The sequence below is a fragment of the Mobula hypostoma genome, chromosome 6 (assembly GCF_963921235.1).
Source record: "Mobula hypostoma chromosome 6, sMobHyp1.1, whole genome shotgun sequence".
Classification (NCBI taxonomy): domain Eukaryota; kingdom Metazoa; phylum Chordata; class Chondrichthyes; order Myliobatiformes; family Myliobatidae; genus Mobula; species Mobula hypostoma.
The window spans coordinates 163,810,374-164,959,714 of record NC_086102.1 but is presented as its reverse complement, the minus strand read 5'-3'; the positions used below and the strand labels follow the sequence as shown (position 1 = coordinate 164,959,714).

The following is a 1,149,341-nucleotide window of genomic DNA, read 5'->3' as shown; positions in this document are numbered from 1 at the left end:
CTAGACTAGCATTCCTCATGATGTGTACAGCATATAAATTAAATAAGTAGGGTGACAGTATGCAGCGTTGTCATACTCTTTTCCCAACCCTGAACCAGTTTGTTGTTCCCTGTTCAGTTCTAACTGTTGCTGCTTGATCTTCGTCCAAGTTTCTCATAAGGCAGATCAGACGATGCACTGTAGAAATCATCGATTGGTATGGCAAATGCTCTGCATGTGACCACTGGAAACTGTAGAATTGTGGACACAGCTCTGCATATCATGGAAACCACCTTGCCATCATGGACTCTGTCTATACTTCTTGCTGCCTCAGTTAAGCAGCCAGCACAATCAAAGAACTTCCCACCCCGGTCATTCTCTCTTCTCCCTGCTCCCATCAATCAGAAGACACAAAATCTTAAAAGCATGTACCACCAGACTCAAGGATAGCTTGTGCCCCGCTCTCTAAGACTGTAAATAATTCCCTAATACGGTAGTTGGATTTTTGACTTCACAATCTGCCTTGTTATTGTCTTGCGCTTTTTCTGCAGCTGTACCCTTTATTCTGCATTGTTAATCATTTAACTTGTTCTGTAAGGATTTGATCTGTATGAACAGTATTCAAGCCAAACGTTTCACGATATCTCAGTACATGACAATAATAAACCAATTCCTTTTGTATATTCCAAGTGCGGATCCTCTTGCCAGCAAATTTTGAAAGGTATTTCAAGGTTATGGTGACAGTTTACGTCCATATTTATTCTTGTGGCTGATTCATTGCTGCAGCTGACTTTCTCTGCAGCACTTGTGTTTAAAGGGGAATTCTCTCAAACCTTTTTGCTTTCTGGAATACAACGATCTGAGGTGTCGTGATGAAAGCATCAAGCACCCCTCAATACACCTGGCAAAAAAATCTGGATAAACTTCTTTTTGTGTAATGATAGCAACTAACCAATCACACAAAAATTAACACAAGATTACTGGTACTCAGATTACCCTTGGTGGAATCAATAACATGGACATCTGCCCAGTGAAGGAACTTTATGTGCTCCCTCACATTAGGTATGGTCATAATGTGCAATTAGCTGGAGCAAACCAAAAACAAAAGAACATCGAGTTCCTTAATCCTTCAGTCAGTTATCTGGGGATTCCAAGCAACCTGAAAGATTTGGATGTGGCGCAAGTCCAATTCACTGATTTATTGGCAGATGGCAGGCGCAGAGAGCAGGGGAGCAGTGTGCACTTGGTCGGACCGAGGACTTGGCCTCAAGCCGCGGGATCGCCTGTTTACAGCCACCCCAGAGAGAGGCGTCAGAGTTTGTGCACTCCATCGGAGGCGGTGTGGCACCATGTCGGTGCTGTCCCCCACCCCACCCTGTTCACTCAGCGGAAAGCAAGCCGTATTGTGTTCATCTACAGACTGCTTCAACACTTATGGACTCAGGGTCTTGGACGCCATTTTTTTGTGTGACTGTACTTTACTGCTGTCTTATATGTGCTTGCTATTTTATACATAGTATATGTGTCTGGTGCTGTGTGTGATTGTTGGTACTGTGTTTTGCACCTTGGCCCCAGACTATGCACAGTGACAACTCGCGGATACCTCATCTTATTTACCCCTCGATTGTGACCCCACTAAGGAGCACCAGGCCATTGTCTCCCACACCATCACCGACTTTATCCACTCAGGGGATCTCCCATCCACTGCTACCAACCTTATAGTTCCCATACCTCGCACTGCCCGTTTCTACCTCCTACCCAAGATCCACAAACCTGCCTGTCCTGGCAGACCTATTGTCTCAGCTTGCTCCTGCTCCACCGAACTCGCTTCTGCATACCTCGACACGGTTTTATCCACCCTTGTTCAATCCCTTGCTACCTATGTTCGTGACACTTCTCACACTCTTAAACTTTTCAATGATTTTAAGTTCCCTGGCCCCCACCGCTTTATTTTCATCATGGATGTCCAGTCCCTATATACTTCCATCCCCCATCAGGAAGGTCTCAAAGCTCTACGCTTCTTTTTGGATTCCAGACCTAATCAGTTCCCCTCTACCACCACTCTGCTCCATCTAGCGGAATTAGTCCTTACTCTTAATAATTTCTCCTTTGGCTCCTCCCACTTCCTCCAAACTAAAGGTGTAGCTATGGGCACCCGTATGGGTCCTAGCTATCCCTGTCTTTTTGTTGACTTTGTGGAACAATCTATGTTCCAAACGTATTCTGGTATCTGTCCCCCACTTTTCCTTTGCTACATCAACTACTGCATTGGCGTTGCTTCCTGCACGCATGCTGATCTCGTTGACTTTATTAACTTTGCCTCCAACTTTCACCCTGCCCTCAAGTTTACTTGGTCCATTTCCAACACCTCCCTCCTCTTTCTAGATCTTTCTGTCTCTATTTCTGGAGACAGCTTATCTACTGATGTCTACTATAAGCCTCCTGACTCTCACAGCTATCTGGACTATTCCTCTTCTCACCCTGTCTCTTGCAAAAATGCCATCCCCTTCTCGCAATTCCTCTGTCTCCGCCGCATCTGCTCTTAGGATGAGGCTTTTCATTCCAGGACGAGGGAGATGTCCTCCTTTTTTAAAGAAAGGGGCTTCCCTTCCTCCACCATCAACTCTGCTCTCAAATGCATCTCCCCCATTTCACGCACATCTACTCTCACTCCATCCTCCTGTCACCCCACTAGGAATAGGGTTCCCCTGGTCCTCACCTACCACCCCACCAGCCTCCTGGTCCAATATATTATTCTCCGTAATTTCCGCCACCTCCAACGGGATCCCACCACTAAGCACATCTTTCCCTCCCCACCCCTGCTTTCCGCAGGGATCGCTCCCTACGCAACTCCCTTGTCCATTCGTCCCCCCCATCTCTCCCCACTGATCTCCCTCCTGGCACTTATCCTTGTAAGCAGAACAAGTGCTACACATGCCCTTTCACTTCCTCCCTTGCCACCATTCAGGGCCCCAGACAGTCCTTCCAGGTGAGGCGACACTTCACCTGTGAGTCGGCTGGGGTGATATACTGCGTCCGGTGCTCCCAATGTGGCCTTCTATATATTGGCGAGACCCGACGCAGACTGGGAGATTGTTTTGCTGAACATCTACGCTCTGTCCACCAGAGAAAGCTGGATCCCCTAGTGGCCACACATTTTAATTCCACGTCCCATTCCCATTCTGACATGTCTATCCATGGCCTCCTCTACTGTAAAGATGAAGCCACACTCAGGTTGGAGGAACAACACCTTATATTCCGTCTGGGTAGCCTCCAACCTGATGGCATGAACATTGACTTCTCAAACTTCTGCTAATGCCCCACCCCCCCTTGTACCCCATCCATTATTTATTTATATACACACGTTCTTTTTCTCTCTCCTTTTTCTCCCTCTGTCCCTCTCACTATATGCCTTGCCCATCCTCTGGGTTTTTCCCCCCTCCCCCTTTCTCCTTCTCCCTGGTCCTGTTGTCCCATGATCCTTTCATATCCCTTTTGCCTATCACCTGTCCAGCTCTTGTCTCCATCCCTCCCCCTCCTGTCTTCTCCTATCATTTTGGATCTCCCCCTCCCCCTCCCCCTCTCACTTTAAAATCTCTTACTAGCTCTTCCTACAGTTAGTCCTGATGAAGGGTCTCGGCCCGAAACGTCGACTGTACCTCTTCCTAGAGATGCTGCCTGGCCTGCTGCGTTCACCAGCTACTTTGATGTGTGTTGCTTGAATTTCCAGCATCTGCAGAATTCCTCGTGTTGGTGTTTCATTTGGCTGTATTTGTGAGTGGTCATGTATGATTGAATGACAATTAAACTTGAACTTGATGGGTGATGGTCACCGTCAAATCCATTGGTAATGTGACCACCGGAATGCTGCTACTGCAGAAGTTACAGCTTGATGGGACAGCGTAGCCTTTAGAAGCACAATCTTTGTGAGGGGTTAGAAAACCTGACCCTTCCTCTGAAAATTTTGACAGTTGGTGGACCTTGCATTCCTAAATTCCCTTTCCACGTACATGTGATTAACTTGGACATCACCTTGTTGCTGCTATGAGGTTCATTTTAGCCTAAAACGTTATTTTTTTCTTCTTTCTACAGGCGCTGCTTGATCAGCTGACTAGTGCCAGCACCTTCTATTGTCATTTGCCAGAGGAAAGGTAAGTGAGCAACCCAAAAAGTGAGCTTCTATTTACAAATGACGATGCTAAATTTAAATACTAACAGAACGAATGCTCAAATTGCCCTCCAAGGGATCTTATTTTGGTCAAGCTAAATTTTTAATGGCAAGTAAACAGATCTGATTAAATTCAAAAAACGTAAATAAATACATTGCAGGGAGGGCATGGTGGCAACGGCGTGGGCTCAGACAGGGAGAGACGCTCACACCACCAGGATCAGAGAGAGCGCTGCACTGACAGTGCCGACCTCAGAGACTGAGCAACGCTGAGAGTGCCAGGCTCAGAGAGGGCGTGGCACTCACACCACCAGGCTCAGAGCGGGTATGGCACTCACACCGCCAGGCTCAGACAGGGAGAGACGCTCACACCACCAGGATCAGAGAGAGCGCTGCACTGACAGTGCCGACCTCAGAGACTGAGCAACGCTGAGAGTGCCAGGCTCAGAGAGGGCACGGGGCTAAGAGTGCATCGTGTTTAAGAGTGCTGAGCCAGGTTCAGAGTGGGTGTGGTACCCACACTGCCAGGCTCAGAGAGGGTGTGGTACCCACACCGCCAGGCTCAGAGAGAATGTGGCACTCACACTGCCAGGCTCAGAGAGGGTGTGGTACCCACACCGCCAGGCTCAGAGAGAGTGTGGCACCCACACTGCCAGGCTCAGAGAGGGCAGGGTACTCACACCGCCAGGCTCAGAGAGAGTGTGGCACCCACACTGCCAGGCTCAGAGAGGGCAGGGTACTCACACCGCCAGGTTCAGAGTGGGTGTGGTACCCACACTGCCAGGCTCAGAGAGGGTGTGGTACCCACACCGCCAGGCTCAGAGAGAGTGTGGCACCCACACTGCCAGGCTCAGAGAGGGCAGGGTACTCACACCGCCAGGCTCAGAGAAGGCGTGGCACTCACTGCCAGGTTCAGAGAGGGTGTGGCACCCACACCGCCAGGCTCAGAGAGGGTGTGGCACCCACACCGCCAGGCTCAGAGAGGGTGTGGTACCCACACTGCCAGGCTCAGAGAGGGTGCAGTGCTGAGAGTGCTGGGCTCAACAGTGGGTGAGGTGCTTGCTGCCACATTTAGGGAGAGAATCTTCTCTTTGAAGTATGAGTAATCAACAACTCCATCAATTATCATTAGAGTAGAAAATCAGAGTTAGAAATTTCAATATCAGTACATAGTTACCCAGGTTCTGACAGTTTTTGATCATGGCCCCCCATGGCTACATTCAGCAAGTGAGAATTTGTAATGAAATGAAGGATCTGGTTATAGTGGGGAGGGCATGGAAATTCTGAACTTATCATCAACCTATTGCTGTGCAGTATCGCTGGTTCGTGATCATGTGACATTATTCAGTTTGCAGCCCTTCTCCTTGAAAATGTGGTGTCAGTGAAGGATTTAAAGAAAAGAACAGTAAGTAAAAATAATATTGCAATGTCATAGGATTGCCTTGGTAACCAAATCATTTAATGTCATTTGTGTTCTAACATGTGCGTATCACCATCAGAATCAAGCTTAATATCACCAGAATATGTCATGAACTTTGTTGTTTTGTGGCAGCAGTATATTGCAATACCTAGTAATAAAACTCCAAATTACAATAAGTATATGCAAAAAATAAATTAGTGCAAAAAGAGGGGAAAAATACTGAGGTAGCGTTCATTGTCCATTCAGAAACCTGATGGTGGACGGGAAGATGCTGTTTCTGAAACGTTGAGAGTGTGTCTTCAGGCTCCAGTACCTCCATGGTAGCAAGGAGGAGAGTGCTGGTCCTGGGTGGGTGATGGGGGTCCTTGGTGATGGATGCCGCCTGCTTGAGGCAGGCACCTTTCGAAGGTTTCCTGGACGCTGGGGAGGCTGGTGCTTGTGATGGAGCTAGCTGAGTTTACAACTTTCTGCAGCTCCTTATGATCCTGTGCAGTGGCCCCTCCAGACCATAAAGTCATAGAAATATGCAGCACATAAACATCCATTTGGCCCATCTAGTCTGCGCCAAACGATTTTAACTGCCTACTTCCATCGACCTGCACCTGGACCATAGCCTTCCACACCACTACCATCGACGTACCTGTCCAAACTTCCCTTAAGTGTTGAAATCGAGCTAGCAAGCACCACCTGCTCTGGCAGCTTGTTCCACGTTCTCATGACTCAGACAGTGATACAACCAGTTAGGATGCTCACCACGGTACATCTGTAGAAATTTGCGAGTGTCTTTGGTGACATAGCTATCTTCCTCAAACTCCTAATGAAATATAACCGCAGTGGTGACTTCCTAGTAATTGCTTGGTGCAGGATAGATCCTCAGAGATGTTGACAGCCAGGAACTTGCAATTAGATTAGATTATGAGGACACTCAGTCCTCGTTTATGTCATTTAGAAATGAATGCATTAAAAATTGATACAACGTTCCTCCAGAATGATATCACAAAAAAGAAACACAAGACAAACCAAGACTAAAACTGACAAAACCACATAATTATAACATATAGTTACAACAGTGCAAAGCAATACCATAATTTGATAAAGAGCAGACCATGGGCACGGTAAAAAAAAAGTCTCTAAGTCCTGATAGCCTCATCATCTCATGCAGGCAGCAGAAGGGAGAAACTTTGCTCACCTTTTCCAATTCTGATCCCTTGATGGGGACTTTGTGTTCCCTCGACTTACCTTTCCTTGAAATCTACAATCAATCCTTTGTCGCTACTGATGTTGAGTGCAAAGTTTTTTGCTGCGACACCACTCAACCATCAGATCCAGCTTGCTCCTGTATCCCCCTTGTCACCATCTGGAACTCTACCAACAATAGTTGTGTCATTGGCAAATGGTGTAGAAAGAATCGAGCAGTGGGCTAAGCACGCATCTTTGAGGTGTGTCTGTGTTGATTGTCAGCGAGAAGGAGATGTTATTTGTGATTAGCACAGACTGCAGTCTCCCGGTGAGGTAGTCAAGGATCCAGTTGCAGAGGGAGGTACAGAAGCTTGGGTTTTTGTACCTTCCTGATTAGAGCTGAGGGTATGATTGTGTCGATCGCTGAACTGTAGTCAATAAACAGCAGCCTGATTTAAGTATTACTATTGTCCAGATGATCCAAGGCCTGGTGGAGAGCCTGCAAACTTTGCCAGAAATGATGTGCATGCAATTCTCTCTTGAACCTCAATCAGAGTTGTTTTTTCACTCTTAAGCTAGACTCCCATAGGTCTTCTAATATAGTTCAGAATCACCAGTAATTAAAGTTCAAAGTACATTTTTTAATCAAAGTATGTACATTTTATGCAGCTTTCAGATTTGTCTCCTTACAGGCAGCTACAAAACAAAGAAACCCAAGAGAACCCATTAAAACAAAAGAAGACCTTCAAACACGCAATGTGCAGGAAAAAAATGTGCAAACAATATAAGTAAGCAAATCGTATTCAGAAGTGAAGTTCACAAAAGTTCGTCCACACTGTGATAGTTGCAGGTCGCAGTCACAGTTCAGTGCCGAGGTGAGGAAAACTCATGGAGCAACAAGCTGAAATTCAGAGCCGAGTCAAATAAAACTCGTCGAGCAGTGACTGAACCAGCCCATCCCTTTCTCCTCGCCTTTTCAATCTGGCCCAGCACTTAAACCATTCAAACCTCAGGTCACTCCTTGTCCTTGGACCTGGGCTCTGCCACTTCAATACACTCTAGGGCCAGTGCCCCACTTCCTCAATTCAGCCTGAACCCAGCTCTTCCAATCGGCTCGGTGCTTTAATCAATCAAACCTTGGGTCTTTCCTCACTCTCAGGCCCTGATGTTGGGACTCCACATCACCTCCACTCCCATCGCCTCGGTTTTGCTGAATTGAATTACCTCCAAGTCTACACTAGCCAAACATTGGCTCATTCCCGCTCTCTGGCACAGACCCCGCCACCTCAATTCAGCTCACACATGCCACGCTGCAACTGCCCTGCATATTCGAGATTTCAATTCCCGCTGGGTCGTACAGACAGTTCAAAAGCTCAACTCTGACAGGAAAGCTACAGTTTGCAGTGATCACTTAGCAAAAAAAGTGTGATTAATAAAGTATTTCATTGTTTTCTTCATTTTATTTGTCACCAGCAAGCAGTTGCTCAGCTTCACCAGCTCCATCTTAACGCCACTGATCGAGCCCTCAGCAGACTACAAATCTCCTGATTCAACCACGGCTTCTATTTTGGGTATGCCAGGTGTGTTCTTGAAGACTTGCGCTCATCCAAACAGGTTGTGATGAAGTCAGTGACAACTGTGGCATGTTCATTCAGACTTGAAATTGAATCCTTGAACGTTGTCCAGTCCAAAGCAGTTCTGTAAGCGGAGCTTCACCTCCTGTGACCGTACCTTCTTGATCCTCACCACTGGTGCTGTAGTCCATGCGCTGGGACATAAGTACCAGTGATTGTACTTTCCAAAGTGCAAATGAGGGATGGCACAGGAAATGTTCCTGTTGCTGGTATAACAGTGGTCAGATATGTTGGCTCCTCTGCTTCCACGGGTGACATGTTGGTGGTAGTTATCAAAGACTTCTTCAAGCTGGCCTGGTTGAAAGAGACCGTAGTTTCTAATGAAATTGAACATTCACTGGACAAAAACCATGCATCCAACAACCACCCAACATGAAAATAACCCAAATCATTTGTGTTAGGGATTTTCAACTCCTCAGAACTACAGTGAAAGTAAATAATTTTTGATCTGAAGAGACTGTGTTATGAATAGAAGTTAGGATACAAGTAGAGTTTTGAATAATCTCCAGGTTGACTCTCTGGTTAAGAAGGCATACGGTGCATTGGCCTCCATCAATCGTGGGATTAAGTTTAAGAGCCAAGAAGTAATGTTGCAGCTATATAGGACCCTGGTCACACCCTACTTGGAGTACTGTGCTCAGTTCTGGTTGCCTCACTATGTGGAAACCATAGAAAGGGTGCAGAGGAGATTTACAAGGATGTTTCCTGGATTGGGGAGCATGCCTTATGAGAATAGGTTGAGTGAACTCAGCCTTTTCTCCTTGGAGCAACGGAGGATAAGAGGTGACCTGACAGAGGTGTACAAGATAATGAGAGGCATTGATCATGTGGATAGTCAGAGGCTTTTTCCCAGGGCTGAAATGGCTAGCATGAGAGGGCACAGTTTTAAGGTACTTGGAAGTAGGTACAGAGGAGATGTTGGGGTACTTTTTTTTTTAAAAACGCAGAGAATGGTGAGTGCGTGGAATGGGCTGCCGGTGATGATGGTGGAGGCGGAAATGATAGGGTCTTTTAAGAGACCCATGGATGGATACATGGAGCTTAGAAAAATAGAAGGCTATGGGTAAGCCTTAGTAGTTCTAAGGTAAGGATATGTTCAGTACAGCTTTGTGGGCCGAAGGGCCTGTATTGTGCTGTAGGTTTTCTATGTTTCTGTTTTATAACCCAGAATATTTGTTGATTAGACCAACTGTTGCAAATTAACTGTTCACACTTGGGATGCAGATTAAGACAACCACCCGATACTGATGACGAGTTTTCTTGAAATTTCCGCTCAAAGGTGGCTTTTCAGCTGAACCGATGCCTGTTCAGTCTTTGCTCATTTAGTGTTTCCATTCACTTGAATGGAGAAAGAATTCTGAAACAAAGTGGAAAATTACCCTAAAACATTATAATTAATTAAAAAAATTTAATTAAGTGTAATCTGGCATTATTTTAATTTTAGTTGACTTTTGTTCTTTTCATAAAATTTGATTGTCAATGGGCCTAAGTTTGGTCATGGACTTGCTTATTAGCTTGGAACTAGAAGCAGGGAAGGTTTTAGTGTTGAACCAACAAGTGACTGCAGACAGTGAGCAACCAAGCAGAAATTTAGCGTGTCTTTTGAAAGTGATATCTTTTTCTTCTTGGGTCCTTTGGATCAAAGAAGACTTGATTCTGTAGGTTCTGATGTGGCCAATGCGGCTAATAAGGGACCTGCAAACTCTGCTACAGGTGGGGTTGGTGGTGATTACTGGGGTTGTTTGGGAGGTTGTGAGTTCCTTCCAATGTGTTTGATTCCGATGCACAGACTCAAGGTTCTCAAGGCATCCTGAATACTCCTCCCCAGTTTGAGCATTTACTGGTTAGAAGTGGGTGGCAGGGTGGAGATGGGACTCTACAAAAGGAGGTATAAGGCGCCCCTTCCCTCCGCTAGCCTGCAGGTCACTCTTGGGCAAGATGTAGCACCTACTTATGTGAAACCATCTGAAGCTCAAGCTCATGTGTCATGTGAAGCCATGGTAGCAGGTGGATGGTCGTTTGAGCAGCTGGTGCACATCTCAAATCCTGGTTATGCACAAATGATGCCAAGCAGACAATCTCTGAAGAGTGTTGAGAATGGCTGGGGCCACCCACCTTGTAAAGACACTGCTCAGAAGATGGCAATGGCAAAGCACATCTGTGGAAAGATTTGCCAGGAACAATCACAGTCACCAGGACCACCCAAGTCATATGACACGGCACATAATAACGATGATGACTGGTTCAAGATTCCCCTTACTCAATGTTGATATTGAGATCATCCTTAGGATCTTTTCCCATGTCAAATACTGATCTCTTGCTACCACAGATCTTGAAATAGAGTATTTACTTTAGATGTCTGCTGTTGAACATAAGAATGAAATGGCCTGTCCAACTAAGCCACGTGAATGTCAGTTCTGGGGACATTGTTCTGGCAGATGATGAAGATGTTGCCTTGCTAATATATTTGAAAGATACTTTGAAGAGAGTGATGTTATCTCTCCCGTGCTCTTAATTGAATTGAATTGACCTGACCTTATTTCTTATATCCTTCATATACATGAGTAGTAAAAATCTTTACGTTACCTCTCTGTCTAAATGTGCAATTTATATTTATTTGTAATAAATAGTATGTACAACAGGACAGTCAATATAGCATAGAGATACAATTGTATCAGCGTGAATTAATCAGTCTGATGGGCTGGTGGAAGAAGCTGTCTCAGAGCCTGTTGGTTCTGGCTTTTAGCTGCGGTACCGTTTTATAGATGGTAGCAGTTGGAATAGTTTGTGGTTGGGGTGACTTGGGTCCCCAGTGATCCCTCGGGCCCTTTTTACACAACTGTCTTTGTAAATGTCCTGAATAGTTCGAAGTTCACATCTACAGATGCGCTGGGCTGTCCGCACCACTCTCTGCAGAGTCCTGCGATTGAGGGAAGTACAGTTCCCATACCAGGCAATGATACTGCCAGTCAGGATGCTCGCAATTGTGCCCTGTAGAAAGTTCTTAGGATTTTGGGGCCCAGACCAAACTTCTTCAACCGTCTGAAGTGAAAGAGGTGCTGTTGTGTCATACTAATTCAGGATCAGTGCTGCCTGGCATCCGATAGGCTTTATGGCAGGTGAAGCTTGCTTCTGCAAGTCGGTGATTTATAGGGGATGACTGGTGGCAATGGTCTATCGGTTAAGGCAGAAGCTAGTGAATATTACTATTAGTGGTGGCCTTTTTAGCTTGGATCTTGTAGTTCTCCAATATTGCAAGAAGCGGAATATAAATGTATCACTATAGAAGACAAATTAAATTTGTATGAAATTCTGACCAGGATGTAATTAATGTTGAAATCTTTCTATTCACCATAAGGTATGGACATACAGATAGAAACAGAAAACATTATTCACTGTGGGAAAATCCAATACTAATGGCCATTAATAAAAGTTGACTATTTATAAATCAAGTATAGAAATAAGAAGCAGAACGCAAAAGGATTGCATTTGTTGGAAACTTGAACAAAACACACGATGCTACAAATACTTAGCAGGTTCTGATGTCAAATCATGAACCTGAAACATTTATTCTGCTTCTCCACAGATGTTGCCTGACCTTCTGTTTACATCCCACACACACAAAATGCTGGAGGAACTCAGCAGGCCAGGCAACATCTATGGAAGAGTACAGTCGATGTTTCAGGCTGAGACCCTTCGGCAGGACTGGAGGAAAAAAAAGCCGAGGAGCAGATTTAAAAGGTGGAGGAAGGGAAGAGAGAAAAACACAAGGTGATAGGTGAAACCTGAAGGGGGAGGGATGAAGTAAAGAGCTGGGAAGCTGATTGGTGAAAGAGCTACAGGGCTGGAGAAGGGTGAATCTGATAGGTGGGCACAGAAGGCCATGGAAGAAAGAGAAGAGGGAGGAGCATGAAAGGGAGGCAATGGGCAGGCAAGAAGATAAGTGAGAGATGGAAAAGGGGATGGGGAATGGTGAATAGGGGGCATTACCAGAAGTTTGAGAATTTGATGTTCATGTCATCAGGTTGGGCGCTATGCAGACAGAATATAAGGTGTTGTCCTCCAACCTGGGTGTGGCCTCAGCATGACAATCAAGGAGGCCATGGATTGACAGATCGGAAAGGGAATGGGAAGTCGAATTAAAATTTGCACATATATTTCTCATTTATCATCCTGGAATCAGATCAAAATTGCAGCTACATGAATTTTGTTTGTCTTTTTGAGCTCTATATATGTATACCACAGTGATGAAATCTGGAGTACAAAAGATGACCTTTGTAAATAAGAGTATCTATTATCTTTTGTTTGTTAAATTCTTTTGATTTAGTCCCTGCAGTATGTGGCTTAAAAAATGTTATTCTGCCCTTCAGTTAAATTAAATTTGAATACTTCAAGAATATTTGGTTAAAGCCAAAGTGCCTGTTTTTATTAAAGGATGTACTATACATTGAGCACCCAAAAGATAATTACCATATATACCTTGAAATGAACTATGTTAAAGAAATATTCCTGCAAAATACATTTATTCTGGTCCATAATAATGTAAACAAATTAGCATGTTTTACACTGAAGCAGTCAAAATGCATATAGACTTTTTTTTTAATTTCTAGATGCCATAAGCATCACAAACAAAATGCCAGCAAGCCTACATTTCCAGAGCTGGAAATGTCTGAAGCTGATAGAGGAAAATGGTGTTTGCAGTGAAAGCGTGCAAGGTAGTCTCACGAGGACAGGATCACTTCCCAAGAACTTTCAGCAGCCAGTCCGTTTCACCTTGGTATAGGTGGCAGAGGTGGGGCACCTCGCTCTCTCCGGGATGGATCTGTTACAGTAAAAGGTCAAGATTATTGCAAGATTTCAAGAATAACGATTTGAGCCAAATACAATACTGTGAATTCCGGTTAATTGGGCTATCTGTTAACCAGGGCAGCTGCCTTATTTGGGACACCTCTTCAAGAAAAAAAAACACTAAATCGAGAAAATAGCTAGGATTGCCTCGGTTTATATGGGACAGTATGCCCTTTAATTGGTGGAAGGAGATTGCTGGTGAATAATTTCGAACTAGTGTCAGTCACAAGCACTTTCATGGCTGTTAGACCCTACACCATGCTTTGAGCAAAGTTTTTAAATAGCATCAGTTGCATATATTTGTGTTCAAAAATCAGTGAGTTTAATCACTGACAGCTGACAAAAAATAAGCAGCAGGACAATTCAGAACTGTTTTTCTCACCGTGGTTTAAAACATTCAAGTTTGGATATGCTAAAAATAGCTAGGAGTGAAAATGAAACAATTTCACTCTTTCAACAAGTTAGAAACTACAAAGAGTTTTAAGGTTTTGACAATCATCTTGACAGTTACAATGCAAATGAAGATTTGGAGGATGCAATTCTCTAATGTATTGTATGAAGGCAATACATTATCTGCACTGGGTGTCTACACTGATTTTGTTCATCAATGGTTATTAATTAAAGGAACGACAGAAACTTTAACTCAATTCCTATTTCCACAAGCAATTAAAATCTAACCAATAATACTTAAAATAGTACAAACGGAACCCACTTGAATTTCTTTATCCTCCAACAAAATAAAATTCAGTATATTTTGAAACAGGGCTAAACATTACTTCTTTCTGTTATTTATGCTGTTTTAAATAGTGAAGTACATTTAAAACTTTGTTTCTACACCCTCCGCTCCCCTCCCCCACTTTTGGCAGTAGTTTGGCTTATTTTCAGAAGTGTATGCTTACTGCTGGGCCCTCACCCAGAAATGGAAACAGGAAGTATAGCAGGGTTAATAACTGTTAAATTCTCATGGTAAAGAAATTAAATATGCAAGAAATAATCTTGGGGGTAACCGTATTCAACTTTAAAATGTTTCAAATGAAAAGTTTTCTTAGTTCCACTGTTTCAGACTTTTAGTCTTGTTACTCACCTCTACTCTCTGACTTGCTCTGTTTACTGGGATAAGTTTTTGGAAAGTTTACGTATGGTTCTGGTGGTGGAAGATCTGAGATGGAATGGAAAGAAAATCTTCCTTCCCATTCATCTGCGGGCAGAAAACAGTCAAATTGACAATCATGGACATCAGAATGAGTCAGAATTCAGTCATCAGAAAGCCTGCCTGCTCTTGCTTTGGTCTTCCAAATGAGCTCAGAGCTTACCTCAGCAGTTCTGACGGATGCAACTTGTGGTGGTGTGCTAGCTGAATCTCTGACAGTGAGGCCGTGCACTTTCGAAGATATTTTCCAGATGGTAACAGATAGCTAGAACAAGTTCTGTTCACTAAATTGGGAAAATGTGGATAACCAGCTAAGATATTCCCCTAAGTCCTACGCCCAATTTAAGCACAGCTGTCAAACATACTTGAATGTATTATACATTCAAAATCAATTAAAACTTCTCTGAAACCATTTAAAAAACTCAAGGACACTGGAAACTACAAAGGGACTTTCACTTTAAAAAGTCTAAATTGATTTAGTTTCTTGCTGCTTCTGCCATTTATGTTGATGGCAAAGCACTAAATGTGCTGGGTCAAACTGATGCAGGATTTTACTGCAGACACCTTAACAAAAGTATTATGTAAACATAAATACTTACAGAGAAGGGGGCAGGATATTGGAAATAATTGGGGAAAAACCCAAACTTGATGTTCTCAGGCTGGAAAAATCAGTTGTGGATAACTGTTCTCAACTTCTGCAAGTCCAAAACTTGCTGCCAATTATACAGGGAGAAGTTAACATTTCCCCTCTAAATCCAGTACATTTATATTGAACTCCATAAATATTGCTATGTCTGGAAACTACCATTAATTGATCCATATTTCCATCTAAACATCTACTATATCATTTGACAGTTTATATGAGTAAAAGTTGAGTTTGCATACAACTAGATTAGATTAGATTATGAGGACACTCAGTCCTTGTTTATTGTCATTTAGAAATGCATGCATTAAAAAATGATACAATGTTCCTCCAGAATGATATCACAAGAAACACAGGACAAACCAAGACTAAAACTGACCATTTGTTATAGAGCAAGGTTTCTACCATATCATCAGGCAAAGCGTAGCACAGAATCTGGTGGTTGAAACGATCAAGATGGAAATACATTGAATCTATCAAATTGTAAACTCAATGATCCATCTAATCACCACTTCATTGAAGCATGAACTCAATTTATTCCATAAAATGAAAATGAGGGGATGGAAAAATAGAAGTGTTGTTTACCTTCATACATTGCCTGAGAGGGCTCTTGAAAGCCATTCCTCATTGCTGGTGGGGGAACAGGGCTTCCTCGGTCAGGTGGTAGTGGGGGCCTGAAGCCACCCCTGGGGCTGTCTGAGACCATTCGACTTGGGGGCTGTGGGAGAGGTGGCCCTTTCTGGATACCACCATTTCTGCCTCCCAGTGGTGGAGGAGGAGGAAGAGGTCCTGTTATACAGGAGTCAGAAAATATTAGTGTACTGAGAGTAAATATACAATATGCTTAACAATGAAAATAGTATTCAAATCTATTGCTCTAATGAACACCACAAATCTACCTGTATTCAAAGCCCAAGTAAACTTTAGTATCAGAGCACATGCATGTCACCACATTCAACCCTGTGATTCATTTTCCTGCTGGCATACTCAGCAAATCTATAGAATAGTAACTATAACAGGATCAATGAAAGATCAAATAGAGTGCAGAAAACAACAATAAACTGTGCAAATGAAATAGAAATAAATAGCAATAAACAGTGAGACAAAGAGCTTTTAAAGCAAGATCATTGGTGTGGGAACATCTCAATAGATGGCAAGTGAATGCGGTTATCCCCTTTTGTTCAAGAACCTGATCGTTGTGGGATAGTAGCTGTTCCTGAACCTGGTGGTGTGAGTCCTGAGGCAGCACTGAGAGAAGAGCATGGCCTGGGTGGTGAGGATCTCTGATGATGGATGCTGCTTTCCTACAACAGCGTTTCATGTAGATGTGCTCAATGTTTGGGAGGGCTTTACCCGTAGTGCACTGGGCAAATCCACTACCTTTTGTAGGATCTTCCGTTCAAAGGCATTGGTGTTCCAGACCACACCGTGATGCTACCAGTCAATACACTCTCCACTACACATCTGTAGAAGTTTGTCAAGGCTTTTCATGTCATGCAGAATCTCTGCAGACTCTGAAAGAAGTAGAGATGCTGCTGTGCTTTCTTTGCTATTCGTTTACGTGCTGGATCCAGGACTGGTTCTCTGAAATAGTAACACCCAGGAATTTGAAGTTACTGACGCTCTCCACTTCTGATCCTCTGATGAAGACTGGGTCATGGACTTTAGGTCTTCTGAATTCTATAATCAGCTCCTTGGTCTTGCTGATATTGAGTGAGAGGTTGTTGTTACGGCACCACTCAGCCAGATTTTTAATCTCCCTCCTGTATATGCTGATTCACCACCACCTTTGATTTGGCCTACGACAGTGGTGTCATCAGCAAACTTGTGGAGCTGTGTTTAGCCACATAGTCATAGGTATAAAGTGAGTAGAGCAGGGGGCTAAGCACACAGCCCTGTGGTGCATCTGTGCTGATGGAGATCATGGAGGCGATGTTGTTGCCAATCTGAACTGACTGGGGTCTATACAAGTGAGGACATCATGGATCCAATTGCACAAGGAAGCATTGAAGCCAAGGTCTTGGAGCTTATTGATTAGTTCTGAGGGGATAATGAGGGTGAATTTCTTCAGCAAAAGGATAGTGAATCTGTGGAATTTGTTGCCACAGAGTGCTTTGGAGGTCGTCATTGGATGCAGAGATTGAAAGATTCTTCATTATTAAAGGGATTAAGGGTTGCAGGGAGAAGGCAGGAAGATGGGTTTGGAAAAAATATTCAGCCACAATTGAATGGTTGAACACTCTTAACTGACCAAATGGGCCTAATTCTGCTCTTATACCTTATGATCTCAAGGTCATCATTCTGAAGTAGACTGTTAAGGTTACCCTTGCCTTCACAGACAATATTCATCACTCAATGATATACAGTGATAAAATTTGTTTAATTTATTGAGATACAGCACAGGATGGGTCCTCCCAGTCTTTCAAGCCACACTGCTCTACTCGCTTTGCACCTATGACTATGTGGCTAAACACAGCTCCACAAGTTTGCTAATGACACCACTGTCGTAGGCCAAATCAAAGGTGATGATGGATCAGCATATACAGGAGGGAGATTAAAAATATGGCTGAGTGGTGCCGTAACAACAACCTCTCACTCAATATCCCAGTTTAACCCTAGCCTAATCACAGGACAGTTTACAACGACCAATTAACCTACCAACTTGTACATCTTTGGAACATGATGGGTAACCAGAGCACCCGGGGAAACCCATGTGGTCCTGGGGCAAACGTACAAACTCCCTGCAGGCAATGGCAGGAAATGAACCTGGGTCACTGGTACTGTAAAGTGTTGTGTTAACCACTACGCTTTACAGTACCAGCTGTAAAAGATGAGGCTACGTGGTTATTAAAGCATTTGGTTGTGCAAATTGATGACTGCATTTCTTTATCACAAGTCTTATGCGTCACCTTTGCCTGTTGGAAAGAGTGGATAACCATTGATGGTGAACGTACCTGATCTGCTTGGGGGATCTCTTACAGGTGGTGGAGGTCTTTCACTGGGAGGAAGTGGACCCCGGTTTGGCCCAGAAGAACCTGACGAAGTGCCATGGAGCGACAAGTTCCTCTGAGGAAGCCTTGGAACTTCAACCTCTGTCGCAGTGGCTGGATGACTGTGTGGGGGTCCTGGCCGATTAGGTGGTGGAGGAGGTGGTGCCTGGAAGGAAGGAGTTGGTCTAGGTGTCTGAGGAACAGGTGGTTTCTGACTCTGTGGTGGTGGAAGTGGAGGACCATCCCTGTTAATTGAAGGTCTGTTCATCATGGGAGGTGGCGGAGGCCTATCATCCATCATCCGAGCTGGAGTAGGGGGCAGCGGAGGTCTGTTGGTATTGTGAGTTGGAGGATTTGATGGAGAGGAGTTATCGTCACCAGCCCTGCCATGGCTGGGAGCTGGGTGAGATCTATTTATATTGCTTTGTGGAGGAACTGGAGGGAATTGACGGGGAGACCCTTGATTGCGATTTGGTAGGGAAGGCCCTGTGTTTGGCGGCCGACTTCCTGGGAAGGGTGGAGGACCTCTACTCTGCGTATTTGTTACTGTTGGCCGTGGTGCATTTGGTACAGGTGGTGGTCCTGCGTCAGACTTTGAACCAATATCTGGCCTTGAAAACTTTGGTTGACTTGGAGGGAATCTATTTCTTGGTGGTTCAGGGTCAGTATTCCTTGGAAATGATGCTGACCCAGGCAACCTTGGTGAGCCACCGCTTGGTGCAAATGGTCTAGGTGATCTTCCACTTGGAGGCATTAATGGTGGTCTTCCTCCTCCAGAATCTGTAGACATTAATAGGCAAATTAAGGATTTACAGAAATCAAATAATCTAAAAAAAAACAGCAAGTTTTAAGTTTTTTGTTGTTCTATGCCAAATCATTGGTCTCACCAGTCAAATGGCATTTACAACTTTATTACTTCCGCTTCTCCCCAAAGTTTTTGAAACAGATTTTCATAAACTGTGCAAACCAGCATTGCACGGCACTCTACAAATTACATTCATTGGAAATAAATCACCTCAATAGAATGATTTCAAATTACAAAGTGCATAAGGACAACAAACAAAACTTTGCTCTAATTATTTATTCTGCGGAGATAGTTTTGCAACAAATGAAGAATAGTTAAATGGGCAAGAATTTTCTGCAGTCTGTGCTGTCATGGACAGTCATAATCCAAGACTCCCTGAGAATATGAGTGAGTGAGATCATCATTTAAGACAACAGTGTGAGTGGAAGCCCCCAAGTTATCAAGCCACAGACTCACCGAGGAAGAACTCAAATTGCCTGACGCTGGCATGTCTGTAAAATCTGGTGAAAATAGCAGAGCCCAGCAAGGGGGAAAGTCGTTACTCCACAAACACAATAAGGGACACTCAACATCAGACTGCCTGGACATAATTCAAAGGGGCATCAAACATTGCTGACTCTCAGAGAGGTACACTTAATTTGACCTCATTCACTCGGACTAGCCATCTAACAGGCTCTTTGGAAGAACATACAAGATTTTTGATTTGTCACGATCTATAGAGTTAAACAATATGGTGCATTTTAGGGCAGCAAACCTTGCAATTACGGCATGTAGCAATTCATGTTTAAACTATTTATTGGGGTGTCATTATGATCAGGGTGGAAAATAGGAAAGCTCCTGTCAAGTATTTGGATTTACAAACGAAACTCCCTAAAGTGCCATAGAAAATATTATTGCTTTAGAGTTCAGGGCATGTAGAGTAATACATTGGCATGAGCATTAAACAGAAAATAAAGTTGGTGCAAATGGATCATTTCAAATCGGCAAGCAAAGGCCAAGGAGTCTGTGCTGGGGCTTTAAATATTCACAATCTACACTAGTTACAAGGACTTGTTGGCAATTGTGGCCAAGACAGCTGACAGAAAGATAGGTGGGAAAACAAGTTACATAAAGGACACAAGAGGTCACAAAGGGAAATCAGTAGATAAAGTGAACAGTGAGATATTGGCTATTATTGAAAGGGGTTTGGAATATTAAAGCAGATAAGACTTGATCCAACTGTTAGACCATACCCAGGAGAAGCCAAAAGAGCCAGCTAATGAGAAAAGGTTAAGAAGGATCAGAGATTAGGAGAGTTAAATGTCATCTTATTTTAACATTTGGAGGACAATTGACAACCCGATGCTGAAAGAATGCATCATCTAGTTTCTCATAAGGAAACTAGATCTAGGCATATACTACAGTTTTAGAATGAATGATTGCCCTTTTAAAATTGAGATGGGGAAGGACTTTATCTCTCAAAGGGTCTTGATTCTTCAGGATTCTTTACCCCAAAAGATCTGTGGAAGCTAGGAGGCCACGATAGGCAGATTTGTGAACAGTGACGAGCCAGGAATATGTTGAAGCCAGGGTCAGATTAACTATGATGTTTTGAGCAGACCCAAGGCACTGGATGGGTTTATCCTACTCCTGTTTCTTTTGTTTGTTTGTATTCTTTCCAAATAAAACAAAAAATCCTCAAAAAATGCATTTATAAATGTACAGAGGAAGATTTTACCAACTATATTACTTACCATAATTGAGTAATTCAATTAAGAGAACCAAACTGTATGAAAAGGAGTACATTAAAAAAATAACAATTAAAATTAATTACAACTCACCTGAACTTTCTCTGGCTCCTGCAGACCTCAGCTTTGGCATTCCACCAGCAAATAATCCTCCTAAACCAGGTCCACCTCCACCTCCTCCTCCTCCTCCTCCTCCTCCACCACCACCACCACCACCGGGTCCTTTAGGAGCTGTTTAACAGAACATTTGAAATGTGGAAGAATTAATATATTAAAATTACATATACTCAATGTTATGACTTCTGAGATTACACTGATTGATTACATACCCCGAATTGTGAAGATTCCTACTGGGATTGGAAACATTAGCTTTTATACACTAAGTCAGGCCGTGAAGGCAGGGGATTGGGGCTCAGACGGAAATAGATCAGCCATGATGAAATGGTGAAGCAGGCTCAATGGGCCAAATGGCCAAATTCTGCTCCTGTATCTTATGGTCTTAATGGAAATTTCAGTAAAATTAGGATTTCCATACATCCAAGACCAACAGTGGACACTAGACTCCTTGGAACTGGACTCATTGGCTTTATCTGGTATTGGACAGAAAGTTTAATTGATCTTAGGGGGGGATGAGTTATCATCCCTCTTGCCTTCTATTTCTTTAAGCAATGGTCAGTTAATATCTTTCATTGTTTCTAATGTACATTTTTAAAATCGTTTAATTATTTATGTTGTCATAATATTTCTGAACATTAGAGGTTAAAATCAAAATCCTTGACAGCAGTAACTTTGTTCAAAGTTCTGTCCATGTCTTGTCCTCCTGTCAAAACTTGTGAGAGTATTCCACAAGTGTCAATGGACTTTGTCCGTGAAACCTCATTGCCATTGAGACCTTGCTCCCTGACATCAGTAAAGCAAGTACCTCAAATCAATAAAGTCAGTCATATATATCTGACCCTGATAAGGCCAGGCACAAACGGACTGTGCATAGTGAGTCCAGGTGCGGGCCTGGTACATCACTCTAGTCTATTGGATATATAGCAAGTCAGTTTTCTCATCATTGTATTTACATACCATATTATGAGTTAGAATTATATTTGTACACCAAACAAAAAGTATTGTTTGTGAAAGTGAAATTTCCTCAAAACAGCTTGGGCAAAGGAGATTTCTGGCCATAAATTATAAAACCAGCCTTCTTGAAACTCATTATCATTTTTTGGAATGCAAGAAAGGTCACAAAGTGCAAGTTTTAACTGCTTCTCTGGAAATATCTTTATTTATTTAGGAACACTGCGTGGAGTTGGCTCTTCTGGCCCTTCAAGCCACACTGCCCTGCAACCCCCAACAACCCTGATGACGGGACAATTTACAATGACCGATTAACCTTCTCATACATCTTTGGACCATGGGAGGAAACGAGAGTACCCAGGAGAAATCCAAGCATTCCACGGGGTGGACAGACAGATTCCTTACAGATGGTGCTGGAATTGAACTCCAAACTCTGGAACGCCCCGAGTTGTTATAGGCCATGCTAACCGCTATACTATTGTGGCTCCCATGTTACACTGATTGATTATAAACCTCAAGTACATTCATATAGGGTTATGGATTTTTAATGATATAAAGTATGACTTTCTAAAACATCTGTAGAATTTTCACATAATATAAGCTTACTTGTCCAACTGAAAGTCAAGTTTTCCAAACTTACCATTAAGCAATGGTGCACTCCTATCATTGGTAACAGCCTTCTTTAGCTTTCTTGTCTTGCATATGTCTGACAAAAGTGCATCTCTTCCTGCCTGCTGACTTTTGTTCAGGGCGGGTTTTTCAGTACATGCCTAATTGTTGCCAAGGGAATAAAGTAAGAAGTATATCTACTGCTCTTAAACTATCTTACCATAGATGTTAAAATGTACCAGCAGTAATTCAAATTTAAATACCGATGTTTATCAAAGCTTGATATCAACTGAACTTCCAGGGAAGCATCATGCAAGAAGTACCTTTCTTACTTTGTAGTCATTATAAAAGGAAACTTTCCATAATCTATCAGAGGGAACTTCACATACATCTGTATTAATCCATATGGTTGATTGCAAGAGAAGATCAATAACTTGAAGGGACCGATTCAAACGCGTTACTTGGAGAATACCACTTGAGAAGTTGCATGGGGTGGGAAAGAGAGGCACCGGACATACCAAGGACCAGTTGGTGCAGGAACGTTGAGTGGAGCAGGTTCTAAAACTGTGGACAGAGTACCAAATAAAAGTGGAGACATTGAAGAGGGAGAGAGAAATTGGCAAAAGTGTTATCAATAGAGAAGCTCCCACTGCAAAAACAAGCATATGAAAAGTAGTACTATTCATTTAGGATGAGATGTTAAACTGAGGCTCTATTTACTGTCTCAAGTAAACAATTCCATGACAAATGACAAAGCTCTTCCAACCACTTTTTAATCTCCCAAACATCGGCAAAGCTGATTTTCTATTTAGTTTTGGTAGTCTGCTATACTAATAGACAGCTTCATTTTAACTATTAAACGTTGGTTGGAAAGAACTTTGAGATATCCTGGAGATTTCAAAAGGAACAATGGTTTTAAATCACAATGTATTAATTTTAGTGGATACCACTTTTCTATTTGTGCATCTTACTTGGTTAAGGAGACAACATTACTGTAAAGAAGAGATAGTCAGCTATATTATTTGTGGTCCTTGCCCACTCCTTCACCAAATGGTTCGAAACAGTGTGTGTCTTTTGCAACAGGTTCAACAGGAAGCTCAAATCTACTCACCTGATGACAATTACCTAATCAAGCTGCTTTTGTCTCCCAGAAAGCTGAGCTTTTGCAATTGCCTTTACAATTCATACTCAATGCAAATATTACAAACAAAAATGCTGTTACATATCAATAATTTACCATAGCAACTAACAGAAATATACTCCTAATAGCTCTTGAACAATTTTTAAAAATTATCCTGTCTCCATTGAAGTTCATGGGTTTCTTTAAAAATCTTTCTGAATAATTAAACAAATACATTGTCAAAATGATTTTTCAGCCTTAAACGTATTAACACTTCCCAATAAAATAATTCCCAGTCATTATTGTCTTGAATACCGATACAACTTTATAAACTGCTCATGGGACTCTGCTCTAGATGCTGATAGTACCACCTGCTCATTAGAATCTTAAGTATACATCCACTCAGTCTTTTTAAATATACAAGCATGTCTGAATACACATCAAGTCCAACATTAACTTTTCCCCTCTATGAGCATGCATTCAAAATTTCTCCCTCACTTCCCATTTTCCCAGGGTTAGGAAGTCAACAACTAAAGGGCACAGGTATAAAGTGAGAGGGGAGAGATTAATTAAGAACCTGAGGAGCAACCTTTCCACCCAGGTGATCAGTACAGTGGATTCTGGCTAATTGGGACATAATGGGACCGGCACATTTTGGCCCAATTAAGCAGCTGTACCAATTAGCTGACATTTCATGGAATAGTTAAAAAGGTATAAAAAAGACTAACTATTGTTTACCTGACTAACAAATACTCCATTTAAATAAAAAACAGAACAAGTTAGAACACTAACAATACTACTACAGTACACTGTGTATAGTTTCCTAATAGTTATTGACGGAGGAATTCATCCAGTGTACCCTGCCATGTTCTTTTGATTGACTGAAAAAGGACAAAATCACCACCAGCACTTAGTGTAGGTAATGGACTGCATCCTCCAAATCTTCACTTCCATTGTAACATTCAAGATGATTGTCGATGCCTTCAAATTCTTCACAGTTCCCAACTTGTTGAAGTAGTGAAATCATTTCATTTTCACTCCCGGCCATTTCTGGCATCTCCAAGCCTGAATGCTTAAAACCACAGTGTGCTAAACAGTTCCAAGTTGTTTTACTGCTTATTTTTTGCCAACTATCGGTGATAAAACTCACTGCTTTTTGAACACAAGCACACGCAACCGACTATTTAAAATCTGTTTGCTTTAAGCACAGTATAGTGTCTAACGACCACATCTGAAAGCACCTGACAATAATCAGGAACTGTTTGGCAACAGTCTCCTGCTCCAATTAAGCCACATAATGTCCCAAATAAACGAAGGGAATTCTGGCTATTTTCTTGATTAGTTTTTATTCTTTAAAAGTTGTCCCAAATAGGCAGCTGCCCTGATTAATTGATGGTCCAATTAACTGGAATCCATTGTATATGGAACAAGCTGCCAGGAGAAGTGGTTGAGACAGGTACACTAACAACAGTTAAAAAGATGCTTGGACAGGTACATGGAAGGAAAGGTTAACAGAGATACAGGCCAAATGTGGCCAAACAGAACTAGAATAGATGGGAATCTTGGTTGGCATGGCAAGTTGGGCCAAATGGCCAACTGTATGATTCTATGACAAGGTATCATCTGAAGAATATATATCAGAGTAGGAAGAAGCCATTCATCCCTTTGAACTTATCATACTATCAACTAAATCATGGCTGATCTTTTACCTTAAACACAACATTTTTTGCACAATTCTCATGTCTTTCGTTTATTCATCTCAATTTGAGAGTAAGCAATGACTCAGCCCCTGCAGTCCCATGGGTAGAGAATTCTAAAATTTCACTGCTGAGTGAAGACATTTCTCCTCATTTCAGTCCTAAAACTGACCTACCCCTGATTTTCAGACCATTATCCTTAGCTCCAAACTGCTGACGAGGGAAACATCCTCCCTGTTTCTACGCTGTCGAACCCTAAGAATTTTTGTATGCTTCACTGAGATCTCTCATTCTAAATTCCAGAGTGTAGAGAGCCAGTCCATTCAAGCTCTTATGAAATTGCAGACCCACCTCACCCCAGGAACTAGTTAGATGAACCTTTGCTGTATTTGCTCCATTGCTGATCTATTCTTTTTATGGAAAGGGAAAGAAAATTGTGCTTTTTACTGCGGATATGGTCTCAGCAAGGTGATGGAGGTCTGTAAAAACTCCTGTACTTAAATCCTGAAGGAATGAAGAGTACTGTTGCCATCCTAGTTGCTTACTGCACCTTCAGATTAACCTTCAGTGCCTGGTGTACAATGATATCTATGTCCCTGTGAACATATATCTGATAAATCAGTATTATTAATTTAGGGTAATTTACAGATCAGATTGCATTAAAGGTTGCTGTGCAGTTCTGTTGGTGTTTCTGCCTAGTGGTAGTCATATATAACTGTGAATATTCCAATGTGACAGTGAAAAATGATAACCTAAATCAGGGGTTCCCAAGCACGGGTAATGTTAACAGAAGGGTTCATGGACCCCAGTTTGGGCACCCCTGACCTAAATAATCAGTATCTGGAATATTATTACTGACATACATTGTGAAATTTACCGTTTTGTGCAGTAGTACAGTGCACGATATGAAAAAAAACATCAACATTGTGCATGCTCTCACCAGTTAAAAATACACAGCACTCTTATTTTTCCCTAACCCTTGTTCTCCATGTATCCACTCATTTACTTTGTCCACATCTCCTTTAATCCTCTGTGCATCCCCTTCGTTAATCACAGGCCCTCTTGCAGCAAACTTGGAAATATGACATTTGGTTCTCTTGGCCAAGTTATTGACACAGATTGTGAATAGGTAGGGTCTGGGCACCCCTCCCTGCGGTGCCAAGTAGTCAGGACCTGCTGATCGGAGAACCCATCTATTCTTACTGTTTTCTATCGATTAACCAACTTTGAATCCAGACAACACATTCCCACCAGTTGTACATACATTAACTTTGTTCCGCTACCTCCCGTTTGGGACCTCGTTAAAATCCAAATACAATCACATCCATTTGTATCCCCTATTCTGATCTTCTGGGGACATCTTTAAACACTACAAAACGTTAGCCAAGTACAACCCCTCTTTCATAAATCCATGTGAATCAGCTGGTTGAGTGGTGGCACAACAACCATCTAGCATGTCAACCTCAACATCAGCAAGACCAAGGAATTGATTGTGGACTTCAGGAAGTGGAAGTCATCGAAAGGTCAGCAGTGGAAAGGATGAACACCTTCAAATTTCTGGGTGTCAGCATCTTAGAGAATTTATCTTGGGCCCAACATATCAAAGCAATCATGAAGGAGTCATAGGTATCATGGTGGATATACATGTTAGTGATTAAAATGATATTGCATCAGATTTGTGGTGCCCCCCTCATCATCTCCCCAAGCAGCACATGAACAGTTATACTTCATTAGGGGCGTGAGGAAATTTAGTATGTCACCAAAGACTCCAATAAATGTCTATAGATTAATGGTGGAGAGCATGCTGACCGGTTGGATCACAGCCTGGATTGGAGAGAGTGCAGAAGAGGTACATAAGGATGGTTCTGGGAATGAAAGGGTTAACATGTGAGAAGCATTTGGCAGCTTTGGGCCTGGACTCACTGGAATTTAGAAGAATGTGTGGGGATCTCATTGAAACCTATCAAATGTTGAAAGGACTAGATAGGGTGCATGTGGAGAGGATGTTTCCTATGGTGGGGTTATCTAGAACTAGAGGGCACAGCCTCAAAATTGAGGGCCAACCTTTTAGAACAGAGGTAAGGAGCATCTTTTTTTCAAGCCAGGGAGTAGTGAATCTGTGGATTGCTCTGCCACAGGCTGCGGCAGAGGCAGGGGGTATCGTTGGGACGGAAGGTGATCATTTCCTGATCGGTCAGGGCATCAAAAGCAGATGTATGGGGCTGAGTGGGATCCAGGATCAGCCATGATGGAATGGTGGACCAGACTCAATGGGCTGAATGGCCTAATTCTGCTCTTTTGTCTTATGCCTGGCATGCAGGATTGAACAAGGCTGCAGATTAACCTTCAGTAACTGGTGTACAATGACACCCAAGCCCCTTTGAACATATATCTGATAAACCGATATTACTCAGCCAGTGCCATCACAGGTACAAGCCTCATCACTATCAAGGACATCTTCAAGAAGATGGCATCCATCATTAAGGACTCTCACCATCTGAGACATGCCCTCTTCTCATTCTTACTATCAGGGAGGAAGTACCAGAATCTGAACACCTACTTTCAGCACTTTTGTTTGAGGAACGGCTTTTTACACTCTGCTATCAGATTTCTGAATGGTCGATGTGCCATGGAGACAGGGAGTGAGCCAATGATCTTGCCGGTGCAGACTGAAATCAGGGAGGTGGGTGCGGAAGGCAAGCGGGTGGTCAGTGCCATCTACCAGCCTCTCAGTCACTGCTGCCGGTGGTGTCTGCGTGTGGCGGTCTCTCACTCGCTGCTCCTGAAGGAAGGTCCATTCGTGCGTGTGTGTCTCTGTCTCTCTGTGTGTCTGTCTGTCTGTCTGTCTGTCTCTCTCTCTCTCTCTCTCTCGTCAGTGGATGGTGATGGAGTAAAGTTTACTTAACACGGATTGTAGACTTGCACTCTAACTTAGGTTTCTGATGTGTTCTAGTTCAGCTCACTCCTTTCCTGTAACTACTTTTGGGTAATTTTTTTTAAAAATCGGGGCAGCCTGCAGATAAGAAGCACAGAGCTGAACTGAAATATGTCTTTTAATTTTGTGTTTTATGTTCTGTGTTTTCACTCTTTTTTTTGTTGCCGTTTGTGCACAGGGGTGAGGGGGTTTGACGTTTTTCTTTAATGGGTTGGTTCCAATGGTCCTTTGTTTCGTGACTCTCTGCGGGAAAGACAAACTTCAAGGCTGTAAATTGCATACAAACTTTGATAATAAATGTACTTTGAACCCATGAATGCTACCTTGTGATTCCTCATGCAGTACTTTTTAAAATTGTAACTTACTGTAATTCTATTTGTGTCTTGTACTCTGCTACTACCACAAATCCTCAAATTGCACTGAGTGAAATACAGTGGATTCCAGTTAATTGGGCTATTGGTTAATCAGGACAGCCAGTTATTTTGGAAACAGCTACTAAATCAAGCAAAAAGCTGGGATTCCCTTCATTTATCTGGGACACTACGCTGCTTAATTGGGGCAGGAGACTAACTGTGGCTAAACAGTTTTCAACTAGTGGCAGACACATGCATTTGTGTGGCTGTTAAGATATTTCCCCATGCTCAGAGTGATCAGTTTTTAAATAAAGGCGGCTGCGTGTGTTTGCATTTAAAAAGAAGTGATTTTTGTCACTGAGAGTCAGCGAGAAATAAGCAGCAAGACGATTTGGAACTGTTTTGCTCATCATGGTTTCAAGCATTCAGGCTTGGAGATGCCAGAAATGGCCAGGAGTGAAAATGAAATGATCTGCACTGATCTTGTTCATTTACAGTCAATCAATTCCTCCATCATAACTATTACAAACTAATATATTTTTATAATACTGTAGAGCTATTGCTAGTGCTTTAATTTGTTCTGTATTTCATTTAAATATATAAATTGTTACTCAGTTAAACAGTAGTTTGTCTTTTTTATACCTTTTAAACTATTTCCAGCCACTTAATTGTGCCAAAATGTACTGGTCCCAATGTGTCCCAATTAACCAGAATCCACTGTATCTAATCAGTCAAGTGAGCAAGTGGTTAAGGCATTGGACTAGCGACCTGAAGGTTGTGAGTTCGCGCCCCAGCCGAGGGAACGTGTTGTGTCCTTGAGCAAGGCACTTAATCACACATTGCTCTGCGACAACACTGGTGCCAAGCTGTATGGGTCCTAATGCCCTTCCCTTGGACAACATTGGTGTCATGGAGAGGAGAGACTTGCAGCATGGGCAACTGCTGGTCTTCCATACAACCTTGCCCAGGCCTGCGCCTTGGAGTGTGAAAACTTTCCAGGCACAGATCCGTGGTCTCGCAAGACTAACGGATGCCTTAAGTTAAGTTAATCAGTCAATCATGTGACTGCAACTCAATGCATAAAAGCATGCAGACACGGTCAAGAGGTTTAGCTGTTGTTCCGACCAAACATCAAAATGGGAGATAAATGTGATCCGAGTCACCTTGACCATGAACAATTGTTGGTGCCAGACGGGATGATCTGAATATCTCAGGAACTGCTGATCTCCTGGGATTTTCTCACACAACAGCAATCTCCAGAATTTACAGAGAATGGTGCAAAAAAACAAAACGTAGTGTGCGGCAGCTCTGTGGGTGAAAACACCTTGTTAATGAGAGGGGTCGGGGGAGAATGGCCAGACTGGTTCAAGCTGACAAGAAGGTGACAGCAACTCACGTGAGCATGCGTTACAGCAGTGGTGTGTAAAAGAGCTTCTCTGAATGCACAATGCTTCAAACCTCGAAATGGATGGGCTACAGCAGCAGAAGACCGCAATGGGTTCCACCAGTGTACCTAATATAATGGCCTCTGAGTGCACATCACCATATACTAACTGAGATTAACTTTCTTGCAGGCATTCACAGTGGACCAAAGAAGTACAATAGAATCAATGAAAAACTACACACAAAGACTGGCGCACGGATGGATGGATGGAGTACAATGTTAGTCCACTCTTCACTGCACATACATGGCTCCTCCATGGAGAGAGTTAGGTGCACCAAGTCTCTGGGCGTGCACATAACGGATAATCTCACCGGGTCCCTCGACACCACCTCTTTGGTCAATAAAGCATAGCAGCGCCTCCACTTCCTGAGGAAATTGAAGTGAGTGAGGTTCCCCCCTCCCCACCCCATTTTCACAGGAGCACCAGGGTGCCCTGACTCGCAGCATCACCGTCTGGTACAGGAATTTCAAGGCATCCCTACGAAGGATTGTGAGGACTGCTGAGAGGATTATCAGAGTCACTCTTCCACCCATAGAGATATTGATCAGGAGCACTGTGTATGCAGAATTGTCAGTGAACCCTCCCAACCGTCCAACAATCTCTTTGAACCCCTCCCCCAAATCATCAGGCAGGATGTACCACAGCATTAGGACAAGAACTGTTTGGATGAGAAGTGGCTTCTTCCCCCAGGCTACAAGACTACTGAACTCCCTGCCACCACCCAGATCTCATCACATGTGAACCGCCAGTAGCTTTGCACTGTTTACCTTGTATATGCACCTTATTATTTAGTAATTTATTTGTGGTAATAGTACCTTGTGTGTTATGTGTGAGAGTTACAATGTCTGTAAGAAGTATCCACCCCCCCCCCCCACCCCTTGGATGTTGTCAGTTTTCTTTGTTTTACAACATTGAATCACAGTGGATTTAATTAGACTCTTTTGGCTTTTGTTTTGCACCTTGGTCTGGAGGAATGTCATTTTGTTTAGTGATATACATGTGTACAGTTGAATGACAATAAACTTGAACTTGAACTGACCGGAGTATTTATGCATTGAGGACCCCATGATGGTCTTATCCTGTATCTCTAATTTTAACATTTTTGCTACGCCCAAAATCAAACCTACTATTTGAAGGCCTATCAGCAATTCCCACTTACTGCTTAGTTCCACAATCTGCCAGGCCAAGGTTACTGTTCTCATCTTTTAACCAAGGTTACTGGCTTGTGAGGGAAAAGGAAGGGAACCATGTTATGTGGCTTTCATTTACAGAGGGAAGTAAAAGTTGGCCACTAGGCAATGTTCAGAAAGTGACCTGGTAAGGTGGCAGGGGGTGCCCGTGGAGTGCAAGAATCGTTTGCAGGGGAAGGGTAGGGCAGTAGGTTGGAACAAGTTTCATGAGAAGTAAAGGACAAGGAATAGGTTAAATGAAGTAGAACAAACAGAAGATAGGCCAAGATTGGGAGTCAAAAGTCAGAAGTGGAATTCAGGCCCATTGACCCGCAATCTATTCTCTACCTACCTAGTTAATTTAGAAGTGCTGCCGTTTTGCCAGCCTTATGATCTACTGCTCCATTTATTTGGGATATTTTAATTAACCCAGAATTTTGCAGCGAGCGCATACCTTGTGAACGCTCAGCTGCTGTTTTCCTGCAAGTTTTAAGCCGAGCAGGAGTGGAAATACTCAAGCGTGCGACTCAAGTGAGAGTGGCTGGCAGAGCAGAAGATTTTTTTCTGAAACACAGAGTAGTGCCTAGATGCACTCCCATGGGTTGTGGTAAAGGCTGGTACAAAAGGGACATTTAAGAGACTCTGAGATGGGCACATGGATGAAAGAACAATGGAGGGTTATGGGTTGTGTAGGATGGAAGAGTTCGATTGATCGTGGAGTAGGTTTATATAAATCGGCATAACATCACGGTCCAAAGAGAACTGTTTTATGCTCAGTAATGTTTAAAGGCCAGTCACAGTGGACATTCTTAGAAGAAATAATAAAGGCTGGAGCTACAGAAAGCACCTGTAAAGGGCTATAGAGTGCCCTCTGCTGGTGAGAATGAGATTTCCACTTCCTCCAATCAGCTCTTGCTCTCACTCCTCCATCCTTTCAATCACCATTCACCATCTTCTGGGCCGCTCTCTATCCATCAGTCATCCTCACTCACTCACACACACATCCTGTCCCCAGTACCTTCTGTGAACCTCACCACCTCCCCAAAAACTAGGAAAATCTCATTCAACAGGCTGCGGTTCCTCAGTGTCCTACACATTTCCCTTCCAAGACTGCACCAATGTGCACGGCCAGCTGATTTTACATCCCTGTTTTCCACAGACCCCAGAGTCTGCTGACCAACTGTACAAAATGGGACAGTGATGAAGTGGAATCAAGTGCTATTTTGCAATCCATATTGATGAAGATTAATCAGAACATAATCAGTCTAGCTGTGGTTATTAGTTGAATCACAACCCAGTAATTGCAACCTCCCATCAGGTCAACTCTTGCAGCTGCCTGTTGTTTTGCAGTGGGTATTAATCTCTCTCCTTACATTGCCCACGTTTACCAAACACTGAATGTTCTGATTCCTTTTGTCACCATCTCATCCCATCAATGATTTCACACAAATTTATCTTCATCTTGCACTTTTTCTGCAATGCTGTGCAAGCTGTGATAACCGTGACCCTACAACCTCAGTGAAGACTGGTGTCACACTTCTCTCGTTACTCTTGCAGTAGTGTGTATGTAACCTCCAAACTTCCTACAGAAGTGGAGTTTATTTTCAGAACTGATGTGAAAACGTTCAACCAATGATAACTACACACCAAAACCAATCCTCAGTCATCCAGGTGGCAGAATTTCAGATGGTGACGAGGAGGCGTAAAGGAGCACGATGGATCAGCTGGTGGAGTGGTGTCACAACAACAGCCGTGCACGTAACATCAGTACGACCAACGAATTGATTGTGGACTTCAGGAAGGAGAAGTCGAGGGAACACACACCGGTCCTCATCGAGGGATCAGCAGTGGAAAGAGTGAGCAGTTTCAAGTTCCTGGGTGTCAACGTCTCTGAAGATCTATCCTGGGTTCAACATATCAATGCAGCTACAAAGAAGGCTCGACAGCAGCTATATTTCATTAACAGTCTGAGGAGACTTGGTACGTCACCAATGATACTTCAAAATTTTTACAGATGTGCTCTGGAGAGGATTCCACATGGTATGGAGAGAACACTGCACAGGAGCTGCAGAAAGTTGTAAAACAGCCAGCTCGATCAAAGACACTAGCCTCCCCAACACTGAAGTCATCTTCAGAAGGTGAGGCTTCAAGAAGGTAGCATCCATCATTAAGGACCCTCATTACTCAGGACATGCCCTCTTCTCAGTGCTACCATCAAGGAGGAGGTACAAGAGCCTGAAGACACACATTCAATGTTTCAGGACCAGCTTTGTTCCTTATGACATCAGATTTCAAAATGGACAATGAACCCATAAACACTACCTCACTATTTTTTTTGCTCTCTTTTTGCACTTAATTTATTTTTTTAATATATATTTCTTAGTGCAATTGATAATTCTTCTAAATGCGGGTAACTAAAGCATACATTATGTTATGGATCATACATTAAATAGATCTTACATTAAATAATAGTTTCTAGCACATTCTGGACCCAATGCCCTCTGACAATGAAGGTTTATTGAGATTGTTATTTACTTAATATTTGAGCAATCTTGCAAATATATTGTTTCATTAAGCATTCTCTGTTTATATTAATTCATTGTGGTTATATATAAAGATACGTGAATTGCATACATCATGACGCTACTATGAGATAAATGTGTGTCTTGCTTAAAGTAAACACAAACAGATTTGTATCTCTCGGCCCTCTTGTTTTCTTTTGAATTAGTTTCATATTCTGGAGTTAAAAAACTGAACAGAAAAAGCCAGGACTACTTCCCACATCCCAGGAGCCTGGTGAAGGCAAACCTCAGTGATGAAATTCACCACTACCTTTACCGCTGAAAGGAAAGAGGAACAGCGGCAGTCAGAATTATTGGGAGGAAGAACAAATATTGAAGGACTAAAGGAAAAGTGAAAAAGAAGAGGCATGAGGGGACAGGTCAGATGAATGGGACAGCATTGAGGAGTGGGGTAGAACAGAGGGATTTGGCAATACAGATCTACAACTACTTGAAAGGTAGGTAGAATTGTCACAAGTAGATAGGGTTGTAAAGAGAGCTTTTGGCACATTGGCTTTCATAGATCAAGAGCTGGGATGTTATGTTGAAGTTGTACAAGGTATTGTGTGCAGTTCTGGAGATCTACCTGCAGGAAAGTTGTAAATAAGATTGAATGAGTTCAGAGAAAATGTAGAAGGACGTTGCTGATACTTGAGGGCCCGAGTTATAGAGAGAGGTTGAATAGGTTAGGACTTTATTTCCTGGGCTGGAGGAGAATGAGGAGAGATTTGATAGAGGGATACAAAATATCGAGGGGAACAGATAGGGTAAATGCAAGCAGGCTTTCTATCTTATCTATACCTCTTAGCACCACCTCCTGTAAGAATGTTATTCCCTTTTCTCGGTTCCTTCATCTCTGCAATATATTTTCCAAGCATGAGGCTTTCTGGATCAGGGATGACCTCTTTCTTCAAAGAACAGGGTTTCCCTTTCTTCACCGTTGATGCTGCCCTCACCTGCAACTCCTCCATTTCCCAGACATCCGTGCTCACCCCATCTTTCAGCCACCTTAACAGGAGTACAGTACCTCTTGTCCTCACTGGCCACCCCATGCATTCACCTTCAATGGAAGCCTACCACCAAACATATCTTTGCCTCCCCAACTCTCCACTTTCTGCAGGGATCATTCACTTTGTGATTCCCTTGTCCATTTGTCCCTCCCCACTATTCTCCCTCCCGACACATATCCCTACAAATGACTGAAAAGCTCGACCTGTCCAGTCACCTTCACCCTTATCTCCATTCCGAGCCACAAACAGTCCTTCCAGGCGAGGTAGCACTTTTCAGCTGTGAATCTGTTGGGGTTGTCTATTACATCCAGTCCTCCCAATGAGGTCCCCTCTACACTGGCGAAGCTCAACATAAATTGAGGGACCACTTTGTCGAGCACCTCCACTTCACCCACCAAAAGCTGAATTCATGTCGGCCTATGGTGAAGGAGCAACACCTAATATTCCATCTGGGTAACCTGATGACACCAACATTGATTTCTCCTTCCGGTAAAATATTTCTTCCCTCCCCCTTCCCCATTCTCGCCCCTTACCTCTTCTCCTCAGCTGCCTATCACCTCCCCCATGGTGTCCCTCCTCCTCTCATATCAGATTCCTTACTCTCCAGCCCTTGACCTTTTCCACCTACTTGGCTTCATCTATAGTCTTCAAGGTTGTCCTCCTTTCCTCCCCCCACTGCTTTTCATTCTGGCATCTTCCCTTCCCCTTTCCAGTCTTGGCCCGAAACATCGACTGTTCATTAATTTCCACAGATGCTGCCTGACTGACCTGCTGAGTTCTTTGAGGATTTTGTGCGTTTTTCCCAGAGGTTGGGTAAGACTAGAAATAGAGGCCATGGGTTAAAGGTGAAAGATGAAATGTTCAAGGGGAACATGAGGGGAGAATGTCTTCACTCAGTGGGTGGTGAGAGTGTGGAATGAGCTGCCAGTAGAAGTGGTGGATGTGGGTTCAATGTCAACCTTTAAGAGAAATTTGCAAGAGAGAACATTTGGGTAAGATGGGAGGATTTTGGAGAGCTATGAACTAGGTGCAGGTTGATGGGACTGGGAAGAATAATAGTTCGACGTGGACCAAATGGGCCAAAGTCTTTCTTTTTGTGCTGTAGTGTTCTACGATGCAATGATTAACATCCATATTGCTCTCTCATATCAACTCCACTCTGCTCCTTTCCTATTCAAACTAATGCCTCTTATCTGCACCATATTCAACTAAAGGAACTGCAGCGGGGTTAACCACAACTCTAGACATCTCATCCGTTATGACTTTTATGTGTGACAAACCATGAAGCATTCAACATTTATCAAGAGGGGTAAAGCAAACACACTACTACATGGGTATGTATTTGTGGAACAAAGGACAGCCACTTTGGTCTTCAATGTCCACTCCAACTACCCCCTTCTGATTTACTCTCTTACCATCATCATCATGTCCCATGTCGTATGATGTGGTCTTTGACAATGATTGTTTTCGGCAAATTTTTTCTACAGAAGTGGCTTGCCATTGCATTCTTCTGGGTAGTGTCTTTACAAGATGGGAGAACCCTAACCATTATCAATACTCTTCAAAGACTGTCTGCCTGGAGTCAGTGGTCGCATAACCAAGACTTGTGATATGCACTAGCTGCTCATATAACCATCCACCATCTGCTCCCATGGCTTCGTATGACCCTGATCGGCGTTGCCAAGCAGGTGCTACACCTTGCCCAAGGGTGACTTGCAGGCTAGTGGAGGGAAGAAGCACCTTACACCTGCTTTGATAGAAATGCACTGATCTCCACCCCACTCATTTACCAGTCTATTTCTGGTTGACTACTCATCTTCAATTTCCCTCTTGTTTTGCACAATCACAATCCAAAACTCTTTCACTGTCCACTCATTGCCTTCAATCCATTTCCAATCCTCATTCTTCAATACCCTTTTTCCTCCCCCAATTCCTTCTACTTAACACACAAAATTATACCCACTACTACTCTGTTCAAAATTTGCTGTCACCTATCACGTATCTAATTTTGTGCCTGTATTTGGAACTTTGATATCAGACAATAATGAAGCAACCATTCATCCCAATAAGCTTGCAATGATCTCTCTATTTTAAACAATTAATTTGTTTAGTGTTTTGCCATGATCCCAATGTGTCAAACTCATCTAATCTTGCTGCCAACATCATGAGCAAGCACGTGCACAAACACACAGTCATTATAAGATGCCATTACAGTACTGATTCTTCTCACTTAAAACTATTTTAGCAGAACACGTTCAAGTTAGTGATTAATCATCTGTAGAAAGTCATTACATGAAATAATGAGTTAGGCAAGATTCTCTAGTGAAATAATCCTCACCATTCTAGATAGATTGGGGCAGCACGGTAGTGCAGAGGTTAGCACAACGCTTTAGGGTACAGGTGACCAGGGTTCAATTCCTGTCATTGCCTGTAGGAGTTTGTATGTTCTCCCCATTACCGTGTGGGTTTCTTCCCACCGTTCAAAAGATGTACCAGTTGATAGGTTAATTTGTCATTGTAAACTGTCCAGTGATTAGGTGAGAGCAAAATTGGGGGATTGTAGGGTGGTGTGGCTTGATTCCACTCTGTATCTCAATTAAAAATTATATTATAAACCTGGGTATTAAATAGGGCAATGGACAGGATGGAAGAGCAGTGGGAAGCAGGGCTGGGTAGGAAGAAAGGCAGTGAGCTGTCACTTGCAGAATTCCAGAAACCGATTGTATGAAATTCAGTTGCACCCAATCACTCTGAATCCACCAACTCCTGGCCAAAACTGGAGACACAGTTGCTGTGATCTAGAGCATAAAACAAACCACAGGAGAAACTCAGCCAGTTCGGCAGCATCTGCGAAAGCAGTGGGATAGGCAGCCTCTTGGGTTGCAGCGAGTGTGTGTAGAGTATAAAAGAGGTGAGAGTGAGAGGCGAGGCAGGGCTGGGAGCTGAGAGGTGGAACCAAGTCAAGAGAGGGCTGATGGGCGTGATGGGTGGAGGGGACAGGGCGAAATGTTGGGAGACAGCAGCTGGTGGATGATAGCTAGAGACAGATAAGGAGAGAGCGAGAGAGAAAAAAAGAGGACTGATGGAAGCAGGTTGGGTGAAGAGGTGGGTGGAGGCACAGACGGGGGCAGAGGCTTGAAGATGATAAAAAGAGAGACACTAGGCACTACAGATGCTGGAATCTTGACAAGTAAGCAAGCTCCTGGTTACATGCCATTTCAACCCCTGTTCCCACACCCACCCACCTGTCCTCAACCTTCTCCACTGCCAGGGAACAACGCTTCATATTCTGCCTGGGTAGTCAACAACGTATGTGGTCTCAACAGCGACTTGTCCATTCTCAAGTAACCGCCTCCCCGCCCCCGTAATTCTTTTGTCCCTCTGATCCATTCAGGTTTATTGAATGCCAGCCCCCGCCTCCAAGTTTCATTTCCCCTTCCTTCACCTGGTTCCATCTGCCTATCACCCACACACTTAATCTAGTGAGTCTCCTATCCCCCCTCCCCACTGGCTCATCATCCCTCCCTCATCTGATTCCATCTCACCTCCTTTACTTATATTCCAGTGTCTGTAGCCTCATGTGTCCACTTACAGCCTTTGTTTCCACCCTTCCCTATCCACCCCCCCTCACAAACTGGGCTCCATCTGCTCTCCTCCCCCCCCCACTCTATATCTGTCTCGACCAGCAGCTACCTCCCAAATCCTCCCTCCCAGCGCCATCTGCCCATCATTCTCCTCCTCACCCTGTTTCATGCCAGAACCTGCCTCATTGCTCCCCCCCGCCCACCTGGCTATTTCCCCTCCAGACTCAGTCCCGATACAGGGTCTTGACCCAAAACTTCCACCATCCCTCGACGTCCACAGATGCCACCTGACCTGCTCAGTTCCCCGAGCAGCTTGGGTTTTTTTTCGCTCCTGGCCACAACTGACTGCTGAACCAGTTAATGTTTGATTGAAGAGATAAAAAGCAAAGACTTATGAATTTTGGCAGAATAATTTTCAGCAAGAAAAGTGACAAATTAAATCTTTCTAAGTTGTTCTATTAATAATTAAACAGAATCCGAACTGAGATTCACATGTGACGTTCTGATATACACTTACAAATGCAAAATTATCTTGCATTTTTTAGAACTATCATTAGAAGATCTCTGCCACAAGGCTGCTATAGGAAGTGGTTAAAACAGGAACAAAACAACAGAGTATTGTTACAGAAAGAATACCGACATTTTTTTCAGATCATTTGATATAAATCATCAAACACGTTGGAAGACGTTGCTACAAAGTTAACCATTCTGCTCCACACACTTACCTGGCATATTCCCACATTAATTCAACGTTGGCACAAGTATTGTATTTTTTTTAAAAACTTCTCAATATTGGTGGAATATAGAACATGATGATCATTTTCATACAAATGGCAAATATTTATTTATTGATTGAGATACTTTGCAGAATAGGACCTTCCAGCCCTGCGAAATCACTCTGCCCAGCAACCCCTGATTTAACCCTAATCATGGGGCAATTCACAATCACCAATTAACCTACCGACTGGTACATCTTTGGACTGTGGGAGGAAACCAGAGCACCCGGAGGAAACCCACTCCATCATGGGGACAACGTACAAACTCCCTACACCGACAGTGGCGGGAATTGAACCCGGTGCTGGCATTGTAAAGCGCTGCGCTAACCACTACACTACCATGCTGCTCAAAGCTATTTAAGGGAAGCTCAAATTCATAAATGTCAAGGAAAACAAGTTCTTGGGGAACAACGGCAGTAAAGGCAACTATGCCAAGTGGATTTTTTAAAAAAAATGCTTCTTCTACACAGGGCACTGATGCATTAATGGTGGAAGAAAGGATGGGGAAAGGAATTGATAAAATTAATTTTAAAATTTCACCATCACAAAGGCATCAAAGTAGATATTCAAGTTGGTGATTAAAATTATAGTGAATTAGATTTCTGCAGATACTCTCATTTCTCTGAGCGGCAGACCAGAACTGAGGACCAAAACAAAGGAGCTGGTTGTGGACTACAGGAGGAATGGAGACAGGCTAACCTTTATTGACATCAATGGATCTGGGGTTGAAAGGGTCAACAGCTTTAAGTTCCGCGGCATACACATCACCGAGGATCTCACATGACCTGTACATACCGGCTATGTGGTGAAAAAAGCACAATAGTGCCTCTTTCACTTCAGATGGTTGAAGAAGTTTGGCATGAGTCCCCAAATCCTAAGGACTTTTTACAGTGGCACAACTGACAGCATCTTGACTGGCTGTATCACTGCCTGGTATGGGAACTGTACCTCCCTCAATCGCAGGACTCTGCAGAGAGTGGTGCGGACAGCCCAGCGCATCTGTAGATGTCAACTTACCACTATTCAGGACATTTACAGCGACAGATGCATAAAAAGGGCACGAAGGATTATTGTGGACCCACATCACCCCAACCACAAACTGTTCCAGCCGCTACCATCCGGGAAATGGTACCGCAGCATAAAAGCCAGGACCAACAGGCTCTGAGACGGCTTCTTCCACCAGGCCATCAGAATGATCAACTCATGCTGATACAATCGTATTTCTATTGACTGTCCTGTTGTATATACTATTTATTACAAATAACTATAAAGTGCACCTTGCACATTTAGATAGAGATGTAAAGATTTTTACTTGTGTATGTGAACAATATAAGAAATAAAGTCAATTCAATAACTATACTTTATTCGGAGTTTGAGGTGATTTGTTATGTCACTAAAGACTCTAAAGAGTTTCTACAGATGTATGATGGAGAGCTTTCTGACTGGCTACGTCACTGCCTGATAAGCAAGCTCTGATCAGCAAGGCTTCACCCTCCCCACCATTAAGGCTATCTTCAAAGGATGGTGACATCCATCATTAAGGACCCTCACCTCCCGGGGCATGCCCTCTTCTCATTACTACCATCAGAAAGGAACATGAATACCTACACTTGGGTGTTCTAGGAACAGCTTCTTCCCTTCTGCCATCAGATTTCTGAACGGTCCATGAACACTAAGTTGCTATTCCTTTTTAGTCGTATCTATCCATTCATTTATTTATTTATGTGACATAGTAGTTTTTATACCTTGCACTGTACTGCTGGCACAGTTTGACAATGCGTGCCAGTGATAATAAATCAGATTCTAATTAAGCGCATCAGCTTTCATTTTCAGATAGGAATGTTCTCAATTATATGTTACTACCACTAGATGGCGACGTCAACAGAAATGTATATTAACAATGCAATCTGATCCCCGATTTACATTAAACTTAATAACATAGGGTTCCTCCTCCACCCCACCCCAGTATCCATTCCCACGTGAACCTTCTGCTGATACTTACAATATGATTTAAAAAAAACAAAATACAAAAGGTCTGTGGTGGCCAGCCAGCAAGTATCCTTTACTGGTTTTAGGATGGAATAAGATCACCCAAGCAAGAGGAGAGCAATATCATAGAATAATTCTTTTTGACATCATAATTTTCTTTTTCTTAAGTAAATTTTTGTTTGAGGCATTTAGGCAAACTACTCAATCACACACGGTTGTTCGGAGCAGCTTGAGTCCTGAACGTTTCATAGTTTTATTTTTGGTTTTAAAAGCAGTGTTTTCATGTTATATTAACTTCAGTAGGGTCTTATTTTCAGCTTTACAATGGTTACTTAGATATTAAAGGAGTGAAATTACACCGGGTTAGTGTTAGAAAGTGGCAAAGGTAAATGATTAGCCATTTTCAACAGCCCCACCCACCCACACCGCCTGCATGTATGAAGAGCCACACTAACTCAGATTTAGAAATATTTAACTTTTACAAATATGCAAAGATATCAGGAAGGGATGCATTTTTAAAAATTGTACAAGTTCATCAATGTTTCTGTCTAATGCGCAAACTGGGTTTAATTCTGATTTTCAGTCCAAAATCTAATTAAGTTGCTTCTGTTGAAGGGCCATTAGCTCTCTGTCCTCTCCACCCCCCCCCCCACTGATCGCTTAACCGCCTGACATTTCCAGCATTGCCATTTTCATTTCTAAATAAACCAATGATGTTTCCCTCAGTCAACAGTGAAATGAATTTGCTGAAAGGTAGCCTTGCCCGTGGGCTCTAATGTCTGTACTCGCTGATGAAACAGTTCACAACCACCATAAACCATCAAACAGCAGATTTGAAACACAGGAACTGTTGGAAATATTTTTGCAAGATCCAGTGGAATATTAACAAATTAAAGGACTGCAGATCTGCCCCTTCAGCAAGTTGCTCACTGGTGGAGATAACGAAGAAACTGCGCAACGTGAAGGTTTATAACCTGAAAACGACTGACTGTCACGGTCGCTTTTCTTGGGATCACGAGACCCTCTTGGACACTGTTAATGTGGAATGCTGCGAGATTTATTGACGCAGTGCAGGGGAGGATGGCAGGGGAGCTACCTGGCCTCGGCTGGAGGGAGGACTAGGCCTCAAGCCATGGCGTCACCTGTCTACAGCCACCAGGAGAGGGGCGTCGCAGCCTGCACACTCCACTGGAGTTGGTGTTGACCCCCAGTGTTCACTCAGCAGAACAACAGACTCATGGTCTAGACCATATACATATATATTTTGCATTATTGTATTTTACTAATACGTGCTTGCCATCCTGTATGTGTGGGGACTAGGCCCGAGCCATGGTGTCGCCTGTTTAGAGTTGCCAGGGAGAAGTGTTGGGCCGGTGTGGTATGCATCCAGGCTGGAGTCAGTGGTGCCCCCTCCCCCAGGCGTTCCATTGTCAGAAAACCAACTCTGTTGTGGTTGTCTGCAGATTTCAGCAGCAATGGGTGGCTTGAGTTTGGTCTCTTATATTGAGTGGATGCATCTTTCTCCCTTATGTGTGCTGAGTGTGGGTTCTGCTGTTGCTACTGTATTTTGCATCTTGACCCCAGAGTAATGCTGTCTCGTTTGAGTATTCATGTATGGTTGAATGACAATTAAACTTGAATGGAATCGAAGGGTAACATTTCTGGTCAATGACCTTCTGTCAGAACTGAAGAAACTTAAAAGCAAACATGCTCCAAGTACTTGAAGCAATTTAATGATTTTTTATGCTTTTGCAGCTTCTAAATGTTCTCTTATTCATCATAATGATCACAAGTGGTTTATGCCACACTATAATTCCTCCGACAAAATCCGGGCTCCCGTTGTTCTCTGCACCAGTTTTGTGAACGGAGGTCAAATCATGCCATTTGGGATTGATTTATTTCGAGATACAGTGCAGAGCAGGGTCTTCTGGCCCCCTGAGCAGCACTCCGCCAACCCCAGCCTAAACGCAAGACGATTTACTGTGACCATTTTACCTACTAACCAGCATCTCCTTAGAATGTGGAAAGAAGCCAGAGACCACAGAGGAAACCCATGTGTTTATGGGAAGAACATACATGGTTTCATACAGAAGACACCGAAATTGAATTCCGACGCGGTACGTCATGCTAACCACTACGTTACCATGGAATCCAGCTTCCCTCCATGCACGGGGTGAAGTCAGATTCGCACACCCACCATCACCTTGCCCGAATGCCTCCACTACTGTATGTCTACTTAAGGTTCGAAGGTTCATTTTATTGTCAAAGTATGCACGTACAATACAACTCTGATATTCGTCTTCTCCAGACAGCCATGAAATACAGAACAAACTATGAGAGTTGTTGAAAGAAAAAACACCTCCCCAGCTTGAAAAAGAAAAAGAAACAAAACTCGCAAACCCCACAACTCCCTAGCCCCTCCCTTGCATGAGAAACTTAGATTGCCCACATGTAATGCATGCAGCAGCTGGGGCATCAAAAACCCAAAGCCCCAACCCCTTCCCTCGCAAAAAAAAGAGACTATAAAATCAAGTTCCCAAGCCCCTCCCTTGCTAAAAAAACAGCAACAATAACATCAAACCCAAATGGATTTGAGAGGGAATGGCAGAGCAGACTTGCTGGGCCAAATGGCCTACTTACGATTGTCTTACGGTTTTATAGTCTATTACTGTCATGGTTCAGTTGATATGCAGCAGAAATTATCCTCCTTGTCTGTGTTATCTCCCAGACAACCTCATATCCTCACAATGTATAAACTTAAGTGGACCTTAAATCACATTGTTTCCTGTTCACCAGTAACCAAAGACCCATGCTGGCAAATTTCTTCTGCACGGCTCCACATAAACGTCCAAAAGAGATTCATGTTTTTGCTTTTCTGATATTGAGTTGTCCAATTTTAATCACTTTCACTGTTAACATTTATATCTCCAGATGCCAAAGCCCAAAGTTCTGAAATTCAACTTTCGCCAAATCTTTCAGAATTTCGATCCATCTGTTCCTTTTTTAAAGTCTACTGCTTTAACTAATATTTTTTTTATTTTCTGTCTCAATATCCCCTCGTATGATTCAACAGCAAATCATTTCATAATTTTCTGTGAAGCAATCTGCATCTTTCTCTTGTATTACAAAGCACTACACATCAGGATACCACAATTACATTGCATAGTCAAGTTGAATTTAAACCTCCGAACTAGCCAGATGCTTCTAAATTGTGGAAAATTTCATTAAGGGGGGGAAAAAAATGAGGGACAAGTCTTGGCAGCTGAGATCAGCAAAATGTTAAGTATTATTGTAGTTAAAGACCACTACCTCACGAGGAGACTGTGTGGCACAGTCACTCAGTACTTCAGTTAAGGACTACTACTTTAAGTAGCAGAGCCGCTGGAGTTGTTGCTTCACAGGTCCAATAACATAGGTTTGATCTTAACCTCTCAAACCGTCTGTGAGGAGTTTGTATACATTCCCGCGTGACCACTCCGGTTTCCTCCCACATCTCAAAGAAGTGAAGCTTGATAGGTTAATTGGCTACTTTACAATTGTCCCTCACAACACGCTGGAGGAACTCAGCAGGTCGGGCAGAATCCGTGGAAACGATAAGTCGACGTTTCCAGCCGGAACCCTTCATCAGGACTGAAGAGGGAAGGGGCAGAGGCCCTATAAAGAAGGTGGGGGGAGGGTGGGAAGGAGAAGGCTGGTAGGTTCCAGGTGAAAAACCAGTAAGGGGAAAGATAAAGGGGAAGCAGGGAGGTGACAGGCAGGAAAGGTGAAGAAGGAATAGGGGAAAACACAATGAGTAGTAGAAGGAGGCGGAACCATGAGGGAGGTAGTAGGCAGCTGGGGAGGGGGCAGAGTGAAATAGGGATAGTGGAAGAGAGGGGGAGGGAATTACCGGAAGTTGGAGAATTCAATGTTCATACCAAGGGACTGGAGACTACCTAGACGGTATATGAGGTGTTGCTCCTCCAACCCGAGTTTAGCCTCATCATGGCAGTAGAGGAGGCCCTGAACACTGCCAAGGCCAAGGCCAAATTTGATTGGAATGTACAAGCTAGCACAAACAGCTGACAGAGAACGACCTTGCCAAGCTGTCGTCATTCCACACCAGGAGGCAAGATCCTCCCTACTTTCTGGCCAAGGAAGATTTCTAACCATATGATGAAGGAACAGCAGTAGATGTAGTGTATATGGATTTTAGCAAGGCATTTGATAAGGTACCCCAATCAAGGCTAATTGAGAAAGTAAGGAGGCATTGGATCCAAGGGGGACATTGCTTTGTGGATCCAGAATTGGCTTGCACACAGAAGGCTAAGAGTGGTTGTAGGCGGGTCATATTCTGCATGGAGGTCGGTGACCAGTGTTGTGCCTCAGGGATCTGTTCCGGGACCCTTACTATTCTTGATTTTTATAAATGACCTGGATGAGGAAGTGGAGGGATGGGTTAGTAAGTTTGCTGATGACACAAAGGTTGGGGGTGTTGTGGATAGTGTGGAGGGCTGTCAGAGGTTACAGCGGGACATTGATAGGATGCAAAACTGGGCTGAGGAGTGGCAGATGGAGTTCAACCCAGATCAGTGTGAAGTGGTTCATTTTGGTAGGTCAAATATGATGGCAGAGTATAGTATTAATGGTAAGACTGTTGGCAGTGTGGAGGATCAGAGAGATCTTGGGGTCCGAGTCCATAGGATGCTCAAAGCTACTGCACAGGTTGACTCTGTGGTTAAGAAGGCATACGGTGTATTGGCCTTCATCAATCGTAGAATTGAATTTAGGAGCTGAGAGGTAATGTTGCAGCTATATAGGACCCTGGTCAGACCCCACTTGGAGTACTGTGCTCAGTTCTGGTCACCTCACTACAGGAAGGATGTGAAAACTATAGAAAGGGTGCAGAGGAGATTTACAAGGATGTTGCCTGGATTAGGGAGCATGTCTTGTGAAAACAGGTTAAGTGAATTCGGCCTTTTCTCCTTGGAGCGACGGAGGATGAGAGGTGACCTGATAGAGGTGTACAAGTTAATGAGAGGCATTGATCATGTGGATAGTCAGAGGCTTTTTCCCAGGGCTGAAATGGTTGCCACAAGAGGGAACAGGTTTAAGGTGCTGGAGAGTAGGTACAGAGGAGATGTCAGGGGTAAGTTTTTTTTTACGCAGAGAGTAGTGAGTGCATGAAATGGGCTGCCGGCAACAGTGGTGGAGGCAGATATGATAGGGTCTTTTAAGAGACTTTTGGATAGGTACATGGAGCTTAGAAAAATAGAGGGCTATGGGTAACCCTGGAAATTTCTAAGGTAGGGACATGTTCAGCACAACTCTGTGGGCCGAAGGGCTTGTATTGTGCTGTAGGTTATCTATGTTTCACACCATGCTCCTTCAGTGTCTTCAAGAGGACATGGCCACAAGCATCATGAGGAAACTTTGGAGATGGATGAGGCAAGTGATGAGAAGAGAGGCCAACTCCATCACCTAGACAGTACTTCACTGGACCCCTGAAGGGTGGAGGAAACGTGGGAGACCAAAGATAACTTGGTGCTGTACCTTAGAGGCAGAAATGAGGACCCTGAACTACATCTGGGGCACTAGAGAAGATGGTCAAGAATAGATAGGTGGAAGACCTTCATTGCTGCCCTAACAGGCAATAGGTAAGGAGTTGTTCTGAGAGCGGGCATAGTCATGAAGGATCAAATAGCTTCCTTCTATGACGTAAGCAAGAATGGAAGGGTGCTGTCAGAATCTTAATCTGAACTTCCAACCCCAAAAAGAGCTGTGAAACCTCAGTCACTGTGTAAATTTAAAACAAAGAATCAATATAATTCCCGGATGTTAATGAATCACAAGTTATGGAAACAGTGCAAGAAAACGGGGCCAAGTTGTAAGATAAGCTATGATCTTAATGAATGAAAGAGCACTGTCAAAGGACAGGTTGGCCTAATTCCTAGCTCCTATTTCTTTTGTTTTCATCAACTGACACTTTGGCACATCACCAAAACCGGCCTCCCCTCCACGGATCTGTCCGTGCTTCTTGCTGCCTTGGTAAGGCAGCCAGCATAATCAAATACCCCTCCCATGCCAGCCGTTCTCTCTTTTCCAACTCCCATTGGGCAAAAGATACAAAAATCTGAAATGTATACCAACAGGCTCAAGTACAGCTTCTATCCCACTGATGAACAGACCTCATGTATGATAAAATTGACTCTTGACCTCACAATCTACCTTGTCATGGTCTGGAACTCCATTGTCTGCCTGGACTGTGCTTTTTATAACTGTAATGCAACATTTTACATGATTGGTTTCCCCTTGTACTACCCTCTAGGTACTAAAGTAAAGAAACAATCTATATGAATTGCATAGGTATACAATGCTTTTCAATGCACCTCAGTATATGTGACAATAATAAACCAATTTAATTTGAATTCCCTACTGATCACAATTTCTTGCTCCCCTAAACTGGTGGATCTATGTTTCTCCACAGGAATGATAACTTGGAGGAGGAGGAGTTCTCAATCTGGAGTCCACAGATCCCTTGCTTAATGGTATTGGTCATGGCATAAAAAAAGTTTGGGAACCCCTGACTTAGAAGAATCTCTGAGGGCAAGAAGGACACAAAGTGTTCTGCAGATTAGAGACTTCAGTGCTGTAACTTCACTGACAGATGAGGGCAAACAGTGTCAGATTGGGATGTGTACAAGATCATAAAGGAATAAACTTTCAGGACAAATCTGCTAGTTCTGTACTTTAACAAGGGTCTCTGTTCCAAATAACTTTCTGGAGGTTTTGTGAAGCTCTTAGTGCCACGACTATACAGGAAAGATTAACCACAAGGTTTACTGATAGAAGTGCAATCTTGACAGGCCGCTTTCCAAAGACTTGGGTTATGACATAACAGAATGTTTGTTTATAAATATAATAACATTTTAATTGCATTGAATTTACTTCTTACATCACTCACATACATGAGGAGTAAAAATCTTTACGTTATGTCTCCGTCTAAATGTGCAATTTATAGTAATTTGTAATAAATAACAGAACAATCTTATCATCGTAAACCAAAATAAACTTGCAACTCTGAGTCATTTTTACCTGTGAAAATGTTGGAGGAGGGGGCGCTGGGGGAGGAGGAGGAGGAGGCATCTTTCAGTATTCAACAGGTACGTGGGATAACCGTTCAAAATCCTACGGAATGATTAGAAAACAAAAAGTTAGAAACATCATTTTAACAAGTGGACTAAAACATTACAAATATTTCTATTTTGCTCTTTCTACAAGTGCAGTCTGATTCACAACGTATTTCCAGAACTTCCTGATTCTACGTAAGAATACGAAAGTCAATGCTTCAACCACTTATGCTCAGTGTACATTGGAATATACAGTCTGATTTAACATATACACATAAACTTGATGCTGAGGGTTGGCCGTGTATCACTGAAAATGACACAACTTTAATATCCAATTAGGAATGAAAATTACATTATGAAATATTGCACGTGAATAAAGACTGTCATGTTCAGTCTGTCACTGCTTTAAGGCTATGGCTGCTTTCTGGTTGCAATGTGTTTAAAGAAAATTATAGACACAATCAATAGACAAACTGCAAGTCTGTAAATTCTATAACTGATTTCATTAGATATTTATAACCTACTGAAGATTCATACTTGACACTGACAATGAAGATAGTAAAAAAAAAATCAAGACTCATTAAAAATGACAAAATCACCGAGGACAAAGAGTACTTAAATTAAAACCAGTCTGTGAAGTTCGCAATTAATTATGGCAAGTTGGGAATGCAAGTCTGAGCATGACAGATAATAAGGTAGCTCATTCAAATGCAGGCACATAAATTTTAAAAAACCAAGGCAAAATAATTATTGAAATGGTAGACAACACATAATGGCAGATCAGTCAGAAATTATGCTGGTTAGGTCATGGAGTGGGAGCCCTTCAAGTCACACATTGAGAAAAAGTTTTTTTTTAAATGGTCAGATAATAGCACAGAAACAGGCCCTTCAGCCCATCTAGCCCATGCTGAACCATTTAAATTGACTACTCCCGCTTACCTACACTAGGGTCACAGCCCTCCATACCCCTACCATCCATGTACTTATCTAAACTTCTCTTAAACTTTGAAATTGAGCTTGCATGCACTACTTATGATGGCAGCTCACTGCACACTCTCTCAACCTGCTGAGTGAAGACATTTCCCCTCAAGTTCCCCTTAAACTTTTCACCTTTCACTCTTAACCCATGACCTCTGGCTGTAGTCCCACCCAACCTCAGTGGAAAAAGCCTGCTTGCATTTACCCTATCTATACCGTTCATAATTTTGTACATCCCTATCAAATCTCTTCTCAGTCTTCTACATTCTAAGAAATAAAGTCCTCACCTATTCAATCTTTCCTTATAACTCAGGTCCTCTAGTATTCTGTGTACTTTTCCAACCTTATTTACATCTTTCCTGTAGGTTGGTGACCAAAACTGCACACAACACTCCAAATTAGGCCTCACTAATGTCTTATACAACTTCAACATGACATCCCATCTCTTGTACTCAATATTCTGATTGACGAAGACCAATGTGCCAAAAGCTTTCTTTATGATCCTATCTACCTGTGATGCCACTTTCAATGAATTATGGACTTGTATTGCCAGTTCTCTTTGTTCTAACACACTCCTCAGTGCCCTACCATTCACTGTGTGAGACCCACCCTGGTTGGTCCTACCCAAGGGTAAAATCTTGCACTTGTCTGCATTAAATTCTTCTGCCATTTTTCAGCTGGCCCACATTCCACTGCAAACCATGATAGCCTTCCTCACTGTCTAATACACCCCGTATTTTGGTGTCATCCGCAAATTTACTGATCCAGTTAACCACATTATCATCCAAATCGTTATATACTGTAGTTAACAAACAACAACGGACGCAGCACACACTAGCCACAGGTCTCTAGTCAGAGAGGCAACCATCTGCTACCACTCTCTGGCTTTTCCCACAAAGCCAATGTCTAATCCAATTTACTACCTCATCTTGAAGGCTGAGCAACTGTACGTTCTAGACTAACCTCCCACGTGGGACCTTATCAAATGCCTTGCTGAAGTCCATGTAGACAACATCAACTGCTATGTCCTTATCAACTTTCCCGATAACCTCCTTGAAAAACTCTAAGATTGATTAGACATGACCCACAACACACAAAACCATGCTGACCATCCTTAATCAGTCCATGTCTTCCAAATACTTAAATATCTGCTCCCTTAGAATACTTTCCAATAACTTTCTCACTACTGATGTCAGGCTCACAGGCCTACAACTTCCTGGTTTATATTTAGAGCCATCCTTGAACAGCGGAACAACATCGGCTATTCAACAATCTTCTAATCCTCTGGTACCTCCCCTATCGCTAAAGATGTTTTAAATATCTCTGCTAGGGTCCTGACAATTTCTGTATTTGCCTCCCACGGGGTCTAAGGAACACCTTGTCAGGCCCTGGGGATTTATCCACCCTAATTTGCTTCAGGACAGCAAACACCTCATCCTCTGTCATCTCTATAGGTTCCATGAAGTTAATGCCGCTTTGCCTCACTTCTATACACTCTGTCTGTCTCCTGAGTAAATACAGATGCAAAAAAATTAAATAAAATCTCACCCACCTCTTTTGGCTCCACACATTCTGACCTTTCAGAGGACCAAGTTTATTCCTTGCAATCCTTCTGCTTCAACGTATCTGTAGAATCCTTGAGGATTCTGCTTCACCTTGTCTGCTCGGGCAACCTCATGCCTTCCTTTAGCCCTACTGATTTCTTTCTTAAGTGTTCTCTCGCATTTTTTATACTCCACAAACGCCTCATTTGTCCCTACCAGCCTACACTTGCTATGTACTTCCTTTTTTTCCTTAACCAGGGCCTCAATGTTTCTTGAAAGCCAAGGTTCCCTACTCCTGTTGTCTTTATTTTTTATTGGCAGGCACAAGCTTTACACTCACAAAATTTCACTTTGGAAGGCCTCTCACTTACCAAGTACACTTTTGCCAGAAAACAACCTATCCCAATCCACACTTGCCAATTCCTTTCTGACACCATCAAAACTGGGCCTTTCTCCAATTTAGAATCTCATCCAGCGGACCAGACCTATCGCTTTCCATATTTACTTTTGAAACTGATGGCACACTGAAATGGAGAGCTCGGGCTCATATGCTTGGAATGAGGCCACAGATGAATGGAAAAAGATCTTGTTAGAAGGCAGGCCAATACAAAAGTTCTGATAGAATATTTAAATAAATTTGAGTGACATGGAGCATTGGTGAAAGTGGCACAGATTGATTGGGAGACACTCAGTAGTGGTAGTTATGGCTGATTGTAAAGAAGTCTTCAATTGTGCAGGAGGTGATGGACAATTGACTTGCCAATGCAACAATAATTATGAAGCAAACTGGCAGCAGCAGTAGTCTTAACTAAATTTAACATTCTGATTCTGTAGCATTGTAACTCTGCAGGGGAAGACAATAGGTGAAGGCTCATATGTTGATTGTCATTCATTGAAACCTTAATGATTTCTCTGATCTCGTCACCAAACAGAGATTTCCTGTATTAACACACTGTGGAACCCTGCCACAACGCAGAGTTTAGGACATGTCTATTTTGTCATTTAATAATCTACAAAGTGTGTATATATTTGTATATTCAACAAAGCTTCCTTCACGACTGTAAACAAACGAAATACATTTTAGGGTCTCAAGTTTGTGCTCATAATCACTCAGACTGACCACCAATATATGAACACTCAAAGTGGTTCTGCCCATGCAAAAGTTATCTACTATACTTAAAGTGTTAAGTTAATTATAGCTATAGAAACAGTAGCTAATCAGTTATTGCTGTGTTTGTGTTTGAAAAGTATAAAATGGCTCTGTTGAGTGTGAGGAGAGGAGACAGACTCTTCAGAAGATTTGCCGTGTTAAATTTAGACCTTTGCCACTATTATCTACAATCTCTCTGTCACTTAGTCACAATTGCAATGACTGTCCCTTAACTTTTTCCTTCATTAGTAGACACAGCTTGGGTCTCCCTCCTGACACTTATCCTCACAAGCAGAACAAATGTTACACCTCCTCCCTCACTACTATTCAGGGCCCCAAATAGTCCTTTCAGGTGAGGCAACACTTCACCTGCGAGTCTGTCGGGGTCATCTATTGTATCCAGTGCTTCTGGTGTGGCCTCCTGTATATCGGTGAGACCCAATGTAGATTGGGAGACCGCTTCACCAAGCACCTACGCTCTGTCCGCCAGAAAAAGCAGGATCTCCCAGTGGCCACCCATTTTAACTCCACTTCTGACATGTCAGACCATGGCTTTCTCTACTGTCGCGATGAGGTCACACTCGTTGAAGGAGCAACACCTCATGTTCTGTATGGGTAACCTCTAACCTGATGGCATGAACATCGGCTTTTTGAACTTCTGGTAATGCACCCCACCACTCCCCTCACTATTCCCTATTCCCATTTTCCCTCTCTCACCTTATCTGCCCATCACCTCCCTCTGGTCTCCCCCCCCCCCTTTCTTTCTTCCACGGTCTTCTGTCCTTTCCTATCAGACTCCCCCTCAAATCCTGGATTTCTTGCACCAATCAACTTCCCAGCTCTTTACTTCACCCCTTCCCCCTAGTTTCACCTATCACCTTGTGTTTCTTCCTCCACTCCCCCCCACACCGTTCTTAATCTGACTCATCTTTTTTTTCTCCAGTCCTGATGAAGGGTCTTGGCCTGAAACATTGACTGCACTTTTTTCCATAGATGCTGCCTGGCCTGCTGAGTTCCTCCAGCATTTTGTGTGTGTTGCTTGGATTTCCTGCAATTGCAGATTTTCTCTTGTTTGTGTTACGTCTACAAAGTTGGCCAACACCAGTTCTGAGATTTGCCTGTTTATTCTTCAGTTGATCAGAAAATAAATGTTCCAAAATCATTTAAAATAAAATTTAAAAACTTTGGACAATAATTCCATTTCACAATGAAGATTGCAAAATACATGTTTTCAACCAGCATTCTTCATGCAGGATTGCACAAACTATTTCTTTAAATATTAACATGAACATTGAACAGTTTGGCCTGGTAGATTAATTATTTAATGCAGAGGATAAACCAGTAAGGAAAGGAAAGAGGGAGAGTTGTGACTTATTATGAAAAAGCCACTGAAAACTATGTTCAGGGTAAATGAGCAGTTGAACAAATACGAAATGTATAGAGTCAACATGGATTTATAAACCACAGATCAAGTAGAGGTACAGTCGACGTTTCAGGCCGAGACCCTTTGTCAGGACTAACTGAAGGAAGAGTTAGTAAGCCACTTACTAACTCTTCCTTCAGTTAGTCCTGATGAAGGGTCTCGGCCTGAAACGTCGACTGTACCTCTTCCTAGAGATGCTGCCTGGCCTGCTGCGTTCACCAGCAACTTTGATGTGTTAGTTGTTTGCATGTTGTCTTTGTCAACTTCTCATTCAATTGGCAGATTATAATACATATATAAAGGGCAACTCAGATCAAAGGTAATCCTTGTAATTTGCTAAATGGTTGGGAGTGAGGCAGGGAAACGCATAAGAAGGTAAGGAAAAACACTTGGACTGTGACAAACCATGTCTCTTCCTAATGAAGGAAGAGGGAAGTGCACAGAATTTAACATTTTCACCAAATTAGCAAGCAAATTTAAATTATCGGATGGAGCAAGTGAAGTGATGAGCATAATGCAAGCAAATTCAATATCAAAAGTTCTAAGTTCAAACTAGATTTATTACCAAAGTACATTTACAACCCTGAGATTCATTTTCTTAAAGGCATATAATTGACTGGCGTATTGCTCATGTGGTTCCATTGTTTAAAAAGGGTTCTAAGAGTAAACCTGGCAATTATCGGCCTGTGAGTTTGACGTCAGTGGTGGGTAAATTGATGGAAAGTATTCTTAGAGATGGTATATATAATTATCTGGATAGACAGGGTCTGATTAGGAACAGTCAACATGGATTTGTGCGTGGAAGGTCATGTTTGACAAATCTTACTGAATTTTTTGATGAGGTTACTGAGAAAGTTGACAAGGGTAAAACGGTGGATGTTGTCTATATGGACTTCAGAAAGGCCTTTGGCAAGGTTCCACAAGGAAGGTTAGTTAGGAAGGTTTAATCGTTAAGCATTAATATGGAAGTAGTAAAATGGATTCAGCAGTGGCCAGATGGGAGATGCCAGAGAGTAGTGGTGGATAACTGTGTGTCAGATTGGAGGACGGTATGTAGCGGTGTGCCTCAGGGATCTGTACTGGGTCCAGTGTTGTTTGTCATATATATTAATGATCTAGATGATGGGGTGGTAAATTGGATTAGTAAGTATGCAGATGATACTAAGATAGGTGGTGTTGTGGATGATGAGGTAGGTTTTCAAAATTTGCAGAGAGATTTAGGACAGTTAGAAGATTGGGCTGAAAGATGGCAGATGGAGTTTAATGCTGAAAAATGTGAGGTGCTACATTTTGGTAGAACTAATCAAAATAGGACATACATGGTAAATGGTAGGGAATTAAAGAATGCTTTAGAACAGAGGGATCTAAGAATAATGGTGCATAGTTTGCTGAAGATGGAATCTCATGTGAATAGGGTGGTGAAGAAAACTTTTGGTTTGCTGGCCTTTATTAATCAGAGCATTGAGTATAGGAGTTGGGATGTAATGTTGAAATTGTACAACGCATTGGTAAGGCCAAATCTGGAGTATTGTGTACAGTTCTGGTCACCGAATTATAGGAAGGATGTCAATAAAATTGAGAGAGTACAGAGGAGGTTTACTAAAATGTTGTCTGGGTTTCATCTCCTAAGTTACAGAGAAAAGTTGAACAAGTTAGGTCTTTACTCTTTGGAGCGTAGAAGGTTGAGGGGAGACTTGATAGAGGTATTTAAAATTATGAGGGGGATTGATAGAGTTGACGTGGTTAGACTTTTTCCATTGAGAGTGGGGAAGATTCAAACAAGAGGGCATGGGTTGAGAATTAGAGGACAAAAGTTTAGGGGTAACATGAGGGGGAACTTCTTTACTCAGAGAGTGGTAGCTGTGTAGAACGAGCTTCCAGCAGAAGTGGTTGAGGCGGGTTCTATGTTGTCATTTAAAGTTAAATTGGATAGCTATATGAACAGGAAAGGAATGGAGGGTTATGGGCTGAGTGCAGGTCAGTGGGAATAGGATAGGGTAAGAGTTCGGCATGGACTAGAAGGGCCGAGATGGCCTGTTTCCATGCTGTAATTGTTATATGGTTATATACGCAAAAAATCCATAAAAGAATATTTAGTATAACAGAATCAATGAAAGAACACACCAAACTGGGCTTTCAACCAGTGTGCAATACACAATAAGCTGTGCAAATACAAAAAGAAAGAAATAATAATAAACAATAAATCTCAGGGCTAACAACCCTGATTGGTAAAACAAAACTGTTACAGAAACAGCAATGAAGAATCCATGCATGACGGTATTCCTGGGTCTCCACCTGGGACTTTCATGACTGACAGTAATGAAAGCTGAGCTACTGACATAATGAAGGAACACTGTCAGAGACAGAGGACGTTCATTGCTGCCCTAAATGCCAGTGGTGTAATGGGCAGTAGGTACAGTAAACAATAAATATGGAGAACATGAGATGAAGAATCCTTGAAAGTGAGTCCATTAGTTGTGGGAACATTTCAATGATGGGACAAGTGAAATTGAGAGGTTATCCCTGTTGGTTTAAGAGCCTGATAGTTGAGGGTTAATAACTGTTTCTGAATGCAGTGGTGTGAATCCTGAGGCTCTTGTACCTTCTTACTGACGGCAGAAGCGAGGAGAGAGGAAAGCATGTCCTGGGTGGTGGGGATTCCAGATGATGGATGCTGCTTTCCTGTGACAGCGTTTCATGTTAATGTGCTGAACGGTGGGGAGGGCTTTACCTGTGATGGAGTGGGCCATATCCACTACTTTTTGTATCATTTTCCGTTCAAGGACATCGGTGATTCCATACCAGGCTGTGAAGCAGCCAGTCAATATAATCTGCACAACAGATCTTGTCAGAGTTTTAGAGGTCATACTGAATTTTCGCAAACTCCTAAGAAAGTAGAGGTGCTATTGTGCTTTCTACATAATGCACTTACGTGCTGGGCGCAGGACACATCCTCCGAAATAATAGCACTGAGTTGAATTTTAAGTTGCTGACCCTATCCAGCTCTGATTCAAAGACAGATAAATCAAAGACCAAAAGATAAATAAATCAAAATATTCCCTAATAATGGAAGATAAGTTGTAATGGGGAGAAGATGGCGGTGCGACGACAGCACGCACGGCCTCTCCGGTGATGAATATCTGTTATCCGTCAAGTGGGGGACTGTGCACAATCCTGATTTGATGGAGACAGACGTGAGTGCATAGCAGAACATCTGGAAAACTTCTGAAATGTCTGCTTTGCTACCGCTGCTACTGTGTGGTAACCGGAATCTCCAGAGCTGAAGGCCTCGAAATCCTCAGCTTTGCATGTTTCAGCAGCTGAGGAGAGGTCGAAGATGCTTGGCAGAGGATGGCGCTCAGAGGCTGTATCGGAGGGGCTGGTCGGAAGCTCGGAGTTTTCGGATGGATGGACTCAGGGTCGGCTGTGGTCGGCTGCTTCCAAGGCATTGGCAAGTTGACGGTGCCTGGAGGTTTATGGCAGGGAGTTTCTCCCTTTTGCCGCCGCTATCGGGGACTCGGGAGTCGATCGACTCAGGAGGGAAAAAAAAACTTTCTTTTTATTGTGCCTGTGGACTGTTCTTCATCAAATTATGGTATTGCTTTGCACTGCTGTAACTATATGTTATAATTATGTGGTTTTGTCAGTGTTAGTCTTTGGTCTGTCTTGTTTTCTGTGAAATCACACCAGAGAAACATTGTATCATTTCTTAACGCATATATGCATTTCTAAATGACAATAAAAGAGGACTGAGCGTTCTCTTAATCTAAGATAGGGGACTGTAGAGGAGCAAAGGCTGTTTGGACATGCATATTAATAAAATACCATACTCAAAAAGAAATGAAAAGCATTGGCTAACAAAATGCTGGCTTTCGTCTAAAAAGGTAAATGGAAAGAAATATGGAGAGAAATACAGAAGTCTGAAACCTAAAATATCTTGACGAGTTTTTGACAGGGTGGATGTGGAGAGGGCACTTCCTCTCTCTCTTCACACATGGTTATGACTTTGGAAATTCTTTCTTAATGAACAGCGGAATTAAGTCTTTGAATATTTTTCAAGGCAAAAGAAGATGGATTCTTGTTAAGTGGTTAAAAGGCTACAGTGGGTGGACAAGAAAGCAAAGTCCAGGTTATAATCACATTAAATGGCAGAGCAGGCTCAGTGAACTAAATGGCCTACGTTATTCATAATTTGTTTGTTCGTAGGTTCTGTATGGAAGCTTGGTTAAACCCTAACAAGACCTTTGACAAGGTGCAATCCATGAGGCTGCTGAACAAGATAAACAGCCCATGGCATTAAAGAAAAGATACCAGCATGGACAGAAAATTGGTTGACCGGCAGAAGGCAACAAGTGGGAATAAAAATGGCCTTTGCTGGTTGGTTGCTGGAGATAAATTGTGTTCGCAGGGATCGGTATTGTGACTTCTTTTCACGTTATATGTAAATGATCTGCATGATGGATGATGGATGTCCTTCTGCAGGTATTGTTGATGAAACAGGGAACCTGCAGAAGGACTTGGACAGATTAGGAGAGTGGGCAAAGTGTGAGGGAATATTGTATAGGGAAGTGTATGATCATGCACTTCAGTAGAAGGAGTAAAGACAGACTTTTTTTAAAAACAAAAATGGGTAGCAAATTCAGAAATCAGAGGCGCGAAGGGTCTTGGGTATCCTCTTACAGGATTCCCAAATAGTTAATTTGCAGGTTGAGTCGCTTACAAGGAAGGCAAATGCAATGTTGCCATTCATTTTAAAAGGACTAGAATATAAAAGCAAGAAGGTAAAGCTAAGGCTTTATAAGGCATTGGTCAGACCACACTTGGAGCTTTGTGAGTGGTTTAGGGCACCATTCAAGAAAGGATGGGTCCAGAGGAGGTTCAAGACAATGATACCAGAAATGAAAGGGTTAACATATGAGAAAGGTCTGGGCCTGTATTTGCTGGAGTTCAGAAGGAGGGGGGTTGGGGGATCCCATTGAAATCTACCAAACGTTGAAAGGCTTAGATAAAGCAGATGTGAAGGGGATGTTTCCAAAGGCGGGTGAGTCTAGAACCAGAGGGCACAGCTTCAGAATAAAAGAAAGTCCCTTTAGAACTGAGATGAGGAGAAAGTTATTTAGCTGGAGGGTGGTGAATCTGCTGAATTCATTGCCCAGATGGCTGGGAAGGCCACATCGTTGCGTACCTTTGCAGTGCAAGTTGATAGATCCTTGATTATTAAGGGTGTCAAAGGTTACAAGGCAGCGGCAGGAGAATGACGTTGAGAGAGGAACCAAAATCAGTCATGATCAAATGCGGAGACTTGATAGGCCGAATGGCCTAATTCTGCTCTTTTGTCTTTTAATCTTGTAATGGCTTTGAGGAAATAAGATGCAGGCTTGTCAAAATGGAACTGATACTAAAACAATACACGTGTACAGCCAGGACCCAAGAACTTAGTGTTCAAAAAATTCTGTTCTGAGTTTTAGGATAATTAAGAGATTAATTCAAATGGTAAATTTTATTCATTGATAGAATTCAGAGGTAGGCCAATTCATTTCTTCAGCACGAAGGTTATGAAATAATTGAAACTATAAATAAATGTTGCAGATGCCAGAACAAATCTGAGATGAAGTTTGGTTCAACAAAGATGTAAAAGAATAATGTTCAATAGTAGGTAAACAGAAAGTGTGTAAATAAATAAGAAAAGGAGGCGCCATGATCCAGCTGGAAGCTCCAAGATGTACATATTGTAGATCTGCTTCCTGAGATGCTGCGGTTCTTCTGGTGATACTACCCCAGTAGAGAGAGCTATTAAGGAATTTCAGCTTTTAGACCCAACAGTTTACTTTCTAATCACTTGCTGCTTTTGTTGGTCTTGGTGGGAGAAATCATTAGTTTGAGAAGTCCATTGGAAAAACTGAGCCAAGAAACTGCTGTACATTTTAAACCATTTGATGATAAATATGGATGGCAGTGTGCCAGGCAAGCACGTTACTTTGTCCTCAATGATACTGAGCTTCTGGTTTGTTATTGGACTTTCACTAATCAAAGTAAGAGAAGGATACTCAATCATGCTCCTCACATGTGCCTTGTAGATGGTGGAAAGACCTCGAGTTATCAGGAGGCAAGTCATTTGTCATAGGATACCTAGCCTCAAAAGCTACTGTAGCTCTGATATCTGTGTGTCTGCTTGAGATGAGTTTCTTCTGCTCAATGGTGACCCACTAGGATGCTGACAGTCTGAGGCTCAATGAGGTAAAGCCATTGAATGCCAAAGGCAGGTAGTTACATATCAACCTGTGCCTGAATGTTTGTGTTAATATCACTGCAAGCAGACAAGGACTCACTACTGAGATTTCCACATGCAAATGAACATTGTGCATTTAACAAACATCCTCACCACTTGATGGAAGCTCACTGATAATGATCGGGCTCAGTACACCACTTTGAAGACTCCTGTCTTTCAGTTTGTAAAGTACAAGTCCAACCACTGACGTAATGATGTTCACAGACTTCAGGTTTTACCAGGACACCCTTATGTCACTCACTCTCACCTCATCCCTGTAATTCAGCTTAGGGGTACTTGTTTTATTCGAGGTTATGAGATGGTTAGGAGTTATGTTGGGACAATAGTGAGAAGGTTATTGAACAGATATAAATAAGATTTAAATGGTTTAAACAAGTGAGCATAGAGAGTTAAAACCAGATGAATAAGAAACAACAATTCAATATGTGAAAGGAGACAAAAGATTTTAAATATCTGCAAAAAAAAGATCAGTTTTGCAAGACCAGTGTTACAAACTGTTGAAATTCATATTCTTGCCATACCTTGAATATTGCCCAAGTTTGTATTTGCTAAAAGAGCCATTTGCTAATTCAAACACTCGTATGGACCACTCTTGTTGAAAACTCAATTAACTAAAGACTGATATTTTTAGTCAAGCATATCATTTATTTATGGGCTGTCTTCTACTGAGATTACTACCTAAAGCATCAGCTTTTTTACAAAATAAAATGCAGTAAATTGTGACTCCCATCTTTATCAGCGTGAAGCATAAACTGAATGAAATTACTTTTTCAGCCTTCTGTATTCTTGAAGACACCAAGGACTGCCACAATGAGAGATTAACAATTTTTCACACCAGGTAGTTATTTGTGTACCAGACAAATTTTTTCTGCTCCAGGGATCCATATGGGTCTAGGCTCCCTGATGTGCCACCAGTCAAACCCTTAGTTACAGAGAAATAAATAAAGCCAGTAAGAAAATGTTTTATCAGCTGCATTATCCAATGGAGAAGAGTTCTGAATATAAACTTTGAACATGGTGTATATTGTACAGAGCCAACAAAAGGTGCATGAAAAAATATTCCATCCAGTTGTCAAAAGTAAAAGCAGGGGAGATAGTGTTGTTTACACAAACCATTTAATTCTGAGACTGACATAAATTTCTAATCAGCTCAGTTAGTTATGGTTAGTTGCAACTTAGATGTAGTTCCATTGCTTCAGATTCACTCCAAAATGTTTAGTAATTAGAGCTAGATAGTATACAAAATATTTAGATTCTTGACTGAGTAGATGTGGGCACAATATTTCCCCTAACTAAAGGAACCTAGAGCCAGAAATCATAGATCCAAGTAGTAAAGATGTTGCCTACAAATTACAACAGGAGATAGAAAATACAAACCAAAAGGGCAATGTTACAGGAGTCATGGGGGACTTCAATATGCAGGTAGATTGGGAAAATCAGGTTGGTGCTGGATTCCAAGAAGCGAAATTTGTAGAGTGCCTATGCAATGGCTTTTCAGAGCAGCTCGTGGTTGAACCCACTGGAGAATCAGCTATTCTGGATTGGGTGTTGTGCAATGAAACAGAATTGATTAGAGAGCTTAAGGTAAAAGTACCCTTAGGGGAAAGTGATCATAATATAATCAAATTCACCCTGAAATTTGAGAAGGAGAAGCTAAAGTCATATGTATCAGTATTACAGTGGAATAAAAGGGAATTACAGAGACACGAGAGAGGAGTTGGCCAAAATTGATTGGAAAAGAACACTGGCAGGGATGACGGCAGAGCAGCAATGGCTGGAATTTCTGGAAGCAGTTCCGAAGGCACAGGATATATACATCCCAAAGAGGAAATAGTATTCTGAAGGAAAGATGACACAACCCTGGCCAACAACAGAAATCAAAGCCAACATAAAAGCTGAAGAGAAGGCATATAATAGAGCAAAGATCAGCGGGAAATTAGAAAATTGGGAAGCTTTTAAAAACCAACAGAAGGAAACTAAAAAAGTCATTAAGGTAAAGATGGAATACAAAAGTAAGCTAGCCAATAATATTGAAGAAGATACCGAAAATTTCTTCAGATAGATGAAGTGTAAAAGAAAGGCGAGAATGAATATTGGACTGCTGTAAAATGATGCTGGGGAGGTAGTAATGGGGGACAATAAAATAGCAGATGAACTGAATAAGCATTTTGTATCAATCTTCACTGTGGAAGACTCTACAGAATGGTGGGAGTTCCAGGTGTCAGGGCATCAAGTTACCATAACTAGTGAGAAGGTTCTTGGAAAACTGAAACGTCTGAAGGTAGATAAGTCACCTGGATCAAATGGTGTACACCCCAAAGCTCTGAAAGAGGTGGCTGAAGAGATCGTGGAGGCATCAGTAATAAACTTTCCAGAATCACTCACTAGGTTCTGGGAAGGTTCCAGAAGACTGGAAAATTGCAAATGTCACTCCGCTCTTCAAGAAGGGAGACAGGCAGGAGAAAGGAAACTATAGGCCTTAGTGGTTGGGAAGATGTTGGGAGCAATTATTAAGGATGAGGTCTCAGGGTACTTGGAGGCACAAGATAAAATAGGCCATAGTCAGCATGGTTTCCTAAAAAGAAAACCTTGCCTGCCAAATCTGTTGGAAGTCTTTGAAGAAGTAGCATGCAGAACAGACGAAAGAAAATCGATTGATTTTGTGTACTTGGATTTTCAGAAAGCCTTTGACAAGGTGCCACACGAGACTGCTTAATAGGCTATCAGCCCATGGTTTTGCAAGAAAGATTCTAGCATGGATATAGCAATTGCTGATTGGCAGGAGGCAAAAAGTGGGAATAAAGCGAGCCTTTTCTGGTTGGCTGCCAGTGACATGGTGTTCCATCGGGGTCTGTGTCGGGATCGATTCTTTTTATGTTACATGTCAATGGTTTGGAAGATGGAATTAATGGCTTTGTTGCAAAATTTGATGACAATATGAAGAAAGATAGGCAGGTAGTTTTGAGGAAGTAGAGACTTTGACAGATTAGGAGAATGGGCATAGAAATGGCAGATGGAATACAGTGTCGGTAAGTGTTTGGTCATGCACTTTGGTAGAAGCAATGAAAGGCTGGACTATTTTCTAAATGGAGAGAAAATACAAAAAACTGAGACGTAAAAGGACTTGGGAGTCTTTGTGCAGGATTCCCAAAAGGTTAGCTTGCAGGTTGATTTTGAGGTTGAGGAAGGCAAATGCAATGTTAGCATTCATATCAAGAGAACAAACAGGGATGTAACGTTAAATCTTTATAATGCACTTATAAGGCCTCATTTGGAGTATTGTATTGTGAGCAGGTTTGGGCCCCTTATCTTAGAAAGGATGCACTAAAACTGGAGGGGGTTCAAAGGAGGTTCATGAAAATGATTCCAGGATTGAATGGCTTGTCGTATGAAGAGTGTTTGATAGCTCTAGGCCTGTATTCACTTAAATTCAGAAGAATGAGAGGTGACCTCATTGAAACCCATCGAATGTGAAGGGCCTTGGTAGAGTGGATGTGGAGAGGATGTTTCCTACAGTGAGAGAGTCTAAGGCCAGAGGACACAGCCACAGGATAGAGGAGAGTCCTTTTAGAATGGAGATGAGTAGAAATTTCTTTAGCCAGAGAGTGGTGAACCTGTGGAATTCATTGCCACAGGCAGCTGTGGAGGCCACGTCTTTATATATATTTAAGGCAAAGGTTGATAGGTTCTTGATTAGTCAGGGCATGAAGGGATATGGGGAGAAGGCAGGAGACTGGGGCTGAGAGGAAGATTGGATCAGCCATGATGAAATGTTGAAGCAGACGCAATGGGCCAAATGGCCTAATTCTGCTCCTATATCTTACGGTCTTATAGTCTTATTTGTCAGGTGTACATTGAAATGCATAGCGCAATGCATGTGCACCAAGACTGAGCAATATGGGAGTTTCTGCCATTGTTCTGGACAATAGTCAATCTTTAAACATAACAGATATAATTTAGCCAGTCATCATTACACTATAGTTTGCATATGCAAACTGGTTACTGGGTTTCCTGCATCACAAACCGTCTTCACTTGGGTGTAAGTTAATTGCAAATCAGAAGCCACAGTTTATTGCAGAGGTCCGTGCCAGACTGGCAATGGAAGACACTATTTAATTGCAAGTCAATTTCATTCATAATAAATTGTATATTTTTGGATCCATTCAGTAGTACAGTAGGTTCTAGTTAATTGGGACCACTACATTTGGCCCATTTGTTTATTATCATTTAACTACGTACAGGTATATGACATATATAACCATATAATGTATATAGAAACGAGACAACGGTTCTCCGAACCAACGTCTCTTCATCGTTCTTGATAAGGCCACCCATGGTTGTGTCATCTGCAAATTTGATGACACGGTTTGAACTGCATCCTGTCGCAAAGTCATGCATCAGCAGTGTGAACAGCAGCAGGCTGAGCAGACAGCCCTGGGGAGTGCCAGAGCTCAGCGTAATAGGCAGCAGCATCTCTTGTCCCATACGGACTAACTGTGGCCTTACCATTAAGAATTCCAGTATCCAGGTCCAGAGGAAGATTTTGAGACCCAGCGAGGACAGTTACCCCACCAGTTTCTGGGGTATGATGGTGTTGAACACTGAAATGCAGTCTATAAACAGCAATCTGGCACATGAGACCCCATTTTCCAGGTGGCACAGGACAGAGTGGAGGGCAGAGGCTATTGCATCCTCAGTGGATCGATTTGAGCGATAAGCAAACTGGAAGGGGTCCAGTGTAGCTGTTCATGGCCAGCTGCTCAAAACATTTCATAATGGTTGATGTTAATGCCACTGGATAATAGTCATTTAGGTAGGTTGCCGTCACATTTTTGGCACTGGAATGATGGTTGCCACCTTGAAAATCAAGGGGACATGGATTGTTCCAGAAAGATGTTTACTATATCCATCAGCACCTCTGTCAGTTGGGCTGCGCAGTCTTTCAGAACCCAACCTGGTATATTATCGGCCCCACAGCTTTGTGCAGGTTGACTCTTGCCAGAGTCTTCCTCACCTCAGCATCAGCCAGATGGAGTGTCTGCTCCCCTGGGGGGTGGGGTGCCTTCCTTGCTAAGACTCTGTACTGCACATCAGACTGGATGTAGAAGACGTTCAGGCTCTCAGGGAGTGAAGCATCCTGGTTACTGATGCGCAGGTAGATTTGTAGTCTGCAATCCTCTGAATTCCCATGCCACATGCATCTCAATCTCTGGTATCACAGATGTGACTGTAAAGTCTCTGAGAATGCTCCCATTTCACCTTCCTGACAGCTGTCACATCTCCCGATCCAAAAGCAGCATCACAATCTCTCAGTCTGGCACGGACCTCTGCAATAAGCCCTCTGATTTGCCCTCACTTGGACGTGTTTCTGATGGTAACATCCTCAGTACACTGCTCTATGTCGCTGGTCACAGAATCCACGTATTCCTCAATGTTAACATGGTTGCCGTAGGTAACAACCTCCCTGAACATTCTCCAGTTCGTGTTATCAAAGCAGACACTGCACCCTCAGGTCCGGTTTTTAAATCACCTTTAGAACTGGTTTGACCAGTTTGATGAGTGGTTTGGTGTGCTGGAATTAACATTACAGATAAATGATTTGAGAGTCCAATGTGGGGTTGAGGGACTGCTTTATTGGGCACCTGGTATGTTGGTATAAACCAGGTCTCATGTGTTTTCACCTCTGGCAGCAAAATCAACATACTGGTGGAATTTTCGCAGGGTGCCCCAATTTGTCGAAGTTTCATGGAAATAGAAGGGGGAATTAAAAAAAAGACATACTGCTGTTTAACCTAGTAACAATGTATTTAAATGAAATACAGAACAAATTAGAACACTATCAATAGTACGACAGTACTACGAAACTGTATTAGTTCCTTATAGTTACTGAAGGAATTTCTAACACACGCTGCCGTGTTCTTTTGATTGACTGTAAATAAACAAAATCAGAGTAGACTCTTTGTGCAGATAATGCACTTCATGCAATCCTTTTGACGATTGCATCTCCAAATCTTCATTTTCATTGCAACATTCAAGATGATTATCGATACCTTTAAATTCTTTGTAGTTCCTAACTTGTTGAACCAGTGAAATTGTTTCATTTTCACTCCTGACCGTTTCTGGCATCTCCAAGCCTGAATGCTTGAAACCACAGTGAGCAAAACGGTTCCAAATTGTCTTACTGCTTATTTCTCACCAACTATCAGTGACAAAAATTGCTGCTTTTTAAACACAGACACATACAAATGATGCTATTTAAAAGCTGTTCACTCTAAGCGCGTTGTAGTGTCTAATGGCTACACATGTGCACGTGACTGACACTAGTTAAAAACTGTTCGGCAACAGTCTTCTGCCCCAATTAAGTGGTAAAGTGTCCCAAATGGAATCCTGGCTATTTTTTTAAATTAATATTTGTTAAGAGTTGGCCCAAATAAGCAGCTGCCCCAATTAACCAAAGGGCCAATTAACCAGAATCCACTGTATACTTAAATTCTTCAGCAGATAAATTTTCTAAAGCCTAAGTCAGGAGTAACAACAGCAATGTTAACTGATCAAAACATTATTGCTAGACTCACCATTCAGAAATTTAATTCTGCTCTTCATTAATAGTCTAACTTTACTGGCTCAAGTGTGTATCTAATCACCACACAAAGGAAGCATGAGATTGCACAGCAAAGGGTGCAGAGGAAGTTGTAAGGGATGGAATGTTCAACTACGAGCAAGGCCTGGATGGATGGGAGTGTTTTCCTTTGAGCCGAGAATGCAGAGGGTGAAGCTGACTGAGATACATAAAATTATGAGGGACACAGGGGAGATAGTGATAATGTTTCCATCTGGAAGAGGAAGCCAACACTATTAAGTATAGGTTTGCCCAAGTTATGGGGTCAATGATTTAGAGGGAATTGGAGAGAGTTGTTTCACCAGAGAATGGCTGAAAACTGTAATTTGCTGCTTGAGAGGGTGAAAGAGGCAAGTATTCTCACAACTTTTAAGTATTATTTAGAGGAGCACTTGAAAAAAAAAATCATAGTGCAACAGGCGAGGTGATTGGAATAGACAAGGACCTGATGGTTTGCATGAACACAGTGGGCCAAAGGACCTGTTTTCTAACAATACATCAAGTAAAGATTGTCACAGAGAAGGTGTCATCATTTTCAGACAGGGTAGCTGTTAGGAGCACATACACACTCTGACGCATGGCACTGTACAACAGGGGACTGAATAAGACCCAATACCAATCTTTGTTTCAGATTCTATTTTACAAAAGATAAATTAGCACAAGTGTAGCATCCACTTAATGTAGATCGGAGGCTCACCAAGTCGGTCGCATTCACATTCATATCATTTCAAATCATAAGATATAGGAGCAGAAATAGGCCATTTGTCCCATTGAATCTACTCTGCCATTTCATCTTGGCTGATCCAATTTTCCTCTCACCCCCAATCTCCTGCCTACCTCCCCGTATCCCTTTATTCCCTGACCAAACAAGAATCTATCAACCTCTACCTTAAATATACTTAAAGACTTGGCCTCCACAGTTGCCTGAAAGGATTCCACAGATACACCACTCTCTGGCTATAGAAATTCCTCATCATCTCCATTCTAAAAGAACACCCGTCTAATCTGACGCTGTGTCCTCCTGGCTTTTGACTCTTCCATCAGAGGAAACATCCTCTGCACATCCATTCGGTCAAGGCCTTTCACCATTCAATAGGTTTCAATGAGGTCACCCTTCATTCTCCTGACTTCTAGTGAAACAGGCCCAGAGCCATCAAATGCTCTTCATAAGACAAACCAGTGTCAGCACATCCTATCAAAGATGAGGGGCCCAAAACTGCTCACAATACTCCAACTGAGGCCCTCACCTATGCGTTATAAAGTCTCAACATTACATCTTTGCTTATATATTAGCAGACATAATATAAACTGGACATTTCAATTACTGCAATAACACAGAATCATCTTTCTTTGGCCAGATCTTATGTCGAATACATTCACGGCACAGAGATTGCTGAGAAACTTAATACAAACCTGTTCAGTAATAAAGAAAAAAAATCTTTAAGTTACAAAATAAATCCCTCAGTGGACATAGTAATGACTAAATTAGAGCTGATGCCCAAAATAAAGCACAGAAACAGTTCAACAGACAGAGCACGCTACTTTTACATCTGCATCGATGTAAAATGGGTCTCAATTCAAGCGTGTCAATAAAATTCTCTTAACAAAAAATTATCTTAAAGGCCCAATGTTCAAGACCAACTGTAAATGACTGAAGTCCACAAAGAATAAATGCTAAATCAAGTAAAATTGCAAAAAAGCCCAGTTTACTGCAAATTAAATTAAACTCACAATTGATACTGGCTTTGTTGTGGTTTGCACCTTACCAAAAGCATTAGTTTGATATATCAGCGCATATCTAAGCACATAATTATCTGTTAATCAGTTATTATGACAAGATGAATACATGGGTACATTTTTTAAAAAGTCATGCTGTTAATATATTTGATTGAAGTTATAAAAGTCGTCCCAGGCTTTATGGCATCAGGAGCTGAAATCACAGTTTTTTTTTTCTTTTGACCAAAGAATCATCTTACTTGTGAAAATAGACTTCTTGCTAAGGCCTATGCTTCATCCTTAAGTGGTCAACAGGAAAAACAAAGCACCCGAATTACCACAGCCACTCTTGTCAATTGTGTTCACCAATCACCTGACTTGCAACATTTCTGCAACAAGAAAGCAGCAAGTTCAGCTAAACATAAAAAAATCTCACTTGTGCAGCTTATTTAAAAACATCAGACATTGGAACGATGACACAATTCACAAGTTAACATCTCATGCAGATGCAGCAACATCCAACCTCTTAACTGTTTCTTTGTAACAATTGAGTTCACTAAAGTAATTCACTTAAACTGATTGCAACTTCTTACTGAAATATACAAATCTTTTATTCACCAATAATCAGTTTCCAAATTTCCATTATAAATCACTACTAATTCCTTGGAGTACTTGGCTCTAATTTATAAAGCTATTTCCCTGTAGTGAATAACTAAACTTTCTCTGCAGAGGATTAAACTCTACCAAAATGCCTCACTGACGATTTTCACTTATCGAAGTTTCTAGAAGTACCCTTTGTACAGCACATCGAATTTTACTTCGAAAGCAAATCAATCAATAATTAACTGTCTAAACTATTATAGGTAGTGAAGATGATAGGCAATTGATATTCAAGGCTATAAGTTCAAAGAAAAAACGATCAGATGTCTGGGAAGAGTAACAATTTCAGGTTGTGTACGGTATACATACTCTGATATTAAATGGAGCCATTTTAAAGTGATACAAGTAGAATCAGAGGTCATCAGTGATGAAGTTTCTGCACAGATTGAGTGGTCAAGAAGTTACATCTAGCATGAAAATAGGCTATTTGGCCCATAGTGTCAATGCCAATCATGAAGTGCATAGCCACAGGGAGAACATTCAAACCTCACACAGACAACACTGGATGTCAAAGCTGAATCTAGGTCATGATGTTGCCCCTTATCTAAGAAAGGAAGTGCTGACATTGGAGAAGGTTCAAAGAAGTTTCACAAAAATGATTCTGGGATTGAAAGGCTCATCATATGATGGCTTTGGGCCTGTACTCACTGTAATTTAGGAGAATAAGGGAGGATCTCATTGAAACTGATCAAAATGTTGAAAGGCCTAGAGAGAATGGATGTGAAGATGTTTCCTATCGCATGGGAGTCCAGGACCAGAGGACACAGCCTCAGAATAGAGAGACATCCATTTAGAACAGAGATGAGGAGAAATTTCTTTAGCTAGAGAGTGATGAATCTGTGGCATTCATTACCACAGGCGGCTGTGGAGGCCAGGTCACTGAGTGCGTTTCATGCAGAGGTTGATAGATTCTTGATAAGTTGGGGCGTGAAAGATTAAGGGGAGAAGGCAGCAGAATAGGGTAGAGAGGGAAATGGATCAGCCATGATCAAAAAGGTGGAGCAGACTCGATGGGCTGAACGGCCTAACTCTGCTCCAGTGTCTTACGGTCTTGTGAAGCCGTGAGATAGAAGCTCCACTAGCAGTGCCCCTGTGCAACCTCAGAAGATGTGTTTTAGGTACTGGTAGTACAGCTGGTGGTAATGGTACTAGCAGTTACATTGTGGTGTCCTGGTTGGAAACAATCATTTTGTACCAGTTAACCTGGAAGCTGCAGAATATCTGCTTCTTGACTGTTGTAAAGGCCACTTATGTACAGGTAAACAAGAAATTTACTGGCTTGGATTTTCCAGGAATATTTTCCCATTTGTGACATTACACCTTGAATACGGAGTCCCATCAATCATTTATTTTGAGTGTGCACTGCCTCTGAACCCCACAAAATGGTTAGGTCGGGCACAGGATTTGCAAACTCACTTGCCTGAAAAAGATTTTGCAGAATTATAGGGAAGAAAAGTGCAAGACAAGTTGCAGCTTCTTTAAAAATTAAATTACTTGTATTTTTATAACATTTATAATTATTTAGAAATTCTTCTAGAAATCTTATCAATTCATGATTTTTGAAAATATATAGTAGTCTCAAATCTTTCTGAATTACAAAATGTGCAAGAAACACCAAACATCTATCTTGGAGAGGCTGAAGGGTCAGCACAACATTGTGGGTCCAAGGGCCTGGACTATGTTCGACATTCAGTGACCACTTTATTAACAACACATACAAATATCTCATCAGCCAGTCATGTGGCAGCAACTCAGTGCATAAAAACATGCAGCCAGGGGCAAGGGGTTCCCCATTCTGATGTTTGTTGTTCAGATGAAACATCAGAATAGGGAAGAACTGTGACCTCAGTGACTTTGTCCGTGGAATGATTGTTGGCACCAAACGTAGTGGTATGAGACTCTCAGAAACCACTGATCTCCAGATGCATACACAAGGACTCAAATGCTTGCACTAATGGCACTTTGTGCATTACTGTGATATTCTGGTGCTGTTGAAACTTACTTTCTGCTACCTACCTATTTAATATTGTTTTTCTATTACTGTCTTGTTTTTATCTACCGCTTTATTTAATTACTTGACAGGAAGCCAAACAGAGTTTCATGGTACCTATGTAGAATGACAATAAAGATCATTCAATTCAACTCAATTCAATTTTCAAGCACAACAGGTCTCCAGGGTTTACAGGGAATGGTGCGAGAAGCAAAAAAAAAAATCCAGTGAACGGCAGTTCTGTGGGCGAAAATGTCTCGTTAATGAGAGCAGTCAGAGGAGAATGGCCAGAATGGTTCAAGTTGACAAGGTGGTGAGAGTAACTCAAGTAACCATGCATTACAGCAGTCTCGCGCAGAACAGCACAACGTATCGAACTTTGAGGTGGATGGGCTACAACAGCAGAAGACCATGATCATACACTCGGTGGTCACTTCATTAGGGACATAACGTACCTAATGAAATGGCCACAGAGTGCATGTTCTAGGACTGAGAACAGGGCTTTTCTGGCATTGAAAGGCTTAAAAGAGTTTCATGCATGCTTGTTTGTTCTGGACCAATCCCTTCACTTTACAGAAGTGACCAAGGTCATGCACACATTCTTTTTGGCCCTCTTGGACTGGCTGGATAATCAAGACCGGTGTCCTGCAAGTCCAGAGGAAAAAGGAAGATGCGATGAACATGGACACCAGCGCACAATCCAGCTTCCTAAATTAAGATCCAGCGTGCCATTGCTCGGAAAAGAAAGGAAACAACCTATTTGTATTTAGTAGAGAAGACGACTTTGGGTCTTGAATCTTATTTTACTAAAAATAGGATTATTCTAGTTCAGGCATAGGAGCAGAATAAAGATATTCAGCCCATTGAGTCTTCTCCCTGTGAAAGTTAAAGCCATTGGCACAGATCAAGTCTATCTAGATGTTGTCCACTCCACACCCACCTTGTGTATATTCTGTTTGATAGTTTTTCAAGGCATGTTCCATTGCAAAACTTAAATTGGACCTAAAGCCAACGGCATTCTACTCATCCCGCAATGCACCTATTTCATAATCAATAGAGGTTTATACTGCAAAAGCAAAATATCTAGATCTTTAGCAGGTTAAGACTTTCAGCAGCCAATCTGAAATCTCAGATTACAATCACTCACATCTTTTGGATATATGATATCAGCAAGTTTGCAGCTAAATGACATTTTTACTCCATAATCTTATTAGCTCTTGGTGATACTTTCCCTTCTGAATTCTCCCAGCACAACCAGCTCTCGGGGAAACTCTTGCCTCAGATCTCTTACTCTGAGCGCAACAAAGCTATTCCTTTTTTACCAAACTGAATGAAATTTACTTTGTTCATTCCTGCAACATCATGACTCTTCCTCCATATGAAAGATGACAATCTCCTTCCCCTCAAAAATCTATAAGTTACAAAAAAAATTACATTATGTCTTTGCACTCTATGCTGCTGTAAAACAAATTTTACATCATGTGTGATAATAAATCTGATTCATCCCCCTTGTCATACTTGGTTAAAGCAGGCAGCATTGTACAAAAAAAAGTTGTATTTAACATCCTTTAAGTTCATTGTCAAAAATATTGAAACTACAGGTACCAAATTGAAAAGCAAATTGCTATAATATATTTTAATTGGTTTTAACTGCTATCTATATTTCTGATCCAGTTAAGTAGATGGCAATTCTTTTCCCCTAAGTAGTTCCTCAGGATTGGGAATAACTTGTTTCCACTCTGGTGCTGTGGGTTCTGAGGTGGCTAATGAGATCAATAGGGGATCTACAAACTCTTCCACAGGTGGAGTATGTGGAGGAAGGCAGTGGGCAAGGCCAGCTGAATGTCTGTATCACAACAACATATTTAAAAGAATGCAACAAACATGATATCTACTGCAAGTGCTTCTGAGAAGCTCCCACTTCTGAGAAAATTTCTGAGAAACTTGAGGTTTACATTTTGTTTGTGCATCTTCTCCAACTTCTATGCACATTCAGCATCTAAGGGTCTACAACATTATCTCCTACTCTACTGTGGAAGAAAACTTTTAAATGACATCTCAACCCTCTACAAACAGCCATAATTTGGAACATTTCAGATCAGCTCCGTAGGCAGTCAATGAGACATATTATTAAGCACCCAAAATTGACCTAAGCATTGAATCAGTACATACACAGCCTGCTAATTAGAGGCTCAGGTTTACACGTGTCAGCTTTCTTCTGGGGTGTGGCACCTTTGCAGGAGATATCAACGACTTTGGTCATGCCAGATGACTTGCCCTCAAATATTCATTCATCAGCCTTCCTTCAACTTCAATCAGAATCGATATGGTCGATTGCATCAGAAGTAAAGCATCAAGAGAAATCTTTGACGTGTGCTCCTCTCTCCCCACACTACCCTAAACCTCACCCCACAGAAGGCAAATGCAACAAGGCATTTTATTTTGCCACAAGGGGGAAAACAAATTGAAACATCTCAAAACACTTCACAATCAATGAATTGTTATCCAACTACATGAAGTACAACAATCTACGTTGTAGATGACAGTATATAGATATTAAAGCAAGATCTCATGTGCTTGCTCAGATAAGCATATCCAGACAAACTTTTAAACCTCAAACAAAATCCCAGATGATGGTAGAAATCTTAATTGTTGCATGAAAATTCCTTGCAACAGCGACTGAACTTGAAGTAATAATGTGGCTGAATCATTTTGGGGCATACTATAATTGGAGTGAGCTATTGCTTAGATGCAAGCTTTTGTTTCCTATAAAACAGGAAATATAAAAATACAGGCAGCAAACGCTCATCATCGAGGTTTTGAGCGGCTGGTTTAGTCATCTGACTTGTATCAATTCAAAACGGATGTGTTGATATGGTAATACAGTATCTGGAAAACTGCAGTGGGGTGAGAAGTCTTTCGTTCTTTTGTGTGCTAATTCCAACCATAAATTTGTGAGAAAAGAATCCCACTATTATTTATCACACAACTAATACATATTTCAACCAATACGTACAAAAGTTTCTTAATTTTGAGTTTGCAGAATGTATCATTTAATAATAACATTATTGTAACGGTACATGCATACTACTAAATTTTTTCCTTCAGAATAGGAGAACAGAATCCAAGGTATTCAAGTTTAATCCCAATGCATAAGAAGCTGGATATCTGCAACATCGTTACAAAGATGATAAAATTCATTGGAGTGCATCTTGCTAGTCAGCAAATCTAATTTTCAGCTAAATCGCAGATTACTGCAGTTTTATGGCCAATCATGCAACAGTGAACTTGACCGCTCTATCGTGCACCCTGGGGAGCCCAGTGGCACATCGCCCTTCTCTATCTACATGACCTATTTCAGAGTCCGAGTCACCAGTTACTTGAGTAGAAACTGCCAACCTGAAGATCAAGGGATAAAGATACATCTCCATTTTACTTATTTACATTTAAAAATAAATATCTTAGTCTTTTATTGTGTATTTAAAGTCCCTTTTAATATTTACACTTAAAATATGCATTCCAAAAAGTTTGTTAGCTTTGGAAGCTGAAACTACAATCTGGGTTTATCCCCTACCAAAGGCTGTCATGACATTCAAGGCAAGGTCACAACAGCAGAGGCCTACAGGCCTGTAAGGCCTTGCTAGCTTCACTTTCTGACTGTAGAGGATCAATGCAATCATTTCTTAGAGTCTGGACCAAGCCAGTATGGGGAGGACAGACTCAATGCGATCAATGAGGACATGACTGGGAAACAGGCATTCTTGCGTACAACTAACATTGAAAAGTCATGACACACTCTAGAGCAGTCAGCTAAAACTACTGTTGCAAAGGCAAATCCAGTTTTATTTATTATTTTCCTAATGCTTGTTTAAAAACATCTTGCCACAGCAGAATTAGTCCATTTGGTGCATCGATTTTGCTCCACCTTTTCATTGATTTATTATCCCTCCCACCCCATTCTCCCACCTTCCCCCCCATAACCTTTGATGCTCTGACTAATCAAGGGCCTATCAGCTTCTGCTTTAAATATACCCAATCACGTGGCCTCTACAGGGGGGTGGGGGTGTCTGTGTCGATAGGGACCAGAGTGCCATAACAGGTAGTAGAGTGGTTGAGGAGACAGATGTAGTTAAAACCTCAGACAACGTCAGGAATCAAAAGTTTTATCATGGTGGAACTAATGTTCTGAGTTGTGTATATTTCAGTGCAAGTACGATTATAGGAAAGGCAGACAAGCTCAAGCATGGATCAATGCTTGTGATTATGATATTGTAGACATCAGAGGGACTTGGCTGCAGGAGGGATAGGAATGGCAGCTCAATATTCCAGAATTCCATTGTTTTAGAAATGCTGCAACAGGAGGGATTAAAGGGTAAAGGGTGGCTTTACTAGTCAGGTAAAACGTCACAGCAGTGCTCAGTCAGGACAGGCTGAAGAACTCGTCTAGTGAGGCTTTATGACTGGAACTGGAGGAATAACTGACTTCTAGAGGGGAAGTGAAGTCAAGATGGCACTAAACGGTGACTCCTTTGCCAGCTTCTTCAGAATCAGCTTTATTTCTATCTTTGATTTTTTTTCCTTTTCCAATGTTATCTTGAAGACCACGACCTGGACTTTGGTTCTTTGCGGGAACGGGACTCACTCTCAGGGCCTCACAGCTGGCTGCTTTTTGATATCCCAAGGACTTGGCCTGGAAGACTAGTGCACCTTCAGGGCTCTGAATGTTTGTGGCTCTGGAGACAGGCCGATTCTAGGCTGGTGCCCCTATCTGAAGCATAGCAGGAGAACACGGAACATCGGGAAGTTGGTTAGGTGCCAGGAGTTGTGTGCCTGGAGAGCTGTGCCCTTTAGGTGCTGACTCACTGGGCACAGAGCTCGGAAAAAGCGACGCAACAGACTTTTAACGTCATAAATCAGCGAGTTATTTGTTATGTCTCACCTCTTGCTGTGAAACAGGGACACCTCTTTATCTCTTAATAGGGAGAGAGAGAGCCTGTGGTATGTCAAATACCAGGTGAACAAGTAGTCTTTGTAGTACTGCAAGTCTGTGTCTTTGTTGATGTTTTGCTGTATGCTCGAGTGCTCGGTGAAGGGTGCAGATGCCTTTTTGCTGGCGGGGGGTTGTTGCCTTGCTGCCGCTTGTGCATGGGGGGGGAGTTTGGGGGGGCTTTGGGGTTCTAATGTTTTAACAGTATTCATTCTTTGGGCACTTCTCTTTTCGTGGATGTTTCCGAAGGAAAAGAATTTCAGGATGTATATCATATACATTTCTCTGACATTAAATGTATCTATTGAAGAAAGGCATGACCATGCATTGCGGCTACACTATAGACCACCCAAAAATCCTAGGGATTTAGAGGAGCAAATTTATAAAGAGATCGCAGACTGTTGCATGAAACACAAGGTTGTGATAGTAGGTAACTTTAATTTTTCACATATTGACTGGGATTCCCATACTGTAAAAGGACCAGATGGTATAGAGTTTGTCAAATCTGTTCAGGAGCGTTTCCTTAATCAGGTCATAGAAGTCCCAATGCGAGAGTGTGCAATACTTGATCTCCTATCAGGGAGAGAGACAGGCCAGGTGACAGAAGTTGTGTAGGGGAACACTTTTGCATCTAGTGATCATAATGCCATAAGTTTTAAGATAATTATAGAAAAGGATAGGTCTGGTGTTCGGGGTGAGATTCTAAATTGGAGAAAGGCCAATTTTGATGGTATCACAAAGGATCTGGCAAGTGCGGATTGGGACAGGCTGCTTTCTGGCAAAGGTGTACTTGGTAAGTGGGAGGCCTTCAAAAATAAAATTTTCAGAGTGCAAAGCTTGTATGTGCCTATAAGAATAAAAGGCAAGGGTGACACATTTAGGGAACTCGGTCTTCAAGAGATATTGAGGACCAGGTTAAGAAAAAAAAAGACGGTGCATAGCAGGTGCAGGAAGGTAGGAACATATGAGGTACTTAGGGAGTGTAAAAAATGCAAGAGGACACTAGAGAAAAATCAGAAGGGCTAAAAGAAGGCATGAGGTTGATCTAGCAGACATGTTGAAGGAAAATCTTAAGGGCTTCCACGGATATGTAAAGAGCAAAAGGATTACAGGGGGCAAAAATGGTTTTCTGAAAGATCAAAGGGGTAATCCGTGCATGGAGCCAAAACAGATGGGGAGATCTTAAAGGGATTGTTTTACATTGCTATTTACTTAAGAGATGGACACAGACTCTGTAGAAGTGAGGCAAAACAGCAGTGAGGTCATAGACCCTATACTGATTACAGAAAAGGAGGTATTTGCTACATTGGTTGTTGACTTCAGAAGGAGTAGCGGACCGCACGACCCAATTTACATCGGTGGTGCGCAAGTGGAACAGGTCAAAAGCTTTAAGTTCCTTGGGGTCAATATCACAAATGACCTGACTTGGTCCAACCAAGCAGAGTTCACTGCAAAGAAGGTCCACCAGCGCCTTTACTTCCTGAGAAATCTAAAGAAATTTGGCCTGTCCCCTAAAACCCTCACTAATTTTTATAGATGCACCGTAGAAAGCATTCTTCTAGGGTGCATCACAACCTGGTATGGAAGTTGTCCTGTCCAAGACCGGAAGAAGCTGCAGAAGATCATGAACACAGCGCAGCACATCACACAAACCAATCTTCCGTCCTTGGACTCACTTTACACTGCACGCCATCGGAATAGTGCTGCCAGGATGATCAAGGACACGACCCACTCAGCCAACAGACTTTTCATCCCTCTTCTCTCCGGGAGAAGGTGCAGGAGCTTGAAAACTTGTATGGCCAGATTTGGGAACAGCTTCTTTCCAACTGTGATAAGACTGCTGAACGGAAACTGACCTGGATCTGGGCCGTACCCTCCAAATATCCCAACCTGCCTCTTGGTTTTTTTGCACTACCTTACTTCCCATTTTTCTATTTTCTATTTATGGTTTATAATTTAAATTTTTAATATTTACTAATTTTAACTATTTTTAATATTTATATTTAATATTTGTAATCCAGGGAGTGTGAAGCGCAGAATCAAATATCGCTGTGATGATTGTACATTCTAGTACCAATTGTTTGGCGACAATAAAGTATAAAGTATTGAGGTAAATTAGGATGGATAAATCCCCAGGCCCTGACAAGGTGTTCTCTCAGACCTTGTGGGAGGCATGTGCAGAAATTGCAGGGGCTCCAACAGAGATACTTAAATCATCCTCAGTGACAGTTGAGATACCAGAGGACTGGAGGATACCTAATGTTGTTCCATTGTTTAAGAAAGGTTTCGAAAAATAAACCAGGTAATCGTAAGCTGATGAGCCTGACATCAGGAGGATGAAAAGTTTTTGGAAGTTACTCTTCTCAGAGACCGGATATTTGACTAGGGTTAGTCAGCACAGCATTGTGCATGCTAGGTTATATCTAACCAATTTTTATAGACTTTTTAGAGGAAGTTACCAGGAAAGCCAATGAAGGCAAAGTAGTGGATGTTGTTTGCATGGACTTCAGAAAGGCGTTTGACAAGGTCCCACATGGGAGGCTGGTCAAGAAGGTTCAATTGCTTGCCATTCAAGATGAGATAGAAAATTGGATGAGACATTGGCTTTGTGGAAGAAGCCAGTGAGGGTGGGTTCATTGTTGTTTGTCATCTATATGAACAATCTGGATAATAATGTGGTTAAATTGATAAGCAAATTTGCAGATGTCACCAGATTGGGGGTGTAGTGGACAATGAGGAAGACTGTCTAAGCTTGCAGAGGGATCTGGACCAGCTGGAAAAAAATGGGCTCAAAAATGGCAGACGGAATTTCATGCAGACAATTGCAAGGTGTTGCACTTTGTGAGTACCAACCAAGGATGGTCCTAACACAGTGAACAGTGGAGCACTGAAAAGTGCTCTGGAACAAAGGGATCGAGGAAAACAGACCCATAATTCATTGAAAGCAGTGTCGCAGATAGATAGAGTTGAAAAGAAAACTTTTGGCACATTGGCTTTAATAAATCAATGTATTGAGTACAGGAGTCGAGATGTTAGGTTGAAGTTGTACAAGACGTTGGTGAGGCTGAATTTGGAGCATTGTGTGCAGTTTTGGTCACCCTATCTACAGGAATGTAAATAAGGTTGAAAGAGTGCAGAGAAAATTTACAAGGATTTTACTAGGACTGGAGGACCTGAGTTATAAGGAAAGATTGAATAGTTTAGGATGTTATTCCAAGAATGTAGAGATTGAGGGGAGATTTGAGAGGTATCAAAAATTATGAGGGGTATAGATGGGGTAAATGCAAGCAGGCTTTTTCCACTGAGGTTGGGTGGGACTAAGGGTCATGGGTCAAGGATGAAAGGTGAGATAGTTAAGGTGAACACGGGGGGAAACTTCTTCACTCAGAGGATGGTATGAATATGGAATGAGCCGACATCATAAGTGGCAGGCACAATTTTGATTTTAAACTTTGGATAGATACATGGATGGAAGGGGTATGGAGGGCTATGGTCTGATTGTAGGTCAATGTGAAGTTGTCAATTTAAATGATTCAGCATGGACTAGGTTGGCTGAAGCAGCTGTTTCTGTCCTGTAGCTCTCTGTGACTCTTTGACTCTAACGTTTATCCCTCTTTTCTGACACCGTGCCTTCTGATCCTAGACTTCCCCACTACAGGAAACATCTTTTCCACATCCACTCTACCTAGGCCTTTCAATATTTGATAGGTTTCAATGAGATCCACTCTCGTTCTTCTAAACTCCACTGAGTACAAGACGAGAGCCACACACTAATGCTTCCTTTCCTGGAGAGATTCTCATGAATGCCCTCTGGACCCTCTCCAATGCCAGCACATCTTTTCTTAACTAAGAGTCCCAAAACTGCTCACAATACTCCAAGTGTGCTGTGACCAATCCCTTATAAATTCTTAACATTAACATCTTCGCTTTTATATTCTAGTCCTCTCAAATGAATGCAAACAGAAAATTCAGATTTTGATCTATTTATTTATCACATGTCAAAACACATAGTGAAATGTACTGTTTGCATTTACAACAAACACAGCCTAAGCATGAACACTGATTCCCCTTTCAGCAATTTCTTTTTTCTTTTCCCCTCCTCCTCACCTCTATTTCCCATTATAGCCTCTTTTCCTCATCTGCCTGTCACCTCCTCCTAGTGCCCTTCCATCTTCCCTTTCTCCCAAGGTCCACTCTCCTCTCCCATCAGATTCCTTCTTCTCTGGCCCTTTACCTTATCCCCACCCACCTGGCTTTATCTACCAACTTCTAGCTTGTCCTCCTTCCCCATCCTCCCACATTTTTGTTCTGACATCTTCCCCCTTCCTCTTCCAGTTCTGAAGAAAGATCTCAGCCTGAAATGTTGACTGTTCATTCATTTCTGTAGATTCTGCCTGATCTTCTGAGTTCCTCCAGCATTTTGTGTGTGTTACTTTGCATTTCCAGCAGCTGCAGTCTTCCTTGTATTTATTCTCAGCATCACAGCCTAACAAAGGACCAAAGTGTTGGTAGGACCACTGCCTCACTTCTGTTGTGAATCATCAGTCAGAACTGGTTGTAGTCAACCTGCAGTCTGACATTGGATCCAAGTAGATGATAGTGATGCCATCCACCTACAAGGAAGCCTGGTGCCTGGAAATGTCACACTTCTAATGATAACATCCTTGCTGGGGGTCAAAGGGCTTGAAACAACACTCAAAAAAATTCAAGAGAGAGACTCCAAGTTTGATTCTGACTGTGCTACCAATCAAGTGATTGTATCCCTGAGTAATGCAAGCCTGTCAGATACCTGTGTGCTCAGTAAGCTGCAGATCTGATCAGGATGAATCGCCAGTTGCAGAACAAGCCTCACCAATCAGGGACCCAAGCAGCCTTTCCAGGCCATGTGTACCTCCTCCAAACTCATCTACTGTCCCCAATATAGCTTTCCTTGCAAGAGTAAGCACAGACTAGACAATCAATTCATGGCACATCTGCTTTCTCTCCTAAGCTCCTGGTCACCTATTTCAGCTTCCCTTCCCATGCCAACCTGTCCACCCTGAGCTTTTTCAACTGCCAACATGAACCCATTGCGAAGTAGAGGACCAACAACTCATAATTCCACCCAGGTAGTTAATAACTCCAGAGTACAAATACTGAATTTCCCAATTTCAGGTAATCTTAACCTCTTCTGCCCTTCTGTACTTCCAATGTAATTCCATCTCTCCCCCACCCCCATTCTTGTAAACCCCTATGCACCTCATCCACAGTTAATGGAAAGGTCATCGTAGGTTTATCCCGAAGATCTTTATAACACTATCTCCCTGGGCTCCCCACAGTTACAGACCAAGAGGATATATCAGCTGCTGCTGGTAAATCACCAACTCAGTGAAGGATATGCTCGCTGATCTTCCAGTACTGTACATGGAGCTGTCTACAACTGCATGCTGTAGCCTGGCACTTTGGAAGGTGCAGAGGCACGTCTGAGGGAGACACCGAGCCTGGTGCAGCCTCTGATAAGGTACTGTGAGTAAGGACTACAGTTTAGGACTCTCCAATCATTCTACGCTGAGGGGCCAAAAGCAAGTACAATTCTGTCCAACTTTTCTGTGATCAAATGCATGTGGAAGAAAAATTGATGTCACTTTGATTCAATGCAGATGTTTTTGGAATATGGATTGATAGGTCTATTACTGTGAACAGTGATACATGAATGACCTATATGATAAAGCATTCACAAAATTTTCCTATATATTGTTGGAAAAATAAATAACAGCAGACAATGCTGGATCTTAGCTAATCAGGCAGCATATGCGGAAAGAGAAGTGGACTGGGAGCTACCCTCTGGTGTCGGTCAAAAAACTGTCTCTCTTTACTGCTGTTGCTTTTTCTTTTGTATCTTCTGTATTTTATACAGATTTTTAACATCAGGAGTGTTAGAGTCAGAGTCCTCACGATCCCTTCTGCCTAAATGGTCCATATCTAGGTTCCCATCTAAGCTTGTCACATCTGCCCACACTTGGTCCATGTCTCACTAAACCAGGGCTTCCCAACCATTTTGATGCCATAGACCAATACTATTAAGCAAGGGGTCCGTGAAGCTCAGGTTGGGAACACCTGCACTAAACCTTTCCAATTCATGTACTTGTCAGGATACCTTTAAATGTTGTTAATTGTACCTGCTTTAATTACTTCCTCTGGCAGCTCATTCCGTGTACAGACCATTCTCTGGATGAAAAGGTTGCCCCTCAGGTTCCTATAAAATCTCTCCTCTCTCACGTAAATTTAGCCCACTTGTTGTCAGTGTCCCAATCCTGGGAAACTGTTTATGTCCATTCACTCTATCTTTACCTCTCATAATTCTATACACCTCTATAAAATCCCTCATTCTCCTATACTCCAATAAATGAAGTCCCAACTCTCTCAGCTTTTCTCCATAACTTAATCCCTCGAGCCCCAACAACATACCAAGGTCTCCTTTGCACTCTTTTTAGCATCTTTTCTATAGCATGGTAACCAAAAAAAAGAATATTCCAAATGTAATCATATACTATTCCTATGAGAATTGGTTTAAAATGTCTTCTGACACCATGCCTATCCTAATGTCAATTACATATTAGGAAATATCAATTAAAAACAAAAGATTTGGCCTGCTTTTGTATTGATGTGTGAATTGGTGACTACATTTTAAATACATAAACTGAACAGTTCCAACTTTTGTAATGAGTTTATATAAATTCTGTTTCAATAGCCAAACTGAAAAAAAAATTAAACTTCTTTCAACCTGCTCTCTGAAATTTGCAACAATGAACACAGGCATGCTTTGTGATGTGGCCCTACAGGTATACAGCACAAAAACATGCCCTTTAAGCCCAGCTGGTCCACGCTTACCACAGTATACTCCTTGCTAGTTCCAGTTGCCAGCACTTTGCCCATAATGCTCGAAGACCTTCCCCTCCATGTACCTATACAATTGTCTCTAAAGTGTTGTAATCGTACACACCTCGGCCACTTCCTTTGGCAGCTCATTACAGGTACTCTCTATCCTCTGTGTAAAGAAATTACCTCCCAGGTCTTTTTTTTAAACTCTCAACTCTCATCTTATCTCTAGTTTTGAACTTCCCAAACCTGGGGAAAAGACTATGACTGTCCACCTCATCCATACCCTCTTGAACTTATCAACTTCTGAGGTCACCCCTCAGTGTCCTAACTCCAAGGAATGCAGATCCAACCTATCCCTATAACTGTACACAATACTCAACTGTAGTCTCACCACTGACTCGTAACTGCAAGGTAATGTCCCTAATCCTAAACTTGATGCCCAAACTAATGAGGCCAGCACGTTAAAAGCCTTTTTCACCACTCTGTCTACTTGCGTAGCTGTTTTTAAGTGAACTCTCTATCCCTCTGTTCCATGACACTTGTCAATGCCCTGCCATTCGTTATACAAGTCCCACCTTGGTATGACTGTCCAAAATGCATCACCTCACATTTATCTAAGTTGCAAACCATTTGTCGTTCCTCATCCCATCTCCATAACTGACCAGGATCTCTCTGTAATTCATTGCAACCTGCTTCTCTGTCGAACTGCTAATCCTGCCATGTACGATTACATCTAAATCATTTACAAGAATAACAGAGGTCCCAGCACTAATTTCTGGGATACCCCACTAGTCAGAGACCTACAGTCGGAGATTTGACATTCAACCATCATCTGCTTCGTATCATCGAGTTAATTCTGAATCCACCGTGTGATCTGCCCTTGAATCCCACGTGGCCTAATCTTCCTGATCAACCTGCTCTGCAGAAACTTGTCAAAGGCCTTCCTTAAGTCTAAATTCACTGCCCTACTTTCATCTGTCCCCTTGGTTACCTCTTAAATAAAAAAGATTTGTTAGAGATGACTTCGCAGACACAAAGTCATTATTCCTGACTATTACTGATCAGACCCTGACTATCTAAGTGATGGTAGATCTTATCCCTCAGAATTTCTTCCAGTAACTTTCCTACAAGTCATGCTCACCAGCCAGTTGTTCCCTGGCCTATCCTTGCTACCCTTCTTGAAAAATGGAACAACTCTAGCTAATCTCCAAATCCTCTGGAACTTGACCAGTGGCTAACAATAAAGCAAAGTTCCAGGGGTGCACATGGATAGACTCTGGGGATTTGTCTATCTTAATGCAACTCGAGGCCCCAAACAACTCCTTCCTTATGATATGGCAAACTTTGCGACTTATTACCCTCGTTTCATTGGCATTCATGATATTCTTCCCAGTAAAGACCGAGAAACAGACATTAAAAATCTTGGCCATCTCCTACTGCTCCACACATAGGTGGCCCTGACGGTCTTCAAGAGGACTTAGTCTCTCTGTTAACATAACTGAAGTGACTCTTGGGATTATCTTTAACCCTGCCTACCAAATCCTTCTCATATCCTTCTTGCCCTCCTAATTTCCCTCTTAAGCCTGCTATTTTATTAGCCTTTAAATAGAGTTGCCCGGCCAACCCCAGCTTGATCTCTCCTAATACCCTCAAAGTTGGCTTTGCTCCAGTTCAGGTCTTTGAACTTGGATCTTTTTCCATAACTATCTTAAAACTGATAGATTACGTTCTCTGGCCCCAAAGTGCTCCTCAACTGTCGTTGTAGTTACTTGGCCCACCTCATTCCAAAGGAGGAGGTGCTGTGTTGCTCTTTCCCAAATATGTTCCTCTATTGTATGATACTAACTCTGCCCCATCCAGACACTTTGTGCTCTGGATGGCCTTGTTGATACTGGGGAAAGTTGAAATCTCCCACTAGCACTTCCCTACTGCTATCACAACTAAATGCAATTTCTTGACACATCTGCTCAAGTTCTTGCTGACTACTTTGGTGGCGGGGAGGGAGGTCTATAATATAGCCCAAGTTCTTATTCCTAAAGCCCCTTCTTATTCCCAAACTCCACCCAAGATGATCCCTCAAGAATATGCTCTCTAAGCACTGCTGTCATGCCCTTCCTCATCAAAAAGGTAATAATCCTTCCACCATAATCATTCATTCGTCACGCCTAAAGAACTGGTATCCCAGAATATTGAGCTGGTACTCATGTCCTTACCTGAGCCATGCTTCTGTTACGATCACAGCATTCCAGTCCCCAGAGGAAACACACACCCAGTTTCTCTGTCTTACCTGTTAAGCTACGTGCATTGCAATAGATACTATTTAAAGCAGAGGTCGTATCTTCTCTTTTACTGTAACTGTGGCCATCCTCATTACTATGCTTACGAGCTTTGATTGTTGCACAACCTTGTCTCTCACCGACTTTACACTCTTGAGTCCCACCCCCTGCTAAGTACAAAGTCAAGTTTAAAAAAAAGATTTCAGTTTCCCTTTGAAAAGGACATGGTTCATTCCATTAGCTTCAATTTCACTTGATATCTGTGAAGAGTCACAGCAAGTAATTAAGAAAACTACCAAAATGTCATAATTTATTGAGAGAGGATTTGAGAGGAAGGAAGGGAGATTATGCTTCAATTATAGAAGATATGAGTGAAACTACAGCTGGAGTATTGTGTAGAGTAGGTGAATGGGTTAAATGTATTTTCAGGAAGTTTAAAGACTAATACCCATAAAGTATAGTTTCTCTAATGGGAGAAGATTGGACAAGCTGGGCTTGTATCACTAGAATTTAGAAGAGTGAGACAGGATTTGATTGAATTGTGTAAGATTGTTAAATGACTTGGCAGGTGGACATGCAGAAGATATTTCCCCTGTTGACAGAATTTAGAACTAGGGGCTCATTGTTTACAAAATAAGAGATCACAGATTTAATAGCGAGGAGGGAAAACATTTGAGAGTTACAAGCCTTTGGAACACTCTTCCTGAAAGGGCAGTGGAAGCAGGATTTCCTTAATTTTTTTTAAAAAGGTGGAGAGATATCAAAGATCAAAGTAAATTTATAATCGAAGTACATATTTGTCATCATATACAACCGTGACTCATTTTCTTGCACGCGTTCAATAAATTCAATAACCATAACAGAATTAACCAACAGGGCAAACAACCAAATCTGCAACACAACCAACTCTGCAAATACAAGAAGAAACAAAATAAAATGAATAATAAATAAATGAGCAATAGAGAACATGACATGAAGAGTCCTGGAAAGTGAGTCCATAGGTTGTGGGGATAGTGCAGTGATGGGGTGAGTGAAGTTATCCCCTCTGGTTCAAGACCCTGATTGTTGAGGGGTAATAATTGTTCCTGAACCTGGTGTTGTGGGTCCTGAGGCTCCTATACCACCTTCCTGATGGCAGCAACAAGCAGAGAGCATGGCCTGGATGGTAGTGGTCACTGATGATGGATGCTGCTTTCCTGCGACAGCACTCTGTTTAGATATGCTCAATGATGGGGAAGTGTGCTGACAAAACAAGGAGGTGAGAGAGCTCTGCATGTAGAAGGAAATGCAGAGTTGAGGTTATAATATTAGCTAGAAACGTAGTAAATGGCAGAGCAGAACTGAGGGGTTGTATGGCCTACACTGGCTCTACATAGAATATATATGTAACACTCGGCTCTATCAACTCAAATTCGTCCAGGGGAAACTCCCGCCAAACTGTGTCTCAAGTTTGCGTAGATGCTGTGTAATGCACCCCGGGTCAAGCCCACAACGTACAGATAGAATAACATGACTTCCATTGGTTAGTTCCCTGTTATCTGTAGTTATAACCCAAACATTGCAGCTACAGAGAACCATTACCTCATCATTTAACATTACAGAGAAGCCATTTTGTTATAACACTATAGAGAAGCCATTTTGTTAGCCTTAAGAGTTAACATTACAGTTGATATTACTGAGAACCCTACATATAAATACAGCACCCAGGGGTCTTTGGGTTATGGAAGACCTGATTTACGAAAAATCAGTCTTTACACAAATTCTCCCAAACTCTGCTTCCAAATGCAGTACTCGAATCTCTTCATCATGAAACAATGCAGAGATCCCCCCAAAAGGCCAATGCCTTCGCTAAATGCTCCTTCAGATAAGATCAAATTTTATGAACCCCTGCCACCTCTCATTGGCACACACTTTCTTTTATTAGCTCTCCACATCATTCCACCCAAGCTACATTCAGACAAATGTCTGTCACAGTTCACTCGCTGATACATTTTGAGTATCACTTATCCAAAATGGTTGGGGCTGGAAATGTTTCAGATATTTTCAAACTTTGGAATCTATAATCAGAATCAGATTTAATATCTTGAAATTTAATAACTTTTATGGCAGCAGTATAATGAAATACAGTACATGATAAAGAGAAAAATCTGGGTTACATTAAATATATATATAAAAATAGTTAAGTTAAGATAAGTGGTACAAAATAACAGAAATAGAAAAGGTAGTTTTCATGGGTTCACTGCCCCTTTAGAAATCAGATGGCAGAGGGGAAGAAGCTGTTCCTGAATCGTTGAGTGTGTACCTTCAGGCTTCTGTACCTCCTTCCCCATGGTAACAGTGTGAAGAGGGCATGCCCTGGGTGCTGAGGATCCTTAATGAGGGACGTTGCCTTCCTAAGTCACTGCTCCTTGAAGATGTCTTGGATACCACGGAGGCAGGTATCCATGATGTCTCATGTATAATGAGATAGCTTGAGATCACCATTATTTCCAACTCTGAATTTATGTGCTACCACTATGCAAGTCTTTGTCTTGCACTTCTTCATCACACACATGTACTTACCAGTAGAAGTTATTACATACCATAACTATCATGAAAATAGAATGTGTGTAGGCTAACAAAATCAGCACAGCAGCATTGGGAGAATACCTGAATCAGCTGCTGTACGACAACAAACAAGGGCAGGCTTTCAGTCTTCACCTGCAATCCCATCCCATGTTTTGATTATAAGGTTCCAGTACACTGTATTTGTGTTTTACTTATTTTGGAGGTTTTACATAAGGTACTAAAAACAATTGTTGTACACTTGTTCTGGTGTTAAACGATTTTCATTACCGATGATCTTACCAAACTTATCAATGAATTTCTCTGCTGCTTCGTGATCACCAAAATCTGTCTTTTAAAACTTTTAAATCTTTACAAATTTAATGTTGTGCCTTTTCTTAAATTTCTACAACAATCCTGTGGAATATTCACAATTACCTTCAATTTTCAGTTTGTCATTATAGATCTTTGCTTGTTTCGCGATCAGCATACCATTAAGTGGTAGTCGGAAGATGGCGCCAGCTAGCACCGTGACCAGAGGCGGCGTCCTTCCGACAGTTTGCAAAACTACTACTTTTACTACTACTTCTTTCAAATGTGATTCTGGTACTATTGGAACCTGTGACTTGCATTTTGATTATGTGTTTTTGGGTCGGTTGAGCAATCTGGCGCTTTGCTGTCGTCGAGGGAGTCTGGTGACTTTTCAAGCGGAGTCTGTGACCTGGATTTCAAGAAGCCTGGTGCTGAGGAGCGAGCCCATCATCAACTCCATGTCTTGCCAATCTTGCCGATTAGAGCATCAAGTAACATTATAATCAACAACAACATTGAAATCAATGAGCACGAAAGTGGAAGGCGAGAGGGTGTTCAGAGCATTTGACCAGTTTCTGTCCCCCTCTTGCTCAATGCTGCTGGAGTCCTGGGTCTTGGGCAAGGTTTAATCCATGCAGTTTGTGGCTTGGACTCTGTCGTTCACGTTATGATGCATTTCTGGTTACTCCTTTTTTGTTGCCGTTTTGTGCGATTTTGATTGCAGCAGACTGGCTCTTCAGCCTGCAGTCAATGAATGACCCAGCACGAAACTGAACTGAACTTTCTTAGATTGTTTTAATGACTTTGTGGTTTGATGTTTTATTTTCTGTGTTTTTCCACTCATATTTTGCCATTTGTTGGATTTGTTCTTTTTTTCTTGCACATCGGGTGTTTGATGTCATCTTTGAGTGGTTTCCATGGTGTTTCTTCGTTTCGTGGCTGTTTGTGGAAAGACGAATCTCAAGGTTGTCTACTGCATACATACTTTGATAATAAATATAATTTGAACCTTCGAATGCTCACTCTGACACTGACGAATCCATTCTTGCAATGCATGATATGATTTCTTCATTTTCTGCTTTATGCAGTGTTTTTCTGTTTTTATTAACCTGTTCATTACATGTGTGAGGTCACTTCTCAGAACTGCCTGTGACGTGCATAGAACCCACACATCGCCTGGGAACCTTTCCAGCACCTTGTGGCAGTTTTCATTTGTGATGTCATGTCAGTGCTCAGAATAATTTCAGATTTTGGATTTTCAGATAAGGTGTACTCAACCTGTAACAACCATCGCCTTTGTTGACCGTCCGCTATCTACTTTTTGCGAATTAGACACAAGGCGATGGGCGGGGAGGGGAATTGTTCATGTAGAGAAATTTCAGTTTGCAGATAGGAACAAAACGCTTTTTAATTGGGAATCCCCTGAGATTATCAGACCATAACGAATAGACGCAGAATTTGGCCATTTATCCTGAAGAGTGTGCTTCACCATTCCATCATGGCTGATTTATTATCCTTCTTAACCCTATATTCCTGCCTTCTCCCCGTAATCCTTGATGCCTTGACTGATCAAGAATTTATCAACCTCTGTTTTAATAACTTGGCCTCCACAGCCCTTTTTGGCAATCAATTTCACAGATTCACTACCCTCTGGCTAAAGAAGTTCCTCCTCATCTCTGTTCTAAATGAACATCAGGTTCAGGAAGAGTTATTATCCCTCAACCATCAGGCTCTTAAACTAAAGGGGATAACTTCATTCAACTTCACCTACCCCATCAATGAAATTTTCCACAATCTACGGACTCACTTTCAAGAACTCTTCATCTCATGTTCTCATTGCTTAATTATTTATTATTATTATTTCTTTCTGTATTTGCAGTTTATTGTCTTTTGCACACTGGCTGAATTCCCAGTTGGTGCGGTCTTTCACTGTTTCTATTATTCTATTATGGAATTATTGAGTATGCCCACAAGAAAATAAATCTCAGCTGTATGTGAAGCATATGTACTTTGATAATAAATTTACTTTGAATGTCCTTTTATTCTGAGGCTGTTCCCTCTGGTCCTAGACTCCCCACGATAGGAAATATCCTCTCCACACCCACTCTATCGAGCACATTCATTGTCAGATATGGCTTTAATGGGATTCTCCCCCCCCCCCCAGACTTCTAAACTCCAGCAAGTACTGGCCCAGAGCCATTAAACACAGCTCATACATTAACCCTTTTATTCCCAGAATCATTCTTGCGCATCTCCTCTGGGTCCTCTCCAATGCCAGTACATCTTTTCTTAGATAAGGGGCCCAAAACTGTTCACAATTCTTGCAGCCTCAGCATTGCATCCTTGCTCTTATATTCTAGTCCTCTTGAAATTAATGCTAACATTGTACAGTATTTGCCTTCCTTACCACCAATTCAACCTGCAAGTTAACCTTCAGAGAGTCCTGCACAAGAACGCACAAGTCCCTTTGCACCTCAGATTTTTGATTTTCTCCGTTTAGAAAATTGTCCATGCCTTTATTCCTTTGAGCAGAATTGCTCACGTTAGATGATTATTCCGAAATGCGTGGGGCCTGAAATGTGCAACTAGACACAATTCTGAATTAGAAAGACAAATTCTTCAAAAAAAAACTGAAACAACTACATCGTGAAAAACAAGTCCTTTCTGAATCACAAGAGTAAAGATAGCGCTTGCAAATAATGATTCAGATCACTCCACAATGAGAAATGGAAAAGGACAAAATTCGAAAACAGCATGATTAATTATAGTCGACCTAAATGGTGCAAACTTCTGAAAATGAAAAAGTCAATAACCATTTATTATCATGAGACAAATGTCTTCATTCCAGTTGGAAATTTTACAATCCTATTGAGTTTGAACAATTAAAAATTAAATCTACATTGGCTTCAAAATCTAATGACTAATCCAACCAAATGAAGTTTTCCTTATATTAGGAAGGACACACAATATATAACAGAACATATTCCAAATCATTAATGTGTCTACTGATCAAAAGGGTGCAACATACAAGTCCAGAATCGGTTGTTTCTTTGTTATAAACTTCATCCTCTGACAGATGTAAAGTTTAAGTAACAAACTAAATGTCAAAGGATGGCACTGAAATAGTTAAATCAAAATTGTAGCAGTTTGCCATACCTTTGATAGTACAATGAAAGTTTTATCAACTGCCTTTGAATCTGTGAAATGCTGCTCCTGCATACTGAAACATCAGAGTCTATTTGTAATGTTGGAATTATATACAGACAACTAGAAAAGTACAGAATGCCAATCTACATTTTTTCAAAGCCAAAAATCAATGCCCTTATGCACAAGACCATCCAATTTTGTTGGCAAGGTTGTCCAATAAACTTTGTCATAACAGCGGTCTCACAGGCCAAACATGTTTTGTTAGTTTCTGAAATCTATTTGACTTTCTGCTTCTCCCTTCAAAGTATATTTTGTAAATTCCCCAAACTAGATCTTTGTTTCTGTAAATGAACGAAAATTGTGAAAGATTGCCATAAACGATAAATGGTTGCAACAGAAGCTTGTTATTTTGAATAACTTTATACTTCTCTATTTTCTTAATTTGGATTTGGTTATGCAAACTACTGTCACATGGTGTTAACTTATAAATAACAGTGAAGTTAGTGAAGGTTCAGAGCTGCCCGTAGTATGGTTCGGTGGATTTGAAAATCTTCTCAAAAGGTAATTGTTACCCAATTACTCAAAGATAACAGTAAACATCAGAAAAAATGAGAAAGCAGAAAAGGAGGGGGAATAAAACAAATCAATGATGAATCATTGTGGGTCTGGTGGGGTAGACATAACAAATGTACTCTACAGGGTTGCAACTCTACTCAGTAATAGAATTTTTTTCCCCCGAGTTGTGTAAAGTCAACTTCTGGGAACAAAATATGTAGATTTCTTACATCATCTGCACAATTATTTATTTTCCCCCTGTGCATGATGAAATGGTTCTGAAATGTCAAAACCATTTTTCTCTTAGATTATTACTTTCTACTTACTAAATGGACAGTGTCTTATCAGGATGTAACCACCATGGAAGATTATATAGTACCATATTAAAAGCAAAGTTTATTGCATATTTACCTTCTTACTTTCACCTTGCATTTTGCAAATGGACTAATTAACCTACTGGATAAATTAGACGTTAAAGACGGTGATAAAAAAACTTGTCTGTTGTGCGACATCAGTTCAGCCTACTTGTGAAATCATATGATACTGCTTGTTTTAATTTCTTCACTAATTTTTATGTACATTAAATTCCTTTGAAAGACTACTGATGCAGTATTAGGCAATATCCATGGAATATGTAGATTTTTAAAAAATTATCTAGATGAGCATCAGCTCAAAATGAGCCTAATATTAAAACAGCTTAATGGAGCAAGGTCAAAGATAGACCGTCAGTACTTTCTCCCCAAGTGAGAAAGTCTTTAACACAAGTGTCCTCAACTCCATTTCACCAGGACATCTGCTATAATTTTGGTGTTATACCAGTCCAGCAAGAGGTTAAAAAGTCCAATGAGCAGTTGAAAGACCAAGGCCTCCAGAACAGATGGAATCGCTGAAGTAGTAAAACACAGCAGGAAGTACTGCAAGCACAAGTTGGTGACCTCATCTGGGAAGAAAAGAGCACACCAGGAAGTGTCAGGAACACTTTCACATGATCATCAAGAAAGCTATCCAATTATGGTAAATTCAGAAGGATATGGGAAAATTATTTAAAAGCTCTCTTCAGTGATTTCTTCCCAGTGGTTGAAGAGCTCCTCCCCAACTTCCAATATTGATTCCATCCATCAAGGAGGTAATATTCACAAACCTATACCGCCTGAGACATAGACAGCAGCAGCAACCATTAAACATAACTATACAAGAGTCTGAGTCTTCCTACAGCAAACTTAATCACAGACTGCACTCAAGAGGTCTGTGTCACCATACCTGCCTCTTGTCAATCTTCATAACTACAATACCGCACCTCACCTCCAAAAATCTGCTCCCTTGAAGTGGGATTGATCTACAGTTCAGCAGCAAACTGTCCACTGGATATTATGTGGATAAATGGGTTCCTAGCTTCGAGCCATCAATGGTTCCTTCACAAAAATAAATGAAAGGACGGTGTTTTTACAGCTGTGGTACAAGGCTGCTCCATCTGAGTGCTCCCATTATAAAATGTTACTCATCCACCTCAAATCCATGATGAACTTACATATCCCGGCACTTATCATTCAGCGAAGCCAGATGTCAAAGTTCTCCAATGACTTTAATATACCAGCATAGCCTTTGATTGACAAGGAAGGTGTTGGAAGAGAACATCAACGCCACCTGCAAGTTCGTGATGCACTTTGACCATAATCAAGCAGCAGTGGTAGGCAGGCTATGTCCTCTGCCAGCCTGACCACAGCCTCGCAAACAAACACTCCACTCCTTCAGGGATTTTGTCAAATTTAAAAAACACGTAACATCCTCAATGTTTAAATGGCTCAAATGGTTCCATTGAATCAGAGAAGGTGTACAGTGTACAACCTGATGTGCATTAATTCCTGACCGATGACCACTCAAGCTGGAGTAGGACCATCTGGCAGAGCACAGATTGTCTCTACACAATGAGACCACAGGGGTCACGCACAAAAAGAACCAAAGATAAATGCCCAAACTTCTATACATGCACACTTTTACCTCTGAGAGAAGGGTTCTAATCAAGACACTGGACAGGAAGAAAATAATTGTTTTTCCAATGTCTGCGAGGAAGAAGTGTTGCAACAATGTCAGGTAAAATACAAAGCTGGTACATTAGTATTTCAATTAGCTCTCCAAGGCTCTAATAATAGTTGAAAATGGATCCCTTGATCTACATTAAGCTGATTCAATAGTTTACCCCAAACTGCCTGATAATCTTCATACTAACAAACTGTACAAAGCTGTACAGAGCTGCCACAAACAACACAAGCATATTCCAATTGCAAGTGTTTTTAGAAACAGATGTAAGAAACTGCATTTAGTTTCATGTCATTTCCCTTTACCACAATAAATGCTAATGGAGTGGATCCAAAGAGGGAAGATAATCAGGGGTTCAGTCAAGCAGAACTGCCTGGCCATATTAACCTCTTTCTTCTGTAGCCTCTTCAGCTTCCTTAGCCTCCAATGCATACTGTATTGCAATTAAACCACCTCTGCTTTAAAATGCTAATCAGTTATTGGTTATTACCCAATAATACCCTAACCATACCACGCAATGGAAACTAGCATAGAGATATAGGGATTGAACTGTCTTCAGAGTCACTGCAACTTTCAAAGCCTGCAGTCAAATTTGAACTCTCCTCATTCTGTACGAAAAAGTAAGAGATGATTGGTATTATTGTTCAGTGACTAAATGCATTATTTTGATTAATTTCTTTGTAGCTTTTGCTTCTTTAGAAAAAGGTGGAGAAAAAGATGACAAAGGACAACAAATCAGGACACACATCAAAGAAGCTGGTGAACGCAGCAGGCCAAGGAGCCTCTGTAGGAAGAGGTGCAGTCGACGTTTCAGGCCGAGACCCTTCGTCAGGACTAACTGAAGGAAGAGTGAGTAAGGGATTTGAAAGGGGGAGGGGGAGGGGAAGATGCAAAATGATAGGAGAAGACAGGAGGGGGAGGGATAGAGCCGAGAGCTGGACAGGTGATAGGCAAAAGGGATATGACAGGATCATGGGACAGGAGGTCTGGGAAGAAAGACAAGGGGGGGGGGGACCCAGAGGATGGGCAAGAGGTATATTCAGAGGGACAGAGGGAGAAAAAGGAGAGTGAGAGAAAGAATGTGTGTATAAAAATGAGTAACAGATGGGGTACGAGGGGGAGGTGGGGCCTTAGCGGAAGTTAGAGAAGTCGATGTTCATGCCATCAGGTTGGAGGCTACCCAGACGGAATATAAGGTATTGTTCCTCCAACCTGAGTGTGGCTTCATCTTTACAGTAGAGGAGGCCGTGGATAGACATGTCAGAATGGGAATGGGATGTGGAATTAAAATGTGTGGCCACTGGGAGATCCTGCTTTCTCTGGCGGACAGAGCGTAGATGTTCATCAAAGCAGTCTCCCAATCTGCGTCGGGTCTCGCCAATATATAAAAGGCCACATCGGGAGCACCGGACGCAGTATATCACCCCAGTCGACTCACAGGTGAAGTGTCGCCTCACCTGGAAGGACTGTTTGGGGCCCTGAATGGTGGTAAGGGAGGAAATGTAAGGGCATGTGTAGCACTTGTTCCGCTTACACGGATAAGTGCCAGGAGGGAGATCAGTGGGGAGGGATGGGGGGGACGAATGGACAAGGGAGTTGCGTAGGGAGCGATCCCTGCGGAATGCAGAGAGAGGGGGGGAGGGAAAGATGTGCTTAGTGGTGGGATCCCATTGGAGGTGGCGGAAGTTACGGAGAATAATACGTTGGACCCGGAGGCTGGTGGGGTGGTAGGTGAGGACCAGGGGAACCCTATTCCTAGTGGGGTGGCGGGAGGATGGAGTGAGAGCAGATGTACGTGAAATGGGGGAGATGCGTTTAAGAGCAGAGTTGATAGTGGAGGAAGGGAAGCCCCTTTCTTTAAAAAAGGAAGACATCTCCCTCGTCCTAGAATGAAAAGCCTCATCCTGAGAGCAGATGCGGCGGAGACGGAGGAATTGCGAGAAGGGAATGGCGTTTTTGCAAGGGACAGGGTGAGAAGAGGAATAGTCCAGATAGCTGTGAGAGTCAGTAGGCTTATAGTAGACATCAGTGGATAAGCTGTCTCCAGAGACAGAGACAGAAAGATCTAGAAAGGGGAGGGAGGTGTCGGAAATGGACCAGGTAAACTTGAGGGCAGGGTGAAAGTTGGAGGCAAAGTTAATAAAGTCAACGAGTTCTGCATGCGTGCAGGAAGCAGCGCCAATGCAGTCGTTGATGTAGCGAAGGAAAAGTGGGGGACAGATACCAGAATAGGCACGGAACATAGATTCCACAAACCCAACAAAAAGGCAGGCATAGCTAGGACCCATATGGGTGCCCATAGCTACACCTTTAGTTTGGAGGAAGTGGGAGGAGCCAAAGGAAAAATGATTAAGAGTAAGGACTAATTCCGCTAGACGGAGCAGAGTGGTGGTAGAGGAGAACTGATTAGGACAATTATTTTTCCTCCTGTACATTAACTTCCATCTTTTCAAGCAGTCCCGCAGGATGGAGAATGACTTGCTTCCACTCCAGATCTATGCTTTGAGGGACTGATAAGATCCGTTCGGGAACTGCAAGCTCTTCTGCAGATTTGGCAGGTGGTAAACGAAAGGGAGATTGAGAGGTTGGTTTATGCAATGCAGTCCTTCTGCCATTGACACAGGGCTTCTACTGGAGTCCTGACGCATGGATTCAAGATTCTCAAATGTTTTTTTTTTAAGCTTTCAAAAGCAAGGGATCCCCATCAGTCCAGAAGTATGTTACATCTTTCAAGGAAACTTTAAGCACACCCTTCAGTTTGCATGGTAATCTTTTCCCACAATGCAGTTCAGAGTGTCCATTTCAGGGATGTGGTATTGGGAATTTGCACTTCACAGCTTGCACAATGGAGACAACCAAGTGTAATTAAGGACTTAATGCCACACTGACATTCAAATCTGTTTTATTGTCACAGTTACTAATTTTGGTTTCTCCCTATGTATTCAGCCAAAAGTCCCACAACGTCACAATTTCCTTATTACCTGTTTTCCAGCACTGTCCTTAGTTCATCTATGTTTTAAGTGAAGAATGTTTTAGATCAACTCTTCAATTACCTTGCCTTTATGTGAAAACACAGATGCAGCCACATTTAAGATTCAACACTGAAGAAGAGCCCTTTGCCTGTCTACTTGCAACTATCCCATCACCGCCACAGCCTCAGTGTCACCAGTTCTGCCTCTCCATCAAATGCCAAAGTGACTTAGTTTTTCCAACAATTTCACAAAGCACTAGATATTGTTCAAGTAACTCGCGTTCTGACCCGTATCTGACATCAACCTTTCATAGCGAGTAAAATAAGATATCATAGCTGTTTCTGAAAATCTCCCCTGAAATTAAGGGATTTTTCTGAACTGGTATACTTTGTCATTTCCATTAATCATTTCCTTTACCTTAGTATTTCTCAAAATTCAGCAAGTTGTTCCTGTTTCTACTGTCGCAAACTTTATGTTGGTAAAGATATTGACGCAATATAAACACTACATCAGTATAATCTGAAGATAACATAGTGTGATAGAGAGGTTAAAGTGGACTAGAAACGTGCACTAATTGACAAAAGTAAAGATTACAAGATGCTACAATCATGCTAGAACTGTAGAAAACATTGCTTTTTTGAAACAAAAAAAAGACTACTGGAAGATTAAATTGAGTTCCAGAATATTTTGCAAGCCCAAAGTACCCCAAAAGGGCATCTTTTACCCTAATTTACAAATTTACTTGATTAAAACCTGAAGAGTCAGAATTGAAGAGAGCTCAGAGGTGAGAAGTGGAATTCATGTAAAGTTCATTTTTGGCCACTATAGGCACAAGACTTCTTCAGTCACAAGCGTTTCTACCATTCTGCAATGAAAGCATCCTTGTTCACTTCTGTCTGCAATTACCAAGTTATTAAAGTATATGCATGATGTTACTGTCTAAATTCTACCCACTCCCATTCCTCAACTGATTCAGATTAATATCAGTCCCTTATGCTTACAACACCAATTTCAACAACATGGCTGTATTGGTTGCCACACAAGAGTTATATACACGATATCCCAGTAGTATCCCAGTAGGTCCAAGGCTTTTCAACTTGTGTGAAAGGCTAGTTTCTTCAATCTACATTAGCACAGGATAGTTGAGATTATCCAGGTTCTCCTTACCAACTTTTTTAGGCACATAATTTGTAAATGTAGTTATATTAATGCTAAAATGTGCTAAGAAAGTGTGAACCATCTGTCTACTGTCATAAAGTCCTTCACTGCCTGTATTCAGAATGCTGTTTTCATAACCACTTCATTGAATTTATTTTTCATATTATCACCAATACCAGCATTCAACGAACAACAGTAGCCATCACAAATAATTATACCAATACTTCAATTTTAGTATTCTCAGGCCTTTCCTTGAACCATCTCTTTTTCACCTTCTGGGGACCCTGTTCTGTGAAACATTTCCACAGCTCTAGTGTTTGGTCAATACGGTCACTAACCCACATAAGAAAGAGATCTTTATCATGTGCAACTACACAATATTATTAATGTAATCTTTCTACTTCTGTCAGCCTCTGAGACAGCAAGTTTAAAAAAAAGTTTCTCAGTGCTCTTGTAACAATTCAGAGTTCCTTTCACCCAAACCCAGCACAATAAACATTGCCAAGGAAATGTCAGATTTCCTGGCTGCCTTCTCTAAGTGTAATCCTGCAGGATTGTTCCTGGGCATTGATTTGGATCTTCAGGTACTGCTGAAAATCAACAGGGCAGATGAGTCTAGTATTTTTCAAATCAACAGCTCATAAATTACCTCAGGCCACAAAAGCATTACTATTATAGGTAAACACCACCATATTCCACTTAATCAAGCACAGGTACTGTGAACGACGGCCCATATAAACTATAAACAAACACGAACAAAAACGTGGCAGTGTAGTGGAGGTTGTTTCTGATATACTTCTGGGGATTGTCCCTGATAAATCCATCTAACAAAATACTGAAGGACGACGATAGTGAACAGCTGAGTTGACTTTTCTTTCAAAAATGTTATATTTGTAAGTCACCCATCTTTTCTTAAAAGGTCTTGGTCTGAGGCACACATAGCATTCAAATCTCTGTTCTTGTGTTTCCTCAGGGGCTTCAGTAGTCCTACATGAAGCACAGATCAAATGTTTCACAAATCTGTGCAATTTGTTTCTCCCAGGCATAGGGTGTTGAAAAATCCCATTTGAACCTTGCACCCCAACACCCATTTCCTCAACATCATACCCTGCTGCACAGTTCTTTACACTGCAAGGAAGCCCATATGCAATAACCACCTTAGATCACTGCGTAGCTTTTGATTTCACCACAATTCCTTATCAACAGGGGTCATAACCATGTATCTGAATGTGCTTAATCAGCCTCTGAGGGACTAGGAACTGGAACTATACTTTAGGGATGATATTTTCCCTTGCTGGAAGCAGCAGTCAAACGCAAACAGAGGCAAATTTATCTCACCTCCCTGACTGACATTTATGTAATTTTCAGACTCAAATGTATTTTGCTCAATTAAACAATCATATAGTCACTTTATCTTTCCATATGTTACACATAAATGAATGAATGAACAGAATCACCACTATCAAATAAAGGGAGTCAGTGCACACTGGCAAGAATTGGCCCTCATTGTGTGGGAAATTGAGTTATTGAACAATATCCATCTTCCCCGCCATTCTCAGGTTGCAGTAATATTCTACCAGTCACATACAACTGGAAAAACTAGGTAATACATAAGAACATAAGAAATAGGAGCAGGAGTAGGCCATCCGGCCCATCGAGCCTGCCCTGCCATTCAAAAAGATCATGACTGATCTGTCCGTAAACTCAGCTCCATCTACCTGCCTTTTCCCCATAATCCTTAATTCCCTTACTATGTAAAAACCTATCGAACTGTATCTTAAATATATTTAGTGAAGAAGCCCCAACTTCTTCCCTGCGCAGAGAATTCCACAGATTCACCACTCTCTGGGAAAAACAGTTTCTCCTCATCTCTGTCCTAAATCTTCTCCCCTGAATCATGAGGCAATGTCCCCTAGTTCTCGTCTCACCTACCAATGGAAACAACTGTCCTACTTCTATCTTATCTATCCCTTTCAAAATTTTGTATGTTTCTATAAGATCCCCTCTCATTCTTCTGAATTCCAGAGAATATGGTCCCAGGTGACTCAATCTCTCCTCATAGGTTAACCCCTTCATCTCTGGAATCAACCTGGTGAATCTCCTCTGCATTGCCTCCACAGCATAACACTTAATGAAAATATTTAATGTAAAATGTAAAGTCAAGAATTTCTTGGAGGATTCTCATAAAGTTCCTGCAAGAAGGGATTTAGGTTTTCTTTAATTTAACCTCAAAAAGTAACTTTGAAAACTTGTTTATGAATAAGCTACAAGATATCTAAAATAAATTAACTCAAGGAAACACTATTCCCTCCATGTTCCCAAGCCATCAGCAGTTAAATGCTCACTATCAATGCAAAAACTACAAAAAGTTGTCCAATGTTCATGCCATATTTCTTTCATATACTTCCTCCATATTTCTAAGAAAACCTGGTAATTACTTAATATGATGTTCACTTAGGTTACACTTCTACAATTTCTTACCAGCCTTTCAGAAAATTTGGAGAAAAAATGTTCAAACTGAGGAAAATTAAGAAAAATATTTCAATTAACCAAACCATTTGAAAGCACTGGAGGAAACTATGTACACAGTAATATCAAAATCCATTTTGTATCACAGTTTTGGATAAAGATAAGGTATTTAAACATTAAATTTTGAGTGAAACTAAGGTTTAGAAATGTGTAAGTTCTTGTGAAAAAAGACAAAACTCCCTTTTCTCCAAAAAAAACCCCCTTCAATATCAACGTTTTCCTTACACTGGCCTGCAGATTTACCGTTAGATTTCATGTATTATCCCAACTCTTGCTAAGCTACTACATGCCACATCATTTTACAATGAGTCAGTCATTTATAAAATTTATGTCTTCCTATAAAATTCAAAATCATGCAATAACTGGAGCTATAGCCTCTGAAAATAGTGAAAATATTTAACAAATTGGAGACCAATGAAAGTAATGCAAGTTTATAAATGTCAATCATATTAAAACTTATGCAAAATATGGTTTTTATCAAATGATGCAGTGTTCTAATATGTACAGATCATTTGAGATAAACCATTTTGGTTTTAAAAACCAAGACACAAAACTGCTCAGATTATAATTTAGGAAAATAGAACATGGTAGCTTTCCTTAAGTTAAGAAATTCACTCCAACATAAAAACTGCAAAGAAGGGTTAGAGGGCTGTTTTTGAACTCACTTCATTGAAAAATGCATCCAACAATTGAACTTTAAAAATTTAATCTGATACATTGCCTTGGCAAAGCCACACCTAGAATACTGTGAAAATAAAGGTAGATGCTGACAATCTGAAATCATGAAAGAAAATTCTGCAAACACTCTATGGGACAAAAAACAATGTGAATGCCAAGATCCAGGATCCTTTGTCAAAAACAGAGAGGATGGAAGAAAAATGAATTGCAGGGAAGGTGGGGGTGGATGATGGATAGGTCATTATGGGTGATGGGTTAAGGCGAGTGGACGATATGGGGATGAAGAAAGGTCTTGGCCCAAAACATCGACTGTTTACTCTTTTCTGTAGATGCTGTCTGGCCTCCTGAGTTCCCCATCATTTTATCTGTGTTGCTTTGGGGATAAGTTGTGATTACAGGTTGACAAGTTGTAAAGTCTTGCAAACAGTTCACCAGGTTATACTAACGGGGAGGGGATAGAAGCAGAGTCAATGCCACACGTGATGACTTAGAGCAAAATGTCCATTTCTCGTATCGATAAAGAAAGCAAATTAGAATTATTTAATATTGGGCCCAGAAAAATGAAGAGGTACAAGCTTGCCCTGGGTTTGTAACAATGCAAGATGCCAGAAACGAGCAAGTCAGAATGGGAGTTGGATAAAGAATTTCTGACAGAAAACTCAGAATTAACCCATGGACCCTGCCAGGTCAAATGGTGCACACGAGCTCGTTTTCAACATTAAAAGTGAAGTTTAGATGGGTACGTGGGTGGTAGGGGTATGGAGGACTATGATCCCAGTGCAGGTCAATGGAAGAAGGCAGATTAAATGGTTTGGCACAGACTGGATGAATGAAGGTTCTGCTCCTGTGCTGTATTTTTCTATGACTAAATGCAGAAGCTCCACAAAGTGATCACACAGTCTGCATTTAGTCTCTCCAGTGCTGAAAAAAAAACATTGTAAAGACTAAATAGAGTACATCACATTGGCAGAAGTACTGTACACTTAAATTGCTACTCCAACTGGAAAGATGGTGGGAAGTGAAGGGTTGAAAGGACAGGTATTGCACCTACCACATTTGCAAGAATATAACAAGAATGGTCCTTCAAATGTGGAGGATGGACAGGTAGAAGGTCCAGGGAATTCCATCCTTGAAAAATCAACAGCACCAGCAAATATTGGAAGTTTGAAATAAAAACAGAAAATGCTGGCAACACTCTGGAGTAATTTCATGTATTGTATTGTACTGTTGCCACACAAAAACAAATTTCATGACATGTGACTGATGATAAATCTGATTCTGATGTGGTTTTCTGTTGCGGACTGAGAGTGGGAAGGGGGCAGGGAGAAGCAAGTCATGGTTGGGAAGAAGGGAAGGGAGAGGGGAGGGAGCAGGAAGCACCAGAGGGACATTCTGTAATGATCAGTAAACCAATTGCTCAAAATCAAATGAACTTCCTGGTGTCTCAGGGCTGGGTACGTCAGCAACCGTACCGCTCCCTACCCCAGCACTCCTCCTCTGCTACTTGCCCCGCTGCCCTCCCGTGGTGCTCCATCTTAACCATTCCCAACATCTTTTGCTCCTGCCAGATCGACAAACTTGCCCTCCGCTCCACATTGACAAATCCAGTACCGTGCAAAAGTCCTAGGCACCCTAACTATATACATCATCTGTGCCCAAGGCTATCGCACCGTACTGTTAGTCCCTACAAAAGGCAGGGCGGGAGGAAGTGTGCTCAGCCATGGGAGCTTCTCGGCTTGAAATGAATATTTGTGGCTAGCCTATTTCTTGAGATGAAGACATCCAGAAAGGGAAGTCAGTCATGGACTCCATGACGGATGTGCACAAAGTGAAAATTGCCATCAAAAGCAATGGAACTTACATTCTGTGAGAGTGCAGAAAACAGCACAAATGAAGTCATTGCATACCACAGAAACCGTTAAAGGAGAAGATAGAATTATGTCCTAAAGGATGTGAAAAAAAAAATCTGTCCTATCTATCTCATGAACTCTAACTTGGGTCCAAGCGAAGTCCATACTTGATCTTAAAAAAGTAAGTAAATAAGAACAAACATTGTCCAATCCAAGGAAATGGGTCTATTGGTGGAAGATAACTGAATGGACATCCATTCAAGGAAGACATGGAAGACTATCAAGGCCTAATGATGCACTCCGATTTTCTATGTACAGTATGCTTCCATGTACTCAAAGGTTCAGGCAGGATCTTTGGAGAAAGAAAAAGAATTAACGTTTCAGGTCAATAACTTATTTTTCAGAACTGGGAATTGATGAGGGCAAAGACGTTCTGCGGTACAGTGAATTGTGTCAGGAATAGACAGAACACTAGATCTAAGAAAGTGTGGAGGGAAAGGGAAATGAGATGGATGTCACAAGGATTGATGGAGCCACGTGAAAGAGTGGGAACAAATCAGAAACAACAGAGCACAGCAAAACACAGCTCTGAGAAAGATTTATCTACACCATCCAAAAACCCCAGGAAGTTCTTCTCATCCAAGCCCATTCATATAATTGAATAATTTTACCAACTATAGAAAGGAGACACAAGAGACTGCAGATGCTGGAATCAGGAGCAAAAACCAAAATGCTGGAGAAATTCGGTGTGTCACAAAGAATCTGCGAGGAGGAGAGGGGGCAACTGTTGATTATTCACATCAAGTCCTTGCATCAGGAACACTCACAACATGCTGGAGGAACTCAGCAGGTCGGACAGCATCCGTGGAAAAGATCGGTCGACGTTTCGGGCCAGAACCCTTCATCAGGCCCGAAACGTCGACCGATCTTTTCCACGGATGCTGCCCGACCTGCTGAGTTCCTCCAGCGTGTTGTGAGTGTTGCTTTCACCCCAGCACCTGCAGAGTATTTTGTGTTTACCATGCATCAGGACAAAGTGGGGGCAGCCAGTATAAAAGAGGAGGGAGGAGAGGAGTGAGACAGGGGCAGGAGGTGACGGCTACACCATGGAGGGGTGAAGAATGACAGGTGGGGGTGGGGGGGAAGAGGGTGAGTTGTTCCCTTTCCTATACACCCCTCCAGCACCCCCCCACCATTACCTATGTTCATCCCCTTCCCTGCCATGGTTATATCCTCTTACTACCCACACATTTCACTAACTAGATCCCTCTCACCCATCTGCCCTTCACCTCTCCTCCAATTATCACCTTCCTCACTCATCTGACGCCTCATGTTCCCACTTTTCATTTTCCAGCAGCTGTTTCCACCTTCGCCCTTTTCTCCCTCCAAATAGCTCCATCTGCTTTTACACCCAACCATAACCCACCTGCCTTAGTCTCTCAGCTCCACGCCTCCCTCTTCTCTCCCACTGTCAGTAGGGAAATTATTGGAGGTTCACAAAGCAAAACAGAATGGATCCAGGCCTTTTAACACAATGAGTCAATGCTGACCATGGTGACCATCCAGCTTCCCAATATCCTGATTTTCCAAGTTCTCCTTAAATGATAACGTTGTACCTGTCTCAACCACTTCTTCTGCCAGCTCATACCATACGGTCACTACTGTGTGGAAAAAGTTGCTCTTCAACTCCCTTTTAAACCTTAATCCTCTCACCCTAAGTCTATGCCTCCCTTCCCCTGGGGAAAAGACCATTATCATCCACTTTATCCATGCCTTTCATAATTTACCCCCGATTCCAAGCAATAGAGACCTCACCTGGCCAACTCTTTCCTACAACTCCAGCCCTCCAGTCCTGGCACACCCTTGTCAATATTTCCTGCACACTTTCTAGTTTAACCACATCTTTCCTATGACAGGTTGACCAAAACCATACACTGTACTCCAAATACACTCTTACCAATGACTTGTACAACACCAACGTAATAACCCAACCCACGTACTCAATGCTCTGACTGATGAACACCAGTGCGCTAAACTCCTTTTTCACCACCATGTCTACCTTTGATATTGTTTTGAATTAACTACCATATGGACTTGTACTCCTAAGTCCCTCTGTTCCATTACACTCCCTAGTGCCTTACCATTCATGAAACAAGTCCCACACTGACCTGTATTTCCAAAATCCATCACCTCACACTTTTCTGTATTGAAATCTATTTGCCACTCCTCAGCTCCCTTCCTGAACTGATCAAGATCCCACTGTACCATCGCTACAACCATACCTCCTAATTTCGTCGTTTGCAAATTTATTGATCAAGCCGCCAAGATTCAGGATTGTTTAACATTATTTCCAGTACACGTGTAAAGGAGGACAAAATTATTACTACTCTGGATCCTATGCAGCACAAAAGGGACATAATAATAATAAACACATTAAATATAAACACATAAATAACAGGTAACAAGAGTCCCAAACCAGCACACCACTAATCACAGGCTTCCAGTCCAGAAAACCACCTTAGCCAACTCCGCCACCAAGCCACTTTTGAATCCTCCTAATCATGGACTCCACGGGACCCAACCTTACAGACCACCAACCATGCAGGGTATTGTCATAAGCTTTGCTAGAGTCCAAATTGCCAACATCCACTGCTCTAACCTCATCCACCTTTTTGGTTACTTCTTCAATAAACAAAAAAATTAATCAAGCAGGACTTCCCATGTACAAAGCCATGCTGAATCCATCCTATCTAACTGTATCCAATTGCCGGCAGATTCCATTGTTCAGAATTCTCTCCAGAAACTTCCCTGCTACTGAAGTCAGGTTGATGAGCCTATAGTTCCTTGGCCTGTCCTTGCTACTCTTCTTAAACAACAGAACTTTGAAATCTTACAGTCCTTGGGAACTTCACCAGTGGCTAACTTTGAAGCAAATATCTGCCCAGAATTAGCCCTGCTCCAGTTTAAAACCCTACCCTGTGGACCTATTCTCTCCTTTTCCATCACTATCTTGAAAAAAAGTATAACTACAGTCACGGGAGCCAAAGAGCTCGCTCACTGCCACGACACTTTCTTGCTCTGCCTCAGTCCCTAAAAGGAGATCCGGCATTCCACTCCCTGAGCAAGAACCTCTATATATCAACATAAGAAAGTTTCCTGGGCACATTTCAACAAATTCCACCCTGTCCAGGCCCTTAACACTATAGGTAGCCCAATCAATACTGGGGAAATTAAAATCTCATTAATACAATCATTATTCTTAAAACTATGAGCCATTTATCTACACACCTGCACCTCAAGTTCTGACTGACTATTAGGGGCGGAGGTCAATAATACAGCCCTATGAAAGTAACCCTCCCCTTCTTGTTTCTAGGTGTCCTTCCTGAGGAACAGGCACCCTGTCTGGCCACAGCAGAGGTGGGGAGAACCCTAGCCAGGGTAAACCCAGCAAAGCTGTAGGGCCAGACAACATACCTGGTCAGGTGCTGAGGGAGTGTGCAACCCATCCAATAGAGGTCTTAATAGACATCTTTAATATCTCTCTTGAACAGTCCACTGTCCCCCTGCAGGCTTCAAGATGGCCACCATCATTCACGTGCCCAGGAGAGCAACAGTTACTGGCCTAAACAATTACCATCTAGTCACACTGACTGCAACAATCATCAACTGCTTTGCATGGCTGGTAATGGACCATAAAAATCCCACCTTACAGCTATATTGGACCCTTTCCAGTTCTCCCTCCACTCAAACCGGTCCACTGAAGATGCCATAGCCTTGGCGCTTTACTCTGTCCTGTCCCATCTAGTAAATGATGCCTCATAAGCCAGGATGTTGTTCATCAACTTCAGCTCAGCGTTTAACACGATCATTCCTCAGAGGCTGGTGGATACTGTTCTTGTTGAGACTCAACATCCCTCTCTGTAACTGGATCTTGGACTTCTTGATGGAAAGACCACAGTCAGTCTGAGTTGGCAGCAGCATCTCAAGCTCCATCACGCTGAGCACCAGTGTCCCCGCAGAGCCGACTGCTGACTCAAGGCTACACTGCCAGATTGAGCTCAAACCCCGTCATAAAGTTCGCTGAAGATACTACAGCAGCTGGCCTCATCAGCAACAATGATGAGTCAGCACACACAAAATACTCTGCAAATGCTGGGGTCAAAGCAACACTCACAACACGCTGGAGGAACTCAGCAGGTCAGGCAGCATCCGTGGAAAAGATGAGTCGACGTTTCAGGCCGGAACCCTTCGTCAGGACTGAAGAGGGAAGGGGCAGAGGCCCTATAAAGAAGGTGGGGGGAGGGTGGGAAGGAGAAGGCTGGTAGGTTCCAGGTGAAAAACCAGTAAGGGGAAAGATAAAGGGGTGGGGGAGGGGAAGCAGGGAGGTGATAGGCAGGAAAGGTGAAGGAGGAATAGGGGAAAGCACAATGGATAGTAGAAGGAGGCGGAACCATGAGGGAGGTGATAGGCAGCTGGGGGAGGGGGCAGAGTGAAATAGGGATAGGGGAAGGGAGGGGGAGGGAATTACCGGAAGTTGGAGAATTCAATGTTCATATCAAGGGGCTGAAGACTACCTAGACGGTATATGAGGTGTTGCTCCTCCAATCTGAGTTTAGCCTCATCATGGCAGTAGAGGAGGCCATGTATGGACATATCTGAATGGGAATGGGAAGCAGAGTTGAAGTGGGTGGCTACCGGGAGATCCTGTCTGTTGTGGCGGACGGAGCGGAGGTGCTCGACGAAGCGGTCCCCCAATCTGCGTCGGGTTTATGCACAAACATAAACCCAAACAGTCCTTCCAGGTGAGGCAACACTTCACTTGTGAGTCTGTTGGGGTCACCTATTGCATCCGGTGCTCCCAGTGCGGCCTCCTCTACATCGGTGAAACCCGACGCAGATTGGGGGACCGCTTCGTCGAGCACCTCCGCTCCATCCGCCACAACAGACAGGATCTCCCGGTAGCCACCCACTTCAACTCTGCTTCCTATTCCCATTCAGATATGTCCATACATGGCCTCCTCTACTGCCATGATGAGGCTAAACTCAGGTTGGAGCAGCAACACCTCATATACCGTCTAGGTAGTCTCCAGCCCCCTGGTATGAACATAGAATTCTCCAACTCCCGGTAATTCCCTCACCCTCCCTTCCCTTCCCCTATCCCTATGTCACTCACCCCCTCCCCCAGCTGCCTATCACCTCCCTCATGGTTCCGCCTCCTTCTACTACCCATTGTATTTTCCCCTATTCCTCCTTCACCTTTCCTGCCTGTCACCTCCCTGCCTCCCCTCCCCCACCCCTTTATCTTTCCCCTTACTGGTTTTTCACCTGGAACCTACCAGCCTTCTCCTTCCCACCCTCCCCCCACCTTCTTTATAGGGCCTCTGCCCCTTCCCTCTTCAGTTCTGACAAAGGGTTCCGGCCGGAAACGTCGACTCATCATTTCCACGAATGCTGCCCAACCTGCTGAGTTCCTCCAGCGTGTTGTGAGTGATGATGAGTCAGCATACAGAGAAGAGGTGGAAAGGCTTGTCAAATGGTTCAAGAACAACCTGAGTCTCATGTGGACAAGACAAAACAGACAATTGTGGACTTCAGGGAGGCACAAGTCGACAATGGCTCTGCTGTGGAGAGTGAAGAGCAGAAAGTTCCTTGGTGTGTGCATCACAGACAATCTAAGCTGGACCCACAAAGCCCCCTCACTAGTCAAGAAGGCACAGCAGCCTCCACACTTTGAGCAGATTGATGCATGTAAAGCTGCCCGCCCCCATTCTGGCAACTTTCCACAGCTGCACCTTCGAGAGCATCCTGTCTGGCTGCATCATTGTGGTATGGAAGCTGCAAGACCCTGCCCCCATTTGTGACATTTACCAGGAGTGTTGTACATGAAGGGCCTAACACATTGAGGATTCCCACCACACATCCCACAATCTCTTTGACCCACTACTATCAGGAAGGAGATACAGAACCATCAGGACTAGGACTGCCAGACTGGCCAACAGCTTCTTCCCTCAGGCTGTGGGACTAATGACGAGCTCTCATCATCATGACAGTGAGCAGTTTCCTGCTTACTTGTGCTGTGTTTTACTACATGCATTTGAATTATATTTATTATATAATATTGTGGTTTATGTGTTTTTTTGTGATACATGTTGTGTTGGTGTACCGTGGTCCGGAGGAATGCTGTTTCATTTGGTTCTATATATGCACAGGCAAATGACAATAAACTTGAATTTGAAGCTGAAGTCCTAAATACACGGCCTCACTGAATGATTCTGCAAAAATCCCATTTCTCAGTACTCCTGTTATGTCCTCTCTTGTCAAAAAAGGCCAGATAGCTCTTCACTTACTTGCTACTGCTCAGAGACCCACCCCTTGCCAAACTCATTTACAATCCCCCCATCTAAATCCAGCACATTTCCCTGCAAGGATATTGGTCCCTCATTGATTCGAGTGCAAACTACCCCTCTTGTACAGGTTGCCTCTACCCTAGAGAAGATCCCAAGGGTTCACGGCCCCTGCACCTGCTCCTCAGCTACAAATTCATTTGTTCTCAATTCATCTCTTATGAAACATCCCTCTATTTCTGACCTCACTGGCACATGGCACTAGGAGTAATCCAGAATCACTACCTTACCAGACTCATTCTGTAAGATCCCAGTCCTCATTCTACTTATACCATGTGTACCAACACAGAGTGCAATCACCTCAGGCGGTTCCCCCTCCCCCTTGAGAATCTTCTGCAGTCGTTGAGACACATCATTGACCCTGGCAACTAGGAAGCAACACACCACCCTGGCTTCTCCTCTATGCCCCCAGAATCTCCTGCCCTTCCCACTATCAAGTCTCCTATCACTATCATCCTGTCTGAATGCCCTCTGGGCCAGCTGCAGTACCAGATACCTGACTACTAACGCTAGACCCTGAAAGAACATCTCCCTCAACAGTACCCAAGGGGGCATACCTGTTACTGAGGGGAATGGGCACAGGGTAACCTTGCAGTGATTGTCCACTCTCCTTACTTCGCGGGCTGGTCGCTTGTCTATCTGAAGCCTGTAACCACCCCAATGAAATTTTCACCTATGAGTTTCTTGGATTTCCAGATGGTCCTAACTTCAACCCACTCCTGCTCCAGTTCCCTCACCTGGTCTGTCAGGTGCTACAGCTAGGTGCACTTCCCATAAATCTAGTCATCAGGAAGACTGCCAGGTTCCTGGACTATCTTGCAGGAACAGATTCCACTGCTCTAACTATTGTCCTGCCTACACTGAATTAAGTACCAAGGATGAACAGCAAAAATAAATCCTCTTCTGACCTGTGCCCCTTTACCAAAGCCTCAACTCCCCAATCTCAGAATTTCTGTGCCAAAAAAGCTGTTCCACTTGAACTCATCTTCCTTTTATTGGATAAAGTGCTCCCTAATTAGCCAATCAACAAGACTTGACTTTACAAAGTTTCTGCTCTCACTCCAAACACCTAGGCAACTTAGAGCCTCTTCAGACTGAAGCCTCTTGACCCAAAGCCTCCCCACTCCTACAATGGTCCATTCTCACAAAGCCTGCTCCCAAAATAGCTGTTCCACTTCACCCAACCTGCTTCTTATTTGCTGCTGATAAACAGTTAGTCAGCCAATCACCTATTCACTACCTCTTTTGCAGTCCTGTACAGTGAAATTCATGAGGATGTCCCAAGACACTTCTCAAACTCTCCTGCTCTCAACTCCAAGGTGACAGGATTTACTTGCATTTAGAAAAGCAGGACATAATAGGGACAGCCAGCATTAATCCATGCTGGGGAGGGGCACTCAAACATCAGGCGGCATGGTAGCATAGTGGTTAGCAAAACGCTTCACAGTACAGGCGACCCAGGTTCAATTCCCACCACTGCCTGCAAGGAGTTTGTACGTTCTCTCCATGACCACATGGGTTTCCTCCGGCTGCCCTGGTTTCCTCCCACAGTCCAAAGACCCACCGGTTGGTATGAATTCTAGGCTGGGGTTACACTGGGGGATGGCTGGGTGACACGACTCTGCACTGTGGCTCAGTAGATTTGTGAGGAGTGATAAATATGACTGATGAGGGTAGGGCAGTGGATATTGTACACCTGGACTTTAGAAAAGCAATTGACGAGGCCCATGATGGCAGATCAACTCAGAAGACATGGGACTGATGGTGAATTGCCAAGTTGAATAAGAATAAAAATTAGCTTGTTCACAGAAGGCAGAGGGTAGTGGTAACCAGTAAATGGAGGTGAAGTATAGGTAACTCAGACAAAATGCTGGAGGAACTCAACAGCTCGGGCATGATCTATGGAGATGAATAAATGGTCAATTTTCCAGGTCGAGACCCTGCATCGCAAGTCCTGATGAAGGGTCTCAGTCCGAAACATGAACTGTTTATTCCTCTCTATAGATGCTGCCTGACCTGCTGCATTGCTCCAGCATTTTGTGTGCATTACTCTGGATTTCGAAAACCAGCATCAGCAGAACCTCATCTTTAAAGTACAGGCAAGTTGAATCTAAAAGAAGTTAAATGGACAAATGAGAGTTATTGTATTTCAGCAGGTCAAATGCAAGAAGTTATATCATAAGTGACAGGGCACTCTGAAGCATTGTTGTACTGAGGGATCCCTGAAAGTGGAAACACAAGTGGATAGGTGGTAAAGGAAGCAGATTAGGGGCACTGGGTACTATAGTTGGCAAGTCAGGTTGCACTGTAAAAAAAAAACTTTGCTTAGGCTATTCTTGGAGTATTGTGTGTGGCATTTTTCACCCTACAGCAGGGGTTCCCAACCTGGGGTCTATGGACCCCTTTCTTAATGGTATTGGTCCAGAGCATAAAATACGTTAGCAACCCCTGCCCTTCAGGAAGAACCTGGAGGCTTTGCAGAGGGTGTAGAGGTTGTTCATCAGAATGTTGCATGAATAGAGATGCTGTTAAAGGAGAGGGTGGACAAATCTGGATTATTTTCTCTGGAGTGTCAGAGGCATCTAGTTAGAAGTACGTAAGAGGTACAGATAGAATAAGATAGTCAGAGTCTTTCGCCCATGGGGAAATGTTAAACACCAGAGGAGATATAAAGCTGATCTGAGGGGCAAATTTAGTTTAAAGGTAACAGAGTAATGGGTGCATGGCACGTACAGTCAGAGGAGGTGGTGCCACATACAATAGCAACACTTCAGACATTCAGAGAAACTGATGAACTGAACTGGAAGGGAATGGGGAGACATAGACCACATGCAGGAGGATGGAATTATTTAGATTGCCATCATGGTTGACTAAACATGATGGGCTGAAAGACCGTTCCTGCACACTACTGTTCTAAGTAATCACTAATGAGGTTACTTTAATTCAGCAAACTAGAAGCAAATTGTTTAGAGTTGGCTAAAAGTTACATCTCAGTTTTTACTAATTCTGTATATTTTAACAAAATCATAAGCTTACAATACTAAGTAAAATGATTTTCTTTCAGCCATTAAGACACAAATGGAAGCGTACCAACAAAATTTAGACACTTATGTACTTTCAAATTAACAAAGACACTGTATTTCATTTGACCAATAACAAGTAATCTATATTTATAAATCTACAGATCTTAGTTTCTGAAGAGGACAAACACATTTTTAATTATTTAAACACAAATTTAAATGGAGATTATAATTTGAAAATAGGCAAAATAGTCCTCTTTAAGAGGTTAGAATTTCTGACCCATTAGCAATGCCTTCTCAGGCTTCACAAGAGAAAAAAAAAATTTCCTGTTTAACTTGGGAAATTTAAGATTCAGATGTTTCGGTGCAGTTGCTAAATCAGCTAATCTTTAGAACATAACACTGAGCTTGAAGCTTTTGTTGGCACTTTGCTCAAATCAACACATTCCAATTCTCAATTTCTATTTCAATATTCAACTCCGCTTTATTCAGTTCTTTGGGTTGGGGTAAAACCTGTTCAGTGGAACATATTAGGAGCACAAAACTATATTAAACCATTGTGCCAACATATAATTATTTTTAAGTAGAAAATAAAGGAAATATAGGTTCTGCAGACCTTACTGTGCCTCACCAGAAATAAATATCCAGAAAGGAGCTTTCTACACGATCAGGAAATCACACCAATGCCTTTACTTTCTGAGGAAGCTGAAGAGAGGTCGACTATGTGCATCTACACTCACATCATTCTTCAGATGTGCAACAGAGAGCATCTCAACAATCTGCTTCAGTGCACGGTACGGAAACTGCACTGCAGCAGACAGGAAAGCTCTACACAGGGTAGTCAATATTGCCTGTTGCATCATTGGCAACAACATGGACCTATAGACAGAAAGATTCCAGAACAGGGCCAGTAACATCACGAAGGATCCCATCCACCCTGCTCACAGACTTTTCGTCCCCCTCCCACCAGGAAGGAGGTACATAGCATCCACGCCAGGATCACCATACTCCACACAGTACTTTCCCCACGGAGTAACGCTGATCAACACATCCACTTGCTAACCCGCCCCTCCACACCCCCAACCACCAATATTTTATCATTTCCTATCAGTCATACAAGCCATCTTGTGTATTTTTACTTACTGTATTGTTTTAATTATTGTATTCTTTATTGCATTGTATTTTTTGTGCTGCATCACATCTGGAGTAATAATTAACCTTTACCCTTGTGTACTGGAAATGACACTAAACAATCTTGAATTTTCTTTCCCCCACCATTGAAAATTAAGTTTTCAATTTAGGTGAGAAGAGATCACCATGTAAGTTTTATTTTTAGTTTCCATTTACCCCATTAAAATTCGCTGAGGTAGTTATAACTGTCTCCATACTTAAGGTGATATTTTATAGGGCAAAGTATGCAACTATTACTTGATTTTAGGATAAAATTTAGTTAAAATCATATTTTACAGTTCCTTTGAAGTGTACTTAGCAAATGAAACATTTTAGAAAAAGGGAAAGAGATTTTGTATTTTTCCAAATGCATACGGCTACATTTTAAAATACATGCAAATAGCTACTTCAGAAAGTATAGATATACATCTACATTCAAAGATTTAAACAGAGCATACTCAGATGAAAAGAATTTAAGGCATTACACATTCCTCAATCAAATCTGTATTCCTAACAATTAGTCTTATTCAAAAATACTGTTGTGTTATTGATCTAAATTTTGTGTTCTGAAAATGAAGTACTTGCAGGAAACTTACTTCCCGTGATAATGAATCATTACTCAAAGCACTGCTTTCATGCTGAATATCAAATGGAAAAACAGCCTTAAGCATTGTACGGAGATGTTGTATGTATAATGCAAAATACATAAAATTATTTTTGCATCATCCTTCAGAACAATATTACAATTATACTTTATTTCTCTTCCTTAATGAATCATGCCAAGGGTTTTTAGAATGTTATACAGCAATGCACAACTGAGTTTGTAGTCAGAAATTACTTACCTAATAAAAATGTGTTCGTATTTTGCTCCATGTTTGTTCTGTAACCTGGCTCTCAACAGCCACTTAAGTGCAACGTATAACAAGTTTTACTGCTATACACTCTAATTTTCTGTCCTGCAGTCATGTTTCAGTTCCGCTAAAATTGCTTGTGGTTTGAACTAGAGTGCCCCGAATAAAGCTTCATCTGTTGCAGACCTTTTGAATGTTAAACTAAACAAATCCTAATTCACTTAAGAATTAGGAAATCTAGAGACACGATCTTTTTAACTGTAGTGTGGTTAAATTAACTTTGCTTACCTTCGAAACGTTTGTCTCTTTCAAAGCTTCAAATTTGTACAGTTCCCTGAGCTTCTTTCTGTTTGCTTCCTGTTAGCTGTATGTAGAACGTCAGACTTCCTCACTGCACCCCATTTGACATTAGTGCACTCATTGAAGTGGTTAAACTCAGTGGAACAATGCTATTGGCTTCTTTCCACTTTCAAAAATCATACTTGTAACCCTGAGTATAACTCTGACCTAAAATTAAAATTCTTTCCTGCACTTACCCATAGGCTCCTGTCATAAACATTTCATCAACTTCTGAAATTTAGCTGTTAATATATAACTAAAAAGATTTATATTTTCAAATCCTTTTCCTTGACACTTTTCAAAGCAGGCCATTTTATTCAGTTTATCTTAATTTATATTTAATATGCCATTCCAGATCCTCAAACTTAATGAAAGTCAAATAGCCATCCTCCCAGCATTCCTCCAACCCAATTTTAATTTTAAGTCACAACTTAAAAGTAGAAACAGCAGCACTTGCAACAGAGGTATTTGTAATTCAAAAGCAAATGCAGGCAGAATTTTCTTTGTCAACACACAAAATATCTTCATTGGGGTAAGCTTAGCAGTCTGCATGCACATTTTGCTGAGTGAGGTACAATTGTTGATTTACATTTTTGGAAGACGCCTTAGGAGTTTTAAAAAATCTTCTAGTTTTAAAAAATGTACATATTTTCTGAGTTCCTTGATCAAAAAAGGAAGCACCCTACATCTTTTTGACAGCTTGCTGCATAGCAGAAAGCTACTTAATTTCCTCTTAAGTTTTTTTAAAAAATGTTCTGTCATCTGCAAAATTCACACATCTAGGTAAATGAATGTAATTTTCTGCGGTGTGATCAGAAGTATCAACATATTCAAACAAATAATTGGACTGGAAACACATTCTAGTCATTAAGTGTCATGCTATTACAAACATGCGAAGAAGCTGTCCATCAGAATATTCCAGATTCTCTCGTATACAGGCAGAAATTTTCAAAGAATATGAATTTCTTTCACATCGGCTCCCTAAATTCTATTGTTTATCAATTTATATTTTCTATCAATAACGTCAGGAATGCTGCAAACATAAGAAAACTGGAACAGAAGACCACATGGCCTCTCGAACCCATCTTGCCATTCAATACCATGACTGATCGCTCTCAGAACTCACCTGCTCTTTGCCATTTCCCCTTCACCCTCAATTCCCGCATCCTTCCAGAATGTATTTAAATCCTCTTTAAATATTCCTAATCATCTGCCCTCCAGGGTAGAGATTTCACCACCCTCTACAAGAATGCACCTTCGTTTTAAACGATCACACCCTCATCTTGCAAACAGCAGTAATAATTCATTTTCCTCAGAATCAACACTAATAACTTTATAAAATGTTTCTCAAATATAAAAATCACTATATCATAAGTACAGCACATTAGATCGTCCTAATATCAAAACAAGAAGTTATTTGTTCTATTTTTTTAAAAAAGGGACAGAAAATGCACACAATGTTTGCAAATATAAAAAGAGGAAACATTTTTGTTATGTTCTCATTCTACTATAAAAATTAATCTGTGTAATTAGGAAAAAGGGAATGAAATCTATCCATTCCCTAACAGTATCTCAATCCTTAACTTCTTTTAAAGTAGCAAATACTGCTAGAGTAAAGAGAAAAAAAAAGACTTCTTGACCATCTTTTAGATAATGACTCTTGCACAAAACTTGGTTTCATAAAACTGTCCACAGGGCCATTGGTTGAGCAGGATACTGGTACTAATGAAGTTTACAGACAGCTCCTGTAGTAGCTTGCCTTACCAACATCCACCTGATCTATGCAGAAATTACCTCTTCCTTCTTAGGACCGAAGATGATTTGCACCATTTCAGGATTTATGGCTTCCGAGGTGACAGGTCAAGCCGACGTAGCAACTGCTGACTCCAGCACGTGGAGAAGCAGGTGCCCAGTTGAACAGGCAGGTGCATAGTTTGTGAGACAGTGTGCTCCTTACCCAGGACATCCGTAAGCTGTGAGTGCACGGGGTCAAAACTTCCCATCGCCACCTTTCTCCATTGTGAGGCAGTCACCAGGCAAAAGAATCTCAGGAGTCAGCAGGAATGTTGTTGCTTTCTCCCAGGAAGCTTTTGAGCACACCCTTCAAGTTTTCCCTCTGGGTAATTTCTTCCCATGCATCCTTGGGATGTGGGAAGAAGCTGGAATATCCATGGCAAACTCACACAGTCTAAGAGGGCACATGCCAACTCCACACAGGGAGCACCAGAGTTTATATCTGAACCTGGATCTCTACAACTGCATAACTGGGTCACCTGTCTTTCCTACACACTCTCCCCCTGTACAGGGATATTGCTATCCCAGGAATCCTCGTGAACCTTCCAAGTATGTCCCTATGATGTATCTCTTCACATTCCTTTTTGGGATCTAGATTTTGATGATATTTATTGCCCATCCCTCAAGAAGGCAGTGGTGGCTGCCATTTGAAAGAATTGCAGTCCTTCCTGTGAACAGTGAAGGGCCAGCAACGTATTCCCATCTCAGGATCATATTCAACATTGTGATCTCGGCAGCAATACCCTTGTCCTCTTTGGCAGTAGAGGGCTCATGTTTAGGAAGTAGACATTACGTATCACAGCCACTGCATGGTGTTGAAACTTCACAGCAGTTCATTTTCCACCACCCTGATGTGGCAGGACAGCAGACTCTTTGCTCTGACCTGTCACGGAGAGATTGTTTTGCTCTCTACTGCATGTATATACGCGCAGTGCACTGCAGTACCACGAGGCTGGCACCTCCATTGTCAGGTATGCCTGCAGCTGCTTCTGGCTCGTACTTCTGCATTCCTCATTGAACCGAGGTTCATCCCCCAGCTGCATGGCAACAGTGAAACGAGGACATGGGACACAACATTCACCAATTCTCCATTACTTGTTCCACTAGGTACATACTCTAAGAAATGCCACTTTCCCTTCATAAATCCAAGCTGACTTTGTGGTGTATCCAGCAGTGCTGAGGCTTATGGTACAAACATTGGGATATAGTACTATTCTTCTCAAGGCATTCTGTAATTACATCTTATAAATTAAGATTTTAGCATTTCTCCTGCTCCTGACTTCAGGCCAATAGATCAGTCATTCCCTGCTTGCTCTCTTGCTTCTTTCTTAAATAACCTGTGTTGCCAGACTAAATAATAGTAAATCCAGTTCTGACGAGCTCCATGTCTTCTGTGGGGTCAGTTTGTCCACCCTTAGACCAGTGCTCTGGTGCCTGTCTGCAACTGTATGACTACTTTGGATTGTGTTTAGATCAGCAACAGTCATGTAATTGAATAATATGCCATCTGTGGTTTAGCTCATGATGTCTGTGAGCTGCAAGATGTGGATGATGAACGTGCTAAATGTGTGCTGATGGAGTTAGGTAAGCATTTTGGCTGATGGTCATTACTGGAAGTGAATAAGAAAGATGTGGTGGATGAACAGTATTAAGTGCTTTTGTGTAATTCTATTTCAAGGTTCCACCACTGACCTAAACTTCTGTAAAATCATTCATTGTTGCAGGACAACTTCTAGGTTCTCCAAACACTAATCCAGGAATTAACATTTAATCCAATCTTCTTTTACTATCTCTCAGGAACACCACTTGAGGGTCTACCTCAGCAAAAAGACACCTCTTACATCAATGCTTTGAAAAGAAAAGGAATCTTCTCTTTTTCCTATATAATACTATCATTGAAAATGTACAAAGTCAACTTCAGTTACAGAACACCTATGGCAACATAATGCACTTCACCTTTAAGTAGTTCAAGTTTGTGTCAGGTACCAACCATTCACGAGATTGTGCTTCCTGGTTTAAGTAGAGCAGTGTAGGTGTAGGTGAGCCCCTCAAGGAAAATTTGCTCTCGCTGCTAAGGCTATGAACTAATGATCATAGCTGGCCTCAATTAAGTTAGCATAACCCAGAGAAAACAGTCTACATTTGATGTGCTGCCTACAGTGGAAGCAACAACACAGACTAATTACACATAGGGGTTTTTGGGAGCTATCCAACCTAACTATTGTGGCTCATTTGCATCCAGTCTGCCCTGCTTGTATCAATTTTGCCATTTTCACTGACTCTTGTCGTCCATCCACATCACCGTATTTATATTTGATATATGCCTTTTTGTTTTGTTTCCCTTCCCCTGGTTTAGTTTCTTCCTGAATGATGTTCATCTGTAATATTCACCAATCCTAAAGAGATATCTATAGACTTCGAACATCTATAGACTTCGCACATTGACATTTTATTTTTAGTTACTTATGTTGGTTGGCTGAATAAATTAAAACTTCAGTGTTCATAGAGAGTATAACTTCAGCTCAGAAGCAATCTTCCAATTTTGCTGGGTGATATCAAACATTTTCTAGTGTGTTTTTTTTAATCTAGCTAGAAGTTTCCTTGACCATGTGTATTAATTTAAGTGTCATGTCTTAATCAAAGAATGAGATCTATTTACCAAGAATCTTCTAAATCTTTTTCTTTATTTCCAAACATCCATTGAGAGCCTTGCAATGATTTAAACTACGAAATGAAGTTTAAAGCTTGTAAAATTGTAGACAGACCTGCTTACTTTTATCGCGCCATACTCTAGCAATAAAAGGAATTATGCCCTTTGCTTCCTAATTCCTTGCTTTATCTTCTGCATTGCATGAGCCAACCCTCTGTATACCAATACAAAAAGTTTAAATTACACAATTTTAAATAAATTGTCTATCATACATTTGAAAGATCCACGAGCCCACATTAATTTTACTCATTAAAATTTCCAGAATTTCCAGTTTGAGATGGTACTGGTGAAACACAGCGATGACCTACTGGCAGCAAACAAAATTATAAATTACTGAATGAATCACACTTTACTCAGAAACAATCACTGCACTCAATAGCCTGTAGCTTCCCTTTCAGAGTCAAGCTTTTGAACCACCTGTACAACCTGGCACTTCTGCAGTGTGAATCAAGGTCTTGAAGGTGCAAGATGGTTGCAGCATGGCAGCTACGGACTGAATTGAGGCCCAAGACTGGAGAATGAGCTAAGTTTGGCCATTGCTGAAATGGACCTGGAGGCGATTCGATGCAGCAGAACTGAGGTGAGGTGTGCAGATGCAGGCAGAGTCGAGGCGGCACGACCCAGGCCCAAGTCCAAGCCCAAGAGCGAGGAACAATCGGAAGTTTGGCTGATTTAAGCACCAGGCCAGATTGGAAAGGCCAAATGAAGACGACTAGGCCACATGCAAAAATGCCATTCCCTACTCCCAGTTCCTGTGTCTCCGCTGCATCTGCTCCGAGGATGAGGTTTTCCGTTCCAGGACATCTCATATGTCCGCTTTCTTTAAGGATCGTGGTTTCCCTTCTGCTGTCATCAATGATGCCCTCACCTGCATCTCCTCCATTTCCCACACTTCGGCTCTCACCCCATCCTTCCGCCACCACAACAGGGACAGAGTTCCCCTTGTCCTCACCTACCACCCCACCAGCCTCCGGATCCAACACATTATCCTCCGCAACTTCCGCCACCTTCAACAGGACGCCACAACTAAGCACATCTTTCACTCTCCACCCCTCTCTGCCTTCCGCAGGGATCGGTCCCTCCCCACGGATCTCCCACCTAGCACTTAGCCCTGTAAGCGTAAGTGCTACACCTGCGCCTACACCTCCTCTCTTGCCACCATTCAGGGCCCCAAACAGTACTTCCAAGTGAGGCAACACTTCACTTGTGAGTCTGTTGGGGTCATCTATTGCATCCGGTGCTCCCGGTGCGGCCTCCTCTACATCAGTGAAACCCGACGCAGATTGGGGGACCGCTTCGTCGAGCACCTCCGTCCACCAAAACAGAGAGGATCTCCCAGTAGCCACCCACTTCAACTCTGCTTCCCACTCCCATTCAGATATAAGACCATAAGACATTGGAGCAGAATTAGGCCATGTCCATACACGGCCTCCTCTACTGCCATGATGAGGCTAAACTCAGGTTGGAGGAGCAACACCTCATACACCGTCTAGGTAGTCTCCAGCCCCTTGGTATGAACATAAAATTCTCCAACTTCCGGTAATTCCCTCCCCCTCCCTTCCCCTATCCCTATGTCACTCTGCCCTCTCCCCCAGCTGCCTACTACCTCCCTCTTGGTTCCGCCTCCTTCTACTACCCATTGTGTTTTCCTGTATTCTTTCTTCACCTTTCCTACCTGTCACCTCCCTGCTTCCCCTCCCCCACCCCTTTAGCTTTCCCCTTACTGGTTTTTCACCTGGAACCTACCAGCCTTCTCCTTCCCACCCTCCCCCCACCTTCTTTATAGGGCCTCTGCCCCTTCCCTCTTCAGTCCTGACGAAGGGTTCCGGCCTGAAACGTTGACTTATCGTTTCCACAGATGCTGCCCGACCTGCTGAGTTCCTCCAGCGTGTTGTGAGTGTTGCTTTGACCCCAGCATCTGCAGAGTATTTTGTGCTTACGAGGCGTAGCTGGGTCCCATGCGAGTTCCCATAGCTACACCCTTAGTCTGAAGAAAGTGGGAAGAGCCAAAAGAGAAGTTATTAAGTGTGAGAACCAGTTCTGCCAACCAGAGGAGGGTAGAAACTCATCGTTTCCACTGATGCTGCCCGACCGGCTGAGTTCCTCCAGCGTACTGTAAGCGTTGCTTTGATCCCAGCATCTGCAGAATATTTTGTGTTCTCGATATTTATTGATTATTTATTATTATTATTTAGTTTTCTTCCGTTTGTTATCTTTTGCACACTGGTTGTTTGTTCATCTTTGTCATATCCAGTTTTTCATTTATTCTATTGTTTCTTTGAATTTATTGTAAATGCCCACAAGAAAATGATAGTAATCAGGGTAGTGTATGGTGACATTTACTTTGAATCTTTGAACTTTGGATTCAGCCAGAGGGCACGGCATAGCCAGGCAACACATTGAATTTTTTTGAGGATATGACTAAACACATCGATGAAGGAAGAGCAGTAGATGTAGTGTATATGGATTTCAGCAAGGCATTTGATAAGGTACCTCATGTAAGGCTTAATGAGAAAGTAAGGAGGCATGGGATCCAAGTGGACCTTGCTTTGTGGATCCAGAATCGGCTTGCCCACAGAAGACAAAGAGTGGTTATAGACAGGTCATATTCTGCATGGAGGTCGGAGACCAGTGGTGTGCCTCAGGGATCTGTTCTGGGACCCCTACTCTTCGTGATTTTTATAAATGACCTGGATGAGGAAGTGGAGGGATGGGTTAGCAAATTTGCTGATGACACAAAGGTTGGGGGTGCTGTGGATAGTGTGGAGGGCTGTCAGAGGTTACAGCAGGACATCAATAGGATGCAAAAGTGGGCTGAGAAGTGGCAGATGGAATTCAACCCAGATAAGTGTGAGGTGGTTCATTTTGGTAGGTCAAATATGATGGCAGAATATACTATTAATGGTAAGATTCTTGGCAGTTTGCAAGATCAGAGGGATCTTGGGGTCCGAGGTTGACTCTGTGCAGGATGACTCTTGTGGTTAAGAAGGCATACAGTGCATTGGCCTTCATCAACTGAGGGATTGAGTTCAAGAGTCGAGAGGTAATGTTACAGCTGTATAAGACCCTGCTCAGACCCCACTTGGAGTATTGTGCTCAGTTTTGGTCACGGCCCTACAGGAAGGATGTGAAAACTATAGAAAGGGTGCAGAGATCTACAAGGATGTTGCCTGGATTGGGGAGCATGCCTTATGATAATAGGTTGAAATACCATCTACAAATTTGCTGACGATACAACCATTGTTGGTAGAATCTCAGGTGGTGACGAGAGGGCATACGGGAGTGAGATATGCCAACTAGTGGAATGGCGCTACAGCAACAACCTGGCACTCAACATCAGTAAGATGAAAGAGCTGATTGTGGACTTCTGGAAGGGTAAGACAAAGGAACACATACCAATCCTCAGAGGGATCAGAAGTGGAGAGACTGAGCAACTTCAAGTTCCTGGATGTCAAGATATCTGAGGCTCTAACCTGGTTTCAACCTATCGATGTAGTTATAAAGAAGGCAAGATAGCGGCTATACATTTTTAGGAGTTTGAAGTGATTTAGCATGTCAACAAATACACTCAAAAACTTCTCTAGTTGTACTGTGGAGAGCATTTTGACAGGCTGCATCACTGTCTGGTATGGAGGGGCTACTGCACAGGACCGAAAGAAGCTGAAGGTTGTAAATCTAGACAGCTCCATCTTGGGTACTAGCCTACAAAGTACTCAGGACATCTTTAGGAAGCGGTGTCTCAGAAAGGCAGCGTCCATTATTAAAGACCTTCAGCACCCAGGGCGTGCACTTTTCTCACTGTTACCATCAGGAGGCACACACTCAGTGATTCAGGAAAAGCTTCTTCCCCTCTGCCATCTGATTCCTAAGTGGGCTTTGAAGCTTTGGACGCCTCACTTTTTAAAAAAATGTGCAAAAACAGAAATACTGTACATTTTTTAATAATCTATTTAATATATGTAATTGATTTACTTATTTATTATGTTTTATGTATTATTATTTTTCTCTCTGCTATATTATGTATTGCATTGAACTGCTGCTGCTAGGTTAACAAATTTCACGTCACATGCTGGTGATAATAAACCTGATTCTGATTTTGATCCTGAATTCGGCCTTTTCTCCTTGGAGCGGCGGAGGATGAGAGGTGACCTGATAGAGGTGTATAAGATGATGAAATGCATTGGTCATGTGGATAGTCAGAGGCTTTTTCCCAGGGCTGAAATGACTAGCACAAGAGGGCACAGTTTTAAGGTGCCTGGAAGTAGGTACAGAGGAGGTGTCGGGGCAAGTTTGTTGTTGTTATTGTTTTTACGCAGAGAGTGGTGAGTGCATGGAATGGGCTGCTGGCGGCGGATACGATAGGGTCTTTTAAGAGACTCCTGGATAGGTACATAGAGCTTAAAAATGGAGGGCTATGGGTAACCCTAGGTAATTTATAAAGTACATGTTCAACACAGCATTGTATGCCAAAGGGGCTCTGTTGTGCTGTAGGCTTTCTACGTTTCTATCACCATTTCAGGTCAAGCCTTTGTATTTTCTCTTTCTCAAAGTGCTGCTTAACTTTCTCTTTCCAGCATTTTCTGCTTTCCTTTTAGATTTCCACCCTCTCCATGTTTTATTTTCATACGTAGTTCATATTAGAACGACTGATATGAGAACCAACTTTAAAGCTATCTCCACTGAATTATTGATATAGACAAGCACTGATTGGCTTTTAAATAAGTTACAGGTTTGTAAACAAAGACAACGCACTAAAAGATCAGCAGCTGAGATGTTGCACAATGCAACTCAGCCTTCACTACATCCTCTCGCCTCTCAGTCTCTACTTCCGTCACACTCTGTTCTCTCCATCTCTCCCCCTTCTCTGCAACTGAAAACATGTCTGATTTGTAATTTTCCTCGTCCTGATTAAAGGTAATCAGCTATCAATGTTAATTATTTCTCTCACAGATGGTGCTTGCCCCACCGAGCATTTCCTTGTTCCTGAAATTTCAGATTTCCAGCATCTGCCTTTCAATACTTGGGAAGAAAGCAATTTGTTCAATTCAATGTTCTTTCTGAAAATTTAAAACACAGATCTCTAATCAAATGCACTGCCGTCTCTGGCTGGAAAAGAAAACTGTTCATGCAAATTCCAAAGGCAGGTCTTTTAAAAAAATACTATTGGATTGGGTAGGGCACATTTGTTATGACAACCTTTATTTTGTATGAAAATCCAAAACTGCCTTTGCTTTTCCAGATCATGGTTTCCAAGCAGTAAAAAAGCAACATGTCAAGTTGATTTCAGAATGCTTCAAAGAGCTTGTGACAGTGAGGAGCACACATGTTAAGTATCCACATCTGCACATTATTACTCTGCTGCTTGCAAAACCACCAGATGTTAAAATTGGCTGTTGCAGTTTCAGTATTACAAGAGAGCCTCATTTTTAAAACATCTTATTTTCTGTAAAGCACTTTGGGAAGTCGTTAGAACTTGAAAGGAAATATACATACGTGTTTTCATTTTCCTTACCAATTTGTGTTTGCAGACTAACAAATATTCCTTCCAGCTTCAGCACACTTTTAACTCAGCCCTTCTGCTCTGCATATTCCAGTTTATGAATGCAAAAGGGTGGGGATTCTTAAACAGGAAAACTGCATGCAGCCTCCAATATCCAGAAACATTTTCATCAACCAGAAGACTAAGGCAAAAGTGATGATGTAAGTAAATGTTCAAAACTTACTAAATCAATAGTGGCTGAAGTAGAAATTGTACCTCATTTAAGCAATACTCAAATAGGTACTTGAAGAGTTAGACTGGAAGGTGGGATTAAGTTAGAGCGATCTTCTTCAGCCAGCACAGCCACAATGGGTATAAGAGCTTCCTTCTGTAAATGGATTTTCAATGAATCTAAGTGGAATGGTTAAAGGACAGGAGCACAGATGATGGCTAGTGAAAATCATTCCAAGTCTCTTTTGGGAGAATGGGGTGGAAGGCATCAGGAAGAGGATGGGTGTGTTGGTGGAGGGCATCAAGAGAGGATAGGGCTGATGTGGATGATTCCAGAGCTATAAGGGAAAACAATGTGCTTGAAGAAAATATTAGGAAGGAGGAATGGGGAAGGAACCAGGATGTTACAAGGGGATATGATGTTGCCAGATGGAGAGTAAAAATGAAAGACAGGATGTGAAAAGGAGAAAGGAAATTGATTAGGTGCAGTACCTTGAAACTCAGAAGGAAATCTGAGAGAAGAAGCAACTGTTAGGGTAACTTATGGGGAAGTGAGATTCAGCCAAAAGACCAAAACTAACTTGAGTTTTAAGAATGAAACTGCTTCGTTAACCAGAAGGAATTCAAAAATAACTGAACTAATTCCATACGTCTTAGAAAGATATCACTAAACTTTATATATTTAGCATGGTGATTTTCTCTACAGCAGGGGTTCCCAACCTTTTTTATGCTGTGGACCAATACCATTAAGCAAAGGGTCAGTGGACCTCAGGTTAGGAACGCCTGCTCTAGAGGGTGCTACGTACCTCTCTCTTATTTATACCAACCACCAGAAAAGTATTATTCAGTATATGCTTCCCAGCACGTACCCTATTTTGCTTTTGACATGGTATACATGGTTAAATTATACAGTCTGTTTAACTGCAATTCTTCACAAGTTTATCATTAGGGCATTATAGAAAGCTCTGAAAGCCTTCACTGGCTTTTCTTATCTGGTATGCATAAACTTACTGTCTTAGAAATACATCTCTAGTAAGTCATTTCTCGTCTAACAGCACAAGCATTGCTCTTGCAGTTTTCATTGCACTGAAGAGATGTGGAAATATGTCTGTAACCCTGAAGTCTTCATCAATTTATAACCTTTGTAAATTGTAATGTGACAAAATGGAACAGGTATAATCCCAGAATGCTTCATGAATTTGCTGATGTAACTGGATTAGAAATTTGCAAAAGTGTGAGAGTTAGCCTGGAAGTGTTTGGACATTGCATGATTTAAAGCAGAAAAAACAAGATGCAGCTGTTGGGGGGGGGGGTGGGTGGAAGAAACCTCAAGGACCAAGGGAAATGGACTCATGCAAGACAAATGTGAGATAAAACAGGATGCAGTTAAGGGATGGAACGACCTCAAGGACAAGATGTTGTTGGTTATTGGGCTCTGTAAATGCATAAAAGTGATCTGTTTTGAGCTGCAAGATTTAAGCAATTTACTGACAATTTAATGTATGGCGGTAATCTTCCCTTGCTAGTAATAAATGCGCTTATAATTTGATCCATTCCGAGTTTGTTGTAGCCTATTACTGTCTATTTTGAAGACGGCAGATGACAGAGGGGGGAATTTATGATTTGGCAGAACTAATGTGTGGTGCTTGCCATTTGTATTGGCAATGAAGTGGTAGGATGATAAATTCATTGGGATGGGACTAGTTTCTCAAAGATTCCTGTAACCTTGTTGCTTATCAATTGGCTCCTGGGAAATTCAGCTTTCCTTGAATAATTAAGTTATAAAAATAAATGGATCCCACTAACTTCTAACCTGAGAGATGTTTTTAAAGTAGCCATCGCTATTTAATTTAACCATAAAATTAAGGCCAAACTTTTGCAATATTTGGAAAGCAAGTGGAAGGAGTTGAGCTTGACACAATCCACAGCAGTACAACTGACTGGAATGCAAACAGAACACGTGATGATATAACCCAGAACGGAACAAGTGATGAATACAGTTCCTACCGTAATCCAATGGCTGTGTTGTGGGTTCACAGGCAATGACATGACTCTAGCCATAAAAACCATCTCCAGTAAACATGAAAACAGTTGTGACCTAAGCCAAAAACTAGACTAACAAAAGCTAGAGCAGAATAATCATCTGCAAACGATTAAATCAATCTCCATAGTTTCCAGAAAACAGTAATAAAGTATCACTATATTATGACAGCAAACTTCTATGAAAAGTAAGGCCATAGGAATAACATAAAAAACCTACAGCACAATACAGGCCCTTTGGCCCACAAAGTTGTGCTGAACATGTCCCTACCTTAGATATTACTGGGCTTACCTATAGCCCTTTATTTTTCTAAGCTCCATGTACCTATCCAAAAGTCTCTTAAAAGACCCTATCGTATCCACCTCCACCAATGTTGCTGGCAGCCCATTCCATGCACTCACCAATCTCTGAGTAAAAAAAACTTACCCCTAACATCTCCTCTGTACCTACTCCCCAGCACCTTAAACCTGTGTCCTCTTGTGGCAACCATTTCAGCCCTGGGATAAAGCTTCTGACTCTCCACACATCAATGCCTCTTGTCATCTTATACACCTCTGTCAGGTCAACTCTCATCCTCCGTCACTCCAAGGAGAAAAGGCCGAGTTTACTCAACCTATTCTCATAAGACATGCTCCCCAATCCAGGCAACATCCTTGTAAATCTCCTCTGCACCCTTTCTATGGCTTCCACATCCTTTCTGTAGTTAGGCAACCAGAACTGAGCACAGTACTCCAAGTGGGGTCTGACCAGGGTCCTATATAGCTGCAACATTACCTCTCGGCTCCTAAATTCAATTTCACGATTGATGGAGGCCAATACACTGTATGTCTTCTTAACCACAGAGTCAACCTATGCTGCAGCTTTGAGTGTCCTATGGACTCGGATCCCCAGATCGCTCTGATCCTCCACACTGCCAACAGTCTTACCATTAATACTATAATCTGCCATCATATTTGACCTACGAAAATGAACAACTTCACACTTAGCTGGGTTGAACTCCATCTGCCACTTCTCAGCCCAGTTTTGCATCCTATCAATGTCCCGCTCTGACAGCCCTCCACACTATCCACAACATCGCCAACCTTTGTATCATCAGCAAACTTACTAACCCATCCCTCCACTTCCTCATCCAGGGCATTTATAAAAATCACGAAGAGTAAGTGTCCCAGAACAGATCCCTGAGGCACTCCACTGGTCACCGAACTCCATGCAGAATATGACCCGTCTACAACCAGTCTTTGCCTTCTGTGGGCAAGCCAGTTCTGGATCCACAAAGCAACATCCCCTTGGATCCCATGACTCCTTACTTTCTCAATAAGCCTTACACGGGGTACCTTGTCAAATGCCTTGCTGAAATTCATATACACTACATCTATTGCTCTACTTTCATCAATGTGTTTAGTCACATCCTCAAAAAATTCAATCAGGCTGGTAAGGCATGACCTGCCTTTGACAAAGCTATGCTGACTATTCCTAATCATATTATTCCTCTCCAAATGTTCATAAACCCTGCCTCTCAGGATCTTCTCCATTAACTTACCAACCACTGAAGTAAGACTCACTGGTCTATAATTTCCTGGGCTATCTCTACTCCCTTTCTTGAATAAGGGGACAACATCCGCAACCCGCCAATCCTCCGGAACCTCTCCTGTCCTCATTGATGATGCAAAGATCATCGCCAGAGGCTCAGTAATCTCCTCCCTCGCCTCCCACAGTAGCCTGGGGTACATCCCATCTGGTCCTGGTGACTTATCCAACGATGCTTTCCAAAAGCTCCAGTACATCCTCTTTCTTAATATCTACATGCTCAAGCTTTTCAGTCTGCTGCAAGTCATCACTACAATCACCAAGATCCTTTTCCATTGTGAATACTGAAGTATTCATTAAGTACCTTTCCTCCAGTTCCATACATACTTTCCCACTGTCACACTTGATAGGTCCTATTCTTTCACATCTTATCCTCTTGCTCTTCACATACTTGTAGAATGCCTTGGGGTTTTCCTTAATCCTGCCCGCCAAGGCCTTCTCATGGCCCCATCTGTCTCTCCTAATTTCCTTCTTAAGCTTCTTCCTGTTAGCCTTATAATCTTCTAGATCTCTAACATTACCTAGCTCTCTGAACCTTTTGTAAGCTTTTCTTTTCTTGACTAGATTTATTACAGCCTTTGTACACCACAGTTCCTGTACCCTACCATAACTTCCCTGTCTCATTGGAACGTACCTGTGCAGAACTCCACACAAATATCCCCTGAACATTTGCCACATTTCTTCCATACTTTTCCGTGAGAACATCTGTTTCCAATTTAAGCTTCCAATTTCCTGTCTGATAGCCTCATAATTTCCCCTTACTCCAATTAAACCCTTTTCTAACTTGTCTGTTCCTATCTCTCTCCAACGTTATTGTAAAGGAGATAGAATTATGATCACTATCTCCAAAATGCTCTCCCACTGAGAGATCTGACACCTGACCAGGTTCATTTCCCAATACCAAATCAAGTACAGCCTCTCCTCTTGTAGGCTTATCTACATATTGTGTCAAGAAACCTTCCTGAACACACCTAACAAACTCCACCCCAGCTAAACCCCTTGCTCTGGGGAGATGCCAATCGATATTTGGGAAATTAAAATCTCCCACCATGACAACTCTTATTATTACACCTTTCCAGGATCTGTTTCCCTATCTGCTCCTCAATATCCCTGTTACTATTGGGCGGCATGTGAAAAACACCCAGTAAAGTTATTGACTCCTTCCTGTTCTGAACCTCCACCCACAGAGACTCCATAGACAATCTCTCCATGGCATCCACCTTTTCTGCAGCTGTGACACTATCTCTGATCCACAGTGCCACGTCCCCACCTCTTCTGCCTGCCTCCCTGTCCTTTCTGAAACATCTAAAACCCGGCACTTGAAGTAACCATTCCTGTCCCTGAGCCATCCAAGTCTTTGTAATGGTCACCACATCATAGCTCCAAGTACTGATCCACACTCTAAGCTCATCCGCTTTGTTCACAACACTCTTTGCGTTAAAATAGACGCATCTCAAACCTTCGGTCTGAGCATGTCTCTTCTTTATCACCTGCCTATCCTCCCTCTCGCACTGTCTCCAAGCTTTCCCTATTTGTGAGCCAACCGCCTCTTCCCCGGTCTGTTCAGTTCAGTTCCCACCCCGCAACAATTCTAGTTTAAACTTTCCCCAGTAGCCTTAGCAAACTTCCCCGCCAGGATATTGGTCCCCCGGGATTCAAGTGCAACCTGTCCTTTTTGTACAGTTCACACCTGCCCCAAAAAAATAAATAAACTTAAAAATTGAAATGTCGGCAAAGATGCTCAAATGGAGGATTTTAAGAATGGAAATGAGGTGGATACTTACGTTGTTACATTTTCATGCCTGCCCACCTCAGCATTGCTGTTATATAGATCTTTGCATCTCTGCATTTCCTTCTGTTTTATTCTTCTTGCTTTGTTCTCTCATTAAATTTACAGAATGTTTTTATCATCAGATATGTGGTATTGAGTAATACAGCATTACTCACAAATAAACGGCTACCTGTGCTGTGGAAAAGATGTTGGACTTAGTGATCCTTCTCATCGGAGACCATCACTTTTAATAATCTTATCTTCCACTTCTTTCTTTTTCCACCTCACTTCTTTACCCACTACCACTTATTCCAGGTAACCTGTGCTTATTCTCCCGACTTTATATAACATTAGATGACAAGTAGTCATTTCACAGTGTTGGCGCGTGGTTAAGGCGTTTGTCTAGTGATTTGAAGGTTGCTAATTCGAGCCTTGGCTGAGGCAGCGTGTGTGTCCTTAAGCAAGGCACTTAATCACACATTGCTCTGCGATGACATCGGTGCCAAGCTGTATGGGTCCTAATGCCCTTCCCTTGGACAATATTGGTGGCATGGAGAGGGGAGACTTGCAGCATGGGCAACCTTGCCTAGGCCTGTGCCCTGGAAACCTTACAAGGCACAAATCCATGGTCTCATGAGACTAATGCATGCCTAGTCATTTCACCATCTCTCTCTCTCTCTCCACCCCTCAGCTATCTCAACTTTTTCTTCCCATCTTCAAAGCTGTTATCCTTGCTTTCAAAGTATAACTATTGTGTTGCAAACAAAGAATAACCAGAATAAAGAAAGAAAATATCTGGACACCTGTCCCATCAAATTATGAGTATGAATGTGTGGAAGGTGCAACTCACATTACCTTTCATTTGTAAAGCACAGATAGCAATAAGTTGGCTTCAAAATTCATTAGGCGTTTTGATTCAAAATCAAACACAAAGAATCTCAACTGATATGGGACAGACTATAATCACAGTATTTCATAATGTCATATTTCGCTGTCATGGTCACAACTTTTAGAAAAGAACTCAATGTAGGCTTAGCCAAACAAATGTTCTAAATTTGAAGTTAAAAAGCAGCTATCACTGAAAGTCAAAAATGGATTCTGTGTAGTTGCTGGATGTCTATTTCCACATTAAACAGGTAAATAACCGTGAACCACAAGTATAGTTACGAAAAATGTAAGCAGTGTGCCTCTATTTTAGAAGTTAATTGGCGTGTAATTTACTGCTATACTTAACTTATCTAAATGTTTACAGGGTATATTTATCTGATATCTGGAAGAGGGAAACAAAATGTTGGTTTATCTGCAATTTCAGGTAAATGTTAAATTCATGACTAATGAAGGAAATCATAATGGAGTCCTTTGAGTCCGATAATTAATAGGTAATGGACAACCCAGAGTAAGCACAACACGGCAGCATAGTAGCTTAGCACAAAGCTTTACACTACAGCGATGTGGGTTCAATTCCTCCCACTGTCTGTAAAGGGTTTGTACATTCTCCCCATGAGGTTCCTCCCACAGTGATTGGTAGGTTAATTGGTCATTGTAAATTGTCCCGTTATCAGACTAGGGATAAATTGAAGGACGTTAGGCGCCACAGCTTGAAAGCCCGGAAGAGCTTATTCTGCACTGTATCTCAATAAATAAATACGCGATTCACCGTTTTTTATCAGTAATAAACTAGAATATAAACAAAGATCATGTCAATACAAGTGTGCAATGAACACTCATTCAGAAGAGTGGAACTAACTTCAGTAAATTAATATGAATCCACAACGATGCCTGCTGATCCCACTTCAAAAACACTTCCTAAGCACAGCTGAAGAAAGACTACATATTTTCATTCTAGTGCACCTCCTAGTGCCCAAATCAATAGTAACATGGACCCCCCCCCCACCCCCAGCAACAACTGAGCTAAGGATGTTTTAACTGTTAATTGCCAAAGGTTAAAATACTAATATCAATTCCACCACAGATCTTGTTCTGTTGAGCAACTAATCACTATTACATTCTGCATTTGTCTGGTCCAATGCAGGAATCATTTAATAATTAAATTCTGACTTGATCCAAGTTTGACTTTTACTAGAATGAAGTCACAGCCCATTGCCCTGCTGTTATCGAGATCTGCTATTTACTGAATCTGATATTGTTTTTCTATTAAAGTGGATGTTGATAGGTTCTTGATTAGTGAGGACATCAAAAGTTATGAGGAGAAAGCATGAAAAGGGGGTTAAAAAGGATAAAGGATCAGACATGATTGAATGACGCAGATTTGACAGGCCGAATGGCCTAATTCTGTTCATATATCTCATGGTCTAACAACTGCACTTTCTTAATACTAACTTGTTCCAGATGATCAATATGTCCTCCCCTGAACTTACTATCTCCTACGTTCTTCTCCTTGGTGAATACAGATGATAAGTAGTCATTTATGACAGTGGTGTGTAAAAAGGGATACATTTGACATGAGAATATTTAACAACTGCTGCAGGAAGTGTCCACTGTGCAAAGAGAACCTTCTAAGACATTCACCACCCATAATTAGGGAACTAGATTATGAAAGATTGCCAAAACAAGTTAACAGTGGCGCAGTGCGATACAATTCAAAGAGTGGTCTTTGAATGGTGATATATAACTGTTCACCTACTTCACGTCAAGTTAGTGCACTATTTAGTTGTTGTACCATCATGCCAACATCAAAAATATGGCTCAGTGTCAAAATCTGGAAGGGATTTGCAGCTGAATCCCTCCAGTACTTTCTGCTGCTCCATATTTCCAATGTCTGCAGGACATCTAGTTTGATACTGCTGCATTATTGCAGGTTCACTTTACCCTAAAAGAGTCTTCATGTGATTTCAATGAGAAATTTAAAATAATAAATATATTGGATACATTTTGGAAAAGTCAACTTCATATGTGCAAATTATATTGATATTGAATCGACATAGATATCAAAGAGGTTTTAACCTTGAGTCTTTGGAAAGGGAGACAGAGTCCAAATACTTTTAAGAATGAAGTAGATACTTGATAAGCAAAAGAGTTGAAGATTACAGCAGGTGGATAAGAATTTGGAGTGAATATTATTTCTTATTAACTGAAAGAACAGGCTTGAGGAGTTAATAGGTCTATCCCAGCTCCCAGTTCATATACATGCATGTAAAGCTGTGTGACAACTTGGCTGTAATCCCCCCAAATTAGCCATGAAGTGAGGCCAATGAATATCCAAACAAGGGAGATATTATGCCTATAATAAATAGAAAGAAAGTTGGCCATTTCAGCTCCTCGACTTTATCATAAATCACCTTGAGCCAGAGAGAAAGTTCTTGAGTCATCACAAAATCTTACAGCACTAGGAAAGCTAATCAAGCCACCATTCTGAAACAGGTCTTCAAGAAAAAAAGCAGCAATCCAGCTAATGCCACTTTCCTGCTCTTTCCTTAGGACTGATGTTTCTTCAAGTATTCTTCTTTGAAAATTACCATCTGCTTTCACTTTATGGCTGATTTCAGATTGCTGCAATTCTAAGTTTAAAAAAAACTAGGTAAAAAAATTCTCCACTATCACTTACACAGTTTCAACCAATCTATGTAATCAAGTCCTTTGAATACTCCTACTTGATTTCATCTTAATTGACTCTGCATAAAGGAACACAATTCAAATGTCCCTCGTCTCTCCACTTGGAAATGTCCCACACCTTTGGGAACATACACATTTCACAACACGAGGAAATCTACAGATGCTGGACTTTCAAGCAACACACATAAAAGTTGCTGGTGGAACGCAGCAGGCCAGGCAGCATCTCTAGGAAGAGGTACAGTCGACGTTTCCGGCCGAGACCCTTCATCAGGACTAACTGAAAGAAGAGATAGTAAGAGATTTGAAAGGGGGGGGGGAAGAGATCCGAAATGATAGGAGAAGGCAGGAGGGGGAGGGATGGAGCCAAGAGCTGGACAGTTGATTTTGTTCCTTAGTATTTTATTCAAGCCCTTGATATCATTGACAGAAATATGATGTCCAGAACTGGATGCTGCACCAACTGAGGATTAATCTGTGAACTACAAAGATTTAGAGCAACTTCCTGTGCATTTGAAGTATTGTGTTCAGTTCTGATTGCATCATTACAGGAAGGATACAGAAGGTTTAGCGAGGATACAGAGGAGATTTACCAGGGCCCTGCCTGGATTAGAGAGCATGTCTTATGAGCAAAGGTTGAGCGAGCTTGGGCTTTTATCTTTGCAGCAAAGAAGGATGAGAGATGACTTGATAGAGATGTACAAGATTATGAGAAACATAGAGAGAGTGTGCAGCCAACATCTTTTTCCCCTACAATGGCAGTAGCCAATACAAAAGCACATCTGCTTAAGGTGAGTGGAGGATAGTTTCAGGGAGATGTCAGAGGTGGTTTTTGAGAGTGCCTGCAATGCACTGCCGGAGGTGGTGGTAGAGGCAGATACAATGAGGGCATTTATACAGGCACATGGTTTTAAGAATAATAGAAGGTTATAGAAACATAGAAAATAGGTGCAGGAGTAGGCCATTCGGCCCTTCGAGCCTGCACCGCCATTTATTATGATCATGGCTGATCCTCCAACTCAGAACCCTGCTCCAGCCTTCCCTCCATACCCCCTGACCCCCGTATCCACAAGGGCCATATCTAACTCCCTCTTAATTATAGCCAATGAACTGGCCTCAACTGTTTCCTGTGGCAGAGAATTCCACAGATTCACCACTCTCTGTATGAAGAAGTTTTTCCTAATCTCGGTCCTAAAAGGCTTCCCCTCTATCCTCAAACTGTGGCCCCTCGTTCTGGACTTCCCCAACATTGGGAACAATCTTCCTGCATCTAGCCTGTCCAATCCCTTTAGGATCTTATACGTTTCAATCAGATCCCCCCTCAATCTTCTAAATTCCAACGAGTACAAGCCCAGTTCATCCAGTCTTTCTTCATATGAAAGTCCTGCCATCCCAGGAATCAATCTGGTGAACCTTCTTTGTACTCCCTCTATGGCAAGGATGTCTTTCCTCAGATTAGGGGACCAAAACTGCACACAATACTCCAGGTGTGGTCTCACCAAGGCCTTGTACAACTGCAGTAGTACCTCCCTGCTCCTGTACTCGAATCCTCTTGCTATGAATACTAGCATACCATTCGCCTTTTTCACCGCCTGCTGTACCTGCATGCCCACTTTCAATGACTGGTGTATAATGACACCCAGGTCTCGTTGCACCTCCCCTTTTCCTAATCGGCCATCATTCAGATCATAATCTGTTTTCCTATTTTTGCCACCAAAGTGGATAACTTCACATTTATCCACATTAAATTGCATCTGCCATGAATTTGCCCACTCACCCAACCTATCCAAGTCATCCTGTATCCTCTTAGCATCCTCCTCACAGCTAACACTGCCACCCAGCTTCGTGTCATCCGCAAACTTGGAGATGCTGCATTTAATTCCCTCATCCAAGTCATTAATATATATTGTAAACAACTGGGGTCCCAGCACTGAGCCTTGCGGTACCCCACTAGTCACCGCCTGCCATTCTGAAAAGGTCCCGTTTATTCCCACTCTTTGCTTCCTGTCTGCTAACCAATTCTCCACCCACACCAATACCTTACCCCCAATACCGTGTGCTTTAAGTTTGCACACTAATCTCCTGTGTGGGACCTTGTCAAAAGCCTTTTGAAAATCCAAATATACCACATCCACTGGTTCTCCCCTATCCACTCTACTAGTTACATCCTCAAAAAATTCTATGAGATTCATCAGACATGATTTTCCTTTCACAAATCCATGCTGACTTTGTCCGATGATTTCACTGCTTTCCAAATGTGCTGTTATCACATCCTTCATAACTGACTCCAGCAGTTTCCCCACCACCGACGTTAGGCTAACCGGTCTATAATTCCCCGGTTTCTCTCTCCCTCCTTTTTTAAAAAGTGGAGTTACATTAGCCACCCTCCAATCCTCAGGAACTAGTCCAGAATCTAACGAGTTTTGAAAAATTATCACTAATGCATCCACTATTTCTTGGGCTACTTCCTTAAGCACTCTAGGATGCAGACCATCTGGCCCTGGGGATTTATCTGCCTTCAATCCCTTCAATTTACCTAACACCACTTCCCTACTAACATGTATTTTGCTCAGTTCCTCCATCTCACTGGACCCTCTGTCCCCTACTATTTCTGGAAGATTATTTATGTCCTCCTTAGTGAAGACAGAACCAAAGTAATTATTCAATTGGTCTGCCATGTCCTTGCTCCCCATAATCAATTCACCTGTTTCTGTCTGCAGGGGACCTACATTTGTCTTTACCAGTCTTTTCCTTTTTACATAACTATAAAAGCTTTTACAGTACATTTTTATGTTCCCTGCCAGTTTTTTCTCATAATCTTTTTTCCCCTTCCTAATTAAGCCCTTTGTCCTCCTCTGCTGAACTCTGAATTTCTCCCAGTCCTCAGGTGAGCCACTTTCTCTGGCTAATTTGTATGCTTCTTCTTTGGAATTGATACTATCCCTAATTTCTCTTGTCAGCCACGGGTGCACTACCTTCCTTGATTTATTCTCTTGCCAAACTGGGATGAACAATTGTTGTTGTTCATCCATGCAACCTTTAAATGCTTGCCATTGCATATCCACCGTCAATCCTTTAAGTGTCATTTGCCAGTCTATCTTAGCTAATTCACATCTCATACCTTCAAAGTTACCCCTCTTTAAGTTCAGAACCTTTGTTTCTGAATTAACTATGTCACTCTCCATCTTAATGAAGAATTCCACCATATTATGGTCACTCTTACCCAAGGGGCCTCTCACGACAAGATCGCTAATTAACCCTTCCTCATTGCTCAAAACCCAGTCCAGAATAGCCTGCTCTCTAGTTGGTTCCTCAACATCAAAAAACCATCCCGCATACATTCCAAGAAATCCTCTTCCTCAGCACCTTTACAAATTTGGTTCACCCAATCTACATGTAGATTGAAGTCACCCATTATAACTGCTAACTGTTATGGACTGCATAGGAAGGAAGAATTAGATTGATCATGGAATACAGAAGGTTTATATACTGAAGGGCCAATACTGTACTGTTCTATGTTATTAGCATGGACCAGTAGAATGTAGTCACTGTCACATGTTGCTTTTGAATACTTGAGTAAATTCCCACACCAACAGTGCTGTTGATAACATTGACCCATACAGTCCTATCCACTTAACATGAACCCATTTATTTCAACATCCTACTGACTTTGACAATTACAAGCAACATAATTCACATCACATATCATCGTCAATATTTATATAAATCAATGGAGTACATTTGCTGATTTATGTCTCCAATTACCATTGGTTGATTCTCCACATCCTTAATGCGATGGAATCGAGGAAGAAGAAACACAAGGGCAGACACAGGCAAATATTTATCTATTGAGTCCTTTGGGGATCAATCTGTTTGCTGTGGGTTGTCATCTACTTAATAACTCAGGAATTTGTATGGCTCCAACTGTGTTTGAATGGTTATGGAATAGAGTGAAACTCTGGAAGTGAAGTCAACAACACACTGTAAGCAGAAAAATGCTTTTCTTCTGTTATAGGAGTTGGCGTTGCAATGAGAAATCAAGTTCCAAATGAATACAAGTTCTGGCAAAAAAATGAATATTGAGGGGAATAGAGATGACAAGACAAAAATATGAATCTGCTGAATTCATCTCAAATCAACAGATTGATTCAGAGTAATAAAATCACCAGAGTCTGAACAGGTGGATCAAACTGAATAGGAGTATTAATTGTGCAATGATCAGTACAGATTTACCTCGGGGATGCCAAGAGTTTGACATGGTCCATTTTATAAATAAGAACAACTTTAGCCTATTCCTATTCTAAAGTTAATCACTGACTGAGATTATTACCAAAGAACGAAAACTCAACACAAACTCCCCTTTTCCTGCTACTTATAGTTGATATTCATCCAACATTAGATCGTAATAATGGGCCTAGAAAACAGCCATTTTACAATTTGGAGAACTTATTCAAGATTTTAAAAGAATTTAAATCATAATATTTCACAACCTGTTTTCTGACACTTACAGTCAGAATTCAAACAAATTCAGGCCAGAATTTTCACTCAAAAATAAAGACTGTACTCTCAGTTCATCCCAAAGTAATACAGGCTGTAAAATTATTTTGAGACCAAGTTGACTCCAGAGACACCAAAGCCAACTAATTTGCCATTGCATTGAACTGCTGCTGCTAAATTAACAAATTTCACAACACATGCCGGTGATAATAGACGTGATTCTGAGAAACAAATCCACATTGTTACCACGCAGCCACTCTCCAACTAAATGCCAATAAACCAGAATAAACAGATTTATTTTGCATCCAATTTCTAGCTTAATTTATGCAGTACTATTAAATCACACCAGGCACGAACATCTTAGCAGGATGGTTATTCAACTAGTTTATTAAACATGAAAGTGTTAATTTTACTCTCATGCACATTCGTTCTTTAGGTCACAGCGGCGATCTTTTATTGATAAACAATTGAAGGTTCCACTTTGTGCCTCCAAGTCCAAGAGAGACAGCTGGTACCAATTGTGTATAACAAGACAAACTAAAAGCAGAAACATATACCAAGATAATAGAAAAATGTAGACAGTAAAGCATTTTGTTTAACATTTGCTTTCTTGTAATAATCGGTCAACGTCATTTCAATAAGAACCTGCAGACCCATGTAACTTTAGTTTTTAGATATAATCTGTCACAGCTGCAAAAATAAACAGAAAATATCTACAAGACCAAATGTCTCAAGGTCAGCTAACTCACAAAGATTGGATTAGTTTCAAACAAGTCGGGTCCTTTAAGTGGTGCTCACGTGAAGGACAAACGCATCCATAGTCTGCAATACATCCTATTCTCAGCAAAGTTTTAATGTTCTTAAACGTGCTCAGGATGAAATGTAGTCCAGTGGAAGTAAAAGGCGACGTCCAAGTACAGATTACCATTAGCCTTCAGCTGTTATAGTAATGGCAGAAAAATAAAATGTGTGATCTCTAGTTTCTGACTTATATATAAAAAAGATGGGCGGGGAAGTGGGGTCGGTTACAATTTAAGCAATGAGAGTCTCGATTTAAAGATAGGTTTCTGGGTGGGCGAGAAAGGCGAAGAAACGATTTACTGAATCGTTGCATTCAAGTGGTATGTATGCTAAATTCTTTGGCAGGCCAGTATCGTCTACCCACTCCCAACATTCGAAAGTCAAAATTTACAATCTGTAAAGTCCAAAAGCAGCACAAAACACATGGAACAAAAGGAGAACCGTGTAACGAAATAAATGACCGCAAAGTAAGCATACGGCGTCTTTTCAAAATACACCCTTTCTAAATGCACGTTTTCCAACTCTGACTGCAACATCACTTTAACAATGGTCTTTTATTAAATGATACTGTCTACGTAATTAAAGACACTCCGGCAACAACTGTTTCTTCTCCAGTCCTGGTCGGTACATTTTGCGGCTCCCACCCCAGCGCGCAGTGCCTTCCTCACGTCACAAATCTTCCGAAAGATCCTGATCGGGGACAAAACAAACTTCGGTTGTGCGAGGTGCGCCTACATCTGGTGCCGGAGACTTCCGTAGACGCAGATGAAAAGCCACACCTAGAATAGATCTGGCAAGAGGCTGAAACTTCTTGACTGGGTGCAATACAATGACAATACTGCCGCTGTCCCCCCCTCCCCTTCCCTCCCGTTTTTACTGACCGTCAACAGGCGGCCTCTCCGCTCTTTGCATTACTCGGCGGCCTCGGGCCGATCCTCCGGGCTAGCAGACGGGTCAGACATGTTCTATTAAAACTTGAGCCGTGCAATTTGCCTAAAGTTCTGCCTTGGTGTCAATCCGGGTCTCTGGCGGTGTCAGTGATGTAATGCTTGCAGCTGGGTGAGTGGGTGGGTTCGGAACGAAACTTTAAAGTGTGCGACCCAGGGAAGGATGAACGGGAGGGCAATGCAAGCCAGTCGACTCCGGCTCCTCCTTCTCGGGCCGTGTTCCGCCGGCAGCGGTACGTGTGGGGAGCCGGGAGCCGGGAGCCGGGAGCCGCAAGCCGACCCGGACCCCTGCAACGAAGCTCCCGCCACCGGCCCGCAGACAACGCGGAATCTCCCAAGCAGCAACAGGCAGCGAGACACTCGTCCTTTCTAGTCAGAACAACCCGGTGGCATTCTGTCCTTTTACGCTGCCAGCTGAGACATTTCCTTCTGGTTTGCTCTGCGGTTCTCCTGCAAGTAATTTCTGGTTGTCGGCCCTTCTCTGCCGGTGGCAAGGAGAATGCAAACTCTGGCTGCAGGTGACACTCTGATCAGTGTTACTGATTCATGGTCATGGTGCTAGGAAGCAGGCCATTCGAGCCACCACGTCAATGCTGACTGGTGGGGCACCCATCTGTATTAAGCCCATACCTTTCCATGCCCAGGGGATTCAAATACTCCTCGACACTCATTCCACTGCTCTTTCTGTCAGCTACACTCCACTCAGGGTGTAAAGGCCCCCTTCATCATACCCACTCAATCTCTTAACTGTTACCCTCATGAATTCGTAATCCCTGACCTGAAATTATAGCTCGAAGTATTTGGTTTTGCAAACAGCTACCTAAGAAACTAAGCAACACGCATCAAAGTTGCTGGTGAACGCAGCAGGCCAGGCAGCATCTCTAGGAAGAGGTACAGTCGACGTTTCGGGCCGAGTCCCTTTGTCAGGACTAACTGAAGGAAGAGCTAGTAAGAGATTTTAAAGTGGGAGGGGGAGATCCAAAATGATAGGAGAAGACAGGAGGGGGAGGGATGAAGCCAAGAGCTGGACAGGTGATTGGCAAAAGGAATATTTGAGGATCATGGGTCAGGAGGCCCAGGGAGAAGGAAAAGGGGGAGGGGGGTAACCCAGAGGATGGGCAAGGGGTATAGTGAGAGGGACAGAGGGAGAAAAAGGAGAGAGAGAAAAAGAATATGTGTATAATGGATGGGGTACGAGGGGGAGGTGGGGCATTAGCAGAAGTTTGAGAAGTCAATGTTCATGCCAACAGGTTGGAGGCTACCCAGACGGAATATAAGGTGTTGTTCCTCCAACCTGAGTGTGGCTTCATCTTGACAGTAGAGGAGGCCGTGGATAGACATATCAGAATGGGAATGGGACATGGAATTAAAATGTGTGGCCACTGGGAGATCGCTGAACACCTACACTCTGTTCACCAGAGAAAGCAGGATCTCCCAGTGGCCACACATTTTAATTCCATGTCCCATTCCCATTCTGATATGTCTATCCACAGCCTCCTCTACTGTCAAGATGAAGCCACACTCAGGTTGGAGGAACAACACCTTATATTCCGTCTGGGTAGCCTCCAACCTGATGGCATGAACATTGACTTCTCTAACTTCTGTTAATGCTCCTCCTCCCCTTCTTATCCCATACCTTATTTATTTATTCCCACCTTTCTTTCTCTCTTTTTTTCTCCCTCTATCCCTCTCACTATATCTTCCTCTGATGTTCCCCTCCTCCTTTCTTTCTCCCTAGGCCTCCCGTCCCATGATCCTCTCCCTTCTCCAGCCTTGTATTCCTTTTGCCAATCAACTTTCCAGCTCTTAGCTCCATCCCTCCCCCTCCTGTCTTCTCCTATCATTTTGGATCTCCCCCTCCCCCTCCCCCTCCCACTTTCAAATCTCTTACTATCTCTTCTTTCAGTTAGTCCTGACGAAGGGTCTTGGCCTGAAACGTTGACTGTACCTCTTCCTAGAGATGCTGCCTGGCCTGCTGCGTTCACCAGCAACTTTTATGTGTGTTGCTTGAAATTCCAGCATCTGCAGATTTCCTCATACCTAAGAAACTAATGTGTGTTTTCACCATGTACAATACAAAAACCTCTTAAGACAGAACTAGCCTCTGTAACGGGGGGGAGGAGGGAGCAGCGAGAGGCCGGTCGAGTAGGTCACCTTTAACTGGATGGTGCAATTATAACACAGTCATTGTACTAGGGTTCCTACTAAATTAAAACAAGGCTAACTGTTTCCATTTTCTGGGAAAGCTAATACAATGGCAAAGAAAGTAAGTCTTGGGATGTTATTAAGATTTCTAGAGAAATGCCTGCAAGACCTTTAACAATATAGTTTTGATTTTTTGTGACAAATTAAACTTGAGTTTCAAATAACTTCATAGTATTTGCAACAAATTAAGAATTGCAACATTTTATCATAATACCACACTGAATATTTATTGATGATCTGGAAACACACACTTAAATTATACAACAGGACTACAGTTCTAAATGTACAATACAATCTTTGGACGTATTTGTTTAATTTAATATTTTATTTTCTTAGCAATTCACATTTCTCTATCAAATTTAAAGTGCCTACCCATCTAATTACTTGAACTTTTTTTAAAAAAAGCTTCTTTGTAATGTATTAAAAAGTTATTCTGCATAACATGTTTCAGGCATTTTTTAATAATTTCTATTCACGAATCACTAATGATCATATGTTGTCTATTAATTACATCTTTTACATATTCAAATACCCTAAGTACATTTCATTCTAAAATAAAGCAAACAGTATATTTTGTAGAACAGACTACAACTGCAACACTAAACCTATGGATCGATATTCCAGCATTGCATTGTTTGTTCACCGTGATAACTTAGCCCTGCTGATTGAGTTCAATGAGCCGGCTAGCAAACACACTAGCTGTGCCAGTAATACAAACCAACATGAAGACACCCAGCAGAATGTGGTCAATCACCATCGCAACATATTTCCATTCCTCTGCAGCCTAGTAATGAAGTAAAAATTAAATAGATGTTAATTTCCATCTGCAGGCATATTAAAAACCCTTATGAATATTTTATATCCTCTTTCTCCAAATTATCACTTAAACTTTAAACTTGGTTTTGCAAAAATCATCTGCCTTGATTTTCAATAATTTTCAAAGAATAAAATACAGTGTTACTAATGGATAACTTGCATCAAATATCGACAATGATGACTTTAATTTATAGAATACCTTTAACATTGTAAAACATTCACACACAAGGAAATAATACTTAGCTCTGAGCCAGAAATGATTAGAATTGGAATCTAGGTTATTATCACCAGCATGTGTTGTGGAATTTGTTAACTTAGAGCAATGCAGTATATGAACAGAAGGAACATAAGTAAAATTTGTAGACTGTGTTAGTGGATGACAGGTAGAGACATTTCAGAAGGAAATTCCAAAGTTTAGGGCCAAAGGAGGTCTAAAATATTATTGCCAATGATGGAATGAAGGAAAATGGGTGATTAGGGGAGATTGGGTTTCTTGGAGAGTTACAGGACTGAAGGAAGTTAAAGAGTTAAAGCGAGGAGAAGCCATTGGATAGCATTGGAGTGGGTGACAGACCGTCTAATAGAAAAATGAGAACTTTAAATTTCACATCTTCAGGTACGTATCCACAATCAATGAAAACCAGTGATATTGTAAGGGTCTTAGTACAAGCTCGGATAACAGATGTAGAGAGATGGGTTTCCATGGTTTATAGGTAGAAGTCGGGAGACCAGCCAGGACAGTATTAGAATAACTGAGTCTGGAAGTGAAGACGTAGCTGACAGTTCCAGCAATTGATGGGCTGAGACTGAAGAAAGATAGGCAATACTAATGGAGATGGAGGAAGGAAGTTTTGGTGATGGAGAGGATACTGTATTGGTAAGAAGTCAAGTCACTTTTTATTGTCATTTTGACCATAACTGCTGGTAAAACGAGATAATGTTTTTCAGGACCATGGTGCTACATGAAACAATACAAAAACTACACTGAACTACGTAAAACAACACAAAACTACACTAGACTACAGACCTACCCAGGACTGCATAAAGTGCACAAAACAGTGCAGGCATTACATAGAAACATAGAAACATAGAAAATAGGTGCAGAAGTAGGCCATTCGGCCCTTCGAGCCTGCACCACCATTTATTATGATCATGGCTGATCATCCAACTCAGAACCCCGCCCCAGCCTTCCCTCCATACCCCCTGACCCCCGTAGCCACAAGGGCCATATCTAACTCCCTCTTAAATATAGCCAATGAACTGGCCTCAACTGTTTCCTGTGGCAGAGAATTCCACAGATTCACCACTCTCTATAAATAATAAACAAGACAATAGGCACAGTAGAGGGCAGTAGGTTGGTGTCAGTCCAGGCTCTGGGTATTGAGGAGTCTGATGGCTTAGGGGAAGAAACTATTACATAGTCTAGTCGTGAGAGCCCGAATGCTTCGGTGCCTTTTGCCAGATGGCAGGAGGGAGAAGAGTTTGTATGGGTGTGTGGGGTCCTTCATAATGCTGTTTGCTCATCCCAGGCACAAACAAATGCAGAGACTGCAAGCACATCTTGAAGAAGTAAGGAAAAGGGATGCATTTTATCTGAATAAATACATCTATGGCAGAAAACACATAACCCTTTTATTTTTTTCTAATATGTTAAATTTTCCAATATGTTAAAGACGTGCGTTCAGTGAAAGATAGACAATGATAGATATGAGAAGTCATTCTTACAGCATGCTTATACTGAAGGGGTCAAGGGAAGTGGTAGCAACAGGGGGATCTTGGTTTTGAATCACAGAGTGATTTAATGAGTGGCATCACTTAAATTGAATATAATATGTTTGTAAGGATAGGTCTCTAAGGAACTCCATAAGGAACAGAAAGGGAGGAGAAGAAGAATCCTTGGAAGGAATTCTATAACCATGTATCAAACTTGTGCAAAGTGTTGTCCTGTTCAGATGGACAATAAATGAAAGACATTCAAGAAGGATATTCTTGTCAGTTGTCACAGAAGCTCCACATAAATTGAAAACGATGCAAAGAACACTTACATTATTTAGCATGTCATTTGTGATGTTGAGTAGTGTGGCAAAAATATCCTTAGTATATTATAAAACTTTTGAACTATGGAGTCATAGAAAAGTACAGCACTGAAAGAGGCCCTTCGGCCCATCTTATCCATGCCAAACCATTTAAACTGCTTACCCCTATTGACCTGCATCCAGACCATAGCCCCCCACGCCCCTGCCATCCATGTACCTATGCAAACTTCTCTTAAACATCGAAATCGAGCTTGCACGCACCACTTATGCTGGCAGCTTGTTCCGCACGCTCACCATCCTCTGAGTGAAGAAGTTTCCCCTTTCACCCTTAACTCATGACCTCTGGTGGTAGTCCTACCCAACATCAGTGGAAGAAGCTGGCTTGCATTTACCCTATCTATACCCCTCATAATTTTGTATGCCTCTATCAAATATCCCCTCAGTCTTCTATATTCCAAGAAATAAAGTCCTAACCTATTCAATCTTTCCTTATAACTCAGATCCTCCAGTCCCAACAACATCATTGTAAAGTTTCGCTGTACTCTTTCAATCTTATTTCCATCTTTCAGGTCGGAAGGTGACCAGAATTACACACACTACTGCAAATTGGGCAACACCAATGTCTTATACAACTTCAACATAACAACCCATCTCCTGGATTCAATACTTTGATTTACAAAGGCCAAAAGCTTTCTTTACAATCCCATCTATCTGTGCCTCCACTTTCAAAGAATTACAGATCTGTAATGCCAGACCTCTTTGTTCTACCACACACCTCAATGCCTCACTGTTCACTGTGTAAGAACTACCCTTGTTGCCTACCTTGTGCTTGCCTGCATTAAATTCCATCTGCCATTTTGCAACCCATTATTCCAGCTGGGCCAGATCCCCCTGTCAGCTCTGATAGTCTTGCTTGCTGTCCACTATACCCCCAATCTTGGTGTCATCTACCAATATGTGGGTTTGGTTAACCACGTTATCATTCAGATTATTGACATAGATAACAAACATCAACAGACCCAGCACCGATCTCTGCAGCACTCCACTAGTCACAGGCCTCCTATCAGAGGGGCAACCATCTACATGAGGGAATCTAAGACCAGAGAATACAGTCTTAGGATAGAGGGGCAGCCTTTTAGAACAAAGATGAGGAATGCCTTTAGCCAGAGAATGGTGAATCTATGGAATTTGTTGCCACAGGTGGCTGTGGAGGCCAAGTCATTGGGTATATTTAAGGCAGAGATTGATAGATTCTTGATTAGTCAGGGCATGAAGGGATAAGGCAGGAGATTTGGGCTGAGAGGGAAAACAGATCAACCATGATGAAATGCAGAAGCAGACTGGATGGGCCAAATAGCCTAATTCTGTTCCTATATCTTATGGTTTATAATCTACTACCATTATCTGGCTTCTCCCACAAGGCCAATGTCTAATCCAATTTACTACCTCATCTTTAACGCCAAGTGACTGAACCTTCTTGACCAACCTCCCATGTGGGACCTTGTCAAATGTCTTGCAGAAGTCCATGCAGACAACATTCACTGCCTTGCCTTCATCAACTTTCCTGTTAACTTCCTCGAAAAGCTCTATAACATTCGTTAGGCAGGACCTAACATGCACATATCCATGCTGACTATCCCTAATCAATCCCTGTCTATCAAAATATTCATATATCTGGTCCCTTAGAATATTTTCCAGAAACTTTCCCATTAGTGATGTCAGGCTCAACGCATATAATTTTCTATTTTATATACTGTATGTATATCAAGATTTGAAACAGGAATTAAATATACCGTATATTAAGAACACAAAAAATTCATACATTGCTTGATTCCTGATCAGACTTCATGTGCTCTGCAATATATTTGACTCCCTCAATAGCACTTTTGACATCTGGGTTCTTAATGAGAGGTGTTTGGAAAATTACGTTTCCTGTCACTTGCTTTCCAGAAATGTCAGAGATATCAATGTCCTCAGTAAATATCTTTTTTTCTTGTTTCTCCTTAGCTGTTCGTTTCATTGTTGAGAAAAACATAACATTGGGTATAGTATCAATAAAAATCTGTAAAACAGAATTGCATAATAGAAAATGTATAAATAATGTTCAATAATCAATGTATGCTGTTACAAACAACTTTTCCACAACTTGCATTTATATAACGCCTTGAACATTGCAAGTATATTCTACAATGCTCACATGGCTGAATGGAAAACAAAGGAGACCAGGCCATAAAAGGGTATGTTAGAAAAAGAAACAAAAAGATTGTTTTTAAAGTAAGTTTTAAGGAAACCTTAAAAAGAAGAGGAAAGTGATTAAGTTGAGAGTTTAGAGAGTGGGGACCAAGTAAGTGAAGGCATCCAAGTTGTGTAAGCAGAATGTGCTTATGAGCAAGAGCAAAGGTGATACCTAAGCAGAACTTCAGCGTCGAAGAGAAAACAGGAGGTAGTATGGACTGGTCAGGAGTCATAGTCAAGATAAAAAGGCAGCCGGGAAAGCATTGGAACTGTCGAGCTTGTATGTTAAATCGGTGTTAATGAGGTGAAACAGAGTAGAATGGTAGTTCAGAGGATGAAGTTGTGGTGAAGAAAATAAGGAACCTTAAGATCAACCCAAGAACGACAATAAGATTGCAAACAGCATGATCCACCCTGAGACAGTGACAGGAAAGGAGAATGATTATTGGCAAGAGTGCAGCACTACTGCTGGAGGTTGAAGATGATAACTTTGATAGTGAAAAGTCCAAACCGAATATATTCACTCTCAGGACAGTCTCTATTTAAATAACAACAGCCATTTAGAACAGCAGTTGGAGCTGCACTCCCTGTGCTTTCTGTTATAATTATACTGTTACAAAGAGGAGCTGATCATCAAAGTGAGAGTGAGATTAGTCTTACTGTCTCAAACCAGGAGACCTTGCACTTGGCCACATCATTGGAGCTACAATTTGATCCGTTTAACAATGAACTCAAATTTTCTTAGTTGTAAATTCAAATTATATTATGAATTATTGATCCAAATGTTGTTTATTTGTATGCCTTGTAACAAACTAACTTCATAAATGGTTCTCCACGGTTATTGCTGAAATGAGCAATTTTCTCCAGTTTCCTGGTTCTAAGTGTTACTTCTAACTGGCTGATACTTTGAACACAAAAGATGGCTCACCTTTCGTACCCATTGTGGCATAGTATGTGTACTTGGTGAGCGATGGTGAGTATTAATTACGATAACAGTAATGATGATTGAACTGATGACAAAAATCATTGTGAAAAGCATGTATTTGCCAATCAAAGGCACAGCACTGGAAGTTGAAGGGATCAACTCAACAATAACAAGAAGGAACACAGTCAGAGACAGCAGAACTGAAATACTCAAAGTCATCTTCTCACCTGCAAGAAAAAGACATATTCTTTCAGAGTCGTGAAAAACATTGAACAGGTTAGAACTTTATTCCCTAGAACGTAGAAGATCGAGGGGAGATTTGTTAGAGGTATACAAAATTATGAGGGATTTAGATTGGGTAAATATAAGCAGTCTTTTTCCATTGAGGTTGGGTGAGACTACAACTAAAGGTCATGGATTAAGGGTGAAAGGTGAAATGTTTAAGGGGAACATGGGGGGAAACATCTTCACTCAGAGGGTGGTGAGAGCGTGGAAGTGGTGGATACAATTTTGATTTCAACATTTAAGAGAAGTTTGGATAGGTACATGGATGGGAGGGATGTGGAGGGCTATGGTCCAGGTGCAAGCTGATGGGAGTAGGCAGTTTAAATGGTTCTGAATAGCGTAGCTAGGCCAAAGGGCTGGTTTCTGTGCTGTAGTTTTCTAGACTCTGTGATTCTAAACAAATATGTGAAACAACAGCAAGGAGGACATCTCCCACCGTGAACTTATTTGCAGTGAGTCTAGGGAGAATTTTCAAATTGATGGAACAAATAGGAGCTGAAACAAGACCAAGAAACAAATAACTGCAGAATAAATGAGGGAGACTGACTACAGATGAAAAATCTCAAAAAATAAATAAGACATGGCAGTTATAAGGCTTACATAGGAAGTTCATGAGTAAACTCGATATGAAAAAGATTATGAGATACGTGGCAGAATGAGAGAGTGAATTTGAGGTATGGAGAGAGAGGATGTAGGTACGAGTTCAGGGAAAGAATGAGGGACCAAATGTGAGATGGGCTGGAAAATGAGTGGGTGACACGTAAGAGTCTAGGAAGAAGGTGAGATACATGAAGGAGCAACATAATGAAGAAGTGTACATGAAGGAGCACAAGGGTAAGGATGAGATCTGTAAAATCATTGGAACAAAAGTGAGATACATGGGAATGAGGGTGAGTTCATGGACGAATGTGGGAATGAAGTTGTCGGGCCATGGTCATAAACTGGGGGAAATATGGCTGAATAGGAGAAACCAAAACAAACAGCAGTGGACAGATGAGAATTAATATATTTTACTAAAATGATGCTGAAATATACAATCAGTGGCTACTTTATTAGGTACACCAGTACACCTCCTCATTGATACAAACATCTAATCGGCCTATCATGTGGCATCATCTCAATGCATAGAAGCATGCAGACATGGTCAAGAGGTTCAGTTGTTGCTCAGACTGGGGAGGAAATGTGATTTGACTGACTTTGACCCTGGAATAATTGTTGGTGCCAGATGGGGAGATTTGAGTTTCTCAGAAGCTACTTATTTCCTGGGATTTTCATGCACAACAGTCTCTATAGTTTGCAGAGAATGGTGCAACCGCCCCCCCCCACACACACACAAACAAACACAAAAGTCATCCAGTAAGTGGCAGTTCTGTGGGTGAAAACACCTTGTTAATGAGAGAGCTCAGGGGAAAATTGCCAGACTGGTTCAAGTTGACAAGAAGGCAATAGTAACTCAAATAACCACGTGTTACAACAGTCGTGTGCAGGTCAGCACAACACGTCGACCCTTGAACTGGATGGGCTACAGCAGCATAAGACCATGAACATACCATCAATAACTCAGTAAGAAAACAGCAACTCAAATAACCGTGTGTTACAACAGTGGTGTGCAGAAGAGCGGGCCCTGAACGTACAGTGTGGAACTTTGAAGTTCTACAGTACCTAATAAAGTGGCCAGGAGGTACCTAATAGAGTGGCTATTGAGTGTATAATGTGGTGATCACTAATGGACTGCTGAGGAAAGAGACAAAGAGAAAGATTTGTAACACTTGTGAAAACTAATTTAGAACACAGTAAATCTCTACAGCAAGGAGAAAGAACATAACTAATCAGAAATTGAAATTGTCATGTATTTAATATTTCAGAAATATTTGAGTAATTTTGTACATATATTGGTTGATTAAGCATTCTTGTTCATTTAAACAAATAGTTATGGGTTATATTCAAAAATATGTTAATTGCCCTCATCACCACGCCACAGTGATGCATGTATGCCTTGCACAAAGTAAAGACGAAGCTACACCCATATTTCTTGGACCCTCCCTGTTTCCTTTGAATTAATTCAATGTTTTGAAGTTACAAAACATAACAGAAACAATCTCAAGCTTGCACTTTACACTTCTGATGGAATGGAATAAGTTTTTCCCAGCAATATCTGCAGAATGTAGTCAAAAACATTGATATACTCTTTTCCTACCTGAATCAGTTGGCAAGTAAAATACCAATCCAGTTAAGAAGGAAAAGAGGAGACAAGGAATGATGACATTCACAACAAAATAAAGAGGAATACGCTGCATGATAAAGTGGTAGGTGATATCCAGGTAGGGAGTCTCAGGACAGCAGGTATAATACACCATGTGCTTCCATCCTCGATAATCCTTCATGACCCACTCTCCACTCTCCATGAAGGTACTCAAATCTGGGCGGTCACTTTCCTGAATAGAAATCAGAACGTTGTAATCAACAACCAAGTTTATATTAGAGAAAGGCTATAGACCCTCCAGTTCCTTGTGCACCTTTTTAAACAGTTTGGTAAAGTCTAGGATTGTTCTCTGGCTTATGCAGCTCTGATTTAAAAAAAAGATTTGCAATTTAGATACAGGAAGCCATGGTCATCAGTTCAAAAGTCAGTTAGAAAAGAAGCTTGAGGGGGTCAAAAGAGACGTTCCTCATGATCATCTGGATAAAGCAGGGTTCATCTGACAGGTGACTACTGGGAGAGGGCGAAGGTCAAAGAGGAATTTCCACTTAAGTAACCTTGGGTTGCAGCTTTGCTTTTGATCCATTGAGTGATGATATAGATGTTCAGTGTGAAGAAGAGGGGAAGGGGTATGAGGTGTCAAGCATCATGATTGGTTGGAGCAGCCTCAATGAACTGGACAGTCTCTTCCTGCCAGTCATTTTCCTTGGTTCATATTTTATCAACCATACTGTATTAAATTCAGTAGCTGTTACGTTATTTAACAGTTGCATATTTATTACTTTCTTTACTTTAGTGCTCAGGTTAACTTCTACAACCATTTTCCACTTTCGATAAGTTACACTAAAATGTCGTAAATATAATTAGAAGCAAGACGAACCTGTTATTTGGCATAAATCCACTTCTCTGATCCTATCTATCCATTAGTCTCTTGACCAAAGAAGGGATTATTTTGTTAAAGGGCAGTTTCTGTTTGGATGACAGACCTTGCGTTAATTGGTAGTAAGTTTCAATCTTTGTTTTGCATTACTGAAATCAAAGAGATTTTCATAATTCTGTGGCGTAACAGAAAGGTTGCAGCTGAACCATAGACCAGACGTGTGTACAGCTTTGGACCATAGACCAAACATTATAAGGGAAGTATTGTGCTGAATTACATTGGTCTTCATTAGCTAAGAAATCAAAGTGTTTTGTTATATAATTAACTATAAAATAATAGATGATCACAATTAAAATTGTGATTATTAGGTTTATCAAATGCATACATTTTAACTAAAATGTTCATATGTACATATAATAAAGTATTAGCATAATATAAGCTAAATTCTATAAATGCTGTAGGTATTTTTCAGATCCAGAATAATCATTTAAGGATTTTACCATGCAGCAATAATTCTTGTTAGTGAAAATTGTTGCATTGTAGCTGAGAATAATACTTAGAGCACTGGAATCTTTCATATACAGCAAAACCAATGCAACAGCAGCAATCTTTCTGTACTTTAAAATCCTTCTCAGGTACTACCTTTTAAGATATAAAACGTAAAAGGCGAGTAGTACCATACAAAGAGTGATATGTATCTCTAAGTTAGCTTCATACAAAATACATGTATCTTTTCCAAGGAAGTTTGGTATGAAATATAAAACAAGTACCCTTCAGAGACTTGTTTGAACGTTGATAAAACATTAAACATTTTCATTACAAAAATAGCCTGTGTTTTATCTTAGTTCTAAGGAGAATCCCAAGTATGTAAAAAATGAGGAGATGAGTGTGGACAAGAGAGAAGTGTTGGAAGAGGGGGACACTGTGATAGTTAACATAACAGATCAAAATGCCCTGAACCTAACCAGTTAGACCAAAAGATCATAAGACATAGGAGCAGGATTAGGTCAAACATGGCCTGTGATTACTTCTCGCTGGAAGCAGGCGGCTGAGCGAATGGATCTTCCGCACCTGAAAGGCAGGGAAGGTGTAGAGCACCACATAGGCCTCAGTTGGTGTGCAACTGCCACCCCAGCCCAGGAATGTCCTGATCACCTTTAATGGTTTGTCACTCTCAAAGGCTTTTGAGCCAATTTTAAGTGTACTGACAGTTCAATGCTAGCATGTACTGTAATTAAAAAAGAGGTGTGATAAATTATCTCAAGAACTTATCCCAGGCCACAGAGTGAGTGGCACCATTCAATTTTGATACCAACCTGGCATCAGGCAGAGGGGCAGATGTGAGATGCAATCAGCCCCCCTCTCGGTACCCCTCTGCTTGTGACTATGTGGTGAGTGTACTGGCAGAGCAGAAAATCCAAAGTACAGCATCCTCTGTTCAGGACGTTTTGCACTTGCATATTTCAATGCGTGCTTGTGCAAGTTTGAGATATACTGCACAGAGATGGGCTGAACATTAGTGATTGCTAATGCAAGTTTGAATGGGTCCGTCCATTTCCTAAAGCTTGTGTTCCTGCAATGCAGTTGTGCCACCAGAGGTCCTCCGTGAGCTTTGACAGGTTTTGTGCCAGAGCACAAAACACAACAGACATTCATTTCACCTCCAGTATGACAGGGGTGCCTGAACATATGTGTTTGAAGAACCGTTTCCGTTTTCAGTACTTCCATTTTCATGGCATGTTAGTGTTCCAAGCTACTGAGCATGTGCAGTGGCATCGTACAGTGTTCATTCGATGACACTTACGCAACCTTCTACCACGGGAAGGAAACCCGCAAACGGCAAGGCCTTTGAACTGGAGTGTTGAGCCCTGCTTAAAAGGGTCTATTCATAGCTGGGTTTTGCTGGCGAGTCTAAGGAGTCCATGTATTTCCAGCTAGGTGGCTTCTTTAACTTTTCTCCCTGAGAGGTTACTTCCACCCCTTGCCATTAACATTAACAGCCATTCACAGCTTTTAAGTTCCTCGGCATCCACATCACTGAGGACCTCATGTGGTCTGTACACACCAGCGCCTCTTTCACCTCAGATGGTTGAGGAAGTTTGGTATTGGCCCCCAAATCCTAAGAACTTTCTACAGGGGCACAATTGAGAGCATCCTGACTGACTGCATCACTGCCTGGTATGAGAACTGTACTTCCCTCAATCACAGGATTCTGCAGAGAGTGGTATGGATAGCCCAGCGCATCTGTAGTTGTGAACTTCCCATGATTCAGGACATTTACAAAGGCAGGTGTGAAAAAAGGGTTCGAATGATCATTGGGGACCCGAGTCACCCCAGCCACAATCTATTCCAGCTATTACCATCTGGGAAATAGTACCACAGCATAAAAGCCAGGACCAACAGTCTCCAGGACAGATTCTTCCACCAGGCCATCAGATTGATTAGAGTATATTTCTACGTTACATTCACTGTTCTATTTATTATAAATTATTATAAATTACTATGACTGCACATTGCACATTTAGACAGAGACATAACATAAAGATTTTTACTTCTCATGTATGTGAAGGATGTAAGAAATAAAGTCAATTCAATTCATTGTTGTCCTAAAGTAACCAATATCCTCTTCCTCTCATCTCCAATTCTCTCATGGTGGATATCCCGTCCCCATCATCTAACACCCCTCATTTCCCCTAAAGATCATCTCTCCATTATCCCACCATGACTTAATATATTCAAAACTCATTTAATATCATTTATACAGAAGAGGATAGCGGCGCGACGCAGTGCACGCGGCTGCTTTGAATTGATATCGTATTTGTTAAATAGGGGCTGTGCACAATCCTGATTTGATGGAGATGGACGTGAGAAACACGGAGGAACAGCTGGAGAAACTTCCAAAATGCCTGTTTCACTGTCGCTGCTACCGTGCGATCAAGAATCTCTGGAGGGGAAGGCCCCAAATGCTCGGCTTTGCCTCTTGCTTGTTGCCGGGGCCGGGGTCGAAGCGCTCGGCAGAGATGGTGCTCGGTGCTCGGTGTCAGAGGGCTGGTCGGAGGCTTAAAGTTTTTGGACGGACTCAGAGTCGGACTGTGGTCAGTACTTCCAGGATGCAGCCACGGCAAGTTTGCGGCGCTGGAAGCTCATGGCAGGGAGAGTTTCTCCCTTCAACTGTCTGCGTGAGATGATGGGACTTTTGAGAGACTTTGAGACTTTTTTTTACCGTGCCATGGTCTGTTCTTCATCAAGTTACAGTATTGCTTTGCACTGTTGTAACTATATGTTATAATTATGTGGTTTTTGTCAGTTTTTTTAGTCTTGGTTTGTCTTGTGTTTCTGTGATATCATTCTGGAGGAACAAATTGTATCATTTCTTAATGCATGCATTACTAAATGACAATAAAAGAGGACTGCGTGTCCTCAGAATCTAATCTAATCTAATATCACGATCTTCACTCCAACACCCCAGTCTCCACCAAGCTCTGATCCTCTCACTGACTCTTTGACCTTCTCCCACCCTCGACAATCTCCCAGACAACCCTTAAATCCCTGAATCACTCTCCAATACTTCCCGTTGAATGTCTACTCTCCAAAGCAGGAGGTGCCCACTCTTCATGGGAGTTTCATCTGGTGCAGTGCCTTGAGCTTTGTGCACATGAAATATTTGAACCTGGAGTCTTCATTAGGCCAAACCCAGGGCCATTGCTTGAGTGCATGTGATTCAAGAGCTTCCACAAGATTGGCATAATTCTATTTATGCAAGTCATATCCCCTTTCCTGATCATACCCAGTTTTCAGGCTAGTAAACCCCTCATTCATCAGTTCATATATGTATATCCTCCCTATGCTGTTTTCCTTTTCTGGGCCAAGGGAAGCTATGCAGAGATCACTAATTTGAGGCATCTACCGATTGTACTTGACTTGCACCAAAACACCATTATCATGCTTATGACAGTTTTCTCAATGACAAAGCACAAAAAATGCTGGAGGAACTCAGAAGGTCAGGCAGCATCAATGGAAATGAATAAACAGACAACATTTCGGGCCAAGACCCTCCTTCAGGACAGCTTCAGTTTTCTTGTTGACAGCTGGTTTCCCAGATCTTTAAATTGTGCATTATGACAGAAATTGTATAATTTTTTGGTCAAGTATTTTCAATGAAACCTTTACATATTGGTAAAACATTCAGAAATATGGGAATACTTAGTACTTAGGAACAGGCTTATGTATTATGTTATACAGTACTGTCTGTACAGATCAGACTACTGATATTTTCATACCAGAATTCCAAATGAAGATATTACCATTCAGGGATTGGCCAATCTACAGAAGTGCTGATGCTTGTTGTGGAATCAGTGAATTGTCCTAACACAGGAGACGTTCAGCCCATTGCATCTGTGTGCTTAGAAATGTAGAATTTGAAGAACCTTCAATTCTTGTTGACATTGTTGGAACATTTCAAGCTTCTAGCCGTGACACGAACCTGGATTCAATCAAATGTTCATCCAGAAACAGACTAGAAGTGGAGCATTTGGATTATCTAATGAGGATTAAGACGTATCTTTCACCTAGTTGTGAAATTAATCTGGACAGTGTTTATAGATAATAGATCATGTAGTTCAAAGTGCTTAAATTGGGATAAAGTGCTAACATGATAATAAAATAAAAAATAAACATGAAATTGAAAGACAAAAAAATGTTAGTTAAAAGCACGGTTAAATAAATAGGTTTTGAACTGGTGTTTCACTTGCATCTGCATCCCTTATGCGGCCTTCTCTACGTTGGTGAGACTCAACATAAATTTGGGGGCCACTTTGTCAAACAACTCCGATGTATCCGAAAGCGGAACTTCCAGGCGGCCAAGCATTTTAATTCCTATCCCTATTCCTGTTCCAACGTGTCAGTCCGTGATCTCCTCTTCTGCCACGATGAGGCCACTCTCTGGGTAGAGGAGCAACATCTCATATTCCATCCAGGTAGCCTCCAATCTGATGGCATGAACATTGATTTCTCCTTCCAATAATTTTTTCTGCATTTTTATTTTCCCCTCTCCCCTTACTTTTCTTCCATTCCCCACCCTGGCCTCTTACCTCTTCTCCTCACCCACCTATCACCTCCCCATGGTGCCCCACCCTTTCTCCCATGGTCCACTCTCCTCTCTATCAGATTGTTTCTTCTCCAGCCCATTAGCTTTCCCACCCATCTGGATTCACCTTCTCACTGGTCCTCCTTCCCTTCCCCCCTATTCTATTATTCTAGTGTCTTCCTCTCTTCTTTTCCCGTCCTGAAGAAGGGTCTTGGCCTGAAAAGTCGACTATTTATTAATTTCTACACATGCTGCTTGACCTACTGAGTTCCTCAAGAATTTTGTGTATGTTATATCCCTTATAGGTTTAGGTATTGAATTCCACAGTTCAGGAGTGCAGTTCAAAAAATCTGACTTGCCAATTATTGTTTTAGGGGAGATTATTTAAATTTAAATTTAAGAGATCAGCGGAAGAAGACGGGAGAGATCAAGCAGGATTACAAACTGAAAGGGATTCGGTGATGTACTCCATTCCCAGACCATTAAGAGCTTTAAAAACAAGTAAGAGAACTTTAAAATCAATACTAAAAGTTACAGGAAGCCAATGCAGAGTAGTTCGGACAGGAGAGATATGCTCCTTCATCCTGGTTTAGTATAGCACCTCTGAATGAGTTGAAGTTTGGCAACAGATTGCTTTGAAAGACCAGTAAAAGCGCATTGCAGTAATCTAGTCTATTCAATATAATTATTAATATAAAATATATGTTGGTTCTGAAGGCTTTTTTATGTCTTGGGGGATAAACCTATGGATGAGAATTTCCAATGCATAATGCAATATTTTTGTCCACCATGTAACAGAATCTTACCAGACATAATAACTCAGCTCAGGTACTTGATGTGAGCTCACACAATTCTGAAAATCACAGTACGATTTCTCCTTCATGTAACATACACACACATGGAGCTGTTGGGAACAACTATGGCATTAATCAAAGGGTAATATATATCATTTGTGCAATTAATTAAGTACACATCCATGATTTATGATTACGTGAAACTCAACTGCAGATCTAAGTCTTAGCCAGAAAAAAATAGACTTTGACTATCTGGGCTGTTGCAGAAAAGTCTGGCAGTAAAGATTCTTGCAGGATACAGTAAATTCCTGTTCTAACATTCGTGATCACACTAGTTTTTACCTCCACAATCCATCTCCACTCCATTCTAAAATTGTTATGAAACTTGAATACTGGTACCTAATAATGTTCTACCTGTCAACAGCCCATTATTATCTTACTGAATCTCACTCCACAGCCTTCTAACACTCCCTCCAGCCTTCCATGGACCTTCTGTTTGTTCCTCTGAGCTCTGATGTTCTCTTCAGGCCCCTCTCTGATCATCATACGTGCAACTCCACGCCAATAGCCATCTCCCAATGCCTATCCTTGCAACAAACAATCTTGTCCAGGCTTCATGCATTTTCACTCAAAACCCTAATCTTCTCTCATGCAGGTTACTCCCAGTCTTTTCCCCAACTCAACAACTTCCTCCTCTTCAGTCCATTTCAACCATCTTGCTCCCCCTCTCCCCGAGATGTATAGTGGCGAGCATTCTGACTGTTTGCTCCACGGCCAGTACGGAAATTCCAATGCACAGGATCACTAGAGGCCGCAGAGGGTTGTAGATTCAACCAGTTTCATCATCAGCACAATCCCCCCCTCCCGCCAACATCATTAAGGACATCTTCAAGAGGTGGTGCCTTCTGAAGCCCACATCCATCATTAAAGACCCTCACCATAGGGGGCATGCTCTATTCACATTACTGCTGTTGGAGAGGAGGCACAGGAGCCTGGGGACCCACACTCAATAATTAGGAGAAGTTTCTTCCCTCCATCATTATATTTCTGAATGGTCCATGAACCCATGAAAACTACAACACTTTTTCACACTATTTATTTATTTTCTAATTTATAGTAGTTTTTTGTCTTTCCTTTGTACAGCTGCTGCACAACAAGAAATGGTCTCGCTTTCTGTCTCTCGCTGTCTCACTCTCTCTCTCTCCTGCTGTCTCTTGCTCTCTCTCTCTCTCTCTCTCTCTCTCTCTCTCCCCCTCTCTCTCTCTCTCTGTCTCACTCTCTCCTGCTCTCTCTCTCCCCTCGATTTGTCAGGCAAGATTTCCCTTTACATGCTGACTTTGACTTATTTCATCACCTCATCCTTAATAATAGACTCCAACACTTTCCCAACCACAAGTTTAAGCTAACAGGCCTATAACTTCCTTTCTTTTGCCTTCTCCCTTCTTAAAGAGTGGAGTGACATTTGCAATCTTTCAGTCCTCTGGGACCATGTGAAAATCAAGTGATTCTTGAAAGATCATGACCAATGCATCCGTTATCTCTTCAGCAATCTCTGTCAGGACTCTGGGATGTATTCCATCTGGTCCAGGTGACTTTTCCACCTTAAGACCTTTGAGTTTGTCCAGCACTTTTTCCTTTGTAATAGCAATGGTACTCACTCCTGTTCCCTGACACTCATGGACCTCTGGCACACTGCTAGTGTCTTCCACAGAGAAGACTGATGCAAAGTACCCATTAAGTTCACATGCCATTTCTTTGTCCCCCTTATTACCTCACCAGCAGCATTTTCCAGTGGACTAATAGCAACTCTCACCTCCCTTTTATTCTTTATATCACCGAAAAAACTTTTAATATCCTGCTTTATATTATTGACTAGTTTGCCCTCATATTTCATCTTTTCTCTTATAACTTTTTCAATTGCTATTTATTAGATTTTAAAAGCTTCCCAATCGTCCAACTTCCCACTCACTTTTGCTACCTTATATGCTCTTTCTTGGCTTTTATGCAGCCCTTAACTTCCCTTGTCAGCCATGTTTGCCTACCCCTGCCATTTCAGAACTTCCTCCTCTGTAGGACATATCTATCCTACACCTTGTGAACTATCCCCAGAAACTTCAGCCATCTCTGCTCTGTCGTCATCCCCACCAGTATTTTCCTCCAATCCACCTGGGCAAGCTCCTCTCTCATGCCTCTGTAATTCCCATTATTCCATTGTGATACTGATACATGTGACTATGCTTCTCCCTCTCAAATTGCAGTATGAATTCCATCTTATTATGATCACTGTCTCTTGAGGTTTCCTTTACATTAAGCTCTCTAATAAGATCTGTGTTATTACAGAATACCGGTCTAAGACAGCCTTTCCCCAAGCAGGTTCAAATATAAGCTGCTCTAAAAAGCCATCATATAGGCATTCAACCAATTCCTTCTCTTGCAATCCCACACCAACCTGATTTTCCCAATCCTCTTACATATTGAAGTCCCCCATTACAATTATGACATTACCCTTATTCCATGCTCTTTCCAGCTCCCTTTGCAATCTCAACCCCACATCTTGGCTACTATTTGGAGGCCTATATATGATTCCCATAATGTTTTTTTCACCTTTGCTGTTTCTTAACTCCACCCACAAAGATTCAATGTTCTCTGACCCTATGTCACCTCTTTCTAAAGATGTAATTCCATCTCTTACCAACAGAGCCACACTGCCTATGCCTTCCTGCCTGTCCTTTTGATACAAAATTTATCCTTTGAAGTTAAACTCCTAACTATGGCCTTCTTTCAGCTACAATTCAGTGATGCCACAACGTCATACCGACCAATCTCAAAGTGTGCCACGAGTTCGTCCACTTCACTCTGAATGCTACGCGCATTTGAATGTAAAACTGAGGGTGCATTCTTTGCCCTTTTGAATTTGCATCCATGGTACAATTTAACTCTTTGCTCTGTCTGCATCTGTACCTTCCTTACATTCATGTTACATCCATCATCTACTTGTAAACCTGCTGGGTCATCCTCAGCTCTATCATACTGGTTCCTATTCCTCTGCCTTATTAGTTTAAACCACTCCCAACAGCTCTAGCAAGCCTGCCCACAAGAATGTTGGTCCCCCTCGGATTCAAGTGCAACCCGTCCCATTTGTACAGCTCACACCTGCCCCAGAAGAGATCTCAATTATCCAGAAATCTGAATCCCTGCCCCCTGCCCCAATTCTTCAGCCACGCAGTTATCTGCCACCTCATTCTATTCCTATCCTCACTGTTGTGTGGCACAGGCAGCAATCCCAAGATTACTATCCTGAAGCTCCAGCTTCTCAGCTTCCTTCCTAACTCCCTGTATTCTTTTTTCAGGACCTCCTCCCTGAAATGTGAAATCATGTTAAAAAAAATATAGGCCCACTTCAACTGGCCCCTTAAAATAACTGCACCTGAGGAAGTAAAAACATTTTGGGAACATTTTGCCTTGAGAAAAAAGACTGTTCCTTGATTTATATCCCAGAAATCACCAAGTAATGTAAAGAGAGCAAAGAGTAGCGGTAGAAATACAAACACAAAACACATCATGTACTTGTTATAACGTAATGGAGTCATAGAGTCATACAGCACAGAAACAGGGCCTTCAGCTCACTATGTTCATACACACTATTGAGTACCAATTTATCAAATCCACTTACCAGCATCAGGTCTATAACAACACACATTCTGCTGGGCCAACTCAGCAGGCCAAGCAGCGTTGGTAGGAAGAAAGAAATTGACAATGTATCAGGATTCATGCAGGGTTTCATCCTAAAATGACAACAGTTTCTTTCCCCCTACCAATACTGATTGCCCTGTTGAGTTCCTCCAGCAGATTTTGTGTTGCTCCAGAAATCAATGCTCCCTCTAAGGCGACACTCAGCAACTGCAGATTATTTTGTGTTTCCTCTAAAATGTGCGCATGTGCGCGCACTCACATCTTTTGCTACTAGCACACAAAGGAATTTAAACTGCCCACAAAAGATTGTCACCCTCTACCTCATTGGTATGTTAAGTATATTTCACAATCATACACAATCACATTTCCTTTTCTGGTTTCTAATGCGAGCAATGTTGACAATGTGGTGTTTGCAATGATTTGTCTGCAGATTTTAGAACTGGCTTATTTATACTGTTCTTATTGAAGAAATTATTGATTCACTATCTCGAATTCCAAAGAAGCACAGGGCGTAAAAGGGAAAAGAACTGTGAGTTCATTTAAAATGGAATGGGTCAATGAAACAGTAGAAACTGCTACACTACAAGCTCATGAGGTCAGGAACATGCAGCTACACCAAATATTTATGTACAATACAGAAACTAGTATTACCTGTGTGTATTGTCACGGTGCAAAAGTTGCTGGGGAATTTGCAAGTGGGAAGAAGTGGAGTGATATTTGGAAACTTGACTTTGTAAAGTGTAATTTAGCAAGTAAATCAGATATGGATGGAATGCAAAAGTTCCAGCGAGAAAATCCTTCGTTATCCGCTACACACCTGCTACATATGCATGCAGATGAATGAGAATGAAAACGATCAGACCCAGAGGAGATCAAACTTCTTATCTGTTTTGCTAGCTGTTAAAACGAATATCTCTATATATAAAATTCAGTGCGGACATGTTGTTGTCACTGGGCAAAAAATTGCAGAGCACAAGATTTTTGCGCACACTGATCATTACAAAATAGAGGGAACATTGCTCCAGATCCCAGAATCTGTAGTCTCTTTTGGCCCCATCATACTAGGTCTATAGCCTTCTATGTGTTGGTGATTGGACTGCTCACCTAAAGAATTCTCAAATATGGAGAGTATCTGCCTCAGGCAGCAGATTCCAAGCACCCTCTGGGTAAAAGAAAATTATCCTCAGATGATTTCAATATGATATTATCTAAGTATGATACGCCTTACCCTAAACCTAGTTTTGGACACATATTAAATGGGGGAAAAATTACCAACCATCTGTCCTGTCCATGCCCTTCATAATCTTGAACACTGATTCTGCAATTTGGTTTCATAGATTTTCCTTTTACAAATTTGATCTTGGTTTTTTTTTTGGTCTAAGATTTGAGCATTCTTTCATTGCCTATAAGAAAATTAGCTCTGATATGTCAAAAGTATGATCCACAAGTTGTAACTAGAAGAGCCAGTCTTGCTGCCCTATTTCTATTGGCTAGATTCATTGCCTGAAGTCTCCCTACACTTGTGCTTGTTAGGACCAGATATAGAGGGTCTACCTTGCTGGTCCAAGGTACGCAAGACTCTGGTCTCATGGTCTAAGTGTCTGAAGAGCCTCAATGGCCCCACTGCTAAAACACACTGCGGGATTTGCAGCCAACAAACCCCCAAGTCCAAGATTTGATAGATGTAAATTCTCTCAGCATCATTTAATAATTGTCAACCATTTCTCACTATAATTGAAATATCCTTGACTAATAAGAAAATTGAAAATTGATAATAAGGGAAATCAACGTCAGCTTTGCCTCTTCAAGTTTTGGGATCCTGTATGAGATGCACACAGGGAATAGAGGTGTTCGAAATCAATCAGTGGGTCGGGGACCTCTGCATTTGAAAGCGTGTGCACTGAAGTCCAAAACCTGCTGGAGAGATTCTGACCATGGTTTGGGTATTTAAAACATTATTTAAATGAGTAACTATAAACTGGATCGTGATTATCCTTCAATGAAGAAGAAAGTAATGTTAGGACCAAGTACAAGAAGATAATTTTTATGGAATTACAATAGCCCGTAGTAATAAGGACACTCTTGAATCAGGTGGCAGAGCAGAGTTGTATGTAGTTCGGCATTTGTCACAGCTCCAGTGACCTAAATTTAATTCTGACTTTCAATCTACGCAGAGTTTGGGCATTCTCCCTGTGACCACATTGGCTTTCTCTAGTTGCCTCCTACATCTCACGAACGCATGCATTGGTTGCAAGGTGAACTGTAAATTATCCCTAGCTGGGGGGAAAATCAAAGGTCCATTAATGGGCAAATGCGAGAGTAGGGCACAGGGAAATGGGACTGATAGGATTGTTCTGAGCCAGCAGACACCTGATGGCTTCCTTGAATGTCATTACCAAATAGAAGGGGAAGGAGTACACGCTGGCAGATGACAGGAAAAAACAGGTGAGGGAGCTGATGGGGTGGGTTGGGAAGGGGTGAAGTAAGAGTTGGGAGGTGATGGGTAGAAGAACCAGGAATTTGATAGAAGGGAGTGGACCATCTTCTTATTCTGGAATCTTCCCTCTTCTTTTCCTGTCCTGATGACAGGTTTTGTCTACTCCCGTCCCTGCTCAGTTCCCCCAGCTCTTCTATATACTTCCACTGCTTTGTTTGTGAAGTATCTTAAAATTAAGTTCTCTTTTCATTCTCCTGTCACCCATTTTCCCTTGTAAAAATCTAAAACTATCACTGAAGTAGGTTTTCTAAGTTAGACACAACAAATAGGGAATCCCACCAGCACCCCAAAAAAAGACATGCTAAAATTTCCATCCATGGGAAGAAAATTAGGAAGATCTGCAACTGCTGTGGGCCCCACTGTGTTAACTGTGCCTGAGGATTATCCGACAGCTTATACTGGGCACATGAATGGATACTAGAAGGAAATCGATTTGGATTGCTCTTGAAATACACATACTGGACTCATGCCTAAAGAATAGACATTTGGACAAATAGTGAAGGACACACCGTATAACCACCTCAGTAACATTCAATACCTGAAGGAAAGGTTTTAAGCTTCATATGCACAGAGGGCACTACATTTCATTTTTGTATTATGCAAATGACAACATTTTTTATTGAAATTTAAACGTACCGGAGATATGGAAACTTTTGTACCATCATACGTCCAGATTCCCAGCTTCATGCTACAGTTTTGTTGGTCAAATGGGAAATGTGTTACAATGATTTCACAATAGCTTTTGAAGATTGCCGGAGGTGCCCAGAGTATTTTCCCTGTATGTTCCAAAAGGACTTTGGTCATGTGAACAATCGCAAAATCACCATCAGCACTGTAAGAAGACAAAACAATTATTACTGAAAACTATAATGCTTTTGGGAAGTAGAGACATTCAGATTAACTTGCTCTTCATGAAACTAGCTTCATTAGATAGTAATCGATATTTATGAAGATACATTAGTTTTTTTGCTAAATTCTGTATTACTTTCAGACTATGAAATAAAATGGAAATATAGCACATAATCTAAATTTGTCTTCTCAATGTTAACACTTTATTAATAAATTACTATTTTAATTTAACATTTTTTGCTGGTTTACATCTGCTTTTCAATTCATCATTGTATATCCATTTTGCCTGTGCTTCTCAAAAAATAAAGCTAATAATTTTCTTAATTAATAAAAATATATAAATGATGGAGTATCAAATCCAGTGAGATTGTCAAACGATCACATGTGAGAGGTCACATGGTAACAAGACCAATTGCAGCAGAAGGTTTGGGATCAGAGACAGAGCGAGGCTTCAGCTTGGAAGGTGAAGCTGCCCAGGAGACAAACTCTGCCATCAACTATAAGCAGGAGCAGGGGAATCAAGTTATGGGAACTTAGAATCTTCCTGCTGGAAGGACCAAGATCCTGGAGGTGGGTCTGCATCTCAGGATGGAAACATGTTAACTGCAAGGAGGAGTGCTTGGAGGAACAGGGATCTTAGTGGGGAACATCCCAAGTTGTATTCCCAAATCACCTGATCCCTCTCATGCTAGGTTTCCCCTCAAATATGGAGGATCCAAAATAGAAGGCTCTTCCTCACTTTCACAAGCATCTGAGTCCTATCAAGTGACAGACCAGAGGAGTCATAACACAGGAGACAGACTGGGTCTTTCAAAGTGACACTTAGTAACTTAACTTCCATTCTGAATTCAGCAATTTCTTATCTTTCTTTTATTCCCTACTTCCCTTTGGTTTAAATGTTTGGAAATTAAATCCAAACACTGCTGGGAAAATTAATCTTCATATTCAAGGGCAAATCAAATTGAAGACAACCTCGAGGAATATATTTGAGAAGATTTTCTGGAACAATACAACGTAAGCCTAGTCAGGGAGATGGGTGTCTTAAATCTAGTAATTTTTTAGTGAAGAATCATCCGGGAAAATGTGATCATTATATGATGTAATTGACATTTAAATGGAGAATGCCATATTAAGAATAAATTTGGCTAATGTAGATTAAGGAATTGGATTGAAAGTACATAAGCTCTTTCGGAGATTCATAGAAATATATTTCATGATTCTCAGTTTTAATTGAGAAACAAAGATTCCACGGGAGAAGCCCACTGGTGCTGAACAAAACAAGTTAATGATCATTTTAAACAGAAAGAAAAGACTTACAAAGAATTCTACAAATAATCCTTAACCCAGGCCCAAACAAAAGTGTAACGGATACTTGAAAAACGAACCAAAATCGCTGAGAGACTGAGTGAGGGAATTAGCATTGTGTGACATATTTCCAAATAACAGTTCCAAGTCAAGATAAGTACATTCAATCATTTATTACAAAACTAGCAAAGATGAGTGAACAAAATTAGCATAATAATAAGCCAAATAAGCGATAACAGAGTTAGCGGTCAACAAAAAATACTCATTCCCTGGCTCACCCCTCTCTAACTAAACTAATCTAACAGCACAAAGGGTGAATATGTGATGATATTCATTTTCTTCTACCACACCCCAACCCATGTGACAGATTACTGTAACACAAAATAATAAGCACAACACAAAATACAATACAGGTGGGCAGAAAAGAGTTACTTGGCTCCTACAGAAATGAATATAACTAATATCACCTCATAGCGTAGTGGTTAGCACAACACATTACAGCACCAGCAACCCAGGTTCAATACCCGCCGCTGGCTGTAGGAGTTTGTATGTTCTTCCTGTGAGTGTGTGGATTTCTTCCGGGTGCTCCAGTTTCCTCCCACAGTCCAAAGACATGCTGGTTGGTAGGTTATTTGGGCAATGTAAATTGTCCCGTGATTAGGCTCGGGTTAAATCGGGGGTTGCTGGTCAGTGTGGCTCAAAGGCTGGAAGGACCTGTTCTGCACTGCATCTCAATAAATAAATAAATACAAACATCAAAAGATTGACAAAGTCTCAGGGCCTAATATGCTGCATTCTAGCATTCTAAAAAAGATGACAGCAAGGATGGTAGATGCATTAGTGTTAGATCTCTCAAATTTCCCTCGTTCAAGAATGGGTTCACAGATTAGAAAACAGCGACTAAAAATGTCCGGAGATAGAATAAAAGGAAGTTCAAGTCAGTTAGTCTAACTTCATTGCCAAGAAAATGATGAAATCCATTACTAACAAAGTGATAATAGACCATTTATAAAAGGGTACCCAATGAGTCAGAATCCACATGAAAGATAAGTTTTGTTCAAAAAGTTATTAGACTTCTTTGAGGACGTAACTCGGACAGATCAAAGGATCTCAATAGATACGGTTTAATATATTAAGATTTTCAAAAGGCATTTATTAGGGGAGGTCCACGCAGATTTCTTTTTGCACAAGATAGAGTCTTGTAGAGGGTTAAGAAAGTCACCAAGCAGGTATGCAAATAACTAAAGAAAACAGAGTGCAAGTGCAGGTGTCTGGAGGTCTTGTTGGTGAAGCACACACTTTGAAAGAGATGGTATCAGGGGTACAAAGCATAAATATGGTCTCTTTGTTTTAAAAAAGCATATGATTAAAAAAGCAAACTTGGTCGCGATGGCACCAGCATACAACGTTCCCTTGGTCGACATATTCCGGATAGTAAATGAAAATAGCTTTTTTACCTCTGTAACATCTGTTTTTCCACCTTAAATGTGTTTCTGGGACATTTAGAACCTGCAATTTACAGCTTGGAGATCATTTTTGAGTGATGCAATGCTTTGCTGCCTCTGAAAAGATTCTGGGAAGCGTGCATGTACTTGGACGGCCTCGATATGAAGAAATTTTGAGACAGGGTGCGATCTGATGTTCACTCCACCTCACCATTTAAAGTGTCCATTAATTGCTGATTAAAGTGTCGAGGAAGACTGAGACATCGAGGCGAATGCAGAAGATGAGTGAGAGTATCAGCGCCGACTGCCTGCCTTTTGATCACTGCCAAGGAGTCTGCGAGCGGCCTTTTGCTGTGTAGTCTTGCTGTGGCAGGCAGGTTGGCCTCCCTGCCTCATGTGGTGTCCTCCCCTTTTGTTGAATGTTGGTGATACCATAGGATGGGATTGTGGTTCTGCGTTTATGGATTGGACTGTTGCGTTTATGGACTGTGGATTTTTTCAGACTTACGGTTTTTATATTCTGTGTTTTTATCACCTGTTCCTTTTCCATTTTGTTGTACGAGGGGAGGGTGTTTGGGGGTTGATGTTCTGTTAGTTTTTTTGTGCAGGGGAGGGTTTTTGGGGGGGGTTGGTTGTCAATGTTTCTGTTCTGTTTTGTGTGGGGGAGGGAGTTTTGAGGGGTTGATGATCAGGATGCTGTACTTTTATGTATGGGGGGGGTGGGGGTTAATGTTTCTCTCTGAATGACTTCCCTGTTCTTTCTTTGTTTCGTCGCTACCTGGAGGAGATGAGTCTCAGAGTGTATGGATACATGCTTTGATAATAAATGAACCTTTTAACTTTTGATTGTCTGGAAGATGGTACAGTAAAGGTTAACTAGATTGATTCCTGGGATATGAGTTGATCGCAATGAAATATATCACATTCTGAGGGGCCTTGACAGCATAGATGTGGTGAGGACATTTCCTCTGCCCTAAGAATCTAACATTAGGGGAAGCCATAACAGGATACAGAGTTAAGTCCTTAAGACTGAAAATTGAAGGGATTCTTTTTTTTATAGGGGTATGGATCTGTGGATTGAGAATATTCAAGATTGGGATATTAATATTTTTGGACTGCAAGGTAATGCATAAAAGAGACTAGGCTGAAAACTGGTGTTGCAGTTGAATACCAGATCAGACATTGTCTCATTGGATGGCCAAACTGAAGGACCAAATTGTCTACTGCTGCTCCTCTCTTCTCATCTTTTCTTTCAAACGCCAGTCATCAAGATGATTAAGACCTTGAAAATGCCAAGGTTTCCAATCCAAGTTTGTACTTAGACACATTGAAGTTTACTTACTTGTTGTACAGAACAATATCTGGCCGCCAAATGTCAGAGGAAGGCACCCTGATCCTTTTAATTCCACCATAATCAGATGGATTCCAGCGAAGCTTTACATCAACCCATTGCTGGAAAGAAATAACTTATAAATGTCAATTCAGTAATTCCAACCTCTTGTGGTTACACAGCAAAAAGGGCTACTTTTTAAAGAGTCAATACAAATCCAGTTCAGCATTTAGCAAAGATGTATTTACTAACATTAAAGCATAGACTTGAGGGAATGTAAATTACTTACCTGCCTTAGGCGCACATTTGTTTCCACAATTTGGTTTACTTCATCCTAATGGAACAATAGCAGAACTTTAGCCAAATTATTCTTAAAAAAACAATCCCACGAAAAGTTATGAATAGCACTGAAGAAAATCGATTTCAGGTACTTTTTCCATTCTATAATCATAAACATTGAAAGCTGAATTGGTACAAATAATTTCTGTGCATAATGATGAATTGAATTGACTTTATTTCGTACATCTTTCACATACATGAGGAGTAAAATCTTTTCTTTAGGGAAAAATATTCTTATTTTCAAAAATTAAAAAAGGAATATTTTCAAATAAAGTTGATGTTCTCATCATTTACATTGCATTAAAATCAAGTATCTATCAGGGCCTTGAGGGAAATTATTGGACACTTCAAAACAATGAAAGAAAAATAATCTAAAGATGTGATCATTTTAAATAATATCAAATGCTGACTTTCCTTTTTGTATCCTTATTGTAAATACTTTACTTTATTACTTTATTGTCACCAAACAATTGATACTAGAACGTACAATCATCATAGTGATATTTGATTCTGCGCTTCCTGCTCCCTGGATTACAAATCAATAGCAAATATTAAAAATTTAAATTATAAATCATAAATAGAAAATAGAAAAATGGAAAGTAAGGTAGTGCAAAAAAACCGAGATGCAGGTCCGGATATTTGGAGGGTACGGCCCAGATCTGGGTCATGATTTTCAGGCTATATTTTCTTTTTAAAAATTAAGTAAAACTAATTTTTTATACCATAAAATTTCTAAGAAATACAAATGGTTCTGTTCAATTGACTGAGATGATTGTCAATTCTTTGTTTCAAATGCTAAAGCAAAACAGTTACTTTTCCAAACAAAGATTAGGTCTTCTCTGAGATACAACTGTTTATAACCCAATTTACAACTGTTTATAACCCAACATTTTCAATGTTCTTACTTAGTCTTTAAACGGCCTGAAGGTAAACTAGAGGATTGAGTGGAAAATGCAACAAAAGGATTAACTGACGTAGTTTTACACTCAAAGCCATGAAAGTCTGAATACTAATTACTGCTGCTGGGACTGACTTTACAACAGTACTTCCTATTTTGTAATTATTATGGTCAAGCCTGGACTAGATCCTGGCTGCCCACGGGAGTACGAGGCTGCCTGCATATGCTGAATCCTTCCCACCACAGTGGATGCTCCACAGAAAAACGTTTCCATTTCTTGCAACAACATTACAGTGGAGGAGCAGGAAAGAGTGGAAGTCAGGAGATTGAGGCAGAATTTAGAGAGATTACGACCAAACTGAAGAATTTGGATGGAAATCTCAATGAAGAGATGCACAGTGGAAAAGCATGATCATCAAAGTGGAGATGGGATACTTGTTCCAGTTACTCCATAGAAACTTGACACCAACAGAATCTCTCTTCAACTGTGACAGAGGCTAGGCATTGTAAACATGCACTGAGGTGAGACAGCTCACTTCAGCAGCCCCTAATACAGCTGCCTCGAGCTGCAAACTTCCCAATTACATACGTATTCCTACAAACAAATGAGCTCCCATAATATCAGTTAAAACAAAAGCCTGATGTGCAGGTATGTTTTTATTCCTATGAAAAGCAGAACTGGTCTCCTCTGTTTTCCCACTTTAAGTCTTACGTGCTCTTGCAGTACAAGGAGTCTGTAAAATTTATTATTTTTAAAGATCCCTGGTTTTCTCAAGCATTGAGAGACAATAGATGGCAAACAGTGGTGTTGTTTTCTCCTATAACTGCCATGCTATAAATACTTCAACAGGAATGGCTCCCACACTCCGAACATAGTGAATTTGTATGACAGGAATAGGATCCTGTTCATGGATCTGACTTCTGAATGGATATTGAACCCATGAACACTACATCACTACTTTTTAAATTTTTACTTTTGCATTACTTATTTAATTTAACTATTTAATATATATTTTTTACTGTAATTCATGTTTTCTCTATTATGTATTGCATTGTACTGCTGCTGCATAGACAACAAATTTCACGACACATGCTGGTGATATTATACCTGATTCTTATACTTAATGGACATCCCTACAATATATTCATTCTTTAGAATCAGAATCAGAATCAGAATCCTTCATTATCGCCAAGTATGTGGACACATACAGGGAATTTGATGCCGGTTTCCCTGAGCTCTCACTGTACAGAATCAAACAGCAAACAAAACAATAGTGCAAAGAATCGTAAACTGAGGTATATACAATGAGGTATACCTGTGTATGTACAGGTGGACTTGGTTTATAATAGACTAAAATTCAAGTGTTCATAAGACTGATGGCATACGGAAAGAAACTGTTCTTGTACCTATTTGTCCTGGCATACAGTGATCTAAAGAGCCTACCAGAAGGAAGGAGTTGGAACAAGTGATGTCCAGGGTGTGATGGGTTTACAATGATGCTGCTTGCTCGCTTCCTGACTCTAGATGCATATAAGTCCTGGATCGAGGGCAGCTTCACACCAATAATCCTTTCCACAGCCCTGATGGTTCTTTGGAGTGATGGACAGTGATGGACGAACAGAGAACAGACTGGATTATTCCTGAATAGAACTGAATCAGCAGCTCCTGAGGCAGGTTGTACTTCCTGAGTTGACGTAGGAAATACAACCTCTGCTAAGCCTTTTTTATAAGAGTGTCCGCGTTGGGTGTCCACTTCAGGTCCTGGGAGATTGTGACACCCAGAAACCTGAAGATCTCCACAGCATGACACAATAATAGTGAGTTGGGGGAGTATTGGGGGGCTCCTCCTGAAGTCCACTGTCATCTCCACAGTCTTGAGCGTATTTAGCTCCAGATTGTTCTGACCACACCAGAGGGCCAGCCGTTCCACCACCCATCTGTATGCAGACTCATCACCGTCTTGGATAAGGCCAATGACAGTTGTGTTGTCGGCAAACTTCAGGAGTTTAACAGATGGATCTTGTGAGGTGCAATCATTAGTGTAAAGAGAGAAGAGCAGTGGGGAGAGCACACATCCCTGGGGGGCACCGGTACTGATTGTCCTAGTGCTAGAAATAGAATCCAGAATTAGAATCCAGAATTCCCGAAGTTATTCAAGGGACAAAGAAAATCAGTCATAGTTTGTGACTTAGGAGCTAGGACTTTTAAAGCATTAGGCTAGCAAATTTTCCAGACTAATGTTTGCTATCTAATTGGATTAATACTTGAAACATGTTTATTTGACTTTATAACATATTACACAGAATATAATGATTCCTGTGAATCCGACAAGCTGAAAGGGAATGGGAAATATACAAGCACTCCAGACCCCAGCTCCAGGCGTAAACTTTTCCATATTTCTGACCCTTGGTATTTTTGGCCCCTATGTAGCCCAGACTCTGGCCCTGCTCCAGAACCATATCCTGTCCACACACCTTTGCACCCCGGCTCACTTTCTGAACTAGTGAGAGAACCGAATCTTGCTCCATCAGGATTCCTGAACAGTAAAATGAGAGATTATTGGAGTTTTATGTAGTGTTCAGCACAAAGTACAGGACTGCACTCTGATCTCATAAATTGTCATTGTAGGGAGAATGTACCTCCTCAGTGTACCATTGCAGAGCAGACTCGATGGGCTGAATGGCCTAATTCTGCTACTATGTCTTATGGTCTTATTGTCTCACTGGGCTCTATAGTCAGCTCCTCATAAAGAGTGAGCTTTTTTGGATTGGCATCATGCCCGTGTGTGTTCAGCTTCTTGCATGTCATATATTTCCTCTCCAACATATTAAGTAAATTAGGCAAAGAATTAGGAATTGCCAACCCTGGGTGACATTATCAGAAGTTTTCAATTCTCTCTTTGGGACAACCATTGTCATTCAACTGTGTCCCAGTTCATTTTTCTGCATATTGTTTTTACCACTGTTGTTAAGCTTGGAATGATTCTTGTCCCCAAACAATAGTCCACACAATGATGCCCATGTATCATTGAAAGAACCAACTTACAGTTAAAGGACCCTTAGGAACCCTGGCAACAACTCTCTTCTGCCAACACTGATCCTTACAAAGGGAGTTGTTCAAGCAGAAATGAAGGAGAAACCTTTACTCCTTTAAAGATTAAAAAAAAGTTTTAGAATTCACTTTGCACTACAGACAAAATTGTGCTGGATGATTGGGTGACCTTTTCCAGAGTTCAAAGGTGTTTGTGTCTTCCTTAAGTTCCAGACTTTGGTAGCTGAAGAAAAAATCCATAACTTGTAAAATTTAGCATTGAAAACCAATTTAATTATGGAAGTGTATAACATCGATATCATTTGATTGCTTTTTCCTGATTAGTTGCTATACTTTGATATAAAGTTGTTTACACAATCGAAATCTGAAGTGGTTTAGCTTCATACCACGTTGATGAGTTGAATTAGCTGCAGCCCCACTGTGACATTTACAAAATGCTTGTGATGCTCCACTGGACGAATCACCTTGTTATAGTTTTTGAATAAATTATCCACCAAACGTTCTTCATCTTCTGAAGCCAGTACCAGACCTGAGGAAAGGAAAGACAAAAGATGTACTCTGGAAGATGTCCTTTATCATAGTTTCTCGGTAACCCTATGTCATGTCCTTTTCCAAGTGGAAATTGGGCCTATAAAATTCCTATCATTGTACCATTTTATTATTTTCCCTTGTCTATCTCCACCTTATTTCTTCTTCTCCACTCCCTTAGACTATTCACTATTCCTTGGTTAAAGGTAGTAGCTTACAGTGTTGTTAAACTGGCTGCCTTCAGGCAGATGGGGCTCATCATGCATAGTTGGCGACCCATCTAGGAGCGGGAAAACTCTGCTCCCAAACCTCAGCTGCCTTGCAGCCATACCCACTCATGGGAAAGGCCCAAGGAAAAGTCCAAAGCAGGAGTCGCTAAGGCAGTCCTGCATTGAGTTCAACACTGACTGCCAACTCCTGCGGTACCACTGGTGACTGACGGTATTGGTTTCGTATGTGGGGAAGGGGAGCCTGGTACATGGGCAATAGCTTGTGCTCCATATTCTACTGCCCTAGCTTGCATATCAACTTTGACAGCTAGGACACAACACCTATGGTTGGCCCCAACAAACGGAGGGCCATAAACAGGCTGCCAGTTGATAAGAAGGAATCCGTTGCAGTGACATCTTTCTGTCCATCTCCTCATCAGTGGAAAAAACACTTAGCTTTCATTCTGATTTTATTTCAGTGGCTAATCCATACTCAGAAAGTTATGGACTTCCTCATACAATCTTGTGGTCTAAAATGTATTTTTTCCCCAAAAATGAATTGTATTTGACAGTGTTAGGAAGAAAAAACATAGAAAACCTGCAGCACAATACAGGCCCTTCAGCCCACAAAGCTGTGCCGAACATGTTCCTAGCTTAGACCTATCTAGGCTTTACCCATAGCCCTCTATTTTTCTAAGCTCCATGTAGCCATCCAGGAGCCTCTTAAAAGACCCTATTGTATCTGCCTCCACCACCACCGCTGGCAGCCCATTCCGCGCACTCACCACTCTCTGCGTAAAACACTTGCCCCTGACATCTCCTCTGTACCTAAGTCCAAGCACCTTAAAACTATGCCCTCTCATGCTAGCCATTTCCGCCCTGGGGAAAAGCCTCTGACTATCCACACAATCAATGCCTCTCATTAACTTGTACACCTCTATCAGGTCACCTCTCATCCTCCATCACTCCAAGGAGAAAAGGCCGAGTTCACTCAAACTATTCTCATAAGGCACGCTCCCCAATCCAGGCAACATCTTTGTAAATCTCCTCCACACCCTTTCTATGGTTTCCACGTCCTTCCTGTAGTGAGGCGACCAGAATTGAGCACATTACTCCAAGTGGGGTCTGACAATGGTCCTATATAGCTGCAACATTACCTCCTGGCTCTTAAACTCAATCCCACGACTGATGAAGGCTAATGCTCCATATGCTTTCTTAACCACAGAGCCAACCTGTGCAGCAGCTTTGAGTGTCCTATGGACTCGGACCCCAAGATCCCTCTGATCCTTCACACTGCCAAGAGTCTTACCATTAATACTATATTCTGCCATCGTATTTGACCTACCAAAATGAACCACCTCACACTTATCTGGGTTGAACTCCATCTGCCACTTCTCAGCCCACTTTTGCATCCTATCAGTGTCCCGCTGTAACCTCTGACAGCCCTCCACACTATCCATAACACCCTCAACCTTTGTGTCATCAGCAAATTTACTAACCCATCCCTTTACTTCCTCATCCAAGTGTTTTATAAAAATCACAAAGAGTAGGGGTCCCAGAACAGATCCCTGAGGCACACCACTGGTCACCGGCCTCCATACAGACTATGACCTGTTTACAACCATTCTTTGCCTTCTGTGGGCAAGCCAGTTCTGGATCCACAAAGCAACATCCCCTTGGATCCCATGACTCCTTACTTTCTCAATAAGCCTTGCATGGGCTCCCTTATCAAATGCCTTGCTAAAATCCATATACACTACATCTACGGTTCTACCTTCATCAATGTGTTTAGTCACATCCTTAAAAAATACAATCAGGCTCGTAAGGCACGACCTGCCTTTGACAAAGCCCTGTTGACTATTACTAATCATATTATGCCTCTCCAAATGTTCTTAAATCCTGCCTCTCAGGATCTTCTCCATTAACTTACCAACCACTGAAGTAAGACTCACTGGCCCATCCCTACTGCCTTTCTTGAATAAGGGAACAACATCTGCAACCCTCCAATCTTCCAGAACCTCTCCCATCCTCATTGATGACGCAAAGATCATTGTCAGAGGCTCACCAATCTCCTCCCTCGCTTCCCACAGTAGCCTGGGGGTACATCCCATCCAGTCCCGGTGATTTATCCAACTTAATGCTTTCCAAAAGCTCCAGCACATCCTCTACCTTAATATCTGCATGCTCAAGCTTTTCAGTCTGCTGCAACTCATCCCCACAATTGTCAAGATCCTTTTCCGTAGTGAATACTGAAGCAAAGTATTCATTAAGTACCTCTGATATTTCCTCCGGTTCCATACACACTTTTCTACTGTCACACTTGATTGGTCCTATTCTCTCACGCCTTATCCTCTTGCTCTTCAGATACTTGTAGAATGCCTTGGGGTTTTCATTAATGCTGCCCACCAAGGCCTTCTGATGGCCCCTTCTGGCTCTCCTAATTTCATTCTTAAACTCCATCTTGCTAGCCTTATAATCTTCTAGATCTCTATCATTACCTGGTTTTTTGAACTAGAAGTGTTGCCTTCAGCTATAAACTATGAACACCAGCCTTTAAGTTACCTCCAATTTTTTGACCATTCTATTCACAATTTTTTTAAAAAATGGATAACTTTCCATCAACTAACTGCAGAAAAGACCAAAACTACCGTATATGATCACGGCCACGGACATCTAGTAGCCACTGGATCCATTTTTGTCTAAAATTAAACCAGAATTGTTCACAACTGGTATCAAACCTAACCTCAAAATGACCTTTGGACAACATACATATTCATGTCAGCACCAAAGCTACTTTTCCCCTAGATATGACCTGACCCATCTACTGCTGAAACTTGCATTACTTCCAGTCAGCATTTTTTTAGACGTCTTCATTTGTCAGTATGTAAACATCACTGGTAAGGCTAGAATTTATTGCCCATACCTCAGTGCTCCTGAGAAAATGGTGGCAAACCCTTCTGGTGAACACGTTCCCTCTGTGCTTTTGGGTAGGGAGTTCCAGGATTTAAACTGGACAAGAATGAAGGGCAAGGTTTTATTTCCAAGTTCGAACACTATGCTACTTTGTGTACCTACGTTCTTGACTTTCTAGAGACGAGAGCTCTAAGTTTTGGAGAGGTGCTAGTCCAGACTGGTAAAAGCAGTGCTTTCTGCAGACTGTAGCCACTGTACCTTCCCTCTCTCTTGCATTCATCATCTTGAGGGTAATAAGCACTTTGCTTCCTGTTCTCACCTATCATCCCTGGTCTTGCTGCCTTACATCATCTCCCAGTAAATAACACTTCACCTTTAAAACTCTGTGATCTCCCCTGACCCTATAACATGCTGGCATACTTTCACTTCCCTAATTCCCATCTTTTGATTATCCCTGAATTTAATGGTTTTATCATAGGTACCTTTAATTGCCTTAGCATTGGTTTTAAGTTCTTCAATTCCCTCCTCCTCCTTCACTGTCTCTTATCATTCCTTTCTACAAAACTGGTTACTTGAAGATGTGTTGTTGGAGTAATACACACTAATTATGAGCTGAAATTAACAATCAACCATCTATAGCTGATTTCTGAAGTCAGGAAATAGGGACAGAATGTTTCTGGTAGGGGTCTGAGTGCAATGGTGGGGTGGGACGGTACTTTTACAATATCCGTCTGTTACTTCAACAGAAGTTTAGCAGAGTTCAATGTGGAACTCATGCAAGAAAACACCGGGATTTCTACAAGCTGGTCCTCAGCAAGCTGTTAAAAGAACCCTCCCAAAAATTACTGGACTTGACATCAACCAATGTCTTTTATCATATTTACGAGGTTCCTTTTTAGCAAACACAAGCTACTGTATTTTATCATTCATCAATTTGCCTTTGACTTTATTCTGTTGTTGATTACATTTCAAGATTCAAGATTCGTGTATTATCAAAGAATGTATAAATTATACAACCTTGAGATTTGCTTGCTCACAGGTAGCCGCAAAGCAAGAAACCTGAGAGAACCTGATTAAAGGTAAAAAACAAATGAAAATAAAAAATAAAAGGCCAACAAGAGAAAGAAAAAAAAACCATGCAAACAATTGCAGCAAACAACAAAAGCATTCCGAACCAGATCTGAGCCCCGGAGCAGCCCAGAGTGGGCCCAAAGCCTCACTTACTTATTGGTTCATCACGTTAGTGGGCAGGAACGCAGTAGCCGGGGCAGACTTCATAGCCTCAGTGCAATGGAGTGAAAGCGAGGGATATCCACTCTCGTTTGATTTTGAACTCTCAAATTCACTATGGTTAGTTTAGTAAAAATTTTACATTCCTAGCTAATATAATAGAGCTTAAGCACATACAGAGTTGAGAAAAGAGATTTTACATTTCTTAAAAAAATAAAGTTCCTATTATTTCAGTTGATGGAATAAAAACTGATATGATTTTAATGTAAATATGGTATTCAATTATTATTACCTAATACTATTTCCTTTCATGATTTCTAGAAGTTGTATGTACTCATTTGCTATTTTAACACTCAAGAAGAATTAGGGCATGGATTACTCCACACATCATGTACCAAACCACAAACAGCTGCCGTATATCCATGAAAGTGTTTGAATAAATGAATCTTTAAAATGCAGTCCAACCTTTAGTCAGAAGGCATATCAAATTTCAAGAAACTAACTACAAAGTTCCAAACTATACCCACTGATTTTCAGTGCCTAATTATATACTGTTTGAGGGACAGTATGTATAATATTAGCATATAACCTTCAAGGCAACTTCCATTAGCTCACACTGGCTTGTCAAACCTTGAATAATTCACTGATTGCTTTAATGAATCAAAACTTTGATTAATTCAGCCTCATTGTTTAAAAAAATCCTGAGCCCTACGAACATGCCACATATCATATTGCAGTCATTACTATTGCTATCACAGAGCTACTATTTCCGCTATGTAACATAAATCCTGCATTTGTCGATCAATGCCTCTACCCAGGCAGACTCATCCAGTGACCTTGGATAAACATTCAGTATTCCAGACTCTCAGCAGAAATTCTGACCATTCTCAAACCATGATCTCTCACTAAAATGTGGAAAACAATTATGAGCATTACACTATGAACCTCATATAAACTTGAGGATATGAAACAATAATTTGAAGTTCCCAGATTATAAAAAAAGTATTCATTCGCTACTTAGATATCAGAAATTTTTATCGCGGAAATCCATGAATAGAACCAGGCAGCACATGCAGCTGTCAATCTGAAAAACCAAACTCTTCTCTGGACATTTTCAGATTAAACACAATAAAACAAAAAAAATGAAACAGTTAAAACATTTTGTATTTTGCAGCGGAATAAAGCCAGGAGAGACTTGATAAACTTACCACCACATGCAAATAACAATACTGTCAACCCTACATGCCAATCATTGCTCAGAATCATTCTCCTGCTCACAATGTTGTTTCTTTTCAAGCAAATCTGTCACTTCCAACCGCTAAACTAGACAAACTTGTAAGGTCTTCTTAAGTTTTGAGTGCAGCTCTTTCCTGATGAAGAGGTGAGCTGGTTTCCTGCCTTTTCGACTGTCTGTTCCACTCTTACGCCACCTGTCTCAGTGACAGCTGATAGCTGCCAACTGGGGAAGTAGGGGTGGGTTTAATAAACACACCAACAGCTCTAAGTTATGAAAGAGATGCCTTAGGATGAACTGGAAACAAAGAGCAGTATTAAAGCAGAATCTGCATAATGGATGGCATTTATACCCCTGGTGGGTCATCACCTCTGCTTTCCATTAAAGTGGACCATTGTCCCCACCTTACTACCCAGGTCCAGCTGTTTATGTTGTTGAAGTGTGTGGCGTGTGGCCAAGTGGTTAAGGCGTTGTTCTAGTGATCTGAAGATCGTTAGTTTGAGCCTCAGCTAAGGCAGTGTGTTGTGTCTTAACCACACAGTGCTCTGCGATGACACCGGTGCCAAGCTGTATGGGTCCTAGTGCCCTTCCCTTGGACAACATCAGTAGCGTGGAGAAGGGATGCTTGCAGCATGGGCAACTGCCGGTCTTCCATACAACTTTGCCCAGGCCTCAGTCAACATCGAAAATCAATGGACAGCTGAAGAAGATGAAGTGGGCGATGAATACAACAGTTGTGATATTGAAGCAATGTTTAAGTAGGGGAAGAGATGTAAAGTGGCTTTGACAGTGGGATGTGGAAAGAGATCTGGTGATATACTGGAGAGTACATGTAGAACAAAAGACAAAGCATCAGAAGCTGGGGGAAGTGGGGTTCAAAAGAATGAGTTCTGCGACTACTTTGTGCATTATTTATATCAACGATTCAGAATATAGAATTTATAAATTTGCAAATTATACCGAAGTGAGAAGGACTGTCAACATACCCAAAGACCTCCAACATGAACTGCAAAACATTAATAGACTTTCCACTTGCCTGTATAATTCTCAAATTAGTTCCAATTTGGATGAGGCTGAAGTGTCATATTTGGGTTGGAAAAATAAAATATATTAGTTGGGGAAAATGTGAATATAAATGGTATAGAGGAGCCAAGATGTCTGGGAATAGAAATATTGAATTCACTAAGAGTTTCGAGAAAGATCAATGGGGCCACACTATAAACTATGAAATAGTTATTATTTCTAGGATAAAATTTAAGAGTGAAGTTCCTGTGTTAGACTTCTATTTATTTTGGTGGTGGTGGTGGGAGGAGGTGCCGGTCGGAACCTGAAGTATTGCAATTAAAGTAAAGAACAGGAAATATCCTGACACGAGAGATTGCTTGCAACTCAAAGGGTCGAGCAGCCTTTGTGTGAAGAAATGCGTTTTAAGTTAAAACGCTGATCAGCACGGAATGGATGAGTGTGACCCCCAAAACCATTCAGTGTCTTCCCTGAAACAGAAGCCCTGGATCCACAATTTGCGAAGGGCCAGATGAGTGTCATTCCAGTCTGACAACCAATAAAAATATAAAAGGTCTAGGTAAAACTTCCAGAAAGCCATCTCACATGAAAATTGGCAATTCCAGACCCAACTTGATTCACAGAAGGAAGGATTGACAGCTGTGGCGGGGTGTAAATGCTATCACTTTCTACAAAGTAAAACCAAGCAACATAGGTGACAAGATCTCACTCCCGGATGAGCTCAATGCCTTTAATGCCCACTTTGACCATCAAAATATGGAGGCACCTTCACGAACTCTCACAAGCCCCAACGATCCTGCGATTTCATTCTCTGAGGCTGGTGAGATTTCATTCTCTTCGGAGGGTGAGCCCAAGGAAAGCATGGCCTAGATGGGATACCAGGCTGAGTACTGAAGATCTGTGCTAATCAACTGGCTGGAGTGTTTAGTGATATCTTTAACCTCTTGCTTCGGCAATCTAAGGTACCCACCTGCTTCAAGCAGGCTTCAATTATACCAGTGCCCAAGAAGAATATTTTTACCTGCTTTAATCACTATTGCCCAGTAGCACTTACATCCAGTGTAATGAAATGCTTTGAGAGGTTGGCAATGAAATATTTCGAATCTTGCCTGAGGAGCGACTGGAATCCAAGGAGGTCTGAGGAGGTGTGTTTGATAGTGCCAAATGGGGGAGGTGAGTGGGAGGTGGTGGAGTTTGCTTGTCAACTTACAGCCCTCCTTAGTCCACCGATTGCCTCTGAATCCTCTCTTTCAAATGCTATCCTTAAATGATAAACTCTATTTCCCCCTCCCTGGAGGTTTCCAGACCTATTGAGAATTTCCAGCTCATCACCTTAGAGTTTTCTGCCTCCAGTGTAACAGAGCGGAATGTAATATCGTCACTAATATGGGGCAAAATATGGGCCTGTTGCCCCACTCTCTGTCCGGGCCTGTTACCACTCTCTCTGTCCAGCACACAAAGCCAGTTCACAATGACCCCGCCCCCCCCCCAGGCCCCACTTGGTCAAAGTTGAGTTTATTGTCATATACTCAAGCACATGTAGCCCAGGTGCAATGAAAAACTTGCTTGACGCAACATTCCCAAAGCAGGGATCAGAAAAGTATAAGTCACAAGAAAAAAAACAAATAAAACATAAATTATACACATTTTTACCACAAAAATACACAATTAGGTCAAGGAAAGTTCATTTGGTGCACAGTGGGCCGTAGTAAACCGTAGTAAGTGACTAAATTTTGCCGGTTAGCTTCATGAGCTGGTGGTGTGGAACCAAAGTTCTCCTGCCCGATGGCAGCCGCGAAAGGGTGGCATGAACCAGACGGTGGGGACCTTTGGTGGCGGATGATGCCTTATCGAGGCGGCGGAATTCTCCGTCCGGCCGATAACTAAATAAACATCTTCCAGGAAGATGTACAAGAGTAGTGGCGAGAAGAAAATTGGAAGCTTGGTCCTTACCGGTAAGCACGCAATTTTAAAATAATGTATAAATGCGAGAAGTCCGGGGCGCGCGAACTCACATCGCCTCACTGTGGCAAGGACATCGCAAGCAAACAAGTTCACGTAACAAGCTTAAGCTGTGATGGTCCTATGAAACAATTATGGTACGATGAAAAAAATCTAAATAATAAAGCCCAGCTTGGGCGAAAATAAAAGTCAAAATATGGGTATCTTCTTCTAAAACCCCGAAGACCGTGCAGCAGAAAAAGGACTGTGCCCCGTGTGAGGATCGAACTCACGACCTTCAGATTATGAGACTGACGCGCTACCTACTGCGCTAACGAGGCTCTGTCCAAGCATCCCCGATAAACCCTTATGTCACTTGAAATGCTACATAGGTTTATAGTTCTTCAATAGAAACTGTTTCAGTTTATTCTTGGCAGTAGTCAATTTACCGATATTTCCTGTAATGCATCATTTCCTCTAAAAGGTTTAATGATCAGAGCCTCTCCTCCACCGGCCTTTCCTTTTATAATTTGCTCACGGCCCCGGGCCCTTGGTCCGCTGCTGCACCGCAAACGAGCGGCTGCAACATGATCTTGCAAGTTTCAAATCTTACTATCAAAGTTGTCAGTCATTCATGAGGATACAACGGAGATCTGGGATTACTTGCACATCTGATCTTACTGTCGACACTTCCTTTGCAGACTAGTAAGAGAGTTTCGGTAGTATTTCCAACATAAGTGGGTAGCAAGATTGGTTCAGTGAACAAATGCCACAGCGTGAAGTAAAATACTTATTAAGTACGTAATCAGGCCTGACTATACAAAATTTACACTGACTTTACGATATTAGCAACATGTTACACAAATAAGAAGTTCCCCTTGCCCTCCGCACCTTCTCTTCTACCTGTTTCTTTCTGTTTTACATTTCTGATGAATACCCTTGGCCCATAGGTCATGTCGATGATGCTTTTGGTGAAACTTCTACATATGTACTGAATGGTTGCACCACGCTCTGGTACCGTAGTTTGAATGCGCGGGAACAGGAGAAACTGAAAAGTGTATTGGACTCTGCCCGATATATTACGGGCATATCACTCCCCTCCACCCGTAGTATCTACAGGAGGCGCTGCCTCAATAAGGCGACATCCATCATCAAAGATCCCCACCATGTGGCTCATGCCTTTTCCCTCGCAGCGATCCTCAGGCAGGAGCGCAGAATCCCGGCACCACCAGATTTAATAACTAACGGGCAAAACCTAATGCATACTACGGTGTAGTAACACTATGACCACTGATCAATTTGCACCAAATGAACTTTTCTTGTTCTATTGTGTATTTTTTCTTGTAAAAAATGTGTGTAATTTATGTTTCATTTATGTTTTTTTGTGTGAATGCTACTTTTCTGATGCCTGTGTCACAAAGGCGGGGGCATAGGGAGCAAGGGTGGACCCAAATGCAAGACACATCTTGTGAGGTTACATAGTTTTAGTTTATTGTTTGATACCAGGAGAGCGAGGCAGGAGCAGCAAACTGGACAAGGACTCAGGACTACGACTAGGCTGGGACCAAGGGTCTGGGCTTGGACTCTGAATCGGATCCCAGAACTAGAGGAGATATGAAGAGGCTAGGGTATGGCCTCCGAGCCAGAGACTGGGCAAGGACCCAGTACCTGGGTCTTGCCTCGGGCTCGGACCCCAGAACCAGGCAAGGACATGACATGGACTAGGGAGAGGAGAAACATGGGAACACAGAGCCTCGGTCGTGGGAGAGCAGGTACATGGAACCATGGACACATATACAGAACACAGAGTCGGGACCCCTCCTTGGGTACAGGACATAGGACCGGGACTTGCACACAGAACAGAGAGCCGGGACCCCTCCTTGGGGACAGGACATAGGGCCGGGACTCACACACAGAACAGAGAGCCGGGACCCCTCCTTGGGTACAAGACATAGGGCCGGGACTCATGACCCTCCACGTGGCAACAGCAAGACAGCCTGATTTACCCGAAGGAGGCGAGGACAAGACAAGACCAACACGAATGAACACCAGACAGTACCTATCTAGCTCCGGTGATGGAACTAGACCAAAGTGCAGGCGGGGGCTGCAGACAAGGGCTAGAGGCGAGAGGGGCAGAGAAGGGATTCAGACAAGGGGGTAGGACAGGAATCACAGACTACCAGGGCCAGGACTTGACTCAGAACTGCGAAGCTGCCAGGGCCAGGACTTGACTTGGTGCTTGAATGCCGCCAGGACCAGGACTTGACTTGGTGCTTGAATGCCGCCAGGGCCAGGACTTGACTTGGTGCTAGAATGCCGCCAGGGCCAGGTCTTGACTTGGTGCTTGAATGCCGCCAGGGGCAGGACTTGACTTGGTTCTAGAATGCCGCCAGGGCCAGGACTTGACTTGGTGCTTGAATGCCGCCAGGGTCAGGACTTGACTTGGAGCCTCCGGGTAGTGGCAAGCTCTCGACTTGGCCCGGGAACAGTAGACAGCGGTTCTTGATTCTCTCCGGCGGGTTAACTGACGGACCCATCTCGGTAAGGAAACTTTGCAGGCTCGCTTTGGTGAGGTAACTGGACAGGGTTGCTCCGGCGAGGAAAAGGCGAATTACCGGCACTCGCTTCGGCAGAGACTAGGCTTGCTCCGGTCAGATGACATTGGCACGCCGTACCTTTGGTGACTTTGCAGATGCTCCCGCCCGAACGGCTGAAAGCTGGAGTCTATAAACTACCGGCTCAGCTGAGTGTTAATTGCCTCTAATCACCAAAGTCAAGGGACACGGGAAAACAGGGAATCAACGGTCCGGATCGTAACATAAACAAGGTAAATTTAAAGGGACTCCGATCCGGACCATGACAGCCTGCTTTGAGCATGTTGCTTCAAATTAAGTTTTTCATTGCATGTGTATTGTGCATATGACAATAAACTCGACTTTGACAATCTGGCGCTGTATAGGGGTTATTGTGAACTGGTTTTGTGTTCCATACCTTAAACAGCTCAAAGCTCTTCTACTGTATTTCTTTCAAATTGAGAGAGCTATGGGGAATTGATTTGTGATGATCAAGGCTACCTCTTTATACAGAACCTGATATTTTTTTCCACCAAAGGCATAGTGAAGATAACTAGCCCAGTGTCAATCACAAGAGACTGCAGATGCCAGAATCTGGAGCAACAAATAATCTGCTGGAGTTGAGCAGCATCTATGAACTAAATAAGAGTACAGGAGGGATAAGCAGAGTGGCCAATGTCTGGAGTAGGCCAGTGGTGAGAGTGGAAGCAACAGGCTTTGGCTCAAAAGAGACTTCAGCTTGGTGGAGGCGTCAGCTCTGTGTAAAGCGACTGTTAAGGTTTCCTTTTTGTTTTTCTTCTCTCTATTACTGTACCATTTAAATAGCTGTGGTGTGCTCTTCGTGCCGGATGTTGAAGAACCCAGAGTCTCCTGGGGAACTACATCTGCGTGGTGCGTCCGGCTGCAGCTCCTTGAAGACCATGTTCGGGATCTGGAGCAGCAACTGGATGACATTCGGCTTGTACGGGAGAGTGAGGAGATCATTGACTACAGGGAAGTAGTCTCCCCGAAGTTGCAGGAGGCGAGTGGCTGGGTGACCATCAGGAGAAATGGAAATAGGCAGTTAGAGCGAAGCACCCCTGTGGCCATTCCCCTCAAAAACAAGTATCCACTTTGGATACTTTTATAGGGGATGACATCCCAGGGGAATGCCATGGCGACTGGGTTACAGGCACTGAGCGTGGGTCCATGGTGCAGAAGGGAAAGAGGAAGAAGAAGGAAGCAGTAGTGATAGGGAACTCAATAGTGAGGGGAGCAGAAGATTCTGTGGATGTAAACGGGACACCCGGATGGTATGTTGCCTCCTGGTGCCAGGGTCAGGGATGTCTCAGATCGCGTCCACAACATTTTGGAGAGGGAGGGAGAGCAGCCAGATGTCTTGGGACATATGGTGCTAATGACATAGGAAGGAAATGCAGAGAGGTCCTGAAAAGAGAATTTAGAGATCTAGGCAGAAAGCTGAGAAGCAGGACCTCCAGGGTACTAATTTCTGGATTGCTGCCTGTGCCACACACCAGTGATGGTAGAAACAGGATGATTTGGCAGATAAATGCCTGGCTGAGAAGCTGGTGCAGGGGGCAGGGATTCAGGTTCTTGGATCATTGGGATCTTTTCTGGGGGAGGTATGACCTGTTCAAAAGTGACAGGTTGCACCTGAACCCAAGGGGGACCAATATTCTCATGGGCAGGTTTGTTAGAGCTGTTGGAGAGGGTTTAAATTAATTTGGCAGGGGGGGTAGGAGCCTGAGTGAAGGGACTCAGGATAGGACGGATGGTAAAAAAGCAAAGATAGTGTGCAGTCAGACTGTCAGGAAGGGCAGGCAGGTGATGGGACTTAGCTGCAGCCAACAGGCTGAGTATCAAATTATTAGGGATGCAGAATCAGAAAGGATAGCAATTGCGGTGCTCAGGGTGTTGTATCTAAATGTGCATAGTATAAGAAATAAGATGGATGATCTTGTTGCACTGTTACAGATTGCCTGGTATCATGTTGTGGCCATCACTGAATCGTGGCTGAAGGATGGTTGTAGTTGGGAGCTGAACGTCCAATGATACGTGTTATATTGGAGGGATAGGAAGGTAGGCAGAGGGGGTGGTGTCACTCTACTGTAAAGAATGGCATCAAATCAGTAGAAAGATGTGACATAGGATCCAAAGGTGTTGAATTAAGAAAGTGCAAGGGTAAAAGGACCCTGATGGCAGTTATATACAGGCCTCCCACCAGTGGCTGGAAGGTGGACCACAGATTACAACAGCTAGTTGTTGAGCCTACTAGGGGATCAGCTATACTGGATTGGGTGTTATGTAATGAACTGGAGGCAATTTGGGAGCTTAAGGTAAAAGAATCCTTAGAAACCAGAGATCACAATATGATTGAGTTCAACTTGAAATTTGATAGGGAGAAAGTAAAGTCTGATGTAGCAGTATTTCAGTGGAGTAAGGGAAATGACAGTGGTATGAGAGAGGTGTTGGCCAAAGTAAACTGGAAGGAGCTGCTGGCAGGTGTCATACGTGGGGCACGCTGGGAGCAGACCCAAATGCAAGACACAGACATTGAAGTACTAGGAACAGGACTTGACTAGAGAACTGGGACAAGAACACAGACTTGGGCTAGGACATTAGCTAAGCAAGCAGGACCAGGACAAGGAACTGAGAACTAGGAGCCTGGGCTTGAACTCCGAGCTGGAGACTGGACAAGGACCCAGAACCTGGGTCTTGACTCGGGCTCGGACCACAGAACTAGGCGAGACTACAGGACAGAACGAGAGACTCCTGGGCAAGACGAGGGAACTCCAGTACAGGACGAGGGAACTCCAGCGCGGGACAAGGCACATGGACAGGACGAGAACATGAAGCCTTGACTTGGTACTCAGAAACAGCCAAGCCTTGGACTTGGGGTGACAGGAACCTCGGAACCTTGGACTTGGGACAACAGGAATGCAGAACACAGAGCCTTGGTCTAGGGGAGGACAGGAACACAGAGCCTTGGTCCAGAGCATGGGAACATGGAGCCTTGGACTTGAGAGATAGGAACACAGGGACATGGAACACAGAGCCGGGACCCCTCCTTGGGAACAGGACTTGGGGCTGGGGCTCAACACAGAGTCAGGACCACTCCTGGGGAGCAGGGCGTAGCACCGGGACTCATACACAGAACACTGAGAGACAGATCTCCACTCAAGGTAGCGGCAAACAGCCAGACCTACCTAGTGAAGGCAAGGACACAAAGAGACAGTTCCAAACAACAAAGGACAGTTCCTTATCTAGACACAGCAAGGCCCCAATCTTGCCCTGGTGGTTGAACCTGACAGCGTTACAGGCGAGGACACAGGCAAAGGTAGCAGGCAAGGCTTCAGAAGGAAGGGGAAGGGGAGGGAACAGTTCAGCAACTGAAGCTGAACCCAGGAGCTATTTATGTAGCCAGCCCAAAATGAGAATCAGGTGCCTCAATTAGAGCACCCAACAGAACAAGGGAAAACTGGAAATCCTGGAATAAGGAATGGTGGACCGGACCATGACAGCAGGGATGTCAGCAGAGCAGCAGTGGCATGCATTTCTGTGAAAAATGCGGAAGGTGCAGGACATATTTATTCCAAAAATGAAGAAATAGTACAACCATGGCTGTCAAGGGAAGTCAAAGTTATTGTAAAAGCAAAAGACAGGGCATTCAACAAAGCAAAAATTAGTGGGAAGATAGAGGACTGAGAAGTTTTTAGAAACCTTCAGAGAGCAACTAAAAAAATCATTAGAAGGGAAATGATGAAATATAAAAGCAAGTTAGCAAATAATATCAAAGTGGATGGTAAAGGTTTTTTCAAATATGTTAAAAATAAAAGAGAAATGAGAGTGGATATAGGACCGCAAGGAGAACTAATTACGAGGGATAAGGAGATGGCTGATGAACTAAATGAGTATTTTGTATCAGTCTTCACTGTGGAAGACACTAACACTGTGCTAGCTGTTGTAGTGTGTGAAAGAAGAGAAGTAGGTGAAGTTACTATTACAAGGGAGAAGGTGTCCGAACAGCTGAAAGTCCTAAAGGTACATAATTCACCTGAACCAGATGAACTACACCCTAGAGTTCTGAAAGAGGTAGTGCTAGAGATTGTGGTGGCAATAGAAATGGTCTTTCAAAAATCATTGGACCCTGAGATGGTGCCAGAGGACTGGAAGATGAGTGCAAATGTCACTCCACTCTTTAAGAAAGGAGGAAGGCAGCAGAAAATAGACCAGTTAGTCTGACCTCAGTGGTTGGGAAGATGTTAGAGCAACACACATCAAAGTTGATGGTGAATTCAGCAGGCCAGGCAGCATCTGTAGGAAGAGGTACAGTCGACGTTTCGGGCCGAGACCCTTCGTCAGGACTAACTGAAAGAAGAGCTAGTAAGAGATTTGAAAGTGGGAGGGGAGGGGGAGATCCAAAATGATAGGAGAAGACAGGAGAGGGAGAGATGAAGCCAAGAGCTGGAAAGTTGATTGGCAAATGGGGTATGAAAGGATCATGGGATGGGAGGCCCAGGGAGAAGGAAAAGGTGGGGGGGGAACCCAGAGGATGGGCAAGGAGTATAGTGAGAGGGACAGAGGGAGACAAAGAGAGAGAGAGAAAAAAGTATATAATAATAATAATAAATAAATAACGGATGGGGTACGAAGGGGAGGTGCCACCTCCAACGGGATCCCACCACTAAGCACATCTTTCCCTCCCCCACCTCTCTGCTTTCCGCAGGGGTTGCTCCCTACGCGACACTCTTGTCCATTCGTCCCCCCCATCCCTTCCCACTGATCTCCCTCCCGGCACTTATGCTTGTAAGCGGAACAAGTGCTACACCTGCCCTTACACTTCCTCCCTTACCACCATTCAGGGCCCCAGACAGTCCTTCCAGGTGAGGCGACACTTCACTTGTGAGTCAGCTGGGGTGATATACTGCGTCTGGTGCTCCCGATGTGGCCTTCTATATATTGGCAAGACCCGACGCAGACTGGGAGACCGTTTCGCTGAACACCTACGCTCTGTCCACCAGAGAAAGCAGGATCTCCCAGTGGCCACACATTTTAATTCCACGTCCCATTCTCATTCTGATATGTCTATCCACGGCCTCCTCTACTGTAAAGATGAAGCCACACTCAGGTTGGAGGAACAACACCTTATATTCCGTCTGGGTAGCCTCCAACCTGATGGCATGAACATTGACTTCCCTAACTTCCGTTAATGCCCCTCCTCCCCTTCATACCCCAGCCGTTATTTATTTATTTATTTATTTATTTGTCTATTTATTTATTTGTTTATTTTCTCTCTCATTTTCTCCCTCGCTCCCTCTCACTATACTCCTTGCCCATCCTCTGGGTTCCCCCCCTCTTTTCCTTCTCCCTGGGCCTCCCATCCCATGATCCTTTTATACCCCATTTGCCAATCAACTTTCCAGCTCTTGGCTTCATCCCTCCCCCTCTTGTCTTCTCCTATCATTTTGGATCTCCCCCTCCCCCTCCCACTTTCAAATCTCTTACTATCTCTTCTTTCGGTTAGTCCTGACGAAGGGTCTCAGCCCGAAATGTCAACTGTACCTCTTCCTAGAGATGCCGCCTGGCCTGCTGCGTTCACCAGCAATTTTGATGTGTGTTGCTTGAAAGTCCAGCATCTGCAGATTTCCTCGTGTTTGGGAAGATGTTAGAGTCAATTGTTAAGGATGAGGTGATGGAGTACTTGGTGACACAGGACAAGGTAGTACAAACTCAGCATGGTTTCCTTCAGGGAAAATCCTGCCTGATGAAACTGTTGGAATTCTTTGAGGAGATTACAAATAGGATAGATAAAAGGGATGCAGTGGATGTTGTATATTTGGACTTTCAGTAGGGCTTTGACAAGGTACCACACATGAGGCTGCTTACCAAGTTAAGAGCCTGTGGTATTACAGGAAAGTTACTGGCATGGTTAGAGCATTGGCTGATTGGTAGGAGGCAGCAAGTGGGAATAAAAGGATCCTTTTGGCTGCCAGTAACTAGTGGTGTTTCACAGGGGTTGGTGTTGGGACCACTTCTTTTCATGCTGTATATAAATGATTTAAATGATGGAATAAATGGCTTTGTTGCCAAGTTTACAGATGAAACGAAGATTGGTGGAGGGGCAGGTAGTGTTGAGGAAACAGGTAGGATGCAGAGGGACTTCGACAGATTAGGAGAATGGGCATGAAAGTGACAAATGAAATACAATGCTGGAAAATGCATGGGCATGCACATGTCGTAGAAATAAGTATGTGGACTATTTTCTAAACGGGGAGAAAATCCAAAAGTCTGAGATGCAAAGGGAGTTGGGAGTCCTTGTGCAGAACACCCTAAAGGTTAACTTGCAGGTTGAGTGGGTGGTGAGGAAGGCAAATGCAATTTTAGCATTCATTTCAAGAGGTCTAGAATACAAGAGCAGGGATGTGATGCTGAGGCTTTATAAGGCACTGGTGAGGCCTCATCTTGAGTATTGTGAACTTCTGGGCTCCTCATCTTGGAAGAGATGTGCTGGCATCTGAGGGTCCAGAGGAGGTTCAGAGTATGATTCCAGGAATGAAAGGGTTATCGTACAAACAATGTTTGATGCCTCTGGGTCTGTATTCACTGGAATTCAGAAGGATGAGGGGGGATCTCATTGAAACCTTCGAATGTTGAAAGGCCTAGACAGAGAAGATGTGGAAAGGATGTTTCCCATGGTGAGAGAGTCTAGGACAAGAGGGCACAGCCTCAGGATAGAGGGGCACCCTTTCAAAACAGAGATACGGAGAAATTTCTTTAGCCAACGGGTGGTGAATTTGTGGAATTTGTTGCCACATGCAGCTTTGGAGGCCAGGTCGTTGGGTGTATTTAAGGCAGAGATTGATAGGTTCTTGATTGGACATGGTTACAGGGAGAAGGACGGGAACTGGGGTTGAGGTAGAGAATAAAAGAATCAGCCATGATTGAATGGCGGAGCAATCTCAATGGGCCAGATGGCTTAATTCTGCTGCTATGTCTTATGGTCTTATCTATAAAGCAAAAGGAATCATCGGGTCGAAGTCAGTGGGACTCAGCAGGGCCAAGCCGGCTACCGATCTGCTATAATCCCATTTCTTGCCTTTAACATTTGGCCTCAGGAGCTGTGAACAGTCTTCAGAATGCCATAGTGACTACTTCAAATACATCACAAAAAAGAGAGCCTTCGATGATGTGCAAGATCCATTCCAGAGAAAAGAAAATACAACTGGTAAAATTGATGGACTGGAAGATGAGAAGGGCAAATTAGTGACTCTCTCTGTGAGATGATTATGCTGCAGCTGTTGTCAAAATGTCGGAACTCTGTAATCAGATATGTAGTATATCTCAGATCAGTTTAGGTAAGGATGTCTCAGAAAGAAGGGACGGGGTTACTCTCCTTTGCTTGGTCTTCTGTGCTGTACTGCATTTCCCAGATGTTGATTTAATGAATGTTCCAAATAAATTCTTTCATCCTCTGAAGTTGCTTATCTCCTTCTCGAATATCATGAGGGGAGTCATCCCCCTTGTGATGTTAATAAATTGCATGAAACTAGAAAGCTAAAAAATATAAATTTAAGATTACAGAGAGGAAGTTGACCCTGTGATGTACTGGACTGAGAGTTTATTGATTTCCAGACCAATTTAAATTTCTGAAGCCAATGGTAACTTGGTCAATTGGATTATTATTGTCGCACGTGTGAAGGAATAATGAAAAACTTGTCATGCATACCAATCACAGTTTAACTGATTACAACAATACATTGTAGCAGTACAAGGTAAAACAATAACAGAGAGCAAATGAAGTGTCACAGTAGAAATAAAGTGTCACAGTAGAAATAAAGTGTCACAGTAGAAACTAAGTGCCGTTCAGGTAGACAATAAGCTGCTAAAATCACAACAAGGTCAATTGTGAAGTCAAGAGTCCATGTTGTAGTGCTGGGGAACCAATCAAAAGTCCTATAACATAAGGTGCAGGAGTAGGCCCTCTGGCCTGTCAAGCCTGCTCCGCCATTCAATAAGATCATGGCTGATCTGACCATGGACTCATTTCCACCTACTTGCCTTTTCCCCATAACCCTTAATTCCTATCTTGTCTTAAATATATTTACTGAGGTAGTCTCCAGTTTCATTGGGCAGAGAATTCCACAGATTCACCACTCTCTGGGAAAAGCAGTTCCTCCTCATCTCCGTCCTAAATCTACTCCCCCAAATCTTGAGGCTATGTCCCCTAGTTCTAGTCTCACCTACCAGTGGAAACAACTTTCCTGCCTCTATCTTATCTATCTCCTTTGTAATTTTGTATGTTTCTATAAAATCTCTTCTCATTCTTCTGAATTCCAGCGAGTATAGTCCCAGGTGACTCAATCTCTCCTCATAGTCTAACCCCTCATCTCCGGAATGAAATTGGTGCCTCCAAAGCTAGTATATCCTTCCTCAAGTAAGGAGATTAGAACTGCACACAGTACTCCAGGTGTGGCCTCACCAGTACTCTGCACCATTGCAGAATAACCTCCCTGCTTTTAATTTCAATCCCTCTAGCAATGAAGGCCAACATTCCATTTGCCTTCTTGATAGCCTGCTGCACCTGCAAACCAACCTTTTGTGATTCATTCACAAGCACTCCCAAGTTCCTCTGCACAGCAGTATGTTGCAATCTTTTACCATTTAAGTAATAATCTGATCTTCCATTTTTCCTTCCAAAGTGGATGACCTCACATTTACCAACACCTCCATCTGCCAGATCCTTTCCCACCCTCTTAGCTTATCTATATCCTTCAGCGGACTCTCTGTATGCCCCGCACAATTTGCTTTTCCACTCAATTTAGTGTCATCAGCAAACTTAGATACACCACACTCAGTCCCCTCTTCCAGATCGTTAATGTATATCGTGAACAGTTGCGGGCCCAGCACCGACCCCTGCGGCACACCGGTCACCATTGATTGCCAACCAGAAAAAAACCCATGTATCCCAACTCTCTGCTTTCTATTAGTTATCCATGCTAACACACAAAATGTTGAAGGAACTCAGCAGGCCAGGCAGCACCCATGGAAAGAAGTACAGTCAGCGTTTCAGGCAGAAACCCTTTGGTAGCACCGGAAAAAAAAACTTATCAAATGCCTTCTGGAAATCCGAGTAAATAATGTCCATCTGTTCCCTTCTATCCACTGCACTTGTCATATCCTGAAAGAACTCCAGTAAGTTTGTCAAACAGGGCCTGCCTTTGCTGAATCCATGCTGCATCTGCCTGATGGATCCATTTCTTTCCAGATGCCTCACTATTTCTTCTTTAATAGTTTCCAGCATTTTCCCAACTACAGATGTTAAACTAACTGGCCTTTAGTTACCTGTCTTTCGCCTACATAGTTTTTTGAATAGTGGCATGACATTCGCCTGCTTCCAATCTATCGGGACCCGCCCAGAGTCCAGAGAATTTTGGTAAATTATCACCAAAGCCTCAGCTATAGCCTCTGCCATTTCTTTCAGTACCCTGGGATGCATTCCATCAGAACCAGGGGACTTGTCTCTCTTTTGGCCACAAATTTGCTCAGCACCTCCTCTTTAGTGCTAGCTATTGTATCAAGGTCCTCTCCTCCCATCACATCCATAACATCTCTCTTTGACATGTAAGATGTGTCCTCCACTGTGAAGTCTGACACAAAATAGTCATTCAAAGCCTCAGCCATTTCCTCATTACCCAATATCAATTCCCCCTTCTTGTCCTCCAAGGGACCTATGTTTACTTTGGCCACCCTTTTCTGCTTTGTATAATTATAAAAACTTTTACTATCCGTTTTTATATTTTGTGCTAGTTTACTTCCATAATATATCTTCCCTTTCTATAACAGTGGATAGAAGGCTATCTTTGAGCCTAGTGATATAGGCCTTCAGGCTTTTGTGTCTTGTGCCCGATGGTAGGGGGAGCAGAGGGAATGTCTGGGGTAGATGAGATGTTTGATTACGCTGGCTGCTCTCCTGAGGCAGCGAGAAATGTAGACTGAGTCCATGGAAGAGAGATGGTTTCCATGATGCATCGACAACTCAGAATCATAATCAGGTTTAATATCACTGGCAGATGTTGTGAAATATCTCTTTTTATGGCAGCAGTACATTGCAATATATTAAAAACCACAAGACATGCAAGTAGAGTTGGGCCATTTGGCCCATTGTATATATATTTCTTATTGTAATTTACCGCAAAACATTAAAAAGCTATAAATTACAATAAGAAATATATATACCAAAAAATTAAATTAACTAAGTAGTGCAAAAAGAGAGCAAAACAAAATAGTTAGGTAGTGTACATGGGTTCATTGTCCATTCAGAAATCTGATGGCGATGGGGAAGAAGCTGTTCCTAAAGCACTGAGTGTGTGTCTTTAGGCTCCAGAACAAGGCAGGAGAATGGAGTTGAGAGGACAGTAATCAGCCATGGCAGAACTGACTTGATGGGCCAAATGGCCTAATTCTACTCCTATGTCTTATAGTCTAAAGTAGTGATTTTAAAAATGTCAGTGTAATATAAACATAGAAACATAGAAAACATACAGCACAATACAGGCCCTTCGGCCCACAAAGTTGTGCCGAACATGTCCCTACCTTAGAAATTACTAGGCTTACCCATAGCCCTCTGTTTTTCCATGCTCCATGTACCTATCCAAGAGTCTCTTAAAAAACCCTATCGTATCCGTCTCCACCACCATTGCCAGCAGCCCATTCCACGCACTCACCACTCTCTGCGTAAAAATTTACATCTGACATCTCCTCTGTACCTACTCCCCAGCACCCTAAACCTGTGTACTCTTGTGGCTACCATTTCAGCCCTGGGAAAAAGCCTCTGACTATCCACACGATATTGTAAATATTGTAATATTGTCAAAGAATTTGGCAGAATTTCAGATGGCAACAAAGAGGCATACAGGAGGAAGATAGATTGGTCGGCTGAGTGCAATGATAATCTCAACGTCAGCAAGACCAAGTTATTGATTATGCACTGCAGGAAAGGTAAGTCGGAGGAGCACATAGAAGTCCTCTATGAGGGGTCAGCAATGGAAAGGGTGAGCAGTTTCAAGGTCCTGGGTATCAGCGTCTCAGAGGATCTACCCTGGGTCCAACGTATTGATGCAATCAGGAAGATGACATGTCAGTCACCAAGTTCATTAGCACTTTGAGGAGATTTGGTGTATCACCAAAGACTAGCAAATTCTATAGATGTACTGTGGAGAGCAGTATAACTGGTTGCATCACAGCTTGGTATGGAGGCAACAATGCACAGGATTGAAAGAGGTTGCCGAAGTCTGTAGTTTCTGCCAGTTCCATCACTGACACAAGCCTCCACACCATTGAGGACATCTTTGAAAGAAGGCAGCATCAAGGATCATCACCATCTCGACCAAGCTACCATCTGGGAGGAGGTAAATGAGCCTGAAAACACACACTTAATATTTTAGGAACAGCTTCTTCCCCTCTGCCATCAGATTTATGAATGGTTCTTGGACCCACAGAAACTACCTCACTATTAGAGTTGAGATTTATATTAGTAAATTAATACATTATTTTTACCAAAAAGAATTATTTCACAATCATTATTTTCCTCTATATCAGTTCTTCATAAATCACTGGGGAGAAAATATATATAAATGGAGCTTTGTAAGGATGTATTTTGGGTCATGACCTTCCTTGAAATGCAATTGCTGGCTATTCCAAATATGCAGGATGCACTCCGAAAATGGCATTAGGGTTCACATTTAGAACCATAGTACAAGATTAATGATGAACAGCTGATATTATGCTTAGTTTATTTGGGTCTTCATTACTGAATTCATGAAACTTCCAGCTCCGCTTTTCCTAGCTTTACATAAGTGAATAAGTAAGAATACCTTACTTACAAAAGCAAAATAATGGTCACTGGAATTTAGCAGAAAATGTTGGAGATACTCAGTTGGTGAAGGAAAGTGGGGGGGGGGGCACAGTGGGTAGGGATTAAAAGAGAGTTACAGGGGGGATGGGAACCAGAGTGCCAGATCAGATAGTGGAGAGGTTGTGGAGACAGATGCTGTCATGACCTCAGACAAAGTCAAGAATCAAAAGGGTGAGCTTGCTGGGACTGATGATCTGGATTGCATATATTTCAAAGCAAGAAGTATTGTAGGAAAGCCAAGTGAGCTCAGAGAATGGCTCAACACATGGAATTATGATATTGCAGCCATTAGTGAGACTTGGTTGCAGAAGGGGTAGGACTGGCAGCTTAATATGCTGGGGTTCTGCTGTTTTAGATGTAACAGAGCAAGAGGAATTAAAGGGGAGAGGTGGCGTTACTAGACAAGGAAAATGTCACGACAGTGCTCAGTCAAGACAGACTGGAGAATTTTCAAATGAGGCTTTACGGACGGAACTGAGGAATAAGAAAGGTATGATTATGTTAATGGGGCTACAGCGTATTATGTACCACTCAACAGTCCTCGAGAACAAATTTGTAGAGAGATCACAGACAGTTGCAAGAAAGATAAGCTTGTGATAACAGGTGATTTTATCTTTCCACGTATTGACTGGGGCTTCCATACGGTAAGTGGACTAGATGGGACAGTGTTTGTCAAATGCATTCATGAAAGTTTTCTTAATCAGTACATAGAAGTCCCAATGCAAGAGTATGCAATACTTGATCTCCTGTTAGGGAATGAGGGCAGGTGACAGAAGTTTGTGTTGGGAACTTTGCATCTAGTGAGCATAATGCTATTAATTTCAAGGTAATTATGGAAAAGCATAGGTCTGGTCCTTGAGTTGAGATTCTAAATTGGACAAAGGCCAATTTTAATAGTATCAGAAAGAGTCTGGCAAGTGTGGATTGGAGAGGCTGTTTTCTAGCAAAAGTGTACTTGGTAAATGGGATGCCTTCAGAAGTGAAATTTGAGAGTACAAAGCTTGCATGTGCCTGTCAGAATAAAAGACAAGGATAACAGGTTTAGGAACTTTAGTTTTAGAGAGAGATTGAGGCCCTGGATAAGAGAAAATGGGAGGTGCACAGCAGGTGTAGGTGGGTAGAAACAAATGGTATGCTTATGGAGTATAAGAAACACAAGACAACACTTAAGAAGTCAGGAAGACTAAAAGAAGGCATAAAGTTACTCTAGCAGATGAGGTGAAGAAGAATCCTAAGGGCTTCTACAGATATGATAACAGCAAAATGATAGCAAGGGACAAAGTTGGTCCTCTGGAAGATCAGAGTGGTAATTTATGCATGGAGCTAAAAGAGATGGGGGAGATCTTAAATGGATTTTTTGCATCTGTATTTACTCAGGAGATGGACACAGAGTCTATGGAAGTGAGGCAAAGTAGCAGCGAGGTCATGGACCCTATAGAAAATACAGAAGAGTAGGTGCTTGCTGGCCTGAGGCAAATTAGGGTACACAAATCCCAGGGCCTGACAAAGTGTTCTGTCAGACCCTGTGCAGACAAGTGCAGAAGTTGCAGGGGCCATAGCAGAGATATTTAAATCATCCTTAGCCACAGGTGAATTACCAGAGGACTGGATGATAGCTAATGTTGCTCCAAGGTTTAAGAAAGGCTCTAAGAATAAACCGGGAAATTATAGGCCAGTGAGCCTGATATCAGCAGCGTGAAAGTTATTGGAGGATATTCTGAAGGACTGGATAGATGAGTATTTGGGTAGACAGGACTGATTAGGGATAGACAGCATGGATTTGTGAGTGGTAGGTCATGTCTTAAGCAATCTTAGAGAGTTTTTTGAGGAAGTTACAAGGATAATTGATGACAGCAAGGCAATGAATGTTGTTTACATGGACTTTGGCAAGTATTTGACAAGGTCCCACATGGGAGGTTGGTCAAGAAGGTTCAGCCACTAGGCATTCAAAATGAGGTAGTGAACTGGATTGGACATTGTCTTTGTGGGAGAAGCCAGAGAGTGGTAGTAGATGGTTGCCTCTCTGACTGGAGGCCTGTGACTACTGGAGTGCCTCAGGGATCGATGCTGGGTCCGTTGTTGCTTGTCATTTACATCATTGATCTGGAGGATTATCTAGTTGACTGGATCAGCAAATTTGCAGATGACACCAAGGTTGGGGTGTAGTGGACAGTAAGGAAGACATCAAAGCATGCAGCAGGATTTGAACCAGCTGGAAAAATGGGCTGAAAAATGGCAATTGGAATTTAATGCAGACCAGTATGAGATGTTGCACTTTGAGAAGACAAACACAGTGAGTGGTAGGGCACTGAGGAATATAGTCGAACAAAGGGATCTAGGAAGACAGGTCCATAATTCATTGAAAGTGGTGTCACAAGTAGATAGGGTCATAAAGAAAGCTTTAGGCACATTAGCCTTCATAGATCAAAGTATTGAGTACAGGAGTTGAGAAGTTATTTTGAAGTTGTATAAGGCATTGGTGAGGCCTAATTTGGAACATTGTGTGCAGATTTGGTCACCTATCTACAGGAAAGATATAAATAAGATTGAAAGAGTGCAGAGAAAATTTACAAGGATATTGCTGGGACTGGAGGACCTGAGATATAAAGAAAGATTGAACAGGTTTGAACTTTATTCCCTTGAATGCAGAAGATTGAGGGGAGATTTGATAGAAGTAAACAAAATGATGATGGGTATCGGTAGGATAAATGCAAGCAGGGTTTTTCCACTGAGATTGGGTGAGACTGAAACTAGAGGACATGTGTTAAGGGTGAAAGATGAAATGTTTTAGGGGAACATGAGAGAGAATTTCGCTCAGAGGGTGGAGAGAGCAGTGGTACGAGCTGCCAGTGCAAGAAGTGGATGCGATTTTGATTTCAATGTTTAGGAGAAATTTGGATAGATACAGTACATGAATGGGAGGGGTAGGGAGGGGTAAGGAGGGCTATGGTCTGGGTGCAGGTTGATGGCTCTAAGCAGTTTAAATGGTTTGGTATGGGCAAGACCATTGTTTCTGTGCTGTAATTTTCTATGACTGTGACTTTAAATCTGTGGAGAGGGTAGCAAGATGAATGCTTCAAGCCAGTCAGCTTTCACAGAATTATTTTACTTTTTGTTGATGATCACTACTTCGCAGGTTTTCCTCTCTGGAAAGAAGAAGAAACACCATAAGGGTTACCATAAGTATCTGAAATAAAAACAGAAGATGTAGAAAATACTCACCAGACTGGGAAGCATTTTTGTAAAGAAAGTATTAACATTTAAGGCAGGAGATCTTTCTTTAGAACAGGGGAAGAGCGAGAAAAAGTAATCCAATCTACATCTAGTAATATATCTACTCAGTTCTGAAAAGTTACCTTTGTTTCCTTTTCTGTAGATGTTGTCTGACCTGATGAGCACTTCCAGCAATTTTTGTTTTTCTTTAAGATGGATCAGGACCTTTGAAAGGATTACACAAGTTGTCTGCTCCATGCAGGGCAGACTAAATCCTGAACTCAAGTGTCCCTCGGGCCATTATTTAAGAGCACACAATTTATTGTGTCACATTGACTTTGTTGTTGGTTTTGAAAAAAAAAGACAATTAACTTCTATTAAACATTCAGTGAAGGATAATGACATTTTGGGTCTGCAAAATTCAAGTTTGCAATTTTTTGAATATCTGTTTTTGTGATCTTGTTCCCAGCAAGCAATAAAGCAGAAGGCCTTGTAATGCTTTGCTTTCTTATTAAAAACAGCTGTGCAGTTAGAAGGAAGCCTGCTTTAGATAAAAGACATACTTAAAAAAACGCAGGAAGTGCATCTTGAGGGCACTAACATCCCTCAGCAACCCAATTCAATAATTCCACCCACACAGTTTGCAACGTGTGCTGTGCATTATCTTTATACCAATAGCAGACGTTTTACCATTTTACGTTTAACCCTGTAAGACACTCAAAACACAGGGTTGTTGTCATGGCATTAGATTCTTTTGTTGGTGTTGTCAGTACACGTGAACGGCCATTCCACAGCATAAGTCTTGGAAAATTGCAGAAGCAGAATTTGTGGTTCAATTTTATAGCAGTGCTTTTAATTTTGGCAAACAGCAGGTTTACTTGTATGATAGAAGTTGGCGATCACAAGCGGGGGGGGAAGCAGATTTAATGTTGAAAAATCTAGCTTTAGAAACATTGTAACTAAGTCTTCACAATTATCCTTTGAGTGGGAGTTAAAACATTTAAATGGCTGGGTCATTATTGCCATTACTTACTCAGCCTCTTGATGTGATAATCATTGTGATCACTTGTTTAACAATTACATTCAGCGTACAAGCAGTGGATATTATGCCCATTCCACCTACTCGATTGCATCAAAGGATAGGTGATTAATTTGTATGGTGAGGCAATATTTAAATATATTAGGCCAAACTGCTCGAGCTCATCATGGTCCTTATAGGCAGCTTATTGATTAACACAGGGGTCCCCAACTTATTTTGCACTGCGGACCGGTTTAATATTGACAATATTCTTGCGGACCGGCCGACCTGGGGGGGGGGGCGCGTAGGGTTGCCAACGGACAAGAGTAGCAGTCAAATACGTAAACACGAGGAATTCTTCAGATGCTGCAAATTCAAGCAACACACATCAAAGTTGCTGGTGAACGCAGCAGGCCAGGCAGCATCTCTAGGAAGAGGTACAGTCGATGTTTCGGGCCGAGACCCTTTGTGTTTACCCAGAGAAAAACTACAATGACCATGAAGCCTTGCGTGGGCACCAGTGTGCATGCGTATGCACCTGCCAATTTTTTCCTGCAAATCGTTTTTGGCGATTCTGTTCAGGGGGGTGTTAATCACGACCGAAATATAGGTGATAAGTGGCTAATACACTCAATTTCTTTTCTAAAAGCGTTTATCTAACGAATTTAATATTAAACACACAGCGCATATTTTCCTCACATGAATATAGTGATAATTATCAGGGGAGCTTGAAGTAAGTGTTGAATGAACTTCCAGTAGAAGTGGTACAGGCAGGTTCGATATTATCATTTAAAGAAAAATTGGTTAGGTATATGGACAGGAAAGGAATGGAGGGTTATGGGCTGAGTGCAGGTCGGCGGGGCTAGGTGAGAGTAGCGTTCGGGACGGACTAGAAGGGCCGAGTTGGCCTGTTTCCATGCTGTAATTGTTATATGGTTATTTAAGTCACTTATAAGTCAATAACATCGTAACATTTTAAGTAACGTTTGGATATTAAACACACAGCCCATATTTTCCCCGTATGAGCATATAAAATCATTGCAACACACCAATATCGCTGAATTAGTGGGAGCCCTGGGCTTGTTTCCCTGCAACAAGACGGTCCCATCGAGGGGTGATGGGAGACAGCGATACTCGAAGGGGGTTCCTTATGTCCAGTCTATTCTGCAATTTAGTCTTCGTTGCGTTCATTGCAGAGATATGTTGGAAATGGAAGCAACGTTTTCAGTGCTTTCGTGGCTATCTCAGGATATTTAGCCTTGACTTTGATCCAGAATGCTGGCAGAGATGTTATGTCAAACATACTCTTCAGCCCACCGTCATTTGCAAGCTCGAGGAGTTGATCTCCTTCCTGCACTGACATGGATGATGTGCGGGTCATGACCTCGCATGCGTAATGGTTCAACAGTGGGCGTGACAGGGAATGAGGAAAGGTGCAGTTGACTCATATCGCCAAATCATATCGTTTCCTCATGGCCTGGTAGCACATGCCTTGCAGCCCGGTGGTTGGGGACCGCTGGATTAACAAGGCTGGAGTTCTAATAATACTACAGGTCTTTACAGAGGTAACATATAATATAGGTCTTATAACAGGACCTGCCCTTTTCAAAGCAACACACAAGATGCTGGGGGAACTCAGAAAGCCAGGCAGCATCTATGGAAAAGATTAAACAGTTGACGTTTCGGGACAAGACCCTTGTCAAAGTTGGTCAGTAGAAAGAAGTGACACACCATCCAGGGCCCCCTGATTTTAGCTTGCAATTAGTAAGTGAGGGCCTGGACACAATTTTTTTCCCTAAATAAGCAACACAGGAGAGAGGTGGCTGGGTGGTTTACACCAGTACATGATTCCTCGGATCTAGCTGCACTTCAGGATGTCACGGGTACAAATAAAAATAACGTTGATTATAAGAATGTTGATCTTTATCTTTGAGACCAAGAGTTAGAGAATATGTTGAACTTGGAACACAGATCACGCAGATCCTCCATAATGATACCAGGGATTTTATGTGTTCTAAAAGAAGCATTTAATCTTTTGCCAAACCAATCCATTTTATAGGCACTTAGCACACATATGTTTCCCTGTTGTCTGTTCCACCTCAGGTGTGAGTTCAGTTTCCCACCTGGCCATACGAACAGCAGAGTATAGCAGTACTATAATGCAAGAGTTCCTTAACGTCCCAAGAGACGCGATTTTAAGAACAATATTTATATCATATTGCTTTCAATTGAAAACGCAAAAATTTGAAATATCTAAGGATATACAAAATAGAATGTCTCTGCCTTTCCCATAGCTCAGTAATGAAACAACTGGGTTAGAATAGGTATGTTCACTGGACTCTTAGGTTTTCTAAAACTTCCATAGAAGGCACCTGATGTGCAGGGGAGAGTGTATTGACTGGCTGCATTATGGCCTGGTATGTGAACACCAATGCCTTTGAACAGAAAATCCTACAAAAGGTAGTGGATTGGGCCCAGAACATAACAGGTAAAGCCCTCCCAACCATTGAGCACATCTACATGAAACGCTGTTGTAGGAAAGCAGTATCTATCATCAAAATCCTCACTACCCAGGCTATGCTCCATTCTTGCTGCTGCTATCAGGTAGAAGGCACAGGTGTCTCAGGACTCATACCACTAGGTTCAAGAACAGTTACTATCCCTCAACCATTGGGCTCTTGATCAAAAGAGGATAATTACACTCATCTATTGAAATGTTCCCGCAACAAATTATCTCACTTTAAGTATTCTTTATCTTGGTGTTTAATGCTCTCATTATTTATTGCTATTTATTTACAGTTGCATTTCAGTAGTTTGTTGTCTTCTGTGCTCTTGTTCTTTCATTGATCCTGTTTACAGTCACTATTCTATAGATTTGCTGAATATGCCCTCAGGAGAAAGAACCTCAGGTTTGTACTGCATGTAGGACATGTATGCACCCTGATAATAGACTTTACTTTGAACTTTGATAGCCCAAAGGATGACAGATTTAAAATTTTCCCCTTGAAAATTGTTGAGAATTTTTTCAGATCTACTTTTGAGGTGCTAACTATGTGTGTGAGCCTCACCAGTGTACCTTGAAGTTCAGATAATCTTCAAAGAGAAACTGAAAATAGACACACCAAGGTTGTGTGGGAGACCAGCTATGATTTAAGCCAGATAGACAAATAAATCCAAGATGACGAACTAACTTTAGTGGGAAACAGTTATAGATTAATGCCCAATGAATCTTTCTCTTTGAATGCTTCTAGTGGAACAGGATAAATTTATACCTCTGAATAAAGCTCAAAGATAAATCGTAAGAAGTTCTGGCCATGACATCATCAGGTATAGTTTCAACAGTTTTGACAGTGGAGAAACTGTACGTCCAGCTTTTAAACCCCCTTTAAATTTGACAGATGTGGCAACACCAACAAATAAAATTGGGCAGGGAACTGCAAAGCAAGGAGTTAAAAACACTACTCCTACAGGCTGGGATGAATATACAATGGCTGCAAAAGCAGCGATTAACATATTAGATCATACAATGATAAACTAACAGGAGTTGTAACTTTAACATTGGCTGCAGATTTTCAACAAATTCTGCAAATAATGAAGCAGATGAATTGCGAGTCTGTTTGAAAGCATCATATATTTGGGAAAATCTTAAATAATTACATTTGAAAACCAATCTGTGAGTGCAAATGAGAGGTGATCCAGCTAGGATTTACTCAGGTTCGGAGAGCGGAAAATCTAACATGAAGGCTCAAAAGGGATAATTTTAATTTTAGAACAATCTGGGCTAGATTGTTATATCACTTGAAACTCTTATATAAGCTGTTTTCCCAAAAGATACTCAACACTATTTCAGTTACCAGTAGTTGCATGAAAGAGAAATTTCAGCACTAAAGAAGATATCCAGCACAAGGCATGAATAAAGATCCTCCTTCAAAGCTTTCTGAGCAACCTGTACAATATAGATCTATTGACCGTTCGATAGACATTGATGAGGCCGTTTATTTTCCTGCTGAATTTTTAAACCCTGTGTCAGCACATAACCTTGAACTAAAAGTAGGTCCAATCGTGCTACTTAGGAATTTGAATCCAGTTGATAATCAGAAGGCGAGGAGGAGGCACAGAGGAGTGTGGTGGATTCAGAGGAGTGTGGTGGAGCTAAGTCGCAATAGCCCTACACTCAATATCAGCAAGACCAAGGAATACATTGTGGACTTCAGGGAGAACACATACACCAGTCCTCATTGAGGGGTCAGTGGTGGAAAGGGTGAGCAGCTTTAAGTTCTTGAGTGTCAACACATTGATGCCATCATGAAGAAGGACTGGCAGTGGTTCTACTTCATTGGGAGTATGAGAAGGTTTGGTGCATCACTAAACACTCTTACAAATTTATATACATGTATGGTGGAGCGTGGCCAAGTGGTTAAGGCGTTCGTCTAGTGATCTGAAGGTCGCTAGTTCAAGCCTTGGCTGAGGCAGCGTGTTGTACCCTTGAGCAAGGCACTTAACCACACATTGCTCTGCGATGACACTGATGCCAAGCTGTATGGGTCCTAATGCCCTTCCCTTGGACATTGTCAGTGGCATGGAGAGGGGAGACTTCCAGCATGGGCAACTGCCGGTCTTCCATACAACGTTGCCCAGGCCTGCGCCCTGGAAACCTTCCAAGGCGCAAATCCATGGTTTCACGAGACTAACAGATGCCTATCAATGGTGGAGAGCATTCTGAAAGCATACTAGGCTGTGTAGTTGCATCATAGTTTAGTATGAGGCTCCAATGCACAGGATGACAAGAGGCTGCAGAGGGCTGTAACTCAGCAAGCTCTATCACAGGCACAATGCTTCCCACCATCGAGGACATGTTCAAGAAATGGTGCTTCGACAAGTTAACATGCATCATAAAGTACCCTGACCATCTGGCACATACTCTCTTCTCGTTAGGGAGAACTGCAAAGCAAGAAGTTAAAAAGCTAATCCTACTGGCTGGGACGTAAATACAATGGCTGAAAAAGCCGCGATTAATGTATTAGATGATAAACTAATGGGAGATGTAACTTTAATGTTGGCTGCAGATTTTCATCAAATTCTGCAAGTAATCTGGGAGGAGGTACAGGAGCCAGAAACCCACACTCCGTGATTCAGAAACAGTTTCTTCCCCTCACCATCAGGTTTCTGAACAATCTCTTTTTTTTGCACTATTTATAGTGATTTTATGTCTTTGCGCTGTACTGCTGCAGAACAACAACATATTTCATGAATACAAGACAGTAATAATAAACTTGATTCTGGTTCTTCTGATTCTGAAAAATTATTACCACAGGTAATTGAAACCACAATAATGGTTGATAACATTGTTGGAGAAAATGAGCAGTAACAAATTTCAAGCACAGGCACTAAAATTTGTTGGGCTTGATCTCCATCTCAATGCTTTTCCCATTGTCAGCTCTATGTTGGTTGTTCCAGACTTGGAGATGAAAATAATCTATACATTTTTACTCTGGATTCAAAAGAAAGAAGAATAGTCACAGACATAAGAGGTTCTGCAGATGCGAGAAATCTTGACCAACACAGTGGAAGTGGATGAACTCAGCAAGGCAGGCAGCATCTATGAAGGGAAATAAAGAGTTGAGATTTTTGGGCCAATACCTTTAATCAGGACTGAATACACTATAAGAATATAAGCATTTTAACATTGATAAAAGGTAAATTTACACATTGCACAGATGTACACAAGTAATTAATGAGAGCTATATTAAATATACAGAACTGTGCAAAAAGTCTTAGTTATATATATGTATACACACACATGAATAAGGTGCCCAAGACTTTTGCACAATACATACCATTGGAGCCGACAGCGAGTTGGTAAATCTGGTGGCAGCAAAGGATGTTGGGAATGGCGAGGGTGGAGTGCGGTGAGAGTGCTAGGGGCAGGAGGTGGCTTGGATGCGGACACACCCAGTCCTGACACACCAGGCAAAGTCATTTGATTCCAAACAATTGGTTTATTGATCATTACAGAATGTCTCTTTGGTGTTTCCCACTCCCTCCCCTCTCCATTCCCCTTTTCCCAACCATGATTCCTCTCTCCTTGCCCTCTTTCCCACTCTCAGTCCACAATAGAGACCCATATCAGAATTAGGTTTGGCATCACTGATATACTGTATGCCATGAAATTTGTCTTTTTTTCAGTGGCAGCAGTACAGTGCAATTCTTAAAATTACTACAGTACTGTGCAAAAGTCTTAGGCACCCTAGCTATATATAGATATAGAGTTAGGGAGCCTAAGACTTTTGCATAGTACTGTAATTCTTGTATACATATTTATTTTCAGCATATTTTACTGGTGACTAACTTTAGTTTAAACTACATAATTTTATCTTCCAAATTATATTTATTCACAGAATAACTATATGTGTACGTTAGATTTTAATTTTAATTTTCATGAAATGTTAAAAACCCAAATGCATGGAAATTAATAGAAACATCATGATTGCGAGCATAATAGGGTAAACAATGCCAGGGATAGCATTAGTTCCAGATAAACTTCATTGATTGCAGAGCAGTCAGAAAATACAATAAAACCAATTACTAGTGATTGAGCCATAATGAAATCAAGTTTACTTTTCATTTCTACAAATGAACCAATTATTAGGCACCATCTGTGATAAGATTTTAATTTAATCTATTTTATATAAGTCTGTAATAGATAAGTCATTATTAATCCTTGTTACAAGTTATAAAATCTTTCTAATTTTAAGTGAATGTGGATTTTCTAAGGGTTTAGCTTCAGTTTTATCTTTTAAAATAGACAAATAAACCAACCATTGCAAAATATTATTATTCATTGGTATTAGACATGAGCATTATTTTGTCAAAATCATTTGGGAAAAAGTTCTGAAAAAAAGCTTCAAAATTAGCAGTGGTGGGCTCATTGTATGTGGTGGTGGTGGAAGGGCAAAGTTTGGATATATTATTACTGAAAGGATATGTTTTTAAAGATTGATTAAATTTATAGAATAACTGGACAAGATGGAGCAAACAGGACCCCTAAAAATCAATCCCAAGTTTATCCTGGGCATTCACTGTTCCATAATCACTTTAAAAACACTGTGACAAAAAATATTGAGAGCTCCCATTTGTGGTTAGTATTCCAGATAAAAAATACAGGTGTTGCTGAATGACCTTAGTGATAATGTTTATCCCTGTAAAACTGAAATAAAAGATAGAAGATGCTTGAAACATTCAACAGGTCAAGCAGTATCTATGGGAGGAAGGTCAGTGGCAATGTTTCAAGTCAGAGACCCTTCTGCAGATCAATGTTACAGCTGCCAACACTTTGTCCAGATAGTCAGATGAAAAATGGACACATTGGAAGGACAGTGAAAAGGGGCTGAAAGGCATTTAAACAGTGAAACTAAATTAATTCCTTTAAAGATTATCTCACTGAAATGAAAATGGAAAAAGCTGAAGTGACAAGGTCATTCATCTTAAATGTTAAATATTTCGTTCACAAATGCTGCCTGATCTGTCGAATGTCTCCAAAATTTTCTGCTTTTAGTTCGGATTTCCAGCTTCTGCAATTTGATTTTCATTTATTTTAAATGGGCCTGTTGGGACTTGTCTGCGGAGTGGGAGATCATGGAGTGACTTGGAGACAGTTCCTTGTGGACTTTACGCGTCAGGTTTAAAAAGCAGTCGTGGCCGGTAATGACTCGTCTGTGAAGCGGGAGATCGCAGGGCGAGTCGGAAGCAGTTGCTTGTGGACATTATGCATCAGGCTTAAAAAACGACCAGGATCTGTTGGAACTTGTCTGCTGAGTGGGAGGTTGCTTAGGTTATTAGTAACTTAGCCAATAGAAAAAGAAGTGATGTGTAAGTGGAGTGGCCATTGTTGGAGTGGACCAGGGTCAGAGTAGGAGTTCTGGCTCAACAATGAACAGGTGCAGGCTAAGGATGCTGAGTTGTCTGGAATTATCTAGTTGGGTTGCAGAACTTAAGCTTAAGAGCCAAGAGTATAACAAGTGTAGGCAGGATGGTCGTTAAGGCAGTGGAATGCTCCTCCTGTAAGATATGGGATTGCAGGGTACCTAACAGACTCCCTGAAGACTACATCTGCAGGAAGTGCACCAACTTCAGCTCATGACTAACAAGGTTAAGGGACTGGATGTACTCAGACAATCCAGGAGGCTGAAAATCTCTCAATGAGTCCTTAACTGAGGTGGTCACACCCGGAGTGTAGGCTTCAGATAATAGATGGGTGATCACCAAAAGAAGTTTGGGGGCGGGGGGTAAACAGTTAGTGCAAGCCTCCTTTGTGGTCATTCCCCTCAGCAACCAGTATACCCCTTTGGGTATTGCTGGAAGGGGTGACCTTTCAGGGCATAGCAGCAACAGCCAGGCCAGTGGCACTGAAGCCTGTTTTGAGGCTCAGCAGCGAACAGTAAAGTCAGATGAGTGATAATGATAGAAGACTCAGACGTTAGGGGAATAGACAGGAAATTCTGTGGCTGCGAAAAAGATGCCCGGATGGTGAGTTGCCTCCCAGGTGCTAGGGTCAAGGATGTCTCAGAGTAGCTGGAGAATATCCTCAAGTGGGAGGGTGAGCAGCCAGAAGTCGTGGTGGACATTGACACCAATGATATATGTAGAAAGGGGGAAGAGGTCCTGAGGAAAATGGTACAGATGATGAGTAGCTGAGGACCTGGTGTAGAGGGCAGGGTTTCAGATGCCTAGATCATTGAAATCTCTTCAGGGGAAGGTACATATGACCTGTACAAAAAGGACAGATTACATCTGAATCCAAGGAGGACCAATACACTTGCGGGCAGGTTTGCTAGAGTTCTTAGAGTGGGTTTAAACTAATTTGGCAGGGGGATGGGAATCGGAGTGATAGAGCTGAGAATGGGGCAGTTGGAAAACAAGCAGATGAAGTGTGTAGTGAGACTGTGAAGAAGGACAGGTAGATGATAGGGCAAAATTGGAGTCAGTGGGATGAGGTGAAGTGTAATGGGAAGGGCAGAATTGAAAAGGGTGATGAATACAGGACAGAGGGTGTTATATTTGAATGCATACATTATAGGGAATAAGGTAGGTGATCTTGTAGCACAGTTAGAGATAAGGTTTAACATTGTGGGCATCACGGGGTCATGGCTGAAAGAAGATCATAATTGGGAGGTTAACATCCAAGAATACACCCCTTGTATCGAAAGGTCAGACAGGTATGCAGTGGCTCTGTTGGTAAAAAAAAATGAAATCAAATCCTGAGAAAGAGGTAGCTTAGGATTGGAAGATGTAGAATCCTTGTGGGTAGAGTTAAGAAACTGCAAGAGACTCTGATGAGAGTTATATACAGACCTCTGAACAGTAGCTAGGATGTGAGATATAAGTTAAAATTGGGGATAGAAAAGGCATGTAAAAAAGGCAATATTTTGAAATTGATGGGGGATTTCAATATGCAAGTAGGTTGATAAAATCAGTTGGGTGCTGGATCCCAAGAGAGAATTTGTAGAATGCCTCAGAGATGGCTTTTTAGAGCAGCTTGTGGTTGAGCTCACTAGGGGAAGGGCAATTCTGGATTGAGGGTTGTGTAATGAACCTGATTTGATTAGGGAGCTTATGATAAAGGAACCCTTAGGAAGCAGTGATTATGATAGAATTCACCCTTCAGTTTGAGAGGAAGAAGCTAAAGGTAGATGTATAGGGGCATGAGAGAGGAGCTGGCCAAAATTGATTGGAAGACGACACTAGCAGGGATGATGGCAGAACACAGCAATAGCTGGAGTGTTTGGGGGTAATTTGGAAGGTGCAGGATAGGTACATCCCAAAGATGGTATTCTAAAGGGATGATGGAGCAACCGTGGCTAACAAAGGAAGTCAAAGACTGCATAAAATGAAAACAGAGGGCATATAATATAGCAAAAGTTAGTGGAAAGCTAGAGGATTGGGAAGGTTTTAAAAACCAATCAAAGGCAACTAAAAAACCCATAAGGAGAGAAAGTATGTAAGCTAGCCAATAATATGAGAGAGGATACCAGAAGATTTTTTCAGATATATAAAGAGTGAAAGAGAGTCAAGAATGGTTATTGGACTGCTGGAAAATTACACTGGAGAGGTAGTAATGGGGTTCAAAGAATAAATATTTTGCATCAATCTTCACTGTGGGAGATGTGAGCAGTATTCCAGAAATCCTAGAGTGTTGAAGGTCAGAAGTGAGTGTAGTTGCTGTAACTAAGTAGAAGGTGTTTGGGAAGCTGAAAGGTCTGAAGGTAGATAGGTCACCTGGACCAGATGGATAACACCTCAGAAAGAAGTAGATGAAAAGATTGTGCAGGTGTTAGTAATGATCTTTCATGAATCACTAGATTCTGGAATGGTTCCAGAGGACTGGCAAATTGCAAATGTCATTCCACTCTTTAAGAAGGGAGGACAGAAGAAAGGAAATTATAGGCCAGCTAGCCTGATTTCAGTGACTGGAAGGACGTTGGAGTTGATTGTTAAGGGTGTGGTTTCAGGGTATTTGGAGACACACGGTAAAATAGGCCAATAGGCATGGTTTCCTTAAGGAGGCCTGACAAATCTGTTGGAATTCTTTGAGGAAATAACAGGCAGAGTAGACAATGGAGAGTCAGTGGATGTTGCTTCTTTGGATTTTCAGAGGGCCTTTGACAAGGTGCTGCACACGAGCTCCGTAGAAGTGTACAGCTACAGAGACACTATTGCAGTTCTGGCATTGGAACTTGCAGTTCAATCCCTGCATCCTCTATAAGAAGTTCACACATCCTCCTCATGGAATGTGTGGTTTCTTCCCACAGTCCGAAGACATACCAGTTTGTAGGTTAATTGGTCTTTGCAAATTGTCCCATGATTAGCTTAGGGTTCAACTGGTGGGTTGCTGGTGGCACAGCTTGAAGGGCCAGAATGGCCTTTCTGTACTATATCTCTAAATAAATAAGTGAGATAATAGCCTACAGTATTTCCTGAAAGATACTAGCTTGGATAGAAGACTGGCTGACTGGCAGGAGGCAAAGGGTGGGAATAAAGGAGGCTTTTTTTTGGTTGGCTGCTAGTGACTAGTGATGTTCTGCAGTGGTTGGTGTTGAGATCGCTTCTTTTCACGTTATCTGTAAATGATGGAATTGATGGTTTTGTGGCCAAGTGGATGATACAAAGGTAGGTGGAGGGGCAGGTAGTGTCAGGGAAGCAGGGAGTTGAGGATGGGAAAATAAGTGACAGACAGTCATGCACTTTGGAATAAATTCAAAAATCAGAGGTGCAAAGGGACTTGGGAGTCCTCGTTCAAGATTCCTTAAAGGTTAATTTGCATGTTAAATTGATGGTAAGGAAAGCAATGCAATGTTAGCATTCATTTGAGATGATTAGAATATAAAATCAAAAATGTAATGTTGAGGCTTTATAAGGCACTGGTCAGATTGCACTTGGAGTACTGCGAGCAGTTTTGTGCCCCTAACCTGAGAGAGGATGCGTTGACATTGGAGAGGTTTCACGAGAATGGTTCCAGAAATGAAACAGCGAGGAGCGTCTGATGGGTCTGTGCCTGAACTTGCTGGAGATTAGAGGAATGATGATGGATCACATTGAAACCTATCAGAATCAGAATCAGGATTATTATCACTAGCATGTGACGTGAAATTTGTTAACTTAGCAGCAGCAGTTCAATGCAATACATAATCTGGCAGACAGAGAAAAAAAAATAATAAATAAAATGAAACATAATAATAAACAAGTAAATCAATTACGTATATTGAATAGATTTTTGAAAATATACAAAAACAGAAATGCTGTATATTAAAGTACACGATACCTGGATGACCTTTGTGTGAAAATCCTGCGGGAAGATGACAACTGCCCTGGATCATCGCAAATCGTGAAATGGTTTGTTGTGATTCTCCTGAATTTTAAAGTCAAGTTAATTTATAATGGTGTCATCCGTCAATTTTGTAGTGCCTTGAACATCAGAAGATTAAAGGTTGGCTTTATTTGTCATATGTACATTTAAACCTACAGTGAAATGCATTGTTTGCATCAATGACCAACAAGGTTCAAGAAGGTGCCCACAAGTGTTGCCGTTGCTTCGGGTGCCAACATAGCATGCTCTCAACTTACTAAACCTAACCTGTACATCGCTGAAATGCGTGAGAAAACGCACATAGTCATGAGGAGGAACGTGCAAACTCTTCACAGAAAGTGCCGGGAATTAAACCCCATTTAGTGATGGCTGACGCTGTAAAGTATTACACTAACTGTTATGCTACTGTGCCACTTTGTGGGGCTCCAGGCAGAACATGCAACAATTTGAGGGATAAACAGTTCGCTTGAGGTTATGCTTTTAAACTGGCTGTAGAATTACCTCCCTAAACCTCCCCTTCAGCTCCCTCTTAGCACAAGGTGTTGTTCTTGTTCCTTTCCATGCCCTGTGACACATTGGCTGGCAACCTTTCCGTTGCTTTAGCATTTTTGTCTGTTTTTTACAAGGCTAACACTCAACCCAGCACAGATGGAAAGCATGCAAGAAGCCAGCCAGATTCGAACCCAGGATCACTCACCTCAAAGTCCGGTGTAGATGCCATTACACCACAGACTGGCATCTAGCACAACATGACTGAGTGATAAGTCTTCAGCCCATTTATTTATCACATGTACATCGAAACATACAGTGAAACATTCAATACAAACTGAGGATGTGCTGGGGGAAGCCTACAAATGTCGCCATACGTTCCAGCACCAACATAGTATGCCCACCGTGTTCAGCAGAACAACACAATGCAATTTACAACACAGAATATCACAAGCAGCAGCAACAACAGAACAAAACAAGATAACAAGGAAAGGAAGTCCCTTTCCCATCCACCAATCCCTCGCACACACAGGCCTCCAACCCCAAGACAGGCAGGAATGAAAGGGTTATTGCATGAGCAGCTCTGGGTGTGTCTGGCAGATGGAGTTCAACCCAGATAAGTGTGAGGTGGTTCATTTTGGTAGGTCAAATATGATGACAGAATATAGTATTAATGGTAAGACTCTTGGCAGTGTGGAGGATCAGAGGGATCTTGGGGTCCGAGTCCATAGGACACTCAAAGCTGCTACCCAGGTTGATTCTGTGGTTAAGAAGGCATACGGTGCATCGGCCTTCATCAATCGTGGGATTGATTTTAAGAGCTGAGAGGTAATGTTGGAGTTATATAGGACCCTGGTCAGACCCCACTTGGAGTACTGTGCTCAGTTCTGGTCACCTCACTGCAGGAAGGATGTGGAAACCATAGAAAGGGTGCAGAGATTTACAAGGATGTTGCCAGGACTGGGGAGCATCCCTTATGAGAATAGGTTGAGTGAACTCGGCCTTTTCTCCTTGAAGCGATGGAGGATGAAAGGTGACCTGATAGAGGTGTACAAGATAATGAGAGGCATTGATTGTGTGGATAGTCAGAGACTTTTTCCCAGGGTTGAAATGACTAGCATGAGGGGGCATAGTTTTAAGATGCTTGGAAGTAGGTACAGAGGAGATGTCAGGGGTAAGTTTTTTTACGCAGAGTGTTGAGTGCGTGGAATGGGTTGCCAATGATGGTGGTGGAGGCAGATATGACAGGGTCTTTTAAGAGACTCCTGGATAGGTACATGGAGCTTAGGGAAATAGAGGGCTATGGGTAACCCTAGGTAATTTCTAAGGTAGGACATGTTTGGCACAGCTTTGTAGGCCGAAGGGCCTGTATTGTGCTGTAGGTTTTCTATGTTTTTTTTTCCTGTGTTTTTAAAAAAAGTGAAGTAGTGTCCAAAGCTTCAATGTCCATTTAGGAATCAGATGGCAGAGGGGAAGAAGCTGTTCCTGAACCGCTAAGTGTGTTCCTTGAGAAAAGGGCATGCCCTGAGTGCTGGAGGTCCTTAATAACGGACGCTGCATTTCTGAGACACCGTGCCCTAAAGATGTCCTGGGGACTTTGTTGGCTAGTGCCCAAGATGGAGCTGACTAGATTTACAACCTTCTGCAGCTTCTTTCAGTCCTGTGCAGTAGCCCCTCCATACCAGACAGTGATGCAGCCTGTCAGAATGCTCTCCACAGTACAACTAGAGAAGTTTTTGAGTGTATTTGTTGATATGCCAAATCTTTTCAAACTCCTAATAAAGTATAGCTGCTGTCTTGCCTTCTTTATGACTACATCGATATGTTGGAATCAGGTTAGATCCTCAGAGATCTTGACACCCAGGAACTTGAAGCTGCTCACTCTCTCCACTTCTGATCCCTCTACGAGGATTGATATGTGCTCCTTTGTCTTACCCTTCCTGAAGTCCACAATCAACTGTTTGGTCTTACTGACGTTGAGTGCCAGGTTGTTGCTGCGGCAGCATTCCACTAGTTGGCATATCTCACTCCTGTATGCCCTCTCGTCACCACCTGAGATTCTACCAACAATGCTTGTATCATCAGCAAATTTGCAGATGGTACTTGAGCTATGCCTAGCCACACACTCATGTGTATACAGAGGATATTTAAAAAGTGGGTAATTGTAGAGGATGTTTCCTATAATGGCAGAGTCTAGGACCAGAGGGCACAGCCTCAGAAAATGAAGGTTGTCCATTTATAGCACAGATGATGATGAATTTCTTTAGCCAGAAGGTGGTGAATCTGTGGAATTCATTGGCACAGGCTTCTGTAGAGGCCAAGTTATTGAGTATACTTAAAGAAAGGTTGTTGGGTTCTCAATTAGTCAGGATGTCAAAGGTTACAGGGAGAAGGCAGAAGAATAGGGTTCAGAGGGTAATAAATCAGCCTCGAGGGAATGGCGGAGCAGACTGGGTGGATCGAATGGTCTAATTCTGCCCTATGGCTATGGCCTTATAGGGATGTTATACAGTATCTGGAGTCATGGCGAGATTCTTCTGCAACTCTATCATCTTGAAGGAGAAGTATATTATGTGATCTTGTCAGTATTGAATAGGTGAAAACCATTGATTTTACATTTCATTTAATAAAAATAGATGATTTACTAGATCTGATGATATATAAAAAAGGTATTTTTAATATGTTTGATAAGGTGCTATTAAAATAATTAAGATTTTAGATGCTCCTTTCTTGTTGTGCAATATATAGTCCCCAACTACATCCCATGCTTGGCTTGGGCCTCAGAGCTTCCTTTCTCGGCTGTCTGAAACTTCCAATTTCACGGCATACACTGGGTAGGCACGAGGTTCTGCTGGTTCTCTTGGCTTTCTATGAAATATCAGACCTTTAATGCCACAAGCTTCCAATATACGACTTTTAAAAATATTGACAAATATATTTTTAATACACAGAATATCTTGCAATTACCCTGACAACCAAGAGTTTGTAAATGCAGAATGCTTAGCTTTGAGTGGATCCAAATAGATGCATTTTGATCTGTCCAAGCGATTCAGCCTTACATCTTTCACTGATCCAGTAACTTCCTAATGTCTGTTGATGTCTTAAATCCAATTACCCAGAATCAGCAGAAATAGGTTAATAGTGCAAAATTCAATTTGCAGTTGTGGCTCAGCATATTATCTCAGCAGACTAAGTAATGAAAGCATGGGCAACACATCTTGTCAGGCCAGTTAGGAGAAGATCTGTAGCCAGTTTGTTGAGATACAAAAGATATACGAAAGTGTTCATGGATCAATGCCATTGTATCATAGAATATGTAGAAATGAATGGAATTAAGAGTAGGTGGCGTCCACAAAATAACGGACTACCACGGGGATCAGTCCTGGCACCTCTACTATTTAATGTTTACACAAGTGACCAACCAACCCTTCCTAACACACGCGGGTTTACCTATGCAAACAACTTATGCATAGTAACACAAGCTAACTCCTTCCAAGAAGTTGAAGTATGATTTACAGCAGTCCTCGAAGCAATGAAGCAGTATTATGAATAATGGTCTCTGAACCCAAATCCATCAAAAACTCAAGTGTGTGCATTCCACCTGAGGAATCGAGAAGCAGCTCGGAAACCCAAGATCTGGTGTGGGAAGGAGCTCGAACACCATCCGACTCCAATTTACCTGGGCGTGACACTGGATCGGACGCTCTCATTTGCCACCCACATCCAAAAACTCCGAGGGAAAGTTGGCTCTCGCAATTTTCTCTTGAAAAAAATTAGCAGGCATGAAATGGGGAGCTAATGTTCACACACTTAGATCAACTGCCCTAGCACTCTGCTATGCACCTGCAGAATACTGTGCACCTGTGTGGGGCAGATCAGCCCACGCCAAAAAAAAATAGACCTGTTGCTTAACGAAGCCTGCTGAATAATAACGGGCACACTGCACCCACACCCACTAACATTATTTACAGACTTGCAGGTATTGCTCCCCCAGAGATCCGAAGACACACTACAACAAAAATTGAAAAAGGTAAACAGAACTCGGATCCACGGCACTCACTACATTATCATGTGCCAGTTTCCAACCGCCTAAAATCGAGGAAGAGCTTTGCTACAGTGGAGGAACTACCGCACGTACAGGATTGGCCTCTGGCAACAAACAGAAGCCAGAACCCCACCAACAATACAGTGCAAGACCCCATAGAAATGTTGCCAGACGGGGCACTGCTTGACAGACGAAAGTGGTGCACTCTCAACAGAGCGAGAGCGGGAGTTTGTAGGACGGGAGACAATATGGTGAAGTGGGGTTTAAAGACCAGCGAATCCAGTGAGTGTGGCGAAAGGGTGCAGAACATTGAACACGTTCTGTGCAGCTGCCCACTCTCACCTGATTTAGCTGACACTGACCTGCTCAACATCAACCAAACAGCACTAGAGTGGCTGGCTGTCTGGTGTGACAAGCTATGATGATGAATGCCATTGGTTGGACCTTCAGCATATGTATAGATTACATGAAATTTGGAAGTGTCAGAACAGTCAAAGATAAACTGAAAATATATATCTTTATTCTCTTTTCCTACATTCCCAAACATGGAAGATTACACCAAGCCAAAGGCTGGTTTGATAGGTGCTGATGCTGTTAGGATTTTCAACAGAGTTTGGAGAGGGAGTTGCAAAGGGGAGAGAATTTCTTCCATTTAGCCCTGCAACATAAGGATGCCAATTCTGACCAGAAAACCAAACATGACTGAAACATCCTTTCAGAATTTGTTTTCCTGATGTGCTATATACATCAGCCCTCTCTGCCAACTTAAGCTTAAATCCCAAGACAGTTTTTGTGCTTGGTTTGTGGTGTATCTAGGTAGCATTCCTAGGTAACTTCTGCTTGTCTCCAAAGTTAATGTTTTATCTTTCTCTCTGGACCTGGACAATCATTCATAGTCTGACAATGTGATTGGCTAAACACAAGTCCACTCTGTTCACAGTTGATGGTCTCTAACTCTTCTGTCAACCTATTTCCAAATATGATAAAAATACTAATAAAACAATCTTCTCATTGATAAGACTGCTTGAATTGCTCCAATACAGACCAAACTAAGTTGAAGAAACAGAATCTCATCTTAATACTGACTAGCTCTCATGAAGTCATCAACTTGCAATATTTACTCCCCCTCTCCACAGATGCTTCTGAATATTTCCATTATCTTTTTAGATTCCCAGTAAATGCCACGTGGTATGCCTCTCAGCTTTAGTACTGCTTTACCTCATTCATCTTTTTCTGTCTTCAAAAGACAAATTATGAATACAAGTCATTTTCCCCACTTCCAACCCAAGCTGGCACCAGTGCTATTTGTCAGTCTCCGCAGGCATTTACACTTCACTAATTTAAACATTACTTGCTACTCATCTTGCTCGAGCAAATCCAGAACTTTTGTTTTGTTATTTGTTTATTGTTGTTTGATTACAATGCAAGCAGAAATTAGGCCCCGAATGAATTTATTACTTATGCCTTCAATAAAATTAATAAAATACAGGTATTTGCTTCTGCGTGGTTAAAATAGGTTTTTATGTTCTTTTCATGTTGAATATCAAAGGATGACATAATTGATGGCTTTGTGGCCAAGTTTGCAGAATATACAAATTTATTGGAGGGGCAGGCAGTGTTGAGGAAGCAGGTAGTTTGCAGAAGGGAGAATGGGCAAAGAAGTAACCCTAACTCCTCTTTGTAAACCAAAGGCCAACCTCCAGGATGTACACTTTGCTCTGTTGAAATATCACTAAAGCAATTACAGGTCGCCTTCATGTTATGTATGTCCAACTTATGGACAGCCTGCACACACAAATGACTGTTTGGGACACTGGTGGAATGGATGGGGACAGGCTTGTTGGCAGTTCTGTGACTGAACAGCAGGCATTTCTAAATGCCATCTGATTACCTCTTACTCCCACCCCCAAGGTGCAACAAAATGGGGCTGGGTCAAGTCAAGCAGAGCTGTGACTGCTGAGCACTCAATCAGTGGTCTTGCTTCCCACATTTGTTTTCTTCTCTCACACACACTTTTTTCTGTTCATTAGGGGACTGACTGTACACTACCTACTTAATATATATATATATAAAGTTTGAGGGTTATGGAAAATATGCTTTCATAGTCTGTTATCTATTTATATACAAAATAAATTAATACTGAGAAGAAAGCTTGTAAAATATTAGTTGTTTTAAATTTTTGACTTATGATTTGAATTAAACTTTCCAGCATTGTAGTTGTATGTAATTGTCATAGGAAAAGAAATGTACAGTGAAAAAAAAAATCAAGGGTGCACTGAAGGCCACCTTGAAATAAATGCAACATTCTGACTTATTTCTGGGAATCTCTCACTCTTCACTACTTCAGATGGAGAAGGAGCATTCACAATAGCACCAAGAACCTTGAGCTCAAATGTTAGGAACACACATAAGCCCATCATAAACTACACACCCCTTGGTTCTTTGGGCATGTCTGTTGTTTCCTGATTAGCCCCACGAGTTGCCTCAAAACTCACAGAAGTGGATGTGAGTCAAGTTCAAAGTAATGTAAAAGTAAAAAACGACCGGTAATCTTACTGATTAATCACATACCAACATGCTCAGCATCAAGGAGATGAAAATTGTTGCTTCAAATGTAAAACACTTTTCAACTCGTCTCCTTAAAATAGCTAAGGATAGATATAATGCCTATCTGCAATTTAGATCAGATAATAAAGCTGCAAAGGCTCTCTTCAACCTTACTTCAACGATTTCTGTACTTAAATATCTGATGAAGGGGTTAAGAGCAAGCAGCAGACTGTTTAAATTGACAATAAATGGTTAACAGTAACATTAGAAACTCTCAATCAGTAGTAGCCATTTATTGCTGATGTTTCTGAAGTTTGAAAGTGACAACATAATTTAAAAATAGCATATAAGTAGATCAATTAAAGCCAAGGACACCCTTTCTCAGTGATAGTCCAAATTTATTTTGGCAGTCAAGCAGTTCACAATGATACTTCACTTCTTAAAGAAAACACAAACTCACAGATATAATTGCAAACAACTGTTATTGTTATATATATTTCTATCCATTGATATATTAAAGATGGCACTTCAACACATGCAGATTTCACACTTCAGATTGCACTATTTTACAGTGACAAAAATATTTTCAGATGCTGGTTGGTTTTCAGCTGCAATCAAAATTGATGGGTATTTTCAGATCTGCAAAATTTTCTGATTTACCACCAAATAATATTTACACAAAGTTCAAAAGTTTAATTGTTTCAATGGAACCAGGCTACTCAAATGAAGTTTTAGCTTAGCAGCAAATAATATTTTGGGCATTATAATCTATAATACCTTTATTATAAAACTATGTAATTCTGTTCACCTCAATACCACCAATTGTATAACCAAAAGTAGCTTAACATGTTTTGGTTGTTTACACATTTCAGGAGCACTTACTGTAGTTATAGTAGCTTCTTTCTAAACCAAATAAATTACCTCACTCTTGGTGAGTTTTCTGACCTTAGCAGGGGCAATTATCCTCACACTCAGCACCTGCTTTCCCTATTTGAAGTAAATGAGATCTTCTGATCTTAATAATGCACTGCTTCAACTGAGCAGCAGCAATGCACACTGGGGTGCAAAACATTCCCATCCTTACAGACAGGATATTATTTACCATTAGTGATTCCTTTGAAAATCTATAGTTTGCATCTATATTCTGGCACAAGTGTCACACGTGGATCTGTTTTGATTAAATATAATTCATAAAAATAAATAAATTGTGACAAGATCCATAAACTGTGTGAGAAACAAAATCATTTATTTCCAGGTGACTCCTGCTCACCTTCATCTCAATGGAACAAAAGCAGCTGAGGCATACAAGTATCGCTAACCCATAGACAAACTCCCTTTAAAAGAACCATGATTTATTTGATAAACTCTTAATATTTTGCCATGGGAATACTGGTTGTGATTATGGAGACATTATGGGTTAAATTCAGCTTGAATGGCAACATTTCACATCTGGTCCAATCATACCTATTAAGAAAGAGTAATCAAAACACAAACAAACCTTTGCTGTTAGCTAGTATACACTGTCCATTATATGATTTTACACATGACTCAAGGCCATTTCAGTCTTGCTTTGAACAGCACAACAGAAGATACACCATTCAAAGGTATTTACACTCAGCTATCAGTTTTTTAAAAAATACTTCTAAGTTACAATGGGGCATGTTTTCAAATAGTCCCATGAGGAACATTAGTTAACATACTATGCATTAACACTTCATCTGCCTTTATTTATTACAGTTCAGGATCATTTACCATTATAAATAATTACACAAGATCAGCAGTTGCAGACCATGGACCACAAACAGTTCTAGTTACAACACTGGCTCAATAAGTCCTGTGTATATTCCATCATTAGTTGATGAAAAATAACTCGTATTTAACAAAGTAACTAAAATATTTACTAAAAGTAAAATCTAATAGCTCTCTAGAGTTACAACTTGTATAACTATCTTGCTGGAACTATTTTTGGAGTTATACTATTGTTGTTACTCTACCTGCAGTTTCCCTCAATATAATTCTGCAACTGGCTCAATATTCTGCTCTTGTAGCCAATCAAAAATGATAAAGATATTTTTCCTACCCTGATCTTCAATAACAGATACTTGAAACTAATCTTTGATTTGTCTTGCAAGATATTTCATATAGAGTTTAACATGTCCCTAACTCTGAGTGCTTATGTAGATATTGCCTGGGAGGTATTAAAGCCCTTTGAAGATACAGATGTAAAAATGTTAAGTATGAATCCTAACCATTAATGGGATAGAAACAGTGTTTGCTTTTACAATCCAACTGCCAGTTGGGCATATACTTCAGAAACGTTACACACATCTTTGAACCAAACAGTTGAGCCTGAAACCGAGCACCTCGAGAAATATAAATCAGCCTAGAATTTCCTGGGAGCAGCAAGAAGCGCGCACTCACCTACCCTTGTTTGTTAGGTCCCAACTTACCTTATGTGGGCCTTTAAGCAGCAACTTTGTTCATGACAATGCAGGGCCTCCTGACTGCAAATAATAAAGCATAAGCATGCCTTACCCACCAAAAAAAAACTTTTGATAATTTAGGTTTTAAATCACCTTATGCTCAAATCTATTAAAATGTCTCTGACATACACAAATCACTAAAAAAAACTGTTGCAATTAATAAAATAAAATTTTAAAAATTTCATCAAAAATAGAATTAAGGTTAATAATACCAGAAAATTATTAAATATATTTAAATAAACCCAGTTGATTAAAAATGGTAATTAACTGAAACTTACATCCCTCTTGAGAGGCCATCCATGACTGTTGCAATGAATGGAGTTGCAAGATACGTGCCTGGTTCAACCTGATGCAAATTCAACTTATTTATATTATAAATTCTGGGAGACTAAAGTAAATGAATGTTCTGACTTGATGAAGAATCTAATGCTGAAGCGCAGTCAGGAAATCACCAAATAACATAGGGAGTTTAGGACTTCCTTATGGTATGTCAGGAAAATTCAGACCATTTTACAAGATTCCTTCAGCTAATATGTGACTATTTTCCACTTTCAAAACATTAATGCCTATTCGTAATTCTGCATTGCTTCATTCTAAAATACAAGCTAAACTGTAAAGACTACTTGAGGGGTTTCTGTGATATTGATACTGACAAATGATAGCTGTAATACTACCAAATAGTTTCCCCTTCATTTTATTGAACGTTTACCAATTCTGTCACATGTCTGAGCTCAAAGAAATCTTTTTCTTGTTTACGTAGTTGATTCATATTATTTCTTATTCAAACTGAATGCATAAGGGAATGTGGAGTAAAAGTAACTAAAGCATTAAAGCCTACTCTAAGAGGAAGCATTTACTTAAAAGAGCTTATATCATCTTGAATTGACTATGTCAAATAAGTTCTTAAAAAGGACGTAAACTTCTGAAATTGCAAACTGATTTTAAACATTTAATGTAATTCAATGGATAATATTATGTATAAACATCCACTCAGACTAACACTGTACTCAGAAATTGGTGTGCCCTTGATTTTGCCTGCAAGTTATAAATGCATTTTTAATATTCAAGGACAAGTTCTTCAATAATTTCCAACTGCCAACAATATTGGTTTTAGACTATTACTTTATACTGACTAAGAACTCATTGCAATTAAGTGACCATTCAGGAATATTACTAAATGCTAAGAGTATCACTGAATATTTATCCATTATGTTTTGTTCATAAAAATACAGTGATGTAAATTTTAATAAATAAATGTAAAAAATAAAAGTTAAATCTTTGTTTCAAATGAAACCACCTGATGATATTTCATACTGATCACATGGGTTGTACCGAAATATTATACAAAACAATTTGCTTCAGAAGAAATCTACAAGTAAAATTTACACAATTGTGACAAAGTATACCAAGGTTCAAAGGACTGAAATATACAGTGGCAAGTATCACTGATTGCAATAGCTTTTATATAATATTCTGAAATCCTGTGATTATAGTCATTCCTAGTCTAGAATTATCAACTACTACAAGTGTAGTTGGATCATTTAACAAATACACAAACACAACTCACGAACATGCAAGCTCATTTAATACTATTTAAAAAAAACTAACTCCTGATGCTCCACTTAAAATGATGACAAAAATGAGGATCGAATCATGCAAGTCATAAATTTAACTCTCAATATAGAATCCAAGTATTATCCAGCAGTTTTAGTATTCAAAATTATGCCCAAGCTACAATAAAAAAAGTACAAAGGATTGCTGTCATTTTGACCTGCTCACTGAAACAACTACCACAATAAAATAATCTAATGCATTTTTCCTGTGATTGTTTAAAAATGCCCTCTCTACAAGTTCAAAATAAAACATCTTCATTTTGGATGAGCATCTCTACTAATTGTCTTTGATAACGTATGTCATTTAAGGCTGCCATGGGATCCTGTTCTGGGGCTCGCATTAGAGTTGGTCCAAAGACAATCCCAAGATTCTCTGCATTCATCAGGTTGTCCTTCTCATGTCGAGTAACCCTGCAAGATACAACTATCCATTTTAGTATACTGCTTGCAATATTCACTCAAATGCAAGATAGCAAAGCTACAACTCAAATCAAGTAGCACTGAAAATTAATATATTATAGCTTTGACTCAAAATCCTATATATTTGTTTTCACTGGCTTTCTAATCAAGCATTGAGGACAAGTAAAAATATCAGTGAGTTTTAAAACAGAATAAACACCTGAGGCACAAGAACAAAGCTTTAAAGAAGACCATTCAGTCTCCTCCATCCAACAGACGTGTTCAAGTTAGACAAGTTAAAGTATCAGCTTGAAAGCTGCACTTATTGTAGCCAACATTGAATGGACTGGGACCTGGGAGGAACCCAAGATAACTTAATCCAAGAGTTCCCAATTTGAGGTCCATGGAACCCTTGTTTAATGGCATTGTTCCATGGCACAAAAAAAGGTTGGGAGCCCCGGTTTAATCAATCCAGCATTTCTGGTTGCACGTTGTTGGAAACAAGGTAGTCTGGTGTTTTGCATGTATGCCCTGACCTCCGTTATTATTTAGGATGGTGATATTCATGGAATCTCCTTCTCCTGTTGCTTATTAACAGAAATGGAAACTTTCAATGCACTGTGTAATGATTTGATCTGTATGAATAGTATGCAAGCAAGCTTTTAACTGAATCTCAGTATATTTGAAAATATACCAATTCCAAGTTTGTTCTGCTGTAACTTATTTAAATTTCTTAATTTTGTTTACAGCATGCTCTTGTTGTTTAGCATGCTTAAGGCCCTATTTGTAGCTTCATCAAATTTGCATTGTATTTTTAGGTTCCTTGCTACTGCTCCTGTGGTGTTCTTCTACACGCCTCACTGAACAGGTGCTGATCATGATAGTGTGAGACTTATGGCAAGTGATGATGTTACATATTGTGGTTTAATAGAAACTTGCTGCTGTTGATAGGATATAAAATGCTCGGTGCTTAATTTTGAGTGATAAGATGTGTATATTTTCCAATTAGCGCTATTGACATATCAAATAACACAGTGGAGGTCTCCACTAAAGTGAAAATTAGAAAAATAGAGGCTATGGGTAACCCTAGGTAATTTTTAAGGTAAGGATATGTTTGGCACAGCTTTGTGGGCCGAAGTGCCTGTATTATGCTGTAGGTTTTCTATGTTCTATAAGATTGTATTGTATTTCCACATGGATTTTTTGGGATTCTGCTACCCACTTATAACATCATTGTCAGAGGCATGTACGCATATATACAGTAAATCTGATTTTATTAACCTTTTAATTTGAAGCAGTTTCATCATGTGGGTGCTGGACCATTTTCAAGGGTAATTAAGTCAACCATATTGCTTTGATTCAGTAGGAAAAAACAAGCCAGAATAGAGAAGCAAGAAACATCTCTATTAGTAAAAATCATTGGTGAGCTCAGTGGGTTTTTGTTGCAATATGACATCCTCAATGGGAGTAAAAATCCATTTTTTTATTTTGATTTATTGAAGTAAACAAATGTATGTTCTCTCTCTGCTATGGTGGGATCTGAACTGTTGTCTCTGGATTATAAATATGGGCCTCTGTTTTGCCTTTTCAGAAACAACCATAATGCTGTTATAACACAACTTAACAGATTTAATGAAATCAATCCATATTTGGAAACTGCAGAATTAGAATGGTTTTGCTTATTCAATGTTGATTCTTTGCACTTGTAAATGAGGAAATAACATATGAATTCTAAGTTCAATAGATACTTCTAATACGGTTTCATGATGCATTACATTCACTGCTCCTCATTGAACTATTATGGGATGTAGTTGAGCGACATTTGGTTCCTTGATTTTTTTCTTCCTCTAACAGATTGATTGGAAGTATTTTTAGTTTGCATTCTGCCAGGAGCATGGAGGGAACAGATATATTGGCATGTATATAGAACTAGTGTAGATTTAGTTTTCAACCATTTTCTATCATTTTTAGATAAGAAATGGAATACATCTATCAAGCTCAAATACAATATTTGGAATTTTATAACTAATATAAACAAACTTCAATAGCTATGCCTTACTTCTTTAAATGAGCCATAAGGTATCTTAGAGTTTCACAGTGTGCAGGTGGCAACATTTTTAATGCTTCATGAATTGACTCTAATCGTGCATCAGGATCTGGAATCTCTGCAAAAGAAACAGAATATAAATCACTCAAACTTTAAATGATTTAAACATTTTCAGAATTTCACAAATGATTTCTTCAATCAGCAGAAATCATGAAATTTAATAAAAGTTACTTGAGGAGAAGCACATTTTAAATGTAAAATACTTCATTCATAACTAGGCGATATTGCCTATTGCTTTATAGGCTATGCCTGCTTCTTTGTTGACTCTGTAGAACAGTCCATGTTCAAAACCTTCTCTACTAATACTCTCCAAATCTTCTTCTGCGATATTGACGACTGCATTTATGCTGCTTCAAACACCCATGCTGAATTCATCAATTTCATCAACTTTGCATCCAGTTAGTCCATTTCTGACACCTCCCTCCCCTTTCTTGATCTCTCTGTCTCCATCTCTGACGACAAACTATCAACCAACATCTTTTATAAACCTACTGATCCCCACAGTTATGCTGACCATACCTCTTCCCACACTATCTCCTGTAAAAATGCTATTCCCTTTTCTCAATTCCTTTACCTCCCCTCATCTGTTCCTAGGAAGTGGCTTTCCTTTCCAGGAAATCAGAGATGTCCTCCTTCCTCAAGGAACAGTGTTTTCCTTCTTCCACCATTGTTGCCCTCACCTGCATCCCCTCCATTTCCTGAACATCTACATTCACCCCATCTTCCCGCTGCCTTAACAGTGATAGAGTTCCTCTGGTCCTTACCTACTACCCCATGAGACTAGGCACCTAACACATCATTTTCCGCAACTTCTGCCAACTCCAAAGGGATCCTACCACTAAACATATCTTTACCTACCCCACCCCCCTGCTTTCCACAGGGATCACCCCCTCCACGATTTCCTTGTCCCTCCCTACTAATCTCCCTCCTGGCACTTAACCCTGCAAGCAGTCTAGCGCGACACCTGCCCATTCACCTCTTCCCTCACCTCCATTCAGGTGCCCAAACAGTCCTTCCACGTGAGGCAACACTTCACCTGCAAAAATACTGGGATCATCTACTGTGTCCTGATGCAACCTCCTCTACGTTGGTGAGGCCCGTCGTAAATTGGGGGACCGCTTTGTCGAGCTCATCCGTTCTATCTGCGGAAAGCAGAACTTCTTGGTGGCCAAACATCTTAATTCTGATTCCCATTCCGACATGCCATTCCATGGCCTCCTCTTGTGCCAAGAAGAGGCCATCCTCAGGGTAGAGGAGCAGCACCTTATATTCTAAACACGAGGAAATCTGCAGATGCTGGAAATTCAAGCAACACATACAAAATGCTGGTGAACGCAGCAGGTCAGGCAGCATCTATAGGAAGAGGTACAGCCGACGTTTTGGGCCGAGACCTGAAATGTCGACTGTACCTCTTCCTATAGATGCTGCCTGACCTGCTGCGTTCCACCAGCATTTTGTGTGTGTTACTTATATTCCATCTTGGTAGTCTCCAACCTGATGGCATGGTTATCTATTTCTCCTTCTGTTAAAAAAATTGTTTTCCTTCTCCTGCCCCTCTTCTTAGTCATAGTCATACTTTATTGATCCCGGGGGAAATTGGTTTTCGTTACAGTTGCACCATAAATAGTAATAAAACCATAAATAGTTAAATAGTAATATGTAAATTATTTATGCAGGAAATAAGTCCAGGACCAGCCTATTGGCTCAGGGTGTCTGACCCTCCAAGGGAGGAGCTGTAAAGTTTGATGGCCACAGGCAGGAATGACTTCCTATGACGCTCTGTGTTGCATCTCGGTGGAATGAGTCTCTGGCTGAATGTACTCCTGTGCCCAACCAGTACATTATGTAGTGGATGGGAGACATTGTCCAAGATGGCATGCAACTTGGACTGCACCCTCTTTTCAGACACCACCGTCAGAGAGTCCAGTTCCATCCCCACAACCTCACTGGCCTTACGAATGGGTTTGTTGATTCTGTTGGTGTCTGCTACCCTCAGCCTGCTGCCCCAGCACACAACAGCAAACATGATAGCACTGGCCACCACAGACTCGTAGAACATCCTCAGCGTCCGGCAGATGTTAAAGGACCTCAGTCTCCTCAGGAAATAGAGGCGGCTCTGACCCTTCTTGTAGACAGCCTCAGTGTTCTTTGACCAGTCCAGTTTATTGTCAATCCGTATCCCCAGGTATTTGTAATCCTCCACCATGTCCACACTGACCCCCTGGATGGAAACAGGGGTCACCGGTACTTTAGCTCTCCTCAGGTCTACCACCAGCTCCTTAGTCTTTTTCACATTAAGCTGCAGATAATTCTGCTCACACCATGTGACAAAGTTTCCTACCATAGCCCTGTACTCAGCCTCATCTCCCTGCTGATGCATCCAACTATGGCAGAGTCATCCGAAAACTTCTGAAGATGACAAGACTCTGTGCAGTAGTTGAAGTCCGAAGTGTAAATGGTGAAGTGAAAGGGAGACAAGACAGTCCCCTGTGGAGCCCCAGTGCTGCTGATCACTCTGTCGGACACACAGTGTTGCAAGCACATGTACTGTGGTCTGCCAGTCAGGTAATCAAGAATCCATGACACCAGGGAAGCATCCACCTGCATCACTGTCAGCTTCTCCCTCAGCAGAGCAGGGCGGATGGTGTTGAACGCACTGGAGAAGCCAAAAAACATGACCCTCACAGTGCTCGCTGGCTTGTCCAGGTGGTCGTAGACACGGTTCAGCAGGTAGATGATGGCGTCCTCAACTCCTAGTCGGGGCTGGTAGGCGAACTGGAGGAGATCTAAGTGTGGCCTGACCATAGGCCGGAGCAGCTCCAGAACAAGTCTCTCCAGGGTCTTCATGATATGGGAGGTCAATGCCACCGGTCTGTAGTCATTGAGGCCGCTGGGGCGCGGCGTCTTCGGCACAGGGACGAGGCAGGATGTCTTCCACAGCACAGGAACCCTCCTTCTATTCCCCACTCTGGACTTTTACCTCTTCTCACCTGTCTATTACTTCCCCCTGGGTCCCCTCTTCCTCATCTTTCTCCAATGGTTCACTCTCCTCTTCTGTCAGATTCCTTCTCCAGCCCTTGACCTTTCCACCCAACTGGTTTCACCCATCACCTTCTAGCTGGCCTCATTCCCTCCCCCCACCTTTTTATCCTGGCATGTTCCCCCTTCTTTTCCGTCCTGACAAAGGGTCTTAGCCCACTTTGGGAGCAAGAACAGGAAGGCAGATTATTATCTGAATGGTGTGGAGTTAGGTAAGGGAGAAATACAAAGAGATCTAGGAGTACTTGTTCATCAGTCTCTGAAGGTGAATGAGCAAGTGCAGCAGGCAGTGAAGAAGGCTAATCGAATGTTGGCCTTTATTACAAAGGGAATTGAGTACAAGAGCAAGGAAATCCTTTTGCATTTGTACAGGGCCCTGGTGAGACCACACCTGGAGTATTGTGTACAGTTTTGGTCTCCAGGGTTAAGGAAGGACATCCTGGCTGTGGAGGAAGTGCAGCGTAGGTTCACTAGGTTAATTCCTGGGATGTCCGGACTGTTTTACGCAGAGAGGTTAGAGAGACTGGGCTTGTACCTGCTGGAATTAAGGAGATTGAGGGAGGATCTGATTGAGACATATAAGATTATTAAGGGATTGGACAAAATAGAGGCAGGAAATATGTTCCAGATGCTGGGAGAGTCCAGTACCAGAGGGCATGGTTTAAGAATAAGGGGTAGGTCATTTAGGACAGAGTTGAGGAGGAACTTCTTCTCCCAGAGAGTTGTGGAGGTGTGGAACGTGCTGCCTCAGAAGGCAGTGGAGGCCAATTCTCTGGATGCTTTCAAGAAGGAGCTAGATAGGTATCTTATGGATAGGGGAATCAAGGGTTATGGGGACAAGGCAGGAACCGGGTATTGATAGTAGATGCTCAGCCATGATCTCAGAATGGCAGTGCAGGCTCGAAGGGCCGAATGGTCTACTTCTGCACCTGTTGTCTATTGTCTATTGTCAAAACGTTGACTGTTTATTCATTTCCAGAGATGCTGCCCGACCTGTTGAGTTCCTCCAGCATTTTGTGTGTGTTGCTTTGGATTTCCAGCATCTGCAGACTTTCTCATGTCTATATTGCTTTAACAGTTTCTTTTCTTATTTATCTCACGCAAAAGGAGACAAATTGGGGACAAATTTTCACCTCTTTATAAAGGGGAACAATATATAATGGAGTAAAACACTTGCTGGAAATCAGTTTCAGCTGAATTCTCTCATCTCAGCCCAGCTGCAAACTGTGCTAAGTAGAGGGAAGACTTTCCAAATCACAAAAGGACTCTTCTTCAATATAGCAACTGATGGGAATTATTGTGAGGTTTGATAAAGATGTTTAAAATTAATGAATGTTGGAACAAAGTTATGTCATGATCATTTCACCAAAGTTTGCTTGCTCTAGACTCATTATGAGCCACTGCAGGGGAGATGAATTTAAATTGTGACCAAATCTTTAATGAAAAAAAAGAAACATTTTACAACCAAGAAATGAACTTTAAAACAACAATTAAGTACTTCCCATGGACATTAATCATTTTTGTTCGAATAGACTAAGAACAATTTGCAAGCCACAGTTCATCATTATAATTATAGATAGATACAGCATGGAAACAAATCCTTTAGTTCACAGTCTATGCTGAACATCAACTACCCATTTATAGAAATTCCACCTTAACCCAGGTTTTACTTCCTCACATTCTCATCAGATCCACTCACCTATACACAAGGGACAAGTTACAGCGGCCAATTAACCTACAAACCTGCATATTTTTGGATATGCAAAGAAACTGCAACACTTGCAAGAATCTTAAAGTGTTGTAAGAAGAATGTACAAACACCGCACAGATAGCACCCACGGTCAGGATTCAATCCTGATCTCCAGCACTGTTAGGTTAGGCTGTGGTTCTACTAGCTGTCCCTTTGTGTTTCCTGTGATTGACAGATGACTGAACATTAAAAACCTTTTATACTAAATTGGTAAACAATAAATCAATAAAACACAATTATATTTTTATATGCATAAAATAACTACTCACGAGCAGCTTCAATAAATTTTGGATATGCATCATATGTGATAAGCGGAATAGGCAAATCTCTGAAGTAAAGTTTAAGTGCACCAGTGATAATATTTATATCTTCATAAATATTCACAGAAATGTCTGCTTTCTCACCATCTAAGAGACAAAACAGTTAACAAAAACATCAACAAATATTCAATTCAATATCATTATTGTATTTTAATATTACGTTCAGAACAGATCGAATGTTCTCTGATTCATAATGCAGTATCTTCGTGCAAAGAGACCATAGTAGAATGCTCCTTAAGCAATATTTTAAAAGATCATAATTTTCTTCAGCTACAAGCTTCACATCTCACCATGAACAGCATCATATTACAGATATTTTAGATAGAATAATATCACAGTCTTATTATGACACAGTGAAGGGGCTACTTAGCTCATCAGGTCCATGCAGCCCCCAACACAGCAATCCCATCAGTCTCATTCCCACTCTCCTTATTACACTGAACATTTATATTATTTTCTCTCACATGCATATTACTTCCCTTTCTGAGTATTCTGTTACTCATCCACACTCAGGGATAATCTACTGTGACCAAATGATACAGCTTCCGGATGTGGGAGGAAAACAGACCAGCTGGCAGAAACCCAGTCACCTGGTAGAAACTCACATAATCACTGAATAACACACAGCAGACAAGGTCGGGATTGAATATGGGTCCATGGAGCTTAAAAAGCAGCAACACATGGCCACCAAGCCACTCAAAATGGCACAATCCTGCAACAACTGTAAACTGTAATTTCTTCTATAATACAGCATAAAGTGGTTTACAGCAGAAAAGGTCATGTCTGGCTTGGGAAAAATGTACAGAAATATGAAAGATGTTTTTATAAAGCTACACAGATTTACTATTTTAATTGCCGAATTTTGCAGTTAAAATTGCATGGTTTTGATTGAAAATATTAGTATGCTTGAGGTTTAAGCAAAAAGGAGGGGTATGACATTAATCCAAGGTGATTATGGTGAAGATGGAGATGGCTGTTGGGGAGTGATAAGCAAGAACACAAAGGTTACCAATGCTGGGATCTGATAAGTAAAGGAGGTGACAATAGGAACCATAACAGGAGAGGTGAATAGTAATTGGAACCAGAACCAAAACAGGAACGAGTAGAAGTGTACGGTGGGATGGTGGCGGGAGGAGTAGTAAATAAATGGGCTTGCTGTTGTGCCAGGCCTAACCTGCCCAGGTAGAAAAGGTTTTGTGGTAAGTTCTCCAATGCATTTACCAAGGTACTACAGCAAGACCATGCTCCAATATTACAGCTTATGTGGAATTCAAAGCTGGAGAACAGCCAGGAAATCACTAGCTGGTGTTAGTCAGCAAGGACTTCCATATATGTAATGAAGTCACAAACTCCAGGACAGGGGTGACGAGTTAGTATATGCCAGTAGTCTAGCAAAGAAGTCCTGTATTTCCCTGCAAGTCTAACACATTGTATTAAGTTTGTCTCTGACTCAATATCTACCAAAAATTCAGTTTAGGGACTCTAGAATATGTGCAATATTACTGATATACAAACAGAAAATCTTAAGTACTAAGAATAAAATTTTGTCTCCAATGAAGTATAAAAATAGACTTACCATTCTATTCAACCAGCTGCTGTTGTTGATCACTGTGTATTTAAATTCACACTGTTACTAAATGACAAGGCTTTGCAGTTCTTCCACTAAATTAGGAAGCTGGAGAACTGATATATTTATAGGATATTTTTCCACTAATTTAGGAAGCTGCAGAACTGATATACTTATAGGATTTATTTTAACTTTCATCTGCTGATAGACACGAAAAAATCTCATCATTTTCATTTTCTCTGACTAGACTGACCCCAGTCAAAGTCTGAAATCTTCAAAGGTGCTAATCTAAAAAAAGTCAAGCATAATAGAGTCCATCTGCTTGTTGTAAATATCAATGTATGTTACCCTTATGTTTGATGTGGAAAATTAAATTGCACATACCTCTGTCAAATGCCAGCTTGACATCTTCAATTAGATCACTAAATCCCGATACTCTGTATAAACCTTCAGACATTAAACCTAAAAAATGTAGTACAGTTAAGGTTATGTACATGGAAAATTAAAGCTTGTATTAGTAAACTAAAATGAAACCAGTGAGTTACAGAGACACACAGTATAGTATGGAAATAGGCCTGTTGGCTCATCAAATCTGCAGCAAATATCAACTACGCATTTACATTAATACTATATTAATCCAATTTCTTCATTCATTGCTTATTCAAGCAATTGGATTGTGTAAAATCCCGTGCTGTTCAGTAATGTAAACCTGGTGTTCTGTGCTGTAATTCACAGGACACTGCAGTTTGAGCACAGATGCATCAATACGATTCCATATGACTTCAGAGCAGGATTAGGCCATTTGGCCCATCAAGTCTACTCTGCCATTCAGTCATGGCTGATCGTTTTTTTCCCCTCCTCAGCCCCACTCCTGACCTGCTCCTGGTAACCTTTGATGCCATATCCAATCAAGAACCTATCAATCTCTGCCTTAAATACACTCTGTGGAGACTTGGCCTCCACAGCTGCCTGTGGTAACAAATTCCACAAATTCACCACCCTCTGGCTAAACAAATTTCTCCACATCTCTGTTTTCAATGGACACCCCTCTATCCTGAGGCTGTGCCCTCTTGTCCTAGACTCCCCCAACATGGGAAACATCCTTTCCACACCTACTCTGTCTAAGCCTTTCAACATCCTTCAATCTCTATACCATTTTTCAAACATTAAACAATTTGCTTCTTTGTAAACAGGCTGCCAAATTAAATTTAAACGTTCTTTTACCAGTGAATAGAAGGTTCAAAGTATTTAAATTTATTTCAGAGGCAAAACCCTCAGTTTAAACTGCATAAACTTCAGTTGCTGGAAGTCCAAAGAATCCTTTTACCTCCTCCCACAGCTATGCAACCGCCAAAAAGGAGAGGACAAGAGATACAAACTCTGATGTTTGTCATCCATGCCTTGGTTTTCAATCTGATACTTGAAACTTGAATTAAGTCTTTGATTAAAGGTAGATAGAGGTGTATTAAAGATTTTATGATCGATTCAATATGCAGCATCTTCTTAAGGTCTTCAGCAGCAATAGGAAGTCAGGAAATCACACAAAAAGCTGGAGGAACTCAACAGGTCAGGCAACATCTATGGAAATTAATAATCAGTCAATGTTTCGGGCTGAGACTCTTCATCAGGACTGGAAAGGAAGGGGGAAGAAGCCAGAATAATATGGTGGGGGGGAGGTGGTGGAGGAGGGGAAGGAGTTCAAGCCTGAATGTGATAGGTGGGGGAGAGGGCGGAAAGTGATGAAGTAAGAAGCTGGGAGGTGATGGGTGGAAAACGCAAGTGGATGGAGAAGAAGGAATCTAATGGGAGAGGAGAGTGAACCATGGGAGAAAGGAAAGGAGGAGGGGCACTGGGGGAGATGATAGGCAGGTGAGGATAACAGTACAGGTAAGGGGGAGGCAGAGTGGGGAATTGAAGAGGGAAGGTGGAGGGGGAAAAATTACCACGTTGGAGAAATTGATGTTGGAGGCTACTTGGTTGGAATATGAGACGTTGCTCCTCCAACCTGAAAGTGGCCTCATCGTAGCAGTAGAGGAGGTCATGGACCAATATGTCGGAATGGGAAAGGGGCTTGGAATTAAAATGCTTGGCCACCGAGAAATTCTGCTTTTTTGCAGAAGAAGCAAAGGTGCTTGACAAAGTGGTCTCCCAATCTACCTCGAGTCTCACCAATGTAGAGAAGCCACAAAGTAGAGAAGTCAGGAACTGATTAATCAGAATTTTTTTTTAAACTTTGTTCCAGTTTTGAAGCCATTACTGGTTTCAGTAACCTCATAAATTTATGGGACCTTTATATATCAGACCTTTGGCTGAATCCTAAATTCTACTTCTCTGTTACAACGAGATTCTCTCAACCATTGTTGTGACTTTAACCTCACTGATCTGGCACCATGCGTCATCAGCAACAGTGGATGAATTCCACTACAATATACAGCTTTATGGCCAGACAGTGCAGGGTGAGGTAAGAAAAGGACAAGGACAAATTTAATTTAAAAAATTTTAATTGATAACGGCAATGCCATCAAATCCAGCATTTCTTATTTTTCCCCTAATTGTATTTGAAATGATAGTAGTGAGCCACTTTCTTGAATATTTTGATAATGTGTTCCTTCTGTAGTGGATTCCAGGATTAAGTCCTAAAGATTCTGAAGCAACAGCAGTATACTTCCAGATAAGTTCAGAAAGTGATTTGAAGGCAAACCTGAAGGTAGTTTCCAGCCTTTGACATTCACAGTGACAGGTGTGACAGCTATTGAAGTAGCATACGCTAGTAATTGCAGTGCATTTTGTACATGGTACATAGTGTACGTATGCCTGTAAGTGATGGTAGGGTGAATGCTAATGGTGGTGGATTGGGTGCCAATGAAGTAAACTGTCTCCTCATGGCTGGTGTTGAGCTCCTTGAATATTGCTGGAATTGCATGCAACTAAACCTGTGGAGAGCATTCCATCAAGCTCCAGACTTGCACTTTGTGGATGAGGGAGGCCATGAGAGAATAAGAAAAAGTGAAGCATTGCCAGAGGATGCCTAACTTCTGACTGGTCCTTGGGGTCAGTTATTATATACCTGTTCTAGTTTTGTCCCAGGTCAACAATGACTCGTACACAACTGGTTGATGGAAACTCTGCTGTAGTAATGCAGCTGCATGTCAAAGGGAGGTAGTCAGATATGGTTGCTTGCTAGAGGTGGTTACTGACTGGCATTTGTATGGCATAAACATTGCTAGTGTGTATTGACTGGTTTACTTTGTAAACAGATGTAAATAAAAATTGGCATTGGACAATCATGAGTGAAAATTCCTCTTATTGAATTCATGATGGTAAATTACTAATGAAGCACCTGAAAATGATTGGACCTTGGATACATCCTCCAGTAACCTCTTAGGGTCATGATGCTTGGTTTTAAGTTCAACTGTTTCTCTGTCCATAGAAGTTACCTGACCTGTTGAGTATTTTCAGCATTTTTAGTTTCATTTAAGATTTCTAGTATCCATGATATTTCATTTTTGAATCCTTAAGCACACCTTTGTTATCAATGTACGTGTACAGAAGTGAGTACAGGATAATCTATGTGTCTTTACTGCAGTTTCAAATCTTTCACCTTCATTAACATTGTAACTATCAGTGATTGTCAACCATCCAAGAATCGTGGCTCCTACCTCTGCTTTCAATTTCTCGGATGCACATATCCACCACCATTGGCCTCTTTGAATTATGTGCTTTAACCAGTGTTGTCAGGTCACAGCTATAGACTTTTTTCACATGTTTCAGATCAGGCTTGCAATCATGTGGAACCATCTTGGAACACTGTTTGTGAACATTCAAGCCACAATCTAAGAATGCAGAATAAGAGAGACATTTTAAAATTGCAATTACTCCTACGCAAATAAGTTAACTCAAATATATTGTATCTAGAGATATTTTAACTTCAGAGTCAATCTAAAGGTAGCTTTTTCATCTGCAATACTTTTTGACTAGAGCAAAAATCATTACCTCCTTTTTCTGCAATCACCCAATGAAGTACTGAAAATTCGTGACTGCTGCCCTCATCGTCAATTTATCATTTACTTCACTTACTGATAGCTGGGCACTAAGAGAACAAATGCAGTAGTTTTGTACCCATCCCTTTGATCGTGTGCCTACTGTCTTTGCTGTTACTTTCAGACCATAAAACATAAGGGCAGAATTAGGCCATTCTGCCCATAGAGTGTGCTCTGCCATTTCATATGGCTGATATATTATCTCTCTCAACCCCACTTTCCTGCCAGATTGAGGCTTTTCAAAATGTAAATAAGTATGATTTGTAAGCAGCTATAGACTGTTTCAACTGATTGGCAAGATAGTAAAAAAGGACGATCAATTTTAAGAAAATAATAAAAGACTTAAAAGAGAACATGTGATTGATGAGAACATGCAAACATTGCCAAAATCTATGATGAATCTATATTGCCAAAATCGATAAATATTTTCAAGTATTATCTGTTATCCCCATGAAACAAACCCTTTTTCCCAGGCGTCTCTAGGGATGCGGTTCATTAGCCCCTCACTAACAGCCACTGGACTCAGAAGTGAGAAAACCACCTTTCTCAAACTCCGTACATCTAGGGTTGGTTTGATCTGGGTCCCACCAAAAGGATGTCTCGACAACTCAAACCCCAATCTGTGCGAAAACGGTGTAAATACTGCCCCCATGCAATTAGCTGTCGGCAAGAAATAATAGATCATACACTGCAATTACAAAGAAAGTTTATTTACAAATTTCAGCTTTATCAGTTACAGAAAAAAGAAAAAAAAAGAAAAAGGGACCATTACAGTATTAATCCAGTCCAAATGTACACATTAAGTTGGAGTTCCCATTAAGTCCCATAATTAGTGGCGGGCTTTCTACTATTTCTTGCACACATAAATGGCTTGAAGGTGTGGATGGGTGGGTTTGTAAGTTTGAAGATGACACAAGATTAGTGGAATAGTGGATACTGTAGAAGATTGCCAAAGGATACAGTGGGATATAGATTGATGTATAGATCAGTGGAGAAATGGCAGGTAGATTTTAATCTGGGCAAGTGTGAGGTGTTGCACTTTGGAAGATCAAATGGAAAGGAAAAGGACACAGTTAATGGCAGGACTGTTAACACACAGAGGCATAGAACACTAAAGCACAGAAACAGGCTTTTTGGCCCATCTAGTCTGTGCTAAATTATTAATCTGCCTAGTCCCATTGACCTGCACCCTAAGCATTTCACCTTTAATCTATGACCTCTAGCTCTAGGCTCCCTAAACTTGGTGGAAAAAGCTTGCTTGCACTTATCCTGACTATACCCCTCATAATTTTATATACTTTATCAAATCTCCCCTCATTCTGCTACACTCTTAAGTCCTAACCTATTCACGTTTCTCTATAACTCAGGTACTCAAGTCCTGGTAAGATCCTTGTATATTTTCTCTGCACTCTTTCAATGATATCAGTAGCTCTTCTGTATGTAGGTAATCAGAACTACATACAATACGGCAAACTAGACCTCCCCATCAGAGAAAACAACCCTAGTTTGTCCAACCTCTCCATATAGCAAATGCCCTCTTGTGTACCCTCTCCAAAGCTTCCACATCCTTACTATAATAGGGCAACCAGAAATGACTGGAATATCCCAGACATATTATAAGTAGAGTTCTATAAAATTGCAACACAACTTCCTGACTCTTAAACTCAATGCCTTGATTAATAAAAGCAAATACACTATATGCCTTCTTTGCCACCCTATGAGCTTGTGTGGCCACTTTCAGGGTAACTGAGAATGCCGTTCTATAAAAAGGGCTGGATGAGATACAGTTTGTCAAACGTACTCAGGCAAGTTTCCTTAATCAATACAATAGGTCCCAGCTTGAAAGAGTGCAATACTAGATCTGGAGTTTTGGAGGTTGAGGGGAGACCGGAGAGAAGTTTTTACGATTATGAGGCGTTGATAGAGATAGTCACCATCTTTTCCCCAGGGTTGAAATGTCTGATACTAGTAGGTATGCATTTAAGATGAGAGGGGGTAAATTCAAAGGAAATGTGTGGATCAAGTTTGTTTTACATTGAATGGTGGATGCGTGGAATATGCTGCCAGGAGTGGTTGTGATGGCGGCAGGTACGATGGAGGTATTTACGAGGTGCTTAGATAGACACTTGAACATGTAAGAGAATGGAAAGGTATGGATCATGTGGAGGCAAAAGCAATTAGCTTAATTAGGAATCATTAGCTTAATTAGTTTAGAACAATGCCATGGTCCTGTGCTGTGCTGTCATGTTTATATTTTATGTTCTTATTGACCCCTTATGAAAATAGTAGTTAATTTGTATTTTTGTGTTTGCCTTTTCAGAGACACAAGAGTGCAGTCAGTTCTGTATTTTCTGTATGCACAGAAGTTGCTGTATTGTGCTGTCTGTGCAATGACTATCAATCAGGTCTTGTGTTCAGCAAAATATCATGCGAGTTACATTTTAAATTATATTGCTAAGGAACAGAAACTGGAGTCACATAATGTGCAGAATGAGTGCATTATGAACTTCCAATGTGAAAGTTACATTTCCCTTCTAAAACAGGGCAATTGCTGGCTTTATTAATTTAATACTAAGATTTCAGAGAAAAACATGCAATTTTAGGAAATTGCTTAGAAATTTGATAGTTAAACATACTAATTTATGATGAAAGGTCTGTAAACATATTTGGAATAGATTATTTTCAATTCTAAAAATAAAATTAAAATCACATTTTAAAGACAAAATTACCTGCACATTTCACACCCTGAGCAATCAAGCCCCACATAAAATTGGCACAGTATTCACACCAGTGAGGCCCTCGGAATGTGTGAACCTGTAAAAAGTAATAGTAAGTAAAAAACAGTATGGGATAGCACCAAGAATTCTTGAGATTAATTATTTGATTAAGATTCAGAACTGTTCAAAGTTGAAGAGAAATCTTAAAATAATGGTCACTTAAGAGCGAAAACCATCAACACTCAAAAGTCGAGAAATTGTGATTGAGACCCAGGTGCTCTTAATACAGTTTTTATTCTTACAATACTTGACAGTCTTTTGAGTAATTAAAACATTAAAATGCAAAATTCCATAACCATCAAGCTTTTTCATATAATATATTGGTTACACATAAAAGGTATATTACCATGGCAACTATCAGTTACATTACTGCAATCAATATTAGCATTTTTAGATTTAAAGGAACAGTAATATCTTATTGTTAGCCATTTCTAGAAAATGAACTTATTACAAAAGTTTTTTTTTTAAATCACAGGTGCATTAAGTAAATCCTAGACATACTAAAACAAATTTATCTGAACTTATTTATGGTTGAAGCTTTCATCTTCAGGTCTGAACATATACAAAACCAAACCAGAGATCTGCAACTATTGCTATACACCAATAGATACTCAAAATTTTCTTTGGTATTGCTGAGACAAAGCAGAGATGTTGTGATTGTACATAAATGCCAGATCAAACAACATGCATAATATTAAATAATAAAGTAACAATGTTCCATCAGGTTCTGATCAAAGCAGCATTTACTCTGTTCTCTGATTCAATTAAACACCAGAAAAACAAGTGACAACAAAAATTTAAGTTTAACCAATGCTTAAGGATTATTTTTCCATAAAACATGGGGCTACTGATATCACAAGGAATTAACCCCTCTTACAAATGTTTTCTAACAATTAAAGTCAGTAAGTCCTTTAGGACATATTTGCCACTTTAACTACCCCATACAACTGGAACTTCTTATGTAATAGTCATAAATATTTAGAAAGAGGCTTAAAAGATCATTGCTTAAGGGCAAGTATGTTTTAGACTTTTTCATTATTATTTGGAAAAAACTAGAATTATAGTACAATTATTTCATGAGCCTACGCAGTCTATTAGCAAATTATTAAACTGCCATGGAAACATCTCCGTGGGAATTATTTTCTAATTATCAAGAGTCCAGTAAAAACATTAGAAATAATAGACTTTACAATTGTGAATAATCCTTTGTGGTGGTGCTATCTTTTACCCCCATCACCTCATTAACATTAAAAGCAAAAATATAGTCCAGTTGCTTGTAACAATTAAGACATCTGAACATATACTCGAGGCAAATTATGTGCAACAAATGTTTGAGAACATCTCATTGGGCTATGTTAAAAGGACTGATCTGTTGTATTAAATGAAGATGCAACACTTCCAAACAACTGCCAGTATGAAGATTTTCCTGTTAAAATTGTGCATTTCCTTTAATCTGATTGAGAGAAGATGGCTCAGTGCATCTTCTTCAATGTTGAAATGCATGGATAGCAAATTTAAAAACATCAGACAAAATTGCCAGAGCCAGGATTATGTAACATGCAGTACGGAATTAATTTGTAAATTTAACGGGCATATTTCAATTTAAACGTTTTAATAAAGCAATTCATTTTGATAATTGTTCAGTTGGAATAGAGAAAAAAATGAACTTAAATTATTGATAATTTTACAATACAAACACTTCTTGAATATCATCATCAATAAGTAAATTATCAAATTTACACATCTGTTTAAGTAATATTAAGTTCACATCCTTACCTTAAAATTATGTACTTTTTCATATTTGGGAATTCGTTCACTTTCCTTAAGTGTGGCTCTTCGAACAAGTGAAGACAGCTGTGAATAAGCAAACTGTTTTAGGGGTTGCCAAAGAGTTGAGAATATTTTTTTGGGTCTCATTCTTAATCCTAGTGATGCTCCTAAAACTTCACGACGGTTCTCTTGCTTAGGTCCACAAATTTGGAATTTAAAAGATTTTGTACTAGAACAAGATGGCTTGGATGGCATTTTTGTCGTATGGTGCAATCTTTTGGGACAACCTGGATTAATTATTTCCTTGAATGAAAATTTGATGATAGGTTTTATCTAGCTACACCAAAAAATTCACACTTTTTCAACACAAAAAATGATGTGATCCACAGAATGTTAAGTTACAAATAACGTTCTGCATGTGGTAAACTAAGTCTTCAAAAAGCATACAAAGTAGCCGAGCTGTCACTATTTCACCTTACAACAGATTACATCAGACATTTTCTTTGGAACAATTAAATACATTGAATGAACTAGCACAGAATTTAAAATACTCTTCTTTTGTCAGATGAAGACACCCAAATCATTTGGTCTAGTTAACAATTCATCTTCAAGCTGAGGGTCAGATTTAACACCCATTTAAGGATATTATTCTCTGCACATTTGTTCTGATGGCTTCCTGAATTAACAATGCTCTTAAGTCCTGCTGTCAACCAGTTTGTGGTTACTAAGCTCTTGTCAACATTAATCTCATGGAGTCCGGGGGCTGGAAGAATAGAGACTGGGAGAATTTTGAGGGGGAGGGGTTGGGGGTTGCGTTGAAGCAACCACAGTGAATTAGTCAGGTCATATTAAAAAATCAGGCAGCCAATAAAAATCATTGGCACTGATGCACTGCTCCCACGACTGATGCGTTCATCACATTAGATTAAAAAACAACTATCAGAAAGAAAGTAATGAGTAAGAATGACTCATAATCATTAAAATATAACACCATATAGCTATCTTAAATGAATCACAATTAGATTTTCCTATTCAGTCTCATGAAATGTTGAGAATTACAAAATGGTTCACACAAATATTGAAAACATTATTTTACAAATAAAAAATCTTTGATATCCTACATCATTGTTTCATGGAGGAAGGTATAAAATGTACCATAATTTAGCTTCTTTTCTCACAATCATGAATATATTCAAATTGGATAGATATTAAATGGTTTAAACTATAATATTCAAAGAGCTTTTCACCAGAAATAGGATTAGTTATTGCAGAAGTGCCTTGTCTTTACAACTAAAATTGAGTTAAGAGCAAGATCTTAGCTTTCTTATTATTTCTAGAAAGCCATTGATTTGTATGACACCTACAACTATCAGAAGTTATTTATAATTTGTTCTAATGAGGTCTTAAAACATCTGTTATGCAACTGAGGACATGACAATAAACTAGCCATATAAAATATAAAAAATAGTGGAATGAATATGGACTATTCCATTTTTCAAATCTGAAAGTTAAATAGTGCTATTAGTGCCACTTAAAAGAAGCCAGAACCTCTTGATGGCTGCTCTGTGACGAACCAACAAAAATCCTTGAAGGATGGCATTAGGAAAAAGCTTGTAATGAGTAATCAAGCTTTCTGATGCAGCACTGAGGGGTCTGGTTCTGAAAATCGACAAGAGGATGGAGATGAGAGCTGTTGCCTGAAATACTTTGTAATTCCTGAGACAATACAGAGTCTTACAGGCAACAGTTTCACTGGTGGTTGAAAGTGCACAAAGGTCAATGGTTGTAGCCTAACTGCCAGGATACAATGTCAAACCAGAAAGAATAGCTTGACAGCCTCAGAGTTGTCAAAGCAAGAATCTTAACTCTATCAGTCCATGGTTTGCAAAAACAAATATTTTCAACACCTCTATTCACCTTCCTACAATCACTCACTACAATTAATTTTCTGCTCACTCTATTCACAGATCTAAATCTCCAAATGTTGCTCTTTACCTCAGGCTTTAGCTTTCACACATTTTCTCTAGTCATCTGCAAGAAGAAGATTCTCAAAATAGCTCAATGCTGTCACAGGCTCACATGCTCTTTTCTTATAAGGGGAGACTACACACACCAGGGATATTAGGTAGGCATTGGAAAAAAACAGCCTGTCTGCACACATATATCCAACCCCTATAAAGGTTAGATATCAGGACAAAGGGCAGGTCACAGCTGTGATGATAGGCAGTAAGATACAAGTTGATTTCCAAGGCTTTTTCCACACTGTACTCTGCTTTTCCTTTTTCAGGATTATTCCATTTAGCTATTTTCATTCGTCGCTGATTTCTAAATACTCCCCTCATATATGTAAATAAAATACATAAGCTCATCTTCCATTTTAGGTGCTTAAACATTCAAGACATTATCTCAAGAAAAGAGGGTTACTTTCTTGAAGTTGCAATTTCATTTGATATGACAAGATCAGAGATTAGAACCATGTGCACTTTGTACAGGAATTACCATCAATTTAGGTCCCACACCCCCATGTAAAGGAAATTATTACCCTTCAACCATCATGCTCCTGACAGTGTGAGTAATATCAAACACCTCAACACTTAGCTGATTCATCAACCTATGGACTCACCCTCAAGGACTCTATAACTCATCTCTCTATCTATTATTTCTCAATTAATTAGTATTTGCAGTTTGTCTTCTTTTGCGCATTGGTTGTTTGTCAATCTTTGTATGTAGTTCTTCATTGATTCTATTGTATTTTTTTGTTCTACTGTGAATACCTGCAAGAAGATGAATCTCAGGATAGTCTACACACTTTGATAATAAATTTACTTTGAACTTTGAACTAGACCACCTTGAATAAATGAGCTGGATCTAGTTAGAGGTACAGATAGGAGGTTCTGTGGTCGTGGCAGAGAATCCAGGATGGTTCGTTGCCTCCTGGGTGCCAGGGTCAAGGATGTCTCTGATCGTTTGCATGACATTCTGAAGTGGGAGGGTGATCAGCCAGATGTCGTGGTGCACATCGGTACCAATGACATAGCAAGGAAGAGTGAGGAGGTCCTGGAGAGTGAGTACAGAGAGCTTGGTAGGAAGTTGAAAAGCAGGACCTCGAGGGTGGTAATCTCAGGATTGCTACCTGTGCTACGTGCCAGTGAGGGTAGGAATAGGATGCTCTGGAGGATGAACAAGTGGCTGAGGAACTGGTGTAGGGGGCAGGGTTTCAGATTTCAGGATAATTGGGACCTCTTCTGGGGCAGGTGGGACCTGTACAAGAGAGACGGGTTACACTTGAACTACAGGGGGACCAATATCCTTTCAGGGAGGTTTGTTAGTGCTATTGGGGAGGCTTTAAACTAGATTTGCAGGGGGATGGGAACCAGAGTGCCAGAGCTGACAGTGTGGCTGGGGTGAAAATAAATGATGTTAAAAGTTCAAGCAAATCCGCTAATAGAAAGGTTGTGAGTGGTGGTAAAAATCTTCTGAGGTGTATATATTTCAACGCTAGAAGTATTGCGGGGAAGGCAGATGAGTTGAGGATGTGGATTGACACGTGGAATTATGACGTTATAGCAATTAGTGAAACTTGGCTACAGGAGGGGCAGGACTGGCAGCTTAATATTCCAGGGTTCTGATGTTTCAGATGTGATCGAGGCAGAGGAATGAAAGGTGGGGGAGTAGCATTGCTTGTTAGGGAAAATATTACAGCAGTGCTCAGGCAGGACAGATTAGAGGGCTTGTCTACTGAGTCCTTATGGGTGGAGCTGAGAAACAGGAAAGGTATGGCCACATTAGTGGGATTGTATTACAGACCACCCAATAGTCAACGAGAATTGGAAGAGCAAATCTGCAGAGAGATAGCAGGCAACTGCAGGAAACAAAAAGTTGTGGTGGTAGGGGATTTTAATCTTCCATATATTGATTGGGACTCCCATACTGTTAGGGGTCTAGATGGTTTAGAGTTTGTAAAATATGTTCAGGAAAGTTTTCTAAATCAATATATAGAGGGACCAACTAGAGGGGATGCAATATTGGATCTCCTGTTAGGAAACGAGTTAGGACAAGTGACAGAAGTCTGTGTAGGGGAGCAATTTGGTTCCAGTGATCATAACACTATTAGTTTCAACTTGATCATGGACAAGGATAGACCTGGTCCTAGGGTTGAGGTTCTGAACTGGAAGAAGGCCAAATTTGAAGAAATGAGAAAGGATCTAAAAAGCATGGATTGGGACAGGTTGTTCTCTGGCAAGGATGTGATCGGTAGGTGGGAAGCCTTCAAAGGAGAAATTTTGAGAGTGCAGAATTTGTACGTTCCTGTCAGGATTAAAGTGAATAGGAATAAGGAACCTTGGTTCTCAAGGGATATTGCAACTCTGATAAAGAAGAAGAGGGAATTGTATGACATGTATAGGAAGCAGGGAGTAAATAAGGTGCTTGAGGAGTATAAGAAGTGCAAGAAAATACTTAAGAAAGAAATCAGGAGGGCTAAAAGAAGACATGAGGTTGTCTTGGCAGTCAAAGTGAAGGATAATCAAAGAGCTTTTACAGGTATATTAAGAGCAAAAGGATTGAAGGGATAAAATTGGTCCTCTTGAAGATCAGAGTGGTCAGCAATGTGCGGAACCAAAGGAAATGGGGGAGATCTTAAATAGGTTTTTTGCATCTGTATTTACTAAGGAAACTGGCATGAAGTCTATGGAATTAAGGGAAACAAGTAGTGAGATCATGGAAACTGTACAGATTGAAAAGGAGGAGGTGCTTGCTATCTTGAGGAAAATTAAAGTGGATAAATCACCGGGATCTGACAGGGTGTTCCCTCGGACCTTGAAGGAGACTAGTATTGAAATTGCAGGGGCCCTGGCAGAAATATTTAAAATGTCGCTGTCTACAGTTGAGGTGCCGGAGGATTGGAGAGTGGCTCATGTTGTTCCGTTGTTCAAAAAAGGATCGAAAAGTAATCCGGGAAATTATAGGCCAGTAAGTTTAATGTCGGTAGTAGGTAAGTTATTGGAGGGAGTACTAAGAGACAGAATCTACAAGCATTTGGATAGACTGGGACTTATTAGGGAGAGTCAACATGGCTTTGTGCGTGGTAGGTCATGTTTGACCAATCTATTGGGAGTTTTTCGAGGAGATTACCAGGAAAGTGGATGAAGGGAAGGCAGTGGATATTGTCTACATGGACTTCAGTAAGGCCTTTGACAAGGTCCCGCATGGGAGGTTAGTTAGGAAAATTCAGTCGCTAGGTATACATGGAGAGGTGGTAAATTGGATTAGACATTGGCTCAATGGAAGAAGCCAAAGAGTGGTGGTAGAGAATTGCTTCTCTGAGTGGAGACCTGTGACTACTGGTGTGCCACAGAGATCAGAGCTGGGTCCATTGTTATTTGTCATCTATATCAATGATCTGGATGATAATGTGGTAAATTGGATCAGCAAATTTGCTGATGATACAAAGATTGGAGGTGTAGTAGACAGTGAGGAAGGTTTTCAGAGCCTGCAGAGGGACTTGGACCAGCTGGGAAAATGGGCTGAAAAATGGCAGATGGAGATTAATACTGACAAGTGTGAGGTATTGCATGTTGGAAGGACAAACCAAGGTAGAACATACAGGGTTAATGGTAAGGCACTGAGGAGTGCAGTGGAACAGAGGGATCTGGGAATACAGATACAAAATTCCCTAAAAGTGGCGTCACAGGTACATAGGGTCGTAAAGAGAGCCTTTGGTACATTGGCCTTTATTAATCAAAGTATTAAGTATAAGAGCTGGAATGTTATGATGAGGTTGTATAAGGCATTGGTGAGGCCAAATCTGGAGTATTATGTTCAGTTTTATGTATTATGTTCAGTATTTCAGTATTATGTTCACCAAATTACAGGAAGGATATAAATAAGGTTGAAAGAGTGCAGAGAAGGTTTACAAGGATGTTGCTGGGACTTGAGAAACTCAGTTACAGAGAAAGGTTGAATAGGTTAGGACTTTATTCCCTGGAGCGTAGAAGAATGAGGGGAGATTTGATAGAGGTATATAAAATTATGATGGGTATAGATAGAGTGAATGCAAGCAGGCTTTTTCCACTGAGGCAAGGGGAGAAAAAAACCAGAGGACATGGGTTAAGGGTGAGGGGGGAAAAGTTTAAAGGGAACATTAGGGGGGGCTTCTTCACACAGAGAGTGGTGGGAGTATGGAATGAGCTGCCAGACGAGGTCGTAAATGCGGGTTCTTTTTTAACATTTAAGAATAAATTGGACAGATGCATGGATGGGAGGTGTATGGAGGGATATGGTCTGTGTGCAGGTCAGTGAGACTAGGCAGAAAATGGTTCGGCACAGCCAAGAAGGGCCAAAAGGCCTGTTTCTGTGCTGTAGTTTCTATGGTTTCTAAGAGTAAAAGCCACTGGTATCAGATTTCATGGTCGGACTACTAATGGTTTAAGTTAAAGCACAAGTTTAGCTGTCATTTAACCATATGCAAATTCCCATGAATATGACCAAATGAAACAATGTTCCTTCAGGCCAAGGTGCAAAACATAGTACCAGCAATCATACCCATAGCACAAGACACATAAAGTACATGGGACTGTAGTATACAGTCACACAAAAAGATACAACTCATTTCTCAGTCTATGGATATTGTCAGCAAGAACAAGCCTGTAGAAGCCTGCAGATGAATGCAATTTAGCTTGTCCTCCACCAAGCAAACACTGGAGAGCAGCATCAATGGGAGGGCAGCTCCCAATCCAGCATTGCTCATTGATATTGCCTCTGCTCCCATATTTTTGCTTCCCTGGTATTTAAGGAGTGAAGTACTAACAAAAATACTGGATTTAGAATAAGAACTGCTAAGTGCATTAGGAATAAGGTTGAGAATATCGGAAAACAATGTAACTTGTGTTAAGTATTCAATCAATGAGCAGTAATAGTCAGATCCACAGACATGACCACAGTACCCAGACTGAGAAACTTACAATTTCAAAAGCAGTCAGATCATTGACAAACAAGTCTTGAAGTACAGCATAGTATTGAAAGTGGCTTGAAAAATACCAAATCACTCCTGAATTCTGTTCTCATGCAGAGCCATAGATACTGTCTCAGGTGACTAACTTTAGCTTCATAGGAAAGACAGCTGCCCTCCTCCTCATGACAGCTTGCTTTCACCTCAAGCAACCACACAGCCACATTTGTCCGTGTTAACTCGCCAACTGGATTCAGTTCTCTGTTCCAAGCTCAGAAATAACTTTGATCATTTCCTTTGATTATCGAGGTACCCTTAGAATGGAAGATTGTAGTAATTTCCCACAACGTAGATAATGGCAATGCTGGTTTAGTATGAGATAAGGAAAACAGGCAGGATATCTTATTAAATTTGCTTAATGACAGTTTTCATTCAGCATAAGCAAACAGGAAAATTGAAATTGAATTTTGGATCCCTTATGTTGCAGTTTTGGTATCGTTATAAATAGTAATGGTTATTTGAGATCAATTTCCAGAAGGTTAGACTGTGGGATAGCAATCAGGCAATGGTTGTGAGGACTAAGGAAGACAAGATTCTCTGTGTACTGGGGAGGAAAGGGATTTTTTATGCAAAGAACTGCTTACTGCTTACTGGTATTGCCTCTGCTCCCATATTTTAGCTTCCCAGGTGGTTTTTAAGCACTGGTTCCTGATACCGAAGAAATATACTGAACCATAAGATGCACCACCTGGAAACACAACATGGATCAACTGTAGAAGTTCTCAAAATCAGTTCATAATGAAAGCATTCCTTGCACACTCATGATCTGCTTAAATGGTTCTGGTGTCGGTTGAGTCTGTATCGAGGACTCTCGAGTTATTGTCAGGTAGCAAGTCTGTGATCTGAGGTTCTGTTTGTAACATTGGTGGTGTGAGGATTAATTGAGAATGAATGTCTCATTACAATGGCTATAAAATGTTTAGAGGCCTGCTTGAGAAGTTTCTGTATTTGCCGTATTACAAAAACGACAGAAAGGCAGTAGAGGGAGTACAAAGTTTTCCAAGGGTGATGTCGGTAATGTGGTGTATACATATCAGGAAAGGATGAAATTACTGAGTTCTTTTTCCTGAGAAATGGTTGAGTGATGATTTAATAGAGGTCTTCAAAATTATTAGAAGTTTTATTACTGCACACAGACAGTATGTTTCAATGTGTTGGAAGAAACAGTTATATAACTGGTCTTTTAAATATGCAATGCGTCAAAATAGTTCACATTAATTATGCTGAATTAATCACAGCATCTGTAAACAATTATATGAAAGATAAGATTTTAAGATACCCATCGGATACTGTCGGTATTAATAAGCTTGCACGCTAAGAACAACATGTGAGCAAACTGCATAATTTGACCAGAGTTTTTGTATAGTGAAACCAATCATTTTATTAATCGCAATTATAACATTCAACTTAGGACTAACAGAAGAAAAATGAATAATAATTAAGCCTAGTAAATGTATTTTCATTTCAAGTCAAGGTGCTAAGGTGGAATGCAAGCAGGGATAACCAAAATGATTTTAATCAGAGGGCACTGGTTGCTTCAGGCAGATGTTATAACCAAAATGACCTAGCCATTAACACAGAAGCAGGAGGCAACCAGTCTCAAGAGCAGGGAGTCTAACAGGTGTCCACAGTTAGAGATTATTCTATCAGCTTGGAACAACTTTGTTGCCATTCCTGTTAAAAAAAAGTCTTCCATTTACTCTTCTATCTAGGTTGAGTTTGGTTTAGTATAAAACCATTGCTCAGGCTTTGGTGTGGTACGGTAGCAATGCTGTTAGCCTAATACTGTTGAAGAGCCAATGATTCAGGTTCTATTCTCGCCTCTGTCTACGTACACCCCATGACCGTGTGGGTTTCCTCCCACATCCCAAAGATGTGTTAAAAGATTAATTGGTCAAATGGGTGTTATTAGGCACCACTGGCTTGTTGGACCAGAAGGGCTTATTACTGCACTGTATCTTGAAAATAAATAAAAATACAATAAAAGTGCCCCCATTAGAACCTGACCTACTCATTTAAAGGAGGACCGCATAAAGTTCAAAATCTGTCATAACCACCTACATTTGGTAGCTTGGATGAGTCCCCTGCTCCCCTTCATAGTTCTCTGTCATAGTTTCTACTGGACAAGGGAACATAAATTTCACCCTTTTATACACTTTGTCATAGATACTGCTATAAGAATGATAGCATTGGAACAAGATGAGAGTAAAAGAAAATAAAACATAAAAGCAAATCCTAGTCTGAGCAAATGGTGAGTGGGTTGAAAGTGACATGTGTTAGAGGCACATTAATCATTTTTCCCCCAGAAATGACACTAGAAATGGAGCAAATCCAAATGTGTAAGGACCTCTTATTTCAATCTTAAAACTCTTCATCACTGTATCTGTGAAAACTAAGTGGATGATTCATTTACATTTAGATACTTGAAAGATACATAAACTTTTCTTTAAGTAATTTCATTTTTCAAATCACATGCTTTTACAAATAAAAATTACATACCCATCTACCCTGTACTTACAAAGAAAAGTTGAGGTTAAAATCTTATTAAGTGATGCAGCAAGCTTCAGAGGCCACATTGTTATGCTATATCATTGAACAAATTAACTAAATGGAAAGGGTTTCTGATAAAAATCAAAGAAATATGAACTCTTTTCTCTCTAATATTTATTAAAAGAATGGGTACTTTTGTCCAACATCTAATTTATTACATGATCCTATATCCTGAGCCCTTTACTGTACAATCATCTATCAGTCTTGAAGAAACCCAAAGAACATCTATGACCTTCAGAATACAGGATCTATACCCCATAAAGAAAGTAATTTCTCGTTGTGGTTCTAAATGGTTGACCTGAGATTCTGATACTAAACCAGCTAACCCCAATTTCTTCAGCATAATAAATGAAAAATTCTATGTGAATGAATAATAAGTATTAAGACTTGGAAAGTGAATATTCATTTTTGGGATCTGAGTCTTGCCTGCAAGACCAGCATTTATTGTCCATACCTAACAGACCTTGAGAACTTCTTTCTCCAACAGTTGAAGTCCTTCTGGTAAAGGTACTTCACTGCCATATTTTTGTTGTGCTGTGAGTTCCAATTTTAAACCGAATAAACAGAGGTTTGGTGATGTATTTCTTAGCCAGGATGGTGTATATTATGGAGTATTCTGGAGTTACGTGAATATAGCAGATATTAATTCAAACAAGAACAAGGCTTCAGTTCTTATTGTAAATGTAAATAAGTTAAAGAAGCTTGAAATTAGCCTTCAGTTTTATTTTGTAAATTGCAAGCAGTAAATTGAAGTTAAAAGCACAGACTGCTGCACAGACTAAGAGATTGCATGTCCAAGAGCTAAACATTAAGAAAATTGGGTTGTGTTAATTGGTTTGCATCAAACCAGACAACATGGTTAAGTTAGTTGCACCATTGTGATTTGAGTGCAAGCTGACAGACCAGACAGATGTGGTCATTTAGCATATCAAACATGGTCACGGGCAATCAATAGTTTTTGTGTACTCAGAAGCATGCTGACAACATTAATTTTGGTTGTTTTACTCTCTGTTGTAAGGTTTTAAATATTTGTGTTCATTAGTTTCCCCTAAAGGTTTTTGGACTTCAGAGATGTCTTATTAATTACAACGTGCTTCAACTATGCATCTCAAAGGAACCATTTGTCAACCCAAGGTATTGAAGTAAACAATGTCATTGAATATTGAAATTGTATTGAATCATCTACTGTTACCATTGAACTTAGGGTATTAAAATGTGATGTACCTTTGGGTTTGTGAGCCTCTACTGAGAATGTCTCCAGAATGATGCCTGCTAGTTGTGCTGATCACCAGCTTCTGTGTCTCTCTGGTGACTTTGGTCAGTCACAATTTTTGGAGGCGCGTCCGGAATACATTCACTACCCACCACGTGACAAGTGACTTCAGCAGTCTAAGGGAGTGAGTTTTTTTTTAAAAAAGAGTAGCACCCATACTTGGATCTGTTTAGGTCAACGACCACTGGATCACAGAGCGTCAAAGGACATGGAGGAAAGCTGACTGGTAGATATACAAGATAAAAGTGTGGGAATCATTTGTGGTCTGACTGTGTGTAGGAAAAACCTGAGAATCAATGCCTGAGACAGGCGATGAGCTCAATTAGGAAGAGGGGGAGAACTCACAGAGTATATACTCCATAAACTTGAGAAGGTTGAACAGGGAATGGACAAAGCTGGGTGGGTTAAGATCTGGAGCCCGGAGGAACATTGGCAGTGATGGAGAAATGATGGAACCCAGAGGAACATTGGCAGAGGAAGGGAGATAAAGCACTGTCATTCTATGTCATGTATAATTGACAGAGAGAACAAAGTACCCATAATCACATTGTGTACATATAGAGCTACAGAAGGCAAGTGATGAATATAAGGAATAGCGAGACAGTGTACAAGTAGAGCTATATAGATTGAAGAAACAGTTAGAACACTTACGGAGAGAGAGGCAGGGGTGGAAAACAGGCAGAACAATTAGAATACAAGAATGAATTAGTCAGGAACCTGGGCAGACTGACAGGTAACTGTGATAAAACCCAACAGGAGGTGGCCCACCGGGCAGCAGCCCTGAGAATAAATGATGAGGAAAGGAGAAAATTCAAACATCAGGGGTGCAGATGGACTTAGTAATCCTTGTACAAGACTCCCAGAAGGTTCACTTACAGGTTGAGTCTGTGGTAAAGAAGGCAAATGAAATGTTGGCATTTATTTCAAGGGGAATAGAATATAAAAGCAAGGAGATAATGCTGAGGCTTTATAAGACACTAGTCAGGCCACACTTGGAGTACTGTCAACAGTTTTGGGCCCCATATTTCAGAAAGGATGTATTGTCATTGAAGAGAGTCCAGAGGAGGTTCATGAGGATGATTCCAGGAATGAAGGGGTTAACATACGAGTAGCATTTGGCAGCTTTGGGCCTGTACTTACTGGAATTTAGAAGAATGTGGAGAGGAGGGAGGAAATCACATTGAAATCTACCAAATGTTCAAAGGACTAGATAAGGTGGATGTGGAGAGGATGCTTTCTCTGGTGAGGATTTCCAGAACTAGAGGGTATAGCTTCAAAATTGATGGGTGTCCTTTTAAAACAGAGGTAAGGAAGAATTTTTTTAAAGCCAGAGAGCAGTGAATCTCTGGAATGCTCTGCCACGGACTGTGGCGGAGGACAAGTCTGAGGGTATATTTAAAACAGAAATTGATACTTTCCTAACTGGTCAGGCCATCAAAGGATCTGGCGAGAAGACAAGTGTATGGGGTTGAGTGGGATCTGGGATCAACCATGATGAAACAGCGGAGCAGACTCAATGGGCTGAATGGCCTGATTTTGCTCTTATGTCTTGTGGACTTATGATGAAGTAAATTGGGAAGCACTGGACCAAGGAGTTGACAAGCGGGAAAGTACACACAAACAGGAGAGGTAGTACCCAATCAGAATGGCAATGGCAGGCTCAGAACCCTGATGATCCAAGCCAGCCACTCACACTCATCTCCACCATTCATAAACCCTTCAACCTCGGGGAAAAGCAGAGTATTCTATCTGAAATGGCCTCAATATGGCAATGAGAATTTTGGCATGAGTTAGAAGAAATGATCACCCCAAAGACATACACATATTGTTTAAAGCTAAATGCCTGAAAAATACGTGGGACAGTATGATCATGGGCAACTAGAGGGAATGCCAGGAATGAAGAAAGATATTGAAACTTTAAGGAAGAAGTGAGACAGCAACGTGGAAGAGGAGAGTGTATCTGGAGAACAATAATGCCAGTTGGTCAGAAGGCCAATGAACCTTCCATGGACTATGCAGAGTGAAAATACCTGGCCTATAAAAGCTGTTTGGGGCTGGGCAATCCAGGGAAGGGTGATCCAGTCTTCCTGAAAACGCTCAAGGAAAGGCCGAGCTCAGCCCACCAGGAGGTTTTAGATTTGGGGATAACGGCGGGATCCATGTACTCCACAATAGTTTCTTTTTTTTTTAATTTTATTTTTATTTGGATAAGGAATTCACAATTATCATGTACTTTTTTCACACATATAACCTTTTCCATTTTTTTATATGTATAAAACTACAATTATTTATACATTCTTAAGTACACATTGAGATGATATAAAAGGAAAATAAACATTTAAATAGATAATTATGTACTGTGGTAAATCTAACCTATTAGGCTAAGTAATGAAATTAGTTGTTAAGAAAAATGGTAATAATAGTTTCCATACAACCCTTCTGGACCATTTCCACTGGTCCAAAATGTTGCATACAAGCCTATATACCAACCATTGTAGGTGTTTATATCCCAATTTGTTCGTGCTTGTTCCTGCCCGTAGACATAATTATCCAATTCCTATGTACTTACTTACTTAATTTTTTCATTTTTTTTAATCCCTTTCCCAAATCTTTCCCTTTACTTGTGTTAATTCTCTATTTTCCAAAAAAAACCAAACATTTAGACTAGGGGTGCTTACGTTAGCAATATTACTGTGTTGATGAGAAGAGCAATATAAATCATTAGGAGAGTCATCTAAAGTCTGCTCGCATTGGGGTTATATATTCAATCCATTTATTCCAGATTTGATAAAATGTTTCTTTTTGAGTTCTCAGGGAGTAAGTCAACTTTTCCATTTTAAATATTTCCAAGATAATTTCGTACCAATCTTCTAATGTAGGTGGTATTGAATTTAGCCATTTTCTAGTGATTGATTTCTTACTTGCCGCTAAGAGGGCCTGCAGCAACTTTATATCTTCCTTCTGTTCAAGGAACAATACATGCCCCAAATAGAGCGTCTCAAAGTTCGGAGGTATCTGGGACCTAAGTACCTTAACTAATGTTCTATGAATACCTTCCCAAAATAGACTTAATTTAGGGCAATCCCAGAAAATATGAAAATGATTTGCCTCCTTGGAGCCGCACCTTCTCCAACACATCACATTTGTATCTTTATATTTTTCCTGATATGGGGTCTTGAAGTATCTTATAATGTTTTTCCAACAATGTTCTCTCCAAGTCAAAGAATTAGTCGAGGACCAGTGAAAGCTGCAGATTTTCCCCCAAACCTCCTCTGAAAGTACCAATCCCGCTTCTTTCTCCCACTTCTCTTTAATATACAGTGTATTTACATTTTTAGCATGGGAGAGTGCATTATATAGGCGAGAAACTGATTTACTAGGTATTGAACTGCAAGCCGAATTCAGAATCTTGAAAAATTCTAATTCTACTGTTGATAGGTCTGTATATCTACAACTCTGGTTAACATAGTTTCGTATTTGAAGGTACCTAAAAAGTCATTATGTTCTAGGCCATGTTTGTCCTGCAGGATTTGGAAACTTTGTAATACTCTTTTATCTATAAATGAGAGGTAGGTTGTAAGACCTTTCTTTATCCATAGCTCAAATCTTTTATCTCCTCTGTTGGGAAGGAATTCGGTATCATATGCACACCATCTAAAGAGTTTTAACATGTTATTAATTCCACATGAATTAACCACCTTCTGCCATACTTTTAATGTAAGATTTATCCAAGCATTATTAAATTTTTCCAACTGGGCCATCAATCCTTTGTCAGCTATTGAGGCCTGAAGAGGAAAACTGTCAACTAATCCAAATTCTATTTCCTTCCATCTAGCCTTATTTTCCCTATTACACCAATATAACAGAGGGGTTATCTGTGAGGCATAAAAATAATTTCTCAGGCAAGGAAGAACCATACCTCCTCCTTCCTTCCCTAACTGTAAGGTGTTATATCGAATTCTAGGTTTCCTTCCTTGCCAAATGAAGCGGGAAATCCATTTGTCCCATTCCCTGAATTGATTATCATCCACCTCCACTGGTAAAGTACAGAAAAGATATAATAACCGAGGAAGAATATTCATTTTTATAGTATTTATCCTTGAATTTAAACTTAAAAAGGGGATAAGATTCCATCTATGCATATCTGCTTTTATCTCTGAGATTAATGGCCCATAATTTACCTGTGACAGTGTTGAAAGATCCTTCGGCAGGGTTATTCCTAAATATTTTAATGATTTAGCTTCCCACTTAAGATCGTATGTATCCTGCAATTTTTTTGGATGGTGTATAATTTAGGGACATAACCTGCGTTTTCTTTACATTTATTTTATAACCTGATATTTTCCCAAAGTCATCCAACAGTGTAAACAATCCTACAAATGATTTTTCTGGTTCACTCAGATAGACCAAAACATCATCTGCGAATAACGCCACTTTCTGTTCAATCCCTGCCACCTTGATACCTTTTACGATTTCGCTCTGTCTTATTAGTTGGGCAAGTGGTTCAATATATAGCGCAAAAAGGAGAGGAGAAATTGGGCATCCCTGTCTAGTGCCTCTCTCTAAAATGAAGGAGTCAGAGAGGTCCCCATTTATCTTAATTCGGGCTGTAGGGCTGTCATATAGAGTCTGAATTACTTTAATAAACCTTTCTTGAAAGCCGAATCTTCCTAACACTCTGTATAGGAATGCCCAACTAACCGAATCAAAAGCTTTCTCAGCGTCCAATCCTACTACCATTGTCTCTGTCTTGTTCTTATTAACCTGTTCAAATATGTGCAGAGTTCTCCTTATGTTGGTACTCCACAATAGTTTCATGAGTCAGAGAAATTGATCATAAGACAAGGAAGAGGGATTGTAAGGTGGCTGTCGCAGGCATAGCTGCTGTGAAGACACAGGGATCTTGCTTCGTTTGCCACTGACCAGGCCACTAGCGAGGGACTGCCGCACTAGACTTTGAAGGGCAGTGATAATATCTGACAGCTGTGGTCTCCACACTCATCTCTGACAGCATAGTTGGAGAGTGTCCTAATGGGAAGGAGACATGAGAGTCACCCACCAAAAAAGGTAGAGACCACAATAGAACCTATGTCCCATACATAGACAGCACCCTCTATTGTCCAGTCTGACTGCTGACCAGATTATAGAATGAACCTCGAGGTCAGACAAGTAGCTGGCAATGGTCCCCATTGTCAGCACTAGCGACCCACGGATGTACACAACAGCATCGTTAGGGAGCTGATAATGCAATATGTTAGTGAACACAGAGGCATCGGTATCGATAAATGTCTTACTCTTCCCAATGACTGGAGGGGCTATTTATACTACGGGTGAAAGGCAAAGAATAGTGAAGGCAGAAAGAAGTGATACTCAAAATCAATGGAGTGCAGCTTCCAGAATATTTCTGGGTCTGTCCAATTAATGATGGTACTATATTTGGAATAGACATACTGAGGGAAGCAGGGGCTGTTATAGACTTTGGAAAGGGAGAAATAAGATGGATAAGTCAGGGGGAATGAACATGTAAGAGTACACAACCTAGCCAGCACAGCCATAGCCACAGCCACTCCAATCATCAGGGACTGAAGCCAAGATGGTGTCTATGGGTTACTTTGTCAGCAGTTCCCAGAGGTATGAGCTGGACTCAAGCAAGATTGTGGATGGGTAAAGATAAACCCAGTTAAATGGGGGGAGGGGGGAGGAATCTGCATAAACCCCATAAGCAGCATCTTATAAAAACTGATGCCCTAACAGTGGTTCAAAGTATAGTGACATAATTTAAAAAACTAGGGTATACCTCATGAACCACCAACTCACCTATATGGTCAGTAAAGACATCAGATGGATCATATCTGTTAACAATAGACTACCCTCAATAAGACCACACTAAGACGGCATCCCATTGTGGCCTGTCTCTAGAACACAATTCTGAATGGCCTGTTTCTAAAACGTAAAATTTTCTCAGTTCTGGACACTGCTGTTGAATTTTAGGACCCCCATTAGCACCCAAGTCCCAAGATCAAGTTGCCTTCACTCTGGGTGGGTAGCAGTGTACGAGGACAAGATTCCCCCAGGTATTCCAAGTCATTTTTCATAAAGTCATGGCATAGACTTTCGGAAAGATTAATTTAACCCCCTTCTGCTCGACCATCTTACAATATGTACACAGATGATCTACTAATTGCCCCAAAGGATGAAGGAGGTCACTTAGGGGCAATGAATAGTAAATCTGTGGAAGCCCCACCACATACAAGGCAGATACTACTGAAGTTATATCACAGCATAATGCATTAGGGAAAGCACAGCACAATCATGACCATCTGGCAGACATGGAAAGAAATGCTATCGTTGTTGTATTATTTGTGCCCAGCATAACCCTGGTAAGGGCATAAAGGTGCAGTTGACAAAAAAGCCACAGCCAAGGGGGCTCTGGAAAAACATTCAGATAGGCATCATGGAGCCCCTGCCAAAAAGCAGGTGGAAAAGCTACTGTCTGATGATCATGGATCACTTCACCTGGTAGGTAGAGGCTTTCCCAATGAAAGATTGTACTGCCAGCATAGCGGCATGGATTTAGCTCAGGAAATCTTCCCCAGGTGCGGAACGCCAGTGGAAACACTGGACTCAGGTTAAACAGTATTATTCTTTTCACCTTCACAAACAGAACAAGGGATCAGGTCCACTCATTAACAATGTCATTACAGAGAGTCTAAGTGATGAACACCAGCCTGCTGTGTCACATCTGACCACACCTGATGGAAGCAGACCCATGGATGAAAGAGTGGAAACACAAATGCAGAAGACAGAGAGTGCACATCAGTGAATAGTAAGTAAAGTGAACAGTAATTATACATTGAAAAGAAGGCTGGTTCTTAGAGGTAGATGATGAGCTGTATAGATCAGAATAAAAAGAAACTGGGGAAAATAGTTGAGAAGAATTTGAATTAAGGCAGAGACACCAAGTTTCACAACCTCAATGGGAAGGCAGACTGAGAAAGAAGGGAGAAATCACAGTATTGAAAGGCAGCCACCCCAACTAAATGGGGAGTGAACACAAATAAGCCCTTTCAGTGATTGGGCTAGAGATTGAAAGGACAGTTTGGGAGGTGCTGCCACCAGGGCAAGGTCCTTGTAGTTATTAGAATAGAGACCACCCCAAACTCTTCTGTAGATTGATCTAACAGACTGGTTGTCAAGATCATCCTGATAATATTCTGTCATGGCATGGAATGTGAACTATCACCTATGAACCTGAAACAAATTTGTCTTGCTAAAACCCTGTCTACAGAGTAACTCTGACAGCCACTACTGATAGTTTTAGCTATCAGAGATTGAAGGGGTGAGGAGGATGTGATCAAATACCTGGAATGTTTGATTGCTATCTCTGGTCAGTGCAATAGCCAATTTGAGATGTTAGGTAGTGTAGATAGGTAGGTACACATAGGTTAATAATTGCGAAAGGGATCTCGAGGGAAGGATCTTTTTCGCTGCCCTGCTTAAAGTCCTCCTCAAAATGTGACTTTCCTGGGACAGATTTCTGTCCAGGGACCAAGAGGAGGGTATATAAGGGAGTATTCTGGAGTTGTGAAAAGCACCATTGAATTAACTATTTTTATGTTATTCATAACGATAATAAATGTATTTCCACCACTGATCGTCCCTTATCTGAAGTATCTTAAACTTTTCCGTTTCTTTGCTATGCCTCCTGTGGGCACTGTTCCACTCTTGGCCTGTCCTGGTCCCTCTGAGACCCAAAGAAGAATGCTTCTGTGCTCTCATTCCTACATCACTGCAGCATCCATTCATTCAGTCACATACTGTCTTGTAAATTAAACACTATTGCTCATATTGTAGTATGGCACTTAAGAGCTGCCTGCAAGGACTGCACTTGTTTCATGTTGATGGCTGGGAGAACTTGTAATGCATCAATAGGGATGCTTACAATTGAAAAGATTCATCCTTCATATAACTTCCATAAGCAGGACAAGAGTGATTTGCAAACCATTCCCATATGGAGCTATTTCTTGGTCATTTATGTATATCAAGGGGTGAAGGGAGCAGGAACAAGCTATTGTGACAGAGGATCAGTCATAATCACATCAAATGGAAGAGCAGGTTCCAGGGGCGAAATGACTTTCTTCACTCCTATTTTCCTGTTTCTATGTTCAGTATTAAAAAAAAACTTCAGCATTTATTAAAAAAGATGTTAGAGTTGGCGAACAGTGCCTTCTCCAGTTCAGGTATCTAGTTGAAAATGCATCAGGGTTTAAATTTTGGTGATTAATATGTACTTAAAATATATTATAAATAAATTGCCCAACATACTTATTGGATCCATATATTACAATGGACAGTGAATAGTCATAGTCATACTTTATTAATCCCGGGGGAAAATTGGTTTTTGTTACAGTTGCTCCATAAATTATAAATAGTAATAGAACCATAAATAGTTAAATAGTAATATGTAAATTATGCCAGTAAATTATGAAATAAGTCCAGGACCAGCCTATTGGCTCAGGGTGTCTGACCCTCCAAGGGAGGAGTTGTAAAGTTTGGCGGCCACAGGCAGGAATGACTTCCTATAACGCTCTGTGCTGCATCTCAGTGGAATGAGTCTCTGGCTGAATGTACTCCTATGCCCACCCAGTACATTATGTTGTGGATGGGAGACATTGACCAAGATTGCATGCAACTTGAACAGCATCCTCTTTTCAGACACCACCGTCAGGGAGTCCAGTTCCATCCCCAAAACATCACTGGCCTTACAAATGAGTTTGTTGATTCTGTTGGTGTCTGCCACCCTCAGCCTGCTGCCCCAGCACACAACAGCAAACATGATAGCACTGGCTACCACAGACTCGTAGAACATCCTCAGCATCGTCTGACAGATGTTAAAGGACCTCAGTCTCCTCAGGAAATAGAGACGACTCTGACCCTTCTTGTAGACAGCCTCAGTGTTCTTTGACCAGTCCAGTTTATTGTCAGTTCGTATCCCCAGGTATTTGTAATCCTCCACCATGTCCACACTGACCCCCTGGATGGAAACAGGGGTCACCGGTACCTTAGCTCTCCTCAAGTCTACCACTAGCTCCTTAGTCTTTTTCACATTAAGCTGCAGATAATTCTGCTCACACCATGTGACAAAGTTTCCTACTGTAGCCCTGTACTCAGCCTCATCTTCCTTGCTGATGCATCCAACTATGGCAGAGTCATCTGAAAACTTCTGAAGATGACAAGACTCTGTGCAGTAGTTGAAGTCTGAGGTGTAAAGGGTGAAGAGAAAGGGAGACAAGACAGTCCCCTGTGGAGTCCCAGTGCTGCTGATCACTCTGTCGGACACACAGTGTTGCAAGCACACGTACTGTGGTCTGCCAGTCAGGTAATCAAGAATCCATGATACCAGGGAAGCATCCACCTGCATCACTGTCAGCTTCTCCCCCAGCAGAGCAGGGCGGATGGTGTTGAACTCACTGGAGAAATCAAAAAACATGACCCTCACAGTGCTTGCTGGCTTGTCCAGGTGGGCGTAGACACGGTTCAGCAGGAAGACGATGGCATCCTCAACTCCTAGTCGGGGCTGGTAGGCGAACTGGAGGAGATCTAAGTGTGGCCTGACCATAGGCCGGAGCAGCTCCAGAACAAGTCTCTCCAGGGTCTTCATGATGTGGGAGGTCAATGCCACCGGTCTGTAGTCATTGAGGCCACGGGGGAGTGGCGTCTTCGGCACAGGGACGAGGCAGGACGTCTTCCACAGTACAGGAACCCTCCGGAGCCTCAGGCTCAGGTTGAATACATGTCAAAGTACTCCACATAGCTGAGGGGCACAGGCTTTGAGCACCCTGGTACTGACACCATCCGGTCCTGCAGCCTTGCTTGGGTTGAGACCTTTCAGCTGTCTTCTCACCTGTTCAGCTGTGAAGAACACCGTGGTGGTTTCATGTGGGGAAGGGGTATAGTCATGAGAGCAGGGTGGGGGACTGTGAGGAGGGGTAGGAGGGGAGAGTGGAATATGTGTTGCTTGGGGGCTGACAACAGATGGCTCAGTGTGGGATGGGCAGGGGCCACAACGTCAAATCTGTTAAAGAACAGGTTAAGTTCATTGGCCCTGTCCACATTGCCTTCCGCTCCTCTGTTGCTAGTTTGCCGGAACCCAGTGATGGTCCTCATCCCCCTCCAGACCTCTCTCATGTTGTTCTGCTGGAGTTTCCACTCAAGCTTCCTCCTGTACCTGTCTTTAGTCTCCCTGATCCTGGCTTCCAGGTCACTCTGTATTGCCCTCAGTTCCTCGCTATTTCCATCTCTAAACGCCCTCTTTTTAGCGTTTAGCGTTAGAAAGGAGACATTAGAAAAGATAAAGAGGTTGGTCATAGAAATTATGAAAATGTAAATTCAGAGGGCTGAGGGACATAATTTTGCACATCTAAAAGCACTGTAGCCAGTGACAAAATGAAGGTAAAGTAGATTTGGGTCGTCACCAAACATAAACTTCTACAAATATACTGTTTAAAGTATCCTGATTGGTTGCTTATAGTCTGGTGCAGCAATTTGAATGTGCAGGAATCTAAGCTGCCAAAGAGTAGTGGACTAGCCCATTACATCACAAACACACCCCTCCCTCCCTCACATATTATCTTCATGAGGCGGTATCTTAAGAAGGCAATATCCATCATCAAAAGAGTCGCCATTGGGCAAGAGATACAGAAGCCTGAACTCTCAGTTTCCCTTCAGCTATTCAATTCTTGAAACAACCAGCACAACCCTTATTACTACCAAGTATAGCAACACTATTACTATGTTGCAGTATAACAGACATTGCTTTTTTTTGTTCCAATTGTGAAAACTGTATGATTTAAATTTAATTAATGCTGTTCTTCAGAAAGCTGCCTACATGATACCATATGCCTATGATGCTGCAGCAAGATGTTTCATAGCACTTGTGCATATACGTACCTGCACCATGACATTAAACTCATCTTCGATGTTGAAGAAAGGCAAGAAAACACAAGGTCGTAAAAGGCATAGAACTTAGCAGAGGGATATGGCGCAGAAATAAGTTACTGGTATCAGCTAATGATTACAATTTAATTAGGTGAAAGGACGTTGCAGAGAGGACATCAGGACTCTTCAACTGGAAATAAGTTAGGTTAAACAAGTTGTTGAAAACTTGGCAAATGGATGTATTAGAAAATGTGAAGTTATGCATTTAGGTAAGAGGAATCTATATGCAAACTATTATTTAGATGGAGAAGGACTGGATGAGTGAAGTACAGAGATTAAGGTGTTCTTCTATATGAATACAAGATTACAGGCAGATGCAAAAAGTGTTTGGGAAGACAAATGGCATATTGGTTTTTAATATAGAGGATTGGAATTAAAAATGAGGAAATATTGTAAAAATTGTTCTGAGGTACCATGCACAGTTTTGACTTTTATTTAAGAAAGATTATAGTTGCTTTAGAGGTAGTTCTAACAATCCTGGAATGAGAGGATTGTCCAATCACAAGCAGCTGAAGTAATCAGCTATATATCCTTCAGTATTTACAAGAGGGGTGATTATATTGAAACAAGTAAATCCTGAGAGGCATGCCAAGGTAACTGTTGAGATGTTTCAGTGAAGGAGAATTGTGAAAGAGGTGATGCAATTACAAGATTACATTTGAAATTGAGATGCCTTAGAACTTCTTCTCAAAGAGGATGGCGAATTATCCAGAAATCTCTGTCTTGAAGAGTTATGGAGGCTAGGTCATTAGAGGTATTCAAAGGCGGAAAATAAACATTTTTTGAAAGATCAAGGAATTGAGGGCTATGGGAACTAGCACAAAACAGATGTGACTTTGGGCTGATCAGCCATTATTATATTGAGTAGCAGGGCAGGCATGGGGGGGGGGGGTTGAGTGGCCTACTCCTGCACGTTAGGTAGAAACCAGCTGGGATCAACCGGGTGGCTCCATTTAAAGGTAAAAGAACAATGGCAAGTGGGAGGCTTTTAAAAGTGTTGTTTCAAGAGTCCAGATTTTCCTGTTAGGGTGAAGGGTAGACATACCAAGTTTGGAGAACCTAGGCTTATTAGAGAGATTGAGACTCTGGCAAAGGAAAGAAAAAAGGAAGTTTACATCGTGCTTAAGCAGCTAAGTACAAATGAATGGATGTGCTGGCAACGGACAAGGTCCAGAGGAGATTTATGAGAATGATCCCAGGAATGAAAGAGTTAATGTATGTGGAGCATTTGACGGCTCTGGGCCTGCAATCATTGGAGTTTAGAAGAATGAGGGCATATTATTGAAATGTACCAAATATTGAATGGCCTAGTAGAGACAGAATGTTTCCATTAGTAGTAGTCTAGGACATCCCTTTAGAATGGAGATGAGGAAGAATTTCTTGAGTCAGATGGTGGTAAATCCGAGGAACTGATTGCTAAGTGGAGGTTGATAGGTCTTTGACCATTAAGGGCGTCAAAGGTTATGGAGAGTAGGCAGGAGAATGGAGAGGGAAAATAAATAAGCCACAATGGAATTTTGGAGCAGACTCAATGGGCCAAATAGTCTAATCCTACTCTTATGCCTTATGAATCCCTTGATAAATATAAAAAGTTTAAGATCTAGCTTAAGAGAAAAATCAAGAGAGTATGAGATGGATTTGGCAGACAGGGTTGAAGATAATCTCAAGAGGCTCTTAGAAACATAGACAATACAGGCCCTTTGGCCTACAAAGCTGTGCCGAACATGTTCCTACCTTAGAACTACCTAGGCTTACCCATCGCCCTCTATTTTTCTAAGCTCCATGTATCCATCCAGGAGTCTCTTAAAAGACCCTATCATTTCCGCCTCTACCACTGCCGCCAGCAGCCCATTCCATGCACTCACCTCTCTCTGCGTAAAAAACTTACCCCTGACATCTCCTCTGTACCTACTCCCAAGCACCTTAAACTATGCCCTCTCATGCTAGCCATTTCAGCCCTGGGAAAAAGCCTCTGACTATCCACACGATCAACGCCTCTCATTACCTTGTACACTTCTATCAGGTCACCTCTCATCCTCCGTTGCTCCAAGGAGAATAGGCTGAGTCCACTCAACCTATTCTCATAAAGCATGCTCCCCAATCCAGGCAATATCCTTGTAAATCTCCTCTGCACCCTTTCGAAGGTTTCCACATCCTTCCTGTAGTGAGGCAACCAGAATTGAGGACAGTACTCCAAATGGGGCCTGACCAGGGTCCTATATAGCTGCAACATCACCTCTTGGCTCTTAAACTCAATCCCACAACTGATGAAGGCCAATGCACTGTATGCCTTCTTAACTACAGAGTCAACCTGCGTAGCAGCTTAGAGTGTCCAATGGACTCGGACCCCAAGATCCCTCTGATCCTCCACACTGCTAAGAATCTTTAGTAATATTAAAAGTAAAAGAATGACAAAGAGAGACTCGGTTCTATAAAGACCATCAGGGCCACCGATGTGTGGAACCACAGGAGATTGTTGAGATTTTGAATGTCTTTTTCTCCTCGTGCTTACTTAAGAAGAATATCAAGGATGCCAAAGAAATGTGGGTAATAAGTAGTGATGTATTGGTTCATGCACATAAGAGGAAGGAGGTATTTACTGCCTTGAAGTGCAATAGGGTAGGCAAATCCCACAGGACTTGATGAAGTGCATCTCCAGATTTCATCAGACACTGGGGTAGAAATTGCAGAGATCCTTGTAGAGATCAAATGCTTCATCACTATGCACTGGCTAAGTTCAAGAAAAATGGAGGGTGACTAATGTTGTTCCAATTTTCAAAAAGAGTAGCAACAACAGGCTAGGAAACTATAGGCTGATGACCCTGACTTCAGTTGCAAAGACGTTACTGAAAGGAATTATGAGGGACAAAACCTACATTACTTGGATAGTCAAGGCTTGATCAGGAATCAGCAGCATGACTTTGTGTGAGGGAGGTCATGTTTGACGAGTCTTTTCAAGTTTTCAGAAGAGGGAACAAAGGATAAATTAAGTTAGGGCAGTGGATGTTGTCTATGTGGATTACAGTCCTACATGGCAGACTGATCTGGAAGGTTAAGTCACATGGAATTTACTGGAGCTGTTGGGAGTGGTTTAAACTAACATGGCAGGGGGATGGGAACCAGTATGATAAAGCTGAGGATGAGCCAGCAGGTTTACAGTAGATGATGGATGTATCATGAAGGTAAGGAAGGACAAGCCAATGATTGGGTACAAAAGCAGACAGAGCAAAAAGTTAAATTGTACCACAGAGGCAAAATTCAAAAGGGGGAAGAATGCAGGATTGAAGGTGCTGTATTTAAATGCGTGCAGTATTCGGAATAATGTGGACGAACTTGTGGCCCAATTAGAGATTGGTTGGTATGACACTGTGGGCATCAAAGTAGTGGCTGAAAGAAGGCCATAGTTGGAAGCCTAACATCAAAGGATATACTTTGTATCGAAAGGACAGGTAGGAAGGCATAGGTGGAGGTGTGGCTCCATTGGTAAGAGGTGGAATTACATCTTTAGAAAGAGATGACATAGGGTCAGAGAATGTTGAATCTTTGTGGGTGGAGTTAAGAGTTAAGGGTAAAAAAAAACATTATGGGAAACATATGTAGGCCTCCAAATAGTAGCCAAGAAGTGCGGTTCAGATTACAAAGGAAGCCAGAAAAAGCATGTAATAAGGGCAATGACACAATTGTAAAGGGGGATTTCAAGATGTAAGGGATTGGGAAAATCAGGTTGGTGTCACTTTGGAAGAGGGGGAGTTTGTTGAGTGCCTATGAGATGGCTTTTTAGAGCAGCTTGAGCTTGAGCCTACTCGATGAAAGGCCATCTTAGATTGGGTGTTGTGTAATAACCCAGAACTTATTAGGGAGCTTAATGTAAAGGAACCCTTAGGAGACAGTGCTCATAATATGATTGAATTCATACTGCATTTTGAGAGGGAAAAACATAAGGCACATGTATCAGTATTGCACTGGAATAAAGGGGCTTACAGAGGCATGAGAGTGGAGCTTGTCCAGGTGGATTGGAGGAGGACACTGGCGAAGATGATGGCAGTGCAGAGATGAGTGAAGTTTCTGGGAATAGCTCACAAAGCTCAAGATAGATATGTCTCACAGAGGAAGAAATGGCAGAGGTGGAGAACTGTGGCTGACAAAGGAAGTTAAGGACTGCATAAAAGCCAAGGAACGGGCATATAAGATAGCAAAAGTGAGTGGAAAGTTGGATGATTGGGAAGCTTTTAAAATCCAACAAAAAGCAACTAAAAAAGCTATAAGAAGGAGAAAGATAAAATATAAGGGCAAACTAGCCAATAATATAAAGCAGGATACCAGAAGTTTTTTTCAGTTCTATAAAGACCATAAAACATAGGAGTAGAATTAGACCATCTGGCCCATTGAGTCTGCTCCACCATTCAATTATGGCCGATTCTGTTTTTCCCTCCTCTGCCCCACTCCTCGGCCTTTTCCCCATAACCTTTGATGCCACATCCAATCAAGAACCTATCAAGCCCTTCCTTAAATACACACAATGTCCTGGCCTCCACAGCTGCCTGTGATAATAAATTCCACAAATTCACCACCCTCTGGCTAAAGAAAATTCTCTGCATCTGTTTTAAATGGATGTCCCTCTATCCTGAGGCTCTGCCCTCTTGTCCTAGACTCCCACACCATGGGAAACATCCTTCCTGCATCTACTCTGACTACGCCTTTCAACATTCAAAAAGTTTCCATGAGATTTCCCCCCTCATCCTTCTAAATTCCAACAAGTACAGACCCAGAGCTATCAAATGTTCCTCAAATGATAACCCTTTCATTCCTGGAATCATCCTCATGAACCGCTTCTGGACCCTCTCCAATGCCAGCACATCTTTTCTTAGATGAGCCCAGAACTATTCACAATACTCAAGGTGAGGCCTCACCAGTGCCTTATAAAGCCTCAGCATCACATGCCTGCTCTTGTATTCCAGACCTCTTGAAATGATTAGATTAGATTCAACTTTATTGTCATTGTGCCAAGTACAGATACAAAGCCAACGAAACACAGTTAGCATCTAACCAGAAATGCAAAGAATAGTGTTAGTTACAAAATAACTGCGAATAAAAAGTAAGTGCTATAGCACACAAATATAAAAAGTACTAAGACAGTACAATATGGGTGCAATACTGCTTAGTGCTGTGATGTGAGGTTCAGCAAGGTCACAGCCTCAGGGAAGAAGCTCTTCCTGAGCCTGCTGGTGCGGGAGCGGAGGCTCTTGTAGCACCTACTGGATGGGAGGAGAATAAAAAGTCCATGGTTAGGGTGAGTTGCATCCTTGATAATGCTTTTCGCCCTGCCCAGGCAGCGGTTATGGTAGACGTTCTCAATGGTGGGCAATTGGGTGCCGATAATCCGCTGGGCAGTTCTCACCACACGCTGGAGTGCTTTGCGGTCTGATATGGGACAATTGCCATACACACTGAGATGCAGTTGGTGAGTATGCTCTCAATGGTACAGCGGTAAAAATCTGACAGTATCCTGGGACACAGATGTTTTCTTGATGCTCCGCAGGAAATAAAGGCGCTGTTGCACCTTTTTGATCAGGATGGAGGAGTTCAGGGACCAGGTGAGATCCTCGGAAACGTGGACACCAAGGAATCTGAAGCTTGATACACGCTCCACTACAGCCTCTGTTGATGTAGGTGGGGACATGAGTGTGGCTCCTAGCATGCCTGAAGTCCACAATGATCTCCTTGGTCTTCTGGGTGTTAAGGGCCAGGTTGTTGTCTGCACACTATGCAGCCAGGTGCTGAACCTCGGCCCTGTAGGCAGTCTCGTCATTCCCTCTGATCAGGCCAACCACCGTGGTGTTGTCTGCGAACTTGATTATGGAGTTAGAACCATGTACAGGAACGCAGTCATAGGTGAAAAGGGAGTACAGAGAGGGCTCAGCACATAGCCTTGAGGCACGCCGGTGTTCAGGATGAGAGTGAAGGAGATGTTGCCTAGCTTAACTGATTAACTAAAATGAATGCTAACATTGCATTTGCCTTTCTCACCACTGACTCTGCCTGCAAGTTAACCTGTGGGGTGTTCTGCACAATTACTCCCAAGCCCCTTTGCAACTCAGATTTTCCAATTTTCTCCCCATTTAGAAAATAGTCTGCATTGTATTTTCTGACATTGTATTTCATTTCCCACTCTCCTAATCTGTCTAAGTCCTTCTGCAGCCTTCTTGCTTCCTCAACACTACCTGCCCCTCTATCAATCTTCCCTTAAGGAAACCATGCTGACTTTGTCCTATCTTGTCCTGTGTCACCAAGTACTCCATAACCTCATCCTTAGCAACCAACTCCAACATCTCACCAACCACTGAGGTCAGGCTAACTGGTCTACAATTTCCTTTCTGCTGCTTTCCTCCTTTGAGAGTGGAGTGACCTTTACAATTTTCCAGTCTTCTGGAACCAGTCCAGAATCTGTTGATTCTTGAAAGATCATGACTAATACCTCCATGATCTCTTCAGCCACCTCTTTCAGAATTCTGGGGTGTACACCATCTGGTCTAGGTGACCCATCTACCTTCGTACCTTTCAGTTTCCCAAGAACCTTCTCTCTAGTTATGGTGATTTCACACACTTCATGCCCCCTGACACCTGGAATTTCTACTATACTGTTAATGTCTTCCACAGTGAAAACTGATGCAAAATACTTATTCAGTTCATCTGACATTTCCATGTCCCCCATTACTACCTCTCCAGGATCGTTTTCCAGAGGTCTGATATCCATTCTCGCCTCCCTTTTACACTTTATATATCTGAAGAAACTTTTTGTGTCCTCTTTAATATTATTGGCTGGCTTGCTTTTGCATTCCATCTTTACCTTTTTAGTGACTTTTTCCAAGTTGCCACCTGTTGACTTTTAGAGGCTTCCCAAACCTCTAACTTCCCACTAATATTTGCTCTATTATATGCCTTCCCTTAGCCTTTTATGTTGACTTTAACTTCTGTTAGCCATGGTTGTGTCATCTTTCCTTTAGAATTTCTTCCTCTTTGGGATGTATACATCCTGTGCCTTCCAAATTGGGCGGAGTTTAGGAGTGATGATGGCGCCTAACAGCGACTCCTTTGCTTGCATCTTCGGAAACAGCTCTATTTCTAACTTTAATATCTTTACTTTTTCCTTTCAGGGTTCTTTTGAAGACCCTGACCTGGAGTTACACCCATTCTCAGGGTTCCATGACTGGCCGCTATTCGACGTGCTAAGGGTTTGGCCTGAGAATCTCTATTTTGTTTGGAAGCCTTAAGATCTCGATACTCTGGAGATGGGCAGATCGATGGTCGGTGTCATGGCAGGAGACCCGTGTGTCATCAGGGAGGCCGGAAAATCTTTTGCTGTGGGCCCGAAGACCCGAGGTCTTTGCGATCTTCAGACACAGAGCTCGAAAAAAGTGACAAAATGGACTTTTAACATCGTAAACCAGCAGGTTGCTGCTATGTCTCCCGCTCGCTGTGAAAATGGGGGACATCTCCCTCTTCCTTGCAAGGGACAGACAGAACCTGAGGGTTGTCGACTTTCGGATGAAGTGAGAAGTTTTGGGGTAACTCTGGTCTGTGTCTTTGCTATTGCTTAGCACATGCTTGGGCTCGGTGATTGTACCAATGCGCATTTATTTTTGCTGGTGGGGGGAGGGGGATCATTGCTCACTGCCGCTTAACGTGCGGGAGGGAGGAGCTGAGGGGGACTTGGGGTTCTCACGTTTAACTGTCATTCATTCTTTGGGGCACTTCTCTGTTTTCGTGAATGTTTTGCAAAGAGAAAGCATTTCAGGATGTATATTGCATACATTTCTCTGACACTAAACTTGAAATTTTGAAATTCCAGCCATTCTTTCTCTGCCGTCATCCCTGCCAGTGTTCTTTTCCAATCAATCTGTCCAACTCCTCTATCATGCCTCTGTAATTCCCTTTACTCCACTTAATACTGATACATCTAACTTCAGCTTTTCCTTCTCAAATTTCAGGGTGAAATAGATCATATTATAAGACCATAAAACATAGGAGCAAAGTTAGGCCATTTGGCCCATCGAGCCTCCTCCATCATTTCATTATAGCTGATCCATTTTTCCTCTTAGTCCCAATCTTCTGCCGTCTTCCTTTATCCCTTCATGCCCTGACCAATAAAGAATCTATCAACCTCTGCCTTATGATCACTTTCCACTAAGGGTTCTTTCACCTTAAGCTCTCTGATCAATTCTGGTTCATTTCACATCACCCAATCCAGAATAGCTGATCCCCTAGTGGCTAAATCATGAACTGCTCTAAAAAGCCATCTCATATGCATTCTAGAAATGATCCCTCTTGGAATCCAGTAGCAACCTGATTTTCCTAATCTACCTACATATTGAAATCCCCCATGACTCTTGTAACATTGCCCTTTTGGCATGTATTTTCTATCTCCCATTCTAATTTGCCTTCCTGACTTACAATTGTTTGGGGGTCTGTATCCAACTCCCATCTGGCCTTTTTACCCTTGCAGTTCCTTCGCTCTATCTACAATGATTCAACACCTTCTGACTCTATGACACCAGTTTCTAAAGATTTAATTTCATTTTTTACCAACAGAGCAACACCTCCCCCTCTGCCTTGCTGTCTGTCCTTTCGATACAATGTGTAAGGTCCCAGCTATAATCTTTCTTTAGGCATGATTCAGTGATACCTGTGACATCATACATGCCAATCCGCAACTGTGCTACAAGCTTATCTACCTTATTCTGTATACTGTGTGGATTTAAATATAACACCTTTAGTTCTGTACTCACCTTTTCAATTTGTCCACCTTTTATGTTGCAACTCATCTTATTGATTGCAATTTTGCCCTATCAACAGCCTCTTCTTACTACACAATGCCTGTTTGTAAACCAGCTACCTTATCTTCAAGTCCTGACAAAGGGTCTCGGCCTGAAACGTCGACTGCACCTCTTCCTCGAGATGCTGCCTGGCCTGCTGCGTTCACCAGCAACTTTTATGTGTGTTACCTTATCTTCATCAGCTTTTCTTACAATACTTCTGGCATTGAATTATACGCAGCTCACGACACTAATTGCACCATGCTCAACCTTTTGATTCCCAACTTTATCTGAGGTCTTACCATCATCTGCCTCCACAACCTCTCCACTAACTGTCCTGGTACTCTGGTTCCCATCCCCCTGCAATTCTAGTTTAAACTCCACCATGCAGCATTAATAAACCCTCCCACTAGGATATTAGTCCCCATCCAGTTTAGGTGCAAACCATCCCTTCTGTACTGGTCCTACTTTCCCTGGAAGAGAGCCCAATGATCCAAAATTCTTCTGCCCTCCCTCCTACACCAACATTTTAGCTATATAATTGTACAATCTTCCTAGTTCTGGCCTCACTAGCATATGGCAACCTTTTGATTCCCAACTTTATCTGAGGTCTTACCATCATCTGCCTCCACAACCTCTCCACTAACTGTCCTGGTACTCTGGTTCCCATCCCCCTGCAATTCTAGTTTAAACTCCACCATGCAGCATTAATAAACCCTCCCACTAGGATATTAGTCCCCATCCAGTTTAGGTGCAAACCATCCCTTCTGTACTGGTCCTACTTTCCCTGGAAGAGAGCCCAATGATCCAAAATTCTTCTGCCCTCCCTCCTACACCAACATTTTAGCTATATAATTGTACAATCTTCCTAGTTCTGGCCTCACTAGCATATGGCATGGATAGCAATCCTGAGATCCAAACCCTGGAGGTCCTGCTCCTTAACTTAGCACCTAATTTTCTGAACTACCTATGCAGAAACTCATTGCTCGTCCTACCCACATCATTAGTACCTACATGGACCAAAACTTCTGGCTGCTCTCCCTCTCACTTCAGAATGCTGAGGACTAGATCCGAGTTATCCCAGATCCTGGTGCCCAGGAGGCAACAAACCATCTGGGAATCTCATTCTCGCCCACAGAACCTCCTGTCCATTTCCTATAACTAACGAATCCTCTATCACCACAGTGTGCCTCTTCTCCCCCACTTCACTTCTGAGTCACAGAGCCAGACTCCTGACCATTGACTTCCCTTTGTTAGGTCCACCACCCACCCCCCCCAACAGTATCCAAGGTGATGAACCTGTTTTTGACAAGGATGAACACAGGGGTACTTTGCACTGGCTCCTTAACCCCTTTCCTCTTCCTGACTGTCATTCAGTTTCCTGTGTCTTGCACCTTGGGTGTAACTACCTCTCTATATGTCCTATCTATCACCCCTTTAGCCTTCCAAATGATCCAGAATTCATCCAGTTCCAGCTCTCACTCTTTAAACGTGGATCGTCAGAAGCTGCAGCTGGATGCACTTCTTGCAGTTTTAGTCATCAGGGACACTGGAGATCTCCCTGCTTTCCCATATCCTGCAAGAGGAACATTCCACTATCCTACCTGGCATCTCTACTGTCCCAACTGAGCAGATATAAATAAGGGAAGGGAAAAAAACTTAACTGTGAGCTCTTCTTTCTTTTGTTTTCTCTGACAGAAGCCTCTCATTGCTGAAGCCACAAGATCACCACTCAGACGATGGCCATTGTGCTTATTCTTGCCTTCCTTTAATTTGCTCTTCTTAATCAATCACAAATGTGGATTGGTCACTAGTCAATGCTCTACTACGCCGCCACGACTTGCTTGCTGCTGCCTTTTCTACTTAGGCAGTTGACCTGATTGAAATCCCCTCCTCTCAATCTTCCGATGACCGGATTGGTCGCTGGTTAATGCTAAACGCTTTATGTTACTTCTGATCCACACTCTCTGTGGTTTCCCACAGAGGAAGTCAAGGATCCAGTTGCAGAGGAAGAGACAGAGGCCCAGGTTTCAGAGCTTGTTGATTAGTACTGAGGGTATGATGGCATTAAATTCTGAGAGCTGCAATCAATATTGCTATTGCCCGAGTGATCCAAGGCCAAGTGGAGTGCCAGTGAGACTGCATCTGCTATAAACCTATTGTGGCAATAGACAAATTACAATACGACAGGTCCTTGCTTAGGCAGGAGTTGATTATAGCTACGACCAATCTCTTAAAGCACTTCATCACAGTAGACGTGAGGGCAACTGGGTGATAGTCACTGAGGTAGCTCACAGTACTCTTCTTATAATTGTTGTCCTTTTGAAGCAGGTAGAAACCTCTGACTACAGCAGTGAGGAACTGAAGATGTCCTTGAATATTCCTGCCAACTAGTTGGCAAAGGTTTTCAGTACCCCATCCGATACAGCATCAAGGCGTGATGCCTTTCTAGGGTTCACCCTCATGAAATATGTTCTCTATGTTGGCCTCTGAGTTAGAGCTTATAGGGTCACCAAATGGTGCAGGGATTTGCACAGGTGGAGCTTTATTCTCCCTTTCAAAGTGTGCATAAAAGGTGTTAAGCTCATCTTAGAGTGAAGTATCACAACCATTCATGATGTTAGGGCTCACCTTGTAGGAAGTAATGGCCTGCAAATCCTGCCAGAACTGACGTGCACTCTGACTCAGTCTCTAACATCATTTGGAATTGTTTATTCACTCTTAAACAAAAGCCTCCCGTAGGTCATACCTGAACTTCTTGTACAGCTCTGGATCACTGGTCTTAAATGCCACAGATCTAACCCTCAGCAGATTATGAATCTCCTAGTTTGGGTATGTCAAATATATTTTCGAAGGCACATACTCATCCACACAGGTCTTGATGAAGTTGGTGACAACTGTGGCGTATTCGTTCAGATTTGAAGATGAATTCCTGAATATTGTCTAGCCCACCGACTCAAAGCAGTCCAGTCAGCGATCCTCCACCTCCCCTGACCATACCTTTATGGTCCTCACCAATTATTTTGTGGTCTTAAGTCTCTACCTAGATGGCAGGAGTAGAAGTAATGCCAGGCGATCAGATTTTCCAAAGTGCGGATGTTGGATGGCACATTAAGCGTTCTTGATGGTTGTATAGCGGTGGTCGAGCATGTTGGCTCCTCTGGTTCCACAGGTAATATGTTGGTGGTAGTTTTCAGAGATTTCTTCAAGCTGCCTGGTTGAAATCCCCTGCAATGATATGGAAGGCATCAGGGTGTGCTGTTTTGTGTCTGCTGATCATGATGCTCAGCTCCTCCAGAACTTGCTTGACAACAGCTCGAGGTAGAATGTACACCGCTACTAGGATGCTGGTGGAAAACTCCCTTGGCAGATAAAATGGTTGACAATTGACTGTAAGATGTTCCAGGTCAGGTGAGCAGAATTGAGACAGAACTGTCATGTCTATACACCAGAGTGAGTTAATCATAAAGCACACTCCCCCTCCTCTATCTTTAAAAGACTCAACTCAGTCAGGGCATTGAGTTTAGAATTAGGGACATTGTTACAGCTATATAAATTATTGCTGAGGCTGCATTTGGAGCATTGTGTACACGTTTTGGTGTTCCTGTGGTTGGAAAGACATTGTCAAGCTGGAGTAAGTGCAGATGAGGACCAGAGCATGGGCCAGTTTGGTTGAAGGGCCTGCTGTATTATTCTAGTCTCTTATGATCTTTAGGTACGTAGCTGGGAGCCAATGTATATCAGTGAAAATATAACATTCAGCTTTTGGACCGTATTATGAGATAAAAGTTCACAGTAAATTTATTACCAAAGTACATATACAATCCTGAGATTAATTTTCTTGTGGGCATACTCATTAAATCCAACGAAAGACAGCTCTGACACGGTGGACAACCAGTGTGCAAAAGACAACAAATTGTGCAAATACAAAAATAAAGAAAAAATGGAATAATAACAATGATATCTCTGAAATGATAACACCGAGGAATTTAAAGTTGCTGACCCTCTCCACCTCTGATCTCCCAATGTGGATTGGCTCATGAACCCCGGATTCCTTCCCCTGAAGTCAAAAATCAGCTGGTTGGTCTTGTTGACACTGAGTAAGAGGATGTTGTGGCATCAATCAGCTAGATACGTTAGCGTAAGTTTGGATGTAATGCAGTTTAAGGGGCAAACAGGAGGCTGCACAGATGAGTTGGAACAAATAATCAAATGTGGAATGATAAAGGCATGAAAGATGCTTTCATCAACAAATTCACAAAATGTTATGAAAAATATTGATCGTTCTGATAAAGACATGAAGACAGAAGCCTATACAGGCTGGAGCATACCACAGGTTATGAAAATCTATTCCAATTACCCACTCATTTTTATCGATATACCCACTCATTTGCACTTTACCACCAACTCTCCTGATTGACTGAATACTTCCAGCATTGCTTTTATAGCAAGTGTTTTGAACCTTTGAATTTCTAATAACCTATTTTCTTTAAGACTGTTGAAAAGTGCTCAAAAGGCAAGCTCAAAAAATCTAACATTTTATAATTGTACACAATTAATGCAATCAGTTTTAAAAAGGAAAAAGCAACCTAAAATACTTTAATCAGCGATATAAAAATGTTTCCTTGCTGTCAAATTACTTTACTAAACTGGTAAATTGATTTATTATTGTCACATGTACCGAAGCACAATGAAAAACTTGTCCTTCATGCCATCCATACAGGTAATTTCCTATCATCAGTGCACTTAGATAGCACAAGGGAAACCAATCACAAAATGTAGAATAAAGTTGTTACAGTAGCTATAGCGAGGTGGATTATGAGGTCAAGACTATATTCTTATCATAATAGGGGACTATTCAATAGTCTTACAGCATAGGGATAGATGCTATCCTTGAGCCTTATAATGCACGCTTTCAGGCTTTTGTATCTTTTGCCCAATGGGGGGGAGGGGAAAGAGATAAGGTCAGAAACTAAGAGCCCACCCACAGTTGATACATTCTTAGACTGAGTGAGGTGCATTTATGGTGTAATAAATTAACAGATTATCAAGCACTCTGTATCAATAAATTAAGTAGGAAAACTTATGAATCAATAAATTAATGAAATTGTCATCAATAAATTAGTGAAACTGCAGGCAGCACACATAACCGTGTCAATATTAACTGAAAATGATCTTGATCTTTTCAAAATGCAAGAATGTTCTCAAAAGAAACTTAAATTAGATTGAAACAGTCACCTTTTATCAAAAAAATTATAAACAGCTGGACCTTCTTGGAGTAACAGGATGAGAGAATTAAATCACCTCAAGATAGTGAGGGGAGGAAACTCTATAGAATGAGAAGGCCTGAGGCATTGCATTCTGGAGTCCTGTACCAGATAACCTGACCGACTTTCATGGATGTGCAAGATTTTTTAAAGATGTTTAAGCAACTCTTGCCGCCTATCTTTTCCAAGTATTGCCAATACCATTCAAAGTGAACAGGATTGCATAAGACCTCATGGTAACAGCCCTAATTCAGGCACTGGTACCTGTTTGTGCATGTCATCATCCAAGCAAGGGATCACAGAAATATCTGCATCAGTTACTGGATAATAGGACTTAGCACTGCCTAATCCTCCCTTAATCTATATCAGCCAGGATACAAAACAAAAGTAGCAAGAAAATCAATGTTAAAAACGCAAAGAGCAGCTGGACCCTTTACTTAATGCTCCTCCATTGGGCTCAATGATGAGCGCAGCAACCAAGTGAACAGACAAATACACTGGTATCAGACCTTCAATAAAATTGTGACATAGAACCATAGAACCATAGAAACTACAGCACAGAAACAGGCCTTTTGGCCCTTCTTGGCTGTGCCGAACCATTTTCTGCCTAGTCCCACTGACCTGCACACAGACCATATCCCTCCATACACCTCCCATTCATGCATCTGTCCAGTTTATTCTTAAATGTTAAAAAAGAACCCGCATTTACCACCTCGTCTGGCAGCTCATTCCATACTCCCACCACTCTCTGTGTGAAGAAGCCCCCCTTAATGTTCCCTTTAAACTTTTCCCCCCTCACCCTTAACCCATGTCCTCTGGTTTTTTTCTCCCCTTGCCTCAGTGGAAAAAGCCTGCTTGCATTCACTCTATCTATACCCATCATAATTTTATATACCTCTACCAAATCTCCCCTCATTCTTCTACGCTCCAGGGAATAAAGTCCTAACCTATTCAACCTTTCTCTGTAACTGAGTTTCTCAAGTCCCGGCAACATCCTTGTAAACCTTCTCTGCACTCTTTCAACCTTACTTATATCCTTCCTGTAATTTGGTGACCAAAACTGAACACAATACTCCAGATTCGGCCTCGCCAATGCCTTATACAACCTCATCATAACATTCCAGCTCTTATACTCAATACTTCGATTAATAAAGGCCAATGTACCAAAAGCTCTCTTTACGACCCTATCTACCTGTGACGACACTTTTAGGGAATTTTGTATCTGTATTCCCAGATCCCTCTGTTCCACTGCACTCCTCAGTGCCTTACCATTAACCCTGTATGTTCTACGTTGGTTTGTCCTTCCAACGTGCAATACCTCACACTTGTCAGTATTAAACTCCATTTGCCATTTTTCCGCCCATTTTTCCAGATGGTCCAAGTCCCTCTGCAGGCTCTGAAAACCTTCCTCACTGTCTACTACACCTCCAATCTTTGTATCATCAGCAAACTTGCTGATCCAATTTACCACATTATCATCCAGATCATTGATATAGATGACAAATAACAATGGACCCAGCACTGATCCCTGTGGCACACCAGTAGTCACAGGCCTCCACTCAGAGAAGCAATTCTCTACCACCACTCTCTGGCTTCTTCCATCGAGCCAATGTCTAATCCAATTTACCACCTCTCCATGTATACCTAGCGACTGAATTTTCCTAACTAACCTCCCATGCGGGACCTTGTCAAAGGCCTTACTGAAGTCCATGTAGACAATATCCACTGCCTTCTATTCATCCATTTTCCTGGTAACCTCCTCGAAAAACTCCCAATAGATTGGTCAAACATGACCTACCACGCACAAAGCCATGTTGACTCTCCCTAATAAGTCCCCGTCTATCCAAATGCTTGTAGATTCTGTCTCTTAGTACTCCCTCCAATAACTTACCTACTACTGACATTAAACTCACCGGCCTATAATTTCCCGGATTACTTTTCGATCCTTTTTTAAACAACGGAACAACATGAGCCACTCTCCAATCCTCCAGCACTTCACCCGTAGACAGCGACATTTTAAATATTTCTGCCAGGGCCCCCGCAATTTCAACACTAGTCTCCTTCAAGGTCCGAGGGAACACCCTGTCAGGTCCCGGGGATTTATCCACTTTAATTTTCCTCAAGACAGCAAGCACCTCCTCCTTTTCAATCTGTACAGTTTCCATGGTCTTACTACTGGATTCCCTCAATTCCATAATTGCCCTTATTAGATGCTTACAGTTTTAAGAGAAAATACATCTCTTTTTAGTGATGTTATATATACATTAGCTAATGTTTTGAAATCCTTAAAAATGTTATCACAACTAATTGGAAATGTTGTTCCATTACATACCTATAATCTGTGAAATTAAAAAGCATTTATTTGTTCAGTATCTAAAGTTAGAAAGTTCCAAACCTAGTAATAATTATTCACTGTTTTCTATGCATGTCAACTCAGTGATATTTTCTCAGATTTGAGCTCTGCAACAGTGCACAGCGGTAAATCATTCCACGCGAGAAGCACAGACTGAGTCACCCATTCTGTAGTTAAAGGATGAGAGCTGTGGAAGAATCTGACCCAGACTATTCAGCTTCCTAGGCTGTAAAATCTGGATCTTAAACTCAAACAGTTCAATTTAAAAAACTGAAAGAATTTTTTTTAGACTTAAGCTTAACCAAATTCTGCGAAAAAAATATTTGTATTGTATCTTTGAGGTTTACACAAGTCCCTAATAATATGATGTGTTTGTTTTTAATACACTTTACATTTTAAACAGCATAAACTGGATGCCTGACAGAACTTTGAAATATTAAAACCTCCTCCACACAATTTGCAACTCTTGACATTTAAGTGATTTTTTTTGTTCCCCTTATTTGCAGAGTAAATTTAGCATTTCACTGATTATACAGAGCACTCTCATAAATACTGAATATTCTAACATGCTTTCTCTTCATCAAAAGCTTTGGTGCCCATAACTAATCTGCTTCCTCATCCTCAAAACAATCCTTCATTGGTTTCCTAAAGCCAACCCTCCAAATTAGAAACCCACATTATTACCTGAAAGTACAACATGTCCTGTCCTTTCTTAACCATCCAACTTTAAAAAAAAATAAATGCACCACTCTCAGACTTTGCTTCCTGTAATAATCTCTTCACTTTCTATTTCTTCAAGAGCAGAGACTTGAGCAATTTTCGAGCAACTTTCGAGCAACATCTGGACAATCTCCTGAAATCCTTCAATACACTACTTCATCTTTCCTAGTGCCGCTTTAAAACCAATTATTATCCAATCAACTGTCCCATCGCCTTTATTGCCATCCATTAGCATTAGATTTTTCCAATCTGAAGAATTTTGGTTAATAAATTAACATTGTGATGCAACTACAAATTACTGATGCATACTTTTCTATTTTGTAAAGTGCATTTATGTCATTGAGCAGTTCTATAAGTATTAAATTTCCTGTAAGTTAATACTGTTTACAGAAAATGTGAATTAGCAAGGAATTTCAAAACTAAACTTCCATTGGCTACTTATAAGAATTGCGGGGGGGGGGGAGTAACCTCAACTGATTTTAAATTTCAGTATTTTTGTCTGTGGTAACTTATTTTTTATTCTTTCTATTTCTCTTCTAATATTTATATCTGTGCACTTGCAATGCTACTGTGACACTAATTTCCTTTGGGATCAATGAAGTATCTATATCTAATCCTGAAAATTTAGTAATTTCACAACATTTGAAATATTAAAATGCATTTCAGAAGAATAAGTCTGCAAAATTCAGTCTGTAACACATAGCTTGGGTACAGTAGATACCAAATTGATCTCAGAGAGACACAGTGAAGAATTTATAATGATTTGCAATAGGCAAAGAGCAGTTGGAGAAATGACATTTTTCTTGCATTGCACAATTTGTTTGGAAAAAGGTACAATTTTAGCAAATGGGGCAGGGGCCTTACAATGTTTCAGGTACAAATGGCGGAATTTGTTGTCTATGATATTTGTTTTGGTCTACTGTTCTTAAATTTAAAGCTGCTGAGATGAGAGCTCAATTGAGAAATCGCCGTAGTGGATGAGGTATATGCTTTTAATAAGTACTAGGGTATCAAAAAGTGGATATTTAGTAGCTGAAGAGTTATTGCCCAAAATGCAAAATGAGTTTTGAAAATGCAGATTTAAGCAGACAATCAAAGGACCAGCAACAGTGAAAGATATAAAATCTATACTATCCTTCAGAAAGAACTCCCCTCAATAAATCGAAGTTATAAAGATGCATTTCTAATTAAATTAAATTTTACTTACTTGTGTCCATTTCAAATACAAGTTTGCGATTTTATTTGTTCAGCTTCAAACACTAAATCCAACAATGCATGCACTTCCTATTTCTTACATTTTCCCTTACTTGGCACAGAACCTGATGCAATTAATGCAATGTACATTGAAATAATACTTCCATATGAGGACTACACGACAAAGAAGTGCTCCACAGTAGAAATACACAAATTGCTGAGTCATTACCCATATTGCTATATTTCAACGTAGTTGTTCAGTCCTTTAAAGCATGATTAAATTATTCACCCTACATTACAAAGTAAGTCAATCATGTCTAAAAATCACAGAATAGTAAAGATAAAGTCTGGAGAAAAAGTAGTAATGCAAACTTGATCCTTACCCTTTCCTCTGGTGTGTCATCCTCTTTGGCAGATTGGGGTTCTGCTTCAACATCTCCGAGGTCCGGAAGACATTTTGTGCTTGTCGGCTCACGGTTTAAAGTTGTATAGCCAATGTGCTCATATATTGGATTAATTGTCATTTTGGCTATATATTCTGCTGCTTTTGTCTCGATGTACAATGTAATCAAACCGTCTGTTACCAGGTCATGAATCGACTCAAAACGTTTCTCTCCCACAAAGTGTTTCCCATCATAATAAAGACGAAAATTTCGGGTCTGAGTCCCAAAGCTGTTACAGTTTAAAACAAAATTTAGAACACAATAAGCTAGCAGAATTTCACTCTGTCATAAATATTAAACTACCAAAGCATTTACTTCGCACTGTTCTGTAGCAAACTTATACAATTTGACTATACAGTTCAGGATGGCATATTATTCAGAGCGAACATAAAGAAATTGGTGATGTTTACCAGTTCACCAATGTACCTATTCACCTGATTGCAAATCATATCTATTCTTGAAGACATGAAGAATATAAATTTGTAATTGAATGTGATATGAATTTTCTTTTCATCTTAGTATGTCATTATAAACTATATATGACCCTTTGATAACCTTCCAAGATATTACCGTTTGTATTTTCACCACTGATTTTAAAAAATTCTAATATAAACTATTAATGCAATGAATTAATTTACAATATCAATTTATGCTGAATTTTAGAAGATGACATTTTCAAATTAACAATACTATGAAATGAAGTGTGAGCAAATGGAAGCTTGGGAACTTGCAACTATGCAGAGGAGCACATTAGATGAATAGAAATAAGATGCAGCTCAACTGGTGGAAAAAAATGAATTGTTACAAGCCAGTCCTACATGTCTCTGCATGTACTTGTAATAAACAATATTAATACAACTTAGGAGTAGCTCAAGCTCTTCACTGTTTACAGTCTAACATTGAAACAAAAGTATTAAAAAAAATAAAAACCTTAGAGAGCAATTAAATGGCTCTGACACATACAGACATTGTGATCAGAATTATATTAACAGTTGACTGCTTTAAATTTTAACAAACAGATATTTGTTGAAAAGGAAACTACTGTGAATTCTGGAAATATAAAATAATAAAATGTTGAAAAAATTCAGCAGGTCAGGCAGCATTAATGGAGAGATAGAGTGAAAGTTTCAAGGCCATGATGATTATTTGGAACATTTAATTTTTACCCTCCACGAATGCATTATTAGGAATATCTTGGTGACAACTTGGAAATATAATGCCTTAGAAATTCAAATCACACAGCACTGCTTCTTCAGTGTTATAAATATGAAAATGTTTTCCAGATGGAATATGACTACAGAGAAAATGCTGAATATATTCAGCAGATCACACAGATTCTGAGAACAGAATTTAAAAAAAAAAGGAGTTTAGTGTTTCAGGTCTACGGTCCTTCATCTGAACCAGAAGAATCAAAGATCTGAAATATCAACTCTGTTTCTGCTTCCTGGAAGCAGGTTCAGATAGGTCTGATTTATTAACTTACTTGCTCTTCTTTATGTCCCCAAGCTCCCAACCCAACAGCCCTGACTCCCATGGATCACAAATCTTACCTGATCCTCTTCAATTATTTGTTAACTAATTATATTAGGTTCCAATACACAAAACCAGAAGCCCAATCATACAATCAATCCACCTGTAATTCTACCCCTTGACACACTGCTCTTACTTTTTCCCTTCCTAAATGATTCACCGTTTATTCAGTGAACAGGAGACCCTTGATTCAACACTTGGTGACACCTGAATCTTCCCCCACACCCAATCCTGATCTGTGACATTTATATTTAGACCCAGCCTCCCTCCCCAATGGCTCTGTTCTGTTTCCCTTTCATGCAATATCTGCTCAAGTCTTTCCCTTCCACAAAACATTCTCTAGTGCCCATGCCTTCAGACAACAGCTAACCATCAAGCAAACTTGAAAGTAGTAACAGCCATGATGTCCCAGCGGCCAACCATTTTAATCCCATTCCCACACTGACATGCCTTTCTATGGCTTCCTCTACTGCCCAGTTGAAGCTAAACGTAGATTAGAGGTACATCATCACATATTCTGCCCTGGTAGTCTCCAACCCAATGGCATGAACATTGATTTTTCTAACTTCTGGTAACCCCACCCTTTTCCTCTTATCCCATTAGACTAATCACACCTTCTCTTTCCTTTCTCTCACCCTCTTGATGCCCATCAACCCTTCATTCCTCACACTGGAACCCCTCATCTCCCCATCTCTTTATTCCATGGTCAACTGTCCTCTCCTATTAGATTCTACCTTCTTCAGCCCTTTATCACTTCCATCTATTACTTCACAGCTTTCTACATCATTTCCACTCTCCTCTCTCATCTGCCTATTATTCCCCCCTCACTAAAATTCACCTATCACCTGCCAGCTCTTATTCCAACTTTTTCCCCACTTTTTTTTTTAATATACTGCCCATCCCCCTTCTTTCTTTCCAGCCCTGATGAAAGGTCTTGATCCAAAACGTGACTGTCTATTTCCCTTCATAGTTGCTGCCTGGCCCACTGAGTTCCTCTGGCACTTAGTATGTTGATCTAACTTTCCAGCACTGGGCCATGACCAAAATACTGTTGGCACACCATAATGAAATTTCAGCCTCTGTGTTCCTTTTCCAGTCGAAGTATGTTTGTTCAAAAAAGGAAAAACATGGAACAACAGAGAATACTAACCTATAAAAATATAGAGGGAGATTTGTTCACACTGCAAAAAGAAAAACAAAAGCTTATATGAATAGTAAATTGTATAAGTATTTGTGGACCTGTTGCAACATTAAAATCCTAAAACATGGAAAAAATTTAGTGTTACAGACATCAAAAGTTTGTTTCTTTAATTAAGTTTGTCTGTGTAAAATAGTTCCTTCTTATTTGAGATTCAAACGAAGCTTCAGATTTTAAGAATTTAACCACACTCTAAAATTACTTATGTACTCAACAAATTCATATTACATACTTGTTCCTTATATTTGTTCAATATAATGTACAATAACTTAAAGTACCTCCAAATAGTCTCCAAGTTTAATAAATAACCAAAATATTTTCTCTTAGTGCAAGCCCTTAGAGATTAGACACCAGAATGATGCACACTATCTTCCATCAACCAACACAAAAACTCAACCAAAATCATTGGAATTGGATTTACAATTGAAACCTGAAATATCTGCAGGCACAATAATAGCACACTTTAATTCTTGGAAATTAATATACTGTACTTCAGTAAGAAAATACAACTAAAGACAGAAATTGTTTTGTTAGTTTATTTTTCCGTATAGTGAAATGAGATAAACATTTATAAAAGGCTGTGCTTTGATTTACTGTTACTTTTTCGTGCATATTAAAATGAAAATTAATAAGTTTGTTTTTATGACCTCACATATAGCACTTCATCTGACATTTACTGCCAGTTAACACATTTCTTACATTCTTATCCATGCATAACACTTTTAATTAGACAAGCATTATTAGTAATTAATGATTTAGCTATGACTTAAGGCACTTTCTATAAGTTAAAAATTGCTTAAAATTGATGTGTTTTGACAACTAAGCCCCTAAAGGGCTTTTGGGCACCTGGTATTATCTATGTTAACAGTTGTGTTTTAACAGACATTTAAAGGAGAGAAATAGAGAGGAAAATCCAGAGCTTAAATGCTAAGGCAGTTAAAAGCACAGTTCAATCAAAGAACTAAGGAAAGATGGGCATGGATTTGGGCGGTGATACCTTCTTCACTGGATAAGAGAGACAGATTGGAAACAGTGGTTAAATGCCACAATTAAGTATTTTCGGTTTAAAAAGAAGTGGGTGATAATGACAGTTCTCAAAGTGGGAATAGCAGTATCACAGCAGGAAAATTGTGAACAATATCAGCTAACATTTAGCTCAGGAAGCAACTGGGAGATTAAGAACTTGGTTGAAATAGGTTCAAGTGAATAGGAACTGGATTTTATTGACAAGATCAGCTAAAACAGGTAAGAAAAGGAGGTGGAAGAGAATCTCATCAAAGAGTGGAGTGCAGGATTACGATAACAAGCAACATATGGGAAGTCTGGCTTGGTAGGAAGGGAAAGAATAGAAGGAAAAAAATTACCTGACTAGAGAGCATTAATCTTTGTGACCAAAAAACATTGATGAACTTGTTACACATTATTACAGAAGGCATTGTAAGGTGGTTTAAGAATAGTTTGTGATGGAAAAGAAAAAAACTGGCATGATCTATACATTTCCAGAAAACCTTTGAATAATAAATACATTATAGCAACAGTGAATAAGATCTTATAAGTTTACTGTGGTCCAACCAAATCTGGGACTTGAGTGGCTAAATCATTTTTCTGCCAACAAGGTTTCAAGTTGTTCAAAGGTATACCATTACCTCCATTTCATTCCACTGTATCAAACTCTTGAATGGACCTTTTGTATGATAAAATGGACCCTTGGCCTCAATTTCTTTGATTAAGATGGTGCTGAGCCATGGTCTCCTTCAGGATCATGGCTCAGACTTAGTAGTTCTTTTAACTTCTTTGAGATGGCTTTGGGGACAGAGAGAAGAGCTGAAGGTCAGGTTAGGGTTTAGTAACAGTTACTATATGTGGGGAAGATAGAGGTCAAGCCTCTAAATCTGTGCCAAAGTCCAGCGATACAGATTGGTGAAGAAGGTCCTCCAGCATTTTGTGTGTGTTGCTTTGGAATTCAAGCATCTGCAGAATTTCTCATGTTTATGAAGGACACCTACTGTCCAGGCCTCCACTCAATGCTTGAACACCAGTGACAAAAAAACATCTGCAGTCCAGGTCTCTGCTCCATGCTTGAAGGCCAATGACCAGTAGTCTATGCAAACAGGAGGCAAGAAGGCTTTTCAGTCGGCATATTTGAAGTTCGAGCCTGGAGTTCAAGGTTGCATCATAGGCTAGTCTGCCAGTTGATGAAGATAGAAGCCCAATAGTTGGTCAGTGGCCCAAAAGTCAAAGCCTGATGGCCGTAGCCTGTCCTGGAGTTGGAGGATCATGTGTGTGGAAAGGTGGAGGGGAAGGTGGGAGAGAGGAAAGGGGCTTGTTTTGCTGCTGTTGTTGTTGTATTGTGTAGTTCCTCTGAGAATTGTGGGCAGGCTTGCTATGTTGGTGCCAGAATGTGTGGAAACAAACATTGGCTCCCAGCACATGCCCAGGTTGAGTTGGTTGTTAAACAAAACCAACAGATTTCACTGTATATTTTGATGTAAATGTGATCAATAAAGCTGAATCTGAATGGTCTCAGCCTGAAACGTCAACTATACTCTTCTCCATAGATGCTGGCTGGCCTGCTGTTCCTCCAGCAATTTGTGTACTACTTGGATTTCCAGCACCTGCAGATTTTCTCTTGTTTGTGACTGAATCTGAACCTACCTTGTTATGATCTTGCACTTTATCTGCCCTGCACTTTTTTGGCAGCCTATTCTCGTTATTCTGCATTGTTATTGTTTCACCTTATTCTAATTCAATGCATGTTTAATTGCACTTGCCTCCCAGGGTCCAGGGTCTGGGATGTCTCGGATCAGGTCCTCAGCGTTCTAAAGTGGGAGGGGGAACAGACAGACAATGTGGTACAAAAAGTCAAAGAGCACTACAGCACAGAACCAAACTCTTCAGCCTATCTAGATTGTGGTGAACCATTAATCTATTTAGTCCCATTGACCTGCACCCAGACCATAGCCCTCTTATCCCTTTATTCAAATTTCTTTTAAATGTTGAAATTGATCCTGCATCCACCACTTACACTGGCAGTTTGTTCAACACTTTCACCACCCTCTGATTGACTAAGTTCCCCCTCAAACATTTACTTTTCTCCCTTAACCCATGACCTCTGGTTGTAGGCTCACCCAACCTCTATGGAAAAAGCCTGCTTGCATATATCCAATCTATACAGCTGATAATTTTGTATGCCTCTATAAAATCTCCCCTCAATCTTGTACGCTTTAGGTAATAAAGTCCTAATACATTCAACCTTTCTCTATAACTCAGATCTTCAAGTCCCAGCAACATCCTTGTAAAATTTCTCCGTACTCTTTCAATCACATTTACATCTTTCTTGCAGGATTTACATCTTGTTCAAATCAAGTCTCACAAACGTTTTATACAATTTCAACATAACTTCCCAACTCCTGTACTCAATATATTGATTTATGAGGGCTAATGTACTAAAAGTTTTCTTTACAACCCTAGGCACCTGTGATGCCACTTTCAAGGAATCATGGATCTGTATTTTCAGATCCCTCTGTTCTCCCACACTCCTCAGTGTCCTACCACTCACCGTGCAAAACATACCCTGTTGGTCCTCTCAAAGCACAACACCTCACATGTCTCTATTAAACTCCATCTGCCATGTTTCAACTCATTTTTCCTGCTGGTCCAGATCCCGCTGCAAGCTTTGATAGTTTTCCTCAAAATACATTGAACCCTCAATTTTGGTATCAACTGCAAATTTGCTGATCTAGTTTACCACAGATCGCGGATATAAATTACAAACAATAACAGACACAGCACCAATCCCTGCAGCACACTATTGGTCACAGGCCTCCAGACAAAGATGCAACCATCTGCAACCACTATCTGGCTTCAACTTCTGTGAAGCCAACGTTTAACCCAATTTACTAACTTATCTTGAATGCCAAGTGACTGAACCTTCTTGACCAACCTCCCATGCAGAACCACATCAAAGGCCTTGTTAAAGTCTATGTACACAACATCCACCGCCTTGCCTTCATCAACTTCCCTGATAACTTTCTCAAAAAACTCCAAGACTGGTTAGACATAACCTACCAAACACAAAGCCATGCTGACTATCCCTCATCGGTCCATTTTGATCCAAATACTTGTATATCCAGTCCCTTAGAATACCTTTCAATAACTTTCCCACTACTGATTTCAGGCTCACTGCCTTCTAATTTCCGAGCTTATTCCTACAGCCTCTTAAACAACAAAACTGCATGTTAACCTTCAATCCTCCAGCACCAGCTGTGGCTAAGGATGATTTAAGTATCTCTTCTAGAACCTCTGCAATTTCTGCACTAGCCTCCCATAGGTTTCGAGGGAACAGATAGTCAGGCCCTGGGAATTTATCCACTCTAACTTGTCTCAAGACAGCAAACACCCCCAGCTCTGTAATTTGTATGGGGTCCACAACCTTGCTGCTACATTGCTTCATCTCCCCAGCAAATACAGATGCAATAAAATCCATATAAGTTCTCCCCTATCTCATTTGGCTCCATGCATAGATGACCACTCTGATCTTCCAGAGGACAAATTTAGTCTGTTGCTATCCTTTTGCTCTTAATTTATCTGTAGAAAACCTTAGGGTAATTCTCCTTGCCTGCTAAAGCAACCTCAGGTCTTCTTTCTTCCTGATTTCTTTCTTGTGTTCTCTTGCATTTGTTATGCTCCATAAGTACCTTATTTGTTTCTGCCTCCCTATACCTGCTATCATCATCATCAGGTGCCATGCCCAGTTTGAGCTTTGACTGCCATGGCCCACACACTCCTGCTTTGGGTCACATGGATCAATTCATTAGTATTCATTTCCAGTTCTCTGGCTGCTGTCTCTATCATCATTTGTCTTTGTCTTCCTCTTGCTTTCTTCCTCCAATCGTTCCCATAATTACCGTGCATTCTAACTGCTCTTTCCTAATCACATGTCCAATGAAGTCATGTTGCCTTTTCATGATCTCATACATTATTTCTCTTTTTGTATTTGCTCTGTTCATGACATCCTCATTAGGTATTCGTTTCGTCCATGATATTCTTTGCATACTCCTCAAAAACCACATCTCTGCTGCTTCAGTTTGTTTCCTCGTGTTACTCGATATTGTCCAACATTCTGAGCCATATAACATAACTGGATAAATGTAACATTTCAGTGCTCTGAGGCGGGTTGTCATGCCTAGTTTTGTATTGGTCATTATACTCTTCATTCTCGTAAAGATGTCTTTTGCCATCCCTATTCTTCTTTTGATGTCCATGTCACACCTGTCATCTGATGTCACACAGCTTCCTAAGTAGCAAAAGTTCTGTACTTGTTTTATGTCTTCCCCGTTTATTCTCAGCCTGCAGATAGGATTCTCCTTCTTTTTGGATATCACCATACATTCTGTCTTTTTGCAAATGATAGATAGACCCATTTTTGCACTTTCTTCAACAATTAGATCAATTAAGTTTTGTAGTTCTTCCTCCGTACTTGCAATTAACACAGTGTCATCCGCATATCTAAAATTATTGATGTTTTCACCGCCAACTTTGATACCCGAGATGTCTTTTTATATGTAATATTTAATATGTAATATTGTTTCACTGTACACATTAAACAAATCAGGGGAGAAAACACACCCTTGTCTAACGCATCTCTTGATTTTTGTAAACTGACTCACTTCTCCATCTATTCTTACAGCGGCAGTTTGTTCCCAGTACAGATTTCTGATTAGGCGGAGGTCTTTCGAATCTAGATCTAGAGTTTCCTGCAATATTTCGAATAACTTATTGTGTTTCACTTTATCAAATGCTTTTGTGTAGTCGACAAAACAAACAAATCTTTTTGCATTTGAATAGCTCGTTCTGATAGTATCCTTAACATCAATATCGCATTTCTTATACCTTTGTCTTTCACAAAACCAGATTGTTCTTTACCTATTTCAGCTTGTATCTTACTTTTAGCTCTTGTCATCAAAATTCTTAGAAGTATCTTACCTGCTACACCTGCTATACACCCCTTTTTTCTTAACCAGGGCCTTAATATTTCTCGAAAACCAAGGATAACTCTAAACCAGTTATCCTTGCCTTTTATTCTGACAGGAACAAACAAACTCGATATTCTCAAAATTTCACTTTTGAAAGCCTCCTACTTATCAAGTACACCTTTGCCAGAAAACAACCCATCCCAATCCACACTTGGCAGATCCTTTCTGATGTCATCAAAATTGGCCTTTCTCCAATTTAGAATCTCAACCCGAGGAGTAGACCTTTCCTTTTCAACAATTACCTTGAAGCTAATGTCGTTATGATCAATGGATGCAAAAATGGTTCCCCTATACAAACTTCTGTCATCTGCCCTGTCTCATTACCTAAAAGGAGATCTAGTATCACATTCTCTCCAGTTGGGACTGCTGCGTACTGATAAAGGGAACTTTCCTGAACATACATTCCCCATCTAAACCTTTTACAGTATGTGGAAATCACCCACTACCACAGTCTTATGTTTCTTGCAACAGTCACCCACTACCACAATCTTATGTTTCTTGCAACAGTCTGCGATCTCTCTACAAATTTGCTCCCCTAAATCCCACGGACTGTTGGGAGGCCTATAATATAATCTCATTAATGTGGTCATACCTTTCTTATTCCTCAGTTCTACCCATAAAACCTCACTAGACCAACTCTCCAGTCTGTCTTGACTGAGCACTGCTGTGACAATTTCCCTGACTAGTAATACCACCCCTCTCCCTTTAATCCCTCTAGCTCTATCACGTGTAAAACAATGGAACCCCGGAACACTAAACTGACAGTTCTGTCCCTCACACAATTAAGTCACACTATCGTTAATCCCATTAATTCCATGTGCTGATATATGCGCTAAACTCATTGACCATTCCCACAATACTGCTTACATTGAAATATACGCAGCTCAGAATATTAGTTCTAGCATGCTCAACCTTTTGATTCCTGACCTTGTATGCATGCTTAACAACATCTTTCTCCACAAGGCAGAGTTTAGGAGTGTTGATGACGCCAAATGGCAACTCCTTTGCTTGCATCTTCGGAAACAGCTCTATTTCTATCTTTAATATCTTTATTTTTCCCTTTCAGGGTTCTTTTGAAGACCTTGACCTGGAGTTACACGCAGGCTTCGGTTCTTTGCGGGAATGGGGCCCGTGCTCGGGGGTTCCACGACTGGCTGCTATTCAACGTACCAAGGGTTTGGCCTGAGAATGTCAATCGTGTTCAGAAGCCTAAGATCTCGGGGCTCTGGAGACGGGTGGATCGAGGGTTGGTGTCATGGCAGGAGACTTGTGTGTCATCGGGGAGGCCGGAAAATCTTTTGCTGTGGGCCTGAAGACCCAAGGCCTTTGCGATCTTCAGACACAGAGCTCGAAAAAAGCGATGATACGGACTTCTAACATCGTAAACCAGCGGGTTGTTGTTATAAACAACAGGAATTCTGCAGATGCTGGAAATTCAAGCAACATACATCAAAGTTGCTGGTGAACGCAGCAGGCCAAGGAGAGAGAGAACCTGTGGGTTGTCGAATTTTGTATGAAATGCGAAGCCTTTGGGGTAACTTTGGTCTGTGTCTTTGCTATTGCTTAGCACACGCTTGGGTTCGGTAATGGTACCGATGCATGTTTTTTTGCTGGTGGAGGGAGGGGGGAATTGTTGCTCGCTGCCGCATATGCGTGGGAGGGGGAGCTGGGGGGGCGGTCTTAGGGGTTCTCATGTTTAACTGTCGTTCATTCCTTGGGGCACTTCACTGCTCTTGTGGATGTGTTGCGAGGAAAAAGCTTTATAGAAGTCTCAACATTACATCCTTGCTTCTATTTATAGTCCTTTTGAAATGAATGCTAACACTGCATTTGTCTTCCTCACCAGACTCAACCTGCAAATTAACCTTTAGGGAATCCTGTACAAGGATTCCCAAGTCCCTTTGCCTCTCCATTTTTTGTATTTTCTCTCCATTTAGAAAATAGTCAACCCTTACATTTCTTCCAACAAAATGCATGACCAAACACTTCTGACACTATTCAATCTGCCATTTCTTTGCCCTTTGTCCCAATCTGTCTGTCCTTCTGTAGCCTCTCTACATCCTCAAAACTACCTGCCCTGTCATCTATCTTTATATTGTCTGCAAACTTTGCAACAAAGTCATTGATTCCATCATCCAAGAATTGGTTTTAACACAGGCCCCTGTGGAACACCACTAGTCACTGGCAGTCAACCAGGAATAAGCACCCTTTATTCCCACCCTTTGCATCCTGCCAATCAGTAACTGCTTTACCCATGCTAGAATCTTTCCTGTAATACCCATGGGCTCATAGCTTGTTAAGCAGCCTCATTGTATGGCAACTTGTTAAAGGCCCTCTGCAAATCCAAGTACACAACATCAACCAATTCTCCTTTGTCTATTCTGCTTGTTACTTCTTCAAAGAACTCCAAAAGATTTGGCAGGCAAGGTTTTCCCTTAGGAAACCATGATGACTCTGGCCTATTTCATCACGTTCCTCCAAGTACCCTGAGACTCCATCCTTAATGATCGACTCCAACATCTTCCCAACCATTGAGGTCAGACTGACTGACCTATAGCTTCCTTTCTTCTGCCTCCCTTTCCCTTCTTGAAGAGTGGAGTGACATTTGCAATCTTCCAGTCTTCCAGAACTATTCCAGAATCTAGTGATTCTTGAAGGATCATTACTAATGCCTCCATGATCTCTTCAGACACCTCTTTCAGAACTCTGGGGTGTATGTAATCTGGTCCAGGTGACCTACCTGCCTTCAGACCTTTCAGTTTCCCAAGAACTAAAGAACCTTCTCTAGTAATGGTAACTTCATATACTTCATGACCCCTGACATCTGGAACTTCCACCAAACTGCTAGTGTCTTCCACAGTGAATACTGACACAATTTAGTTCATCTGCCATTTCCTTATCTCCCATTACTACCTCTCCAGCAGAGTTTTCCAGTGGTCTGAAATGTACTCTCTCCTCTCTTTCACACTCATGTATCTGAAGAAACTATTGCTATCCTCTTTAATATTACTGGCTAACTTACTTTCATATTCCATCTTTACCTTCTAAGTGACTTTTTAGATACCTTCTGTTGTTGTTTTTTTTTTAAAGTTTCCCAATTCTCTAACTTCCCACTAATCTTTGCTCTATTATATGTCCTCTTTGGCTTTTCCTTCTCTTGTTAGCCATGGTTGTGTCACCTTTCCTTTAGAATACTCTTTGAGATGTTTATATCCTGAGCCTTCCGAATTGCTTCCAGAATTTTCAGTTGTTGCTGCTCTGCCATCATCCTTGCCAGTGTTCTTTTCCAAACAATCTGACCAACTCCTCTCTCATACCCCTGTAATTCGCTTTACTCCACTGTAATACTGATACATCTGACTTTAGCTTCTCTTTCTCAAATTTCAGAGTGAATTCGATCATATTATGATGAATTGCTCCAAGGGTTCTTTTACCTTAAGTTCTCTAATCAATTCTGGTTCATTGCACAACACCCAGTCCAGAATAGCTAATCCTCTAGTGGGCTCAACCACGAACTGCTCTAAAAAGCCATCTCATAGGCACTCTAGAAATTCCCCTTCCTGTGATCCAACACCAACCTGATTTTCCCAATCTACCTGCATATTGAAGTCCCCCATGATTATTGTAACAATTCCCTTTTGGCATGCATTTTCTACCTCCCCTTGTAATTTGTAGGTAACATCTTTTTTACTGTTTGGGGGTCTATATACAACTCCAGTCAAGTTCTTTTTACCCTTGTAGTTCCTGAGCTCTGTCCACAATGATTCAACACTTTCCAACCCTATGTCACCCCTTTCTAATGATTTGATTTCATTTTTTACCAATAGATCAATGCGGCCCCCCTTTGCCTTCTTGCCTATTCTTTCAATACAATGTGTATTCTTGGTCATCAAGCTCCCAGCTATGATCTTTCAGCCATGATTCCGTGATGCCTACAGCATCATACTTGCCAATCTGCAACTATGCTGCAAGTTCATCTACCTTATTCTGTATACTACGCGCATTTAGATACAACACCTTCAGTTAGAACAGTAGCCAAGATGTGTGGCACAAATTATGAGAGATAGAAAAGGAATATAAAAATTGCAATATTGATGATAGTCATGGGGGATTTCAATGTGTAGGTAGATTGGGAAAATCAGGTTGGTGCTGAATCCCAAGAAAGAGAATGTGTAGAATGCCGACAAGATAGTTTTTACAAGCAGTTTGTGTTTGAGCCAAGTAGAAAAAGGCCCTCTATTTTTCTAAGCTCCATGTACCTACCCAGGAATCACTTAAAAGATCCTATCGTATCCTCCTCCACCATCGTCGCCGGCAGCCCAGTTCATATGCTCACTACTCACTGCATAAAAAAACTTACCCCTGACATCTCCTCTGTATCTACTTCCAAGCACCTTAAAACTGTGCCCTCTCATGCTAGCCATTTCAGCCCTGGAAAAAAGCCTCTGACTATCCACACAATCAATGCCTCTCATCATCTTATACACCATAATCTTAAACATTAGGACATTAATGCATTCAATGTTTTAACCTCAAAAATTAAAATATTAACTAAATTACACTCAGAATCACAAACATCTTCTGCCCTTTTTTATTACTTTGCGATTCATCTAGAAAATTTTCTGATTCTATATGGATTATGTTTGTACCTTGCGATAAAATTCTACAATCTAATGGCATAGGCATTTAAACCTTCCAACTCTAGGGCATATGTGATGTTCCCCCATCTCAGAAAGTGAGACACAGCCCCCAGCATTGTTGATGAGTTCCTTACTCACAAAGTCCCCCCTAGATAGAACAGGGAGAGTTCCCCTGGTTCTCACCTTTCAGCCCACCAGCTTACACATCCAGCACATCATTCTTTGCAACTTTGCTAGCTACAACACAATTCCAACACATCTTCCCCTTCTCACCCCTGTTTCCTGCAGGTATCTCTCTCTCCATCACACCTCACTAACCTCTATACTTACCCACATACTTTCCCCCTGTAACCACAGAATGTGTAACACCTGTCCTCACACCTGTTTCCTCACCAAAATCCAGGCTAATAAGGTTCTTCCAGACGAGGCAGACATTCATAATCTATTTCCTCTGGCCTTGTTCATTGCATTCGGTGCACCTAATATGGTCTCCTCTACATTTATGAGACCAGATGGAGACTCGGCAACTACTCTATCATGACCTAATGGGGATCACAGTTGCTAGCCTTTTTAATTCTCTTCCCCATTCCAACACAAACACTATCCTTGGCCTCAACCACTGCCAAGGTGAGGTTAACCATAAATCTTGTATTTTGCTTGGGTAGTCTACAATTCAACAGTATGAACATTGAATTCTCCAATTTCAGATTCACTTTGTCCGTTTTCTCATTCCTCCTGATCTACCCAGCAGCTCCAATATCCATCCCATCACCCTGCTTCTTGCTTCTTCTTGTAACCCTCCATCGAAACATCATCCACACTTTTTAGACAACAGGTGCAGGAGTAGGCCATTCGGCCCTTCAAGCCAGCACCGCCATTCACTGTAATCATGGCTGATTATCCACAATCAGAACCCGTTCCTGCCTTCTCCCCATATCCCTTGACTCCACTATCTTTAAGAGCTCTATCTAACTCTTTCTTGAAAGCATCCAGAGAATTGGCCTCCACTGCCTTCTGAGGCACAGCATTCCACAGATCCACAACTCTATGGGTGAAATAGTTTTTCCTCAACTCCATTCTAAATGGCCTACAACTTATTCTTAAACTGTGGCCTCTGGTTCTGGACTCCCCCAACATCGGGAACATGTTTCCTACCTCTAGCATGTCCAATCCCTTAATAATCTTATGTGTTTCAACCAGATTCCCTCTCACCCTTCTAAATTCCAGTGTACACAAGCCCAGTCGCTCCAATCTTTCAACATATGACATTCACGCCATCCCTGGAATTAACCCAGTGAACCTGTGCTGCACTCCCTCCATAGCAAGAATGTCCTTCCTCAAATTTGGAGGCCAAAACTGTACACAATACTCCAGGTGTGTGATCTCACCAGGGCCCTGTACAACTGCAGAAGGACCTCTTTGCTCCTATACTCAACTCCCTTTGTTATGAAGGACAACACTTTGTTATGAAGGCCAACATGCCATTAGCTTTCTTCACTTCATGCTGTACCTGCATGCTTACTTTCAGTGACTGATGAACAAGGACACCTAGATCTCGTTGTACTTCCCCTTTTCCTAACTTGACACCATTCAGATAGTAATCTGCCTTCCTGTTCATGCCACCAAAGTGGATAACCTCACATTTATCCACATTAAACTGCATCTGCCATGCATCTGCCCACTCACTCAACCTGTCCATGTCACCCTACATTCTCATAACATCCTCCTCACATTTCACACTGCCACCCAGCTTTGTGTCATCTGCAAATTTGCTAATGTTATTTTTAATCTCTTCATCTAAATCATTAATGTACATTGTAAATAGCTGCAGTCCCAGCACCGAGCCTTGCAGTACCCCACTAGTCACTGCCTGCCATTCTGAAAGGGACCCGTTAATCCCTACTCTTTGTTTCCTGTATGCCAACCAATTTTCTATCCATATCAGCACCCTATCCCCAATACCATGTGCTCCAATTTTGCCCAGTAATCTCCTACGTGGGACCTTATCAAAGGCTTTCTGAAAGTCCAGGTACACTACATCCACTGGCTCTCCCTTGTCCATTTTCATAGTTACATCCTCAAAAAATTCCAGAAGATTAGTCAAGCATGTTTTCCCCTTCATAAGACCATGCTGACTCAGACCGATCCTGTTACTGCTATCCAAATGTGCCGCTATTTCATCTTTTATAATTGACTCCAGCATCTTCCCCACCACTGATGTCAGGCTAACTGGTCTATAATTCCCTGTTTTCCCTCTCCCTCCTTTCTTAAAAAGTGGGATAACATTAGCTACCCTCCAATCCACAGGAACTGATCCTGAATCTATAGAACATTGGAAAATGATTACCAACACGTCCACGATTTCTAGAGTCACCTCCTTAAGTACCCTGGGATGCAGACCATCAGGCCCTGGGGATTTATCAGCCTTCAGTCCCATCAGTCTATCCAACACCATTTTCTGCCTAATGTGAATTTCCTTCAGTTCCTCTGTTACCCTACGTCTGCTGGCCACTATTATATCTGGGAGACTGTATGTGTCTTCCCTAGTGAAGACAGATCCAAAGTACCTGTTCAACTCATCTGCCATTTCTTTGTTCCCCATAATAAATTCACCCATTTCTGTCTTCAAGGGCCCAACTTTGGTCTTAACTAATTTTTTCCTCTTCACATACCTAAAGCAGCTTTTACTATCCTCCTTTATATTCTTTATTTTCCAATGATTCCCCCCCTTTTGCTCCTATCTGCCCACCTCACCTCCCTTATTTGATTCCATACTCCACATTCTTCTCGTCTGATTCCATCATCTACAGCACTTTTTCACCTCCACCTATCAGATCTCAGCTTTTGTTTACTTCCTTTCTCTATCTGCCTTTCACCCTTCCTCACTGGATCCATTTCTTGCATTTTTGCTTAATTAATTTATCTATTGAGATACAGCGCGGAACAGGCCCTTCTGGCCCTTCAAGGTGTGCCGGCCAACAACTCCCAAATTAACGCGCGCCTAATGACAGGACAATTTATCAACTAGTACGTCTTTGGACTAAGGTAAGAAACTGAACACCTGGAAGAAACCAATGCGGTCACGAGGACAATAGAGGAATTAAATCTGGGCCACTGGTACTGTAAAGAGTTGTGCTAACCACTATGCTACAATGCCACCCACTCCCTTCACCGTTTTATACTGGCCATCTCCCCTCCATCTTTCTAACCAGATGAAAGGCCTTGCTGTGAACCATTCACTATTTCCGTTTGCTGATGCTGCCTGACTCACATCTTCCTCCAGCATTAAAAGTTCTCAGTATTCCTAAAAATTAACCAAGCCACGTGGTGAAAGTGTATGTGTATATCCTGAAACTATGTTTTAAGATCAGAATACTTTCCCCAAGACCAAAAGTGTAGGTGGAATTCATTCTAAAATGGGTCACAGAGAAAGGTGTTACTGACCTTTCTCTGGTACCAGCAACTTGGCCAAGTGTTCAGCCCTTCACTGTTGGTGCTCCCACAGACATGAAACTATTAAAGTGATCACATCACCACATGAAGTAGGGTGTGAAGAGGCACCAAGAATAAGGCTGCACAGTAGCAGTTTAGTATGAGCAGTTCAGCTGCACAGCACTGCCTGAGGGAAGAAGCTGCACTTGCTGATGAACTGTCCAGAGATTGTGGTTCTATTAGCAACTTCTTTTGGAAATGATGTCCCACATCATTTTGTCTGGCGACACAGATCTCCAGTTCCAGTTGATCTAAACATATGGGTGGAGGTGTACAACAACATCAGTGCACCAGAACTTGCTAATCCCTAATAATGGTCCACTTACTGTACCAATCAGGTTGTACCCTGCATCTCAGCGCTGAGCAACTGCATCATATATTCTAGTACAAAGTCCTCACAGACAGCTCCTACACAATGCCTTGGTTATTATCACATCAAACTGTGTAGTTATGAGTGTTAGAACAATTTTTGTGTTTGGCACATTTACATTCAGCAAATGACTTTGGCTACCAGTCTACACATCTGAATATGTACTGTGGATTTAATTTGGACTGCAGCTCTGAACAATGGGTTCCTAAAAGCAGTGAATCTTAGACCAGACAATACTGATTAAAATTCATTTGGATGTCTATGGTGTGTATGCGAATATGGAGACATGAAGTTTCTGTGTAGTTTCAAAGAAAGTATTGTCCATACCTTGTAAATATGGAATTGTCCTCTGTTGCGTAGCACATAAAATACTGAGCCCCACACTGGGCCAGTGAGACCTTTTGACTGAAAGCATCCCCATATGATGCCTTCTTTACTTTCGTCAAATAAAGAAGCTGCTTGGTATCTACCAGTAATTTTCTCCGTGACTTCATTCACGTAACATGAGATCACTGTTTCTCTCTGCTCTGTAGACACTAGGGATTTGCCTCAGGTTTCAGGCACAGCAGCATGTAATCCAAAGGAATGTCTTCTTTTTTTTAAAAAAAGTTAATTGTGGTCAACAGTCATGCATGTTTAAAATCATCAAGTTTGAAAGAAGCAACTCTCTGAGCAGTATAATGTGAAACCATGACATAAGTTGAGCAAGGAAAAGCTAAATATGCAATCGATTTTGGAAATGTTACTGTACAAGACAATAGAATGATAAAGGCATAATGTAAATCTCAAATATTTTCTGTTAATACATTAGCTCTATCATTTTATTTTATGAATAGCTATCAATTTAGCTAGTAACATATGTAGTTCAAAATTTCACTGAGGATTTAAATATATAAATTACCACTAACCGCAGTGCCAAGGTATAGGTACCAGGTTGACGCTGGCTTTCCCGAATAATGTAACTTCCCTCTGCTACACTTAGCAGATGATCGGTTGCTTCTCGTGAAATCATTCCATGAAACCTATTTGCAAAAAGAAATGAAATTTTGTCATAAAATGCTGCAGCTACAGCATTCTGCAATTTATGTGGCTCTTTTGTAATAAAATAATTCCTGCATACAGATCAGTTTCAGCAATTAAATACAATCTTATATTTTTATGAGGCATCTATAGGAGTAAAAAATTTCAAATTAGAGGAATCACTTTTAAAGAAATAACAGGGAAAATAAATTTGAAAAGTGACAGATAGAATGACCGCACTAAAATTGGGGTAAGAGTAAAACTCCAAGATGTTGCTAGTGAAAGATGATGGTACTATTCTAATGGCAAACTGTAGCCTGTAATTTCCCTTTAAGTACCATACTTTTGAACTGTCTTAACAAACCAGCAATTTCACAATCTTCTGAAGGACACAGTGGACTTAACTCTCAAGAATGCAGGTACAAAGGTGTATCACCATGGCCATAAGAGAGGGAGGAGGGAAGGACTGCAAACCAGACTAAAATACTGAGATATGAAACTTTCTCTACCCGGTATCTTTTTAGCAAATGTACAGTGACTGGAGAACAACACTGAGAACCTAAGGGAAAAATTGTTGTATCGGAGGGAAATGAGGAATTGCTGCGTTATGTTTCAGAAAGATATGGCTCATTCCGGACATGTCAGATGCATCAGTAAGACCTAAAGTCTTCTCAATACAGAGGATTGACTAAACTGCTGACTCAGGGAAGGCAAAAGCTGGGGGTCTGTGTTTCATGATAAACTCTTTGTGGTGCTTGGATTCAGTGGTCTTATCGCACTCTTATTAGAAGAAACATGGAAAACCCACAATACAAAACAGTCCCTTTGGCCCACAATTCTATGCCGTACATGTACTTACTTTAGAAATTACCTAGGGTTACCCATAGCCCTCTATTTTTCTAAGCTCCATGTAGCTATACTGGAGTCTCTTAAAAAACCCTATCGTATCCACCTCTACCACTGTCGCTGGCAGCCCATTCCACGCACTCACCACTCTTTACGTAAAAAACTTAACCCTGATATCTCCTACTTCAAAGCACCTTAAAACTGTGCCCTCTTGCGCTAGCCATTTCAGCCCGAGGAAAAAGCCTCTGACTATCCACACGATCAATCCCTCCCATTATCTTATACACCTCTATCATGTCACCTCTCATCCTCTGCAGCTCCAAGGAGAAAAGGCCGAGTTCACTCAACCTATTCTCATAAGGCATGCTCTCCAATCCAGGCAACATCCGTGTAAATCTCCTCTGCACCCTTTCTAGTTTCCACATCCTTCCTGTAGTGAGGTGACCAGAACTGAGCACAGTACTCCAAGTGGGGTCTGACCAGGGTCCTATAAAGCTGTAACAATTACCTCTCGGCTCTTAAACTCAATTCCACGGTTGATGAAAGCCAATGCACCTTATGCCTTCCTAACCATAGAGTCAACCTGCGCAACAGCAGCCCCCAAGCTCCCTCTGATCCTCCACACTGCCAACATATTTGACCTACCAAAATGAACCACCTCACACTTATCTGGGTTGAACTCCATCTGGCACTTCTCAGCCCAGTTTTGCATCCTATTGATGTCCCACTGTAACCTCTGACAGCCCTCCAAACTGTCCACAACACCCCCAATCTTTGTGTCATCAGCAAATTTACTAAACCATCCCTCCACTTCCTCATCCAGGTCATTTATAAATATCACGAAGAGAAGGGGTCCCAGAACAGAACCCTGAGGCACACCACTGGTCGCTGACCTCCATGCAGAATATGACCCGCCTACAACCACTCTTTGCCTTCTGTGGGCAAGCCAATTCTGGATGCACAAAGCAAGGTTCTCTTTGATCCCAAGCCTCCTTACTTTCTCAATAAGCCTTGCATGGGGTACTTTATCAAATGCCTTTCTGAAATCCATATACACTACTTCTACTGCTCTACCTTCATTAACCTCTCATTCTGGAAGTCTGAGGTACCCTCCTGTTTCAGGCAGGCTTCAATTATACTGGTGCTCAAGAAGAACATTGTAATTTGCTTCAATGACTAACGTTCAGTAGTACTTACATCTACAGTGATAAAGTGAGAGGTGGGTGATGAAACATCAATTCCTGTCAGAGCAGCAACATGAACCCATTCTAATTTGCCTACTGTCACAACAGATCAACAGCAGATGCTATTTCATTTTCTCTTCACTCAACCCTGAACATCTGGAGAGTGAAGATGCATACATACATCAGGATGCTCCTCATTGACTACAGCAGGGCATTCAATACTATCGTCCCTTCAGACTAATCAATAAGCTTCATCCTTGGCCTTAATACCTCCTTATGCAACTAGTGAATTCCTCACTTGCAGTCACCAGTCAGTTCAGATTGGCAATAACATCTCCTCCAGAGTCACCATCAGCACAGGTGTACCACATGGCTGTGCGCTTTGCCCCCTGATCTCTTGCTTTATACTTATGACTAAGGCTAAGCACAGCTGCAATGCCATATTTAAGTTTGCAGTGACTCCATTATTGTTAGCTAAATCAAAGATCGTGATCAATCAGGGAGACTGAAAATCTGGCTGAATAGTGCCACAACAACCTCTCACTCAACGTGAGCAAGACCAAGGAGGAGGAAACCAAAGGTCCATGAGCAAGGGATCAGAGATGGAAAGGGTCAGCAACTTAAAATTTCTCAGTGTTATCACTTCAGAGCAATATCCTGGGTCTAGCACACAAGTGCCATTACAAAAAAAGCATGTCAGCATCTCTACTTTTTTTTAAAAAAAGTTTGCGAAGGTTTGGCACGTCATCGAAGACTGATAATCTTCTATAATGAGCAGTGGAGAGTATATTGACTGGTTGCATCAATCTGGTATGGAAACACCAATATCCTTGAACAGAAAAGCCTACAGAAAGTAGTGGATATACAACCCTGTCCATCACGGGTAAAGCCTTCCCCACCATTGAGCACAACTACATGGCGTGCCGTCGCAGGAAAGTAGCATCCATTATCAAGGACCCCACTACCCAGATCATGCTCTCTTCTCTCTGCTACCATCAGGAAAATGGTACAGGACCCTCAGGACCCACACCACCAGGTTCAGGAACAGTTATTACTCCTCAACCATCAGGGTCCTGAATCAGAGGGGATAACTTCATTCAATTTCACTCACCCTATCACTGCACTGTTGCCACAACCTATGGACCCACTTTCAAGGACTCATCTCTTGTTCTCCATATTTATTACTTGTTTGTTATTTATTATTTATTTATTTTTTGCACAGTTGTCTTTTGCATATTGGTTGTTGGTCTGTCCTGCTTGATGCAGCCTTTCATTGATTCTATTGTTTCTTGTATTCACTGGGAATGCTTGCAAGAAAATAAATCTCAGGGTTGTATATGGTGACATATGTACTTTGATAATAAATTAACTTTTAACTTAAAAAAAATCACATAGGATCCAATGTAAACATAACACTGGAAATAGTTATTCCAATGGATGTGTGAGTGAAAATGAAGAAATGCTAACTCAATCACATCTTAAGTCAATACAACAAAATTTAACAGAGGTAGGCAATCATGCCATTATCGGTATATACTGGGACACCCGATCTGTGGAATTTCAAGATCTCTTGCTCTTGCCCTCTTTCTAAAACCATGAAATTTCAAGGCACTGATGAAATGAGACGAACAAGTCTATTTTACTATGGTAGGAATGGTAATTGGGATAACTTTTCACACTGATCTACTATGGGGAAGTCATGTTGAATATAATGGATTTCTTCTGCCTTATAACAAAAGGAGGTGTTTTACTGCACCAGTCTCTCATTTAGTATTCAGGGTAACGTTCCCAGTAATGTACGTATTAACTGAATACATGTTAAAACAGGTCATTACATACTGCACTCTCAGTAGCCAAGTACCAATGATATGATTCATTTTCACTGGCCGAGAGAACATGAACAGCATGGCTGTTCTTAGCTGGTAAACTTTCACAATTGTCTTTTTTTATAAATTTTCTTGTTTGTTAGCAAGAAAAAGTTTCACTTGGCTAAGAAGTAAGCAGAGCACTAATTTATTTCTAAAGCACGGATCTATAAGATTACTCATTCCTAGTTAATCATGACATTCAGAACATCAATGTTTCCCTTTCCACAAAGAGTTGCAAAAACAACAATGCCATTGACTTTCATTTATAATTCAGAGGCATACAAGAAAAAAAACACTACAAATTCTCTGAATACATTCAACTCACCAGAAATTTCCTGCACAAAGTTTTTATGAAATCTAAGATTGAGTCTAATTGCCTATTACTCTGCACACAAAATACAAAGGTTGAAATGTCAAGGTAATGGCACAAATCAAAAACAGAGCAATTAAGTTAAATAAGATTATGAAGGCATGAACGCCTTCAAAATTTGTGGATCACTTATAGGTTAACAGCATTAAATTACACTATTACTTGATCGTCTTGCCCATAGATAAAGCAGCTTAGTTGTGCCCAAAATCAGTTTCTGAGAGACTTCCATATGTATTCATCACATGAAGCAAATGCTGCGTAACTGACCAAGCACTTCAAAATAACACGTCCACATGAAGGACAAGATCTACAACATCTAGTCTTTAAAGAGCAAAAGATAAGCATTTGAGCCAGAAATTCATTTCAGTTTGGAAGCAAATTGCACCAATGTAGTTGTTCAACCATAACCATGCCTGCAAGCTTTCAACCACTTGAACAAGATGCCAGGAGTGAGGAGATCTTTGCATTAACGGACTACCTTTGCTGGCACAATTCAGCCTGGAGTTTTCAGCATATTTGGACAATTGCATAATAGAGGTCCCTAGCTGTGGGACATCCCATGAAAGAGTGTCATGGAATCAGAAAGATATAATGATAAAAACATGCTCATTTGTAGTCTTCTGCTTCCAAGATCCCAAACAAATAAAATAACCTCTTGAGAACATCAATGGTAATGTTATCATTTATTGTCAATCACCAACTGCACTGCAAATGAGGAAGCAGTTGAAGTTCAATCACATTTGAGAATTGTTTAACCCTAGCTTTTACCATGGAGCCTCCCTTCCACAGACTGTCTATACTTCATGCTGCTTACAGCCAGCATAATCAAAGATTCCAGCCACGCTGGACAGTCTCTTTTCCCCTTCCCATCAGACTGAAGGTACAAAAGCCTGAAAGAACCTACGACCAGACTCAATGATACCTATTCGACTGTTATGAGACTATTGAACAGTTTCCTAGTGCAATCAGAACTGGCTCTTGTCCTCATAATCCACCTCACTAAGGCCTTGCACCTTATTGTCTCTGTAACTGTAACATGTCATTGTTTTCCCTTGCACTATATCAATGCATTGATGCAATGAAATGTTCTGTATGGATGGCAGTCAAGACAGTTTTTCATTGTACCTTGATATATATGACAACAGTAAACTAATTTACTAATTTAAATTTACTTGTCTATGTCAGGCCTTGCTGGCATGGTGGACAAAGTTTGGGGAAGGGAGTGGTTGACACTAAATTGGGCATCAGTCTGTGATGGCCCAGTTGTTGTCCCCCCATGCTCACCTACTAGAGTAGCATTGCAGTCGATTTGCCTGAAAACTGCTAAATTCTCAAGGATTTGTTGAGTGGTATATATCATGGCCTCATCAGCTGAAGAAAAATATACCTGGAGTACAATGGGCGTTCTGGACCATAAAATTCCTGATGTAATCTGGAACTATTATGCCTTTCTGTTGGAGAATAATGAGCTTCCCAAGATAATAATTAAGCAGTCCTACACAGCACTTTTTAATAAGTTTATCTATTCAGTACATCCAATACAACAAGATTTTAGGGCTATGTGTCTTTCATGCTGGTATCATCAGTGTGCACAAAGCCTAGTTACATGACTTCCACAAGTCATGGGATTTGGTTAGGAATTTGTTAGAGCTGTTGAGGGTTCACAAATAGTGCCTATCACAGTATCACAGCCTTTACTCTGAAGTAGCAAGCTAGAGAATGATGGGTTGGACTTTCTAGCCCTGTATATCACCTTTCAGAGCTTCAGTTCATCCCAAAATATTTACAGCCAATAAAGTATTTCTTTTTTTTTTGTAATTTATTATTTTATTGAGTTTCATCAAACAAACATTTCCATAGGTTGTATTTCAGATACTGTACATATATATCATATAATCATATTTGTCACAAATCTCCACATAATATTTATCTGAAGTAAACCCTTATAGAAAGAGGAGGAAAGAAAGAACAATCAAAAGAAGAAAACTATGTATAGAGTACGGAGTGATTTTTTTAAAACAACATATTCATTGATTGTGAGAATAAAATCAGGCCTATGAGATGTTATGTAGTTAAACCATTTTTTCCAGTATGAATAAAATTGTTCCAACTTATAATTAACTGATGTTGTTATCTTCTCCATTTTGTAAATGGCCATTGTAACTTCCATCCATCCATTTAAAGTTGGGCTCTACTGAGATAACCATTTCCTAGTAAGGGTCTTTATACCAGCCACCAGCAGTACATTCATTAAACATTTATATTTATCTCTTTTCAACCATTCTTGAAGTATATACCCAAAATATATGGTCTTACTCTCTAATAATATCTGTTAGTATATCATTGAAATTTGCAGAATATAACTTAATCGATCTACTCCCTGAACAAATAAGAACCAAGTGAATAATAAAAAGAAAGGTAAAGAAGGTGTGGTTCCAAGGCTGGGGTCTCTAGATGACCTTGGGTTGGGCTAGAAGAAAAGTCTAGCTGTGGGGGATAGCCCCTCCTACCTATGGTTTGGGGGCCCCCACTGCAGGACCTGTAAAAGTAAGTGAAAAAAAAACCATGTCTATTACACAGAAATGATTTCCCTGTGTATTCCTCCCATGTATATATTCTCATTTAGGTGGGGAAAAAGGAATGAATAAATGATTTTTTTTTAAATTGAGTAATATAAAATCCACATTATAACACGTATTTCTTGAGATAGGTATATCACTGTCTATTTTTGCTTCCGTTTAATTTATCAGCACTTTTACAGTTAGCCAAACCTTATGGCTCTTCTGGAGGAGGCGAGGGCTGCCCTCGGAGAACTGACAGTCTCTTCCTAAAATCCTTCTCTCGTCCTGTTCCCATCCCCTGCTTTCTAGGTTGTCTTACTATTTCCCAAGCAGTTTGGGAAAACTGCTCAGCCAGAGTTTCCCTTGGTTTGACCACGATAATGGCCAGTCCTCTGTTCTTCATGTCTGTAGTCGCCTCTTCCACCGTCTGATATAGTCATATCCCTTCTTGGTAAAATACCCTCATTTAGCAGGGTACAGGGTTTGGAATTTAATCTTTTCTTGCTTTAATATTTGTTTCGCTTCGGAATATTCCTTCCGTTTCTGTAGGACCGCCGGGGGTAATCATGATCGAAGTATATTAACTTCCCGTTCCAAAACATCCTCTTCTTAACCCAGGCCCTTCGTAGAATCTCCGCCTTGCTCTTGAATCGAAGGAATCTAAGTACAATGGAGTGCGGTTTACCTTCTCTGTCTCCGGGAGACCGCTGGATAAGCGAACAGTGCACCCTTTCAATTTCAATCTCCGTAGTCTGAGGAATCTCCCCAGCGCTTCCTGCAGGAGCTTGTCTACAAAGTCCATCATCGACAATCCCTCCGCTCCTTCGGGAACATTATAAATCCTGATATTTTCCGTCACGATCTTCCCTCCTGGTCAAGCAATTTACTTTCCTGTTGATTTAATACTTTTTTCGTCTTACTTAGAATCTGTTCCACATTTTGCACGCGATCTTCCATCTTCTCGAGTCTCTGCCACTGCTATTTTCTGATTGACATTGGCGAGCTCTGACTTTATATCATTGAGTTGCTGCTTTATATCTTTTTGGACTTCCCTTATCTCTTCCAAAACCCTTATCACATTTACTGCTTTGCCTGCACGAGGCCCAGTGTCAGCCTCTCCGCCACGTGCACATGTAGGAGAGCCGCATGCTGTACCTCTCTCTTCCATAGGCTCCGCAGTGGTGCTTTTTTTTATCTCCATTCTTTATCCCCATTCTTGCCCCCCTTATCAATTCAGATATTTTCGTAAGATCTTATAATTGATGGATTATTAACGGGGCAAGATATGTGTTTTTCCAGAGGAGCTGTTGATTTAAGCTGCCATTCCAAACGATGGCGTCACTGGAACCCCCAATAAAGTATTTCTAAAGCATAGTCACTGCTGTGTTTGAGGAATCGTGGCATTCAATTTGCACACAGTAAGCTCTAAACTGGTTAATAATGACTAAACAACCAATTTTTGTATTGTTGCCAGAGGAACAAGTATTGTCTGAGACACTGGATCTAACTTTTCTGATCTTCTTCAACTGTGCCATGGTAACTTATATTCACCTGGGGTCTCAGTTTAAGAATGCATCCGCAGGTTGAAACTTCTGACAATACAGCCCTTGCTCAGATCTAATTTAGAGTATAGATTTTTGTGCTCAAGTCTCAGGGTAGAACTTGACCTTATACCTCAGAGGTAGGAATGCTAACACTAAGCCACAGTGGCACCATAAGCCTTACAAATTTGCTACCCAAATAGAAACACAAAGAATGCAGTTTTTATAAAATTCAATTCAAATTATTATTTGACGATTTATTTCCGCTATTCCATTTATAACAATTTTAAACAGTTTTAGGAAACACAAATTAAAAACTAAACCTGCACTCACTCTCTTCCATAGTACTTGGGTCTGTTTTCCACCTGTAAATGAAAAAGAAGTCTACTTGTTTAAAAAAAACATTATAATGCATGCATAAGCTGTATTGTAAAATTAACCAAAGAAATAAGAATTCTGCTTGGTGTTTAACAATCGTGCACAATACAATCTTTCACTATAATATTGGCTCAGCTGTGGCTCATGCAAAGGACAAAAAAATTGTTTCAGGCATGTGCCCTAATGCTTTTGGCGAAGTCTTTACCAAAATTATGGCTAGTCAACATCTAGCCTGCAATGGCCATAGGCATCCTATCAGTATTAAGAACCTTAAGGTACTTGTCTTTGTATTATTTACAAAAATAATATTTTTGGCATAATAAAATTAAAGGATGTTTTCTAAAAAGAGCAAATAGAAGATGGTGTTAGCTGGATTAAAAGTGCAGCATAAATGTTTAAATTTGGAATATTATCAACATATAGAAACATGTTAAGCTGAAAAGATTAAGTAGTCTGTGAAGCAATTCCGAGCAGTTTCTACTCCCGAATAAATACTTAAAATCCTCAAAGGTATATCTCTCATTGTAAGATATTAGTAACTGCATGAACAGACTACCTTACAGCTAAACTGTATTTATTTATTTATTGAGATGTCGTGCAGAATAAGCCCTTCCGTCCCTAATTAAATATGAAAACAAAATGCAGGACTGACTATGCCAATAAATATATGCCTGCCAATTTAATAAAGACAAGAACCCTTGTGGGTGTTAAGTCCCCTGCTTCAGAATACACAGATCATTTTGAGCTACTGAGAGTTTGAAGTTAACAGTTTAAACAGTATTTAATATTCTAACCTTTTCAAAGCTGTCATGTACTAACTGTAACAATTGAATGTATTTTGCATCTGCTGCCTTTTTAAAATAAAATTATTTATATTCCCCTTATGTATAGTCTGACAAACAAGATTTGAGATCACAATTATGCAATTCTTCATGGCACAAAAATGAAACTTTTAAATTACATAGAAATGTCTGAGGTACAAGTATAAACTTGTGCAATAGGCGCATGGGTTCTTAGAAATCTGATTTGTAATCCTCCGTAGTGCAAGCATGTGACATCTACACATACGTTAAGAAATGTGAGTTGTTAAAAAAAGTGTTCATTGATTTACTTTCTTTTTCCATACAAATTTTACAAGAACAAATGTTATTACTTATCATGAATTTCTGGGTAATGATTTGAGAATTTTGTAAAGGCAATATCTGTAACCAAATGGCCATAATGTAGGGGTCTTCATTTATAACACATAATATCAGAAGAGTGGAGAGAAGCATAGCAGTAAGGCAGCAAGTGGGGAGAAACGTGCAGTAAACTGGGCAGCGTAGACTGAAAGGTTAGGGAGCATGAAAGGGCTGTAAGGTTTAACTGCATACACTTTAATGCAAGAAGGTGGATGAGCTCAGAGCATGGGTCAGCACTTTAAATTATGTTGTTACTGAAATCGCAGAAATTTGGCTGATGGAAGAGCAGCACTGTTAATGGTTCCAGGGCTTTAAAGACATACTTTCCTTCATAGGTCGAGACATGGAATACAGCATTTGGGATATTATCATATTACTTTTTCAAAACACTGAGCAGACTACACTCAGAGTATTATCTGCAGTTCTGGTTGCTATACTAATGGAAGAATATGATTGCCTTTGAGGTACTATGGAAGAGATTCACCGTAATGTTATTAAGATTGAAGGATTTTAGCTATGAGGAGAGATTGAATAGGCTAGGCTTGTTTCCCTGGAGTGAAGGCAGCTGATAGAGGTATATAAAACTATAATAAGCATAGATGGGTAAATGGTCAAAATCCTTTCCAATAGTAGGGGTATCAAAAGCAAGAAGACGTAGGTTTAAGGTGAGAGGAAAGAGTTATAAATGGGATTTGACGGGGAAATTTTGTTTTCACACAGACAGTGGTTGATATCTGGAATTCACTGCCAGAGAAAGTGGTGGAATTTAGATACAATCACTATGTTTAACAGTCATTTAGACAGCTGCTTAAATAGGCAAGACGTAGAAGGATACAGACCTATTGCAGGTAAATGGAATAAGTACACAGTATATCAGCAAAAAGGTTGGTATGAAAACAGTGCAGGGCCTCTTTCTATGTTGTACAACTCCAAATTACACTACTTTAGTTCAAATATTAGAACATTAGAAAGTTTTTGACAAGAACAGACTATTCAGCCCAACAAAGCTTGCCAAATTCCTATTCACATATTGTGTTTAAATAACTATCAAGTTTAGATTTGAACTGGGTAGCTTGTTCCATGTGTCCACAACTCAATATGTAAAGAAATGCTTCCTGATGTTAGTCTGAAATCTCCCTTTAACCAGTCCCCACATATGGCTGTGTCCTCATTGATGAATTAATTTAAGTAGCAGCTGGCATCCACCTTACTTATGCGCTTAATGATTTTGAACACTTCTAGCACGTCTCCTTTCACTCTACGTTTACTTAGGCTAAAAAGATTTAATTCTTTCAATCTTTCTTCAAAGCTCTTACGTTGCAGACCTGGAATGAGTCTTGTTGCCCTTCTCTAAACTCTCTCTAGTGCTTCAAACCCCTCACAAAATATGGAGACCAAAACTGTACACAGTACTCAGTATGTGTGATGTGTAAGCATATTATTTCACTGCAATAAATATCTGATAATCTAAAAACAGCTTTACTAAATCTCTTTTCTTAACTTCCAAAATATGCTGACTGCGAGTCATGTTGCCAGCTGCATAACATTACATCAGCAGGTCACTCTTCATATATAGGTCAAGAGAGCAAGGTATTTAAATATGAGACCTCACAGTCAAATCAAGTTCACATCTTTCTCAATTTTATACCATATGATTAAGCTCACTTAAAAGTAATCACAAGCACAAGGTTTGGTGATTTTTGCTCCTTAGTCCAAGGTCAATGAAGCTAAGTATCTCTTTCTCCATAATTATTTAATCGTGTACTGTCTTCAGATTGAGTGGAACCTTTAATTTGCAATTTAAAAAAGCAAACAATTAGGGAATTAGAGTGTAATCCTATTTTAAATGCAAGAATTATACTGAGGATGTGTAAAAAAAAAGAACATTTAGAAATCTTTGTGAAGAAATCTGAGACAAATTTAACTAAATTTATTTTTTTTATTTTGTTGTATAAAAGCTGTGGTAAAAAACTAATTTATAAAATGTACCTATAGTTTCAAAATGTAAATTAAATGGTTTTACATTAAAACTCCTCTATTCAGGTATCCTTGGAAATTTGATCATGCTGGACTAACAGGTTTTCTGGGCTAATGGATGTATTGTTATTTATACCCAAACACTTATATTTCAGTTTTTACGTTACATATTACACGGTTGTACGGTAAACATTCCAGTGACCCTGTGAGTTCAAACAGAGGAAAATATATACACACTCTCTACTCACATCTGGATGCAAAACTATCCTATTCTTGACTCTTGGTGCTGTGAACCCCAACTGAGCTTCAGGCTAGTCTGGATCCTAACCTTGGCTGCACTCCAGGGCCTTGCTTCCGGCCACATACCTTGTTTGCAATCTGGACACTAGGCTCACAAATCATACTAATAACTGAGCTAGATACTGAACCATCAGGATTTCAAAAGAATCAGATGCTGGACTAATGGAACGTTACTATATTTGGAACAACTATTTGGAAAGGACTTCTTATTTAAAGCCTAAAATAATTTGTCTGAAACTTGAATTTTAAATAAAATAATAAAATAAATAATATTCAGAGTAAATGTTCTCTTGATTTTCAATCCTGCCACTATAATGTTTTAGGTGTATAATTTCTGCATCAGTTATCATATGTAATATCACAATAATTTTTTGCATATTCATTTATCAATATCCATTTCCAAATTCTGTGGCTACATTACAGCCTTCCTAAAGGTTTCCCCGTTACAGATCACCAGACTTACGGTCACACCCTCTTCTCATTCTTGCAATCACTTCTGCTAACATTACCTTAACTTTGGCAAATTCACTGCCACTACCATAAAAATCTGAAATTTCATTTCCATCTTCTTTCTAGAACCAAAACTCCACAAAACAGTACTGATTTAAGGAATAGTGACATCTTTCCTAGACATTTATGCAAAACTTCTCAGTATTATCAATGCTCATGCAAAAATTTGTTTAAAAAATCCTCCTGGGCCTGAAGGGGTGTAGAGATAGAAATAAGAAATAAGTAACAGCCCCTTTTACAAAGCCAAGATTTTTCTGGTGAGGCATTCTTTTAATTTGTACAATGCACAAAACAAGAAGAGATCACAGATCTGTTCTAGAATATCCTATTTAAGAGATAACCACAAACATAAAAATCTCATTAATTAAAAAAAAGACAGTCTGCTCAGGCAAACTGGGGCCAAGTTCTAGTTCAGATTGTGTACATACAGCAGGATTAGAGGAAGAACTGATTTAAAAGGTGACACCTAGCTTGCTAATAGGGTCAGTGGGACAGTTACTGCCCTTGTCACATAGTTACTCTGAATTAAAATAAAGGGGGGGGCAAGAATTAACTTTAAATACCACTACCCTTGCATACTAAACAACTGCAAGTTTACAAACTGGTTTACATCAGCATCAACCAACTTTGTAGTGACCAACTTTCAAAAGACTGTAGAAATGCACTCAGGGACATGGGTGAGATTACCGTGTCCACTGCATCTGTCAAGGAGTTCACTATTACTACTATCTCATGAAATTTTACTATAAAAGGCAAACTCCTAATCATAACTGGAAATAGGATCTGCAGTACTGAAATCAACGACTAATGCAGACACAAAATTTCTGACAACAGCATTTCCTCTGGGATTGCTACCTTGGTGATAGTCTTTTTGTTGAATTGTGCGTTAATTTGCTCAATAAATTTTGATTTGATAGCAAATCCATTTTTTTAATATAGGAGTATTTCATCCTGAGCAAAGGTTCAGAAGAGCAATCTAATAAGTTATGGGTTCAGATTCTTATCAAATTTGAAATACAACAGATTGAAATTATTTTGGTAAATGAAATAAAACAGTAACTACTCGATTATAAATCTACTTGACTATAAATTGAAGAAACATGGTCAACGTGGAACCAACCTCACATGTGCATGTAATCCTCCTTGGATTAGGAGCTTCCTGTTGTAACTGATACACTGGAAAGTGGGAAGTGAAAAACCAAAGTTAAATTATAATTTAAGAACACAATTGATACACAATATGATAATAAATTGTTTAAACAGGGGAGACAAAATAAAACATTACCTATATAGGTAACATTACCTATATAGGTAACACTGTGGATCAATTGATCTTAAAAGCACAGCAATTTTTTCTCCAAAATTTATAGTGAAAATTGATAGGGCTTATTGTCTTGTTTACTACCACTTTAGCTTGTATTCAATTGAGTTTTTATATGCAGGTGTCACTACTGGAATGAAGTGGTAGAATGTACAGCTGTTTAACTGTACTGCTCACAATCTCCAAATAGAGTAGCTGTCACCCATCTTAACATATTTTTGTTTTTGCTTTAATGTTTTTGAAGTGCTAATTTAGCACAATTTAACAAATGAAAAATGACAAATTTAGCACATTCTAGTTTTCCTCTGGTATTCAGAAAGTAGTTTGAATAATATACATCAATAACTTCTGTTAAACAGAAATGGCAACAGTTTAATTCCAGGACTTCATAAATTTACTTCATCAGCTTAGACTTAAAAATGTTTTCAAAGGCGTTCTGCCTGAGGAGAAAACATGCTTCAGAATGTTCACATATTTCTAACCAATAAGAAACTGAACAAAGTCATCTCTTTTCTGAGTATCTTCTGAAGTTATAATATTTTGACTGCTTGTGGTGAAGCCAAGAATAGACTGCAAACCTGCTTCAGCCTCAGAAAGGGCATTCTGTATTTTTTCCATTTCAGGGAATATCAAAATCAGCGTCAAAATGTAATACACTCTTTCTGCAGAATGGACTGCAAGCAAAGCATTGCCACCATGGGCAGTACAGTGTATTTCATCGAATCAGGTTTGGGTTAACTGCATGGGATCTCAACACAAATTTCACCCTAATAATATGTTTTAGAAAAAAAATACACAAAGCAAAAGGTGATTAAATTCTCTAGGATAAAGATAAAAAATATATACAAAATATTCAAATATTATACCAAAAGAAAAATGTGGTTGCATTACTGAAATTATTAGATACATTTCAATTTAGCCCTAAATAGATTTAAAAGCTAAGTTCAAAAAAAAGTTACTGCAATGCTCAGAAGGTTGAGCTCAATTTAACTCCATACTTTTGATGAATGCACTGGAAAATGTAGTAGCAGTTTTTGTTAAAAATATAAATATTTAAATTTATTTTGCTTTTCCTTATAGAGTCATAGAACACTACAGCATTAAAACAGGTACTTCGGCATGTACTAAATGGGACCATCTAGTATATGCCGAACCATTAACGTCCCATCAACCTGCATCTGGACTATTGACCTCCATAACCCTCCCATACACGTACCTATCCAAAATCTCTCTTAAATGCTAAAATTGAACCCACATCCACCACTTGTGCTGGCAGCTTGTTCCACACTCTCTTCACCCTCTGATTGAAGAGGTTCCCCCTCATGTTCCACTCCAACATTTCGCCTTTCACCCTTACCCCATAACCTCCAGTTGTAGTCCCACCCAACCTCAGTGAAAAAAACCTGCTTGTATATACCGTTTATATCCATCAATGTTGTATACCTTTATCAAATCTCCTCTTAATCTTCTACACTCTAGGGAATTAAGTTCTAACTTATTCAACCTTTCCCTACAAACCAGGCCCTTAAGTCCCAGCAATATCCTTGTAATTTTTCCCTGCACTCTTTCAATCTTATTTACATCTTTCCTCTAGGTAGGTGACCAAAACCAGACTCAAATCAGGCTTCACTAAGGTCCTATACAATTCCAATATAATATCCCAACCCTTGTACTCATTACATTGATTTATGAACATAAATGTGTCAAAAGCTTCCTTTACGACCCTATCTAACTGTGATGTCACTTTCAAGGAATTTTGGATCTCTCAGTGCCCTGCCACTCACCATGTAAGATCTATCCTGGTCGATCCTCCCAAAGTACAAAACCTCACACTTGGCTACATTAAATTCCATCTGCCATTTTTCAGCCAATTTTTCCAGCTAGCTGGTCCAGATTCCACTGCAAGCTTTGAAAGTCTTCATCACTATCTACTACACCCCTAATTTTGGCATTATCTGAAAATTTGCTGATCTAGTTTACCACATTATCATCCAGGCCTTTGATATATATGACAACAATGGACAACAGCAATTGCTGCAGCACACCATTCATTAGCCACAAGCCTCCAGTCAGAGACGCAACCAAAGTTCAAAGTAAAATTTATTATCAGAGTACATACACGTCACCACATACAACCCTGAGATTCTTTTTCCTGTAGGCATACTTAGCAAATCTATAGGACAGTAACTGTAAATAGGATCAATGAACAACAGACTGTACAAATGCAAGTATAAATACATCCACTACCAGTCTGGCTTCTCCTGCAAAACCAATGTCTAATCCAATTTACTACTATATCTTCAATGCCAAGTGACTGAACATTCTTGACCAACCTCCCATGCGGAACCTCGTCAAGAAGAAGAAGAATAGCCCTTAACTCGGCAATGGAGTTATTGGGGCACCGTCTTTTGATGGTGTTTCCGTAGCAAGCTATCCTTGTTTTTACGAGGCTGAGTTGCTAGCTCGACGCTCAACCCGACTTGGATTTGAACTCGGGAACCTTTGCTCTGGAGTCCGGCACTGATATTATTGCGCCACCAAGTGGGACAACCTTGTCAAAAGCCTTGCTAAAGTCCATTGTAGACAACATCTACTGCCTTGCCTTCATCTACCTTCCTGGTAACTTCCTCAAAAAACTCTATAAGATTGGTTAGACATGACTTATCAAGCACAAAGCCATGCTGGCTATCCCTGATCAGTCCCTGTGTATCCAAATACTTATATATCCAAACAAAAATCAATCTAATCAAGTTTAATTATCATTCAAGCCATGTATAGATACAGCTGAATGAGACAGCTTTCCTCTGGGGCCAAGATGCAAAACATTCAAAATAACAAGCAAACATCAAAAACAGCGAGTAACATTCAAAACAGCAAGCAAAGAAGCATATTCACTCAAAAGAAACATATGCATACATATACATACACATATATATATTCCAAGACCCTGAGCGACAATGTCCAGTGATCAATGATACAGTCACTCAGCAGTGTACAGACAATTCAGCCTGTCATTCCAGTACTCGAATATAGGAAGGCAGCACCGACGGGAGAGGACAGGCCCCAGCCTAGCTCGGATGCCACGCTGTAATTCTTCTGTGTCTTCTCATCTTGTCTGCAGCAGCATGTAAGACCAAAGCTTGAGGCCTAGTTCTCACTACAACTGAGGATGCGCAGCTCCCATGTCGACTGTCCCTCCACCAGACAAGGGTAACATACCTGCAGCAACTTACATTATCACTGTCCAACAGAGTCTTGCGATAGCAAGTGAAATGTCCGAGATCATCTCCCACAGTTATACTGCACCAATGCTGATGCTTCCGAGCAGTGGGGAGCAACATGGTCTGCAGCCAGGTCAGCTTCTCTGAACTCAAACCGGCCCCTCCATCGCTCCAATTAGCCCCTTCTCTGACGCCAGTCCAGCTAATCTGATCAACGAGCAGCTCACTAATGGAGTAGCCCTGCAGTATCCGAAGTTCTTGGAGTAGAAACAAATTTTACAAAGAAGAAAGCACCTTTCTTGACCCCTGAGAGGCCACCATCTTACCAGAAGTAAGATCCTACAGAATACCTTCCAATGATTTTCCCACTATTGATGTCAGGCCTACCAGCCTGCACTTTCCTGGCTTATTCTTAGAGGCTTTCTTAAACAACAGAACAACATTAGCTGTCCTCTAATCCTCCAGCAGCTTACCTGTGGCTAAATGTTTTAAGTACCTCTACTTGGGCCCCTGCAATGTCTGCACAAGCCTCCCACAGAGAGTCCAAGCAAACATCTTGTCATGCCCTGGGGATTTATTCATCCAAATTTGCCTCATGACAGCAAAACATCCTCCACTATAATCTGTATAGGGTCCATTACCTCGTTGCTGTTTTGCCTCACTTCTATAGACCTTGTCCATCTCCCGAGTAAATAGAGATACAAAAAAAACCCATTTAAGATCTCTTTCATCTTTTTGGGCACCATGCAAAGATTAGCACTCTAATCTCCCAGAAGACTAATTTTATCTCTTGCTATCCTTTTGCTCTTAATAAATCAGTAGAAACCATTAGGATTGTCCTTCAACTCATCTGCTAGAGCAACCTCATGCCTTCTTTCAGCCCTCCTGATTTTCTTCTCAAGTGTTCTCTTGCATTTCTTATACTCCATAAGCACCCTATTTGTTCCTACCTGCCTATACCTACTACATACCTCTTAACGAGGGCCTTTATCTCTCGAAAACTAGTCCCTTAAACCTATTATCCTTAACTTATATTCTGACAGAAATATACAAATGCTGCTCTCAGAATTTCAATTTTTGAAGGCCTCCCACTTACCAAGTACACCATTGCCAGAAAGCAACCGGTCACAATCCACACTTGCAAGATCCTTTCTGATACCATCAAAAATGGCCTTTCTCCAATATAGAAACTCAACCCAAGGGCCAGATCTATCCTTTTCCATAATTGCCTTGAAACTAATTTCCTTATAATCACTAGATGCAAAAATTGTTCCCCTAAACAAACTTTTGTCACCTGCCCTGTCTCATTCTCTTAATTGGAGATCTAGTATCACACCTTTCTCTCTGGTAGGGACTCCTACGTATTGATTACGGAATCTTTCCTGAACCCATTTGACAAACTCTTTCCCATCCAGCCCTTTTACAATTTGGGAGTCCCAGTCAATATATGGAAAGTTAAAAATCACCTATTATCACAACCTTATGTTTCTTGCAACAGTCTGCATTATCTCTACAACTTTGCTCCTCTAATTCCTGCAGACTATTGGGTGGTCTATAATACAATTCCATTAGTGTCGTCATACATTCCTTATTCTGATTCCTCAGTCCTACCCATAAGGCCTCACTAGACAAGGTCTGTCCTGTCTGAGCACTGCTATGACATTTTCCTGACTAGTAATGCCACCCCTCCCCCTAATCCTCCCAGCTCTATCACATCAAAAACAACGGAACCCCGGAATATTGAGCTGCCAAATCTGCCCTCCTGCATCTAAGTCTCGCTAGTGGCTTCAATGACATAATTCCACATGCTAATACATCCACCTTTCCTATAACACTGCTTGCATTGAAAGACATGCAGCTCAGAACATTAGTCCTACCATACTCATCCTTTTGATTCCTGACTTTGTATGTAGGCTTAACAACATTCTTCGCCACAACCACTTCACTATCAGTTCTGGCACTTTGGTTCCCATCCCCCTGCAACTCCAATTTAACACCACCTCCACCACACCTTCCACCTTCCCCCCCCCCCCCACCACCCGTGCAGCACTAAGAAACCTTCCCATTGGAAAATTAGTCCCCACTCTGGTTCTGGTTCAGGTGAAAACCACCCCTTATGTACAGGCATCTTCCCTGGAAGACAGCCCAAATATCCAAAACTCTGAAGCCTTCCTTCCTGCACCAGTCTCCTTAACCACGTGATAAATCGTATGGTATTCCTATTTCTGACCTCACTAGCACAATCCTGGAAGTTCTGTCCTTTAACTTAGCACCTAACTCCCTGAACTCACTTTGCAGGACCTCATCATTCCTACTACTCACGTCGTTGGTACCGACATGGACCACAACCTGTGGCTGCTCACCTTCCAAGTTAAGATACTGTGAATTCTATTCAAGAAGTTCCTGACCCTGGCATCCAGGAAATGACAAACCATCTGAGAAGCACGTTCTCCTTTTAGAACTCTATCACTACAGCTCTTCTGTTCTTCACCTTCCTTTCTAAGCCACAGAGCCACGCTTAGTGTCAGAGATCTGACCCCCGTGGCTTTCCTCTGCTAGTTCAATCCACCCGACAGTACCCAAAGCAGTATACTTATGGTTCAGGCGAATCGTCACAGGCTGCCTATCCCCTTTCCCCCACTTGACAGTCAACCAGTTAAATGTGTCCTGCACCTTGGGTGTAACTACCTCCCTGCACGTCCTTTATATTAACTTCTCAGGCTCCCAAATGATCCAGAGTTCATCTCGTTCCAGCTCCAGCTCCTTAGCACTGTTTGTTAGAAGCTGCAGATGGATACACTTATCGTAGGAGTAATCATCAGGGACACCAAAGGTTTCCCTGCCTTCCCACATCCTGCAAGAAGAGCATTCTACTACGCTGCTTGGCATTCCCACTGCTCTAAATGTGCAATAAGAAAAAGAATAAATAACTAAAAAAATCTACCTGCGGCCTACTTCTCTCCTCACCGAAGCCTCAACTTCCCACTCTAACAGTGGCCCACTCACACAATGGCCACTCCATTTAAATCTCACTTTTTATTAGATCTTGCCAAATGCCTAATTATGCATAATCCAATGTCTCCTATGGAATTGTTGTGCACAAAATGTGCTGAATGCCCCCACTCAATTCTTTTAAACACTCTCCCTCTACACAATCCAATATCTCCTCAGAAACTGTGCATGCAAAAGCATTTCATCTCTGAGAGGACTGTTTTCACCTAGGCTGTTCTGGAACAAATGACAGAATAATGTGTTTCAATCAGACTGCCCTTTCCAATCCACTATCAGATTTGGATGTACCAAACTAATTGACTTCACTCAGCAGCTCAATTGAGAATGAGAAATTTGTAATCACCAAAAAATACATATTGCACCGAAGAATCACCTATGAATCAGGACTTGCGTATATAAATGAATTAATTAACTCTATAACATTTTCTACCATGTGGGTAAACAGTATTCTTTGGGGAGCAATATAAAGGGAAGAAGTTTGATCTTTTCAGTCTCATGGTCAGTGATTAGTATGAAGAGAAGAATTTGAAAAGGATATAATTTAAGTTGGGGTAGTAACATTCTGGCACATTTTTCTTCCAAATATTTTTACACTTTGATAATTTGTGGCACTTCACTTAAGACCCAGCTGATAAATCATAGAACTCACCCAACTGAGGCAAGTGAGTTCCAGTGAGAGGCAGCTCTGTGACTTGAACTCGTGACCTTCTGGTTGGAAGTCGAGTGTTGTACCACTACAGCTATTGGGCTACCAAGACTTTATCATTTCTGAAGTCTTCAGATAATCTATATACAATTATTGAAAGTACTGTAAGACACTTCATTCATGAGGAAATTAATAGATTCTTCTACAATACAGTACTTCAGTTAGAGACTTCAACTTAGCAAATTTCTCTTTAGAAGAACATCATTAAAAAGTAGCTAAAACTATATTCTTCCTAAAACATAGTTGCATGGATAGCAAAAGAATACTTGTTGAGAAGCTACCTCAATCTCAAAATTCAGCTACTTATCTAGGGATATGGGAAGGGATGTCAAAAAACTGGAAAGGTTGTTTCAGGAACTTGCTTTTGCAATATATGCAAGTCCACTTTAAATCTTCTGATTTGAATGTTAATCAAAATAAGTTTGTACTTACAGTAAGATTTCCAAACTGGAGGCTTATATTCATCATTTTCTGTGTACAAAAAAAGTTGAAGAAAAATTACAAGAAAGGAAATTAAACTTATTGAACAAGTATTATTGACAAATTATCCTATGGGATCATTCCTAATTTTATACAGAAGCTGAATTAATGATGGAGAAGAGATATTTCTGTATGGTAGGTTTAATTTTCAAACAACTTGCATGTTTCAGGAAGCTGTTCATTCAATTGTTCCATATTACAGAGTAGGGCAACGTTACTAGTTTATACTTGACCCAAAGCCAAACAAGCAACACCTCCTTAAAACCCTTAACCAAATCATTTTTGGACCAAAATCCTGACTAGTGGTAGCAAGCCAGTGACTCTTGAAAGATTCTCCACCAATACACTATAGGTTGCTAGCTTACCCATTTTATTAGTTGATCTTTTATATGCAGTAGATTAAAAAATAATAGAAATACTAGCCAAAGGCAAAGCTGAATAGTTTCACTTTCATACTCCAAAAATATAATCTTCCAGATCAAACTTAGTTAGTATTATTAAATGCACATCTTGGAAACTAGCCTCCCTTCCATGGACTGTCCACACTTCACTGCGTGAAACCAGCATAATCAGACTAACTATTGTGGACATTTTCTGTTTGCCCCTTCCATCAGGCAGAAGATACAAATGCCTGAAAGCACATGAGGATTAAGGACAGCTTCTATCCCACTGTTATAACGATATTGAATGGTTCCTTAGTATGATGAAATGGACTTGAACCCTGAATCTACCTCATTATTACATTGCACCTTATTTTCTACCTGCACTTTTGCTGTAATTGTAACACTTCTTTCTGCATACTACCTCAATGCACTGTTGTAATAAACTGATCTGCATGAACTGTATACAAGACATGTTTTGCATTGTACCTTAGTACATGTGACAATAATAAATCAATTTATCAGATCACTTTTAAATTTCTCCCCTCTCATCGTAAACCTATGCCTTTTGTTCTCGACTCTCCTGCCTTGGAAAAAAATACTATACCCTATCCATTCCCCTCTTATTTTTTTTAAACTTCTGAGGTCATCCTTCAGCTTCCTATATTCTAGTGAGAATTAATTCAGCCTACCTGATCTATCCTTATAACTGCAGCTCTGCCTTCCAGGCAACATCATAATTAATTTCTTCAGCACTTTCTCTGTTGCTATCACAACATTCCTGTAGCATGGCAACCAGAGCTGCATGGACTTCTCCAATTGTGGTCTAACCAATATTTTGTGCAACTGTAACATTATGTCCCAATTTTTTTTTCTTGGCCTTGGAAGGCAAGTATTACAAGTGCCTTTTTCACTATCCTATCCACCACTGTCACCACTTTCAACAAGCTATGGACTTGCATCCAAGTTTCCTCTGTACACCATTAAGGTCCCTGCCATTTTTTCCATACGTCTTACTGAATCAGTATTAGATTATGTCCAATTCAAATTATGAATCAAAATAGGTATGTACCAACTCCCAGTTGAGCCAAGTATTAATTTATTTAATAATTTTGAGAGTGCAGAATTTGTATGTTCCTGTCAGGATTAAAGGCAAGGTGAATAGGAATAAGGAACCTTGGTTCTCAAGGGATATTGCAACTCTGATAAAGAAGAAGAGGGAGTTGTATGACGTGTATAGGAAGCAGGAAGTAAATAAGGTGCTTGAGGAGTATAAGAAGTGCAAGAAAATACTTAAGAAAGAAATCAGGAGGGCTAAAAGAAGACATGAGGTTGCCTTGGCAGTCAAAGTGAAGGATAATCCAAAGAGCTTTTACAGGTATATTAAGAGCAAAAGGATTGTAAGGGATAAAACTGGTCCTCTTGAAGATCAGAGTGGTCGGCTATGTGTAGAACCAAAGGAAATGGGGGAGATCTTAAATAGGTTTTTTGCGTCTGTGTTTACTAAGGAAACTGGCATGAAGTCTATGGAATTAAGGGAAACAAGTAGTGAGATCATGGAAACTGTACAGATCGAAAAGGAGGAGGTCCTTGCTGTCTTGAGGAAAATTAAAGTGGATAAATCCCCGGGACCTGACAGGGTGTTCCCTCAGACCTTGAAGGAGACTAGTGCTGAAATTGCAGGGGCCCTGGCTGAAATATTTAAAATGTCGCTGTCTACAGGTGAGGTGCCGGAGGATTGAAGAGTGGCTTATGTTGTTCCGTTGTTTAAAAAAGGATCGAAAAGTAATCCGGGAAATTATAGGCCAGTAAGTTTAACGTCGGTAGTAGGTAAGTTATTGGAGGGAGTACTAAGAGACAGAATCTACAAGCATTTGGATAGACTGGGACTTATTAGGGAGAGTCAACATGGCTTTGTGCGTGGTAGGTCATGTTTGACCAATCTATTGGGAGTTTTTCGAGGAGGTTACCAGGAAAGTGGATGAAGGGAAGGCAGTGGATATTGTCTACATGGACTTCAGTAAGGCCTTTGACAAGGTCCCGCATGGGAGGTTAGTTAGGAAAATTCAGTCGCTAGGTATACATGGAGAGGTGGTAAATTGGATTAGACATTGGCTCGATGGAAGAAGCCAGAGAGTGGTGGTAGAGAATTGCTTCTCTGAGTGGAGGCCTGTGACTACTGGTGTGCCACAGGGATCAGTGCTGGGTCCATTGTTGTTTGTCATCTATATCAATGATCTGGATGATAATGTGGTAAATTGGATCAGCAAGTTTGCTGATGATACAAAGATTGGAGGTGTAGTAGACAGTGAGGAAGGTTTTCAGAGCCTGCAGAGGGACTTGGACCATCTGGAAAACTGGGCTGAAAAATGGCAGATGGAGTTTAATACTGACAAGTGTGAGATATTGCACGTTGGAAGGACAAACCAACGTAGAACATACAGGGTTAATGGTAAGGCACTGAGGAGTGCAGTGGAACAGAGGGATCTGGGAATACAGATACAAAATTCCCTAAAAGTGGCGTCACAGGTAGATAGGGTCGTAAAGAGAGCTTTTGGTACATTGGCCTTTATTAATCAAAGTATTGAGTATACGAGCTGGAATGTTATGATGAGGTTGTATAAGGCATTGGTGAGGCCGAATCTGGAGTATTGTGTTCAGTTTTGGTCACCAAATTACAAGAAGGATATAAATAAGGTTGAAAGAGTGCAGAGAAGGTTGTTGCCGGGACTTGAGAAACTCAGTTACAGAGAAAGGTTGAATAGGTTGGGACTTTATTCCCTGGAGCGTAGAAGAATGAGGGGAGATTTGATAGAGGTATATAAAATTATGATGGGTATAGATAGAGTGAATGCAAGCAGGCTTTTTCCACTGAGGCAAGGGGAGAAAAAAAACCAGAGGACATGGGTTTAGGGTGAGGGGGGAAAAGTTTAAAGGGAACATTAGGGGGGGCTTCTTCACACAGAGAGTGGTGGGAGTATGGAACGAGCTGCCAGACGAGGTGGTAAATGCAGGTTCTTTTATAACATTTAAGAATAAATTGGACAGATACATGGATGGGAGGTGTATGGAGGGATATGGTCCGTGTGCAGGTCAGTGGGACTAGGCAGAAAATGGTTCGGCACAGCCAAGAAAGGCCAAAAGGCCTGTTTCTGTGCTGTAGTTTCTATAGTTTCTATTAATATATTTAATACACGGCTCAAACCATGAATCAGTGGAAGTCATCATCAACATTGTGAAACATAAATACAATTTGATACAAGTTACAATAACAACCTCACCTGAGCAACCAAGCATTTCATATCATTATGTCAGCCAGGCTGTGTTATTTTCTACATGCCAAAGTTCAACAAGTGGCATGAAATTCAGTGAAGGCCCAGTTGGTTAAACTCATTTGGAAGTTTAATGGTAAACTGTATATGCAATCTACCTCAGTTAAGTCACAGTTAGAAATGTTCAAATGGATGACCTAATGTTATTAACACAACTCTTAACAGCACCTATGTTTCTCTGCTCCATTACAATTTTCAAGCTAATAAGTCGAATTGGCCTTCCTTTAACTTTTCTTCTGTAAACTGACAGAATGAAGCAAAACGCTCTGGAAAAATCTGATCACCTGTTACAAGCCTTGCTTCAGAAATATACAGCTCAAATAAGTGCTGACATATGAAGAGAAATTACTATTTTGAAACAAACAGAAATTTTAAATGTTGTAGATTATCATTGTGAATTTCTCCTTTTGCTCTCAAATACAAAATGTAAATATACTGTCCACAGACTTCCTGATCTTCAAATCCCAAACTTCACATTGTGCTTTGGAAGTTGCCTGTATATGTTTCTGTTAATGTATGTTTTCACCATAGCATTTTTATTGTTGTGAAATACTCCACTGTCAAAGAATTCTATCAAACAAAACTGGGCACATAGACATTCAAAGAGCCTAGTCAATGAGGTACATTTTACAAGGATACTCTCTCAATTAGAGAACACATCTTGTCAAGAAAGGCTGCACAAGTTAGGGTTTTTCTCTTTGGAGTGAAGGAGGATGAGAGATGACTTGATAGAGGTGTACAAGATTATATATACATAGGACAGCAAGTGCCTTTATCCCCAGGGCAGTAATGGCCAATGGTAGAAGACATCCTTTTAAGGTGAATATTGGGAAGTTCAGGGGAGATGTCAGAGTAGGATTTTTTAAAAACAGAGTGGCAAGTGCCTTAAATACACTGCTGAGGTGGTGAGTGAGGCTGATAGATTAGTGATATTTGAAACTCTTAGGCACATGGATGAAAGAATAGCGGTGGGTTATGGGCTGTGTAGGAGGGAAAGGTTGGAGTTATCAGTGAGTAGGTTTCTATAGGTCTGCACAACATCATGGTCCAAAGGGCCTATACTGTGCTGTACTATGTTCTATATCAGTAATAAAATAAAACATGAAGAATCAGAGAAGTTAGATTACACATTCAGAGCCCATGACAGCAAAGGAAACCTTGGAGGAGAATTAAAGTTGGGAACAAAAAAAAACGGAATTAGAGAAGATGTTAACAGATGATATTACTAAGAGCAGATAAAAAGATACAAGATGAGATTTTCAAATAAAAATTGTCATTTAAATGGTGTTATAAGTGAGCAGGTACAGAATGATAGTGAACATGCAGGTTAGGGAACAGGCAGCAAACAATGGAAAATCGCAAGTTTACAGAGTGTAAAACCACAGACAACAGACTCTGGCATGTGTCTATTGGGATAGTGAGCTGACAAAGGTATAAATGAATTTTAGTGCCAGTTAAGCTGTAGCAACCATTGGCTGAAAATTCCTGTCAAAGACAAGGATAACAAGTTTTTGAACAATATACCTCAATTTCAGACAGGTGCAGGGAGAATGTTAAAAGGCAATGCAATGCTTGAAAAACAGTGTTTTGAAGAGGACAATTTGGGTTTTCCCACAGTTTAATTACAAAATAAAACTGTTCAACTAGTGCAGTCATACTGATAGTCTGAAGACTGAGAGATCAAGCAGTGCTAGAGGCAGGAAATATAGATAAGGTCACGTTATAGGAGTCTACTACATCATGAATATTAACAGATCAGTTTAAAACAACTTTGCAATGTCAGGTAGTGGCAGATGGGGGTGGGTGGGGGGGGGGGCTCCATTCAATATATTCATAGTTGGTGACTGAAAAATACACCCTCAATTTGTAAAATCAATTTATGGCCTGGAAAATGCTTTGTTTTATGGAATTTTGTTATTTGAAAAGGCTGAGCAAAATGCATTATGCGAGTTTATACAGTGCCTTCCTGCACATGAGGAGTGGAATACCATATAATACTGTGGAAAAAATAGCTTCAGGAATCAGACGCATGGTCCAAGAAGTCAAGTATCGTAGCAAAAACTCAAATTGAACATCAATAAATTGAGGAATACCTCAAGTGTTTCTCCAAAAGTGAGATATAATAGATCAAATTACAAAATCCTATTTCTCCATTTTACTTCATTTATACTGCTTTATTTTCATTCCTTCCTTTATGTCCTCATTGAATGTGTGGCTTAAAAGGCTAACAAAACCAGTCTAACAATAACTTTCCAATGGGATTGACTAGTTTAGAGCTAAGGATAGGGGGGATTGTGATTAACAGGCTCCTTCACACAAATGGCGGAGATAGAACAAATTGAGTATCAATCTCAATGATTCTGAGATATTACTCGGTTAATATTTCACTTTTCTGTCATTTACTAACAGATTATCATTTTGCTTTTTAATTAATTACAAAGTTCAAATCTTCAGAATTCCATTGCTAACTAGAAATGGATTAATATTTTGGGTTTGCATTTTGAGAAAATATATTTTATGATTAAATATATTATACATCCTTGGATTTATTTTCACTAAATATCTTCTACCTATTAGTGTAACAAGTTAGCAACTGCCTGGCAAGGGAAAACTCTCAATATTTGCTGGTGTCTACAGTGTGTTTATTTCTTGACACAATACCAGATCTCCTTGTATACTCATGGCAAACAGCAACAAAAAGCAAGCAAACAAAAAAAAATTCATAAACAAATTTTCTTTGCACCTTTTCCTCCCCATTTTTATTTTCCTGAGTTCAAGAAATTAAGTAACAGATGCATTCACATTTGTTTTACTGCAACTTGTTAGTGCGGACTAGCAAATAATAAGAATGGTCAGTGTTTAGACTTTGGTTGCAGATGCTCTGAACAAGCCAATAACCAGATCTAAAATATGTGGTATTTTTAACAAAGTAAGATGCTTAAATGATTAATTTTAGTGCTACTCACATAATTCTGAAGTACAAACTTCACTAAAGCATTATTAATGAAAAGCTATTAACTATAAACAGACATGGGCATATCATAAAGACACATGGTTGTCCTAGAACACTATCTCTAATGCTGTTTGTTTACATAGAAGATATAGTTCTCTATCCTCCGAGCTTACCAAGATAATGCAGAATTTTGTTGAGACAGTGTAGAACACGGACACTCTATAAACTATTCATAAAATAGCAAAATATAATTTAATTATTTATATCTGTCATCCCTAAAAGCATTATCACCTTCACCTTTGCATGTCACAAAATAGTTGTGGGGCGTAGTGAATAAAGTGTTTTTTGTACAAAATGAACTATGCAAAAATAAAGTGACAGGTGTTTCTAATATTCATCTTCTTGGTTTCCCTACCATACAATGGCCTAAACATTCTATCCATTAAATAATCTAAATGGGAGTGACTACATTAGAACTAAGAATAATCAGATCATGCCTGATCAGAGGGGATGACGAGACGGCCTACAGGATGAGGTCCAACACCTGGCCGCGTGGTGTGCCGACAACAACCTGGCCCTTAACACCTAGAAGGCCAAGGAGATCATTGTAGACTTCAGGCATGCTAGGAGCCACACTCACGTCCCCATCTACATCAACGCAGCTGTAGTGGAGCGTGTATCAAGCTTCAAATTCCTTGGTGTCCACATTTCTGAGGATCTCACCTGGTCCCTGAACTCCTCCATCCTGATCAAAAAGGTGCAACAGCGCCTTTATTTCCTGTGGAGCATCAAGAAAGCTCACCTCTGTCCCAGGATACTGACGGATTTTTACCGCTGTACCATTGAGAGCATACTCACCAACTGCATCTCAGTGTGTATGGGAATTGTCCCGTATCGGACCGCAAAGCACTCCAGCGTGTGTGCCCACCATTGAGAACATCTACCATAAACGCTGCCTGGGCAGGGCGAAAAGCATTATCAAGGATGCATCTCACCCTAACCATGGACTTTTTACTCTCCTCCCATCCGGTAGGCACTACAGGAGCCTCCGCTCCCGCACCAGCAGGTATAGGAAGAGCTTCTTCCCTGAGGCTGTGACCCTGCTGAACCTTACATCACAGCGCTAAGCAGTACTGCATCTGTATTGTACTGTCTCAGTACTTCTAATTTGTGTGCTGTACCACTTACTTTTTATTTGCAGTTATTTTGTAAATAACACTATTCTTTGCATTTCTGGTCAGATGCTAACTGCATTTCATTGGCTTTGTATCTGTACTTGGCACAATGACAATAAAGTTGAATCTAATCTAACCTAAAGATGATGGTGGAAGTAACTGGTCTTTCAGAAATATGGCAGTGATAGGACAAACTGAGTTTCTACTTTCCTACCTTCTGCGCTCAATGATTTTTATCAAAGACATCATACATCTTCTTTTAGTTTATTTTCACTAAATGTTTTCTGTCTGTCAGTGCAACAAGTTAACTTAGCTGCCTGGCAAGGGAAAGCCTTTTAAAAAAAAATTGCTATTGTCTACATTGTGTTATATTCATTGACATGACAATGTCAATGTACCCATCAAACAGTAACAGAAAGCAAGCAATAAATGCCAGCTGCAAGTAATCAAAAAATGAAATTTAATTTAAGTTACAAGTTTGAACAAGTTTGTAGATAATTCCAATGGCTATCTTCCATGTAATTCATCTTTAAAACAATACAAGTTACATTGATAAACTGGCAACTTTCAAAAATATTCAAATTCTCAGTAATTAGGAACAACACCTAAATAAAACACCCAAATTCAAACACCTAAACAAAATCATTTAATAATTTTAACTCATTTTGTACAGATAGTTAGAAGATCCATTGCATAGCTAAAAAGAACTGAAAAATATTTTGGAAAGGTTGGGTTTCTAGCGATGACTTAGTTTTAAGAAAGAACAATTTTGTTAAGTTTTCTATATTTCAGTAATATGGATCAATTTTGTATTCTTCAACCAGTCATGCATACAATTGAGAAGCAATACTAATCTTCCAACAAAAAGACAGACCTAGGAAATCCACACAATAAAATGAAACTATTTTCTTCATAGATAAATCTTGTAAATTATGAGCGAAATTTTTGCGATAAACAAGATTTAAACAACAATTTTTAACCTACAATGAATAGGTTTAAATCACTCTCAGCTTTTTTTCCATACCTAAATAAGTAATTCTATTAAATTGGATGACATATTATAGCAGGTTGCCCAACTTCTATTTATTTTGGAAGTTTCCATTACCTCCAGAGAGTTCTCCAGCAGTTTGCTTCTTGCTGTAGATTTCAGCATCTGCAATCCTTTGTGTCTCCTTTATACATATCTTGAATGCTAAACTGGTAATGATGACATGGTTTCCCATAACTTGTGCAAATCAATTTCACAAACGTGTCTCTGTTGCAATTGATAGTTCATCTTCTGATGTTTCTTTTATAAATTTTATAAACTTCGTCTGGGTCCTGATCTTCCTCTTGCTTCACACTGTACATTAATAACTTCATCCACACACCATCCAACTGCATTTACCCATTACATCTTCAACTTGTGCCACATCATTGATCTATAGAGAACAACTTAATTTTACAGCTGGCTGTATCAGCTTAATTTCATCTCAAGCTCTCAATGTGACAACTTTTCATTTAAATTTTTTGGGAACAGGTCCATGATGTTTTCACAAACTAACAACTCTTGCCTTGATTGCAAATTCATTACATTCATCAGGATTCCTGGCCACACAGTTCTTTAGACTCAAAAGGAACCTCAATCATTTGGGATATTTAAGAAACACAAAGCTTTTAACAAAAACAGAAATTGTCTGACATTTTACACTAGAGATAGAATCTTTCACCTTACTTGGTTTATTCACACAAAAGGAACCAACAGAAGTTAACACCGTTTCTGTAGATACAGTACTTTTGGAGACACAGTACATACATCCATTTATTTTTTTTTTACAAATTACCAAAGGGAACCTGGTATAATTAGCAACATTTAAGTTAAAGAGCAATGAGAAATACACAAATGCCAGTGAGCAACAAAAACAGGATAAAACTAAAGTGCAGGAAATACTCAACAGGTCAGGTAGAATCTGTGCGCAGAAAAACAGAAGTCAATACTTCAAATCAAGAGACTTCATCAGAGCTCCCAGTAATTTCAGGCTTTACCAGGGCTCTATCCTACACTGCAGCTTGTATTCATAACTTCATCTACACTACACAATCATAACTTTCTATTACAGTCCTTCCATTTCACACATCCAGGGTTGTGGAGGATCACTAATTTGAAAGAGTATTTCTGCTTCATAGTTACTGCTTAATCTGCTGAGCATGTCTAGCACTTCCTTTATTTCAGATTTTCATCTGCCGCAGTTTACTTTAAATTTTCAAACTACAAAAAAAAAATTAGACCATGGTCAATACAGAAGAAAAATGCCATCTATTCTAATTGTGAAGGAGTGCACTAAAAACCATTTCCGTGATATCACGGAAGTCAATGAAAGCAAATGTGCAGAGCAGGTAAAACAAGCAGCCAATGAAGTCACCTATTTAACACTTGCAATTAAAAACAATATTATCATATTTGTAAAGCCAGGATCAACAGGCTATGAGACAGCTCCGTTCTACAACCCATTAGACTTATAAATTCACATATCTGTACATTGTGACCAAGTTATAACGCAAAGATTTTTTACTCCCTCACGTTGTGGGACAGATGTTAAGATTTTAAAATAAATTCAATTATCTCTTGAAATGACTGCCACTGTGGCCACTAACTTACTGTTTAATCAACTTTTCCTCTCTGCTTTAGCCAATTCTGTTCTCACATCAATATAGTTGCGTTTTAAAGTTTAGAACACTGGTCTCAAATTCTCAAACTGAATTTGAAGTTCTATCAGGCTATGATCACTACTTCCATTATGGAACACAAGATCTAAAGACTGGTTCCTTGTATTGTTTAATCTTACTGGGGGAAATTTTTGCACATTCAGCAATGTGTATTGTACAAACAGCCATACAATTTAGTGGCAGTGAAGCAGTAAAGAAAAATAGCTTTGAGGTGGAGCTAAATATTGTCAGTGTGTGGGGTTTGGGTATCAATGAGAAACAGAATCAGATTTAATATCACCAGCATATGCTGTGAAATTTGTTATGCGGCAGTACATTGCATTACATAATAATAAAATCTGTAAATTTTTATTATTTAGTATTGTGAGGTTTTCATGTTTCACTGTTTTACAACAACAGATCACAGTGGATTTAATTTGGCTTTTTTTTACATTGATCACCAGAAAATGACTTCTTCGTGTCAAAGTGAAAACAGGTCTCTACAAATTACAAATATAAAACAATATAATCAGTATTCACCCCTTTTAATATGACACACCAAATCATCATTGGTTTCAGAAGTCACTTCATTAGTTAAATGAAGATCACCTGTGTGCAGTCAAGGTGTTTCAATTGAATATAGTAAAGATACACCTGTAACTGGAAGGTCCAATTGCTGGTGAATTAGTATCCTGCAAAAACTACACCCTGAAGACAAATGAACACACCAAGCAACTCTGTGAAAAGGTTACTGAGTCAGGAGTTGGATACAAGAGAATTTCCAAGTCTCTGAATATCCCTCGGAGAACAGTTGTCAATCATTAATAAGTGAAAAGAATATGGCACAGCTGTCAATCTGCCTAGAGCAGGCTGTCCTTAAAAACTGAGTGATTATGTAGGAAGAGGACTCCAGTGAGGAAGGCCACCAAAAGACCTATGAAAACTCTGGAGGAGTTACAAGCTTCAGTGACTGAGATGGGGGAGACTGTACATACAACAACTGTTACCCAGGTGCTTCAACAGTTACACCTTTATGGGAGAATGGCAAGGAGAAAGCCACTGTTGAAAAATCTTACATGAAAACTCAGCTAGAGTTCACCAGAAGGCATATCGGAGACTCTGAAGTCAGCTGGAAGAAAGTTCTATGGTCTGATTAAACCAAAATTGAGCTTTTTGGCCATCAGACTAAATGCGATGCCTGGCATAAGCCAAACACTGCACATCAAAAAAAGCCCACCATCCCTACCATGAAGCACAGTGGTGGCTGCATCATGCTGTGGGGATGCTTCACTGCAGCAGGCCCTGGAAGGTTTGTGAAAGTAGAGGGCCTGCTGCAGTGAAGCATCCCCACAGTAGCAGCAAAATGCAGGGAAATCCTGGAGGAAAACCTAATGCAGTCTGCAAGAGAACTGTGATTTGGGAGAAGATTTGTTTTCCAGCAAGGCAATTACCCCAAGCATAAAGCCAAAGTTACACAGAAAAAGATTAAAAACAACAAAGTTAATGTCCTGGAGTGGCTAAGTCAGAGTCCAGACCGCAATCCAATTGAGAATTTATGGCTGGACTTAAAAAGAGCTGTTCACTCATGATCCCCATACAATGTAACAGAGTTTGAGCAGTTTTGTAAAGAATGGGGGGAAAATTGCCGTGTTCAGATGTGCAAAGCTAATAGAGGCTATCCACACAGACTCAAGGCTGTAATTGCTGCCAAAGGTGCATCTACTAAATAGTAATTTGAAGGTGGTGAGTAATTATGAAATCTAATATTGTTTAATAATTGTAATAAATTTAGACCAATTTGTAGAAATTTTTCACTTTGACACAGAAGACTTTTTCTGTTGACCAGTGTCAAAAAAGCAAAATCGAATCTACTGCAATTCAATGCTGTATGCTGCCTTTTTTTTGAGGCATCGTTTCTTGAAGATGTCCTGGATGCTGGGGAGGCTAGTGCTCATGGAGCTTTCTGTAGCATATTTCAATCCTCTGCAGTAGTCCATCACCACCCCCTCCCACCAGACTGTGATAGGGTCAGCTAGAATGCTTTGCACTGTACATCTGTAGAAATTTGCAAATGTATTTACACATCAAATCTTCTGAAACTCATCATAAAATAAAACCGCTCTTAGATTTCCTTGTAATTGCATCGAAATGTTGGGTCCAGGCTAGATCCTCGATGTTGATGCCCTGAAAAGTTCTAAAAAAAAACTGATGCAAATTTGAAAAGCTGTGTGTTCAAGGGAACAATGGGAAGAAAAGGCAGGCTGGAAATCAGCAATAATTTGCAAAAGTAAAAAAGCTTTTTTTTTACTGTTAGGAATGGAGGAATGCCAGCACACAAGGAGAAAGAACAGAGAAATGTTTAGCAGTATCTGCTAAAATGAAATGGAAAGCTTAGTGAGAATAGAGTTGTTGTTAAGGATAAGTATACAGAACGCTTGTAAACGGAGTAAGTCTTGATGGGGTCTAAAGCACCAAGGTATGGGTGTGCAGATCCACAAGGGCATCAGACACCAAAGGAGAGGTAACAAAAAAATTTAAAATATGTGAATTGAACAGAGAACAGTGCAGCACAGAATGGGCCCTTCAACCCATGATGTTGTGCTGAACTATATAACAGACATCCCATCCTGCAAAAACTCATTTCAGGGAGGTAGCACCATCAATTTGCAGGAGACTCCCAGAACTTCCGGGAGAGGTGGGATGTCTGCAATAGAGTAGTGCCTTAGCAGCTAGCCAGCTAATTTAAATAACGTTAGCTATGCCTATGAATGAATGACACCTGTTAATCTCACCTCAACATGTCTTTTACAGTCTTAACCCACCATGAGCAATAGAAAAGTCACTGTTGCAAACAGTGCAGCGAGCAACACTGTCAATATTTTTGACCCCTACTAGGCAGGGGTACACTTTAGTGTAGTCTGGGGTGACGCACGTTTTATATTTTCTTTTTTTGGAACACTCTGCCACTCTGACTTTTTTTGGAACTCTCTCAAGCTCGTGCTCGCTCTTGCTTTCCCGCTTTCGCTTTCTCTCTCGCACATGCTCTCACTCACGCTTGCTTTCTCGCTCTTGCTCTCGCTCGCTCTCTCTCGCGCTTGCTTGCTCTCACTTGCGTTTGTTTTCTTGCTCTTGCGCTCACTCTCTCACTCTCCCTCAAAAAAAATTGATTTCCGTGATATTGTACATAATTTGCGGGCATCAGGGAGCCACTATTAATATGCGGGAGACTCCCGGAACTTCTAGGAGAGGTGGGATATCTGATATAAACCTACTACACAATCAATCTAACCCTTCCCTCTTACACAGCCCAAACCACCATTTTTTTCTTATATTCATGTGTCTATATACAAGTTTCTTAAATGTCCCTATTGTGTCATCCTCTACCACCAAACAGGCAGTGCATTCCAGGCACCTACCTCTGTGGGGGGTGGGAACAAACCTACCTCTGATATCTTTCTGAAACTTTCCTCTACTTCCCTTCAAAAGATGCCCACAGGTACTGGAAGAGTTACATTTTAACTGTACAGATGCATACACACAAGATATTGTAAATTCTCAGTGATTTAAGTAACATCTGTGGAGAGAGAAACTGAGTTAATGATTCAGGCTGATAATCTTTCAGAACCACCAATGATTCCACCTGACCTGCTGAGTATTTCCTGCATTTTCTAATTTTATTTAAGATTTCAGACAGGAATGGAGGGAATTTCATCCTGCTGAAGATATCCTCAACGAGCCAATAGGAAAGCAATTTTGCAGGAAACTTTTCTTCACTTTCCATCTGCACTATGTTAGCAGCACCCTCCTTCACTGATATTTTTCTTGAAGCAAATTAAAAGTTATTCACAATACAATTGAGTACAATCTTGCATTTCACATCACTAGAAATAAATAGTTATGCCTTTGTATATAAATCATTATTTGAGGGCTCCAGATGATCAATGAATCATATTGTAGCAGATACCTGCAGCCTATGATGGGCTCCTAAGGAAAGTTATAAGTCAAGTAGAGTCATAAACAAGACAAAATCTGCAGATGTTGGAAATCAAAATAAAACACAAATACTGAAGGAACTCAGGCAGCACCTATAGAAAAGAGTACAGTCAACATTTCAGGCCGAGACCCTTCGGAGAAAAAAGATGAGAAGTCAGTTTAAGAAGGTGGGGGAAGGAGATGAAGAAGTATAAAGTAATTTGGTGATAGGTGAAATCAAGGTGGGGGGAAGGTGAAGTAAAGAACTGGGAAATCGATTGGTGAAAGAGATAGAGGGCTGGAGAAGGGAGTATCTGTTAGGAGAGGACAGAGGCGGTGGAAGGGAAGGAAGAGGAGCACCAGAGGGAGGTGATAAGATGAGAGAGAGAAATGGAAATGCTGAAGGGAGGGAGGGGCAATTACCGAAAGTTCGAGAAACCTTATCAAATTCTCAAACTTCCAGTAATTGCCTCCCCTTCACCATTCCCATTTTCCCCCTCTCACCTCATCCCCTCACCTGCCCATCGCCTTGCTCTGGTGCTCCTCTCCCTTCCCTTTCTTCCATGGTCTTCTACCCTGTCTAATCTGATTTTCCCCTTCTCCAGCCCTTTATCTCTTTCACCAATCGACTTCCCAGCGCTTTACTTCAACCCTCCCCTTCTGTTTCACCTATCACCCACTATCTTGTACTTCTTCCTCCCCTCTCCCATCTTCTTACTCTGACTTCTCATCTTTTCCCAGTCCTGATGAGGGGTCTCGGCCCGAAACGTCAACTGTTTACTCTTTTCCATAAATGCTGCCTGGCCTGCTGAGTTCTTCCAACAATTTGTGTCTATTACTAAGCCAAGTATCATATAGTTTTGCACTTATTCTGCAGGGGCAAATAGGGTGGCGTTTGACAAACTGAAATAAACATCAAGCAATTTTAGGAAAGCAGGCACTGGCCTGCATGACATACTGCTTGTCTGCACATGGAAGGTGTACATTGTGGAATTTCTCGCAGTATGGTAATAGTGATATTAAGTGAAGGAGTCCACATGATGACATTGACTTGCATGGCTTAAGTTTCATTAAACACTGCATTTGCCAATTTGCTGTAAATTGTACCTTAGGACATTCATTCTTGAAGAAATATGGCAATCCTCTCAGAAACAGTCAACTCCCAGCTGGTCAAGCTGTGTAGAAGAGTGTTAATTTTTTAGAAAGGACACTCTCCATATGAAGGGTCTTCAAGCAGAAATGTTAATTGTTTCTCTTTTCAGCAATTGGTTTTTATTTTAGATTTCCAGCATTTGGAGATTGATTTTCAACTCGTATTATTTTGTTTGTGTCACCTTTATTAGATATTAACCCTCTACCAAAGAGTATTGCAATGACATTTTAAGGTGTAGACAACTTCCAAATAGTATCAGCCAGTCTGCTGCATACTTCACATGTGAAGGTACCCTCTTAAAACCATTACTACTTAAATGATTAAATGGGTGCAATATCTAATTGTCAAAGACAAAGATCTGAAGTACTGCTATCAAAAAATGACCATAGAATCACTGGAACTGATAGCAAATGAGATCAGAACAAACTTTGCTACTCTCATTAGTGACAAATCAGTCATCCTCTATCAGCATGGAAAAGTAAGATTATGATTTTTGAAGAGACCTTGTTAGATCTTGATTTAAAAAAATATGATAAAACTAAACTGACACAGATGTAGTGGCTATTTCTTTTATATTGAAGGTATTCAATAAGGCATCACAATAATAAAGTTATATAATATTGAAGTGGTCACTAAAGAAACAGACTGGTGACTAAATCAAAAGGACTGTAGTTAGGTTCTTGAATTATGGGATTCAAAAACTATACTAAATCTTGTGCCTTTTTAAATCTTGTGCCTTTCTATACTAATAATTTGTTTTATACTAATAATTCTTATTCCTATTTATACAAATAATTGGGACACAGACAAACACTACCAATATTTCAAGACAATACCAATTAAGTGGAACCAAGAATGGCGAGGAAGATGGAGTGGCCACCAGATCAGTGTCAAATACAGTGAGAAGTTAGAAAGATCTAAAGCATTTTGGGAAAGATAGAAGTGTAGCCAAAATAGTTAAGTTTCAAAAAGAGCAGAAATAGTAAAGTCCAATTACAAATGTTTCTACACATATGGGTAACAATACAAATAAAGTGATCAAAAATATAGAAACTAGTATTATTTTTGAGTAAAGTTTACAAAACAATTTGCATGAGATGTTGATCGGATAGTAATTAGAATGCTATCTGTCATTCTAATAATAAACTGATAGTAGAATCAGCATAATCGTAATAAGATTCTTTGGAACACTATTGGAAATAATAGGTTATTTGAGATGTTATCCGAAGGAAAATATTCCAAGTCTGAAATGTATTCATAGTATAAAATATAGTAACTTTTTAAATATGAAGGGCTAGGAACTGTCTAAGAAGCGCACCAAAAACTAAAGATTTTTTTCCCCCGTCAAGAAATAAAGAAATATAGAATATCTACCATACACGGATATACAGCAAAAACAGCATCACTTTGAAAATATTCAAGTATTTCAATAGTGAAACTTTCAACGTTAGGATGTCCCAAAGCATTTTTATGGGCAGTAGAGTATATCTGAAGCCTAGCCAAAGTTCCAACGCAACAGTGACCAGATTTTTTAAAATTAATTTGTTGCTTAGGTAACTCGCACATTCTTTATCTGCAAACTGACAAAAAAAATGACATATATGCCAGGGCAGGGTTGTCTTTGTACAGCACTAAAATGTCCTCTTTGAGATGAGATTTGAAACAATCAATTTCAGTATTCATATCAACTAAAACATGAGTGAAAACAAAAATATACGGGAAAAGAAATAGCAAAGAATTAGGTAGAATGCTCTAGCTATAGATATGCCATCAGCTCAAGTAGAAGAACCAAATCATCTGTATTGCATGTTTTATAATTCTAAAAATAATGAACTATGCTTTCTGAATTAATCATGTGTTACTGCCTGGTCTGAAAAGCAATATCTGACCACTGAAAACATTTGACATTCTGGCAACACAAACAGTGTCAGACATACATTTTTCACTACTAGTCTGGAGCAGGAAACAATTTGTGTTAGCAACATTTAATCTGGATGAGTACTTTGTTTTCATTTAATTAATGGATTTAAACAGATAGTGAAATTAATACAAATTCCACTCTTACGTATTTTGCTTTATAGATTACAGTAGCACTCTGATCAGTCTTTCAAACGATACAGCTCTTTAGTGTTAGAAATTTAATAATGCATTTCCAAAATCAGTATCAGTAATTGAAAATAGCTTACTGTGCTATTTATGTTTAGTGCCAGTTGTACTACTATGTTTACCTCGTCTTGTCTAGATAATAGGATGGTAATATCAATTCCATAGATAAATCCAGTTTAGGATTTACGTACTTAACGCATTTCTAAGGTGTTCACAATATTTAAATATTTGCTGTTTTCTGACCGCAGCCTACAGAATCTAAACAAAACAAACGTATATTATCAGCAAACGTCAACTGAGCTCTTCATTGTAAAATGTAATGCCAGATGTTTGGGAGCACACGCCCTTGAATTTAAGCAATAAAACAATAACCTTTCGTAAATTCTGTAAAATCGTGTAAGATTGTTTGGCGGAGCTATTACAGTTCATTCCGTTAGAAGATAAATAGATAAGTCATTTAACTCTGTATTCAAGTTTGTCAGTGCAACTTACCAAACACACTTAGAGCCATCATTGCTGGGAATCCGAATCTCTCCGTTCGCAGCTCCTCAATGTCCAGTCAGTGGCTCATAAACGCCAATGCCCGTCAAACCCCTCATGTGCTTAAGGGTAGGACACCCTAATCGTCTCTTCAAAAACATGACAAAGAATTAAATGTACAATGGATTACATCTGTGACACTCCATCTTAACTTGCTAAATAACCAAACAGAAAAACAGAACATTTTATTCAGATTAGAGGCCGGTCTGCAAGAATAAAATAAAATATCCATGACGGTTTTATGGAAGATCACTTTCTAAAATACAATCGCAAAAAAAAAAGGATATTACATGGGATCCGTGGAACGTGGACCCCAAAGGTACAGTGTGTTGTAAGGATTAATTACCAGTGCCAGGGATGGGATCAAACTACATCCTCCGCTCTCCATGCCGCCATTTTGCCTCAGCACATGACCATCTTCCCCCTCTGGTGCAGACCGTCAATGCGGTAACCATGGCGACCTGTCTCCGCGCGCACTTCTCCGGGGAGCTCGCCGAGCGGGAGCCGGAGCTCTCGCGTCCCCGACCCTCACTGTTCCTGCGCGCCCGTATCGGCAGCGCTGCCCGGGCAGGGCTGGGCGTCCGCGTCTCGTGCGAGGACGAACGCGCTCTCCCACGATGCACGTTCTTGAGGAACAGCGAGCGCATTTCTCAGGCGCAGGCAAACAATAACATCCGAGCGAACGGCCATCTCGGGTCCTGGTGCTCTTGCATCCTGGCCCCACTCTGAAGGTAGCATCCGACTTTCTGATCAATTTTAATGTCGTGGACGGGTTTCTGCAAAATAGTGTATGAATAAAACATTGCTTAGTTCAAAGACTGACAAAGAATCCAAACATTAACTACAAGTGCCAGGAAATGTTTGACCCAAAGCAATGCAGCAGAGATGACTTAACGGTAAATTATACTTTACTAATAAACTGCAAAATAACAAGCCATAAGGGGCCACAAAACAAGAGAGAACAGATACTAAGCACAACAGGCAACAAGGTAACTAGAGGTCAGAAGCTGGTTTGATGAATGAACAAGGACTGTGGCTGACAGCTGGGTTTAAATAGGCTGCAGGTGATCAGTTAGAAATAAGTGGAAAGTTATTCCTGTAGAGGTCAATATGGATATCAACTGCATAGGTAGAAGGAGGAAAGAGGTCCCGCTGAGGGAATTTGAGCAGCTAGGGACTAAATTAAAAAGCAGAACCAAAAAGGTGTAATCTCTAGATTACTACCTGAGCCACTTGCAAATTGGCACAGGGTTAAGAAGATTAGAGAGTTAAATATACGGTTCAACGATTGGTGTGGGAGAAGTGGGTTTGAATTCATGGGAAACAGACACCAGTATTGGGAAAGGAGGGGGCTGTTCCATTGAGACAGGCTCCTCCTTAACCATGACGGGACCTGGATCCTAGTGAATCGCATAACTAGGGTTGTGGATAGGGCTTTAAACTAAATAGCAGAGAGGTGGGTTCAACAGATTGAAGAAGTATGGATAAAGTAAAAGAGAAAAGTGGCTAAAGATAAATTAAAAACAAAAGTTAAAAAAGAGAAAAGGGTGGAGTGCAGAAGAGACAAAGATTACTATATTTTAAAGACACAATGAGTGTAAGGGCACTTTATCTGAATGCCCGTAGTATTCGTAACAAGGTCGGTGAACTTATGGCACCAATTAGTACAAAGGGGTATGATTTAGTGGCCATTACAGAAATGTAGTTACAGGGTGGAGAGGATTGGGAAATAAATATCCAAGGATATCAGGTAGTACGGAAGGGTAGGCAGGAAGGTAAGGGAGGTGGGGTAGTGGTCTTAATTAAGGATGAGATCAGGGCAACAGTGAAAGATGATATAAGATCGAAGGAGCAGGATATTGAATCCTTCTGGGTAGAAATTAGCAATAGTAAGGGAAAAAAACATCACTGGTGGGAGTGGTCTATGGGCGACTGAATAATAACATTACAGTGACTCAGGCAATAAACAGAGAAATATCTGAGGGATGTAAGAGTGGAACAGCAGTTATTGTGGGGACTTTAAATTGCACATAGATTTGGTGAACCAAGTTGGTTGAGGAAGTCTTGAGGAGGACTTCATAGAATGCATATGTGATAGCTTTTTTGAACAGCATGTTAGTGAACCTAGAAGGGAACGTGCTATCCTGGATCTGGTCCTGTGCAACAAAAATAATACTTATTGGGTATTGGGTGGAGTTTGTATGTTGTGGAGCTCAGAAGGTGACATTGATTGTCAGTGATGGATTAATAGATTATACTTTTATTGCATAAGTATTGGAGAGACCAATACTTACATGACAAAGGTGTAACTCATTATTATGACCTCTCTTAATGATCTTAATATTCAGAAATCTGTTAACTGGTATCTTGAATACATTTATCAACAAAGCCTCCACAGCCCTCTTAGATAGAGACTTCCAAAGATTCATCCCCTCTGGGGAATGAAGTGTCTTTATCTTAAACGGCCAACCTTTCATTTTAAGACTGTGACTCCTGAATCCAGATACCCCAGTCAGGAAAAAACGTCATGTTTACATTATGTTCTGTCAGCCCCCAGATGTTGCAATGAGATCACTACATGTCCTTCTAAACTCAGGAGTGCTGGGTATTAATTTTAGGACAAAGTCCATACTCTAGGAATCATTCTCATGAATCTTTTCTGCAGTTCCTCTTTTGCAAGTTACAGTATGTCAGAATCAGCATCAGATTTTTATCACAGTTATATGTCATAATTTCTTTGTTTTGCGGTAGTACTTAAGAATGACTAAAAGTTATTTAGAAATGTGCAAAAGAAGAATAACATGGTAGGGTTCATGGACCGTTCAGAAATCTGATGGTGGATGGAGAAAAGCTGTGCCTTAAATGTTGATTGTGGATCTTCAGCTCCTGTACCTCCTCTGCAGAGAAGAGGGCAAGTCCCAGTTGGTGAGGGGCCTTTGTTGTGGACACCACCTTCTTGCTGCACTAACTCTTGAAGATGCCCTCGATGGTGGAGAGGGTTATGCCATTTATGCAGTTGGCTAAGTCCACAGCCCTCTGTAGCCTCTTTTGATTTTGAACATTGGAGCCTCCAATGTTCTTCCTTAGGTAGGAGGACAAACATACATTCAATATTATACTGTTTTGTACCCATTCCTTCTGCTACTCCCTGGTCTGCTCTTTCAGATCCACCAACCATTCCCCTTTCTTTCAGCATTGTCACAGGTAATTATGGGTGTTGCAACACTCATCTTTTTCACAAACCCAAGCAATCTTCACAGGTGAAACAGTGATTCACTTGCACTTCCATAGTGTCTTAGAAAAGTACAAAACAGAAACAGGCCCTTCAGCCCATCTAGTCCATGCTGAACTAGTTAAACTGCCTGGTCCCATTGACCTGCACTGGGACCCATAGCCCTCCATATCCCACCTATCAACGTACCTATCCAAACTTTCCTTAAACGTTGAAATAGAGCACGCATGTACCACTTGCGCTGGCAGCTCATTCCACATCCTTATGACCCTCTGAAGAAGTTTCCCCTCATATTCCCATTTAAACTTTTCACCTTTCATCCTTATCCTGTGACCTCTATTTGTAATCCCACCCAACCTCAGTGCAAGAAAGCCTGCTTGTATTTACTCTTATCTATCCCCCTCATAATTTTGTATACCTCCATCAAATCTCCCCTCAATCTCCTATGTTCCAAGGAATAAAGTCCTAACCTATTCAATATTTCCTTATAACTCAGGTCCTCAAATCTCAACAATATCCTTGTAAATTTTCTCTGTTCTATTTCACCATCATTTACATATTTCCTGTAGTGAGGTGACCAGAACTGCACATGGAACTCCAAATTAGGCCTCACCAATATCTCGTACAACTTCAACATAACATTCTATCTCTTGTACTCAATACTTTGATTTATGAAGTCCAATGTGCCAAAAGCTTTCTTTATGACCCTATGTACCTGTGCCACAACTTTCAATGAATTATGGACTTGTATTGCCAGTTCCCTTTGTTCTACCACACTCCTCAGTGCCCTACAGTTCACTGTGTAAGACCTACCCTGGTTAGTCCTACCAAAGTGCAACACCTCATACTCATCTGCATTAAATTACATCTGCTGTTCTTCAGCCCATTTTTCCAGCTGGCCCAGATCCTGCTGCTAGCTCTGATAGTCTTCCTCACTGTCTACTATACCCCCAATCTTGGTGTCATCTACAAATTTGCTGATCCAGTTAACCACGTTCTCATGCAGATCATTGATATGGATGACAAGCAATAAAGGACCCAGCACCGATCCCTGCAGCACTACACAAGTCACGGGCCTCCAGTCAGAGAGGCAACCATCTACTACCATTTTCTGGCTTCTTCCACAAAGCCAATGTCTAATCCAATTTATTACCTCATCTTGAAAGCCAAGCGATTGAACCTCTCTAATGAACCCTTGTGTGACCTTGTCAAATGCCTTGCTTCCAGTTAGGTTGTCATCATCGTGGCTATCCCTCGAGGTCGAGGATGATGGTTTTCATTCTGTACAGAGCAAAGACCCTGTGCGTGCATTTGTTTAACGTGTACTTGATGTTGCATTTGATTTGATGAGGCAGGTTGATTTAGCCTCCTGATTTTTTTCTTAAGTGTTCTCTTACATTTCTTGTACTCCATAAATACTTCATTTGTTCCCATCTACCTATACCTGCTATGTACCTCCATTTTTTTTTCCTTAACCAGAAATTTCTCTTGAAAACAAAGGTCCCCTAAACTTGTTATCTTTACCGTTTATTCTGAAAGGCAAATACAAGCTTTGTACTCTCAAAATTTCACTTTTGATGTCCTCCCACTTACCAACTACACATTTGCCAGAAAACAGCCTGTCCCAATCCACACTTGCCAGATCCTTTCTCATAATATTAAAATCTGCATTTCTCCAATTTTGCTCAACTTGTGAACCAGACCTATTCTTTTCCATATTTACTTTGAAACTAATGGCATTATGATCACTAGATGCAAAGTGGTCACATCACTAGAGGAGTTCTGTAGTCTGTCCTGACTGAGCACTGCCGTGACATTTTCCCTGTCTAGTAACAGCATCCTTTCCTCTTTAAAGCCTCCCGCTCTGTCACGTCTAAAGCAACAGAACCCCAGAATAGTGAGCTGCCAAATCCTGCTCCTCCTGCAACCAAGTCTCACTAATGGCTACAATATCATAAAATGTATTGATCCTTGCCCTAAGCTCATCTACCTTTCCTGAAATACTTGTTGCATTGAAATATACGCAGCTCACAACATCAGTTACACCATGCTCAACCTTTTGATTCCTGGTTCTGCCTGAGTTCTTAACAACATTTGTCTCCACAACCTCTCTACCGTCTGTTTTGGCGTTCTGCATCCCCCTGCAACTTTAGTTTAAAACACCCTGCCCGTGCAACACTCACAAACCTTCTTGCTACGATCTTAGTCCCCCTCCTTTTCAGATGCAAACCACCTCTTCTGTAGAGGTCCCACCTCCCTGGAAGAGAGCCCGATGATCCCAACATCGGATGCCCTTCCTCCAATGCCAATTCCGTAGCCGTGCATTAAACTATCTGATCTTCCTATTTCTAACTTCACTAACACATGTCACGGGTAGCCCTGGACGTCCTGTCCTTTAATTTAGCATCTAACTCTTTGAACTCACTTTGCAGAACCTTGTTATTCATCCTACCTGTTCATTAGTACCTACATGGACCATGACCTCTGGCTGCTCACCCTCCCACTTAAGAATGCTGAGTACTCAATCCAAGATATCCCGGACCCTGGGACCTAGGAGGTTACATGCCATCCAGGAATCTTGTTCTCATCCAGAGAACTTCCTTTCTGTTCACCAAGCTAACGAATCCCCTATCACCACAACTTGCCTCTTCTCCTCCTTCCCTTCTGAGTCACAGAGTCAGACTTAGTGCCAGAGATCTGACTGCTGTGACTTTCCTCTGACAGGTCACCCCCATCCCCCCCCCAACAACAGTTTCCAAAGTGATATAGTTGTTGTTGAGGGGGTGGTACAGGGGTAATCTGCACTGGCTGTTTAACCTCTTTTCCCTTCCTGATGGTCACTCAGTCTCGGGTCTAACATACCGCATTCAGTGCACACAATGTGCTCTCCTCTTTAATGGAAAAACTAAACAGATGGACTTTGTGTAGCACATTATTCTGTCCATAGGGGGCAACCATGAGCTTCCAGTTGCTTGTCACTTTAATCTTGCATCCCATTCTACACCCTTACCTGTCTCTGGCCTCCTCCACAACGGAGACCCTAATGTCAGCTTGAGGAACAGCACCCGTCTTCCATTTGCACTGGGCTTTAATGATTTTAGTAATGAGTCCAGCATCATGGATTCAACATTGAAATCAACAGCTTCACAGGCTCCATGCTTTCTATGTCTCTCTCAGAACCGGTCACTTCTGTTGTAGTTCAATCTGCAATATTGACCAGCTTTTCTTTCTTCATTAGCATTGCCTGACTTGCTTGGCATTTCCTACAGTTCTGCATTTCACAGCTTTTGCTGGTTTCTTTGTGGCCTCTTGCCTCTCTCCCTAATTCTCATTCACCTCTCAATCAGGTTGCTTTGTCACCAGGGTATTCTGCTGGGAGTCGAGTAACACATTCAGAGTGCTGGAGGAACTCAGCAGGCCAGGCATCCAGGGAGAGAGAAGCAGCCGATGGTACAGGCCGAGATCCTTCATCAAGACGGGAAAGGAAGGGGAATGAGGCCAGAATAAGAAAGTGGGGGGAAGGGAAGGAGTATGCTTGCGAGTGATGGGTTAAACCAGGTGAGGGAGGTGTGGGTGGATGAGTGAGGGAGGCGGCATTAAGGGAGAAGTGGGGAGATGATAGATGGAAGAGGTAAAGGGCTGAAGAAGGAATGTGAAAGGAGAGAGAGGAAAGTGGATTGGGGAGAAAAGGAAGGAGGAGGGGCACCAGAGAGAGGTGATTGACAGGTGAGGAAAAGAAGAGGATTGCAAGAATGGGGAATGGAAGAAGAGAGAGGTGAGGGAGAAATTACCAGAAATTAGGGCAATTTTGCTGTCAGGTTGGAGGTCATTTACACTGAATAAATTATGTTGCTTTTCCAACCTGAGGGTGGCTTCATCGTGGCTGTAGAGGAGGTCATGGGCCGACATGCTGGAATGGGAATGGGAAGTAGATTTAAAACGGTGGCCGCTGGAAAATCCTGCCTTGTGTGGCGGATGGAGCAAAGGTACTTGACAAAGCAGTCGTCCAGTCTATGTCGGGTCACACTAGTGCAGAGGAAGCCTCACCAGATGCAATAGACAATACTGATATCAATAACTCATCACTGCAAAATCCCTGCCTTGAGCCAATCAGGGATATTCTCTTTATCCTTTTTATCACTATCCCACTCTTTCTACAACTTAAAACTAACATGTTTTCCATTCTTCCAGTTCGCAAAAGTCTTTGACCTGAAATATTATCCCTGTTTCTCTCTGCTGCCTGACCTACTGAATATTTCTGATTTTATTTTGGAATTTTAACATCTTCATCTTTATATCAAATGCATACATTGTCTAGTGACCCAGAAATGGGACAATTTCTGGGTAATGAGACAATGGGTTCCAGTGGTCCAGTGTGTTGATACCAGAGGAAACAACGCACTGGACCACTGTTACACTAAGATCGTGAGTGCCTACCATGCTCTACCATGCCCTCACTTTGAAAAGTCTGATCATCTGAGTATAGGCAGAGACTGAAGCGAGGACCAGCAGCACCAGTAGGTATGGACAAGGGAAGCACTGGAATGCTTACAGGACTGCTTTGAATTGGGGGACTGGACAGTATTCAGGGATTCATCTTCAAATCTGGATGAGTATGGCACAGTTGTTACCAACCTCATTAAAACCTTTGTAGATGAGTGTGCACCTACGGAAACTTGCTGTAAATTCCCAAACCAAAAGCCGGGGATGAACCAGGTTTTTCACCTGCTGAGGGCTAGATCTGTGGCATTTACGTCTAATGATCCAGGCCTGTGCAAGAAAACCAGGCATGACTGGCAGATGGTATTTCAGGAGTGAAGAAACAATTCCAAGCGAGGTTGGGAGTGATATCAGATCACTCTGGCAGGGTTTGCAGGATATTACTTCCTGCAAAGCGAAACCCAATATTATGAATGGCAGTGATGAGCTCAATGCCTTCTATGCCTGCTTTGAAAGGGAGAATATTACTACAGCTGCACCAGGTGACCTTGTGATTTCTGTCTTGGAGGCTGATGTCAGGCTGTCTTCAGGAGGGTGAAATGTCGTAAGACGGCAGGCTCTGATAGAGTACCTGGTAAGGCTCTGAGAACTTGTGCCAACCAACTGGTGGGTATATTCAAGGGGATTTTCAACCTCTCATTGCTACGGTTGGATGTTCCCACCTGCTTCAAAAGGGCAACAATGATACCAGTGCCCAAGAAAAATAGTGTGAGCTGCCTTAATAATTATTGCCTAGTAGCACTCACGTTTGTGTGATGAAATGCTTTGAGAGGTTGGTTATGGCCAGAATCAACTCCTGCCTCAGCAAGGACCTGGACCCACTGTGATTTGCCTATTGCCACAATGGGTCTATGGCAGATGCAATCTCAATGGCTGTTCACACAGCCTTAGATTACCTGGATAATACAAACACCTATGTCAGGATGCTGTTCGTTGACTATAGCTCAATGTTTAACACCATCTTTCCTACAGTCCAGATCAATAAGCTACGGAACCTGGACCTCTGTATCTCCCTCTGCAATTGGATCCTCAATTTCCTAACCAGAAGACCACAGTCTGTATGAATTGATATTAATAACTTCTCTTTGCTTACAACCAACACTGGCGCACCTCAGGGATGTGTGCTTAGCCCACTGCTCTACTCTCTCTATACCTATGACTGTATGGCTAGGCATAGCTCAAATGTCATCTATGTATTTGCTGATGATACAACCATTGTTGGTAGAATCTCAGACAGAAATGGAGAGCATATAAGAGTGAGATATATCAGCTAGTTGAGTGGTGTTGCAGCAACAAGCTGGCACTCACCATCAGTAAAACCAAAGAGCTGATTGTGGACTTCAGAAAGCGTAGGACGAGGGAACACAAACTAATCCTCATAGAGGGATCAGAAGTGGAGAGAGTGAGCAATTTCAAGTTCCTGGGTGTCAAGATTTTGAGGATCTAACCTGGACCCAACATATTGATGCAGCTATAAAGAAGGCAAGTCAGCGGCTATATTTCATTCGGAGTCCGAGATTTGGTTTGTCATCTAAAATACTTGAAAACTACAGATCTGCTGTGGAGAGCATTCTGACAGGCTGCATCACTGTCTGGTAGAGGGGATGGTCTACTGCATAGGATTGAAAGAAGCTGCAGAAAGTTATAAAAATTAGTCAGCTCCATCATGGATACTAGCCTCTGTAGTATCCAAAACATCTTCAAGGAGCGGTGTCTCAGAAAGGCAGCGTCCATCATTAAGGGCCTCCATCACCCAAGGACGGTTTCTTCAGGAACATGGGGATGTTGAACCCATGAACTCTACCTCAGTTATATTATTTCCATTTTTGTACTATTTTTAATTTAACTATTTAATCACACACACATATATATTTACTGTAATTGATTTACTTTTTTTCTCTATATTATCGTGTATTTCATTGTACTGCTGTCACTAAGTTAACAAATTTCACAATATATGCCAGTGATATTAAACCTGATTCTCATTCTGAATTACTAGTTATGAGTATGGTGTTATGCCTATTTACTGTGTGCTTCCTGCTAAATCACAAACTTGCACGCTAGCCTGATTCATTTATTTCCCACTTAATCATATTCAACTCACTGTTTAAATACATTTATTATAATCTTGCTTCTACTCTCACAACAGCAATTTTAAATCAATTTTCTTTTGAACAATGTAAGTAGTGTTTCCCTATTTACTCTTATCAAATCTTAGAAGCCTTCATTCAATTTGCACGGTTTTTATCTGCTCCAGTGGAAATAGAAATAAGATCTCATGTGTCTCCTCGAACTTTAGCTTATTATGGTTGGAATTGCTGTACTGAATTTACACCACTTGCTTTTAATAGAAGCAAACTGAGCACAGAGTGTTACTAAACAGCTGAGGATGCATCTTATATCGAAAACACAGGCAATCACCATCATAACATTGCCATTTTTACATACCTTTTCTATCCCTCGTTGTAATCTGTACCCCACATCCTGGTTGCTGTTTTTGAGGTCTGTATATAACTCCCATCAGGGTCGTATTACACTTGCAGTTTCTTAAATCTTCCCACAAAGATTATACATCTTCTGATTCTATGTCACCTCATTCTAAGGATTTGATTTCATTTTTTACCAACAGAGCCACCCCACTCCCGCTGCCTACCTGCCTGTCCTTTCAATACAATATGTATCCTTGGATGTTGAGCTTCTAACTACGATCTTCTTTCGGTCACGACTCAGTAATGGCCACCACCTCATACCTACCAATCTCTAACTACGCTACAAGATCATAGTCATAGTCATACTTTATTGATCCCGGGGGAAATTGGTTTTCGTTACAGTTGCACCATAAATAATAAATAGTAATAGAACCATAAATAGTTAAATAATAATATGTAAATTATGCCAGTAAACTATGAAATAAGTCCAGGACCAGCCTATTGGCTCAGGGTGTCTGACCCTCCAAGGGAGGAATTGTAAAGTTTGATGGCCACAGGCAGGAATGACATCCTATGACGCTCTGTGTTGCATCTCGGTGGAATGAGTCTCTGGCTGAATGTATTCCTGTGCCCACCCAGCACATTATGTAGTGGATGGGAGACATTGACCAAGATGGCATGCAACATAGACAGCATCCTCTTTTCAGACACCACCGTCAGAGAGTCCAGTTCCATCCCCACAACATCACTGGCCTTACGAATGAGTTTGTTGATTGTGTTGGTGTCTGCTACCCTCAGCCTGCTGCCCCAGCACACAACAGCAAACATGATAGCACTGGCCACCACAGACTCGTAGAACATCCTCAGCATCGTCCGGCAGATGTTAAAGGACCTCAGTCTCCTCAGGAAATAGAGACGGCTCTGACCCTTCTTGTAGACAGCCTCAGTGTTCTTTGACCAGTCCAGTTTATTGTCAATTCGTATCCCCAGGTATTTGTAATCCTCCACCATGTCCACACTGACCCCCTGGATGGAAGCAGGGGTCACCGGTGCCTTAGCTCTCCTCAGGTCTACCACCATCTCCTTAGTCTTTTTCACATTAAGCTGCAGATAATTCTGCTCACACCATGTGACAAAGTTTCCTACCGTAGTCCTGTACTCAGCCTCATCTCCCTTGCTGATGCATCCAACTATGGCAGAGTCATCCGAAAACTTCTGAAGATGACAAGACTCTGTGCAGTAGTTGAAGTCCGAGGTGTAAAGGGTGAAGAGAAAGGGAGACAAGACAGTCCCCTGTGGAGCCCCAGTGCTGCTGATCACTCTGTCGGACACACAGTGTTGCAAGCACACGTACTGTGGTCTGCCAGTCAGGTAATCAAGAATCCATGATACCAGGGAAGCATCCACCTGCATCGCTGTCAGCTTCTCCCCTAGCAGAACAGGGCGGATGGTGTTGAACGCACTGGAGAAGTCAAAAAACATGACCCTCACAGTGCTCGCTGGCTTGTCCAGGTGGGCATAGACACGGTTCAGCAGGTAGACGATGGCATCCTCAACTCCTAGTTGGGGCTGGTAGGCGAACTGGAGGGGATCTAAGTGTGGCCTGACCGTAGGCCGGAGCAGCTCCAGAACAAGTCTCTCCAGGGTCCTCATGATGTGGGAGGTCAATGCCACCGGTCTGTAGTCATTGAGGCCGTGGGGCAGTGGCGTCTTCAGCACAGGGATGAGGCAGGACGTCTTCCACAGTACAGGAACCCTCCGGAGCCTCAGGCTCAGGTTGAATACATGTTGAAGTACTCCACATAGCTGAGGGGCACAGGCTTTGAGCACCCTGGTACTGACACCATCCGGTCCTGCAGCCTTGCTTGGGTTGAGACGTTTCAGCTGTCTTCTCACCTGTTCAGCTGTGATATTCCATATACTTGAATATAGCTGTATTCATCACCCTTTTCAAATTTTCTCCTATGTTACCAGAAGTTAAATTCTTATCCCTTTCTAAACTACACACTGCACCTACTTAGATACCAACTGCCAAATCCTCTTCCCGAACACTTCGGTTCCCATTCCCCTGCCAATTAGCTCAAACCCTCCCCAACAGCTTTTGAAAACCTGCCCGCAGGGATATTGCCACAACCCCCTCCCCACCAAGTTCAGGTGTACAGGTCATGGTGTACCTTCCCTAGAAGAGATCCCAGTTATCCAGAAATCTGAAATTTGGCCCTTTGGACCAAATCCACAGCCAGCATTCATCTGCCAATTCATCCTATTCATACCATCAATGGTTTGTGGCACAGGCAGCAATCCAGGGATTACTACACTTGATGCCCTACTTTTCAGCTTTCTACCTAATTCCCTATGGACTCTCTTTAGGATCTCCTCCCTTTTCCTACTACCTCTGTCATTGGTACCAATATGTAGCACGACTTCTGGCTGCTCACCACCCCTCTTTAGAATGTCGTAGACCTGATCTGAGACATCCCTAGCCTTGGCAACTGAGAGGCAACAGATCATCTGGGTGTTTCTTTCACATCCACAGGATCTCCTGTCTGTACCTCTAACAAAGGAATCCCTATCACTACTGCACTCCTCTGCTCCCCACTTCCCTTCTGAGCCACAGAGCCAGAGACCTGGTCGCTGCCTCTTTCCCCACGCAGGTTGTCCCCCTCAACAGTGTCCAAGGAAGTATTGTTATTAAGAGGCACTCCACACTACATGCCTATTCCCTTTCTCTCTCTTCTGACAATCATCCAACTGCTTTGCTCTAGCTTCTATCTATCATCTCCACATTCTTCCATATGAGCGGAAGGTTATTCGTCTGCAGCTCCAGTTCTCGAACATGGTTTGTAAGGAACTGCAGCTGGATGCACCCCAGGCAGATATAGTTATCAGGGAGACTGGCGGTCTCCCAGAGTTCCCACATCTCACATGAAGTACCTACTGCTAACCCTGGACCCTTTCTTACTGCACTGGCCATGTACTAATAGACAAAGAAAGACAAAAACTTACAAGATACTTACCAGAGTCTTCCCCTCTTCTCGCCTAAGCTTCTTGAGCCAAAGCCTGACCACTCTAACACTGGGCCACTCTCACAATGGTCACCCCACTCACACCTAACTTCTTTTTATTGGCTCCAAAAAACACTCTCAACGAGACTTGTTTTTAAATAAGTTCCACTCTGCAAAGATCTCCCTCTCTGACTCACTGAAACTTTGAAGCATTTTGATGAGTATAATCGTTCATTTGACTTTACATTTTTGGTTTTATGGTCTTGGTTGTAGTTTGTTTTATCCCTGAGACTGATGCCAGTGCTTAATGAACAAAATTACCTGCAACTTTTATGTGTGTTGCTTGAATTTCCAGCATCTGCAGAATTCCTGTCGTTTGCGTAATTTATCTGAGATGTTGATGGTTTATTCACTTCCATAGATGCTGTCTGACCTGCTAAGATCCCCCAGCATTTTGTGTGTGTTGCTTTGGATTTCCAGCATCTGCAGGATCTCTTGTGATAACAATTTTATCAGATGGTAGTTCTCAGTACCACCCAAATTCACTGGAGGGCGCTGTAACCTTACAAACCTTTGAGTATTGATAGTGCAGTCTTTGGAGAGATACCACAAATAAAATAGTTACGAAAATTAAACTGGAAACAGCAGCTTACAATCACATTATTGTTAGGGAAAAATGTGTGAAAAATTAGACATTCCCTATTAATAAACTGGAATTTGAAGCAGTTTTCATTTTTAAATGTATTTTCTACAATTAACAGCAAATAAAGGGATTTTGTTCTCAATAGTTGCCTGTTTCAACCACTGCATTCCAGAAGATTAGAGAGTAACAGCTACCAATTAGAAAACCACACATGACTGAGTTTTGTGTTAGAATAACTTGTGTTAGAAGTGCCAATGGCAGGGGAAAACAAGCAATGGAACGAGGAGGTGTTGATTAAGGAGTGGATGTGATGTGAGGAAAGGAATCCTGAGGGAAGATGGTTTGTTAGTAAAAGCAACAAGGTGCAAATGGAATAGAAGTGCATGTTGCATTGACTGTTCTATTTATTATAAATTATTACAAATTACTTTGCTTGCACATTGCACATTTAGATGTAAAGATTTTTACTCCTCATGTATGTGAAGGATGTAAGAAATAAAATCAATTCAATTCAAATACAAATAGAATGGTGCTAGAGGCTGATATGAAGGGACTAATGAATGAAGTGTCTGCCTTTAATGAGAGTGAGAGCTGGGGAAGTATGGATGGTGAAGGAGGGAGGGGAATTACAGAAAACTGGAAAGAGGTTGCCAAAGAGATTGTGCAGGCATTAGCTTTCAAGAATCACTAAATTCTGGAATGGTTCCTGAGGAATGGAAAATAGCAGAAGTCAATCCACTCTTTGAGAAGGGAGAGGGCAAATGCAGGAAATTATAGGCCGGTCAGTGTGACTTCATTGGTGGGTATTGTGAATGACTTCAACTGAGCCTCGTGGAAGCTGTCACTGGAAATATGGAAGTCTTTATTCACACAGCAAATATCCAGGAGAATCAAAGGGTCTCAGTCAGAATCAGAATCAGCTTTAATATTACTGTCATACGTCGTGAAGCAGCACATCACAACACGTAATAAAAATATAAATTACAATAAGAAAATTATGTATCTAAGATTAACTAAGTAATGCAAAAAGACAAAAAAAGTGAGGAAGTGTACATGAGTTCATTTATCCATTCAGAATTCTGATGGCGGTGAAGAAACTATTCCAAAACAGTTAGCTATGTGTCTTCAGGCCCCTGTACCTCCTCCTTGATGCTAGCCATGAGAAAGAGGCACGTACTGGATGATGGGGGTCCTTAATGATAGATGCCACCTTTATGGGATATCGCCCTTTGAAGATACCCTCGATGTTGGGGAGGCTAGTGCTCATGATGGAGTTGGCCAACTTTACAACTTTCTGCAGCTTTTTCAAACCCCCCATGCCAGACAGTGATGCAAAAGTTCTCTTGATGAGCGCTGGTGTCTGATTCCTCAACTTCCCAATCCTGAAGTCCTCAATTAATTCCTCAGTCTTACTGACGTTGGGTGTAAGATTGTTGTTGCAACTCTACTCGATCAGTCAATCTGGCTCACTTCTGTACGCCTCCTCGTCACCATATGAAATTCTGCCAATGAAAGTTGTGTCATTGTCAAATTTATATATGGTATTTGAGTTGGTCCTAGCCCTACAGTGGTGGGTGTAGAGCGAGTAGAGCAGTGGGCTAAGCATGCGTGCTTGGGGTGCGCCAGTGTTGATTGTCAGCGAGGTGGAGATGTTAGTTCCAATCTTCTGATGAGGATGTCAAGGATCCAGTTGCAGAGAGAGGGACAGAGGCCCAAGTTCTGGAGCTTGTTGAGTAGTACTGAGGGTATGATGGTGTTGAACTGTAATCAATAAATAGCAGCCTGATGTAGGTCTCCACTGTAGACCTATTGGGCGATAGACAAATTGCTGCAGGTCCATGTCCTTGCTTAGGCAGGAGTTGATTCTCCTGACGCAAATTTTTATACTTCTTCAACAGACGGATAACAATAAATAACTCCAGTTTCAATTGCAATAAACATCTACTTAATTTTAATATAGTCCGGTATATTTACAGAATTAGATATTTTCAATGGTAGCACATACCTACTGGTAGAAGCCATTTGAATATATTCAGTACTGGTGTCACCTAAGCCTCTGAGTACAAACTCCAAAAACCATTTTGATACAGTGCTAAGGGATCGCTTCATGAATATGCAAGCTAGCAGAGGGTTAAGTGGCAAAACAGATCTGTCCTGAGCTGTGCCTTAAGTGGCAGGGATACACCTTTAACAATGTGCTGATACATCTGTTCTCAGGATACTGGTTTCCTTTCCAGGACTCCAGAGATCCTGGGAACAGATGACCTTTGTGTTGACCTTTGATCTTACTCCAAGATCAAACTAACCCTCCCTCCCACCGAGCCCTCCAATTTTCTTTCGTCCATGTGCCTAAGAGTTTCTTAAAACTCCCTAATATATCTGCCTCCAGTGTTTCCTCTAATTATATTTACAGCTACGCAGACCAACCATTACTCTGAGCAGGAAATTTTAACACGGCCTGAAAATTGCGCAGCACTTTAAATGTTCTTTTTTGTAATATGCATACTATGAATATTTAGAATAAAAACTGAAAAATCACATACTTTTGATTTTATTTATTAATTGGTGTAATGAATTGTACAATAAAGAAAATATTTCACGCTTCGTAAACTTTTTCTCATCTGTCTTTATTACAAATCCATTGTCTATAAACACTGTCCAGATTAACTTTGTATCCAGATGAAAGACATGTCCTAATACTCATTAGATCATTCAAATGCTCCACTTCTAGTCTGTTTCTAGATTGTTTGATTGAATCCATGTTCACATCAGCACTAGCCGCTTGAAATGTTCCAACGATGTCGACAAGAATTGACAGTTCTTCTAATTCTTTGCCTCTAAGCACGTAGTTCAACATATTAGTGAACGTCTTAGTTGAACCAGGCTTCATTTTCTCAGAAATTACAAATTTGAAATCACAGTATAGCTGTGCTATTTTTGAGGCAATGCTTGAGTCATAGTTTGTATTAGTAGCTGAGTATTTTTTGTCAATTGTACAATATTCTCTTTTCCAAATTCAAAATTGGTTGCATTTGAAGTAGCACCAGGATCAAAAGCTTGCCATTCTCTTAACTCAACTTCAGATAATCTATTATCAGTGATTACACACATGTTGAATGAATCAACATCAGGATATCAGGTGCAAGAATATCTTTCATTTTGTAACTCCAATAAATGGTATCATCAAGATCTCTCTCTTCTCTTCGGTTGTCCATCGAAATCCGATGATGATGTCCACTCCTTTAATGTTGAGATCTTTGATGACTACACAGTCCTATCCTGGACCCACAAGCTCTATTGCAGGTGGGACATGTATACGTAGTAGTGGTGGCAACCATGGCTGTATTTCTCCTGGCTCTCTTCTGCTGTCTTCTGATTGTTCTTTCCATCTCCAGAATATGAACCCCGTCCCTACACAACTGTCGCCAAGTGGTATGGTCAGGAGCAACCTCGTCCAGGTCCTCGGGTCTGATCTTGCACTTCCTTAAAGCATTCTTCATCTGATCCTTATAGCGCTTCTTCAGCCTTCCAGCTGAGCGACGACCATGATCTAGCTGGCCATATAACACTCTGCGGGGTAGCCGACATGACAGTATCATCAAGCTACTGTGACCATAAATCATTAATTTTTGCTTTTGCATTTTGCGGTGCTTCAATTGTATTCAAACAGCTTTTCTGAAGAAATTTACAAAGATGCTGATCTAAAACATCATTAAGGACAGATAATGCTATTCAATATCATGGATTGGTCAAAATCTTCAGGCGGTAGTTGTTAATTGGATCATTCATTAACTTGCTCTTTGGAATACTGGATCAAAACTTTGTAATTCCTCATTAAAGCAATAACGGCAAAATGTCTTGACAGCCATTTTAGTTCATTGAATGGTCTAACTGACACAAAGTCACGTTCTGTGACATTAGCTAATTCTTCTAGCTTTCTTTTTTTAAACTAGTCACCTGCTGAACATTGTATACACTGTTTGTAGCAGAGTTTCTATATCCTGCATAACTGATGCATTTTCCCATGTGTCATCTATCCCATGTCTTTCAAAGTTATATTAGTATAATTTCAAAAGTTCATTTTATTGTCAAAGTTTGCATATACAATACAACCCTGATATTCGTCTTCTCCAGATAGCCATGAAATACAAAAAAAAAGAGGGAGTTGTTAATATACAACACAGCACTTCCATTGCTTACCTGAATGTTGGTAGGTACTGAATCCTTAGGACTCACACCACCAAGTTCAGGAACAGTTATTACCTTGCAACCATCAGATTCTTGAACTGGCATGGACAACTTAATTCACTTCTAGTCTGAACTGATATTATAATCTACAGACTCGCTTTCAAGGACATTTTACAGCTCGTGTTTTCAGTAATATTTTGCACAGTTTGTCTTCTTTTGGACTTTGGTGTTTGTCAGCCTTTGTTTTTCCATAAGATTCTATAGTATTTCTTTTGATCCTGTAAATGCCTACAAGAAAATGAATCTCAAGGAAGAATATGGTAATCGTTGTGACTGTGAACAAAAACACTGAAGCTGGTGGATAAAGATGGAAAATGAGTAGCAGGCATCATATTCGAGACACTCTTGGAAGAAGAGACTAACCTGACCCAATATTACATGACATTTTTAGATGCTCAAGATTGAAGGTAACAGCAGGACAATCCTATAGTTACAGTGTATCTGCAATGCTTCCTTTGAATTACATATAGTTTCAAGCACTTCCTTCTTCACACTCCAGACACCCAAAATGAAGTTTAATTCCCACTGACTCTGTTGCATTCATGCATATTCAGGCATCCAAGGTCAATTTGGAGTGTTTCTTTGCTTGCAATCAACCCCAAAATGCCACTCCAGGAAGACCATTGTTCACAGTTGCATTTGGATTATTGTATGCAGTTCTGGTTGCCACATATAGAAAGGATGTGGTTGCATTGGAGAGAGTGCAAAGTAATTTCCCTAGGATGCATGTTAATTATGGGGAGAGACTAGATAGGCTGGGCTAGTTTCCCTGGAGCTAAGGAGGCTGAGAGATGCCCTGATAGAGGTATGTAAAATAATAGGAGGTGTAGATAGGGTAGATAGTCAGAATCATATTCCCAGATCAAAGCAGGAGTGCATGGATTTATGGATTTAAGGTGAGAATAACTTGATCTTGGACTTTTCAATGGACAGACTTCAGGCAGTTTGTGTTGGCAGCAACATCTCTAGCTCCATAACGCTGAGCCACTGCCCCCCCCCCCCAGAGCCGCGTGCTCAATTCACTTCTGTTCACACTGCTGATGTATGGCAGTAACACTGGATCCAGTTCAAACCACATCATTAAATTCCCTGATGACACAACAGTGTTTGGCCTCATCAGCAACAATGATGAGTCAGCATACAGAGAAGAGGCAGAGTGGCTTGAGGGCTGGTGCAAACAACTTGAGTCTCACTGTGGGCAAGACTAAAGAGATGATTGTGGACATCAGGAAGGTGCAGGCTGATCACTCTCTACTGCACATCAACAGCTCCTCCGTGGAGATCATCAGGAGCACCAAGTTTCTTGGAGTGCACATCACGGATGATCTCATCTGGTTCCTCAACACCACCTCTTTGGCCAAGAAAGCACAGCAGTACCTCCATTTCCTCAGGAGGCAAGCAAGGCCTCACCCCCATTCTAACCAGAGTACCACCAAGAGTGTCCTGACCAGCTGTATGAGAACTTCAAAGCATCTGACTGCAAGACCCTCCAAAGGATGAGAAGACTACTGAGAGAACCATTAAGGTTTCTCTCTCCCTCATACAGAACTGTTGTGTTGGCAGATCTCTCAGCATTGTCAAGGAACCCTCCCATCATTACACAATCTTTTTGTCCCTGTGTTGGGCACAAGGTACTTCAGGTTACAGTATAAGCATAACAATTATTAGGTTGAGTGACAGCTTTTTCCCTCAGGCTGTGAGACTTCTGAACACTAGTTACCACCCAATACACATTATTTATGACAGTTGTATATTCAACTATATGTCATATATGCACTTTATGTCAACTCATATCTACAGAATATTTTTAATATCTGTTAATATTTTTTGTGGTGTATGTGATATAAAAATAGGCAAAGAACAATGTGATTTTGTGAAAGACAAAGGTACAAGAAACACAATATTGATGCCAAGGATACTATCAGAACGAGCTGTTCAAGTGCAAAAAGATGTTTGTTTTATCGACTACAAAAAAGCATTTGATAAAGTGAAGCACAATAAGTTATTTGAAATATTACAGAAAACTCTAGATCTAGATTCAAAAGACCTCCACCTAATCAGAAGTCTGTACTGAGAACAAACTGCCACTGTAAGAATAGATGGAGAAGTGAGTCAGTTTACAAAAATCAAGAGAGGTGTTAGACAAGGGTGTGTTTTCTCCCCTGATTTATTTAATGTGTACAGTGAAACAATATTACAAAAAATAAGAGACATCTTGGGAATCAAAGTTGACAGAGAAAACATCAATAATTTCAGATATGCAGATGACACTGTTAGTTGCAAGTCCAGAGGAACAACTACAAAACTTAATTGATATAATTGTTGAAGAAAGTGCAAAAATTGGTCTATCTATCAATTGCAAAAAGACAGAATGTATGGTGATATCCAAAAAGGAGAACCCTATCTGCAGGCTGAGAATAAATGGGGAAAGACATAAAACAAGTACAGAACTTTTGCTACCTAGGAAGCTGGGTGATATCAGATGGCAGGTGCGACTTGGACATCAAAAGAAGAATAGGGATGGCAAAAGACACCTTTACGAGAATGACCAACACTAAACTAGGCATGACATCCTGCCTCAGAGTACTGAAATGTTACGTTTACCCAGTTATGTTATATGGCTCAGAATGTTGGACAATATCTAGTAACATGAGGAAATGAATTGTGGCAGCAGAGATATGGTTTTTGAAGAGTGTTACGTACCCCGTAACTGGGTTGCCAAACCAGCAGAAATGGATCACTCAGTTGGAGTCTGGAGTACTAGAACTAAGAAAGTTTTATTAAAGAAACAAGCAACACAGTAATCGAAAGGATAATAAATGCAACAATTCAACAATGATAACCACACATGTGCACAGAATTAAGATAACAGCATCAATCAAGCTCTATCGTTGTCTAGGGGTAAATGACCAATTTCAAAATGACTCAAAGTTCAGTCCAGTTAGTAGTCCAGTTCGCAGTAATCGTTGCCATGGCGATGGACAAGGTGGGGGAAGAGAGACATAGAATAGGAACAACTCATCATTCAGAACGGCTTCACTCACAGACCAGCGAGATGGCTCACAAACAGCTTTTGGGCGGGTCCTTGGTGATGTCACCTGAGGTCACCGACTGTGACCCCTCCTCCAGATGCGGTCGATCCTCTGCAGTGAACCCGGCACCCAGGCAAGGGCGGACACACACCGGGTTCCCGCTGATCGTACCTTTCCACCCTTGTCGTTGTCTGGCACTTCTCACCCACTCGTGAGAGGCGCACCGCTTCCAGGGTCTCGTTACCTCGGGTGGCGTGTGTGTCTGTCTTAGCGAACCTGTCCCTTTTTATCCCCCTGCTGGGGTATCGCCTGTCCATCACTTCAAACAGTTCAGGGTTCAAAGGGGGGAGCCGCTCCAGACAGCTCTCTCTCCCACATCCCTTCATCACACATCTCCAGACGCTGCTCCATTGTTCCTTATCTCTCCTTCCCCTGAGGGCAGGTGGCAGACCAACTGCTGATGCCACTGATGCTAGCCCAGGCCAGCAAACATCTTAATTTTATGTGTATTCTCGTAACAAGAGGATGCAAAGAATATCATGGATAAAATGAATATCTAATGAGGATGTCATGAACAGAGCAAACACAAGAAGAGAAATGATGTATGAGATCATGAAAAGGCAACGTAACTTTATTGGACATGTGATTAGGGAAGAGGAGTTAGAATGCACGGTAATTATGGGAAAGATTGAAGGGAAGAAAGCAAGAGGAAGGCAAAGACAAATGATGATGGAGACAGCAGCCAGAGAACTGGAAATGAATACCAATTAATTGATCCACTGGATCTGAAACAGGAGTGTGTGGGCCATGGCAGTCAAAGCTCATACTGGGCATGGCACCTGATGATGATGATGATGTGATATAAAAAGATTTAAAGTACATCAAAATATCAAAATATGCAAGCAGTACACAGTCCTGAGATTTGTCTTTCAACAGTCAGCCATGGAACAAAGAAACATTATGGAAAACATTCAAGGAAAATCATCAAGCTCCCAATGCACAAAAAGAGAACAAATCACACAAATAGCAAAAGAAATGAGTGAAAAACACAGAATATAAAACCATAAGACATAACAGAATTAGGCCATTTGGGCCATTGAGTCTGCTCTGCCATTCAATCACGACTGATTGTTTCCCCCCTCCTCTGCCCCACTCCCTGGACTACTCCTCGTAACCTTTGATGCCGTGCCAATCAAGAGCCTATCAATCTCTGCCTGAAATACTCCCAAACAAACTGGCTTCCACAGCTGCCCATGGTACCAAATTCCACAAATTCTGCATTTCCTGGCTGAATAAATTTCTCCGCATATCTTTTTTAAATGGACACCGCTTTATCCTGAGGCTGTGACCTCTTGTCTTGGACTCCCCAACCAAAGGAATATACTTTCTTATCTACTCTGTCTAGGACTTACTACATCCAAAAGGTTTCAGTGAGATCCCTCCTTCAGTGAGTACAGGCCCAGAGCCATCAATTCCCATAATCATCCTTGTGAACCTCCTCTGAACCCTCTCCAATGCTAGCACATCTTTCCTTAGATAAGTAGCCTAAAACTGTTGACATTACTCAAGGTGAGGCCTCTCTTGTCCCTAATAAAGCCTCAGCACCACATCCCTGTTCTTATATTCTAGACCTCTTGAGATGAATGCTAACATTCCATTTGCCTTTCTCACCACTGGCTCAACTTTCAAGTTAATCTTTAGCGTGTTCTGCACAGGGACTCCCAAGTTCCTTTGCATCTATGATTTTTGGATTTTTTCCATTTAGAAAATAGTCTGCACATTTATTTCTTCTACCAAAGTGCATGACCATTCATTTTTCAACATCCTATTTCATTTGCCTCTTTCTTACCCATTCTCTCAATCTATCTATGTTGCAAGGAACGGGTGGACCCAAACGCAGGACCCTGGCACGGAGATAGAGTTAGGATGCAGACGAGGGCGTGAGCATGGCGGGAGCTGAACGGCAAACAGGAGGGTGAACAGAAAAGCAGGTGGCAGGCAACACATCTTGACAGGGAGTGTTGCTGGAGCTGAACGGCAAATGGAAAGGCAAGCGGCAGGCAATACTTATCTTGACATGGAGAGACAGAGTTACACAGATAAGCCTCGGTACTGAAATAAAACTTAGAAAACACAATCCGAAGCAGCCAGGAGCGTGAATTTCCATACTGGCTGAAACAACGATCTGGCGATGAGTGGATGCAAAGCCGGGGCATTTATGTTGCAGGTTTAGATGAGAATCAGGTGTGCTGCAATTAAAGGGAATTAGGAAAATATGAGGAATTAACAGCCGGGACCGTGACAGTACCCCCCCCCCCCACAAATGGGGGCCTCCAGGCAAACCACCAGGCTTGCCTGGTTGGGTGGAGGTGGATCGGCAGGAGGGCACAAAGGGCTGACAGACACAGGTTTCAGTTGAGAGACGGGGAATGTGGAATGAAAGCGCATGGATCTGGGAAGCTGGAGTTTTACGTTGTCACCTTTTGCATTCTAGAATTGCTTCTCTTTTCTGACCTTTTTATTTTAATCACAGGAAATGGTTGATTTCTTGATCTTGTAACCAATACTGGTGCTGGAGATTTTCCTCGACTTTAAATCAGTTGGTTTCTCTTTTGTGGGAGTCAGTGAACGCTTTTCATGCTCAGTTACAGACAAATGCTCAGGACTGCTTACTTTCTTAGTTGCACGAGTGGTTGGTTTATTCTGGCTACTTACATCACTGGTCAGGTTTCTTGCTTTACCTACAACCTTTGTAGTCTTTTCTTGTAATTGTATTGGACTTTCCTCCTCTTGTGCTTCAACAGGTTCATCCATTACAGCCAATTTCCCCTCTAATTTGTCTTCCGATTTTATCAAATTTTCAATTTGCACCATGTTTCCTGGAGAAGTGTGTGCAATTTCCTTAGTATCCAGTCTGCTTTCTTTAAAATGCAACTGGGAACTTTCTGTCTCAGTTCCTTCATTATTAGAGTGATCATTTTCACATTTCTCACCTGACTTAAGAGAATGTATTTTCAGACTTTTCTTCTGTACTATTTGTTTCATCTTCTTCTAAATGCCATTACTTTAACTCAAAATGTCCATCTTTTTTCCCTTCTACAATTTCTTCATTTTTGATATCTGTGTGTCGTGGTTTCTCGTTTCTCACAAAACGACAAGGAGACACAGAAAATCCTTCAAGAAGTTTTAAACTTTAATTTGCAAATCAAAACTGAGACAATCAGAAAGCTAGTCGCTGACTGCCCCCCCCCCCCCCCCGGAGGCTTGTATACAGCATTTTTTATAGCAATTTCCTATCTTAGCTACATTATCATATCCAGCCGGCCTGTGATTACATATCATCAATATATCCACTCCCGACTTTCCACTATTGTTTTACTCCCCAATTTAATTATGTCCTAGTTTACATTTTAGACCAGGTGTCCCCTCATCCCTAACCACAGTTATTGCTTAATTAGTCTTGTGACATACTACCACGCATTTCATTACCTTACTCGCCACCTCTACGTGGTTTCATTCTAGTTCTCTTCTTGAATTAATAGTGATTAGGTCAAAAGTCATGGCTACATAGTGAATACCTTCTATTCAGCTAGCAGTGGTTACATAGTAAATATAGAAAATATAATGTGTGCATTTGAGTATATACTGAAATACTGTTGAGTAAATACTGTAATACATATATAGTAAATATAGAAAATACAATGTATGCATTTACATTTTCCAATATATGCAGGTCAACTTTGAATCTGGACTGATCATACTCCATTTTATGACTCTTGCATTTCATTACTTCTGGTCATTTTCACCTCCTCCACATACACTGCCACATTTCTTAGCTTATTACTCTTGTCTCTGCTTTGTTCGTCTTCATGGTCTGTCTTAAGCTTGGATAACACAGCTGACGACTTGATCTCTTTTACTTCTGATTTCTCATTACAACGCAGATCTGGCACTTTATCCTCAGAACATGACTGAGTTGTTTCAAAATTGCCTTCTTCAGCTCCTTTCTCACCACCTTGTGCTTGCATGCTTTCTGGACGGGACAAGCAGGCTATACAGCCGACTAGTGAGTAATGAGGCTCCGGGGGAGAAGGTCTGATTGCAGGCAAGAGGAATGACAGAAGGAACTCAGGCTGACTGTCTTCCCGGTGGACCAGTGGATGTGGAGGTTATGACGGCTTAGCCACGGGTGACCGAGAACTAAAGGGGCCTGAGGAGAGGAGATCAGGTTGAACTGTATCTGTTCTCGATGACTTCCGGAGAGATGGAGAAGCAGGGGTTCCGTGCAGTGCGTGACACGGGCCAGGAATCTTCCGTCTAGCGCCTTGACGTCCAGGGGGGTACACAGAAGCTCATAAGAAATACCGGCTTGGAGGGCTAGTTTTTCGACCAGGAAGTTTCCCTCTGCGCCGGAGTCCACTAGCGCTAGCAGAGGCAAGGACTATTGATTATGACACAGAGTGGCTTGAAGCTGCATTCGGGATCGGGGGAGGAAAGGAAAGGTTGTCTGGCTCAACAGGGTGCCCACTGCTACTGGTGAGTCCACCCTTTTTGGCAGAAGGGGAACAGGTGGCAAGGAAGTGGCCGAACTGACCGCAATATGGACAGCCGCCCGCTCTCATTCTCCGGAAACGTTCGGCGGGAGAAAGGCGGGACCGCCCCAGCTCCATGGGTTCCTCTCCCGGGGGTCGAAGCGGCAGGGCTGGGAGCTACTCGGGGTGCAGGAGGGGGAGAGAGGCTTGTTCTGACGAGGAGCGGTGTTCAAAGGTGGTGGACGACCAGTTCTCTCTATGGCATTCCTGGAGGTGATTATCCAACCTGGTGGCCAGGAAGATCAGGGAGTCCGGGCTGTCGGAATCGTCTCTCGACGCCAACTCGTTCTTCACCAGGTCGCTAAGACCACCCCAAAATACCCCCTGGAGCAACTCATCGTTCTACCCCGAGTCGGCTGCTAATGTCCAGAACTCCACTGAATATTCAGCAACACTGCGGGAGCCCTGTCGGAGAGTGAGTAGGCGCTTAGCGGCGTCGTTTCTCCGGACTGGGTGATCGAAGACATCGCTCATCTCCGAAATGAAACTGGCGAAAGAGGAGCAGATATCAGGTTGGTTGTCCCAAACTGCTGTGGCCTATGCTAATGTGTTTCCCCGTAACAGCCCAATGACATGAGCAACTTTAGACTTATCTGTGGAGTAGGTCGACGGCTGCTGCTCAAACACCAGAGAGCATTGAAGGAGGAAACCCCGACACTTCCCCAGGTCTCCAGCATAGTACTCCGGTTCTGATACCCGAGGCTCTCTGGGCTGACTAGGCTAGCTCGTCTGGGTTCCAGGTGTGGGTTGAGTAATATGAGTGGAGACACAGTCCACCTGGTTACCAATCTGTGTGACATGAGCAGACAGGGAACGGAGGTTCTCCATGACCTCCCGGAGGAGTTGGTCGTGCTGTCCTAGTAGGGAATCCTGGCTGGCGAGGGCTTGTTGGATGGTGTTCGTGTCCACTGGGTCCACGTTGGGCTAGGTCGTTCTGTTGCAAGGAATGGGTGCACCCAAACGCAGGACACTAGCACAGAGATAGAGTTAGGATGCAGACGAGGGTGCGAGCGTGGCGGGAGCTGAATGGCATACAGGAGGGTGAACGGAAAAGCAGGAGGCAGGCAAAACTTATCTTGACACCAGGTGTTGCTGGAGCTGAACGGCAAACAGGAGACAGGCGGCAGGCAATATTTATCTTGACACGGAGAGACAGAGTTATACAGGTAAACCTCGGTACTGAAGTAAAACTTAGAATACACAATCCTAAGTAGCCAGGAATGTGAATTACCACACTGGCTGAAACAACAATCTGGCGATGAGTAGATGCAAAGCCGGGGTATTTATGCTGCAGGTTTAGATGAGAATCAGGTGTGCCACAATTAAAGGGAATTAGGAGAATACGAGGAATTAACGGTCGGAATTAATGGTCGGGACCGTGACCGTCTAAACCCTTCTTCAGCTTTCTTGTTTCCTCAACTCTATCTGCACCTCCATCAATCTTTGTATCATCTGCAAACTTGGCAACAAAGTTATCTATTCCTTCATCTAAATTATTGATATACAGCTTAAAAAGAAGTGGTCCCAATACTGACCCCTGCGAAACACCACTAGTCACTGGCAGCCAACCAGAGAAGGATCTGTTTATTCCCATGCACTCCCTCCTACCAATCATGCCAGTAACTTTCCTGTAATACCATGGGCTCTTAACTTGGTAAGCAGCCTTGTGTGTGGCACCTTGTCAAAGGCCTTCTAAAAATCCAAATATGCAACATCCACTACATCCCCTTTATCTATTCAACTTCCAATCTCCTCAAAGAATTCCAACAGGTTTTTCAGGCAAGCTTTTCCATCAAGGAAACCATGCCTTCTTGTCCTGTATCACTAAGTACTCCATAACCTCATCCTTAACAATTGACTCCAACATCTTCCCAACCACTGAGGTCAGGCTAACTGGTCTATAATTTCCTTTCTGTTGCCACCCTCCTTTCTTAAAGAGTGGAATGATATTTGCAATTTTCCAGTCTTCCAGAACCATGCCAGTGTCCAATGATTTTGAAAGATCATTACTAATGCCTTCATAATTTCTACACTACCTCTTTCAGAACCCTAGGGTGCAGTTCATTTGGTCCAGGTGACTTTACATCTTTCAGCTTTTTGAAGACCTTCTCCCTTGTAATAGCAACTGAACTTATTTATCTTCCCTCACACCCTTCACCACTCGGCCTACTGCTAATGTCTTTCAAAGTGAAGACTGATACAAAATATTCATTCAGTTCATCTGCCATCTCCTGGTCCCCCATTATTAGTTCTCTGGCCTCATTTTCTAGTGGTCCTATATCCACGCTCGTCTCTCTTCTCAGCTTCTCAGCCATGCAATTATCTGCCAGATCATCTTGTTTCTACCCTGTCTAGCACAGGTAGCAATCCAGAAATTACTACCCTGGATGTCCTGTTTCTCAGCTTTCTGCCAAGCTCTCTGAATTCTCTCGTCATAACCTCTCAGAATCAGAATCAGATTTATTATCACTGGCATGTGACGTGAAATTGGTTAACTTAGCAGCAGCAGTTCAATGCAATACATAATATAGAAGAGAAAAAATAATAATAAATAAATAAACAAATCGATTACAGTATACATATACCGAACAGGTTAAAAAACGTGAAAAAAAACAGAAATACTGTATATTAAAAAAGTGAGATAGTCCAAGGGTTCAATGTCCATTTAGGAATCGGATGGCAGAGGGGAAGAAGCTGTTCCTGAATCACTGAGTGTGAGCCTTCAGGCTTCTGTACCTCCTACCTGATGGTAACAGTGAGAAAAGGCCTTGTCCTGGGTGCTGGAGATCCTTAATAATGGACGCTGCCTTTCTGAGACACTGCTCCCTAAAGATGTCCTGGGTACTTTGTAGGCTAGTACCCAAGATGGAACTGACTAGATTTACAACCCTCTGCAGCTTCTTTCAGTCCTGTGCAGTAGCCCCCACTACCCCCCTCTCCAAACCAGACAGTGATGAAGCCTGTCAGAATGCTCTCTGCGGTACATCTATAAAAGTTTTTGAGTGTACTTGTTGACATGCCAAATCTCTTCAAACTCCCAATGAAATATAGCCGCTGTCTTGCCTTCTTCATCGATATGTTGGGACCAGGTTAGATCGTCAGAGATCTTGGCACCCAGGAACTTGAAACTGCTCACTGTCTCCACTTCTGATCCCTCTATGAGGATTGGTATGTGTTCCTTCGTCTTACCTCTTTGTTAATCCTTCCCATGTCATTGGTACCAATATGTACTAAGACATCTGGCTGCTCCCCCTCCCCCTCCAACCAAAACACCGAAGCTCCAAAGTCATCGAAAGAGTCCAGGCATATTCAGTCCAGCTGAGTGCAACCCAACCCAGCATGGTGTCGTATGTTATCTCCAGGCCGCAGAGCCAGTCTACCCGGATCAAAATTGCACAAAATAGCAACAAGGTAGGGAGTGACTCGAAACACATAACATGAACTACAGAGTCCAGTGCACAAACCGTGTTGATGAAACCTTGCCCAGGACCCAGGACTCCAGCACAGTACGTACTGTGTCTTGCACCTTGGTCCCTCCAATTGTTCAGTTAGAACAATTGAAAGTTCTACAATTTAATGAGTGTCTTCAAGTGGGGTAGAGGTGCAGAGAGATTCAAAGAAGGAAGTTAAGAGACCAAAGGAGAATCAGCAGTCCAGTCAGAATCATAATAATAACCCATATGTTGTGCTTCTCCACGTTGTAAAAATATCCCTTGTGATTTCTGGAAGAGGAAAATAATAAGACAATTTCCAAATAGAGTGGAAGAGTAAATAACCAGCTGCAGTTGGATATCTTTGGGTTGGTGCCCTGAAGATCTTAGCTTTGATTATGTGTTTGCAGAGTAAGGCTTAATCCTCAACCTTTCACCTGAGAGGAGAGAGTTCTGGCACAAAGACAAGGTTGACAGCTTAGATATTAATAGGATATGCGCATCATAAAGGAAAAGTCTAAAAAATTGGTTCACCTAATAAACTGAATACTTTGAGTTTCCTTTATAATGTACATTAACCCAGTATTATTCTTAAATTTATATTAACTTTGATGCCAAATAAGATATTTACCTTGTTTGAAAAAAAGCAAACCTATCATGGTCCGGATCGGGGTCCCTTTAAATTTAGCTTGTTTATGTTACGATCCAGACCGTTGATTCCCTGTTTTCCTGTGTCCCTCGACTTTAGTGATTAGAGGCAATTAACACTCGGCTGAACTGGTAGTTTATAGTCTCCGGCTTTCAGCCGTTCGGTGCGGGAGCGTCTGCAAAGTCACGGCGTGCCAATGTCATCTGGCTGGAGCAAGCCTTGTCTCCGCCCGAAGCGAGTGCTGGTAATTCGCCTTTCCTCACCGGAGCAACACTGTCCATTTACCTCGCCGAAGCGAGCCTGCAAAGTTTCCTCATCAAGGTGGGTCCGTCAGTTAACTCGCCGGAGAGAATCAAGAGCTGCTGTCTACTGTTCCCGGGCCGAGTCCAGAGCTCAGCACTACCCGGAGGTTCCAAGCACCACGTCCTGGCTCCGGCGACATCCAAGTACCACGTCCACGTCCTGACCCTGGCGGCGTTCGAATACCACGTCCACGTCCTGGCTCTGGCGGCGTTCGAATACCACGTCCATGTCCTGGCTCCAGCAGCGTTCAAGTACCACGTCCACGTCCTGGCCCTGGCGACGTTCAAGTACCGCGTCAAGTCCTGGCCCTGGCAGCGTTCAAGTACCATGTCAAGTCCTGGCCCTGGCAGCTTCCAGTTCTGAGTCAAGTCCTGACCCTGGCAGTCTGTGATTCCTGTCCTACCCCCTTGTCTGAATCCCTTCTCTGCCCCTCTCGCCTCTAGCCCTCATCTGCAGCTGCCGCCCGCACTTCGGTCTAGTTCCATCACCGGAGCTAGGTAGGTACTGTCTGGTGTTCATTCGTGTTGGTCTTGTCTTGTTTTGTCCTCACCTCTGTGGGGTAAGTCTGGCCGTCTTGCCATTGCCCCGCGGGGAGTCGTGTCTTGTCTTGTCTTGTCCTTGCCTCCGTGGGGTAAGTCAGGCTGTCTTGCTGTTGCCTCGCGGAGCGTCATGTCTTGTGTCTTGTCCTCGCCTCCATGGGGTAAGTCAGGCCGTCTTGCCGTTGCCCCACAGAGCATCATGAGTCCCGGTCCTGTGTCCTGTACTCAAGGAGGGGTCCCGGCTCTCTGTTCTGTGTGTGAGTCCCGGCCCTATGTCCTGTACCCATGGAGGGGTCCCAACTCTGTGTTTTGTGTATGTGTCCATGGTTCCATGTACCTGGGGTCCGAGCCTGAGGCAAGACCCAGGTACTGGGTCCTTGCCCAGTGTCTGGCCCGGAGTCCATACCCTAGCCTCTTCATGTCTCCTGTAGTTCTGGGAGCTGATTCCGAGTCCAAGCCCAGACCCTTGGTCCCAGCCTCGTCGTACTCCTGAGTCCATGTCCAGTTTGCTATCTCCTGCTCCTGCTTTGCTCTCCTGGTATCGAACAATAAACTAAATCTAAGTAACCTCACAAGATGTGTCTTGCATTTGGGTCCACCCTTGCTCCCAATGCCCCACCATTATGACAAAACCTTGACAATGCTTCTTGCATCTTGTCTGGTCTTACGGCTGTCGTCCACTTTATGAACTACTGCTGAAAGGCTGGACAAGGTGATGGAAGCACCATCAACTTTGTCGCAGTTCTTTAATAATTTGCATACAAAGCCTGCTTTTGCCCGATTTCTTACAATCATCAAATTTGCACTACTCTATAGTCAAGATCTTCTGTTGTGGTGGAGAGGAAGTCCATCATAAACAGAACTGCACCTTCTGGGGAAGCCCACCCATGCTGAGATCAAGTACCGGGGTCACCAGAGTTAATTTCTCTATAGCAGATCTAAGAATATGCAGAACCATTTGATGATTATATTACACATTTGTTTTTTACCCCATTAGTACATCAAATTTAACTTCGATCTTCTACTAGGAAGACGTTACTGCACCAACATTGACAGTTAAGTTAATATTGCAGTAGCCTTCAGTTCTGGTTTGTGTTTTTGAACGTAGCTCTTTTGCAGAATATGGATGTATTTTATAGGACCATTTAAAAAAAATGAAAACAAAACTTTTGAAAATATTGTTCAAGATAATCAGTTTAACTTTACAGTATAAAAATTCACCAAACGCACAAGTATACAGTTGCCCCTCATCCTTGCCAAAAAGTAAAGCAACTTATCATCAACTTCAAAGTGCTAAGAATATTCATTAATCAGTTATAAAATGATAACAGCCTGAGGTAGTAAAGGTATAGTTTTCAAAGATGCAGGTAATGCCTGCAGAAACCATAGATAATATGAGCAATTAAAATGTCTCCTGAATGATATTGCACTCAGTAGGTGGTCAGTTTAGAACAGGTGCCTTAGCAATTGATACCTACCGTAAATAATGGCAGAATCATTCTATTCTACATGCTCGCATATAAGCAATACTTCGAAAACATTTCTTTCGCTCACTGTTATTTGACTCTATTCCTGATCTATAATGGTCCTGCAATATTGTATCACTCATACATTGTAATACTTTAATACAGTGAGGGTAAGTACATATAACATAGTCTAAACATAGTCTAACATAGTCTTGAAAATCATGGATTATTAGGGAGAGTCAGCAGGGCTTTGTGTGGGGAGATCATGAACAATTGAGCATTTGAGGAGATGATGAAAATGACTGATGTGTAGAGGGCAGTGAATATTATCTACGTAAACTTTAATAAAGCATTCCACACAGCTCTTTGTTGCAGACTGATCCAGCAGATTAAAGCACAAATGGGATCAATGTATTTGAATTCAGCATTGGCTTGGCGATAGAAGGTCGATGGAGGAGTATTGTTCTGTCCAGAAATCTGTGGTCAGTGATGTTCTGCAGGGATTAGTGCTAAGACCTCTGTTGTTTGTGACATGTACTCCAATCACCCTCCAATCCATACTATACCCCAGTGAACCTCTTTTCATTTCTCGCCAAAGCCTGCATGTCCTTCATGTAATGTTTCAACCATTGGAATAGACCACACAATATTCAAAAGTGACCTAGCCAAAGTTTTATATACCTGTGACATGATTTGCACACTTCACTGCCCTGAAAGATAAAAGTAAGTATGACATTTACCTTCTTTAACACTCTATTGACTTGTTTTGCAATTTCAGAGAGATATGGACTTGACTCCAAAATTCCCCTGTACATCAATACTCCAAATGGTCCTGCTATTTACTATTAATATCCTAAAGAGCAACAACTCATACTTTTCTGAATTTAACATTTTTGTCCAAATCATTTCTCTACAGTACATATACATGCATACAAGAATATATGTATATATAGATATATACTGTATGTATATGATTTGGACTAAAATGTTGGTAGGCTGATCAGTAAATTTGCAGTTGACATGAAAGTTTGCAAAGTTGTGAACAGTGAGGAAGATTGTCAAAGGTGCAGCAGGAAATAGACTAGTTGGAAACGTGGAATGAGAAATGGCCAATGGAGCTTAATCCAGAAAAAGGTGAGGTATTGTTATTTGGGACGTTAACTGTCAGGGGAAAGTATATGTAAATGGCAGGGGCCTTTTCGGGTTGGCTGCCAGTGACTAGTGGTGTTTCCCAGGGGTCAGTATTGGGACCGCTACTTTTCACATTGTTTGTTAGTGATTTTGATAATGGAATTGATGGCTTTGTCACAAAGTTTGTGGATGATACGAAGATAGGTGGAGAAGTAGGTAGTGCTGAGGAAGCAGAGCGATTGCAACAGGACTTAGACATATTGGAAGAATGGGCAAAAAACTTGCAGATGAAATACAGTGTTGGGAAATGTATTTGTGCAGACTATTATCTAAATGGGGAGAAGGTTCAATCATCAGAGATGCAGAGGGACTTAGGAGTCCTCATGCAAGACTACCAGAAGGTTAATTTATAGGTTGAATATGTGGTAAAGAAGGCAAATGCAATGTTGGCATTTATTTCAAAGGGAATAGAATATAAAAGCAAGGAGATAATGCCAAGCCTTTATAAGACACTAGTCAGGTCGCACTTGGAGTATTGTTAACAGTTTTGGACCCCATATCTCAGAAAGGATACGTTGTCATCGGAAAGAGTCCAGTAGAGCTTTACAAGGATAATTCCAGGAATGAAGGTTTAACATATGAGAAGCGTTTGGCAGCTTTGGGCCTGTACTCACTGGAATTTAGAAGAATGTGGGGGGATCTCAATGAAACTACAGAATGTTGAAATGACTAGATAAGGTGGATGTGGAGAGAATGTTTCCTGTGGTGGGAGTATCCAAAACTAGAGGGCACACCCTCAAAATTGAGGGGTGACCTTTTAGAACTGAGGAAAGGAGGAATTTTTTAAACCAGAGAGTAGTGAATCTGTGGAATGCTCTGCCACAGACTGTGGTGGAGGCCAAGTGCGTGGCTATATTTAAGGCGAAAGTTGATAGCTTCCTGATTGTTCAGGGCATCAAAGGATATGGCAGGTATATGGGGTTGAGTGGGATATTGGATCAGCCATGATGGAATAGCAGAACAGACTCGATGGGCTGAATGGCCTAGTTCTGCTTCTATATTTTATGGTCTTGTGATCTTTTGGAGCATTGATGTACAGGAGATTTTTGGAGTCAAGTCCATATCTGTCTGAAAGTGGCAACACAAATTGACAGGGTGGTAAAGAAGGTGAATGTCATACTTGCTATTAACTGTCAGGGCAGTGAAGACATACTACCCCTGTATAAATCTCTGGCTAGGCAATTTTTGAATATTGTGTGGTCTATTCCAATGGTCACCACATTATATGGAGGACATGCAGGCTTTGGAGAGAGATGAAAGGAGATTCGTTAGGATATTGTATGAACTGGAGTGCATTAGCTCTTAGGAGATGTTGGATAAACGTGGATTGTTTTCTCAGGAGCGTCAGAGGCTGACTGATGTATATATAATCATGGGAGGCATAGTTGGGATAGATGATCAGAATCTTTCTCCAAGATAGAAATGCCAAATACTAGAGGGCATAAGTTTAAGTAGAAAGGGGGAAAGTTTAAGGGAGATGTGCAAGGCAAATTTTTAACACAGAGAGTGTTAGATGCCTATCTTGCTCTGCTAGGGGAGGTGGTGGAAGCAGATGTGATGGCAACATTTATAGAGGCACACATGATGGAGGGAGACAGGCCATGTGTGTTCAGATGGGAAGAGTTTCAATATGTATCATGGTTGGCACAGGTATTGTGGGCTGAGAGGTCTGGCCTGTGCTGTTCTTTGCTTTATAGTCATACACAAGTACAGCTGGTATTTAGTGTAAATTTATTGTACAGAATCTGTGAAACTATAGGTTTTCAACTCCTTGTGGTGAAATTGAAATGTGTCACATGGAGAAATGGTGCTTATAAGACACAATATTATAATTGCTGAAGGTTTCTGAGTTCCAGACAGCCACAAGCTGTTAAGTAGGGTCAATATCTGGAGGCGGAGCGGAGTAATGATGGCACTAATGGGCAACTCCTTGGCTTGCATCTTCGGAAACAGCTCTATTTCTATCTTTACAATCTTATTTTTCCCTTTCAGGGTTCTTTTGAAGACCCTGACCTGGATTTATATGCTGACTACCGTTCTTTATGGGAATGGGACCTGCTGTCAGGGTTTCATAGCTGGTCGTTGTTGTTCGGCACGCCAAGGGCTTGGCCTAAGAATCCGGCTCAGCTTTGGAGGCCTAGGACCTCGGGGCTCTGGTTTTGGGGTGGATCGAAGGTCAGTGTCATGGCAGGAGACCCATGTGTGGTCAGGGGAGTCAGAATATCCACGGGTCTGTGCCCAGATCTTTGGGCACAGAGCTCGAAAAAAGCGACATAATCAGACTTTTAACATCATAAACCAGCAAGTTGTTTGTTATGTCTCCCCACTCGCTGTGAAAACGGAGACACCTCTTTCTCCTTTATTAGGGGGAGAGAGAGAGAGAGAGAGAGCCTGTGGTATGGCGAATACCGGGGGAAACGTGAAGTCTCTGGGGTAACTGCGTCATTGCTGTTGCTTTGCTCGTGCTTGAGTGCTCAGTGGGGGGTGCCGGTGCTTTTTTTTGCCAGTGGGGGGAGGGGGGATTGTTGCTTGCTGCCGCTTACACATGGGAGGCAGGATAGCTGGGGTTCTAACATCTAACTGTCGTTCATTCTTGTGGATGTTTGTGAAGAAAAAGCATTTCAGGATGTATATTGTACACGTTTCTCTGATATTAAATGTACCTTTGAAAACTTTGAAACTTAAAAGTTTATCTTTGATATTTATACAAGATTCAGGTTTTAAGTCACCAGTAACCCTCCCTTTGCCCCTTCTCCTGTCAGTAGAAACGGTTCACCAGGCTTAGTAGCCAAACCACACGTGAAGGCCAGGAGCTGGACTTGGTTGCCAGAAGCTACTTGAGGCGTACATCATTGAGAGCATTTAATAGGCAGTGGGAGCTTGTCCCCATTACCACCCCCGGCTGTAACAACCTTAAGCACCCACAACTCAGGTGATCACACAATATTCCATGTCGCCAAATGTAAGCAGCAGAGAGTTTTAAAATGATGCATTTACTTATAGACATATATTACAAACTCTGGAACAGAAAATATTACAAATCTTTGCAGGAGGCGGATTACAAAGAATATATGCTTTTAGTGTCCTGTGTAGGTCCGATGTTTAAAAATAAACATAATCAAAATCAGAGCTCTCAAATTTTACGGACTATATTTTCCTGTGAAGCAATGAGCTTTTTGTCTTTTCTGCTACAAGAACTATGGAAATTAGTTGGATTTCTCCAATATGAAGGTTTTTCACAGGAAAGAGAATCACCTAAAATTTTATTCTCCATAGGAACCACAGGAGCTTCCTTCGTTCCCAGATACTGTACGATCCTTCTTAATGAATGTCAATAATTTCTTGAAGTATAGAACTGGGCATTGTCTAGAGGAGTGGCATTTCTCTTTGGCATGAATAACTGTGAATAATAACAGCTATGACATGCCTGAATGTGATTTTCTTGACCGTAATGTCCAACTAGCGTCTGTGATTTAAATAGCAGATGGTATTGTTGATTTAATTACAGAGCTTTCCTGTGATAAAAAGAACCAGTATTCCATTGTGAAAACTCAATCTGATTAAATAACAAACCCCTTTGGTTGGATTTACATGAAGTTAATTTATATCTTCAAATATTTCTTTTGTTTTACCGCAATTTTATTTAATTCCAAACCTTTGACTCTGTTTAATTGGATTCATGTGTGAAATATTGTTATAGCAATGTTTCCTGTTAATAGGATAACCACATTCATTATTGTTTGATCTAATCTGGGAATGGAGAGCTTCTGAATATACCTAAAAATGCTGCTTTTAAAACTTAATAGTGTGGAATTGCAGCAGCCTTGAGACTGAGGTGCTCCTCTAAAGCTGACTATTGATCTCACATCCCTGCTCAGTGAGTTAGCAATCTCCATGGCATGAGACAATAAAAACAGCTGAAATGCAGAAGCACTGATCTTGTTTTAAAAAATTGACTCATAAATTAAGTCAAGCGCTGTAGATATGAAGGTCAACTGAAGCATTTGCTATTATGCATGTGCAGAGAGGTAGAAAGGTACTTATTTAGGTGCATTGAATAATCACCACAGGGAAATTCAGTGGAACACAAGTTGCATGACGTTGGAGACAGACCATGGACAACCAAAGGCCTTTCCTTGGCACACTTTGTCATGCTGGTTGATCGCTGGGTATCTACAGTGGGAAATGGGGTGCTGTGGGGAAGGAAACAATTATTGGAGGAGGTGCTCGGTTTGGTTCAGCTGTTTAGTCAATAGGCAGTTCATGTTGGGGCAGGAATGGTGTGTTGATGGGTCAGTGGGTGGGGAGTGGAGCAGGTCATCAAAGTGGTGGGTGGGTTGAGAGGTTCAGGTTGAAGGTCAATGGGTGGGAAAGGGGAAATCAGCTCTGACTGCTGCGTAGGAGTCATTAGGACGGTGGTCAGTTGAGTTGATAGACCAGTGGGTAGAGAGGGTTCTATTTGGGAGGGAGGATGGGAGCTGCTTTCAGTGTGGTGAGCGAGTTCAGGAAGAAGCCCCATGAAGACATAATATGAGAGCTGGCCTGAGACAGGTTTCCAATGCAGTTTCCTCAGGCTGGGATATGCATAGCTAGACCACCTATAAGTAAGGCTGAAGCAAACCTATTTTTTTTTACCCAGATAATGCATCCAGCTTAACTTCCATCTTCTACTGGAAAGATGTTACCGCAGCAACATTAACTGTTAAGTTACTATTGCAGTAATCTTCAGACCACCCAAGAATTGAAGAAAATCTTAAAGTGGTGTCCAAATATGCTTTGAATGCCTTCGGACATCCTTGTGTCTCTACAGACACATTTTTTTTTATCAACATAGCAGATGCAAAGAAGGCCCAGACATAAAACTTCAATAGCCAGCGAGCAGTAGAAAGTCCTCTTCAGTTGTTAAAGGCTGGTTCAATTCAGCGTCATGCCTGTAAAATGGGTGGAGTGCAAATATGTTTCAAGGGCAGTGTTTCAGATGTTGAATATTTTATCAAAACTGACAAAGGGTCTTCACATCAGCAGTTCAGACCTTACCTCTTACATATTGGTTCTTGTCATCATTCAAGTTAAGGAAGTCCCTGGAGAAATTTAATTCCCCCTGTCACAACTCAAGTCTGGATGTAACATTACTGCAAGTTGTTGGTTGTGGGATCATTTAGCTGTGCCTTTACATGCTACTGTATATCTTCCAAGAGGACCACAACTCTGTCATGGTTTGGAGGCTTTCGTGCCTCAATGACCCAGCCTTGCCTGGAGTCAAGACTTTATAGAGAACATAGAACATAGAATAGTACAGCACAGTACAGGCCCTTCGGCCCACAATGTTGTGCCGACCCTCAAACCCTGCCTCCCATATAACCCTCCACCTTAAATTCCTCCATATACCTGTCTAGTAGTCTCTTAAATTTCACTAGTGTATCTTCCTCCACCACTGACTCAGGCAGTGTATTCCACGCACCAACCACTCTGAGTAAAAAACCATCCTCCAATATCCCCCTTGAACTTCCCACCCCTTACCTTAAAGCCATGTCCTCTTGTATTGAGCAGTGGTGCCCTAGGGAAGAGGCGCTGGCTATCCACTTTATCTATTCCTCTTATTATCTTGTATACCTCTATCATGTCTCCTCTCATCCTCCTTCTCTCCAAAGAGTAAAGCCCTAGCTCCCTTAATCTCTGATCATAATGCATACTCTCTAAACCAGGCAGCATCCTGGTAAATATCCTCTGTACCCTTTCCAATGTTTCCACATCCTTCCTATAGTGAGGCGACCAGAACTGGACACAGTACTCCAAGTGTGGCCTAACCAGAGTTTTATAGAGCTGCATCATTACATCGCAGCTCTTAAACTCTATCCCTTGACTTATGAAAGCTAACACCCCATAAGCTTTCTTAACTACTCTATCTACCTGTGAGGCAACTTTCAGGGATCTGTGGACATGTACCCCCAGATCCCTCTGCTCCTCCACACTACCACGTATCCTGCCATTTACTTTGTACTCTGCCTTGGAATTTGTCCTTCCAAAGGGTACCACCTCACACTTCTCCGGGTTGAACTCCATCTGCCACTTCTCAGCCCACTTCTGCATCCTATCAATGTCTTTTTGCAATCCTCACCAATCCTCTACACTATCTACAACACTAGCAACCTTTGTGTCATCTGCAAACTTACCAACCCACACTTCTACCCCCACATCCAGGTCATTAATAAAAATCACAAAAAAGTAGAGGTCCCAGAACCGATCCTTGTGGGATACCACTGATCACAACCCTCCAATCCAAATGTACTCCCTCCACCACGACCCTCTGCCTTCTGCAGGTAAGCCAATTCTGAATCCACCTGGCCAAACCTCCCTGGATCCCATGCCTTCTGACTTTCTGAATAAGCCTTCCGTGTGGAACCTTGTCAAATACCTTACTAAAATCTATGTAGATCGCATCCACTGCACTACCCTCATCTATATGCCTGGTCACCCCCTCAAAAAAATCTATCAGGCTTGTTAGACACGATCTGCCTTTCACAAAGCCATACTGACTGTCCCTGATCAGACCATGATTCTCTAAATGACCATAGATCCTATCTCTAAGAATCTTTTCCAACAGCTTTCCCACCACAGACGTAAGGCTCACTGGTCTATAATTACCCAGACTATCCCTACTACCTTTTTTGAACAAGGGGACAACATTTGCCTCCCTCCAATCCTCTGGTACCATTCCCATGGACAACGAGGACATAAAGATCCTAGCCAGAGGCTCAGCAATCTCTTCCCTCGTGTCGTGGAGCAGCCTGGGGAATATTCCGTCAGGCCCCGGGGACTTATCCATCCTTTACCCTACTAGCCAAGGCCTTCTCATGCCCCCTTCTTGCTTTTCTCAGCCCCTTCTTAAGCTTCTTTCTTGCTACCCTATATTCCTCAATAGACCCATCTGATCCTTGCTTCCTAAACCTCATGTATGCTGCCTTCTTCCACCTGACTAGATTTTCCACCTCACCTGTCACCCATGGTTCCTTCACCCTACCATTCTTTATCTTCCTTGCCGGGACAAATTTATCCCTAATATCCTGCAACAGATCCCTAAACATCGACCACATGTCCATAGTACATTTCCCTGCAAAAACATCATCCCAATTCACACCTGCAAGTTCTAGCCTTATAGCCTCATAATTTGCCCTTCCCCAATTAAAAATTTTCCTGTCCTTTCTGATTCTGTCCTTTTCCATGATAATGCTGAAGGCCAGGGAGCAGTGGTCACTGTCCCCCAGATGCTCACCCACTGAGAGATCTGTGACCTGACCCGGTTTGTTACCTAATACTAGATCTAGTATGGCATTCCACCTAGTCGGCCTGTCAACATAATGTGACAGGAATCCGTCCTGGACACAGTTTACAAACTCTGCCCCGTCTAAACTCTTGGAACTAATCAGGTGCCAATCAATATTAGGGAAGTTAAAGTCACCCATGATAACAACCCTGTTATTTTTTGCTTTGGTTCTTGGTAAGATCACCCATTCCAAACAGGTCAAAGGGTAGAGGACAGACTTAGAGTGGTCCACCGGTCCTCCAGGTTTGGGGTTCAGCTCAGGACTAACAACCCTGACTAGCAAAATAAAATTGTTATGGAAACAGAAACAAAGAATCCTTCTACGTCTGAGTGTGGCGGTGTTCCTGAGTCTCCACCCGGGGCTTCGAAGGTTCTAAGGTTCCATGAAGAGGCTACTGGTTCAAGCCGCTGCCCTCAGAGGGGCTGCTGGTTGGAGTCACTTCACTCAGAGGGGCTGCTGGTTTATGTCACTTCCCTTGGAGAGACTGCTGGTTTGTGTCACTTCCCTCGGAGGGGCTGCTGGTTCAAGTCGCTTCCCCTGGAGGGTCTGCTGGGTCTGATGCTCTCAGAGATGTTACTGAAATTCGGAGATTCATGGATTGGACTGTGTTCATATTGACCTCCTTCAGTTCTGTGTTTATTCCATGTTTTCGCCCATTCTTTCTTGTTGCTGATTGGCAGGCTCGGGGTTTGGGTGATCTGTTAGTTTTTGTGTGAGAGAGAGGTTGGGGGCGGTTTGGGATTTGCGAGTTTTTGTTTCTTTTTCTTTTAGTGCAGGAGGGATTGGTGTCTTTCTTTCAACTACTTCTATGGGTTTCTGTATTTTATGGCTATCTGGAGAAGACAAATCTCAGAGTTGTATTCTGCATGCATACTTTGATAATAAAATGAACCTTTGATGTTGCTTCACACAAACATATCCCTGTGGCACAGCTTTATCAGGCTGGCAGCTGATGTTTAGGTACGCTTGCTGCCACTTCCTTTTGCAATACGTAGAGACATAGAAAACCTACAGCACAATACAGGCCCTTCAGCCCACAAAGTAGTGCCAAACATGTCCCTACCTTAGAAATTACTAGGGTTACCCGTAGCCCTCTATTTTTCTAAGCTCCGTGTACCTGTCCAAAAGTCTCTTAAAAGACCCTATCATATCTGCCTCCACCACCGTTGCCGGCAGCCCATTCCACACACTCACCACTCTCTGAGTAAAAATCGTACCCCTGACATCTCCTCTGTACCTACTCCCAAGCACCTTAAACCTGTGTCCACTTGTGGCAGCCATTTCAGCCCTGGGAAAAACCCTCTGACTGTCCACACGATCAATGCCTCTCATCATCTTATACACCTCTGTCAGGTCACCTCTCATCCTTCATCGCTCCAAGGAGTTCACTCTACCTATCTTCATAAGGCATGCTCCCCAATCCAGGCAACATCCCTGTAAGTCTTCTCTATGGTTTTCACATCCTTCCTGTAGTGAGGCGACTAGAACTGAGCACAGTACTCCAAGTGGGGTCTGAAATATGGTAAGATGGCGCCATTAAATGGTGACTCTTCGCGTGTAGCTCCGATGGGAATCATCCAATATTCCCATCTAGGACTACTACAGATTAAATCCACAGTCAGCCATGGGTATGTGCAGTCAGCAGCATCATTTTAAGTCATTTAAAAATCTATCAATACTCAAAATTGATAAACACAGTGGCATGAAGAAAACAACCTCTCCCTCAATGTTGCAAACACAAAGGAGCTGGCTGTGGACTACAGGAGGAATGGAGACAGGCTAACCCCTATTGACATTAATGGATCTGGGGTTGAGATGATGTGCAGTTTTAAGTTCCTCGGCATCCACATCACTGAAGATCTCACATGGTCTGTACATACCAGCTGTGTGGGGAAAAAAAGGCACAACAGCGTCTCTTTCACCTCCGATGGTTGAAGAAGTTTGGCATGGGCCCCCAGATCTGAAAAACTTTCTACAGAGGCACAATTGAGAGCATCCTGACCGGCTGCATCACAGCCTGATATGGGAACTGTATTTCCCTCAATTGCAGGACTCAGCAGAGAGTGGTGCGGACAGCCCAGCACATTTGTAGATGTGAACTTCCCACTATTCAGGACATTTACAAAAACAGATGTGTAAAAAGGGCCCAAAGGATCACTGGGGACCCGAATCACCGCAACCACAAACTGTTCCAGCTGCTACCATCCGGGAAATGGTACCACAGCATAAAAGCCAGGACCAACAGGCTCCAGGACAGATTCTTCCACCAGGCCATCAGACTGATTAATTCATGCTGACACAACTGTATTTCTATATTATATTGACTATCCTGTTGTACATACTATTTATTATAAATTACTATAAATTGCACGTTGCACATTTCAACAGAGAGGTAACATAAAGATTTTTACTCATCATGTATATGAAGGATGTAAGTAATAAAGTCAATTCAATTCAATTCCATGGACAATAGGGTTTGGTTATGAGTGGGACTCCCCTTTCAGAAAATGGAAGTAAGGATTTCATGCAGGTCTACATCTGCGATTGAAATGCAAAGGCTTTAGACTTCCACTCCCAACCATCCTGCTGGTGAATGTACTGTCTCTGAAAAATGAAAATGAAGATCTCAGAGTAAGATTGCTGCACCAGAGAGACATCAGGGTTAACCGTGTACTTTGCTTTATGGAAACGTGGCAACACCAGCATTTTCTGCCACAGTGCTGCAGCCTGATGGCTTCACCATTCTCAGCAAAGGTAGGACAGCTCAGTCTTTTAAAGGTAGAGGAGGTGGAGTATGCTTTATGATTAACTCATTGTGGTCCACAAACATAGTGGTTCTGTCTCAGTCCTGCTCACCTGACCTGAAACATCCAGTGGTCAAATGTCATCCATTTTGTCTGCTTAGGGAGTTTTCTGCCATCATCCTGGTAGCAGTGTACATTCCACCTCAAGCCAATATCAGGCAGGCACTAGAGTAGCTGAACAACATAAATTGCAGGAAAGAAATATGCACCCTGATGACTTCCCTGTCATTGCGGGGGATTGCAACCAGGTCAAATTGAAGAAGTCTCTGAACAACTACTATCAACATATCACCTGTGGAACCAGAGGAGCCAACACATGTGACAGCTGTTGTACCATATTGTGCCATTCCACGCCCACAATTTGGGAAGTCAATCTACTGGCTGTACTTCTAATCCCAGCATATAGGGAGAAACTAAAGACATAGGCAACAGTGGTGAGGACCGAGAAGGTATGGTCAAAGGAGATGGAGGGGCACTTATGGGACTGCTTTGAGTCAGTGGACTTGGCAATATTCAGGGATTCATATCTGAGTCTGAATGAATACACTACAGTTATCACCAACTTCATCTACAGTACACCTGCATGGGTGAGTGAGTGTCTTCAAGAACATACGGACATACCCAACCCCGAAGCTGTGAATGAACCAGGTGATTCATAGTCAGCTGAGGGCTAGATCTGTGGCATCCAAGACTGAATCAATGATCAAGAACTATACAAAAAGCCCAGGTATGGCATACGGAAGGTGATTTTAAGAGGGAAAAAAACAATTTCAATTGAGGTTAGGGACAGAATCAGATGCAAGTCAACTCTGGTAGGGTTTGCTGGTCATTACTTCCTTCAAAGTGAAACCTAACATCATGAATGGTTGTGATGCTTCACTCCCAGATGACCTCAATTCCTTTTATGCACACTTTGAAGAGGAGAATAAAACTACACCTGTGTGAATCCCTGCAGCATCTGGTGACCCTGTGATCCCTGTCTTGGAGGCTGACATCAGAACATCTTTTAAAAGGGTGAAATTTCATAAGGCATCAAACCCCAATGGTGAACCTGGTAGGCTCTGAAAAACTGTACCAATCAATTGGTGGGAGTGTTCAAGGATGTCTTCAATCTCTCACTACTGCAGTGGGAGTTTCCCTTGGTTCAAAAGGGCAACAATTATACCAGTGCCCAAGAAGAGTAGGGCGAGCTGCCTTAATGACTATCGCCTGGTGGCACTCACATCTACTGAGATGAAGAGTTTTGACAGGTTGGTCATGGCTAAAATCAACTCCTGCCTGAACAAGGACCTACACCCACTGCAGTTTGCCTTTCGCCGCAATAGATCTACAGTGGATGAAATCTCACCGGGTCTCCATTCGACCTTGGATCACCTGGACAACAGCAATAACTACATCAGGCTGCTGTTTATCGATTACAGCTCAGTGTTAAAGACAATCATGCACTCAATTATAATCAACAAGCTGGAAAACCTGGGCCTCTGTACTTCCCTCTGCAACAGGATCCTTGACTTCCTCACCGGGAGACAGTAGTCAGTGCAATTGGAAATAACATCTCTCCCCAGTGACAATCAACACCGGTGCACCTAAAGGATGCATGCTTAGCCCACAGAGTTACTCTCTCTACACCCAGAGCTGTGTGGCTAAGCACAGCTCAAACACCATCTATAAATGTTTGATGGCAGAATTTCAGATGATGATGAGGAGGTGTACAGGAGTGAGATAGATCAGCTGGCTAAGTGGTGTCGCAACGACAACTTTGCACTTAACATCGGTAAGACCAAGGAATCGATTGTGGATCGTGGAAGTCGAGAGAACACGCACCAGTCCTCAGTGAGGGATCAGCAGTGGAAAGGGCGAGCAGTTTCAAGTTCCTGGGTGTCAACGCCTCTGAAGATTCTATCCTGGGCCCAACATTTTGATGCAATTACAACGAAGGCATGACAGTGGCTATATATCAATAGGAGAATTGGTATGTCATCAAAGACACTCACAACTTTCTACAGATGTACTGTGGAGAGCATTTGAACTGTTTGCATCACCATCTGGTGTGGAGGGGCCACTGCACAGGATCAGAAAAAGCTGCAGGAAGTTGTAATCTCATTCAGTCCCTTCATGGGCATTAACCTCCCCTGCTTTGAGGACACCTTCAAAAGATGATGCCTCATTAAGGATCCCCATCACCCAGGACCTGCTCTTTTCTTGTTGCTACCATTAAGGAGGAGGTACAGGAGCCTAAAGACACACACTCAATGTTTCAGGAATTGCTGCTTTCCCTAAATCATCAGATTTCTGAATGGACAATGAGCCCACAAACTTTACCTCACTATTTTCCCCCTCTCATTTTACACTACTTAATGAATTTGTTTCTTATATGTATGCTTATTGTAACTTACAGTTTTTTTTATTATGTATTGCAATGTACTGCTGATGCCTAATAACAAATTTCATGACGTATGCCGGTGATACAAAACCTGATTCTGATTCAAGCTAGTGAAACGAACTTGGTTCAGTGAGAATCAGAATCAGCTTTCGTATCACTGGCTTATGTCATGAAATTTGTTGTTAGGCGGCAGCAGTACATTGCAATACATAATAAAAAACTAGGTTACAATAAGCATATGTATAAAAATTAATTCAATAAATAATGCAAAATGAGAGGAAAAAGTAGTGAGGTAGAGTTCATGGACTTTGTCCATTTAGAAATCTGATGATGTTGGGTTTAGATGATCTGAGCAATGGGATCAACGTGCACAAAACAGCACACCCTAACCACCTCACCATCGTTTTGGGGGATTTTAACAAGGCCAGTCTGAAAAAACTCACTATACGACTACCATCAACAGGTCACTTGCAGTACCAGAAGAAACAACACACTGGACCATTGCTACACCACCATCAAGAATGCCTACTGTGCTATTCCATGCCCGCACTTCGGGAAGTCTGATCACCTGGCTGTACTTCTACTCGCTGAGTATAGGCAGGGACTGAAGACTGCAGCACCAGCAGTGAGGACCAAGAAGGTATGGACCAGGGAATCACAGGAACACCTACAGGACTGCTTTGAATCAGTGGTCTGGACCGAATTCAGGGATTGATTTTCGACTCTGGATGAGTATGCTGCAGTTGTTACCGACTTCATTAAAACCTGTGTGGGTGAGTGTGTGCCTACAAAGACTTGCTGTACATTCCCAAACCAAAAGCCGTGGATGAACCAGGAGGCACTTCATCTGCTGAAGGCTAAATCTGTGGCATTCAAGGCTGGCAACCGAGGTCTGTACCAGAAAACCAGGTGTGATTTGCAGAGGGCTGTTTCAAGGGCGAAGAGACAACTTCAAACAAGGTTGGAGGCGACATCAGATGTACAACAACTCTGGCAGGGTCTGCAAGACATTATTTCCTACAAAGCAAAACCCAATTGCATGAATGGCAGTGATGCTTCACCACCAGATGAACTCAACACCTTCTATACCCGCTATGAAAGGAAGAATATAACTGCAGCTGTGAAGATCTCTGCTGCACCCAGTGTCCCTGTGATCTCTGTCTCGGAGGCTGATGTTAAGCTGTCTTTAAAGAGGGTGAACCCTCGCAAGAGTACCTGGTAAGGCTCTGAAAACTTGTGCCAACCAACTGGCAGGAGTATTCAAGGACATTTTCAACCTCTCACTGCTACGGGCAGAAGTTCCCACTTGCTTCAAAAATGGCAACAATCATACCAGTGCCTAAGAAGAGTAATGTGGGCTGCCTTAATACAATCACCTGGTAGCACTCACCTCTACAGTGATGAAATGCTTTGAGAGGTTGGTCATGACTAGACTGAACTCCTGCCTCAGCAAGGACCTGGACCCACTGCAATTTGCCTATCACCACAATAGGTCCACAGCAGATACAATCTCAATGGCCCTTCACAAGACCTTAGACAACCTGGACAATACAAACATCTATGTCAGGATGCTGTTCATTGACTATAGCTCAGTATTTAACACCATCATTCCCACTATCCTGATTGAGAAGTTACAGAACCTGGGCCTCTGTACATCCCTCAGCAATTGAATCCTCGACTTTCTAACCAGAAGACCACAACCTGTGCAGATTGGTGATAATATCTCCTCCTTGCTGACGATCAACACTGGTGCACCTCAGGGGTGTGTGCTCAGCCCACTGCTCTACTCTCTCTATACCAATGACTGTGTGGCTAGGCATAGCTCAACTACCACCTATAAATTTGCTGATGATACAACCATTGTTGGTAGAATCATAGATGGAGACGAGAGGGCGTACAGGAGTGGGATATGTCAACTAGTGGAGTGGTGTTGCAGCAGCAACCTGGCACTCAACATGGAGAGCATTCTGGTGGGCTGCATCACTATCTAGTATGAGGGGGCTACTGCACTGGACCGAAAGACGTTGCAGAAGGTTGTAAATTTAGTCAACTCCATCTTGTAGATTACCCAGAACATCTTCAAGGAACTGTGTCTCAGAAAGATAGCGTCTATTATTAAGGACCCCCAGCACCCAGGGCACGCCCTTTTCTCACTGTTACCATCAGGTAGGAGATATAGAAGCCTGAAGGCACACACTCAGTGATTCAGGAACAGCTTCTTCCCCTCTGCCATCTGATTCCTAAATGGATATTGAATCCATGAACACTACCTCACTTTTTAAATATCTATTATTTCTGTTTTTGCATGATTTTTATCTATTCAAGGCCAAGTGGTTAAGGCGCCAGTCTAGGGATCTGAAGGTCGCTAGTTCGAGCCTCAGCTGAGGCAGCGTGTTGTGTCCTTGAGCAAGGCACTTAACCACACATTGCTCTGCGACAATACCGGTGGCAAGCTGTATTGGCCCAAGTGCCCTTCCCTTGGACAACATCGGTGGCGTGGAGAGAGGATGGGCAACTGCCAGTCTTCCATACAACCTTGCCCAGGCCTGCGCCCTGGAAACTTTCCAAGGCACAAATCCATGGTCTCCCGAGGCTAACAGATGCCTATAAAAAAAAAATTGATTTACTTTTTTTTTGTTACAGTTACGGTGTCATGCAACAGGATGGAGCATTCCCTTAGTATAAACAAGACTGTCTCCACAGGCAATGTGCAATGATCGTTTCTATCAATACTATCATAGCCAAATGTATCTGCTGCAAGTAATTTGTTGAGGATAAGTCTATTGCTTGCTATTTAAAACTCATCAATCCTGCATGCAATGATGTTTAAGGTTTGCATTATAGTTTTCAGTAGGACTTATATAACTTGTTAAATTCACATAAAGTAATTTCATTGAGTCTGTAAACTGTGCTGCCCGTAAAAAAGCACAGAGTTTCTGCCAGCAACCTTTGGATCCTATTTTAAGCCACACATACATAGGATGACCAAAGCTGATTTTACTTTCCCTGAGAAAAAAAATCATTGCTGTCTTGCCTTTGCAAAGGCTTTCTCAAACTTTCAGATTAACCTCTCACGGATTTAGCTATTTGCTCATTGATTCACAGCCCTAGTTTATTCTGAATCCAACTCAGTGCCTACACTCTACTCCAGCTAATCTTGTACCTGAGCCAGCATAGTGTGGGACACTGACGCAGTCTTCCACTGCATGGCCATCACAAAAAGTGGAGACGGCTGCAGGCGACAAGTTGACCTCAAGTACCAGAAGCTGAGCCAAAGCTCTCTGATTACCTCAACAGCTATTGATAGCTCACTGCTGCCAAAGGCCTCTTGCAATTTTAAAAAGAACTGTTGAAATCAATTAAAATAAATCAAAAATTAAAATCATTAAATAAAGATTGAATTTATTACAGACATGGTTCATGACTCTTAATTAAAAACAGAAATGTACAGTGAAATAAAGGAAAATACAAATAATTTTACTAATTAATTCTGAGGAAGGCAACTGATCGCATGCAAGTAATTGAAGCTGGTTCTTGTATACCAGCCATGGCTGTTGTAAAGCTGATGGAAAGGAAGCAAGCTGCATCTAGGCTGTCCGCATGACAATCCTAAATGGCTCTGGACTCAGTGGTAAATTCAGCAGCAGACTAAGAGATTAAATAGGGTGGTATGTGGAGGCAGTGCTGTCAGACTTAGATTACGGCTCAGTGTTTATTTCACCAAAGGCAAAAGGGACAATCTGGCAACGCATACAAAATACTAGCTAGTGTTGTGTTTGTGGGTGTGGGTCCATGCACATAGAGTCGGGTCAGAGATTAGTTACAGCTGCAACATAATGTCTATTCGTGCGGCAATTGAATTCCTGGAGTAAGTTGTCAGCAGTACCCTGCAACATCTGTAATACTTGTTAGCATCTATTGCTCATGTGAGGGACATAAAGAGGTGGCATAATCTGCAGCTGATGTGGGATTTTTATTTGATTAGTAGCAGCTCCAGGGCTGTAAAAATACATAATGTTTTGGGTATTAAAATAAAAATATAGGTATAAGGTGTTATCCCATCTCGAATTCTTGATAATGTGCATCTATCTGCTGTTATGAATGACAGAAAAATATTAGCCGTGTGAACATTCTTATAATTCGTTAACAGAAAATCCCATTATTGAACTGGTGCCTGGGATTTTTATTGACACTTGATAGAACAGTTCTTTTTTTTTCTCTTCAACCAAAATATTCAATCTCTGTGGAGCAAACAAAAATTTGAGCTTTACTTTTAAGGAATTTTAATTTGTAGAGTAGTAAAAATAAATCTTCTACAATTTGTATAATTGATTAATTCATTTGTAGCTTGCTAATTAGATCACATACAGGAAAGCATTATAACTCAGCAACTTGGAAAGGTCTGTAATCGGTGCAAATTAATAACAAAAAACTCCTGCATGATTTGGAACTAACCCATTTTGGTTTCTTTCCAAAAGTAATTGTGTTTTATTGCTCCTTGGACTATGCCTAACTGAAGCAAATCATTGTTCTTTATTAGCATTTCTGGTCTGTATTTTATCTGCATGATCCCATTTATTCCCTAAAAAGCAATATCATTCCCTTCTACTTTGTGCAAAGTTGCAAAGTTTAATACTGATGAAAAACTTCAATGGCATCATCCCAAGATAGAAAATTGTGATTATTTTCAATTGTTAGAATCATTCTAGTAGACCTGCGTACAATTCATTATGATATTAAGCCATGACTGTTTTGTATTCAATAGCTTGTGTGCAATTTTCAGACTGCAGTGCTTTTATGTTGCTGACATTTTTTTCTGATTTTCAATACACTATACTATTGAACAAGGCTGCTGCTAAACATATATAAGCGCAGTATAGTAAATCCGAGTTATTATGCAGCTATGAGTCACACTGAGAGATTCATGGATATTGTGCTTCCTAGGCAGCTCATTCGAGATAAAATGTTGGATTTCTTACAATATTAAAATGTGTAATGTAAGTTAATTAAATGACCCCAGGAGATTCAACACAATTTGTGTTAGACTGATGTTACACATGTGAAACCACCACCAAATGCATGCATTTATTTATTTGATCTTACAGCGATGACACTTGGACAACAGAACTGTGATCCTAACTTCTCCCTCTACTTTATCAACGATGCACACACAAAATTACCTTGCTTTAATACCAGAGCAGCTGAAATGGGTGGCTGCATAATCCAAGACTTCTAAATCAATAAAGGTAACACCGTCTTAACTTTGTCAAGGACAGATTGTTCAACCCTTTTAGTTAATTGCATTTATATGGCCATAATTATTAAACCAGTAACTTTTTAAGAAAACACATAAGGATGTTTTGGTTAACAAAGAACCAGTGGATGATGAATATAAGGAAAAATAATGTAAACTGAAGGAGACAAAGATATTATCAGTGTGTTTCAGAAAGAGACATGCTGTGACAGAGGATATTTTATACTGAATGGCCACTACTTGTCCAATAGTGGGAACAGGACCCTTCCTGTGATGGAGGAGTTTAGCTTACATAGAAACATAGAAAATAGGTGCAGGAGTAGGCCATTCAGCCCTTTGAGCCTGCACCACCATTCAGTATGATCATGGCTGATCATCCAACTCAGAACCCTGTACCAGCCTTCCCTCCATACCCCTGATCCCTTTAGCCACAAGGGCTGTATCTAACTCCCTCTTAAATATAGCCAATGAACCGGCCTCAACTGTTTCCTGTGGCAGAGAATTCCACAGATTCACCACTCTCTGTGTGAAGAAGTTTTTCCTAATCTCAGCCTTCCCCTTTATCCTCAAACTGTGACCCCTCCTTCTGGACTTCCCCAACATTGGGAACAATCTTCCTGCATTTAGCCTGTCCAATCCCTTTAGGATTTTATACGTTTCAATAAGATCCCCCCTCAATCTTCTAAATTCCAACGAGTATAAGCCTAGTTGATCCAGTCTTTCATCATATGAAAGTCCTGCCATCCCAGGAATCAATCTGGTGAACCTTCTTTGTACTCCCTCTATGGCAAGGATGTCTTTCCTCAGATTAGGGGACCAAAACTGCACACAATACTCCAGGTGTGGTCTCACCAAGGCCTTGTACAACTGCAGTAGTACCTCCCTGCTCCTGTACTCGAATCCTCTTGCTATGAATACCAGCATACCATTCGCCTTTTTCACCGCCTGCTGTACCTGCATGCCCACTTTCAATGACTGGTGTATAATGACACCCAGGTTTCGTTGCACCTCCCCTTTTCCTAATCGGCCACCATTCAGATAATAATCTGTTTTCCTGTTTTTGCCACCAAAGTGGATAACCTCACATTTATCCACATTAAATTGCATCTGCCATGAATTTGCCCACTCACCTAACCTATCGAAGTCACCCTGCATCCTCTTAGCATCCTCCTCATAGCTAACACTGCCGCCCAGCTTCGTGTCATCCGCAAACTTGGAGATACTACATTTAATTCCCTCATCTAAGTCATTAATATATATTGTAAACAACTGGGGTCCCAGCACTGAGCCTTGCGGTACCCCACTAGTCACTGCCTGCCATTCTGAAAAGGTCCCGTTTATTCCCACTCTTTGTTTCCTGTCTGCCAAGCAATTCTCTATCCACATCAATACCTTACCCTCAATACCGTGTGCTTTAAGTTTGCACACTAATCTCCTGTGTGGAACCTTGTCAAAAGCCTTTTGAAAATCCAAATATACCACATCCACTGGTTCTCCCCTATCCACTCTATTAGTTACATCCTCAAAAAATTCTATGAGATTCGTCAGACATGATTTTCCTTTCACAAATCCATGCTGACTTTGTCTGATTATTTCACCGCTTTCCAAATGTGCTGTTATCACATCTTTGCTAACTGACTCTAGCATTTTCCCCACCACCGCTGTTAGGCTAACCGGGCTATAATTCCCCGGTTTCTCTCTCTCTGCTTTTTTAAAAAGTGGGGTTACATTAGCCACCGTCCAATCCTCAGGAACTAGTCCAGAATCTAATGAGTTTTGAAAAATTATCACTAATGCATCCACTATTTTTTGGGCTACTTCCTTAAGCACTCTGGGATGCAGACCATCTGGCCCTGGGGATTTATCTGCCTTTAATCCCTTCAATTTACCTAACACCACTTCCCTACTAACATGTATTTCCCTCAGTTCCTCCACCTCACTGGACCCTCTGTCCCCTACTATTTCCGGAAGATTATTTATGTCCTCCTTAGTGAAGACAGAACCAAAGTAGTTATTCAATTGGTCTGCCATGTCCTTGCTCCCAATAATCAATTCACCTGTTTCTGTCTGTAGGTGACCTACATTTGTCTTAACCAATCTTTTTCTTTTCACATATCTATAAAAGCTTTTACAGTCAGTTTTTATGTTCCCTGCCAGTTTTCTCTCATAATCTTTTTTCCCCTTCCTAATTAAGCCCTTTGTCCTCCTCTGCTGGACTCTGAATTTCTCCCAGTCCTCAGGTGAGCCACTTTTTCTGGCTAATTTGTATGCTTCTTCTTTGGAATTGATACTATTCCTAATTTCCCTTGTCAGCCACGGGTGCACCACCTTCCTTGATTTATTCTTTTGCCAAATTGGGATGAACAATTGTTGTAGTTCATCCATGCAATCTTTAAATGCTTGCCATTGCATATCCACCATCAACCCTTTAAGTGTCATTTGCCAGTCTACATAAGACGATGACTGGTTAAGATGATAAGACTGGTCAGGGCTAGATCATGAAGAGAAACTTGACAATATTTGGGGGCAAACTGTGCAAGAGCAACTCAAATAATGATGGCATATGAACAACTTTTCCTGCATTGCATGAGCCCTAAACCATTCTCTGACATCTACTCTCTCTCCATTTTATTACAACTTGTCTTACATGATGTGAACTGTGCTGTTTCGCTGCAGCAGTACAGTGCAAACACATAAACTTACAATATGGTAAATTACAGAATAAATAGTGCAAAAAAGGAATAATGAGGTAGCGTTTATAGGTTCCTGGATTGTTCAGAAATCTGATGGTGGAGGGATGGTGAAGCTGATTCTGAACGGCTGAGTGTGTGTCCTCGGGCTCGTGCCCCTGCTCCCTGATGGTAGTAATGAGAAAAGAGAACGTCCTGAATGATGAGGGTTCTTAGTGATAGATCGCCGCTTGGAGATGTCCTTGACAGTGGAAAGGGTTCTGACCCTGAAAGAGGTAGCTGAATCTCCAGCCCTTTGCGGCCTTCTGTGAGCTTCATACCAGGCTGTGATGTAACCAGTCAGAATACTCTCCACCATCCAGAAGTTTGCAAGAGTTTTGGAGGTAAACAAAATCTCCTTAAACTCCTGATGAAGTAAAGACCTGGTGTGCCTTCTTTGTGATTATAACAGTTTTGGACACAGGACTAATCCACCAAGATTAGCACTTAGGAAATTGAACCAATAACCCTCAATGAGGACTGCTGTGTATTCTCCTGACTTCCCTTCCTGAAGACCACAATCAATTCCTTTGACTTGCTGATGCTGAGTGTGAGGTTGTTGTTGTGACACCACTCAGCCAGCTGATCTCCCTCACTCGTGCACGCCTCTCGTCACCATCTGAGATGTTATCTGTTAGTTTCTCGACAACGTTTGAGCTGTGCTTAGCCACACGTGCGTGTGTGTAGAGAGACTAGAGCAGCTGGTTAAGCACACATCCTTGAGGTGCACCGCTGTCGATTGTCAGCGAGGAAGAGATGTTATTACTGGTCTGCACTGATTGTGGTTTCCCAATAAGGATCCCGTTGCAGAGGGAGGTACAGAGGCCTGGGTTTGGAAGCTTGGTGATTAATACTGATGGGATAACGGTATTGAATGGCTAGCTATAATTGACCAACAGCAACCTAAAGTATGTTTTGCTGCTGTCCAGTTGCTCCGAAGCAGAGTAGGGAGCCAGTGAGATTGTATCCACTACAGAGCTGTTCTAGTGTTGGGTGAATTGCAATTAGTCCAGATCTTTGCTCAGGTGGGAGTTGATCCTAACCATAACCCACCTCTCAAAGCACTTCATAATGGTCAAGTCAAGTGAGTCAAATGTGGTTTATTGTCATTTAACTACATACATGTACATAATGCATATAATATATGAAGGAACGAGGCAACGGTTCTTCGAATCAGGGTGTAAAGCACTTAACACACTTAACACGTGATAACTTATGAAGACAAGGATAAAATCTACAGATGAATCACACATAAGTAACAAACTAAAGTGCATTAATATTAAATATTGTAAGGTACGGAACAGACTAACCAGTTACACTTTGAATAGATGCAGCAGGAGTTCAGAAGCCTAATGGCCTGGGGGAAGAAACTGTTTTTCATCCTGACCGTTCTTGTTCTTAATGCATCGTAGTCTCCTGCCTGATGGTAGAAAGTCAAAGAGGATGCTGGATGATGGGTGGGATCCTTAATAATACTAAAGGCTCTGTGTATGCAGCGCTCCTGATAAATGTCCTTGATGAATGGTAGGGAGACCCTCATGATCCTCTCAGTTTGTCTCACAGACCATTGTAGGGACATCTGGTCTGATGTTCGACTGCTCCCGTACCAGATGGAGAAGCAACTTGTCAGGACGTTCTCAACAGTGCTCCTGTAAAACACAGTTAAGATGGGGGATGGGAGCCTTGCTTGCCTCAATCTTCTTAGGAAGTGAAGGCGCTGCTGTGCTTTCTTGTTCAGGGAGGTGATATCAAGGGACCAGGTGAGGTCACCCGTGATGTGAACTCCCAAGAACTTGGTGCACTTAACTCTCTCTCTCTCTCTCTCTACAGAGGAGCCATGTATTTGCAGAGGGATGGTTTGTCTGCACCTTTCTGAAGTCCACAATGATTTCTTTTGTCTTCTCCATCTTCAGATTTAGGTTGTTCTTCTCACACCAATCCACCGCTACTCCACTTCCTCTCTATACTCCGTCTCGTCATCGTTCTTGATAAGGCCAACCACTGTTGTGCCATCTGCAAACTTGATGACAGAGTTTGAGCTGGCTGCTGTGACACTGACATGTTTCAGCAGTGTGAACAGCAGCGGGCTGAGCACAGAGCCTTGGGGAGCACCAGTGCTCCGCGTAATGGGTCGAGAGATGTTGCTGCCCATACGGACTAACTGTGGCCTTATTGTTAACAAGTCCAGTATCCAATTACAAAGGGAGGTGTTGAGACCCAACAAGGACAGATTCCCCACCAGCTTCTGGGGTATAATGGTGCTGAACACTGAACTGAAGTCTAAAATCCGCACTCTGGCATATGAGACCCCATTTTCCAGGTGGCACAGGACAGAGTGGAGGGCAGAGGCTACTGCATCCTCAGTGGATTGGTTTGAGCGATAAGCAAACTGGAAGGGGTCCAGTGTAGCCAGGAGAAAGGCTTTAATGATCTCCGTGACCAGCTGCTCAAAGCTTTTCATAATGGTTGATGCTAATGCCACCAGACAATAGTCATTTAGGCAGGTTACTGTCACCTTTGTTGTCACTGGAATGATGGTTGCCGCCTTGAAAACCGAAGGGACCGTGAATTGTTCCAGAGAGATGTTGAATATCTGTCAGCTTCTCCATCAGCTGGGTGTACAGTCTTTCAGAACCTGACCTGGTATATTATCGGCCCCACAGCTTTGTGCAGGGTGACTCTTGCCAGAGTCTTCCTCACCTCAGCATCTGCCAGATGGAGTGTCTGCTCCCCTGGGGGGTGGGGTGCCTTCCTTGTCAGCACTTTGCCCTGCACATCAAACTGGGCGTAGAAGACATTCAGCCTGTCAGGGAATGAAGCATCCTGGTCACTGACATGCTTGTAGTCTGTAATCCTCTGAATTCCCTGCCACCTGTGCCTGGTATCGAAGAAGTGACTGTAAATCCTCTGAGGATGCCCCCACTTCGCCTTCCTGATGGAGCGGGAAAGCACAGTTCTTGCTTCCCTGAGAGCTGTCGCATCTCCTGATCTAAAAAGCAGCATCACGATCCCTCAGCCTGGCACAGACCTCTGCAATAACCCCACTGATTTACCCTCACCCGATGTGTTTCTGTTAGTGATATGCTCAGTACACTGCTCTATGTAGCTGGTCACAGAATCCACATATTCCTCAATGTTAACATGGTTGCCATAGGTAGCAGCTTCCCTGAACATTCTCCAGTTCGTGTTATCAAAGCAGAGATTGCACCCTCAGATCAGGTTTTTAAATCACCTTTAAATGGCAGATATGAATGCTGCCGGTTGTCCCTGCTGCTGTTTGTGCGTTCTCCCCATAACTACACAGACTTTCACTGACATTAATGCAGCCCTTTTGAAGCTTGTGGAGACCTCAGACCATAGCAGTGAGAGGCTGAAAATGTCTTTAAACACTCAAGCCTGTTGGTTTTCATCAGCCAGCAAGGTACACCATCAGGGCCCGTCGCCTTGCAAAGGTTCACCCTCTTGAAGGATGATGCCTTCAAATCAGTGATCACAGGGTTGTTGGATGCTGCGAAAAAACTACAAAATAATATTTTAGTAATGTGATATTATCAAACTTCTTCAACCTTTTTTGTATAATAGTGAGGCTGTTTGTTTTCTGTCAGCCTAATGGCAGATAATTATTAGGAAATATAGGGTAGTTGAAATTGGAATAGATTAGTGAAATTACCAGCATGTTCTTGTGACAGAGATAAGATCAGATTAAATTTGTCACTTTTCCAGCCCTCTGGAGTTTTCCTTCAATTTAATACCTCTCCATGAATATTTAAATGTACTGTATGTGTGTACATTTATTCTAAGGTAGTGAAAATACAGTACATTTAGGTGATAAGTGACTGTTGAAACTTCTAAATCCTAAAAGATAATAAAGTATTACGATTGCCCCCTCAGCTCCACGAGCCTCTCAGGGACAAAGGATCTGGTGATTTCCCAGCGTATATGACAAATAAACTCTTCTCGGGCTTCCAGCCGGGTACAAGAAACAACTGTAACCACGTTTCGATGACAAACTCTGCCATCTTCATGAAAATGGCAGAGTTTGTCATCAATTGTCGGTTAAAATGGGTACTTGTACCTGACTGGAAGCCTGAGATGAGTTTATTCCTCTCAAAGACGCTTTCATCTGTCCTTAACTGAGATCTCCATTCTTCTTCTTACCATCTCCGGTTTCTAACTAGAGTATCTGCCTTTGAAAACTGATCAACTCTGTGCTTTTCAGTTGCCACTGACCAGACAGCTGAAAAATTTGTTGGGTGTTGAACAATCCACCATAAGGGAAAAAATGATCCTAAGAACTTCAGGCACATTGTCATCTCCATACTCAACTTTCCAGAGGAAGTATTTGGTCAGAAATACCTGGACTCAGTGCTTCATTTTCCTTTGGCTACGGCAGAGTAACACTTGGTCAGTCTGTCTTCCATAAACTCCTAAAACTATTATCAGGTCCTGATACATTGCAATCTTTTGATAACTTTCCATGCACAAATTGGCTGCTACATTCTGCCATAGTTGGATGCATCAGCAAGGGAGATGAGGCTGAGTACAGAGCTACGGTAGGAAACTTTGTCACATGGTGTGAGCAGAATTATCTGCAGCTTAATGTGAAAAAGACTAAGGAGCTGGTGGTAGGCCTGAGGAGAGCTAAGGTACTGGTGACCCCTGTTTCCATCCAGGGGGTCAGTGTGGACATGGTGGAGGGTTACAAATATCTGGGGATACGAATTGACAATAAACTGGACTGGTCAAAGAACACTGAGGCTGTCTACAAGAAGGGTCAGAGCCGTCTCTATTTCCTGAGGAGACTGAGGTCCTTTAACATCTGCCGGACGATGCTGAGGATATTCTACGAGTCTGTGGTGGCCAGTGCGATCATGTTTGCTGTTGTGTGCTGGGGCAGCAGGCTGAGAGTAACAGACACCAATAGAATCAACAAACTCAATCGTAAGACCAGTAATGTTGTAGGGATGGAACTGGTCTCTCTGACGGTGGTGTCTGAAAAGCGGATGCTGTCCAAGTTGCATGCCATCTTGGACAATGTCTCCCATCCACTACATAGTGTACTGGTTGGGCACAGGAGTACATTCAGCCAGAGACTCATTCCATCGAGATGCAACACAGAGCGTTATAGGAAGTCATTCCTGCCTGTGGCCATCAAACTTTACAACTCCTCCCTTGGAGGGTCAGACACCCTGAGCCGATAGGCTGGTCCTGGACTTATTTCCTGGCATAATTTACATATTACTATTTAACTGTTTATGGTTTTATTACTATTTATTATTTATGGTGCAACTGTAGTGAAAACCAATTTCCCCTGGGATCAATAAAGTATGACTATGACTATGACTATTCCCTACAGTTTAACAGTGACAACATTTGAGAAAAATCTTCTTTAGCTGTGAAGCACTTTGCTATATCCTAACGAGAGCCTTAATAAAAATGCGAGTTTTTTTAGTTCTTTCTCACCTCAACCTACTGAATAGTGATCCACTCACCGATCCGAGGGAGATGCTAATCTGTAGGAAATTTTGCAATGATTTGAGGGGGTGGCTATAGGCAGGGTTAGACATTATTCTTAGAGTTAACTAGCCTGTCAGAGCAGATGTCATCTCAGTAAGATCACATACTATTAGCTCAGTGGCAATGTAACAGGACTCAGAGCAAGACAACTCATGAAAATACTTATCTGATTTGTTTTGGATTACTCGTACATCTGGCTTGCATTTCTGCACTCCAGGAAACAGATTCCACGGGATAGTTTAGATACGGAGCTGAAATCCAATTATAGTCTGAATTGGCTACTGACTTTCTGTAAAATAAGGTTCACAGTTACACAGTGAATGATGCAGCTTTCAGCGTGCATTGTAATTTCCTATTCAGCTCTCTCATCATCAGTAGATTCATTGGGGAGATTTTCAGCCTTGCAGAAGACTGTGTGAGATAGCATTTCCCATTTGATAACTGTAACAGGTGGAAGAGATCAGCTTTAATCAGATCATTGGCACAGGGTAAAGTTGGAGGCTTCCCTTGAAAGGCCAGACTTCCACGAAATGAAATTGAATGAATTCCCAAGTTTTGCAACGCAGATTATTCATAAGTGATCAGAAGGGGAACCCCTACATAGTGACCAAAACTGGAATTGTCTCCTTTTTTGAAAGATCGATATCCCCTAGAATATCCTCTCCATCCCATACATGGATGGTGAAGCTGCAGTTTCAGTACGTGACTGAACCTCTTCACAGATGAGTATTTAAGATTCCAGAGGTGATGCTGCCTGCACCCAAGGCTTGAGTATTAGTTGGTTGGGACATGGTCTTCTTGACTACCTGTCAGCCTGGGGTGGTGGCAAGCTGGACTATGTTGTCTGCAGTAGGGTGAAGTCAGTGCCCTCATATTAAGGACATACTGCAGATATAGTTAATGTTGACTTCAAGTTCTTCCTCTCAGCAGCTATTCATTGCCTCTCTTCACCCCATAACTAGTGCTCAGCAGAGAGAGAACTGAGTGTTGGGGCCTTCAATACTCACTGCATCACAACAAGCTGACTTATTCCCATAACTCCCTCTGCCTCTTCCTTGCTGCTGTGGGGAAGGAACGAGAACTTATGTTGTCATTGGAGTTAACATCGTTATGGGAACAGACATTGTTGTTTGCAGAAAAAGCAGAGAATCCTGAAGGTGTGTAACTCACCTGGAGCAAGGGTTAAGGACTTCTCCTCTGGACTGGAGAGAAATAGGAGTGGGAAGGGTCATGGACCCTGAAATCACCATCAACATAGGTAAGTCCAGGAGGAAAGTTTTACTCTGTATTGGATTATGAGCAGCTCTGGGCAGCGTTGAAAATCAGAACAGCAAATGTTTAATGACATTATTATCTGAGCTACGTGCAAACATGTAAATCAGATTAGGGAAGTAAACACAGGGCTCAAAGATTAGTGAGGGAGAAACAGGCTCTGATTCAGGAGGCACCAGCACCAATAATGGAGAAAGTGAGAGCTTTTCCATTTGCTATGACCAGTATCTTAAGCAAATTGTGTAACAATTATGCTATAATTGTTATAATACGCTATAACAATATGCTATAGATAAGGGGTTAACTATTTCGTAGGTGTTTGGTTCAAGTTTAATAAATCGTATAGAAATGAGAAAGCAGTGGTGCGGGGACGTGAGGACATAAACGTAAAGCAAAGCATAACAGAAAGGAGCAGAAGGTATAGGCAACAGCATCCCGCAGAAAGAGGAATGATAGTAAAAAGACAAAACCGAGACTCTCCCCCCACCTCCTTTCCAGTCCTGATGACGGGTCTTGGCCTGAAATGTCAACTGTTTACTCCCCTCCACAGATGCTCATGTCCTGCTGAATTCTTCCAGCACGTTGTGTTAACAACAGGAATTCTGCAGATGCTGGAAATTCAAGCAATAAAAGTTGCTGGTGAACGCAGCAGGCCAGGCAGCATCTCTAGGAAGAGGTGCAGTCGACGTTTCAGGCCGAGAAAGGAAGACTCTTCCTTCAGTTAGTCCTGACAAAGGGTCTCGGCCTGAAACGTCGACTGCACCTCTTCCTAGAGATGCTGTCTGGCCTGCTTTGTGAATGTTGCTTGGATTTCCAGCATTTGCAGAATCTCTCGTCTATAAAACTTGAGACTCTTTATCTGAATTTGTGCAGTGTTTGTTACAAGATAGATTGGTTCACAGTACAAACAGAAGCAAATTAATTTGATTTAATAGCCTTAGCGCGTTGCAGGCTGACTTGGAAAGGAACTCAATATTCCAGGTTATTCACCGCTCCAAGGAACAGACAGAACAAGGATTCTATCAGTACTGTTGTGAGAAATGATGTAAGTGTAGTGGATCATGATCAGGACTGATCTGTGTGGAAGTAAGAAATAGCTTCCAAAAGAAGAACAATGAGCCCTACCCTAAATCTTTCCCTTATAGTAGGACAAGGTATGTACAGGAAATATTGAAGGCATTTGGTAATAAAACTGACAAGGGTACCATAGGAGATGAGCTTTTGGAGTACATCAGGAATTGTTTTTTCAGACCAAAAGTTATGGAAACTAAGATAGAGGGCCAAGTAAGAGGGATAGGTTAGATTGATCTTTGAGTAGGTTAAAAGGTTGTGATCCAAAAGTGTATACTATGCTGTAATTTCTTTGTTTTATGTGTTCCCTGTACTTGGGAGTAGGCTAATTGGGACTCAGTTGAGACACAGATGGCTGATGCAGGAACCTGGAGCGAAAAATAAATCTCTAGTTGAGCTTAGTAGGTCAAGCAGCATCTATGGAGGCAAAGGGATAGTCACCATTTCAGGTCAAGGCCTTGCATCAGGACTGAGAGTGTAGAGGGAAGATAACCAGTATAAAGAGATGAGGAGGAGGCTAATAGTTGATAGGTGGAAACAGATGGGTGTGGGGGAGTGGAAATTGGGAATTTATACAAATGGATCTAGATGGGGGAAGGAAAGGGGGAGGGGATAGAATGTGTTCGTCCATCGTCAACGTTGATGGGGACCTTGACACCATTATGATGGTGTTGAGACTAGCGCGTGATTTGGATTTAAGTGAGGGAGAGTTGCGCAGCGTCAGCCTCACTCTCTCTTCCCAATTTCCATCTGGATCCAGTGGCAAGACAGAGTCGAGACGGCTGGAGATGGGACTAGGCGCAGTGGATGATCAGGACATCTTCTGTGTCTTGTCCTGTACTACACGTTCCACGACGCTTGCAGAGTCCGCCTTCTTGACTGTTGGACCTTCCATTGGTCTCGTACGCTCATCCACTGGAGTCTGTCTTCACATGCTGGGATAGACAACTCCCTATCTCACTGAGGGTTTGAGACCCGTCAGCTACCCTCACCTGGTTTGGCCGGCTTATTGAAGCTGTTGCCCGGGGTGTGGCCGCTGTCGCATGCAAACAGCTATGGGGAGACACAGGTGAGAGCTGAGTGCCAGGTGGGGACCAAAGGTGGACTAACCGCCTTGTAAAGGACGCGACACGTTACCCCGCCAGAGGTGCTACCCCTCTCTGACACCCCATATACCCCAGGGGATAGGAAAGGGGGAGGGAATAGGGAAGGTGAACCAAGTGAGAAGAAATCCAGGTGGATGTGTATGTTGATAATGGGCAGGCGGAACAAGTTGTAAGGGCGGGGGGAGGCCGTAATACTCCTTGTTTTAGATTTGGTTATGTGTAATTATGTAGGATCAATAGGTGATCTTGTAGTTAAGGATCCTCTAGGGACCAGTAATCATAACATGGTAGAATTGGGAGCAAACTCATCGGATCCAATTCAGTGCCGTCAATTTAAATAAGGACAATTTGAAAAATACAAAGTTAGAGTTATCGTATGTGGACTGGAAAAATAAGTCAACATGTGAGCGGATATTGAAGTAACTATTTTTCAAATCTCAATAGAAGTCTGTTGGTACTTGGACATAGCCTGTTGTAGCCACCTGGAGGAGGAGATGCCAAGGTAGTGTAGGAGGGGGCAGAGGCCCTCTGTGGGTGCACAGAAATTCACACTGGATTGGGGAATGGACCCTTCTGTTGGTGCTGCCCTCCAGTGTTCATTCGGTGCTGCTCTCCGGTGTTTACTCCGTGATGTCCTCCAGTGTTCACTCGGTAGGAAAAACAAGCTGGACAAGGACAATTTCCCATCTATCTACAGGCCATGCTACTCAGGGACATGTGTTGTTATTATTTTTTTTGTTTTGTGACTGAATGTTTTCTGCTATTTGTGCTTTGTGCTTTGTGCAGTGTGCTATGTGCTGTTGGTAATGTGTTTTGCCCTTTGGCCCTGGAGGAACACTGATTTGTTTGGTTATATTCATGTACTGTTAAATGATAATTAAGCATGAACTTATTTACTTGTCTCAGTCTTGTTCTCCTGACCCAGAACATCTAAAGATCAAGGGCCGACCATTCCGCATACTGGGAGAGTTCTTGGTCATGATCCTGACTATGGTTTACACACCGCCAAAGACAGATGTCAGTCACACAAGCACTGGATAGATTGAGTACCATGATTAACAAACAAGAAGTGTCCTTTCACATCTTTGCTGGGGATTTCTGTTAGGTTAGCGTGAAGAAATTTCTGTCCAACTACCATCAGCACATCACCAGCAACGCCAGGTGATTCAAAGCACTCCACCATTACTACACCGCTATCAAGAATGCCAAATATTCCATCCGTAGACCACGTTTTGGAATATCTGACCATCTAGCTGTCCTCCTCCTACCTGCATCTAGGCAGAGACTAAAGAGCAAGGCCAGAGGTATGGACAACAAAGAGGTTGTCACAGGAGGCAGGGGAACGGCTATGTGATTGATTCAAGTCAGTATTCATATTCAAGGACTCATCAGAGAACCTGAATAAATATACCATGGTTGTCAGTGACTTTATGAAGACAATCGTGGATGAGGATGACCCCAAAAAATCATTCAGTCTTCCTAATTTACAATCCCTAGATGAACCAATCCAAGAAAGTACAAGAGGTCCAGCTTTGACCTCCAGAAGGTCATCTTACCTGCAAAATAGCAATTCCAGACCAAACTTCAATCACAGAAAGATGATGAACAGCTATGACAGGGATTAAATGCCATCACCTCCTACAAAGCAAAACCAAGCAACATAAATGGTTCCAAGGTGAGCTCAATGCTTTCTATACTCTCTTTGACCAACAGAACATGGAAGCAACTTCACGCATCCCCACAGCCCCCGACGACCCTGTGATTTCAGTCTCCGAGGCTGATGTGAGAGCATTCTTCAGGAGGGTGTATCCACAGAAGGCATCTGGACCAGAGAGCACACCGGGCTGAGTACTAAAGACCTGTGCTAATCAACTGGCTGGAGTGTTTATGGACATCTTCAGCCTCTCACTTCAGCAGTCTGAGATACCCATCTCCTTCAAGCAGGCTTCAAATATACTGGTGCCCAGGAAGAATATGGTAATTTGCCTCAATGACCATCGGTCAGTTGCACTTACATCCGGAACTGCTTTGGGACATTGGTCATGGAGCATACCAACTCCTGCCTGAGGAGTGACCTGGATCCACTCCAATTTGCCGACTGTTACAATAGGTCAACAGCAGATGCCATTTCATTAGCTCTTCACTCAGCTCTAAAACATCTGGACAATGAAGATGCAGACGTCATTGATTACAGCTCAGTATTCAACACTATCATCCCCTTGAACCCCATCACCAAGCTCCAAGATCCCAACATCTGGGCTTCAATATCTCACTGTGCAATTGGATGCTCGATATCTTCACTGGCAGACCTCACTGAGTATGGATTGTCAACAACATGTTCACCATATTTACCATCAGCACAGGTGCTTAGCTATTTGCTTTACTCACTATCCCTGTGATTGTGTGGTTAAGTACAGTTCCAATGCTGTTTTTAAGTTTGCTGATGACACCTCTGTTGTTGGCCAAATCAAAAGTAGTGATGAATCAGCATCAGACAAGTAGACTGAAAATCTGACTGAGTGGTGCCCAAACAACAACCTTTCACTCGACATCAGCAAAACCAAAGAGCTGATTATTGACCACAGGAGGAGGAAGCTGGAGGTGCATCAGCCAGTTCTCACTAGGGAATCAGAGGTGGAGAAGGTCAGTAGCTTTAAATTCCTTGGCTTTAACATACCAGAACATCTGTCCTTGCATCAGCATGGAGGCTAATTTTTTAGAAGTTTGTATTAATTTGGCATGACACCAAAAACTTTGACTAATTTCTATAGGTGCACAGTGGAGAGTATCCCAACCAGTCACATCACAGCCTGGTATGGAAATACCAATTGTCAGGCAAGCAAATGGTGTATATAGCCCAGTCCATCACAAGCAAAGCCCTCTCCACCTTTGCATATATTTATACAGAGCACTGCCACAGAAAGCAGCATCCTTCATCAAGAATCCCCACCCCACCCCTCCATCCAGGCCATGCCCTCTTCTCGCAACTACCATCGGGCCAGAGGTACAGAAGCCTTAGGACCCACAACACCAGGTTCAGGGACAGTTGTTTCCCAACCGTCATCGGGTTTCTGAATTTGCATGAATAACTTCACTCACCTTAACTCTGAATTGATTCCACAATCTACAGATTCACTTTCAAGGATTCTTAAAACTCATGTTCTCAGTATTATTTCTTCATTCGCACATTGGCTGTTTGTCAGCCTTTGCTTCTGTATGTTTTTTCATAGATTCTATCCTATTTCTTTTTTTCTGCAAATACCTGCAAGACAAAGAATCACAGGGTAGTATGTGGTAACACATATGTACATTGTTAATAAATGTGCTTGGAACTTTGAAATATCTGTGCCTAATAAAGGAGGTCAAAGAAAGTAAATTAATTAAAAACCACAGCATACAATTAGCAAAAGCTAGTGCTAGAGCAGAGGAAAATTCTTAGGAACCAGCAGCAGAGAATAAACAGCCAGTAAGGAGGAAGAAGACCGATTATAGGAGTAAACTGGCATGTAATGTCAAAACAAATTACATCAGTTTGAGTGGGTAAATAACGAGGAAGAGGGTAATTAAGGTTAAGTGTGTGACTAGTGGAGAGCAGAGTGGAGAAATACTAACAGAAAATAGGGAAATGTCACTAATTTTGCATTAGTGACCATGTTGGAGGATATTACAGGCAATGGTAACAAATGCAGTCATTTCATTTACCTGCATCTAATGCTTTTAAATGATAATAGAGCAGTTGGATGAAATTTTTCCAAAACTAAGTGAATTCCTGGAGGGTACCAGTGGATTGGAAAACTGTAAATGTGACAGAAAGGAGGGAGATGAAAAGTGTGAAATTATAGGCAAGTTAGCTTTAGATCTGTTTCTGGGCAGACATTGGAGTCTATAATCAAGAAACCATAAGACCATAAGACCAAAAGATATAGGAGCAGAAGTAGGCCATTTGGCCCTTTGAGTCTGGTCCACCATTCAATCATGGGCTGATCCAATTCTTCCAGTCATCCCCACCCCCCTGCCTTCACCCCATACCCTTTGGTGCCCTGGCTAATCAAGAACCTATCTATCTCTGCCTTAAATACACCCAATGACTTGGCCTCCACAGCTGCTTGTGGCAACAAATTCCACAGACTTACCACCCTCTGACTAAAGTAATTTCTCCGCAAATTGCAAATCAATTGAAAAACCAAATGCAATCAAAGCAAGTCAGCATAAAAGGTAAATAATGTTAGACAACTTTGTCCGTGTTCTTCAAAGATATCTCAAGCACAGTTGGTAGATAGAAATCTGATCTGCCTGTTGCTGCAGTGCATTTGGATTTCCAGAAGGCTGTCCTTAGGTGCCACATGAAAGGCTGGTGCACAAGAGCTCATCGTATTGAGGGAAATGAGTTACATTGATTGAAAACTAGTTATTACATAGAGCACAGAGGTTCAGAATACGTGCATCTTTTTCCGGTTGAAACAATGTACCTAGTGGAGTGCCCCAAGGATTAGTACTTGACTATCTTCATCAATGACTTGAAGGAAGGGAAAAGAGTGTGAAGTATTTAAGGTTGCTAATGACATGAAAGTAGGTGGAAAGACATGTTGCAATGAAGATATATGGATTCTATAAAAAAGACAGATTGATTGACCAAGCAAAATCTTTGAAAATGGAACTTAATATGGGAACATTTGAGGTCCTGCTCTTTTTCAGGTCTTCTATCTAAAAAAAAAGAAATTGTAGATGAGCTAAGTACAGAGGGATCCAGACGCAATTGTGATGAAACATTCAGATACGAGTAATTTGGAAGGCAAATAGCATATCGGCCTTTATTGCTAGGATGCTGAAGTTGAAGAATAGACAAGTATTGTTCGAATTGTACAGTAGCTGCACCAGGAGTACTCTGTATAATTTTGTTCCCCTTATTTAAAACAAGATACGCTGGCACCGGAGATTTTACAGAGGAGATCCACTAAGCTAGTTCCAGGGATGAGAGGGTTGCCTTATCATAAAAATTCAGACTGGCATTCTTTAGACTTCTGAGAAAGATGTTGAAGTATATTAGAGCCTTGAGGGGCATGAAAGTAGAGGTTGAGTAGTTTCCACTAGTGAGAAAGTTTTGAACAAGAGGGCTTGTGAATGCTTACACGGTGTCAGGCCCTGATAGCCTACCTGGTAAGGCACTGAAAACCTGCGCCAACTAACTAGTGGGAGTGTATGAGGACACCTTCAATTTGTCACTGCTGGAGTCGGAGATGCCCACCTGCTTCAAAACAATGCCAATCATACCAGTGGCCACGAAGAGCAGGGTGAGCTGGGTCAATGACTATAACCCAGTTACACTCTCATCTATAGCGGTGAAGTGCATTGGGAGGTTGATCATAGCCAGAATCAACTCCTACCTAAGCTAGGACCTGGACCTACTGCAATTTGCCTGTTGCCGCAATAGGTCTACAGTGGATGTAATCTCATTGGCTCTCTACCTGGCCTTGGGTTACCTGGGCAATAGCAATACCTATGCCAGGCTGCTATTTGTTGATGACAGCTCAGTGCTAAAACACAATCATTCTGAAATATTGAGTGTGTGCCTTCAAGCTCCTATTCTGAAATTAGTTACCAGTTAAGGGACAATCATTTAAAAGTGAAATGTATAAGAATTTCCTCTTGTAGAGGGTGGTGATTCAGTGGAGTTGTCTACCCGAGATGGTTGTGGAGGCTAGATCACTGGAGTGATTTCAATAGAAGATGATTAAATTTTTGAATGATCAGGGATCTGAGGACTATGTAGAACTGGTGCAGAGAGCGGGGTTGAGACCTGGGGTAGACAGCACTCTTCCTGAGGCCGCAGCCTTGCAGGTCAAGTCGAACTTGAGTCCTCAGTGCTGTGGTTATCTGTTCAGGATCAGGGTCTCACAAACAGAATCTGTGTCTTGTAACCCATTCTCAATCCATCTTGATGGATTAACAACTTATCAAGTACATCTTAATTTCCGTGAACATCATTTAGTTAAAAAATGTTAACATAGTTAAAAAGTTTAAACAAAAACAGATATAATTGATACAAACTATTTTAAGATGTTAATACTGGTAAGATGAATCGCTAATCTTTACTTGCCCTTTTTATGCAAGTCAAAGACCCCTTTCAAATTAGTGAGACCGCTTTAGATAAAATGAGGGACCAGAAACAAAGAGTAAACTCAACTATTATGGTGTGCCCCTGGACTCAGATGCTCCACATGTGACTGCAGTGCAATTTGTACTTCCTACCATGATATAGAGGTCAAGGTCATGCAAAATAGAAGAGGGAAGATGGGTGGCTATTCGCCTCAGTACTGCCAGCCACCACAGAGAAGCATGATCCAACCCGTTACAGGAGAAAACACTTCAAGAAACATGAATGGAACACGCAAAAATCCCTCCTGTTTTCTCACAGGATAAATTCTTCCACGGGACAGCGTGGTAGCGAATATTAGCGCATCACTTTACAGTGCCAGTGATCACCAATCAGAATTCAATTCCTGCCATTGCCTGTAAGAAGTTTGAACGTTCTCCCCATGGCCACGTGGGTTTCCTCCAGGTCCTCCGGTTTCCTCCCATATTCCAAAGACCTGCGGTTAGGATTAGTGATCTGTGGGCATGCTATGTTGGCGCCAGACACGAGGTGACACTTGCGGGATGCCCAGGGCAATTCTTGCTGTTTTAATTGGACACAAAGGACTCATTTCACTTTATGCTTTGGTGTTTCGATGTACATGTGACAAATAAAGCTAATCTTTTTGCACACCTTGGCAATAGGCATTTTCCGTTTATAGTTGCAAAGGTTAACATGACTTTATTTTTTGAGCAGAGGGCCTATTGGCAAATACTTAAGGGAACCATCTTCCATGTACTCAGCCTGGAACTACAACCATGCATCACACTGTAGGAACTGAAAGACGTTATTAATACACCTAAATGGGATCCAGATGCTGCTGTTAAATTTACTTGAAACCACAAACAAGGCTAAATGCTCGAGAGTGCCTACGTTTCACTTATATAAGAATATACAAAACATCTTCTGCCAAATAAAAAGCACAGAATTTTACAATGAAGGCAGTTCAAGCTGGAACATAATCTAGTCTAAAAATGTTGTGTACTACACAAGAGTAACAATTAAGTGGGTGAAAAAATTGACACGTTCACATAATGGCATAAACTGCAAATGCTGAGCTGTTAAAGAAAAGAAGACTTGTGTAACAGAATAGACTCATTAACCTTGAGGAAGAGGAAGGATTCCAAGAATATAGCAGACATATCCGCAGCAATGCTTACATTCCCTCTGGTTGAGTTTAAAGAGCTGCATTGCTACTATTGTTGGCTTAAATTTTGGGTTGTGACCATGGCATTTCTATTTTTGTGTATTTATAATGGCACCTTTATAAACATAGAACTTACAAAATAAAGTCAGGTAAAAAAGACAATATTAACAATATTAACCAAATTTTATTTGCTAATTTAATATTTTTAGGATTAAAATTGGATAAAATTACTGTGTTTGATCAGATTTCTTAAACAAATATGAAGTATATTTGTAAATCAAATGACAAGAACATAATATTTTCAGGAAGCTATTATTAAAGTGGGATATGCAGGCAGGGCAGTGGTTACTCAGTATTCGGTACATCACCTGATTCTCAATTTTGTGGTTTAACGCCAAAAGAATTATGATGTGATTGACAGAAACAAACTTTTATAATTTGTGGTCAGCCACGATCTGTTCTTATTTTTCTTGGCTTAAACGTTGGGAGGACCATACCAGTTTATTCAACCTTTGTCACAATCTCTGCATTTTAACTATTAATTTCAACTTCCCCTCCATTTCCTATCACAATCTAATCCAGACTATTTAAAATTTCTGTGTCATATTCATGTGCTACCCAAACATTAGACACTGATATTAAGAATGCCTGCTTCTACCTTCATAATATCGCTGAATTCCCCATCCCATTTGGCATTCATTTAAGAATTCCCCATCTGTGGTATAGTTCTTTCCAAACTTAACCGCTTCAATGCTTTTATGGTAATATCCGCAGCATTTGATATTATAGAGTCAGTGCTTACTCTGTGAGTCTATAATAGACCCTTTCCATCAACACCTCAGCCTGGCTGATACATGGCTGTAACATTCCTCATGGGCTATCGATTGATTTCCCTTGATAAAGGAACTATGAACTACCTAACTGAACCTTCCCTGTCCTTATAGTGGAGCAACACCCAGACTTCTGTCAGGTCGTGTGAAATTTTGACCCACTGATAAGATGGAAGCATGATATAATTGCATGTGACTTAGGGAAAAATTTTTCATGTGTTCCAAAGCACTTCTGTCACCTCTCCATCATGTGGTAAAGGTTTGGGAAGTGGGATATGAAGAAGCCTTGATATGGTACTGTGATATATTTTACAGCAGGTTCAGACAGCTTTTAGGATGTTGTAGTGATGAAGTGCGGGGAAATTGAGAGCGGTGTATAGTGTTTTGTTGAGGTAGGTTGGATAGTGTTGAGCCTATTGAATGCTTGAATTGACTGCACGTGATAAGTGATAAGTGATAAGTGTTTTGCGGATAATGGGGAAAAAAATTGGGGGATGAGGAAGAGCCTGCTGGTCAGGTTGTGAAATGCAAGCCCTTTTTTCAGCCATGGTATCCGGAGCCTAAACCCAACCCCAATCCTCTGGGCAACTGTGAATTCACCAATCAAATCCATGATCATTGTCACTAGAGAGGAGAAGGGTTTCAGTTTCTTCAAGAAGATCACCATCTTCTCCTACTAGTTCTGTGCTGTTCCCTGAACTGGGAGTAGATCGTTCTTCCTTTGTTGTTGCTCCACTTAAATCCTGGAACTATGGGAATATTTTATTTCTACTGTATATTATCTAGTAGGTTTGGATGGTCAGTACCATAGTGAGCATAACCCAAGGTGAAACTCTGCAATAGTGCAGTTGGTTTTTCTCATATCCTGGATCTTTAAGGATTGAATTTGCTTTTATTCCAATACCTTCCTTTTTATGTTTAATGAAACCATATTGGCTTTAAATCAAGTTTGTATTGATTTAAGTCATGTTGCATTTGTATATGTTTTATACATGATTTGTGATGGATTTGACAATGACATGGAGTTGCTAGAATGTGATTAAAGCCCCTGGGCTTCCACTGGGAAATTATATCTCTGCTGTTCCCGTACCTGATGTATTTATGCACTGAGACCAATAGGGGCCAGTGACAATGTTAATCAAATTGAGAAGCATCCATGTCTGAGAAGCTGCATGAGAAGTGACTATGAGAATAGGCAGAGGGAAGCCATGGAAACACTGTTTAATAGGTTTGTCCTTTCAGAGCCTTGAACGGGGAGTTGACTACCAAAGACAATCTTCTGTAATGAACCAGATGCCTCTGATGTTTGAGGTTCAGCCTTCTGCCTTCTTCAGAGTGTTGGGTGGGTGTGGAGGATCCCCATCATTCTAATTCTTGTCCCAGATGCCTACCTCGGGAAAGCTTGATGTCTCATCAATGGTCAGAGACCCATTGTGCCCCCTGACATCCCCAACCCAGTACCTGCAGCAAAATGTGGTCGAAATCCATGGCCATTCTTGAAGCAGCAGTTCTGTGGAAGATTAGGCTTTCAGTTTCATGCTTCTCATGCCACGTTGGCAATGACATTCGGTTGTGCTTTGTAAGAGTGTCACAATGACACAGCAGGTAATCCTGTTGCCCACAGTTCCAATGATCCAGCTTTGATCTTGACTGGTGGTGCTACCTGCAAGGATTTTCACCTTCTTCCTCAAGCCACATAGGTTTCCCCCCACCACATCTCAAAATGTGCCAGATGGTAGGATATTTGATTATTGTAAACCACTCCCAGTATGAGTAGGTAGTAGAAAAAAAGGGCTAGAATTAATGGGCATGTGAAACAGAAAAGGTTACAAGAAAATAAACGGGGGGAATAGAATTGATTAGATCGCTTTGAGATTCGGCATCAACACCAAAAGATCTTCCATGATGCAAGGAAATAAGAAAGTTGGCCATGCAGAAGTCTGAGATCCATGATTCTCGGTAGATGATGTCTTGTGCACAACAAGATTGAGAAACATCACTCCCCCACAGTTCCTCACAAACTGAAGGAGCATCGATGCAGGGTCTCCACCTGAAATGTTGACATTCCCCCTGCCTGCATAGGTACTGCATGACCTGATGACTTGCGAGTTCCTCCTGCGGCTTGATTTTTGTTCCTGATTACAGCATCTGCAGTCCCCTGTGACCGTCACAAAGAGGCATGAATCCTCTGCACAATGCCATTTTTTGCCTGTGTTTCCACACATCTATGAGTTTTTCAAACTGAAATGTTCTGTTTATAATCTTAATATTTAGTCCTTTGCAGGTGTCTTTAATTTAATTTCCAGGTATTTAGCTTGGCTGGATTTTCATTTTATTTTGCTTTACTGCAAGCTTTCATCTTCACAGTCCCCCACAGATTATCTGGAGAAATAAAAATCAAAACAGGAAGGAAATCAGTAACACAGCTGTTTGTTCTGAAACCGAGTAACCCCACTCCACAGAAACAGAAACAGAACCGTGCTTATTGGAACACAAATTGCTTAACAACTGAAGAAACAATATTTGAATGGTTTTGTCATCATAAGGAAAAGTAAATATACAGAGATCATGAATCATATGGAGTTAGACTGTACTTTTTAGCTACTTCTAAAAACTTTTCTTATCGTCTTTTTTCTTCATCAATTTTCACTTTGATCTTTCTTCATTAAAGCAGATGGGTTGAAGTTTGTGAGCCAGGCCAAGTAGCTGCACCCCAACTGATTTTACTCTTCATTTAATTTAGCTTAATTTTCTCTGGCCAAGCAGTTCAGTTTAATGAACTTCAGTTCTGAATGTTATTGACTTACCTTTACTTTTTGCACAATTTGTTTTTTTTCCCTGCACATTGGGTGTTTGATGGTCTTCATTTGTTTTAATGGGTTCTATTAGGTTTCTTTGTCTTTGTGGCTGTCTGTAAGGAACTAAATCTCGAGGTTGTATATAATATATTTACTTTGATAATAAAAGTACTTTGAACTTTTTGAAGTTTGAACAATTTATAACCATATAACAATTACAGCACGAAAACAGGCCATCTCGGCCCTTCTAGTCCGTGCCGAACTCTTACCCTCACCATATAAAAACCATAATTTAATTCTCTAATCCATCCCATTGGATTTCTTTAACTTACTAATTATTTTTTCCATATTTCTTTTATACATACAGATTTTGTTTTTAAAATATTAACCAACATCAAAGTAACAAACAAAGTTTTAATAAAATTGGCAATAGGCATATGGAAACATAAGTAGCAATGTGGAACTTGAGGTTGGAATGATAATAACTGGTCATTACCCTGTGAGATTGACAAGTTCTGACTTTTGTACGTGACAAGTGACAAGTGAGGTTTATTGTCATTTAACTACATACATGTACATAATGCATATAATGTATAAAGGAACGAGCGAAGAGTTCTTCAAACCAGGGTGTAAAGCACATAACACACGATAGCTTATGAAGGCAAGGATAACATCTACAGATGAATCACACATAAATAACAAACTAAAGTGCAATTATAAGGTGTGGAACAAATTAACAAGTGATGCTCCGTGTACGATGCGGCCGGGAGTTGAGATTAATGGCCAGGGGAAGAAACTGTTTCTCATCCTGACTGTTCTTGTTTTTATGCATCGTAGTGTTCTGCCTGATGATAGATAGTCAAAGACGGTGCTGGATGGATGGGTAGGATCCTTAATAATACCAAGGGCCCTACTTTCCTGATTAATGTCCCTGATGGATGGTAGGGAGACCCCTATGATCTTCTCAGCCGTTCACTCAGTTCTTTGTAGATTCTGCTGGTCCGATTTTAGGCTGCTCCCGTACCAGATGGAGATGCAACTTGTCAATATGCTATTAGCAGTACTCCTGTAAAACACAGTTAAGATGGGGGGGGGCGCGCGTGAGGATGGGAGCCTTGCTTGCCTCAATCTTCTTAGGAAGTGAAGGCACTGCTGTGCTTTCTTGTTCAATGAGTTGATAATAAGGGATCAGGTGAGGTCACCCGTGATGTGAACTCCCAGGAACGTGATGCATTTAACTCGTTCTATGGAGGAGCCATGTATTCGCAGAGGGGATGGTTTGTCTGCACCTTCCTGAAGTCCACAATGATTTCCTTTGTCTTCTCCATGTTCAGGCTTCGATTGTTCTCACACCAAACCACCGGCTGCTCCACTTCTTCTCTATACTCCGTCTAGTCATTGTTCTTGATAAGGCCAACCACTGTTGTGTCATCCGCAAACTTGATGACAGGGTTTGAGCTGGATCCTGTGACACAGACATGTTTCAGCAGTGTGAACAGCAGCGGGCTGAGCACAGAGCCTTGGGGAGTGCCTGTGCTCTGTGTAATGGGTCGAGAGATGATGCTGCCCACATGGACTGACTGTGGCTTTACTGTTAGGAAGTCCTGTATCCAATTGCAGAGGGAGGTGTTGAGACTTAGTGAGGACAGTTTCCCCACCAGTTTCTGGGGTATGATGGTGTTGAACACTGGACTGAGTTCTGTAAACAGTGGTCTGAGACCAATGGTGGGACAGGGCAGGGGCTATTGCATTATCAGTGGATCAATTTGAGCGACAAGCAAACTGGAAAGGGTCCAGTTTAGCTGGGAGAAAGGCCTAAGTGTGTTCCGTGACCAGTCACTCAAAACATTTCATAAAGGTTGATGTTAATGTTGATAGTCATTTTGGCAGGTTACTGTTGCCTACTTTGGCACCAGAATGACAGTTTTCACCTTGAAAACTGAGGGGACAATGGATTGTTCCACAGTAATGTTGATTATATCCGTCAGCAGGGCTGCGCAGTCTTTCAGAACTCAAACTGGTATATTATCGGGCCCTGCAGCTTTGCGTGGGTTGACTCCGGCCAGGGTCAGAGTCAACTCTCACCTCAGCTCCAGCTTCAGCATTAACATGTGGTTAAGTGTCAACGTGTATCTATGTGCAGTATCCTGTTTCTCCACTGAGTGAGCTGTTGCAGTGCTGACTGGGACAATCAACACAATTATCCAACTGATACATTAAACCTTCATCCTTTTATACTCTATTCTCATTCACAAATTATTTTACCAAGCCAGTTTGTAGCCGGATTTCCAATAGAGTCTAAATGTTCTCAGGTTTTGAAAAACTAAAGATATTTTAATGTGCTCAATGAGTATTTCAAAATTTAAAAAAATAAAAAAATATGAAATCTGATTAGAAAGTAAACCAGTTATGTAAGGAGATTTCACTGATCCCACCACTTGAGAACCCTGATAAAGGCAATACCTCAGTGTAATGGCTACAATCAATTTTCAGTACCTTCAATTATTTCTCTCACTTCTCGTAGAAACATAGAAAACCTACAGCACAATACAAACCCTTTGGCTCACAAAGCTGTGCCAAACATGACCTTACCTTAGAAATTACCTGGGGTTACCCATTGCCCTCTATCTTTCTGAGCTCCATGTACCAATCCGGGAGTCTCTTAGAAGACCCTATCGTATCCGCTTCGACCACCGTTGCCGGCAGCCCATTCCACGCACTCACCACTCTCTGTGTAAAAAACTTACCCCGACATCTCCTCTGTACCTCTGGTGCCAGGGTCCGGGATATTTCTGATCGTGTCCAGGATATCCTGAAGTGGGAGGGTGAGGAGCCAGAGGTCGTGGTACATATAGGTACCAATGACATAGGTAGGAAAAGGGAAGAGGTCCTGAAAGGAGAACATAGGGAGCTAGGAAGGGAGTTGAGAAAAAGGACCGCAAAGGTAGTAATCTCAGGATTACTGCCTGTGCCACGCGACAGTGAGAGTAGGAATGCAATGAGGTGGAGGATAAATGCGTGGTCGAGGGATTGGAGCAGGGGGCAGGGATTCAAGTTTTTGGATCATTGGGACCTCTTTTGGCGCAGGCGTGACCTGTACAAAAAGGACGGGTTACACTTGAATCCTAGGGGGACCAATATCCTGGCAGGGAGATTAGTGAGGGCTGCTGAGGTGACTTTAAACTAGAATGGTTGGGGGGTGGGAATCAAATTAAAGAGGCTAGGCGAGAGGAGGTTAGTTCACAGCAGGGAGATGGCAACCAGTGCAGAGAGACAGAGGGGTGTAAAATGAGGGTAGAAGCAAAAAGTAGTAAGGTGAAAAGTAAAAGTGGCAGGCCGACAAATCCAGGGCAAGCATCAAAAAGGGCCACTTTTCAACATAATTGTATAAGGGCTAAGAGAGTTGTAAAAGCGTGCCTGAAGGCTTTGTGTGTCAATGCAAGGAGCATTCGTAACAAGGTGGATGAATTAAAAGTGCAGATTGTTATTAATGAATATGATATAGTTGGGATCACAGAGACATGGCTCCAGGGTGACCAAGGATGGGAGCTCAACATTCAGGAATATTCAATATTCAGGAGGGATAGGCATGAAAGAAAAGGAGGTGGGGTAGCGTTGCTGGTTAGAGAGGAGATTAACGCAATAGAAAGGAAGGACATAAGCCGGGAGGATGTGGAATCGATATGGGTAGAGCTGCATAACACTAAGGGGCAGAAAACGCTGGTGGGAGTTGTGTACAGGCCACCTAACAGCAGTAGTGAGGTTGGGGATGGTATTAAACAGGAAATTAGAAATTTGTGCAATAAAGGAACAGCAGTTATAATGGGTGACTTCAATCTACATGTAGATTGGGTGAACCAAATTGGTAAGGGTGCTGAGGAAGAGGATTTCTTGGAATGTATGCGGGATGGTTTTTTGAACCAACATGTCGAGGAACCAACTAGAGAGCAGACTATTCTAGACTGGGTATTGAGCAATGAGGAAGGGTTAATTAGCAATCTTGTCGTGAGAGGCCCCTTGGGTAAGAGTGACCATAATATGGTGGAATTCTTCATTAAGATGGAGAGTGATATAGTTAATTCAGAAACAAAGATTCTGAACTTAAAGAGGGGTAACTTTGAAGGTATGAGACGTGAATTAGCTAAGATAGACTGGCAAATGACACTTAAAGGGTTGACGGTGGATATGCAATGGCAAGCATTTAAAGATTGCATGGATGAACTACAACAATTGTTCATCCCAGTTTGGCAAAAGAATAAATCAAGGAAGGTAGTGCACCCATGGCTGACAAGGGAAATTAGGAATAGTATCAATTCCAAAGAAGAAGCATACAAATTAGCCAGAAAAAGTGGCTCACCTGAGGACTGGGAGAAATTCAGAGTTCAGCAGAGGAGGACAAAGGGCTTAATTAGGAAGGGGAAAAAAGATTATGAGAGAAAACTGGCAGGGAACATAAAAACTGACTGTAAAAGCTTTTATAGATATGTGAAAAGAAAAAGATTGGTTAAGACAAATGTAGGTCCCCTACAGACAGAAACAGGTGAATTGATTATTGGGAGCAAGGACATGGCAGACCAATTGAATAATTACTTTGGTTCTATCTTCACTAAGGAGGACAAAAATAATCTTCCGGAAATAGTAGGGGACAGAGGATCCAGTGAGATGGAGGAACTGAGGGAAATACATGTTAGTAGGGAAGTGGTGTTAGGTAAATTGAAGGGATTAAAGGCAGATAAATCCCCAGGGCCAGATGGTCTGCATCCCAGAGTGCTTAAGGAAGTAGCCCAAGAAATAGTGGATGCATTAGTGATAATTTTTCAAAACTCTTTAGATTCTGGACTAGTTCCTGAGGATTGGAGGGTGGCTAATGTAAACCCACTTTTAAAAAAAGGAGGGAGAGAGAAACCGGGGAATTATAGACCAGTTAGCCTAACATCGATGGTGGGGAAACTGCTAGAGTCAGTTATCAAAGTTGTGATAACAGCACATTTGGAAAGCGGTGAAATCATCAGACAAAGTCAGCACGGATTTGTGAAAGGAAAATCATGTCTGACGAATCTCATAGAATTTTTTGAGGAAGTAACTAGTAAAGTGGATAGGGGAGAACCAGTGGATGTGGTATATTTGGATTTTCAAAAGGCTTTTGACAAGGTCCCACACAGGAGATTAGTGTGCAAACTTAAAGCACACGGTATTGGGGGTAAGGTATTGATGTGGATAGAGAATTGGTTGGCAGACAGGAAGCAAAGAGTGGGAATAAACGAGACCTTTTCAGAATGGCAGGCAGTGACTAGTGGGGTACCGCAAGGCTTAGTGCTGGGATCCCAGTTGTTTACAATATATATTAATGACTTGGATGAGGGAATTAAAAGCAGCATCTCCAAGTTTGCGGATGACATGAAGCTGGGCGGCAGTGTTAGCTGTGAGGAGGATGCTAAGAGGATGCAGGGTGACTTGGATAGGTTAGGTGAGTGGGCAAATTCATGACAGATGCAAATTAATGTGGATAAACGTGAAGTTATCCACTTTGGTGGCAAAAACAGGAAAACAGATTATTATCTGAATGGTGGCCGATTAGGAAAAGGGGAGGTGCAACGAGACCTGGGTGTCATTATACACCAGTCATTGAAAGTGGGCATGCAGGTACAGCAGGCGGTGAAAAAGGCAAATGGTATGCTGGCATTTATAGCAAGAGGATTCGAGTACAGGAGCAGGGAGGTACTACTGCAGTTGTACAAGGCCTTGGTGAGACCACACCTGGAGTATTGTGTGCAGTTTTGGTCCCCTAATCTGAGGAAAGACATCCTTGCCATAGAGGGAGTACAAAGAAGGTTCACCAGATTGATTCCTGGGATGGCAGGACTTTCATATGATGAAAGACTGGATGAACTAGGCTTATACTCGTTGGAATTTAGAAGATTGAGGGGGGATCTTATTGAAACGTATAAAATCCTAAAGGGATTGGACAGGCTAGATGCAGGAAGATTATTCCCGATGTTGGGGAAGTCCAGAATGAGGGGTCACAGATTGGGGATAAAGGGGAAGCCTTTTAGGACCGAGATTAGGAAAAACTTCTTCACACAGAGAGTGGTGAATCTGTGGAATTCTCTGCCACAGGAAACAGTTGAGGCCAGTTCATTGGCTATATTTAAGAGGGAGTTAGATATGGCCCTTGTGGCTAAAGGGATCAGGGGGTATGGCGGGAAGGCTGGTACAGGGTTCTGAGTTGGATGATCAGCCACGATCATAATAAATGGCGGTGCAGGCTCGAAGGGCCGAATGGCCTACTCCTGCACCTATGTTTCTATGTTTCTAAGCACCTTAAACCTGTGCCCTCTCGTGTTAGCCATTTCAGCCCTGGGGGAAAAGCCTGATGATCAATACCTCTCATCATCTTAAACACCTCTATGAGGTCGCCTCTCATCCTCTGTTGCTCCAGGGAGAAAAGACTGAGTTCACTCAACCTATTCTCAGAAGGCATGCTCCCCAATCCGGGCAACAACCTGGTAAATCTCCTCTGCACCCTTTCTATGGTTTCCACATCCTTCCTGTAGTGAGGTGACCAGAACTGAGCACAGTGCTCCAAGTGGGGTCTGACTGGCGTCCTATATAGCTGCAACATTACCTCTCGGCTCCTAAACACTATATGCTTTCTTAACCATAGAGTCAACCTGCACAGTAGCTTTGAGTGTCCTATGGACTCGGACCCCAAGATCCCTCTGATCCTCCACATTGCCAAGAGTCTTAACATTAATACTATATTCTGCCATCATATTTGACCTACCGAAATGAACCACCTCACACTTACCTGGGTTGAAATCCACCTGCCACTTCTCAGCCCAGTTTTGCATCCTATCAATGTCCCACTGTAACCTCTGACAGCCCTCCACACTATCCACAACACCCCTAACCTGTGTGTCATCAGCAAATTTACTAACCCATCTCTCCACTTCAACATCAAGGTCATTTATAAAAATCACGAAGAGTAGGGGTCCCAGAACAGATCCCTGGGGCACACCACCGGTCACCAACCTCCATGCAGAATATGACCCATCTACAACCACTCTTTGCCTTCTGTAGGCAAGCCAGTTCTAGATCCACAAAGCAATGTCCCTTCGATCCAATGGCTCCTTACTTTCTCAATAAGCCTTGCATGGGGTACCTTGTCAAATGCCTTGCTGAAATCCATATACACTACATCTACACATCTACAGCTCTACCTTCATTAACGTGTTTAGTCACATCCTCAAAAAATTCAATCAGGCTGGTAAGGCATAACCTGCCTTTGACAAAGCCATGCTGACTAATCCTAATCATATTATGCCTCTCCAAATGTTCATAAATCCTTCCTCTCAAGATCTTTTTCATCAGCTTACCAACCACTGAGGTTAGACTCACTGGTCTATAATTTCCTGGGCTATCTCTACTCCCTTTCTTGAATAAGGGAACAACATCTGCAACCTTCCAATCCTCCAGAACCTCTCCCGTCCCCATTGATGATGCAAAGATCATCGCCAGAGGCTCAGCAATCTCCTCTCTCGCCTCCCACAGTAGCCTGATTCTCTTCTCTGATTCTTTTTGTTTCTTACATTTTTATTTTCATTATGATGCTTCTTTTAAAATATTCTTCCTCTTGTTCTGATTTTTTCTTCCTCTTTCCAATAGAATTACTTGTTATCTTTGTTTCATAATTTGTTATTATGCTCATAATTATCTGTATTTATATTGGAATTCCCCAATCCCTCATTGCAACATTTACAAATCAAGGCTAAATCCCAACTGAGAAAGAATTTCTGTTTGTTTCGACTCACAATTTTTGGATTTTGTTTGAAAGGAAATCCCTTCATCTGCCAGTACTCTGTTGCATATCTGTTGACTGGAATCTTTCCAGTCCTTAAATGTTCTCAACATTTCAAATTTATACTTGTACTTTGCTGCAATTTATTAACAGTTCTGCCTCACATTTTCACCAATGTCATCTTATTCACCTATTGCCTGCATTCACGTTCAATTTGAAATTTTCCCTGCGCCCACTCTGCTCCTGCCAATCGATTAGCACAAGTCAGTCAAAGTTCTTTAATGTCCTAACCTATCAGCACCATCGCTGAACACTGGCAAACCTTCTCTAACTCATTACTTTTTCTGATATTAGTTTCATTTCCAAAAAAATCAGCACATTCGTCAAATACTCTGCTGTGTGCTGAACCAATTCAGCATCATCACCACACTTTCATACTTCCCATCTGTCAGCACTGTCCCTTCACTCTCTGTAATTGTCTGCACCTTTGACTGATGCCCAGTGTCCTGTTCAACTTGTCAGCACTGTTTCTTCGCACTCTCTGTACTACCCAAGCTGCCAAAACCGTCCTACCATACACTCGCCACTTTCCAGTCTGACGTCACTACCCTCCAAGGACTCTGTACTTGTTGACAACATTCTGATGCACAGCCAACTTTTCTGAACTGTTGACATAGTTCCCCAAAATGGTCTGCATTTGTTGCCAGGCTTACATGCAATGAAAAGCAGTGAGGTGTTTTATTGGCTTCACCTACCTAAGTAATATATTTTTCAGCATGGTTATTGGTGAACCTATGATTTTGTACGCAGATCTGATTTGTGTAATTATCACGGAAAGTGCCTAACTTCTTAAAATTATTTCCACACATAATTGACTACGCGGTAAATCTTCTAATTTTACCTGAATCCTAAATTGCCACTAAAGTCACAACATAGTGGACTAGGTCTTTATCTAATACCTCATTTGAAAGAGTATATTTCTGATAATGCAGCTAAGCTTAATATAAACACGAGGAAATCTGCAGATGATGGAATTGCAAGCAACACACACAAAAATTGCTGGTGAGCACAGCAGGGCAGGCAGCATCTATAGGAAGAGGTACAGTCAGCGTTTTGGTCCTGATGAAGGGTCTTGGCCCAAAACGTCGACTGTACTTCTTTCTATAGATGCTGCCTGGCCTGCCGCATTCACCAGCAACTTTTGTGTGTGAAGCTTAATGTGAACTTACTTTGCAAATGGCATGGATGATTGCAATGAAAGATTGCCTCCTCACCAATGTAGAGGAGGCTGCATCAAGAGCATCAGATAAAATATGTTAGGGTGTATTCTGGAGTTAGGTTATATAGCAAATACTAATTTCAACAGCCGCCAGTCTTCAGATCTGAATGGGGATTGTAGATTGAATTTTAAATGCAGCTCTGAACAATGGTCTTCCTGGAACTGCATTTTGGGGTTGATTGCAAACAACGAAAAACCCCATGTGACCTCAGATGCTTGCATCTGCATGGATGTGGCCCAGACTCAGCGGGAATTAACATTCATTTTGGGTGTCTGGAGTGTGGGTGTGAAGATAGAGGTGTTTGAAAATTATATGTAATTCAAAGGAAGCATTGTAAGTACATTGTAACTATAGAATTGTCCTGCAGTTACCTTTGATCTTTTGCAAATGAAAATGTCAGGTAATATTGTGGCAGGCAGGCCTCTTCTTCCAAGAGTGTCTCGAATATGATGCTTGCGGCTCATTTTGCTGAATAAAGGCTCTATATCAATCGGCATCAGTGTCTCTGGTGGTGACTTTGTTCACAGTCACAAAGGGCCCCTACAGCTGCCTCGCCTGGAAGGATTTTTTGGGCTCTGAATGGAGGTGAATGGGCAGGTGTAGCACTTCTGCTGCTTGCAGGAATAAGTGTCAGGAGGGAGATTGGTGGGGAGGGACGAACAGACAAGTGAATCACGAGCAGTGTTCCCTGTGGAAGCTGGGGAGTGGGAGAGGTAAAGATGTGTTTGATGATGGGGCTTCGTTGAAGATGTTTTTAGAGCTGGGTTCACGGTGCGGGGGGGCAGGATTGAGACTTATAACTCAGATTTTTTTTCAAAATTGATTTAATTCACAGAAGAAGTGATGTGGATGTACAATGAAGTACAGAAAGAACAGTTGAGACCAATCAGCAAACTTCAGGTAAGCATTCCGAATAGCACAGGAATCAGAATCAGATTTATTATTACTGTCTAACATAATGTGAAATCTGCTGCTTTGCCGTAGCGATACATTGCAAATGCATAAGCATATTATAAGTTGCAAAATCAATAAATATTGCAAAAATGAATAATGAGGTACCATTCAGAAAACTGATGACGGAGGGGAAGAGGCTGTTCCTGAAAGGGGTCTTCCAGCTCCTGACCTCCTCCCTGATGGTAGTAATGAGATGAGGCCATATCCTGGATGTTGAAGGTCCTTAAAGATGGATGCCGCTTTCTTGGGACAGCACCTCTTGAAGTTGTTCTTAATAGTGGGAAGGGTTGTGTCTCTGATGGAGCAGGCTGAACCTACAAGCCATTGCAGCCTCTTGCAAACTTCTGCGTTGGAGCCTCCATATCAGGCAGCTGTCCATGAACAACTCTACCATGGTTATTTATAAACCACTGAACTTTAAACTGAATAGCTGGACTTTACTAACTCTAAAAGCTGAGATGGATATTTATTCATTGAAATTTTCAGAGACTTTTAAAAAATTGGATTCAAGGAAACAATGTAATAACATCTCAAACTGGATGAAGTTAAGAAAAACTCGTAATTTATTCCAAAAACATAAACAGGCATAATTGCAGATCTGAAATCTCTCTTCTCCTTTTTCTCCTAATCCCTGGCCTTAAAATTCCCACTGAAGTTTTTGGAGTCTCAGATCCCGGGACAGGTCTAAGCTCCATCAATGAACTGTGTGGCGAGTCTCCTGGTAAAGGGAATAAAGACGGGTGATGTTCCAAATCTGTCACTGAGGCTGCGACATCCATATTTGGGAGCACTAGGGCAGAGGTCTCACCGTTAACACGTAAATGAGTAAATATGGAACTCCTCCCCTCCTTGGGTTCACAAGCAGCATAAGGAATGTTTTTGATGTTGTTAGGTACCCGATTCAAGTTGACGGTAAGGCTGGTGTTGGGGAAGAGACACAAGTGCCAATCATAGACTGCTCTGCATGCCATGAAAATGCTGTGATTCTGGTTGGATAGATGAAGCAAGGTCATTGCACAGTACGGGACATCAACTCATTCCCCATGGACATTCAGACCCTTGCATTTCGTTGTGTTTGAATTTGAGGAAACATTTTTATGAGATTGGAAAAACACCCTGACACACGAAGAGAAGCCACCAGAACCTTCAGGTATTCTGTGGACATATCTCTAAACAATTAATGAAAACGGAAGACTCAGCAGGTCAGGTAGCATCTGTGGAAAGAGAAACATTCATCATTTTGTGCCTTCAACCCTTCATCAGAATTATTCTGTTACTGCCCTATTCTGCTGAATTTTTTTCAACATTTTCTATTCTTAATTCTCTTCTGGTCATTCATCATCACCTGAAAACTCACTGCCTGAAAAATCCATTTATCCTCATTCACAATTCTCTCCAGTTTGCTAAATTCAAACCTAACATCAGTCCTGAGGAAACCTAGTCATTGCATTAATACTAAATTAATATACACCCAGCAACACATAACCATGTAATACTGATTGCACATATGTGTACTGGGTAAAACATTTAATAATATTTAATAGTTTTAAGAAGGAACATTGCATAACCATTCAGGAAATGCTATAGATATTATACACAGTATAAGCATTTTCAAAAGGCATTTATAAAGGAAATCTATTATTAAAAACTGGTCACAATGTGTGGTGAATTATAGGCCAGATTACTTTAAAGCGGAGAACACCAGGCTGCTGTTATTCAATATTCTGGCTGAAAACCTTGTATTGGTGTCACTAATTTCTCACAAGTAGGTTCAATAGAAGTGCTGTAAAAGATGAAGGATTTAAAAAACAATGAAGAACTGTTCCCACTATTCAATGAAATGGAAATTGAAGGGTATAAATTTAAAATACAGCATTCTGTATGTAAAGTGAGATTTGGTTATCTCAGCTCTTACTTCCTTTCAGCTTAGAAAGACGTCTTTTGGCCCATGGAGTCTTTGCTCACTCTGAAGCAAATCCTATGAATCCCATCTATCCAAGTCCCCAAGTCAATTCCTTGGAAACCTATTCAGCCCAAAACATCGGTTATTTATTCATTTCCAAAGATGCTGCCTGACCAGTTGAACATTTGGGAGCGCTGTTCTCCTTCGCACGCCCGTTACCACTCTCCGACTTTCTGATGACCCACTTGCATCATTCGCAGCAGCCATTTAACCTACTAACTCAATGTGGGAGGAAATCAAAGCATCTGGTGGAAACTTATGTGGTACAAGGGAAAGCCAACGTGCTTAGTACTTCTAATGAATTTAACTGAAGTTTGGACATGTAAGAAATACATGTAGAAATGGAATTGATCAGAGCATGAAAGTTAAATGCAAAAATATTTGAAAAAGAATTATCCAAAATAGTATAACAGGAATGCTTTCTGTACTGCCCTCATAACTGTATAGATGTTCACAGAGGGAAGATGGAATTGTGAATGGAAGTGAGGAATGACTTCAGCTTCCCTGCCAAATGCTGCTGAGGCCAGATGCAGCCTGTTGATACAAGAAACCGATTCATTCCGGACTGGGAAACCAATAGAGAACATTCCTGTCCAACTATCTCAATAAATAAGTTCAAAAGGAGGGATAAATTGTCCTGCATTTGACTACTCTTTTTTTCTTAGCGTTACATTTATCCTTTCTGGTACAACATTATCCAGAAAGCAAAAAGAAAAATCTAGAAACAGAAAATGCTGGAAATACTCATAGTCATAGTCATAGTCATACTTTATTGATCCCAGGGGGAAATTGGTTTTCGTTACAGTTGCACCATAAATAATAAATAGTAATAGAAATAGTAATAGAACCATAAATAGTTAAATAGTAATATGTAAATTATGCCAGTAAATTATGAAATAAGTCCAGGACCAGCCTATCGGCACAGGGTGTCTGACCCTCCAAAGGAGGAGTTGTAAAGTTTGATGGTCACAGGCAGGAATGACTTCCTATGACGCTCTGTGCTGCATCTCGGTGGAATGAGTCTCTGGCTGAATGTACTCCTGTGCCCACCCAGTACATTATGTAGTGGATGGGAGACATTGACCAAGATGGCATGCAACTTAGACAGCATCCTCTTTTCAGACACCACCGTCAGAGAGTCCAGTTCCATCCCCACAACATCACTGGCCTTACGAATAAGTTTGTTGATTCTGTTGATGTCTGCTACCCTCAGCCTGCTGCCCCAGCGCACCACAGCAAACATGATAGCACTGGCCACCACAGACTCATAGAACATCCTCAGCATCGTCCGTCAGATGTTAAAGGACCTCAAGTCTCCTCAGGAAATAGAGACGGCTCTGACCCTTCTTGTAGACAGCCTCAGTGTTCTTTGACCAGTCCAGTTTATTGTCAATTCGTATCCCCAGGTATTTGTAATCCTCCACCATGTCCACACTGACCCCCTGGATGGAAACAGGGGTCACCGGTACCTTAGCTCTCCTCAGGTCTACCACCAGCTCCTTAGTCTTTTTCACATTAAGCTGCAGATAATTCTGCTCACACCATGTGACAAAGTTTCCTACCGTAGCCCTGTACTCAGCCTCATCTCCCTTGCTGATGCATCCAACTATGGCAGAGTCATCCGAAAACTTCTGAAAATGACAAGACTCGGCTGGTCAGACTGCATCTGTGGGTAGAGAAACCGAGTTCATGTTTCAGATCGAAGGCTCTTTATTAGGCATAAACCAAGAAAGCAAACAAGCAGTTGTTGCTCTGCCATTCATCATTGTGTGAGCCAGGCTAAAGATGTTTTGAGCCTCAAAGCTTCTGATGAAATTAATATTAGGAACTATGCCACAAAAGTCCACACCGTATTCATTTTTTAACTTCCCATTTGAAGGGTGTAAAATTCCTGGACCGCAGGATCTGACAACCCAGGCTTCAGCTTCTTCTGAGCGCAGGCTGAACTCACCCAATATCCAGCATGCTGTGGTGATGCTCAGACTTCTGCCAATGGTCTCAGACTCGTGCCTTAGTTACTGTGGAAACTGTGTCCAGCAGGATTCAAACGAGTTTGCCAAGGATCTCAGCACTAAAAAAAAACAGCCCTTCAATGGATTACATGTATGCTTTTTATTCATATACAGTTTCTGAGCATCACCAACAAGACCAGCTTTTATTCACCGCCTCCAACAACCCCCGAATGGGCAGAAATGAGCCACCAAGGGTATCAGTGACTCTGGGCGCTGTGACTCTGCAGTGCTCTCGCAGGATGATACTTGTCACGATCCCACACAGCCAGTGTGTCAGAGCCCCTGTCACTTGTGAACCAGCTGGCCCAGACTTGCAGCACTCTGTCCAAAGAGTGGCCTGAAGCCAAGGACTTTGGAGGTGGGGCTGCTCTTTTCCATCTTCCGTGTCAGCTACCCTTTCTTCCACCGAAGTTCAGCAGTTAGGGTGCTGCCATCGGAGTACCTCGCAGGGAAAAGCAAAACAGACGGGAGGACTAAAGGGTTGCATAGGCGTTGTTGGTTGACACTTGCTGGACATTTGACAAGTTCTGACATAAATTCAGTTTGGAATATTTCCCTTGAGTCGCCTTTCATTTTTGGATTGTTTTCCTGTGTAAGATGTTACAATGACAGGGTAAAATGGAATGGAAGTTATCCTGTCCAAGACCGGAAGAAACTGCAGAAGATCGCGAACACAGCCCAGCACATCACACAAACCAATCTTCCGTCCTTGGACTCACTTTACACCGCACGCTGTCGGAGCAGTGCTGCCAGGATAACCAAGGATACGCCCCACCCAGCCAACACACTTTTCATCCCTCTTCCCTCCGGGAGAAGGCTCAGGAGCTTGAAGACTCGTACAGCCAGATTTGGGAACAACTTCTTTCCAACTGTGATAAGACTGCTGAACGGATCCTGACCCGGATCTGGTCTGTACCCTCCAAATATCCGGACCTGCCTCTCGGTTTTTTGCACTACTTTACTTTCCATTTTTCTATTTTCTATTTATGATTTATAATTTAAATTTTAAATATTTACTATTGATTTGTACTATTTTTAATATTTAATATTTGTAATCCAGGGAGCAGGAAGTGCAGAATCAAATATCGCTGTGATGATTGTACGTTCTAGTATCAACTGTTTGGTGACAATAAAGTATAAAGTAAGTAAGTAAGGTAAAGTAAAAGAAGGGTGTGTAACCATCCATAAATGACAAAATAGTTTGAACTTACTGCTGTCATGGTTGAATGAGATGTTTATAGCCAATTTGGAGGAAAACAATTTTCCTCCTAACTTCCTCCTGTCCTGACACAGTTGCTCATTTTCCAGCTGGTGCCAAAGGGGAACCAACAAGAGAACAATGTACAACATGCTCCCAATATTCCAGGCAATGGAAAAACATTTCAAGATGTGTAACAGGTTTGGTGTTGCATGTGACCACAGGCTTCCATTGTATGCTCTCTCCCTTCGCACAGTCATGGGTTGTCAGTTATGTGGTCAATAGGTAGGTCTGGTCTCTTAGTCAGTACACTTCGTTTGTTCTGGTGGCCTAAAGTGCAGATGGACACTGTAGAATAACGTCATGGTGGACTAGCATGTAGACACGTTCAGAAAAACATTTATTTCCAAAACAGAACATTTTCTGGTCAAACTGCACCGCTGGAGTCACAAGTCGCCTTTGTCAGTTGTGCTTAATGATGTAATTACCTGTAAAGTGAGCACATTGGAACCTTGCGGGCTAAATTGCACCATTTTCCTGGGGGTAACCACCACAGGGTATTTCCTTGACAACCAGGTCTTGACAACACTGAGCAAAACAGAGACCACATTAGGTAGTCTTCTGTTTCCTTTCATCAGCTCCCATGGCATCAACACTACACAATCTCCAAAATGATCGAGGTGCTGACAAGTCGGTGTCCCATTCTTACTAAATAAATGATCTGCCTACATATTTCTTCACACAGCAATTTTATCATTCATACGGAATTCAATACAATTTATGCCATAAATATGTTTAATGTTTCATATATAACACTGGAATTATCTGAACACCTGCAACATTCAAAAAAAATATCAATACAGTAATTGCTGGTTCGTACTTAGCGTCATGAAATTTCTGGTTACAATTCTGAAAATGTCCACCAGATGGCAGTTTCATCCAAGAAACGAAAAAGTTCCGATTACACTGAACATGGTGAAAACACAATTAAGTCCTTTCTTTTGCTAAAAATATTAACTTTCTGTCAATCATTAAAGGACAACTTTAAAACATTAAAGCACCTGACTTTTTGTGCCATTTACTGCACAGCGTAGTACTCTTCTCTGGGTTTCTTTCCTGTTTGGGGTTGTGTGGAGATATCTTAAGCATGTTTAAGCAATAAGATTCCACACAATCAAGTTGTTCAGCTCTGATGCTTTGAGCTTGTAAATAGCATTGTAGAGTAAAGATAAAATTCCCTCAGTAGACTATCTCCAACTTGAAGCAAATTTGCAACATTTCCCTTGTCCAGTTTGATTCCTTAGTTTGACTCCTTAGTTTGACTGTCTTGAGTCAATTTTTAAAAATTGCATGTTTTCCCTTCCCTCTCCCTCACAGTCTATTTCTGATGCTCTATGCTGGTCTCTGTTGATGGATATTTTTGTCCTCACTCTCAGTGGCTGAAAGGAATGTGGATAAAAGTGAAATAACAATGCAGCCATACATAACGTGTTTCTTTTTGAACTCCAGACTTGGGAACTTTAAGTGAGGTTTACAAAAAAAAATGAATGGATGAAACTGTTTCCCAATGTGCATAATATTTGAATGAAATTAGGGAGGATCATAGCATGTGGGTGTAAATTGCAAAGACAGACTGTAAGTGCTTATCATTGTTAATATAATGCATGACTTCCAAATCAGTTCTAAGAAATCTAGAGACCATTTAGTTTACAGAATTTATTAAATCTAAAAGAGAATAAAAACAAGAAAACACATTTACAAGTAGGGCTCCAAAGAGAATTAAAATTATAACCAACCCACTCCACTTACCATAGCACCTATTTCAAAACATGATGAGGCCTGTGATTTCTTTTTGTCCAAATATTATTTGCATAACATTAGCACCAAAACGTAACAATCCTTAATTCCCTGTTTCTGTCTCTCGATTACCTTAAAATGTTCTGCCCGCATTTCTCCCAGTAACGTTTCTTCTTATCACTAATTGATGTGTCTGTTCCTTGGCTGCTCTTTCACTATTTTAACTTAAAGGCACTTGAATTCCTGTGAAAGAAGGTTCATATGTTGTTCTCCATGTCCTTTGGTTATCTCAGACTGCTTCATGGTCGGTTGTTAAGTGTATCAGTGTTGGAACATAGGAAATGTGCAACCCATTTAAGTACTGGAACGTGCTGTCTAATAATCTGTTAAATAAACAGAGGAGTCTACGGGAATGGAGCTAATTAGATTTACAGATGTTTCATACATATTTCCATGTCAGGCACAAGATATTTATTTTGGAGGAGATACCTTCTATTCAAGACTGGTCTTATTCACTGTACGCTTTCTCACGTTCTCCTTCGACGCAATCTACTCAGTGATTTATTGTGATATACTTCCTATCGACCTCTGGTCTTTCAGGATGTTCTTTAAAGCAGACCTCCTTAATTCTGTCCTAGCATCTTTTTATGTGAGTTGATATCAATTTTTAATTTTGATAAAGCATCATTTGAAGAAGAAATGAGGAGGCAGAGATTTAAGGTAATTAGCAGAAGGAGAAGATTGTATTTTCACCCAGGGACACTGAGGGGGCATTGGAAGCATAAACTCCAAACACAATTAAAAAGTTTAGGGTGGTAGTGAATACTGGTAGCACAGGTGGAGGTGTTTGATGTTGTGGTGTTCACTGAGCTTGACAATTAGCTCACAGACGTTTCATCACCAGTTGAGCTGACATCCTCAGGACGCAGTTGTTGGTGTTTCTCTCTGGGAGTGCTCGTGTTTATATAGACGCCTGTTCGCTTGCCTTAGTCCTGATTGGCTACCCCTTCAGTTGACCTTTGAATTCTATTGGCTCATGTTTCTTTGGCTCTTAGGGGTTCTAATAACTCTGTAAACAAACATATCGGAATAGATGCCATCTATGAACTCCTAAGAGCCAAAGAAACACAAGCCAATAGAATTCAAAAGTCATCTGAAGAGGTAGCCAATCGGGACCAAGACAAGCCAACGTGGGCAGGTGGGGGCCTATATAAGCCCTCCCAGAGAGGAACACCAACAACTATACTGAGGATGTCGTGTCGGCTGGTGATGATGTCTGCAAGCTAAATGCCAAGCTGAGCAAACACCACAATGTCAAACAGTTCTCGAGTTTGCATTTAAAGAATAGTGACCAGAGAACTACAGACTGGGTGCTGGAAGATGGGATTAAGCTGCCGAGCTCTTTTAAAATTAGCACCAACAGGATGGGCTGAATGCTCTCCTTCTGTGTCATTAATTCTAATGATTCTTTGACAAAATAATATTTAAAGCATCTAAAGTAGATAAAATGAATAAGAATAATATCTGCATTCGAACTCAGAGAATTAGTCACTCCATACTAAAAAGACATGCAGACATCTCTGCACACATGTCCAGCACCTACGTTCCAGCTGGCAGGAGCAGAATCTCCCAGTGACCAACCATTTAAATTCCAATCCCCATCCCCATTCTGACATGTCAGTCCGTAGCCTCCACTATGAAGCCACTCTCTGGATGGAGGAGCAATACCTGGCAGCCTCCAATCTGATGACATGAACATCGACTGCTCCTTCAAGTAAAAATTTCCCTCCCCCTTCCTTCTTCTTCTATTCCTCACTCTGGCCTCTTACCTCTTCTCCTCCCCTCCTCTCTGGTGCCCCTCTTTCTTCCCTTTCACCCATGGTCCACTCTGGTCTCCTACTAGATTCCTTCTTTTCCAGCCCTCCACCCCCCCCCCCCGCAGCTGGCCTCACCTATCACCTGCCAGTTTGTTCTCCTTCCCCTCCCCCCACTTTTATTCTGGTGTTCTCCCCCTCCCTTTCCAGCCCTGATGAAGGGTCTTGGCCTGAAATGTCTACTGTTAATTAATTTCCATAGATGCTACCTGACCTGCTGAGTTCCTCCAGCACTGTGTGTGTGTGTGTGTGTGTCTTTCTGCATAAGTGTCTTCCTCTTTTCGAGCCGGCGTTTGGGACTCTCTGTTAATTTCAGTGGGGCTGCAGTTCCTGGTGATTTCCGGATCTTACAAATAAATTGTGCGCAAGTGCAGTTTACATTCTACCCCTGAGGAATAGCATTAGTCAGAATACACCACAGTAAACTGTGTCACATGACAATCAAGCAGAACACATACAAGTAATGCCAAGACGGGAATCTAAAGGTGAGTTAAAACATTCGCTCTGTCAGCATTTTGTATTGCTTAGACGAAAAAAAATTCTGACAACGGTGCTTGAGTTTTCTGTCATCAAAGGTTTTGTCTGTTTGCACTGTGGACAAATGGGAAGTTTATGGGGTTGCTTTGATGCCGGACTCAGACGTTATCTGGTTACAGCCGGTCAGGCCGAGACTATGACTAATGATCACCTGCTCAAGTGGCTCGCAGTTGGACTCTTTGAAGGGGGAGCCTCCTAGAGACAGCAGGACACCTGCCACGGCATCTGCAAAGCCGTCGTTGTCAAGGGAAAGGGGTGGGGTTTCTCACCATCCAAAGAGTATAGAAAAAAGATAAACCAGTTAGTGAGCTCTTACATCTGAAACAAAGTGTACAAGTCTACAAAGGTAAAAATATTGTAAGATAAATAATGGAAAAATTGAAACTGTGGAAAAGAATAGAAAAGATCACTTACTTGGTGCATGGTGAATAATACAAATATTAATTATGGGGCGATAGTGTATCTCTGAAGAACTTCCATGTGAGAGTGGGAGTGGAGTACACGCCACTGGGCTTTCTCATTCTCCAGCTACCAATTTTCCTCTGAACAGTTTTGCTGTATTTTACATTGCACGCACCTTGTTTTCAGAAGTGCAAAAGTTAGGACGGACGATTTCCAATGACACAACAGTGGATGGTCTGATTAACAACGACAACAAGACAATGTACAAAGAGGAGGTAGAGGGCTGGTAGAATGGTGCGAACACAACTTGAGTCAATGTGGATAAGACCAAAGAGATGATTGTGGACTTTAGGAAGGTGCAGGCTAACCAACTCCTCATTGCACATAATGGGTCTTCTGTAGAGAGATTTAGGAGTACCATGTTACTGAGAGCACATATAACAGATGATCAGAATCAGGTTTATTATCACCGGCATGTGACGTGAAACTTGTTAACTTAGCAGCAGCAGCAGTTCAATGCAATACATAATCTAGCAGAGAGACAGAGGGGAAAAATAATAATAATAAAAATAAACAAATAAATCAATTACACATATGGAATAGATTTTTAAAAACATGCAAAAACAGAAATACTGTATATTAAAAAAAGTGAGGTAGTGTCCAAGGGTTCAATGTCTATTTAGGAATCGGATGGCAGCGAGGAAGAAACTGTTCTTGAATCGCTGAGTGTGTGCCTTCAGGCTTCTGTATCTCCTACCTGATGATAACAGTGAGAAAAGGACATGCCCTGGGTGCTGGAGGTTTTTAATAATGGACACTGCCTTTCTGAGACACCGTTCCCTGGAGATGTCCTGGGTACTTTGTAGGCCAGTACTCAACACCACCTCTTTGGTCAAGAGAGCACGGCAGTGTCTCCACTTCCTGAGGTGATTGAGTTGAGCGAGTTGCCACACTCTACCCCCATCCCCACTCTAACCAATTTTTCAGAGCACCATCCCGACTATTTGCATCACCACCTGGTACGGGAATTGCAAGGTATCTGACCGCAGGTCCCTATAAAGGATTGTGAGGGCTGCGGTTTTTCTTCCATCAAACAGAGGTATTTGTCAGGGGCACTGTCTACACAGGGCCATTAGCAATGTCCCAACCGTCCAGCAATCTCTCTGACCCCCTACCACCAGGCAGGTGGTACCGAAGCATTAGGACAGCAACTGTTAGGATGGGAAACGGCGTCTTCCCTCAGGTCATATGATTACTGAACTCCCTGCTGCCTCCCAGGTTTCCTCGTGTCTGAAGCAACAGTAGCGTTATACTGTTTACATTTTAACTTGTGTCATAAATGCACTTCATAATTTGTGCTAATGTTCCTTTCTGTGTTGCGTGTGTGAATTATATGTACTGTGCTGTGCACCGTGGTTGAGAGGAACATTGTTGCACATGGCAGTATACATCTGTACAGTTGAATGACAATAAACTGAACTTGAACTCCACTCTCTTTGTTACTTTGAAGACAAGGCTCACCCGTCTGTTTACTGGAGAAACGGTTCCAAATTGTTTGATCTTCTTTGAGGATTGAATTCTCTCTAACAGAATTCTTAAATTACTTTTTCTGATATTTCTTTCAGCTAGATGAGGCTGGTGATCCTGTGGAGAATTGTAGGTGATATCCTCCTCCTGGCCCAGCTCATTTTTTGCCCACTCTAGTGCACTGGAATTGATATTGCCATAAAAGAACCAGTCATCACTTGAAAGATTGCATTTCATGCGAGAACGCTCAGAAATGCATGGTTAGCTCACTTGATCCATCTTATCTGGATGTGGTGGCTAGGTACCGCAGGCAATGTGTTTGGCCAGTGGATCTCCAGTACGATCCCACCCATTTTTTAATGCTACATGGTACCTTAAACATGGTCTAACCAGAATTCAGCATCAGTCCAACATTCCTTCGGAGCTTTTCCTTAACTTCAGTATATAGTGTGCAATTATATTGCTTTTTATTGGTTTATGAGCGTTTTTGTGTCAGGACCACATTTACTTTCTTCACCTCAGAAGAGTAAGTTGTCTTCCTATTCTTCCTTCTAAATGTCTCAAAGTTTGCGTTATCCGATTTCATTTCCCGCTATTCCACCCATCCTCTGAGTCAAAGGTCGGCTTCCTTTGCCATATACATTGACATGTATTTGGAATTTGCTGAGGTGTGCTGCTCAGGGTGTGGCGTGAAACAACAAACATCAACTTTCAACAATTATAAAGAACAAGAAATCATATAAAAAATAAAGTTGGTTGTTAAAGTAAGGACATGGAATAAAACGTGCAGAAATAAGATTATGATGTCTCACGCAACCCTCCACAAGGCTGCAGTATTACCTCTGCTCAACTTTTTCCCATACGCAAAGTTTAACCACCTACCTCTAATGCAAGGATTCCCAACCTTTTTACCCTTAACCATTAACTGAGGGGCCCTGGCCCGAATAAATGACTGATCTGTATGATAAACAACAGTAGTTCCTGTTTTCTCTTTTGGTACAACAGTAAACATTCTCTTAAGCTCTACCTATTGGCCCACCTATCTCACATTTCTTTGAACCACACCCCCTCCCCACCATCAGGCAGGAAGTATCAGAGCATTAGGACCAGAACTGTTAGGATGGGAAACAGCTCCTTCCCCCAGGCCATAAGGCTACTGAGCTCCCTGTCACCACTCGGGACTCAACACATATGAAGCGCTAGTAGTGTTACACCGTTTACTTTGTAATTGTATCTTAAATTCACCTTATTATTTGTTAATTCATTTGTTGTAATATTACTTTAGGTGTTTTTTATGTGTGAGTTATGTTGTGCACCTTGCTCAGGAGGAACATTGTTTCGTTTGCTGGTATATATGTGTATGGCTGAATGACAATAAACTGAAATTGAACTTGGGTTCTCTTTTGTAGCTACCTTTCAATCCACTTTGCTACCTGACCCCTTGTACCAACTGTCCTGAGCTTGTCCTCAGTTTCATTCACTTTTTAAAGATTTATTTCTTGAAGGAATCTACTAAGGGCGGTCAATTGTGTCAATATTTTAAAAATCCACACTGGCCATTATTTATTATGTACTCCTCTTCCAGATGTTGTTTTCTTGATGTTAAACAGAATCTGCAACATGTATAATCGAAAAGCTAAACAATCTATCTCCCCTTTGCTTCTGGCAATCCTTTGCCATTGTTTTCTTCTCTTTTTATTTTTTATATTGAGATAATCCTGCCCCTCCTAATCCACAGACACAATCCATCTGGGCCCAGTGATTTCTCTAGGATCTCCTTTCTTCCTAATATCTGATATCCTTCTTCCTGATGTCTATTTGTATCATTTTCCTTGAAGCAAAATATTTAGTCCATATCATTTCCTTTCATTCTTAATATGACTACAAAATATTATTTTCTTCACATTTTTGTTTTTTTAATGTATTTCTGATTTGTCATATAAAAGTGAATTTATTTTCATGTTTTAATATATGATGAGGTAACCTGCCTGCAGTTATTTGCTCGGCTCTGAATTTAAAAACACTAATTAGGTGATTGGAAACAGCCACTAGTTATATTTCTAATTAACGTGTAACACAAAATCAATGGTAGTAATTGGACACAGTCAATGTTATATCAAATACAAAAGAGTGTTGCAGTTACTAGGGTAGGTAATGGAAACAGAAGAGAGGAGACTGTGTGGACTAGGTTAAGACTGGGGCATTGTGCATTAAACAAAACATTGAAAATGATAGAGAAACAACAGACAGGATTGTGTGAGGAATGTCAGGAAGAGGAGTCAGTAGAACATGTAGTTCTGAGTTGCAGGAAGTATGGGATACAGAGAGAGATGATAAGAAATAAATTAAGGGAGTTGGGGATGCAGGAATTCACATTAAAAAGGTTGCTGGGCATGGGTGAGAGAGCACAAGTCCGGGTATTTTTAGCATTTTTAAGGGGTACAGGGGTTTTTTATAGAATATGACGAATAAACAGGAATAGGATACCAGGATGGTCAAAGATGGGAGGGTGAAGTGTAGGTGTGTGTGTGTGCGCGTGCGTGAGAGATTGGGTGAAGGGATTTAGAATGTATGTCTAGTGCACATTCTGGAGCAGAGAGTGGCGGTAATGCACCATTAAGCTGGATGCCAACTGCCATAAAAAAAGATACAGACAGACAGGACACAGTCAATGACAACTCATTAAAATTAAAGGTATTTTAATACTTCCCAAAGATCTAAACTATTAGTGAAATATCAGATTCTTGATCCGGTTACCCACAGGTTGCAGAGAAGAAACCGCACCATAAATATCCACACAGCTCAGCATGATTCAATATCAACAATATAAACATTGATGAAGTTTTACAAAGGTTAGACAAGAGAATAAAACCATTCATTGTAATCAACATGCCTTTAAGTGAACAGATGAACAAGATGCAAAAAGGAATTATCTGTTTCATTTATATCTTCCTAATCTGAGTTTCTTCCTCCCTCCCTCTTCTCTTCAACAAAATTGTTTCCCATTTTTATCCTTTTAGTCTGATAGTTATTCTAGATGACAAAACTATTGTAATCAATGGCTTCTTAGAACTATTCATTGTTGCCTTGGGCATTCTGACTGTAACTTAAAAAGTTTTTCCCACATCGTAGGTATAGAGTTCTCAAGAGGCACACAGCAAAGTTGCTGGTGAACGCAGCAGGCCAGGCAGCATCTCTAGGAAGAGGTACAGTCGACGTTTCGGGCCGAGACCCTTCGTACAGTCTGAAATGTCGACTGTACCTCTTCCTAGAGATGCTGCCTGGCCTGCTGCATTCACCAGTAACTTTGATGTGTGTTGCTTGAATTTCCAGCATCTGCAGAATTCCTCGTGTTTGAGTTCTCAAGAGCCCCTCTTTCACATTGTTACACAACTTGTAATTGTGATGGGCGTGTTATAGAGAATTAGTTGCAAAGATTTTAGAAGTTCCATGATATATAAAGAACCATCATGACTACATGAAATTACTGTGAGGGCACAAACTGGCATTATGATCTTTTATGGATTTAAAATGACTGAAACATAATTGAAACTAAGGCTATCAGATGAACACATCTTTTTGAAATGTAAATTGCATATAGATTGGCACTTTCCCTTGACATTCAATACTTTTGCTGAATTCATCACCATGAACAACCTAGGACTTCAGTCACCACAAACATAATTGGACAGCTACATAAATGTCACAATGGCTAGGACGAGTCAGGGACATAAGTATTCTTCAATGAGTGACTCTACTCTGACTGCTTGGGCCTTATCAGCACTCAAAGCACAGAAGTCAAGATTGTGCTTAATGCTCTTCACTTACTTTGTGAACTTCAGGTAAATAATAATAATATAGCCTAATATTTTGTAGTGTTGAAGACTTGTGCTGCAGGACCAACATTGCTCCTGTTTAGTTGTTCTTGGCACCGGTTCAACACTAATGTCTACAATTGTGCAATTACCCAGGGGTGCTATTGATAAGAGTAGGCCAGATTTAAACTATTTAATTACCATTCCATCAGTCTGCTCTCAAGTGATCAGTTAAGTGGTTTAAGGTGTTGTTGATGGAATTTTCACACCTATGAGTTGCTGTCTGATGCTCAGAATGGATTTACTCAGACTACTGGGCCCTATACCTCCACACAGCTTGAGTCTAAAATAGGTGAGGTAGTAGCATAACAGAGGTGATTTCTCTTAGCAGCAAGGCAGCACTTAACCAGCCTGACATGGTCCAGCTGTAGTATGTTTGAATTGATTACCTCCCCAAAACAAGATTGGGTGGTTATTAGATATTGATTATCTCAACCATAACAAGTGTCCTTAACTCACCCTCTTCAGTTGCTTCATCATTTCCTTTTCTTACATTGTATGGTCAGAATTTGCTGACATTTGATCCCATTCCCAGCTGATGGGAAAATGAAATACCCATGCCTGCCCGCAGGAGGTGCTGAACATTGGATGATAAAGGACTGGGCCAGACAACAACCACCGTCAAACCAGGATATAGTTTATAATGATGCCCCGTGGCAGAGTTCCTTACTGCTCACAACCTGGGATGTGCTATTGGCCTGAAGTTGAACGTAAATAATGTGGTAACAAAAGCAAGTCAGTGAATGGATATCACATGCAACCCCTGAGCCACTCCACTGTCTACCAGGCTCATGTTCTAAACAAAGCAGCAACTCTTAACAGATAACCCATCAACCACCATAAATGCCCATCTTCTTCAGCAGCAGTTGTTCACCAAGACCTCTTAATTGTCTGCAAGATTACTACAATCTCATCCAGACTCCTTTGATAACGTCATTCGAAAGCAGCTGATAGAGGCTTCCACGGGAGATTCAATCAACACAGAATATGAATTTCAACATAAATTTCAAACATTGATGTTTTGATGCATTGATACCCCTGAACAGAAAATCCTACAAAAAATAGTGGATACAGTCCAGTCCATCACGGGTAAAGCCCTCCCCACCACTGAGCACATCTCAATGGAGCGTTGTTGCAGGAAATTAGCATCCATCATCAGAAACCCCACCTCCCAGGCTGATGCACTATCAATTACTTCGAAAGACTAGAAGTAGAGTAAATACTGAAAGGCTTTTATTAACAGTAAAATGGGACCTCGTCCATGCTGAGTATCTGCCCTGGACTGAGAGGAGGAGCAGTGACACAATCGCCTTTATTCAGGGGTCTGTGGGAGGAGCCACAGGGGCAGTCAGCAGAGGGGCATGTCCAGACAGGTAACCCAGTTACAACATATATATATATGGTTTACCACACAGGTCATGCTCCTTTCTTGTTCCTGCCATCAGGAAGAACGTACAGGAACCTCAAGACCCATAGCACCAGGTTCAGGAACAATTATTACCCCTCAACCATCAGGCTCTTGAACCAAAAGGGAAAACTTCACTCAACCTCACTTCCCCATCATTGAAATGCTCCCACAACCAATAGACTCATTTTCAAGAAATATTACTATTATTATTTCTTTCTTTTTGTACTTGCACAGTTGGCTGTCTTTAACACACTAGTTGTCTGTCCAGTTGGTGCGCTCTTTTATTGATTCCATTATGGTTATTAGATTTATTGAGTATGCCTGCAGGAAAGTGAATCTCAGGGTTGTAAATGCTGACAAATGTGCACTTTGATAATAAATTTACTTTGAGCTTTTCACTGTGAAAAGAAAATGAAAATCTTAAACCTCGTTGAATGACAGTCAGCTTATTATTTTTATAATCTGCCAAGGCAGATTTGGCGCTGATGTGATTCTATCAATGAAAAAGTTATATTTATGTATGAGCTTGTGTTCTTTCAGAGAAGTTTAAAGTTGTGCAATACTTAAAAGAATATAACTTTTTAAGTTTGCTTCTCATAATTCGGATATGGTAAATCTCTCTGATGTACTTGGGACTTTGCACTGGCAGATTTTCCAAACCATTGGTTATTACTTCAATTAATGCTTCAACACACTTTAGGAATTTACACAGTGGCACAGTAGAATTTTCCAGTGAACTTGGCAAGTTTAAAGGGTGCGTAGAAACCGAGGCCTTGCTGTGCTAGAGAGAGTGCAGGAATCAACATCTGATGAGCCAACTGCCAAATCACCAAATTTCCAAACATTCAGGCAGTGGATTATCGGTGTTTTACCATCTTTTTTTAATTTTGTGTTTTTATTCCATCCTTTAGACTTTATTGTGTAAAACATTTGATTGTTAAGGATCGGTTAGTTTTCTGTCAGTGAGAATGAGAAATAAGTAGGAGATAGCTCTGGGCCTGTACTCACTGGAGTTTAGAAGAGTGAGGGGGAGGGGATCTCACCGAAACCTATCGAATGTTGAAAGGCCTAGACAGAGTGGATGTGGAGAGGATGTTTCTGGTAGTGGGTAAGTCTAGGACTAGAGGACACAGCCTCAGAATTGAAGGATGTCCCTTTAGAAGATGGAGAGGAATACCTTTGACCAGAGGGTGATGAACCTGTAAATTCTTTGCACAGACGGCTGTGGAGACCAAGTCATTGCCGAGGTTAATAGGTCTTTTAGGTTAATAGCCTGAGGCTCCGGAGGGTTCCTGTGCTGTGGAAGACGTCCTGCCTCGTCCCTGTGCCAAAGACGTCGCGCCCCAGCGGCCTCAATGACTACAGACCGGTGGCATTGACCTCCCACATCATGAAGACCCTGGAGAGACTTGTTATGGAGCTGCTCTGGCCTATGGTCAGGCCACACTTAGATCCCCTCCAGTTCGCCTACCAGCGCTGACTAGGAGTTGAGGATGCCATCATCTACCTGCTGAACCATGTCTACGTCCACCTGGACAAGCCAGCGAGCACTGTGAGGGTCATGTTTTTTTACTTCTCCAGTGCGTTCAACACCATCCGCCCTGCTGTGCTGGGGGAGAAGCTGACAGTGATGCAGGTGGATGCTTTCCTGGTATCATAGATTCTTGATTACCTGACTGGCAGACCACAGTACGTGTGCTTGCAACACTGTGTGTCCGACAGAGTGATCAGCAGCACTGGGGCTCCACAGGGGACTGTCTTGTCTCCCTTTCTCTTCACCATTTACACCTTGGACTTCAACTACTGCACAGAGTCTTGTCATCTTCAGAAGTTTTCCGATGACTCTGCCATAGTTGGATGCATCAGCAAGGGAGATGAGGCTGAGTACAGGGCTACTGTAGGAAACTTTGTCACATGGTGTGAGCAGAATTATCTGCAGCTTAACGTGAAAAAGACTAAGGAGCTGGTGGTAGACTTGAGGAGAGCTAAGGTACCGGTGACCCCTGTTTCTATCCAGAGGGTCAGTGTGGACATGGTGGAGGATTACAAATACCTGGGGATACGAATTGACAATAAACTGGACTGGTCAAAGAACACTGAGGCTGTCTACAAGAAGGGTCAGAGCCATCTCTATTTCCTGAGGAGACTGAGGTCCTTTAACATCTGCCGGACGATGCTGAGGATGTTCTACGGGTCTGTGGTGGCCAGTGCTATCATGTTTGCTGTTGTGTGCTGGGGCAGCAGGCTGAGGGTAGCAGACACCAACACAATCAACAAACTCATTCGTAAGGCCAGTGATGTTGTGGGGATGGAACTGGAGTCTCTGATGGTGGTGTCTGAAAAGAGGATGCTGTCTAAGTTGCATGCCATCTTGGTCAATGTCTCCCATCCACTACATAATGTACTGGGTGGGCACAGGAGTACATTCAGCCAGAGACTTATTCCACCAAGATGCAACACAGAGCGTCATAGGAAGTCATTCCTGCCTGTGGCCATCAAACTTTACAATTCCTCCCTTGGAGGGTCAGACACCCTGAGCCAACAGGCTGGTCCTGGACTTATTTCATAATTTACTGGCATAATTTACATATTACTATTTAACGATTTATGGTTCTATTACTATTTATTAGTTATGGTGCAACTGTAACGAAAACCAATTTCCGCCACGATCAATAAAGTATGACTATGACTATTTTGATTGGTAAGGACATCAAAGGTTATGGGAAGAAGGCAAGAGAATGGGGATGAGTGGGATAATAAATCAGCCATGATGGAATAACAGAGCTCGCTCAATGGGCAGAATAGCCCAATTCAGCTCCAATGTCTTACGGTCTTAGGGTCTAATTCTTCCGTCTGATTGGCATTGTTGAACACAGCATATCATGTTCTGGACAGTAAGAACTGGTTAACCATGCCACTGAGCCTCCAAAATCTCCATGTAGACCTTTCTTTGAGGCCAGCAGGAAGCACCATCCCATCCCGATTGAGCAGAAATATAGGTTAGGCAATTATCTGCTCATGCATTTATTTAACAAAGTGTATGCAGTGAATCAAGGACCAATGTGGTTCTACTTATCCGTTTCTGACACCATAATGCATTTTAACAGAGAGTCTGGCAACTGACCAACCCTTAACTTTTCCTTCCAGCAACAATCTCAGTTTCACAATTGTACTCCCTTCAATTTGATCCAGCTGTTGGACTGATTTTTGTCAGCCCAAACGTGAATATTATTGTCTTGTCAAGGCTGCTCAGTTATAGAAATAGACTCCCTGCCCCATTATGTCCATCAAGTATCTGTCCAGCCTAATCCCATTTACAGTACCATCACTTAGTCCATAGATATCTATGTGTTGGAGATTCATCTTGTTAGTTTTTAAATGTTGTGAGAATAGCTGCCTCCACCAGGCACTCAGATACCAACCATTTTCCAGGTGCAAAAATGTTTCCTTCGGTCCCCTCTATTCTTCCAATCCTTTTGCAAGATTTGTGACTGGAGCTGTAAGCTTTAGAATCATCAGTTCATTGCTTCACTCTTCAGCTTTCATAGAAACAAAGGTGAATCAGTAGATACATCAGAGGATGTCATCCCTCTGGGATTCTGGCTGTGATATCGCGGAGCAGCATTAATCTGTGATTAAAGCGACAAAGGAGATTGAAACGTTGGGGTGAATGTGGAAGGTGAGTGCCCCTGCCTACCTTTTGGTCGCTGCTGTGATCGCTCTGCTACGGAAAGGGGAGACTGCCTTTTGATCGCTGGTGAGATCACTCTGCTACGGAGAGGGGAGACTGTCTTTTGATCACTGGTGTGATCGCTCTGCTACGGAGAAGGAAACCTGCCTTTCGATCACTGGTGAGATCACTCTGCTATGGAGAGGGGAGACTGTCTTTTGATCACTGGTGTGATCGCTCTGCTACGGAGAAGGAAACCTGCCTTTCGATCACTGGTGAGATCACTCTGCTATGGAGAGGGGAGACTGCCTTTTGAGTGCTCATGGGATCGCTCTGCTATGAAGAGGGGAGACTGCCTTTTTATTGCTGGTGAGATCACTCTGCTATGGAGAGGAGAGACTGCCTTTTGATCACTGGTGTGATAGCTCTGCTACAGAGAGGGGAGACTGCCTTTCGATCACTGGTGAGATCACTCTGCTACAGAGAAGAAAACCTGCCTTTTGATCGCTGGTGAGATCACTCTGCTACGGAGAGGGAAGACTGCCTTTCGATCACTGATGAGATCACTCTGCTACAGAGAGAGCAGACTGCCTTTTGATCGCTCATGGGATCGCTCTGCTATGAAGAGGGGAGACTGCCTTTTGATCACTGGTGGGATTGCTCTGCTGCTGGAGAGGGGAGACTGCCTTTTGATCGCTGGTGTGATCGCTCTGCTATGGAGAGGGGAGACTGTCTTTTGATCATTGGTGTGATCGCTCTGCTATGGAGAGGGAAAGGCCAGCCGCTGTGCTTGGAGACTGTTACCCAGGTTTCCTGTGCTTTGGATATGCACTCGGACTATAGACTTCTTGTCAATCTTTTAGTTTTTTTATATTCTCTGTTTTTTGCCCAGTCTTTCTTGTTTTTATTTGTGTGCAGGTGAAGGGGATTTGGGGGTCAAAGTGCTTGTTCCATTTTGGTTCATTTTTTTTTGCGTGGAGGAGGGATTTGGGATTGATGATCCCCCTGCCAATCTCTTTCTTGGTTTTGTGGCTATCTGGAGAAGAAGAATTTCAGGTTTGGTAATAAATGAAACTTTGAACCTTTGAATAAAGTGTAACTGCTACAGGGAAAGTGTAGTGAAGGTACACGATTGTAATGAAGTCGATTGTGAGGACTATAGTCCATCTTCTCATGCTAGGATCCATCTAATGGTCTAATAATAGAGAGTTAGAGGCCGTCCTTGAGCCTGGTTGTACATTCTTGCAAACATTTGTACATTTTGCTGATGGAAGAGGGGAGAAATGGGAATGTCTGGGGTGGGTGTGGTATTTGATTATGTTGGCTGCTCTTTGAAGCAGTAAGCAGTATATACAAAGTCTCTGGAGAGGAGCCTGGTTTCCATGGTGTGCTGAGCTGTGTCCACAACTCTCTGCACTTCCTGTGATTTATCCCTATTGAGGTAAATTTGACTTGTGCTCCTAGGGGGAGGCCAGGGGAGTGGGTGGAGGTGTGGTTTGCTTGAGGAATCATACTGGGCTGAATGTTGCACTGCTATTAAGTTTATTTTCTCTCTTCTCTCCATTCTTTTACACCCATGTCTTGACCAAAGCAGAGACATATCAAGAGCAGGATGTAACCGAACTTTGGCAGACAAGCTACTAGTGAGTAATTATCACTGGTGAAATGGTCCATCTCAAACCAGTTTTCAATTGGTCAATTTGTAAAAGAATCAAATAGGGTAACTTAAAATTATGAAATGAGTGGGCAGGGCATCGCCAAGTGAAAGTTAATATGAGTAGGTGTTTATGTGGAATGGAAAAATGGACCGTGATTGTAGTGGATGAATGGTAGTGAAATAGCTGAGAGTGGAAAAGGTCAGTAGAGTGCTTAACATATCCAGCCAATATGGAAGAGCAATCAACAAATTTCAAGACCATAGAACACAAGAGGGAAGAAGATCCAATCAGATTGCTAGATTCTGATTATATGTTCTTCAATTTTGTGTTGAGCAAGCATCCATTTTTACTCAAAGATGAATGGGTAAGACGGTGAACATGGGGAAAGTGCCACACACTTTATGGCAGTGCCTTCCAGCCTACAGAAGGGATAGCAGAGAATTAGTGTGAGATGATAACTGGAGGGAAAATGAAAAGGGTGTCATATGGAGTCATAGAGATTTTCTCTCTTTTTTTGCCTTCTCTGACTGAAGCCTCGAAGAGCTAGAGCCTCACCACTCTAACTCTGACCGTTTGGACTATGACCGCTGTGATGATGGCCTCTGTGCTTGCTCCTGCTAGCCAATCCCAAAGACTGATTGGTTGCTGGTCAGACCTCATATGAGATGTTGTAACCTGCCACTGCCTTTTTCTACTCGGTCAGTGGACTTGAGTGAAATCCCCTCCTCACAAACTTCTGATGTCTGGATGGTCAGACTAATATTTAAACTAAAAATGTGTAAGTTAGTTTCTCAAACAAAAATTATTTGAATCTTGGAATGGATTGAAACAGAAAACAGAAACTATTTAGGAAGCAGTGAGGTCCTCTACAGGAGACTTTACCCTTTCTGAAAGAAGAGAACATTAAGAGAATATTGTTTTACGTTTTGCCTTTCCTAGTTCTATTCTAAAGCAAAGTAGACAGAAGAAAAGAACTTAAGTGACTTATGTTCAGCATGTTTAATGTTACCCTGTTTACTGTAGGCATGAACTCAACTGCACCAATAATCTCACGTAATAATGATTTGAAGTTAGCAACCTAACTCGTTTACAAGGGATGGGAGCTGATGCTCAGTGAAAGAGACAAGAACATCTGTTCCCAGAGATTGTGGTATTTGGGGCATATAAATAACAGATGCACTTTATCATTTTTGATATACAAAGTATGGCTTTTCTTTTCTGCTGGGAAGTTGACTATTTCTGCTTGAAATGAATGGTTCAATTACATGGTTTATTGCGAATTAAAGCTTTAAGGAGTTGTTTGTCTTAAATCAAAATTAAAAGCATCACAACATTTATAAATAAAAGCAGAACAGTTATTCAAAGGAATAGCACTTAAAGCTGAATTCTGTGAAGTAATGAATAGTGTATGACTTTGGAAGTCTTCATTTTCAAACCAGTAATTTGTTGCTGGATTCTTTTTGATCGAGATTGTGGCTGAAGCTCATCTCTGTAGTTTCACCTTGCTGTACAAACACATTGTGGCCTTTGTAGGAATCAGTTGGCCAGATGGCCTGGATTCTTCCACGATTCTTCCATGATGCAGAGCAGATCATGGTCAAGGGGCAGATCGTGATCAAAGGGCAGATCGTGGTCAAAGGGCAGATTGTGGTCAAGGGGCAGATCGTGGCTAAGGAGCAGATCGTGGTCAAGGAGCAGATCGTGGTCAAGGAGCAGATCGTGGTCAAGGGGCAGGTCCTGGCCAAGGGGCAGGTCCTGGCCAAGGGGCAGGTCCTGGCCAAGGGGCAGATCGTGGTCAAAGGGCAGATCATGGTCAAGGGGCAGGTCCTGGTCCTCGTGGTGTATCTTCAGCCCCTTTGACTCCACACACCCCAGCTTCAAATTAATGATGGGCTTTTTATGGACCGTTGTTACTCACAAAAGCCTTTGAACAACTTTTACGTGTGTCTGATTGTCAATAGTGCCTAAATAGGGTTCATGTATATTTAAATAATTAAACAATAAATACTGAACTTAAAATACTGTAAAATCTATAATGATGAAATGCTTTCTCAGTCTGTTGAGTTGCTGCTGTTCAGGGCTCTGTAAGCCATTTATAATTTATTTTTAACCCTGAAACCGTGTTTTTTAAAAAAAATAATTTGGTACTATTACAATAGATTCCTTTCTCCTTTCCACATTGAACACTGAAGGATTGTCCAAAACCTTCTCAAGCACAATTATTCCCACATATTGAGATGTATCTTTAGTGGATCCAACATCTCTCTTTCTCTCTGTCCTGTTTCCCCTTACTCCTGGCTAATAATTTACCATTATTTTTCTCTAAAATACTGACTTTTTAGTTTATTTACTCTAACTTGTACATCTATCTTAACTCTATTTGTTAAGATCTATTTGGTTTTTATTATTCATAGTGCTTAATTTTTCAGAATTTCTTACATGTTTATGATTCAGTTCTACAATTTAGTACTGTAGAACCTGCTCTCTGTTGCAGCTGCCATCTTCTTAAATCATGAGTAGAGAGCTCCTACCAGTAAAATACATTCAAGACATTTAGCCCCCGAAAGAAATAGGTTCACGAGAAAAGCGGGTGAAACATTGAAATCTGATCCTAGTCTCTACCAAGTTAGCTAATCTCATTGTAAAGGACTGGGGTCATACCAATTAACCTGGCTGCTCCTGGATTAAAGGAGGGAACACGGACTTGTAATCACTATCTAGCTCACCCATTAGGGGTAGGCACATGCTCCTTCAACAGACCTCATCAATAACTCATCGATATTCAGTGGTAAAGTGAATGGATGGCTGTGGCTAAGGAATTCAAGTCTCTGAACAAAGGGGAAATTAGCATGGACATTAAAAAAAAACTTCACCATTATCAAATTTGCTAATTTTCTGAAAGCCAAATAATTTTTTTGATATTAGCATTTTATTTTGTTCTTGGTCTTTGTTATAATTTTACTGGAATACTTGCATGCAGTTAGATACATTATTGTCAGTTTTGTGACACCTTGTCAATAACCTGCATGGTAGGCAACATAAAAAAATGACAGAAAGAGTATTCTACAAACCACTAATATTGATAATCATTTAAGAATGTTTAAAGCTATGAAAGAGCAATATTTTGAAGTACGCACCTGGCCGTGTGCTCAGAGTCTCTGCAGGGCAGTTGGCCGGGGTCTTCACGGACATTTTCAATTTGTGCCTGGCCCAGGCAGTTGTCCCCACAAGCTTCAAGATCGCCACCATCGTGCCAGTGCCGAAGCATTCCACTGCCACGGGCCTGAACGACTTCCGCCCAGTTGCACTCACCCCCATCATCGCAAAGTACTTTGAGAGACTGGTTCCATCACATCTGAAATCCTGTCTGCCCTCTACGCTGGACTCCCATCAATTTGCCTATCACACCAACAGGTGAACAGAGGACACCATCTCCTCGGCACTTCACTCTGCCCTGACCCGCCTGGACAGCCCCAACCCTGACGTCAGAATGCTGTTCATTGATTTTAGTTCGGCATTCAATACTGTGATCCCCTCCAAGCTGATCGCCAAACTTCACCAGCTTGGTATCAGCTCTTCCCTCTGCAATTGGACCTTGGACTTTCTGACTAACAGACCCCAATCAGTTAAATTAGACAACCTCTCCTCCTCCACTCTCACCCTGAACACCGGCGTGCCTCAAGGCTGTGTGCTGAGCCCTCTTCTGTACTCCCTTTTCACCTATGACTGTTTTCCTGTACATGATTCTAACTCCATAATCAAGTTCACAGACGACACCACGCTTGTTGGCCTGATCAGAGGGGATGACAAGACGGCCTACAGGGACGAGGTCCAGCACCTGGCCATGTGGTGTGCCGATAACAACCTGGCCCTTAACACCCAGAAGGCCAAGGAGATCATTGTAGACTTCAGGCATGCTAGGAGCCACACTAATGTCCCCATCTGTATCAACGGAGCTGTAGTGGAGAGTGTATCAAGCTTCAAATTCCTTGGTGTCCACATTTCTGAGGATCTCACCTGGTCCCTGAACTCCTCCACCCTGATCAAAAAGGTGCAACAGCGCCTTTATTTCCTGTGGAGCATCAAGAAAGCTCACCTCTGTCCCAGGATACTGACGGATTTTTTACCGCTGTACCATTGAGAGCATACTCACCAACTGCATCTCAGTGTGGTATGACGATTGTCCCGTATCAGACCACAAAGCACTCCAGCAGGTGGTGAAAACTACCCAGCGGATTATCGGCACCCAATTGCCCACCATTGAAAACAAATACCATAAACGCTGCCTGGGCAGGGCGAAAAGCATTATCAAGGATGCATCTTACCCTAACCAAGGACTTTCTACTCTCCTCCCATCCAGTAGGTGCTACAGGAGCCTCTGCTCCTGCACCAGCAGGCTCAGGAAGAGCTTCTTCCCTGAGGCTGTGACCCTGCTGAACCTCACATTACAGCACTAAGCAGTATTGCATCGATATTGTACTGTCTCAGTACTTTTATATTTGTGTGCTGTAGCACTTACTTTTTATTCGCAGTTATTTTGTAAATAACACTATTCTTTGCATTTCTGGTTAGATGCTAACTGCATTTCATTGGCTTTGTATCTGTACTTGGCACAATGACAATAAAGTTGAATCTAATCTAATCTAAGATGCTATGGCATGATTGTGTAGTGGTTAGCACAACTCTTTACAGTATCAGTGACCCAGGTTCAATTCCCGCCACTGTCTGTAGGAGTTTGTACTTTCTCCCCATGTCCGCATGGGTTTCCTCCTGGTGCTCCGGTTTTCTCCCACAGTCCAAAGACCTACCGGTTGGTAGGTTAATTAGTATTGTAAAGTGTCCTGTGATTCGGCCAGGGTTAAATCAGGGTTTGTTGGGTGGTGTGGCTCAAAGGGCCAGGAGGGCCAATTCCATGTTGTACCTCAATAAATAAATAGACTGTGACATAGTTGCTGTATTCAACCATTTTTGTGAGAAAGTAATGCATCAAATGAATTTCATATATAATTTAGAGTAAATGAGAATACTCTATGTTATAGAGTGTGTAAAGGAAATCTCAAATACTCACCTCTAGATTAGAAGCTGTTCCATTTAATTAGCAGATATTAACAGTCACTGAGAAAATTATTAGGTTCACACAACTGGGATGCCTTACACTATGGGCACAACCTATTGTAACCACATTAGCTGTTATAGTGTGGAATAACTCATTCTGTACTCAGCCTCAAACCTACACCTGCTGTAGGGTTTGACTTTCTCTGTTGGAAGATGGATCACTGAACTTGTCAAGTGGAGATGTTGCAGCAGATAAATTGCAAAGGTAAATCCTAAAATTCTTAGTCACTGGTGATGCGACGTAACTCAATTTACACTGCCCTCTCGCACATTGTCCGGGTCTGTGTAGTTTTCGACATATCATTTACTGCGTTTGACTGAAAATGGTACTCTGTGGTTCTTGGTTCTGAATCAGAATCAAGTTTAATATCATTAGCATGCAATATGTTGTGAAATTTGTTTTATGGCAGCAGTACAGTGCAATGCATAATAAAAAAATCTATAAATTACACTGAGAGAAAAAAATAGTGAGGTAGTGTACATGAGTTGATTGTCCATTCAGAAATATGATGGCAGAGGGGAAGAATTTTGTGTGTGTTGCTCTGGATTTCCAGCATCTGCAGAATTTCTTGTGCCATGATTTGCTGCTCTGCTGCAAAGTCTTTTTGAGTGATGCCTGCCCTGAAGAAGTTTAAATCTTCAGTGAGACCCTCTCTCAGCGCTCCCTCTCTGCCCTTCAACTCTTTGACCGTGTACTCACCCAGACTTGCTTCACCTATCACCATCTACCTATCCTCCTTCCCCTCCAACCACTTTTAGTTTTATTCTGGTGTCTTCCCCATGCCTTTCAGTCCAGAAGAAGGGTATTGGCCCGAACGTCGACTGTTTGTTTACATCCATTGATGCTGCCTAACCTGCTGAGTTCCTCCAGCATTCTGTGTGTTTTGCTATTCCTGAAACATTGAGTGTCTGTCTTTAGGCTCTTGTACCTTCTCCTTGATGATAGCAATGAGAAGAGGGCATATCCTGGGTGATGGGGGCCCTTAATGATGGAGATATCACCTTTAGAAGATGTGCTCATGATGGAGCTGGCTGAATATATAATTTTCTGTAGTTTTTTTCCAATCCTGTGCAGTGGCCCCTCCACACCCGATGGTGATACAACCAGTTAGGATGCTCTCCATGGTACATCTTAGAAATTTGCTCGAGCCCTTGGTAACATACGGATCTCCTCGAACTCTCAAAGAAATATAGCTGCTGTTATGCCTTCTTTGTAATTGCATCAATGTGTTGGTCCCAAGATAGATCTGCAGAGGTGTTGACACCCAGGAACTTGAAATTGCTCACCCTTTCCACTGCTGATCCCTCGATGAAGGACGATGTGTCTTCCTTTGACTTCCCCTTCCTTAAGTCCACATTCAATTCCTTGGTGTTACTGACATTGAGTACATTGTTGTGTTTTGATATCACTCAGCCAGCTGACCTATCTCACTCCTGTACACCTCCTTGATGGCGTCTGAAATTCTGGCAACAATAGCTATGTAGTCGGCAAAATTTATAGATGGTGTTTGAGCTGTGCCTTGCCACACGGTCATAGTCATTCTTAAAATGAATACTCTGTCCATATTCACAAGGGAAGGAGCCTTTATTCAAAGATTCAAGATTCAAAAAACTTTATTGTCATTCTAACCGTACATCAGCTAAGCAGGGCAGAATGAGACAGCGTTTCCCAGGAGCAGTGCAATCATAATATAACAAACACAACACTAAATAATAAACATAACAATAAATAGTAAAACACAACAGCCACATGTCAATTAAAATCAAGTTAAAAGTGTCCAGTGCAAGTTAGAAGTGTCCAAAGCAGAGTCAGGTAGAGCAGCTATTTAGCAGTCTGACTGCCTGTGGGAGGAAGCTGTTTATGAACAATGCCTATCATGGGTACAGCTTCATTGAAGTTAGAACAATTGCAAGGTCTGCTCAGGCAGAAAATATCAGAGGCTCTGAGTCTTTCAGAGTGATTAATAATCGAGGTGTGGGTTTAAGGTGTATAAGCTGCATTGACATACCAGTTTCTGTCCCTTTTGGTGACTTCAGTTTTAGGAATGTACCTTTATACATTAGATTTCCCTCTGAAAGATGATGAAAAATATTCCCTTCAAATTTTGAAACCTTATTTATTCCAGAATATTCAGTTTTAGGTTTTACAATTCATTGTTGCAAGTACGTCTTAGTACAATATGAAAATGAAGAAATACATAGAAACATAGAAAACCTACAGCACAATACAGGCCCTTTGGCCCACAAAGCTGTGACGAACATATCCTTACCTTAGAAATAACCTAGGGTTACCCATAGCCCTCTATTTTTCTAAGCTCCATGTATCCATCCAGGAGTCTCTTAAAAGACCCTATTGTATCCGACTCCACCCTGTCGCCGGCAGCCCATTCCACGCACTCACCACTCTCTGAGTAAAAATCTTACCCCTGACATCTCCTCTGTACCTGCTTCCAAGCACCTTAAAACTGTGCCCTCTCGTGCAAGCCATTTCAGCCCTGGGAAAAAGCCTCTGACTATCCACACGATCAATGCCTCTCATTATCTTGTGCACCTCTATCAGGTCACCTCTCATCCTCCGTCGCTCCAAGGAGAAAAGGCTGAGTTCACTCAACCTATTCTCATAAGGCATGCTCCCCAATCCAGGCAACATCCTTGTAAGTCTCCTCTGTACCCTTTCTATAGTTTCCACATCCTTCCTGTAGTGAGGTGACCAGAACTGAGCACAGTACTCCAAGTGGGGTCTGACCAGGGTCCTATATAGCTGCAACATTACCTCTCGGCTCCTAAACTCAATCCTATGATGGATGAAGGCCAATGCACTGTATGCTTTCTTAAGCACAGAGTCAACCTGTGCAGCAGCTTTGAGTGTCCTATGGACTCGGACCCCAAGATCCCTCTGATCCTCCACACGACCAAGAGTCTTACCATTAATACTATACTCTGCCATCATATTTGACCTACCAAAATGAACCACCTCACACTTATCTGGGTTGAAATCCATCTGCCACTTCACAGTCTTGTTTTGCATCCTATCAATGTCCCACTGTAACCTCAGACAGCCCTCCACACTATCCACAACACCCCCAACCTTTGTGTCATCAGCAAATTTACCAACCTATATTAGCAAATTTACTAATGTATCCCTCCACTTCATCATCCAGGTCATTTATAAAAATCACGAAGAGTAGGGGTCCCAGAACAGATCCCTGAGGCACACCACTGGTCACTGACCTCCATGCAGAGTATGACCTGTCTACAACCACTCTTTGTCTTCTGTAGACAAGCCAGTTCTGGATCCACAAAGCAATGCCCCCTGAGATCCCATGCCTCGTTACTTTCTCAATAAGCCTTGCATGGGGTACCTTATCAAATGCCTTGCTAAAATCCATATTCACTACATCTACTGCTCTATCTTCATGAATGTGTTTTGTCACATCCTCAAAAAATTCCATCAGGCTGGTAAGGCACGACCTGCCTTTGACAAAGCCATGCTGACTATTCCTAATCATATTATGCCTCTCCAAATGTTCATAAATCCTGCCTCTCAGTATCTTCTCCATCAACTTACCAACCACTGAAGTAAGACTCACTGGTCGATAATTTCCTGGGCCATCTCTACTCTCTTTTTGAATAAGGGAACAACATCTGCAACCCTCCAATCCTCCGGAACCTCTCCTGTCCTCATTGATGATGCAAAGATCATCGCCAGAGGCTCAGCAATCTCCTCCCTCACTTCCCACAGTAGCCTGGGGTACATCACGTCTGGTCCCGGTGTCTTATCCAACTTGATGCTTTCCAAAAGCTCCAGCACATCCTCTTCCTTAATATCTATGTACTCAAGCTTTTCAGTCCACTGTAAATCATCCCTAAAAGTACTAAGATCCTTTTCCGTAGTGAATACTGAAGCAAAGTATTCATTAAATACCTCTGCTATCTCCTCCGGTTCCATACACACTTTTCCACTGTCACACTTGATTGGTCCTATTCTCTGACGCCTTATCCTCTTGCTTTTCACATACTTGTAGAATGCCTTGGGGTTTTCCTTAATCCTGTCTGCCAAGTTCTTCTCATGGCCCCTTCTGGCTCTCCTAATTTCACTCTTAAACTCTTTCCTGCTAGCCTTATGATCTTCTAGATCTCTATCATTACCTAGTTTTTTTGAACCTTTCATAAGCTCAACAGTGATTTCATTTTATAGGCAAGTGTCCTGCTGTATAATTTCAACATGTTAACCCCTTTCTTCACAATTTAATCTTTTGTTAATATACAGAAAGGAGAGTTTTTGACCTGAAACTGTGACCATTCCTTTCCCCTTACAGATAATGCTCATTCTTCCGAGTTCCTCCAGCGGGTGTTTTGTTGAAGACCCTTTATGCCACCTTTGCATAAAAAGGCGGATTAGCCGGGATGTGAGGAAATAATTTTCTCATACAGTGAGTGAAAGGAATCTGTGTCTCACTACTTGAAAGGGTATTTCAGTTAATTTTAAAAAAATATATTTAGAAAGTGCTTTGGATGGGCACTTTAATGTGCATTAACCTTTGGTACGATTTGGCTGTAGAGTATTCTTGAACCAAAATGGAGAAGGTGGTCCACATCTCTTTTTGTGGTGTAAATTTCTGATAGTTTTCTGGCAACTTCACTTGTCACAGGCAACCTCTTTAACAATGAGGCAAGGATTCGATCCAGAACTTAGAATATTCCTTCCCCCTTCTTGCCATTCCACCATGGATGGGTACAGCTGCAGCATTGGATGTAGCTTTCTTCCCCAATGGGCAAAGTCACTGATTTGAAATTCAAGGCAGGCCAAGTGAGGCTCCTGGACGATGGCTTAATTCTACCAGAGTGGAAAATCAGAAAATGCCCTGAGGTACAATGCCAATACATCACACATGTAGCTGGCAAAATGCCATTGCCAGAATAGTGCATCTTGCCAGTAAGACGAAGCAAAAATAGAAGACTGCAGAGGCACAAGTCTGAAAGGGAATTAATACTTGGGAGGAGAGTGCCTCAGAGGAGTGTTCCTTAATTAATAGTACCTAACATAATATAGTTTTCAGCCTACTGTACCACAGCACTGGATAAACTTACTAAGTTACATCACAGCAAACAGGTTTTGGATCAGAGGCAAGAGATTTAAAAGGGACTTCAGGTGCAGCTACACACACAAAATGCTGGAGGAACTCAACAGGCCAGGCAGCATCTATGGAAAAAGAGTACAGTCGATGTTTCGGGCCGAGACCTTTCACCTGCCCTGATGAATTGCCTCAGCCCAAAATGTCGACTGTTAACTCTTTTCCACAGATGCTGCCTAGCCTGCCGAGGGTCTCCAGCATTTTATTTGTGTTGCTTTGAATTTCTAGCATCTGCAGATTTTATTAAATCAGGTGCAACTTCTTCACATAAAGGGTGGTGCGTATTGAGCTACCAGAAATAGTAGTTGAGGCAGGCACATTAGCAATGTTTAAAGCCATCTTGATGGGTAAATGGATAGAAGAGGCATAGAAGGCTATGGGCAGATACGACTAGCTCACTGGGCAATACATTGACATGGATAAGTTGGGCAGAAGGCCTGGTTCCCTGCTGTAAGACTCTATGTCTCCAAGGCTCTTAACATTGGCTTGCTGGAATATAGTTATGGGGGATGGAAAGATAGCATATTCAAACTCAGTTGGCAGTTGGATATGTATTACTGATCAGCAGTGATCACCTTCCTCTGCAAGAGGAAAACACATTAGGATTGAGGTGGTTCTAAACTAAAAAGGTGGAAAATTAAATTTAAATCTTTGCTCTCATCCTCCTCTTTTGGACAGACTGAGGACAGACAATCCTTACTGCACCTAAATACAAAGGAGGAGCTTAGGAGGATTAATGGCGCCTAACGGCAACTCCTTTGCTTGCATCTTCGGAAACAGCTCTATTTCTAACTTTAATATCTCTATTTTTCCCTTTCAGGGTTCTTTTGAAGACCCTGACTGGAGTTACACGCTGACTACAGTTCTTTGCAGGAATGGTACCCGCTCTTGGGGTTTCATGACTGGCCATTATTCGGCACGCCAAGGGCCTGCCTAAGAGCTCAGCTCGCCTTTGGAGGGCTGAGATCTCGTGGCTCTGGAGACGGGCGGATCGAAGGTCGGTTTCCAGGCAGGAGATCAGTGTGTCATGGGAAATGGAAGATCTAAGGCTGTGAGCCCAGAGACCCCAGATCTTTGGGCACAGAGCTTGGAAAAAGCAATACAATAGACTTTTAACATTGTAAACCAGCGAGTTGTTTGTTATGTCTCCCCTCTCGCTGTGAAACGGAGATATCTCTTTCTCCTTTATTAGGGGGTAAGAGAGCCTGTGGTATGTCGAATATCAGGTGAACAAGTAGTCTTTGGAGCACTGCAAGTCTGTCTTTGCTGTTGCTTTGCTCACGTGCTTGAGTGCTCGGTGGTGGGTGCCGATGCTTTTTTTTGTAGGTGGGGAGGGAGGGATCATTGCTTGCTGCCGCTCATACGCGGGAGGGATGGGAGCTGGGGGGGGGACTTTGGGGTTCTAACAGTTAACTGACATTCATTCTTTGGAGGCATTCCTCTGTTTTTGTGGATGTTTGCAAAGAAAAAGCATTTCAGGATGTATATTGTATACATTTCTCTGACATTAGATGTACCTTTGAAACCTTATCAGAAATATTCCCTCTGTCAAATCCCTATCCCCAACTTAATTTTTTTTCATCTTTTTCCCTGTTCTGATCAAGTATCTTCACCCAAAAGTATTAACTCTTTCTCTTTTCACAGATGCTGCCTGTGTTTCCAACAACTTCTGTTCTACTACGTATTTTTACCATCTGAGGTCTTTTGATTTCTGGAAAGTAGAACTTTGTAAACTAGTGGTCCTCATTGCTTAAAAGTAAGTTGATCCATGCATTGGTGCACTATTGCTAAGTGACACTAATGGAAGCTGGTGAATTGGACTTGAACTGATTCTTCCCAACATCAACTTCCAAATTGTAGTATTTTAAATTTTACATGAATAGCAAAAATTAAAGTTCCCAGTACATTTATTATCAAAGTATATATGCCGTATACAATCCCTGAGGTTGTTTTCCCTGCAGACACAAGAAACACGATGGAACCTGTTCAAAGAAAATATCAACCCAACTTGCAAAAAAAGGAACAAATTGTGCAAATGGCAAAAAACACAGAATATAAGATGTCAAACCACAGAGTCATTGAAACAGTCTAGGAATGTTCAATCCAGCTCAGTTCAGTTCAGCTTACCACTGTGTCGTTAATTACTTCAGGCTGCAGAGCCATGCTGCCTGATCAAAATTGCACAAAATAGCAACAAAAAAGGAGTAACCAGAAACGCATCAAATGTCTAATTCACAAACTGTGTTAATTAAACTTTGCCCAAGACTCAAGACTTAGGCAGCAGCAAGTGAGAGGAAGAGAGCAGCTGGTCAAATGCAGGCACCTTCCTCCGGCAAGAGTGAGCAAGAGAGAGAGAGGCCAAACGCAGGCAAATGGTGCTGAATACCCACTTGCCTTCTGTTCTCGTCCTTGCTGATTTCAATCTTGCTCAATGATTTAATCGGCAGGATAGGTGAGAAATGGAGTCGATCGTGGGCTTGTGCCCCGTCTCCAGGTTTCTTGGCCTTTAGGCCACTCACTCCACTCCAAACCTCCCTGAGAGACAGCAAAGCACCAGATCGCTCAGTCGACCTGAAAACACACCATCAAAGTGTAAATCACAGTTTTCAATCGCACTTAGCTTAGGAGTAGGATCATATTTGAATTAAGTAGTAATAGTTTCATGAACAGTCTGAAGGACCTCATCACTGGTCGCATTGTTCACTGGCGCCATCTTCTTCAGTTCAGTCAATTATTATAGTGCACAAAAGAGCATGAAGATTAGACTAAGAATTATTAGATGACAGTGCAACAACCTACAAAAACTTTGCATGTAAGGTTATCAAAGCTTGGAATACTTTACCCCAATTGGCAACTGAGACAGTGACTATAACATTTTAAATGGAATTGGAGGAATAAAGAAATAGAATAAAAAAGGCTAAAGAAATTTGGCATATCCTCTTTGACTGCCACCAGTTTTTATGGATGCACCATAGAAAGCATCCTTTCTGGATGCATCCCAGTTTGGTATAGCATCTTCTGTCTGCGACTGCAGAGCTGTGGTCATACCTCAGCACATCACAGAAAGAAACGTCCCCTCCATGGACTCAGTCCACACCTCTTGCTGCTTCAGTAAAGCAGTCAGCATAATCAAAGACTCTACCCGCCTCCAATATTCTCTCTTCTCCCCGCCCCCCCCCCATGGCCAGGAGATACAAAATCCGAAAGCACGTACCACCAGGCTCGAAGACGCATTCCACTCCGCGATTAGAAGACTACTGAATGCTACGATATGTAGTACAATAAGATGGCCTTTTGACTTCAACGTGATCTTAAACCTGTCTATCTGCACTGCACTTTCTCTGTATTTTAACACTTTTTATGCACTCTATCATTATTTTTCATGGACTAACCCAGTATATGGTGCATGGGATAACCAGGGAGGGGTAGCACCTCTGGTGAAGTGGCTTGTGATGTCCATTCTGGGGCAGATCACTCACCTTTTGGTCCCCACCGGACATTCAGCTCTGACCTGTGGCTCCAAATAGCTGTTTGCACATGACTGTGGACACACCCCGGTATACCGCTTCGATAGGTGGGCTAAAGCAGGTAAGGGGAGCCTGCGGCCTCATATCCCGGTGAGACAGGGATGTGCCTGCCCTAGCATGCACAGTCAGCTCTGGCAGACTGGGCGGATGAGGTCTACAGTGAGGTCCAATGGCAGTTCTGCAACACTTCATGAAGAGAGGAACAAAAGGCACTGAAGACATCATGATCATTGATGGATGTGGAGGGAGGAGTTAGTAAGTTTGCTGATGACACAAAGGTTGGAGGTGTTGTGGATAGTGTGGAGGGCTGTCAGAGGTTACAGCAGGACATTGATAGGATGCAAAACTGGGCTGAGAAGTGGCAGATGGAGTTCAAACCAGATAGGTGTGAAGTGGTTCATTTTGGTAGGTCAAATATGATGGCAGAATATAGAATAAGACTCTTGGCAGTGTGGAGGATCAGAGGGATCTTGGGGTCCAAGTCCATAGGACTCTCAAAGCAGCTGCGCAGGTTGACTCTGTGGTTAAGGCATACGGTGTATTGGCCTTCATCAATCGTGGAATTGAATTTAGGAGCCGAGAAGTAATGTTGCAGCTATATAAGACCCTGGTCAGACCCCACTTGGAGTACTGTGCTCAGTTCTGGTCGCCTCACTACAGGAAGGATGTGGAAGCCATAGAAAGGGTGCAGAGGAGATTTACAAGGATGTTGCCTGGACTGGGGAGCATACCTTATGAGAATAGGTTGAGTGAACTCGGCCTTTTCTCCTTGGAGCGATGGAGGATGAGAGGTGACCTGATAGAGGTGTATAAGATGATGAGAGGCATTGATCGTGTGGATAGTCAGAGGCTTTTTCCCAGGGTTGAAATGGTTGCCACAAGAGGACACAGGTTTAAGGTCCTGGGGAGTAGGTACAGAGGAGATGTCAGGGGTAAGTTTTTTACTCAGAGAGTGGTGAGTGCGTGGAATGGGCTGCTGGCAACGGTGGTGGAGGTGGATATGATAGGGTCTTTTAAGAATCTTTTGGATAGGTACATGGAGCTTAGAAAAATAAAGGGCTATGGGTAAGCCTATTAATTTCTAAGGTAGGGACATGTTGGGCACAACTTTGTGGGCCGAAGGGCCTGTATTGTGCAGTAGGTTTTCTATGTTTCTATGTCATCCACTGCAACCAAGACCCCAACGTGTGATGCTTGTTCATACCACTGAACCTGAACTTCCGAGGTCAAGAGTGGAACTGCCCTAGTGCAATGGCTTTTCCACTTTAAAAACTCTCTTGCACAGGTTTCCTGGCATCATTGGACATGATGGACAACTACCACTACCACATCACACTGTTGTAATTAATTGTATAGGATGCAAGACCAGTTTTTCACTGTACCTCAGTACGTGACAATCATTAACCAATTTAGAATTGTAGAAAGCAAGGTTCAAGCAGATTCAGCTGCAGACTTGAGCACTGAAGTGGACATGATAAACAGAATGTATCTATGATTTGTGTTGCCTGTAAGTCAACTGAATACCATGATTCCCTTTGGAAAAATTGCAGGATTCTTACCATTGGTTTGTCCTGATAAGAATTACATTTTAAAAAATCACCTGAGTTTTGCTGGTTCTTTGCTGAGAAATTTGTGAGTAATCTGACTTCCATGTCTCTTCCCTCAGCCTTCTTTGAAAGACACAGTTGTCTCTCTATCTCTGTCCGCTACTCTCAGTGTACTGTGCTGGAAGGGCTCTCCATGTAAAAAAAAATTACATATTCCCTTAGTGAATATTTTTAATTGATAGTTCCTCATTACTGATTCAACAACCAATGTAAATATCTTTCATGCTCATCAAAATCTTACATTACTTTGAAATGTTTTACCAGATCTTTTTTTAAGCTTCCCTTTCCTTGCTGAAAATGTGTTAGTATTTGAGACCTTGTAACCAAATCGTTCTCATTCCGGCCTTCATCCTGGTGAATGTGTCACAAATGATTTTCACAGCCTCCTTATCCTGGTTTCTCAAAACTAATATACAAAATGGATTTACTATTATTTTGAAATAAATTACCATCAGTTTTTCATACTTGTACTTTATAAACCTGTTTTATAAAAATTATAGTTTTTTAAAATGTATTGAAGTATCCTGACTCATTGCATCATGGTCTGGTAAAGCAAGTCAAATACACAAGAACACATAGAGCTACAGAGAAGTGAACCCTGCCCAATACATCACAGACACACCCACCTCACCACTGGTAATATCTACAAGAAGCACTGCCTTACAAAGGCATTATGTTTTATCGAAGATCATCACCCCTCAGACCATGCCATCTTTATGCAGCTGTCATCGGGCAGGAGGCCTTAAGGTCCACATCACCAGGTTCAAGAACAGCTACTATCCTCCAACCATTCAAACTAACGACCAAACCCTGATCACATAGTTTAGCAACACTATGAACACTTCCATCACTTTGCACTAGAATTGACTTCTTATTTTGTTCTTGTGTTTTCTTGTAAAAAAAATGTATGTGGTTTGTTTATCTTGTGAACGATGCTGCTGCAAGTAAGGTTTTCATTGTACCTGTATACATCACATGTGCATATGATAATAAACTCGACTTTGGCTTTGGAATCAGATTTTTAGGTACTGTAATTAGGTCCCTTTACACTTGTATGTCAACATCTTTAAATCAAGTATATTCACATTTCTTGTTTCCCCCAAATTATATTACCTGATGCTCAGTTGATAGTCAACTGAACTATCTATGTCTTCCTCATCTTACAATACCTGTATCAATAAAATGTTCATTTATAGTTCATATATCCCTGATTAAGTTTATAATATATACGAATGTGCACACATTACCAAGTATGCATCATTTCCAGCCCTCCTCTAATCTAAATAATACCCATTCATTGAGTTTTACATTTCATCTGTTTAGTGTTTTTGTAGTGTATGTTTCTGCTTATTGCTGAATCATGCATTGTTTTCCATTGAGCCTCTGGCATTGTGTTACTAAACATTGAATCTATAGTGTTAGCTTGATTTATTCAAAACCAAATGTGATTAATAAATCGTACTGAATGCCACTGATTAATCAGTATTTCTGCATTCTCATTCACTATATAAAAATAGTAATTATATCAGCAATTTTGGTGGGGATTGCTGCCTCATTGTCAACTTTTGATAGGCATTTGACACATAAATGGCAATCTTCAGTCATAGTGTTACAGAGGAAGTTCTGGGTATTATTCGGATGGAGGTTCACACACAATTGATCTACAGTCAGTCAACCTAATTTGCTCTCCTTTGTTATCATACTGACTGTGGACTTGTTTAAAGAAAAAATCTTGCATGAAGTACTGAAAAATTGTGGTTTGAATTCTGTTAACCAACTTCCTTCCTGTAAATGTTGCTCATTTTTCTTCCACATAATACTCATCTGCTCTGACATATGGAAAAACAGGTCCTGAGAACAATTTACTATTTCCTCCCAAGTGCCCCCACAACTCCTCAATTTACACGAAAGCTCTTGATGGTGAAGCAGAGACAGAGATGAATGCTGTCTAAGTGAGAATTAAGTAGATTTAGTGGTGAAGAGCCCATATGGGGAAATCACAGCTTGCATATAACCCTGAAAAAATTTAAGAACAAAGAGATATTTAGTAACTGGGAGCTGAGTAAACAAATGAGAAAGCAATAATGGACGAATGAGATTGTTGTTAATATTACAACAGCTACCAGCACAGTGGAAACCTGCATTAAGGAGAACAAGAGAAGTATCTGTTTGGGTTGCCCACAGAAATCAGCAGTAGCAGAACATTGCATTCGCAATGGCCACAGGACTGACTTCAACGGCAGAAAACTACTGTGCCGTGCCAATGGCTTTTGGGACCGCCTTGTGAAGGAAGCCATTGAAATAAAACTAGAGGAAAAGAATTTTACCAAAGATGAAGGTCTCGCTCTAAGTAAGAACTGGAATTCAACTGTAAACAAGATGGGACAGTGGAAACCTGGCAGAATGAGGTCCAACCAATCAGGAGTGATGAGTGTTATAAATACCACCAGACTAGACATGCCCAGGCATCATTCCCAATGAAGATGACAGAGTCTGTCATCAAAACGTTGGTTAGAATTGATACCTGCACTTGGCTTGAAGCCCAAGAAGAGTTTATTCAGCTACCAGAGTTTTGGAAAAACTTTCAAAACATGGCTGCCAATATTAAAAGAGCATAAGAATAGACAAGAATAAAGGTAATCAAAGCAACTACCAGAATTTATATAGGTTTTGAATTGAATACTTTCCAAAAAAATTCAGAGAGTTGTAATAAAACAATCAAATTTGATCCAAAGGATCCCTACATTGGGTGGTTAACAAAGACATGAATGTGAGAAGGCTAACACAAGCACCAGTGTAGGGAGGTGGGGGTAGGAGTGTGATGCAGAAGGGTGGTGATAGGCTCAGATTAGGAGGAGGTGATTGCTCTGTTGCATCCTCGAGTAGGATTATAAAGGATGCTGATATTGTGATTAAACTAAACCCCTTGGCAAGGCTAGGAGTTATGAGTATGCATTCCATCACTTGATAACAGTGACTTTTATTTCAATCTTTGTTTAGCCCCCTTGTGAATGGGTCTGGTAACAAAGGCAGTAAAAATTGAGGGAGATAGTGAAGAGGTAGAGATGGGCGTTATTACAAAGTAGATAATGTTATACAGAGGCAGCATTTAGGAGGGCAAAGAACAGATCCATGTTGATAACAAGGATAACAGAGTGAGGATAGAGAGAGAAGTATTTGCTGAAAATACTCTGCTGCTAATTTTATGGGTAAGATTGAAACCAAGCAAGGATACATAGTGGAGAAAGATGTGGTTAACTAATGAGTTCAAAGTACTCTTAAAAAACAATGAATACATTGAATTTATATTCTTTAAATAGTTGAGGTACAGTGGAAGTCTTACCACTGCATTCAGGATTTTTAAAAAGTAAAATGCAATTAATGGCATAACAATATTATCTTGTAGTCAGGAAAAATGAATTTCATTACCTAATTAGTCACTAATGTCTTGAAATTCAAAGTGAACTTGTTATATTCATTATTAAAAAATACAGTCAGAAGTAAGAACAGATACTACTGATTACAAAAGTGATTTATGTTGAACATGGCATGAAACAGAATATAGTTTCAGGAAATATATTAAGTTTTAAAGAACTTTAATAAATTTGCTTTAGAAAATATTAATTTACATAGTTCTGCACTTGGTATTGGAGTGGCATTCAAGCAATGTAAACTACTATCAACAGTTTAAACAACTAGTATACATTGATTCTGAATGCAGAGTATCAATATTATAGATATTGGACGTTTTTAACATGGGAAATTTTTTTATTTATTTATTTTAAAATCAAATTGATTATATAACATTGAAAAGCATTAAAACAGATCCACGTAGCTTTAAATGCCGAAATATTTTGTAGCTTTAACGGTGACAATATGATAAAGCTTGAATTTCAAAGGATGGAAGGTTATATTCTGCTCCTCAAACATCTTTTGGCAGATGGCAGCACTAAAGGACATACTCCCAATATCTCCAACAACCACTTAGAAATATAAATGGCATTTTGAAATAAAGATGTTATTGTTTTTCTGCACTTAAAAACAGTTTATTGACATGTTCTTGTAGATAAATTATTCTCTCAGAGAACTTATTCATGCAAATTGCACAAAGAGGAAGAGTACAGCTCAAGCTACCTCTGTAGAAATGGAAGCTTGCAACCAGGAAGATAAAGACACAAATTCTGTCTACAGATACAGTCTGTAAAACAAGTAAGTTTATGACATGGATTCTGTAGAATAGTGTAACTGTTATTCATCACACAGTATTAGTCTATCACTATATGTTGAGAAGTTTCCCTTTTAAGGTCCCAAGCAATTCTATTGAACAACCTGCCTCATGTCCTACTTTCTAACCTGGTAAATTACACAATTATAAACTAGAAGAATTATAAAGATGCACTGGATGAGTTACATTCCCGGTCCTGATAATTTTGCCACCCATGACTCCTTGTTGCACCATAATTAGCAAATATGGAGACACCATTGAACTTGTGATGTTCCTTTGTCTGAATACATTATTCTATCGCCTCTTTTTTCCCTTTACTTCTGTATTGTCAATATCAGAGCATCAGATTCTCATCATTTGTTTTTGCTTCTCCTGTTTAAAACTATTTATCCAAGTATAACCAAGAAGTCACTACAGTATTCATGGCACATTTAAAATCAACTATTTCACAGAAGTTTTGATGAGAGAAAGATAATATACAATCCATCTCATCAGTAACAATCAAATTGCACAAGGAATGTTAATAATCAATATTCATTATTTGTATACACAATCATTTTAAATAGGATTCCACCAAAAGTCATTATGACATTTAAAGGCAACATTCACAGAACTATTGGTCTAAATTATAGACCAGTGATATCTGCATCATCGTCATTAACATGATATGCAACATAGTTGCTGAGTTTTTCAGGCAAAAGGTTAAAATAAAGTTTACTAAATGCACTGGCTACATCTTTTTAAGAGTGACATAAAACAAAACTACGAACAAAAATGAACATCCTTTCATTCCCTCACAATGTGCAAATTAGAAAAGGCAGAGAATAAATGTGTTGTTAGTTCTGCAAATAAAATTCCTTCAGGGGCTTGCTCAGGTGTAAGAATTTATAAGTAATGAATATTCACTCTTTATATGGTAATAAGCTTTGTCAGACTAAGTGAGAATTTTATTTTGTGGTAACAATATCTGCAAAGATATATTGGAAATTTAACTCACTCCAATGTTAAGGGAACCTTTTGCAGTTTGGAGGCAGCTTTTCTTGGACTTATAAAAGCAGTGGTATAGATCAAGTGAGTCTATATAGTGATATAAAATATAAAATAAAAATTCAGCGTTCTTCCACATCCTCAGGACAGTGACCTTTTAAAAGTCATTTCACTGCTCAACAACTCTCACTGCCTATTCCATAGCCATAAAATCAGACAGAAAAAAACACTCAAGTGAACTTTTAGTTGTAGAAAACAAAAAAAAAACACCAAATGCATTTGTAGACAATAGAATAATGTCTAAACGTTTGTTTTCATGGTTGAAGTTAAGTGCTTGCTTATACTGCTGTAGCCATTTCTGAAATACAACTAATAAAAGCAACTAAACTTGAAGTATAGCATTACTTTGGAGATTTGGTCCTCCCAGTTCTCAAATTCCCATTTTACAGTCACTGTTGAGACAGCATCCGTGGACTTCATTAGTACACTTATCCAATCAACTTCCTGAAGGCTGAGACTGAGATGAAGGAGCAATTGCAACATGGGACTGGACGGGTAGGTTCATCTCCGAACTCTGATCTGCCATCTGGGTAAGGACTGATGTAGCAACGGCCTCTGCCATTGCTGTTGAACTTATGCCATTTGAAGTGCTGATGGAACTATGCTGGATGACGTGGGTTTGTGGGCTGCTGGGTAGTGGACTATCTATAGAACTCTCATCCTTTTCAGCATCTGATGAAAAACAGACCACAGAATTTGTTACATAGAATTGTTAAACAGCTACAAACAATTACTTTTACAGTATGACAGTAATTACTTAGCAGACAAATAGACTGTGTCAAAATAACTTTAGATACCAATGCATGTCTTACTTGTGTCATTTACTAACAACAAGTCAATGTGCTCTTTATTCCCAAACAAGTAATTTCAATGAAACATTTATCATGTTATGCAAAAACTACACTTTAAAATATTCACACTGATAGAAGGTACTGTCATCCAATGTTTTAATTCACTCATGAGTTGTGGATATTGTTGGCAAAGCCAGCATTCATTGTCCAACGCATGGTGTTTGGGAGGTTTTGATCAACACTGTTGCACCGCAGGATGTGTGCTTAACCCACTGCTCTACTCTCTTCTACACCCTCAAGAGTGTGGCTAGGTACAGCTCAAACTCCATCTATAAATTTGCTGATGACACAGCTATTGTTGGCACAATTTCAGATGGTGATGAGGAAGCGTACAGGAGTGAGATAAATCAGCTAGTAGAGTGGTGTTGCAACAACAGCCTTGTACTCAATGTCTGTAAGACCAAGGAACTGATTATGGACTTCAGTAAGGGGAGTCGAGGGAACACGCACCAGTCCTCACCGAGGGATCAGCAGTGGAAAGGGTGAGCAATTTCAAGTTCCTGGGTGTCAACATCTCTGAAGATCTATTGTGGGTTCATTATAATATTAATACAGGAAGGCACAGCAGCAGCTATATTTAATTAGGATTTTGAGGAAGATGGGGATGTCACCAATGACACTCACAAATTTCGATGGATGTACCGTGGAGAGCTTTCTAAGTAGTTGCATCACTATTTGGTGTGCAGGGTGGGGAGCAATAAACAGGTTCAGGAAAAAACTGCAGGAAGTTGTAAATTCAGTAATCTCTATCATGGACACTAGTCTCCCCAGCATCAAGGATATCTTCAAAAGGTGATACCTCAAAATGGCGGCATCCATCATTAAGGATCCCCATCACTCAGGGTATGCCGTCTTCTCATTGCTACCATCAAGGAGGTGGTACAGGAGCCTGAAGACACACATTCAACAGTTCAGGAACAGCCTCTTCACCTCCACCATCAGATTTCTGAATGGCCAATGAACCCATGAACACTACCTCAGTATTTTTGTTTTCTTTTCTTTTGCTACCTCTTTGCACTTTAATTCAATATATATTTCCTGAGGTTTGTGGTGGCACTCTTTCAAGCAAGTGGAAAATATTCTATCACATTTCCTACTTTATGAATGTGGGAAAGCTTTGGGGATTAAACCAAAGTCACTCAGCACAGGAACTTTTAGTCAGAATATTTATGCAGTTGGTGCAGTAATATTTTTGGTTAATTGTGTACTTAAAATACTAGCTTTGGTAGATTTTCTTGATATGATAAGACTCTTTTGTTATAGAAATAACATTTCTAGAATGAAGTTACATATTGTTTACTTGCCAAGCCTGAATATCAAACATGTTTTTCTGCTTGTGATCATCATCTAAAAAGTTGTAAATAAAGCTGAAATACTATACATTCAGTGGTGAACATCTTAGCTGACATTATGATGGAGGGAAGGTCACTGATGAAACAACAGGAATAGTTTGATGATCTTTTGCAGTAATGTCTGGGTATACAAAGGATTGATCGACTTAATTTGTACTGAGTACGATGCTAGCTAATAGAGGCATTCTCCTTCAGTTCCCAAGCCACAAGCTCCTTCATGCCACACTTGGACAAATGCTGGTATGTTTAAGGCATTTAGACCTTCTATCCATGTTTAACCCAAAACTGCACTGAGGTCAGGAGCTATGATCCTGTCATATTCAAAAAGTGCAGTTTGGTTATTGTAGACAATCGCTTTCATCACAACTATTGATTAGGTGGACAGATGGCATTAATTGGATGAATTTGTGCTGCCTGTTGTGAACAGGACATACAAGGCAATTCTCCTTTTTTGCAGGTAGGTGCTTGTGTTGTAATTGTGTGGTAGAGTTAGAAGCATGCCTTGCTCTGAAGCATGAGTTCAGCACTATGCTGCCACTATTGTTGGAGGCCATTGCTTTAAGTGTGCTCAGCTCTCACTACTGATTCCAATATTTATCTCGACTATACTTCTTCCCACCCCACCTCTGCCACATCTGTTTTCAGGATCCAATCCAGGACATCCGAGATGTCCTCCTTCTTTAAAGGACAGGGTTTCCCTCGTTCTACTATTGATGCTGCTCTCACTCGCATCTCCTCCATTTCCTGTACCCCTGCACTCACCCCATCTTCTGGCCGTCATTACAGTGACGAGTCCCCTCTTGTCCTTGCCTACCATCCCATCAGCCTCCACACCCAACATATTATCCCCTGCAACTTCCACCAACTCCAAAGAGACCTGACAAATAAGCATATCTTTACCTCCTCCCTCCGCGATTCCCTTGTCCATTAATTCGTCCCTCTCCACTAATCTCCCTCCAGGCACTTATCCATGGAGATGGCCTAAGTGCTACACCTGCCCATACATCTTCACCCTCACCTCCATTCAGGGCCTCAAACAGCCCTTCTGGGTGAGGCAGCACTTCACCTGTGAATCTGTTGGAGTTGTCTGTTGTGGTAGGTGACCCCGATATGACCTCAGTTACATTGGTGAGACCCATCGTAAACTGGGGGAGCACTGTGTCGAGCACTTCTGCACCATCTGCCACAAGTGGGACTTCTCAGTGGCCAAACATTTTAATTCCCACTCCCATTCTGATGTGTTGATCCATGGCCACCTCTTGTACCAAGATGAGGCCACCTTCAGGGTGAAAGAGCAACACCTCATATTCCATCTGGGTACCCTCCAACCTGATGGCATGAGTATCGATTTCTCCTTCCAGTGAACAAAAATCCTTCCCCCCCACCCCATTCCTCACTCCCCACTCTGACCTTCTACCGCTCATCTGCCTATTTCTTCCCCTCGGTTCCCTCCTCCTTCCCATGACCCTATTGTCAAATCTCTTCTCCTATCAGGTTCTTTTTTTTCTCCAGCCCTTAACATTTTTCACTCACCTAGCTTCACCTATCACCTTCCAGCTAGCCTCTTATCCCTCCTTCCACCTTTTAATTCAGGCATCTCACCCCTTCCCTCTCAGTTCTGAAGAAGGGCCTCAGATAGAAACATCAACTGTATACTCTTTTCCACAGATGTTGCCTGATCTGCTGAGTTCCTCCAGCATTTTGTGGGTGTTATTTCAGCTTTCTCTTGGTATTAATGTGAAGTGAGTCCAAGTAGTTGGAGATCAGATTTTGTAATAGTGGAAAGTTGATAAGGAAGCTGAGGTGTTATTTATTCCATATTTATTTAGTTAACTGCTTTGTATTCCTTCGCTGCAGTAGTGGTTTAAACTCAGCCCTCTTGACTATTTATCAGTTAGGAGGTTGACTAAGCCAATTAATACCAACTCTTAGAAAAATTCAAATAATCAAAATGTTAAATGTAAAAATCAAAACATTATAGTATTTTACTTTAAGATGGAAAATCATGATTAGTACACTATGTCCCTCCAGCTAAGTACTTGGTGAAAAGTGAAACTGGTTACTACCAAAAAAATTTTTCAGCTGCCTGTGGTTTTAGAAAAGCATCCTCACATCACGACGCAATGTAGGACTACCATGCATGATAATTGTAACAACACGGCACATTATGTTGTTTCTTTAGAGATTACAGAAATTTTCCCCAGAGTAGCACTGCATCATGAGTGGAGAAGCTTGCTGTTTTAATAGAACAGTAACTTAGTACTTGAATCCACCTGAAAATATCAAGAAACATATAGCTAGTTCTCAGTTGGATTATGAAATGGGCAGGTTACATTTGTGGCATTCTACTGGAGGTGCATGGATTGACCAGAGGCTGCTCAGAGTATCAATTTTACCAGTATAATATAGGTGCTTGCTGGACGGTGGCATCAAATAAATAAATTATATTCTTCATAAAGATAATTTGCTTTGATAAGAAAATTCCCTTTTAAATGGTAGACCATCAGTACATGAATGGAACACTGAAGACCTTTTTATTTATAGCAAAGATTTCTTCATCTGAGGTTCAACTGCCAACTACTCGCAGCGATGGATGATTACTGTACCTGATTCTAATGATGCACACACAGGAGAATAAGCACTGTTTAGAGTCTAAATGCCACCAGCTGTTCTACAGTTGTAGAAAATTAATTGGATCCAGATTTAAAACTAAAAACCTATACCATATCTAACTCATAATTCAACTAATGACACGCTTCTCTTGCAAACTAAATTAATATTTTCATGAAAACCAGAAGTGCTTAATGCAAGCCAAAAAGCAGATTAATAAAAATGTCTACTGGATAATGTTTAGTAATATATCAAACATCCAATTGAAAATTTGAAAGTTTTGAATTTACAATAGTCAAGAAAATATATGCAAGGCTTCCTAATATGCCTTTTATAATTTAGAAGTTATTATTCACAGTGTAGATGATTACAACATAACACACAAATATACACTTATAATTAACCTATAAATCCAGTCCCATCATATTTTCTTAGACTATTGTATTATTATTTTACATTGCTATTGTTCTTTGGCAAATACCCGAATAGTTAAAAGTTTTAAAATACATATTTTTACATTTATATTTTTTCTCAGTTCAGTTGTTGCACTTGGTATCTGAACATTATGCTGTCCATCAGGAAGACAGTTTATATTTAGGGAAAAATATGTGCACAGTATGCATGCCAGTGTAAGGCTCTATCCGCATCAATAAGAAAACACATGCAGAGCTGTCAGGTTGTAGCAATGACTGACTAATCTCTATAGCATTCACTGTCAATAGCAAAGGTCTGCAGTTTTCTTGTATAACATACCTCCAGGCTATACTGTAAATCCTGAAACCACTCAACTGATTGTAGATCAAAGGGCTCTGAACTAAGCTCCGGACCTGATAAAATTTGTGTATAAAATCTAGAGATGAATAGTTTTTTTGCCAGCTTGTTTCTTTTCAAATTAATCTTCAATGAATAAAGGCACTTTCAATGCTCCAATTGTTTGTTTTGAATTTTATTATGTTTTTTAATAAAAAAAACAAAATTAGGCTACATTTACATATAATGGATAGTGAACAACTTCATCTTTGCAAAATGCAAAATGGCTGCAAAATTCTGTATTAGTGGAAAATGAAGTTTACATAGATTGATATGGTTTATACAGAAATGGTTAATCTGATTGCTACTATTTGTGTGAGTTTATATACTCATTCAGACAGGTAAGCATTATTTTTATCTATTCACTTGGATGCTTTGATAAAATGGTGTTGTATGGTTAGCCTTTATACCTGGGCTCCTGCAGTCCATAAGGGGAAGGTGACCTGCGCGTGAAATGAGAAATGGTTTGTAGATTGGTGGCATCTATGTCAAAGAGAGATAGCAATGGTTCCATGTGCCTGCTGTCCATTATTGTTTGATGGAGGTTATGGGTTAGGAGGTGCTTGCAAAGAAACATTCTCCAGTTGCATCCTGCAGATAAGTTGCACTGCAGTTGAAGTACACTGGTGGTGAAAGAATTGGAATCAGTACAGGTTTACTGTCACTGGCATATGCTGTGAAATTTGTTAACTTTGCTGCAGCAGTACAATGCAATACATGGTAACAGAAAGCAAAAAATAAACTGAAAATAAGTCTATATTTATATTATCTGGTTAAATTAAACAAGTAGTGCAGAAAATAATAGGAAATTTTAAAAAGTAGCGAGGTAGTGTTCATGGGTTCAATGTCCATTATGAAATCGGATGGAAGAAGCTGTTCCTGAATCATTGATTACATGCCTTCAGGATTCCGTACCTCCTTCCTGATGGTAGCAATGAGAAGAGGGCATGTCCTAGGTGGTGGAGGTCCTTAATGATGGACGCCTCCTTTCTGAGACACCGCCCCTTGAAGCTGTCCTGGATACTACGGATGCTAGTGCCCATGATGGAGCTTGCCTAGTTTACAACTCTCTGCAGCTAACTTTGATCCTGTGCAGTGGGCTCCCCATACCAGATGGTGACGCAGCCAGTTAGAATGTTCTCCATGGTACATCTGTAGAAATTTGTGTTTTTTGTGTCATACCAAATCTCCTCAATCTCCTAAAGAAATACTGCTGCTGTCTTGCCTTCTTTATAACTGCATCAATATGTGGACATTACTAATTGTGTCAAATTTTCTGACTGCCCTGCATCCATCTAATCAATTGGAGCATATTACATCACCAGAGATGTTCAGGTGATGGAGGAACGTAGGAAAGTCAGAGAAGAATGACACAAAATATCAAATCTCTGCCCTGTTCCAACAGCCATGGCATTTATGTGGCAAGTCTGTCTCAGATTCACATCAATTGTAAATTCCCAGCATATTAAACGCACAGGATTCAGTTACAGTAATGCCACATAACGCCGATGTCAAGCAAAGCTAGATGAACTCTTTTGGAGAAGGCCACTAGTTGGCTTTTGTGTGGTATGAATATTACCTGTCATTTATCAACCAAGACCTTTATGTTAAACATCCTAACATAGATGACCTTGTCACAAGAGGAACTGTGCATGGAAATGAACACTCATCAACAAACCAATCACTACTGACAACAGAATGGAGGGCAAGTCATTGATGAAACAGCTATAGCAGTAAAGCCCAGAATGTTACCTGGAAGAATGCTTGGACTGAAGATCTGAAGCTGAGATGATTGCCCTCCAACAACTACAAATATTTTTCTGTTCCCCATGCATAACTGCAGCCACTAAAGGGTGCACATCCTAATGTCTTCCACTTAAGCTCCATGGTGCGAAACTTAGTTGAATTTTGCCCTAATGTAAAAGGCACACCTCATCTTTGGAATTAAGCTCTTTTGTTTATATTTAAATCAAACTGTAAATGAAGGTTGGAGTCCTGCAGTCACATTGGAATCACTGGTGAGTAATTTGTTGGTGTCAACGCCAATGTAATAGCACTGATGCCAGTTCCTTTCATCACCCCACTGATATTTGAAACTATGCAAAAGTGTTTTATTGGTGGGATTAGGCAGTTTAAATGGTTTTGGCACGGACTAGATGGGCCAACCGGCTTGTTCTGGTGCTATACTTCTCTATGAGTCTATTGGCTAGGTTATATTTACACATTTTTCTCTAGACTGTGCATGTTTGACGAAGTTTACGCATTGTTCAATAGAGGCAGATATGCCATCTGCACTGGAACAATTATAGGTACGGCCAGTGTTGACAGTGTCCAGTGCCCTTGATACTGATATTATGTGCAGTGAATGAAACTGGTCAAACATTTGATTGTGGATGGTGGGAGTATCAGGATGAGGCAAGGAGCATCAAATATGTACTGTCTGGCTGAAGATGGCCAATATCATTTCAGTCATTTTCTGTACAGCACCATAATGTAGATTAGGATATTTATGGATCAGCCTGTTCATTACATATCTGTGTCCTATATTAGGATTGAACTTGGAAGAACTCCAGCATTTTGATCCAATCTGGGTACAATCATAGAGTTGTTTGGTTCAGTTTAGTATTTGTTTTTCATAGCTGCATCAAGTTGGCAATCATTTTCAGGAGCTTCTGGTGCAGTTCCTGGTGTGATGCTCATTGCAACAAAGTTCACCATCTGCCTTGATGATGAGGAAAGAGTGAGGGATATGTTGAGCCCTAGTATCATGAAACAAAATTTTATTGCTGCTGATAGTTCATAATATTGCATGAATGCCTTAACTTATTCTGATCTGCTAGTCCTGTGCTTAATCTACCAGGTTAGCAAAATGCTGATGACTATGTTAGGCTGGACAATTTCTTTAGTTTGGCCACAGAACTTTATCTCAACAGGATTATGCAGTGGTCACAGCAGCCAATGCAGTCAAACAGAGATGGATCCGTGACTGGCTGATTGTGTTCAGGGTTGAGACTAAGAAGGTTTGTCTTACTTGTGAGTTCAGTACAAGTCACAGTCTTAATCTGGGGTAGGTATGTGGGATCCTTGGTGGGTGCAAACCAGGAGGCCTGAAACGGAGCTTAAACTGTTAGTGATGATTTTACCTTTACCACACTTCGAAGTTACCCTGCCCAGGTTCTGTGCACTTGCTATTTGTACTTCCTATACTTGGTGTCCAATAGGCAGTAGGTGATCATTTGCATGAAATCTCCTTGCCACATAGCCAAAGTAAATTTTGAGGCTTTCTGGGGCTCTTTAACCCAGCTACTCATATATACCCTGATGGGTCTGTTCTGCCCTTTGATGAGACTGTGGCCAGAGATGGTGATGGAGAAGAATCAAAACCTGTCTTCTGGGTATGATTCTACATGATCATGCTACGCTGATGGTTAAAAGTCTAGGTGAGAGCTGCTCCACCTCTGTCACAAATCCCTACATGGCAGAGTAAAGCCTTTTCTAGACATACATAGCACTTTATACATAAAGACAGCCCAGTGGACCCTTTGTCATGTCTAATTTTGATCTTTCAGTGTAACCAAATTGTTAGACCAAAGTTTTGTTTTACTGAACAATATAGTAGTTTGATACATTGGATATTAAAGACTACAAATTAGCCTTATTTGTGACATGCAACATCAAAATATTGAAACATACAATGGAATGCATAATTTGGTACAAATCAAATCAGCTAGGGTTGTGTTGGGCAAATGTCGCCACGCTTCTGGCACTAACTTAGCACGCCCACGGAAGTGATCTGTGAGCTAACAGCAATGATGCGCATATAAGGTCAGATTAGTTAAGGACAACCAGCTTCCCTTCCTGAAGGAATCTAATGAATCAAATGGATAAATGCTACATGGTTGTTTCTAATGATAACGTCATTTTAACCCATGTTTGTAATTTTAATTATGAACTAAATTCATATAAAAATGTTATGGAAAGGTTTGGACTCACCAGATTTTACTCCAGTCTGCTGGAACACTAGGCGAACAGCTATACTCATATTTGAAAGGCCATAAACAAAAGCTCTGTGACCCCATTAATTCATTCTCGCTCAAAGCAATATAGTAATGAACCAGTAATAAGGGAAGAAGGAAGAAATACATACTGCTCTTAATAACTTAAACAAATCTTAACCATGAAACAAAATAATATTTGTTTGAAATTATCCAAAAATATGAAAAACTTCATTGCAATATAAATTCCTGGAACCCATAGACAGAAGAGACTACAGATCTTGGATTCTGGGGTTTAAAACAAACTGCTGGAGGAACTTAAAGATCAAGCTGCATCCATGGGTAAAGAAATTGTCGATGTTTTGAGGCAGGATACAGAATCAGATGTAATAGTACTTCTTTTAGTACAGTTTTTTTTAAAAAAACTATTGAATCTAAAGCTTTTACTATATATAACTGTCTCTCAAGTAAAATGGGAGGAAGTATGACTGAAAATATATCTACAAACGTATAATCCCCATGGTGATTCTGAAAGAAGTGCATCGTTTTATTCTAACTTTATGGACTGATCAAGCTTGAACAATTTCATTCAATTAGTGAGTTTAGTCCTACACATTCAATCTAACTTTAATTTTAGAGAACAAGAATGCAAAAAGAACCAGATCCTGAGCCATTTCAGATATTTTAAAAAATTGTCTTGGTGCATAACATGCACAGGAGAAAACAAAAAGAATGGAATTTATAGCAACTATAGTTAAATTAAAACAATTTCTCAGGATAAAATTAAATGCAACTTTTTTCATAACTGGTGGACTAAATGAACATCAACCAAACTTTACAAGACGCAGATGAATACTTACAGAGGCATGTATTTATAGATGCACTACAATAACCTTTTGGAATTTCTTATACTTTACTTTAAATACCAACTACACTTCCTTGGAACTGCCAACTTGGTTCATTTCAGCTGTTTCATTTCAATAGCCTGGGGATATAGGTAATGGAACATTACTCACTGTGATAGCCAGATTTCTTCTGCATGGCTGTTACAGGGCAATCTTTATGAGCCAGAAGTAGCTGCTTCAGCTGAGCCACTTCATTTCTCAGCAGGGTAACTTCATTCTAAGGAACAAAGAAAAACTTTTACAAAAAAGCATCAGCACTACCTCAGGCATCACAAGAGGGGGGCAAGATTTGAATATTCTCAGCTTTCTCCAAGTAGATGAATGTGGCATTATTCAACTGCAGTTATATTGTAAACAGGTTTGTCTCCTAGTTTAGCTCAGAGAAACTTGTTCTAATTTGGAGTCTAAAGGTTTTGCCTGCACAAACCATTCTAAAGTCAATCTATTCTGAATGTTACAATATACCATGAAGTCAGCTGTACTGTCAAAATCCCACCATGTTTATTTCAACTTCAGGAGGATTTGAAACGATCTTCTTAATGAGCTCCTTTGAACAGCGCGGTATTTAGAAAACACATCCTTACACCATACTTCTACAGCAAGCCTCAAACCAACTACTGTGATCAGAAACAGTAACCATAGATAGTAATTATACAATATACAGGTATGGATTTTGCTTGAATTAAATTACTATTTAGTGGAAAAATATGCAAGATGATCAGCATAGATTTTTGCTCCATGTTATAACTGATGGTTTTGCTTCATTGTATTTAACTGAAATTTAAATTCACTTTTTAGTTTGAAGGGAATTTGAACTGTAGCACAATCCATATGCCAAAGTATAGTTTTAACCACCTGAATGACCAATAACTACATGCAAAGGAATAGTAAATAGATTAGCAGAAGAGTAGACTTCCTAAGGTATGTACGAGCCCTTTGCTACCCAAATGTTATTTAGTGGTCCATGCTTTGGCCTTTGAGAATATTAAAAAGAATTTTAGAAACATACAAATTTTTATACAAGGTTCTACTTTATCCCTATCAGCTATTCTCTATTACTACAATGATCATGTGTTTAGCACAGTGAGTAGAGCATAACAGGCACTAAGAGCATGTGTATGAAAGCTCCACGTTCTTTGCTCATCTGCATGTCGTGTGAAAAATAGCATCTTTTGTTAAGTAGTAAAAAAAAACCACATTTTTCTCTCTAATAAGGAGATGGAGTAATGGATCAAACATAACCCAAAGAAAAAAGGTAGTGACTGTATAATTTGCATTATGCAATATGGGTGCATTCAGAAAAAAGCAAAACGAAGAACATGTGTTGGAGTAAAAGTAGAATGTGAACAAAGAGAAGGAAGAATAAATTCAAATACCAATAATACCAAAGAATCAATGATACTTAGCACTTAGGTTTAGTTCAATTAAACAATTAGATGTTATTCAAGATCAAAGATAATTATAGTTTCAAATGAATATGAATCTGGGATTTGCAATTAAATGATAACATTGAAATAATCAAAAGCCCAAGATCTTGCTGCTATCGCTATCATACAACTTGATAAAACATAAATGGCCAGGCAACACAAACCATTAAATGCTGCACTGTAACAATGTCCAAGAGTGCCTTCCACACGTATTTAACTAGTTTAGAATAATGTAAAAGCAATGATACTTAATTATAACCTACTGCACCAATCATCTGTGTTTGAATGTCAGCTAAGGAATTATAAAAGAACCTCAAGATTGATTAATGGATCCGTACAAAGTACAGTTTAATTATTTTTTTGACATTCAATTTTCAGTAAAAGACATAATGGGTGGCATGCTTAACGGCTTTGCTTCTGGCTAAGATACAAAGGAGAACTGAGAAGTTAATGCATTTTTGAAAATCCATTAATATCAGTTCAAGTGGAGCCTACAAGTCTCCACATAAAGAGAGCTCGCACCAAACAATTTGTTCAACATTTGAAACTAAAATCATACTGTTATTAAGGCTTGTATCAATTCCCTGTTCAACAAATTGGCTTTTCAAAGCAACATGCCAGTGGGGAAGTGTAGAAAATGGAAATTCACATTATAATTGTGATAATATTATAGTGAGCTAGTTAATTTCAGTAATAAAAATAAATGTTACAGCCTACCTGTAGTTGTATGTTTGTTGAACTGAGATCCTCTGCCTTCTTTTCAAGAGACTGAACCCACACCTTTCTCTTCTGTCTGCATCTTGAAGCAGCTGCTCGGTTACGCTCTAAAAATTTCCGCCTCTTCTCGTCTGGATCTTCATTCATTGCTCGCCGCCTTCTACCACCACCGCTCGGATGGGTAGGCTGGACTGGGGAGCCCTATAATCAAAGTACCATTCATTCGGCTTACTATAAAATCATTGTTTTTGAAAATCAGACTCTTTAAACAAATACTTTCCAACTTTTTCATTTTTTTTTATTTAAATGAAAATCCACTTCTCAATATTAGTTTTCACACGGAGCCTGCAGGGAAAAAGATATTGACAGGTATAATAATTAAAAACAGAACTTCTAGAAGGCTGAAGAATTCAGAAAATCAATTCTTCTTTACTTCAGGAGCTGCTTTTTAGTTGTAACATTTTATTTTATTCCGCTACTTATAACATAAATATGACCCCTTTGAGAAGCAAAATCTGTTCATAAATATCAACACAAGGAACAGTTTATGACTTAATTGGTAACTTCATATAGAATTGAGCAATAAAGACCAGATACGTCCCTTGATAAAATTAACATTTATTTCTGAAACTGTAAAGGTCATGATTAGCATAAATTCTGTAAATCTATATTTTAGACAGCCAGTATATTTAACAAGTTTTCATCAGTTTTATTCTTGACAGGTGCTGAGTTATGATTCCATATGGATTCAGGTAGAGTGCATTTTTCCTCAGTATTCCTCAGGAAAGTGATAAAGACGGACAACATTAGTCAAGTTCTTCCGTCCGAGAATACTGTAGTAACCTCAGTGAAAATACATTGATGTAGATGTTGGATGAGAAAGTACTAGTCTGGAACATGAACCTAAGTGAGCAGCCCACTGACAATTTCTGGTAGAACAAGATTAGCTTTATTTGTCACATGTGCGTTGAATTGCGTCAATGACCGGCATAGCTCGAGGATTGTGCTGGGGCTACCTGCATGAGTTACCACACATCTGATGGCAATACAACATGCCCACAACTCACTAACCCTAATCTTATGTCTTTGGGATCTGGAAGGAAACCCATGCGGTCACGGGAAGAACATACGAACACGTTATAGACAGTGATGGGAATCGAACCCTGATCAATGACTGCAAGTTATGTAAAGCAACTGCACCAACAGCTATGCTACCATGCCGCCCACAAATTTTGATGGGTTAAAAAAAGAGTTCTTGTCATCACTGGTAGTTCACACAGCAGCTATGATGATAGATGGAAAATCAGCTAACAATAGCATGTTTCAATACAATGTTTTTCCATGTACTCAATGTAATTTTAATTGCCACTGTCAACTGTTGTCTGGTTCAGTGCTGAAACAAGTTTTCTGATTCTCAACTTTTCAACATTCTTACGTTTACAGTTGAATACACAGGACAACCTCGATTTAACACAGGAGACAAGGGAAAATTTTAACATTTGACATAAAGTTGCTATGTTATATCAAACTAACAGTACCTAATTTCTACCTCGCGGGGGACATAATAATATTCATAGTATAGTACTGTACTTAATCAAATCCAGTATACACCATTCCATCCAAATGGTTTTATTTTGACCTCCACACAATAATTAATCTGCTTCTACTTTCCAATGTTTTTTATTTGCACTAGATGGCACTGTACTGTGCATTAGAACATAGTTCATTGTTGCCAAAAAAGGAAAACAAAATTATACATTTTCTGTTTTTGTCTGTAAAAGTCCTGTTAAACTTCACACGTAACTGGGCACAGAGGGATTTGAGTTCAAAATACCCTAAGGTTAAGTTATTCTTGCATAATGACAGGCAAGGCATATATATGGCGACTTTAACTTAATTTTATTTCTTAAGTTAACAAAAAGACCAAAAGTATTAGCAATATTAGTTATTGCTATGTAAGTAAAAATACTCATCCTATCATACTTAAAAATATGATGCAAGCATGTTTCAATTAGATTCATGCAAAAATACAGAATAGAAATTTAAATGAACTAAAGAGGCTGAAACTTAGTGTTCAAATACAGTACATTAATCTTAGACAGTGGGAAGATGCTGAATAAAGCCATGCAAAGATCATTCAACTAGAAGCAGAAATGTAAAAGCATAAACTTACATGTTATTGACTTATAAATATTAAAAGGATTGGCATGGGAGTGGAATGATTACGATCCAAAGGGGATCATCTTGTGGTATAAACAATTATGAGCTTTCAGGATCCAACTTCAGTCGTGAAAAGAATTCAGATGAACCTCTCTACATCCTCCCTGAATACCTCCCAATGCTTTGATGATTTTCCTTCAGGAGCTAATTCCTTTATCACACCTTCCTTCTTAATACTGTTGTTTACTCAACTGAAAACCTTGAGTACCTTAGCATATTTGTTACAAACTATGTTCACACTGGCTCCACGTGGAGCCAGCCCATCAGTCTAAATATCCTGCATCTTATTCCCCCATCCTTTTCTCTCTCATATTTCCACCAACTTTATTCTTTTGCCACATACCAACAAGAAGCAATTAACAATGGCCAACTAACTGACATATAGCACTTTGGGTATGTGATAAGACCAATGAAACCAGATTTACCATATTACCTATGATCCTCACCACCAGGAGCCATTCCCAACCGGCCAATTTCATCTAATTTCTTTCAATAAAACTTGTCTCTCTGTTACCAATTCCTTCATTCCAACACCCTTTTAAGCCATAGGAGTGTGAGTCAACCTTTCTTTCAAACTTACGGATGCAATGAATTGACGTTAGCAAAACTGAAGGGATGGGCTCATCCCGCTAATAACATCTTTTGCACGTGTTCTTGTCTCAGTGGTAAAGGATGCCTTGTCATGCATCTTTATTGGGCAACTTAACAATAATTAGCAGTAATCAACTTATCAACATCAGCTCCTTTCTTGAGTTCAAATCACATCAGGTTTTATTTATCTTCTCAGCAAATGGACAATGAGCAGAATAGTATCTATGTACATTGTATCATTTTATAATCAGGCAATTGTAAAATATAATGACTGTTGTATAACAAAGATCCATGTTGGGGGTTATAAACTATAGCATGTTTTAAAATTATATTACGAGGAGAGGCTAAAGAAATTCTGACTTTTATATTAAAAGGTTAAGGGGAAGCAATTCAAAACTAAAAGTGGGTTTATAAGAGAACTGGGAAAGAGAACCATGTAACTAGTGTGTATAAATGAAAGTTATTTCCTGATATAGTAAATAAAGAGATTTTATTTTTTTAAAAAAAAAAGAATTTTCATGAAAATAGTTTTGGGAGATAGACATCCTATCAAATACAACGCTAGAAGCAAAATCCAGAATAGATCTTAAAAGGAATTTGAAAAAAGGTTAATAAGAAACAGTATTAATGAAATAAAGGAAATGGTTTTAAGCACATTATGGTTTTAGTTGGTCATAATGAGAGTGGTTTAGCAAATAACTTCATTCTTTGTTTCAGAAAATAATCTATTGTTTCATTTTCTTGCACGTTTTCCCCCCAGCATTTTAGGGATTTACAAAATTAGATTTCTTAATTAACCTGGGGAAGAGGATTTAATCCTTTCACCATGTAGGTTATAAAACTGTAAATAAGGCACATATACCATTATAACACAAAACCTTTCTCTCTCTTCTTCCATTTCCCCACTCCACCAAAACCTACCAGTTAAATCATCCATAGAGAAATCGTATTAGTTTTCTTCAATCTATGAAATTCCAGTAGTAAAAGTCAATGGCACTCAAAATATAAGCGGCTCTGAACTTTGTTGGATTTGCTCTAGAATGTTGAAAAGTGTTAGGGAAGAGTACTTGCAGCTGCTCCGACCAAAACTTTCAAATTATCTTTGAATACAAAAATAATGGAGAAAGTCTAGGTTATGAAGGTTATGAATATATTAGGGTTTTTAAGTAACGTTAATGAATAAATAACCTTAATCAGACTAATATTTGTTTTGCCTAACCCTCCGGTGTCCATTATATAGGTGAAATTTATTCTCTTTTTTAAAAAATTTTATTTTTATTTGGATAAGGAATTCACAAATATCATGTACTTTTTTCACACATATAACCTTTTCCATTTTTTTTATATGTATAAAATTATATTTATACATTCTTAAGTACACATTGAGATGATATAAAAGGAAATTAGACACTTAAATAGATAATTATGTACTGTGGTAATTCTAATCTATTAGGCTAAGTAATGGTATTAGTTGTTAAGAAAAATGGTAATAGTAGTTTCCATATAACTCTTCTGGACCATTTCCACTGGTCCAAAATGTTGTATATAAGCCTCTGTAACAACCATTGTAGGTGATTATATCCTAATTTGTTCATGCTTGCTCCTGCCCGCAGACATAATTATCCAATCCCTATGTACTTATTTACTTAATTTTTTCATTTTTTATCCCTTTCCCAAATCTTTCCCTTTACTTGTGTTAATTCTCTATTTTCCAAAAGAAAACAAAACAAAAAGACATTTAGATTAGGGGTGCTTACGTTAGCAATATTACTGTGTTGATGAGAAGAGCAGTATAAATCATTAGGAGAGTCATCTAAAGTCTGCTCGCATTGGGGTTATGTATTCAATCCATTTATTCCAGATTTGATAAAATTTTTCTTTTTGAATTCTCAGGGAGTAAGTCAACTTTTCCATTTTAAATATTTCCAAGATAATTTCGTGCCAATCTTCTAATGTAGGTGGTATTGGATTTAGCCACTTTCTAGTGATTGATTTCTTACTTGCCGCTAAGAGGGCCTGCAGCAACTTTATATCTTCCTTCTGTTCAAGAAACAATACATGCCCCAAATAGAGCGTCTCAAAGTTCAGAGGTATCTGGGACCTAAGTACCTTAACTAATGTTCTATGAATACCTTCCCAATATAGACTTAATTTAGGGCAATCCCAGAAAATATGAAAATGATTTGCCTCCTTGGAGCCGCACCTTCTCCAACACGTCACGTTTGTATCTTTATATTTTTCCTGATATGGGGTCTTGAAGTATCTTATAATGTTTTTCCAACAATGTTCTCTCCAAGTCAAAGAATTAGTCGAGGACCATTGAAAGCTGCAGATTTTCCCCCAAGCCTCCTCTGAAAGTACCAACCCTGCTTCTTTCTCCCACTTCTCTTTAATATACAGTGTATTTACATTTTTAGCATGGGAGAGTGCATTATATACTCGAGAAACTGATTTACTAGGTATTGAACTGCAAGCCGAATTCAGAATCTTGAAAAATTCTAATTCTACTGTTGATAGGTCTGTATATCTACAACTCTGGTTAACATAGTTTCGTACTTGAAGGTACCTAAAAAAGTCATTATGTTCTAGGCCATGTTTGTCCTGCAGGATTTGGAAACTTTGTAATACTCTTTTATCTATAAATGAGAGGTAGGTTGTAAGACCTTTCTTTATCCATAGCTCAAATCTTTTATCTCCTCTGTTGAGAAGGAATTCGGTATCATATGCACACCATCTAAAGAGTTTTAACGTGTTATTAATTCCACATGAATTAACCACCTTCTGCCATACTTTTAATGTAAGATTTATCCAACTGTTTTTAAATTTTTCCAACTGGGCCATCAATCCTTTGTCAGCTATTGAGGCCTGTAGAGGAAAACTGTCAGCTAATCCAAATTCTATTTCCTTCCATCTAGCCTTATATTCCCTATTACACTAATATAACAGAGGGGTTATCTGTGAGGCATAAAAATAATTTCTCAGGCAAGGAAGAACCATACCTCCTCCTTCCTTCCCTAACTGTAAGGTGTTATATCGAATTCTAGGTTTCTTTCCTTGCCAAATGAAGCGGGAAATCCATTTGTCCCATTCCCTGAATTGATTATCATCCACCTCCACCGGTAAAGTACAGAAAAGATACAATAACCGAGGAAGAATATTCATTTTTATAGTATTTATCCTTGAATTTAAACTTAAAAAGGGGATAAGATTCCATCTATGCATATCTGCTTTTATCTCTGAGATTAATGGCCCATAATTTACCTGTAACAGTGTTGAAAGATCCTTCAGCAGGGTTATTCCTAAATATTTTAATGATTTAGCTTCCCACTTAAGATCGTATGTATCCTGCAATTTTTTGGATGGTGTATAATTTAGGGACATAACCTGCGTTTTCTTTACATTTATTTTATAACCTGATATTTTCCCAAAGTCATCCAACAGTGTAAACAATCCTATAGATGATTTTTCTGGTTCACTCAGATAGACCAAAACATCATCTGCGAATAACGCCACTTTCTGTTCAATCCCTGCCACCTTGATACCTTTTACGATTTCGCTCTGTCTTATTAGTTGGGCAAGCGGTTCAATATATAGCGCAAAAAGGAGAGGAGAAATTGGGCATCCCTGTCTAGTGCCTCTCTCTAAGATGAAGGAGTCAGAGAGGTCCCCATTTATCTTAATTCGGGCTGTAGGGCTGTCATATAGAGTCTGAATTACTTTAATAAACTTTTCTTGAAAGCCGAATCTTCCTAACACTCTGTATAGGAATGCCCAACTAACCGAATCAAAAGCTTTCTCAGAATGCAATCCTACTACCATTGTCTCTGTCTCGTTCTTATTAACCTGTTCTAATATGTGCAGAGTTCTCCTTATGTTGTCCTGTGTTTGTCTTGGTTGAATAAATCCAGTCTGGTCTAAGTGGATTAGGCCAGGTAAAAGCTTTTCCAATCTGCGCGCTAATATAGATGCAAATAGTTTGTAATCTAAATTAAGAACACTAATTGGCCGATAATTGCCACATTCTAGTTTATCTTTACCCTCTTTAGGAATAACTGAAATAATCGCTTCTCTCCAGGAAGGTGGAGTTTCTCCTCTCTGCAAGATCCAATTAAAGGTGTTAAGTAGTAATGGGGCTAACTGTGTCTTCAGGGACTTGTACCTCTCTGAGGTAAACCCATCAGAACCCGGGGACTTTCCAGCCTTTAACCTAGAGATGGCCACGTTCAGTTCTTTGACAGTTACTGGTTCTAATAAACTTTCATTTTGTAAATCTGTAAGTTTAGGTAGATCTAAAAAATTCAATACACTGTCTATAATAGGGCTCATTGGGGGCCCGGGGTTGGGAGTACAGCTCTCGATAATATGTTTCAAAACTCTCTTGAATTTTCCCTATTGTACTCTCCACAAGCTTTGTCTTTGGATTCTTTATTTTATGAATTGTATTGTCTGCTTGTTGTTTTCATAATTTATATGCTAATAATCTAGCTGATTTACCTCCTACTTCATAATTCTTTTGTCTCAGGTAAAGAAAATTTCTTTGAGTTTCCAACATATAAATATCGTCAATTTCACTTTGCAATTTCCTAATTTCCTGTTTTCGATTTGAATTACTTTTGTTGCTATCTACAACTTGAAGTTGTTTTAATTTTCCTTGAAGGTCTGCTAATTTTTGTGCATTGATTTTTTTCATGTGAGTGGTAATGGAAATAATTTTCCCTCTCAGTACAGCTTTCAATGTATCCCATAAGATCACTGGTGATGTTTCTCCCGTGTCATTAAGGTCTAGATATTCTTTGATTTCTCCCCTTAATCTCTCCATTACTTTCCGGTTATTGAGTATATGTGAGTTTAGCCTCCATAGTGTTTTCCTCATTTTCCTTTCCAGGATTAGAGACATAGAGACTAGGCTATGATCCGACAGATCAATTGTTGCAATATTACAGTTTTTTATCCTGAGTCTATCTGTATTAAAGGTAAAGAAATAGTCTATCCTTGAATAGGCAGAATGAGGGAAAGAGTAATGTGTATAATCTTTACTAGTAGAGTGTAATTTCCTCCAGACATCTATAATTCCCAACTCCTCCATCAATGAATTCATTTTCCGAGTCAGAGGTTTATTCTGAGTAACTATTCTTGAAGAATCTAATACAGGATTTAATCTAATATTAAAATCCCCTCCACAAATTACTACCCCTTGAGAACTGACCATTAGGTCAAAAATGTGTCTATAAAATGACCATTCACAACCTGGAAATTTATTCTCAAAATGACATGGGTTAACTAAGTTAGTATGAATTTGTAAAAGACATGCTCCATTTGATAAATTTATTAAGAGACGTTTGAAGAAAGAGATGCTATGGCTATGGATTTTTTTCAAAGGCTGTTTTATATCACGAGGCATAGAAGGATTTTTGCTAAAATTAGAGATCCAATACTAAAAGGAAAACCTAAAAAAATAAAATGCGCAGATTTGATGTTGGGTAAATGACACTTAGTGCAGCTGTAAACCAAATATTTGAAATGGACAGTAATGAACCTCCCATATAGTTAATCTCCTATAGTGATGCACACAGGAGAGAAGATGAAAAGTGCTGTTCAGATAAAGCAACATTAGATAAATGGAGTAGACCTCTGATGTAATTTAGATTCCAGCTGTAGTATTTCCATTACAAATGTGGACAACAGATTTGCTGATTGCACAAGAAATTCATCTCATACTCTGTGGTGATGTTATGGGTAGTTGGATTGTGGAAAGAGGCGGCAATGGTGAATTAATTACATCATGACTAATTTATTGTCCACTTTTAATACTATAACCATACTTCAGTATGAGCATAACAACATTGCAAATACTACAAATATTACAAGTGTGATTAACTGAAGACTTAACGTTCAGAAAAATGTAGACAATGGATTGAGAAGACTAATGTCAGATAAAATTTCACTGCTGAGCTTCACCTGTGAGGAGCAAAACTAGAGATCTAAATTGACTACCAGTTATAGATATGATTTTCCCCGCCCCCTAATTCATCACTGGGGGTTTCATCTGAAATTTCTAATTTTTATGATCATGATTATTGAAAATCGTATCTGAAATTGAATGGGAAAATGAGCTGATAGTTTTCAGAAGGAAGATCAAGAAAATACGTAATCTACAAACATTTGTATATTACATATATATAATTTAAACTATATTAAGATTATATAAAATTCATATTAAAATTTTTATAAATTATATTACATATAAACCCTACTTTAATGAATGTTGTATGTAAATAAGGCAGTATGCTAGCATAGTAATTAGCTTAACACCAGCGACTCGGGCTCAATTTCGCCACTATCTGTAAGGAGTTTATACTTCCCGTGACTACATGGGTTTCCTCTGGGTGCTCCCATTTTCTCCCACGTTCCAAAGATCTATGTGTTTGTGGGTTAATTGGTCACATGGATATAATTGTACCTTGCCAGGTCTTTAAATAAAAATAAGTAAACTGTAAAACTTTACATGGCATAGAAGAACTCAACATGAAATTGGGATCTTCCGACATTATGGTTGAGGAAAAGCTGATATAATTTTAAAATAATCGCGGGTAAACCAGGTAAAAATAATATAAATGTTAATAACAATTTTCCCTAAATAATAAAGGTAATTAGTTATTTTCTAAAGTTCATGTGATTTAAAACATAGCTTTACACAATAGTGTGCTGACTTGCCATTAGTGAAAACAGCAGTCCAGGCCTGAAAAGATGAAAAAATGCTTTCCCCCCCACACCCCCCAACATTTTCTATCCTCCTTTTCAACCATCCACTTAATACCACAATCATCATCATCCTCACAACATCATCCCATCCCTAAAATCTCAAGAGTTAAAAGAGCCAAGCTACTGCACATATTAGGACACAATGCATTTTTGTGTCAATCTAATTAAAGGAGGGTAAACTTAAAAAAAAATAAAGGTTTCAATGAAATAGGTATATCAACAAATTCTCCAATGAAGAGCAATAATCAGAAAGGGAACATAACATTGGATTCTTGAAACAAAGCAGTAGTATAAAAAGTGATGGGAATGATGGTGAAATTATAGAATATTTTATTGGATCACATTTTAAGTACAGCATCCTTTCTGTTCACTGAAACATTCTAGCTGGCAGCAGTCCTGAGAAGACCAACGAGCATCCTTCCTAGTGTTAAAAATCTCACTGCTATAGAAACACTGGAGAAGTGGCTTTAACATCACTACAAGAATAGTCATGGCAACATGTTTAAATTACTATATGGTAAGTGAAAGAATCATCAAGAATGGGACTTTGCACAACGAATAAATATGTTCAAAATCAATCCCTCACAGGCATGTATGGTAAATAAAAACACTAAGAATCTCATGAATATTACAATGACAGGACCTGTAGAGGCATTCTGAATGGAAAAAAATCATGGCAGGCCAAATATTCTCCAATTATGATGAACTTGTCCTTTGTTTAAAAAAAAATCTGTTTCTGGAAGTGCAAGTAATCTTAACTGCAGTGCACTTATCCTTCTTAATAAAATGTGATAAAACTGTGTACATCCTATATGAAGATTCATGTCTTTAACATTATTTTTTGATAGACATACATGCATCTTTTTTGGTTTGATACAGAGTTACAAATAAGCCACACTCACATTTCACATTTTGATGCATTATTGTTAAGTTACATACCACTGGTTGAGTAGTGGATGTTGCAGCCTGCTGAAGTGACTGTGAATGAGTTTCCTTTGTCTGGATCCTCACAGTCCCACTTGTTTGACCAATGGCATTGTTACCATTAGTAACCTGAGGAAGCTGTTGTGTTAAAGCTGCCTTCAGTCGCTGCAGAAAAAAAAACAACCAGCAGTTTCACTGGTATGCCAAAGTATCAAGTAATATTCAAGAGAATATACAAGTACATGAAATCTGTATCAGTACAGACACTGGGGCAGACTTGTAAATGTAAACTGAAAGTACAAACTGTTTAAGTTCCTTATTAGTAATACAGTTTTTTTGGGTGAAAAGTGTCTCTGTTGAAACTTAAACATGGTATTAAAAAAAAATCTACCCCACAATGGAATCTGAACATTTTTATGCATCAGATAAAGTACCATTATCAGTCAGGCTGATCCATTACTGCTGGTTCATCAAATTTAAATGTAACTGGAGGAAAAAGTATTTCATGGACTGTTCTTCTTCTCGCCCAAAGTAACATTGACAATGGACATAAAGATAAATATGTCAACTCTATTTGGATAAAAATGACTTCTGTGATAGCAAATTTCATCAGAAAAAGTTGGGGCAAATATGGGAGCACTAGTAGAAAGTCTGGACCCTTCAGCTTGTTCTACCATTCAGTCAAATCATGGCTGATACATAACCAAATCCAATTTGGCCGTCAATAAACTGAGTTAAATTTAAAATTTGATAGATTTTAATTAAAGGTATTTATCAATTAACGTCACTAGCTGAAATGTTCTACACATGAAATTCACATCAGTGCTTCAAGTTTCCCATCCTGCAAAACCTCTGCATTTTTAGAACATGATCCCCTGCCCTAGTTTTCCTCGATCCTATTTATTCGAACAAATGTCTTCATGATTTTGCTCAGTTATCCCTTAGGTGTTTAAACTAGTTTGTGTAATCTGTTATTATTATGTTATTATTCTTGTGCATTAAGCCACTCCTTTCAAAACCTGGTGCAGAGAGTTACATTAAGTACCATCAAGCAAGGACTACATTGATATATCACAACTTTTATTCCCTTTTATCCTAGTCCTCTTGACTGAGAACAAAGTATTTGTTAGCCTTCTTCATTATTCATGTAGCTGTCCATGACATTTTAATAATCTAATTCTTGTGGAACCTAACGTGTCTAGATTTCCAATGTTTCTAACATTTTCTAGATTATGAAACTACATGGTTCTGTTCTTCTTATTTCCAATGTAGTGCCTTCATTACTACCTGCAATGAAATCTGTTTGCTGCATTTTTGCCTATTTACTTAATTTACTAAAATTTCATTGTAAATCAATGGTTTCTCTTACATCATTCACAATATCGCCTTCCTTTATGTCATTAACATATTTAGATACAAACCTAAGAAGTCATCAGGTAAATTAATTGAGGTTCCAATACAAACCTGGAAAATCTAGTGAAAACCTGCCTATTTTAGTATCTATTCAAAATTCAAATTCCCAATCTCCGATTTTTCAGTCACCTTCCATCTTTAATGAATAGTTCTCTTTTGAGAGACTACTGAATGCCATCATTCAAAGATATTTCTTATTTACTACTTAGTCACCTCTTCAAATGATTCAACAAAGTTGCCCGGCATGAATACTTTTTAAAAATCCAGGCTGGCTTTCTCTGACCAGCTAACAAGTTTCAGGTGTTCAGTTACTCTAACCTTAATTATAAACTCCAGTCGATCTCAGACAATGGGGATTCGGCTAATTGGTCTGTAATTCCTTGGTATCACTTTTTCACAGTTCTAAAATAGCAATGTGAAAAATGCAACTTCTAGTCCAAAGCAAATGTTCCCGAATCAAGGGACCTTGTCAGGAAGATGGAAATATTAAATCAGCTATTTATGCTATATCCCTTTTTTATATATAAAAGTGTAAATTTTACAAACATCTAAACTAATCCTTTTCAGATTAATTGCAGCCATGAGTAGATAAGGATTATTTTCTAAAGGGCATTAGCATTTTTATTTTACAATTCTATAAAACTAAGAGGCTGACTGTTCAAGTATTTAAACAAAAAGATTCTTTCGCCAATTTGAAGTCCAAAAAAAAACGGCAGGTATAATGGGGTAGAAAACTTAATGCAATTGCCTAACTTTAGAATGCTTTTCCACATTATGCACATTTTAAAGTTTTCTTAAGAAAATTTAACTTTTCCAAGAAGTTCGTCAATATCTGGAGGTATTGTTTATCTATCTTCACTTGTCACTAACATTATTCTGAAACTCGTTTTTTAAGTTTTGGGTGTCAATAACAATATCTTCACAGCATTCAACAACTGGAACAGGAAAAAAACAAATGTGGTTTAATTTTTAAGCATACTAAACACCACATTTATCCTTAACTTTCCCAAATACCTGCACATCATGCTGCATTCTTCAGGTAGAAGAGAGGACCTTTAACAAGTATAATATTTGATGATCATTTCAGATAAAATTCATTTTCTTTTCCAATTCAGGTATTTATCTTTTGCATTTTATAACTGATATACAATGAGTATTTTATACATTCAATATCATGCTCCTTCAAGGAGCATCATCTTCAAGACAGTTTCTTTGAAATTATTTTGCAGGCTTTAAAATAAATAAAAGAAAAACTTCTGTGAAAATATTTTCTCTATACCAGGACCTTCAGATCTTATCGTACTGCAACACTTTGTCGTCTCTGCTTAAATCATAACTTAAATTTTAGTTTACCTTTCCAAAGTGGATGATCTCATATTTCCCCATGGAATCAATTTCCTGCAAAACACATAACCTACCTATCACCTTTTGCAGACTACAGGAATTCTGCACATGCTGGGAATTCAAGCAACACACATCAAAGTTGCTGGTGAATGCAGCAGGCCAAGCAGCATCTGTAGGAAGAGGTGCAGTCGACGTTTCAGGCCGAGACCCTTCATCAGGACTAACTGAAGGAAGAGTGAGTAAGGGATTTGAAAGTTGGAGGGGGAGGGGGAGTTAGTCCTGACGAAGGGTCTCGGCCTGAAACGTTGACTGCACCTCTTCCTACAGATGCTGCTTGGCCTGCTGCGCTCACTAGCAACTTTGATGTGTGTCACCTTTTGCAGACTCTTTGTTATCACCTCGTAACTTGCTAACTTCATCTTAATCCATTACACAGATTATTGAGAGTTGAACTTCCAGCACTGATACACAAGTTATTGGCATATTACATTAACTTTTTCCATCTTCGCAGATGCTGTCTAGCCTTCTGAACGTTCTTATTGAAAAAATTCTGCATTGCACATAAAAACTGATTTTAACCATGAAGTTGGTTACAGTGGTGTCTGAAAAGAGGATGCTGTCTAAGTTGCATGCCATCTTCGTCAATGTTTCCCATCCACTACATAGTGTACTGGGTGGGCACAGGAGTACATTCAGCCAGAGACTCATTCCACTGAGATGCAGCACAGAGCGTCATAGGAAGTCATTCCTGCCTGTGGCCATCAAACTTTACAACTCCTCCCTTGGAGGGTCGGACACCCTGAGCCAATAGGCTGGTGCTGGACTTAGTTCATAATTTACTGGCATAATTTACATATTACTATTTAACTATTTATGGTTCTACTACTATTTATTATTTATGGTGCAACTGTAACGAAAACCAATTTCCCCCAGGATCAATAAAGTATGACTATGACTATGAAATTGGTAAAATCTATTCCGATGAATCATTGATAGTTAATATAGCTATCATGTAGATGAAACATGCTTCAACAGATCCTGACTGTAAGCACCAATTTGGATTGATTTTTCTGCAGCAACACTAAGCGATTTGTAAAGTCTTTGACCTTATGCAAATATGACCACTAGTTTAATTTTAATATTTAAGTTTCATCAGCAAATTATTGTTATGCAAGGTTGTTAAACAGCCATCAAAGTAGTCACTTTATGCTTTAACTCAACTGAACAGTCAATTACTTATATTCATATGTACAATATAGTTCTGTTTTTCACTGCTGTACAGCATCAGCTCTAGCTGAAGCAGCAATCATTACATCTGATGACAGTCTTCGGTAAGCCTCACTGCACTATCGCTGTATTAGCTGTCAACTGCTCATCTGAATATATTTTACCAATTTCATGATATTCTTTAATTTCATGGATCAAATCAGATTCACAAGCAACATAGGATTTCCCCATTCTGATAATATGAACAGCCAGTCAAGAATTTTGTCATTAGACTAAAAGGAAGTCAAAATTGAATCAGTATACTGCATTTTATTTAATTATAGCTGTGTTATTTCACTGGAAAGAATTTCAGCTTATGTGAAATGTATCCTGACATGCAGTACAAATTGATAGTAAAAATAAAAACTGTTTTGAATTGTTCGTTTCATTAATATTTTAAATGCTATTATGAAAAATCCTCATTAAGCAAGGATATATTTCACGTTCTTTCCTCATGCTACTTAAAATATGTATTGCAAGTATTCTTTTGCAATGCAAGGCAAAATACGTTCAGCAAGTAATACTGTCAATGACTGAAAATTTTAACATGTTCGATAATTCATTAATACTAAATAAATTCTCACTGCAGAAATAATGTGGCAAAACTGTTTAAGCAGCAATAGAACATAGAATGTCAACAACGAATGTGGTACCTATTTAACATTGTACCCAAACTTCTGATTTCAAAGGAAAAGGAAGAGTAGTATACAACCAGCAGTTGATTCATATAGGAACCTGTTTTGCCCTGTTGATGGTGATTAATTTTACAGCTGCCTTGTTTTGTCACTGGGTAAATGCAATTGCAAATTAGCTTACAATTCTATATGCAGAAATATACACAATTTTGTTTAAATTCTCATTCACATAAACTGTCGTCAATGATGCTGGATAGTCAGATTTGTAAGCTTCTTGCCATCCTCTGCCAACCTCATTGGCTACACTTATTCATATTTGTTCATTTATGAAGCACAATTCCTAAAGGAACTGAAAGCTGTAAAAGGAATACAAGGATATCTCTGTGAACACCTGCTAACACTCACTAATACTTTACTGTCATTCCACTGTACATTTTTGACAGCAGCAATATCATGCGTCCTCTCCCAATGGATTATAAAAAAAATCATTCTACAATTACAGATTTGAATAATGGAAAATGAAATTCATAAAAATCCCATGACTTGTTCAAAATTTTATGTTCCTGTCAAATTAATTACAGTGCAATACAATTTCTAAATATTGTACAGATAAAATATTAAATACTTTCATATTAATATTTGACTTGCTCTACCAAATAAACTATTTTAAAAATCAACTTTGATACAATACTAAAAACATAAGTAATGTACATAATTACTTCTGCAAATCCTATAATTGTCTCCATTACCAGTAGTTAAGGCTGAACTTGAAATATCACCCAAGGAGATTAGAAAGCAAAACAAGCATCCTTCGGTGGGGGGAGGAATAGTTCCCTACAACATTTTGTGAAAATTAATCCAAAACTAACGGGTTTGAGTGTGGAAATAATTTAAAATTTACCACTGGTTACTAATATCAATAACTAAAAAGAAAACTACTTGTAAGTCAAAATGAACCTATAAAATATTTAAATTGTTTTGCAATTATATAATGTTTTCATTTAGGAGTACAAGTGGGTTGATTTTTTTTTAAAAAGGTATAGGGAAAATAGCTTAATAACTATTTTGCAATTACTGATGTTATGCATCTTTGTAATCAAAACAACAATGTAAGCAAAATATATTTTTTGATGAATATATATTCTCATTATCCTATTTCATTTATGTTTGTTTTTTTACTTGTAGTGTCCTAATTAAAAGGAATAGTAGTCACTAAATTACTAGGAAGTGAAACACACACTGTATTTATCTGCTTGTCAAAACATAACTAATGAGAAAGCATTCCAAAGGAAATAGTTCTCATATTTTAATTTACCTCAAAAAGCTTCACAAATGACTATGCCACCATTTTCTTTAGAAAATGAACCTCTTCTGGTGGTACAAACCTATCTGTCAAGTGAATATGCTCAGTATATAGTTCTTCTCTAAGCAGACAGCTTACAGAACAAGATATTAAGCTTCAGAAACAATTCATGAAAAGTCAAATTCATATTTCATATCTGCCATAAAAACTCATCAGTGTAATAAACCCCCCTTCTCTAGGGTTTTAGCCTACCATCTGCTGCTATATTACTTATCTTTATTTTTCAACTAATTAACAGCATAATCTTCTAAATTCAGCAAGTTAATTATCATTATTGTGGTCTTTGCAGCATCATCAGTCCTTCTGAAGCAGTCGCTCTCCACCCCCAGAGAATGTGTGTAAATGAAGCAGGTTGGGAGAGGGTCTGTTTCCTTGGAGCAGGCTCATTAGGTGTTTGCTGATGAGCTCGGCATGCAGGGAAGCAGGTCACAAGAATTCTGCTGAACATGAGGTTCCATACTGGGCTCAGTCTGCTTAATGTATGTTTTTGAACCTTTGCCAAGCTGCCCTCCATCAGCTCTCACTAGAATGTACCCTACAGCAAACACTGTTGGCTGCCCACTGTGTGCAAAGCAATTCCTCAGTTTGTCACAGGAGTCTTACACAGACTTCTAGGGAAGCAATAGCTGGCTATATCTAAGACAATAACAAAACTTTTCCCTAGGCAGCTTAACAGTCACTCACATCTGCTAATGCTAAATCGCCCAATAAAGATCATCAAAAATCTACATTTGTTACAAAGTATTTATGGAATGTTAAATGTATATTGCTAAATATATACTGTATAAACTAGCAATACATATTGTTTTTCTATGTAAAAATTATTGCTACCTGTTTTGCTCTCAAAGTGAAAGAAAACTTTTAATACAGTATCATGATCAACAGTTGTAAACCCCATTCTATATCAAGACTTTGGCTTTTGTAAAACTGCTTCAGATTAATCTTCTTTTCAAACAATACCAAATCTGTTGTCCTATAACCTTGTCCAAACTTTGTCATGTTTTGGTGCTATCTAGCAACAGATGGATTTTAAATTAGATTATCAACGGAATATTTAGGTATTATTACACCTAAGAAATTGAGTTATTCTTTCATCTCCCCCATCCCAAAGGTCCTGGAAAATTCAACATGAAACTGAGATATATACATATTTTATTCCCTAGAGCAATAAACTGGTGAGCATATGAAGCAAACAGCTGCTTGTTCACCCCAAGGAATTTGGCCAAACAATCACTGCCACTCGGTTTCTTCGTAACAGCTCAAAATATACCTTGACCTCTCATTGGTTGTCCTGCAGCCAACCAGGGATGAAATATTATATTACGCCATACAAAAATTCCATTCCTCGGCCAGCAACCCAATTACTCTCTATGGTTGCTGTGATAAGCTGGACCATAATCTTCACATTTCCTAAACTTTGATATCACCCCTCCAACACAGAATCACCTAATTACACTTCTGGTGGTAACACTGTGCATTTTCACCCTGAGTTCAGCCCATCTTTATGAAGATAATCATTCTGGGTGAATCACACCTGGGTGAAATATCATTCCCCACCCACATCTCCTCCATTTCCAGAACATCTGCATTGATCCCACACTGGATCAGCAAACTTGGTGATGATACAAAGATTGGAGGTGTAGTGGACAGTAAGGAAGGTTTTCAAAGCTTGCAGAGGGATTTGGACCAGCTGGAAAAATGGGCTGAAAAATGGCAGATGGAGTTTAATACAGACAAGTGTGAGGTATTGCACTTTGGAAGGACAAACCAAGGTAGAACATACAGGGTAAATGGTAAGGCACTGAGGAGTGCAGTAGAACAGAGGGATCTGGGAATACAGATACAAAATTCCCTAAAAGTGGTGTCACAGGTAGATAAGGTCGTAAAGAGAGCTTTTGGTACATTGACCTTTATTAATCAAAGTATTGAGTATAAGAGCTGGAATGTTATGATGAGGTTGTATAAGGCATTGGTGAGGCCGAATCTGGAGTATTGTGTTCAGTTTTGGTCACCAAATTACAGAAAGGATATAAATAAGGTTGAAAGAATGCAGAAAAGGTTTACAAGGATGTTGCCGGGACTTGAGAAACTCAGTTACAGAGAAAGGTTGAAAAGGTTAGGACTTTATTCCCTGGAGCGTAGAAGAATGAGGGGAGATTTGATAGAGGTATATAAAATTATGATGGGTATAGATAGAGTGAATGCAAGCAGGCTTTTTCCACTGAGGCAAGGGGAGAAAAAAACCAGAGGACATGGGTTAAGGGTGAAGGGGGAAAAGTTTAAAGGGAACATTGCAGGGGCTTCTTCACACAGAGAGTGGTGGGAGTATGGAATGAGCTGCCAGATGAGGTGGTAAATGCGGGTTCTTTTTTAACATTTAAGAATAAATTGGACATACATGGATGGGAGGTGTATGGAGGGATATGGTCTGTGTGCAGGTCAGTGGGACTAGGCAGAAAATGGTTCGGCACGGCCAAGAAGGGCCAAAAGGCCTGTTTCTGTGCTGTAGTTTTCTATGGTTTCTATTCTTGATGCCATAACAGTAATAAGAGTTCCTCCTGTCCTTACCTACCATCCCATCAACCTCTACATCTAACACATCATCTTCCGCAACTTCCACGATCTCCATAGAGAAGAACATACCCCTTCAAGTCAGTATTTAGTTGAGGTACCTTTGGCATCACTTATAGCCTTGAGTCTGTGTGGATAGGCCTCTATCAGCTTTGCACATCTGGACACTGCAACTTTTCCCCATTCTTCTTAACAAAATTGCTCAAACTCTATCATATTGTATGGGGATTGTGACTGAACAGGTCTTTTCCAGTTCAGCCTCAGAATCTCAATTGGACCGGGTTGCTGGCCGGGGGGGGGGGGGGGGGTAAGCACTGTATCTTTACCTTACCCCCCCCCCACACCTTCCACAGGGATCACTCCCTCTGCGATTCTTATTCATTTGTTGCTCCCCACTAATCTCCCTCATGGCACTTAGCATGGCAACAGGCCTAAGTGCTACAACTGCCCACACACCTCCTCCCTCACATCTATTCAGAGCCCCAAACAGTCCTTCCAGGTGAGGCAACACTTCACCTGTGAATCTGCTGGGACTGTCTATTGTGCCGGTGCTCCCGATGTGGCCTCCTTCACATTGTTAAGCTCCATCGTAAATTGGGACCCTGCTTCATTGAGCGCCTCTACTCCATCCGCTGCAAGTGGAACTTTCCGATGGGAAAACATTTTAATTCTGATTTCCATTCCCATTCCAAAATGTCAGTCCATGGCTTCCTCTTGTGCCAAGATTAGGCCACCCTTAGGGTGGAGGAACAATACCTTATATTCTGTCTAGGTAGCTTTCAAACTGATGGCATGAATACAGATTTCTCCTTCAAGTAAAAAAATTACCCCCCCTCCTCTATTTCCCACTCTGACATTTTAGCTCTTTTTAACCTGATCCATCCCATCCTCCTTCCCTTTCTCCTATTGTCTACTCTCCTCTCCTATCAGATTCTTTCTTCTCCAGCCCTTGACCTTTCCCACCCACCTGGCCTCACCTATCACCTTCTACCTAGCCTCCTTCCATTCCCCCTACCTTTTTATTCTGGTGTCTTCTCCGTTCCTTCTCAGTCTTGGCCTGACTGTTTATTTATTTCCACAGATGCTGCCTGGCCTGTTCGGTACCTCCAGCATTTCGTGTGAGTTATCATGAGAAGTAGTTATCTTTATTCTTTCATTTATTTTTGCTGAGGATAAGCTAACCAGCATTCAACACCAGAGGACAACCAAGGGAAGGGTTTTTGTTGCCTCACAAAGCAACAGCACTGGGAGGCAGTGGTGTGAAGGTGCACTGCAAGACACAGGACATACTTCACAATCAACTGAATATCTGCTGGGCACAGACTTGCCATCAATGAATAGTTTCATCAGCTAGCTTATTGCATTGTAAAATTCAAAACTTAGCTTCCTATAAGGAGCCTGTTCAACATGGGAAATAAGATACTGCGCAAAACCCAAGAAGTGCCTACAAAAATGGTAATTCAGAGGTCAGAAACAGAAATATGGAAATGTAGAAAACAACAAGAGGAGACAAAGAAAATATTAAACATTTCATAAAGAAATAAGAAATTGAAAGTAGGATACAGACTGATAAAAGTATTTCTCAAAATATACACTGTTGTTAAAGACAGACCGGTGACATTTTAATAAACAAGATGGCAGAATTTAAAATGAATACTTTGTTTCCATTTTCACAGTACACAAAAGGATAAAAGAGCAGACACAGAAAGGAAATTAAAAATAAATCAAGTGAAGGAACTTACTGGATTCAATATAAGTAATAAAAGAATAATGGAGAAACTAATGGGATTTAAAATAGATAAATCTCTAGGACCTGACCATTTTCACCTCAGGGTATCAAAAGCAGATGAAGGAATTGCAGATGGATTAGTCATAATCATTCAAAGCTCTTGATTCAGGAATTATGCTGAAATGCCATTACCATTTTATCTTCAAGAATGGTGGGAGAGAAAATAATAGCTTTACTTCAGTCTGGTGTGTTTAGGATAAGTTTGGGAAGAGTGACTATAACAAATTGCTGAACAAAGAGAGACAATTTAGCTGTAAGTGCAGCTCACAACAGCACAGGACAGAATAAGGCCATTTATCCCATTGAGCCTGTGACATCTTTTTGATAGAACTAAAAAAATTCCACTTTTCTATCCCAATGCCCCTTTAGTTATTTTCTCAATAAATATTTGGCCACTTTTCTGCTGTAAACTAGGTGTTCTAGATCAGGGCAAATAGCTATCAAGAACAGTAAGTTTCCTTATCCCACCACCAAGCACATCTTTCCCTCCCCCCAACTTTCTGCTTTCTGCAGGGATCGCTCCCTACGTGACTCCCTCGTCCATTCATTCCCCCCATCCCTTCCCACCCGGCACTTATCCTTGTAAGCAGAACAAGTACTACACCTGCCCTTACACTTCCTCCCTCACCACCATTCAGGGCCCCAGACAGTCCATCCAGGTGAGGCGACACTTCACCTGTGAGTCTGCTGGTGTGATATACTGTGTCCGGTGCTCCCGGTGTGGCCTTCTATATATTTGTGAGACCTGACGTAGATTGGGAGACCGCTTTGCTGAACACCTACACTCTGTCTGCCAGAGAAAGCAGGATGTCCCAGTGGCCACATATTTTAATTCCACGTCCCATTCCCATTTGTCAAACCATGGCCTCCTCTACTGTCGAGATGAAGCCACACTCAGGTTGGAGGAACAACACCTTATATTCCATCTGGGTAGCCTCCAACCTGATGGCATGAACATTGATTTCTCTAACTTCCGTTCATGCCCCTCCTCCCTTTCTTACCCCTCCTCCCTTTCTTACCCCATCCCTATCTATCTATCTATCTATCTATTTATATATATATATATTTCTCCTTTTTTTCACTCTTTCTTTCCCTCTCACAAATACTCCTTGCCTGTTCTCCATCTTCCTCCGGTGCTCTCCTCCCCCTTTCTTTCTTCCAAGGCCGTCCGTCCCATGATACTCCCCCTTCTCCACCCTTGTACTCCTTTTGCCAATCAACTTCCCAGTTCTTGGCTCCATCCCTCCCCCTCCTGTCTTCCCCTATCATTTTGGGTCTCCCCCTCCCCCTCTCAAATCCCTTACTATCTCTTTTTTCCGTTAGTCCTGACCAAGGGTCTCAACCCAAAACTTCCACTGTACTTCTTCCCATAGATGCTGCCTGGCCTGCTGCGTTCCACCAGCATTTTGTGTGTGTTGCTTGAACTTCCAGCATCTGCAGATTTTCTCGTGTTTAAGTTTCCTTATCCCATGTTTGCCTATCTGTGGATACTGATCCTTCTGCTACTAAAAAGTCTCCTTCCTTTTATATTAAAACTATTCTAGGTTCTGAACAACTTTTTCAAATCTTTTATCCTTTTCAGCTATACATAGAACAATCCTAGGATCTCCAGTCTCTAGAAGTAACTTATCTCTATTATCTTTGGTACTAGAAACATAGAAAATAGGTGCAGGAGTAGGCCATTCGGCCCTTCGAGCCTGCACCGCCATTTATTATGATCATGGCTGATCATCCAACTCAGAACCCTGCACCAGCCTTCCCTCCATACCCTCTGATCCCCCTAGCCACAAGGGCCATATCTAACTCCCTCTTAAATATAGCCAATGAACTGGCCTCAATTGTTTCCTGTGGCAGAGAATTCCACAGATTCACCACTCTCTGTGTGAAGAAGTTTTTCCTAATCTCAATCCTAAAAGGCTTCGCCTTTATCCTCAAACCGTGACCCCGCGTTCTGGACTTCCCCAACATCGGGAACAATCTTCCTGCATCTAGCCTGTCTAATTCCTTTAGGATTTTATACGTTTCAATCAGATCCCCCCTCAATCTTCTAAATTCCAACGAGTACAAGCCTAGTTCATCCAGTCTTTCTTCATATAAAAGTCCTGCCATCCCAGGAATCAATCTGGTGAACCTTCTTTGTACTCCCTCTATGGCAAGGATGTCTTTCCTCAGATTAGGGGACCAAAACTGCACACAATACTCCAGGTGTGGTCTCACCAAGGCCTTGTACAACTGCAGTTGTACCTCCCTGCTCCTGTACTCGAACCCTCCTGCTATAAATGCCAGCATACCATTCGCCTTTTTCACCGCCTGCTGTACCTGCATGCCCACTTTCAGTGAGTGGTGTATAATGACACCCAGGTCTCTTTGCACCTCCCCCTTTCCTAATCGGCCACCATTCAGATAATAATCTGTTTTCCTATTTTTGCCACCAAAGTGGATAACTTCACATTTATCCACATTAAATTGCATCTGCCATGAATTTGCCCACTCACCCAACCTATCCAAGTCACCCTGCATCCTCTTAGCATCCTCCTCACAGCTAACACTGCTGCCCAGCTTCGTATCATCCACAAACTTGGAGATGCTGCTTTTAATTCCCTCATCCAAGTCATTAATATATATTGTAAACAACTGGGGTCCCAGCACTGAGCCTTGCGGTACCCCACTAGTCACTGCCTGCCATTCTGAAAAGGTCCCGTTTAATCCCACTCTTTGCTTCCTGTCTGCTAACCAATTCTCTATCCACATCAATACCTTACCCCCAATACCGTGTGCTTTAAGTTTGCACACTAATCTCCTGTGTGGGACCTTGTCAAAAGCCTTTTGAAAATCCAAATATACCACATCCACTGGTTCTCCCCTATCCACTCTACTAGTTACATGCTCAAAAAATTCTATGAGATTCGTCAGACATGATTTTCCTTTCACAAATCCATGCTGACTTTGTCCGATGATTTCACCGCTTTCCAAATGTGCTGTTTGATAACTGACATCTTTGATAACTGACTCTAGCAGTTTCCCCACTACCGACGTTAGGCTAACCGGTCTATAATTCCCCGGTTTCTCTCTCCCTCCTTTTTTAAAAAGTGGGGTTACATTAGCCACCCTCCAATCCTCAGGAACTAGTCCAGAATCTAAAGAGTTTTGAAAAATTATCACTAATGCATCCACCATTTCTTGGGCTACTTCCTTAAGCACTCTGGGATGCAGACCATCTGGCCCTGGGGATTTATCTGCCTTTAATCCCTTCAACTTACCTAACACCACTTCCCTACTAACATGTATTTCGCTCAGTTCCTCCATCTCACTGGACTCTCTGTCCCCTACTATTTCTGGAAGATTATTTATGTCCTCCTTAGTGAAGACAGAACCAAAGTAATTATTCAATTGGTCTGCCATGTCCTTGCTCCCCATAATCAATTCACCTGTTTCTGTCTGTAGGGGACCTACATTAGTCTTTACCAGTATTTTCCTTTTTACATATCTATAAAAGCTTTTACAGTCAGTTTTTATGTTCCCTGCCAGTTTTCTCTCATAATCTTTTTTCCCCTTCCTAATTAAGCCCTTTGTCCTCCTCTGCTGAACTCTGAATTTCTCCCAGTCCTCAGGTGAGCCACTTTTTCTGGCTAATTTGTATGCTTCTTCTTTGGAATTGATACTATCCTTAATTTCTCTTGTCAGCCACGGGTGCACTACCTTCCTTGATGTATTCTTTTGCCAAACTGGGATGAACAATTGTTGTAGTTCATCCATGCAATCTTTAAATGCTTGCCATTGCATATCCACTGTCAATCCTTTAAATGTCATTTGCCAGTCTATCTTAGCTAATTCATGTCTCATACCTTCAAAGTTACCCCTCTTTAAGTTCAGAACCTTTGTTTCTGAATTAACTATGTCACTCTCCATCTTAATGAAGAATTCCACCATATTATGGTCACTCTTACCCAAGGGGCCTCTCACGACAAGATTGCTAATTAACCCTTCCTCATTGCTCAAAACTCAGTCTAGAATAGCCTGGTCTCTAGTTGGTTCCTCGACATACTATTTTAATGATTATTTTTACATCCTCTGCAAATCCTTGGCACCCCTCTGAAAGCGTTTTTCAAGTCCACTTTGGGAGGGGAAGTCGAGGGAACATGCACCAGTCCTCATTAAGGTGTCAGCAGTAGAAAAAGTGCGAGGCTTTAAATTTCTGAGTGTCAATATCTCTGAGAACTTGTCCAGGCCTAACACACTGATGCAATCACAATGAAATCACGCCAGAGGCTCTACTCATTAGAAACCTGAAGAGATTTGGTATCACACCAATGACTTCTACAAATTTTTACAGATGTATAGTGGAGAGCGTTCTGACTGCTGCATCACAGCCTACATGGAGGCTCCAGTGCACACGATTACAAGAGGCTGCAGAGAGTTGTAGACCTAGCCAGTTCTATCCCTGACACAACCATCAAGGACATCTTCAAGAGACAGCACCTCAAGAAGGTAGCATTCATCATTAAGGGCCCTCACCATCCTGAACACGCCCTCATCTCGTTGCTACTTAACAAGGGGGTACAGTCGCCTAAAAACCACACTGAATGATTCAGGTACAACTTCTTCATATTTCTCAACAGTCCATGAACACTACCTTATAATTCCTTTCTCCTGTGCACTAATTATTAGTATTTACAGTCATTTGATTTCTTATACTGTTCTGCTGTCACAAAAGATCATATTTCACATCATATAAGACAGCGATAATAAACCTAATTCTGATGCTGAAAAATGATGTCCTGTATACCCCAGAACAGTATGTTAAATAACAATAAAAAGAACAGTGGTCATAACACAGATTTCTGTAGAATACTGCAGAATATTTTACTTTAAATTAAGAAATAATTTCTCCCCAACACTCTGCTTTCTATTCCTCGGTCAATTTTCCTTTTCAAGCAGCCTTTAATTTTAATATTAAATCTATGACATGGCTATAAATTGGAAGCATGAAGTTGCGAAAAGACACAGGCAGAATAAGTGGCCAAATAAGCATTCTGTTGTTTTGACATAATTCACCAAAGTACCTTCCTTGGACTAAATTTAACTGAAATATATATTTAAAAAATACAAATATTCACTGCTACTATTTTTGTCAAACAGAATTTCAGCGTACAGTAAGTACAACATTTTTCAAGTTTGGGACCAATTTCGCACCAGAAGCCTACACTAACAGCCTGAAAATTGATGTGGGGAAAATGTGGTAAAATTAAAAAATAATTGGAATACTATCAGAAAATCATTAAAAGTGACCAATAAATATTTCAGAGCCAACCATAGAAAGTAGTGTCTGTTTATGCTGAGATTATATCAGAGAGAGTATTGAGAAAAGTTGTTGATTAAAAGTTACAATCTTTCTGGGTTTTTTCCTTTTTTTTAAAGCAATGTTGACTTTATACTGAGAACAGGGAAAAGTATTTTATATTAATACAAATAGCATCAAAAATATTGGTAGTTATATTTTTTTGCCTTTACCAGTTTGGCTTCTGACTGTAGAGGTTGTGGTGAAGGAGGTTCAATGTTGTTGACTGGAGGACCTGGAATACCAGGAATATTAGGCACCATGGTGACAGGCCTGATAATCTAACAAGACAAAATGAAGTAATATGAATAAGAGGCAAAAAACATTAACAACAACTTGCATTTATATATTGCTTTATTGTAATAATACCCCCTCTTCAGAAAATAAAATTGCCATCACATCAAAGTAGGAGATTTCAATGCAGAGAAATACAGTATGGTGATTGACACACACAATCACTCAGCAGGCCAGCAGCATCTGAGGAAAAGTGTGAACAGTTGACGTTTCAGGCCAAGACCCTGCTTTTCCATAGAAGCTATCTCACCTGCTGAGTTCCTATAGCATTTTGTGTGTGTTGCTTAGATTTCCAGCATCTGCAGATTTTCTCTTGTTTGTGTATGGTGATTGAGACGGGTTTTAAAACCAAATGAGGGATGAGGAAAGAGGAAAAGGAAATGGAGAGGCAAAGAAATTTAGGGAGGAACTCATAAGAAATAGCTCAGAAAAGTGAAAGACGGCTATCATTGATAGGACGACGTCTGAAAGGATTAAATAAACAGCAGGCCAAAATCAATGGAAGGAAGATTTTAGAAGGTTACGATTACAAGCATCATGAGCCCACGTGGAGACCAAACACAAAAACTAAATTTTAAGTGCGAGGTATAGGAGAACAGGAAGCCTGGAAAACATCCCACTATTTGCCCAGAATCCCAATACTTTGTATCTCTCCACGTATCAACATTTATAGTAGTTCATTAGATACTACATGCAAGATTCTAGAACTTTCCTTGGGTTTCTCTCCTCACTCCATCTTTTAAAGTGCTAATATTCCTTATTACAAACCTTAAGCATTTCATTCTAACCTCCTTTTCCCTGCTTTTTCTTCAGATATAATGTATTTCAAAAGATATCTTGAATCACTTCTCTATGTTAAAGATGTTGTTACCCACACATATCTAAAAGCTATCAAAGTATTGATACATCCTACTATTAGTAATACATTAAATAGCTTTTGCTGACATGCTACGACAGCTAGTTCTGATTATGCACAGAAAACATCTCTCAATTAAGCAAACTTAACTAAAAGTCCTGAAATAAATTACAGTAATACAGAAGATTAAAACAAGACTTCTAATATATTTTGTCCACTTACGGGAACTGTTGTATGAATGCGGACGGGATTTGTGATTGATGCAGGAATAGTGACGGGCATCGTTTGTCCATTAGGTAGCTGTAATAAGAGAGGAACTGAACCAGATACTGGTCTAAAAATAAGCAAAATTTTAGAATTACTGTAACTACATTTCGAATAAACATTGCAACAATTACAAAAAATACATGTATTTAAACTGCAGATAAAGCATTTCAATTCTGACAAGTATCATACTCTCACGTAATCTAAAATTGGTATCTGAATATACGTATATTCAGAATTATACATCAACTCACATCTTTAGCTTCTTCTTGTACTACTTCCAGTAATGAATTAAAAGCATTATTAAAATAACCACAGCTTACATCTTTATTGTTCTCTCTTGGGACATGGACAGCAATAAACAAAAGCAACTATTTATTGCATGTTCCTAATGTTCTTCAAGAAGCTGGTGATATCCACCCTCAACCACCCACAGCATTCTACCTGTTGAAACTACTCACACGCAATTAATGGGGAGGGAGTACCAGGATTTTCGCTCAACAATGATGAAAATTTAGGGATAAATTGCAAAGCAGGACTAAGTGGAACTTAAAGGGGTAAAAGCTGGTGATGGTGTTGTCTTGTTCCAGGTAAACTTGCCCTCCTAGGGGGAAAATGTTAAGGCTGCAAGTTCTAGAGATGCTATTCAAGAAGCATGTTGTAATGCAGTGTGACTGGTGACTGATTACTGTATACTGGTGGCGAAAGGAATAAATATTTAAGTTTGTGGATAGAGTGTGAATAAAATACATTCTTTTTCTAGGATAACACTGAGCGCGTTGAATGTTGTTGCAGCTGCATTCATGCATACAAATGAACAAGATTCCATCAGACTTGCCCTGAAAATGATGGAAAGATTTGGGGGTATTAGGAAGTGATTTAGCGACTACAGAGTCCCCAGTCTCTGAACCGTTCTATCCACAGTATTTTGTAACATGTTCAGTTTCAGTTTCTGATCAATGGTGACCAGGGTTTGGTGGTGGGAGAACTGAAATCTCCTGGAGATGACAGAACTCCTTTTTAATGGAGACAGCTATTGTCTGGCAAGTGTACTACTGAAGCATTCATTGCCACTTATCAGCCCAACCCTAGATTTGCAGTTTCATTACCTAAGGATTTGGGAAAGAATTGAACACTAGGACAATCGACAAGCACTTCCACGAGGTGAAAGGAAAGTCAATAATGAAGCAACTGAAGATAATTTGACCAGAGACATTATCCCCCGGTTCCCACTACTTTCAATTTTACAAAACCTCCTTGATGCACCCCTCAAGCTTAAACTGTCCTGAGCAACCATTGGGGAATTTACACACTTGCCTCCAAAATTTAGATTTTTTTCATCCATGTTTGAACTATGATTTTAATGCAGGCTAGAGAAGAGTGACTTGTAAGATGCCATACTGAGGATGAGTAAGAGAATTAGAAATAGAAAGAACATAGAAAACCTACAGCACAATACAGGTCATTCAGCCCACAATGCTGTGCTGAACATGTACTTACTTTAGAAATTGCCTAGGGTTACCCATAGCTCTCTATTTTTCTAAGCTCCATGTACCTATCCAAGAGTCTTTTAAAAGACCCTACTGTATCCTCAAAGTTCTTTGAGAATGTGTCATTTATCTCTTTTGTCAAATTATCTCTTTTGTAGGTAAAACAATCAAAGGGTAGTTGCAGATTAAGACAGACAAAATAGCTTGCAGAGCTACAGGGAAAAAGGAAAAATGAAACCAATGGGATTGCTCTGCTGAGCTAGCATGGACACAATAGTTGAGGGGCCTTCTTTTGCAAAATAATGAGTAAGAACTATGAACAGCACCTTTCATCATGGAGCTGCGAGCCTACAGATACCATAGGTAGTCAGATTTTATTAGTCCTGCATTTGTTAACAGAACATGCCTGAAAAGCAAGGTATTGATGCATTTCTGTCCAGAGTCCTGTATATAGTTTTGACCTTCATACTTAAGGAAGGTTATATGTATTGAAGACAGGTGAGAAAAGCATATTAGGTTGATTCATTGAATAAACTGGCTGATTTAAAGGTTGAGCATGTGCACTGATTTTTATTGAAGTATAGAAATGAGAAATCATCTCACTGAAACGGAAGATTCTGAGGGGGACTGACAGTGCAGATGAGGAGAGGTTGTTTTTCCTCATGGAGATGTCTTTACTTACAGGGCATACATTCAGAATAAGAAAGTTGTTTCAGGACAATGATGTTTCATCACCGTGGCATCAACTTGCAAACAACAATTTTTCCACAGGTGCCACCTGATCTGTGAAATATTTCCAGATTTTCCTTTTTTCTAAAATAGCAGATTTCTAATGTTTGACATTGGGATTATGGTCTTCAAAAATTGACCAGCTCAGATATAAGGTGGTGCTGCCAAGCAACTGCTGACAATGGACAAATGTCCTCACCCAAAGTACAGTTTTGTTTTTTGATTTTCCAAGTGACTGTAAAATGGAAAAGTACTAATTGATCAGTTAAGGGAAGGTGGAAGTTAGTAATCATCGGGTTTACTTTCTCAGGTCTGGCCTGATGCTGGGAGATTCCAATTATTATCCATAGTCTATGTTGAGCACTCCCAGATCCTCTCACAATGATACTGTTCTGCAGTTACCTTTGTCTTGTAGGTGGACAGGATGTAAACAGGAATGGTGATGGAGGAACCTGAAATATCATTTTGTTAGTACGATTGGCTGTGGGGCAGTCCCAATGCCACTGAGAAGGATTTTGCAGAGTCAATGGGGCTGATTGTATCAATGTTTTTGGCATACCCAGTGTATATGATTTTATGTTAAAAATGACATTAGAATTACTCGCTAAATCTTATTCAATCTTTTTGGAATTTCAATTTTCAACAGTAATTTGCTTTTATGCAATTATTATTAATTAATATTGAACTGGTTGAGTACAACTGGGTGGCTTGAGATGTCACTTCAGATACCAGTTGAGACTCAATCAGATTTCTATCAGTCAGCAGTAACACCCTGGACAAATTTACTATTTGGTAAAGGTCTGGTTTCCCTTCTTGAAGGACATGAATGAATGAGATAGGTATTAAGGGCAATCTGGTTACAATTAATGATACAGATTGAGTACCCCCTAATCTGAAACGCTTAGGGCTGGAAATGTTTTGGATTTTGGAATATATAATGAGACAGCTTGTCATTGCCATCTTTTCTGACTCTGAATTTATGTGCTACTGGTAAGCAGTCTTTGTCTTACACTTGTTCATCACATATATGTACCTAACAGTAAAAATTATTCCATACCATTAATGTAATGAAAATATAATGTGTGCAGGGTAACAAAAGCAGCACAGCAGTATCGGGAGAATACCTGAATCAGCTGTTAAACAAACAAGGGCAGGCTTTCAGTCTCCATCTGTAATGTCATGTTTTGATTAAAAGGTTACAGCACACTGTATTTATATTTTACTTTTTTTTAGGTCTTTTGCAAGATACAAAAACAATTAGCTTTGTAGACGTTCTGGTGTTAGATTTTCATCAGCAGTGATTTTTGGAAACTCATCATTGAATTTCTCTGCTGCTTCGTTATCAGCAGATGTTTCATCTTTAAAATTTGAAAAATTTAATACCATGACTTTCCTTAAATTTCTTCCAACCAATCTGATGAATATGCACAATTACCTTCAATTTTCAATTTGTTGTGATAGATTTCTGCATGTTTCATGATCAACATACTGTTAAGTGGCATACGCTCACTCTGACACTGACGAATCCACTCTTTCAATACACGACTGAGATCTTCATTTTTCGCTTTATGCAATGCTTTTCTATTTTTCATTAACTTCTCTTCATTCCATATGTGAGGTCACTTCTCAAACTGTCTGTGATGTAGAGACCTGCACATTGCCTGGAAACCCTTCCAACACCTTCTGGAATTTTCCCTTTGTTGCTCCAAAAAAATCCAGATTTTGGAGATTAACAGATTTTGAAATTTTGTATAAGGGGTACTCAACCTGTATTAGTTCTTTAATTCTATATTTATTTATTTAATTAAATGAATATGAAGGCCCTATCTAGTGTGGTAGGATGCAAATATGTCTCTGGACTACTAACGTAGTTCACTTAGGTTCATGGATCGAATAGAAAAAACAGCGACTCGCAACTATTTTGGAGCTTTGAGCAGCGGCCGATCAGAGAGATCGGAAGCCTGAGAAAACATAGTTCACACTTAGATTCGCTGATCAAGTAGAAAAGGCAGTGACTCGCGGCAGTTTTGGAGCTTTGAGCAGCGGCCGATCAGAGAGATCAGAAGCCTGAGAAGATGTAGTTCACTCAGGTTCGCTGATCGAGTAGAAAAGGCAGCAACCCGCGGCAGTTTTGGAGCTTTGAGCAGCGGCCAATCATCGTTCGGGATTGATTAGCAAGAATAATTTAAAGTAAGGTGGAGGCAAGCAGAGCGGCCACCATTGGAGTAGATAGAGTTAAGGTGTACATTTTAAGGCTCTAGCTCTTCGAAACTTCAGCGCGGAAGAGGCTTCAGTCAGAGAAGGCCAAAAAACGCTGTAGGTAGTTTTTTTTCCGCCCTTTCTTTACATTTGCTCAGAGATACTTGGCAGGATAGTGGAATGCTCCTCTTGCGGGAGGTGGGAAGGCAGAGAACCTCCGGTGTCCCTGACAACCACACCTCCAACTGCATCTAGCTGCAGCTTCTAACAATCTGCATTAAGGAGTTGGAGCTGGAACTGGATGAACTCCAGATCATTCAGGAGGCTGAGGGTGTGATAGGACATATAGATAGGTAGTTACACCCAAGGAGTAGGACAGAGGAAACTAGGTGACAGCCAGGAAGAGGAAAACGGCTAAGGAGCCAGTGCAGAGTACCCCTGCAGCCATCCCTCACAACAACAGGTTTGGCACTTTCGATACTATATGGTGGGGGCAGGGGGGGAATGACCTAGCAGAGGAAAGCCACAGCCTTCAGGTCTCTAGCACTGAGCCTGACTTTGCAATTCAAAAAAGGGAAGGGGGAAGAAGAGGTGAGCTCTGGTGAGTGGATTTGTTAGTTAAGGGTACAGAAAGAAGGTTCTGTGGATGAGAAGGAGATTCCTAGATGTTGCCTCCCGGGTGCCAGGGTCCAGGATGTCTTGGATCGAGTTCTCAGCATACTTAAGTGGGAGGGTGAACAGCCAGAGGTCGTGGTCCATGTAGGTAACAATGACATTGGTAGGAAGAGCAACGAGGTTCTGCATAGGTAGTTCAGGGAGTTAGGCGCTATGTTAAACCTCCAGGGTTCTGATTTCAGGATTGCTACTTGTGCCATGTGCTAGTGAGGCCAGAGATAGGAAGATTATACAGTTTAACAGGTGACTAAGGAGTTAGTGTAGGAGGGAGGGCATTAGATTTTTGGATCATTGGGTTCGCTTCCAGGGAGGGTGACCTGTACAAAAGATACAGTTTGCACCTGAACTGGAGGGGGACAAATATTGTAGCAGGAAGGTTTGTTAATGCTGCATGGTAGGGTTTAAACTAGAGTTGCAGGGGGATGGGAACCAGAGTGCCAGGACAGTTAGTGGAGAGGTTGTGGAGACAGATGTTAGTAAGACCTCAGACTAAGTCAGAAATCAAAAGGCTGAGCACAGTGCAACTAGTGTCCTGAGCTGCCTGTATTTCAAATGCAATTAGTATCGTAGGAAAGGCAGGTGAGCTCAGGGCATGGATCAACAACTGGAATAATGATATTGTAGCCATTAGTGAGACTTAGTTGCAGGAGGGGCAGGACTGGCAGCTGAATATTTGTTTTAGACATGACAGAACAGGGGGATTAAAGGAGAAGGGGTGGTGTTCCTTGTCAGAGAAAATGTCATGGCACTGCTCAGCCAGGACAGACTTGAGAGTTTGTCTAGTGAGGCATTATGGGTGGAACTGAGAAATAAGAAAGGTATGATCATGTTAATGGGGCTATATTACAGACCACCCAACAGTCTTAGGAATTTAGCAGAACAAATTTGTTGAGAAGTCAGAGACTGTTGCAAGAAACATAAGGTTGTTATAGTAGAGGATTTTAACTTTCCACATATTGACTGGGACTCCCATACTGTAAAAAGACAAGATGTGTTCAGGAATGTTTTCTTAATCAGTACGTAGTAGTTCCAATACGTAGAGTGTGTGATATTTGATCTCCCTGTTTGGGAATGACAGTACATGTGACACAAGGTAGCGTAGGGGAACACTTTGCATCTAGTGATCACAATGCCATTAGTTTCAAAGTAAATATGCAAAAAATAAATCTGGTCTTGAGGTTGAGATTCTAAATTGGAGAAAGGCCAATTTTGATGCTATCAAGTGTGGACTGGGACAACCTGCTTTCTGGCAAAGGTGTACTTTGTAAGTGGGAGGTGTTCAAAAATGAAATTTTGAGAGTACAAAGCTAGTATGTGCCTGTCAGAATAAAAGGTAAAGTAATAAGCATAGGGAACCTTGGTTTTCAACAGCTATTGAGGCCCTAGTTAAGAGGGAAAAAAAAGGTGCATATCAGTTATATGTTGATAGGAACAAATGAGGTGCTTATGGAGTATAAGAAATGCAAGAGAACACATAAGAAAGAAATCAGGAGGACTAAAAGAAGGCATGAGGTTGCCCTAGCAGGCAAGGTGAAGGAGAATCCCAAGGATTCTACAGATATATTCAGAGCAAAATAGTTGCAAGGGATAAAACTGGTCCTCTGAACGAGAAAAATGGTAATCCATGTCTGGAACCAAAAGAGATGGGGGCGGGGGGAGATCCTAAATAATTTTTTTTTGTACCTGCATTCACTCATCAAATGGACACAGAGTTTATATAAGTGTGGCAAAGTAGCATCAACTTCATGATGCACCCTGTACAGATTACAGAGGAGGAGGTGTTTGCTATCCTGAAGCAAATGCAGATGGATAAAGCCCAAGGCCCGACAAGGTGTTCCCTCAGACCCTACGGGAGGCAAGTGCAAAATCTGCTAGGGCCCTAACAGAGATATTTAAATCATCCTTAGCGACAGGAGAGGTACCAGATGATTGGTGGGTAGCCAATGTTGTTCTGCTTTTTTTAAAAAAAGGCTCTTAACATAAATCAGGAAGTTATAGGCCAGTGAGTCTGACATCAGATGTGGGAAAGTTATTAGAAGGTATTCTAAGGGACCAGATATATAAGCATTTGGATAGACATGGACTAATTAAGGATAGTCAGCATGGTTTTCTGTGTGTGGTAGGTCTTCTCCAACCAATCTTGTAGAGTTTTTTGAGGAAGTTACCAAGAAACTGGATGAAGGTAGTAAATTGGATTAGACATTAGCTTTGTGGGAAAAGCCAGAGAGTGGTAGCAGATGTTTGCCTCTCTGACTGGAGGCCTCTGACTAGTGGAGTGCTATAGGGATCAATGCTGGGTCCTTCGTTATTTCTCATCTATATCAATTTTCTGAATGATAATGTGGTTAATTGGATCAGCAAATTTGCAGATGGCACCAAGATTGGGGACAGCAAGCAAGGCTATCATGGCTTACAGAAGAATCTGGACTAGCTGGAAAAATGGAAGGAGGAAACAAATGCAAACAAGTGTGAGCTGTTGCACAGGACCAGCCAAGGTAGGTCTTACACAGTGAACGTTAGGGCACTGAGCAGTGTAGCAGGAAAAATCGGATCTGCGAATGTATAGGTCCATAATTTGTTGAATGTGGCATCACAGGTAGATATAATTGTAAAGAAAGTTTTTGGCACATTGGAGATGGGAATGTCACATTGAAGTTGTAGAAGACTTTGGTGAGGTCTAATTTGGAGTATTCTGTGCAGTTTTGGTCACCTACCTACAGGAAAGATATAAATAAGGTTGAAAGAGTACAGAGAAAATTTACAAGAATGTTACTGGGTCTGGAGGACTTGAGTAATAAGGGAAGGTTGAATAGGTTGGAACTTTATTCCTTAGAACGTAAAAAATTGAGAGGAGATTTGATAAAGGTATCCAAAATTATGAGGGGGTATAGATAAGGTTTTTCAACTGAGGATGGGTGGAACTACAACCAGAGGTCATGGAATAAGGGTAAAAAGGGCATGAGGGGAAACTTCTTCACTCAGAAGTTGTGGGAATGTGAAACAAACTGCCAGCATAAGTGGTCCATGCAAGCTCAATTTCAATGCTTAAGCCAAGTTTGGAAAGGTACATGGATGGTAGAAGTATGGAGGGCTATGGTCCCGGTGCAGGTCGATGGGAGTAGGCAGTTTAAATGTTGTCAGTATGGACTACATGGGTTGAAGGGCCTGTTTCTGTGTTGTACTTTTCTATGACACTATGACTCTAATAATATATCCATAATATACATTATCCAGAAATTCAGTTAAAGTACCATTAAAATATTATTAGGACCATAGATCTCACAATAATGTTTTATGCTTAAAACATTGTAGCAATGGCCAGGTTTTCCTTATCTTTATGAGCAACCTGTTTAGTGATCAGGGATTCTGATCTCAAAGAAAGTTGCTCATAAAGACATAGAGATCTTTTGACGAGGTTCCTTCATTGTTGTGGTTGCTTTAAAGTATCATTGCAAAAGCAACCTATGTGGTCAACAGTGGTGATAGAGTTAATTGTGATTCCTCCTTATTACATGCCAAAATAAAATGAAAGTTTGAAGACAAAATGGTATCAGGTTGGAATGTGGTAATGCTCTGCTTTTCCCTATAACTGACTAATGTTTTGTCTCTATTTTGAATGCAAATGCTGGATGATGACACAACGGTGGTGAATGTTTTCCTTCTTATAGACCTGCTGTATCCTTTTCCCCATATTGTGTGTGTGGGCTGAAGGTCTTAAGAGATAAAGGGGTGCAGCTGGTATCACCAACGGATGGAAAAGTACAAGGATGATAATTATGTTATGCTTTGAAGGAATCTTAAAGGGTATAAAAAAGGAGCAGCTTTGTCTTCAACTAGGTTATGACTGGTGCTGGTGCTAAGAGCTGGAGAAGATAGGGACAAGTACGTTGAGAGAATTTATTTAAATATATATAGAGAGAGAGACAGACAGACAGACACAGACACAGAGAGAAAGAAAGAGACAGAGGACTGCGTGAAAGATTGTCAGATTTGTAGCGCTCTACGACATTGCAGAGATCTGCTTGTTTAGTGGATAAGTATTATTTTGACTTCTGTGCTGCTACTAATGTAGTCATTGTTTTTCTTACTGTATTGCATTTGTGATTGCTCTAATAAAATGTTTTCTTGTTTCTTTGATCACACATGCGGTGTCTTTGTTTGCAAACGCATATGCAAATATCCTGAGCTGAATGAGAAAAGATCACAACGAATTTTAAAATAATTTTCATTGCAGGTGTCATTCATACTATAGAAATCTCATAGACCATGAACCACGATGGAAAATGCATTTGTTTTTAGCATTTATCTTAGACATTTTACAGAGTGCTAAAACATTAGAGCATGCATATAGGTTTAAGCTAGGTGCAGAAAAATCAAAGTATTTAAAAATTACAATAAAAGATCTATTAAGTGTTAATACATGTATGTTCAGGATTGGCAATGGACATAATTAGTTTTTGTAGGACCAGCAAGGTAAACAGTAATTATGGCTTAAAGCTTACAGAGTTCAGTAGCAAAACATTACAAACAATGGAAATAATTCACATATTCTTAAAAATTTCCTAATTTCAATTGATATCCTTTTGATTATAGTGGAATGGGTCTGTGTGTGAGTGTTGAATCACTGACACCAACTTTGTGATTTCTCTAAGCTAAGCATGAGAAGAGACTCTAAGATGGTGGACATTTCTATGGTGTAATGATGGCAAATGTTTCCAGTTTCACTGTCACTGAAACTGCAAAGTGCATTCCAATACAAACCTAGTAGTTAAATTCAATATATTGAGATCCCACAAATGACAAATGAAATGAATAACCAATGTTTGGCATGTTAGATTAAAGATTGGTGGTGGTTACCAAAACAATGCCTGCCTTTAGGAAAATAGTGCTAAATAGTGTTTTGTATCTATTTCAATAAACAGGGAAAATGGTGCATTAAGGATTCCCCAAAATGTCAAACCTCTGGCAATGCAGCATTCCTTTACAATGGCCAGATGTATCTGCAATGAATACTAAATCAAAACTTTCTGACAAGAAAGAAACACTCTACTTACTAATTTTAACTGGCTAGTTTCTATTTTCATATCAAAATTTCAACATTTGCATTTTTTAAAATCTCATTTAATTTGTGAGGCCCACACTTGATAAATTTGTTCCACCAAAAGCAGCATTCTAGGACTGCTTTATTTTTGGGACAATCAGATGTTGAAGTCACAATTACCAGTGTCTTATCAAGCTATTATTTATGCATCTAAAACAATGTAATAAAATAGGTCATCTCAATACTTACACTATGTTTCTGTTTGTTGGTGGAGCCTGTGTGATGACAGAAGTAGAGGTTGGAGAGGGCAAAGCTTGTTGTATGACAGCACCAGTTTCTGAATTTGCAAGGAGCACATTGGGGACTTGCAATGATGCTGGACGAATTGTTGATACAGTTTGTGTTGTCTGTTGTAATGGGACATCCTGTACCAAAATGCCAAAATGACATTAACTAGATATTTACAAGTACCGAAAGAGTTGAATTTAATAATCTTAGCAACTCTCTGCGTTGTTTTTAATGGCTTGATACAGGATGGGAAGTTTCATCTTCTGTAACACAATGTGTTTTCAGGTCAATTAATTCCTGATGATTGATATCAGAAAAGGGTGCAGGGCATTGGAGTGATTGCTAGGAAGAGGGTATTGAATGAGACAAAGGAACAGGATAAAGGGCGGGGAGGAGGGCTAAGAATAAAAATAGGAATATGGCAGAATGAGAAAGAAGTAACATAGAATGGAGGTGGGCAGGTGAAGGGGGGGGAGGAGACTGGAGATAGGGAATTAAGGTTTTCTTGTAGATTTGTAAGGGTGGGTTGGGATGGTGTGTGAAGTGTAAATTTTCCCTCTAATCTCCACTGACCATGGCTCAGTTTACCAATGCTTTTGTTCACTCCATTTGGGTAATTACAGTTACAATACCAATATCCATGGTCTGGTGACTGTTTGCATAGTCCCAATCCCATTTATTGTATGATCTCTAAACTAATAAAGACACTCAGTGCTTAAGGGGGATCCTCTGAGAAGGCGAGAGGGTCCTCTGCTCATAAAAACATGAGATCTTTTTAAATACACTATTTTTCAGCATGGCCCATTTTAACTTGTGAGTAAAGAACTTTCATAATTACCTTTGAGCTGAACATAAGCTTGTACTAACATTTTGTTTTCGGATATGAAGAACTTATTCAATAGATAGCCCTTTTATTGTAATAACAAACCAAGTCATTCTCAGCAGTATAGGCATTAAGCTCCAAATAGGACTACAGGTAAATTTTAAAGACCATTTTTGACAAAAAGGAAAATTAATTGAGGAAACAGATTCCAAAGGCAAGGGCCAGGCAACTAAAGGCATGACCATAAATGATGGAGTCACTAATATCACGGATAAGAGTGAAGATGTGCAGGATCTCAGTGGGCTTTCAGGATGAGATGGGAATAGGTGAAGCTACTGTAAAGGGGAATGAAAATTCTCAATGAGATGTCGACAGAGTAGATGTCACCTTTGTTTAAGTTTATCAGAATTTTCATTATTTATTTTTATATAGAAAAGGATTTGCTGCCGATCTGGACATGGCCAATTTGTAGTTTTACTTTCCTAAACTAATATAATCTTTTTTTAACTTTCTATCAGCTATAGTTGAATCTCATCTTGCATCCTTAAGCTGACGTACTTAAAAGTGGATTTTACTGATATAGTCTGAAATAGCCATTTTTTTGCATGATGAGCAGCAGTGTATAATAGCATAAATTTGCATAAATGTGTGCAAATAAATTTATAAAATAGAATGAAAACATAATTAATGGCTTTAAAATAGGAACAGAATTAGGATTTACAGCTGTAGATTTCACAAGCAATTCTGTCCAAGACCCAGGTCTCCTTATTGGGTCTAGGCCCAGAGGTAGAACAGGATCTTGCTGAGATTTATCAGCATTGTTCTCAATTCTTGTGCCAGCAGCATCTAGTTTTTGATCCTTTTTTAAAATAGGGATTTGAGGTCTGTAGGAGCGAACACATTCAATATTCCAGAAATATTTAAAAACCTTATCTTCTTTGATTGGTGGAAGGGCTTTGCTGTCAGTTAAAGACTTTCTGGGTTTTGTAGGTGGACTTCTTTTAGGTTACCTACATAACTAATTTGTTGTTCTAGTTACTGACAGCCACCCCAGAGTCTAGAGGTGAAGAATAAACATAGGTCAGTGTTACAAGAGATGACGACTTTCCATAAGACCATCAAAATTAGGGCATTCAGCGCATTATGTCTGTTCTGCCATTAGATCATGAGGATTTATTTTCCTGTTAACCCTATTCTCCTGCCTTCTCCCTGTAACTTTACTAATCAAGGACCTAGCAACCTAAGTATACCCAAACACGAGGAAATCTGCAGAAGATGGAAATTCAAGCAACACACATAAAAAATGCTGGTCCTGATGAAGGGCCTCGGTCCGAAACGTCAACTGTACCTCTTCCTATAGATGCTGCCTGGCCTGCTGTGTTCACCAGCATTTTTTATGTGTGTTGCCTTTAAATATACCGAATGGCTTGGCCTCCACAGCCACCTGTGGCAATGTATTTCTTGGATGCACCACCCTGGCTAAAGAAATTCCTCCTCATCTCTGTTCTAAAGGGATGTCTTTCTATTCTGAGGCTTTGCCCTTGGTTTTAAACTCTCCCACTATTGAAAACACCCTCAACACATAAATCTAGCTAGGTCTTTCAATAAAAAAACCACCACCCTCCCCTTCCCATTCTTCTAAACTCCAGCAAGTATAGGCCGAGCCATCAAACTCTCCTCATATATTAATTTTCATTCCAGGATTTTTCTCGTAAACCTCATCTGTACCCTAATGCTAGCCCATCCTTTCTTGGATACAGGGCACAAAATGCTCCGAATGTGGTCTGAACAATGCCTTATAAAGCCTCAGCAATACATCTTTGCTTTTATATTCTAGTTCTCTGGAAATGAATGCTAACATTGTATTACTTTCCTTACTAGCAATTCAACATGCAAGCTAATCTTTAGGGAATCCTGCATGAAGACTCCAAGGTCCCTTTATACTCCCGTTTTCTAACTTTGTTGACTGTTTAGAAAGTAGTCTATGCCTTTATACCTTCTACCAAAGTGCATGACCACACACTTCCCTACACGGTATTTTATCTGCATTCTCCTAATCTGTCCAAGTCTTGCAGATTCCCTTCTTCCTCAGCACTACCTGTCCCTCCACCCATCTCTGTATTATTTGCAAAGTTCGTCACAAAGCCATAAATTCCATCACTTAGATCTTTAACATATAGCTTGAAAGTAGTGGACCCATTGCCAACCCCTGTCAAACACCATAAGTCACCAACAGCCAACCAGAAAAGGTCCCCTTTATTCCACTTTTTGCCTTCTACCTGTCAGCCTTCTGTCCATGCTAGTAGCTTCCCTGTAATATCATGGGCTACTATCTTGTTTAGCAGTCTTATGTGCGGCGCCTGTCAAAGGCCTTCTGGAAATTCAACTAACCAACATCCGATGACTATCCTTTTGTCTATGCCCTGTTATTTCCTCAAAGACTTCCAACAGATTTGTCAAGTAAGATTTCTCTTTAAGGAAACCAAGCTGAGGTCCGTCTATTTGGATGTTCCAAGGCTTCTGAAACTTCATCTTTATGATGGACTTTAACAGCTTGACAACCATCGAAGGCAGGCTAACTGGTCTATAAATTCCTGTCTTTTGCCTCCCTCGCTTCTTAAAGAGTTGACTGACATTTGTGATTTTCCAGTCCTCCAGAACCATTCCAGAATCAAGTTATTCTTAAAAGATCACCAGTAATACCTCTACAATCTCTTCAGACACCTCCTTCAGAATCCAGGGGTGGAGTCTATCCGGTTCAGGTGACTTATCTTCTTTCAGACCTTTCAGCTACCCAAGCACCTTATTAGTAATAATGACTATACTGTCTTCTGCCCTGACACTATCAAAGTTTTGACAGTCTGCTGGTGTCTTCCAGTGAAATCTGACACAAGATAATTGAGTAGTTCGTCCACCATTTGTTTGTTAAGTATTCTACCTCTTCAGCATCATTTTCCAGTGATCCAATATCCACTTTGGCCTCTGTTTTACTCTTTTATATATAAAAACTTTTGTATCCTCTTTATATAATTGGCTAGTTTACCTGAATATTTCATCTTTCCTCCTATTATGGTTTCTTTAGTTACCTTTTTCTTGTTTTTAAAAGCTTTCCAATCATCTAGCTTACGATTATGTTTTGCTATATTTTATGCCCTCTCTTTTGCTTTTAAGCTGTCTTTGACTTCCCTTGACTTACGGTCGCCTCATCCTCCCTGTAGAATGCTTCTTGTTCTTTGAAATGATCCAACCCCATGCCTTCCAAATTACTCCCAAAACCTCCAGCCATTGCTGCTCTACCGTCATCCCTGCTAGTGCGCCTTCCAATCAAACTTCGGTCAGCTCCCACCTCATGCCTCTATAGTTCCTAATCCATCAAAAATGACTTTGGAGGAATGGGGCAAGGAGTCTACAAGTGCAGCAGCTGGCCCTATTCAGAAAGATTTGAATCATAGCTATGTTAGCAGTATTAAATGGGCAATGTTATCAGTATTAAGCGCATGATCAGCTGTTACGTTAGCTAGTTTTACTTATGCTTTAATTTGATAGGGATTGGGAAACAACATTTTTTTCCCCATGAAGCAATCTGATAATCAAGGTTGGCATTTATTTATTGATCACTTCTGCTGCTGAATCAGCTGAAGAAAATCTTTCATCAAAAATTTACAATAATTCTGTTGCAAAGAATGTGAACATTGCCAACAGAAATGTGGTTGATAGTTTTCTGGACAGGTTGTGAATTGTTTACAAGTGAGTAGCTTATGAGGCCAGTTCAGAGGATATTATAAAAACTGAGCTGCTTACTGAGTGAATTAAGAACTTAGGAAATAGAAACAGGAAACAAAATTATTATATACAAAATTATAATGGCTTATATATAGGGTTAATGCAAGGTTTTTTTTCCACTGAGTTTGTGTGAAACTGGAACTCAAAGTCATAGGTTAAGGATGAAAGGTGAAGTATTTAAGGGGAATCTACAGAGGATCTTCTTCATTCAGAGGGTGGCGTGGGTGTGGCAGGGGCTGCCAGGGAAGTGGTGGATAGAGGTTTAATTTCAACATTTAAGAGATGTTTGGGTAAGTATATGGACAGGAGTATGGAGGGTATGATTCAGGTGTGGGTTGATATTACTCTAGCAGAGTTAGGCCAAAGGGCCTGTTTCTGAGCTGTTAGCCCTCTATGGCTCTATGAGGAGTGGCGAATGGCCTCTCCATTCAGTAACATCATTGCTGCTTTTTCAATTCAGCACCATTTTTATGCACCAGCCCCAACTCTCTTGACTGAATCTTCTAAGAGCATTTCAGAGAACATACTTATCATGGGAGCAGTGGCAATGTGCAGGCCAGAGTGGATAAAGGTGGCTAATTCCTTTTGCCGAAGGACATCTGAAAATCAGTTGGGTTTTTACAGTAATCAAGGTTCAGTGGGAGTAACTTTTCCTGGTGCTGGTCCATAAATTACCAGATTTATTAAATTTAGTTTCAGACTTTTTATAATGGGATTTGAATTCATGATGTCTAGTGCACATCCCATGCAAGGCTGTTAATATAGATGGTAACACTGAACAGATTTTGAAGTAGTCAATGGAGACCATGAGTTCAAGTTGTTAATAGGATACAATGATCAATTTTAATATACATTTCACATATATTCAAAGATATATAGCATCGCTTTGCTGAACCAAGGTTTGTGGTCCATCCATTTTAAAGCCATTAAAACCACACAATAAACACATCCCAGTCTCATTACCATAAATTTCACGAGAATCTCGTCAAACCTGATGAAAATAGCACTGTAAATATACAATGCATATTTTCTACATGAAGTATTGATTTATTTACTGGAAGTTCATTAAATAACATACAATAAAACATGTGGAAAGCATGCATGTCAGGTAGAACATAGTACATGTTTTCAATAACTTTGGGACAGTAAGTATTGTACACCCAAAAATCTTTTCAAAATATCAAATTTGACTAAATATTGCTGTGACCATTTAATATGTATATCACAATCCTGATTAATTCACTAAATCACACAATTTAGTAACAGACTCCTTATCTGCTCTCCAAGTTCTCAAACTAGCTTCCCCTCAACTAGATACACGGTGCTGTGTTCATTATTTCTTGCTATTCATTTGTAGGATTTTTGCCTTGCCTGTATGGCCAATATTTTGATACCTATCCTCTGTTGTTTGAGAATGTGGATTTTTAATTTTCTGGTGTCAAGTGGCAAAGTATTACCAGAGTGGGAGCTCCATTATTTTCACTCAGGGACAGTATAATTTCAGAACATTGACAGTGGGAGATACAGCAATAGCAACACCAGTAAATGCCAAAGAGGCATATTTAATCCCTCATAAAAATATCATTACCTGCACATGTATCATACAAATTTGTCTATTAATTTTATTAATTATTAAGTCTAAATACCATTCAAGCCTTTCAGCATTTGTGCATAGAGTGCTTTATTATTGGAGGAAATGCAAATTAAATTGAACACAACAATCATCAGTGGCCATCCCCTCTTCTTACAACAAAGGCCAGGAACTGAAAGGAAGTGGGTCTCTGATACTGCCAGGGAAAACTCAAACCATGGTGTTGTGGGGTTGAGATGATTGGTCACAAAATCTCATAACTATCATTTTTGTGACTTCAAACAACTTAAGAGTTTTCTACAACTGAAAAGTCAGGGTATTGATAGAAAGGATAATGCTGCTGCAGATCAAGAGAAGATGATTAGATATTTTCTATAATGCCAATGTCAAGAACATGAGAAAGTAGGAGTAGGGGGTAGGACAAATGGCGCCTTAAGCTTTTCCTGTCATTCAATGTGGTCATGCCCAATATACTTCAGATGGCATGAAATTTATTGTTATATTCCTATAGACCTCAATTCCCTGATCTATTAATACATTGTCTCCCCACAGTCTGAGTATTCCTAATGATCCAGCTTCCACAACTCTATGGGATATAGAATTCCAGATATTCACATTTGATTCATAACTACTTGCTGCATTTGTCTGCTAATTTTATGTGATTCATGCATACAAATCTCTCTATCACTCATTTGCAGTCTCTTTCAACTTAAGTAATAATCTGCCTTTTGATTCTTACAGACGTGCATGACCTCATACTTTCCTACATTTAACTCCAGTTGTCAAGTCTTCTCACTCAATCTAAGTTCCTTTCTGGAGTCAAAATATCCTGGTACTACTGTGATGCAAATGTTAGTTGCCACCTACCAACCAATGCCTAAATGTGGTTTTCTTCTTGCTCCGTGCAATTCACTTGCTGATGAGTTGCAGATTGTTCAGTCATCAGCAAACACCCCATCGCTGACCTTATGACAGAGGTCACTGATGAAACAGCTGAATATGCTAGCCCTAGGACACTGCTTTAGGGTAATTCTGCAGGTATACACTGGGTTGAGATGATTGATCTCCAATCACCATGTTCCTTTGTGCAAGGTATAACAGCAATGACTAGAATGCTTTCCCTGAATGCTCAGTCTCCTTCATGCCACCATCAGTCAAGTGCTGCCTTGCTATCAAGGGAAGTCACTCAATTATCACCTCCAGAACACTGCCCCTCAGTTAATGTTTCGGCCAAGGCTGTGATGAGCCCCACAGCATGGTGAAATAAATGAGTAGGGGGCTATTAAAATTAGTGCTGTCTTTTAAGCACCACTGAACACACCTGCTGGCTGAGGGTAGACCATTTGGGCAGTAATTAGTTTCATTAGTTTTGTCTTGGTTTGTTTTAGAGGTAACCCAGGCAATTTTCTACTTTTTCAGGTAGATGCAAAATTACTGGAATATCCTGGCAATACAGCTGGGTTTGGTTCTTGTACAGTTATCTAGATTTGTAGCCTCAATATATTCATTTCTCTCACTCATCTCTTTATAACACATACTTGCATTGGCAGAGTTATTAGGAGGAAGCTAGGATGAATTATCCATTCAGCACTTCAAGCTGAACACCCTGAATGCTTCAGCACTTGTCTAGCGCTTCCAACATTTTGTCTAGCACACATTCACTGGAACCCAGTCACTGAGAAAGAAAAACTCTTGCCGCCTCCTCCTATTAGCTGTTTAACTGTCAACCACTATTTCACAACAAGATGTGCTATCAAGGTTGTGCTTTGAATTGATGCTTACAGGATCACTTAAGTCTCTCTAATGCAACTTGCTAAGATGTTTGGTACACACATGTACTGTAGCAGTTTCTCCAGACTGGCATCCCATTTTTGGGTAATACCAGTACTGCTCCCTGCGTGCTCACTTACTTTCATTGTGCTAAGATTGATCACTGGATTAACTGTAATACTGAGTGAGAGAATGTGTTCTGCTACCGAGCTTACCCATTTTAGGATAGCCCACTTGACGGAGAGTAGCCTTTGGTCACTCCAGTCAGAGGTGTGATGGAAAATGCATCTGTAACAGGCAGACTGCTGAGCTACGGAGGTTCATATATCACAATGATTGCTCCTCTATTTGTTGCAGATCCAATCTGGTAGCTTGATCAGTGTTGATGATACTAAACCGTTCTGTTCCCTTGCTACTTTCAGTGCTTCTTCTAAGTAGTGTTCAACATGGGAGAGCAGTGATTCACCAGATGAATTAGGATATCAGGAAGAGACTGCCTTGCCCATAAGACTTCATGGGTTCTGAAATCAATGTTGAGGACTCTAAGGATTTAGCTATCACACCTGTATGTTATTGTGTGTCACTGAGACAGATCATAATCAGGAACTGTGAATGAGTCTGGCATGTTGCCTGCAAGGTATAATTCAAGTATGACTTTGAGGATGTTGCTTGACGTGTCTCTGAGACAGCTCTACTAATTTAAAACTTAAATTTCCAAAATCTGCAGTTTTTAAAATTTCCTGCAAGCCTATTTTTCTTCACCGAATTGTGTGTCTCTTTGGATTCTTTTTGTAATGGTTATGATAAAATTGAGTGGATTGCTAAACTGCTGCATGAGATGCTGCCTGGCCTGCTGCGTTCCACCAGCATTGTGTGTGTGTTGCATGGGATTAATAGCCATCAAATTGCAAAAGGCTTAGAACAAGGGTTCCCAACCTATTTTATGCCAAAGACCCCTATCAATAACTGAGGGGTCTGTGCACCCCAGCTTGAGAACCCCTGAGTCACATATAGTCCAGACCAGGTAAGGTACAGATATCCTCTCCTGGAGTACACTAAAGGACTAACTGGCTTTTTTGTTTGAAAAGAGTAGTTGACAGAGCCATCGATCTGTTCTCTATCTGCTTTGTATTCTGTGTTGCATGTCTGTTATGTTTATTATAACTAGTCACATGAGTGAGGGGTCTAGTAAAAGCAAAGGGACTAAGTTAAATATTCTTGTATTTTGTGGCGGTTTGCAGCTTGGGACTGGTGGAAGTCGTATCTTTTGCTGACTGTGAGCAATGCTTAGCTTACACTTGGGTATACTTAAGTTTCATCGCTTCAAGATTGTATATTTGTTAATTGCTAATAAAGGATTCAACTACTGTAGCAATAATTGGAGCTGGGGGTGCATCATGCAAGTATAACAACTCCATAGCAATCGCAGGCTAGCAGCAATTGTTTTGCTTTGGTTTTGCCACTATATTTTGTCAACCATTAGTTTTTGACAGTTATACCAAACAAACATTCATCCATGTCTGTGCATATAGGAGCATCATAGTCTGGAGCAGCTTGTGGCAAGTAATGACCTCTAGTTGATTCATGATGTGTGTTTCAGTTTGAAACAGTTTTGAAGAGTCAGCATTGCTGTGTCCAGTGGGGTTGGCCTGAAAAGCTGTACAGTGGTGTTTGCCTGAAGAGTTAGACCACTTGATTCTGTTGAAAAGCTGAAGCCTTGAATTGCTTCCATCACTGAAAGCTGAACTGAATTTGCCATTGTTCTGTCTGGTTTGCGCACTTGGAAAACAACATGACTCCAGCTGGAAGTAGTGACCTTGAAGCCGAGACTCAGAGAAATTAAACAAACATGTGAAGTTGAAGGACAGTTTGTTGGACAAAATGAAAATACTTACAAAGCCAAAGAACAGGCTGTGACTACGTATAAAGGTGATGAGTTACAGGACGACGTATAAGCTGATGATGACGCGTCTAATTTTCTAATCTGTATGAAACATGTTCTATTGCTAGCAAAGTAACCTGCATGTCTGATACCACATTGGTATGCATTAGAATAGAGCCTGATCTAGCTGAGTTATACACAAGACACCAGGAAGAAAAAAATGGAACAGGTTTGAAGAGACCAGGAAGAACGGGAAGAACATCTTTGAAGAAGCCAGGAACAACAGGCAGCTTAAAATGCAGCAAGAAATTGCAGTCAAGATGGCCAGAGTTAAAGTGCAAACAACAGGAATTCTGCAGATGCTGGAAATTCAAGCAACACACATCAAAGTTGCTGGTGAACGCAGCAGGCCAAGCAGCATCTATAGGAAGAGGCGCAGTCGACGTTTCAGGCCGAGACCCTTCGTCAGGACTAACTGAAGGAAGAGTGAGTAAGGGATTTGAAAGCTGGAGGGGGAGGGGGAGATGCAAAATGATAGGAGAAGACAGGAGGGGGAGGGATAGAGCCGAGAGCTGGACAGGTGATAGGCAAAAGGGGATACGAGAGGATCATGGGACAGGAGGTCCGGGAAGAAAGACGGGGGGGGGGGGAACCCAGAGGATGGGCAAGAGGTATATTCAGAGGGACAGAGGGAGAAAAAGGAGAGTGAGAGAAAGAATGTGTGCATAAAATGAGTAACAGATGGGGTACGAGGGGGAGGTGGGGCCTTAGCGGAAGTTAGAGAAGTCGATGTTCATGCCATCAGGTTGGAGGCTACCCAGACGGAATATAAGGTGTTGTTCCTCCAACCTGAGTGTGGCTTCATCTTTACAGTAGAGGAGGGCGTGGATAGACATGTCAGAATGGGAATGGGATGTGGAATTAAAATGTGTGGCCACTGGGAGATCCTGCTTTTTCTGGCGGACAGAGCGTAGATGTTCAGCAAAGCGGTCTCCCAGTCTGCGTCGGGTCTCACCAATATATAAAAGGCCACATCGGGAGCACCGGACGCAGTATATCACCCCAGTCGACTCACAGGTGAAGTGATGCCTCACCTGGAAGGACTGTTTGGGGCCCTGAATGGTGGTAAGGGAGGAAGTGTAAGGGCATGTGTAGCACTTGTTCTGCTTACACGGATAAGTGCCAGGAGGGAGATCAGTGGGGAGGGATGGGGGGGACGAATGCACAAGGGAGTTGTGTAGGGAGCGATCCCTGCGGAATGCAGAGGGGGGGGGAGGGAAAGATGTGCTTAGTGGTGGGATCCCGTTGGAGGTGGCGGAAGTTACGGAGAATAATATGTTGGACCCGGAGGCTGGTGGGGTGGTAGGTGAGGACCAGGGGAACCCTATTCCTAGTGGGGTGGTGGGAGGATGGAGTGAGAGCAGATGTACGCGAAATGGGGGAGATGCGTTTAAGAGCAGAGTTGATAGTGGAGGAAGGGAAGCCCCTTTCTTTAAAAAATGAAGACATCTCCCTCGTCCTAGAATGAAAAGCCTCATCCTGAGAGCAGATGCGGCGGAGATGGAGGAATTGCGAGAAGGGGATGGCGTTTTTGCAAGAGACAGGGTGAGAAGAGGAATAGTCCAGATAGCTGTGAGAGTCAGTAGGATTATAGTAGACATCAGTGGATAAACTGTCTCCAGAGACAGAAAGATCTAGAAAGGGAAGGGAGGTGTCGGAAATGGACCAGGTAAACTTGAGGGCAGGGTGAAAGTTGGAGGCAAAGTTAATAAAGTCAACGAGTTCTGCATGCATGCAGGAAGCAGCGCCAATGCAGTCGTCGATGTAGCGAAGGAAAAGTGGGGGACAGATACCAGAATAGGCACGGAACATAGATTGTTCCACAAACCCAACAAAAAGGCAGGCATAGCTAGGACCCATACGGGTGCCCATAGCTACACCTTTAGTTTGGAGGAAATGGGAGGAGCAAAAGGAGAAATTATTAAGAGTAAGGACTAATTCCGCTAGACGGAGCAGAGTGGTGGTAGAGGGGAACTGATTAGGTCTGGAATCCAAAAAGAAGCGTAGAGCTTTGAGACCTTCCTGATGGGGGATGGAAGTATATAAGGACTGGACATCCATGGTGAAAATAAAGCGGTGGGGGCCAGGGAACTTAAAATCATCGAAAAGTTTAAGAGCGTGAGAAGTGTCACGAACATAGGTCGGAAGGGATTGAACAAGGGGTGATAAAACAGTGTCGAGGTATGCAGAAACGAGTTCGGTGGGGCAGGAGCAAGCTGAGACAATAGGTCGGCCAGGACAGGCAGGTTTGTGGATCTTGGGTAGGAGGTAGAAACGGGAAGTGCGGGGTGTGGGAACTATAAGGTTGGTAGCAGTGGATGGGAGATCCCCTGAGCGGATAAAGTCGTTGATAGTGTGGGAGACAATGGCCTGGTGCTCCTTAGTGGGGTCACGATCGAGGGGTAAATAAGAGGAGGTATCCGCGAGTTGTCGCTGTGCCTCGGCAAGGTAGAGGTCAGTATGCCAGACTACAACAGCACCCCCTTTATCAGCGGGTTTAATAATAATGTTAGGATTAGTGCGGAGGGAGTGGAGAGCAGAGCGTTCCGAAGGAGTGAGGTTGGAATGGGGACAAGGTGCGGTGAAGTCGAGACGGTTGATGTCCCGTCGGCAGTTGGCAATAAAGAGATCCAGAGCAGGCAGAAGACCAGAGCGGGGTGTCCATGAAGAAGAGGAGGGTTGAAGACGGGAGAAGGGGTCATCGGTGGGGGTGGAAGAGTCCTTGCCGAAGAAGTAGGCTCGGAGACGGAGACGGCGGAAGAAAAGTTCCGCATCATGGCGAACACGGAACTCGCTGAGGTGTGGGCGAAGGGGGACAAACGTGAGGCCCTTACTGAGAACAGAGCGTTCTGCCTCCGACAGTTGAAGGTCGGAGGGGATGGTAAAGACCCGGCACGGATGAGAGCTGGGATCAGAGGGGGGAGGGGGGAGGCTGGGGGTGTCAGTGGAGAGGGGAGGGTTGGGGTGAGAGAAAGATGGAGCCTCTGAGGGCCCAGGAGCTGACGGTGGGATCTGAGGAAGACGGGGCTGCGGAGTGGTGGTGGGGGAAGGGGAGACGGGAGTCACAACAGCAGCACATAAAGACCCGGCCTGGTGTTCAAGGCTGGAGTTGCAGTTGGTGGTTGCGTAATCACTTCGAATGTGTCCATGGTCGTTGCTGGAGTCTGGGTTTTGAATATGTCCTGAGGTGTTGGAGCCGCCGAGATCAATGGCAGGAGCCGCAATTGAAAGTTCATGCCTGCTAGCGTCGGGGCCGGCAGGCTCTGGAGTCCGTAGATGTAATATCTTGCGATCTTTGCCTAACATGACAAAGTCAAAAAAACGGCGATTGCAGGCGTGGATCAGAGTTAAAGTGCTATGGGCTTCAAGTGCTGTAGGTACTAAACATGCACCCACAGAGCAGTTCTCTGGTGAGAGTTCCTATGTTGACATGGAACAGAGAAAATCCAGCATACTCGATATCAATGTGGACATATTTGAGAAACAAATGTCTGTGAACCATGAGTTTGAACCCCAAGGGATAATTCAAGGTGCTCACTCTCAGTCTGTACCAAGGAGGCACTTTGAACCTATGCATTTCCAACAGCACAAGGTGCTTCTGAGGACATCGATTTATGGTACGATGACACTTGTGTTTCAGATGATGGAAGTCTAAATGCCACGCTGGAGGCAATAAGGACATGAAAGGAAATAACAAGCACAGTGATGCAACAACAACACATTGCATCTCTGCCTATAAGAGAGCTTCAAATCTTCGAAGGCAATCCATTGCAGTACCATTCATTTATGAGGGCTTTCAAGAGTAGCACTGAATGTAAGACAGATAATTGTGGTGGCCATCTTTATTTCCTCTAACAGTTCACTGAGGTTACCCTAGAGAGCTTGTCAAAAGTCACCAGCAGGGTAGCATGGAGAAAGGATATATAATGGCCCAAGCTTTACTGAAGGAATATTTTGGTGATGAGCACAAAATTGCTGTGGTCTACATATCAAAACATATAAAAAAACATGAAAGCTCCTCAAGATTACAGTCCTTTTCTTAGAGGCTGTTGCAATGGCATGGCAGACGTGCACAACGTTGGTGAGTTGGATACACCTGCTAATATGAGGATTGTTGTGAATAAATTGCGCAATAACCTTGGAAGAAAAATAGAGATCATTGGTCTATAAACTGCAAGAAAGGCACAAGGCATAAGGTTACTTTCACTGACATTGTTGATTTTATTGAAAGACAAGATTGCTACACACCTAGTGTTTATAAAAAAAAATTGCAACACTACTTTGCAGGCAGTAAGTAAAGGTGTGAACAAAACTAGATCACAAATTCATTCTCAAGCTAAAGGAAGCAGCTTTGCCATTACAGTGACTACTATGGAAAGTGAGGCTGAAATTGAGCCCGGAGCTGATGAAAAGGGTGCAAATTCAAAACAGCTATGAGTGAAGCAAACACAGCAGCCAGTATCATCCTGATATCTAATGGTCTTCTGGGGGTTGGTGGTCATGATTGAAAACTTCCTACAATTCCAGTTCAGGTGAAGGCTAAGAAGAGTAACAAGACAGTGGTTACTTATGCTTTCCTGAATCAAGGAAGTACAGCAGTGTTCCACACAGTGAACCTTATGAACAAGCTCAAGCTGACAGGAAAAGGAACACACATTTTCTTATGCACAATGGGTCAAGAGGTCATTGTAGCTATGTCAATTCAGGATCGGAAGTGGCTGGTTTAGATAGTGAAAACTATTGTGAACTACTTAACATGTATACACAGGAAGGTATGCCTGTCTACAAAGGGAATATTCTCATCAGAGAGATTTTAAGGGATGGGCTCACCAGAAGCATATTTATTTGCTGGAAGTTGAACTTCTGGTAGAGGTGAATGACCTAAGGCACTACAGCGATTACAAGTGATTCACAGTGTTGATGATGGACCCTATGCAAGCAGAACAATGCTGGGTTGGACTGTTGATGGACCACTGAAAGGAGACTGGGGTGGTTGAAGAGACTATGCTCAGCCAGAGCTGACAGTAAATGGGACTTCAGTTTTGCGCTTGAATGAGCTTTGGCAGCAGCAATTCGAATGCAGTCAAGAGGAGCAAGCTGATTTGTCAGGAGATCACAATCCAGAACAGTCTGCTTACCAAAGGAGGCCATTTGTGTAAATGTTGAGATTTCATATCTCCTGTGTCTTGTTGGCATGTAGTTGTAATTAGGGGGCTGGAATTTAGGAGCTATGCATCTGTTCTATATCTGTTTTGTATTTTGTGCTATGCATTTATTATGTTTATTATGGTAACTAGTCACATGAATGGGCAGGTGTGGTAAAAGTGAAGGGAATAAGTTGCATGGTTCTTGCTTATTTCGTGGCAGTTTGTAGCTTGAGAACGGAGGAGGTCATATCTTTTGCTGACCACTGAATAATGCTTAGCTTACACTTGGGTATGCTTCAGTTTCATCCCTTAAGGTTGTACGTTTGCTAATTGCTAATAAAGGATTTGACTTTTGGAGCAATCTGGGGGTATGTCACAGGCTACTGGACTGTTTTATTTTGGTTTGGTTTGGTTTTGCCGCTACAGTGCTAAATGGATTTTTTATGACAATCAGTTTCATTGTCATAATCATTAAATTTAGTTTCTTTTTAAATTCCAGATCATTATTAACGAAACTTTAAAAACTTTGTTTATACAAACTAGAATGCCTTACCTGAAGGCAATAATGGTTACTAAATTTGGTGATAACACAAAGGCAGAAAGGAGAGTATAATCTAAAAGAGTACAACACAGTAGCTGCAAAAGGATACAGATATCCTGAGTAGATGAAGATCTGGCCATATATAGGGTAAATATAAAATTGTTCATTTTGAGAGGAAAATTTTACAAAATTCTTAAAGGCACAAGATAGCAAAGCTCTGCAATGCAGAAAGATCTGTACATTTCCACAAAAAGCGAGCATGAACATACAATGTTCAGAAATTGACTTTGATCTTCGTTAATCAAACACCACAATGCAAGTTCTGAAGAAATCATAGTGAATCTCAACACAGTTCAATGGTAATGGTGAAATATTTTTAACAAATCCACTTCCTTGATTAAGAAAAAATGTACAATATATTTATACAAATACACAAAGCAAGATAACAGTAATGATATTGCAGTATCTTCTGAATAATTGAGCACATTTCTAATTATGAATGTGCATCACAGGTCACCTGGTATTATGCATGAACTGTCAGTACCAGGGCAGAAATAGCAGAAATATTTATATTTGGAGAAACAACAGTAAAAATGCCATCCTTTTTTATGTACTTAAGGAATTAATTGGTGGCCAGAAGGCTGGAAGCTTGATTTGTGTGAGCCATCTCTGAAGTACTTCTTTTAAATTTCAGTATAAAATTATTTATTGCAAACTAAATGAAATGCACTGGAAGTTTATATGATTCACCATATATAAATGCAACACTTAATCAGATCTTGGAAATGAACACTGTTGTGTATGTGGCCTGTTTGCACAACTATATTATTAATAAAAACGCTGGAGAAGGGAACTAAGTTTCACGGATCTTTACTGGTAGAGTCCGAACTTGACACACACATACAGATTAATATACGCCTAATAGCACATGCAACGACGTATTACTAAAACATAAAGTATCCCTTATTATAATGTAAGCTATACAGTACAAATATCATTTTACATGAAATTGAAACATAGTTCGTCTGTTGTTATGCTATTTTGTAAATAGTGAAGTCACTCAAATAGCAATGAGATGAAGCCCCAGTTCATTATTTTGATGGTGATGCGTGAAGAGGAAGTGTAGATCAAGATATTCTTACACTTCAGCTATTGCTGCAATTTTAAAAAAATCTTGATTTGAACCAACACAAATCATATGATTTTGAAAATCACTGTTACTGTATTGAAACTTTAATCATAGAAATTGGTTACTAACATCTTTGTAGAGTTGTAAATACAATGTTAAGCAAAAGCACAGGGAGCAAATGTTTGGCAAAAAAGTGCATTTTAAAGCTCAGAGGAAATGACATGCCGGATCACATTGTGGATTGGAAAGTGAAAGAGGTGGCAAGAAGGTAGTATAACATATCAAAAGCTAATGCTGATTAGCTGGTGACAAGGCAATGATTCAATTTGAAGTCCAGGATCAAATCTTTCAATTAAAAATTTTAGTGACTGGAAGCTGCTTTAGGTCAGCGTACGTGAAATCCCAAGTGAACAGTGTCTATGATATTTGCAAAAGTATTAAATGAGCTTGTGCTTACAACAGTGAAAGACAGATCAGCCAGGAAAGCATAGGTATAATTGGAAAATACTTTTTCTGATATTCAATAAATATAAATCATAGTTACTGCTTACATGCACTGGAGTTTTTCAGAATTTGAATGGAACCCCTGCCTTCTAGCTTGAGTACGAGTAGGTTAAGATCATTTTATCCTTCACTAGTGCTGGAATCAATTCTGGTAAGATCCTACCCAATAGCAGTATCTTCACTGGAAGAACTGCAGTAGTTCATGATACCAGGTTCCTACCACCATCTTGAGGACAGTAAATACTGGACTTGCTATTGATATATGCATACCAAAAATAAATAAGTATGCACCTTACTTCACTTAGCAGCAAAATTTACAGGTTCTTAGTATTACTTTAATAGCTTCATAGTAATTTTTTAACAAAGAATTACACTTTGGATATTAAATGATAAACTTATTTCCTTTACAAAAATCAATGTTAAAAACAAATTATCTTTAAAATAAAATTCTGAATCATATTCCAGAAGTTAGCTCACTTTCTCTTTAGGTTGTAAGCACAAGTTTTTCTAACACTATTGCAAATATCATAGACACTGTTCACTTGGGATTTCACGTACGCTGACCTAAAGCAGCTTCCAGTCACTAAAATTTTTAATTGAAACATTTGATCTTGGTCTTTAAATTGAATCATTGCCTTGTTAGCAGCTAATCAGCACCAGCTTCTACTACATTATACTAGCTTCTTGCCACCTCTTTCACTTCCCAATCCAAAAGCTTTTCAATCTTCTTTGAACTTTTATCTCGATGGTTCAACCTCAATGGCATATTATCCCAAATATTTGATATACAGGTCACAATAATTTAATGGCAAAAGCTTCCTGTGAACAGAGCTACAACATCAAAAGGGAATGCCAGTAGTGTATAATGCTTTGAGCCAGGTCTGTTTTCAAAACTTGGTAGAGCACTTGACAGATTTATTTAATTCTTTTTTTTAAATATAGGGGTTACTGGCAATGCTACCATTTATTCCGCATCCCAAATCGCTACTGGAAGATGCTGGTGAGCACCTCCTTAAACCACGGTAGTTCTTCTCTATGGCATGATCTTAACTTATAGAGTTTAAATTATGTGGGTGAAGGAACAGCAATGCAGGATGATAGTCACTTGGAAATGTTGGTACTTCCATGCTCTGGCTCCGTCTTGGTGGTAGAAGTCTTGTATTTGGGAGGTGGAAAAGTAGCAGAGTTCAACAACCCTGCCTTTTGCAGATGGTAACACTGTAGTTAAGGCACACTTGGTTTGGATGGGGTGCTGATTCCTGGCGGAATCAAACTTGTGTCATTGGAGCTGCAGCAGCATTCAGGCAAATTAAGAACATTCTAACATGTGAAACCCATATGATGTGAAATATGTTTGTGACACAGACAAATATCTATAAATTACAAAGATAGTGCAAGAAAAAAGGAATAACAAGGGAGCGTTCAAGGACCATTCATAAATCTGATGACAGAGAGGAAGAAACTGTTCCTAAATCATTGAAAATTGCTCTTTAGGCTTCTGTACCTCCTCCCTGATGGTAGTATTGAGAGGAGAGCATGTCCCAGATGCTGACAATCTTTAATGACAGATGCGGCTTCTTGAGGCACCTCCTTTGGAAGATGACCTCAACGATAGGGAAGCCTTTGCCCAAGAAGGATCTGGCTAAGTCTATAACCCTGAACCCTCTTAGGGTCTTGTATATTTTGCACTTCCATACCAGATGGTGAGGCAACCACTCAGAATGCTCTCCATAGTAAATCTGTAGAAATTTACTAGTCTTTGGTGATATATCAAATTTTCTTAAACTTCTAATGAAGTATCGCTGCTGGTGTGCCTCCGCTGTGATTACATCAATACGGTGAGCCCAGGATGCTGATGCCCAGGAACTTGAAACTGCTCACCATTTCCCCCACTGACCCCTCACACGATGGCAAGAGGGTGCCGGGTTGCAAACATCCACCATATTTGTGGCTCAGTCTTAGATATTAGGTTCAGAGGGGTGATTTCTGGGGACAGCACAGGAAGTTCGAGGTCAGGTTAGGTTTTAGGGAGAGGGGTGAGGGGCATGAGGGATCACGGGCAGTAAATGGAGAGTTAGGGAAAGGAACCAGTATTCAGTATTCAGAATGGAGCACTCCCAGACTGGAGGCCAGCTATTCCTGAGAATGTAGAATGTAGAGAACAAGGAACAATGATCTGTGAAGTCAGCAAGTCCTCGGGTTGGCGGCCAGAGGTCAGTGAAGTCCCGGGATTGGAGGCCTGAGGTCAGAGGCCTATGACTGATGCATCCTGGCGTCAAAGCCCAGTGTCAGCAAGTTCAGGGAAAGCCCTAGGTTGGCGAGTCTGGAGGTTGGAGGGCTGATGTCTGTGAATCTGTGTGCCTGGGGCCTGGGCCAAGGGCTGGATGTTGAAGGTGGCCTGTTCTGGAGTTGAAGCCCAGCTGTGTGTGTGGGTGCAAGAGTAGGAAAGAGGTTTGTTTAACTGTTTTCGCTATGTTGTTATGGCATGTTGGCTGTGGGTTGTTCTGCTGACCATTGTGGGCATGCCACGCTAGCACCAGAACGTGTGGCAACACTTGCAGGCTGCTGCCAGCACATCCTTAAGTTATGTTGGTTGTTAAGGGAAACAGTCCATTTCACTGTGTTTGGATGCTTATGTGATAAATAAATTTAATCCCATTGGATGTTCTCCTGACTCGCCCTTCTTGAAGTCTACAATCAATTCCTTGGTCTTGCTGACCAATGTGGAATGTGAAATATTTTGCTGCTGTAGAAACTACTGAACTAGTGGAGTGAGAATTTAGAAGCAGTAACTATCCTGATGTATACACAGCTGAACCTTTAAGCAGCCGGGGAAGTACTCTAAAATAACAAACTTGAAATGAAACTATGTTTCCAATTGCTATGAACTCAAAAAGCAAATGGAATTGACTTGTAAGAGTGAAACTACATAGAAATAACTATTTTGATAGAGATACTTATTAGCATGTATAATGAATTGCACAGGATTAAGCTCCAGTGAAAATACAGAAAAAATACAAATAAATCAATTTCAATTTTGGGAATGACAGAGACACAGACAGATCACTAAGAACCTGAAAAAAAAAATGATTCCAATTGTGTAATTCTGATTCTTCGGGCTTATAATTGATATCAAAATCAAACATGCTGCACCTGCACAGTAAGAAAGAGCTGGAGTTAATATTTCAGCTTAATTGTCCTAAATCAAAACTGGTCATTGTTAATCTCACTTGTATTTTGAGATGCAGAGAATAATTTTGAGAAATTGATTGGAAACATTAAGTGGAAAGTCCATTCAAGGATGAAAGGCAGGGAAAAAATAAAATTTAAAAGAAGTGAAAGTACAAGTTTCACAGAAAGGTGGGAAAAGGGAATTCTTAAAGATGGAATCAGAACAACTGTGAAGAAGTGATGCTTTGGAACCTTGAGAGGAGAAGGGAATATATGTCTAATTATATATCTAATATATATCTGATTCCTAAGCTCCAGAACCTGGGCCTTAGCACTCAGATCTGCAGCTGGATCTTCAACTTCCTCACAGACAGGACCCAGGCTGTAAAAATAGGGGACAAGCTCTCCTCTACAATCACTCTGAGCACCGGTGACCCACAAAGCTGTGCACTGAGGCCTCTGCTGTACTCACCGTACAGCCATGATTGCGTAGCCAAGTTTCCATCAAACTCAATATATAAGTTTGCTGATGACACAACAATTGTAGGCTGTATCTCAGGCAATGATGAGTTTGAGTACAGAGAGGAAATTAAGAACCTGGTGGCATGGTGCGAAGACAATAACCTATCCCTCAACATCAGCAAGACGAAGGAATTGGTTGTTGACTTCAGAAGGAAAAGCGGACCACACGACCCCATTTACATCGGTGGTGCGCAAGTGGAACAGGTCAAAAGCTTTAAGTTCCTCGGGGTCAATATCACAAATGACCTGACTTGGTCCAACCAAGCAGAGTCCACTGCCAAGAAGGCCCACCAGCGCCTTTACTTCCTGAGAAAACTAAAGAAATTTGGCCTGTCCCCTAAAACCCTCACTAATTTTTATAGATGACCACAGAAAGCACTCTTCTAGGGTGCATCACAACCTGGTATGGAAGCTGTCCTCTCCAAGACCGAAAGAAGCTGCAGAAGATCGTGAACACAGCGCAGCACATCACACAAACCAATATTCCATCCGTGGACTCACTTTACTCACACACTGTCGGAGCAGTGCTGCCAGGATAATCAAGGACACGACCCACCCAGCCAACACACTTTTCGTCCCTCTTCCCTTCAGGAGAAGGTTCAGGAGCTTGAAGACTCATACGGCCAGATTTGGGAACAGCTTCCTTCCAACTGTGATAAGACTGCTGAACGGATCCTGACCCGGATCTGGGCCGTACCCTCCAAATATCTGGACCTGCCTCTCAGTTTTTTTGCACTACTTTACTTCCCATTTTTCTATTTTCTATTTATGATTTATAATTTAAAATTTTAATATTTACTAATTTTAACTATTTTTAATATTTGTAATATTTGTAATCCAGGGAATGCGAAGCGCAGAATCAAATATCGCTGTGATGATTGTACGTTCTAGTACCAATTGTCTGGCGACAATAAAGTATAAAATATATCTGGTGTGATTTTATTTTACAGATGATCGGTAATGCAGAGGGGTATCTGTTGAATGTGAAGACCACTGGACCTTAAACTGAGGACAAAGGGAATACAATCTCACTTCTTGGGAGTTGAAAGCAAGGGCGGGAACACAAATGTGATAAATGGAAGAAACACTCATGGGCACTATCAATCATGTTGTAGGGATATCCACAATCAAGCAAAGGGAAAGTCACATTGTACTTACTGGTATTGGTGATTAAAAAGCAGATCCAATTGAGAAACGTAAAATGAAACAGAATTGTAACAGAAAGGAGGATGGGAGGAAAAATGCTCAAAGTAGCAAGCAAGTCAGTGAGTTTGGAACAGATTCCAGTTGCTCACCTATCCTTTGAATTAGAGAAAGAAAAGTTGAGGGTGAAGCAGAAGATTCAGACATGGAGGTGCAATTGTGCAAATAAGATGGAAAATGGCAGCAATAGTGATGGAATTTTCTGCCAAATAGGCAGATTACAGCCTTCTAGACTTTATATACAAGTATTAACCATTTCGGATGAGTATTTCCAGCCCTTTTATTCTGATTTCAAATGGCCTCCCCAACTTTCATTAATTATTCACCATCTTGCTGTGTCAGCCTGTTTTCCAGTTTATCACCACAGATTTTTCCTATGTTCATTTTCTTCACCACTTTCCTAGCAAATTAATATGTACTTAATCGTCACAGTTCTGATGAAAGGTTGTCAAAATGAAATATTTACTGATTTTCTTTCCAGATATAGATTGCCTTGTTGAATATTTCCAACACTGTGTTGTCAGGTTTCTGGCATTTGCAGTATTTTGATTTTTATTACAATACTATGAACTAAGCTAGCAATGTAGAAATTCACTATTTACTGTATTTAGCACAACATTACAATATACTCAAGATTTTTAAAAATGCAATTGAGCCAGTTCATCTTCCATTTGTCATGTTACTCAGTCACTCCCTGTGCTGTTCCTGAGGCCACAGTTACTATGTGTGGCCCTGCCTAGTTCAGTGTTCTGTAGGTCTGGCTGGTTTTTCGACAACTCAGTGATGATAAAAGACATTTACTGTTCAAAAGACAGATTGTTCAAATGAATTTAATTAAACATACCAAAATATAAATTAAAAATCAAGTAAATACACAAAAACTTAATTATCTACAGTAACTTTTCAATATGCTCAGTGACTCCCATATGCCAGCCATGAAGTTGAAGGGCTGGATGTGAAATGTATGCCTTCCTTCTGCTACAAACATTATGCTCTGAACTAAACTCAGCAGTGAATGAATGGCAGAGGTGGTCAGATAGCCTAGCATCTAACTGCCAGCTTGTTTCTGACTTCCATGTTGCAAAATTCAGTCACAGAAGTCTGTAACACTTTGACCCATGTAGAGAGCTGGCAATACTCCACTCCAATGACTGGATTAGTTGAAGATCTGTACAATACTTGTTCTTACATTTCCTTTCTAGGAAAATTAATCCAATCTAATTTCCTTTCTCTATCTCTATCTAAATTGAGTTCAATCCATCCCTCTTCACACTGCTATAGTGGTAATCTCTCCTGTTCCCTCACAGTCATGATGCAAGGTCTTGACTTGAAATGTGATTTACACCTTTTGCCTCCACAGATGCTGACTGGCCCACAGCCTGCTTTAGTTCTTGTTTCCTGTCACTTTGCTGTTTCCACCAATATGTTTTAATTAGATGAGATTGACCATTGACCCACCCAAATGTTCAATGGTACAAGAAGCCACACTGGCAATAGTGACACATTATTAATTTGCCTTTTCAATAACATGCAGCATTGAACTAATTATGTTAAGGATGATTAGAAAACACAATTCATCGTTGTCACTAGAATATGAGCTACTCCATCAATTTCTGGACCATTATTCTACATCTGCCATGAAAGCAGTTGAAGCATTTATAGCATTTTAATGTATGTTTTCCATACAAATGTATACTTCTACACAAGTTGAACAAGATCTAATGATTCATTAGCAATTTGGTGAAGTTCAATCTGTTACTTGGATTGGTCTTACTTGGTTTCTACTGTGTATTTTTCAAGAAAAAGCTCTAATCTCTATTCAATTTCATGGTATATTAGAAACATCTTTTTTTAAATCAATTTTTTCTTCACCTTGCGAGTATTTCCTATCCACCCATTAACACCTCTTTATAGTTTAATTTTCTTCATATCCCTATGGAACAAATTTTAACCCAATGAGAACAGATTTTAAAAAATAGGTGATAAAAATCAATTTTTTGAAAGGGATCTTAACCCTATTCTGATGTGCTTTCATGCTGAGACATGGGCAGGTGCCGACAAGAATCCAATTCACCATAATTTGGGATATCCCAAACTTGATTGTGAATAAGTACTCCTTTATATATTTACTATCTTTGTGAGAAGGAATATAACTTGACTATTAATTTCTTGCACAGGATTTATTTCCCAGGGCTCATAAAAGTGATCAGGGAAATGCAGACAAGAAGCAACTCAGGTGGGGTTTTACATTTGTTGTCCCATTTCATTTATTTATGTCTGGACCTTTAGTTCTCGTTGACAGATTTTAGTTGAATATGCTTGTATGAAAACCAACTTTTTTCTAGCTGCAAGTGATTACAAAGTAACAAAGATTGGAGATGGTGGGTAAGAGATGAAAAATAGATTGTCTTAATTCTGCTGGAGAACACATCAAAAGAAGAAGCACCCCTCCAATGACTATTCTAGCTGAGGGGCTGATTTGGAAATTGGGGACAAGGCAGGACATGAGGGGAAAAAAAGGTGGGAGGAAAGGAGTAGAGCTGAAGTAGATTTCTCCCCTCCATGTGTCCTTTCATCTTTATGGTTCTACTGGACCAGACCACATTAGAGATGATCTGTGATACAAATCTAAGTAAAGAAGTGAATGAGTTGGCATTCAAAGCCAGAACAGTTGGTTTGTGATTTCTAAAGCTTAAACTGAGAGGTATGTATAGAGCTTCACAGAGGTAGATGCTTGCCATTTGCTTTGGCCCATCCATGTTTTCCATTCCCACGTGTAGAGTACATGTCGGTCGGTATCCCTCTACAATACACGCATTACTGATGCATGTGAATGTATTCCTGCTGTAAAATATAGTATCTGTAAACATTTCACTATTTACACACCTGCATCAAACTATCTTATTACAAAACCTGAAGTTGCTTTCTTGGACCTAACACATTTACTAAAATTAGTGGTATTTAGTAATTTCGTTTTTCAATAACAATGATTGGCGTCTTTCTAAATCCAACTCACTGCAGAATGAGTAAAATTTTCCAAAGACTTAAGATGTAATTAATCCGTCTTGTGAAAGAAGGTTAGCTGTAGAATTTACCAAATTTTCACAAAGACCAACACATTACTACTTAACAATGAGTTCAGAAATACGTCCAAACACAATAAAAAGTTCATTTTCTTCCCTAAAGGAAATTTGCATGCCTTCCTAACTTTTGGTTAATGCTTCCAACTCATCCATTATATGAGCTGAGAATTACATGTGGATTGGTCATAGGGTAAACAGACGGTGTGTAGCAATTCAGTAAATGAAGTCACCTTCCAACTCTGTCAAGCACTGGTTGTTTTAACATTGTGTGAGGGTAGAGTACAAAAAAAATCCCAGGTTCACACCTTTAATTCTCCAAAAACTAAACTGGGATTGAACTCCATATGAAAAATTAAAAATCAGCTTTTGCTTTTTCCTTTTCAAAATCCAAATACTGGTTTTAGAAAGGAATCAACAAACATTTTGGAGTAATTTCTTTTTGGTCAAGATATGGATGAAGTGTATTTTATTTGGTGTCCTATTCAGCAAACGTTCTAAAATATCATTATTAAGTTCCTGATATGCGGATGGAAATTGCCAACAGTCCCATAATAAATTGTTGCCGTAATTGTCAAGAATATTGGAATCCCCACATGAATGCATAATTTACAAAACTGCTGACTGCTTTTCATCAGTATTTTCCTGACTGCTCTCAGAATTCAATAAAAGACTACATTCTCCTTTAATGACACCAGGGAATCTTATTGGAATTGGGGAAAATGGTTTTGACAAAGGACAGCAAGTATTAACTTATTAACCATTTTGAATCACATTAATTCAAATGTTTGTAGTTATTTATAACTGTGTTAATTATTGAGATTTTTAAATTTTTGATTTTTTTCTTTATATGTTTTATTGCTTCTGAATGACAGATGCTGATGCATCCATATTCCATGATAGCTCAGATAACTGTGTACAGCCTGTGGGGTGCAGCTGAGCCAAAACAGTGTTTTTGATTTTTGTGGGCAGAGTTCACCAATACCTCCCTATATTAAGAGGTATTAAATTATACAAAGCCCTGGCTACTTACTTTGTGGCTAAGTTTCACCAGACCATTCCATGTGATGGCATTAAATTGCACAAAGTCTCCACTACTCATGGCCTTGCCATTCAGCATTTTGTACAGTAAGGTGACATCAACTAATCTGAGAAGCTAATGTTCATAACATAGTTCAGCACTTGCCTCAGTGCTGGGAGCAAGTTCTGGCTCATAATATTGCACAGAGGTTGCTCTCTTTAAAGTTTATCGCCCCTGATCTGGGCCGGGCAGCACCTAATTAATCAGCGTGTTTATTTCGGCTTTTTACTGAAAGATGTGCTGGGTACGTCCTGGCTACCGCTGCACCCCTGTATGCTTCGCGGCCGAGTATCGGTCTGCGGCCCGGAGGCTGGGGACCACTGTTTTACAGCACACTAAGTCCTGCTGAGCCATCAATCCTTCACTTCCAACTTACACTGGGTTCTATTAAAACTACAGCCTGGTTTTGAAATTTATTTTAGTTGTTTTCATTTCAATTGAATCATCCTCCCATGTATTCTAATCTCCTCAGGGAATCCTTAAATCCAAACCCTTTCAGATCTGTTTTTTTTAAATCACTTTCTTATTGCATTGCTTTGAGGAAGATGCAAAGAATATCATGGATGAAACGAATATCTAATGAGGATGTCATGAACAGAGCAAGCACGAAAAGGGAAATAATGTATGAGTAAATGAAAAGGCAACGTAACCTCACTGGACATGTGATTAGGAAAGGAGTTAGAATGCACAGTAATTATGGGAAAGATTGAAGGGAAGAAAGCAAAACGAAGGCAAAGACAAATGATGATGGAGACAGCAGCCAGAGAACTGGAAATGAATACCAATGAATTGATCCACTTGACCCGAAACAGGAGTGTGTGGGCCATGGCAGTCAAAGCTCAAACTGGGCATGGCACCTGATGATGATGATAATTGCATTGCTCCACCACCAAAGCTTTCTAGGTGCTAAGGCACAAACTTAACAATTCCCTTCCTAAATAACTTTGTTACCCTTCCTCTCCCACCCCCCAATACCTTCAGATTCTTTAACCTCTTAAACCAGGGTTTTGAATATTTGCTGCAATATTGCCTTAACTGACTTGGTGTCAAATTTGACTTAATAATGCTCCCATGATATATCTTGATTTTGTGCAACATCAGCTGTTGTTATAATAATCAATTTTATTTCATGCTTATGGTATCCATAAGTAATAATTCAAATCAATCAAATCAAGTTTAATTATCATTCAAACCATACATAGATACAGTTGAACAAGACAGCGTTCCTCTGGGATGCCAAAGTGCAAAACATACAAACTAGCAAACATTGAAATATAGTGAGTAACAATTCAAAGTATTGCGCAAAGAAGCATATTCACTTAAAAAAAAACAAAACATATATAGTCCAAGATCCTGAGCGACAATTCCATCAGCTGAACACAGAAGGGAAGCATTGATGAGAGTCCAGGCCCCAGTCAAGCTCAACCACGCCATAGCGCTACAGCATCTCTCACCTGGTCTGCAACAGCAGGCAAGCCCGAGGCTTAAGGCCTAATTCTCGCTACAACTGAGGCTACACAGCTCCCATGTCCACTGTCCCACCACCAGACAAGGGTAACAGGCCTGTGGCTTACATTATCACTGTCCAACAGTCTTGTGACTGCAAGTGAAATGTCCAAGATAATCTCCCATGGTTATACTGCATCAACTACGATGCTTCCAAGCAGCAGGGAACAACACAGTCGGTAGCCAGGTCAGCTTCTCTGAACTCAAACCTGCTCCTCCACTACCTCGGCCGGCCCCTCCGCCAACACTAGTGCAGTTACTCTGATCAATGAGCAGCTGATGGGTGTAGCCCTGCAGTAGCCGATGTTCTTGGAGTAGAGTCGTCTTGCGATCGTAAAAAAACACATTTTACAAAGAAAAAGAACTCCTTTGGTTGGCCCCTGAGAGGCCACAATGTCTGCAGTGTCACCATCTTACCAGAAGTTAAATTTTGTAAGCTGTCTTTTACAGAAATATAAAACATTCATCTGGACCAGGCTAGATTCAACTGAAGCTTCTCATCTTTGGAGAAGTTCATTCTTCAAAGAAGTGCTAGATATACTTAAATAAAAACTCTTAATGGCTATCATCAATGTATTCTAATCAGTTCCAAGGAGCTTAAATTGAAAACAACTTTCGTCAATACATCCTTTCCAAAAATAGTAAATATCATCTGGAGTCTTCAGCTAAATAAGCCTTCTGAGAATGGGGCGGGGGAGATGGTGGGAGAGAATAAATCAGAGTCTGAGTGACAGCCTCAAGGGTTTTAGTTCTGAATAATGTCCTCCTCCTACATCAACTGCCAAAGCACTGAACTGAAAATCCAACAATATAAAGCAGATAATATTAATTCAAATAATAAAACCCTCTTCTGAACTGGTTTCTGTCAAAATTACATCTTCTGAAAAATCCTTCTTGAGACATTTCTATGTGGCAAATATGTTGTTTATTCTGCAACTAATTTCTACAACATTGTAAAGTACATAATTTTATCCCTAAGGACCTCAATTATGTAGGTTGTTCTAATGAAAAAAGAATACATTTGGAAATTAAGTTGTCGCAGTCTGTTGTGTCATAATTATGAAGATATTGCAGTTATTTTCCTTATAAATTTATTCACTTCATAAAGCAATTTAACTGTAGAAGAATCTATCACAGGCTCTTACTTCCATCAGTTTTATTTACTCTTTTCTTATTCAATGAGTAGTACATCTCATATTCTCTTCAATTTTCTTTCTATAATTTAATCTTCACTTGCTCTGGAAAGTTTCAAATTATAACTCAAATGTGTTAATTGCAGACCTGGTGGAAACAACATAACCTTGGAAGTTCAAAGATTACCACAAATATTTTGTTCTAAATGCAGCATCAAGTTGGAACCCAGATAATAACTGCTGGACACTCAATAAGTCAATGTCTTGAATGGTTCTCTCCAGTGCTTAAAGGAAATGAATGAAAGAGAGACAAATCTGATTATAGCACATTTATCATACCTAAGAAAATTAAATGCCAGAACACATGTACATGATTTTTGGACATTTTGGCAAAGGGGGTCCAAAACAAGGGACACCCTGCATCTTCATGGTGCTAAAAGGCCCAGACATGCACTCAAAAGGCAGTGAACTTTGGAATTCAATACCACAAGTAATCTGCAGGACCAATGATGAAAGTAGTTCGAAGACTGCAAATGGTCAAGCTTTTTGAGAAACATTTTCACATATTATATACTACTAACTGCTCTGCTGGAGAAGGCACTGCTCAACTCACCATAATTGGATCATTCACCTGGTAACAATCAAGACCCACACCTGAAGTTAAGATAATTATTGAACTTTCACATTTAGCAATGTTGCAAGTTTCAAACCTATCTTATGCAGCTTGTACCCTATTTAGCATGACAGCCACATCAGTCAAATAGTTTGGATGTACTCTTATCCTTATCCTTGTAAGTGGAACAAGTGCTAGACATGCCCTTACACTTCCTCTCTTGCCACCATTCAGGGCCCCAGACAGTCCTTCCAGGTGAGTCGACACTTCACCTGTGAGTTGGCTGGGGTGATATATTGCGTCCGGTGCTCCCGATGTAGCCTTCTATATATTGCCGAGACGCGACGCAGACTGGGAGACCGCTTTGCTGAACACCTACGCTCTGTCCACCAGAGAAAGCAGGATCTCCCAGTGGCCACACATTTTAATTCCACATCCCACTCCCATTCTGACATGTCTATCCACGGCCTCCTCTACTGTAAAGATGAAGCCACACTCAGGTTGGAGGAAAAACACCTTGTATTCCGTCTGGGTAGCCTCCAACCTGATGGCATGAACATTGACTTCTCAAACTTCCGCTAATGCCCCACCTCCCCCTCGTACCCCACCTGTTATTTATTTATATACACACATTCTTTCTCACACTTTCCTTTTTCTCCCTCTGTCCCTCTGACTATACCCCTTGCCCATCCTCTGGTCCCCCCCCCCACCCTTTTTCCTTCTCCCTGGGCCTCCTGTCCCATGATCCTCTCATATCCCTTTTGCCAATCACCTGTCCAGCTCTTGGCTCCATCTCTCCCTCTCCTGTCTTCTTCTATCATTTTGGATCTCCCCCTCCCCCTCCCACTTTCAAATCTCTTACTAGCTCTTCCTTCAGTTAGTCCTGATGAAGGGTCCTGGCCTGAAACGTTGACTGTACCTCTTCCTAGAGATGCTGCCTGACCTGCTGTGTTCATCAGCAACTTTGATGTGTGTTGGATGTACTCTCCTTCTATTGCAGGATAAGATGGAACATAATCAGGGCCAGTAGGGGAATACCTGTTTCAGCATGTCTTAATCCTCATGGAATAAATGCCATTAGGAGAACAGTCAGCAACTGTTTTGAAATCAAAGACTACAGTATCCTCAAGCTATACATAATCCTCCACTACATATACTACCTTGCCCTCAACCTACACTCAAAGTGACAAATTACAGGTGGTGTAAGATTCCATCTCCTAGCTTCCCTACTCTCCGCACCATAGCTCATACTTGTCTCTTTTTTACTTCAGATACCCAAGATTTCCAAACTAGCCTAGAAATTTGAGAGAAAGCAAGAACCATTTGACATAATCAGATGGTCAATGAACTTCATAATTGCAGACATCATCTACTGACTTCAATTTAGAAGATTGCATGGAGGCATGATCTGCACAAAGCAGATCGATGAGCACAAGCATGCTACTGTCAGGGAAAGAGAAAGGCACTAGCTTGACAAAGATCGCTCAAAAATGCTGATGAGAAACTGGTAGTGGATCTAAGGAGCATGAACTCTTTGACCTATCTGACAAGGAACATTAAGGTCATTCCATCCTTGCAACACCATGCCCACCATCCATTAGCTAGCCTACCCAGACTGATGGAAACACATCTAAATGGTGTTTTCTACAGCTAAGCTTCACGGATCAAGGCCGAATGAGGTTGCCCTCCATGAACATCTGCTTCAGAAACTTGAAACAACTATGGAATATACCAAATACTTGCATAAACCAAACAAACAGACAAAAAAAAAAGGAAACTGACTAATGGATGACCCCAACAAATAGTGCTAGTATGGTGTATAACCCACAGCAGGTTTTTAAGTGGGCATTACTTATTTAGTGTGCTAGTGAGAAGTCAGTAATACAAGCTGATTAAAGCCACAATCTACTGAAATTGTTATATTTTTACTGAATGTATACTGTACATACTGCTTTCATTTTCATTGTGGCATTTTATATAACTTTTCCCATAAATGTGCAGCAGCTATTTTAAAAATGCAAAGCAATTTGTGGCTGTGTGGTACCCAAATTTTATGCACCAACAATCCTAATTTCTCACAGAGTACCTTTTCATCACTGGTAGTTGACTCTGGGTGAGGCAGGGGACTGTTCTGATGGCTGCTTTCCACAGTTGGTGTTTCTTCTACTTTAGTCCGAACTGCTGGTAATGCAAGTGGTGACATGTCCAATGGTACCTGTGAAATTAGATCAGAGTAAAACTTCAGTGAAACTAAAATCACCAATAATTAGTTATTTAACTTTACTGAATTAACAAATCTCATATTCAGTTATAACTATATTAGTAATACTCCAACATTGAAACAAGTAAGAATTCCTCAGAATGCTTGACTTGTTGAGTCTAGTCAACTGTACTAAGTATACACCATTGTTGAAAATAATTGTGAAAAAGCCTTTACAAATTAGCACATTTATGCAAAAAAATGTAGGTAAATGAATTTGACAGTGCTGCACCTGATCAACAACTGCAAAACTTCAGCTTAAGGATCTAAATGGCCAGAATCATTCATTTCTCAAAGGTTTGCCTTCCACGACATATGTAACACAGCCACAGAATAGAGGGGCATCCTTTTAGTACGGAGATGAGGAGGAATCTCTTCAACTTGAGTGGCAAATCTGTGGAATTCTTTGTCACAGGCAGTTGTGAAAGCCAAGTCTGTATGTATATTTAAGGCAGAAGTTGATAGATTCTTGATTGGTCAGGGCACAAAGGGATACAGGGGATTGGGGCTGAAGGGAAAAATGGATCAGCCAGGATGAAATGATGGAGCAGACTTGATGGGCCAAATAAGCTACTTCCACTCCAATGTCTCATGGTCTTACTTCAGGTTCACTATATCCTGTATGGAGATCATTTTCAGGTGCCTTTACTTAACTGGAGTACAACTGATCATAGCAGGTACCATGTAATCAGTTTCTTCAGGAACTCAGCAACCAAACCAATGATCTTTAAACAGATAACAATGCAAACAGAAGTGTCATTGGGGATCCTGGAAGAATACCCATAGCTCACTAGCCAACTGCTAATTCTGCTATTAAGTAGCAGTGGCACATGCTGCAACAGGATTGTGCCAAAAACAGCCACAATGTAATTATTAGACCATAATCGCTAAACCAGTTTGGGATTGTGGGCAAAATTATGAAGTTCATTTAAAATATTCAGTTGTTTGTATATTGCAGATTTAAGTAAGAGCAGAAATTGTTAGGTCTGAATTTGATAATAGCATTAAAGTGATACAATCGGATGAAGAAATTAATACCTGTAGTTCAAACATACATTGCAGAATTTCCTTAATTCTTCTAATTAAACAATTTGTACATATTTAACCATATCGCAGCTATGAGAATTTTGTCCAGTCATTACAAAAATTATAAAGCCTACATCAATGAAAACTTATTGATCGGTAACTACAAGGAGGAGATGTAATACTTAACATATTAATACACCAGTAGTTTAAATATAAACTAATCTCAATAAATTATCATAAAATATCATTTTCCACACTTCCTTAGGACACAAGGGAGGTATGGAAGACTATACTGATTCATGAAGTAATCTATTCCCCCCAAAGATTTACCATGCAACCTATTCTCATTACATTCCTATACACTTGCCCCAAGTCAATGACACTCTCGGAGTAACTTACAGTAGCTAGTTAACCTACCAAGCTGTGCATCTTAGTGAGTTTCTTAGGAATCCACCGAATACTTAGAGAGGAAGTACAAATTCCAGCAACGGAAGTTGGGATTCAACCTGGGTCTCTGGAGCAGCTCCACTCGCTTACCTCTGCTCTCCAATATATTCTCCATTAAGAGAGCATTAACACTTAATAGAACAAGAATCAATTGTAGATTTGAAATGTTTTAATATTATAAGTTTCACAATGCAAATATATTTATCACCTTTTTGATGTCATCTTCTGAAGCCTTCTTAAATTCATTTTCAAATGGACTTGCTAGTTCATTAAATAAACCGACCTCTTCACAATTCTTTAGGAAACGAGTTGGAGTTGGAGTTTGGTCTAAAATGTTTCAAATGATAAAATTATTGCCCATTTATAATCAACTTTATTAGAATCAACTCCATTAACTTGCATACTAGTTATTGCAATATAGTAGCAGTTTATAATGCATTATAATCTATTCTTCAGTCCATAATTTAGATGCAAAAAATAAGACAAGTAAAATAACAAATATGATTCAAATAATGCGAGACATATGGCAGCTCATAATAACAATGTTCACAAGATTCCATTGATAAAATGTTTCCTTGGAAGACTAGTAGTTACTTGACTTTGTTAATCTTTTGAATGGCCATTTTCTTTACCACCCCTAACCTTGAATGCAAACCAATTATTACTTAATAGATTTAGAGTTTAAAATTCTTTTCATGAAGTAAGAAATTATGTTTTAGAAGATAACAGTTTTCATGTGCAAAGATATTAACAAATGAATGCTTTGTGACACCTATTTCTGGTATTAATGTAAAACATAGAAGTATCTCTATACGTTGCGTGAAAGAATAGTTGAAAAAATGCTCTTAATGGTCAGACACCGTGCGTCTTGCAAGAGATATGAACAAATGATTTAAATGCAGTAGGTAACTGGGACATTCAATCCTGCTCTATTTAATAATTAAGGAAGAACGAAGAGTAAACTCAACTCTGCAATCTCATCTACCTGCAGTAAATTTTCACTATTTAAACTTTCTATTTATCTCTGCTAAAAATATTGAAAATCCAACGCTACCACCCTTCCAGAATTCCAAAGTTATGAATCTCAGAAAAAAATCTACCTTGTGACTCAGCTCCGATTTAAATGCTTATTTCAGAGTCTTCTCTGTAAGGAAAAACTTTGCACATCCACCTCATCTTCGTCGTCTCTATCAAGTCACCTCTCAAGTTTTCTAAACTCCAGTTATTATTGTAGTAAGCCTCCTCTGAAATATTTCCAACATATACACGTCCTTTTTTAAATGTACACTTGGCTCCAGCTGTGGTCACACCAGTGTTCTATGTAAATAGAGCATAACTTCCCTACATTTTCATTACAAAGTCATAAATAGTATCATTGTTAGTTCTTCCTCAGAATTGCTTTTTCTGCATACTTGCCTTCTATGAAACCAGAACACCCAGATTCCTCTGCGTTTCAAAACTCTGCAATCATTTCAGATAATTTCTGACAACCATTTCCTGTAATGGAAATATGTATGGTCTACCTTCACACTATCTTCTGTTTGGAAGCCTCCATTTATTATTATTTTGTCTATCAATTTTTGATTTAAATCCAGCTGAACTAGATCCTCTTGCAACTCACATTAGTTCTGTTTTGATTATTTCCTCGCCTATTATAAATGTTAGTATGATCGCTGCGTCTAAATGTTTTCAACTGAAATACATTCCAGTGTGAAGCTCTGCTGAGGAACCTACCAGTTCAATATTTCCATCAGGAAACATCTACTCCTGAGTATTATCAATCCAGTAGAGTGGCTTTTAAGCAAATATCTCTCTGACAGGACAAAGGTGGTCAAATGAACACAATCTTCAAATGAATGAAGTTCAGTGGGATCCAAGTGTTCTTGTGCATGAATCACAAGTTAGCAGGCAGGTCTAATAAGTAGATAACACCCAGATAGGCAAATAGCATTTTTTTTTTGTGAAGGGGTTGGGATTAGAATGTTAGAAACAGATTCAGCAAAGGAAATTGAATGGCAAAGATCGTAGGCTAATATAAAATATATCACTAGCACTTTATAAAAACATAAATGATAAACTGAATAGACAAAAGGAAGTCAATAAGGGGAATAAAATTCTTGTGGAAACAGATCAGAATGCTCAGATACTAAATGAATATTTATGGATTTTACCTTTAAAAAAAAAGGAGGAATTAGTTTTGCAGAAAGGGAGGTAATTAAGAGATTTTTGCTCCTTAGATTCATCTGGTATAAATTGGATACGTCACTGAGGAAAGCATAAAAGAAAAATTAGGAAGACTATGAACAAAATCCACACACAGGTGATATTAAAGAACCATATTTTCAACTCATCTCTTAGGCTCAGGAGTGTTTTGAATACTCATTCTTAAAGAATGGTAGAACAGAGTGTGCATTTTTGAAAGCAAATGCAGAAAGATCAATGATTAGGAGATGAAAGGTTATTTCACATTGACAGAAAAGTGGATTTGTGAGTGCAATCAGATTATAACGAAGCTTGACTGGCCTACTTCCCCTAATGCATTGATTTGTATTAAAACAGACTTCACATGGACATCAATAAGCTAGGAAAACTACAGTCACAAGGCTGAAGTGAATAAAGTACTGCATGCTACTTTGAATACTGTTTGGGGGTGGGGGATAGAGAGGGGGATGGAAATGACCTAAAAGAGGATAGTCATAGCAGTCATGTCTCTGGCATGCAAGAGGCATGCTGTGGTGATGGGGGATTCGTTAGGGGAACAGACCGGAGGTTCTGTGGGTGAGACATGATTCCTGAATGGTATGTTGCATCCCAGGTGCCAAGGTCCGGGATATCTCAAATCGAGTCCTCAGCATTCTTAAGTGGGAAAGTGAACAGCGGAGGTCATGGTCCATGTAGGCTCATGGAGTTCAGGGAGTTAGGTGCCGAGTTAAAGGGCTGGACCTTCAGGTTTGTGATCTCAGGATTGCTACCTGTGCCACGTGCCAGTAAGGCCAGAACTAGAAAGGTTATACAGTCTAACACATGGCTAAGGAGTTGGTATAGAAGGGAGGGCATAGATTTTTGGATTATTGGGCTCTCCTCCAGGGAAGGTTGGGCCTATACAGAAGGGACAGTTTGCACCTGAACTTTGGGGGGGGGGGGAGGAAACTAATATCCTAGTGGGAAGGTTTGCTTGTGCTGCATGGTGGGGTTTAAACTAGAGTTGCAGGGGGATGGGAACCAAAGTGCCACAACAAATAGTGGACAGGCTGTGGCGACAGATCTTGGCAAGACCACAGACAAAGTCAGGAATCAAAAGGTTGAGCATGGTGCAACCAGTGTCCTGAGCTGTGTATATTTCAATGCAAGAGGGATCCTAGGAAAGGCGGATGAGCTCTGAGCATGGATCAACACCTGGATTTATGACATTGTAGTCATTAGTGAGACTTGGTTGCAGGAGAGGCAAACTGGTAGCTCAATATTCTGGAGTTCCCTTGTTTTAGATGGAGGGATTAGAGGAGGGGTGGCGTTCCTAGTCAGGGAAAATGCCACGGCAGTGCTTCGTCAGGCCAGACTGAAGAAGCTGACTAGTGAGGTGTTATGGGTGGAACTGAGAAATAAGAAAGGTACGAACACATTAACAGGGCTATATTACAGATCAGCCAATAGTCCGAAGAATTTAGAACAAATTTGTAAAGAGATTGTAGAGCGTTACAAAAAACATGAGGTTGTTATAGTAGGTGATTTTAACTTTTCACCTTTTTAGTGGGGATCCCATAGTGTGAAAGGACTAAATGGGATATAGTTTGTCAATGTGCTCAGGAAAGTTTCCTTCATCAGTACATAGAAGTCCCAATGAGAGAGCATCCAATACTGGATTGCTATGAGGGAACGAGACAGGGCAGGTGACAGAATTTTCTGTAGGGGAACACTTTGCACCCAATGACCACAATGCCATTAGTTTCAAAGTAAATATGCAAAAAGATAGATCTGGTCCACGGGTTGAGATTCTAAATTGGAGAAAGGCCAATTGTGATGGCATCAGAAATGATCTGACAAGTGTGGATTGGGACAGACTGTCTTCTGGCAAATATGTACTTCGTGAAGCCTCCAAAAATGAGATTTTGAGAGTACAAAGCTTGTATGTGCTTCTCAAAAGGTAAAGATAACAAGTGAAGGAAACCTTGGTTTTTGAGAGGTATTAAGGCACTGGTTAAGAGAAAAAAGGAGGTGCATAGCAGATATAGGCAAGTAGGAACAAATGAGGTGCTTATGGAGTATAAGAAATGCAAGAGGACACTTAAGAAATCAGGAAGGCTAAAGAAGGCATTAAGTTGCTCTGGCAAATAAGTTGAAGGAGAATCCTAAGGGATTCTACAGATATGTTAACAGCAAAAGGATTGCAAGGGACAAAAATTGGTCCTCTGGAAACCAGAATGGTAATCATGTGTGGAACCAAAAGAGATGGAGATCTTAAATGAATTCTTTCCATCTGAATTTACTCAGAAGACGGACACAGAATTGAGGGAATGAGGCAAAGCGGCATCAACTTCATGGACCCAGTACAGATTAGAGAGGAGGAAGTGTTTGCTACACAGAGACAAATCAGGTTGGATAAATCGCAAGGGCCTGACAAGGTGTTCCCTCAGACCCTACAAGAGGCAAGTGCAGATTTTGCTAGGTCCTAGCAGAAATCATCCTGAGCAACGGGGGAGGTAACACAAGATTGGAGGATAGCCAATATTCTTCTGCTGTTTAAAAAAGGCTCCAAATATAAACCAGGAAATAGGCTGGTGAGTCTGACATCAGTTGTGGGAATTCTTTGGAAGGTATTCTAAGGGACCAGATGTAAGTATTTGGATGGACATGGTCTGATTAAGGATAGTCAGCCTGGCTTTGTATCTAATCAATCTTAAAGAGATTTCAGAGTAAGATACCAGGAAAGTGGATGAAGTGAATGTTGTCTACATGGACTTTAGTAAGGCATTTGAAAATGCCCCGCATATATGGCTGGTTAAGAAGGTTCAGGCGTTTGGCATTCAGAATGAGGTAGAAATCCGGATTAGACATTGGCTTTGTGAGAGAGCCAGAGAGTGGTAGTAGAGGGTTGCCTCTCTGACTAGAGGTCTGTGACTAGTGATAGGTCCTTTGTTGTTTGTCATCTGTATCAATGATCTGGATGATAAGGTGGTTAATTGGATCAGTAAATTTATGGATAACAAGATAGTGGGTGTAGTGGACCGTGAGGGAAGTTATCAAGGCTTGAAGAGGGATCTGCATCAGCTGAAAAATGGTAAATGGAATTTAATGTAGACAAGTGTGAGATTTTGCACTTCAGTAAGACCAAACAGAGTAGGTCTTGCACAGTGAATGGTAGGACACTGAGGAGTGTGGTAGAACAAATAGATCTGGAAATACAGGTCCATAATTGATTGAAAGTGGCACCACCGGTTGATAAGGTCATTAAGGCACAATGGCCTTCATAAATCCATGCAATGAGTACAGGAGATGGGATGTCATGTTGAAGTTGTATAAGAATTTGGTGAGGCCTAATTTGGAGTGTTGTGTGTAGTGTTGATCACCTACCTACAGGAAAGATGTAAACAAGGTTGAAAGAGAACAGAGAAAATTTACAAGGATATTGTTGGGTCTGGAGGACCCAAGTTATAAGGACAGATTGAATAGATTAGGACTGTGTTCTTTAGAATGTAGAAGATTGAGAGGTATAGATAGGGTAAATGCAAGCAGGCTTTTTCCCACTGAGGTTGGGAGGGACTATAACCAAAGGTCATGGGATAAAGATGAATGGTGAGAAGTTTAATGGGAACATGAGGGGAAACTTCTTCAGTCAGAGGGTCGTGAGAGTGTGGAATGAGCTGCCAGCACAAGTGGTACATGCAAGCTCGATTTCCAACATTTAAGAGAAGTCTGGATAGGTACATGGACAGTAGAGGTAGGAAGAGCTATGGTCCCAGTGCAGGTTGATGGGAGTAGGCAGTTTAAATGGTTTTGGCATGGACTAGATGGGCTGAAGGACCAGTTTCTGTGCTGTACTTCTCTATGACTTTCCTGGTGAGATGATTAAAGAGGACAAGAACTAAGCCTATTTCACTTTAAAATATATGCAGGAACACAAATACTGTGGTTGTTTGTAAAAAAAAACTTTAAAGGTAGTAGGACAACTTGGAAGTTTAGTTCACATCTTTATTAAAACCAGGAATCATTTCATACTATAAGCGGGTTCAATGATTACAGCATATTTAAAGAAAATTGGACAAATAGTTAAAAGATTTAAAGGAAAATAGTTAAAGCGAAGAGAGGAAGTGATCCATCAAGTGGATGCAAGTATAAAAGACCAAATAGTCACATTCTAGGGTTTCATGACACTCTCAAATTCTGTTCAATATGTACGAGAAGTGATTGATAAGTTCGTGGCCTAAGGTAGGAGGAGTCAAATTTTAGAAAACCTAGCACATTTATTTTTCAGCACAGTCCCCTCCTGCACTTACACACTTAATCCAGTGGCCGTGGAGCATATGGATCTTGAACCTCCAGAAAGTGTCCACCCCAGGGTGATTGATACGTTCGTGGCCTAAGGTAGAAGGAGATAAGTTATACAGCTCTCGTTACATGCACATGCAGTTCAACTGAGTGATTATGCAGAAAGTTTGAGGTTAAAAACTCATCAGGGGCCTAAGGTAGAAGGAGATGTTATTAACTTCAAACTTTCTGCGTAATCACCTAAAGAGTTGACCTGCATGTGCATGTAACGAGAGCTGTATAACTCATCTCCTTCTACCTTAGGCCACGAACTTATCAATCACCCCTGCTGTGGACCACTTTCTGGAGGTCTAAGACGCTGACTTTTACAAAGAAGGGATCCGTATGCTCCACCACCACTGGACTAAGTGTGTAAATGTAGGAGGGGACTATGTTGAAAAATAAATGTGCTAGGTTTTCTAAAATTGACTCCTTCTACCTCAACCACCCCTCGTACAAGCTCAATACATAAAAGCTGAATACGAAGCACCACTGACACGCTTATAAATGAAAAAGACAGGAGCTCAGGCTAGATCAGTTTCCATGTTATCCCTGAGTTTTTTCCAGGTGCTTTGATTTCCTCCCAAAACCAAAGGTGTGCAGACACTATAAATTACTCCTAGTAAGTAAATGATTGTATAATCTGATGAGGGTGGAGTGGGGGTGGGGGGGGAGAAGTTGATGAGGATTTTAAAAAAAGGTGCTAATGCAGGATTCTGGAAATGGGTGATTGATGGCAGACACTGACTTGGTGAGTTGAAGGGACCGTTTCTGTACTAATTCAATTGAATATTGTATAAGTATATCTCACAATTCTTCTGTACAATGAGCAGGGTAAAGGGAAAATGCATGTTAAAGATAATGCACTAGAAGTTCCATATGATTTAGCACATACTGATAAACCATCGAAAGAGTTCTGAAAAATATCTTAGTTTGCCAGTATTATTCAGATTCAGCCCAATGAACTTTCAGCTTCTTTCATGTGTCTATGATCAAAATCATTTCAAGTATAAAAACAACTTAAAACGGTCCCAAACAATCACTCTAAACCACAAATAGTTTGTTCAGGTATTGCAGCACCTGTATTATTCACATAACATGCACTAAACTTGACAAACAGCCTTATGAAATAGGTTCGTCCGGGGTCCAGGTGCAAAACACAGTATCAACAGTCCTACATTGCACTAGTCACATATAGGACATACAAGATAGCAGTAAACGTACAGACACACTAAATAATATAATATAGCCCAAGTCCATGAGTGTCATGTCCTGTAGATTGCTGGTGCCTGGATGTTGTCAAGAACAAGCCAGCAGCAGTCCACAAACGCAATCCAGCTGGAGAACACTGAAGGGGAGCAGGGACAGGAGAGTTTGAATTGAAAGACCAAGGTAACATGTCTGAATGACTGGCATCCTGTTGCACTCACCTCAATAATAAGCAAATGCTTTGGGAGGCTGGTCAAGGACTACATCTGTAGCATGCTACCACCCACAATGGAGCCCCTACAATTCGCCTACCAACACAACTGATTGACAGATGATTCAATAGCCACAGCTCTACACACCGTCCTTACACATTTGGAGAAGAGGGATGCTAATGTGAGAATGCTGTTCTTGGACTACAGTTCAGCATTCAACACCATAATTCTCTCCAGGCTCGACAAGAAGCTGAGAGACCTCAGCATTCACCCTGCCTTGTGTAGCTGGATCCTGGACTTCCTGTCAGATCACCGGAAGGTGGTAAGAGTGGGCTCCCTCACCTCTGCCCTTCAACATAGGTGCCCCTTAGGGCTATGTATTAACCCCCCTCCTTTACTCTCTGTATACCCATGACTGTGTTGCTACTGATAGCTCCAATCTGCTAATTAAATTTGCTGACGACACTACACTGATTGGCCTAATCTCAAATAATAATGAGGACCCCTCCAGAGAAGAGGTCATCACCCGGACGTGGTGGTGTCAAGAAAACAACCCCTCCCTCAATGTCGCAAAAACAAAGGAGATGATTGTGGATGCCAGGAGGAATGGAGACAAGCTAGCCCCTATTGACATTAATGGATCTGGGGTTGAGAGGGTGAACAGCTTTAAGTTCCTCGGCATACACATCACTGAAGATCTCATGTGGTCTGTACATACTGGCTGTGTGGTTAAAAAGGCACTACAGCGCCTCTTTCAAAACTGATGGTTTAAGAAGTTTGGTGTGGGCCCCCAAATCCTAATAACTTTCTACAGGGGCACAATTGAGAGCATCCTGACTGGCGGCATCACTGCCTGGTATGGGAACTGTACTTCCCTCAATCACAGGACTCTGCAGAGAGTGGTGTAGACAGACCAGCACATCTGTAGTTGTGAACTTCCCACTATTCAGGACATTTACAAAGACAGGTGTGTAAAAGGGGCCCGAAGGATCACTGGGGACCTGAATCACCGCAACCACATACTGTTCCAACTGCTACCATCTGGGAAACTGTACCACAGCATAAAAGCCAGGACCAACAGGCTACTGGACAGCTTCTTCCACCAGGCCATCAGAATGCTTAACTCATGCTGACACAACTGTATTTCTAGGTTATACTGACTGCCCTGTTGTACATACTATTTATTATAAATTACTATAAATTGCACATTACAAATTTAGATGATGTAAAAATTCTTACTCATGTATAGGAAGGATGTAAGTAATAAAGCCAATTCAATTCAATTTTAACTAGATATGCTGTGTATCAAAAGAAGGCAGATATTTTAATTTAATCAATCATTACAAATTAATTCATTTGAATATATTCCTGTGTGCCACTATGTCTCAGTCCCAGTAACTACAATAAGATAACTAGAAAAACTAAAGGAAATTCACTATTGTCAATATGGGCAACTACTTGATCAACTATTCACTGATAGTGCAAGCGTATTCACATGGATACAATAATTTCCTTTATCTTTGTGAAGGATACATTTTGAAAATACAGTAGCATTTAGAAAAGCATTTATATTCAATTCATCTTATTATTGTGCATAATGAGCTAAACAGTAAGCTATAAAATGGGATTTTCGATCTGTTTGGTCATTAAATCTTTTATTGTACCAAAGTTTTATACACCGTAATATCTTTAATAGGAAAACATCCTCATTAAAATAAATATTTGATCACTATTTCATTATCTTTCTGAAGTTTGGATTACTTTACATAGCAGAAGAGAAATATATACTAACCAGCCACTATGACACTGTCATTACGTGCTGGACCAAACTTTAATGTCATCTCATGTTTGTGCTTGTGAACAGCCAAGTGATCTTCATTTGTGAAGCGCTGCAACAACATTTGAAATTAAATAAGTTTGCAATTCATAGTTAACAATAATAACTACAACCACAGGTTTTCTCTTTCACATTTTTCTTCAAAAAAATGTTCATGACTGAGGTTTCACAAACCATGAAAAATCATTGAAACAAAATACAACACAGAGGTGAGGCTGAAATGCTCCCTTTTGTTTATTCCAGGCATGCTGTGCCATTGTCGAGCAGGTCTTTCTATTAAACAGTGTGGGTAGTACATGAAATTAAATTTGGTGAATTAAAAATTGGATAACAGTGCTGAAAGGTTACATCTTCCTGTATTGTGTAATATTCAGATATATTTTTAAAAACCCAGTCAAATTTCAGGATTTTACTCAAAACAACCTTAAACATGAAAGACCGGGATTTTATTTCTGACTTAATTGTGAGCTCTGTTGGTTTAACCATGCACACAATTGTATAAAAAAAAGTTACGACACGCAAGCAGATTGGGCTACAATGATGCAGCCCTAATTCTGCTAACAAAAATCTGTTAATTATATTTAATAAAGTTCTACACCAGAATGAAAAAAAAATCTCTAAATATTCCATTTAGTATCGTACAATGTATGTAGGAATAAAATATAGTTCCATTGCTTTTTACACACTTTAAAAAAAATAGTTGAACAACTAAACAAAATTGAGTAAAGTTTCTGTTACCTGACCACAACCAGGAGCAGTACAAACAAAAGGTTTGTCATCACTCATGTTCAGTAGATCCTCGCTTCACCTGTATCAATAATCAAACACATAATTTAAAAAATACATTAAAGGTGCTCAATCTAGTTACCATCAAGTAATGGGTACTTTACTGTTGTTTCAGATCAAATGAATAAATAGATCAGAACTAGGAAATCTTAATTTCAATAATCTACAGCTGATTTAAAGCTAACATTCAGGAATGAAAATTAATACTTTATACACTATTCCTCAAGTCCTTGTCTCCAGGATTGCTTTTTCCGCACCACCACCCCACCAAAAGAGCACCTTAGATTCATCTATTTTTCCTCCAATGAGTGAAAATTGCACATGATTAAACTATGAAGAGGCAATTAAATAAAACTTGTAAAATTCTGCTGGCATTGCATTACATTCAGTGCACATTTTTATCCCATTTTAATTTGAAAGTAATATATATTAAAATAGTTAAAGATATTAGTTGAATTTCCCATAAAAATTTTCAGTCCTCCCAGAAAGGTGAATTTTAAACCCGAGATGAGGCTCAGATTTCAATGGAAAAACAGAGGAGTCACGTTGAAATGAAGAATGAACTAGCTGCCTGTTCTTGCTCTATCACTATTTCTCGCGGGCCTTTAGCTGACTGCACAAGTGAATCTGGTGGAACTGTTATTTAATCCATGCAATTTTGGGTCTGTATGACATATACTAGATTCAGATGTCATTTTATCTGTATATCGGGCAAAAAAAAATGCACCATGCACAAAGCGCTAAAGACTCCAAAGAAATTATTCTTAAACCATTTGAAGGGTAGGAGTGTTTCTCCAGGCATTACAATAATCTGATCTGCTGATACCTCAGCATCTATCCAATCTCATTTTATCCTATCCTCTCATTTATGATCCCCATAGTTCCACTACACTCTTAATCTTCTCTCAACTTAACCAACCACCCGAGGCTAAAGCTTTCTAAGCAGAGCGCCAAACCAATGGCTCCCAATCTTGGACATGCACCTCCCTCCCTTACCTTAGATGCACCAAGTATTCTAGGAGTATGCATAACTTTAACGACAGTGGTAATTTAGTGAAAAAGTTCACCCCATTTTTTAAAATTGCACACAAGCTGTCACGACAACAATACTAACTCCTTAGGAGTAGCTGTGATGTCATCAAGTATGGTGGGTGATGTTGGGAAGAGAGTGAGTTATGTTTTTTTAACAAGAGTGAATAAGTGGTGCTTTCATTCAAAAACAGTGAACACTAGATTTTGACAGCTGAGCAAGCATTTTCAAATCCAATTAGGTATCTAATCTACCAAAGACATTATTCAAATCCAGTCCTTGGCCAGGATGGAGCTGGACTGGATACTGGCTTTGTCATGCAAACTAACTAACATGTGATATTCATTTATAGGATGTGAGCCTTGTTAGCAAGGTCAATTTTTACAGCTGATCTACCCCTGGATTTGTGCATGAAATATGACTAGTCAAACGTGACAACCTCAAAGAGCTCATACATACAGTTGCAAGAAAAAGTTTGTGAACCCTTTGCAATTACCTGGTTTACTGCATTAGTTACTCATAAAATGTGGTCTGATCTTCATCCAAGTCACAATAATTGACAAACACAATCTGCCTAAACTAATAACACACAAACAATTGTACTTTTTATGTCTTTATTGAACACACTGTTTAATCATTCACAGTCTAGCCAGGAAAAAGTATGTGAACCCTCGTATTTAATAACTGGTACAGCCTCCACCAAATGTTTCCTGTAGCTGCTGATCAGACTTGCACAATGGCAAGGAAGAATTTTGACCATTCCTTCATACAAAATTGTTTCAGTTCGTCAATATTTCTGGGATACCTTGCATAAACAGCCCTCTTTAGATCATTCAATTGGGTTAAGAACTGGACTCTGGTTTGCATTCCAAAATTTAAATAGCTTTCTTTTAAAACCATTTTATTGTTGATTTACTCTTATGTTTCTGATCATTGTCTTGTCACAACATCGAACTTTTATTAAGCTTCAGGTGACGGACTGCTACCCTGGCATTCTCCTGTAAAATGTCTTGATACAATTATGAATCCATTGTTCCCTCAACAATTGCAAGCTGTCCGGACCCTGAGGCAGCAAAACAGCCACAAACCATGATGTTCCTTTCATCATGCTTCATAGTTGGGATCAGGTTTTGGTTTTGGCATGCAGTGTCTTTTTCCCTCCAAACATAGCAGTATGCATCCCTACAAAATCTCTTTTATCTCGCGTGTCTAGAGAACATTGCCCCAGAAGTTTTGTGGAACATCCAGGTGGTCTTCTGTGAACTTGAGACGCGTAGTAATTTCTTTTTTTTTGGAGAGTAGTGAGTTCCTCTGTGGTGTCCTTCCATGAACACTATTCTTATTCAGTGGTTTTCTTACAGTGGGCCCATGAACAGAGACTTTAGCAAGTTCTAGGGATTTCTGCAGGTCTTTTGCTGTTACCCTTTGGCTCTTTTTCACCTCTTTCAGCATTGCACGACCTGCTCTTGGCGTGACCTTTACAGGATGCCCACTCCTAGGGAAAGAAGCAACAGTACTGAGTTTCCTCCATTTGTAGACAATTTCTCTTACTGTGGATTGATGAACACTCAGGTCTTTAGAAATGCTTTTCTAGCCTTTTCCAACTTCATGCATCTCTATAATTCTTCTTCCAAGGTCCTCTGAAAGTTGTTTTGATTGAGGTATGGTGCACATAAACAGATCTTTCTCCAGCAGAGGAGGCTCTATCAGTAAACGGACTTTGCGTGCCTCTTTTTTTTTTACAGGTCAGGGCACCTCTACAAGCCACACCTCCAATCTCATCTCATTGATTGGAACACCTGGCTCCAAGTTGCTTTCGTAGAAGGCATTATCCCAGAGGTTCACATACTTTTTTTGAACCTAGACTGTGATTGTTTAAACAGTGTACTCAGTATTGATGAGAAGTACAATTGTTTGTGTTATTAATTTAAGGCAGATTGTGTTTGTCTATTATTGTGACAGATGAAGATTGGAAATTTTATGAGTAATTAATTCAGAAAAACAGCTAATTACAAAGGGTTCACAAACTTTCTCTTGCAACTGTACCAAGGAATTAAAATTCCAATGTGCCTAATTGTCTCCCAAGTCTTTTCCTTCCCAGCACATCTTAAATTACAGTCACTCTTTTGGGACTCCTAAAAATATCAGCACACACCAGGGGATCAGAATGCACAGAATATGTGCTATACAAGCAGCAAACTATAAAGAAATATTTTCAGTGCATCTGATGAGCAGCACAGTCGTGGAGCCATACTGCCACCTCACTAGTAGAATACTGCAAGTCCGGTTCACTGGTTCATCGGTGAAACCAACAGGGAAGCTGCTTTGCATCGGTTGCTGCACACACCATGTTGCCTGTTACAGCTGCCCATGGGAGGAGACACCGGAGGCAGTGCAGGAGAGAGCTGGAGTTAGTACTGGGTTGCAGGCTGGCCCTTCATGCTGGTGCTACCCTCCAGTGTTTGCTCAGCGGAAGGCAAACAGGACTGCATTTGACTGTGGCTACACTAGTGCACCATGAGGACTGCTGTGTGCCTGTTCTTGCAGAAACGTGCTCCAGGACAACATCCCATGCACGATCAATCTACGGGCCTGGATGTTTCTCTGCTCTACATGCTGTGTCTGACAGTTGGTACTGTGTTTTACACCTTGGCCTTGGAGGAATGTTCTATTTGGCAGTATGGCTGAATGACAATTAAACTTGAACTACTCCAGGGCCACAAGTGTGATCCTGCCCTCAGGTACTGTCAAAATCGAATATGTATGTTCTCGCCATAACTAGGTGAGTTTCTTCCAAGTACTCGGGTTTCTACGCACATCCACAAGATGAGTTCATAACTTGACGAGTACAGCAATTCACATCTTAGTGTAGGGGAATCGATGGGCATATGTCTATCATGGCTCCGTCTGTCTAAGTAGACAAGGGACGCGGCCGTCCGGGGTGCAGACCTGGGCGACGAATATGGAGATCCTGGGCTGCCCAGACATCAAGGTCCCCCTCTCGGCTTCACGGATGTGGTCCAAAGGAATGCGAAGCAGTACATTTGGCATCAGCTTTCAGCAGGAGCTGCCGGGAGGTGACGTGATACGTCATCTAACCGCCTTAGGGGCTCCACTCTGGATTTGTGTAGGGTTTACTCGTTAGTCTTTTCTTCTCCCAAAGATACCCACAAGGCAGTGGGATCCGTAACCCTGGATAGGGGCCCATACCGGGTACTGTCAGCCAGAGCGAGCTGAGCCCGGGCTTGTGTAAGGCAGGGTCGTCACACCCTGCAGTAGTGACATATAGAGCCACTACCCACTACCCCATAAGTGGGGCATATGTGAGACAGAAATAACCTGTAAGGCACAGGAAATAAAGAGTGGGAATGGAACAAATGGGCTTGTTTCCCTGGGAACTGTCATGAACATGATAGAATGGCAGGTCATCTATGTAATGTAGAATAAAATGCAGATGTTCTGTAAACAGGGATCACCAATCACTCTTCCTATCACCAATCAACCCTTCTAATGTCTCTCTGGGGTTGACAGCAAGCTTGGCACAGGACTATGGGTCCCAGGAATGGGTTCAAAAGTGAGGAAACTTGGCTTTTTCATTGCACCAGTGTAAATGTGAACCCTTTATTGAAAAATTACATTCAGAAATGCTGTTGTTATTTCTGAAAGTGTAGATTTTGACATTATGTGCTTTTCACAAAATCTTTTTCTTGAAAGGCTAATATGTCCACACTATTTTCTAGAGCTTTAAACAATGAGGGAAGATCTTGTTGAATCTTACAAAATTTATATTTTTTCAACAAGTCTTGACAGACTGGATGATTGACTAAGCCGTGGAATCTAGAATGATAACTTTCTCAGAATATGAGGTAAACAATTTTGGATTGTGATGGGGAGAAATTTCTTCACAGAGGATTGTGAACTATTTGGCATTCTCCATCATGGAGCCTGTGAGGACTTTAGTCAATCATTGATTTCATACAAAATGGAAATAAATAAATCTCTGGATATTAAGGGTTAAGAGAATCAGAAGAATCGGTTCATTGTTGTACATGTACTACCTCAGTATACTTAATGCCACATGTACTGAGATACCTGTGATAATAAGTAGATTGAGTTAGTACAAAGGGAAAAGCAATAACAGAATGCAGAACATAGTATTTTAGCTACAGGGAAAGTGCACTGCCAGTAGACAAATAAGGTGCAAGAGTCATGAAGAGGTAGATTAAGACAGGGGTCCCCAACCTTTTTTGCACTGCGGACCGGTTTAAGATTGACAATATTCTTACGGACCGGCTGACCGGGGTTGGGGGTGTTCAAGTAGGGTTAAACTCACCTCAACATGTCTTTTACAGTTAGGGTTGCCAACTTTCTCACTCCCAAATAAGGGACAAAAGTAGCAGTCAAATACGGGACAGTGTTTACCCCGAGAAAGACTACCATGACCATGAAGCCTTGCGCAGGCACCTGTGTGCGCATGCGTGTACGTGCCAATTTTTTTCCACAAATCTTCCCGACTACACTGTACATACATTATTTCTACTTTATATAGGCTGTGTATTTATCATATCATTCCTGCTTTTACTATATGTCAGTGTTATTTTAGGTTTTGTGTTATTTGGAATGATTTGGTAGGTTATTTTTTGGGTCTGGGAACGCTCAAAATATTTTCCCATATAAATCAATGGTAATTGCTTCTGCGCTTTACGCCATTTCGGCATGAAAGGTTTCATAGGAACGCTCTACCTTAGTGGGGGAACTACGGGACAAGGGCGGTCCCATATGGGAAAAACCAGTTTAGCCCAATATACTGGATGTCCCAGCAATACGGGACAGTTGGCAACCCTATGTTCAAGTACAACAGTGCGTGACAGGGAATGAGGAAAGATGCAGCTGACTCATATCGTTTCCTCGTGGCCGGTGCTTTGTGGCCCGGTGGTTGGGGACCGCTGGATTAAGAGATTAAAGAGTTCATCTTTATTGATGGCCCAGTTGGAAAAATTTAAAAACAGTTGGATAAATCTTACATTAAAAGTATGGCAGAAGGTGGTTAATTCATGTGGAATTAATAACATGTTAAAACTCTTTAGATGGTGTGCATATGATACCGAATTCCTTCCCAACAGAGGAGATAAAAGATTTGAGCTATGGATAAAGAAAGGTCTTACAACCTACCTCTCATTTATAGATAAAAGAGTATTACAAAGTTTTCAAATCCTGCAGGACAAACATGGCCAAGAACATAATGACTTTTTTAGGTACCTTCAAGTACGAAACTATGTTAACCAGAGTTGTAGATATACAGACCTATCAACAGTAGAATTAGAATTTTTCAAGATTCTGAATTCGGCTTGCAGTTCAATACCTAGTAAATCAGTTTTTCGAGTATATAATGCACTCTCCCATGCTAAAAATGTAAATACACTGTATATTAAAGAGAAGTGGGAGAAAGAAGCAGGGTTGGTACTTTCAGAGGAGGCTTGGGGGAAAATCTGCAGCTTTCAATGGTCCTCGACTAATTCTTTGACTTGGAGAGAACATTGTTGGAAAAACATTATAAGATACTTCAAGACCCCATATCAGGAAAAATATAAAGATACAAACGTGACGTGTTGGAGAAGGTGCGGCTCCAAGGAGGCAAATCATTTTCATATTTTCTGGGATTGCCCTAAATTAAGTCTATATTGGGAAGGTATTCATAGAACATTAGTTAAGGTATTTAGGTCCCAGATACCTCTGAACTTTGAGACGCTCTATTTGGGGCATGTATTGTTTCTTGAACAGAAGGAAGATATAAAGTTGCTGCAGGCTCTCTTAGCGGCAAGTAAGAAATCAATCACTAGAAAGTGGCTAAATCCAATACCACCTACATTAGAAGATTGGCACGAAATTATCTTGGAAATATTTAAAATGGAAAAGTTGACTTACTCCCTGAGAATTCAAAAAGAAAAATTTTATCAAATCTGGAATAAATGGATTGTATATATAACCCCAATGCGAGCAGACTTTAGATGACTCTCCTAATGATTTATACTGCTCTTCTCATCAACACAGTAATATTGCTAACATAAGCACCCCTAGTCTAAATGTCTTTTTTTTTGTTTTCTTTTAGAAAATAGAGAATTAACACAAGTAAAGGGAAAGATTTGGGAAAGGGATAAAAAATGGAAAAATTAAGTAAATAAGTACATAGGGATTGGATAATTATGTCTGCGGGCAGGAGCAAGCATGAACAAATTAGGATATAAGCACCTACAATGGTTGTTACATAGGCTTATATACAACATTTTGGACCAGTGGAAATGGTCCAGAAGAGTTATATGGAAACTATTATTACCATTTTTCTTAACAACTAATACCATTACTTAGCCTAATAGATTAGAATTACCACAGTACATAATTATCTATTTAAGTGTCTAATTTCCTTTTATATCATCTCAATGTGTACTTAAGAATGTATAAATAATTATAGTTTTATACATATAAAAAAAATGGAAAAGGTTATATGTGTGAAAAAGTACATGATATTTGTGAATTCCTCATCCAAATAAAAATAAAATTTAAAAAAAGAGTTCATCTTTATCGTACAAGAAGTCTATGACAGTGAGATAGAAGCTACTATTGAGCCTGGTAATGTATGTTTTCAACCTTTATATCTTCTGCCTGATAGAAGGGATGGGGTGGGGGAGGGGGGAGGAATGCCTGGGCTGGAAGAAATGTTCCCTCTGAGGTGTGCGTGTGCACAAATCTTTTGCTACTAGCACCCAAAGGAATTTCCCCCGGGATCAATAAAGTATGACTATGACTAAACTGCACACAAAAGGTATCACCCTCATCCTCATTGGTATATTAAATATATTTCATGATCGTACATAATCGCATTTCCTTTTCCAGTTTCTGCTGTGGATGGTGTTGACAACATGGAGTTTGTGATATATGCAAATTTCAGAACTGGCTGATTTATACTGTTTTTATTAAAACATAGAAAACCTACAGCACAATACAATTCTGCCCTCAAAGTTGTGCTGAATATGCCTAGAAATTACTAGGCTTTTCCGTAGCCCTCTATTTTTCTAATCTCCATGTACCTATCCAAAAGCTTCTGAAAAGACCCTATCGTATCCACTTCCACCACTGTTGCCGGCAGCCCATTCCACACACTCACCACTGACATCTCCTCTGTACCTACTCTCCAGCACCTTAAACCTGTGTCCTCTTGTAGCAACCATTTCAGCCCTGGGAAAAAGCCTCTGACGATCCACACGATCAATGCCTCTCATCATCTTATACACCTCTATCAGGTCACCTCTCATCCTCCATCGTTCCAAGGAGAAAAGGCCGAGTTCACTTAACCTGTTTTCATAAGGCATGCTCCCCAATCCAGGGAACATCCTTGTAAATCTCCTCTGCACCCTTTCTATGGCTTCCACATCCTTCCTGTAGTGAGGCGACCAGAACTGAGCACAGTATTCCAAGTGGAGTCTGACCAGGGTCCTATATAGCTGCAACATTACCTCTCGGCTCCTAAATTCAAATCCACGATTGCTGAAGACCAACACACCATATTCCATCTTAACCACAGAGTCAACCTGCGCAGCTGCTTTGAGTGCCTTATGGACTTGGACCCCAAGATCCCTATGATCCTCCACACTGCCAAGAGTCTTACCATTAATACTATACTCTGCCATCATATTTGACCTACCAAAATGAACCACTTCACACTGATCTGGGTTGAACTCCATCTGCCACTTCTCAGCCCAGTTTTGCATCCTATCAATGTCCCACTGTATCCTCTGACAGCCCTCCACACTATCCACAACACCTCCAACCTTTGTGTCATTAGCAAACTTAATAACCCATCCTTCCTCTTCCTCATCCAGGTCATTTATAAAAATCACGAAGAGTAAGGATCCCAGAACAGATCCCTGAGGCACATCACTGGTCACCGAACTCCATGCAGAATATGACCTGTCTACAACCACTCTTTGCCTTCTGTGGGCAAGCCAGTTCTGGATCCACAAAGCAATGTCCCCTTGGATCCCATGCCTCCATACTTTCTCAATAAGCCTTGCATGAGGTACCTTATTAAATGCCTTGCTGAAATCCATATACGCTACATCTACTGCTCTTCCTTCATCAATGTGTTTAGTCACATCCTCAAAAAATTCAATCAGGCTCGTGAGGCACGACCTGCCCTTGACAAAGCCATGCTGACTATTCCTAATCATATTATACCTCTCCAAATGTTCATAAATCTTGCCTCTCAGGATCTTCTCCATCAACTTACCAACCACTGAAGTAAGACTCACTGGCCTACAATTTCCTGGGCTATCTCTACTCTCTTTCTTGAATAAAGGAACAACATCTGCAACCCTCCAATCCTCCGGAACCTCTCCCATCCCCATTGATGATTCAAAGATCATCGGCAGAGGCTCAGCAATCTCCTCCCTCGCCTCCCACAGTAGCCCAGGGTACATCTCATCCGGTCCAGCGACTTATCCAACTTGATGCTTTCCAGATGATATTATATCTTGCTTAAATTTAGAGATTTGCTGTTCAATTTCTGAAGCTAGACAAGATTTTTTGACATTGTGGAGACCTTTTCTGAATTATTTTCAAAATCTTTGATTTGCTATTAAGCACAGATGTTGGCTAATAATATGTTTTACTATGTGTTAAGGATATTTTCCTTTTCTTTGTTTTAACCTAACAGCTGTGTTTTTTTTCTGGTAGTGGGTTTAGATTTTTTTGTATAATAAAATCTCTTCTCAATAATTTGTTTAAATTTAGTTTATATGGATATGGGGTAATTCTACTTTATCTGTGATTTCAATATATTGTAATCGATATATATTATATATCCTACTGTATTCTTTTATGTAAGAAATTAATAAAAATATTGAAAAAGAAAAAGCTCCAGCACATCCTCTTTCTTAATATCTACATGCTCAAGCTTTTCAGTCTGCTGCAAGTCAGCACTATAATCACCAAGATCCTTTTCCATAGTGAATACTGAAGTATTCATTAACTACCTCTGCTATCTCCTCCGGTTCCATACACACTTTCCCACTGTCATACTTGATAGGTCCTATTCTTTCACATCTTATCCTCTTGCTCTTCACATACTTGTAGAATGCTTTGGGGTTTTCCTTAATCCCGCCTGCCAAGGCCTTCTCATGGCCGCTTCTGGCTCTCTTAATTTCCTTTTTAAGCTTCTTCCTGTTAGCCTTATAGTCTTCTAGATCTCTAACATAACATAGTTCTCTGAACTTTTTGTAAGCTTTTCTTCTCTTCTTGACTAGATTTATTACAGCCTTTGTACACCACGGTTCCTGTACCCTACCATAACTTCCCTGTCTCATTGGAACGTACCTATGCAGAACTCCACACAAATATCCCCTGAACATTTACCATATTTCTTCCGTACTTTTCCCTGAGAACATCTGCTCCCAACTTAAGCTTCCAATTTCCTGCCTGATAGCCTCATAATTCCCCTTACTCCAATTAAACGCTTTTCTAACTTGTCTGTTCCTATCTCTCTCCAATGCTATTGTAAAGGAGATGGAATTACGATCACTATCTCCAAAATAATCTCCCACTGAGAGATCTAACACCTGACCAGGTTCATTTCCCAATACCAAATCAAGTACACTCTCTCCTCTTATAGGCTTATCTACACATTGTGTCAAGAAACCTTCCTGAACACACCTAACAAACTTCACCCTATTTAAACCCCTAGCTTAAGGGAGATGCCAATCGATATTTGGGAAATTAAAATCTCCCATCACGACAACTCTGTTATTATTACACCTTTCCAGGATTTGTTTCCCTGTCTGCTCCTCGATATCCCTGTTACTATTGGGCGGCCTATAAAAAACACCCAGTAAAGTTATTGACCCCTTCCTGTTCCTAACCTCCACCCACAGAGACTCTGAAGACAATCCCTCCATGACGTCCACCTTCTCTGCAGCCGTGACACTATCTCTGACCAACACTGCCAGGCCTCCACCTCTTTTGCCTCCCTCCCTGTCTTTTCTGAAACATCTAAAACCGGCACTTGAAGTAATCATTCCTGTCCCTGAGCCATCTAAGTCTCTGTAATAGCCACCACATCATAGCCCCAAGTACTGATCCATGCTCTAAGCTCATCTGCTTTATTCACAATACTCCTTGCGTTAAAGTGGACACACTTCAAACCATCTGTCTGAGCACGTCCCTTCCCAATCACCTGCCTAACCTCCCTCACACACTGTCCCCAAGTTTTCTCTATTTGTGAGCCAACCGCCTCTTCCCCAGTATCTTCAGTTCAATACAGGTGGCCCCTGTTTTCCGAACGTTCGCTTTACGACACCTCACTGTTATGAAAGACCTACATTAGCTAACAGAAGGTGTTTTCACTGTTACGAAAAAAGGCAGCGCGTGCCCAAACAGCCAAGCTCCTCCTCCAGAACTGCATTCTAGCCGCCATTGCTTAAACACGTGCTTTATCTCGATTTATTTTGTGCATCTGTTAGCAAGATGAGTTCTAAGGTACTGGAAAAGCCTAAAAGAGCTCATAAGGGTGTTACACTTAGTGTAAAACTAGACATAATTAAGCGGTTCAACCGCGGTGAACTAAGTAAGGACATTGTCCGCGCGTTGAACTTGCCTGTGTCCACCATTCGCATTATTTATACGTAGAGAGAAAGAATTTTGAAAGCTGCCGATGTTACAGTTGGTTCTGCTCATAGCAAAGTGGTCTCTCTTAGTCAGCATCCAATAATGGATAAAATGGAAAGTCTATTGCTTGAGTGGATTGATGGGTGTACAAAGCGTGGTGTTCCGTTAAGTTTTCTTATACTTAAGAGAAATAAGTCAGTCTTTTTAATAAGCTGAAACAGAAAGCACTGGACAATGGTGATGAAAGTGTTGCGAAAGTGGAATTTAAAGGTAGTCATGGGTGGTTTGATCGGTTTCTGAGGTGAGGGCAGCTTCATAGTTTAACGTTTACCGGAGAGAGTGCTTCAGCTGATACTAAAGCTGCCGAAAAGTTCTCAGCAGAACTGAAGAAAATAATTACAGAAGGTGGTTATTTGTATAAGCAGGTGTTTAACGGTGACGAAACTGCAATTTATTGGAGTCTTCCCAATTCCGGTAAGTGAAACTACAATGCACATACTTAATTCAACTTTATATAAGCTGTGTATTTTTATGTGTTATTTGGTATGATTTGGCAGCTTCATAGCTTAAATGTTACTGGAGAGAGTGTTTCTGCCGAGAGTGCTTGCACCGTATTTCTGCCGAGAGCGCTTCCGCCGAGAGTGCTGCCGTGAGATTTTCGCTGCGCTAGACAGTGCTGCAGAAAAGTATTTCTACTTTATATAGGCTGTGTATTTATCATATTGTTCCTGCTTTTACTATATGTTACTGTTATTTTAGGTTTTAAGTGTTATTTGGCATGATTTTATAGGTTATTTTTTGGGTCTGGGAACGCTCAAAAATTTTTCCCATATTAATAAATGGTAATTGCTTCTTCACTTTACGACATTTCAGCTTATGAACCATTTCATAGGAACGCTCTACCTTCAGATAGCGGGGGAAACCTGTAATTATTGAAGTATTTATTGATTTGGGGAGTATGGGGTGTACAGGAAGGGGTAGCACCTCTGGTGGAGGGGCCTGCCGTACCCTTTTCAGGGCAGCTCATCCACCTTTGGTCCCCACCTGGCACTCAGCTCTCACCTGTGGCTCTAAGTAGCCGTAACACGCGCAGCGGCCACACCCCCAGTAAACCGTCTCGGCAGATGGGCCAAACCGGGTGAGGGTAGCCGATGGGTCTTTGACCCTCGGTGAAGTAGGGGATCTGTCTATCCCAGCGTGTGAAGTCTGGCCCTGGCAGATTGAGCGGAGGAGACTGATTAATGGTCTGATGGTCAAGAAGGCAGCCCAGCAGTCGTCGTGGAGCACTAAGAGCATGGCAAGACACTTAGACGTCCTGGTCATCCACTGCAGCAGGAGAGGTCTCCAGCCGTAACGGTTGTCCGTGCCACTGGATCAAGGTCTCATCTGCCGAGAGAGTGGGATTGCCCCTGTGCAACGGCTGTTCCACTTAAAACTCCATCACGCACAGGTTTCTGTTGCACAGTTCATCTCAGTCCAAACCCAAACTGTCAAGCCCTGCAGCGCTGGAGGAGTGGCGAAGCAACAGGTGGAGATGACCACTGGCAGTTGTAGTCACAAACCTGAACGTAGGCGGCCTTTGGACCAGTGATCGTTCATCTCTGTACCCGGGGCAGCAGAGATGTCCAGCAGCAACCAGGGCAACTGGGCAACCCTTTTTAGGACAGCACTGCCCACCCTCACATGAGGGAGGGGGTTAGAAAAGGTACCCTAAACATTGCCTGCCCACAACATCTGGCTAGCTAACCGCGGCTGGCGGATCAACTCCTTAGTGGTTGACATGTATCAAGAAAAACAAATCAAAGAAAACTCATCTTTGGAGCCTGGAACGTTCGCACCTTGCTGGACAGAGACGAGGTGGCAAGGCCTGTAAGACAAACAGCACTCATAGCGGCCAAACTTCACTGTTATCGCATTGACATCGCTGCACTCAGTGAGACCAGGCTTGCAGACGAGGGTTCATTACAGGAAGCAGTGAGTGGATATATGTTCTTTTGGAAAGGGAAATCACAGACTGATGACAGGATCCATGGAGCAGGTTTTGCAATCAAAACTGTTCTGCTAAAGAACATCCCTACTCTATCCACCGGAATAAATGAACGCATCATGAAGTTCCGCTTTCCTCTCAGCAAGTCCTGGGATATCACCATTGTCAGTGTCTATGCACCAACTCTTGTGAGTCCAGACGAAGACAAGGAAAGATTCTACGAGGACCTGGACCAGACTATTTGGACAACCCCCGCCAGCGACAAACTCGTCATCTTGGGGTATTTCAATGCTAGGATGGGGACAGACAGCGACAACTGGGACAGAGGCCTTGGGAGACATAGAGTGGGAAAACTAAACAGTAACGGCCTGCTGCTTCTGAGCAAGTGTGCCAAGCACAACCTGTGCATCACTAACACGATGTTCAGACTTGCAAACAAGTACAAAACAACCTGGATGGATCCCAGGTCCAAACACTGGCACCTACTCGACTATGTCATAGTACGCCAGCGTGACCTTCAAGACGTTACCATCACCTGGGCCGTGCAAGGTGCTGAGTGTTGGACAGATCACAGGCTGGTTCCATCAGTTCTCAACCTGCACATAGCCTCTTTGCATCGTTCAAAGATGTCATCATGCAGACTGCAACAACTGTACTCGGACTGAAAACCCGAGTGCATCAAGACTGGTTTGATGAAAACTACGAGACCATCTCAGCAGCCATTCAGGCCAAGAACAAGGCCTATGCAGACTGGCAGAATGACCCATCATCTGTCTCAAAGAAAGACAAGTTTAAACACCTGCAGTCCAAATTACAGGCGGACCTGCGAGAAATGCAGGACGAGTGGTGGCAGGGAAAGGCCGAGCAGGTGGAACGCTATGCAGACATGCGTGCCACCAGAGAGTTCTTCAGGACCATAAAGTCAGTTTATGGTCCTTCTAGGGAGGAGAAGATGGCAGTGCGATGCAGCTTGCAGTGGCCACTCCAGTGAATGATATCTGATATCTGTCAAGTAGGGTGCCATGCACAATCCTGATTTGATGGAGACAGACGCGAGAGCACAGAGGAACATCTGGTGAAACTTCTGAAATGCCTGTTTCGCTGCCGCTGCTACTGGATGCTGCCGGACAGCTCTGCTGCCCCGGGTACAGAATCTCTGGAAGGGAAGGCCTCAAGTCCCCGACTTTGCTTGTTGCTCGGCGGCCTGGGCGAGGTTGAAGCGCTCGGCAGAGATGGTGCTCGATGTCGGAGGCTTGAAGTTTTCGGATGAACTCAGAGTCGGCAACCGTCTACGTGAGATGACGGGGCTATCGGGACTTGAGACTTTTTTTTAACCGTGCCCATGGTCTGCTCCTTATCAAATTACAGTATTGCTTTGCACTGTTGTAACTATATGTTATAATTATGTGGTTTTGTCAGTTTTAGTCTTGGTTTGTCCTGTGTTTCTGTGATATCTTTCTGGAGGAACATTGTATATTATTTTTTAATGCATGCAGTTCTAAATGACAATAAACGAGGACTGAGTGTCCTCATAATCTAATCTAATCGAAATCAGGATGCTCCTCCTTGCTGTCATCTGATGGGTCAAGCCTGATCAAAGACCAGGAAGGACTGAAAAACCGCTGGGCTGAACACTTTTCCAACCTACTCAATAGGCTGTCCACAGTTGATCCTGATGTCTTACAGCAGATTCCTCAGCATCCAGTCCTGGATGACCTAGACCTGCCACCCTCTACTGATGAAATCAAGAAAGTGATCTCGCAGATGAACTCAAATAAAGCAACAGGGCAGGATGGCATTCCTGCTGAGATTCTCAAAGCATTAAGCCCAAACGCCTTACAGGCGTTCCAAGACGTCCTGGAAGACATCTGGATCACAGAGGAGATGCCTGACGACTTCCATGATGCCCTCATCATGGCTCTCTAAAAAAAACAAGGGAAGCAAATCAGACTGCGGAAACTTCAGGGGTATCTCACTACTGTCCATTGCAGGCAAGATTTTTGCCCGCATTCTCCTGAACAGACTTGTCACTGTCTCGGAAAGGAACCTCCCGGAGGCGCAATGTGGCTTTCGGCCAGAACGGAGTACAGTGGACATGATATTTGCTGTGAGGCAAGTCCAGGAGAAGTGCATCGAGCAGAACAAGCCTCTTTACTGTCTTCATTGACCTGACAATGGCATTTGACACTGTAAACAGGGAGGCTCTCTGGATCATCCTGAGACATTACGGATGCCCGCAGAAATTCGTGAAGATGATTCAGCTGCTCCACAACGGAATGACAGGACAGGTCCTTTGCAGCGGTGATACATCAGCTGCATTTGCCATTTCCAATGGGGTGAAGCAGGTTCTGTGTACTAGCCCCAGTCCTGTTCAATCTATTCTTCACTTGCATGTTGTCACGTGCTGTCGAAGGTCTAAGGGAGGGAGTGTACATCAGGTACCAATTGGACGGCTCTCTTTTTGACCTTCGCCACTTGAACACACAGTTGAAGTGCCTCCGTACAGTCATTCAAGAAACCCTCTTTGTTGATGACTGTGTGCTCCTGGTGCACAAAGACAGTGATCTACTGTTGATGCTGAACAAATTCTCAGACGCTGCTACGCCCTTTGGCCTGACTATTAGCCTGAACAAGACTGAAATACTTCACCAGCCTGTGTCAAACACCAATCCCATAGAACCAAAAATCACAGTTGACGACACCCAGCTGACAAATGTAAACAGCTTCAAATACTTGGGAAGCATCATCTCAAATGATGGGTCTTTGGACAAAGAAATTGACTCCAGGATCAGCAAGGCCAGCCAGGCTCTGGGGAGGCGACGTACCAGAGTGTTCAATCAACACAATGTCCGCATCTCCACAAAGCTGAAAGTCTACAGAGCTGTGGTCATCCCTTCTCTCCTATATGGATGTGAGACCTGGACTCTGTACCAACGACACATCAAACAACTGGAGAAGTTTCACATGCGCGCCTTCCGCTCCATCTTTGGCATTCATTGGCAAGACCGTGTCTCCAACTTGGGAGGTCTTGGATCACGCGGAGTCCACCAGCATTGACTCCCTGATCATCAGAGCCCAGATGCAGTGGGTGGGACACGTCATCAGAATGGACAACCATTCTGGTTGAATGCCTTGCCAGCTGCTCTATGGTGAACTGGAGATCGGAAAGAGACCTCAAGATTGTCCACGCAAGTGCTACAAAGATGCTGTGTAGGAAACCCTACGCCACTGTGACATCCAGCCAAGGGAACTAGAAGCTGCAGCTGCTAACAGAACCTGCTGGCGAGCCCTGTGCTATGAAGCCTGCACCAGTTTTGAAGACAGGCGCTGCCAAAAGCTGATGGAAAACCGTGAGCGGCGTCACAGAACAGCAGTCACAATTATTACAACGGACTTCCAGTGCCCCCATTCTGCTAGACTCTGTGCTTCCAGACTGGGACTGCAGAGCCACCTCCGTGTTCACAGATGAACTGCACAACAGCGCGTCTTCTTCGAGTCCGAAGGACTACCACTATCTAATTACAGGTGTTCCCCGCTTTTCGAACATTCGCTTTACAACACCTCGCTGTTACAAAAGACCTACATTAGTTACCTGTTTTCACTAACAGAAGGTGTTTTCACTGTTACGAAAAAAGGTAGTGCGTGCCCCGAGCAGCTAAGTTCCTCCTCCGGACTGCATCTAGCTGGCATTGCTTAAAACACGTGCCTGTGAGCATCTGTGCTTTATGTTGATTTATTTTGAGCATCCATTAGCAAGATGAGTTCTAAGGTATCGGAAAAGCCTAAAAGAGTTCGTAAGGGTGTTACACTTAGCGTAAAACTAGACATAATTAAGCGTTTCGATCGTGGTGAACGAAGCAAGGACAAAGTGAGTTTGGCTTGTGGAAGTTGACGAAGATGATGAAGAGGTTTTGGTATCCCATGACCAAGAACTGATAGATGAAGAGCTGAGGCAATTGGAAGAGGAAAGGATAACAATTGAAACCGAATGCAGTAGTGAACGTGAAAGTGAAGTCGTCCAGGAACTGAACGTGAAGCAACTGCGTGAGATTTTCGTGGCAATTGACAACAATGATTGCAAAAAAGTACGACTTTAATTTTGAAAGGGTACATAGGTTTAGGGCATATTTGCAGGATGGTTTGAGTGCTTACAAAGAACTGTATGATAGAAAAATTCGCGAGGCTAAACAGTCAAGCACACTGTCGTTTTTCAAGCCTTCCACATTAGCCACAGCAAACGACGAACCTCGACCTTCGACATCGAGGCAGGCAGACATAGAAGAAGATGACCTGCCTGCCCTGATGGAAACAGACGACGATGAGATGACACCCCAGTGTCCCACCACCCCAACCTCCGGCGACTCAGCCTAACACACCATCATCAGTGTGCTCAATGTCTTCCCGATTCCGGTAAGTGATACTACACTGTACATACATTATTTCTACTTTATATAGGCTGTGTATTTTTGTGTGTTATTTGGTACAATTTGGCAGCTTCATAGCTTAAAGGTTACTGGAGAGAGTGTTTCTGCCGAGAGAGCTTGCGCCAAGTGTTTCTGCCGAGAGCGCTTGCACCAAGTGTTTCTGCCCAGAGCGCTTGTGTAAGATTTTCGCTACGGTAGAGAGTGCAGCAATGATTGCAGAAAAGAACTTTATATAGGCTGTGTATTTATATCATTCCTGCTTTTACTATATGTTACTGTTATTTTAGGTTTTATGTGTTATTTGGCATGATTTGGCAGGTTATTTTTTGGGTCTGCGAACGCTCACAAATTTTTCCCATAAAAATAAATGGTAATTGCTTCTTCACTTTATGACATTCCAGCTTACGAACCGTTTCACAGGAACGCTCTACCTTCGGATGGCAGGAGAAACCTGTACTGATTTACTATATCAGATTCCAAAGAAGCAAAGAGCATGAAGTGCAAAAGAACCGCAAGTTCATTTAAAATGAAATGACTTAATGAAACAGTAGAAACTGCCACACCAAAAGCTCACGAGGTCAGGAACATGCAGCTACAAGAAATATTTAAGTACAACACAGAAACTAGTGTTACTTGCGTGTATTGTCACGATACAAAAGTTGCTGGAGAATTTGCAAGCGGGAAGAAGTAGAGTGATATTTCTTCCGATACATAATGTGTAAAAGAAAGGCAAGTGTGAATACCGGACCATTGGAAAATGATGCTGGAGAGGTAATAATGGGGGACAATGAACTGAATAAGTATTTTGCATCAGTCTTCATTGTGGAAGGCACGAACAGTATGGTGGAAGTTCCAGGTGTCGGGGAACATGAAGTGTGTGAAGTTACCATAACTAGAGAGAAGATTCTTGGGAAATTGTAAGATCTAAAGGTAGTTAAGTCATCTGGACTAGATGCTATATACCCCAGGGTTCTGAAAGAGGTGGCTGAAGAGATTGTGGAAGCATCAATAATGATCTTTCAAGAATCACTAGATTCTGGAATGGTTCTAGAAGAGTGTTAAATTGCAAATGTCAGTCCACTCTCTCCCTTCTGGAAGAGGCAGGAAAAAGGAAACTATAGGCCAGTTAGTTTGACCTCAATGGTTGGGAAGATGTTGGGAGTCCATTATTAAGGGATACAGGGCAAAGGCAGGAGATTGGGGCTGAGAGGAAAATTTGATCAGCCATGACGAAATAGCAGAGCAGACTCGATGGGCCAAATGGCCTAATTCTGCTCCTATATCTTATAGTCTTATAATTGGAAGCATGACCTTTTAAAGCTACTTGACCTGCTCAGAACTCCCAGTAATATCTAACTTTTGTAGATGTAACACGCTGTAAGGTTTTACTGCTAATGTAATGGCCTCTCTGTAATGTTTCTTGGCTAAGGCTAACGTAATGGCTTCCCTGTAATGTTTCACTGCTAAAGCAATGGTTTCTCCATAGCAGCAATGTTTGGGTTATGACTAGAGATAACGGGGCATGTTAGCCAATGAGCAGGATGTTGTTCTTTCTTGTGTGTCTGGGAGTAGGGATTTCGCAGTCTTTTGTCGGGGAGCAATGAAGAGAGAGGATGTGAATGGAGAACTGGTAGGCTGCTGGACGGAGTGGGCTGAGGAGAAGGGTCAGCTATGCTCAGAGGAGGTCGACGGGAACAAATGGGCGAACCGTGAGCTTCAATATTTGCGCATTAGACTGTTTCATGAGAATGGGCCCTTTTCTTTTTTTGTTTCTTTACTAACCATACAGTCAACTTAAGAATTATAAAGCTCAATCATTCAATCGCGTATTGTGTACTGTTTGTTATTTTGTGGTACTGATTTGTAACGGGGACACCTCACACAGCATCCACCCAAACAAGATTTCTTAAGTTTGACCAGGCCGGGGGCTATCATCCCCTAGATTAAGCCACCAGCCGAACCAAGGGTCACAGAGATAATCACAAGGAGTAGGTCCAGGATCAGGCATGCATTTTGATCTTGGTGATGAGGGTTCTGGAAGCAGTAGGGTGATGGTGGGGATTGAGGTGACCCATCATTTCCAGCTGTGCTGAATGCTTTTCATGTAATCTTTGATGGGGAGAACTATAACACATCTACACAAACCCTGACATCTCCAGACGACTCTGTAATCTCAGACTGAGGTTGACATCCACGTATCCTTTAAGAGGGTGAACCCACAAAAGGTGTCTGGTCCAGGTGGCATACAGGGTTGAGTACTAAAGATCTGCAGATTATTTACTGCTAGATTATTTAGGCATATTCAACCTCTCACTTCTGCAGTGCAAGGTCCCTCGCTGCTTCAAAACAGCATTTATTTTACCGGTGTGATTCAACTCCTACCTCAGTTATGACATGGATCTACTTAATTTTGCCTACCACTACAGCAGGGGTCAACTGCAGATGCAATTTCTCTGGGTTTTCGCTCAGCTCTAGACAAAATGGACAACAGGAACACACACCAGGCTGCAATTCATTGACTACAGCTCAATATTCAACATAACCAACCCATCCAAACTTATCATCAAGCTTCAAGACCTGAACCTCAGTAACACATACAAAACACTGGAGGAACACAGCAAGTCAGGCAGCATCTACGGAAGTTAATAAATAGTCAACATTTCAGGCTGAGAGCCTCCATTAGGATTAACCTCTGTACCTCCCTTTGCAACTGGCTCCTCAGCTTCCTCATTGACAGACCTCAGTCATTTAATTTAATAAAATCTCCTCACTCAACATCACACAGCTGCATCCCAAGAATAAGAACTTAGTCCCCCTACACCCTATACACACATAACTGTGTGGTTAAGCAGAGATCCAAGGCCATATACAAATTTGTCGACGACACTGCCAGATGAATAGCAGGTGCTAATGAGTCAGCATACAGAAGCAAGTAGGACACCTGGTTGAGTGGTGCCACAACAACCTCTCAAGCAACACACACAGATTTCAGCATCTGCAGATGTTCTCTTGTTTGTGATTCAACAAAAGTCAGTAAAACAAAAGTAATGATTGTTAATTTCAGTAAGATGAGGGCAAAAATGAGTCAATCTACATTGGTGGATTGACATCGGTGAGGGTCAGCATCGTTAAACTCCATAGTAATAACATACTGATTAATCTGTCTTAAGTCCAGCACATAGACACAATCACAAGGAAGCACATCACTGAGTACTTTGACAAAGTTCTAAAGATGCACTGTTGAAAGTGTCCTGGCTAGTTAGTAATCTGAATGCACAGGGATGCAAGAAGCTGCAGAGAGGAGTGGACAGAGTTAATACATCACAGGTACATTCCTGCCCATCTTCAGAAGTATCGACGCAAGGTGCTGCCTCATGAAGGCCACAACTGTTAAATATCCTCACCATCTGAGCCATTCCATTTTGTTGCAACTACCATCAGGCAGGAGAGACAACAGCATGAAATCCCACATTATGAGGTTCAGAACAGCTAATTCCCTTCAACAAGTAATTGACTCAGCTCCCACAACCCCAAATCACTACTCAGTATAGTGACACTATGTCCACTTTGACAATTTTGCAGTACAATAGACTTTTTTTGTTCTAATTACATTATTGGATAATTTATGTTTTTCTTATGAATGTTGCATCTAAAATGTTGTGTGCTTGTGATGCTGCTGAAAGCAAGTTTTGCATTACACCTCTGTATACATAAACATATGCATATGACAAAATCTTGACTTTGACCATGATTTTGGTGGACCATTACTGTAAAAATTAGGAGTTGGCTGGCTCCAACATTCACAATGATCATGCTAAAATTTGTTTCATCCATTTTCCCTGCACATTACTCAGATAACTTGATTTGCTCACACATAACCTCAGTCTTGAGTGTACTCAATCAACCAATTATGCACAGTACCAAAGTCAAACGATCTTGCTGAACACCTACGCTCTGTCCGCCAGAGAAGCAGGATCTCCCAGTGGCCGCATATTTTAATTCCACATCCCATTCCCATTCTGATACGTCTATCCACAGCCTCCCCTACTGTAAAGATGAAGCCACACTCAGGTTGGAGGAACAACACCTTATATTCCATCTGGGTAGCCTCCAACCTGATGGCATGAACATTGACTTCTCAAACTTCCGCTAATGCCTCACCTCCCCCCTCGTACCCCATCCATTATTTATTTATATACACACATTCTTTCTCTCTCTCTCCTTTTTCTCCCTCTGTCCCTCTGACTATACCCCTTGCCCATCCTCTGGGTTCCCCCCTGCCCCTTTTCCTTCTCCCTGGGCCTCCTGTCCCATGAACCTCTCATATCCCTTTTGCCAATCAACTGTCCAACTCTTGGCTCCATCCCTCCCCCTCCTGTCTTCTCCTATCATTTTGGATCTCCTCCTCCCCCTCCCACTTTCAAATCTCTTACTAGCTCTTCCTTCAGTTAGTCCTGACGAAGGATCTTGGCCCGAAACGTCGACTGTACCTCTTCCTAGAGATGCTGCCTGACCTGCTGCGTTCACCAGCAACTTTGATGTGTGTTGCTTGAATTTCCAGCATCTGCAGAATTCCTCGTGTTTACAATATTCGAAGTGAGGCCTCACTAGTGCTTTATAAAGTTTCCACATTACATTCTTGCAAAGTTAGCATTCATTTCAAGAGAACTAGAATATAAAAGCATTTGCCTTCCTCACTGCAGACTCAACCTGCAACTTAACCTTTAAGGAATCCCGCAGAAGGACTCCACCCTGAACCTTAGATTTTTGTATCTTCTCTCCATTTACAAAAGTCAATCCTTTTATTTCTTCTAACAAAGTGCATATCATACACTTCCCGACACTGTATTTCATCTGCCACTTCTTTGCCTATTCTCCTAATCTGTCCAAGTCCTCCTTTAGCCTCCCTATTTCCTGAAAACTATCTGCTCCTCCACCTATTTTCATATCATCCACAGATTTTGCGACAAAACCATCAATTCCATCATCCAATTCATTGACATATAATATACAAAGAACTGGTCCCAAAACAGAACCCCGTGGAACACCACTAGTCACCACTAGCTAACCAGAAAAGGCTCCCCTTATTCCCACTATTTGCCTCCTGCCAATCAGCTACTGCTTTATCCTTGCTAGAATCTTTCCTGTAATATCATGGGCTCATAGCCTGTTCAGCAGCCTCACATGTGGCACCTTGTCAAAGGCCTTCCGAAAATTACTTATATCAGATGATGATCAACCATAATGGTCAACCCATTAATTTGAGACCATCTCACCTGCCTCACAATTCTCCAGTAAAGGGAACTAACCTCTCGGCATCAATTTTCCTCAGAACCTTGTATGACTTCATTGAGAAACTTCATACTCTTCTAAATGTTTCAATCCTACCTATTTTACCTCATAACTTTGCCCTCACCTCTGGAGCCAATTTAGTGAATATAAACAGCACTAACTCCAAGACAAGGTATCCAAAGAATACAGTATTCTAAATAATTGCACAGCAACAGGAAGATTTCCTTCCTTCCTCAGCTTCCTTATACAGCCTGCCAGGTGATTGCCAGAGCAAGTTTGCCTGAGTGCAACCACTAGAGTAAAGGCTCCTTCAAAGCAAACCAAAAAAAAACATAGAAAGATAGAAAACCTACAGCACAATAAAGGCTCTTCGGACCACAAAGCTGTGCCGAACATGTCCTTACCTTAGAACTACCTAGGCTTACCCATAGCCCTCTGTTTTTCTAAGCTCCATGTATCTATTCAGGAGTCTCTTAAAAGACCCTATCATTTCCGCCTCCACCATCGCCGCCGGCAGCCCATTCCATGCACTCACCACTTGCTGCGTAAAAAACTTACTCCTCTGTACCTACTTCCAAGCACCTTAAAAATATGCATTCTCGTGCTATCCATTTCAGCCCTGGGAAAAAGCCTCTGACTATAGACACGATCAATACCTCTCATTATCTTGTACACCTCTATCAGGTCACCTTTCACCCTCTGTCAGTCCAAGGAGAAAAAGCCGAGTTCACTCAACCTATTCTCATAAGGCATGCTCCCCAATTCAGGCAACATCCTTGTAAATCTCCTCTGCAACCTTTCTATGCCTTTTACTTCCTTCCTCTAGTGAGGCAAACAGAACTGAGCACAGTACTCCAAGTGGGGTCTGACCAGGATCCTATATAGCTGCATCATTACCTGTTGGATCTTAAACTCAATCCCACTATTGATGAAGGCCAATGCACCACATGCCTTCTTAACCACAGAGTCAACCTGTGCAGCTGCTTTGAGCGTCCTATGAACTCGGACCCCAAGATCCCTCTGATCCTCCACAATGCCAAGAGTCTTACCATTAATACTATATTCTGCCATCATATTTGATCTACCAAAATGGACCACTTCACACTGATCTGGGTTGAACTCCATCTGCCACTCCTCTGCCCACTTTTGCATTCTATCAATGTCCCGCTGTAACCTCTGACAGCCCTCCATACTATCCACAACAACCCCAACATTTGGGTCATCAGCAAATTTACTAACCCATCCCTCATCCAGGTCACTTATAAAAATCACAAACAGTAGAGGTCCCAGAACAGATCCCTGAGGCACACCACTGGTCACAGGCCTCCATGCAGAATATGACCTGTCTAAACCACTCTTTGCCTTCTGCAGGCAAGCTAGTTCTGGATCCACAAAGCAATGTCCCCTTGGATCCCATGCCTCCTTACTTTCTCAATAAGCCTTGCATGCGGTACCTTATCAAATGCCTTGCTAAAATCCATATACACTAGATCTACGGATCTACTTTCATCAACGTGTTTAGTCACATCCTCAAAAAAAATTCGATCAGGCTAGTAAGGCATGACCTGCCTTCGACAAAGCTATGCTGACTATTCCTAATCATATTATGCCTCTCCAAATGTTCATAAATCCTGCCTCTCAGGATCTTTTCCGTCAGCTTATCAACCACTAAAGTAAGACTCACTGGGTCTATAATTTACTGGGCTATCTCTACTCTCTTTCTTGAATAAGGGAACAAGATCTGCAACCCTCCGGAACTTCTCCCGTCTTCACTGATGATGCAAAGATCATCGCAGAGGCTCAGCAATCTCCTCCCCTCGCTTCCCACAGTAGCCCGGGGTACATCCCATCCGGTCCCGGTGACTTATCCAACTTGATGCTTTCCAAAAGCTCCAGCACATCTTCTTCCTTAATATCTGCACACTCAAGCTTTTCAGTCCGCTGCAAGTCATCCCTACAATCGCCAAGAATCTTTTCTGTAGTGAATACTGAAGCAAGGTATTCATTAAGTACCTCTGCCATCTCCTCCAGCTCCATACACACTTTTCCACTGTCACACTTGATTGTCCTATTCTCTCACATCTTATCCTCTTGCTATTCACATACTTGTAGAATGTCTTGGGGTTTTCCTTAATCCTGTCTGCCAAGGTCCCTTCTGGCTCTCCTAATTTTATTCTTAAACTCCTTCCTGCTATCCTTTTAATCTTCTAGGATCTCTATCATTACCTAGCTTTTTGAATCTTTCATAAGCTCTTCTTTTCTTCTGGACTAGATTTACAACAGCCTTTGTACACCGCGGTTCCTGGACCCTAGCATCCTGTCTCATTGGAACGTATCTATGCAGAACCCCACGCAAATATCCCCTGAACATTTGCCACACTTCTTCCGCACTTTTCCCTGAGAACATCTGTTCCCAATTTATGCTTCCAAGTTGCTGCCTGATAGCCTCATATTTCCCCTTACCCATTAAATGATTCCCCAACTTGTCTGTTCCTATCCCTCTCCAATGCTATGGTAAAGGAGATAGAATTGTGTTCACTATTTCCAAAATGCTCTCCCACTGAGAGACCTGAAACCTGACCAGGTTCATTTCCCAATACCAGATCAAGTACAGTCTCTCCTCTTGTAGGCTTATCTACATATCATGTCAAGAAACCTTCCTGAACACACCTAACAAACTCCACCCCTTCTAAACCCCTCACACTAGGGAGATGCCAATTGATATTTGGGAAATTAAAATCTCCACAACAACCCTGTTATTATTACTCCTTTCCAGAATCTGTCCCCCTACCTGCTCCTCTATGTCCCTGTCACTATTGGGTGGTCTATAAAAAACACCCAGTAGAGTTATTGACCCCTTCCTATTCCTAACTTCCACCCACAGAGACTCCGCAGACAACCCTTCCATGACTTCCTGCTTTTCTGCAGCCATGACACTATCTCTGATCAACAGTGCCACACCCCGACCTCTTTTGCCTCCTTCCCTGTCCTTTCTGAAACATCTAAAGCCTGGCACTTGAAATAGTCATTCCTGCCCCTGCACCATCTAAGTCTCTGTAATAGCCACAACATCACAGCTCCAAGTGCTGATCCATGCTCTAAGCTCATCCTCTTTATTCATAATACTCCTCGCATTAATATAGACACATCTCAAACTATCGGTCCTATGTGTCCCTTCTCTATCACCTGCCTATCCTCCCTTTCTCACTGTCTCCAAGCTTTCTCTATTTGTGAACCAACCTCCTTTTCCTCCGTCACTTTCGTTCAGGTCCCACCCCCCAGCAATTCTAGTTTAAAATCTCCCTGACAGCCTTTGCAAACCTCCCCGAGAGGATATTGGTCCCCCTTAGATTCAAGTGCAACCAATCCTTTTTGTCCAGGTCACACTTGCCTCAGAAGAGGTCCCAATGATCCAGAAATCTGAGTCCCTGCCCTCTGCTCCAATCCCTCAGCCACGCATTTATCCTCCACCTCATTCTATGTTAACCTTTACAACATTGCACCCATTACTTCATTCTGAAAAAGGCCAAGTGTTTGTTTAACATTAAGTGAAAATATGAAGGCATCTTTTTTGCATATAAAATGTGCAGCTCTGATATTAAAAAAAGTGAAGCCATAAGCTTCACTCAACTTCACTTGCACCATCACTGAACTGCTCCCATAACTGTGGACTCACTTTCAATGATTCTTCATCTCTTACTCTCGATGTTTATTTATTTATCGAATTGAATTGACTTCATTACTTGCATCTTTCACATACATGAGGTGTAAATCTTTACGTTACATCCCCATCTAAATGTGCAATGTATAGTAATTTGTAATAAATAGTATGTACAATAGGACAGTCAATATAGCACAGAACATACAATAGTATCAGCGTGAATTAATCAGTCTGATGGTCTGGTGGAAGAAGCTGTCCCGAAGTCTGTTGGTCCTCGCTTTTACGCTGCGGTACCGTTTCCCGGATGGTAGTAGCTGGAACAGTTTGTGCTTGAGATGACTTGGATCCACAATGATCCTTTGGGCCCTTTTTATACAGCTGTCTTTGTAAGTATCCTGAATAGTGGCAAGTTCACAATTATAGCTGTGGCCTTATCACACCACTCCCACAGAACAATGACTGATACTATTTGTAATAAATAGTATGTACAATAGGACAGTCAATATAGCACAGAACATACAATAGTATCAGCGTGAATTAATCAGTCTGATGGTCTGGTGGAAGAAGCTGTCCCGAAGCCTGTTGGTCCTCGCTTTTACGCTGCGGTACCGTTTCCCGGATGGTAGTAGCTGGAACAGTTTGTGCTTGAGATGACTTGGATCCCCAATGATCCTTTGGGCCCTTTTTATACAGCTGTCTTTGTAAGTATCCTGAATAGTGGCAAGTTCACAATTATAGCTGTGGCCTTATCACACCACTCCCACAGAACAATGACTGAAACTGTCAGCACACACAAGGAATCAAATACTTGCACTAACGGCATTTTGTGCATCACTGTGATATTCTGGTACTGCTGCAACTTATTTTCTGCTACTTATCTATTTAATACTGTTTTTTTTATTACTGTCATATTTTTATCTACCACTTTATTTAATTGCCTGAGAGGAAGCCAAACAGAGTTTCATTGTACCTATGTATAATGACAATAAAAATCATTTAATTCAATAGATGCACTGGGCTGTCCGCACCACTCTCTGCAGTCCTGCAATTGAGGGAAGTACATTCTTTCTTTTCTTTCTTTCTTTTTATATTTGCACATTTATTTGTCTTTTACACACTGGTTGTCTACCCTGTTGGTGCAGTCTCTCAATGACTTTATTATGGTTATTGGATTTATTGGGTATGTCCGCAAAAAATGAATCTCAGGGTTGTTCTTGGTGACGTATATGTACTTTAAAAATAAGTTCACAGTGGCTTTTATGTATTTCTTGACTGTTTGATTTATTTTTAGCTGGGGTAATTAATTACAAGACAACAATCTATTATATTCCATTGGGGGTAAATGTGCCATCTTTCATAACACTAGTTATAAATGGTTCACAGCAGCCAGATATCAGTAGGTCAGAGCCCTGAAACTTGAAAGCAGTTTCCAAATTGACTGAGATGCACTTTTTCCAAATCTGATATATCAATAGCATAGAATTTGATGGATTTTGAAGATCATTTGACACAGAATTACTGGTATTTTTCTCTACACATTAGCAAGCTTTAGGATTCCATGTAAATACAACAGTCCTGAAATTAATGAGTGCATTTTATCAAAGGCAAGTGCCTTTTCTCAAAAAAAGTGCAATGTTTTCTGTTATTGAATCATCTAAGTGTTCTGAAATGTTTGTCATTGAATTTAATTTTATTTTTGAAGATGAATCATTAAAACTTTTACATCTACAGCAGTTTGAATGTTTCTAAATCTCAGAAGCACTGATATACTGAAAACATACTGGCCTTTACAGATGGCAAAGCAGTGTCCACATCGTCAGCTGTCAAAGGCTTCTACAGGAATTTCATGGGCTATGCTTTTTCTGACCCAGCCATATAACCAGATACCTCATTCAAAGCTCTGCTGATATCAGAACCCTACTGCTTGGCTCAAGATGACCTGGCCTTTCAGATGCATCGGAGCTTGGAATGCAGGCAGGGAATAATAGCGAAGGGCCCCACTGAAGAACAGCCCAAGCCACTGTTATTTAAAATGTAATGCATAATTAGCTAAAGTTTGACTTCAACATTATGAAGTTCCATTCTGCTACTCTAGACCATAGAAATATGGCAAAATTCTTCAATGTTCTGAAATATTCATTCCATTGTCTTCCTGAGAAAGCACCAGGCACTCAACAGGTTAAAGATTTCTAACTATTTGGATGCAAGAGAATTTGTTACATTCATATTAAAATGGAAGTATTTTTCTGTCCAAATATAGTTAAATCCATTATATTTGTCTTCTAGATCCATGCATATACTACATCAACTTGAGATAATGGAACAAGTTTAATTAAACTTTCCAATCAACTTTGCCAACTGATTCATTTAAGGGGAGCAGAAAATAACTGCAGACATCTCTCAACTGAGAGATGCAAGTGGGTTTAATAAGTAATGGTCCCAGAAGAAAAACAATGCTGGACGAATAACACAATTCAGGTTAGCCGTGCAGGCAGCAAGGTTAAAGATGTTATAGCATCTGAAATGATTGGAGGCTGTTGATAAGAAAGTCAATCCTGGGAAAAAGGAAGATCACACATTTAAATTCAGATTTCACCCTTTTAGGAAAAATATTTCGTCAGAAAACTGGATCTAGCTGACTGATATGTTTACTTCAGGTGATTAGTTAATCTACAAGGAAAACAGAAAATAAGTCAAAAGACGTGCACATCACTGTGGTGTAGCGGTTAGAGAGCGCTAGTACAGCTTAGGGCAGAGTTCAGAGTTTAATTCCATCATCTCCATGGAATGCATGGGTTTTCCCTGGGCTCTCTGATTTCCTCCCACAGTCCAAAGATGTACCAGGTAGGCTAATAGTTCATTGTAAATTATCCTGTGAACAGGTTAGGGTTAAATTGGGGTTGTCATGGGTTGTTGGAGTGGCACAGCTTGAAGGGCTGGAAGGGTCTATTCCGTGCTATATCAGTAAATAAAAAATAAAATACACAAAATTTATGGTAAATGATGCTAATTCATTCATTTTTTAAAAAGGCAAAAAATTGTCCTGATAGTTAACAAATTTTACAGTAGCCTGGTGACATAACAGGTGCTACAGCTCTTTCAAAATCATGCTCATAACTAAACACAAGTTAGTAATGATAAAAGGTGGACAATTTGGACACAAGGTCTGCACATTAGAATGATCTTACATTGAACTTGAGAGGCTATTCAATAAAGGCACGATATCTGCTTTTGATCATTGTAAACATAAACTTAATTTTAACATTATTTTCAAATTTTAATTGGTTTTATTTTGTGTATCCAGGGAATCATTTACCACATTTAGATGGTTAAGTACTATGGGTGATATCAAAGAAAGTGCTGCCTGGATTGGTGTGTATGAACTAAAAACTATAGAAGTCATTAAATTATACAGGAATATTATATGGTCCAATGTAATAGCAAAGTTTAAAGTTCAAAGTAAATTTATTATCAACATACATATATGTTACCACATACAATCCTGAGATTCATTTTCTTGCTGGCACACTCAATAAATCCAATAAACCATAACAGAAGCAATGAAAGACTATATCAACAGGATAAAACTGTGCAAGTACAAAAATAAAACAAAATAAATAAATAAATAAGCAATTAACATCAAGAATGTGAGATGAAAATAAGTTCATAGGTTGTGGGAACAGTTCAGTGATGGGGAACATGAACTTGAGTGAAGTTATATTCACTCTGGCTTAAGAGACTGATGCTTGAGGTGCAATAACTGTTCTCAAACTCCTGTACCTTCTTACTGATGGCAGCAGCAAGAAGAGAGCATGATCTGGGTGGTGGGGGTCCCTTATGATGGAGTGACAACATTCTGTATAAATGTACTCAATGGTGAGGCGGGCTTTACCCATGATGGGCAGGGCCATATCCACTATTTAGTACATATCCATTACTAGCAAAGGGAGAAATCCTTAGCTTGTGTTAATGAGCCTGTTAGGTTGTGCTCGATTTGTCAATATCCAAAGATTAGGCCACGTGCTAATTGTTTAACATTCTAAATACTCCAAGGTCTAAATCAGGGTTTCTCAACCGGGAGGGGCAGAACACTAGGGCTCTGCGAGAGATAGTGATTTTAAAAAAAATCTTTTTTTTCAAAAAACTTCACCCAGCACGTGATGCTAGTGCTTGCAATGGTGGGTAGTGATTCAGCAGCCCAGTTAGCAATCTCCTTAGAGGTTTCTCAGCCCAGACCGGCAGTGAGCAGTAGGAGCATGTTTACTTGGTGGAGTCCATTCTCAGTTTTTATCACGAGATAGGGGAGGTGGTTGATAACTGGTGAGTGCTGTATCACATAGAGGGGAGGACTGTAGGGTGATGAGGAGCAAGAAGTGCATTTTCCAAGCATTGACTGGACTGGCCCACTTGAGCTGTGACGTCAGCCTCTTCCTCCTGAATTACCTCCGCCAACTTTTCCTTACATAGAAACATAGAAAATAGGTGCAGGAGTAGGCCATTCGGCCCTTCGAGCCTGCACCGCCATTTATTATGATCATGGCTGATCATCCAACTCAGAACCCCGCCCCAGCCTTCCCTCCATACCCCCTGATCCCCGTAGCCACAAGGGCCAAATGACGTATGGGAGCAAAGGAACTCTACCAGTGTAGTAAAAATTGGAGGAAAATTTTCGTTCTAATGAAGGAATTTTTACGTGCCATGACTCAGCTGCTTTGCTGTTGTTGTAAACATTGCAAAAGATGGATGTGTTGCGAAGTTTTCAATTTCTTGCACTTTTCTTGTTTAGTTATTTATTATTCCAATCTTATCTATATTTCATTAACTAGTGTTTTACAGGCGTGCCTGATGGTCCAATGCCTGATGGCACAATCTTTTGAGTCATTTCACTGTACTAGTGCAACAATGGACACAAAAAAGTTCATCTTTACAATGAAAGCTACTTATCAATGGGTTTTACATGGACTGGTGATCCAAGTTGTCCTGTTCCATTGTCTGTGGCAAACAACTTACAAATGCAGCAACAGCATCAGCACCAGCAAAATTGAAACGACACTTAACTACAAATCCCAGCCATGACATGTAAAAGCGCTGATTATTTTAAATGCCCATTGGAATCTCAAAACAGACAGAGTAAGGCTTTTTTAAAATAAAGTCACAGTCAGTAAAAAGACTCAGGAAACAAGTTATTCAGTAGCAGAACATATTACCCAGAAAACGAAACCTCACGCAGTTGGCGAGAACCTAATAATGCCGGCATGTTAAATTATTATGGATAAAATGCTAGGACAAGCTGCAGTACAAGAAATTGAAAAGGTTTCGCTCTTAAGCAGTATGATAAGTTAACATATTGATGACATATCACATGATGCTGAAGAGATATGTGTGATAAACTAAAAAACAACAGCTTCTCTATCCAGGTTGACGAGTTAACTGATTTCATCAGTAAATGTTGTGTTATAGTTGATGTAAGATTTGTAAATGATGGTGAAATTCAAGAAAACTATTTCTGCTGCACAGAGCTACCCGAAACAAAGGCCAAGACACATTTAATGTTTTGTCTTCCTATCTGGAAACAAAAGGTCTACCTTGGGGAAACTGTGTTGCTTTAGCTTATGGTTTTTAGTAACGCTACTATTCAACATTGCCAATGAATTTTCATGTTGTAAAATTTTCATGTTGATTTTCATTAAAATCAATTGACAACCTTTACTTAAGGTAAATCTACCGAGCCTACCTTTGGAAAAAATAAATCCCATTTTGGCTTGAGCTAGTTATTTAACAGAAATTTATTATGTTTGCCTTTTGAATTTTTAAAAATTTATGGAAGGGAAAGATTAATTTCAAGGAGGATAAGCTAAGCTTAACTACCTTCTTTCCAAGAAAAGTTGCTAAAAAATTCATTCTCAACTCAAAAGAGCATTGATAATTATTTTTAGATTATTATATTTATAACTTACTGATCACGCTAAAGTACTGTGAGCTGTAGATAAAATACTATTTTTATGCAGGCGTTCCCCAAGACCTGAAAATTAATCAAGGGTTTCTCCAGGGTAAAAAGTTTGAGAAAGGCTCGTCTAAATATTCACTCAGTCAGGTCTTGTGTTTTTAATTTCTTTCAATTTCCTCTCTGGATTCCGAGTCATGGTTGGTTACATGATTGTACAGGGCTTTTGAAATAATTGAATGAAGTCATTATATTTTTTGTGCTTTGCCCCATCAGGTTTCTCTATGAGAAACCCTAAATGGCATTCAATTATTCATTCCTATCTGTAGCTTCTATCCTTGGTGGGTGGGGTGGGGGGGGGGGAATATTCAAATTCCACTGTAAGAGAGACAGTTACAGGTTGTCCATTGAGGTAACCATACCCAAAATACTTAAATGAATTATAGCAGAGACAATGGCAATCTGCAGAATTTTTGCAAGTGTGTGTGAACAGAATACTTGGCTTTACAAATAGAGATTTAGAATTCCCAAACAAGGATATTAAGCTAAACCTTAATAAAACACAGGTTAGGAATTAATGAAGCACTCAGGGTGCCACTGTTTAGGAAGAACATCAACCCTTAGAAGGAGCAAGCATATTTAATAGAATGTTAAAGGATGAATGTTATGTGGAGGAACTGAAGACCGTAAAAAATTAAGTTCTCAATGAGGCTTAATATATAGACTAGACAACGGAGTGACCCATTGGGGCACCATTTGAGAGAAGGGTAGTGCAGTCTGTTGTGACCAGAATGAACATTAAATTTTCCTGAATGCTTTTGGTATCGCTTAGCTTTGGAAACTGAAGCAGAAAACCTCAGTTTACAGTATTAAAGAAGAACGATGCATAACAAAGCAAATATAGTTCCTCCTCGTTTAACGAAGGACACTTTTGATGGCATCATTTCTGGTTTATCTGCCACCCTCGTGCCTCTCGTTGTCATTCTGGAGACGTGCAGCCCTTTCATCCCCTGTCTCTTCATCTCTTCTGCTGTTTGTTCTTTGTCTCTGATCCTGGAGACGTGAATTTCTCAGCTCCTTTGTCTCTTCCTCTCTCCTCCTTCTGTGCCTGTTTTTGTCATTCTGGAGACATGCAGCCCTTTCATCCCCCGTCTCTTCCTCTCTTCTGCTGTTTGTTGTTTGTCTCTGGTCCTGGAGAGGTGCATTCCTCTCCTCCTCTGTCTCTTCTTCTCTCATCTTTTTTGTCCTGACTCTTTGATCCTGGAGTTGTGCGGCCCCGGCCTCATCTGGTTCTTGTTCTCTCCCTCTCCTTGCCGCTTCCCAACAACATTTGGTGTTATCTCTTGACCATAATGTCCCCCTTCCCTTTCCACACGGCATAATTAGGCTGAGCTTTTTTTTTCTACCCAAATGCTGGAGAGAAGATACGAAGCACTAACACCAAAGGATGCTGATTACTCTTGATGATGTGGTTGGCACTCTCCTAAATGGATGCGATATAGCCACTGCTGTCCTTTGACTGTAGCAAAGGGTTTTATGGGCGTCTCGAAGTACGTCATTACAATAAGATTTATTAGATTAGATTATTAGATTATGAAGACACTCAGTCCTTGTTTATTGTCATTTAGAAATGCATGCATTAAAAAAATGATACAACGTTCGTCCAGAATGATATCACAAGAAAAACACAGGACAAACCAAGACTAAAACTGACAAAACCACATAATTATAAAATATAGTTACAACAGTGCAAAGCAATACCATAACTTGATAAAGAGCAGACCATGGGCACGGTAAAAAAAAAGTCTTAAAGTCCCGATAAATTCATCATCTTGTGCAGGCAGCAGAAGGGAGAAACTCTCCCCGCCATGAACCCCCAAGCACCACCAACCTGCCAATGCAGCACCATTGGAAGCACCCGACTGCAGCGGACTCTGAGTCCGTCCGAAACTTCGAGCCTCCGACCACCATCCTTTGCCAAGCACTTCAATCCTGCCCCGGCCGCCGAGCAACAAGCAAAGCCGAGGACTCGGGGCCCTCTCCTCCGGAGATTCTGGACCACACAGTAGCAGCAGCAGCGAAGCAGGTGTTTCAGAAGTTTCACCAGATGTTCCTCCGTGCTCTCACGTCCGTCTCCATCAAATCAGGATTGTGCACAGCACCCTACTTGACAAATAAAAGACATCACCACTGGAGTGGCTGCTGTGAGCTGCGTCGCGCCGCCATCTTCTCCTCCTGCCGACCGAGTATCTCTTATTGATTATTTAATTATCTTTTATTGATGGGTGGCAGTTAGATCTGTCCCAATCCTGCACATGCTGATAGTGATTAGCAGAATGTGACCCCTTGAAATAGAGCTGCCCTGCTCCTTTGGTCCGGTAGGTGTTGCTGCTGAGGCTGGCCGTGCACATGCATCAGGCTGTTGCGTCCCGATTTCCATGATGGCCGATTGGGTCTCGAGTGAAAGCCAGTCTGTTGATTTTTAGCAAATAAGCAATTTTATATGAATATATAACCCTGAACTTCGCCTGCATTCTGTAAGTTAGCGCATTTTAATTCGATTTAGCCAAAAAAAGTGCCGCTGTAATGCACTGTTTGTGCTAATTGGAGGTCACAAACAGACAAACAGAGCATGAGAGTTTTACTAGTATATAGATAAGTGAACAGTTGTGCAGCAACTTTGATGCCCCTGTCAGAGCTACACTACAGTTACAAACCCAAGCACCTAAGATTCACATCAACTTAAAGGGTATTCTCCTGGTCTCTTTGACAATCATTTTGGATAAGTATATAACATTATTGAACACATTAAAACATAATCATTCTACAGCCTGCGCTCTCCTCATTGCTTTTAAGAATAAAATCTTCCATGTTAAATATGCAAAACAGTTAACTTAAGAACTTAGTATTCCAGACAAATTTAAATACAAAAAGCAGCTCAAAGTTCACATTTCTGATATCCATGGACGGCTATCTCAACTACTAATGATATAACACAATGATCTCCCAGAATTTGATTCTGATAAAGTTTAAGGGAATGGGGGATTCTCAGATCTCTGTAAACAATGAATTAAGTACTGACTGTGTCTGTGACTACAGTGTGTTTGAATAATGTCTCACAGCTGCCTTCTTTGGAGCAAGATGATTAAAGTTTGCCCAGATCCACATAGATGTCTCTGGGCTTTTCACACCTTTTGATTTTGACAGAAAGCAGTACCTGATAGAAATTAGACAGAACATTCCTTTCTTAATTAAAGCACAAATTTGACAGATGTTCTTATCTTTGTAATTAAGTTGTGGCTCCAGCAAACCAGGTAGGACATTCTTTTCCTTAATTAAGGTGGCTGGAGTGTCTAACAAATTGATTGTACTTTTGTATCAATAGTCCATTGACTTGGCCGAACTAGTTATCAAACTGATTTGTTCTCTGTATCAATAATCCATTGACTTAACCGGAATGGTTATCAAACTGATTGTTCTTTTGTATTGGTGGCCTTATAACTTCTGACAATTCTGACATCAGGCAGTGAACTTGCAGAACTGCCAGGGAGATGAGAAAGGGTCTCTCCCTGATGTCGGGTCCAAGTTCACTCGCCGGCTGAGCTCGAAGAAATAAACAGGTGAAAAGATAAGTAACGATCTTTTTGCGCTGTCGTTATTTGATCCAGCAAAGTTACGTTTACAATTCAACCAATGATGTGTCCCAGATACTCAATGACAGGCCCTGGGTATATTTTAATCTAACACCAGGGTAGAGGCGAGGGAGCTTATAGTGGTCTAAAGTCAGGCAAAATGACCCTGAAGATTCTCAATATGAGGTTTCATAGCTTCAAGTTGAAACAAGGCCGAGGAAGCTTTCTGTAGCTTGCCAACTCCCATCCTGTCAACTAACAATTTACAAAAGCAGAAGTACTTAGTGATTTCCATGCAGGACTCCTTCTCAGCCTCTTCCTGAAATTCCCAAAGCTGCCAAGCTTCAGCCAATTCAATTCATTACAAGTGAAATTAAAAGAGGGCCCCAGTAAAATCATGGGTTTAATACTGGAGATCCAATATGCAAAATCTGCAAGTAGCATATGTATGCCATTATGAGAAACCATAGAATATTCTGTTCTTAAAAGAAAATAATAAACACAACCTAATCAATTCCCCAAATATCTGAAAGATGTACTATGCATTTTGTGGATTAGGCAGCATCTATGCAGAGAAACAGAATTAGCACTTCAGGTTGATGGCTTCAACCAGTGTACTACGAGCCATGTATTATGTGCTGTGGGTTTATTATGGCAATGAGTCATATTCGACAAAGTGCAACATGAAAAATTACTTCAAATTCTCGCTAAACTAAACATTGACAGAAGGGACTAAAACTGCTTCAAAATTTATATTGGAATCAAACGGTGGCGGTAAAAATTGATGATAATATAAGCAGTTGGACTAAAATTCAAAGAGGAGTTAGACAGGGATGCAATGCCTCACCGGAATTATTTAATATCTATAGTGAAATGATTCTCAGAGAAATAGAAGACCTAGGTGGGATAAAAATTGGAGGTGTTAACATCAACAATAAGATATGCAGACGATACCACCCTAATAGCAAGTGGTACAGAAGATCTACAAATCCTCCTAGACAAGGTAGTACAAACAAGTGCAGATTTTGGTCTAACCATCAACTGTAAAAAAACCAATTGTATGGTGATATCAAAACAACAGGATACTCACAACTGCCAACTGTACATCAGTAACCAAGTGATTGAACAAAAGACCAGCTTTAATTACCTTCGTAGCTTTATATCTCAAGATGCTAGAAGTAGAAATAAAAAGAGGAACTGCCATTGCCAAAACCAACTTCCAAAAAATGAAACCCATTTTTACCAACAGACACGTTTCTATGACAACAAGGCTTAGGCTACAAAAATGTTACATCTGGTCAATCTTGCTGTATGCTTCCGAAACATGGACTATAATACCAGAACTTCAAAGAAACTTAGAAGCAACAGAAAAGAGGTTTCTTAGAAGAATGCTGAAAATATCATATAGAGATGGGTAACTAATGAGACAGTACATCAACGTGCCCATACAAAAAGATCTTTAATGAGAACATTAAATGAGAGGAAACTTAAATTCCTGGGCCATGTCATCAGAAAGGGAGAAAGAGAATGCCTTACATTACAAGGCCATCTGCCTGGGAAACACAGAAGAGGAAGGCAAAGAAGAAAATGTATGGACACTGTGGAAGAACTAACAGATCTAAGTGTGCGAGATATCATTGACGCTGTGTGGGATCGTTCGATGTGGGAAGCCATGATTGCCCAAGTCTGTAACACGCAAGGCACATGAAGAAGTCGTCACATTAGTAAGAGTGTGGTAAAAGTGAAGAGAATAAATTACATATTCCTGCTTATTTCGTGGCAGTTTGTAGCTTGGGACCACAGAGACTATATCTTTGATGACTGCTGAGATAATGCTTAACAATGCTTAGTTGTATGTTTGCTAATTGTTAATAAAGGATCGGATTAGAGAATTTGACTCTTTAGAGCAATCATTGGAGCTCTGGGCAAGTCACGCAAGTATAACAATTTTGGATCAATTTTGCTGCTGCAATCAGAATCAAACATCAGTAATGTGAAATGTTAACACTACTTGCCCAGCCATTCATCTGGATTACCTGCTTAATATTTTCAGTATTTGCTCTTCTTATTTTAGATTTTCAGCATCTACAGTGTTCTAGTTGGTATTAGAATTACCACTCTACTTTCAAAGTACTGGAAAATAACATGACAGTCAAGCTCAATTTGGGCTTTGCCAGTAATATTTGATTCAAGACTTAATTTCAACCATGGCTAAACAATGGTTTGCAGAATTTCAGGAGTAAGAAGGTATGATGAGCTTTGACAGCCATGCTGCTTTTACGAATACTCTTTACTAGCTTGCCTTGCCAATGAACATGTTCCAAGAATAAATAAGAAATTATCATTAGAATTATTCATCCCTTGAATTAACTGAGACAATAATTTTCCTCCCTCCTTCACAAGCTGGCAAGCTGCTTAAATCAGATACCACTTATCAACAGAAAACTGCCAACCCCTTTCCCCAAAGACATGCAGTAGACGTTATGATTTGGACATCAACATCATCAACTTTGAAAATCTACATTAAGATAAAAATTTAAAATTTAAAAATTCTTTACAACATTGTCAAAGAAATTATGCAATAATATGAATATAATTATCAATTATGCATTTTCTTTGTTTCAATTATTTGTTTGTCATTTTTAAACTTACTCTAGAACAGGGATTCCCAACCTTTTTTATGCCATGGATCAACACCATTAAGCAAGGGGTCCCTGGACCCCAGGTTGGGAACCCCTGATCTAGAATCTCTGTTTCATTTTAAACATTCGAGGCCATCACTCTCATTCTAGCTCTTCACTACAACAATCTCACTTAGGCAATGAGGAAGATACAAAAAGATTGACACGGAATATAAACGTGGTAAATGGAACATAATGCAAATGAATCCAAAGTTACCCGACTTATTAAATTTTTTTTAAAAATCAGATGAAAAACATACACATTCTAATGTTTATCTAATCTAATAGATTCATTGTACATAAATTACAAAATAAACTGTAATTATTAAATCAAAAATGTTTTGACTTTATCTCAAACTTAGAATAAAGTCATTATTCTGCAATCACAAAGTATCTTGGTGACACTACATCTGGAGCACCATGTACATTTTTACAATTTTTGCCATAAAAGAGGCATTTGCCTTAAAGGGAAAGAGGCATTTGCCTTAAAGGGAGTGCAATAAGGATTTGCAAGACTGTTTTCTGGGGTGAGGTGACTATACTGTACAGACAGGTTAAGGAAACTAACTCCATTTCATATTCTGATTTATCACATGTACATTGAAATAGACGATGTTCTGGTGCAGTCACCAAGTGTCCCTACACATTCCGACGCCAGCAGAGCATGCTCATAATGTTCGGCAGAACAGCATAGAACACAACTAAACAGAACATACCAAGCGACAAAGCAACAGCAAAACCAGTTCCCTTCCTCCCTCCCACCAACCCATGCACACACAGAGTCCTTTAACCCCAGGACAGGCCACCTTCTTCAGCCTTCAGCGAACTGGTAGATTGCAGATATTGAGCCTTCGACTTCCCCAGTGAACTTGCAGAGATTCACAGACTCAGAACTCTAGCCATCAGACCTTGATGACTGGACCTTTGATCAACCTTCAGGCTTCTACTTTCAGTCCGACCCAGGACTTTCTGATGATGACGAATGAAGACCCTAGATGAATACCCGAAATCTAGGTCTCAAGCTCGGTCTTGCCGATCATAGGACACAAATACTAGGTCTTGAACCTCGGACTTGAGATTCACATACCTGGGAGATCACCAGCCCTCATACTTCCTGCCACATGAAACTCCAATCCTGGAGTTCATCGCAATTCCAGCCATTGTGCTCACTGGTCTGTGGGACTGATATCCGACCACATCCATGTCATTGACCTTGAAACCTGTCATTTAATTCCCCCATATCCAGAAACCCTAACTTGATCCCTAACTCCCGCGTTCCCCAAACCAAACCCATGAGCCTAAATAATTTCTAAAAAACAGTCTGAGCTGCAACCTCAATGGAGACTACAGCTCGTGCCATCTTCCATTTTTTAGAATTAAAAAAAAATTTGAATCTTCAGAAACCTCTGACAAGCAGACTCTGAAAATATAACCAGTAAATAGGTAAAGAAACAAGGATCAATAGATTCCTATTTCTTATGAGAAAACTAGGTATTAGTTTTGGATTCTGATTGGCACCCTACCATTAGCACACATAGTTCTCTCTTAACTGCCTTCTTTCTTCACCTACAATTACTTTTTAGGAACATAATAGTCTGTTAACCACTTCCAATAAAAAAAATTACAGGTTCAAATAAGTCTTACGTAAAGCAATGTTTCCTGGTTACCCATTCAATTGCTGACTCTACTTTTTTTAAAAAAGGGAGCTGCACTTCTAAAATTGGAAATTTTTTCAGCAGACAATAGGAATAAAGGAAGACCAAAGAAGTTTAAAGAAAATAACTTCAGAATCCAGGTATGACAAAAATTATATAAAGAATAAAAGCACACCATTGGGCAGCAATGAGTGTTTTTTTAAATTTTCAGGATATAGGAATTAGCAGCACATTTCAATGGATTGGAGCATCTTTGGGAACTTTCTGAAATTACTCAACCTTGATCTCAGAACACAAACAACACAGACAAAATGCTGGAGGAACTCAGCAGGCTGGGCAACATCTATGGAAAAGAGTAAAGACGACATTTTGGGCCAAGACCTTTCATCAGGACTTGAAGGGTCTCGGCCCAAAACGTCGTCTATACTCTTTTCCATAGATGCTGCCCAGCCTGCTGAGTTCATCCAACATTGTGTGCACTACTTGGATTTCCAGCATCTACAGATTTTCTCTTGTTTGCGCTCAGAACACAAAACACATCAGAGACAATCTAAAATTCCAGTGGTATAGGCAAACCAATTTTTTTGCGGCAGAATTAAAGAAGGTAGTTTCCTTGCTGATATACAAGGTATGGACAGTGATAGGGGACAGTGTTATCATGCACTTTGTAGACCAGGGATACTAAATTGCAATATCTTTCCATACATTTAATATGGAAATATATACTTTCAGATTGGTTAGGAATCCAGATACAGTGGCATCAAAAACATAGGGATAATGGAAGAATATTAACAATTTAGAAAATAAGTACCACATGCATTTAAGTCCTGACACAGCGCTACATACTCTGCTGTTTCCCTTGGGCTAAATGTAGGGAATTTCCGAAAGAAATGAAGATACTACAGAAAAAGAACTTTTACATCCAAATATGCAGCCAGTGAAGTATGTTATGGTAAATGCCACTGCAAAAAAAGCCACAAATCACTGACATTTTTCCTCTTGAGTCACTCTCTGGCCATGATTTGATTTGCTATCAGTCTCAGTTCACTCTGTTTATCATTCATTTAGCTTTTGTTTGTGGAAATTTAGTTTACCCAAATTAGTTGACTTTTTTTTATAATAATGAGTCCATTTTAATGACTTGTAGCACTTTGAGAAAGTGAAAATCCTTACATACTTCTAAAAAACCATCAGTTCTTTCTGTTCACCCATCCCACTTGCAAATGTATTTTGGTTCCAATTTATTTCATTCATCTTTTATAAAAACCTAGAGTGTGCAACAAAATATTAAATTAGATTTACCAAAGTGAATAAAGGAATTGGATATTAAGCACACGTAGATGAGAGGCTCAAGTTTTGGCTATATTTAATGTTTCTCACAAAATATGGCAAAAGAAGTAAACATAATCTTGGAAAGCAGAAATACCCAGGTTGTTATCAAAGAGGCCTCAGCATTTATATCATTATAAACCACCCTACAATATAAATCGCCAACTTAAATAATAAAGACCTAATCCACTCCCTTTTATGGCAAATTTCCCAACGATATACATGACATGGGCAGTGATTGGAGGGGCTGAGTTTTTCTCCTGCAGCAAGAGGCCAAGGAGTAACCTGAAATTAAAAACTATGAGAGACAGGAAAGGAATGATATAAAATTAAAAACTCACAATCAATAATTTATTAATGATTATTTTTATTTTCCTTGCTTCTTTCCTTGCCATTCCCTAATGACATGGCTTTAAGGTAAGGGCTGGGAAGTTCAAGGGGGATATCAGAGGAAGGTTTTTACTCAGAGAGTGGTTGGTGCGTGGAATGCACTGCCTGAGTCAGTGGTGGAGGCAGATACACTAGTGAAGTTTAAGAGTCTACTAGACAGGTATATGGAGGAATTTAAGGTGGGGGCTTATATGGGAGGCAGGGTTTGAGGGTCGGCACAACATTGTGGGCCGAAGGGCCTGTACTGTGCTGTACTATTCTATGTTCCATGTTAAAGTCCAAGATTCCATGTCTTTTTTTGGGCAAAAAGCCTTTTCAATGAAATGCAATCATTAATTACTTAGGCCATGCACAACTGCCCAACTCCCGCAATTCTTGTGCTCCAACATTTTGAAAGTGATCATTATGTTGACTGTTATTCTTATCAAAATTTATCATTTCATATTTTTGTGTATTAAGAACCAACAGCTTATGTCTGCTGTCTAAACAGTCTAACACCTTTATTGAAAAAAAATTAAGTGCTTTCTACAAATTTTAAAATTCTACCCAGTCCTGGCTTCAAAGGAGCAATAGTACAAATATTAACCACTAAGGGTAGGAGTTGGGTGCGGTTGGGAGTGAGTACTTCCCTGCAGAATAAAAGAAAACACTACTACTAAAAGTTTTGTGTGCATGATGTTATTTCCCAATTAGTGTCATACCATATTCTTTATTTTCAAAATTCAATCCAATTACCACTCGTAGAACACTCCATGATAGTATTTCAAATAGAAACATTTCTATTTTTTTCTCTTCATTCTAGATCCGACAATTTCACATTTAGTTCACAAATTCAATACCCAGATGAGACAAGCAACATACAAATCAATGGCAAGAATTTACAATAATGGCCCAGGTGAACAATATCACTCCAGTTTGGAGAAAAGCTTAAGGCTAGAATTCTGTAAGAAGATGGCCCTCTCAGGACAAACATCACATTTCAAAGGAGTTCTGCACACTTTCACAGATTTGTACGATTTCACTGAGTATTTCCCGTCTTTTTAAGTGAATACTAGATATTATATTTTTACCTTTATAGAGTACCAGATGGTTGAAGAATCAACATGATAGCTGAAAGAAAATGGGAAATATTTCAGTGATTTGACTGACATGCTTTGCTGCATCTGTCAATTCCAAACTGGTTTTGAAAACATTGAAGTAATTTGTTTGTCTTGATGTTATTCAGCAATTCACCAAGGCTAACTTAACAAAGCGTAACTCTTAAGAGTCAACTTTATGCACTTGTGGAACTTTAAGTATTTGTTTAATTTATTTATTTATGGGATACAGTCATCGCTAGTTCTTATTATCCACCCCTAATTACTCTGAAATGAAGAGACACTAAGAGTCAACCACAATGGTGGGCCTAGGATCACAAATATACCAGAACAGGCAAGGATAACAAATTTCTTTTCCAGTGAACCAGGCAGCTCTTAACAACCATCAGTAGTTTTCTGTTGTTGTTGACAGTTTTTATGCCTCCCCCCAGCCAAACTTCAGGACTTACTTAACCATTCAAATTCAAATTCTCCAGCTGGTATAGTGGGATTCCGATCTATGGTTCAGAACTGAGACTTCTTGTCCAGTAATTTAAACCTCTTTTCCACCACATTTACAAATCTGTATATATCATCATCTAACAGATCTTTGGTGTGAGATTCGTTTGTTACAGGGTATCACTGAGCATATACTGCTATCATATTATCTGTATACAGCAAATGGCATCTGCATGGATTGTGCTGGACACAGATCAACAACTTGAACAGTCAAGCCAAGAAATGCAACACAAGAACTAAATTTTAACACAGTAGTTTTCCAAATTAGAGCTAGAATGGATATAAAATGAGATACATGATGCAAGTCAAAACAGGCAGTATTGTCTCATTTTACATTGGATGTTCTAAGAATTCGGACTTCGGTGGAGGTATATCCTGATGCAAGAATCATTAGCAAAAGCATTTTCCAACCTGAGCCAAGGATTACTTAAATTGTAACTTCTTTTTTGTTCTACTCAATATTGAGTATTTGCTATTGGTGTATAATGAAAAGATTCTATGAATTTAAGTATATCAGTTCTTTTCCATTACCAGACCTTCGCAGTATGTTCCACGTACCCACCATTCTCAGTGTAAAATACCTATGTCTGACATCGCCCTTATGGTTTCCTTCAATCACCCAATCATCTTAAAATTATGCCCTCACATATTAGCCATTGTACAATATGCTTCATCTACTACCACCCTCTGCATTCTGTGGGCAAGCCACCATACTTCTGAGGATCCGATGCCTCTTGCCTTTTTGAATGAGTCTACCTAGGGAACCTTGTCAATCACATGACTAAAATCTAGACACATGATATCCATCACTCTACCTTTAATTTGTTTTGTCACTTCCTTGAAGTCAGTCAAGATTTGTGAGGCGTGTACTACCCCTCAGAAAACTCCACTGACTATCCCTAACTGGTCTATGCTATTCCAAATACTCATAAATCCTATCTCTAAGAACCCTCTCCAATACTTAGCCCACCACTGATGTAAGACTCACTTGTCTATAGTTCCCAGGATTGTCCTTTAAATTGTTTTACCACAGTTTTGTTTGTAGGTTATTCCTTTATTCAAGGAAGGTAATTTCCCCAAGAATCAAACAACATTTGTGACATGTTTGACTCATCTCCAAAACCCCTACAGAGTAAAAGAGAAATGCATAAATGTTTTGGTACACAATTTTATAAAAGTATGTACCTTCTTACGCACACTAAATTATATACTTAACTGTAATTCTCTTGTACTCACTGGATATTATGCAGATTTCAAGAATGTTAAAAGTACAAGACCCAGCTATTAAGTGGACAACATAATTAACCTTTTCCAATTTCTCTCAAAGCACTGGTTCTTTGAGATTCACAGCTCCAGTACGCTGTTCGTTCATTCCAGCTGTTATTCAGGTGTGAATATCAACACTCATGGAGACCAATTGTATTCTCCTTTTTATCATAAATTATACCAAATAACAATAAGATTTAAGATGTAGATTTGAAACATCCTTAATTTGCACAGCTTTATTATCTTTTAGATAACCACATGGTAGAGTCCAATCCATCCACTAAGGTTACTAACATCTTCTCAAAGTCCTATTTCAATAGGATGTTCCATTCAGGTATCTGATCTCACCAATCCCCATCCTCCATTCCTCATTGGAAATATTCTTTATTGGAGTAAAATTGAATGACAGGTCATCCTTTACATGTTACATTGGGGGAAGTCTGTTTTGGAAATAGTCAACAACTTTAAATTCCTGAGTAATAGCATACTGAATAACCTGTCCTGGACTCAGCACATAGATGCAATTGTAAGGAAAGCACAGCAATATCTTTACTTTATTCAGAGGTTAAACTTGTCACAAAATACCCAGTTGAGAGTATTCTGACAGGTTTCATCATGGTGTGTTACAGCAATACAAATGCTCAGAACACAAGCAGCTGCAGAGAGTAGTGAACCTTGCCCAATATATTACAGGAACATCCTTCCCCACCAACGGTTAGTATCCACAGAAGGTGCTGCCTCAAGAAGGCAACATCCATCACTAAAGATCCCCACCATTTGGGCCATGCTATTTTCTCACAACTATCATCAAACAAGAGGTACAGAACCCTGAAGTCCCACACCTCCAGGTTCAAGAACAGCTACATCCCTTCAACAATTTGGTTCTTAAGCCAACTGGCAAAACCCTAAACCATTACAGCTTAGCAATACTATGACCACTTTGATCATATTGTACTAAAATTGACTTTTTTTGTTGTAATTATGTTCTTTCTTGAAAAAAATATGCATCCTGTATGTTTAATTCTGTTTTTGCTTGTGAATGTTGCTTTAATGATGCTATGTGCCTATGATGCTGCTGTAAGTAAGCTTTTAATTACACCTGTGCATTCACAAACTTATGCAAATAATGTTCAGCCCATAGCCCTCTAACCTCTTCCCCTCCATATACCTATCCAAATGCCTCTTAAATGTTACAATGGTACCCGCTCTGATCACTTCCTCTGGCAACCCATTCCAGGTACTCACTGCCCTCTGTGTAAAGTTGCCTCTTGAGTCTCTTCTAAACCTCTCCCCTTTTATCTTGTATATGAGCCTTAACTTTGCCCTACCCCCTCCAAACCCTGGGAATAGAATCTCTGACTGTCCATCTTACTTGTACAGTCAACTTTCAGCAGACTGCACCTGTACTCCCTGATCCATTGGTTCCACAATACTTGACAGTATCCTGCAATTCACTGTACAATTCCTTTCCTAGTTTGACTATCCTAAGTGCATCACCTCACACACAGCTACAATGCATTTGCCATTTCTCAGCCTATCTCCCTAACTGATCAAGGTTTCTTTGCAATTCACTGTAATTTCACTATCAACAAGACATTAATATATATTCAATGACCACTTTATTAAGCACACTTGTATACCTGCTTGTTAATGTAAATATCTAATCAGCCAATCATGTGCTAATTCAATGCATAAAAACATGCAGACATGGTCAAGAGGTTCAGTTGTTGTTCAGTCCAAACATCAGATTGAGGAAGAAATATGAACTAAGTGACTGACTGCAGAATGGTTGTTGGTGACAGACAGGGCAGTTTGAGCATCTCAGAAACTACCAATCTTCAGAGAATTTTTATACAGTCTCTAAAGTTTAAACATCCAGTGAGCAGCAGTTCTATGGGAGAAAATACCTTGTTAATAAGAAATGACAGAGGAGAATGGCAAGACTAGTTTGAGCTGACAAGGTGACAGTAACCCAAATAACCATGCATTACAATGGTGGTGTGCAGAAGAGCTTTTCCGAACACACAACACATCAAACTCTGAAGTGGATGGACTACAGCAGCAGAAGACATAACAGGTTCCACTCCTGTCAGCTAAGAACAAGAAACTGAGGCTACACAGTGGGCACAGGTTCACCAAAACCGGATAGATTAAGATTGGAAAAACATCATCTGGTCTGAAGAAACTTGATTTCTGCTGCAACATGCAGATAGTTGGGTCAGAATCTGGCATAAACAACATGAATTCATGGATTAATCCTTCCTTGTGTCAATGTCCAAACTGCTGGTGGTGTAATGGTGTGGGGAATATTTTTCAGCACACATTAGATCCCTTAGAATCTCCAAGAAATGCTTCCAGCACCTTGTTGAATCCACTGCCACAAAGAATTCAGGCTATTCTGAACTTGCTTTCCTACAAACTTGCTTGTTCAAGATCTGCATATACGAGGCCTTTATATACTAGGAATTTTGGGAGCTGGTAAAACAATGGTCAACAATGTCACCAACTGTACGTAGAAGAACGAAGCATATATTTTTTAGCAAAAGATACATTTTCTAGCATTCCTGTTGCCCAGACCAATCAATCAAAAAGCAAAAGTAACAGATGCTGAATTCTGAAATAGAAACAGAAAATAATGGAAATATTCAAGAAGTCAGGCAGCATTGAAGAATGAAACGGTTAACAATTCAGGTCACTGACCTTATCACCACATATGAAAAAAGTTCATTTTCATTAAGAGTTAAATATCTGAAAAATATCCCAGATCTACTACTACCTTCTGCATTTAAGAATCCCAGCAGGATCCATTAAACGTGGACTATACAGAACTCAAAGTCACAAAATTTCAAAAGTACCACCTCAAAACAGAAACAAGTTTTATACATGCAAAAAACACATTAAAAATAGATAGATAGATCGATAGATAGATAGACATACTTTATTGATCCCTAGGGGAAATTGGGTAAATATGGCAGGTGTAAGGGAAAACAATGGAACATTGGGGTGGGGGGAGGAACAGAAGGGACAGGTTGGGGGGGGGGTAGAAATTGATGTCTATGCCACCAGGTTGAAGACTACCAGGGTAGAGTACAAGGTGATATTCCCTTAATCTGCATCTGGCCTCAACTTGGCAGTAGAGGAAATTGCATCAGTCATATTAGTATGGGAATGGGAAGTGGAAACAGGGCAAAGACGCTTGATGAAGTCATCCCTCAATCTGTGCTCGGTCTCACTGATATAGAGGAGGCTGCACTGGAGCATCAGATGCAATAAATGTTACTGATGGATTCACAAGTGAAGAACTGTCTAATGTGGAAAGACCATTTAGGGGACTGATTGGGGCAGGAGTAACACTTAACACAGTTGCAGGGCTATGTGCCTGGAGGGAGAAATCAGTGGAAGGGATGAGCAGACAAATGAGTCACAGAGAGTGTACCCCTGCAGAAAGTGGAGATAAGGAAGAGGAAGATATGCTTGGTGATGGGATCAAGTTTGAAATAACAGAAGTTGTGAAGAATAATATGTAGATACAGAGGCCCGAGAAACAGTAGGTGAGGACAAGGGGAACTCTATCCCTGTTATGCCTGGATACAAAGGACACTGAAGATGGTGTGAAATGGAAAGTGATTCCAATGAGGCCCTTATACCCCTTCTCTTTCTCCTTCCCTGCCCTCTCAATCTGCTCATCACTCACACATTACTCCAGCCAGCTCCTCTCCTCACCTTCTTCCCTTTATTTGATGATCCACTGTCCTCTTCTGTGGGATTTCATCTTCTTCAGCCCTCTGTCACTTCCACATATCATTTCCAAGCTTCTTACCTCATTCCTACATCCCACAGCTGCTTATCTTCCCCTTCCTGTCTGGATTCACCTATTACCACCAGCACTTGGCCCATCTTCTCCCCCAAACCACTTATACTGGCTCCACTTTCTTTCCAGTTCAAAGAAGAGTCCTCAACCCAAAACATCAACTCCATTTCCCTCCATAGGTGCAGTCTGAGGCACTGAGTTCCTCTAGCATTTTGTGTGTCACTACAGATTTCCAGCATCTGCAGTGTTTCTGGTCTCCTGATATACACAACCTTCTCTTTAACCTATCCCGTTCCCAATTTAAGAATTTTTCCTATTTCGGATTATTCTTAATTCAATATAGTAACGTGATGCAAACTGTTGCAAATACCAAAAGTGTCAAAAATCGTTGGCACAACAAATGCATTTAATTGGTTATTTTAACTGCACTTAGCTGCACAAAACAATCAGCATATCGATTTCAATAGCAGCAGTAAACACACATCCTGTATTTAATATACTTTTTGCCAGCTCTTAAGCTTATAGCTTGAAATAATTTAAGAAACAGTAATTTAAAGCACAATTAGAATTTGGAAGAACGTAGAAGGTTAAATAGCACTTTGTGTTTTCAGGTTATTCCTTGGAACTGATAGAGTATTGAGGAACAATTTTTGTTGGATCAGTGAACATAATCTAAATATTCAAGCCTTTCAGAACTGAAATTAGGAAATATTTCAAAATATTAAATGTGATACAAATGTTTAAACTTCCTTCTACAAATGTTACTTGAGTCAATTGTTAATTTAAAATCTAAGTCTATTTCATGTTTGCTAATGAAAAGTAGGAAAGGTTATAGGTTCAATGCAGGCCAATGGAATTGGGTTACATGTCAGCAATGATCTCAAAGAACATGCTCTATCGTATACTCCTGTAAAGTCATATGAAAGCAAGCATTCTGGTTAATTATCCATCAGTAAATCACTATGAGTTTTTAACAAAATTTAACATTTTGCTATTCAAAATGTACCACACTATATGGTCTCTTTTCTAAATATATTTTAAGTCTCCCTCTGTTTCCTTTCCATCACCATTTGTGATTTAAAAAAAAGTAATTCTCCTTTAACCTATCCTTTAAAGCAAGAGATTTCCTGGGCTGTTCTTTCTCCCATTTCAAACCTGCAAAACTTCCATTCATTATTCCAACCCAATAGTTGGATTTTAAAATACACGTTATATTTTCCTTTAGAATTTAGTACTTGCAACCAGTCCTCTTTGTTATATTATGATTTCCTCAAAGGCAGCAAAAATATTTTTAATTCTTCAAAACCCTCATGATCTCCAGTAATTAAAATTTAGAGTTAAAGGATTGTTGCACCTTATGTCTTAAGCTATTATCCTTGTCTTTTCATAAATATTAAATTCCACTACCTACTTAGAACTTAAACTGCAGTTTCTATACTGTTGCACCAACAAATTTACTTCTTTTCATACATGCTTTTCTCTTCAAAGCAAAAACCAAGTTCATGTATATACATATATATCAGACTCCAATATTGTTCCAACGTTCAGAGAATTTTTATGACCTCTCCTACGTACTCTTTACTTTGTATTATGTTACCTGCTCATTGTTGTGCCAAAGTGCTTTTCCTTGCTTAATCTTAGTTTCACATATGCTCCTTACTTCTCTTCTATTTCACTGCTTCCACTTCATAACCATTCGTCTGCAGTTTATCCAAGGGTTTTTTAAAAAACGAAATCCTCTGCATTTGCTTCCTTCTATTATTTACATAATTTTAGATACTACACTAGGCATTACAATGTACCTTTTCCCTAGTCTTCTTTAAATCTAGCCTATAAAAAATCCCAGCAATAAAACATTTAGTTTACAGAATGAAATACCTCCACGTTAAAAATACACTTCATGAAGCAAGAAATACATACCACTGGCCCTACTTATGTTCTCCTCATGTACCCAATCTAGCTATATCGTTACCAGCAATCATTTTGTTTTGAGCGGAGCAGTTAAGTACGATAATAAACTTAGATGTAACCTAAAAGGCTACAACATCACTGGGCAAGCTGCTGTAAAGTGATACTGAAGAGGGGTACTAGCTGCCTGTTGTGAAATGGGGTATAGGCCAGACTGTCAATATCGTAGACCATTCAACTCATACAAACGTGTCCACCACGATCAAAAATCAGACCAAGGTCACTCCCTGCTGATCAAAGCTGGGTACTTCGAAATTGTGTGCAACACTTGATTCTCGGAATGGAATGAGCTCGATCACGAACCCGATGCAGTTGAGAGCATCTCGATCCCACCCCAGGACACGACGGCCGGGGAGCGTCGCCATATTAACGAATAAGGTCTGCGAACACACCCACCCGCAAAACACCCGAGCACTACCGACACGACCGCCACCTGAATTAATTCCCAAAATAAACGGCACTCCGATCATTTCTGACAGCTGAACGAGCCATCACAATCTCCGTTTAACGTTGTTTACAAACTTACCACAGGGGCTAATTCCTACTCACTACCAATCGTGCGAGATCGGGCCAGAAATCGCGAGGCTCGGCGCCGTGCGTCACGAAAATCACGTGACGGCGGCGGCCGCCGGAGAGGTCTCTGCGCAGACTCCACTCCTGCAGTTCTTCAAGTATCGCTCCCACACCGTCCCATTATATCAAACTAAGGCAAGCAAAGGTGGAGACGGAAATTCAACAGGAAGGTGATGGGAAACTACTTCGTGCCGGCGTTACATGCCTCTCTCCTTATTTTCAGTGGGAAACCTGGCAAGAAAGTGCATCGGCGGAGAGGATACAAAAGTCAGGAGTAGGCAGCTTGCTGAGGGATAGGTTAATAGGGTTAAAATTTGTTTTTTTTGTGCGTGTGATGCGGGAAAAGTAGTAACACACGAGAGGAAGTTGAGATCGGCACTCACGGGGATAAAATTTTAGATCAACTTGCATATGGGTCAGGAAGTTGAGTGGTCTGCAGGGTCAGTTCAGTGGGAAAAGTGAAATGAAAGGTGCGTTTAAAATGATGGCAGTTGTGAATTTTGGAGAGTTCTGATTTCAAAAGACATTCTTCCTTGGAAGAACTCAACTGGTCAAGCAGCGTCTATCAAGGGTTTCGATTCGAGACCCTGCAACACGGTCCAGGTGCTTGATATACTGAGTTCCACAAGTGTGTTTTCCCCCACTCGGTATTCACGCACCTGCAATCTCTTGGCTTTATCTGATAGGTGAGAGTGAATTTTTTTAAATTATTAATTTTTTATTGCAACACCAACAAATTACATTCAATACAACCAATTGCCAATTATATTTTGACTGTTTAACCCAGCCACCCCCCAACCTTCATCACCATCCCCCCTCCACCCCTCTCCCCCCCCACCAACCAACTGAATAGTAGTGCATACACAGACACAGCATTCCTATTTTAACAAAAGATCTTTTAAGTTAGATTATCAAATTTGTCCACATTAAGATTGTGTTTGTAAGTTGATGTAAGTTCCAGGTAAGAAATGTCCAAAAGCTCCGAAGTCAGTGAGTATTTGAAATATCATGGGGAGGTTTCCAATGCTGGACTACAATCTTCTTAGCTGCAGTCAGGTCTGCCAGCCAGACTTTGCGTGTTTTTTTCCCGTAAGGGAAAGGTGGGAGTCATCATTTAGAAGATGTTTCTAATTTATCTGTGATGCTCATCTTCCCCTGGATCTGTTGTTGTAAGTTGCTGGAGGAGCCCTGAGTTACCCCCTTCCCACCCCCCCCATTCAACCCTTTACTTTAACATCTGTGAGTGTCACTTAGCAATGTCAGACACTGAACATTAACATTAACCGCCCCCCTCTAGCACCAACAAATTAGAAAGGCAAAGCAGTTCTCATAGACAATCATATCAAAGGGGCAAGAAAAAAAAACCTGGACAAACCCATTAACCTATATAATTAAAACCATTTCCGTCACAAATATAGTATATTACAATCAAGACCCCAACAGCACTCTTGCGAAAAACTGTTGCTTTAATAGACCGTCGCGTAGTGATGGTGCCAGTGACATCTTATCTGGTGCCCAGGAACATAATCAAGTCTACTGGAGACATAACGTTCTAAAGTTATTCAGAACAAACTGCTGTTTTTCAGTGTCATTCTTTATGAAGTATGACATTTGGGTATATTGAGTATCACCTTAGAAAGCAAAAGATAAAAAGTAAATCTAGGTGGACTTTTATCACCTTACCATGTTATCCTTGTACTAACAAGTTAACTGAGCCATTACCTTAAAACTCTGACCTGTAATAGTCGGAAACAAATTGGCCCCTTAATTGACTAAATACAAAAGTGCAACGAATGACTTTCCGATAAAAGAATAACCAGAAAGCTTCACACCTAGGACGTTAACTGCCCGTGCCTGTTAGGTTGCGCATACAGGCTGGTCCGAGCTCTTAATGCAGTTCTATCTCCTCCCGAGGGGCGTGTGGACTTTGCCCAGGGCCTTCTTCCATATCTCCCAGCACCGATGATTTCAGAGCTTCTTTCGCTTCCTCTGCCAAGTTAAACGACATCTTCATGCCCTTGATATTCACTCTCGTGAGACTGAATTTTGCGGTCACACTTCAGTTTACTGGTTTAGTCCAGTTACATTAAACCAAAAGAAACCTTTTAAAATCAATTAGATATTTTCCTATACTCTGTTCTGATTGATTTGTTGGAGTAGGCATTACTCTGCCGAAATTTGTTATGTTTTGACAGCCAAAATGTAATTTGACCCTTGGCCAAAGGAACTTTCCTGAACTTTTTTCCTTATAACTCAGCTCCATGTTTGAAGTGATATCAACTTGCTTTCCTTTGCAGTTCTATCTAACCTGTTTGGAATACAGTGTTCAATTCTGGCTGCTACATTGCAGGAAAGATGTAGCTACTTCAGAGGGAGAAGAGGGTCACTAGGATGTTGCTTAGATTAGAAGGTATTAGATATAAAATGGACATACTTGAATTGTTTTCTTTGGAGGTAGGCTGAGGGGCAAACTGATAGAACTACAGTATGTAAAATTGGGGTAGGATGGATGGTGAGTCTTTTTAACAGGACGAAAATGTAAAATACAAGAAGCCATAGGTTTAAGATGAAAAGAGCAAATTGTGATGAAGACATGATGCTTTTTTCTAAAAACAAAACAGGATTGTAGGTGTCCAGAACACACTACCAGGATATGTGGTAGAAACAGATATGATAGCATTGTTTAAGCAGCATTTAGACAAATATGTGAACAGGCAAGGAATAGAGGGATATAGAGTGAGTTTAGATTGGCATTGTGAGCTGAAGGGTTTGTTCCTGTGCTCTCTTGTTCTATCTATCTGACATGTTATCGATTTCCGGTGACTTCTGATTACTTCATCTTTTTGATTTAGTTTTTAATTCTTCTTAATGCTTTTGCAATACATTTGGGTACTTGAGCACAGACCCTATTAAGATACTCCTCCTTTCTCACAGCTATTTTTGAACATCTTTATGGAAAATACATCTTCTTGATTTTTGCATTAAATTTAGTTTCTGATGGTTGAAACCTTACCTCCCCCCACCCTTGCATAAGATCTTAAAATAACAATCTCTATGGATAAAACAATGGAGGAAGTTGAAAGCTGATTAATAATTTGCACTGTGCTTTTAAATGCAAAACTGTGGAAATTTAAGAATGGTGGTCCTAATACTATACTCTAAGATCTAACAATCTTCATTCATGCAGTGAGCTTTTGTAAGTGCCTCACCTTCCAAATGTTTTAACACCTTAGTTCACTAGAGTCCACCTGGCATCTCACTTCTTCAAAACAAAGAAATTCAGAGTCTCATTTTAAATCTATACTAACAATATTGTACTTCAAATTGCTTCATTAAATAACGCACACAGAATGCTGGAGGAACTCAGCAGGCCAAGCAGCATCTATGGGAAAAAAAAAGTAAAATCGACATTTTGGGCCGAAAGCCTTCGGCAGGACTGCAGGAAGGGTCTCGGCCTGAAACATTGACTGTACTTTTTTCAATAGATGCTGCTTGGCCTGCTGAGTTCCTCCAGCATTTTGTGTGTGTTTCTTGGATTTCCAGCATCTGCTGATTTCCTCTTGTTTGTTGCTTCATTAAATAAATTTATTTTACATATCCATAGTAATCATCTAATATGTTATGCACTTGCACTCTCAAGCAAAAAAAAGTTTTACTAGTATATGGATTTATTGAAACATGATAAAAGATGTGAAGCATATGCTTTATGAACTCCAACATCAATGACAGCCAATGAAATAATTACATTTGCACATATTTAGACCATTCTTCCCATTCAATATAATTTTACATAGCAAATAAAATGAGAAAAGCGACCATTAAACAGAAGAGTCCCATAGCTTCAGATAGGGCAAATCCAAGGATAGCATACGAGAACAACTGCTGTTTCAGAGAAGGATTTCTAGAGAAAAAAATAAAAAATAAATTAACATTCTAATATCTAATAATCTCAATTTAACACTAATTGAAAATAGCAAAGTTACAGTTTATTTATTTTGGGCTGCCAATGATCATATAAAAAAGATGGCAGGATATTATTTCAGAAAGTTGGACAAAAGTAGAGTCTCTCAAATTCAGGTATCCTATTATGACCTTAGCCTGTTTTCATTCATTTAATTGTACAAAACCATGATATTAACAAAATATGTAGCCCCAAGAACCAAGAAATGATATGGAAAAGCTTGAGAATCAAAGCCTTAATAACTTTTTTTTTCCCAGTAAACAGTCCCCAAAAAACAAGACTATCTCACTTGTGTCTGCATTAAAAAAGATGATGGTTTTACCTGTGCTGCTATTTCAATAATGGGAGTGATCGAAAGAGTGCATACCTTGAAATTCCCATGAATAAACTGCATTTGTGTAAAATACCTTGAGATAAAATGTCTAGATTTTCCTTAAGGGAAGTTAAATGTAACGCTACAAAAGTATTTCAGAAGAGACTTCATGAAATACACGTTCATGGTTTGCTAGCATGACATTACAGGTAGACGGGGCTATGAAGAAGACATTTAGCTCACTGATAATCATGGCATTCAGGGATTGGATGTTATGTTGCAGTGTACAGAATGTTGGTGCTTAGAATATTGTGTACAGTTTTGGTTACCCTATTATACGAAAGACATTATTAAATTGGAAAGAATGCAGAGAAGATTAAGGAAGATGCTGCCAGGACTTGAGGCACTGAGTTATAGGGAGAGATTGGGCAGGTTCAGACTTCATTCCTTGGTACATAGGAGATTGAAAAGTGACCTTATAAAATAAAATAACTAAGGGCTTATAACAGGTAATGGCATATTGTCTTTTTCCCAGGGAAGTGGAACTAAAAATAGAAGGCATGGGTTTAAGGTTGGAGGTGAAAGATTTAGAAGGGACCACGGCAGTGCATGTGTGGAATGATTTGCCAGAGAAAGTGGTTGAGGCAGAAACAGTAATATTTGAAAGTCATTTATTTAAGTACATGGATAGCATATATAGGGCTATAGGCCAAATGTAGGCAAATGAGACTAGCTTGATGGACACCATGGATGAGCTGGGTTGAAGGCTGTTGTTATACCATGATTCCAAATCTCAAATCATATTATTTTCCCAGTTACACTATGACTTTTCCTCTAAATTAACAATTTGCTTGGGGCTGTGAAGAAAACGGGTTGACATTTGAATATAAAGGCTGAAAAAATGGAGAGGAGTGGAGCACATGAACAATGGGAAATGATTTTGGAAATGAAACTGGTTTTGCAAGAATGGAGGCCTGTAGGACTGGATTTAAAGTGATTGAAAAAGTGGCTATTAATGTCAGAATGAGAGTAAGAGAATGAAAAGTGAAAAATGTACATCTGTGTGAAAGATGAGATGATGAAAGGTGTTCAGATTTTCACTTTTAGTTCATTAATCTTTTAATATGCCAGCAGAAGATGCCAATGCAGTTAATCAGGAGGTGGCAACTATTTGGCTTCATTCAGCTCCATTCAGTTTTCTTCCAAGTTAATTGGAATAAAGTATTCTCAATAATTTCAACTTCTTTTATAGTACAAACGTATATATTTGGATGAATGAGGATAGCTTTCTCAGCTCGTTGTCTCCAATTGCCCTTCAAATACTTCATCCTTCCTATAATATAAAGCCTTTTTAAAAAAAAAACTTTAATAAAAAAGTGTTTGCCATTCGCCAGCTGATTTATTAAAGGAGTGAGATACATTTTCCATTAATGGTCAATAAATTATGCTACAAATATTTATTATGCTTTTGCATTCTTAAAATAACATTTATATTGATTAATATAACATGTCAGATGGAATTTTGAGGTCACTGTGGCAGAAGATCATCAGATGAATAAATGTAAAATCAACCTGTGAAAATGATCACCTTATTTTCATGTTATTGGTCTTCAGTTATATGCAAATCATTTTCATATCTTTAATTTCTACATATTTTACCTTTTTTTCTTGTTCTGACAAATTACTGCTGTATCTTGGATTTGGTGATTATCTTCACAATCCAAGATCACTAAGACTAATAAAGATTATATGATGCCTACTTGAAATTTTAAAAAGTCGACAGATTGTGAAAGTGGAAGGAATGTAAGCTCCATTGTATGTTGATGCTTTGAGAGAATGCATGAAGAATGAATTGACCAATAAGAGAAATGATGGATTTGATATTTTTCATAATTTTCCTTGTGACAACAAAAGTGACCATTCAACCAACCAATCAAATCTATGCCAGAACTTAGAGCATTCCCATTTCTCCCACTCTGCCCTACACAAGTCATTTAAGCTGGAGGGATACAAAAGTACTATAAATGGCATTTGTATTAGGGAAAGGAGAAAAAAAGGCAGTCAGTCATGATTCATAACCCAAATATCCTTGTGTAGAAGTTGATGAAGTATTTGTTGCAGTGTGCCAGTGAATCAAATATCGCCAAATAAGGTTTCAGCACCATCAGGAGTGAAGAAAAAACTTACAAAATAAAAAAAAATGTGCTCTTAAAAAGTATTATACTTGTAACATAATGCAGCAAGTGTTAAATGGTCAATTGCAATAGTTATTTCTCACACAAAATTCCATAAGGTGTTCACTGATTTGCCAGTTTTCAGTGATGCTTGCTTAGGAAGACATTTAAGTTTCTAAAAAGAACGTTCTGCTCCTCAAGCAGTGACAGCCTAATTGGACCAAAGGATAGATGACTCGGTCCTTGATTTAACAGCTTGATGCAAGATTTGCATTTTTCACATTGAATAAAACTAATATTGCAGTCGAGTGTATGTTTAGTTTATAGGATAAAATTCAATGTCAAATATTTGAAGCACAGCTTCCCAACCTAAACATTGAAGTGTTATTAGCAAAGTGAAATTATGTTGACAATGCAAATTCTAGAACTTAAAACTTGATTTAAAAAAAATGTTTTGAGGCACTGCTCTGAAAAACAAAATTATCACAAGACCACAAAATGAATAAGGGTACTATTATCCATGGAGTTGCTTCAAATGAAGAAAATTGATGTCCTTGAGTGGCCCAGTTCAGAGTCCTGACCTTAACCTGATCGAACGTCTCTGTCAAGACCTCAAGATTGCTGTTCACTGCCACTCCCAAACTAACCTGGCAAAGCTTGAACAATTTTGCAAAGAGAAATGGGTAAATCTTGTTCCATCACATGGTGCAAAGCTAATGGTTGTAATAGCTTCGAGAGGTGGTTCAACTAAGTACCAAGCAAAGGGGATGAATACTTTCGAAGTGCTGACAATTCAGTTTTTAAATTTTTAGTCTTTCATGCTTTATAACTTTCCCTGTGTTTTTTTTTGGGCTTGACTGTGAAAAAAGGAGTATGTGATTCACAAATAAAAAATTTTCCCAGTTAAATTGATCAAAATCCCTGGTTAAAATACTCTTGTGTGAACAAAAGGTTGACTACTTTTGCAAGGCAGTATATATTTTTATTAATTTTACCTTACACTTTTTACCTACACAACTACTATCAGCTTTACATTACTGGTAACACATACACATTTAAATTTAAATTTAATGATTAAAATTTCAATGTTTTACCAATTGTTTGGGCCCGTAATCAAAGCAAATATCCCAATAGTAATGTAATTACGTTTCACTGCTAGACATACTAGTTAGTTATATTTTAAAAAGTTTGTAATCATAAACTTGAACCATCTTAGTAGGAGTTACAATGCCTTGGTAACATCCAGCTCATAACTATACTAGTTCTCATTACTTCAATATTAAATTACTTTAAGTGGGTCAGTTATAAAGTTACATTCACATATAGCACCAAAACAAATCCTATGTCATCAAGAAAAACACTGCAATTTGTTACAATCTCCTGTATTCAAATAGTGGTTCAAATAAATATTTCCAGTAGAATGGTGTCATTAAGTGGAGACTTGTGTGCAGCTTTGATGAGAATCATCAAATATTCCCATTTAGAACCTCTACAGCTGAAATCCAGTCACAGTCACGGATACTTCAGTAAGCAGCATCGCTTTAAGGTGTTTAAAACATCCAATGATACTCAAAAAACGATACCTCAGATGGCAGACATAGGTTGCGAATGTACTTCTCCTTTAAGAAAATGGAAGTGGGGATGCCCTGCCAGCCTACAAGTACAATTGAAATGCAGAAGCTTTAGACTTCCACTCCCAACTATCTTGCTGGTGAATATACAGTCTCTGGAAAATAAAATTGAAGACCTCAGAGCAAGATTGCTGCACCAGACTTCAGGGATTGCTGTGTACTTTGCTTCACAGAAACATGGCTACCCACGCCATATTGGGCACAGTGCTGCAGCCTGATGGTTTCATCATTCTCTGTAAAGACAGGACAGCTCAGTCTTTTAAAAGGCAGAGGAGGAAGAGTATTTTTTATGATTAACTCATCATGGTGCATAAATCTGTCTTGGTTCTGCTCATGTGACCTGACATCAGAGGTCAAATGTCATCCGTTTTATCTGCTGAGGATGTTTTCTGCCGTCATCCTGGAAGCGATGTACATTCCACCTCAGGCCAACATCAAGCAGGCACTGAAGGAGCTGAGAATGTAATCAGGAGGCACGAAACTGTGCACTCTGATGCCTTCAACCAGGCCAGCTTGAAAAAGTCTCTGAACAACAACAACAACCAACATCTCACCTGTGGAACCAGAAGAGATAACACCTGACCATTGTTGTACTACCAACAAGAATGCTTACTGTGCCATCCCATGCCCATGTTTTGGCAAGTCCAATCATCTGGTTGTACTTCTATTCCCAGTGTATAGAGAGAGACTAAAGATGGCAGCACCAGTGGTGAGGACCAAGAAGGTACATTCAAGGGAGACAGAGAAGCACTTACAAGACTGCTTGAGTCAGTGGTCTGGATGATATTCAGGGATTCACTGGAATCTGAAAGAATATGCCACAGTTATCACTGACTTCATCAAAATCTATGTAGATGAGTCTGTGTCTTCAAGAACACACTAGATATACCCAAACCAAAAGCTGTGGATCAACCAGGAGATTCCTGGTCTATGGCATTCAAGACCAGTGATCTAGAACTTTACGAGGTCCAGGTACGACCTACGGAAGGTTATTTTAAGGGTGAATAAACAATTCTGATTGAGTTTACAGACAGAATCGGATGCATGTCAACTCTGGCAGGGTTTGTAGGTCATTACTTCCTGCAAAGCAAAACCTAACCATGAATGGCCATGATGCTTCACTCCCAGATGAGCTCAATGCATTTTATGCATGCTTTGAAAGGGAGAATAAAACCACACCTGCGCAAGTCCCTGCAGCATCTGGTGATATCGGTCCCAGAAGCCAATGTCAGAACAGCTTTCAAGAGGATAAACCCTCACAAGGTGTCAGGCCCTGATGGTGTACCTGGTAGGGCTCTGAAAACCCATGCCAACCAACTGTTGAGAGTGTTCAAGGACATTTTCAATCTCTCACTGCTGCAGTCGTAGGTTCCCACCTACTTCAAAAGGGTGACAATCATACCAGCACCCAAGAAGAGCAGGGTGAGCTGCCTCAATGACCATCACCCAGTGCACTCGCTTCTACTGTGATGAAGTGTTTTGAGAGTTGGTCATGGCCAGAATCAACTGCTGAAGCAGAATCCTGGACCCGCTGCAATTTTCCTATTGCCACAATAGGTCTCAGTGCATGGGATCTCACATGCTCTCCACTTGGCCTTGCATCACCTGGACAATTGTAATACCCATGTTAGGCTGCTGATTATTGACTACTGCTCAACATTTACATATTACTATTTAATTATTTATGTGCAACTGTAACAAAAACCAATTTCCCCCAGGATCAATAAAGTATGACTATGACTAAAACACAATCACACACCCAGTTCTAATCAACAAGCTCTAAAATTGGCCATCTGTACCTCCCTCTGCAAATGGATCCTTGACTGACATAATGGGCAACCATAGCCTGTACAGATTGGAAATAACATCTCTTCCTCGCTGACAGTCAACACTGGCGTTCCTCAAGAATGCATGCCCAGCCCAATGCTCTACCCTCTCTACACCCACAATTGTGTGGCTAGGCAAAGCTCAAATGGTGACAAGGAAGTAGAACAGATCAGCTGCTTGAGTGGTGTTGCAGCAACAACTTTCCACTCAATGTCAGTAAGATCAAGGAATTAAATGTGAAGAGTCATAGAGCCATAAAAAGTGCAGCACAGAATCAACCCCTTTGGCCCATCTTGTCCATGCCAAACCACTTAAACTGCCTAATCCAATTGACCTGCACACGAACCGTAACCCTCCATACCCCTACCATCCATATACCTATCCAAACTTAACTTAAATCTTGAAATTGAGCTTGCATGCACCACCTCACTGGCAGCTCATTCCACACTTTCGCGATCCTGAGTGAAGAAGTTCCCCTCATGTTCCCCTTAAACTTTTCACCCTTAACCCGTGATCTCTAGTTGTAGTCCCACCCAACCTCATCTTGAATGCTGAGCAACTGAACCATTTTGACCAACCTCCCATGCAGGGCCTTGTCAACTGTCCACTCCAACAATGGCCACTCTTCCTATTTCTAACCTCAGTAGCACATGGCATCAGTAGCAACCCTGAGATCACAACCCTGGAAGTCCAGCCTTTTAACTTAGCACTCAACTCCCTGAACTCAGTTTGCAGAACCTCGTCAATCTTCCAACCCATGTCATCAGTACCTACATGGACTATGACCTCTGGCTGCTCATCCTGCCACTTAAAAATGCGGAGGACTTGATCAGAGATATTCCAGACCCTGGCACCCTGGAGGCAATATACCATGTGGGAATCTCATTTTCGTCCACAGAACCTCCTTTCTGTTCCCTTAACGAGTCCCCTATCACCACACTTGCCTCTTCTCTCCCCTTCGCTAGGTCAACCCCCAACAGTATCCAACCTATTGTCGAGGAGGATGGCCACAGGGGTACTCTGCACTGGTTGTTTAACTTCTTTCCCCTTTTTGTTACCCAGTCTCCAGTATCCTGCACCTTGGGTGTAAGTACCACTCTATATGTCATATATCTATTACCCCCTCAGCCTCCCAAACGATCTGGAATTCATCCATTTCCAGCTCCAACTGCTTAACGTATAGTGTGAGAAGCTGTTGGTGGATGCACTTCTTTCAGGTTAAGTCATCAGGGACACTGGAGGTCTCTCTGCCTTCTCACATCCCGCAAGAGAAGCATTGAACTATCTTCCCGGGACCCTTACAGTTCTAACTGTACAAATATAAAGAAGGAAAACTAACTAGTAAATGGGGAGAAAAAAAATCTACCTACAGCTTTTTTGCCTTTTTTCACTCAAGCCTCTCCTCATTGAAGCCTCAAAATCCCCACTCTTTAACACTGTCCACTCCAACAATGGCCACTCCGCTTGCCCCTGCCTTATTTTAATTTGTTCGTGCCAGTCAATTCCGATCACTGATTGGCTGCTTCTCAAAACACCACTGCCGCGAATTGATTCAGGAAGGGGAGGTTGAGGGAAACAAACCAGTCCTCATCGAGGGGTCAGAAGTGGAAAGGGTGAGCAATTTCAAGATACTGGGTCTCAACATCTCTGAAGATCTATACTGGGCCCAATATATTGATACAATTACAAAGAAGTCATGACAGCTGCTATATTTCATTTTGAGTTTGAGGAGAATTGATATGTCACCAAAGATACTTGCAAATTTCTACAGATGCGCTATGGAGAACGTTCAAACTAGTTACATCACCATCAGGTGTGCAGAAACCACTGCGCAGGATTGGAAAAAGCTGCAGAAAGTTGTAAACTCAGCCAACTCCATCATGGGCACTAGCCTCCCCAGCATCGAGGACACCTTCGAAAGGCAATGCCTCAAGAAGGTGGCATCCATCATTAATGACCTCATTACTCAGGATGTGCCCTCTTCTCATTGCTATCACGGAGGCGGCATAGGAGCCATTAGAACCATGATTCAGGAACAGCTTCGCTTGGCCATCAGACTTATGAATTTCCTATTTTTTACTCTCTTCCTATATACAGTACTTCCTGTAATTTATAGTTATGTATCGCAATGTACCACTGCTGTAAAACAAAAGACATATGCCAGTAATATTGAACTTGATTCTGAACCAGCAATATACCACGACCTGTGGGCACCAAGCTTCAACAACATTTTGGAGCTCAGAATATATAATTGACAGTACGAGGAGTGATTGATAAGTTCGTGGCCTAAGGTAGGAGGAGTCAATTTTAGAAAACCTAGCACATTTATTTTTCAACATAGTCCCCTCCTACATTTACACACTCGTGGAGCATACAGATCCCTTCTTTGTAGAAGTCGGCATCTTGGACCTCCAGAAAGTGGTCCACAGCAGGGGTGATTGATAAATTCGTGGCCTAAGGTAGAAGGAGATGAGTTACTAACTTCAAACTTTCTGCATAATCACTCAAATAGTTGAACTGCATGTGCATGCAACGAGAGCTGTATAACTCATCTCCTTCTACCTTAGGCCACGAGCTTATCGATCATCCCTGCTGTGGACCACTTTCTGGAGGTCCAAGACGCTGACTTCTACAAAGAAGGGATCCGTATGCTCCACGGCTGCTGGACTAAGTGTGTAAATGAAGGAGGGGACTATGTTGAAAAATAAATGTGCTAGGTTTTCTAAATTTGACTCCTCCTACCTTAGGCCACGAACTTATCAATCACATCTCGTATTTTTGGTGGTCTGCTTTGTAACATTATTTTAATGTTATACACATAAGGATCAGTTTAAAAAAGCATGTTGATAGTACCCTTATAGTTTATATTATAATGCAATTTTTCTTCACAATAATCTGGAACCTGAGCATTTTGTTGATTAATATTACCTGGCATAGCCAATAATTAGGCTACCAAAAACTGTTCCAATACCAGCTCCAGAACCAGCCACTCCTACTGTGGCCGCTCCAGCACCAATAAACTTTGCAGCAGTGTCAATATCCTGGGTTGTAGCACTGGTCTGGAAATCTCGGAGAATTTTCTGCATAAATAAATCTTTGCCTTGACTCCTCAAAAGTGCAGTGTTTTCCTGGAATTTATTCAGAAATAAACATTTAAAGAAATTTTAGTTTATTGTTTCTTTTGAGTTATAAAACATTATTTGAGTATTGTTGGGAGTAACACATCCATATCCACATTTATGACTGACCATTTCTGTACTTTTAATACATGAATTGATATTGAAACATCCACAAAGGACATTTGAACCTCAGAGATTATTCAGAGGAATTACACCTACCTAGCTTAAAGAAAAGTACATGCCCCCAAACTTAATTGATTTCAAGTTTACCAAGGTTCGTTGATATTGTAATCTGCCTAATTCTACCTTGACTAGCACAAATTTGGCTAATGACTGTCTTCTCTAGTAATGGAGACCACAGGAAGAAACCGAGATTAAGCATCCAATCAGAACAGTATTGAAATGACACCCATTCCGAATTCATCGCATTTAGTTTTCCGCAAAGTAATATGTTCTTGGTATGAATGTGACTTTGTCTCTACAAGGACAAAAATCACTATCAAATTTGTCATGGACAGATTAATCTGCAACTGGTAGGTTTATCCTGCGTCAGTTCAGAGTCAGCCAGCTTACTTAGTAGAGTTTCTATCTGGCTACTCTTGACAATGGGTATTAAACTCTTCTATCCATAGTATACTTTATGCAGTTGCTAATCTCATATCTTGTTCTATGTGTTACTAATCATGGAAAACTCCTGATTTATTACACAAAATCGTAATAATCAGATTTTGTTGTCTTTGTTCTACACAGAACCTTGAGACTTCATCAGGTCTGAAAACAGAGCTGAGTACACCCAAAGGCATGCAACTGTGACATGTGTCTTTACCTCTGATATATCTTGTGAGTGGGACAGGATGTTTAGACAAAAATCATAAGACTTTTCAGTAGGATTTGGCAGGTTCAACTGACTTTGCCATCCCCAAATCCTGTGCCCAGGTAGAAATTTTCAACTATGTCAGTTCTACTGTCAAATTTACCCACATCAAATCCTGGATATTGTTCAAATACAAACAGAATGATATTAAACTCTTCAAGGGACATCACCGAATTACCTGCAATTACATGAAATAATCGTTGACAGATGAACAAAACCTTGGTCATGAGAGGTAGGTTTTAAGAATTGTTGTGAAAAAGCAAAGGGGTTTAGGACCCAAGCAACACAGTTTGTGGCCAATGATAGAGCAAACAAACCCTGGGATAGGTAATCTACCTGAAATGGAGGCCCACAAAAATGTTACGGACTAAATCAAATTATGGAGATAGAGAGGAGCAAAGCCAAGCTGCAAATTTTAATAATCACAATGCTGCCACACAAGGAACTCACATTTATTGCTAAACACAAGGGATGAAGGGTGAATGAAACTTCATGTGAGTTAGGACGCAGATAATTGAATGTTGGAGCAGCTCATTTATAAAAGTGAAAAGTCAGGAAAGCACTGGAATAATTTAATCTAAAGAAATCTTTATCTAAAGAAAACAAAGTTGTGTTTGAGGGTTCAAATAACAGGCAAGTGCTGGAGGAACTCATTGGGTCAGGCAGCATTGTAGAGGGAAATAGATGAGTTGATATTCTGGTTCAAGGCTGTTCACCTGGACTGAGAGTAGAGCAGAGTTGGCCAGTATAAAGTGGAGTGGAGCAAGAAATGGCAAGCAGTAGGTAGACTCAGGTGAGGAAGAATGATAGACAGACTGAGAAGGGAAGAGTGGAAATTGAGAGGCTGGGAAGTCAGAGATGGAGGATGCAGAGAGCTGATGTTGCTGGAATCTGATAGGAAAGGAGTGTGTGATAGCATTGATTGCATCATTATTGGAAGCAATGGGCTCAGGAATAGAGAAAAAAAATATGAGATGAATAGCTTAGTTTTGGGCCAACTTTGTTTATGGTCTGCTTTAGCCTCAGAGCTGCAGCTTAGAACTAAGGCACTTTTGAGTTTCAAACCATTTTGCAGGGGTTAGATGTCACATAAATAAAGTATCAGATAATGCAACCAATGGATACAGTTAGTTGAGATATGAGAAACTAGAAAGTTGGGTGGGAGTAGCGGGTTAAAAGTGAGGTTCATGATTTTGTATATGATGTTTTAAAAATATAGTATAGGTCATGACCATTCAGGTCTAAACATCATACGAATAATAAAGCTTGTAAACCTACTTTTCCAGACTGACCCTCTGGTTTGTACATCAATGACACAGAAAGTGGTCTAGAAAGAGGTGCGGCTCCATTGCGAACCTAGTTAGAAAAAAAAAGACAAAAAAAACTCTGAATGACTTTGTCAACATTTTTTAAATGACTCAGCAAGACGATGTATTCATTTCTTGGAACTAATATGCAGATTACTTGAGAAAGTAAGGAGGCATGGGATCCAAGGGGACATTGCTTTGTGGATCTAGAACTGGCTTGCACACAGAAGGCAAAGAGTGGTTGTAGACAGGTCATATTCTGCATGGAGGCCGGTGACCGGTGGTGTGCCTCAGGGGTATGTTCTGGGACCCTTACTCTTCGTGATTTTCATAGATGACCTGGATGAGAAAGTGGAGGGCTGGGTTAGTAAGTTTGCGGATGACACAAAGGTTGGGGGTGTTGTGGATAGTGTGGAGGGCTGTCGGAGGTTACAGCGGGACATTGATAGGATGCAAAACTGGGCTGAGAAGTGGCAGATGGAGTTCAACCCAGATAAGTGTGAAGCAGTTCATTTTGGTAGGTCAAATATGATGGCAGAATATCGTATTAATGGTAAGACTCTTGGCAGTGTGTAGGATCAGAGGGCTCTTGGGGTCCAAGTCCATAGGATGCTCAAAGCAGCTGTGCAGGTTGACTCTGTGGTTAAGGCATACGGTGTATTGGCCTTCATCAATCGTGGAATTGAATTTAGGAGCAGAGAGGTAATGTTGCAGCTATATAGGACCCCACTTGGAGTACTGTGCTCAGTTCTGGTTGCCTCACTACAGGAAGGAAGTGGAAACCATAGAAAGGGTGCAGAGATTTACAAGGATGTTGCCTGGATTGGGGAGCATGCCTTATGTGAGTGAACTCGGCCTTTTCTCCTTGGAGGGGTGACCTGATAAAGGCGTATAAAATTATGACAGGCATTGATCATGTGGATAGTCAAAGGCTTTTTCCCAGGGCTGAAATGGCTGCCACAAGAGGGCACAGGTTTAATGTGCTGGGGAGTAGGTACAGAGGAGATATCAGGGGTAAGTTTTTTTTAAAACGCAAAGAGTGGTGAGTGCGTGGAATGGGCTGCCGGTAACGGTGGTGGAGACGGATACGTACGGTCTTTTAAGAGACTTTTGGATAGGCACATGGAGCTTAGAAAAATAGAAGGCTATGGGTAACCCTGGAAATTTCTAAGGTAGGGACATGTTCGGCACAATTTTGTGGGCCAAAGGGCCTGTATTGTGCTGTAGGTTTTCTATATTTTCAAAAAATTTTATTCAACAAATGCTCATTTTGTCGAGCTAATGGTGCCAAACTGAATGACAGAGCTGAAAAGAAGCTAGATGGCCTACTCCTGCATGTATTGTTAAATTAAGTGTTGGAACTAAACATGAGGCGGTGTTGCAAGTTTATAGGTGCAGATCCGATCAGTTCATTATGATTAAAAGTAAAATGTTTGCGTTCTAGTATATGTTGGACAGCCACTAATACACCGCAAAACACACAAAATTCGCATGACTTTTCGAATTACTTACAAGGACAGACAAATGTTGAGTCCCAGTTAAATGTACTAAACCCAGGCCGAATGACCTACAGCTACCGCGGCACTTCGTTAATGCCAAGATGGTTAACCTCCCCAAACGCCCGGTCATGCGGAAACCTCTCTTACTAATTAATATTAATCAATATTGACTGAATAACGTGTTTCAAAATCCTAATCGAGGTCTAATTCAAATCCCAGGCCCGAGTACATTGTTCATTCAGAGCGAAGAGGTGAAGCGAGGGGCAGAGTTCCCGAATCGAAATACTGTATTGTACAAGGCCGACGGAACGGGCACTGACAGTCGGTCAAGGATAGGGCAACGATTCGATCATCACTTACCGCTGCCGCGGCCAACCACGACACTTTTGAGCAGGCAAACATGATAATGGCGGAATCCGAATAGATAGACGATCACTAGCCGAGATATGTAGATAACGCTCGACGTTACGTTTTTCTTTCAAAAGTTAGCAGCACAAATGGCAGTCAGTCTCGTTATTACTTGGTGCGCCTCCTGTTACGGCGGCGCAGGCGTGTTAATGTACTCCGGCGATCACCCGGATAGGACAAAGACCATCGAAGGTCAACTTCGGGACGTAATGTCCCCATATCTTGGTTCTACGGTATTCGGAGGCCAAATGCTAAAGTTTTAATAATATTAAAAAATACTCAGTATTCTGAAATTGTTTGAATTGAAAAAATATGTAAAGGTTTTCCTCAGTTCAATCTGTGCTATGTGGGTAGTTTTGTGGAAAAAATCTTCAAAATATGTTTTTGCAGATTAAATATGAAAGAATTTCATATTATTTATCAAAAATTATGGGTAAGTGGTTTCAAAACGTTTTGTAAAAACGTGAATAAATATTTTTGATTTATCACATCTGGTTAAATTTCCCAAAGTGGTTATAGTCTGTAAAATTCACTGAAACGTTTTTGGAAGTCTTTGTTGGGAACAAGGTCAATTATTGTTTAAATACTGGAAAAGATTGCACAAAAAACCCCAAAAGAATTAGAAGGACAATGCAGGCAGCAGGAAGGATTGAGCAGGCTTAAAGGTCTAAGAAAGGTTTTTAAAAGTCGGAAGGAACGTATTCAATTCTCCACTGGAGCTGATATGGTGAAGCTCCTTCCATCTGCAACTGTCAACAAATTGAGAGGACTTGTCTAGCACAGTGGGCTGACTTTACTTAATTTGTAGAAACTAAACAAAACAAAACTATTTTATTGAAGGAACGAGTTAGTGTGAGTCAAAAAAAATCACAGTTTGTATCTGATTTTAGTTATCATTCTTTACACTTTGCATCGCCAATACAAATAAGTATTGAATAAGGCCTCAGAGCACTGACAGGCTCTGGAGGCAAGTCCTGGCAACTTAGTGGCTTGTCTGCCAGTGGAATTTTAAGCTCTAAATTTACCTGTCTTTGTGATATGAAAGCCTTTGAAGAAGATTATTATGGTGTTAGAGTGATTTTTGGGTTTAGGGTAGTGGTCCCCAACCACCGGGCTGCAAAGCATGTGCTACCAGGCCGCGAGGAAAATATATCAGTCAGCTGCACCTTTCCTTATTCCCTGTCACGTACTGTTGAATTTGAACATAGGGTTGCCAACTGTCCCGTTCCCGTATATTGGGCTAAATTGGGTTGTCCCATATGGGACTGCCCTTGTCCCGTATTTCCCCAGCTAAGGTAGAGCATCCCTATGAAACCGTTTGTAAGCGGAAATTGTGTAAAGCGAAGAAGCAATTACCATTAATTTATATGGGAAAAATTTTTCAGCGTTCCCAGACCCAAAAAATAACCTACCAAATCATACCAAATAACACATAAAACCTAAAATAACACTAACATATAGTAAAGCAGGAATGATATGATAAATACACAGCCTATATAAAGTAGAAATAATGTATGTACAGTGTAGTTTCACTTAACAGAGTTGAGAAGATTAAACCAAACCAATTTGTAGAAAAAAAATCGGCATGTACACGCATGCACACACAGGTGCCCGTGCAAGGCTTCATGGTCATGGTAGTCTTTCTCGGGGTAAACACAAGAGTCCCATATCTGACTGCTACTTTCGTGCCTTATTTGGGAGTGAGAAAGTTGGCAACCCTGACTGTAAAAGACATTTTGAGATGAGTTTAACCCTACTTGAACACCGCCCCACCCTCTGTCGGCCAGTCCGCAAGAATATTGTCAATATTAAACCGGTCCGCGGTGCAAAAAAGGTTGGGGACCCCTGGTTTAGGGCATATACATTTAGCAGTTGACTTTCAGTCTTCACATCTGAAAATGTATTGTGCATTTAATTTGGAGTGCAGCTCTTAACACTGGGTTCCTAAAAGCTGTGAATCCCAGTTCAAACAATGCTGATAGAAATTCATTTGGATGTCTGTGGTGTGGGTGTGAATCAGGGGGTGTGAAGGTCAAAGAAAGCACTTTCCATAAATTGTAAATATGGGGTTGTCCTTTGACGTTCGGCACATATAATATCGAGCCCTACGTTGGGCCAGTGAGACCTTTCCATTGAAAGCGTCTCCATACGATGCCTGCTGTATCATGTTTTGTCTAATAAAGAAGCTGCTTTGTATCTACCAGGAACTTTCTCTGGTGACTTCACTCATGCAATAACAATGGAAACATAGTAGGAGGCCATTCACCTCATCAAATCCAAGATGGCTACCAGTAGAGCAGTCCCTCATCCCTTCCATGTAATGAGTATTTTTATATCCTTGCAGTTCAGGTTAGGGTGATGCCTTCAGGTTTGGGAGATGCAGTTGAAGAGGCCTTAGTAGAAGTGCAATAGTACTGAAGGGTGTGAACATTAAGGATGGAAGACTGGTGCCTTTTTATTTGGTGTAATATTATTTCCACACTTAACCAGGCAAGAGGAGATTTCCAAAACATACATCAAGTATTTTTATAGATATGGAAAAGCTTGATGAATCAGAGGTGAGCCACCAGTCTCTGACTTACTCTTGGAGTCCCTGAATTTATCTGACTGGTCAGATTAGGTTTCTGACCATTTGTGACTCTCATGAGGTGGATGACATTGAAGTTCATGATAGTAATATCACTGAATATGAAGGATTGATAATTAGATGTTTTCTTATTTGGGATGGCCATTGTTATTGAATGTCACAAAGGTTACTTACCATATATCGTGTGAACAGAAAATGTTGGAAAGTGCTGAAGAATACATCAATGGTCTCTCATTCAACCGATGGAATTGGTTCCGCTTTTTATGACCAGTCGTACCTGGGTAATTTTAGATATTGTTGGTTAGATGCCAGTATTAAGTTGTACTCAGCAGCTTAACTAGAATTCCGTCTTTTAACTGGAACACATCTTCACATTGCAAACAAATATTATCAGAAGCTTAGCTTTTGCTTTATAACCAATTATCTTAGCCATTCCTTGAAACCACATGGATGAAATATATTCCTGGGAAATTGATATTTTTGAGAGTAGAGTCCCCAGGAAGAAGTCACAATGGATCACTTGGTATTTGTAGGTTTTAAAGCTGCCTCATTCAACTGACCCATTAGACCATTCATGACCGTATGGTAGGACTGTGGTCAGTTTCATTGATTGGGGGATTACGTAGTGCTGTCCAATGTACATTGCTTTCACTATTTATCATGCATACAGTTCTCTACTGAAGATAGTTCCAGATTGACAAACCATTTTTAGATATTCCTATTGCAGCTCCTGGTATATGTACTCCTCAATGAATTAAGGTTGAATTACTGCCCAAGTTATAATGATAGATAACTCTGACTCCATTTACAAGTTTGCAGATGACACCTTATCAAATAATGGCGAGTCAGAGTACGGGAACAAGATAGAAGATAGAGAACTTTGTAACATGGTGATAATAATCTTTCCTTCAATGCCAGCAAAACAAAGGTCATTGACTTCAGGAAGGTGGGTAGTGCACATTATCCAGTCTGTATCAATGGTAATGAGGTTGAGATGGTTAAGTTTTTTAAGTTCATAAGAGTGTACATTACTATCAGCCTGCCGGGCCCAACCACTTAATAATGGACGCTGCCTTTCTGAGACACTGCTCCCTAAAGATGTCCTGAGTACTTTGTAGGCTAGTGCCCAAGATGGAGCTGACTAGATTTACAACCTTCTGTGGTTTATTTCAGTCCTGTGCAGTAGGAACCCCCACCCCCATACCAGACAGTGATGCAGCCTGTCAGAATGCTCTCCATGGTACAACTAGAGAAGTTTTTGAGTGTACTTGTTAACTTGCCAAATTTCTTCAAACTCCTAATAAAGTATAACCACCGTTTAGCCTTCTTTATAACTACATTGAGACCAGGTTAGATCCTCAGAGATCTTGACACCCATAAACTTGAAGCTGCTCACTCTCTCCGCTTCCGATCCCTCTATGAGGATTGGTTATGTGTTCCTTCGTCTTACCCTTCTGGAAGTCCAAAATTAGCTCTTTTGTTTTACTGCCATTGAGTGCCAGGTTGTTGCTGTAGCACCATTTCCCTAGTTGGCATATCTCACTCCTGTACGCCCTCTCACCACCACCTGAGATTCTACCAACAATGGTTGTATCATCAGCAAATTTATAGATGTTATTTGAGCTATGCCTAGCCACACAGTCATGTGTATATAGAAAGTAGAGCAATGGGCTAAGCACTCACCCCTCAGGTGCGTCAGTGTTGATCATCAGCGAGGATGATATGTTATCACCAATCTGCACAGATTGTGGTCTTCCAGTTAGGAAGTCGAGGATCCAATTGCAGAGGGAGGTACAGAGCAGCAGGTTCTGCAACTTCTCAATCAGGATTGTGGGAATGATGGTATTAAATGATGAACAGCATCCTGATGTAGGTGTATATAGATACATGTGACAATAATAAATTAATTAAATTTCCTATGTTTTTCTTGCTGAGATGCCCAGATTATAGTTGCTAGATTCATTTTCAATCTTTTTCCATTTGACATATTGGTACTGCATAACAACACAATACTTACTAGCTTATTGCAACACAGAAGTAGGCTAATTGTCCATATAGTTGATGCTAAGTCCCAGCAGAGCAAATCCCATCAGTCTCATTCTCCCATGTCTTACTGCCCTGAACCTAATCTCTCTTACTTGCCCATCAACATTTTTTTTAACAATTGGGGAATCTACAGTAACCAATTAATATACAGGCATATTCTTGTGATGTGGGAGCAAACAGACTTCCCCATAAGAAATCACAAGCAAGCCTCAGTCCCTGGATTGAGATCAATACAGTATGTTTATTACTTGTCCTGATTCTCTTACTATCTGTCACAGACCAGGTCTCATAACTACATGAGAGTACAGCCAGCTTGGGCACTGATGATCCAAAGCAGACCCACCTATAATGCATTATACCCTCAGTGTCCACTTTATTGGGTGCCTTCTATAGCAGATAAAGTGGCCACTGAGTGTATGTTCCTAGTCTTCTGCTGCTGTAGCCCATCCACTTCAAGATTCAACATGTTCAGTGTTGAGAGATTCCCTTCTGCACACCACTGTTGTGACACATGGTTATTTGAGTTATTGTCACCTTTCTGTCAGCTTGAACCAGGATGACCAGTCAACTTTGACCTCTCTCATTAAAAAGGCATTTTTGTCCACAGAACTGCCACTTACTGGATTTTATTTTTGTTTTCCGCACCATTCTCCGTAAACTCTGTAAAATGGTGTGCATGGCAATTCCAGAAGATCCATCAGTTTCTGCGATACTCAAATCACTACGTCATTCCACAAAGCCACTTAGATCATATTTCTTCTCCATTCTAATATTTGCTCTGATAAACAACTGAACCTCTTGACCATGTCAGCAAGCTTTTATGTATTGTGATTCTGCCACTTGATTGGTTAATTAGCTATTTGCATTAGTGAGCAGATGTACAGGTGTACCTAATAAAGTGGCCACTGAGTATATGCCTTTGTACTGCTGCTTCCAAGTACTTTACAGCATGGATATATATGTCTTCTGAAGGAAGGAGTAAGTAGTAGTAGGATGATATTTTTTCATAGATTTTAAAGATAAATTTTGTGTCCAAATCTGAGTTCAATTTTTTGAATCTAATGTGATAGATAAATATTATTATGTTATTTTACATGGACTCTCATGACATTCAACAATTTATATTTATAAGACCATAAGATATAAGAAATAGGCCATTTGGCCCATAAAGTTTGCTCCGCCATTCAATCATTGGCTGATCCAATTCTTCCAGTCATCTCCACTCCCCTGCCTTCTCCCCGTACCCTTTGATGCCCTGGCTAATCAAGAACCTATCTATCTCTGCCTTAAATACACCCAATGACCTGGCCTCCACTGCCACTTGTGGCAACAAATTCCAATGATTTACCACCCTCTGACTAGAGTAATTTCTCTGCATCTCAGTTCTAAATGGACGCCCTTCAATCCTGAAGTCATGCCTTCTTGTCCTGGACTCCCCCTACCATGGGAAATAACTTTGCCATATCTAATCTGTTCAGGCCTCTTAACATTCAGAATGTTTCGGTAAGATCCCCCCTCATTCTTCTGAACCAGGGAATACAACTCAAGAGCTGGCAGACGTTAACCCTTTCATTCTTGGAATAATTCTCATGAATCTTCTCTGAACCCTCTCCAATGTCAGTATATCCTTTCTAAAATAAGGAGCCCAAAACCACACACAATACTTTTAAGTGTGGTCTCATGTATTATCAACTTCTGAATGTATGGAATCAGAAACCACCAATTAACTTGATTAGGAACTTAGTTATCTGTGAAATGCCATAAAATAATTTTGGCTATATACAGAAACTAGCAGGAGGTATGTTGTTATTATGAGGATTTCTGTACTAAATGCTGATAATAATACCAGATTTATGAAAAACTTGGAGGAAAGGGTAGAGTCATGTATCTTAAACTGTTACCAGTGATAAGCTATGAAGCAATGAAATTTGCAAAGAGATGCTGATGGATTAATGGGTGGTCAAGAATATATTTGATTGAGTTTACTGCAGGAAATTCTTGAGGTCATGCACTTTTGACGTAAGAAAGGTAGATCTGAGCATTTTCTAATTTAAGTGAAACCATGAATTCTGAAAAAAACAGCAGTTAAAGTACAGAAACCAAAAGTTAATTACAAACTTCCACATTTTTGAGTAAGTTGTGTTACACCTGTGAAAAGCATTCAGAGTATCTGGATATCTGTATTCCATTGTATAAAATAAGAACATAAAATGCTGGAAATACTCAGCAGGTCAGAAAGCATCTCTCAAGGGAGTTAACATTTTAGTTCAGTGATCTTTCATCATAGTTGTCTGATTTGCTGAGCATTTCCAGGATCTCTAGCATTCGTGGTATTTTCTTAAGGTTTATTGTAATCAGTTTGTGGCAGTGATGGGGCAGTACTCGACCTTACCTCGAGAAATGAAACTGAATGAAATCATCAAGTTTATTATACATGGGTTTCAGCTGTTCCATTCACCTTGTGGTGCTGTATCATTGTTACCCCCAATACAAACGTTTTGAGCTCGAGGTAAGTGGAAGAAGCTATACAAAAAGATGTACTCCAACAAATTCCGTGCAAACTATGTTTATTCCGTTCTGAGTGGTTTAGAATGCCGTAATTTAACGGCATTTAAATGCCCTCTTTCAACACTTCTCCTCCAAAATCCAACTGGATGGGACCATTCTCAGTTCTCAGCTGGTTGGACACTCATCTGCCCAGCTATAAATGAGATTTAAAGAAACATAGGAGAGAGTGTTTCACTTCTGTATTTCAAAATCACATTAAAATGCAACGGAAAAGAATGAGTTTATTATTGTTGTCCAGATGATATACACAATAGTCTTCTCCCCTTTTGCTCACTCTCCAGCTGCGAGTTGCTCAGCGCTGCACCTCAACGCCCAGTACTCCCGCTCGGCAGTTCGGAGCCACGAGTTTGTGCGGGTCACGTGACCGGCGCCCGGCGCCTCCGTCTCCGTTAACTGGAGGCGGCTGTGGGCAGTGCCTGACGCCGGCGCCGCGTCGCACCGGTCGGACGGTGTGTTTGTAAGCATGCAGGTGCGGGAGTGAGAGGGTGTCGGGGAAAGGGCGTGTGTGTATGCGCGCCCGCCCGGGTCGTCGGCCTGGCAGCCGCGGAGCCGAGCGGCGGTAGGCGTGGGCAGGGCGGAGCGCCCAGGGGCGGGATATCATGACAGCGTTAGCCGCCGCCTCCTTTTTCTCCAACACTTGTAATTTCGGTGGATGCGGCCTCACCTTTAACACCCTGGCAGAACTTATCGAGCACATTGAAGACATCCACATAGGTAGGTGGCAGCGGTGCTGATTGACACTCCTAGCCAGTACTTGAGCTGTCAGATCCGAGCTGCCGAGGCCTGGCCTGTTCGCGGGAAGCTGTTATGGGTCTCCACACTCCAGTTATTGGCGACACCTCTTGCCTGTTTAAATGCATCGACAAGAGCCGCAGCTGTGAACGTGCGCTTGCATCGGGAGGGAGTATTGAGGGTGGCCTCAGGGCTGGGAAGTGAGAGTAAACTGCAGAGGGGGGAACTGCTTATTTTCTGTATCTTGAAGCATGATAGCGTATCACCTGATGCAGGGTAGTAACAGGAGGTGATGCGGTGCTTTAAAAAGCGAGGGTGTGGGCGTAGAGAATTGTTTAGACCAATTTGTTGTAATTTTCCTTTAATTTAAAGTGCTAGTGTGCTCATTGTACATCTGTATTACATTGACACGTGATTGGCCTTTTTCTATGTTTTATATGTAGTTGTACTCGAGCAGTGATTGCTTTGTTAATTGTGATTCTCGTCCTTTTTGAAGATGGTATAAAAGTATCTTCATACTACAGAAACGCATTTTGCTTAATACACCACAATCACTTATATTGAGTTCGACCCTAATCTGTTTTCATCCCAACTAAAGTTTTGTTTGATTGTTATGGTGCAAACCAATCTTTAATCTGTTTTGAGAAGGCTTCTTGTTTTTAATGTGTTGAGAGCTTGCAGACCACCTTGTTGAATGTTATTTAAACATTCTATACTTAGACATCCTTACCTTGGTCGTATTTCAAATGATGAACTTGATGTTTATAATGAAGTTTGAAATAGGAAAAAAAACTCATCAATGAGTTGATAGTCTGTAGTGACCTTTTATAATTTTTTTTGCAGTGTTTATTTCAGAGCCTCAAAAGTTCTTACATTTCTGAACAATTGTATTTGTGAAGGTGCAATTACTTGTGGATAAAATTTTTCACAATCTTTTTTTCAAAATTGATATTTGTTAATTTGCCAGAAAATGTGATTATTTTATATAAACAATAGCATTGTATTTATTATGCAAACCAGAAAGTACTTCAGTTACACATACCCTGAGTCCTGATGAAGGGTCTCAGCCCGAAATGTCGACCATGCTTCTTCCTATGGATGCTGTCTGGCCTGCTGTGTTCCACCAGCATTTTGTGCATGTTGCTTGATTTTCCAGCATCTGCAGATTTCCTCGTGAGTACTTCAGTTATATGGATATAGAATCGCCTACAATCCCCTGCATTTATCAGGATGAAGCAAAGATGTCATTGTCATATACACAAGTACATGTTTTGACAAATCCAATGCAAAGCCTGTTTGCAACAGTGTCACAGGTACATAGCATCAGATAAGCAGCATTCACAAGAACAACATAAATCAGATATAAAGCTTAGATTAGATTATGAGGACACTCAGTCCTCGTTTATTGTCATTTAGTAATGCATACATTAAGAAATGATACAATGTTCCTCCAGTATGATATCACAGAAGGTGGGGGCTTATATGGGAGGCAGGGTTTGAGGGTCGGCACAACATTGTGGGCCGAAGGACCTGTACTGTGCTGTACTATTCTATGTTATGAAACGCAAGACAGACCAAGGCTAAAGCTGACAAAAACCACGTAATTATAACATATAGTTACAACAGTGCAAAGCAATACCGTAATTTGATAAAGAACAGACCATGGGCACGGTAAAAAAAAGTCTCAAAGTCCTGATAGCCCCATCATCTCACGCAGACGATAGAAGGAAGAAAAACTCTCCCTGCCATGAACCTCCAGCGCTGCAAACTTGCCGATGCAGCACCCTGGAAGCACCCGACCACAGTCAACTCTGAGTCCATCCGAAAACTTTGAGCCTCCGACACCGAGCACCATCTCTGCCGAGCGCTTCGACCCCGGCCGCCAAACAACAGGAAAAGCTGAGGATTCGGGGCCTTCCCCTCCGGAGATTCTGGATCGCACAGTATCAGCGGCAGCGAAACAGGCATTTCAGAAGTTTCACCAGGTGTTCCTCCGTGCTTCTCACTTCCGTCTCCATTAAATCAGGATTGTGCATGGCATCCTACTTAACAAATAAGAGATATTCATTCTGGAGTGGCCGCTGCGCGCTGCGTTGCGTCGTCATCTTCTCTTCTGGGGGCAAAAAAAGACCACAATTAGAACAAAAGAAAAACTGGGTCTATTTTAGTGCAAAATGCTCATAGTGTTGCTAAACAATAGCAATTAAGGTTGCGCTGGATGGTTCAAGACCAAATAGTTGAAGGGATGTAGCTGTTCTTGAAGCTGAGAGTATGGGACTTCAGGATTCTGTACCTCTGCCTCTCTGACAGTTGTGAAAAGAAGGCATGGCTTCAATGGTGGGAATCTTTGATAGATGTTGACAAACGAGAAAATTTGCAGATGTTGGAAATCCGAGCAACACACAAAATGTTGGAGGAACTCAGCAGGCCAGGCAGCATCTATGGAAAAAGTACAGTTGATGTTTTGGGCCAAACGTCGACTGTACTTTTTCCGTAGATGCTGCCTGGCCTGCTGAGATCCTCCAGCATTTTGTATGTGTTGCTTTGATAGATGTTGCCTTCATGAAGCAATGCCTCCAGTAGATAATACTAAAGGTGGGAAGGAATGTGACTGTGGTACATTGGGCAGATATCCTTGGTGGTTAAACTGCTGTGTATAGTGAGATGTTTAGTTACTTTCTACACTTTTGGCCCCAGAGCAGAGTTTTCGGTGTAATTGAGAACAAATTAGATTCATGCACCCCACTAAGTCAGCACTGACCATCAATTATCTATTCACAGTAATCCAAATTAATCGCATTTTTATACTCCTCACATCCTTGTCAATTCCTTCCAGATTCTGTGCACAAGACCATATAGGATGGCCATTTAGCCAACTGACCTGCATGGAAACTAAAGCACGCAGATCCAGACACAGAATTGAATCCAGGTCCCTGGTGTGTGGAACACTGTTGTGGCACTATTGAGCTACTCTCAAAATTAAGAGTTATGTTCATGCTGTGGGATGGGATGGTCTTTTCAGAAAAAATGGTCAAGTTGCCGGATGTTCGGGACAAATGTGATGAATTCTGTTCAGCAACTCCCTGAGCAGACTGTCAAGTTGCTTGGCAGAATACCTCATTGCTGGAACAAGCTTAAAGATCTTCAGGTGGTGCATGGTCATGTGATATGCACTGACTGCTCATAAGTCCTGGTTATGTGACCACTGATGCCAGACAGACAATCTGAAGAGTATTGATAATGGCTGGGGTCAAGTGTCTTGTAATGACACTGCCCAGAAGAAAACAATTGTAAATCACTTCTATGGAAAAAAAATTGCCAAGAATATTCATGGTCACTATGGTCACCTATGTCATATGACGTGGCACATAATGATGATGAATTGTAAATATCTGGGTAAATTGCCCTTGACCAGTTATATTGTGATGAACTATTGTGATATTTCCTGATAGGTTCACGCCCTCTAGATCTTGTACCTATTTCTTTGCTCACTTCTTCAGATTTCTCAGTTACATTTCAAGGAAAAATCAGTAGTATAGAATAAATCTTCTAGTGTAGGTAAAAATAAATTAAGTAAGGGAGATCATAAGTTTAAAAAAAAGTAACGGTAATGGAACGAAGCCAAAAACAACCTCACTCCATGAGCGCCTCCTTGAGAATCCCAACAGTAACTGTAACACCATTCTGCATTCTGTTACTGCCTTGATGCACCGATGTTATAGAAATCTACAGCACAGAAACAGGCCTTTCGGCCCATCCAGTTCATACCGAACTATTTAAACTGCCTTGTCCCATCAACCTGCACCTGGACCATAGCTGTCCATCTCTCCCATCCATGTACCAGTCTAAACTGCTCTTAAGCATTGAAATCAAAATGGCATCTGCCACTTGTGCTGGCAGCTCGAAGTGATAAAATGATCTCTATGGTTGGCATGCAAAACCAAGTTTTTCTCTGTCCCTCAAACATATGACAATAATAAACCAATTTATCAAATTACCGGAGTTTTGAGTCTTAAGATGGCTGATCATCTACACTGCCATTTTCCAATGTTATTCCCATATCCTTTGATTTCCTTCATGTCCAGAAGTTTATCAATCCATGTTTTAAGTGAACATGATGATTAAGCCTACAAAGACTTGTGGTTAGAGAATTTCAAATGTTTCTGAGAGACTACCTCTGTTTTAAATGGTCTGTTCTGTATCCTAAATCAGGAGTTCCCAACCTGGGATCCACAGACCCTTTGCTCAATGGTATTGGTCTATGGCATAAAAAAGTTCGGGAACTCCTGCCCTAAATGGTGCTTCCTGATTGTAGAATCCGCAATCGGGGAAAGATCGTTCTTCTTATCTGTAAAGACCTTTAAGAATTTTGTAAGTTTTGATAAGGTCTCCTCTCACAGGCAGGTCAGTCCGTTCAATTTATCCTTTTACAGCAAATCCTCCATCCCAGGAGGCAGTCTAGTTAATATTTGCTGCACTCTGTGGCAGCTATATCCTCTTTTCAGGTAAGGAGATCAAAATTGTACACAGTACTCCAGGTGTGTTCTCGCCAAAGCGCTATACAATTTCAATAAGACTTTCTTACTCCTGTATTTAAATAGTCTCATAGTAATGGTTATCATACTGTTTCCCTGTTAAATTGCTTTCTTCACCTCCATGTTGACCTTCAGCAATTCAAAGGTGAGGTGTCAGCATTAGCCCTTGCTGTACCCATCAATCACATTCTGTTAAGCTGAGAACAATATGTGTTGCTTGAATTTCCAGCATCTGCAGAATTCCTGTTGTTTGCGTTTAAATTTTTCTCACTTCTTGCTTTCTATTCAAAACCCTTCCTCATGAACATTGACTTCTCTAACTTCCGCTAGGCCCCACCTCCCCCTCGTACCCCATCTGTTACTCATTTTTATGCACACATTCTTTCTCTCACTCTCCTTTTTCTCCCTCTGTCCCTCTGAATATACCTCTTGCCCATCCTCTGGGTCACCCCCCCCCGTCTTTCTTCCCGGACCTCCTGTCCCATGATCCTCTCGTATCCCCTTTTGCCTATCACCTGTCCAGCTCTCGGCTCCATCCCTCCCCCTCCTGTCTTCTCCTATCATTTTGCATTTCCCCCTCCCCCTCCCCCTCCAGCTTTCAAATCCCTTACTCACTCTTCCTTCAGTTAGTCCTGACGAAGGGTCTCGGCCTGAAACATCGACTGCGCCTCTTCCTATAGATGCTGCTTGGCCTGCTGCGTTCACCAGCAACTTTGATGTGTGTTGCTCATTCTATTTCAGTATGTTACCCCAATTTCATGTGCTCTAACATTGAGGTTGATTAAAGTCTACTGTAAATCCAAAAGCACCATACTTACTGGTTCCCCTTATTTATTCTGCTAGTCATGCCTTCACTGAGCACCAGCAGATTAGTTAAATGTGATATTCTTTTCCTAAATCCTGATCTGCGATATTGAATCCTGCCCATACTTTCATTTGTTATAGATTGCAGCATTTTCCTACCACAAACTCTCTTAAATAGGGTTTATCCTCCAATCCCCAGAAATAGTTCCAGAAACTACAGAACCTTGGAGATAGCCAGAACATTCACTATCTTGAAAGAGACATTCTCTAGTGACTCAGTTTAGAGAGGAATCCTGATCTAGGCAATGTGGCTGTGGTTTCATATTTTTCCACTTTTTCACTATGAATTGCACTGTGCTTGGAGGTACAGTATGTTCAGTGTCTTTTCCTTGACTTATCTTGAATGCTCTCTTGTCTTCCTATTGGTTTGGTTTGTGAAAATCTGCCATACTGTTGGACCTTACAGAGAAAGGGAATATTTATTTTTATGATTTCATTGAAAACGGGCGATCCTCCAATTTTCTACATCAATAAATTGGGCGAGTTAGTATATTGCACCTGAGGAAAGTTGGTATAGTAATTACAAAAGGGAAGAATACATTATCTGCCTCACAATTTTGTTTTCTTAATTTTAGTAACTTATTGACAGGTTTTAGTTTTTTTTCTTTTGATTTGACATGATGCACCATGTTTTGTAGGTTAGCTCAAGAATCCTACTTCAATATATTTTACATTTTTAAAAAAAAGTAAAATGAGAAAAAATAGTTGTGGAGGCTAAATACTTTTTCAAGGCACTTTATATCTAGTTCTATTTTGTCCTGGCAGGGTATTATAAGCTTCAATGAAACCCCTCCTGCTTTTCTGAATTCCAGTATCCAAGAGTCAAGTTGTTTCAAAATTTCTTCTGTTAACGCTGTTAATCCAGTAATGAATCTGATGATACTTTGTTGCACTTCCCTACTGCCAAAACATTTTTCCTCAGACAAGGAGATCAAAGAAGCACACAATATTCTCACCAAGACATCCTTGTTCAGCCTCTCTCACTATAAAGGTCAATATTTTACTACCTTTTTAAGCACCTGCTGCACATCATGTTTGCTCTTGTTAACTGGTGTATGAGTATGTCCAGGATCTCCTACTCTACTTTCTCCGAATCTATTACAATTTGAATAATAATCTGCCTCAAAATTTTGCCACCTGGAGTAGATAATCCCACAATTATCATCATTGTACTGTACTTTATCTGCCATGCACTTAGCCACTCTCTCAATCCATCCAAATGACTCTGAAAACCTGCAGTTTCCTCACAGATAAATTCCCACTCACATATTGTGTTGTCTGTAAAGCTTAAGATGTTACATTTACTTTTCTCAACTGAAACAGCTGGGGTCCAACTAAATCCTGCAAAAAGCACTAGTCATTGTTTACTATTAAGATAAAGGACCTATTTATTTCTTCTAACAACACACATAAAAGTTGCTGGTGAACACAGCAGGCCAGGCAGCATCTCTAGGAAGAGGTACAGTCGACGTTTCGGGCCAAGATCCTTCGTCAGGACTAACTGAGAGAAGAGCTGGGAAGAGATTTGAAAGTGGGAGGGGGAGGGGGAGATCCGAAATGATAGGAGAAGACGGGAGGGGGAGGGATGGAGCCAAGAGCTGGACAGTTGATTGGCAAAAGGGATATGAGAGGATCATGGGACGGGAGGCCTAGGGAGAAAGAAAGGAGGAGGGGGGAACCTAGAGGATGGGCAAGGGGTATAGTGAGAAGGACAGAGGGAGAAAAAGGAGAGAGAGAGAGAAAGAATTTGTGTATATAAATAAATAACGGATGGGGTACAAGGGGGAGGCGGGGCATTAGTGGAAGTTTGAGAAGTCAATGTTCACGCCATCAGGTTGGAGGCTACCCAGACGGAATATAAGGTGTTGTTCCTCCAACCTGAGTGTGGCTTCATCTTTACAGTAGAGGAGGCTGTGAATAGACATATCAGAATGGGAATGGGACGTGGAATTAAAATGTGTGGCCACTGGGAGATCCTGCTTTCTCTGGCAGTTCAGCGAAATGATCTCCCAGTCTGCCAATATATGGAAGGCTGCATCGGGATCACCGGATGCAGTATATCACCCCCAGCTGACTCACAGGTGAAGTGTCGCCTCATGTGGAAGGACTCTCTGGGGCCCTGAATGCTAGTGAGGGAGGATGTGTAAGGGCATGTGTAGCACTTGTTCCACTTGCAAGGATAAGTGCCAGGAGGGAGATTGGTGGGGAGGGATGGGGGGGCGGGGAAACGAATGAACAAGGGAGTTGCGTAGGGAGCGATCCCTGCGGAAAGCGGGGGGGGAGGGAAAGATGTGCTTAGTGGTGGGATCCCATTGGAGGTGGCGGAAGTGACGGAGAATTATATGTTGGACCCGGAGGCTGGTGGGGTGGTAGGTGAGGATGAGGGGAACTCTATTCCTAGTGGGGTGGTGGGAGGATGGAGTGAGAGCAGATGTGCTTGAAATGGGGGAGATGCATTTGAGAGCAGAGTTGATGGTGGAGGAAGGGAAGCCCCTTTCTTTAAAAAAGGAAGACATCTCCTTCGTCCTGGAATGAAAAGCCTCATCCTGAGAGCAGATGCGGCGGAGACGGAGGAATTGCGAGAAGGGGATAGCATTTTTGCAAGAGACAGGGTGAGAAGAGGAATAGTCCAGATAGCTGTGAGAGTCAGTAGGCTTATAGTAGACATCAGTAGATAAGCTGTCGCCAGAGAAAGAGACAGAAAGATCTAGAAAGGGGAGGGAGGTGTCGGAAATGGACCAGGTAAACTTGAGGGCAGGGTGAAAGTTGGAGGCAAAGTTAATGAAGTCAACGAGCTCAGCATGGGTGCAGGAAGCAGCGCCAATGCAGTCGTCGATGTAGCAAAGGAAAAGTGGGGGACAGATACCAGAATAGGTTTGGAACATGGATTGTTCCACAAAGCCAACATTTCTTCTGCTTCCAGACTGTAACGAGGCATGACCCACAACAGCACACTGGCCCAGATTCATGTGCTTTATTTTTAAACAACTTGGCTCTTTCTGGGCTCTTGTTTTAAAAAGAAGTTCAAAAACATCATATCCATCAAATCTCTCCAATCCATCTTCAAAACAATTCAGTAAAGTTGTCAAGCATGATTTCCCTATTCTTTCTCTATTCCATTATTGTCTTTAATAATGGACGCCAGCATTTTATTCACTAACAGGTACATACTATGGGCCTTGTGGATTTATCAGCATACAATCCTATTAATTTTCCTAATGCTTTTTCCCTACTTTCTTTTTCTTTTAAACAGATTCTGGGTTCCCAGCATTTCTGGAACTTTATTTGTGCCCTTCTTTGTGAAGATACAGTTGACCCACAGTATTTGTTAATTGGGATGCTATTTCTTTTATAGTCATCTAGTATGGAAACCGGCTGCTTGACCTGAAACATCCATGCTAACCAGTGGACACCTATCTGTATTAACCCCATCTTCTAGTACTTGGAGCATAGCCTTCAATGTCTAGGTAATTCAAATACTTGTTTGGATTTTTCAGTGATGCCAGCAACTCTTGTTTCTATCACTCTCTTGGGCGGTAAATTCCAAGACCCCTCAGATCCCCTCCAAATTTCATGCCCTTTACTTAAAATTTACGTTTTCTTCCTCTTGGGAAGTTTTCTGTAGTTTATCTTGTCTATAATCCTCATCTTGTTCCTTCTTAATCCCCTCTGCTCCATGAAATACAGACCTAGTCTGTCCTCATAACTGAAACAGTCCATCTCAGGCAACATCCTTGTGCAAGCTCTCTATGCCCTCTCTATCAGTTTTAATATTCTCCTTAAACTGGTGGCCAGAACTTCAAGCAATATCCCAACTGAAGTCTGACCAAACTGTCTACTCTTGTAATCAATACCTCAAGTAGAGAAAGCTTTGTTCCCTATTATAAATTCTTTCTCGTGACTGTTATTACTTTTATGCTCAATTTTTTTGTTGTCTTTACCTGTCAATCCTTTTACAATACATAATACCAATCAAGGCTGGCTTGCACTTGAATTGGTTCTTCAGGGTACTGGTCCTGAAAAGCATCTGATTTACTCTGCACATCTTCCGTTTTGTAGGGTAGAATTCCAATATGTAGTAGTGCTCATAATTTGGTTAGCCTATTCTATATGTAAATTAAAGTTGCCCATATTTGCAGTTGTATACTTCTTCAACACTCTAACTTTCCACAGTGTCAACCTCACTGCTACTGTTGGGAGTTTGTGGACAAATGCCACAAATATTTCTTTTGGTATTTGTTTACTATACCCCAACAAATTCCACTTTTTCAGGCTGATAACCTTCCTCAATTTTTCAAATATCTCTTCAAGTTAGCATCACCAATCTACTTCTTCCTTTTTGCCTGTCCTTTCTTGTATACCGTGCTGGAGTCACATTTGTGTCTTCAGAAATGCTGTGCTTTCCCCTTACAGCTGAATATTCTTCCATTTGTAACTGTCAGTATGTATTATAGTCCCTGTGTGTGCTGGTGGAAGGAATGAATATTTAAGGTGGTGTGTGGTGTATGGATTGAATAGGTGGCTTTGGCCTGGATAGAACTGAGTTTCTTGAGAATTGTTGGAGGCATGTGCAGAGTATGCAATCACTTTCATAGTTTGTATCTTGTAGATGGTGGAAAGGGTTTGGAGTGTTAGGAGGCAAGTGATTTATTTGTTTCATTTGTGTGATGAGCACCAGAATGTTCATGGTGAGGGACTGTGAAGGTAATACACTGAATGTCAAGTGCAGGTGGATAATTCTCTTGTTGAATATACCTGACATTTAGTGGTATAAATGGAACTGTTCAATCACCAGTGAATATTTACAGCTTTAACCCTCTGATAGAAGGCCATTGAGGCAGCTAAGGATAAAGATAAGTGCTGAGCAATTTGTGCAGTGTTGCCAAATGCTGCCTGACCTTGAGTTCCTGCAGCACTTTGTGAGTTCCTCGTGCGGTGTTGTCCTAGGGCTGGTGACTCACCTTTTAGCAACATTCTTCCTTTGCATGAAGTACGATGCCATCCATTGGAGTATTTTATCTTAAGTGCTCATCATGTAGTGTTCAATTACTGTCTCTACCTTAATTGGTAAATGCAGTCGTTCTCACTCTTGGGAGTTCAGCTCTTTGGTCTGTGTTTGGACTAAGGTTGTGATGATGTCTGGAACCAAGTAGCACTGGCAAAAACTAAACTGAACATCAGTGAGTAAGTTATGGAAGAGTAAGTGCTACTTGATGTCATTGTGGATCATCATTTTTCTGATTGAAATTGGGGTAATTGCATGGAAACTGTACTTTGTGATAAACAATGTGTAAATATTGGTGGATTTTGTTGGTGGGTCAGTTCTATCCAAAAAAATTTGACTATTTTTATTTTTTAGTATGTAGTTTTGAACAAGAATTTACTTTCGGAATAATGTTGAGGTGTATGGTGCTCACTTTTATTTATGCACAACTTGTACAGCCAGTTCATGAGAGAAGTTGTGTAATTAAACGCTAAAATCTGGAAGTTGTTGTCTCAGACAGTAATTGCTAACTACTTTGTGAAAGTGGCATTTTGTTGTCTAACTTGCTAGTCGAAAGCTTTGAATGTTATGAAGATCACAAATGTGCACAGTAGATATTAATTGACAAGTGCTAAATTTCTATAAAGGACACTTTTTTTTATAAAGTGAAAAAAATTGCTATAAGTAGTCTTTCTCAAGTTTCTAATTATTGTTTTTGGTTCAGACTTTGAATTGTTCATTCACAATACAATTCTAGTTTCTAAATGCCTTTCATACTGTATTACACTGTTTCATCTTTCTAACTGCAGCACCTTCAAAGTCTTGGCTAGCCCTGCAGTTAGATTGGGAAATATTGGTGCTGTGTTGTGTATCGTTTTGTAAGTTCAAAGTCAAGTTTTTGAACAGATGGATAATCTAAAATGGTTGGTCAATGCTGAGACCATCTAGTTATAATTTGATTCAATTTTTGGGCTCCAGAATGAGAAATTCAACTTTAGAACTAGTGATCACTCGACTTGGGTTGGAATAGGTAAAATTGTAAGTGTAGGGTCATATGAATTTGTAAAATGTTAATGTAATTGCTATATTAATTTCAATACAGATAGATGCGAAGTCGCATGCCAAGTGGTATAATCCATCTTGGCTTCTCCCTGAGATCTCCAGCATCAGATGCCAGTCTTCTGAAATTTCATTTCACTCTACATGACATCAGCGAATTGTCAAGAGCCCTGGATGTCAATAGGCACCAAGGGGCAATGATCGCAATATTTGGATCCTACCATGAACTAAAGAAAACATGTTTTAGTTGTTAAAGATCAATTATGTAAGTCCCAGAACATTGCTGCAGGAGTACTGGGTAAAGGACCATCCCCAATAAGAGAGTCTGACAAGCTGCCCTAGACATTAATTGGCATTTTTTGTCAATTATAGGAATGAATTGATTACGTATTTATGTTGCTGTTTTATCTATTTTTAAAAAAAGTGTGCTTATGTTTAAAAAGTTCTTTTGCAATCCAGTTTAAGATTTCAAAAGGGAAAAAAAACTGTCTAAAATACAAGGTAGCTTGGCAAGTCTTGCCCTGAGACCAGTAAATTTACGATTAAAGCAAAGGATATTGAAGGGTCGAATGACGGGGTGAAGAGAAAGAGAGTACAGAGAAACGCATTAAAGTGCTGTTAATGCAAAATATAATTAAATCAATAATCAAGAGGCACTAATAATAATGAAAAAGCATGATGGTTCATTCATAAAATGTGGCTTGTGGAATGAACTGCAAACTAAATATTGGCTATAAATCTTCCGAACCCTAATGTAGCTTAATATATCGAGAGCCTAATTATGTAAATAAAAATTCGTTTTGTGCAGGATCTGTTATTGCTTGAAGTGGAGTGAAGAGAATCAAACAATGGAGAAACAAGTGATTTTGGCAATGTAGATGCACTTATTGCAGGGGAAAATCTTTGTAATAATGGGCCACAAGAGATTCTGCAGATGCTGGAAATCCAGAGTCTCTCACACAAACTGCTGGTGGAATTTAGCAGGTCAGGCAGCATCTATGGAGTGGAATAAAGAGTTGCCATTTTGGGCTAAGACCCCTCATTAGGACTCCAGTCCTAGATGCTGCCTGACCTACTGAGTTCCTTCAGCGTTTTTTTTTGTGTGTGTAATAGTGGGACTTTGTCTACCAAGGTAAACTCTGGAATTTTAAGCTAATAGCATTGGAATTAGAAAATAATATGGACAAAATAATCAAGGACCTCTCAGTGAGTGTTTCTATTTACAGTTTGCACACGCACTGGTTAATTATGCAAGTTGCAACTGAGATCTGCCATTTTTTTTGTCACGTGCATTAATTTTAGAAAACTATAGAAAAGATCCTGAGAAAAACACAATACATTTTTTTTAAACAAATCTCTTCCATCATTCTGAGGAAAATGCATTATCCACCAGGTCTGGAATTCTCTAGTGATTATTATCAGCTACAGAATATCCTTGTGCTGGCCTTAGATATGTGTGCAATGACACATTACTCTGTTCAGTTGAAGGGAGCCATTAAGAACGATAACTTGCACTATGGCAATGTACAGGGGCTGAGGGCTTATGTTAGGCTAGTTTGCAGAGTTGTGCAACTACTGTACTCACTCCTGCGATGCATGGCTCAGGGACTGTGCCACGGCTGGCATGATGAGTGCTTGCTGCAGTGCTGGGGTTACCAGTGGCTGGTGCCTTTGTGGACTGACTGAATGAATGCTTCCTGCATTCTCTCCTGTTCAAAGTTGCTGTGTTTGGTTGAAAACCACTAAATGTAGGACAAAGCAGCAGCAAGGAAGACAGTGGCTTGTGCTGGGTTCACAACATCACAGTGCACTGATTGAGTAGATGGCATTATTGCAATGTGCAATTGTGAGTAATGGACTGAAAGATCAAGTACAACAGTAATCACCCCATTAAGGAGTATCACTAAACTGGGTGCCAGTGCATTGCTGTTAATCCAATTTGTAGTTTGAGGCTGTTTATTTTTGCTTTGTGTTTGATCAGAGTGAAAATAGAGACAATTTATATATAAATACAATTATTGAAAGATAAGTAAATTAATTGTTATAAAATATCATTGGCATTTAGTTAGCTCATAATATTGGACTGGAAATGCACTTTCTATATTTAATGTTGCTTGCTCGTAATGTGGTTAATTGAAAGTGGCATGTAATGATACCACTTAGTGTGATCTAATAAGTCAAAACAACAGTCTATAAATATCAATTTATTGGTCTACTTGCGCTTGGCTGCTAATAGATCCATAAGAAATTAAGAATGTTTCTTGGATTTGTTGAAAGCAGGATTAGAAATCCCGTGGTAACTTTCATAATGCAGATCCTAGAAAATAGATAAAATCTTCAGAATTAAAAATCTTGCAGTTTTGTTTACTATCAAATTTAGTTTAAAGATGCTTAAATTTATGATGAATTTCAGGGAAATTTGGTTGCAACTGGAGCCCAAGATGCATTGAGAATTATTAGATTGAAGTTCTTCTAGCATACCTACTCATGTAGCAATATTTATCCAATACATTCAGCAGCAAAGCGTTTTGAACATTTTCAAGAATTCTGCCATCATGATTCTGATAGAAATATGTACTGGCATTCTAATTTTATTCTTATCTAGACTGGTAACCATTAGCACTATCGATCTTGTTACAGTTGAAAAGCAACAAAAATGCAGATTCTAGAAACTTGAAATAAAAATAGTTAGCAGATGGGGAGCAAATATGGAGAAAGTAATAATAAGTGAAACTCCTTTATACTGGGCATCTCTAGCAATGCGGCTTGTTAGCCCCTCGCAAACAGCCACTGGACTCGGCATTGAGAAAACTTAGACTCCATACGTCGAGGGTAGATATGACTTGGGTCCCACCAAACCTGTGAGGTTGGGATGTCTTGCCCACCCAACCAAGGTTTGTGTGAATACTGTGTGATTTACTGCCCCATGCAATCACCTGTCAGCAAGAAATAACCAATCGTACACTGCATACAATTATAAAGAAAGTATATCTATGAATGTAAACTTAACCAGAGTTATTGAAGGAAGGGGAGAAAAAACAAAAAGGGCACATTCTAATTAGACAGTCAAATGTGCACAGGCTGGAGCTCAGATCTTCCACAATCCAATGTGTCTGATTTACTCACAGCACCAATTCATATTCACCGATCCCCAGTAGAATTCCCCCTCTTGGACTCCATCCATAGAATCCTACGACCTGTTCTCTCAAGCTTCTTCTCTCTTCAACTCCCGCTGAAAAAGACCTCAACCCACCTCAGTGTCCATCACAAAACCTCTCCCCTAATATTCTCTAGAAGCTTCTCCTAGTTCCACCTTGCTGAATGGATGACACATTTCTAAGCATCACTCATATTTAATGGTAAACCATACACTACCAGCAGAACATACTGCTTCGACCAAAAACTATTACATAAAATACCCTATAACATTAGCAGTCAAATCTTTACCAGGGCATTACGTAAGTATCTTGAGTTGATAAGTTTCCTCAAGAACTGGAGAAAAAATTGTGAAACATGTAGAAAAGTGAGTTGGAGACAACAAAGACAATGTCTATGACAACGTGTTGACTGAAACATGATGAAAGCTTGCAGATGGTAACTAATTTGGCTGGAGTAGGTGTGCTACTGGGTATATATAAAAAAAAAAGGGGGAAAAATTCTGTCACTAGAAATTTGAACATGACGGAGAACACTGGGTAAGCACAGCCAAGTATGTGGAGGAAAAAAAACTAAGTTGCATCAGAATTGGCCAGTATTTTGGAGAGGACGATGGGAGACTACAGATCTGCAGAGATATTCAATCCTGACCACAATTACAACCCACCCCTGCTCTCCAGTGGTATTATAAACATGAGCACTTTTTTTTTTACACTGATCATTTGGATTGTTTTGCTTTCAGGAACATGATATACCCAATTATAACCATAATTGTTTCCATATTGTTGGTGGATGCCATTTTGATACTGTACTGGGTCATTTGTTTTGAGATATTATTTCTGGAGCGCGCATCTTTAAATAACACAGATGAGAATTCTTGCAATATTTCAATATTGTAATGATTTCTTGATATCACATGAAATGAGTCAATCTGGCTGATGACTGGGATCTCAATACTGAAATGGCTCATTCTCTGGGCAGTTTTGACTAAACATAATTATAAGTTCTTCAACCTTGTGTTAGTACTTGCATAATGGGCCCAATCATTAAAGATGAGTATAAACTGAAAGCCTCCTCATTTCATTATCCATTTGTCACCATTCATGATTGAATGTGACTGGACTATAGAACTTTGATCTGATTTATTGGTTGTATAGTCATTGTCTATTGCATGATGTACTTTCTTCTTCTGTGTGTCTCAAATCCTGTTGAAGTTTCAGCATTTTGCACTTTGTGTACCTTTACTGCTCCTAGTAGGCATTTATCCATTCATTGAATTATGGTGGATTGTATTTTTGCTGCTGTTGCTAATGGCCCACAGTACCTCATGACCTGCAGTTTTCATCAGTTAGATCTGTCTTAATCAATATAAAAACCCAGTTCGTACTCGGGACTCCATCGTTGGCTGCACACTTGGTTTGCAATCTGGATCCTCAGCTTGCATTTTTGAATAACGATTGGGTCGGTTGCTGAACTGGATTTGTGTTTGCACCAGATACTGCATCGTCAGAGTTTTATTTATCCTGAGATATGATGAACATACTACTACATTTTCTGGTACTATAAAACTGAATTTTCTGATGTTATCAATATTTTATGAAAATTCAATGTATTGAAGTAACATTTTGATAAAATTTTTGAAGTTATAAATTGTATCTATCTTGAACCTATACTGTCTCTATTCAAAACATTTCATAAGGTTTCTAATGTAATGTCCAACCTTTATGGGATAAGAAATTTTATACAGTGTACGTTTGTACAATTGTAAATAACTCATTTAACCTTAAGTTTTTTTTCTTGAGCAGTGATATTCTGTAGGATGTTTTTTTTGTTTCCTTGACATGATTGGCCTATCTTAATGAATGTTGATAATTTATCATCAGATTCATACCACCTTTTCTTAATTCCAAAATTGCATGCCATTGTGTTTAAATAGTTTGTCCAGCTTTAATCCTGGTTAATTGTTTCAGAATCAATTTTCTTTCAAAAAATATTCCGTACCCTCTATTGCCTCCATTTCCTTAATTAGTTTGTTCATTGTCGTTCATCTACTTGGTCTCTGGTTTGCCATTGATTGGTCTTTCTATCTTGCTCTTCTTGTGATGTCTCAGCTGCTCGGGTCCTGTTGTTCTTAATACTATTCAAAACTTAACTTGTTTTGAAAGGCAGCTCTTGGATATCTGTGTCTAAGTTGTTTTAGCTTGCACTCCCTTCTTTCGTTTGGTTTTGTGAAGTTAATACAGAAAATAAAAGCAATAATGTAGGTCATTTGGTCCTTTTTATACACTTCCAAAAAATTGATCTTTTTTTAGCATCATATTTCAAAAGTCAATTTGTTTTCCTATGACTTTTCCCTAAAGTCTAGCTTTTGGATAGACACAGCAGTACAATTAAAACTTAAGGGCCGCATCTAACTGGTGGAAGTTGATGGTTCCTAGCAATGGAGAAGTTCAGGATTTGTTGTCTCATTTATAGTTCTGCTTGATCACTGGATTGTTCCTGAAGTTTAATGGTGGAGCCCAGTCAGATCTGCTATAAAGTCTGAGACATTTTTGGCTTCAAAGCTGCTGCTTGCATAGAGGAACTCAATCAGATTACTTCCTTCTTTTTAAAAAAAAGAATAAATGACCTCTGCATAATAAATTTTCTGCAGTCTGGAAAGTCCAGGAACAGCATATTATTTTTAAGGTGCAGGGTAAACCTGGCAAGTTCAGGGGGCCTTGGCTAAAGTGAAATATTGAAGCTCTGGTTAAGAAAAAATGAGGAGGGTTTAGGAGACCAAGAACAGTGAATCTCTTGATATCTATACTGTGAAAAGATTATTGGTTTATCTTGTAACATGCTGAGATACAGTGAAAAGCTTGTCTTGCATACTATTCATACAGATGAAATCATTACACAGTGCACTGAGGTTGAACAAAGTGGGAAAATAAACAAAGCCGAATAACATGCACTGCCCTTTCTCTGTAGCTGTTACAAGTAACCAAGGTACAAGATCATAACCACGTAGATTGAGGTGAAGAGTCCAGTTTATTGTACGAAGAGCCATTCAGTGGTCTTACAAGACTGGGGTAAAAGCCGTCCTTGAGCCTGGTGGTACATGCTTTCAGGCTTTTGCATCTTCTGCCCAGTGAAAGGGGGTAGAAGAGAGAATGTCTGGGGTAGATGGGGGCCTTTGATTATGCCGCTGTTTACTGAGGCATCGACAAGTAGAGATAGAGCCCGCAGAATGTGATGTGCTGAACTATCCACAATCTCTGTAGTTTCTTGCAGTTACATGCAGAGCAGTTGCTATACCAAGCATTTATGCTTCCAGATAGGATCTATAACATCGATTAAGATTTAGAAACATAGAAACATAGAAAATAGGTGCAGGAGTAGGCCATTCGGCCCTTCGAGCCTGCACCGCCATTTATTATGATCATGGCTGATCATCCAACTCAGAACCCAGCCTTCCCTCCATACCCCCTGACCCCTGTAGCCACAAGGGCCATATCTAACTTCCTTTTAAACATAGCTAATGAACTGGCCTCAACAGTTTGCTGTGGCAGAGAATTCCACAGATTCACCACTCTCTGTGTGAAGAAGTTTTTCCTAACCTCGGTCCTAAAAGGCTTCCCCTCTATCCTCAAACTGTGACCCCTCGTTCTAGACCTCCCCAACATCGGGAACAATCTTCCCGCATCTAGCCTGTCCAATCCCTTTAGGATCTTATACGTTTCAATCAGATCCCCCCTCAATCTTCTAAATTCCAACGAGTACAAGCCCAGTTCATCCAGTCTTTCTTCATATGAAAGACCTGCCATCCCAGGAATCAATCTGGTGAACCTTCTTTGTACTCCCTCTATGGCAAAGATGTCTTTCCTCAGATTAGGGGACCAAAACTGCACACAATACTCCAGGTGTGGTCTCACCAAGGCCTTGTACAACTGCAGTAGTACCTCCCTGCTCCTGTACTCGAATCCTCTCGCTATAAATGCCAGCATACCGTTCGCCTTTTTCACCGCCTGCTGTACCTGCATGCCCACTTTCAATGACTGGTGTATAATGACACCCAGGTCTCGTTGCACCTCCCCTTTTCCTAATCGGCCACCATTCAGATAATAATCTGTTTTCCTATTTTTGCCACCAAAGTGGATAACTTCACATTTATCCACATTAAATTGCATCTGCCATGAGTTTGCCCACTCACCCAACCTATCCAAGTCACCCTGCATCCTCTTAGCATCCTGCTCACTGCTAACACTGCCACCCAGCTTCGTGTCATCCGCAAACTTGGAGATGCTGCATTTAATTCCCTCATCCAAGTCATTAATATATATTGTAAACAACTGGGGTCCCAGCACTGAGCCTTGTGGTACCCCACTAGTCACCGCCTGCCATTCTGAAAAGGTCCCGTTTATTCCCACTCTTTGCTTCCTGTCTGCTAACCAATTCTCCACCCACACCAATACCTTACCCCCAATACCGTGTGCTTTAAGTTTGCACACTAATCTCCTGTGTGGGACCTTGTCAAAAGCCTTTTGAAAATCCAAATATACCACATCCACTGGTTCTCCCCTATCCACTCTACTAGTTACATCCTCAAAAAATTCTATGAGATTCGTCAGACATGATTTTCCTTTCACAAATCCATGCTGACTTTGTCCGATCATTTCACCGCTTTCCAAATGTGCTGTTATCACATCCTTGATAACTGACTCCAGCAGTTTCCCCACCACCGACGTTAGGCTAACCGGCCTATAATTCCCCGGTTTCTCTCTCCCTCCTTTTTTAAAAAGTGGGGTTACATTAGCCACCCTCCAATCCTCAGGAACTAGTCCAGAATCTAACGAGTTTTGAAAAACATTAATGGGGACATGCCAAATTTCTTTGGCCTCCTGAGGAAGTATTAGTGTCAACGTGGTTGAACCAGGACAAACTATTGGTAATATTCAGTCATAACCTTGAAGCTCTCAACCCTCTTGAATTCAACACTGTTGATACAGACAGGAGAATGTACACCACTCCCCTTCCTAACATTAATAACCAGGTCTTTTACTTTGCTGAGATTAAGAGAAAGATCATTGTTATTTGAGATGTAGCCCACTACAGTAGTGTTATCTGCAAACTTAGAGCAGAATCTGCCCAAGCAGTCATAGTCTACTGGTAGTTCAACAGTGGGCTGAGCACACAGCCTCGTGGAGCATAGTGTTTAGAGTAATTGTGGTGGAGATGATGCTGCCTTTCCATACTGATTGCAGTCAGTTGGTCAGTAAGTCTACAATTGAGTTGCAGAGGGAGATGTTGACTCCCAGGCTCTGGAGTTTGGTGATGAATTTGCTTGGAATTATACTATTGAATATAGTGCTGTAGTCAATAAACAATATCTGTAGGTATTTTTACTGTACAGATGTTCCAGAAATGGGTATAAGGCCAAGGAGATGGTGTCTGCCACAGATGTGTTTTGGGAGTAGGTAACTTGATAGTGGGCTGAGGTTATCTGAAAGGGTAGAGTTGATGCTTGCCATGATCAGCCTCTCAAAGCTCTTCATGATGGTAGATGTCGGAGCCATTGGGTGGTAGTCGTTAAGGCAGCGTGATAGAAGCCTTAAAGCAAGAGCGAAGCATTAGGCTGAAGCAGGAGGAGGTTAAAAATGTCTGCAAATATTCCTGCCTGCTGATCTCCACAGGATCTAAGTACACAATCAAACATACCATTCAAACCTGATGCTTTCTGTGGGAATCACTCTCCAGAAGGCTGATCTTACCTCTGCAACAGTGACTGTGGGTTTAGTTGCACTGGAGCCTGGTGGGGAGGGTGGTGACATACCCATTCCCTTCTGTTCAGAATGTGCATATTATGTGTAAAGCTTATCGGGGTTTGCTGTTGTCGATGATGCTGTCTGACTTTGTTTTGTAGCCTGTGTATAGCATGCAACCCTGCCACAATTGTCTGGGACCCAAGTTTGTACTGGTACTCTCTCAGCCTATCTGATAGCATTAGGGATCATACCTTGATTTCTTGTAAAGGTAGGGGTTACTTGCTAAGAGGCTCTATGTGCTATGTTAGGAATAAAAGAATAACTATGGTAGGTTCCCTTAATGCTGCAGACCTAGACTTCAGAAAAGAGTGGATTTCTGGGTTCACCTGTGGTTTCCAGTTTTCCTGATGAAGGGTCTTGGTCTGAATAGTTGATGGTTTACTCTCTTCCCATAGATGCTGCCTGACCTACTGAGTTCCTCCGGCATCTTGTGTGTGTTGCTTGGACTTCCAGCAGCTGCAGATTTTCTTGTTTTTGTGCTATTCAGATTGTGCTATTTGATGCACAGTCCTCAACATACTTACAGACAAAGTCCATGATTATAGTGACCTTCTCATCTAGGCTAGCAAAAAGAGTATATGAGATTGATCTCGTAGGTAAGGTTAAGGAAAATCCTAAGGGGCTCTATATGCAAAATTAAGAACACAAGGATGACTACGGTAGGTTCCCTTAATAATCAGCGGTTTAAATGGAAAATAATAGTATGTCAAGAGATAAGGGGAACAAGTGGAGAAGCCATACAGTGTATTAAGGTGGATAAATCATCATTGCCTAACTAACTTCATCCTTGGACTTCATGGGAGGTTTGTTCAAAAATTGTCCTAGCAAAGAGATGTGCTTTATTGGTAGCCACTGGTGAAGTTCCTGAAGACTGGAAGGTAGCTAATGTCAATCTGCTGTTTAAAAAGAGTAGCAAGAACAAGCTAGGGAACTATGGACAGTTTAGCTTGAGATTAGTAGTTGGGGACTTACTGGAGAGAATTATGAGGGACAGGATAGATAGATACTTTATTGATTCCAAAGGAAATTACAGTGTCACAGTAGTATTAAGAGTGCATGGATATACAAACATGCTCAAGCTTTTCAGTCCACCGTATGTCAGCCCTACATTGACCAAGGTCCTTTTCCGTAATGAATACTGAATCAAAGTATTCATTAAGTACCTCTATTATCTCCTCCGGTTCCAAACACACTTTCCCACTGTCACACTTGATTGGTCCTATTCTGTCATGTCTTATCCTCTTGCTGTTCACATACTTGAAGAATGACTTGGCCAGTAGGATTAAGGAAAACTCCAAGGGCTTCTCATGGCCCCTTCTGTCTCTCCTAATTTCATTCTTAAGCTCCTTCCTGCTAGCCTTATAATTTTCTAGATCTCTATCATTATAAGACCATAAGACAAAGGAGCAGAAGCCCGCCATTCGGCCCATCAAGTCTGCTCCGCCATTTTATCATGAGCTGATCCACTCTCCCATTTAGTCCCACTCCCCCGCCTTCTCACCATAATCTTTGATGCCCTGGCTACAAAGTGAGTGGTGGTAGAAATCTTCTGAGGTGTATATATTTCAATGCTAGGAGTATTGCGGGGAAGGCGGATGAGTTGAGGGCATGGATTGACACGTGGAATTATGATGTTGTAGCAATTAGTGAAACTTGGCTACAAGGGGGGCAGGACTGGCAGCTTAATATTCCAGGGTTCCGATGTTTCAGATGTGATCGAGGCAGAGGAATGAAAGGTGGGGGAGTAGCATTGCTTGTTAGGGAAAATATTACAGCAGTGCTCAGGCAGGACAGATTAGCGGGCTTGTCTACTGAGTCCTTATGGGTGGAGCTGAGAAACAGGAAAGGTATGGCCACATTAGTGGGATTGTATTACAGACCACCCAATAGTCAACGAGACTTGGAAGAGCAAATCTGCAGAGAGATAGCAGGCAACTGCAGGAAACATAAAGTTGTGGTGGTAGGGGATTTTAATTTTCCGTACATTGATTGGGACTCCCATACTGTTAGGGGTCTAGATGGTTTAGAGTTTGTAAAATGTGTTCAGGAAAGTTTTCTAAATCAATATATAAAGGGACCAACTAGAGGGGATGCAATATTGGATCTCCTGTTAGGTAACGAATTAGGGCAAGTGACGGAAGTCTGTGTAGGGGAGCGCTTTGGTTCCAGTGATCATAACACCATTAGTTTCAATTTGATCATGGACAAGGATAGATCTGGTCCTAGGGTTGAGGTTCTGAACTGGAAGAAGGCCAAATTTGAAGAAATGAGAAAGGATCTAAAAAGCGTGGATTGGGACAGGTTGTTCTCTGGCAAAGATGTGATTGGTAGGTGGGAAGCCTTCAAAGGGGAAATTTTGAGAGTGCAGAGTTTGTATGTTCCTGTCAGGATTAAAGGCAAATTGAATAGGAATAAGGAACCTTGGTTCTCAAGGGATATTGCAACTCTGATAAAGAAGAAGAGGGAGTTATATGAAATGTATAGGAAACGGGGTAAATCAGGTGCTTGAGGAGTATAAGAAGTGCAAGAAAATACTTAAGAAAGAAATCAGGAGGGCTAAAAGAAGACATGAGGTTGCCTTGGCAGTCAAAGTGAAGGATAATCCAAAGAGCTTTTACAAGTATATTAAGAGCAAAAGGATTGTAAGGGATAAAGTTGGTCCTCTTGAAGATCAGAGTGGTCGGCTTTGTGCAGAACCAAAGGAAATGGGGGAGATCTTAAATAGGTTTTTTGCATCTGTATTTACTAAGGAAGCTGGCATGAAATCTATGGAATTGAGGGAATCAAGTAGTGAGACCATGGAAACTGTACAGATTAAAAAAGAGGAGGTGCTTGCTGTCTTGAGGAAAATTAAAGTGGATAAATCCCCGGGACCTGACAGAGTGTTCCCTCGGACCTTGAAGGAGACTAGTGTTGAAATTGCGGGGGCCCTGGCAGAAATATTTAAAATGTCGCTGTCTACGGGTGAAGTGCCGGAGGATTGGAGAGTGGCTCATGTTGTTCCGTTGTTTAAAAAAGGATCGAAAAGTAATCCGGGAAATTATAGGCCGGTGAGTTTAACGTCAGTAGTAGGTAAGTTATTGGAGGGAGTACTAAGAGACAGAATCTACAAGCATTTGGATAGACAGGGGCTTATTAGGGAGAGTCAACATGGCTTTGGGCGTGGTAGGTCATGTTTGACCAATCTGTTGGAGTTTTTCGAGGAGGTTACCAGGAAAGTGGATGAAGGGAAGGCAGTGGATATTGTCTACATGGACTTCAGTAAGGCCTTTGACAAGGTCCCGCATGGGAGGTTAGTTAGGAAAATTCATTCGCTAGGTATACATGGAGAGGTGGTAAATTGGATTAGACATTGGCTCGATGGAAGAAGCCAGAGAGTGGTGGTAGAGAATTGCTTCTCTGAGTGGAGGCCTGTGACTAGTGGTGTGCCACAGGGATCAGTGCTGGGTCCATTGTTATTTGTCATCTGTTGTCAATGATCTGGATGATAATGTGGTAAATTGGATCAGCAGGTTTGCTGATGATACAAAGATTGGAGGTGTAGTAGACAGTGAGGAAGGTTTTCAGAGCCTGTAGAGGGACTTGGACCATCTGGAAAAATGGGCTGAAAAATGGCAGATGGAGTTTAATACTGACAAGTGTGAGGTGTTGCACGTTGGAAGGACAAACCAACGTAGAACATACAGGGTTAATGGTAAGGCACTGAGGAGTGCAGTAGAACAGAGGGATCTGGGAATACAGATACAAAATTCCCTAAAAGTGTCCTCACAGGTAGATAGGGTCGTAAAGAGAGCTTTTGGTACATTGGCCTTTATTAATCGAAGTATTGAGTATAAGAGCTGGAATGTTCTGATGAGGTTGTACTAGGCATTGGTGAGGCCGAATCTGGAGTATTGTGTTCAGTTTTGGTCACCAAATTACAGGAAGGATATAAATAAGGTTGAAAGAGTGCAGAGAAGGTTTACAAGGATGTTGCCGGGACTTGAGAAACTCAGTTACAGAGAAAGGTTGAATAGGTTAGGACTTTATTCCCTGGAGCGTAGAAGAATGAGGGGAGATTTGATAGAGGTATATAAAATTATGATGGGTATAGTTAGAGTGAATGCAAGCAGGCTTTTTCCACTGAGGCAAGGGGAGAAAAAAACCAGAGGACATGGGTTAAGGGTGAGGGGGGAAAAGTTTAAAGGGAACATTGGGGGGGGGCTTCTTCACACAGAGAGTGGTGGGAGTATGGAATGAGCTGCCAGATGAGGTGGTAAATGCGGGTTCTTTTGTAACATTTAAGAATAAATTTGACAGATACATGGATGGGAGGTGTATGGAGGGATATGGTCCATGTGCAGGTCAGTGGGACTAGGCAGAAAATGGTTCGGCACAGCCAAGAAGGGCCAAAAGGCCTGTTTCTGTGCTGTAGTTTCTATGGTTTCTGTGGTTTCTACTCAGATACCTATCAATCTCTGCCGTAAATACACCAAATGACTTGGCCTCCACTGCTGCCCGTGGCAACAAATTCCAAAGATTCACTGCCCTCTGACTAAAAAAATTTCTTCGCATTTCTGTTCTGAATGGGCGCCCTTCAATCCTTAAGTTATGCCCTCTTGTACTGGACTCCCCCGTCATGGGAAACAACTTTGCCACATCCACTCTGTCCATGCCTTCCAACATTCGAAATGTTTCTATAAGGTCTCCCCACATTCTTCTAAACTCCAAGGAATACAGTCAAAGAGCGGACAAACGTTCCTCATATGTTAATCCTCTCATTCCTGGAATCATTCTTGTGAATCTTCTCTGTACCCTCTCCAACATCAGCACATCCTTTCTTAAATAAGGAGACCAAAACTGCCCACAGTACTCCAAGTGAGGTCTCACCAGTGCCTTATAGAGCCTCAACATCATATCCCTGCTCCTATACTCTATTCCTCTAGAAATGAATTGCAACATTGCATTCGCCTTCTTCACTACCGACTCAACCTGGAGGTTAACCTTAAGGGTATCCTGTACGAGGACTCCCAAGTCCCGTTGCATCTCAGAACTTTGAATTCTTTCCCCCATTTAAATAATAGTCTGCCCATTTATTACTTCTGCCAAAGTGCATAACTATACACTTTCAAACATTGTACTTCATTTGCCACTTCTTTGCCCATTCTTCCAATCTATCCAAGTCTCTCTGCAGACTCTCTGTTTCCTTAGCACTACTGGCCCCTCCACCTATCTTCATATCATCAGCAAACTTAGCCACAAAGCCATCTATTCCATAATCCAAATCGTTGATGTACAATGTAAAAAGAGGCGGCCCCAACACAGACCCCTGTGGAACACCACTGGTAACCGGCAGCCAACCAGAATAGGATCCCTTTATTCCCACTCTCCGTTGCCTGCCAATCAGCCAACGCTCTATCCACGTATGTAACTTTCCCGTATTTCCATGGGCTCTTATCTTGTTAAGTAGTCTCATGTGTGGTACCTTGTCAAAGGCCTTCTGAAAATCCAAATATACAACATTCACTGCATCTTCCTTGTCTAACCTACTGGTAATTTCCTCAAAAAATTGTAATAGGTTTGTCAGGCAGGATTTTTCTTTAAGGAATCCATGCTGAGTTCTGCCTATCTTGTCATGTACCTCCTGGTACTCTGTAACCTCATCCTTGACAATTGACTCCAACAACTTCCCAACCATCGATGTCAAGCAAACAGGTCTATAATTTCCTTTTTGCTTTCTTGCCCCCTTCTTAAATATCAGAGTGACATTTGCAATCTTCTAGTCCTCTGGAACCATGCCAGAATCTATCGACTTTTGAAAGGTCATCGCTAATGCCTCCGCAATCTCCACAGCTACTTCCTTCGGAACACGCGGGTGCATTCCATCTGGTCCGGGAGATTTATCTACCTTTAGACTATGCAGCTTCCTGAGTACTTTCTCTGTTTTAATTGTGACTGTGCACACTTCTCTTCCCTGCCACCCTTGAGTATCCGGTATACTGCTGATGTCTTCCTCAGTGAAGACTGATGCAAAATACTCGTTCAGTTCCTCTGCCATCTCCTTATCTCCCATTACAATTTCTCCAGCATAATTTTCTATCGGTCCTGTATCTACTGTCACCTGTCTTTTACTCTTTATATACCTGAAAAAGCTTTTAGTATCCTCTTTAATATTATTTGCTAGCTTCCTTTCATAGTTAATCTTTTCCCTCTTAATGACCTTCTTAGTTTCCTTTTGTAAGGTTTTAAAAACTTCCCAATCCTCTGTCTTCCCACTAATTTTTGCTTCCTTGTATGCCCTCTCCTTTGCTTTAACTTTGGCTTTGACTTCTCTTGTCAACCACGGTTGCATCCTTTTTCCATTCGAAAATTTCTTCTTTTTTGGAATATACCTGTCTTGCGCCTTCCTCACTTCTCGCATAAACTCCAGCCACTGCTGCTCTGCCGTCTTTCCCGCCAGTGTCCCTTTCCAGTCAACTTTGGCCAGTTCCTCTCTCATGCCACTGTAATTGTAATACAGTATTCTGGTTATTTGTTTTACCAGCAACAGACTTCACAGTACTGTATCATAAAATAGTTATAGGGCAGAAGTAGACTATTCATCCTCATGCTCGGTCCGTACTTGAGAAGCTTACTAAGTATCTGGACTTCCTATCTTTGTACACTGCAATTGTTTTTTTTCATATGTTTATTCAGTTCTCATTGGAAGCCCATAATGGAACTCCTCTTCACTATATCTGCAGGATTTGCACTACAGATTTTGACCTGCAATGCATAATTTTTTTTTTTCCCCTCATGCTGCTTTCCCTTTATTTTGTTTGGTGGTTTTAATCCTTGACCAGTGCCATCAAAGGGAATAACTCCCTCAACATTTTGTTTATTTCTGTCAAAAATGCTGTCAGTTTCCCCCTATCCAGTCTTTCGTCCCAGAATCATTTAAAGTTTGTTTTGTCTAACGTTTTACATGGTTCCTATAACATGGCAATCAGCATTTATTAGAATTTTCCAACTAAGGCTAGGCTGGTGATTTATACAATTTATGTGTCTTTATATCCTTTCTCTTGCTCTATTGTATGCCTTTTTAATTCTGTTCTCAACCTTTTCAGTTGCTATGTGTGCATGTGCCTCCAGGTCTGCTCCTACATCCATTTTTGAATGGCAAACATTATTCTATTGTTTTTTTTATTCTTCCTACCAAAATGCATCACTTCACATTTAAGTTAATGTGCTGAGTCTTTGCCAATTCCACCAACTTGTATCTCTTGCAAAGAAAAAGTGATAACTTGCAATATTTTACAATATTACCAGGCATTGAGTGATCCACGGATTTAGAAATGTTCTAATGCCTCTAAGTTTGTCATTAATATAGATTTAAAATAAACGAGGGCCTTAACATCCATTTCCTAAGGAATGCCACTATTCACTGTCCTCTAGAAACATAGAACATGGAAAATCTACAGCACAATACAGGCCCTTTGGCCCACAAAGCTGTGCCGAACATGTCCTTACCTTAGAACTACCTTGGCTTACCCACAGCCCTCTATTTTTCTAAGCTCCATGCATCCATCCAGGAGTCTCTTAAGAGACCCCATAGTTTCTGCCTCCACCACTGCTGCTGGCAGCCCATTCCATGCACTCGCCACTCTTTGTGTTTAAAAAAAACACAACAAGAACTTACCCCTTACATCTCCTCTGTACCTACTTGCAAGCACTTTAAAACTACGCCCTGTTATGCTAGCCATTTCAGCCATGGGAAAAAGCCTCTGACTATCCACACGATCAATGCCTCTCATTATCTTGCACACCTCTATCAGGTCACCTTTCATCCTCCATCGCTCCAAGGAGAAAAGGCCAAGTTCACTCAACCTATTCTCATAAGGCATGCTCCCCAATCCAGGCAACATCCTTGTAAATCTCCTCTGCACCCTTTCTATAGTTTTCACATCCTTTCTGTAGTGAGGCGACCAGAATTGAGCACAGTACTCCAAGTGGGATCTGATCAGGGTCCTGTAAAGCTGCAACATTACCTCTCGGCTCTTAAACTCAATCCCATGATTGATGAAGGCCAATGCTCCGTATGCCTTCTTAACCATAGAGTCAACCTGCGCAGCAGCTTTGAGTGTCCTATGGACTCGGACCCCAAGATCCCTCTTATCCTCCACACTGCCAAGAGTCTTACCATTAAGGCTATATTCTGCCATCATATTTGACCTACCAAATGAACCACCTCACATTTATCTGGGTTGAAGTCCATGTGCCACTTCTCAGCCCAGTTTTTGCATCCTATCAATATCCTGCTGTAAACTCTGACAGCCCTCCAGACTATCCAGAACACTCCCAACCTTTGTGTCATCGGCAAATTTACTAACCTGTCCCTCCACTTCCTCATCCAGGTCATTTATAAAAATCACAAAGACTGGGGGCCCCAGAACAGATCCCTGAGGCACACTACTGGTCACTGGCCTCCATGCAGAATATGACCTGTCTACAACCACTCTTTGCCTTCTGTGGGCAAGCTAGTTCTGGATCCACAAAGCAATGTCCCCTTGGATCCCATGCCTCCTTATTTTCTCAATAAGCCTTGCATGGGGTACCTTATCAAATGCCTTGCTAAAATCCATATACACTACATCTACTGCTCTACCCTCATCAATGTGCTTAGTCACATCCTCAAAAAATTCAATCAGGCTCGTAAGGCTCAACCTGCCTTTGACAAAGCCATGCTGACTATTTCTAATCATATTATGCCTCTCCAAATGTTTATAAATCCTGCCTCTCAGGATCTTCTCCATCAACTTACCAACCACTGAAGTAAGACTCACTGGTCTATAATTTCCTGGTCTATCTCTGCTCCCTTTCTTGAATAAGGGAACAAAATCTGCAACCCTCCAATCCTCCGGAACTTCTCCCATCCTCACTGATGATGCAAAGATCATTGCCAGAGATGCAGCAATCTCCTCTCTTGCTTCCCACAGTAGCCTGGGGTACATCCCGTCCGGTCCCAGTGACTTACGCAACTTGATGCTTTCCAAAATCTCCAGCACGTCCTCTTCCTTAATATCTACATGATCAAGCTTTTCAGTCCGCTGCAAATTGTCCCTACAATCGCCAAGATTATTTTCCATAGTTAATACTGAAGCAAAGTATTCATGAAGTACCTCTGCCATCACCTCCGGTTCCGTACGCACTTTTCCACCGTCACACTTAATTGGTCTTATTCTCTCGTATCTTATCCTCTTGCTCTTCACGTACCTGTGGAATGCGTTGGTGTTTCCTGAATCTTGTCCGCGAAGGTGGACAGGACTGAGCCTTGCGGTACCCCACTAGTCACTGCCTGCCATTCTGAAAAGGTCCCATTTATTCCCATTCTTTGCTTCCTGTCTGCCTACCAATTCTCTATCCACATCAATACCATACCCGCAATACCATGTGCTTTAAGTTTGCACACTGATCTCCTGTGTGGGACCTTGTCAAAAACCTTTTGAAAATCCAAATATACCATATCCATTGGTTCTCCCCTATCCACTCTACTAGTTACATGCTCAAAAAGTTCTATGACGTTCGTCAGACATGATTTTCCTTTCACAAATCCATTGACCTCTGTCATCCAAGATCTCTGTCCATTGAGAGCAAACAGGTGAACTTAATAGCAACGGAAAAGCAGTCAGCTGTTGCTGGAAGTTTTCTCAACAGTGATTCTGTCATTAACATAAGTGGCCTTGGCTCATCCCACAGTAGTGTACTCAGTCCAGCCTTGTCACCACTCCTGACTGTTGAGACATTGAAATGGCTATATTCCAGCTTAAAAAAAGAAAAGCAAAGCCCTGACACAGTAGATATCCTGCTGAATATCTAAATCTTAACAATGGAGTACATCTGTCATTCATCCACAATTGTATTGCCCTTATGTGGAGGAATAAATTTAATGACGGGCATTTCTGAGATGCCAAAATTGAGACCACCTTTAAGGAAAAAAATCTGACTGATGTAATGCTGAGGGATTGTCCCTGCTGTCCACTACAAGAAAATATACAAAACAGCTCTTCTAAACTGCCTTCTCCAGTAGCTGTAGAACTGCTCCCAAAATTTTATGGTAGATTCAATCCCTCTAGATGTATAGAAGATGTGATCTTGAGTGTGTGATAACTCAAAAGAGAATGTAGGGAGTAAGACTGCAGAGCACCAAATTTGACTGCTCATAAAAATTAGCCTCATCTAATACTTTGCTTTATGATGGCTAACCAATGGGTCATCAGAGACAAAGTCTTATGGCAGAGTTGCACGCATCTCTGCCAAGCCTCCCATAAGTCTGGAGCTAATCATCAGACCTGATGGGAAACTGTTCAACCTACATGATTGTTCTCCAAAGCAAATCTTATGCCTACCTAAGCAACATACAACTGATGCTTGCAGTTGAATATGCTCAGAAGCCAAGCTCCAAGCATTGATCAACTTATTCACTGAAGCATAGAGGCAAAATCAGTTTGACAGATTTTCTCTAGCATCTGGCCCCCACGATACAACATCATCCTCTGACAATCTCTGCTCATAGGTGAGGCCTGGAAAACAAGGGTCATTCCTTATTTCACAGGAGCTACCTCTCAGCAAAATTCAACATTTGATGACTGTATGGTGAATATTATCAATGTACAAGTATAGCTTTTTAATAGACTGAGTGAGCAAAAGGGTCTTTGAATGTCAACATCTTTCCTTTTGGTACAAGACCTGTTGTTTGCCAAAGAGTAGTGATCCCTGTTGTTTTATGTGCTTCTGAGGTGCAGCATGTACACAGCAGCCACCCAAATGCACTAGAAAGATATCAATGCTGGTTCACATTGACCTAGGATCACCAGCACTGAGACCATAATTATACTGGCTCTGCTCTAATGGCTAGATCTTATCAGTCACTTGCACAACATGAGGCATCTGAAGCAGACCCTTTATTGCGGGGGTTTACAAGCTGAGGTCCACAGACTCCTTTCTTAATGGTATTGGTCCATGGCATAAAAAAGATTGGGAGCCCCTGCTCTGTTGCAAGCACTGTCACAGGAAGAGATCCAAGGAAGTGCTTGCACCCTCTGTGGAGGGAAATGCAATATCCGTACTGACTCTTGAGAATCCCTGGCCCATGATGGCTAAAATTTGAGAAGATACAGTATAAGACCAGCACTTTGTGTACCTGTGTTATTAAACTAGTAAAACAGAAGTCAGAACATACTATAATGCAGAACTGGAGCAGGCCATTCAGCCTGCTATGTGGGGCTATGATGCTAATCTAAACTAATCCCATTTGCTTGCACATGGTCTGCGTTGCTTTATTCCTGCCTGTTCATGTTTCTGACTAAATGCCTCTTAAACATCTCCATTGTTTCTGCTTTTACCAACTCCCTTGGCAGTGCATTTCAGGCTCCCACCATTTTGTGTGTGTGTAAATAAAATATAAATACTTTGACTATCTATCTTATCTCTGCCTTTCTTGATTCTGTATACTTCCAGCAGGTTGCACTTAGCTTTCAACACTATGTGAAGACAGAAGAGATTCTGCAGATGCTGGAAATCCAGAGCAACACACTCAAAATGCTGGAGGATATCAGCAGGTCAGGCAGCATCTTCGGAAATGAATAAACAGTTGACATTTTGGGCTGAGACCCTTCTTCAGGACTGGAAAGGAAGGGGGAAGATGCCAGAATAAAAAGGTGGGAAGAGGGGAAGGAGGGCAAGCTAGAAGGTGAAAGGGAGGGGTAATGAAGAATGAGGCTTGAAGGTAATAGGTGGAAAAAGCAAAGGGATGGAGAAGGAGGAATCTGAGAGGAGAGAGGAACATGGGAGAAAGGGGAGGAGGAAGGGAACCAGGTGGAGGTGATAGGCAGGTGAGGAGAAGAGGTAAGAGGTCTGAGTGGGGAATAGAAAAAGAAGGAAATGGGAAGACTTATTTAACAGGAAGGAGAAATCGATGTTCATGCCATCAGGTTAGACAGAATACCGAGACGAAATGATTGGTGGTGCTTCTCCACCCTGAGAGTGGCCTCTTCATAGCAGAAGGAGGAAGCCATGTACTGATATGTTGAATCGGGAATGGGGATAGAAATTAGAATAGTTGGCAAGTGAGAATTTCCGCTTATTGTGGATGGAGTGGAGGTGCTTGATGAAGCGGTTCCCCAATTTACATCAGGTCTCATCAATGCAGAGAAGGCTGCATCAGGAGCACCGAATGCAATGTGGACCCCTAACAGATTCACTGGTGAAGTTTCACCTCAACATGCTGGACTGTTTGGGGCCCTGAATGGATGAGAGGGAGAAGGTGAATGGGCAGGTGCAGCATTTTTGTTGCTTTCAGGGACAATTGGACGAGGGAATCACAGAGGGAGTGATCTTTGTGGAAAGCAGAGTGGATGTGGTGGTAAAGATATACTTGGTGGTAGGGTCCAGTTGAAGATGAGGAAGTTGCAGAGATTGATGTGTTGGATGCGGAGGTGCATGGGATGGATATGTTTTTGTAACTTCAAAACATAAAACTAATTGAAAGGAAGACAAGGGAGTCTGAAATGCAGGTCTAACCTCAAGTTATTTTAAGTGAGACACACACGTATCATGTACTTATACATAAAACCTGTAATGAATTATTTAAATGAACAGGAATGCTTAATCAAATAATATGTACAAGATTACTGAAATATTAAACACACAACACTCTTCCCTGCTTAGCTATAAACTCTCAGTCAATAGACAATGCATCTCAATTTGTATTTACATATATATACTATATAATCCAACTACCTTATGCAGACACCCATAGTAATATTCAAGTTGTCCTATTCAAGCGTAAAGATTTAATCACAGTGGAGAATTTCTTACTCTTGTGAAGTAACACCTTTCTTGACAAGAGGGGTCACTCTGCCTGACAGGTGAGACTTGTGGCTGTTGAAACAATCTCAGCTTCTGGAGCCTCCCCATGGTGGCAGTAGGAGTTGACTCTGGAATTGCAGGAAGTGGTTCTGACAGCTCTGGACAACTTTTTTCCCCCAACAATTGATTCCGCTCTCGACTGATGTGTCGTCTCCAGATGACATCAGATGCAATCTCTACTGTACAGGAGAATGGTCCAATTCTGCCCTTAATTTTTCCAAGTACCCACTTTTGATCACCTCTGTAGTCCCTCGCCAGGATTGCTTGTCCAGGAGAGAAACATCAAACTCCCTTGTTTGAGGCATCTTCAATTTGTTTCAGCTGATGGTCCTGCATACTCCTTTTGAGATTGGGTTTGAGGAGATTTAAGCATGAGTGCAAGGTACAACCCAGGAAAAGCATAGCTGATGAGTTCTTGTGCTGCATTACAATATGCAAGAAGGAAATGGTGAGCTTCTGATTCAGTGTTAGTGTGTTCTGCTGACGTTGCTTGCGGTGCATTCTTTATATTGTGGACAAACCTTTCCACCAAGCCATTTGTAACTGGATGGTACGCTACAGATGTAATATGTCTTATTCCATTCATTTTTAGGAATGACTGAAACTGTTCCATTCCAAACTGTGGTCCATTGTCACTGATTAAGTGTTCTGGAACACCAGTCCTTGAGAAAAGGCTCTCAATGCATCAACAGTGTGTGAGACTGCAGTGGAGGCTTTTGGGAATACTTCTGGCCACTTTGTAGCTGCATCCACTACTAACAACAGATTTGTGCCAATGAATAGTCTGGCAAAATCCACATGAAGCCTCTGTGAGGGCATTGCAGGCCATTCCCAGGGATGGAGGAGTGCTGCTGTTGGCATCTTCTGGGCATGTTGTCATCCCACAAAGTGCATTGTAAGCTGCTCAACTTGCTGATCCATCCCATGACACCAGACAAAGCAGTGAGACAACACTCGTTTTGAGCACACCTAGATGACTGGCATGTAGCTCTTTCAACACTTTAGTTCTCAACTTGGATGGGACAACAACTCTCAATCCCTGCAATCTCAGTCAAGGGCTAGTTTATTCTGGCACTGGTTAAAAATGGGAGAACTAGAATTTTTGCTACACATTCTAGCCATTTTGGGTTGTCATGTAGACCTGAGACAGTGTTGGGTCTTTTCTGGTTTTCCTTTGGATTATCTCTGCTGTATTAGGGAGACTTTTGATTTTCTTTGGGGAAAAATATGTCAAGAGGAGTTGTCCTTGTTTGTTAAATTTTCGGGTATTTACTTTTCCAAGGGTAAATGGGACAATTCATCAGAATTTCTATGATTAGTTGTCTTTTTGAATTTGCTCTGGTAAATGTGTCATCTAAGAAGTAGGGCCCATCTCTGCATTCCTGCTGCTGCTGTTAGTGGAACACCCTTCTGTAGATTGAAGATAGACACCTAGTGGTTGATGATGAGTAGTAAGGGTAACTTTCCCCAATACAAGTACTAGTTGAAATGTTTTACACTTCAAACCAGGCTCAAGGTCTCTCTGTCAAACTGTGTGTAACTTTTCTCTGCAACAGTAAGGCAACATGATGCAAAGGCTAAGGGGTGTTCACTGCCGTCACTCATACCGTGTGACATAACTGCACCTATACCAACAGGTGAGGCGTCACAGACGAGCTTCACTAGACAATGTAGTTATAATGTGTGAATACAGTGTCTGCTGTCACCATCTCCTTTGCCTTTTGGAAAGCCACCTCACACTGCTTTGTCCATTGCCATTTCTTCCCTATCTATAGTAATGAATTCAAGGGGCGGAGCACAATGGCCATTTTTGGCAGAAAACCATTTATAGTAATTGACAAATCTAAAAAGGACCACAATTATGATGCATCCTTTGGCCTTTGGGCATCCATCACTGCTTGAATTTTCTCAGCACACTTGTGTAATCCTTGTGAGTCAATGGTGTGACCAGAGTAACTGATGCTTGGTTTAAAGATTCAACTTGTTGCTTTGTGCTTTGAGCCCATAATCTTCTAATGTTTGTAACACTGTGTTGAGGTTTTGGAGATGTTCCTTGTTGTCCTCACTGATAACAATGATGTCATCCATGTAACAATGAAGGCTTTCTGTCAGAGTGCGGGTGCAGATGCTACTCAAAATAAGTATTATAACAATAAAGCCCTTTGTGAGTGTTTGTTTATTCTGAGAAACATTTTGGGCTCTTCTTCCATCTCCATCTGCAGGTAGGGCTCAGTTAAGTTCAATTTGCTGAAGTGTTTTCCTCCAGAAAGGTTTGCAAAGATATCCTCTATCCTGGGCAGAGGGTATTGATCTACTTGCTTTACTGGTTTGATAGTGAACTTAAGATCCTCACAGATCCTGACAGACCCATCCTTGGCTACTAGGACAACTGGTGTTGCATATCAGCTCCACTCAACCATAGAAAGTATTCTTCAGCCTCCATGCCATCTACTGTAGCTCACTGGCTACTTTATCACAGGTGATAATAAGGAAACAGATGGTTTTTGTAAAATTTGGGTGTGGCATTTTCATTTAATGTTATTTTACCCTTGATGTTTGAGTTTTCCATTGCCATCCTTGAACATGCTGTGGCATCATCCAGTACCTTTCTTGATTCACTTTCAGTTGACTCTTTTGCAGGGGATATGACATGCAACTTCAAGATAGCGCCGCATACGGTGGCAGTGTTGTGAACTCAGTTCTAACTTTACAGTATACTGTTAATTTCTGCGATTTCCTTCGCATTTCTTGTTCAAGTCGCTGATAGTCACTTCAGATATGATAGACTGACTCTTCTGAACATTGGGAGGATGGCATTTACCCACTGCGTGCTGCCTGTTTGCGTGATCAATGGGAGGCTCACCTACTACACCGCCGCTACCTCGGAAGTGGTGTCGGAGGCAAGGGAGAAGGGCCGGTGTCCTGGCCAAGTTGAGATGCCATGTTAATCGGCCTCTGCTCCCTAGCATACTCTTGGCTAACATTCAGTCCCTGGACAGTAAGCTGTGTGAGTTGAGAGCCAGAATTTCCTACCAGCGGGAAACAAAGGAATGTAATGTTTTGTGGTTCGTGGAGATCTGGCTGACAGATGAGATACTGGATCATGCCACCAAACCCCTTGGGTTCTCGCTGTTAGACCATAAGACAAAGGAGCAGAAGTAGGCCATTCGGCCCATCGAGTCTACTCCGTCATTTTATCATGAGCTGATGCATTCTCCTATTTAGTCCCACTCCCCGTCTTCTCACCATAACCTTTGATGCCCTGGCTACTCAGATACCTATCAATCTCTGCCTTAAATTCACCCAATGACTTGGCCTCCACTGCTGCCCGTGGCAACAAATTCCATAGATTCACCACCCTCTGACTAAAAAAAATTTCTTTGCATTTCTGTTCTGAATGAGCGCCCTTCAATCCTTAAGTCATGCCCTCTCGTACTAGACTCCCCCATCATGGGAAACAACTTTACCACATCCACTCTGTCCATGCCTCTTAACATTCGAAATGTTTCTATAAGGTCTCCCCTCATTCTTCTAAACTCCAAGGAATACAGTCCAAGAGCGGACAAACGTTCCTCATATGTTAACCCTCTCATTCCCGGAATCATTCTAGTGAATCTTCTCTGTACCCTCTCCAACGTCATCCCAGGGTGGGTACTGAGAGTGCACGTGGCACAACTGGCAGGTGTGTTTGCAGACATTTTCTCTCTCCTCCTCCCCCCTCTCCCCCTCTCCCCCTCCCCCTCCCCCTCCCCTCCCAGTGTAGAGCACCCTTCTGCTTCAAAACATCCACCATTGTTCAGGTACCTAAAAAGACCAAGGTAACATGGTGAACGACTGGCATCCTGTTGCACTCACCTCAATAATAAGCTTTGAGTGACTGGTCGAGGACTACATCTGCAGCATGCTACCGCCACATTGGACCCCTTACAATTCGCCTACTGGCACAACTGAGTGACAGATGATGCAATAGCCACATCTCTATACACCATCCTTACATATCTGGAGAAGAAGGATGCTTATGTGAGAATGCTGTTCTTGGACTACAGTTTCGCATTCAACATCATAATTCCCTCCAGATTTGACAAGAAGCTCAGAGACCTCGGCCTTTACCCTGCCTTGTGTAGCTAGATTCTGGACTTCTTGTCAGATCACCCGCAGGTGGTAAGAGTGGGCTCCCTCACCTTTGCCCCTCTGACCTCAACACAGATGCTTCTCAGGGCTGTAAACCAAGCCCCCTCCTTTACTCTCTGTATACCCATGACTGTGTCGCCACCCACAGCTCCAATCTGCTAATTAAATTTGCTGACGACAATACACTTATTAATCTCAAATAATAATGAGGCAGCCTACAGAGAAGACGTCGTCACCCTGACATAGGGGTGCCAAGAAAACAACCTCTCCCTCAATGTCGCAAAAACAAAGGAGCTGGTTGTGGACTACAGGAGGAGTAGAAACAGGCTACCCCCTAATGACATCAATGGATCTGGGGTTGAGAGGGTGAACAGCTCTAAGTTCTTCGGCATAAACATCACAGAGGATCTCACATGGTCTGTACATACCGGCTGGTGGTGAAAAGGGCACAACAGCACCTCTTTCGCCTCAGACGGTTGAAGAAGTTTGGTATGGGCCCTCAAGTCTTAAGAACTTTCTATAGGGGCACAACTGAGAGCATCCTGACTGGCTGCATCACTGCCTGGTATGGGAACTGTACTTCCCTCAATCGCAGGACTCTGCCGAGAGTGGTACAGACAGCCCAGCACATCTGTGGATGTGAACTTCTCACTATTCAGGACATTTACAAACACAGATGTGTAAAGGTGGCCCGAAAGATCAATGGGGACCTGAGTCACCCCAACCACAAACTGCTCCAGCTGCTATCATCCGAGAAACGGTACTGCAGCATAAAAGCCGGTACTAACAGGCTCTGGGACAGCTTTTTTCACCAGGCCATCAGACTGATTAATTCATGCTGACACAACTATATTTCTATGTTATATTGACTGTCCTGTTGTACATACCATTTATTATAAATTACTATAAATTGCACATTGCACATTTAGACAGAGATGTAACATAAAGATTTTTACTCATGTATATGAAGGATTAACTAATAAAGTCAACTCATTTCAATTCAATGCAACTGGTGGATAAATCTCCAATCAAGTTGAAGTTGTCTCAGCCAATCACAGCCTCACAATGCTGGCCCTTCTGTTTTTACCACATACAAGTCCAATGTGGCTTGTTGGTTGTGGTATTTCACAGTTGTGAATGTTATTCCCACAGGAATTAACTTTTTCTCCACTATAATTTCTTAGTTCGATATTTGCAGGGTTCAGTTTTTTTTGAAATGCTATTCAAACTCTTGTTGTGTAATGAGTAAGCTATATTGCTTGTGTCCTGTTTGCTTTCACATTGAAAATCTCAAGGTTCTCTAGTCTTGTGAACTCTCATCAGACTTCTCATCTACAGAAAGTAAATTAGTGCTCTTTTTGAAAGTGCAACTTGAGTTTTCTGTTTCTCTTCCCTGTTCAATTCATTTATTTTTGTCTGCCTGACATGCTCTTTGTATGTATCCTACTTTGTTGCATTTCTGCAAGTTTCACCTTTAAACCTGTGTTGGTCTGGTCTATGTGAGCCCCTGCCGCAATGGTAACACAATTTGTTCAGACAGCTCGGGCTCTGTTTAGACGTTGTAATTTCGTTCATGCTCACTTTCATATGTGATTGCAACTCAATTGCGCCTCTAGCTGCTGTTTCCATTGATGCTGTGATTTTATCTGCCCTTTTAAATGAGTTGTGCTTCTGTTAGGAGATATTTTTGAATGCTTTCTTGTAAGATTTCACAAAATGAACTATCTCAGTACATCATTAAAGCCCTTCACTGAATTGCAATGCTTGGACAATTACTTCAGTTCAGCCACATAAACTGAAATGGCGCCCCCTTCCTTTTGCTTCTACTTATTAAACCTAGAATATTCTATAATCAATAATGGTTTTGATTTTAAATGCTCCTGTATTGCATTCATGATTTCAGCAAAGCTCATTTTGGCTGGTTTGGTTGGAGCAGTTAAACTTCTAAGCAAACTGTTTGCATTTCCACCTATTGTACTCAGTAACACTGACACTTGCTTTTCATTGGCTATTTCACTTGCTTCAAAATACTGCCATATTCATTCAATATACTTCATCCGGCTATCTGCTGTGCAGTTGAAAGCATCTATCTTTCCGATGTAGCTAGCCATTTCTGCTTCTATTTGTTTGTTTATTTATTAATTATCATCATCGTCATCATCATCCGGTACTCCTTGTTTATGAATCCATGAATTTTATCTGTTTTCTGCCTTTCAGAAAAAAAAATTCCCTCTCCCCTTTTGGAGAAACACTTGCTGTGCTTTTATTTTACTCGAATATCTCTCTCCCCTTCCAAAAGAGAAAACTGTACTGTGCTGCATGAGGTAGGTTGTCGTCTTGTGTTTGCTTTAAAACTTTCTCTTCACCACTGTTATGTTTTGTAACTTCAGAAGCTAATCAAAAGAAAAACACGGCAGCCTGTGGTATGTTGTCTGCTTAGTTTTACTGTACTTTAGTAAGGCACACAAATATGATGTGTAATGACATACTGTATGCCTTTCACGTACTTGCATACGACTCATAATGAATTATGTAAACAAAGCTTAATCAAACAATATGTTTGGAATATTGCTTAAATATTACTGAAATATTGAATACACTACCTCACCGACCTCCAGACAGAATATGCTCCTTCTGCTACCTCCCTCTGCTTTCTGTGGGCAAGGCAGTTCCAAATCCATGCAGTTAAGTTTCCCTGGTTCCCATCCCTCATGACTTTCAGGATGAGGGAACCTAGTTAAATGCCTTCCTAAAATCCATATACACCACATCCACTATTCTACTTTCAATTTAATTTGTCACCTTGAATAACTCAATCAGGCTTGTGAGGCACGATCTACCCCTCACTAAGCCATGCTGATGAGTCCTAATAAGATTATGCTTTTTCAAATGCTCATAAATCCTCATTAATCCTGTCCCTAAGGAACCTCCCCATGAATTTGCTCTCTCTGACATAAGACTCATTGGTCTAGGTAATTCCCAATTCCCAATATCCCTATTACTTTTCTTGAACAATGGAACAACATTTACCATCTTCCAATCCTTTAATACTACTTCTACTGCCAGGGAAGGTACAAAGATAATCATGAATACCCCAGCAATCTCTTCCCTTGCTTCCTGAAGTCACTTGGGGTAAATTCTGGCCAGCCCTGGACACTTATCTATCCTAATGTTTTTCAGAAACTCCAGAACTCTTATCTTTCATAACCTCAACGTGCTCTAGCACATTAGACCTAACATTTGTCAAAGTCCCTCTCCCTGGTGAACACTGAAACAACGTATTCCTATTACTTTAATTGCCTCTCCACTCCCAATCTGATCTGTCTTTAGCCTTCGACATTAGTACCAATTGCAAACTCAAGAAAAGAACCTCGTCTTTCATCTGGGTACATTGCAGTTGTCGTGACTTAATATAATCTAACAATGCAGTTAGCACTGCCCCTGTTTTTCTTTTCAGTTTCAATTTATTTCATTTTTTCTTTTCTGTACAACTTCCTGTTTTAAAGTAATTATTGGCTTGAGATTTCTGCTCCATCATAGATGCCCTGTGCTTGCAACTTGCTATTCTTTTTTACCCTTCTACTGAAGGGGCTTGCCCAACAAAGTGAATTCTGTTTCTCTCCCCACTGATGCTGCCTGACCTGCTGAGAGCTTCGAACATTCTCTGTTTTTGTTAGTAATATAAAAGGTTGGATAATAACCCAGAGATTTCAGGTTCACATAATATTGAGAATGTAAAAATAGTTGAAGTTGTCCCATAAATCAGGATAGCGCACTAATGATGTAGTCCAGTTCAAACAATCTCTTAAATGTGACTTCATTCCTAAAGTCTTAACAGAATTTTCTCTACTCTGTGAAGTATCTTTTAGCTCTTCAATTCCATCTCTCACAGTTTAAGGTACCCCATCATCTTCACAGGCCAACTAGGATTGGCAGGCAACAAATGCTGGTTTTGTAAGCAGTACTCAGATCTGAAGAATGGATGATGACATTTAATTGTGATTATGACATTTTTATTCCAAGGTTAAATGCTTGCTTGATGTGGTTAAAAGAAATTGTTCTTTTGAGATTAAGCCTGCACATGGCAGATTATCTGTCTGATGTGATGTGGATGATCACTTTTTCAATGAAGATCTTCTTCCATCTGCTTATGAGAGACTGGATGGAATCTAGCTACAGTTTAGGGATCTATATTAATGTTGGATTTTAATTGATAAAAATTGTAAGATTTAACCATGCAGAATACTGGTAAGCTTTTTGATACTGGTTAACAATAGGACAGTGCACCAACTGGAATATATCTGGGACAAATTTATTCAAAGCTGAGGTACTGGTTTATGTTCTGCACTCTTGGCCCAGGATGAAGTTAGGTCTCCATGTGATGGAAGACCCATCATTTGCAGAGCGCTTCAACGTAAGATGGCATTCACTGATTAGAGTATAGTCTACAAAGTCCATTGTTCTTCATTTCCGGTGGATGGCTCTTTCCCTCCAAAAACTATCAAATGCTTAGTTGATGATAGTACAACAATATATAGTGGTTTGTTCTGACTCTATTATTCAATTGGTCTGATTTAGTTATGTGATTGCTTGGGATCTAGAAGTAAATTTGCCTTCAGTCTTAGACCAGTTCTCTTCCTCACTGTGTGTATTGCTTGTACTGTGGATGACTTATTCAGCACGTTACTTCAGAAACAGAATCAGAATCAGAATCCTTTATTATCTCCAAGTATGTGGACACATACAGGGAATTTGATGCCGGTTTCCCTGAGCTCTCGCTGTACAGAATCAAAAAGCAAACAAAACAATAGTGCAAATAATCATGAACTATATACAATGAGGTATACCTGTGTATGTGCAGGTGGACTTGGTTTATAATAGACTAAAATTCAAGTGTTCATAAGACTGATGGCATACAGAAAGAAACTGTTCTTGTACCTATTTGTCCTGGCATACAGTGACCTAAAGCGCCTACCAGAAGGAAGGAGTTGGAACAGGTAATGTCCAGGGTGTGATGGATCTACAATGATACTTTGAGATGCTTATACATTCACTCCATGGACAAATACTATGCCCTTTTTAAATGAAGGTTGAACATCTACTTACAACTCTCCGATAATTGATTTAAATAGATTTAAGTTTTATAAATATAAAATTATTTGAAAAGTTGATAAATATATCTTTAACATTTGTAGATATTTTTATTGAAACACATTAAAATAAAGTGACGAACTTGAGCACCAATCTACGCATACTTTTTACACAGGGTCAGCAAGTAAGGATGCTGTTAGTTGGTTAGTTCTTTCCACAAAACTGATGGTTGAATCTGTTGCATATTTTCCCCTTTCTGGCATGCTAGTTCTCTGCCACCGGTAAACTGCTAATCATTTCATTATATGTCACACTCTGACCTTCTGTTGGGAATTAAGATCAAAATATTCTTTATTCCTCTTTCAATCCAGCTTCAAGTAACATATCCAAGCAAAAGTAAAATTTGGAAAGACAAAGGTCACTTTGTACTTTCCAGGCTACCTGTATCTGACTTTGGACAAAAAAGTTCACAAATAGCTTTTGTGAAATAGAACAATGAACCTGGTTTTTTTTATATACACATTTTCTTGCTGAATGGCATTTCATGCTACAGGTTGTTGTGCCTAATTTAACCTGGTTCCCTTGCCATTGACAATTGATATAAAACAGAAGTAAAATTGGTTTTGATATTCTTCTGGAATTAGGTATGTACCTGCATTTACGAAAGCAGAACTCCTTAAAGAATTTTGCTATATCATAGGATAAAATTTTAATTGCAATTTATGGAATGGGTAGACCACTTATTTCCATTTTTCAGTATTTTTGAAATTGCTGAATTTGGGAATACTGAGGATTTTGAATACACCATTAAAGTTTGACATCTTTGCCAAAAAGGCTAATGTGCATAAAGATGAGATTGCAAAATAATATGCCATCATTTGTTAGGAGCAGCACAATTCCATGAGCTTGTGTACAATTAGTTCAAGCCTTAGTTTAGGACATAAACCTGTATTATCGTGGCTGATACTTCAAATGTACTAAGGAAGACCCAATAGGCCCTTTTGGATAGAAAGGCTTTTTTGATACTATTTGAAAAGGAGCAGAAGAGTTATATCATTTCTTTTGCCTTTTTTTAAAAAAGGTTAACCAATGCTTGTTGCAAAATAAAATACATTTTTAATCAGTTACTGCTGATGACAAACTCAAATTGGCTGCCAAGCGTTTCAGTTTAAGAGCAATAATTAATTAGCTGTTGATGTATTTTGGAATATGCTTGAGGTTACGTAAAGTGCAATATACATTCAAGTTAATTTTCTAGATTATTGCATCGCTGTGGAACTCGAGTTAAACAGACCAGCATAATTGTTTGAGATTTGATTTATGACTAAAACTGAGAAAACAACTTAAAGCTTTTTTTTTCAAAAGCTTTTAAATTACTACAAATACTACAAATTACAACACTAAAATTCAGGTTTTCTGTGCAGTTGATGTTAATGTTCATGAGGACCTGAGGCTCTTTAATAAATGTAATTGTTCAAGTGTCAGTAATCTTTGCTATTGCACATTAATAATGCCAACCAATAATACTCTAAAATAGACTTTGGCACCAAACCACATGTAATACAAGTACATCATGATTGAAAATGTAATCATTTTCTTGGAAGAATACTCCATGATGAGGCACTTTAGGATTATGAATTAAATTAAAGTTGATGCTTCCAGGTTTAGATTTGAAGTTTTTAATATGTGCTCTTCCAAATGGAGAGTTCATGTTCAAGACTTGATTTGCTTTACTCTTACACGTTGACAATTTCCAGCTGCTTGTGGCTTCTGATAAGATAATTACCTAGATAAATTTTTTGCTTTAGTCACTTATTTTGGGAAATCTGTCATATGGGGTGTAACTTCATATTTTCATCTCTTGCAACATTGTTTATATGGTCTACTATTTCTGTGTCTGTGAAGTATTTTTATATTCTGTTTAAATATTCACACCCCGCAAGGAAAAAAAGAAAAAAAATTATTTGCAGTTCCTTTCAGTTTAATGCTTTGAAACTCTTGATTTTTGTTGTTAGTTTTGGGCTGCCATTTTTCATTTTGCTTCTCCAATACTAATGTGTATGACAAATTGGTTTTAGCTGAAAAATATATTCCCATTAGTAATGCTTAACCAGATGACGCCATTTACTTTAAGTGCAGGATATTTAAATTTTCCTTTTCTCTTTCCAACAAGGTCTTTATTGGTTTCCATCTTGATCATTCTCACATCCTTGTGTTTTGAACAGTAAGTGTTTGATTTGTATTTGGTGTACAAGAGGCTTAGCTTTCCACTTTCAAAGCCGTCTAGATCGGATTAAGCACAGCTGGTTTTGTATTCTTTTGTAAGCAGTTTACTAATCAGGAAATATCTTTAGAGGACAAAGTAGCCTCTAGTTTTTCTTCTCTATCAATTTATTTTGTTTTAATTTACTTTTTGAATCCAACAGTAAGTGTAAGAAGCTTAAGGCTGGTCTTTGCCAGCAACATTAAGGCTATTTATCCTGTATCTGCTGCATTACAACTCCTCTCCTGCATCCCACGCCAACCACCACACCACCTCACCCCACCCTACTCTCCTAAACAAACCAGCTGCTATTTCCTTGGTTGTCCTTTGCATTCTGGCCTTGAAATTGCACCTGCCTTTCTTGGATGTCTCTCCTCATCATTGTCTCCCTTGGCTATGAGATTGCTGTACTTTAAACTCTACAACCATTTTCATAAAACTGACAACCCCTCAATTATAGTCACTGACAGGAACCTATTCTTCCCCCTCCCCCACCCCCACCCCCACAACCCATCAATGTAGTTATGGTAACAGCTAGAGGTGGTCCAGAAATTATTGTCTTGAATGGAGTGGGGGGGGGGAGGAGAAGGCCAATTTAAATACCATAAGATTGAGAATACCATGAGAATTGAATGTAGGAGCCGAGAGGTAATGTTGCAGCTATATAGGACCCTGGTCAGACCACATTGGAGTACTGTGCTCAGTTCTGGTCGCCTCACTATAACAAGGATGTTGAAGCCATAGAGAGGGTGCAGAGGAGATTTGCAAGGATGTTGCATGGATTGGGGAGCATGCCTTATGAGAATAGGTTGAGTGAACTCAGCCTTTTCTCCTTGGAGCGACGGAGGATGAGAGGCGACCTGATGGAGGTGTTTAAGATGATGAGAGGCATTGATCGTGTGGATAGAAACATAGAAAATAGGTGCAGGAGTAGGCCATTCGGCCCTTCGAGCCTGCACCGCCATTCAGTATGATCATGGCTGATCGTCCAACTCAGAACCCTGTACCTGCCTTATCTCCATACCCCTGATCCCTTTAACCACAAGGGCCATATCTAACTCCCTCTTAAATATAGCCAATGAACTGGCCTCAACTGTTTCTTGTGGCAGAGAATTCCACAGATTCACCACTGTCTGTGTGAAGAAGTTTTTCCTCATCTCGGTCCTAAAAGGCTTCCCCTTTATCCTCAAACTGTGACCCCCTCATTCTGGACTTCCCCAACATCGGAAACAATCTTCCTGCATCTAGCCTGTCCAATCCCTTTAGGATTTTATGCATTTCAATATAGATCCCCCCTCAATCTTCTAAATTCCGGAGAGTATAAGCCTAGTCGATCCAGTCTTTCATCATATGAAAGTCCTTCCATCCCAGGAATCAATCTGGTGAACCTTCTTTGTACTCCCTCTATGGCAAGAATGTCTTTCCTCAGATTAGGGGACGAAAACTGCACACAGTACTCCAGGTGTGGTCTCACCAAGGCCTTGTACAGCTGCAGTAGTACCTCCCTGCTCCTGTACTCGAATCCTCTTGCTATGAATGCCAGCATACCATTCGCCTTTTTCACTGCCTGCTGTACCTGCATGCCCACTTTCAATGACTGGTGTACAATGACACAGATAGTCAGAGGCTTTTTCTCAGGGCTGAAATAGTTGCCACAAGAGGGCACAGGTTTAAGATGCTGGGGAGTAGGTACAGAGGAGATGTCAGGGGTAAGTTTTTTACTCAGAGAGTGGTAAGTGCGTGGAATGCACTGCCGGCAACGGTGGTGAGGGTGGATACGATAGGGTCTTTTAAGAGACTTTTAGATAGGTACATGGAGCTTAGTAAAATAGAGGGCTATGGGTAAGCCTGGTAATTTCTAAGGTAAGGACATGTTGGGCACAACTCTGTGGGCCGAAAGGCCTGTATTGTGCTGTAGGTTTTCTACGTTTCTATGTTTCTAAGACAGGAACTGGTAAAAAAAAATATCAAATAGAGTCCTGGGCCAACACATTTCTGTAAAGGAGTATATAATGTGAAGGTGTGGGTGAGAAGAGGTTTTTATATTTAAAAACAGAGGGGCAAAGATTAAGGAAAACCTCAAGGTGTTTTAAAGGTTTACTAAAAGCAGGGTGGAATAGGGCACAATAGAGAACGTATGGAAATTTGTGGTTGGAGCCAGAGGACTTGGATGAAGTTTTAAGTCTTAAATGAACACATCTTATCTGTAGTCACCGAAGAGATGAGACATTGTAGCTGCAGATTTCAGTGGTGTGGGGGTTGGCAGTGATATTCTGGGATAGATAACTTTAAAAAGGAGGACGTAGTAGATGCATGCCAGGCTGCTATGGAAGGTAAAGGAGAATACTTGAGCCCTGAAGAAGATTTGTAAGTTTTTTGCTGGCCCTTGGTAAGGTAACATGTGGCTGCAGAGCAGTAAATGTCATATTTTTATTCAAGAAGGGGAGCAGGGATAAGCCTGGTGGTTACAGGCTGGTAAGTCTAATGCCAGGGGAAGTTATTGTGAAAAATCTGAGATACAGGATTAATCTACCAAGGTAGGGATTGATCAAAAGGAGTCGGCCTGGGTTTTTTTTTGTGGGAAATCCTAACTGATTAATTCAATTGCAATTTTTTTCACGAAGTAACAATATGTATTGATAAGGACAGATTGATGAATGAAATCCACATGGACTTCACTAAGGCCTTTGGCTAGACCCCACATGGAACTCTGGATCAAAAGTCCAGAGATCATGGGATCCAATACAAATTTGCAAATTCAATCCAAAATTGGCTTGATGATAGAAGATAGAGGGTGATAATATGAAGGCAATGGCAGACAAAACTTAACCCTGATAAATGCAAGGTTGAATGTTTTGGGAGATGTTAGTGCACTGTTGAGAAAGTGATGGATGTGGGTATTCTCACAACATTACAACATTTAAGGGATGCTGGTAGTATAGAGGAGTACATAACAGTGAGCTGAAAGACCTGTTTCTGTGCTGGTTGACACTATGACTCAATGACCTGTTAACTGGAATTGGAAGCTAGTGGATTCCAACCCTATTTCAGAGACTTAACGCAAAAATCTGGCCAATTCTCCAGTGTATTATTGAGCAAGGTCTTTCTTATCAGAAGTGTTGCTTTTCAAATGAAAGATTAAGCAGAACTTTTGAATGCCTTCTTTCTCAGATGAAAGTAAAACGATCCAATGGCACTACGAGGGGTGATTGATAAGTTCGTGGCCTCAGGTAGAAGGAGTCAGTTTTAGAAAACCTAGCACATTTATTTTTCAACATAGTTCCCTTCTACATTTACACACTTAGTCCAGCGGTTGTGGAGCATACGGATCCCTTCTTTGTAGAAGTCGGCATCTTGGACCTTCAGAAAGTGGCCCACAGCAGGAGTGACTGATAAGTTTGTGGCCGAAGGTAGAAGGAGATGAGTTATACAGCTCTTGTTACATGCACATGCAGTTCAACTCTTTGAGTGATTATGCAGAAAGTTTGAAATTATTAACTCATCTCCTTCTACCTTCAGCCATGAACTTATCAATCACCCCTGCTGTGGACCACTTACTGGAGGTCCAGGACGCTGACTTCTACAAAGAAGGGATCCGTAGCCTCCACGACCACTGGACTAAGTGTGTAAATGTAGGAGGGGACTATGTTGAAAAATAAATGTGCTAGGTTTTCTAAAATTGACTCCTTCTACCCTTGGCCACGAACTTATCAATCACCCCTCGTATTTTGAAGGACACTGGGGATATTATCCTTGTTTTTTCTGCACTCAACATCATAATAAAGCTCTGTTATAACTTAGTTACTAACTAAGGCAATAAAACTTTGACAATCTGGCACCCCAGGGACTTCAGTAGTGAATGTTGACTTTTGAATATTATGTCTAATAATACCCAAACTTGCTATTTCACATTTTAAATGCTACACAGTAGCATAATAAATTTCCCAGTTAACCTAGTGAGTTGAAAGAGCAGGAAACCTGAAAGCACTCCAGATGCAGGATTCAGCTTCGAATCTACCCACTTTCTGGATTTTGGTTTCGGCGAAACACCTCACTTGTACTATGGACCCCCGGCACACATTCCACATTAATAGGTGAGCCAGATGCTGAACTGTCAGGACTTCCGAACAATCAGATGCTAAATTATTGGAGTATTGCCTGTGAGATTTTGCTGTGCACAGGTTAGTTACTATGTTTCTTGCATAGTAGCAGTGAGTTTGTTTGTAAGGCCCACTTGGGTATCCTGAGGTAGTGAAAAGTGGTAAATGAAAGTACATTTTTCTCTAAATGCTTGTTTCTCTATGCAAAATGGATAAAGAGAAAAACTTGGTACCATGTAGTTCATCACTAGACTGAAATGTAAAGATCTGCTGTCTTGATCCTCTTCACGGGTCATCTCATCTCTGAATTGGTGTGCATACATGCAGCACTGGAATCTCAGTCAGTTGGAGTTCATTTGTGCTGCCTCAGAGCTCTGCACCTAGTCCAACGGAAGAGCTCTTATGTTCTGAGCTAAGGGACTAAATTAATTTGAATTGTGTCATTGACCTTGATTGAAAGATTTATCACCCCTTGTTCAATCCCTTCCGACCTATGTTCGTGACACTTCTCACGCTCTTAAACTTTTCGATGATTTTAAGTTCCCTGGCCCCCACCGCTTTATTTTCACCTTGGATGTCCAGTCCCTATATACTTCCATCCCCCATCAGGAAGGTCTCAAAGCTCTACGCTTCTTTTTGGATTCCAGACCTAATCAGTTCCCCTCTACCACCACTCTGCTCCGTCTAGCAGAATTAGTCCTTGCTCTTAATAATTTCTCCTTTTGCTCCTCCCATTTCCTCCAAACTAAAGGTGTAGCTATGGGCACCCGTATGGGTCCTAGCTATGCCTGCCTTCTTGTTGGGTTTGTGGAACAATCTATGTTCCGTGCCTATTCTGGTATCTGTCCCCCACTTTTCCTTCGCTACATCGACGACTGCATTGGCGCTGCTTCCTGCACGCATGCAGAACTCGTTGACTTTATTAACTTTGCCTCCAACTTTCACCCTGCCCTCAAGTTTACCTGGTCCATTTCCGACACCTCCCTCCCCTTTCTAGATCTTTCTGTCTCTGTCTCTGGAGACAGCTTATCCACTGATGTCTACTATAAGCCTACTGACTCTCACAGCTATCTGGACTATTCCTCTTCTCACCCTGTCTCTTGCAAAAACGCCATCCCCTTCTCGCAATTCCTCCGTCTCCGCCGCATCTGCTCTCAGGATGAGGCTTTTCATTCTAGGACGAGGGAGATGTCTTCATTTTTTAAAGAAAGGGGCTTCCCTTCCTCCACTATCAACTCTGCTCTTAAACGCATCTCCCCCATTTCACGTACATCTGCTCTCACTCCATCCTCCCACCACTCCACTAGGAATAGGGTTCCCCTGGTCCTCACCTACCACCCCACCAGCCTCCGGGTCCAACATATTATTCTCCGTAACTTCCGCCACCTCCAACGGGATCCCACCACTAAGCATATCTTTCCCTCCCCCCTCTCTCTGCATTCCGCAGGGATCGCTCCCTACACAACTCCCTTGTCCATTCGTCCCCCCCATCCCTCCCCACTGATCTCCCTCCTGGCACTTATCCGTGTAAGCGGAACAAGTGCTACACATACCCTTACACTTCCTCCCTTACCACCATTCAGGGCCCCAAACAGTCCTTCCAGGTGAGGCATCACTTCACCTGTGAGTCGACTGGGGTGATATACTGCGTCCGGTGCTCCCGATGTGGCCTTTTATATATTGGTGAGACCCGACGCAGACTGGGAGACCGCTTTGCTGAACATCTACGCTCTGTCCGCCAGAGAAAGCAGGATCTCCCAGTGGCCACACATTTTAATTCCACATCCCATTCCCATTCTGACATGTCTATCCACGGCCTCCTCTACTGTAAAGATGAAGCCACACTCAGGTTGGAGGAACAACACCTTATATTCCGTATGGGTAGCCTCCAACCTGATGGCATGAACATTGACTTCTCTAACTTCCGCTAGGCCCCACCTCCCCCTCGTACCCCATCTGTTACTCTTTTTTATGCACACATTCTTTCTCTCACTCTCCTTTTTCTCCCTCTGTCCCTCTGAATATACCTCTTGCCCATCCTCTGGGTCACCCCCCCCCCCGTCTTTCTTCCCGGACCTCCTGTCCCATGATCCTCTCGTGTCCCCTTTTGCCTATCACCTGTCCAGCTCTCGGCTCCATCCCTCCCCCTCCTGTCTTCTCCTATCATTTTGCATCTCCCCCTCCCCCTCCAGCTTTCAAATCCCTTACTCACTCTTCCTTCAGTTAGTCCTGACGAAGGGTCTCGGCCTGAAACGTCGACTGCGCCTCTTCCTATAGATGCTGCCTGGCCTGCTGCGTTCACCAGCAACTTTGATGTATGTTGCTTGAATTTCCAGCATCTGCAGAATTCCTGTTGATTGAAAGATAGTTTATTTTGTTCTTCAATAATTATAATTATGTACAGTAGTATAGATATTATATATTTAAACCTATTGAACTCTTATCTATAGCACCAGAGATACTTGATGCTAGTTCATAGCAGGTTTCTGCTCCTTGGTAACTCAGCTTGTAGGATCAGTTTGGCAATTGTACTTGCCAATTTATTTATTTAATCACAAACATTAAGACATCCATGAAGCAAAATAATTGGGCAGTGCAAAACAATATCATTCGTTAAACTTTCATTAAAAAGTATTTCTTGAAGTATTTGAGAGGTAACATGATAATATTTTATAAATGCTGCTTGTGGTTATCACCAAATTTACACTTCTTCACCTGTGAGCAACAGGATTTTAAAAAATCGTTTAAAATTTACAATACAAAAGAAGTTGTAATTAAACCATTTAATCGTTGAATTGCCATATAGTTATCAGTTCAGTAATCAGCTTCAGACTAAATTAGAAAAATAAATTGTTATGAATAAAGACGAGATTCTGCAGATGCTGGAAATCCAGGACAATACTTACAAAATACTGGTGGAACTCAGGCTACGTCCATACTAGACTGGATAATTTTGAAAATGCTGGTTTCAAGTCAAAATGACAGGCGTCCACACCAAGCATTTTTCAAAATATCTCCGTCCACAATAGAATGGATATTTGGGCGAATCTCCTACTGGGCATGCGCAGGACACAGAAAACAAGCGAAGAGGAAACAGTATACTTGGTGCGTGTTTGTCCAGTTACAGACTAGAAAAAATTTAAAGCAATTGCTGTTGGCTCTCACGCAGAAGGACATAAAACTAAAAAACAACAAATACTGGAGCATATGGAGGCAACCGACAGGGAGTTCACGGACAGTATGACCCGGCCGACGACAAACATTGAAAAACTGACTAACTCTGTTGCATTAATAAAGCACCTTGTTAAATGTATAAAACACGTCTGTATTAGTGTTATCTTGTATTTCCATATAATGTTACATTAGGCCGTTACACATCTATTGTCAGAGAAGTACTTGCAATAGGTAAACCACCTTCATACAAGCAAGGACAGAAAACAGGGCAAAGTGAGTATACTTATTTATTCAGTAAGCTATGGGTCAAAGTATTTGGTGAGTACATTTCTAACTCTTCTGGCTTCAGTCTCATTGCCGTCTGTTCTGAAATTGTTAGGTTGTGTGGGGAGTTGTGTTCAAGAAAACAGTGAAATGCCGCACTGCCACCATCTGTTCTGGCACGTCATGACAGCGTTTTTAAATAGTCAAAAAAGCTCACTGTACAATTTAACTCTCACGCCGTTCACACCGACTGCGCGTTATAACAGCCGTCTGGCAGTGCTTGCTCAGTACCAAGCAGAAGCAGAAAAAGCATTGTTGTTGTGGTGTTGTCATGACAGCGATTTTAAATATCTCTGTTTACCCTGTCTACACTACAACGCGCAACGATCGTTTTCAAATTTACACATTCTGGAGAGTGTTTTAGAAAAGCTCAGTTTTCGGGGGATGAAAACGCCATTTCAATGTGGACGGAGGGTCAAAACGAAGAGAAAAAGCTTCGTTTTCAAAATTATCTGGTGTAGTGTGGACGTAGCCTCAGTAGGTCAGGCAGCATCTAATGAAGTGAATAAACTGTTGACATTTCGGGCCAAGACCCTTCTTCAGGAGTTGAGAAGGAGGTTTTTCATGAAGAAGGGTCTCGACCTGAAATGTTGACTGTTTATTCATTTCCATAGATGCTGCCTGACCTGCTAAGTTGTTCCGGTATTTTTTTTGTGTTGCAAATGATGTGAACTATCTTTTAAAAGTTTTTTAAAACAGGAATTGCTACTTTTCAATAATATGGAATATAAAGTTGAATCAAAAATGAAAATCGAGAAGCTACTAGATTGTTGTAAAAACTTAGCTAATTTTTCTTAAGTGTCACAACAAAAGTAAAATCTACTGTCTTCATTAGATCTTGTCCATCTGTTTTCTAGAGCTGCTCAGTGTGATTAACTTTCTGTCCTATGAAATGGCTTAGCAAGCCATTCAGTTGTACCATACAGATACTTCAGGATATTAGAATAAACTGGGAAGCCCAACCAACAAAAATACATCAAAGGTAACCAAGCCAGTTAAAATGTATAGTTATGCTCATGAATATCAGAGACTTCAGCCGTCCCACACACTAGTCAAACAATAGCCTAGTGAAGTCATATCCATGATAATACGGTAGTGTACTAGTTAGCACAGTGCTCTACGGTACCAGCGACCTGTGTTCAATTCCTGCTGCTGTCTGTCAGGAGTTTGTACGTTCTCCCCGTGACTGCATGGGTTTACTCGGGGTGCTCCTGATTCCTCCCACAGTCCAAAGACATGCCAGTTGATGTGTTAATTGGTCATTTTAAATTGGCTCGTGATTAGACCAGGAATAAATCGGGGTTTGCTGGCTGGTGCAGCTCGAAGGGCCGGAAGGGCCTACTCCACACTGTATCTCAATAAATAAATATTTCTGTGATAGGACAGATCTTTTTAACATGCTAATATAATAATACATTGTTAGTAATGGTTCCAGGAATCCATCAATGTTGATTCTATGCCCCTGAACTTTTCTGGCATTAGATGAAATATATGCAAGGGAATCTGGCTTGCTAAATCAGAATGGGGTGGTGAGAGTAGCAAAGACATAGAATGTACTCTGGTAAGAGTAACCATTTGGAGCTGCAGTTCTTTCTTAACAGATTCTGATGTGTGTGACAGGTCAAGCAAGTTAAAACTATGTAGCATGAGGCATTGTGGGCTATCAACAGTGGAGAAGTAGTCCATCAGGATCTGGAAGTTTATGGTCTGTCATCATATACAGTCTTCTACTATATTGAGATTGGACCTCACATGCTAATAATAGCAGCAGGTGAAATTGATCTGGTTAAATAACACAGTGTGTGTTACACGCTCAGTTATGATGATCACCATCTTTATTTTGGCAGAACTGGTGGAAATGGAACAATCCAATTCCAGAAGCAAAAAATGCTGAAGTACTTAGCAGGTCAGGTCATATTTATGGGATGAAAAACAGAATTAAAATTTAGGGTTGAGGAGCTTTGTTGACCAGCTTGCTTTCCCAGCAGAGGAGCATAACTCCAAGGTGGAAAATATTTGTGTTTAGTTTCTCTCTGTAATGACCATTTTAAAATACATTCTCCCCTCTTTTTATTAAGTGGCATTTATTCTGCTTTTCTGTTTGCAAAGACAGGACTCCACAATTAATTAAGCAATCCCACAAGCAGCAGAATAGATTGGCCATCTGTGTTCCTGACATAAATAGGTGTGTAAATTGATGGACACTTAAAACAGCAAACAAGAGGAGTATCCATGAGCATTCCTGTAATTAAGGTGGGAACTTAGTATGTGAATCCTAAGGGCAGGTTGGAGTGTATGCAGCAACCCTCACTTTGAAGAATTGAAAGAATAATCACCCGCAGATTTTCACCATTGAGAAGCTAATACAGTACACAGATATTTAGAATTGATTAAATGCATTGTTATTACATTTTTTGTTTGGAATGCTGTTGTTCACTTTCAACTTGTATTTATTTTATTTCGCTTGCACATCGAGTGTTGGTCTATTATTTTTATTCTTTAATTGAGTTCTTTTGGGTTTCTTGCTTTGTGGCTACCTATGAGCAAGCAAATCTTAAGGTTGTATAATTTAGGCATTCTCTTGATAACGTATTTGAAATGGCTTTATATTGCAAAGGCCAGGAGCTATGTCAACATCTTATTCATTGAACTAAACCCTTTTGTTTTATCAGCACAGCCTGTGTGGAGACTGCCCTGTTGTGCCCTTTGTTTGAGAGTAGGATAAATACAGTTTGTTTGAATTGATTCCTGTCATCAGCGAAGTGATGGAAGGTGCAGAGTTTGGCTTAAAATGAACAAGTAGGTTGTTAGCAAAGTTCCATATGGCTCCACATTTCCTTGCATCCTTGGTCCAAAAATGAACTCCAGAGGTAAGGTGAGAATGAGCTCTTCACTGAATGTGGGTCTGATCTAAAAGAGAAGTTAATGGGAATTAAGAAGGAAGTTGGAGTCATCTAGAGCAAAGGAAAATGGTTGTGATTGTTGGAGGTCAATCATTTCATATCCAGTGTGTGACTTCAGGAGTCCCTCATGGTGGATTCAATTGCCAGCCATGCTTAGTTGCTAGATCAGTGTTTGAAGAAGGGATGTGTCCTGGTGATTGAAGTGATCTGTTCCTTTTACATCTCCTCAGATAAGATATGGCCCCATACTGAAAATATCAACAATACATGAGCTGATAAGTGACATGTAACAGTCATGCCAAATAAATTTTAGACACAAAATACTCTGCAGATGCTGGGGTTAGTCCTGACGAAGGGTTCCAGCCCAAAACATTGACTCATCATTTCCACAGATGCTGCCCGACCAAATAAATTTTAGATAATGACTATCTAACTACTTCCCTTTAACTCGAATGGCATTACTTTCATCAGTTCTATCAACAATTGGGATCACTATTGATATAAAATTTAACTGGACTAGTGTATAGATATTGTAGTTACAAGAAAGTCTTTATATTCAGTGAAAAGTTGTTGATCTGCTGCTGATGAAAGTCTTTCACATGAATTTAATAGGATATACAGCACCTAATACATGGATTTTAAAACAGCACTTGGTGCATGGTGAGTACAGTAGATACCACTTACAAGATACGTTGCAGGGAGTCTTAAAGGTTTTTTTAACAGTATCTTCCAAGTCCCTAACCTTTTTTAATGGAATTAATAAGAAAAGAACAGCAGATACATAGGAGTGCCATTGTCTGCAAGTTCCCCACTGGGTCATACAGTATCTGACTTGGATGTATCATTTGTTTAGGTGATATTAAAATCCTGGATAAGCTAATTTTATGGTGTGGTGGGAATATCTTCACCTACAGGGGTAGTTGTGGTTCCAGAAAGCAGCATACTAGCACATCGAGAGCACTTAAGGAAGGGTATTAAATGGGGGTGTTCAGTGACATCTACATACTATGCATTAATAATTTTTAAAGTGGATTCCACATTTTTGACTCTGGAGAGTGGGTGTCTTTGTAGGAGTGGAAACCATTGACCTCTGGGCAAATTAAATTTTGAACCAGTTTAAAGGATGGCAGAAGGTATAAACTTGAATAATTTAAGGCACAACTTTATATGTTAGATAAATGATCTTCTGCATTCAGTCATTCAATTAACACTGAAATTATTATACTTACAAGACAAAACATTTCAATTAGCCTTTTTGGAGATACTTTTATTTTCTTCTGGTCAGGAATAAAAGTATCAGATTAAATTGTTTTGGAGATATTGTCATGTATATTTTTAATTGATAGTTTGACTTTGCCTATTCCAGAGGCTTAAACTTCAATTTATTGTCTTATCTATTGTATTATTCTGCAATGAATATTGGTTAAGAAGCCAAAAAACCTAAATTTAGATATGGAAGCACATAGAAGGTTCCATTTCAGGCATTCTGAATTCAACAAGAACGAAAAAACAGTGCTGAATTTAATACAACATTTTTTCATACTTAATGCAAAAGTACCTTAGGGCAGATCAATTTGAGTATGTCCCACATTTTTATACTTGATTCATGATTCTGTTGGTGCATAAAGATAAAAAATTAGAATTACTTATCACATGATCAACTGGCTTGGAGTGTTCACCAATATCTTTAACCTCTCGCTTCAGCAGTCTGAGGTACCCACCTGCTTCAAGTAGGTTTCAATTATACCAGTGCCTAAGAAGAGCGTGGTAATGTGCCTCAGTGATTATCGTCCAATGATTTACATCCATGGTGATGAAGTGTTTTGAGAGGTTAATGATGAAGCATATCAACTCCTGCATGAGAAGCGACTTGGATCCAGTCTGATTTGCTTACCGGTGCAACAAGTCCACAACAGATGCCATGTCATTGGCATGTTACGCAGCCTTGGAATATCTGGATGACAATGATGCATATATCAGGATGCTCTTTATTGAATACAGCCAGGCATTCAATACTATCATCTCCTCCAAACTAATCAGTAAGCTTTAAGACCTTGGCCTCTATACCTCCTTGTGTAATTGGATCCTTGATTTCCTCATGTGCAGACCCAGTCATTTCGGATTGGCAACATCTCCTCCACGATCTCCATCAGCAGAGGTGCACCACAAGGCAGTGTGCTTATCCCCGTGCTCTACTCACTTTGTACTTGTAACTGTGTGGCTCAGCAGAGCTCCAATGCCATATTTAGGTTTGCTGATGACACCACTGTCATAGGTCTAATCAATGGTGAGGAATCAGCATACAGGAGCCAGGTGGAAAATCTGGCTGAGTGGTGCCATAATAACAACCTCTTACTCAATGTCAGTAAGACCATGGAACTAATTACTGACTTGAGGAGGAGGAAACTAGAGGTTGATGAGCCAGTCTTCATCAGAGGTGCAGAGGGTCAGCAACTCGGTGTCATTATTTCAGAGGACTTATCCTGGGCCCAGCACTTAAGTGCAATTATGAAGAAAGCACCGTCAGCGCCTCTCCTTCTTTTGGGGTTTGTGAAGATTTGGCATGACATCTAAAACTTTGACTGGCTGCATCATAGCCTAGTATGGAAACACCAATGCCCTTGAATGGAAAATCCTACAAAAAGTAGTGGGTGCAGCCCAGTCCATCATGGATAAAGCCCTCCCCACTATTGAGCACATCTACACGTAACATTGTCTCTGGAAAGCAGCGTCCATCATCAGGGACCCCTCACTACCCAGGACATGCTCTCTTCTCACTGCTGCATCAAAAAGAAGGTGTAGGAGCCACAGGCTCTTGAACCAGTGGGGATAACTTCACTCAACTTCACTTGCCCCATCATTGACATGTTTCTACAACCAATGGAGTCGCCTTCAAGGACTCTTCATCTCATGTTCTAGCAATTTATTGTTTATTTATTTATTTTTCTTTGTATTTGCAGTTTGTTGTCTTTTGCACACTGGTTGAATGCTCGAGTTGGTGCAGTTTTCCATTGATTCTATTATGGTTATTATTCTATTATTACTATTACTTTACTTTATTGTCGCCAAACAATTGATACTAGAGCGTACAATCATCTCAGCGATATTTGATTCTGCGCTTCGCGCTCCCTGGAGTACAAATCAATAGTAAATATTAGAAATTTAAATTATAAATCATAAATAGAAAATAGAAAAGGGAAAGTAAGGTAGTGCAAAAAAACCGAGATGCTGGTCCGTATATTTGGAGGGTACGGCCCAGATCCGGGTCAGAATCTGTTCAGCAGTTGTCACGTACCCCGTGACGGGAATAAAAAACCAGCAGAGATGGAAAACACTTTGGAGTCCAGTATTGCTATTAACTAATAATATTTATTAGTAACTACACAATACAGTAATATAAATGTAGATAAATCAAACAGGTTAGCAATGATTTATATATATAATATATATATGTAAATGTGTATGTATATATATATATATATATATATATATATATGTAAGTATATAAAATTAAATATAAATTAAGTATGTAAGTTGAGGCCAGTTCATTGACTATATTTAAGAGGGAGTTAGGTATGGCCCTTGTGGCTAAAGGGATCGGGGGTATGGAGGGAAGGCTGGTACAGGGTTCTGAGTTGGATGATCAGCCATGATCATACTGAATGGCGGTGCAGGCTAGAAGGGCCGAATGGCCTACTCCTGCACCTGTTTTCTATGTTTCTAAATATCAGTAAGTGTGGAAATATATGTATGAAAAACCAAGTTTCTTTAAGTCTAGGGTTAAAAAGATACAGTCTTATGATGATGAGTAAAGTTCAGTTCAGTTCGTGGTATGGAATTGAGTAGTGATGGGGAGAGAGAGAGAGAGGGAGGAGAGATTTGAGCCTTCAGGTGAGCTGATGCCATCAATCTTCTCGTTGTCCTTCGAAATCCTTTGAAAGTCACCGACTGTGACTTTAACAAAGGGGACCGGTTTTCTGTGGTGGAACTATCCCCCAGGCGAGGGTGGACACATGGACAACTCCCCACCAGTCAACCCCTTCCCTTTCCACTGCAAGAGCGATGGATCGATCTGCCTGATCGATCCTCTAAAACCCACTTTTTCTGTGGGCACAATAATGCTCATTCAGTGTCCAAAACATGTGTCTGAGGTCTATATCATCTGACCTCCTATTTATCTCACTGTGCTGGATACTAGCTGTCATTCAAATAACTCCTCCTTCCTCTCTGTCTGTAAGAAAATCACAAGCAGGCGAATGTCCTTGAGAGGTATCAACACGCCGCCAAAAATCATAACATCGAGTGTCCATCAAATAACACTGCTTTTGGTCACCATAGCAACTTACGAGCTGCTCGGTGCTGTCTCCAACTCAGCAGAAATCCAAAAGTTAGCCAGTTCTTCCTCGTGCCTTAAAGTGACAGTCCAACAGTTAGTCTTCGTCTCTCTCTCTCTCTTTCAAAACAAGATATCGATGTTAAATAACTCTCTCTCTCTTTTCAAAAGCACAGTTAATAGGGGTAAATGAGCACAGTTCATAAGGGTAATTCAGGATCCCGTCACACAGTCTTATCACAGTTGGAAAGAAGCTGTTTCCAAATCTGACCGTATGAGTCTTCAAGCTCCTGCGCCTTCTCCTGGTGAGAAGAGGGACGAAAAGTGTGTTGGCTGGGTGGGTCGTGTCCTTGATTATCCTGGCAGCACTGCTCCGACAGCGTGCAGTGTAAAGTGAGTCCAAGGACGGAAGATTGGTTTGTGTGATGTGCTGGACTGTGTTCACTATCTTCTGCAGCTTCTTACGGTCTTGGACAGGACAACTTCTGTATTAAGTATGCCTGCAAGAAAATGAGTTTCAGAGTTGCATATGGTGACATGTATGTTCGTTGATAATAAATTTACTTTGAACTTTGTACATTGAAACTTCAGTGAAATGTGGTTTCTGCATCAGAGCAAATCAGCGAAGATTATGCTAGGTAGCCTGCAACTGTCACCATGCCTCCAGAGCCAACATAGCATGCCCACAACTCACTAGCCCTAACCATACATCTTTGTGGTGTGTGGGAAGAAACTGGAGCACCTGGAGGAAACCCATGTGGTCACAGGGAGAGTGTATAAACACTTTACAGACAGCAGCAGGAATCAAATTCTGATCTCTCAGTCAGGGTGCTACAAAGTATTGCACTAATTATTATACTACTATGTCACCCATAAGTGTTTCTCTCAGTTAATTTTCTTTCTTTAGCTAAAAGGTTTTCACCAACTGTATTATAACAATGTCATACTAGCTGATTCAGTAACAGAAGTAGCACTGGTAATAGTTATGTATCTAGTTATGATGTTATTAAATCAGCTTGTATGGCATTGCTGTTGTACTACATAGCCTGTTTCAGTGAAAACTTTTCAGCTAATGCACTAGTGTGTCCACTTGTTGATAATTGTATTGCAGCTGCTAAATATGTAAATATTTATCTAATGGAAAGCCCAAGTTATTTCCTGTTGCTATTGACTTTGTCTTGCACAGCAGCATACTCCTGAATGAATCACAGATCTGATTTCTCTTGTGATATTTTGTTAAAAGTTTTCTGCAGTATTGCTAATGGGAATTATGGTTGGACTTTCTCATGAAGCTGTTTGGTTTTTAAGACTAAACCTATGTGTCGCCAGCAGATGGAGCTGCGTGAAAGTTGTCTACAATATTCTGTTTCCAAGTGGATTGGTTCCTGAGATAACCTTCAGATATGTTTTAGTTTATGTCTTGATAAGATATATTAATCTGACAAATTGATACTAAAAATTAAAGTACTACTGTTTTAGTAACAGATGTTTACCTTTCCTCCCAAATGATATTGTTTCAATGGAAATTAAGGAGGAATCTGGAATCTGGAAGCTGTCTGGAATCCCATCTATCACAAAGTAAGTAGGTCTCATTTCAACCACAAGATACTGCTGTACAGTTCCCCGGGGTAGAATCCTAGCTTTATCAATGGCCTTATCTCTCTCATAGGGTTAGAAGTAGGAATAAACTTTGATTTTATTCACAGTTTGAAAGCAAGATCTCTTAACAACCAAACATGGTTATGTGGCAAGTGTAACCTAACCATTATAAGTGCTAGGCAATAACCATTTCTTGCAAAAAAAGGAGTCTAACCATAATCCCTTGACTTTCAACACCAACGTTTTGAGAGTTGCCTTTGATTAGAAACACAATTGAACCAACTGCTTAACTGTTTACTGTGTCTAAGAAAACATCATGAATGGGGTATCCTTCACCAAGTAACACTTCTTGGCTCCTCAAAGCATCTACAAGGCACATCAGGACTGTAATTGAATAATCTTCACATCTGGCTGTTCCAATAAAGCGCAAGAAGCTCTACAGAAAAAAGTATCTAGCTTGATAAGCTCCCTACCTGTACACTGAAGCTCAAATGTACATCTACATCATGCTCCATGGAAAATTAATTAAAGTCTTCTCAACCGCACCTCTTAACTCCTTAAAGTGCACTGCATGAAAGGTAAAAGGCATGAGTTCCCTCTTCATTGACACTGAACTTAAATCCTGGAATTCCCTACCCAATGACATTGTGGAGTGTATTCACTAAAATGAATGTAGTAATTCAAAACAGAGATGACCTTCTTGAGTAATTAGCAATGGTGGCCTTGTCATCATTGTTAACATCCTGTAAATTACTTTTTAAAATCGGTGAGATTAATTTTTATTGGCAAATCAGGATCATTATGACTAAAATAACCACATATTTTGATTAGGCTTTCAGTTGATGGAAAAAATATTATATTGAATTTACATCTGTGGCAGCAATGTTTTATTTTCTTAGTGACAAAGTACACAGGTTATGATCAGCCTCTCTTGTTCTTCCACTCTATTAAGGGATTGATGGTAGTTTAATGGTTCCCTAATGTGACCTTGAATTAGTTCAGTCAGCAATAGCAATCAGAAAATCATTTGCTGTGATCACAGTTTTTGTTGGTTTACATTGTGTGACTTTTGGCAAAATCCTGAAATGTTTCAGAAGTCACCTTGGGTCATACTAATTGACTTTCATTATCCTGCCTTTATCACATTATGGTTTATTCCCACGTAACATGAGGGAAAGTCAGGCAAACCAGTGTTACATGGCACATTCAAATTCCACAGACTGTTTCATGGCAAAAGTAATCTTGGCTAAAGCCAGATAGGGATGCAAGTTGTATGTAATGCTTTGAGGTGACAGCAGAAAGCAAAATAGGTTCTGAAAAAGGGTCACAGACCTCAAACATTGACTTTCTCTTTCCACAGATGCTACCAAACTTGCTGAATTTTTGTTCTCCAAGAATGTTGTCATGTTTCAATGTTTAATGATATTGGATCAAGGCTTCATGTGTAATGATGTGTATTTATGCAACACCTCTTGTTAAAAGTTTTAAGACTTCTCACTGGCATTCCAATTAGACTTGGATTATCACAGAGTCAAAGAAGGAGACAGTTAAACACATGATGAAAGACTTGCAAACTGTATTAGAATTTTTAAATTATTTCCCAACAAATGAGTGTCAGCAGCAAATCCAGAATTTATTGCCCATCCCTAATTACCCTTGAAGATGGGGGGTGAGCCTCTGCTTTGAATAGCTGCAGTTCAGATGATGTTTCCACTGAAATTGAGCAGTGTGTTCCAGGTTCTATACACGGCTAGAGTAAATGAAGTTTATGTCACCAAACTTATGGTATGAAGGCTAAGACTCCTTGTTTTATTCCAACTATTCAAAACAAAACAAAATTTCATTAAGATCTGGCCCAGGTTTTTCTGTAACTTGTCATGTGTTAAGAGACCTTTTCAGGCTACTGAAACATAGTCTAAACTTGTGCAACTTTTTTAGCACGCCCAGGAGGAGAATCCACAGGGAGACAGCATTTCCATGAATGTACTGCCATTGATAGTGCCTTGTGATGGTGGATATCACTGGTTTGGGAGGTGCTGTTGGAGTAGCAGGGCAAGTGTCTGAAGTCCCAACAAACCACACCATTTAATATTGTATAAGGTGCAAGTCTAGCCATTGGAAAGTTTTCTTTTCCTTTGATGCCTACTGACTTCAGACTTACCAGGGTGTATTGCCTTCAGAATTTCGCTTTTTGGCGCAAAGGCTTTGTTAGGGTCTGGTGCTCAGCTGTTGTGGTGAAACCCAAACTGGGCATCAATAGGCATTTTATTGGTAAGCAAGTACCACTTTAATAGCAGTGTTGCTTCAGTTTCCATCACTTTGATGATTAAGAGGATCATCTGAAACTTCTTATTAAAAAAAAATAGAATGAAGTGAAATAAATGTGTTTAAAAATCAGTTTTGATGAAGGGTCACAGACCTGAAACAGGGGGAAATGAAGAAAAAAGCCTTGGCAGCCAAAGATGTTCCACATTGGATTAAGTTTAAGGATCTCACGTGGTCTGTACATACCGGCTGTGTGGTGAAAAAAGCACCACATCACCTCTTTCACCTCAGATGGTTGAAGAAGTTTGGCATGAGTCCCCAACTCCTAAGGACTTTCTACAGGGTCATAATTGAGAGCATCCTCACTGACTGCTTTACTGACTGGTATGGGAACTGTACTTCCCTGAATCACAGGACTCTGCAGAGAGTGGTGCGGACAGCCCAGCATGTCTGTAGATGTGAACTTCCCACTATTCAGGACATTTACAGTGACAGGTGTGTAAAAAGGGCCCAAGGGATCATTGGGGACCCAAATCACCCCAACCACAAAGTGTTTCAGCTGCTACCATCCAGGAAACAGTATCCCAGCATTAAAGACAGGGCCAATAGTAGGCTCCGGCACAGCTTCTTCCACCAGACCATCAGGCTGATTAATTCACACTGATACAATTGTAATTCTATGCTATATTGATTGTCCTGCTACTTATTCCAAATTACCATAAATTGCACATTGGACATTTAGATGGAGAAATAAAGTAAAGATTTTTACTCATGTATGTGAAGGATGTAAGTAATGAAGTCAATTCAATTGAATTCAAGTTTATGCAAGATGTTAGAGAAGGAATAAAAGCTTTTATAAAGTTGGAGGGAACTCCATAGACATTGAAGGATATGAACATGTGGGTTCCAGCCAATCCAAGTACATATGAAGAGGGTTTCCACCTTGACCACCCTTCTTGGCAGTGAGTTCCCGTACTCTCTGCAAATGTTTTCCCCTCCCCCCCCATTCTCTTCAATTCAGCCGATTGCCTCGCCAAATTTGAACGGATGGATGATATTGGCATAATCAAGATTACAATGTGATCTGAGTAGTGTGATCTCATCATGGTAGCTGTGTTTATACGGCAGTTAATGGTGTGATTCTCATAGCTACTGTAGTAGTTTCAGCTATATCAGTTATTACTGCCAGCTCCCATTGCATTCTGTCCTCCCAAAGAAAAAGTTGTGTTTGTTACTTGCTTCTGTGTTACAGAAGGTAAAAATTAAATGTTCTGAAATTCCAAGGAAACTATACTCTTCGAGACCTCATTGATGTTAAGCTTTGAAAGCTGTTAAGTTCAAACTATGGGAGTATCTCCTCTTGGGCTTTTAAAGACTTCAGTTCTACTTGTCACCATTGTTATATTGTAGTTTTACCACTTCTCTGAAATAAAAAGGACCGTGTTTTATTTTAAAAAAAAGGAGAAAAACTGAAATAACTTTGAAGCAACATTTTAATAATGTACTCTATTTAACACTTTAGTATTAGCTCTGTAAGGTAGAGTGGACTGAATTGATTTTAATTACTCCATCAAATAAATTTTTGGAATCATTAATTAGGTATTATTTGATGTGATAAAATACAACTCTCACTTTATCTCCAGCTGCAAGAATTTATCCAATTGGTTTCCAGTTTAAAAAAAGAGTGGAAATTGGTAAAAATTCTCAGTTCCTTGCATTGTATTGTGGCTCTGAAATAAAATATGGATTTTGAAAATGTATTCTTGGAAATCTGGAATAATTTATTTTTAGAACAGAAGGGCTAATTGGAATTTCGCCTCTCTTCAAAACATTTCTGGAAAGCAATTGATATTTGTTGATTTCCTTTTATATTGCGTAGTGTTAGTGCCAGATTTGACAGTGACCAGTTGTGTGAATTGCATGGCAATAGTGAGTTAATTAATTAATTGCACTCAACTAATTATAAATAAGGAAATAAAGCCTAGGGAAATGCTTTTAGAGAAGCTTATAATGCTAAATTTTTGTATTTTTGTATATACTAACTACACAAGTATGGAGGGGAGTAAATGCATTGTGCTTTGGATTAACTACTTGTTAGTGCTCCTTGACTCTCAAATGCTTCCTCCCACATTCTGAAATTCTTTTGGACTCATGGGTATAGGAGCCTGTCGTGAAACATGACCACACACCATGCTCCGTGTAACTGCAGATTTCATCAGCTTCATCTGGCAGGAAATGTCCTCTCCTATTGGAAAATTACAAGTCTGAAGTACATGAACTTATCCAAAGGGACCAAATGTTGATACATGCTTTGAAGAGGGGAACTTGTGGAGCATTTGTTCCTCCTTTCAAGTATGTGTGAGATGCTTGTACAGTACTTGTAATAGTAAATAATTCCTTGGACAGACTTCTTTCTTAAAATATGAATTTCATAATTCAAAAACTGCAGTCATAATGATCCAAGATTACTAAAACACAACATCAAAAATACAACTAGTGAACTATGTAAATACTCTTTAGTCAGTTCTCATAATCTCTATTTTTTTCAAACCAGTTCTGCAGAGCACCTGCAAAAATGTGTGGTTGACTGGCATGGCAACATGGTGATTGCTTTACAGCCTTGTGCTTCCTTAATAGTCTTCAAGGTCATGCAGATTTGCAATAAAATCAATTATAGTACCTTAATAGGATGTGTTAGAACAGATTTTTTTCAAATGTTTTAAAATTTGTTAATAAAATAAGTTTGACTTCTACAATAATGTATCATTGTTGTAATAGACTTGTAAATTTGGCCTTTGCTTTTTGGTTTATATAAATATTTAAAATACATATTGCCTTTGAATCCCTTTGTGTTGAGAGGCTTCTTTCTGTATTTGTCACAAAAGCATTGCCAACTATGTCTGCAATTTTTCTGCTTTGACCTTGATGGCTTGACCTCCTTTTCAGTTCAAATGGCTAATAAAATATGGTCTTCCTAAGTCCTGGAGCTGCACAATGTCAATAGCGACTAATGAAATAAAGTTTAACAGATCCTGGAAAGTACTGGAACTGTTACTGAGTAATTCTGTTTGGATTTTGAAACACTAAACAGAACTTGCAACTTCTGATATTTTTCTGCAGTCACATTTTTCAGATGTATGACCTGATGTATTCTACACTTTTTCTGTAAACTTCAAATAATGATGTGCATTCTGGCTTTGAAACAGTAAAAACAATTATGCAGATTGCCCGTATTTGACTGATAGTGTTGTAATTAAAGAATAACCAAATTTATTCCTAATTTATTTTTACTTTCCTATATTTGCACAGTGCAATTAATTTACATTAGGTGACTAGCTTAAAGTTGTGGTGCCTTGGAAAATTATTTGGTTTATCTTTTTTGGTAAGCAATGACACACAGTTTTACCATTTTGTACTTAATCGATTTTAATGACTTTTTCCCGTTCACTTACATAACTGTAAAGGTTTAACAATCAGCAACTGAAAAGGTAGAGTTCTTGTTTGATTTCAAAGTTTAGGTCATTATCTGGATAATGATTGGCATCATTAACATAATTTTTGAGATGTTACGTTTTGTAAATGGTGTTATAAATAGGGATGCAACTGTTTTCATATCTTAGTTTAATGTGCAACCTTGAATTGTACTTTTAATATTGAAAGTACTTAACCTTTTTAAATTTTGAGAAAATTGTCATTTTCAATATAAGCTATATTCATGTAAATTAGCTTTTCATTCAGAAAAATATATCTTTGACTGCTACTTCAAAGTGAACTTGTAATGAAGCATCCTTTCAACCATTCTCTGTAATAATAATTTTTAAATACTGTCATGCAACACTTTGGTAATGAATCAAGAGATGGACTGTATTCTTTTGAGAAATGATTTCTGATTGCATAAATTTTGTTTGAAGTATGTTGGATATGACAACCGATATCAGAATGAATTTGTGAAGGTAAATCAAATATTTTTATTACAGAGTAGGTTTTTAAGAAGTAAGTCAAATGGCATACAGGATGGTGTTTTCCTTCCTTAAGTTAGGGATCATAAGTTTCAAATGAAGGATTGGTGAGATGAGAGTAAATGTCTTAATCCAGAAGGCAGTGAATCCTTAGAATTCTGTCAAAGGGTGCTGTGAAAATGCCATTGCTCAGTACATTTAACACAGAGACTAATGGATTTCTGGAAATCAGAAGTATCATGCAATAAGGGATTAGTGCAGGAAAGTGATGCAGGGGTAAAGATCAATTACAAACTGATTGAATGTTGGAGGGCAAAAGTGGCCTGTTCCTGCTTCTATTTCTCATGCTTTTAAAGGATGCAATATCTGGGAGTGATGTTTGTAATATATACTGTGTTGGTCTCCTAATCTTTAAAAACAAAGAATTACTTACCTTAGAGGTTGTGCAGCAGAAACTAAACACATTATTCTCTGGGATGAAAATCAAAAAGAAAAAAAAATCCTTAAAAAGTCTTTTTTAAAAAAATGTGGTGAACACCTAGTAGGCCAGTTAGCATCTGTAGAAAGTAAAACAGTGTTGGAGACCCTTCATCAGAACCGGAAAAAATACATTTTTAAAAAAATGTGATTTTTAATCTTTTCTAGTTCTGATGAAGGAGCTCGGGCCTTAACTTTCTTACTCTTTCCACAGAATAGATGCTGCTTGACATGTGTTAATAGCATTTTCTGTTTTGGTTCCTACGATGACTGATTACCTGCACTTGGAGAGACTGAGGAGTCTAGGCATGCATTCTGTAGACTATCAGAATGAGAGGTAATCTCAGTGAAACTTACAAATTTCATTTAGCCCAATATCTGCTTTCCATAGGGATGGATCCCCCTGTGATTCCCTTGTCTACTCCAGGGGTCCCCAACCTTTTTTGCACCGCGAACCGGGTTAATATTAACAATATTCTCGCAGACCGGCAGACTGCGGGGCGGGGGGGGGGGTGTTCAAGTAGGGTTAAACTCACCTTAACATGTTTTTCTACAGTTAGGGTTGCCAATTTTCTCACTCCCAAATAAGGGACAAAAGTAGCAGTCAAATCCCAGGATACTTTATCCCTGGAAAGACTACCATGCGCGGGCACCTGTGTGCGCATGTGTGTAGCGCCGATTTTTCCCCACAAATCGGTTTTGCCTCCACCTTCCGGACTACACTGTACATACATTACTTCTACTTTATATAGGCTGTGTATTTATCATATTATTCCTGCTTTTACTATATGTTAGTGTTATTTATTTTCGGTTTTATGTGTTATTTGGTATGATTTGTTAGATCATTTTTTGGGTCTGGGAATGCTCAAAAATTTTTCCCATATAAATTAATGGTAATTACTTCACTTCACGCCATTTTGGCACGAAAGGTTTCATAGGAATGCTCTACCTTAGCGGGGTAAATACAGGACAAGGACGGTCCCGTATGGGACTAACCAATTTAGCCCAATATATGGGATGTCCCGGCAAATACGGGACAGTGGGCAACCCAATGTTCAAGTTCAACATTCCGTGACAGGGAATGGTGAAGGGTGCAGCTGACTCATATCGTTTCCTCACGACCCGGTAGCACACGCTTTACGGCCCGGTACTGGTCCGCGGCCCGGTGGTTGGGGATCGCTGGTCTATTCATTCCTCCCCACTAATCTCCCTCCTGGCATGTATTCCTGCAATCAGCACAAGTGCTACACATGCTCATTCACCTCCATTCAGGGCCCCAAACAGTCCTTCCAGGTGAGGCAACACTTCATCTGCCAATCTGCTGGGGTTGTCTATTGTATCTGGCGCTCCTGATGTGGCCTGCACTACATGGATGACACCTGACATAAACTGGGGGACCGCTTTGTCGAGGACCTCCACCCCAACCGCCAAGAACAAAATTTCCCAGTGGCTAATTATTTTAATTCCTATTGCCATTCCCATTCTAACATGTTGGTCCATAGCCTTCTCTTTTGCTGCAATGAAGCCACTATCAGGGTGGAGGATCAACATCGTGTATTCCTTGGAGGGAGTGTTATGAACACTGATGACATGAAAACTGATTTCTTCTGGTAATTTTTTCTGTTTTTCTCTCTTTTTATTTTTTTCCCTCCCCCTCCCTCCTCTTCTATTCTCCACTCTGGCCCCTCATCTTGTCCACTCTCCTCTCTTATCATATTCCTTCTTCTCCAGCCCTTTACCTTTCCCACCCACCTGATTTAAGCTATCACCTTCTAGCTTGTCCTCCTTCCCCTCCACCCCACCTTTTTACTCTAGTGTCTTCCTTCCCCCTTCCTTACCAGTCCTGGTGAAGGGGACCGGCCTGAAATGTTGACTGTTTGTTTATTTTCATAGATGCTGCCTGACCTACTGAGTTCCTCCAGCATTTGTATTTGTTGCTCTGGATTTTCAACATCTGCAGAGTCTCCTGTGTTTAAAATTTCATATAAGCTTGATAATGTTGATGCAGGGAGTATGGTTTTGGGGGATGTTAAGTTCCAGGGGTCACTACTTCAGAATGAGGTGTGGATCATTTAGAACTGAGTCGGGTAAAAACTGGTAGATCTTTCTAAATCTCTACCTAAGAGGATTGTAGAGAGTCTGTTATTGAGTTCATTCAAAACAGAGGTTAATAGATTTCAGGATATTAAGTGAGGTAAGGGAAATGGAAACGGTGCTGGAAAATGGATGAGGTACAAGACCAGCCATATTACAGATGGATTTGAAACATTTTTAAAGTGCTGGGTTGGTGCTTCTAATTATTGCATTTGTTCTTGTCTTATAGCAATAGTCAGATAGTTGAAAAGAAGCTGTTATTCAGATACAATTTTCTTGTCAAAAGATTTTTCTATAGGCTGGGTTAATTTCTAAAGACTAACCAGTTACTGAAGAGAGGTGCTGATTGCATGTCAGTTTCATGTTGCAGAATAAATGATTTTATGATCTATTTGAAGTTACTAAACATTTTAAAGCATTTGTTGCATCCAGTGCACTGGGACTTCATGTCTTATGTTCGTAAGTTCCACTAAAACTAATACGAGAGCAGCCTCTCGCTGGAAATCCCCAACACTTAACATACTTAAAGAATACTTTCACAAAATTTATTAATGTTGTACACTGAAGTATCATTGTTTATAGCTTTATAAAATGTATCTTGAAAAACATAATGTATAATTCCTAAGGATCCTCTTGCTAGACACATGCTATTATTGGTCTTATAGGTATTATTCACAGTTTCTATGCTATTATTTAAGTTTTGCTCTGAAAAGGTAGTAATTTAGTGAATTAGGAACTGCAGTTTTTTTATAAATCAATATAATTTCATCTAATGATGACATCTCCAAAGAAATTCCGAAGACATACTTACTGGGTAGGTTAATTGGTCGTAGTAAATTTTTCTGTGATTAGGTTAGGATTAAATTGGGATTACTGGGTGCTGTGCCTCAAAAGGACGTCAATTTTATCACTTTTCCTACCATCTTCCAGCCATCACTTCTCTACCTTTCCTAGATCTCTTGTCTCCATCTCTATTATCAACTGATATTTTCTCTAAATCTCACAACTGCCACAGCTACATCAACTACACATCCTCCCACCCTGTCTTTGTCAGGATACCATTCCTTTCTCCCAGTTTCTTTGTCTCCACTACATTTGTTCTCAAAATGATACTTCCAATTCCAAAACTTCTGAAATGTCCTCCTTTATCAAAAAACATGGCCACCCTCTACCATTCTTGATGTGGCCCTCAGTCACATTCCCTTAATTTCCTGCATGTCTTTGCAACATTTGTCCTTGCACAACCATCATTAGCAGAGACTTATTCGCTTCTTCCAGGTGAAGCAGAGATTCACGTGCACCTTCAAAACTCAATTTATTGGATGTTGGTGCTCTTAACGTGGCCTCCTTTACATTGGTGAGACCAAGTATAGACTTAAGTATATTGGTGAGACCAAGTGTAGACCTTGTTCCATCTGTATATCAGCCACATGTCTATCCATCTGGATTGAATCTTCCTTGGCCTACCTTTCCTATCACCACTCCCCGTCTCATTTCATCTGCCCATCATCCTTCCCTTATCTGATTCCACATCACCAACTAACCTCTGTGTCTACCTTCCCTTTCCCTGCCCCTAACAACTGGCTCCATCTATCCAGTTTTTTCCTATATCTGCTCCCACCTAATATCTATTAGGCCCTGTCTTAAAACTCCCCCTTTCCCTCCTCCACCTGCCTCCATTTGCCATCAACCCCACTTCACCTGATTCCATTTACTACCTGCTAGCCTCTGTCTCAAAACTTACTCACTTCTTTATACTGTCCATTTCCCTCAAACCCTCAGTACTGATGCAGAATCTTGAGGTAAAACGTCAATTATGACTTTACATTCACAGATGCTGCTTGACCTACTGAGTTCTTGCAATAACCTGCTTTTTGTAGCTGGTGGCTCTTACAGAGAATACAGTGTGGAATCAACCTTTGACAATACTATAATCAAAAGCTTTTGTTGTAGACAAAGCATAGTGAAAATTTTATATTTTAGTTTTATTTTTAAATTCCATGATGATTTATTAAATTGAGTAGAACTGAACTACCTGTGGAGGCATTCAATAACAGGGCCCTGTTTAAATGTACTTTCTGCATAAGTAAAATTAATTTTTATTGATGTCTCATACTGTAGAGTTATTAAACATTTTCAGTATCATTCTTGTTTCATAGAGAATATATTTGTCTTATTTTATGCAACCTGCTACAGCAGTTATTTAAGTGTCCTTTATCAGCTAAAACTATAAACAAAGGTAACATCAATGGGTTAGAATATTAATGTTGTTTTGTGGTTTCAATTCAGAATCAGTAGATTATATTGTGATGAATTGCTGAATGGTTCATTTCCTCAAACAATTTCTCACTAAGCTTGTCTGACAGCTTCTATATTGCTGCTCCCAGTAATTTGTAGTATAATAATGGCTGCTGTGAGATATCTCTGTATCACTCCTATGACCTTTAATAAGGATTACCACCCTCTGTAGGTGATAAAATGTAATTACAAACAGGCAATGTCCCAAAGAGAAATCATTAACAGCTGCAGCCAGTTCATCACTTTCCTAACCACTGCAGTTAAAAATGATAAATACAAAGATGCAGACAAGCTATCAAAAACATCTAACGTCTGAATTTTTAATTGTACAGTATGAATCCATTTTAATGATTAAAATAACAATAATTATATTGCTCTGATGCACTTTAATTGGTCTTTGTCCATCCTTGGGAGATCATTAATTCATGTTTTAAGGTTTATTGATAGTATTACTTAATGAATCCAAATATTATTATATTTGATCTAGATGTTGTAGCAATTTGTGTCCTTAGCAGCAGATATCTAAAAGAGCAGCTGTTGCATTTTCAAATCTTGTCTTCCTCGGGGAAAACATGTTTGCAGTTGTCATGAGTATACAGCAAATGGCTGGTGCAATAAAGCGCAAGCTAAAGCTTTTGAATCTTTAAAACTATATGAATTTTATTGCTCATGATAAGTGCTTTGATCTCTGTTCTGTACTTAAGCCTATAATTATGTAGTCTAATTGCTAAGTGTATTTTTCACTATAAATCCTTCTTGTGATTTGTAACTGAGTTCAATAGCAGGTCTGTCCTTTTAATTAGATTGAATTATTAGCTTTAAGGTGATTCTGCAATTACCATCCTGTAATCCTATTATCATTGTAGATTTCAACAATATCATTCAATCCTCCTGACTCCCAAAAACTGCAAATGAAGGGTAAAATGAATAATAATCATGTGCCATCTTTTTCACACAGGAAATAATATATCCAGTGCTACTGAACTTCATTCCCACCCCTAGAACACTTATGATGGAATCACTTCTAGCAGATGAAGTCTGGGTTTTGTTCAATCCTATTCTCTAAACTAAAAATTACAGAAGTGGGCCATATGAAGAATTTTACATTTTTATACGTTGGGAGATTCCCTAATTTTTCTTGTTCCTGAAATGTTTAAGTTATTTTTATTGGTGTAGATCTACTGCTTAAATTAATAAATATGCAGGACTCATTTCAAAAAACTTTATAAGCTTTTTGAGGTTTTGAATAAAGTTCATCCATATTTATAAAGCACGGGTTATGAATTTCAGAAAGATTAGAGGAGGACATTCCCACAGAGAAGTATGAATCTGATCTTTGCTTTATGGCTTAGTTAATCAATGGTGGAAAGACACCAGTGCACTCTTGTACATTTGAAGATGTTTGTTGCATTATGCATTACATAATTCAATTTCTCCTTTCCAACATGTGGTAATTCATTCTATGGTCTGGTTTCAGTGATATAAATAGCCATAGTTGACTATGTGACTATGTTTTGGTGTGAATTTGGAACAAGTTAGTGTTAGAGGAAGGTCTATAAATGTTTCCAGGCAGCTGTGTGTGAATAGAGGGCACTATAGGCAAAGGTGACCATCTTATTTGACATTGATAAAGTTACTGTTTAAGAGATGCTGTCAATGGTATCTTGTCTTTTTTTCTTCCCCCTCCACCACCCTGTCCCCTCATACTTCATTTTCTAACCTTAAAGTTCAAAATAAATGTATTACCAAAGTACACACGTTACCATATACAACCGAGAGATTAATTTTCTTGTAGGCATTCGTAGTAAATAGAAAGAAACACAAAAGAGTTAATGAAAAACTGTACCTGACGGAGACCTACCAATCCTCATAGAGGGATCAGAAGTGTAGAGAATGAGCAGTTTCAAGTTTCTGGGTGTCAAGATCTCTGAGGACCTAACCTGGTCCCGACATATCGATGCAGCTGCAAGGAAGGCAAGACAGCAGCTATACTTCATTTGGTGTTTGAAAAGATATGGTATGTCAACAAAAACACTCAAAATCTTGTATAGATGTACCGTGGAGAGCATTCTGACAGGCTACATCACTGTCTGGTATTAGGGTGGGGGAGGGGGATGCAGTGCCAACTGCACAGGACCAAAAGAGGCTGCAGTGGGTTGTAATTTTAGTCGGCTCCATCTTGGATACTAGCTTACACACCAACCAGGACATCTTCAAGGAATGGTGTTTCAGAAAGGTAGCGTCCATTATTAATGACCCCCAGCACCCAGGGCCTGCCTTTTTCTCACTGTTACCATCAGGTAGGAGGTACAGAAGCCTGGAGGCACACACTTAGTGATTCAGGAACAGCTTCTTTTCCTCTGCCATCTCATTCCTAAATGAACATTGATCCTGTGAACACTACATCACTTTTTAAATGTATATTACTTATGTTTTTGCATGATTTTTAATCTATTCATTATACATATACTGTAATTTATTTATTATTCTTTTTCTATATTATGTATTGCATTGAACTGCTGCTGCTGCTAAGTTAGCAAATTGCAGGACACATGCCAGTGATAATAACACAAACAACAGGAATTCTGCAGATGCTGAAAATTCAAGCAACACACATCAAAGTTGCTGGTGAACGCAGCAGGCCAGGCAGCATCTCTAGGAAGAGGTGCAGTCGACGTTTCAGGCCGAGACCCTTCGGACCTGACGAAGGGTCTCGGCCTGAAACGTCGACTGCACCTCTTCCTAGAGATGCTGCCTGGCCTGCTGCGTTCACCAGCAACTTTTATGTGTGTTCCAGTGATAACCTGATTCTGATTCTAACAAACAGACAACCAACATGCAAAAACCAAACTATGCAAATACAAAAAGAAATGAATAATAAGAAATTAAATAAACATTAAATATCAAGAACATGGGTGGTAGAGTCCTTAAAAATAAGTCCATAGGTTGTGAATTAGTTCAGTGTTGGGGTGAGTGAAGTTAATTCCCTTTGGTTCCAGAGCCTAATGGTTGAGGGGTAATATTGCTCCTGAATCTGGTGGTATGGGATTTGGGGGTTTCTGTATCTCCTTCCTAATGGCAACAGAAAGAAGAGAGCATGGCCTGGATGGTGGGGGTCCTTGATGACAGTAGTTGATTTCCTATGACAGCACTCCTTGCAGATGTGCTCAGTGGTGGGCAAGGCTTTACTTGTGATGGAACAGTTTTTTCTGTTCAAGGACACTGATGTTCCCATACCAGGATGTGATGCAACCAGTCAGTATGCTTTCCACTGCACATCTTTTGAAGTGTGTCAGAGTTTTATATGACATGCCAAACATGAGCAAATTTCTAAGTAGAGTTGATGCTGTGCCTTCTTTGTAATGGTGCTTACATGCTTGGACACAGGACATAGAAACATAGAAAATAGGTGCAGGAGTAGGCCATTCAGCCCTTCGAGCTTGCACCACCATTCAGTATGATCATGGCTGATCATCCAACTCAGAACCCTGTACCTTGCCCTCTCTCCATACCCCCTGATCCCTTTAGCTACAAGAGCCATATCTAACTCCCTCTTAACTATAGCCAATGAACTGGCCTCAACTGTTTCTTGTGGCAGAGAATTCCACAGATTCACTACTCTCTGTATGAAGAAGTTTTTCCTAATCTCGGTCCTAAAAGGCTTCCCCTTTATCCTCAAACTGTGACCCCTCTTTCTGGACTTCCCCAACATCGGGAGCAATCTTCCTTCATCCAGCCTGTCCAATCCCTTTAGAATTTTATACGTTTCAATCAGATCCCCCCTCAATCTTCTAAATTCCAGAGAGTGTAAGCCTAGTCGATCCAGTCTTTCATCATATGAAATTTCTGCCATCCCAGGAATCAATCTAGTGAACCTTCTTTGTACTCCCTCTATGGCAAGAATGTCTTTCCTCAGATTAGAGAACCAAAACTGCACACAATACTCCAGGTGTGGTCTCACCAAGGCCTTGTACAACTGCAGTAGTACCTCCCTACTCAAATCCTCTTGGTATGAATGCCAGCATACCATTTGCCTTTTTCACCGCCTGCTGTACCTGCATGCCCACTTTCAATGACTGGTGTACAATGACACCCAGGTCTCTTTGCACCTCCCCTTTTCCTAATCGGCCACCATTCAGATAATAATCTGTTTTCCTGTCCTTGCCACCAAAATAGATAACCTCACATTTATCCACATTAAATTGTATCTGCCATGAATTTGCCCACTCACCTAACCTATCCAAGTCACCCTGCATCCTCTTAGCATCCTCCTCACTGCTGCCCAGCTTCGTGTCATCTGCAAACTTGGAGATGCTGCATTTAATTGCCTCGTCTAAGTCATTAATATATATTGTAAACGAATGTTGAAAGGCATGAACAGAGTGGATGTGACAAAGTTGTTTCCCATGATGTGGGAGTCCAGTACGAGAGGGCATGACTTAAGGATTGAAGGGCGCCCATTCAGAACAGAAATGCAAAGAAATTTTTTTAGTCAGAGGGTGGTGAATCTATGGAATTTGTTGCCATGGGCAGCAGTGGAGGCCAAGTCATTGGGTGTATTTAAGGCAGAGGTTGATAGGTATCTGAGTAGCCAGGGCATCAAAGGTTATGGTGAGAAGGCGGAGGAGTGGGACTAAATGGGAGAATGGATCAGCTCATGATAAAATGGCAGAGCAGACTCGATGGGCCGAATGGCCAACTTCTGCTCCTTTGTCTTATGGTAAATAACTGGGGTCCCAGCACTGAGCCTTGCAGTACCCCACTAGTCACTGCCTGCCATTCTGAAAAGGTCCCATTTATTCCCACTCTTTGCTTCCTGTCTGCCAACCAATTCTCTATCCACATCAATACCATACTCCCAATACCGTGTGCTTTAAGTTTGCACACTAATCTCCTGTGTGGGACCTTGTCAAAAGCGTTTTGAAAATCCAAATCCACTGGTTCTCCCCTATCCACTCTACTAGTTACATCCTCAAAAAATTCTATGAGATTCGTCAGACATGATTTTCCTCTCACAAATCCATGCTGACTTTGTCCGAAGATTTCACCGCTTTCCAAATGTGCTGTTATCGCATCTTTGATAACTGACTCTAGCATTTTCCCCACCACCGATGTCAGGCTTTCCAGTCTATAATTCCCCAGTTTCTCTCTCCCTCCTTTTTTAAAAAGCAGGGTTACATTAGCCACCCTCCAATCCTCAGGAACTAATCCAGAACCTAAGGAGTTTTGAAAAATTATCAATAATGCATCCATTATTTTTTGGGCTACTTCCTTGAGTACTCTGGGATGCAGACCATCTGGCCCTGGGGATTTATCTGCCTTTAATCCCTTCAATTTACCTAACACCACTTCCCTACTAACATGTATTTCCCTCAGTTCCTCCATCTCACTAGACCCTTGGTCCCCTACTATCTCCGGAAGATTATTTATGTCCTCCTTGGTGAAGACAAAACCAAAGTAGTTATTCAATTGGTCTGCCATGTCCTTGTTCCCCATGATCAATTCACCTGTTTCTGACTGTAAGGGACCTACATTTGTCTTAACCAATCTTTTTCTTTTCACATATCTATAAAAGCTTTTACAGTACATTTTTATATTCCCTGCCAGGGCAGATCATCATCATAGCTTGTCACACCAGACAGCCAACCACTCTAGTGTTGTTTGGTTGATGTTGAGCAGGTCAGTGTCAGCTAAATGAGGTGAGAGTGGGAAGATGCGCAGAATGTGTTCAATGTTCTGCACCCTTTCGCCACACTCACTGGATTCGCTGGTCTTTAAACCCCACTTCACTATATTGTCTCCCGTCCTACAAACTCCCGGTCTCGCTCTGTTGAGAGTGCACCACTTCCGTCTGTCAAGCAGTGCCCCGTCTGGCAACGTTTCTGTGGGGTCTTGCACTATATTGTTTGATGGGGTTCTGGCTTCTGTTTGCTGCCAGAGGCCAATCCTGTATGTTTGGGGGGATGTTCCATGTGGTAGTTCCTCCACTGTAGCAAAGCTTTTCCTCAATTTTAGGTGGTTGGAAATTGGCACATGATGATGTATTGGGTGCTGTGGATCCGAGTTCTGTTTACCTTTTTCAATTTTTGTTGTAGTGTGTCTTCGGATCTCTGGGGAGCAATGCCTGCAAGTTTGTAAGTGATGTTAGTGGGTGTGGGGCGCAGTGTGCCTGTGATTATTCAGCAGGCTTCGTTAAGCAACGGGTCCATTTTCTTTGCATGGGCTGGTCTGCCCCATACAGGTGCACAGTATTCTGCAGGTGCATAGTAGAGTGTTAGGGCAGTTGATCTAAGTGTGTGAGCAGTAGCTCCCCATTTTGTGCCTGCTAATTTTTTTCAAGAGAGAATTGCGAGATCCAACTTTCCCTCTGAGTTTTTGGATGTGGGTGGCAAATGAGAGTGTCCTATCCAGTGTCAGTGACAGGGCAGATCATCTGAAATGATAACACAGGAATTTAAAGTTGCTGACTCTCTCCACCTCTGATCTCCTGAAGAGGGCTGACTCATGGACCTCTGGCAGTCAATAATCAGCTCCTTGGTTTTGCTGATATTGAGTGAGAGGTTACTCTTGTGGCACCATTTGGGCAAATTCTCAATCACCCTCCTATGTGCTGATTCATCACCACCTTTGTTTTGACCCACAACAGTGTTGTCATCAGCAAACTTAAATAAGTTTGCCTCAAGTGTAAAGCATGTAGGTTTCTGGTTCTGCAGCACAGAAGGGAAGAATGGAGAAGAGGAATGTAGTAATGATAGGGGATTCCATAATTAGAGGAGCCAACGGCAGATTCTGTAAACATGAAAGAGACACCCGGATGATTTATTGCTTCCCAGGTGTCAGGGTCAGGGATATCTTGAACCGAGTCCACAACATTCTAAAGCGGGAGGGTGAGCAGCTGGAAGTTATAGTACATCTTGGTACCAACAACATAGGTAGGAAATGGGAGGAGATCCTGGAGAGAGAGTGTGAGAGAGAGAGAGAGAGAGAGAAAAAAAAAGGTGTTGGGTAGAAAGCTGAAAAAGCAGGACATCCAGGGTAGTAATCTCTGGTTTGCTGTCTGTACCATGTGAGGGTAAGAATAGGATGATATGACAATTGAGTGTGTGATTAAGGAATTGAAGAGTGCAGGGTTTTGGATTTCTGGATGATTGGGATCTCTTCTGGGGAAAGTATGATGTATACAAAAGGATAGATTGCCACTGAACTTGAGGGGGACCAATATCCTTGCGGGCAGGTTTGCTCGAGCTGTTGGAAAGGGTTTAAACTAATTTGGCAGGGGGATTGAAACTGGAATGATAGAGCTGAGGATGGGGCAGTTGGTATACAAGTAGATGTAGTGTGTAAAGTGACTGTGATGGACAGGCTAGTGAAAAATTGTAGTCAGTGGGATGAGTTCAGGTGTAACATGGGGGTAAAATGAAAAGGGTGATGGATATAGGACTGATGATGTAGCACAAATACAGATTGGCAGGTACAACTTTGTGGGCATCACTGAGCCGTGGCTGAAGGAAGATCATAATTGGGAGTTTAACATCCACTTTTATCAAAAGGACAGGCAGGTAGTCGGGGCGGGGGGGGGGGTGGCTCTGTTGGTTTTTTTAAAAAAAGAAATCAAATCCTTAGGTGACATTGGATCTGAAGATGTAGAATGCTTGAGAGTACAGTTAAGAGATGGCAAGGGTAAAAGGGTGAGTTACAGGCCTCAAAATAGCAACCAGGCTGTGGGATACAAATCGTAACAGGAGATAGAAAAGAGATGTAAAAAGGGAAAGGCTATGATAGGAATGTGGGATTTCAATATGCAGGTAGATTGGGAAAATCAGGTTGTGCTGTATCCCAAGATAGGGAATTTGTAGATAGTCTACAAGATGCCTTTTTAGAGCAGCTTGTGGTTGATCCCCCAAGGGGAAAGGCAATTCTGGTTTGGGTGTTGTGCAATGAACCAAATTTGATTAGGGAGCTTTAGATAAAGGAGCCCTTAGGAAGCTGTGATCATAATATGATTAGAGTTCACCCTGCAGCTTGAGAGGGAGAAGATAAGATAAATTCTGATGTATCAGTATTAATGAAGCAAAGGGAATTACAGACACATGAGAGGGGAGCTGGCAAAAGTTGATTGGAAGAGGGCACTAGCAAGGATGATGGCTGAACACAATGGCTGGAATTTCTGGGGGCAATTTGGAAGGTGCAAGATAGATACATCCCAAAGACGAAGAAGTATTCTAAAGGAAGGATGACACAACCATGGCTAACAAGGGAAGTTAAAGACAGCGTAAAAGCAAAAAGGGAAAATCTTGCCTGAAAAACATGTCGGAATTCTTTGAGGAAATAACAGGTAAAATAGACAAAGGAGAGTCAGTGGATGTTGTTTACCTGGATTTTCAGGTCTTTAAGAAGGTGCCACACATGAGGCTGCTTAACAAGATAAGAGTCTATAGTATTACAGGAAAGATACTAGCAGGATAGAATATTGGCTGACTGGCAGGAGGCAAAGAATGGGAATAAAGGGGGCCTTTGCAGTTTGGCTGCCAGTTAATATTGGTGTTCCGCAGGAGTGAGTGTTAGGACCACTTCTTTTCACGTTTTATGTGAATAGTTTGAATGAATTGATGGCTTTGTCGCCAAATTTGTGTACTATACGGAGATAGGTGAACGGGCAAGTAGTGTCGACGAAGCAGGGAGACTGCAGAATGACTGAGACAAATTGGGCCAAGAAGTGGCAGATCGAATGCAGTGTTGGGAAGCATATGGTCATGTACTTTGGTAGAAGAAATAAAGGCATAGATTATTTTCTAAACAGGGAGAAAATACAGAAATCAGAGGTCAAATGGGGCTTGGTGTCCTTGTGCAGGATTCCCTCAAGGTTAACTTGTAGGTTGAGTTGGTGGTATGGAAGGTAAATGCAATGTTAGCATTCATTTAGAGAGGACTAAAATAAAAGAACAAGGATGCTTTATAAAGCATTGGTCAGACTGCATTTGGAGTATTGTGAGAAGTTTAGGACCCTTATAGAACATAGAAATCTACTACACATTATAGTCCCTTTGGTTCACAATGTTGTGCCGACCATGTGACCTGCTCCAGAAACTGCCTAGAATTTCCCTAGCAAATGGCCCTCTGTTTTTCTAAGCTCCATGTACCTTTCTAAGAGGCTCTTAAAAGACCCTATTGTATCCTAAAAGACCCTATTGTATTCAAGAAGACTTTCTAAGAAAAGATGTGCTGGCCTTGGAGAGAGGTTCATGAGAATGATTCTGGGAATGAAAGGGTTAACATATGAGGAGTGTTTAATGGCTCTAGGCCTGTATTGCTGCAGTTTAGAAGAATGGGGTGGGGGATCTCATTGAAACCAATTGCATATTGAAAGGTCTGGATAGAGTGGATGTGGGAAAGATGTTTTCTATAGTGGGTGAGTCTAGGACCAGATTGCATAGCTTCAGACTAGAGGGATGTCCATTTATAACTGATGAGTAAGAATTTTAGTCAGAGGGTAGTGAATATGTGTAATTCATTGCCACAGGCGTCTGTGGAGCCAACTTATTGAGTGCGTAATGGATTCTGGTTAATTGGGCCACCAGTTAATTGGGGCAGCTGTTTATTTGGGACAACTCCTAAACAAAGAAAACAGCTGAGATTCCCTTCATTTATTTGAGACACTAAGCCACTTAATTTTGCGCAGGAGATTGTTGCCGAACAATTTCTAACAAGTGTGAGTCATGTACTTGCATGGCCGTTAGACACTACACTGTGCTTAGAGCGATCTACTTTTGTAAATAGTGTCATTTGTGTGTGTTTGTGTTTTTAAAAAAAAAAGCAGTGATTTTTTTTCACTGATAGTTGATGAGAAATGAGGAGCAAGACAACTCGGAACTGTTTTGCTCATCATAATTTCAAAGATTCAGGCTTGGAGATGCCAAAAATGGCCGGGAGTGAAAATGGAATGATTTCACTACTTCAAGTATGAATTATGAAGAATTTGAATGATACAACGAAAATGAAGATTTGGAGGATGCAAATTGTCCAAAGCATTGTATGAAGGCAGTCCATTATGTGCACTAGGTATCTGCACTGATTTTGTTCATTTACAGTCAATCATAAGAACACAGCAGATGAATTCCTCCGTCGATAACTATTAGAAATTAGGACAGTTTTATAGTACCGTAGAGGTGTTGGTAGTATTCCAATTTGTTCTGTTTCATTTAGATATGTAAATTATTACTCAGTTAAACAGTAGTTTGTCATTTTATACCTTTTAACTGTTTCCATTAAACTGGCTAATTGGGCCAACATGTATTGGTCCCGATGTGTCTCCATTAACCAGAATCTGCTGTATTTAAAGTGGAGGTCTATAGGTTCTTGATAGGGCATCAAAGATTACTGAGAAAGTAGGAAAATAGTTTTGAGAGGGAAAATAAATTAGCTATGATGTAATGGCAGAGCAGATTTGATGGGCTGAATATTTTAATTATGTTCCTTTGTCTTATTGTCTTACGGAGTAGAGCAGGGGGCTAAACACACTGCCTTGTGGTGCGTCTATGCTAATGTAACCTCCTAACGATCTCCATTCCCAAATATCTTCATCTATGTCTGAGTCTTTATAGGCTTTAACAATTGCTTCAGCATGAGATAAATTAACTTGGAGATTTTGAATTGGAAAAGTTTATTTTGTCTTTTCCTTGTAAAGATACTGAATCTTTTGAGGTATAGATAGTTCTGTTCCCTTGTCAAGGTTATCAGTGATTTGTGGGAAAAAAAGAGAATTTCAGCAAGTGACAGTCCCAAATTCAGATCGATGCCATCCTCTAACATTTCCATCATCTAGTTTCTGATAATAATCAGCAGAAGTAACTACGGACAAGTGTTTTTAACTACCTAATTTCAGTTGGATTGGTCTGTGCCTTCCAAAATAGGGGAGCTGGCTGAAGTCTTCAATGGACCGAATTTCTTCTCACCTGCTGGTCTTTAAAGGTTTTTAAAAAGAAAAGTTCAAAGTAAATTTATTATCAAAGTACATATGTCACCATATACTATACAACCCTGAGCTTTTTTCTCTTGTGGGTGTACTCACTAAATCCAATAACCATAATAGAATCAATTAAAGACCGCACCAACAGGGCAACCAGTGGCAAAAGATGACAAACTGTAAATACAAAAGGAAAGAAGAAAAGGAAATTAAAAAGATATGTATATAATATGTGCATGTGTGTGCTCCTTCTTACTTTGAGCAATTTATATCTACAACTGGTATCACCCCAAAATCACTACACAGTAGAATTAAACAATTAGGTCTACACAGCAATATTTGGGTAAATCTCCAGAAAGCCACATACTAAACATCACTAGAATAGTCTGAAAGTTCCTAGCAACTGAGAAACGAGTGAGCTTGTCTATGCCTGTACCTCAAGTTTTACCAGCTTGAGCTGAGAAAAAATAAAAATATAGTAATAAATAAATAAGCAATAAATATTGAGAACCTGAAATGAAGAGTCCTTGAAAGTGAGTCCATAGGTTGTGGGAATAGTTCAGTGGCGGGGCAAGTGAAGTTATCCCCTCTGGTTCAAGAGCCTGATGCCTTGAGGGGTAATAACTGTTCTTGAACCTGCTAACTTGCAAATCTGGTACCTTAGCAAATCCAATATGACTTTTACATTTCTGAAATGAGTACCTTGCTGCATTGTTGTACTTTCGTAGGAACAAACAAATCTTTGTTTTGCTGTGGGGCCAATATGTGAATTTCATTTTCTTCCACAGATGAGCAGGAGGTGCCTAAAATGACAAATGTGTTGATAGTGTGATATGTTGTGCTCCTGTCATTGACTCAGTGTTCTCCAGATGCATTGATTCAAGGTTCTTGATGCATCCCAACTGCTCCTTCTCACTTTGAGCAATTTTGGGTCAGGGATTTCTAAAGAGTCACTGAGGATACTGCATTTCTTTGAGGAAGTTTTGAGCACACACATGAATCTTTTACTGTGTCTGCTTGGTGTGATTTGAATTGTTTTTGTTCTCATACATTGTTGGCTGTTTCCATGGGGGATGTTACAGAAATGCTGAACTACCTCATTCTTGATGGCAAACCTCCCTTGGTGAAAATGGCGTTCCTCTTCCAATTTACTTCTCCAGAAGCAGGTGCTCTCACAGCCTTATTTTTAAACAGGTTGTTTACTGCTCATGGTTTCTCTCAGTGCATTGATATTGATAGCAAAGTGTCTGAGTTGGCATTGTGCATATGGTATCTGACATTCCAGGTCCTAAAATTTAAACTTTATACTGTTGAGTGGAAGTTGCCAATTTGTGGCTTCTTTAAATATCAACATATAAGCTTCACAATACGTTATTGATTAAGTAATGAGGAGAAGCAAGATGTCAGCAGACTAAGCACTGTCTTTGGATGTCCATTTTGGTGCTACACAATATTTTTTGAAAAATAAAAAATCGGATTTCCCATCTTACGATTTTTTACAGTCCATTAATACATCAAGGGTAGAGTGCATTCTATATTGTAACTTTTTTATATCAGGTTTTATTACCTATATTTATTTACCTTTCCAGAGAAAATTTGTAATATTTGTGCATGACGCTTCTATACATGATACTTCTCATCCAGTTGATGATGTGATAGTGGTCCAAGGAAAAGTCATAATTTTTGTTTCGCCTGTAGTTGGTATTACACTAACTGGGCTATGTTAAATTCAAATCAAATTAAGTTCACTTTAATTATCATTCAACTATACAGCTGAATGAAACAGCTTTCTTCTGGGGCCAAGGTGAAAAAAAATACAGAGCACATTGAAAATAGTGGCAAAAAAACATAGTTATGCAAAGAAAAAACGTAAAATTCACTATTGGGTGTGTACCCTGGATCTGCTTTTAATGCATGCTAGATTATCTTATGTTCTTGATATTAAATTGATATTAAAGTTGTAAAGTTTGTTAACCCAGAAACTGGAGGTCTGATTTTGACCTCCTTTGGGCAATTCAAATTGATTTTCAGTATCAGGGAGTTGACCATTGATTCATCATGTCTTGAGCATGAGAAATACTATTACAATTCAATGTAATATGAATGGTCTTTCGAAGTTCAAAATCCATTTATTATGTATATATTATACAAACTTGAGGTTTGTCGCCTTACAGGCAGCCACAAAACAAAGAAACCAAAAAGAATCCATTAAAAATACTAACAACAGGAATTCTGCAGATGCTGGAAATTCAAGCAACACACATCAAAGTTGCTGGTGAACGCAGCAGGCCAGGCAGCATCTCTAGGAAGAGGTACAGTCGACATTTCAGGCCGAGACCCTTCGTCAGGACTAACTGAAGGAAGAGTGAGTAAGGGATTTGAAAGTTGGAGGGGGAGGGGGAGATCCAAAATGATAGGAGAAGACAGGAGGGGGAGGGATGGAGCCAAGAGCTGGACAGGTGATAGGCAAAAGGGATATGAGAGGATCATGGGACAGGAGGTCCGGGAAGAAAGACAAGGGGGGAGGGACCCAGAGGCTGGGCAAGGGGTATATTCAGAGGGACAGAGGGAGAAAAAGGAGAGTGAGAGAAAGAATGTGTGTGTAAAAATAAGTAACAGATGGGGTACGTGGGGGAGGTGGAGCACTAGCAAAAGTTAGAGAAGTCGATGTTCATGCCATCAGGTTGGAGGCTACCCAGACAGAGTATAAGGTGTTGTTCCTCCAACCTGAGTGTGGCTTCATCTTTACAGTAGAGGAGGCCGTGGATAGACATGTCAGAATGGGAATGGGATGTGGAATTAAAATGTGTGGCCGCTGGGAGATCCTGCTTTCTCTGGCGGACAAAGCGTAGGTGTTTAGCAAAGCGGTCTCCCAGTCTGCGTCGGGTCTCGCCAATATATAAATGGCCACATTGGGAGCACCGGACGCAGTATATCACCCCAGCCGACTCACAGGTGAAGTGTTGCCTCACCTGGAAGGACTGTTTGGGGCCCTGAATGGTGGTAAGGGAGGAAGTGTAAGGGCATGTGTAGCACTTGTTCCGCTTACACAGATAAGTGCCAGGAGGGAGATCAGTGGGGAGGGATGGGGGGGACAAATGGACAAGGGAGTTGTGTAGGGAGCGATCCCTGCGGAATGCAGAGAGAGCGGGGGAGGGAAAGATTGCTGAGTGGTGGGATCCCATTGGAGGTGGCGGAAGGTATGGAGAATAATATGTTGGACCCGGAGGCTGGTGGGGTGGTAGGTGAGGACCAGGGGAACCCTATTCCTAGTGGGGTGGCAGGAGGATGGAGTGAGAGCAGATGTAAGTGAAATGGGGGAGATGCGTTTAAGAGCAGAGTTGATAGTGGAGGAAGGGAAGCCCCTTTCTTTAAAAAATGAAGACATCTCCCTCGTCCTAGAATGAAAAGCCTCGTCCTGACAGCAGATGCGGCGGAGACAGAGGAATTGCGAGAAGGGGATGGCGTTTTTGCAAGAGACAGGGTGAGAAGAGGAATAGTCCAGATAGCTGTGAGAGTCAGTAGGCTTATAGTAGACATCAGTGGATAAACTGTCTCCAGAGACAGAAAGATCTAGAAAGGGAAGGGAGGTGTCGGAAATGGACCAGGTAAACTTGAGGGCAGGGTGAAAGTTGGAGGCAAAGTTAATAAAGTCAACGAGCTCAGCATGCGTGCAGGAAGCAGCACCAATGCAGTCGTCGATGTAGCGAAGGAAAAGTGGGGGACAGATACCAGAATAGGCACGGAACATAGATTGTTCCACAAAGCCAACAAAAAGGCAGGCATAGCTAGGACCCATACGGGTGCCCATAGCTACACCTTTAGTTTGGAGGAAGTGAGAGGAGCCAAAGGAGAAATTATTAAGAGTAAGGACTAATTCCGCTAGACAGAGCAGAGTGGTGGTAGAGGGGAACTGATTAGGTCTGGAATCCAAAAAGAAGCGTAGAGCTTTGAGACCTTCCTGATGGGGGATGGAAATATATAGGGACTGGACATCCATGGTGAAAATAAAGCGGTGGGGGCCAGGGAACTTAAAATCATCGAAAAGTTTAAGAGCGTGAGAAGTGTTACGAACATAGGTAGGATGGGATTGAACAAGGGGGGATAAAACCGTGTCGAGGTATGCAGAAGCGAGTTCGGTGGGGCAGGAGCAAGCTGAGACAATAGGTCGGCCAGGACAGGCAGGTTTGTGGATCTTGGGTAGGAGGTAGAAACGGGAAGTGCGAGGTGTGTGAACTATAAGGTTGGTAGCAGTGGATGGGAGATCCCCTGAGTGGATAAAGTCGGTGATGGTGTGGGAGACAATGGCCTAGTGCTCCTTAGTGGGGTCACGATCGAGGGGTAAATAAGAGGAGGTATCCGCGAGTTGTCGCTGTGCCTCGGCAAGGTAGAGGTCAGTACGCCAGACTACAATAGCACCCCCTTTATCGGCGGGTTTAATAATAAGGTTAGGATTAGTCCGAAGGGAGTGGAGAACAGAGCGTTCGGAAGGAGTGAGGTTGGAATGGGGACAAGGTGTGGTGAAGTCGAGATGGTTGATGTCCCGTCGGCAGTTAGCAATAAAGAGATCCAGAGCAGGCAGAAGACCAGAGTGGGGTGTCCATGAAGAAGAGGAGAGTTGAAGACGGGAGAAGGGGTCATCAGTGGGGATGGAAGAGTCCTTGCCGAAGAAGTAGGCTCGGAGACGGAGACGGCGGAAGAAAAGTTCTGCATCATGGCGAACACGGAACTCACTGAGGTGTGGGCGAAGGGGGACAAAGGTGAGGCCCTTACTGAGAACAGAGCGCTCTGCCTCCGACAGTTGAAGGTCGGAGGGGATGGTAAAGACCCGGCACGGATGAGAGCTGGGATCAGAGGGGGGAGGGGGAGGCTGGGGGTGTCAATGGAGAGGGGAGGGTTGGGGTGAGAGGAAGATGGAGCCTTTGAGGACCCAGGAGCTGATCCATTAAAAACACTGTTGAACACCCAATATGCAGAGAAAGTAACAACAAAACAACAAATTGTGCAAACAATAAAAGCGAGCAAATAGAATTCAGAACTGAGGTCCACAAAAGAGAGTCCATCCACAAACACAAAGCCACAGCCTCAGTTCACTGCAGAGCCAAGTAAACGTCCCTCACCTCTGGCCTCGGTGCTTAAATTGTTCAAACCTTGGGTTATGTTACTTCAATATGCTCTGGGACTGGACCCCATCACCATAACTCAGCCTTTCCAATTCAACCCAATGCTTAAATCGACTGAACTTAGGTTGTTTCCTCGCTCTTGCGGACGGCCCGGGCTCTGCCCTGACTCTGCCTGTCTCCATGAGCCCCGACTCCACCTTGCCTCTGCTCGCCTTGACTCTTGTTCTGCCACATTGATTTGTCTCCAAGTCCAAAGGGAAGTTACAGGCTATCGTTTGTAGTGTTTGTTTAGCAGAAAATTATTAATAAAGTATTAGTTATCTTTCAAATAAGTTGCCAAGTAACTGGTTTGTATATAAAGTTACAAAACCTGGCATAAAAAGAACATGAAGGCTAAGTAAAATACAACAGAGGATTACTGTAAATCGTTATTAATCAGACAAGAGAAAGGCAAGTAGTGGTGTTCCTAGGACCAGTGTTGAGGAGATTTTAAAATCTATATTAATGACCTGGACTTCTGTGTACAAAACCACATTCTTGATGTTTGCCAATTATTCAGAACTTGGCAGTATTTCAGTTTGTAGGGGGGTTAGTGGTAGGTTACAGCAGGGTATAAATAGGCTACTTGAATGGGCAGACAAGTAACAGATGAGTTCTAGTGAGGTGATGTACTTTGGTAGGAAGGAAGTACAGTATATACAGGCAAAATAGTTCGAAAGCATGTGTTGAAAGTGTAAAGGCAGGTTAAGAATGCAGTTAATAAGACATAAGAACATGAGAAAGAGGAGCAGGAGTAGGCCATCTCACCCATCAAGCCTGCTGCACCATTCAGTAAGATCATGGCTAATCTGGCCATGGACTCATCTCCACCCATCTGCCTATTCTCCATAATCCTTAATTCCCTTACTATGCAAAAATCTATCCAATTTTGTCTTAAACATATTTACTGAAGTAGCCTCCACTGCTTCATTGGGCAGAGAATTCCACAGATTCACCACTCTCTGGGAAAAGCCGTTCCTCCTCATCTCCGTCGTAAATCTACTCCTGTGTATCTTGAGGCTGTGTCCCCTAGTTCTGGTCTCACCTACCAATGGAAACAACTTTCTTGCCTCTATCTTATCTATCCCTTTCATAATTTTATATGTTTCTATAAGATCTCTTCTCATTCTTCTGAATTCTAGCGAGTATAGTCCCAGGTGACTCAATCTCTCCTCATAGTCTAACCCCTCATCTCCAGAATGAAATTGGTGAACCTCCCCTGCACTGCCTCCAAAGCCAGTATATCCTTCCTCAAGTAAGGAGATTAGAACTGCACACAGTACTCCAGGTGTGGCCTCACCAGTACTCTGCACCATTGCAGAATAACCTCCCTGCTTTTAATTTCAATCCCTCTAGCAATGAAGGCCAACATTCCATTTGCCTTCTTGATAGCCTGCTGCACCTGCAAACCAACCTTTCGTGATTCATGCACAAGCACTCCCAAGTTCCTCTGCACAGCAGTATGTTGCATTTTTTTAACCATTTAAATGATAATCTCTTATTTTTCCTTCCAAAGCGGATGACCTCACATTTACCAACATTGTACTCCATCTGCCAGACCCTTGCCCACTCACTTAACCTATTTATAATCTTTCTGCAGATCTCCGTATCTTCTGCACAATTTGCTTTTCCACTCAATTTAGTATCATCAGTAAACTTAGATACACTACACTCTGTTGCCTCTTGTAGATTGTTAATGTACAGAGTTAATGTTAACATAGTACACATGTTGACATACACAATTCCAGGCTTTATTAGTTAAGAAATAGCTAATAAAAGCAGAGAAGGCATGTTGAATCTTTGTAAAAGTCTGATCCAATCTGAAGTGGAGTATTGTCAGTAATTATAAGAAGCATGTGAAGGAATTCAGGACTGTTTTTTTGAAGGAAAGTTTAGAGAGGCTGGGACAGTTTTCTTTGGAGAAGAGAAGGCTCAGGAGATGAATATAAAATGATGAATTCTCTAGATAACCAATGGCAGAATGTTCCCTCTGATGGAGGGATTGAGGGCTAGAGGCGGCAGGTATAAAATAAAGGTAAAAAGGATTCTGAATTAATAGTGACACAATGAAACATCTTTGAACATGTGGTTGGAATCTTGAATGCACTGCCTGGATATGTGGTGGGGCAGGTTCCTTTGTGGCCTTCAAGGAAAATTTGCAAGACTATGGAAAGAGGGTTATAGTTTGGGACTAGGCTCTGGTAGAGAACTGACACAGGTGTGATGTGCTGAATTTTCTCCTGTGCTGTAACCACTCAATGACCCTGCACTCCACCAAGGGAACACTTATCCCTCTGTTATATCTAATTTTCTCCTATTAGTTCCTTCAGAATTCAGTGCATAAGGGTATCCACACTGGAAGCTCTTTCCATGTGCCAATCCATGCAAGGCCAGTGGATATGCAAACTATTTGGGGCTTAAAAATTGAGCTAGAGTTGAGTATAATTTTACCAGCTGTTCAGAAGTAAATGATCATGCCAACAAAACTAGTGGTACAGAAGACATAAGTTCAGCCTAAGATACATTGTAGCTGTAGAGGCATAATGTTGCAGTATTTCCATTTTCAATAATTTCACAATTATGCTACCACAAATGGTAAATAATAATTTGAGATTTTACTGGATCAGTTGGACCATCACAATAATAAAACCTCTATTTGATGGTCGGTTCTACAGAATCACTATTTCTTCTGAATCCAATTGAAACCTAATGTTCCTCTCACCTATATTTTGAGATGCTGTATTTATATTCAGTTGCTTCATTAAAGATAAGTGCTCAATCTCTTGCTGCACAATTCTCTGGCATTTCTTCTCCATTTTCCATCCTATCCACGTAACATAGAACAATTACGCAACGCTAACTTCCCCAGATTTTCATTTCCACTTTCCTCCTTTACTCTTACTTCGGCTGGGTTTAAGCTGGAATTTGCCTCCATCAACACTAAAATTTGAATCCTATTTCTCTACTGATTCATGCCTCATTCATTCTCCATTCACTTTTTCTAGTTGGGCCTTGAATTCAACGTGAAGTGGTTACAATCACTCCTAAAACAAAACAGGGTAATCATGTTGGCCTTTCTGGGAAGTTGTATGGCCTTTCTAAGGGAATAATTCCAGGTCCAATGAGCTCCAGTTATGTCTTACTGATAATCACACTGGTCAGTTCCATTTATGACATCACAAATGAGAAAGTATTTCATAACCGTACAAAGTAAACTTGGATGAAATTCAGTCATGAATGATCAATAGCCAACACCACTTGTGTCACACCAATACTAAGCAGCAACAAGCTCCAGCAAGAGAAAGTAACCATCTGTATTTGGTGGCATTCCTTTTCAATTAAAAATGAATAGTCCAATCAAGTTTCTAACCATGGTTACTGAGATGTAGTGGTTACTAGATCATATCAGATGTGTTATTTGGCAAGTGAGGGACCGCCCCCTAATTCCCTAAAACCTTCCCTCTATACAATAAGCACAAGTTGCCCATCACTGGGTTTCGGTAAACTAGCAACAGAGGAGCTGAAGGCAGTGTGGACAGAGCCAATGAACTTAACCTGTTCTTTAACAGATTTGACATTGTGACCCCTGCCCATCCCCCACATGAGCCATCTGTTGTCGGCCCCCAACCAACACATATTCCACTCTCCCCTCCTACCCCTCCTCACAGTCCCCCACCCTGCTCTCATGACTATACCCCTCCCCCACATGAAACCACCACGGTGGGCTTCACGGCTGAACAGGTGAGAAGACAGCTGAAACGTCTCAACCCAAGCAAGGCTGCAGGACCGGATGGTGTCAGTACCAGGGTGCTCAAAGCCTGTGCCCCTCAGCTATGTGGAGTACTTTGCCATGTATTCAACATGAGCTTGAGGCTCCGGAGGGTTCCTCTACTGTGGAAGACATCGTGCCCCAGCGGCCTCAATGATTACAGACCGGTGGCATTGACCTCCCACATCATGAAGACCCTGGAGAGACTTCTTCTGGAGCTGCTCCGGCCTATGATCAGGCCATACTTAGATCCCCTCCAGTTTGCCTACTAGCCCCGACTAGGAGTTGAGGATGCCATCATCTACCTGCTGAACCGTGTCTACACCCATCTGGACAAGCCAGCGAGCACTGTGAGGGTCATGTTTTTTGACTTCTCCAGTGCGTTCAACACCATCCGCCCTGCTCTGCTGGGGGAGAAGCTGACAGCGATGCAGGTGGATGCCTCCCTGGTATCATGGATTCTTGATTACCTGACTGGCAGACCACAGTACGTGTGCTTGCAACACTGTGTGTCCGACAGAGTGATCAGCAGCACTGGGGCTCCACAGGGGACTGTCTTATCTCCCTTTCTCTTCACCATTTACACCTTGGACTTCAACTACTGCACAGAGTCTTGTCATCTTCAGAAGTTTTCGGATGACTCTGCCATAGTTGGATGCATCAGCAAGGGAGATGAGGTTGAGTACAGGACTACGGTAGGAAACTTTGTCACATGGTGTGAGCAGAATTATCTGCAGCTTAATGTGAAAAAGACTAAGGAGCTGGTGGTAGACCTGAGGAGAGCTAAGGTACCGGTGACCCCTGTTTCCATCCAGGGGGTCAGTGTGGACATGGTGGAGGATTACAAATACCTGGGGATACGAATTGACAATAGACTGGACTGGTCTAAGAACACTGCGGCTGTCTACAAGAAGGGTCAGAGCCGTCTCTACTTCCTGAGGAGACTGAGGTCCTTTAACATCTGCCAGACGATGCTGAGGATGTTCTACGAGTCTGTGGTGGCCAGTGCTATCATGTTTGCTGTTGTGTGCTGGGGCAGCAGGCTGAGGGTAGCATACACCAACAGAATCAACAAACTTATTCGTAAGGCCAGTGATGTTGTGGGGATGGAACTGGACTCTCTGACGGTGGTGTCTGAAAAGAGGATGCTGTCTAAGTTGCATGCCATCTTGGTCAATGTCTCCCATCCACTACATAATGTACTGGGTGGGCACAGGAGTATATTCAGCCAGAGACTCATTCCTCCGAGATGCAGCACAGAGCGTCATAGGAAGTCATTCCTGCCTGTGGCCATCAAACTTTACAACTCCTCCCTTGGAAGGTCAGGCACCCTGAGCTGATAGGCTGGTCCTGGACTTATTTCATAGCTTACTGGCATAGTTTACATATTACTATTTATTTATGGTTCTATTACTATTTATTATTTATGGTGCAACTGTAACGAAAACCAATTTCCCCCGGGATCAATAAAGTATGACTATGACTAATAAAATATTCTTCACTTGTTTGGTTAACTTTAGTGAAATCTGTACTCAAGAAGTTTGACACTATTCAAATGAAAACAAACTCAAATATAATCCCATCTATTGTGTTAAACAGAATCTCCATCTAGCACGGGCACAGAGGCTGCCGTCGTATTTTCAGATGATGCCCTGCAGCATCATGCCAAGGCTTCATCAATAGTGATTGCAAAGTCACTGGCCTTTAATGTTTGGAAGCACCAGGTCAGCAAATGCATGGAACCATCACCAATCAATTAAGTTATTTTGCATTTTCTCCTTTATCATCACTGGAAAACCAATGGAACTCTGTAACTAAAACTAGTGTGAGCCTCACCATGTACACCATACCTCCTCAAAAATACAGGTTGTCATTGCCTTCTGAAGGACAACGTGTGTGGCAATTAATGTTGACTTCACCAGTAATGCCTGTATTTCATTTATACATGAAAAGTACTGGTGATCTGTTTTCCTTTCACTGCTCTTCAATTAATGTTGCCTTCTACTTCAATCCCATCTATTAATAGCAATCCCTTTCGTTTCCTTCACTAGTATTTCAGCTTCAAATCATGATCCAGGCTTTTTCTGTAGTATGATTAATGAGATCTTCTATTGTAATGCCAAAGAGAAGGTAGAAATAATTCAGATTAGAATGGAGGATAAGTCAGTTGGAATTGATTCATCTAAGTAAACATGAATCTAAAAATGAGCACTATATCTCATTCTTTGACAGTTTATTTTACTAGATTCTACATCTATGTGTTATTTTAATATCTAGCATAGTTATACACTCAGTGGCCACTTTATTTATTACACCTGTATACCTGCTCATTTATGCAAATATCAAATCAGCCAATCATGTGGCAGTAACTCAATGCATAAAAGCATGCAGAGATGGTCAAAGGTTCAGTTGTTGTTCAGATCAAATGATAGAATGGAGAAGAATTGTGATCTAAATGATTGACTGTGGAATAATTGTTGGTGCCAGATGGGGTGGTATGATGGTATGAGTATCTCAAGCTACTGATCTCCTGGGATTTTCATGCACCGCAGTCTTGCGAGTTTACAGAGAACGGTGTGGAATGTTTTTTCCTCTACCACTACCCCAGGCAGTCCGTTCCAGGCAACTACCACTCTTTGTGTAAAAACTAAACTTGTTCCTCACATCTCTTTGAAATTATCCCTTCTCACCTTAAATGCAAGCCCTCTGGTATTAGACATTTCAACCCTGGGGAAAAGACTATGTCTACTTTGTCTAGGCCTCTCATAATCTTATTAGCCTCTATCAGAACTCCCCTCAGCTTCCACCACTCTAGAGGGAAAAAAAAAAGCAAGTTTGCCCAAACTCTCGTTATAGCACGTGCCCTCTAAACCAGGCAACATCAAGCATCAATATCCTTTCTATAACAGTACAACCAGATCTGTGTGCAATACTCCAGATGCGATCTTACTAGATTTTTATAGATCTGCAACATAACTTCCTGACTTCTGAAGTAAGTGTCTCAACTAATAAAGGCAAGCATGCCATATGGTTTCATCAGTCACCCTTGATGTCAAATTAGTGAGACACGATGTGCCCTGCACAAAACCCAATTAGACTTTCTCTAATTAGGCCATGGTTTTCCAAATGCTCATAAATCCTACCCCTAAGAATTCCCTTCAGTAACTTTCCCACCACTGATGTGAGACTCACCAGTCTGTAGTTCCCAGGATTTTCACTAGTTCCCTCCTTGAATAATGGAACAACATTAGGTACTTGCCAGTCCTCTAAGACCTCGCCTGTGGTTAGAGAGGACACAAGCATATTGGTCAAAGCCCCTGCAATCACTCCCCTTGCCTCTCCCAGTAAGATGGTGTATATTCTCCCCTTGCCTCTGCCAGTAAGATGGTGTATATTCCATCAGGCCCTGGAGACATCCACCTTAATCCTCCTTAAGAGACCTAACACGGCCTTCTCCTTTACCTGGAAATGCCCGAGCATATGAATATATTCAGCACTGATCTCCCTATCCTCCATGTCCTTCTCCTTGGTAAATACTGATATAAAATACTCATTAAGGACCTCACCTACATCCTCCATATCCAAGCAAAGTTCCCTCCTTTATCCTTGAGTGGTCCTTTTCTCTAGTTATCCTCACCAAATGGCTAATGTTTCATGAAAACATTTTTGTTTTAGTTTATTGTGTAGAAATGCAAGGCTGATCTGGAAAAACTCTTTGCCTCCATGAAATCTTACGAGCTGCGCACAGGAGGTATACTAACATCTGGTGGTTTTTGTGAGAATGTTTTCTGTTCTGGTGAATGTGCAGGATACATTGCAAAGGGTGTTCTATAATCAACTTTGTTTCTAGTGTATGTGGATCATTTGAGCTGAAGGATAGTGCCAAAGTATGGTAACATACAATGAAATTCTGTGAATACGTATGCCACAAGGACTGTTGGCCAAATAAGCTGTAAGCTGAACAACGAGCATGGGAAATGATGCACTAACCTACATTACTGCAGTCCTGGCAAAATAGTTTGCAGCTGCAGGTTCAAATGATAATAGCCTGGATTTCATTTCAGTAATGGTGAGGCCATCAGGCAGCAAATTGGACATCATCTTTTGATGTTAAACAATGTGTAGAAATGAGAAATTACCATCAAACTTGCCCTACTTTTCTTCAAGTCTTGTTAAGAGATTTGACATTCAAATATATAGGGACATGGAGTTGCTGTATATGATGACCAGTTATTCACTAAATACTTAAGAGAAGTTTAGGGTTGTGCTTTCTTTGCAGAAACCACAATAGTAAATTGGCCTGTTCTTGACTTGGTGAAAACTAGCTGAATGCATAGGGAATTTTTAAATGACATGATGACTCATAATTATCGTTTGAAGAAGTTCTTTGGCCCTGAAAATTAATTTTACAAATGTGGGTCTGTCCTTCAGAATTTAAGTATGGTTGATTTTATACAGAATGTAGTTATTTTAATACATTTATCTCTAAATCCTAACTTTCCTTCTTTATTTCCATTCTGCTCAGGATTTTACACTGGTAATTGATTTTTATATTAATTACAATATGAAATACGATAATGGTAATTTCTCAGTCGTTTTGTATCACGCCAGAGATTTTGAACTGGGCAGTTCAAGACAAGAATTACCTTTGCAGTCTTGAAACAAGTTCTGTATCAAATCCCGTGCAGTGCTGTTATTCCATTGCAATGCTTCTTTTGGAGTAACTTGTCCCATAATAGGAAGAGTGTGAATGTTGTTAAGACCTGTTGGTCATCACAGAGCTGTGCAAGACTGGGATCTTATTCTTTCCTTTCATCCTTTGGGTCCTGTTTTGGACAGTGCCCCCACCAGTTCCAACTATCATAACCTATTGCACTCCAGCAAGACCCTAGTCTTGACTCTCCAATTTGTGGGCATGCTATGCTGGTGCTAGAATATGTGGTGACACTTGCAGGCTGCTCTCTTAGGTTGTGCTGGTGGTTAATGCAAACAACACGTTTCACTCTATATTTGATGTACATGTGATAAATGAATGAATCTGAATCTGAACAGCCACAATGATCAGCAGAAACCATTTATTTCCCTTTTCTGCCACTTACATCATTCTTGGTTCAGTAATCACTCCTCCTCCTCCTAACCATGTCCCAAACCTGGCACTGCATAGTATAGAGCACACCTCACTGCCAACAGCAGAAAACCTGGACTTGGGACCAGCTATCAGGTGGCATATTTTCAGTTAAGGAAATATACAATTGAAGTTTGATTGCCCTTCTGGCACATTCTTTTCTGCTTCCCACAAAACTTATCTCATGTAGAGGAACTCATGCTGAAAGGGACCTTTAATTAACAATGAATTTCTACTTAAAAGGCCATGATCATATCTGGGTATACACTGAAGCTTGAAAGTGTTAATGGCATTCTTTTTCGGTTGATCTCCAAATGTGGATCCACACAAATACTGAGAACTTCTTTCATTAGGTTTTGACAACTCTTCAAAAATGAGTAGAATGGCTTGACTAGGTTTTATAATATGACTTTTTGGATGAAGATGACTTGCTGTCCCAAGTTAAAGATGCATTAATTCAGCTAGTTTTCACCAAGTCAAGAACAAGCCAATTTAACATTATGGCTTCTGCAAAGGAAGCAATTGCTGAAGGTAGTAGTAGTTTTGAAAACTATTTAACCAGAATTAACATTAAAATATCCCAATCTATTTAGTGCATATGAATGGTCTTGATTTTGATTAATAGGTCTGGATGTTACAATCCCTAAAGTTTCTGCACTGCACTTGACTTGAGTGGAAGTAGTTCTTAAAGATGACCACTAGATGATGTTACTACCATTACAACACATCTTCAGTTGTGTACCTCAACATCACTGGGTGTTTCGGCCTTTTATCACAAGACACCCTCAGACGAGGCAGGCCCACAACAGGCTGATCAGACCTGGGTGTGTGTGACGTGGTTAGTCTCTAGATGGTCACTTGGCAGCCCAGGCAGTATCCCTTCTTTTCAGCCACAGCCAGTGACTGCTCATTTCGGCGGCATTAGCAAGTGCTTTGATTGCCTTCCTATGGGCCTGCCCTCTGACTCCTACTTCCCTCAGCAGCCTTACGGTGGAACTGGCTACAAAGCCCCTGCTCCCCACCTCAACTGGATGCACTTTTACATTCCAGGCTCGCTCCTCTGCTTCAACTGCAAGGTTAGCATATCGCAGCCTTTTCCATTCGTAAGCCTCATCCACAGCATCCTCTCAGGGACCGTCAGCTCAATGATAAAGACGTGCTGACAGGAGTTGGACCAAAGGACCAGGTCAGGCTGCAGGTTGGTCATTGCAATTTCAGATGGGAAGGTAAGTTTCTGGCCTAAATCAACACGCATTTCCCAGTCCCTGGCTGCACTCAGTGGGCATGAGTCATGAGGTAAGGAGTTAGCCCCCAGTTTCTCTCCTTCCCGGATGAAGGATGGTAGTTGTGGGACCGTTGTTTGGGCATTGAGAGGCCTGGCGTTGGTGGTTACTCTCTTACACTCAAGTTCAGCTGCCAAACACCTCAGCACTTGGTTGTGTCGCCAGGTGTATCTGCCTTGTGTTAGGCTGGTCTTGCAACTAACCAAGATGTGCTTGAGGGATGCCGGAACTGCGCACAGAGGACAGGCTGGATCCTCTCCCAGCCAAAGATTTAGGTTTGTAGGAGAGGGCAGGACATCATATGTTGCTCTGATGTTGAAGCTCAATCTGTTTGACTCCATGCTCCACAGCTCACTCCATGTGATTTTTCTCCTCTCAACACCCTCCCACCTCATCCAGCAGCCTTGCTTGGCTTGGGATATTGCTTTGGCACATCTGGTTGCTGCTTCACCACCTCCACCACCAGGTGCTGGCGTTCAGTTGTAGTAGCTTTTTGCCAGGTAGGTTTCATCACTCCAAGGCCAAAGCCTCCTCTGCCTGTTAGACATAGCCCACTTTGTCCCAGTGTTGGAGGGCAGCTTCTGCGTCCAGTACTGCTGTGGCTGGGGTCAATTTCTTCCTTGTTTCCATTTCTTCCTTGTTACTAGAGCAGGAGCAACGTCTCTTACGATTGGGTCCCGAGATTTTTTGAGTGTCATTTCCAGCCTTGCTTGGCACATTTGTATTCCTCCACCAAGCGAGAAATTGGCAGAGAAAGGGCTCCATTCCCGTAAAGTCCTATGCTGCTAAGGCATCTTGGTAGCCCAAGCCACTTCCTCACCTGTGAGTTCACCAGCCTCTCCAGCCGATTTGCATGAGACATAGTGACCTCATAGATGGTAATTGGCGACATAAGTCGGGGCAGCAGTCCAAACTGAAAGCACCAAAGCTTCAACCTCCCTGGGAGAGCCGTGTTGTTGATTAGCTTGAGGCCACTGATTGTATCCTGCCTTAGTTGTTCCACCTGTTGTGTCTCTAAAGTCTGTGTTGTACCAACATCCGAGGCTTTTGATGGGCTTCTCCAGGACAGTTGGTATTGGCTCAGCGTTGATACAAAACCTTATGTCGGTGAGCCGGCCTTTGACAATTGAAATGCTGCGAGACTTAATGGGTTTGATCTCCATTGGTGCCCATTTGATGTTTCCCTGGAATTTATCCAGTCATGCTTTTGTTGTTGTTATTGTGGTCATGTCATCCATGTACGCTCGATTGGAGGAAGGCGCAGCCCATTCTTCAATCATTTCCCTCCGATCACCCATTGTGATTCTCGGATAATGAGCTCCATTGCCATGATAAATACCGAGGAGAGATGGTCCAGCCCGCCATTATGCCTATCTCAAGGTGCTGCCACGTGGTGGTGTTATCTTGTGTTGTGACACAGAACTGCAGATCCTGGAAGTACGCTTTGACCAGCTTTGTGATGCCCTCTGGAACCTGGAAAAAGCTGAAAGCTGTCCACAGAGTCTCGTGAGGCACCGACCCAAAAGCATTGGCAAGATTGAGGGAGACCACATGCAGGTCTTTCTTTTCTTTCTTGGCGGTTTGTATCGGGTGCCAAATGACATTTGCGTGTTCCAGACATCCTGGGAAACCATGTATTCCTGCTGTCTGCACTGATGTGTCCACGAAGTTGTTGCTCTGCAAAAAGGCTGAGAGTCTTTGAGCCACGACGCCAAAGATCTTTCCTTCCACATTCAGGAGACTGATCTGGCGGAACTGACTGATTTTTGTGGAATTCTTCTCTTTGGGAATTAGTATCCCTCTCACCCTTCGCCATGCCTTAGGTATAATTCCTTTCCCCCATGTCACCTTCATTAGATTCCAGAGGTATTTCAGGACGCCGGGGGTGTTCTTATAGAGCCTGTATGGGACGCCATTGGGCCCTGGGGCTGATGCTGACTTGCTCGTTTAACTTTACTTTCCACCTTCCTCCATGTAGGGGGCCTTACGTCCATCTGTTGCTCAGGTGGGTGGATTGGTGGCATGTCATTTGGAACGGTGACTGGCTCATGCCTCTGGTTATCAGAGTGGGTCTTTCTCAGGTGCTCCTCCAGTTCCCTCACAGGTACTCTAAGGACCCCGTTCTTCTCCTTGCCAGAGGCTTTTGATGAACTTGTAAGGGTCTCTGTAAAAGCTTGCCCTCGCCCGTTCTTTCCTCTTATGTTGTTTTCTCAAGCATTCTGCTCTTCGCAGCTTTGTCAACCGCTGCTTTATTTCTGCTTGTAATACCTCGAGTCCTTTCCTTTCCCCTTCCCTTCTGTGGACTTCCTTCACTGTTTCCTCAGCTGTCTCCTTTCCTTCACCAGACTTCAGATTTCTTGCTGTCTGTTAGACTTCGGCTGGACTGATGGCTGCCCTTTTGCCTCCACTTGTGCCACCTGAATTCCACCATTTAGTTTTTTCGTTTGAAAGTGTAATTAACTGAAAGGCCCACCAACAAACAAAGTTATAAAAGAGATGTAATGCAGAGCTACATGAAAACTATATCAACATTAAAGTCTTTTTAAACTTTATGCAATTGCTCTAAGAATTCAACTTTTGTAAAGCAGTGTACCACATGCCAACAATGCTTATTTTAAATGGTCAAAGAGAATTGAAAGACAGGAGAAACATTATTATGCATTTATAGGATCCATTATCATATAATAATACTAATAAGGCCTTTTCATCATTTGTGTAGGGCTTGTATTTCAAAGTATGTAACATGCGCTCCCAAAAAAATAAGTGTACTTTTCTGTTCACCTGCTTTACAGAATGCAAAAATTGTGCATCCAGAAAGTTGGTGGCGCCACTGGTCACAGTGGCTTCTACAGGGTCAACAGAAGGTTCTACTGTTCTACTTAAACATGCGTCTAAGTTTGCAAGATCCTGCTATATATTAAGAACTTAAAAGTACTGCAGGTCTACACCATTAGAGAATTGTTCTCTGGCAGTGATAATGAAGAAGTTGCACAACACGCTGCTGCCTGAGTCAATGGAGGTTTATAGTCAAATAGTGGCTGTAATGGTTGCTTTTCTTGTGATCACAAGATCCCTTTGGACACTTAATCTGGTACACTGCAAGTTTGATTTGCTGATTTATTGGATGAGAGCAGGGTGGATGGAGGGGGGAGCTCCCTGACCTTGGTTATAGTGAGGACTAGGCAGGAAGTTTCAGTGCTGTATGTTTGCAGCTGCCCAGAGAGAGTGGGCGAAGCTGTTGGCACTTCACCGGGGGCATTGTGGTGCAGCGTTGCTGCCCTCCTAGGGTTTTGCTTGGCAGAAGACAAATTCTGATGTGGCTGACTGCAGTTTTCTTTTTTGGCTTCACTCAATGAACTCAGGGCCTTAAACTGTGGGGTCGCTTGCTTTTGAGCCATTGGGGGAGAAGGTCTCTGAGCTGGTGCACTCTACCAGGAGTGGTGTAGCGCAGTTGTGTCTGTGAAGAATTACTGATCAATTAAGTAAAAGCATGCACGCGGGTGATGGCTTTAACTGGTGTATTCACATTGCAGCGAGAGAGAGCAATACGCATGCGCAGACACCAGATCAATATGTAGTGCTAAGGGCTGGTGGGGGCGGTGTCATTGCTCTAAAAGAAATAGATCCATACGTGGCACTTCCTCCCACTTTAGATTAATGCACCATAAAACTGTATATGTACAAAACAGTTAATTTCCCATTCATAAACCCGTATTCCAAATAAACATGCTTTCACAATAACAGTCTTTCACTAACTTCACAGTTCTAAAGGTTCAGACTTTTGGGTGGTGCCCTGTTTCTTTCAGGATAGTGGCTCTGGACCTGTGGAGTGGCATCAGGTCTGGCATGTGTCTTGTCAATAATAACGTTCTCGTTGCGCCTCTGGACCTGGGGAGTGGCATTAGGTTTGGCAGGTGTCTTGTCTAAGACAACATTTGCTGTTTTTTGCATCATATTGCTGTCAGTGATATCATCACTGAGAGTTAAATCTGGTGACTGTAATTTGTCCGTCTTGCTGGATGCAGTTATGTTCTTCAGTTGAGCATCCAGTATCCAGTCCACATGACGTATCCATGTCTGATCTCCAACATCCAATATGTACATCAGTGGTCCAGTTTTTGTAGCAATCCTACTGGGTGTCTATTTGTCTTCTCGATAATCACGCGCTAGGTCCTATTTAATGTCAAATCTCCTTGCTGCTTAAATTGGCAACTGGCTGAGCTGCTTATTCTGCACTTCCCTCTGTAGATCTGGTTTCAGGAGGTCTATGCCAGATCTCAGATTCCTGTTTATGAACAATATTGCAGGTGCTTGATCTGTCATCGCATGAACAGAATTCCGATACACAAAAAGGAAGCTGTCCACCTTGTGCTGTAGAGAAATGTTCTCCTTGTCCATCACTTTAATGGACTTCTTGAAGGTTTGGATAAACCTTTCAGCTAACCCATCTTTTGCTGCGTGGTAAGGTGCTGACTTGAAATGTCAGAAGCCATTTTTTTTCATGAATAGTTGGAATCCTTCTGATGTGTATTGTGGTCTGTTGTCACCTACAATTTGTTCTTGTAAACCATTTCTGCTGAAGACAGTCCTCAGAGTGGAGACAGTCTTTGAGGAGGTTAGTATAACCTCCCGCAACTTCGAATGAGCATCCACAGCAGTCAGAAACATGGAGTCCATGAATGGTCCAGCAAAGTTAACATGTACTCTTTGCCATGGTGACGACAGCCACTCCCACGGGTGTAACAGTGTCTGTGGAGGTGCGTTTTGAACTATTTTGCATCCCGAACAGCTTTTGGCCAAGTCTTCAATCTGGGCGAGACTCTTCATCTTGATTGCACCCAGGTGTCCTTCATACAGATTTTCCAACACTCTGGTGTGCAGTTTAGAGGGAACCACAACACGAAACCCACACATCAGCATTCTGTGACATACCAACAGTTGGTCTCGTCTCACTGAGAACTCTGGAAACATAGGGTTACCATGAGCTGGCTATCCTTGCATGGTGATTTTATAGTCTTTTAACAATGTCAGATCATTCCTTGTTTCCCTTTGTATTTTGGAATTTGTTACTGGCAACTGGTCCACCAATGTGGTGTGGAACACTTCTGCAGGATCACAGTATGAAGACTTTTCTTCTTCAATTGCCGATAATGAAAGACATGACAAGCCATCAGCATTGCTATGTTGCTTGGTACCCTTGAACTCTATGTCATAAGAGTGGGCTCCAAGGAATAGTGCCCAATGTTGTAACCGGGTAGCAATCATCACTGGAATTCCCTTCCTGGGATTGAAAATGGAGACCAGGGGCTAGTAATCATTAGAATTAGGAGTTTATTTCTTACATTCATCTCACAACATGAGGGAATAAAAATCATTATGTTGTGTCTCCATCACTATGTACAAGCAATAAGGAAGGGAAATGCAGGGGGAATTGCCTAAACACTAAGATTGAATACATAATTGTTTTGTGTACATGTATGTACAGTCAGATATGCAATGAGATCAATATGTATTGATGAATCTGATGGCCTGGATAAAGAAGCTGTCCCGTAGCCTGTTGGTCCTGGCCTTAATGCTGCAGTACCATTTGCCAGATGTCAGGATTTGGGGACTTTGCCAAACTTCTTTAGCTGTCTGAGGTGAAAAAGATGCCATACTGCTTTTTTCACCACACAGCTGGTACATACAGTCCAGGTGAGATCCTCAGTGATGTGTACACCAAGGAACTTGAAACTAGGTCACCTTCTCAATTATAGTCCCATTGCCGTAAATAGGGGCTAGCCTGTCTCCATTCCTCCTGTAATCCACGATCAACTCCTTCGTTTTTTCGACATTGAGAGAGAAGTTCTTTACTTGGCACCACTGTGTCAGGCGTTGACTTCTCTGTCACTGGCGTAAACTTTTGTCCGTAGTGGTAGTGGTGAAACTTCTTTATTTCCCATATTAGACTAAGGGCCTCTTGGTTGATCTATGCGTAGTTGCATTCTGTACTCGTCAGTGATCCTGAAGGAAATGCAATCATATGTTTAGATCCATCTTTCATAATGTGTGACAGAACAGCTCCAATGCCATAGGGGGACGCATTGCACACCAGTCTGATGGGCAGGGATGGGTCATAATGGGTGAGCAGTTCATCGAATGTTGATAGTCCTTTTGTTTCCTTGAATGCTCTTTCACTTTTTTCTCACCACTCCCCCTTTATGGAAGCATAAATTGGAAACAGTTGTTCTCAGGGAAATGTACTGAAGAAATGTGGCAAATATTCAGGGGATATTTGTGTGGGGTTCTGAGTAGGTACGTTCCAATGAGACACGGAAAGGATGGTACGGTACAAGATCCGTGGTGTATAAAGGCTGTTGTAAATCTAGTCAAGAAGAAGAACTTACGAAAGGTTCAAAAAACTTGGTAATAATATGAATCTAGAAGATTATGAGGCTAGCAGGAAGGAGCTTAAGAATGTAACTAGGAGAGCCAGAAGGAGCCGTGAGAAGGCATTGTCGGACAGGATTAAGGAAAACCCCAAGGCATTCTGCAAGTATGTGAAGAGCAAAAGTGTGACAAGTGTGACAATGGAAAAGTGTGTATGGAACCGGAGGAAATAGCAGAGGTACTTAATGAATACTTTGCTTCAGTATTCACTACGGAAAAAGATCTTGGCAATTGTAGGGTTGACTTGCACTGGACTGAAAAGCTTGAGAATGTAGATATTAAGAAAGAGGGTGTGCTGGAGCTTTTGGAAAGCATCAAGATGGATAAGTCACTGGAACTGGACAGGATGTACCCCAGGCTACTGTGGGAAGCGAGGGAGGAGTTTGCTGAGCCTCTGGCAATGATCTCTGCATCATCAATGAGGACGGGAGAGGTTCCGCAGGATTGGAGGGTTGCGGATGTTGTTCCCTTATTCAAGAAAGGGAGTAGGGATATCCCAGGAAAATATCGACAAGTGAGTCTTACTTCAGTGGTTGGCAAGTTGATGGAGAAGATCCTGAGGGGCAGGATTTATGAACATTTAGAGAAGGTATAATATGATTAGGAATAGTCAGCATGGCTTTATCAAAGGCAGGTTGTGCCTTACGAGCCTGATTGAATTTTTTGAGGATGTGACTAAACACATTGATGAAGGAAGAGCCGTAGATGTAGTGTATATGCATTTTAGTAAGGCATTTGAGAAGGCTTATTGAGAAAGTAAGGAGGCATGGGGACATTGCTTTGTGGATCCAGAGGGGCTTGCCCACAGAAAGCAAAGAGTGGTTGTAGACGGGTCATATTCTGCATGGAGGCCGGTGACCAGTGGTGTACCTCAGGGATCTGTTCTAGGACCCCTACTCTTTGTGATTTTTATAAATGATCTGGATGAGGAAGTGGAGGGATGGGTTAGTAAATTTGCTGATGACACAAAGATTGGGGGTGTTGTGGATACTGTAGAGGGGCTGTCAGAGGTTACAATGGGACATTGATAGGATGCAAAACTGGGCTGAGAAATGGCAGATGGAGTTCAACCCAGATAAGTGTGAAGTGGTTCATTTTGGTAGGTCAAATATGATGACAGAATATAGTATTAATGGTAAGACTCTTGGCGGTGTGGAGGATCAGAGGGATCTTGGGGTCTGAGTCCATAGGACACTCACAGCTGCTATCCAGGTTGACTCTGTGGTTAAGAAATTATAGGGTGCCTTGGCCTTCATCAATTGTGGGATTGAGTTTAGGAGCTGAGAGGTAATGTTGCCGCTATATAGGACCCTGGTCAGACCCCACTTGGAGTACTGTGCTCAGTTCTGGTCGCCTCATTACAGGAAGGACGTGGAAACCATAGAAAGGGTGCAGAGGAGATTTACAAGGATGTTGTCTGGATTGGGGAGCATGCCTTATGAGAATAGGTTGAGTGAACTCAGCCTTTTCTCCTTGGAGCGACGGGTGATGAGAGGTGACTTAATAGAGGTATACAAGATAATGAGAGGCATTGATCGTGTGGATAGTCAAGCAACACACATAAAAGTTGCTGGTGAACGCAGCAGGCCAGGCAGCATCTTTAGGAAGAGGTGCAGTCGACGTTTCAGGCCGAGACCCTTCGTCAGGACTAACGTAGTTAGTGAGTTAGTCCTGACAAAGGGTCTCGGCCTGAAACGTCGACTGCACCTCTTCCTAGAGATGCTGCCTGGCCTGCTGCGTTCACCAGCAACTTTTATGTGTGTTGCTTGAATTTCCAGCATCTGCAGAATTCCTGTTGTGTGGATAGTCAGATGCTTTTCCCCAGGGCTGAATTGGCTGGCACGAAAGGGCTAGTTTTAAGGTACTTGGAAGTAGGTACAGAGGAGAAGTCGGGGTTAAGTTTTTTTACGCAGAGAGTGGTGAATGCATGGAATGGGCTGCCGGCGGTGGTGGTGGAGGCGGAAATGATAGGGTCTTTTAATAGACTCGTGGATAGCTACATGGAGCTTAGAATAATAGAGGGCTATGGATAAAGCCTAGGTAGTTCTAAGATAGGGACATGTTCGGCACAGCTTTGTAGGCCAAATGGCCTGTATTGTGCTGTAGGGTTTCTGTATTTGCTGCTGCCTGTAACAGTGCTTTCAATGGATGCAGCACTGTAGAAATGTTTGGGAGAAACCAGTGGTAGTAGTTTACAAGGCCCAAGTATGACCTGAGTTGTGACACATTTTCTGGTTTGGGTGCTTGCAGCACTGCTTCAATCTTCTCTTGTGACTTATGTATGTCATGCTTGTCAGTGACATGTCCACAATATGAAATTTCATTCTTGAAAAACTCTCATTTCTCTCTCTGTATGGACCATACTCACTCAGCCTGGTAGGCAATTTACCAAGGTTCTGGAGGTGCTCTTCGTCATTCTTACCAGTCACAATGATGTCATCGAGGTCATGTTGAGTTCCTGGCATTTCTTGGAGCACTTGGTCCATTGCTGTTTGCCAAATTGCTGGAGCTATTGCGATGACGAGGGACAAGGCGATTCTCCTGGAACAGTCCCTTGTGAGTGTTGATTGTGAAGAACTTCCTGCTTGACTCCTCAATCTCCATGTGAAGATAGGATTGTGACAAGTCTAGCTCTGAAAACCTCTTCCCACCTGCCAAAGATGCAAAAATGTCTTCTATTTGGGACCGGGGATACTGCACAGTACGCAGCACTGGGTTGATGCTCACCTTGAAATCCCCACATATGCAAATGGCTCTGGCCTTCCCTTTTTTGATCACTGGGACAATGGAAGTGGCTCAATCACTCCTCTCAATGTGGGAGAGAATTCCAGATGCCTCCAAACTCTGCATTTCAGCATCCACTTTAGGACGTAGTGCGTAAGGCACTAGTTTACACGTTATAGAACCTTGGTGTTTCTGTTTCATCCAGTCCAATTCTGGCGTTTATGCCTTTGAGTTTACCAATCCCTTCCTCATTAGCATAAGGCAGCTGTGCCAGTCTCTGGTTAGTGTTACCATTTGGGCTGCTATTGCCTGTTGAAGTCACACTGAGAGCTTTGATTGAGCGCCAGTCTAGTTGGATTTTTCTCAACTGTTCACATCCGGAAAGTGTTGGCCCTCCACTTTTCATACATTAAGCTCTAATTGTTGTGTTCAGCCTCCATACATCACATTTACTTTCATTTTGGGTTTGGGAGACACTTTCACCTATGTAAGTCTTTAGCATTACTAAGGTGTTCTCTAATGGTATCTTAGAAAACAGTCTGTTGTAGTCAGCCTCTGGAATTATGGATAAAGCTGATCCTGTGGCCAAATTCCATTTTCAGTTTTACACCAGACACATCTATTGTGATCTGTACGATTTTGTGATCTGCTTCAGTAATACTATGCAATTCTTGGCATGACAACTCAACTTCATCAGACTGTGTTGTTGGTTTTACATTTGGTCACTTAATGCATTTGCTTGTGTGTGAAACTCTTCACTCATTGTGGTTTTTTTCCTTTGGTTGGTTTTTTGTTTGACTTGCACACTCTGATTTTGTCCGTAACATTTTTTCCTTGAACCAACAGTCATTTGCATCATGGGAGGATTTGCTATATCAATAACATTTTTGACTTTTTGCACCAATCAGGAACATTTTGTGCATTTCACATTCTAACTTCTTTTTCTGTAGTTGTGCTGCATCTTTTGCTGCAGTCTCTAACGATATTACAATGATCAATGTCCACTCTAAGGTTAGATCTCTTTTGGATAGAGGCTCTTTTGAGTGCTTTGACTATGCATGCCACGTACAAGCCTGTCCGTAAATGCATCAGAAAATCCATCTCTGAAGTCACAGTGCTGGGAAAGTTTGCACAGTTCTACAATGTATTCAAGAAAGGCTTTCATTTTTTGACAGGTTTCTTCTGCAAATTCTAAATCTCTCAGCAGTTGCCGGCGGTTTAGTGCTCACGTGATTTTGTAAAATTGTAACAATTTCGTCGAACTGCTGCTGGGTTGCGTAAGAGACTCTAAGTTCTTGGGCCCATTAAGCTAAGAAGCGTAGGGGCTTTCTTTTGCTTCTCCACGTTGTTCGCGTTACAATACAGTTCAACCCTCTTGCTATATGACTCCCAGCCTTCATTAGCACTATCAAATTCACCAGCTTTCCAGACTGAAGCCATCGCCACATTATTTTCACTTTAAATTAAGCACTATACTATGCACTATACTCGTTCATTTTTTTACCCGTGTCGGCTTTCTCGTGTTGTTTAACTCGCTGTTTCGTTCCGTATCTATCGGTGCAGTTCGTGGATATTTTCTGACATTCAGGTTCATAGTCGTCTTTTGTTGTACAACTACATATCGATTAAATAAAAGCAAGCACGCGGGAGATGGCTTTAACTGGTGTACTCACATTGAAGCGATGGAGAGAAATGCGCATGCGTTGATAACAGCACGCACGCAGTCAGCAGAACAAACGTCGTGCGGCGGGAGTGTCATTGCTCCAAAATAAATAGATCTATACATTACAGTGGCAACTGAAGATTTCAAAACGATTGAGGGGGTCTGGACATATATTTGTGTGGTTGTGTTTTTACTAGCATTCTATATGTTCTTGTAATTGCAAGGACTCGGCCTCAAAGCCACGGTGTCGACTAGCGGAAGTTGGGGCCGGTTGACGGATGATATCTGTGGGCTGGTGGGGTAGGGGTGTACTTTCTACATGCATATTCCATGTCGTTGTATTTCACTGATATTCCATATGGGTTTGTGCAAGGACTGGGCATCAAGGAACGGTGTCGCGGGGGGTGGGGGAGGAGAGTCATTACGTGGTAGTGAGTTTTGTATGCTTACAGTGTGTGACTCTTGGTAGTACACCCATGGAATTCAGCAGGCCAGACAGCATCTTTGCAAACACTGACTGTACTCTTTTCCATAGATGCAGCCTGGCTTGCTGAGTTCCTTCAGCATTTCCTCGGATTTCCAGCAACTGCAGATTTTCTCTTGTTTGTGACTCTTGGTAATTTGCCTTCGCACCTTGACTGCATAGTAACATTTATCTTGTTTGGCTATATTCATTAGTATTCATGTACAGTGAAAGGAAAACTAAACTTGAATACACTGTTAGTGATCCACAGCAAATTTAGTATGATTATTTTTGAATCTAAAGGAAAAATGCTGAGGATGATAATGAGGAAAAATTGATGTCAATGCATTTAGTATTGGGCAAAGAGAAATGTGGCAAAGTAAGGTGAAATGCCTAAATACAGGATTTGGATCTGATCCCACTCATTTACACCAAGATTATAAAGTGGGGGAAATGATAGTTGCCAATTGCTGATGTTAAGATATCTTGGAGGGACCTTGAAAACTTAGCACAAACAGAGGTGTTTAAGGGATTTGCCCTATTTTGTAAAGGTTTACTTAATTTCTTTCCCATTCTTAAGAATTCCACTGGAATACCTGTTCTTCATTACATCATCCATAAAGAAGCTCAGCTCTTTTTCAATAGAGCCCTGTTTATCTGAAATATGTGCTCCTTAAATACTAAAATGATGGTCAATTGCATTTGAAGATCCGGAAGCAGGAAATCTGAAATTAAAGAGCTTATAAGGGACTATAAAGATAACCTATGCACTGGATATGATTATGATGATTATGAAGACACACAGTCCTCTTTTATTGTCATTTAGTAATGCATGCATTAAGAAATGATACAATATTTCCTCCGGTGTAATATCACAAAACACAGGACAGACCAAGACTGAAAAAAACTAGCAAAACCACATAATTATAACATATAGTTACAACAGTGCAACAATACCGTAACTTGATGAAGAAGTCCATGAGCACAGTAAAAGTTCAAAGTCTCTCAAATGTCCCACATCTCATGCAGATGGGAGAAGGAAGAAAAACTCTCCCTGCCGTACCCGACCACGGTCCGACTCTGAGTCATCCGAAAACTTCGAGCTCTGATCAGCTCTCCGACACCGAGTACTGAGCGCCATCTCTGTCTGAACGATTCGACCTCCATCTCAGTCGCCCACAGCAGGCAAAGCTGGGGATTTTTTGCCTACCCTCCGAAAGATTCCCGTCCACGCAGTAACGACAGCAGCAAGCGAGCGTTTCAGAAATTTTTTCAGATGTTCCTCTGTGCTTTCACAGTCCATCTTAAGGTTCTTAGTGAGTACACAGCAGTAGTTTTCATGAAAGAGGGGGATGATTCCAATTACTGTGGTTAAGAAGGGTGCATTCAATGGGCTAAGCCTAGTAAAAGTAGTATTAGAGATTTTGCATCTTTGAAAGTGAAAAATTACGAGACTCAGCTGATTGATATACCAGGTTGTAAAAATAACCAGGGAGGAAATTGCAGAGAATCCAATGACTATTTTATTACAGGCATGGTGTCAGAAAACCAAGAGATTAATTAAGTAATTTAATTGAATAATTTAAGGAGGTCAGAATCGTCGATGGGAACAGTGTTTTTGATGGACTCTAAGTGAAATTTACCAGTGCTATCGACAATATGTTACAAAACAAATTGCTCAAGAGCTTTGAGATGCTAGAGTGTGACAAATTGGATCCAAAATTGGCAAGAAAAAACAAACATTAATGGTTGATTTTTTAATGTGATTGGAAATCTGTCACTAATGATATCTACAAAGCTCAGCTTATGCTTTTTGTATTGCATATTAAAGATTTGGACTTTAAAAAAGGAGATATGATAAACAAGTTTGAGGATGATTGTCCATATGGCTGACAATGAGAGGAACTCTTTGAACAACAAGAACATGCCGAAGGACCAGTTAGTTAGGCAGAAATATGATACAGGTAAATTGGATGTAGTCCAGGGAATTGTTGAGTAATGCTTTGGTTGTGTTTGTGTGCAAAAAATATTGGAATATGCAGTAATTAGATGATGTTGAGTGGTATGGAAGAACTCAAATGAAGTACCAGGAAACCTAGAAAAGAGTGACACAGAAGGATGTAGTTCCATTAGCAGACAGGTTGAAAATGACGAAAGTTGGTTAGGTAATTGGTAGAAGAATTAGAGAGGATGTGAGGCATTAATTTTAAAACCAGAGAACAGAAGAAATTTTGAACACACTGCTGAAAGATTGGTAAAGGTAGACCTCTTATTATATTTATAAAGCACTTGAATGTGTATTTGAAGGGAGGCTGAATGCAGTAGTGGAATTAGAATTTCAGCCAACAGGGACACAATAGGCCAAATAACCCAATGAACTTAACCTGTTCTTTAACAGATTTGACATTGTGACCCTGCCCATCCCCCACATCAGCCATCTGTTGTCGGCCCCCAACCAACACATATTCCACTCTCCCCTCCTACCCCTCCTCACAGTCCCCCACCCTGCTCTCATGACTATACCCCTCCCCCACACGAAACCACCACGGTGGGCTTCACGGCTGAACAGGTGAGAAGACAGCTGAAACGTCTCAACCCAAGCAAGGCTGCAGGACCGGATGGTGTCAGTACCAGGGTGCTCAAAGCCTGTGCCCCTCAGCTATGTGGAGTACTTTGCCATGTATTCAGTCTGAGCCTGAGGCTCCAGAGGGTTCCTGTACTGTGGAAGACGTCCTGCCTCGTCCCTGTGCCGAAGACACCGCGCCCCAGCGGCCACAATGACTACAGACCGGTGGCATTGACCTCCCACATCATGAAGACCCTGGAGAGACTTCTTCTGGAGCTGCTCCGGCCTATGGTCAGGCCACACTTAGATCCCCTCCAGTTCGCCTACCAGCCCCGACTAGGAGTTGAGGATGCCATCATCTACCTGCTGAACCGTGTCTACGCCCACCTGGACAAGCCAGCAAGCACTGTGAGGGTCATGTTTTTTGTCTTCTCCAATACGTTCAACACCATCCGCCCTGCTCTGCTGGGGGAGAAGCTGACAGTGATGCAGGTGGATGCTTTCCTGGTATCATGGATTCTTGATTACCTGACTGGCAGACCACAGTATGTGTGCTTGCAATGCTGTGTGTCCGACAGAGTGATCAACAGCACTGGGGCTCCACAGGGGACTGTCTTGTCTCCCTTTCTCTTCACCATTCACACCTCGAACTTCAACTACTGCACAGAGTCTTGTCATCTTCAGAAGTTTTCTGACGACTCTGCCATAGTTGGATGCATCAGCAAGGGAGATGAGGCTGAATACAGGGCTACGGTAGGAAACTTTGTCACATGGTGTGAGCAGAATTATCTGCAGCTTAATGTGAAAAAGACTAAGGAGCTGGTGGTAGACCTGAGGAGAGCTAAGGTACCGGTGACCCCTGTTTCCATCCAGGGGGTCAGTGTGGACTGGTGGAGGATTACAAATACCTGGGGATATGAATTGCAATAAACTGGACTGGTCAAAGAACACTGAGGCTGTCTACAAGAAGGGTCAGAGCCGTCTCTATTTCCTGAGGAGACTGAGGTCCCTTAACATCTGCTGAATGATGCTGAGGATGTTCTACGAGTCTGTGGTGGCCAGTGCTATCATGTTTGCTGTTGTGTGCTGGGGCAGCAGGCTGAGGGTGGGAAACACCAACAGAATCAGCAAACTTATTCGTAAGGCCAGTGAGGTTGTGGGGATGGAACTGGACTCTCTGACGGTGGTGTCTGAAAAGAGGATGCTGTCTAAGTTGCATGCCATCTTGGGCAATGTCTCCCATCCACTACATAATGTACTGGTTGGGCACAGGAGTACATTCAGCCAGAGACTCATTCCACCGAGATGCAACACTGAGCGTCATAGGAAGTCATTCCTGCCTGTGGCCATCAAACTTTACAACTCCTCCCTTGGAGGGTCAGACACCCTGAGCCGATAGGCTGGTCCTGGACTTACTTCATAATTTACTGGCATAATTTACATATTACTATTTAACTATTTATGGTTCTATTACTATTTATTATTCATGGTGCAACTGTAACGAAAACCAATTTCCCCCAGGATCAATAAAGTATTACTATGACTATGACTATGACTATGACTATGTGTGTTGTAAACCTTCAATTATTTTATGTTCTGTCCCTGGAGAAGCTCAGCGTAGGCTAAAATAGCACAACTCATTTACTAGTTTGACACATAGCCTTCAGAACTCTGGATCAAATTCATCAATTTCAGTTAATCAGCTATTCCAACTTTGGATTCAAGTTTCCAGCATTTAAGTTTATCCTTCCTGTTCTACGAAATAATTTGTTGATTTTTATTTGTATATCCCACAGATAGATCTTTACCACACTCTGTCAGCTGGCATCATCATCACTTTGTGTCAAACAGCTTAAGTCTCCAGCTTATCATACATCTTCCTTTTCATTTACTCGAGGGTCCTTTTATTTCTCTGGTAAACTGGTTTATTATTGTCACATGTCCGGTAGTACTTGTGTGGTGAAGTGCTTTAAGAGGTTGGTGATGTATATATTGACTTCTGCCTGAGTGACTTGGATCCACTCCAGTTTGTCTACTGTCACAACAGTAGATGCCATTTCATTGGCTCTTCACTCAACTCTGGAACATTTGTACAGTGAAGATCCATACATCAGGGTGTTCTTCATTGAGTAAAGCTCAGCATTCAATAATATCATACCCTCAAAACTAATCAATAAGCTCCAAACCTAGATCTCAATACCTCCTTGTGTAACTGGATCCTTGATTTCCTCACTTGCAGACCTTAATCAGCTTAGACTGGCAACAATGTCTCCTCCACAATCACGATCAGCACAGGTGCACCACCACCCTGTGTGATTATCCCCTTGCTCTACTCACTTTATACTTACGACTGAGGCTAAGCACAGCTGTAATGCCATGCTTAGGTTTGCTGAGGACACCACAGTCATTGGCTGAATCATAGGTGGTGACAAATCAGCATGTAGAAGAGAGATTGAAAATCTGGCTAAGTCATGCCAGAGCTTTAAACTTTCACCCAATGTCGGCAAAACCAGACCTGATTATTGATTACAGGAGGGGAACTGAAGGTCCAAGAGACAGTGGATCAGATGTGGAGAGGGTCAGCAACATCAAATTCCTTGTGTTATCATCTCAGAGGATCTGTCCTGTGTCCAGCATGTATGTGCCATTACAAAGAAGGCACATTAGCACTTCTACTTTCTTAGAAGTTTGCAAAGATTCAGCACGCTATCTAAAGCTTTGAAAAACTTCCACAGATAAGCAGTTGAGAGTATACTAATGGGCTGCATCACAGCTTGGTGTGAAAACACCAATGCCTTTGAATGGAGAAGCCTGTAACAAGCAGTTGGTAAAGCCTTCCCCACCATTGACAACAGATACAAGGAGTACTGTCACAGGAAAGCGCCATCCATCATCAAGGACTCCCATCATTCAGGACATGCTCTCTTCTTGCTGTTGCCTTCAGGAAGGAGGTACATGAGCCTCTGGACCCATGCCACCAGTTTCAAGAACTGTTATTACCCCTCAACCATTAGGCTCTTGAACCAGAGGGGATAACTTCACTCAGCTTCACTCACCCTGACATTGAACTGTTCCTACAACCTATGAACTCACTTTCAAGAACTCCTCATCTCATGTTCTCTATGTTTATTGCTTATTTATTTATTATTATTATTTTGTTTGTTTTTTTTGTATTTGCAGAATTTGTTGCCTTTTGCACATTGGTTGTTTGTCCATCTCGTGTGTGGGGCTTCATTGATTCTATTATGTTTCTTTGTATTTACTGTGAATGCTTGCAAGGAAATGAAACTCAGTAGTATATGGTGAAATGTATTTACTTTGATAATAAATTTACTTTGAACTTTGATACAATGAAAAGCTCATCTTTGCATACTGCTCTTACAGATCAAGTCATTACACAGTGCATTGAGATAGAACAAAGTAAAGCAATACTAATATAGAATAAAGTGTAACTGCTTTAGCAAAAGTGCACGACAGGTAAGCAATAAAATGCAAGATCATTACAAGGTAGATTGTAATGCCAAGAGTCTATCTTCCTGTACTAGAGACCCATTTAATAGTCTTATTACAGCAGGGTAGAAGCTGTCTTTGTATCTTCTGCCTGATGGGAGAGGGGAGAAGAGAGAATGCCCATGGTGGGTAGGGTCTTTGATTATGCTTTTGATTATGCTTTCACTTTACTGAGGCAGTGAGAAGTATGGACAGTCCATGGAGGAGAGGTTAGTTTCTGTGATGTGCTGGACTATGTCCACAATTCTCCACCGGATTGAGACAGGATCATATGCACCACTCCTTTCCTGAATTCAATGACTGGCTCTTTTGTTTTGCTGACATTGAGGGAAAAGTTGACATCATGACACCATCCCACTAATCTCTCTATCTCTTTCCTGTGCTCGATGACTCGTCATTATTTGAGATACAGCCTACTACAATGGTGTTATCTATAAACTTGTAGATGGAGTCAGAACAGAATCTGGCCATGGAGTTGAGTTTACAGGAAGTAGAGTAGGGGGCTTAGGACATAACATTGTGGTACATCAATGCTGAGAATAATCGTTGTGGAGATGTTGCTGCCTATCCTTTCTGATTGTGATCTGTTGGATCTAGTTGTAGAGGGATGCATTGACTTCCAGAGTCTGGAGTTTGGTGAGGAGTTAGCTTTGAATTGTGGGTGGAGCTGTAGTCAATTTTAAAAGAAGTTCATTTGCTCCAGAGATGAGTATAGGGCTAGGGAGATGTTTGCTGTCGACCTATTTTGACACAAGGTGAATTGCAGTGAGTTGAGCTTGTCTGGAAGACTGGAGTTAATCTGTGCCATAACCAGCCTCTTATAGCAATTCATGATGGTAGATGTCAGAGCCACTGGGCAGTAGTTGTTAAGGCATTTAGTCATGTTTTTCTTGGATACTGGGATGAAAGTAGTCTTCTTAAAGCAGGAGGGAATCACAAACTGAAGCAGGGAGAGGTTAAAAATGTCTGCATCTTTATACCCTGGCCAAGCTTTATGTTGGCATTCTCCAGTGTAGCTCCATTCTTTTGAATGAGGTTTCTGACCTGACTAAAAATAGTTTAGTAAGATTATTTATTTACTTTTCTTTATTTTAATTAATACTTTATACTTTATTGTCGCCAAACAATTGGGACTAGAATGTACAATCATCACAGTGATATTTGATTCACACTCCCTGGATTACAAATATTAAATATTAAAAATAGTTCAAATTAGTAAATATTAAAATTCTAAATTATAGATCATAAATAGAAAATAGAAAAATGGGAAGTAAGGTAATGCAAAAAAACTGAGAGGCAGGTCCGGATATTTGGAGGGTACGGCCCAGATCTGGGTCAGGATCCATTCATCAGTCTTATCACAGTTGGAAAGAAGCTGTTCCGAAATCTGGCCGTACGAGTCTTCAAGCTCCTGAACCTTCTCCCGGAGGGAAGAGGGACGAAAAATGTGTTAGCTGGGTGGGGCGTGTCCTTGATTATCCTGGCAGCACTGCTCTGACAGTGTGCGGTGTAAAGAGTCCATGGACGGAAGATTGGTTTGTGTGATGTGCTGCGCCGTGTTCACGATCTTCTGCAGTTTCTTTTGGTCTTGGACAGGACAACTTCCATACCAGGTTGTGATGCACCCTAGAAGAATGCTTTCTACGGCGCATCTATAAAAATTAGTGAGGGTTTTAGGGGACAGGCTTAAATTATTTTACATCTGGTAAATAATTTTTAATCTTTAAAAATTTTTAATTATATACAATTATTTCTGTTGTTTTTAAATCTTTGATTGTCAGAAGCAGTTAGAAACATTTGAGAAGATCTCATCAAAAGACAATCAACGTAATTTGGAAGTGGGGACTTGGGTTTCACAGCCTGAGGCCTGGTTGTTACTAGTATAATGGGGAATGGTTCACTTCATCGGAGGGCTATTAAAGCAAGGCTTCAAGCTTGATTAAGCCTATGGGGTTGCAAAGGATCAGTGAAGCCGCTGGGATCAAATGGGAAGTGTTAGGTGCTCAACTGAGCCTTTTTCCATAAGACATAGGAGCAGAATTAGGCTATTTGGCCCATTGAGTCTTCAATGCCATTCAACCATGGCTGATTTATTTTCCTGCTCAACCCCGTTCTCTTTTCTTGAGGGAGAAACCTTTGACAGGCTTACTAATTGAGAACCTATCAACTTCCACTTTAAATAGACCCAGTGATTTGGTCATCTGTGGCAATGAATTCCACAAATTCCCCACCCTCTGACTTGAATCCCATCCACCCCCACCTCTCTTTTCTAACAGGAGATCCTATTCTGAGACTGTGCCCTTGGGTTCTTGATTGTCCCAATACTTAAAATAATTTTTCCATGTTTACTTTAGAAAGGCCTTTCAATTTCTGGTAGGTTTCAATGAGATCCCTCCACATTCTTCTAAACTCCAGCAAGTACAGGCCTGTAGCCATCTAAAGCTTCTTATACGTTAACCTTTTCATTCCTGGGATCATTCTCGTAAACCTCTGGATCTTCTTCAATGCTAGCAAATCCTTTCTTACAGATGGGCTCAAAACTGCACACAATACGCTAAAGCCCGAAACGTCGACTGTTTACTCTTTTCCATAAACGCAGCCTGGCTTGCTGAGTTTCTCCAGCATTTTGCGTGTGTTGTTCACAATACTCCAAATGTGGTCTGAACAATCCCTTTAAAAGCCTCAATATTACATCATTGCTTTTATATTCTAGTCCTCTTGAAATGAATTTTCATTAACTTTTCAGTGGAAGCTGCACGTTTTAAAATGAATACAGGACTGTAGAATAGTACAGCATAGAAGGAAAGTTACTGGCCCATTAAGTCTGTGCCAGATATTTCAAATATATTGTTATAATCATTCATATTACTTCATCTAAAATTGGATGACTTTTTTTAATCATATAATTGTGTATACTGAGACACAGTGCAGTGCCCATTGCATGTCCACTGATAAGATTCGAACAAAAATAGGCAATAGAAGATAGATAGAATTGCCAGGGCTTTGAAAAAAATCACTCTAATTATTCACCAGTATGTTTCTGTCAAGGTTCTGCAGCACACTAGGACTCAAAACCAAAAGTGACTCCAACTATTATACATAATTCTGCTCCTTAATTGGCAAGAACGAGGTGAAAAGTGGGATAGGGGAAATCCACAGAGACTAATGGGGCACATATCAGTGACTTCATCTGTACAGAAGTCCCTTAGGTGATTGAAATCAGCAAATATTTCATCAAGAGGAATATCAAGGAGCGTCATTCGCAAAAACCTGCCTGCATGATTATTGAGCAACTTATTTCAGGAGTTTTACATAAACTATATATTTATAGAAAAGAGAAGGAAATGATTGATGTTAATGCTGCAAAATTATGCAGCTGAATGCATTTGAAGATAAGGTCAAGAAGACCGTCCTTCCAGATGGAAATCCAAATAAGAACAAAAGGGTTACGAAAGCTGTGATTTAAAAAAAATGATGTTGAATCTATATAGTTTCTTTCTACCTTTTGGCAAATACTAGTTTCTCAATGTTTGTTCATTTGAATGATTACTTAAAATAAAAACATTATGGATACAAAAGAGTGCACAGTTTCTAATTTTGCTAAAGATCGAAAGTCAGCTTGGGCAATGAATCTTGAGGTAGATGCAAAAACATCTGTAAATGTGTTTAGGCAGGGTAAGTGAGAGGGCAAGAAGTTGGTAGATGGGGGATAAAGTAGGAAATTGTAATGCTGTTTTTTAATATGAAGAAGCAGATACAAATATAATACTGTATGACAGTTTTGCTTTTACAGAGTCAGAAATTAGTATTCAGAGGGAACTTGGTGAATTGGCTCATGAGGGCAAAAGCATTCATACTTTTTAAGGTTTGTCCATCGTCATCGATGAAGACCTCAACACCATTAGTACTTTTCACGAGGTCAAGTTGCTAGCTCGATGCTCAACCCAACATGGATGGGAGAGTGTGCATGGGAGCGGCCGGATTCGAACTCTGGACCTCTCGCCCCGAAGTCCAGCGCTAATGCCACTACGCCACCAGCGGGCTATTATGATGGTGTTGAGACTAGCTCCTGATTTGGATTTAAGTGAAGTAGAGTTGCGCAGCATCAGCCTCACTCTCTCTTTCTAATTCCCATCTGGATCCAGTGGCAAGACAAGAGTCGAGATGGCTGGAGATGGGACTAGGCGCAGTGGATAACCAGGATGTCTTCTGTGTCTTGTCGTGCTTTACATGTTCCACGACGCTTGCAGAGACTGCCTTCTTGGCTGTTGAACCTTCCATTGGTCTCGTCCACTCAATCCGCCAGAGTCTGTCTTCACATGCTGGGATAGACATCTCCCTATCTCACCGAGGGTTTGCGACCCGTCGACTACCTTCACCTGGCTTAACCAGCTTGTTGAAGCCATTGCCCGGGGTGTGGCCGCTGTCACATGCAAACAGCTACGAGGAGCCACAGGTGAGAACTGAGTGCCAGATGGGGACAGAAGGTGGACTAACCGCCTTGAAAATGACGGGACATGTTCCCCCCAGAAGAGGTACTACCCCTCCCTGACACCCCATACACCCCATTACATACTCAGCAAGCATTTAGAAGGGGAGATATTATTGGCCTTTATTGTAGGAGCTGTAGTACAAAAGCATAGCACTTGCAAGAAATATCCAGCAGGTCAGTCACCATTTGAAGAGACAGAAAACTGAATTAGAATTGCAAGTTGACCTTTCATCAGAATTTGACACAAACTGGAATTGCTTGTTATCTGAAAGTGTTGAATTGATTATGAGTGCTAAGGGCTGCAATAAGCCTTGGAGTCATAGAAAAGTACAACACAGAAACAACCACTTTGGCCCATCTAGTCCATACTGATCCATTTAAACTGTCTACTCCCATTGACTTGCACTGGGACCATAGCCCTCCATACCTCTACCATCCATGTACCTATCCAAACTTCTCTTAAATGTTGAATTTGAGCTTGCATGGACCACTTGTGCGGACAGTTTGTTCCATGCTCTCTCAACCCTCTGAGTGAAGAAGTTTCACCCTCATGTTCCCCTTAAACTTTTCCCCTTTTACCCTTAACCCATGAGCTGGTTGTAGTACCACCCAACCTCAGTGGAAAGAGTCTGCTTGCATTTACCCTTTCTGCACTCCCCATAATTTTGTATACCTCTATCAAATCTCCTTTCAGTCTTTCCTTATAATTCGGGTCCTCCGGATCCTGCAACATCTTTGTAAATTTTCTCTGTACTCTTTCAATCTTATTTACATATTTCCTAAAGTTAGGTGACCAAAACTGCACACAGTATTCCAAATTAGTCCTCACTAATGTCTTACAGTACTGCAACATAGCATCCCATTGCCTGTACGCAATACTTCGATAATGGAGGTCAATGTGCCAAAAGCTTTCTTTATGACCCTATCTATCTGTGATGCCACTTTCAATGAATTATGGACCTGTATTCCCAGATCCCTTTGTTATGCCACACTCCTCAGTGCTTTGCTGTTCACTGTGTAAGATCTACCCTGGTTGCTCCCTTTGAAGTGCAACACCTCACATTTGTCTGCATTAAATGCCATCTGCCATTTTTCAGCCCATTTTTCCAGCTGGTTCAGATCCTGCTGCAAGCCATGATGGCCTTCTTTGCTGTACACTACACCCCCAGTCTAGTATCATCCGCAAATTTACTGATCCAGTTAACTACATTATCATCCAGATTGTTGATATAGATGATAAACAACATCGCACCCAGCATCGATCCCTGCAGCACTCCACTAGTCATAGGCCTCCAGTCAAAGAGGCAATCATGTATTACCACTCTCTTGCTTCTCCCACAAAACCAATGTCTAATCCAATTTACTAACTCGTCTTGAATGCCGAGCAACTGAACCTTCTTGACCAAGGCAGGACTTTATCAAAGGCCTTGCTAAAGTCCATGCAGACAACATCCACGACCTTGCCTTCATCGGGTTTCCTAGTAATTTCCTTGAAAAACTCTATAGGATTGGTTGGAAAAGACCTACCATGCCCGAAGCCATACTGACTATCCTTAATCAGTCCGTGTCTATCCAAATAATCATATACCAGTCCTTTAGAATACCTTCCAATAACTTTCCTAATACTGACGTCAGGCTCACAAGCCTATAATTTCCTGGTTTATTTTTAGAGCCTTTCTTTCACAGTGGAACAGCATTGGTTATCCTCCAATCCTCTGGTACCTCACCTGTTGCTAAGAATGATTTAAATATCTCTGCTACGCCCCAACAATTTCTGCATGCTTCCCACAGAGTCTTTATTCGAAGATGAGATGCTATTTCTTGCACTAAATTGTTCACTGAGCTTTGTTAAAGCAGTGTAAAAGACCAAAGACCGACAGTTAAGTGCTTATGGCATGGAGGGTTATTGAATGTGGTCAATCGCAAAGGGCTTTCTTGTCTTCTATTTCTTCTACTTATTCTGTTTTTATTCCTATGAGGTCTTGCGTGTTATAACATTTAAACTTGCCTCCTGTCACTAATTATAAGCAAATAAAAGTTGTGCTTAAAGTTCAACTTAGGTGCCTGCTATATTTTGAAAAGTTTAGTGTTTTGCTACATAATAAAGTTGTAGTATTGAAAATGAGGGATAAGACCATAAGATATAGGAGCAGAAGTAGGCCATTCGGCCCATCAAATCTGCTCCACCATTCAATCATGGGCTGATCCAATTCTTCCAGTCATCCCCACTCCCCTGCCTTCTCCCCATACGCTTTGATGCCCTGGATAAAACTGATTAAAACAATCTAGTGCAGTGATGTACTACACACAGAGCTAGAAAATAATGACACGCAGTCTGTAAATTGCACTCGAGACTAGTTTATTCAAACTTCGCGGCACTGGCTTTTACGCAGTTCCATTCCTGCCCTCTCCGGGTGGAAATGACGTTAGAGGTGCATTACAGAAGTCTCTTCCTGCGTGCAGGCTTTCTCCCCTTGCTGGTGAAGAAGAAGGCCCAGCTCCATTTTGGGGCTGGCCTCTCTGCTGATGCGCACACCATTTTGTGAGCCGGTTCGCCTGTGTAGAAAGTGGGTTGCCACATAACCCCCGCTCCCAGAACCGGTGATACACCCCGCAATGTCCACAGTCTGGATCAGTCTCTGTTTGGGCGGTCTGCCTCTGCGCCGCAGTGCCTGAACCTCAACTGGCTGCGCCAAGTCCACATGGGCTGGTTTGAGTCGGTCCACCGTGAAAACCTCCTCATTCCCCCCAATGTCCAGAACGTACGTGAACCCGTTGTTCCTGATCACCTTGAACGGCCCCTCGTACGGCCGCTGTAGCAGTGCCCAGTGTGCGCCCCTTCGTACAAATACAAACTTACAGTTCTGCAGGTCTTTGAGTACGCAGGTCGGGATCTGTCTGTGCTGTGAAGTCACTACAGGGGCCAGGTTGCCGAGCCTTTCATGTAGTCGGTCCAGGACTGCTGTGGGTTCTTCCTCTTGCCCCCTTGGGGCAAGATATGAACTCTCCTGGGACGACCAGGGGTGCGCCGTACACCAGCTCGGCCGACGAGGTGTGCAGATCCTCTTTGGGTGCTGTGCGGATTCCAAGCAGAATCCAGGGAAGCTCGTCCACCCAGTTAGGCCCTTTCATGCGGGCCATGAGAGCGGACTTCAAGTGATGGTGGAAGCGTTCCACTAGTCTGTTCGACTGTGGGTGGTAGGCAGTTGTGTGGTGTAGCTGCGTTCCCAACAGGCTGGCCATAGCCGACCACAGGCTGGAGGTGAACTGGGCGCCTCTGTCGGAGGTAATGTGGGCCAGTATCCCGAAGCGTGCTACCCAGGTTGCGATCAGTGCTCGGGTGCAGGATTCGGAGGTGGCGTCGGTGAGTGGGACTGCCTCTGGCCATCTGGTGAACCGGTCTACCATAGTTAGGAGGTACCGCGCTCCTCGTGATGCTGGCGGGGGCCCCACGATATCCACATGAATGTGGTCGAACCTCCGGTGGGTGGGTTCGAACTTCTGCGGCGGGACTTTGGTGTGCTGCTGCACCTTGGCTGTTTGGCACTGCGTGCACGTTTTGGCCCATTCGCTGACTTGTTTGCGAAGTCCATGCCAACAAACTTGCTGGAGACCATCCGGATGGTTGTCCTGATAGATGGGTGCGCCAAGCCGTGTATGGAGTCGAAAACTCACTGCTGCCGGGATGATGGGGTGAGGTTGGCCGGTAGCCATGTCACACAGGAGGATCCTCCCACCTGGGCCTACGTGGAAGTCTTGCAGCTGCAAACCCTGTAGCTGGGCATCTTGTCGTCTGCCTGCTGCGCCTCCGCCAGTGCTGCATAGTCCACCCCCTGGGACAGGGTCTGGAGAGTGCGTCCGCCATGACATTGTCCTTTCCCGAGACATGCTGGATGTCCGTCGTGTACTCGGAGATGTAGGACAGATGTCGTTGCTGGCAGGCCGACCAGGGATCGGACACCTTCGTGAGTGCGAAGGTCAACGGTTTGTGGTCTATGAACGCGGTGAATGGCCTGCCTTCTAAGAAGTACCTGAAATGCCGGATTGCCAGATATAGTGCCAACAACTCCCGGTCGAAGGCACTGTACTTGGGTTCGGGTGGCCAAGGGTGCCTGCTGAAGAACACCAGGGGTTGCCAGCACCCCTCGATGAGTTGCTCCAGCACCCCACCGACTGCTGTGTTGGATGCGTCCACTGTGAGGGCAGTTGGAACGTCCATTCTGGGGTGCACCAGCATCTCAGCATCTGCCAAAGCTTCCTTGGCTTTAACGAAAGCGGCTGCGGTCTCTTCGTCCCAAGTAATGTCCTTGCCTTTACCCGACATCACGGTGAACAAAGGGCGCATGATACGGGCTGCTGAGGGGAGGAAACGGTGGTAGAAGTTCACTATACCAAGGAACTCCTGCAGGCCTTTGACTGTGTTGGGCCAGGTGAAGTGGCGGATTGCATCTACCTTGGCGGGCAGAGGTGTTGCCCTGTCTTTAGTAATCTTGTGGCCCAGGAAGTCGATGGTGTCGAGTCTGAACTGGCATTTGGCCGGGTTGATCGTGAGGCCGAAGTCACTCAGGCGGGAGTAGAGCTGGCGGAGGTGGGACAGATGCTCCTGACAACTACTGCTGGCTATGAGGATATCGTCCAAATAGATGAACGCAAAGTCCAGGTCGCGTCCCACCACATCCATTAGCTGCTGGAACGTCTGTGCAGCATCCTTCAGGCCGAATGGCATTCGGAGGAATTTGAACAGGCCGAACGGGGTGATGAGTGCTGTTTTGGGGATGTCTTCAGGGCGTACCGGGATTTGATGGTATCCCCAGACGAGGTCTACTTTGGAAAAGATGCTTGCCCCGTGCAGGTTTGCTGCGAAGTCCTGTTTGTGCGGCACAGGGTAGCGGTCTGGAGTTGTAGCCTCGTTCAGTCTGCGGTAGTCGCCGCATGGTCTCCAGCCCCCAGCTGCTTTGGGCACCATGTGCAGGGGGGGAGGCCCATGGGTTGTCAGTCCGCCGTACGATCCCCAATTCCTCCATCCTCTTGAACTCCTCCTTCGCCAGGCGGAGCTTGTCCGGGGGGAGCCTTCGTGTGCGGGCGTGGAGGGGTGGTCCCTAGGTTGGAATGTGGTGCTGTACTCCGTGTCTGGGCATGGCTGCCGTGAACTGCAGTGCCAGAACCAATGGAAAGTCCGCCAGGATTCTGGTGAATTCGTTGTCAGACAGCATGATGGAGTCCAGTTGTGGGGCCGGCAACTTGGCTTCACCCAGGGAGAACATCTAGAAAGTCTTAGCATGGACCAGTCTTTTCCCTTGCAAGTGGACCAGCAGGCTGTGAGCTCGCAAGAAGTCCAGCCCGAGGAGTGGTTGGGCCATGGTGGCCAGTGTGAAGCCCCATGTGAACCGGCTGGCGCCGAACTGCAGCTGCACTATGCGGGTGCCATAGGTCCGTATCGTGCTGATGTTTGCGGCCCTCAGGGTGGGTCCCGGCTCCCTGTTGTGGGTGTCGTACCCCGTCAGGGGTAAGACGATGATTTCCGCTCTGGTGTCGACCAAGAAGCGGTGTCCCGACTGTTTGTCCTAGACGTACAAGAGGCTGTCTTGGTGGCCAGCTGCCGTAGCCATTAGTGGCCGCTGGCCCTGGTGTTTCCCGGGAACTTGCAGGGTGGGCAACACCGGCGGGCTTCTGTGCATTACCGCTGGTGGTAGAAACACCACTGTTCATTGGCCTCCTCACTCCTGCCTCTGGGTTGTGTGCGCTTCAGTGCCGGGCCTGGTCTGGCTTGCTGTTGGGCACGTGGCTTGGTAATCTGTCCAACAGATGCCCTGCTCTCCCTCTTGGCTTTCCACAGCACTTCTGCCTGGGCCACCACCTTCCGGGGGTCACTGAAATCTGCGTTGGCCAGCAGCAGATGTATGTCCTCGGGCAGTTGCTGTAGGAACGCCTGCTCAAACATGAGGCAGGGCTTGTGTCCTTCAGCCAGGGCCAGCATCTCGTTCATTAATGCTGACGGCGGCCTGTCTCCCAAACTGTCCAGGTGCAGCAAGTGGGTACCTCGCTCACGCCGTGAGAGGCCAAACGTCCCTATGAGCAGCGCTTTGAATGCTGCATATTTGCCTTCTTCCGGGGGTGACTGTATGAAATCCTCAACCTGGGTGGCTGTCTCCTGGTCAAGGGAGCTCACCATGTAATAGTAATGTGTGGAATCAGAAGATATCTGCCGAATCTGGAACTGGTCAAACCACATGCGTGGTCGCAGCGTCCAGGAAGTTGGCAGTTTTAGCAAAACTGTGTGAACAGATGAAGAGTCGATCATCTTTGGTCCAAATCCCGTTTGGACCATGGGGGTCACCATTGTAGCAGTGTGCTACACACAGAGCTCGAAAATAACGACATGCAGTCTGTAAGTTGCACTCGAGACTAGTTTATTCAAACCTCGTGGCACTGGCTTTTATGCAGTTCCGTTCCTGCCCTCTCTGGGCGGAAATGACGTCAGAGGTGCATTACAAAAATCTCTTCCTGCGCGTGGGCTTTCTCCCCTTGCTGGTGAAAAAGAAGGCCCAGCGCCATTTTGGGGCTGGTCTCTCTGCCGACGTGTGCACCATTTTGTGAGCCGGTTCACCTGCATAGAAAGTGGGTCGCCACACTAGATAATTTCCATGTAAATAAAATCATAAGACATAGGAGCAAAATTAGGCCATTTGGTCCACCATTCTTCATAGCTAATTTGTTATCCCTCTCAACCCCATTTCAAGATTCAAAGATTCAAGATTCAAAGAACTTTATTGTCATTCTAACCGTCCATCAGCTCTGCAGGGCAGAATGAGACAGCGTTTCTCAGGGGCAGTGCAATCATAACATAACAAACGCAACACTAAATAATAAACATAACAATAAATAGTAAAACACAACAGCCACATGTCAGTTAAAATCAGTTATGAGTGTCCAGTGCACGTTAAAAGTGTCCAAAGCAGAGTCAGGTGGAGCAGCTATTTAGCAGTCTGACTGCCTGTGGGAGGAAGCTGTTTAGTAGCCTTGTGGTTTTAGTTTTGATGCTCCTGTAATGTTTTCCTGATGGCAGAAGAACAAACAGTGCATGGAGAGGGTGTGAGGGGTCTTTAATGATGTACCGTGTCTTCTGGAGGCACCGACTCTGAAAGAGGTCTTGGACAGAAGGTAGGGAGACCCCAGTAACCTTCTCTGCTCCCCTAACCACCCTCTGCAAGGCTTTTTTGTCGACAGCACTGTAGCTGGAGGATCAGGTTGTGATGAAAAAGGTCAGCACACTGTCAACCACGCCCCTGTAGAATGTAGTTAAGATGTTAGTGGGGAGTGATGCTTGTTTAAGCTTCCTCAGAAAGTGCGATCTCGGCTGGGCCCATTCTTCTGCCTTCACCCTTTAGCCATTGACACCCAATAAAAGATGCTCTTGGATTCAATTGAAAGACTTAATATCCTTTCAAGGGTATAATTTGCATAAAGTATTTATAGTGGAATTCAACACAGTTCTCTGAAGGTGGCATACTGTATAGGATGGTAAAGGCATTTGGCATGCTTACCTTCACCATTCAAAGCATTGAGAAAAGAAGATGGAACATTGTGTTGCCTCTGTATAAAGCCTTTGGCCAACTGCCATAATGTAGGAAGAATATGTAGACTTTGGATAGGGTTCATAACAGATTTATCATGATGTTGCCCGGATTGGAGTGTATTTTGCCGTAAAAGGAGGTGGATAAACTTGGATTGTTTTCCCTGGAGTGTCAGAGACCGAGGTGTGACCTGAGGCATAGATGATCAACGTCTTTTTTCCCAGGGTGGAAATATCAAATACAGGAGGGCATATGATTAAGATGAGAGGGGAAAGTTTAAAAGAAATGTGCAAGACAAGTTTCTTTAACAAAGAGTGGTAAGTGCCTGAAATACACTGCCAGAGGAAGTGGTAGAAGCAGATACCATAGCAATTAAGTAACATGTGAACAGGCAGTGAATAGAAGGACATGGGCTGTGTTGAGGCACATGGGATTGGTTAGCTTGGGATCATGGTCGGTGTAAGCATAGTGAGCTGAAAGGCCTGTTCCTCTGCTGTACTGTCTTATGCTCTTTGTGCAATTTTATCAACCTCTGAAATGGTTTCCTGCAGTCTACCTTATCTTTACTCATAGTAATTTTATGTATCTCAACCATGTGTCCTCTTTTTCTCCTCCACTGCAGGGAAAATAGATCTCCTAAGAGGAAATAGCTTTGGAAGTCACATAGTTCAGGGCAAATTTGAGATGGATAATCAATAACTCTTTAAAATAAACACTTTGGATTTTTCTTTCAATTTTAAAAATTTCATTTTCAGTATCTGTCAGATGGGCAGGAGAGCAATCTTGCCTCCAGCCTAATAAAACTCACTCAAAACTCTAACAATGTTCTGTGCCAGGCTTTATTAGAATATTATCAGTGAACTAACGGTGCCTAATATGTGCTGATTGATGAGTGTGGGAGATCACCAGCATTAAGCCAAGGCTGAGGCAATCCTGAATAGAAAGAGGTGTTGACAGGCATGAGGATATTTGAACCTGAGATGGCCATCTACACTCTTTCTGATCATATCAAAGTACTTAGTAAAGTGAGCTGAGATTACCTGCCCGTGGTTCTTTGCTCTGTACTCAGTTTGATCAGGTAGAAGGTGCCCTTCATCCAGTGGAAGATCTGGGCTGCCCCACTGCCCAAAGTGCGTTAGAGAATTGTGATTGGAACATTTTAAGGATCCTACTGCCTGCTTCGTTGTAACAAATGTGTATTTTGAGGTTTGCTTTGAAATTTTATTGTGGTTTTTTTTTCAGAAAAATGGAGTTACAGATTTTTTTGTTGTCTCTCTTCTTCACTTCCCCATTTGTGCTTTAACCTTGATATCCTTCTCTACAGTTACATACTGTAAATGTTGCCTGACACATCAATTTAAATGAACTGTTTGTAAGCTAGTCTTAAAATAATATAAATGGTCAGTTCTCATTATTTTTATGCAGTTCTGGTCACCTACCTATAGGATAGTATCAATGAAATTGAAAGAGCTCAGAGAAAATTTACAAGGATGTTGCTGGGTCTTGAGGAGTTATAAGGAGAGGTTGAATAGGTTACAGATTTATTCTCTGGAGTGTAGCAGAATAAAGAAAAAATTAATTGCAGTATAAAAATTATGAGAGGTATAGATAGGGTAAAAGCAAGCAGAGGTTGAGTGAACTAGAGGTTAAGGGTGAAAGGTGAAATGTTTTAGGGGAACATGAAGGGGAACTTCTTCAATTAGTTGGTGGTGAGAGTGTGGAACAAGCTGCCAGTGGAAGAGGTGAATGCATGTTCAATTTCAACTTTTAAGGGAAGATTGGATGGGAGGGCCATGGAGGGCTAGTGTCCAGATGCAGGTCAATGGGTCTGGACAGAATAATAATTCAACATGGACTAGATGGGCCAAAGGGCTTGTTTTTGTGCTGTAGTTCTCTAAAACTCTATGACTCTATTAATAAATTATTCTTAATTTATTCTTTTAACAGAAAATGACCCCAAGGTATTGGAAAGGCAAGAGCAACAGCAGCCATCGTATATCGCACTAAGTTATATCAATAGGTATAAATTTTGGATTTTACCATTTGAAGTTAATTTTGAATTTTTATTCAGCAGAATCCATTTGCAAGGTACAGTAGAATTCAAATATTCCCTTCTCTGCCTGTTTGCAAATCTCAGTTGTTCAGCATCTAGTTCACTCTCCCATAAACTCACTCATTTGCCATTCTCTGTGGCTCTGGTTCCCATGCTCCTTTTTGAACCCACCAGGGCCCTGGTTCCTGTGCTCCTTTGAAATGTACCTGGTTCCCTCATAAAATTTATTGTAGTACTGCCAAAAAGTGAATTAAAAGAGTATTGGAGTATTAATACAAATAACATCCAATGGTCAAGATTATCAGCTGGTTCAACACCATCAAATTCCTGTAAGTGATGGGTTCTCAGGAATTTTTGCCATATTGTTTAAAGACAGGTTATTAAGTTCTTTAAATACTTTGGGAAGGAAGAATCTAGTCATTACATAATAAGAACGTATGAAAATAGGAGCACCAGTAGGCCACTTGGCTCCTCAACCCTGCCTGACTATTCAAGATAATCGTGGCTGATCTGTCTTAGGCCTTATCACCTCTTCTGTGCCAATTATATTGTTTATCTAATGTCTCAGTAAAACGTGTTTTTATGTGGCATGCAAATAATTGTGTAATATTGCCATAATCTATTCAATTCAGCAGTTTTTTTGATAAATAATGCATATTTTCATCTTTTATTTAAAAGATTTGTGCTGATGCTTAAATTCTAATAGTTCATATTGTACTTCATAAAGTTGACTTGCAGCATTTCTTGTGCTTCATTTTTTTTTTCTCTGTTAAAGTGCAATACCTTTGCAGTGCTGATGTTATTTCCATTTTATGTTGTCATCATTATATGGCGTGTTGTATGATGTGGTCCCATGACCATGATTGTTCTTGGCAATTTTTTTTCTTCAGAAGTGGTTTGCCATTGCCACCTTCAAGCCAGTGTATTTACAAGATGGGTGACCCCAGCCTTTATCAATAGTCTTTAGAGATTGTTTGCCTGGCATCAGTAGTCCATTAACCAGGACTTGTGATATGTACCAGCTGCTCATATGACCATCCACCACCTGCTCCCATGGCTTTACATGATCCTGATTGGGGGGCTAAGCAGTCACTATGCCTTGGCCTGGGTGACTCGCAGGCTAGTAGAGGGAAGGAGCGCCTTACACCTCCTTTGGTAGAGATGTATCTCCACTCTACCACCTGTTTATGTTGTGTGCCAAAATTAAATTGGAAGTCTAAAACAGAGCAGAAGATGGTGAGGTCAGGTCCTTGATATAAAATATGTAGTGGAAGGAAAATGTAAAGTACACCTCTCTTGGAAGAAAGAACAGCAGCAGTTTCTATTTAAATATTGCTATAACACAACAAAATAAAACAAGTTTTTTAACATGAACAAATTGAAAGAAATTATACTTAGTCACTTAAGACCTACAGTGGTGCTAGAAAGTTTGTGAACCCTGTAGAATTTTCTCTATTCCTGCATAAACGTAACCTAAAATGTGATCAGATCTTCGCGTAAGTCCTAAAACTAGATAAAGAGAACCCGATTAAATAAGTAACACAAAAAACATTTTACTTGCTCATTTATTTATTTGCGAAAAATGATCCAATGTTACATGTATTTGTTGGAAAAAGTGTGTGAACCTCTGGGGGAATGCCTTCTACAAAAGCTATTTGGAGTCAGATGTTCCAATTAATGAGATGAGATTGGAGGTCTGGGTTGTCGAGTTGCCCTGCCCTGTAAAAAAAGACACACAAAGTCAGGTTACTGACAGAGCCTGCTCGGCTCAAGAAAGATCTGTTTATGTGCACCATGCCTTGATCAGAACTTTCAGGGGACCCTGGAAGAAAAATTGTAGAGATACGTCAAGCTGGACAAGGCTACAAAAGCCTTTCTAAAGACCTGAGTGTTCATCAGTCCACAGTGAGAGAAATTGTCTACAAATAGAGGAAACTCGGTACTGTTGCTTCTTTCCCTAGGAGTGGGCATCCTGCAAAGGTCACACCAAGAGCCAAATGTGCAACGCTGAAGGAGGTGAAAAAGAGCCAAAGGTTAACAGCAAAAGACCTGCAGAAATCTCTAGAACTTGCTAAAGTCTCTGGTCATGTACCCACTATAAGAAAAACACTGAACAAGAATGGTGTTCATGGAAGGGCACCACAGATGAAACCACTGCTCTACAAAAAAAAACATTGTTGCACATCTCAAGTTTGCAAAAGGCCACCTGGATGTTCTACAACACTGCTGGGACAATATTCTGTGAATAAATGAGACAAAAGTTGAACTTTTTGGCAGAAATGCATATTGCTATGTTTGAAGGAAAAGGGGAACTGCACACCAACACCGAAACCAAAACCTCATCCCAGCTGTGAAGCATGGTGGAAGGAGCATCATGGTTTGAGGCTGTTTCGCTGCCTCACAGCCTGGGCAGCTTGCAATCATTGAGAGCGAAATGAATTCAAAATTGTATCAAGACATTTTATAGGAGAATGTCAGGGTAGCAGTCCATCACCTGAAGCTTAATAGAAGTTGGATAATGCAACAAGACAATGATCCGAAAGACAAGAGTAAATCAACAACAGAATGGCTTAAAAAGAAGAAAATTTGTATTTTGAAATGGCTGAGTCAGTCCTGACCTTAATCCTATAGAAATGTTGTGGAAAGACCTGAAGCAAGCAGTTCATGCAAGGAAGCCAACCAACCATTAGTTGAAGCAGTTTTGTAAGGAGGATTGGCTTAAAATTCCTCCAAGCTGATGTGTAGGACTGATCAACAGTTACTGAAAACGTTTGGTTGAAGTTATTTCTATACAAGGGGGTCACACCAGTTACTGAAAGCAAAGGTTCATGTACTCTTACCAATAAATACATATAATATTGGATCATTTTTCTCAGTAAATGAACAAGTATAATGGCATGAACATCGACTTCTCCAACTTCCGCTAATGCCCCACCTCCCCCTCATACCCCATCCGTTATTTATTTATATACACACATTCTTTCTCTCACTCTCCTTTTTCTCCCTCTGTCCCTCTGACTATACCCCTTGCCCATCCTCTGGGTTCCCCCCCCTTGTCTTTCTCCCCGGACCTCCTGTCCCATGATCCTCTCATATCCCCTTTGCCAATCACCTGTCCAGCTCTTGGCTCCATCCCTCTCCCTCCTGTCTTCTCCTATCATTTTGGATCTCCCCCTCCCCCTCCCACTTTCAAATCTCTTACTAACTCTTCCTTCAGTTAGTCCTGACGAAGGGTCTCGGCCTGAAACGTCGACTGCACCTCTTCCTAGAGATGCTGCCTGGCCTGCTGCGTTCACCAGCAACTTTGATGTGTGTTGCAAGTATAATGTTTCATGTATTATTTATTTAATTAGATTCTCTTTATCTAGCTTTAGGACTTGCATGAAGATCTGATCACATTTTTAGGTCAGCTATGCAGAAATAGAGAAAATACAGGGTTCACAAACTTTCTTAGGACGGATGACGAAAGATGAGCTAGCTTCTTGGGTGTGTTAAAGGAGGAAAAAGAGATAGGGACTTAGGACCTTAGCAACTGAAGGTGGTGCTGAAAATTTTGAAGCAAAAATATATGGAGTTATCAAGAATTAGAAGGATGCAGGAGCTTTTTTAAAAAGATTTGAAAGGATTACAGAGATGCTCAGTGGTGAGATTCTGAAAAGCATTGTAAACAAAGATGAGAATTTTTTAAACTGAGGTGCTGCTAAAACAGAAGATCCCCTAGATCATTAAGTGATGGGTAAATGTACCTAAGTGTGAGTTGTGACACAGGCACAATAGTTTTTCATGATCTTGTGGGTACAACACGTGAGATGAGGGAGACTAGCTGCAAGAGTGCTAGAAAAATATCAAATCCCAAGGTAACAGAGGTATGGATGAGAGTTTTAGGAGCAGATTAGATGAAGCAAAATTAAGTTGGGAAATCTGGAAAGGTAGACACCAGATTCTGAAGATGCTGGAAAGCTTGAATAACTCAGTAAGATAGGCAGCATCTATGGAGGGGAATAAACAGTCGATGTTTCAGGCCACGTCCCTTCATCAGGACTAGAAAGAATGGGGCCAGAAGCCAGAATAAGAAGGTAGAGGGAAGGGGTGCAATGCAAGCTACAACATGATAGGAAAGATGAAGTGAGAGGGAAGGTGGGTGGGGGAGGGGGATGAAGTAAAAAGAGATAAAAGAGTGAAGAAGAATGAATCTAATAGAAGAGGACAGTGGCCATGGAATAAAGGGAAGGAGGAGGGGAACCAGAGGAAGATGATGGGCAGGTGAGAAGGAGTGATAGAGTAAATGGAAAAAGGGGGAGTGGGGAGTAATTACCAGAGGTTAGAGAAAATGATGTTCATGCCATCAGGTTGGAAGCTACCAATATGGAGTATGAAGTGTAGCTCCTCCATTTTTCAGTTCCATTGCCCTAATCACTTTATTTTCACCGTGGCAGTAGCAAAGGCTGTGGACGAACATGTCAGTTTGAGAATGGGAAATCTATTTGAAATGGATAACCATCAACCGAACCTGCCTCTTGCAGCGGGCAGAATAAAGGTGCTGGATGAAGCAGTCCCCCAATCTGCATCGGGTCTCACCATACTGGGTATAATAGATGACCCCCAACAGAATCTCAGATATAGTGTTGCCTCGGATGGAAGAGCTGTTTGTGGCCTTAAAAGGTAGTGAGCGGGAGGTGTGGCACCTGTCACACCTGCAGGGACAATTGCCAGGAGGGATATCAAAGGGTGCACAAGGAAGTCACATAGAGAGTGATCCCTACAGAAAGCAGAGTAATGGCGGGGGCGGGGGGGTGGGTGAAGGAAAGATTTGCTTAGTGGGAGAATCTTATTGGACATGGCAGAAGTTCTGGAGAATGATATGCTGGATATGGAGGTAGTTGGGGTAGTAGATAAGTAGAATGGAAAACCTTTACATTGCGACAGTGGGAGGATGGGGTAATGGCAGATGTGCGATAAATGGAGAAGGTTCTGGTGAAGACAGCATCGATGACAGTTGAAGAGAATGCCCTTTTATGAACTCTGACCCCAGCTCCAACTCTTGGCATGTTTTTACCATCCCCTCCAATCTTCCCCTCTCTGAGGTAGAAAGTTATGTCCTCACAAGGCCTTACCTTTCTCTCACTGAGTCCATACCACAATGAATTCCATGTCCACAACGACGCCAAGCTATTCTTCCAACACCTCTGTCTCTGGACCTTTTTCTTTGGGAAGGACTCACCACCCCCATCATTAACCCTCTTCCCCTGTCTTCAACTGTACTTTTCTTCTTGGACACTCCTCTGTGGCCTTCTGCCCACTTATCATCTCTAATTGCTGACCAGATATCAACTGTCAAGACTTTACCACACGACTCTCCTGTTCAAATCTCAACCCCTCTGAATACACTGCCCCACCACTCTCATCAAGCAACCCCAACCTCAGCATCAAAATTATAGGCTATTGGGAGGGTGCTGTTGTAGTCTGGTGGTCTGACCTCAATCTTTCTGAGGCTAGACGGCAGCTCTCAGATATCTCTTACTCGCCCCTTAAACAGGACCCCACTAAAAAGTATCAGACTACTGCCTCCAGCACCATCATCAATCTCATCAACTCTAGAGATCTCCCATCCACTGCCATCAACCTCATAGTTCCTGTACTCATTTCTACCTCCTACCCAAGATCCACAAACCTAACTGTCCTGGTAGGCTCATTGCTTCTGCCCCACTGAACTTTTGTCTGTATACCTTGACTCCATTTTGTCCCTCTTGGGTCAGTCCCTTCCTATCTACATCCATGACACTTCACATGCTCTCTATCACTTCAGTCACTTTCAGTTCCTTGGCTCTAATCACCTTAATTTTCACTGTGGACTTCTAGTCCCTATGTACTGCTAATCCCCATCAGGAAGGCCTTAAAGATCTCTGCTTCTTTCAAGACAATAAATCTTATTAGTTCCTCTCCACCACTACCTTCCTCCATCTTATGGAGTTGGTTCGCATCCTCAACAATTTCTTTCTCAGCTCCTTTCACTTTATCCAAACCCAAGGTGTAGCCATGGGCAGTCACATAGGCCCTAGCTATGCCTGCCTTTTTGTTGGCTATGTGGAACAGTCCATGTTCCAAGTCCACACTGGTAATGTTCTTTTAATTCTTTCTCTGCACCCATGCTGAGCTTGTCAATTTCAGCAGCTTTGCTGGCAGCTTCCACCCTGCCCTCAGATTTACTTGGTCCATTTCTGACACCTCCCTCACATTTCTTGATCTCTCTGCCTCTCCATATCTGCCATCTTTTACAAACCCACTGACTCTCACAGTTATCAAGACTATATGTCTTCCCACCATGTCTCTTAAAAAATGCTATTTCCTTCTCTTAGTTCCACCATCTCTGTTGCAACTGTTCTCAGCACATCTGAGATGTCCACTTTTTCCCACAAAAGGCGTTTTGCCTTCCACCACCATCAATGCTGATTTCACCCATCTCCTCCATTTCCTGCACATCCACCTTCAGCACATCTTCCTGCCGCCATAACAGGGATAGAGTTCCACTTGTTCTTACCTACCATCCCAGTAGCCTCCATATCTAGTATATCATTTTGCAAAACTTCTGCCATTTCCAGTGTGATCATACCACTCGGCATATCTTTCCCCTTCCCCTCCCCCTTCACTTTCGATAAGGATAACTCTTTGTAAGTCCTTGTCCACTTATCCTTGCAAACATGTCAAGTGCTACACCTACCCCTACACCTGCCCTCCAGCCACCATGCAGGACTCCGAAGTGCCAGGTGAGGTGCACTGCCTCTGTGAGTCTTTCAGGGCCATTTATTGTATTTAGTGCCTTATGGTCCCGGAAACTGCAGAAATGAACCCATTTCATTGCCATGGGATTGACTCAAGTAAACCTTGCCACATAAAATAAATATTTATGCTATTATAGTTCTCTGGGGAAATGCTTATGTGTTGGTTCAAGATATGGACCAAGAAATTGTTGTTAAAAAGTTTTTTAAACACGCAATATTCTGTGACCATCCTTGTTTATGCTGCAATTCAGGCACAGTTTGCAATGGATTGAGGCTTAACCATGCACAAACATTGTTCCTCTGCTGGTTCTGTGGTGGAAAATCGGTGTGCCCCCAGTTTGCGTTTGGTTGGGAAAGATGTGAGATATGACAGTTCCAGCAATGAGAGGAATGATTTGGAAGTGAAGGGCAAGTAAAAATCTAATTGGGTACCTACCTGCAGGAGAAACCACATACTAGACTTGAGAGCTGCAAACGGGTTCAGGCTGTCCATCCTCAAGTACTGTAGAAGCTACAACAGCATCTACATCCTTATGAGTTGCCTTTTCTGATCACAAACAAGAGAGAATCTGCAGAATCTGGAAAACAAAACAATACACACAAAATGCTGAAGGAACTCAGCAGGCCAGGCAGCATCTATGGAAAAGAGTAAACAGTTGATGTTTTGGGCTGAGACCTTTCATCAGGACTGGGAAAATGAGATGAGAAGTCAGAGTAAGAAGGTGGGGGGAGGGGAGGAACAAGTAATAGCTGATAGGTGAAACTGGGAGAGGGGAAGGAGTGAAATAAAGAGCTGGAAGTCAATTGGTGAAAGAGATAAAGAAGGGAATCTGATAGGACAGGACAGAAGGCCACGGAAGAAAGGGAAGGGAGAGGAACACCAGGGGGAGGTAATGGACAGTTAAGGAGATACTTTATACTTTATTGTCACCAAACAATTGATACCAGAACGTACAATTATCACAACGATATTTGATTCTGTGCTTCGCGTTCCCTGGAGTACAAATTGATAGTAAATATTAAAAATTTAAATTATAAATCATAAATAGAAAATAGAAAAGGGCAAGTAAGGTAGTGCAAAAAAACTGAGAGGCAGGTCCGGATATTTGGAGGATGCAGCCCAGATCCGGGTCAGGATCCGTTCAGCAGTCTTATCACAGTTGGAAAGAAGCCGTACGAGTCTTCAAGCTCCTGAGCCTTCTCCTGGAGGGAAGAGGGACGAGACATGTGTTGGCTGGGTGCGTCGTGTCCTTGATTATCCTGGCAGCTCTGCTCCGACAGTGTGCGGTGTAAAGTGAGTCTAAGGACAGAAGATTGGTTTGTGTGATGTGCTGGGCTATGTTCACGATCTTCTGCAGTTTCTTCCGGTCTTGGACAGGACAACTTCCATACCAGGTTGTGATGCACCCTAGAAGAATGCTTTCTACGGTGCATCTATAAAAATTAGTGAGGGTTTTAGGGGACAGGCCAAATTTCTTTAGCTTTCTCAGGAAGTAAAGGCGCTGTTGGGCCTTCTTGGCAGTGAACTCTGCTTGGTTGGACCAAGTCGGGTCATTTGTGATATTGACCCCGAGAAACTTAAAGGTTTTGACCTGTTCCACTTGCGCACCGCCGATGTAAATGGGGTCATGTGGTCCGATACTCCTGAAGTCAACAACCAATTCCTTCGTCTTGCTGACATTGAGGGATAGGTTATTGTCTTCACACCATGCCACCAGGTTCTTAATTTCCTCTCTGTACTCAAACTCATCATTACCCGAGATACGGCCTACAATTGTGGTGTATAAGATGAGAGGGGGGAATGGGAATGGGGAATGGTGAAAGGGGAGGGGAATTAACGTAACTTCGAGAAGCTTTTTCTGGCGGATGCCACCCATTTCAATTCTACTTCCCATTTCCATTCTGACATGTCAGTCCACGGCCTCTTCTACTGTCATGATGAGACCACACTCAGGTTGGAGGAGCAACACCTTGTATTCTGTCTGGGTAGCCTCCAACCTGATGGCATGTTGATGCCTTCCCTGTTGAATTCCTGCAGTATTTTGCGTTTATTGCCTTTTTTTCATTTTGTTCAGGGATAACAAGGAATCAATTCAACAACATTCAGTGAATATAAAAATCTTGATACCTAAATTCTCTTGGGTGTTTGGTTAAATTTCTGTGTGGCATAATATTTCAATAAAAAAATTAACTCAAGAGGTCTGTGGCAAATGGATCTGAGAATAATGAATAGGATTGATGCAGGGTCCTAACATGAAACATACACCTGTTCCCTCCGCAAATGTAACTTGGCCAGTGTTCTGTGTTTTATAATTAATAGTACGTACAGAATGGCTTTGACCAATTTCTAACAAGAAACGTAAGTTAAAGTATTTATTAAATGTGAACCGTAATTCCAGGGTGGTCAAGAATTTGGTGACTTAGCATTTGACTCTGACAATTAACAATTCTGACATTGCAGTTTTAAGAAGAATTCCATCGTTGATAAATTATTACATATTGCAGCCAGTAGGAAGCATTGTTATACTTACTGAATGTTTTTGGAAATCACTGTCTCAATAATTATTACAACTATAGATACAAGTTGAATAGAAAATGTTATTTTACAGCCTTTAAGTGACTTAAAAATCCAGAGATATTCATAGAATTTTAAGAGGTTTTATAATAATTATAGGAGCAAACAGTGAAAACACATAAGATAGGAATATGGCGTGGTGGAGATAATAGAAACTTGCCTTAAAAGGCAGGATTGAATATTAAATATTCTTGACATTTAGTATTCAGGAAATAAAGGAGGAGGTGTGGCACAGATATGAGTATATTCCTTCAGTCACAATTGAATAGTAAAGATATGAAAATGCAGAGATATGTAAAAAAAAAACCGCTATGGGTCTGTGGAACTGTGATATAAATTGTGTTAGTAATCAGGACAGAGAAGACGAAGAACTTCTAAAATATGTCCAGGTAATTTTCTATAGAGGTTGCTGGTCTAATAAGGATGTTGCATTGCTGGATCTAGTTGTTGGGAATGAGGTGATTAAGTGCACAACATGTCCATTAAAAGAGAGATATGACACAATCAGATTTAGATTTGGCTACAAAAAAACAGAACAAGTAAAGATAATTAATTGGGAAAAGGCAATTTCAATAGTATGAGGGTGTTTTTGGCCTATGTAAATTGAAGTCAATGATTGATAACTAAAACTATCTTTTAAGGAAGAAATAGTTTGAAATAGAGTAGAGCAGATTTCCATAAAGATCAAAGGAAGAACATACAAACCAAGAGCTCCTTTGATGACAAAAAAAACAGAAAGGAGAATAAAGTGAAATACAGCCACTTTTAACAAGTGTTCGGTTGTAAATACCAGAGGGAACCAGGTTAATTATAAAAGATTTGACATGCCCTTGTCTATTATTACCATCAAGGAGGAGGTACAGGAGACTGAAGGCACACAGTCAACGATTCAGGAACAGCTTCTTCCCCTCTGCCATCAGATTTCTGAGTGGACGTTGAACCCATGAACACTACCTCACTATTTTTTTGCACTAATTATATTTATATTAAAAAGTTAAATTAAATATATATTTACTATAATTCAGTTTTATTATAATGTATTGCAAAGTACTACTGCCACATAACAAGAAATTTCACAAATTGCCAGTGATATTAAACCTGATTCTGATTCTGATCAGAGGATGAGTGAAAACTGAAATAAGAGTGTATAAGAAAAGATTAGCTCTAACATGGAATTCAAATGTGTCCAAAGGAATATAAATAATAAAAAGATAGTACATGAAGATTAGCTCTGTTAGGACTTGCACGTGGATGCTGAGGGTAGTGTTAAGGTACTAAATGAGCACTTTGCATCTGTCTTCATCAGGAATGAGGGTGCTTATAAAGTAATAGAGGTGTTGGTTTGGATGTTCAATTTCATTAAATACTGGAAGTACACAGATATTAAAAATTCAGCTCAACTTTAGGGAGTTACCAGTACCAGCTGGGATGCAAGATGAGATTCCGAGGGAAATGTAGGAGGAAATTTCAGGGCAAAAGCTTGTAGTGTACTTTGATTATTAGGGCTGTGCCTGAGAAATGGAGAATGGTGAATGTTACTTCTTCACTTGGAAAAACAGACTATGGATAAGTGCTGCAACTACAGGCCAACTGGTTTAACTTATCTGGTGAAAAAGCTCTTGAAAGCAGTAATCCAGGAAAGAATTAATAAAGCAAACCAATACTGACTTGCTAAGGACAAAGCATATTTCACCAATTTGATAGAATTTCGAGGTTGATTAATGTGACAGAGACAATATTATGTACAAGAACTTCAAGAAAACTTTATAACAGTAACTTGAAGATGGGGCATTATAAAGGGACTTTTTATAGCTTGGATAATTAACAGAAAAGTGGGTTACAGTGAATAGAAATTTTTTTGGAAATATATGAAATTAGGAGGTGTTTGTTGGGAAAAGGATCCAAGGTTTGGAGATCACAGAAATAAAATAAAAAGCAAGAGGATTAAGAGTGACATGAGGGAAAGAACTTTTTATACAGCGTGAAGTTGGAACCTGGAATGCAACGTATGCAGTGTGGTGGAGCGAGAAACATACAGTGGCATGCAAAAATTTGGGCGTCCCTGGTGAAAATTTCTGTTACTGTGAATAGCTAAGCGAGTAAAAGATGACCTGATTTCCAAAAGGCATGAAGTTAAAGATGACACATTTCTTTAATAATTTAAGCAAGATTACTTTTTTTATTTCCATCTTTTACAGTTTCAAAATAACAAAAAAGGAAAAGGGCCCAGAGCAAAGGTTTGGGCACCCTGCATGGCCAGTACTTAGTAACACCCCCTTTGGCAAGTATCACAGCTTGTAAACACTTTCTGTAGCCAGCTAAGAGTCTTTCAATTCTTGTTTGGGGGATTTTCGCCCGTTCTTCCTTGCAAGCGGCTTCTAGTTCTGTGAGATTCTTGGGCCATCTTGCATGCATTGCTCTTTTGAGGTCTATCCACAGACTTTCGATGATGTTTAGGCCGGGGGACTGTGAGGGCCATGGCAAAACCTTCAGCTTGCGCCTCTTGAGGTGGTTCATTGTGGATTTTGAGGTGTGTTTAGGATCATTATCCTGTTGTAAAAGCCATCTCCTTTTCATCTTCAGCTTTTTTACAGAAGGTGTGATGTTTGCTTCCAGAATTTGCTGGTATTTAGTTGAATTCATTCTTCCCTCTACCAGTGAAATGTTCCCCTTGCCACTGGCTACAACGCAAGCCCAAAGCATGATCGATCCACCCCTGTGCTTAACAGTTGGAGAGGTGTTCTTTTCATGAAATTCTGCGCTCTTTTTTCAACAAATATACCTTTGTTCATTGCGGCCAAAAAGTTCTATTTTAACTTCATCAGTCCACAGGACTTGTTTCCAAAATGCATCAGGCTTGTTTAGACGTTCCTTTGCAAACTTCTGACACTGAAGTTTGTGGTGAGGACGTAGGAAAGGTTTTCTTCTGATGTCTCTTCCATGAAGGTCATATTTGTGCAGATGTCGCTGCACAGTAGAACAGTGCATCACCACTCTAGAGTCTGCTAAATCTTCCTGAAGGTCTTTTGCATTCAAATGGGGGTTTTGATTTGCCTTTCTAGCAATCCTATGAACAGTTCTCTCGGAAAGTTTTCTTGGTCTTCCGGATCTCAACTTCACCTCCACCGTTCCTGTGAACTGCCATTTCTTAATTACATTACGAACTGAGGAAACGGCTACCTGAAAACACTTTGCTATCTTCTTATAGCCTTCTCCTGCTTTGTGGGCATCATTTATTTTAATTTTCAGAGTGCTAGGCAGCTGCTTAGAGGAGCCCATGGCTGCTGATTGTTGGGACAAGGTTTGAGGAGTCAGGGTATTTATAAAGCTTTGAAATTTGCATCACCTGGCCAATCCTAACGATGACTGTGAACAAGCCATAGCCCTAACAAGCTAATTAAGGTCTGAGACCTTGGTAAAAGTTATCTGAGAGCTCAAATCTCCTGGGGTACCCAAACTTTTATATGGTGCTCCGTTCCTTTTATTCACTCTAAAATTGTACAAAACAAAAATAATACACTAATCTTGCTTAAAATGTTGAAAAGAATGTTTCATCTTTAACTTTATGACTTTTGGAGATCAGTTCATCTGAGGAGAAGATGGCGGCACGACGCAGCTCGCAGCGGCCACTCTGGTGGTGATGTCTGTTATTTGTTAAGTAGGGTGCCGTGCACGATCCTGATTTGATGGAAACAGATGTGAGGGCACCAAGGAACATCTGGTGAAACTTCTGAAATGCCTGCTTCGCTGCTGCTGCTACTGTGTGGTCCAGAATCTCCGGAGGAGAAAGCCCTGAGTCCTCGGCTTTGCTTGTTGCTCGGCGGCCGGGGTGAAGTGCTTGGTAGAGGATGGTGCTTGGAGAGGCTGTGTCAGGCGGGGGCTGGTCGATGGACTCAGAGTTCACTGCGGTCGGGTGCTTCCAATGGTGCTGCATCGGCAAGTTGGCGGTGCTTGGAGGTTCATGGCAGGGAGATGATGAGTCTATCAGGACTTTGAGACTTTTTTTTACTGTGCCCATGGTCTGCTCTTTATCAAATTATAGTATTGCTTTGCACTGTTGTAACTATATGTTATAGTTATGTGGTTTTGTCAGTTTTAGTTTTGGTTTGTCCTGTGTTTTCCTGTGATATCATTCTGGAGGAACGTTGTATCATTTTTTAATGCATGCATTTCTAAATGACAATAAATGAGGACTGAGTGTCCTCATAATCTAATCTAATTTAATCTTCTACTCACTTAACTATTCACAGTAACAGAAATATGACCAGGGGTGCCCAAACTTTTGCATGCCACTGTAACTGGAGAGGAAAAACTTTAAAGGCTATTGAGAAAAGACCAGGGTGTAGAATTAGTTAGTAGCTCAAGCATGATGATTTAAACGCTGGGTTGAATTGGAAAGGTCGGGTACAGGCCAAATCGAGGCAGCAGGTTTCAGGCCACAGACTGCACTGAAGTAACTGAACCCAACATTTAGATGACGATTTAGGCACTGGGCCAGATTGAAAAGGTCAGGGTGTTCGGGCCCGAAGTAAGGAACTGGCCAGTTCAGCTCATTGTTCCGCTCTGCGTTGAACTAAAGGTCTGACTCTCTGTGGATTTCTGTTCAGAATGCTATTTGTTTGCATTTATTGTTTGCATGATTTGTATTTTTTTCTCTGGGACATTGGGTGTTTGGTCCTTTTTTTATGGAGATAAATCTCATGGTTGTATAATGTATACATATTTTGATAATGTAAATGTAATGTAATGCAAGTAGAAAGCTGGCATGAACACAACGGTCTGAAAGACATCCTTATGAGTTGTTATACCATTCTCTAATGCTATGAGAAAGCAGCAGTTGGCTAATCAGCAGGGCAACACATGCTCCTTCTAAAAAGGTTTTCCTTCATTAATCTTTACCATTAATTCATCTCTGCTATCTCTAAACCTGAACCACATTTGTAATTTTCCCACTTTCTACTTTGCATCAAGATAGGGCTTTCATCTGGGACCTTTCCTACGAAGATAGATTGTGCTAGCTAAGATTTTTCCCTTTGGAGAATCAGAATGAGAAATGACTTGATGGAGGTGTTCAGGTTCAAAGTTCAAAGTAAAATTTATTATCAGAGTGCAGACATGTCACCACATACATGTCAACTTTTTCTGCAGGTGTACTCAGCAAATCTATAGGACAGTAACTGTAAACAATGGACAACAAACAATGGTGTGTAAGATTGAGAGGCACAGGAAGAATGGACAGCCAGCACCTTTTTTTTCCAGGATGGCAGTAGCCAATACCAGGGGACTTCGGTTTAAAGTGAGCAGATGCAAGTTTAGGGGAAGTGTGAGAGGTAGGATTTTTACACAGAGAGTGGTGGGTGGTAGGAGATGATAAAAGGGGGCTATTTAAAAGACTGTTAGGTAGATAGATGTAAGGGAAATGGAGGGTTATGGACTCAGTAATACCTTGGAATCTATTGATTGGTTTTGAATGAATTCAATAACTGAGCCTTATGGCCCTCCAAGACAAAGGATTCCAAAGACTCATTGCCATCTGCGTGAAGAATTTTCTCACATCAGTTCTAAATGGCCTATTCCTTATTCTGAGAGACAGAGACTCCTCTTCAAAGGAAATGTACTCCCTACACTCAGCTTGTTAAGCCCTTTAGAATTTAGTATGTTTAAGTGAGATATCCTCTCATTCTTTTAAACACAAGAAAACATAGACCTAGACTATTCAATCTCTTAAATCACAAGCCTGCCATCCTAGAACCAGTCTAGTGATAATGTTTCTCAAATCCATGTTAGCTCTGCTCACTTCTATTATTCTTGTCAAGATGTTCAGTAGTTGCATCTTTCTTTATAGATTCCAGTCTTTTCTCTACCATTGATTTTAAAGTACAGGTTAGTAGTTTCCTGCTTTTTTAACCCCCCTGCTTTTTTAAAAATAGTGGGCTTATAATTTCTATCCTCTAGTCTGCAGGAACAGTTGACGTTTCTGTGGAATTTTAGAATATGATAGAGCATTCGCTATCTCTATTGCCACCTCTTTTAGGGGACCCTTAGGAGGTAATGATCAGAATTTGACTTTCATTTTGAGAGGGAGGACCCAAAGTCAGATGTATTAGTACTGTATTACAGTGGAGTAAAGGGAATTAAAAGGGCATGAGGGAAGAGCTGGCCAAAAATGATTAGAAAGGAACACTAGCAGGGTTGATAGCAGTATAGCAATGGCTGGAGTTTCTGGGAGTAATTCAGAAAGTGGAGGATAGATACATCCCGGAGATGAAAACGTATTCTAAAGGGACAATGATGCAACTGTGGCTAACAGGGAACTCAAAAACAACATAAGGTTCAAAATAAATTTATTATCAATGTAAATATATATCACCATATATAACCCTAAGATTTATTTTCTTGTGGGAATGCACAGTAACATAATAAAACCAATAAGACTGCACCCAGCAGGATGGACAAACAACCAATGTGCAAAAGACTGTGCGAATACAAAAGAAAAATGAAAGAAATAACAATAAATATTGAGAACATGAGATAAGCAGTCCTTAAAAGTGAGTCCGCAGGATGTGGGAACAAGTCAGTGATGGGATGAGTAAAGTTGAGTGAAGTTATTCCACTGGTTCAAGAGCCTGATGGTTCAGGAGTGATAACTGTTTCTGAACCTGGTGGTGTGGGTCCTGATGCTTCTGTGCCATCTTCGTGATGGCAGGAGCAAGAAGAGAGCATGGCCTAGATGGTAGGAGGCTTTGATAATGGATGCTGCTTTACTGCAACAGTGCTGCATGTAGATGTGCTCCGTGGTGGGGAGGGCTTTACTCACAATGGACTAGGCCGTATCCACTACTTTTTTATAGGATTTTCCATTCAAGGGTATTGGTGTTTCTATACCAGGCCATGATGCAGCCAGTCAATATGTTCTCCACCACAAATCTATAGAAGTTTTAAAAATTTTTAGATGACATGCTGAATCTTTGTAAACTTTTCCGAAAGTTAGAGATGCTGCTGTGCTTACTTCATAACGGCACTTACATGCTGGGCCCAGGATTGATTCTCTGAAGTGATAACATGGAGGAATTTAAAGTTGCTGTCCTTCTCTGTCTCTGATGAGAACTGGTTCATGGACCTCTGCTTTCCTCCTCCTGAAATCAGTCATCAGATCCTTGCTCTTTGCTGACATGGAGTGAAAGGTTGTTGTGGCACCACTCAGCCAGATTTTCAATCTCCCTTCTATATGCGGATTCATCACCACCTTTGATTTGGCCAGTGACAGTGGAAAATGAGTAGAGCGGGAGGCTAAGCACACAGCTTTGTGGTGCATTTGTGTCGATGGAAATTGTGAGGGAGATGTTGCCAATACAAATTGACTGGGGTGTACAAGTGAGGAAGTCAACGATCTAATTGAACAAGGAGGTATTGAGGCCAAGGACTTGAAGTTTATTGTTTAGTTTTGAGGGAATGGTAGTATTGAATTCTGTGGTCTAGTCAATATGAAGTATTGTGAAGTATGCGCCTTTACTGTCCAGATGTTTCCGTGTTGAGTGAAGAGCCAATGAAATTACATTTACTGTGGACCTGTTGTGCCACTAGGCAAAATGGAGCACATCTAATGGAACACATCAGGACAAAGTTGATATTTTCATCATCAATCTCTCAAAGCACTTCATCACAGTGAAGTACTGTAAGTGCTACCAGACAGTAGTCATTGAGGCAGGTCACTATTTTCATATTAGGCACCAGTACAATTGAAGCTTGATTGAAACAGGTGGGTACCTCAGACTGCCGAACTGAAAGGTTAAAGACATCGATGAATACTTCAGCCAGTTGATCAGCACAGGTCTTTTGTACTCAGCCAAGTACCACATGTGGGCCGGATACTTTCTATGGGTTCACCCTCCTGAAGGATACTCTCACATCAGTCTCACAGACTGAAATCACAAGTTCTTCGGGGCTGTGAGAGTTAGTGAAGTTTCCTTCATGCTTTGATGGTCAAAGTGAGAATAGGAGATATTGAACTCATGGGAGCGAAGCCTTGTTGTCACCTATGTCACTTGGTTTCACTTTGTAAGATGTAATAGCATTCAAGCCTTTCCACAGCTGTCAAGTATTCTTCAGTATTTCAAGTTTGGTCCAGAATTGCCACTTCACACATGAGATAGCTTTCCAGAGATCGTACCTGGATCTCTTCTATTTTACTTGATTACTAGACCTGAATGCCACTGATCTGGCCCTCAGCAGATTGCGGATCTGATGGTTCATCCTGGGCTTTTGGTTCCCCAATCAGAAGGCCTGAATGATGCATAAAAGCAAAAGAAAGAGATTATAATATAGTAAAAATCAGTAGGAAGTTAAGAGGATTGGGAACCTTTTATAAAGCAACAGAAGACAGCTAAGAATGCCATAAGGAGAAAAAAGATGAGGTATGGAGATAAGCCAATAATATAAAAGAGAATACCTCAGTTTTTTTTTCAGACATAAAGAGTAAAAGAGAGACAAGTGTGGATATCAGGCTGTTGGAAAATGACACTGGAAAAGTAGTAATGGGAGCAAAGAAATGGCGGACAAACTTAACAAGTATTTTGCGTCAGTCTTCACTGTGGAAGACACCAGCAGTGTGCCAGAATTTTGAGTGTGTCAGGAGGCAGAAGTTGAGTGTAGTTGCTACTAATAAGGAGAAGGTAAGCTGAAAGGTCTGAAGGTTGATAAGTCAACTGGACCAGATAGACTACACCCCAGGGATCTAAAAGAGGTAGCTGTAGAGATTGTGGATGTATTAGTAATGATTTTTCAAGAACCACCAGACTCTGAAGTGGTTTTGGAGGCTTGAAAAATTGCAAGTGTCCACTCTATAAGAATGATGGGATGCAGAAGAAAGGAAATTATAGGCAAGTTAATCTGACTCCAGTGGTTGGGAAGATGTCAGAGCCCATTATTAAAGATAATATTTCGGGGTACTTGAAGGTCAATGATAAAGTAGGCCAAAGTCAGCATTCCACTATCAGTAAATGTCCCACCACTCAACTTATCTTTACGTCCCCACTCTCTCCACTTTCCGCAGGGATCGCTCCCTCCGTGATTTCCTTATTCATTTGTCCTTCCCCACTAACCTTCCTCCTGGCACTTATTCCTGCAAGCGGTCTAAGTACTACACCTGCCCATTCACCTCCTCCCTAACCTCCATTCAGGGCCCCAAGCAGTACTTATTTCACCTGTGAATCTGCTGGGGTCATCTGTTGTGTCTGGTTCTCGCAATGTGACCTTCTCTACATTAGTGAGACTTGTCATAAATTGGGGGACCATTTCGTCGAGCAGCTCCGCTCCATCTGCCAAAGCGGAACTTCCTGGTGACCAAACATTTTAATTCTCATTCCTGTTTCCCTTCTGACATGTCTGTCCATGGCATCTTCTTGTGCCAAGATGAGGGCACCCTCGGTGGAGGAGCAATACCTTATAATCCGTCTGGGTAGCCTCCAATCTGATGGCAAGAATATCGATTTCTCCTTCCAGTAAAAACATTTTACCTTCCCCCTCCCCTCTTCTATTCCCCACTCTGGGCTATTATAACTCTTCTCACATGCCTATCACTTCCCCCTGGGTATCCTCCTTCTTCCCTTCATCCTATGATCCATTCTCCTCTCCGATCTGATTCCTTCTTCTCCATCTTTCTAACCTGCATGGCTTCACCTATCACCTTCTAGCATATCTTCCTTCCCCTGGCCTCCACCTTTTCATTCTGGCATCTTCATTTCCATAGATGCTGCCTGACATGCTAAGTTCCTCCAGCATTTTGTCTGTGTTGCTTCGGATTTCCAGCATACGCAGAAGTTCATGTGTTTATGATTAGAGCCAGGGAACTGAAAGTGATTGAAGTGACGGAGAGCATGTGAAGTGTCACAGATGTAGGTAGGAAGGGACTGACAGGGACAAAATGGAGTCGAGATATGCAGACAAAAGTTCAGTGGGGCAGGAGCAGGCGGAAGCATTGGGCCTACCAGGACAGTTAGGTTTGTGGATCTTGGTTAAGAGGTAGAAATGAGTACAGGAACTATGAGGTTGGTGGCAATGGATGGGCGATCTCTAAAGTCGATGAGGATAGTGATGGTGCTGGAGACAGTGACTTGATGCTTCTTAGTGGGCCCTGTTTAAGGGACAAGTAAGAAATGTCTGAGAGTTGCTATCTGACCTTAGCAAGGTCAGGGTCAGCCTGCCAGAGTCATGTACTTTGATAGAAGGAATAAAGGTGTAGGCTATTTTCTAAAGGAGGGGATAATTCAAATATCAGAGGTGCAAAGGGTCTTTGGATTCCTCATGCAGGATTCCCTCAAGGTTAAGCTGCAGGCTGAGTCAGTGGTAAGAAAGAGAAATGCCTTTAATTTCAAGAGGACTAGAATATAAAAGCAAGGATGTAATGCTGGGGCTTCATAAAGCATTGGCGTCAGACTGCACTGGATAGGAACTTCCCCCCCATTGAAGACATTTATAGCAGCAGGTGCAGAAAGAAGGTCCTGGAAGATCATCAGGGACACCAGTCTCTCCAACCATAAACTGTTTCATCTACTTCCGTCTGGCAAACGGTACCACAGCTTTAAAGCTAGGACCAACAAGCTACAAGACAGCTTCTTTCTACAAACTATTAGACTTTTAAATTCACATATATGTATGTATGTATGCAACGGAGTCATAACGCAAATATTTTTATTCCCACAGGTTGTGGGATGTATGTAAGATTTAAATTAATTCTAATGAGTATTGTGAGTACTTTTTGTTCACTTGTCTAAGACAAGATGTTCTAATGTTGGTGAGGGTGCAGAGGAGGTTCACAAGAATGATTCTGGGAATGGAAGGGTTAACGTATGAGGAGGGTTTGATGGCTCTGGGCCTGTAGTCACTGGAGTTTAGAAGAATGAAGGGGGGGATCTCATTGAAGCCTATCAAAGATTGAATGGCCTTGATAGAGTGGTTGTAGAGGGGATATTTCCTATAGCTGAGGAGTTTAGGACCAGAGGAAGCAGCCTCAGAATAGAGGAACGTCCATTTAGAACAGAGATGAGGAATTTCGTTAGCCAGAGGGTAGATAATGTTGACATTGCTATAGTGCTAATTCACAACAAGTAGGAAAATGTCTGTCCAAGAAACAAGACGGTGGATAGAACATGTATAAGAGGATCGGACTGGAAGAGGAACACCTTTACAAAGTGAACAGTGCAAAGAATGAGCTAATCTGGTTTCTCAATATCAGAATCAGGTTTATTATCACTGGCATGTGACGTGAAATTTGTTAACTTAGCAGCAGCAGTTCAATGCAATACATAATCTAGAAGAGAAAATAAAATAATAATAATAAATAAACAAGTAAATCAATTACAGTATATGTATATTGAATAGATTTTTTAGAAATGCAAAAAAACAGAAATACTGTATATTTAAAAAAGTGAGGTAGTATCCAAGGATTCAATGTTCATTTAGGAATCAGGTGGCAGAGGGGAAGAAGCTGTTCCTGAATCACTGAGTGTGTGCCTTCAGGCTTCTGTAGCTCCTACCTGATGGTAACAGTGAGGAAAGGGCATGCCCTGAGTGCTGCATTTTTGAGACACCACTCCCTGAAGATATCCTGGGTACTTTGTAGGCTAGTACCCAAGATGAAACTGACTAGATTTACAACCCTCTGCAGTTTCTTTCGGTCCCATGCAGTAGCCCCTCCATACCAGACAGTGATGCAGCCTGTCAGAATATTCTCCGTGGTACAACTATAGAAGTTTTTGAGTGTATTTGTTGACATGCCAAATCTCTTCAAACTCCTAATGAAGTATAGCTGCTGTCTTGCCTTCTTTATAACTACATTGGTATGTTGGGACCAGGCTAGATCCTCAGAGATCTTGACACCCAAGAACTTGAAACTGCTCACTCTCTCCACTTCTGATCCCTCTATAGGATTGGTATGTGTTCCTTCGTCTTATCCTTCCTGAAGTCCACAATCAGGTCTTTCGTCTTACTGACGTTGAATGCCAGGTTGTTGCTGCGGCACCATTCCACTATTTGGCATATCTCACTCCTGTATGCCCTCTCACATCAGCAAATTTATAGATGGTATTTGAGCTATGCCTAGCCACACAGTCATGTGTATATAGAGGGTAGAGCTGTGGGCTAAGCACACACCCCTAAGGTGCGCCAGTGTTGCTCATCAGTGAGGAGGATGTGTTGTCACCAATCCGCACAGATTGTCGTCTTCCGGTTAGGAAGTCATAATCATAGTCATAGTCATACTTTATTAATCCCGGGGGAAATTGGTTTTTGTTACAGTTGCTCCATAAATAATAAATAGTAATAGAACCATAAATAGTTAAATAGTAATATGTAAATTATGCCAGTAAATTATGAAATAAGTCCAGGACCAGCCTATTGGCTCAGGGTGTCTGACCCTCCAAGGGTGGAGTTATTAAGTTTGATGGCCGCAAGCCGGAATGACTTCCTGTGACGCTCAGTGCTGCATCTTGGTGGAATGAGCTTCTGGCTGAATGTACTCTTGTGCCCACCCAGTACATTATGTAGTGGATGGGAGACATTGACCAAGATGGCATGCAACTTAGACAGCATCCTCTTTTCAGACACCACTGTCAGAGAGTCCAGTTCCATCCCCACAACATCACTGGCCTTATGAATGAGTTTGTTGATTCTGTTGGTGTCTGCCACCCTCAGCCTGCTGCCCCAGCACACAACAGCAAACATGATAGTCGAGGATCCAATTGTAGAGGGAGCTACAGAGGCCCGGTTTCTGTAACTTCTCAATCAGGATTGTGGGAATGATGGTATTAAATGCTGAGCTAAAGTCGATGAACAGCATCCTGACACAGGTGTTTGTGTTGTCCAGGTGGTCTAAAGCTGTGTGGAGAGCCATTGAGATTGCATCTGCCGTTGACCTGTTGTGACGATGGACAAATTGCAATGGGTCCAGGTCCTTGCTGAGGCAGGAGTTCAGTCTAGTGATGAGCAACCTCTCAAAGTATTTCATCACTGTTGATATGAGTGCTACCAATGTGATGTGCAATAACTTCCCTTGAGGAATTTTTGAACACTTCCTGACCCATGAGCTCAGTCTAACATGAAAACAATACATTATGGTCATCAGTGCTGACGCTCCAACCCTAGAAGCCTAAGAGGAGGCCAAGAAGGACTTGTACATTGACCTTGGAAAAGTTCCTGGTGCACATTCCAAGGCAGACGACAGGACCTCCTGGGTGACTTCTTCACCAGATTCTGCTGGGTTGGCAGGATTAGCAAGGAAGGCTAACTCCTGTGGGAATCTGTTCTTGACATTATGTTTGGAGAATGATTTTGTCGTAATAAGCACCCTGTTTCATCAGTTGGACAAACACAAGGTGTTATGGCCTCCTGATCCGAGTGTTGGCAGATGATAGAATGTATCATTGTCCGACCAAGAAACTATGAAGCTGCCTGCATCACATCCCCATGATAAGTAGCAATGACTGCTGGATTAAATACTTCCAAATTTGTTACAATAAGTCCAGTGACCTGGCCCTCAAAACATTAGAAAAATTGTACCGCAAAAAAAATAAAGTTAAAGCTCTTAGAAGCCCCACATAAGTAATGGAGTATTTGTTCTCATCCACTAGCTTGTGGATAATCTGTCATTGTACAGCTTGCAGAAGCCGCATGGCGTCCACAGCTTATGGACTGCACTGAAATCCCCCATATTTTGCACCCACAAAATGTTTTTTTATCGTAAAGTCCCAAGGCTGATTTTAAGATAATGATCAGGAGCTAATTCATTGTAAATATAAGGCATAGCTTTTCTCAAGGGCAAGGAAAGCCAACTATGACTAAGCACGTTGATGAAGGTAGAGCCGTAGATACGTGACTAAGCACGTTGATGAAGGTAGAGCCGTAGATACTTGACTAAGCACGTTGATGAAGGTAGAGCCGTAGATACTTGACTGAGCACGTTGATGAAGGTAGAGCCGTAGATACGTGACTAAGCACATTGATGAAGGTAGAGCCGTAGATACGTGACTAAGCACGTTGATGAAGGTAGAGCCGTAGATACTTGACTAAGCACGTTGATGAAGGTAGAGCCGTAGATACTTGACTGAGCACGTTGATGAAGGTAGAGCCGTTGATACGTGACTAAGCACGTTGATGAAGGTAGAGCTGTTGATACGTGACTAAGCACGTTGATGAAGGTAGAGCCGTAGATACTTGACTAAGCACGTTGATGAAGGTAGAGCCGTAGATACGTGACTAAGCTCATTGATGAAGGTAGAGCTGTAGATGTAGTGTATATGGATTTTAGCAAGGCATTTGATAAGGTACCACATGCAAGGCTTATTGAGAAAGTAAGGAGGCATGGGATCCAAGGGGACATTGCTTTGTGGATCCAGAACTGGCTTGCCCACAGAAGGCATGGAGGTCGGTCACCAGTGGTGTGCCTCGGGGATCTGTTCTGGGACCCCTACTCTTTGTGATTTTTATAAATGACCTGGATGAGGAAGTGGAAGGATGGGTTAGTAAATTTGCTGATGACACAAAGGTTGGAGGTGTTGTGGATAGTGTGGAGGGCTGTCAGAGGTTACAATGAGACATTGATAGGATGCAAAACTGGGCTGAGAAGTGGCAGATGGAGTTCAACGCAGATAAGTGTGAGGTGGTTCATTTTGTTAGGTCAAATATGATGGCAGAATATAGTATTAATGGTAAGACTCTTGGGAGTGTGGAGGATCAGAGGGATCTTGGGGTCCGAGTTCATAGGACACTCAAAGCAGCTGCGCAGGTTGACTCTGTGGTTAAGAAGGCATACAGTGCATTGGCCTTCATCAATCGTGGGATTGAGTTTAAGAGCCAAGAGATAATGTTGCAGCTATATAGGACCCTGGTCAGACTCCACTTGGAGTACTGTGCTCAGTTCTGGTCGCCTCACTACAGGAAGGAAGTAGAAGCCATAGAAAGGGTACAGAGGAGATTTACAAGGATGTTGCCTGGATTGGGGAGTATGCCTTATGAGAACTCGGCCTTTTCTCCTTGGAGCGACGGAGGATGAGAGGTGGCCTGACAGAGGTGTAAACAAGATAATGAGAGGCATTGATCATGTGGATAGTCAGAGGCTTTTTCCCAGGGCTGAAATGGCTAGCACGAGAGGGCATAGTTTTAAGGTGCTTGGAAGTAGGTACAGAGGAGATGTCAGGGGTAAATTTTTTACGCAAAGAGTGGTGAGTGTGTGGAATGGGGTTATGGTGGTGGAGGCAGAAATGTTAGGGTCTTTTAAGAGACTCCTGGCTGGCTACATGGAGCTTAGAAAAATAGAGGGCTATGGTTAAGCCTAGGTAGTTCTAAGGTAGGGACAAGTTCGGCACAGATTTGTGGGCCGAAGGGCCTGTATTGTGCTGTATGTTTTCTATGTTTCTATGATCTAAAGACCAAAGGGTCCACCGTAGTGAAAGCAAAGAATGGGTTAGGGGGGGTGGGGGGAGACATCTCTTCAGGGTCAAATAGACAGCCATCCCTGTAAGAAGAAACAATTGAAGACTTCCTGAACTGTCTTTGACGTGAATGCCTTTGACTCTATCGCACAGCTACCTATTCAGGTTAGCTTTGCTGCTGCTTCACTTCAAAGTTGCAAAGACCATATCATAACTAAAAAAAAATAACAAGGTCTTGGGAGCAGATAACAAAAAACAGATAACTTTTTCATGTAAAATAAGTTTTTTCTTGTTTAAATTTAAGAGCCTTGTTTCTGATTAAACTACATCACTTTCAAACTCATGATAAAATTTAGGCTATGTTTGCTTTTTCCTAAAGATTTTTTACAATAAGATAATCAATAATCCCTTCACATTGCATAAAAGACCTAAACTTTGCCCTTAAATAACCCTTTCTGTATACAGTTCCTTTACACATTTATTTAGAAAACTATCTTAGATACATTTCATTATTAAAACACAACTTAATTAAATCATATTAAAATATTTACAAATCAGTGAAACAGTCTCTCTTCTGCCAAGTTGAGAAACCCCATGGAAATGAAGAGGGCCTCAAGTTCTCTGTTTTTTTACTTTGGAGTCCAGCAGCAGCATGGAGTGACAGATGTATCAGGTGTATGAGAATTCATGAGAATGGCTGCATGCCTTCATAACTTTCAGTCATGGTCAGCACAGAATTAGAATCAGGTTTGATATCACTGGCTATGTCATGAAATTTGTTGTTTGCTGCAGCAGTACAGTGCAATACATTATAAAAACATGATAAATTACAATATATATGCATTAAATAAGTAGTGTAAAAAGGGGTGGCAAATAGTGAGATAGTTTTTATTATCCATTCAAAAATCGACTCTGTGACAATTTGGCGCACTGATTTAATCAAATCATCAATTCAGTCATATCCAGTAAATAGGGGGACAGAAGCATGACAAAATCTGCAGTTAGTGGAAATCCAAGTAACCCACACAAAATGCTGGCCTGGTAGTATCTCTGGAAAAGAGTAAACAGTCAACATTTCGGGCTGAGGCCTTTCATCAGGACCAGGTTTTACAGGGGAACAGGTTTTATTTTGCTAAATATACTCAAAAATGGTCTGTAACCTGTTTATTTAAATCCAGTGACTTTTTTTAAAAAGTGTGTGTGTGTGTTGTGACAAAATTGTAAAGTCAGTATTTTAATTACTTTTTCAATACTATTTTCTCCATAGAGGAAACATCATGCTTTATATGTTTGTGCACTTCAAACTGCAGGAGCCTTTCTTTCATCAGCTTAAACTGCAATTGAACAGTGGCAGCTTTCCAGGTGTACTTTGCAAATTGGGGTTTAAATGTGGAACACATCAAATTAAAATTCAATATTAATTATTTTGGCTTGTTGCAATTCAGAGTAGCTTAAAGCAGCAAGGGTAATCGTCTAATTCATTCTATGTGTTTTCAGTGAACTTAATCATTATGTCAGTTCCCTAATAAAAGGTTATTATAGAAACAAAGATCCCAATTTTACATATGGTAGGCATGGGAGAATTGCTATAGCTGGTCTCTAAGGTAGACTTGAGCATCCTTGACAAATGATGCCCATGCTGTGATCAGATACTCAACAAGAAGTCTCGTTATTAACTAGGGCTGTATAGATAATTAGCACTTGGGCTTCAAATTTTAAATCTGGTTTGAGATGTATAATTTATCAAAAGCAGTAGCTTGCTGTCAGAACCCTATAATAAGTGTACATTATTGATGAAATGAGATTAAACCAAGATCGAAGAGAATTCGGGCAATAGGTTGAAATTTGAAAAATCTGATTTCAATGTTTACAGTGCTAATTTGCTCTTTTGGAAATACGGTGCCTAAAAGATGAGCAGCTGTAGAAGAAAACAGTTCTTTTAAAAATGAAATGTCCATTTTCATTTATTTCCCTTCTTTTTCTCATTTTTCTGTCATTCTCAAGCTTTACTTCTAAAAATTAACTTGATCTAAAGAAATTTGTTTACATTTTTAGAGCATTATTTGTCTTTAAAGTTTAGGCATCAAAGTCATTTTCCATCTGTTGAGAAAGTTATATTACTAAAATTATACCTGGGTGCCTTTTTTTTGCAAATTCAATACAAAGGGATGTAATGGAGTAAATGTTGCCATCTTTTACCAGTTGTTTGTTGGATATGCTAGTGCGAATGGGATCTAAGAAGCATGCCTTTAGTTGTGACATTTCAGTTTTGCAGTTATGTATTCAAATGTGGGTTGATTAGCAAAATACAGGTGGAAGCTTATTAGCTTTAATGTTGTATCCAACGCTGTTGCAAGTACTGTAACTGACTGGCCACTGAGAATAACCACAGTATATATTTTCTGCCAGTAGCTAAGCATAGTGGCAACTTACACTGCAACTCTCTTTTGGAGTCTCATCCCTCTTCCTCTCCCAGTTTCACCCATCGCCTACCACCTTGTACTTCTTCCTCCCCTCCCCCACCTCCTTACTCTGACTCCCCATCTCCTTTTTCCAGTCCTGATGAAGGTTCTCCGCTTGAAACATCGACTGTTTACTCTTTTCCACAGATGCTGCCTGGCATGCTGAGTTCCTCCAGCATTTTGTGCGTGTTGCTTAGGAGGAAGAACTAGTAGCTTCCAACTCCCTTGCGCCACTGCACTGCACAACATAGCGTTTTCAAGGTTCTCGAAATGAAGTGCTTGTCAGTAGTTGAGCTTGAATAGAATAAGACCAGCTTTGGATTTATTTATCTAATGGTGACCATGGAAATTATCTTAATCTTTGGCATCCTTTTTGATAATATTAGTTATGACATTTTATTTAACAGAATGGTCAGTGAGAAAACTGAACCTGAACAAACCTGAAGGTTGATGGTGCTGTAGATAGTGGAGAAGAGATATTGATAGGATGCAGAGCTGGGCTGATAAGTGGCAGATGCAATTCAATCTGATAAAGTGTGAAGTGATTCACTTTGGAAGGATGGACTTGATGGCAGAATACAGGGTTAATTGCAGGATTCGTAACAGTGTGGTAGAATAGAGGGACCTTAGGATCCATAGCCATAGATCCCTCAAAGTTGCTGAGCAAGGTGATAGGGTGGTCAGGATGGCATATGGAATTGCCACAGCGTTGCTTACTTTCTTCACTTCCTCTCCTTTGCTCCTGTAACCTTTTTCTATGGAATTAATAACTTCAGTTTTACTGCATTACTGCTGACTTCTTGGTTTTCCAAACTATGCCCAATATCAAACCAACTAAAACTCCTTCACCCACATTCTGTCCAGTCAGATTTCACCAGTAGTGTCACCAGAAGATAGTAAGACCATAAGATATTGGAGCAGAAGTTGGCTATTCGGCCCATCGAGTCTGCTCTGCCATTCAGTCATGGGCTGATCCAATTTTTCCAGTCGTCCCCATTCCCCTGCCTTCACCCTGTACCCTTTGATGCCCTGGCTAATCAAGAACCTATCTATCTCTGCCTTAAATACACTCAATGACTTGGCCTCCACAGCCACTCGTGGCAACAAATTTCACAGATTTACCACCCTCTGACTAAGGTAATTTCTTCGCACCTCAGCTCTAAAAGGACACCCTTTCAATCCTGAAGTTGTGCCTTCTTGTCCTAGAATGCCCTACCATAGGAAATAACTTTGCCATTTCTAATCTGTTCAGGCCTTTTGACATTCAGAATGTTTCTATGAGAGCCCCTCCTCATTCTTCTGAACTCCAGGGAATACAGTCCAAGAGCTGCCAGACGTTCCTCATACAGTAACCCTTTCATTCCTGGAATCATTCTTGTAAATCTTCTCCGAACCCTCTCCAATGTCAGTATATCCTTTCTAAAATAAGGAGCCCAATACTGCACGCAATACTCCAAGTGTAGTCTCACGAGTGCTTTATGGAGCCTTAACATCACATCCCTGCTCTTGTATTCTATACCTCTGGAAATGAATGCCAACATTGCATTCACCTTCTTCACAATCTGTTCAACCTGGAGGTTAACCTTTAGGGTATCTTGCACAAGGACTCCCAAGTCCCTTTGCATCTCTGCATTTTGAATTCTCTCCCCATCTCAATAATAGTCTGCCCGTTTATTTCTTCCACCAAAGTGCATGACCATATACTTTCCAACATTGTATTTCATTTGGCACTTCTTTGCCCGTTCCCCTAAACTATCTAAGTCTCTCTGCAGGCTCTCTGTTTCCTCAACACTACCTGCTCCTCCACCTATCTTTGTATCATCGGCAAATTTAGCCACAAATCCATTAATACCGTAGTCCAGATCATAGAAGTACATCGTAAGAAGCAGTGGTCCCAACACCGACCCCTCTGGAACACCACTGGTAACTGGCAGCCAACCAGAGTAAGATCCCTTTATTCCCACTCTCTATTTTCTGCCGACCAACCAATACTCCACCCATGCGAGTAACTTCCCTATAATTCCATGGGCTGTTACCTTGCTAAGCTGCCTCATGTGCGGCACCTTGTCAAACGCCTTCTGAAAATCCAAGTACACCACGTCTACTGTATCTCCTTTGTCTACCCTGCTTATAATTTCCTCAAAGAATTGCAGTAGATTTGTCAGGCAGGATTTTCCTTTCAGGAAACCATGCTGGCTTTGGCTTATGTTGTCATGTGCCTCCAGGTACTCCGTAATCTCATCCCTAGCAATCAATTCCAACAACTTCCCAACCACTGATGTCAGGCTAACAGGTCTGTAGTTTCCTTTCTGCTGCCTCCCACCCTTCTTAAATAGCGGAGTAACATTTGCAATTTTCCAGCCATCTGGTACAATGTCAGAATCTATCGATTCTTGAAAGATTATCGTTGATGCCTCTGCAATCTCTCCAGCTACTTCCTTCAGAACTCGAGGGTGCATTCCATTAAGTCCAGGAGATTTATCCACCCTCAGACCATTAAGCTTCCTGAACACCTTCTTAGTCGCAATTTTCACTGCGCAAACTTCACCTACCTGACACTCTTGAATGTCTGCTATACTGCAGAGGTCTTGCACTGTGAAGACTGATGTAAAATACACGTTCAGTTCCTCTGCCATCTCTGCATCTCTCATTACAATATCTTCACCTCATTTTGTATTGGTCCTATATCTACCCTTGACTCTCTTTTACCCTTTATATACTTAAAAAAGCTTTTAGTATCTTCTTTGATATTAGTCGCCAGCTTCCTTTCATAATTCATCTTTTCCTTCCTAATGACCTTCTTAGTTTCGTTCTGCAAGTTTTTAAAAGCTTCCCAATCCTCTGTATTCACACTAGCTCTGGCTGCCTTGTATGCCCTCTCTTTTGCTTTTACTTTGGCTCTAACTTCACTTGTCAGCCACGATAGTGTCCTTCTTCCCTTTGAAAATTTCTTCTTATTTGGAATATATCTGTCTTTCACTTCCCTCATTTTTCACAGAAACTCCATCAACTGCTGCTCTTTTGTTCTTCCTGCTGGTGTCCCTTTCCAGTCAACTTTGGCCAGTTCCCTTCTCATGCCATTATAATTTCCTTTATTCCACTGAAATACTGACACATTGGATTTTATTTTTCCCTCTCAAATTTCAATGTGAACTCGGTCATATTGTGATCACTGTTCCCTAAGGGTTCCTTAACCTTAAGCTCTCTTATCACCTCTGGATATTGCCAGTATTAATTCTTTTATCATTTCCAAATCTTATCAAATTACCATGGAAACCATAGAAACTACAGCACAGAAACAGGCCTTTTGGCCCTTCTTGGCTGTGCCGAACCATTTTCTGCCTAGTCCCACTGACCTGCACACGGACCATATCCCTCCATACACCTCCCATCCATGTATCTGTCAAATTTATTCTTAAATGTTAAAAAAGAACTCGTATTTACCACCTCGTCTGGCAGCTCATTCCATACTCCCACCACTCTCTGTGTGAAGAAGCCCCCCCTAATGTTCCCTTTAAACTTTTCCCCCCTCACCCTAAACCCATGTCCTCTGGTTTTTTCTCCCCTTGCCTCAGTGGGAAAAGCCTGCTTACATTCACTCTATCTATACCCATCATAATTTTATATACCTCTATCAAATCTCCCCTCATTCTTCTACGCTCCAGGGAATGAAGTCCCAACCTATTCAACCCTATTCAACCTTTCTCTGTAACTGAGTTTCTCAAGTCCCAGCAACATCCTTGTAAACCTTCTCTGCACTCTTTCAACCTTATTTATATCCTTCCTGTAATTTGGTGACCAAAACTGAACACAATACTCCAGATTCGGCCTCACCAATGCCTTATACAACCTCATCATAACATTCCAGCTCTTATACTCAATACTTTGATTAATAAAGGCCAATGTACCAAAAGCTCTCTTTACGGCCCTATCTACCTGTGACGCCACTTTTAGGGAATTTTGTATCTGTATTCCCAGATCCCTCTGTTCCACTGCACTCCTCAGTGCCTTACATTAACCCTGTATGTTCTACGTTGGTTTGTCCTTCCAACGTGCAATACCTCACACTTGTCAGTATTAAACTCCATCTGCCATTTTTTAGCCCATTTTTCCAGCTGGTCCAAGTCCCTCTGCAGGCTCTGAAAACCTTCCTCACTGTCTACTACACCTCCAATCTTTGTATCATCAGCAAACTTGCTGATCCAATTTACCACATTATTATCCAGATCATTGATATAGATGACAAATAACAATGGACCCAGCACTGATCCCTGTGGCACACCACTAGTCACAGGCTCCACTCAGAGAAGCAATTCTCTACCACCACTCTCTGGCTTCTTCCATCGAGCCAATGTCTAATCCAATTTACCACCTCTCCATGTATACCTAGCGACTGAATTTTCCTAACTAACCTCCCATGCGGGACCTTGTCAAAGGCCTTACTGAAGTCCATGTAGACAATATCCACTGCCTTCCCTTCATCCACTTTCCTGGTAACCTCCTCGAAAAACTCCCAATAGATTGGTCAAACATGACCTACCATGCACAAAGCCATGTTGACTCTCCCTAATAAGTCCCAGTCTATCCAAATGCTTGTAGATTCTGTCTTTTAGTACTCCTTCCAATAACTTACCTACTACCGACGTTAAACTTACTGGCCTATAATTTCCCGGATTACTTTTTGATCCTTTTTTAAACAACGGAACCACATGAGCCACTCTCCAATCCTCTGGCACCTCACCTGTAGACAGCGACATTTTAAATATTTCAGCCAGGGCCCCTGCAATTTCAACACTAGTCTCCTTCAAGGTCCGAGGGAACACTCTGTCAGGTCCCGGGGATTTATCCACTTTAATTTTCCTCAAGACAGCTAGGACCTCCTGCTTTTCTATCTGTACTGTTTCCATTCTGCCATTCTTGTTTGCAAATGTTATATTCATCTTTAAAATCTGATAGTTTAATCTGGAAGCAAAGTAGACCACTTTTAATTCTCACTGACACATACATCCAAAAGCATTATAAACCTCTAAGTATAATTTTACAAGATGGTAGAAAAATAACTTGATCTTCCATCCTTTGCCACAAGCTTATAGTTCCCTTATCCTGCACTGTTTCTTTCTACCTCTTACCCAAGATCCACAGACTTGAATGTCCACTTCTGCCTATTGTTTCTGCCTGAACCTGTGTTCGCATTCATCAACTCACATGGTTCAATTTGTTCCCACCTACATCTGTAACACTTCACATGCTTTCAGTCTCTCCAATCACTTCAAATTCCCTGTCTCTGATCACCTGCTTTTCACTATGGTTGGCCTGTCCCTATACACTTCTATCCCCCATCAGAAAGGTCTTGAAGCTCTCTGCTTCTTTCTGGATAATAGATCTAACCAGTTTCTCTCCACCATCACTTCCCTCCATCTGGCGAACTAGTTCTTACCCTCAACAACTTCTCTTTCAGCTTGTCCCACTTTCTCCAAACCGAAGGGCCCCAGTTATGCCTGCCTTCTTGCAGCTATGTGGCACAGTCCATGTACCAAGCCTAAACTATTAAGGCTCCCCATTTCTTTCTACAGTATGTCAGTGACTGCATTGGTGCTGTTTACCTACACTAGTACTGAGCTTGTTAATTTTATCAACATTGCCCCCACCTTGTACCCTGCTCTCAAATCTACTTGACCCATGTCTGGTACCTGTCTCACCTTTCTCAATCTCTCTGTCTCCATCTTTTGAGACAGGCTGTCTACGACTATCTTTTATAAAGGTGCTAACTCTCCCGGCTATCTTGACTATACCTCTTCCCACTCTGTCGCTTGTAAGACTGCTATTCTTTTTCTCAATTCCTTTGACTCTGCTGCATCTGTTATCAGGATGGGGCCTTCTATTCCACAACATCTGAGATGTCCTCCTCCTCCAAAGAATTGGTTTTCCCTCCCTCTAACATTGTTGCTGCCCTCACCTGCATCTTCTCCATTTCCCACATATCCACCCTTAGCCCATCTTCCCACCACCATAAAAGGGATGGAGATTCCCCTGTTCTTACCTACCAACCCAAGAGCCTCTGCATCCAGCACATCATTCTCCGCATATTCAACAGGATCCTACCACCAAACACATTTTACCCTTCTCCTCCCGCTCTTTGCTCAGATCGTTCTCAATGCAACTCCCTTATCCACTCATCCCTTTCCACTTATCTCCCTCCTGGCATTTACCCCTGCAACTGGGACAAGTGCTATACTTGCCCCTATACCTCCTCCCTCACCACCATTCAGGGCCTCAAACAGGGCTTCCAGGTGAGGTGGCACTTCACCCTGTGAGTCTGCAGTGGGTATCTATTGTATCTGGTCCTCCCAGTGTGGCCTCCTTTACATTGAGTGAACCTGATGTAGATTGGGGGACCATTTTGTCTAGCATCTTTGCTCCGTCTGTCACAAAAGGTGTGATTTCCAGTGGCCTCTCATTTTAATTTGACCTCCCACTACCATTCTGACATGTCAGTCAATGACCTCCTCTTCTGTCTCATATTGCCATCCTCAGGTTGGAGAAGTAACACCTCATATTCTGTCTGGGTGGCTTCCAACCTGAAGGCTTGAACATCAAATTTCTGGTAATTTCTCTCCCCTTTCCCTCTCTTTTTCTATTCCCCATTCTGGCTCCCCTCTTACCCCTTCTCTTATCCTCACCTGCCCAACACCTTGCTCTGGTGCCCTTCCTTCTTCCCTTTCTCCCATGATCCTTTGTCCTCGGCTATCCTATCCCTCCTCCTTCAGCTGTAAACACCTTCCACCTATCGCCACTCAGCTTCTCACTTCATCTTTCTTCCCCCACCCACCCATCTTCCTCCTCACCTGCCAGCTTGTACTCCTTCCCCAACCACTCACCTTCTTGTTCTGTCTCCTTTCCCCTTCCTTTCTAGTCCTGAGGAATTGCCTCAACCTGAAATGTTGACTGCTCATTCCTTCCCGTAGATACTGCCCAACTTGCTGAGTTCCTCCAGCATTTTGTGTGTATTGCTCTGGATTTCCAGCATCTGCAGAGCCTCTTGTATTACTAGATTGTTCTCATTTTATTAATTTATGGATAGGATGTGGGCATAACTAGCATGGTCAGGGTTTAATGCCCAAACTTAATAGCTCTTGAGAAGGTTGTTGTGAGACACTTTCTTGATGAACTGAAATTCTGATAAAGGCATTTCTATATTGTCAAAAAATTCCAGAATTTTGACTCAGTGACAGTTAAGCACTATACAGATTAAATTGCTTTGCTGATAATTCACAGGACTGGACAAATGATTCAGAAACATAAATTCAAATCACACCATGGCATTTGGGGAATTTAAATTTAGTTCACTAAGTAATCTGGAATAAAAATCCAATATGAATAATTTTGGATTCTGGTATAATTCTGGTGCTGCTGCAACTTATTTTCTGCTACTTATCTATTTAATACTGTTTTTCTATTACTGTCTTGTTTTTATCTACCGCTTTATTTAATTGCCTGAGAGGAAGCCAAACAGAGTTTCATTGTACTTATGTAGAATGACAATAAAGATCATTCAATTCATTGTAACTGTGGAACAGCAAAATTGTAAAAACCGATGTGGAACATTATGGTGACTTTAAGAAAAGAACTTGGTAATCCTTACTCGGTAAAGCATTTTTGTGACTCTACGTTGAAAGTTATATCCTTATCCTGTAACGCTGTGCAAGCCACTCAACCTTACTAAACTGCTACTACTGAATAAATTAATTGCAAATTTTCCATTCTTCACAACAACCCTTAGGAGTCTAATATATCGCTGATTGGGCTTTTGTTTAGTTTTTTCATTGATGGCTTTTTGCAATAAAAATTCCTTTGTTTTTAAAGGCTCTTACAGGTAAGGGATCTCAACAAATAACAATTGTCATCCTGCTTTGTACTTTTTAAACTAAGAGCAATTTTTTATTCTTATTTATTTTAAGTTTACCAAGGGAAATTGTAATATTCCCAATGCCCAGGGACCTTGCTGTCCAGCTATAGTGTGTACCAAGTTAGCTCTAGAGGCTTTTGAATTTTAATGATGTTGGAGATATTGTGTGTCCTTCAGCTTGTTAAACTGACATGGTCGCTCCATAAATCATAATACCTGTGTATGATAAAATCAATACAAAAATGCCAACTCAGCGTAAACCCTTAAGTATTTTTTTCTCTAGCAAGGATCTAACAGTTTAAACTTCCAATCAAAATAGACTGGATCAGAAAACATATTAATTTCTGTTGTCAAAAAAGCAAACATTCTCAGCCAAACTTCAAAAAAGGATTGAGTTTTGATGTTTGCTTTTGTGATCCAGTTATTCAAGCTGCAGTGTTAGCTAAAACTTGTGAATTTTTGTCCTCAAGGATTAATAGTTGTTTATCCATTAGGATTGTTGTGAATAATTGAAGGTATTTAGAATGATTTTTTTTTGTGACTTGTATGTACCGATCCACAAATTAGGTGAATAAAGCTAGATTGTCTCCCTCCCATGAAACATCTCTGTGTTTAACCTCAATTTGAATATTAGAAGTGACCAGCAACAATTGGGATGGAAGTATCTTTGAATGTATATCTGCTCGCCAAGCTCAGTAACCTCATTGCAATTTATATTCCTGAATTTATTCAGGTTTATGACTGAAGCTGCTCGCCGTGAGCGGGAACAAATGAGAAAAAGACATCAGGCCAAATTAACACCAGCTCTTTCTAGTCCTGTGGGAAGAGGAGGCATGCCTGTATCACCTCACCCTGGCAATGGGACCTCAGCGTTTCCAGGCACACCACCAGTTACACCATCATCTTCCGCCTGCAGTGGAACTCCAACTGGTAGGTTCAATTAATCAAGAAATTGTGCAGTAGCTTGATGACAAACAGCCTGGTTTGAGGATTTTGTAGAATGCAAATTGCCACAACATGTACTACATACATTTTAAATTGTGTTTATGCAGGATATTTTTTAAGTGGGACATAGTGAAGCCACAAATACTGTAAATTCACCAGAATATACAGATATACAGAGCAGAATATATTTTTGATTCCACTAAATTCTGTTCGCCATAAATGATGGTAGATTTGTTTAACGAAATAATTTGAGGTGGGCGTTCCCTCCGTGAGTGATAGCCAGGAATACTGGTAGAACTGTAGTGATTATGGGACATGGAAATTCAAAGTAAATAATAGAAATATAGTGGCTTTTTTAGTTGAACTGAAAGCAGAGGAAATAACAATTATAACTTCCAATCTTGAAAAAAACATTTTTGCATTTTTTTTTTGGTAAAGTCAGTTAAATGGGAGATGAGAACAGGGAGACCAAAACCTTGAAACTCAAACACAAAACTGCAGTGCTGGAAATCAAAAATAAACATTAGAAATACTCAGCAGTTTAGGCTGTATCTGTGGGAAGAGCAGCAGAGTTAACATTTTGGACTGAAGGCCTTTCAAAAGAACTGTGAAGGAGAGATTAACAAGATTATTTTCTCTCCTTCCCAATTCTGACAAAGGGTCTTTTAAGTCTTCCACTGATGAGAACACAGCTCTTGCAAAAGATTAATTTTATGGAGGGTCTTAAAGGAGAAGGAGATGGGAGGCTTTAGGGAGAAAATTTAAAGAATGGCAATTTAAGATTTGACTACTAGTTGAATAACAGGCTGAAATTCGGACAAGCAGTTTGGAGCTGGAACAGAAGTGGAAATCAGAAAGATCACAGATTTAAGAATAAGAATTTCACATGAGAGGTAATTATAACGAGGAGAAAGTGGGAGAATATTGAGATATAAAGTGGGAAGTACCAAAGAAACTGTGACAAAAATGAAATGATTATTGACTTCAGTTGCAGTATATTTTAAAAATGGCAATAATGCAATGACATTGAGTTTATACACAGTATGCTGGTCTTGACTTGCTCTGGCATAATTCTTAAACTAATTGGAATTATGAAGTTTGACCACATCGAGGTTTCTTGTTTTTGCTGAATGCGCACAGATATAATTTCCTCTTGTTCATCCACTATTTACTGAATGTTATGAAAACAACTTGACAGCTAATACATTGCTTGTGTATGACAGATAGTCCTTTAGGATTCTTCGAGTTATATTGGTCACAGTAGCTTTTATTTTGTGATGCATTTTTGTTAAGTGTTGAGAAAAATGCTTGACATTTATTTGATCTGCAGTAATTCTAGTTTTAAACTTGCAAGTCATAAGCTTTAAGGAGAATCAATGCAAATTTAGGCTTTCTTCCTCTATAAAAAATACATCTGTGAATGTGTAGCTAGTTATTTGAAGAACGTAATATAAGCCCAAGATATTAACCATCCAAGCAAAGTGCAGAGCATTCAGATTCTCTGCATACTTGATAGATCACAGTGTGCCTTCCTTGATTGATCACAACAGCTAAAGAATGAAAGCAACATCTTAATAAACTGGTTTTATATAGTGTGATCATTAAAGTGACCATTTCGATTCAGCACAAGGTTATGCTTATAATGTTGGCATAGAGGGAGGTGAATTGTGCAGGACAGATGTGAGCATTGGAGGTGACCTGGTTTAATAAGGTTGTAATCAGATCACCATGCCAAATGCTGCAGCTTTCGTCGCTTGCACGCATAACCTCACACAAGTTATTGTAGGTTTTGAATTTTCTGAACAGTGACGTTTCTGATACTAATATATGTGATCTTTAATTGAACAGTTTGTTAATAAACCAGCTTTGTTTTAGAAATTATATTGCATAAAATATTCTAGTTGAAAATATAGCACCAACATAACCTTATTAAAATGGTCATAATTATGATTGTACATGGTTATTTTAAATTTCTGATTGTTGAAAGAAGCCTTGTTTACATTCAGAATAGCTAGATTTTGCCAAGCAACTTCAAGCTGAAATATTTGGGCTCCCAGTTTCATGTACAATTCATGGCATGTATCTTGTTGCACAGCTGTGCTGCACATTAGAGAAGGCAAATTAACATTTGAATGTCTTCTGAAGTGGATGCTAATTGCCGACTGTTAATTACTGTCATTAGATAGGCTGCTAAGAGGTGCAACAAAGCATCAGACTCATGATCTTGTTGTTTGAAAATGATCTCCATCCAATGAAAAACATGTCACTTACAGAAAATGTAAATGCAAAATTTGCTGATGCAGTTGAAATTTCACCATCAGTAGCCTTATTGTGATGGAAACATTCTTGACACTCCTTCAGTGTTTAGAGTCTGAAAATAATGAGTATCAATGTTGTATCATCAGAATATGCAAAGCTGAAGCAGGAAAATGTAGCAGACATTTTGCACAATTACAGGATGGAACATGATGATTCAGGTTCATATTTGGTTGGTGTTGAAGACAAGAGTATGCTCGGTTGGCAATGGGACCATAATGCCATCTACATAAATTTAAGTTATTTTACTGTTTTTAACAATAAGGTTCACAGATTGCATTATAATGCTAATCAGAATGGTTCCATTGTTTATTCAAGAGATTCTGCAGATGCTGGAAATCTTAAGCAACAGAGACAGAATGCTGGAGGAGCTCAGCAAGTCCATTGCTGACTGACCTGCTGAGTTCATTCAGTGTTTTGTGTGTATGGTTGCATTGTTTCTCTATTTTCAATTGATTCTCTTACATAGAGCAATTATGTTGATAGTTTTTGTTTATATGTTACTTCTTTGCTTCCAATTTATCTGATAATATAATCTAAAGTGTAGATTGCATCATAATTTGCAGATCACCTCGCTGTTATTACAAAATAACAATGTTACAAAATTTCATGTTTGTGGTTTTCCAAGTGAAGAGTGAAGTAAGATACCAAGTTTTGTATTCATTGAACATTTTGCTTCTGACAAATTCCTTTTTCAGTCAAAAATGGAAATTTCTATATTTGTTATTTATTCATGTTCTTTTACTTTTTGTCTCATTTACTCTCATATTTTTCGCATATGTTTGTGTGTGCACATGCGGGTGTGTGTATGTGCACGGGTGCTGCTTGTTGAATCTTTTCTCCTGCTTCAGTTGCTTGGTTAGTGTGCTGCTAGTTGAAATGATTCATGGTCCTGACAGATGTCTGGTACAGCTGGATGTGTCCTTGATCATCCCAAAAGTCTAGATGGCACTGTCATTCACCATTGCCTAAATTATCCCTGTATTGACTGTAGAACCCTCTGTGACAGGACTGTAATGGCTAGTTACCCAGGATGCCTTTGGCAGTTCAAAACATTAGTGCATTCGCTAAAGGTATTTGGAAAGTTGATATGAATGTTTTTTATTTATTATGACTTCAAAGGGAAAGTTGAAATGGACAAAAATATTGTTTTAAGCAATTCATCTGAATATGGATCCATTTTAACAAAGAACCTTTTCCGTGTGTGTGTGTTTTTACTGAAACTTCAGGCAGTGAATTAGATGAAGAAGAAATTGAATGTGAAGATTCCGACAGTGATGAATCATGGACAACAGAAAGTGCTATTAGCTCCGAGACTATTCTAAGCTCAATGTGCTTGAATGGGGACGACGAGAAGCCGTTTGCTTGTCCTGTACCTGGCTGTAAAAAGAGGTACAAGGTATGTATTGTGTCCAGCCAACAAGCTGTCCTTGAAGATGTCAATAAAAATGCACTTGAACAGAAGGTGGTGCCTTTCTGTTTACACTGCTGGACAACAAAAAGTAGATAACAAGATCAATGATTTCATCTCTCTAAAGTTTACAAATTAATAAGCTTTTGTGCACAGTGTTGCTATGAATCATAAATGTGTATTAGAATGAGGTTTTGGAGAGGGAATAGAGGGTACAAAATCCCATTCTGACTGTTAGTGAAGATGATGAGTTCCCTAGAGGCCAGACAAACCATAGTGGGAACAGCTTTTCACACAAAGAATACAGTAATTTGCCACATCCTGTCCAGGTCCTGTTTGAATGTCAGTCCTGTCTTAATTACCAGTATAACAAAGCTATTCAATGTTATTCTGAAATCTTTCTGGCTCCATGTCTGATGCACGAGAGCCATCCAGCCGAATTGCTCAAACATCATTATTGAAAGAGCTTGCAGACTTGGCAGATTAATAGTCTTTGGAAAGCCTGGTACGGTGGAAGCAACAACAAATAGAGGGTAATGGTTTAGACGGAAGCCGAAACCAGATCATCAGTAGGAGAAATGCAAGGCAAACTTGCTGTATGACGAGCTGATAAGTGGTGCTAAGTCTAATTGCAGAGTTTTTAAATTAAACTAAAGTTTTGACTTTGATAGACTAGTGTAACTAAACTACAGTTGTTAAGCTTATAAATTTGTTAGAAATTAATTATACAGCTATATTTCAAACATCTAACTTTCCCAGTTTCAATTTAAATTTTTTGTCGTCTGAATGCTGAATTAAACTTTAGCAAATTCGTTGCCACATTATGGATATAAATGTGTGAGGTAGATCCCCTGAAAATTAAAATTTAACTTTAGATATCTTCCATGCTAATAACCTGTTCCTTGGATCACAGCCTCAGTTGTTTTTCTTCTTTATTTAATGGGTAATGGTGGCTGACTTTCAAGTGGTAGCAGTTATTACTAAATGCTACAGCTGCACACTTCTGTGCTGTTAATATTAGTGTGCATTTTGGTTTTATGAACATCAAATTGAAAATATCTCTGGCATGAAGAAAAGCCTACAATAAATATGGGAATAATATTAATATACACAATTGGCTGCAAAACTAGATTTGTTTGTATTTGTTTCTAAAACATTACTCCATAAAGCAGCAACATGTAATTTAATATATTAAGCAAATTTTGTCATGTGCTGCTTCTGAAAAATTAGAATACACCAATATTTTCTCTTAATTACTTTGACAACAAACAACTTTTTGGAAAGAAAACAACTCTAATAAAAGATTGCACATCGGATGTGTTCTTTGCATACAGATTCTATAATCAAAATTAACATATTTTGTACTTTCATTTTTTCTTTTCTGTCCCAAAATTTCTGTCAGTTCCACTAACAACTATCATTACCTTAATTTAAATTGTAGAATGTCTATTATTAAATATCAAACTCGTATTTAACTTTATATGTGGATAAAGACTGAAAATATAACCATTTGGAACTGAGAAGGTTTGTGTTTGAATGTAGCAGCCCTGGGGTTTTCTGGAGTATTGAGTACAGCTTCAGTATCATTGTTGTGAACATATTCTGTTCAGGTAAACAATATCAATAGTGAATTATATCATTTCCGCTCAAAGTGTTTTGCTCATGCTTAAAACTTAATTGCTGCAGAATCCACTACAAAGTCCACCTCTAAATATTTCCTACTAGGTATCTCCTCTGTATGTTTTGCAGTCCTTTCATAGTGAAGGAATCATTTACTTTTGCAACTTTCTAGTTGCATTAAAAGATCTAATTTTTGAAGTTCGAACTTCAGAAATCCATTATTGGATATTTAGGATCTTTTTTTTAAAATTTGCACCATTTGCTTTCTGACATTTTGTCTTTCTGATAGAAACGGCTTTTTTGATGTTACTAGTGACAAAATCACTAATCTCTTGTCTATTTATAAAAGTGTGTGTGTGTGTGTGTGTGTACTGGGTTGGTGGTGAGAGGGTGGAAAGCAAAACCACCACAAGGTTTCATTAATTTGTTAATTGGAATGCCTTTTTGACAGCAAAGAAACTTAATCCTTTCGTCTGGTTCCTGGACAATATAATTGTTAAAAGGTGCTTAGAATTCCAAGTATTCCATGGCAATTGGAGGCACAGTTTAGCCCACCCACAACTAGAGTTAAATCTATCAGAAACCTGTACGGTAGAGTTGACAGGGTTACTGCTTGTTAAGTATATTAAACACAAAACATAACTGTGGTGAATGAGAACAAGATTTAGTTGAGGAAAATAATGAATGAAAATCAAAAGACCAAACTGATTTAACATGAAAACCATTATAAAACAGGTCAGAATTCAGTATGTTTCCTCTTTAATAAGATGTCTAGCATTTTTTCCTGCAAACTTGGTTTTGCTGTTCATTATGAGATTGGAAAATGATTACTCCATTTTGTAATGGGGGAATTGATGGAGGATATTTTGAAATGGAAAGAATAGAATGCAAGTATCAGTTTTGCATTCTTGATAGTGCAGATATAGAAGGGTGCATAGTCTCAGGCTAATTAAAACAGTATTAAAGCTAATGCTAACTAACTTTGTTATACCAACAGGTTTAAGTTAAATTGATTTTGTGAAGTTTATTTATTGTATTTTTAAAATTTAAAATACCTACTGAGTTGGGTAGCTTAGACATTTTTATTGTGGTAGAATTATTAATAGGAATTTTTTGATGTTTCTAGTTGGTAATGTTATTAAATTAGCGAGTTGTTTCAAATACTCATGCCTAAAATGTACTCGAGTATAATTTAATGCTTTTTGTTAATGAGACCCTAGCATTTGTACTGTGGAAGAGGTGACTAAATTTTAACTTGCTGGTATTTTTAAATGATCTCTAGTTCAGTGTAAAGGGTAATGGATTAAAAAATACAAAGTGGCAATGTTAATCAAATTCATCTTAAATCTATGTAATTATGCAAACTATATTAAATAATTTTCACTTATAGCAATATCTAAACAATATTTTTAGATAATTTTAATCATTCTTCACTTCTGTTAGAATGTTAATGGAATCAAGTACCATGCCAAGAATGGCCACCGCACTCAAACCCGTGTCCGGAAACCTTTCAAGTGCCGCTGTGGGAAAAGTTACAAAACAGCTCATGGGCTTCGTCACCACACCATCACCTTTCATCCACCAGTGTCAGTTGATATGCTTAGAAAGATGCAGTTGTGAGGCAATTCCCCCGTACCTGACTGAACTGCTAATTGCATACTCAGTTTTCTGCTAACAGGGGTGAGTGAAGAGATTGAATTTTCTCTCAAAACTAATTGTTACAAATCTTGAAAAAAGTTGCTCTTTATTCTTTATTTTTAAATGAACTGTTTCTGTCTGAAATAAACATTTTTTTAGTACAAAGTTGTGTTCCCATAATGGCATCAAATGCTGCTACAAATTAGATACAATATTTTAAATATTAACTTTGAGTTCCAGGGGTACTATTTTAATTAATGATTATTGCTTCTAAAAGCACTTCTCTATTCCTTTATGGAGCTTCAACACTCAATTGTAGGTTACATCTTAAAATTGCTAATACAATAAATTTATCTTTTTTATTGCAAAATGTTTTTAAAGATGCCATTTGTTGTACAAAAAGGTGCTGCTATACTTTAGATCTCGATGTTAGAATCCTGGGATCTAAGTAAAGGCAAGCTTGATTTTTCATTATCATTTATAGAGTATTTTGATGGGAAATCACCCTAACCGATCCTTCTGTCATATACCACTAGATTGAATGTAATGCTGTGCCAGATTTGTTTTCATGTGGGGGGATGCAATCCTCTTACCATGTAATAAAAATTTCTCTGGATCAATTCATGAGAATTTGACAGTTGTTTCAAAGTTTCCCCTAAACCAAATTAATCTTTATCTTGAAGAAAAAATATATTTAAAAATTTCTAAATTTAAATTTGAAATGGAATTAAATAGAATCATTTAATGTCAGAATCTAAGATTGAAAGTACTTGATCTAGAATTCTAACAATAGAAGTCATGTTTTTGTCATGAAAATAGTAAACTAACCACAACCACACTAGTTAGGTTGTTTATAAAGATGAGAAAAACTAAATGCATTGTTCCCAGGTTAAAAGATACTTAATTTCTTGAGACATGTGTTGGCCTTTAGTGTGCTAAATTAGTGTGTGTGTGTAGTTAAAGCAGCATGTGCACCATATGCTTATAAATAAGGTTTGCCTGTTTACAACTAAATAATGTACTGTTGCATTAAAAGAAATTCTGTTGTCAGCAAGTTAAGTCATGGCAATTTGGTTACTTATTGGATGCCTGCCTAAAATATAATCCTGACCTAGTTCTGCTTTTATAATGCAGTATCAGCACTTTGAAAGTTTTAAAAGATTATGTCTGTGATTCAGAAAATATGAAAATGTCATATTTTATTTTAGATAATTAATCTTGACCCTGGCAACCTTTTTTTTGTTCTGCTTTTCCTTATTCAAGAAAGAAAGACTAACAGTTTCAGACTGGTAAAGCTGGACACCCAGTTTTCTTTAGTATAATGTCATTTTACAAGTATTAATATTACATGTCAGTGCCTAAAATTTGATCAATGGTGAAATTTCATTGAGGTATTTGAGAAGAGTCAATCTGCTTCAAGTTTGAAAACACTATGTACAGTTTGTACTAGTAAGAATTTTGGATGGAATAATCACTGCCTAAAGATCAGAAGATGTCTATTTGCTGCCCCTTCTCCCATTTCATGTTTTCAAACTGAGAAGAGTATAACAGTTTAGATTCAGTACTTTTATGGTTGCAATGAGTGTGACTCTGTGTTAGTTAATAGCGACTATATTTATCTTCTGGCTTTCTTCCTATACTGGGAAAGGTATTCACAACCGCCATAAAGTGTTCCAACAATGTTACTGACATTTGTCAAAGCTCACCCATAGGGGGTAGCAGAGGTCAAAAGACAGTCAAAAGCTGGTTTTGAAACAGCCTCTGAATAGATTTTGGCTTCAGCAGCTTCTTTACCTAAAGTAGAAAGTCAAACTTCATTACAATTCCCTGTTTTTAACTCGATCTGGATCGAGACAACAGTATTAGATTCACTCTCTTTAAAGTGCAACCTGTACTTGGTCTTTAACGTAGATGTGTAACAATTTATTATTTTTAATCAGAATGTGAACAATATTTTAAAAAATGAGGTCTCCTATCATAAATATTAAATAATGAGATGACTTTGTTATATAATAGCAATACAGACAGAATTTTCTGATTCCTCATCAATCACTGAGAAGTTCTTATTGCTTGGGATCAATTATTCAAATCTAAGCTAAAATTAATTTTTCTATCTTAGAAAATATAGATCTTTAATAAAGTCTATTCTGAAAATGGGAAAAGGTGAAGTCAGGTGAAACGCTATAGTTGAACAAAAAGCTTATTAATTCTGTCAGATTTTAAAATGTACATATCTTTGGCATATACGTTTTGTATAATTTATTCCTATTAAAATTTCAACTTTAATTCTTGTCCCAGAATAAACTGGTTCCTCCAAAGAATAAAATGATTAGAAGTGGCCTGAAGTACCTGAATATGAAAGTATGCCTATGATGTATTGAGCAACAGATGGCTGAAAACTTCAGGTCTTCCAAATTTGTAGCTGCCAAAATCACCATAAAATGTTGTCCAAATTGGCACTTAGCTAAATTCCCAGTTTACCTGCTAAATAGCAAAGATTTGAAAATTTACAAGGAATAAGATTTATGACATTCATATTTAAATTAACCAGATATCTTGAGTATTGTTTTCTTGTTCCACTGAACTGCTTACCAGTTGCATTTAATCCCAAGCAATTATCCATTTCACTGACTGGTCAAATCGAAAGCAATCAGAGGACCAACATCACATGGAACAATATAATAAAATTCAGATAAATAATTTTAATGACTTATTAAGGTTCTGAATTGAAAACACTATTTCTCAGAAAGGTTCCTTTTATTTGGAAGGTCCATAATCAAATGCATTGTGCTTTGGTTTTGAAATATACTTTAGATAGTCTTTGCTACACTCATCTTTCTCACCATCTCTCTCGTTCATTTGCTTCACTTTCCTCACGTACTCATCTCACCACAAAATTAATGGTTATGGCACAAGGTATGAGTTTTTATGCCACTTTACAGTGATTAAAAATGTTTTTTTGTGAGGATGGTAAGACTTGGATAATGTAATTTAGATAGTATGATTTTCAAAATAATGAAATTAAAATCTGTTCATCTCCAGGATATTTGGTTACATCAGAAATTACGATGGCGGGTCCCATAATCATGATAATATGACAAAATAAACTCATTGAAAGAATTGTTGGTATTGCACTTTTCAGAAAAAAGTTATTATTCTTAAGTCACATTATATATGCTCAGTAATTAACAGTAGACGAAATGTATGAAATGCAAGATGGCTGTCTTATATTTTTGCAATTCAAGGAGAAATTGCAGGCCTGCACATGTCTGTCAAGAAATATAGTTAATGGTTTAGCTTGACAACCTTTCATCGGACTATTTAACTGAGCATTTTGAGTTTTAAAATGACTAAAATAATTGTGCTTGATGCTGAAACTGCCAAACTTTATTAGTTAAAAGTGCTAATAAGTTTTAGTCCAGATTTATTTCCTTCAGTATTTGAATGCTCTTTGCCATTTTCAAAGGTTTTTATTCACTTTGATCTTCTGCATTTGTGATCAAATAGAAAGTATAACAGAACCAATGAATATTTATTAAGGCAAGAATATTACTCCAAGCTAGAGGTTTTGTCTTATAGTTTTCATGTTGCTTAATGAGTAATTAGTGGTCTGGACTAATAATAGAAAGGAAGTCAAAATGACATTGTAAAGTTTTGAGAATTTGGTTTAAATCTGGAACACACTGCTGTCTGGTAATACGACAAAGCTGTTGGACTGTTACAAAATCTCTATCATCGTAATGTCCATTTAGAGAAGGAGGTCTATCATTTTTAACCAGTCCCATACCAACATAAACAACAGAAATTCTGCAGATGCTGGAAATTCAAGCTACACACCAAAGTTGCTGGTGAACGCAGCAGGCCAGGCAGCATCTCTAGGAAGAGGTACAGTCGACGTTTCAGGCCGAGACCCTTCGTCAGGACTAACTGAAGGAAGAGTTAGTAAGAGATTTGAAAGTGGGAGGGGGAGGGGGAGATCCAAAATGATAGGAGAAGACAGGAGGGGGAGGGATGGAGCCAAAAGCTAGACAGGTGATTGGCAAAGGGGATATGAGAGGATCATGGGACACAGGAGGTCCGGGGAGAAAGACAAGGGGCGGGGGGACCCAGAGGATGGGCAAGGGGTATAGTCAGAGGGACAGAGGGAGAAAAAGGAGAGTGAGAGAAAGAATGTGTGTATATAAATAAATAACGGATGCGGTATGAGGGGGAGGTGGGGCATTAGCGGAAGTTTGAGAAGTCAATGTTCATGCCATCAGGCTGGAGGCTACCCAGACGGAATATAAGGTGTTGTTCCTCCAACCTGAGTGTGGCTTCATCTTTACAGTAGAGAAGGCCGTGGATAGACATGTCAGAATGGGAATGGGATGTGGAATTAAAATGTGTGGCCACTGGGAGATCCTGCTTTCTCTGGCGGACAGAGCGTAGGTGTTCAGCAAAGCGGTCTCCCAGTCTGCGTCGGGTCTCGGCAATATATAGAAGGCCACATCGGGAGCACTGGACGCAATATATCACCCCAGCCGACTCACAGGTGAAGTGTCGCCTCACCTGGAAGGACTGTCTGGGGCCCTGAATGGTGGTAAGGGAGGAAGCGTAAGGGCATGTGTAGCACTTGTTCCGCTTATAAGGATAAGTGCCAGAAGGGAGATCAGTGGGGAGGGATGGGGGGGACCAACTGGCACTTATCCCTGTAAGCAGAACAAGTGCGACACATGCCCTTACACTTCCTCCCTTACCACCATTCAGGGCCCCAGACGGTCCTTCCAGGTGAGGCGACACTTCACCTGTGAGTCGGCTGGGGTGATATACTGCGTCCGGTGCTCCCGGTGTGGCCTTCTATATATTGGCGAGACCCGACGCAGACTGGGAGACTGCTTTGCTGAACACCTACGCTCTGTCCGCCAGAAAAAGCAGGATCTCCCAGCGGCCACACACTTTAATTCCCTGTGCCATTCCCATTCTGACATGTCTATCCACGGCTTCCTCTACTGTAAAGATGAAGCCACACTCAGGTTGGAGGAACAACACCTTATATTCCGTCTGGGTAGCCTCCAACCTGATGGCATGAACACTGACTTCTCAAACTTCCGCTAGGCCCCACCTCCCCCTCGTACCGCATCCATTATTTATTTATATACACACATTCTTTCTCTCACTCTCCTTTTTCTCCCTCTGTCCGTCTGAATATACCCCCTGCCCATCCTCTGGGTCCCCCGCCCCTTGTCTTTCTCCCTGGGCCTCCTGTCCCATGATCCTCTCATATCCCCTTTGCCAATCACCTGTCCAGCTCTTGGCTCCATCCCTCTCCCTCATGTATTCTCCTATCATTTTGGATCTCCCCCTCCCCCTCCCACTTTCAAATCTCTTACTATCTCTTCTTTCAGTTAGTCCTGACGAAGGGTCTCGGCCTGAAACGTCAACTGTACCTCTTCCTAGAGATGCTGCCTGGCCTGCTGTGTTCACCAGCAACTTTGATGTGTGTTGCCATACCAACATAGTTGACTTTTAACAGAAAATTGAAATGGGGAATCACTGTTATACCACCATAAAGGAAAAACTAAAACTGAATTTTTCTCATCTCGTATTGCTAAAGCATTTTTGTGACACAAAGATCACCAGTTCAGGGAAACAGAACGGTACAAATCTAGGGCAAAATAACTTGACAATAAATGGCAGCTTTAGTTGCAAGAATGACTTTTTTTTTAAATGGCACTGAGATATTTAAAGATTGATTAAAATTGTACCTTTATTTCTGCAATATCTTTGCCAATGTGGTGTATTTAGACTATTACGTTATTTAAAGTACTGTTATTTAAAATATACAAATTTTCTAGCCTAATGCCGACTACAAGTATGCCAAACTATGTTTGGCTGGGAAATAAATGTTTTACTTGCTTGGTTGTTACTTAGTGTTTAGTGGAATGATTTCACAATTGATTTCTTATTTCCTTATAACAAGGAAGGAGACTATTCATCTCATAAAGTGTATGCCCACTGTCAGAGCATTCCCATTGTCCCCATTCCCCCATATATTTTCCTGTGTGCTATTCTTCCTTGCGCTTCAATCAACTCCCCCAACTCTCTTATCACCCATCTGCACTAAGCTGTAATTTCTGCTATCAATTAACCTACCTGTACACTGGGATGTAGGCGGAAACTGGGGTGCCTGGAAGAAAACCCTCATAACAAAGGCAGAATTGAACTCGGGTTGCTGGAGTTATATGGCAGTAACCTTAACTGTTGCGTCACTATACCAGCCCTGTATTGTCATGTCAATGTACACATCCATTCATGAATTGAGATAAACTATCTAGATATCATTTTGAATCTACAGCACTAAGTTATTTATTTTCATTTAATACGATTAACTGCATATATAAATAGTATATGTAACCCCCAGGTTCAGTGGGCTGCTTTAGTCTAGGGAAAGACACTCTCCGGCCTGCCAAACTTGTGAAATCTCGTTTGTGTGGATGCTGCATGATGTTTTCCTCTGTTGCAAAACAGTACTACGAAATAACAAACAGTACACCACATGCAATTAAATTATTTAGTTTTATAATTCTTAATTTGACTAGAGGATTAGTAACGAAAACAAAAAGAAAAAGGCCCATTTTAATTAAACAGTCTAATGTGCATGTTGGAGCTCACGGCTTTCCTGTCCGTTCGTTCTCCATCATTTTCCCCGGGATGTAGTCGACTCCCAACCCCACTTCACATTTACTCAGTCCTGCAATCTACGACCTCTCCGTTCTGGCCTCTTCTCTCCATCTTCCGCTGAACAAAAGCCTGCGAATCCCTCACTCGGGCGAAAACCACTCCCCTCATTGGACGCCGCACATTCCAAAGCCCCCTAGTCATAACCCAAACACACTGCTGCTACAGAAACCATTACATTTGCCGTGAAACCTTTCCCAGGGTGTTGCATATGTAATTCCTACACTTTTCATGTTCTGTCAGCTTGAGTATAATTTTAGAGGAGCAGGATGAAACAGCCTTTGGCACCAATGACTTGGGTGTGATGGAGGTGGCATTGTATTTCCATGAGTGATAAAATCACTCCTGAAACTTTGCAAGAAGCCATTGCAACTTTGAAAAAATAACATAAATACTGAAGCTACATTTAGGGGAAACATTACAGAAAGTTGCCTTGGAAGTACATGATTCAGTCCAATGTGATGAACTTCATTTCGTTGTGTTAATCACCACCAAACAAACATTACAACACTACAGTCATTTACACCCAATTGTATAGTATCTAAAGTATTTTTACTACTGTGGCACCTGTCATGATACAGTTGACCCTGACATCGTGCTGAGGCAGGAATAGCTTAAATGCATGCCGAACTGCTGGCATCACCGTGATGTGCTAAAAAATCTAGAGCATGCCTCAATGGCATATCACACTCGTAAACCACATAGGAAAAGAAAGTGGATATGGAGACAAATATACAGAACATGGATGTAATTTAATATCTCAAAGTTCCATTGTATCTTATTGGATTACTCTTGCTTCATTTAACAACTGGTATTTGTGCCAATAACAGAGGTGCTTCCAATGAAATATCAAGTTAAAATACAAAAAAGAATGTATTGTGACCCCCCCCCAGGAAAGATTACATACATTTCTTAAAATTAATTAGACCAACAATTATTAATTGTTTTAATGACTTGGGCATTGGAAACATTTGAAAAGTGATTATAGTGTAAATTTTAATTTTCTAATAGCACTAAATGGGTCACTCCAAATATAAATAACCCAATTCAAATGCATCCATATCTTCCTGCGAGAAACACTCTCTTATAGTTGTAAAACTGTAATATTGATGTGTTTAGTTCTTGATGACCATATATTATCGATACCAGCATCATTTTTAATTGCTTGTTAAATTACATTTAACTGCATTTGTGTATAGCTTTTGTATACAGCTTTTGTATACCTTTAATTTGGTAATTTGCTTGTCTAGTTCATGATTTCAAGTCTGAAATTTGGGTTAAGTCTAGTTAAGCTTACACTTATACAAGCTATAAACATTCTAAATAAAATTTGATTAGATAAGTAGCAGTTCCAATTTTGCTGTGGGTCCATGGGACAAAACTGCCAGTTAATACCAATTTGAGCCAAATTATAATTAATCCAACTTGGTGGCTGTAAGGATCACTGACATTTGATTAATAGGTCTGGATGTTACAATCCCTAAAGTTTCTGCACTGCACTCGACTTGAGTGGAAGTAGTTCTTAAAGATGACCACTAGATGATGTTACTACCATTACGACATATCTTCAGTTGTGTACCTCAACATCACTGGGTGTTTTGGCCTTTTATCACAAGACACCCTCAGCCGAGGCAGGCCCACCACAGGCTGATCAGACCTGGGTGTGTGTGACGTGGTTAGTCTCTAGATGGTCACTTGGCAGCCCAGACAGCATCCCTTCTTTTAAGCCACAGCCAGTGACTGTTCATTTCAGCGGCATTAGCAAGTTCTTTGACTGCCTTCCTATGGGCCTACCCTCTGACTCCTACTTCCCTCAGCAGCCTTACGGTGGAACTGGCTACAAAGCCCCTGCTCCCCACCTCAACTGGACGCACTTTTACGTTCCAGGCTTGCTCCTCTGCTTCAACTGCAAGGTTGGCATATCACAGCCTCTTCCATTCGTAAACCTCATCCACAGCATCCTCCCAGGGACCGTCAGCTCAATGATAAAGACGTGCTGACAGGAGTTGGACCAAAGGACCAGGTCAGGCTGCAGGTTGGTCATTGCAATTTCAGATGGGAAGGTAAGTTTCTGTCCTAAATCAACACGCATTTCCCAGTCCCTGGCTGCACTCAGTGGGCATGAGTCATGAGGCAAGGGGTTAGCCCCCGGTTTCTCTCCTTCCCGGATGAAGGATGGTAGTTGTGGGACCGTTGTCTGGGCATTGAGAGGCCTGGCGTTGGTGGTTACTCTCTTACACTCAAGTTCAGCTGCCAAACACCTCAGCACTTGGTTGTGTCGCCAGGTGTATCTGCCTTGTGTTAGGCTGGTCTTGCAACTAACCAAGATGTGCTTGAGGGATGCCAGAACTGCGCACAGAGGACAGACTGCTTTCCCAGCCAAAGATTTAGGTTTGTAGGAGAGGGCAGGACATCATATATTGCTCTGATGATGAAGCTCAGTCTGTTTGACTGCATGCTCCACAGCTCACTCCATGTGATTTTCCTCCTCTCAACACCCTCCCACCTCATCCAGCAGCCTTGCTTGGCTTGGGATGTTGCTTTGGCACATCTGGTTGCTGCTTCTTGGTGGCACACCACCTCCACCACCAGGTGCTGGCATTCAGTTGTAGTAGCTTTTTGTCAGGTAGGTTTCATCACTCCAAGGCCAAAGCCTCCTCTGCCCGTTAGACATAGCCCACTTTGTCCCGGTGTTGGAGGGTGGCTTCTGTGTCCAGTACTGCTGTGGCTGGGGTCCATTTCTTCCTTGTTACTAGAGCAGGAGCAACGTCTCTTACAATTGGGTCCCGATATTTTTTGAGTGTTATTTCCAGCCTTGCTTGGCACATTTGTATTCCTCCACCAGGCAAGAAATTGGCAGAGAAAGGGCTCCGTTCCCGTAAAGTCCTATGCTGCTAAGGCATCTTGATAGCCCAAGCCACTTCCTCACGTATGAGTTCACCAGCCTCTCCAGCCGATTTGCATGAGACATAGTGACCTCATAGATGGTAATTGGCCACATAACTCAGGGCAGCAGTCCAAACTGAAAGCACCAAAGTTTCAACCTCCCTGGGAGAGCCGTGTTGTTGATTAGCTTGAGGCCACTGATTGTATCCTGCCTTAGTTGTTCCACCTGCTCTGTGTCTCTAAGGTCTGCGTTGTACTAGGACAGTTGGTATTGGCTCAGCGTTGATACAAAACATTATGTTGGTGAACTGGCCTTTGACAATGGAGATACTGTGAGACTTAATGGGTTTGATCTCCTTTGGTGCCCATTTGATGTTTCCCTGGAATTTATCCAGCAGGCATTTGGTGCATGCTTTTGTTGTTGTTATTGTGGTCATGTCGTCCATGTACACTCTGATTGGAGGAAGTCGCAGCCCATTATTCAAGCGTTGCCCTCCAATCACCCATTGTGATTCTCGGATAATGAGCTCCATTGCCATGATAAATACCGAGGAGAGATGGTCCAGCCCGCCATTATGCCTATCTCAAGGTGCTGCCACGTGGTGGTGTTATCTTGTGTTGTGACACAGAACTGCAGATCCTGGAAGTACGCTTTGACCAGCTTTGTGATGCCCTCTGGAACCTGGAAAAAGCTGAAAGCTGTCCACAGAGTCTCGTGAGGCACCGACCCAAAAGCATTGGCAAGATCGAGGAAGACCACATGCAGGTCTTTCTTTTCTTTCTTGGCGGTTTGTATCGGGTGCCAAATGACATTTGCGTGTTCCAGACATCCTGGGAAACCATGTATTCCTGCTTTCTGCACTGATGTGTCGACGAAATTATTGCTCTGCAAAAAGGCTGAGATTCTTAGAGTCACAACAATGAAGATCTTTCCTTCCACGTTCAGGAGACTGATCTGGCAGAACTGACTGATTGTTGAGGAATTCTTCTCTTTGGCAATTAGTATCCCTCCTGCTCTTTGCCATGCCTTAGGTATAATTCCTTTCCCCCATGCCACCTTCATTAGATTCCAGAGGTATTTCAGGACGCCGGGGTGTTCTTATAGAGCCTGTATGGAATGCCATTGGGCTCTGGAACTGTTGCTGACTTGCTCGTTTAACTTTACTTTCCACCTCCCTCCATGTAGGGGGCATTACGTTCATTTGGTGCTCAGGTGGGTGGTTTGGTGGCATGTCATTTGGAATGGTGACTGGCTCATGCCTCTGGTTATCAGAGTGGGTCTTTCTCAGGTGCTCCTCCAGTTCCCTCACAGGTACTCTTGGGACCCCGTTCTTCTCCTTGCCAAAGAGGCTTTTGACGAACTTGTAAGGGTCTCTGTAAAAGCTTGCCCTCATCCGTTCTTTCCTCTTTTGTTGTTTTCTCAAGCATTCTGCTCTTTGCAGCTTTGTCAAGCGCTGCTTTATTTCTGCTTGTAATACCTCGAGTCCTTTCCTTTCCTCTTCCCTTCTGTGGACTTCCTTCACTGTTTCCTCAGCTGTCTCCTTTCCTTCACCCTTCTTTCGATTTTCTGCTATCTCCTAGTCTTAGGCTGGACTGAAGGTTCCTTTTGTGTCCTCTGTTTGTTCACTCCAAATCTCTCTACCCCATAGCTGTATATGGTGTCTCCCCACTTCTCCAGTTTTCTTTCCACACTTGCCTTCAGTCCTTCTAGAAGATGAACTAGGTCTGTGTTAATGATCTCCCACTCATTCTTCTGGCAGGATTTAGGCCACAAGATTTGGGGCTTCTGTGCTTTCATCTTCCTTTCTGCTGCTGGCCGTGGCTGGTTGGGCTCTGGACTCATGTCCGTTTTGGATCTGTGCTTGGTTGAGCTTTGCCTGGCGTGCTGATACCCTGTGGACTGTGGTGTTTGTCCTGCCAGTGGGCTTCACTCGACTGATTTGATCTACCTCTTAGAAGGTAATGGTCAATGCAAGGCCCCTCGCCGAGCTCCCTGATGTTCTCTTTGTCCAGCCACAGATGCAGCATTGTAGTTTGTGTCCTGCCAGTGCTGCTGCTCTGTCAAACACCGTGCCAGTTGTCTGCTTCGTCATTGTTTCCATTCCTAGGTCTGTTACCGTGTAGTCTGTCAGTCAGTCATCTTGCGCCGCCGCTCTTGCAGACTCAAGGGGTATTCTTCATCTTGAAGTTTTCGTAGCAATAGATGGGTGGACCTAATATGTTGTCTAGCGATGGATCCTGCTCCAGGCCGTCACCAGGTCTTTCCCTGGTTGTCAGCTGCCCTTTCGCAGCGGTCGCTGGTTTATTCCAGATATTCAGTTTGATTAATAGGACTGGATGTTACAATCCCTAAAGTTTCTGTACTGCACTTAACTTGAGTGGACGTAGTTCTTAAAGATGACCACTAGATGATGTTACTACCATTACGACATATCTTCAGTTGTGTACCTCAACATCACTGGGTGTTTTGGCCTTTTATCACAAGACACCCTCAGCCGAGGCAGGCCCACAACAGGCTGATCAGACCTGGGTGTGTGTAACGTGGTTAGTCTCTAGATGGTCACTTGGCAGCCCAGACAGCATCCCTTCTTTTAAGCCACAGCCAGTGACTGCTCATTTCGGCGGCATTAGCAAGTGCTTTGATTGCCTTCCTATGGGCCTGCCCTCTGACTCCTACTTCCCTCAGCAGCCTTACGGTGGAACTGGCTACAAAGCCTCTGCACCCCACCTCAACTGGGCGCACTTTTACGTTCCAGCCTCGCTCGTCTGCTTCAACTGCAAGGTTGGCGTATCGCAGCCTTTTCCATTCATAAGCCTCATCCACAGCATCCTCCCAGGGACCGTCAGCTCAATGATAAAGACGTGCCGACAGGAGTTGGACCAAAGGACCAGGTCAGGCCGCAGGTTGGTCGTTGCAATTTCAGATGGGAAGGTAAGTTTCTGGCCTAAATCAACACGCATTTCCCAGTCCCTGGCTGCACTCAGTGGGCATGAGTCATGAGGCAAGGGGTTAGCCCCCAGTTTCTCTCCTTCCCGGATGAAGGATGGTAGTTGTGGGACCGTTGTCTGGGCATTGAGAGGCCTGGCGTTGGTGGTTACTCTCTTACACTCAAGTTCAGCTGCCAAACACCTTAGCACTTGGTTGTGTCGCCAGGTGTATCTGCCTTGTGTTAGGCTGGTCTTGCAACTAACCAAGATGTGCTTGAGGGATGCTGGAACTGCATTTTCACTTGGCATCCGGATTATGATGAACTTGACCTGACAATTAATGTTGACAAGGAGTACCTGAAGTGTTAAAACCATCCATTCCATAACTTAGAGTAAAATCAAACCTATACATTAATCAGAATAACACATACAAAATGGCTAGAGGAACCAAGCAGGCCAAGCAGCATCTATGGAGGGAAATAAACAGTTGATGTTTTGGGCCAAGACCCTTCAGGACAGGAAAAGAATGGAGCAGAGGCCAGAATAAGAAGATCAAGGAAGGGGGAAGAGTACGAGCTGGTAGGTGAGACCAGGTGAGGGGGAAGGTGTGCGGGTGGGGGATGTGAAAAGCTGAGGGGTGACAGGTGGAAGAGGTAAATGGAGGGAGGTGGAGAGCCAGAGGGAAGTGATTGGCAGTTCACGAGAGTGGGTGAGGATAAAGGGTGAGAGGGCTACTAAAGTGGCATGAAACTCAAAAAGGGGTGGGATGGGAAAGAACAGAGGGGACTAGCTACCGGAAGTTGGAGATGTTCGTACCATGCTATCAGGTTAGAGACTACCAAACGGAACACGATCTTCCCACCTGTATTTGACTTCATCATGGCTGTAGATGAGGCCATGGACAGACATGCCAGTTTGGGATTGAGAAGTCAAATTGAAATGGGTAGCCACTGGGAGATCCTAGCTGTTGTGATAGACAGAGCAAAGGTGCTCGATGAAGCGGTTCCTCAATTGATGTAGAGGAGGCTGCACCATGAGCACTGGATAGAGTAAATGTCCCCAGCAGTCTCGCAAATGAATCGTCATCTCACTTGGAAGGACTGTTTAGGGCTCTGAATGGTGGTGAGGGAGGAGGTGTAGGGACAATTACAGCATTCTGTTTTTACGATCAGGCCAAATACAGGTTAGAAAAGCAAGACCACCCTTTCCATCTGGGTTGCCTCAAACCTGATGGCATGAACAGCAATTTCTCTAACTCCAGTAGCCCTTCCCCTCTCTTTTCCCCCCCTTTTTTATTTTCCCTCACTCTCGTTACCCTCTCACCCTTCTTTCTCCTCACTGCTCTCATGATCTGCCTGACATTTTGTTCTAGTTCACTACCTTCTTTCCTTAATTCCATGATCCACCAACCTCTCCTATCAGATCCTCCTTCTTCAACCCTTTACCCCTTTCAGCTATCACCTACCAGCTTCTCACACCGTCCTCCCCCGCCCCCATCTACTCATCTGTCATCTGCTAACTTTATTCCTCCCCTCCCCTTATCTTCTTATTCTGGTTTTTGCTCCCTACTTTTCTAATTCTGATGAAGAGTCTTGACCCAAAATGTTGACTGTATATTTCCTTCCAGAGATGCTGCCTGACCTGCCGAGTTTCTCCAGCACTTTGTATATATTTTGCTCAAGATCTCCAGCATTTGCAGAATCTCTTGTGTCTTTGAAATTAATTGGAAAAGTTTTTTTTCAAATTTTTCCCAAGATTTCATGCTTTCTAAATCTTTTCAACTAAAAAAGTATACTGTATATCTGGTTCTATGGGGTGGAGATAATATACTGGTTGAAATAGTATTTTCTTTCCCCATCTGAATATCATATTTGTTTAAAGGTTGTTTATGTCTTGTACTTAGGTTAATTTTATGTATGAATATTTTGTTTTTCTTTAGATTCTCTGTTTAAGATGTACCTTACCCTTTCTTCATTTTCTTGTGAAAACTAGCTGGTTCAAAATATGTTGATCAAAAATGTCTTTCACTGTTGCCAAAGCACAGATCTGCCTGACAAATCTTGTTGTGTAGGTGTCCTCAAGAACAGAGTTGCCATGTGCAATTAGTAAAGATCATCAATAATGTTTGGGAGTCTTCCTAGGAATTGATGCATACAGTTAATTTGGTTTACTCCTTTGAACAAAGCTTGGGAATTGCAAATCAATTCTTCAAGAGAAATATACATAAAATAAATGCTGGAGGAACTCAGCAAGTCAGGTATTATCTATGGAGAGGAATAAACAGTCAACGTTTCAGGTTGATACACTTCATCAGGACTGGAAAGGAAGGAGTAAGAAACCAGAATAAAAATGTGAGGGGAGTGGAAGGAGTATAAACTGGCAGATGATAAGTGAAATTAGGTGGTGGAAAGTAGGTGTGTGGGTATGGGGCAGGCGTGGTGAAGTAAGAAGCAATTCTTCAAAGGATAGAATTCCATAAAATCAACTGTTTTAAATATGTAGTTAAGTAGTGTCTATTGATGATGCCATAAGTGCATTTCAGAGCTCCTTGATATAAGACAGCTATTTTAATTGAAGCAAAGGGAAACCTTAAATTTGCTGGCTCTGTAGCCTAGCATACATTTTAAGTTTAGTTTCTGAAATGAAATTGCGAACTATTGTTAAGTAATGTTTTAAAAGTAAGTAATTCAAAGAACATTTTGTTATTAAATTGTTACGATGATATTTCTGTATGTTTTTGTTACTGCAGTGCATGAGCTTAAAGGATGCATGTTAGAGTCCAATCTACATTTTTCTTTTGACCGAACTATAGAAAAATATCCTGTTGAGTAAATTACGTATTTAAGTTACAGATATTGCAGATACTTTAATAGTAGGCTTCTACTGCAATGGACTAGATCATTTCATACATTAGCTGGTGAAAGGCACTTAACTGTCTTCCTAGGGTAGTCCAGGAAAAACTCAGAAGGTGATGCAACATCTGTCAAAAGAGAAACAGTCAACATTTCAGAAATCCTTTGTCAAATCTGGGAAAGAGAGATTGAAGATACCAAATACAAATTGGATGATCACTTTGTAGAGCACCTGCACTCAGTCCACAGGGATGACCCTGTGCTTCTGGTTGCCTGTCACTTTAATTCACCATTCCTCACTCATTCTGTTGTCTCTCCTTGTTTACTATTACAGTGAGACCTAATGAACCCAGAGATAGCGGAACAATACGGCAAATCTATCTGGGCACATTGCAGCCTTCTAGACTCAAAAACTCTCCAAATTTTGAACACTTAGCACTTTCTTCCTGTTATATAAAAGCCGCTTCTGTCTGCCAACCTTTTTCATCTGTTTGGCATTTCCCAATATGTCAGAATATGTCACATTAACCACAAATTACACAATCACAGTAGCTTAATCTGATTTCATGTACCGTATGACTTCACTTTATCAGAGAAATTCTTTGTGATCCACCCATCTTCTCCACCTTTGCTGCTAAAGAGGCTAACTTTATTTACGTCTTCCTCATGCCTGATAAAAGGCTTCATGTCTGAAACATTAATTGTTTCTCTTTCCACAGATGCTCTCTGACTTGCTTAGCTTTTCCAGCATTTTTCATTTTCTGCTTTATATCATGTTGGCTCACTTGGCTAATCCCACAACCTTACAATGAGCAGCATATTACACATACCAAGAAACTTAATATTAATGTTCTAGTAACTGGCAGCATTATGCCACCTCACTCTATCACAGACCTCCCCTTGTTTTACATATTGCTCCTTTCTCTCTTATTCCCAGTTCTGGCAAAGGTTTGTGGATCCAACATTTTATCTGTGCCTCTTTCAGCAGATGCTGCCTGATCCTCTTGAGCTTTTTCCCATCATTTTCTGTATTCATTTCAGGTTTCCATCTGCAGTTTTGTTTTTTTTTAAACAACTCCTGAGGCCTTTGACTCTCTGCCAGCCTTTTCTGAGTCTCAGATCTCTCTTTTGGCTAATTCTGGGGCCTGTGTTCTTTATACATTGCCTTTTGTCTATCTTTCTTTAGAAGACCCGTAAACTAAGCCAATCATGTCTCTGGAAATTGCAGTAATGGATTCTGGTACACTGAAATACCAGGTACTAATTGTTAAATCACAGAACTTACGTAGTTCATGCTTTATAATTATTTTATTCATTTCAGACTTCTTTAATTTGAAACTAAATTTTCTTCAAATACTTGTATCGTGTGCTCCACTTTAACTACTCCATTACAGATAATCTTGAAACTAGATTTGCAGATCTGTAATCAGTAGCAGATTTTCAATTGACTGTGACTGGCTTTATTCAGTTGCGTTAACAGATCAGCAAGTCAGGTGTATTTAGTTGAGTACATGAGCAAGTTTCCTCATGATGTCTATGATAATACTGCTGAATAATTAAAACACAAAATATCAATAGAAACTCAATCAACTAAAAGAGCAAGCCTCCAAGTTATAATTTATTTCCATCTGTGCTAAGTATTTGCTTATTACCCACACCATAAAAAGAGGCCATTTGACCCAGCAGAACAATTCCATCAGTCCCAGTCACAGTCTTCCTTTGGCCCTGCTACTTGTTCTTTCACACTTGCTCTCAAGCTCCCTTTTTTCAATTCTTCTGCGACTGACCTACAACTAAAGGGCAATTTGTGAATTAACACTCCAACACATGTTAGAGATGTGGGAGGAAACCAGAGCACTTGTTGGAAGCCCATATAGTTTTGTGGAAAATGCGTAAACTTTGTAAAGACAATACCTAAGGTCAGGATCAAACCTGGGACCTTGAAGCTTTGAGGTAGCAGCTGTAACTGCTGTATTACCATGCCACCTATATTCTACTTTACTATTTAAGTTACCATGCTCAATTCCACAAAAATAATAACACGTTAAGTGAAAATGTAAATGCATTATCATTTCCGTAACTGCTACATTGATCAATAAAATTACAGTAATATTCGAGTATAAATTTAACTTCCACATTTGCATACCATAAAGACAGATGACTATGCTAATCTTAAAGAGGACCAGTGTTATCCTTTGCTATCCTTTTGTTTATAATATATCTTTAGAAGCCCTCAGAATTCTCCTTCACCTTGTTTGCCAGGGCCTCTAGAACCAAAACCTCAGTTCCCCCACTTGAACCCTCTTTTTATAGTTATTACATTCCTACATGTTGTCAGAGAATCATATAACATGGAATCGGGCCTTTTGCCCCATGAAGTTTGTGGCCAACATCAACCACCATCTACACTAATCCTACATTAATCCTGTTTTTATTCTTCCTGCATTATCAGGCTCTTCCCAAAATATACAATTCACCCTCATACTGGGGGCAATTTGCAGTGGCCATTTAACTATCAACCTGCATGCCTTTGGATTGTGGCAGGAGTTGCCATCCTGGATAATGCATATAAGTCCCAGGGGTGAGATCTGAATTCATAACCTTCTGAATGAAGTAAGAGTGTTGCCGCTGAATCTAGTCTGGCACATAATTTATACAACCGGCCAAAATTTCCCATGGAGTCTCTTTTGAAGTGTTATAATGAGGATATGTTGGAAAGGATGTTTTAGTTTCTTAGTAAGAGCTAAATAAAGAACGTAGCTACACTCTTCATGTGTTCTCCACACCTCATCATGTCAAATAGTGCACAGCCAATACATTTTTTTAGAAATATGTTGACTTGCTTCATTGGCGTAATAGGAAATGGGAGAAAAATCATGTAGAAATATGCAAACTCCACAATATATTATTGGGGGGTTAGGATTGAACTTTGTTTCTGGCATTAAGAGACAGGTACTCCACTAGCTCTGTCAGTATGCCGCCTTATGGATGTTTATTGTTTGAAAGGATCTAATTTGGGTGACAACATCGGTATCCTTTTAAATATTTATAGAAGCAGATAATGAAAGGTATTTAAGGAAGGAATTAATTGATCAGGAATATATAACAATTTAAAGATGCCTCAAATCATATAACATGCTCTTCAAAAATTATATTTACTTTTATGTTGGAAATAGGATAGAAAGGTCCTTGAATAAATGATGTTATATTGACCTGATAATTTTTATCTGACGCAATATAGGCTGAGAGATAAATATTGACCAGAATGTTGGGGAGAGGTCCCCACTGTTTAAACAGTCCCATGAAATTTTTAAAAAAGTATATTAGACTTAAAATCACATGGGAACAATGGCATCCCTAATAGCATTGCACTCCCTCACTACCTCAAGGAGATATCATCCTGGATTTTGCATATACAGTAAATCTCTGGGGTGGGATTTGGACTCATTATCTTCTGATTCAAGTAGTAGTGCCACTGAACCTAGTCTGGAACTTAAGTTATATGGCAGTCCTGATTTTCCTATGGAATATTGTTTGAAGTGCTATAGTGAGAATGTGCTGGAAAAGAAGTTTTAGTTTCTTAGTAGGAGTTAAAGAAAGAATGTTTCACCGTTCATGTGTCCTCCGTACTTCATCTCGAATACTATACAGCCAATATCTTTCTTTTGAAATGTGTTGACTTGCTTCATTGGTATAATTAGAATCCATTTCATGAGTAACATGATCACTCAACAATAACTCAATGGAATAAATGAACAGGAAACCCAATTTGATGATGTTGGTTCTAATTTGTATTGTGTGACAAGGATTGTGACTACTCTATGCAGTTATTTTCTTAATTGTTCTATTAATTATTAACTTTAAAGATAATTAAAAGATGCTTTTATGTTGTGTTGAAATGTCTACAATGACTTTAATGGCTATTTCCCAGGTAATAATGTCATTTAGCGTAAGTTTTTGTCTGGAAGGACTTATGTACCATATATTGAGCAAAGTGGTTTTTAATTTGCTTAAAATTGTTTAACAGGTTCATTTATGTGAACCTTAGAGTTCCACAATGCTGTCATTTTGGACAGTTCCTTTGAAATATTTTTTACAGAGTTCATCGTGCATTATGTTACTGCACAATTGTCTTCCAGTATTGCACATATTTTGTACCATATCTATAAGAGGTGCTAAGGTGGTATGTGCATTTTAAATCTAAATACATCAACTAAACATCAGACACAAAAGAAATTTTGCAGATGCTAGAAATCTTGAGCAATACATACAAAATGATGAACTCAGCAAGTCAGGCAGCATCTATGGAGGCCAGTAAGTAGTTGACATTTTGAGTTGAGATCATTCATCAGGACTGGAAAACAAGAGAGCCAAATCCAGAATAAAGAGGAGCAGAGAGGAGAAGGAATACAAGCCGGCAGGTGATGGGTGAGTCAAGATGAGTGGGAAATGAATGAGGATGGCGTGAGAAGCTGAGAAGTGATAGGTGGAAGAGGTTAAGGGCTAAAGAAGGGGAGATCTGAAAAGAGATGACAATGGATCATGGAATAAAGGGAAGGAGGTGGGGAACTGCAGGGAGGTGATAGGCAGTTTATGGGGAATGGGATGTGTGTGGATGAGAGGGCCACCAGAATGTGCAAAAACATAAAGTGGGTGGAAGGAACAGATGGGAGTGCTTACCAGAGGTTAGAAAAATCAAATGTTCATGCCATCAGGTTGGAGACTATCCAGGCAGAATATGAGAGGTTGGTCCTCCAATATGAGATGTTGGCCTCATCATAGCAGTGGCAGAGGTCATGGACAATCATTCTGGTGTGGGTGGAGACTGCTTTGTGAAGCACCTTTGCTGTGTCTGCAACAGCCAGGATTTCTTGGTGGCCACCCATTTCAATTTGATTTCCCATTCCCACAGTAACATGTCTGTTCATGGCCTTTTCTACTACAACAACAAGGCCAAATGTAGGTTGTAGGAGCAACACCTTATATTCCATTGGAATAGTGTCCAACCTGATGGCATGCAACATCGATTTCTCTAATTTCTGGTCATGATTACTGGCTATTCACCCCACCACCCGTCCTTTTTGTTTTCCTGCTTTGGTGACCCTCTCATCCTTACTCTTCCCCTTTTCTGCACTCCTGAAGTCTCCATCACCTCCCTCTGGTTCCTCACCTCCTTCCCTTTATTCAATGGCCCACTGTCCTCTCCTATCAAATTCTTTCTTCAGCTCTTTACCTCTTTCATCTATCACCATAGGTGTTCTCACATTATCCTCTCTTCTCCCATCGACACACCATCTCCTTCAGCTGGTTTTACTTATCACCTGCCAACCTCTTATTCTGGTTTCTGCCCCCTTCCTTTCTAGCCCTTATGAAGGTTCTTGACCCAGAATGTTGACTGTTTATTTCCCTGACTAATCTGCCGAGTTTCTCCAGTATTTTGTGTGTGCATTAACTGAATTGAAATCTAAAATGAAGTGGAGCAATGCAGTGCTTATGAAAATTGTGCTTACAAACCTAGAGCTGCAATTTTGTGTCTTTTATTTTTAATTTTTTTACTTCCATGTCAGCCAGTAAACTAGACTGAACGTTTCTATTAGGCTTAGATCTCTCCCTTGAGCATTTTAGAGGAAGAAAATAGAGATATTGATTATCAGCCTTTAGTTTTCTTTCCAGGTGTTCAGTATACAGGATTGTATAATATTTTGAAATCTTGAAGTACATAGAACATAGAACAGTACAGCACAGTACAGGCCCTTCCGCCCACAATGTTGTGCCGACCCTCAAACCCTGCCTCCCATATATGCCCCCACCTTAAATTCCTCCATATACCTGTCTAGTAGTTTCTTAAACTTCACGAGTGTATCTGCCTCCACCACTGACTCAGGCAGTGCATTCCACACACCAACCACTCTCTAAGTAAAAAAACCTTCCTCTAATATCCACCTTGAACTTCCCACCCCTTACCTTAAAGCCATGTCCTCTTGTATTGAGCATTGGTGCCCTGGGGAAGAGACGCTGGCTATCCACTCTATCTATTCCTCTTATTATCTTGTACACCTCCATCATGTCTCCTCTCATCCTCCTCCTCTCCAAAGAGTAAAGCCCTAGCTCCCTTAATATCATATCCATAAATCAATCTAAATGTTGGCATTTTAATACAACTAGCTACTTCTGTGAAATGAAGCATTTAGTTTTTTTGATGCTAGGCAAGGAAAAATACAGGCTAATGTCCCGCTAAATTTCTATTACTGCACATTGATAATTCATAAAAAAAATCAGGGAAGCATGCAGATATTTATATACCAGTGTTAGTAATTGTAATGTACCAAGCAGTGTGTTTCACTTGTACAGTTAATTGTTCAGTATAGACCAAACTGAGTGAAATAACTTTGTATTGTTGCTGCTAAAAAAAACTTATGTTTGGATGCTGCTCTTCTGTTGTGATACAGTTTCTTTACTGTAATGTTGTAAAACTTTTTGCAGAACTTCTTGGTCAAGCCTTATTACAGTGTTTTACCTGTATGAAGAACATACTTCATTTCCAAAAATATGCAGTTTGTTAATGAAATGTAATGTGTGGCCAAATGAGACCTAGAAACACAAAGCCTTAAAGGATGCTTCTGTTTAAACGTATTGTACATTGTCTGTGTAATGTTTTTACATGTGTAATAAAATTCTTAAGTAATTCTGCAATTGTCAGTGTTTTGATTTTCCAGTTGGAATAGATTGTTCTACCAATTGTTTAGCCTTTTGTAAAGGCCTTATCTTCTGGAAAGGTAATGGAAAATTTATTACCAGTGGTGGAATAAAAAAAGATTAAATTTAATAAAATATCTAGATTTAAAAAAAAATGTAAACTCTGGTAAATATTTAAATTTGCTTGTTAGTACTTTTTAGAGTTAAATGATTAAATGTTTAAATCTAGAGAATATTAAAAATGTTAAGCTCAGATTCTAATGGTAGATTTTTGATTGTTAAAGGAACAATCTGTAACAGAAAAGTTGTTTGGGTAGACCTGGAACTGAAAATTGTAAATCAGTTTTATTTAACCTCGTTATTGGGAGCTCCTTTACCTGTGCAATTAGTTAAAGTTGTTAATTTAAACCTATATCCTGTGGTTAGGTATTCTTTACAAATTTGGCTCCAGTTCCGCAATTTTTTTGATCTTAAAAAATTTAACCTTTGTAGTTTAATTTACCGAAATTACTTTTTTAAGCCTTCTTTGAGTGATCCAATTTTTTTACTTTGGAAAAATAAAGGTATTAATTCTTTTTTGGATTTATTTAAAGAAGATAGATTGATGTCTTTTGAACAATTAATTGATAAATATTCTCTTTCATACTCACTTTCTGCAATACCTTCAAGTTAGACATTTTTGATGAAAATACTTAAGTAATTTTCCTTACATATTAAAGGCTGACCTGTTAGATACTATTATGCATATGAATCCTTTGATTAAGGGTTCTATTGGAAAAATTTACAATTTATTATTACAATAGGATAAGCGTCCTTTATCTAAGATTAAACAGGATTGGGAAAAGGAACTTAATTTGACTTTTATGATGGAGGATTGGATGCGGATTTTGAAGTTGGTTAACTCTTCAATTTGTGCTAGCCATTCATTGATTCAATTTAAAATTGTACATCGTTATCATTTGACAAAGGAGAGACTTTCTAAAATCTTTTCCAATGTTGATAGTCATTGTGATAGATGTAAAACTGAGATAGCTACACTGACACATATGTTTTGGTCTTGTTCTTTATTGGAACAGTTCTGGAAGTCGGTTTTTTCAACATTTTTTAAAGCACTTAAAATTAATTTACAACCTAATAAATTAACTGTGCTTATTGGAATAATTCCTCAAAATATTCATGGTATTTCTGTGTCTGACCAACATGTTATTGCATTTGTTACATTGATATCTAGGAGGGCTATTTTGTTGAAGTGGAAGGATACATCAGCTCCCACTTTGTCACAATGGTTCCCTCAAGTGATGCTATGTCTTAGTTTGGAGAAAATTAGAAGTCGAACCTTTGGACCTTTATTTGATTTTGAGAAAAGATAGGGCTCATTTGCTCGTTATTATCATTTGAGTTAATTGATATAATTTTTCCACGATCTAATTGTAAATATTTTAGTATATTTTCTTTTCTTGCTGGCGGTTTGATGTTTATTTTTAGAAGCTTTCTGTATGACGCATGACTCCAGGGTTGTCCACCTAATGGGTTCTTTTTTTTCTCACTTTTCTGCTTAGTAGGTTTTTTTTGTTATCACAAAATTTTTTTCAATCTTTAAGATAATGTCTTTTTTGAGACATTGTAAGTGTTGTTACTTCAATGTACTCATGTTATTTTCCCTGAATCATGTAACAATAAAAAGATTTGAAAAGAAAGAAAATGTTAAGCTCTGGAGAACTCTCATCCACTGCCACCAATCTCATAGTTCCCTTACCCCGCACTACTTGTTTCAACCATCTACCCAAGATCAACAAACCTGAATGTCCAAGTAGGCCCTTTATCTCTGGCTGGTCCTGCCCCACTGAACTCGTGTCTGCATACTTAACTCCATTCTATCCCCCTTGTTTCAGTCCCTTCTCACCTACTTCCGTGACACTTCACATGCTGTTGATCTCCTCAACAACTTTCAAATCCCTGGCCCTGACTGCCTCATATTCACCGTGGACATCCAGTCCCTATACACTTCTATCCCCCATTAAGCTCTTCTTCCTCAACAAAAGACCCCACCAGTTCCCCTTCTCTACCGCCCTTGTTCTGGCAGAACTGGTCTGCGCCCTCAATTTTCTCCAGACTCAAGGAGTAGCCATGGGCACCCACATGGGCCCCAGCTATGCCTGCCTTTTTGTTAGCAATGTAGAATACTCCATGTTACAAGCCTTCCCTGGTAATGCCCCCCAATTCTTCCTGTGCTACATTGACGACTGTATTGTGCTGCTTCATGCACTCATGATGAGCTCATCAATTTCATCAACTTTGACTCCAACTTCCACCTTGTCCTGAAATTCACTTGGTTCATTTATGACATTTCCCTTCCCTTTCTTAATCCCTCTGTCTTCATCTCTGGAGACAAACTATCCACTGATACCTTTTATAAACCTACTAATTCCCATGGCTATCTTGACTACCTCTTCGCATCTTGTCTCCAATTAAAAAGTGCTATTCCCTTTTCACAGTTCCTTTGTCTCTGCTTCATCTGCTCCCAGGTTGAAGCTTTTCTTTCCAGGACATCAGTGGTGTCCACTTTCTTTGAAGGATGGGATTTCCTTCCTGCACTATTGATGCTGCCCTCACTCACGTCTCCACCATTTGCTGGATATCCATGCTTACCTCATCTTCCCGTCACCTTAACAAGGATTAGAGTTCTTCTTGCCCTACCACCCCATGTGCCTTTGCATTCAACATACTATTCTCTGCAACTTCCGTCACCTTCAACAGGATATCCCACTAAACATATCTTTACCTCTCCCTCACTCTCCACTTACTGCAGAGATCACTCTGTCCTAGATTCCCTTGTCCATTCTTCCCTCCCCAGCAATATCCCTCCTGGCACATACCTTTGCAAGCAACCAAGATGCTACATGTGCCCATTTACCTCCTTCCTTATCTTCATTTAGGGCTTCAAATAGTCCTTCCAGGTGAGGCAACACTTTGCCTGCGAATCTGTTGGGATCATCCTCTGTATCCGGTGCTCCTGATGTGTCCTCCTCTACACTGTGAAACCCAATGTACTCAATCATTATTAGGGCTATACCTTAATTTCATTTGTGCCAAGGGACTCACCATTCAAGATCACAGTCAAGCACTTCTGCTCCATCTGCCAAAAGCAGAATTTCCTCATGGCTAACCATTTTAATTTCTGCCCCCATTCATGTTCTGACATGTTGGTCCATGGCTTCCTCTTTTCCCATAATGAGGACACTCTTAGGGTAGAGGAGCAACTCATATTCCAACTGGATAGCCTCCAACCTGATGACATGAGCATTGATTTCTTCCGGTGAAATAAAATTTTCCCTCCCTCTTCCCTCTTCTTCTATTGCCCACTCTGGCCTCTTACCTCTTCTCCTTACCTGCCAATTACCTCCTCTGATGCCCCCCCTTTCCTTTTTCTCATAGGATACTTTCCTCTTCTATTAGATTCCTTCTTCTCCAACCCTTTAACCCTTTACCTTTCCCATCCTCCTGGCTCTACCTATCATCTACTAGCTAGTCGTTCTTCCTCACCCCCCCCACCTTTTTATTCTGGTGTCTTCCCCATTCTTTTCCAGATCTGAAGAAGGGTCTCGGCCCAAAATGTTGACTGTTTGTTCTTTTCCTTAGATGCTGCCTGATCTGCTGAGTTCCTCCAGTGTTTTGTGTGTGTTGTTCTGGATTTCCGGCATCTGCAGAATCTCTTGTGTAAATGTTAAAATCTTACTTGATTTTAGATCATGTCCTTTCACTGTACTGTCCTAGCAAAAAAATGTAGTGGAAATAGTGAATAGCTTCTTCTCAGCCAAGCCAAAATAAGAGCATTCTCAGTACAAAACTGTGTCAGAAGCTAGTTCTTCCAAATAGCATACTGTATCGGTTGACACTTTTAGGTATACGGGGCTACAAGTTTGGAAGCATGGAGTGATGTGGGACCCTGAATGGTGAGTCTCTTGACACAAATGAAAGTAGGGTATTGCCCTAATAATGATTGAGTAACTAGGCTATAGACAGATTGATAGCAAAGAAGAGTTGAAAGTTGAGTTTAGTACAGTGCCAACAGAGGCTTATTAGGCTAGTGACAAGATTGCGAAGTGAACGGGGGTGGGGCAGCGATGGGCAGCAGCAGCCTGCATTTTTAAAAATTATGTGGCTAATCTCACCAGACCCAAGTAAGTATATTTGAAAATATCACCCACTGAATGCAGCCCACACAGGTGTCTTTAAAGACTGTCTGGTTTGTCACATGGCTATCTGGGCTTCCTGATTTGTAGATGAACTAGATGCCTCAGGACAAACTAATTATGCAGTCAGAACTTTGACCCTTTGAACAGTAAAGAGCTTGGCATGGACATTGTATGCTTTTTCTATTGGCTTTACCAGAATTTATGGTAATCAACATCTGCTTTCTGTCTACAGATAGGTGTCTGTTTAGTGCCTCAAAAATGGACATTGAAAGAAAATTTTCACAATGCTTTCAAGAAGTAAAAACATCCAGTAGCCAAGTTTAAGTACTCCATTTGTTAGGAATACATTTTTCCATATTTTTAATTTGGACATTGTCCTGTCCCTCTAGTTGTATAACATTTTTTCACACAAAGCAGAATATAGTATTTAAAGGCACTATCCTTATCCAAGTATAAAATTTTCCAGTTACTTAGATTTACATTTCTCAGCACATTGGGTATTGTCAGCCAAGCACATGCCAGTCATCTTTTACATAGAAACTGTTTAAACTGTACACGTCCTGTATCTTTTAATTTGTACGCAATTACATCTTAACTGATTCACATGAGTTGCAAGTGGTACAGATTTTATTTCAATCAGTTTACTAGGAAAGGTCAATGCTAATCTTAAATCTATTGGCATGAAAATTAAAATACGTGGATATCATCATTGCATGGAGCATAAGCAGGCCTCCTGGATCTTCATGTTGGGGTGGTGGGGGGAGGGGGGTGCGGAAATCTAGCTTTCACAAAAAAAGTACCAGCTATCTCATTTGTATTGTTTCTTGCAGTAATGTGACTCCATTAAATGATGATACTTAGGAGACAACCTGCAGTCCAACATTGGTATTTTAGGTTTGTTCACGATGTTGCACTAAGCAGCTGCAGAAGGTGACCATTAGTAGATCTTGTATGTGAATAAGATAATTTGTTATCCTGCTGCTGTGGGCAGCTTACTGGCTTAACCCTTTGGCCTTGCTGTCTTAAGCGATGCTTTAAGCATAATCTATGTATTTTGTTGCTTTTTCTTTTTGTCCTTTCTGCCAATGAAGCACTTGGGAATTTTATTTTCCATAATTATTTATTAAGGGCAGTGACCAACACTGAAAGCTCCATTGTGTTCTTAATTATTTAGTGGATAAACTTATTTTGACATTTGCAGGCATATTAACATGTTAACTGTGGTATATATTAACTTATAATCATGTAAAATATCAAAACTGGATATCACAGGAGATGAAAATAGCCGTGTTATTCCATGTAGACTTAGTAAACAAATCCTAACCTACTTCATTCTACCAATAGGGGGCTCAGGGTGCTCAGGATGTGGAATTTTTGTTATAATGATTAAGATTAATTCTCCAAATATGTATTTAAAAATCAGACAAGGATTATTCCAAATGCTCCTCCAAACAAAATATTTTGCAAAAATAAAAATGAATTTAGAAGAAAATGAGTCTCAGTGATTTTACCAAGCTCCTCAATTATTCTGAATTTTCTTTATTTCTTAGTCACTTGTGAATATCAGGTGAATAAAAATAGATAAGATATAGTTTTTATTAACTTGTACAGTGAAGTTTAAATATTAACTTTGTTGTTTATTATTCCCAATCATGATGTTGGTTTTCTTGGCAAGTAAGCTGGTGTGCATTTCTTGTCAGCTCGACATGATCAATAATTAGATAATTTATAGAAACTGCTTTCTATAAGATGTTATAGGAAGCTTAAATTGCATTATGTTTCCATTCAACAAAATTTGTAGTAAGCGTCTCATGTTATCCTCTTTTTCAATATATTTTATATTAAAGCAAGCAAGTTTTGGAGCACAAGGATTGATAATGAGTTTATGAAAAATGTACTTCCCTAAAGGGTATTATTGAAAATAATTACAAGGCATGATAAAAACTGAAAATATTGCAGAAGTGTTAAAAAGCAATCCAATGTTCAGCATTTGAGTGGTGGGCAGATGCACGGTCTGGTAAATTCCCTTCATCTAATCTTTCTCTTCTGACTGGAAAAATCATTAATATGTCCTCATTCATTTCATATTTCAAATATTGGTTTCCTCTTTTTGTTTTTTTTAAATATTTGTATACATTAAAATTCTGTGACTTTCCAAGTTGATGACATCTGCATTTTATGCAGTATAATTTAGATTTTCCAATATTTTCATTGAAGTGAAATTCTGCAAAAATATTTATAGATTATAAGAGTTTAATATATACCATATGACAAATTTACATTTTGTCTCAAGAGTCTCCATTGATTCCTAAAAGCTGAGTTATTAAACACAATTGACTGACGTGTAAAAGCAGCAATCAAAACCAGTAACTGTTTAATGGGAAACAGTGGCTGTGAATTTCATTTCAGTTATGTCTGGTAGTTGGGTGCTGTGGGTTTTGGTTTGCCTACACTTTCGACACAATGTGATTGATTGTGTGATTTGTGCCATTTGTTGTATTGAGAAGAACCATTTGTGTGAAGATTGCTATTGGTTCAATATCAGTACCACCCAACTGAATCGGCCTAGTAAAACTCTTGGTGATCTATTAACCATCATTTTAAAATTATGTGGGAATGAAACTGGATAAACAGCCTACATTAACCTAGGTGAAATTTGGACAAAGCAAAAATACTCCTAAATCATTTGAATTTGTTAAGTCCTGTTCGTGAACATTTAGGGACTGGTGATTAAATTGGGAGAACTGTCCTACAGGTTAGTGTCATTGTACTTTGTAGGCAAACTCGAAGACCAGCACAACACTCAGTTTACCATTACAATCAAGCCAGATGATCAACCCTGAAATATAACTTGTCCACAAAAATCAGACAAATTCAATTAGGCAGAGTGATGAAAGGTTTCACTGATAGAGCTATAAAACAGAACTAATTTTCCATTACACAGCCTGTATTTGTCCAGACCCAACAGGTCCTGATCTTTATAATAGTATTAATTCAAAGAACTGAATTCCAGAGATATTGAGGTGATTTTCGTTATGATCAAGGCAACATTTGACTGCATCCAGACAAACCTGGAGTCTGCAGACATCAAAAGGTAAGCATTCAGTTTTTCTGATCATACCTTACACATGGGAAGATGACAAACACGAAAAAATGTGTAGATGCTGGAAAACCAATTAACACACAAGATGCTGGAGGAACTCAGCTGGCCAGGCAGCATCTATGGAAAAGAGTAAACAGTCAACAGTCAATATTTTGGGCCAAGACCCTTCATCTGTCCTAATGAAGTGTCTTGGCCCAAAATGTTGACTGTTTACTCTTTTCTATCAATGCTGCCTAGCCTGCTGAGTTCCTCCAGTATTTTGTGTGTTACATGGGAAGATGATACCAGTTGTTTGAGGTCAATCATACCTCAGATATTAGTGCAGGAACTCCCAAAGGCAATATCCTAGGTATAATCATCTTGAATTAATTCATCACTGACCTTCATTCCATTCTAAGGTCAAAAGTGGGAATGTTTGCTCATGATTGCAACTTCTGAGGAAAAGAAAGAGTCTGTGTTTGTATGCAGCAAATCTTGGACAACAATAAGACAAGGACTGTTAACTGTCAAATAACATGCACGCTACACAATGACCACCTCCAAAAGGAGTTTAACTATTCTTGCCATTGGATGGCATTACCATCTCTTGAGTCCCCACCATCAACATCCTTTTGCTCACCACTGACCAGAAAGTCATTTAACTGACCACATGAGGATTGTGGTTCTAAGAGCAGGCCAGAGGCTGGGTATCCAGAAGCAAGTGACTTGCCTTTTATACATGACCTATTGTTGCTTCAAATAGGTACAGGACAGGAACATAATGAAATATTGTCTGTTTCCTTGAGTGAATGCTGCTCTAATTGATTGATTGCTTTAATTATCAAAATAAAAGTAACATCACAGAAATGGCTGTAAATTGGGAACTGGACGGGAGTGAAGAACCCAGGAGCTCTGGAAAATTAAAAAACACGAGGTAGGTGATACCAAACAAATTGTTAGAGATGTTGGTTGATAATTGTTAGGAAAGATGTTCTGGCATTGGACAGGGTCCAGAGGAGGTTCACAAGAATTATTCAGTAATGAAAAGGTTAATATATGAGGAGCTTTTGTTAGCTCTGGGCCTGTACTCACTGGAATTTAGAAGAATGCAGGGCAATCTCTTTGAAACTTATCAAATAGTGAAAGACCTATAAAGAGTAGATGTGCAGAGGATATTCCCTATAGCAGGTGAATAGAGGGATTTCCATTTAGAACCAAGACAAGAAGGAGTTTCTTTAGCCAGAGGGTGGTGACTTTGTGGAATATATTGCCACAAATGGCAGTGGAGGCCAAGTCATTGGGTATACTTAAAGCAGAGGTTGATAGGTTCTTGATTAGTTGGGGCATGAAAGGTTATGGAGGGAAAATGAGAATGGAGTTGTATGGGATAATAAATCAGCCTTGATGGAATGGTGGAGCAGACTTGATGGGCCAAATGGCCTCTTTCTGCTCTTACAAACAAGAGAAAGTCTGCAGATGCTGGAAATCTGAGCAACACACACAAAATGTTGGAGGAACTCAGCAGGCCTGGCAGCATCTATGGAAAAAAGTACAGTCGACATTTTGGGCGAAGGGTTTTGGCCTGAAACGTCGACTGCACTTTTTTCCATAGATGCTGCCTGGCCTGCTGAGTTCTCTCAGTGTTTTGTGTGTGTTGTTCTTTCTGCTCTAAATGTTTGAAGATCCATCCTTGGATCTTAAAAGAAATGGTTAGTGAGATAGTTGATATTTGTTTTAATTTTTCATAGAGCTTTAGGTTTAGCAAAGGTTCTAATATATCAGAAAATGGTAAATGTGTCTCTTTCCTTCAAAAAGAGAAAGAGACAGAAAGCAGGAAAGTACAGACCTGTTCGGGTAACATCTGTCATAGGTAAAATGTTAGAAGCTGTTATTAAAGACATTATAACAGGGCACTTAGAAACAATCAAGATAATCAGGCAAATTCTACATGGCTCTGTAAAAGAAAAGTAATGTTTGACCAATTTATTGGAGCTCTTTGAAGAAGCAACAAGAACTGTGAATGAAGGAATCCCAGTGATTATATTGTACTTCAGTTTCCAAAAGATATTAGATAAGATGTGGCAACAAAGGTTATTGCAGAAAATAAAAGCTTATGGTGTAGTAAGTAACATTTGACATGGAAACTAGATTGGGTAGCTAACTGAAAACAGTGACATAAAGGAATCTTTTTCTGAAAGGCAAGAAATGAGAAATAATATGCCATAGTGATTGATGCTAGGTCTTCAGCTTATTGCAATTTATATAAGTAACTTAACTAAAGCATCAGAGGTATGATCGTTAAATTTGCTGATGAACCATAGAGTCACCAAGTCCATGCCAACCACTAAACACATAGTGTAAAACGGAGGCATAGTAGTAGAACATAAGAAGATAGAACAGTACAGCACAGAAACTGGTCCTTCGGCCCACAATGTTGTACCGAACCAATTAAATTAATAATCAATTGGCTAACTAAACTAATCTCTTCTGCCTACACAATGTCCATTTCCTTCCATTTTTCTCACATTCATGTGCCTACCTAAACTTCTCTTAAAAGTATCTAATGTTTCTGCCTCTATCACCACCCCAGGCAGCACATTCCAGACACCCACCATAATAATCTGGGGTATATCCCATCAGGCCCTGAGGATTCATCCATCTTAATGCTCATTAAGAGACCCAACACTACCTTCTCCTTTACCTTGATATAGCCTATGAATACATTCAGCATTGATCTTCCTATCCTCCATGTCCTTGGTAAATATTGATGTAAAGTAAACACAAAATAATCTGCAGATGCTGGGATCAAAGCAACACTCACAACATGCTGGAGGAACTCAGCAGGTCGGGCAGCATCCGTGGAAACAATGAGTCAACGAAGTCCTGACGAAGAATTCCGGCCCAATACGTTGACTCATCGTGTTCTGACGTCGACTCGTCATTTCCACGGATGCTGCCCGACCTATTGATGTAAAGTACTCTTTAAAGACTTCACCCACATCCTCTGCATACAGGCAAATGTTTTCCCCTTTATCTTTAAGTGTTCCCACCCTCTCCCTAGTTGTTCTCTTTCTCCTGATGTATGCATAGATTGCCTTGGGAGTCTCTTTAATCATACTTGCCAAGGACTTTTCATAGCCCCTCCTGGCTTTCCTGATTCCCTTCTTGAGTTCTTTTCTGGCTTCTTTATAATCTTCAAGGGCTTTGTTTGATTCTAGCTTCCTTAGCTTTACGTATTTTTTCCTTTTTCTTCTTGATTAAATTCACCATCTCCCTTGATATCCAAGGTTCCCTTACCTTCCCATGCTTGTCCTTCCTTCTTACAGAAACATACCTGGCTTGAACTCTGTGCATTTGGTTTTTAAACACCCTTCACAGGTCAGATGTGAAAAAATAGAGGGCTATGCAGTAGGGAAATGCTGTGCAGTTTCTAGAGTAGGTTACATGGTTGGCACAACATTGTGGGATGAAGGGCCTGTAATGTGCTGTAGATTTCTATGTTTTATATTCTAGATGTGGTCTTATCCAAAAACAGCTGTTCCCAATTAATTCTCCCTAGGTCCTGCCTAATGCTTTTGAAATTTGTCCTGCTCCAATTTAATACTCTCCTGCATGGTCCATACTTATTTTTATCCATAGCTATCTTAAAACTTAAGGAGTTGTGGTCACTTTTCCCTAACTGTTTACCTGCTGAAAAGTTGGTGACCTGGCCAGGCTCATTATCCAACATTAGGTTCAGTAAGCCCCTCCTTTTGTTGGACTATCTACACATTCATTTAAGAAACTCCTGGATGCACCTGCCCCATCTAAACCTCTTGCACACTGTAGGTCCCAGTTTATATTAGGTAAATTGAAGTCCCCCATGACAACAACTCTGTTGCTTTTTACACCTTTTTTTAAAATCTGCCTGCATATGTGTTCCTCAATCACCCGGTGGCTATTGGTGGGGGTGGGGTCTGTAGTACAATCCCATCAGAGTGATTGTATCCTTCCTATTTTTAAGTTCTGTCCAGATAGACTCTGTGGATGAGCTCTCCATTATGTCCCCTCTGAGAGCAACTGTGATATTGACCCTGATTAGTAGTGCAACCCCACCCCGCCCCACTTCACCTCCCTCTATGTTTTCTAAAACATTGAAACCCTGAGATACTAAGCACTGATTCCTGTTCCTTTCTCAGCCATATCTCTGCAATGGCCACAACATCATAGTTCCATGTACTGATCCACGTTCTAAGTTCATCACCTTTCCCCATAATACTTCTATCATTAAAATACCCGCACTTCAAACTATCCATTCCATAGTATCTATTACTTTGCTCCTGCCTGTTTTTACTGGCCCTGACATCTATCTTCCTCTCCATCTCTCCACTTTCTGACCTGGTGCTCTCGTTCCCTTCCTCCTGCCAAACTAGTTTAAACCTTACCAGGTAGCACTACTGAACCCCCGACTAGGATAACGGTTCCTCTGCAGTTTAGGTGCAATCTGTCCCTGTTGTACAGGTAATCCCTGACCCAGAAAAGTTTCTAATTATCCAAGAATCTGAAAGCCTGTCCCCAGCGCCAGTTCCTCAGCCACTCATTTATTGTATTAACATCCTATTCCTTCCCTGACTAGCGCAAGGTACCAGGAATAATCCAGAGAGTACTACTTGGTGGTCCTGCTCTTCAGCCTCTTTCCTAACTCCTTATACTCACTGCGCAGGACCTGCTTCCCCCACCCCACCCCCTTTCTGCCTATGTCTTCGGTGTCAACGTGCATCACAACCTCGGGCTGCTCACTCTCCCAACTGAGGGCATTCTGCAGCTGTTTGTCACATGTACATTTAAATATACAGTGAAATGCATCATTTGCGCAAAATCAAATCAGCGAGAATTATGCTGGGGGCAGCCCACAAGTGTTGTCATAATTCTGCTGCCAGCATAGCATGCCCACAACTCACCAACTCTAACCATACATCTTTGGCATGTGGGAGGAAACCAGAACATCAGGAGGTAACCCATGTGGTCACACAGAAAATGTTCAAACTCCTTACAAATAGAGACAGGAATCAAACTCTGATTGATTTTACATTTGGCACTGTAAACTGCTACATTATAGAATGGAAGCAGGCTCTCCAGCCCAACTCATCCTTTCTCATCAAGTTGGCTCCTTGAGCTAGTCCCATTTGGCTCATTTCCCTCTGAACATTTCTTATCCAGATACCTATCTAAATGCCTTTAAAATGTTGGAATTGTACCCACTCTACTACTTAATCTGGCAGCTTGTTCCATCTACCAACTATTCTCTGTGGAAAAACATTGTCCATCAGGTTCCTTTTAAATTTTTCGCCTCTTACCTTAAATCTATGCACTCCTCTTTTACGCTTCTCAGAATCGGAATAAGGTGTAATATCATGAGCATATGTTGTGAAATATGTTGTTTTGTGGCAGCAGAACATTGCAATACATAGTTAAAAACATATATATTTATATTAAATATGTAGTGCAAAAAGAAGAGGAAAATTAGTGAGGTAGTGCTCATAGATTCATTGTCCATTCAGAAATCAGATGGTGGAGGGGAAGAAGGTGTTTATGAAACATTGACTGCGTGTCTTCAAGCTCCTATACCTCCTACACGATGGTAGCAATGAGAAGAGAGCATGTCCTAGGTGATGGGGGTCCTTAGTGATGGATGCCACCTTTTTGAGGCATTGCTTTTGTAGGTGTTCTTGATGCTGGGCAGGCTAGTGTCCATGGTGGAACTGGCTGAGTTTACAACTTTCTGTGGCTTTTTCCAATCCTATGCAGTGGCTCACCATACCAGATGGTGAAGCAACGAGTTGGAATGCTTTCCACGGTACATCTATCGAAATTTGTACATGTCTTTGGTGACATACCAAGGCTTCTCAGTCGCCTAATGAACTATAGCTACTGTCGGGCCTTCTTTGTAATTGCATCTATATGCTGGGCCCAGGATAGATTTTCAGAGATGTTGACACCAAGGAATTTGAAACTGCTAACCCTCTCCATGGTTAATCCCTCAATAAAGACTGGCATGATTTCCCTCAATTTTCCCCCTGTGATATCTACAATCAATTTCTTGGTCTTGCGTTGAGTGCAAGGTTGTTGTTGCGACACCATTAAATCAGCTGATCTATCTCACTCCTGTACACCTCCTCCTCGCCTCCTTTATTTTGGGAAAAAGAAAGCGACTATCTGCAGTTTCCTCATGATAGCTACAGAGGCATAAGAGAGAAGCTGCTCAAAGCAGATTGGAAGCAGACACTAGCAGTGATGAACAATAGAGCAGCAATGGCTGGAATTTTTGGGAGTAATTTGGAAAGTGCAGGATCATTTCATCTCAAACAAGAGGCAGCATTCTAAAGGGAAAATGAGGCAACCACAATTGATAAGAAAAGGCAAAGACAGCATAGAGAGAAAAGAAGGCAAACAATATCGCAAAATTTAGGGGAAGTTAGAGGATTGAGAAACTTTTATAAACCAATAGAAGGCAACTAAAAAAACAATAATAAGAGAAAAGATGAAATATGAAGGTAATCTAGCTAATAATATAAGAAGGTACCTAAATAATTTTTTCCAATACGTAGAGAGTAAATGAGAGTGAGTACCAGACAGCTGGAAAATGACACTGGAGAGGTAGCAATGAGGAACAAGGAAATGGCGGATCACCAGAATAATTATTTTGTGTCAGTCTTCACTGTGAAAGGCACTAGCAGCATGCCAGAACTTTGAGAGATATCAGGGGCAGAAGTGAGTGTGGTCACTGTTACTAAGTTGAAGGTGCTTGGAAAGTTAAAATGCAGATAAGTGACCTCCGCTCCATCCGCCAAAAGCATAACTTCCAGGTGGCCAACCACTTTACAACCTATCCCCGTTTCCGTTTCAACATGTCAGTCCATGGCCTCCTCTTTTGACATGGTGACTTCTCAGGGTGGAGAAGCAACACCTTGTACTCCGTCTAGGTAGTCTCCAACCTGATGGCATGAACATCAATTTCTCCTTTCCATCCCCCTTCCCTCTTCTCCTATTGCCCACTTTGGCCTAGTATCTCTTCTCCTCACCTACCAATCATCTCCCCTTAGTGCCACTCCTTCCATTTCTCCCATGGTTTACTCTCCTATCAGATTCCTTGTTCTCTAGCCCTTTACCTTTCCCACCTCCTGGCTTCACCTACCACCTTCCAGCTAGTCCTCCTTCCCCTCCTCCCACCTTTTATTCTGGCATCTTCCCCCTTCCTTCCAGTCTGAAAAAAGGGTCTTGGTCCAAAATGTTCACTGTTTATTCATTTCCACAGATGCTGCCTGACTGACCTGCTGAGTTCCTCCAGCATTTTGTGATGGTTTCTTAAGGGGAAATGTTGCCTGACAAATCTGTTGGGAGTCCTTTGAGGAAAAACAGACAGGACAGATAAGGGAGAGTCAGTGGATGTTGTTTACTTGCAATTTCAGGAGGCCTTTGACAAGTGCTACACATGAGGCTGCTAAACAAGGTGAGAGTTCATATTACAGGAAAGATACTAGCTTGGACAAGAGACTGGCTGACTGGTAGACAGCAAAGAGTGGTAATAGAGAGGACTTTTCTGGTCGTCTGTCAGTGAATAGTGGTGTTCCGGAGAGGTCGATGTTGGGTCCACTAATTTTCATGTTATATTTAATAACAGAATTGAAGGCTTTGTGGCCACGTTTGTGGATGACACTAAGATAGATGAGGGGGTAGGTGGAGTTGAAGCAGGAAGTCTGTAGAAGGACTTGGACAGATTAGGAGAATGGGCAAAGAAGTGACCAATGGAATAAGGTGCAAGGAAGTGTATGGTCATGAGCTTCAGTAGAAATAATGGACCATTTTCTAACAGAAAGCAAATTCAGAAATTGGAACTTGGGAGTCCTAGTGCAGGATTCCCTAGAGTTTAATTTTCAGATTGATTAAGGAAGGCAAATACAATGTTTTGGATTGCATTTAAAACGTATACCATGGTAGTGTCACAGTTAGTGCGATCCTATTGCAGCCCAGGGAGTCGGAGTTTGGAGTTCAATTCTGACATTATCTGTAAGGTGTCTGTACGTCCTCCCTATGGAATATGCAGGTTTTTTCCTGGTGCTTCAGTTTCCCTCTGGTGCTCTGGTTTCCTCCCACAGTCCAAAGATGTATTGATCATCGTAAATTGTCCCATGATTAGGCTAGGGCTAAATTGGGAGTTGCTGGGCAGCGTGGCTCGATGCCTATTCTGCACTGCATCTTGAGCATTCATTTCAAGAGAACTAGACTATAAAAGCAAGGATGTAATTCTGAGGGCTTATAAGGTATCGAACAGACCACATGGAGCAGTTTTGGGCCCCTTAACTAAGAAAATATGTGCTGGCATTGGAGGGGATCCAGAGGTCACAGAAATGATTCTGGGAATGAGAAGATTGACATATGAGGAGTGTTTGATGGCTTTGGGGTTGTACTCAGTGAAGTTTAGAAGAATGAGGGGGAACTCATTGAAACCTACTGAGTATTGAAAGGGTAGACAGCGTGGATGTGGAGATGTTTCCATCATGGTAGAGTCAAGGTCCAGAGGGCACAGCCTCAAAATAGAAGGATGTCCCATTAGATCAGAGATAAGGAGGGATTTCTTCAGCCACAGGGCAGTGAATCTGTAGAATTCATTGCCAGACAGCTATGAAGTCCAAGTCAATGGAACTTGATTAGTGAGAGCGTCAAAGGTTACAGGAGAACACAGGAGAGTGGGTTTGAGAGGGAAAATAAATCAGCCATGATGGAATGATGGAGCAGACTTGATGGGCCAAATTGCCTAATTCTGTTCCTCTGTATTACAGTCTTATCTATGCACTTCATGATTTTGTATCCCTCTATAAGGTTATCCCGTAGCCATTTACACTCCAAAGAAAAAAATCCCCAGCCTAACTAGTTTTATAATTCAAATCCTCCAGTTCTAGTAATATCCTTGTGAATCATTCCTGCACACTTTCATGGCATCCTTCCTACAACTAGGCAACCAGTACTCCACACAATACTCCAAGTAGTCTCACCAATGTCTTTTATTGCTGCGACATTACATCCCAGCTCTTTAATTCATTTCCCTGACTGTAGAAGGCAAGCATGTGAAACACCACCTGTACAAACCAGTCTACCTGTGTCACCAGTTTCAGAGATCTATATATGTATACCTCTAGGGGTCTCTGTTCTACAACATGTTACAGGGTCTTGCCATTTGCTGTGCAAGTTCTACCCAGATTTTACATTCCATGATACAACACATTGTACTTGTCTGAAATAAGTTCTATCTGCCATTCTTTGATCCTGTCAAACTGTGAGACAACCTTCTTCACTGTGCACAATTCTGGTGTTATCTCTGCATTCTCATCCAAATCTTTAATATAAATGACAAACAACATGCCTACACTCTGGAGGCAATTTACAGCAGTCGCATCATCTACTAACTTGCACATCTTAGGGGTGTGAGGGGAACTCATGGTCACCAAGAGAAGGTATAAACTCCACATGGACAACACTACAAATCAAGGTTCAATCCACATTCTTGGAGTTGTGAGCTACATCATAGCTGTTAGCACATAGGCTAGTAGTAGAATCTGAGGGGAGGTGAAGGAAAATTGGAGGTGAAAAATGCAGTTAGTGTAGGTTTTGTTTTACTGGGTGTCTGATGATTGTGCAGATGAAAGGAAAATTACAACTAGAATCAGTGGTGGAGCTCTGAGGTTAAAAACTGGAAAGGATGGTTATCTGAAACAGTTGAAATGAATTCATTGTTATATCTTGAGGCTTATAATGTACCTGCTCAGAAAAGGAAGCCCACATTGAACTGTTGCTTTCTATACACAAAATAGAGCCCTGAGGTGCCGCACTGACTTCACACTGTTAATTACTTGGGTGCACAAGGTTATCATGATTAGCAGTCCTTGCATCTGTTTTCCAACGTTTTCCAGTTTGGTCTCTACCACCATGTTATTGAGAAGCTGCCAATGAGTGACAAGCACAAAATCAGCCCATTAATTTTCCCTAATTATTTGAAGTGGCCATGTTGATTTCTTATTCAATATATTCTGTCCTGATAACAAATAGTAAATGTTTGCAATAAGAAAATTTAAACTTGTCCACCAAATTCACTGAACAAATCTCCCTGATGCAGTACCTTATTTGCAGTGCTGATGAAGGCCCTTGCCCTGAAATATTGACTGTACATTTCTCTCCATAGATGCGGCTTGTTCTGCTGAACTCAGCCAGCTTTTTGCAGTCTCTTGTCTGTCCCTAATACCTTACGGGGTTAATCCCTTCTATCTCAAGATTCTTTAGCGTTAAAATTGTACGTAATCCCTGTGAGAAAGTTTTAACTTATTACCCTTGATCTCCTCAGGAAAAGGGCAGGGTGTGCTTCAAAATTAAGTCGCTCTATTTCTTGCAGCATTCCCCCGATGCTGTATTTACTGAAGTAAAGAGTGAGATGAAATGGCTGTAAGTATGAGATGAGTGCCCTCAGAGAGCTAATGTAAATAGTGGCTTATGGCATCAATGAGCCTAAAATTGCACTTTAGCCAAGTGAGGAGTTTCCAGAAGCATTAAAAAATACTCTCCTAAGTGAAAAGTTTTCATCCATTGGATCAGCAAAAGTGGTGGTATACTCATCTGAGGCCCTCTTGAATTCATCCTTAACTCCCTGTGACTTAGCTTCTTGCTGGCAAGTATCAACGTAGAAGCGGGTACTTGAAGTTAAAATATCCTGGCAGTAAATTTGTGTCTGTGAGTACGTTTTGTTTGTGTCACCCACCCATCCACCTTAAACCTGGGCTGAAATCTTTCTTTTCATGCTCCAGTCATCATAGTCAACATCATCACAGCTCGTTCATGCTATTACCCCATTGTGTCATGCTGACTCTTAAGCTTGTACAGTATTCTAATTGATTAAAACCTTGGTGAAAGTTTCAGTATACTGTCTGATAGTTCTAGTAGCTTAGTCACCAATCACCTTGGGACTCCATGCAGCTTGACCTTGGATAATTGGTGTGCAATTTAAGGAACTTAAGTACTTTGATGACATCACTTTGATTGAGACATGATTGTCAGAAGGTAGCTAGCTCCAAAAGCATGGAACTTTCATCTGAAAGGTTAAACTAGAAAAAGTTTCAAAGATTTCAAAGGTACATTTAATGTCAGAGAAATGTCTACAGTATACATCCTGAAATGCTTTTCCTTCAAAGTTGGTGTCTTTGTTGATGTTTATTTTTAATGTTAAAAATGAACTGTCTTGCATTTGGCATAAATGAATATTTTGTGACTCTCCAATGCACTCTAATGCAAAACCAGTGTACCAGCACATATGCCCCAACCCTTGAAGCTGCAATGTGGTCAAAAAGAAGTTGTACTCAAATCACAAATCGCATTGTACAATCACTCCTCTACAATCACTCTGAGCACCGGTGCCCCACAAGGCTGTGTACTCAGCTCTCTACTGTACTCAGTGTACACCCATGATTGTGTAGCCAAGTTTCCATCGAACTCAATATATAAGTTTGCTGATGACACCACAATTGTAGGCTGTATCTCGGGTAATGATGAGTTTGAGTACAGAGAGGAAATTAAGAACCTGGTGGCATGGTGCAAAAACAATAACCTGTCCCTCAATGTCAGCAAGACGAAGGAATTGGTTGTTGACTTCAGAAGGAGTAGCGGACCGCATGACCCCATTTACATCGATGGTGCACTAGTGGAACAGGTCAAAAGCTTTAAGTTCCTTGGAGTCAATATCGCAAATGACATGACTTGGTCCAACCAAGCAGAGTCTACTGCCAAGAAGGTCCACCAGCGCCTTTACTTCCTGAGGAAGCTAAGGAAATTTGCCCTGTCCCCTAAAACCCTCACTAATTTTTATAGATGCACCGTAGAAAGCATTCTTCTGGGGTGCATCACAACCTGGTATGGAAGTTGTCCTGTCCAAGACCGGAAGAAGCTGCAGAAGATCGTGAACACAGCCCAGCACATCACACAAACCAATCTTCCGTCCTTGGACTCACTTTACACCGCACGCTGTTGGAGCAGTGCTTCCAGGATAAACAAGGACACGACCCACCCAGTCAACACACTTTTCGTCCCTCTTCCCTGGGGGAAAAGGGTCAGGAGCTTGAAGACTCATACGGCCAGATTTGGAAACAGCTTCTTTCCAACCGTGATAAGACTGCTGAACGGATCCTGACCCGGATCTGGGTCGTATCCTCCAAATATCCAGACCTGCCCCTCGGTTTTTTTTGCACTACCTTACTTTCCATTTTTCTATTTTCTATTTATGATTTATAATTTAAATTTTTAATATTTACTATTGATTTGTAATCCAGGGAGCGGGAAGCGCAGAATCAAATATCGCTGTGATGATCGTACGTTCTAGTATCAACTGTTTGGCGACAATAAAGTGTAAAGTATTTTGGGGGGGAAAATTGTCTGGATCTCAGAAAGCATCACTGGATAACTTCAATGCACAAGGCACAACCTTCTGCAAAACTGTGATGGGCAGAGAATAGGATGGGAAAAATAACTCCAACAGGTTGTTGGTCTTGATAATTTGCTTGGAGCAAGATCTAATCATAACCAGCACCCTGTTTGGCAGGGAGACCTTATGACAGCCAAGAACAGAGCAAACTAGTCATGGATAGAGAGGCAATAGGGCCATCTGGAAGAAACATCTTGAAGAACTGCCCAGTGTCCTTGACTCCATTGTATAGCAGTCGATCAAACCAAAGCATTTCTATCCCAGACTGTCAAGGTCAAGTTCAATATGCTAACCAAAAAAAAAGGCAAGACATTTTGACCTATGTCAAATCTTCTAATGACAGTGTCCTTTCCTGGGCCAGTACCCCCAGTACTGAGGCCAACAGCTCTTATGGGAGGTCCTTATTGTCAAATATTTTGGTCTGAGCTTTGTGATGACAGGAGATTACCAGGTGGACAGAAGAAAGGATTCAATGATGTTCTCAAAGCTTTCTTGAAAAATGTAACACCTGTATCACCAATAGCATAGTCTGTCAGGTCCCACAGTGGATTTATCAGCCACCTCAAACCCAAGAAGTGGAATGGAAGCAAGTATTAATCTAGTCTGAAGAAGAAAAAAATTATAAAGCTGAATCCAACTAAGAAGAACAAAGGCATTTACAATTTCTATCTTTAGCACAGATTAACATTGATATTATGTCAGCTTTTATTACTTCCACTTGGCTCCAACTTGATGAAAACTTGATCAGAATACACTTAATGTTCATGTTGTAAACAACAGTTTTATCCTCTGAGTTTGCCTTTTCAATGGTGGTGAGGTGGAAATCCACAGTAAAATAGAAGCAAGAATAGGCCATAAGACCCTTCAAGCCTGCCCTAGCATTTAATATGATCAATGCTGGCCTCTTCTCCTCTTGTGTGTCTTTTCTTTATACTCCTCTATTGCTTGATTTACCAAATATTTATCCACCTCCAATTCAAATACTCTAGTGATCAAACTTCCAGCTCCAGCCAGGGTAGAGAATTACAGAGATTCATTATCCTCTGTGAGAATAAACTTTTATGTGTTCAGTTTTAAATAATTGGCCCCTTATTTTGTATTGCTGCCCCCTTGATCAAGACACTCCTGCTACTGTAAATATCCCAGCATTGGCCCTGTCAAACCCCCTTAGCATCTTATCTGTTTGAATAAGGTCACCCTCATCTTTATAAACACCAAAGCCCAAGGGAATACAGGGAGGTGTACAGATTTCATATTTTAAAGTTAACGGGATAGATTCCAAATCTTAGTTCAGTTTTTAATTCATTAAATTGTCTAAAAGTTGCACTTCCCTGTGATTTCCCGGACAATATGATTTAGTGCAGTTTAATATACTGATACCTTTTACTGGGGCTAGGAATCAGCACTCACATCTACAGTGATGAAGTGCTTTGAGAGGCTGGTCATGGACAGAATCAACTCCTGTCTAAGCAAGGGCCTGGACCTACTGCTATTTGACTATCACCACAATAAGTCTACCGCAGATGCAATCTCAATTTCAATCTCACTGAAATTTTTGGCAGAATTTCAGGTGGCAACGAGGAGGCGTACAGGAATGAGATAGGTCAGCTGGTTGAGTGGTGTTGCCACAACAAACTTGCACTCAACGTCAGTAAGATCAAGGAATTGATTGTGGACTTCAGGAAGGGGAAATCGAGGAAACACATACCAATGCTCATCAACAGATCAGGCCATAGATAGGGTGAGTGTTTTGAAGTTCCTGGGTGTTAACATCTCTGAAGATCTATACTAGGCCCAACATATTGATGCAATTACAAAGAAAACACACCAGCAACTATATTCCATTAGGAGTTTAAGGAGACTTGGTATGTCACAAAATACACTTGTAAATTTCTTTAGATGTAATGTGGAGAGCGTTCTAACTGGTTGCATCACCATCTGGTATGGAGGGGCCACTGCACAGGATCAGAAAAAGCTGCAGAAGGTTGTAAACCCAGCCAGTTCCATCACAGGCACTAGCCTGTCCAGCATCGAAGACTTCAAAAGGAGATGCCTCAAGAAGGCAGCAACCATCATTAAGGACCCCCTTCACCCAGGACATACCCTCTCCTCATTGCTACCATCAAGGAGGAAGTAGACGAGCCAGAAAACACACACTCAACATTTCAGGAACAGCTTCTTCCCCTCCGCCATCAGATTTCTGAATGGATAATGGATATTAGCCAGATGGAGGTGTAGTGGCATCAGCACCAGACTTCAAGGCAAATAGTCCTGAGTTTGAATCTGGCCAGCTCCTTGCACACTTCCCATCTGTGCTGAATTGAGCATTGAGCTAGCAATTCAGTCTCTTTTAAAAACACAGTCAAATGCTCCAGAAATGGCGGAAATGGCAAAAATGCCACCCAATGCTCCACAAGGCGTGAGAAGGAACAACAAAAACACAAACCAATTAACACTACTTCACTAATTTTTCCTCTCTTTTTGCACTACTTATTGAATTTAATTTTATATATACTTATTGCAATTTATAGTTTTTATATTAAACCTGATTCTGATTCTGAATGTATTGATTTTCGAGGATGGAAATATAGAGGAAGCAGATTTAAAATGACGATGGACTTGCTGACCTGCTTCTGTACTTTTTTGGGGGGATTTTTCTCTAAGCAGTAAAGTTATTTGCTTTACTATTTCCAGCATTTTGTGTGTTTTGCTTTGAATAGAATATGCTGTATATTGGCAGTACATCGTGAAGCTCTTCCCTAAAAATCAAGTGGTCCACCTGGAGCTCAGCAAAAATTTTTCAGAACTCTATATGAGTAGAAGCATTGTCCAGATAGAACCATAGAACCATTGAACACTACAGCACAGAAAACAGGCCATTTGGCCCTTCTAGTCTGTGCTGAAACATTATTCTGCTAGTCCCATTGACCTGTATCCAGTCCATATCCCTCCAGACCTCTCCCATCCATGTACTTATCCAATTTATTCTTAAAATTTAAGAGTGAGCTCGCATTTACCACATCAGATGGCAGCTCGTTCCACACTCCCACCACTCTCTGAGTGAAGAAGTTCCCCCTAATGTTCCCCCTAAACCTTTCCCCTTTCACCTTAAAGCCATGTCCTCTCATATTTATCTCTCCTAATCTAAGTGGAAAGAACCTATTCACATTTACTCTGTCTACACCCCTCATAATTTTGTAAACCTCTATCAAATCTCCCCTCATTCTTCTACGCTCCAAGGAATAAAGTCCTAACCTGTTCAATCTTTCCCTGTAACTCAACTCCTGAAGACCCGGCAACATCCTAGTAAATCTTCTCTGCACTTTTTCAATCTTACTGATATCCTTCCTATAGCTAGGTGACCAGAATTGTACACAATAGTCCAAATTTGGCCTCATCAATGTCTTATACAACCTCTCCATAACATCCCAACTCCTATACTCAATACTTTGATTTATGAATGCCAGGATGCCAAAAGCCTTCTTTACAACCCTGTCTATCTGTGACGCCACTTTCAGGGAATTATGTATCTGAACTCCCAGATCTCTTTGTTCCTCCGCACTCCTCAGTGCCCTACCATTTACTGTGTATGTCTGACCTTGATTTGTCCTTCCAAAATGCAACACTTCACACTTGTCTGCATTAAATTCCATCTGCCACTTTCTGGCCCATTTACCACATTATTATCTAGATCATTGATATAGACAACAAACAACAATGGTCCCAGCACAGATCCACTAGTCACAGGCCTCCAGTCTGGTAAGCAATCATCCACTACCACTCTCTGTCTTCTCCCACACAGCCAATTTCGAATCCAGTTTACAACCTCTCCATGGATACCTATTGTCTGAACCTTCTGAACTAACCTCCCATCTGGGACCTTGTCAAAGGCCTTACTAAAGTCCATGTAGACAACATCCACAGCCTTTCCTTCATCAACTTTCTTAGTAACCTCCTCGAAAAGCTCTACAAGATTTGTTAAACATGATCTACCACGCATAAAACCATGCTGACTATCCTTAATCAGCCCTTGGCTGTCTAAATATTTGTATATCCGATCTCTCAGAACACCTTCCAATAATTTACCTACTACTGATGTCAGGCTCACTAACCTGTAATTACCTGGTTTACTTTTGGAGCCTTTTTTAAACAACGGAACAACATGAGCTACCCTCCAATCCTCCGGCACCATACCCGTGGCTCAGGACATTTTAAATATTTCTGCCAGGGCCGCTGCAATTTTCTACACTAGTCTCTCTCAAGGTCCAGGAAAATATCATGTCAGGCCCGGGGGATTTATCTACCTTTATTTGCTGTAAGGCAGCAAGCACCTCCTCCTCGTTAATCCCTATATGTTCCATGACACTACTGCTTGTTTCCCTTCCTTCCATATAGGCTATGTCAGTTTCCTGAGTAAATACTGATGCAAAACAGTAAATACTGATGAGCATTCTTTTTCATATCCTGGTTAGCTGCAAGGAAGTAGTTCTTTTAATTAGCTGTCTTTGGTATTATAGGATCTTGAGCCTCATATACTATGTTATTGATAGTTTTTTCATTTAATGTTTGAACACATACTTTTTATCAAGTTTATTTAAAAAGAAATCTCTTACTAGCTTGCATACTCCAAGGGGAAGTCTGATGTCTCGATTACGATAAGCTAAGAATGTTGAAATCCCAATTACTACTAAAACAATATATTCACGTATTATACAATCTAATCATCAAGATCAGCGCAAACGTTAGGTTCCAGCCCAAAACGTCGACCGATCTTTTCCACGGATGCTGCCCGACCTGCTGAGTTCCTCCAGCGTGTTGTGAGTGTAACTATCCCAGAATAATTCCTGCACTTCCTGTAGATTCCCTTAAAGTATGCTCACCTATAAGATTACTACTCTTCTTGTATTATTTGGCCAAAAGGAACAGGAATAGTGTGCCGGCTGCTGACAATGAAATGCAAAGGCACCAACCACTGACAAAGTTTATGAATACCACCAGCATAGCCTATAACATAGTTTTGCAAAAGACTTTGCTAATTAGCGTCCCAAGCGGAATGTTAAAAAAAATCGCGAGTACCATTGGCATTGCTATTATAGAAGAATTGTCTTTTAATGACAAGCTTTTGCTTGCCATTAAGTAGTCAGTGCCATTTACCATGGTGATAACATCATTTTGAAACTAGGTAATGGGGATAAAATTTTGCTTCAAGGTTCTTTGGAGTCTCAGTTACAGAGCTTTGCTGGCGCATGGGTGATGATGTTGTCACAGAGAGTGCTGATGGACATTTTTTAAAAAAATGTAACCCTGTTAGCAGTATTGTATGACAAAGGAAATTTGACATCCACAAGTCAATCCTGTGTACAGATGCACACTTTTTGAGACTCATTAACACACTCCATGTCTGGGGCAGTTTATTTCCATATTTTTCAGAATGGCTGAATGAAAACATCCAGTTGTTCAGATAGTACAAGGAAGAGTACTGAGCTTCTAAAGCTGGAATATTCACTTCTGAGCTTTTTCATGAACTGGAGGACTCTAGATGTTTTTTCTTTCTTTTTCTGTTTGTAGTTCAGGAGCAGTAATGGTTGACCCCATTCTTCGATGGATATTATCTCTATATTTATACTTTAACTCCTTTCAAGTGACCTCAAGCCTTCATTCTTTCCCTTAAACTGACTTAGAGCTGCCAATTGCTCCTCCTGGTTCCTTGTCACATCACAAATGTTACCAGAATAATTTGCTGTACCTTTTTCTAGACATCTATCACTTTCTTCAAGCACTAATGTATCAATCTTCACTATCTCTTCGGATGTCCTACTGCATAAGTCGATCACCTTCTGACAAAATTGTAACTTCCAGTTGTCCAACTCCCTTTGTTTTGTTTGTTTTCGGTTATTTCACACTATAGATCAGCTGTTTTATCCTGGACTAAAACAAATGGATTAGCACTTTGAAAGGTGCCAGCACAATCAGTATTGCATTGTATAAGCAGAAAAAAATCTTTGAAGTCTGTGTCATGGCAGCCAAGAAGCACTAAACAATACCTCAATTAATGACAAGGGTACCTGTTGACAATGACTATGGAATAAGGCATGCATGCTGGCCTTTATATCAAGAGAATCTCCCTGACTCCTTCAAATAGTACCAAGATCCTTATAATCCATCTGCTAGATCCAATTAATAGCCTATTCAATGCCTGTCTTAAATGAATGCATCTACAACCGGGCAGTGTTCATTTCTATACTGTATATGAGTCATTCAAGTGGGGTTTGAGCCCATAACCTTCTGACTTAGTTGGAGTACTACCACTGAGCCAAAAAATTGGTGCCTTTGGAGGGGGTGTAACTCACCAGGAATCAGAGTGTGGACTTTCCAACCATTGGTCCACTGGCCATTATTTTAATAAGATTAAATATTTTAAAGCGCTTTTCATAGCTGTACTATATTTGCATCTCATAAGGAGATTCTGGCAACATTCTTTTCTCTTCATTGGGATCCTTCTGGCAAGAGAAGTAACAACAGATGGAGCATACAGAGTTATATTTGTTGAAATAGAAGGATGTATGCTCACAGGAATCCTTCTGATACTGGGGCAACAAGTATGTAAATGGACTTTTAATTGTCAGATAATAGGTGCATTCCATAATTTAAGTTAAACCCTATAATTTATCATGTTTTAAAAAATAAAAAAATATAAAATGCTGGAAGTACTCAGAGGATCCGGCAGCAGCTATGGAAAGACAAGCAGATTAATATTTCAAGCACAAGAAATTCTGCAGAAGCTGGAAATCCAAGGTCCTGATGAAGGATCTTGGCCCAAAATGTCGACTGTTTATTCATTTCCATAGATGCTGCCTGACTTGCTGAATTCCTCCAGAATTTTTTTTTCAGTTTGAGGTCATGCCATTAATATCCCCTGTACTTATAGTTTCATATTTCTCTGCCATTATATTGAACCAGCCACCATCCAAAATTGGCGTGAAAGTTATCCTTCATGCAGGGAGGTTGCCTGAGAGAAAAACAACTGCACTCTCACCAGGCCTTCATCTACCTGACAGGTGAATACAATACATACTCCACTCTGCATATACACCTCAGTGAACTTTAGCCCAAAGTGTCTGAAAACACGCTGTTCAACCATATCTGCTCAAATTTCAACTAATGGGATACATTACAGAACACACAACAGGAATGTTGCAAATTCAAAGAAAAATAAATATTGTTAACCATTGGAAAGTATTACATCAGCTCTTAATAGTGTCAATCTTTTTCAATTATCCTTTTTGATGCCACCTGCTTTGGCATAACATATATATATATTTGTCCAATACCACAATCACTGTCCTTAATCAAATGAAGCTTCCTAGTTGTTAGGAATACATACAACACATATTAGTGGCATTGCAAACTAAATTAAAACCATGGAAATGCTCTAATCATATTGACTATGAAATCTAATATCAATGACTACAGGTAAATGGATATGCTAGCTGTGTCTTTTAGCAACTTGTTTTATAGTTAAAATAAATAATGTAGCATCTTAATTGCATAGACATGGTAGATGGCCTTGGGATGTTTATCAGTTATTGCAAGACACACACACACACTGTTATCAGAAAGATTCTTTGATTCCAGAATTGAGATCACATATAGTTTAATATCTTAGTTTATCCATCCATTTTAATGTTTGACACCCTAGTGTACACACAAAATCATTTCTGTCTACCAACATTAGTCTTTCCAGAAAGAGTCATCAGCCCCAATATTCAGTTTGTGCTGAGAAAAGAGTGGAATCAAAACTTTAAGTTGGCAGTAGATGTTAAGTTATTTTTATATCGTAGGCTATCACATCCACAGAATGAGATAGAAAAGTAGTCTGCATTTATGTGGCATATTTCATTCTTTTCAGAATATTTCATGATACTTTACAGCTAATTAAGTTTCTTAAAATGCTGTGTGTTTGAGAATAATAACAGAAAATACTCTGCAGGTCAGGCTGCATTTGTGGGAAGAGAAACAGTTAGATTTTCAGGTTAAGGGCCTTTTTTCAGACTTAAGAACATAGAACAATACCCTGCAGGACAATGCCAACCATGATGCTTATCTGAACTAATTGGATCTATCTGCACCAGGCCCTGTAATTTCTGATGAAAAGCCTTGGTCGGAAATGGCAACTGTTTATTTCCCTCCATACATCCTGCCTGATTTACTGAATTCTACCAGAATTTTGTGTGTTTTGCTCAGGATTTCCAGTATCTGTACAATCAGATGTACTTGTGACTATGGCAAAGTTCAAAGTTCAGAGTAAATTTATTATCAAAGTTCAGATATGTCACTATATACAACCCTGAGATTCGTTTTCGCAAACATACTCAATAAATCCATAATAGAGTCAATGAAAGACCACCCAACTTGAGCAATCAGTCAGAGTGCAGAAGACAACAAACTGTGCCAATACAAAAACAAACAAACAAACAAATAAATAAATAAGTAACAAATATTGAGAACATGAGATGAAGAGTTCTTGAAAGTGATTACATTGGTTGTAATGTTGGGGCAAGCGAAGTTATCCCCTTTGGTTCAAGAGTCTGATGGTTGAAGAGTAATAACTGTTCCTGAACCTAGTGGTGTGAGTCCAGAGGCTCCTGTACCATCTTCCTGATGGAAGCAATGAGAAGTGAGCATGAGGTGGTTCCTGATGATGGATGCTGTTTTTCTTCAACAACGTTTCATGTAGATGTGCTCAATGGTGGAGAGGGCTTTACCTTTAATGGACTGGGCTGTATCCACTAATTTTTGTAGGATTTTTCATTCAAGGACATTGGTGTTTCCATATCAGGTAGTGATGCAGCCAGTCAATATACTCTCCACTACACATCAAAAGAAATTTGTCGGAGTTTTAGATGTCGTGCCAAATCTCCGCAAACTATGAAGGAAGTAGAGGCACTGCTGTACTTTCTTTGTAATCATACTTAAGTGCTGGGCCCAGGACAGGTCCTCTGAAATAATAACATGAGGAATTTAAAGTTGCTGACCCTTTCCACCTCTGATCCTTCAATGAGGACTGGCTCATGGACCACTGGTTTCCTTCTCCTGAAGTCAATAATCAGGTCCTTAGTCTTGCTGATATTGAGAAGTAAAAGGTTATTGTTATGGCACCACACAGCCATATTTTCAATCTCCGTCCTATGTACAATTTCTTCACCTGCTTAAATTCGGCCTACGACAATGGTGTCATCAATAAACTTGAATATGGCATTGCCACACAGTCATAAGTGAAAAGCAAGTAGAGCAGGGGGCTAAGCACATAGCCTTGTGGATCACCTGTTCTAATAGAGATCGTGGAGGAGATGTTATGGCCAATCCAAACTGACTTGCGTCCGCAAGTGATGAAACTGAGGATCCAATTGCACAAGGATGTATGGAGGCCGAGGTCTTGAAGCTTATTGATTAGTTTTGAGGGAATGATGGTATTGAATTCTGAGCTGTAGTCAATGAATCCTAATGTATGCATCTTTGCTTTCCAGATGTTCCAGGGTTGAGTGAAGAGCCAATGAGATGGCATTTGCTCTGGTAGGTAAATTGGAGCCTCTCAGGCAGGGATTGATATGTTTCATCACCTGTCTTTCAAAACACTTCATCACTGTGGACGTAAGTGCTATTGGGCGATAGTCATTGAGGCAGGCCACCATACTCTTCTTGGGCACTGGTATAATTGAAGCCTGCTTGAAGCAGGTGGGTACCTCAGACTGCTGAAGCGAGAGGTTAAAGATTGCAGTGAACGTTTCAGCCCAGGTTGTTTAGTTCTGGGCCAGACACTTTTTGTGGGTTCACCCTTCTGAAGGCTTCTCGCATTTCAGCCCCAGAGACTGAAACCATAGGATCTATGGGGGGTGGGTGGTGGCAGTTGGCAATAATTCCATCATGTTTTGATGATCAAAACGAGCATAGAAGGCATCAAGCTTATCTGGAAGCAAATCCCTGTGGTTTAAGGTACTTCTGAGGTTCGTGTCATTTGTTGTATACTTTGCTTTTGCTTTTGAACTCCCAAAATGCAACATCAGTCGGGGCATCAGATTTATGAGTAGAGACATTATGTTGCATTTATGTAAGTGGTTGGTGAGGCTGCATTTGGAATATTATGTATACTTTTGGTCACCTTTAACAAGATGCTGTGAAGCTGCAGAGGGTGCAGAAGAGATTTATGAGAATGTTGCCTGGATTAGAGGGTCTGAGTTATAGGGAGAGGTTGACTAGACTGCATCTTCATTCCCTGGACTGCAGGAGAATGATGAGTGATCTTACCTAATCTTTCACCTCCCCCCATCTTCTTTTTCAAGCTTCTTCCCCTTGTCCTTTCTAGTCTGAAGAAGGGTCTCGGCCTGAACGCTGACTGTTCATTTCTGTCTTTAGCTGATGCCTGCCCTGCTGATTTTCTCCAGCATTTTGTTTGCATTTCTCTCCATCTCTGCCTCCCACCTTCCATAACCAAGCCAATTTTGTTTCCAGTTTACCAACAAACCAGGGATCCCATGTGACATAATCAACCACTTATATAACTGCAACATAATGTCTCTACTCATAAATTGGGAAGCCCTGGCTGATCTCATAGACTAGCCTACCATGAGGGACCTTGTCAAGTGCTTTACTCATATCCATGTAGATAATATCCACTGCCCTACACTAATTAATCATCTGTCACTTTCGCAAAACCAACTCTGTTGGGACTGTGATCGAAGTCACTGGTGAGACACTGAACCTGGTGATATTGAACTCTTTATTCATCGCAACAAGTGGGCATCATTCCGGAGATACTCTCAATAGAGTCCCACAAACCCAAACTTACATCTCATTTTTATACCCTTAAGATCAAAAGTAACAGCAGGCGATTCAATACATTTACAATGACATCATTCACTTCAATATTTTGGGTTGACAATGCTTCCTTTGAATTACATATCTACAATGGGAGATACACTATACTGCTTCCTCAGATTGTTCAAACACCTTTGTCACAAAGTAAATTACACAAATAGTCTAAACGCTTCTGCAGAGAGCCATACTCCCAAAATTGATGTTGTTGGTGCTGACTCTGAGAATACAAATATCCCGAGTACACAAAAAATTATTGATTGCCTCTCCCTGTGACCGTGTGTGATATGCTAAGAAACAACATCAGTCTGGTCTGCCAGCTTGCACTTAAGTCACAATGGTGCAAATAACTGAGCCATGTTGCCTGGTTTGATGCAAGCCAATTAACACAACCCCAATGTCTTCATGTGTAGCATACACAATCTCTTAGTCTGTGGACCAGTCTAACTTCAATTGACTGCTTACAATTTGCAATAAGAATTGAAGTTCTTGTTTGAATTAATATCTGCTATATTCACATAACTCCAGAATACTCCCTAACAAATCTGAATGAATCTTTAAGAACCTTTTCCTATAGTTTCCCTACCACTAATGTAAGGTAGTTTTGTCTCTGTTGACCTTCATAAACAAAGGAAGAATCCAAAACTGAGGAGGAGAGAGAAGAAGCCCATTAAGCTACAGAAGGGTGGGGGTAGGAACTGTCTCTGACAGGGTGAAATAAACAGAAGTAAACTGGAAACAAGATTATCTGAGAGCAGTTGACAGATGAAAGCATAGACAAATAAACGTAGACAAAGGAAAGTAGAAGCAGCAAACAATCTGTCGGAGAATCTCAGTGGTTGAGTAGCATCAACATGAGGGAATGAATTCAGAATCTGAATCAATTTTATGGGTTTATGGACCATTTAGAAAGCAGATGGTGGAGGGGAAGAAGCTGTTCCTAAAAAACGTTGAGTGTGTGCATTAGGTTTTCATTGCTGTACCAGGTACACCATCAATGCCTGATGCCTTGTGAGGCTTCACCCTCTTAAAACAATTTTTAAACAAATTAATTTATTCATTATAAAAAGATATTTACAATAATAAACCATTCAATGCATTTTCATTCTTAAAATTTATAGTCAATGCTTTCCATAAGACATAGGAGCAGAATTAGGCCATTTGGCCCATCGAGTCTGCTCCGCCATTCAATCATGGTTGATTCATTTTTTTCCCCTCCTCAGTCCCACTACCCAGCCTTCTCCCTGTAAGCTTTGATGTTTTGGCCATTCAAGAACCTATCAATCTCCACCTCAAATACACCCAATGACCTGGCCTCCACATCTGCCTGTGGTAACAAATTCCACAAATTCACCACCCTTTGGCTAAAGAAATTTCTCTGCATCTCTGCTATAAATGGCTAACACAAGAGGGCATAGTTTTAAGGTGCTTGGAAGTAGGTACAGAGGAGATGTCAGGGGTAAGTTTTTTACGCAGAGAGTGGTGAGTGCGTGGAATGGGCTGCAGGCAACAGTGGTGGAGGCAGATACAATAGGGTCTCTTAAAAGATTCCTGGATAGGTACATGGAGCTTAGAAAACAGAGGGCAATGGGTAACCCAAGATAATTTCTAAATTAGGTACATGTTCAGCACAGCATTGTGGGCTGAAGGGCCTGTATTGTGCTGTAGGCTTTCTGTGTTCTATAAATGGACGCCTCTCTATCCTGAGGCTGTACCCTCTTGTCCTAGACTCTCCCACTATGGGAAACATCCTTTCCACATCTACTCTGTCTAGGAATTTCAATATTTGAAAGGTTTCAATGAGATCCCTCTGTCATCCTTCTAAATTCCGATGAGTACAGATCCAGAGCCATCAAACGTTCCTCGTGTGAAAACTATTTCATTCTTGGGATAATCCTTGTGAACCTCCTCTGGACCCTCTCCAATGCCAGCACATCTTTTCTTAGATGAGTAACCCAAAACTGTTCTCAATACTTTCAAGGTGAGGCCTCACCAGTGCCTTATAAAACCTCAGCATCACATCCCTGCTCTTGTAGATCTCATGAAATGAATACCAACATACCTTCCTCACCACCAACTCAACCTGCAAGTTATCCTTTAGGGTGTTCTGCACAAGAACACCCAAGTCCCTTTGCATCTCAGATTTTTGGATTTTCTCCGCATTTAGAAAATAGTCTGCACATTTATTTCTTCCTCCAAAGTACATGACCGTGCATTTTCCAATATTGTATTTCATTTGCCACCTGCGGAACACCAGTAGTCACTGGCAGCCAACCAGTAAAGGATCCTTGTATTCCCATTTGCTGCCTCCTACCAATCAGGCAATGCTCCAACCATGCTAGTAACTTTCCTGTAATTCCATGGGCTCTTAACTTGGTAAGCAGCCTCATGTATGGCACCTTGTCAAAGGCATTCTGTAAATCCAAATATACAACATCCACTGCATCCCCTTTATCCATCCTACTTGTAATCTCGTCAAAGAATTCCAACAGATTCATCAGGCAAGATTTTCCTTTAAGGAAACAATGCTGACTTTGTCCTATCTTGTCCTGTGTCGCAAACTTCTCCATAACCTCGGCTTTAACAATTGACTCCCAACATTGTCCCAACCACTGAGGTCAGGCTAACTGGTCTATAATGCGCTATCTGCTGCCTAACTCCTTTCATAAAGAGTGGAGTGACATTTGCAATTTTCTACTTCTCCAGAACCATACCAGAGTCCAATGATTCTTGAAAGATCATTACTAATGCCTCTACAATTTCTACCGCTACCTTTTTCAAAACCCCAAGATGCTGCTTATCTGGTCCGGGTGACTTATATACCTTTAGGTCTTCCAGATTTTTGAGTACCTTCTCCCTTGTAATAGTGACTGCACTCACTTCTCCTCCCTCACACCCTTCAATACCTGGCATACTCCTAGGAACTGTTCTATTGCACTCATACACATCAATAGCCCCACTGCCACACATGTGGCACTCTGCTATAATAATAATTGAGTAACTTCCTCCCCTGACCTGGCCTCTCCCTCTCCAGTAGGAGAAGAGCCTTACACTGTGGTCTTTCCCCACTGAGCCCTTGTGGTGGCTGCACCAACCTTCAGAGCATCCCTCAGCTCGTACTCCTGTAGCCTGGACTGTGCCAGCCAGCAGCATTCCTCCACAGACATCTCGACATGCCGGCAAACCAACAAGTTTCGGGCCGACCAAAGAGTGCCTTTCACCGAGTTGACGATCTGCCAGCAGCACTTGATGTTTGTCTCCGTGTGTGACCCTCAGAATGGCCTGCAGTTCACCCTCTTAAAAGATGTTCCGACATTGGCCTCTGAGATCTCACTGGGTCACCAGATGCTGCACAGCTATAATTTTGTTCTCCCTTTCAAAGCACGCATAAATTGTTGATGATTTGGGAGAAAACCCTGCATCAGGACCCTGAATGTTGCCGTTTGATTCTTGCTCCATGATTCCAGCACCTGCATTCTTTTGTGTCTCCAAAATAATGGAGGAGTTGTGAGATTGTAGAGCAAGCATGTTAAAAAAGTTGATTTAGGAATAATTATTGGTCGGGACACAGAATTACACTCCAGTTTCTTTTAGAAATACTGGCATGGGGGTCACGTATATCAGTCCCGGAGCAGGGTGCCTTTTTTATTGTCTCATTTAATATACAGCATGCTCAGTAGTGCCACACTCCAACATCACTCCATTGGAATGTAAACATAGAACATATAGAACACAGAATAGTACAGCACAGTACAGGCTCTTCGGCCCACAATATTGTGCTGACCCTTAAACCCTGCCTCCTATATAACCCCCCACCTTAAATTCCTCCATATACCTGTCTACTGGTCTCTTAAATTTCACGAGTGTATCTGCCTCCACCACTGACTCAGGCAGTGCATTCCACACACCAACCACTCTCTGAGTAAAAAACCTTCCTCTGATATCACCCTTGAACTTCCCACCCCTTACCTTAAAGCCATGTCCTCTTGTATTGAGCAGTGGTGCCCTGGGGAAGAGGCGGTGGCTGTCCACTCTATCTATTCCTCTTAATATCTTGTTTCCCTCTATCATGTCTCCTCTCATCCTCCTTCTCTCCAAAGAGTAAAGCCCTAGCTCCCTTAATCTTGGATCATAGTGCATACTCTCTAAACCAGGCAGCATCCTGGTAAATCTCCTCTGTACCCTTTCCAATGCTTCCTCATCCTTCCTATAGTGAGGTGACCAGAACTGGACACAGTACTCCAAGTGTGGCCTCACCAGAGTTTTATAGAGCTGCATCATTACCTCGCGACTCTTAAACTCTATCCCTCGACTTATGAAAGCTAACACCCCATAAGCTTTCTTAACTACCCTATCTACCTGTGAGGCAACTTTCAGGGATCTGTGGACATGTACCCCCAGATCCCTCTGCTCCTCCACACTACCAAGTATCTTGCCGTTTACTTTGTACTCTGCTTTGAAGTTTGTCCTTCCAAAGTGTACCACCTCACACTTCTCTGGGTTGAACTCCGTCTGCCACTTCTCAGCCCACTTCTGCATCCTATCAATGTCTCTCTGCAATCTTCGGCAATCCTCTACACTATCCACAACACCACCAACCTTTGTGTCGTCTGCAAACTTGCCAACCCACCCTTCTACCCCAACATCCAGGTCATTAATAAAAATCATGAAAAGTAGAGGTCCCAGAACCTATCCTTGTGGGACACCACTAGTCACAACCCTCCAATCCGAATGTACTCCCTCCACCACGACCCTCTGCCTTCTGCAGGCAAGCCAATTCTGAATCCACTGGCCAAACTTCCCTGGATCCCATGCCTTCTGACTTTCTGAATAAGCCTACCATGTGGAACCTTGTTAAATGCCTTACTAAAATCCATATAGATCACATCCACTGCACTACCCTCATCTATATGCCTGGTCACCTTCTCAAAGAACTCTATCAGGCTTGTTAGACACGATCTGCCCTTCACAAAGCCATGCTGACTGTCCCTGATCAGACCATGATTCTCTAAATGTCCATAGATCCTATCTCTAAGAATCATTTCCAACAGCTTTCCCAACAGAGATGTAAGGCTCACTGGTCTATAATTACCCGGACTATCCCTACCACCTTTTTTGAACAAGAGGACAACATTCGCCTCCCTCCAATCCTCTGGTACCATTCCCATGGACAACGAGGACATAAAGATACTATCCAGAGGCTTAGCAATCTCTTCCCTTGCCTCGTGGAGCAGCCTGGGGAATATTCCGTCAAGCCCCAGGGACTGACTTATCCGTCCTAATGTATTTTAACAACTCCAACACCCCCTCTGCCTTAATATCAACATGCTCCAGAACATCAACCTCACTCATATTGTCCCCACTGTCATCAAGTTCCCTCTCATTGGTGAATACCGAAGAGAAGTATTCATTGAGGACCTTGCTCACTTCCACAGCCTTCAGGCACATCTTCCTACCTTCTAATTGGTCCTACCTTCACTCCTGTCATCCTTTTGTTCTTCACATAATTGAAGAATGCCTTGGGGTTTTCCTTTACCCTATTCGCCAAGGACTTCTCATGCCCCCTTTCTTGCTCTCCTCAGCCCCTTCTTAAGCTTCTTTCTTGCTACCCTATATTCCTCAATAGACCCATCTGATCCTTGCTTCCTAAACCTCATGTATGCTGCCTTCTTCCAGCTGACTAGATTTTCCACCTCACTTGTCACCCATGGTTCCTTCACCCTACCGTTCTTTATCTTCCTCACCGGGACAAATTTATCCCTAACATCCTGCAAGAGATCTCTAAACTTCGACCACATGTCCATAGTACATTTCCCTGCAAAAACATCATCCCAATTCACACCTGCAAGTTCTAGCCTTATAGCCTCATAATTTGCCCTTCCCCAATTAAAAATCTTCCTGTCCTCTCTGATTCTATCCTTTTCCATGATAATGCTAAAGGCCAGAGAGCGGTGGTCACTGTCCCCCAGATGCTCACCCACTGAGAGATCTGTGACCTGACCCGATTCATTACCTAATACTAGATCTAGTATGGCATTCCCCCTAGTCGGCCTGTCAACATAATGTGACAGGAGTCCGTCCTGGACACACTTAGCAAACTCTGCCCCGTCTAAACCCTTGGAACTAATCAGGAGCCAATCAATATTAGGGAAGTTTAATTCATCCATGATAACAACCCTGTTATTTTTGCACCTTTCCAAAATCTGCCTCCCAATCTGCTCCTCTGTATCTCTGCTGCTACCAGGGGGCCTACAGAATACTCCCAACAGAGTAACTGCTACCTTCCTGTTCCTGACTCCCATACTGACTCAAAAGAGGATCCTGCTACATTACCCACCCTTTCTGTAGCTGTAATAGTATCCTTGACCAGTAATGCCACCCCTCCTCCCCTTTTCCCTCCTCTCTATCCCTTTTAAAGCACTGAAATCCAGGAATATTGAGAATCCATTCCTGCCCTGGTGCCAGCCAAGTCTCTGTAACGGCCACTACATCATAATTCCATGTATGTATCCAAGCTCTCAGTTCATCACCCTTGTTCCTGATGCTTCTTGCATTGAGGTACACACACTTCAGCCCTTCTGCCTTACTACCTTTACACCATTTATTCTACTTCTCTTTCCTCAAAGCCTCTCTATATGTTAGATCTAGCTTTACTCCATGCACTAGCAGTTCTCACATGACCTTTATCCTCCTCCACCTCATTATCTGCTCTAACGTTCTGGTTCCCCTCCTCCTGCAAATCTAGTTTAACCCCCCCCCCCTTCGCCTGGAGCAGCACTAGCAAACCTTCCCACAAGGATGTTAGTCCCCCTCCAATTCAGGTCCAACCTGTCCCGTCAGAACAGGTCCCATCTCCCCTGGAACAAGGCCCAATTGTCCAGAAACATGAAGCCCTCCCTCCTGCACCAACTCCTTAGCCACGTATTTAGCTGCATTATCTTCCTATTGATCTTTCTGCCGAAGTGGTTGGGGAGGGTATTGAACACCAACCTTCCTGACGTTTAGGTGGGAGTGTGAATAACAGAGCCCTGGTTAATAAGGGGAGGGGAGGGTATTCGTGCATTGTGCTTTCATATGTATGAAATGATTCGAGACTATTAAATGCTGGCATTGGAGGAATGTTTGCCCTAACTTTATAGCTTCATATGAAACCTAGAAGGATGTGCAAAGTCTGAAACCACATTTTATAGAAGGAAATGTGATTTTGCAACCTGTGCATACTTGCATCTAAATCAGCCACTTTAATACTCAGAAGCATAAAACTAATAATATTTTTGAAATATGCAATGCAGCACCAGTAAAATGCATACCTTTCAACAAATAAGGGTAATTCACACCACCACACATGACATAATTCTATGTTCATAACATACAGAAATTATGTGCATTATATTGGCATTGGTGGTGTTAAAAAAGATGAGAAGTGACAGTTTACACATCTAGCTTCAATTAACACATTGATGGCATTTTGCCTGGCTCCTTGCAGCGATAATGCTGTTGTCAAATGTGTTTAGTGCACCAAATCTCCTGGAGCCTTCAGTAAGGCAGCAAGCTTCTGACAGATTGAAGGTTCAGAGATAGGCTATCATGACAGATGGAAGCTGGCATCGATGTTCAGCTTTTGCCTTTCACAAGGGACCTGCTCCCCTTTATTCTTCAGGGCTTAGCTCAGCAACCTTACCCACTTTCAATGAGAGCATTGTTAAATAGTGCATCTGTGTGTTAGGCATTTCTGATGAAACAGAAGGCAGAAGGTCTGTGAAGTGAAAAGAGTCTCTCTCTGCTATCACTGCATTTCATTTCTGCTAGTGTATTGTCTTAATGTGTAGATGCTGCTATGTTCTCCAGTTTTTATTCTCACTAGCCTTTATTTTCCAGCAGCATACTGCAGCCCATTTGAGGTATGATAATCAGTTGATTAGCCAGTGAAGTCGTTTTCCCTGAGGCTCTTTTGTGTGCAAAATCCTCGCACTCAATTGACATGTGGACATCATAAAGCTGATGAAATGCAACTATAATGAACGAGAGGGAACGGCATATGCAGCAGCTGAAATGAAGGGACCCTTCCTACTCGACATGCTAATTCACAAATCTGCTCTCAACTTGTACTCTCTAGAGATCAGGGATGGATATGAATCTCCACAAATGCATATTCAAACACTGCATTGGCCTATGTGCTGTGAAATTCCTGTGTGGATGGGTGATGCTAATTTCCAGACAGATTATATTGCATCAAATGCAGTAATGATCTGACAGTTCATTTGCGCGGAGCCTTATGATCAAAGTTTAATGCACGGATAGGCGCAGGTGTGCAGTAAGCACCAATGAGCTCACTCAGATAGAACCAGGGTCCACTGTCAAATTATCAGTGTTAAAAAGGCTGATGCATGAGGATATTTGAAAGACATTTAAAAAATTAATGTATTCATATTCAAAACATATTGTAACAGCAGTTCATTAGACACAGCGTACTCTACTCCCATAAAACTGACATACGACCTTTAACATTCAGGAACAGTCATACAATGAAGACCCTTACCGCACACTCGCTCAGAAAAGATAAATGTAATTACTAATAGTAATGGAACCAAGCCTATTTTCATTGGGTGTTATTAAAACTATTGATATTTTCACGTCAGTTGCTGCATGAATAGATTTATTTAAAGGATCTTAAATTTTGATTAAGAAAAACATAATCCCATAAACCAAGAAGTTAGAAGAATTAAGAGGAACAAAAATCAGACGTCTCAAAAGGTATTGTGGCACTGAAATGTCTAATGGTCTAACCCTTACTTTTGAAGTCCAATTTCTGTGTTATAATTCATGATACAATTTCTATGTTGAAAGAATGATTACAGATAGGAGCTATATATAAATTCTTCAAGGTGTGAATTCATCTTTCTGTACTAAAGAAGGCTTAATTACATTCTTTCCTTTGGAGAATATGATAAATTAATGTTTCCTAATCTTGCATCAAAATAATGGCATTGCATTAACATTTAAAGCAAGCTACTTTTTCATTGATCACTGGTACATTTGAAGAGGTAGAATAACAGTGTTCTAAAGGTTAACCAGATAATTAGTATTGAGTTAACCCAATGTGTTCTGAATAACCTTAGCATTCCAATCCTTCTGTTCACGTACTGCAGTAAAAGTCACTGTAAATCTGCAGCAAGAAAATGCATAGAAATGTGTTTTCCAAACATTGCTAAATAAATCAAGATCATGTTTCTTTTTGATTTGAATGTCAATATCATTACAGTTCTCGAAGAGTTATGGAGCTTGCTTCATACCTCTGTGATCACAGGCTCAAGTGCTGGGGAAGTGACACTCCAACCTGCTGACAAAGACATGTGATGAGTGTTGCAAGTACAATAGCTTACCACAGGAAGGGAAAGCATTGATACCGTGAACATGACCTGTGCAATACAATGAGGTCTGGGCTAACACCAAGCCTGACAGTGACAAGATCTCATAGCAACATCCTGACTCAGTCCTCATTGGACCACTGTTTTACCTAGGTGTGCTGATGTATTTAAAAAGAAACAGAATGTACAAGGCAAATCTTTATATTTTTCACAAAGAAACGGTTAAAAAAACATTCTATGTTAATTTGATTAACTTGTTAGTAAACGGGAACCAACTGTGTTGGCTCCTGAAATCTGACACCTGAATCACAATGAAATGAAGATCCATGTATATCCGGTGGGAATGTAGATAGCACACCAGTTTCTTGTTGCCTGATCACTCCCATGATTGCCGAATCCAGACAGCCATACTGTTCATTGGCTGCTTGTTTCAGCAGGGCCTAATATCATGAATAGCTTGTGTCAATTAAAGCCAGCCAGCAGTGTTTGAAGCAGGCCTATACTGCTCATAGAGGAGAAGCATTGTGGCTGGAGCAGATGAAAGTAAATATTCTCTATCTGAAGCTGAACCCAAAACCTCTGACTCTATGGATTGCTGACACTGAACTGAAGGCCTTGGTCAGAAGGTGAAAAGAGAAGAGAGATTTTTTTTTGTCTGTAGTGATTGGAGAGCACTCCTGGTACAGGCTCAGAAAGATGCAGGTAGCCCTGCAGGTCATTCCTAGAAATTATGACCTAAGATTATGGAAATAGTTCTGCAATTGGTTTAGTGACCCCATTAACATGTTGAATTGCAGCAGAGTTCTACAGAAACCTCACTCTGAGGAGTTTAATAAAGCTACCTACAGAAGATGGCTCATGAATATGCGGCATGAATATTTGTTGCAATATCAGTCTGGCAAAAAGCTAATAGGTGATATATCAAAAAAGATTGAATCGAGTACCATCATGACATGGGGCTGTGACAGGGACTGGAGTAGATTCATCCCATGGCAAACTGGGCACCAATTCTGTTTGTGCATTTGTAATTAGCCATCTTGCAAGAGCTGATGGACAATGTAACAGTTCCATTACAATTCATTCCACAAGCAGCAGTCACCCAATATCTGAGTGCTTTAATGGTTTCAATCAGAGACTATGAAAACTCAAGAGTGATTGTAAATAATCCCAGTTAGGCCAGCAACATGTCCAATAAATGTCTAGGGCTGCTTATGTATTTAGCTCAGGGAGTAACTTATTACTGATTCCATATTTAACCCCTCAACCCAATGAGCCTATGTTAGCTTTCAGAGCAATCCTGTTCCCCTACTAATTTTCACCATAACCTAATATCACATTCCTACCACTCCCCCCCCACCCCGCAAAGATTCTATCACTCACTTACACACGAGGGTGAAGTTACACTGGCCAATTAATCTACCAACCTGGGCATTGTGCAGGAGGAAATTGTAGCACTTGAGGGTAAGTACACACCGGAGGTCAGGATGGAAATTGCTGGGTCTTTGGAGCTGTGAGCCAGTATCTCTGGCAGCTGTGCTGCTCCATGGAGCATGAAGGTGCTGTCATTTCTCCGGAAGGCACATTCATCATCCCACTGTACTGATGTTCTGCCACTGGCCTGGCTCCTGCTTATGATCACCCTTCATAGCAACCTGCAACCTGCGGCTGCGGTACCCCAAGTGAGCAAACATCCAACAACCTGCTTGCAACTATTTGGAGGTCACTTAGAAATAGTAGGCCAAGCAAAGACATGCGGATGACAGGTAGTAATGATATCTAGTGAACAATTTATGGGCTTGCAATTACTTGGATGTTGATTTGCCTGAAATTGGCTGCCATAGTTTCTGTTGAACAACACTCAGATGAACAATAATAGAGAGATGGGAGTTAGGCCACAATGGGGATCTGGGCTTCTTTTGTTCAGAATCATGTTGTCTATTGCTAAGAGATATTATTATTCATCCTTATGATGGTGAGGAGCAGTTGTGTGAGAGAGTTCTGACATTGCTGTTGTGGGTGTGGTAGGGAGAAGGTGAATTTCTTAAATAATAAATGAAAAACCTATTTTGAACAAAACATACAGTTTTGGACCACAGATCAAGATCTGAGTGTTCATTAACTTTCAGGCTGCATTCACAGAGATAAAATTAGAACATGTTTAGCATCTTTGCATTTGAGAGAAGTTGCATGGTAGCACTGAGCCTGTAAATAATATTCTTTTGCAACCATGGCACAAGACTTGGAACTGGTTGAATGACCCCACTGGATCCCCTCACTGGGACGTTTGAAGCTTCTGATTCAGTCTTGTGGTCAGAACAACTAACTCATAATTTTATGTTCAATGGTGATCCCCAAGAACAATCATTATCTGAAAGAGCTATCTATTTAGTGGCTGAATATGGCAAGGCGATGAATAATATCAGAATAAAAGTGTCATGTGCGCTTTCTGAATACTTGGCATTAATTATGAAATTTTTTACTTGTAGTACTATCTTATTTAGGGAGTGACTAAATTAAGCTGTTTAAGAGTACAACACCCCACGAATACTGTCTATCATGCAGTGAACTTCAGGGAAACTCATAATCCCAGCAAGTTCTCATGCCTACTCATTTTTTTGCCGTCAGTAGAAGGTATCGTTAACATCGTGCATGTAAAAGTGAAAGGCAACTTGTGAAGTATTTGCATGGCTGGAACTGTAACTATAATAGGCAACACATATAAATTTATTGTATTTCTTTTACTCTTCTACAGATAGACCATAAGATAAAGGACCGGTATTATGCCATTCTGCCCATTGAGTCTGCTCCACCATTTGATCATGATCATCCTCATTCTCCTGCCTTCTCTCCATTACCCTTGACACCCTTACTACCCTTACCGATTACGAACCTACCAACCTCCACTTTAAATATACCCAGTGACTTGGCTTCCACAGTTGTCTATGACAATGAATTTCACAGATTCACCGCCCTCTGCCTAAAGATTAGAAGTAGCGGAAATCTTCTCAGAAGGCCATCCTAGCTAGAATTCACCTGCCCTCTTTCTCCTGTCTCCTTTGCTACGAGGTGTGATTGATAAGTTTGTGGCCTAAGGTAGAAGGAGTCAATTTTAGAAAACCTAGCACATCTATTTTTCAACATAGTCCCCTCCTACATTTACACACTAAGTCCAGTGGTCATGGAGCATACGGATCCCTTCTTTGTAGAAGTCGTCCACAGCAGGGGTGATTGATAAGTTTGTGGCCTACGGTAGAAGGAAATGAGTTATTAACTTCAAACTTTCTGCATTTTCACTCAAAAAGTTGAACTGCACGTGCATGTAACGAGAGCAGTGGTCCACAGCAGGGGTGATTAATAAGTTCGTGGCCTAAGGTAGAAGGAGATGAGTTATATAGCTCTGGTTACATGCACGTGCAGTTCAACTCTTCGAGTGAAAATGCAGAAAGTTTGAAGTTAATAACTCATCTCCTTCTACCTTAAGCCACAAACTTATCAATCATCCCTGCTGTGAACCACTTCTGGAGGTCCAAGACGCCAACTTCTACAAAGAAGGGATCCGTATGCTCCATGATGGCTGGACTAAGTGTGTAAATGTAGGAAAAAGAAATGTGCTAGGTTTTCTAAAATTGACTCCTTCTACCTTAGGTCATGAACTTATCAATCACCCCTTGTAGGTCTCATCTATCGTCCTTCTCCTCCTACATGAAGATTACTGTAGCTTGTAGTAGTGCAAATTCATTCTTAAGCTTATCTTTCTTTTAAACTTGTTCCTAAGACTTCCAAAAGTGGCTTTCAGCCCACTTTAATATAATAAACTATTGTCCAATCATTAATTAACAAACCTTGTGTAATTAAACAGCAGTTTTTTTAAATTTAGAGATACAGCCTGGAGTATGGAATAGGCCCTTCCGGCCCTTCAAGCCGTGCTGCCCAGCCTAACCCTAGCCTAATCACGGGATAATTTACAATGACCAATTAACCTACTAACTGTAGCTCTTTGGACTGCGGGAGGAAACCGGAACACCCAAAGAAAACCCATGCATTCCACAGGGAGGACATTGAAACATCTTACAGAAGACGCCAGGATGAGCTCCAAACTCAAACTCTGAGCTGTAATAGTGTTGCGCTAACTACTGTGGTGTCCTAGTGCAGGCTTTCCTCCTATTCAGACCTGCTATCTAAACATGGTTGAATAGTTAACCACATAACCACATATAAAATTTCATGGTTACGTGCTGCATGCTGCCTGACCCCATCCATTTGTGTATAGTGTAAAAAATACTCCAAGTACACAGACATTTGCAATCTATAATTCCTTTTTCACCATGCTTGCATTAAATTTCAAATCCTCCTTTGCAGTCATTTTACTGATGAAAGTCAGTCTTGTACTGCTTAAAAATACACATTCCATCAAATGAATTTCTTTTTTATTAATGATTTCATCGGATGCCGGATTTGCCAATAAGACTTACATTTATTGCTCAGAGGAAATGGTGATGATCTACAGTACTTTCTTAAACCTTGATAGTTCTTCTGTTGCAGATACTTTCACTCCGCTGTTGGAGCAAGAGTTCTGGAGTTTAGACTCGACAATAAAGGAATGACATATATTTTGAAGTGATGATGGTATGCAACCTAGAGGGGAAACTTGTAAGAAATGACATCTCGGTTCACTTGCTGCCGTTGTTCTTCTTGATAGCAGAACTCTCAAGTTTGAGATGTGCTTGTTGGAGTATAATAGGCAATTCTGTACATGCTGCACACTGCAGTCACTGTGGAGAAAATGAATGCATAGTGTGGTGTATCTAGTCGTGTTCCTTTGTCCTGAGTGGTGTAAAGATTCTTGAACTTTATTAAAACTGCATAATTCAGTGAAGGGAGAACATGCTATCCATTCGGACAAGGGAGAGTGTGCCTTGCAGATGGTGAAAAAGGCTTTGCTGTCTCAGAGAAACGCAGAAAATAGGAGCAGAAATAGGCCATTCAGCCCTTAGAGCATAGTCTACCATTTAGTAAGAACTTGGCTGATCATCTATCTCAGTACTGTATACTCATTCTCTCCCAATGAGCCCTTGAACACCTCTTCCATTAAGGCATTGAAATCCCTCTTAAATAGATTCAGTACTTTGTCTTCGACAGCTCTCTGTGGTGGCCAATTCTCTAAGTTTCCATCCTCTCTTAGTGAAGGAAAACATCAAAAAGCAAATTTACTATTGTCTTCATTGCACCAACACAGACTTTGGTTGTGAAGGAATGGCTATTTGATGATCAAGACATGAGACCTGGCATAAAGTTCATGGTCTATTGGGCAGCAATGTCCATTTATATACTTCTGAGACATGGAATATGTAAAGGATATCTCTGCAGAGTACTCCAAGTTCACTCTTAGGATAAGCAAACCACTGTCAGCATCCTCTTCTAGACCAACACACCTGCTATTAAGGTGTTAGTTATGTTCAGTTATCTATATGGGTAGGACTCATTGTTCACAAGCCCAAGATTAGACTACTGAAAGAGTCTTTCTATCTCAAGATTGCATATAGGCACAGGATAGAAAATCAAGGATGTATTTAAAGCCTTCATGAAGAAATGCTGCGAATGCTCCTGTCCCGTGATTTTCAGAGTGGAGAAGGAACATTCGGAATGGTACTGTATTGAGAATCGTGAGTACATACGTTGAGGATGCACAGATGCCCTCCATAGGTGACAGAAGGAAATTCCCAGCCAACCACAGCATCAGGTACCTCCTGCCCCATCTCTGGCACAGCCTGCAGTTCTCTTATTTGCCTCCCATAAAACCGCAGTGGAATCATGTCATCCTTGATCCTGAAAGATTGCTTGAGAGGATTTTTTTCCCTCAGGCCTAAATCTCTTGTCCTATAGCCTGAGATTAAACTCTTTAATTCTTCACACCACAGCCAAGCGTAACACTCTCTGCTCATTAAGTCTTTTTAACTCCATCATAATTTGATAAGTTCAAGTTGTATTTCCTTTAAACATTGGTAAATACAAACCCCTTAAGCAGAACTGTAAAAGCAATAACTTGTGCACCTTACACATTTGCTCTGGAGAAATAGAAACCAACACCCCATGCACGCTGGCTGTTTGTCGCTCCTGTAATTAGACTGGTGAATCTTCATTTCACTACCTCTTTGGCAAGTTCATTCTTTTCAGATATGGAGACCAAACCCTCACTGAGTACTCATTGTGTGGCTTCAGTATAATTGTAGAAAGTTCACTTTGCACCTGCACTCATTGTGATGGCTAAGATATTAATTGCCCTCTTAACTGCTTGCTTCATCTGCATTATATTTGCTTTCAGTGACTGGTGTACACCTGTCTCTCTATACGTCAGCATAATTTAAATCATACATCGCCTTTCAGCTCCTCTGACTAAAGTTAATGTATAGTTGGCCCTCCGTATCCGTGGGTTCCGCATCTGCGGATTCAACCAACCGCGGATCGAAAATATCTATCGCGGATTGTGGGGTTGCGTCTGTAGTTAACATGTACAGACTTCTTTTGCTTGTCATTATTCAGGTCTGGAGACTGGGAGGCTTACAGCTTAGCCAGGGCCAACCTGAGGAGGGGAATCTCTCAGGCTAAACACATATACAAACAGAGAATCGAGGAGCATTTCAACTCCTCGGACCCCCGGCGCATGTGGCATGGGATACAGGTCATTACAGACTTCAACCACCTAGTACTGTGCCCCCTTCCAGCTCTGTTTCCCTCCCTGATGAGCTCAATTACTTCTACGCTGGCTTTGACTGAGAGAACAAGGAGGTCACCCTCAAAGCGGATCTCCCACCTAGTGAACTGCCTCTCTCACTTTCCACCTCCGATGTTTACGCCACCCTGAGCAGGGTGAATGTACGGAAGGTAGCTGGTCCGGATGGAATACCTGGCCGTGTGCTCAGAGTCTGTGCAGGGCAGTTGGCCGGGGTCTTCACGGACATTTTTAATCCGTCCCTGGCCCAGGCAGTTGTCCCCACAAGTTTCAAGATCGCCACCATCGTGCCAGTGCCGAAGCATTCCACTGCCACGAGCCTGAATGACTTCTGCCCAGTTGCACTCACCCCCATCATTGCAAAGTGCTTTGAGAGACTGGTTCTATCACATCTGAAATCCTGTCTGCCCTCTACCCTGGACCCCCATCAATTTGCCTATGGCACTAACAGGTCAACAGAGGATGCCAATTCCACGGCATTTCACTCTGCCCTGACCCACCTGGACAGCCCCAACTCCTACGTCAGAATGCTGTTCATTGACTTTAGTTCGGCATTCAATACTGTGATTCCCTCCAAGCTGATCGCCAAACTTCGCCAGCTTGGTATCAGCTCTTCCCTCTGCAATTGGACCTTGGACATTCTGACTAACAGACCCCAATCAGTTAAGTTAGACAACCTCTCCTCCTCCACTCTCACCTTGAATACCGGTGTGCCTCAAGGCTGTGTGCTGAACCCTCTTCTGTACTCCCTTTTCAGCTATGACTGTTTTCCTGTACACAGTTCTAACTCCATAATCAAGTTCGCAGATGACACCATGGTAGTTGGCCTGATTAGAGGGGATAATGAAGCAGCCTTCAGCGACGAGGTCCAGCACCTGGCTGCGTCCTCAACACCCAGAAGACCAAGGAGATCATTGAGGACTTCAGGCATGCTAGGAGCCACACTCACATCCCCATCTACATCAACAGAGCTGTAGTGGAGCATGTATCAAGCTTCAAAATCCTTGGTGTCCACGTTTCCAAGGATCTCACCTGGTCCCTGAACTCCTCCATCCTGATCAAAAAGGCGTCACAGCGCCTTTATTTCCTGCGGAGCATCAGAAAGCTCACCTCTGTCCCAGGATACTGACGGACTTTTACCGCTGTACCATTGAGAGCATACTCACCAACTGCATCTCAGTGTGGTATGGCAATTGTCCCGTATTGGACCACAAAGTACTCCAGCGTGTGGTGAAAACTACCCAGCGGATTATTGGCACCCAATTGCCCACCATTGAGAATATCTACCATAAGTGCTGCCTGGGCAGGGCGAAAAGCATTATCAAAGATGCATCTCACCCTAACCATGGACTTTTTACTCTCCTCCCATCCGGCAGGTGCTACAGGAGCCTCCGCTCCCACACCAGCAGGCACAGAAAGAGCTTTTTCCCTGAGGCTGTGACCCTGCTGAACCTCACATCACAGTGCTAAGCAGTATTGCACCCATATTGTACTGTCTCAGTACTTTTATATTTGTGTGCTGTAACACTTACTTTTTATTCGTAGTTATTTTGTAAATAACACTATTCTTTGCATTTCTGGTCAGATGCTAACTGCATTTCATTGGCTTTGTATTTGTACTCGGCACAATGACAAAGTTGAATCTAATCTAATGTAAACAATACAGTATAACAAATATTTACATAGCATTTATATTGTATTAGGTATTATAAGTAATTTAGAGATCACTTAAAGTATACGGGAGGATTGCGTAGGTTGTATGCAAATACTATGCCATTTTATATACGGGACTTGAGCATCCGCGGATTTTGGTATCCACAGGGGGTCCTGGAACCAATCCCCTGCGGATACCGAGGGACGACTGTATATCAGAGGGAGAGTGATATGCCATAGGATGCACAGTCTCAGGCCTGTTCTTGTAGCCACAATATTTATATGATTGGTTCAGTTTCTGATGATGCCCAAATCCTTAATAGTGGATGACCTACCCATTGTAATGCCCTTGAATCTTATGTATAGGAGGTTGTGTCTCCAATTGGAAATTGCAATTGCTTCGCAGTTTTATTGTGGAAACGGTATTTACTATTTATCAGATTGGATATTATCTTAATTTTCTGCATGCAGGCATAGAGTTGAACATTGTGTGACCAGCAGTGAACAGTGTTGAGACTGATCAAAGTCACCGGAGAGACACTAAAGCTGGTGATATTGAAGTCTTTATTCAGCACAACAAGCAGGCGTCATTCTGGAGACACTCTCAGTAGAGGCTCACACACCCAAAGGCATGTCACATTTTTATACCCTTAAGATCAAGGGTAACAGTAGGTGATAAAATACAATTTCAATAGTTACAATGACATTGTTTCCTTTAATATTTTGGGTTGACAAATGGTTCCTTGGAGATACATAGTAGAAGCACACTGTAATTGATAAGACATCTCTGAAGATCCAAACGCCTTTGGGAGAAACTAATTAACACAAATATTCAAAAAACTTTTGATGACAGAGACCCAAAATTAATGTTGTCAGGGCTGTCTCTGAGCACACAAATATGGTAAGCACACAAAAACTATTAATTGCCTGTTCCTGTGACCATGTTTGGTATGCTACCTGACAACATCCGTCTGATATGCCAGCGAGCACGTAAATCACAATGGTGCAAATAATTTAGCCATGTTGCCTGATTTGATGTAATCCAATTAATACAAACCCTATTGTTTTAACGTTTGGCTGTTACATATGCAATCTCTTAGTCTGTGGAGCAGCTTGTACTGTTAACTTTAATTTACTGCTTGCAATTTACAAAAAAAACCTGAAGGCTAATTGCAAACTTCCTGAACTTATTCACATTTACAATGAGAACGGAAGGCTGGTTGTTGTTTGAATTAATAACTACTATATTCACATAACTCAAGAATACTCCCTAACAAACATTCTCCCATTCTGACTCTGTGAAGCAAATGATCATAGGAAAAGCAGAAGGATGTTGTGACACCTCTCCTTGTCTTAAAACTTGAACAGGTGGCACTTAAGCAGAACTGTAAAAGCAATAACTTGTGCCCCTTACACATTTGCTCTGGAGAAATAAGATCAAACACGCCATGCACGCTGGGATGTAGATACCTTCAAAAAGTGAGTTTAATTGGGTATGATCAACGTGGGCTTAGCAGAAGGAGATGTCTATCAGGGTGTACAATGCCAGAGATGAGGAAGGGTCCCAATACCTAACTGAAGAGGAGTTGTATGTTCTTTCTTCTTCAGCTCTTTACCTTTTCCACCTATCACCTCCCAGTTTCTCACTTCATCCCCCTCCCCCAACCACCTGGCTTCTCTTATTACCTTCCAGCTACTCCCAACTTCTCATTTGGCTGCTTCTTTCCTTTCCAGTCCTGATGAAGGGTCTCGGCCCAAAACATCGACTGTTTATTCCTTTCCATTGATGTTGCCAGACCTGCTGTGTGTATGTGTTACTCTGGATTTCCAGCATCTGCAGAATCTTTTGTGTTTATGAAGGGGAGTTGGTTGTTTGGGTTACCTGTTAATTTACAACTGATTCATTAGGGAATTGAGATAATTAGAGTAGTGAAAAGCAGGCAGCATTTCTCAATGATTTGCCTAAATTTTGGATTGTTGTCAAATATCTACAAATTAAGATGATTAAGTGCAAGTTCACATTCAGTTTATTATTATTCAACCATACACATGTATACTGTCAAACAAAACAATGTTCCTCCAGACTGAGGTGCACAGTACAGTACATATAACTCACACACACAACACATAAAGTAATGTTAACACAAATAAATTAACATATAATAAGCAGCATTTATGAAACATTAAAAAGTAATCAGTATAATGCTACTGGGGCTTCATACATGATGAGACACGGGCGGTGACAGGGAGTTCAGTAGTCTGTATCCCATCCTAACTGTTCTAGCCCTAAAGCTAAGGTACCTCCTGCCTGATGGTAAGGGGTCAAAAAGATTGTTGGATGGATGGGAGGGAGCATTGACAATGCTAAGAACCCTGCGTGTGCATTGCTCTGGATAAATACCTCTGATGGGTGGATGGGTGTAAGAGAAACCCTCTCAGAAGTCCTGCAAAACCTTTGAAGGGACTTGTGGTCAGAGGCCTTGCAATTCCTGTACCAGATGGAGATGCTGCTGGCCAGGACACCCTCAATGGTGCTCCTGTAAAAAATTAATTAGAATGGGAAGGCTGGTGGGTGGGGGTGGTGGGAGGGGGGAGTCTTGCTTGTCTCAATTACCTCAGGAAGCAGAGATACTGCTGTGCCTTCTTGACCAAAGAGAATGTTGAGGGACCAGATGTGATCGTCCAACTATTAATCACAACTATCTTCCTTTTTTGCATCGGCATTTTCCCATTATTCCATTGACTTAAGCAATACTAGCACCTTGATCCCACACTCAGTTAAGGTCACGCTCCTCTCATCTCTCAATTCTAATCTTGGACCAAGACTGTACTGAAGCTAAAGCTGAGAAGTCTTTGCAAGATGCAAAGTGGGCATTCCTAAGCAGATCACTGGTGAAAAAATGCTGCTTTGTAGCATTGTCAATAACGCCTTCAATCATTTTCCTGATGATTGAGAATGGACTGATTGGGGAAGAAAGGTAGGGGGAATAGAGAGTAGTTACAAGTAATTAGCCAGTTCAGGTTTGTCCTACCTATAATGAACAACATAAACTTGGGTCGTTTACTAATTGGCCTCTGGATTGTTATGACTGAGGATAGAGGAGGAATAATCCAAAAAAAATCATAAAACTAGCCATTTAACGGATGAACCTTTCACAGAAGAATTAGTTGAAATTTGGAATTTTAAACAATCCCTGCCAGATTCAGCCCACTTTCCCTACCCCAATACTCTGACACACCCGATCTCAAGAATTAACAGACAATTACCTGTAAATGATAAATAGCAAATACTGATACTTTTATGTTAATTAAGGATATTAGGAATATGCAGCTGAGGTAAGAAAAAGAAGTTGAAAGAGTGGGCTCAAGGTGGCAGAATAGCTGATTTCTATTCAAATGTGTTCTGTGTAACAGATCATTCATCAAAAATAGCAACTTTATCTTAAGAAAAGAACTGTAAAAACAAATTTATTCTCATTGTTATATAAATAACCACTGATATTGCTTGAAGACTACCTCCAGATTTTCCAGCAATTTTTGTTCCACAGATGAAATAAAAATCCTATGATGCATTAATGAGCCACATAATCTCAAGTTTTCCTATTAAATTAAAAAATATTAACATAAATATTTAATTTTAATTTGCAAAACTTCTGCAACTCTTGTAATATCTAGTTTATTTATATATAGACTCTTCGCTTTGTCCTACATGTCAGAGCACTCCTTCTGTGATGGGGGCTTTGTAAGCTCATTTCCATACATTAGATGCAGTCCTCTATGTATAACACATAGTTGGGCACCTCACACAAACTGGCTCCTTTCAATCATTTTACATTTTATAAGCTATAATGTCTTCCTGTTTACCTTAGGAATTAGAACACCAGGCCAATCATAGTGGCATATCACTGTCAAGAACCTGCACAGGGAGGAATGATTCAGAGGCATTTTGATATCTGGTTACCACTCGAACTATATATCTAAGCAAACCACCGCTATATTGTGAATTGTTTTGCTACAAGATGAAGGACACATAAATTTAGTGGTACCATAATAAACTGGACAAGTATCGATTCTTACTGCGCTTTTAATAGCATATTGAAGTCATGACTTGCGGACTCTCAGTAGGAAGTAAATAGGAAATACAATCAGGCTGCAAATTCCAATCACTTTGGCACAGGTAAATAATAAAAGAACTAGAAACCGTAAACAAATTTTAGTTGTTTTTTTGTATGTTATGGGTTGAAAAGCTAACAATACAGAGACAATTGAATACTTCTGTCTCTTGTCAGTTCAATATACTTCAGCTTTGCTAAGCTAATAATATGGAAGCAACTTAGAACAGTATTTTAAATGTAGGAGAGATGCTGATTATACAAATCTCTCTAAAAGCATAATTATCTAAAGCATCCATATAATGTTTAAAATATGGAGTTGTCAATGTTAATTTAAAATTGTATTGTTTGACATTCTTTCATGGGAGAAATTATTTTGGGGTATTTGTAGTGGTGACCACAAATCAGCTGTAAGAAATCATGTTTTTTAGTTATGTAATGAAGTTTCAATGGCTGACTTCATTAACTTGTTTTTATTTGCTGTGTATTGCTGCAGAAGCTTTACAGCCCATTAACTGGGGTCTGGTGTCATTAAGGTTTAACATTAATGAACTGCAATTAGCATATGATATGTAATAATCACACACTATTTCAAGCACACATTATAAGATGTCACCATCACACATTTTTATATTATTCATCCCTTTGCTGTTAATACTAGTTTATTTCTATGTTTTCATTTTAATAAATTGTATAAGGGTTTTCAATCAGTCGTCTTCTTGAGACGTGTTGGAAATCGCTTTCAGTAAAGGTCTATAAGTTTTGGAATTTCTTAATTATGCCATTTTGCTCATTAATTTACTTAGTGTTCTGTAATTTATTTGATAGTGATTAGTCTTACTTGGAAAGCAGAATTTCTGTTGCCAAAAATAAATATTAGGATGTGCTTTTTAATTTCTAAATACCAATCAATTTCTATTATAACATTTATTAAGAGTTATTTTTGAAGTACTGTATATGATGTCCAATAGTAAACATTAAAATTAATCCAAAATTTACAACAACAGAAATCACTTTCATCCATGTTACTTCACGATGTTAACCCCAGAAAAATATGGTTAGAAACTGAATAATTATCCAAGCTGTGTATAATATCTCAGTTTTAATGGTGTACATTTATTTGTTTGTGTCATTTATCAGAACTAACTGAATACCTGATTAACGTATCCATCACTGAGTGCTTGTAAATGTAAAATAAAATACTCGATTTTTTAAAACTTAGAAATGCTATCAAGTTTATCAACAGATTGATGGAAAAATTGTATTTTTGGGATATTAGAAAACTTCTTAATTTCTATTCTTCTGTAGGCATTCCCTTGTGTATTGTAATTTTGTATCCAATGAATCTGAGATATAGCTGTTTTAACTTGCTAATCTCGCCAAAAGATATTTCCTTGATTTGAATTCCACTTTGGTGGTTCATATGAAGTTTTAATATCTCTGCATCTTTCATAACCTAAAATTATGAACAAAAACAATCTATTTTCAAAAACAGCTCTATCTTCAATGGAGGAATTACTTTTGTTACAATTAAGTTATTATAAATACTTACAAATAAATACATTACCTTTATAATGGTCTATCGAACTGTGGTCCAGTGTTTACAGTGAACACATTAAAAAATTGACTTGCTAATGGTAACTTTTATTCAGTAACCATGGGTTACCGTGTCATGTGATATGACACCAACTACAGACAGTGCTGATTAGTAGCATCCAGTTCTGTCCATCTCTGTGCATCAGTGAACCATCTGGTCGTTTATTCACTAATAAGCCCCTAATGGCCCAAATATTCACTGGCCTGTCATTGTGACATGCCATAAAATGCCTACATCTTTCAACTTGCTTTGACATGTTGCTTGTTTCACATCAGAACTCGTCACTTACAGGAAAAGAGCTCAGAGGGTAAAAACTTGACCTAATCGGCAGTGTTAACATAGAGACAGTGTCTTTGTTATCAGTTTGCAAGCCTGCGATCATGTAAATGACCCTTCTTTGACGGCACCATGTTTTCAATATTCCTGAAGATAATTTTTAACTGCCCATAAATTTAAACAAAGTTGGATTTCATATATTTTTAATTACAAAGGTAGTTTCAAAATCTTGTAACTGGGTAAAATAACATTGTGTTTTACTGTTATTTTATAAAATATAGTATTCTTTTGAAACATGATTTTATATATGACATAGCAAAGTTGCATTATGACATGTTGAAGTTTATAAATGATGTTTTGAACAAAATCTTTCATTCTGAATTGTCAAAGATGGATCAAGTTCAATACAGTATTTCCGTGGCTTACAAAACTACTGGCTTTATATTTTATACCAAAACATTGATTTGACTTTTGTAAGTAGAATGCTTCTTTCTTTCTCTTGGAAGTCTCAGTGAGCAAAAGATAACATCCTGGAACCTCGTCAAAGATCTGGACTTAAAACTTTTTTGGCCATGTTAAGAAATTAAGATTCGATGTAAGCTTTTCCTTTACGGAAAAATGCTCACATTTTTGCTGCTTGGCACAATTAATATGTCAGCATCTTATACTTTTCCAGAATATTATTATGTACCAGCTCCTTGAGATCAGAATACGCCACTCTATAAAATATGACTGGTAAGATTGGGATGTGTAGTTTCTCACAAAAATGATCTGGAGCTTTGGAGTCCTGTTAGATATGTGATAAAAAAAAACCCTTGGACAATATAGTAGTAAGAGGATAAGTTTGAATCCTAGGAATAAATTCATTAGGATATTTTTAAAGTAACATTTGATGACAATTTTTTTGAAAGTGGCTTCCTGAGAGATTTTTTTAAATTTATGATAAACTGCCTGAAGCTGAACACAAATATAAATTCAGACTACTTGCATCATCTATAATTGCATAACATTGCTGATGCTTTGCAATAGTTCAACTATGCAAAAATGTTGATGATTTTCATTTGTACTCCGTGTCTGAGGTTTCTTGCTTAAGTGTCCAACAATAACAAGTCAGCATTGATGGATTCCAATTGCCCTGATACTGTTTCTCCATGACCAGAATGTCCTGGTGAAACCTTTTGCCATGCTGGTCACTGACAGTGCCAAGGTTTGTGTGGAAGAAGTCTAAATGAGCATCCAGAAAAATAATATTTAGTGATATATTGCACTTATTGGTTTTGTATGCTTGAAGCATGTTGTCAAACAGCTGCATGTAGTTTGGTGCTCTGTAATTGCCAACACAGTTTTCAACAACATAGTTGAATACTTTCCAAGCAATTTTCTCCAGTCCCATTAGAAGTTCTTTGAATTGTTCATCATTCATGACCTGTCAGATTTGTGGACCAACAAAAATGCCTTCCTTAATCTTCCAGAATCAGTTATTCTGACTTGAATTATGAATTCAAAGAAATATTATAGGCAATTTAAAAAAAATGGTATGTGAGAGGGAAAATTCATGGTGATTTTCATGATCAGCAGCCCAAATTCAATAAGGTACAGGAAGTATTCAGGAACCAAAATCTTTGTTGCCCAGTGTAATCGTAGTTCAGCACTACCGATTTTTCTAGATACATTTACAGAGAAAATTTGTCGCAATCTATGGGATTAAATTGAGGACTTCCATTGGTTGGGGTTGATCATGGATATTGCATCTTAACTGTCTACGTGATATGCAGCCTGAGCAATACGATATGGGGAGCAAGCTGTTGCCCTTGCAGCCAGCTCCCCCTCTCCACACAGCTAATGAATCCAGAGGAACAGCAGAGTACGATAAAGTTTGGGGTTAAATTAGTGATAACAAATAAAGCAGGGCAGAGGACTAACACTAAACTGCATGGCAATCAGACCACAAAATAACTGGTGGGAAGTTCTTACGGGTGTTCTGCGCAGATTTCTGAAGCAAGATCCTTAAAATCTTTCAAGACTTGAATAGATTTGCTCTATTCAGAACTTGGAGTACATAAATAACACTGATCTTTTCAATATTGTGTAGCCTTACTGGTGGTCCTTTAAAGGCTGCTGGATAGCATTCAAAACTAGACAGAAAACTATGCACACATTTGTAATTCTCTGGAGTTGGCAGAAGTGTTTCCTGAAAGTGCAAAGTGCTGCTGGTGCAGAGTAGACTGTCAGTCTTGATCACTTCTGCCCCGGCCCCAAACCATAATCATTAGGGGTTTGCCTCTTGGATTTGTGCAGAGTAAAACTGGAAGGCCTCAAAACGGAGATATTTGATTACTGCTGCTGCACAGGCTGAACTTTAATGTATGGCAAAGCAGAAAATGCTGGAAATAGTCAGCAGGTCTGGCCACATTGCTGGAAGAGAAACAGAGTCCACGTTACATTTCAGAGACGCTTTGTTGGAAGTGAAAAGGGAAGCAGAACAACACTTCTGCAAGCTAGGCATGGCTGGAAGTGGCTGTAAAATCACAAGTAAATAAAAATTGGAGATGCCGGAAATCTAAAACGAAGACAGAGAATGAAATTTTTCAATTTTCACTTGCATGTTGGATTTGCTGCCACTTTTCTCCAGGAATGCCTAACCTGAAGAAATTTCACTCTATTCACCTCTTCAGTTCTGACCTATTCATAATGTTCATTTTCAAACAAGTGGACTATGTAGCCACTTTCCTCTGCACTCTTCCAGGGCTGTTCTGATGTTCTTGTTGTTGAGTTCAAGATCTTTTTATTTTTGATTTCTTACATTATCATTTGACCTAATCTGCTTTCCTTTGTGACACACACAAGATGCTGGAGGAACTCGGCAGGTCAGGCAGCATCTATGGAAATGAGTAAACAGTCGATGTTTCGGGCCGAGACCCTTCTTCAGGACTTTTTCGTTCAGGATTGGTTTTAATCCTGACTATTTGTCAATGCAGTCTTGTGTCATTTTTATTGTAGCTTAGAAATTCATTATTGTCTCAGCTAATTCAGTTCCAAGCTGCTTTTCTAAAAATACAGTTGATGACTGGAGATTGTAGTGGGGATCAAAATCTATAGGCAGGAAAATAATATCACAGTTTAAAATTTAATAGCAGGATTACTACATTTAAAATCATCTCTTCTAATTAACATCTCTTAGTTTCATAAATCGAAATACATTATTGTGATGAATTTTTGGAATGAGCTACCAGAGTAACTGGCAGAGGCAGGTACAATTACAATGGTTAAACAACATTTAGCCAGAGAGATGGATAGGACAAGATTAGAGAGATTTGACCCAAATGCAGGCAAATTGGACCAGCTCAGGTGGGCAACTTGGTCTGTATGGATGAGTTGGGCTGAAGGGCCTGTTTGGACTAAGGTTTATTATCTCTGATATATGTTGTGAAAGTTGTTGTTTTGCAGCAGCAATGCAGTGCAATACTAAATTACCACAAATTACAATCAAATATTTAGTTATATTACAGTAGTGTGGTTGTGTGTGTACGTATGTAAGCAAGAAGGTGTAACTTGCTTAAGGACATGCAGAAAGTACACCTGGCAACTAGACAACCCTTCATCCACCAGCATCAGGCAGCATTGGCAGGCAGCTCGGAGGAAAGTGCAAAAGGCAATACAGGCCATACAAAATGAGTGGTGGTCTGAAAAAGCACAGGAAATCCAGTCCTTTGCCGACAATAATGACATGCATAATTTTTATAATGCTGTCAAAACCATCTATGGCCCAATAAATCGATGCATTACTCCCCTGAAAACAGCAGATGGTCTAACATTTCTGAAGAATCAGAATACCATTCTCCTGAGGTGGGCTGAGCATTTTAATGCCCTGCTTAATCAGGACTCTGACGCAGACCCCACCATCCTGGACGAACTGCCTGGACTTCCTACTATCCACGACCTCATTCTACCACTAACCTTCCAGGAGGTTCTATCAGCTGTCCATTCCCTTAAGAACAACAAGTCCCCTGGCACTGACAATATCCCTGCTGAGTTACTGAAGAACGGAGGGTACATGTGTATGCGCACCCTCTACCAGTCCATCACCAAGGCCTGGACTGATGAGAACATCCCACAGCAATGGAGAAATGCAAACATCATTGTCTTTTATAAGAACAAGGGTGACAAGGCCATCTGCGGTAATAGTAGGGACATATCACTCCTTTCTGTTGCTGGAAAGGTCCTGGCTAAGGTGATGCTTCAGAGACTCATCAGCAGCATCACCAAGTCAATGCTGCCTGAATCGCAGTGTGGATTTAGGAAGAACAGGAGCACGATCGACATGATCTTCACAGCCTGGCAGCTTCAGGAAAAGTGCTGGGAGCAACATCAGGACCTGCTTATGGCCGTTGTCAACCTCTCCAAAGCATTCAACACTGTGCAAAGAGAACTGTTATGGGATGTCCTCCTCAGGTTTGGCTGTCCCAATAAGTTTGTTAACATCGTCCACCAGTTCCACAATGGGATGACTGCTTGGGTGACGATAGGAGTACAAGAGTCTGAACCCTTCCTTGTAAGCACAGGAGTGAGGCAGGGGTGTGTGCTAGTGACAGTGCTCTTTAACATCTTCCTCTTGTGTGTTACCAAGCTTCTCCACAATGAGATTGAAGGCAGCAGTGGTGTGGCAGTGGACGTCAGATTAGATGGCAACCTCTTTGACATCAGGAGGCTCCACGCAACCACCAAACTCCGTAGAGAGCAGGTCCTGGAGCTGAAGTATGCAGACGACTGTGCTCTTGTGGCCCATACTCCGGAGGATCTTCAGACTGTCCTTGCTGTGGTGGTGAGAGTGTACAGCAGGATGGGGCTGACTGTCAATACTACCAAGACAGAAGTGGTTTGCCAATGGAGTACCAGTGTCCCACCCACTCTACCTGCCCTTCACCGTTGGTGATAAAAAGCTGTCAGTAGTGCCATCTTTCAAATATCTGGGGAGCATTCTCTCTGAGGATAGCGGCATTGACAACAACATCCAGAACTGCATTAAACAGGCATCAGCTGCCTTTGGGAGATTTCAGCGTAGAGTCTTTCAGAACGGGAGCCTACGTCCCTCCACAAAGGTTGCTGTATACCAAGCGGTCTGTGTCACCACCCTCCTTTATAGCTGTGAAAATCGGGTAACCTACAGCCGTCACATCAAGTCCTTGGAGCGCTTCCACATAAGCTGCCTCTAGCACATCCTGGGAATTACCTGGCGTGAGCGGATGCCTCACACTGAAATACTTGTAAAGACCAACTGCAGGAGTATTGAGGCCATGATCACCCAGCGTCAGCTGCAGTGGCTGGGGCACGTGATAAGGATGCCCCCATGTCGGCTACCCTGCAGAGTGTTATACGGCCAGCTACATCATGGTCGTCGCTCAGCTGGAGGGCCAAAGAAGCGCTATAAGGATCAGATGAAGAATGCTTTAAGGAAGTGCAAGATCAGACCCGAGGACCTGGAGGATGTTGCTGCTGACTGTACCACTTGGCGACAGCTGTGTAGGGACAGGGTTCGTACTCTGGAGATGGAAAGAACAACTAGAAGACAGCAGAAGAGAGCCAGGAGAAATGCAGCCATGGTTGCCACGACTACCACATATACATGTCCCACCTGCAATAGAGCTTGTGGGTCCAGGATAGGACTGTATAGTCATCAAAGATCTCACCGTTAAAGGAGTGGATGTCGTTATTGGATTTCGATGGACAGCCGAAGATAGAGATATATATATATAGAGAGAGAGAAAGAGAGAGAGAGAGAAAGAGAGAGACAGAGCAAGAAAGAGCAAAATAGTGAGTTTGGGATCATGGACGATTCAGAAGTCTGACAGTGGAGGGGACAAGCTGTTCCTAAAACATTGAGTATGTGTCTTCAGGCTCCTGGCCCTCCTCCCTGGTGGTAGTATTATCCTGGATGGTGAGGGTCCTTCATAATGGATGCCGCCTTTTTGTGGCATTGTCTTTTAAAAATGTCCTCACTGGTGGGCAGTATAGTGTTCAAGATGGACCTGGCTGAGTTTACAACCTTCTGGAGCATTTTTCAATCCTCTGTATTGGTCCCTACATACCAGGTGATGATGCAAACAGTCGGAATACTCTCCAAGGAATTTCCCAGAATTGTTGGTGACTGTTTGTGTGCTGTATTGCTATCAGAATGTAAGTAAAGGAGTAGATGGAAGTATTTTGCTGCTTCAGCTGATTTCAGTTGTCCTCTCACAGCTTGGGTAAAGGCAAATGACAGTAAAACTATCCAATAACACAATCAGTGTTGATATTTTTAAAGAAGATTCAGCATTATTTTCTAACTGCGACTGTTTGTTCACAGCTGGAGGTGTAATTTGCTTCTGCTCTTTTCAGGTTAAAGTGGTTAATCTTGATTGTTACATTCAGTTTCGTGCAATACTATGTTTTCAGTTCTGAATTAGTATTTATGTAATACTTCACAAACTCAATAATTTATATTCACTTTTTAGTATTGTCTCACCTTTTGTTAGTGGTCACAGTCTTCACTACAATATCACTCAACATTTGCAACTGTAAATAAAATAACACATTTACCACATTTTCCTTTTCCATTTCACTGCACATTAACAGTTGCAGAATGTTTAAGATTATATTACTCTGTTTTGTGCCAGTAATTTGTTCAAGGGCATCTCTTATCTGGCCTCTGTGCTCTGTCGTTAGCATCTTAAAATAAAGTGGTTGCAATTAATACTTCTAGTGATATTTATCTGGCTTAACTCAGTAGATAAACAAAATACTATAAATGATAATGAAAATAAAAATATTAAAATATGTAAACAACTTGTCAGGCAGCACCCGTAGAGAGAGAAGCAGGATTAACTTTTCACACCAAAGACATTTTATCAGAACTGTTTAGTAAATTTCATAAAGACTTGGTTAGGAATAATGTAATACTGCAGAATATGAACTCTGAACCTACAGAATCAACATCCTTTGAAAAGTGACAATTCAATAGTTACATTTTACTGAACAACAGCATTTACTTTTTAATAGTTCATGTTAGGCAGAGGTCTTAGAACACTTAATACTATAATGTGTAAATGCTGCCTGTCCTGTTTTATGCTAGTAGCTGCCTAAGTGAAAGTCTTGGTAGAATCCAAGTTATACAGTAGCTAGTGAGTGGGCTTCCTGAGGGTACAGATCAGCAATGTCTAACCTTCAGCTGCATTCCAGGCCTTCCAATCCGATGCCCGAAGCTTATTATTATAGCTGCATTCTCCAGACTAGCCACCAATTCATTTAATAGCATTCCTCAAAAAACCAGCTCTAATTATGTGCCCATTTCCTCAGAGCTTGTAACAAAGCAAGTGCCCAATCCGATGCCTAATCATAAGATCTCCTTTACATAACTGATAGGTTTACCTATCACTTTGGAATTGTTAGAAAACACCGTTCTGTAGGAGTATTTTGCTTGATTGAGAGCAAGAATAAACCTAATACTGGAGTTGGAACCTTATCTTTACTCCTCAGTGGAGGATTGGCTTCAGGATCCAATAGCCTTGGGAAATATACACTGGCTTCCAAAAATTGCTCATTTATTGCCTGTAAAACAAGTCTGGCAAGATCCAATTTCTATTCAATGAACCTTTCTGCATTCACACCTCATGAAGTTGTTTTTATTTTGTCTGAGCTATGGCTACGAGGATATTGCCAAGACTCGAGGGCCTGAGTTATAGGGAGGGTTTGCCAGGCTGGGTCTTTAATACTTGGGATATAGGAGAATGAGGGGCGATCTTACAGAAATGGTTAAAATTGAGATATGTAGAAAAGGTGGATGGTAATAGTCTTTTCCATAAGACCATAAGATATAGGAGCAGAATTAGGCCATTCAGCCCATTGAGTCTGCTCCACCATTTCATCAAATTTGACCCCTTTTTTTTCTCAACCCCATTCTCCTGCCTTCTCCCTGTAACCTTTTGCACCCTGACTAACTAAGAACTTACCAACCTCCGCTTTAAATACATGCAATGACCTGTTCTCCACAGCCACCTGTGGCAACGAATTCTACAGATTCACAATGCTTTAGGTAAAAAAAAATCCTCCTCATCTCCATTCTAAATGGTTGTCTCTCTTTTCTGTGGCTGTTCTCTCTGGTCCTAGACTCCCCCTCTATAGGAAACATCCTCTCTACATCCATACTATCTAGGCCTTTCAACATTCGATAGACTTCAATGAGATTTCCCCCTCATGCTTCCAAAGTCCAGTGAGTACAGGCCTAGAGTTATCAAATGTTCTTCATATGATAAGCCTTTCATTCCTGGAATCATTTTCGTGAATCTCCTTTGAACCCTCTCCAATGACAATACATCCTTTTTAGATAAGGGGCCCAAAACTACTCACAATACTTCAACTGAGGCCTCACCAGTGTCTTACAAAGCCTCAGCATTAAAGTTCAAAGTTCAAAGTATATTTATTATCAAAGTATGTGTACTTTATATAACCTTGAGATTTGTTTCCTTACAAGCAGCCACAAAACATGACTGTGTAGCTAGCCATAGCTCAAATACTATCTATAAATTTGCTGATGATACAACCATTGTTCATGGAGGTGAGAGGGCGTACAGGAGCGAGAAAAACCAACTGGTGGAATGGTGTCACAGCAACAACCTGGCACTCAGTGTCAGTAAGACTAAAGAGCTGATTGTGGACTTCAGGAAGGGAATATGAACCAATCTTTATGGAGGGATCAGAAGTGGAGAGAGTGAGCAATTTCAAGTTTCTGGGTATCAAGATCTTTGAGGATCTAACCTGGTCCCAATATATTGATGCAGCTATAAAGAAAGCTATATAAAGTAGCTATATTTCATCAGGAGTTTAAAGAGATTTCATTTGTCACTTAAAACACTTGAAAACATCTATAAATATACCATGGAGAGCCACCATGCTCCTCCACCATCCCTCAGAGTGATGCAGCTTGTCAGAATGCTAAGCTGCATCACTCTGAGGTATGGGGGTTATGGCACAAGATTGAAAGAAGCTACAGAAAGTTGTAAAATTAGTCAGGTCCATTGGGTTTGAGCCTCTGTAGTATCCAAGATGTCTTCAAGGAGCAGTGCCTCAGAAAGGTGACGTCCATTATTAAGGATTCCCACCACCCACGACATGCCCTCTTCTCATTTTTACATTCAGGTAGGAGATACAGAAACCTGAAGGCACACGCTCAGCGATTCAGGAACAGCTTCTTCCCCTCTGCCATACGATTCCTAAATGGACATTGAACTTTTGAACACTACTTCACTTTTTAAAAATATATTATTTCTATTTTTGCACTATTATAATCTATTTAATATACATATATATATGCTTACTGTAATTGATTTACTTATTTATTTGTTTATTTTCTTTCTATAATATCATTTATTGCATTGAACTGCTGCTGCTCAGCTAACAAATTTCACGACACATGTCAATGATAATAAACCTGATTCTGATTCTGAAAACAAAGAAACCCAATAGAACCCATTAAAAAAGGAAGAGCTTCAAATACATAATATGCTGAAAAAAAACAAATGATGCAAACAACTAAAGTAAGCAAATAGCATTCAGAACTGAAGTTCATGAAAGTGAGTCACAGACACAAAGCCAGGCATCACTGCAGCTGATTCAGGAGCAGGCCACAGCTTCAGTTCAGCGCAGAGTCGAGTAAACCCCGCAGAGCAGTGAACTGAACTGGCCTGTCCCTTGCCTCCAGTCCCAACATCCTGACCTTTTCAAAGTAGCCCGGTGCTTAAATCGTCCACACCTTGGGTTGTTCCTTGCTCTCCGACGCTGACATTTCAATATGGTCTCGGGCTGGTGCCCCGCTGCCTTAATTCGGCCTAGCAATTAAATCACTCAAACCTTGGGTCATACCTCGTTCTTGGACCTGGGCCCTGCCACTTCGATACAGTCCCAGGCTGGTGCCCTGCTGCCTCGAGTCAGCCCAGCACTTAAATCAATCAAACTTTGGCTTGCCCTCCGGTCAGGGCTCTGCCTCAGCTCGGCCACATGGAATTGCTGCCTAGTCCACTGCAAACACTGGCTCATTTCCCAATCTCGGGCCCAGACTCCACCGCCTTGATTCAACTGCAACTGTCCTGCACCTTCGAGACTTCAATTCATACAGGTGGTTCAAAAGCTCATTACATCCTTGTTTTTATATTCTGGTCCTCTCGAAACGAATGCTAACATTGCACTGGCCTTCCTCCCCACTGACTCAACCTGGAAGTTAGCGATTAGGTAATCCTGCATGAGGACTCCAAAGTCCCTTTGTGCCTCGGATTTTTGAATTTCTCCTTATTTAGAAAGTACTCTACACTTTTATTCCTTCTACTAAAGAGCATGACCATTCACTTCCCAATTCTGTATTCCATCAGTCACTTCTTTACTCATCCTCCCAATCTGTCTAAGTCCTTCTGCAAACTCCCTGCTTCCTCAACAGCACCTGCCCCTCCACCTATTCTCATATCGTCCGCAAACTTGGCCACAAAGCCATCAATTCTGTCATTCAAATCATTGACATATAATATAAAAAGAAGTGGTCCCAACACAAACCCTTGCAGAATCACACTAATCACCAGCAGCCAACCTGAGAAAACTCCCTTTATTCCTACTTGTTGCCTCTCAACCAAAACTCTATCCATGCTTGAATCCTTCCTGTAATACCATGGGCTTTAATCTTGTTAAGCAGCCTAATGTGTGGCACCTTGTTAAAGGCCTTCTGAAAATCTAAATACACAACATCCACTGATTCTCCTTTGTCTATCTTGCTTGTTATTTCCTAAAAGAACTCTAACAGATTTATCAGGCAAGATTTTCCCTTTGGCCTGTTTTATCATGTGCCTCCAAGTACCCTGAGACCTCATTCTTAACAATCGACTCCAACATTTTCCCAACCACTGAAATCAGGCTAAATGGAGTATAATTTTCTTTCTTCTGCTTCTCTCCCTTCTTGAAGAGTGGAGTGAAATTTACAATTTTCCGGTCCTCCAGAACCATGTAGAATCTAGTGATTCTTGAAAGATTATTACTAATGCCTCCATAATCCTTTCAGCTACCTCTTTCAAAACCCTGGGATGTAGCCTTTCCCTGAGTGAGCTCAACCACAAGCTGCTCTAAAAAGCCATCTTGTAGGCATTCTATAGATTCTCTCTTCCGGGATCCAGCACCAACCCGATTTTCCCAATCTACCTGCATATTGAAATCTCCCATGACTATCATAACATTGTCCTATTGACATGCCTTTTCTATTTTCTGTTGCAATTTGTACCTTACATCCTGGCTATATATTGTACCCCACATGAAGCCTGTAAGTAACTCCCATCAGGGTCTTTTTACCCTTGCTGTTTCTTAAGTCTACCCACAAGGATTTTAGATCTTTTGATCCTATGTAACCTCTTAAGTATTTGATTTCATGTTTTACCTACAGAGCCTTGCCACCCCCTCTGCCTACCTGCCTGTCCTGTCCTTTCGATACAATGTGTATCCTTGGATGTTAAGCTCCCATCTATTATCTTCTTTCGGCCATGACTCACTGAAGGCCACAATGTCATACCTTCCAATACAAGATCATTTACCGTATTCCGTATACTCTGTGCATTCAAATATAACACCTTCTGTCCTGCATTTGCCACTCTTTTCGATTTTGTCCCCGTGTTACTCTGCTACTCATCCCACTGACTCCAGTTTTACTCTATCATCTGCCTGTCCTTCCTCACAGTCTCACTACACACTGCATCTGCTTGTATACCTACTATCCCACAGTCAGTCCTGTCACTCGTGTTCCCATCCTCGGCCAAATTAATTTAAATCCACTCCAACAGCTCCAGCAAACTTGCCCTTAAGGATATTAGTCCCCCTTGGATTCCGGTGTAACCCATCTCTTTTTTTACCAATGATCCAGAAATCTGAAGCCCTGCCCCCTGCACCTGTCTCTCAGGCATGCATTCATCTGCCATGTTATCCTATTCTTACCTTCACTGGTACGTGGCACAGGCAGCAATCCAGAGATTACTACCCCGGTGGTCCTGCTTTCCAGCTTTCTACCTAGCTCCCTAAATTGTCTCTTCAGGACCTCCTCCCTTTTCCTACCCATGTCATTGGTACCAATATGTACCAAAGCTTCTGGCTTCTCATGCTTCCCCTTTAGAATTTTCTCCAGGGTTGGGGAGTCTAAAACCAGAGTGCTTAGCTTTAGTGGGGGGGGGGTGGAATTTAAAGGAGCCTTGAAGGGCAGCATTATCATGCCTAGGGTGAAGCAGCTGGATAGGTACATGGTAGGGTGAGACTTAGAGGGATATGGGCTGAGTGGGCACCATGGTTGGCATTGACTCAGTGGGCCTGTACCTGTACTGTTTTGCCCCATGACTCTAAAGTGTCATGTAATTCCACAGAATATTTTGGGCTAAAAATGAATCAAATTTTTAAATGAATGCTGATGAATAGAGTACACTTCAAATTTGCTGTGCTCAGGACTTCCTACTAATCTTTAACTACCCCAGCTGAAATCAGATTGAAGGGAAAATGCAATTGGTCGTGCATTCATATGCATGGAGGGATGATGGGTTTTGAGGATGTTGTTGGAGCAGCCTGGGCAAGTAACCGCAATGCATTTGTAGACGGTACACTCTGGTGGTGGAAGAAATTAATATTTGTGATCTTTGATGAGGTGGCAACTAGCAAGGCTGCTTTGTCCAGGTTGGTGTTGAGTTCTTGAACTGTGATGCTACACTCATCTTGGCAAAAGAATATGCCATCATACTGCTGAACTGTGCTCTGTGGATGGTGGGAAGGCCTTGGGTATCGGGAGGTGAATCAGTTACCACCACACTATATCCAACCGCTAACTCCTGATGTAGACCTATGTATGTGTCTGCCGCAGTTGAGATTTTCGTTAATGTTTATTCCCAACATATTAAGGCAGACACTTAACCCCAAAAATGCTATTAAATATCAAGTGTTGGAGAATACAATATAGAACAGTCCAGCATGAGAACAGGACCTCACTCAAATGCTGGAGGATCTCATCAGGCCAGGCAGCTTCTAGGAAAAGAGTACAATCAAGGTTTTGGCCTGAAACGTCGGCTGTACCCTTTTTCTAGGTGCTGCCTGGCCTGCTGGGTTCCTCCAGCATTTTGTGGTCTGTTGCTCGGATTTCCAGCATCTGCAGATTTTCTCTTGATTGTGGTGGGAATAGGACCTTCTGTCCATGAAATTGTGCCTAACTAATTAAATGCCAAACTCAACTACTTCCTTCTGTCTAGATGATGTCCATATCAGTCCCTTCTCTGCACACTCATGTGTCTAGGATCCTTCTAAATGCCTAGACTCTCATTTGTTGAAGATGGTCATTACACTTACTTGTGCCATGGATATCACTTGCTGTTTATCAGCCCATACCGGAATATCGTTTAGGCCTTGATGCATGCTGGCATGGATGGCTTAATTTGTTGAGAAAATGTGAATGGAATTGAATAATGTGCAATCATCAACTTGCTGTTTTTGCTTTACAGCATGTGAGCTGTAGTGTATAGCAACTTCACTGGACCATATTCTCCTTATTATCAGGTATGATTGCTGTGAAGCCAAATTCTCGGCCTGAAACGTCGACTGCGCCTCTTCCTATAGATGCTGCTTGGCCTGCTGCGTTCACCAGCAACTTTGATGTATGTTGCTTGAATTTCCAGCATCTGCAGAATTCCTGTTGTTTGACTTTGATATTCTCAGCTTTGACCCTGAATATAAGTGGACTATTCAAAAATTGTGGATGGTACAATGTCCACATGGAACTTCCAGAAAGTTATTGAGAAAACAATAGATTCAACTTCATGGTTGATTTTCCTTTGCCCATACCAATTCTGGATCAGCTGACAGAGTTATGCCCTTGGCTGCAATAGCATTGTTGCTGCTGATGTTGAGATCAACCATTTTAGCAAAAGTTAAGCTTTAATCCCAGAGTTTTGTAACTTTCTTACTGGATAACCTGACTGAAGCTTTAGAGCTTAAATTTGATGCATTTAAAGTAAATGGTTAAACAACATTAATATTGGCTAATATGTTGTCTTTTGGGGTAGCTTGAGAAAACTAACCTTAGTGAAGCTTAGTGAATGTGTGGTTTCCTGAATGTAGCCAGCTCTCTGCACAATCAGTTTAAACATTGTCCACCACTGTGATTAACAAAATTGTTATGATCGGAGCTGGAATTTGACACCATCTTCATGACCTCTCCAATAACCCTTTTACTAAGCTTCACTACCAACCTTTCAGGGCAAATCTCTCCTTTGTGCCTGTCAGCTTTAATAGACTGAATGTCACTTCTGCCTGTAAAAAGTGCCTGCACTTCAGCTGTCAGTCAGCCCTTGCAGTGTCAGCTGAGAGCATGGCTGGAGCCTGCTGGATTAGAGGGTAGTTACCATAGCTGTCAGACTACTGACAGCCTGAAACCCACATTCAACACTTCCTTCCATTCCCTGTGTAGCATTTTAGAGCTTTCTTAAAATGAAGAATACAAATCACATTTTCTCCTGCTCTGACACCTCCTCATTTCTTCATCCACAACCAGGCCTTTGACCTTAGATAAGCAGTTTTATTATGTATGTATAAAAATAATGAGCATTTCTGTCCGAAGAGAGTTAATGTGGAGTACTTACTAATTATAGTTTGTTATGGAGGATGAGGTTAATATTCTTTCATGTAGTTCTGATTTTGTTTCCCCTCTTGGCCCTGGCAAATCTTAATGAAAGTTTTTGAGACTTGACTTCAATAATAAGCAGACATTCACATGTCCTCTGTGTCAAAGCTTGAGTATTAAGCTTTTCTTTTTTTTAAACAACAGTTTGCATAGCCTAAAGCATCTATTAAAATCCCTTGTAAAATTCATAACATAAAGAGTGCAGTGCGGGTTATGCCTAAAGGGAGAGAGAGTAAGCTGCTTATTAGCAAAAAGTCAGAAACCCAGGGCCAATTACAGATCACAAAAAACAGGGAAATTAAATGACAGGGGAAATTTTTTTTAACTCAACGGGCTCAGATGAAAGAAAAAAACAACAAAATTTAAAACAAAATGTGCTCAAAACATGTAATTAAGCAGAACTAGAGCAAAGCAAATGATAGTAGTATCTCAATGAAATCTATGCAAAACAATCCTTAGCACTTGCTGGTCTGGCGCATATAGACTAAATTGGTAGGATTTAGATGCAGTCCCTTAAGAAGAAAAACAGGGCTGCAAGGAGAAAGACTGAGCTCAAGAGATGCATAAGAAATCTCTGTGTGGAATTTGAAATGCCACAAATTAGACTAAAAATTAGCCTCTTCCCCCTTGAGCTAGTGGAAGGAGAATAAAGTAGCATAAATAACACTAACATCGCTGTTCCTTTAATTATGTCCCTCACTAATCCATTGCACACAACAGCTCAAAAGTTTTCAGTGTGTCACTAAGTTCCAGTTGCTGCAAAGTTGGTCTCCAATTTTGATCTTGTTATGTGAGAATTTTTATAGTTCATATTTTATGTTCGATTTGCATGCACCTTACAGGGGTAGGTGGACTACTTCAGTATAATACATCCCTCATACCAGTAACAGATTGAATTGTAATTCTTCATTTACACTTGTTTTGCAATAAATTGATGTTTATTGAATATTACAGATTTTCCCAACATGACTGCATTGAGGTAAACTGTCCAAATATCAATCATCTTAGAAATTTGATTGTACTTGGAGCAGTAACCACTGAAACAGTTCTCACTATTAATCATTAAAATAATAGCTGAAAATGCAACATACCTCAGCAATAAACAGGAGAAAGAAAGTGATGAAATATTTAATCTGGGTGTGCACTGAGGGCTGAATAGATGCCACAGGGATGAAGTAAAGAACTGCAAACATCACAGTATTGATATATTTACATCCTTATTATTTTGATTTCACTGCTGTTGTGCAGAACAGTTTATATTTCAAAAACAAGGTAAAATCTCCTTAGAGACCACATTATCTGGTGCTTTTCACCCCTTTGCAAATATTTATTACACTTCCAAGAATTTTCATGTATATTTTATCAATCTTTTGTATGATTTGATTAAATGCTGATGACAGGGAGAGTACTCAGCTGCATCTAGGTAAGATTGCTTCTATGCCAGGAGTACACGCTGATGCACTTGAATCATGCAGTACAGGTTTGTCAGGGAGTAGCTGCTCCTACTAATAGTCTGATTAATTATAATTATTCTTCCTCTCTTGCCTCTTAACAGATGCTCCATGGTCACATTTGCTGATGGTGCAAAGATAGGTGGGTTAGCGAGTTGAGAGGAGGATTAAAGAGCCTGCAAGAAGAAATGGAATTATCAATTAAATGGGCAAGAAATTGGCAGATGGAGCATAATGTGGGAAAATGTAGGGTTATTCACTTTAGAAAGAAGAATGGAAAAATAATTATTTATATAGTGTGCAAAATGATCTGAGGGCCACAGTGAACAAAACATAAAGAGTTGGCATGCTCATATAGGATATATTTTAGAAGAGTAATGATCTGCTGACTAGAATAATGCAGAGTTTCCTTCAGCAAGTTATTTGTTAATCCAGATTCCAGCATCCACTGTCTTTTGCATCTCCATAAAAGTAGAGGAGTTTTGACACAGCTTTAGAGGGTGATAGTGTGACTGTATCTGAAGTACTGCACACAGCTTTAGTCCACATGTTTAAAGAAGGATGTACTTGGATTGGAGGCAATGCAGGGAAGGTTCACCATGTAGGGTTTGATGCATGAAGAGAGGTTGAGCAGATTGGGCCTTTGATTGGTGTTTAGAAGAATGCGAGGTAATCCTGTTGAAACATAAGATTCTGAGGGAATTGACAAAGTGAGTGCAGAGAGGATGCCCACCTAAGTGGGAAGGCGTCACACTTTCAGGATAAGAGGTCACCTTTTTAACACAGATGAAGAGGAATTTTTTCTCTCAGGAGTTGTCTTACTTTAAAAATTTGCCCAACCTCCTCCTCGCCCCAGAAACTGCAGAAGTGGAGTCATTGAACATATTCAGTGGTTGATAAACATTTGAATTACAAGAGAGTCAAGAGTATGAGGTGAAAGCAGGAAGATGGTGTCAAGGCCAAGATTAGATCACCCATGATGTTATTAAAAATGCCAGAGCAGACTCAAGGGTCCAATTGGCCTACTCCTGCTCCTGCTTCTATGTTCTTATATTTTTATAATGAGAGAAATTTATTGAACCTACAAGTGTTGGTCCCTTACTGCTTGGTATTACTTCAGTGGCTAACAGACTGAACACTCATTGTTCGAATTGAGGTAACAAGATCAAAAGTCATTAAATGTTTTTCTGTATTTCCTCTGGGTCTTTAGAATTTTGTTCACTACTATACTATCAGTGACCACTAACTGTTCCTCTTCTTGTTCACAAACTCACAAAAAATATAAAGAGGCCACTCAGCCTGTCAGGTGTGTGCTGGCTATACACAAGAGCAATACAGCCTGACTCAGTCCACTGTCCACACCCAAAAATCGTTCATTTTTTCCCCCTAACAAGCACTGGAGTTCACTTTGGAAGGCACAATGATTCTGCCTCAGTTATCTTCCTGCAGTGCATTCCAGAATCTAATCTTTCATTGTGTAAAAATGTTTTTGTATGTGACTCTTTCTGCCAATCACCTTCATTCTGACGAAGGGTCTTGGCCCAAAACGTCGACCGTACCTCCTCCTAGAGATGCTGCCTGGCCTGCTGCGTTCACCAGCAACTTTTAATTGTGTACCTTCATTCTGTATCGTTTTGCTCTTGGTCTAACCATCAATGTCCTTCTGTATGGACCCCTTTTTCTGAAGGCTTCATATCATTGCTAAATGTGATATCCAGAGCTGGACACTGTTTTCCAATTTGGCCAATCTAGTATTTTATAAATGTTTACTATGTCTTCCTTCCTCTTTTACTCCTGCGGTGGAATATAACTGAGAGTATATGGTACCTAGATCAGGCCAAGGTGCGAGAAGATCAGGTCAAGCTGGTAGCATTTTTAAGGCACAATTCTCAGCATGAACTTAAGCCGGGAAGACTGTATAAGATATCTGCAATTCAGTAAGACATCCTCACTTAATATTAGACTGGGACAGATGTCTCAGAATTTGCCATACACTGCTGTACTAACAAAGTCAGTGATGTTCCCCTTTTGAAAGGAGATGAGTGCAATTTATTTTCCCATGCATCTGCAGGCTCTTGCTCAGATTTATTCCTTTCCTTATATTTACCTATTGCCTGTTGTTTGGTGACACACTTTTTTAAAACACATTATTGAATTAGTGCACCAAGGCCTCTGCTTCCCTTCAGCAACACACACAAAAAGCTGGAGGAACTCGGCAGGTCAGGTGGTATCTATGGAAATGAATAAGTGCAGCGTTTCAGTCCGAGACCCTTCATCAGGACTGGAAAACAAGGGGAAGATGCTGGAATAGGAAGGTGGGGGAGAGGAGAAAGGACAAGCTAGAAGGTGATAGATGAAGCTGGGTGGGTGGGGGAGAGGATATGAGTAAGAAGCTGGGAGGTGATAGGTGGAGTAAGAAGCTGGGAGGTGATAGGTGGAGTAAGAAGCTGGGAGGTGATAGGTGGAAAGGGTAAAGGGCTGGAGAAGAAGGAATCTGATAGGAGAGAAGACTGGACCATGGGAGAAAGGGAAGGAGGAAGGGCACTAAGGGGAGGTGACAGGCAGGTGAGGAGAAGAGGTAAGAGACAAGAGTGGGGAATAGAAGAAGAGGGAAGGGGGAAGGAGAAAACATTTTCCTGGAATTTGGCGATATTGATGTTTATGCCATCAATTTCAAGGCTACCTAATTGGAATATAAGGTGTTGCCCCTCCAAGCTGAGAGTGGCCTCATTGTGGCAGAAGAGGAGGCCATAGACCAACATGTCAGAACAAGTATGGGGATAGGAACTAGAATGATTGGCCACTGTAAAATCCTGCTTTTTGCAGATGGAGTGGAGGTGCTTGACAAATCTACATCAGGTCTCGCCAGTGTAGAGGTAGCTGTATCTGGAGCACCGGATACAGTGGACTACCCTAAAAAAATTCAAAGGTGAATTGTTGCCTCACCTGGAAGGACTGTTTGGGGCCCTGAATGGACGTGAGGGAGGAGGTAGATACAGACTTCTGCCACTCGTAAGGGTAAATGCCAGGAGATATATTATTGGGTAGGGCCAAATGGGTCAGGGAATTACAGAGGGAGCGATCCCTGTAGAAAGTAGAGAGTGGAGGGGAGGTAAAGATATGTTAGGTGGTAGGGTCCCGTGGAAGATGGCTGTAGTTGTGGAGAATGATGTGTTGGATGCAGAGACTCATGGGGTGGTAGGTGAGGACAAAAAGAACTCAATCCCTGTTAAGGTGGCAGGAAAATGGGTGAGCACAGGTGTGCGGGAATTGGAGGTTATGCGGGTGAGGGTCAATGAAGTGAAGCCCCGTCTTTAGAAGAAGGAGAACATCTCTGATGTCCTGGAAAGGAAAGTCTCATTCTGGGAACAGATGCGGTGGAGACTAAGAAACTGAGAAAAAGGACTGGCATTTTTACAGGAGACAGGGTGGGAAGAGGTATAGTCAAGATAGCCGTGGGAATCATTACGTTTATAAAAGATATCGGTAGACAGTTTGTCTCCAGAGATGACCTGCTGAGTTCCTCCAGCATTTTGAGAGTGTTGCTCTGGATTTCCAGCATCTGCAGAATCTCTTGTGTTTATGATCTCTGCTTTTCTCCCCCTTCTTCTTTAAAAATGCTTGGATGCAATCCATCTTTACCGGGGAGTTAATCTGCTTTGGGTTTTATTAGTTTGCCTTTTGTCCATATTAAATGCACTTACGTGATCACACAGTGCTTTCTCTCTGATAGATATTGAAGCAAAATAATAATTTGGTATTTCCTTTTATCTCCCTTTCATAATCTGTAGTTTTGTCCTGTGTACTCCTATTTGAGCCTTTTTATATTGATGCGTCTGTAAAACATTTTATTACTTTGTTTTATGTTTCATCGGGATTTAATTTCATACTCCCTCTTCACCTTCCTAATTGTGTTTTTGATTATTTTTCCAAACCCTCATACTTTCTGACTTTGGACACCTCTGCTGTTCATGTACTCCTGTTTATTGCACAGTTCTTGTGAAATTTGCTCAAAAAAAAGATTACCTGATCAACCTGGCTTGCCAGTAGGGGAGGTTAGACATGACCAGATCATCATAGTTAAACATTTCCTCTCTGTCACCACCTACCCACCCCCAAATTGTGGGATCTCCTGGGAGCAGTAAAATAAAGGGAGAATACAGGGAAAAAATACCTGGAAAATTCCTCTTTGACCCCGTTGACAATAAAAATGATTGATGGGCTTTCCTTTCAACTGCAACAGCAGTCTACTGGCGGACTCAGCAGGTTGAGATTCCAGCATCTGCAGTCTCTCGTGTCTTCGATTCTGTCTGGAACGTTGAGTAGGAATTGGCAGCTTGCTTATTACATTATATGTATTATATATAAATGATTTAGACTTATGTATAAGGGACATAATAAATATGTTTAGAGATGATACAAAAATTGGCTATGTATTTAACGGCGGCAAGAGAACATATAGATTTCAGGAAGATACAGCTGGTTTGGCAAGTTACATAGAAAAGTGGCAATGGTATTTAATCCATAGAATTATGAGGTAATACATTTAAAAAGAAGCAGCAAGGCAAGGAAACGTGCAATAATGACTGCTTCTTTTTATGTTATGTGTCAGTGATCTGGATGATAGAATTGATGGCTTTGTGACCAAGTTTGTATATGATACGGAGATAGGTGGAGGGGTAGGTAGTGTTGAGGAAGCAGGATTTAGACAGATTAGGAGAATGGGTAAAGAAGTGACAGATGGAATACAATGTCGAGATGTGCATGGTCATGCACTTTGGTAGAATAAATAAAAGCATAAACTATTTTCTAAATCGTGAGAAAATTCAAAAATCTGAGGCATGAAGGGATTTAGGAGTCCTAAAACACGATTCCCTAAAGATTAGACTGTGTGCTTAGCTCCTGCTCTAGTCACTTTATACTTGACTGTGTGACTAAGCACAGCTCCAAAACCATGTTCAAGTTTGCTGATGACCCCACTGTCATAGGCAGAATCAAAGGTAGTAATGAATTAACATAGATTAGATTAGATTATGAGGACACACAGTCCTCTTTTATTGTCATTTAGTAATGCATGCATTAAGAATGATATCATTCCTCCAGAATGATATCACAGAAACACAAGACAAACCAAGACTAAAAAAACTGACAAAAACCACATAATTATAACATATAGTTACAACAGTGCAAAGCAATACCGTAATTTGATAAGGAACAGACCACGGGCACGGTAAAAAAAAGTCTCAAAGTCTCTGGAAGGTCCCGTCATCTCACACAGCCGGTAGAAGGAAGAAAAACTCTCCCTGCCATGAACCTCCAGCGCCGCAAATTTGCTGATGCAGCACCCTGAAAGCACCCGACCACAGCTGACTCTTGAGTCTGTCCGAAAACTTCGAGCCTCCAACCAGCCCTCTGACACCGAGCACCATCTCTGCCGAGCGCTTTGACCCCGGCCCCGGCAACAGGCAATAGGCAAGGCTGAGGATTTGGGGCCTTCCCCTCCGGAGATTCTCGATCGCACAGTAGCAGCGGCAGCGAAGCGGGCATTTCAGAAGCTTCTCCAGATGTTCCTCCGTGCTTCTCACATCTGTCTCCATCAAATCAGGATTGTGCATGGCCCCTGCTTAACAAATACGATATCATTTCAGAGCGGCCGCGTGCACTGCGTCGCGCTGCCACCTTCTCCTCCCCTCCTGTGAGAGAGATTGAAAATCTGGCTGAGTAGTGTCACACTCTCACTCAATGTCAGCAAGTCCAAGGAGCTGATCATAGACTTCAGAAGGAAAGCAGAGGTTCATGAGCCAGTCCTCATCGGAGGATCAGAGGTGGATAGGGTTAACAAATTTAAATTCCTAGGTATTATTATTTCGGAGGAGCTGTTCTGGGCCCAGCACGTACGTGAAGTTATGAGAATGCATGGCTGTATGTTGACTGGCTGCATCAAATCCTGGTATGGCATCACCAACGCCCTTGAATGGAAAATCCTACAAAAAGTAGTGTATACAGCCCAGTTCATCGTGGCTATAGCCCTTCCAACCATTGAGCACATCTACATGAAACGCTGTCCCATCATCAGGGACCCCCATAATCCAGGACATGCTCTCTTCTTGTTGCTGCCCTCGGGAAGAACGTACTGGAGCCTCAGCACTCAGACCACCAGGTTCGGGAATAGTTATTACCCCTCAGCCATCAGGCTCTTCAACCAAAGGGGACAGCTTCACTTGCCCCATTGCTGAAATGTTCCCACACCCAATAGACTCACTTTCAAGGAATATTCATCTCATGTTCTCAATATTTATTATTTATTTATTATTATGTTTTCTTCTTGTAGCTGCACATTTTGTTGTCTTCTGCACTCTGGTTGAATACCCTGGTTGGACGGTCTTTCACCGATTCTGTTATAGTTATTATTCTATACATTTATTGATTATGTCCATAAGTAAATGAATCTCAGGGTTGCATATGGTGACATATATTGTCAGGGCGCTGGAGCAGGGATCCAATGACGGACAGAGTACAATCCTGAAGTGCAAACAAAGTCAGCGTCAAAGTTCAGGCAGAGACCAAAACATCCAGAGAAATCCAAAAACCATAATCGGAAAACAGGCAGAGTTGGTATTCAGATGGATAGAGTACAGATACAAATGCTGAAAAGGCTCAGGAAAATTCATTGGCACAATCTGGCAACAAACAGCTGAAAACACAGGACTGAAATACACTGAGCAATAAACAGAGGGGCAGATGATAGGTGGAGCACAATTAGACCCAGGTGGCAGCAATACAGGTAATAATGAGAAGCAGATGAGAGACACAGTACTCAGTAATACAGGGGCTGGAGTAGAGCGGGAGCAGGGACAGGAGCACATGGCAATACAAAACCACAGACTGACAGCTAGGGGAAAACACACAAAAAGACAGAGTTCAACTGGAGGTACTGACATATATCCCTTCTGGAAGGGATGCAGATATTCTATGCCCATCAGACGAACGTAAAATCTAACCCAGAGATTCAAAGTTTTCCATGAAGAACCATCCTATTGCTCTTACATGATTTGAATTTATGTTTTCTAAATCCTTCCCAATCTGTTAAACAAGAATAATTCCAAGATTCAAAGTGCATTTATTATAAAAGTATGTATGCAGTATACAACCCTGAGATTCATCTTCTCCACAGACAGCCATGAAATAAAGAAAACCATAGAACCTGTAGAAAGAAAAACATCAAACCAGCCCCCCCCATGCAAAAAGGAAAATAAAAACATCATTTAGCTTGCTTTCTTGATTACTTTGTCAGGTGAGTTCTAAATGGAGAACAAGATGATATACTGTAGAAAGTAGAAACACAAATATGCTTCTGGAGTTTTTAGTAAGCTTGTTGCTGATTGTGTGCCTGATTACTGCTGGATAATATCCTTTGATTTCTTTGATGTGCAAACATAACTTGGTCATATCCCTGTAGATACTCAGTGAATGAACATTTATGACAACAAATTCCAAAAATTCCCCCTTTGACATTCCGGAGCAGGTAAACATCAATTAGTGATCTCTGAATTGCTGCGAGCTGCAGACCACTTGATTAGATCCGTGTTCGGGATCTGGAGCGGCTGGATGACCTTCAGCTTGTACAGGAGAGGGAGGAGATAATTGATCAGAGTTACAGGGAGTCACCCCGAAGTTGCAGGGGGCGAGTAGCTAGGTGACTGTCAGGAGAAATGGAAGTGTGAATAGGCCATTAGCACAGAGCACACCCATGGCCATTCCCCTTAATATTAAGTGTACCATTTTGGATACTGTTGTGGGGGATGACCTCCCAGGGGAATGCCACGAAGACTGGGTTACTGCCACTGACCATGGGTCCATAGTACAGAAGAGAAAGAGGGAGACGAGGGGAATGGTAGTGATAGGGGGCTCAATAGTGAGTAGAACAGACAGGAGATTCTGTGGATGTGAACAGGACACCTGAATGGTATGTTGCCTCCCAGGTGCCAGGGTCAGGGACGTCTCGAATTGCGTCCACAACATTTTGGAGAGGGAGGAGGAGCAGCCAGATGTATTGGTACATATTGATACCAATGACATAGGACGGAAAAGCAAAGAGGTCCTGAAAAGAGAATTTAGAGAGCTAGGTAGAAAACTGAGAAGCAAGACCTCCTGGGTAATAATTTCTGGATTGCTGCCTGTGCCACACACCAGTGAGGGTAGAAACAGGGTGATCTGGCAAATTAATGCATGGCTGAGAAGTTGGTGCAGAGGGCAGAGGTTCAGATTGTTCAATCATTGGGATCTCTTCTGGGGGTGGTGTGACCTGTGCAAAAGTGACGGGTTGCACCTGGACCCAAGGGGAGCCAATATTCTTGTGGGCAGGTCTGTTTGAGCTGTTGGGGAGGGTTTAAACTAATTTGTCAGGGGGGAGGTGGGAAATGGAGTGAAGGGACTCAGAATAGGACGTATAGTAAAAAAGCAAGGATGGCATGCAGTCAGACTGTCAGGAAGGGCATGCAGATGATAGGGCATAATTGCAGCCAGCAGGGTGAGTATTAGTGTATTAGGGATGTAGGATCAAAAAGGGTAACAAATACAGTACTGAAGGTGTTATATCTCAATGCACGGAGTATAAGAAATAAGGAGGATGATCTTGTTGCACGTTTACAGTTGGGTATGATGTTGTGGCCATCACTGAATCGTGACTGAGGGATGGTTGTAGTTGGGAGCTAAATCTCCAAGGTTACACTTTGTATCAGAGGGACAGGAAGGTAGGCAGAGGGGGTGGCGTGGCTCTGCTGGTAAAGAATGGCATCAAATCAGTAGAAAGATGTGACATAGGATTGAAAGATGGTGGATCCTTGTGGGTTGAGTTACGAAACTGCAAGGGTGAAAAGATCCTGATGGCAGTTATATACAGGCCTCCCAAAAGTGGCTGGGATGTGGACCACAGATTACAACAGGAAATAGAAAAGGCATTCAAAAGGGCAATGTTATGTTAGTCATGGGAGATTTCAACATGCAGATTGATTGAGAAAATCAGTTTGGAAATGGATCTCAAGAGAGTGAGTTTATTGAATGCCTTTGAGATGGCTTTTTAGAGCAGTTTGTCATTGAGCCTACTGGGGGATCATCTGTACTGGATTGGGTGTTATGTAATGAACCAGAGGCAATTAGGGAGCTTAAGGTAAAAGAACCCTTAGGAGACAGTGATCACAATATGACTGAGTTCACCTTGAAATTTGATAGGAAGAAAGTAAAGTCTGACATAGCAGCATTTCAGTGGAGTAAAGGAAATTACAGTGGTATGAGAGAGGAGTTGGCCAAAGTAAATTGGAAGGAGATGCTGGAAGGAATGACAATTGTGTGAGCGTCTAGTGTAATGCCCTGGTTCATATTTTTTACTGTTATGCTGTATGTATTTCATATTGTGCTATTCTGTGTGAGTTGCTTGTTTTTAGCCTACGTTTCGGTTATTGTTGAAGATAAGAGATGAGGAGAAATGTGTGCCATCCAATTAGGATAGTCGAATTGAAGGGGGAGGTTTCTCTGGTGAGGAACACTAAGGTTGGGCTAGAAGTTGTTTTTTGGTTCGAGAGAGATGAAGACAGAAGACGCCAGAGAGAAGAGGTCATAGGATTCGACCCAGAGTGGGACCATGGTTCGATGAAGCCCAGGATGAGGTCGATTGAGTATCGGTGACCTGCAGAAATTGTAAGCTCTAACTTGTGCACATTAGACTGTTTCAGTAAAATGGGCTCTTTTCTTTTTTTGTTCTTTCCTTTACTAACCTTTTAGTCAAATTATGAATTATAAAGATAACTCTTTTAATTGTATGTGATGTACTGCCTGTTATTCCGTGGCACTCATTTTATAACAGGGTAGTGAATCGCACAGCATTCACACAGACAGGGGTTCTGGGTGGGCTCGCGACTCAGTCTCACACGTTTGGTGGGGCCGGAGATTGTCTTCCCTAGACTTGTGCAGCTGAGGAAACCAGGGTGTTTCACGAGGAAAAATGAGGAAGGTGCAGGATAGATGTATTCCAAAAACAAAGAAATACTCAAATGACAAAATAGTACAACTGTGGCTGACAAGGGAAGTCGAAGCAAATGTGAAAACAAAGGAGAGGGCATACAACAAAGCAAAAATTAGTGGGAAGAAAGAGAATTGGGAAGCTTTTAAACCCCTACAGAGAGCAACTAAAAGAATCATCAGGAGGGAAAAGATGAAATATGAAACCGAGCTAGCAAACAATATCAAAGTGTGTAGTAAAAGCTTTTTCAAGTATGTAAACTATAAAAGAGAGATGAGAGTGGATATAGGTCTGCTAGAAAATGAGGCCAGGGAGATAATAACGGGGGCCAAGGAGATGGCTGTGTACATACATCTACTGATGCCTCTGGACACATCTTCAGTGATGTTCCTGGACTCATTGGGTGTTTCGGGTCTTTCAACATCATACAACCTCCTCCAGGTGACCCAGCCGGGGCTGATCAGGCCCCAGCTTGTGTCCAGATGGCTAGCTACTTATGACCCCATGGCTCCCCTCTTTTGAGCCATCTTGAGGCCCCCTCTGCCGTATCAGTGACTCTTCCTCTTCCTCTCTCCCTCGATGCCCAAAATGCTGAAGGATCTAGCTAAGGAATGGACTGCGAATCCCCTACAACCAACCTCCACTGGGAGACACCTCGCTCTCCATCCAGCCTGCTGACAGTTGCTGACCAGTCCTGCGTACTTGGAGAGCTTCCTTTCAAAGGCCTCTTCCAAGCTATCTTCCCATGGGATTGTCAGCTCCAGCAGCACCACTTGCTTAGTCGACTCAAACACTAGGACAATGTCTGGTCGCAGGGTGGTGGCTGCGATGTGGTTGGGGAACTTCAGCTGCCGTTCGAGGTCCACCAACAGCTGCCAGTCCCTTGCAGAGGCCAGAGTGCCTGCAGATGTACTTTTGGCAGGTATTGGCTGCTCCCCAGCTCTGACAAAGGCAATGGTCTGCTTGGAGGGTCGGGACCGCTTCGACCACTCAACTCCTGCGCTGATGGCTTCAGTGATGGTCTTCAGGACTTGATCATGCTTCCACCTGTACCGTCCCTCACCAAGTGCCCTTGCGCAGCTGCTGAAGATGTGCTCCAGGGTTCCTCGCTTAGAGCACAGTGGGCACGCAAATGACTCTGCCTTGCCCCATGTGTGCAGGTTTGATGGGCTTGGAAGCACATCGTACACTGCCTGGATGAGAAATTGGATGCAGTGTGGTTCGGCTTTCCAAAGATCAGCCCAGGTCACTTTCCTCTCAACCGCATTCTCCCATCTTGTCCAAGCTCCCTGTTGCTTCATTCCCACCGCCTTGCAGGTTCTCATCTCCTCCACTACTGCTCCCACCTCCTCCTGAACTAGACAACACCTTTCCTTCCCTCTGGTGTCCATTTGGGGAGTTGGAAAGGATCCTAGCCCAGCTCAGCCTCATGAGACCATTCCCACCAGCCTCCTGTGACGCAGCCTCGCCTCTGCCTCCTGAACAGCTTCCTCTGCCCTCCACTTCCTGCCAGTACTTACTTGGATCCCTGCTCTAGCCACCTTCGGATCACTTGAGTCCCTATACTGTATCACTTCTCTGGCTCTTGCTGCCTTGAATTCTTCCTCCAAGGATTTGAAGGGCAGTTGCAGTTTGTTGTGGTGTCCATAGAGTGCGATGCTGCTCAGGCTCTTTGGCAGCCCCAGCCATCTCCTGAGGTGGTTGCTAACCCTCCTCTCTAAGGTTTCGACTGTTGAGATCGGAACTGTATAGACGAGGAGGGGCCACAGGATTCTGGGAAGAATGCCATGCTGATACACCCAGGCTTTAAACTTCCCAGGTAGGCCCGACTTGTCCACAGATTTCAGCCAGCCATCCAACTCGGTGCAGGTCACCTGAATGGATGTCGTGTCCCTTAAAGAGCTGTCAAAAACTTTGCCTAAGCTCTTGACTGGCTTTTTTGTGATGGTTGGGATGGCTGTGCCTGCGATGCTGAACCGGAACTTGTTCTCCACCTTCCCTTTCCTCAGCACCATCGGTCTTGATTTGGCAGGTTTGAAATGCATCCGGGTCCACTCCACCAGCTTTTCGAGCCCTTGCAGAATCCTCCGGCAGCCTGGGACTGATTCTGTGGTGACTGTGAGGTCACCCATGAATGCCCTGATAGGTGGTTGCCGTTGAGCAGAATTCATTCTGGGCCCTCTGCACTCTGGTTCAGCAGACTTAGTGAGCATGTTCATGGCTAGGGAGAACAGTATCACTGAGATAGTGCACCCTGTGATGGTGCCGATCTCCACCTTGTGCCAGGTCGATGTAATTGCTCCTGAAGAGGCCCTCATCCTGAAGTTGCTGTAATAATCAGCGATAAGGTCTCTGATTCTGCTGGGGACGTGATGTTTGGTCAGTGTGAGCTGCACCAGCTTGTGCGGAATGGAGACAAATGCATTTGCCAGGTCGAGCCACAACACTGACAAGTTGCCCATATTCTCTCTGGCCTCCCTGATGAGCTGTGTCACCACACCGATGAGCTCCAGACAGCCCGGCATCCCTGAAATGCCACCCTTCTGGACTGATGTATCAATATAGGTGTTCTTTACTAGGTAGGTGCACAGCTGGTTAGAAACGGCACTGAAGAAGATCTTCGCCTCGATACACAGCAGGGAGATGATGTGAAACTGATCTATCTGGGTGGCATTTTCCTCCTTCGGGACCCACACCCCTTCAGCCACTCTCCACTGTTCTGGGATCTTCCCCCTTCTCCAGAAGATTCTCAGGATCTTCCACAGACGCAGCAGGAGTTTGGGGCAGTTCTTGTACACTTTGTATGAGGTGTTGCTTGGTCCTGGCGCCGAGCTTGCCCTTGCTTTGCGGACGACCTCTCTGACTTCCTTTAGTTGCAGCTCTGACATGTCGAACTGCACATCCGGTTCAGGTGGGTCTATTAGGATGTTGCACTCTCCCACCTCCTGCTGTCTTTCAGGATCATTATATATCTTCTTCAGATGTTGGTCTATGTCTTCCTGCGAGTAGGCCAGTTTCCCACTGTGCTTCTCCCCAGCAACTCCCTGGTGAACTTGAAGGGGTTGGCGATAAAGGCAGCATGTTTTCGGGCCCTTTCACGATGCCGCCTCCGATGCCACTCTGCCTGGCGGAGGACCCTGATCTTCTTTCGTATTGTGCACATCAGCTGGGCCAAGCCAATGCGCTCCTCTTCTCCTGCCTCCTTGTATTGGGACTTCGGCGCTTCATCTCCTGCCTGATGTTGTGGATCCTCAACGCTCTTTGGTTCTTTGAGTAAGATGTTTTGGAGCCTATGTGAGTATTTTGCCTCAGTCTTCACTGTGGAAGACACTAGCAATGTGCCAGATGTTCAAGGGCGTGGTGGAAAAGCAGTGAGTGCAGTTACTATTACAAGGGAGAAGGTGCTCAAAAAGCTGAAAGACATAAGTCACCTGGACCAGTCGAACTGCACCCTAGGGTTCTGAAAGTGGTAGTGTTAGAAATTGTCATGCACTTTGGTAGTAGAAATAAATATGTGGTCTATTTTCTAAACGGAGAGCAAATCCAAAAATTTGAGATGCAAAGGGACTTGGGTGTTCTTGTGCAGAACACCCTAAAGGTTAACCTGCAGGTTGAGTTGGTGGTGAGGAAGGCAAATGCAATGTTAGCATTCATTTCAAGAGGTCTAGAATACAAGAGCAGGGACGTGATGTTGAGGCTTTATAGCTATTGACCCTGAGTATTGTGAACAGCTTTGGGCTCCTCATCTTAGAAAAGATGCATTGGCATTGGAGAGGGTCCAGAGGAAGTTCACAGGGATGATTCCGGGAATGAAGGGGTTATCATACAAGGAATGTTTGATGGCTCTAGGTCTGTACTCGCTGGAATTCAGAAGGATGAGTGGGGATCTCTTTGAAACCTTTCGAATGTTGAAAGGCCTAGACAAAGTAGATGTGAAAAGGATGTTTCCCATGGTGGGGTAGTCTAGAAGAAGAGGGCACAGCCTCAGGATAGAGGGGTGTACATTTTAAACAGAGATGCGGAGAAATTTCTTCAGCCAGAGGTGGTGAATTTGTGGAATTATTTTTTACCACAGGGAGCTGTGGAGGCCAGGTTATTGAATGTATTTAAGGCAAGGCTCAATAGGTTCTTGATTGAACATGGCATCATAGGTTACGGGGTGAAGGCTGGGGCGTGGGGCTGAGGAGAGAGAAAAAAGGATTCTGCTCCTATGTCCAATGGTCATATGGTTTTATCTCTGCATCTTTTTTCTATGCTAAGATATTATCCGTAACGTTGGCAGACCAGAATTGGTAGTGGCAACCCTGCATGGAATCATTGTTTTTGTTTAACTAAAATGAATTCATTAATGCAGACTAGGGAATTGTTTGGCTTTAGCTTAAGATGTTTTTTACATTAGTCACATTACTTACTTTCAGTGTACTGTGCACAAAGGTCCAGACCTTTCTTTGTCTCGAGCTCTTTCAATGATACGTCCAACCTTCAATTTAGCCACCTGCCTAATCTGTTCCTGCCAGCCAGGTAGTTATAATCAAACATGTAGCTTTTCAACACTGTTTCCACTGCTAATCAGATCGTTGTTTATAATAATCTATCTACTAATTATTGTTAATTGAAGAACATATGTTTGATGCTCAGTGGGGTAGGGCTGACTGTGCTGGGGAATAAAAATACAGTATTTTGTATTTTGCTTACAGTTTGCACTAGAGTCTTTTTGAATGCATTAGCCTGGAATTTGCTGGGAAATGGTGATGGTTCCAAACAGAACTGTTGGGAATTATCTATTTAAGCTGAAGCAAGAGCTGGGATTTTTGCATGCCTTAGTCAAATGCAAAAGTTCCAAACTTAACGTATGAAATGGGGCACTGTATCTTTGAAGATGCTCTGAAGGTTTCCCAGCATCTACCCAGCAGGTATTTGTCTCTTGGAATCTGTAACAGGTTGGTTCAGTATCTGTGACTGTTAATTTCAATGGGGATTATTATAGGACTGTGGAAATGGCAGGTCTTGTCTCCCTGATGGAATGAAGCTAAGTGACTCTTCTACTACTATAGGCATCCAATCTGAGGCAGACCATACAGCTTTGTTTATTTTCACTAGAGATTTCTAGAGCGTGATCAGCCGTGACTAACTTGATTAAATTACCTCTCCCAGTCCTGATGAAGGGTCTCAGCCCGAAATATTGTCTGTTTACTCTTTTCCATCAATGCTGCCTGGCCTGCTGAGTTCCTCCAGCATTTTGTGTGTGTTGCTTGGATTTCCTGCATCTGCAGATTTTCTCATGTTTGTGACTCTCCCGACCCTGGTACCTTTTAGCAGGCCAATGGTGTCTGATTCCGAAACATCAATTAATGCATTCTTGGGATGTGGGCAAAGCCAAATTAATTGACTGTTAGTAGTTGCCCCCAGGGCTCCCAGCTAGAGGAAAGTCATACCAATTGTTGTCAAGCAGGACCATTATATTAATCAGTTAAACAGGACCAGCACTGAGCCTGGAAAAGTCTTGCCCTTTCAAGGCAGGCTTACAGCCAAAGAATTACTTTTAAATTATAGATTTTGCTTTAATGTAAACAGAAGATGCGTGCCCTAGTTAGTGTGAGTTAATGTGTATATACCATGATCCTAAAACAAAAAAAACAAGTGATGGTGCTTGAGGAATATAAGTAAGGATAATTCTTTGCTCTTCTTTGGAATAGTACAATGGGGTCATTTGCATCCATTCTCAAGACCAAGCTGAGCCTCACATTACATGTCAAAAAGATGGTACTTACAATAATGTGATAAGCAGTCACTGATGCACTGATCTGCACTCAAAGGTATTTGTGCCCAAATTTCCGAATTAAGAGCTTCAGCTGTAAGGCTGTTTGACAGTTGTGTCTTTTAACTTCTGCTTATCTCGACTCCTGTACTGTTTGCAGTTCTAGAAAACAAAAGGTTAGCACTTTCCATGTTAGAGGTAAAGGACATCTCTCATTCAAATTCACTTTGCTTTTACAAGGGGAGTTTTAGTTGTTTTGATATTTCTTCAGTAAAATCACTGACATCCAATTGAAACTGCATGCAAAGGCAAAATCTCTACCCGAGTCCCTGAACTGGAAATTTACAGTAGGCATTATATAGTCATAGTCATACTTTATTAATCCCGGGGGAAATTGGTTAAAGAACTGCAAACTAGTTAGCTAAGTATTTTATAGAGAGTTAGATATCCTTCATGTCTCAGACTTCTGGGGCCTTTATTTGTCCTCATCCTCGTTATCATCCACATTTATCTCAGAACTTTTCTTACTCTTTCTTCTTCCTGTTGAAATTGACCACTGTAATTGACACAACCCTTGTCACCAACCATAACCATTTGCAGTGGGGAAGAAGAATATAGCACTGCAGAGTATTCCTGGTGTGGGGGTAAATGTTTAATCATTAGTTGTGCTTCTTAACTCTGGTTATTGTAGATTATTGGTTACAACTTTCAACAACAGCTTCTTGCATTATTTGTGTGGCACTTTTATTCAAATTGGGAGGGCAAAGCCACAAAGGGATGTAAGAACAAAGATGATAATTCTGAAATCAAGGCAGTGCTTGATCAGGAATCATTGTGGTCAATAGTTCTAGAGATGTTGAATGAATAGGATGTCATATTGGTTAGATGTTAGGCAACAGAGATGATATAATCTGAAGTGTGAGGAAAACAGAAAGTTTTGGAGTGTTGAGGTGCTTGTGGTAGAGAGGAGGAGATTACTGGCCAGAATAGTTTTGGAAGGGCTGATTCTGAAATTGACAAAGTTATTGATGAATGAATAGCATGTACTACTTGGTATACTGCCAAATTTCTGGTTTCATAAGCTAGGTGACATTTTCCTCCTTTTAAGGCTTTTTCAGACTATCAAATTGACTGGCAATGCACACAATATAGAGTGATTAGAGATTTTCAACTTGGAGTTTTGCATCAGAAATTACATTCAAATTTGATTGGGATCTTTTGAAGAGAATCGATAAAGGTAGCATGGTAGTCATTATCTACATAGGCTTTAGTAAGTCCTTCGTTAAATTCTACATGGTGGACTAGTCCAGAAGGTGATCCAGTGTGAGCTAACCAACTGGATACAAAGTTAGTTTGGTGGTAAGAAGGAGAGAGTGGTAGCGAAAGTTGTTTAGAGAATGGAGGCCTTTGACCTTTGGGATGCCGCAGAGATCAGTGCAGACTTCTCTGTAATGGTTTAAGTGTCACTTAAAAATGACTAACCATGCTATCTACAATAGAGTGTAGATGGCATGGTTAGTCATATTTAAGTGACTCTTAAATTGGTGATATAGTGGACAGTGAAGGAGGTAACTTAAAGTTACAGGCAGGATGTAAATCACTGGGCAAATGGGCAAGATTGGGAAATTGCAGATGGAAGTTTGTTCAGACAAATGCAAAGTGATGCATTTTGGGAAGTTAAACCAGGCCAGGACATACACAGTGAATGGAAGATCCCTGGTGAGTGTTGTTGAACAGAGATATGAGGATACAAGTACAAAGCTCCATAAAAATGGGAACACAGGTATACAAGATGGTTAAGAAGGCAGGTGGCATGCACACCTTCATCAGCTGAGGCATTGAATATATGAACTGGGATGTCAACCTACCTCTGTGCTGTCTGGCAAATAAGTTCATGGGGTATCCTTGGAAAATATGGGCATTTCTTAATTTTCTTTCAGTATGGCAGCACGGCCTTTTGATTGATTGAGGATTAAATGTTTGGAGATCAATATCTCACCCTGGCACAAAACTCAATGTCTTTTGGGCAGCAGAGATCCCTTCAAGATTATTTAATGTCACTCTCTGTACGTAAGTGTAAGGAGAACGAAATAACTGTTACTCCGGATCCAAAGCAGCACAAAAAAAACCCCATAAAATAAAAGGAATGCAATAATAATAATATTAAGCACACAATAATTATAAATACATAAGATAGTTTATATACGTAGATCGATTTTATGTCCATAAAGTGATACTAGTCTGTACATAAGGTGACTGACTGGGAGAGGGGGTTGTTGCTTTGCTGCTGCTTACACGTGGGAGGGGGGAGCTAAGGGGGGGGCTTTGGGGTTCTAACATTTAACTGTCATTCAATCTTTTGGGCACTCCTCCGTTTTCGTGGATGGTTGCGAAGGAAAAGCATTTCAGAATGAATTTTGTATACATTTCTCTGACATTGAATGTACCTATTGAAACCTTTGTCAGGAAATAATAAAGTAGTGGTGAAGTTAGTGGGTGGAAGTGTTGATCAGTCTTGCTGCTTAGGAAAAGTAACTCTTTTTGAGACTGGTGATTCTGGCGTGGATGCTACGTAGCCTCCTTGCTGATGCGAGTGGGGCAAACAGTCCATGAGCAGAGTGGGTGAGATCCTTCATGATGCTACTGGCCCATTTCTGTCACCTTTCTGTATATATGTCCTTGATGGCGGGTAGTCTGGTTCCAGTGATGTAATGGGCAGTTTTGGCTACCCTTTGAAGAGCCTTCCTGTCTGCTGCAGTGCAGTTTCCGTTCCAAAAGGCGGTGCAGCCTGTTGGCATGCTCTCTGCTGCACATCTCTAGAATGATGTGAGTATGGAAGTACAAACTCCAGCTCTCCTCAGAAAGTAGGAACTTTTTTTTGACTCCGTAGGATATGTTTTGAGACCATGAGAGGTTGTGAGTGATGTGTACTCCCAAGAGTTTGAACTTGCTTGCAGTTTGCACTGTTGTGCCGCCAATGTAAAGGGGGTGTGAGTGCTGTGAGTTCTCCTGATGTCGATGACCATTTCCTATGCCTTGTTGACATTAAGGAAGAGGTTATTTGCCCAGCACCAGGCCTCAAAGAACAGAACAAAGAAATCTCCAGCATATTACAGGCCCTTCGGCCCACAATGTTGTGCTGACCATGTAACCTACTCTAGAATCTGCCTAGAATTACCCTACCATATAGCCCTCTGTTTTTCTAAACTCCATGTACTGATCTAAGAGTCTCTTAAAAGACCCTATTGCATCCACTTCCACCACCGTCGCCAGCAGTGCATTCCACACAGCCACCACTCTGTGTGAAAAACTTGCCTCTGACATCCCCTCTGTACCTGCTTCCAAGCATCTCAAAACTATGCCCCCTCGTGTTAACCTTTTCAGCCCTGGGAAAAAGCCTCCGGCTATCCACACCATCAATGCCTCTCATCATCTTATACAACTCATCAAGTCACCTCTCGTCCTTTGTAGCTCCAAGGAGGAAAGGCACACAACCTATTCTCATAAGGCACACTCTCCAATCCAGGCAACACCCTTGTAAATCTCCTCTGAATGTTTCTATAGTATCCACATCCTTCCTGTAGTGAGGTGACCAGAACTGAATTCCAAGTGGGATCTGACCAAGGTTTTATATAGCTGTTATATTACCTCAGAGCTCTTGAACTCAATCCCAGAGCTGATGAAGGCCAACATACCATATGCCTTCTTAACAACATTGTCAACCGGCGCAGCAGCTTTGAGTGTCCGATGGACACAGACCCCAAGATCTCTCTGATCCTCCACATTCCCAAGAGTTTCACCATTGATACTATATTCTGTCTTCAAACTTGACTTACCAAAATGAACCACTTCACATTTATCTGGGTTGAACTCCATCTGCCACTTCTCAGCCCAGTTCTGCATCCTATCGACATCCCGCTGTAATCTCTGACAGCCCTCCAGACTATCCACAATGCCCCAACCTTTGTGTCATCAGCAAATTTACTAACTCGTCCTTCTACCTCTTCATCCAGGTCATTTATAAATATCACAGAGAAGTGGGGTCCAGAACAGATCCCCGCAGAACAACACTGGTCACCGACCTCCATGCAAAATACAAACCGTCTGCAACAGCCTTTGCCTTCTGTGGGCAAGTCAATCCTGGATCCACAAAGCGAATGTGCTCCTTGGATCCCATGCTCCTCACTTTCTGAAAGAGCCTTGCACGTCGAACCCTATCAAATGCCTTACTGAAATCCATATACACTACATCCACTGCTCTACCTTCATCAATGTGCTTTGTTACATCCTTAAAGAATTCAATCAGGCTCGTAAGGCACGACCTGCCCTTGACAAAGCCAGGCTGACTATCCCTAATCAGATTATGTCTCTCCAAATGCTCATAAATCCTGCCTCTTAGGATCTTCTCTAACAACTTGCCCACCACTGAAGTAAGACTCACTGGTCTATAATTTTCTGGGTTATCTCTACTCCCTTTCTTGGACAAGGGAAGAACATTTGCAACCGTCTAATCCTCCGGTACTTCTCCCGTCCCTATTGATGATGTAAAGATGTACTCCCTCACTTCCCACAGTAGCCTGGGGTATATCTTGTCCAGATCTGGTGACTTATCTGACTTAATACTTTTCAAAAGTTCCAGCCCATCCTCTTTCTTAATGTCTATATGCTCAAGTGTTTCAGTCTGCTGTAAGTCATCCCCACAGTCGCCAAGGTCCTCTTCCCCGGTGAGTTTCCCTGCCTCCAGATTTTTTTCCTCCTCTGTGTAGGCTGTCTCATCATTGTTGGTGATGAGCTTCACCACTGTTGAATCATCGATGAACTTGACAATGTGGTTGCTCGGGTGTTTGGGCATGCAGTCATGTGTGAGCAGAGTGGACAGGAATGGGCTCAGCACACAGCCCTTGGAGACACCCATGTTGAGGATGATGGGGAGGGAGGAGCAGTCGTGTGTCCTGACTATATGAGGTCTGGTCATTAGGAAGTCCAACAACAATTGCACAGTGGTCTATTTAGACAGAGAAGTATTATTTTCTTCACCAAGGTCTGTGGGACAATAGTGTTGAATGTTGAACGGAAATCCAGAAACAACATTTTGACATAGTGTCCTTGTTTTCTAGGTGTGTCAGGGCCAGATGCTATCAGTAAGCATATTGCCGAGTGTCAAATGTGGCAGGAATGGAGATTTTGAAATGGACCAGTATCAGCCGTTCCAAACACTTTGTGATGATTGGCATCAGTCTTACTGGGTGGTAGTCATTTAGTTCTGAAGGTCTAGAGGTTTTTGGTACAAGGACAGTGGTGGCTGATTTGAAGTGTGTGGGGACAGCAGCCTGGATGAGTGAAGTGTTCAAGATGTCCATCAAGACGTCAGTGAGCTGGTGTGCACACTCCCTCAATTGAGAATGAGCAGTTTCTCGTCTCTGACCTCCAGTATGCATCTGTGACCTGACCTACCTACCATAGGTTACCCATGCACTGGTTAGTTGTCACCACTTCTGTCTCCAAAAAGTCTTCCAAAATCCAACATTGTTGCTGCCTTCTTCTGGCCAGCGTCTCAGTTCTGAGGCCTATTTGAACTCACTTGTCTACATTGGGCAGACCAAGTCAGTCTTATGCCTTACAACAGAATCCCAAAACAGACAATCTATTCTGGAATCTATCATGGGAGAAGAGGTGGGCAGGAAGTTCAAGACCTGCTCATATGCAGGCATGTGGGAGGGAGGTGGATCACCAAATAAAGAAACAAGTTGCCAGCATTTTAACAACACATCTATCAGTAGCAAGCTATTCATTGGAGCCAGGAAAATGCTTCCCTACTTTCTATTGGTACTCATACAACTTTATGAGTCACATGGGCAACATTCATGAAAATCCTATAAAAATCAATATCTTCAATTGCAGGGTTCATAGCGCGGTGTTGTCAGGTTTCTCTGGGTAATTCTGTGCTGCATTAGTTTCAGTATGCCATTTTGTATTGATTTGTTGCAAGTTCTCATAACTGCCAGCAGTTAGCCCAGCATGGATAATTTCTGCACCCATTTCTTAAAGGAAAATACCTCTGTAACGCCCTGATTCATATTTTTACTGTTATGCTGTCTGTATTTCATTTTGGCAGTTCTACAAGAGTAGTCTGTTCTGTTTTCATGCCTGTTTGGGTTACTCATTGGAATTTAGAAGATTGAGAGGGGATCTTATTGAAACGTATAAAATCCTAAAGGGGTTGGACAGGCTAGATGCAGGAAGATTGTTCCCGATGTTGGGGAAGTCCAGAACAACGGGTCAACAGTTTGAGGATAAAGGGGAAGCCTTTTAGGACCGAGATGAGGAAAAACTTCTTCACACAGAGAGTGGTGAATCTGTGGAATTCTCTGCCACAGGAAACAGTTGAGGCCAGTTCATTGGCTATATTTAAGAGGGAGTTAGATATGGCCCTTGTGGCTAAAGGGATCAGGGGGTATGGAGGGAAGGCTGGTACAGGGTTCTGAGTTGGATGATCAGCTATGATCATACTGAATGGCAGTGTTGGCTTGAAGGGCCGAATGGCCTACTCCTGCACCTATTTTCTATGTCTACTGTTGAAGATAAGAGATGAGGAGAAACGTGTGCCATCCAGTTCGGATGGTTGGGTTAAGGGGAGGTTTCTCTGGTGAGGAACGCTAAGGTTGGGCCCAGGGCTTTTGTTTGAGAGGAGATGAAGATAGATGACGCTGGGGAGAACCGGTCATAGCATACGATCCGGTGGGAGACCTGTTTGTTCGAAGTGGATTGTGAGTGACTTTCAGAAGGTGATATATGCTTCAATGTTGACCGAGTGCATGAGTGAGAGAGAAGTTCAAGATGAGCTCCAGCTTGTGCACGTTTAACTGTTTAATTAGAATGGGCCCTTTTCTTTTTGTTATTCTTTACTAACCCTTTAGTTAAGATTTATAAATATAATTCTTTTAATCGTATGCAGTGTCCTGTCTGTTGTTTCATGGCATTAACTTGCGACAGGGTAGCGAATTACACAGCACCCACATAAACATGGGTTTGGGGTGGGATTGAGCTGTCTCAATCTCAAGAGAAACATAGAAAATAGGTGCAGGAGTAGGCCATTCGGCCCTTCGAGCCTGCACTGCTATTCAGTATGATCATGGCTGATCATCCAACTCAGGGTTTATCGGGGCTGGAGATTGTCTACCCTAGATTCACGCAGCCAAGGAAACCGGGGGTTTCAACTCAGTAAAAGCAACTTTATTTTTAGCCACAGGAAAGTGCTGCTACTTTATGAATATCCCCAAAGTGCAAATGACTTGACTTAAACAAATCCAACTTTATGCATGTTCTCCACTTTATGTGAAGAAAAAGCATTTCAGGATGTATTTTGTATACATTTCTCTGACATTAACTTTGACCTTTGAACCTCTGAAGCTTTGAACCTTTATATTCTTGAAACATTTTTCAAGCTAGTAATAATTATAATAAAAGTTACATTGTATTAGTTAATGAGTGTATATCCCACTAGTTTAATTATGGATGATTATTCAATGAAATGAAAGAATTACAGTGTGTGTAGAGCAATACAATGTGGGTAACTGTAGACAATGGACACTTTTGACTTGCAAAAACATTGGCCCACAAACAGTGGAAGCTTACAGAACCTGGGAGCTGCCTGCAGATAGTGGGAGAGTGTCTCCACAAGGTCAGAAAGATCTTTTCTGTAAGAAATCAAGAATTGTTATTGTTTAGATCAATGAGTTTGAAACTGCTGCAGCGGCTGAATTTTGTGTGTTGCCGTACTGCTGACATCACTTGGGAGTACTCTACAGTGGAGAAAAGTTTGCTGAGACAAACAAAAATCATGCCTGTAAGTTAGGGGTCAAATTTCTCAAAGGGTGCCAAGATACCAACCAGAGTGGGTGTGAGTCCTGCCAATTTTCAAGTGCACAGCAATGCTTTACTTTGGAACTGTGTCTAGGAATTCTGAGGCAGATATTTCTTGGAACAATGGTACTGTACTTTACTATGTCCTGAAGAAGGGTCTCTGCCCAAAACGTTGACCGTTTACCGTTTTCCATCGATGCTACCTGACTTGCTGAGTTCCTCCAGCATTTTGCAAGTGCTACTCTGAATTTCCAGCATCTGCAGAGTTTCTTGTGTTTGTGATAGTACTTATTGATATTTGCATTTTAGTTTAAATGAGATTTCTCCTCTCCTCTTCCTCATTATGGTGCTCCTTTTATTGCACTACTTATCTATTCTTAAAAAAATATTTCTTGATGTTTTTCTCTTGTAATGTAATGTCCTTGTTGGGTCTCAATACCGCTGTCTGTAACTGCATCCTGGACTTCTTGTCAGAAAGGCCACAGTCAGTCCGCGTGGGCAGAAACATCTCGAACTCCATCACGCTGGGCACCGGTGCTCCACAGGACTGTATGCTCAGCCCACTGCTGTTAATGCATGCCTGTACTCCTAGATCCAGTTCAAACCAAATCGCTGGTCTGCTAATTAAATTTGCCGATGACACTACATTGATTGGCCTTATCTCAAATAATAATGAGGCAGCCTACAGGGGCACAGTGGTGTTAAACAGGAGGAATGGAGACAGGCTAACCCCTATTGACATCAATGGATCTGGGGTTGAGAGAGTGAACAGCTTCAAGTTCCTTGGTATAAACGTCAGTGAGGATTTCACTTGGTTTGTACATACCGGCCGTGTGGTGAATAAAAGCTCAACAGCGCCTCTTTCACCTCAGACGGTTGAAGAAGTTTGGCATGAGTCCCCAGATTTTAAGGACTTTCTACAAGGGAACATTTGAGAGCATCCTAACTGGCTATATTACTGGCTGTATCACAGGATTCTGCAGAGAGTGGTGCGGACAGCCCAGCGCATCTGTAGATGTGAACTTCCCACTATTCAGGACATTTACAGTGACAGGTGTGATAAAAGGGCCCAAAGGATCATTGGGGACTCAAATCACCCCAACCACAAACTGTTCCAGCTGCTACCATCCGGGAAATGGTACCACAGCATAAAAGCCAGGACCAACAAGCTCTGGGACAAGTTCTTCCACCAGGCCATCAGACTGATTAATTCTCACTGACACAATTGTATTTATAAGTGTAATGTTCACATGGTTCATATTTTCCCTCTGTTATGCTTTTCTGTTCTTTGTGTAAGCTGCTTGTTTGGGTTACTGTTGAAGATAAGAGATAGCAGAAATGTAATCCATCCAATGGGGATGAATGAATTTGGGGGAAGTTTCTCGGTGAGGGTCACCAAGGTTGGGCTTGGGGTTTTTGAGAGGGGAGAAGAGAGGTGACACTGGAGAGAGGAGGTCAGAGGAGTGGGGCTGTGGTTCGATGAAGCCCAGGGAGATCGAAGGAGGATGGGCGAAGGGGAAACCTTGAGCTCCAACTTGTGCACATTAGACAGTTTCATTTAAAATGGCTGCTTTTCTTTTTTTTGCTTTTTCTTTACTAACCCTGTAGTCAAATTAAGATTTATAAAGCTAAATCTTTTAATTGTACTGTCTGTTATTTCATGGTACTGATTTGTAACAGGGTAACAAATCATGCAGCATCCACACAGACAGGGGGATTTGGGGGGCTTGCACTTCAATCTCCCACGTTTGGCAGGGGCCGGAGGATGTCTTCCCTCAACTTACGCAGCCAACGGAACCAGGGTGTTACATAAGCTATATTGACTTCTGTTGTATATCATACCATACATCGTATTTATTACAAATTACTATAATCTGTATATTCCATATACAGACGGAGACATAATGTAAAGATTTTTACTCCTCATATATATGAAGGATGTAAGAAAAAAGTCAATACAGTTCAATTCAATCAAGTTCACCGACGACACAACAGTGGTTGGCCTCATCAACAGCAAGAACGAGATGGCGTACAGAGAGGAGGTAGGGCAGTTGGTAGAATGGTCCGAGCACACCAACTTGAGTGTCAACATTGGCAAGACCAAAGGGATGATTGTGGACTTTGGGAAGGTGCTGACTGACCACTCCTCACGGCACATACACAGCTCCTCTGTGGAGAGAGTCGGGAGCACCAAGTTTCTGGGAGTGCACGTAATGGGCAATCTCACCTGGTCTTGCAACACCACCTCGTTGTTCAAGACAGCACAGCAGTGCCTCCACTTCCGGTGGAAATTGAGGCAAGTGAGGCCCCCACCCTTTTCACAAGAGCACCACCAAGAGTACCCGATCACCTGCATCATTGCAAGGCATCTGACCACAAGTCCATACCATGGATTGTAAGGACTGTTGAGATGGGTCTCTTTTCATCCATCAGTGTTAGTTATCAGGAGCACTGCACACACAGGATCCCAAGCATTGTCAATGATCCCTCCCATCCATCCAACAATCTCTTTAACCCCTACCATCAGGCAGGAGGCACTGTAGCATGAGGACAAGAACTGTTAGGATGGGGAACAGCTTCTTCCCCCAGGCTGTAAGACTACTGAACTTACTGCCACACCCAGATCTCATCACGTATGAAGCTCCAGTGGTTTTATACTGTTTACGTTTTAACTTGTGTTACAAATGCACCTTATTATTTGTTAATTTACTGGTGGTAATATTCCTTTATGTGTTATATGTGTGAGTTATAGGTACTGTGTTGTGCACCTTAGCCTGGAGGAACATTGTTTCATTTAGCATGTGTATGGTAGAATGAAAATAAACATGAAATTGACTTGACGATGTAATTTTCAGTATTTTTTAAATGGATTGCACTGTCCTTTTGTCCCAAAACAACAGATTTCACAACATATGCCTGTGATAATAAATTTTATTCTGACACTGTTACTCTACCGCTGGAAGATATAATACATTGTATACTGATCTGCAGGGTATCTTGGAGTTTTAAGTTGCTGTTCTGGTTCCAAAATAATGTTAGATACATGTGCTTTTATTTGTCACTTGAGCCCTGCCATACATCCTTCTCGAGGAACACATTAGCTTGTTCAAGTTAAATCTACTGGACTGTGACATCAGTGCTGATTTGATGCCACCACTGTTATCCCGAAACTTCACTTTCCATCTGAAGGCCTCTCTTTAATCACACAACACAGGAAAGGAAGGGAAGATTACCAGCTCTATTTAAATGAATCATTAGTCGCTGATTGATTTCAACTGACAGCAGCCATGATTCTGCAAGTGTTCACCGCTTTCCAGAGTTGCCTAAATTTACATAGGATGGTGGAAATCAAAAAAAACTGTCCTGATTTTGAAACTTCTGTAGAACTGATTCCTCCCAGATCAAGGTCCATTAACCTTGATTAAAGTTTTCAAGATGTTAAAGGAAAACAAGGAACTAGTACAGAGAAAAATTATGTTAGCACTGATTAGGAGTTGATAGGGGCAGGGGTGTTCTTGGATTGTGGATTCATGGTCTAACCCTCAGAGCTAGGAATTAGGAAATGTTTCTGCTTGTGGAGGTTGGTAGAGGTTTGGAATCCTCTTCTTCAAATCATAATTAATGCTTGCTCAATTGTTAGTTTTAACTCCAGGATGATATATATTTTCTTAACCAACAGTATTAAGTAATATAAAGCAAAGTGCGGGAAATTAGGCAAGAGATCATCCATGATCTTTGTGAAAGGCAAAACAGCTGGAGGGTTAAATACCCTACTCCCGTTCCTATCTTCCTATCTTCCTCTGACTAGACTACAGAAAGAATTAATTGACTGTAAAGTGCATTGCTAGCCCAAGGATGTAAAAAGCATTATTTCAATATAACTTCTTTCTTTCTCTTTTCAGTTTGTAGTGGAGTCAGATGCCTGCAAACAAAGCTTTAGAGTAAGGCAGAGATTGACTGTAACAAAGTCTTCCTTTTACTATGGTTCTCATTAGCACTGAGTCGTACTTTAAAGTGAGCCAGGCCACCAGCTCAATTACCAAACACCAAAGGTGAAACACAGCAGGAAGACGGATATTTTTTGTATCCATCTTTGAAACTCTACTGCAGTGTCAGCTATAAAGAGTGCATGTTCAGCCCTTAAATGTCATCGGATAGTAACATGCTATTTATGCCATATTTGTCAAGTGCACTGTAAACTTTATTAAAACTGACTTTTACAATGAGTTCAGATACCAGCTTTCTACTTGGACTCAGAATCTAACATTACTGAAGTAGGCCATTTGGCCTGTTAGCTGTATGCTGGTTCTTTGAAGACTGTTCCAATTAGTCTTTGGTCTCAGCCTTTTTTCTATAAATCTGCAAATTAGTTCCCTTCAGGGACATATCCAATTCTTAAGGGCAATTAGGGATGGAAGATAAATGCTGGCTTTGCCAAAGATATCCAGTTCTAATAATTGTCTTTTGAAAACTCCTATTGATTTAGATTCCACCATCTTTTCATGTAGCACATTCCAGGCATAGCAACTTTGAGATGAAATCAGTTCCATGCTAGCCAGTTATTGTTCAACTTCCCAAAGGATTTATTTTACTTTGTTTATCAAGAGCCCACATCATTTAAAGGCCACTTTTTGACCTGTTAATCTGGAGAGAATATTCCCATTTGTTCATTCTCTCTGCAAAAATGAATTCCCTCATCTGGGTATCAGCCTGTTAAATCTGTGCTGTACCTGCTCCTCCTTTCATAATTGTGGTCTCCTGAACTATTCTCAGTGAGGCCCAACACGGGATTTGTAATGGTTTACCATGCCTGCCATGTTTTGCATTCATTGCCCTTATTTACAAAGCCAAGTATCCCATATGCTTTTTAAACTAAAAATACTCTGCAGATGCTGGGGTCAAAGCAACACTCACAATACGCTGGAGCAACTCAGCAGGTCGGGCAGCATCCGTGGAAACGATCAGTCAACGTTTCGGGCCGGAACCCTTCATCACGACTGTAGAGGGAAGGGGCAGAGGCCCTATAAAGAAGGTGGGGGGAGGGTGGGAAGGAGAAGGCTGGTAGGTTCCGGGTGAAAAACCAGTAAAGGGAAAGATAAAGGGCCGGGGGAGGGGAAGCAGGGAGGTGACAGGCAGGAAAGGTGAAGAAAGAATAGGGGAAAGCACAATGGGTAGAGAAGGAGGCGGAACCATGAGGGAGGTGATAGGCAGCTGGGGGAGGGGACAGAGTGAAATAGGGATAGGGGAAGGGAATTACCGGGAGTTGGAGAATTTTATGTTCATACCAAGGGGCTAGAGACTACCTAGACGGTATATGAGGTTTTGCTTCTCCAACCTGAGTTTAACCTCCTCCTCTACTGCCATGATGAGGCTAAACCAGGTTGGAGGAGCAACACCTCATATACCATCTAGGTAGTCTCCAGCCCCTTGGTATGAACATAGAATTCTCCAACTTCTGGTAATTCCCTCCCCCTGCCCCTCCCTTCCCCTATCCCTATTTCACTCTGCCCCCTCCCCCAGCTAAATATGACCTCCCTCATAGTTCCGCCTCCTTCTACTACCCATTGTGCTTTCCCCTATTCCTTCTTCACCTTCCCTGCCTATCCCCTCCCTGCTTCCCCTCCCCCACCCCTTTATCTTTCCCCTTACTGGTTTTTCACCTGAAACCTACCAGCCTTCTCCTTCCCACCCTCCCCCCACCTTCTTTATAGGGCCTCTGCCCCTTCCCTCTTCAGTCCTGACGAAGGGTTCCGGCCTGAAACGTTGACTGAGCGTTTCCACGGATGCTGCCTGGCCTGCTGAGTTGCTCCAGCGTATTGTGAGTGTTGCTTTTTAAACTGCTTCATCAAGTTGTCACTATTAAATATTTCTTACAGTACACTCTCGTCCTAGTACAACACTGTGTTGACTAACACTCCACTTCATGTTCTTTCTGTTAATATGCATCTTGCATTCTTATTCACAGTAAATTGCATCTGCCACACGTTGATGCATTTCACCAGTTTGCTATGTTCTTCTGAAGCTTTCAACTAACCTCTTTTCTAATTACAGCATTGCAAATTCAGCATCATTCACAAACTCCCAAATTGTTGTTCCCTATATATATCCAAATATCATTTACATATAAGAATAGGAAAGTGCTACTACTACCAATTTAATGCTGCTGGTACATATTTACTCATGTCTGGTCAGAATAACTCTGGTTCATTGTTATTTTCTCTGCCTTATCCCTTAGCCTATTAGTCAGACTGATTTAATACTCTGGCCTGATACTACGTAGTGGGACCTGCATCATTGTAGTGCATAATTTTGGCATATTTTCTCACATGCATTCCAGAAGGTAATCTTGCTGGCCTAAAATGTCTTGAGGTTGAGGGGCAAGTCAAGGTTTGACTAGAACTAACCTCATCCTCAAATCCTGTGACAGATGTCCAAAATGGTCTAATCCTGGAGCAGGGTCCGAGATTGCCCTGAGGTAAATTGAAGCAAATGCTGTAAAAATCCTAAAGAGTTTGACAGGGAGGATGTGGAGAGGATGTTCCCTTTTCTGCGAGAATCTGGAACTAAGGATCACTGTTTAAAAGCAAGCGGGCACCCACTTACGACAGATATGAGGCAAATAGTTTTCTCCCGGAGGAAACAGAACCAAACAGAGATTGACTCAGTGATCCACACTATGGTGACACACCCATCTGTACTAATTCCATTTATCAAAGCTCAAAGTAAATTTACTATCAAATTATGTACTTGTCAGTATATCCTACCTTGAGATTAATTTTCTTACATTCGCTGTAAAACCGATTTATTATCCTTTTCGACCCCATTGTCCTATCTTTTATCCTTAAACTTTGTAACCTGACTAATCAAGAACATATCAGACTCCGCTTTAAATATACTCAATGACTTAGCCTCCACAGCCATCAGTGGTAATAAATTCCCAGATTTACCGCCCGCTGGCTAAAGAAATTGCTCTTCATCTTTGTGCTAAATGGGCGACCCTCTATTCTGAGGCTGTGCCCTCTGGTCACTTTTGGAAACATCCTCCCTGCATCCACTCTAGCTAGGTCTTTCAAAACTCGATGGGATTCAATGAGATTACCCCCCCTTCTTCTAAACTTCAGCAAGTATAGGCCCAAAGCCATCAAAAGCTCCTAATGTTAATCCTTTGATTCCCGAAATCATTCTTGTGAACCTCCTCTAGACACCCTCCAATGCCAACCCATCTTTTTTTAGATATGGGGCCCAAAACTTCTCAGCTAACATTGCATTTGCCTTCCTTACCATCAACTCCATCTGCAAATTAATCTTTAGGAATCCTGGATAAGGATTCCTGAGTCCCTTTGCACCTTTGATTTTTGAATTTTCTCCCTGTTTACAAAATAGCCTACTGCTTTTTCCCTTCTACCGAAGTGCATGGCCATACACTTCCCTACACTATATTCCATCTACCCCTTCTTTGCCCATTCTCCCAATCTGTCTCAGTCCTTCTACAGACTCACCACTTCCTCAACACAACCTGTCCCTCCACCTATTTTTGTATCATCCGCACACTTGGTCAAATCATTGTCATATAATATGAAAAGAAGAGGCCCTAATACCGACTCCTGCAGAACATCCCTACTCACTGGCAGAAAAGGCTCTACTCACTAACCAGAAAAGGCTTTCTTTATTACCACTCTTTGCTTCCTGCCAGTCAGCCAATCTTCTATCCATGCTAGTATCTTTCCTGTAATACCACGGACTTCTATCTTGTTAAGCAAGCACCTTACCAAAGACCTTCTGAAAATTCAGGTAAGCAACATCCAGTGACTCTCCTTTGACTATATTGCTTGTTATTTCCCCAAAGAATTCCAACAGATTTGCCAGATAAGATTTCCCAATAAGAAAACCATGTTGACATCGAGTACCCTGAAACCTCATCCTTACTAATGGACTCTAACATCTTCCCAACCACTGAAGTCAGGCTAACTAGCCTATAATTTCCTTTCTTCTGCTTCTTTCCCTTCTTAAAGAGAGGAGCGACATTTCCAACATAGAGGTATCCTTGTCGTTCTTCCTAGCCTAACTGATCTTAGTCTCAAGCTCACAATCTCTCAACTTCAGTGTTATCTAATATACAAACCACCATATCTGTACAAGTAAATCTTTCAGCCATCACCAACAAACCTACAATTGTTGACGGTTCCTTTAAACAGTTCAAGTGCAGGGAGCAATGATGTTAGTGCCGGTGTCATCCCAGCTGCCTAGTGCCAAGTTCCTTGTGGGTGCATAACTCATGACATTCTCTGGACTACTTCTAATTTAGAAGTATTGGCATCAAATTAGCACTGCACGATCTGTCCGCACTGCACGATCTGTCCGCACTGCACGATCTGTCCGCACTGCACGATCTGTCTGCACTGCACGATCTGTCTGCACTGCTACTTCCACCATGCACAAATGAAGTAGTCTTCTGTCCTTAATAATTTGGTGGATGCTGTAAGCTGTGTTTAAACTGTGATTAAATATGAACAAACCCAGCCAAACTGTGGGCGTGGCTGAGCCCATTTTCACAGCTCAGGTACTTTGCCTAAAATTGAGATTTATTTAATTGTCTGAGAGAAACATCAATATGATAACTTTCATTTTTATTTTGCTTAAAATCGCTTGTTAAATTTGACCCCTTTTGGAAAAAAATGAGTGAAAAGGCACTTTGTCTCTAGGTTGTCAATTTAACAACAGGACACCGTCATCAAATTAATATGAGGCAAGTATTTTGCCATTTCATTTATAAGTGGCACTGTCATAATTAGCACCATTTCACTAATATGTAAGATACATTTTAAAATTAGTAGCTCATCACTTTCAGCGATGATCTGTAAAAAAAAGCATTAAGAAGTACTGGTAAATAACCAATACTTTCAAATGATTAGGTAGTCACTCTTTCGAGTAAACCAGATAATAATATGCGACTAATACTAAATATGTGGGAGCACAGCAATGAAACCATTTAATTGCATTGCAGTTCTTTTCAGCTTTTAAAATTTTTCACACTAATGAAGTGTCATACAAAAAAAAAGTTGTATTGATTTTTCCGCCACACAGCTTCAACCACAAATATGTAATTATCCCTTTTATATCTGGCAGGGGATTAAAGTAATCTATAGTGCATAGTCTTTGTTCATCCCTGATGGGTTTCATGGTACTTTTACCCTTTTCAAAATATGCAATCTTTTGATGAGTGAACTTTAGGCAACATGTTGCCCTGATTTCTCATTTCTTCTAGTGGTGTCCAATTTACGTTTAATGTTTTCTCAGCTAGTTGGTGCCTTTTTCAAAGCAGTTGATTTAAAAAAAAACAGAAGGGGTTTTATTTTTATCTGCTTTTTTCATTGGTTACTTTTGTATTTTGTGATCCTGGCTCTGTGTCCTGGTTTAAACTGCCATGTTTACATGGTATGTGGGCTACTGTAACATATATGACTGAGATGTAGAGGGATTAGAGAGTCTGAGCGCACAATATGCAAAGTACCAGATGGCTGTAACTAGAGAAGTCTATGGAATATTAATGTATATGACAAAGGAAACTGAATAAAAACAATGGAGCGGTTATGTTCATCAGTAGTATAGTGGGCAAGGGTGATATCACTTCAGGAAAACAATGCAGTATCAGTCTCTTTGTACAAAAAAGGATGTTAATGTGTTGGAATTATTTCAGAGAAGGGTTACTGGACTGAGACCTGGAATGGGCGCAATGTCTCGTGAGGAAACATTGGAGAGGCTAAGCTTGTATCCGCTGGAGTGTAGAAAGTGTGAAAGGTGTCAGGATTGAAATATATAAGGCCCTGCGTGGTCTTGACAGGATGCATGTGGAAGGGATGTTTCCCCTAGTGGTAGAACATAGAACAAAGGGTCACACTTAAAGAATAAGGGGCAGTCCTTTTAAGATAAACAAAGTGAAATTTGTTCAGTCAGGTTATGAGTCTTTGGAACTTTCTTCATGAAAGGGTTTTGAAAGCAGAGTCTTTGGGTATCTATAAAGGAGAGGTAGAGAGGTTGTTGATAAGTAGGGGAGGGTGGAGTGAAGATACAAGATTACAGGAAAAAGGCAGAAATGTGGAACTAATTTTCTTATTTTAAGATACAACATGGCCCTTCCAGCACTTAAAGCCGCACTATCCAGTGCCCTCCAACAACCCCCAATTTAACCCTAGCCTAATTATAGGACAATTTTCAATGACCAATTAGCCTACTAACTGGTAGGTCTTTGGACTGTGAGAGGAAACCGGAGCATCCAGAGGAAACCCAAGCAGTCACGGGGAGAACATACAAACACCTTACAGAGGATGCTGGAACTAAACTCTGAAATCCGACACTCCGAGCTCTAATAGCATACAGTAACGATAGCCAACACCTTAATGAATGCGAATCAAGGGGCAAAAAGGGACGATCAGGTGTCTGAATGACCTACTCCTGCTTCTAATTCATACATTCACATTCTTTCAAATTAAGTTGCGTCAACTCTGATGATTTTTAAATAGCCTTTTGTCATCTTTTTTGTTTTGTTGTATGCATGGTATGTGTATAATTTGCAAAAGCACAGTGTGCCCCAAATCTTCTGGTTTTAAGGGAATTTTATTGGCAGGTTATTGTGTGGTAAAATGGCTTCTGTTGAATGATGTACAACATACTCTAGTTGCTGTCTTGTAACATTTTCTAAATTCACAACTGAAGTTGCACCTTCACCAGGGTGAGTTCATGAATGAACGATTGTGATGGACATCATCGCTGAAGATTGAAAACTGCACAGAATCAGCAAAATTCTATTTTCAAGAATTGTTGGCAGAATTTTTCTCTCAGTACACCCAGGTGCATCAGATCGAAGGGTGTGGCAGAACACTTAGATGGGTGGTAAAGCCAAATTTTGACCCACATGCCTGGGGCACAGAGTTCACTGTGTTTGGGGAAGCTCATGCTTTCAAGAGGAAGCTGTTAGCAATACTCAAAAGACATGATGGTGACACCAACACACCTTTTGCAGTTTTGCATGACCTCTATGCTGGTATTGGTAGTGATTACAGTGCCAACAATCCGGGCTCAATTCCCGCCACTGTCTATGAGGAATTTGTACGTTCTCCTCATGATTGTGTTGGTTTCTTCCAGGTTTCCTCCCACATTCCAGAGACCTGCAGGTTACAATTAGTAATTCTTGTACATGTTGTGTTGGTACTGGAACTATGGCAGGCTGCACCCAGCGCAAACCTCGGACTGTGTTGGACATTGGCACAAACAACACATTTCACTGTATGTTTCAATGCACATATGACAAATAAAGCTAATCTCTATCTCTTAACTTACACAATGCCTACCTAGTCTAATTGTCTACCTGTTTCATTTAGCAGACCAGGTCTCCTACTATGTGGATTCTGCTGAAAATATGACAGCCACAGTGATGGTGGGATTGGAATGAAAACTTGGTTCGCTTGGATTTCCTGGAATATTATCACATTTCTATATAGGCAGGAAGGCTATAGATTCTCTTGAAGGTTTTCTCAAGCCACATTTATTGAGAATAGCGATTGTTTTTATGCACATTCAGTAATGAACAATATTAAGAAACTGGGAGATTGTGGAGTCCTAGTTCACAGATTGGTGAAGGGAGCAGGGCATGTTCTGAAGATAATTAAGAAGGCTTACTGGCCTTTACTGATTGAGGGATAGAAAATAATAGCAGAACCAAGGTCAAGCTCAAAGTTTGTAACATAGTTATTAGACGATAGCTTGAGTACTACATGCATTTCTGGTAACTACAGTACAGGAAGAATATGATAGCACTGGAGAAAGCTTTGGTGAGTGAGAAGAAGGTTCTATTGTTTCATTTTAATTTGAGAACATAAGAACATAAGAAATAGGAGCAGGAGTAGGCCATCCGGCCCATCGAACCTGCCCTGCCATTCAATAAGATCATGGCTGATATTTTATCCTGTTTCATGATCAAAGCTGGTTCTGACTAGACCTGTGGTGTTTGGGTTTACAGAAAGGCAGGCTTGATTCCCCTTTGGAAGCAGAACAGAACATCTGCAAGTCTGAGTCACACATGGGTCACACTACAGCTCTGGGAGAGATGGTCAGAGAAGAAATGGGTGAGGACCTAGCAGATAAAGGAAGGTCAGGGAAATGTCAGAGTTCATCTCACACTAATACACTTTTCCATGTTGGAGAGTAGTGGGAGTGAATGTATTTCTGTGGAGTCGAGCCAGGCATCAGGTCACATGGGCGGCTCAGCTACGCAAGGGGGTTAGCAAGAATCCAAGGGCATAATGGTAGGAGGCATGAATAGACAGACTTATCTGTAGCTATAGACATGAATCTAGGGTGCTGTATTCAAAGGCAAAGTCGAGTTTATTGTCATAGGCACAAATGCAATGAAAAACTTGCAGCAGCAATTCCAAGAAAAACATAACATAAATTATACATAGTTCTTACAAGGAAGAGCATAATTAGAACAAAACAAGAACAAAGTCCATTTTAGTGCAAAATGGTCATAATTTCTTTATACTAAGGTATTAGGATTTATAGGTTGATTGCCTCATTGGTGCCATGTCCATGATATCACAGAATTGTTATAAGCCATTCTAAGGGGTGGGGTGGAGGTGTAAATGGCCAGACGTTGAGATTCACAGTGGTACTAGCAATATGGGTATAAAAAGGGATAAGATCTTGCAACATGAATTAGGGAGCTAGGAAACAGTTTAAAGAGCAGGCCCTCTAAGGTTGTAATATCTAAATTAATTCTGGATCTACATGCTCACAAGTAAAGGAATTGGTGGTGAAGCCAGGTGCTTACATGACTGAAAAGCGATGGTGGAGGAGTGAGGGCATCCATGCACGGAGTCAGAGGATGTACGTGAGGTTTTAAAATAATTCTCATTTGTATTCACTAAGGAGGAAGACTTGTAGTTGGAGAATTCGGGGGGGCGGGTCATTGAAATTCTAGCAACATTACTATTAAAAGTGAAGTATTAGATGTCCTAGTCAGCTTAAAAGAAGGGTAAATCCTCAGGACTGATAAGGTGTATCCCAGGATACTATGGGAGCAAGGATGGAAACTGGTGGGGCTCTGACAGTGACTTTTTATATCTTTGCTGGCCATAGCTGAGCTAATATGGTATCTTTTACTCAAGAAGGACAGTAGTAATAGGCATTTTATTCTATCATCGTTGCAAAGGAAGCTTTTGGAATAAAAACTGAGCGAGGAAATTAATCTAATGGGAAAGGCAAGGATTAATCATGGATAGTCAGCATGATTTGTTTGGAGAGAGTCGGTCTGACAAATGTGAACTGATCTTTTTTCAAGGATGTAGCAAAGTGTATTGATGAGGGTAGTGCAGTTGATATAATTTACAGTAAGGATTTATACTTCAGTAAGGCCCTTGACAGGTCTCACGTAAGAGACTACGGGGTCCAGACGAACTTGGCAAATTGGACCAAAATTGGTATGCCAGTAGGAGGCAGAGAATTACGTTGGTGGGTTGTTTTTGTGATTGGATGCCTATCTCCAGTGTTATTGCAAGGGGATTGGTGCTAGAACCCTATATACTTTAGGATGTAAAGTTTGCAGATAACATCAAAACTTTTGTTTTATTTATAATGGTAGTCTTGGGCTACAGGTCCATTTTGGTCAGTTGTAAGACAAGCAGATCAATGGCCATTGGAATATATCAAATAATTGTGAGGTTATGTCTTTTGTAAGATAAGGCTAGGACATACAGTACTGTGCAAATTTCTTACACGCATATATATATATATATATAGCTAGGGTGTATAAGATCTTTACCCAAGTGGGACCAATATCTTTGTGGGCAGGTTTCCTAGAGCTGTTGGGGAGGGTTTAAACTAATTTAGCAGGGGAATGGGAACTGGAGTGATAGGGCTGAGGATGGGGCAGTTGGTATACAAGCAGATGCAGTCTGAACTGAGACAGTCAGAAAGGACAGGGAGATAATTGGGCAAAATTGCAATCAGTGGGATGAGTTGAAGTATAACATAGGGACAAAACGGAAAAAGGTGATGAATACAGGACTGAAGGTGTTATATTTGAATGCACACAGTGTACGGAATAAGGTAGATGATCTTGTAGTGCAGATAGAGATTGACACTACAGAAATGACATTGTGAGCAGCACTGAGTTGTGGCTGAAAGAAGATCATGATTGGGAGCTTAACGTGCAGGGGTACACATTGTTTCAAAAGGCCGGGCTGGTAGGTAGATGGGGTGGGATGGCTCTGTTGGTAAAAAATCAAATTAATTCCTTAGAAAGAGGTGACATGGGATTGGAAGATGTAGAATCCTGTGGGGGGAGTTACGAAACTGGAAGGGTAAAAAAACCTTGCTGGGAGTTCTATACAAGCCTCTGAATGGTAGCCAGGATATGGAAGATACAAAAGGCATGTGAAAAGGGCAATGTTATGATAGTCATAAGAGATTTCAACGTTCAGGTAAATTGGGAAAATTAGATTTGTGCTGGATCCCAAGAGATGGAATTTTTAGAATATGAAATGGCCTTTTATAGCAGTTTGTGGTTGAGTCCACTAGGAGAAAGGCAATTCTGGATAGGGTGTTATATAAGGAGCTTAAGGTAAAGGAAATCCTAGGAAACAGTTATCATAATGTGATAGAATTCACCCTGCAGTTTGAGAGGGAAAAGCTAAGGTCAGATGTATCAGTATTGCAGTGGGGTAAAGGGAATTACAGAGGCATGAGAGAGGAACTGGCTGAAGTTGACCAGATGGGGACACTGGCAGGGATCAGAGCAGAGCAGCAATGACTGGAATTTCTGGGAGAAATTTGGAAGGATAGGTACATTCCAAAGATGAAGAAGTATTCTGAGGAACTCATGGTCAGGCAGCATTAATGGAAATGAATAAACAGTCAACGTTTCGGGCCACTTCATGGGGACTGAAAAAGGAAGGGGCAAAATGCCAGAATAAGGTGGTTGGGGAGGGGAAGAAGGATGACCTCGAAGGTGATTGGTGAAGTCAGGTGGGTGGAGGAGGGGGGATGACTTGAGAAGCAAGAGGTGATAGGTGAAAAAGGCAAAGGACTTGAGAAGAGGGAATTCAATAGGAGAGGAGAGTGGACCATGGGAGAAGGGGAAGAAGGAGGGGTACCAGAGGGAGGTAATAGGCAGGTGAGGAGATAAGGTAAGAGGTCACAGTGGGGAACAGAAGAAAAGGAAAGGAAGAGGAAAAATAATATCAGAAGTTGGAGAAATCAATGTTCATGCCATCAGGTTGGGAGTTACCCAGAGAGAATGTGATGTGTTACTCCTCCAACTTGAGTGTCTTCATCATGGCAAAAGAGGAGGCCGTCCGTGAACCAACATGTTGGAATAGGAATGGGGATAATATTGTCGGCCAATGGAAAATTCCGCATATTACAGATGGAACAGAGGTGCTCGATAAAGCGGTCCTCCAATTTCAAGTCAAGTCGTCACTTTTATTGTCATATTTCAACCATAACTGCTGGTACAGTACACAGTAAAAACAAAACAACGTTCCTCCAGGACCATGGTGCTACAATGAAACAACACAAAACTACACTAGACTATGTGAGACAGCACAAAACTACACTAGACTATGTGAGACAGCACAAAACTAAATTAGACTTCAGGCCTACACGGGACTACATAAAGTGCACAAACAGTGCAAGACAGTACAATAATTAATAAACAAGTCAATAGGCACAGTAAAGGACAAATTACAATATAATAATAAATGATGTAAATGTAAATGTAAACAATGTTTTAGCAGGAATTGAGAAAGAAATGAGCAAAAATTGCAAAAGGAGTGGAGTGGTGTTCAGTTGAGTGTGTGTGTGTGTGTAGATTGGTGTCAGACTAGACTCTGGGAATTGAGGAGTCTGATGGCTTAGGGGAAGAAACTGTTACATAGTCTCGTCATGAGAGCCCAAATGCCTCGGTACCTTTTGCTAGATGGCAGGAGGGAGAAGAGTTTGTATGAGGGGTGCGTGGGATCCTTCACAATGCTCTTAGCTTTGTGGATGCAGCGTGTGGTGTAAACGTCTGTAATGACAGGAAGAGAGACCCTGATGATCCCTTCAGCTGACCTCACTATCCGCTGTAGGGTCTTACGATCTGAGATGGTGCAATTTCCGAACCAGGCAGTCATGCAGCCACTCAGGATACGTCAGGCCTCACCAATACAGAGGATATAATGCTAATGCATTGGTCAGGCTGCACTTGGAGAATTATGAGCAGTTGTGGACAACTTATCTAAGAAAAGATGTGCTGTCATTGGAGAGGGTCCAGAGAAAGTTTACAAGAATGATTCGTGGAATGAAAGGGTTAATTTACGAGGGGTGTTTAATAGCTCTGGTACTGTATTCGCTGGAGCTTAGAAGAATGTCAGGGAATCTCATTGAAACCTATTGAATATTTAAAGGCCTAGATAGAGTGGATGTGAAAAAGATATTTCCTACTGGACCACAGGGCACCATCTCAGAATAGAGGTACGTCCATTTCGAACAGAGGTGAGGAGGAATTTATTTAGCCAGAGGGTGGTGAATCTGTGGAATTCATTGCTGTGGAGGCCGTCATTGGGTACATTTAAATGAGAGGTTGATTGAGAGGGTTGAGAGGGATAATAAATCAATCATGATGGAATGGCAGAGCAGATTCAATGGGCCAAATGGTCTAATTCTTCTCCAATGTCTTATGGTCTTATAACTCTCCCTGTCAGTCAATACGATTGACATTGCTGTATGCTAGTTTCAACTGTTCTTCTGTGCCAGTTCCCCATAGCTGTGAATTCTTCAAATCTTTCAAAAGTGTATCTACCTCCACCTTAAATAAATGTAGTAACTTGGCCCCTACCATGCAGGTGGTAGAATATTCCAGAGATTCACTATCCTCTGAAAGAAAAAATTCGGGCACACCTGTATTAAGATGACCATGCCCTGGCTACTTGTATCTACTGCTCCCTTATTTGTGACTTTTCTACTTGTGAAAACATCTCAGCATCTATTCTATACTCTCTGTCCCCTTACAATCTTACATATTTGCAAAAGGTCACTTTCTATTCTTCTAAACCCCAAGGAATATAGACCCAAAATATACATCCTCTCTTGATAGGTCAACCCGTTCATTCCAAGAATTAGTCTGGTGATCCTCTTTTGGACGGCTTCTAGGAACAGGGACAACTGCAACAAAACTTCCCAATTGTTAATCTGCTACCTTTAATACTAAAATAAAACAACATTATAGTTTCTCTAATACTTTATCCGTTGTAATTGAGATTTTCACAAGTTCCTCTCTGTTATTTGAAATTAGTCCATCTGTCATTTTAGGAATATTTTCTGTGCTCTCTATGGTGAAGACTGATGCAAACAATTATTTAATCTATCTTTGTTTCCTGTTGTTACTGCAGAATGAGAATCAGAGTCGGATTCAGGATTAATATCACTGGCATATATCGTAAAATTTGTTGTTTTGCAGCAGCAGTGCATTGCAATACATAGTAATAAATAAAGTAGAAATTAAAATAAGAAATATATTTGAAAATATTAAATTAAATAAGTAGTGCAAAAATGAGGGCAAAAAAGGGAAGAAAATATTGAGGTAGTTTTCATTAGCTGGTTCATTGTCCATTCAGAAAGCTGATGGCAGAGGGGAAGAAGATGTTCCTTAAAAATTGAGTGTATGTCTTCAGAATCCTGTACCTCGTCATTGATGGTGGCAATGAGAATAGGGCATGTCCTTGATGATGGATGTTGTCTTTTTCAATAAGTACATATAATGTCAGAGAAATGTATACAATATACATCCTGAAATTCTTTTTCTTCACAAACATCCACGAAAACAGAAGAGTGCCCCAAAGAATGAATGACAGTTAAATGTTAGAACCCCAAAGGCCCCCCAAGCTTTCCCCCTCCCATACATAAGCAGCAGCGAGGAATGACCCTCCCCCACCAGCAAAAAAAGCATCTGCACCCTCCACCGAGCACTCAAGTGTGCAGCAAAGCATCAATAAAGACACAGACTTGCAGTACCCCAGAGACTACTTGTTCACCTGGTAATTTGACATACCACAGGCTCTCTCTCTCCCTTATAAAGGAAAAAGAGATATCCCCATTTCACCTCTAAATGCCTTCTAAAGATGCCCACGAGGCTAAGAGGGAAGCCCTAGGCTTGTGCCCATGATGAAACTGGCTGAGTTTGCAATTTTCCACAGACTTTTTCCGATCCTGTGCAGTGGCCCCTCCATTCTGGATTGTGATGCAACCACTTGGAATGTTCTCCACTGTTCATCTGTAGAAATTTGCGAGAGTATTTGGTCATACCATGTCTCCTCAAACTCCCAATGAAATATAACCACTGCAATGCTTTCTTTGTAATTGCATCTATATGTTGGGCCCAGGAGAGATCTTCAGAGATGCTGACATCCAGGAACTTGAAACTGCTCATCCTTTCCACTGCTGGTGTGAATTCCTTTGACTTTCCCTTCTTGAAGTCTGCAATCAATTCCTTGTTCTTACTGATGTTGAGTGCAAGGTTATTGTTGCAACACCACTCAGACGGCTGGTCTACTTCAGTCCTATATGCCTCCTTGTCACCATCTGAAATTTCGCCAGCAATAGTTGTAACATCAACAAATCTATAGGTGGTGTTTGGGTTGTGCCGAGCCACACAACCGTGTATGTAGAGAGAGTAGAGCAGTGGGCTAAGCACGCATCTTCGAGTTGCACCAGTGTTGATTGTCAGTGAGGAGGAGATGTCATCTCCAACCCGCACTGACTCTGGTCTCCCAATGAGAAGGTCAAGGATCCAGTTGCAGAGAGAATTACAGAGGCCCAGGTTTTGGAGCTTTCTGATTAGAACTGAGGGAGTAATGGCGTTTAACGCTGAGCTGTAATCAATAAACAACAGCCTGACGTAGGTATTGCTATTGTGCAGGTGATCCAAGACCGAATGGAGAGCCAATGAGATTGTCAATTGCTGATACAGATTGATCCACTGTAATCAATAAGCAACAGCCTGACGTAGGTATTGCTATTGTGCAGGTGATCCAAGACCGAATGGAGAGCCAATGAGATTGTCAATTGCTGATACAGATTGATCCACTGTAGACCTATTGTGGCAATTCCAGATCCTTGCTTAGATAGGAGCTTGTTCTCCCAAGGTCCCACACGTCTGCGAGTTACCTTCTTCCTATTTAGAAACTCTTAATGCGTGTTTTTAATATTAACATGAATTTCCTCTCAAAATCAATCTTTTTGCCTTATGAGATTTTTAGTCTTTTGCTGTTGTATCTTAAAAAGTTCCCAGTCACTTTTCTTAAGATCAGCTCTAGCCATTTTGTATGCTCAGCTTTTCAATTTAACATTGTCCGTGACCTTCTTTGTTAACGACAAATTGTGCCTCTTTCTCATTGAATCCTTCTTTCTAATTAGGATAAATTCCTGCTGAGTGTTACAGACCAGACTGAAAATCTGCCACTACTCATCTATTGACCTGTTTTTCAGTTTATTTTCCAAGTCCACCTCAGACCCATATTCCTGTTTTACCTGGCACCTCGTCTTCCCCTTCCAAATCTGCATAATTCTACAAGTGGGTTGACCTGATAACTTGCGTGCTATTACCATATGTTTGGTCTGAAGAGACTTGAAACAGTTGTTAATCATTTACTATAGGCTTGGCCCTGAACACAAGCACCATCTTTCATGTACATGAAGCAGATCTTTGAAAATGTGACCTGTACCCAAGAAGAAATCGTAATAAATTTGAATAATTTACTCACATGGGTTATCTTCAAGAACTCTTAATTATGTACTGTTGAGAGGGTTGCAGTTTCTTGATGATTTGTACCTTTTACATCACTATAATTGCCCCAAGCAGTATTTAGAAATAGAAAACCTACAGCACAATACAGGCCCTTCGGCCCACAAAGCTGTGCCAAACACGTCTGTACCTTAGGAATTACCTAGGGTTACCCATAGCCCTCTATTTTTCTGAGCTCCATGTACCTGTCCTGGAGTCTCTTAAAATACCCTATTGTATCCACCTCCACCACTGTCACTGGCAGCCCATTCCACGCAGTCACCATTATCTGCGTAAAAATCTTATCCCTGACGTGTCTTCTGTATCTACTTCCAAGCACCTTAAAACTGTGCCTTTCTCATGCTAGCCATTTCAGTCCTGGGAAAAAGCCTCTGACTATCCACATGATCAATGCCTCTCATCATCTTATTCATCTCTATCAGGTCACCTCTTATCATCCATCGCTCAAAGGAGTAAAGGCCAAATTCACTCAACCTATTCTCATAAGGCATGCTCCCCAATCCAGGCAACACCCTTGTAAATCTCCTCTGCACCCTTTCCATGGTTTCCACATCTTTCATATGGTGAGGTGACCAGGACTGAGCACAGTACTCCAAGTGGGGTCTGACAAGGGTCCTATATAGCTGCAATATTACCTCTTGGCTCCTAAACTCAACCCCACGATTGATGAAGGCCAATGCACCATATGCCTTCTTATCTACAGAGTCAACCTGCGCAGCAGCTTTGAGTGTCCTATGGACTCAGACCCCAAGATCCCTCTGATCCTCCACACTGCCAAGAGTCTTACCACTAATACTATATTCTGTCATCATATTTGAACTACCAAAATGAACCACCTCACACTAATCTGTGTTGAACTCCATCTGCCACTTCTCAGCCAAGTTTTGCCTCCGATCAATGTCCTGACTGCCCTCCACACTATCCACAATGCCCCAACCTTTGTGTCATCAGCAAATTTACTAACCCATCCCTCCACTTCCTCATCCAGGTCATTTATAAAAATCACAAAGAGAAGGGGTCCCAGAACAGATCCCTGAGGCACACCACTGGTCACCGATCTCCATGCAGAATATGACCCATCTACACCCACTCTTTGCCTTCTGTGGGCAAGCCAATTCTGGATCCACAAAGCAATGTCCCCTTGAATCCCATGCCTCCTTACTTTCTCAATAAGCCTTGCATGGGGTACCTTGTCAAATGCCTTGCTGAAATCCATATAAACAACATCTACTGCTCTACCTTCATCAATGTGTTCAGTCACATCCTCAAAAAATTCAGTCAGGCTCGTAAGGCATGACCTGCCTTTGACAAAGCCATGATGACTATTCCTAATAATATTATACCTCTCCAAATGTTCATAAATCTTGCCTCTCAGGATCTTCTCCATCAACTTATCAACCACTGAGGTAAGACTCTCCGGTCTATAATTTCCTGGGCTAACTCTACTCCCTTTCTTGAATAAGGGAACAACATCCACAACCCTCCAATCCTCTGGAACCTTTCCTGTCCCTATTGATGATGCAAAGATCATTGCCAGAGGCTCAGCAATCTGCTCCCTCGCCTCCCACAGTAGCCTGGGGTACATCTCGTTTGGTCCCGGTGACTTATCCAACGATGCTTTCCAAAAGCTCCAGTACATCCTCTTTCTTAATATCTATATGCTCAAGCTTTTCAGTCTGCCGTAAGTCATCCCTACAATCACCAAGATCTTTTTCCATAGTGAAAACTGAAACAAAATATTCATTACGCAAACACACCTCTGCCATCTCCTCCGGCTCCAATCACACTTTTCCACTGTCACACTTGATTGGTCCTATTCTCTCACATCTTATCCTCTTGCTTTTCACATACTTGTAGAATGCCCTAGGGGTATCCTTAATCCTGTCTGCCAAGGCCTTCTCATGGCCCTTTCTGGCTTTCCATAGTATTGCTATGGGATGTAGCTGCTAATCATCGATTTTTCAACACAAAAGCAAATGGAAAAATGGAAATCTGTCTTTGTTCTAGGGTATAAAGAGATATAAGACCACAAGACCACAATGATGTAGGCTGTCCATACTCTAATATATGAAGGATTAAGGTTTATTTGATTTCTATGTTCTTGTTTTCCCAATAGAATGTTATTATATTTTGTTTTAGGTTTAAAAAAAATCAAAATTTGAAAATGAACAGAAGACTATTCTGGATTGGGTGTTGTGTAATGAACTGGATTTGATTAGGGAGCTTAAGGTAAAGGAACCCTGATGAGACAGTGATCATAATATGATATAATTCATTCTGCAATGTGAGAGGGAGAAGCTAAAGTCAAATGTATCAGTATTACAGTGGAGTAAAGGGAATTGCAACGGCATGAGAGAGGAGCTGGCCAAAGTTGATTGGAAGGATTAGCAGGGATAACAGCAGAGTAGCAATGCCTGGACATTCTGGGAGCAATTCAGAAAGTGCAAATTAGAATCATCCCGAAGAAGAAATATTCTAAAGGGAGAATGACACAGCTGTGGCTTACGAGGGAAGTCAAAGCCAACATAAAAACAAAAGAGGGAGGTAAGGGGACTCAGGAGACCTCATGCACAATTCCCTAAAGGTTATCTTCTAGGTTGAGTCGATGGTGAGGAAGGCAAGTGCAATGTTAGCATTCATTTCGAGAGGACTGGAATATAAAAACAAAGATGTAATGCTGGGGCTCTATAAGGCACTGGTGAGGCCTCACTTGAGGTACTGTGAAGCAGTTTTGGGTCCCTTATCTAAGATAGGATGTGATGACGTTGGAGAGGGTTCAAAGGAGGTTCACAAAAATGATTCCAAGAACGAAAGGCTTATCACATGAGGTGCTGTACTCACTGGAATTTAGAAGAATGAGGGGGGAGGGAATCTCATTGAAGCCTATCAAATGTTGAAAAGCCTCGATAGAGTGGATATGGAGAGGATGTTTCCTATAATGGGGGAATCTAGGACTAGAGAGCACAACCACAGAATAGAGGAATGTCCATTTAGAGTGAAGATGAGAAGGAATTTCTTTAGCTAGACTGTGGTGAATCTGTGGAATCTGCGGAAGCTACGGAGGCCAGGTCATCATTGGGTGTATTTAAGGTGGAGACTGGTAAATCTGCCATGATCAAATGGTGGAGCAGACTTGAATGGCCAAATGACCTAATTCTGCTTCTATGTCTTATGGTCTAAGACTAGCAATATATTGTCTAGCCCTTATCTGGAAATTTTCATGGGAAAATCACCGCCTCTTCCCTCCAACCATGTTCTAATCCCAGCAACTCTGCCCAGGCTGCAATGCTATTGAAGTTGGTGACCAGATTAATAGCAACTCTGGTGGACTGTGTGGGATAGCGGCAGGGTGGGGTCTGGATGAAAATAAGATGCAATTACAGGCATATCTGTTAACTTTGTGGCCTAATATCACTTCAGAGAACAGCATTACAAGGTCTCAAGATTTGATGAATCAGTGCCCCTTCGAGAAAAACAAGGAAATGAAATCTTCATCTCTTCTCCACCTTTCTGACTGATGCTCTTCATTTGTCTGATCCAAGGAGATCTCAGTCCCAGACCTGTTCTCTTGGGGCATCTCAATCACAGTCTTGACCACTTTCATCTGGCTTGTTTGAGAAAATGTGGTCACTTTCTAATGAGATAGGTTCATGTGGGAATTAATGTTGTTCAGATGCTAAAAAAAGGCATATTGAGCCATTGTTTCTATGTGTCAAAATTGTTGCTGGGTCCTTTATGGTACTCTAATAATGTAATTCAAAGCTTTCAGGTGTTTTGACATTTCTTATTTGCTTCTCTTTTGTCTAACAAGCTGCTTAAATCTCACAACGCAATCTATGTCACAAATTTTAAATTGCTTTGCATTTTTTAATCAAAGAAATGGATGCTGCCGTTGATCCTAGATGGTTCACTGATTTATCTGAATTCTTCCATTAATGTGAGTTGCACAAGTTTCCTTTCATCTTATGTTACAGTTTATGTTATGGAAATCCATAAATCAATACAGTGATGTCAAAAGTGATATGACAGAATGAAAACTGATGAAATTTGCTTTAGTAATTCAACATTGTTTTGTCCTTCAGAGCTCTATTTAATTTTCAGTCGGTATATTAGATTTTACAATAGGTGGTTAAAATCCTTTGATCTGAAGTCAGTGCAGGTAGCATTACATAAGACTGTTGAATCACTTAAGTAAAATACTGAAAGCAGAGTAATGTAACCTAAATTTAGAATGGCATTTTACTGGAAAGAGTATCAAAATTATAGGTTTAGGAAAGTGTGAGATCTAAGAGCATCGGGTGGAGGTAACAGGCATGAAAGAGGTCCATGGAATGAAGTATATCCTTGGGATACTATAGCATCATTTTTATACATAAAAATGAATTTTCTAAGTTTAAATGAAGATCATCTGCATCTTATTAGAGCACAACCCTTTGTGGCCTAGAGCATGGACACTGAGGAGGCAGTAAGGCAGATACTCCACTTGGAAATAAAAATATATGGTCTGGAAAACCAGCAATGGGGAATTTAAATAGAGCATGCATAAAATTAATCTTTGAAAGGAAATGTCCTTGAAGCTTCTTGTAGAGTGTAAGGAATTGACATTAAGTGATAATAATGTAGGCAGCCAACAGAAAGGAGTTCTGTTCTCTTTCAATTTCTTGTTACAGGGTAGTGTTGATTTCATGCGGCTGTAAATAAATTGTGAGAGAAAGGTTTTTAGTATTATCCCCCGCAATATAGTGGGATCATTGAAATAAAGTCCAAAGGATTAAGAACTCATGTTCCCCTCCCTGAATATGCATAAGTAAATTGCTTTCCTGTGCCATAAACATCTTCTCCCAACTTATTGCTTCCAACTGAACTGAGCAAAGGTCCTTCATTTAGGATTTGTTGGGACAAGTAAATTGTTAACATTCACATCCTGGCAAAAACCGGCAACATCACAGCCATAGGGACTTTTCATATAAATCTGAAGTACTTGGGCAACAACTGTGTTATATAGAAGCAAGAATTGAAATTATTGGATTTATTATGGGATTAATTGAGCCAAATTTTTTACCATACGTTGTTCAACAGTTTTACAGGGGGGCCTACTGATTGTTTCAAATTGGATAATCTTTTCATAGATTTCAAAGGCACGAACAGAGTTCTGGGTGTGCAGGTGCCAAGGATCTGTGCATGGAAGTGTGACTGAAGACTTTATGCTGGAGTCCGCAGAGCAAATTGGTTCTGTAAGTATGGCTAGCCTTACCAGTCACCTTCAGGAAATATTAAGAAACACTTCTCCTGCTCTATAAAATGCACTTTGTTATGTAAAGTATACACTCTGTGGCCACTTTATTAGATACAGGAGTGGAACCCTGTGTGGTCTTCAGTTGTAGCCCATTCACTTCAAGATTTAACATATTGTGCATTCAGAGATGCTGTTCTGCACACCACTGTTCTAACGTGTTGCCTTCCTGTCAGCTTGTACCAGTCTGGCCTGGTACAAACCGATTCTCCTCTGATCTCTCCATGCAATTTTGTGCACAGAACTGTTGGTCACCTGATGTTTCTTGGATTTTTTTTGCACCATTCTCTGTAAACGCTAGAGACTAGAGTTTGAAAATCCCAGGAGATCAGCAGCTTCTGTGGTACTTAGATTACCCATCTGGCACCAACAATTATTCTGTGGTCAAAGTCACTTAGATCACATTTCATCAGCATGCTGATGTTTGGTCTGAACAACCACCGAACATTTGTCCATGTCTGTATGCTTTTATGCATTGAGTTGCTGCCACACGATTGGCTGATCAGATATTTGCATTAACAAGCAGGTGTCCAGGGGTACCTACTTGGGGCCCTGATGTTGAAGGGGCTCCGTGAACTTATCAATTGAAGACTTGTGCTAGAAGATGGGGTTGAGTCGGGCTGCTCCCTTTTCAACCCAGCATGGGTACGATGGGCCTAATGGCTTCCTTTCTTATATTAAATATTCTCCAAATTTATGATCCACTGTATGGTTCCAGGGGGAGAAGTTCCATAGTTAGAGTGGCTTTTGTAATTCTGAAAACTAAACCAAAGAACAATTTAATTTTGATCACTGAAATATAAAATCATCTTGTAAAACATCATGAATTCTCATTGTGGTGATCAAAGCCACATTTATTGTCATATGCTAAATTACATGTCTGCACAAGTGCATTGAAAAAGTTAACTTGCAGCAGTGTCAGAGGTACATGGTATCATATAAATCAGCACTCACAATAAAAACGTAAATCAATCAAATATAAATTACACACTATTTTTACAAGAAAGAGCACAATTAGAACAAAGAGAAAGCAAAGTCCATTTTAGTGCAGGTGATCAAAGTGGCACATTGTGCTATTGTGATTTGGGTCCTGCCAGTTACCTAGTTCAGGAATGATGACTTAGTTTTGGTTTAAAAAGTCAACTGGCTATAAAACTGTCAGTCCCAAATCAAACTGTTCCCTGCCTGTACTACCTCTGTAGCTCAGAAGGAATTGTGCTTGGGAATGGTTAAAATGTAAACACTCTGCTTCCTGCTTCTGATTTTTAAACTTTTGTTATCCCAAATTGAATTATTGAACTGACTGGGGAAGCCCCAACTTTCTAAATTCACAGCTTTGTGCCAACATTACTGCTGTGACTCAACTTAACACTCGGTAACATTGAAGACAATATGAACACCCTACTGGCAGAGCACATGTTTCGATGTTTATCAGATCTTTGTGAGTCCTCCTCCTACCTCTAGCTCTGTTGGTGACCCAAATCTTTCAGCTACCCCCTCCTCCCAAACATAGCAACAAGTACTTGTTCCCCTAATTGCCAGGGATTGACCTGAGGCATCACTTCCTTCTGCAGGATCCCACCCTCAGCAGCCCACCATTGCAAATAATCCTGCAGGCTGTAAAACAGTAGCTTGTCCAGGCTCATTCACAAAGCCTTTATAAAGCAACAGGGCCTCCTTGTCAAGCTCTTCAGCCACAACTAGTCTGCTCCACGCCCTCCCCACCTCCTTATTAACAGCCTGTTCATGAAAGTAGTTCACACCATGTCTTGAAATCTAATGCATTTTAAGGTGCAATAGCAGGTCACACAGTTATACACAAAAAAGCATCAGTTTTAGAGTGCATCCACCGCGACCTTTTGAAGGTCAGTGAATGTGATTCTGTCAATCACACCCACATTACAAATTTAACAGAAAATACTGTAAGGGTATTTGTTCACTAAATGCACCAAGAGATTTATTAGCCTTATACAATGAGCAATAGGAAATGTATAGCTCAATTTACATTTCATATTATTTTCCATTGACTTTCACTTGGAATGAAAATTGGGCAGTTTATAAAAAGTGCTGACTATTTACCATCACTTATTTTATGTTGCTGTGAAAGCTAATTTCATCCTTTTGTGTTGAAATAATAATGGCAAGTCTAGAGAGATAACTTGCTGCTGCACCATTCTTTCAGTCTGAGAGAGAACTCAGAGATTTCTCCAGTTGTTGTTAGCCTGCTCAAAAGAACTGTCATGCAATGTCCAACTTATATTAACTGCCATACAGTGGAAGATAGTAGTTCCTTTTGCAAAGTAGTTTTATCTTTTTTTTCAACCAACACACACAAAAATTGCTGGTGAACGCAGCAGGCCAGGCAGCATCTGGAGAAAGGGACACTTGTTCATCTTAGCCTTTATGAAAATGAAGGCATAAAAGTTCTCCTTTATAAATTAATGAAATTTGTTTTTGTATTGATCCTTAATTGTCTATAAATGAGGAAGAAGACGATGGTTTGGCCCACTGAAATCTCAGAAATAAGAAAGTAGCATAGATTTGCATATTCATGTTGATTTGATGTAGATTTTGTAGATGTGTGACTTTGGAAGTAATATTCTGGTCAAAAATCAAGAAACAATAGCAATCCTGAGTTTTCCATCAAAAGGACAAAAGGATGAATTTGTATCTTACTTGAAATCCAAGTCAGAAATACTACAATCATCTGTATTTTTAGTTAATTGCTTAATTGACCACTAATTATTTGTGAAACAATTGACAAAATTAAAGATACGATTATGCTAACGTAATTGTAACCTTACAATAAATAATAGAAAGGCACTGAAATTCATATAGAAGATCACATCTGTTCCACATGAACTGTTTCGACTTTCCAAACCAGATTGATTTATTAGGACTTTGTTACACAGTAAAATGGTTGATTGCTGTGATTGTGAATTTGTCTTCACTGCCCTTTATTGGTACTGAATAATATTTGAAGATATTTGTTAAGATACTCTAAAATTATATTGAAATAATGAGCTTACCATATTTTCTGCATGGCACGAAAGAAGAGAGAGAAATGATGGAGTGTGAGTACTCTGACTGTTGACATGAGGACATGCAGGGGGTCAGGATGATATTTATTGATGAAACTCTCAGCTTCCAATCTGCCGCACTCAGTGCACATCATGCAGCTGTCATGACAGACGTTGTTGAAAAAATGATGTTTTGGGACAATTTTCAGTTCTCATTTACAAAGAGTACTGAAGCAGCAAAAATTAGTAACAGATCTCACAATGTATCTTATTTTGACATGATGCTTTAGACCTTTGATCTGGAAAAGAACAACAAATGCATCATCTACGAATTGCTCAAACCCTATGCCACCTCTCAAGTAAGGCTGCTTTAAACACTGCTCATAGCTAATCTCACTACTGAAGCTTTGTATGTCCTGCAATCAATTACAGGGGATGAAAAGCTATTTTATTGGCAAAATAATTGATTTGTTGCAATTTTGTTTCTATAATTTTTGATTTTCTTGGCATAAACTATTCCTCTTTACGCTGTTTCGCAGCTTCTCAGTTATTTAGCAGGGAAAGCAGACTGATGGTCGAGGTGAGGTGGTGGTAACCCAGGGAACAGGTCAGAACCCCCGTATTACACTGGTTTCGAAATGTTACAGAATACAACATTGGGACACCTCTTTAAAAAATCAAATTAAGAGAACAAATATGTTTACATTCTCTTTTTGAATTTGATGCATGCTTGTAATTCACTGGAGTACTGTACCAGACAATCCCTGCACAGAAAAGGGTTATACGTATAAGGAGTTTTATGGGTATGCAACTAATTCCAATTAGAACAGACTGCACAATAGAAAGCATAGCTTACTGAAATGGAGCTTGCAGAGCATAATTTAAGAAACTCTGTCCATTCTATCTTTGCATAGAGCTACATTTTTAATGCCACTGGAGCAAGTATGGAATTGTGCATACATATTCTCATATCAATTAGAACAACTTTATGTTTACAGAGCATGCAGCAGGGTCAGCAGACTGCTGCAAAACAAAACACTTATGGACTAAAGAATAATTGGAACACCTATAAATTAGTTGGTGTCCTTTCCTTCTATAAGCTTGTCTCACATTACATTGAACAGGTATAATAAATTGTAAAGCAAAATGCAATTTCTGGACCTAGCGATCAGGAATGACTACAATACAACAAGAAACAGTCGCCAGAGAAACAGCAGGATGGCTTACATTCAAAAAAACTATTTCCATGGTACCATTCATGTCTGCAATTGTCTAAAATTGAATTGAATTGAATTTGCTTTATTACTTTCATCCTTCATTTACATGAGGAGTAAAAATCTTTACGTTACGTCCCCACCTAAATGTGCAATGTGCAATTTATAGTAATTTATAATAAACAGTATGTACAACAGGATAGTCAATATAATATAGAAATACAGTTGCACCAGCTTGAATTAATCAGTCTGATGTCCTGGTGGAAGAAGCTGCCCCGGAACCTGTTGGTCCTGGCTTTTACGCTGCGGTACTGTTTCCCAGATAGTAGCAGCTGGAACAGTTTGTGATTGGGGTGACTTGGGTCCCCAGTGATCCTTTGGGCCCTTTTTACACACCTGTCTTTGTAAATGTCCTGAGTAGTGGGAAGTTCACATCTACAGATGCACTGGGCTGTCCGCATCACTCTCTACAGAGTCCTGCGATTGAGGGAAGTACAGTTCCCATACCAGGCAGTGATGCAGCCAGTCAGGATGCTGTCAATTGTGTCCTATAGAAAGTTTTTAAGATTTGGGGGCCCACACATAATTTCTTCAACCATCTGAGGTGAAAGAGGCGCTGTTGTGCCTTTCTCACCACACAGCCACACAGGTCTATAATCCACTTTGTGCTGTATTCATTGCTGCTCAGAAGCAGTAAATGTCTTTCAGTTGCAAGAGGAATCTAAATTGGGCATTTGGAAAATCCTTGTACCTTTTGGAGTTGTATTTGGTAACTCTAATGTCCATCCAGATGAACAGACTAAGCCTTGGTTTATCCAATGGCTGCTACCTGAAGAATGACTTTGGATAAAAAAGAATGTGAGTCTGTGGGTGTTTTAGAGTGAGCAACCCTGGTTTTGCAAAGAAGTGGAAGACAGAGAAATGGTGATTTAAAATGTTTATTGAAGGTTAGAGTTTGGTTTATAACTTGATATTCACACTTCATTTCTGTGATGGTCTTACAAATGGAGGTTTTGGATTCTCTTGTTCTTATTTTACATTGGTAACTTACTATTGTGAGGTAACCTGATAAATGCTTGAAACAATGGGCCAGGTTTCGATGCTTCTTGCCAGCAGTTTTATACTGAAATTTTGGGAATCCTGTGCGAATGTGGATGACCTGATCTTATAGGCCAACTGCTGTAGAGGTTTCTTTGCTGAGCTCTGCAGGAAGACTTTGCGAGACTGTTCTTTTCACGGGGATTATAGCACTAAAAGGAGGGAAGGAAACAATAAGGCAAGTTATACATTAAAAATACATTTGCTTTAATGTGTTCAATTCCTATATGTTTGGCAGTTTTAGTTGTCATTCATTTGAACTTTTAAGTGTGTGAGAGAAATTCAGACACTGAAGAAAACCCAATAGCTTTGACAGACAGCATTAACAGTTGCCAGAGGAGTTGTGGGAAGTGCTCTTCTGGCCCACCCACATGACCCAATTATACTAAATCCTCATAATCCACAAGGTTGCAGATATCCTGCAGGTAATGAAAAACACAAGTACCTTTCTTTTGTATCCTGGACGTCCCCCAAGAAAACATAAATATGCCCTACAATGTCCTTAAAGCATTAAGCTCCTTATTAGAAAAGCTGACAGCAAAGAACTATTTGGCATAAGTGGTCTGGAAACAGATTATTGTATTTCTGTATGTAGATTTACTTGATCAAAACAATTTCAAGTGGGGCCTAGGACCAATCACACAAGTGCACAGATATGCAAATAGCAAAGCAGAGTCAAATGGAGACTGGCCAATGTCAGTTAAGGCCCATGCATCACATGCTCCAGGACAGGCTGGGCCAACAATGCAAGCCATATAGATTCAGTCCAGGTGAACACTGGACAAAGAAAGCTGTGAGAGTGAGGCTCCATTCAACAAAATCTGAGCCCAAATCTGTTACACCAAAGACTTTAAGCGCCTGATATGGCTCTATTCCTGTTGCAAGTACATCAGCTTGTCAATTTTACTTGGGTTAAAAGACATTGAAGATTAAGCTTTCTTGTTTCCTGCATCTTGTGTGAATGAAGTGACTCTAACAGCTGCTAAGTGAAGTACTCATTATAACCAATTCCCTCCTCACGCGGAACAGAAAATGTCATCTGGTGCTTTAGTTTAAAGGATGCAATAATTTAGGAAACCTGTGAACTATTGGAAATTTGTAACTGGGCTTAGTGTATCTGAGGAAAAGACATGAAGGGTATAATATCTTCTTTATCAATCTATCATGTATTGTGGACCTTGCTGCCAAGAGCATTTATTCCCCATCCCAAACTGCCTTTGAAATGGAAATCATGAGTTGGCTACCTCACCCACTGCAGTTTGTGCAGAGAAGCCACTTCTACCCTTCCATTCAGGAGATTTCCAGAAATTTGGTGTATTTCCAAGTCAGGATTATGTGTGATTTGGAAGGAAACTGGCTATCTGTAGCTTTGGCCATCTGTCCTCGTCCTTCGAGATTGTAGTCTCAGGCTTGGAAAGTGCTGCTCAAGAAGGTTGACTGGAGCTGCAGTGGTGCAACAGAGGCAGTAATCCCATGTTCCTGCCCTACCAGTCAATACGGCCATGGCTGATTGGTGCCATATTCCTATTCTTACCCACATCCTTTGTTTGCTTAAAAACTAAATGTCTATTGATGTCCATTTTGATTATACTCAGTGACTGACCTAGCACAACCTTCCCGGGTAGAGAACTCCAAATATTCACTGCCCTCAAGCCGAAGTAATCTCTCATCAGTACTGACGGCTGATTCCTTAGTTTAAGACTATAATTGCTCGTTCTAATAACCCCACCCAGAAAAACAGCAATTCTGGATGCATCCTGCCAAGCTCCTAAGAACCTTATATTTTTCGGTGAGATTGCTTCTCATTCTTCTAACCACTGGAGAATTGCTTCATCTCTCCTCACAGGGCAATCCCTCATCCTGGGAATCAATCCGATGAACTTTTACTGCATGCCCTCTTTTGCAAGCAAATCCATTCTTAGGTAGGAAAATCAGACCTGGATATAACATTTCAGGAATCGTCTCACCAGAGCCCTGTATAATTTCAATAAGACATCTCCAGTATTCTTACAATAAGACTAACATACAGTAGCTTACCTTCTTAATTGTTCACTTCACCTGCACATTAACTTCCAGAGATTATATACAAGGACACTGATTTCTTTGAGCATCAACATCTTCTAATCTCTCTCCACCTAGTCAATATTCCGTTCTTCCGTTTTTATTACCAATGTTGATTACCTCCATATTTTTCTGTATTTTATTTCATCTATCATGTCCTTACCCATTCACTTAACCTGCTTACATTTTCCTGAAGCCTCCCTTCATCTTCCTCACAATTCATACCGCGACACAACTTTCTGTCATCAGTAAATTTGGCTGCATTATGAGGGGTGATTGATAAGTTCATGGCCTAAGGTAGAAGGAGTCAATTTTATAAAACCTAGCACATTTATTTTACCTACATTTACACACTTAGTCCAGTGGTCGTGGAGGATACGGATCCCCTCTTTGTAGAAGTCAGTGTCTTGGACCTCCAGAAAGTGCTCCACAGCAGGGGTGATTGATAAGTTCGTGGCCTAAGGTAGAAGGAGATGAGTTATTAACTTCAAACTTTATGCAAAATCACTCAAAGAGTTGAACTGCACATGCATGTAACAAGAGCTGTATAACTCTTCTAGGCCACGAGCTTGTCAATCACCCCTCGTGCACTCAGTTCATTACCCCTGCCAGATCCACACTGCAGCTGCTTCATCAACTGGGTACTAGTCTTGGGCTGCTTTGTCCTGGAAGGCATTGAACATCTTGAATTCCACTGGAGCAACATGCATCTAGGCAAGTCGAGAGGATTCCATTACATGGATTTAGTGGAGATGAGCTGATTCACCTGGTGCCATACATCAGCCTCGGATCTGTCCTTGTGGCTGCCGCATTTACAAGGTGGCCCAGTTAGGATTCTGGTCACTTGGTGATCACCAAGGTGCTAATGGCTGTGAAAGGGGGGTGGGTGATTTGAACCACAGCAAAAATTAAACAAATTCTCCACCTTGTTGGATCCATGCCAGTATTGTATCTGCACTGGAACATCTCAAGGGTAGCAGCTAATTTTAGATCACAGACTTCCATGCAATAGTCAGCAGAGTGCAGGAATAATTGGGTCTTTTTCCAGGTGGCAGACAGTGACAAGTGGGGTGTTGTATGGAACAGTGCGCACACCAGGCTATTCAAAGTATAAATCTTTGATTTGGATGAGGGAACTAAATAGAACATTTCCAATTTTGCGGACAGTACAAAGCTGTAGGGGAATGTGTGCTGTGAAGATGAAGCAAAGGGGTTCCAGTGTGACTTAATTAAGTTAGCTTAGTAGGACAATGCATAGTAGGTGCAGTATAATGCGAATAAATCGAAGGTTATCTACTACAGTTCTAAAATTGGAAGGACAATTATCTTAATAATGTAACATTGAAAAAGGAGGTGCACTGAGTCATAGGAGCCTTTCTGGACCACTTGGTGGAAGCAAGCACCCAGGGATAGAAAACAGGTTAAAAAAGGCAAACAGTGCAATAGGTTTCAGTAGTTAAAGTTTTCAAACTTCAAGTTCAAAGTAAATTTATTATCAAAGTACATACCGTATATGTCACCATATACAGCCCCGAGCTTTGTTTTTTTGTGGGCATTTATAGTGAATCCAAGAAACATAATAGAATCATGAAGACTGCACCAAACAGGACAGAGAAACCACTGATGCGCTAAAGACAACAAACTGTGCAGGTACCAGATAAACACAGAAATATATAAATAAGCAACAAATATCGAGAATTTGGGACGAGGAGTCCTTGAATGGGAGTCCATAGGTTGTGGGAACAGTTCAGTGATGGGGTGAGAGAAGTTGAGTGAAATTATCCCCTAAGGGCCTTATAGTTGAGGGGTAATAATGGTTCCTGAAGCAGCTGGTGTGGGTTCTGGGGCTCCTGTACCTTCTTCCTGATGGAGCAGCAAGAAGAGACCATGGCTCAGGTGGTGGGGGTCCTTGATCAAGTGATGCTACTTTCCTGCGACAGCCCTCCAAGTAGATACACTCAATGGTTGGGAGGGCTTTGTCCATGATGGACGAGGCTGTATCCACTACTTTTTGTAGGATTTCCATCCAAGGCCATTGATGTTTCCATACCAGGGTGTGAGGCAACCAGTCTCCACCATACATCTACAGAAGTTTGTCAAAGCTTTAAATGTACTTAGGTTCTGACACCTACTCGAGTATAGCTGTCTACTGGGGTATATTTGCACATATATTGACTCTCACTGTGGTACAGTTGCTTGCATTTTGATCCCCATAGAGGTACCATTTGCAACATGCTTGTTCCATCTGATTTACACCCCAAAGACCCTTTGACATCTCCATGATGCAATATTGTTGTGCATAGCTAGATCTTTAACCGCAGAACCCTCATGCCCTGATATCTCCTGATCTCCATCATGACACAATGCACTGTAATCAGGGTCTGGAATTGAGATTTTTCACTTTCTAACCAATGCCCTTATTGCCACACTAGCTAGCCTGTGTGCTCAAGTGTACTCAAGGCTGGCAGCATCTTTTTCAGACAACAGACTGACCCCAAAACCATTAGTCCTTATAGGAGTTTCCTGAAAACTTTACCAAAAATAGAGGGCGAGGCGGTATGAAAATTCTAGGCAGTTTCTAGAGTAGGTTACATGGTTGGCACAACATTGTGGGCTGAAGTGCCTGTAATGTGCTGTAGATATCTATGCTGTATGTTCTATGTTCTATGTCATGCAGAATCTTCGCTAACTTCCAAGGAAGTGCTTTCTTCATATTTGCACTTATATGCTGGGCCCAGGACAGATTTTCTGAAATGTTAATACTGAGGAATTTAAAGTTGCTGATCTTCTCCACCTCTGATACTGAAGTCAATCATCAGCTCGTTGGTTTTGCTGACATTGAGTGAGAGGTTGTTGCTGTGGCACCACTCAGCCAGATTTTCAATCTCCCTCCTATGCCCCTTCATCACCACCTTTGATTCAGCCAGCGAAGTGGTGTTGTCAGCAAAATTTTATACGGTATTGGAGCTGTGCTTAGCCTCACAGTAAAAAGTGCAAAGCGAGTAGAGCAGGAGGCTAAGCACACAGCGTTGTGGTGCACCTGTGCTGATGGAGATTGTGGAGGAGATGTTGTTGCCAATCCAAACTGACTGGGGTTTGCAAGCGAGGTGATCGAGGATCAAATTGCCAAGGAGGTATGAAAGATAAGGTCTTGAAGCTTATTTATTAGTTTTGAGTGGATAATAGTGAATATCAAGCTGTAGTCAATAAAGACCATCCTGATGCATCTTTGCTGTCCAGATGTTCCACATTGGAGTGAAGAGCAATAAAATGGCATCTGCTGTGGACCTGTTGTGCTGGTAGGCAAATTGGAGTGGATCCAAGTCTCTTCTCAAGCAGGAGTTGATATGTTTCATCGCCAACCTCTTAAAGCACTTCATCGCAGTGGATGTAAGTGCTACTGGGTAATAGTCACTGAGGCAGGTTGCTACATTCTAATTGAAGCTTGCTCAAAGCAGGCAGGGAAGTCAGATTGCCAAAGTGACAGGTTAAAGATATTGGTGAACACTCCAGCCAGTTGATCAGCACAGGTCTTTAGTACTCGGCCAGGCACCCCACTTGGGCTGGATGCTTTTCATGGGTTCATCCTCCTGAAGGATGCTCTCACGTTGGCCTCAGAGACTGAAATCACAGGGTCAACGGGGGCTGTGTGAGTTTGTAAAAGATCCTCCATGTTCTGACGGTCAAAGTGAGCATAGAAGGCACTGAGCTCATCTGGGAGTGAACCAGCTTGCCACTTATGTCACTTGGTTTCACTTTGTGAGATGTATGTAATAGCATTCAAGCGCTGCCACAGCTGTTGAGCGTTCTTCAGAGATTCAGCTTTGGTCTGGAATTGCTGCTTCGCATGTGATGTGGCTTTCAGTAGATTGTACTTGGAGCTCTTGTATTTCACTTGGTCACCAGACCTGAATACCACTGATCTGGCTCTCAGCAGACTGCAGATCTCATAGTTCATCCAGGCCTTCTGGTTGGGGGAAGACTCTGAATGATTTTGTGGGGACACACTTGTCCATAATTGCTTTTTTATGAATTCTGTGACAACTGTGATGTATTCATTCAGATCCTCTGAGGAGTTTTTGAACAAGGCCCGGTCCATCAACTTGAAGTAATCCTGTAGCCACTCTTCTGCCTCCTATGACCAACTCTTTGTTGTCCTAATCACTGGAGCCTTGCTCTTTAGCCTCTGCCTGTATACAAGTAGGAGAAGGACAGCCAAGTGATCAGGTTTCCCGAAATGCAGTCCAGACATGGAATGGTAGGCATTCATCATTGTAGTATACTGGTGGTTGAGTGTGTTGGGACCCCTGGTGCTGCAGGTTATATGATGATGATAACTGGGCAGAGATTTCTTCAAGGTGAATACAGATTGATTTTTTTGAATACAGGAGTAAGGATGTCTAACTGCAGCTGTTCAGGGCCTTGGTGAAATCCCATCTGGAGTTTAGTGTGCAGTTTTGGTCTCCTTCTGTGAGGATATTCTTGTAATGAAGGTAATGCAATTGTGGTTTATCAGACCAAGATAACAGGATTGACAAAGGAGATAGGATTGGGCTGATTAGGCCTAAATTCATTGAAATTTAGGAAAGTGGAAGTATCTGATAGCATATCTACAGCATTCCAATTGGTCTGGACAGACCAGATGCAGAAAGCACATTCCTGAATTCTAGGGAGTCCAGAATGGGATGTTGCAAACTCAGATTATGAGATTTGACATTTAGAAGCAAGATAATGAAAGGTTGCTTCACCTAGAGCAGGGATTCCCATCCTGGGGTCCGAATCAATCCCAGTTTGGAGAAATTGCAACATAACTGCACCACCTGCAGAACCACTTCTGTCTAAATTAAAGGATCTGGCCACCACTGCCTCCTATAGTAAAAATTTCATGGAATCGCTATTGTCTGAGTGTAAAAAAAAATGTATACTTACCTCAGTTCTAATTCGTCCACACTTCACTGCCTTTGCTTTCCGTTTAAAGTTCAAAGTTCAATATAAATTTATTGTCAAGGTACATATACTGTATGTCACCATATACTAACCTGAGATTCATTATCTTGCACTATTCATAATGAATACAAAGATGGACAAACAACCAATGTGCAAAAGACAACTGTGCAATACAAAAATTAATAAAACAAATAAAATAATAATAAGAAATAAATAAGCAATAAATATTGAAAACGCGAGATGAAGAGCCCTCGAAAGTGAGTCCATAGTTTGCGGGTACAGTACAGTATTGGGGTGAGTGAAGCCGGGTGAAATTATCCCCTCTGGTTCAGCAGCCTGATGGTTAAATGTTAAGGCTGATTTATACTTGTGCGTCAAATGTATGCCATACCCTACACTGTAGGGTGACATGCACCTCCCCAAAAATGTAACTCACACGTCGCGGCGACGCAGACCGCAGCAACTGTGATTGGTCCGCTTGGTAGCATCGCATTTTCTCATATGCATTTCCGGTTGCTTTTCTCACCATGTCTGTACACTGATGCAAAATAAGTGGTTGGAGACGATGAACCAAATCGTCGAATCTACCTGCCGCCATCCAAAAATATTTGAAGTGCGTTTCCTCGTCCGTGTCTCTCACGAAGAAGTGGCATAGAAACCCCACCGCCAACTAGCGTTTTGGCGGGGAATTGCAGAGCGACGCAGACACAACTATGCATGCTCGCTATGGTGTAGGGCTGTGCAAAAGTATAAATTAGGCCTTTGGTGTAGCCCGTACGCACAAGTATAAATCAGCCATTAATAACTGTTCCTGAGCCTGGTGATGTGGGTCCCGATACTCCTGTACCTCCTTTGTGACGGCAGCAGCAAGAAGAGACCATGGCTTGAATAGTGGGGTCCTTGATGATAGATGCTGCTTTCTTGCGACAACATTCCTGTTAAATATGCTCAATGGTGGGGAGGGCTTTACCCATGATGGACTGGGCTGTGCCACTGCTTTTGTAGGCTTTTCCATTCAATGGTATTGGTGTTTCTGTACCTGGCCGTGATGCAACCAGTCAGTATACTCTCTACTGTGCATTTACTGAAGTTTGTCAAAGTTTTGGATGACATGATAAATCTTTGCAAACTTCTAAGACGGGAGGGGTGCTGCTATACCTTCCCTGTAATAGTAGTTAACTGCTGGATCCAGGACAAATCCTCTGAAATGATAATACCAAGTAACTTAAAGTTACTGACCCTCTGACTCCCTGATGAGGACTGGCTCATGGACCTCCGGTTTCTTCCTCCTGTAGTCAATAGTTATCTCTTTGGTTCTGCTGACAACGAGTGAGAGGTTGTTGTTGTGGCACCACTCGGCCACATTTTCAATCTCCCTTTTATATGCTGATTCGTCACCACCGTTGATTTGGCCAACAACAGTGATGTCATCAGCAAACTTCAATATGGTGTTGGAGCTGTGCTTAGCCTCGCAGTCATAAGAGGAAAGCGAGTAGAGCGGAGGTTAAGCACACAGCCTTGTGGTGCACCTGTGTTGATGGTGGTTGTAGAGGAGATCTTGTTGAACTGACTGAGGATATCAAGGATCTCGTTGCACAAGGAAGTATTGAGACCTAGGTCTTGGTTCTTAGACGATGATAGTATTGAATGCTGAGCTGTCGTCAATGACGAAGATCCTGTTCTATGCATCTTCGCCTTCGAGACTTTACATGAAGAGTCAATCAAATGGTATCTACAAGTTCTCCAGCCTCTAGGTCAGGGGATCCCAACCTTTTTTATGCCATGGACAAGTTAAGCAAAGGGTCCATGAACTCCAGGTTGGGAACTGCTACTATAGATGAAGTATCTCTTCCTTATCTGTGGAGTTCACATGTTCTGCTATAACCTTGTGGTTTTCCCCTGGGCAAACCTATTTCCTTCCACATCACAAACACATCTGGCTGGTGTGTCCATTGGCTGGTGTAAAACACTCCTAGTGTAGGTGGCTGGTGGGAAAATGATTTGTATATTTATTGACAAGTGTGAGAGTAGGTTACTGGAAAATAATTGAGGGAATGCAACTACTTAGAGAGCAGATGGGTTAAGTGGTCTCCTGTTACATTGTAAGGAATTATGAAAGCATGAAATATACTTTTTAATACTTATGGCATAAAGAAATATAAGGAGAAGGCAAGAACAAAAACAAGGTACTAAAGTGCTGGCTGAAAGGCCTACCTGATTACTATTTTCTAAGGCTATGTGTTTCAATATTTCAACAAGGCTGAAAATCTTTTCTATATCCTGAGTATACAACTGTTTCTTGATATTATGCAGAATAAGCAAATTGACAGACGAACAGCTTCTGTGGTGATGACAAAATTGGAGGCTGAGAGGCAGCGCCTGGCTGGAGATAAATTATTTTATTCGGTTTTGAGATGTGGGTGTTACTGGCAAAGCCGGCACTTCATACCCATCTGTAACTACACTGAATGAGGGTAAACCACCCTTTTCAAGGCTGCAATCCTTCTTTTGAAGTCACTCCCATAAAGCTGTGGTGTGGAGTGTTCCACAATCTCTATCCAGTGTCCACGAAGCACCGTTACGTCACCTTCTGGTCAGGACAATATGCAGCTTGGAGGGAATCCTCGAATGGATCAAAAACACCCAGTCAACAACAGCCCTTTCTATTTTAGGTGATAAAGATCACCAGTTTGTGAGGTGCTCTTGGGATAGCCTGGCTGCACAACTGCCTATGGCAAACAGAAGAGCCATGTTCTGATGACGGAGGAGGGAATGAGTGTTTTGAGTGAAGATGGGATGCCAGTCAAGCAAATGTTGAACTTGACAATGCTAAGATTGTGTGTTGGACCTGCATTCATACAGGGAAGTGGAGAGTATTCCACCATGCTCTTACTTACAAAGTGAAACCAAGTGACATACAGTACGTGACAACAAGGCTTTGCTTCCAGATGAGCTCAGTGCACTCTGTGCTCACTTTCACCATCAGAACATGAAGGAGTCATCACAAACTCCCACAGCTCCCGGTGACCCTGTGATTTCAGTCTCAGAGGCTGATGTGAGGGTGAACCCATGGAAAGCATCTGGTCTAGATGGGATACCTGGCTGAGTACTAAAGACCTGTGCTGGTCGTGAGGCTGGAGTGTTCACTGGTATCTTTAACCCCTTGCTTTGGCTGTCTGAGGTACCTACCTGCTTCAAGCAGTCTTCAATTATACCAGTGCCTAAGAAAAAAATGGTAATTTGCTTTAATGACTATTGTCCAGTAGCACCTACATCCACTGTGATAAAGTGATTTAATAGTTTGGTGATGAAAAATATCAACTCCTGTCTGAAAAGAGACTTGGATCCACTCCAATTGGCCTCCAGTACAACAGGTTCACAGCAGATGCCCCTTCATTGGCTCTTCACTCAACCACGGAACATCTGGACAGCAAAGATGCACACATCAAGATGCTCTTTATCAACTACAGCTCAGCATTTAATACTAACATCCTCTCAAAACTAACAAAAAAGATACAAGATCTTGATTTCAATACCTCCTTGTGCAAATGCTTTTAATTTCATGACAAAAGATGACACTTCAGTCAGAGGCATGAAATACCCCCTTTACTAGCTTTAGTTTATGGTGTCCACCCATGATACTTAATAACAGGTTGATGTAATTCCTAACTCTTTATGAAGCTGTAGATGATCGCCACACAAAAGTTTCCTCCATCCTTGTGGCTGAGACCAGGTGACGGACTTTGTACCTCTCATTCACCAACAAAACGTTAACAAGTCCTAGGCCTGAAAGTGTTTCCTGTTGCCTGATTGCTGCCAGGGACACCAACAATCTAGGAACGCAGAAAGGCTTCCATTCACTTTAACTCTGGTTTATCTGGAATGTCCTGAAAATGCTACACATTTTCACATGACTGATTTAATGCAAATTAATCATATGCTCGAGGCAATTGTTACTCAGTAAAACTGTGGTGAATGACATCTGCAAACCACAGTCAAGCTTTATTCTAATCAGGCACATAAATCTATTTAGTCAACTTGAATAACCATTGTTCCACTCAAGCAGACATTGGGTTCTTCAAATCTTGTAGGAAGTGAAAATGTGTATCTCCTTTGTTAGTCTACTACTAGAAAGGGGGCCGACAGAGACGTTCCAGTGATGAAAGTGAAAGTGATTCAACAGATTACAATGAAACTGGGGTGAGGGGACCTATTTCTCCTGACAAAGAAAAGGGAATTTTCATTAAGTAGTATGCCAGTTTAAAGATAATATCCCATTAGCTCCAAGAGGGCAAAGGGAGAAATTATCAAAGTGCCGAAATTTTGAAGTTACAGTTGAAAATAAAGGAAACTCGTAACAGTGTCAGCCTCTGAAAATGGAGAATTCAGGTTAATGTTTGGGATAGGGTCCTTTCATCAGAACCACATCAATAGCATTTCACTTTTCACAGCTTCTATTCTGAAAGCAGGGATTTCTGGGGTTTGTGTCACTTACTTTCAAGTGTGGAAACAGTTTTGTTCTGTGTGACCGCAGCGAGGGAACAGGGAATGTGCAGATTCATTTTAAATAGCAGCTTTAATAACTGCCGGAGAGAGGAGATCCTCGTTCCAGCTGGGAACTCAGCTCTCCGAGGACAAAGGACAATGTTCGCATACTGCACCACCTAGTCCCTGAAATTATTTATCATAAGCTATTACTTGTGCTCTGCAAGAAGGCTTCAGCTGGATAAAGAATGATGTTAGTAATGCTTGTTCTTTAGTGAATTTTTTAAACTGTAAATTCCATTTTATAGAGTATGGTAGTTAATTCCTTTGCTGTTTCATAATCAATTAACAAATGAATACATCTATTTAATATAGGATGATTATATGATTCAGTCAATACATAAGATAATTATTTTCACCCCAAATTATAACCTTTATACAAATGAGATTCTTTGATTCTACAGGAACTGTTATATTTGAGGCTAAGAATATATTGTACTAAGGATAATAAAATCTCTCTGACATTCCCCTTCAAGCAAAATCATTTTAGACACTCTTCACTTTAGTATTTCTCCTTTTGAAATTAGAAACCTTAATATGTAATATTAACACAAGGCAGCAAATCACAATTGCTTATGCAACATAAAGGATATAGATATATAAAATGATTCTCTGATATGCTTCCATGAGTTTCTCTAATCTATGATTCTCTAATGCAGGCGTGTCAACAAAATGCCTGAGTGTCAAAATCCATTATAACTGTTTTGTGTCTTCTGCTTATTTTTAGAAGCAATCAACTTTTAACTGCTTATGAAAAAAATTACACAGTCAAGTGTGTTTACTTCACCTTTATAAAGCTCCTTTTGTAGGCCCAATTAATTTGTTATTCCTGTCACTACATGTATTTTATGCTTCAAAAACTGTCACTGCAGCGTCTGCCTATTTTAGCAAAATGCCATTTAATTGTTAGAGCATTACACTCTAACCAGAGGTACTCTATCAGTCCCAGATGAAACGATCTCTTGCAAACAAGCTACAAGGAATTTCATGTGTGTTGTTATAGTCTATCATTATTAACTGTCTCTTGTTGGATGAAAGAGGTGGCTCTTTGCAAACAGCCATTCATCAGAACTTGCCAAATCAGCTCACATCTGACCTCTGCTGCAATAATGCAGCATCAAGTAGGCCAACTACTCAGTTTAGCAGCAGAGCAGGGAGCACAGTCTGGCTCTAAGATTAAGTGTGCTGTTTCAGATTTTCAGTCCCAAGAGCTTCCCTGGCTGATGTTGTATTGATTGTGAAGTTTACCAGTAAGTATCACAAACAACAATAGCCAGGTCAACGATCGGTGACGCCTGAATATGGATCCCCTGTGGTGGCGTGGTACTGTAGACTGAGGCAATGTCAACATGATGCTTGGATTCAGGTTGAATGGGGTGTACCAGCAAAGAGAAAGGAACAGATCTGTAACCTCAAACAATTATTGTAAGTGATTTGAATGAGCAAAGTAGAACTAATTATCTCACTAAAGCTGGTAGGAAGAGTTTTGACTGAGAGGCTCTGGCAACACTAGGAATATATTTTAAATTTGCTTGCAGTGAATTTAAAATGAACAATTATGCAAATAATCATTTATGTTGCTTTTTTTGCATAGATGCTGCTCAGCGTTTACTTCTGTGCCATATAGAGAAAGTTGTGAGTAAGAGTAAATCATTATGTCAAATTCCGTTTAACATTATCACTCACTTTGGTGACTGTTTCTGCACTTTTATTTATACTTCCAAACATTACTACATAAAGAAGCTAAGAAATTTCCACACACCATGATTGCAATCATATTCATTTAAACCATATGTAGGTTGACCATGTGCTCACAGTCCTTCAGCAAGCTTCTGTGAATGTACTGGGTTCTCGGTGAGGCTAGATAATTCATGCTAAAGATTATTGAGTTATCTTTCATCAATAACTGATTGGTTGGCTTTTGTATAGCCTTTTATCCAGTAGCAAAAAAGGTAAATTCAGTTGCTTGAGGGCTCTAGGACACCATGGTAGACTGAAATTGTCATTAGTAGGAACCGTCACCGCAGAAATGTTCAAAATAGAGCAAGAGTCCTATAAAGCTTTCCTAAATTCTTAAAAACGTATTTGATTCCAAATTAATTAGCTACATATAACAATATTCCATCATTTCCTTTTAATAGTATTTCAATTTGTATGTTGTGTATTTAACCTTGCATTTGTACTGGAGCCAATACTCCTATGAATTTTAACTGAAGAAAACATTGGGGCTAAATTTCTTCTGTTTGCTAGCAACACCTGCACACAATTCAATTATTCTGTGTTTAAAAATCTAATGCTGGGATAAACTGCACAGTGTCCTCTGTGCAAAGGCCCAGTGGTGGGTCGTTGTGTGCAGATGCACTTGATAAACCGTGAAGGTCGGTTTTAGGTTTATTTTATACCTGAACATTTTGGAGAAATTTTAACTAAAAAGCAATCTGCCTTTGTGCTTCCAGCATTCGCAGAAATGAGAGTGGGGGGAACTAGGGGGTGAGTGCAGGAAGCCAGTCTGCTCCCAGGAGACTGGTTAAATTGTAAAAGCATTTAAATACATGGTTCCTTTTTCAGAAAATGTGGAAAATTGTTTTCTGGAGATCGGGAAGTTCAGTAGGTTAAAGGAACCAAGGAGGGAGAATCCCACTCTGTTCCTGTAATTAGTAATAGTACAATTAGGTCAGGAACAATAGGCATATTTCCTCTAGGTCCAACAAGACCACTGCTTTTGTCTTTGTCAACACCTGCAATCTGATTCCCAACTCTGCCCATCTTCCTATCTCCTCTCTCCCAGCCGAGTGATCAATCAAGTCTTTAGCTTGCATCTACTTATTCTTGTCTCACAAGGAGTCCACCCATCAATTATACCATTGATCCACTGGGAAGCATTATCAAGTAGTGTAAAACAAAGCCAGAAAATGTTGGATATATTTGATAGTTTTTGAATCTGCAGTTAAATTCATAGCTCTAGTAAAAATTTTCAAAAGTGCTTCATCAAAACTGTTATCCAATAAAAAGAGAATCTAGAATGATCAATTACAACAGGCGACTGAAGGCTGATTCGCAGGATTAGGTTTTATAGATCATATTGGAGGAGGTATTTTGGGAAGGAATTCCAGAATTTAGGGACATATGGTAAAAATATAAGAATCAATGGTGGAGTAATGAATTCCAGAACGCACAAGAATTTTTAAGTGGAAAAATCACAGTTTATCTCTGAGAGTTGTAGGGTTAAATTACAGAGAAAAGGTGGAATGAGATCATGGAGAATTTAGGAAGCCAGGAACATTTTAATCGCGAGAATTTGTTTAACCAAGAGCCAGTAAATGTCAGCAAACATGATGTTGTTGGTTGAATGGGATGATGCAAATATCATGGCCAGTAGAATTTTGAGTGATCTTGTGCTAACAGAGAGTGAAATGTGGAAGGTTAGAGACTTTAGAATGGTCAAATTTGAAAGTAAAACAACGTCACGGATGAGGGTTTCAGCTGCAGGTGAGCTGAGTTAAGGACTGACAGTGTTATGGATGAGGCAAGAGGTAATCTTGAACATGCACAAGAGATGAAGCTGAGTACTCAGTGCATCAAGATAGTGAGCAGTTCAGTTCAGTTTCAGAAAGTTGCCAGGGAAAGGGATGGAATTATTATCCGGGGATCAGAATTCTTGATGGCTTTGGTTGTCTCAGTACTTCAGTGGAGGAAATTCCTGCTTATACAGTGGGGGATATTGGTGAAATATTGTGACAATTTAAAGGCAATGAAAGATAGGTGACTGTGAAGTACAGCCGGGTATAGCCACTAAAGTCCAAAGTTCCAAATAAGTTTATTATCAAACGATGTAAATCTTACCCTTGAGATTCATTTTCCTGCGGGCATTTACAGAAAAAAAGAAAAATAGACAATAGAAGTTATGAAAAGCTATATAGACAAAGACTGACAAACAACCAATGTGTAAAAGTTGACACACTGTGCAAATAAAAAACAATATTGACAGCAAGAGTCTTGAAAGTGTGTCCTGCAGGTTGTAGAATCAGTTTAAAGTAGTGATGGTTTGAGTTATCTGTGTCGATTCAGGAGCCTGATGGTTGTAGGGTAATAACTGTTTCTGAACTTGATGTTGTGGGACTTAAGGCTTCCATTCCTCCTGCCCAATGGTAGTAGTGAGAAGGGGGCACGGCCTGAGTAGTCGGGGTCTTTGATGTTGGATGCTCCATGTAAATGTGTTCCGTGGTAGGGAGGGCTTTGCCTGTGATGGATTTGGACTGTGCCCACCACTTTCTGTAGCCTTCTCCATTCTGGGCATTGGTGTTTCCATACCAGGCCGTGGTGCAACCATTTATGATATTCTCCACTGTGCAGCTATAAAAACTTGTTAAAGTGTTTGGTGACATGCCAAATCTATCCAAGCTTTTAAGAAAGTAGAGGTGCTGTTGTGCCTTCTTGGTGATGATGCTTAAATTCTGGTACCAGGACAGATGTTCTGATACGGTAATGCCAAAGAATTCAAAGCAACTGACCTCCATTGCCCTGACAAGGACTGAACTAGTGAAAACTGATACAGTGTTTTTGTTTGGTGCAAATGAATGAGAAGAAAGATCAACTATCGATACTAGTGTGGGCATGAGAATGAAAGCTAGTGGGTGGAAACAAGTGGCTGAACTTGCACCATCATTATTGGTGGTGCAGAGAATGGTCAACTAGCCAAAGACTGCTGACCAGCCAAAATCGACGAAGAGGGATAAATTAGTGACTGTAATGAGAGCATTTTCTCTACTGTGGTAAGAGATATGGCGAGATTAAGATTTGAAGTTCCTGGTGAAGGAGGCAGAAATCTGAGAGAGTAAAGCATGAGAAAGGGTCTTGAAATAGAGCTGGTGAGAACACTAAAGATTTATGCAGCAAATCAGGCAGCATATGCGATGGGGCAAGCCTTCCATTACCATGAGTGTGTGGCATATGCATTCTAGACCACGATGGCACTTCCAGCACACCAATGAGGAGCAGGGCAATGTAGGACCTTTTCCAATGTCACTGACTGGCTGAAGGGATAAGAACAGTGTCGACAGTGGTGAAGCCTCTTCCACACCCTGGCTCACCCTGACATTCATAATTCTACAAGACCTGTGAAAAATTAACTTGATCAATTAAGATTGCTTTTTAAAAAGATAACATGGAAATAGTAAAATAATTAAAATAACTAAATTGTATAGAAACTTTTCTTCAAGCAGCTTATTTCACCCATTGATTACTTGCCACTCAGCTCCAGAAACCTGCATTCAATCTTGTCTTTGTGGAATTTGCACATTCTCCCTGGGAGCAAAGGAATTTGCTCCAGGTGATCTGGTTTCTCCTACATTCCAAAGGCATGTGGGAAGGTAGATTAGGTAGCCATTATAAATCGTCCCTGGTCAATAGGTGAGTGGTTAGAATCTGGGGGCAGGTGAAGGGTGAGGGGTGATAGAAATGTGGGGAGAAATAGTGCTGGATTGGTGTAACTGGCTTGTTGATTGTCAGCACGGCCTGTCTTACTCTGTGACTGGGAAATATCTGGAAACCTGGTAAATGATCTGTGGGCAGGTTTCCAATCTGACAGCAAGAAGATCTGAGTAAATTAGCATTGGATTCAGTGAGGAATACAGCCAGGTGGTGCAGAAGTCCCTTGACTAGCATGCTCCAACCTCGTTCTAGTACGGACATATTGGTCGGCAAATACCATCATAGATCTGAAGGATAGATCTTGTCCCATTGTTTCGGGTTGCTAATCTTTCAAGTTTCATGTTGCTAACCTGCAATGAAGTATCAGCATATGAGATGTTTAATTATGTTTTGCCTTTGAAAAGCAGCAGAGGATGTCCTGCTGTTCATTTCAGCAGGATATCTAAGATTCTTACTGTAACATCCTCAGTATACCTACACCTCTCTCCACTGCAGCACTCTCTGTAGCCCTGAACAAATATAGGAGCAATATTCTTTTCAAAATATTCCAAATGTTTATGATTTTTCTTATTAAACTAATCTTAATATTTATTTATTGATTTAGAGTTTCAGGCAACCTGCCTGTTTAACACTACCCTAATCACAAGATAATTTACAATGATGAGTTAACCTACTAACCCGTACATCATTGGAGTGTGGGAGGAAATTGGAGCTCCTGGAGGAAATCCACTCGTTTACAGGGAGAACTTACAAACTCCTTATAGGTTATGTTAGTTCAGTCAGCGGCGGGGCCACACAGAATTTTATCCCCAGGCCTGGTCAGTGAACAACATTTATTTTGTGTCCTCTTGGTTTCACTGGGTATTCAGAATAAAAAGTGCACAGGAATCATGGAGGTTTCAGAAAGTGCAATAGTTACAGAGTCTTATAGAGCAATGCAGCATGAATACAAGTTCTTCCGCTGATCCAGACTGGAACTGGAACTGGAAATCTGAGCCATATATCAATCTAAGTGTTTCTTAAATGATATTACAGTATTGTACCCGTCTTAACCACTTCAGTTGGCAACTGATTCATATACTCATAACCTTCTGTATGAGAAAGTTGCCCCTCAGGTTACTCTTAACTCCTTCCCCTCTCACTCTAAATCTACGCCCCATAGTTTGGATTCCCCTACTCTGAGAAAAACACTGTTACCACCCACCTTATCTATGCCTCTCCTAATTTTAAACATTTCTATGAGATTGCCTCTCATTGTCCTATATTCCAAGGAATAAAGACCTAGATTGGTCAACCACCCCCTATAACGCAGGCTCTCTAGTTCTGCCAACTTGTAAATCTTTCCTGTACTCTTTCCAGTTTAAGCACATCTTTTCTATAACAGGGAGACCAAACCTGTACACAGTACTCCAAGTACAGCCTCACCAATGACTTCTACAACTGCAATGTGATGTCCGAACTCCTATACTCATTGTCCTAACTGATGAGGACTAGCATGCTGAATGCTTTTTTCACTACACTTGTCTACCTATGACACTGCTTACAATGAACTACGTACTTGTTCTCCTCGGTCTTCCTAGTCCATTAGGTTCCCTAGTGCCTTACCATTCATAATATACACTCAGTGACCACTTTATTAGTTAAGTTTCTGTAGTATTATACATATTTTCTCAATGAGATTGCTAGTATTCAAACTAATAAACTGCATGTTACTTAATGTACTGCATTAAACATGTAGTTACAAATAGCACATAAACAGTCATAACAGATAATTAATAATTTATAAGTAAGAAGGCAAAGAAGTAAGACACCACATAATCTCAACAAAAGCTCACTTATTCCAGAACAGCATCCTGTGAAGATAAACTAAAGGAAATTGCTGATTTATTCATCCTAGGTGAAAACAGCATTGCTTTGATAATACAGACTACAAGCTCAGGTCTGAGATGCAAGATAGACCAGCTTTCTACCAGTGATGCCTCAGTATAGTTCATTAAGCCACAAAGCAGACAGACAGTCTTCAATAGGTTTTAGTAAAATAGGCCCAATAGCTGAATGATTCTTTTTTTTGGGTAAAAGCATTCAGTAATTATGCACAGGCAGGAAAATGCTCTGACATCATGATTAGGACAGCAAGTAATGATGCGTTGTTAATTTCCTGGCAATGGCCACGCCACTGACAGTAGTTGCAGTTGAACATTGCCTGGGGCATGGCTGCGAATACTTACACACACAAACATTTGTATCATTTTCAACTCCACATATCTACTGCGGGTATCTCTTAGTGGCTTGTCATGTATTATCTTTTCCAGACTGAATGGGGTTTGGCACCAGTTCCAGCAGCAGGAGTATTTTTTTTTCCTCTATACTTACGCTTGAAAACACATGTGGTAGAGGAACTCTGCAGTGAAAACACATGGTAAAATATCACAGTTGGAAAATGTATTTGAAATACTCACTTTCTTAGTAAACAAAATGGAATGGCATGAACAACATTTGAAAAAAATAGCATTAAATTTCATCAGCTATACCGAGTAACACAATGAATTTTGAGCTCTGTGGTCTCAAAAGGTGATAAAACTTACAGTAGCTCTGCAACAGATGCTGAACACTAAATGTTAGTAGCAATACTATAGTCATTTATCTCATTTGTTACTTATATGAATCTTGATGTGCACAAATTGCCTATAAAGTAACAGTGAGTACACTTTAAAAATATTCATTGACTATGAAATACATTGAGACATCCCAAGAGCATGAAGTACACGGAATAAGTCTTCCCTATGTACTTTATTAAAAACTTTACTCTATTAATTCTGAATAACCCATTAAGGCCTTGATAGAGTGGAGGTGGAGAGGCTGTTTCCTGTGGTGGGGGAGTCAAAGACCAGAGCTCACAGCCTGAGAATAGAGGGGCGTCCTTTTAGAATGGAGATGAAGAGGAATTTCTTTAACCAGAGAATGGTGAATCTGTGGATTTCATTGCCACAGGTGGCTATGGAGGTCAGGTCTTTACACATATTTAAGGCAGAAGATGATAGATTCTTGATTAGTCAGGACATGAAGGGATGTGGGGACTGGGGCTGAGAGGGAAAATGGATCAGCCATAATGAAACAGTGGAGCAGACTCGATGGGCCAAATGGCCTACTTCTGCTCCTATATCTTATGGTCTTATGGTCAAATAATATTTGTATTACTTGAAATGAATAGCCTAGAATGTAATGTACAGAGGAAAGCAGTGGTCCATGGGAAATGATGGAGCAGTAGAACAAGAGTTCACATTCAGAGGTCCCCACATGAAGTGACTTAAATATCAACTGAATCAGAAAGTTTCTCTTTACATTCAAAGTACCTGCACAAAGCAAGAAAAAGCCAATGTGTAACAATCTTTGGGGTTGGGTAATGATTATTGACTTGCTTCCCTGATCAGGAATGGACCATTGTTTGGCTGGGGAAGGGGGAATTACAGGAAGAATCACAGAAACACAGACTGTTTTACAGAGGACTATTCGGTCCATTATGTTTTTAGCAACAGCCTACCAGTACACCTATCGAATTCCTGCACCAATCCTTACTGCGTAGCCTGGCACAGTTTTCGTCCCCGTATATTCATTCAATTCCCTCTGGAAGGCCACAATAGATTCTGCGTTCACCACATCTGCAGGCAGTGTGTTCCAAAATAACTGATAAAGGGCAGCAGAATTACTGTGCCCAGTAACGTCTCTGTTCCACAGTACGAACAATGAATGTACTACATCAGTGATTTTCTCAATTGGCATTTCCCCGTAAATATCATTTTAGTAACATTTGGATACATTGCAGAGCCTTAGATTGATTTTCATTCAGTTTAAATGAAATAATTGTATGTAATCTAATATCTGTTCAGGAAAGTCACACTCTTCACTTTTACTGACAGTCTAATATTCAGTCACAGCAGCTTTAATTATCATGTAGCTCTCAGGCTTGTTCTTCTCCCATTCTATCTCTATTTCTGTAATTCACTCCCACATATCATCTTTCATCTGAGATTGCACCATGGCATTGGTTACTTAATTGTATCTAACTATATTAAAGCCAGTTAACAAGGTGCACCCTTACCATTTCCAAAATTGTTATCTGCATTATCAATGAAATACTCAAACTTAAAGCTGAGATAATGGAATTATGGATTTTCCTGCACAATCATTTGGATTGCTTTGACTACCACAAAGCTGAATGAATTGCTTTTTTCAACTTTGGCAACCCTAGTAACTGTACTGCATTTGTTGCTTGGGTATCTTTAGGATAGATCTGAAGCAGATAACATACCTGGGATAACTAATCATTATCCAGTGGTGTCTATATGGCAAAGGTTGCCAAAAGCTGCCCGATAATACCTGGTGGTCAAGAAATTCAAGGTAGCAGTAACTTGATTGCAATGTAGACAAAGATGTTTGGCCTCCCAAAATGAATAACAGAGCACCAGCTACTAATCAACACACTTACTAAAAGGGTAGTTGAGAATCTGACTAAGATTTTCTTATTCTATGACCTTGAGGTATCTGTTTATAAGGAATAGCAAACTTCTGAGCTCCTACCTTCCGACGTATCTTTTCCAATCTCCAAATTCTATCTCATGCCCCTTGTTCTATATTGCTCATGAACATTTATAGGGATTACCAATCAGAAACTCGTACACCAGTGCAAAGTGTTGCATTCTGCACAGCTGATTTAGCATTGCATTTAGTCTTAAAATAAAAGTAGAAGATACTAGAAATGCTCAGCAAGTCAAGCTCCATCTGTGGAGAGAGAGAGAAAATGGAGGTAATAGTTTATTTTGATGAACTTTCATAACAACTGAAGAAATATTACCAAACAAATTTAAGTTGCAGAGAAAGGGGAGGGGTGGAGAGAACAAAGCAAAACACATAGCAATAAAAGTCATTACAGACCATTAAGCTACATACAACTAAACAAATACACAGGCAAAGTCTAACTTTTTGTCATGGCAGCACAAGTTTTACTTGCCATGCACCATTATAAGGGGTTGAGAGGGAAAATAAGTCAATCATCATCACATGGTGTACTAGACTCAATGAGCTGAATGGTCTAATTCTGCTCCTATGGTCTTCTGGTCTAAACAGCAGTAAGTTGAGTTTGATTTGGGTGGCATCACAGGAAAGTGTTGAAGGAAGGTTAGTACAATCCTTTGGTCTCCATTTAACTGCACTGTGGCAAGTAATAGGGAACTGCTACTGCTGAGATGAATTCTGCCAGCATACTCTAATTAAGTAAGTAACCATATCATGTAGTTCTATTCTGTTTATTACCATGGAAATAAACTTTAACTCATTAGAAAATCTGGCTTTCTAATTATTTAGATTCTGGTTTAGGTACAGAACCCTACAATATTATTTTGTCCTTATTTTACAGTGGTTTCTTAAGGACTACAGATTAAGGACTAAAATCTATAGGCTGAGTCCCATGACAAAAATGTGCTTGTTTTTGGGTTATGTTCTACTTTCATTCTTGCCATGGCTCATTTCGTTTCTGGAATCAGAGGCAGTAATAATATGCCTGCTGTGACCACTGTGAGAGGGACTGGAGCACAACTGACATACAGCTACATACTTATTTAAAGAGCGGGTCACTTACATCAGCCTTGAATAGCACAAGCTTCTATACAGATTTAATTTAAAGGAAGCATTTCTGTGGTTTGGTCTTGAATGAAGAAAAGCTTTCTCATGCATCTAAGTTCAAATCATGTCTAAAGATTCTTTTTTTTTCTTTTAATAAATTCATATTTATCTTAAAACAGTGGAGATTAAAGTCTTTGTGTAGCTACATGCATAGCTGGTTTCCAGCAAAACTTTGATTGAAGAACAGAATTCTGATTCACCCGAGCTATTCCATCATGTAAAATTCCTGATGCAGGCATAACATTTTAATGTATTATCCTGATCCAAGCATAAAATGTTCCCCAATTATTCATGTTTTCATTGCTCAGCATACTGAATATTGTCAGTCTAGCATATGTCAGTCAATTTCCTCACACTTTCGATGAAAGATCATGTTTTGTAAAATAATGTGTTTAATAATTTGGAACCAGTTTCAGTACCTGGCCAAAATCTATTGAAGACATTACAGTCAGGCTTTTCCAATTTATGAACAGTTGATAAGAACTTCTGATCCAAAAAGAAATTATTGTTGGGATTTCTCACTGGGAATATCCTAGAGAGAATTCTACAATTTGAAGTTGTTATTTCAGAAGCCATGTCTGCAAGGCGCAAACAAGATTTATACAAGCCGTCTGCTAAAATTACGGGGGCTAATTAAGAAAATATTTGGTCCATGGACGTCTATACATTTACCAGTTATATGAATTTGTAAGCTTGAAAATAGAGGGCATAGAGATTCTGTTACTTACCACACAGCAATTTGATATATTATAAAGCAGTGTGAATGTGTATATTCAACTGAAGATCTTCAGCATTAATTTGTGATGTATGATACAATCGTCAGTGTATTGAGCCCTGAGTAGAGGGACACAGGCAGAAAGCCAAGGATCAGTAAAAAGCATTAAGATGTAGAAATAACCCAAGCATAGGGATAGTTTCAGACCCAGAGAATGGCCTTCCTTTTCTGTAAGTGCTTAGTGTGCTCAGTCAATATGGTTATATGTGTATTTTTTGTCGATTGACATATTAAGGATCTTTAGCACTCTCTTCATGTTGCTCCACATTCCTCCAGTCTTCCTCTCCTGGCACATCGTTAGTGAAAAGCACATTAAATCCCCGTGTAAAACTAAATGGCAGCAAAAGCTGTAAGTACAGCAAAAGAATGAAAATCAGGTAGACGTGACTGGCAAAATGTGTATTTTAAGTAAGTGGTCTGGAGTACATACTGTATATCTGAAAAAGTGAGTAAGTAAACTCAGCTTTATTGTGTTAGATCAGCCAGTGTGCTGAAGGTTTGCACAATGGTCGATACTGTATTTCCTAATCTGTTTGAAATGAGCTACATAACTAATGTAACTTTCCATTACTTTTATTACAACATACTTCATGATAATATTCTTGTTGAATAATATATAGCACAACCTTGATATAACATATTCAGTAAAAAAATAATGCATCTAGGATCCCAGCGAGGGAGCAATATTCCCAGCACCTTTGTTTCTGAAAGTCCCTTCTAACAATGGATGTACTGTGGAGAGAGCAGTTAAGTTTCGAGAGAGGACTGGCATTTCAATGCTGCAAATTTGTTCCTGTGGTACACAGAAAGAGCATAGAATAGGGGGTGAGTGGGGTGAAAATCATGATGCATTATCTTAAAAAGGAAGGTTTCCAAAATTAGATAAATGTTAGTTTCACTTATAATGTGAGTAGCTGATAATGTAGGTATTAAAGTTGCTCCCCAACATCCATGCCTTATAAACGTTGTATGCAACGTGCAATATTAAAAATGCAGTATTATTCAATGGAAAGCACGTTACGAGAAGAGTTAAGCACTTATTGCATTCTCAAGAAAGGTTGGCTTTGAGCTTTATCTTACCAGTGATGCTCATTGATTTTTGTGTGTAGGTTCATCAAAAAAAAGCCTTGAAATAAAATCTCTGTTTTTGCCAAATGTGCGGTATCGGTAAATTAATAAATTCTGACATAAATTCTTCAGCTCATGGAATATGGATCTTGAGCAAAGAAGAAGGTGGGGGAAAGAAATGAATATTAATTCCTGGATGAAACAAACCACCTAAAAAAAAGCAGAGCTATCTGAGATTAGTAAGTGCAGATGCAGCAAGCTAGTGGCTGAAGTCTTCACCAAGATGTCAGGGTTCTTAGCTAATATGAAGTAGCGGGGGTAAATGTGATTTGGTTGTGATCAGCAATTTGGAAAGTGGAAGAGACACAGGGGAACCTGATAGGAAAGAAAAATTCAAAACTGATCACCAGAATGAAAAATAGGCTATTCGGAATAATCTCTGCTTCAGATTAACTATAGATGATAGCTGGATCCCACTGCCAAAAGGTGCAATCAGATAACTACATTACTATATTTAAGAGGCATTTAAACAGATCCTTAAAAAGGAGTATGAGGAAAAATGGAATTAGTGTAGATGGGCAAAAAGGTTAGTGTAGAAATGATGGGCCAAAGGGCCTGTTTTTGTGCTATGTGACATACAGCATCCGTCAACCCCAAGTGAGCTAGTTAAAATCCCCTCCTGCTGTTACAAGGATGCTTACAACTTCCCTTGTCTACTGTTACCACAAGTTTCTCATTCTGATGTGGGTTGCTGATGAAATCTGTTTTCCTAACACATCAATCCGATAAGGATCTGTCAAGTATTTCAGTAAATAGTTACTCACCGGCATTTTCACAAAGAAATTTTTTGAAACTTATTGGACATATTTCCTGATTCAGATCCTTTGGCTTTAACCCACAAACTGCGAGAGCTGGGAAGGGGTGGTGACAAACCCGCTAAAAGGAGACAGGTAGTTTTGGCAGAGGATGCGTGACTCTATGTTTACAACTACATTTTATTTAACTAATGGTATTGAAAAGGAACTATCAGCAGGTAAAAGGTGCTGAAAGTCATCAGAGGAATTTAATTCATCCCAGGAGGTGCAAAAGTGTTACCTTCTCACCCAGCAAGCTTGCCTCCAAAGCACGCCTAATCAATAAACCCTCCCATCAGAGGTCCATGGGCCCCTTGCTTAATGGTATTGGTCCATGGCATAAAAAAGGTTGGGAACCCCTGCCTCCCCTGGACTTCAATTTATGATCCCCCTCCATGCCTAGCACTGTACTTTTTCTATCTCACTACCCTTAAAACCCAGGACAATATACAGCTGCAGGCTCCCTTGTCCACTCAATTATCACAAGAACCTGCACCCAGAAATGTTAGGTCCAGACCACTGAACTGGAACATGAGTCCACCCTTCTCTCCACTGATACCTCCCATCCTACAGAATGTTTCTGGCGTCTCCTTTTTTTCCCCAGATTTCCTACATCTGCAATATTTTGCTCTTTGTTCATTTATCAACCATCATCTTCGCGCAGTACAAATACTTGTGGTATTTCTTATTCCCATATGGATAAATGTCAGAATGATAGAAACGTTTCATTACTGGGAATGCAAATAAATTATTCGGAATCAACCTATGAATGAATATGAGAATTTCTTTCTTAAAGCATGGAACTTAATATCTGAATGCTTAATTTAGTGTGAATACAGAACAGAAAAAAGACTTTCCCCAAATGTATACTTAGGCATAAGCCTCCATAATCTTTGCATTTGTACAGCAGAAATTCTGGCTCAATATTTCCTTCAAAGGATGTGATTTTCTTCCCCTATAGACACAGTCCAAGTATATTAAACATTCAAATGTGAATAGTGATTTGTTAATCTGCCCTTGGTTAATCAAACAACCATGAAAATCTGCCACCTCCATATAGATCCTTGTCATTTTAACTGAAGCTCAGTGGGATTCAATGCTACAATGACTCTGTCTTTGCTTGTGCATCTGTCTGTAAATAACATTAGGAGCAGCCATTATATCTCACCTATCAGATGACATTTGGTAAACTGATCAATAAAAGTAAAAGGTTATCTCCGAAATTCACAAATTTCTGACTTTGATAAACTTTTCTTTAACTTTAAGTATTTAAAATGACAACCTTGTGTTTTAGTTATTCTAACAACTGAGACAAATGTCCATCGGAAATTTGAAAAGAAAATCTTTATGGCATCATTAAGCTGGTAACAGTGAACCATGCAGCCCTAATGAAACTTGGCTTGTCTTATTAGGTTTGTTTGCTTTTGTCTGGACAGGAGAATTTGGCCAGGGCAGACATAATCATTCCATTAAAACAACCTGTGCAGCTTACAGCAGAAACAAAACTGCTCCTTGAGCGACAATATATCCAATAATAGGCGGCTAGTTGTGTGTCAAAAAGCACTTACACAATCAAGAGAGCCAGTTGACATCATAAACCAGGAGAGTGGAGCTCAAGTAGTTTATGTTATTTGAACTTTGAGATTTGTATAACTACCTTGAACCTACTCATTGCTGTTTGTTATTTTACAGACTCTGGCAGCAAATGGCAGACAGCGAGTTCACAGCAATTACAGAAGGCCATTGCGATGGTAGAGGATATATTACAAACACCCATGGGATAAGATTTAGATCTCACAAGTGGGTTGACCTGATAATTCACAAAACAATTTTTGTTGTTGGTGAGTTATGGGACGGTGGAACAAAGCAAGAATTAAATTATATCCCATGGGGCTTCATAACGTATGCTGTTTAACTCATACTGCATGTATTAATTTGGCAAAAAATCATAAGGTTAATTAAGCAACGAGGTAAATATAAAAGATTGGTTTAGTGGGGCACAACATTCTTTTGCATGTTGGTTGCAGGGCATGCTGAGGCACTGTAAAAACTCATTAACTATTGCTATCTGTGGTGTGGTGAAAATCTTGAAATTTCCAACTTTTTCTCTTCAAAAAGAAATCTCATTAAATATTTAAAATATGAAGCCTGCATTATTTAATGGATTTAAAAGCAGAACAAAATTATCAGTCACTTGCAGTTATTGAAACGATTGATACGAGTCTGCCAAAATTTTCCATACTATTGTTTTTCATTGTATATATAATAGAATTTGCTTGCAATATTTTCCCTGCAATTCCCAAGTGAAGAACTGTTATGTTATTACAAATCCTAAATCATTCCCATTAATTTCTCTATAATTTTAAAGTGATAATTGTACTCTGTTGAAGCACTACACATTTAAGAACTAAATTATTCACATCAAGCCATGATGTAATAATTATGCTTTTTAATGGAATTATATCTTTAATAACTGAATGAATACTCTGTCATTTAACCTTTCTGGTGATGCTTTGACTCCTTGAAACACTTTCCTTTTGAGATATGGGTGAAACGTTTTTGTTCACCAACATATATCTTTTTTGGATGCTACGAGAGCTCTTGGAAGTGCAAAATACCAAATGTAAGCTGTACCCTTCATGCAACACCCTTACATACTATTCATACAGATCAAATCATTACACAGTGCATTGAGGCAGAACAAGATAAAACAATAATAATACAGAATGAAGTGTTACTGCTACAGAGAGAGTGAGAAAGTGCAGTGTAGATAACCAATAAGGTAGAGCTCATAACAGGGTTAGATTATGAGGTCAAGAGTTCAATTTATCATACTGGGGACCTACTTAATAGTCTTATAACAGTGAACCCAAAATAATCTGCAGATGCTGGGATCAAAGCAACACTCACAACACGCTGGAGGAACTCAGCAGGTCGGGCAGCATCTGTGGAAACGATGAGTCAATGTTTCGGGCCAGGTAGGGTAGTTAGGAAAGCTTATGGGGTGTTAGCTTTCATAAGTCGAGGGATAGAGTTTAAGAGTCACGATGAAATGATGCAGCTCTATAAAACTCTGGTTAGGCCACACTTGGAGTACTGTGTCCAGTTCTGGTTGCCTCACTGTAGGAAGGATGTAGAAGCATTGGAAAGGGTACAGAGGAGATTTACCAGGATGCTGCCTGGTTTAGAGAGTATGCATTATGATCAGAGATTAAGGGAGCTAGGGCTTTACTCTTTGGAGAGAAGGAGGATGAGAGGAGACATGATAGAGGTGTACAAGATAATAAGAGGAATAGATAGAGTGGACAGCCACCGCCTCTTCCCCAGGGCACCACTGCTCAATACAAGAGAACATGGCTTTAAGGTAAGGGGTGGGAAGTTCAAGGGGGATATTAGAGGAAGGTTTTTTACTCGGAGAGTGGTTGGTGTGTGGAATGCACTGCCTGAGTCAGTGGTAGAGGCAGATACACTAGTGAAGTTTAAGAGACTACTAGACAGGTATATGGAGGAATTTAAGGTGGGGTTTATATGGGAGGCAGGGTTTGAGGGTCGGCACAACATTGTGGGCTGAAGGGCCTGTACAGTGCTGTACTTTTCTATGTTCTATGAACCCTTCATCCGGGCTGAAGAGGAAAGGGGCAGAGACCCTATAAAGAAGGTTGGGGGGAGGGTGGGAAGGAGAAAGCTGGTAGGTCCAGTTGAAAAACCAGTAATTTGAAAGACAAAGGGGTGGGGGAGGGGAAGCAGGGAGGTGATAGGCAGGAAAACAATGGGTAGTAGAAGGAGGTGGAACCATGAGGGAGGTGATAGGCAGCTGAGGGAGGGGGCAGAGTGAAATAGGGATAGGGGAAGGGAGGGGGAGGGAATTACCGGAAGTTGGAGAATTCTATGTTCATACCAAGGGGCTGGAGACTAACTAGATGGTATATGAGGTTTTGCTCTTCCAACCTGAGTTTAGCCTCATCATGGCAGTAGAGGAGGAGGCTAAACTCAGGTTGGAGGAGCAACACCTCATATACCGTCTAGGTTAGGTAGTCTCCAGCCCCTTGGTATGAACATAGAATTCTCCAGCTTCCGGTAATTCCCTCCCCCTCCCTTCCCCTATCCCTATTTCACTCTGCCCCTCCTCCAGCTGCCTAGCACCTCCCTCGTGGTTCCCCCTCCTTCTACTACCCATTGTTTTGCTACCTATCACCTCCCTGCTTCCCCTCCCCCACCCCTTTGTCTTTCAAATTACTGGGTTTTCAGCTGGACCTACCAGCCTTCTCCTTTCCACCCTCCCCCACCTTCTTTATAGGGCCTCTGCCCCTTCCCTCTACAGTCCTGATGAAGGGTTCCTGCCGGAAACGTCGACTCATTGTTTCCATGGATGCTGCCCGACCTGCTGAGTTCCTCCAGCGTGTTGTGAGTGTTGCTTATAACAGTGAGGTAAAAACTGTCCTTGAGCCTAGTATTATGTGCTTTTGGGTACTTGTACCTTCTACCCAATGGGAGAGGGGAGAAGAGAGAAGGTCTGGGGTAGGTGGAGGCTTTGCTTATGCTGGTTGCTTTACTGAGGGAGTGAGAGGTAGGAATAGAGTCCATGGAGGGGAGGCTGATTTCGGAGCTGTGCTGAGCGGTGTCCGTGACCCTCTGCAGTTTCTTGTGGTCATGTGCAGAGCAGATAGGATCCTTTCTATGGTGCATTGGTTAAAATTGGTAAGGATTGGCGGAGACATGCCACATTTCTTTTGCCTTCTAACAAAGTCGAGGCATTGGTGAGCTTTCTTGGATGTGGCACCTACAGGTGATGTTCAGACCTAAAAAACGAGCTTACACAATAAGCTCTTACCAATGTTACAGAATTTACTGTGTTTTTGGATATGGACTTAGATTGTAGACTGTGGACTTTTTTTCAGACTTATAGTTTTTTATATTCTGTATTTTTATCCCATTATTTTCTCTTTTTTGTGTGTGGGAGGGGGATTTGGGGGGGTCGATGTTCTTGCAGCATATTTTTGTTAGTTTCTTTCTGCAGGGAGAGGGAGATTTGGAGGCCAATATACTTGTTGCATTTTGTGCGGGTGGGAAGGGAGTTTGTGGTCGATGTTCTTTTTGTGTTTTTTTTGTGTAGGGAGAGGGGCATTTGGGGGCCAATGTTCTTGCTGTGTTTCATGTGGGGGAGGGAGGTTGATGGCCGTGTTGCTGTTCTTTTTTGTGCGGGGGAGGAGTTGGGGTAGGTTTGCTGTTTCTCACTGAACTGACTTCCATGGTTTTTTCTTGGTTTCGTGGCTATCTGGAGAAGATGAATCTCAGAGTTGTACACTGCTTTCCTAATTTGATAATAAATAAACCTTTGAACCTTTAAACAGAGCTTACCTTTAAAGTCAATGACCTTTCATTGGAATTAAAAGAAAGGTCATCAGTCTGAAACATTAGTTCCTTTTCTCATCACTGACGCTGCCTGGCTGCCTGTTGAGTATTCAAGGACTTTTTGTTTGTTTTTTTCTGAATTTTTAGCATTTCCAATACTTAACTTCAAAACAAACAAGTTGCTCCCATTATGGTTCATTAATAAGGTATCCCGTTCTGATACAGTATGGCAGCAAAAATGAGCAGAGAACATGCCACTTTAGACCAGCTGCTGATGGTTGTAGGGCAGGGAAGGGAGAGGAGCAGGCTACCTTGCCAGGACTGTCAAGGACAATTCTCATATTAACATAGAAACATAGAAAACCTACAGCACAATACAGGCCCTTCGGCCCACAAAGCGGTGCCGAACATGTCCTTACTTTAGAAATTACCAAGGGTTACCCATAGCCCTCTATTTTTCTGAGCTCCATGTACCTGTCCTGGAGACTCTTAAAGGACCCTATCGTATCCGCCTCCACCACTGTTGCCGGCAGCCCATTCCACACACTCACCACTCGCTGTGTAAAAAAAACTTACCCCTGACATCTCTTTTGTACCTACTTCCAAGCACCTTAAAACTGTGCCCCCTCATGCTAGCCATTTCAGCCCTGGGAAAAAGCCTCTGACTATCCACATGATTCATGTCTCTCATCATTTTATACACCTCTATCAGGTCACCTCTCATCCTCCATCACTCCAAGGAGAAAAGGCCAAGTTCACTCAACCTATTCTCATAAGGCATGCTCCCCAATCCAGGCAACATCCTTGTAAATCTCCTCTGCACCGTTTCTATGGTTTCCACATCCTTCCTATAGTGAGGTGACCAGAAATGAGCACAGTACTCCAAGTGGGGTCTGACCAGGGTTCTATATAGCTGCAACATTACCACTTGGCTCCTAAACTCAATCCCATGATTGATGAAAGCCAATGCACTGTATGCCTTCCTAACCACAGAGTCAACCTGCACAGCAGCATTGAATGTCCTATGGACTTGGACCCCAAGATCCCTCTGATCCTCCACACTGCCAAGAGTCTTACCATTAATATTATATTCTGCCATCATATTTGACCTACCAAAATGAACCACCTCATACTTATCTGGGTTGAACTCCATCTGCCACTTCTCAGTCCAGTTTTGCATCCTATCAATGTCCTGCTGTAACCTCTGACAGCCCTCCACACTATCCACAACAGCCCCAACCTTTGTGTCATCAGAAAATTTACTAACCCATCCCTCCACTTCTTCATCCAGGTAATTTATAAAAATCACAAACAGTAGGGGTCCCAGAACAGATCCCTGAGGCACACCACTGGTCACCGGCCTCCATGCAGAATATGACCCGTCTACAACCACTCTTTGCCTCTGTGGGCAAGCTAGTTCTGGATTCACAAAGCAATGTCCCCTGGATCCAATGCCTCTTTACTTTCTCAATAAGCCTTGCATGGGGTACCTTGTCAAATGCCTTGCTGAAATCCATATACACTACATCTACTGCTCTGCCATCATCAATGTGTTTAGTCACATCCTCAAAAAATTCAATCAAGCTCATAAGGCACAACCTGCCTTTGACAAAGCCATGCTGACTATTCCTAATTATATTGTGGCTCTCCAAATGTTCATAATTCCTGCCTCTCGGGATCTTCTCCATCAACTTATCAACCACTGAAGTAAGACTCACTGGTCTATAATTTCCTGGGCTATCTCTACTCCCTTTCTTGTATAATGGAACAACATCCGCAACCCTCCAATCCTCCGGAACCTCTCCCGTCCCCATTGATGATGCAAAGATCATCGCCAGAGGCTCAGCAATCTCCTCCCCGCAGTAGCCTGGGGTACATCCCGTCTGGTCCTGGTGACTTATCCAACTTGATGCTTTCTAAAGGCTCCAGGACATCCTCGTTCTTAATATCTATATGCTCAAGCTTTTCATTTGGACTGAAAAGCTTTAGCATGTAGATATTAATTCTCCTTCTTGAATCTCTGAAACTTTGTGAGGTGTGCACACTTAGTTAAATTCAATTTCACTAAAATCTTCCTCTACTGCTGCCACCATTTCAGAGCAGGACTAAGGTTGCAATGCCAGTGGCCATCAAGGTTACAGAAGCCATGATCTTTTATATATATATATATATGGATATATAGCTCCTTCTGAGCTGAGACAGGAGATATGTAGTTGGCTTGCAATTTGCCATTTTCCATTGAAAAAGAAGATGCATCTTCTGAAGTGAGTATATTTCATTCTCTATTATTAGAAACCAGCAGAGAAGTGAGCACAAGGCATGGCAAAGTTTACACCCTTTTTCATGGTCCAGGTTGACATTGCCTGAGTGCAAGTCACTTTGCAACTGTCACATGTCAATGCTTCTGTGTAGTGGGATAAAAAGGAATTCCACTCCTTCAGTGTCCAGCTGGTGTGTAGTAATGGATAATAAAAAACAGATCAGTGTTTGGTGTCCTTGCAGCAGTCATGATGCCTTGAATCTGTGCTGTTCTGCTGTGCCATTTACTTGCTATACAGCTGAACACTTGACAAACCACGTGTTGGGCCCTGAACAATAAAAACAAGGATGTGGCTGATGAACCCAGTATGCAGTTCTCAGTGATGTGGCCAGTCTGCAGATAATGAGAACCATGTGATAGAACTAACCGCTGGCTGGTTGAAGCTAAATATCTGCGACCTGAACTGGTCTGGACAAGTCCAGCAAAAATCATCTGAGCAGATGTCAGAATTTTTGATGCCTTATTTGAGGCTACACATCACTATCATGAGGCTATAAATGTTGCCACCAGCTACACGGTGAGCAAGTTAGCAAGATTGGTGGGTCTGCATCGCAGTACTTCCCGATGTGAGTTTTTCTCTGCTTTACCATCCATTTCTAACCACCTTGGTTCAGAGTACAAAGGGAACTGATCACTTCTTCCACAATGAAAAACACTGGCTTCCAAACCCTGAACAAAAATGTCTTGCTGGGCTGTTATCAGGATCTGATGTACATCTGACATTGAGCAAAAACTATCCGGCAGACTTCTCAGTGCATGCAGCATTTTATAGTGTATGCCCACTCTAAATGGACTTGTGTTTATCCCCTCTGTCAGAACTTATGTGCAGTCTTTCCTTGCAGTCAGCTAGCACTTGTGCTGTTCTTTTTCCTGTCCTGACAGCCGGCCTGATGGAGGCTGCACCTTTAAACCATCTACAATATCCGCATGTGAGCTGACGACTGCGTGAGTGAAATCTCCTGATGACAAGTCTTGATCAACACTGTGTTTTTAGCTGCCCTTGCCTCACCTCACCTGGCTATGGTTCTGGCGTTAAGGGAAAAGGAGGCTACAGTAAGTCTATGGTGTGGAGAGTAGGAACTCCAAGCTTATACTGGTTGCAACTTGTAAGTGTGGAGAGACTGTGGGCTGTTCATAGAACTTAGAACACTACAGTACATTGTTTCCCATGATGGAGGAGTCTAGTATGAGAGGGCGTGACTTAAGGATTGAAGGGCATCCATTCAGAACAGAGATGCGAAGAAATTTTTTTAGCCAGAGGGTGGTGAATCTATGGAATTTTTTGCCATGGGTGGCAGTGGAGGCCAAGTCATTGGGTGTATTTAAGGCAGAAATTGATAGGTATCTGAGTAGCCAGGGCATCAAGAGTTATGGTGAGAAGGCAGGGGAGTGGGACTAAATGGGAGAATGGATCAGCTCATGATAAAATGGCGGAGCAGACTCCATGGGCCGAATGGCCGACTTCTGCTCCTTTGTCTTATGGTCTTATGGTACAATACAGCTCCTCTGGCTCACAATGTACTCATGCTGTGAACCTACTCTAAGATCAATCTAACTCTTCCCTCCTACATAGCTTTACATTTTTCTATTATCCATGAGTTTCTTAAGTGCTCCTAGTGTACCTGCCCGTACCACTACCCCTGACAGAGCATTGCATGTACCCACCACTCTGTGTAAATAAACATTACCTCCTTTGACATCCCCCGAATACTTTCCTCCAATCACCTTAAGATTATAAACATGAGAAAGTCTACAGATGCTGGAAATCCAAAGCAACACACACAAAATGCTGGAGGAACTCAGCAGGTTAGGCAACATCTATGGAAATGAATAAACAGTCGATGCTTCGGGCTCCTTCAGGACTTAAAATTATGCCCCCTGGTGTTGGCCATTTCCGCCAATGGAAGAAGGAAGGTGAAGAATGGGGATTTCTTATTTTACATTCAGCCCTGCTGCTGAGCATAGCCCCAGCAACTGATGGCCCATGTGACTGGCCCAGTTTCCTCAATATTTAGGACATCCAGCCAACCCTTGACCCTGTTATTATTTGCAGCTCCCTCCATTTCAGCACTACTTTTTCCTGTAGGAGAGGGAGGCATTTCAATGAGTGTCATGGAATGTGCTTGGATGGTGTGGTCAGCATGATCAAAGAGCTGTAGGTGCTCTCAAGCTGAGATACTGGGTTTAGACCGTGCAGTGCAGTAAATGTGAGGCTGGAGTTTAACAAACCAAATGTGAATCCTGGTTGACAGAGATTATTTTAAGGTGAGTGGCAGAGACACATTGAGTTACATCTCAGACTTGTCATGCTTTTGGCTGAATCTGGAATTTGGAGTTATGTTTGCCAACTTTGTCCACTAATGTGAGACCATGGAGTGAACGCTTTCTAGCAACTCATCTGAGTCCTTAAGCCTAACTCCAAGCGGTGATCTACAAGGAGTTTCCTCCTGCACATGTTAGAAAGTGTCCTGATCTCTTGCAATAGAGACTACCACTCTATTCCAATTCTGGCATCAGTCTGTGAACCTTGAAATCTGCTCTCCCCCTCTTCCCCACATCCACCTCTCATTCTCCACCCACAGCGTTTTGCCTTCTCTAAAGCTTCCCAGATCATTTTCAGCTGTTAGTTTCCAGCAAGCTGTGATCAGAGAGCTCTTGCACTGTAAAGGGAGAGGGTTGGATCTGCAATTAGTACCGGCCCATTTTAATTGATGCTAACCATTCATCCTGCTGAAGTGGCCAGCCAGCGATCAGGATTCTTGGCAAAGGCGTGATCCTTCAATCCAAGAAATGCCTGCAGAGCTTCTCTCTTCCCAGCACTGCAAATAAGGATCATATTTTTGAAGCCATTAGCTTTCCCTACTTATCTGTTCTCTTGCATCTGCCTCTTCTCACCACTGCTTTCTGTTTCTGCTTGGCTTCAGTAATTTTCTATAAGCCTGCTAAATGCTACAGCCCAACTCACGTCACCTATTGGGTTGACAAGCTGATTCTGATCAAGGGATGATAAAGTAACCTTATGTTACTACATGAATAAATTACCTATTTAGATGTCTTTTATCCCATTGAATTATACAGACATTATAAACAAGACAATTTTCAAATAATTGCAGCAAGACATTTCTTACTAAGAATATAAGATTCAATATGTATGAATATATTACAGGGATATAATTAAACATGATCGCATAATTTATGTTACTAAATAGGATGGTAATGTTCAAATGATTTGTGAAGATGTTGTCATTTTTGATAAATGGAATTAATGATTTTGCCTCATTTTAAAATGCTTTTTAAAATTTCTCCAGTTAAATTACATAAAGTTTTTATGTGTGCCCTTTATATTATATTCTTGTCAGAAATGGCTGTCAGCCGCTTTGCTGAGCTGGGGTAATAATATGACGTAAGACCTCATGCATTACATTTCTATATATCAAGTAGCAGGATTGTGATGAGGTTGTATTACCCGTATTATACCGTGTGGAACATCACAAATGATAACAGCGTTGCTTTTTCATCTGCTTCTATTATTTTCCAGCGGTTCACCTCTGTCACGATACCTATAGCTGCAAAGCATGGAGCAGAACTGTGGATTCCACCTCAGCACCAATGTTCCACAGTGATTTGGCCATTCCGAGGTTTGTCTCTGCCGGAAGATGGATATAGGTGAACCAGGCTCCTGTCAGTTTTTCCCCAGGAGGACCATACAATCCCACCAGAAGCCACAGAAGGACTGATGGAACTCATCACACACATTGTTAAAGCGACAGCCTCTGTCAAAACTCAAACCTCCCTGTCACAGTGATGTCAGATGAGTGCCCTATTGCTTTATCACCACACCACTGAAGAAATGATTTCGGAATAGTCCCTGAAGTAAAGTCTCTCCTTCATGCTTTTTCGCTTTAGTATGCTATTTATTTTAACCGTCTTTAGCACTGATAGGCTATTACAAATACTGGATCTGAAACACTGCATGCACTTATACTGAGGTCTCACAGCTACATTACCACGATTGGTCTAGACCGGTTCAAACCCTGTAACATCCTTGATTTCAGGCTGGAGACTGCCACAATCACCGGATTACACAGGTCCGGATATATTCTGCCCAGGAAGCAATTTTAACAATGTTGCTGGGACTCCTCTGGAAATAAAGCTCATCGGCCCCCACCTGTAACAGGCAACCTTCAGAGATAAGTGTCGTGGCTAAACTTTGCGAGCCAGTGAACCTTGCCTTCATGCTGGCCAGCAGGCTAACACATCCCCTCACTTTCGATGTACCTGCCCCGATTTCTGCTAACTGAGGACATGGAAACTCCAGCACCTGCCCTGGGACTTTCCAAGACCAGGATTTTTCTCATTTCCCCTCAGGGCTGGAGAACCAAGAACTAGAGGATACCGGTTTAGGGTGAGGGGGAAAAGATTGGAGACGAACCTGAGGAGCAATCTCTGTCCCTATATAGAATGAGTTCCCAGAGGAAGTAGTTGAGGCAGGTGCGGGGAGAGGAAAGTTTTGGAGAGGTAGGACTAATTGTGAACAAATGCGACTAGTTTTGATGGGAACCTTAGTTGGCATGGAGCAGATGGGCTGAAGGACCTATTGCCTGGCAATATGACTCTATAACCATGACTGCATCTTAGGACCTTGTCCTCATACTGGTGAGGTTGAGGCTCCATAAAGCCCGGCAGTGACTGGAGTTTTTGGAGCTGGTAAGCATGGATTATGGTTTTGTACAACACACGGGCATCATTGAGGCTAGTCATAGCAGCTGTACACTGATCGCTCAGCAGCACATAATATTAAGCATTATTTATTAATAGATCCCACTCTCTTCCAATTGTACTTCATGATGTAAAATATTTGGTTGGAGTTAATGTGGGTGGAAATGCCCCTTATGACACCATATTGTCAAGGGATGAAATCACTGTGTCCTGGAGGGAGGGGAGGGGCAGAAAATGTTTCTGACTATGTTTTCAGCCTTACTTGCCTTTTAATGGTTTTCAGCACCGTGGATGTCCTGCACTGGCCACTGATGCAGCCTAGTGCCTGTTTTAGACTGGGAAGTTATGCCAATAATTCTGCCCCCCAGTCCCCAACTCTGGAATGCTGGGCAAAGTCATTGGCTTCCTACGGCGTGAGTATCTTGGCAGGATCCCAGCCATTCTTCTCCCATAGAGTACTGTAGTGTGCATTGTCCCTAGGATTCATGTTGCACTTTGAAAAGCTCTCATAAATTGTTACAGATTCCTAGGGTATCGAGTGGGTTTATTTTTTAAATAATATAAGGAACCATTCAGCCCCTTTCAACACACTCTGCTAATTAATAAGACTATAGCTCCTCCTTAAAGTCGCCCTTCATTCTCCTCGGAAAAGCCCTATCCACAAGGGAAGGCAGTAAAAAATAAATCTAAGGGCAAAAATGGGGTATTAAATATAATTTAGTTGTCACAGGACTATTAGAATCCATATGATTATCTGAGCCATTGGCAAGACTTTTGGACAATGTCAAACCTTATAACAATTGCTGGATTTAGAGTTCAGAATCTAGTACTTTCTGAAAGGCTGTGTGTTGTGGCATCATATTGCTTAAGTTCTCACGGTGTGTAGTGACATTCGGCCAGAGATATGCAGGTTAGGTAGACTGTAGCATTAGTCGATGAGGAATGTTGAATTGATACTAACAGTTCCATTTTTGAACATAATGGGCTCATTATGGTTAAATGTATATTATAACTGCATGGCGGACCAGACTTAAAATAACCACTGCCAACAGGTAAGTTCCTCAAAGGTGACTTGTGGCTGGTGTTATGATTCTGCTCCCTGTCGTTTGGATTTGTAAAGGTAGACTAGAAGTAATACTGTGGGAACAGAATGATTTGCTCAAGGCTTCTATACAGTTGCTCCAGATACTGGTTCTTCTGGGACTGCAGTTTGCCACATACACACAGAATCTCGCAGGATTTAGAGAAGAAAAACTCTCAGCTGGACGCCATATTCATTTAGGAGCTGATTGGTAGACATTATTGGTCGATGACTGGTCAGGGTGTAGAATATTGAACAGTTGTTTAAGACAAGTGATGTATTTCCTAGAATATAATAATACAAGATGTTCTCACTACACATGGGTGAGATAATTGATCTGAATTTCTTGTGGCACTAAGTACAGTCTGGTGGGACTTGACTCTTGGCATGGAGCTTCATGGTAACTACTCCCAGTACATGGCTGGAGAGTCTCTCTGTGGAAGAAGGCCTGTCCACTTTTTCACATTATGACCCCTAATGGCAACTAACCATTCAAACCATTGGCCCTTGGCTGAGACATCTGGTGTTAGTGCCGTCCACGGTAATGATTAATGAGAAGGCACTGAGGAAGCAGGTATGCTGGCTGCATAGCAATCAATGGGCATAGCTTACCTGTACATTAGGATCTATGGACCCATATTCTGGTCCATCCCGTTTAGTCCCTTGGACATATGTAATTCAGTGCTTGTTTACTTCCACTGTCGTGAACCTTTGCTGTCTGTGATTTCCAGAACTCAGTTCTTCCAAAACTCTGGATACTTTCCTGATCTTAATAAGGTCAGTGTTTGATTCACAAATGTCGTCTTCTTCTTCATGTGCCTTGCGCGTTACACGCTTGGGCGATCATGGCTCTCCACATCGAACGATCCCTCGCAGTGTCAATGATATCTCGCACACTTAGATCTGTTAGTTCTTTCACAGTGGCCATACATTTTCTTCGCTGTTTTCCCCTTCCACGTTTCCCAGGCATACGGCCTTGTAATGTAAGGCATTCTATTTCTCCCTTTCTGATGACATGGCCCAGGAATTTAAGTTTTCACTCATTTAATGTTCTCATTAAAGATCTTTTTGTATGGGGACGTTGGAGTACTGTCTCATTAGTTACCTCGTCTCTATATAATATTTTCAGCATTCTTCTAAGAAACCACATTTCTGTTGCTTCTAAGTTTCTTTGGAGTTCTGGTGCTATAGTCCATGCTTTGGAAGTATACAGCAATATTGACCAGATGTAACATTTTAGTAGCCTAAGCCAAATGTAACAAAGCTAATTTAGTTTTATATGGTAACAACAAAGTCTTAGGATCTGTCCCCTGCTGAGTTGGCTTTGGCAGACAATGCCGGCTGGTTACATTTAAATGTCCGCAACAGATCAAAACCCTGAATGAGATATTGCCACATACTTAACTATTAAAGATGCGTGACTTGTTGTGACTAATTTATTGTCAATGTGCAGAATGAATAGAACTCATATTTCACATTCTCCACAATATCCTTTCAGTGGGGCCTTGGGTAGCAAAGTAATTGTCATGCAAATGATGTTTGAGTGAGTAATAATCTGCCCTTTAATGATGAAATGATGGACCTGCCAAACACTAGATCTGCCATGAACTGCCTGCATTTCCCTCCTGCCAGGCACAAGAAAAAGATGCCCATCTGGGAGTTATTAACATATCCTCCTCAATTCAATACTGACTTTAGCATAATCCATATTTGTTGGAGGAAGTCCAGCAGCAGCTAGTGAACAGCAGTCATATGTTGCAGTGACACATTTCAACCAGTACATATAAAGCATGCTTGGGCAGCTAAGTAATTCAGAAATGCAAATATCAAAAACGCTCCTCTGACTAGATAAAAAGGACAAATCCCTCTTGGCAAGACATCCAAGTTACTTGTTTTTCTAGTTTGAATTCTCCAAATGATGTCTTACAGCTATAAATAGAAGATCAAAGCTTGTGTCATCCCCATTATGTCTCTAAATGGGTTATGTAGAAAAAAAAACTCCTTCACCAATGAATATGTGTCTCTTAAATAGCTGACACCAAATTTCCTACCTGACAGGGAGTGAGCAGGATATAAAATGAAAATCAAGATAACATTCACAGTTTTATTTATATCTTGACCCATTCATCTGGCTGAACCCCCAGTTTTTAACTACAGAGGCCACTCTTCTTAAAGCAGAGCCCTGACTTCCACTATTCATTAAACCTGAGATAAATCTGCAATGAAGATTAATGGACTGCATTCAAATATTCAGAGCTCAGCATAGATATGAACATTTGACTTAATTGCTGAAATAACAGCTGTCTGTTGAAGAAACGAACTTACATCTGGTTTGAAAGCTTTTCCCAGTTTGCTGTTTGTAGGTTTAGATTCGTTTAGCCTGAGATAATGCAAGCAATTAGACACCCAGCATTTCCTTTGGCATCCCTCCAGGTAGGACTGAGAGCCAGTGATAGGGCAGATTTCCCAGAGCATACCGACAAGATAACTGTTCCCTGTTCTCAGGCTACGAGGCTAGTACTGTCAGTGTAACACCAGAGGAACACAGCTGCTATGAGCTCATTTAAAGTAATAATTTCTATAGATTTGCCCTTGTGGCTGAATATTAATAAACACAGAACATAGAAAAGTCCAGCTCAGGAACAGACCATTCGGCCCTCAATGTTGTGCCAAACCAGCTAAAAAGCAAATCAAAAACAGCCAAACACTAATCTCTCCCACCTACACTGTGTCCACGTCCCACCATCTTCTTTATATCCATGTGCCTATCCAAACGTCTCTTAAAAGCCTCCAATACATTTGTCTCTACCACCATACCAATAAATTAATGGATGTTAAAAATCTATTTTGACCATGAAGGTTGTTGTTTCATAATCATCTCTACTTAAGGAAATATTTTAACCTCAAAATACATACTTATTTATAAGATGTTGGTGCGGCTTGCTTCATTAGAGTTGTTGCCCCACTTTGCTGTTGAACTTTGGCAGCCTGTGGAGAAGGCAGTCCCACCCTGCTTCGGTAGAGAGTCCAAGGATTTTGTGTCAGTGATAATGAAAGAATAGAGATCCATTTACCTCTCAGGGTGATCTGCAATCTGAAGGGGAGCTTGGAAATGGTTCCTCAACGGAACCACTATGCATTTCTTGAAGCGGTAGAGATGATGGGTTTAGGAGGTATTACAGAATGCTCTGAAACAAGGCTAGGGAAGGCCCTGCAGTGAATTTATTAGATTGTACATACTGCTCCCAAATGGAGGGAATAGTTGCTTATAGTGTGTTACTATGGTTGGTAACACACATCAAAGTTGCTCGTGAACGCAGCAGGCCAGGCAGCATCTCTAGGAAGAGGTACAGTCGACGTTTTGGGCTGAGACCCTTCGTCAGGACTAACTGAAAGAAGAGATAGCAAGAGATTTGAAAGTGGGAGGGGGAGGGGGAGATCAGAAATGATAGGAGAAGACAGGAGGGGGAAGGGTGGAGCCAAGAGCTGGGCAGTTGACTGGCAAAAGGGATACGAGAGGATCATGGGACAGGAGGCCCAGGGAGAAGGAAAAGGGGGAGGGGGGGGAAAACGCAGAGGATGGGCAAGGGGTATAGTCAGAGGGACAGAGGGAGAAAAAGGAGAGAGAGAGAAAGATGTGTGTATATAAATAAATAACAGATGGGATACGAGGGGCATTAGCAGAAGTTAGAGAAGTCAATGTTCATGCCATCAGGTTGGAGGCTACCCAGACGGAATATAAGGTGTTGTTCCTCCAACCTGAGTGTGGCTTCATCTTTACAGTAGAGGAGGCCGTGGATAGACATATCAGAATGGGAATGGGATGTGGAATTAAAATGTGTGGCACTGGGAGATCCTGCTTTCTCTGGCGGACAGAGCGTAGGTGTTCAGCAAAGCGGTCTCCCAGTCTGCGTCGGGTCTCGCCAATATATAGAAGGCCACATTGGGAGAATTTGGGTAGCCTCCAACCTGATGGCATGAACATTGACTTCTCTAACTTCCGCTAATGCCCCACCTCCCCCTCGTACCCCATCCGTTATTTATTTATATACACACATACTTTCTCTCTCTCCTTTTTCTCCCTCTGTCCCTCTCACTATACCCCTTGCCCATCCTCTGGGTTTTCCCCCCACCTCCCCCTTTCCTTCTCCCTGGGCCTCCTGTCCCATGATCCTCTCATATCCCCTTTGCCAATCACCTGTCCAGCTCTTGGCTCCATCCCTCCCCCTCCTGTCTTCTCCTATCATTTTGGATCGCTCCCTCCCCCTCCCACTTTCAAATCCCTTACTAGCTCTTCCTTCAGTTAGCCCTGACGAAGGGTCTCGGCCTGGAACGTCGACTGTACCTCTTCCTAGAGATGCTGCCTGGCCTGCTGCATTCACCAGCAACTTTGATGCGCGTTGCTTGAATTTTCCAGCATCTGCAAAATTCCTCGTGGCTGGTGTTGAGTTTCTTTTAGCATAGTCTGAGCTACATTAATCATGGCAAATGAAAAATACTTAAAACCATCCTCAAGTATGCACTGTGAACGGTGATAAACCACCCAGTCCTGATTTTGTCACGGTCCTGACCGTTAATTTGGTGTGATATACTGCGTCCGGTGCTCCCAATGTGGCCTTCTATATATTGGTGAGACCCGACGCAGACTGGAAGACCGTTTCGCTGAACACCTACGCTATGTCCACCAGAGAAAGCAGGATCTCCCAGTGGCCACACATTTTAATTCCACATCCCATTCCCATTCTGATATGTCTATCCATGGCCTCCTCTACTGTAAAGATGAAGCCACACTCAGGTTGGAGGAACAACACCTTATATTCCGTCTGGGTAGCCTCCAACCTGATGGGATGAACATCGACTTCTCTAACTTTCGTTAATGCCCCTCCTCCCATTCTTACCCCATCCCTTATTTATCTATCAATTAATCAAGTAATTAATTATTTTTTTTCTTGTTTTTCTCTCTTTTTTCTCTCTCTGTCCCTCTCACAATCACTCCTTGCCTGCTCTCCATCTTCCTCTGGCGCTCCCCTCCCCTTTTCTTTCTCCCTCGGCCTCCGGTCCCATGATTAGATTATGAAGACACGCAGTCCTCTTTTATTGTAATTTAGTAATGCATGCATTAAGAAATGATACAATATTTCCTCCGGTGTGATATCACAAAACACAGGACAGACCAAGACTGAAAAAACTAACAAAACCACATAATTATAACATATAGTTACAACAGTGCAACAATACCATAACTTGATGAAGAACAGTCCATGAGCACAGTAAAAAGTTCAAAGTCTCTCAAATGTCCCACATCTCACACAGACGGGAGAAGGAAGAAAACTCTCCCTGCCATGCCCGACCACAGTCCGACTCTGAGTCGTCCGAAAACTTAGAGCCACCGATCAGCTCTCTGACACCGAGTACTGAGCACCATCTCTATCCGAGTGATTCGACCTCAATCTCGGTCGCCAACAGCAGGCAAAGCTGGGGATTTTGAGGCCTTCCCTCCGGAAGATTCATGATCGCACAGTAACGACAGCAGTGAACGGGCGTTTCAGAAATTTCTCCAGATGTTCCTCTGTGTTTTCACGTCTGTCTCCATCAAATCAGAATTGTCCACGGCCCCTATTTAACAGATACGATATCATTTTTCATTGGAGGGCTGCGCACGTGCGGTGCGCTGCACTTTCTCCTCCCACCGATCCTCTCCCTTCTCCAGCCTTGTATCCCTTTTGCCAATCAACTTTCCAGCTCTTAGCTCTATCCCTCCCCCTCCTGTCTTTTCCTATCATTTTGGATCTCCCCCTTCCCCTCCCACTTTCAAATCTCTTACTATCTCTTCTTTCAGTTAGTCCTGATGAAGGATCTCGGCCTGAAACGTCGACTGTGCTTCTTCCTATGGATGCTGTCTGGCCTGCTGCATTCCACCAGCATTTTGTGTGTGTTGCTTGAATTTCCAGCATCTGCAGATTTCCTCGCGTGCGCCCGACCATTAATTCCCCAGTTTCTCCTAATTCCCTTTGATTGTGCCACGGTTCTGACTGTTAATTCCCCATTTCCCCCTAATTTCCTTTGATGGTTGCACACCTGATTTTCATCAAGACCTGCAGCATAAGAACCCTGGATCTGCACCCACTAGTTGCCAGATCGGTGGTTTTGCCAGTGTGGTAATTAACGTTTCCCGGCCGCTTAGGATTGTGTGTTCTAAGTTTTGCTGCAGTACCGAGATTTACCTGTGTAACTCCGTCTCTCCGTGCTAAGAAAAGTTTCGTCTGCCGCTTTCCTTTCTACGCTCCGTGTCAAGGTAAGTTCTGCCTGCCTCCTGCTTTCCTGCACTCCCTCCTGTTTGCCGTTCAATACTCATGCCCGTGTCTGTGTCCTAACTCAACCTCCGTGCCTGTGTCCTGCGTTTGGGTTCGCCTCGTTCGTTGCAACAGATTTTGTAGCCATGGTACATAGATGTCCAGTCCCTCCCTTTTACGTTTCTGCTAAAATCTTCAGAATTATCCTGGGGAATTTCGTGAAGACACATCTGTTGAATGTTTGTTCAGTTATCGCTGGCTGGAAATGGTTTATGCAACATTACTTGCCACAATCCAGGAACTTGATAAAATATTTTAAATTTCCCAGGGTGAGCTCAGCTTCAACAGGATCCAGTGAGCTCCGCACCATAACGTTGTTTGATTGTAATCCTATTCACAAGCCCAAAGATTGTGTGCATCTTCCGTGAAATTTGCTGCAACAATCTTTTTAGTTTCCTTCATCAGCACCCTGCAAGGACAGAGGCAGAAGGAAACACAAATAGAATGACGTTTCTGAGTCTAAATGCTGGGTAACTCTGTGCAATAGTATTTTTGGAATGTTTCATTAGAACATGGGCTGATGGTGGAGAAGCTGTATGCCCTCGTTTGTAGCAAAGACAAGCTGTATTGGGGTCGATTGAAGATTTCATTGGACTATATAACAATTACAGCACAGAAACAGGCCATCTCGACCCTTCTAGTCCGTGCCAAACTCTTACTCTCACCTAGTTCCACTGACCTGCACTCAGCACATAACCCTCCATTCCTTTCCTGTCCATATAGCTGTCCAATTTAACTTTAAACGACAACATCGAACCTGCTTCAACCACTTATGCTGGAAGCTCATTCCACACAGCTACCACTCTCTGAGTAAAGAAGTTCCCCCTCATGTTACCCCTAAACTTTTGCCCTTTAACTCTCAACTCATGTCCTCTTGTTTGAATCTCCCCCACCCTCAATGGAAAAAGCCTATCCACGTCAATTCTATCTATCCCCCTCATAATTTTAAATACCTCTGTCAAGTCCCCCCTCAACCTTCTACGCTCCAAAGAATAAAGACCCAACTTGTTCAACCTTTCTCTGTAACTTAGGTGCTGAAACCCAAGTAACATTCTAGTAAATCTCCTCTGTACTCTCTCTATTTTGTTGACATCTTTCCTATAATTCGGTGACCAAAACTGTACATAATACTCCAAATTTGGCCTCACCAAAGCCTTGTACAATTTCAACATTACATCCCAACTCCTATACTGAATGCTCTGATTTATAAAGGCCAGCATACCAAAAGCTTTCTTCACCACCCTATCCACATGAGATTCCACCTTCAGGGAACTATGCACCATTATTCCTAGATCCCTCTGTTCTACTGCATTCTTCAATGCCCTACCATTTACCATGTATGTCCTATTTTGATTAGTCCTACCAAAATGTAGCGCCTCACATTTGTCAGCATTAAACTCCATCTGCCATCTTTCAGCCCACTCTTCTAACTGGCCTAAATCTCTCTGCAACCTTTGAAAACCTGCTTCATTATCCACAACTCCCCCTATCTTAGTATCATCTGCATACTTACTCATCCAATTTACCACCCCATCATCCAGATCATTAATGTATATGACAAATAACATTGGACTCAATACAGATCCCTGAGGCACACCACTAGTCACCGGCCTCCAATCTGACAAGCAGTTATCCACCACCACTCTCTGGCGTCTCCCATCCAGCCACTGCTGAATCCATTTTACTACTTCAATATTAATACCTAACGACTGAACCTTCCTAACCAACCTTCCATGTGGGACCTTGTCAAAGGCCTTACTGAAGTCCATATAGACAACATCCACCACTTTACCCACGTCAACTCTCCTAGTAACCTCTTCAAAAAATTCAATAAGATTTGTCAAACATGACTTTCCACGCACAAATCCATGTTGACTGTTCCTGATCAGTCCCTGTCTATCCAGATAATTATATATACCATCTCCAAGAATACTTTCCATCAATTTACCCACCACTGACGTCAAACTCACAGGCCAATAATTGCTAGGTTTACTCTTAGAACCCCTTTTTAAACAATGGAACAACATGAGCAAGACGCCAATCCACCGGCACCATCCCTGTTTCTGATGACATTTCAAATATTTCTGTCAGAGCCCCTGCTATTTCCACACTAACTTCCCTCAAGGTCCTAGGGAATATCCTGTCAGGACCCGGAGATGTATCCACTTTTATATTCCTTAAAAGCGCCAGTACTTCATCTTCATTAATCATCATAGTTTCCATAACTTCCCTACCTGTTTCCCTTGTCTTACACAATTCAATATCCTTCTCCTTCGTGAATACCGAAGAAAAGAAATGATTCAGAATTTCCCCCCATCTCTTTTGGCTCCACACATAGCTGTCCACTCTGATTCTCTAAGGGACCAATTTTATCCCTCACTATCCTTTTGCTATTAATATAACTGTAGAAACCCTTGGGATTTATTTTCACCTTACCTACCTTCCTCATATCTTCTTTTAGCTTTTCTAATTTCTTTCTTAAGATTCTTTATATTCCTCGAACACCTCATTTACTCCAAGCTGCCTATATTTATTGTAGATCTCTCTCCTTTTCCAGACCAAGTTTCCAATATCCCTTGAAAACCATGGCTCTCTCAAACTTTTAACCTTTCCTTTCAACCTAACAGGAATATAAAGATTCTGTACCCTCAAAATTTCACCTTTAAATGACCTCCAATTCTCTATTACATTCTTCCCATAAAACAAATTGTCCCAATCCACTCCTAAATCCTTTTGCATCACCTTACAGTTAGCCTTTCTCCAATCAAAAATCTCAACCCTGGGTCCAGACCTATCCTTATCCATAACTATATTGAAACTAATAGCATTGTGATCACTGGACCCAAAGTGCTCCCCAACACAAACCTCCGTCTCCTGACCTATCTCATTCCCTAACAGGAGATCCAACACTGCCTCTTCTCTAGTTGGTACCTCTATGTATCGCTGCAAAAAACTATCTTGCACACATTTTACAAGCTCCAAACCATCCAGCCCTTTTACAGTACGGGCTTCTCAGTCTATGTGTGGAAAATTAAAAATCTCCCACAATCACAACCTTGTGCTTACTACAAATATCTGCTATCTCCTTACAAATTTGCTTCTCCAATTCTCGCTCCCCATTTGGTGGTCTATAATACACACCTATAAGCGTTACTACACCTTTCCCATTCCTTAATTCCACCCAAATAGCCTCCCTAGACGAGCCCTCTAATCTATCCTGCCAGAGCACCGCTGTAATGTTTTCTCTGACAAGCAATACAACACCTCTTGTCCCTCCAATTCTATCACACATGAAGCAATTAAATCCAGGAATATTTAGTTGCCAGTCACACCCCTCCTGTAACCATGTTTCACTAATAGCTACCACATCATACTTCCAGGTATCAATCCATGCTTTAAGCTCATCCACCTTTCTCATAATGCTCCTAGCATTAAAATAAATGCATTTAAGAAATTTTCCACCTCTTACTCTCTGTTTATCACCAATGGTGCAATCAACTTTACTATTTTCTTTTTCTTCCTTCTCCCCTACATCTGTTCCTATACTCTGGTTTCCCCTCCCCCCTTGTATCTAGTTTAAATCCACTGGAGCCTCTCTAGCAAACCTACCTGCAAGAACATTTGTCCCCCTCCAGTTCAGATGTAAACCATCCTGCTGGAACAGGTCCCACCTTTCCTGGAAAACTGCCCAATATCTATAAATCTGAAGCCCTCCCTCCTGCACCATGTCTTCAGCCACATGTTTATCTGTGCTATCTTACTATTTCTAAACCCGCCTGCATGTGGCACTGGTAGCAATCCTGAGATTGCTATCCTGGAGGTCCTGTCCTTTAACTTGGTGCGTAACTCCCTAAACTCACCTTTCAGGACCTCCTCACTCTTCCTACCCACGTCATTGGTGCCTACATGGACCACGTCATCCGGCTGCTCACCCTCCCTCTTGAGAATACCGAGAACTCGATCCGAAATATCGTGGACCTTGGCACCAGGGAGGCAACAAACCATCTGGGCTTCTCAATCCCTTCCACAGAACCTCTTATCTGTCGTCCTAACTATCGAATCCCCTATCACTACTGCTCTCCTCTTTTCCCTCCTTCCCTTCTAAGTTGAGGGTCCCATCTCGGTGCCAGAGATGCAACCACTGCAACTTGTCCCTGGTAGGTCGTTCCCATCAACAGTATCCAAAATGATGTACTTATTATTGGTGGGAAAGGCCACAGGGGTGCTCTACTCATTCTGTCTATTCCCCTTCTCTCTCCTGACAGTCACCCAGCTACCTGTCTCCTGATACATATTTTATGTGGTTGTTTTTTACTGATATTCTATGTGTGTGGGGACTGGGCATCAAGTCACAGTGTTGCCTGCGAGAGGCATCGCTGGGGGTGGTGTGGTGTGGCGTTGGCCTGGAGTTGGTGCTGCCCCTAGTGTTCATTTGGCAGAAGGCAAGCTGTATTGTGGTCAACTGTAGACGGTTGGTGCGAGCTTTAGACTTCCTTATTGCATGATTGTGATACCATTTGTGTGGTTTGTGCTGTGTGTCACTGTTGGGACTATGTTTTACACCTTGACTCCAGAGTAAAGCTGTTTCGTTTGGCTGTATCCATGAGTATTCGTGCATAGTTGAATGACAATTAAACTTGAATTGATTTCAAGGGCTACAGCAGTCCATGAAGATGATTAATCAGTATATCAAGGGCAATTGGGAATGGGCAACAAATCTTCATCCATTAATGAATTACAACATTGCAGAGCAAGAATTGGATAGGTGATTCCATTCTCTAATTTTGGAATACTCATATAAGGATCATTTTAACATGACTACAGTTAATAAAATTTCACAGATGGAGTAACCTACACATTAATTTTGACTGGGTTGAAACTGTTGTGAATATATTTCAGTAATCTATTCCTTCATTGTGAGATGTCACCTCGCCCATCTCTTTTCTTGTTCATATTTAACTTACACCCAGAAACTAGCTGTATTTTTTGACAAATTCAAGGATGAAAATGTCCCAGGTTTGGTGCTGCTGGAGTCCAATTGTTCTTGTTCCCCCACCACTACCCCAAAAACGTAGTGACCATTTTAAAGGTGCGCACATGTCAGAATTAGCATGCTCTTCCAAATGGAACCTGGGCTATCACGTCATTGTCTGTGCTGCTGTAGGCTCTTTTGAGTTGCCATTTGATCCTACATGTAACAAAGACAGAAATAATAAGAAAACAATCATCATTAAAGGTAATCAACACTGAACCTTTGGTACAGCTACAGCAGTAAGTCCTGTTCTAGGGTAACATCATATTGGAGTTTTTAGAATTCTTGACTAAATCCCAATAGTGCAATATATTCCTTCTGTAATGCATTCGGCTCAATCTAAGCTTCGTTAGTCTGTTCAGTAACTCTATTTACAACAGAAATCCAATAGACATGAGACTCTTCCCTTAGAACCATGTGTTCTCACCAAAAACAACATTAGATGAGTTATTTGGAAATGACCTTGCTCGAGAACTTCTCACTTTCTTACTGTCAAGCTCCTCTCTTTCCACAATATCCATCCTATCCCCAACATTCAGGCCATGTTTTCTGTTACAATTAGGTCTTAAGTTCCATACCACCAGGTTCAGGAATAGTTATGACCTTACAACCATCAGGCTCCTGAATGAGCATGGATAACTTCACACAGCTCAACACCAAACTGACTCACAACCTATATATAGACTCACTTCTAAGGACTCTACAACTCATGTTCTCAGTATTACTTATCTACTTTCTTATTATTTCCATGATTTGTCTTCTCTTTCGCACATTCATTGTTTGTCAATCTTTGACATTTATAGTTTTTCATAAATTCTATTATATTTCTTTATTTTCCCATAAATGCCCGAAAGAAAATGAATCTCAAGTAGTATATGGTGATATATCCATACTTTGATAATAAGTTTACTTTGAGCTTTGATTTTGACTCATGTGTAGATCTTTAAGTAGTGAAACGGCAGCCATTGTTCTCTCATCCGTCATAACAACTGTTAGATCTAGATCAGGTGGATCAGATCTTGCAAACCCAACTGATCAGTAATCTGTTTGGGTGAGATCATTTCACCCTGAAGCAATGTGGTTTCTGGATCTCATCTCTGGTACCTGCTGCAATTATACCAAACGGACAGTCCCTCAGACTGAACAACTGGATTCAACCATTGCCAATGATTACTGGTGAAAACCTGGCCTTATGGTACCCTGCTGAACAGAGAGTTCCATCTTGTGTCTCTGAAAATCCGATCAAAGCCATTGTCTGGGACTTAAAGCTCCATTTATGATGGGAGGAGTTGAAATGTGCACTACACACCAATTGTGATAATTAGGAGTCAGTCTCCCATTGGGTTATTGTCATTGGTGCTAAAATAAACTGTAACCAAAATGCCTAGACTGCTGTTGGCACAATTTCACAATTTCCTGCATGACTGATTCATCATCATCATCATCAGGTGCCATGCCCAGTTTGAGCTTTGACTGCCATGGTCCACACACTCCTGTTTCAGGTCAAGTGGATCAATTCATTGGTATTCATTTCCAGTTCTCTGGCTGCTGTCTCCATCATCATTTTTCTTTGTCTTCCTTTTGCTTTCTTCCCTTCAATCTTTCCCATAATTACTGTGCATTCTAACTCCTCTTTCCTAATCACATGTCCAATGAAGTTACGTTTGCCTTTTCATGATCTCATACATTACTTCTCTTTTCGTGTTTGCTCTGTTCATGACATCCTCGTTAGATATTCACTTCATCCATGATATTTTTGGTATCCTCCTCAAAAACCACATCTCTGCTGCTACAATTCGTTTCCTCATGTTACTAGATATTGTCCAACATTCTGAGCCATATAACATAATACACTGGATAAATGTAACATCTCAGTACTCTGAGGCGGGTTGTCATGCCTGGTTTAGTGTTGGTCAGTATACTCTTCATTCTTGTAAAGGTGTCTTTTGCCATCCCTATTCTTCTTTTGATGTCCATGTCGCACCTGCCATCTAATGTCACCCAGCTTCCTAAGTAGCAAAAGTTCTGTACTTGTTTTATGTCTTCCCCATTTATTCTCAGCCTGCAGATAGGATTCTCCTTCTTTTTGGATATCACCATACATTTTGTCTTTTTGCAATTGATAGATAGACCCATTTTTGCATTTTCTTCAACAATTATATCAATGAAGTTTTGTAGTTCTTCCTCCGTACTTGCAATTAACACAGTATCATCTGCATATCTGAAATTATTGATGTTTTCACCACCAACTTTGATTCCCAAAATGTCTCTTATTTTTTGTAATATTGTTTCACTGTACACATTAAATAAATCAGGGGAGAAAACACACCCTTGTCTAACACCTCTCCTGATTTTCGTAAACTGACTTACTTCTCCATCTATTCTTACAGTGGCAGTTTGTTCCCAGTACAGATTTCTCATTAGGCGGAGGTCTTTCAAATCTAGATCTAGAGTTTTCTATAGTATTTCAAATAACTTATTGTGCTTCACTTTATCAAATGCTCTTGTGTAGTCGATAAAACAAACAAACAAATCTTTTTGCTCTTGAATAGCTCATTCTGATAGTATCCTTAACATCAATATTGCATTTCTTATACCTCTGTCTTAAACAAAACCACATTGTTCTTTACCTGCTTCAGCTTGTATCTTACTTTTAGCTCTTGTCATGAAAATTCTTAGAAGTATCTTGGTGATATGACTCATTAAACTTATGGGCCTATGTAGTTCACATTCTATTGCTCCAGGTTTCTTAGGAGGAGTGATAAATACTGATTTTTTTCATCTCTTCTGGTATTATTCCAGTCTCATAAATGTCACTGACTAAATCAGTAAGTTCTTCAATTCCATAATCTTCAAGGGCGATAATTTGTTCTATTACTAATTCATCAGGATCTGCTGCCTTTCCTTTCTTCATCTTATATATTGCATTACAAACTTCAGATTTTAAAATACTTGGACTTTCAATGTTTTTCTTAATTTCTGTTTTTTTTTGCCTCGATTGTCTTCAAACAATTCCTGAATATACTCAGACCATCTGTTCATAATCTCATCTTTTTCCATGATAATGGTACTGTCCTTTGCTTGCAAACAAAAACCTGAAGAACAGAGGAGCTTTTTACCAGTGATATTCTTGATTTGATGATGTAACCTTTTTGGATCAGTAATAGGGATTCTTTCTATTTGCTCATATTCCTGGTTTAACCATTCTTCTTTGGCTTTTTGACAGAAGCTTTTAACTTTTTTTTACCTAAAGACTTATATTCTATAGGATTTGCTTTCTTCCGTCTTCTTTCTTCCATTAGATTTTTGATTTCATCTGTCATCCATTTATTCTTAGTGCTTTTTTCTTTTTTAGGAATCACTGACTTTGCTGATTCTACCAAGGCATCCTTTAGAGAGTTAAATTTCATTTCTACATGATTCCTATCATCTTCAACATTCTTTAGTTCGCCCAACGGTAGGCAATAGCAAACCACCGTTGCTAGATACTAGGTTTCCTAGAATCTATTTGCTAAGAAAACCACAGTCAAACTCACAAAATGCATTACACAACAACAGCGTCAAGAGGATCTTCAAGCCAATTCTGAAGATGCTTCACTCAGTAGGGTTGATTCTGGTCAGCAGGGGATCCCCGAATGTCATCAAGCTACTGCTCATAAAATTCAAATAATGCAAAAGAAAATTATTGCCACTTGGAATGTAAGAACCCTATATCAAGAAGGAAGATTGGGCAATGTGATAAATGAAATGGAAAGACTAAAGATTAACATCATGCGAATTAGCAAAGTTTGTTGGATAGGTGCTGGAACATGTCAGATTAGAAATAAAATGCTAATTTATTCTTGTGGAAAATTACTAATGGAGTAGGAATTCTTATGGATAAAAACATGGCTGGCAAAAAGTGTTTTAGGACATTGGGCAATATCAGAAAGAGTGCTCCTTGTTAGATTCAGAGGACAACCATTTGATTTAGCAATTATACAGGTATATGCACCAACAACAGATGGAACAAATGAGGATATAGATCAATTCTATGAAGAGCTTGAACAAGCAAAGAATGGATGTAGATCTCAAGATATTGTTATTGTCATGGGAGATCTAAATGCTAAAGTAGGACAAGGTGCTGCTGGAAATACCATAGGAAAATTTGGACTAGGGGAAAGAAATGAAAGAGCTGAGAAATGGGTAGAATGGTGCAAGATGAATAATCAGGTCATTATGAATACCTGCTTTAAAATCCAAGACACTTGTGGACCTGGAAAAGTCCAGGTGATAACACTAGAAATCAAAAATTGACTTTATTACTATAAACCAAAGATTTAGAAACTCAGTGACTCAATGCAAAACATATCCAGGTGCTGACTGTAATAGTGACCATAACCCAGTAGTATGTCATGTAAAATTAAAACTTAAAAAACTAAAGAAGCAAAAACCTGAACAATCCCTTGACTACTTGTAATTAATTAAAGAAGAAAACTTAAGACAAAAATTTACAATTGAAGTGAGAAATAGATTTCAAAGTCTAGAAAGAGAATCTGTTGAAGATGATAGCAATCATGTAGAAATGACTGATTCATACCAAGTTAAATCAATTGAAAAAGCTCAGTCCCTGATTTCTGATTTCTAACTTTAGGTTCTAGAATGAGTTAACTTTTTAAAAATGTTTTAATTCACCTTTTCTTGCAGAATTATGTTCCAAATAATTATGTACAAAAGAATTATGAAGTTCATGCCAAAGAAGAACGCTGATTAGACTTCATAGATGAGAATTTCTGATGAATTTGATACAGCAAACCCATCAGTACATTTGGAATTTCCACATGGCATGTTTGTCATCGACGTGCTTCTATTTAAAGCGATGAATATGGGTGGTTCCCCAAAGCTGGTGTTGTCATCTGATAACCTAGATCTGGCCCAGTACTCTTAATTCCACAGAGACTTCTAATGATGATGCATGTATATCAAGAGCAAAGAGTTAAAAATAAAGAGAAAATTAAATTTGAACTTCCATGAAACTACAGTAGGAAAATTCACTTCTTGGCTCACCAAGGTTGAGCAGAATATCCCCATGTCTCACAGTGTAAGGACTCTGAACTGGTTAGCTTAATTTTCTCATTGATGCAGGGGAAAGACTCACAATTACAGTTGAGAGAAACTTGGATTTCCAGGTGTGGGCAACTTTTAAAGTTCTGTGAAAACTTTCAATGCTTTCCCTGTGAATGAAGACAAGTTTATTGTTCTCTTCTAATCAGCAAAGCCACATTTTGACTAACTATTAAGTCTTAAGTGAATTAATTTGCTGGATTACCAACCAGAGGCTTAGACAATTGGTTTTGTATCCTACTATGGTAGCAAAATTCAGGTAACTAAATAAATCCTGAAGTTATGCTGAAACTGCTGGTGAACGCAGCAGGCCAAGCAGCATCCATAGGAAGAGGCGCAGTCGACGTTTCAGGCCGAGACCCTTCGTCCTGACGAAGGGTCTCGGCCTGAAACGTCGACTGCGCCTCTTCCTATGGATGCTGCTTGGCCTGCTGCGTTCACCAGCAACTTTGATGTGTGTTGCTTGAATTTCCAGCATCTGCAGAATTCCTGTTGTTATGCTGAAACTACTGGGCTGTCATGAAAATTTACCTGGTTCCCCAGAGTCCAACAGGGAAGAGAATCTGTTATTGTCACTGGTCTGGCCCGAAAGCAAGTTGAGTTACATATAAAATATAAAAGCTGGAGGAACTCAGCAGGTGAGGCAGTGTCTGGGAAGGGAATAAACAGACAATGGTTTGGGCCTCGTTGATTGAAGAGTCTCGGCCTGAAATGTTGATTGTTCATTTCTCTCCATAGATTCTGTCTGACCTGCTGAGTTCCTCTAGCATTTTGTGTGTGTCGCTGCAGATCACAAGCATCTGCAGAATCTCTTGTGTTTTGAGTCTCAGCTACCTCCTCAGTTCAGGCAATTAAGGGTAGACAATGGTGGCTAATGTAACCCCGCTTTTAAAAAAGGAGGGAGAGAGAAACCGGGGAATTATAGACCGGTTAGCCTAACATCGGTGGTGGGGAAAATGCTAGAGTCAGTTATCAAAGATGTGATAACAGCACATTTGGAAAACGGTGAAATCATTGGACGACATCAGCATGGATTTGTGAAAGGAAAATCATGTCTGACGAATCTCATAGAAGGAATTAAATGCAGCATCTCCAAGTTTGCGGATGACACGAAACTGGGTGGCAATGTCAGCTGTGAGGAGGATGCTAAGAGGATGCAGGGTTACTTGGATAGGTTAGGTGAGTGGGCAAATTCATGGCAGATGCAATTTAATGTGGATAAATGTGAGGTTATCCACTTTGGTGGCAAGAACAGGAAAACAGATTATTATCTGAGTGGTGGCCGATTAGGAAAAGGGGAGGTGCAACGAGACCTGGGTGTCATTATACACCAGTCATTGAAAGTGGGCATGCAGGTACAGCAGGCGGTGAAAAAGGCGAATGGTATGCTGGCATTCATAGCAAGAGTATTCGAGTACAGGAGCAGGGAGTTACTACTGCAGTTGTACAAGGCCTTGGTGAGACCACACCTGGAGTATTGTGTGCAGTTTTGGTCCCCTAATCTGAGGAAAGACATCCTTGCCATAGAGGGAGTACAAAGAAGGTTCACCAGATTGATTTCTGGGATGGCAGGACTTTCATATGATGAAAGACTTGGATCAACTAGGCTTATACTCGTTGGAATTTAGAAGATTGAGGGGGGATCTTAGTGAAACGTATAAAATCCTAAAGGGATTGGACAAGCTAGATGCGGCAAGATTGTTCCCGATGTTGGGGAAGTCCAGAACGAGGGGTCACAGTTTGAGGATAAAGGGGAAGCCTTTTAGGACCGGAATGAGGAAAAAATTCTTCACACAGAGAGTGGTGAATCTGTGGAATTCTCTGCCACAGGAAACAGTTGAGGCCAGTTGATTGGCTATATTTAAGAGGGAGTTAGATATGGCCCTTGTGGCTAAAGGGATCAGGGGGTATGGAGGGAAGGCTGGTACAGGGTTCTGAGTTGGATGATCAGCCATGATCATACTGAATGGTGGTGCAGGCTCGAAGGGCCAAATGACCTACTCCTGCACCTATTTTCTATGTTTCTATGTAATTCTGGCCTAGCTAGTGACATCCAGATTTTGTGTTTTCCAACAAAAAAAATTGGGAGTAAATTAAGAATAGTATCATGAGGAGAGTAGATAATCGAAGTATGGCACACGTTAGGGAGTATTCTGGAGTTGTGTGAATATAGCAGATATTAGTTCAAACAAGAACCAGTCTTCAGTTCTTAATGCAGATTGTAAATTGCAGGCAGTAAATTGAATTTAAAAGCAAACCCTTGCAAATAAACAATACTATCTGTCAGAGATGTGGTTTACAAAATGGTGACCATGAGCTGTTTGCATATGCCTCAGCCAAATATTAAAACATTGTGGTTGTGTTAATTGACCTAAATTAATTCAGGCAACAATGAGTTTCATCTGGTTTCATCAAAAGTTTTCAGAATATCCATGTTAATTAGTTTCTTCCAACAAAGGTGTTTGAACCTTCAGAGTTGTCTTATTAATTACAATGTGCTTCCAGTGTAAATATCTACCTCAAAGGGACCATTTACCAATCCAAAGTATTGAAATAAACAATATCATTGTAACTACTGAAATCATATTAAATCTGCTACAGCTACCTTTGATCTTAATGGTATAAAATTGTGATGTACTTTTGTGTTTGTGGGACTCCACAGAGAGTGCCTCGAAGAGAATGTCTGTTTGTTGTGATGAATGAAGACTTTCATATCTACAACTTCTCCAGTGACATAGTCACAGTCATAGTAACAACTTCTGCTGAGTTTGATGATACAGTATAGGAAATCGATCAGTAAAGAATTAGAGACATTAATGTTAACCACTTGAGACCGGTAGATAATTGCTTCAAAATACTGTAGTACACTAATCAAATAACAAGAAATGAAAGGAAGAAGCTGGAAAGCCAAAGTGCACAACTATTATGACACAGCAATTTCACCAGAGAGCGCAGAGGATGTTGCTTGGAATGGAGAACTTTAGTTCTGGGAGAAGATTGGAGAGGCTGGGCTCATATTCCCTGGAGTGAAGGAGTGAAGGTGACCTAACGGATATTTACAAGATTATGAGAAGCATTTTTGGGGTAGATATTCAAAATATTTTTCCATGGTAGGGGAATCAAAATCAAGAGGGCATTATTTTAAGGTGAGGAGATTAAAGAAGATTTTAAGGGTATGTATTTTACTTATACAGGGAGTGGTTGATATCTAGAAAGTGTTACCAGAGGTGATGGAGTCAGATACGAGGAATATGTTTAAGAGACATTTAGACAGGGCCTTTTACTGTGCTGTACAGCTCTATGGTCCAAAGACCCTGATTTGAATGGCGCATCCCTCTCCTCAAGACACTGAGTTTTGGGCTCAAGAACCAAAGATGGAAAAGCACCACATGGGCTGATGTTGCGGTATTGAGGGTGTGCTGCTCCAATACAACTGCCATCTTTCAGACAAAGTTACATCTTTCTTGGTTGGTCTCCAGGGACATCAAAGCTGGAAAATTACATTTGGCAAAAACAAATTTCTCAAACAACATTAATACAAGAGGTTATGCAATCTTACTTCATGCTGTTTATGGGGCTTAGCTGTATCCAGTATCCACACTGCCTGCTACTTTACAACAGGAAGGGCAACATAATTTCAAGCATGTTGGGATATCATGAGATTGCAAAATAGATCATAAAATCAAGTTTAAACAAAGAAACTTTAAACAAAGTAAAATAACTTGTTTAGTTAATGACTTCAAAAAATGATTATATGAAAATGATAATCTTTGAAAATTACACTGCCCGTGACTAATAAAAGACCATAAGATACAAGAGCAGAATTAGGCCATTTGCCCCATCAAGTTTGCAGGATTGTTGTTTAATGACAGATTATGGGCATATGATTTAAGATGCACAGATTCAAATATTTAAAGTACATTTATTATCAAAGTTATGCAAAGTTATACCACAGCCATGCAAGATTTTGAAACATCTTCCAGTTTTCTAGAGAGTTTAATAAAAGGCAACTAAGTTTACATTTCTATTAAAATTGACACATGATAAATAACAATGGAGTTCTTAGGTTATTACATGACTGACGCTGATGGCTTAGATTGATAGATGGAAAAATCTTTGATATTATGTATCCTTTCCTGAAACCATGACCTCTTAAAAACTGTGCTCCCATGGTTTTTTATGCATGTGCTTGGGCTGAACATCGGCCTCAAAGAAGACTATGTGAGTTCACAGGCTTCTGCTTTCCTGAAATGAGCTAACAGTAAGCGGCCGCTGAAAGTCTGTCTCACTGAGCTCTTCCTTCTTGCTGGCGGTAACCGACTTCAAAACACTAACTTTCTACCATGACCTGACCTAGTCCGAAGCTTTAGGAATCAAGTTCAAAAGGTACAAGACAAAAGTGTAACTATCCAGGCAACATAATCACCGCATGTTCCTTTTGTACCTTTGGAAATGCTTACTAGAATTAGAGAATGATATAGGTTTTTATTCTTACAACATAATATTTTCTTAATTGACTGAAAGCATGAAAGATATTTTAGTGCTGCCCAGAGTTACACGATGCTACTCCAAAATAATATATGGAGCTTATGAGATACACACTTGCATGTGCACGCTGATTATGAACAGACTGGTGCAGAACAAATATACATATGTGACAAAATTATATGCTGACAATATTCTATTAGTGAACTGACTTGAGAGCTACTGAGTAACAGTAATTGTAATGGAATTACACATACTTTCTAGTTAATGAAAGGCAATGGGAGGGATGACATAAAAATTTACAACTAGTGAAAAAATTAGCCAGCAGTTCTTCTACGCCAGGAACAGGATGTTAGCTAGCTGATACACAGAGTGCATGTTTAATCTGCTGTTTTGCCACTGTACCATGGTATTGTGCACACAAGCAAAGGCTCTATACAGGTGGCTGCTAAGCATGCACTGCACTTTGTTGGAGCGACAGAGGGCCCAGAAAAATGCACTGCCATTCCTCAAGTATGCAGTAAGTGGAGATCTCCAGCAGCCGCTGACTGCCAGTCTGCCCTTGATTAATCCACCTCCTTTCTTATAACCATATAACTATTACAGCACGGAAACAGGCCATCTCGGCCCTACTAGTCCATGCTGAACGCTTACTCTCACCTAGTCCGACCAACCTGCACTCAGCACGTAACCCTCCATTCCTTTCCTGTCCATATAGCTGTCCAATTTAACTTTAAACGACAACATCGAACCTGCCTCAACCATTTCTGCTGGAAGCTCGTTCCACACAGCTACCACTCTCTGAGTAAAGAAGTTCCCCCTCATGTTACCCCTAAACTTTTGCCCTTTAACTCTCAACTCATGTCCTCTTGTTTGAATCTCCCCCACTCTCAATGGAAAAAGCCTATCCACGTCAACTCTATCAACCCCCCTCATAATTTTAAATACCTCTATCAAGTCCCCCCTCAACCTTCTACACTCCAAAGAATAAAGACCCAACTTGTTCAACCTTTCTCTGTAACTTAGGTGCTGAAACCCAAGTAACATTCTAGTAAATCTCCTCTGTACTCTCTCTATTTTGTTGACATCTTTCCTATAATTTGGTGACCAAAACTGTACACAATACTCCAAATTTGACCTCACCAATGCCTTGTACAATTTCAACATTACATCCCAACTCCTATACTGAATGCTCTGATTTATAAAGGCCAGCATACCAAAAGCTTTCTTCACCACCCTATCCACATGAGATTCCACCTTCAGGGAACTATGCACCATTATTCCTAGATCCCTCTGTTTTACTGCATTCTTCAATGCCCTACCATTTACCATGTATGTCCTATTTTGACTAGTCCTTCCAAAATGTAGCACCTCACATTTATCAGCATTAAACTCCATCTGCCATCTTTCAGCCCACTCTTCTAACTGGCCTAAATCTCTCTGCAACCTTTGAAAACCTGCTTCATTATCCACAACTCCCCCTATCTTAGTATCATCTGCATACTTACTCATCCAATTTACCACCCCATCATCCAGATCATTAATGTATATGACAAATAACATTGGACTCAATACAGATCCCTGAGGCACACCACTAGTCACCGGCCTCCAATCTGACAAGCAGTTATCCACCACCACTCTCTGGCGTCTCCCATCCAGCCACTGCTGAATCCATTTTACTACTTCAATATTAATACCTAACGACTGAACCTTCCTAACCAACCTTCCATGTGGGACCTTGTCAAAGGCCTTACTGAAGTCCATATAGACAACATCCACCACTTTACCCACGTCAACTCTCCTAGTACCCTCTTCAAAAAATTCAATAAGATTTGTCAAACATGACTTTCCACGCACAAATCCATGTTGACTGTTCCTGATCAGTCCCTGTCTATCCAGATAATTATATATACCATCTCCAAGAATACTTTCCATCAATTTACCCACCACTGACGTCAAACTCACAGGCCAATAATTGCTAGGTTTACTCTTAGAACCCCTTTTTAAACAATGGAACAACATGAGCAAGACGCCAATCCACCGGCACCATCCCCGTTTCTGATGACATTTGAAATATTTCTGTCAGAGCCCCTGCTATTTCCACACAAACTTCCTTCAAGGTCCTAGGGAATATTCTGTCAGGACTCAGAGACTTATCCACTTTTATATTCCTTAAAAGCTCCAGTACTTCCTCTTCTTTAATCATCATAGTTTCCATGACATCCCTACCTGTTTCCCCTATCTTACACAATTCAATATCCTTCTCCTTAGTGAACACCGAAGAAAAGAAATTGTTCAGAATCTCCCTCATCGCTTTTGGCTCCACACATAGCTGTCCACTCTGATTCTCTAAGGGACCAGTTTTATCCCTCACTATCCTTTTGCTATTAATATAACTGTAGAAACCCTTGGGATTTATTTTCACCTTACTTGCCAAAGCAACCTCGTATCTTCTTTTAGCTTTTCTATTTTTTCTTAAGATTCTTTTTACATTTTTTATATTTCTCGAGCACCTCATTTACTCCATGCTGCCTATATTTATTGTAGATCTCTCTCTTTTTCCAAACCAAGTTTCCAAAATCCCTTGAAAACCATGGCTCTCTCAAACTTTTAACCTTTTCTTTCAACCTAACAGGAACATAAAGATTCTGTACTCTCAAAATTTCACCTTTAAATGACCTCCATTTCTCTATTACATTCTTCCCATAAAACAAATTGTCCCATTTCAGTCCTTCTAAATCCTTTCGCATCTCCTCAAAGTTAGCCTTTCTCCAATCAAAAATCTCAACCCTGGGTCCAGACCTATCCTTTTCCATAATTATATTGAAACTAATCGCATTGTGATCACTGGACCCAAAGTGCTCCCCAACACAAACCTCCGTCTCCTGACCTATCTCATTCCCTAACAGGAGATCCAATACTGCCCCTTCTCTCGTTGGTACTTCTACGTATCGCTGCCAAAACTATCCTGCACACATTTTACGAACTCCAAACCATCCAGCCCTTTTACGGTATGACTCTTGACTCTTTTTGTTGTGGCTTGATAACATTGAAGAATCTGCACATGTCATGGTTATCAGTAAGTGGTTGGAACTCTTCCATTCTTCCCAGTCCTTAGATCATAGACTCTTTTTGTTGGATCTCCACCTTCAGGAATGAATAACAAATTTAAGATGGCACTGCTGAAGACGTGCAACAGTTTACAGGTGGTTTGGAAGCAAAGGAATTTGATTGAAAAGTTTATTGTGGTAAACTATCACCACAAACAAAGAAGAAGCGAGTGAAGGCAAAGTGAATTCATAGGATGTTCCCAGCTGGTGCTCTGCAAAATTGACGCACGTAGAGTTGGAGTGCTGGTCGGAGTGGATGATTCAGAGGGAGAGGATGGGACAGAGGAGTTCTGATGCCCGTCCAGCTGTCCTGGGTGTGAGGGCAGATCACTCTAAGCGCCAAGCCGATTTGGAGAGGTTGAGAACAGCTTCTTTGGCAGTGAAATCCAGGTCCGAAGTGAATTGGAGGTGCGAGTTCAAGGCCCAGAGTGATTAACTGTGGTGAGGCCTGGGTCATAATGAGAGGTAAAATATGCTGTTTGGACAATCTAAATGCCAGCCCCGATAGACTGGAGATGCTGGGTGTCGAGAGTCGGGAGAGGCTGGATCACTCTGAGCGCTGAGCCAATTTGGAGAGGTCAGGGACAGCTTCTTCAGCAGTGAAGTCTGGTCTGAAGCGAATCACTGGCTGGCGTGTTCTAGGTCTGGAGTGATTCACCACTCTGGGGCCCGGGTCCTAGTGTAAGGTAATTTAAATGTTAGCCCCAGATAGTCTGAGGGCTCTTCTCTCCACAGTGTTGAGGCCGTGAGACTGCCCCCAGCTGCTGTGCTTCATGTCTATGAAATTTGCAGTGATTTGCCCTGCTAATATGATGAACTGAATAGAAACATAGAAACATAGAAAATAGGTGCAGGAGTAGGCCATTCGGCCCTTCGAGCCTGCCCGCCATTTATTATGATCATGGCTGATCATCCAACTCAGAACCCCGCCCCAGCCTTCCCTCCATACCCCCTGAGCCCCGTAGCCACAAGGGCCATATCTAACTCCCTCTTAAATATAGCCAATGAACTGGCCTCAACAGTTTCCTGCGGCAGAGAATTCCACAGATTCACCACTCTCTGTGTGAAGAAGTTTTTCCTAATCTCAGTCCTAAAAGGCTTCCCCTCTATCCTCAAACTGTGACCCCTCGTTCTGGACTTCCCCAACATCGGGAACAATCTTCCTGCATCTAGCCTGTCCAATCCCTTTAGGATCTTATACGTTTCAATCAGATCCCCCCTCAATCTTCTAAATTCCAACGAGTACAAGCCCAATTCATCCAGTCTTTCTTCATATGAAAGTCCTGCCATCCCAGGAATCAATCTGGTGAACCTTCTTTGTACTCCCTCTATGGCAAAGATGTCTTTCCTCAGATTAGGGGACCAAAACTGCACACAATACTCCAGGTGTGGTCTCACCAAGGCCTTGTACAACTGCAGTAGTACCTCCCTGCTCCTGTACTCGAATCCTCTCGCTATAAATGCCAGCATACCATTCGCTTTTTTCACCGCCTGCTGTACCTGCATGCCCACTTTCAATGACTGGTGTATAATGACACCCAGGTCTCGTTGCACCTCCCCTTTTCCTAATCGGCCACCATTCAGATAATAATCTGTTTTCCTATTTTTGCCACCAAAATGGATAACTTCACATTTATTCACATTAAATTGCATCTGCCATGAATTTGCCCACTCACTCAACCTATCCAAGTCACCCTGCATCCTCCTCACTGCTAACACTGCCACCCAGCTTCGTGTCATCCGCAAACTTGGAGATGCTGCATTTAATTCCCTCATCCAAGTCATTAATATATATTGTAAACAACTGGGGTCCCAGCACTGAGCCTTGCGGTACCCCACTAGCCTGCCATTCTGAAAAGGTCCCGTTTATTCCCACTCTTTGCTTCCTGTCTGCTAACCAATTCTCCACCCACACCAATACCTTACCCCCAATACCGTGTGCTTTAAGTTTGCACACTAATCTCCCGTGTGGGACCTTGTCAAAAGCCTTTTGAAAATCCAAATATACCACATCCACTGGTTCTCCCCTATCCACTCTACTAGTTACATCCTCAAAAAATTCTATGAGATTCGTCAGACATAATTTTCCTTTCACAAATCCATGCTGACTTTGTCCGATCATTTCACCGCTTTCCAAATGTGCTGTTATCACATCCTTGATAACTGACTCCAGCAGTTTCCCCACCACCGACGTTAGGCTAACCGGTCTATAATTCCCCGGTTTCTCTCTCTCTCCTTTTTTAAAAAGTGGGGTTACATTAGCCACCCTCCAATCCTCAGGAACTAGTCCAGAATCTAACGAGTTTTGAAAAATTATCACTAATGCATCCACTATTTCTTGGGCTACTTCTTTAAGCAATCTAGGATGCAGACCATCTGGCCCTGGGGATTTATCTGCCTTCAATCCCTTCAATTTACCTAACACCACTTCCCTACTAACATGTATTTCGCTCAGTTCCTCCATCTCACTGGACCCTCTGTCCCTTACTATTTCTGGAAGATTATTTATGTCCTCCTTAGTGAAGACAGAACCAAAGTAATTATTCAATTGGTCTGCCATGTCCTTGCTCCCCATAATCAATTCACCTGTTTCTGTCTGCAGGGGACCTACATTTGTCTTTACCAGTCTTTTCCTTTTTACATATCTATAAAAGCTTTTACAGTCCGTTTCTATGTTCCCTGCCAGTTTTCTCTCATAATCTTTTTTCCCCTTCCTAATTAAGCCCTTTGTCCTCCTCTGCTGAACTCTGAATTTCTCCCAGTCCTCAGGTGAGCCACTTTCTCTGGCTAACTTGTATGCTTCTTCTTTGGAATTGATACTATCCCTAATTTCTCTTGTCAGCCACGGGTGCACTACCTTCCTTGATTTATTCTTTTGCCAAACTGGGATGAACAATTGTTGTAGTTCATCCATGCAACCTTTAAATGCTTGCCATTGCATATCCACCGTCAATCCTTCAAGTGTCATTTGCCAGTCTATCTTAGCTAATTCACGTCTCATACCTTCAAAGTTACCCCTCTTTAAGTTCAGAACCTTTGTTTCTGAATTAACTATGTCACTCTCCATCTTAATGAAGAATTCCATCATATTATGGTCACTCTTACCCAAGGGGCCTCTCACGACAAGATCGCTAATTAACCCTTCCTCATTGCTCAAAACCCAGTCCAGAATAGCCTGCTCTCTAGTTGGTTCCTCGACATGTTGGTTCAAAAAACCATCCCGCATACATTCCAAGAAATCCTCTTCCTCAGCACCTTTACCAATTTGGTTCACCCAGTCTACATGTAGATTGAAGTCACCCATTATAACTGCTGTTCGTTTATTGCACACATTTCTAATTTCCTGTTTAATACCATCTCCGACCTCACTACTACTGTTAGGTGGCCTGTACACAACTCCCACCAGCGTCTTCTGCCCTTTGGTGTTACGAGGCTCTACCCATATCGATTCCACATCTTCCCGGCTTATGTCCTTCCTTTCTATTGCGTTAATCTCTTCTTTAACCAGCAACGCCACCCCACCTCCCCTTCCTTCATGTCTATCCCTCCTGAATATTGAATATCCAATAGAATATTGAATATTGAATAGCAAGGCTTTGGGCCTACTCTGGGCTGCTCCGGGTATTAAATCTAAGCACTCAGTTTGGTTCAGAATGCTGTTGCTGCTGCTTGCTTCTATTGTTTGCATGATTTGTTTTGTTTTGTTTCCTCTTTCTCTGTGGGCACAGGAGGTTGGTCTCATTTTCATTTTTTTAAATTGGGTTCTTTCAGGTTCCTTGCTTTGTGACTGCCTGTAAGCAAACAAATCTCAAGGTTGTATAATTTATACATTCTTTGATAATAAATGAACTTTGAATCTTTGAGAAGCTCTGGAGACATTTTTTTTCTCTGAGACATGATGGAGCTTTCAATTCAAGAAAGCCTTTGTGTGCAGTTAGTAGGATTCTGAATCTCTTGGTTATTCCCACTAAACCAGTTCAGCTGTTTTCAGATTTCAAAGTTCAAAGTAAATTTTATTATCCAAGTACATATATGTCATCATATACGACCTTGCGATTCATTTTCCTGCGGGCGTACTTAGCAAATCTGTAGAATAGTAACTATAACATGATCAGTGAAAGATCAGCCAGAGGGCAGAAGACAACAAATTGTGCAAATTCAAATATAAATAAATAGCAATAAATAATGAAAACACAAGATAATGAAATAGAGTCCTTGAAATTGAGGTCATTGGTTGTGGGAGCATTTCAGTGGTGGGACAAGTGAAGTTGCGTGTCGTTATCCCCTCATATTCAAGATCCTGATGGTTAAAGGGTAGAAACTGTTCTTGAACCTGATGGTGTGAGTCCTGAGGCTCTTGTACCTTCTACCTGATGGCAGCAGCGAGAAGACAGCATGAGCTAGCTGGCGGGGATCTCTGATAATAATAGATGCTGCTTTCTTACAACAGCATTTCATGTAGATGTGCTCAAGGGTTTCTAGTAGAGAAGCCAAGAATCTCATCACCCATGCTAACTCGGATGGACTACAGGGCTGTATAGATTCTACAGTTCCTGTTGACTGATCGGGTTTTCTGTGGGATGCTGTCCAAGAAGAGCATTTTTACAGGGGTCTTTGAGTCTTGGCATTGATCTTTTTGTTTGCAGCAACATTTCTGCTGTTGGTGTTGTTTCGGAGCCAGGCTGATGAAATAACATGGGCAGTTGGTAGGTTAATGGGTTATTTTAAATGGCTCCTTATCAGTGAATCAAGGTGGAGCTGGTGGGTGGGTAATGAATAGGTTACAGGGAAATGTGTCGGAATGGGATTGTTATTAGAGCCAGCACAGACTCAGTTTAGAGGGTGATACAGTCTGTCGCATACCAGAGCCAAGACTGATGTGTTGGCTGGAGGTCCTGCACTTGTCTCTCTGGAGAATCTGGGTATTTGTAAGGCAAAACTGTTCTCCAAGTACTTTCTCAAGAAGATTAGCTTCTCCTAAAAAATTTCCTGCCAGAAGATTGCGTCTTCTATCATCTTGGCATTGAGGTCTCCCTCTGGGACATGAACCAGGGTTTTTTCCAAGTTGAGAGCTTTACCCACAGCTTCCAGAATTGGCCCCTTTGCGCTGATGACTGGTGTGAGTTGATTTTAGTTAGAGAAACCAGATGGTCATGAAGCACAGTGATTCATCACAGGTCAAACAAGCTTCCTTACAAGCACTGGAACTAACATACGGGCCTAATGAGCAAATGTTCAGCCTACATCACCTCCACATAAGAACCACAGCGGGCAGATGATAAATGTACAAACATGCATTTACAGGCTGAGCTCCAAAACATTGTCAACTCATCACTGAAACAGATGAAAGGATGAGCCTCACACTCAAAACAAAGATCCCCTACCCGTCTTCCTCACTCTATAACCCCTGTCTGATAATGGGCTCAATGCCAAGACACCAGGATGGTGAAGAACATCTCATTTCCCTATCCAGTCCTGGGAATCCCCAACCTACAATCATTCGTATGTGACAGGGGTCAACATTTAAAATGGTGTGGAGAATCTCCTGTCCATGTGCCAGAAGTCCAGCATAAATAGCACCCCTCACAAACTTCCCACCTGGTCACTCCAGCAAATACTTCTTGGCCCACCTCTGGCAAATTCTGCAGCTCCAATATTGAATTTGGTCTTCTCAACCAACAGAATTGGAGGGGAAACAAGTTGACTGTCCCCAAGGAGGCTACTTAGAAAGAGTGTACTGAGGAGCCTATGGCTTTTAGCAAATGTTTTCCAAAGTTTCATTGACAGCATAAATGGAACTTGGGCTGTAGTTTTTTTTTCTCAATATGTTTAGTGCAAGATTTCTTCGAAAACTGAAAGATCAGCTTTGTATCAACATATCCAAACAAAATCCAAATAAGCCAGCTCCTCTGACAGAGATCTGTCAGAGATAAAAAAATGTAATGTTATGAAATCATGTTTTGTCTATGGTTTTTCTCTAGTGAGGTACTCACATATGACATGGTGACATAATGATATATGCCTTTCACATACTTCTTACAAATAACCCATAATAAATTATGTAAATAAAGAATGCTTAATAAAACAATCTATTTATAATATTACTCAAATACTACCGATATATTAAATACACAACACTCCTCCTGCTTAACTATAAACTCCAACTCAATATAGAATGCATCTCAACTCATTTACTATATGGACTACTACTATATGGACATCTACAGCATAGTAAATTTTAAATTGTCCCTCAAGTCAAAAGGTTTAATTGCTGTGGAGATTTCTTACTCTTGTGGGATAACAGCTTTGCTGACAAGGAGGGGTCAGTCTTCTTAGCAGATGAGACGTGCGACTGTGAAACAAGCTCAGGTTCTGGGGTGTCCTCTGTGGTGGTTGTCAGAGTTGACCCTTGGACTGCAGGAAGTGGTTTGGACAGCTCTGGACACCCTTCTTCTCTAGTATGTGACCTGTTCTCCTTAACTGATCGATGTGTCATCTCCAGATGACAACAGATGGAATCTCCTCCATGAAGGAGAGTGGTCCAGTTCTGTCCTTAGTCTTGCCAAGTGCCTATTTTTGATCACCTCTGTAGTCCCTCGCCAGGACTACTTGTCCAGCGGTGAAACATCAAACCTCCTTGTTTGAGGAGCCCTCAATTTGTCTCAGCTGTTTGTCCCACACACTCCTTCTGAGATTGGGTTTGAGGAGATACAAGCACGAGCGCAAGGGGTGACCCAGGAACAATATTGCTGGTGAGTTGTGGAGTTTGGAGTGTGCCGCTTTGCAACATGCAAGGAAGAAATTGGTGAGCTTCTGATTCGGTGTCGGTGCAGTGTGTTCTGCTGATATTTCTAGCAGAGTGTTCTTTAGAATCTGAACAAACCTTTCCACAGCCATTTATAGCTGGGTGGTACAGTGCAGATGTAATATGTCTTATTCCATTCATTTTCAGGAATGACTGAAACTGTTCTGCAATAAGCTGTGGTCCATTCTCACTGACTAAGTGTTCTGGAACAGTAGTCCCTGAGAAGATGCTTCTTAACACAACAACAGTGTGTGAGGCTGTAGTGGGAATCATTGGGAAAACCTCTGGCCACTTAGTAGCTGCATCTACTACCACCAAGAAATTTGTGCCTATGAATGGTCCAGAAAAATCCACAAGAATCCTCTCACAGAACAATGCAGGCCATTCGCAGTAATGGAGAGGCACTGCTCAGGCATCTTCTGGATATGTTGGCATCCCAAACAGTGCATGGCAAGCTGCTCGATCTGCTGATCTATCGCAGGCCACTAGACAAAGCTTTGAGTCAATGCTTTCATTTTAACCGTGCCTAGATGACTGGCATGTAGCTCCTCCAACACTTTAGCTCTCAGCTCGGATGGTACAACAACTCTCAATCCCCACTAAGGTAATCTCTGTCAAGGGCAAGTTCATCCCAGCTCTGGTCAAAATGGGGCAATTGGGATTTCTGCTGTATATTTCAGCCATTTTGGGTTGCCATGTAGACCTGAGACAGTGTGGGGACTTTTCTGGCATTCTGTTAGATCATCTCTGCTGTAGTAGGGAAACTTTTGAGTTGCATTTAGGGAGAATAAGTCAAGAGGAGTGTCCTCATATGTAATATTTTCAGGCATTTCTTTTCCAAGGGTAAATGAGACAGTCCATCAGCATTTCCTTGATTAGTTGTCCTCTTGAATTCAACTTTGTAGTTGTGCCCTACAAGAAGCAGAGCCCATCTCTGTATCCATGCTGCTGCTGTTGAGATTTGACACCAGTGGTTGATGATCAGTAATGAGGGTACTGATTGAAACGTTTTACTCCCCAAAACAGACTCAATACCTCTCAAATTTGTATGTAATTTTTCTCTGTAGCAGTAAGCAAATGTAGTAGATGTGGTATATCTGGATTTTCAGAAGGCCTTTGACAAAGTGCCGCACATGAGGCTGCTTAGCAAGATAAGAGCCCATGGAATTACAGGGGGTTACTAGAATGGGTGGAGCATTGGCTAATCGGCAGAAAACAGAGAGAGTGAGTAAAAGGATCCTATTCCGGCTGGCTGTCGGTTACCAGTGGAGTTCCACAGGGTCGGTGTTAGGACTGCTGCTTTTTACGATGCATGTCAATGATTTGGCCTATGGGATTAATGGATTTGTGGCTAAATTTGCTGATGATACAAAGATAGGTGGAGGAGTGGGTAGTGTTGAGGAAACAGAGAGCCTGCAGAGACTTAGATAGTTTAGGGGAATGGGTAAAGAACTGGCAAATGAAATACAATGTTGGAAAGTGTATGGTCATGCACTTTGGTGGAAAAAATAAATGGACAGACTATTCTTTAGATGGGGAGAGAATTCAAAATGCAGAGATGCAGTGGAACTTGGGGTCCTTGTGCAGGATACCCTAAAGGTTAACCTCCTGGTTGAGTTGGTGGTGAAGAAAGCAAATGCAATGTTGGCCTTCATTTCTAGAGGTATAGAATATAAGAGCAGGGTGTGATGTTGAGGCTCTAGAAGGTACTCGTGAGACCACACTTGGAGTATTGTGTGCAGTTTTGGGCTCCTTATTTTAAAAAGGATATACTGACATTGGAGAGGGTTCAGAGAAGATTCACAAGAATGATTCCAGGAATGAAAGGGTTACCGTATGAGGAACGTCTGGCAGCTGTTGGGCTGTATTCCCTGGAGTTCAGGAGAATGAGGGAGAATCTTATAAAAACATTCCGAATGTTAGAAGGCCTGGACAGATTAGATATGGCAAAGTTATTTCTCATGGTAGAGGAGTCTAGGACAAGAGGGTACGACTTCAGGATTAAAGGATGTCCATTTAGAACAGAGATGCAGAGAAATTGCTTTAGTCAGAGGGTGGTAAATCTGTGGAATTTGTTGCCACGAGTGGCTGTGGAGGCCAAACATTGATGCATTTAAGGCAGAGATAGGTAGGTTCTTGATTAGCCAGTGCATCAAAGGGTATGGGGTGAAAGCAGGGGAGTGGGGATGACTGGAAGAATTGGATCAGCCCATGATTGAATGGGGGAGCAGAATTGATGGGCTGAATGGCCTACTTCTGCTCCTATATCTTATAGAATTATGGAATGTAATGCAAAGGCAATGGAGCGTATACTCTCATCACTCATTACATGTGACATGACTGCATCTATACCATAAGGCAAAGTATCACAGGTAAGCTTACTGGACAACGAAGATCATAATGTGTGAGTACAGTGTCTGACATCATCACTTCCGTGGCCTTTTGGAAAGCCATCTCACACCGCTTTTTTCATTGCCATTTCTTCTGATCTGTAGTAATGAGTTCAAGGATTGAGCATAGTAGTGAGGTTTGGCAGGAACATGTCACAGTAATTGACAAACCCTAGAAAGGGCTGCAGCTGTGACATGTCCTTTGGGCTGGGCATCCACCATTGCTTGAAATTTCTCAGCACACTTGCACAATTCTTGTACATCAAAGGTGTAACCACAGTAAGTGATGCTTGGTTTAAAGAATTCACACTTGTTGCATTGTTTTCCTTGTCCATAATCTTCTAATCTCTTTAACACTGTCTTGAGATTTTGAAGATGTTCCTTGTCATCCTCACTGGTAAAAATGATGTCATCCAGGTAACACTGAGTGCCTGGGCAGCCTTGTGGTACCCGGTCCATAGCTTTCTGCCAGAGTGCAGCTGTTGACGCTACTCCTAAAAACCTATTACAGTCATCATCATAGCTTGTCACACCAGACAGCCAGCCACTCTAGTGTTGATTGGTTGATGTTGAGTAGATCAGTGTCAGCTAAATCAGGTGAGAGTGGGCAGTTGCACAGAACATGTTCAATGTTCTGCACCCTTTCGCCACACTCACAGGATTCACTGGTCTTTAAACCCCACTTCACCATATTGTCTCCCGTCCTACAAACTCCCGCTCTCGCTCTGTTGAGAGTGCACCACTTTCGTCTGTCAAGCAGTGCCCTGTCTGGTAACATTTCTGTGGAGTCTTGCACTATATTGTTTGGTGGGGTTCTGGCTTCTGTTTGTTCCCAGAGGCCAATCCTGTATGTTTGGGTGGATGTTCCGTGTGGTAGTTCCTCCACTGTAGCAAAGCTCTTCCTCGATTTTAGGTGGTTGGAAACTGGCACATGATGATGCAGTGGGTGCCGTGGATCCGAGTTCTGTTTACCTTTTTCTATCTTTGTTGTAGTGTGTCTTCGGATCTCTGGGGTAGCAATGCCTGCAAGTGATAAAACCCTTTGTGAGAAACCTATTATGGTGATAAAACCCTTTTTGAGAAACACTTTGGACTCTTCTTCCATCTCTGTCTGTAGATAGGCCTCAGCTAAGACCACTTTGCTGAAGTGTTTCCCTCTAGGAATATTTGCAAATATATCCTCTAACCTGGGCAGAGGGTATTGAATTACTTTCAGTGCTGCGTTGATGGTGACCTGAAAATCACCACAGATCTTGACAGACCCATTCTTCTTGGATACTGGGACCACTGGTGTTGCCTGTGGGCTCCAGTCAAACTTGGAAAAAACTCCTTCAACCTCCATGTGGTCTAGCTCACTGGCTACTTTATCACAGGTGGTATAAGGAACTGGACAGTTTTGTAAAACTTGGGTGTGACATTTTCATTTAACACTATTTTACCTATGATATGTTTGATTTTTCCAATGCCATTCTTGAACACTGCTGTGGTATCCTTCAGTACCTTTCTTAATTCACTTTCAGTTGACTCAATTGTGGGGGATGTGGCATGCAAATTGTGGATCTCTCCAATCAAGTTGCGGTTGTCTTAGCCAATTATGGTCCCACAATGCTGGCTGTCCTGTTTTGGCACATAAAAGCCCAATGTGGCTTGTTGGTTGTTGTATTTCTCTGTTACAATTGTCAGTCCCTCAGGAGTTATCTTTTCTCCAGTATAAGTTCTTGGATATCTGTAGGTTTCAGCTGAATGTCCTTGAAATGCCATTGAAATTCATTTCATGGAATGACTGAAACAGCCAAGCCAGTGTCCAATTCTATTTTAATTAATATGCCATTCACTTCTGGTGTTAGCCATATTGCTTGTCTCTTATTAGTTTTCACACTATAAATCTCAAGGCTACTCAGTCCTGTGTCACTCTCATCACTACCAGAGTTTTCATCAATGGCACGCAGATTAGTGCTCTTTTTGAAATTGTAATTTGACTTTCTATCATTTTCTCTTCTCTATGGAGTTCATTTAGTTTTGGCTGCCTGAATGCTCTTTGTATGTGTCCTACTTTATTGTATTTTGGGAAATTTCACCTTTATCCCTGCAATTGGTCTGGTACATATGAGCCCTTGGCACAATGGTAACACCATTTGTTCAGACAGGCAGGCTTCTGTTTAGATAGATAGATATACTTTATTGATCCCGAGGGAAATTGGGTTGAGACACTGCAATTATGTTCACTTTCACTTTCATTCTTGACTGCAAATCAGTTGCATCTGTCTGCTGTTTCCATTGATACAACAATTTCAAATGTTCCTTTAAATGTGTTTTGTGCTTCTTTTAGGAACCATTTTTAATGCTTTCTTATAAGATTCCCCAAACTAAATGACCTCTCTGTGCATCGTTAAGTCCATCACTGAACTGACAATGCTCAAACAAATTCTTCAAGTGTGCCACATAGGTTGAAATGCATTCCCGTTCCTTTTGATTCGCCTTATGAAACCCAATGCTTTCTGCAATCAACAGTGGTTTCTGCTCTAAATGTTCCTGCAGTACTTTCACAGTATCAGTAAAGGTCATTTCAGCTGGTTTTGTTGGAACAGTTAAACTTCCAAGCAAACTGTATGCTTTTTCCCTTAATGCCCTTCGTAAGAATGGTGCTCGCTTTTCATTGGCTATTTGATTTGCTTCAAAATACTACTCAATTCATTCAATATACATCATCCAGTTATCTGTTGCTTCTATCTTTTCGATGTAGCCAGCCACCTGTGCTTTTTTAAATTTTTTGTTATCACCTGGTACTCATTGTTTATCAACCCATTGGTTTTCTGCCTTTTTAAAACTATAAGACCTTGAGATATAGGAGCAGAATTAGGCCATTTGACCCATTGAGTCTGCTCCAACATTTCATCGTGGTTATCCAATTTTCCTTTCAGCCCCAACTCCTCCCTTCTCCCCATATCCCTTCCTGCCCTGACCAATTAAGAATCTAACAACCTGTGCTTTAAGCATACATAAAGGCTTGGCCTTCACTGCTGCCTGTGGCAAAGAATTCCACAGATTCACCATTCTCTGGCTAAAGGAATTGCTCCTTATCTCCGGTCTAAAAGGACGGCCCTCTATTCTGAGGCTGTGTCCTCTGGTCTTAGACTCTCCCACCACATGAAACATCCTCTCCACATCCACTCCATCAAGACCTTTCACCATTTGATAGATTTCAATGAGGTCACTCCTCATTATTCTGAATTCCAGCGAATACAGGACCAGAACCATCGAACGCTCTTCATATAACAAGCCATTCAATCCTGGAATCATTTTCGTGAGATTCTTTTGAACCCTCTCCAGTTTCAACATATCATTCAGCCTCAGTTTTGGGCCCAAAACTGCTCATGATGCTCCAAGTGAGGCCTCTCCAGTGCTTTATAAAGTCTTAATGTTATATCCTTGCTTTTATATTCTAGTCCTCTTGAAACGAATACTAACATTGCGGTTCCCTTCCTCACCACAGACTCAACCTGTAAATTAACCTTTACAGAATCCTTCGCAAGGGGTCCCAAGACTTTTTGCACCTCAGCTTTTTGTATTTTCTCTCCATTTAGAAAATAGTCAACCCCATCATTTCTTCTAGCAAAGTGCGTGACCATGCACTTCCCAACACTATATTCCATCTGCCATTTCTTTGCCCATTCTCATAATCTGTCTAAGTCCTTCTGTAGCCTTTCTACTTCCTCAAAACTACCTGCCCATCCACCTATCTTCATATCATACACAAACTTTGCAACAAAGCCTCATCCAAATCGTTGACGTATAATGTAAAAAGAATCAGTCCCAACACAGACCCCTGTGGAACACCAGCAGCCAGCCGGAAAAGGCTCCCTTTATTCCTACTCTTTGCCTCCTGCCAATCAACCACTGTTTTATCCATGCTTGAATCTTTCCTGTATTACCATGGGCTCATAGCTTCTTGAACAGCCTTATGTGTGGCATCTTTTCAAACGCCTTCTGAAAATCCAAGCACACAACATCAACTGATTCTCCATTGTCTATCTTGCTTGTTACTTCTTCAAAGAATTCCAACAGATTTGTCAGACAAGATTTTCCCTGAGGAAACCATGCTGACTATGGCCTATTTATCATGAGCCTCCAAATACTCTGATACCTCATCCTTAATAATTGACTCCAACATCTTCCCAACTACTGAGGTCAGACTAACTAACCTATAGTTTCCTTCCTTCTGCCTCTCTCCCTTCTTGAAGAGTGGAATGACATTTGCCAATTTTCCAGTCTTCTGGAACCATTCCAGAATCTAGGGATTCTTGAAAGATTATTCCTAATACCTCTTCTGCGGTGTACACCATCTGGTCCAGGTGACTTATCTACCTTTATTTAACTAGAAGGCATATGGTGTATTGGCCTTCATCAACTGTGGAATTGAATTTAGGAGCGGAGAGGTAATGTTGCAGCTATATAGGACCCTGGTCAGACTCCACTTGGAGTACTATGCTCAGTTCTGGTTGCCTCACTACAGGAAAGATGTGGAAGCCATAGAAAGGGTGCAGAGGAGATTTACAAGGATGTTGCCTGGATTGGGGAGCATGCCTTATGAGAATAGGTTGAGTGAACTCGGCCTTTTCTCCTTGGAGCGACAGAGGATGAGAGGTGACCTGATAGAGGTGTATAAGACGATGAGAGGCATTGATCTTGTGGATAGTCAGAGGCTTTTTCCCAGGGCTGAAATGGTTGCCACAAGAGGACACAGGTTTAAGGTGCTGGGGAGTAGGTACAGAGGAGATGTCAGGGGTAAGTTTTTTACTCAGAGAGTGGTGAGTGCATGGAATGGGCTGCAGGCAATGGTGGTGGAGGGGGATACGATAGGGTCTTTTAAGAGACTTTTGGATAGGTATATGGAGCTTAGAAAAATAGAGGGCTATGGGTAAGCCTGGTAATTTCTAAGGTAGGGACATGTTCGGCACAACTTTGTAGGCCGAAGGGCCTGTATTGTGCTGTAGGTTTTCTATGTTTCTATGTTTCAGACTTCCAGGTTCCCAGGAACCTTCTCTCTAGTTATGGTAACTTCAGGCACTTCATGACCCCTGACACCTGGAACTTCCACCATCCTGTTAGTATCTTCCACTGTGAAGAGTAACGCAAAATACTTATTCAGTTCCCCTGCCATTTCCTTGCCTCCATTACTACCTCTCCAGCATCATTTTCCAGCAGTCCGATATCCACTCTTGCCTCTCTTTTACGCTTTATGGACCTGAAGAAACTTTTGGTTTCTTCTTTAATTTTACTCGATAGCTTACTTTATTATTCCATCTTTACCTTCTTAGTGACTTTTTTAGTTGCTTTCTGTTGTTTTTTAAAAGCTTCTCAATTCTCTAATTTCCCACTAAATTTTGCTGTATTATATGCCCTCTCTTTGGCTTTTATGTTGGCTTTGACTTCTGTTGTTAGCCACAGTTAGTTGAACTTTCCTTTAGAATACTTCTTCCACTTTGGGATGTATATATCCTCTCCCCTCCAAATTGTCTCCAGAAGTTCAACCCATTGCTGCTCTGCCGTCATCCCTGCCAGTGTTCTTTTCCAATCAATTCTGGCCAACTCCTCTCTCGTGCCTCTGTAATTCCCTTTACTCCACTGTAGTACTGATACATCTGACTTTAGCTTCTCCTTCTGAAGTTTCAGGGTGAATTCAATCACATTATGATCATGCCCCAAAGGGTTCTTTTGCCTTAAGCTCTCTAATCAATACTGGTTCATTGCACAACACCCAGTGCAGAGAGCTGATCCTCTAGTGGGCTTCACCATGAGCTGCCCTAGAAAGCCATCTCAAGGGCACCCTAGAAATTTCCCCTTCTGGAATCCAGTGCCAACCTGATTTTCCCAATCTATCTGCATATTGAAGTCCCCCATGACTATTGCAACATTGCCCTTTTAGCATGCATTTTCTATCTCCCATTGTAAATTGTAGGCCACATCCTTACTACTGTTTGGGGGTACTGTGTATAACTCCCATCAGGGTCTTTTTACCCTTTCAGTTCCTTGGCTCTATCGACAATGATTCAACACTTTCTGACCTTATGTCACCTCTTTCTAATGATTTGATTTCATTTTTTTACCACCAGAGCAATGCTGCCCCTCTGCCTTCCTGCCCGCCTTTTCGATACAATGTGTATCCTTAGACATTAAACTCCCAGTTATAATCTTCTTTCAGTTATGATTCAGTGATGCCTACAACATCATACATACCAATCTGCAACTGTGCTGCAAGTTCATCTATCTTATTCCATATCCTGCATGTGTTCAAATACACACCTTCAGTCCTGTATTCACCCTTTTCAATTTTGCCTGACTTTTACGTTGCAACATCCTGTTGACTGCAATTTTGCCCTGTCAACAGCCTCTCTTCACTACCCATTGTCTCTGTTTGTAAACCAGCTACCTCACCTTCAGCACTATTATCCATCTTTCCTACGACACTTCTTGCATTGAGTTACATTCAGCTCAGGACACTAGTCACACCATGCTCAACCTTTTGATTCCTAACTTTGACTGAGGTCTTATCAACATCTGCCTCCACAACTTCTCAACTAACTGTCCTGGCACTCTGGTTCCCATCCCCCTGCAACTCTAGTTTACACCCCACCGTGCAGCATTAACAAACCTTCCAACTAGGATATTAGTCCCCTCCAGTTCAGGAGCAAACTGCTTCCTCTGTACAGGTCCCACCTTCCCTGGAAGAGAGTCCAATGATCCAAAAGTCTTATGCCCTCGCTCCTACGCCAACTCCATAGCCTCGTATTGAACTGTATAATCATCCTAGTTCTGGCCTCACTTGTACATGGCACAGGTAGCAATCCTGAAATCACAACCCTGGAGATCCTGCCCTTTAACTTAGCACCTATCTCCCTGAACTCCCTGTGCAAAACCTCTTCACTCGTCCTAACAATGTCGTTGGTACCTACGTGGCCCACGACTTCTGGCTGTTCACCCTCCCACTTAAGAGTGTTGAGGATTTGATCCGAGATAGCCTAGACTATGGCACCCAGGAGGCAACAAACCATCCGGGAATCTCGTTCTCACCCACAGAACTTCCTGTCCATTCCCCTAACTAATGAATCCCCTATCACCACAGTGTGCCTCTTCTCCCCCCCCCCTTCCCTTCTGAGTCACAGAGGCAGGCTCAGTGCCAGAGACCCAACCACTGTGACCTTCCTCTGTTACGTCATCCCCCTGACAGTATCCAAAGTGGTATACTTGTTGTTGAGGGGGGATGACCGCAGGGGTACTCTGCACTGGCCCCTTAACCCTTTTCTTCTTCCTGATTGTCACCCAATTTCCTGTGTCCTGCACCTTGGGTGTAACTACCTCTCTAAGTGTTCTATCCTGAACCCCTTCAGCCTCCCGAATGACTCGGAGTTCATCCAGTTCCAGCTGCAGCTCCTTAAAGTGCTTGTTAGAAGCTGCAGCTGGATGCACTTCTTACAGTTGTAGTGGCCAGGGACACCGGAGGTCTCCCTGACTTCCCACATCGGCTCTCCTGCCTGTCATCCCTACTATCCCCAGCTCAGCAGATGTAAAGAAGAGAAGGAAAAAGCTTGAGCATTTCTTTCCTTTGCTCCCTCTGAGTGAAGCCCCTCCACTGAAGAAGAGCTAAAGCCTTAAGATCACCACTCTGACTAAGGCCACTCAGACGACGGCCGTGGCAGTGATGACTGCTGCATTTGCCACTGCCATCCTTTATCAATCCCAATCCCAGATGCTGATTGGTTGCTGGTTAAAGCTCTACTATGTTGGACAACACGCTCCTGCCTTTTACTCTCAGGTAGTAGACCTGCTTGAAGTCCCTATAGTAGTCATAGTCACAGTCATACTTTATCGATCCCGGGGGAAATTGGTTTTCGTTACAGTTGCACCATAAATAATAAATAGTAATAGAACCATAAATAGTTGAATAGTAATATGTAAATTATGCCAGTAAACTATGAAGTAAGTCCAGGACCAGCCTATTGGCTCAGGGTGTCTGACCCTCCAAGGGAGGAGTTGTAAAGTTTGATGGCCACAGGCAGGAATAACTTCCTATGACGCTCTGTGTTGCATCTCGGTGGAATGAGTCTCTGGCTGAATGTACTCCTGTGCCCACCCAGTACATTATGTAGTGGATGGGAGACATTGACCAAGATAGCATGCAACTTAGACAGCATCCTCTTTTCAGACACCACCGTCAGAGAGTCCAGTTCCATCCCCACAACATCACTGGCCTTACGAATAAGTTTGTTGATTCTGTTGGTGTCTGCTACCCTCAGCCTGCTGCCCCAGCACACAACAGCAAACATGATAGCACTGGCCACCACTGACTCGTAGAACATCCTCAGCATCGTCCGGCAGATGTTAAAGGACCTCAGTCTCCTCAGGAAATAGAGACGGCTCTGTCCCTTCTTGTAGACAGCCTCAGTGTTCTTTGACCAGTCCAGTTTATTGTCAATTCGTGTCCCCAGGTATTTGTAATCCCCCACCATGTCTACCCTGACCCCCTGGATGGAAACAGGGGTCACCGGTACCTTAGCTCTCCTCAGGTCTACCACCAGCTCCTTAGTCTTCTTCACATTAAGCTGCAGATAATTCTGCTCACACCATGTGACAAAGTTTCCTACTGTAGCCCTACCCTCCTCTCCAAACTTCCAATGTCCAGATTGGCCACTAGTCCAAACTCTATTCTACAGTTTCAAGTTTTTATAGTTTCTACAGTTTTACACCTCTCTTCCTTTCCAAAGAAAAAAATATGCATTGGGCTTTTTAAACTCAAATGCCCCTCTCTCTCCCCTTTCTGAAGAAAAACACGATGCGCTTTTTTTTGAACTCAAATGTCTCACTGCGCTTCTACAGGTAGGTAGTCGTATCAGGTTCATTTTTAAATTAATTCATAACCATTGCTATGTTTTGTATCTCCTGAAACGAATCAAAAGAAAAACAGAGGAACCGCAACATGTCTTGTTTACTTAGTTTTGATTTAGTGAGGTGCTTACACATGACGTAGTAATGTAAGGACACATGTCATTCTCAAATTTCTTACAGATAACTCATAATGAATATGTAAACAAATAATACTTATTCAAACAAATGATTTACAATGTTATTCCAATGTTATTGAAATATTAAATAGACTACACATAACCCCTATTCAGATCACAACTAAATAACATTTGTACTATTATGTACATGACAAATCATTACAAGAATAAGGAGGGCCAGTGAGATCGGCTGATTGCATCTGCTCCAGGAAAAATTGGAAGTGTTATAATAATATATTTTGCAATGCATATGCTTAAACTGCAAACAGATATTGAAGAATTTGCCAATTCTCAAGACATTTTTTTTAATGTATTTACAGTATTTATTTATCTGGACAGGTGATCAATAATCCTACTGAGCTGTATGTCTTTGAACTGTGGGAGGAAACCCGAGCAGCCCAAGGAGACCCACACGGTCACAGGGAGAACATACAAGCTCCTGAGGGACAGTGGCAAATCTGAGCCCTGGTCACGAGCACTGTCATACTGTTCCGCTAACCATTAGATTGCAAAGCTGCCCCATGTTATTGTAGTCCTGATAATCACTTTTATTATTTTATTCCTATCAATATTGTAGCTAGCTACTTTTAAATGTTGATGATAGGCTGTACTACATATTAAGAGATGTTCTTGCTGTTTTCACAACCTGGTCTCAATGTTTAGTGTTCCTGTAGGAATTTTGCATCATTTCAGTGTGAGTCTGCATTAATTATACTACTTTATAATTTCTTCTTAAGTGCAGAAAGTGACACAACAAACAGCTGTATGTATTTTTTTACATGTAAGTAAATATAATGGAAGAATAGGGAGGTTTCTCTTTTTCTTATTTTCACCTTATTTTTCCAATATGCCAAAAAATCACAACATTTTCAGAACAGCCTAACTAGCAGCCAATCATCTATTAATGGTGTAAATTGTGTTGCATAATTGAACATTTTACACTGGTGGCAGCAAAATTCCGGAGTATTCTGTTATCCACGTTCAGATATTTTTCTTATAAGGATGACCTGGTTCAAGCATGTGCAAACAGTAAGAAGCATCCAATGGCTGTCTGGAATATATTTTGTTGACTAATTTTTCAACTCAGCAAAAAATGCACCCAGATTATCTTTCTTATTTTCAAGGTCAAATGGAAAAATCGCTTGAATTTCCTGCCGCAGTTGTAAAGTAACTAATGCATTCAGGCCATTATTTTTAATAAGTAAACAACCGGAAATGATGATGTAATTCTAGAACAATGAAAGTCAAAATGAAAGATCACATTTCATTAATCAGCAGTTTGACTTTATCTTCGAAATACATTCCTAATAACAATAATCTGTTTAACATAATTTTATGTTTGGATGACAAGAAAACTTTCCATTAGGCCTGGGTGAAAAGAAGTGCATCTTACTATCTCAAAGAGTCATAACTCAAGCAGTTTAAAAGCACTATTTATTACCTGAATTTTACAATCTGGCATTATTAATCTCTACCTGACACTGAAGTATGTTAATATATGACCACACAGATTCAAAGACAAAGTTGTACACAGCTTTATCTGATGAAGAAGTTTGGCCCATTACTTGATGCTTTTGTTGATATTAAATAAGAAAAGTTGCTCCTACATTAGTTGCCTGAAGTCTCATTTCAACATTATCATTATGCACCTAAACAATAGAACTACTGTAACCTGCAGGAGAGCAAGTTCACAGAAATTCCTGCCCACAATATAAACATTTTACATTAATCAGAAAAAGGTGGGGTACATCAAGCTCAGTGGATAGAATGTAAGACTGTAAAAGATAAAAGTCAATAGCCACATTTCAAAGAGATCATGACTAATGGAGAACAGAAAGCTGTTCCAGCATCAATGAAAACATGGCTCTGTAATACTGTACTGTTAGAAGGCAGGCAGCAGGGGGCTCATTGGTACCGGTCTTGTATTGGAGCTGTTTTACCCATTTTACAATCATCTGGCCAGACTCTCAGATACAGACAAAGCTACCTTTATGAAATGGAGACCACAGCTTTCGCAACCAGCATCAGGCATCCTAATAGCTCCTCAATAGGTAAAAAAAGATACAATGTTAAAGATACTCTTATTGAAGATAATATCTGCAGCTTGATTCAAGGCAGTATTGAAAACAATGGCACATGGCTGCTTTCTAAATTCAGAATCTACTAATTAATGAACAAGTAAGTAGCAGAAACACCAGCTAAAATGTAGAACTTCTATAATCTCTATACTTCAATGACTAGGATGAAACGATTTTAAATGCTGACAAGAAATACTTTCATTTTGATACAGTTGTTGACTACCACTGAGAGCAAAAATAAATTAATGTGATAAATGATTCTGACAGCGTTAGTCAGGCCAAAGGAGGCTACTAAATGAAACAGCAACACACAATTTCACCATTGCTATTTAATGTTTAGGGCTTTCAGTTTTTTTTTACATAAAAGCATCTATTATTTAAAAGAGAAATGGTATTTCTGCTGTCACTATAAATATAGCAGCATTGAAGCAATTTGAGGATATTGAAGGCAGTTACTGCTTTATTGACAAATAGCTGCAAGTTTTAACCACAAAGACTATCTGAATAAATAGTTTATCATATACAACCATGGGACTAGATTTTTCTCATTTGCTAATTTAATAGACTTGATCCATTTTATGAAGTGTTGAAGTGTTTAATAATGACATTTAGCTGTGCAATGATTTGAAATAACAGTGATAGGTTAGTCTATTAACACAGATAATTATCGTCATGCATTGCTGCTGACTTGACCTGGAGCTTCTATCAGCATGTTCTCCTTTATAATTTTTTAAAATCTGGTAATACACTATCTGTAGCTGTTATTCCAGTCCCTATGCTTTTCTAAAACTTTTTTAAAATCACCACTCCTTGTGTAGCAACAAAGTGATATTTTCTTGTTCCTAATCTTAGAACGTACCTGGGAAAGCCAAAGTGGTGTAGTTTTTAGTTCCTGTTGTGTTTGTGAAAGAAATAACCAAAGCTAAAAGATACTAAAATTTTACCCAGATATGTTCTTACCTTTTCCTCCTGCTTTTGTTATAAAAGCATTTACAATTTCTTTTCTGGCAGTGGAACTGGTTGCCTTTTATATCCATTTCATTTTCAATGATGATGTTTTTGTGGCCAGTTACTCTTGCGTGTTCATATCCAATGTGAACAGCGTCAGGACAACAAAGATTTATGGGACTGGGTCTGAACTACACCACAGAGTTTACCCCCCCACCTCCACCCCATCACTCCACACAGCAAGTTTTGATCCTGTGCCATGACCAATCAACTTAATAAATGCAATTCAGGGAATTAAATATTAATATTTTTACATATTCTTATATAGCAGAGAGTTTATAGGTGTGAACATAATTAATAAAGGTATTAAAGTACATTTGCTGGACTTTCAGCGAGACAACCTGTGTTAGCTGACTGTTCTCTTTGTGGTTCACTGAAGTATGAGTTTTACAAGTTTTTGTAAGGTTCATCTGTGGGAAGGAGGAATGAAGCCATCCAGGGACTAGAGAATTTCTATATCTCTTTAATAGATAGCCTGTCTGTTCTCTATGGAGCAACATCAACAGACTCTATGCCAGCACACTGGAATATTCTCCTTGCCATGGAAGGATGTGCAGAGGGTCAGCAGGCTGCTGGATAAATTAAGGTAAAAATGAAAATGTGAAGTTTTGCGTGAACTGACCTTTATCGATTGTGATAGTGCAAGAAATTCTTACTAATCAGATTCAAAAGGCCTGACGTCAGTAAAGTTTCAAAATAATAAATGAATAGCAATGCTTGAAATGTTGTTAAATATTGCAATTTTCTTCATTTGTTTGTAAATTGTAGAAGGTGTAAGTTGCCTACGAAGTGAAAGGAGGGCTCTAATACATCCGTGACAATTAATGGCTGACAGAATGCTGTGCTTGAGCAGTTTATGAATGTCAGATGAACCCCAAGATTGAATTACTACCTCAAAGTCCATGCCAGACATTTATTATTTGAGGTAATATATAGATTTAATATTATGCGACAGACTGAGCGGGGTAGAGGCAGCGTGAGGTAGATGGAAAAGTAATAAAGATGGTGGTGATCTAGGAGCTGCCAGTATATGGCATCACATGACTGATACCATGCAGAAGCAGTGTTTCTTGTTCAAGCAAATTACAGCAAAATGTACCTCATACTGTGTATCATTTCTAATTATTGTACGTTCACAAAGGCTCAGCAAGACTGAATCTGAGTTTCCAGTAATCTAAAAACAGTGATGCTATCTCTTATGTATTGTTAATTACAAGCTCATTTGTAAATGCACTTCTCACCTGGAAGTTAGACCAATCTCTAAACTTGTGGGTGCTGCTAATGCCCTTGGAATTGCTCCCATCCTCTTGGCCGTGACCTGTAATGGAGCAGTTCAGTCACAGCCTGTACAACCCCAACTAGTGAATAATGCAGACTTCGTATTTACCTACTAGAATGATAATGTGTGGGGGTGGCACGGTAGTGTGGTGGTTAGCATAATCCCTTTACATCGCCTGTGGTTACCCATTGAGGCTTGACTCTTGCCTCTGTCTGTAAAGAGTTGATGTGCTCTGCCTGTGGCCTCGCGGGCTTCCTTTGGGTGCTGCGGTTTCCTCCCACATTCCGAAGCACACAGATAGAAACATAGAAACATAGAAAATAGGTGCAGGAGTAGGCCATTTGGCCCTTCGAGCCTGCACCGCCATTTATTATGATCATGGCTGATCATCCAACTGAGAACCCCGCCCCAGCCTTCCCTCCATACCCCCTGAACCCCGTAGCCACAAGGGCCATATCTAACTCCCTTTTAAATATAGCCAATGAACTGGCCTCAACTGTTTCCTGTGGCAGAGAATTCCACAGATTCACCACTCTCTGTGTGAAGAAGTTTTTCCTAATCTCGGTCCTAGAAGGCTTCCCCTCTATCCTCAAACTGTGGCCCCTCGTTTTGGACTTCCCCAACATCGGGAACAATCTTTCTGCATCTAGCCTGTCCAATCCCTTTAGGATCTTATACGTTTCAATCAGATCCCCCCTCAATCTTCTAAATTCCAACGAGTACAAGCCCAGTCATCCAGTCTTTCTTCATATGAAAGTCCTGCCATCCCAGGAATCAATCTGGTGAACCTTCTTTGTACTCCCTCTATGGCAAAGATGTCTTTCCTCAGATTAGGGGACCAAAACTGCACACAATACTCCAGGTGTGGTCTCACCAAGGCCTTGTACAACTGCAGTAGTACCTCCCTGCTCCTGTACTCGAATCCTCTCGCTATAAACGCCAGCATACCATTCGCCTTTTTCACCGCCTGCTGTACCTGCATGCCCACTTTCAATGACTGGTGTATAATGACACCCAGGTCTCGTTGCACCTCCCCTTTTCCTAATCGGCCACCATTCAGATAATAATCTCTTTTCCTATTTTTGCCACCAAAGTGGATAACTTCACATTTATCCACATTAAATTGCATCTGCCATGAATTTGCCCACTCACCCAACCTATCCAAGTCACCCTGCATCCTCTTAGCATCCTCCTCACTGCTAACACTGCCACCCAGCTTCGTGTCATCCGCAAACTTGGAGATGCTGCATTTAATTCACTCATCCAAGTCATTAATATATATTGTAAACAACTGGGGTCCCAGCACTGAGCCTTGCGGTACCCCACTAGTCACCGCCTGCCATTCTGAAAAGGTCTGGTTTATTCCCACTCTTTGCTTCCTGTCTGCTAACCAATTCTCCATCCACATCAATACCTTACCCCCAATACCGTGTGCTTTAAGTTTGCACACTAATCTCCTGTGTGGGACCTTGTCAAAAGCCTTTTGAAAATCCAAATATACCACATCCACTGGTTCTCCCCTATCCACTCTACTAGTTACATGCTCAAAAAATTCTATGAGATTCGTCAGACATGATTTTCCTTTCACAAATCCATGCTGACTTTGTCCAATCATTTCACCGCTTTCCAAATGTGCTGTTATCACATCTTTGATAACTGACTCCAGCAGTTTCCCCACCACTGACGTTAGGCTAACCGGTCTATAATTCCCTGGTTTCTCTCTCCCTCCTTTTTTAAAAAGTGGGGTTACATTAGCCACCCTCCAATCCTCAGGAACTAGTCCAGAATTTAACGAGTTTTGAAAAATTATCACTAATGCATCCACTATTTTTTGGGCTACTTCCTTAAGCACTCTCGGATGCAGACCATCTGGCCCTGGGGATTTATCTGCCTTCAATCCCTCCAATTTACCTAACACCACTTCCCTACTAACATGTATTTCGCTCAGTTCCTCCATCTCACTGGACCCTCTGTCCCCTACTATTTCTGGAAGATTATTTATGTCCTCCTTAGTGAAGACAGAACCAAAGTAATTATTCAATTGGTCTGCCATGTCCTTGCTCCCCATAATCTATTCAGCTGTTTCTGTCTGTAGGGGACCTACATTTTTCTTTACCAGTCTTTTCCTTTTTACATATCTATAAAAGCTTTTACAGTCAGTTTTTATGTTCCCTGCCAGTTTTCTCTCATAATCTTTTTTCCCCTTCCTAATTAAGCCCTTTGTCCTCTTCTGCTGAACTCTGAATTTCTCCCAGTCCTCAGGTGAGCCACTTTCTCTGGCTAATTTGTATGCTTCTTCTTTGGAATTGATACTATCCCTAATTTCCCTTGTCAGCCACGGGTGCACTACCTTCCTTGATTTATTCTTTTGCCAAACTGGGATGAACAATTGTTGTAGTTCATCCATGCAACCTTTAAATGCTTGCCATTGCATATCCACCGTCAATCCTTTAAGTGTCATTTGCCAGTCTATCTTAGCTAATTCACGTCTCATACCTTCAAAGTTACCCCTCTTTAAGTTCAGAACCTTTGTTTCTGAATTAACTATGTCACTCTCCATCTTAATGAAGAATTCCATCATATTATGGTCACTCTTACCCAAGGGGCCTCTCACGACAAGATCGCTAATTAACCCTTCCTCATTGCTCAAAACCCAGTCCAGAATAGCCTGCTCTCTAGTTGGTTCCTCGACATGTTGGTTCAAAAAACCATCCCGCATACATTCCAAGAAATCCTCTTCCTCAGCACCTTTACCAATTTGGTTCACCCAATCTACATGTAGATTGAAGTCACCCATTATAACTGCTGTTCGTTTATTGCACACATTTCTAATTTCCTGTTTAATACCATCTCCGACCTCACTACTACTGTTAGGTGGCCTGTACACAACTCCCACCAGCGTCTTCTGCCCCTTAGTGTTACGCAGCTCTACCCATATCGATTCCACATCTTCCCGGTTTATGTTCTTCCTTTCTATTGCGTTAATCTCTTCTTTAACCAGCAACGCCACCCCACCTCCCCTTCCTTCATGTCTATCCCTCCTGAATATTGAATATCCCTGAACGTTGAGCTCCCATCCCTGGTCACCCTGGAGCCATGTCTCTGTGATCCCAACTATATCATAATCATTAATAACAATCTGCACTTTCAATTCATCCACCTTATTACGAATGCTCCTTGCATTGACACACAAAGCCTTCAGGCGCTCTTTTACAACTCTCTTAGCCCTTATACAATTATAGGGTTAATGAGTTGTGCCCATGCTATGTTGGCCTTGGATGCATGAATTGTGGGCTGCCAGAGCACAAACCTCAGACTGTGTTGGTCGTTGACTCAAAACATCACATTTCTCTGAATGTTTCAGTGTTTCAATATGCAAGCGACCAATAAACTAATCTGCTTGCTTGGACAACTTTTGCAAGGGTCATTTGTACAGTGATTGTGGTTCATGACTCATGACGACTTATTATTGTACTGGTAAAAAGTAATTAATTCAGCTGCAATCCAATCACAAGCAAGAGAAAATCTGCAGATGCTGGAAATCCAAGCAACACACACAAAATGCTGCAGGAACTCAGCAGGCCAGGCAGCGTCAACGGAAAAGAGTAAATAGTCGAAGTTGCAGGACAAGACCTTTCGGCATGACTGGAGAAAAGAAGCTGAGGAGTTCTTTTAAAATGCGGGGGGAGTGGAGGGAGAAACGCAAGGTGATAGATGAAACCTGAAGGGGGAGGAATTCAGTTGCAAGTCTGTGAAAAGGAATTGCAGAGTTTATAATGTCTATAAGAAAGTACATAGAATTACTCAGAAATTTACAGTACAGAAACAGGCCAATCAGCCCAACTGGACTACTTACAGGCTTATACTGCATGCAAGCCTCCTATCAAACTAACATCATCATACCTGTTCAACATACAGTATATATTTATGTCTTTCCCTCTCATCTGCCTGGATAAATTGAATTGTGCTATTCAAAACATAGATTAATATAGGCAGAATTTTTCCCACTTACTGAGCCAAACAAATACAAAGCAGAAGTTCGAAGTGAATTTATTATCAAGGTACATATATGTCACCATATACAACCCTGAGATTCATTTCTTGCAGGCATACTCAACAATTCCATAGAATAAGAACCATAACAAGTTCAAGAGGATGATGGTTGAGGAATAATAACTGATCCTGAAGCTGGTGGTGTGGGTCCTAAAGCCCCTGTTCCTTCTTCCTGATGGCAGTGGCGTGAAGAGAGCATGTCCAGTGTGGTGGTGGTCTGTGATGATGGATGCTGCTTTCCAACGACAACATTTCGTGTAGATGTGCTCAATGGTGGGGGGGGGGTGGGTTGCTTTACATGTGATGGGCTGGGCCGTATCCACTACTTTCTGTAGGATTTTCTGTTCAAGGGCGTTGGTGTTTCCATACCAAATTGTGATGCAGCCAATCAATATACTCTCCACCACACATCGAGAGAAGTTTAGATGTCATGCTGAATCTTTGCAAGCTTGTAAGGAAGCGGAAGCACTGCCGTGCTTTCTGCGTCGTTACACTTACGTGCTAGGTACAGGATAGGTCCTCCGAAATAGTAACACCAAGGAATTTAAAGTTGCTGACCCTCTCCACCTCATCTTCTGATGAGGACTGGCTCATGGACCTCTGTTTTCCTTCTGCTAAAGTCAATAATCAGCTCTTTGGTCTTGCTGACAATGAGCGCAACGTTATTATGGCACCACTTGACCAGATTTTCAGTCTCCCTCCTATATGCTGATTCATCACCACTTTTGATTTGGCCCATGACAATGGTGTCATCAGCAAACTTGAATATGGCATTGGAACTATATTAGCCACACAGTCATTAAGTGTAAAGTGAGTAGATCAGGGGGCTAGGCACACAGCCCTGTGGTGCATCTGTGCTGATGGAGATTATGGAGGAGATGCTGTGCCAATCCAAACTGACTGGGGTCGACATGTGGGGAAATCAAGGATCCAATTGCACAAGGAGCTATTGAGGTCAAGGTCTTGAAGGTTATCACACCCAAGAACAAATGAACAGCCTTCCTCTGAAATATGGGTTACTTTTCATATCTCATATCAACAAAACAATAACCCAAGGTGCATCATAATATTTGTATCTGAAAGCTGAAATGTGCATTGCTACACTTTAGTGTACATTGTCGTTTGATTCCAATGAACAAAAAAGCAGTTGCATATCAATCACATCATTCTTAGATGCATGAGGTCCAAGATCTCATGGCCATGCACCTGTTGTGCCAATTCAGGCATGTATAGTAGCACCCAATCATTTGTTAGGCATAATGAGACATAGAGTCATAGAAAACGTCAGCCCATCCAGTCCATGCTGAACCATTTAAACAGCCTAGTCCCACTGACCTGCACAGGGACCATAGCCCTCCATCCCCCTCACAAATGTTGCAATGTTTCTGGGATTATCATCCTCATTCATGTGTCTGCAGGAGAATGTAAACCATTCATAATGAAGCTGGTGGCTGGTGAGGCCCACGTCTGCTGCAGACACAGAAATGTGCAGGAAAATCCCAGTAACGTTGTATAAAGTCTGTGGAAAACAACACTGCAGAGGTACTATACCAAGCTCATCTTCCCCTTGTGTTGCACAACACCTCACCCTGAGTAGAACCTAAGGGCTGACTGTTGGACCAACATCTGCTCTCCGGGAACCTCCTTACTCAACCCTTGCAGCCGACCTCAACACTATTCCCCACTCCCTTGCTGATCCTTGGCTGTTAACCCCCACCTCTACACTGATCCCTACTGCCTAATGCCTCTCACACATCACCCGGTCTCCCAACCACTTATGGCTGTTGAACATGACTATCAACCCCCACCCTTTCAGTTCCAGAGGTGGTTGTGAAATCAGAATCAGAATCAGGTTTATTATCACCAGCATGTGACGTGAAATTTGTTAGCTTAGCAGCAGCAGTTCAATGCAATACATAATCCAGCAGAGAGAGAAAAACAAATAAAACATAATAATAAATAAACAAGTAAATCAATTACAGTATGTATATTGAACAGATTTTTTTAAATGTGCAAAAGCAGAAATATTGTATATTAAATAAAGTGAGGTAGTGTCCAAAATCTTCAATGTCCATTTAGGAATCGGATGGCAGAGGGGAAGAAGCTGTTCCTGAATCACTGAGTGTGTGCCTTCAGGCTTCTGTATCTCCTACCTGATGGTAACGGTGAGAAAAGGGCACTGGGTGCTGGAGGTCCTTAATAATGGACGCTACCTTTCTGAGACACCACTCCCTAAAGATGTCCTGGGTACTTCATAGGCTAGTATCCAAGATGGAGCTGACTAAATTTACAACCTTCTGCAGCTTCTTTCAGTCCTGTGCAGTAGCCCCTCCAAACCAGACAGTGATGCAGCCTGTCAGAATGCTCTCCACAGTACAACTATGGAAGTTTTTGAGTGTATTTGTTGACATGCCAAATCTCTTCAAACTCCTATAAAGTATAGCCGCTGTCTAGCCTTCTTTATGACTACATCGATATGTTGTGACCAGGTTAGATCCGCAGGGGTCTTGACACCCAGGAACTTGAAGCTGCTCACTCTGTCCACTTCTGATCCCTCTATGAGGTTTGGTATGTGTTCCTTCATCTTACCCTTCCTGAAGTCCACAATCAGCTCTTTCGTCTTACTGACATTGAGTGCCAGGTTGTTGCTGCGGCACCATTCCACTAGTTGGCGTATCTCACTCCTGTACGCCCTGTGAATGTGAATTAATTACATTTATGCAGCATTTAGTCAGACAGACTAAATAGTCATGGCAAAGACAGATGCAGTGCTGATACAGGCAAATGAAAATAAGCATAGATGGGTATTATGTTTTGTAACTCAAAAACACAAAATTCATTGAAAGAAAATGGCGAGAACACCAGGAGATGCGTGTAAACTTCGTTTTTGCTTTTTAGCAAAGTGCGCACTTATGACACAGTAGCATAATGACGCATGCCGTTCACATAGTTTTACATACTGTAAGACCAAAAGACCATAAGACATAGGAGCAGAATTAGGCCATTCAGCCCATCGAGTCTGCTCCGCCACTCTGTCATGGCTAATCCCAGATCCCACTCAACCCCATACACCTGCCTTCTTGCCATATCCTTTGATGCCCTGACTGATCAGGAAACTATCAACTTACACCTTAAGTATACCCACAGACTTGGTCTCCACCACAGTCTGTGACAGAGCATTCCACAGATTACCTATTCTCTGGCTAAAAAATTTCCTCCTTACCTCTGCTCTAAAGGGTTGCCCCTTAATTTTGAGACTGTGCACTCTAGTTCTAGATACCCCCACCACAGAAAACATCATCTCCCGATCCACCCTATCTAGTCCCTTCATTCGGTAGGTTTCAATGAGATCCCCCACATTCTTCTAAATTCCAGTGAGTACAGGCACTAAACTGCCGAACACGCCATTATGTTAACCCCTTCATTCCCGGAAACATCCTTGTGAACCTCCTCTGGACTCTCTCCAATGACATGTCCTTTCTGAGATATGGGTCCCAAAACTGTTGACAATACTCCAAGTGCGGCCTGACTAGTAACCTGTAATAAGTTATGTAAACAACAAAGAATGCTTAATCAAACAATATATCTACAATATTACTGAAATATTAAGACCTTAATCTTTTCAAGTACTCATTTTTGATCACTTCTGTAGTCCCTCACCACAACTGGTTGTCCAGGACTGAAACACTGAACCTCCTTGTTTGAAGATCCCTTGATCTGTCTCAGCTGTTTGCCCTGCACACTCTTTCTGATAATGTGTTTGTCAGATCCAAGTGTGAGTGCAAGGGACAACCCAAGAACGGCATTACTGGTGGTCTGTGCCTCATTGCGATATGGAAGAAGGAAATTGGTGAGCTTCTGATTCAGTACTAGTGTAGTGTGTTCTGCTGACGTTGCCTGGAGTGCATTTATAGACTCTGGACAAACCTTTCCCCCAAGCCATTTGTAACTGGGTGGTATGGTGCAGAGGTTCGTCTTCAGGAACAACTGAAACTGTTCAGCAACAAATTGTGGTCCATTGTTACTCACGAAGTGTTCTAGAGCACCCAGTCCTTGAGAAGATGCTTCTCAATGCATTAACAGTGTGTGAGACTGCAGTGGAGCTTTTGGGAACTCGTTTGGTCACTTTGTAGCTGCATCCACTACTTACGATAAATTTGTGTTTATGAATGCTCTGGCAAAATCCACATGAATCTTCTCACAGGGAAATGCAGGCCACTCCCAGCGATGGAGAGGTACTGCTCTTGGCATCTTCTGGATACGCTGGCATCCCACACAGTGCATGGAAAGCTGCTCAATCTACTGATCTACCTAAGGCCACCAGACTAGACAAAGCTTCATGCCAAATTTCTCATTTTGACCACACTTGGAATACTGGCATATAGCTCCTTCAACACTTTAGCTCGTGGCTTGGATGTTACAACTCTCAGAATCCACACAAGGCAACCTTCATCAAGGGCAGGTTCATCAAGGTGGTGGTAAAAATGTGGGAACTGGAGATTCTGCTGCACATTCCAGCCATTTTGAGTGGCCATGCAGACCTGAGACAGTGTGCCGTCATTTCTGGTTTCCCTTTGGATCATCTGTGCCGTAACAGGAGATTTTCAATTTTTGTTAGGGAGAATATGTCAAGAAGAGCGTCCACTTCTGTAAATTTTTCAGGAATTTCCTTTTCTGAGGGAAAACGGGACAATTCATCAGCATTTCCATGATTAATTGTCCTCTTGAATTTAATCTTGTGAATGTGTCCTCCACCTCTGGCATTCTCTCTGTTGCTGTTAGTGAACCACCCTTCTCTGTACTGAAAATGGACATTAGTGGTTGATGATCAGTAATGAGTGTAAAAACTCTCTCCTGTACAAGTACTGGTTGAAACATTTTACATCCCAGACCAGACTCATGGCCTCTCTGTCTGTCTGTGCATAATTTTTCCCTGCAGTGGCAACATTATATGATGCAAAGGCTATGAGGTGTTCACTTCCATCACTTATAACATGTGACATGACCACACCTTTACCATTCGGAGAGGCATCTCGGGCAAGCTTCACTGGATGATGTGGTCATAATGTGTATGTACAGTGTCACCATTTCCTTTGCCTTTTGGAAAGCAACCTCACACTGTTCTGCCCATTGCCATTTCTTCCCAATCTGTATTAATGACTTAAAGGGAATGAGCTTCTTAGCCAGATTTCATAGGAACCTGTTATAGTAATTGACAAATCCCAAAAAGGACCTGAGAGGTAATGTTGCAGCTATATAGGACCCTGATCAGACCCCACTTGCAGTACTGTGCTCAATTCTGGTCACCTCACTACAGGAAGGATGTGGAAGCCACAGAAAGGGTGCAGAGGAGATTTACAAGGATGTTGTCTGGATTGGGGAGCATGCCTTATGAGAATAGGTTGAGTGAACTCGGCCTTTTCTCCTTGGAGCAATGGAAGATGGAGAGGTGACCATCAGGTGAGAGGTGTTCAAGGTAACGAGAACCATTAATGGTGTGGATAGTCAGAGGCTTTTTCCCAGGGCTGAAATGGCTAGCACGAGAGGGCATAGTTTTAAGGTGCTTGGAAGCAGGTAGAGAGGAGGTGTCATAGAAACATAGACATAGAAAATAGGTGCAGGAGTAGGCCATTCGGCCCTTTGAGCCTGCACCGCCATTTATTATGATCATGGCTGATCATCAGAACCGCACCCCAGCCTTCCTTCCATACCCCCTGATCCCCGTAGCCACAAGGGCCATATCTAACTCCCTCTTAAATATAGCCAATGAACTGGCCTCACCTGTTTCCTGTGGCAGAGAATTCCACAGATTCACCACTCTCTGTGTGAAGAAGTTTTTCCTAATCTCGGTCCTAAAAGGCTTCCCCTTTATCCTCAAACTGTGACCCCTTGTTCTGGACTTCCCCAACATCGGTAACAATCTTCCTGCATCTAGCCTGTCCAATCCCTTTAGGATCTTATACGTTTCAATCAGATCCCCCCTCAATCTTCTGAATTCCAATGAGTACAAGCCCAGTTCATCCAGTCTTTCTTCATATGAAAGTCCTGCCATCCCAGGAATCAATCTGGTGAACTTTCTTTGTACTCCCTCTATGGCAAGGATGTCTTTCCTCAGATTAGGGGACCAAATCTGCACACAATACTCCAGGTGTGGTCTCACCAAGGCCTTGTACAACTGCAGTAGTACCTCCCTGCTCCTGTACTCGAATCCTCTCGCTATAAATGCCAGCATACCATTCGCCTTTTTCACCGCCTGCTGTACCTGCATGCCCACTTTCAATGACTGGTGTATAATGACACCCAGGTCTCGTTGCACCTCCCCCTTTCCTAATCGGCCACCATTCAGATAATAATCTGTTTTCCTATTTTTGCCACCAAAGTGGATAACTTCACATATATCCACATTAAATTGCATCTGCCATGAATTTGCCCACTCACCCAACCTATCCAAGTCACTCTGCATCCTCTTAGCATCCTCCTCACAGCTAACACTGCCACCCAGCTTCGTGTCATCCGCAAACTTGGAGATGCTGCATTTAATTCCCTCATCCAAGTCATTAATATATATTGTAAACAACTGGGGTCCCAGCACTGAGCCTTGCGGTACCCCACTAGTCACCGCCTGCCATTCTGAAAAGGTCTGGTTTATTCCCACTCTTTGCTTCCTGTCTGCTAACCAATTCTCCATCCACATCAATACCTTACCCCCAATACCGTGTGCTTTAAGTTTGCACACTAATCTCCTGTGTGGGACCTTGTCAAAAGCCTTTTTGAAAATCCAAATATACCACATCCACTGGTTCTCCCCTATCCACTCTACTAGTTACATGCTCAAAAAATTCTATGAGATTCGTCAGACATGATTTTCCTTTCACAAATCCATGCTGACTTTGTCCGATGATTTCACCGCTTTCCAAATGTGCTGTTATCACATCTTTGATAACTGACTCCAGCAGTTTCCCCACCACCGACGTTAGGCTAACCGGTCTATAATTCCCTGGTTTCTCTCACCCTCCTTTTTTAAAAAGTGGGGTTACATTAGCCACCCTCCAATCCTCAGGAACTAGTCCAGAATCTAACGAGTTTTGAAAAATTATCACTGATGCATCCACTATTTCTTGGGCTACTTCCTTAAGCACTCTAGGATGCAGACCATCTGGCCCTGGGGATTTATCTGCCTTCAATCCCTTCAATTTACCTAACACCACTTCCCTACTAACATGTATTTCGCTCAGTTCCTCCATCTCACTGGACCCTCTGTCCCCTACTATTTCTGGAAGATTATTTATGTCCTCCTTAGTGAAGACAGAACCAAAGTAATTATTCAATTGGTCTGCCATGTCCTTGCTCCCCATAATCTATTCAGCTGTTTCTGTCTGTAGGGGACCTACATTTTTCTTTACCAGTCTTTTCCTTTTTACATATCTATAAAAGCTTTTACAGTCAGTTTTTATGTTCCCTGCCAGTTTTCTCTCATAATCTTTTTTCCACTTCCTAATTAAGCCCTTTGTCCTCTTCTGCTGAACTCTGAATTTCTCCCAGTCCTCAGGTGAGCCACTTTTTCTGGCTAATTTGTATGCTTCTTCTTTGGAATTGATACTATCCCTAATTTCTCTTGTCAGCCACGGGTGCACTACCTTCCTTGATTTATTCTTTTGCCAAACTGAGATGAACAATTGTTGTAGTTCATCCATGCAACCTTTAAATGCTTGCCATTGCATATCCACTGTCAATCCTTCAAGTGTCATTTGCCAGTCTATCTTAGCTAATTCACGTCTCATACCTTCAAAGTTACCCCTCTTTAAGTTCTTTAAGTTTAAGAGGTGTCAGGGGTAAGTTTTTTATGCAGAGAGTGGTGAGTGCTGGAATGGGCTGCTGGCGGCGGTGGTGGAGGTGGAAATGATAGGGTCTTTTAAGAGACTCCTGGATGGCTACATGGAGCATTGAAAAATAGAGGGCTATGGGTAAAGCCCAGGTAGTTTTAAGGTAGGGACATGTTCGGCACAGCTTTGCAGGCCAAAGGGCCTCTATTGTGCTCTAGGTTTTCTGTGTTTCTATGTAACTGTGACATGTCCTTTGCCCTTAGGGCATCCACCACTGCTTGAATTTTCTCAGCACACTTGTGCAAATCTTGTGTGTCAATGGTGTGACCACAGTAAGTGATACTTGGTTTAAAGAATTCACACTAGTTGCATCATGCTCTGAACTCATAACCTTTTTTTAGCATTGTCTTGAGATTTTGGAGATGTACCTTGTCATCCTTACCAGTAACAATGTTGTCATCCAGGTAACAGTGAGTGCCTGGGCAAGCTTTCACCACCTGGTCCATAGCTTTCTTTAATCCTGCATTGGTCTGGTTTATGTGAGCCCCTGCCACAACAGTAACACAAATTGTTACCAGGCCAGTTTCTGTTAGATGTTGTAGTTTTGTTGATGCTCATTTTCATTCCTGACTGTAACTTAATTGCGTCTCTCTGTGTTTTTTTCCATTGATACAACGATTTGAACCGCTCACAAACAACAGAAAATCTGTAGATGCTGGAAATCCAAGTAACACACACAAAATGCTGGAGGAACTCAACAGGCCAGGCAGCATCGATGGAAAAAAAATACAGTCGGCATTTTGGGCCGAGACCCTTCGGCAGGACTGGAGAAAAAGAGATGAGGAGTCAGGGTTAGAGGGTGGGCGGAGGGGAGGGAGAAACACAAGGTGATAAGTGAAACTCGGGGGCGGGGGGAACAGGGTGAAGTAAAGAGCTAGGAAGATGATTGGTGAAAGAACTACAGGGCTGGAGAGGGGGGACAGAAGGCTATGGAAGAAAAAAAAGGGGGAGGAGCACCAGAGGGAGGCAATGGGCAGGCAAGGAGACAAGGTGAGAGATGGGAGGAGGGGGCATTACCGGAAGTTTGAGAAATTGATGTTTATGCCATCAGGTTGGAAGCTATCCAGACAGAATATATTGTGTTGCTCCTCCAACCTGAGTGTGGTCTCGTCATGACAGTAGAGGAGGCCATGGTCTGACGGGTTGGAATGGGAATGGGAAGTGGAATTAAAATAAGTGGACACTGGGAGATCCCACTTTTTCTGGCGGAGAGACTGTAGGTGTGTCAGGTCTCACCAATATACAAGAGGCCACACTGGGAGCACTGGATACAATAGATGACTCCAACAGACCCACAGGTGAAATGTTGCCTCACCTGGAAGGACTGATTAGGGCCCTTGAGTGATAGTGAGGGAGGTAGGGGCAGGTTTAGCACTTGTTCCACTTGCAAGGATAAGTGCCAGGAGGGAGTTCAGTGGGGAAGGATGAATGGACAAGGCATTTCAACAGCTCTTTTAAATATGAGTTGTGCTTCAGTCAGTAGCTGTTTTTGAAAGCTTTCTTTTGCGACTCCACAAACAAATCCATTTCTTATTGCATCATTAAGCCCATCTGACACTGCTCAGACAATCTCTTGAATTCAGCCATGTATGCTGAAATGGACTCCCCTTCCTCCTCATTCTGCTTATGAAATGTTCTGCAATCAACAGTGGTCTAGGTTCTAAATATTCCTGCATTACTTTCACAATATTGGCAAAGTTCATTTTGCTGCTTTGATTGGATCGGTCAAACGTCTAAGCAAATTGTATGCTCTTCCATTCAGTATGCACTCGGCCATAATGGCACTCACTTCTCATTGGCTATTACATTTGCTTCAAAATACTGCTCAATTCACTTAGTATATAACCGCCAGTTATCTCTTGTGCAATTAAATGCATCTATCTTTCTGATAGAGACAGCCATTTCTGCTGTTTTTCTATTTATGATTATTATCACTGATACTCACTGTTATGAAACCACATGCTGCATTTTTAATTTTAACTCAATTGTCTCGCTACACTTCAATAGGTAGGTAGTCTTCTCGAGTTCATTTTAAAAATTCTTCATCATCATATAGAAAACTAATTGAAGGAAAAACAAGGGGACTGGGAGATTCATGTAAACTTTTTTATTCTTTAGCAAGGCATGTTCATGTGATGTGGTAGCTTAATAACTTACGCCGTTCACGTACTTTCACATATAACCTGTAATAAATGATGTAAACAACAAAGAATGCTTAATCAAACAACATATCTACAATAAGACTCAAATATTACTGAAGTATTAATACTCTCCAATGGGCAAAAGGTTTGCATGGATGTATTGGGCTGAAGGGCCTGTTTATGCTGCACAACTCTATGATTAATTGATTTGTGACTGCCAACAGGCCCTTCTGATGCCATATTCTGGCCACTCACCTCCATGGATACAAAAAGAAAATCTGCAGATGCTGGAAATCCAAGCAACAATCACAAAATGTTGGAGGAACTCAGCAGGCCAGGCAGCATCTATGGAAAATAGCAAGCAGTTGACATTTCGAGTCGAGACTCTTCATCAAGGCTGGAAAAAAGATGAGCAATCAGAACGAAAAGGAGAGGGGAGGGGAGGAAGAAGTACAAGGTGGTAGGTGAGGGGTGAAACTGAGAGGGGGTGAAGTAAAGAGCTGGGAAGTTGATTGGTGAAAGAGATAAAGGGTTGAAGAAGGGGCAGTCTGATAGGAGACCGTAGAAGACCACAGAAGACAGGAAGGGGGAGGAGTACCAGAGGGCGGTGGTGGGCAGGTAAGAGATGGAAATGGGAATGGGCCATTGATGAGGAGGGGCAGTTACCTGAAGTTTGAGAAATCGATGTTCATGCCTCCAGGTTGGAGGCTTTGCGGATGGAATATAAGGTGTTGCTCCTCCAATCTGAGTGTGGCCTCATGGTGGCAGTAGAGAAGGTCATGGACTGACATGTGGAATAGGAATGGAAGTAGAATTACAATGGTTACTTCTTCCTCCCCTCCCCCCACCTTCTTGCTCTGACTTCTCGTCTGTTTTTCCAGCCCTGATTAAGGGTCTTGGCCTGAAAAGATGACTGTTTACTCTTTTCCATAGATGCTGCCTGTCCTGCAGAGTTCCTCCAGCATTTTGTGCGCGTTGCCTCCATTGACACCTGGCTGTTGAACTTCATTTCAATCAATGAATGCCGACCATGCTTGTCATTCTGTTCTTTACCCCAGCTTGGCCTTTCTCCCTTCTCTTCAGTCACCCTTCCTTGCCCCCAGAGTTTGGAGCCAGTGGGTCTGTTCCCATGCTATATGATTCTATTGACTCTTTTTGCATGATCACCTTTGTGTTCTTTGCAATGGGAAATTGTGTAAAATAAAAGTATTTAAATGTGTAAGGCAGGTTCATTAGCTGTAACTTTATATACTATTGGAGTTTTCAATTCTGAAACAGATAGACATGGTGAATGCTGAGAAAATGTTTTTTCCAAGTGATGGGAGTCTAGAACTAGGGGTACAGTCCCAGAAAAAAACAGGGTCATGCATTTAAGATACAAATAAGGAGGAATTTCTTCTCTCAGAAGGCTCTTTGGAATTCTTCACCACAGGAAGCTGTGGGAGACGAAGACTTTCATGATAAAATGACAAACGTTTAAACTGCCAGAAAATACTGATGCTACTGTTCCGCCTCCTCAAGATATTTGACTGAGAACAGCTAAGCAATATTAGGACACTCTCAGACCACTTCAGGCAATGGAAGTTCTTTGTGAACCTCAGCAGGCGAGTGCCCTGATCATCAACTGTCACGCTGCTGATCATGAATTGAAGGTCATCTCTGGAGGACTAATATACTTTGGAGGAACCCTTGACTCTCCCTGAATTTAGGACACATTACATAGACCTGTTAGGACACAAAGAGCATAAGAAAATAGGTCATAAAAACTTGTATTCCCTTTCCTAGAGCACACATCAAGATGTACAAGACTCCTGTATTCTCACAGCTCTAGTAGAGCATTTAACTACTGGGTCCTAGTATGGCTGGGAAATTTACACATCAGACTGGGAAAACCCTAATAAACACAGCCATGACAACGGTCTAAAGTGCAGAAAGTGATTCAACTCTATGATGACTGACTGTGTATAGTGTTGCATTGACCTTGGTGCAGAGATATCAGCAAACAGACTGAACAACCTGGACCTCTGAACAGCATTAGCTCTGTGGCTAATTCACATTAACTCAAAGCCATCAATCCATGCCATTTAGGCCTAATGGAGGGAGTAATGGGATAGGAACAACATGCCAAACAAATTATTGCTCCTCAACCATTAGGATCTTGAACCAAATGGGGATAACTTCACTTGCCCCATCACCAAGTGGTTCCCGCAACCTATGGACTCATTTTCATCTCATGTTCTTGATATTTATTGCTTATTTATTTATTATTATTATCTCTGTTTTTTTCTCTTTTGTATTGCACAGATTCCTGTGAGGGTGTGCCTTTTTCTGGTAGTCAAAAGTCGCTTCCATTGTGATTGGTTAGTTTAGAAACTGCTGCTGCTTTTCCCATTGGATAACTGCCTGGTGTCCAGTTTCAAGTATCTTGGGAATATATAAAGTAGCATGTGGAAGGAGCTTGTTCCCTTCTTCCTATGTTTAAGGCAAGGATGCACAAGACAATTGAGAAAATATGCTCTATATGAGCTTTTAATTAAGCATGTTAAAACGTGAACCTAATTCAACATTACACACAGTTTTTTGTCTTTTGCACATTGGTTGTTTGCCTGTCCTGTTAGGTGTGGTACTTCATTGATTCTATCATCTTTCTTGGATTTACTGAGTAGAAAACAAATCTCTGGGTTGTATATTCTGACATATGTGTACTTTGATAATAAATAAATTTACTTTACTTTGAAGCTTGAAACAGTTTATCACCTATTATATAAAAGTACAATCATGTTCAGGGACATCCCATGCAGAATATAGACAAGCATCACCAGATACCACATTATCCATGGAAGAAAAGGTCATCGGTGGTAATGCTGGATATCTGAAACCACCTCCATATGTGACCTCAAGCATCAGAAAGACAATGGACCACATCCTGAAGCATTTCCCAAGATAAAGGTCTGCTGGCAGTTTCTGAAACATCCAACGAGGAAAACCCGAGCCATAATCTGACTTCTAAAAATACTGCACATCACAAATTAGCACTGTGGATCTAATTACAATGTAATCTATGAAACACTGCTTTATTGAAATAAAAGATTGACTCAACATGATCAGCATTTTACTGGAACACGTAAGAAGTATCTTTGTGTTTTTTGTATTTATAAAAACATACAACTATTAAATACTTAAATAAAAAAAATTTAAGCACATCATCTAATTTTTTACATTCCTCCACCTACTCCTGCACAATTAGAAATTCTGCTGGGGAAGAATTTTGTATAAAAGTAGGAGGCAGTGATAGTGGATACATTTCATGTAAAATCATGAATACCTGAGGTTTGAAAAAATCATGAACGTATTGTCACTATTCAAGTAAAGGGGAAGCTGGAAGGCAGGAATGTATAGATCATTTAGTATACTGTTTGTTATTACAAAAACTGTGGTATATATTATTAGGTAGGTAATAGCAGGACATTGGGAAAACCTTAAGACAATTGAACGTGGTTTATGAAATTGAAATTGTGTTTGATAAATTTGCTAGAGCTCTTTGAGGATGTAACAAGCAGGGTGCACAAAAGGCAACCAGTAGGTGTAATGTCTGCATTTCCATAAGCATTTAACACCAGAGCAATTGCACTAAGAGTGCACAAGGATAATATATTTTAGTAGAAAACTGAGAGTCAGGGTAAGTGGTCATTTTGGAGTTGCAGTCTGTAACTAGTGGGATGCTAGGACTTACCTGCTTATACTCTATTGACCATTTGGATGGAGGGATCAAATGTAGAGTACCTTAGCGATGATACAAAGATGAGAAAGCAGTGCCATGGACACAAAGCATTTGTAAGAAAAAGAATTAGAGAAATTAAGTGAGTGGCCATGTGGAGTATAATATGGGAAAATGTGAGGTTATTCACTTTGGAAGACTGAATGAGAACAAAAATCATTATTTAACCAGAGTGAGGCTATAAATGGAATAAAATGGATGTGATTGTTCTACATGAAAACAAAATGTTTGTAATAGTGTACAGCAAATAATCAGAAAAATCAATTTAGTCCCTTCATCCAATTAATCAGGAAAGCCATTACTTCAAGGGGTACTAAGCATGAAAGTAGAGGAGGTTGATGTAACATTAGAAGGCAGAGCCAAAACTGCAACAGGAGGAATTGTGTACACAATTGGTCTCCATATTTAAGCAAAGATTTGCTTGCATTAGAGACTGTGCAGAGAAGCTTCACAAGGTTCATTCTTGGAGTGAGAGATTTGAACTTTGAACAAAAGTTGGAGTATATCCGAACTATTTTATTTAAACAGTGACAGTTCTGAAGGATGCCAACAGGGTGGTACAAGAGGAAGTTTCCTCCTGTGGGACTATCTAAGACAAGGGGTCACCTACTTAAGGGAAAGATGAGGAGGAATTTCTTCTTTCAGAGGGTCATGAGTCTTTGGAATTCTTTACCTCAAAGAACTTTGGAGGTAGACTCCTCGAGAGGTATTCAAGACAGAAAAATGATAAAAGAACAAAGGGATATGGGGAGAGATCAAGTGTGGTTGAGGTCAAAATTCTTTCAGCTATAATTTTACTGAATGAGAGAGATAACTCATAGGACCAAACAACCTCATTTTGCTCCCACTTCTTGTATTGTTTAAAATAAACCCACTTAAGGCAAGGCCACTCAATAATCTTTAATTCCAGCTATCAACCAACTCCACAATTCTTTTTCCTAATCTCCATCCTACTTGAATGGTTTTATGAATGAATGTTCTCTAACCTATATTGGGAGCATCCTTATAAAATATGAATCCTGAGGGATGTCATAGGATTGACGCATGTAATTTATTGAAAACCTAGGAAGAATCATGCAGTTAAAAACCAATGGTGTGCCACTTAGCTTAGTGCATGTAGGGTTCCCCATGTACCTGTGCAGCTGGTACTGGCCCAAGCACACAAATCATAATAATGGTAAAGGGAAATGTATTTTCCATCAACATCTACTTTCACACAGTGTTACATTTTACCATTTATTTACCCTACAATGGTTTCATCAGAGTGATTTAAATTGTTACAGAAAGCAGTTATGTACGCCGATTGCAGTCCCAGACCGACACAAAAGTTTTTCCTCATTGTACTCAATTGACAGGGCTATATAATATGCCTCATCTCGATTTATTTATCCCCTTCCCATTTGGCGCCTTGCCAGAGTCATATTCTAGTATGTCTGGCACTGGCTTTATCGTATCTAAGCCTAGTGTTCCTTCCAGCTCACACTGCATGTGCTTTCATAAACATCCAGACCTTCTCCGCATTATTCTTTATTTTTCAAACTCTAAATGTCTTAAATAGAACAGTTCCTTTGTCAAAACTGCCACTTATTTATGTGTTATGTATTCTTTATAATGTATTCTAAATGGCAATTTCTTACCCAATCGTCATAAATGAATATGTAGATTGATCTCATTTTAAAATGTCTCCTGCTGTTCCTCACTGTGTAAAAGTCTGAAATGGAGTACAATATAAATCACAACCTTGAGCTGTTCTTTTTTTTAAAATGGCCCTTACAAAGGATTTTATAACAATCCATTTACATCTTGTAAAGGGTAAAATCGACAGTTGGAAAATTTAGAATACAAAGGAGCTGCTTAACTTGTCAATCAGTATCTTAAAAAAAATGAGCAAAAAACGAAGTGCTGGAGGAACTCAGCAGATCTGGCAGCATCTGTGGAGGCAGGGGGACTGTCAGCACTTTGTGTCAAGAACCTGCATCAAAGGACTGTTTGATTTTTTGTTTTGGTTCTGATGAAAAGTCCAGTGCATTATCATAACTTCTTTTTTGCTTGTCAATAGACTTTCTGGGCATCATCAGCAGGTCTTGCTTATTCTATACAAGCTCTTAGGATTAGTTTCAATTTTAAAGGGACATTACATTGGAAATTTTCCAAAATCGGGGTCACGCAGGGTCACAGATCCTGAACGCGTACCTGTACAGTGAAAGGAAGACTTGCCCTTCCCTTGGCAATCTCATACTTCATGATGCATCCTCAAATACACATTTTACTTCTCTAGTAGAGTTAAGTGTTAGAAACTCAGACCTACCAACAATGTCCTACAGATCTGTATAGAAAATCCGTTTTTTTTTGCTTAAAATGAGTTGCCAATATCATAAATGAAAGCCTATGATGTATCTTTATTGTATCCTTTAGGTATAACTACCCAGATTGTTCCTGTCCACCGTGTGTGGCCTTGGATACAGCTATTAACTGAAAGTTAAGGTACCAGATGAAAGGTTTTTCAGTTTAAGTGCCTTTGTTTAAACGGCATTACCATCCCGTTAATGCGATGTTGTGGTGATATTTAGTGACCTGCGGTAATTAAACTGTGAACACATGCCTTTTAGCTGCAAAGCTGGCATTTTCATTCGTTACATTTTTGTCTTTGTACATTCAATTCCAAAGCAAAATTACTTCATTCAGAAGAGAATCAGTCAGGAGGGAAACGTGAGACTGTAGTAGTAGCAATAAATAGGTTCCCTGAATATCAAATGATAGCCTTGTGCTCAAGAACGCTATTGGAAAAAAAAACTCCCGGAAAATAGATTAAAACTAAATAGCTCAGCACTAGTCAAAAAAGACAGAATTATAGTAATTTTCAAAAGTTTATGAATCTTTACGATGCCTCTGTGTTTTTGACTTCCTCTTGATGGGGAGGAACAGTCTGGTTCGATTCCTCAGAAACTCAAGTTAAAACATTGCTGTTCTGCTGAGTAGGGAGAGCTGCTGATAAGTGATTCATCTTGGATTTACTCTCCTAAAATGTAAACAAGAACAGAGGAGTTCCTTTCAGGCAGCTGTAAAAGAGCTTGAACTTTTATGACAACTTTTATGGTGTCAGATCAATCCTGCTGCTTTCGGATGAAAAGCCAGTGCAGAAGTGGAGGTATCTACTTAGCAGAAATTGTAAGATAAATAGACGGCAGCACGCTATGTACTTTCAGGCAAAGATGTTTGTTTCCATAAATGTACAACGGTACGCTGTGTAATCATTCAGTTTCTGCGTTGGGTGTAAAGTCCCATTTCATCTACTACAACCAAAGTGTGTGCTGCCCGTCTGTGTGACATTCCAGCCTTATCAACCTGTTTATCAGACACAGGTCAGTCAACAGCCATTGTGACTTAGCACTTAAGACTTGAACGAATAAACGTGATAATCTCCCTGCAGCACACAAGCTAGGATGCTTTCTAAACACACAGCAAGTGGAATTGAAATTTTTCGGTGACTTGTCCTCTGGTTATGTATACACTTGACACAGGGGTGAAAGTTTATACTTTAATTATAAGCAGTCTAGTGCATGGCACCATTTATCATGCAAAAGTGATCCTATTAGAATACTATTGAGCTGGTGACATTTCTTTACACAAAAACGAATGCCCTGTTCACATGGAAGATTGAATTCTCCTCACATCTATTAGCCCAAACTCAATTTGATCACCTGGCACCTGCCTCCCAAACAAACCATCACTGAAAGGTAACCTGATATACGTATAATGTTGTAGAAGGTGACAGAAAATCGGAGGGGGTGGGGTGTAGTTTTTCTGCTTCTGCTAGTATGAATTTTGATTCCAATCTCTTTTAGAATTGAAACCACCAATTAAGACATAGGCATTTTCTCTCTGCAGTAAAAAGCGAACTAGTTCTGCCCTATTTGTATAAAGTATTCTTTTCAAAGCAGCTGAAGATGCAGTACACAAAACAAATTAGCAGGTGTCCTGTAAATAGAGGGTCGGGAGTTAATGCATTCATAATACTACAGGAAAAAAAAGCCACAAAATGGAGGAAGGTGCAATGAATATGTCATGTGATAATGAATTCTTCCTTAGTTTAATCCCAGCAATGAAATCACAGTAGAACTGCCTAGATCTGGATGAATGCTTACAGACATAACAATAAAAATGGCGCCAGGCAAGCTACACTATGTAGGAATGTCAAAGCCAGCTGTTAAAGATTGTGCCACTTCAGTAAGCAGACACCATTTCTGTACTGACAATCAGCAACACTCCATCTTGTATGAAGAGTTATGGAGAAAAGAGCAGTATCGAAAAATCATAGATAGAAAAGTTGCCTTCACACATCCATGAATTTGCTGTCTGTGATGTCTCTCAGAGACTGCAATACCAACAAATAAAAAGCTTCTCCGCATTCTCTTACACCAATTAGAGCTGTTCATCCTCACTGGAATTGATGTGTGTGCATCTGTGGTCACATTGCTAATAGTAAGCTGTCAATTGGAAATATATAAGAGGGTTATTTCATACTATTTTTGATCTAATCATGATATCTTTAAATCATTGGCAGAGCTGTAGTAAAACCTCGCTGTCAGTCTTATATGCACAGGCTCAAAACAATGGACTTACTTGGAGGAATGGCAGGAATTCAGTGGTTTGGCTAATTTGAGCAAGAAAATGAATAAACTGAGACTTCATATGCATCTTGCCAGTGAGTCGGATATCTGCACTGAGAGTGAGGCCACGAAAATGTACAGAACAATGAAGCATTCGTTTATTGATTAATGGTAGCCGAAATGTGTTATATTAGCAGCAGCACCAATGCGTTCCCTTAAATGGCAATTATAATATATATTCAAATTTATCCACTATTTTTAATATATGGGGAGGAAACTAGGGGATGGGTGGCTATTCTGTCCATGGCTTCCTTTCTCACCCAGACTTGTTCCTGACCCTGTATATTCCAACCATTAGGCACAAAATATATCTCCATCATTAGACTGAGTTATATTTAATTAAAAATTCTAGTGATGTCTGACGCACAGGTCAAATTGCTTCTGTTGATAAATGTAATAATTCTGGTACGTGTTGCTTTAATTTGCTGTCTATTTACTCATGCAGTAGCAATTAACTTTCATTACATTATTTTGTGTGATTACATTCTTAATTGCTTGTATTAAGCATCCATTTGATATTTATTAATAACCATACTCTAAAACCAGGCACTGTGAAAATACAAATTGTTCAGAATTTCCATACTAGTCATTATAAGTAAAAGCTTAAATGCAAGTCCTTTCAAATCTGAACCATGTAGTAATTGCACAGACTTTAAAAAATAGCACTCATGTGATAAGGTTGCATCATTCACTAACTGTTTTGTGTATTTAAATGGCAACATATCCAGTTTATACAATGCAATTAATTCCCCCCACCTTTTCCAATTGTAGAATAAATTATTTGGACTGCATTCTGCACTGCACTGTCCAAACCTTTTCCAAAGGAAATACATCATTCATCTATTTTGCATATGCTCTCTATCTGCACTTATGCAAAGTCACTCAATAATATATTTCAGTGGTATCATCTTAATGGTCCTATTATGCATTATAAAAGACTCACAATGCTGCCTTGTGAAGTGAAACTAAGAAAATTCACAGAGATCAAATCTGTTAAGTTTCCTGGAAGCTTACTATATATTTGAAAATAATGCAAGGCTGGCATGTCAAAAGTCAATGATGGCTCAAAAGCTCAGCGTCTAAACCCAGCTAAATTGATGCCAATCCGGATGATTGCTGTTACAGTGGGCAGCATCATTAGGCTTTGCTTTCAAATTATCTATCAGCCTGTAGGGCTGAGAGATGCTTGCAATGCAAGGTTAGAAGTAAAATGATGGCAGCATATTGATGCTTCACAGACCTCATGATAGTTTCCGTCTGTCATTATTTACGTCTGACTAGACGCGTCATGTCAACTACATCGAAGGCACCTCTAATATGAAACCCTCTGTTTCTCCTGCTTTTTGCACAACCCGAGCAAGATACCATTATTTCTCTGCTTCACTAAACTTATGCAAAATCCACTTCAGCCTCACAGCTATAAATGTATAGAACAAAACAATGTTTTGTGTGCAATATCATATTTTATCCAAGGACTTTACTTCTCCGGCATCTTCTTAGGCTAGAAATGCGTTAAGATGATGAGTGAGGATTAAACCCAGGCTCCTTTTAACAACTGATGACTTTCCAAATAGCGATGGCAAGTTGAAAATCCAATGATTACAATGGGCATTTCTGTCCATAGGCCTTCAGAAAGTATAAAGACAAGTTAGCAGCTTTTATGCAGCTTTCCTTTCTCATGAGTTTAAAATGTGCCACAAATTCAATCATTATTTTGAACCGAAAAAGATGGAAATGCATGCACAGCAATATTGCCTGGTGGCTTATTCGACATCCTGGTCACCACATAAAACAGAAGCAAGCCCGTCTGAAGTCAAGCCTTTTGAGAAGCCGGTGCATAGACATACCTGAGACATGAACACACCCAGTGAATAATGTTGGGAACATGCCTGTACACTCTTTAAAGGTTTCTCGGCTAGTTTAAGATAAATCTCTCTTTTTTTTATGCCCAGCGTTCTGTGTGGCCCTTTTTTATTGTTTTGGATAGGGACTGGTTGTAGAATGTGAATTTTCAGATGTCCGGAATTCTCCTTCAGAATTAGCAAGCATGAGAACACTGCTGAGTTTACAACTAAGGCTTCACTGAGCAGTGAGCAAGAAACAGAGACCTGTATGTGCTGCAATGACGTGTAGGGGTGGAAGAGCACAGGTGGCTTTACAACATTGTGGTCTTAAGGAACAGAACATCAATACTGGAACTTCTGGAGGAAACAATGTTCCACCAGGGACAAATCTGCCTGTCTCAAGACCTGCCCTGAAGAAGGGTCTCGGCCTGAAATGTTGACTGTTTATTCATTTCCATAGATACTGCCCTACCTGCTGAGTTCCTCCAGCATTTTGTGTGTGTTACTTGTCTCAAGTATCCATTTCACCATGCAGAAATGGTGGAGGCTGAGCCCTGTCTTTTAGGAGGTTAGTTATCTACAAGCCTGTTGATTGCATTCATGGGCTAAAAAATTCCTTGTGGGTATAACTAAAGTGATTTCTGCTAAAGTTCGTCACAAGATGGTACATGGCGCTTAGAAAAATAGAGGGCTATGGGTAACCCTAGGTAATTTCTTAAGTAAGTACATGTTTGGCATAGCATTGAGGGCCGAAGGGCTTGTAGTGTGCTGTAGGTTTTCTATGTTTCTATCCCCAAAAAGTACAGCCCACTGTGGCTTGGAGGAAATAAGTTTCAATGACAGACATTTAATTACCTCATAAATTTTACCTTACTACATTTCCTTCCTCCACACTCCCAACCAATTCATTCAATGTTACTGAGCAAAATCTGTTTGTGTGTCTGATCTCCATTTGAAGTGCAACACGGTATTTACTCTTTGAATCTTTGAACACAATCTGTTCCCTGTGAAATGAGGGAGAATGAGAGGTGACTTGATAGGGGTCTTTAAGATTGTGAGAGGTTTGACAGAGTGGGCAGCCAACGCCTTTCTCCTACAGTTGCAATGGCCAGTACCAGAGGACATCTTTTTAAGATGAGTGGAGGATAGTTTAGGTGGAGTAGGTGTTGGAGTAGAGGGAGACAGAGAAGAAAGGCTTTGGCTCAATGGGGCTTCGGTGCTAATGGGTCGAGGCGAGGTACGTTGCCTGTATAGAATACAGACAGGAAGAATGTGTGTGAGGCCGGTGTTCTGTGCTCGGTGTCAGATGTGGGAAGTCCTGGAGACTCTCAGCCTCCCGGACGGCGACATCTGCACCAGGTGCGTCAAGCTGCATTTCCTTAGGGACTGTGTTGGGAAACTGGGGATGCAGCTCGATGACCTTTGTCTGGTCAGGGAAAGTGAGGAGATGATAGAGAGGAGCTATAGGCAGGTGGTCACACCCGGGCCTGGGCCACAGACACAGATAAGTGGGTAACAGTCAGGGGAGGGAAGGGCAGGAGTCAGACTCTAGAGAGCACCCCTGTGGCTGTTCCCCTTGACAATAAGTACTTCTGCTTGAGTACTGTTGTGGGGGATGGCCTCCCTGGGGGAAGCAACAGTGGCCACGCCTCTGGCACAGAGTCTGACCCTGTGGCACAGAAGGGTAGGGAAAGGAAGAGGAAAGCAGTAGTGATAGGAGATTCTATAGTTAGGGGGTCAGACAGGCGATTCTATGGACGCAGGAAAGAAGCACAGATGGTAGTTTGCCTCCCAGGTGCCAAGGTCCAGGATGTTTCTGATCACATCCATGATATCCTGAAGTGGGAGGGAGAACAGCCAGAGGTTGTGGTACATATTGGTACCAACAACATAGGCAGGAAAAGGGAGGAGGTCCTGAAAGCAGACTACAGGGAGTTAGGAATGAAGTTGAGAAGCAGGACCACAAAGGTAGTCATCTCGGGATTACTGCTTGTGCCACGCAACAGTGAGTATAGGAATAGAGTGAGGTGGAGGATAAATGCGTGGCTGAGGGATTGGAGCAGGGGGCAGGGATACAGATTTCTGGATGATTGGGACCTCTTTTCGGGCAGGTGTGACCTGTACAAAAAGGACGGGTTGCATTTGAAACCCAGCGGGAGCAATATCCTGGTGGGGACGTTTGCTAAGGCTATTGGGGAGAGTTATGTGGGCACGTGGCCAAGTGGTTAAGGCATTGGACTAGTGATCTGAAGGTCATGAGTTCGATCCCCAGCCGAGGCAGCGTGTTGTGTCCTTGAGCAAGGCACTTAACCACACAATGCTCTGCGACGACACTGGTGCCAAGCTGTATCGGCCCTTGCCCTTCCCTTGGACAACATCGGTGTCATGAAGAAGGGAGACTTGTAGCATGGGCAACTGCCGCTCTTCCATACATCCTTGCCCAGGCCTGCGCCCTGGAGAGTGAAGACTTTCCAGGTGCAGATCCATGGTCTCGCAAGACTAACAGATGCCTTAAAAAAAAATTGGGGAGAGGTTAAACTAGGATTGCTGGGGGGTGGGAACCAAACTGACGAGACGAAGGAAGAGGTGGTTGTCTCACAAATAGAGAGTGCTTGGAGACAGTGCGAGAGGGAGGATAGGCAGGTGATAGAGAAGGGACGTGCTCAGACCGATGGTTTGAGATGTGTCTCTTTTAATGCAAGGAGTGTTATGAACAAAGTGGATGAGCTTAAAGCATGGATCAGTACTTGGAGCTATGATGTTGTGGCCATTACAGAGACTTGGATGGCTCAGGGATAGGAATGGTTACCTCGAGTGCCAGGCTTTAGATGCTTCAGAAAGGACAGGGAGGGAGGCAAAAGAGGTGGGGGTGTGGCACTGTTGATCAGAGGTAGTGTTACAGCTGCAGAAAAGGAGGAAGTCATGGAGGGATTGTCTACAGAGTCTCTGTGGGTGGAAGTTAGGAATAGGAAGGGGTCAGTAACTCTACTGGGTGTTTTTTCATAGACCACCCAATAGTAACAGGGACATCGAGGAGCAGATAGGGAGACAGATTCTGGAAAGGTGTAATAATGACAGGGTTGTTGTGGTGGGAGATTTTAATTTCCCAAATATCGATTGGCATGTCCCTAGAGTGAAGGGTTTAGATGGAGTGGAGTTCGTTAGGTATATTCAAGAAGGTTTCTTGACACAGTAGGTAGATAAGCCTACAAGAGGAGAGGCTGTACTTGATCTGGAATTGGAAATGAACCTGGTCAGGTGTCAGATCTCTCACTGGGAGAGCATTTTGGAGATAGTGATCTCAATTCTATCTCCTTTACCATAGCATTGGAGAGGGATAGGAACAGACAAGTTAGGAAAGCATTTAATTGGAGTAAGGGGAAATATGAGGCTATCAGGCAGGAACTTGGAAGCTTAAATTGCGAACAGATGTTCTCAGGGAAATGTAAGGAAGAAATGTGGCATATGTTCAGGGGATATTTGTGTGGAGTTCTGCATAGGTACATTCCAATGAGACAGGGAAAGGATGGAAGGGTACAGGAACCATGATGTACAAAGGCTTTGTTGTAAATCTAGTCAAGAAGAAAAGAAGAGCTTATGAAAGGTTTAAGAAACTAGGTAATGATAGAGACCTAGAAGATTATAAGGCTAACAGGAAGGACCTTAAGAAAGAAATTAGGAGAGCCAGAAGGGGCCATGAGAAGGCCTTGGTGGACAGGATTAAGGAAAAACCCAAGGCATTCTACAAGAATGTGAAGAGCAAGAGGATAAGACGTGACAGAATAGGATCAATCAAGTGTGACAGTGGAAAAGTGTGTATGGAATCGGAGGAGATTGCAGAGGTACTTAATGAGTACTTTGATTCTGTATTCACTATGGAAAAGGATCTTGAAGATTGTAAAGATGACTTACAGTGGGCTGAAAAGCTTGAGTACGTAGATATTAAGAAAGAGGATGTGCTGGAGCTTTTGGAAAGCATCAAGTTGGATAAGTCACTGGGACCGGACAAGATGTACCCCAGATGTACTGTGGGAGGCAAGTGAGGAGATTACTGAGCCTCTGGTGATGATCTTTGCATCATCAATGGGGAAGGGAGAGGTTCCGGAGGATTGGAGGGTTGCAGATGTTGTTCCATTACTCAAGAAAGGGAGTAGAGATAGCCCAGGAAATTATAGAATAGTGAGTCTTACTTCAATGGTTGGTAAGTTGATGGAGAAGATCCTGACAGTCGGGATTTATGAACATTTGGAGAGGCATCATATGATTAGGAATAGCCAGCACGGCTTTGTCAAGGGCAGGTCATGCCTTACAAGCCTGATTGTATTTTTTGAGGATGTGACTGAACACATTGATGAAGGAAGAGCAGTAGATGTAGTGTATATGGATTTCAGCAAGGCATTTGACAAGGTACCCCATGCAAGGCTTATTGAGAAAGTAAGGAGGCATGGGATCCAAGGGGACATTGCTTTCTGGATCCAGAACTGGCTTGCCCACAGAAGGCAAAGAGTGGTTGTAGACGGGTCATATTCTTCATGAAGGTTGGTGACCAGTGGTGTGCCTCAGGGATCTGTCCTGGGACCCCTACTTTTCATAATTTTTATAAATGACCTGGATGAGGAAGTGGAGGGATGGGTTAGTAAATCTGCTGATGACACAAAGGTTGGGGGTATTGTGGATAGTGTGGCGGGCTGTCAGAGGTTACAGCGGGACATTGATAGGATGCAAAACTGGGCTGAGAAGTGGCAGAAGGATTTCAACCCAGATAAGTGTGAGGTGGTTCATTTTGGTAGGTCAGATATGATAACAGAATATTGTATTAATGGTAAGACTCTTGACTGTGTAGAGGATCAGAGGGATCTTGGGGTCCGAGTCCATAGGACACTCAAAGCTGCCACGCAGGTTGACTCTGTGGTTAAGAAAGCATACAGTGCATTGGCCTTCATGAATCGTGGGATTGAGTTTAGGAGCTGAGAGGTAATGTTGCAGCTATATAGGACCCTGGTCAGACCCCACATGGAGTACTGTGCTCAGTTCTGGTTGCCTCAGGATAGGAACGATGTGGAAACCATAGAAAGGTTTACAAGAGGAAATTCACAAGGATGTTGCCTGGATTGGGGAGCATGCTTTATGAGAATAGGTTGAGTGAACTCGGACTGAGAGGTGACCTGATAGAGGTGTATAAGATTATGAGAGGCATTGATCATGTGGATAGTCAGAGGCTTTTTCCCAGGGCTGAAATGGCTAGCATGAGGGGAACAGTTGTAAGGCACTTGCAAGTAGGTACAGAGGAGGTGTAAGGGGTAAGTTTTCTTACGCAGAGAGTGGTGAGTGCGTGGAATGGGCTGCCAGCGACAGTGGTGGAGGTGGGTATGATATGGTTTTTTAAGGGACTCCTAGACAGGTACATGGAGCTCAGAAAAATAGAGGGCTATGTGTAAGCCTAGGTAATTTCTAAGGTGAAGACGTGTTTGGCACAGCTTTGTGGGCTGAAGGGCCTGTATTGTGCTGTAGGTTTTCTATGTTTCTATGAGATGTCAGGGATATGTATTTTTTACACAAGAGAGTGGTGGGTGTCTAGAACACACTTCCGGGGATGATGGTAGAGGCTGATACAAAATGACCATTTAAGAGACTCTGAGATTGGCACATAGATGAAAGAAAAATTCAGGCTTATGGGCTGTATAGAGGGAAGGTTTAGATTGATCAAAGAATAGGTCAGTACAAGTTGCATGCTGAGCTATACTTCTCCGTGTTCTATATTTTCCTTTCCAATGGTTGAGTAATACAGTACTCACAGGCAGAGCGTTCTTTCATCCATTGGTAGCACTTGGTGCAGTATTCCTTCCTCTTCACCAGCCTCTGGTACTGGAAGATGACCGAGGCCAGTGTTCACAGGGAATTACACTGTTTTAACTGCAATAACAATTGTACATTCACACACAGTCAGGACCCATCTTTAACTTGTGGGGAAAGCACTTGAAGCACTGGCTTCACTTCATGAAACAAGGAGTTGAGGAGTTTGTGATCTGTAGAAATAGTGAAATAATGGTCATAAATGTAATTGTGGAAATTCTGCTCTCCAGATATAATGACAGAGGGTTCTCCTTCCAGCTGAGAATGGTTTTCCTCTGCTGCTATCAATATTCTTGGCACAACCCCTTCAGCTTTCTAGAAACTTCATCCATTCAATGAAACAATCTACACCACCAGAATGTCACGAAATATCAGTCAGTTAGGTAGTGGATCAGCACATCAGTTAACTGAAGCAGTACATCAGCCCTGCACAACAATCATCCTCGATGATATCCTTCTGCAATCTCCACCACCACGTCCTTCAGCAATATCCTCCACTATATCTTTCAGCAATGTCCACCACCACATCCTGTGCAATCTCATCCACCACGTACCTCTGCAATCTCGACCACATCCTTCAGCAATCTCATCCACCACGTACCTCTGCAATCTCGACCACATCCTTCTGCAATCTCCTCCACTACATCTTTCTACAATGTCCTCAACAACATCCTTCTGCAATCTCATCCTCCACATCCTTCAGCAATCTGCTCGACCACATCCTTCAGCAATCTCCTCCACCACATCCTTCTGCAATCGCATCCACCACATCTTCCTGCAATTTTCACCACCACGTCCTTCTGCAATCTCCAGCACAACATCCTTCAGTGATCTCATCCACCAGGTACCTCTGCAATCTTCATGACCACATCCTTATGCAAACTCCACCATATCCCTTTGTAATCTTCTCCACCACATCCTTCTGCATATACTCCAAAACATCCTTCTGCAATCTCCTCGACCACATCCATCAGCAATCTCATCCACCCCATCCTTCAACAATCTCCACCACCACACCCTTCAACAATCTCATCCACCACATACCTCTGCAATCTCGACCACATCCTTCTGCAATCTCGTCCTCCACATCCTTCTGCATATACTCCAGAACATCCCTCTGCAATGTCCTCAACCACATCCTTCTGCAATCTCCTTGACCACATCCTTTAGCAATCTCCTCATCCACATCCTTCAGCAATCTCATCCACCACATCCTTCTCCAATCTCCACCAACACATCCTTCTGCAAACTCCTCCACTACATCTTTCTACAATGTCCTCAACAACATCCTTCTGCAATGTCTCTCACCATGTCCCTCTGCAATCTCCTCATCCACAACCTTCAGCAATCTCATCCACCACATCCTTCTCCAATCTCTTTGACCACGTCCTTCTGCAAACTCCACCACGTCCTTCTGAAAATACTCCAAAACATCCCTCTGCAATCTCCTCCACCACATCCTTCAGCAATCTCCACCACCACATTCTTCAACAATCTCATCCACCACGTTCCTCTGCAGTCTCGACCTCATCCTTTGTAATCTCCTCCACGACATCCTTCTGCATATACTTCAGAACATCCTTCTGCAATGTCCTCGACAACATCCTTCAGCAATGTCCTCAACCACATCCTTCTGTAATCTCCTTGACCACATCCTTTAGCAATCTCCTTGACCACAACCTTCAGCGATCTCCTCCACCACATCTTTCAGCAATCTCCTCCACTACATCCTCTGGAAACTCCACCACACCGATTTGTAATCTCCACTACTACATCCATCAGCAATCTCAACCAACACATCCTTCTCCAATCTCCACCAACACATCCTTCTGCAGTCTCTTCCACTACATCCTTCTACAATAGCCACAACAACATCCTTCTGCAATCTCTCTCACCATGTCCCTCTGCAATCTCCTTATCCACATCCTTCAGCATTCTCTTTGCACACATCCTTCAGCAATCTCATCCTCCACATCCTTCAGCAATCTCATCCTCCACATCCTTCAGCAATCCAATTCACCACATCTTTCAGCAATCTCCTCCACCACATCAGCAATCTCCTCGACCACTTCCTACAGCACTCTTCTTGACCACATCCTTCTGCAAACTCCACCATATCACTTTGTAATCTTCTCCACCACATCCTTCTGCATATACTCCAGAACATCCTTCTGCAATCTCCTCGACCACATCCATCAGCAGACTCAACCATATCCTACTGCAGTCTCCACCACCACATCATTCAGCAATCTCCACCAAAACCTTCTGCAACCTCATCCATCACATCCTTCAGCATATACTCCAAAACATCCCTCTGCAATGTCCTCGACCAGATCATTCAGCAATCTCCTCAGTCACATCCTTCTGCAAACTCCACCACATCCCTTTGTAATCCCTTCCACCACATCCTTCAGCAATCTGATCCTCCACATCCTTCAGCAATCTCATCCACCACATCCTTCTCCAATCTCTTTGACCACATCCTTCTGCAAACTCCACACATCCATCTACAATCTCCAGCACAACATCCTTCAGTGATCTCATCCACCAGGTACCTCTGCAATCTTCATGACCACATCCTTATGCAAACTCCACCACATCCTTCTGCATATACTCCAAAACATCCTTCTGCAATCTCTTCGACCACATCCATCAGCAATCTCATCCACCACGTACCTCTGCAGTCTTGACCACATCCCTTTGTAATCTCCTCCACCACATCCTTCTGCATATACTCCAGAACATCCCTCTGCAATGTCCTCGACAACATCCTTCAGCAATGTCCTCAACCACGTCCTTCTGCAATCTCCTTGACCACATCCTTTAGCAATCTGCTCGACCACAACGTTCAGCAATCTCCTCCACCACATCTTTCAGCAATCTCCTCCACCACATCCTCCGGAAACTCCACCACATCCATTTGTAATCTCCACCACCACATCCGTCAGCAATCTCATCCACCACATCCTTCTCCATTCTCCACCAACACATCCTTCTGCAATCTCTTCCGCTACATCCTTCTACAATATCCTCAACATCATTCTTCTGCAATGTTTCTCACCATGTCCCTCTGCAATCTCCTCATCCACATCCTTCAGCAATCTCATCCACCACATCCTTCAGCAATCTTATCCTCTACATCCTTCAACAATGTCCTCCACGATGTACTTCTGCAATGTTTCTCACCATGTCCCTCTGCAATCTCCTCCACCAAATCTCTTTGCAATCTCCTCCATTACATCTTTCTACAATCGCCTCAACGACATCCTTCTGCAATGTTTCTCACCCTCTGCAATCCACTCAACCACATCCTTCAGCAATGTCATCCACCACATCCTTCAGCAATCTCATCCACCACATCCTTCAGCAATCTCATCCTCCACATCCTTCAGCAATCTCATCCTCCACATCCTTCAGCAATCTCATCCTCCACATCCTTCAGCAATCTCATCCTCCACATCCTTCAGCAATCTCATCCTCCACATCCTTCAGCAATCTCATCCTCCACATCCTTCAGCAATGTCATCCTCCACATCCTTCAGCAATCTCATCCTCCACATCCTTCAGGAATCTCATCCTCCACATCCTTCAGCAATCTCATCCACCACATCCTTCAGCAATCTCATCCACCACATCCTTCAGGAATCTCATCCTCCATATCCTTCAGCAATCCCATCCACCACATCCTTCAGCAATGTCATCCACCACGTCCTTCAGCAATCTCATCCTCCACATCCTTCAGCAATCTCATCCTCCACATCCTTTATCAATCTCATCCTCCACATCCTTCAGCCATCTCCTCCACCGCATCCTTCAGCAAACTCCTCCACCACATCCTTCAGCAATCTCATCCTCCACATCCTTCAGCAATCTCATCCACCACATCCTTCAGCAATCTCCACCACCACATCCCTCTGCCATCTCATCCATTACATCTTTCTACAATGTCCTCAACCACATCCTTCAGCAATATCCTCGACCACTTCCTACAGCACTCTTCTTTACCACATCCTTCTGCAAACTCCACCACATCTCTTTGTAATCTTCTCCACCACATCCTTCTGCACATACTCCAAAACATCCCTCTGCAATATCCTTGACCCCATCCTTCAGCAGACTCAACCATATCCTTCTGCAGTCTACACCACCACGTCGTTCAGCAATCTCATCCACCACATCCTTCTCCAATCTCCACCACCACATCCTTCAGCAATCTCCACCACCACATCCTTCTCCAATCTCCACCACCACATCCTTCAGCAATCTCCACCACCACATCCTTCTCCAATCTCCACCACCACATCCTTCAGCAATCTCCACCACCACATCCTTCTCCAATCACCACCACATCCTTCAGCAATCTCCATCACCACATCCTTCTCCAATCTCCACCACCACGTCGTTCAGCAATCTCATCCACCACATCCTTCTCCAATCTCCACCACCACATCCTTCTGCAATTTCATCCACCACATCCTTCGGCAATCTCCTCCACCACATCCTTCGGCATATACTCCAAAACATCCCTCTGCAATGTCCTTGACCACATCCTTCAGCAACCTCCTCGACCACTTCCTTCAGCAATCTCCTCAGCCACATTCTTCTGCAAACTCCACCACATCCCTTTGTAATCCCTTCCACCACATCCTTCAGCAATCTCATCCTCCACATCCTTCAGCAATCTCATCCTCCACATCCTTCAGCAATCTCATCCTCCACATCCTTCAGCAATCTCATCCTCCACATCCTTCAGCAATCTCATCCTCCACATCCTTCAGCAATCTCATCCACCACATCCTTTATCAATCTCATCCTCTACATCCTTCAGCAATCTCATCCTCCACATCCTTCAGCAATCTCATTCTCCACATCCTTCACAATCTCATCCACCACATCCTTCAGCAATCTCATCCTCCACGTCCTTCAGCAATCTCATCCTCCACGTCCTTCAGCAATCTCATCCACCACGTCCTTCAGCAATCTCATCCTCCACATCCTTCAGCAATCTCATCCTCCACATCCTTCAGCAATCTCATCCTCCACATCCTTCAGCAATGTCATCCTCCACATCCTTCAGCAATGTCATCCTCCACATCCTTCAGCAATCTCATCCTCCACATCCTTCAGCAATCTCATCCTCCACATCCTTCAGCAATCTCATCCTCCACATCCTTCAGCAATCTCATCCTCCACATCCTTCAGCAATCTCATCCTCCACATCCTTCAGCAATCTCCACCACCACATCCTTCTCCAATCACCACCACATCCTTCAGCAATCTCCACCACCACATCCTTCTCCAATCTCCACCACCGCATCCTTCTCCAATCTCCACCACCACATCCTTCTCCAATCTCCACCACCGCATCCTTCAGCAATCTCCACCACCACATCCTTCTGCAATCTCCTCCACCACATCCTTCGGCATATACTCCAAAACATCCCTCTGCAATGTCCTCGACCACATCCTTCAGCAACCTCCTCGACCACTTCCTTCAGCAATCTCCTCAGCCACATTCTTCTGCAAACTCCACCACATCCCTTTGTAATCCCTTCCACCACATCCTTCAGCAATCTCATCCTCCACATCCTTCAGCAATCTCATCCTCCACATCCTTCAGCAATCTCATCCTCCACATCCTTCAGCAATCTCATCCTCCACATCCTTCAGCAATGTCATCCACCACATCCTTCAGCAATCTCATCCTCCACATCCTTCAGCAATCTCATCCTCTACATCCTTCAGCAATCTCATCCTCTACATCCTTCAGCAATCTCATCCTCCACATCCTTCAGCAATGTCATCCACCACATCCTTCAGCAATCTCATCCTCCACATCCTTCAGCAATCTCATCCTCTACATCCTTCAGCAATCTCATCCTCCACATCCTTTATCAATCTCATCCTCTACATCCTTCAGCAATCTCATCCTCCACATCCTTCAGCAATCTCATTCTCCACATCCTTCACAATCTCATTCACCACGTCCTTCAGCAATCTCATCCTCCACATCCTTCAGCAATGTCATCCACCACATCCTTCAGCAATCTCATCCTCCACATCCTTTATCAATCTCATCCTCTACATCCTTCAGCAATCTCATCCACCAGATACCTCTGCATTCTCCTCCACCACATCTTTCTCCAACCTCCACTACCACGTCCTTCTCCAATCTCCTCACTACATACTTCAGCAACCTCCTCCACCCCATCCTTCAACAATCTCCACCACCACACCCTTCAACAATCTCATCCACCACGTACCTCTGCAATCTCGACCACATCCTTCTGCAATCTTGTCCTCCACATCCTTCTGCATATACTCCAGAACATCCCTCTGCAATGTCCTCAACCACATCCTTCTGCAATCTCCTTGACCACATCCTTTAGCAATCTCCTCATCCACATCCTTCAGCAATCTCATCCACCACATCCTTCTCCAATCTCCACCAACACATCCTTCTGCAAACTCCTCCATTACATCTTCCTACAATGTCCTCAACAACATCCTTCTGCAATGTTTCTCACCCTCTGTAATCTACTCAACCACATTTATCAGCAATCTCATCCACCATGTCCTTCTCCAATCTCCTCAACCACATCCTTCTCCAATTTCCTCCACCACATCCTTCTGCAATCTCCTCCACCACATCCTTCTGCAATCCCCACTACCACATCCTTCTGCAAACTGCACTACGATATCTTTCTGCAATCTCCACCATCACATCATTCTGCAATAATTGTTGCAAAGGAACTAAGCGTATTGCTAGATTTGCCAACTGTTTATTTTAATAATTCAAGCATTCTTGATATGTCTTCTTCAATGCTACATTAGTTGGGGCAAATGTACTAATAATAATTTTTACCTTCTCTTGAAATGAGTGTGTGTTTTTTACTTGTCTGCACTGTGTTCCAGGTGCTATATTTTTATTTAGCAAGATAGTTATCTTCCTCCTCTTTAAATGTAGGTCTGCCTAGTCAACGTCATTTCCAGAAATTGCAGGTGTTCAATTTTTGCGGTTTCTGGATATTCGGGATATTATCCAAGTACTCCTAGGATTCCCTTGCAACAAGCCTGTGCAAGAATTTCTGTAAGAGAACAGGTGCAGACAAAGATCTGCTTTGAAAATGTCTTCATATCTCCCTAGCACCTCCCATGATGTTCCAGTTCTCCCATGCTAACATGACAAATATTCTTCCAGTCCAGGGGAATTTATTTCAGGCAGTCTCTTCCCAACAGGTTTGATCCAGAATCTGCAACAGCTGCAAGTGGTAATGTTTTAATTGGTCTTTAGTAACTGACTTTCACGTTAGCAATTCCAGCTACTTCAGTGCATTCACCAGTACGGGTTTTCCAATTTCGCCGTGCCTTTTTAAGTTAACGTATAGGCTTTTCTGGTTATCCAGCTGCATTTTCAGCCTGGCTCACTGGTGTAGCACTGCACTCAGTGCGAAGCTCAAAAGTCATGTCTCTGTATCTCAATAATCAGTGGTTCTACTTCTGTTGCGCTTTCTTTCACTAAACTGAACACTTCCTCTGCCTCACAGTTTTAACTTGTATCCTTCAGCTCTGAAAATGGTGGAAGCTTCAGAAGTTTTGAGCACTTTCCTTTAATTACTTTATTCCACTTTGTTTGCTCAGTCTCACTTTGTGTTTATTCCTACAGGATCTGGAGTTGTGGACTTTTAAACCACATATAGTATGTGGCACTTTCCTTCCCCAAACCAGCCTTCCGATATCATATTTTTCCCTCCACGTGCAAGCCGGACAAGCAGCAGAATACCAAAGCAAACTGGAAATCTTTTCAAGAGCAATTCTCCTTTTTGAAATGATGTCCAGTTTGCCTTGGCGATCCGCTGCTTGTCCGTCTTGCATGCTGTTACATGAAACAGCCAGTTACACTTGCAAGCTCTGCAGGTTTTTTATTTGCTGATGCCAGGACTTGGACAATTTTCAGGGCATTCTTAAAGATCAGGTTCCACTGTAACAAGCACTGCTTCTGAATCCTGTCATCACTGCTTCTGCATGAAGAACATATCCCTTGGCATGAGAGATCATTGGCCACAATTGCAGACTTATGATAGCATTCTCAATTCCGTTGCATGCTCAGCTACAGTTACATTAGGTTTTTGTGACTGAGAATCAAACTCAAACCTTTGCATTGGTTGTGGGTTAAAGGAATTCTTCAATAAAACAATTCAGTTCAAACAGACAATTACTAGACTTTCACCTATCACCTGCCAGCTTGTACTTCTTCCCCTCCCACCAACTTTTTATTCTGACTTCTGTCTCCTTCCTTTCCAATCCTGATGAAGGATCTCAGCCTGAAATGTCAACCCTTTCCTCCAGCATTTTATATGTGTTGCCCTGCATTTACTTTCTTTCACCTCCCCTCCCACCCGCGCCCCAGTTAAAAAAAATTTTTTTGAACAGATTGTCTTGCTTCAGTTCTACCTGACTTGGGATCAATTTTCATCAGAACAAAAGCTGAGGCTCAGTTGCGATCTTGAGAAATTTTATTCATATTCTTCAAACCTTCTGAGAGTTCTTGCAGGGATCAACTAAAATGGTGTCTGCCAAAATAATCAAACTTATGACAAACGATAAGCACTATGATATGCCTTGGCTTTGGAGAAAAATGATTGTCAACCATATGTACTCATTGACATATATATATACAGTATATTGCTACCTGAATTATACACATTGCTACAGTACTCTTGCATGAATTTGGGATTAGCATCATTGCATAAACTCTGATCAATGTGCATCTAGATTTTTATGCCTCTGGCCTTTTATAAGCTGTAACAGGTAACATCATTCAGAATTCTCTGCACACAATAATCCAGTGGGGCGACTGATCCACTGTTCAGAATTGGAAATAATTCATTTGTTTTCCTAAGGAAGCAGAAAACAGAGGGAAGGACTCAGGATTTACCTGAATGCTGGCTTCTGATCAGTACAGGACGTCAATGACTGCAAAGATGCAGCAAAAACCTGGACACTTTCTCGATATCAGGAATATGGTCTCCGAGTCACAGGTGACCTGCAGCAACTTCAGGCAGCATCAGTGGAAAGAAAATGAGTTAGTGTTTCAGGTCGATGAAAACGGTTCTGACAAAGGCTCTTTGACCTGAAACGTTAACCTTGTTCCTCCTTTCACAGGCGCAGCCCCATGTTCTGAGCATTGCATTTCCAATATTGTCTGCTCTCACTTCAGATATCTAGCATCTGCAGTTTTATCTACTGTGGCCATGGCTGTCTTTGCTTGCCTCAGGAGTGTGTTCCTGAAGGGATAGCTTGGATATTGTAGACGGCTCAAGATATCACGTATGGAGAACCAGGGCTTTCTTCCTCTCATGGCGCAGTATACTGAGGAGCGAGTGAATTCAAGAGAGAGTCCTGCGTGGGTGTGGTAGATTTTGGATAAAGGTTCACGTGGTGGGTACCTGCAAAATGGACTTCTCTTGTTGACCTCATATCTACCTTGCTATGATCGTGCACCTTATTGTTAATCTGCACTGCACTTTCATCGTGCCTCTATACTGAATTGTCGTTGTTTATCCTTGTTCTACCTCTGCGCACAACACAATGACCTGATCTCGATAAAAACCGTGCAAGACAAGTTTTTTTTTCCCCACATGTGACAGTAATAAACCGATCCCAATACCAATTCCAACATATGCAAGAGGTGATGCCTCAAGAAGGTGGGGTCCATCATTACTGACCCTCTCCATTTGGGACGGGCTCCCTTCTGGAACCTGATGACTCAGGCGAACCATTTTAGGACCAGCTACTTCCCCTCAACCGTCAGATTTCTAAATGATCCATGACTCCACGTACCCCACCTCATTATTCATCTATTTTACTGCTTACTTATTTTTGTAACGCAAGGTCATTTTTTATTTCATGAACTGCACTACTGCCACAAAACACCAAATTTCTCAACCTCTGCCTGTGATAGTAAAGCTATTTCTGATTCTAACCAATAATGTTCCTCCCCTACTCCCACCTCTGTCATAGCAGAAGCATCAGTAATCTGCAACTTTGAGTCCTGCTCTTGCTTCAACCATGTTTCTGAAATAGCTATACACTCAATCCCATGTACATATCCTTGCTCAGAGTTCAGTTGCCTTAACTGCGGCTTTTTGCATTAAAGTAAATGCAATTTGGACTATCAGGTCTACCACACACCATGTTTTGCCTTTACTTGGTTTGGCTATTGGACTCAATTGCTTTAACCACGTAGGTTTAATTCACCTTTCCCATCTGTCACAGTACTACTTTGGTTTCCACCCTCTCCTGCTAGACAAATTCAAATGCTCCAAGGTACACTGACAAACCACCCTGCAAGGATATTGGTCCCCCTCCAGTTCTGATGCAACCTGTTCCTCTTGTGCAGGTCACCTCTACCACAGAAGAGATTCCAATGGCCCAAGTAGGTGAAGCCCTCCCACCTGCACCAACTCTCCAGCCACTCACAAAAAAGCTGGAGGAACTTGGCAATCAGGTACAGTAGCATCTATGGAGAGGAGTAAACAGTCGATGTTTCAGATTGAGGCCCTTACCTGACGGTAATAAGGAAATTACTTATTCTGTTTTCTTCCACTCCCTTCTGTTCCAGTCCTGATGAAGGGTCTCAGCCCAAAAGTCAACTGTTTATTCCTCTTACTTTACAGTATGTGTTATATGTCTTCAGACATACATGTATTTGCTTGGCTAATCCTCCTATTCCAAGCCTCACATGTGGCACAGGGAGTAATCCTGGGAGTACAACTTTCTTCAACCTTCTGACTAATTCCCTATATTTACTTAGCAGGACCTCATCTCTCCTCCTGCCTTTGTTCCTGTTGTCGCTCAATCCGAAACATTGACTGTTTATTCCTCTCCATAGATGCTGTCTGACCTGCTGAGTTCCTCCAGCAATGTTGTGTGTGGCCGAAGAGTTAGTGCAGGAGGGAGGACCACAGCTTCTGCCTACATACCCTTCCTTTTCAGTGTGCCCTGTGCCCACTCAGAGATGTCTTTGACCATGGCGCCGGTGAGACAGCACACACTGATGAAGTCTCACTCATGGCTACAGAACACCTTCCTGTGCCCCTGACTATCAGAATCAGGTTTATTATCAGCGGCATGTGTCATGAAATTTGTTAACTTAGCAGCAGCAGCAGTTCACTGCAATACTTAATATAGAAAAAGGAAAAAAATAAAAGTAATAATAATAAGTAAATCAATTACAGTATACATATAATTAATCGATTAAAAATCATGCAAAAACAGAAATAATACATATTAAAAAAGTAAGGTAGTGTCCAACGGTTCAATGTCCATTTAGGAATCAGATGGCAGAGGGGAAGAAGCTGTTCCTGAACCGCTGAGTGTGTGCCTTCAGGCTTCTGTATCTCCTACCTGATGGTAACAGTGAGAAAGGGGCACGCCCTGGGTGCTGGAGGTCCTTAATAATAGACGCTGCCTTTCTGAGACACCGCGCCCTAAAGATGTCCTGGGTACTTTGTAGGCCAGTGCCCAAGATGGAGCTGACTAGATTTACAACCTTCTGCAGCTTCTTTCGGTCCTGTGCAGTAGCCCCTCCATACCAGACAGTGATGCAGCCTGTCAGAATGCTCTCCACAGTACATTTATAGAAGTTTTTGAGTGTATTTGTTGACATACCAAATCTCTTCAAACTCCTAATAAAGTATAGCCACTGTCTTGCCTTCTTTATAACTACATCGATGTGTTGGGACCAGGTTAGATCCTCAGAGACCTTGACACCCAGGAACTTGAAGCTGCTCACTCTCTCCACTTCTGATCCCTCTATGAGGATTGGTATGTGTTCCTTCGTCTTACCCTTCCTGAAGTCCACAGTCAGCTCTTACGTCTTACTGACGTGAGTGCCAGGCTGTTGCTGCAACACCACTCCACTAGTTGGCATATCTCACTCCTGTACACCCTCTCATCACCACCTGAGATTCTACTAACAATGGCTGTATCATCAGCAAATTTATAGATTGCATTTGAGCTATGCCTAGCCACACAGTCATAGGTATAGAGAGAATAGAGCAGTGGGCTAAGCACACACCCCTGAGGTGCGCCAGTGTTCACCAATCCACACAGATTGTGTTCTTCCGGTTTGGAAGTCGAGGATCCAATTGCAGAGGGAGGTACAGAGGCCCAGGTTCTGTAACTTCTCAATCAGGGTAGTGGGAATGATGGTGTTAAATACTGAGCTATAGTCAATGAACAGCATCCTGCACAGGTGTTTGTATTGCCAAGGTGGTCTTTAAGGTCGTGCAAAGAGCCATTGAGATTGCATCTGCCATTGACCTATTGCGGCGAAAGGCAAATTGCAATGGGTCCAGGTCCTTCCTGAGGCAGCAGTTCAGACTAGTCATGACCAACCTCTCAAAGTGTTTCATCAGTGTAGATATGAGCACTACTGGCCGATAATCATCAAGGCAGCTCACATTATTCTTCTTCGGCATTGGTATAATAGTTGCCTTTTTGAAGCAAGTGGGAACTTCTGCCCGTAACAGTGGGAGGTAACAAAACCCCTATAACTACTACTCACTTACACTTTGTCCTACCTTACTGTACAGCACAACCAGTTGTGGTGCTCTCATCCATCTGTTGTTTTCCACTCCTTAAAGGTATCCGATACAGTTCACAGTATTAGTTAGGGAGCAGCCTTTACAGAATCTGCCAGTATCTGCCTGCTCCTTCTGGCACTCGCCCATCTATCTGGCTAAATCTTTAGTGTGCCCACCTTCCTGAAACTCCAATTGTTGACAGTCTCTGGCCCTTGTATGCTCCTCAGTGAGCCCCAGTGCCGCTCTAAATGTCCATACATTGTGGAAGGACCTGTAGCTGGACATACCTGCTGCAAATGTACACCTCAAAGACACTTCTCTTCTCCTTCATCCTCCACAGTTGCACACATTAGGAGGAGAATTTGAGCAGAAAGTGAAGCAGATGACCAACGGGACGGTGCTGAGGACATTGGCATGAAGATCGGCCACCAGCAGGGGAATCTGAAGCAGACTGAGATTTATTATCGCCTACTTATTTGTTGTTTTGCAGCAGAACTATGGTGCCATACATAAAAATGACTGTAAGTTAAAATACATAGTGCAAAAAGAAAAACAGAATAGTGAGGCAGTGTTCACAAGTTCATGGACCATTGAGAAATCTGATTGTGGCGAGGAAGAAGTTGTTCCTAAAACATTGGGTGGGCACCTTCAGGCTCCTGCACCTTCTTCCCGATTGAATTAATCAGAAGTGGGTTTGGGGTAATGATCAGGAAGAATGGAAAGCTAAAGAAGATATTAATGTAACTTACGTGCCGTGCGTTATATTGATTGTTTACAAGCATTACTGTTTTAAAGCTGTACGGCATTAAAGATTTTATCAGGTGAACAACTACCCTCCATGATATTGCAGCAATGTTTGTGATGGAAATTTCCATCGTCTGTCTATCTCAGTGTTAACAGCTATTGGAAGGATTGCAACTTACAGCTAGCAAAGTTCTTTATTTAATTCAATTATTTTCCAATATGTTCCAAAATAGAGGGACGTCCATTTAGAACAGAGAAAAAAATCCTACAGCACAATACAGACCCTTCGGTCCACAAAGCTGTGATTAAGAAAAATTTCTTTCGCCAGAGGGAGTGAATCTGTGCAAGTCGTGACCTCAGGAGGGTGTGGAGGCCAAGTCGCTGGGTGCATTTAAGGCAGAGGTTGATAGGATTTTGATTAGACAGGGCTTGAGAGATTATGGGGAGAAAGCAGGAGAATGGGATCGAGAGGGAAATGAACCAACCATGATGAAATGGCTGAGCAGACTCGAAGGGCCAAATGGCCTAATTCTGCTCCTGTGTCATATGGTCTTATGGAAAGATACCAGGACACAGTGACAGGACAATTGATTTTAATCTACACACCATACCTCAACCACAAAACTGAATGGGGGATGTAATCCTGCCCACTTGAAATCGTAAATGAATGTGGAACAAAAGAACATAAACTGTGAGATTCAGCTGACATGGTACACAATGAAGCAAGTAAAACCACCTGAGCCACCAGATTTCCAGGCGAGTAACTGTTCTAAACAAAGGTGACAGTGGAAGGGAAAGTTGGCTTTGTATATTGAATTGATGAGGGCAGTTAGACTGGAGCAGACGAAAGTAAAATTGGTACAGTATCTCATTGGTCACAAGTGGAGAGAACAGTACCATGCCATAAAGCCCTCAAATGAGACTCTGGAGAATGTACTGGATACATTAGAAGCAAATCGCAACTCCTCTAAAAACAAAGCAGTGAACCGTTGCTAGTTCTTTTCATGTAACCAGAGCTAAGATGATTGTAATTTTCCAGATATGAAAGACGCAGTCATCAGAGGTCAGACAATTTTCAGAAGCTGCAAATCCAACCAGAGAGGACATTATGACCATGACACGAGACTCAAGCAAAGTGTTTATGGACATGTAAAGCCAAGGAGCTCTCTGAAATCAGGCAAGAGAAATGCTTTTGTCTAATAGCAGGAAATACACATAGCAATGGGCATGACAAATCACAGGATAGGGAAAACATTACAAGCATTGTGGACAGCAGCATGAGTGGCTAAGGAAGAAGTGGCCCGTGTATTGGAAAAACTGGGCCCAGCGTAGGCCAGAAACTTATTTCTAAAAGCAGTGGAAGACTACATATATAAAGATGAAGTCGGATTCAGGATATCACCTGCTGACAGAACGTTCACCAGATATTTCTGAACAATATTGGTGCAAGGGCGACCAGGCACATTTCAACTTGACCCTGGACATCAACCCATAATGTTCTGTCAAAGTGAGCTATCATTTTCACAGCAGAGAAGTGGAACCAAAATAAGAATTCATGCTCTTCACCACTAACGTATAGTCTACAAAATGGTCTTCAGTTACTCACCCTGGTCATTCCGGCAGCTCCTCCTACACCAGCATCTAAGAGAGACAAAGGCAGAAGTCCATGGGAACACCAGCACCTCCGAGTTCTCCTCGATCTCATACAGCATATTACTGATATGTTGGTCTAACCCCTAAAATTCCTGATTCATGGGAATATGTTTACATAGAAACATAGAAACATAGAAAATAGGTGCAGGAGTAGGCCATTCGGCCCTTCGAGCCTGTACCGCCATTTATTATGATCATGGCTGATCATCCAACTCAGAACCCCACTCCAGCCTTCCCTCCATACCTCCTGACCCCTGTAGCCACAAGGGCCATATCTAACTCCCTCTTAAACATAGCCAATGAACCGGCCTCAACAGTTTGCTGTGGCAGAGAATTCCACAGATTCACCACTCTCTGTGTGAAGAAGTTTTTCCTAATCTCGGTCCTAAAAGGCTTCCCCTCTATCCTCAAACTGTGACCCCTTGTTCTGGACTTCCCCAACATCGGGAACAATCTTCCTGCATCTAGCCTGTCCAATCCCTTTAGGATTTTATACATTTCAATCAGATCCCCCCTCAATCTTCTAAATTCCAACGAGTACAAGCCCAGTTCATCCAGTCTTTCTTCATATGAAAGTCCTGCCATCCCAGGAATCAATCTGGTGAACCTTCTTTGTACTCCCTCTATGGCAAAGATGTCTTTCCTCAGATTAGGGGACCAAAACTGCACACAATACTCCAGGTGTGGTCTCACCAAGGCCTTGTACAACTGCAGTAGTACCTCCCTGCTCCTGTACTCGAATCCTCTCGCTATAAATGCCAGCATACCATTCGCCTTTTTCACCGCCTGCTGTACCTGCATGCCCTCTTTCAATGACTGGTGTATAATGACACCCAGGTCTCGTTGCACCTCCCCTTTTCCTAATCGGCCACCATTCAGATAATAATCTGTTTTCCTATTTTTGCCACCAAAGTGGATAACTTCACATTTATCCACATTAAATTGCATCTGCCATGAATTTGCCCACTCACCCAACCTATCCAAGTCACCCTGCATCCTCTTAGCATCCTCCTCACTGCTAACACTGCCGCCCAGCTTCGTGTCATCCGCAAACTTGGAGATGCTGCATTTAATTCCCTCATCCAAGTCATTAATATATATTGTAAACAACTGGGGTCCCAGCACTGAGCCTTGCAGCACCCCACTAGTCACCGCCTGCCATTCTGAAAAGGTCCCGTTTATTCCCACTCTTTGCTTCCTGTCTGCTAACCAATTCTCCACTCACACCAATACCTTACCCCCAATACCGTGTGCTTTAAGTTTGCACACTAATCTCCTGTGTGGGACCTTGTCAAAAGCCTTTTGAAAATCCAAATATACCACATCCACTGGTTCTCCCCTATCCACTCTACTAGTTACATCCTCAAAAAATTCTATGAGATTCGTCAGACATGATTTTCCTTTCACAAATCCATGCTGACTTTGTCCGATCATTTCTCCGCTTTCCAAATGTGCTGTTATCACATCCTTGATAACTGACTCCAGCAGTTTCCCCACCACCGACGTTAGGCTAACCGGTCTATAATTCCCCGGTTTCTCTCTCCCTCCTTTTTTAAAAATCGGGGTTACATTAGCCACCCTTCAATCCTCAGGAACTAGTCCAGAATCTAACGAGTTTTGAAAAATTATCACTAATGCATCCACTATTTCTTGGGCTACTTCCTTAAGCACTCTAGGATGCAGACCATCTGGCCCTGGGGATTTATCTGCCTTCAATCCCTTCAATTTACCTAACACCACTTCCCTACTAACATGTATTTCACTCAGTTCCTCCATCTCACTGGACCCTCTGTCCCTTACTATTTCTGGAAGATTATTTATGTCCTCCTTAGTGAAGACAGAACCAAAGTAATTATTCAATTGGTCTGCCATGTCCTTGCTCCCCATAATCAATTCACCTGTTTCTGTCTGCAGAGGACCTACATTTGTCTTTACCAGTCTTTTCCTTTTTACATATCTATAAAAGCTTTTACAGTCCGTTTTTATGTTCTCTGCCAGTTTTCTCTCATAATCTTTTTTCCCCTTCCTAATTAAGCCCTTTGTCCTCCTCTGCTGAACTCTGAATTTCTCCCAGTCCTCAGGTGAGCCACTTTCTCTGGCTAATTTGTATGCTACTTCTTTGGAATTGATACTATCCCTAATTTCTCTTGTCAGCCACGGGTGCACTACCTTCCTTGATTTATTCTTTTGCCAAACTGGGATGAACAATTGTTGTAGTTCATCCATGCAACTATGCAATAGCAGAACAACTGGCAGCAATTCAAGACAGCGGCTCACCAACATATTCTCAGGGACAATTATGAATTGGAAATCATATTGGTTTTGTCAATGACGGCCAAATCTCAAAAATGAATTTTAAAAACTGCTGTGATTAACAACAAAGCCACACTGAAGGCTATTCTTTACTGAAGGAGGTACTCTTTAAAGGTGTTTAATGTGTACAGTGAAGTGGAGATTATTGTAATAGACCAGGATGACATAATACCTATACTTGGGATTAGTCCTCTAATTGCCATGCCTTTGACTCGACCATCTATGTTTTACTGCTGTCCAAAACTTTTATCTTCATTTTCACTGTGGCCAGTTTTTGTATCACCTGAAGATCTTTCTATCCCTTGTATTTAGATCAGAATATTTTCCAAAGAACAAGAGTATGAACATTAAGCCCTGTGGAAAATTATTGGTAACAGCCTCCCCGTCACAAAAACACCCATCCACTGTTACCCTGTCCTTCCTGCCACTGAGACAATGTAGGATCCAATTTGCCACCTCCTTTTGGATCCCATGGGCTTTTATACTTTGACCAGCCTAACATATGGGATCTTTTTAAAAATCTTCATTAATTCTATGAAGACAATATCAAATGCACTGCCAAGAATGATGCTGTTTGTTATCTCCTCAAAGAATTCAATCATTAACCCAACCCTGACCTTCCCTTTGTGAATCCATGCTGACTGTGCCTAATTAATCTGCGCCTTTCTAACTGAAATTTATATTATCCCCAGGAATGGATTCCAATAATTTTCCCACAACTGAAGTTAAGTTAATTATTTGGTTTATGTCTCCCTTGCTTTTTAAAGAACAATTTGTCAGTGAGAACTGAAAAACTGTGTCCTCTCCTCTCGCCTCATTCCTTCCCTGTTTATTTTTTCAGTTGGAATCAGTGACCTTTTTACATTGTACCTCCTGTAACTAATAAAGCGGCCACTGAGTGTATGTTCATGGTCTCCTGCTGCGGTAGTCCACCATCTTCAAGGTTCGACGTGTTCTGCGTTCCAAGCTGCTCTTCTGCACACTGCTGTTGTAACGCATAGTTATTTGAATTACTGTCACCTTCCTGTCAGCTTGAACCAATCTGGCCATTCTCCTCTGACCTCCCTCATTGAGAAAGCATTTTCACCCACAGAACTGCTGCTCCTTGATTTTTGTTTTTGTTTCTCTTACCATTTTCAGTGTTGTGATCCAAGTCACCAGAGAGGTACTAAAGCTGGTGATATAAAAATCTTTTTTCAGCACAATGAGCAGACATCATTTTGGAGACACTCTCAGTAGAAGCTCACAAATCCAAAGGTACATCTCATTTTAACCCATAAGATCAAAGGCAACAATAGGTGATTCAATACAGATTCAAGAAGTACAATGACATTGTTTACTTCAATATTTGGGTTGGACAATATTTGGACAATGCTTCTTTTGAATTACATATCTACAGTGAGAGATACCGCTGAACGTTCGAATACCTTGGCTGGGACACTACACTGAACTTACTTACAATGGTACAAATTACTAAAATCCATAGTTGCCTGGATTGATGCAGGCCACTTAACACAACCCCATTGTCTTAACAGTTGGCTGATGTATATGCAAATGTATCATGGTCACCATTTTGTAAGCCATATCTCTAAGTCTGTGGGCCAGTTTAACTTCAATGTACAGCCTGCAATTTGCAATAGTAACTGAAGACTGGTGCTTGCTTGAATTAATGTCTGCTATATTCACAGAACACTCTAGAAACGGTTGTGTATGAAAATCCCAGGAGATTAGCACTTACTCAAACCACTCCATCTGGCACCAATAGTCATTCCACAGTCATGCTAAATTAGATCACACGTCTTCCCCATTCTGATGTTTGGTCTGAACCTCTCGATCATGTCTGCGTGCTTTTATCCATTCAGTTTCCACCACATGATTGGCTGATTAGATTGGACAATGTGTGCCCATGGCCTTCCATACCTAGGTGATTCAGGAGCTTTTCTTGACACCTGAAGTCTCCAAATCTGTTTCAACTACTCTCACCAACAGTGCATTACATGTTCTTACCACCCTCTGAGTGAAAAAGGTCCACTCTAAATCTCTTACCCTTTACCCTAAATGTATGTCCTCTAGTTTTATTCACCTCTGAAGGGAGGAAAAGATTTCTGCAGTCTATGCAAGAGTTTGTACTGCCCAACAAGAGGAAAAACAGCTTTCATCCCTCGATATTCAATGCCATTACCATTACTGATCCCCCACCATCTATTCATCGTGGTGGGGGTTAACATTAACCAGAATCTGAACTGAAATAGTCAATGTAACGCTAAGAGCAAGTCAGAGGCTAGGGATTCATCAGTGAGTAATTACCCTCCTCATTCACCAAAACCTGTCCCACATCTGCACGGCTGAAGTCAGGTTGAGGGCATTTCTTGTGCTGTCAGGAGTGTGATGGAGTACTCTCCAATTGCCTGCGTGAGTGCAACAACAACACCGCTAAAGACACTTGACAGGATGGGGTGCTTACCTACCAGCCCGATAGACAGACACCCCATCCACAACCATTTATTCACCATCACCGATAGACAGGCACCCCATCCACAACCATTTATTCACCATCACCGATAGACAGACACCCCATCCACAACCATTTATTCACCATCACCGATAGACAGACACCCCATCCACAACCATTTATTCACCACCACCGATAGACAGGCACCCCATCCACAACCATTTATTCACCATCACCGATAGACAGACACCCCATCCACAACCATTTATTCACCATCACCGATAGACAGACACCCCATCCACAACCATTTATTCACCATCACCGATAGACAGACACCCCATCCACAACCATTTATTCACCATCACCGATAGACAAGCACCCCATCCACAACCATTTATTCACCATCACCGATAGACAGACACCCCATCCACAACCATTTATTCACCATCACCAATAGACAGGCACCCCATCCACAACCATTTATTCACCATCACCGATAGACAGACACCCCATCCACAACCATTTATTCACCATCACCGATAGACAGACACCCCATCCACAACCATTTATTCACCATCACCGATAGACAGACACCCCATCCACAACCATTTATTCACCATCACCGATAGACAGGCACCCCATCCACAACCATTTATTCACCATCACCGATAGACAGACACCCCATCCACAACCATTTATTCACCATCACCGATAGACAGACACCCCATCCACAACCATTTATTCACCATCACCGATAGACAGACACCCCATCCACAACCATTTATTCACCATCACCGATAGACAGACACCCCATCCACAACCATTTATTCTCTATCACTGATGGACAGACATCCCATCCACAACCATTTATTCTCTATCACCGATAGACAGACACCCCATCCACAACCATTTATTCTCTATCACTGATGGACAGACATCCCATCCACAACCATTTATTCTCTATCACTGATGGACAGACATCCCATCCACAACCATTTATTCTCTATCACTGATGGACAGACATCCCATCCACAACCATTTATTCTCTATCACTGATGGACAGACATCCCATCCACAACCATTTATTCTCTATCACTGATGGACAGACACCCCATCCACAACCATTTATTCTCTATCACTGATGGACAGACATCCCATCCACAACCATTTATTCTCTATCACTGATGGACAGACATCCCATCCACAACCATTTATTCTCTATCACTGATGGACAGACACCCCATCCACAACCATTTATTCTCTATCACTGATGGACAGACATCCCATCCACAACCATTTATTCTCTATCACTAATGGATAGACACCCCATCCACAACCATTTATTCACCATCACCGATAGACAGAGGCAGGCGCTTGCACTACAACATGCTTCATTTCTAACTTTTTGTTGTTCTCAAGAAAGGCCCTCAACCTAAATTAGCATCAGAATCAGGCTTATTATCACTGAAATATGTCATGAAATTTATTGTTTTGTGGCAGCAGTACTGAGCAATACATAAAAAATTACTGTAAGTTACAATGAGAAATATTTAGAAAAGAACTGGTGCAAAATGAGCAAAATAGTGAAGAAGCATTTATGTTGAATGTGTGTGTTCAGGCTCCTGTCCCTCCTCCTTGATGATAGCCATGAGAAGAGAACATGTCATAGAATATAGAACATAGAATAGTACAGCACAGTACAGGCCCTTCAGCCCACAATATTGTGCCGACCATCAAACCCTGCCTCCCATATAAGCCCCCAACTTAAATTCCTCCATATACCTGTCCAGCAGTCTCTTAAACTTCACTAGTGTATCTGCCTCCACCACTGACTCAGGCAGTGCATTCCACACACCAACCACTCTCTGAGTAAAAAACCTTCTTCTACTAAGTGGTACCCTGGGGGAGAGGCGCTGGCTATCCCTCTATCTATTCCTCTTATTATCTTGTAAACCTCTATCATGTCTCCCGTCATCCTCCTTCTCTCCAAAAAGTAAAGCCCTAGCTCCCTTAATCTCTGATCATAATGCATACTCTCTAAACCAGGCAGCATCCTGGTAAATCTCCTCTGTACCCTTTCCAATGCTTCCACATCCTTCCGATAGTGAGGCCACCAGAACCGGACACAGTACTCCAAGTACTGGGTGGTGATGGTCCTTAATGATGAAGATGCCTTCTTGAGGCATCACCTATTGAAGATGCCCTCAGCAGTGGGAGGCTAGCGCCCATAATGGTGCTGGCTGAGTTTACAACCCTCTGGAGATTTTTCTGGTTTTGTGGATTGGTGCTTCCGTACCAGAAAGTGATACAACCAATGACAATGCTCTCTATAGTACGTCTGTTTTTGGTGACATGCCAAATCTTAAACTACTAATGAAACATAACTGCCGGCGGTCATTCTTCATAATTTTGTTAACAAGGTGGGATCAGGATATATCTCCAGGGATATTGATGCACAGCAACTTGAAGCTGCTTACCTTTTCCAATACTGCCTCCTCAATGAAGATTGTTGTGCGATCTCCCAACTTCTCCTTCCTGAAGTCCACAACCAATTCCTTGGTCTTACTGATGTTGAGCACAAAGTTATTGTTACAACAGTGTGCATCCAGCTGATCTACCTCAGTCCTGAACACCTCCTTGTCCCCATCTGATATTCTGCCAACAACACTGGTGTCATTGGCAAATTTATAGATGCTGTTTGAGCTGTGTCTAGCCACATAGTCGTGGGTGTAGAGTGAGTAGAGCACCAGGCTAAGCACACATTCTTGATATGCATCTGTGTTCCTCTCTCCAAAATGCTACCTGACATGCTAAGTATTTCTGGCATTTTCTCTTCACTTCAGATTTCTATCAACTGTATTTGTTTTGCTTTTCCATTTCATATGATGTGAGTACTTGCTTGGTGATATTATCTGAGATTCAATTAATGGCTAACATCACTTTCCATGATCTGTTATCATTGATAGGGAATGAGCTTTTAATCTTTGTCTGGGTCTGGAATGGGAACTTTCATTGTTTTTATTATCCATAATATAGGATTCTCTACCATTAACACTTGTGGTATCATTGGAATTAATATCTTCAAGTAATTCCAAATCCAATGTATGCAGCTTTTTATTTCAGATACAATAATGATTAGTGAATCTGCAGTTACTCTTCTTGCAACAGAGAAGGTAGAAAGGAGATCTGATTGAAGTACATATATTACATGTTGGAAACCCAGTCAGTGTCAATTAAAAAAAAACAGTATGCAACCAATGGCTCCTTGGCTTGTTTCTGTGCTCAGTAGGAGCAAAAATCTGTCTGCTTCTGTGGAATAAACCCATGCTGGAAATATTGTCCTGACCAGCTATTTTCTCATGTTTTTAAGTGTGTAAGAGTGAGATTCTGAGATGAGGTATCAGATGCGTTGGTTAATGAAATGACAGAATTCAGACACTGTACCAAGTGCAGTGTGTAATCTTTTCCAATCAAATTAGATGCGATGCAACTGAAATATTGAACAATGGAGTATACACGGCCACCACAACCAACAGATTTCCAGGCAAGTGACCTTTCAAAAGAATTGAGACAGTGGAAAGAGGTGTTTACTGTCTATTGATTTGTATGTAGGCACATAAACTAGAGCAGACAAAAGTAAAGATGCTATTTTATTATTATATTATTGCCCGTATGGGTCCTAGCTATGCCTGCCTTTTTGTTGGGTTTGTGGAACAATCTATGTTCTGTGCCTATTCTGGTATCTGTCCCCCACTTTTCCTTCGCTACATCGACGACTGCATTGGCGCTGCTTCCTGCACGCATGCAGAACTCGTTGACTTTATTAACTTTGCCTCTAACTTTCACCCTGCCCTCAAGTTTACCTGGTCCATTTCTGACACCTCCCTCCCCTTTCTAGATCTTTCTGTCTCTGTCTCTGGAGACAGCTTATCCACTGATGTCTACTATAAGCCTACTGACTCTCACAGCTATCTGGACTATTCCTCTTCTCACCCTGTCTCTTGCAAAAACGCCATCCCCTTCTCACAATTCCTCCGTCTCCGCCGCATCTGCTCTCAGGTTGAGGCTTTTCATTCTAGGACAAGGGAGATGTCTTCCTTTTTTAAAGAAAGGGGCTTCCCTTCCTCCACTATCAACTCTGCTCTTAAACGCATCTCCCCCATTTCACGTACATCTGCTCTCACTCCATCCTCCCACCACCCCACTAGGTATAGGGTTCCCCTGGTCCTCACCTACCACCCCACCAGCCTCCGGGTCCAACATATTATTCTCCGTAACTTCCGCCACCTCCAACGGGATCCCACCACTAAGCACATCTTTCCCTCCCCCGCTCTCTCTGCATTCCGCAGGGATCACTCCCTACGCAACTCCCTTGTCCATTCATCCCCGCCATCTCTCCCCACTGATCTCCCTCCTGGCACTTATCCGTGTAAGCGGAACAAGTGCTACACATGCCCTTACACTTCCTCCCTTACCACCATTCAGGGCCCCAAACAGTCCTTCCAGGTGAGGCAACACTTCACCTGTGAGTCGACTGGGGTGATATACTGCGTCCGGTGCTCCCAATGTGGCCTTTTATATATTGGCGAGACCCGACGCTGACTGGGAGACCGCTTTGCTGAACATCTACGCTCTGTCCACCAGAGAAAGCAGGATCTCCCAGTGGCCACACATTTTAATTCCACATCCCATTCCCATTCTGACATGTCTATCCACTGCCTCCTCTACTGTAAAGATGAAGCCACACTCAGGTTGGAGGAACAACACCTTATATTCCGTCTGGGTAGCCTCCAACCTGATGGCATGAGCATCGACTTCTCTAAATTCCGCTAAGGCCCCACCTCCCCCTCGTACCCCATCTGTTACTTATTTTTATGCACACATTCTTTCTCTCACTCTCCTTTTTCTCCCTCTGTCCCTCTGAATATACCTCTTGCCCATCCTCTGGGTCCCCCCCCTTGTCTTTCTTCCCGGACCTCCTGTCCCATGATCCTCTCGTATCCCCTTTTGCCTATCACCTGTCCAGCTCTTGGCTCCATCCCTCCCCCTCCTGTCTTCTCCTATCATTTTGGATCTCCCCCTCCCCCTCCAACTTTCAAATCCCTTACTCACTCTTCCTTCAGTTAGTCCTGACGAAGGGTCTCGGCCTGAAACGTCGACTGCACCTCTTCCTATAGATGCTGCCTGGCCTGTTGCGTTCACCAGCAACTTTGATGTGTGTTGCTTGAATTTCCAGCATCTGCAGAATTCCTGTTGTTTATGCTATTTTATCTCATTGTTCCACAAGGGGAGACAACTGTACAAAACTATAAAGCTTGCAAATGAGACCCTGAGGAATATATTAGATGTCTTACAAGCACAATGCTACCTGCTTGGAAATGAAACAGAGCATGTAGAATGGTGCAAGAAGAACACTTTGATACTTTCTTGGCGGATAATTATAACTTTGTAGCTTTGAAAGTCTCACACTTACGAAATTAGATTACTTATGGAATCTGGGCATCCAAAAGAAGGAAGTGGTTTCAACACGAGTCTCTGAACTCTAGAAAAGTACAGAGACAGCGTCGCACAGCCTTCCAGACCTAGGCTGCAAATGTTAGGTGTCAGCATCAAAGTTACACATGGTGAAGTCCAAGGAAACAAGGGTCAAAGGAAATAGGCCTAAGGAATCCTGGATTTGGAAATATATTGATAATATCAATGTGCCTGACTGAAATAAAAAACATCCGCTGTACGTGGAGAATGCATGGATGAGATAGATTGGAAAGTAATTTCTACAATTAGTGTACAATGAAGAGAACATGAAGTAGATGGGATAAGCTGTGCAGGGACAGGAATAATCAGATGCAGTTGACAGCAGTGGTGTTAAATTAAGTTCATCCTGTAGGATGTATGTCTATTAGATGTATCTTTCACATGATTTAAGTGTAATGTATAATGCCCCTTCACAGCGAGCCATTAATCTCGATTATGTAACTGAGTCAGTCGCTGTCAATATACAAAAAAACATTGAAGTCTGCTGGGATCTGCTCTCTAAACGTTGGTGACCCCAAAGAATCAGAAGATCTATAATAAAGATTTCATTGTGGTTAAGCTGGACAATATCACATCTACGCTTAGGGCTAGCACAGTCCACCCGATAGGACTGGTAAACGTGCGGCATAATGAGGTGGCTTCTATGCAAGCAGCTATTTCAGCAAACACCACCTTCTAATGAAGACGAAAATGCTTCTTGTGGAAAAGTGAAACAAGAAGTACAAAAAGTTAGAAGACAATGGCAGGCTGACAATTATGCATAGGCATACTAATACAACGGCAGTGCCAAACACCTGCTATCATTAGCAGTTGGAGACACGGCAAGGATAAAGGGCATATCAGGCTGACACAAAATGGGGCAGAAGGGAGTGATGCCCCATCAAACAAGGCCATGGAAGAGGAGTAAATTCCATATGAAAGGACAACCCATGAACCCAAGTATCTAGAAGAGTTTACCTGAAGTCATAGAGAGATACAGCAGGAAACCAGGCACCTAGACACAGAATCATTTACAGACCACAACATTTACACTAATTCTATATTAATTCCATTCTTTTACTAATCTCTCTGCATTCTCATCAACTCTCCCAAGATTCTCCCTCTCACCTATACATGAGGGACAATTTACAGCATCCCATTAACCTATCAGCTTTTACCTTTTTGGGGTGTGGAAGGGCAATAGCCATAGTTATAGTCGTAATCATACTTTGTTGATCCCGGGGGAAATTGGTTTCGTTACAGTTGCACCATAAATAATTAAATAGTAATATGTAATTTATGCCAGGAAATAAGTCCAGGACCAGCCTATTGGCTCAGGGTGTCTGACCCTCCAAGGGAGGAGTTGTAAAGTTTGATGGCCACAGGCAGGAATGACTTCCTATGACGCTCAGTGTTGCATCTCGGTGGAATGAGTCTCTGGCTGAATGTACTCCTGTGCCCAACCAATACATTATGTAGTGGATGGGAGATATTGTCCAAGATGGCATGCAACTTGGACAGCATCCTCTTTTCAGACACCACTGTCAGAGAGTCCAGTTCCATCCCCACAACATCACTGGTCTTACAAATGAGTTTGTTGATTCTGTTGGTGTCTGCCATCCTCAGCCTGCTGCCCCAGCACACAACAGCAAATATGATCGCACTGGCCACCACAGACTCATAGAACATCTTCAGCATTGTCTGACAGATGTTAAAGGACCTCAGTCTCCTCAGGAAATACAGATGGCTCTGACCCTTCTTGTAGACAGGCAATGTGCAGATAGCACCTGAGGTTGGCATAGAAGCCGGGTCTCTTGCACTGTGAAACAGTGGCTCTACAAATTGCACTACTATGCCCCCTTCTGTGCCAGAGAAGAGGGCAAATAGGCTGAAGAGAGACTTTGGGTGATGTTGTTCTGATTTTTATTATTAAAGAAAGAACATAACACTGGTTGGTATCGCTTTAAGAAATGCATCATGCGATAAACTGCTCCTTGTGTTTTTATAATGTTTAGTGTGGAGGCTTCCAGAAGTCTGCCTGCATCTGAGGAGTAATGACACCATAAATACACTGTCCTATATCTCTGTGGGCTCTTTTATTAATGGGATTTTTTTTTACTTAACCTGAAGGATAACTTGTAAATTAAATAGGTAGTGAAGGAGATACCAGTATAATCGAGACAGGTATATAAATGGTAAATTAAAAGTGGTCCCCATGAACAGACAAATCAAGAAGCAGTGATGGCAGATTTAAAGCAATTGTCCAAAGATCGAGGGTCAGCATGAAAACAAATTATTTCGTGCAGCAGATAGATATGATTAGGAGTACACTGCTTGAAAATGTGATGGACATAGGGTCAAATATGGCTTTTAAAAGAGAACTGGACACATATGTGAAAATTAAAAACTTGAACTGTTAAAGAGAGAGAGTGGGATTTTCCATGACAAAGAACAGGCATAGACTCAAACCACTGAATAACCCACTGTTAGGTTAAAACACTGCTATGATTCCACAGCTAGCTAATAGCCAGATATTTTTCGATCTTCCTTTTTTAAAGGGATGCTGAATTGATGGGATTGGAGCTGTTCCTAACCGGCTGATTTGTTAACACCACAGAGATGCCTTACGCATACTGTATATAGGAATCACTGATCACTTTTAATATATTGATGAATGGATGAATCCACCTTTGAGAGCTCTTCACAATCTATAATTATTGTATTTGAAATAGTGGCTGATAATCACAGATTACAAATATTGATTTCTCTACACCATCTAATATTAATCCACCTAATTCCATTTTTTCTCCTCCCAATAATAGATCCTTTACTGAAATACACCTCAAAATACAACTTATAAAGGAAACCATTGACTGAGATATATATTTACATAGCTATAAACCAAACTACACAGGATAGTTTCAAGTTTGGCTGAAATGATCATTGTGGAGTAAATCACACATACTGCAGAATGTTTCTGAGTTGATTTAATAATTCCAAGTTTGTGCTCTTTGGTAATCTCTTTGCCAAATCACAAATATACATATCCCTTCTTTCTCTAATGTAGCACATTACTATATCTAAAGCCTAGCCCTGATCTTTCAATCATATTATGGATTCGTCAAAAATTCTCTAAATTATTCACCCCAAATTCTTAATATATAGTCAGAGTTGAACAGAATAAGAGTATCTCCTGAAATTCATTGAAATTTAAGCAACCTTTGCACAAAATAGTTAATGTATAGAATTATTCAAATATATAAATAGCATATTGATTCTTGGTCAAACTTTAGAAATAGATAATTTAATTTGATTCCGGAAGCGTTGATCAAAATAAAGAAATGTCAATGACTACTTGAAACTACAAACACTAGATGGCTCTGCAGTATTCTTACCTCTAACCATTTCCAGTACAAGTGCAGAGTATATTGCATGTTCACCAGTTTTCCCCCAAAGTTAAGTGAGTGATTATTTGGTGTCACATCCAAATAAGCATCACTAAGTTTGGCACTGGATGCTTGCTTCTAAAAACATCGTCTTCCCAGAATTTTAATAATTACCTGAGGAGTGATGGAGTGATTCTAATTCAAATGACTTCACGACTCATGTTCTTTCTTTCTTTCTTTCCCTCTGTCTGTCTCTCTCTCTCTCTCTCTCTCTCTATCCCTATCCCTATCCCTATATCCATATAAATAGTTTGTTTTTGCAGTTTGTTGTCTTTTGCAGATTGGTTGTTTATCCATCTTTGCCGTGTGCAGTTTATCACTGATTCACTTGTTTTTCTTTGCGTCTACTGTGAATGCCCACAAAAAAAGAATCTCAGCGTCGTATATGGAGAAATTTATGTATTTTGTTAATAAATTAACTTTGAACATTGAATTTCTGTTTTCTCATCCAATGCGAGATTATTTACAAATCATTGGTATACATAAGAAGAAACTTGCCACAAAAATATTGAAGAAGTAAACTAAGGAAATACATTTTGGATGAAACATTTAAATAGACCCCTGAAGCAGCAGTGGCTGCTTAAACCATCTTTTGTTTTACCAGTTACAACGTTGCATCTGTTAATTGGGAAAAATCCTCACTAAATATTCACAAAATTGGTTAATTCTTGCATCAAAATAGGTCACATGCTGTTTGATTTTCTTAATCCCATGATTTATGATTACTTTTCTTCTCCATTCATGTTTAGTGATCAAAAGCTACCAGGAAAGATTCTTGTATCTTTAAGAAATCCCTGTGAGCTAAAAATCCAATAACACAGCTTCCAAAGAGCTCGAGTCTATTGGATATACCTATGCTGCAGAAACACTGATTGCTTTGCTGAATATGAAAATAAAAGTAAATCTAAGATAAACCATAGCATGATAACTATTTGTTTTAATTTTGATGGCTTGTCTTTATGAACATGCCCTGTCCTATTTATAAAATGGCAATAAATCTAAATACATGTTTTCCCCCATGGCCTTCCAATACTTAGTCTTTTTAATGTGCATTTCTGAGTCTCCTTTGAAGCTACCAGTTAATCTGTTTCCATCACATCATCAAGAGCATTCCAGGCCTGAACGACCCATCGCTTTAATAACACTAACATGAGAAAATCTGTAGATGCTGGCAATCCAAAGCAACATAAACAAAATGTGACAGGAACTCAGCAGGCCAGAGTGCATCCATGGAAAAGAGTAAACAGGCGAAGTTTCGGGCCAAGACACTTCATCAGGCCTGCTGAGTTCCCCCAGCATTTTGTGTGTGTTATTTTAATAACACATCTCTTCATCTCCTTCTTGGTTCCTAAATCTGTGCTCTCTCATTCAGTAGAAACAGCTCCAAAATGGAATAAAGGGAATTACAGAGGCATGAGGTGGATTGGAGGGGTTACTGGCAGGGATGACGGCAGATCAGAGATAGCTGAAGTTTCTGGGAATAGTTGGATGGATGTGTCCCACATATGAGAAGTTCTCATGTGGCAGGGGTAGGCATCTGAGGCTGACAAGGGAAGTTAAGAACTACATAAAAGCCAAGGACAGGGCATATAAGGTAGCAAAACAGAGTGGAATGTTGGATGATACGGAAGTTTTTAAAATCCATCAAAAGGCAACTAAAAAAGCTATAAGAAGGGAAAAGATGAAATATGAGGGCAAACTAGCTAATAATGAAAGGCAGGATACTAATTTCTTTTTCAGTTATATAAAGTGTAAAATGGAGGTGAGAGTTGATACTGGACCATTGGAAAATGATACTGATGAGGTAGGAATGGGGGGGGGGGGAAACAAAGAAATCGCAGATGAACTTAATGGCTACTTTGCATCTTTCTTCACTGTGGAAGGCACATGCAGTGTGCCGGAGGTCTGTGAGTGTCAGGGAGCAGGAGTGAGTGCCATTGCTATTACAAAGGATAAAGTGCTAGGGAAACTCAAAGGTCTCAAGGTGGGCTAGATGAACTACATCCCAGAGTATTGAGAGAGGTTGCAGAAAAGATAACGGATGCATTGGTCATGATCTTTCAAGGATCACTTGATTCTAGCATGGTCTTGGAGGACTGGAAGACTGCAAATGCCACTCCACTCTTTAAGGAAGGGAGGAAGGCAAAAGAAAGGAAATTATAGGCCAGTTAGCCTAACTTCAGTGGTTGGGAAAGCGTTGGGGTCTATCATTAAGGATAAGGTTTTGACCTACTTTGAGACTAATGATAAAATAAGTCAAAGTCAGCATGGTTTCTGTAAAGAGAAACCTTTCCTGACAATTCTGTCAGAATTCTTCAAGGAAGTAACAAGCAGGGTGGACAAAGGAGAGACAGTGGATGTAATTTATGAAGGGTGATTGGTAAGTTCATGGCCTAAGGCAGAAGAAGTCAATTTTAGAAAACCTAGAACATTTATTTTTCAACATAGTCCCCTCCTACATTTGAACACTTAGTCCAGCAGTTGTGGAGCATACGGATCCCTTCTTTGTAGAAGTGGTCCACAGCAGGGGTGATTGATAGGTTCGTGGCCTAAAGTAGAAGGAGATGAGTTATTAACTTCAAACCTTCTGCATTATCACTCAAAGAGTTGAACTGCACATGCATGTAACGAGAGCGTCTTGGACCTCCAGATGGTCCACAGCAGGGGTGATTGATAAGTTCGTGGCCTTGGGTAGAAGGAGGTAAGTTATACAGCTGTTGTTACATGCACGTGCAGTTCAGCTCTTTGAGTGAAAATGCAGAAAGTTTGAAGTTTCTCCCCATCTCCTTCTACCTTAGGCCACGAACTTATCAGTCACCCCTGCCGTGGACCACCTGGAGGTCCAAGATGCCAGCTTCTACGAAGAAAGGATCCGTATGCTCCATGACCATGGGACTGAATGTGCAAATGTAGGAAAAATAAATGTGCTAGGTTTTCTAAAATTGACTCCTTCTACCTTAGGCCACGAACTTATCAATCGCCCCTCATACTTAAATTTTCTGAAGGTATTTGGTAAGATGCCACAGTTGAGGCCGCTTAACAAGATAAAACCCTATGGCATTACAGGAAAGATACTGGCACAAGTAGCGGAATGGCTGACAGGCAGGAGGCAGCGAGGAACCTTTACTGGTTGGCTGCTGGTGACCAGTGGAGTTCCTCAGGGGCCAGTACTGGGACCACTACTTTTCACATTGTTTGTCAGTGATTTAGATAATGGAATTGGTGGCTTTGTGGCAAAGTTTGCAGCTGATATGAAGAGAGGTGGAGGGGTAGGTTGTGCTGAGGAAGCAGTGCCATTGCAGCTGGACTTAGACAAATTGGAAGAACGGGTAAAAAAATTGGCAGATGGAATACAGTGTAGGGAAATGCATGATAACCCACAGTCTGTGCAGATTGGTGATAACATATTCTCCTTGCTGACGATCAACACTGGTGCACCACAGGGATGTGTGCTTAGCCCACTGCTCTACTCTCTGTATACACATGACTGTGTGGCTAGGCATAGCTCAAATACCATCTATAAATTAGCTGAGAATACAACCGTTCTTGGTAGAATCTCAGGAGGTGACGAGAGGGCATACAGGAGTGAGATATGCCAACTAGTGGAATGCTGCCGCAGCACCAACCTGGCACTCAATGTCAGTAAGATGAAAGAGCTGATAGTGGACTTCAGGAAGGGTAAGACGAAGGAACACATACCAATCCTTATAGGGGGATCAGAAGTGGAGAGAGTAAGAAGCTTCAAGTTCCTCGGTGTCAAGATCTCTGAGGATCTAACCTGGTCCCAACATATTGATGTAGTTATAAAGAAGGCAAGACAGCAGCTATACTTTATTAGGAGTTTGAAGAGATTTGGTGCGTCAACAAATAAACTCAAAAACTTCCATAGTTGTACCGTAGAGAGCATTCTGACAGGCTACATCACTGTCTGGTATGGAGGGGCTACTGCACAGGACCGAAAGAAGCTATAGAAGGTTGCAAATCTAGTCAGCTCCATCTTGGGCACTAGCCTTCAATGTACACAGGACATCTTCAGGGAGCGGTGTCTCGAAAAGGCAGCATCTATTATTAAGGACCTCCAGCATCCAGGGCATGCCTTTTTCTCACTGTTACCATCAGGTAGGAGATACAGAAGCCTGAAGGCACACACTCAGCGATTCAGAAACAGCTTCTTCCCCTCTGCCATCCGATTCCTAAATGGACATTGAAGCTTTGGACACTACCTCACTTTTTTTTAAATATACAGTATTTCTGCTTTTGCACATTTTTAAAAAATCTTTTCAATATACATAATTGATTTATTTGTTTATCATGTTTTATTTTATTTATTATTATTATTATTATTTTTCTCTCTCTGCTAGATTATATACAGGATTGCATTGAACTGCTGCTGCCGGTGATAATAAACCTGATTCTGATTCTAATGCATTTTGGTAAAAGGAACAATTGTGCGGACTATTATCTAAATCGGGAGAAGGTTGAAACATCAGAGGTGCAGAGAGACTTAGGATCCTCATGCAAGATTCCTACTTGTATACAGGTGAGTCATTTTAAACAGGATACACGATACCACAAGTTGTCTGTTTGGTCTGCAGCCATGTTCACCAGATTACATGGAGACTCATCGTTCTGCTTCTCTTAAGCTCACTGCCCGAGGCTGGCATGTACAGGTGCAAGCGGACCAGTCTGTGCAGGAGCTTTGCCAAATTCAAATTCCGGACGGTGTCAGTCAGTGCACTTCAACAGCTGGAGCAGGTATGCGAGAGCCCGCACAGGCCTTAGGAAGGGATGAGCAAGTGAGTTTGGCACAAGTGAATGTATGTGGGTGTGTAACATAATGTTGGAAGATTAAGCTTCCTAATTAAATATTATTTATTCCCACCACTTTCTTGCTTTTCATGTTTTTGGTTGTTGCCTGACAAATAAAACTTTCATCCTGTCAGGTCTGAATTGGTGCTAAATGATGGGATTGGTAAAGAATGCTGGCCTATTTTTCACGGTTGTTTTGTATTCAGGGAAAAGTGAAGGCTGGGGATCGAGATGCTTGCAAGTGGATGCCAGATGGTTTAGACGCCATTGCTATCCCACGTATCTGTCCTCACCCCATCCCCACCTCAATGTGAGAAGGATAGTGTTCCCCTTGGCCTCACCTACCACCCCTTGAGACTCCACATCCAGCATATCATTGTCCTCAACTACTGTCACCTCCAACAGGATCTCACCAACAAGCACATCTTCCCTTATCCTCTTCTCTGTAGGGATCATTCTCGGCATGACTCCCTTGCCTGTTTGCCCCTTCCCGCCCATTCCCTTTCAGACACTTATCCCTGGAACCGTCCCACTGGTTACAACTGGTGCTACTCCTCCTCCCTTATCAGGACCCTAAACATTCCTTCCAGGTGAGGCAGCATTCAGAGGTGAACCCATCTGTGTCACCTATTATATCTAGTGCTCGTCGTGCGACCTCCTTTACATTGCTGAGATCTGACGCAAGTTGGTGATTGCTTCGTTAAACACCTTTGCTCCACCCACTGTAAAAGCCAGAAGCTCCCGGCAGCAGCCATTTTAATTTCACTTCGTAATCCCCACTGGCATGTCTGTTCAGGCCTCCTCTATGACCCATTTAAGGTTAGATGCAGATTAAGGGAACAGCATCTCATATTTCTGTCTTGATAGTCTCCAATCTGATGGCATCAACATGATTTCTCTTACTTCCAGTAACCATTCCCCTCTGCCCCACCCCCTTTGGTTTCCCTCATCCCTCTAGCTCCCTTACACCTTCTGTTTCCCTGCCCAATACCCAGACCTTTCTCCCTGTTTCCCCACTTCCTTCCCTTTGTTCCATAATCCACTGTCCTCCTATCAGATTCCTTCTTCTTTAGCTCTTTGTCTCTTTCACCTATCACCTCTTTGATTCTCCCTTCCACCTACCTACCTCTCTTTCCTACCTTCCCCTCTCAACAGGATTCACATATCACTTACCAGCTCATGCTTGTTCCTCTCCTCCTCATTCTTTTATCCTGGCTTCTGTCTCCTTTCTTTCCAGCCCTGATGACGTGCCCAGAGTGTCGACTGTTCACTTCCCTCCACAGAGGCTGCCTGAGCCGCTGAGTTCCTGCTGAGCGTTTTGTCTTTGCATGTCGCTCCGCTCCTGCATCTGCAATCTTTCTTGTGTGTTTATTACAGCAATAAGTCAGCAAATCAACTCCTGCATCCCTTAGAATCAATAGTATTTTAGCCAAATTTTGTAAATCAAATATTAATAAATTGAACAATGCATATTCCCTTTTTGCAATTGTTTTCTACTTTTTCCTCCTCAGTTTTCCAACTAAAAGTAAGACATTGCTTTATTTTGAACCTTTCTAAGTAATAAAAAGTTCATTAACAGGAGTTTTTAGAAATGCAATAAAACTTCTAAAGACAAAGTAAAAGTGATTTGGCTTGTTTTTCAAGTTTCAGGCGATTGCTGACCTTGGCACTTATAAGTGCTCGTTACCTCCCTGCACACTACACCAACATGTACAAAAGTGAAATGCAGCATTCCCCTTTGGGGGGTCTGCTCTTGGTACAACGGTGCAACTAACACTGCAATTGATTTTATATTTGCCACTATATCTTGGCAACAGTTTGGAAACAGCCTCTTTGTGAATGACTAGATGATAAGACACGTAGGCTGGGGACAACTTTTAAACCACTTATTAAAAGAACAACATATAACAAGAGGCTTATAGTGTATTTTTGACATGGTTCCTTAAATCATTTTTTTCTTAAATGTCAGGATGGTCTTAAATCCCAAAGATAGGGCATGAAAAAGTCAATGCACTGTGTAATGAATTGATCTGCATTAATGGTGTACAAGACAAGCTTTAAACTGTGTCGTGGTACATGTGATAATAATAAACCAATTCTAATTACTGTGTTTTTGATGTTTTATAAGGGGTGGGATTTCATCAGGCAAACTGAAACTGCAAATAAATAGCTGGCATCTACTGAATCTTTGTCTGAAGACACACTTTCTGAATTCAGGATTTGAGACTATTTTGCCTGAGTAGTCCTGGATTCCCCTTGAACTGTTCAGGGCCTGACATGTTACGGACTTGTGTAGGTTAGATTGTTCTGGGCTTCCCTTTCACCAGTTGTGTCCATTTAAGGCCTGAGGAGGACTTATTTTTGGCAAACACAAATGTTCACTTATAATAAATCCATTCTATTTATGGGAGGGAATCAGCAGCAGCAGCACAAATGGTTAAGAACATCTTTCCTCCCATCCCCTGGAGCTCTGTCATGCTCTTCTGTTGACAGGCTGGGTGTAAACTGACAAACCCGCTCAAAGCAAGTCAGAGCAACATGCAACCCACGACTTCAAACCTTTGACCCTTGACCCGCACAGTTGCTCTGACACTCAGGAGTTTTAAATCCGTTATTTTGAGATCAGTGCTATGGATAGCAAGTTTTCAAATGCACTTATTAAAGCAGTGTGATGCCCCAGTATCAGAAGCAGTCTGGTGCTCTGTAACAGGGCACTCTCATTTAGTCTGCAGAGTTAGGAGACAGAAATGAACAATTTTCCAGATTTACACTGAATATTCTTCTCAGCTTAGTTACTGTTTCTGCAAAAGGACCCCACATATTTTCCCTTGCTCAACATCTCAGGAAATATAAAATGGTCTGGGAGTTGAAAACGCCTTTCAAGTTATTGCAGTACTCACATATGATCTCCACCCTCCCTCAGTCAGATGAATACATCATCCAGAAGACAACCATATAGGCAATAAATCAACAGAGAGATTTATTGAACACAAAGCAGGTAAATGGGCAGTTTTCTGTGCAAGCAGTAAATTTACAGTAATTAGAAACATTATTCTCTAAATGTCAAAGGAGCAAAGACATTTCGGCTGCAGTAACACTGAACACAAAATTAACCCTTGAAATATGGTTATTATCTTTTACATGTTTACACACTCCTACTGACCCATCTAATTAGTTGGTACCCCTAACAGCCACAGGTGATTTCAGCACCAGTTACCAAACACAGACAACTGGTAGCCCCTGGCTATAAATTCTTCAGCTATATTGTCAGTTAAATCTCTGCCTTTGAAAGAGAGATGCAGATATTTTTCACATGCGATGACTCTACAATTCCAATGAAGGCACTGATGACACCTTAGGTCTGTTTCTCTCTATGGTCTTGCATCCTGATCTGCTGAATATTTCTCACGTTTGTTTCGGGTTTTATTTCAGATTGTTAAAATCTGCAGCTTTTTCCATATCAAATTTAGATTTTTCTAATGTGCATATGATATATATTTGGTCCACTTCGTCCGAAAAGGAGGCTGTTTGGTCCAATTAGTTCATGCCAGCTTTATGAGTAATCTCATCAGTTCCATTTCTCCATTTATTTTCCCTGTAACCTACTCTCACTCTCTCTGTCTCTCACATGCCTATCAACCTTACCAATTCTTGCATATTTGGATTAATTTACTGAGCCAACTAGCATACCAACAATGACTGAGATTTGGGAGGTGACTGCAACATTTAGAGGAGACCTACACGATCACAGTGGGAAAGTATAACGTCCACACAGAGCTCATGCTGGATCAGGATCAAACTCGGGTCTGCGGAGCTGTATGGCAGCACTACACCATTATACTGTCTATGAGCCTGGTTTCATCTACCGGCCTTTCCATTCTCTAATGACATTTCATCATGCCTAAATGAGCGACAAATGAATTTAGGCCATTCTTTGCATTTTTTTTCTTTTTGTTGTTTGGATCTAGTTTGAAAAGTAATATTAATTGTCGCTGGCAATGATTTGGAGGATGCAGTGAATATAATACAAATTTCTGCATCAAAGGTATATTTCTATGATTAAGAAAAACCAGAGTGGTGAGTGGGGAGTGCTCTTCAAGGAGCAGTCCCATTGTTGAGCACTAGATTATTTCACCCATAACAACTATTTTACTAATTACCCACCAGTTTAAATTAGAAAGGAATTTCATTCCACCCTGGAAAGAGGACAATAAACTAACTTGAATCTGAATTAAAAGCTTTATGCAAACAAAGTTCTTACGTTGTATTAAAAATTTCAAATTTAGCCCTTAAATTTCAACCTAACCTTAAGTTGAAAGCCCAGACTCCTCTTGAAGGTTGTTGCAAAGATATACAAGCACAAAGAAAGCTCTTTCAGTTTTGGTATAAATGTGAATCAATCATACAAGTATTGTTGAAAAATGCATGAGTTGTAGACTAACGTGCAATCCTAGCCCTACACATAATACTGACTGACAACTTTAACCTGCATCACAACTCACAAAAATAATGTATACTGTTCAATGTTCAGAAACATTTTATTGAGATGAAATGAGTTAGTAGAGTCAAGATGCAGGAAAAGCAACTTGGTGTTATATAAAATATACAATAATCTTAGCAACAATATACTTCCAGCAAAGTATTCACCTATAAACACTTGGCTTAAAGTAGAATATCATGAATGTTTCTTAAAAATACTTTGACAGCCGATTTGAACTGTAGCCATTTGCCCCAGTGCTTTTGTGTTTAACTGTGTTTGTTGGAAACAAAAATGCAGCTCACTGGCTGGATAAACGAGAAGGAAACAAATTGCAAGCTTAAAACAATCTGCTTTTTTTATTCTCCTGGAGAAATTAATCAGGGGATTAGTGGAAAGGGATTGCGGTTAAACATATAACCAGATTCTCTCAGGTAAGGAAGAAGCAGCCAACGGTAATTGAGAATGGCAGATTAGAGCCAGGGACCATTTACTGTGTGTGGTGCTTGCCTTCAGTTTAAAATATTATGGAAATGGATTCCAGTAAAACAGATGATTTGGAAAGTAAAGTAGATGAAATAAATACATCCATAAACAATTCTTGTATACCTTTGATTGAAAACTGTACTTTGTGTTCAAAAAGGAAAGATAAAATTACACAGCAATGGAAGAAGTTCTTTGGAGTGAAAATAGATAATCTTCAGAATTTCGACTATTATGCCTGTAATTTGGAGAATATGGAAGACATGGAAGCAAGGGGTAATGGTACTAGAGTGCCAAATCAGAGAAGGACAATCATTTGAATAGAGACTTTAATGCACACAATAAGCACCTTCCCAACGACTTTCAGTCCATGTGCAGTCCTTTAAGAACTACTCTTTACCTTCTCTGATGCACCAATGCAAAACTTTTCCTCTGGCACAAGGCTGCATCTTTTTTTGGTGGAGGACATTGCTGGTGCTCTCAGTCCCAGTCAGGATGAACAGGTTTTTTTTTGCAATTAGTGACAGCACTCAGGGTTGGCTCATTGACAGAGAACAATGGCATGGTGGACTGACTGTGGTGAGATAGTGAGTGTACCCAAACTGAGAAAAGCTATTCGATATCTGCACCTGGTAGCCACTGCCTCTCCTTCAGAGAAATGCCTTAATGATTCTGGCAACCTGTTGCTGAACAGGTTAGTAATCTATTGTAAACTATAACCCCCTCCCCATCCCCTTTGAATGCTGGGATCAGCAGCCAGGACGTTAACAAATTGTGCTTTCCTGGAAGCAAACTGAAGCACACGGACGTTAGCTGGATTCTACTTGGGCTGGACTGGAAACTGAGACATAGGCCAGCAGATGCTACATAGCGCTGAGATTCACAAGTGTGCAGGCATCACGGCCTACCACTTTCATGCTGAGAGGATGTGATGAAAGCTCTGAGTAAGAGACTTCTCCATGCTCCTTGACATTGCATGCATGCCTGGAATCTCAAAACGTGCACAGTATCAGTAACAGAGGTAGTTCCAGTGAGTGACAGAGGGCACAGCCTTTTGTTCTTCTGTCACCTCCTGCAGTTCTTGGCAAAATGGAAGTGACGGTAGGGTGTTATTGCAAGTGGAAAGGTTGAAGTTAGGAAAAATTTGTAAACATGGAGAATGCAGATATTATGGAAGTGAGATCCAAGGAGGAAAATTCGGTAGGAAGATACTGTTGTCAAAGATATAGAAATACAACATGGTAACAGGCCTTCCAGCTAACCGAGTCTACACTGATCTTTATACCTATCTATACTAATTCCACTTACCTGCATTAATCACTCTATGCCCCGCTCGTTGTATTGTCCAGATTCCTCTTAAGTGTTATTACTGCTTCAGCTTCCACTATCATCTCTGGCAGATCATTCTCTAGTGTTCCCTAAGGAGACATACTCTCGAGCTAATCTTTTGCTCTTAATATACTTCCAGAATCCTTCAGGATTCTCTTTAATCTAGTCTGCCTGGGGTATATCAATGCCCCTTTTCTTCTTCCTAATATCCTTCTTAAGTATACTCCTATATCCCTTCTACTCAAGGGACTTGCTCAATCCAAGCTGCCTATTCCTGACCAGACTCTTAATATCACTTGTCATCCAAGGGAACCTAATCTTACCAGCTTTTCCCTTTACTTTAACAGGAACATGCTGGTCCTGAACTCTTCTTAATTCACTTTTGAAAGCCTCCTGCTTGCCGGGCATCCTTTTACATGCAGACAGCCTTCCCAGACAACATCTTTCTGATGCCATCAAATTTAGCCTATACCGAATTTTTGGCTTTGACTTAAAGACCAATCCTGTCTTTTTCCAGCAACTATCTTGAAATTAATAGAATTGTTGTCAGTTTAATGGATTTATGTGTCAAAGCACTCCCCCAACCCCAATACATGAACCACATGCCAAGCCTCTTTTCCTAAGAGGATATCCAGGGTAGACCTTTTCACTAGTCAAGTTATTTACATTTTGCTTGAGAAAACTTTCCTGGACACTCTTAAAATCTATCCCATCTAACTTCTTGGCACTAAGACAGACCAAGTCAATATTAGAGAAGTTGAATTCACTTACTGTTACAACCCTATTATTCCTACAGGATTTCCCTACCTCCACCATTGATGCTGCCCTCCTCCATTTCCCGCTGCCTCAGCAGTGATTGAGTTCCTCTTGTCCTTACCTACCATCTCATGAGCTTCTGCATCTATCACACCATTCTCTACAACTCCAAAAGGATCCATCTCCAAAAGGATACTACCACCAAACACATCTTTACCTCACCACACCCCTCCCCCAACCCTCCACTTTCTGCAGGGATCCACTCCCTCTGGGAATCCCTTGTCTAGTCATTTCTCCCCACTAATCTCCCTCCTGACACTTAACCCTGCAAGTGGCCAAAGTGCTATACCTGGCCATTCATCCCCACTCTAACCTCCATTTAGGGCCCAAACACGTGAGGCAGCGCTTCACTTGCAAAATCTGCTGGGGTTGTCTATTGCAGCCAACGTTCCCGATGCAACCTCCTCTACATTGGTGAGACCCATTGTTAATTGTGGGACCGCTTCGTAGAGCACTTCCACTCCTTTTGCAAAAAGCAGAACATCCCAGTCGCCAGACATTTTAATTCCATTTCCCTTCCCCGACTGACATGTCAGTCTATAGCGTCCTCTTGTGTGATGATGGGGCAACCCTCAGGGTGGAGTAGCAACACTTTGTATTAGCCTCCAACTTGATGGCACATATATCAATTTCACCTTCTGGATAAAGAATTTTTTCCTTCTTCCCCTCTTCTTCTATTCCACACTCTGGCCTCTTAACTCTTCTCACTGACCTGTCACCTCCCCTGATACCCATCCTCCATCCCTTTCGCCTATGGTCCACTCTCCTCTACTATCAGATTCCTTCCTTTCCAGTCCTTTATCTTTCTAACTCAACTGGCTTCACTTATCACTTTCTAGCTATCCTCCTTCCCCTCCTCCCAATTTTTTGTTCTGTCATCTTCCCCTTTCCTATTCAGTCCTGAAGAATTGATTGCCTGTTCATTTCCATAGATGCTACATGCCCTGCTGAGTTCTTGCAGCATTTTGTGCTCATTGCTATTATTCCCACACCTATAATGGAACAAATCACAAACAACAGAAAATCTGCAGATGCTGGAAATCCGAGCAACACACACAAAATGCTGGAGAACTCAGCAGGCCAGACAGCATCTATGGAAAAAAAGTACAGCCAACGTTTGAGGTCGAGACCCTTCAGCAGGACCTCTACCTATAGTTGAAGCCTATTATTCACGTAGCCATTACGAAACAGTAAATTTCCCAGCAACAATCGGTAATCTGGTCGTTTGCCTTATTTTTATGCAATTCAGTATAACTTCACAATCAAGTTGTTTTTTTTTTGTGAGTGGGAAAGGGGTTTGGGGTTTGATGGTACTGTTGCTGTTTTTTTGTGAGGGAGGGGTTGGGAGATTTGGGGTTTGCAAGTTTTCTTTTTCCTTTTTCTGCGGGGAGAGGGGTTGATGTCTTTTCTTTCAGCGTTTTTTCTGTATTTTATGGCTATCTGGAGAAGACAAATATCAGAGTTGTATTGTACATGCATACTTTGACAAGAAAATGAACCTATGAAGTTCTAAGAGATTTGAATTGGGCTCAGAAATTTTAATGATGCGTCTATCAAGAAATTATCAGCAGAATTTGATTTCAATGCTTAGTGAAACACAGAGTCAAAGAGTCATGGAACACTTTTGCACAGAAACAGGCCCTTTGGCCTATCTAGTCTGTGCTGAAGCTTTAATCAGCCTGGTCCCATAGACCTGCACCTAGACCTTAGCCCTCCGTACCCCTCCCATCCATGTACCTATCCAAATTTCTCTTAAATGTTGCAATCGAACTTGCATCCACCACTTCCACTGGCAGCTCATTCCACTCTCTCACCGCCCTCTGAGTGAAGAAGTTCTTCCTCAAGTTCTTCTTAAATATTTCACATTTCACCCTTAACCAATAACCAATGTGCCAAATGCTTTCTTTGTGACCTTATCTACTTGTGATGCCACTTTCAGGGAAATATAGATCTGTATTCCCAGATCCCTCTGTTCTACCACATTTCTCAGAGTCCTACCGCTCAAGACCTATTCAGGCTGGTCCTCCCAAAGTGCACACCTTGTACCTATCTGCATTAAATTCCATCCCCATTATTTCAGCCCACTTTTCTAGCTGGTCCAGATCCCACCGCAAGCTCTGGTAGTCTTCCTTGCTGTCCACTATCACCACCCCCTCCGGTCTTGATGTCATGTGCAAATTTGCTGATCCAGTTTACCACGTTCTCTTCCGGATCATTTGTATAGATAACAATCAACAACAGACCCAACACAGGCCTCTTGGACATACTAGTACCTGCTCGTCTACCTGCTGAACCGTGTCTACGCCCACCTGGATGAGCCAGCGAGCACTGTGAGGATCGTGTTTTTTGACTTTTCCAGTGCGTTCAACACTATCCGCCCTGCTCTGCTGGGGGAGAAGCTGACAGCGATGCAGGTGGATGCCTCCCTGGTGTCATGGATTCTCGATTACCTGACTGGCAGACCACAGTACGTGTGCTTGCAACAGTGTGTGTCCGACAGAGTGATCAGCAGCACTGGGGCTCCACAGGGGACTGTCTTGTCTCCCTTTCTCTTCACCATTTACACCTCGGACTTCAACTACTGCACAGTCTTGTCAGCTTCAAAAGTTTTCGGATGACTCTGCCATAGTTGGATGCATCAGCAAGGGAGATGAGGTTGAGTACAGGGCTACTGTAGGAAACTTTGTCACATGGTGTGAGCAGAATTATCTGCAGCTTAATGTGAAAAAGACTAAGGAGATGGTGGTAGACCTAAGGAGAGCTAAGGTACCGGTGACCCCTGTTTTCATCCGGGGGGTCAGTGTGGACATGGTGGAGGATTACAAATACCTGGGGATATGTATTGACAATAAACTGGACTGGTCAAAGAACACTGAGGCTGTCTACAAGAAGGGTCAGAGCCATCTCTATTTCCTGAGGAGACTGAGGTCTTTTAACATCTGCCGGACGATGCTGAGGATGTTCTACGAGTCTGTGGTGGCCAGTGCTATCATGTTTGCTGTTGTGTGCTGGGGCAGCAGGCTGAGGGTAGCAGACACCAACAGAATCAACAAACTTATTCGTAAGGCCAGTGATGTTGTGGGGATGGAACTGGACTCTCTCACGGTGGTGTCTGAAAAGAGGATGCTGTCTAAGTTGCATGCCATCTTGGTCAATGTCTCCCATCCACTACATAATGTACTGGGTGGGCACAGGAGTACATTCAGCCAGAGACTCATTCCTCCAAGATGCAGCACAGAGCGTCATAGGAAGTCATTCCTGCCTGTGGCCATCAAACTTTACAACTCCTCCCTTGGAGGGTCAGACTCCCTGAGCCGATAGGCTGGCCCTGGACTTATTTCATAATTTACTGGCATAATTTACATATTACTATTCAACTATTTATGGTTCTATTACTATTTTTATTATTTATGGTGCAACTGTAACGAAAACCAATTTCCCCCTAGGATCAATAAAGTATGACTATGACTATGACTATGACTAGTAGGCAACCATCTACAACCACACTCTGTTTTTTTTCCATGATCCAATGTTTAATCCAATTTATTATTTCATCTTTGATGCCAAGCGACTAAACCTTCTTAACCAACCTCCCATGCTAGACCTTGTCAAATGCCTTGCTAAAATCCATGTACACAACATCCATTGCCTTGCCTTCATCGATTTTCTTGGTAACTTCATAAAAAATCTCTTAAGTTTGGTTAGACATGACTTAACGTGCACAAAGCTATGTTGACTATCCCTAATCAATCCCTGTCTATCTAATATATGCAGTCCCTTAGACTACCTTCCAATAACTTTCCCACTACTGATGTCAGGCTCACTGGTCTATAATTTCCTAGTTTATTCTGAGAGCACGTGGTTAAATTACAGAAAAACATTAGCTATCCTTCCACCCTCCAGCATCTCACAGTGGCTAAAGATGCTTTAAGTATCTCTGCTAGGGTCCCTGCAATTTCTGCACTAGCCTCCCACAGGGTCCAAGGAAAACCTTGTCAGGCCCTGTGGATTTACCCACCTTAACTCACAGTAAGACAGCAAGCACCTCCTCCTCTGTAATCTGCATTGGGTCCATGACCTCTTTGCTGCTTTGCCTCGCTTCTATAGACTCTGTGTCCATCTCCTGAGTAAATACAGATGCAAAAAATCCATTTAAGATCTTCCCCATCTCTTTTAGTTGCACACATAGATTATCCCTCGGATCTTCCAGAGACCAATTTTGTCCCTTGCTATCCTTTTGCTCTTAATATATCTGCAGAAACCCTTAGGATTCTCCTTCATCTTGTCTGTTAAATCAACTTCATGTCTCCTTTTAGCCCTCCAGATTTCCTTCTTAAGTGTTCTCTTGGATTTCTTATACTCGTTTGTTCTTACCTGCTATACGCCTCCTTCTTTTTCTTGACCAGTGCCTCAATATCTCTCAAAAACTAAGGTTCCCTAAAAACCTGTTATCTTAACCTTTTATTCTGACAGGGAACTACAAACTCTGTACTTCAAAATTTCACTTTTGAAGGCCTCCCATTTATCAAGTACACCTTTGCCAGAAAATAGCCTGTCCCAATCCGTACTTGCTAGATCCTTTCTGATACCAACAAAATTGGCCTTTCTCCAATTTAAAATCTCAACCTAAGGACCAGACCCACCCTTTTCCTTAATTACCTTGAAACTAAGGGCATTATGATCACTAGATAAAAAGAGTTCCCCGACACAAACTTCTGTCACCTGCCCTGTCTCATTTCCTGATAGGAGATCTACTATCACACTCTCTCTAGTTGGGACTTCTATGTATAGATTAAGGAAACTTTCCTGAACACATTTGACAAACTCTTTCCCATCCATCCCTTTTATAGTATGGGAGTCCCAGTCAATAGGTGAAAAGTTAAAATCACCTACTATCACAACCTTACGTTTCTTGCAACAGTCTGCGATCTCTCTACTAATCTGCTCCTCTAAATCCCACAGACTGTTCGGTGCTGTATAATATAATCCATTTTATGAAGCCATACCTTTCTTATTCTTCAATTCACCTACAAAGCCTCACTAGATGAGCTCTCCAGTCTGTGCAGAATGAACACTGCTGTGACTTTTCCCTGACTAGTAATATCACCCCTCCCCTTTAATCTCTCCCACCCTGTCACATCTAAAACAATGGAACCCCGAGAAACAAAACACAAGTATTTTGATATAAATATTTCAGACCTAATTACAATAGTGCTCCTTTCGTTGTTATATATGGGAGCAGAGGATCATTATGGTGAATTCTCTGTGGGGATACTTTAAGATTTAAATGTTTTACTTACATATTAATAGCAGATTAGCATTAACAAATGCAGCCTTTAATGTGGAAATATAATGTAAGGGTACACAAGATTTGGATTAGTGAAGGAATGATTTCCCCTAAATTTGCCAGCGTCACATGTCAGCTAGTAATGAAGAGACAGTACAAATGATAGTTGGCACTTCACGTTTAAAGCAGGAAATGCACACGTCCTCTGGGAAAGAGTTGCAGCAAGAGGCTTTTCATCTGTGTAAAGAACACTTGAGATGCAGCCTTTTAAAATGGATTGGGAATGTCAACATGCACTCCTCATGAAAATCTGCTACAGGGATTAGATTAAAAAGTGATGTCACAGAATCTCATTTTTTTTAAATGGGTACTGCTGTCCAATGGGAATAGACTACAACATAGCCTACCATTGCCTATTACTGGAGCCAAGGTCTTCACTTAAAGCACCAGTCTGTATCCACTTCATGCTATTATAAACAAAACCAGTAAATTAAAAACAGTACTCAGTCCTTTGACCTGCTCTCTTTTTCTTGACCAGGGCCTCAATATCTCTCAAAAACACTGAACTCCAATGTTCCAAGCTTTTACAAAATAGTGAATATTCATTTTAAAGTGTCAAACATATCTGAACAAAATCTTAAGTTAAATCCATTTTTTTAAATTTCACTGTGGAAATAAATACTGTTTAACTAATTCTGCCACACACCAAACTGAATGCAAAAATATTTTGTTAACGTAGAATAATGTAATTCTTTGATGAAGCTCCCTTAAAATTCTTTTGCATAACCTGTGTGTCTATGGATAAAACATTACTGTAACATACATCGCTGTGTAACAGGACCTTGATTACCACCTTTTTGATCCTTTTCTAATGTCATTAAGACAATTAGTGTGATATGAAATATCTGATAATTGCACAACACAGGAGCTGTTCAGTGGGTTGTTAAGCATGTATTGGTGATTTGCCAGTAGTGATAGAGATGAGACAAAGACTCCTTATAATCCTTTTTGTAGTGCAGCTGTGTGTGTTCAGACACTTTGCTTGGAAGGACTATGATACTTGAAATCCCAAACAAGCTAGATTATCTTTGCTTGATTTGAACAAAAATAACTAGCAGCTGAGACCTGCCCAGTTTACTATCACATTACAGATTTAGGAGACACCACTGGTAAGAGCAGATAATTATCATCCTGCAACCACTAAACACACCAATGATTTATATGTTTGCGATAAACAGCAATCAACAAAAGTGGGTGTCTAACAACAATGCAATTTATGAATTCAGACAAGAATATGGTAACGGACTTGATTGTAGTTACATTTTTCAAATTAAAACATGATTTTTTTTTCTTCATTATGTGCCACATACTTAATTGCTGCAGTTTCTTGTGGCATCACACAATAAATTTCGAAGCCTCTTCATTTAATCTATGACTGTCATGCCTATGGCAAGTTTGAAAATGTCAGCTTATTTTTTTTTATAGCTAAAGCCTATTAGATTGAAAGCAGTAAAAACTGAATTAGTTGGAGTAGCAGCAAGGTGTGATCCTAAAACTGAAATTAAACTAAATATTCCCAAACATAATAATTCCATTTTAACTGTACACATAAATATTATACAAAGTATATACCTAAATATTGTGAAGATAATTCCTGTTATTACAAAAGGTCACATTGCAGTCACTGATAAATCTAATTCTGTTATCATTTAAGCACAAATTTACGCAACTCCCTCATAAACTCGACAAGGTTTAAATAAATGTTCACACTGTGAGGTGCTAACAGCAAAAAGCTTTGATTGAATATTGTACTGTTCTAGACACTTATGTGTCTTACTTATCCTCTGCCAAGAACCATCTTAGCACTTCATTCTTAGTCCCATACATGAAGTAATGTAAACAAAGATGGTATCAAAGTAAAAATTTCCAATGGAGATAGAAATAGTTATCGGGCAAAAAGCAAAACATGTTAAGAACCAGCTTGTTTCTCAGTTTTGTTCAAAGTGGGCATCAAATCAAGATCTGTGCTGGGGATCTCCTTTATAGTCTATCAATATAAATGACTACAGGAGGAATGATAAATTGTATTGTTGAAAGAGTGGTAAACTGTGGGGACAAACTGATTAGAGGTCTATGTATGAAACTCAGTTATTCTGGTAAACATATGGCCTAAATGGATAAATGTTTAGCATGTTTTGTTTTAGCCTTTAGGTTGCAATTTAAAAGTGTAGGAAAAGAGATCAAGGGTTACACATATATTGATCACAGGAATTAGGCAGTACAAAATTAACTGTGTTTTGTAGACAGAAACATTATATGAAAATGCGGAGGTGGTTTGAATTTATAAATAAATTTGACTGGGTCAGAGTTGGAGTGTTTCATGTTAACTATTCCTACCATTTTATCCATTATAAAACATTCATAGAGCTTTGGAAACAAAATACTGGACATATAGCAGATGCATTGGGAATGAGTATTAATATTTAATAAAGAACATGAATATATTGGGTACTTGTTTTATTTTTCCAAAAATCAACAGCAAAAGGGACTGTTAAAAGGGATTAGAAGTATAATTTCACATTTAATTTTTTGAAAATTCTACCAACTGGCTATTTGGGGAAATTCTTATAATCATTTGCATATTGATAAAATCGCATTGTGCTACACAAAGAGATATTAGCATAGAGGTGGTGGCTTTAAATAAATATTATAAAAGTATATATGTATAGAGAGGCAGACTAATTTAGGGAGGAATTTCTAAATCTTGCCACAAGCAGGTAAGGCACAGTCAGATGATTAATAGTAGGGAAGTTCCACCTGTCAGAACTGGAGGGGCGTGGGGATCTCCAGTGACTGAAAGGATAAAGACAATGTCAATGAACAGGGTGAACTGTGCCAGAGTGTCACACAGCATGGAAGCAGGGCCTTTGGCCAAACTTGTCCATGCCAACTGTGTTGCCAACAAGCTGGTCCCATCTGCCTGCATTTACCCAATAGCCCTCTAAACCTCACGAAGATGATTCCAGGATTGAATGGCTCGTCATATGAAGAGCGTTTGATGGCTCTGGGTCTGCATTCACTAGAATTCAGAAGGATGAGGGGTGACTTCATTGAATCATATTGAATGATGAAAGGCCTTGACAGAGCAAATGTGGAGAGGATGTTTCCTGTGGTGGGAGAGTTGAAGACCAAAGGACGCAGCCTTAGAACAGAGGGGTGTTCTTTTAGAATGAAGATGAGGAGGAATTTCTTCAGCCAGAGAACAGTGAACCTGTGGGATCCTTTGCCACAGGCAGCTGAGGAGGTCAAGTCTTTATGTATATTTAAGGTAGAGGTTGATAGATTCTTGACTGGTCAGGGCAGGAAGGAATATAGGGACAGGGCAGGAGATCGGGGCTAAGAGGAAAATTGGATCAGCCATGATGAAATGGTGGAGTAGACTCGATGGGCCAAGTGGCCTAATTCTGCTCCTATATCTTACGGTCTAAACCTCTCCTATACATGCACCTACCTAGATGGCTTTCAAATGTTACCGTCGTGCTTACCTCAACCACCATTTCGGGCAGCATGTTCCAAATACGCACCACCTATGCATGAAGAAGCTGCATCTGATGTCCATTTTAAATCTCTCGGCCCTGATCTTAAACTTACAGTATGCCCTCCTGTTTATAGCACCCGCGAGTGGGGAAAGAAATCTATGTGCTTTCAGCCTGTCTGTGCTTCTCATGATCTTAAATACCAATATCAGTCCTGAAGAAGGGTCTTGGCCCAAAACGTTGACTGTTTACTCTTTTCCATAGATGCTGCCTGGTTGCTGAGTTCCTCCATCATTTTGTGTGTGTTGCTTTGGATTTCCAGCATTTGCGGATTGTCTCATGTTTGTGATACATCTATTGGGTCACCCATCAATCCCCTATGCTCCAGGGAATAAAATCCTATTCTGTTCAAACTCTATTTGTAACCTAGGCTCCCAAGTCCAGATAGCATTCTGGTAGATCTTCTCTGCACTCTTTCCAGATGAATAACATCTTTTCTGGGTTATAACAGGTTGTCCAAATGTGTACACAATACTCCAACTGCAGCCCCACCAACATCTTATAGAAGTGTGTCATAACTTCCCAACTCCTATGCTCAATGCGCTGACTGATGAAGGCCAGCATGCTGAAGACCTTCTTTGCCTCTTTAACAACCCGTATCACTGCTCCCAGTGAATGATGCACTTGCACTCCCAGGGCCCCACCATTTGCTACACGTCCTACTCTGCTTCGATCTCCCAAAATGCAATACATCACATTTATCAGCATTAAAAACATTTGCCAATCCTCAGTCTACATATCCAGCTGATCAAGATCTCTTTGTTACTTTTCATAATCTTCCACACCATCTGCAACACCACCTATTTTTGTTTCATCTATGAAATTGATAGTCGTGCCTTGCACATTCACATCCAAATCGTTTCTATAAATTATAAACAACCAAGGTTCCAGCCCCAACCCCTCCACAGGCCTCCAGTCTGAGAAACATCCCTCGACTATCCTCCACTGATTCCTACCACAGAGCCAATTATGAATCCAATATATCATCTCCCCCTGGATCCCATGCAAACTGATCTTCCAGACTTGCCTGCTATGAGCGGCTTCGTTAAAGTCCACATAGACAGTATCCATTGCCTTACCCTCTTGGTTATCTCCTCAAAGAACTCCAAGGAACTTGTCAGGCACAACTTCCCATATAAAGCCTGTACTGATGCCCCAAATCAGACCCGTATCTCCAAATCCCCTCCAGCAATTTAACCACCACTAATGTGATAGTTAGACTTCACAGTCTATAGTTTCCTGTTGCCAGGAATGAAGCAAATATTTCTGCAAGGGCCTCTGCAACTTCTTCTCTCGCTTCCCACACAGTCCAAGTCACAGAGGGATATGTTGTTAACAGACAGGATGTCAATTAGAGTCACGTGGAAGGAGTGCCTTTGGCCCAATTCATCAGGCCAACCACAGTGCCTTCCTGAGCTAGACCCTTTGCCCCATATCCCCCTAATCTTTTCCTGTCCGTGTACCTTTCAGAAGTGGTAACTGTACCCATCTCTACCACCTCCCGTGGCAGTTAGTTCTATATACCCAGCACTCTCTGTATATAAAACACAATTATCCTTCAGGTGCCCTTTAAATCTTTCCCCTCGCGCCTTAAACCCATGTTTTCAGTTGTAGATTCTACTACCCTGGGAAAAGAGTGTGACCATCTATGTGCCCCATTATTTTATATATCGTCAGCCTCCATCTCAGGGAAGACAATTCCAGCCTAGCCAGTCTCTCCTTATAATTCAAGTCTCCCTGTCCTGGCAACACCCTTATGAATTTTTACTGCATTCTCTCTCGGGTAATCACATAATTCCTATAGTCTGCAAATCAGAACTGCACACAGTATAGCAGGTGTAACCTCACCAAAATCCTATGTAGTTGTAACATACCATCTCAGCTCCTGTACTCAATGCCCCATCCAATGAAGGCAAATGTACCACGTGCCTGCTTCACCACCAGGTCTGCCTGTTTTGCCAATTTCAGGGAACTCTATACTTGCAGCCCTAAGTTTCTCTCTTCTACAAAACTTACAGAGCCCTTTCCTCTTCCAGTTTAATGTCTCAAAGTGTATATCTTGCACTTGTGTGACTTATATTCCATCTGCTATTCCTTTGTCCACTTTCCCAGTTGACCTGGATTCAGTTGTGATCTCAGACAACCTTTTTCATTGTCCACTATACCACCAATTTTGTCTTATCTGCAAACTTACTAATTCTCCCATCTACATTTTCATTCAAATCATTAATATATATAACAAACATCAGAGGATACAGCACCAATTCTTGTGCACACCACTGGTCACAAGCCTCCAGTCTGAAAAACAACCTCTGACCCCTTCAACCAAGCCAATTTTGTTTCCACTTGGTTAACTTGCCCTGGATACCAATTAGTCTCACCTGCTGGACCAATCTATCATGTAAAACCTTGTCAAAGGCCTTGCTAAAAGTCCATGTGGGCCAGGGGTTCCCAACCTGGGGTCTACAGACGCCTCAGTAAGGCTCCATGCCATCGAAAAGTTAGTGAACCTCTGATGTAGACAGCGTTTACCCCTCTGGACTCACCAATCCTCTTGGTCACTTCTTCAGAAAACTCAGTTAAATTCCTACACACAGAGCCATGCTGACCATCTCCAATCAGTCCTTGCCTTTTCAAATGCAGAGATGATGTCTCTCAGAATCTCCTCCTATAACTTACCGGCTACTGACACCAGACAGCCCTTGGCTTGTCACCTCTCAGGCCGTCTTATGCACAGTGTCAGCCCAACTCTAGTTTTCTGGTGCCTCACCCATCACATGCATACGGGTAATGGGCAAGCTGACTTGGTGCACTTCAGTATCTGGTTAGCAGAGTACTAGAAAGACTGAAGTATTAGAAGATGGAATAGAGAAGCTAGAAAGGCTTATATTAGTTTGGTCAAGTTTAGAATAACAAGGACATGGATGAGAATTTTACCAGAAGAGCCGAGGTCTTTTTTATTTTATTGATTTAGAGATACAGCGTGGAATAGGCCCTTCCAGGTCTTTGAACTCAGCAACACCCAATTTTAACCCTCGCCCAATCACGAGACAATTTACAATGATCAATTTACCTACTAACTGGTACATTTCAGAAAATGCATGCATTCCACAGGGAGAACGTACAGATTCCTTACAGATGACATCAGAACTAAACTCTGAATCTAACGCCCTGAGCAGTAATCATGGTGTCTGTCTTATCAGAGATTATAGAGGTGCAAAGGGGTGATCTTAGAGACAAAGTGAATACAGGTCAGGAGCTCATTCAGGAGCACATGTAACACTATAGTGTGGTCAAGCCTCAGATCATGGGCAAGGAAGGAAAGTAGACCCATTGGATAGGGGGCATTGTTGGTGACATGCTGAAGATGATAAGCCAAGATTTTTATTGGAGGAAGCTTTAGACATCAGATAAACAGTTTGACAATTTAGAAAGGAGAGAGGTTGAGAAAGGGAGTGATTGGGTAGAATTGCGCATATGAACCCAAAAGATGTTGTAGTGCAACATGCGATTGAGAAATAGATTTATAGCACAGAATATTAAATAACATGGGGAAAACAAAAGGAATAGATTAGGAGAAGAAACATCAGGTGAAGTGCTTGCACCCACAAAGACACAATATATACCGCTTTCTATGCTCTCATTTTTCAAGACGAAAGCTTGAAAACTGTGAAAGAATATGTGGTTTAGGAAAACATTTCTTTATTTAGGATCAAGGATCTCTGTTATTCCAGTTTAACAGGAAATCTTATTTAGTTAGAGATCTAATTTTGAATGACTTTGAACATATTGGATGCAACTTGATTTACAGCTTGAGTGTAGCTTTGCAGACCTGAGGAAAGTTGTTTGATGTGAGGTCAGCTAACCTTACCCAGTTCTAATCTAGTCATAGCTCATCAAGAGCTGAATGAAGGTGAAACAGTGTTCAATCAAACAGGTGTCACAGCCAGAGATATTCCACCTGTTTTTGATGCCGGTTTCGAATGAAGGCCTCAAATCACACAGCCTTCCAGACAGGATAAATTTCCCATCTAATAACCCAAAATTTAATTCACAGCTTACTTGGTCTAAGACTCACAGGAAAGCCACCCCACAAGATAAATGATCAAGTTTAGCATTGAGGTGTAGTGCAGGGTAAGTTAAGAAATGCTGTGATGAACTTGTTAACAGCTGAATACATCAGTGAAGCACACTAACTGTACGCACAACACACACAAAATGCTGCAGGAACTCAGCAGGCCGGGCAGCATCTATGGAAAAGAGTACAGTCGACATTTTGGCTTGAGACCCTTCAGCAGGACTGGAGAAAATAAAGATGAGGTGGGAGTTAGAAGGTGGGGAAGGGGAGGAAGAAACACTCCTTCCTTTAGAAGGTGGGGGAGGGCCCTGAATGGTGGTGGGGGAGGAGGTGTAGGGGCAGATGTAATACTTGTTCCGCTGGCAAGGATAAGTGCCAGGAGGTAGGTCTGTGGGGAGGGACGAATGGACAAGGGAGTCGCGTAGGGAGCGATCCCTGCATAAAGCAGAAAGTGGGGGAGGGGGGAGAAGTAAAGATGTGTTTGGTGGTGGGATGCCGTTGGAGATGGCAGGATTTACGAAGAATTATGTGCTGGACACGAAGGCTGGGGGGGAGGAGGTTGCAGTTGATCCCTCCCTCACTGCCATTCAGGGCCTCAAACAGTCCTTCTAGATGAGGCGTTACTTCATCTGTGAGTCTGTTGGGGTCACCTACTGTATCCAGTGCTCCCGGTGTGGCCTCCTGTATATCAGTGAGGCCCGATGTAGATCAGGAGGCCGCTTTGCCAAACACCTACCCTCTGTTGCTAGAAAAAACAGAATCTCCTAGTGGCCATCCATTTTAATTCCACTTTCCACTCCCATTCCAACATGTCAGTCCATGGCCTCCTCTACTGTGACAATGAGGACACGCTCAGGTTGGAGGGGCAACACCATATATTCCATCTGGGTAGTCTCCAACCTGATGGCATGAACATCGATTTCTCGAACTTCTGGGAATGCCCCACCCCACCTTCACCATTCCCCATCCGCTTTTCCCTCTCTCACCTTATCTCTTTGCCTGCCCATCACCTTCCTCTGGTGCTCCTTCCCCCTTTTCTTTCTTCCATGGCCTTTTGTCCTCTCCCACTATATTCCCTCTTCTCCAGTTCTGTAACTCTTTCACCAATCAACCTCCCAGCTTTTGACTCCACCCCTCCCCCTCCGGGTTTCACCTCTCACCTTGTGGTTCTTCCTCCCCTCCCCCACCTTTTAACTCCGACTGCTCACCTTTTTTCCTTCAGTCCTGCTGAAGGGTCTCGGCCCGAAACGTCGAGTATACTCTTTTCCAGAGATGCTGCCTGGCCTGCTGAGTTCCTCCAGCATTTCATGTGTGTGTTGCTGGGATTTCCAGCATCTGCAGATTTTCTCTTGTTTGTAACTACACGCACAAAATGCTGGAGAAACCCAGCAGGTCAGGCAGCATTTACGGAAATGAAAAAACAGTCGATGTTTCAAGCCAAGAAACTTCTTCAGGACTGGAAAGGAAAAGGGAAGACACCAAAATAAAGTGGTGGGGGACGGCGGAGGGGCGGTGGGGAAGGAGGATAGCTAGAGGTGATTGGTGAAGCCAGGTGGGTGGGAAAGATAAATGGCTGGAGAGAAAGATCTGACAGGAGAAGAGAGTGGACCATAGGAGAAAGGGGGGAGGAGGAGGGGAGCCGGGGGGAGGTGATAGGAAGTAGAGGAGGAAAGAGGCCAGAGTGGGGAACAGAAGAGGGGAGAGGAAGGGTCTTGTTTTTTAACCAGAAGGAGAAATCAACATTCATGCTATCAGGTTGGAGTCTACCCAGATGGCATACATGGTGCTGTTCCTCCATCTTGGCACAAGAGGAGGCCATGGACTGACTTGTTGGAACGAGAATGGGAATCGGAATCAGAAACTACATCGTTATTTTAAATCTGTTTTAAAAATAATCCCCTTTCAGGAAGATCAGGAACACAGGACAGCATCTAGTACCATCATTTATCTTACAAGGAGAGGACAATTATCCGATGACTGGATCTCTGGACAGAATGTTAGGAATATCTGTTTAGGTTCCTATTCTTATAATTAATTGTGAACCTCCCTTCCAGGAGAATGTTCCTTTAATCACTTCCAATAGCGTCTTGCTGTCAAAACTACACGACCCACCAATCGGCAACTTCTTCCTCCTGGTTTGGGTAGGCATTGGATCGGTAATGTGTAGAAATGAGGAAATTAACGCCACCACTTACGCCTACCCACTGCCCCACACCCTGGTCTCCCACTAGCAAGACCTGGGAAACTTTGGTCATCTTTGATCTTTGTCGATTTCATTAAACCATAGGTTTAATGCAGCCTTATCTGATCAATAGATTTTTATAATATTACGTGTATATAAATTATTACAAATAATTTGCTCTGCACCTTTGAATTGAGGCAGCACAACCATTGTTTATAGACACAGGAAGGTTGGAATAAGACCATAAGACCACAAGATATGGGAGCAGAATTAGGCCATTCAGCCCATCAAGTCTGCTCTGCCTTTCCATCATGGCTGATCCCGGTCCCACTCAACCCATACACCTGCCTTCTCGCCATATCTCACTCACTGCCTCCTGCCTGTTAGTCATTCCTCTGTCTATGCCAGTATCTTGCCTGTAATGCCATAGCATTTTATCTTGCTAAGCATGGCACCTTATCAAATATATTCTGAAAATTTAAGTAAATGACATCCACTGCTTCTCCTTTGTCCACCCTGCTTGTTACTTCCTCGAAGAACTCTGACAGATTTGTCAGGAAAGATTTTCCTTTATAGAAACTATGCTGACTTTGATTTATTTTATCATTAGTCTCAAAGTAGGTCAAAACCTCATTCTTAATGATAGACCCCAACACTTTCCCAACCACTGAAGTTAGGCTAACTGGCCTATAGTTTCCTTTCTTTTGCCTTCCTCCCTTCCTTAAAGAGTGGAGTGGTATTTGCAATCTTCCAGTCCTCCAAGACCATGCAAGAATCAAGTGATTCTTGAAAGATTATGAGCAATACATCTGTTATCTTTTCTGCAACCTCTCTCAGGACTCTGGGATGTAGTTCATCTAGCCCACGTTAAGACCTTTGAGTTTGCCTAGCACTTTATCCTTTGTAATAGCAATGGTACTCACTCCTGCTCCCTGACACTCACAGACCTCTGGCACACTGCTAGTGTCTTCCACAGTGAAGAAAGATGCAAAGTAGCTATTACATTCATCTGCAATTTCTTTGTCTCTTATTACTACCTCACCAGCACCATTTTCCAGTGGTCTGATATCAATTTTCTCCTCCCTTTTATTCTTTATATAATTGAAATACTTTTGGTATCCTGATTTATATTATTTGCTTGTTTGCCCTCATATTTCATCCTTTCCCTTCTTATAGCTTTTTTAGTTACCTTTTGTTGGATTTTAAAAGGTTCCCAATCATCCAACTTCGTTCTCACTTTTGCTACCTTATTTACCCTTTATGTAGGCTTTTATGTAGTCCTTAATTTCCCTTGTCTGCCACAGATACCTACCCCTGCCATTTGAGAACAACTTCTGTGGGACATATCTATCCTGTGCCTTGTGAACTATTCCCAGAATCTTCTTCTCTGCCATCATCCCTGCCAGTATCCTCCTCCAAATCACCTGGGCAGACTCCTCTCTCATGCCTCTGGAATTCCCTTTATTCCATTGCGATACTGATACATGTGACTTACGCTTCTCCCTCTCAAATTGCAGTATGAATTCAATCATATTATGATCACTGCCTCCTAAGGGTTCCTTTACATTAAGCTCCCTGATAAGTTCTGGGTTATTACCAATCTCCTAAACATATTTCAGTAAAATACCAAGATAAATATGGCTGCACTTACCAAATTTAAAACGATTAATTTGAGACAGAACATTAGAAATAAATTTGCCTGGCTTCTATTTGAGCCCTGAACCTGTGTCATATAATTTGCACTTGATTACAAGGCCGAGACAGCGACCAGTTGGAACCCCTGTGGAGTTCCCTCAGGTGGGAAAGTTCAACAGCTGGTGACTACTAAGTTCAACAGGTACTGCCCCTTTAACTATACCTGTAAAGCAAGTCAAGGTATCCACCTTTCAATGAAATAGTCTGATCAGAAAGCCAAAAATATTTTCTCCATTGATGTAACAATAGAAGGCCATTCTATGACTACCTTGGTTTGCAGCATTTTATCACTATATGCAGGAATGGCCATTCCTAGGAGAAGAGTTGGACAGTTCATTGGGATTATCTCTTTGGCATAACACACGATTCATGGGCTGACCTTAGGATCATGACTTCAGCACCCAGGCAATGCAGTGTTTATTGCCTGAGTTCATCAATATCCACCGAGTAATTAAAGTTTTTGTCAGAGAAGTAAATGAACTCCAGGCACAGTTTCTGTGAATAAGAGTTGCTGATTTATCCATTGCACTCAATCAGTAACAGTTGAGGATAACTGGTGCTGATTGAAAATATGTGCACATTCTTAAAGGGAATGTTAGATTTGTTTGCAGTCAGTGGTAGAAGTTATCCCCGTAAAGTCCATGAAATTCACCAGTCAGTGCCCATCACTGGACAGTATTTTATCAGTCAAAACTTTTAAATAACCAGACATACCTCACCCTCCTCCTCTGCCCCCCCTCCCCCCCCCAACTCTCTCTCTCTCACACACACACAGAATCAGCTCCTGCAGCAGCTCACTGGTAGATTACAGAAGGGGGAGCGGTCTGGGAAATCAATGACTCGTGTTCTTGGAGAACACAGTATATTCATTGTTGAAACCGGTTCAATGTTCCACCCACCAATTAAGCAGAGGCCATTGAAGGTGGCTAGTCTCTTTAATCCTTCTTCTCACATCTTACCTTCCTGCAAATTCTTCTGATGTACCAACATGAGCTTCTTAATTGTCCCTTTCTGCATCATAACTACATGCAATTTTCATTTCTATAACAAAGAACTTTCACCAGGTCAATCAGTGTGAGTTGAGTGAGGATAAAGAGTACAATTGAATACATTTACGTGGAGAACTGCTGTCAGAAAGCAGCATCCATCAAAGACCTCCACCATTCAGGCCATGTCCTCTTCTTGCTATGACCATCAAGCAGGAGGTACAGAAGCTTTAAGTCCCACACAATCAGGTTCAGGAACAGTTATTACCTGAAACCATTAGGCTCCTGGTGTGGACAACTTCAATTACCACTACTCTGAACTAATTTGATTCTATGATCTGCAGATTTGCTTTCAAGGATTCTTTACAACTTACATTGTGATGGTATTGAGTTTGCTGACCGCAGAGTTCTAAACTGCAACAAAGACCTGAAGCTCTATTAGGTATCAATAGCCACGAATACTCTCAATAAAGGGAGATTATACTGTAACTACCCAATCTTCAAAGACCAGTTTGCTTCCCTGTTTAATCTCCACTGTGAGTTTAGCTGCCAATACCCACTATTCAAGCAGATAGTCCCTCCTCTCTACTAAGGAGAGGATATTTCCAGCTAACAAAGTAGGTTAAAACACAATTCAATTACTTTCAGTGATAGAGGTTTAAATCCAAGCAACATCTTTAAATACATTTAAAACTCACAATTTCTATCTTAGAAAACATTTCCAAACTACAAACCATTTGTAAAATACAAAAGGATTTCCAAAACATCAGGTACAATTCCCATAAATTAAAAAGACATATTAATGATACAGATGAACAACTTATCCGTTGCAGGAATCAAAGCCAGAGTAACGGATTCTAGTTCACTCAGTGTTTTTTTCATGCTTCTTGATGCTCCTTACTCCATTCCTAATAAGCCTGAACTGCTCTCTACATTTATACACTTTCTTTGCGGCTTGGGTGACTTCACACGTATATGATATTTCCTCAGATACCCTTTTTTACAGAAAATGTCTAGAAGTTTTCTATCTATTTACCCCTAGACTTGAAGAAGCTTTGTTTTCATATATTTCCACACTTACGTATATATAATCATTGCTAACCTGTTTGATATATCTGCATTTATATTACTGTATTGCGTAGTTACTAACAAATACCATTAGGTAATAGCAATACTGGACACCAAGGTGTTTTCCATTTCTGTTGGATCTTTAACCCGTCACGGGGGTACGTGACAAGACACAATATTACATAAGAACATAAGAAATAGGAGCAGGAGTAGGCCATCCGGCCCATCGAGCCTGCCCTGCCATTCAATAAGAGCATGGCTGATCTGTCCTATAACTCAGCTCCCTCTACCTGCCCTTTCCCCATAACCCTTAATTCCCTTACTATGTAAAAACCTATCTAACTGTTTCTTAAATATGTTTAGTGAAGAAGCCTCAACTGCTTCCCTGGGCAGAGAATTCCACAGATTCACCAGTCTCTGGGAAAAACAGTTTCTCCTCATCTCTGTCCTAAATCTTCTCCCCTGAATCTTGAGGCAATGTCCCCTAGTTCTCGTCTCACCTACCAATGGAAACAACTTTCCTACTTCTATCTTATCTATCCCTTTCAAAATGTTGTATGTTTCTATAAGATCCCCTCTCATTCTTCTGAATTCCAGAGAGTATAGTCCCAGGTGACTCAATCTCTCCTCATAGGTTAACCCCTTCATCCCTGGAATCAACCTGGTGAACCTCCTCTGCATTGCCTCCAAAGCCAGTGTATCCTTCCTCAAGTAAGGAGACCAGAACTGCACACAGTACTCCAGGTGCGGCCTCACCAGTACCCTGTATAGTTGCAGCATGACCTCCCTGCTCTTGAATTCAATCCCTCTGGCAATGAAGGCCGACATTCCATTTGCCTTCTTAATAACCTGTTGTACCTACAAGCAAACTTTTTGAGATTCATGAACAAGCACTCCCAAGTCCCTCTGCACAACAGCATGCTGCAATCTTTCACCATATAAATAATAATTTGTTCTTCTATTATTCCTTACAAAGTGGATGATCTCGCACTCACCAACATTGTATTCCATCTGTTGTGAAGCTAACTTCCTTGAGTACATAAAACTACCAACTATAACATATCAGATACTCAATGTGCTAAATGATATTAGGTCTGCAAGCTTCCTTGAACTTAGCAACTCCATCAGCTTACCTGTTTTGAAACAAGCCAAATTAATTAACCGATTGTCTTATATTGCTTCGCTTGAGGAGTTAACTTTGTCATATGAGCCAGATAGTTTGAGGCTCTATACAGAGCTTGTTTCCAAAGGTGGGTTTTTAATTTCAAGCTAATTACTGCTTGCCATTTACATTTTAAGAACTGAAGAGTGGCTCCCATTTACAACTAGAAGTTAAATAATGGCTGAGAGGAAAAATTGATCGACCAAGATGAAATGGCAGAGCAGACTCGATGGGCTAAATGGCCTCGTTCTGCTCCTATATCTTATGGTCCAAAGTTAGTTGGAAGTTTACTTACACCTGTTAATCTTGACAAGTGGCAGCTGCTGTGTTTAGAAAGCTGAATTTTTCAAAACATGAAGCTGCTGGCCCAGGAAGTTCATATCCATCACAATGTGTCAGTATTAGTTTTATTTGCATTGATTGTCTTCTTTTTGTCAGTCTTTGTCTGTTTATGTATTTTTTGATAAAATTCTATTGTATTTCTTTTTTCCTGTAAGTGCCTGCAAAAAAAAAGAATCTCGAGGTAGATACAGTAACATACATATAATTTGATAATAAATGCAATACCATTGCATGTCAAAGATACCCATGTTTGTGGGATTGCAATTGCCTTTAACCTTCATTATGTGACTATTATTTGCCACCTCTCAGCTAAAGCTGCATCATGCTGCATTCAGACACAGATTACATCACTCTCAGCATCAGCAATACAATTCAGACTTCGCCTCACTAAAACTTTAGAGCAACTGTTTGCTCTGTACAAAGATGGGCCTCCTGGGATGACCCCTTTCCTAGTTTCTCTTCCTCCTGTGGGCGGGGGCTGGTGCGAAGGTGCAGCGGAATGAACACTGCAGCGGCCAGATTGCTACTGCCCTCCGTCTGCAAAACGTTTTTCCTCACATCTTCTTTAAACCTGTGACCTCTGCCTTCAGGAAGTTTCTTACTACCACTTTTGTGTATGACCCTCATCATTTTGTATACCTCTGAGTACCTACCTCAGTGCCCCCTCCATCCTGACTGGCTGCATGTACATGAAGGATGTAAGTAATAAAGTCAATTCAATTCAATTCAATTCACTGCTGCAAGCCAAGCAAACCCAACCTATCTGTGTAACTAAATGCTCTATCCCAGGCAATATGCCAGCAAATCTTCTCTGCAACCTCTCAACTGCAATGACGTGGTGATTCATTACTGATAGTATAATGCATAGAGTATTACTTCAGCTGAGACCCAACCAATGTTTTATAAACCTCTACCATAACTTCTCTTTTCTTAGATTCTATGCCCTGACTAATAAACGCAAGCGTCATATGTGCCATCTTTTCCCCCTATCTACCATGGGTTCCATCTTCAGGAATCCTTGGACTTGTTCAATAAGCTCCACCTTTGTTGTTCAGCATCGCTAAAGCTGTACTATTTATTGTGTTTGCCCTGCCTTTTCGAATCCTGGGATTTATCAGAATTATAGTACCTGATATCGCCTATTGCTCTCAACCCATTTTACCAAACGATCGAGATCATCCTGCAGCCTCCAACCATCCTCCTCACACTCAACTTCTCCACCAACATTTGGGCACTTTGAGGTTATGCAGCCAGAGAGAACAGTACTTAAGCCCAATACCACCCTTAACTCATGTCTATAAATGCCACTTTCCTGCCAGGGTAGTCAATTATCTTTATCCTCTCTAGTTCTATTGGCAGAGTGGATCTAACAAGCTGCAACAGAGATAGGGCAGGATGTACCCAATGGGACATGCAAACGGTGAATTTAATAAATAGCTCACTTCTTGCCCTGTTGACACTGGGCTTCTTTATACCTCTGCCACATGGTCTTAAGGTTCTCAGTGCTATCCTGAGAAGTCCTCCATTTCAAGCAGTCATGGACTAACAATTCCCAGGAATTAGCAGAGATGTTGCATTTATTTTCAATGGAGGCTTTGGGAAGATCTTTGAATCTGTAGTGCATCGAATTTAATGAATTTATTTATTTGAATCTTACATCCATCCCACAACTTCAGGGAGTAAAATCTTTGCATCATGACCCCGTTGCAATGTACAGACATGTGAATTTACAAGTATGATGGCTTATAGAAAGAAGCTGTCCCTTGGCCTGCTGGTCCTCCCTTTCATGCCGCGGTACCAGACAGAAGCAGCGGAAGCAGTTTATGGTTGGAGTGACTGGTGTCCCTGATGATCTTCCAGGACTTCTTTCTGCACCTGCTGCTGTAAATGTCCTCAATGGAGGGAAGTTCCTAACACAGATGTGCTGGGCTGTCCACACCACTCTGTGCAGTGCCCAGCGATCAAGGTCAGTGCAGTTCCTGTACCAGACAGTGATACGGCCAGTCAGGATGCTCTCCCTGCAGAAGATCTTGAGGATTTGGGAACTCATGCCAAACTTCTTCAGTCACTTGAGATGGAAGAGACGCTGTTGTACTTTTTTTTTGCCACAAAACCGATGTGTACAGTCCAGGTGAGATTTAGCCTATTTGATGTAGTCTACGTGGATTCTATAAAGCAAGAAAAAATTCTACAGGACATTGACCAGAGAGGTAAAAGTACCAAAGAAAGTGGAAAATAGATATAGTTGCTCTGCTCAAATGCATTACTTCCCACCTCCCCCAAACTAAACTCTCTGTGCCACTGTGGAGTTCCATGGAGCTCAGTACAAGATTTCCTGCTTTCTTTAAAATATTAGAGATTTGGACTTTGATGAAGAGGTCATCATCAATAAACCCAAATTGGGCAATGTGGTTGTGGCTTGGAAGTACCTCTAGGCACTGGAACATGGCCATGGACTAATTTGGGGGGTAGGGTGGGGGAACAGAAGGAATTCAGTCAAGTAGGAAGTGATGCCTTTGAACAGAGCAAATAGAATGCACAATGAGTAATAGAATACAATTCATGTGTAGAGTAACAAAGGAGAATCTTGGATTACATATGCTGAATACTGAAGGTGCTAATACTGGCAGCAACTGAGGAAGACATAAGGTATTGTTAGGGCATTTTCTGGATTCAGGGTGTACAGCAATATATTCACATCAGCAGCTAACTTCAGCAACTAACCTCAGCAAAGATCTTTAAACCTGAAAATGGGCTGTAGATTAAACTTGAAATGCAGCTCTGGACAATAGGTTCCTAGAAGGAGTGAATAAGCAGGTATGAAAGTTGTATGTAATTCAAAGAAAACATTGTAGATACATTGTAAATATAGAATTGCCCTTTGATCTTTGGCATATAAAATGAGTGGAAGGATAAGACTGGTCTATTGGAACAAAGGCTGATGCAAGAGTTAACCAAGATGTGTGGGATAATGAGAAGCCTTGACATGTTGGCCAAGAAAGATGCACTTCCTTTGACATAGTGATCAAGGGAACTAAGACCATGAATTTATGTTCATGAGTAGAAAAAAAATTCTGGGAGAAGTGTGTTCTGAAATTCAACGCATGGTTAAAGCAAAACCTGTAATATATTTTTAAAATATGTGAACAAGGCTACAAACTAAGACCTAGGAAATGGGAGTAAACTAAATACTTCGACTTAAGTTAAGCACGGATAGAACGTGCCATAAATTTGACTGCCATAAATGGCTTCATTTTCTGTTTAAAATTGCCTAGTGAAAATAATCAGCAAGTTGCACACAACCATGAAACAATAGAAATGTTAATGTAATTTCCACACTGTTAATAGCTTCTCTAGATTACACTTATGATGCCATGCTGTAACCTAAATTTATTACCTTTGCTTTACCTGACTGTACCCAGAGGAATTTGCAATTTTGCCTGTTTATTGCCGTTGATTGCAGCAAAGATTTTATTGTACCTTTGACAAGGATCTTTTTAATTGCCTAATTGTTTTACAATTGTCAGATTCAGAATGCAGTGTGAAAGAATCATACAAGTATAGATTGCACAATCAGTTCTGCTGCGTCCAATGATTTGTCATCTAAAGAGGTTTTTGTGAGATGGAACTCCTCCGCCTAGTGAGTGCTGCAAACCAATGATTACAAATCCCTTGACCTCATTCTCTAACTAACTAGACTGATAGATTGCCTGTTTTCTAATACGAATACTGCCAAGATTATACTCTGTCCATAGTTTTCCTCATGCAACATTATCTTACTGTACTTAATCAGCTTTTACATCTATTTTCTTGTTTGTAGCCAATTATAAACATACAAAAACAAAGGGTTTAAAAGCAATGAAGCATCGACTGGCAGAGAAGAACTTGGCCTATGGTTCATTGCCAACTTTCAACGCAAAACTAAAATATATCAATCTTATATCCCAAATCCCCTCATCCTTTGACTTATTGTGTTACAATTCAAATATCTTACATTCCAAGGACACATACATTACTCATTCATAATGTAGGCAGAATTCCAACGCAGCTTCTTTTAAATATTATCCATGCAATACAATTCTATTACAGAATGCTGGTGTCTGGATATAAATTAAACATGAACACTTTGCTTTTTGGTCAACGACTGAGTCTTTGCCATTCTGTATTCACTGAACATTGGTGAGCAGATATAGGCCGATTATTAACGGTAATCCACTTGAATGCAGACTGATTGCTTACTGAACCCTCGTTGGACAGATACTGAGACTTGCTTGTTAATTACATTCAATGAATGCCAGTAGTTAAGTATAGACTGGCTGCTTCTTGAGCCATCACCAAGTAACAGTGACTGAATCCCAACTGTGATCCCGGTGATTCCTCGTGACTAAATAAAGCTTGCTTGTGAACTGTGCTTCCAGTAAGTGCTGGTTAACAGACAGAGACTGGTAATTAACTGCACTCTTAACACAGCTTGATAGCTGGATAAATACTGATTATTAACTGTGCACATTAGCTGGTAACTGAATACAGACAATTCACAATACTGGAATTGAACAGGAAGCAAAAAGAATCATACTTTGTTAACACGCTTCCTTTACTGTTCCTCACATTCTTGCAAATCTTTAAAAATTCTGTTGCTCAAACACTCGAGCCATTTACAGTAGGTATTAAAATAACTGAATTTTCTGATATGCTGAGGGACTGGCATGCCACACAAAAAGTTACTATTCAGGGCCTGTAAAATTGTTTCATGGTAATCATGATTTACAAAGCTATTAAAGACTGAGTTACATTTCATTCAATCAACTTTAATATTTGTAAAGGTTACTGAAGTTAGATTAATGCATACAAGTTGAAGTTCACCTCAAATTACTGAATTTATATCATCTCTGTCTATCAAGACTTCAAAACACTATGGAACAAGATATCATGGAGTACAACTTCTAAGCATGTTTAACTGCGTGTATGCAGATGCCGGACATTATGGCCAACTTTACAGAGGAATAATGGTGACCGCTTTTAGCCACTTCTGCATCTCTTTATCAGTTCGTGGTCAAAGTGCTTCTCTGTTGGTCAAACTGGGCTGCAGGGCAGGCCTCAGAGGTGGGCAGACATGCCTAGGAGTCCCATGGAGGGTAGGAAGATGGATCCACATACACAGATTGTTCAGTCAGCAGCACTTCAAAATAAAAACATGCCTGTAGGCAAGATCTTCCAAATCAGTGGTGGCCATTGTACAAGCAGAGTTGCAGCCACCTACCCATGCCTGGATTGCTCTGTCTACACTGGTGAAGGTCACAGTCACCCAGAACTTCACGGCCAAAGGATCATTCCAAGAGGTGTCAACTGTTTGCTTCCCCCTGCAACCTATGTGGGTTTACCAATGCTCTTTATTCGAGATATGCAAGTGGCCTGAAAGTTCAGGAGTAGGCAGACTGCATTAATGTGATGCTTCAAGCTCCCATTCAGAACATGACTCTCAAGATCCATAATGTATAGGAGCAGGATTAGGCTAATCCATTTCCCTCTTGGCCCCAGTCTCCTGGCTTCTCCCCATATCCCTTCACGTCCTGACTAATCAAGAATCTATCATCCTCTGCCTTAAATATACCCAGTGACTTGGCCTCCACAGCTGCCTGTGGCAATAAATTCCACAGATCCTCCACTCTCAGGCTAAATAAATGTCACCTCATCTCCATTCTAAATAGATGTCCCTCTATTCTGAGGCTGTGTCCTCTGGTCTTGGACCCTCCCCCTCCTCACCACCATAGGAAACACCCTCTCCATACCTACTCTATCAAGGCCTTTCAATGTTTGATAGGTTTCAATGAGACTTCGCGCCCCACCTCATTCTTCTGGATTCCGGGCCCAGAGCTTTCAAGTACTCCTCATATGATTCGCCTTTCAATCCCAGAATCATTTTCATGAACCTCCTTTGAACCCACTCCACTGTCAGCACATCCTTTCTTAGATAAGGGGCCCAAAACTGCTCACAGTACTCCAAGTGAGGCCTCACCAGTGCCTGATAAAGCCTCAACATTACATTATTGCTTTTATATTCTAGTCCTATCAGAATGAATTGCATTTGCCTTCCTCACCACCGACTCAACCTGCAATTTTAGAAACTTCTGCACAAGGATTCCCAAGTCCCTTTGCACCTCAGACTTTTGAATTTTCTCTCCATTTAGAAAATTTTCTATGCTTTTATTTCTGCTACCAAAGTGCATTACCATACATTTCCTGACACTGTATTCCAACTGCCACTTTATCCATTCTCCTAATCTAAGTCCTGTAGCTTCTCTGCTTTCTTAAAACTACCTGCCCCTCCACCCATCTTCGTATTGCCCACAAACTTGGCCACAAAGCCATCAATTCCATCATCCAAATCACTGATATATAAGATAAAATGAAGTGGGGTCATAACACAGACCCCTGTGGAACACCAATAGTCAGCAGCAGCCAACCAGAAAAGGCTCTCTTTATTCCCACTCTTTGCCTCCTGCCAATCTGCCAATGCTCAATCCATGCAATTAGTGCCTTTCCTGTAATACCATGGGCTCTTAACTTGTTATGCAGCCTCATTTGTGGCAATTTGTCAAAGGGCTTCTGAAAATCCAAGTACACAACATCTACTGATTGTCCTTTGTTTATCCTGCTTGATATTTCTTCAAAGAATTCCAACAGATTTGCTAGGCAAGATTTTTCCTCAAGGAAACCATGCTGACTCTGGCCTAATCACAAATATGAGAGAATCTACAAATGCTGGAAATCCAAGCAACACACATTCAATGCTGGAGGAACTCAGCAGACCAGGCAATATCTATGGAAAACAGTATAGTCGACGTTTCGGGCCAAGACCCTTCATCAGGACTGGAGGAAAGTAAAGATGATGAGTCAGAGTAAGAAGATGGGGGAGGAGTGGAGGAAGAAACACAAAGTGATAGGTGAAACTGGGAGGGGGGAGGAGTGAAGTAAAGAGCTGGAAGGTTGATTAGTGACAGAGATACAGGATTGGAGAAGGGGGAAATCTAATAGGAGAGGATAGAAGGCCATAGAAGAAAGAGAATGGGAAGGAGCATCAGAGGAAGGTGATGGGTGGGTTAGGTGAGAGAGGGAAATGGGAATGGGGAATGGTGAAGGTGGGAGGCATTACCGGATGTTCGAGAAGTCGATGTTCATGTCATCAGGTGGGTGGCTACCCAGATGGAACATAAAGTGCTGTTTCTCCTACCTGAATGTGGCCTCATCGCGACAGTAGAGGAGGCCATGGACTGACATGTCAGAAAAGGAATGGGAAGTGGAATTAAAATGGGTGGCCACTGGGGGATCCCACTTTTCCTGGCGGACTCTTTCTGGTAGGTGCTCTGCGAAGTGGTCTCCCAATTTGTGTCAGATCTCACCAATGTACAGGAAGCCACACCGGGAGCACTGGAGACAGTACGCGGCCCCAAAAGACTCACAGGTGAAGCTTCACCTCATCTGGAAGGACAATTTGGGGCCCTGAATGGTAGCAAGGGAGGGAGGTGTAGGGGCAGCTGTAGCACTTGTTCCTCTTGCAAGGATAAGTACCAGGAGGGAGATCGGTGGGGAGGGACAAATGGACAAGGAAGTTCATGAGGAAAGCAGAAAGTGGTGGGGAGGGAAAGATGTGCTTGGTGGTGGGATCCTGTTGGAGATGGCAGAAGCTGCAGAGAATTATGTGCTGGACATGGAGGCTGGTGAGGTGGTAGGTGAGGACAAGAGGAACCCTATCCCTGGTAGGGTGGTGGCAGGATGGGGTGAGGGCAGACATGCGTGAAATGGAAGAGATGCTGTTGAGGGCAGCATTGATGATAGAGGAAGGGAAGCCCCTTTCTTCGAGAAGCAGGACATCTCTATCATTCTGGAATGAAAAGCCTTATCCTGAGAGCAGATACGGTGGAAACAGAGGAATTGGGAGAAGAGGGTGGCATTTTTACAAGTAGCAGGTTGGGAAGAGCTATGCCTGCATTTTTCTCAGCTACATGGAACAGTCTATGTACCAACCCTACACTGGAATCACTCCCCAACTTTTCCTAAGCTACATTGACGACTGCATTTCTTTCCGACACCTCCCTCTCCTTTCTCGATCTTTCTGTCTCTATCTCTGGAGGCAGCTTATCTACTGGTCTATTATAAACCCATTGACTCTCACAGCTATCTAGACTATACCTTTTCCCACCTTGCTACTTGTAAAAATGCCATCCCTCTTCTCTCAATTCCTGTCTCCGCCACATCTGCTCTCAGAATGAGGCTTTTCATTCCAGAACTAAGGAGGTGTCCTTCTTCTTCAAAGCAAGGGGCTTCCCTCCACTATCGACACTGCCCTCAAACTGCATCTCTTCCACTTCACACACGTCTGCCCTCACCTGATCCTCCCACCACCCTACCATGGATAGGGTTCCTTTTATCCTCATCTTCCACCCCACCAGCTTCCACATAATTCTCTGTAACTTCCGTCATCTTCAACGGGATCCCACCACCAAGCGCATCTTTCCTCCCCTCCCACTTTCTGCAGGGATCACTCCCTACACAACTCCCTTGTCCATTCGTCCCTTCCCACTGATCTCCCTCCTGTCACTTACTCTTGCAAGCGGAACAAGTGCCACACCTGCCCCTACACCTCTTCCCTCACTACCATTCAGGGCCACAAACAGTCCTTCCAGATGAGGCAACATTTCACCTTTGAGTCTGTTGGGGTCATATACAGTGTTGCCTCCTATATATCGATGTGATCTGACATAGATTGGGAGACTGCTTCGCTGAGCACCTGTACTCCAACCACCAGAACAGGCAGGATCTCCCAGTGGCCAACCATTTTAATTCTACTTACCATTCTTATTCCAACATGTCAGTCCATGGCCTCATCGCGACGGCAGACTCAGCAGACATCACGACTCAGGTTGGAGGAACAACACCTTATATTCTGATATTCTGTCTGAGTAGTCTCCCACTTGATGGCATGAACATCGATTTCTCAAACTTCTGGTAATACCCCCCACCCCTCACCGTTCCCCATTCCCAATTCCCTCTCTCACCTTATCTCCTGAGTTGCTCATCACCTCCCTCTGTTGGTCCTTCCCCTTTTCTTTCTTCCATGGCCTTCTGTCCTCTCCTATCAGATTTCCCCTTCTTCAGCCATTTATCTCTTTCCCGGTTTCACCTATCATCTTGTGTTTCTTTCTCCCCTCCCCCACCTTCTTACTCTGACTCTTCACCTTTCTCTTCTCCAGTGCTGATGAAGGGTCTCGGTCTGAAATGTCAACTGTATTCTTTTCCATCGATACAGCCTGGCCTGCTGAGTTCCTCCAGCATTGTGCATGTGCTGACCATGGCCTATTTTATGAGTATCCCAAAACCATGTGTCTAACAATCACCTGCAACAATCTTCCCAACCACTGAGGTCTGATAAAATGGCCTATAATTTCCTTTCTTCTGCCTCTCTTCCTTCTTGAAGACTGGAATGACATTTGCAGTTTTCCAGTCCTCCAGAACCATGCCAGAATCTTGAAAGATCTTGAAAACTTGATTCTTGAAAGATCATTACTAATGCTTCCACGATCTCTTCAGAACCCTGGGGTGCAGGCCATCTAGTCTAGGTGACTTATCTACCTTGAGACCTTTCAGTTTCCTAAGAACCTTCTCCCTAGTGATGGCAACTGCACAAACTTCTGCCCCCGACACAGTCAAACTTCTGACATACTGCTAGTGCCTTCCACAGTGAAGACTGATCCGAAATATTTATTTCATCCGCCATTTCCTTGTCCCCCATTACTACTTCTCCAGCATCATTTCCAGCAGTCTAATATCTACTCTCACCTTTCTTTTACACTTTATGTATCTTAAGAAACTCTTTGTACTGTATTACCTTTAATATTATTGGCTAGCTTACCTTCATATTCCATCTTTTCCTTCTTAATGACAGTCAGCCAGTTAGACCATAAGACCATAAGACCCAGGAGCAGAATTAGGCCATCTGGCCCATTGAGTCTGCTCCGCCATTCAATCATGGCTGATCCACTTTTTTCTCCTCCTCAACCCCAGTTCCCGGCCTTCTCCCCGTAACCTTTGATGCCACATCCAATCAAGAACCTATCAATCTCTGCCTTAAATACACCCAACTACCTGTCCTCCTCAGATCCATGTGGCAACGAATTCCACAAGTTCACCACCCCTTGGCTAAAGAAGCTTCTCTGCATCTGTTTTGAAAAAGTGCCCCTCTGTGCCCTTTTGTCCTAGACTCTTCCACCATGGGAAACATCCTTTCCACATCTGCTCTGTCTAGGCCTTTCAACATTCGAAAGGTTTCAATGAGATCCCCCCCACATCCTTCTGAATTCCAGTGAGTACAGACCCAGAGGCATCAACCGTTCCTCATATGATAACCCTTTCATTCCTGGAATCATCCTTATGAAACTCCCCTGGATCCTCTCCAATGCCAGCACATCTTTTCTAAGATGAGTGGCCCAGAACTGTTCACAATAATCAAGACGAGGCCTCATCAGTGCCTTATAAAGCCTCAGCATCACATCCTTGCTCTTGTATTCTAGACCTCTTGAAATGAACGCTAACATGGTATTTGCCTTCCTCACCACCAACTCAACCTGCGAGTTAAACTTTAGGGTGTTCTGTACAAGGACTTCCAAGTCCCTCTGCATCTCAGATTCCTGGATTTTCTCCCCACTTAGAAAATAGTCCACACATTTATTTCTACTACCAAAGTGCATGACCATGCATTTTCCAACATTGTATTTCATTTGCCACTTTCTTGCCCTTCTCCTTATCTGTCTAATTCCTTCTGTATCCTACTTGTTTCCTCAGCACTACCAGTCCCTCCACCAATCTTCGTATCATCTTGGCAACAAAGCCATCTATTCCATCATCTAAATCATTGATATACAGCATAAAAAGAAGCGGTCCCAAAACCGACCCCTGCAGAACACCACTAGTCACTGGCAGCCAACCAGAAAAGGATCCTCTTATTCCCACTCACTGCCTCCTACCAATCAGCCAATGCTCTAAGCATGTCAGTAACTTTCCTGTAGTACCATGGGCTCTTAACTTGGTAAGCAGCCTCACGTGTGCACCTTGTCAAAGGCCTTCTGGAAGTCCAAATATACGACATCCACTGCATCCCCTTTATCTATCCTACTTGTAATCTCCTCAAAGAATTCCAACAGGTTCGTCAGGCAGGATTTTTCCCTGAAGGAAACCATGTTGACTTTGTACTACCTTGTCCTGTGTCACCAAGTACTCCATCACCTCATCCTTAACAATTGATTCTAACATTTTCCAAACCACTGAGGTCAGGCTAGCTGGTCTGTAATTTCTTTTCTACTGCCTTCCTTCTTTCTTAAAGAGTGGAGTGACATTTGCAATTTTCCAGTCCTCGGACACCATGCCAGAGTCCAATGATTTTTGAAAGATCATTTCTGATGCTGCCACAATCTCTAACGCTACATTTTTCAGAACCCTAGGGTGCAGTTCATCTGGTCTGGGGGACTTGTATACCTTTAGGTCTTTCAGCTTTGGGAGCATCTTCTTTCTTGTAATAGTAATTGCACCCACTTCTCTTCCTCCACACACTACAAATTCAGGCACACTGCTAGTGTCTTCCACAGTAAACATCAGGCACACTGCTAGTGTCTTCCACAGTGAACATCAGGCACACTGCTAGTGTCTTCCACAGTGAACATCAGGCACACTGCTAGTGTCTTCCACAGTGAACATCAGGCACACTGCTAGTGTCTTCCACAGTGAACATCAGGCACACTGCTAGTGTCTTCCACAGTGAACATCAGGCACACTGCTAGTGTCTTCCACAGTGAACATCAGGCATACTGCTAGTGTCTTCCACAGTGAACATCAGGCACACTGCTAGTGTCTTCCACAGTGAACATCAGGCACACTGCTAGTGTCTTCCACAGTGAACATCAGGCACACTGCTAGTGTCTTCCACAGTGAACATCAGGCACACTGCTAGTGTCTTCCACATTTACCTGCCTCCTACAACCTAGGGGTGACTACCTCCTTGTAGCTCTTATCTATCCCCTCCTCAGTCTCCTGTATGAGCTGAGGTTTCATTGCACTGCAGCTCCAGTTCCCTAACCCATTCTCTGAGGAGCTTAAGCTTGATGCACTTGGTGCAGATGTGGTTATCTCATAAGCCTGAGGTCTCCCAAGATTCCCACTTTTCACACAAAGAACAAAACATTGCCCCTGGAACTATTCTGACTGCACAAACTGTGCCCTAATAGACATGGAATGAAAAATAAAGAGGGAAAAAAAACTTACCACATATTTACCTTACCCAAGCCTGATGAGCCAAAGCCACTTCAACACTGGCCCACTCACACAATTGCCGCTCCGCTTTATCCCACCTTTTTTTTTGGCCTAATGAATCCCGTTCACCGATTGGGTGCAGTCCAATTCCCTGAATATCCAGATTGTGGACAACCATGAGCACCAAGGTTTGCATGGCTACTGACCTGCATCTCCAGACTTGACGTGGCTTTTATTCTTAAGCAGTGAATCCGACTGCCAGGGCCTGTCTACACATGCTCTTCTTCCAGACTTAGAAGTAATGTGTGGAAAGGTCAGAATGGCAACACACCTTCTGGGACTGGTATTTAGTTCCTAGGATCCTTTGAGAGGTTATTGTAGGATTGCTGCACGTAGCTGGTTTCACTTGCACTTACTTCTCATAGCCATGTCCAGACGTCAAATGGCAATCAGCTGACCATCACAGCATTCCTCAAGGTGCTAGACAGCATCGTCAGAGCTACAGGAAAGGAAGATTCCCTTGCTTAAAACAAAAGCAGTCACGGACTTTGAATTAATCAGAGGCATTAACAAGGGTACTTCACCAACACACCCCGTGTAATGTTTAAGTCCAATTAAATGTTTTCAATAAGAATCCTTAAAGACATGTCCAACAATTAAAATTTTCACATCTGGGAAGGGAGTATTACACTCATAAATTCCAGCCTTTGTAAAGATGAAGTCTGGAGACATTTAATGTATGATCCTCTCAGCTAAATAACAAGGAATTCAATGTCATTGTAGTTAGCCAAAGTTGTACAACACTGAGTTAGGAAGAATTTAATGTGAGGATATAGAAAGCAAGGAGACACCGAAATTGCAGTGAACAACAGTAAGTGCCGGGAAGCCAAAGCAGCAGCTCAGACTGAAGAAGAGCAATCCAGCTATCTGGATGAGCTGACACCACCGGGGGCCTTGACTGAGGAACAATGTCCATAATATCTTGGATAGGGAAACTGCACAATGGCAGTAGAACATTGCTAGTAAAATGTGTACAGCACACTCTGTAACTACAGTGACCCGTACTATGCAGCTGCTGTTTGACCCTCTAGGCCCACACCAATATAATCCTAAAGGGTGTCAGAATCTGAGATAGTGCTTAATGATGTCAGGTGCAAGAACACAGTCTTCCTCCACATCCTCCTCCTCCTCTGTGGAGAGCGCTCCTAAATGGAGTGGATATTTTATCCATTGTCATGATAAAAACAAAACGACATGATCATGGCAGGACTCTTTGAGACTAAGTGATATTCTGATACAATTAACCACCATTTTCGTTGCTATATGTGAAGAAGCTATAACAAAGCTCTTGTTAGATATCTGGGTAAAGATGAAAGATTTCCTCCCCTGAATGACATTAAGTGAATGAGATGGGTTTTTACAGTAATCTGGTAACTATTAGATTAGATTATGAGGACACTCAGTCCTCGTTTATTGTCATTTAGAAATGCATGCATTAAAAAATGATGCAATGTTCCTCCGGTATGATATCACAGAAACACAGGACAGACCAAGACTAAAACTGACAAAAAATACATAATTACAACATATAGTTACAACAGTGCAAAGCAATACCATAATTTGATAAGAGCAGACCATGGGCACGGTAAAAAAAAACTCTCAAAGTCCCGATAGCCCATCATCTCACGCAGACGGTGGAAGGGAGAAACTCTCCCTGCCATGAGCTTCCAGCACTGCAAACTTGCCGATGCAGCATCCTGGAAGCACCTGACCACAGTCCAACTCTGAGTCCGTCTGAAAATCTCGAGCCTCCGACCAGCCCTCCGACAGTGAGCACCGAGCATCATCTCTGCTGAACGCTTCGACCCCAGCCCCGGCCACCAAGCAATAGGCAAAGCCGAGGATTCGAGGTCTTCCCCCTGGAGATTTCGGATCACACAGCAGCAGTGGCAGTGAAGCAGGCATTTCAGAAGTTTCACTAGAAGTTCCTCCGTGCTCTCACGTCTGCCTCCATCAAATCAGAATTGTGCACGGCCTCCTACTTGACAGATAACAGATATTCATCACCAGAGAGGCCACGCGTGCTGTGTTGCGTCGCCATCTTCTCCTCCTCCCGACTATGTGATATTTATTAAAAATGAGTATTTTCTAAAAAGTTCCATGTCATTAACCTATTTCAAATTCAAATTCCCATGGTGTGGATAAGGCTCATTCACTACTTGCATTCAAAACAGATTTTCTGGATGTTAGAAGTATGGGACAGGAAAATCTTGTATTGTTCAATGGTGGAGAAGATTCAAAGGGTTGTATAACCTGCAGCTCATCCTGTTTCTTATGTTTTTATGTCCCATGGCTGGAATTTGAACTTGGGTCTCTGGATTATTGGCGGAGACTTCTGGATCGTCAGTCCGGTAATTTAATTATTTCCACCAGCTCTTGTTGTAGCCATTAACATCACAGTTTATGTGATACAAATGCCAACAATAAAAGCTATCTCCTCCTACTGTCTGTTGGGATTTGGAACTGGATAGGACTTCATCAGACGGCTGGCTGTCGACAACCAGATGACAGAAGGCAAGGGAAAACTTGGTATTTAATTGCTGAAATTATATGGCCTTATTGTGACAGTGTATGTTGAGGAAGGGGAAAAGGCAGTTATACAAGTCATTGATGAGATTGCATCTGGGTATTGTGCAGATTTTTGCTCACCCTGTTAGAAGAATGACGTTGTCAAGCTGGAGAGGGTGAAGAAGAGTACAAGGATGTACAAGGATGCTGCCTGGACTAGATGGTTGGAGTTATAGGGCGAGGTCAGTCATGCTGGATCTTCATTCTTTGGAGCAATGAGGGGTAACCTCACTGAAGCTTATAAAATCATGAGGTGTGTGGATAAGATGGACACTCATAGTCGGGGAGTCCAAAAGTTGAAGGCACTTATACAAGATAAGAAGGGAGGGATTTAAAGAGACCCAAGGGGTAACTTCTTTACATGGAGGTTAGTGATTACCTAGGTTGAGCTGACAGATGAAGTAGTTGAGCCAGGTATAATTACATCATTTAAGAAG

The 1,149,341-nt window shown here is 41.3% G+C and overlaps 6 protein-coding genes, 2 long non-coding RNA genes and 1 other non-coding gene across 23 annotated transcripts; 3 read left to right on the top strand and 6 right to left on the bottom strand.

Moving 5' to 3' along the window:
- Nucleotides 1–12,766: 12,766 nt before the first annotated feature.
- Nucleotides 12,767–139,743, bottom strand: wipf1b (WAS/WASL interacting protein family, member 1b). 6 transcript variants are annotated; one of them, XM_063052137.1, is made up of 8 exons: nucleotides 139,390–139,743; nucleotides 47,934–48,026; nucleotides 22,252–22,381; nucleotides 20,637–20,774; nucleotides 17,976–18,791; nucleotides 15,607–15,810; nucleotides 14,313–14,426; nucleotides 12,767–13,202 (listed from the first exon to the last, which is right to left on the bottom strand). In XM_063052137.1, exons 2-8 carry the CDS (start codon nucleotides 47,982–47,984, stop codon nucleotides 13,150–13,152), a joined length of 1,506 nt encoding a protein of 501 aa, XP_062908207.1. In that variant the 5' UTR covers nucleotides 47,985–48,026; nucleotides 139,390–139,743; the 3' UTR covers nucleotides 12,767–13,149. The 6 variants fall into 6 exon arrangements, with proteins under 6 accessions (XP_062908207.1, XP_062908209.1, XP_062908212.1 ...); XM_063052139.1 differs by lacking the exon at nucleotides 139,390–139,743 and adding an exon at nucleotides 113,977–114,063; XM_063052142.1 differs by lacking the exon at nucleotides 139,390–139,743 and adding an exon at nucleotides 113,680–113,724.
- A 2,161-nt stretch (nucleotides 139,744–141,904) lies between these two features.
- On the bottom strand, nucleotides 141,905–182,402 carry chrna1 (cholinergic receptor, nicotinic, alpha 1 (muscle)). Of its 2 annotated transcripts, none has more exons than XM_063052145.1 (9): nucleotides 182,307–182,402; nucleotides 172,712–172,854; nucleotides 168,326–168,370; nucleotides 168,049–168,158; nucleotides 163,744–163,939; nucleotides 150,155–150,392; nucleotides 147,676–147,899; nucleotides 146,335–146,574; nucleotides 141,905–142,444 (listed from the first exon to the last, which is right to left on the bottom strand). In XM_063052145.1, exons 1-9 carry the CDS (start codon nucleotides 182,356–182,358, stop codon nucleotides 142,313–142,315), a joined length of 1,380 nt encoding a protein of 459 aa, XP_062908215.1. In that variant the 5' UTR covers nucleotides 182,359–182,402; the 3' UTR covers nucleotides 141,905–142,312. The 2 variants fall into 2 exon arrangements, with proteins under 2 accessions (XP_062908215.1, XP_062908214.1); XM_063052144.1 differs by lacking the exon at nucleotides 182,307–182,402 and adding an exon at nucleotides 178,414–178,725.
- trnam-cau (transfer RNA methionine (anticodon CAU)) lies at nucleotides 181,672–181,744 on the bottom strand. Its single transcript has one exon. It is a non-coding gene; the product is annotated as a tRNA-Met (tRNA).
- A 37,048-nt stretch (nucleotides 182,403–219,450) lies between the features above and the next one.
- On the bottom strand, nucleotides 219,451–340,155 carry chn1 (chimerin 1). 3 transcript variants are annotated; one of them, XM_063052134.1, is made up of 14 exons: nucleotides 339,934–340,155; nucleotides 339,540–339,676; nucleotides 321,244–321,282; nucleotides 313,672–313,727; nucleotides 308,539–308,570; nucleotides 299,724–299,837; nucleotides 281,491–281,779; nucleotides 240,937–241,014; nucleotides 239,113–239,197; nucleotides 236,003–236,176; nucleotides 232,728–232,805; nucleotides 230,726–230,863; nucleotides 225,620–225,725; nucleotides 219,451–223,572 (listed from the first exon to the last, which is right to left on the bottom strand). In XM_063052134.1, the coding sequence occupies exons 2-14, from the start codon at nucleotides 339,559–339,561 to the stop codon at nucleotides 223,401–223,403; spliced, it is 1,383 nt and encodes a 460-aa protein (XP_062908204.1). In that variant the 5' UTR covers nucleotides 339,562–339,676; nucleotides 339,934–340,155; the 3' UTR covers nucleotides 219,451–223,400. The 3 variants fall into 3 exon arrangements, with proteins under 3 accessions (XP_062908204.1, XP_062908205.1, XP_062908206.1); XM_063052135.1 differs by lacking the exon at nucleotides 339,934–340,155 and adding an exon at nucleotides 320,755–320,891 and having other exon boundaries at nucleotides 339,540–339,639; XM_063052136.1 differs by lacking the exons at nucleotides 299,724–299,837; nucleotides 308,539–308,570; nucleotides 313,672–313,727; ... (1 more) ...; nucleotides 339,540–339,676; nucleotides 339,934–340,155 and adding an exon at nucleotides 287,050–287,060.
- Nucleotides 340,156–432,541: 92,386 nt separating this feature from the next.
- Nucleotides 432,542–500,003, top strand: LOC134348569 (uncharacterized). The gene is made up of 3 exons (XR_010018452.1): nucleotides 432,542–432,577; nucleotides 488,450–488,582; nucleotides 498,663–500,003. It is a non-coding gene; the product is annotated as an uncharacterized LOC134348569 (long non-coding RNA).
- atf2 (activating transcription factor 2) lies at nucleotides 464,133–612,298 on the bottom strand. Of its 4 annotated transcripts, XM_063052129.1 has the most exons (14): nucleotides 612,230–612,298; nucleotides 604,134–604,173; nucleotides 560,335–560,404; nucleotides 559,552–559,648; nucleotides 550,025–550,143; nucleotides 548,170–548,298; nucleotides 516,506–516,681; nucleotides 506,081–506,192; nucleotides 504,882–504,989; nucleotides 489,005–489,154; nucleotides 478,493–478,693; nucleotides 476,460–476,565; nucleotides 467,476–467,565; nucleotides 466,361–466,497 (listed from the first exon to the last, which is right to left on the bottom strand). In XM_063052129.1, the coding sequence occupies exons 3-13, from the start codon at nucleotides 560,380–560,382 to the stop codon at nucleotides 467,498–467,500; spliced, it is 1,314 nt and encodes a 437-aa protein (XP_062908199.1). In that variant the 5' UTR covers nucleotides 560,383–560,404; nucleotides 604,134–604,173; nucleotides 612,230–612,298; the 3' UTR covers nucleotides 466,361–466,497; nucleotides 467,476–467,497. The 4 variants fall into 4 exon arrangements, with proteins under 4 accessions (XP_062908200.1, XP_062908197.1, XP_062908198.1 ...); XM_063052127.1 differs by lacking the exon at nucleotides 467,476–467,565 and having other exon boundaries at nucleotides 464,135–466,497; XM_063052130.1 differs by lacking the exons at nucleotides 467,476–467,565; nucleotides 516,506–516,681 and having other exon boundaries at nucleotides 464,133–466,497; nucleotides 506,081–506,158.
- A 3,611-nt stretch (nucleotides 612,299–615,909) lies between these two features.
- On the bottom strand, nucleotides 615,910–629,535 carry LOC134348568 (ATP synthase F(0) complex subunit C3, mitochondrial-like). The gene is made up of 4 exons (XM_063052132.1): nucleotides 629,342–629,535; nucleotides 627,454–627,531; nucleotides 625,111–625,310; nucleotides 615,910–616,177 (listed from the first exon to the last, which is right to left on the bottom strand). Exons 1-4 carry the CDS (start codon nucleotides 629,381–629,383, stop codon nucleotides 616,063–616,065), a joined length of 435 nt encoding a protein of 144 aa, XP_062908202.1. The 5' UTR covers nucleotides 629,384–629,535; the 3' UTR covers nucleotides 615,910–616,062.
- Nucleotides 629,536–636,583: 7,048 nt separating this feature from the next.
- On the top strand, nucleotides 636,584–1,085,938 carry LOC134348567 (juxtaposed with another zinc finger protein 1-like). Of its 4 annotated transcripts, XR_010018449.1 has the most exons (7): nucleotides 636,584–637,304; nucleotides 767,291–767,363; nucleotides 803,277–803,473; nucleotides 807,034–807,203; nucleotides 810,279–810,515; nucleotides 984,251–984,399; nucleotides 993,769–993,781. XR_010018449.1 is itself a non-coding variant. In XM_063052131.1 (5 exons), the coding sequence occupies exons 1-5, from the start codon at nucleotides 637,190–637,192 to the stop codon at nucleotides 810,453–810,455; spliced, it is 732 nt and encodes a 243-aa protein (XP_062908201.1). In that variant the 5' UTR covers nucleotides 636,584–637,189; the 3' UTR covers nucleotides 810,456–814,277. The 4 variants fall into 4 exon arrangements, 1 of the variants encoding a protein (XP_062908201.1); XR_010018451.1 differs by lacking the exons at nucleotides 984,251–984,399; nucleotides 993,769–993,781 and adding an exon at nucleotides 1,085,885–1,085,938; XR_010018450.1 differs by lacking the exons at nucleotides 984,251–984,399; nucleotides 993,769–993,781 and adding an exon at nucleotides 900,525–900,597.
- Nucleotides 669,287–682,033, top strand: LOC134348570 (uncharacterized). The gene is made up of 3 exons (XR_010018453.1): nucleotides 669,287–669,300; nucleotides 676,958–677,064; nucleotides 682,005–682,033. It is a non-coding gene; the product is annotated as an uncharacterized LOC134348570 (long non-coding RNA).
- Nucleotides 1,085,939–1,149,341: the final 63,403 nt, after the last annotated feature.

Excerpts from the sequence above, each read along its gene's own strand:
- chrna1 (XM_063052144.1), bottom strand. The coding sequence starts at position 178,471 with ATGATTCTGAGCAATGATTGGCATGTAGGGTTGACAGTATTGTTATTT. Across the intron at positions 163,940-168,048 it reads GATATTGTTCTGTACAACAA|TGCTGATGGTGATTTTGCGA; the intron begins GTAAGTAAACTT and ends GTCTTCTTACAG. Across the intron at positions 146,575-147,675 it reads TGCCACAATGGGTACGAAAG|ATTTTTATTGATACTATACC; the intron begins GTGAGCCATCTT and ends TCTGTTTTACAG.
- LOC134348568 (XM_063052132.1), bottom strand. The coding sequence starts at position 629,383 with ATGTTTGCCTGCTCAAAAGTGTCGTGGTTGGCCGCGGCAGCG. Across the intron at positions 627,532-629,341 it reads CGTGGTTGGCCGCGGCAGCG|GTTCGCAATGGAGCCGCACC; the intron begins GTAAGTGATGAT and ends TTTTCTAACTAG. Across the intron at positions 616,178-625,110 it reads CTAATTATTGGCTATGCCAG|AAATCCTTCTCTGAAACAGC; the intron begins GTAATATTAATC and ends TTTTTTCTCTAG.
- chn1 (XM_063052134.1), bottom strand. The coding sequence starts at position 339,561 with ATGATGGCTCTAAGTGTGTTTG. Across the intron at positions 236,177-239,112 it reads TCAGGGTGTGAAATGTGCAG|ATTGTGGCTTGAATGTTCAC; the intron begins GTAATTTTGTCT and ends CTGCATTCTTAG. Across the intron at positions 223,573-225,619 it reads CTTATGGCTCATTTAAAGAA|GGTTACTCGACATGAGAAGG; the intron begins GTAAGGCATAGC and ends TGTATCTTGCAG.
- atf2 (XM_063052127.1), bottom strand. The coding sequence starts at position 560,382 with ATGAGTGATGACAAACCTTTTGTTTGTACTGCTCCTGGTTGTGGTCAG. Across the intron at positions 548,299-550,024 it reads CAGAAGATGACATCAAAAAG|GTACCATTGGACATGTCACC; the intron begins GTGATAAATATA and ends CTAATTTCACAG. Across the intron at positions 504,990-506,080 it reads GCATTCATACAACAGTTCCC|ATTATCAGGCCTGTCACCAT; the intron begins GTAAGTGGACAA and ends TTGTCTTGTTAG.
- wipf1b (XM_063052137.1), bottom strand. The coding sequence starts at position 47,984 with ATGCCTCCTCCTCCTCCTCCCCCAGCGCCCCCTCCTCCAACATTTTCA. Across the intron at positions 22,382-47,933 it reads CTCCTCCAACATTTTCACAG|GCATGTACTGAAAAACCCGC; the intron begins GTAAAAATGACT and ends GGCAACAATTAG. Across the intron at positions 13,203-14,312 it reads GAGCAAGTCAGAGAGTAGAG|ATCCATCCCGGAGAGAGCGA; the intron begins GTGAGTAACAAG and ends TTACTGTAACAG.
- LOC134348567 (XM_063052131.1), top strand. The coding sequence starts at position 637,190 with ATGACAGCGTTAGCCGCCGCCTCCTTTTTCTCCAACACTTGTAATTTC. Across the intron at positions 767,364-803,276 it reads GCACTAAGTTATATCAATAG|GTTTATGACTGAAGCTGCTC; the intron begins GTATAAATTTTG and ends GAATTTATTCAG. Across the intron at positions 803,474-807,033 it reads CTGCAGTGGAACTCCAACTG|GCAGTGAATTAGATGAAGAA; the intron begins GTAGGTTCAATT and ends CTGAAACTTCAG.